Here is a 1048060-nt window from a genome sequence, read left to right on the forward strand (position 1 = left end):
AGGATTGGAATGCAAAAGTAGGAAGTCAGGAGATACCTGGAATAACAAGCAAGTTTGGCCTTGGAGTACAAAATGAAGTAGGGCAAAGGCTAGCAGAGTTTTTTCAAGAGAATGCACTGGTCATAGCAAACACCCTCTTCCAATAACACAAGAGATGATTCTACACATGGACATCACCAGATGGTCAGTACGAAAATCAGACTGATTATATTCCTTACAGCCAAAGATGGAGAAGCTCTATGAAGTCAGCAAAAACAAGACCTGGAGCTGACAGTGGCTCAGATAATGAACTCCTTATTGCCAAATTCAGACTTAAATTAAAGAAAGGAGGGAAAACCACTAGGCCATTCAGGAATTACCTAAATCAAATCCCTTACAATTATGCAATGGAAGTGACAAACAGATTCAAAGGATTAAATCTGATAGACAGAGTGCCTGAAGAACTTTACACAGAGGTTTGTTACATTGTACAGGAGGCAGTGATCAAAACCATCCCCAAGAAAAAGAAACACGAAAAGGCAAAAAGGTCGTCTGAGGAGACATTACAAATAGCTGAGAAAAGAAGAGAAGCTAAAGGCACAAGAGAAAAATTAAGATATACCCAACTGAATGCAGAGTTCCCAAAATAAGAGAGACTTCCTAAGTGAACAATGCAAAGAAATAGAGGAAAACAGCAGAATGGGAAAGACTAGAGATCTCTTAAAGAAAATTAGAGATACTAAGAGAACATTTCATGTGAAGATGAGCGCAATAAAGGACAGAAATGGTATGGACACAACAGAAGCAGAAAATATAAAGAAGAGGTGGCAAGAATACACAGAACTATACAAAAAAACTGCTTAGTTACCCAGATAAGCACGGTGGTGTGATTACAAAAACCAGAAGTCCTGGAATAAGTCAAGTGGGCCTTAGGAAGCATCACTACAAATGAAGTTAGTGGAGGCTATGGAATTCCAGTTGAGTACTGCAAACCCTAAAAGATGCTGCTGCTAAAGTGCTGCACTCAATATGCCAGCAAATTTGGAAAACTCAGCAGTGGCCACAGGATTGGAAAAGATCAGTTTTCATTCCAATCCCAAAAAAGGCAATGCCAAAAAATGTCCAAACTACTTTGCAATTGCACTTATCTCACATGCTAGCAAAGTAATTCTCAAAATTCTCCAAACTACACTTCAATAGTATGTGAACAGAGAACTTCGAGATGTTTAAACTGGGTATAGAAAAGGCAGAGGAACCAAAGATCAAATTGCCAAAATGTGTTGTATCATAGAAAAAGTAAGAGAATTCCAGAAAAACATCTACTTCTGCTTCATTCATTATGCTAAAGCCTTTGACTGTGTGGATCACAACAAATTGTGGAAAATTCTTAAAGAGATGGGAATACCAGACCACCTTACTTGCCTCCTGAGAAATCTGTATGCAGGTCAAGAAGCAACAGTTAGAACAAGATATGGAATGACAGACTGGTTTCAAATTGGGAAAGGAGTATGTCAAAGTTGTATATTGTCACCTTGTTAATTTAACTTATATACAGAGTACAAAATGTGAAATGCCAGACTGAATGAAGCACGAGCTGTAATCAAGATTGCCGGGAGAAATATCAATAACCGTAGATATACAGATGACACCACCCTTATGGCAGAAAGCAACAAGGAACTAAAGAGTCTTCTTGATGAAGGTGAAAGAGCAAAGTGGAAAAAGCTGGCTTAAAACTCAACATTCAAAAAACAAAGATCGTGGCATCTAGTCCAATCACTTTATGGCAAATAGATGGGGAAACAATGGAGACAGTGACAGAATTTATTTTCGGGGGCTCCCAAATCACTGCAGATGATGACTGCAGCCATGAGATTAAAAGATGCTTGTCCTTGGGAGAAAAGCTATGACAAAACTCGACAGCATGTTAAAAAGCAGAGACGTCATTTTATCAACAAAAGTCCAAAGCTATAGTTTTTCCAGTAGTCATGTATGGATGTGAGAGTTGGACCATAAAGAAAACTGAGAACCAAAGAATTGATGCTTTTGAACTGTAGTGTTGGAGAAGACTCTTGAGAGTCCCTTGGACTGCAGGGAGATACAACCAGTCAATCCTAAAGGAAATCAGTCCCGAATATTCATTGGAAGGACTGATGCTGCAGCTAAAGCTCCAATATTTTGGCCACCTGGTGCAAAGAACTGACTCATTAGAAAAGACCCTGATGCTGGAAAAGATTGAAGGCAGGAAGAGAAGGGGACGACAGAGGATGAGATGGTTGGATGGCATCATTGACTTGATGGACATGAGTTCAAGCAAGCTCTAGGAGTTGGTGATGGACAGGCAAGCCTGGCATGCTACAATCCATAGGCTCACAAAAAGTCAGACATGACTGAGTGACTGAACTGAACTGAACTATGCACTGTTGTTGATAGGAATGTAAATTGGTAAGGCACTATGGAATACAGAATAAGGTTTTTCAAAAAATTACAAATAGAACTACCATACCATCCAGAAATTCCACTTGTGGACTTTTTTTTCTTTAAAGAAACAAAATAGCAATTGAATAAGATATACCCATTTCTATGTTCATAACAGCATTATTTAAAAAGCCAAAATATGGAAGCAACCTAAGGCTCTATTAATAGATGAACAGATAAAAAAGATGTGGCATTTATATATATGTGTGTATATGGGCTTCCCAGGTGGCTCAGTGGTAAAGAATCTGCCTGCAATGCAGGAGACACTGGTTCAAACCCTGGGTGGGGAAGAACCCCTGGAGAAGGAAATGGCAACCCATTCCAGTCTTCTTGCCTGGGAAATCCTGTGGACAGAGAAGCCAGGTATGCTATAGTCCATGGGATCACAAAACAGTTGGACATGACTGAGCAACTAAATGACTATATACACTATATATATATATATATATATATATCTGTAAATAAATGTTTGTGTGCATGTGTGTATATATATATACATGTATATATGCACAATATTACTCAGTCATAAAAGAAAAATGAAATCTTGCCATTTGGGGTAGCATAAATGGATCAAGTGAAATAAATCAGACAGACATAGACAAATATCGTGTGATTTCATTTGTGCGTGGAATGTAAAAAACAAAACAAACATAAGAAGGAAAATAGACTCATAGATGTGAGAACAAACTGGTGGTTGTCAAAGGAAAAGGGGCTGAAGATTGAGTAAAATAGGTGAAGAATTATGAACCTCCCATTACAAATAATAAAGCCACAAGAATGTAATATACAGCATAAAGAATATAGGCAATAATATTATAATAACTTTTTATGGTGACAGATTGTAGGTAGACATCATGGTGATCATTTTGTAGCATATAAAAAATTACACTATGTTGTAAACCTGAAACTAATATAATATTGCAAGTCAATTATACTTCAATAAAAATGAATACACAGATAGTGGAACCTCAGAAAGTTGAAGGATTGGGGATCTTATTTTATTTTATACTTATTTAAGTATATTATTGTGAGTTTTTTGAATCCTTAATGGAACAATAGACAGAATAAAGCCTAAAAAGCAAAAAATAAAGTGCTCTTTTTTTCCCATAATGAATAAACCACTGATGGGTAGAGACAATATTTTATTTATTTAATCTGCTACAGTACCTATTCTGTGATTTGCACACAAATTATCACTCAATATGTAGTTTTTTAATTTATTTGGACAATTGTAGAATAACTATCAATACTTTGTAACTCCTCTGAGAAAATTCTTATTCAAAATTTTGCTGAAAGGTGCATTAAAATATTTGAAATTGACTCAGAAGGCTATGTGTATTTGTATATTTTTCATTTAAAAGACATACCTACTTCACTTAATTTCAGGTAACTATAAATTTAATATCATCGGCCCAGGTTCTGAAAAGTAAAAAGAATTTCTGGGAGAGGTAAGTAGGAGATGAGAAATGAGGAGAATGAAGATGGTTCTAACACCAGTGTGATTCTAACAGGAAAGAGACAGGGAAAAGTCAGAAGATAAAAGCTGATTATTGATGCATGCTCTTGAACCCATGGGACCTCAGGTAAGCCACCTAATGTCTATAAGCCTAATTCCTTTTGGTTGTTTGAATTTTCTATAAAATGGGGGAAAGTGGGACATATGCTCTGCTTGCCTCATTGGATGATAATGAGAATGAACTGTGTTGGGGTATGTAAAAGCTGTACAGACATTGCACAATATGATACACCATCATCCTCATTACCGTTGTGACACTACACTGTGTTCTATGTATCCTTGTACTTATCTAGCTCTAACTCTGTGCAATTAAATAATCACTTTCCTTCATTTTTTTCTAACTCCAGAGAACATAATACAACATATTCCAAAACAAATCTCACCTGCCCTCAGTCAGGCCATACACAGACACACCAAGAACAGGGTTAGTGGGACCTTCAATCTTTGGGATCTTGGCTTTCAATCTTTGAGTCAGGAATTGAACTGGCTAAAGTGTAAAGACTTTAAGTAACTTGTAATTGTCTTTTTCCTTCTCTATGCATGCGTGAGTGCTCAGTTATTTCAGTCATGTCCGACTCTGCAACTCTATGGACTGTAGCTCATCAGGTTCCTTTGTCCATGGGATTCTCCAGGCAAGAACATTGGAGTGGGATTCCAACCCAGGATCAAACTCACATCTCCTGCATTCCGGTCACATTCTTTACCCAGTGAGCCACCTGAAAAGCCCCTGACTATGCACAATTTCCCTATTTAAACTAATGTGATATTTTGAGGATATTATTTATAAATGTGATATTCACAATCAAATCAGTACATACCCTGTTTTGGAATCTAGTAAGCTCATCAGAAAGGGTCATAATTAAATCCCTAATGTTTAGTAAAAAATACAAAGAAAATTCACAACAGACAATAGTCTTCCTCTGTGAAATTCATAAAAGAGAACACTATTAGTGTGCTATCTTAATATGACAGAAACCTAAGTGTGAATGATCACTTACTAAGCATAATATAATGAGAAAAATGCTGAACTTAAGCTACTGAACATCTCTTAAGTCTCTATTTTCTTACTTATGCAATGAAATTAGTACCACTTGCCTTATCAAATTACTGTAAAAATTAAATTAGGCAAGGCTGATTAAATAAGAATAAAGCATATCATGGCTTCCCAGGTGGTGCAGTGGTAAAGAATCCACCTGCCAATGCAGAAGATGCAAGAGATGCAGGTTCAATCCCTGGATCAGGAAGTTTCCCGGAAGTAGGAAATGGCAACCCACTCCAGTATTCCTGACTGGAAAATTCCACAGACAGAGGAGCCTGGTGGGCTGTCTGTGAGGTTGCAAAGAGTTGGACACGACAAAGCAAACATACAAAGCACATCATACTCTCAGTTCCCTTTTTTTTTCATCTTCGCTGAAATCTGGGTTAAAGCAAATCACGCTTCAAAGGGCTATGAGTGTGTTTCCCTCTCTTGAAGCTCATTTCTGGTGAGCTTCTGCTCATTCAACTGTGTAATGTACACCCCCGTATTCTTGCTTTAAATAGAGACCTCTGTAATTTGCAGCATTTTTTCTTACCTATAGATTCTCTAATTTCAGATCTCAGACTCTGGCTCTTTCACATGAAAAGTATCTTCTGTGTGCTTGCTGCTTATGTATACTTTATTATCCTCTACATATCACCTGTATAGGCAGAAACAGTAAGATTGCACAGTGACTATATTATCAAGGATCCTCATTCTACCCCTTCTATCTTAAACATCCAATCAACTCATAGTGCATTTTCAACTAGTAATGGAAAGAGAAGAGATATAATTTATCCAGAAAGAGAAACATTATAATTTCAGGTTGCTGATTCAGTTTTTTAAAATTTACTTTTGTTATTCACCTGGCTTGTGCATAAAGCACAAACTGAAGTGCAAACAGATGAGACAGCGATCAGTATGTAAACATACCATATGCCAAAACAGAATTGTTGCTGCAGCTATCCAAAGTTATCTAGGTTATCACTGACAAATATTAGCAGCTTCCCACAGAACAGAAGAAATTGACAGCCACCTGCTCCTTCTTGCCTGTTGAGTGAAACAGACTTTATCTTCTACTGACTCTGCTAAACTGTGCATTACAGGTGATTCAAAGCCACTCTGCCAACTATTCAAAAAAATGACTTCACTCAGCAGGAGGACTCTACCTTGCTAAAAGAAAGGAAAAGAGACCAGAGAAAATGTTTAATCTAAGACCATCGTTGTATAGATCAGAATGCAGGTCAAAAATATTTTGCCAAAGTCATAAAAGTTAATTAGTTGTAAAAATAGGGTGAGTAAAAACCTTTCTGTTTAAATTAAGGATTCTTTCAGGAAGGCAGCATAATGTACCTTGGTTATATGTGTATATATATATATATATATATACACACACACACACACACATATATATATATATAATATATATAATGCATTAATATATATAGTATGTATTTAAAGAGCACAGTACAAGTACTGAAGGCTTCCCTGGTAGCGCTAGTGGTGAAGAACTGCCTGTTAATGCAGGAGAGGTAAGAGACACTGGTTCGATCCTTGGGTCTGAAAGATCCCCAGGAGGAGGGAATAGCAACTTACTCCGGTATTCTTGCCTGGAGAATCCCTTGGACAGAAGAGCCCGGCAGGCTACCGTCCATAGCGTTGCAAAGAGTCGGACACATCTAAAGCTACTTAGCACCCACGCACGTATCAGTACTGAGGGAGACTGTCTGGCTTGTATTATAATTCTTCAATTATATACAAGCTACCAAGTTAACCAGTAGGGACTTCAGTTTTCTTGAAATTGTCTTACAGGATCATTGTGAAGAGTACATGAGACAATCCACACAACATGTAATTGTACAACATATAAATTAAACACATGATGGCAACTATTATTATTATTATTATTCAATGGGCCAGAAAATCTAAACCTGTTAGGTCCCAAAATAACTTAATATCTTCGAAAGAAGGGATCATCCTACATTCAGTGGAACTGTAAATTCACATAAACTTCAAAATTTTAAAGTTATGTCTACGTCACCAATAATTCAGTCCCTTTAAAATTCTTTTTTCTTTATCTTTGGAATGACTATCCTAAGCTTTTAGTAAATTCACCTGGCCCAAAACATAACCACATATAATGTGGATTAAGAAATTAAGTTTTTTATTTTTGTCTAAAACTCATTTGAGCTCTTAAACCAGATTCTAGCTATTTTATAGAATAAAAGATAAACAGAATTTTAAAAATGTATGAAGTATGAGGAACTCTGCCTAATTTGAGTCTTGAGCCATGGTTTAAATATTATTTTAAGGAAAAGCCTCTTTACCCATTTATCTATTTGTAGGCTTTACCTTGCTTCCATATCTTAGCTATTTTAAATAATACTGCAATAATATAAGAGTGCATATACCTTTTAGAATTAATGTTTTTTTCCTTTGGATAAATAGCCAGGAATGGAATTGCTGGATCAGGTAGTTCTATTTTTAATTTTTTAAAAAAATCTTCATACTGTTTTCCATAGTTGTTTAGTCGCAAAGTCATGTTCAACTCTTTTACGACCCCAAAGACTATAGCCCACCAGGCTCCTCTGTCCATGGGATTTCCCAGGCAAGAATACTGGAGTGGGTTGCCATTTCCTTCTCCAGGGGATCTTTCCAACCCAGGGACTGAACCCACATCTCCTGCATTGCCAGGGGATTTTTTTTAACACTGAGCCACCTGGAGAGTCCCTTTTCCATAGTGGCTGCATCAATTTACATGCCCACCAATGGTGCACAAGCATTCTATCTCACCGTTCTTGCAAACACTTGTTATTTGTTTTCTTTTTGATGTCAGCCATTCTGACACATGCAGAGTGCTACCTCATTGTGGTTTTGACTTGCATTTCCCTGATGATTAGTGATATTGAACATCTTTTCATGTGCCTGTTGGTCATGTGTATGTCTTCTTTCGAAAAGTGTTCATTCGAATTCTCTGCCTATTTTTCAATTTTGTTGCTTGTTTTTCAATGTTGAATTATACAAGTTCTCTGTATAGTTTGGCTATTAACCTCTCTTTTTTTCTTTCTCTCTCTCTCTCTTTTTTTTTGTTTTTTGGCCACACTGCCCAGTTTGTGGGATCTTAGTTCTCTGACCAGAGATTGAATTTGGCCCTGGCTGTGAAAGCACCAAGTCCTAACCACTGGACCTCCAGGGAATTCCCTGGCCATTAATACCTTATCAGGTGTATCATTTGCAAGTATATTCTCCCATTCAGTAGGCAGCCTTTTCATTCTGTTGACAGTTTTCATCACTGTGCAAAAGCTTTACAGTTTAATGTAATCCAATTTGCTTATTTTTAGTTTCGTTTTCCATGCCTAAGGAGACATATCCAACAAGTATTACTAAGAACAATATCAAATTATGTATTGCCAAGAAAAGGATCAAGATGAAAGAGTAGTGGTATGGGGGCTTACCTCCCATCATGAACATATTAGCACTACAACTGCATATACACTCTTCCTGAAATCAGCCTGGGGACCAGCAGAATGCCTCTTCAGCAGCCAAGACTGTAGTGAAAGATCCACACGGAGTCTGGTAGGAAAGGACGAGAAGTGGTCTGGTTGGGATCTGTGTCTGTTAGGGAACACAAAAGAGGAGGGGGGATATCACAGGCTCAGCGATCCTCCTTGGGGACTGATGGGCTCGGTTCTTATAGCAGACACCCCTCTTAGCAGCCCTGGGGGTCAGATACCAGGAAGACAAATTACCTTAGCTTTCTTGAAAACCAGTGGGGCTTACTGGGAGACTGTAAGGGAAGCAAGACTATGCATTAAAGAGTGCAAGCACAGATTTGCTTGATTCCAGTCACAGCACAGAGACAGCAGATTGAAAATTTAGCTGAGGTTCTGTCTGCCTTGCCAGAACTGAACTTGTATAAAAGTTGTAGCTATGTCCACCTGCAAATATGGGATGATAAGTCCTTTAGGTGAGAATTAAAGATCCAGGAAGGCATAGATTTCTATGAATTTAGTAGAGAAGGTTGTTCTGAATTTAACTCACCAAATAATCAGTTCAGTTCAGTCGCTCAGTCGTGTTCGACTCTTTGCGACCCCATGAATTGCAGCACGCCGGGCCTCTCTGTCCATCACCAACTCCAGGAGTCTACCCAAACCCATGTCCATCGAGTCGGTGATGCCATCCAACCATCTCATCCTCTGTCGTCCCCTTCTCCTCCTGCCCCCAATCCTACCCAGCATTAGGGTCTTTTCCAATGAGTCAACCCCTCGCATGAGGTGTCCAAAGTATTGGAGTTTCAGCTTCAACATCAGACCTTCCAATGAACACCCAGGATTGATCTCTTTTAGGATGGATTGATTGGATCTCCTTTCAGTCCAAGGGACTCTCAAGAGTCTTCTCCAACACCACAGTTCAAAAGCATCAATTCTTCGGCACTCAGCCTTCTTCACCGTCCAACTCTCACATCCATACATGACCACTGGAAAAACCATAGCCTTGACTAGACGGACCTTTGTTGGCAAAGTAATGTCTCTGCTTTTAAATATGCTATCTAGGTTGGTCATAACCTTCCTTCCAAGGAGTAAGCGTCTTTTAATTTCATGGCTGCAGTAACCATCTGCAGTGATTTTGGAGCCCCCAAAAATAAAGTCTGACACTGTTTCCACTGTTTCCCCATCTATTTCCCATGAAGTGATGGGACCAGATGCCATGATCTTAGTTTTCTGAATGTTGAGCTTTAAGCCAACTTTTTCACTCTCCTCCTTCACCTTCATCAAGAGGCTCTTTAGTTCTTCACTCTCTGCCATAAGGGTGGTGTCATCCGCATATCTGAGGTTATTGATATTTCTCCCGGCAATCTTGATTCCAGCTTGTGTTTCTTCCAGCCAAGCGTTTCTCATGATGTACTCTGCATATAAGTTAAATAAGCAGGGTGACAATATACAGCCTTGAGGGACTCCTTTTGCTATTTGGAACCAGTCTGTTGTTCCATGTCCAGTTCTAACTGTTGCTTCCTGACCTGCATACAGGTTTCTCAAGAGACAGGTCAGATGGTCTGGTATTCCCATGTCTTTCAGAATTTTCCACAGTTTATTGTGATCCACACAGTCAAAGGCTTTGGCATAGTCAATAAAGCAGAAATAGATGTTTTTCTGGAACTCTCTTGCTTTTTCGATGATCCAGCGGATATTGGCAATTTGATCTCTGGTTCCTCTGCCTTTTCTAAAACCAGCTTGAACATCTGGAAGTTCACGGTTCACGTATTGCTGAAGCCTGGCTTGGAGAATTTTGAGCATTACTTTACTAGCATGTGAGATGAGTGCAATTGTGCGGTAGTTTGAGCATTCTTTGGCATTGCCTTTCTTTGGGATTGGAATGAAGACTGACCTCTTCCAGTCCTGTGGCCACTGCTGAGCTTTCCAGATTTGCTGGCATATCGAGTGCAGCACTTTCACAGCATCACCTTTGAAGTGATGGATATTGATGAAGTGATGGATATTCACTTTGAAGTGAAGGAAGTTGAGGGATATAGACTAATGAAGAAAAAAAAAGATAACAGATTGATATGATCTGTCACAAACAGAAGTACCAATAACAAACCTCATTTAACGTAGTTTTTGGTAAAGTTTGGGTTCTCTGCAAAGTTGGAGAAAGAGCTTTTAAGAATCGTCAAAAACGTGTGTGAATGTCAAAGAACTTTGCAAGGTGAAACACGTGAGTCAGAAAGGGACAGATATTATTGTCCCCTTGTATGTGGGATACCTAGTGTGTGCGTGTGTGTGTGCTAAGCCACTTTAGTCATGTCCGACTCTGTGCGACCCTGTGGACTGCAGCTTGCCAGGTTCCTCTGTGCCTGGGATTCTCCAGGCAAGAGTAGTGCCGTGGGTTGCCATGCCCTCCTCCAGGGGCTCTTCCCTACCCAGGAGTAGTCAAACACGTAAACAGAAAGTCTGGTAGTTACCAGGAGTAGGAAAGAAGGGGAAGTAGGCTTGTTTAATATGTATGCAGTTTTAGTTTGGAAAGATGAAGACGTCATGGATATGGATGGTGATGATGGTTACACAACAATGTAAATGTACTTGATGCCACTGAACTGTACACTTTAAAATGATTAAAATGGCAAATTTTATTTTTATGTATTTTACCACTATTGAAAAAAGAATCATCAGGAGAAAGATAGAAGGAGGGAACTGACTAAGATAATGCAATTGAAATGACCATGAGAAACTAAATGTGCATAACTGCTTACTGGTAACAAGTTTCCTTATCATAAAATTTGTTTTTACCTTAGAATGTGTAGAAAATCTCAGCAAAAGAGTGCCCCCTTGTGGACTTCTGTGAGGTGGCAAAATGCGTAATGTGTAAGTTCTCTAAAATCACACAGCTCTTCTCAACCATGCCTTCCAGTTATGCTTGCATTCCTTGATTTCAGAGAACTCAAACACCTCTCAAAAGTTATAAACTAAAAGAAGCATGCTGATATTTTTTGGAGAGATTCTTTTCTCTTAATTTCTTAGTTAACAGTCAAAAGACTATTCATTTCTGGAAAGTTTTAAAGGTTCAAGTTTAGTGGCTCTAATGCTAATGGTAGCCTAGGATATTTAAATTCATATTGGGTTTCTGGAAGAAGCTTCTCTAATGGTAAAAATATACATATTCTTAGTGGATTTTTTGTAGGAAGAGAGGGCTTAAGATTAACTTTAGGGTGGGTAAAAGATTGGAGAGAGATTCAAGAGTGAGGGGACATTTGTATACCTATGGCTGCTACATGTTGATGTATGGCAGAATCCAACACAGTATTGTAAAGCAATTATCCTTCAATTAAAATAAATAAACTTTTAAAAAAGGTTAGCTTTATTTCATTCATTGCTTCATTTTTTTCTGTTTCCCAGTAGAAATGACACCTTTTTTGCTACTACCATCCAATTTTACAGTTAATAAATAGAAAATTGAAGAAAATAATTATCTTTTTGATCACCACAAAGTGGTATGATGTCCTTCCACGACAGATGTTTTTATTTAACACTTTTATTTTAAGTTGCTTTTTGATGATTACATAATTATTTCTCTTGTTCTTTTTTTTTTAACCTCATTTGGTGGCCAAGGAAATGTTAAATAAATTTTTCAAGATCATTGGAAGAATGAGTGGCAAAGCAAATTTAACATTCAGATGTATGGGTTTCCTACACTAATCTTGGAGCTGCTGCTCTAAAAATATATGTTTTTAAGTAGAAGCAATCTTGTGGGGACAGGATTTTTCAAGGTAATTCTATTTTATGTGGTAAAATAACTTATAGACTTTGATAAAAAGTTTCTTTTACAAACCTAAGTTCCTAATGATGAATCTGTCAATTTTGAAGAAGACAATAGAAAGATGAATTGCCCCTGCTGGCATCATTCACTTGATATATATGATATACATGAATATATATAACGGTGAAAGAAGAGAGTCAAAAAGCTGGCTTAAAACTCAACATTAAAAAAACTAAGATCATGGCATCCAGTCCCATCACTTCATGGCAAATAGATGGGGAAACAATGGAAACAGTGACACTATTTTCTTTGGTTCCAAAATCACTGTGGATGGTGACTGCAGCCATGAAATTAAAAGATGCTTGCTCCTTGGAAGAAAGGCTATGATAAACCTAGACAGCATATTACAAAGCAGCGACATCACTTTACTAACAAAGGTCCATACAGACAAAGCTATGGGTTTTCCAGTAGTCATGTATGAATGTGAGAGTTGGACCATAAAGAAGGCTGAACCCCAATAAACTGATGCTTTCTGACTGTGGTGTTGGAGAAGATTCTTGAGAGTTTCTTGGACTGCGAGGAGATCAAACTATTCAATCCTAAAGGGAATCAACCCTGAATATTCATTGAAAGGACTGATGCTGAAGCTGAAGTTCTGACACTTTGTCCACCTGATGTGAAGAGCAGACTCATTGGGAAAGACCCTAGTGTTGAGAAAGATTGAAGGCAAAAAGAGAAGGGACGGCAGAGGAGGAGATGGTTATATAGCATCACCTACTCAATGGACATGAATTTGGGCAAATTCTGGAAGATAGTAAAGAACAGAGAAGCCTGGTTTGCTGCAGTTCATGGGGTCGCAAAGAGTCAGACACAACTTAGAGACTGGATTAAAAAAAAATAATTGGTACATTACTAATAACTAAACTCTAAAACTTATTCTATTTATCTACTAATGTTTTTCTCTATCCCAGATTCTCGTCCAGGATATCCCATTGCATATAATGGTCATACCGCCTTAGTCTTCTCTCATCTATGACAGCTTCTCAGCCTTTCCCTGTTTTTCATGACCATGATATTTTGAAAAATATGTACTTCGTAGATTGTCTTCAAGTTTGGTTTTGTCTGATGCTTTTCTCATGATTAGAGTTAGGGTTTTTATGTGTGTAGAACACTGAAAATGTGGCAGCATCTTTCTCATAACATCAAGTCAGAGATGCTTGATATCAACATGAGTTATCATAAGATAACCTTGATCACTAGGTTAAGGCGCATGTGTGCTAAGTTGCTTCAGTCACATCCAGCTATTTGCAATCCTATCGACTGTAGCCCACCAGGCTTCTTTGTCTATGGGATTCTCCAGGCAAGAATACTGAAGTGAGTTGCTATGCCCTCCTCCAGGGGATCTTCCCAAGTCAGGGATCAAACCTGCATCTTCTGTGGCTCCTGCATTGCAGGCAGATTCTTTACCACTGAGCCACCCAGGAAGCCCTAGCTTAAGGTAGTGCTTGCCAAATTTTTCCATTATAACATTGCTGGATTTTCAATTTTTCTTTTTGCTGTTCTTGGGGAGGGATGACTATGTCCAACCCACGCTGAAGGTGAAGGTAATTAAGCTCTACCTCCTCGGGGGAGGGGAGGTATTTGCATATGTTATTTGGAATTTTCTTTGAGTAAGATTTGTCTCTTCTTTTTCATTTGTTTATTCAATTATTTCTTTATATCAATATGGATTTATCTATATTTTATACTTTGTGTTATTATCCAGTACTATTTATTTTCTTGCCCACATTTTCCAGCTTTGGCCATTGAGATCTCTTTCAGACATGTTCCTGTGGCCTTTTGACATGCCCGCATTCTTTCTTAAGCACTTCCTTACTTTCCAACATTATAGATGCTCCAGGTTCACCTGGTATTTACTAATATTTCTATTGCCCAGTCCTAGAGTCAGCTCTTTCCAAGGAGTTAAAGTGCCTTTTATGGCAAACGGGATTTAGAAACCAAGATCAGGGCACTCAGTGTGCTCATTGTTAAGTCATACCTTCTAGACCCTCTCAGCAAATATAACTAAGAAAGTATGTATGTATATTAACCTACGTATAAACATATGTATATAATTATTTCTGTACCTTTCCATTCATAGACAGATGATAGATGAACGGATACATAGATAGACATAGAAATTCCTATTAAGTCTCTGACATTAACCCAATACCACAGAGTTTATTCCTGCCTTTTGTGAGAATTGTTTAAAAATATTGAATCTTACTTCCTCTTATTAATCTAATCTTTTTTGGTACTATGTCTTATATTACTAAATAATGCTTGCCTTTTAGGCTGCTGCCAGTGAACTTTAGTTTCTCATGATGTTGCAATATCATTTTCTATAAATCAAGTAAAAACTTTTGAACCATGTGGCAGACCCTGCTGTTATCTACCTAATCCACTCTTCTTTATTCCTCAAACTTTAGGGGTAGCAGTGTGTCCAGTTTAAGAATTTTCCTCCTTAGACTTTCTTTAAGCTAGGGTCACCCCCTTCATACAATCTACATTTACCAGATGCACAAGGAAGCCTGCTGGGTACAGCTTATGCAAAGACTATTGTTTTCCCAATAAAACACATATTTTGTTCTTCATTCTGTTCTCTTTCTACCATCTGAGACACATGATATATGGAGGTGGAGCAGCTATCTTATGAACAAATAGATAATAGCCATATACTAAAGGTGCAGAGCAGGAAGAAAGAAGGATCCTTGTTTAATGAGTTCTTTAAGCAACGACATCTAAAGACTACCTACCTCCAGACTTCTTGTTACATGGGGGAAGCTATGCAACTCATATTAAACTAAACTACTAGAGTCTGTTATATGAAATTGAACAATCTTAACTGATACAACCCATTTAGAATAATGAAACAATAACTTTTTTTTCTGTCTAACATGGGTGATATGTTATTGCAATATGTGCCATGAAATACCAGCCAGAGCTGGTTTGTTGTATCACATTTATGTATTGAAAAGCATAGTCCAGTTTTAAGTGTTGATATGCAAAAATTTTAATGGTATTAGGCCAGCAAGTTTCAGGATAAGACAAAGGTTCCTCCATATATACCATGTAAAGGAAAAAAACTGTGAAAAAAAGGAAATTGTGTAAGACCCTGAGGTCATAAATTAGCTTCATAAGAGACTGATTTACAGGATGTGTGTCAATATCTTAAGAATACAATCCAAAGATTCTTGGGATGGCAGGAGGGGAATATGGCAAAGGAAGAGGGGAAAGCAGGGAAGTGTCAGCTTTCATGTGAGAATATGCAATTTAAAAATAATCATATTTGAGTTATAAGGACTTTGATCAATATATTTAATTTTTTTGAAAATTAATAATGATAATACCGTTAATAGACATGTTTTATGTTCTAGGCAATATATTTTGCCTCATAAAAGTATTATAACATTAACTTGTCACATTAATACTTCGCAGTTAGCTACTCTTAGTATCTTTGCTTAAAAGATTAGGAAACAAGTGTAGAAGTGTAAACTCACATATCTAACAACTTCTGACATTTAAGACCAAATACATCTGGCTCTAGGATCTATGTCCCTACTCACTCACTGAACTGTTTTCTTGTTTTTGTTATTGCTGCTTCTCAGTTGCTCAGTCATGTCTGACTCTTCACAACCTCATGGACTTCAGCATACCAGGCTTCCCTGTCCTTCACTATCTCTCAGAGTTTGCTCACACTCACGTCCATTGAGTTGATGGTGTTTCCTTGCTAAATAACATTAAAGGAAATTATAGGTCTCTTACTTTATAAACAGCACTATAAAAAGGGTTTTTAAAAGTTGAGTAATGCTGTTTTACTCCTAGTGAAAAATGAAAAGATGTTTTTCCTAGAAGTACTGATAGGAGTAAATCACATTGGCAAATTTATATAAATGACGTATTTCTAGATGAATATAACAATTTAAATTGACAGTTGATTCACATGAATCTATGACCTTAGGTCATTACAGTGTCACTAAGAAATCTTTTCTCATTTAAAACATAAAGAATGAGGTATATTTGTTTCATGTAAATTATTTGTGAGAGGAATATGTATAGTTCTACTACGTTGCTCGTAATTCAATTTTGTATGAGATATTTTGAATCATGCTAGAAATGACAGGCAGTTTTAATGTCATTCTGATTTAGGAAATGCTAGTAGTTATTTGGGAGCTTAATTGCAATCCATAAATTATGACTTATGAAGACTTTAGAAGAAATTTTTGTCATTTTTTTCTCTACATAGTAAATGTATGTGATTGTATTCTTGAGAATTATTGTTTAAGAAATTAGGAATTAGAAATTTTTACTGAAATAAGAAGAAATACATTTTCCAACTTTCAAAGTATAGTTTTTTAGCAGGCACACTGCTTTTTTTTGGTAACCCTACCCATATATCAGATTTTCACAGTACTTAGATTAGCTTGGGAACCACTGAATATTTCCTTATGAACATACAAACATTTGTGAAAGGCTTATGGCATTCTTTTTTTAAATTTTTTATTGAACGATAATTTCTTTACAGAATTTTGCTGTTTTTTGTCAAACCTCAACATGAATCAGCCATAGGTATACATATATCCCTTCTCTTTTGAAAGAAAATGAAAGAAAGAAAGTGAAGTCGCTAAGTCCTGTCCGACTCTTTGCGACCCCATGGACTGTAGCCTACCAGGCTCCTCAGTCCACGGAATTTTCCAGGCAAGAGTACTGGAGTGGGTTGCCATTTCCTTCTCCAGGGGATCTTCCCAACCCAGGGATCGAACCCGGGTCTCCTGTGTTGCAGGCAGACGCTTTACCGCTGAGCTCCCTCCCATTTCCCTCCACATCCCACCCCTCTAGGTTGATACAGAGCCCCTGTTTGAGTTTCCTGAGCCATATAATAAATTCCTGTTGCCTATCTATTTTACAAATGGTAATGTAAGTTTCCATGTTACTCTTTCCATACATCTCATCCTCTCCTCCCCTCTCCCCATGTCCATGAGTCTATTCTCTATGTCTGTTTCTCCATTGCTGCCCTGTAAAGAAATTCTTCAGTACCATTTTTCTAGATTCCGTATATATGCGTTAGACTATGATAATTATCTCTCTCTTTCTGACTCACTTCATTCTGTATAATAGATTCTAGGTTCATCCACCTCATTAGAACTGACTCAAAGGTGTTTCTTTTTATGGCTGAGTAATACTCCATTCTGGATATATACCACAACTTCTTTATCCATTCATTTGTCAGTGGACATCTAGGTTGCTTCCATGTTCTAGCTATTGAAAATAATGCTGCAATGAACAATGGGATACACGTGTCTTTTTCAGTTTTGGTTTCCTCAGGGTGTATGCCTAGGAGTGGGATTGCTGGGTCATATGGTAGTTTTATTCCTAGTTTTTTAAGGAATCTCCATACCGTCTTCCATAGTGGCTGTATCAATTCAAATTCCCACCAACAGTGCAAGAGCATTCCCCTCTCTCCACACCCTCTCCAGCATTTATTGTTTGTAGACCTTTTGATGAGAGCCATTCTGACTGGTGTGAGGTGATATCTCATTGTAGTTTTGATTTACATTTCTCTAATAATGAGCTGATAAGAACAATAAGAATTGATGCATTTGAACTGTGGAGTTGGAGAAGACTCTTGAGAGCCCCCTGGACTGCAAGTAGATCCAACCAGTCCATCCTAAAGGAAATCAGTCATGAATACTCACTGAAAGGACTGATGTTGAAGCTGAAACTCCAATACTTTGGCCACCTGATGTGAAGAGCTGACTCATTTCAAAAGACCCTGATGCTGGGAAAGATTGAAGGCAGGAGAAGGGGATGACAGAGGATGAGATGGTTGGATGGCATCACTGACTCAATGGGCATGAGTTTGAGTAAACTCCAGGATTTGGTGATGGACAGGGAGGCCTGGCATGCTGCAGTCCATGGGGTCGCAAAGAGTCCACACGACTGAGTGACTGAACTGAACTGAACTGAATAATGAGTGATGTTGAGCATCTGTTCAAGTGTTTGTTGGCCATCTGTATGTCGTCTTTGGAGAAATGTCTGTTTAGGTCTTTTTCCCACTTTTTGATTGGGTTGTTGGTTTTTCTGGTATTGAGTTGTATGAGCTGCTTGTATATTTTGGAAATTAATCCTTTGTCAGTTGTTTCATTTGCTATTGTTTTTCTTCCATTCTGAAGGTTGTCTTTTCACCTTGCTTAGTGTTTCCTTTGCTCTGCAAAAGCTTTTAAGTTTAATCAGGTCCCACTTGTTTACTTTTGTTTTTATTTCCATTACTCTAGGAGATGGGTCATAGAGGATCTTGCTTTGATTTATGTCATTAAGTGCTCTGCCTATGTTTTCCTCTAAGAGTTTTATAGTTTCTGGTCTTACATTTAGGTCTTAATCCATTTTGAGTTTATCTTTGTGTATGGAGTTAGGAGGTGTTCTAATTTCATTCTTTTACATGTAGCTGTCGAGTTTTCCCAGCACCATTTATTGAAGAGGCTATCCTTGCCCCGTTGTATATCCTTGCCTCTTTTGTCAAAAATAAGGTACCCATAAGTGCATGGGTTTATTTCTGGGCTTCCTATCTTGGTCCATTGGTCTATATTTCTGTTTTTGTGCCAGTACCATACTGTCTTGGTGACTGTAGCTTTGTAGTATAATCTGAAGTCAGGAAGGTTGATTCCTCCAGCTCCATCCTTCTTTCTCAAGACTGCTTTGGCTATTCAGAGCCTTTTGTGTTTCCATATGAATTGTGAATTATTTTGTTCTAGTTCCATGAAAAATGCCATTGGTAATTTGATAGAGATTGTATTGAATCTGTAGATTGTATTTGGTAGTATAGTCATTTTCACAATATTGATTCTTCCTACTCAGGAACATGTAATATCCCACCATCTGTTTATGTCATCTTTTATTTCTTTCATTAGTGTCTTATAGTTTTCTGTGTACAGTTCTTCAGTCTCCTTAGGTAAGTTTACTCCTAGATATTTGATTCTTTTTGTTGCAATGGTGAATGGGATTGATTCCTTAATTTCTCTTTCTGATTTTTCGTTGTATATAGAAATGCAAGTGATTTCTGTGTATTGATTTTGTATCCTGCAACTTTGCTAAATTCACTGATTAGCTCTAGTAATTTTCTGACACTATCTTTAGGGTTTTCTATGTACAGTGTCATCATCTGAAAACAGAGAGAGCTTTACTTCTTTTCTGATCTGGATTCCTTTTATTTCTTTTACTTCTCTGATTACCATAACTAGGACTTGCAGAACTATGTTGAATAATAGTGGTGAAAATGGATGCCCTTGTCTTGTTCCTGGTTTTAGGGAGAATGCTTTCAGTTTTTCACCACCGAGAATAATGTTTGCTGTAGGCTTATTCTTGCCTGGAAAATACCGTGGATAGAGGAACCTGGTAGGCTACAGTCCATGGGGTCGCAAAGAGTTGGACACAACTGAGCGACTTCACTTTCAGTTTCACTTTATAATATATGGCCATTACTATGTTGAGGTAGGTCCCTCAACAATTATGATCCTGATTGGAAACTTTATACTTCTGCCAGCCGTGTATGAGGATTTCCATAGCTCCACATCATCATAAGTTAATAAATTTATTATTTCTTAGTTTTTACAAATCAAGTAGGCATGTTTTTACATATCTATTTTTTTTTACAAATCAAACTTTTTATAGTTTTTACAAATCAAATATCACACTTTGCCTATAATTTGCAGCTTCTTGATTACCAGTGAAGCTGATTATATTCTTTTTCTACAAGGAGTTTTTCATATATTTTACTCATTTTGGGGGATTGTTTATCTATTTAGTATTGGTTTGCAAGTTCTTCGTATATTCTAGATATGAATATTTTAAATTAAATTTGTTTTTAATATCTATCTTGATTTGCTTTTTGCTTTTTATGAATGTCTTAGTTTTAATGTAATCACATTTATCAGACTTTTCCTTGATAACTTGATTGTTTCTTGCTTGAGAATCCTTTTTCTGCAATACTAAAGATTCCCATAGATTATCTTATAAAAGTATTCTAAAATTCTCTAATTCACCTATAATTTATTTGTGTGTTTGTGGTTGCAATTTTCCAAAATGGCCTCCAACAGTCCCTTCCTGCATTACTCTTACCCTTGTGTATTATCTCCTTACAATGAATAAACCTAACCTGTGTAACAAATAGTATATGTGGAAATAATGATTTTTGATCTCTGAGTCTAGATAATAAAAGGCATTACAGTTTTTGTTTTGCTCTCTCTTGTATCACTAGCTATGGAAGAAAACAGCTGCCATGTTGTGAGGATGCTCAAGCAGCCCTATGGATTATTCCACATAGATAAGTGCTGAACCCACTTAGCTAAGAGTCAGTAAGAAGCAGATTAACAACAGCCATATAAGTCATCTTTGAAGTCAATTCTCCTGTCTCAGTCTTGCCTTCAAAAAACTGAAGCATCTACTCCAAGACAGAGCAATCAAATAAGCTGCTCTTGTATTCTGATTTGCAGAAATTATATGAAATGCATATATACTTTTAGCCCTAAGTTTGGGGCCAATATATAGCACAGTACAGAAAATTAACACATTAGATACATAAGGTAGCATTTAGATTTCATTATTTTTCACTCGCATAATCAATTTTTCCAGCATAATTTATTTTAAAAGTCCTTTCATCTACAGCTATCTGCAAGAGTAGCTCTGCCATAAATGAAGTTTCTACTTAAATGTGGATCTGACTCTGGACTTTACTGGTCAATTTGTTTATTCTTGAGTTAATTCTTCATTAGTTACTAAGCTACATAATTATTCATATTTTGATAGCAACCACTCACCAACACACATTAACTTTTTATATATATTTTAAAATTTTTAACTGCAGGATAATTGCTTTACAATTTTATGTTGGTTTCTGCCATACAACAACATGAACCAGCAATAAGTATACATATGTCCTCTCCCTCGCACCCTAATTTTTTTATATTTGATAAAGTATGTTTCAAATATTCTTCAAGAAAGTCTTACCTATTTTCAACTCTTTGATCTTTTATGTGTATACTGAGAATCATCTTATCATTCCTATAAGAAGACCTGTTGAGTCTTTTAGTATTTTAGCATTTTGAATATTTTAGTCTGTGTGTATCCATTTGGAGTTATCTTTCAGCAAGTATAATGTTCTTCACAAAGAGCATATAAATTTTTTATTTGATTTATATCTAGGCATTTCAATTTTATAAGCCAGCATGGAGTATTATAAAATGGAACATTAAAGATGATGCAATTTAAAATAGCATAAAATGCAACAAATTGCTCATACTATATGCCAGAAACAGACATAGTATGCACCCCATAATATTTTAAAGAAGATTTATGAATGGATAAATGGTAAATAACTGAATGGATGACCATCTACCACTTATATTTGAGGTGACCAGCGTGCCTACCTCTAGCTTATCTATTTCAAATACCATTTAACTTAGGTACTCAGTATTATTAGGGGATCTTCCCCCACAATAAGAAACTCTGATGTTTCTAGTTCTCACCTCAGTATGGCACCAATTCAGTGATACAGGATCTAAAGGAATAGCTTCATATGGGCATAAGACAGCATATTATATAAATTTGTCTTTTCTTTTTCCATGATTCCCTTTCCTTCTTTATAAGTTTTGACTTGTGTTATTGAGCTCTTCTGCTCAGTATATTCAGCTCAACTTTTGCACTTTATTGAGGCCTTTACAGATCTTTTCATTTGTTAGGATAACAGTTATATATTTTTCTATACTTTGTTAAATTAAATAAGTTAGTTCTTGTTGTTTTCTTTTGTTTACTATAAAAATTAATCTCTTATTCAATGGAAAAGTTTTCAAAATTATATCATCATTATTATCCTCATTAGTTCCGCTATATGTGAAATTTCTAAAAATTTCCAAATTTTAAACCCTGGACATGTTTCAGTGATATTTTTTAAGTCTCTTAACTATTCAGCAATTTAATAACTCTTTTTTGTTATTTTTTTCAAAATCTGAGGAAAAAATTGCATATTGGACTTGGGCCAACAATATGTGTTTCTCTCTGTAGATAAGCAAAATTTCATAAGAACTAAGATGATTCAAGCAGATGTTCATGATGTAACTGCCAGAAAAAGCACTGGGAGTCACAAAGACAAATTCAAATTCAGTGTTTGGAAATTTCTCAACCTTGCCCAAGCATCTTTTGAAGTAGTTATTTAATTGCTTATAGGTACTTTTAAAGGCCTTCCATAATTTCATTTAAAAGTCACTTCTGAAATTTGGACTGCTACTCTTGGAAAAATGTCTTAGATGGATTTAGATGGAAGTTGGGAGAGGATGTGGGTCTTTATCTTGTCTTTTAGTGGCTCATTCATCTATAAATATATGTGGCTCTCCATGACTAAGTCATAGCTTATTTCTTGCTGCTTCCTAATTTCAAATCCTCTTCCAATTATACGGAAATTACAGCATCTCATAAAGCATGTTATGCTATTTCACACATCTGTGACTTTGCTCACTTTGTTGTCTTTCCTTAGAATGCTCTCTTCTAACCCCCACTACCATCGTCCACCAGACAAATACATACTGTGTTTTCTGATTCACTCCAACATCACCTCTTTTAGGAAACATCTTCTGATTTCCATTCATCTCTTACAGCAAATTAACCACTTTATCTTTTGTACTTTCTCTCTCCACTTTAGGCCTTTCTATCATGGTACCTATATTATTGTTTTGGCTTATTTGAACTTGTGGCTGTCCCTGGGCAACCATAAATTATTTGGAGGTGAACACTTTATTGTCCGCTTTTGAATTACGGTGGCTCAGGCAATATAGTAACAGCCTGCAATGCAGGAGACCCAGGTTCAGTTCCTGGGTGGGGAAGATACCCTAGAGAAGCGAATGGCAACCCACTTCAGTATTCTTGCCTGGAAAATCCCATGGACAGAGGAGCCTGGCTGACTACCACCCACAGGATCGCAAAGAGTCAGACACAACTGAGCAACTATGCACGCAGTAGTATCTGATTTGGAGTATGAATTCAATAAATTCACCTTAAAGAAATGAGTGAATGAATGTCTCTATTTCCATCAGTGATTTAATACTTAACTAGTAAAGATTTTAAATTTTATTCTCCCACATTTAAAAATTGACTTGTATTAAATAAAATCACAGGCATTCATTAGACATTACTTTGTCCTTTTCATTTGTCCCTAGCACATAGTAGATAAATAATCTCCACAAATGTTAAGAGAACATATTGTAATGTGTTGTAGCATAGAAAAGGCATATATAAAACATCACAGTGCAGGCACTGTATTCCAATGTTTGACAGAATGCTGGACTAAAACTTAAAGAATCTTGAAAAGAAGGAATGCCTAAATAAGGATACCATTATAATGTAGATTTATATGCTTAAAACTATAGGTTATTCCTTTAATAAGTTACTTATTTAATGTGGACTACTAATCTATAACATTTATGATTGTTTTCCTTATAGCAGATAAGGAAACTAAGTATCAGAGATTAAATAAATCCCCCAAGGTCACACAAACTGACTTTGACTCTGGTATTTCTAAACTGAAAGCCCATGAATTTTGTTTCCTTTTTTTTTTCCTCCTTTTCTTTTTTATTGTGGTAAGAACACAACATGAGATCATCCCTCAATACGTTTTTAAGTGTACAATACAGTAAAGACACAATGTTATACGGCAAAACTTTGCAACTAAATCACCTTGAGTAACTTGAACTTTATACCAGTTGATTAGCAACTCTCTATTGCCACCTAACCTCTGACAACACCATCATACTCTCTACTTCTATGCATGTTTTATTTATTTTTAACTGAAGTATAGCTGCTGTACAATATTATGTAAGTTGCTGCTGCTGCTGCTGCTAAGTCGCTTCAGTCGTGTCCGACTCTGTGCGACCACATAGACGGCAGCCCACCAGGCTCCTCCGTCCCTGGGATTCTTCAGGAAAGAATACTGGAGTGGGTTGCCATTTCCTCCTCCAGTGCATGAAAGTGATAAGTGAAAGTGAAGCCGCTCAGTCGTGTCCGACTCTTCGCAACCGCATGGGCTGCAGCTTGCCAGGCTCCTCCATCCATGGGGTTTCCCAGGCAAGAGTACTGGAGTGGGGTGCCACAGGTGTACAATATAGTGATTCACTATTTTTAAAAGTTATACTCCATTTTGGGCTTCCCAGGTAGCTCAGATGGTAAATAATCTGCCCACCGTGCAGGAGACCTAGGTTTGATCCCTGGGTCAGAAAGATCTCCTGGAGAAGGGAATGGCAACCCACTCTCATTCTTGCCTGGAGAATTCCATGGACAGAGGAGCCTGACTGGCTACAGTCCATAGATCACAAAGAGTCAGACACAACTGAGCGACTAACACACACACGTACTGTATTTATAGTTATAATATTGGCTACATTCTCCATGTTGTACAATATATCTTTGTAGGTTATTTTATGCCTAATAGTCTGTATCTCTTAATCTTCTACCTCTATAGCCTCTCCCCATTTCCTCTCCCCACTGGTAATGTCTAGTTCCTCTCTGTATCTATGAGTATGTTTATTTTTTGTTATGTTCACTGATTTGTTGTATTTTTCAGATTTCACATATAAATAATATCAGACAGTATTTGTCTTTCTCTGACTTATTTCACTTAGCATAATGCCTTCCATGTTCATTCAAGTTGCTACAAATGGCAAAATTTTATTCTTTCTTATGACTGAGTAGTATTCTATTCTGGAATGAAATACATATATTACATCTTCCTTATCCATTCATCTGTTGATGGACACCCAGGTTGCTTCCATATCTTGGCAATTGTAAATAATCTTGCTTTGAACAGTGGGGCACATATATGTTTTGGTGAATTAGTGGTTTTGTTTTTTCTCTAAGGCATATAGCAGTAGGAATGGAATTGCTGGGTCATATGATAGTACTAATTTTAGGTTTTTGAGAAAACTCTATATGGTTTTCCACAGTGAGTGTACCAACTTGCATTAATCCACCAACAGTGTACAAATGTTCCTTTTCCTCCACATACTCACCAGTAATTTGTTGTTTGAGTTCTTTTAATTGCTAGCCATTCTGACAGGTGGGAGTTGATATCTTATTGTGGTTTTGACTTGCATATCCCTGATGATTAGTGATATTGACCATCTTTTCATGTGCCTGTTGGCCATCTGCATTTCATCTTTGGGAAAAAACTATACTCAGTTTCATGCCCATTTTTAAGTTAGGTTGTTTGTTTCTTTGATGTTCAGTTGTATGAGCTGTTTATATATGTTGCCTGTTAATCCCTTACCAGCCCTATTATTTGCAAATATCTTCTCTCATTCAGTAGGTTGTCCTTTTGTTTTGTCCATGGTTTCCTTTGAGGTTAAAAATCTTTTAATTTTAGTGATGTCCCGTGTCTTTCTTTTGCTTTTATTCTTTTACTTAGAAGACAGATCAAAAAAATACTGCTGTGATTTATGTCAGTTTTCTGCCTATATTTTCCTCTATGAGTTTTATAGTATCTAGGTCTTTAATCCATTTTGAATTTTTATATAGTGTTAGAAAATGTTCTAATTATTAGAGCTCATCAATGAATTCAGTAAATTTTCAGGATACAAAATTAATATACAGAAATCTGTTGCACTTATATACACTAAAAATGAAATACCAGGAAGAGAAATTGAGGAAACAACACCATTTATCATTGCATCAAAAAGGACAAAATACCTGGAATAAATCTACCTAAAGAGGGAAAAGACATCTACTCAGAAAACTATAAAACAGTGATGAAAGAAACTGAGTTCTTGGACTGGAAGAATTAATAGTGTTAAAATAAACTTACTACTCAGGTCAATCTACATATTCAACGCAATCTCTATCAAAATACCAATTGCATTTTTTACAGAACTAAAACAAATAATTTTAAAATTTGTACAGAAACAAAAAAGATCCCCTATAGTCAAAATAATCACAAGAAAGGAGAACAGAGCTTGAAGAATCATTCTCCTTGACTTTAGATGATACAACAAAGCTACAGTAATTAAAAAAAAAACAAAACTGGTATGATAATGGCACAAAAACAGACACATAGGTCAATGGAAGAGTATAGAGAGCCCAGAAATAAAACCAGACAATTAGTTAATCAATTCAGAACAAAGGAAGCAAGAATATACAATGAGGAAAAGCAGTCTCTTCAAAAAGTGATGCTGGGAAAACAAGACAACTACACGTAAAGGAATAAAAGTATTTTTCTACTTTAGAGTCATCATATAAGTTAAATCATGCAGTATTTGTCTTTCTGAAAGTCTGTGTTTTAATTTATTAGTTACTGTATGTAACATGTTAACATTTATGAACAATGACTATATTTGTTATTGAAGTGTAACTGATTTACAATATTGTGTTAGTTTCTGGTGTAGAGAAAAGTGATTCCAATATCTATTGTTATATATTTTATATATTTTTCTGAATCTTTTCCATTATAGGAAAAAATATTACAAGATATTGAATCATGCAGTATTTGTCCTTCTGAAAGCCTATGTGCTATAAGTAGGACCTTGCTGTTAATTTTGTATTTATTAGTGTGCTTCTGTTAATCCAAAGCTCCTAATTGATTCCTCCTCTCCCTTTTCCCCATTGGTAACCATAGGCTTCTTTTCTATGGCTATGAGTCTCTTTCTGTTTTGTAAATATTTAAGTATAAAGAATGCTGAGCAACAAAGAATTGCGGTATTGGAGAAGACTCTTGAGAGTCCCTTGGACTGCATGGAGATCAAACCAGTTAATCCTAAAGGAAATCAACCCTGAATATTCATTGGAAAGACTGATGCTGAAGCTGAAGCTCCAATACTTTGGCCACCTGATGTGAAGAGTTGATTCATTGGAAAAGACCCTGACGCTGGGAAAAATTGAGGGCAAGAGAAGAAAGGAGGCAACAGAGGTTGAGATGGTTGGATGGCATTACTGACTCAATGGACATGAGTTTGAGCAGACTCAAGGAGATAGTGATGAACAGAGAAGCCTGGCATGCTGCAGTTTATGGGATCTCATAGAGTCAGACACAACTTAGTGACAGAACAACAAAAAAAGTTCATTTTTAAAGAATATTAGGAGAGCAACATAGTTTTACACAACACCACCAATCTCCTTGAAATGTTTGAACTATTGAGAAGCACTGACTTCATGTTGACAGATACACGTTTTCCAAAATTTAATACTTCCTTTAAAATTCAAAGTTTATCATTGGCAACAAATACTGTCAGTTGTTTCCCCTGAAGTAGCAAACTTGCTTTGTGCATTTTCAAAAAAAAATATTTGCCCAATACTCAAGTCTGAATAGATATAGTTTGTCAGCATTCTTTTAATGATGTTCAGTTCACATTTTTTTAAAAGCCTGTTTAACTTGCAACTCACTTGCACAAATGCTTTTCTTCAAGACAACTATTATACTTCACAGACAGCAGAAGAGCTTCTCATTTCATCACACAGAATTGTTTATTAACAAGACATGTTCTCAAAGGTCGAGATTTAATAACACTAATTTCTACTACTTCATCATGGGTACAAAACTTTTGTTGATGGCAGAGTTGTGGTTGTAGAGAACGCTATGACTTTTAGTAGGGTTTGATGCCACTATCTTGGTTCATGTTAAGGTGACAGCAGTGTTACTCATCATTACTTTTGCACCATCAGTGCATATGTTAGCAAGTGAAAAAGGCAAATGACATCTTACTTATCATGAAAATAGCTTTGACTTCATGGATTCGTGAAAGGATCTCAGTATTTTCCTGGTGTTCCTTGGACCACACATTGAGAACTATGCAAAAAGACAATTGTCACAGCTTCCTATTAGCCCTTCTTTATCTTTTCTCCCCCTAATATTTTAAATTAGATCATGTTACCCTTCTGTACAAAACTACATAAACTTCTGATTTCATGCAGAGTAATATGGTGTGCTCCAAATTTTCCAATCTCATTTCTTACTACTTTCTCAGTAACTCACCTTCTCAAATCTGCTGCTAAGTCGCTTCAGTCCTGTCCGACTCTGTGCGACCCCATAGACCGCAGCCCACCAGGCTCCCCCGTCCCTGGGATTCTCCGGGCAAGAACACTGGAGTGGGTTGCTGTTTCCTTCTCCAATGCATGAAGGTGAAAAGTGAAAGTGAAGTCACTCAGTCGTGTCCGACTCTTAGCGATCCCATGGACTGTAGCCTGCTAGGCTCCTCCGTCCATGGGATTTTCCAGGCAAGAGTACTGGAGTGGGGTGCCATTGCCTTCTCCGTTCTCAAATCTAGTGGCCTCCTTATTCTTGGACATTTCACATAAGCTCCTTCTCAGTAGGTCTTTACATTCTCTATTCGTTATGCACAGAGCTTTTTTTCTCAGAGACTTCCATGAGTCATTTTTCTCCTCTCATTCAGGTCTTTGTTTCAGTATCACCTGATGGGAAGGATCTCCTTTGACCACACTTTGAACTGTGCCTCTGTCATTCTTTAGACCCTTGGCTTGCTTTACTTTCCTTTTCGCCACTTATATCTTACTGTCTAACTTCCTCCATGATAGAATTTCAGCTCTATGAAATCAGAAATTTGATTCTGTTCACTGCAATGCAAAGTTTTTTAATGAATTAATAAAAATCACATTCCAATAGGCTCATCAAAGTGAATTCACAGGAATATGTTTGCCTTATGGAAGCATAACATAGTGTTTCTTAAGTGCAAGTTCACAAGTAGGCTGCACCAAATTAATTCAAGATATTTTTTAAAGTAAAGAATCCAGGCTCTTTCCCCCAAATTCTGATTCAGCCATTAGAAAATAAAAGGAGTTAATATATATAAAAAATTCCCCAGGTATTTCTGAAGAACTGTCAGTTTGGGAAACCCTTTTCCTAATTCAACATGCTACTTTCCAATGTAAAGTGTTAGTAGATGTTGGATTTATATGAAAGTCAGTTGGGCAATCTGCTAAATAATCATTCAGATTTCTAAGGATCATGATTATAAACATGATCATAAATCACGTAACTTTATAAAAAGCCTCATAAAGTAAAATAAAATTTCTATATATTTTTTTAATTAATAAATTTATTTATTTTAGTTGGGGGCTAATTACTTTACAATATTGTAGTGGATTTTGCCATACATTGACATGAATCAGCCATGGGTTTACATGTGTTCCCCATCCTGAACCCCTCTCCCAACTCCCTCCCCATCCCATCCCTCTGGGTATATTTTTTTAGTTCAGTTCAGTTCAGTCGCTCAGTCGTGTCCGACCCTCTGCGACCCCATGAATTGCAGCACGCCAGGCCTCTCTGTCCATCACCAACTCCCGGAGTCTACCCAAACCCATGTTCATCGAGTCGGTGATGCCATCCAACCATCTCATCCTCTGTCGTCCCCTTCTCCTCCCGCTCCCAATCCTACCCAGCATTAGGGTCTTTTCCAATGAGTCAACCCTTCGCATGAGGTGGCCAAAGTACTGGAGCTTCAGCTTCAACATCAGACCTTCCAATGAACACCCAGGATTGATCTCTTTTAGGATGGATTTTTTTAGTTACAGTATCAATAAACCAAAATCAGTAGCATTTCTATAAGTTAGCAATAGTCAAACTGAAAATTAAACTAAGGAGGCAATTCCATTTAAAATGATCTCAAAAAGAATAAAATGCTTAGAAATAAACTTATGAAAGAAATATAGAACTTGTACATACTGAAGACTGGAAAGCATAAATAAATGGGAGGACATCCCAAGTTCATTGTTCAGAAGACTTAATATTGTTAAGATGAAAGTAGTTTTCAAACTAACGTACAGATTCAATCCAATCCTCTCAAAAATCCTATCTGGCTTTTTTTGCAGAAATTGACAAGCTGATTCCAAAATCATATAGAAATTTAAAGAACTCAGAAGAGACAAAATAATATTGAAAAGTAAGATCCACGCTTGAAAGAATAGTCTTTTCAACAAATGATACCAGGACAGTTCAGTATCTATATACCAAAAAATACCACACACACACACAACAAACACAAGAATAATTCAAAATAAAACATAGGCCTAGATTCATGAGCTAAAAGTATAAAACGCTTAGAAAAAAATATAAAAGCAAATTTTCACGACCTTGGGTTATGAGGAGTTTTCTGAAATGTGACAGAATTTATCTATCTATAAATAAACAATTATTAAAATGCACTAATAAGACAACCCAGGGACTTACCTGGTTGTCCAGTGGTTAAGACTCCTTGCTCCCAATGTAGGGGGCCCATGTTCGACCCCTGATCAGAGAACTAGATGGAGATGGAGAAGCTCTATACAGTCAGGAAAAACAGGACCTGGAGCTGACTGTGGCTCAGATCATGAAGTCCTCATTGCAAAATTCAGATTTCATTAAATAAAGAAGGGAAAACCACTAGGCCATTCAGGTGTAACCTAAATCAAATCCCTTATGATTATACAGTGAAAGTGACAAATAGATTCAAGAGATTAGATCTGATAGAAAGAGTACCTGAAGAACTATGGATGGAGGTTCATAACATTGTACAGGAGGTGGTGATCAAAACCATCCCCAATGGAAAAAAAAAATGCAAAAAGGCAAAATGTTGTCTGAGGAGGCCTTACAAATAGCTGAGAAAAGAAGAGAAGTGAAAGGGAAAGGAGAAAAGGAAAGATATACCTATCTGAATGCAGAGTTCCAAAGGATAGCAAGGAGAGATAACAAAGCCTTCTTAAGTGAACAATGTGAAGAAATAGAGGAAAACAATAGAATAGGAAAGACTAGAGATCTCTTCAATAAAATTAGAGATACCAAGGAACATTTCATGCAAAGATGGGTGCATTTAAAAACAGAAATGTATGGACATAACAAAAGCAGAAGATATTAAGAAGAGGTGGCAAAAATATACAGAACAGAAGAACTATACAAAAAAGATGTTAATGACCCAGATAACCACAATGGTGAAATCACTCACCGAGAGCCAGATGTCCTGGAGTGCGAAGTCAGGTGGGCCTTAGGAAGCATCACTATGAACATAACTAGTTGAGGTGATAGAATTCAAGCTGAGCTATTTCAAATCCTAAAAGATGATGCTGTGAAAGTGCTGCACTCAACATGCCAGTGAATTTGGAAAACTCAACAGTGGCCACAAGACTGGAACATGTCAGTTTTCATTCCAATCTCAAAGAAGGGCAATGCCAAAGAATGTTCAAACTATCACACAATTACACTCATTTAACATGATGTCAAAGTAATGCTCAAAATTCTTCATGCTAGGCTTCAATAGTACATGAACCAAGAACTTCCAGATGTTCAACTGGATTTAGAAAAAGCAGACAAACCAGAGATCGAGTTGCCAACATCTGGTGGATCATAAAAAAAGTAAGAGAATTCTAGAATTCTAGATGGGTTCAAAATTGGGAAAGGAGTATATTAAGGCTGTATATTGTCACCCTGCTTATTTAACTTATATGCAGAGTACATGATGCAAAATGCCAGGCTTGATGAAACACAAGCTAGAATCAAGACTGCTGGGAGAAATATCAATAACCTCACATATGCAGATGACAACACCCTTATGGCAGAAAATAAAGAAGAACTGAAGAGTCTCTTGATGAAGCTGAAAAAGTTGGCTTAAAATTCAACATTCAAAAAACGAAGATCATGGCAACCGGTCCCTCACTTCATGGCAAAGAGATGTGGAAATAATGGAAACAGTGACAGACTTTATTTTCTTGGGCTCCAAAATCACTGAAGATGGTGATAGCAGCCATGAAATTAAAAGTTTCTTGCTCCTTGGAAGAAAAGATATGACAAACATAGACAGTGTATTAAAAAGCAGAGACATTTACTTTACCAACAAAGGTCAAAGCTGTGGTTTTTCCAGTAGTCATATATATAGATGTCAGAGAAGACAATGGCACCCCACTCCAGTATTCTTGCCTGGAAAATCCCGTGGACAGAGGAGCCTGGTAGGCTACAGTCCATGGGGTCGCTACAAGTTGGACATGACTGATCGACTTCCTTTTCACTTTTCACTTCCATGCATTGGAGAAGGAAATGGCAACCCATTCCAGTATTCTTGCCTGGAGAATCCCAGGGACAGGGGAGCCTGGTGGGCTGCCATCTATGGGGTTACACAGAGTTGGAAACGACTGAAGCGACTTAGCAGCAGCATATATAGATGTGAGACTTGGAATATGAAGAAGGCTGAGCAGTGAAATCCTAAAGGAAATCAATCCTGAATATTCATTGGAGGGACTTCTGCTGATGATGAAGCTCCAATACTTTGGCCACCCAATTCGAATAGCTGACTCATTAGAAAAGACCCTGATGCTGGGAAAGATTGAAGACAGGAGGAGAATGGGATGACAGAGGATGAGATGGTTGGATGGCATCACCGACTCAATGGACATGAATTTGAGCAAGCTCCAGGAGATGGTGAAGGACCAGAAAGCCTGGGGTGCTGCAGTCCATGGGGTCACAAAGATCAGACATGACTGATCAACAACTGATCAACTGAACAACAACAAATTGAAACATTCACTATACAGATGAACCTTGAAAACATTGTACAAAGTGTAAGAAGCCAGTCTGAACATATATTATATGATAGCATTTGTACAAAATGTCCAGAAGAGATCTATAAAAACAGAAAGTAAATCAATGATTATCCCTGCTGAGAGATGGAGCTTGTAGGAAATACAGTGAATACTAATGAGTCTGTAGTTATGTAGTTTCTTAGGTTTGTTATATCAGCCATAATAAGACAAATCTCATAGTTCAAATATATGATTTTCAAATCCTAAGTATGTCAATGTGTTTTCTTGCCACCCAGGTTACCTTCCAGGATAAACAAGGGCAGAAAATGTCCAAGGAAACTGATGGAGTGAGTCTCTTGTTAACTCCTGTGCTTCCTTGCATAACCTCCTTGATTAACTTGTGAAAAACTACATTCTTTTAAAGTTATAGTCCTTATTAGCTACAGGAGTTTTTAGCAAGATTTAAACAATTATTTTCTTACAGTATACCACCAGAGAATAATGGAAGTAGGTGGGGACATTTATTTTTCTCGGACCTTTCCTTTCTCTAATGCACTCAAATACTATTTAACACTCAAATGCTCTTTAATTTCAACATCGAAATATCTAATTCAGTTTATATTTTATTTTCACAATAAAAAATTGTCCAACATAAAGAGTACTAAAGTGTATTTCACTTTTCTATTGCAGTGAAATATATATAGCATAAGTTTATCATTTTAACCAATTTTAAGTGTACCACACGGTGGGCAGTAAGTGTATTCACAACATTGTGAAACCATCGTGTGTGTGTGTGTGTGTGTGTGTGCGTGCACGCGTGCACGCGGGTGCACTCAGTCGCTCAGTCGTGTCTGACTCTTTGCAACTTCGTGAACTGTAGCCTTCCAGGCTCCTCTGTCTATGGAATTTTCCAGGTAAGAATGCTGGAGAGAGTTGCCATTCCCTACTCTGGGGAATCTTCCTGACCCAGGGATTGAATCCTCATTTCTTACATCTCCTGCATTAGCAGGCAAATTCTTTATAACTGTGCCACCTGGGAACACCCTCAAAACCATCATAGCAAGTAACTTTTATATAAATAACTCAATAGAAAATAAAATATATAATCAAACCTACAAAGTACTATTTTGGAGTTGTTTTTATTTTCATTTTTAAAAAATATTTTAAATTTAAAAATTGGGGGATAGTTGCTTTACAATACTGCATTGGTTTCTGCTATACATCAATGTACAAAATACTTTTCATTATTAAACTGAAACCACAATTCTAACAAAGAATGTTATCATAAATCTTCAGATAAACAAGCAATCTTATTGATAAATTCATGATATTATTATTTATGGAATTGTATTTAAAATACATTTACATTTGTAATCTTCTTTTTCAACCCAAAGATTTTCATCTAGATTCCATATTAAAAATAAAGTCATTGATGCATCATGAGACAGATTGCATATTAAATATATTAAATGTCAAGCTTTTTATTCTAGTTTCACTTGACAAATAAACTTCCATAAGGCATGGGCAGATGTTGATAAGATAATAGCAGCTGTGGTGAGAATACATTTAAGGAAAAATGACAGTGTTTAATTGTTAAGATTATGAATAGCTCTTTCAAAGTATTAGACAGAACCTGTTATAAGATATTTTAAAATAATCAATAACCCCTGCACTGTGTTTTTCATTCTGGTACCAGCTGCTACTTTTTCTTCTCTCTTGACAAGACATCAAACTCCAAGGCCATGTCTCCCTCGCTGTATCAGACAGGCTCAAAGCATAGCTACCTACTTGACTAAGAGAATTATCCAATTAAGCTGAAATTTCCAATTTTTCCTCTTTTTTCATGTTCTTCCTGCTTTATGCTTGAATCTTTTCCCCATACCCTCTTCATTCTTAGGGACTTGCTATCATGCATTTTTTCTTCTTTGCCTTTAATTTTCAAAGTCCTTTGAAGGTTTATAGGTTCTTTCCCTTATTTAGTTAGCTTCAGTTCAGTCACTCAGTCGTGTCCGACTCTTTGTGACTCCATGAATCGCAGCACGCCAGGCCTCCCTGTCCATCACCAACTCCCAGAGTTTACTCAAACTCATGTCCATTGAGTTGGTGATGCCATCAAACCATCGCATCCTCTGTCGTCCCCTCCTCCTTCCCTCAATCTTTCCCAGCATCAGGGTCTTTTCAAATGAGTCAGCTCTTCACATCAGGTGGCCAAAGATTTGGAGTTTCAGTTTCAACATCAGTCCTTCCAATGAACACCCAGGACTGATCTCCTTTAGGACGGACTGGTTGGACCTCCTTGCAGTTCAAGGGATTCTCAAGAGTCTTCTCCAACACCACAGTTCAAAAGCATCAATTCTTCGGCACTCAGCTTTCTTTATAGTCCAACTCTCACATCCATACATGACTACTGTTTCTTTCCCCTATAAAGAACTCCTATAGGTTATTTCTAGATTTTCCACACTTTGTAAAGAAAAAAATAAAAATCCTTTTTCTTATCCCTCTTGTTCACACTTACCTAGTATTTAAGATCTCCACTGCACTTTATAACCAAATTTCTTTAAAAAGAAATTGACATCTCCTCTTTGATTTCTCACCATCATTCCCTCTTTAATCTACTGGAAGCTTGCCTCCCCTGAAATTGCCCATTCTGGGGCCACTAAGGCCAATGGGTACGTTTTTGTCTTCCTACTTGACCTCTCTCTGCATTTAACAGTTTCATGGATCTTTACTCTTGAAACACTTTTGTGTTGGCCTGTATAACACTAACTCTCACAGTCAGTTCAGTCACTCAGTCGTGTCCAACTTTGTACAACCCTTGGACTGAAGCATGCCAGTGTCCATCACCAACTCCCAGAGCTTGCTCAAACTCATATCCATCAAATGGGTGATTGCCATCCAACCATCTCATCTTCTGTTGTCCCCTTCTCCTCCTGCCTTCAATCTTTCCCAGCATCAGGGTGTTTTTCCAATGAGTTAGTTTTTCACATCAGGGGGCCAAAGTATTGGAGCTTCAGCTTCAGCAACAGTTCTTACAATGAATATTCAGGACTTATTTCCTTTTGGATTGACTAGTTGGATCTCCTTACAGTCCAAGGAACTCTCAAGAATCTTCTCCAACACCACAGTTCAAAAGCATCAATCCTTTGGCACTCAGCTTACTTTATGGTTCAATCTCACATCCATATATGACTACTGGAGTAACCATAGCTTTGACTAGGTGAACCTTTGTTGGCAAAGTAATGTCTCTGCTTTTTAATATGCAATCTAGGTTAGTCATAACTTTTCTTCCAAGGAGCAAGTGTCTTTTAATTTCATGGCTGCAGTCACCATGTGCAGTGATTTTGGAGCAGAAAAAAATAGTCTGTCACTGCTTCCACTATTTCCCCATCTATTTGCCATGAAGTGATGAGACCGGATGCCATGATCTTAGTTTTCTGAATGTTGAGTTTTAAGCCAACTTTTTCACTCTCTTCTTTCACTTTCATCAAGAGACTCTTCAGTTCTTCTTCACTTTCTTCCATAAGGGTGGTGTCATCTGCATATCTGAGGTTATTGATGTTTCTCCTGGCAATATTGATTCCAGCTTGTGCTTCATCCAACACAGCATTTCTCATGATGTACTCTGCATATAAGTTAAATAAGCAGGGTGACAATATACGGCCTTGACGTACTCTTTTCCTGGTTTAGAACCAGTCTGTTGTTCCATGTCCAGTTCTAACTGTTGCTTCCTGACCTTCATACATATTTCTCAAGAGGCAGGTCTGGTGGTCTGGTATTCACATCTCTTGAAGACTTTTCCACAGTTTGCTGTGATCCACACAGTCAAAGGCTTTAGCGTAGTCAATAAAGCAGAAGTAGATGTTTTCCTGGAACTCTCTTGATTTTTTGATGATCCAACGGATGCTGGCAATTTGATCTCTGCTTCCTCTGCCTTTTCTAAATCCAGCTTGAACATGTAGAAGTTCACGGTTCACATACTGTTGAAGCCTAGCTTGGAGAATTTTGAGCATAATCTCAGGCTGACTGTAATACTACTACTATCACCACCACCACCACCACTCTTACCAGCCTTGCTCACCTAAAGCTGCCTCTACATCTCTCTTTCTAACTTGGCTCATATTAAGAAAAATTGTAATCCTACATTTCCTTTTGTTTCCTCTACTAAACTGTTGACTCTTGAGGGAAAGGAATTTGCTTCACTTGCCTCTACAGTCCTATAACTAAGCAAAGTGTTTAGCTATAGTAGTGAGCAATAAAATGTTGTTGAATTAATAAATATCAGAATAAATTTAATTGACTAAACTTTGACTTAAATGTATGAGCAACCATACTGTAACACAAGAACCCAGAATTATTATCCTGCTTGTCAAAATGCTTTTAATTGAATCTACAAATAAATGGATTTCAGTTTGGTTGATGTTTATACAAGAAGGCTTAGTATACTAAAGAAGTCATTTAATTAAATTTTATAGTTTATTTTTCTTCATTTTTGCAACTGTCACATATGTATACTCTAGAGGATAAAATATTTGAGCTTGACTTAACATTCAGTTGGTAGACATTTATGTGGATGTGAATATAAAAAATCTCTGACCACAGAATATTCTGATACAAATAATGAAACAAAGGGACAAGAGACTTCCAAAAACATTGATTACACTGTTATGATGACAGGGAGGTCCTGTCAGCGACTCTCAGGCAAGATCCAAAATCTATGCTTGGTTTATCTGTTTGCTTATTTTTTCCTTGCTTTCAGTATCTGACAATGCTAAGTACACAGTAAAACTGAGTAATAATTTTATATGGCACTTTACAGTTTAAAGTAATTTCAAGTTAATTTTCTCCTGCGAAAATGTGTTGATATGTCTATTTTATTTAATCCTGAATGCTCAATGGTTCTAACAAGAAACAGAACTGTGTTTCTGCATTTTACTGTATCTAAAAATCAAAATCCTATTTTGTTTGAATATTTTAAAAATGTTTAATTGTGTTTCAGTTTTGTTTTCAATTTTAAAAATGGTCTGTCTTGGGCTTTATAATACATCCAAATGAGTTTTAAATTAATGTTTTTTAAAATATATAGGTACCATTCAGGGAAATATATGGCTGTAATGCTTCAGATTAGAAAATTAGATCTGAAGTGTTCCAATCACCTCTATGGATGTTCTTCAGCTCTAAACTGCTTCTATGAAGTATTTTTCCCAGTTGCTAAATGTCAAATCATACTTTATTTTGAAGTTACTCCTTATCCTTACACCATCGCAATGCTCTTAATCTTTTCTTTAATGGAAAAAAGCAATAATTTTTATTTCTAGGCTTTAGAAATAACTGTCTATCCTGTCTTACTCTTGAATCTAAATCTTTGAAACCTACTGTACTTATTCTTAAATGCTGCCTACTCTCAATGTCTTCATATTTAATTCCCAGAAGGTATACCAAGAATTCATATAGAATTTATGTTTTGAATTGTCTATATGGCTTAAATGGCTTCAGTTGGTCACATATGGAGGCTGTGTGATAAGCATGAATTGTTAGATAGTTAGAAACTAGTGTTCTATTCGTCCTGTGGATCAGGTACTGTTATAAGCCCTGGTAAATAGTACTACCATCGATACATTACAATCATGCAGAATGACTACTTGTGTTTTACATGAAGCATCTTGGTTACCTTCATTCTGTTCAGAGTGACACCTTAAATTTTATGTATTCTACCTTAGTATTCCTTTTGCCCTGAATTCTTTAATACATTATTTTTAAATTGTTGATCTGTATGTAGGTTTGCATAACACCCTAAATCATTATGGAATGAGGTATGATATGAATAACCAAACACAACTCCATGTAGAAACACATTTTCAGCATGGACAGAATAAAGAAGTCACTCCTCCAAGTGAATAGGAAATGAACTTTCTTTCGCCACAGCAGATTGGAGAATGCAAAGCACTCAAATCAGAAATCAGAAAAGTCAGCACAAGGAAACAGAGATAGAAACCATTCCCAGATAATCAGGAACACATATTTTGCAGGGAATTTTTTTAGAAATGATACTTTTATTTTTAAATAAGGGATGATAGTTAAAGTGAACCTTGAGGAAACAGTCAAAGCCAGAATGTGGGAAATTCTACAAAAAAAATGACCCAATTTTTCCATAAATAAATAAATGGAAGAGATAAAAGAGAGAAAGAAAAGGAGGAAGGAAAGAAAGAAAAAGAACTGCTATAGATTGAGAGTTGTATGACCTTGTTATAACCCTGACTGCAATAAACTGATTGTAAAAAAGACATTTATTAGACAATTAAGGAAAAGTAAAGACATACTAGGCATTAGATAATATAAAGGAAATATTGCCAATTTTAGAAATGTGATAATGAGATTGTAGTTACATTTTTAAAGACCTTATATATTAAAGATACATACAAATATATTTATAGATGAAATAATGTCAGATATTTTCTTTCAATAGTCTAAATTTATTCATTTTATCTGCAAATAAAAAAATTTATAAGTTTAAAAGTAAGAAAAATAAAGCATATCTGAATCACAGTAAGTCTCTAATAAGGTTTAAATAAATACAAATTATTGGGATGGCCAAAATATACAAACTTTTTGGCCATTCCAAAATATTCTTGTCTCAGTCCAGGTTTTCTCAAAAGTAGCAACTGAGATAAAGCATATTTAAGAGTATAGTCTGCCCTCCATATCCATAGTTTTTGCATCTGCAGATTTAACCAACTGTGGATCAAAAATATTTTTCAGAATTCTAGGAAGTTCCAAAAAAGCAAAATTTGAACTTACCATGCACTGGCAACTATTTACATAGCATTTACATTGTATTAAGCATTAAAAGTAATCTAGAAATGGTTCAAGGTATAGGTGAGGATATAAATATATTATATGCAAATAGTACACCATTTTATATAAAGGACTTACCATTCATGGATCTTGTTATCCTCAAGAGTCCTTGAACCAATCCACAATGGATAACAAGGGACAACTGTAGTGTTTGGGGAATGTGATTCCAGGGAACAGCATTGAGAGTCAGAAAGAGTGAAAATGGAGAAGAGAAAGGCAACAGAGAAATGTACACTGACCTGGCTATCACTTGGGTGACAAGTAGCTTAATCCTGCACAAGCCAAATGCATGTCAGAACCATTCACTGGGTAAAGTAAAAACATTTATCAATCAGTTTCCTTAGTGGCTCAGTCGGTAAAGAATCTGCCTACAATGCAAGAGACACAAGTTCAATCCTTGGGTCAGGAAGATCCCCTGGAGAAGGAAATGTCAACCCACTCCTGCATTCTTGCCTGGAGAATTTCATGGAAAGAGGAGCCTGGCGGGCTACAGTCATTGGAATCACAAAGTTGGACACAACTGAGCGACAAACACTTTCACTTTCCCTTCTCCATTGATGAAGGCTAAGCCACAGGGCATTAACACCTCCAGATTTCTTAGTTACTCGAGCATGAATATTGAGAGAATTCTGTGATATCTAATGACTTGCCTAACAGAAGCCTTCCAACAGAAAGCAAGAGGTGCTCAGTGTTGGCCTGAGGCAATGTGCTGTCAGGTTACACTTGAAAGAATCTAGCTGAAGTCTTCAAGATAAGTAGTCTTCACAACTAAGATCAGAATAAAAGTATTAGAAGAGCTACACATGAGTTGTTACAATAGTCTATTCTCTGTGCCTGCAACTCACACTTCCAGTTTCCTTCTGTGAAGTCCAGTCAGTTACAGAATTCCTTTCAAGATGGTGGCCAGCTGGCATCTCTGCCAAGACTGAAGGTAAGAAAGTAGGTGAAACAAGCTGCCATCCCCAATGCTGCACCTGATTCCAAGGCCATAACAGACATTTTTATCTCCCTCCTCCATTACCAAATTTAGAATTTTCTCAGCTTCGACATGCAACATGGCTGATTTATGTTGTTTTCCTTCTGGAGTGAGCCTGACTTCTACCAACAAAGTTTGTGCCCTCGATATCCTTGTGCTTGGCAGTCTCGTTGCCAATCTTCTATCCACAATTTTCACTGGGCATGGTAGCACCAAGAGACATTCAGTGGGCATCTCCCTCTGAAGGTCCCTATTATGTATCTCCCTGACTTCATTTTGTAGCCAGAACCCTAGTTTCTCATGGTAAAAATCAGAATTAATTAACACTACTAATACAAAATGCCTTTCTTTGCCTTTTGTTATATTTCAGCACTACAAGTTTTCAAACATAACAATGTAAAGGTTACCAATAATACACTCAGAATATAACATTGAATATGGTAACAAAGCATTTATCAAAGTAAAAAATAATATATTTAGCAGCAGCAGGTAACATGTTATACTTTGGTAAACCTGACCTCAAACCATCACCTTAAAATACAAAAAACAAAACACGTGGCTGAACAGGTCTCAAAATACAAGGTTATGCTGAATAAAAATTTCTGCCCATGAACCATTTTAGAGAACTCTAATTTCTGTGATTACTTTTTATTCTATTTTAAATAACTTATATTTTTAATTCAATAAGAATTTGAAGGAAATACATGGGATTAATAATTTTTACCAAGTGTGGACAGAAATGTAAGAAATCTTATTTAACAGAAAAGTGGAGTCTTATCTATTGCATCAGTTATACCTATTCGGGATACATTTACTTATTCAATAATAATATACAATGCCTCCATTTATTTTGTACATATGTTGCAAACAGTTCTTATATGAATTTGCCTTAATCCCCACAATAATCCTGCAAGGTGGGAAACTGAAGGGTTATAGGAAGCATCTTACACAAAATCAAACAGTTACTAAACACCTAAGCCAGAATTCTAATGCTGTTACCTTCAAATCATCATCTGGAATAGCAAAAGAAATCATTCACTTTATAGATGTAAATATTGTTGGAAATCTATTTAGATTTGAATCTATTGGATTGTCTTTCTTTGACTCCAAGTCAAGAGCAGAGATATTATAAAGAACTGAGAGATAATTCACAAACTGTTGTTTTCAAACAGCTGGTTTTATATTATTCCATCATAGGCAGAAGCAGAAATCCACTTTGTGAGCTGCAAGTCAAGGTGCCTGATTTATTATAGTCGAGGAGTCATCATTTGACTTGTCACATTTTCTCTCCTGAGATTTTGATAAGTGCGTGAAGTGACACAACATGAAAAAATAGATGAAGCATATTTACTCCAGGGGCCACATTCTTACAACACAAGCAAGCAATTCTGGCAGCTTAGTCTTTGGAATCTGTTATTTTGTGGGTAGTTCTTTAGTCTTTCTGTAGGTTTTATAAGAATATCATGATATCTTTCCAATTAAAATTTTTCCTTACATTAGGCAATCAGTTTCTATAGTTGGCCATCAAAGAACTCTAAATTATATACAACTACAACCAGAAGTGATCATCTCTTTCTCTAAAAATCTATTGAATTGACAGTTCACACCACACAATTCAGCATCAATGTTCTCTAATTCCACCAGGAATGTTGCCTTCCTAGTTCAAGTGTGAACTACTTGGTCATTCCTATCATTATTATTTAGCTTCTGTCTTACAACCTAGCAAAAGGCTATGTACTAATTGATGGATAGACTTCAAAGACATGCTTTAAAAACATGCTAAGATGGATACAAGGCTTCCCAGGTGGCTCAGTGGTAAAGAATCCACTGGCAATACAGGAGACGTGGGTTCAATCTCTGGGTTGGGAAGATCCCCTAAAGAAGGAAATGGCAACCTACTCCAGGATTCTTGCCTGGGAAATCCCAAGGACATTGGAGCCTGGTGGGCTACAGTCCATGGGGTTGCAAAAGAGGTAGACATGAGTTAGCAACTAAACAACAACAACAAGGTGGATACAGTGATAAGGGATAAGAAGTCAGATAAGTCAGGGTTGGGAAATGAACATAAAGATCAGGGAATGCAAAAACAGAAAGTCAAAGCCTTCTCCTAAGATCCTGGTTCAACCCATTCATGACTATGACAAAAACACAGTTCTCTATCAGACAGGTATTAAGACTGATAATAAGTACATAAAAAAAAATCATGCTGGTCATGTCAGCTTGTGTTTACTCAAATCCCTTCTCTTCTACATGAGGAAAAGATACAGGATTATTGGATTATCATGACTCATGAGTGAGTCATGAACACAAATTTGCACAAACATTTTTAAAGTTACATACATCATTTTTACCAGCACTGATGACTACTGAAAATATTAAGAAAATTGGCAGGAAGAAATTATAATCTCTTATTAGATACTATAAATGTATTACTTTGAAGAGTTTCTAAAGTTGGAGTATAATGACCTATTTTCCTAGGCTTATAGAGTGTAAACAATTTATTTAATACATACAAGAAAACCTCAATGGGAAAAGGTGATTACTTTCAGTATATTTAATTGTTGAGGGAGTACTTATCATCCCACTAAGTCATTCTGACATATGTATTAAGAGTATTTTGTGGTGATTCACAAGGCATAGTTGTCCTCAGCCTGAATGTTGAGAAAACAAAAAGGAAGAAAACCCTTTCAGGAAAAATGTTTAGACTTTTAGAAAATAGTTAACTCTTCTGGTTGAATAGTGTAAAGGCTAATATTTTCTCCCAGCTTTTAGTCATATAAATGCATGCCTTTTAACAATTGCAAAAGGTGAGTTCACCTCAGATTGGTCTCATTTACCTTGAGGCGAATTAAATAAACATTACCTCTTTATGCCTACCGCTCTCCTCCCTCCCCATAATTTTCTTTGAAATTCTTTTAAAAACATGTTATTATGATAAACTATACACATGTAAAACTAAATTAAATATGTGTTTGAAACTTTTGCATAAGAAATATTTTCTGCAGCTAGTAATAGTCTGTGAAGTCATTCAATTTTGAAGGACATTCACAAACTCTACCCCCTACAAAACTAGATAAAAAAATTATTTGAGGAGTTAATCCAGGCATTGTGTAAACAAACACAAAAAAAATGGGAAGCAGGAATATAAGAAACAGGTCAGCTAAGTCTTATCCAGAAGTTAAGAAAAAAAATTGAAAAAAAAAAGAATATCATAAGTCAAGATGCTTGGAAGATTTCCCTTAGAGTAGGAAAATTTAACAATGCAAGGTTGCATGTATTTCTGTAGGCATCCAAATATATTACTTGATTCAACACAAAATATAATTTATATAGTAATATTGTATTACTGTTGATTGGGTTTTGGAATAAATCTACAAAAGATTGGAGACATAATTTTAGTGACTGTCATAAACCTTACCTATCAATAGAAAAACAAAAAATACACTATAAAAACCAGAAGGCAAATGGGGGAAAGAAAAAGAAAAATTAATAGATAAGATAAGTACACTAAATGTCCTTATGCTTTTGAGTAGGTGATCTAAATATACTGTATAACGCTCTTGGTAAATCTAAAAATGGCAACCAGGAACCTATTGGCCTTGAAACTTATGAAGCATGAGCTTAAGGAATGCTCACCTGCAAGGATTTTCTGAAAGGCATTGAGGGATCCCTAGCAGTTTTGCAGTTTTGTATATGTATGTTCAGTCACTGAATTATGTCAACTCTCTGCGACCCCATGGACTGCAGCATGCCAGGCTTCCCTGTCCTTCAAAATCTCCTGGAGTTTGCTGAAATTCATGTCCATTGACTTGGTGATGCCATCCAATCATCTCATCCTCTGTCGACCCCTTCTCCTTCTGCCCTCTCCTGACATCAGGGTATTTTCCAGTGAGTCAGGTCTTCATTTCAGGTGGGCAAAGTATGGAGCTTCAGCTTCAGCATCAGTCCTTCCAATATTGACTGGTTTGATCTCCTTGCCATTCAAGGCACTCTCAAGAGTCTTCTCCAACAGAGCAGTTTAGAAACATCAACTCTTCGATGCTCAGCCTTCTTTATGATCCAACTATCACATCTGTATATAACTACTGGAAAAACCATAGCTTTGACTACACAGATTTTTGTCAACAAAGTGATGTCTCAGCTTTTTAACACGCTGTCTATGTTTGTCATAGCTTTTCTTCCAAGGAGCAAGTGTCTTTGAATTTCATGACTGCAGTCACCAACCCAAGTGATTTTGGAGTCCAAGAAAATAAAGTCTGCCACTGTTTCCATCTTTTCCCCATCTATTTGCCATGAAGTGATGGGACTGGATGCCATGATCTTAGTTTTGTGAATGCTGAGTTTAAGCAAGCATTTTCACTGCACTCTTTCACCTTCATCAAGAGGGTCTTTAGTTCCTCTCCGCTTTCTGCCACTAGGGTGGTGTCATCTGCATATCTCAGGTTATTGATATTTCTCCTGGCAATCTTGATTCCACCTTGAGCTTCATCTAGCCTGGCATTTTGCATGATGTACTCTGAATACAAGTTAAATAAACAGGGTGACAATAGACAGGCTTGATGTATTCCTTTCCCAATTTTGAACCAGTCCATTGTTCCATGTCCACTTCTAACTATTGTTTCTTGACCTGCATACAGGTTTCTCAGGAAGCAGATAAGGTGGTCTGTTATCCAAATCTTTTAAAGAATTTCCACAGTTCTTAAGATCCAAACAGTCAAAGGCTTTAACGTAGTCAATGTAGCAGAAATATATGGCTTTCCCAGAATTCTCTTGCTTTTCCTATGATCCAACAGATGTTGGTAATTTGTCCTCTGGTTCCTCTGCCTTTCCTAAATCCAGATTGTACATCTGAAAGTTCTTGGTTCATGTACTGTTGAAGCCTAGCTTGAAGGATTTTGAGTATGACCTTACTAGCATGTGAAATGAATGCAATTATATGGTAGTTTGAACATCTTTGGTATTGCCCTTCTTTGAGATTGGAATGAAAGCTGACATTTTCCAGTCCTGTGGCCACTGCTGAGTTTTCCAAATTGGCATATTGAGTACAACACTTTCACAGCATCATCTTGTAGGATTTGAAATAGCTCAGCTGGAATTCCATCACTTTCATTAGCTTTGTTCGTAGTAATTCTTCCTAAGGCCCACTTGACTTCACACTCCAGGATGTCTGGCTCTAGGTGAGTGACCACACCACCATGATTATCCAGGTCATTAAAACCTTTTTTATATAGTTCTTCTGTGTATTCTTGCTACCTCTTCTTAATCTCTTTTGCTTCTGTTAGGTCTTTGCCATTTCTGTCCTTTATTGTTCTCATCTTTGCATGAAATCGTCCCTTGGTATCTCTAATTTTCTCAAAGAGATCTCTAATCTTTCCCATTCTGTTGTTTTCCTCTATTTCTTTGCATTGTTCACTTAAGAAGGCTTTCTTATTTCTCCTTGCTATTCTTTGGAACTCTGCATTCAGATGGCTTTATCTTTCCTTTATTCTTTGCCTTCCATTTCTCTTCTTTTCTCAGCTATTTGTAAGGCCTCCTCAGATAACCTTTTTGCCTTTTTGCATTTGTTTTCCTTGGGGATGGTTTTGATCACTGCCTCCTTACAATGTTACAAACCTCTGTCCATATTTCTTCTGACCCTCTATCAGATCTAATCCCTTGAATCTATTTGTCACTTCCACTGTATAATCATAAGAGATTTGATTTAGGTTGTACCTGAATGGCCTAGTTCTTTTCCCTACTTTCTTCCACTTAAGTCTGAATGGAAGTACTTTGGCAGTAAGGAGTTCATGATCTGAGCCACAGTTAGCTCTCTCTCTCTCTCTTTTTTTTTTTTTTTCTGACTGTATAGAGCTTCTCCATCCTCGGCTGCATAAATATAATCAATATGATCTTAGTAGCGACCATTTGATAATGTCCATGTGCAGAGTAATCTCTTGTGTTGTTGGAAGAGGGTATTTGCTATGACCAGTGCATTCTCTTGGCAAAACTCTGTTAGCTTTTGTTGCTTCATTTTGTACTCCAAGACCAAACTTGCCTGTTGTTCCAGGTATCTCTTGACTACCTGCTTTTGCATTCTAATCCCTTATGATGAAAAGGACAACTTTTTTGGTGTTAGTTCTAGAAGGTCTTGTAGGTTCTCACTGAACTGTTCAACTTCAGCTTTTTTGGCATTAGTGGTTAGGGCATAAACCTGGATTAATGTGATATTGAATGGTTTGCCCTTGGAAAAAAAAATGAGCCGAGATCTTCCTGTCATTTTTGAGATTGCACCCAAGTACTTCATTCTGGACTCTTCTGTTGATTATGAGGGCTACTCCATTTCTTCTAAGGGATTTTTGCCCTCAGTAGTAGATATAATGGTCATAAATTCACCCATTCCCATCCATTTTAGTTCACCAATTCCTAAAATGTCAATGTCCACTCTTGCCATTTCCTGTTTGACCACTTCCAATTTGTGTTGTTTCATGGACCTAACATTCCAGGTTCCTATGAAATATTGTTCTTTATAGCATCAGACTTTACTTTCACCACCAGACATATCCACAACCGGGGTTTTTTCTGCTTTGGCTCAATCTCTTCATTCCTTCTGGAGCTATTTCTCTGCTCTTCTCCAGTAGCATATTGGACTCCTACTGATCTTGGCGTTCATCTTTCACTGTCATATCTTTTTGCCTTTCATACTGTTCCTCAAGGCAAGATTGCTGAAGTGGTTTGCCATTCCCTTCTCCAGTAGATCATATTATGTCAGGACTCTCTACCATGACCCTTCCGTCTTCGGTGGCCCTACATGGCTTGGCTTATAGTTTCATTTGCATATGTAATTTAGTATGAACACCTTCTTAAAGATATATCTTACCAAATGTATGCATTTTAGGCCCCACATAATCTGGATCCACTTCTGGGCCACTCCCAGAATGCTGGGAGAGACACACACCCAGAGAACCCTGAAAGTTAAAATTCCTTTAGCTGCAAAGTAAATTCAACCTTGATGGCAACCATCAAAATAACTAAAAGTAGAAATCATTGACACTCTTTCCATCTACAGGATGGCCTTGGTATAACTAGGAGTGGTGGGGGAGAAAGAAGAGGGACATTTATACTTCTTATTTTATAGCCACTGGTATGGTTTTATTTATTTATTTACCTGTAGATATATTTCTAATAGTAATTTATTAGTCAACATGCACTTTCCTCTTTCACATGTACAAAAACTGTATTGTAGCCACATTGTATATATGTATATTTTATCAACAATTGTAGTAACAATCTTTATTTTCCCCTTACACACAGATTTACCGTGGGTTTGGTGCTACCTTTCAAGTTAATAAATTCCATTTGTGAAAGCAGCAGTGCCTAAGATAGTAAGAAATAAAAATATCTGGCATTAAATTCTTGTTCTTAGGAAAAACAACTGCAGAAAATATCTACCAAATACATAGTGTTATTGACAGAACGCTTAAAATACAGTATTTTATTCTTATAAAGAGTTTTCTTATGAATGAATTTTGTTCTTTCCCCAGATAGTTTAAAATAGAAATTCATGATTTTCATCATAAAATCTTTGTAACATTACAACAAGGGTATTTTTCTCTTGTAAATAGCTTGTAATATTGTTTGAGGCAGAGATATTTAGAACTTGTGGTAGAGTAAGAAAACAACTGATTTATGGAGATATTTCAAAGTTTAATGAACTACTTTGCCAAGATAAAGTGTTGCTTTTTTTCAGATAATTAGACTGTTCTTTAACTGCCATGAAGGAAGGCAGACACTAACTCCATGGTAACATGCAGATCAGCATTTTCCTTTTCAATACCTAAGAAACTTCATTTCTCTGAACATATGCTCAGACATTTCTTTTCCTCAGTAACAGATGAGACAACTTGTAGCAAAGAAAATGTTTAAACATTTTTAAACCTGAAAACATTATTTGGTCATTCAGCTACTTAAACAAATGAATGGGAGCAAAAGAAAAAGATATATGTAGATTTTTTTCCAGCCTCGAGGTAAGGGAAATTTGCCTGGAGGATCTTCACTGCATTTACTTATCTCCTGGACAGCTTTGTGAAGAATGGCAGAGTATAAAACTAGAATCTAATTTAATTACGCAGTGTAATTATTTGTCTTTTGATTTATTTTTCATATTGCTTACTTTCAGTTGAATGGTTAATAGTATCTATAACATGTCTATTATTATATGAATATGAATGTAAAATTGATATAAAAGACCTGCAAATGACAAATCTGTTTACCTGGGAAATTGGGGATAATTAATCCTGTGTGTTTAATGTTTCATAATGTGTGTTTAATATTTTGTTTTAACTTTTGCTAAGAAAGCCTACATGGACATTTCTGATGCCAACTGACCTCTGTAAAGTATTGTGGAAAGTTAGGCTGTTTAAACAGAGAAGGCAATGGCACCCCACTCCAGTACTTTTGCCTGGAAAATCCCATGGACGGAAGAGCCTGATGGGCTGCAGTCCATGGAGCCGCTAAGAGTCAGACACGACTGAGCGATTTCACTTTCACTTTTCACTTTCATGCACTGGAGAAGGAAATGGCAACCCACTCCAATGTTCTTGCCTGGAGAATCCCAGGGATGGGGGAGCCTGGTGGGCTGCTGTCTATGGGGTCGCACAGAGTCAGACACAACTGAAGCGACTTAGCAGCAGCAGCAGCAGGTTGTTTAAAACATAGAGATATTAAGGAATTAAAGATTTACATATAGGATTGTTAAGAATTGAACAATGAATGATACATTTAAAAGAGATTATTGGTAAAATAAAGATGGAAAACTAAAGAATCTCTGAAGTCTACTCAAGTCTGTGTTTCTTTGAGTAACATGAAGAAATTTAGAGGCAAAAATAAAGCACTGAATTTTTAAAAATTCTTAAGCACTCTTGGAAAAAATCTTAACTATGATGGTGTAGTCGGCTACTGTTGGCATGAGAGATAATTGGTGAAAATAATGGTCTGTTTGCAGGAGTGAGCAAAAAACATATGCCTTAGGGAAATTGTGGAACAGAGGAAAAAATGTAAGAATGTGTAGGCAGAAATACCTATGTGTGAACTATCATGAGAGGAATTATTTTAGAAGACATTTAAAAGCCCCAGAGAAGATGGTGATAGCAGAATTAACAATAAAAATTTAAGTTGCATGAGTTATTTTGAAGTAGAGAAAATGAATATTTGTAATTACTGTACAATAACAAAGTACTATCAGGAGCAGAATACCATGCAAGAATATTAAGGATTACATAAATGATCTGGCATCTTATTCTAGAATTCAAAAAATCGGAGGGAGAGAGGAAAACATAAACAAAGAACAGCATCAAATTATTGAAAGTTTATCAGTAGAGAATATTCATTCCATAAAATCCTATATATCTTGTTCCTGTTATTTCTCCAAAATCATCTTATTCCCTATCACCTTCTCCCACCATACCCTGTATTCTGGCTGTATGATCTTTATTTTATGTGAACATGACAAACTCTACTTAACCTCAGATCCCCTGTTCATGCTATTTCTTTTGCTATAAATGGTCCTCCTTCTGTTCTTCTTGACCAGTTCTTTCTCATCCTTTAGTCTTAGTTTGGCCCTTTATGATCCCTAGTAAAGATCTTTATTAAATAAAGATCAAAGCAGCTTATGACTACTGATTGCCACTATCTACCATGTCAGCTATCCTTACATTTGTTTACTGCAAAGTGCATTTCAAAAATTACTAATATTTTATTTTTAAGACTAGAAATTCATTTCAAAAATAGAAATTAAGCTCAGTGAAGGAAAAGACTGTGTCTTTTCTTTTTACTGTTGTAAGCCTAAGACCTAGGATAGTACTTGGCATACAGTAGGCACAAAATAAAGTATGATTGAATGAATGACTTGCTTAATAAATTAATAAGCAACACATGTAAGTAATATGATTGGATAAATAATAATTACAAATTGCAATTAATTACAATTATAAATAATACAATGGGATAGATAAACAAACACCTGTTGTAAGGTTACCTTTGGCAAACATGCTGTGTTTTCCCAAACTGTTTGGAAATCCTGTCTTAGCTTAGACCACACAAGCCTGTGGTATAGGTGTCAGCAGTCTGGCCTTTTTGGTTACTATAGAGGCCTCCACTAAGACTAACAGAGTAGCAGATTTTCCAAACATCAAAGGAAGAGTCAGAAGATGTTAAGATGTTAAGCAGTCAAAAGACTTCCAAGAAATGTTTGCAAGAGTCAAGGGTCCTCATACTGGGATTGACTGAGTGAGTGAAAGTTTCTCAGTCATGTCTGACTCTTTGTAACTCTTTGTAACTGTAGCCTGACAGGCTCCTCTGTCCATGGCATTCCCAGGCAAGAATATTCGAGTGGGCTGCCATTTACTTCTCCAGGGGATCATCCCATCCCAGGAATCAAACCCAGGTATCCTGCATTATAGACAGATTCTTTACCATCTGAGCCACCAGGAAAGCCCCATGTTGGGATTAATTGTGTACAACTGCTGAGGAAGAGCTTTATTAAAGAAAAACAAAAGAGTTTGTTCAACAGTTATTCAGTTCAGTTCAGTTCAGCTGCTCAATTGTGTCTAACTCTTTGCGACCCGATGGACTGCAACATGCCAGGCTTCCCTGCCTATCATCAACTCCTGGAGCTTGCTCAAACTCATGTCCATTGAGTCAGTGATGCTTTCCAACCATCTCATCCTCTGTCATCCCCTTCTCCTGCCTTCAATCTTTCCCAGAATCAGGGTCTTTTCCAATGAGTCAGTTCTTTGCATCAGGAGGCCAAAGTATCAGAGTTTCAGCTTCAGCATCAGTCCTTCCAACAGTTATTACTGAACTCCTATTGAGTACCTATTAAGAATCAGTTGAGTGCCAACCTTACTACTAAGTCCACAGAAGACAAAGAATAAGAAGCAATTCTTGTTTTCACAAAATTCAGAATCTAGTAGAAGAAACATATGTATACATATAGGACGGTTTCCCACAATTTTGAGAATTATGTTATTGAAAACTCTGTGACTAGATAATTTGTAAACTAAAAATCTAAGAATTTAAGAGCCAGTGGGAACATGGGACAAAATTTAGAAAAAAATACCAGGAATGTCTTATTAAATATGAAGTTTGCATACCCTTAAAAACAATTTTTCAGTGCAAAAGAGATCATCCAAGAATTTCTTTTGATATTAAAATTTGAAATTCAACTTAGCAAGGTTCTTCTTTAAAGTTTTATTAATAAGTTGAATACACAAATGTACTTTCAAGTTTAGTTTAGCAGTTTATGAATAAAATTTGATCTGTCCCATTTAATATTTTAAAATATTTTAAACTACACTAATAAAACAAAATATTCAATTCCCTCCTTAAGTCCTTTATGACCTAAAATCTTCTGAAGTATAAAATTAATTCTTATAAAGATATTAAACTTCTGCATAGTTTGTTCTTAAGTTCTCTTAAATGTTTCAATGTATGCATTTAATAAAGACAGTTTAAAACCAAAAGTTTAAATCAATCAGTAAATTACTCATTTTAAGTTGAATTGAATGCTTGACATATGTTGCTGTAAAGGTTCAACTCCTTTTTTTTTTTTTCATTAGAAGGACATTCCCAATACCCTCAGATTCTGTAACATGAAGATGTTAATACGATGCTTTTGATTCTTTTTAACTTTTCTATGCTTAGTTCTAAATTAATTTAATAGTTGAGCTTTTGACTTTGATGCTGACTGGATTGCTATTAGAGACTGATTAGCATTACCTGTATCAATATGATTTGTAGTAAATCATATCATTGGTTTCCATTTACAGATATCTGATTCTTTTGTCTACTGATACAAGTGTCACAGCCTTGCCTGGGTTATTTATGTCATGTGATTGGGCTTCATGCTGTGTAAGCACTTAAAATCTGTACACGTATTTTCTGGTGATCTTTAATCTGGAAGGTGTCTTACATTTAAAATATAGTCTTCCTAATTTTCAGGACGCATGACTGTAATCGATAATGATAAGCAATTCAGTTTAATGTTTTAATGGTTTAGTGTGACTATTCAGGTACAACTTCTTAGAATTTGAATTAAACTGCCTATAACAATAAGAAAATTTTAAGATGGGCAGTTTTAAAAAATTTGTTGCTTTTAATATTTTCATGTATGAGGAACACATGGCTGGAGAGAAAATAACTGATATGGCAGCTTTGTGATGACATCTGACACCCAAGCCCTTTGCATCTTTCTCTTATATCTCTATTTTTGGATACAAAATATTTAACACGCTTAAAAAATAATAATAAAGTCAGCATATACAATAGAAAAATATTTTTAACAAGATATGCATTTTTAAATATAAGTTTTTAAAAATAGATGTATTAAGATGTACAATAAACTGCACATATTTAAAGTATAAAACTGGGGAAGTCTGACATATATATACACCTGAAAAACCATTACCACAGTCAAGGTAATGAACATAACTTTCCACTGCCACTGCTTCTACCAGGCCCTGTGAAATCTCTTCTGACAGTTCTCCTACTCCCAATGCCATTCTCAGACAACCAATATTCACTTTCTTTTACTATAGATTAGTATGTATTTAATATAACTTTATATATATGAAATTTTACAGTGTATATTATTTTGTCTGGTGTGTTTCACTCCACACAATTACTTTGAGATTCATCTATGCTGTTATATGTATCAATAGTTAATTACTTTTTATTTCTGTTTACTTTTCCATGTATAGATATACCACAGTTTGTCTAATCATCTGTGATGGACATTTGAATTGTTTTCATTTACTGTTTATTACAAATAAAGCTCCTATAAACACTAACAAAAAGTTGTATATACATATGCTTTCATCTTTCATCTCTACTTAGGAATGGAATGTCTGGATCATATACTGGATGTAATTTTAACCTTTTAATGAAAATACCACACTATTTTCAATAGTTGTATCATTATACAATTCCACCTGCAGATGAATGTTCCAATCATCCCACATCTTTGTCTGCACTTAAATCTGTAGGTTTATTTTTAGCCATTTAATAGGGATGTAGTAGTACTTTATCATGGAGAAGGCAATGGCACCCCACTCCATACTCTTGCCTGGAAAATCCCATGGACGGAGGAGCCTGGTAGGTTACAGTCCATGGGGTCGCTAAGAGTCAGACACAACTGAGTGACTTTACTTTCACTTTTCCCTTTCACGCACTGGAGAAGGAAATGGCAACCCACTCCAGTATTCTTGCCTGGAGAATCCCAGGGACGGGGGAGCCTGGTGGGCTGCCGTCTATGGGGTCGCACAGAGTCGGACACGACTGAAGCGACTTAGCAGCAGCAGCAGCAATGAACAGGAGATCCAACCAGTCCATCCTAAAGGAGATCAGTCCTGGGTGTTCACTGGAAAGACTGATGTTGAAGCTGAAACTCCAATACTTTGGCCACCTCATGCGAAGAGTTGACTCATTGGAAAAGACCTTAATGCTGGGAAGGATTGGGGGCAGGAGGAGGAGGGGACAACAGAGGATGAGATGGTTGGATGGCATCACCGACTCGATGGACATGGGTTTGGGTAAACTCCGGGAGTTGGTGATGGACAGGGAGGCCTGGTGTGCTGTGATTCATGGGGTTGCAAAGAGTCGGACACGACTGAGCGACTGAACTGAATGAACGGTGAGTGTTAAGTGTCACTTCATATGCATATTTTACCCATACATATAGTCTTTGGTGAATACTTTTCCAATTATTTTGTCCATCTTTTAATTGAGTTGTTTATTATTTAATTTCAAGAGTCTTTTATCTGAGTCTTTTATCAGATTGTTACTGTTGTTCAGTCACTCAGTTGTGTCCGATTCTTTGCAACCCCATGGACTACAGTGCAGCAGGCTTCCCTTTCCTTCTCTCTCTCCCAGAGTTTGCTCAAACTCATGTCCATTGAGTTGGTGATCCATCCAACCATTTCATTCTCTGTCACCCCCTTCTCCTGCCCTCAATCTTTCCCAGCATCAGGGTCTTTTCAAATGAGTCAGATCTTCACATCAGGTGGCCAAAGTATTTTTTTTCAGCTTCAGCATCGGTCTTTCCAATGAATATTCAGGACTGACTTCCTTTAGGACTGACTAGTTGATCTCCTTGCTGTCCAAGGGACTCTCAAGAGTCTTCTCCAGCACCACAGTTCAAAAGTATCAATTCTTCAATGCTCAGCTTTCTTTATGGTACAACTCTCACATCTGTACATGACTACTGGAAAAAACATAGCCTTGACTATACAGACTTTTGTCTGCAAAGTGATGTCTCTGCTTTTTAATATGCTGCCTATGTTTGTCATAGCTTTTCTTCCAAGGAGCAAGGATCTTTAATTTCATGGCTGCAGTCACCATCTGCAGAGTTTCTGGAAATACAAAATTCCAAATATTTTCTATCAGTCTGTAACTTATCTTCTTATATATTTAAAAGTCTATTTTTAAAATTTATTTATTTATTTTAATTGGAGGCTAATTACTTTACAATATTGTAGTGGTTTTTGACAGTCATTGACATGAATCATAAAAGAACATCTAAAACTAGTAACTTCAACAAAGTTATAAGATACAAAATAAACATACAAAAAATCAATTATATTATAAACACATATCATTTACCATCGCTCAATAAAGATGAAGTACTTCAATGTAAATCTGGTAAAACATGAACAAGACTTGTATGCCAAAATCCTCAGAATGCTGATTGAAGAAAACAAACTTAAATCAGTGGAAAGAAAAATTGTTTCTGGATATGAAGACTCAACATAGTCAACATTGTAAAGACATCAATTCTCCCCAAACTGATGTAAGAGTTTAATACAGCTCTTCTCAAAATCCCAGAATTTTTTGTAGGTATATACAAGATTGTTCTAAAATTTAAATGGAAAGGAACTAGAAGAGCTAAAACAATTTCAAGAAAGAAACATAAATTGGGAAGAATCTGTTTACCCAACATCGACACATTAGATAGTGTCAATAGTTAAGACTGTGTGGTACTGGGGGAGGGTAGACAATGAAACAAAATAGAGAACCCAGAAACAGAGACCACAAACAGTCCCATTAATATTTGACAAAAGGGCAAAAGTAATTCAATGGAAGAAATATGGCCTTTGTTATCAGCAAAATGATGCTGAAGTAGGTTGACATCTATCAGCAAAAAAATCATATTGACCTAAGTTATACACCATACACACACGTTAACTTAAAATGGGTCACTGGATTAAATGTGAAGCTTTACATTTTATTCCATAACACTTTCAGAAAAAAATAGGAAAAAATCGCTGAGGCCTAGGGTCAGGAAAAGAAGTCTTAGACTCAAAACCAAATATATAATCTTCAGAAGAAAAAAAATAAATACATTAGATTTTATCAAAACTGAAAACTTATGCTTGCCAAACTCCCTGTTAAAAGAATAAAAAACCAAACTAGAGACTTGGAGAAAATATTTGCTATCCACATACCCAACAACAACAGAACAGACTATTGTTTAGAAGATACAAAGAATTCTCAAAAGTAAAAGCAGTAATCCATTAGAAAATGGGCAAAGAACAAGAAGAGATATTTCACTGGAGATGATATAGAGATGGCAAATTAGGACACAAAAATATGGTGACTATCAATAGCCTTTATGAAAATGCTAATTTTCTTAATGTGAGAAGAGGGCTTGTTGAGGCTGGGTGACTTGTTGAGGCTGGGTGGCTTGTTGAGGCTGGGTGACTCGTTGAGGCTGGGTGACTCGTTGAGGCTGGGTGACTCGTTGAGGCTGGGTGACTTGTTGAGGCTGGGTGACTTGTTGAGGCTGGGTGACTGCTGGTAATGGGAGCTTTGGTCTGAGCAGGGAGAGCACCAAGCAGGGGGTCCTGTGGTGCTGCTTCAGGCAGACCGCCCGCCTCAGCCTCACTGACGTCTGGCAGACCTGTCACCTCAAGAGCTTCTATAGAGCCAAGAAGTTCGTGTAGTGTCCACTCCATTGACCCTTGTTTTTCACCTCAATTATTTGATATTCCCTCCACTCAACACCCTATCTACCAGTATTCAAGGCGAGAAATGAAAAAAAAGAGTATAAATCACACGCTTCCTGGCAACAAAGCTTTCAGATCAGCTGCTTGTTAATAGTGATCCTCAAGGACACAGGACACTGGTCCAGGTTTTCAAAAATCTGTCTTAGGGTTTGTGAGGAATTGCAACAAACTCAGGACTAACTTTTGTTTCTTTCACACCCACTGAATTCCCTCCATCCTATCACAAAATGAGCAAATGTTAAAATCTCCTCTTCTACTCCTTTGACTTCTCCTCTTCTGTTTATGCCCCATCAAGGACGCACCACCTCACTGCTCCCATGTCAGCCCTGGGCTTACTCGGTGGTACTGGGAAGGAAGAGAAGGGGCAAGTCTTGACTACAGGGGACTTAGATGTTTCTCAATTTACTAGAAATAGTTTTTGATAAATTACATATTTTCCTTCCTAGTCGAAGTGTTTTTCCTGTAGGTGGCTACATGAAAACTCCAATGCAGTCACTTCTGAATTCTGTTTATTCACACATTTGATAACTACCATGGCTGGTCTCAGGAGTTCAGTGTCTGTGGGCCAGAAAGCAGAGGTCATAGTTGCTCTCAAGGCTTATCAGAAAGCCCAGCAGGGGGAATTCACTGATGTTTCAGTGGTTAAAACTCTGCATTTTCACTGCCAAGGGTATGGGCTCAATTCCTGCCTAGCCCTGCAAGCTGCATGGTGTGGACCAAAAAAAAAAAAAAAAGTACTAAAGAAAGAGAGAGAGCCCAACAGAGAATTCTCTTCAGCATGTGTGAATGCCAACACACAGGGTCTCAGAGTAAGAACTAAAGTCATGACAGAGCTGGGCTTCCCTGGTAGCTCAGTGGTAAAGAATCCATCTGCCAACGCAGGAGACAGGAGTTCAACCCCTGAGTTTGGAAGATCACCTGGAGAAGGAAATGGCGAACTCACTCTAGTATTCTTGTCTGGGAAAGCCGATGCACAGAGGAGCTAGAAGGCTACAGTCCATGGGGTCACAAAGAGTTGGATATGACTTAGAGACTAAACAACAACAGTGACAGAGCTAGCCCAACACAGCACACTCTTATCTCGCCCCTTCACCCATTCCCTTCACCTTTACTTAAGCTGTGGTGTATGTTTTCTTCATAGGAACAAGATATGATTCTTCACACTGATTTTTCCAGTGAAATGAAACATGTCATGGTTTTTTTTTTTTTTAATGACGGGGGTGGGGTGGTGGAGGCAGAGGAGGAAGACGGAGAGAGGAAGAAAAAAAAGAAAGTGCACATTGAAATCACAGTTAGTTATCACTACACATCTATAAGAATGACTAAAAGGAACAAAATAACAAGAGGAAATGTTGATGAGGATCTGGAGAACTTGGATCTGGAAAATTAATATATTGCTGGTGGGAATGCAAAATGGTACAATCACTAGAAATCATTTTGGTAGTTTCTTGGAAGACTAAACATGCTAATACCATGTAACCTTGCAACTATACTCTTGGCCATTTATCATAAGAGATGAAAATGTATTTTCACACAAAAACTTGGACACAAGTGTTAATAGTAGCTTTATTTATAACAGGCCCAAATTGGAAACAACACAGATGTTCTTCCATGAGTGAATGACATAACACAGTAAGAAACAGGGAAGAGAGATTGATATATGCAACAACCTGGATGAATATTCAGAGATTATGCTGAGTGAAAAAAAATATATCAAGAGTTTACATCCTGTGTACTTTCATTTAAATAACACTGAAATGACAAGATTACAGAATGGAGAACAGATTAGTGTTCTTCAAGGTTAAGGAGGGGACAGAGGAGCATGGTAGGCTACAAGTCAGGGGATCACAAAGAGTTGGACACCACTAAAGTGACTTAGCATTCAGCATGAGGACTAGAGGAAAGTCAGTATGGCTCTAAAAGAACAACATAAGAGATTCTCATATGGGAAACCTTCTATATTTCTGCTGTTATCAGCAGCAATATCCTGGTTGTGATTCATTTCAAAGGCAAACTAACAACATCACAGTAATCCAAGTCTATGCCCCAGCCACTAATGCCAAAGAAGCTGAAGTCAAAAGGTTCTATGAAGACCTACAGGACCTTCTAGAACTAACAGCAAAAAGGATGTTCTTTTCATCATAGGGGATTAGAATGCAAATTTATGAAGTCAGAGGTACCTGGGGTAACAGGCAAGTTTGGCCTTGGTGTACAACATAAAGCAAAGCAAAGACTAATAGAGTTTTGACATGAGAATACACTGGTCATAGCAAACACCCTACTCTAACAACACAAGAGAAAACTCTACACATGGACATCACCAGATGGTCAATACAGAAATCAGATTGATTATACTCTTTGTAGCCAAAAATGGAGAAGCTGCTGCATCTTCACACAGTTAGCAAAAACAAGACCAGGAGCTGACTGTGGCTCAGATCATGAACTCCTTATTGTCAAATTCAAACTTAAATTGAAGAAAGTAGGAAAAACTCTAGGCCATTCAGGTATGACCTAAATCAAACCCCTTACAATGATATGGTGGAAGTGACAAACATATTCAAGGGATTAGATCTGATGAAGGGAGAACTATGAAGTGAGGTTTGTAACATTAAACAAGAGGCAATGACAAAAACATCCCCAAGAAAAAGAAACGCAAGAAGGCAAAATGGTTGTCTGAGGAGGGCTCACAAGTAGTTGAGAAGAGAAGAGAAGTGAAAGGGAAGGATATACCCAACTGAAATCAGAATTTTAAAGTATAGCAAGAAGAGATAAGAAAGCCTTCTTAAGTGAACAATGCAAAGAAATAGAGGAAAACAATAGAATTGGAAAGACCAGACCAGAGATCTCATCAAGAAAATTAGAGATACCAAGGGAATATTTCATGCAAAGATGGGCACAAAAAAGGACAGAAATGGTGGGGACCTAAGAGAAGCAGAACAGATTAAGAAGAGGTGGTAAGAATACACAGAAGAGCTATACAAAAAGGTCTTAATGGCCTGGATAATCACTATGGTGTGATCACTTACTTAGAGCCAGACATCCTGGAGTGTGAAGTCAAGTGGACCTTAGGAACCATTATTACAAACAAAGCTATTGAAAATGATGGAATTCCAGCTGAGCTATTTCAAATCCTAAGAGATGATGCTGTAAAAGTGGTGCACTCAATATGCCAGTAAATTTAGAAACTGCAGCAGTGGCCAAAGGACTGGAAAACGTCAGTTTTCATTTCAATCCTAAAGAAGGGAAATGCCAAAGAATGTTCAAACTACAGGAAAATTGCACTCAATTCACATGCTAACAAGGTAATGCTCAAAATCCTTCAAGCTAGGCTTGAATAGTACATGAACTGAGAACTTCCAGATGTACAATCTGGATTTAGAAAAGGCAGAGGAATCAGAGGTCAAATTGCCAACATCTGTTGGATCATAGAAAAAGCAAGAGAATTCTGGAAAACCATCTACTTCTGTTTCGTTGACTATACTAAAGCCTTTGACTGTGTGGATCACAACAAACTGTGGGGAATGCTTAAAGAGACGTTAGTACCAGACCATCTAACCTGCCTCCTAAGAAATCTGTATGCAGGTCAAAAAGCAACAGTAAGAACTGGACATGGAACAATGGACTGTTTCCAAATTGGGAAAGGAGTACATCAAGGCTGTATATTGTCATCCTATTTATTTAACTTAAATGCATAGTACATCACACGAAATGCCAGGCTGGATGAATAAAAAGCTGGAATCAAGATTGCTGGGAGAAATGTCTAGAACCACAGATGTGCAAACTCCAGGAGTTATTGAAGGACAGGAAAGTCTGGCTTGCTGCAGTCATGGGATCGCAAAGAGATGAACAGGACTAAGCGACTGAATAAGGAAAAACAACAGATATGCAGATGATACCACCCTAATGGCAGAAAGTGAGGAACTAAAGAGCATCTTGACAAAGGTGAAAAAGGAGAGTGGAAAATCTGACTTAAAACAACATTCAAAAAGTAAGATCATGACATCTGGTCCCATCACTTCATGGCAAACAGATGGGGAAATAATAGAAACAATGACAGACTTCATTTTCTTGGGCTCCAAGAAATTCTGGACAGTGACTTCAGATGTGAAATTCAAAGACAATTGTTCCTTGGAAGAAAAGCAAACCTGGACAGCATATTGAAAAGCAGAGACATCACTTTGCTGACAAAGGTCCCCATAGTCAAAGCTATGGTTTTTCCAGTAGCTCATTTATGGATGTGAGAGTTGGACCATAAAGAAGACTGAACATCAAGAAGTTCATGCTTTCAAACTGTGGTGTTAGAGAAGACTCTTGACAGTCCCTTGGACAGCAAGGAGATCAAACCAGTCGATCATAAAGGAAATCTACCCTGAATATTCATTGGAAGGACTGATGCTGAAGCTGTAACTCCAATCCTTTGGCCAACTGATGTGAAAAGCAAGCTCACTGGAAAAAAAAAAAACCTTGATGCTGGGAAAGATTGAAGACAGGAAGAGAAGGGGGGTGGCAGAGGATGAGATGGTTGGATGAATCATTGACTCAGTGGACATGAATTTGAGCAAACTCCAGGAGTTGATGAGGTACAGGGTAGCCTGCTGTGCTGCAGTCCATGGGGTCACAAAGAGTTAGACAAGACTTAGCAACTGAGCAACAAAAGCAATGATAGTTTTGAAAAATGTTACCTTTGGGGGAAGCTGATTGGAGGATACACAGTATCTCTTGGTTATTTTTTACAGTGGGAATGAATTAACTATTATCTCAAACAGCAAGTTTAGTTAAAACAAAAAGTAACTTTTCAGCAGGGGAAGGAGAGGGTGGGTCCAAATGAGAGAGTTGCATTGAAACATATACTTTAACATACATGAAAGAGATAGCTAGTTGAAAGTTGCTAATAACACAGGGAGCTCAACCTCTGTGACAACTTAGAGGGGTGGAATGGGAAAAGAGTGGGAGGGAGATTCAAGAGAAAGGAGACATATGAATGTATACTTATTGCTGCTGATTCATAAATTTGTTGTAGGCAGAAACCTACACAACATTGTAAAGCAATTATCCTCCAATTAAAAAATAAATACATTTTTAAAAGAAAGGAATAAAATTTTCCTTTTATCTACTTTCCAGTTTACTATGTACGAGTATTCTGGTATATGGTTTTTCCGGTAGTCATGTATGGATGTGAGAGTTGGATGGTGAAGAAAGCTGAGCACTGAAGAATTGATGCTTTTGAACTGTGGTATTGGATAAGACTCTTGAGAGTCTCTTGGACTGCAAGAAGATCCAACCAGTCCATCCTAAAGGAGATCAGTCCTAGGTGTTCATTGGAAGGACTGATGTTGAAGCTGAAACTCCAATACTTTGGCCACCTCATGTGAAGGGTTGACTAGTTAGAAAAGACCCTAATGCTGGGAAGGATTGGGGGCAGGAGGAGAAGGGGATGATAGAGAATGAGATGGCTGGATGGCATCACTGACTCGATGGACATGGGTTTGGGTAGACTCCGGGAGTTGGTGATGGACAGGGAGGCCTGTTGTGCTGCGATTCATGGGGTCGCAAAGAGTCGGACACAACTGAGCGACTGAACTGAACTGAACTGAACTGATTCTGGTATAAAGTTACTTTGGTAGACTTATAGTAGTTATGTATGTCTCCATTATCTGTAAAATAACTTCACAAATTTTTTAAGTTAATAAAAATATATGCATTGCTTAAATTTTTTATAAAAAAGTAAATTTGTGTATTGTCATATGTGAAACAGAGCACCATTCCATGTTCGATGCATGTGACAAGGGCTCAGGGCCAGGGCAATGGGATGATCCAGAAGGATGGGATGGGGAGGGAGGTGGGTGGGGGGTCCGGGAAGGGGAACACATGTAAACCCATGGCTGATTCATGTCAATGTATGGCAAAAACTATTACAATATTGTAAAGTAATTAGCCCCCAACTAAAATAAATAAATTTATAAAAAAAAAAAAAAGTAAATTTGACATGCAGAATGTTCCGATTTTGATGAAAACTAATTTATCAATTTGTTCTTTTATACATTGTGTTTTTGATAGTGTATTTAAGAACTCTTTGCCTAATTTAAGGCAGCAAAAATTTTCCCCTCTGTTTTCTTCTAGAAGATTTTTATTAGTTTTAGATTCTTACATTTGCATTTACCTAACATTTACCTTAGGATATATCCCAGGTGTTGCTACTGGTAAAGAATTTGCCCGCCAGAGACATAAGAGATGTGGGTTCAGTCCCTGGGTTGGGAAGATCCCCTGGAGGAGTGGCAACCCACTCTAGTATGCCTGGAGAAACCCATGGACAGAGGAGCCTGGCAGTCTATAGCACGCTGGTTCACAAAGAGTCGGACACGACTGAAGTGACTTAGCACACAGACGTGTTGAAAACCAGTTTTGCATATATATATGGATCTATTTCTGGACTCTGTCCTATTATGCTGCTCTATTTGTCTGACTTTACATCAATGCCACACTACCTTGATTACTATAACTTTATATTACAGCTTGAAATCAAGTAGTTTTTTTTATTTTGACTGACCAACTAAAGCATGTTTTTTAGTCCTCCAACTTTCTTTTTCATTTTAAAGTTGCTTTGGATATTTTATCTCCTTTTACTTTTCATATAAAATTTTAAATCAGTCTGTAAATCTCTTCATCAAAAGCCTATTGGAATTTTGAATGGGATTGTGTCCAACCTACAGATCATTTGGGGGGAGAGTTAATATCTTAATGAATCTTTCAGCCCATGAAGATGGAAGATATCCATTTCCATCTGTTTAGGTCTTTAATTCGTTCTAGCAGTGTTTTATAGCTTTTTCACTGTATAACTTTTTCACATCTTTTGTAATATTCAACCTGAATTATCTCACATTTTTATGTCACTACAAATAGTATTTTTATTTCAATTTTTGATTGTTTCTAGTGTTTAGAAATACAATTGTTCTTTTGTTTATGATAATATATCTCATAACCTTGCTAATCTGATTTATTGGTTCTAAGTAGCTCTTTTGTAGATACCTTTGGATTTTCTAGAGACCAATATGTCATTTGTAAATAAAGACAGTTTGATTACATATATATTTTTACAATCTGGGTGAACTTCGTTTTATTATAGTAAGACCTCTACATATGAACTGTCAAGTTGCGCACATTCAAAAATGCAGGGATGTGTTCTCATGTGGTCACATAGTTAGTTCACATGTATAGCATACATTGTCACATGTGTGCATCCTCTACAAGTGGTTATGCTTTTGCGTACTTTACTTACAGTACTGTATAGAGTACAGTAGTACAATATCTTTATTTCAAGCTCAGGATGTCGGGAAGAAACATAAAAGCAGCAGTGACGTAGCTGGTACTGCTGAGAAGCGCCTGGAATTGAAGGCCCAGAGAAAGGACAAAGAGAGACAAGACGAAGAAGTAATTGAATAACCAAAGAGATTCACAATGCAGGAAATGGCAAGGGAATTTTCTTTATTTGAGGACGCATTGTTAGTTTCTGAGGTACAGGAGTTTCTGAGGTACAGGCCGTGAGCGTAGAATGGTACACAAAGGTTGGAGCAGCCACTCAGAAGGAACCAGAACATTTGCCATCAGGTGTGAGTGAAACTGCAGCTTGCTCTCCATCTCCTACTGCTGAAGATACTTCAGCTCTGCCATCTCCCACCTTCTTTCCCTCTTTCAGTCAGTAACTCTTCTTGCTTGTTCACTTGATTCCAGCTTCTGTATGCCAGATATTATATTGTACTACTGTACTTTTTAATATACAGTATTGTAAGATTAATATTCATTGGAAGGTCTGGTGCTGAAGTTGAAGCTCCAGTACTTTGGTCACCTGATGTGAAGAACTGACTCATTAGAAAAGACCCTGATACTGGGAAAGATTGAAGGCAAGAGGAGAAGGGGGCAACAGAAGATGAGATAGTTCCTTGGCATCACTGACTCCATGGACATGAGTTTGAGTAAACTCCAGGGCTTGGTGATGGACAGAGAAGCCTGCTGTGCTGCAGTCCATGGGGTTGCAAAGAGTCGGACATGAATGAGCGACTGAACTGAACTGAACTGAAGAAGACAATTTTAAAAAGAAAAAAATTAAAAGATGTAACTTATTTATTTATTTATTTATTTATTTATTGGCTATGCTGGGTCTTCGTTGCTGCATTCAGATTTTCTAGTTTCAGAGAGTGAGAGCTACTATTCATTGGGGATGTGCAGTCTTCTCAGTGTGGTGGCTTCTCTTGTTTTGGGGCACAAGCTCTAGGCACCTGGGCTTCAGTAGTTGTTGCACACAAGTTTAGTTGCTTTGTGGCATGTAGCATCTTCCTGGACTAGGGATTGAACCTATGTCCCCTGCATTGGCAGACAGATTCTTAACAACTGGACCACCAAGGAAGTTCACAAGTTTTTAGAAATAAGAGACACAAAGAATTTTTTCTTCATACTAAGCAATAACAGATATCTGAAACAGTTTTTAATGTCAACAAGGGCTTTAAAATTATGAGTATATATAGTTGGCTGCTTTTTTCCCTTGTTATTCACACTGTGAGTTTCTTATCCATTGGGATGATAATTTAAAGCTGTCTTCACTTAGCTTGTAGGTCTATGAAAAATAGCTATGAATACCTCAGGGTTCCTGCATGAAAATTTCATGGCAATTTCACAAAACAAAGATCGTATGGAAGAAATTGACTTTGCTTTTCTTGTCAGTGCACTATGCATTCTTATTTTCTTACCAAATCACTCCCTGGTGAATATCTGTCATCATTAGCCAGTGACAATAACATATTTACTGAATTTTTCTATACTCAACCAAACATTTCTTACAACAATTCAATGATTTAGAGAAAATAATGAAATTATCTTAGCTCCTCAGATGACAATTTTTCTTTTGTATTGCAAACTAAGGGATGCTTTTTCACACTTGGAAGGCTTATTTTTCTTTTTGATATTAGGAAGAGCTGTTAAAGTAGTTCCATCTCTTTCTTGTTCTCCACAAAGTAATTTTTCAAGATGATGATTGATGATGATTGATAAGTATATTGACTTAGCTTTTAGTTTGAAAATTGTCAAAATTTTCTTTTAAAAAATTTTCAAAGTATGTATTCCTGTTCTGTGTTTTGGAACTTATGCCATTTTTCTTCTATTTGACAAATTTTCATATAAATAATATGCAAAACCACATAGTGATAAGCAGGGTGATCGTGTCTGGTTAGTAGCAAGGTAAGATGTCTATTAATTAAGAAGTAGAACACAGAGATTGTGCTTTGATACTTGTAACCTAGAGTTCCCCAAATTAATGATGAAACATACTATGATCACTCACAGGCCAGAAAAATGTAAAAGCTGTGTAGATTGTAAAACCTAAGCAAATGGAGTTATTTACTCTGTAGTTTAATCAGTTGACATTTCATCAACAATTTTGGTACCAATTAGGAATAAGAATTCCTAACTGTGAACTGAACTATGGTGTTGGAGAAGACTCTTGAGAGTCTCTTGGACTGCAAGGAGATCAAACCAGTTGATCCTAAAGGAAATCAGTCCTGAATATTCACTGGAAGGACTGATGATGAAGCTGAAGCTCCAATATTTTGGCCACCTGATGCGAAGAATTGACTCATTGGAAAAGACCCTGATGCTGGGAAAGATTGAAGGCAGGAGGAGAAGGGGACAACAGAAGATGAGATGGTTGGATGGTATCACCCACTTGATGGACATGAGTTTGAGCAAGCTCCGGGAGTTGGTGATGGACACTGGCATACTGCAGTCCAAGGGGTTGCACAGAGTCAGACACGACTGAGTGACTGAACTGACTGACTGTGAGATCCCCTCCAGGGAATCTTCCTGACCCAAGGATCGAACTTGTGTTTCTTATGTGTCCTGCACTGGGAGGCAGATTCTTTACCACCAGCGCCACCTTGTAAGCTAGTAGTAAAGCACAGTCACCCTATTACCATGCTTACAACTTCAGATAGAATCACTGTTGCAAATGAGTTTAGAAATTTGTATACAATCTGCAAACAAACATATTGAATTTTTAAAAACAAAATGATTAGTGAGGAGCTCATCATGTTACAAGAAACATTTGAAAAGTATTTTCCATTACTAGTCAAACCACTGATACTAGCTGAAGAACCAGTATCAGACCAAATTAATAATTTCTCAGTAGCAACTTCTTACTAGTTTCATTAGTGATTCCATTTTGAAACAAATACTTCCCACTGCTCTCATTTCAGATTTCTGCATCCTGTTAATTAAGGGACTTCTTGCAACTTCAAGTCTTTTTAAAAAAATTCTTTCTGTTTTTTTAACTAGTTATTTGCAGCTACTTATTTGTTTCAGTAAAGACTATTTTGATACTCTTCTATCAAATTTGAGCTCCACTAGAATTTTATTTCTAGCACCAATTTGGTACACTATGCTTTGTATTGCTGTGTGTATGCTCAGTTGCTCAGACATGTCTGACTCTTGGTGACCCTATGGACTGTAGCCTGTCAGGCTCCCCTGTCCATGGGATTTCCTAGGCAAGAATACTGGAGCAGGTTGTCGTTTCCTACTCGAGGGGATCTTTTTGATCTAGCGATCAAACCTGAGTCTCCAGCGTCCCCTGCATTGGCAGCAAATTCTTTGGCATTGAGCCACCTGGGAAGCTTATTTTGTGTTATTAAGTGTATGTAAACTGGTGGCTCAGATGGTAAAGAATCTGCCTGCAATTCAGGAAACCTGGGTTTGATTCCTGGGTTGGGAAGATCCCCTGGAGGAAGGCGAGGAACCTGCTCCAGTATTCTTGCCTGGAGAATCCCATGGATTTGAGGAGCCTGGTGGGCTACAGTCCATAGGGTCACAGAGAGTCAGACACAACTGAGCAACTAACACTTTCACTTTCAAACACAGCCATGTTGGTATTTTACTACTTGGGATATACTGCATTTGAGAATAGGAACTAGGTACTATACTTTTCTGTATATATTAGAAAATTGATACCGGGAAATGTTAGAACTTCTTATCACTTTGGAAGAACCAGCAGAAGGCAAAACTAACACAACAAGAATAACAGAGTGGAGAATAAGATAGAATCTGGATCTTTGATACTGTTTTTCAAAGACTAATCATACCATTTCTGATGCTGTCACCTCTGGACATTCAGACTTATGTAATAACACACTTCTGTAGTGTATAAGTGGTTTGAGTATGGATTTCCTGTTACTCAGATTCAAGCCATCTAACTACTGAGATACTATTATTATCCTCCTTTCACAGAACAAAAATCTGAAGCTTAGAGAAAATAAGTAGGTGGTCACACAATCAAGTAAGTAGCAGATTTAAGATATGAACCCAGGTGATCCTGCTTGCAACATCTAGATTCACTCCACGCCCCGCCCCCCACTCCCTATTATCCATTTCATGGAAAGCTGTCTTTTTTATTTTTAAAATGTTTGTTAGTAATTAGACTATTATTTATGTAATTAATAAATATTAATAATAACTAAATTAATTAATTAATAAACTATAAGAGCTAGCATAATAAAAGTCCTCGGGCCAACAGCAGTGCCCGGAATTGAATGCTATTAGTATAGACACTTGCTAGTCCCTCAACTAAGAACTACAAAGGTCAATACTGTATTTTTGTTATTAATGCCATGTTCCTCTTTCCTGATATATATACATATACAAATATATATATATATATATATATTTTTGCTTGCCTCTTCTCTTAGAGGAAGAAGAGTTCCTCCTCTTCCCTATGGCTAGGTTAGCCTCTCCCTAAGCCATCTTGCTCTTTCCCTCCCTACCTTCTTTGAGACTGTTCTATCACTCATGCAGGATCTTGAATTATCAATTTATTCTTTTCACTTCAGTGTGTGTGTGTAGTCAGTCATGTCTGATTCTTTGTGACCCTCATGGACTGTAGCCCTCTAGGTTCCCCTGTCCATGGAATTTTCTAGGCAAGAGTACCAGAGTGGGTTGCCATTTCCTACTCCAAGGGATCTTCCTTACCCAGGGATGGAACCTGCATGTCCTGTGGCTCCTGCATTGGCAGGCAGATTCTTTATTACTAGCGCCACCTACTTCCGTATATGCTGCTAAGTCTGCTAAGTCGCTTCAGTCGTGTCCGACTCTCTGTGACCCCATAGACAGCAGCCCAGCAGGCTCCCCTGTTCCTGGGATTCTCCAGGCAAGAACACTGGAGTGGGTTGCACTTCCTTCTCCAATGCGTGAAAGTGAAAAGTGAAAGTGAAGTCGCTCAGTCATGTCTGACTCTCAGCGACCCCCTATCATGCCTAACCCCCCCACCCTTTCTCTTGGTCCTGATATCTCTTTATTCTCTCCTTCATCATGTTTACCAAGAGACTTCTATAAAATGCAGCCAAGTTTGTTATTTCCACTAATTTCCTGTTAATTGAAATTTCTCTCCTAAAAGTCTCTGAGGAGTAAGAGGTGTTATAACCCTCCCCACCCAAAAGAGGAGGAAGTGATAATATGTTGTGTTACAAGTTCTATTCCTGTTTGGGCATGTTTATTGGTGGGTAAAGTCAACAAGTATTAAAATATCATCCATGCTTCATGCTTTCTTGTATTTACTGTTCCACATCTCCATGTAGTGACCAAATCTAGACTGGGCATTGTCTGTTGGACATGCTGACCATCCTTTCTTTTTACCTTCCATTCCTGCCTCCCTTATTCCAACTTTTCTTTCTTAGAACAAGTCAAAGAAATGCAAGATTTTGGGGGAATTGCATCTATTATACTTCATAATTAGCCTTGGGACCCACTTCTTTGTACCTGTTAACAGTATATTTATTTTGATGCTATCATTGTATATTAGATGTACAGGAAGGAAGAATGATCAATAGGGCAGGATTCTGACATTACTACTGGGTTTCTGAACATATTACCAGCTAAATACTATCAAAACAATATTCTGATTCTCAGCAGTCACCATTGACTTTTTTCTCTCTTTCCCCCTACCCCCGCAGCTTTATTGTAATATGACTGACAAATAAAAAAATGTATATTGTTAAGGTACACAGTGTAATGTTTTGATATATACATACACTGTGAAATGATCACCATAATCAAATCACATATTACCTTTTTCTGTGGTTAGAACATTTAAGATATATTCAATTAGCAAGTTTCAAGCATGTGTGTGCTAAATTGCTTCAGTTGTGTCCGACTCTTTGTGATCCTATGGACTATAGCCCGCCAGGCTCCTCTTTGAATGGGATTCATGAGCCAAGAATGCTGGAGTGGGCTGCCATGCCCTCCTCCATGGGATCTTCCCAACCCAGGGGTTGAACCCATGTCTTTTAAGTTTCTTGCATCAGCAGGTGAGTTCTTTACCACTAGTGCCACCTGGGAAGCCCAAATTTCCAGTATACAATATATTAACTATAGTCATCATGATGTATATTAGGTCTTCATCATTGACTTTCTAATAATTAAGTTCAATGATTTCATATGAGCTTTTATTCTCTTTGATCTCTGTGCAATACATTTGATACTATTAGCCAGACCTCCTTCTTGAAACATTTTATTTGGCTTTTATGCCATGTTACTTTACTAGTTGCTTCCCAGATGGCTGAGCAGTAAAGAATCTGCCTGCCAATATAGGAGCTGCAGGAGATGTGGGTTTGATCCCTTGGTTGGGAAGACCCCCTTGGAAAAGGATCTTCTTGCCTAGAAAAATCCCATGGACAGAGGAGCCAGACAGGCTACAGTCCTGAGAATCAGACACAACTGAACAATTGAGCACTTTACTAGTTACTTTCACAATTCAAGTCTGTTGTTTTTATTGCCCAGGATTTGTCTGTCTACTGGCAAAAAAACAAGACCTCAGATTTATTATGGGAATATCATCCCCCCTCCAATCTAAGCCCATATGATTTACTTCCATTAATAGCTCAAGCTGTGGGCACTAACTGGCCTTCAGATATGAGTTCAGTTCAGTTCTTCAGTCGTGTCTGACTCTTTGCAGCTCCATGAATCACGGCACAACAGGCCTCTCTGTCCATCATCAACTCCCAGAGTTTACCCAAACCCATGTCCATCGAGTCAGTGATGCCATCCAGCCATCTCATCCTCTGTCGTCCCCTTCTCCTCCTGCTCCCAATCCTTCCCAGCATCAGGGTCTTTTCCAATGAGTCAACTCTTCGCATGAGGTGGCCAAAGTATTGGAGTTTCAGCTTCAACATCAGTCCTTCCAATGAACACTCAGGGCTGATCTTCTTTAGGATGGGCTGGTTGGATCTCCTTGCAGTCCAAGGGACTCTCAAGAGTCTTCTCCAACACCACAGTTCAAAAGCATCAACTCTTTGGTGCTCAGCTTTCTTCACCATCCAAATCTCACATCCATACATGACTACTTTAAAAATCATAGCCTTGACTAGATGGATCTTTGTTGGCAAGGTAATGTCTCTGCTTTTCAATATGCTATCTAAGTTGGTCATAACTTTCCTTCCAAGGAGTAAGTGTCTTTTAATTTCATGGCTTCAGTCACCATCTCCAATGATTTTGGAGACCAGAAAAATAAAGTCTGACACTGTTTCCACTGTTTTCCCATCTATTTGCCATGAAGTGATGGGACCAGATGCCATTATCTTAGTTTTCTGAATGTTGAGTTTTAAGCCAACTATTTCATTCTCCTCTTTCACTTTCATCAAGAGGCTTTTTAGTTCCTCTTCACTTTCTGCCATAAGGGTGGTGTCATTTGCATATCTGAGGTTATTGATGTTTTTCCTGGCAATCTTGATTCTAGCTTGTGCTTCTTCCAGCCCAGCGATTCTCATGATATACTCTGCATATAAGTTAAATAAGCAGGGTGACAATATACAGCCTTGACGTACTCTTTTCCTGGTTTAGAACCAGTCTGTTGTTCCATGTCCAGTTCTAACTGTTGCTTCCTGATCTGCATACAGGTTTCTCAAGAGGAAGGTCAGGTGGTCTGGTATTCTCATCTCTTTAAGAATTTTCCACAGTTTATAGTGATCCACACAGTCAAAGGCTTTGGCATAGTCAACAAAGCAGAAATAGATGTTTTTCTGGAACTCTCTTGCTTTTTTGATGATCCAGCGGATGTTGGCAATTTGACCTCTGGTTCCTCTGCCTTTTCTAAAACCAGCTTGAACATCTGGAAGTTCACGGTTCACGTATTGCTGAAGCCTGGCCTGGAGAATTTTGAGCATTACTTTGCTAGCGTGTGAGATGAGTGCAATTGTGCGTTAGTTCAAGCATTCTTTGGCATTGCCTTTCTTTGGGATTGGAATGAAAACTGACCTTTTCCAGTCCTGTGGCCATTGGTGAGTTTTCCAAATTTGCTGGCATATTGAGTGCAGCACTTTCACAGCATCATCTTTCAGGATTTGAAATAGCTCAACTGGAATGCCTTTGCCTCCACTAGCTTTGTTCATAGTGATGCTTTCTAAGGCCCACTTGACTTGGCATTCTAGGATGTCTGGCTCTAGGTGAGTGATCACACCATCGTGATTATCTGGGTCATGAAGATCTTTTTTGTACAGTTCTTCTGTGTATTCTTGCCACCTCTTCTTAATATCTTCTGCCTCTGTTAGGTCCATACCATTTCTGTCCTTTATCGAGCCCATCTTTGCATGAAATGTTCCCTTGGTATCTCTAATTTTCTTGACGAAATCTCTAGTCTTTCCCATTCTGTTGTTTTCCTCTATTTCCTTGTGTTGATCGCTGAGGAAGGCTTTCTTATCTCTCCTTGCTATTCTTTGGAACTCTACATTCAAATGGGAATATCTTTCCTTTTCTCCTTTGCTTTTCACTTATCTTCTTTTCACAGCTATCTGTAAGGCCTCCTCAGACATTCATTTTGCTTTTTTGCGTTTCTTTTCCATGGGGATGGTCTTGATCCCTGTCTCCTGTACAATGTCACGAACCTCCGTCCATAGTTCATCAGACACTCTGTCTATCAGGTCTAGTCCCTTAAATCTATTTCTCACTTCCACTGTATAATCATAAGGGATTAATGGTATGAGTAGAATGGGAAATAGATCCTGGAGCCTGCTGTAGCCACTTGGTTACCACATAGAATTTGAGAGTGGAGCCTAAACAGAAGGAAGCAGAGTGGTGAGATGGAGTTCTTGGTGACATCTTGGTTTTTGAGTCCCATATTTAGTTATATTTGAAATCAGTCTATTATAAACTTTTCGGAGACAAGAGACAATAAATCCTCCCTCTCCATAATTTTGGCTTAAACCAGTTTCATGTGTGTTTTTCTTTGTGATCTGAACAATATAAAAACTGTGTTTACCTGTGTACATATAAATTCATACATATACATGCATAGAGAATGTTCTGGAAAGATACATTTCAAACTGATAGGTGTGATTATCTCTGGGGAAAGGGGACTATTATGGTGGGAGAGATGAATGGAAATGGATCTGTAGCAGTACAGCTAAAACCATTCTCTGACTTATCTCCCTTTTCTATCTGGTCCTTAGCATTTCTTGAGGTTGTAAAACAAGTGCGCCTAAAACTTGGGTTTTCAAATTCACCTTGCAAACAGTAATGATGCTTATAATTATTATTTACTCTGCAATAGGAATTAGGTATATTTTAGAATTCCTTTTCATTTCTAGGAAATGAGTCTTTGCTGTACCATTATCTGCTCTGCAAATAAGAAAACAAGCATGGGCTAATTTAATTACTTGTCAAAAGTGTACAGCAAAACAGTGATAGTGATGGGACTGATGTCTTTTGATTCTTGGCCAATGGGCTTTCCATTTCACCAAAATCTGCAATTGTGGCAGGCTTCAGGAATCTATATTTTACTCATGCTGTGGTACTAAAATCAACTTGGCACTCTTCAAGGGCTGGGAAGAACTCTGTTATATCTCTGATCCCTTTTTTCATGTCATATTTCTTTTAGGATGTAACCTGTTTTTAAGTGTTTAGGTGACCTGATGATATGGAATGGAACCACTTTAAGTAGTTTAGTGTTCTGTAACACAAAATTTGAATTTACAGCAAGGGATGCTCAGGAGACAAGGTGGTCCTTCTAGGAGTAAATGAAAGTTTGTATCATCTCAACAAGAGGGAACTGGCCACAGTATCAGTCCATTCTCACCTGGTAGAAAAGCCCAGCTCTTCAAAAACGATGAAATGGCTCACCACCAGATGGCGCGGTTTTATACCAGCAGGCCTTGGAAAGGGCGTGCTCTTAGCTGAATCTTTTACAGTAGCATGAGTATTATTAAACAGTTCATTGTTCTAGAGCTAAAAGCTCTCTCTGTTTAACAGATCTCTGGGAATTAGGAGAGAAACTTACTTAAAAGTCACACAATAAGTTTAAACAATTAAGCCCTCTGAGTCCATTAAATCATTTTTCCTGGTTGCGGGAAAGGAAAGTGTATTATGGAGATAATCGTGACTGATAATCCAAAGAAAAGCAATTTTGACAAATTCTAAGGTAATTTTTTATTGAAACATGACACAACAAAATCCTTTTCTTTAAAAGGAAAAAGTTCTAGCCTGCAAGGAAAAATAGACCTCAAACTAAGAAGTGTTTTACTCAAATAAGGAAAATAAAGCTGGTGACTCAGCGGTAAAGATGGTAAAAGAAGCTGCTTACAATGCAGGAGACCCAGGTTTGATCCCTTGGTTGGCAGGATTCCCTGGAGAAGGGAATGGGTTCCCACTCTAGTATTCTGCCCGGAGAATCCCATGGAGAGAGGAACCTGGTAGGCTACAGTCCATGGGGTCGCAAAAGAATCAGACACAACTCAGCAAATAACACTAACACTGAAATGATAAAGAATAGAATTATATGATGCTATCCCTCTTGCCCTGAGCCTGAAGAATGAAAGCAAATCAGAGGGACATAGTTTCTCTTCTAAAGTGAAGCTGTATAGAATGATTTACTAATGACAAGTCAAAATGGGGGGAAAAAACCCAAAACCTAATAACCCGCAATTGACAGTTTAAAAAACTGGTGGCAAGTAATGTCACCCTGCTTATTTAACTTGTATGCAGAGCACATCATGAGAAACATTGGGCTGGAAGAAACACAAGCTGGAATCAAGATTGCCGGGAGAAATATCAACAACCTCAGATATGCAGATGACACCACCCTTATGGCAGAAAGCGAAGAAGAACTAAAGAGCCTCTTGAGGAAAGTGAAAGAGGAGAGTGAAAAAGTTGGCTTACAGCTCAATGTTCAGAAAACTAAAATCATGGTATCTCGTCCCATCACTTCATGGGAAATAGATGGGGAAACAGTGGAAACAGTGTCAGACTTTATTTCTGGGGGCTCCAAAATCACTGCTGATGGTGACTGCAGCCATGAAATTAAAAGACGCTTACTCCTTGGAAGGAAGGTTATGACCAACCTAGATAGCATATTGAAAAGCAGAGACAATACTCCGCCAACAAAGGTCTGTCTAGTCAAGGCTATGGTTTTTCCAGTGGTCATGTATGGATGTGAGAGTTGGACGGTGAAGAAAGCTGAGCGCCGAAGAATTGATGCTTTTGAACTGTGGTGTTTGAGAAGACTTTTGAGAGTCCCTCGGACTGCAAGAAGATCCAACCAGTCCATCTCAAAGGAGATCAGTCCTGGGTGTTCATTGGAAGGACTGATGTTGAAGCTGAAACTCCAATACTTTGGCCACCTGATGCGAAGAGTTGACTCATTGGAAAAGACCCCAATGGTGGGTAGGATTGGGAGCAGGAGGAGAAGGGGCTGATAGAGGATGAGATGGTTGGATGGCACCACCAACTCATTGGACATGGGTTTGGGTAAACTCTGGGAGTTGGTGATGGACAGGGAGGCCTGTTGTGCTGCGATTCACGGGGTCGCAAAGAGTCGGACACGACCGAGAGACTGAACTGAACTGAATGTCATCTTTGCATTGTTTCAAGCAAATGAGGCAGGCTTACCCAGTGGCTCAGCAGTAAAGAATCCACCTGCAATGCAGGAGACACAGGAGATCAGAGTTGGATTCCTGGAGGAGGAAATGGCAACCCACTCCAATATTCTTGCCTGGAGAATCCCATGGACAAAGGAGTCTAGTGGGCTACATTCCAAAGGGTTGCAAAGAGTCAGACACGACTGAAAGGACTGAGCACAACACAGCACACAAACAAATGAGACAGTTAAAATTGCCCCCCTGAAAATGGAGGACAACAGTGTAGATTTCTCTGGGGAGAAAACATCCTTTCTTTTAGTCAGTGTGTTGGTGGAGATTGTCTATTAAACCTCAAATCAGATGAAATTTTGGGTTTACTTTGTACCAGTGGGAGCTATTAATACTTGGTGACATAAGAGTGGAACGTATAAACGTGAATTTTCTTTTACACATCAGGGATCCATGGAACAAGTTTTGCGATTCACCTGGGGAGACACGTTAACTCTGTCCTCAAAGAAATAAGATGTATTGTTCCTTTAAAATAAGCATAAATTGAGGAGGGACTGGCGATGAGAAATTGAATTGCTCCGGAACAGATTCATTTATGTCACAGTATTATAAAAGGAAGGAAGGGTACTTGCTATATGCCATAACAGGATATTTTTTCCTAGGCCCTTCCAGCCTTGGCCAACCTCAGGCTTTTCTAAGTGGTTGTCTCCTTGCCTTTCCAAACCGTGCAATCATCGTAAGCCATTTCTCCGGGTCTGGAAGCCTAGTACCGGACTGGCAAACACTGGCTTGCTCCTCAGCTGCAGCCCCCAAACTACGGGACTTGCAGCAGTTAAGGAACCGAGAGCCAAGTTAGAAGGAACCGAGATCAGAGGTCGCGCTCGACCTGGGGGTGGGGTTTAGGGGTCCGGGGTGGGCTGAGGTTGGCACCGCCCGGGGAGGGGCGGGGCGTCTCGGGCCGGCCCTGCCGGCTGGGGCTGCACGTGACCCGCGGCCCCACCTCCCGCTTGCTCCGCAGCGCCAGCTCGGCAGGCGCGGGGCGTGAGTCTCGAGTGAGACCCGCCAGGCTCCAACTCCGCAGAGCCGGGGCCGGCGGGCAGCAACTTTCTCCCCGGAGTGGCCGCGGTGGCGGCTGCTACCGTGGCAGGGGGAGAGGGAGCCGCGAGGAGGAAGGCGGCGGTTCCTTGTGCCCCGTCGGGCTGTCCAGCCCTCCGAGACCGCCAGCCTGCGGAGCCTCGTTCCCCCGGGCAGCCCCGGGCCCCTGCCTTATGTCCCGCAAGGCGAGCGAGAATGTGGAGTACACGCTGCGGAGCTTGAGCAGCCTCATGGGCGAGCGCCGCAGGAAGCAGCAGGAGCCGGACGCGGCGAGCACGGCCGGGGAGCGCAGCCTTCTGGCGGCCGCGGAGTCGAGCGCCAGCCTTCAGGGCGCGGGCGCGGGCGGCGGCGGCGTCGGGGACCTGGAGCGCGCGGCGCGGCGGCAGTTCCAGCAGGACGAGACCCCCGCCTTCGTGTACATGGTGGCAGTCTTCTCCGCGCTGGGCGGCTTCCTGTTCGGCTATGACACTGGGGTGGTGTCGGGGGCCATGCTGCTGCTCAAGCGGCAGCTCAGCCTGGACGCGATGTGGCAGGAGCTGCTCGTGTCCAGCACGGTGGGGGCGGCCGCCGTCTCGGCGCTGGCCGGCGGGGCCCTCAACGGCGTCTTCGGCCGCCGCGCCGCCATCCTGCTGGCCAGTGCCCTCTTCACCGCCGGCTCCACGGTGCTGGCCGCGGCGAACAACAAGGAGACGCTGCTCGCCGGCCGCCTGGTTGTAGGTCTCGGCATCGGTGAGTTCCGGCTTCGCGAAGAGCGCCCGCGGGGCCCCTGGCGACTCCGCCCTTGACCCTGGTCGCTGCGTTCTTTTCCCCCTTCAGGGTCCCCATCGAGTGTGGCCAGATCCCGAGAATACTTCGCATCTCTTGCTCTTGTTCTGAGAGACCATCTGTTTGTTAGTCCGGCCTCTGAATCTCCCCCAAGGGTGGGGGTGGGGGTGGGGGAATCGCTGTGGTCTCCTCCGAGCCCACGTGGACTCTGTCGCCCACGGACAAGTGAATCCGCGTGATAGTTGCCTCTCTAAGCCCTTCCCGGAACCCGGATCCTCACCAGCTATTTCCTTGATTCAGCCCTACCTGATGTCTATCTAAGAGCTTAGGAGGGAGGATCTCTTTACTCTCCAACATTGTCTCACTTTTTCCTCCACTGCTAGACCCTTGCCTCTTCTAGGATTCCAAACTCCGAACCCAGTCAGTCTTAAAAGATACAGTAAGAGAATTTTTAAAGTTCCTCAAGTCATCTGGACTCTACTCTTTGCTGCTCCTCACTTTCCTTCTCGAGTCATTTATCTTTAGGGTAGAGTATTATTTTATTCTCTTCTTTTGAGTTTACTTTTTGTATTGCCTTTTGCTTTCCTTTTTTTTCCCCCCAAATAAATTCTTGACTTTTCTGTTTTTCTGACCTTTTCCTTTAAATCTGTATTCACCCATTCTCCTTTTTGTTTTGTCTCTCCTGTTTTCCCTTGGGTCTTGTTCACCTCCTAAATTCACTTTGAAACTATTCTCCCTGTGGATAAATGCCCAGCAAGGTAGGTATTTGCAAATAACTGCCAAAATGAAGGGATTAAGGTTTCCTTGGCATTGGTTTTTCACCCTGGTTGCTGAGCAAGGGAGGTGCAGTTGGTAAGTTTTTGGCAGATGGAAGCTGTTTGGAATGTGCGCAGTATTATTAGAAAGCACGTTTGAGACAAAGTGGGGGTTGAGACTTAAATCTCACTAGTAATTTTTGTAAGGCATGCCGCTGATGCTTCTTTATTGTTTCCTTTCATGATTCAATTTCTTGTTTCCTTTAGGGTGCTGTTGAAGTATTTCTTCCCTACGAGTGGGGATTGATGAAAGAGCCCTTTAAACTAGGGCTTCTGGTGATCTGTCCCTTCACCAGTTGTTTGACGTTTATGCTTTTCACCTTTTCTCTGTAGACTCTATGGGGGAGAGAGCCCTATTTATACAACTCCACATGTAGGAACCATAACCTGAACCCAGCTCACTGCACTTTATATCCAGAATTGGTTATTACTGATTTCCCTTTTGTTTTTTTATTGCACTATTAGTGAAGCAGGGCAAGGCTCTCAGTTAAATGTTAAGTTGGCTTATTAAAGTCTAAAATGACCAGAAGGTACAACTGAAATGAAACCCCTCTGTAAGAAGTACTTAGTGCCTTCAGGAGTCTCCTCTCAGCATTCTCTGCATGGGACAACAGATTACCTTTTTTGTTTCTTCTGACATTGAAATAATGTAATTTTAGGTAGCAAGGTTTGTTCAGTAAGACTGAGTCTTTTTTGTGATTTTGGAATTCAATACTGTTTTGCAGAGATCTCTCAGTGAAGTTTCCTAGTGCTTAGCTATGGCAAGTATTGGATATTTGGGTATTATGTTTAGTTTTTTATCTGATAGGAAAATCAAGCCCCTGTTGTGTATTTAAGGGCCCTTTCCAGATAGCAGAACAGTGAGGAACATTTATGCTTCAGTAAGAGTGGCTGGGCAGGGTTAGAGCAAGGTAGAACTAGCTAAGCTCTGTAAGAAAGGCTCACAGAGAGAGTTGTTAATTAAAAGAGGGTACAGGTACCCCAAGAGAGGAAAGCCTAAGCTCTTCCAGATGGAAACGGTATGTTGATAAGTAGTATTTTGACAGTAGAGATAAGGAAAGGACCTTCTAGGCCAAACTTGGGAATGAGCAAAGAAAGGAAAGCATAGGCCATACTTGAGGAACAGGGTGGATGCAGCAAAGAGGATGAAGCAAGAGGTAAGGTTGGAAAGGTTGGTGTGCAAGAGCAGCATCTGTGTCTCTGGCACCAGGGTTGCTTGCCTGATACTGCAGCTGGTTGATTTAGTCCTCGTCTGGCCTGTCTTACTCATGGAGGAGCACCAAGACTGGAAGCCCTGATAGAAAGTTGTGTAAAAAACTCGCCTCACTTATAAAATGAAGAATGTTTTAAGGTTATGAACAGATTTTCAAAGAGGCCACATTACGCATCACCACCTTTCAAATTAGGATCTATGCGATGCATGTAATTGTACTTGTAAAATTCTTAAAACTCACAAAGATTACTAACCATTCAAAAAAGAAATTACAAATACTTTTAGCTACAAGGAATTGAGTCCTTAGGATGAGCATCTTTTTAGGGATACAAAATTAGTTTTGCTTGTTTACTACACTGAATCTGAATTTATATCATACTTTTTAAAGTAGTTAGATTTTGTGTGTGGTCAGGAGGTTTTTGTTTTTGTTTTTTATTATCCTTTTGATATTTAGTAAATATTGAAGAATAACTTTGTGTCTTCTGGTATATTTTTCTGGCAAATTTGTAGTGGAAATTTCTTTCTTCCACAAATTTACCTGTGGTAAATATAAAGCCCATAAGGACAGGGGTTTTTGTTCATTTTGTTCACCAATGTACAGTACTCTCAGCCTGTAGGAGGCACTTGTATTTGATGAGTAAATGAGGATATGGTAAGCAGAAGCATTAAAAAGTTACATTGCTGATAGGGTATCAAAGTATGTAAGCATTGTTATTTTTTTAGAATATTGTCAAATACTTGAAAGACTATATAAGGGTTTTAGTTTGTTCAGTTCAGTTCGGCTGCTCAGTCGTTTCCTACTCTTTGCAACCCCATGGACTGCAGCACATCAGGCTTCCCTGTCCATCACCAGCTCCTGGAGCTTACTTAAACTCATGTCCATTGAGTCAGTGATGCCATCCAACCATCTCATCCTCTGTCATCCCCTTTTCCTCCCACCTTCAATCTTTCCCAGCATCAGGGTCTTTGCCAATGAGTCAGTTCTTCACACCAGGTGGCCAAAGTATTGGAGCTTCAGCTTCAGCATAAGTCCTTCCAATGAATATTCAGGACTGATTTCCTTTATGACTAACTGGTTGGATCTCCTTGCAGTCCAAGGGACTCTCAAGAGTCTTCTCCAACACCACAGTTCAAAAGCATCAGTTCTTCAGTGCTCAGCTTTCTTTATGGTCCAACTCTCACATCCATACATGACTATTGGAAAAACCATAGTTTTGACTAGACAGACCTTTGTTGGCAGAGTAATGTCTCTGCTTTTTAATATGCTGTCTAGGTTGGTCATAGCTTTTCTTCCAAGGAGCGAATGTCTTTTAATTTTGTGGCTGCAGTCACCATCTGCAGTGCTTTTGGAGCCCATGAAAATAAAGTAGGTCATTGTTTCTCCATCTGTTTGCCATGGAGTGATGGCATATAGATGGATAGCATCACTATGAACCAAGCTAGTGGAGGTAATGGAATTTAGTTTATAATAGTTTAATGAAATCATTTACTTTTTTAATAAATTCTAATTAAGTTTCATTATTGATTCTTATAACTTTTGGAGTAGGCAGTAGTTAGATAAAAATCCCACCCTGGAGGTATTCATTCTCTAATGGAACAGAAAGGCCATCAACAAGCATTAAAAGTACAGTAGAGGTTTCTGTAACTCCCATGGGAAACACAGAAGACTAAGCAATTGCATTTTTGGGGAGGAAAAAAACAGAACAAATAATGAGGTTTTATAGAAACAGGTTTAAATTGGGGTTTGGAGGGTGAGTAAAAGTTCAATAGATTTACAGAGATCCATAAAAGAAGCTATTATTTATTTAGTGCTTTACTATGGGATAGGTACCCTGCTGTTTTTACATATGTTATCTCATTTAATCCTTTTAGCTCTAGAAACAGCGCTCCTTTTGCTGGATGCATACCTCATAGATAGTGTGGGTTCTGGACCACTGAAATAAACTAAATATTGCAATAAAATAAGTCACACAAGCTTCCAGTGCGTATAAAGTTATTTTATACTATACTGTAGTTTATTGTATACAAATAATATTATTTCTAAAAAAATACTACGTATCTTAATTAAAAAAAAAAAACAAAAAACGCCAGAAATAATGTGAGTCTTCAGCTAGTAATCTTTGCTGTTGGAGAGTCTTGCCTCCACACTGGTGGCTATTGACTGATCAAGGTGGTGGTTGCTGAAGGCTGGAGACTGGCAATTTCTTGAAATAAGACAACAATGAAGTTTGCTGCATCAGTTGACTTCCTTTCACAAGTGATTTTTCTGCAACATTTGATGCTGTTAGATAGCATTTTACCCATAGTTATAACCTCTTTCAAAATTGAAATCAGTCCCTCTCAAACACTGCCACTGCTTTGTCAACTAACTTTGTGTAATATTCTAAATCCATTGCTGCCATTTCAACAGTGTTCATAGCATATTCACCAGGAATAGATTTCATCTTGAGAAACCATTTTGTTTGTTCACCCATAAGAAGCAACTCCTTATCTGTGAAAGTTTTACATGAGATTGTAGCAATTCAGTCACATTTTCAGGCTCCTCTTCTAACTCTGATTCTGTTGCTGTTTCCACCACAGCTACAATTACTTCCTCCACTCAAGTTCCACCCCCTCAAAGTCATCATGGGGGGTTAGAATCAACTTCTGAACTCTTATTAATGTTGCTGTTTTGACTTCTTCCTATGAATCAGTAATGTTCTTAGTGGCATCTGGAATGGTGGATCGTTTTCAGAAGGTTTTCAATTGACTTTGCCCAGATCCATCAGAAGAATCACTATGTTTAGCAGCTGTAAGCTTACACAGGTATTTCTTTTTTTTTTTTACACAAGTATTTCTTAAATAATAAGACTTGAAATTCGAAATTACTCCTTGATCCATGGGCTGCAGAATGGATGTTATGTTAGCAGGCATTAAAGCAACATCAATCTTGTACATCTCCTTCAGAACTCTTGGGTAACCAGGTACATTGTCAATGAGCAGTAATATTTTGCGGGGAATCTTTTCTGAGCAGTAGGTCTCGATAGAGGGCTTGAAATATTCAGGAAACCGTGTTGTAAACAGATGTGCTATCATCCAGGCTTTGTTCCACTTGTAGAGCATAGGCAGAGTAGATTTAGCCTAATTCTTAAGGGCCCTGGGAGTTTTAGAATGGTAAATGAGCATTGGCTTTGACTTAAAGTCACCAGCTGCATTAGCCCCTGACAAGAGGGCCAGCCTGTCCTTTGGAAATCCTGAAGCCAAGCATTGACTTCTCTTTTTTTTTTTTTTATAAATTTATTTATTTTAGTTGGGGGCTAATTACTTTACAATATTGTAATAGTTTTTGCCATACATTGACATGAATCAGCCATGGGTTTACATGTGTTCCCTCTTATAGAAGTCCTAGAAGGAATCTTCTTTCAATATAAGGCAGTTTCGCGTATGCTGAAAGTCTGTTGTTTAGTGTAGCCACCTTCATTACTTAACCTAACTGTGTCTTCTGGGTTACTTTCTGCAGCTTCTCTATCAGCTCTTGATGCTTCATCTTGTGCTTTTATATTATGGAGAGGGTTTCTTTCCTTAAGCTTAATGAATCAACCTCTGCTAGCTTCACACTTCTGCATCTTTCTCACTTCTCTTAACCTTCATATAATTGAAGAGAGGCCCTTCTTGGTCTTCCGTGGTGGCTCAGATGGTAAAGAATCTGCCTTCAATGTGGGAGTCCTGGGTTGATCCCTGGGGCGTGAAGATCCCCTGGACCCACTCAAGTATTCTCTTGATGCTTCATCTTGTGCTTTTATATTATGGAGAGGGTTTCTTTCCTTAAGCTTAATGAATCAACCTCTGCTAGCTTCACACTTCTGCATCTTTCTCACTTCTCTTAACCTTCATATAATTGAAGAGAGGCCCTTCTTGGTCTTCCGTGGTGGCTCAGATGGTAAAGAATCTGCCTTCAATGTGGGAGTCCTGGGTTGATCCCTGGGGCGTGAAGATCCCCTGGACCCACTCAAGTATTCTTGCCTGGAGGATACCATGGACAGAGGAGCTTTGTGGGCTATAGCCCGTGGGGTCACAAAGAGTTGGACATGACTGAGCGACTGAGCACACACATAGGCCCTTCTCTGGATTAGGCTTTGGCTTAAGGAAATATTTTAGCTGGTTTGATCATCTGTCAGACCACTGCAACTTTCTCTGAATTAGCAATAGGGCTGTTTGCTTTCTTATCGTTCTTATATTCACTGGAGTTCAGTTCAATTTACTTCAGTGGCTCAGTCATGTCTGACTCTCTGCAACCCCATGGACTGCAGTGCACCAGGCCTCCCTGTCATCACCAACTCTGGGAGCTTACTCAAACTCATGTCCATTGAGTCAGTGATGCCATCCAACCATCTCATCCTCTGTCATCCCCTTCTCCTCCCACCCTCAATCTTTCCCAGCATCAGGGTCTTTGCCAATGAGTCAGTTCTTCACATCAGGTGGCCAAAGTATTGGAGCTTCAGCTTCAGCATAAGTCCTTCCAATGAATATTCAGGACTGATTTCCTTTATGACTGACTGTTTGGATCTCCTTGCATTCCAAGGGACTCTCAAGAGTCTTCTCCAACACCACAGTTCAAAAGCATCAGTTCTTCAGTGCTCAGCTTTCTTTAGGGACCAACTCTCACATCCATACATGACTACTGGAAAAAACATAGTTTTGACTAGATGGACCTTTGTCGACAGAGTAATGTCTCTGCTTTTGAATGTGCTGTCTAGGTTGGTCATAGCTTTTCTTCCAAGGAGCAAGTGTCTTTTAAAATTTCATGACGGCAGTCACCATCTGCAGTGATTTTGGAGCCCAAGAAAATAAAGTCTGTTGCTGTTTCCATTATTTCTCCATCTATTTGCCATGGAGTGATGGGACCAGATGCCATAATCTTAGTTTTTTGAATGTTGAGTTTTAAACCAGCTTTTTCACTCTCCTCTTTCACTTTCATGAAGAGGCTCTTTAGTTGTTTTCACTTTCTGCCGTAAGGGTGGTGTCACCTGTGTATCTGAGGTTGTTGATATTTCTCCTGGCAGTCTTGATTCCAGCTTATGCTTCATCCAGCCCGGCATTTCGCATGATGTACTCTGTATATAAGTTAAATAAGCAGGGTGACAATATACAGCCTTGATGTACTCCTTTTCCTATTTGGAACCAGTCTGTTGTTCCATGTCCAGTTCTAACTGTTGCTTCTAGACCTGCATAAGATTTTCAGGAGGCAGGTCGGGTGGTCTGGTATTCCCATCTCTTTAAGAATTTTCCACACTTTGTTGTGATCTACACAGTCAAAGTCTTTGGCATAATCAATAATTCAGAAGTAGATTTTTTTCTGGAACTCTGTTTGCTTTTTCTATGATCCAGTGGATGTTGGCAATGTGATCTCTGGTTCCTCTGCCTTTTCTAAATCCAGCTTGAACATCTGGAAGTTCATGGTTCATGTACTGTTGAAGCCTGGCTTGGAGAATTTTATTTACTGGAGTAGTACTTGTAATATCCTTCTACTTTGCCTTTCAGTTCAATTCAGTTCAGTCGCTCAGTTGTGTCCGACTCTTTGCGACCCCATGAATCGCAGCACGCCAGGCCTCCCTGTCCATCACCAACTCCCGGAGTCCACCTAAACCCATGTCCTTCAAGTTGGTGATGCCATCCAACCATCTCATCCTCTGTCGTCCCCTTCTCCTCCCGCCCCCAATCCTACCCAGCATTAGGGTCTTTTCCAATGAGTCAACCCTTCGCATGAAGTGGCCAAAGTATTGGAGTTTCAGCTTCAACATCAGACCTTCCAATGAACACCCAGGATTGATCTCTTTTAGGATGGATTGATGGGATCTCCTTGCAGTCCAAGGGACTCTCTCAAGAGTCTTCTCCAACACTACAGTTCAAAAGCATCAATTCTTCGGCGCTCAGCTTTCTTCACCGTCCAACTCTCACATCCATACATGACCACTGGAAAAACCATAGCCTTGACTAGACGGACTTTTGTTGGCAAAGTAATGTCTCTGCTTTTAAATATGCTGTCTAGGTTGGCCATAACGTTCCTTCCAAGGAGTAAGTGTCTTTTAATTTCATGGCTGCAGTCACCATCAGCAGTGATTCTGGAGCCCAAAAAAATAAAGTCTGACACTGTTTCCCCATCTATTTCCCATGAAGTGATGGGACCAGCTGCCATGATCTTAGTTTTCTGAATGTTGAGCTTTAAGCCAACTTTTTCACTCTCCTCTTTCACCTTCATCAAGAGGCTCTTTAGTTCTTCACTTTCTGCCATAAGGGTGGTGTCATCCGCATATCTGAGGTTATTGATATTTCTCCTGGCAATCTTGATTCCAGCTTGTGTTTCTTCCAGCCCAGCGTTTCTCATGATGTACTCTGCATATAAGTTAAATAAGCATGGTGACAATATACAGCCTTGGCATACTCCTTTTCCTATTTGGAACCAGTCTGTTGTTCCATGTCCAGTTCTAACTGTTGCTTCCTGACCTGCATACAGGTTTCTCAAGAGACAGGTCAGATGATCTGGTATTCCCATGTCTTTCAGAATTTTCCACAGTTTATTGTTATCCACACAGTCAAAGGCTTTACAGTTTGGCTAATGGGTGCAAGAGGCCTAGCTTGTGACCTCTCTTGGCTTGAGGCATGCCTTCCTCACTGAGCTTAATCATTTCTAGCTTTCATTTAAAGTAAGAGACCTGTGATTCTTCTTTTCACTCTGACACTTAGAAACTGTTAATCACAGGGATGTTAATGGGACTAATTTAAATATTGTGTGTCTCTGGGAAACACTGAGGCCTGGGAGAAGGGGACAGAGGCTGGGGAGCCAGTGGTTCCTGGAGCAATCAGAACAAACACAAAGTTCCCGTCTTCTGTGGGTGTGGTTTGTGGTGCCACAAAACAATTGCATTAGTAACATCAAAGATCGTTGATTGTAGCTCATCATAACAATTTTAAAGAGTTGGATATATTGTGAAAATTACCAGAATGTGACCCAGAGACTTGAAGTGAGCAAGTACTGCTGGAAAAATGGTGCCAGTAGACTTGTTCTGTCAAGAGTTGCCACAAACCTTCATTTTGTAAACAATTTAGTGTCTTTAAAGCCCAATAAAACAAGGTATGCAATAAAACAAGGTATAGCAGTTAAATGATGAGGACACTAGTGCAAAATCAGAATTAAAAAAACAGAACCTTGGAGTCTTTTGCTCTTTTCAATTATTGAGTGTCTAAGTTAGAGTTAACAGCGAGTGTAAAGGCACCAAAAAGTCAAAGCGCTATGTGAAGCAAAAAGTGACTGAAGGGTGGTGATGGGTCAGTCATGAAACTAAAATGATTTTTGTGGGAAGATTAGGCTGAATAGGGTTTAGTTGGTCTTGGGTATGCAGGGACCGTCTTTGGGGATTTTCAGTTGTAAATAATACCAGATTAATATCCGTTGAATCTTTTTTTTAATTTTAAACCTTTCTGCTTTTAAACTTTTACTTTCTTCTTCAAACTTCTGTCAACCCCTCCAAATGCAGGAGGCTGCAAATAAGAAAAATATTTAGGGTCTTAAGAACTGTGATTCGCTATATACAGAATCCAGTATCCCTTAAAGAGTGTTCCAAGGAAGAGAAAGAGTTAAGTAAAGGCAGAAGATCATGAGGTTGCTAAAAGTTGCCTGGTAAGATTTGTGGTTGTCTCCATTCAAGGTGGAAAATATCGATCCTTAAGGAATCAGAGTAGAATTAGAGTGCCTGCAAGCTCAGTGGCTAATTTGCGCCTGATTCTTTGTGACCCCATGGACTGTAGCCTGCCAGGCTCCTCTGTCCATGGGATTTCTCAAACAAGAATCCTGGAGTGGGTTGCCATTTCCTTCTCCAGGGGATCTTCCCGACCCAGGGATCAAACCCACATTTCCTGCATTGACAGGTGGGTTCTTTACCACTGAGGCACCAGGGAAGCCCTTAGAATTAGAGTAGGGGTCCATTAAGTATCTTGAGTTCCTGGCCAGTGTTCTGTTTGACTTTACCAGGTCAAAGGTCAGATTTCATCCAGGCTGAGAAATGCATTTTCTTAATGGCTACCAGCTCTATTTAAGAGAGCTATCTTAACAGTACTGACTCAATTTTGATTCTCCTTTGACACCTCTTGCTTCTTTGATTTTTGTAGTATTAGAAATCCTTTGCTGAGATAGTTACTACTGGGTAGCTAAAACATGTAGTCATGAATTACTGAAATAGGAGGAGTCACAGGGCCCTTCAACAGAAATCTTTGAAGAACATAAAAGATACCAAGCTGTAGAGTATAACTGTTCAATCTATAATTAGAATGTATAAATATATTGAGAATCAATGATTCATGTAAAAGAAGCATCAGAAATCAGACTTTCTTGATTTATTTTATGGGTTCATTTTCCTTGTCTGCTGCTGCTGCTGCTAAGTCGCTTCAGTTGTGTCCAACTCTGTGCGACCCCATAGACGGCAGCCCACCAGGCTCCCCCGTCCCTGGGATTCTCCAGGCAAGAACACTGGAGTGGGTTGCCATTTCCTTCTCCAGTGCATGAAAGGGAAAAGTGAAAGTGAAGTCGCTCAGTCATGTCCGACCCTTAGCGACCACATGGACTGCAGCCCACCAGGCTCCCCCGTCCATGGGATTTTCCAGGCAAGAGTACTGGAGTGGGGTGCTATTTCCTTCTCCGTTTCCTTGACTAGTTAACAGCAAAATTAGCTTATTGCATACCCATTCTGAAAATGGCATTATTCACGTTTTGGTTTCACCAGAGGTTCTTTTGGTTCCTCTGTTCTTGTCCTGGACTTAAGTCCTGGGACCAGGCTTTTGCCAATGTTCCTGCTCTACTACTTCTGACACCAGACTTTTTAAACTTGAAGACTCAAATTTCAAATAGGACACAAATTTGCAAACTTAAGAGTTTATTGTATTTCTCCACTGTAATCTGATTTTTATATCCTTTGTACAGTTATTGGTTTCTATCCTTTGGTTGGGAAGATCCCCTGGAGTAGGGAAAGGCTACCCACTCCAGTATTCTGGCCTGGAGAATTCCATGGACTGTATAGTCCATGGGGTCGCAAAGAGTCGGGCATGACTGAGTGACTTCCATTTTCACTTATACAGTTATATTTTTTATGAGTTTATTTAGCAAAGTTGTACCTACAATCAAAGTTTTCAGGTGTGGCTAGGTACAAAAGGATTGAAAGAGTGTGAGTTTGCACATTTTGCTTCATTTGATTGTTGTCTGTGATCTTATATCTCTCATGCATAACACACAGACAAGGTTGCTGTGAAAGAGCAGAGTATAAGAACGTGTACTGTTACCATTGTTAGCATGTCCATAGCCAAAAAGCACACAATGTAATTTTGCCCTTTTCCCATGGCGTTGGCATTTACTGCTAATTATAAGTGATGATTTAGCATCTGTGTGGGACATATCAAAAAGTGTCTCAGTTCAGACATTTACTGGTGTTCAAAACCTTTACTGAGAATGGACATGTTAATCTATACAGCACTGGGTTTGTTGAATTAATCTTAAATTTACACCAGTTTCTTCTCTGTTGCCCTCTGTTCCAGTACTCCCTCTACTGGACCACAGTTTGTAGCTGCTTTGCAGGTTTTAATTAGTATGTTATGGCCTATTGAGTAGTACTTTTCAAAAATATCAGTCTTTTTCAAAGAGTACTTTGGACTTTTGTCCTTTAATGTAAAGCAAATTTAAAATCTTGTTTGATTAAAAAGTCATGCAATGCTGAGACTAATATCAATGAAAAATTTATTTAAGGTAAATAAAGTTTGAATCAGACAGATTTTTAGATAATCAGCTAGTGCTTTTTTCTTTGTAACCAACTTTGTTCCCTTCCCTAACCCCCACAATTTGTTTCAGTTTTATTTTCTTTTGAAGCAGAATTTCTGTATTGGATTTATGCTCTCTACTGGTATGTAGTTGACAGGTCAAGTAAAGCTTCATTTGACCTCTGTGTCCTTGTTTCATAAACATTAACAGTTTATGTGCAATGCCCCACCCCTCTTTAACTCCACTCCCTTTTATCTGCTGGAGTTGATATTATAGAGTTACAGTGAGAATTATGACCTAATTATGTTTGCCTAGTAGTATTGCATGGCCCTCCTTGCTTGAGCTGTCAGTGAGATGACGTGAGTGTTAACGTGAGTTCTGTGATGTTGTTCATATGACTTCTGTCTTAAACATTTTTCTTTTTCATCCATCCCTACTTCCCCCTTCTGTATTTTAAGCTCAAAGTAAGAACATAGTCTGATTCACATTAATGTCTTTGGGTTTAACACCTCTGATGATGTAGAACCTGCTGGTAGATCTCAAATAGCAAGCAGTCTTCACCATCTTTACTCAAAAGCACATAATACTAGTTTTCTTTTTTCTTTCTGATTGAACTTGGTTCCTTTATGCATCCTTCCTGTCTTCACCTCTTTTCATTTCCTTGCTCTTCTTTTTCTTTGACTTCATAGTGAAGAGGAAGCAACACTTTTATAGAGGAAACTTTCATTGAAGGAAAATCTGTACTCAGCAGAAAACCCCAAAACATTTTCCACATACAAAATTTAGCTTCCCTGGATGTATAGAGAAACAAAATAGCCAAGTGTTACAGATAAGTCTGAACTCAAGTTGGGACTACAGCATGATTCACACTTACGCCTTTTATTGTAAATATTGGCGCCATTGTTTAGAATGGTGTGTTCTGGAATATGTGTCTAAATCCACACAGCAGAAGCCTCATTTCACAACAGGCTGAGCAGTGTGCTGGGGTCCCCAGCACCACAGTGCACACTGGCATCATGGTGGCACCAGCATCCTTCTCTACTGATTTTAGTATCTCCCTAGTCATTTCAAGGCAGAATATGACTTGGAAATTGATTTAGCTGCCAACACCCTGGAAGTGATACCTTAACTTTCATTTAATTCTTACTCTGTGCCAGATATTCTTCTAAATATTTTACTTATATTCATATAATTTTCATATAATTCATATTATAATTTATAATAACCCAGTGAAATAATACTGTTACCAGCACACTTCATTGTGCTTTACAGATCATTGTGCTGTTTACAAAATGAAGTTTTGTGGCAATCCTGCACTGAGTTCATCAGTGCCATTTCACCAACAGCATTTGCTCACTTTGTGTCCCTGTGTCACATTTTGGTAATTGTTGCAGTATTTCAATCTTTTTCATTTTTATTGTATTTGTTATGACAACTTGCCATCAGTGATCTTTTGTTACAATTGGAAAAGATTAGAACTTGGTGGAGGCTCAGATAATGATTAATGTTTTTCAGCAATAAAATTTTTTAAAAAATATATACATATATTATTGAAGTATAGTTGACTTACAATGTTTCAGGTGCACAACAAATACAAAAAACCGTATATTATTTTTGAAATTATTTTCCATCATAGGTTATAACAAGATACTGACTATAGTTCCCTATGCTATATAGTAAACCTTTGTTGCTTATTGCATATCTATTTTTAAATCAGAAATCTAGCATTCTGTTCATACTGTGTCAAACAAGTGGAATCAAAATGTCGTATTTTTTAGGCAAAAAATCATAAGTTTTCTAAAATATATATATTATACATATTTATATTTATACACAGAAGCTTTTCTGCTACAGTTGATAAGGCTTGAGAAAGAACATGCAAAAAAAGAGGAGAAATTGGAGAACATAAACTAAATGAAATGGGTGCACTGAATATGAAGTAGAAAAAGTGAAACAAACTAGATAAAAGTAAAAATCATCATAGAGTCCAGTTGTTTTTAAACATGACTGCTCATTAGAAACATCTGGAGCTCTGGAGAAGAAAATTAATATCTGAGCATTTGTATTTTTCAACAAATTTCAAGATAATCTTGATATGCATCTGGATGTTAAAAAGTCACTACAGGTTTTTCTGTTAGATCCTAGTTCTGGTGATAGAGAGTTCTAATATTTTTCTGTTGCCCAGTCATGATGCAGTGGTATTAAGTGAGTAATAGTTACATAATCATAGTCGTAAAAGATGTTCATCAGTTTTCACAGTCAATAGCCAGACAAAAAAATAAAAGATAATTACAGTTGCAGGCCATAATGGGAATGTGATTAACTTTAACAATATAAAATAAATACATACAATTTGGGGCGGGTGGGTCAAGCAGAGTGATGTGGTAAGTGGAAGCGCATACGTGCACGTGTTTTCATCAACCCAGCAAGTGTACGTCTTTTGGTTGGTGCATTTAATCCATTTACATTTAGGGTGATTATCAATATGTATGATCCTATTATTTTCTTAATTGTTTTGGGTTTATTTTCAGTAGATCTTTAGAATATTTAGAATTTTTAGGATTTTACTCTTCCTTCGCTTTTTTTTTTGTTTTTAAATGATTTTCAAAGGTAAGATTCATCCAGTACTGCAAATAACAGAAATCTAACAGTTTATCATTTTTTTTCTTGAATATTCTCTTTATCTGTGAAAATAATAATCTTCATTACCTGGGATGTAATGCTTACTTAGTGGTAGTTTAATAGAAATATTGTAAAATGTCAAAATATGGTAGATCCTAAAACAAAGGCTATTCTTTATGCCTAAGTGTATGTGTATTTTATGTGCATTCACTCATTAACTAATGTTAGTACTTTCCTTAGTTGAAGAGTGAATTAGAGAAATGCCTAGAGTTTAGGTAAATTAATACTGTTAGTGACAGTGCCGAGATTCAAATCCAGGTTTCTGATCAACGATCATGTGTGCCCTACCTCTCCACCATGTGATAAATGCAGTTTTGGTTGTGAAAGCTAAGGGCACTTATGATGTTTCCTAAGTTAGTATGTGTAGGTGTATATATATATGTATAAAATATATAATATATAATATGTTTTATGTGGTATAATAGTATATTACTAAAAGCAGAACTGAATAAAAACTTCAGCAGTAGATCCAAATATTTGTAAGAGTTTCATATTAAATCAGGTAATAGGGAAAAGAAAGAATTATTAAAATAACTGAGAAAATCAAATGATATGGAGGAAAATATTGTAAATGAATTTTGACCTCATATTCTCATTAATACTATATTGATTTAAGAAACTAAGTTTAAAATAGAAACATTAACAAGTTAGAGAATAAAAATCATTTGATCATCTCAGTAGAATGCAAAAAAAGATTTTGACAAATTTCAACATTCATTTATGATTAAAAAAAAAAACTCTCCACAAACTAGGTATAGAGGAAACATACTTTAAAATAATAAAGGCCGTATATTACAAGCCTAACGTAGCATCACGCTCAGCGGTGAAAAGCTGAAAGCATTTCTTCTAAGATCGAGAATGAGACAAGGATGCCTACTCTCACCACTTGTATTCTATATAGTATTGGAACTCGTAACCACAGCAGTCAGACAAGAAAGAAATAAAAGAAATCCAAATTGAGAAAGAAAGAAAGCTATCACTACAGATGATATGTTACTACACAAAGAAAATCCTAAAGATGACCCCCCGCAAAAAAAACTACTAATGGCTTGTCAGTGAATTCAGTAAAGTTGCAGGATACAAGATTAATATACAAAATCTGTTGCTTTTCTGTACACTAATAGTGAACTATCAGAAAGAGAAATTAAGAGAAAATTTCTCTTAACCATCAGTTCAAAAAGAAGAGAATACCTAGGAAATTTAAGGAGGTGAAAGACCTGAATTCAGAAAAGTATAAGACACTGATGAAAGAAATTGAAGATGACACAAACAGATGGAAAGATATAACATGTTCAGAAGAATTAATATTGTTCAAATGACCATGCTGTCCAAGGTGATCTGTAGATTCATTGTAATCGCTATCAAAATACCAATGGCATTTTTCATAGAACGAGAAAAATAATTTTAAAATGTGTATGTAAACACAAAAGACCCTGAATAGCTGATGCAGTCTCGAGAAGAAAACAGAGCTGGAAGTATCATGCTTCCTGACTTTAGACTATACTACAAAGCCGCAATCATCAAAGCAGTCTGGTTCTGGCACAAAAACAGGCACAGAGATCAATGGAACAGGATAAAGAGCCAAGAAATAAAGCTGTACACTCATGTTCATTTAATCTATGACAAAGGAGGCCAAAGAAGTCTCTTGGGAAAAGACAGTCTCTTCAATAAGTGGCGCTGAGAAAAATGGACAGCTACATGTAAAAAAATGAAGTTAGAACAATATTTCACACCGTGTACAAAAATAAACTCAAAATGGATTAAAGGCCTAAATGTAAGACCAGAAACCATAAATCTAGAAGAAAAGTTAGACTACTCTTTGATATAAATTGTACTAGTATTTTTTTGGATCTGTCTCCAAAGACAAAGGAAATAAAGCAAAAATAAACATATGGGACCTAATTAAATTTAAAATCTTTTGAACAGCAAAGGAAACCATCAACAAAGTAGAAAAAAAAAAAAGAAACCTATGGAATGGGAGAAATTATTTGCAGTTGATATGACTGATACAAGGTTAATGTTTCAAAATATATAAATAGCTCCTACAACTCAATATTGGAAAAAAAAAATCGGCTAAAGACCAGAATAGACCTTTTCCAAAGAAGACAAAGATAAGCAAACAGGAAGGTGGAAAGATCCTCAGCACTGCTAATCATCAAAGAGATGAAAATCAAAACCACAATGAGATATCGCCCACATCTGTCAGAATGGCTATCATTGCTGCTGCTGCTGCTAAGTCGCTTCAGTCGTGTCTGACTCTGTGCGACCCCATAGATGGCAGCCCACCAGGCTCCGCCGTCCCTAGGATTCTCCAGGCAAGAATACTGGAGTGGGTTGCCATTTTCTTCTCCAGTGCATGAAAGGGAAAAGTGAAAGTGAAGTTGCTCAGTCGTGTCCGACTCTTAGCGACCTCATGGACTGTAGCCTACCAGGCTCCTCCATCCATGAGATTTTCCAGGCAAGAGTACTGGAGTGGGGTGCCATTGCCTTCTCTGAAAGACCACAAATTACAAAAATTGATGAGGATGTAGAAAAAAGGGAACCCTTGTATACTGTTGGTTCGAATATAAATCCATGCAGTCACTATGGAAAACAGTATGGAGATTCATTTGAAAACTAAAAATAGAACTTTCGTATGATCCAGGAGTTTCACTCCTGGGTGGTTACCCATAAAGGGAGAGAGGGAGGAGTGGCAAAATAGGGTATTAAGAGAGGTTCAAATTACTATGTATAAAATAAACTACAAGGATATATTGTACATTACAGGGAATGTAGCCAGTATTTCATAATAACTTTAAATGGAGTATAATGTATAATTACTTTGAATCACTAAGTTTCAGTACACCTGAAAATAATAATTCTCAACTAAACCTCGATAAAAATATAGTGTTAAATGTCATCAAAATAAAAAAATAGAAATAGAGTGATTTCTTTATATTGTAATTTTTAAAATCTTCAATCATAGATTTTAAAAGCAAAGACAGATTGGAGGAATATTGTGATGCATTTATTTACCTAAAGCTAAATATATTTATGCTCAAAGCATATGAAGTAGATTGGTCACAGCAGGAGAGGATGCAATTAGTGAATAAACTCTTGGGAAAGTGTTAAACCTTGTTAAAAATTAGAAGTGAAAATTAAGATAACTTTGTACTAAGTAAATTAGCAAATTAGAGAAAACTCAGGGTTATACTTTAGGAAGAGGTTTTTTGATTTGGGATATATTATGTCCCAAATACATTGGGATACCAGCAGTTCAGGATGGTAGAGTAGAAGGACATGTGCTCATCTCCTCCTGTGAGAGCACCAAAATTGCAACTAGCTGTTGGACAACCATCGACAAGAGGACACTTCAGTTCAGTTCAGTCGCTCAGTCGTGTCTGACTCTTTGCTGCCTCATGAACTGCAACACGCCAGGCCTCCGTGTCCATCACCAACTCCCAGAGTCCACCCAAACCCATGTGCATTGAGTCGGTGATGCCATCCAACCATCTCATCCTCTGTCGTCCCCTTCTCCTCCTGCCCTCAATCTTTTCCAGCATCAGGGTCTTTTCAAATAAATTAGCTCTTTGCATCAGGTGGCCAAAGTATTGGTGTTTCAGCTTCAGCATCAGTCCTTCCAATGAATATTCAGGACTGATTTCCTTTAGGATGGACTGGTTGGATCTCCTTGCAGTCCAAGGGACTCTAAAGAGTCTTCTCCAACACCATAGTTCAAAAGCATCAATTCTTCTGTGCTCAGCTTTCTTTGTAGTCCAACTCTCACATCCATACGTGACCACTGGAAAAACCATAGCTTTGACTAGATGGACCTTTGTTGATAAAGTAATGTCTCTGCTTTTCAATATGCTGTCTAGATTGGTCATAACTTTCCTTCCAAGGAGTAACTGTCTTTCAATTTCAAGGCTGCAGTCACATCTGCAGTAATTTTGGAGCCCAGAAAAATAAAGTCAGCTACTGTTTCCACTGGAACCCACCAAAAAGAGATACCCCATGTCCAAAGACAGGTAGCTTGCAATGAGATGGTAGAAGGGGTGCAATCATGATAAAATCAAATCCAGTACCCACCCTGACCCACAAACTGGAGAACAATAATACCAAAGAAATTCTCCCACTGTTGTGAAGGTTTTGAGACCCACATCAGGCTTTGCAGCCTGTGTATCCAACAAAGGTACTAGGAATTCCCAGGGAATCTGACTTTGAAGACCAGCAGGATCTGATTACAGGACTTCCACAGGACTAGGGGAAAGAGACACCACTCTTGGAGGGCACAAACAAAATCTTGCACGCACCAGGAACCAGGGAAAAGGAGCAGTGACCAGACTTACCTGCTAGTGGTGGAGGGTCTCCTCTGTACATGTCAGTCAGCAGTGGCTTGCCACAGGGATGGGGGCACTGGCAGCAGCAGTCTTGGAAGGGGCCCCTTGGCTTAAGTCCTCTTGCCACTTAAGTTGCCACTAACTCTGCCTTTGAGCCCATAGACACCAGGACTGTGTCGCCTCAGGCTAAACAACTAACAGGGAGGGAGCACAACCCCATCCATCAGCAAGCTTACACAAGCCTTAGCCTCCTCCATCAGAGGGCAGACAGAAGAAGCAAGAAGAACCACAATCCCACAGTAGCTAGATCAAAAACCACATTACAGAAAGTTAATCAGGATGAAAAAGCAGTTATGTCCCACATGAAGGAACAAGATAAATCCCTAGAAAAACAACTAAATGAAATGGAGAGAGGCAACTTCCAGAAAAAGAATACAGAATAATGATAGTGAAGAGAAACTATGATCTTGGGAAAACAATGGAGAAGATGCAAAATGTTTACCAAAGACCTAGATGAACTGAAGAACAAATAAACAGAGATGAACAATACACCAGAAGGAATCAATAGCAGAATAACTGAGGCAGAAAAACGGGTAAATGGCCTGGAGGATAGAATGGTGGAAATCACTGCTGCAGAACAAAATAGAAAAAAGGAATGAAAAAAAAAATGAAGAAAGCGTAAGAGACCTGTGGACAACATTAAACACACCAACATTTGCATCATAGGGGTCCCAGAAGGAGGAGAGAGAGAGAGAAAGGACCTGAGAAAATATTTGAAAAGATAGTAGCTGAAAACTTCCCTAACATGGGGAAAGGAAATAATCAACCAAGTCCAGGAAGCACAGAGAGTCCCAGGAAGAATAAACCCAAGGAGGAACACAGCGAGACAGACACACGGTAATAAAACTGGCAAAAATTAAAGACAGAGATAAAATATCAAAAGCAACAAGGGGAAAATGACAAATAGCGTACAAGGAATAAGATTATCAGCTGATTGCTCAACAGAAATTCTCCAAGCCAGAAGGGAATGGCATGATATATTCAAAGTGATAAAAGAGGAGAATCTACAACCAAGAATTCTCTACTCAGGAAGATTCCCCTTCAGATTTGATGGAGAAATCAAAAGCTTTACAGACAAGCAAAACTTAAGAGAATTTAGCACCACCAAACCAGCTTTACAACAAATGCTAAAGGACCTTCTCTAGGCAGGAAACAAAAGAGAAGGCAAAGATCTACACAAAATAAAGCCAAACAATTAGGAAAATAGTAATAGGGTCATACATATCGATAATTAAATATCAATGGATTAAATGCACCAACCAGAAAACAGACTGGCTGGGCAGATGAAGACATGTGCGAGAATGCACTTCCACTTTCCACATTCCTCTACTTAACCCCCTAAATAGTGTGTAATTATTTTATATTGTTAGATTAATCACATTCCCATTATGGCTTGCAATTATAATGATCTTTTATTTTTTGTCTGGCTATTGATTGTGAATACTGATAAACATCTTCTACTGTTGTGATTTTTGCTTAATACAATAATGGTATCATGATTGGTCAACAGAGAATAATAGAGTTCTATATCACTAAAACTGCTATTTAACACAAAAACCAGTATTGCTTTTAAAAATCCAGATACATATCAGAATTATCTCAGAATTTTTTGCAAAATGCAAATGCCCAGGTATTGCTTTTTTTTTTACTTCTGCAAAACTCCAGATATGTTTCTAATGAACAGCCATGTTTAAAAACAACTGGACCATATGAGATGATCTTTTCCTTCTATCTAGTTTGTTTCACTTTTTCTATTTCATATTCAGTACTCCTATTTCATTTAGTTTGTTTTCCAATTTCTCTCTCTTTTTTTTTTTTGATGTTCTTTCTCAAGCCTTTACCAAGCATAGCGGAAAAGCTTTTGTATACATATATATAAATAGTATGTATGATATATTTATTTTAGAAAACATGAATTTTTACCTAGCTAAACATTTTATGACATTTTGATTCCACTTATTTGACTTAGTATGAATAGAATGCTAGATTTCTAATTTATATTCACTCAGAATTTTGATACAATTCCATGTGTGTTGGCATCTAGTATTACTGCTAAAAGTCTAGAAAATTTATTCTCTTCAGTTCGGTTCAGTCACTCAGTCGTGTCCAACTCTCTGCGACCCCATGAATTGCAGCACGCCAGGCCTCCCTGTCCATCACCAACTCCCGGAGTCCACCCAAACCTATGCCCATCGAGTCGGTGATGCCATCCAACCATCTCATCTTCTGTCGTCCCCTTCTCCTCCTGCCCCCAATCCCACCCAGCATTAGGGTCTTTTCCAATGAGTCAAATCTTCGCATGAGGTGGCCAAAGTATTGGAGTTTCAGCTTCAACATCAGTCCTTCCAATGAACACCCAGGATTGATCTCTTTTAGGATGGATTGATTGGATCTCCTTGCAGTCCAAGGGACTCTCAAGAGTCTTCTCCAACACTACAGTTCAAAAGCATCAATTCTGCGGCGCTCAGCCTTCTTCACCGTCCAACTCTCACATCCATACATGACCACTGGAAAAACCATAGCCTTGACTAGACGGACTTTTGTTGGCAAAGTAATGTCTCTGCTTTTAAATATGCTATCCAGGTTGGCCATAACCTTCCTTCCAAAGAGTAAGCGTCTTTGAATTTCATGGCTGCAATCACCATCAGCAGTGATTTTGGAGCCCCAGAAAATAAAGTCTGACACTGTTTCCACTGTTTCCCCATCTATTTGCCATGAAGTGATGGGACCAGATGCCACGATCTTAGTTTTCTGAACATTGATCTTTAAGCCAACTTTTTCACTCTCCTCTTTCACTTTCATCAAGGGGCTCTTTAATTCTTCTTCACTTTCTGCCATAAGGGTGGTGTCATCCGCATATCTGAGGTTATTGATATTTCTCCCGGCAATCTTGATTCCAGCTTGTGTTTCTTCCAGCCCAGCGTTTCTCATGATGTACTCTGCATATAAGTTAAATTAGCAGGGTGACAATATACAGCCTTGACGTACTCCTTTTCCTATTTGGAACCAGTCTGTTGTTCCATGTCCAGTTCGAACTGTTGCTTCCTGACCTGCATACAGGTTTCTCAGGAGACAGGTCAGATGGTCTGGTATTCCCATGTCTTTCAGAATTTTCCACAGTTTATTGTGATCCACACAGTCAAAGGCTTTGGCATAGTCAATAAAGCAGTAATAGATGTTTTTCTGGAACTCTCTTGCTTTTTGGATGATCCAGCGGATATTGGCAATTTGATCTCTGGTTCCTGTGCCTTTTCTAAAACCAGCTGGAACATCTGGAAGTTCACGGTTCACGTATTGCTGAAGCCTGGCTTGGAGAATTTTGAGCATTACTTTAATAGCATGTGAGATGAGTGCAATTGTGCGTTAGTTCAAGCATTCTTTGGCATTGCCTTTCTTTGGGATTGGAATGAAAACGGACCTTTTCCAGTCCTGTGGCCATTGCTGAGTTTTCCAAATTTGCTGGCATATCAAGTGCAGCACTTTCACAACATCACCTTTGAGGATTTGAAATAGCTCAACTGGAATTCCATCACTTTCACTAGCTTTGTTTATTATCTTAGTGATTAAATAAAATTGTGAGGCTTGAAACTTCTAATATCATTCTGAGGATATAAAGAAATATTATGTTGTAAAACAGAAATAGGAAATTAACGTGATACATGTTATTAACTAAAAGTACAGATTTTGTTCAAATCGCACAAAATTTTATGCTAGTGTCCATTATTTGTTTTCTTACCTTATTTGAGACTCCACGTTGTATTTAATTGTATTGAGCAGCTCCAACAGCATGCCACAAATTCTGATAAATTCTCTTGTTATTTTTATTCTAAATCTTTTCTAATTTTCTGTATTATGGCTTTTTATGTATACCCCTCATTTAAAAGTGGACATTTAATTTCCAAATACATGGGATTTTTTAAGTATCTTTGATATTAATTTTCTCATTTAAATGCTTTCATATCTGCAGTAACCCTCTGTTTTTTCAGTCTTCTAACTTTATTGAGGCTTTCAATGGCTAAGTCAAACATTTCTCTTGGTAAATGTCACACTGCACTTGAAAATATGTGGGTTATTTTCAAGTATCTTTTGATATTGGTCTCAAACATAATTCTACAGTAATTAGAGAATAGACTGTGTGTGATTTCAATACCTTGAGACTATGATATTTCTAAACCTGGTCTTATATGTGTCTGGATATGTTTCAGTATCTCCTAGTTTATAGTCTGTGGAAATTTGAATAAAATATGTATCCTAGTGTTGTGTGAAAGTTATATAAATCTTAATTATGTCAATTTGGTTCATAATGCTTTTCAGGTGTACTATATTCTTCTTCTTCTCTGTACATTCATTTTATTAATTTCTGAGAGTTTGATATTGAAACTCCAACTAAAAATCTTAATTTACCTATTTAAACAATTGTAATAGATGGTTTAACTATATGTAACTTTGTTCTATATTTTTTAAATCTCCTGTAAATGTTTTATCATAGATTCATAATTTTAAAAATAAAGAAAAATAAAATATACTGGAATAATTTTCTTTAGAGAATATTCTAGATAATAGCCAGACATATTTAACGTGTTTCATGCATTAGTTTCATGCATTAGTCCTTTGTTCATGAGTTCAACAAACCTAGTTTAAATTACTCATATATCAGATACCAAAGTGAATACTTGGAATGTGGAAGCTAATACAGTAAGGTCTATGTTCTTGGAGTTCACTTTCATCTGAAATTCTTTGATCTAGAAATTTTGTTTTAGGGATTTTAAAATTGATATAAAGAAAATAAAAACTCATTTTGCAAAAATATATTGATAGATACTATGTAATTTTTTAGAAATCTTGGAAGAAACATCCAAGTGCCTAGCAATTGAGAATTGATTATATGGAGGAACATCATAGTGCTGTTACAATGAATACATGGACCTGAGATACATATAAATCCACAAATAATAAATCCAAAGAATAGAACCTAGGTGTTTGGATACACTGATTATAGTTATCTAAAAAGTTATGGCTGGACATAGAATTTGGAAATACGCATAAAATTGTACATATATTTACACATCACAAAATGGACTTCTTATTTCATTTTTTACTATTTCCTTTATATTCATCATTATAACTTTACCTGGATTTCTGATTTTTGTTTTAAAATACACAGAGATGAACCAGCAGTAGAATTGTTTCACAAATGAAATTTTCCCTCATATTTTGTGGAATGACCTTTTTAAGAAGTGATGACCAAAAAAAAAAAAATGATGACCAAAATGTTGTAAAGACTCTAATCATATGAGAGTTAAATGGTTGTATTTCTTTCTCCCAAATTTTAAGTCATTGAATGTGTAGCAACCCTTCATGATGTATCATGAACATTTTTTTATCTTTTTTTTTAAATGAATCCCAGGCAAGAATCTTGCTTGCTTAATCATGGAGAAAGATAGAAATAATCAGACTGATGGTGTCCATCCACAAATTCCCTCATCTCCTCGTATTTCCTTGGCACCCCACTCCAGTACTCTTGCCTGGAAAATACCATGGACGGAGGAGCCTGGTAGGCTGCAGTCCATGGGGTCGCTAAGAGTCGGAAACGACTGAGCGACTTCACTTTCCCTTTTCACTTTCATACATTGGAGAAGGAAATGGCAACCCACTCCAGTGTTCTTGCCTGGAGAATCCCAGGGACGGGGGAGCCTGGTGGGCTGCCGTCTATGGGGTCGCACAGAGTTGGACACAACTGAAACAATTTAGCAGCAGCAGCCTAAATGATTAAATGATTTAATCAGATGTTGCTGCCTGCACTGCCCAGAAGTGTGTCTTCCACTGTACGTGCTCCTGGACAAGGCTAGCCCCTCTACTTGTGTCTGAGAGCTCATCCCTTCTCTCCTATTTAAAGCTGTTATTTCCACCCATTTCCCTCATTCTTTTATAAATTTCTCTTTCTTCTGGATCATTCCCATAAGCATGTACACATGCTGTGATTTTTGCCATATGGAAAAATCAAACAAATTTAGACTTCATCTTTCAGTTATTACCCCAATTATCTTTTTTTTTTTTTTTTAACCACACAGTTGCCGATAGCATTCCTTCTCTTCAGTTTCTCTCTTTCCATTTTTTGTGAGCCTCCCCTTCCAGATGGATTTTGCCTTTACCATTCCACCAGCATTGCTCTTGTCAAGATTTTATATCCTCTGTGTTGCTTCATCCAAGGACAGTTTTCAGGTCTCATCCTGTTTGACCTGTCAAAGGCATTTGATACAGGAAATCATGACTTCGTGAAGCACTTTCACTGGCTTCTCTGACACCACACTGTCCTAGGTTTTTCTTAGTCTCTTCTTTCTCAATGGTCTTTGCAGATTTTTCTCTTCTCTAACACGTCTCTAACTTTGGCACGCCCCAGGAATTGCTCCTTGGAGCTCTCCTCCTCTGTTTTGAATTCATACTGTGTGGATGATTTCAGCCCTTCTCGCTCTGTTCCCTTCTGTGTGCTGATAACTCCCAGATCTAGACCTCTCTCCAGGCCTCCAGGCTTCTGCCCATGGCTTCTTACCCACCTTCTGCTTTGCGCGACAACTTCCACATACCAGGTAAGTGCATCCTTCCTGGTGTTTGGGGCAAAATCTTTGTAGTTGCCTTTGACTTTTTCTTATGCCACACATTCAATCTGCCAGGAAATCCTCTGAATCTGTATTCCTATAGATTGAGTGAAGTTGCTCAGTCGTGTCCGACTCTTTGAGACCCCACAGACTGACGATAGCCTACCAGGCTCTTCCGTACATGGGATTTTCCAGGCAAGGATACTGGAGTGGGTTGACATTTCCTTCTCCAGGAGATCCAGGGATTGAACCCAGGTCTCCTGCATTGTAGGCAGACGCTTTACCATCTGAGCCACCAGGGAAGTCTCCTATAGATTATATAACAATAATCAGCTTCTATTATATCTAGACTTATTTTTCATCACTTCCACTGCTATTCACTGACATTTCTGCTAACACTTCACTTTGTCTTTTTCTTGATACTTTTGCTGCCTTTTCTCCACATGACAGCCAGATGATTCTTACATAAGTTGGATAATGCCAGTTCACTACTACTCATAGTGGTGCCCTCGTTAGCTTTGCACCTCCACAGAGTAGAAGCCAGTTGCTTGCACTGCTGCAGAAGTTTTGCCCTTCCCCTCTTCTCTTGTGATCTTACTTCCTCCCACTTCTTCCTACTCCTGCTCCTGACCTCTAGGGACAAACAAGTCATCATTTCAGGCTTTTTCAAGGGCTGTTTCCTCTACTAAGAAACCACTCCCCAGATATCCACTTCAGTGTTGGTGGTGGTTTAGTCTCTAAGTCGTGTCCGACTCTTGTGACCCCGTGGACCGTATGTAACCTGCCAGGCTCCTCTGTCCATGGGATTCTTCAGGCAAGAATACTGGAGTGGCTTGCCGTTTACTTCTCTAAGGGATCTTCCCAACCCAGGAATCGAACCCACGTCTCCTGCATTGCAGGCAGATTCTTTACCAATTGAGCTACAAGGACCCCCTAAGACTTCAGTCTTACATCTTTACATTTCCTCACATGTGCCTTAGTGATGTCTTCCTTAATCTCTGTTTAAAGTTGTGGCCCTTACCACTGGCATTCTCTGTTCTCATTTTTAAGATTGTATTTTTTACTCTTATTTTTTCTCCTTGTTTTACTTTTCTCTTTGATACTTTTCACTGTTTGATATTTATATTTTTTCCCTCCACTAGAATTTAATCTCCATGGTTTTTATTTTTCTGTTTTGTTTACTCCTGCTCCACGAGTGGGTAGTATAGTATCTGGCTAACAGCAGACATTCAGTGAATACTTAATGAGTAGATAAAAACTAAAACTGTGTAGCACTGGTGAGTAATATTTAAGCTGAGATTGGAATATCTATGCATCAGGGATGTTGTAGGAAGAGTTTGCAGTGGGTGGATGTAATGTTCTCTAGGGGTGTTGCTGACTCACGTCTCTGGTTTCAAACTTTTTAAAGTAGTTGGGGAAAAAAACAGTTTAAGTTCAACTATAGATTTAAAAGTTTCACATTGTTCTCAGTTCCGGGGACAAAAGCGGATCTCTTCCTCAGTCTTGCGAGTCCAAGAAAATAAAAGTTGATACGTGTGTGAGAAATGACATACTCTCAGGGATCTCTGGGATGAATTGGGCTTCCCAGGTGGCGATAGTGGTAGAGAACTCTCCTGCCAATGCAGAGAGTTGGTTTAATCCCTCAGTCAGGAAGATCCCCCGAAGGAGGAAATGGCAACCCACTCCAGTATTCTTGCCTGGAGAATCCCATGGGCAGAGGAGCCTGGCAGGCTACAGTCCATAGGGTTGTAAAGGGTCAGACCTGACTGACGCCACTTAACACCTGCTGCTGCTGCTGCTGCTGCTGCTGCTGCTAAGTCGCTTCAGTCGTGTCCGACTCTGTGCGACCCCATAGATGGAAGCCCACCAGGATCCCCCGTCCCTGGGATTCTCCAGGCAAGAATACTGGAGTGTGGTGCCATTGCCTTCTCCGATTTAACGCCTAGCAGGATGAATTTACAGTAACTGCCTTGACATACTGGAGAAGGCAATGGCACCCCACTCCAGTACTCTTGCCTGGAAAATCCCATGGATGGAGGAGCCTGGTAGGCTACAGTCCATGGGATCGCTAAGAGTCGGACACGACTGAGCGACTTCATTTTCACTTTTCCCTTTCACGCACTGGAGAAGGAAATGGCAATCCACTCCAGTATTCTTGCCTGGAGAATCCCAGGGACGGCGGAGCCTGGTGGGCTGCCGTCTATGGGGTCGCACAGAGACGGACACGACTGAAGCGACTTAGCAGCAGCAGCAGCAGCAGCAGCCTTGACATACCAGCTTCCCCCTGTGCTGCAGGAAATAAGAGTTAGATCCCTGGGTTAGGAAGATCTCCTGGAGAAGGTAATAGCAACCCACTTAAGTATTCTTGCCTGGAGAATCCCATGGTGGGCTACAGTGCATAGTCACAAGGAGTTGAACACGACTGAAGCAACTTAGCCTGCACACTTTGATATACAGTGATGGAATCAATTAGCATGCAAACTTACTACATGGTACATGTCCTTTTCAGATGCTATTAGTGCTCTATTGGCTATGCTGTTTCCTTGCAGGGAGATTTGTGTGAAGAAGGATTATGATTCAAATAGCTGCATCTTTATAGTTGAACCTGAATTAAGATGGGAGAGGGTGTTGGAGAGTAATATTTCATTAAGACTATAAAAGAGACTTGTTTTATATCCCCAACCTTCAGTCATCTTTGTGATGAGGTTCTACTTTTTAACCTTGTAAACCACTTAAACCCTTAATAACTGTGAAAACATCCTTGCATCCCAGACATACTTTCATGTGTCTTTCTGTATACCTATTCTGTTAAGATATGTGATACTCATATCTCATTGACCTTGGTGGTCATAGTAGCATAGTAGCACAGATAAAATCTACCTGGAGCAAGCAAGTCAGGTTCACAAAGAATTTATTTCAGAGAGTTTCTGTGTTGGCCAATTGATAAAGTACTTTCTGTTAAAAACTTAGCATAGTTGCTAGCACTCAGTAAATTCTCAATAAAATTTAACTGATAATCTTGTTGTTGTAATTGTGTTTTTACATAGCTATTTTTTTTCTACCATATTGTAAATTTGAAAAGTGCAGAGACCATGTCTTTTGCTCACCTCCAAGCCATTTTTAAATCCCTGTGGTCTAGCTGAGTGCTGTCACCTGTGCATGATTGATTGATCTGAATTTTTCCTGCCCTTTTTTTTTTTCTGTTGCAGACAGACATCAATAACTATTGGATCAATGAGCAGAACTAGATTGTGCTGATTAAGTTTTCCTGGCATGTTACTAACAAAAACCTTTTGTAGAACTATAATTTTCTTATTAGGATGAGTACAAGTAGGCCACTTACCTAGTTTCACATCCATAATTTGTAGTGAGATGGGGAGAGAAAATTTGAAATTTTATTTGAATCAAACTTTAGGACTGGATGAAAAGAAATGGAATTTACTGCATTAATATATGAAATATCATTACTCTTTGTTGTGAATGGTTGGCTTTTATTGAAGTGTAGGCTATTATGGTATACAAAACAACAACAAAATATTCTAATAATGGTCTTTTTTTAGATCCAGTTTTCTTCTTATCCTGTGAAATAAACAGGAATAAGTAAATGACACTTTAGTAACAGTGTCAACATAAGTAAAATTTATAGAATCTAATGACATTTAGATGAATGAATTTATTGTCAATATTTCACTGTGCAAAGTATGATACATAAAGTAGAATTTATAGATCTCAATTTATATAACAAAGTATCTACATGTGTACATCTTTATCAAGAATCTCTTACTAAAGATTCTGTGGCAGTAACTTCATTTTCTTTTTCATAAGACAATACATCAATAAAGTAGCCACAAATATAAAGGACATTATTGACTATGAAATGAGCAGATATTGAGATCCAGGAAGTAATAACTAGTTTTGAAAAAATGAGTTTCTTAACTTGATTAAAAAAATATGAAAACATGAATGTTGGAAAAGATGCACATGATTTTGTGATACTCAGTCATTTATTTAATCTTCATCTGTGCAAGAGATTTTGTTTCAGAGCATTTTCAAAATTCAGTTCAGTTCAGTTCATTAGCTCAGTAGTGTCTGACTCTTTGTAACCCCATGGACTGCAGCACATCAGGCTTCCCTGTCCATCACCAATTCCTGGAGCTTGCTCAAATTCATGTTCGTTGAGTCGGTGATACCATCCAACCATCTCATCCTCTGTCGTCCCCTTCTCCTTCTGCCTTCAGTTTTCTGCAGCATCATTGTCTTTCCCATTGAGTCAGTTCTTCGCATCAGGTGGCCAAAGTGTTGGAGTTTCAGCTTCAGCATCAATCCTTCCAATGAATATTCAAGACTGATCTCCTTTAGGATGGACTAGTTGGATCTCCTTGCAGTCCAAGGGAGTTTCAAGAGTCTTCTCCAACACCACAGTTCAAAAGCATATTTTCAAAATTATATACTTTTAAAATTTAACACTTTTCAAATATAATTTATTTAGATTCAGAATTCTAGTTATTGATATGCGTTAAAGGTTTGCATATAGATAGCCACTGTTGTGGTTAATAGTTTATCTTTTATTTGGTCTAGGACTTAATACAACTTGGATTAAAAGAATTTGTAGATATGAACTCAAAGCCACTGACGGTAAATTTTTTTTGTTTTTGTTTCCAAGCAGTCATGAAGATAAGATATCCAGAGATAAGACATAGAGAGAGGCACATAGTGCCTTATTGGTTCAAAAGGGAATGAGTTCTAGGAATTATAGATCAATAGACATGACATTAATTTCTAGAAAAATTATATAACTGAAGATTTGAAAGCATTTAGAAAAGAGTCTGATGTATGTGTATTTGGAAGCATTTAGAAAACAGTCTGATGTATGTAATATGTATTGTTAAGCTAACATTTTTTTTCTTTGAAAGCATTGCTGGGTTGGTAGATTAGGGAAATTCTGCAGATAAAGAATTTGACATACTCCTTTCATTTAACAAATTTGTAGAAAATTTACTTTGTACTGGGTGGTGAACAAAATAAACTTTATTAAACCTGCGGATGATAATGATAGCAAGTAATCTCTGAAATTTAGTAGTTAGAAAACATGAGGCTTAGCTGGATACTCTGTTAGGGTTGAAGAGTAGGCTCAGATTGAGATCACTAACAGGGTACCACCCAAAGCTCCGTCCTTCACACTCCATGCAGATCAAATCTAAGAAGCCCAGAGCGAGCTAAATCAGTCCTGTGGTGGTGGTTTAGTTGCTAAGTTGTGTGTGACTCTTGAGACCCCATGGACTATAGCCTGCCAGGCTCCTTTGTCCATGAAATATCCCAGGCAAGAATACTGGAGTGGTTTGCCATTTCCTTCTCCAGGGGATCTTCCTGATCCAGGGATTAAACCCACATCTTCTGCATTGCAAGTAGATTCTTTAACAATAACCAAGTTAATATTCAAAATATTTTTGAGACACTGGATACTCTGAAAAATCAAGAAAAATTAAAAGTCACAGGTAATATATTTCTGATATCTTTATACTGCCTTTTACATTTCAAATAGCAGTCCTTTTGACCGACACCTAGACCTTGTCATCAATGAGACAGACTCCTCCAGTGTATGTCCAGTAGGGAATCTATAGGAGTCCATACAAGTAGACAGCCAGGTTTGGGGACAGAGAGACCTCTTTAAAAGGTGAAAGAGAAATCTACATTGTATTCATAGCCTGACTGGAGGACCTCTGTATTCCAACCTGATTATACAATTCTAAGGACTTCTTTGATGATTGCAATGGAGAAGTGTGTGCTTGTGTGCTTAGTTGCTCACTCGTGTCCAACTCTTTGTGACCCTATAGACTGTAGCCTGCCAGGCTTCTTTGTCCATGGGGATTCTCCAGGCAAGAATACTAGAGTGGGTTGCTGTGCCCTCCTCCAGGGGATCTTCCCAACTCAGGGATCAAACCCAGGTCTCACGCATTGCAGGTAGATTCTTTACTGTTTGAGCCACCAGAAGTGGTTTTTGTCAAATCTCCAAGGGAACTTGTTCTCTGAAATGGAATAAATCAGCTAAGTTTGCGCACTGCCTACAAAAGGAAACACTGTCCCCTTTTTGTAACTTCCTATTGAGTTCAGTTCAGTCACTCAGTGGTGTCTGACTCTTTGCAACCCCACGGACTGTAGCAGCTCTGTCCATGGGATTCTCCAGACAAGAATACTGGAGTGTGTTGCCATTTCCTTCCCAGGAGATCTTCTCAACCCAGGGACTGAACCCAGGTGTCCTGCATTGCAGGCAGATTCTTTACCTTTTGAGCCACCAGGGAACCGCTTTAGTTGATTTAGGCTAAAGGAAAAGAAGAGGGCGGCAGAGGATGAGATCGTTGGATGACATCACCGACTTAATGGACATACTTAAGCAAACTCTCGTAGGTAATGGAGGACAGAGAAGCCTGGCATGCTGCAGTCCATGGAGTCTTAAAGAGTCAGACACGACTTAGCAACTGAATAACAACAACAGTTAGTGCTTAGTACAATAAATGTGGTTTGACTCACTAACAACACCTGAGTCATTTAATTTTATTATTTTTGACTCTTGTCTTCTGACTTACCAAATTCCCTTTTCTTAAATATAGTTTGAGCCTGTTTTTATGAAATCAGGAACATTATTTCCTATTGTTCTTTTTATAAAGAGAGTTAGTGAAATATGAAGATGGCAACTCTGAAAGCCATATGTATGCCCTCTGTGGAACTCTCTTATTCTCTCTTGATTCTAAATGATTCATTCTGCCACTTGATAATTCTTGTCAAGAAAATCAATTATTTAGTGTTTTGGAGGTGATTGGTTTGCAGGTAATCTTGTGATGTTAAGTACTTTTTTGGTAAATTTACCAGTTTCTGAAAACTGTAAATTATTTTAACACTTGCTGGAGTTATAATTGAGTTACTTAGAATATATATTCAAAGATTAATAGACTATCAAAATTAGTAGGTGTGGGCTCCATACTACACATTCATCTTCAGTTTTGTTGTTAAAAATTATTTCACCAAAGAAATTCTTATCTTGTAAAAATGAAAGCCAATTGTTTTCTTACATGCCTTTCCTGGAGCTTAGGTCCCCACTGCTCCTGATCTCCTTATTTTTTTCTTCCCTCCCCAACGAACATTATACTTCAGTGTTTTAACTCTTTGATGAAAAGTTTGGTGTTTCCCAGTCTTAGGTAGAGTGTGAATAAAAGCATCTTAAGAATTGCTTTGTTTATTGATCTGTAATATGCCACATACATAGTATACTTGCAATATTTTAAGACAAGGCCCCTGGATCTTCACCCTGATTAACATCCCCACAAATCCCACCTATATAGAACTTATGGATCTATGATAGCTGTTCAGAAAATATTTGCCCATCATTAAAAGGCAGCCACTGTTGATTACTGGGTTCAAAAGTATTTTGAAGAATCTATGATTTTACTTTATAAACAGTTTAATGGCCAGTCAGATGTAGTTTCGTGTAACTTGTAATTCTTTGTAATGTAGTTTGAGGTCAGTTTGAAAGATAGCAGTTTTAAAATAAAGTGGTCTAGTAAATAAAATCAGTGTTTAAATATCCTCTTTTCTACTTTAGATATTGGTAAAGATTTTTTTTTTTTTTTTAGTAAAAACTGCCTATACTATAGAACTTATTATCTTTAACTCTTCCTCTTTTGAGCTTCATGTCCTTAAAGAAATTTTATGCCACTGATTCCTTTTATTTGATTCCTAATACTTAATTCCTTTTACTTTAAACACATTTTCAGGCCATTAAAAAAATGAAGATCTCTCTTCCTCCCTTCCATCCTTCCTTCATAGAAAAATTTAGTAAAGTACGGTGGAAAGAAAAACGTGGAAGAGTAGGAAGTGATTGTAATACTCTTTCTGTCTGTAGTTTTTTAGTTTATTTTCAAAGATTTTATTTGATAAAAGCAGTTTAGATATCTACTCTTAAATCTTTAAGTGTATGGTAAAGTATTGATAACTATGGTATAATATTGTACAGCCAAACTGTAGAACTTATTCATTGTGCTTAACTGAAATTTTATGGCCACTGGTTAGCAGCTCCTCATTTCCCCCTCCCCACAGCCCCTGGAAAACACTATTTTGCTCTGTATCTCTATGTGTTTGACTGTTTTAGCTATCTGATTTTAAGTAGAGTCATGTAGTTTTCCAGTTAATTCAGCCTGAGCTGTTTCCTCTTCCTGAAATTTATTTTTCCTACCTAGGCGTTGTTCAAAGTATTCTAATGTATTAACTCATTTAATATTTACCCACACAATAATATTATTTCTAATTTTATACAAATAGGACCTCAGATATGTGAGAATGAATAACTTTATGAAGGACATGCATTTAGTAAGTTGTGGAGGTGATATTTGAACCCAGTGGTTTTGAACCCAAAATTTGATCTCTTAACTGCTGCACCATGCTTCTTTAAGCCAATGATAAGAATACCTGTCTACAGAGCTGACTTGAGAAGTAAATGGGACAAACTGTACAAAGGTCTTAGAACAGTGCCTGGCATATAGTTAAATATATAGTAAGTGTTAGCTATTAGTATTACATTTTGATTTTAATAAGTCTAGCATATATCTTTGTCAGTGGCATAGTGCAAATAGTTTTTATAGATTATAATGTAAGTTGTTCCATGAACTTATATATTTTATCAACCCCTTCTGAGTCCTAGATTTCTTAGCTTTAGTTATACTGTACATATAGTATATGCACTTTAGCTATAGTGCACACTTCATAGTGGTTTTGTGAGTATTAAATTAGGTAGCATTATATAAGAGGAACTTGGTACATATAAATGCCTAGTAGTGTTGGCTTACTCTGCTCCCTTCTAAGATGTGAATTCCTTGAAGACAAGATCAGTGTTTTATTATTTTTGCATTCAACCAAGGGTGTCTCACAGCTCCTGGTGCATAGTAGGTATTTTGTAAATGCTTGTATAATAAATGAATGAATTCTTTGAAAGGAGAAAGAACAGAAAGAAGGATATATGTATGGACATTTTTCTCCTGGAGATAATTTTCTTCTAGAGAAAAAAGATCATTTGAAGGCCATTTGGATTTAAAAACTTAGTTTTTTATTTTAAAATTAAAGGTTAAACTGTTCTGATATTTAATTCTGAAGTATTAGGTAGCCAAACCTGGCCACTTAAGGACTGAAGAATGGAAGAGAAAGTGGAGAGGCAAAGAAAGAATAAGAGACTTAGTAAGTACTATAGTTTCTCATAGCAAAATTCAGGCTTAAACTAAAGAAACCAGGGGAAACCACTAGGCCAGCCAGATATGACTTAAATCAAATCCCCTATGAATATGCAGTGGGGTAATGAATAGATTCAAGGAATATTAAATCTAGTAAACAGTGTGCCTGAAGAATTATGGACAGAGGTCCATAATATTGTACAGGAAGCAACGAAGAAAACCATCCACAGAAAAAGAAAAGCAGGAAGGCAAAGTGGTTATCTGAGGAGGCTTTATAAATAGCTGAAGAAAGAAGAGAAGAAAAAACAAGGGAGAAAGGGAAAGGTATATCCAACTAAATGCAGAGTTCCAAAGAATTAGCAAGGAGAGACAAGAAGTCCTTCTTCAATGAACAGTGCATAAAACTAGGAGAAAACAACAGAAGGAGAAATACTAGAAATCTCTTCTGGAAAATTGGAAATAATCGAGGGATCATTTTGCACAAAGATGGGCACAATAAAGGACAGAAATGGTCGAGACCTAGTAGATGCTGAAGGGATCAAGAAAAAAATACATGGAAGAACTGTACAGAAAAGATCTTAATAAACTGGATAACTAAAATGGTGTGGTCAGCCCCCCACAGCCAGACATTCTGCAGTGTGGAGTCAAGGGGGCCTTAAGAAGCACTCCTATTAATAAAGCTAGTGGATGTGATGGAATTCCAGTAGAGCTATTCAAAACCCTAAAGGATGATGCCATCAAATTGTTGCATTCAATATGTCAGCATATCTGGAAGACCCCGCAGTGGCCACAGGACTCGAAAACATCAATCCTCATCCCAATTCCCAAGAAGGGTAGTACTAAAGAATGTCCTAACCATTGGACAATTGCACTCCTCTCCCATGCTGGTAAGGTCATGCTTAAAATCTTGCATGCTAGACTTTAGCATTATGAGAACCAACAACTTCCAGACATCCAAGCTGGGTATAGAAAAGGCAGTAGAATCAGAGATCAAATTGCCAGCATTTGCTGGATCATAGGGAAAGCAAGGGAATACCAGAAAAAACATCTACTTCTATTTCATCAACTACACTGAAGCTTTTGACCATGTGGATCATAACAAATTGTGGAAAACTCTTAAAGAGATGGGATTACCACACTATCTTGCCTGTTTTATGAGAAACCTGGATGTGAGTCAAGAAGCAAAAATCAGAACCCTGTATGGAACAACTGATTGGTTCAGGATCGAGAAACAAGTATGACAGGGCTGTCTGCTGTCACTGTTTGTTTAACTTCTACTCTGAGCACATCATGAGAAATACTGGGCTGGTTGAGTTACAAGCTGGAATCAAGATAGGCAGGAGAAGCATCAACAACCTCAGATATGTGGATGATACCACTCTAATGGCAGAAAGTGAAGAGGAACTAAGGAGCCTCTTGATGAGGGTGAAGGAGGTGAGTGACAGTGAAATATTAAAAACAAACTACGATCATGGCATCTGGCCCCATTACTTCATGGCAAATAGAGGGGAGGGAAAGGTGGAAGTAGTGACAGATTTCATCTTCTTGGGCTCTGAAGTCTCTGTGGATGGTGACTGCAGCCACGAAATCAGAAGATGATTGCTTCTTGGCAGGAAAGCTATGACAAACCTAGACAGTGTGTTGAAAAGCAGAGATATTACTCTGCAGGCAAAGGTCTGTATGTGGTGTTCCCAGTGGTCATGTACAGTTGTGAGAGCTGGACCATAAAGAAAGCAGAGCACCAAAGAATTTATGCCTTTGAACTGTGGTGCTGGAGAAGACTCCTGCGAGTCCCTTAGACAGCAAAAAGATTAAACTAGTCAATCTTAAGGGAAATCAACCCTGAATACTCATTGGAAGGACTGATACTGAAACTGAAGCTCCAGTATTTTGGTCATCTGATGCGAACAGTCTTCTTATTGGAAAAGACCCTGATTCTGGGAAAGATTGAGGGCAGAAGGAGGAGAGGGCATCAGAGGATGAGATGGCTGGATGGCATCACTGATGTAATGGACAGGAACTTGGGCAAACTTTGGGAGGTGATGAGGGACAGGGGGGCCTGGCGTGCTGCAGTCCGTGGGATTGCAAAGAGTAGAACACGACCGGGTGACTGAACAAAGTACTATAGGCATGCTGCTAAGTCGCTTCAGTCATGTCCGACTCTGTGCGACCCCATAGACGGCAGCCCACCAGGCTCCGCCATCCCTGGGATTCTCCAGGTAAGAATACTGGAGTGGGTTGCCATTGCCTTCTCCACTATAGGCATGTTACACTCTAAAACCCTAGATAACAGTTTTTAGTAGTAGCTTCAGAGTCTCAGTACCAGTGATGAGGGGCTTTTGGAAATAGAATTAGATGATTAGCCTTTATTTTCAAAAAAATTACTTGCACTTTGCTTGTGTGTCTTTGATAAATCCTTTTTGAATGGAACTGTAGCCAAAGGTGGTAGCAAGGGGTGTGGAACATTGTTGATGGTGTGTGGGTGTGGGTGTGTGTGTGTGTGTGTGTGTGTGTGTGTGGTTGTATCACCAGTCGAGCAAACGACCTGGTATCTGATGAAATTAAACTGAGGACATATACTCTGCATCCACCGTCAGAGCTAAGGCAGCAGTTTGGAGGGAAGATAATGCATTTTTAGGTTGTTGTGATGTTCTGTCTCAAGGCCTCACTGTATTTCTTGGGATGAGGTAGTGAAACTTATTTCCTGAGACTGACCTTTAGTAACTACATAAGAGAAGTCTAGCTTGACAGGCCAGTCCCTTAACTTGGAGATTTCTCCAGAAACATGGTGCAGTGTTAGGTCAAGGGAACAGACTGGGATCTGTCCATGGCTTTAGAGACACACTTAGTCACACTGCCCGTCAGCTTGTCTTGGCAGTTATGTGTTCCTTAATCTCTCTGCTTGTGGACAAGAGGCAGCAGTGCCTCCATTGTTTTTTCCTCTTAGTTTCTAACTGTTTGGCTTTTAAGACTGAATTGTCTGGAATACCTTCTGCTGTTGTAGTAAGGAAAAGTGAGTGGTATTTTTCACCAGTGGGAAAAATGAAGTGTTTTTTACCCATAGGAATGACACATGAGACTAGACATGTAACTTATTTGTGAGCCTCTCTTGTTTCTCAGTTCAGGTTGGTTCTGTCACGTTATTGACGACCACAGGTTAAGAAAATACGTGGCATCAAAGGAGAAGGCCACACTTTATTTTATCATGGAAACGTTTACTTTTATTTATTTTTATGAATAGATAAAATCAGAAGTCTTCAAATTAAGCTGTTTTTCAGGAAAATGTTAACAATTAGCAACAGGGAGATTAAGGAAAATATCACCCTTCTAGGCCATTTGCATTTTGACTGCCAATGTATCTGCTGTTAGTGCCTATGGTCTTGCTTTTGTCTTTTGTTCAAATATGGGATTTTAACCACTCTGAGCTTGCTTTCTCCTTGGTAAAGTAAGAGTTTCATCAGGTTCTGGGTAGAGTTTCTTTTAACATAGGCACTTCATTGACCAGATGAGAGGAAGGAAAAAGGAGTACTGAGATGATCTGCCACCTACTCAGGCCCCTTTCTCAGTGTGAAATGGATACAAAAACACAGTGGTCAGGCCTTAGCAAGAGAGAGAGCTCAATCCTACTCTCATAAAATTACAAGCTGCCACATAGATAAATTCATTATGAAAATGAGGCTTTAAGTCCAACCCTGTCCTATGATACCTTTTTTTTTTTTGCATTCATCCTGAATCATTTTCATTTTTAACAAACTGCAGTTTCCCTTCACTGAGAATTAGTACTCAGTTCTGGATAGCTCTTCAATTGAATGGCCTCATTTATCTTGAGTTTTGTTATTTGAGTGAGCATTGTGAGAAACTTGCTTTGCTGGCTATTTGTGTATTTCTTATTAAGGCATTTGTTGAAGCTGAAGAGGATGCTCTTTGAAAGTGTTTTTTCATGAAAAACTGTTGCATTGAAAAGTGGCTTTGTGTTTTCACAGACCATACAAATCTAAGTCAACAGACATGGTTTCAAAGTAGTTATTGGTGGATAGAATGCACAGGTAAGTGCTTGAGAGCCCAGTGCTTGTAGTTTTAAGTGTTTTAAGTATTAAAGATGGAGAAGAAAGCATGACTGAGGTCTGGAGTTTTCCATTTGATTATTTTTTTACGATATCCGTATAAACTGAAGTTTTGCCATTGTCTTGCCAGATGTGAACTTCTTGCTTAATTAGATGCATTTAAATATATCAGTTAAAAGCCCTTGGTCTAATGTTCAATATCCTTTATACTTGTTACTGATATTGTTGGAATGCTTTTTACTGCCTCCCAAATCCATATTTGTATATACTTTAAAGGAAAACAGCTGCATTTTAAAATATGATGAGTGATATCTAGTGCTGGTTAGAATGGAGCAGTAAATCCTCCACATCCTGTCACTCCACTGATTATAGCTAAACAGTCTGGAAATGATGCGAAACACGTTTGAGGAATGAAAAGTAAGTGATAGCAGGCGAATGGAGGGGCCGAGGGTGGCGGTCAAAATTTGAAGCCTAACTGGCATGGCAGTGAATTTACTGTTTGTTTTTTTCCTCCTTAATCTTGTGGCTTTAATCTGTGGGTGGACTTTTTTTCCTCTTTCCTCTTCTGACCCTGCCTTCAGGTCAGCCACGGTCACAAAACTATGTTGCTGCTGTGGTAGTGAGGATGGTGCAGGCACCAGATGCTGAGCTAGAGCCCACGTTCTGCCTGGAGGAATCAGGAAAGGAGTCTTTGGACTCCAGAGAGTCTGTGAGGAAATTGCTGTTACTTTTCTCTCTAGTTTCTCTTGCTACTTTGCCCAAGGGCTGTTCTAAATATATGGAACATTATGTTAGTATAAAAGATTAAACTTCTGAGAGACATCTTGAACTTCTAGACTACAGATTGTGAAGAAGGGACCCTGGAAGCTAGAGAGTGTTAGGTAAATTTTGGAGAAGACAGAGCTGAAAAGGGGAGCTCGTACTTTGTGTATAAATCAATACAAGTCCCAAGTTCACCCCTAAAACTGCATACGCATGGATCAGTTATGCCCAAAGGGACCTGACAAAGGTTACTGAACTTTGGTGTAAACTACCATTCAAGTCCCAGACTATTCACTAAATAATCCCAATAACATCAGCTGTTGAAAACTGATTTGACATTGAACCATTTCCTGCAGAAGGCAGGGCAGAATTTGTATTGACTTCTCAAACAAACAAACAAAGTAATCAGCATTTGCAAAAAGATTTTATCAGTATCCAGACTCACAACATACTATTCAGTATATCTGGAATATAATCCAAAATACTCTCAAAGAACCTGGGAGCTCTGACCAATTCTCAAAGGAAAAATTAACAGATACTGATTGCAAGATGATTCAGAAAATGGGTTTGATCAGGCAAAGAATTTAAAACAGCATTTATAACCATAATCCAGGAGATAAACATAAATACTCCTAAATGGAAAGATAGATGTTCTCAGCAAAAACAAATGAAAACTAAAAAGAACCAAATGAGTATTTTATAACTGAAAGTTAAAAATATCTGAAATTTAAAAAAGCAAAAAAAATCCCCCAAAACTGCATAGATGTTTTAGCAGAAGGGAGAAAATAGATCAATAGAAATTATTCAAACAATAGAAATTATCCAAAAAAGAAAAAAAAGGATTTTAGTTAGCTAAATCCTAAGAGACCTATGGGACAATATTAGAGGTTCTAAAATTTATGACATCAAAATCCCAGAGAGAGAGGAGAAAAAGTTGGGTTCAGTAAAAAAAGGAAGAGGTGATAGCTGAAAGCTTCTCAGATTTGATGAAAGGTGTAAACTTCTAGCTCTTCATGGATCATTACCTTGTTATGGCAAAGGAGCTTGCATAACTCAGTGAAGCAGGGCCACCCAAGACAGACAGGTCATAGTGAAAAGTTCTGACAAAATGTGGTCTGATGGAAGAGAGAATGGCAAACTGCTCCAGTATTCTGATTGTGATAACCCCATGAACTGTATAAAAAGGCAAAAAGATATGACACCAAAGATGAGCCTCCCAGGTCAGAAAGTGTCCAATATGCTACCAGGGAAGAGCAGAAGACAGTTACTAATAGCTCCCGAAAGAATGAAGTGGCTGAGCCAAAGCTGAAACGATGCTCAGTTGTGGATGTGTCTGCTGATGAAAGTAAAATCTGATGCTGTGAAGAACAGTATTGCATAGGAACCTGGAATGTTAGGTCCATGAATCAAGGTAAATTGGATGTGGTCAAGCAGGAGACAGCCAGAGTGAACATCAACATCTTAGGAATCAGTGAACTAAAATGGACAGAAATGGGCAAATTTAATTCAGATGACCATTATATCTACTACTGTGGACAAGAATCCCTTAGAAGAAATGGAGTACCCTTCATAATCAACAAAAGAGTCCAAAATGCAGTACTTGGGTGCAATCTCAAAAATGACAGAATGATCTCTGTTCGTTTCCAAGGCAAACCATTCAGTATCACAGTAATCCAAGTCTGTGCCCCGAACACAAATGCCTAAGAAACTGAAGTTGAATGGTGCTATGAAGACCTACAAGGCCTTCTAGAACTAACACCAAAAAAAGATGTCCTATTCATCAATGGGGGTTGGGATGCAATAGTAGGAAGTCAGGAGATACCTGGAGTAATAGGCAAGTTTGGCCTTGAGTACAAAATGAAGCAGGGCAAAGAGCACAGAATTCTGCCAAGAAAATGCACTGGTCATAGCAAACACCCTTTTCCAATAACACAAGGGATGACTTTACACATGGATGTTGACTATTTCACCAAATGGTCAGTACTGAAATCAGATTGAAGTACTCATATATGCACGACCATAACATGTTTGAATCTCAAATCTATTAAGGGGATAAATCAGACTCAAAGACTACATATTGGATAATAACATTTATATGACATTGTAGAGAAGGTAAAATTATAGGGATGTCAAACCCTGAGTTACTAGGTGTGGGGCTGCTGTGCAACTACAAATAGACAGCACAAAAGAAAGCTTTATGATGGTGGAAATCCTCATCTTAATTGTGGTGGTGGTTACATTACTATATATTTATCAAAATTCAAAGAACTGTATACTAAATGGGGCAAATGTTATATAAGTTTAAAACTAGTTTTTATTCCCTTTTATACAGTTGAGGGAATTGAAACTTGGAGATGTTAAAGAAAGTTTTAAGCTAATAATAAAGAGAGAGGCCTTATTTCTTTTCTCCTAACTGTGGATTTTTTAGTCTTAGCAGTATGATTTATTAGACTGGATAGGTCTTTGTTGTAGGGAGCTATCTTGAGCATTGTTTGATATTTATCACTATCTGTGACTTATACCTATATGTCACTAGAAGGTGGTCTGTACTATACTTAGGTGATATTTAAATATTCATTTTCCATTTATTTCCAGTCTGGAGGGAAATCTACCAAGTCAAGTACTCTTTCACTTGAATACTTGATTGAGAAGATTGACATTTAAGGAGAGATACAGAATGTTCAAATAGGCCTCATTGGATGGTTTAACTTTACTGGGGTGACTAATGTCCATGCCATGGCTCTCAATTTTCAAGTCTATAAATTTGATTTTTCTCCCAGTTCTTATTGGGAGTTTGAAAGCATCAATTCCTCATCGCTTGGCCTTTTTTATGGTCCCACCCTCATGTCTCTATATAACCACTGGAAAAACCATGGCTTGAAAGTGATGTCTTTGCTTTTTAATGTGCTATCTAGGTTTGTTATAGCTTTCCTTCCAAGGAGCAAGTGTCTTAATTTCATGGCTTCAGTCACCATCTGCAGTGATTTTGGAGCCTCAAAAAATAAAGTCAGCCACTGTTTCCACTGTTTCCCCATCTGTTTGCCATGAAGTGGTGGGACTGGATGCCATGATCTTAATTTTCTTAATGTTGAGCTTTAAGCCAACTTTTTCACTCTCCTCTTTCACTTTCATCAAGAGGCTCTTTACTTGTTTTTTGCCTCCTTAGGTAGGTTTTATTTGTAGGGATTAAAAAAAAATTGTTTATACAGTGGGATTGTTTCCTTAATTTTTTTTTCTGATCTTTTCTTATTAATGTATAGAAGAATTTCTGCATACTAATTTTGTATCCTGCAACTTTACTGAATTCATTGATGAGCTCACTTTCTGGTAGCCTCTTTAGGATTTTTTATGTGTAGTATCACGTCACCTGCACAGAGAATTTTACATCCTCTTTTCCAATTTTGATTTCTTTTTTCTTTGACTTGTTTCTTCATATTGCTTGACATATATATATATGTGTGTGTGTGCAAAATCTATATCATTGACAAAATTAATAGTTCATCTTATTGAAGTTTTATAAAAGAGAATTAACTTTATTACTGAATACCATAAAAATTATTCAGAAACATTAAATGAATAATATGTAATTTCTTTCATTAATTTGTATACACTTTTCTGCATATAATATTTCTGTTAGTGGATACCATAAAGACTGTGAGATCATAGATAAATCTATTTTTCTCTGTTTCCTCTCTCTCTCTTCCCTTCAGCAGATGTTGTGCTGTGCTGTGCTTAGTCCTTCAATCTTTTCCTGCTCTTTGCGACTCCATGGACAATAGCCTGCCAGGCTCCTCTGTCCATGGGGATTCTCCAGGCAAGAATACTGGAGTGGGGTGCTATTTCCTACTCCAGGGGATCTTCCCAACCCAGTGATCAAACCTGTGTTTCTTGCATCTCCTGTATTGGCAAGTGAATTCTTTAACATTTTGCCACCTGGGAAGCCAGTGGTCACGTATAGATGAAGTGTATGTGGCAGAAGTGTAAATTGAATATTGTCTGTTAGTGAAATCCAAATACTTCGCTCTCTCCATATATGACTATGTGATTTGCTTTAATAGCTAAGTTGAATTAATTTCCATAGGAATATTAAAATTAAGTCTTAAGGATTGTTAAGTCTCATGATTCTAGAAGAAAAGGTTAAAATTCAACTTAAGGAGTTAGCTTTTCATAATTATGCAGTTGTGATATAATCATTCATTAAGTTGTAATAATTTTCTTTATATTAAGTTACTTCAAGCCTAGAACTTTGATGAAACTGCTTGACAAATCCAATAATCTTCCCTTCCTATGAATTTAAGAGTACTTCTTATCGTTAGTATTCATTTTGCACATACTATTATGCATTATTATTAATTGTATGTTTTGTGTCTCAAGCTATATTACAGGTCCCTTTATTTAGGCATCTTATAGTATGTATTTGATATTTTCTGAATGAGTGATTATTATTGCTCACTAATATCTTAGTTTTGTTTTGAAAACATGTTGGGTCATCTTCTCACAGCGAATTTGAAGGAGCTGAAAGCCTTTGCTATTCTGTCATTTCCAAAAAGAGTCCATATTATTTCCTTGACTGGATCTCATATAATATTCACTTTTCCATTACAGTAGTTATATTGTAGTTAAGTGAGATTGGAAGAAATGTCTATGGTTTTGTTTTATGGCTTATTTTGGAGCCATTACCTGAATATTATACTCAGTACAGCTTGTTTTTCCAGTCACTGCTTTAAATATTATGAGACACAGGCCTAAAACTTTCTGGCCAGACCTCTTTACCTGGAGGCTTATTCAAAGGACTCAAAATTATTTAATAAATAATCTTAAATGTCTGTATTTAGTTACATCCATTAGATGGCTCCTTTTAATTTGTGTGTATGTGTGTACATGTGTGTGCTATCTTAAATTGTTTTTAATGTGTAAATTTCTTAAAACTTTTTGAAAAGTGGGTCAAATATAAATATTTTTTGAGAAACTGTTGGGCTGCATGAGCATGAATATTCAGATCAGATGGTCTTGCCATTTACTGGCTGTGTGACCTTGGGTGTTTTGTTTACTTCATTCAGGCTTCTGATTCTTTAGTTAGTTCTATAATAGGGCTAACAATGCTTATTCCAGAGTACAGTTGTGAGAATTAAAATGAAAGCATGTATATAAAACCAGGCTCATAGTAGATGTTCAAGAAATCATTATTAATCATCTCCTGATTTACGTCACCTCGACTGTGGTTAAATTTTGTAATATATTATCACAATTAAATATTCCCCTCCTCTTAAAGTAATTTGGCTGTTTAGGTCACTTCAGATTGCAATGGAGAAGTTAGAAGGTGTCTATGCCATATAGATTTTTATAGAATCCTAGTAGATAGCTCAGAGAAGGCAATGGCACCCCACTCCAGTACTCTTGCCTGGAAAATCCCATGGACGGAGGAGCCTCGTAGGCTGCAGTCCATGGGGTCACTAAGAGTCAGACACGACTGAGCTACTTCACTTTCACTTTTCCCTTTCCTGCACTGGAGAAGGAAATGGCAACCCACTCCAGTATTCTTGCCTGGAGAATCCCCGGACGGCAGAGCCTGGTGGGCTGCTGTCTATGGGGTTGCACAGAGTCGGACATGACTGAAGCGACTAAGCAGCAGCAGCAGCAGTAGATAGCTAGCAGTATTTTTTAAAGAGTCAGATTTTGAGTGGTAGCAGAGAGATCTAACCGTGTTAATAAGATATCCAGAAGAATCTATAATTATTGTATAACCTCAGCAGTTTATTTTCATGATGATAATCCTGTTTATGTAGCCTACTATGAGCTGGAGTTTCTTTCATTTCTTTCTTTCTGGTCTCACTTAAATATTAGTTCTCCACTTACTCATTTTTTTGGAGCTGGACTTTACACTCTTTAAGATTGAGCGTTATGACATCATGGTATCATCAGTGATGGTATACACTGAAAATAAACTTCTGAGGTTATACAATAATTATAGATTCTTCTGGCTATTTTATCAACATCATTAGATCTCTCTGCTACTGCTCAAATCCTGACTATTTAAAAAATGCTATTAGATATCTACTAGGATTCTATAAAAATTCTATATGACATTGACACCTTCTGACTTCTCCATTGCAACCTGAAGTGACCTAAACAGCCCAATTATTTTAAGAGGATAGAAATTATACTATAAATAAAATGGGCTTCCCCTGTGGCTCAGTTGGTAGAGAATCCGCCTGCAACATGGGAGACCTGGGTTCGATTCCTGGGTCGGGAAGTTCACCTGGAGAAGGGAAAGGTTACCTACTCCAGTATTCTGGCTGAGTCACAAAGAGTCAGACAGGACTGAGTGACTTTCACTCGTAAATAAAATAATATTACATTGTACATAAAAAGAGGGGATTGTTTAGTCATCTAATTATAAAGATGTCAGTGTTTAAGTTTTTAGGGAAAAAGTATTTTTCTTTGAAATAATTTTTATACTCAAGTTTCATGAATTTTGATTTTCTAAAATAACCATCAAAGTACAGATTTTTGAAGGGTTTCTAATAATATGACAATGATTCATCATGATTTCTCCTATTGCTTCTCATTACTCACACTTTAGTATTTTGCAGTAGCATCAAATAGCATCTTGATAGAATATTAATAGTCTCAATTAAATATTCTGTTGTATTTGTTGTGATGGAGACAGTATACTGAGATACTGTTTTGAGATATAACAAACTTGTAATGGATTCCAATTTTGGTAATTTTAATAAGCAGAAAGCTGTAGGACACTTAATTGGATTGAGATTCTCTTGATCATGAAAAGAAATTCTTTGTGCTGTGGGGGTCTGTTAGCTTTTTTAGAACCATTGTCATATTTATTCTTTCCTTCCTTCTTTCATCAATAAATAATTACTTCACCCTAGATATTTTCATTTAAGTTGAAATGGAAGAAAATAACATTTATTATTTGTTTTTGAAACTTGTTAAAAATTTAAGACCACTCAATTGTAAGAAATGGACTTTATACTGAAGTATATTTATAATTGATACTGAAGTTGTTTTTAAACAAAGACCACAAGAGTAAAATAACCCAGTGTTTGACATGTGTTGCATAAATACACATGCTTGGTTTTATCAAAAGGAATAAAAAATAGTTCATGAAATTAGAGTCATTATTTTTATGAGGTAAGTTGAATAAAACAAGATGAAATTAAGTCAGTGACATTTTTGGAGTTGCACACCTTATTGAATCTATCCTCTTTGACTTTCTGATTGGAACCATTTCTCCAGTTATAAATAGCCCAGGCTTAGTAGTCCAAAAGAATGTGTGTGGCTATTGTCATTTCCTGGCTTTGGCATTTCTACAATTAGTGTGGAAGTTGCTGGCAAGCTCCTGGGTGAGTGTTTTGATGTACTGACTTAGAAGTGGAGGAATAAAACCCTTTTCACAGCTGCTGTGTGATTCTGAACAGAGACACAGAAGCTGTTTTTTTTTTTTTTTTCAGTTTTATACTAATTTAGGTGTATAGACATCATGCTTCAAATGAATTGTTGGCTGAAATATCTCCTTTTCTATTGTTTATCTAAGGGAGAGCAAATTGGGGTTTCAAGTAAATATTGGGACAGTTTGTTTGTGACAGTTCCAGAGAATAGTCCTGGAACTGAATTTTCTCTCTGTCTTTTGACTTTAAAATTGAGATGTTACAAACTGTGGAACAATCTGTAATCTATAAAATTAACAGAGATTTTTTTAGTGATTTAAATGTATAGATTTATCTCATTCATTGGGATAAAATAAAAAGTTATTTAGCGAGATTGATGAAAGGAGGTCTACATAAAAATTGTTAAATAGATACTGGAAAATGGTAATTTTATCTGCATTTTACTAGCTGGCTATTGACTTTTTCAGTAAACATCATTTTAAAAATGAGGATCAGTGAGTTCTTACTCTTGCATCAATCACCAAGTTCTCATAAAGACAGATAAAGCAAGATACGTATATAATTCAAGTTTTCAAAAGTAAGACTTTTCTCTAAATTTAGTGTCTAATTAATGTAGCGTTACACACAAAGATTTTAAGAAACTTTTCTTACTCAAAATGAATTTGAATGTTTATCTTAAACTCTTTAAATTTTTTTTCCTAAGCTTACTACTTTTTGAAAACATGGAAACCCAGTGTAATTTTTTCCTAGGAATATGAAAGATTAAAGTTTAGGTTCAGTTTAGTCATTAGTTTTTATTAGTTTTACTCCTAAAGTAGTTTAGAGTTAACTTTTTAATTTTGTTTTTATTTACAAATACCTTTTCCTCATTTTTCCTGAAAATCTTCAAATATGTAAAATAAAGTATGCTTTTTCCTTGCTGTTTTTTGTTACCAGTTCAGTTCAGTCGCTCAGTCGTGTCCAACTCTTTGTGACCCCATGAATCGCAGCACGCCAGGCCTCCCTGTCCATCACCAACTCCGGGAGTTTACCCAAACCCATGTCCATCAAGTCGGTTATGCCATCCAACCATCTCATCCTTTGTCGTCCCCTTCTCCTCCTGCTCCCAATCCTACCCACCATTAGGGTCTTTTTCAATGAGTCAACCCTTCGCATGAGGTGGCCAAAGTATTGGAGTTTCAGCTTCAACATCAGTCCTTCCAATGAACACCCAGGACTGATCTCCTTTAGGATGGACTGGTTGGATCTCCTTGCAGTCCAAGCGACTCTCAAGAGTCTTCTCCAACACCACAGTTCAAAAGCATCAATTCTGCGGCACTCAGCTTTCTTCACTGTCCAACTCTCACATCCATACATGACAACTGGAAAAACCATAGCCTTGACTAGATGGACCTTTGTTGGCAAAGTACTGTCTTTGCTTTTAGATATGCTATCTAGGTTGGTCATAACCTTCCTTCCAAGGAGTAAACGTCTTTTAATTTCATGGCTGCAATCACCATCAGCAGTGATTTTGGAGCCCAAAAAAATAAAGTCTGACACTGTTTCCGCTGTTTCCCCATCTATTTCCCATGAAGTGATGGGACCAGATGCCATGATCTTAGTTTTCTGAACATTGAGCTTTAAGCCAACTTTTTGACTCTCCTCTTGTTGGAGAAGACTCTTGAGAGTCCCTTGGACTGCAAGGAGATCCAATCAGTCCATCCTAAAGGAGATCAGTCCTGGGTGTTCATTGGAAGGACTGACGTTGAAGCTGAAACTCCCATACTTTGGCCACCTCATGCGAAGAGTTGACTCATTGGAAAAGACCTTAATGCTGGGTAGGATTGGGGGCAGGAGGAGAAGGGGACGACAGAGGATGAGATGGTTGGATGGCATCACCGACTCGATGAACATGGGTTTGGGTAGACTCCGGGAGTTGGTGATGGACAGAGAGGCCTGGCATGCTGCAGTTCATGGGGTGGCAAAGAGTTGGACACGACTGAGCGACTGAACTGAACTGAACTTTCACTTTCATCAAGAGGCTCTTTAGTTCTTCTTCACTTTCTGCCGTAAGGGTGGTGTCATCTGCATATCTGAGGTTATTGATATTTCTCCCAGTAATCTTGATTCCAGCTTGTGTTTCTTCCAACCCAGCGCATATAAGTTAAATAAGCAGGGTGACAATATATAGCCTTGACCTACTCCTTTTCCTATTTGGAACCAGTCTGTTGTTCCATGTCCAGTTCTAACTGTTGCTTCCTGACCTGCATACAGGTTTCTCAAGAGACAGGTCAGATGGTCTGGTATTCCCATCTCTTTCAGAGTTTTCCACAGTTTATTGTGATCCACACATTCAAAGGCTTTGGCATAGTCCGTAAAGCAGAAATAGATGTTTTTTTGGAACTCTCTTGCTTTTTCGATGATCCAGCAGATGTTACCAGTAGTCAGTAGTTTCTTCTTTACGTGATCACTGTATTTATAAGCTGTGGATCTTTTGCTTTCTCTTTCTGATGCTACAAATGTAAGAAACCAAATTTAGTGTTTTGTTTGTGGATCTGGTGGATCTTTAGTAATCTCAATTTCTGGTCAGGGTGTTTTCTATTATTAGCTGGGTAGGTTAAACTGAAAATTTGCAGGTCTCATTACAAAATAGTAGCCTCATTATAAACTTTATAGGTTTGATATTTGGAATGTGTTTCTTTAACTCAGCTTGTATTGATACAGTGAAAGGTATGGGTTCAGTTTCATTTTTTAACATGTGGATGGCCAGTTATCTCACCATGGTTAGGTAAAAGGTCCAAAGGTCCATCTTTTCCCCTTGACTTATAGTACCTGCTCTGATTTACAGTAAGTCCCCTACACATGAACCTCCACACGTGTGTTTGCATGTCCAGTCACGTAAGTTAGTTCACGTGCCTGGTGTACCTTGTCAGGTGTGTGCATCCTCTACAAGTAGTTGTGCTTTTGTGTACTTTACTGTATAGGAAAGTAGTACAATATAGTAATATATTATACTGTGTTAGTATATAGTATACTGTATTGGTGTATACTAATAATATATTAGTATATACTAATTAGTATATTCTATAATATATACTAGGGGTTCTCTGGTGGCTCAGATGGCATAGAATCTGCCTGCAGTGTAGGAGACCTGGGTTCAATCCCTGGGTCAGGAAGATCCCCTGGAGAAGGGAATGGCTACCCACTACAGCATTCTTGCCTGGGGAATTCCATGGACAGAGGAGCCTGGTGGGCTACAGTCATGAGGTCACAAAGAGTCAGACACAACTAAGCAACTAAGACATACACACATAATATATACTAATATATTGCTATAATATATTGATATATTGCTACATAGTATAGTATGTACTGATATACTACAAATAGTATACTACATACTGATATAGTATACATATATAGTATACTATATTAGTATATAGTAACATAATATATAGTATAGTTTATATAGTAAAGTAGTACAGTATCTTTATTTCAAGCCCAGGATTTCTCGAAGCAAACATAAAAGCAGCAGTGATATAGCTGGTATGCGTAAGATGTGCCAGCTGTTACACTGTACTTGTAAAGCTACTGTACTGTAAAATTAAAAATGTTTTCTTTATTTTGTTTGTTTTTATATGTTATTTGTGTGAAAAGTACTATAAACCTATTATAGTAAAGTACTATATTACACAGTTGATTGTGTTAGTTGGGTACCTAGGCTAACTTTGTTGGACTTACGAACAAATTGGACTTATGAACGTGCTCTTGGAACAGAACTCATTCATATATTGGGGACATATATATCAGGGCTTCCCCTGTAGCTCAGTCAGTAAAGAATCTGCCTGCAGTACAGGAGACCTGGATTCGATTTCCTGGGTCGGGAAGATCCCCTGGAGAAGGAAATGACAACCCACTCCAGTATTCTTGCCTGGAGAATCCCATGGACAGAGGAGCCTGGTAGGCTCCCAGTCCATGGGGTCGCAAGAATCGGACACAACTAAACTGCCACCACCACCACTATATATCAAGCATTGGTGTATGCTGCTGCTGCTGCTACTGCTAAGTCGCTTCAGTCGTGTCCGACTCTGTGCGACCCCATAGACGGCAGCCCACCAGGCTCCGCTGTCCCTGAGATTCTCCAGGCAAGAATACTGGAGTGGGTTGCCATTTTCTTCTCCAGTGCATGAAAGGGAAAAGTGAAAGTGAAGTCGCTCAGTCGTGTCCAACTCTTAGCGACTCCATGGACAGTATAGCCTACCAGGCTCCTCCGTCCATGGGATTTTCCAGGCAAGAGTACTGGAGTGGGGTGCCATTGCCTTCTCCAATTGATGTATGAGTGTGTCTCATTCTGAGTGTTCTCTTCTGTTGGTCTATACATACTATGTGGTTCACATAGCATTATAGTAAATCTTGACACATGAGAGAACAAGTCCTTTATTTTTCTCTAGTATAGTGAAAATTCTTGGTTTCTTGATTGCCATTAAAGTGTCGACTGGAAATTTCTATTTTATTTTTAGCTTGTCAAGTTAAAAAGTGACCCACAAGCTTGTTGGAATTTTGATTTGGAATGTTTTGAATCCATGTATCAACTTGGAAGGAATTAGCATCTTTATAATTCTAATCCACGAACATGGTTTATCCGTCAATATTGAGATATTCTTTAATGTTGTAAAAATAAAGTCATATAATTTTCTCCTTAAAAGTCTCCCCCCCCCCCGACTTTACAATAGTATAAAACTACTTGGAATTTTGATCTTTTTCCAGGTTAGCAGTATGGTATGATAGTCTCTAGAGGCAGGCAGGGTGGCAATTAGGAATTTTCTTTTTTGTTTCTTCTGCTCATTTTTGGTACAGCACTTACGCTGGCCTTTTAGGTTTAAGCATGTCAAGAACTGTGAAGTGTGTGAGGTTTTATTCTACTGGTAAGCTAAAAGTTAACCTGCCATACTTTTATGAATTCTGATAGGAGACATGAGTTTCCTGGGTCAGAAATGAATGACAGTTTTTATGCACAGCAATACCCAGAGAATCAGCAATTTTACTTATGCTCTGAGCCCCAGTTCCTGCATGGTGATGTGAAGAGAACCAGATAAAACTTGCACACATAGTGGATTGTGATGCAGGAGAGTATCCCTGAACTTAAAGAATTCAAACTTTGTAATGGGCAGTAATCATGCCTGCCTTCCGCTTTGGTGGGAGATACTATCTATATCTTTAATACTGTATTCAGAACTACTTTTGCTCTGAAGAGAGATACTCTCTCCTGTATTACAACACTGTTTGCTGTACTAAACATCCTTGAAAAGAAGTATGAAACAAAGCAGTCAGTGCCTATTTATAAAACCTGCAAAATCCAAGAGATCCACAGTGATAATCTCCCAACACAATTTGTTTCTTGAAAGTGGTTGTTCAGTTGCTTAGTCGTGTCCAACTCTTTGCAACCGCATGGACTGCAGCACACCAGACTTCCCTGTTCTTCACTGTCTCTCGGAGTTTGCTCAAACTTTTGTCCATTGAGTCGGTGATGCCGTCCAACCATCTCATCCTTTGTCATCCCCTTCTCCTCCTGCCTTCTGTGTTTCCCATCATCAGAAGAGTCTTTTCCAATGAGTTGGCTCTTCCCATCAGGTAGTAATGGATTGGAGCTTCAGTATTGGTCCTTCCAGTGAATATTCATGGTTGATTTCCTTTAGGATTGGATGGTTTGATCTCCTTGCTGTCCAAGGGACTCTCAAGAGCCTTCTCCAATACCACAGATCAAAAGCATCAATTCTTCATTGCTCAGCCTTCTTTATGGTCCAACTCTCACGTCCATACATGATTACTGGAAAGTCTATAGCTTTGACTATATGGACCTTTGTCAACAGAGTGATGTCTCTGCTTTTTAATACTCTGTCTAGGTTTGCCATAGCCTTCCTTTCAAGGGGCAAGTGTGTTTTAATTTCATGGCTGCAGTCACCTTCTGTAGCAATATTAAAGCCCAAGAAAATAAAATCTGTCACTGTTTCCTTTTTTTCCCTTCTATTTGCCATGAAGTGATGGGACCAGTTGCCATGATCTTTGATTCTTGAATGTTGAGTTTTAAGCCAGCTTTTTCACTCTCCTCTTTTAACTTCATCAATAGGCTCTTTAGTTCCTCTTTGCTTTCTGCCGTTAGGGTGGTGTCACCTGCATATCTGAGGTTATTGCTATTTCTCTCATCAGTCTTAATTCTAGCTTGAGATTCATCCAGTCCAGCATTTCACATGATGTACTCTTCATATAAGTTAAATAAGCAGGATGACAATATACAACCTTGACGTACTCCTTTCCCAATTTTGAACCTGTTTGTTCTGTGTTCAGTTCCAACTGTTGCTTCTTGACCTGCATACAAGTTTCTTAGGAGGCAAGTAAGCCCATTGGATGTTCTGATCTCTTTAATAATTTCCCACAGTTTGTTGTGGTCCACACAGTCAAAGGCTTTAGTGTAGTCAGTGAAGCAGAAGTAGATGTTTTTCTGGAATCCCCTTGTTTTTTCCATGATCCAAATCTATGATTGTAGATTTGCCAGTTCTGTATATATTTCTGTCACCTTTTGTTGTCTATATTTTGAAACCATATAAGATTATATATAGTTTAACAGGTGAATTGAAGCCTTTATCATTAGCAAGTGAGTGACCTGTTTGAGCTTTAGTAATACTTTTTGATTTAATGCTTTTTTGTCTGGATGAATATGGCTGCTTCAGCTTTGTTTTGTTTTGTTTAGACTTTTCCTGTTTATCTTTTGCTCTCAATCTTAATATTAATCCTTTTAACTTGTGTTTTTTTAGCATAAAAATGAAGTATAAATTTTAAATTCAGACAGATTGCTTTAAATCCCGGCTGATTGCTCTTTTGATAATTTTACACATATTATAATTATTGATATAATTGTATTTATATCTATGTTTGCACATCCAACTTATTTGTGCTGTTTTCTCTCCTGTTTGAATTGCCCTGTATTTGTATTTTTTACTCATGCAACTTTTTCTCAACTAGTTTGGAGGTCACATTTTATTTGCATATATTTTTTAGTACTTTCCATTGAAATCTGTATTTAATGTAATAAAGTCTGAAGTTACACAATGTCTTTATCTTCCTCTTGCATAATAAAAACAACTTAACCAGGTGGCACTAGTGGTAAACAACCTGCCTCCAATGCAGGAGACATAAGGGACCTGGGTTTGATCCCTGGATTGGGACGATCCCCTGGAAGAGGGCATGGCAACCCACTCCCATATTCCTATCTGGAGAATCCCATGGACAGAGAAACTAGGCGGGCTACAGTCCATAGAGTTGCGAAGAGTTGGACATGACTGAAGTGACCTAGCAGGCAACAGCACATTAACTCTCTTTACCTCCTCCCAACTTTAATTCTATGTTTTCATGTATTTTGATCTTCTTCCTGAGATTGAATTTATACACCACAAAATACTGTTACTGGGTTTTGTTTGTTTGTTTTATTCTTTAGATTTTCATGTGTATTTACCACTTTCTATGCTTTTCATTCCTTCATGATTTTTCTTGAATCATCTATTTGAGATCACTTTCTGTCTGAATACTGTGATATTATAATTCATAGGAAATATATATTTGGTTATTCAGGTGACCAAGATATACTTCTCATATATATATTTGGTCTTCGTCCACAGTTCTTGGATCACAACTTGAAAACTCTTGGAATTTCCTAAATATTGAGAGTAATAAGTGTGACATTTTTTATGTTAGAGAGGTGACTTTTGGAAAGCACGTAAGGATGGGGCTGGTTGCCAATGGACCCAACCTTGTGATTAGAAGGTTGGAACTTTCAGTTCTACACCCTGACCTTTGAGGAGGGGATAATTCAGTCACCAATGGCCAGTGATTTAATCAGCCATGCCTATGGAATGAATCTTCCATTAAAACCCCAAAAGGGTAAGGTTCAGAGAGCTTCCAGGGTAGAGAACACGTGGAGGTACTGGGAGAGTGGCTCCTGGAGAGGGCATGGAAGCTCTGCATCCTTACCCCGTTCCTTGACCTGTGTATCTCCTTGATCTGACTCTTCCTGTGCTATAAACTTTTATGATAAACTGGTGATCTAATAAGTAAAAATTTTCTTTGAATTCTGTGTGCTGCTCTAGCAAATGAATCAAATGCAAGGAGAAAATCATAGGAATCTCTGATTTATCGCTAGTCAGTGAGAGGAACAGTTGGCATTCTGAGTTGAAGGGAGTCACTGGAAATTCCAATTTGTAGCCAGTTGATCAGAAACACAGCCTGGACTTACAACTGGCATTTTAAACTGGGGATGTGTGCAGGGGGCAGTCTTATAGGACTGAGCCCTCAACCTGTAGAAGCTGATGCTTGCTGTCTCTGAGCAGGTGGTTTTAGAATTGAGTTGAATTCTGAGACACCCTGCTGATGTCCAAGAATTGCTTTTTGTTGTGGGAAGCCCCCTCACTGAATTGGGTCCCCAAAGAAATACATTTCTACAATTTTCTTATTTTGTAATTTTGCTTTTATTCTTTTAAATGTTAACATAATAAACTTTTATTCTCAGTCTACATGTGTAATATGTCAAACTGTTTCTCACAGTCTGTCATGGATCCAGGCTGATGGAGGCTACACCGTCAGCGGTACTATCTGAGATGCATGGGCTTCCTAGTAGGTGTTGTAGGTGAAGAGAATGCTGGAGGGTCTGTACTGGGAGTTAAATGAATGCATATTCCTTCAGGTCACAGCTTTCCAGTCTGTCATGCACAGGGCAGGAGAATCCTCCCTCATTCTTGGTTGGAGAGAAGTAGATATGAGTAATCACTATGAGACTCTCCTTAGGTAGTTTTTTGTCTTTGTTGTTGCTGTAAAGTGATTATCATTTTTTTCTTCTAGTTTTCTTGAGCTATAATTGACACACATCTCTGTATAAGTTTAAGTTGTACAGCATAATGATTTGACATATATCATGAAATGATTACCACAATAAGTTTAATGAACATCTTGTATAAATACAGAATTAAAGAAATAGAAAAAATAATTTCCTTGTAATGAAAAATCTTAGGATTTATTTTCTTAACAACTTTCATTTATAACTGTTAATTATATTTATTATGTTGAATGCTACATCCCTGGTACTTATAACTGGAAATTTGAACGTTTTGACTACCTTCATCCAAGCCCCTCTCCCCTTTGTTTTTGAAAGCGAATTTTTGTCTGTTGAGGTAGACGTGTAGATTAATTGTTGTATTCTCTCAGCACACTGAAAATACCATTTTACTGTCTTTTAGTTTCCATTGTTGCTGGCAAGAAGTCAGCTGTCATTTAACAAAGAAGTTCTGATGTTAATTAGAAGATTGGAGATAGCCAAATACTGTCATATTTTTTCTTTCAACTTTGCATTTTCAAAGAAACTAGTTATACAGAGAATTTCCCTTCTCATGTCTCTGATTCCTTCCCATAAGTATGAAGAAAAACACAGGCTTAAAGTTGAGACATAACTGAAGAAAAGAAACTTCAGGACTTGGGGGATCTTTTCCAACTTTTCCAAGACAAATTTAATAAAAGGAAGTTTTTAATTATTTTTAATTTAAAGTTACTTATATAAAAGTTTTCATTAAATTGAAATTAGTCCTTTGAAACTGGATTTAAATGATATTTAGCTATATGTCTCTTTTTTGGTCATCTACTCAGTCACCCTTCTACATCTGTCCCCTGTATCTATCATATGTCGTTCTACCTACTCTGCCTTCTCTTGAAGGGGGTTGACTTTAAATAAATATTAGCCCATTGGAATATGGTATTGACGTACTTATAGATAAGGGATTTTGCAAAATACAGTTCAAAAAGGCTAAGAATGAGCTCGGTATTTTTACTATTAAATTATTAAAGTAAAATGTGAGTATCAACAGGGGTAAAAGTCATCTTACCTTATCTTTTGATCTTTTGTCAAGGAATTGGCAATCACCACTTCTTTTCTGGCTGTGTCGGTGTCACAGAGCTGCTGGAATAGAAATAAGACAATTTCAGAGTTAATGCCACATAACTTGTATCAAACTGTGTTTGACTGCTGAGTCAGAGCTGCCATTAGTTCTACAAGTAGAGTGAAAAGATGTTTACAAGCCATGGAAAGTAATACAGGGTTAATTTAAATGAACCTCTTTCTAAAGATAGCTCTTTTCATAGTCTTCTAGCTTGTCATTATTTGTCATATCACTTGGAGTCTAACAGTGATTAGTCTGGTGTCTTGCTTATCGCCTTTTATAAATGTTAAGGATTCATCTGCTCTCTTTAGACCCTACAAGAGAAAAAAGCATTGCAAAACATTGATATATGTTTCACTGTGACTGACTCCTACAATTTCAAAGAACCAGCCAAATGATACTAGAGTTATGTGTACATTCCTGATATACTAAAGAACAAAACATGAAGTTGGTTATATTTTATTAAAATAATCTTGACTCTGTGCCAGACAGAACATAAGGATCTTTCCTCTCCTTCACTCCATTTTCGTTTATCATTAGTGAGATTTGACTTCCTTATAAAATGATACAGAACTTGAGCTCCTAAAAGCAGACTCTTGGTTTGATGTTAGTGTGGCTCTAATTCTTATCATTGCTCTTTAACAAACTTCCACTTTCTATTTCTTGGACAATAACTGCAAAAAATGTACGTGTAGTAGATAATTCCCTATTTTATAGTACTGAAATAACAGGGAGTTAAAGCAAAGTTGGCTATGTTACCCATTAAAATTTAGAAATTTATAATAAAAACTCCCATGATTACCATCGATTATCATTGAATAGTCTGGGGAAGTAAGTGTATGTCATTGGAGAGCTTAAAAAAAATGTGCTCCTTTCCTCTGCACTTTTATTTGGTTAAGATTTTACCACTTACATTAATTTTTGAGTATAAACAGCATAGGGATATACATGTGATCTAGATAGATAATATTAGAAGAGGTTGGGAAGGATAATATCTGTTGGTGGGTGGCTTATGTGATTTTTACTACTTTAAAAAACTCGAAAGTCAGGGTCATTCAGGCTACTTTTTAGAGACACAGGAAATCATTAATAGAGATCTTGGGTAATAAAGATGAACATTATGTTGCTCTATGAATCTATACCTGATTGAACAATTTTTTTTTTTTTAAGCAGAAATTTTAGTTTAATAATTATTCAAGCTTAGTGTTCTAACCAGATAAAATGTTTAGCAACTGTTACCAAGTGGTGGCACAGGAAAAGGGCAGTTAATGCTTTGAAGTGGTTATCAGACAAACTCCATAATTCTTTCTATGTAGCTGAATAAATGTGTTGCTTAGAACTGGTAATATAGATGAGCCATAGAAAGAATAGTTAAGTGAGCACTCAGTGGCATGCTTATTCAGGTATATTTCTGTAGTCCAAACTAAGTGAGGGTCAGATCTCCTGAGCTGCCATTGTTGTTGTTGTTCAGTTGCTAAGTTATGTCCGACTCTTTATGACCCCATGGACTGCAGCATGCCAGGCTTCCCTGTCCTTCACCGTCTGCCAGGGTGTGCTCAAATTCATGTCCATTGAGTTGGTGATGCTATCTAACCATCTCTGCCTCCGTCTTCTCATTTTGCCTTCAATCTTCCCAGCATAAGAGTCTTTTCCAATGAGTTGGCGCTTCGCATCAGGTGGCTAAAGGATTGGAGCTTCAGCTTCAGTCCTTCCAAGAATATTCAAGGTTGAGTTCCTTTATAATTGACTAGTTTGATCTCCCTGTAGTCCAAGGGACTCTCAGGACTCTAGTACCACAATTCAAAAGCATCAGTTCTTTGGCGCTCAGCCTTCTTTATGGTCCAACTCTCATATCCGTTTGTGACTACTGGAAAAACTGTAGCTTTGACTATATGGACCTTTGTTGGCAAAGTTGTATCTCTGCTTTTTCATATGCTGTTTAGGTTTGTCATAGCTTTCCTTCCAAGGACCAAGCATCTTTGAATTTCATGATTTCAGTCACCATCAGCAGTGATTTGGAAACTGAAGAAAATAAAATATGTCACTGCTTCCACTTTTCCCCCTGCTATTTGCCATGAAGTGATGGGACCAGATCTTAGTTTTCTGAATGTTGAGTTTTAAGCCAGCTTTTTCACTTGCCTCTTTCACCCTTATTGACACTCTTATAGTTCCTCTTCATTTTCTGCCATTAGAGTGATATCGTCTTCATTTCTGAGGTTGTTGATATTTTTCCCTGCAGTCTTGATTCCAGCCTATGATTTATTCAGCCCAGCATTTTGCATAATGTACTCTGAATATAAGTTAAATAAACAGAGTAACAATATACAGCTTTGTCTTACTCCTTTCCCAATTTTGAACCAGTCATTTGTTCCATATAAGGTTCCAGTTGTCGCTTCTTGACCTGCATACAAGTGTCTCAGGAGACAAGTAAAGTGGTCTGGTATTTCCATCTCTAAAGGTTTTGCTGTTGTTAATTTTGGAGTTAGTTTAGAAATTGTTTCAAAATTAGTAAATTGGTGATTTATTTTCTGAAATATTTCTTGCTCGACAATGTCCTTCACATGCTTACTCCTGAAAGACTAGCTAGAATATACTTGGATCACAACATTTTCTCCTTAAATTTTGCAGTTGTTTCTATATGGTATTTTATATTTTATTATTTTGTCTGTAAGCTTTTTTTTTCTCTTTCTGCTTCTCCATAAGAAAGGACTTTCCCTGGTGGCTCAAGGGTAAAAGAATCCACTTGCATTGTGGGAGACACAGGTTCAACCATTGGGTTGGGAAGATAGCCTGGTGAAAGAATTGTCAACCTACTCCAGTATTCTTGCCTTGGAAATCTCATGGATGGAGGAGCCTGGAGGGCTGCAGCTTGTGGGGTCATGAAAGAGTCAGGCGCGACTTAGTGAGTAAACACCAACAACAGATCCATAAGAAAACTCATCAGTTTTTGTTAATCTTGCAAATAAGAACATAGGTAGCTGTTACTACCAACCCCTGGGCTGATTTAGCTTTTTTATAATTGTTTCTTTTTCAGAAATATCTTTTATCATTTTAATTTCCTTTTAAATGAAGTTAAAATTGACTTTATAACTCAGGTACAATTAATGTCAAGAGTACAACATAATTATTTTATGTTTATATATACTGCAACATGATCACCACAATAAGTTTAATTAACATCCATTACCATACATAGACACAAAATTGTTTTCCTTTGTGATGAGAACTTTTAATATTTAGTATGTAAGCAACTTTCAATTATGTGATAAAATATTAAGTCTAGTCACCATGCTGTACATTATATTCCCATGACTTATTTATTTTCTGTAAGTTCTGAAAGTTTGTACCTTTTGATTCCCTTTACCCATTTCTCCCAATCCCAACAATCGTCCCTAGCAATCACGAATCTATTCTCTGTATCTATGAGCTTGGTGTTTTGTTTTTTTTTTTAAGATTCCACATATAAGTTAGATTATATGGCATTTGTTTTAATCTGTTTTAGTATAAGGCCATCAAAGTCCATTCATCTTGTCCATTTAAAAAACCTAACCTACCATCTAAAAAAATAGAATAAGAATAAAACCCCCAAAGTCAGTGGAAGGAAGGAAGAATAAAGATTAGAGAGGAAATAAGTAAAACAGAGATTAAAATAAATGGAAAAATATCAATAAAACTGAGAACTGATTTTGAAAGGATAAACAAAATAGACAAACCTTTGGTCAGGCTCACCAAGAAGAAAAGAGAGAGCACCAAAATAAGCAAAATAAGAAATGAAACAGGAGAGATAACAACCAATACTGCAGAAATATAAAATACAAGAAGAAAATATTATGAACAGTTATGTCAACAAAATGGAAAACTTAGATGAAATGGACAAGTTTCTGGAAACATCCAGCCTGCCATAATTGAGTTAACAAGGAACAGATAATTTGAATAGGCCAATCACTAGAAGTGAAATATAGTCTGTAACAAAATTTCCCTGCAAACAAAATTCCAGGACCGGACAGCTTCGGTGGGAAATCCTATAAAACATATAAGGAACTTATTCATATCCTATTCAAACTATTCAAAAAGATTGAAGAGGAGAGAACACTCCGAAAGTCACCTGATACATTACAAAAAAGAAAATACTGATATCTTGTGCCAAAAGGATGGTTCAACAGATGGAAATAAATCCATATGATACAGTACATGGATTGATTATATGGTCATCTCAATAGACACATAAAGAGCATTTGATGAAATTCAACATCCATTCCTGATAACTTTCACCAAAGTAGGTATAGCATGAACATTTCTCAACACAATAAAAGCTATTTATGACAAGCCCATAAGCAACATTAATACTTAGTGGTGAAAAGCTGAAAGCCTCCTGATAAATTTAGGAAAAGACAAAGATGCACACTTCTATTTATGCTAGAATTGGAAATCCTAGCCACAGCAATCAGGCCAAAAAAAAAGAAATATATTCAGTTTGGATGTGAAGAGGTGAAACTGTGATGATATGATGCTTTGCACATAGGGAACCATAAAGACTCCATACAAAAACTGTTTGAAGTAACAAATTAATTCAGCAAGATAGCAGGATATGATTCATATTTAGAATTCTGTGCATCCTTTATACTAGCAATACAATATCAGAATAAGTGAGTAAATTAATCCTGTTTAAAATCCCAACAGAAAATATCTAGGAATATGCTTAACCAAGGAGCTGAAGATCTATATGCTGAAAATTATAAAACATTGTTAAAGGAAATTGAAGATGATTCAAAGAAATAAAAAGATATTTTTGATTGGAAGAATTAATATTGTTAAAATGGCCATGCTATCCAAAGCAATATACAGTTTTAATGTGATCCCTCTGAAAATATACATAACATTTTTCTCAGAACTAAACAAATAATCCTAAAATTTACATGTAACCACAAATATCCAGAATTGCCAAAGCAGTCCTCAGGAAAAGCACAAAGCAGGAGGCATAACCAAGGCTACAGTAATCAAAACAGCGTGGTATTGGCACAAAAACAGACATATAGATCAGTGAAACAGAACACAGATCACAGAAATAAACCCACACACATATGGTCAATCTACAAGAAAGAAGGCAAGAATATACAATGGAGAAAAGACAGTGTCTTTAGCAAGTGGTGTTGGGAAAGCTGGACAGCTGAGTGAATTAATTAAATTAGAATACTCACACCATATTCAAAAGTAAACTCAAAATTGTTCAAATACTTAAATATAAGACATGCATGTATGCTAAGTCTCTTCAATTGTATCTGACTCATTGTGACCCCACAGAGCCTGCCAGGCTCCTCTGTCCATGGGATTCCCCAGGCAAGAATACTGGAGTGGGCCATGCCCTCCTCCAGGGGATCTTCCCGACCCAGGGATTGAACTGTGTCTCTTAATGTCTCCTGTACTGGCGGGTGGGTTCTTTGCCACTAGCACCACCAGGGAAGCCCATAAATATCATAGATGACACCATAAAACTCCAAAAAGAAAACAGAGACAAAACATTCTGGCACATAAATCATATCAGTATTTTCTTGGGCCAGTCTCTGAATGCAAAAGAAATAAAAGCAAAATAAATGGAAACTAACTAAATGAAAAGCTTTTTTTGTTTTTTTTTTGCACAGTGAAGGAAACAACAAGACAAAAGACAAACTATGATATTGGAGAAAATATTTGCAAATGATGTGACTGACAAGTGGTTAATATCCAAAATAAACAGCTTCTACAACTCAATATCAAAAAAGAAACAATCTCAAAAAAGAAACAATCTAGTGAAAAAATGCGCAGAGGATCTCAATAATAATTTTTTCCAAAGAAGATGTACCAATGGCCAACAGGCACATGAAAAGATTGTCAGCATTGCTAATTATTAGAGAAAATAAAATCAAAACCATAGTGAGGTATCACCTCACACTGGTCAGAAAGACTACCATCAAAATGTCTACAAAAAATAGATGCTGGAGATGATGCTGGAAAAAAAAAAAAGAAACCTTTCTACACAGTTGTTGGAATGTAATTTGGTAAAGCCATTATGGAGAGCAATATGAAGTTTCCTTAAAAAAGTAAAAATAGAGTTACTATATTATCCTGTAATCCCACTCCTGGGCATATATTTAAAGAAATCTATAATTCAAAAAGATAGATGCACCCCAGTGTTCGTAGCAGCACTATTTATAATAGCCGGTACAAGGAAACAACCCAAGTGACAATCAACAGATGATTGATTTAAGGAGAAGTGATAAATGTCATTGTGTATATACGTGCACATACACATGTACACATATATGTAATGGAATATTACTCAGCCATGAAGAATGGTATATTGCCATTTGCAGCAAGATGGATGGACCTAATGAATTTCATACTAATGAATTAGTAAGAGAAAACAAATAGTATTATGATTATCACTTATGTGTACAATATGAACAAATACAGAAATGAATTTATATAGAAAGCAAAAACTGTTATAGTTCAGTTGCTCAGTCACGTCTGATTCTTTGCGACCACATGGACTGCAGCAACCAGGCTTCCCTTTCCTTCCCCATCTCCTGGAGTTTGCTCAAACTCATGTCTATTGAGTTGATGATGCCCTCCAACCATCTCATCCTCTGTCACCCCCTTCTCCTCCTGCCCTCAGTCTTTCCCACTATCAGGGTCTTTTCCAGTGAGTTGGCTTTTCTTATCAGGTGGCCAAAAGATTGGAGCTTCAGCTTCAGCATCAGTCCTTCCAATGAATATTCAGGACTGATTTCCTTTAGGATTGACTGGTTTGATCTCCTTGCTGTCCAAGGGACACTCAAGAGTCTTCTACAGCACCACAGTTTGAAAGCATCAATTCTTCAGTGCTCAGCCTTCTTTATGGTCCAACGTTTACATCTGTACATAACTACTGTAAAAACCGTAGCTTTGATTATATGGACCTTTGTTGGCAAAATAATGTCTCTGCTTTTAAATATGCTATCTAGGTTGGTCATAACTTTCCTTCCAAGGAGTAAACGTCTTTTAATTTCATGGCTGCTATCACCATCTGCAGTGATTTTGAAGCCCCCCAAAATAAAATCTGACACTGTAATAATGTATAATTGTAAGTAATCTGAAAAAATACATATATATCTGAATCAATCTGTTGTACACCTGAAACTTACACATATTATAAATCAACTATACTTCACTAAAAACATATTCATTCTTCTAGTCCATGAGCATAGAATATCTTTCCATTTATTTTTGTCTTCTTCATTTTATTTCATCAGTATTTTATTTTTATCACTGTAGAGCTTGTCATCTCCCTTATTTATTCTTAAATTTTCTTTTTGATTTAATTTTAAATGAGATTGTTTTCTAAATTCTCTTTGTAATATTTTATTACTATGTGTAGAATTATTCTTAGATAGTCTTTTTGATGCAATTTTAAATGAGATTGTTTTCTAAATTCTCTAATAGTTGATTACTATGTGTAGAAATGCAAGTTTTCTGCATATTGATTTTGTATCCTCTAGTTTTACTGAATTCATTTATTAGTTCACAGTTTTTCTTTTTGGAGGAGATTTTAAGGATTTTCTATATGTAGTACTATGTCATTTACAAATAGTGACTGTTTTCCTTGTCTGTTTGCAATTTAAATGCTTTCTGTTTTTATTATTTATTTATTTATTATGCCTGCCTAATTGTTGTGACTAGAAATCCCAATAATATTTTGAATGAAATTGGAGAGAGGAATCATTCTTGTGTTCGTGATCTTAGATTTTTTTTTGCTTCACCCCATTACTTGTAGCATGTCAGTTTCCCAACCATTGATTGAACCCTGGCCCTAGCAGTGAAAGCCTGGAATCCTAACCATAGGCTAGCAGGGAATTCTTCCTCATCTTACATTAAAAGCTTTTAGCTTTTTATCACTGGTTGTGCATTTTGTGGGCTTTTATGTATGGTCTTATTATCTTGAGGTATGGAAGAAACACAAGCTGGAATCAAGATTGCTGGGAGAAATATCAATAACCTCAGATATGCGGATGACACCACCCTTATGGCAGAAAGTGAAGAAGAGCTAAGAGCTAAAGAGCCTCTTGATGAAGATGAAGGAGGAGAGTGAAAAAGTTGGCTTAAAGCTCAACGTTCAGAAAACTAAGATCATGGCATCTGGTCCCATCACTCCATGGGAAATAGATGGGGAAACAGTGGAAACAGTGTCAGACTTTACTTTTTTGGGCTCCAGAATCACTGCTGATGGTGACTGCAGCCATGAAATTAAAAGACGCTTACTCCTTGGAAGGAAGGTTATGGCCAACCTAGATAGCATGTTTAAAAGCAGAGACATTACTTTGCCAACAAAAGTCCGTCTAGTCAAGGCTATGGATTTTCCAGTGGTCATGTATGCATGTGAGAGTTGGACGGTGAAGAAAGCTGAGCGCCTCAGAATTGATGCTTTTGAACTGTGGTGTTGGAGAAGACTCTTGAGAGTCCCTTGGACTGCAAGGAGATCCAATCAATCCATCCTAAAAGAGATCAATCCTGGGTGTTCATTGGAAGGTCTGATGTTGAAGCTGAAGCTCCAATACTTTGGCCACCTGATGCGAAGGGTTGACTCATTGGAAAAGACCCTAATGCTGGGTAGGATTGGGGGTGGGAGGAGAAGGGGACGACAGAGGATGAGATGGTTGGATGGCATCACCAACTCGATGAACATGGGTTTGGGTAGACTCCGGGAGTTGGTGATGGACAGAGAGGCCTGGCGTGCTGCAATTCATGAGATCGCAGAGAGTCGGACACGACTGAGCGACTGAACTGAACTGATGTTTCCTCTGTATTCAGTTTGGAGAGAATTTTTATTATAATGGCTGTTGCTGCTGCTGCTGCTGCTAAGTCGCTTCAGTTGTGTCTGACTCTGTGCGACCTCATAGACGGCAGCCCACCAAGCTCCCCCGTCCCTGGGATTCTCCAGGCAAGAACACTGCAGTGGGTTGCCATTTCCTTCTCCAGTGAATGAAGGTGAAAAGTGAAAGTGAAGTCGCTCAGTCATGTCCGACTCTTAGCGACCCCATGGACTGCAGCCTACCAGGCTCCTCTGTCCATGGGATTTACCAGGCAAGAGTACTGGAGTGGGTTGTTGAACTTTATCAAAAGCTTTTCCTGCACATATTGAGATGATTATATGATTTGTATCCTTTGTTTTGTGAATATGGTTTGTTATATTGCTTGATTTGTGGCTGTTGAACCATCCTTGCATCCCTGGAAGAAATCTCAGTTGATCCTTTCCATGTATTGTTTATCCTTTTTATATGTTGTTGCATTTGGCCTGCTAATATTTTGTGAAAGTTTTTGCCTCTGTGTTTTTCAGGTGCATTAGCCTCTGATTTTAGTACACATATATATTCTGCTAATATATATTTATTGTAATTTTTATTATATATGTACTTATTTTGCATATTATATATTATGTGTGTGTATATGTATATTTTTTCTTTTGTAGTATTTTTACATGGTTTTGCTAGGGTAATACTGGGCTTGTAAAATGAGTTCAAAGTGTTTCTTACTCTTCTGTTTTTTTGGAAGCATTTGAGAAGGGCAGGTATCAATTCTTTTTTAATATTTGGTAGAATCACCAGTGAAGTCATGGTTGTGGTCTTTGTAGGGAGGTTTTAAATTACTGGTTCTATCTCATTGCTAGTAATCTTTATGTTTACATTTTCTATTTCTCCCTCTAGTCTTAGAAGATTGTATGACTCTAGGAATTTGCCAGTTTCTTCTTTGGTGTCCAGTTTATTGCCATATTATGTATTACGTAGTTTCTTATAATCTTTTTCATTTCTGTGATAACAGTTGAAAGATTTCTTCTTTTATTTCTGATTTTACTTGTTGAAGCACTTTTTTTCTTGCTTAGTTTAACTGAAGATTTGTCAGTTTTGTTTATGTTGTTGAAGAATGAACTAGCTGTTGGTTTCATTGATATGTTTTTCCTGTTGTCCTTTTAGTTTCTGTTTCTTCTATGATCTTTGCCCTTCCTTCTACTCTTTTTAGGCTGTGTTTATTTATTTTTTTAGTTCCTTTATGTGTAAGTCTAGTTTGTTCATTTGAAATTTAAAGATTTTTGTTTTTGAAGTAGGCATTTATTACTCTGAAATTGCCTCAGAAATGCTTCTGCTGCATTATGTAAGTCTCTGTAAATTTGTGGCCTTACATATGATCTATCCTTGGTGAATGTTTCATTTGCACTTGAGAAAAATGTAAATTGTTGCCTTTTTATGAAATGTTCTGTATATATCTGTTCAAAGAAGGCCATAGTTCAAGGTATCCTTTAAGGCACATATATTTTTAATTTTTTTAAGTTTCTCCTTCTTGGGGTGCATAAATACTTGCCAGTGTGATATCCTCTTGTTGAATTGACTATTTAATCCATGGAGTCGCGAAGAGTCGAACACGACTGAGCGACTTCACTTTCACTTTTCACTTTCATGCATTGGAGAAGGAAATGGCAACCCACTCCAGTGTTCTTGCCTGGAGAATCTCAGGGACAGCGGAGCCTGAAGGGCTGCCGTCTATGGGGTCGCACAGAGTCGGGCACGACTGAAGTGACTTAGCAGCTGTAGCAGTATGTAATATTCTTCCTTATCTTTTATTACAGTCTTTGTTTTAAAATCTTTTTTGTCTGAAATAAGTATATTTACTGCAGCTTTCTTTTGGTTTTCATTTTTCATGGAATATCTTTTATCATCCTTTCAATTCTCTTCTAAAAATGTCTTACCTTACATATTAAGTGAAACTCCTGCAGGCAGTATATGTATGGGTCTTTTTATTTACCTATTTATTTATCCATCACTCACTCTATGTCTTTTAATTGGAACTTGTAGTCCATTTCCATTTAAAGTGATCACTGGTAGATATATTTATTTCTATTTTCTTAAGTGTTTTGGTTGTTTTGTACTCAATACTTCCTCTGTTTCTTTTTCTTTTGCTCTTTCTTTGTGGTTTGATGACTTTCCTTAGGGATATGCTTAGATTCCTTTCTTGTTATCTTTTGTGTAGCCACTACAGGTTTTTACTTGGTGGTTACCATGAACCTTACATATAACAATTTATATTTAGAACAGTCTATGTTAAGTAAATAACAACTTAAATTTTAATGCATTATAAAGCTCTATATTTTTACTTTCCCCTACACATTTTATTTTTGATATCAAAAATTTATTATTTATTTTACATATCTTTGTATTGTATATCCCTTAATAATTATTGTAGTTATAGTAATTTTTGCTACATTTTATTTTAAAAGCCTTTATATTAGTTTCATAGGTGATATATATGCTACCTTTACTATATATTTGCCTTCACGAGTGAAACTCATACTTTCATATTCTTGTTACTAATTAGCACCCTTTCTTTATTCAGCTTTAAAAAGTCATTGTAAAATGTCTTGTAAGGCCAATTGAGAAGTGCTGAACATTTTTAGCTTTTGCCTGTTTGAAAAACTCTTTTATCTCTCTGTAAATTATGAGTAATAACTTTGCTAGTTTGAGATTTCTTGGTTGGAAGTTTTTGTCTTTCATCACTTTGAATATATCATGCCATTCCCTTTTGGTCTGCAAAGTTTCTGCTGAAAAATCTGCTGAGAGTCTTGTGGAGTTTCCTTTACAAGGAAACTTGCTGCTTCTAAGATTTTCTCTTTGTCTTTAACTTTTAACATTTAAGTTATGTTAGTAATATGCACTGTTTTGTGTTTGTTTGGATTTATCGTATTTGGTAGTCTCTGAGCTTTCTGAATCTGGCTTTTTTTTTTTCCACTGAAGTTAAGAAAGTTTTCAAGCAGTATTTGTTTAAATAAGTTTTCTGCTCTTTCTTCTCCTTTTGGGACTCCTATAATGTGAATGTTAGTTCACTTGATGTTGTCTTCTAAGTCCTTCAGTTTCATTTAAAATTTTTTTCTCATTTTGTTGCACTGTCTGGGTGAGTCCCATTGCTTTATTTTCCAACTCACTGATCCATTCTTTTAACCTGTCTGCTGTTGAACCGCTGGTGAGTCCCATTGCTTTATTTTCCAACTCACTGATCCATTCTTTTAACCTGTCTGCTGTTGAACCGCTCTTATGTTTGTTACTTTTTTGTGTTCTCTATCTTTGTTGAAGTCCTTACTGTGTTTATCCATTGTTCTCCCAAGTTAGGTGAGCAATTTTGTGATTATTACATTTTAAATTATTTGTTGTTGTTGTTCAGCCACTCAGTCATGTCCAACTCTGTGATTTCATGGACTGCAGCACACAAGGCTTCCCTTCACTATCTCCCAGAGTTTTTAACTATTTATCAGGTCAGTTACTTTTCTCTGTTTCATTAAGTGGTTATCTGAGGAGGCCTTACAAATAGCTAAAGAAAGAAGAGAAACAGAAAGCAAGGGAGAAAGGGAAAGGTATATCCAACTAAATGCAGATTTCCAAAGAACATCACAGAGAGACAAGAAGGCCTTCTTCAGTGAACAGTGTATAAAACTAGAAGAAAACAACAGAAGGGGAAAGACTAGAGATATCTTCAGAAAAATTGGAGATACCAAGGGAACATTTTGCCCAAAGATGGGCACAATAAAGGATAAAAACGGTAGAGACATAGTAGATGCTGAAGAGATCAAATAGAGATGGAAAGAATACATGGAAGAACTGTATAGAAAAGATCCAGATGAACTGGATTACTCTGATAGTGTGGTCAACCACCCAGAGCCAGACTTTCTGGAGAGCAAAGTTAAGTGGGCCTTAGGAAGCACTGCTATTAAAGCTAGTGGATGTGATGGAATTCCAGAAGAACTATTCAAGACCCTAAAGGATGATGCAATCAATATGTTGCATTCAATATGTCAGCAAATCTGGAAGACTCAGCCGTGGCCATAGGTCTAGAAAAGGTCAATCCTCATTCTCGTTCCCAAAACGGGTAGTATTAAAGAATGTGCTAACCATCGGATAATTGCATGTAAGGTTATGCTTAAAACTGTGCATGCTAAGCTTCAGCATTATGCGAACAAAGAACTTGCAGGTGTCCAAGATGGGTTTAGAAAAGGAAGAGGAACTGGAGATCAAATTACCAACATTTGCTGGATCGTAGAGAAAGCTAGGGAATTTCAGAAAAACATCTACCTCTGTTTCATTGACTACACCATTGACTAAAAGCCTTTGACTTTGCAGATCATAATAAACTGTGGAAAGCTCTTAAAGGGATGGGAATACTAGGCTGTCTTACCTGTCTCCTGAGAAACCTGTATGCAGGTCAGGAAGCAACAGTTAGAGCCCTGTACGGAACCACTGGTTGGCTCAAGATTGAGAAAGGAATATGACAGGGTTGTCTGTTGTTACCCTGTTCGTTTAATCTATGTGCTGCGTGCACCATGAGAAATGCCGGGTTGGATGAATTACAAGCTGGAATCAAGATAGATGGGAGAAACATCAACAACCTCGTACGTGGATGATACCACTCTCCTGGCAGAAAGCAAAGAGGAACTAAAGAGTCTCTGGATGAGTGTGAAGGAGGAAAGTGAAAGAGCTGGCTTACAACTAAATATTAAAAAAATGAAGATCATGGCATCTGGCCCCATTACTTCTTGGCAAACAGAAGTAGAAGTAGTGGCAGATTTCCTTCTTGGGCTGTAAAATCACTGCAGATGGTGACTACAGCCATGAAATCAGATGTTTTCTCATTGGCAGGAAAGCTATGACAAACCTAGACAGTGTGTTGAAAAGCAGAGACATTACTCTGCTGACAAAGGTCCGTGTAGTCAAGGCTGTGGTGTTCCCAGTGGTCATATATGGTTGTCAGAGCTGAACCATAAAGAAGGTGGAGCGCCTAAGAATTGATGCCTTCGAACTGTGGTGCTGGAGAAGACTCCTGAGAGTCCCATGGACAGGACGGAGATCAAATCAGTCAATCTTCAGGGAAATCAACCCTGAATACTCATTGGAAGGACTGATGCTGAAGCTGAAACTCCAGTACTTTGGTCATCTGATTTGAACAGCTGACTCATTGGAAAAGTCCCTGATTCTGGGAAAGATTGAGGGCAGAAGGAGAAGAGGGTATCAGAGGATGAGATGGTTGTATGGCATCACCAATGCAATGGACATGAACTGGAGCAAACTTTGGAAGATGGTAAGGGACAGAGAGGCCTGGTGTGCTGCAGTCCATAGGGTCGCAAAGAGTTGGACACGGCTGGCCAGCTGAACAAACAACAATTTCATTATGTTGTTATTTTTTTCCCCATGAGGTTTTATGTTGTTCTTTCATTTAAAACATATTTGTCTGTTTTTTTATTATGTGCATATTTGTGTTTTTATTAATTTACTTTAATTGGAGGATAATTGATTTAAAATATTGTCTTGGTTCCTGCCATTCATCAACATAAATACACCATATGTATGTTCCTTCCCTCTTGAAACTCCCTCCCACTTCCCACGCTACCCATCCCTCTAGGTTGTCACAGAGCACCTGGTTTGAATCCCCTGTATCATACAGCAGATTCCCACTGGCTATCTATTCTTCATATTGTAATGTATGTTTTCATGCTACTTCCTCAATTCATCCCACCTTCTCCTACCACCACCCCCCCCACCTCCTGTTCTCTATGTCTGTTTCTCACTGCTGCCCTGCAAATAGGTTTACCAGTACCATGTTTCTAGATTCCATATATATGCATTAATATATGATATTTATTTTTCTCTTTCTGACTTCACTCTGTATATGCATGCATACTAAGTCACTTCAGTCACGTCTGACTCTTTGCGATCCCATGAACCATAGCCCACCAGGCTCCTCTGTCCATGAGATTCTCCAGGCAAGAATACTGGTGTGGGTTGCCATGCCCTCCTCCAGGGGATCTTCCTGAGCCAGGGATCAAAGTGGCATCTCTTATGTCTTCTGCATTGGCAGGCAGATTTTTTTTTTTTTTACCAATAACACCACCTGGGAAACCCTCACTCTGTATAATAGGTTCTGAGTTCATTCACCTCATTAGAACTGACTCAAATGCATTCCTTTTTATTGCTGAGTAATATTCCATTGTATATATGTACCAAAACTTCTTTATCTGTTCATCTGTTGATGGACATCTAGGTTGCTTCAATGTAGTAGCTATTGTAAATAGTGCTGCAGTGAACATTGGAGTACATGTGTCTTTTTCAATTATGATTACCTCAGGGTGCATGCCCAGCAGTGGGATTGTTGGGGCATATGGTTGTTTTATTCCTGGTTTTTTAAGGAGTCTCCATACTGTTCTCCTTAGTGGCTGTATCACTTTACATTCCCACCAACAGGGCAAGAGGGTTTCTTTTTTTTTTTTAATTAATCTCTGTGTTGTTTTCTGTGTATTAAATGAAGCAACCACCTCTCTCAATCTTGAACACTGTCCTTGTATAGGAGGTGAACCTTACTAATCAACTCTGCCCTAGCTCTTGATTGGTTTTCAAACCATTGTGATTGTTCAGGCAGCATGTTTTAAGTAGTGCCTGATAATTGAGGGATGTGAAGACCAGTTAGTGTCCCAAAGGGGAAGATATTAGTCAGCATCTAGATTCAGGTTGGTTGGGAGGCAAATGCTCAGGCAATGAATTTTAAAGAATGCAAATATATAGTTCCATGGGGCTGCTGGTTTAAGCCCTGAGGACTCTCTGAGATAGGAGTCTGACAGTGTCACCTGGGTAGCAGTCACAAAAATCAGGGCTTCCAACAAGTGTACTAGCTCCTTTCTAGGAGATACTGATGAGCTTAGTGAGGCAGAGGTTGGATGCAAAACTTTTGTTCCCCATTCTAGTATTCCTGAACACACCTCCATAGTCTCTAGTTGTGTGCCAAGGCTGAAGCCTGCCCCTATGGCTGAACCTCCACAACTAGCAAGGAGTCTTCTTTCACAGAAAGACTTGGAGTGTGTTTCAATCTTCTATCTCTGTTGTGCTTTGGAAGTGGTAACTTGCTAAGCCCTGTCTTTTTTGATTGTTTCAGTCCTGTTGGACCTAGGAACATAAGCTCCCTGGCCACTAGAGCCAGGTGATCAAGGGATATCTCAGGCAACAGCCATAGAAACTAGGGCACCAGTCATAAAAACAGGGCAGATTCTGGTGCTCTGGAGTGCTATAGAGGGAGAATGTGAAGTTAATAACCTTCCTTCAAGGTCTCAGGATAGGTTTATCGTCAGACCTTAGATGTGTGTTTTTATTAGAATCCTGCCCCTCGTGTTGCTACTATGATAGCACAGTAATAGGCCTCTTTCACAGAAACATTGAACTCCTGAGTCTATTGCCTCTTCCTGTGACCTGGGGGTGGTAGCTGTCTAAGGATTCTTTTTCTGTTGATCACAGTCCCGTGGGACCTGTGAGCCAAACCACACTGGCCACCAGAGCCAGGTGTCAATAAATGTGTTTGTTCCATGGCTGAAGCCACAAATATCAAGGTACTGGACAAGGTCATGAGCTCCCTTCTGTAAGATACCAGTTAGCTAGAGTGAGAGAGAGGGAGATTGCAAAGATTGCATCCACCTGCCTTTTTCACTGATAGCTCCTCTATAGGCCTTCTAAGTGCACCAAACCAGAAGCCAGCCCCTCAGGCCAAAGCTCCTGGACAGGCAGATAGGCTAATTTCTAAGAAAGACTAGGATTTATTTTAGCCTGCTTTCTCTGCAGGGATCTGAGAGTGGCAGTCTGCCAAGAGCTGTCTTTCCAATTGTTCTCATAGCAAGGGCACTCAAGGACCAAGTCTACGGGCCTCCAGAGTCAGGGACTTCAGGAAATCAAATGCATCCCTTGGGTGGTAGCTGCAAAAATCAAATCATGGGTAAAAGTCAGACTCCAGGTATGTGTAGAAGTATCTCTGGAAGATATTGGAGCTCTGAAGCATGGCAGAGGGGGAGTACAAAGATGCCAAGAAAAGGTAAAAAGAAAGTAAACAAACAAAAAAGAAAAATAGGTGAAGAAAAAGAGATGGTAACCTACTGGCTTTTGCAAGGCAGATGAAAGTGTGCAAAATGGCACCCATTAGTTGGAGCATAAACATGCCACTAGTGGGAAAGGGAAAATAAAAAGAGTTGTGGTTGGGAGATAGTGCCAGGTTTAGCAAGGCAGAGAGCAGAACGGTGGCACCTACCAGCCGGCCTACCCACAGAATATCCCAGAAGGCTTCTGCCCCTCAGACCAATATTTTATTTAAAAGTAGAAAGTGAGTCTGGTCACTTTTCAAAGTACTGTTTCTCCACTGGGCCCTGGGGCAGATGAGTCTGTGCACTGGCCCTTTAAGAGCCATTCCTCAGTTCATTCCAGCCCCATTGGTCTACATGGATATGAGTCCTATAGGTCTTCAAAGCTAGATGTTTTGGGGGCTCATCTCTCAGGTACCCATCTTAAATGTTGAGGTGCCTGATGTTGTTTGCCTCTCATTTGCCTGATATGAAGGGGTTGCTCTGCCAGTTTTTAGTCTTTTTCCAGAGGAAATTATTCCATATATAGCTGTAGATTTGGTGTGTCTTTGGGAAAAAGTGAGTTCAGAATCTTCTTAAGTCACCATCTTGAACTGGAACTTCTGCTTGCCATTCTTGTAGAGCATCTCAAATTGATGTTTCACACTAGTTCAAATTTCATACATCTTCATCTTTGTTATATACTGTCTCCAATATGGTATTTACTTCTGTAATTATTTATATATCTTGCTATTAAATTTTTGGTATTCTTGTGATCCTTCATACCCTACCCATTTCCCTGTTTAATTCTGTTTGTTGTATTTTAATTTAAACCAATTCCCTCTTCCTGGCTTTCTGTTCCTGATTTTTAGGTAAGGTCCAACCCTATATTGAAGAACAACCTAAACAGTTTTTGGAGGGTGTTCATTTGTTGTTTTGCTATTGTAATGTTTTCTTTAATAGTTCCTTCTATTTTATTCCTCAAACCTTTTTATTGATTGCATGACTATTTCTATAGCAACTTCTAGCTCTGAGCTAATCTTATTCTGTATATATTTCTTAAGTATTTTATCTATACCTATTAAGTTAAAATCTATAGTCGGGTGATTCACAGACTTTTAGCTCATGTTTAGGTCCATATTGTTGTTGTCCTTAGAACATTTACCTCTAGATGTCACATAGAGCTAAGGCAAAGCACTACTTTTGCTTCTGTCTGCTAAATTCACTGCCTTGAGGAAAATGTATTGATTTCTTATTAACCTTTGTGCATTCCATTTGTCAGATGTAAAAGCATACTGCTTCTGCTTTTGTAGCATTTGACACAGCTGTCTTTCTCTTATAACCTTGAAACTCTATTGTAAAAGTATCTTACACATCTAATAATTTCTATATTTGCTGTCTCTCCCCATAAAGAATTTTTTTTTGTTCTCTGTTCTTTTCCTACCTTGCTACATCTGTGTGTTCCAGCAGCACTTCTTTTTTCTCCTTATCTGAATGCTGAAATGTTATACTCTTACTTAAAATGATTTTTTGCTATTAGGGTGCTAAACTAGTATCAAGATTATTGTATATGGCTACATAGCAGTGCATTTTGTTTGACTGTTTTCTTTGGCCTAAAGAATTTTTTGTACCTTAGTTGTGTAAGCAGCTTTGTACGTTATGTCTTACGCTCAGTCAGCTTCTATATTTATGGTACCTGCCTAACTTATGTAAGAAGTTTGAGACCCCTTCATGGACAATAATAATATTTGCAATATAATGAGTTAAAGCTACTTTTAAAGACTTATGGAAAAAATACTGCAAGTTATCGGCAAATTTTAATAATGGTTATCTATGAATGGTGTGATTAGAGAGGATTTTTAATTACCTTACTTCTTGTTTGTAGTTTTCAAATTTTCCCTAATGAATAGCATCTATTAACACAAGGTTAAAAGGATAGGTTTTGTGTATTCATCTCATAGTACTAAGGAACGACCATAAGCCCAGGTCTATGCATAACACATAGACAATGACAACATGAGATATGAACATTTCATTAAAGGGATTGTAGTCCTGCTTTGAGAAATAATGTGATACAGGTTCTACTGAGCTGTTACCAGTTAAAAAGGACATGAGCAGATCAATAGAATATTCTCAAGTAGTGTAAAGGAAGAGGCCATTTAGGCTGTGAGAGACTTAACTGAGTTGAAATGATGGTGAGATGTTTGTAATGCTTTCTTAGGAGCTTTTTAATGCTGTACAACATAAACTCTGCTAGTTATCCTTATAGATAGATTCTCATTACCCGGCTCTTCCATTTTAAGCACTATGTGTTGTATGTATTTTCATCACTTTGGGGCTTATTGCTTTTTGAAGCTGCCCAGCAGGTTTTTTGGTTTTTTTTTTTTTTTTTGACTTAATAGGAATTTATTATCTCACTGCTCTGGAGGTCAGAAGTCCAAAATCAAGGTATCACATGTCTTATTATTCAGGAAAGAAACAGAAACAAAAACTGAATTCTAAGGTGTTAATAACCTGGTAAATGTAGATACTTGATATTTAGAAGAACACAGACATACCAATCCTGGGCAGGACAGCAAAACTGAGACAGTTACAATGAGAGATACCGTTTGTTTGGACAAATTCTTGGTATTAAAATTTTTTCTTTAGAGATCATAGAGCAATAATTTACAAAATGAAATTAGGACGTCATAATCATTCTTGTTCAAGAAGCATTATTATTAAAAGTTAGCTACATGTGCTTCTAAGAAGCTAATTAGTTGCTGCCTGGCTTACTGTGCTGAGAGGCTATTGTGATTCATGGGTATTTACCCATCACAACAGGATTTTCTGATGCTATTTGGTTATGAAATTATTTATACTTCTGACTCAAGGCTTTAAAAGGACTTCCAGCAGTGTTTGAAAGCCAACTTTTGAGCTCAAGAGCATTTTTTGCCATTTATGGTGAATCAGCTTGGCAGTATTAGAATGTGTGAACTGGGTTGTACTGCAGTGGCTGAGGTGCAGTTTTCTGGTGAGACGCCTCAAGCTAAACGTGATAATGAGTTTTCTTTGATGTAGACCTTTTTATTTTGTAAGGGATCAAACTTTCAAAAAATATTCGGAAATAATACCAACACAGGTTTTTGTAGTTGTATTTACTCTAGTAAGCTATTAATAACACCTTGTACTACCATACTCTGTATGTTAATTTTAATTCATGAGTTTCTGTGCTTAGTCACTTCAGTTGTCTCTGACTCTTTGCAAATCTAAGGACCATAACCCACCAGGCTCCTCTGTCCATGAGATTCTCCAGGCAAGAATACGGGAGTGGGTTGCCATTTCCTCCTCCAGGGGATCCTCCTGACCCAGGTATCAAACCAGGGTTTCTTATGTCTTCTGCATTGGCAGGCTGGTTCTTTACTACTAGTGGCACCTGGGAAGTCTGTTTAATGTATATTTCTTTATGAGATATTTATTTTGAAATAGGGAAGAAATCAAAAGCTCTTTCTAGAATACTCCTAAACTTTAAATATCATTAATTACATCCGTTTATGAAGCACTTTGGAGAAGGGAACGGCAATCCACTCCAGTATTCTTGCCTGGAGAATCCCATGGACAGAGAAGCCTGGCGGGCTACAGTCTGTGGGGTCTCAAAGAGTCAGACACGACTGAGCGACTAACACACGCATGAAGCACTTAGACTGTCCTTCATAAGAATAGTGAACTTTATTGTTTCCCCAAAGTGGAAAGGAGATTTTGAGGTGACATAGCCATAATGTTAGAGGTTTTTCCAGAGTAGGCGTTATGTTTAAAAATCCACAAATTATGGCTTCCCTGGGTGTGGCACAGTGGTAAAGAATCTGTCTGCCAATGCAGGAGACGCAAGAGACACGGGTTCGCTCCCTCAGTTAGAAAGATCCCCTGGAGAAGGAAATGGCAACCAACTCCGGTATTCTTGCCTGAGAAATTCTGTGGACAGAGGAACCTAATGGGCTACAGTTCTTGGGATCAAAGAGTCGGACACGACTGAGCACGCCTCCATGTGTGTTGTTTTATTAACAGCAAAGTGAATTAACAGGGCCCATATTGGAGAGATGTGGTTATAGTGAACCTGAAGTCTACTACTCTTCCTGATCATTGGCGTTCTTTTATAGTTCCCCATTTTCATAATGCAGTTTTATAAAAGGAGACTTTAAACTTACCTAGCTTGAAATTATATAGTTAATCACATTCCATTCTCATTTTTGTTACTTAACATGACACCTGCTGGCGCTAAGTCACATAGCAGGTAATAGGAGCAGAGAAGAGATCAGGCCCTCCTGCCCCTTGAAGTTCATGTGTGCTTCCTAAGGTCAGTTCAGTTCAGTTTAGTTGCTCAGTCGAGTCCGACTCTTTGTGACCCCATGGACTGCAGCACGCCAGGCCTCCCTGTCCATCACCAACTCCCGGAGTCTACCCAAACCCATATCCATCGAGTCGGTGATGCCATCCAACCATCTCATCCTCTGTCGTCCCCTTCTCCTCCTGCTCCCAATCCCTCCCAGCATTAGGGTCTTTTCCAATGAGTCAACCTTCGCATGAAGTGGCCAAAGTATTGGAGTTTCAGCTTCAACATCAGTCCTTCCAATGAACACCCAGGACTGATCTCCTTTAGGATGGATTGGTTGGATCTCCTTGCAGTCCAAGGGACTCTCAAGAGTCTTCTCCAACACCACGGTTCAAAAGCATCAATTCTTCGGTGCTCAGCTTTCTTTATAGTCTAACTCTCACATCCATATAAGACTACCTAAAAAACCATTGCCTTGAAGAGATGGACCTTTGTTGGCAAAGTAATGCTAAAGTAGTAGGGTCAAAAATAAAATGTTCCTGACAAATTTCCAAAGGGTCATATTTGAAACAGACACAGCAGTCAATCTTCCAGTGGCACATTACGAAGACTAGGGGACCTGAGTCTATGAGATCCACTTTGACATTAACTTAGCTATACGACTTTCTGAAAACCTCTTATTGTCTCTGTGACTGGGGTTCTTTATCTTTCCTAAGGGAATAGTAAATGATACCTGTCCCACCTACATTTTAAAGGATGACCTAACATAAAATGCAAAATGGTAACATAAAAAGATTGTAGAAAGTAACATAATATTCAAGGGTAAGCTAATTGCTTGCTGGTCACTTTCTTTTTTTCTTTGTTCTTAAATATTGGTATTTTTCAGGACTCAGTTCTAGGCATTCTTCTCATATTCCATTTTTAGGAAATCTCATACATTCCCATGGTTTCAGTATATGTACCTTTCACACAGAACCATCTTTTGAGTTCCAAGTATTTGTATAGCTCCCTAACTCTACTGGGCCCAGTCTCAGTGTGACGTTGCATTTAAAGAAATACTGTCCAGCAACTAAAAGTAATTAAATAGTAATACTACTTTTTACTCAAGTCTCCAAGAACATAATGGCATGGAGGGTATAATTCAGCAATATTTCAAAAATTCTTTTATCCACCTCCATCCCTACCCCTATTCAAACCTCAGTTAGTCCCTGTGTTATGTGCTCCCAGCTTTCCATACTGACCCTGGGACTCACTTACAACTCCCTGCAGACTTTTTCGGAGAAGGCAATGGCACCCCACTCCAGTCCTCTTGCCTGGAAAATCCCATGGACGGAGAAGCCTGGTAGGTTGCAGTCCATGGGGTCGCTAAGAGTCGGACATGACTGAGTGACTTCACTTTCACTTTTCACTTTCCTGCATTGGAGAAGGAAATGGCAACCCACTCCAGTGTTCTTGCCTGGAGAATCCCAGGGATGGGGGAGCCTGGTGGGCTGCTGTCTATGGGGTCGCACAGAGTCGGACACGACTGAAGCGAGTTAGCAGCAGCAGCAGACTTTTTCTCACTTGATCTTCTCACAAACCATGTTTGGCCCATGTTTTCTTCTCTATCCTTTTTTGCCTACCATGATAACAGCCCAAGAACTGGGCTGGCAAAGACAAAATTCTCCCTTGAAGATGAGAGAGGAAGGAAAGGTTAGTTAGTTTGGCGGAGACTCTTATTTGAGTAGGCGAAAAGAGGAGGCTGGGAACATTCACATGTAAACACAGAACACCTCTGATTCAGCCTAAGACTTGACCTTATCGTCCATACAAATTTGCTTCTCCTCTAACACCCTTATCTTCATATTAAGTATCCATCGTGCTCTTAGTTGCTTATTTTGAACAACTGAACATCATTCTCAGATTCTTCCTCTCCTCATCCTTCGCAGTTCCGTTCACATTCCCTTCATCCTAGATACTGAATCTATCCTTCGAGAATCTTCCCATTTTACCCAATCTCTACTCCTGCCACTGAACTTCTTGTTTCCCTGCAATCTGTTTTCCATATTCCAACCGGAAAGATCATTTTAAAACATGCATCTGGTTATGCCTTTTCCTTCTTTACACTGTTCAAAGGCTTTTGAGTACCAAGCCTTTAACATGGTCTCTGCTTCCTAGGTGGCTCAATGGTAAAGGAGCCACCTGTAATGCAGGAGACTCGGGTTTGATTCCTGGGTCGGGAAGATCCCTTGGAGGAAGAGATGGCACACCTCTCCAGTATTCTTGCCTGGGAAACCCTGTTGACAGAGGAGCCTGGCAGACTACAGTCCATGGGGTCGTGAAAGACTTAGCAACTAAACAACAATATGGCCTCTAAGATCCCATATACTCTGGCTGGTTTCTGCTTATGTCTCTAAAAGTAGTCCCCTTCTTAACAGGATGCATCTCTTCCTGCCTCAAAGCCTTTGTCTAAGCTGGGTCTGGATGTCTAAAGTATCTTTCACCCTCCTCACCCTCTACCCCACCCACCAACCTCCTCATCCAAGATTTCTCTGACTTCTCAGGCAGGGCCCAATCCCTTTGCTATGGACTCTTGTTCCACTCGGGTTTGATCTCTGGATCTGGAAGAGCTTCTGGAACAGAACATGGCAAGCTATTCCAGTATTCTTGCCTGGAAAATTGCATAGACAGAGGCACCCAGCTTGCTATAGTCCATGGGTTGCAAAAGGTTGGAAATGACTGAGCACGGACACACACACTTGGTTCCCTATTTTTCCTGTGATGAGACCCATTGCACTTGAAATCTATTTACTTGTTCTAACAAATTTTGCCCAGTAAACCTTAGCATGAAGTCAGAAGGCATGTCTCTCTCCTGCAGCACTTCTTCCACTGTGCTTACCACAGTATGCAGCTCAAATCGAGTATTCATTGTACACTTGTTGATTAAAGGATACTTATTCCATGATTTGGGCTTTGTCTGCCTCTCATCTCTGTGCATATTGTGCTTCACACTCTGTTTATCCCTGAGAAAACCTCATGTGATTTCACATTTTTTAGGCTCATGCTCTTCTCTCTTGAATGTTTCCTCTTTCTAAGTTAGATGAAAGCCAATTTAGAGTAGTCTGTGCTATTAAATTGATTAGCTGTCAGATGGAAATTTTCAGCAGTTTAGGTGATGATTTAATTATAAAGGCTATTTTTACTTTGTCTGCTAATATATACTTATTATTTTGTGGAACTCATAAAATCGTATGATTCTTTTCACTGTCGCCGTATATTGACAAATACTCCGGAAGCAAATAACATTGGTTGAAACTACCGAGTATATAGTTCTGAGACTTAATGTTCTGACTTGTGTGCAAATTCAATAAATATTTACCAGTAGTTTTCAACAATATAGTGAATATTCCAGAAGTAGATATATGTACTATTTAAATAAGTCTTGTTGATATGTTTATTTATTCCACCTTTGAACAAAGCAAATAAATATTTAGGAAAAAAATATTTAAAATAGATAAGATTGGAGATGATTGTTGTGTTGGGAAGGAATTTAACTCACAAAATAAATAACCATGAAGTCCAAAACACTTGGTGAAGTGAGCCTCACTGACTTCCTACGTGATAGGGGAGATAAAAGATGGCTATGTGACTTATAATGCCCATAAGGAAACACAAATCACTTATTGAGAAGCATAACTGTTGCAACTACTGAAACTAGAGAGAAATTTCTCCTGTTGTAAGAATGTGGTAAATAGCACCTTTTCAGCCCTTGTATAGAAAGCACATGCGTGCGTGCTCAGTCACTTAGTCATGTCCAATTCTTTACCATTCCATGGACTGTAGCCTGACAGTCTTCTTTGTCCACAAAAAGCACAGCAACAGGTTTCTTGGTGCTGCTACCTTCAATTGCAGCAGGCTATTTTTTGGCATTACAAAGATCAATTCATTAAAAACAATTCTACATGGGTCTATTATACAACCCATTGATATTATGGTGTCATCTGGTCATTGATTTATATTGTCTACTGTATAAAGAGATTAAATTATGTTAGATAATCCTGCTTAATTGTTTTCACTATGCTTTTGGCGAGTATTGATTAGATGTTAGATTTTGGTTAAATAACCAGACATATCTGGAAATTGGAAGTGCCCCTGGGAAGCGAGCTAGAAATGGCCAGCAGGACCAAGATTTTATTTTAAGAAATAATTTGGGATTGGTTTAAAGTTGTATTCCATAGAACTGTAGTTTTAAAACACGTGGTGAGCATCAGGGTCACCTGGAAGATTTTTAAAAGACAGGCTCATCTCCCACTGCTGTAGTTTTCTACTTAATAGGTTTAGGGTGGTTGAGGTGAATATATCCTTATTTTTTTAAAGAAAGGCACACTAGTGATTCTAGGGCAGTTTGAGAACTGCTACCATAGATTATACTGTATTAATTTTATATAGAAAAAATTTAAAGCAGATATAACCAAATACATGTTATCCACAAAATCATCTATGTTATGGTTAAGATGATCTGTTTTTGAAGACTGTAAATTCCCAAATTATTGTCCATTGTAAGCTCTTTCTGAAATGTACATCTAGCCAACTGAATAAGGTGATCTAAAGTATGGACATCTAATTAGGAAACAAATTAAGAGTTTTGTTGTGTCTATAACTTTGAATAGTTAATGTGTATTTGGGGATAATTTTTTATTCTCACCATTGCCTGGTTACATTTCCATATGGATTAACAATATTTCAGCCATTACATTCTATCTAGAGAGCACTTTCCTATTTTTAGTCTTCATAAAGTTTTAAAGGATACTTAAATGTGCTTTCTAAAGTTATCTTGGATCTCTAGGATTACTTTCATTTGTGGACTTCCAAGTGATAATATGAAAAATGATATTTATAGATTGGTACTTAACATGTCTTTACTCATATTCAGTAGTTACTAGTTATAAACAAAATCTTTAAATATGTGGTAAACCTTAGTTTAAAATAGAAAACTAAGCCCCCATACATGTGTGTGTATATGTCTTAGTCTATCTTAATATCTATGACAGCAGAAATCTTGAATGAATGTCTAATGTTTACTTTTCATTGTTTCTTTACAGGCATTGCTTCTATGACGGTGCCAGTGTACATTGCTGAGGTCTCACCCCCCAATTTAAGAGGTCGATTAGTCACCATTAATACTCTCTTCATCACAGGAGGGCAGTTCTTTGCAAGTGTTGTTGATGGAGCCTTTAGTTATCTTCAGAAAGATGGATGGAGGTCTGTAATCGTTCTTACATTTAATTTTCAAATAAGTTATGACTTTAGGGGATAGAAGAAAAATTGAGAAATGATGGAAAAGAAAAAATATAACTGGGTATTTTGAATCATTACAGCTAATTCATACGTGATGGTATTCAGCAAAATTGAAAGTGGACCAGAAGCTGACATTTATTTTAATAATAGACAAGGAACCTATCATTAAGAATTGATATTTACAGGATTTTTTAGCATTTAGGTGACATTTCTCACACTGTGTATGGTATTTTGCCATATTTGTTTAAAATGAATGTAACAATAAATATGCATGGAGTTTTTTAATTTTATCAGTGATTGACAAGCTATTTATGAGCTGCAGATATAACTAATGTCCTATTTGGATTTAGGAAGCTACATTCTGATCTGAAAGAGAATGCAGTCTTTTTTTTTTTGTAAAACGAACTAATCTCATGTTAAAACTTAAGATATTATGGGCTTGAGATTTTGATATACTTCATGGTATTCAAAAAAACAGATTCATGTAACTCTTCCAGGGGTTAATTTTTAATAAAAGTTCCCTATACTCTGTATAGGTGCTGGAGATAAAATATTTCACAAGACAGACTCTGGTGCATATTTTCATCGTGCTTAAAGTATTGAAATTAATTCTTAACAGCTGAAAAGAAAGGGTTTACTGCTATGTGGCTATAGGGAATTAAACTTAACGTATGTAAGTGGCACAATAAATCGGAGTCATTAAAGACTTAGATTGATGAAGTTTTATTAAAAGTTATGTGAAGAAACTCACAGAAGTCAGTAAGGGCCTATGTTTGTCAGAAACCATTAAAGAGAGGACACATTTCTTTAAAGCATTAACTCTGTCCGCAGATGCTGAGAAACCACTTTCTACCTCTGAAGGAATGAATCTCTGACAAAGTGAGAGATTACTGAAAATTGAAGAAGCAAGAAATTCCTCTTTCTTTTCTTCCCTGTAGAAGAACAGAAGGAGGGAGATGATAACTTGTTACCAGCGTCAATTCAGTTCATTTCAGTCGCTCAGTCGTGTCCAACTCTTTGCGACCCCATGAACTACAGCACTCCAGGCTCCCCTGTCCTTCACCAATTCCCGGAGCTTGCTCAAACTTATTTGCATCGAATTGGTGATGCCATCCAATCATCTCATCCTCTGTCATCCCCTTCTCCTCCTGCCTTCAATCTTTCCCAGCATCTGGGTCTTTTCTAATCAGTTGTCTCTTCGCATCAGGTGGCCAAAGTATTGGAGCTTCAGCTTCACCATTAGTCCTTCCAGTGAATATTCAGGATTGATTTCCTTTAGGATTGACTGGTGTGATCTCCTTGCTGTCGAAGGGACTGTCAAGAATCTTCTCCAGCACCACAGTTTGAAAGCATCAATTCTTCAGTGCTCAGCCTTCTTCATGGTCCAACTCTCACATCCAATCAGGACTACTGGAAAAACCATAGCTATGACTACCTGGGCTTTTGTCAGTAGCGTGATATATCTGCTTTTTAATACCTGTCTAGGTTTATCATAACTTTCCTTCCAAGGAGCAAGTGTCTTTTAATTTCTAGCTTGCAGTCAACGTCCACTGTGATTTTGGAGCCCAAGAAAAGAAAATCTGCCACTGCTTCCACTTTTTTCTCCTTCTATTTGTCATGAAGTGATGGTACTGGATGCCATGATCTGAAATTTTTTTAATGTTGAGTTTCAAGCCAGCATTTTCACTCTCCTATTTCACCTTCATCAAGAGGCTCTTGAGTTCCTCTTCACTTTCTCCTATTAGAGTGGTATCATCTGCATATCTGAGGCTGTTGATATTTCTCCCAGCAATCTTGATTCCAGCTCACGTTTTATCCAGCCAAATCCAGTGAAATCCAGTGCATTGCACATGATGCACTCTGCATAAAACTTAAATAAGCAGGGAGACTATATAGCCTTGTCATACTCCTTTTCCAGCTTCAAACCAGTCTCTTGTTCCATGTCTGGTTCTGTTACTTCTTGATCCACATCCAGGTTTCTCAGGAGACAGGTAAGGTAGTCTGGTACTTCTGTCTCTTTAAGAATTTTCCAGTTTGTTGTGATGCACACAGTGAAAGGTTTTAGCTTACTCAATGAAGCAGAAGTAGATGTTTTTCTGGAACTCCCTTGCATTCTCCATCATCCAACTAATGTTGTCAATTTGATCTCTGGTTCCTGTGCCTCTTAGAAACCCAGCTTGTACATCTGGAAGTTCTCCATTCACATACTGTTGAAGTCTAACTTAAAGGATTTTGAGCATAATCTTGCTAGCACATGAAATGAGTACAGTTTTTCAGTAGTTTGAACATTCCTTGGCATTGCCCTTCTTTGGGGTTGGAATGAAAATTGACCTTTTCCAGTCCTATGGCCATTGCTGAGTTTTCCCAAATTTGTTGGCCTGTTGAGTGCAGCACTTTAAGAGCATCATCTTTTAGGATTTGAAATAGCTCAACTGAAATTCTATCACCTCCATTAGTTTTGTTTTTAATAATGCTTCCTAAGACCTCTTGAATTCATACTCCAAGATGTCTGGCTCTAGATGAGTGACCACACCATTGTGGTTATCCAGATGATTAAGACCTTTTTTGTATAGCTCTTCTGTGAATTCTTACTTCCTCTTCTTAATCTCTTCTGCTTCTGTTAGGTCCTTACCATTTCTATCCTTTTTCATGCCCATCCTGCATGAAACGTTCCCTTGATAGCTCCAGTTTTCTTGAAGAGATCTCTAGTCTTACCAATTTTTTTGTTTTCCTCTATTTATTCACATTGTTCAATTAAAAAAGGCTTTCTTATCTCTCTTTGCTATTCTCTAGACCTCTACCTTCAGTTGGGTATATCTTTCCCTTTCTCCCTTGCCTTTTGCTTATATTCTTTCCTCAACTTATATGTATAGCCTCCTTAGACATCCTCTTTGCCTTCTTGCTTTTCTTTTTCTTTATTTGGGATGGTTTTGTTCACTGCCTCCTGTGCAGTGTTTCAAACCTCTGTTCCTAGTTCTGCATGTAATTTATCTACCAGATCTAATCTTTTGAATCTATTCATCACCTCCACTGTATAATCATAAGAAATTTGATCTAGGTCATACCTGAATGGCCTAGTGGTTTTCCCTACTTTCTTTAATTTGAGCCTGAATTTTACAGTAAGGAGCTGACGATTTGAAGCACAGTCAGCTCCAGGTCTTGTTTTTGCAGACTGCATAGAGCTTTTCCATCTTGGGCTTGCAAAGAACATAATCAATCTGATTTTGGTATTGACTATCCAAAATCAAAGTCCATGTGTAGAGTCCCATTTGGTGTTGACTCTACACATGGACATACATGGTGATGTACATGTATAGAGTCATCTCTTGGTTTATTGGAAAATGCTGTTCATTGTCACCAACGTGTTCTCTTGACAAAACTCTCTTGGCCTTTTCACTGCTTCATTTTGTAGTCCACGGCAAAAATTGCCTCTTATTTTGGGTATCTCTTGACTTCGTACTTTTGCATTCCAATCCCCTGTGATAGAAAGGACATCTTTTTCTTAGTTCTAGGTGATTTAGGTCATCATGGAACTTGTCAGCTTCAGTGCTTGGGGTATAGACTTGAGTTACTGTGATGTTGCATGGTTTGCCCTGGAAACGACCCTTGATTATTCTGTCATTTTTGAGATTGCAGTCTTATGATGGCCAAGAGGCTTGTGTAACTCAGTAAAACTATGATCCATGCCATGCATGGCCACCTAAGACAGATGGATCATAGGGAAGAATTCTGACAAAACATGGTCTGCTGAAGAAGGAAATGGCAACTCACTTCAGTATTTTTGCCTGAAGAACTCCATCGACAGTATGAAAAGCCAAAAAGATAAGATACTAGAAGATGAGCCCTCCAGGCTGGAAGGTGTCCAATATGTAATTGGAGAAGGACCATTGTTAATAGTAACAGCTCCATAAAAAATGAAGTGTTTGGGCCAACACGGAAACGATGCTCAGCTGTGGATGTTTCTGGTGGTGAAAGTAAAGTCTCATGCTGTAAAGAACAATTTTCCATAGGAACCTGGAATGTTAAGTCCATGGATCAAGGTAAAATGAACGTGTCAAGCAGGAGATGGTAGAAGTGGATATCAACATCTTAGGAGTCAGTGAACTGAAATGAATAGGAATGAGCAAGTTTAATTCAGATGACCATTATATCTACTACTGTAGGCAGGTATCCCTTAGAAGAAATGGAGTAGCCCTCATAGTCAACAAAAGTGTCTGAAGTGCTGTACTTGGGTGCAGTCTTGAAAATGACAGAATGATCTCTGTTTGTTTCCAAGCAAACCATTCAACATAGTTATTAGATGACACAAATTAGAGCCTGTTCTTTTCACTTGATATCTACCCACCTTTTCCCTCATTCAGCTCCTGAGAGTTTATTATCTAAAATGTGATTACTGAATCATTTTTATGGTAACAATCAAATTAAGATATACAGAAGTTGAAACTGACTGAGAAACTTCTCGGATGTTTTTGTTGAAAAACTAAATCACCTTATTTTGCTTGATGGGTCAATGCTTCTATTCTCTCATTGTTTAGATGTAAACTGTTTTCGCTGAACTGCTAGAAGATGAACTTGTCTAGAATTGCCAGTAAAAGATTGACCAGTAAAAGACTGATATTTTTCTAGCCAGGAGAATATTCAGCAGTAGAAGATTATATTTTTTCTAACACTGTAGTGTCATCATACATTCTATACTGGGAAGAATATCATTGGGTTCCGTGAGGAAAGGGCAAATAGGTTTTTGAAAGTATCAATAAAGATTCAGTTTTTTAAAATAGATTTATTGAAATATAATTGATAAACTATTCAGTTCACCTGGAAGATCCCATGGACAGAGGACTCTGGCAGGCTGCAGTCCATAGGTCTCAAAAGGTTGGACAGGACTTTGTGACTAAACAACAATGGAGTATATCACATATTAGGTAGCTGTTCATTTGTTGATGGACATTTGAGTGATTTCTACTTTTTGGCTATTAAAAATAATGCTGCTATGAATATCTGTGTACAGGTTTCAGGATGGAGATATATTTTCAATTCTCTCAAGTGTATACCTAGGAGTAGACTTGCTAGGTCATATGGTAACTATGTTTACCTTTGGAGGAACTGTAAGACTATCCTCCACAATGTCTGCTCTGTTTCACATTCCCATTTAGCAGTGTGTGAGAGTTCCAGTTTTTCCATATCCTGATAAATGTTTATTATCTCTCTTTTTCCATGGTAGTCATCCCAGTGTGTATGAAGTGGTGTCTTGTTGTGATTTTGATTTGCATTTCCCTGAAGACTAATAGTTTTGTGAAAGATTTTATTTTTATCTGATATAGAACTTACAAAGGTGAGAGAGTTATTTTGGTAGTTAACACCTATGATAGGAAGTTTTATCACTGTTTGCCCTTTTCTGTGCTAATATTTTAAAGTTGTGCTTATTGAGCATGGTGAGATTTAGTTACTACTCTCAGGCAAAGAAAGGTTTTCTATTTTAATTGTTGAGTTAAAGTTTGGCACTCTGTAAACATACAGTAAAGTGAACTTTGCCACCACCAGAATTGGTCTAAAATACTTATCTGGATGTACCACTGCTTCAAAGATTCCCCATTTCCTACAGAAAGAAATCAGTCTGTTCATCACAGCTTGTAGTGTTTTTTGTTATCCAATCAATATCTGTTTTCCTAGATTTTTTAGTTTATTGTTATCTTCTTCCTTCCTTCTTTATACAATATAGGTTTATGCCTATAAACTCTACACCAGTCACATCTTGTTTTTCGTGTTTTTTTTTCCTTCTGCTCACTTTGGCTTGATTAGTCTTTCTACCCTGTCCTGCTTTACCAGTGCAATTCTTGTTCCTCCTTTAAATCTTTGTTTGTATATCATATGAATTTGTTTTGTCCTTTTGTCCTTTCATAATGCTTTGTATATGGCTTCACTTTTGTACTGATTGTACTGTTTTGAACCATTTGCTTATTCTGTTTCTTTATTTCACATTGAAGCTTTTTAATATCATTGACCTTGTACTCATTTTTAGGTCTAGAAAAGGGCCTGGAACATAGTAATTGCTCAGTAAGTGTTTATTGAACTAAGGTAAAATTGACTGAGCTCCAGGGAAGAGACTCTTAACCAAACTAAAGAGATATTGATTATAAAGCAAAAGTGCCAATTCATTAATTTCTGCTGGGGAATAGATACCCTTTGCAGATAGCTGAAAAGCAAGATTATTAATCATAAGCATTCCTTATTGAACATAAAAATAAGAAAAAGAGAAGTGGTTTCCGAGCCTCTGAGACTTTACCCCCCTCAAAATAATATACCTCTCTGCATTCCAGAACATTCTTTGTTCTTCTCTCTTGGACAAAGCTAATTTTCAAATTAGTGTTCCTCTATTTACAAATACATAAATCTTCATGTGATTTATATTAAAAGTAATGGTATATCTGAAGAAGGGCTAAATTCTTCTCCTTCATATTCGCTTTTACTAATTCTCCAATTTATTTATTTTTATATTACAGTTATCTTATTTCATCTCAGTAGGCTGTATACAATTATTTGCAAAGTATCCAAGTGTGCTGGGTATTTTTGCATGTTTCATCATTCATGTGATGTTCTTTTATTTTCCTTTTCTTTTTTCAGCTGTAGAAGGAAAATTTGAGGTAATAAAGGTGATGAATGAAAGCACAAAGTATTGTTGCTAGTTACATCTCCATTAGATTTTTTTCTGGAGAATGACAAGGCTGATTCATGGACAACGTGAGACTTATGCTGAGCTTTGAAGAATTGGTAGGATTCATGGGGACTGAAGAAAAGGAAATGGAAAAGGAAATGGCAACCCACTCCAGTACTCTTGCCTGGAGAATCCTGTGGACGGAGGAGCCTAGTAGGCTACAGTCCATGGGATTGCAAAGAGTTGGACACAACTGAGTGACTTCACTTTATGGGGACTGAGGTGAAAATGGTGGCAGAATGTAGGATGGGTGAAGGCAGAATCAGGAGGCGTTAAATTGAAGTGATAATGTACACAGTAGATTGGAGCCAGATTGTAGAGGTCTGTGAATTCTGGCCTGGAGGTTTTGTGTTTTTGTGTGTGCTGTCATGTCTGACTCTTTGTGACTCCATGGACTGCTGCCCACCAGGCTCCTCTGTCCATGGAATTTTCCAAGCAAGAATCCTGGAGGAGGTTGCCTCCCCTTACAAGCAAAGGGAAGCTAATAATTTTTAAGCAAATCATGGCATAATGTGAGTCAATGACTAAGATAACAGTGATGTCCAGAATTTATGGAACTCTTGGCTCTTGGATGGGTTTAGGGAACCTGTTGAATACTGCCAGAATATTAATGTGAGGTAGTGACGTGATACTCTTGGAGACATCAGTTAGTATGGAAATCATTCAGTCATTCAAAAAAAATTTTCGTACCTACTATATACTTCTATTGTACTTGGCACTAGAGATAGAAAGATCAATAAGAAATGTACCTGTCCTAGTTAGGGAGTTTGGGATCGTCATGAACACAATACTATATTAAAATGAACAACCAACAAGGACCTATTTTATAGCACATGGAATTCTACTCAGTGTTATGTGGCAGCCTGGATGGGAGGGGATTTTGGGAGAGAATGGATACGTGTGTATGTATATCTGAGTCCCTTTGCTGTTCCCCTGAAACTATCACAACATTGTTACCCAATACGAAATAAAAAGTTAAAAAAAACCCCAAAACAAAACAGAAATGTACCTGCCCTTAATCAATCAAGCACCTCACACGCTAGTGATAGACTTTTCATTGACATGTTAAGTAAATCATAGTGTTATGGGAACTCTCAAGGGGAAAGAATAACTTATCTTAACAATAGAATGATATGTGAGCTGAGTCTTTTATGAATAGAAGAGTTCCAGACAGAATAAGGGAGAAGGAAACTCTGGGCAAAATATAATTTCTAAACGCCCTGTGGTATGAAAGAGCCAATCATGTTTGGGCATTTCAGAGTGGCTGGTGGGAGGGCCATGATTACTATTTGGGTCTTTGGAAGTGAAGTGGGAAGGCTAGTTTTCCCACTTTCCCACTTCTAAGTATGAATAGAACTTTGAATCCATTGTGCTCTCTTTAACAGTAACGTTGTTCATATTTGTTTGAGTTCACTTTGATTATTGACAGTCTTAGAAAATAATTTTTTAAAAACCAGCATTACATTTTCTCTCTCTCATAATATTTTATAATTTAAAAACCATGTCCATAAGATGATTTTCAGAATCATATTTAAAAGAGGATGATATTTCTAAGCACATATATTGGAGAGAGAACTCTCATAATTTATGACATTGGCCATTTTAAGATAGATGAATTTGGTTAACAGCCTGTTTACAAGTAAATATCTTAATACTAAAGGTATTTGTAATTATATTATTGACAGAATTCAGACAGAAAATGTATGACTGTTTATCATAAAGGTAGCATAGTATAGACTTGAAACTTGCTTTAACAGTACATGGATTGCTTTATCCAAGCACTAACATCCTCATTTAGCGAATGCTTCAGCAATTGTTCAGCGTTATTGTGAGAATCAAATGAGTTAATAGCTATGAACATACTAACTCTTAAATGTTCTTAAGTTTTGTTTGCTGTTGTCTCCCCTAAAAATCTTAGTCTGAGTCTCTATCTTGCATAAAGCTAGCAGTAAAAATCACCTCACATTCAACTATCTGAAATTTCCAGGTAAAAAGTTAATATAGTTTGTTAATGAGACTAATTTGCATAACACTAACCTCCACTGAAGATAACCATTATAAGTCAGAGACAGAATTAAAAAAAAAAAAACTATTTAAAACACTAGAGAGCTCTAGCACCAAGGAACTGAAGGAGCATTTGATCTTTGGAGGGAACAGTTCATGGTGAGGCATACACCTATGACTTTTTCTCTGAATGAAAGGGTTAGTTGCTCAGTCCTGTCCGACTGTTTGCGAGCCCATGGACTGTAGCCTACCAGGCTCCTCTGTCCATGGGATTCTCCAGGCAAGAATACTGGAGTGGGTTGCCATTTCTTTCTCCATGGGATCTTCCCAATCCAGGGATGCAACCTGGGTCTTCCTCATTGCAGGTAGATTCTGTACCGTTTGAGCTACCAACCCTCAATTCATGATACTGGGTAGTGAGAACTTAACTAGAAAGCAGCAGTTTTATTGGCCTGTTTTATCAGTGGCTAGAGTTTGGGGTGGCCAGAGCAGGTGAAATTTGAGGGGGAAATCTAGAAAAAAAATCACCCATATAGGAGGAAGCCTCCAAATATGAATATTAATTTGCTACAAATATTTTATAGATCCATAAACTATGAATATTACAAGGGAGATTCCATGGAGCCTGCAGAAAACAATAGTTAAAAGATGGTGAAAGATGAGAGAGATTTTATTTCCTGCCCATAGGAGGAAGGACATATTTGGAATTTGAAACCTACCAGGTTAGAGGGGCCAACACCTTGAGTTTTCCACTGAAATCCTAGAAGCACCATAGCTTAGGCATAAAGTCTTGTTGTATGCTTAAGGAATTTCTCCTAAGAACAAGCCAAAACTGAAAACAGATTTACACTAACCAAGTGTAAAACCAAGCTTCCACAGATAGAAGGTGCCTAATAAAAGTCAGTATTCTTCAGAAGAGAACAAAATCTAGAGTCTTCAGAGTTTATCCACAATTTTCAAAACACATTAAAAATTTTTAGATGCGCAGATAAACAGAAAGTGTGACCCATAATTGAAAAAAAAATTGGTCAAGGTAGGCAAACCCCAAGATTATTCTTATAAAACATTTTCAGATAATCTAAAATTAGGAAGATCTGTTCACACTAGACCTCCTGCTTTATAAGAAATGCTAAGGAAATTTTTCAGAGAAGGGAAATGACATTAGGTGAAACTCCCCTATAGGACGGAGATAGAATAGTGGCTATCATAGGAGGCCAAAAACTTTGTTGTTTTCATCTCTCAAATTCTTTGAAAGATATGATTGTTTGTATGTATTGTACAATTTGTAATGTATGTACATTATAAAGTATATGGTGACAAGAGCAAGATAATTGGGCCCAGTAAATGGACTTATGCATGTTTGTGAAGAGTTACAATATTATGTCTAGGTAGAATGATAAGTTAAGATGCATGTTTCATCCTGAAAACAACCACTGGAATAGATTACAAAAATTTACAGCTAAGGAGTCATTATAAGCATTAAAATAAAATTATTTAAAATATTTGTATAATCTGAACAAAGGCAAGAAAAGAATACATAGCTGATGGGACGAATAGAAAGCAGATAGCAAAATGGTAGACTTAAAATCCAATTACAGGAACAGTTACATTAAATGTAAAAAAATTATCATTTTGTATAAAAAGCATGACACAGGTTTATGTTGTCCGAAAGAGATACACTTTAAATAAAATGGCATAGAGAGGTTAAAAGTGAAAGGAGGACAAAAGACAGACTGTGCAAACAGTAAGTATAAGAAAGCTCGTGTGGCTATATTAATAAGCACACAAAGTAGACTTTGAGATGTGGTATTACCAGAGATGATTTAGATTTCATAATGCTAAAAGAGTCAATTCATCAGAATTAAAAATGATAGAGAACGTATAATTTACTTCAAAATCCATAAACAAAAATTAGCAGATGATCGTACAACATTGTGAATGTACTCGATGCTACAGATCTATACACTTAAATGTGATTAAAATGGGAAATTTTATTTTGTATGTTTTATCGCAGTTTAAGGGCCTCCCTAGTGACTCAGTGGTAAAGAATCTGCCTGCCAATGCAGGAGACATGGGTTTGATCCCTGGATCTGGAAGATACCCCGGAGAAGGAAATGGCAACCCACTCCAGTATTCTTGCCTGGAGAATCCTAGGTACGGTGGAGCCTGGTGAGCTGCCGTCTATGGGGTCGCACAGAGGCGGACACGACTGAAGCGACTTAGCATAGCATAGCATAGCATATGTGTCAATATTAGTCTCCCAATTTAGTCCTCCCCCCCTTACCTGCTGGAAACCATGAATTTATTACCTATGTCTGTAACTCTATTTTGGTTTTGTAGATAAGTTCATTTGCAGCCTTTTTAAGGCAGTGTAATTCTTGTTTTAATTTCTTCTGAGTGATGAACAAAACTTAAAAAATATATTTTGAAGTAAGTTGTTATAATTGTAGCAGATAGTAAAATTCATTACTGTGTTCTTGCATTTAAAACTTCTGCATTAAGTAGGAACATATATAAATCATAACTTATGTTTGTTGACTAATGAGTAAATATTTTATTATTAATATTTAAAGGTGGCTGTTTCATTTGTAAATCCAAGAATAGAGATTTTGGAGTAAATGTATTACTCATGTATTATTACTTAAAGTATATGAGAAATATATGAACAAACTCAAAATCCACAGGACTCTTGAACATCAAAGTTGAGTAGCTCTAGATATAGGGCTGAAGGACTGTGTTCTTGAATGTGGTTTGAAGGGATTGGCTTATGCCTTTTTAAGGGGAAATTCTAACCAATCTAAATAGAGTATAACGATTGATATATTGGAAAGTTGCAGCTTGGGGAGATGTTTTTGGATTTACACAATACTGCACTCTGATTAAGTTTGTTCATGATGCTCAATTTCTTCGAGTTTGGCACTTAACTTGCATTCAGATGTTTGAAGTTCAGCCTTAGCATTCTAAGTAAGCATAAAGTAATTTAAATCTTTATAAAGTAACATTTTAAAAGAATTTACTGATTCTAACTGCTGACTCGTTCTATGATGTTCAGTGAAACATTTTAGGAAAAAAAGGTTTAAAGTTTATTTCATAATTACATGTGAAAGGATGCCAGTTTGAAATTGTAGACTTTTAAAGAATAAAGCACAGTATCTTAGTATTTGTGATACAGTATTCCTCTAATATATTTGTGTTCTTAGAAATGGGTTAACATACTAGCCCATAGAAATGGGCTAGCATAATATTCTTATTTCTAAATTAATAGAAAATAGATATAAATGCAAACTAGAAGATAAAGAATGGAGGTAAAACTGTTAGAATAACAAATGTATTTGTTTTTTTTTTTTCAGTTTATTATAAGACGGTATTCTATATTATCAGAGGATATTGCTAAAAACCCTCCCTGTACCCAAGACAGTTTCAGAGATTGTGTTTTGAAAAATATCAAGATTCTCTATGACTAGAAAAATGTAATGTGATTATTTGGCTTAAAAATGTAAATTTTTAACAACCTGAGGTCTAGAGACAGGTAAGGAAGTGATTATTGAGCTGCACCTTAATGCTCTCATGGCTCATTAGGAGGATAATTGGCTAAATGACTGCAATGTCCAAAAAAATCTTTACTGTGCTTTTCCACATGAAAATGTATTCTGTTAGTATAATATAGCACCTCAAGAGCCATAAAAATAATTTTATACAGTTTGTTTTAAATATAACACTTTGTAATACAATTCCCCTAGCTGTGATAGTTTTCTGTTATAGCTTAACTTACAATTAAAACCATAAATTGTATGTATGGCTCTTACATTACAAGGCCCTGGTAACCTTTTTTTCCTGTCATTTGAGAATTTGAGGAAGAAAAAGAATACAGGGGAGAAAAGAAGTAAAAAAAGAACATGATGCAGGATAACAGTTACTCTCTCCAGCACGGTTCCTTTTGGGGAAGCCTCTGGGAGGCAGACATTGGAAAACAAAATGTAGAGAAAAGCAACTTTAGATTTGTTAATATCATATATGTCATATAAAGGGACTTCCCAGGTGGTGCTAGTGGTAAAGAACTTGCTTGCCCATGCAGGCAATGTAAGAGACTCGGGTTCGATTCCTGGGCCGGGAAGATCCCCTGGAGGAGGAAATGGCAATCCACTCCAGTATTCTTGCCTGGAAAATTCCATGAACATAGGAGCTTGACAGGCTACAGTCCATGGGGTCACAAAGAGTCAGACACAACTGATGCGACTTAGCACAGCACAGCCCAGCTTGTCATATAAAACATTTTGAAAGGATCAACTCTCAAGTCAAAATTTTGTTGCTCCAATCTTCTTTTAAATTACCTGTTGTCTTATTGTCTAGATTTTTCCTGTATGAAAAGTTTACCTGTGTAGATTAAAGAAAAATGAAATCAAAATTCAGTTTGGCCTAGTGAACAGTAGAAGTTTACCCTTACACATTATATTTTCTTTTAACTAATAGTCAGCTGTTCTCATAGAAACACTCTGGTGTTGAGAAGAAAAAAGATATTTGGTTTGCCACTAGTGGGTCAGTGTTGTTAAGTCCAGTTTGCAGATCCCTAGCCTAGTGGGTGCCTAGTCCAGTGCTGTGCTGTGTTTGGCAAGACTGGGAGGACAGCACCCAGAGGCTCTTTCTCCTTTTGTTGCTGCAGGGCCTTACTGAGATGTGTTAACAACACTGAGAGATGTGTAAACAACAAACTTCTGAAGCGATCCTTCAAAGTATTTAAATATGAGACTAATGTAAATGTATGCCCCTGTTTATGAACTTTATCAAGTAATCATTAAACATTTATTGTAGCTTAACTTAAAAGAAACATTTATTATAGGGAGCCTGGGTTTTAATCCTAATTCTACTGCATGCTAGTTCTGTATCTTCTTTGTGCCTCGTTTTCTTGTCTTTAAAATGGTAATAATAATGGTACCTATGTCCTAGGGTTGTTTTGAGATAAATAAGATATTTTAATTCCTTTGAGCAGTGCTTGGCACACAGTAACTAGTGCTAGTGCTGTGTGTTAGCTATTACTTTTGCTGTTACTGTGAAATGATCATGTGTCCAAGCTGAGTTTATACCTTCAAGTAGATTTTCATGAATTTGGGACATAATTAACATCAGTGTGGAACTATTAGAGATAAATAACATGTTTATCTGTTGACTGTGTTATCAGATAACCATTTTGTCATCAGTTCAGAGAGGGGCAGTTATGAACTACAAAATACTGTGTCTTAAAATGTCCATCTATTCGAGGACACTTGTCTTAAGTTTCATAGGTGAGAGCAATGTGATTCCTTTAAGACAAGATTGATTGTAAATGCTCAGTTCAATGAAGGACTTATTTGGTTTTGTGTGAGGAACAGGCCATCTGATAGCAGCAGCTTAGCAGGTCTGCTCAGCCATAGTGTAGAAGGTTGACATCTAGGAATGAAGGATGTTTGGTTTACAGAGTTTCAGTTCCTGACACTGGAAAGGCTTAATCTGAGATGAAACCAGGCTTGTCTCCTTTGTTGATAGCCGGCCCAAACACACAATTTGAAAGTATTGCTTAGTATTTGAGGTTCCTGTCTTAGTTGTCTGGTATGTAGGTCCTGGTACTGCTAGTTGTACCAGAGAATAGCTCATTTGTTAACTTCAGTTTAGAAAGTGTTAAAAGGTATCTTTCTTTGAGTGATCTTGATACTAAAGAAAATGCTAAAGATTTTAGAATTCATGAAGGCTTGGCACTTTTTCTTGAGTCAACCTCCTTTCCCATTCTTTCAGCTTGATGTGCTGTCTGGCCTCTAGAAGGTAAATGGCATGTGCTTAAAATGTGGACCTTGAGTGCTTGTTGTTCACTTTCACCCCCTGGGTTTTTAAAACACTTAGATCAGTGGTTTTCAGCCATGAAGGCACATTAGTACCACCTTGGGAACTTTTAAGAAAATAGATTCATGTCAATGTATGGCAAAACTAATACAATATTGTAAAGTAAAAAATAGATAAATAAATAAATTTAAAAAATAGAAAGAAAATAGAATTTCCTGGTCTTAAAGCCCAGACCAATTAGTCAGAATCTCTGGGGTGGTTGGGACCTGAATGCTGGTATGTTTTAAAAGCCTCTTGGGTGATTCTGATGTGTAGCCAGGGTTTAGAACTGTTAATTTGACTTATAATAAGGAGATATCCCATGTCAGGGGGCTACTTGTTTGTTGGGGAATTGCCTGCCTAGTTTATCAGTGTACTCTTGTCATTCATCTGGTTTCCTTGGATTTAGAGGACTCTTGGTGAGTCTATAGCAGTGCTTTAGCTAACCTAGATTGTATGCAGGTCAAGAAGCAACAGTTAGAACTGGGCATGGAACAATAGACTGGTTCCAAATTGGGAAAGGAGTGTGTCAAGGCTGTATATTGTCACCCTGCTTATTTAACTTTTATGCAAAGTACATCATGTGAAATGTTGGGCTGGATGAATCACAACCTGTAATCAGATTGCTGGGAGTGATATCAATAACCTCAGGTATGCAGATGATGCCACTCTTATGGCTGAACGTGAAGAAGAACTAAAGAGCCTCTTGATGAAAGTGAAAGAAAAGAGTGAAAAAGCTGGTTTAACACTCAACATTAAAAAAATGAAGATCATGGCATCTGGTCCCATCATGGATGCAAAGATGGGGAAATAGATGGGGAAACAATGGAAACAGTGACCGATTTTATTTTCTTGGGCTCCAAAATCACTGCAGATGGTGACTGCAGCCATGAAATTAAAAGACGCTTGCTCCTTGGAAGAAAAACTATGACCAACCTGGACAGCATATTAAAAAGCAGAGATATTACTTTGCTGACAAAGGTCCATCTAATAGTTATGTATGGATATGAGAGTTGGACCATAAACAAAGCTGAGTGCTGAGGAATTAATGCTTTTGAAATGTGGTATTGAAGAGGACTCTTGAGAGTCCCTTGGATCGCAAAGAGATAAAACCATTCAATGCTAAAGAAAATCAGTCCTGAATATTCATTAGAAGGACTGATGCTGAAGCTGAAGCTCCAATACTTTGGCCACCTGATGTGAAGAACTGAATCCTTGGGAAATACCCTGATGCTGGGAAAGATTCAAGGCAGGAGAAGAAGGGGACGACAGAGGATGAAATGGGTTGTATGGCATCACCAACTTGATGCACATGAGTTTGAGCAAGTTCTGGGTGTTCGTGATGGACAGGGGAGCCTGCTGTGCTGCATTGCATGGGGTCACAAAGAGTCGGACATGACTGAGCGACTGAATTGAACTGAAAATAAGCTTCTTTGTTTTACTTTTAAAAGAGAAATCTTAGGATGTAAATGTATAAAACATGTTTATCTTGACCAGTCTCTGAAAATACGCTTTAATTTCCTTAAAATTTGTTGATAGAATGTGAGTTTCTTTTTCTTATCCTGGTATTAAGTCAATGAATTGTAAATGTCAGATCTAGACTCTTTGCATTTAGAAATTTCAGAAGACTGGAGGGCTGAATAATTCTGTCTCCTACAGATGGCTTAGAAAACAAGCTAATATGAATGTTTGTGTTTTTCTTTTCCCTTTTCTCCTCTTCTTTTTTCTTTTACTTTTAAAAAAGTTTATGTTCTGGGATTAAATAGAGCATAACGAAGTGTTCCAGGGGAGCCTATAATAGTGCAAAGTATTACGTGAGCATCTTTGGGTCTAAAAATGATTCAGTTTCTTTATTCATTTCAGTGCTTCTTTGAAGTATTTAGTATATCCCTTTAATCTTAATTCATCACTAAGGGAGTTTGGAGAACAGAATAAAAGATTGAGAAAGGTATAAAGAAATGAACATAAAGGGTTTCACCTTTAGTACTTTCCGTATTTATTTCCTAATTCAACATGTTTGTTTTCTGCCATTTATTTGTTGTTGTTCAGTTGCTAACTTGTGTCTGTTTCTTTGTGACCCCATTAGCTGCAGCACGCCAGGCTTCCCTGTCCTTCACTCTCTCCTTGAGTTTGCTCAAACTCATGTCCATTGAGTCAGTGATGCCATCCAACCATCTCATCCTTTGTTGCCCTCTTCTCGTCTTGCCTTCAGTCTTTCCCAGCATCAGGGTCTTCCAATCAGTAAGCTCTTCAAGCCATCTTTTTATTGCTTTTCTTTTAAGTAATTGGCAGTGTAGGATAATCTTTTCTCTTAAATTTTTAAAGAGAGAACACAACTAAATAGAAATTTCATTTATTTACAGCATTAAAACATACATTTAAGTAACAGATTTGGTTATACAAGTTAACATCGTAAAGGAAAGAGGCCAGAAATATGCATTTGTGTGAGCTAATCTTTTTAGTTCTCATCAAATAAGTCTTCTTCAGAAGAAAAGGTTTGGTTATACCTTGAATTACAAAAATTTAGTTTCTTGGAAAGAATTACTCTGTAAGTAACTTTGCAGACCTAAATGACCCAGTAGAGTTTTGCATAAAATGTTTTAAAAATGTGAAACAGTTATTTTCTGTTTAGTTTTTATAGACAGTTTATATTATATAACAGTTTTGTATCATTTCATAAAACATTTACTAAATGCCCACTGTGCAAGATACTTTATAAGGTCCTTTGCTGCATACATGGTTAAATATGCAATCAAGTGAAATAGGTAAATACTTTATTATAATATAAGGTATAATGACATAAATTGAGGTTAAAAATGTTTCATAGGTGAGCTGAGGAAGGAATGATTCAGTATTGGTGCAACTGTCAAACTTAATGGATTAAAGTATGAAACATGTCTAATAAGATCTTTTAATATTGTAGGTCAAGTGATTTATTTAGTCAGTCATTCATAAACACTTTGTTTACTTTCTACATCTTAGTTAATTTTTCTGAGTGTATTTGTCACTACAGGTTGTCATAAGAGATACTCTGAACACTCATGTAGCGGTTTTATTTTACTTTTCTACTCTTTTTGGAATTAAAATGAAATTGCCTGGAAAAGAATAGACTTGTTCACAAGATATGTGTATGGAGTCTTCAGGATTGCTGTACTTTTGGTTTAGCATAGCTTAACACCTGGTGTGAAGATCTGACTCATTGGAAAAGACCCTGATGCTGGGAAAGATTGAAGGGGATGACCGAGGCTGAGATGGTTGGATGGCATCACCAACTCAATGGACATGAGTTTGAGCAAGCTCCAGGAGTTGGTGATGGACAGGGAAGCCTAGTGTGCTGCAGTCCATGGGGTCGCAAAGATTCAGACACGACTGAGTGACTGAACTGAACTGAAAAGTTAGAATAGCTTTGAAAAGTGTATTGAGTCAGGTGGATTCTTATTAATTTATGGATTATTATGTAATCAGGACTGGCCTTCTGAGCTCTGCCACCATACATCTACCATGGAAAATATTCTGGGAACTTGGATCAGTAGGAAACATCCAAGTATCCTAGATTGAGTTTTTTTTTTAAGTTGCTCAGTCGTGTCTGACTCTTCCTAGATTCATAGAAGCCATCAGTTTAAAGAGGCCTTGAAGTTTATGTAATATAACACAGTTTAAAAGGATTGAGGCCTGGAGTTGTTAGGAGATTAGTCCGGTTGTCAGAATAATTTGAAGAGATCTTTGATATTGATATATTCATATTGCTATCTTTGTTATTTCTCTGGTAGATTTAAAGTGGTGTGCTTATTTGCTATTTAGAATTTTGCCAGTCATTAAGAATAGACACTTACGTTGATGTATTGCAAAAACCATCACAATATTGTAATTATCCTACAATTAAAATAAGAACAGATGCCTGAAGAAGAGGACAAATGAAACAACATAAGCAGCTTTTTCATATTCCTAAACATTTTGATAATCATTATTTGCGTCTGACTATATATTTTCTGCTATCGGCTGCTATATGCTTTCCTAACTCTCTGTCCTTCCCCATCTCCTTGTCTTTTTTAAAAAACAAAGTAGAGTGCTTTTGGCCTGAAAACATATGCTACTTGATGGCAAAATGAAATCATAACTGGTTATTTACAGAGAAGAAATAACTGTAAAGAAATCTGAGCATATATTTTAATGAACAGTATATCTTTTAACCAGATATTAGAGAATTTTGTCTTAACCCCATGTTTATATTGTAAATTGCAAAATTATAGTAGTATTAGATAAGAATGGTGATTATGGTGTTTTGCATGTTGTGTTTGGTTCAGAATGCATATCCGTAATGAATGTGACTTTTGTCCATTCCTTTTCATTGTAATTTGTGGGAGAGATAAAGAAGAATCAGATTTTCTCATTTTTCAATTTCCTGCTACAATGTAAAAATGTCATTATTTCTGATGACCCACATATATATATGATGAAAACAAAATCTTTCTATAATTTTTACCATTAGATGTTATTCCTAATGTGATAAATGCAAACCTTTTATTCATACTCAGCATTTATAAGACCACATTTTACAGCAATGTATCAATTTCTTATTGCAGGTACATGCTGGGACTTGCAGCAATTCCAGCAGTTATACAGTTTTTTGGCTTTCTCTTTTTACCTGAAAGCCCTCGATGGCTTATTCAGAAAGGACAGACTCAAAAGGCCCGTAGAATTTTATCTCAGATGCGTGGTAACCAGACCATTGATGAGGAATATGATAGTATCAAAAACAACATTGAAGAAGAGGAAAAAGAGGTTGGCTCAGGTATGTGGATTTTATACATATATTAATTTTAAGACTACATAATGATTTTACTTATAAATCATACTCTTTTAATTTTATTTAATATATCTAAATGATGAAGTGGTTCTATATGTATAACTAAGCCAAAATAAATGTATTTTAATTTCAAAAGCAAATAATTGTGTTATAAAAGAACGAAGAAAAATTTCTCAGAATGCCACTGTCCTCACATAATTTTTATTTTTGTTATTTCTTTTAAGTCAGATATACTTGATATGGGTGTCATTTTGTATGGGGGAACATTTTTTGAGTATATTTTACATGTAAATATATAATATATAAAGATAAACTTGCATTATTGACCTTCTGTCTTAAATAAAAAGTCAGCGTGAACTGTTGTCAAAATAAAACACTTAAGTAAAATTAAACACCTTATTTACATGTGTTACATTAATTTCCATACTAATTTTTCCATACTAATAAATTTCCATACTAAGACTAAGCATATACCTTCGTATACTAGTTATGGAATAGTTTTGCATTTCCCTGTCTTCATTAAAATGTTTGATTGTCTAATCACAATTCCACTATGTCAGAAACCAAAAAAAAAAGCAAGTTTCTGGTTAATTTATGTTGATGAATATGATTTCAGAGAAGAAATCATATAGGGATTTAAAAATTCTCAGACAGGATCTATAATAAGACAGCCTGATTTGGGTCAGCAATTTGCCAGAGTTTTATGATGGGGAAAAAATAGATATTTTACAATGCCTGTTGGATTCACATTCCCCAAAATTGTTTTATTTTCTCTCAACTTTCCTTCTGCCACTACAATAATTGGTTGTTCATTGGAGATGCTAAACTTATATTAGTAAAATGGTTTTTCATACCTGAAAATATACCAAACACAAACACACCCCTTTCTTCATATATGTTTTACACAAGTCTTGGAAGGTCTGTTCACTCACCTGTCTTACTATTCTTTGGTAGAGCTGAAGAAAGAGCAGAATGAACGCTCTTCAGAAACTGGTCACTCTGGTAGCCACACACGTGTGCATGTGTGCTTAGTTGCTTGGTTGTGTCCAACTCTTTGCGACCTCGTGGGCTGTAGCCTGCCAGGCTCCTCTGTTCGTGGGATTTTCCAGGCAAGAATACTGGAGTGGATAGCCATGCCCTCCTCCAGGGGATCATCCCAACCCAGGGATCGAACCCAGGTCTCCTGCGTTGCAGGCAGATTGTTTACCAACTGAGCCACCAGGGAAGCCCAACGTGGCTTGACTTAGATATACACAGCACAACACTGTGGTCTTATTACTTGCTTGCTCAGACCAAAGCCTTTAGCTAATTGTAAGCCCAATCTAGGTGAAGGTCATTTTTAACAAAAAGTTTCTCAGTATATATACCACACGCCTGGCATTGTCAGCATTTCCAATACTCTGCGTGCATCTGTGCATGTGTGTGTAGTCACTTTATCCGACTCTTTGCAACCCTGGATTGTAGCCCGCCAGGCTCCTCTGTCCATGGTATTTTCCAGTCAAGAATACTGGAGTGGGTTGTCATGCCTTCCTCCAGGGGATCTTCCCAATCCAGAGATTGAATCCATGTCTCTAATGACTCCTGCATTGGCAGGCAGGTTCTTTACTGTAGTGCCAACCTGGGAAGCCCAAGTACTCTGCACATTAGTGCATATATTAAAGAGAATTTTGCTTCAACAAAATAATTCATTTTTATGAGTTCAGGATTGTATTAGGTTTTAAAATATAATTTAAAATGTTAATTTAAATTATAAATAGCTTATTTTATGCTTCTGACTAAATTCCTTTCATCAGTTACTTGAAGTAAATATGAGGTTGTTTCTGTAGTAATCAGTACACTTGAAACCCATGTGCTGATAATGCGTGAATGGAAATATTTGTTGAGTATTAGGTTATATTAAATACTCCTTAGAACATAAGTTTTTGTTAATTCATGTGAGGGATAGGACAACAACTTAATAAAAAAAAAAAACATGTTCTTGTTTTGGAGTGGGTATACCACAGAGTTTACTACACAGCTTTGAACGTGTAGCTTCATTTTGACTACTTAAGAATTTGTCTGACTGGTCTAGCCATGCAGTTGTTGACAATGCACATTGCCTCTCATGACTATTTGGAATGTATAGTCAAATGGGTTTTTATAGATACTTGAGGTACACAGGGTTGCAATTATCTGCATCTGCTTTGGTGGTGGTTGTGGTGGTTTAGTTGCTAAGTCATATTCAACTCTTGCGACCCCACGGACTGTAGCCTGCCAGGCTCCTCTGTCCATGGGATTCTCCAGGCAAGGATACTGGAGTGGGTTGCCATTTCCTTCTCCAGAGACTGAACCCAGGTCTCCTGCATTGCAGGCAGATTCTTTACCAAATGAGCTACAAGCGAAGCCCCACTTTAATTTTTATCACAAGTCTTTGGGAACTACTTACTAGTTTAAGCTATTTAAATATTAGCTATTTAATCATTTCCATTTAGCTATTTAATCATTTCCTCATTAAAACATTGCTTTATATGGACATTTGGCACAAATTTTCTTTTTAAATTATATACATAAATGTATTTGTTACGCATTACACATTCCTTGAAAATTTAGAGAAAAGGCAGCCTTCATTTCAAAGACAAAGTGGCAGAAATCTTAATACTATGTTATTCACTGAATCTCAATATGTGTTATGCTTGATTAAATGTTATAAACTTTATAACTAATAGGATTAATAATTTATCCATTTCTGGATTTGTATTATTTGAGTACTATCATCTTGCTTAATTTTAAAACTAATCCATTGTTCTTTTATAAAGGTAAAAAATTAATAGCATTATGGCATGAATACACACAGTTTTGCCCATGTTCTATGACACCAGTAACTTGGGGCTTCATTTTTGTTATTGAGGAATCTGACCACAATAAAACATGTTTGGCACAGTATCAATTTTACTGCATCATTTTCATGTCCAGGAGCAAAACTATGTCAGTTCAGCTGGAAAATAGAGAGCAGTGCTAGAGTTTGCCTTAACAACCAGGATGTCTTGCTCTCAGTCACTTTACATTTGAAGATAGGCTACATGGACTATTACGTATGAAGAAACAGCTAACTTTGAAATAAAAATGTTCTGGCTCAGAGAAGATTTCAGCCATTGTGTTCAAGGATTAGAGAGTGACGTACGTCAGTCAGTCCATGGATTCTGTTAAGGTGAATTTCAAGCCATGACTTGGAGCCCAGAAACTCCGAGCAGTGGAAGACAGTTGTTTGGAGGGAAGAACCCTTATCTAGGCACCGTATATGCCCTGATATTCCAGGAGGGTAGAAAATAGTTGTTTAATAAGACCACTTTTTCTTTTAGGCAGAAATATTTTATCATCAGACATGGTGGCTTAGTTTCCTGCTACCTGTGAGCTTGCTAAATCAGATTCCAGATCAGTAAACCACGTCCTTCTCTCAGAATTCCCAGTGGGTTTGTGACTTGTGACTGTTGTGCTACTTAGTGAAGTGAAAGTTGCTCAGTCGTGTCCGATGCTTTGTGACCCCGTGGAATTCTCCAGGCCAAAATACTGTAGTGGGTAGCCCTTCCCTTCTCTAGGGGATCTTCCCAATCCAGGGATTGAACCCAGGTCTCCTGCATTGCAGGTGTACCTTCTCTTTTTGTGAATTTTTTTTTTCCCTTGGTTACTTGAATTTAAATTTGACCTCTTTGAGGAAAATAGGGATAGTGGCTGAATTATGTATTAATTTTTTTGATGTGTGAAATGTTAGTGTATATGGGGCTTAATTACTTCTGGGTTCAAAACACACTTTATGACTTTATGCAGTGAATATTGTGGCTTCTCTGACCAGGTCAGCAGCAGAGATGAGGCTCATAGGCCATGCTTGGAATAGGATGGGATTATAATGGGATTTCATCTCTTCTTCACATGGCATGAAGGTTGACCTCAAATTAGATCCTATTTGCCTTAGGCAACAGATCCAAAAATATTGCTTTGATTTATGTCAAAGAGTATTCTCTGTTTTCTTTTGGAAGTTTTATGGTTTCCAGTTGTACATCAAAGTCTTTAATCCATTCTGAGTTTATTTTTAAATATGATGTGAGAAAATGTTCTAATTTTATTCTTTTATATGTAGTTATCTGGTTTTCCCAGCACCACTTATTAAAGATACTGTATTTTTCTCATTGTGTATGCTTGCCTCCTTGTCATAGATTGACCAACCATAAATGTGTGAGTTTTTTTCTGGGCTCTCTATTCTCTCTATTCTCTATTCATTTTTCTGAAAGTCTATTTTGTCGCCTGTACCATACTGTTTTGATGACTTTGTAGGAAGTCAGGAAGCATGATACCTCCAACTCTGTTATTTTTTTCAATATTGTTTCGGCTTTTCCACGTCTTTTCTGTTTCCATAAAAATCTTAAAATTACTTCTTGATTTCTGTGAAGTGTACCATTAGTAGTTTGATAGAGATTGCACTGAATCTGTAGACTGTCTTGGGTAGTGTGGTCATTTTAACAATGTTAATTCTTCCCATCCATCAACATGGTATATCTTTGCATCACTTTGTATCATCTTCCATTTCTTCCACAATGTTTTATAGTTTTCTGAGTACAGGTATTTTATCTCCATAGTTAAATTTATTCCCTAGGTAATTTTTAATGTGATGGCAAGTGGGATTTTAAAAAGTCTCATTTTGGCATTTTATTGTTAATGTGTAGAAATGCAGCAGATTTCTATATATTAAATTTGTATCCTGTAACTTTGTTGATTGATAAGCTCTAGTGTTATATCTACTACTGTGGGCTGGAATCCCTTAGAAGAAATGGAGTAGGCATCATGGTCAACAAAAGAGTCCAAAATGCAGTACTTGGATGCAATCTCAAAAACAACAGAATGATCTCTGTTTGTTTCCAAGGCAAACCATTCAATATCACGGTAATCCAAGCCTATGCCCCAGCCAGTAATGCTGAAGAAGCTGAAGTTGAACGGTTCTATGAAAACCTACAAGACCTTTTAGAACTAACACCCAAAAAAGATGTCCTTTTCATTATACGGGACTGGAATGCAAAAGTAGGAAGTCAAGAAACACCTGGAGTAAGAGGCAAATTTGGCCTTGGAGTACAGAATGAAGCAGGGCAAAGGCTAATAGAGTTTTGCCAAGAGAACCCACTGGTCATAGCAAACACCCTCTTCCAACAACACAAGAGAAGACTCTACACGTGGACATCACCAGATGGTCAACACAGAAATCAGATTGATTATACTCTTTGCAGCCAAGGATGGAGAAGCTCTATACAGTCAGCAAAAACAAGACCAGGAGCTGACTGTGGCTCAGATCATGAATGCCTCATTGCCAAATTCAGACTTAAATTGAAGAAAGTAGGGAAAACCACTAGCCCATTCAGGTATGACCTCAGTCAAATCCCTTATGATTATACAGTGGAAGTGAGAAATAGATTTAAGGGACTAGGTCTGATAGACAGACTGCCTGATGAAATATGGATGGAGGTTCATGACATTGTACAGGAGACAGCGATCAAGACCATCCCCATGGAAAGGAAATGTAAAAAAGCAAAATGGCTGTTTGAGGAGGCCTTACAAATAGCTGGGAAAAGAAGAGAAGTGAAAAGCAAAGGAGAAAAGGAAAGATTCCCAATTGAATGCAGAGTTCCAGGAATAGCAAGGAGAGATAAGAAAGCCTTCCTCAGTGATCGATGCAAAGAAATAGAGGAAAACAACAGAATGGGAAAGACTAGAGATCTCTTCAAGAAAATTAGAGATACCAAGGGAACATTTCATGCAAAGATGGGCTCGATAAAGCACAGAAATGGTATGGACCTAACAGAAGCAGAAGATATGAAGAAGGGGTGGCAAGAATACACAGAAGAACTGTACAAAAAAGATCCTCACAACTAAGATAACCATGATGGTGTGATCACTCACCTAGAACCAGACATTCTGGAATGTGAAGTCATTTGGGCCTTAGAAAGCATCACTATGAACAAAGCTAGTGGAGGTGATTGAATTCCAGTTGAGCTATTTCAAATCCTCAAAGATGATACTGTGAAAGTGCTGCACTCAACATGCCAGCAAATTTGGAAAACTCAGCAGTGTCCACAGGACTGGAAAAGGTCCGTTTTCATTCCAATCCCAAAGAAAGGTAATGCCAAAGAATGCTCGAACTACCGCACAATTGCACTCATCTCACATGCTAGTAAAGTAATGCTCAAAATTCTCCAAGCCAGGCTTCAGCAATACATGAACCGTGAACTTCCAGATGTTCAAGCTGGTTTTAGAAAAGGCAGAGGAACCAGAGATCAAATTGCCGACATCCACTGGGTCATCGAAAAAGCAAGAGAGTTCCAGAAAAACATCTATTTCTGCTTTATTGACTATGCCAAAGACTTTGTGTGGATCACAATAAACTGTGGACAATTCTGAAAGAGATGGGAATAGCAGACCACCTGACCTGCCTCTTGAGAAACCTATATGCAGGTCAGGAAACAACAGTTAGAACTGGACATGAAACAACAGACTGGCTCCAAATAGGAAAAGGAGTACATCAAGGCTGTATATTGTCACTGTGCTTATTTAACTTATATGCAGAGTACATCATGAGAAACGCTGGGCTGGAAGAAGCAGAAGCTGGAATCAAGATTATCGGGAGAAATATTAGTAATCTCAGATATGCAGATGACACCACCCTTATGGCATAAAGTGAAGAGGAACTAAAAAGCCTCTTGATGAAAGTGAAAGAGGAGAGTGAAAAAGTTGGCTTAAAGCTCAACATTCAGAAAACTAAGATCATGGCATCTGGTCCCATCACTTCATGGCAAACAGATGGGGAAACAGTAGAAACAGTATCAGACTTTATTTTTCTGGTCTCCAAAATCACTGCAGATGGTGACTGCAGCCATGAAATTAAAAGATGCTTACTTCTTGGAAGGAAAGTTATGAGCAACCTAGATAGCATATTAAAAAGCAGAGACATTACTTTGCCAACAAAGGTCTGTCTAGTCAAGGCTATGGTTTTTCGAGTGGTCATGTATGGATGTGAGATTTGGACTGTGAAGAAAGCTGCGTGCCGAAGAATTGATGCTTTTGAACTGTGGTGTTGGAGGAGCCTTTTGAGAATCCCTTGGACTGCAAGGAGATCCAACCAGTCCATCCTCAAGGAGATCAGTCCTTGGTGTTCATTGGAAAGACTGATGCTGAAGCTGAAACTCCAATATTTGGCCACCTCATGTGAAGAGTTGACTCATTGGAAAAGACCCTGATGCTGGGAAGGACTGAGGGCAGGAGGAGAAAGGGACGACAGAGGATTAGATGGCTGAATGGCATCACCGACTCGATGGACATGAGTTTGGGTAAACTCCAGGTGTTGGTGATGGACAAGGAGGCCTGGCATGCTGCGATTCATGAGGTCGCAAAGAGTCGGACACGACTGAGCAACTGAACTGAACTGAAGGTATATATATATGATTATTTTAAGTTGCTAATCTCTTCATTTCAAATGCAATTTAATAATCCTATGTTTTCTTCAGCCTTCCCAAGGATTACTTTTCTTGACATCGTATTTTACATATCTTTGTTTTGTGTATTCCTCAACTACTTGTAGCAGATACAGATGACTTTATACTTCTTTTGTCTTTTAACCTTTTTTACTAACTTTGTCCATGCTTGATTACTACCTTTACTGTGTTTTTACCTTTATTGTATTTTTGCCTTAACCAGTGATCTTTTTTCCTTTAGTAATTTTTATATTTTTAGTTGGGGCTTTTTTTTTTCTCACCTTTAACATTTATTGTAAAGGAGTTATTGTGGTGCTGAACTCTTTCAGTTTTTGCTTATCTATAAACCTTTTGATCTCATCATTAAATCTGAATGAAAGCCTAGCTGGGTAGGTAATTTTTGATGAAGGTTTTTCGCTTTCTCCACTTTAAGTATATTGTGACACTCTCTTCTGACCTCAGGGTTTGTGATGAAAAGTCAGCTGATAGACCTGGGAGTCCCAAGTCTAATGCCTGTGCACTCGTGTGTGGTCCTGAGTCCTAGGCCCTCAGTGAGTGTAGCCATCTCCAAGGATGGCTGTATGCTCAAGGGGTTTTACAGCAGCCTTCCTACTTTTGGGTGGCTGTGTCCTCTCCAGGTTAGTTACTTGGCTTGAGACATCCCAGTATAGGTGCTTATAGCCTTCTAGGCAGGGCCAGGTCCGTAGACTGATAAACTAGAGGGAGGGCTTGTTAGTACCACTGGCCACATGATAGAACAAGTTCCCAAAAATGGATAATGCCAGTGTCTGTGTTCCCAGGGTAAGTTCCAATTGCTTCTGGCTTCTTCTGGAGACTCTTTAAGATTGGCCTGCATCTGACCCAGGATCCTTTAAAATTACTGCTTGTGCCCTGGGTCCCTGAGCATGTGACATTTTGATGGCACTCTAAGAGTGGAGTCTCTCGTCTTCCACAGCTCTCCTGAATGTAAGCCCTTCTGACCTTCAAAGCCAGATACTCTAGGGGCTGGTCTTCCCAGTGAAGGGCTTCCTGCATTTCTAATTTTCCTCTCATTGTGGGTCACCGACCTAGAGGTATGGGTCTTGACTACGCCTCTGCTTCTCCTACCCATATCATTGTGGTTTCTTCTTTATATCTTTAGTTATATAATATTTTTTTCTGGTAGATTCTGGTCTTTCTCATCAATATTGCTCTGTAAATGGTTGTAATTTTTGTGTGCCCATGAGAGGAGGGGAGGTGAGGGTCTTTCTACTCCACCATTATGGCCAAACTTTCTTCATTTTCGTATTTTTAAAATTAAGATATAATAATTGACATATAACTTTGTATTGGTTTCAGGTGTACAATATAATGATTTGAAAGATGTTCATACTGTGAAGTGATCACCACACACAGTAAAAAACATTTTTTTCTTAACTTTTTCAATTTTGTATCCTTCACCAGAGAACAACAAGTATATTCATCAGGTGGTGTCATAGGAGAGTTAAAGGCTGTTACTGACATGCTTCTCAGAAGAAGCCTCTTAGACAGGACTCAGGGAAAGTCTGACATTAAGCATGCTTTCTGCCACTCCCTTCTAGGCCCTGAACTGCAGGATTAAAGCAGGATCATTGGAGTGAAAATGTGAACAAAGAAAGTTTTCTCTCCCTGGAGAAATATGCAGATGCTGATGCTTGAACCCTTGCAAAAAGACCAGGGAAAGTTTTTTGGGATCATCAAGGCAACTTCAGTGCTCTAGCAGGTTGATAACGGGAGCCAGGCAAGGGGGAGACTGAATACAGACCTGAGGTGGCAGGGGCAGCCTCCTGCAAATATGTTCATCTGTTTATAGCACATGGGCAATCTGAGGAATTTGAAAATGTAAGCGGACTTCTTTTTTTAAGGAAGAACTTCTTTGTATGTCCTATCTTTATATATATATATATATATATATATATATATATGTAAATCTTTTTACAGTTAATATTGCCTGAGTACAGTTCATTTCTGTTGCTCAGTCGTGTCCGACTCTTTGTGACCCCATGGACTGCAGCACTCCAAGCCTCCCTATCCATCACCAGCTTCCGGAGTTTACTCAAACTCATGTCCATTGAGTTGGTGATGCCATCCAACCATCTCATCCTCTGTCGTCCCATTCTCCTCCCGCCTTCAATCTTTCCCAGCATCAGGGTCTTTTCAAATGAGTCAGCTCTTCGCATCAGTTGGCCAAAGTGTTGGAGTTTCAGCTTCAGCATCAGTCCTTCCAATGAATATTCAGGATTGATTTCCTTTAGGATGGACTGGTTGAATCTCCTTGCAGTCCAAGGGACTCTCAAGAGTCTTCTCCGCTATCACAGTTCAAAAGCATCAATTCTTCGGTGTTCAGCTTTCTTTACAGTCCAATTCTCACATCCATACATGACTGCTGGAAAAACCATAGCCTTGACTAGATGGGCCTTTGTTGGCAACGTAGTGTCTTTGCTTTTTAATATGCTGTCTAGGTTGGTCATAACTTCCTCCAAGGAGTAAGCGTTTTTTAATTTCATGGCTGCAGTCACCATCTGCAGTGATTTTGGAGCCCAAAGCAGTAAAGTCTGCTGCTATTTCCACTTTTTTCCCGACTATTTACCATGAAGTGATGGGACCGGATGCCATGATCTTAGTTTTCTGAATGTTGAGCTTTAAGCCAACTTTTTCACTCTCCTCTTTTACTTTCGTCAAGAGGCTCTTTAGTTCTTCTTCAGTTTTTGCCATAAAGGTGGTATCATCTGCATATCTGAGGTTATTGATATGGCCTACGTTTACCTAAAACACAGATACTTCCAAAATAGATTTATTTCATGTAAGAATGTCACTGAGAAATTGCCCTACCCTTTGGGCACTAAAATCTTAATATTTGGGTGTATGTGAGAATAGCAGCCCAGAGGTACTAGTTAATGCAACTGAAATTAGATCCACACCTACTGGTTGCTAGTCACTGTTGTGGTACATTCAGGTTATCTATGCAGTGTATAATCTTTGCAGAAACATTTATGTCAGGAAGATTTGCATTGTTTAAAGTTGTATCAACAAATCAGCTCAGTAATCTGCAAGAATGTTGATTCTGTGTTTTACCTTCACTGGGTAGTTTAATCTCTAGCCAGAAAAGGAAAAATGTTGTAGGATGGAAAATTTATTCAAGACCCTCCTGTGAGTTCATTTTTTAAAAGCCTGGTATGATTTACCTCTAGCTGTGTGGAGGTCATACCTATGGTGTACAGGAGAGAATAGCTGCATCTCTTTCTCTTTTTTTTCTTCCAATGATTTTTCAGTTAGGTCATCAAGATTAATATCCTTATAAGTCAGTTTCCTTTTTTTTATGAATTGATATTGTCTGTGGCCATTTCAACAAATCATATTCTGCAGAGAGGTCAAAAATTGTAGGTATATATCATCTATTTTAATAGAAACCCTTCCAAAAGTTTCTGTAGATATCTAATTCCAGCCTGATGACATTGCAGTGGAATGCTGGTTGCAGTTGACATCTATTGCCCTTAGCTCAAAGTGTCATTTTTCCAAATATTTCTGGTAGTTTTGCTTATATTTTCTTTGTGTGATAGTAGTATTTCCTTACTGAAAGTAATGCATATGTGCTATTTACTGGGTGATTTTGAAATAGATATTAATAAATTGTTTCTCAGCAATATGGACAACCAATTTTCCATATGTAGGGAAAGAAAATGTTTCTATATCTAAGATTCTTGAAGTTGTTGCAAAATTGCCCAGATTGTCAACTGTGAGGCTGTTATATGTATCTCCTATGGTAAACGGTAGATTAAAATAAAAGGTTAGATGAAAAGCTACTTTAATTCTCTGTCTTTGTGTTAACTAGCTGTAAGCTGAAGAACTGTTAAAAGAATATATAATTTTTTCAGTTTTTAGTTAAACTTATTTTCTTAGGCATCATGACTTATTTAAAAGTTTAGTTCAACATGGCTTTAAATAAAAGTTGCTTTGACCCCAGAGAACTTTTAAAATCATAAGCAAAATTGGAGTAGTTCTTAGGTTTTACATTAAAATGTCATTGACTCTTCTCTTACAAAGAGATAAGGAACAACATTGAGAAGATTTTCTACTCTAAATCACTGAAAAGGGAAGTACTTTTCAGATTACCTATAGCCTTTCAAGCCATTTTTACTGGTTTATATTGAAAATTCAGATTGTTTCAGAAAGTTGATAGTTGATGGTTCAACTTAGCTTTCTTGCTAAGATGTACTTAAATCCATCTCATAGAAACATCCATGCTTAAGATGTTTTGCTTGTGTCAAATTTTTCTTTTTTATTCCAACACATTATAAAGTTTTTCAGTGTTTAATACAAATAGGAGGAGAAAACCCAACAAAGTACATTTCAAAAGGAATGTAGTTCTTGAGTTGCTGCTTCAGGGAAGTTCATTTCCTACTTAACACTAAATCCATCATTCAGCACAAATGATAGTCTGCTTTGTAAATAAAACCATGGTCTGGAGATTTTTTCCTTGAGCAAAGACAAACTGTTGTGCCCTTTAAAGGTTACCTAGTGTTTGGAGAAAGTTAGAGGAATATCCTGAAGAAAACACAGTTTTCTTCATCTGAAAAGGAAAGGCACATGAGCCACTCTTGAATGTTGGGACTTCTTAGTGATAACAGGACAGTTCCGTTGATGGGCTGTCGAATCAATCACAATATTAATAACCATGTTGTGTGCTACCTGAAGAAACTTGCCTATTTACAAATGTCAGAAGAGATCATCTCAAATGTTTCTCAAATATCCAAGGAATTACTCTTAAATTTTTCTAATGTTTTAAATTCAGTTTGCACTGGCAGATAGGGTGGTCACACAACATTAATTTTCTCCTTCTTTTACCACTTTACATCAAGCCTTATAGACACTCATGAGAGTGATTTTTAATATGTTAAATTTAACAAATTTAAAATTTTTAATTTAACAAATTATTTAATTTTTAGTCTTAGTGAACACTTACCATAGATACATACATTTCAGTTAACTTACTTATCTGCATTTATATTATTTGAAATGTATTCGATAAGGACATATGTGCTTGGTAGGATAGACTGAGGAGAAAAATACTACATTTATGAAGCTAGACCAATAATACATTGCTGTAGAACTGTCTTCACACTTTGATTATGGTGTTTTCCTCCCTGATTTTTTTCAAGGTATTTCCATAAAAATGATTCCACTGCATGTCTTAGAATAAAATAAATCTTCAAAATACCTTTTTTAAAAGGTAGAATCTAATAAATGCTCTTTTTAGGGGATGAAGGAGACCTAGAGACTTTTAAAACCAGGATTGTATAAAAGCAAAGATGAATTTTAATGCTATCTTATTCATTATTCATATTTAAACAATAATAGTGTGAAAATGATAGTAGCAATAACCATTTACTGAATGCTTAGTTCTGTAAATGTTTCATGCATGTGTGCGTGCGCACACACACCATTCTCTGATTTTAAAACAATCCTACAGTTTAGACATTATCATCCGTATTGTATTGAGAAAATGGACCGCTGTCGCAGTCAAACAGCTGGGAAGTGAATGAGGCAGGACCTGAGTTTTACCTCACCACCTCTCAAGCCTCTCCTTATTCCACTTGGCTGATTGTTCATCTCATGCCACCTCTGCACTATGCAGTTTGGATGTATATGCTGAAAAAAGAGATTAGGCCTTGTCCTTGCTCTTAAGAAGCTTAGAAGTTTTATAACTTCCTTAAGTTTGTCTTCCTTTTCTAAAGGAAAAAAACAGAAAACAACCTCAAAAATATGACTAAGACAACCCTCAGAGTCAGTTGGCAAATAATTTACTTGAGTTGCTTTCACTTTGAGAGCATATTTTCCTTCAGTTCCCTCATTTCCACTCTTGATGTCATTGCCTGAGTGGGTTTCTGTTGTTCATCTCTGGGTATCAGGTAACAGTGGCTTCTGGTGGTCGTCTTGCTTCTGGCATTCACTTTCATTTACTTTCTTCATTCACCCTCTTCATTCACTTTCCCAGAGGCCTCCAAGGGTTATCATCCCAACATACAGACAACAGCACATCCCTCGCCTCAGAAATAAATTCCATGATATGCTAATAAACTTTTTTTAAAATCTGGTTTTAGTTTATATTTCCAGTTTATTTCACTAGAGCCAAGACTTTGTCATCGTTAAAAGGAAGATGCCACCTTGGAAGATGCTACCTTCATTGACTGAGTGGAGCCTCCTGACTCTCAGGGTGGGGAGCTGATGACTAGAGGTGGGGAGACGGTCTGGGTGGAGTTCCTGAACTTCACTATTTGATCCAGCTAGTGCTTCCTGCAAAGAAAATGTAAATATTGCCTCACACTAAAAAGTATATTACATTTGAAAACTAGTAACATGGTGAAGATTTTCTATGCTAAGAAGGCCTTAACTAATCCATCTTCATTTACATTTGGAAAATTGTTGAGAAAGACTGAAATAGAAGTACTTAGATATTTCTTTCTGAGTAGTCTAGTAGATGCTGATATTGTTTTTATTGGGTTGTACAAGTGTAGAAAGTCTACAAATGAGATAAAATCATGTTTCATTTGAAAGAAATAAATTTAAAAAGGTAGTATAGGGATATTTTAATGTGTTTAATATGATAGGCTTGGCGCTGTTCTCATTGGTGGTAGAATGACTTTTATTTTGATGCCTTATTACAGGAGTCCCAAGCTTTCTGTGTAAGGGCCAGATAGTAAATGCTTGGCTTTGTGGCCACATCATTTCTGTCAAAACTACTCAACCTGCTATTGCAACATGAATGCAACTAGAGACAAACTGTGAAGGAATGAATGTGGCATGTGCAATAAAACACAAAAGCTTATTATTTTGTACCTGTTTTATTTTATTATTTACAGAAGTAGGGAGCTGCTCAAATTTGGCCTATGGGTTATAGTTTACTGACCCCTTCTTAATCAGTCATTAAAATTGTTTTATGATGATAAGAAAAGTGCTATTTTCATGCTTTGAGATTTGCTTTTAAAAGTATTTGTTGTATTATAATTTTATACACAGAGTGTATTTGTTTATAAAGAAACACAGGCTATTCAATTTCATTGACACTTTTTCTTGAACTGTAACATATTATCACACCATTTTAGTAGTTGGAACTGAACAAAATGAAACTCTTTTCTCCTAAAATGAGTTCCCAAAGATAATTGTTCAAACTTTTTCTGATCTTTTTTTTTAAGGTAACAGTTGACTAACCTTTTTTTATTGACTATCAACTATAATAGAAGTGTTAGTCGCTCATTTGCGTATGACTCTTTGCAATCCCATGGACTGTAGTCCACCAGGCTCCTCTGTCCACGAAATTCTCCGGGCAAGAATACTGGAGTGGGTTGTCATTTCCTTCAGAAATAATAGAAGAGAGGTAGTTTAAAAAGTCAAGAGTTTGGGGCTTCCCTGGTGACCCAATGGTTAAGAATCTGCCTTGCACTGCAAGGGACACAGGTTTGATCCCTGGTCTGGGAACATCCCACATGCCTCAGAGCAACTAAGCCCACACACCACAACTACTGAGTCCACACTTTAGAGCTGTTAAGCCACAGCTACTGATGTTCTCATGTCTAAAGCCTGTGCTCCACAACAAGAGAGAAGACACCACAGTGAGAAGCCTGGGAACTGCAATGAAGAGTAGGCCCTGTTTGCCACAAGCAGAGAAAGCTTGCATGCAGTAATGAAGACCCACCACAACCAAAAGAAAAAGAAGAGAAGAACTGAGAGGTGTCTAAGGCTAGAATAATTTGTTTATCCACAAGGCTTGTTTGACTGCTTATCATGTGTCAGGTTGTGCTAGGTGCCAGAATACGGGCTTTTATGATGCTGACTAATATTTCTTGAACACTTTCTATGTGCCAATCATTATAAGTCCATTATGTATCTAACCAGTATGATTATCACAGCAACAGAGGTAAATGCCAGTAGGATCTCCGTTTCACAGATGAAGAAACAGACTCAGTGGGATTAAGTAATTTGCTGAAGATCACAGGAAAGCCAAGAATGTTCTAAGTAATTGTCTCTCTTAACAGCCATACTCTGTAGCTTGTCATACTGAATAAAATAGACAAGGTCCCTATTGTGATGGACCTTATTTAGAACTAAAAGAAACAGTCACTTACAAAATACGTAGAGAAGAAACGGCCACCTATTGTCAATAATATTGAAATGTTCCGTAGAGGAATGGGGGACTATTCCAAAGAGAGATCACAAAAATACGACTAGAGATGGGGGCGATGACTGTGGGATTGCTGTGAACACAGTAATACACAGGAGAATCAGGTAAAATTCTTTTAAATCATATAAAGCTTTCAGTAATCTCATCTGTTAATATTACACTTATGTAGCCCTTTGAAGAACACAAAGTAAATGCATTGATTCAGAATGCAGTTTGCATGGTTTTCGGTTATACCCGTGAGGGTAGTCTATCATGTGATATATTTTTGTTTCTTTTAATGATCCTTTAAACAACGGAGAATATTTAGTCAACAAATGAGAAGGCTTTAAGTAAGTAAGAAAGGATGGTTTCTTTATTACATTTCATTATTCAAAATCTATTGTGTCCCTTGAAGACTTGAGAGAGGGGAGTTTAGGACATACAGTGATTTTGTGAAAGGAAGTACAGGTCCACAGATAGGCAACAATTATCTCACAAAATCCAGTTTACTAAAGTATATACGATGTGAAATTTCTGATGAATTTCTATAAAGAAGTGGTGAATCTTTCATACTTACTTTGCTTGTTGTTGTTATTTAGTCACTAAGTTGTGTCCAACTCTTGTGACCCCATGGACTGTAGCCCACCAGGCTCATCTGTCCATGGGGATTTTCCAGGCAAGAAGACTGGAGAGAGTTGCTCTTTCCTTCTCTAAGGGATCTTCCCAACTCAGGGATCGAACTGTGTCTCCTGCCTTGGCAGGCAGATTCTTTACTGCTGAGCCACCAGCGAAGCACACTTAACTTTGCTATTTCCTGTGTATTTTAAAGTTTGAAGATATGGTAAAATTAGAACAGGACCTATAGTAAGTGGCAAACTTGTATATCCATTGGCAGCAGAACTTTCATTACACTCATTAATGTGTTCATTTAACAAGAATTGGGCAATGTTCTGACTGCTAAGATTACAGCAGTGACCACAGCACAGACTCTGCCTTCATGGATCAACATTCTGGGAAGGAATGCAGACAATAAAGAAGTATATAATATACTATGGAGAGGTAACTGTGGTATGGAAATATAAACTCTATGGAGGAGACAGTGTTAGCAGCCTGTGGGTTAGAAAGGGGAAGAGTGGCCTCTTTGACGAGATGCCCTCTGAACAGAGTCCTGAAGAAGTGAAGGAGCCAGCCATACACCTGTCTTCAGGAAGAGTGGTCTGGGAGAGAGACCTACTGGTCATTGATCATTAAGAACATCCCTGGGGAGGGATGGAATTTGGTAAGTTTAAGGAAGTCAGTGCTGATGGTGTGGAGTGGGAAGAATAGTAGGAAATGAGTTTTGAAGGTGGTTGAGGGACGGATCATGGAAATGGTCTTAAATCATTATTCATCATATTATTTATAGAACTTAGGAAAAGTGCCTGCTGAGTAATTGTTTGAATGAGGCATTTAATTTTAGGAGGATACATTAATCAGGACACTTTTGGATTATGTTTTGGAAACACAGCTCAAAGTAGCTTAAAGTTATAAAGGAGGAGTAATATAACTTAATGTAGCTTAGGTTTAAACTTCCCTCTTGTGTGTGTGCATTAATAATACATTGGCTCTATTCCCAGCTCTGCTCTCCCCACCCATATGCTGGCAGAAATGGCTATTACAGATTTTAGTTTTGACCTTAAATGTTACTACTTAGCAACACTAATGTTCTCCTTCCCAATGTCTCCCACAAAAATTTCAGAGATGGCTCTTATTGCCCTGTCCTCTTCACATGTCCACCCCTGAACTAGTCACTGTGATTAGGATTTGTGGTGACTCATCAGACATACTCATTCCAAACAACATGGAATGAGAACCAGGGAGAAGTGATTCTCCAAATAGGCATTGAAAGGTAAAAATATGTGCCTGTAAAAGAATAAGAAATAGAAAGCTAAATTATATGGAAACTGGAAATATGATTGCCATTAGTTTTATTCTAAGGACAAATTGGTAATGAGCAGCTCTGCCTGTCAAGTGAAATAGTAAGCTGCCTAGGAACACTAGCCAGAGATCTCATTATTAAGATCTTGGTGTTAATGATTTGCTCTGAGAAGGGACTCCATTAGATAGGAGGATCTAATGTTGCAATCTTTTTTTTTTTTTATAAATTTATTTATTTTAGTTGGGGGGCTAATTACTTTAGAATATTCTAATAGTTTTTGCCATACATTGACATGAATCAGCCATGGGTTTCAGGAAGGGGAACACATGTAATGTTGCAATCTTAGCGGTGAGAATAGAGTTTGACATTTGGTAGGTACCCAATTTTGTTACATGAATGAGGATATAATTTTACAACAGAACTGGAAACAACTTTTAGGAAGATGCAGTTTTAAACATCAGCATCACCTCTGTTATTGAGAAAAAAGAAGGCAAAGAATGTATGTCACATGAGGACAGCTTTCTATCTTTCATTTTCTTTTAACAGCTTTGTGCTATAAATGAGGGCGCCAAGATTATTCAAGGGGGAAGGAACAGTCTTTTCAACAAATGGTACTGTTACAACTGTGTATCTACAGACAAAAGAATGAAGTTGGACAGTTACTTCATACCATGTACAAAAATGAGCTAAAAAAGAGATCAAAGACCTCTACTTAAGAGCAAAATGTAAGATTTTTAGAAGAAAGCACAGAGGAAAATCTAATCTTCAAGATACTGTGTGGAGCAATGATGTCTTAAATATGATACCACAAATACAGGTGGAAAAAAAAAATAGATGAATTAAGCATCACCAAAATTTAAAACATTTATGTGTCAGAGGACACTATTTAAAAAATAAAAAGACAATCTACAGAATAGAGAAAACATTTGCAAATCATAATATCTGGTAAGGCTCTGGTATCTAGAATGGCTAATGAATTGTTATTCAGTTGCTAAGTCATGTCTGACTCGTTGCAACCACATACACTGTAGCATGCCAGGCCCCTCTGTCCTCCACTCTCTCCCAGAATTTGCTCAGATTCATGTCCATTGAGTCACTGATGCTATCTAATTATCTTATCCTCTGCACCCCCTTCTCCTTTTGCCTTTAATCTTTCCCAGCATCAAGGTTTTTTCCAGTGAGTCGACTCTTTGCATCAAGGGGCCAAAGTACTGGAGCTTCAGCTTCAGCATCTGTCCTCCCAATGAATATTCAAGGTTGATTTCCTTTAGAATTGACTGGTTTGATCTCCTTGCAATCCAAGGGACTCTCAAGAGTCTTCTCCAACAGCACAATTTGAAAGCATCAGTTCTTCAGCACTCAGCCTTCTTTATGGACCAACTCTCACATCTATATGTGACTGCTGGAAAACTACAACTGACTATATGCACCTTTGTAGCCAAAATGATATATGATATCTCTGCTTTTTAATAGGATGTCTAGGGTTTGTCATAGTTTTTTGTTTTTTTTTTTTAAGAATCAAGTGTCTCTTAATTTCATGGCTACACTCATGGTCCACAGTGATTTTGGAGCCCAAGAAAATAAAATCTGTCACTGTTCCCACATTTTCCCCTTCTATTTGACATGAAGTGATGGGACTAGATGCCATGATCTTAAGTTTTTTTAATGTTGAGTTTCAAGCTAACCATTTCACTCTCCTCTTTCACCCTCATCAAGAGACTCTTGAGTTGCTTTTCACTTTCTGGCATTAGAATGGTATCATCTGCATATCTGAGGTTGTAGATATTTCTCCTAGCAATCTCGATTCCAGCTTGTGATTGATCCAACCTGGCATTTCCCATGATGTAGTCTGCATAGAAGTTAAATAAAGAGGGTGACACTATACAGCTTTGTTGTACTCCTTTCCCAATATTCAACCAGTCAGTTGTTCCATGTCCAGTTCTAACTGTTGCTTCTTGACCCTCATATAGGTTTCTTAGGAGACAGATAAGGTGATCTGGTACTCCCATCTCTAAGAATTTCCCAGTTTGTTGTCATCCACACAGACAAAGGCTTAAGCATAGTCAGTGAAACATGTTTTTCTGAAACTCCCTTGCTTTTTCCATGATCCAGCGAATGGTGGCAATTTGATTTCTGGTTCTTCTGCCTCTTTGAAACCCAGATCATACATCTGGAAGTTCTTGGTTTGCATACTCCTAAAGCCTAGCTTGAAGGATTTTGAGCATAACCTTGCTGTCATGTAAAATGAACACAATTGTACATGGTTTGAACATTCTTTGGCATTGCTTTTCTTTGGGGTTAGAATGAAAACTTACCTTTTACAATCCTGTGGTCACTGCTGAGTTTTCCAAACTTGGTGACATATTGAGTTCAGCACTTTAACAGCATCATCTTTTAGGATTTGAAATAGCTCAGCTGGAATTCCATCACCTCCACTAGCTTTGTTTGTAATAATGCTTCCTAAGGTTCACTTTACTTCACAGTCCAGGATGTCTGGCTTTAGGTGAATAACCACACCATCACGGTTATCTGGGTCATTAAGACCTTTTTTGTATAATTCTTCTGTGTATTCTTGCCACCTCTTCTTAATCTTTGGCCTCTTTGTGCTTCAGTTTCCTCTTTTGTATTGTGTAGATAGTTATAATTATTTTGAATATTGATTGTTTAATATGTAAAGCTATAATGATAGTGCTTGATATATTATAAATTCTGTAATAAAAGGGTTATTATTATTGAAGTTAGCACACCAACAAAGTAACCAGGGGTGTGCTAAAAAGTAGTTATGTTTGTACACCTCTTGCATTTCTAAAAGTAGGTTTCATATAGGGAATGAAAGTCGGAATCTAATCCAGTAAATGCCAATTTATTCTATTGTCTTTATTGAAAAGCACCTGTCTTATTTCTGTCATTGGAGGTGACAACTGATGTCATTCATTCGGTAAATTTTTTTTTTTTTTGAGTGCCTACAGCATTCTAGGCATGGAGAAGAGGGTGATAAACAAGATTCTCTGCTCTTAACATTAATCTTTCCCTTTGCTACTCTGTTATTAGTTTTAGAGCTCATTCAGCCTTTGTAGAAAATAGTTCATTTCTGCTCATTTTTTTCTCCCATCATTTAGAACTTGGTGATTTGTTCTACCCTCTGATTAAATAAAACTTCATATTTTGAGAAAAGACAAGAAAAAATTAAACATACATTTTTTCTCTGCCCATTTTTGCCTCCTCCCTGCCTGTTAGAGTACATTGTGCATCTACAGTATGCCTTAACCAGACCTCCCCAACAGCAAAAATACCTGCTGAAGCATAAAGGTCAGTATTTCTTCTTCTGGAGGCAGCTTGTAACTCCTCAGAAGATAGCATTCCTTTCTCAATCATGTAAAAGGTCATGATGACCCACCACTCACCTTGTACATGCAGAACTCTTTGGTGAACTTTATGTCCAATGCCAATATGTAATTCCCTTAAAGATAGTGGTTAATGTAGAACAGATTGGTCAGATGGCTTGGAGAGATACTGTGCTGGACCTAATGGAAGTTCTTAGTTTTAATACTTGCTTATGACCTACTATTTTTCCTAGCTATATTATTTATATTCTGCTTATTTTATAAGATTGTTGTTTCCTGTATTACCAAGTGTATGACTGAGTCTCAGATAAAATTAGTGATGGTTGTGTATGCTAAGTCACTTCAGTCGTGTCCGACTCTTTGTGACCCCATGGACTGTAGCCCTCCAGGCTCCTCTGTCCATGGAATTCTTCAGGCAAGAATATTGAAATGGGTTGCCATGCCCTCCTCCAGGGGATCTTCCTGATCCAGGGATTCAACCTGTGTCTCTTACATCTCCTTCATTGGCAGGCAGGTTCTTTATCACCAGTGCCACCTGGGAAGCTCTTAATGATGCTTAGGTGATTTGAAACGATTGATCAAATAAATAGTTCTATAAGATCAATAAATGTAATTGTGTAACTCTTGGAAAGGGAAGAAGCAATGAAAGGAAACCATTCCCTGGACCATAACGGATTAGTAAAGCAGGTGCTCCAGAGGCTTTTGGTTACAGTTAACAGAGTCTATTCCACTAATAGCACGTTGAGTGGCCTATCAGTGTAACACTTGATCTAGGGAAATTCCTAGAGAATTCCTAGCTGTGAGATAAGTTGGTCATAAAATGCCTCCCAAACCTTGGTCAAAATTAAGACTGAAAAAAAAAAAATTAGGACAGAAAGGGAAGGGATTGTTGACTACCAACTGGATTGTTGACTGCCATCCAGTTCTACAAGAATCAAGTCATTAATCACTGCAGTTGCTGACCTACAATATAACCTGCAAGGAATTCCAGGCTAAGATCAGGATGAGGCAAAAGTGATAGAACTGCCCCTCAGATGTTTTCAGGAGCGTTGTCATTCAAACAACATCTGGTTTCAGAGGTGCACTGTCTCTGGCGGAATGCGACTTCCTGTGTCACTTTCTGTTCAGGAGTGGTAAAATTTGATTTTGTTCACTTGTGCAAAAGACTATGATTTGTTGTTTTGAATGTTAGTGGACCAATGTACTAACGCGTTTCAGGAGCCACCTTATCCGTGGCAAAAGTACCTATGCCTTGTTTGCTTACATTGGGAAGAACATTTGATTGAACCCCGATTCTTGTGTCGCCCATACCTATAAAAGCACCCAAACCATTAACTTAGATGTCTATTCCTAGTGACTAGCAATGACCTTCTATAGAGATGTATGCTTGGTTGCATGGAACTCCTTCACCAAAATCACATGTACACTGCCCTCCTCCTTGCCTCTTCAAAACAGTTCCCAGAGCTCTCTGAGAGGCTGTCTTTCAGGTTACAATTCTCAGTTTGGCTCAAATAAAAATTTCCATTTCTTGATTAGATTAACTGTTAATTAATTTTTCATTGACACATTGTTGAGAATAGTTTCTAAATGTCATGTGTGTGTGTGTATATATATATATATATATATATATATATTTTGATTATACAGATTTTTAAAACTTTTTTTTTTCTGTAGCTACCACTATATATATATTTTAGTGTCTCCTTATGTCTGAAGGATCATAGAAATACCTTTAGAGGACATTTTTCTTCCCAACATCCTTGAACTTAGAAACTGGAAAGCACAGATTTAGAAGTGATATGTTCTGTCAGACGTTCCTAGCACTTGATTTTAACAGCATTGTCATTCAGTCCTGGTGTCAGAAGTACACTATCTCTGGCAGCTGAAATGTGACTTTCTATGTCACTTTCTATTCAGGAATGGTAACATTTGATTTCATTCACATGTTCGAGAGACTATGATTTGTTGTTTTGAACATTAGGGAACCAATGTACTAACCTGTGTTTCAAAAGCCACCTTGTCCATGGCAGAAATACCTTTGCCTTGTTTGTTTACATTTGGAAGAATATTTTAAAAAAGACAAAGGAAAGAAAAAGATAGTGTCAAGTATGTCCTAAAGTAAGGGCAAACTGATGATATTAAAGCTGGATTTTTAGGTTCATTGTGGTCATGCATATGCAATAGAAAAACATAAGCATCACATCTTTCATTAACACGTGTTCAGACATTTTATAGTAAGTGGTTATATCTCCCTTGATTATACTGGAAACACCCTTATTTCCACACTTGGAGTCAAAACACTAATCACTTAATTTAAAGAATGAATCCATTGCCAAAGATAAATTTTGAAGAAAGAGTATCTGTTCCCAAATGGCAAAAGAAGATCATTAATATTTTCTCTAGCTTTCAAAGACAAGAGACAGATGCTACTGATAAAATATTGTGAGCTCCTCATGGTTGTTTCCAATAAAACACAAATGGTTTCGTGGTCCTATAATTTGAACTGTCAATCTCATTTAGTATGTTTGTGTTAAAACATCTGATTCCTAAAAAAATTGAGACAAGAAGTGAATTTGCTATTATATTCAACGTATTTGTGAAATATGGGAAATATTAATGAAAAATGTGATAAAGGGAAATTAGAGACCTGAAATATCAAAACTCATTGAGATATAATAGATCTTAACATGACTCTGTTTAGTAAACAGAGCACCAGGAATCCCAGGTCATTACTCCTACCCTGCCTAGGAATAAGTCCCATCAGCAGGGCAAGCTTCCTGGATATGCTCCTTCTGCAGTTGCCTGGGGCCCTGCACTCAGATGGGCCCCATGCTTCGATTAATGGTCTGCTTATTCATTCGTGCCTTTGAAATTCTTAATAATGTTTGAACGAGGGACTCAAGTTTTCATTTTGCCTTTGACCTTACGAACACCTGATCCTGGCCATTGACAAGTTACTTCTCTGAATTTCAGAAAGGGCAACAAAGATCCTCAGTGTGGAGTTCAGAGTGCAAACAAAGTTGACTAGAAACTGAAAGCTCCACATTCACCCTGACCTCAGTGATTCTCAACCAGGGCAAGTTTGCCCCCTAGTGGACTTTAGCAATGTCTGAAGACAGTGTCAGTTGTCTCAGCTGGGGAAGATGCTCCTGGCATCTACTCATAGTAGGATGTTTAGTCTTCCAAATGCACAGGACAGTCCCACAACAAAAAATTGGGGGGCCCCAAATTGAGGTTGAAAAACCCTGCATAATTCATTATTTGTATCTCTAACAGTTGGTACTGCCCCAGGGAGGTTACTCAGTGGTGGTTGTCCAATCACTAAGTTGGATCTGACTCTGCAACCCCATGGACTGCAACACACCAGGCTTCTCTGTCCTTCACTGTCTCCCAGAGTTTGCTCAAACTCATGTCCTTTGAGCCAGTGATGCCGTCCAACCATCTCATCCTCTGCTGCTCCCTTCTCCTTCTGCCTTCAATCTTTCCCAGCATCAGGTTCTTCTCCGAGTCTGTTCATCACATCAGGTGGCCAAAGTACTGGAGCTTTAGCATCAGTCCTTCCAATAAATATTCAGGATTGATTTCCTTTAGAATTGACTGGTTTGATCTCCTTGTAGTCCATGGGACTCTCAAAGATTCTCCTCCAGCACTCTTGAGCAAGTGAGAATAGCCTGGGTCTTAGGGCTTCCCTAGTGGCTCAGATGGCAATGCAGGAGACACAGGTTCTATCCCTGGGTTGGGAAGATCCCTTGGAGAAGGGAATGGCTACCCACTCCAGTATTCTTGGCTAGAGAATTCCTTGGACAGAAGAACCTGGCAGGCTATAGTCCATGGGGTCGCAAAGAGATGGACATGACTAAGTGACTAACACACAACAGTAGGTTATTGTATTCCTTCCCATTACAGACTGAAGAGTGAATCTGGTGATTATTAAATGTAATCTAACATTTCCACAAAGTGTAGTACAGAGATACTATCTCCTAAACCATTTCCACTTCTCCTAAACCATTTCCACTTCTCATACTTACCCAGTTAACTGGCAGGCTCCTGACCACTTTAGACCTCTGAATCATACTACACTGACAGTCAGTGAATGACTTTCTAGGATGCCTTTTATTTCTGCTGCCACCTGTTGGGCTGTCAGTTTACCAAGTCCTTGGGTTTGTTCCCAAACTGATTTATGCCGCCGTGCTGATTGCTGTCATTATGTAATGTAATCAACTATTACATAAATTTCAGGAAAGAAAAATATTAAAGAGAGAGATTTCAGTGAAAATCTAAGTTGACACTTTCCAACTGTGGTGCTGGATAAGCCTCTTGAGAGTTCCTTGGACTACAGGGAAATCAAACCTGTCAATCCTAAAGGTAATCAACTCTGAATATTCATTGTAACTACTGATGTTGAAGCTGACACTCCAATACTTTGGCCACTTAATATGAAGCACCGACTTGTTGGAAAAACACCTGATGCTGGGAAAGACTTAAGGCAAAAGGAGAAGAGGGTGGCATAAGATGAGATGGTTAGATAGCATCACCAGAGTTGCTGTCTATGGGTTGCAATGGACATGAATTGGAGCAAACTCTGGGAGATAGTAGGGGACAGAGGAGCCTGGCATGCTGCAGTCCATGGGATTGGAAAGAGTCAGACGAGACTCAGCCACTGAACAACAAGATGGATCTAAAAGATTTGGGAGAGAATCATTAAAATCAGATTCTATAACTAACTTAAGTTTCCACTGTTCTTTATGGAAACTGTAGACAACTACATCTGTGGTTTTGCAAGACTAGCTAACTGACACATGCTCAGAAAAAGTCCTGACCCACGTCACAAGATTGAAGAATGACATTTATATGTTTTGTGATGATATGAATTGTTTTATTTAGTAATGTAATTTATGATGATTTTTCTGATAATCAGTGTATCAGACAGCATGGTTTCTACTGTATTTTCTGGTAGAAATAAAGAATATAGTTAGATATTCTACTTTTGTCACTTATAGTCACAAACTTCCTAGGTGACTCAGTGGTAAAGAATCTGCCTGCAAACTAGGAGATGCGGATTTGATCCCTGGGTCAGGAAGATCCCTGGAGAAGGAAATGGCAACCAACTCCAGTATTCTTGCCTTGGGAAATTCCATGGACACAGGAGCCTGGTGGGCTACATCCATTGGGTGTCAAAGAATTGGACATGACTTAGTGACTAAAAAGCAGCAGCAGCAGTAGACCCAAACAACTCTCAGCTCAGTGAAGTCTGTGAATTATTTTCCTTACTTCTTGTTGTTCAGTTGCCCAGTCATGTCCAACTCTTTGCGACCCCATGGACTGCAGCATGCCAGGCCTTGCTGTCCCACACCATCTCCTAGAATTTGCCCGAGTTCATGTTCATTGCATCGGTGATGCCATCCAGCCATCGCATCCTCTTATGCCCTCTTCTCCTTCTGCCCTCAATCTTTCCCAGCATCATTTCCTTACTTACCACCACCTTATATCTTAAGAAGATATTCCTTAAGTTTTTAATTCCGTAATCACCAACATAAGGTCTGTCTCTTGCCAGATTCAATATTGATGCGTTCAAGAGCTTCTTCCTTCCTTTTTTAATTTATGTATTCTATTTCTTGAACTTTCCACATGCCTGGATAGAGTGGAGGAAATGTATCACATTCTTTTAGAATTGAACAAGTATGAATAATATGAACAAAAGTGTAGTCAAATCAGTTAATTTCAAAATACTGTTTGAGTTGAAGTGAGAGACCATTTGTTTGTCAGTCAATGTGATTTTTCAGGATGCCTTTTAACTTGGTTTTATCTTGTTAGGACTCATGTCCCTAACTTGGAACAGAGTTCTGGGTTTCCTAATTCTGAACTTATTGAAAGAAAAATAGTGGACAACCTCTTTAATATAAATCAATCCTTGGTACATTTTGTTATACCCCCTATGACACATTCTTGCTACACAACATAACATTTTATCTACCATCAGTTGTCACAGTTTTGCAGTTATTGTTCAACAGCTTAGTCATAAACATCTTATTTGTCTGTTGAAACAAAGGACTTAACAGTTATGATCAACGACATCACAAACTACTTTTTAAAAAAGTAGTTTAATTTAACAAGTAATATACAAATATCGCCTCCTTTTAAAAGTTTAGAATTTTAGATATAAAGCTCAATTCCTCTTTGCCCATCTAATACATACTTAAATTGTATCCTTCCAGACAAGGACACAACTCCATGCTGTCATCTCCCCACATCCATACAAATTTTTTTTTTAGGGTTGTGGTATCATGCTGTATGTATTAATTAGTTACTTGACTGCTTTTTTTAGTCAAACTCAATTTGAGTCAAATCTGATATAAATCTTGTTCATTCTTTTTGGGTGCTATATGATAGTATGATTATACCTAATTTTATTTTTGTTTCTTTGTTATTGGACATTATATGTGTGATAATGAGCATCTTTTATATATTTTCTTTAGCACATGTATGTATATTTCGCTAAGGTGAATCCCAGAAAGTAGATCTGTGGACCATCTATATCAGAGCATATACAGTGTTGTCTTGATTCATTTGTTTCAGGGAAAGATTCTTTCTTACTATATAGTATATAGGACTAAAGTCATAGAATCTAGCCTTTTAGTAATTTAACACATCTTGGGTATCACCATATGATGTAATGGATTAGTCAGTTGTTTATCCTTACTCTTTTATTGTTTATACCCTGGAGCTTCCTTCTACTCCCCCTGCTTTTGATGTGTTAGTAAAATCCTTTTGGCTCTTCTGTCCTTTCTACTTTTACTAACACAAGTTTCAGTCGACAAAATGCATCATTGTAAGGAATCATTTTAGCAGACGTTTGATTATGTTCAGTCTATAATTTTTAAAAATAGTGAAATACTTTCATGAAATGTTTTGAGTGATTGATCCTTTCAGAATCATACCTACATTGGTTTAACACTTGGGATCTTCAGATATTGTTGAATTACCTCAGAAGTGGAAAATGCTTAGATTTAAAATCTAGTTTTTCCTTTAAAAATGCCTTGTATGTTATAAATGTATCATAAATAAGGCACACATGTATAGTATGAAAACTTGGGGCTGATTGCCTCCTATCTTATTTGAATAATGTTCTTTACCTGAATGATTATACCACTACTCGGTGTTTAATGTCTTCTACGTGTGAGGTGTTGTGCCTGTGTTTTTCCCTTTATTCTCACAGCAAGCCTATGAACATGGCATATTGTTCTCATTTTATAGTTGTAAAAATTGAGAAGGAGTTAAGTAACATTCCAAAGAGTTACTCTTTTAAGAAATAGTGAAGCTAAGAATTCAAAACAAAGTTTGTCTCATTAGAGCCATATTCACTTTTCGCTGTCTGTATAGGACTACTCCTTGTCCACCATCATTTACAGTCATGAGAGTCTAGTTTAGAGTTGTGCTTAATTTTAAAATACTAATGATTAAAAAAAAAATCTTTCAATTGCTTTCAAGGATAATTGTAGATAAAATGATTGTAGATAAAACAATCACAGTTAATTTTGTCTGCTTTTATTTTTTTTCAAGTTAAAAAACTTACCAAGGTTTAGAACGTTTATGTTGTTACTTTCATTCATTTATAAACTATTTATTGACTTTCTGTTGTAGATTAGGCTCTATGCTTAAATTTTTCATATGTTGAAAATAAGGCAGGTGTATGGAAAATTTGAAAAAATCCTAAACTATTAAAAAAATAAAAAATTTTGGTAATTGCATCAGCCCTATTTCTAACAAGCAAAAAGAACAAATGACTGTTACCCGCTGCAGCATGTGCCTGTGTGCTTGCACATTGATGGCTTCTCAGGCACGGGGTGGGATGGGTGGGATTCAGTAGTTTCAAGAAATTCTTATACTTGGTCAAGTTTAATGATAAAGAAAGAAAGTAAATGAATAATAGTACACATGTGTTTGCTGATTAGACTATCTGACCCATTTTTGTTATAAGGAAGAACTAATTAACGATTCACTGCTGCAAGCTGGAAAAATCAGCAGTAAATGTTCATCTACCGGCATTATAGATACTCAAATGGGATTTCCTTTTCATTATTAGTGGTTAACTTAATAAAGAAATTAAGGATATCATCGTAGCATTCACGAGAATAAGAACTCGTTATCCATATATGAACACTGTCGAGCACAACTGCAGGCATGCATTTTATAAGTCTTGTGAAGCACTTTTTTCCTAGAGAGACCTGAGTAAAGAGCTGGTTGTTTCCATTGACAGGAGGTAAGGAAGTTGAGTGCAATGTCCACAGCTGTGCTTGCTGCCTCCACATAAGATAGGGAGAACTTCCCTATAGATTTAGTATTGCTGTTGTTCTAGTACTTTTTTCTTAGCTTAGAATATCACAGAGATGTTTTACCAGAGTCTTAGAACTTACTAATTGTTTTGTTGCTATGGTTTCACTTTAGTATGATTTTCTTCTTACTTGTAAGCCTACACTTAGGGTAAATATGTTAATTATTATACTAAGTGCTTTACATGCTTTGTTTGTTCCTCATAACCTTGCTTTGATATATATTGACAAAATATATATATTTTACAGGGGAAGAGAAGTGGAATCATAGGAAAGAAAAATAAAATTAATCAAAATGTTACAGATGGATGACAGAGACAAAAACTTTTGCCTGGCACTTAAAGTAGTCTTTGATGGTAACATAACACAGTGTAGTTTAGAACAGTGGCTCTCAACTGTTGTACATCTGAATCACATGCAGATTGCCCAGCAATCTGAGTCAGTAGGTCTGCCCTGAGTTTTCAGGTGATGCTAATATTGCTCTTTAGTGCTGTCACTTGAGAACCACTGCAGGTCTAAGTATTGCTCTTTGAGGCAGATAGGGTTTCACTTTCTGACTTGTCCTTTTAGGTTACCATACACACCTTCTGGCTACATACCACACTGCCTTTGCAATCTATCATTCAGAATTACAAGGTGCTCCCATATGCCCTCTACCACCAGTCCCTTGGACTGCAAGGATATCCAACCAGTCCAACCCTAAAGGAAATCAGTCCTGAATATTCATTGGAAGGACTGATGATGAAGCTGAAACTCCAATACTTTGGCCACCTGATGTGAAGAGCTGACTCATTGGAAAAGACCCTGATGCTGGGAAAGATTGAGGGCAGGAGGAGAAGGGGATGACAGAGGATGAGATGGTTGGATGACATCACCGACTCAATGGACATGAGTTTGAGCAAACTCTGGGAGTTGGCTTTGGACAGGGACGCCTGGCATGCTGCAGTCCATGGGGTCACAAATAGTCAGACACGACTGAGCTGAATTGAACTGAATTTAGAAACACACTATTCGATTACACATATTTCTGGAAGAATTGAAATACATCTATAAAGAATGTCAAAAATATCACATTTATGCCTTTTTTGGATGGTTGTAGATATCAATTACTTTATCAGTAAATTCTGTATGTTGAAGAAGGGAAAGAATGGGGGAAGTTTTGTTAAAAGTAACAGATCTCTTTTCAGCAAGAAAATCTTTGATTTAAAAATTTTACAGTGGTATATAGTTATAACAATACCTGTTTTCTATATCACAGTGATTCTATTCTATTTTAATGACGTAGAAATATAAAGCATAAAGCGAAGGACTTCCAATACTGTGTTAAATAAAAGTGGAGAGAGTTGGTATTCTTGATTTGTTCCTAAATTTAGCAGGAAGACTTTCAGTTTTTCACCATTGAGTATTATATTGACTGTGCATTTGTTGTAAATTACCTAAATTATGTTGAAATATGTTTTTTCTGTACTCATTTTGATGAGTTTTTTTTTTTAATATATCATGAGACAATGTTGAAATTTGTCAAATGCTTTTCCTGTGTCTATTGAGGTGATCATGTGATTTTTTTTATCCTTTGTTTTGTTAATTTGATTAATTTGCACATGATGAACCATCCTTGTTACCCTGCAATAAATCCAACTTGATCACGGTATATGATCCTTTTCATATATTGTTGAATTCAATTTGCTAATGTTTTGCTGACGAATTTTGCATCTATATTCATTAAAGATATTGGCCTATAATTTTGTTTTCTTGTAGTGTCTTTGTCTGGTTTTGATATCAGGTTAATCGTGGCCTTGAAGAATGAATTTGGGAGTCTTATTTTCTTCAAGTTTTTGGAATAGTTTGAGGATAGGTATTAGTTTGGTAGACTTCCCCTGTGAAGCTGTCTAGTCTTGGATTTCGTTTGCTGGGTGCTTTTATTGTTATTGTTATTAATTTAGTTTCACTTCTAGTGATCAATATGTTCAAAGTATGTTTCTTCTTGACTCAGTCTTGGCAGGCTGTGTGTTTCTAGAAATTTGTCCATTTCTTCTGTGTTGTCCAATTTGTGTATAACCTTTCATAGTATTTTCTTAATGATTTTTTGTATATGTGTGGTATTTGTTGTTATTGCTCCTTTTTTATTTCTTATTTTGTTTATTAGGGCCTCTCTTTTTATACTTTCTATGTTTGACTACCAGGTTTGTCAATTTTTGTTATCTTTTCAAAAATCAGATCTTGATTTTATTGATCTTATTGTTTTTTATCTCTGTTTTATTTATTCTTCTCTGATCTTTATTATTTTCTTCTTTCTGCTGACTTTTAGTTTGTTTTTCTTCTTTGTGATTCTTTTAGTTGGTAGATTATATTGTTTATTTGAGATATTTCCTGCTTCTTGAGGAAGGCCTGTATCACTGTGAACTTTCCTATTAGAACTGTTTTTGCTGAACCCCATAGATTTTGGAAAGTTATGGTTCCATTTTTATTTATATCAAAGTATTTTCTGATTTCCCCTGTAATTTCATCATTATTAACATACTGTTTAGTGTACATGTGTTTTTTTCCTTTCCCTGTAGTTCTTTCTGTAGTTAATTTATAGTTTCATACTGCTGTGGTAGGAAAAAAAATGAATGGTATAATTTTTCTCTACATAAATATGTTGAGGCTTGTTTTATGGCTTCAATACAATGCAAATACTTCAATACAAGTACTTGGTCTAATATAAGTTTTGCTACACCTATTTTCTTGTTTCCACTTGCATGAAATGTCTTTTTCCATCCCCTTCACTTTCACTGTTTGTCTTTACCCTGAAATGAGTCTCTTGTAGGCAGCATTTTGAAGGTTTTTTTTTTTTTCATTTTTAAATCAATCGGCTGCCTTATGTCCTTTGATCAGACCATTTAGTCCATTGACAATTTAAAGTGATTGTTAATAGGTATGCACTTTTTGCTGGGCTTTCCTGGTGGCTCAGATGGTAAAGAATCCTCCTGCATTGCAGGAGACCTGGGTTTGATCCCTGGGTTGAGAAGATCCCCTGGGGAAGGGAATGGCTACCCACTCCAGTATTCTTACCTGGAGAATGCCATGAACAGAGGAGCCTGGTGGGCTACATACAGTCCATGGGGTCATAAAAAGTAGGACACAACTGAGCAACTGAACAACAACAACAATAATCCTTACTATATATTTAACTTTCTTATTAGAATTACCCCTTTCCTGTAGATTCTTACCACTTTTCCATTTAGAGAAGGCCCTTCAACATTTATTTTATGGTTAAGTTTAGCTGAATGCTTTCAGTTTTTCATCATTGGATAAGTTCTTTATCTCCTTCCATTCTAAATGATAATCTTGCTGTGTAGAGTAGGTTGCAGCTTTTTTCCTTTCATTACTTTGAATATATTATACCATGTCCTTATGGTCTGAAAAATATTTGCAGAGAAATCAGCTGATAACCTTTTGTGGATTCCATTGTATATGACTCTTTGTTTTTTTCTTGCTGCTTTTAGAATTCTATCTTTAACTTTTGATATTTTAATTATGATATATCTTTGTGTGTGTGTGGTTGGGTTCACCTTGTTTGGGACCCGGTGTGATTCCTTTACATGGATAATTTTCTTCTTTAGGTTTGGAAAGCTTCCAGCCATAATTTCTTCAAATACATTTTGATACCCTTCTTTCTTCTCCTTCTGGAACTCCTATCGTGACTTTTCGCACATTTGATGTTACCCCCAAGATCTCATATGTTGCACTTGCTTTTTCCTTTGTCTTTCTGTCTGCTTTTCTGATTGGGTGATTTTTGTTATTCTGTCTTCCAGATCAGTTGTGTGTTCCTCTGTGTCATTTAGTCTGCTGTTGTTTGCTTTTTAGAGTTTTCCTATTTCAGATATTGAATTATCTATTTTTGATTGTGTATTTTTTAGTTGTTTGTTGAAATGATCTGTGTTTAAAACAATTCTGTTCCCTAATTCATTTAGCATTTTTTATTACCAATGTTTTTGAATTCTTCATGTGGTAAATTGTTTCTGTTTCATAACTTCTGTTCTTAGGAATTTTCTCTTACCTTTTATTTGAGAGCAGTTTCTTTGTTAGTTTTTTTTAAACTTAAGTTTCTCTGTCTCTATGATTTTATTTCAAACAGTTACCTGTTGTGGCCTTGAGGGGTATTCATATGTGGGGACATCCCTATCAGACTGTATGTACTCACTGTCTTTGGTGAGGGACTGCATTTGATGTGGGCACAGTTATGTCTTTCCTCAGGGTATGCTGGCGGCTTTCACCCTGGTAGGTGGGGAGGCTGGAGATAGGAGAGCTAGATCTGCTCAGGCATGAGGCAGGACTTCCTATCTGCTCAATGGCCATCACAGCCCTATCAGGGTTGAGACTTGTCCATAAATTGCTGGAGTGGAAGCCCTGAATGTCAGACTCAAGCTGCTGTTTTCCCTTTAATTGTGTATTTTTCCTTCTCCCTACCCTGGGACTTTTGCATCAAAGAGAGGGAGTGCTGAAGCCAGTGGCACTTGTGTGCTTACAGAGGTCCGATTTCTGCCAGTGTAGAAGTCTGTGGTTTCATTCAGATGCAGCCCATGATTGTGTCTTTCCCCCTGTTGTGGCTGCCCCAGATCTAGTGCTAGGCTATGGCCTGGAGTGGGTGGAGTTGGAGCATTCACTAGGCTCAGATGGGGGAGCATAGTGGGATGGCAGCAATTTGGACAGATGCCCTGCCTGGGGCTAGCCAGCACTCCTCACAAGTGGAGTGTAGGCTTCCCCAGCCTTTCTATCTGTCCCAGCAGTTTTCCTAGCTGTCAAGGAAGTTTTGAAAGCATGTCCCTAACTTCACCACTCTGGGAGCTGAGGAATTATAGGCTTGGTGAATTTCTTCATGTAAAATCCCAATACATATTGAAGATTTCTTCTCTTTTGTGAAGATTCACTTTTTTATATCCAGTGTTAAGGCATATCAGGGGTTTAGAATGTTGTTTAACACCTTCAGAATTCATTTTAGTGGGAGTCTTAGAATTAGGTACCCTGCTGTGCAGTGTGCGCAAGGCTTAGACTAACGACTCAATAACTCTTGTAAGTATTTGCTTACAGGACAACTTTGACTTTCAAGTTTGGTTCTTGCTGTTAGCTCCCATTCATTATTTGGTTAAACGTTGTTTTTTTATCTCTTCCCTTCCTTGGTCCTAGAAGGTATCCATTACTTTCTTAGGAAGTTAGCACTGCACTAAAAATCATATGTGTTAAAATTCATCTAATATTCTAGTTGTTAGAGTAATTCGTATATTAGTCTGCTAGAAGCAGAAGTTAATTTATAAGCTCTCTCTTTAGTAGGTATTGCTTTTTAGAAACTCAGTTTTATTCCTAATTATATAACTTCTAATTTATAAAATTTTATATGATGAACTGTATGTAAGTTTCCATTTCTAGATTAGTGGTTTTCACACGTTTCTCTCTGTTGCACACCCATTCTGAGTCCACCATTCTTTACTGGAGAAGAGGATGAAGGTGGGGCACAGAGCAGGGCACTGAGCGTGTGACTGATGTGTCCATTTAGCGAGTGTCTCTTTCTCACCTACAAATCACAGATATAAATTATTGACCTATAGTTGGTGTAATGAATAATCATATTTTACACTGAAGATTGGAATCTCATATGTTATATTTTTTGCTCTGCTGAATTCCAGTTCAGAGGAATGACTTTTTTCCTCTGTTAAATCTTTGCATGGGTTTATAAATGTTCAAATGGTATGTTAACCACAGTTCTAGTTGATCTGATTTATGTTGAGGCTTGTAGTTTCTGGAAAAAGAGTCATTTTTTTTTCAAGGTTCTTTTTTATTTTATCCTTGATGACTACAGCCTTCAGAGTCTTAAGAATTAGACAGATATTGATATGAGAAATTGAAGAGTGAATGAAAATTGATTCTAACTTGTATCAAGTCTTGTGACCATCTTTGAAGATCAATTTCCAAATATCTGTAATATGAGACATACAAGACAGAAATATCTATAACCACAATATCCACCTTATAGAAAGCCATTTCATCTGATGATGTAACAGTGATTTTTGTTTTGATAGCCTGAAATTGTTCATTATAAAGCAGTCTTCTGAGATGATTTTTAGGTACAGTTAACTGTGTTTTCACCAAGAGAAGAATCTAAAAGATTGTCCGCTGGGAATTGTAATTCATTAGTAATGGCTCATTTTATGTTACTAATGGGTCACTATTGGTAAATAATAACATAGCATTTTAATAAAATCTTATTAGAATTGTCTGTTAGACTGATAGAAAAAGGTATTATTAACAGCATTCAGAATTTAGAGTTCTTTGAACTAGTATCAGTGATTCACTCATTAAAAAAAGCAGTAGAATTACAGTTGACTTTTGAACAACATGAGTTTGAACTGAGCAGGTGGACCTATAGGAAGATATTTTTCAATGGTAAATACTACAGTACTGCACAATTCATGGTTCATAGAATCCATGTATACAAAGGAACCAAGGATACATTGAGTTTGGTATTAGTTTTATGCAGATTAACTCCGGTGTTGTTCAAGGATCAATTGTATTTATTTTTAAAATATAATGCCTCCTTTGGGCAATTTTCAGATAAAATACTCTCATATATAAAATGGTAAAAGAGCAAATACTTAATGTTATTTGTAAGTCACAAATAAGTCCATTGATTCAGTGATGCCATCCAACCATTTCCTCTGTTGCCCCCTTCTTCTCTTGCCCTCAGTCTTTCCCAGCATCAGGGTCTTGTCCAGTGAATCAGCCATGCACATCAGGTGGCTCAAGTATTGGAACTTCAGCTTCAGTAACAGTCCTTCTGATGAATATTCAGGGTTGATTTTTTTTTTTAGGATTGACTGGTTTGATCTCCTTGCTGTCCAAGGGACTCTCAAGAGTCTTCTCCAACACCACAGTTCAAAAACATCAGTACTTCAGCACTCAGTCTTCTTTGTGGTCCGACACTCGCATACATGACTACTGGAAAAACCATGGCTTTGACTATACAGAGCTTTGTTGCCAAAGTGATGTCTCTGCTTTTTATTTGGCATAGTGAAATAAATTCTCAACAAAAATGCTGCTTCTAAAATCTAAGATGATTGATAATCTTTAAAATGTTTTATTTGTTGAAGAAGTGCTCAAAATTATTTTTATTTCAGACTGAATTCGTTTTATGATTATGTGCAAAATCTCAGCAAATCTAATTTTATTTATAGACCTTTACAGCCCAGTGATGCTAAATAAAGTAAAGTTTGCAAGATTGTAATTTCAGTGCCCTGAATGTCATTAAGTCCCAAGAATAAAGAGTGCTAACTTAGGAGTCAGAAGACCAGCATTTTTGTTCTGATTCCTTTGGCTATTAGTTTATGACCTTGGGCAAGTCATTTAATGTCACTTAGTTTCATTATCCTCATCTTTTCCTGTCTTCTTTCCTCACAGAGTCATTATGAGAGTGAAATGAGAAAATATTAGGGAATGGTAAAAACTATAGAAAGGTGAGGTATTTATTGTGTAAGGCCATGTTCTGTGATATTAATTTTTAGACGACATTAGTGCATAGGCTAAAACAGTGAAAATGTGTTTGTTATCTGACTTTTTATTCCAAAGAAATTTTTGAAATATTCATGAATTGTTTTTAATGATTTTTTTTTATGGCTCCCTTTGAAAGAAAAGTTGCAGAATCATCACATAATGGCTTGTCATTTGTGTTCCCGCCCCAGTGTTGACTGCCCGTTTGCATTTTAGAAGTGAGATACTTTCAGATACTTTCCGTAGAAGGCCCAGCCTAAGTAAATGCCAAAGTCAGCAGATAGAGTTTAGGAAACTTTCTGCAAACAGTTGAACATACCAGTGTTTATCCATACAGTTTGTGAGCCCAAGAGACTTCTATTTCCTCAGCCTTGCTGACATTTATATATGTTAACATAATTTCTCCTGAATGGCCATGCCCTCCTTGTTGTTTTCCTTCTTGATAAGGACCTGGAGCTTTGGGACAACAGGAAATGTTTTGCAGCCTCTGTCTGGAGTTGGTCATCTGTTTAGTGTTTCTTAGTGCTTAGTGTTCCACTGAGATCAAGTAGAAGTGGAATGTCATGGATTAAATTTGTGCCTCCCCAAAATTTATGACATCCTAAGCCCTAGTACCTTAGAAAGTGATTGTATTTTGGCAAAGGGCCTTTACAGAGATAAGTAAGATTAAATGAGGTCACATTAATGGGTCTTAATTCATTGTGGTGTCCTTATAAGAAGAAGAAGAGACACCAGGGGTACATGTGGAGGGAAGAAAGACCACATAAGGACACAGTGAAAGGGCAGCATCTACAGGCCAAGAGGAGAAGAATTCCAGAGAAACCAAACATGCTCAGGCCTTGATCTTGGATTCCCAGCCTCCAGAACTGTGAGGAAATACATTTCTCTTTTTAAAGCTGCTCAATCTCTGCTATTTTGTTGTGGCTGACTTGGCAAACTAATACAGAGTCTCGCAGATCCCAGGTGCTGAAATTCCCCATGTATATGTTGACCATGGGATTATAAAAAACACCCTGAAAAGAAGGCATAACCCACAAGTAAATTCAGTTTCAATTTGAATTTAGTAGAGGGTCACAGATTCTACAGCTTGTATGGTCATTCCCTTGAAGTTAGAAATGATGGCAAAGTTACTTTTAGCATGGAAAAGGCAAACAGGACATTATTTTAGATAGTTAATTCATTTTAATGAAAGCTTACTTTTATGTCTTTCATAGTTTGATATACTTTTCTACTTTGAAATTATAGAGGAATTAATGAAAATGACATAAAACCTTTTTAGAGACACGCATAAGGTAAATTATTTCTTGTGTTTTATTTTGTTTTGTTTTAAATCATTGCTTTCCCATATTAGTAAATCACACTAATTGTTTTGATGTTAGTATTCATGAAACAGTCTAATTTATGTGTGAAGTTTTGGAACGACAACCATACATCATCCATTAGTGATTTTTAATTGGCTTAATTTTGATTTTCAAATACTGATCCCATTCACATGCCTATTTACTGAATTGGCTGTTTTGTAAATAGTAATACTCCCTTTTCATGTATGGTGCTGTACAATTTTAAAGTGATTGCCAGTGCATCATTTCATCTCATCCTCCCCGAAACCTATTGAGACTGGCATTACGCTCTTAATTTTCTGGGAAATGATTCCCAGAGAAGTTAAGACACTTTTTCAGAGTTACATACTGAATTAGTGGATCTCATGTCCCACCTTACCATTCAAAGCTGTTTTATTTTTCCTTAGATCCAGGTAAACCAAGTCCCAAGGACTGAGAAATGCTTTTGATGTCTATATGTCAGCATGGGTGTGAGGTATACACATGTGTTTTTCCTTAAGTTGTTTCTCCCTTTTCTCCTTGGTTATTTTGGACCAGGTATTTTATTGTGGGAGTGGTGATATGTGTGCTTTTTTCCTTTTTCTTTTTCATTTCTTGTGTATCGTGTGTGCACACACAGTTGAATGTACATACACATATATAAGTGTAGCAGTATCAAAATACAGTGAAGCAGTGAAGAGATTAGTTCTTATCATCTGTAAGTTTGGAAAGCAGGATGGGGGCAACTTCTGGCTGAAGAAAGCATTTTAAGATATCTACAGCTGTTACTTCTTTTTTCAGGAGATACTAGAATCTGTTTAAAATAGTTAAAGGGTAGGACTCAAAGTCTGTTTCTCTCTAAAAACATCACTTGTAATCTTTAGTTTCCTAAAGTTATGCCATAGTTAATGAAGGTTATATGTTAGTGTATGGATAACTATTAAGCTAGGTCATTGTTCCCCAGACCTAATACTGAATCCCTCCTTGACGTTTCCTAGCAACTGACTCATGTGGAGGATGCAGAAGGAAAGACATCAGGGACTTGCTCTGCATTTCTCAAACAGAAACTGAGGAATGGTACCCAGATTATATTGTTTCTCTTCATGGTTCCTACTAAAAGCATGCCTCTCACATTGATTAGCTTCTAAAATGGATAGTCATAGAAGATGAGCATGAAAAATTAAGTAGTGATGATAAAATATCAGAGTCAAGTCATTGAAAAGTTTCATCAGTAGTAATATGTTTTAAATAGTCATTGCCATTTATGTAATCTTGAATTGATGGTTACTGGGATAAGGAGATAAAATCAATTCTGTTTTATACTTGAAAAGTAAAATCTTTACTGTTTTAAGGATATTCCTCTTAGATGCCTAATTACTTGTTCATATTTATAAAATAAGATGTATTCATCAGTTTTTTTCCTTGAAGGAAAGAAGAACAATGTGCTGTAAATATACATATATGTATATATATGTGTGTAACTGTTATACACACATCTGTGGATTTTTAACCTTTAAGTTGGCAATTTGAAAACTGCTTTGTGAGCTAGATGATGTTTTATTACTCTTAAGCAAAGAAAAATAACACCTAGAAAATAGGCCCAGTTTCTATTTTTGAGAAACTGATAGGAATTTGATATTGTCAGCTTTCACATATGTTTAGAATAGAAACTATGAATTTGAACTCTTATATATTTTATTGTCATTTAATCTTATTTAATTTTGGTGGTCTAAAATATAATGTTAATAATAAGACATCTCTATGAAAAAAGAATAGCTTTAAGATGAAAACAATCTGAATTAATATGTCTTCCTTTTTTAACTGTCACTCTACCATTTGCTGGGGCTTCCCTGCTGGCTCAGCAGTAAAGAATTCTGCAATGCAGGAGACGGGTTTGATTCCTGGGTCGGCAAGATCCCTTGGAGAAGGAAACGGCAAACTACTCCAGTATTTTTGCCTGGGACATCCCATGGACAGAGGAGCCTGACGGGCTATAGTCCATGGGGTTACAAAAGAGTCAGATGTGACTTAGCGACTAAACAACAACTGCCATTTGCTATAATTGACACTAACTAGGAAAGGAGATGAAAAGTGTGATGGCTGAAGATGGGAAAAGAGAGCAAGAGGAAAATGGAAGTAAGGTAAACATTAGTTAAAAAAAAAAGTGACTGCAGCCAATGTGAGATGGTGAGGTAGAATTCACATCTTTTCCCCTACTGTCTATAATAAAATAATATCCTATTATTCCCCTGCCCAGTATTGGGTATGCTAAAACCAGCTAGCCCCTACCAGGGAGAACTGGTGTTATCCACAACATATTCAGAGTGAAGAAAGGTTAAGTGTAGAAAGCCTAGTCACCTGCGTCCTTAAATGTGAGCTGAGCACCATTTTCCTCATTCTTGGATTAGAGCAAGTCTTGTGGGTCTTGTTGATCCATAGAGAGATTTTCCTTGCTTTGCAGCTAACTTAGAAAGCTAAGTATTTTATATCAGGTTCATTATATAGTCTTAACTTCAGAGATTTCTAACATAAAAATATTTCATTTTTCATTACTCATTGAGCCCAGCTGTGTTTTTCTAAAACTGCCTTTTTCGCATAGGTAAGCAGAATTCTAAAATTCTGTTCACCATTTTTATGTCTATTTGATTTAAAACTTCAATTTCCTATCTAAGTTAAAGCCTTTCCCTCTATCTCAAATGAGCTCTAAATATCACTGTTGTTCGGTCAGATGATAGTTGTTCAGGCTACTCCATTGTACTGCCCTCCTCCCTTTGCCCACTTACTACTTCTGCTGCCATTAATCTGCAAATCTCCCTCCTTCTTCTGAAATAGACACAGGAGAGAGATCAGCAAAGATACCTCATAAACATATGTCCAGCTAGGCAGTGAGATACTGTCTCTATCATTCATGCAGGTACTTCCTATCTTTATGAATGATTTTCTTGATCCCTTATATGTTGGATTGGGAGACAAAGACAACCCATCTCTTCTCATATGGGAGTCCTTTTTAGAATATGGGTTACTTAATTGCCCTTGGTCTACCAAAGCTTTCGACACTACTCACACATCAGTTCAGGGCAATTAAAATATATCCCACTCACCATGCTATAATTTTTTCATGTGTCTTGGAATAAGGTTGCCTAAGGATTCTTTCTTTGGAAGTACTTCAGTTCAGTTCAGTCACTCAGTCATGTCCAATTCTTTGCAACCCAATGGACTGCAGCACTCCAGGCTTCCCTGTCCATCACCAACTTCCGGAGCTTATTCAAACTCAGGTCCATCAAGTCAGTGATGCCATCCAACCATCTCATTCTCTGTTTTCCTGTTCTCCTCCTGCCTTCAATCTTTCCCAGCATCAAGGTCTTTTCAAATGAGTCAGGAGGCTGAAGTATTGAAGTATTCAAGCTTCAACATCAGTCCTGCCAATGAATATTCAGGACTGATTTCCTTTTGAATTGACTGGCTGGATCTCCTTGCAGTCCAAGGGACTCTCAGGAGTCTTCTCCAACACCATAGTTCAAAAGCATCAATTCTGCAGAGCTCAGCTTTCTATATAGTGCAACTGTCACATCCATACATGACTACTGGAAAAACCATAGCTTTCCCTGGTGGCTCAGACGGTAAAGCATCTGTCTACAATACGGGAGACCTAGGTTAGATCCCTGGGTTGGGAAGATTCCCTGGAGAAGGAAGTGGCAACCCACTCCAGTACTCTTGCCTAGAAAATCCCATGGACGAAGGAGCCTGGTGTCCATGGGGTTGCAAAGAGTCAGACATGACTGAGCAACTTCACTTTCACTTTCACTTTTCACTAGACAGACATTTGTTGGCAAAGTCATGTCTCTGCTTTTTAATATGCTGTCTAGGTTGGTTATAGCTTTTCTTCCAAGGAGCAGGTGTCTCTTAATTTCATGGGGCAGTCACCATCTGCAGTGATTTTGGAACCCAGAAAAATAAAGTCTCTCACTGTTTCCATGGTTTCCCCATCTATTTGACATGAAGTTTTTGGGCTCCAAAATCACTGCAGATGGTGATTGCAGCCATGAAATTAAAAGACGCTTACTCCTTGAAAGGAAAGTTATGACCAACCTAGATAGCATGTTAAAAAGCAGAGATATTCCTTTGCCAAGAAAGATCCGTCTAGTCAAGGCTATGGTTTTTCCCGTGGTCATGTGTGGATGTGAGAGTTGGACTGTGAAGAAAGCTGAATGCCAAAGAATTGATGCTTTTGAACTGTAGTGTTGGAGAAGCCTCTTGAGAATCCCTTGGACTGCAAGGAGATCCAACCAGTCCATCCTAAAAGAGATCAGCCCTGGGTGTTCATTGGAAGGACTGATGTTGAAGCTGAAACTCCAATACTTTGGCCGCCTCATGTGAAGAGTTGACTCATTGGAAAAGACCCTGATGCTGGTAAGGATTGGGGGCAGGAAGAGAAGGGGACGACAGAGGATGAGATGGCTGGATGGCATCACTGACTCAATGGACATGGGTTTGGGTAAACTCCGGGAGTTGGTGATGGACAGGGAGGCCTGGCGTGCTATGATTCATGAGGTCACAAAGAGTCAGACACGACTGAGTGACTGAACTGAACTGAACAGATGGGACCAGATGCCATGATCATAGTTTTCTGAATGTTGAGTTTTAAGCCAACTTTTTCACTCTCTTCTTTCACTGTCATTAAGAGGCTCTTTACTTCCTCTTTGCTTTCTGCCATAGGGTGGTGTCATCTGCATATATGAGATTACTGATATTTCTCCCTACAATCTTGATTCCGGCTTCTGCTTCTTCCAGCCCAGCATTTCACATGATGTACTCTGCATATAAGTTAAATAAGCAGGGTGACAATATACAGCCTTCACATACTCCTTTCCTGATTTGGAACCCATCTGTTATTCCATGTCCAGTTCTAACTGTTGCTTCTTGACCTGCATACTGATTTCTCAGGAGGCAGGTCAGGTGGTCTGGTATTCCCCATCTCTTTAAAAAATTTCCACAGTTTTTTGTGATCCACACAAAGGCTTTGGCGTACTCAATAAAGCAGAAGTAGATGTTTTTCTGAAACTCCCTTGCTTTTTCAATGATCCAGCGGATGCTGACAATTTGATCTCTGGTTCCTCTGCCTTTTCTACTCCATGTTGAACATCTGGAAGTTCATGGTTCATGTATTGTTGAAGTCTGACTTGGAGAATTTTGAACATTACTTCGCTAGCGTGTGAGATAAGTGCAATTGTGCAATAGTTTGAGCATTCTTTGGACTTGCCTTTCTTAGATATTGGAATGATAACTGACCTTTTCCAGTCCTGTGGCCACTCTGAGTTTTCCAAATTTGCAGGATTATTGAGTGCAGCACTTTCACAGCATCATTTTTTAGAATTTGAAATAGCTCAACTTGAATTTCATCACCTCCACTAGCTGTGCTCATAGTGATTGAAGTGTATGCATAGCAATATATTCAAGTGTCTCAAGCACAGCTTCTGCATAAGGGCAACAGAAAACCCCAAATGTTGCTTTTATGAAGCAGACACACCTAGTTGCAACCCCGAAACCAGAGTTGCAAGAATCCCTTTGCCTTCTTTGGCCATATTTGTCTAAGCAGTATATCATCAAAGCAACCATTTCCCAGACTATCCTTCTCTGATAGGTGCTGAGATAATATTCCCAGAGGTGGTAAAGCCAGAAATGCAAGTGTAGACACAATTCTACTTGTAGTTTTGATAATGTCATTAGGTTTGAAACTCTTACTTAGGAGAAAATGTGCTGCTAAAATACGTGGTGGCACTTAAAGTCTTAACTCGCTGTGTAAAATGTCATTTATTTATTATTTGAATTTTATTTATTAATTCATTGGACATTTATTGATTGCTCAGTGTGCTCAGCTCTTATCAGACCCTTGGGTACTGGGGGAAGGATAAGACAAGTCCCTGCTCTGTTAGAAGGTATTTACTTTCTAATGAGAAGCTAGGAAATAACTAAGAAAGTGAATAAATATGTGTAAGACAGTTTCAGATAGTAAAGTGAGGTCATATTTGAGAAATATGATTTCAGAGGGCATGGCCATAGGTGTCACTAGAATAGATTTTCCACAGGACCCTGAAGTTCTACATATTGGATATTTTTTCTTCTCCTTTGGTTTCCATTTTTAAAATCAGAGCTGTAGTACCATTTTGTAGGGAAAATTCTCAGAGAATAAAATTGAAATCTTACAGCAAAAAAAAAAAAAAAGGCGATTCAATAATAAACAGATTACTGGGAGTATGTTTATATTATTTAGGAGCTTAACTTATAGTAATTTCTTATCTGTAAAATTTCATGAGAACTGTGGTAATTTTCTTATTGTTAATCTGTACCCTCATTCTTTTCTGGATCATGGGGATTAATTTCTTTCCTGGGAGTTTTCTTAGCTAGAAAGTTAATAGTCTTTCCTACAATATATTCTTATGCTTCAAAATTTTGTGAAAAATTTGTGCATATGATAACGATATTTTTAGCTCTTTCTGCATCATGGAAGCTTGAATCTTTCAGGACTTATTTTCAGTGTGATCTAGTTTGAATAAATGTGTCCCTGATATTCCCCATAAACAACTGGAGCAGGATATCCAACCTTGATTATTCACTGATTCAGAAAATGTTTTTTGAATGACTGTTACATACCAGGTATAGTCATGGACACTGAAGATTTAGCAATGAACAAAAGAAAGCCTTCTTAAAGTTTTCTTTCTAGTGGGGAGAGGTGATCAATGAACATGTAGACATATGTATGACAAATGTTTAGCAATGGTGATAAAAATTAATGAGCAGATAAAGGCTGGTAAAGTGTGCTGCATATCCAACTCTTTTGCGACCTCATGGATTATACCCTGCCAGGCTCCTCTGTCCATGGGATTTCCCAGGCAAGAATACTGGAGTGGGTTGCCACTCCTTTCTCCAGGGGACCTTCCTACCCAGGGATTGAACCTGGGTCTCCTGCATTGCAGGCAGACTCTTTACCATCTGAGCCACCAGAGAAGCCTAGTAAAGGCTGGTAGATATTGGGCCAATGTAGTTGCACCTTTTTAATAGGTTGTTCCAGGAAGGTCAGAAAGGTCACATGTGTTCAAAAGACTAAAATAAGTGATCAGAGTGAGCCAGTCAGATATCTGGGCCAGCATGGCTAAGGCAGAATGATCTGGAAAGTTTTAGGAGGTAATGTCAGAAAGAAAAGCAAATTATGTAGGGACTAAAGGGCTTTAGACTTTTTCCCCTATGAGAAGGGAACCCGCTAGAGGGTTATGAGCAGAGAATTAATGAAAATGACTTGGGTTTAGAAAGGTTCACCTGGCTCATGTGCTCAAAATAGACAGTGGTGAGACAATGATTGAATCAGATGCCTTAAATTGGAGGCTACTAGAATAACCAGGAAGAGACTGGAATCAAGATTGTGGGGAGAAATTAAAATAACTTCAGATATGCAGATGACACCACCCTTATGAGAGAAAACAAAGAGGAGCAAAAGAGCCTCTTGATGAAGGTGAAAGAGGAGAGTGAAAAAGTGCAAAGTTAAAACTCAACATTCAAAAAACAAAGATCATGATATCTGGTCCCATCACTTCATGGCAAATAGATTGGGAAAGAATGGAAACAGTGACAGACTTCATTTTCTTGGGCTCCAAAATCACTGCATATGGTGACTGCAGCCATGAAATTAAAAGACGTTTGCTCCTTGGAAGAAAAGCTATGACCAACCTTCATAGCATATTAAAAAGCAGAGACATTATTTTGCCAACAAAGATCCGTCTAGTCAAGGCTATGGTTTTTCCGGTAGTCATGTATGGATGTGAAATTTGGACCATAAGGAAGGCTGAGCACTGAAGAATTGATGCTTTTGAACTGTCATGTTGGAGAAGATTCTTGAGAGTCCCTCGGACTTCAGGAAGATCAAACCAGTCAATCCAAAAGGAAATAAGTCCTGAATATTCATTGGAAGGACTGATGCTAAAGCTGAAGCTCCAAGATTTTGGCCTCCTGATGCAAAGAGCTGACTAATTGGAAAAGACTCTGATGCTGGGAAAAATTGAAGGCAGGAGAAGGGGATGACAGAGGATGACATGGTTGGATGGCATCAGTGTCGCAATGGACATGAGTTTGAGAAAGCTCTAGGAGATGGTGAAGGACAAGGAAGACTGGTGTGCTGCAGTCCAGGGGGCTGAAAAAAGTTGGACGGACTGAGCAACTGAACAACGACAAAATTACCTGGAAGCAGGAGGCCTGGGTGATTGCTCTGAGGGATGAGAAGTGGTGGAGTGTAGAACTGACAGTACTTGCTGATGCACTGGAAGTGGGTTATAAGAGAAACAGGAATTAAGATGACCTGAATTTTTTTGGCTTGAGCATTTTAAAAGATCAGGTACCCATTAATTAAGAGAGATGTGAAAGAAGCGAGTTATTATTATTATTTGGGAGAGGGGAATTAGGAATTTGTGTTGAACACACTTAGTTTGAAATACCTTTAGACATCCAAAGAAGAAATTTAGCAGACAGCTAGATGAGCAAATATTTGGTTAAGGATATTGGGTAAATTCGGGGATGTGAATTTGGGAATCATTGGTGTATAGCTAGTATTGAAACCATGATCTTTATAATGTCTCAATTATAGCACTTATTTCATTATTTTGTCATTGTCTTTTGACATGTCTGTCTATCTAGGTTAATATCCTTGTCTATGGAAGCTGCATCTTTTTGACATTTAAGTATTTTTTTCATGGAAGTCTGATGTGGTGTGAAGCTGTAGGTTTCTGTAAGTAGCAGCTTTAACCAAGACTGGGGCCTTAGAAGCCCTGAAGGAAATAAACTTAATGTAAATCTAGCCCTGTAACATGTTGGCAAGTACCATATATTTGCCTAAGGTTTATGCTCTTTGAAGTTGGTCAGATTGATGAGTGTAGCCTAAATTGAGGCCAATAAACTGGTGCCCATTGTTAATTCCCCACCCTCTTTTTTCTTCTGTTATTGGTTACATATGAAAATTGAGAATAAGCATTTAGAAACTTTTATAGCATTAGAGTAATTTTATGTCCATTGAATCTAATAAAATTGTTTATATTTTGTGTGTCTTTTTAAAATTTCATTTTCCTAGTAATTCATTTTTTAATTTATTTAACAAAATGTCAGTCTGCAGCAAATTGAAAATTTTTTTAAATTTGGTCCATCAAAGATTGGGAAGCAATATTCATTATGTAGAAGGCACTTGATTAACTGAAGACTCAGCCAAATCAGTAGTTCTCACTGGAAAAAAGGTAGATGGAAATGTAACCAACAAGCATGGTCAGTATCTCTGGAGAATACATGTACATTGAAAAATTCTTTATATTTCATGCAGTGACATTGATGCGGGGAGGTATGATTTTTGTAGCATGAAAAGTGGCAAAAGAACCACTCATCTGCAAGGAAACTAGAAGACTGAGGGATTTGTTTAATATTTTGTTGGTCAAGTTGCTTATAATCTTAAGTCTGACATTTTGGTGAGTGGATTATAGAACCACTGCTGGGTTTGTAAGCATTTCCTTTTAGCACCCAAACTTTAGATGTTTCTTCACATGTCAGCGTGTTGTTTTATGGTTTCCTAACAGTAATCTTCTGGTTACAACGCATCTGTGCATCAACCTTGTTTCTTAGCTGCTGGAACATTTTTACCCTTCTCATTCATCTTTTTGACATTTTAAAGGGATATTATCAAAAGACACACAGTGAATTAATAATCATTTTGGTCAGATCTTTAATATTTTCCTTAATTAATATTAACCATTATTACCTCCCATCAATAATTTTATTTCATTTTTATTAATAAGCAATGTTAATATACCTTGCAGAATGCAATTAACAACTAACTTGGTAATTTCAGAAAAAAGAAATAAGCAGATGTGATTTCAGGTGAGGCAGCAATAAGCGGCAGCTTAAGGCAAGCAGAAGTGAGCAGTAGCTGGAAGCAAGATCTTAGTTATCAGACTGGGAGTCCTAACCACCATACAACAGGGGCCAGCAGTTAGGGCCTGAGTCCCTAGTTCTTGCTTACCATTTTAAGAAAAAATTCAGGCAAGGAGGCAGAAGGTAAAGAGAGTAAAAAATTGATTGCAAAAGAAAAGAGCATGCAGAAAGACAAACAGGCAAACTCAGACAATCACATCTTTGGGAAGTTTAAACCCTTTATAAGGGAGCAGTCTTCCAGGTCTTGGTCTTCTTTTTGGCCAATTGTATTGTTTTGACTTCATGGCTAATTTGAACTCCCCTGGGTGTGCACGCACACCTCAATTAATATGGATCCCACTGCAAAGGCCTCTGGAAGGGGAGAGCTGGACTTACTATGGTCTGGGATTTCTTGTCTTTTTGACCCCATGAAGGCTTTCATGTGTGCATAATGTGTCCCTTTCCCAAGGATGGGAAGTGTGTGACTCTTGATCTTTTAACAGGGTTTAGTCCCACTCTGTCTCTATTGTTAAAGTGCTAGTTCAGTTCAGTTGCTCAGTTGTGTCCGACACTTCACGACCCCATGGACTGCAGCACGCCAGGCCTCCCTGCCCATCACCAACTCCCAGAGTTTACTGAAACACATGTCCATTGAGTTGGTGATGCCATCCAATCATCTCATCCTCTGTCGTCCCCTTCTCCTCCCGCCTTCAATCTTTCCCAGCATCAAGGTCTTTTCAGATGAGTCAGCTCTTCTCATCTGGTGGCCAAAGTATTGGAGTTTCACTTTCAACATCAGTCCTTCCAATGAACACCCAGGACTGATCTCCTTTGGGATGGACTGTTTGGATCTCCTTGCAGTACAAGGGGCTCTCAAGAGTCTTCTCCAATACCACTATTCAAAAGCATCAATTCTTCAGCACTCAGCTTTCTTTATAGTCCAGATTTCACATCCATACATGACTACTGGAAAAACCTTAGCCTTGACTAGATGGACCTATGTTGGCAAAGTAATGTCTCTGCTTTATAATAAGCTGTCTAGGTTGGTCATAACTTTTCTCACAAGGAGCAAGTGTCTTTTAATTTCATGGCTGCAATCACCAACTGCAGTGATTTTGGAGCCCCCAAAAATAAAGTCTGCCACTGTTTCCACTGTTTCTCCAACTATTTCCCATGAAGTGATGGGACCAGATGCCATGATCTTATGTTTCTGAATGTTGAGCTTTAAACCAACATTTTCACTTTCCTCTTTCACTTTCATCAAAAGGCTCTTTAGTTCTTCTTCATTTTCTGCCATAAGGGTGGTGTCATCTGCATATCTGAGGTTATTGATATTTCCCCCAGCAATCTTGATTCCAGCTTGGGCTTCTTCCAGCCCAGTGTTTCTCAAGATGTATTCTGCATATAAGTTAAATAAGCAGGTGACAATATACAGCCTTGACATACTCCTTTTCCTATTTGGAACCAGTTTGTTGTTCTATGTCCAGTTCTAAGTGTTGCTTCCTGATCTGCATACAGGTTTCTCAAGAGGCAGGTCAGGTGGTCTGGTATTCCCATCTCTTTCAGAATTTTCCACAGTTTGTTGTGATCCACACAGTCAAAGGCTTTGGCATAGTCAATAAAGCAGAAATAGATGTTTTTCTGGAACTCTCTTGATTTTTCGATGATCCAACGGATGTTGGAAATTTGATCTCTGGTTCCTCTGCCTTTTCTGAATCCAGCTTGAACATCTGGAAGTTCACAGTTCATGTATTGCTGAAGCCTGACTTGGAGAATTTTGAGCATTACTTTAGTAACATGTGAGATGAGTTCATTTGTGCAGTAGTTTGAACATTCTTGGGCATTGCCTTTCCTTGGGATTGGAATGAAAACTGACCTTTTGCAGTCCTGTGGCCACTGCTGAGTTTTCCAAACTGTTAAAATGCTAATGTGTGGTTATTTACCCTGTTCCTGTTACTGGTTTTTATATCCAGGTATAGATCATGAGATATAGACAAGAGTACATTCATAAATATGTCATCCTGGAGCCTGTTTGTCTCTTGCTTCAGGACATGTAAACACGGGGCTGATAATGAATCTCCAGCCTGGAGCTCATCTTTTTCTCACCCCAGGAAGTGTGAACAGAATACCAGTTGTAAATAGCTAATCTGGAGCCCATCTATCTTCTTCCTCAATGTAACAAATAGAAGTAAAGGGAAATTATGGGAATTCTATCAAGCCATCTGACAATAAGCAGCAAACAGTAGAAATGAGCACTATACACAATACAGCAGAAGAGAAGCAAAACTATATGAGTGGTTTCTTCTAGATTATAACTCTGGAGATTGTCTCCCCTGTTTCTCATTTTTGGGAATTTTCCATGTTATTGACCTTAATTATATTATTATTATTATAAAATTATTTCTACACAGCCCTCTTCAAAACATGTAAGTAACCTACCTTATATGTAGGTAGGTAACTTACATCTATGTAGGTAGGTAGGTAAGCTACCTACACGTGTAACCTACTTATATGTAGATGGGCAACCCACCTTACCTGCCTCCTGAGAAACCTATATGCAGATCAAGAAGCAACAGTTAGAACCAAACATGAAACAACAAACTGGTTCAAAATTGGGAAAGGAGTACATCAAGTCTGTGTATTGTCACCCTGCTTCTTTAACTTCTATTCAGAGTACATCATGTGAAATGCTGGGCTAGATGAAGCACAAGCTGGAATCAAGATTGCCGGGAGAAATATCAGTAACCTCAGATATATAGATGACATCATCCTTATGGCAGAAAGCGAAGAAGAACTAAAGAGTCTCTTGATGAGGGTGAAAATGGAGAGTGAAAAAGCTGGCTTAAAACTCAACATTCAGAAAACAAAGATCACAGCATCTTGTCCCATTACTTCATGACAAATAGATGGAAACAATGGAAAAAGTGACAGGCTTTATTTTGGGGGGGTTCCAAAAATCACTGCAGATTGTGACTGCAGCCATGAAATTAAAAGATGCCTGCTCCTTCGAAGAAAAGCTATGACACACCTAGACAGTGTATTAAAAAGAAGAGACATCACTTTATCGACAAAGGTCCATATAGTCAAAGCTATGGTTTTTCCAGTAGTCATGTATGGATGTGAGGATTGGACCATTAAGAAGGCTGATCACCGAAGAACTGATGCTTTTGAACTGTGTTGCTGGAGAAGACTCTTGAGAGTTCCTTGGACATCAAGGAGATCAAACCAGCCTATCCTAAAGGAAATCCTAAAGGAAATCAGTCCTGAATATTCATTGGAAGTACCAATGCTGAAGCTGAAGTTCCAATATTTTGGTCACCTGATGTGAAGAGCCAACTCACTGGAAAAGACTCTGATAGTGGGAAAGATTGAGGGCAGGAGGAGAAGGGGGTGACAGAGGATGAGATAGTTGGATGGCATCATGGACTCAATGACATGAGTTTGAGCAATCTCCCGGAGATAGTGAAGGACAGGGAAGCCTGGCATGCTGCAGTCCACGAGGTCTCAAATAGTCAGATGCAACTGAGTGACTGAACGACAACTGTAGGTTGAAGAAGCAATTTGATGGATTTGGCATTCTAATTTTGATGTTCTTGTTTTGAAGAGCTTAAAAATTATTTTAAACTTATTTGTTATTTCCCGAGTTACATTCTATAGATTACTTCCATCTTTGCAAAGTTATATGACGCCAAATGTCTGGCAGTTAATGAGCAGCTTGTGAAAATCTATTTGTCTATGAGCTGTTTGTTTTGCTACTTGCAAAGCCATAAAGATGTTAAACATCATCCATATAGAATACTCTCACTCTTTAGTCAACAAGGACATTATACACTTGAAAAATGAACTGAAAAAAACTATGGCTATTTTTTATTAAACATTATTAAAGAAATAAATGGTTTTGATTTTAAAATAAACACTTTAAAAATAGTAAGTGGGATTATTTAACTGGATGTTAATTATCTAGAATTTCTGCATTAAACCTTTATAATCAGTGATAGTAATGCTTTTCTAGTAATTTACGCATATATATATATATATAGTATAGCATATTGATTCACATTTTCTGTACCAGAAATTTATATTTATTTTGAGTATAAATAAAAGTTAAATCAAAAAACTATTCCTGTATCCATTTTCTTCATTGAACCCCGTGTTTATCAAATATTACATTTATTATTGCTTTATTATGTTACTTTTTTGAAGTTTATTCAAGACAGCATGTGACTCTAATAGTTTCTTAGTCAAGAAGAATTTACCTGTTCTCTCATTTTGAGGGAGAACTGTATTTTAGTGATACTGCCATTTGTTGCTCAGAAGACTTCTACTTTTATTAGAATTATCTTGAAAGCTAGTTCTTGAGTCACAAAACAGTGTGTTTCATTAACTCACTCATCAAACACTTACTGTATTCTTACATTATCAGTTCTCTTTAGGTGCCAGATATACTGTGGTGACAAAACCACATGGTTACTGAGCTCAAAAGCATATAATGGAGTAGGGGAGACAACGTTAATAAAAATACACACATTAAATGCTTTTAAAAGTAGTAATAAGAACTATTAATATAAAGAAAAGAAACATGCTTATAGAGATAATTTAGATAGAAGGGAGATGGGTATTTAAAGCAGGCAAAGATTATGGAATAACTTGGCATAGCTTGTTAATTTACTGGCACTTCTTTTCCATCTCAAATGCTTTTTTCTCAACTAAACAAGCCATCTTATCAATAAGGCCTGCCTTTGGAAGACACCACTCAAAAGCGAAATCCTTTTGCAAAGGATTGAAACCTTGAGACCCTGAAGATAACCAAAGTGTACCACTGGTGCTGAAGATGATTCTAAAAGATTTTCAGAAATACTTTGAGCTGTATTATCATCAATGAAATGACTGTGTAACTTCCTTCCCAAGATGACTTTGAAGGAAAAAATTTTGAAGTTCTAATATATTTCTTCAAAGATCATGCACATTACTTCATAACCATTTTTAATGTAATACAAATAGAAAAAGGCTGTACTTCTTTTTGAGAGCCTAGTCCACTGCTTTTTCTTTTAGGGAAAATGAAGACTGAGAAAAAAAAATCTCTATAATCATAAATGGGAAAAAAATATCTGTAACAATAAATGTTCTGTTTGGCTCAGTTGCTTGTTCAACGTCTGAAAGAAATAAGATTATGGATTTTTTTTGGGACTTTGAAGTCAGAGAGGCATTGGCCTTTGCGTTTACTAGCTGTTTAATATTGAAAAGTTGCTTCGTCTCTCTGAGCCTTTATTTTGTAATCTGCCAAATGAGGTAATATTACAACTATCTTAGGTAGCAGTGCATATTAATTTACATAGAGCTTGAACCTAGTAGAAATCGAATAAATATTAGCCCACACCAACCTTCATCTCTCTTATCCCTTCAGCCCCCTCTTTTACTGTAGATATCAAACCTAACAAAATCCAGTCATTAGCTTAAAATATATATGTTGCTTTTGTGTTTTCCTTTCTGATTTTTTTTAAATTTAATTTTTAGTAAAACATGTTACTGTATTACATAGATACCAATGGTAGGATTAGGGGTAGAGAAAGACAGCAGACTTGAGTTTTTCTATAAGTAGATTTTATTCTTCATCTAATGATAACCCCCAAAAGCTTCAAGAGATGTTAAGTGTGTAGAAATATGGGAGTTTGGGCTTTGGTAGGTGAAAAATATATAATAAAAAATTCTTATATGTAGTATTTGATAAGGTATGTCAGTTTGGTCCTCTATACTCAAATGGTGTATTTCTGACTTAAAACACTGTTGTAAGTTGGAAACACCGTAAATAACATTTATGAAAGTTACCGATTGTAACTTGAATCATGAAACTAATAAATAATCACTAGAAAATAATCAATGGAGTTATACATGTGTTCATTTATAGTCAACTTCAGTTAGAATATCTCTCTTCTGTTCTCAACTCTCAGGTCATTCATTCACCTTCTGTGGCTCTTAGCACATCCTGCTGTGATCAGTGCCGCCTCAAGTGTAAGTTTCTTGAGGGCAAGGAACATATTTAGTTTATCTTTGAGTCTAGCAGTTATTACAGTCCTGATGATGATGATAAATTGCAGTTGATGGTAACTAGAAAGAATTTACTTTGGTGTGGTCATAATGGGTACCTGAAACTATATTTTCAAGGGAGTGGTTATTTCAAGGTCTGTTTTCTGTCCTGTTAGAAGACGGGAAGATGAACTCCTGAGCAAGTGACACCTGTGACAATTGTGTCTCCTGTGTGTTTCACGTTTCTGAATGGTGTCATTGTTCCAGTGATGCATGAGTTGTTATATTTGGACACTTAACTTAGAAGGGAGCATTCCTAGTCTGCTGTTAGTACATATAATTTTTTAGAATGCTCAAATTTAAGAACATGGTTTGGTGTTTATTTATGACTCCGGATTTCTAAGAAATATACATTGTTGAAAATTTGTATACTTTGCCTCTTTAGGGTTGCTGTATCCATTTGTGATGCTTATTAATAGAAAATGAAATAACAACAGTTGTGTTTAAAGAGCTGCATCTGTTCTGTGCATAGGTTGTTTGAAGTTTGGAAAGCTGCTCTGATCATATAAGTAAATCTTGAGACATGTGGCTTACTTGAATACTTATCACTTATTTTCAGATTCCTCCTGGGAAATCTTACGTTTGGCTACAGTCTCCAAACTGTTTTATCTGCCAAGGATAAGCAGGGAATGGGAAGCTTCAATTAAAATTAATGGAATCTTAAATGGAGAAATTTAGAAAAAATTTCATTGCCTTTTAGTGACACAGATAGAGTAAAAATATAGGCACTCTCCAAGTAGTTACTTGAATAAAGCTTATAACATGGACTTATTTTAGTATGAGAATTCAAAATGTGGACAGAATGTGTGTAGTTAAAATGACTGTGTTGGTTTAATACTGTTGTCATTAAGTCATGTCCACCTCTTTGCAACCCCATGGACTGTAGCCCACTAGGCTCCTCTGTCCATGGGATTTTCCAGGCAGGAATACTGGAGTGGGTTGCCATTACCTTCTCCAGGGTGTCTTCCTGACCCAGGAATCGAAACCAGGTCTCCTGTATCACAGGCAGATTCTTTATCATCTGAGCCACCAGGAAAGGGAGTATAAAGCTTTCTTGGTCTCCTCCTTGGGGCATTATTTTCTTCCTATTCCATAGCAAATTAACAAAATGTAAGCCAGGGCTTTCCCAGTGGCTCAGTAGTAAAGAATACATCTGCAATGCAGGAGCAGCAGGAGATATGGGTTCGATCCCTGTGTCGGGAAGATCCCCTGCAGTAGGGCATGGCAGCCCACTCCAGTATTCTCACCTAGAGAATCCCATGGACAGAGGAGCCTGGTGGGCTACAGTCTATCTGGTCACAAAGAGTCAGGCATGACTGAAGCAACTTAGTGCACACACACACAAGCCAGGTGGAGGGAGTAATTGTTTTTCTCCTCTACCTTAATTTTTAAATGTTACTATTTAACAGAAAGTAAACAGTGTGCCTGGGGCTTCTCTGGTGACTCTAAAGAATCTGCCTGCAAAGCAAGAGACATGGGTTTGATTCCTGGGTCAAGAAGATCCCCTGGAGAAGGGAATGGCAACCCACTCCAGTATCCCTGCCTAGAGAATTCTACGGACAGAGGAGCCTGGCCAGCTACGATCCGTGGGGTCACAGACAGTCAGACATGACCGAGCAACAAATACACATGCAGTGTGCCTAAGTGAAATTTACTCTCCAAATCTGTCTGTTAAATGTATGCCTAAGCTGGAGATAACTGTAAATAGGATCACCATGGTGAGCGGCAATATAACCCCTTTCAGGCAGAGCAAAAGTATTTGGTCCTGTGATATAGGAGAAAAATCTTGGCAAGAAAGGATGCATGCTTTTTGTTGTTACTATGAACTTTATAATTAAGAAAATTTTTTTCCAAACTTTTTATTTTGTATTGGGATATAGCTGATAAACTATGTTGTGGTAGTTTCAGGTGAACAGCAAAGGAACTCAGCCATACATATACACATATCAATTCTCCCCCAAAGCCCCTTCCCATCCAAGTTGCCACATAACATTGAGCAGAGTTCCACGTGCTGTACAATAAGGCCTTGTTGGTTATCCATTTTAAATATAGCAGTGTGTGCATGACCTTCCCGAAGTCCCTAACTATCCCTTCACTCAGGCAACCATAAGTTTGTTTTCTAAGTCTGTGAGTCTCTGAACTTTACAATTTTTTAATATCAGAGTAAAATGGAGCTATAATTTGGTTATAACACATAAAACACTTGATCACTATAAGATTTGAACACAAAACATTTGATTAATTTGAGATTTAGGAAATGTCAACAACAGAAATGAATTTTGCCTCTAAGTTTTCTTTGAAAACTTATTTTAAAGTTCACAAAGAAAATTTATAGCATAATTTATCAAAATTCATAATATGAAACTTCTCAGATGGTTTAAAGGAAATGATTTTCAGTGATAATTCATCCTTGTTCCATGCCATTTTTCTAAAATTGCACAAATTGCTCTATAAATATGGTACTTTAATAAGTTTGAACATATCTTGTAAAATAATTTTGTAGCATTAACATTTAGATTCTCATTGAAGAAGTGTTTCAAAAATACTGGAAGTTTATAGAGGGACTAAAGAAAACTTTTGAAAAATAATGTGAAGCTTTTGAAAATGCAGTCTGGAACTGCAAAACTCAGGACAGACAGCTAGTGACTGTTTAGTGCTGACCTTGTCCAGGCAATGTGAGTACATCATCTTGGTTTGTGTCATCATCACTCTAGTCTATAGATGAGGACACTGAATATAGTAGCATGGTTAGTGTTGAGGTCAGATATGGCCTGAGTCCTTTCCGTGTCATTCATAACTGTGTGGGAAGCCTTGGGCAGTTTGTTAAGCTGGGTTGTAGGAGAATATATTGATTAAGAGAAGGAACTTTAGAATCAGATCCTCAACTACATTCTGGGTATCTGCTGCTGCTGCTGCTGCTAAGTCGCGTCAGTCGTATCCGATTCTGTGCGACGCCATAGACGGCAGCCCACCAGGCTCCCCCGTCCCTGGGATTCTCCAGGCAAGAATACTGGAGTGGGTTGCCATTTCCCCCTCCAGTGCATGAGTGAAAAGTGAAAGTGAAGTCGCTCAGTCGCGTCCGACTCTTCACGACCCCATGGGCTGCAGCCTACCAGGCTCCTCCGTCCATGGGGTTTCCCAGGCAAGAGTACTGGAGTAGGATGCCATTGCCTTCTCCGACATTCTGGGTATACCAGTTAGGATTTCTGTGATTTGGGAAGCAGAAATGAAGACACTTAACTCGTATATTTGTTGTTAGAATTAAATGATGTGTATAAAGAAGTTAACATAGTTTGTGGAATATAGTTAAGTGTTGAGTAAATGATGCCAATGATCTAGTGGGGGTGGGGTAGTAGAGCAGAGCTCATAGAAACTCAGGCATATCTATAATTCCAGAACACATGCTTTTTTCCCACTAACTCTGATACTAGAAAGATCAGGCAGGATAGTACGGAGATGTGCCTTGAATCAAAAACAGTTGCAGTTTTTGAAGCAAAAGAATTCTCCAACAAATATGCAAGGCATGAGCTGTTTGGGGATAGGCATTAGAGTTGAGTGCTCTACCCACATAGAAACTTGTCTGGTGAGAGAGATAAACAGTACACTAGAAAACAAATATACTGTGATATGGAGAACACTGCCAGGTGTGAGAGATAGCTGCCTCTAATTGTTTAAGCAGCTAGGTGAATGGAGGTTTTATTTTGTGGAAAGGGCAATGCTGAAGAAGTGAATTGCTGGGAAATGAAGAGTACTCTTTTGGCGAGTATCATGTGAGGCTGTGATTATATATTCAAATGCAGATATGGAGTAAAAAGTTGTATGTATGAGTCTGGAACAATGAAGTGAGGTTGGCGTGACACTGTTAATTTGAGAGTTATGAGATTGGAGGAGATCCATGGAGAATGCATACCTGGAGAGAAAATAAGGGATCTGGGCCAAAGTGTGGATCTAGTGAAGGGGACTGAGTAGAGTCATCCAGGTGATGGAGGAATAAATTCAGAAGAAAGTGGTTTCTGGAAATTAGTGACGGAAGTGTTTCAGGAAGGAAGGAAAAACTGTTTTCCATGTTCATAGTTTTAGGTTTGATCACTGAATTTGCAAAGTGGAGGTAACAGGAGACCTTTATAAGAACAACTTCAGTTGATTGGTGAGCATGAAAGCCTATTGAGAATGGGATTGAGAAGAGAACTGGAGGTAAGGAAGTGGAGATATGACTCTTGAGATTTGCTGTAAACTTGGACAGAAAAATTAGGTATGAACTGAAGGATGATGTGGATTTTCTGAAAGTTGATTTTTCAGTTTTGTTTCACGATGGATGTTACTATATCAAGATTATATTTTAGTGGAAAGGATCCAGCGGACAAGGAAAATTGATGTTTGGATAGAGGGAAGATAATTACTAAAGGAGCAGTATTCTCTGTGGGCTCAGAGAGATAGGATTCAGATCTAAAGTAGCAAGGTTAGCCTTGTACTGAGGAGATGGCCCAATATACATATGGGTAAAGATACAGGAAGATTGCCTTTGTGGTGGTGAGACGATGAATTAGTTCTCCTTTAATTGCTCCTCTTTTCTCAATGAAGTAACAGTCAAGGTCAATAGCAAGTGCAGTAATTATAATGGATGAATCATGTTCATTAACCAATATCTGCATAAACTGCATTCTTGGGTAGCAGGATCCTGGGAGACATGTTTCCCAGCAGAAGAGATTTGGGCTTTATGGACTGTGTTCTCTGTCCTACTTTATCCATAAATGCAGTTTCTGTGTTTCTACCATGTGATTCTTACAGCTTTCAGTTGACCAGTGAAGTGTGAATAAAAGATCCTGATGAATAACATATTTTATACCTTCAGTTTTACACTGTGTTTTTAATGCGATGATTTCCTAAGAAGTATGGCATCACAAGAGAAGTCTCTATACGTGAACATCACCAGATGGTCAACACTGAAATCAGATTGATTATATAATCAATGATTATATTCAGTTCAGTTCAGTCGCTCAGTCGTGTCCGACTCTTTGCGACCTCATGAATTGCAGCACGCCAGGCCTCTCTGTCCATCACCCACTCCTGGAGTCTACCCAAACCCATGACCATCGAGTCGGTTATGCCATCCAACCATCTCATCCTCTGTCGTCCCCTTCTCCTCCCGCCCCCAATCCTACCCAGCATTAGGGTCTTTTCCAATGATTTTATTATTTGCAGCCAAAGATGGAGAAGCTCTATACAGTCATTAAAAACAAGACTAGGTGCTGACTGTGGCTCAGATCATGAACTCTTTATGGCCAAATTCAGACTTAAATTGAAGAAAGTAAGGAAAACCACTGGACCATTCAGGTATGACCTTAATCAAATCCCTTACGATTTATTATACAGTGGAAGTGGCAAATAGATTCAAGGGATTAGATCTGATAGGCAGATGCCTTAAGAACTGTGGATGGAGGTTTGTGACATTGTGCAAGAGGCAGTGATCAAGACCATCCCCAAGAAAAAGAAATGCAAAAAGTCAAAATGGTTGTCTGAGGAGGCCTTACAAATAGCTGAGAAAAGAGAGAACTAAAGGCAAAGGAGAGAAGGAAAGATATACCCATTTGAATGCAGAGTTCCAAAGAATAGCAAGGAGAGATAAGAACACCTTCTTCAATGATCAATGCAAGGAAATAGAGGAAAATAATAGAATGGAAAAGATTAGAGATCTCTTCAAGAAAATTAGAGATACCAAGGAAACATTTCATGCAAAGATTGGCACAATAAAGGGCAGAAAAGGTATGGACCTAACAGAAGCAGAAGATATTGAGAAGAGGTGGAAAGAATGCGCAGAAGAACTATACAAGAACGATATTCATGACACAGATAACCACAATGGTATGATCAGTAGCGTAGAGCCAGACATCCTGGAATGCAAAGTTAAGTAGGCCTTAGATAGTTCACAACGAACAAAGCTAATGGAGGTGGTGGAATTACAGTTGAGCTCTTTCACATCCTAAAAGATGGTGCTGTGAAGTGCTGCACTCAGTATGCCAGCAAATTTGGAAAACTCAGCAGTGGCCACAGGACTGGAAAAGGTCAGATTTCATTCCAATCCCAAGGAAAGGGAATGCCAAAGAATGCTCAAACTACTGCACAATTGCACTCATCTCACATGCTAGCAAAGTAATGCTCAAAATTCTTCAAGCCAGGCTTCAACACTACGTGAACTGTGAACTTCCAAATATTCAAGCTGTATTTAGAAAAGGCAGAGGAACCAGAGATTAAATCACCAACATCCGCTGGATCATCGAAAAAGCAGGAGAATTCCAGAAAAAAACATCTATCTCTGCTTTATTGACTATGCCAAAGCTTTTGACTGTGTGGATCACAACAAACTATGAAAAATTCTGAAAGAAACGGGAATACCAGACCATCTGACCTGCCTCCTGAGAAATCTATATGCGGGTCAAGAAGCAACAGTTAGAACTGGACATGGAACAACAGACGGGTTCCAAATCAGGAAAAGAGTATGTCAAGGCTGCATATTGTCACCCTGCTTATTTAACTTACATGCAGAGTACATCATGTGAAATGCTGTGCTGGATGAAGCACAAGCTGGAATCAAGATTGCCGGAAGAAATATCAGTAATTTCAGATATGCAGATGACACCACCCTGTGGCAGAAAGCGAAGAAGAACTAAAGCACCTCTGGTGAAAATGGAAGAGGAGAGTGAAAAAGCTGGCTTAAAACTCAGCATTCGGGAAAACTAAGATCATCGCATCTGGTCCCACCCCTTCATGGCAAATCGATGGGGAAACAGTGGAAACAGTGAGAGACTTTATTTTTTGGGCTCTGGAATCACTGAAGATGGTGACTGCAGCCGTGAAATTAAAAGACACTTGCTCTTTGGAAGAAAAGCTATGACCAACCTAAACAGCTTATTAAAAAGTAGAGACAAAGATCTATCGCCTCAATGCTATGATTTTTCCAGCAGTCATGTCTGGATGCAAGACTTGGACCATAAAGAATGCTGAGTACCAAAGAATGGATGAACTGTGGTGTTGGAGAAGATTCTTGAGAGTCCCTTGGACTACAAGGAGATCCAACCAGTCCATCCTAAAGGAAATTAGTCCTGAATATTCATTGGTAAGACTGATGCTAAAGCTGAAACTCTAATACCTTGGCCACCTGGTGCAAAGAACTGACTCATTTGAAAAGACCCTGATTCTGGGAAAGATTGAAGGTGGGCGGAGAAGGGGACAACAGAGGATGAGATGGTTGAATGCCATTATCTACTCGATGGACATGAGTTTGAGTAAGCTTCGGGAGTTGTTGATGGACAGGGAAGTCTGGTGTGCTGCGATCCATGGGGTCACAAAGAGTTGGACACGACTGAATGACTGAACTGAATGGAAACAAACTGAGGGCATCACAGTCAATCTTATACATATTAGCTATCTTTATTTTTCATTGTCGACATATATATTGCTCCAACTCCTAATATAAATTATAATTTATATATAGTGTATTTTAGGCTTCCCAGGCAGCGCTAGTAGTAAGGAACCCACCTTCCAATGCAGGAAACATAAGAAATGTGGTTTGATCCCTGGGTCAGGAAATCTTTGAGGCAAGCATGGCAACCCACTCCAGTATTTTTGCCTGAAGAATCCCATGGGTAGAAGAGCCTGGCAGGTTACAGTGCATAGCGTCACAGAGAGTCAGAGAGAACTAAATGACTTAACACACATGCACACACACACACACACACGCACACAGTATTTGTAGTGAGTCATAAGGTAATGAGAGGAACCACATATTTATTTACTTATTGCCATAAAGAATCTATAACACAGAGATTTTCATCCATCCAGAGATATTGACATGATGGAAGCCAATTTTGAAATGATGGGGAAGCTTATGGTTAATAAACTTCTTATACCTTTTGACATTTAAAATTATGTGTTACTGTTAGACCTTAAAAAATAAATGTTTATTAGATGAATATCATTTAATGGAAATATTTTATATAAGCCATTTTCTTTTCAGTAATTCAGTTCAGTGATCTCTCAGTGAGCACTTGCTGTAAGCCACACTGAGGAGACAAATAAATCTGTAACACATGGACTAAACTGTTAAGGGCTTAAGCACCTATTGATAGATAAAGAAATGCATAAAAATGGTCACTGTATAAATAAAAGTATAAGTGATATGAGAGGAGAGTGAAAAATAGAAGCAAGCAAGTAATTCTGACATTTGAGTCAGATTAGACAAGGTCCCTTGGATAAGATACTATTTGAGCTGAACCTTGAGGGATGGGTAGAATTTGGGAGGAGGAAATTTGGTACTGGTTTAAGCACTCTGGAAATGTGAAGAACTTGGAATAAGGCATAGAGAGATGGCAATGTTACTGAATGATGACAAGTTCAGTGTGGTTATATTATGGGAGTTAAATTTGAAACTAGATTATTTTGAGCTCCATACTAAAGTGTCTCCAAGTGTTGGGGGGAAACAATGAAATTATATCTTAAAGAAGGGAGTGAAATGATTATGGCTGCTCACCAGTTTGATAATTGGTCACAAAGTATGAAATGGAAGTAGGGGATAGTTTGAGGTCATTGGAGAAGCATATTTGTTGATGAACCCAAAGTAGTATATTAGAAGCAGAGAAACTGAAATGAGGTGATATTTCTAGAAAGACATTTTTCCCCTAACTTTTACCTCCCTAAAGGGACACAGAGCAAGGATATAATATTTGTTTTTGTGTGTATGACTGTAAGTGTACGAATTTGATTTTGAATTTGAGTACTTACTGTATTTTATTTGTTTCCTTATTTTGTTATGTCTTATTTCCTAAATGATTTTGGGAAACTTAAGGAGGAACTTTGAGAAAATGAATGAAGCTAAAATAAAAATAAAAACATAATAATATGGGAAGTTGAAAATTAGAAGAGAAAGTCAATACCGGGGGACAATTTACGGTGTAGTTATATATTATTGACCATAAAGGCGTAAACAGTAATGTTTGGTTGCATACTTGATTCTAAGCCTCCTGTCGGCCTGAACAAGAATAATACTGTCGGTTACATGTTTCTCACTGACCATGAGGAAGAAACATGGAATACTACTTTCACTGGTATTTACATATTTGGTTGCCTGAGGCTTCATATGGGGGTTAGTGTGAGTAGGAGAAAATGTTCTTCAGGAGAGCAAATTCGGTAATGTTGTTTATATAAAGTTAGTTCTTAAAACATTAAGGCATTTGTTATATATTACTTTCGTGATCAAAAAGTACAGAGTTATAAGTAAAATATTTTGTGTGTGTGCATTTTTTTCAATTAAAAGATGAAGTCTTAGAAGTAAAAAATATTGGCTACAATAGTGTTTAAAGGACTTGGGGTAAAACCTTGGAGAATACCTACATGGACGTGGAGGATAAAAGAAGAACAGGATCCAGCAAGGGTCGGTGAAATAGAACAAAGAAATATTAGGGGAGAAACAAACTTCGGTACTATCAGAGAAAGCAAAGGAAAGGAGAGTTTTACAAAAGAATTGGACATAACATGAAATGTAAGGAGATCAAAGCGAATGACTACTTAATTATTAGTATTAGCAATTAGAATATCATTAATGACCTTTTGAGAGAGTTGTTTCACTAGGATGGTGGAGGGTGGGTTTGGGGGAATTACAGTGGCAAGGATTGAGAAATTATGTGTAGATATTCTTTCAGAAATGATAAGATCGTAGTTTGGCATAATTGGGATAGAGGAATTGATTGAACAGGAAGAAAGGGGAATAATGAATGTCCAGGATGCAAGAGGAGGAAGGAGACAGGACCATATGCATGGAGGTTCGGGGAGGAGAGGATTATTTTCACTGAGCTGGAAGGGGAAGAGAAACAGGTAGTGATATTGAGGAACTTTTTATTGGAAGGGAGCTAAGTAAGTTACAGGAATTTCCATCACAGGGCTCCTATATTGCTTGAAGTTTTGAGGTAATTTGCAGAGTGAGTTGAAAGTATGTGTGGATGGGTATTCTATTTAAGTCATGACTCACTTAAGTCAAAATATCATTTTAGAAGATATTTTTGAGGTTATGAAAATGCCATTTCCTCGTTGAATATGTCATTTTAAAAAAATCAGGAATAATTTAGTTTGCTCTGTCCCTTTAAAACCATTCAATTCCCACACAGATGTATTACTTTTCCCTTAAAAGACCAAATGGCTTTCTAACAGTAAAGTGAAAGCTTTATTCTAATAGGCTAAATAGAATATTTATGAGGAGTACTTTTTAGGAAAGTGCTGGAAAAATGACTTTTCACTGTTTTTCTAAAACATTTATAGTAACTTGATGAATAATGAATGGGAATAATTTATAATAGCTACAGATCTCACTCAAATGCAGCATTTGTTTATACTCCTACGCAACAATTATATCATGGCTATGTTTCACATAAAAAGTCATGTATTTTTAACATTAATGTTGGCTAAAATATTTTCATTTAACAGTCTTAGAATCTTTTTTTTTAAGGGACCTCAGAGGACAGGATGTTCTAGAACATCCCTGAAAAGCATTCAGCCACAAATTGCTTCACTTCTATTTAAATTTTGTATTCAAAGGATCATGAGCCATATCAGGATGTAGTCTAAGTAAGCCGTGAACGAGTAGCAAGATTAGAAACATTTCCACATCACTGACAACGAAATAATGCTATGTTTTTTATATATGCATAACTGAGAAATATATAGAAACTAGTTTTATTTTGTAATTGAATTTTGTGGTACAGTGAGCAGGTTGCATTTTTGAAACACTAAGTTTCAGCATTCAGAAGAAGAAAGATCAAAGCATTTCTAAGTAGAAAATCAAATTTCAGTCAGTATTTTAAATAGACACATCCTGACTCCCTTCACAGACTGCTATTGACCATATGGTAACTACAGACATGCCTCAAAATAAAATGCCCATATGTAGACTTTCAAATACTGACCTCATCCCTTGAGGGCCATATTTATTTAGAAGAGCATCTAAAACCATATCAAGTAAAATTATGGTGGTGTCATGTTAAAAGATTAGAAGAATCTGTCTAATGAAAAAAATCACAAGTTAAAAGTACCAAGGAAATAAGAATGGAGACCCACAGACATCTAAAAGCAAGGGCACCTGAAGAAATGTCTTTTGAATTCTCTTTGCCCAATCATTATACACAGTAGCTTAACTATAAAAGCAGAATTAAAAGCTGTCTTATGCTATGGCCATCAAAATGGCTTTAGTGAGAATGCTGAAGGGTTGCTCAGCAGAAATGTTCACCATGTGCATCTCTTCTCAGGTTAGCGGGCACTGGATGCAGATTGTTTTCTGCTAGCTGTGCTAGTTGAACACCAATTTTTTTTTTTTTTTTGGTCTGATTCTTATCATACCATTTCTAGAGTAGGATATGTGGAACTCACTTCTCCCATTTCCTGCTGCCCGTTGTTCTCTGTTGAAATTCTGCTATAGTTTTTCAGAACTTGTAGTCTTGTGGGCATGTGCCTATGAATTAAACAAAAGCATGGAAGAAGGAACAGGATTGTAGCAATTAGAAAAAAATTATTTCTATCTTTAATGATATCTCATTTTCCTCATCTAAGTAGGAGTGAAGAAGTAGTCAAAAAGAGGGATCAGGAACTAAATTTCCGCAAAGATTCTGTAATGGTGATCATATAACTACAAAACCTCTCTCTCTATGCGTGTGTGTGTGTGTGTGTGTGTGTGTAAATAAATAATACACACACTTGTATATATATACATATAAACATTTATTTATATACAAACCCACATATGTGTGTATGTGTATGTATGAGGAAAAAAGGAAGAGTTTAACAATTTTAACACCCTTGTAGTATACAGGAAAGCCCTGTTTCCCATAGGTGCTGTATTGTCTAGCATACCTCTCATGTCCAAGATTTGATTTAAACAAAACTCCTGGTGATCATCCCTTCAGCATTTTCACTAAATCCATTTTGATAACCATAGCACAGGATAGCTTTTCATGTTGCTTTTATGTGTTACACTGCTGTGTATTAACAACTGGGCAAAGAAAATTTAAAAGACATTTTTCCAGATGCCTAAGTAGCCTTTAGTACTCGGATTTGTTATGTGCCCACTGCAGATGGTGATTGCAGCCATGAAATTAAAAGACGCTTACTCCTTGGAAGAAAAGTTATGAGCAACCTAGACAGCATATTAAAAAGCAGAGACATTACTTTGCCAACAAAGGTCTGTCTAGTCAAGGCTATGGTTTTTCCAGTGGTCATGTATGGATGTGAGAGTTGGACTACAAAGAAAGCTGAGCGCCGAAGAACTGATGCTTTTGAACTGTGGTGTTGGAGAAGATTCTTGAGAGTCCCTTAGACTGCAAGGTGATCCAACTAGTCCATCCTAAAGAAAATCAATCCTGGGTGTTCATTGGAAGGACTGATGTTGAAGCTGAAACTCCAATACTTTGGCCACCTGATGCGAAGAGCTGACTCATTTGAAAAGACCCTGATGCTGGGAAGGATTGAGGGCGGGAGGAGAAGAGGACGGCAGCAGATGAGATGGCTGGATGGCATCACCAACTCTATGGACATGGGTTTGGGTGGCCTCCGGGAGTTGGTGATGGACAGGGAGGCCTGGCGTGCTGCGGTTCATGGGGTCGCAATGAGTCGGACACGACTGAGCAACTGAACTGAAGTTAATAAACTAAATTTTATTTGAGAGCTTTAGTTTTCCTTTGCTTTCCTTTGGATGTAGTAATATTTTATTGCATTTCATTGAGTAATGAGTTCTATTTCAGCTAGTAATATCATAGATTTATCTTAAAATTATCATCTTGAAGGAAATCACCCTTATAGACCATGAATTCTGAAAATTACATGCTGCTAAAAAAGGTCACTGAGATTTCTGAACCTAATACATGAATAAACCTAAACCATGTCTTTACAAAGCTGAGCCCCTTCATTTAGATAGATAGATGAATGGATGGATGGATAGATAGCTAGGGATATATATCACTGGATTTATAAATAGAAGTCTGTGAAAATTTATTTTTGAAATTTTTTTGTTTCTTGTTAATTTAGATTACTTCATTCTAATCTAGGTTTATAAGTGGTTTTTAAAAGTATTTTGAACTCACCCAGATTTATTAATCTTTCCCACCTTTTGCAGTTATCTCAATTTGTTCTTTCAGCTTTTCTTAAAGTAGCAAGATGAGTCATTAGCAGAGAAGCAATAAACAGATATGCAATTAAAAGAGCAATTCCTCACACAAATCCAATAGCTTTTTAAAAGTAAAACTAATATACCAGCTTGTTAATGTGCATAAACTTCCTTTTCAATATTCATTTGCCTTAAGTATTGATCGCATGAGCAGGAGATGTTTAGTTGATCGCTCTAGGTCACAAAGTAATTTGTGGAAAAGAACGTTAAAGTGATTATTGTGGTACTGTATTGTTTTTAGCATATCTTTTTGGGATAAATAAAACTGTATTTATGCCAGTTAACTGGTCTTATTGTTGTTTAAGTTGTGTTAGACCTGGGAAATACAATTTGTTCATTTGTATGGAACATTTTATTGGTGATTGTTTTCTTCTGAAATTTTGTAAACTGAGATGACTAAATATATCCTCTGCCCCTTTCTCTCACTTTCTCCTTCTGAGACCCCTGTAATGTGAATATTAGTACACTTGATGCTACCGCTGAGGTCTCTTAAACTGTCTTCATTTTCTATTTTTTTTTCTTCTCTCTTTTTTCTGTTCAGCTTCAGTAGATTTCCACAGCTCTGTCTTGTAGCTCACTGGTCTATTCCTCTGTATCATCTAATCCACTATTAATTCCTTCTAGTATAGTTTTTATTTCAGTTATTGTAGTCTCCATCAGTTTTTGGTTCTTAGTATTTTCTAAATCTATTAAAAAACTTGTAACCTCTTACTCTGTTCATCTGTTTTTCTCCTAAGTTCTTGGAACATCTTTATGATCATGACTGTAAACTCTTTATTGTGTAGATTCTTATTTTCACTTAGTTTTTCTTTTGGGATTTTATTTTGTTCATTCGTTTGGAACATATTTCGCTGTCACTTCATTTTGCCTAATTTCCTATTTTTATTTCTATGTATTTAGTAAGTTGATTATGTTTCACAGCCTTGGAAAAGTACCCTTTTGTAGGAGACATCCAGTGTGTCCCAGCAGCCTACTCCGCTCTGGTCACTAGAACTACATACTCTGTGGGTGCCCACCATGTGGGCTATGTGGGTTGTTCTGTTATGACAAGCTTACTATTGTAGGTGTTCAGTTAAGTATTTATGGCTTCTGGGTTGGTTAGTTGCCACACCCAGCCTTGTGTGGAGACTGGCCCAAGGGGTCTCAGAGTTGTTGGCATGCTGGTGGCTGGACCTAGGGCTTGAGTTCCCAGCACTGGTGCCAGCCTGCTGGTTTGTGGGTTGGATACTGACACAGTCTGTGGGCCTCTGGTGGTCCTGAGGCTCTTGTTCATTCACTGGTGGGTGGGATCAGAGCACAGGGGATTCTATAGCTGATGCATACCCATTGGTTGGTGAGACCTTGACCTGGGACTTGTGCTGGGTGGACAGAGCTCATCCTGGGGTCTCTGGTGCTAGGGCCCTGGGGATCCCAGAATTTATGGGACTGCTGGTAGGTGGGTCCTGGGTCTCTAGTATCCTGGGGCTGGTACCTGCCCACTGGTGGGTAAAGCTGGTCCCATGTCTGGTACAGGCCCATGGGCTGAACTGCATCCTGGGATGTCTGACCACAGGATCCTGTGTTTCCCAGGCCTAGTGTGTTGCCTGATGTGTAGGGCTGTGTCCTGGACCCTCTGGTGGACAAGGTCGTGTCCCAGGAAATTTGTGGGCTCCAGGGGTCTTAAGGCAGCAGGCCTGTTGGTGGTTGGGGCTGTGTCCTTGTCTGGGTAGATGCTTGGCCTGATGCATCCCAGTTCAGGGAATAACAGACTGGTAGGCAGCACCAGGTCCTGGATCTAATAAGCTGAGGGAGGATTCCAAAGTGGTACTTGTCTGCAGTAGCATCCTTGTGTTAGAATAAGTTCCAGAAATGGCTGCTGCTAGGGTCTGTGTCCCCAGAGTGAGCTCCGGTAGCCTCCTGCCTCCCTGGAATGCTCTCCAGGATTAGCAAATGGGTCTGGCTCAGGCTTCTATCAAATTATTGTTTCTGCCCTGGGCACCCAAAGCATGTGAGATTTTGTGTGTGCCCTTTAAGACTGGTGTCTCAATTTCCCACAACCCTCTCGCTCTCCCCAAATTAAACCCATTAAACCATGCTGGCCTTCAAAGTCAAACAGTTTAGGCATTCATCTTCTGAGTGTAGGAACCCCTGGCAGCAGAGCCCAATGAGGACCTCACACCCCCTCACTCCTTGGGGAAAACCTCTGTAATTGTAGTGATTCTCCCATTTGTGGGACATTCACCTTGGGGTATGTATCTTAACTACACCATGTCTCTGCCCCTCTTACCATCTTACTGTGGTTTCTTCTTCATATCTTTAATTGTAGACCATCTTTTCTTTTTTTTTTTTTTTTTTATAAATTTATTTATTTTACTTGGGGGCTAATTACTTTACAATATTGTAATAGTTTTTGCCATACATTGACAAGAATCAGCCATGGGTTTACATGTGTTCCCCTTCCCGAACCCCCCACCCACCTCCCTCCCCCTCCCATCCCTCTGGATCATCCCACTGCCCCGGCCCCGAGCCCTTGTCACATGCATCGAACATGGAATGGTGCTCTGTTTCACATATGACAATACACATGTCTCAATGCCATTCTCCCAGAACGTCCCACCCTCACCTTCTCCCTCAGAGTCCATAAAATTGTTCCATGCATCTGTGTCTCTCATTCTGTCCCGCATATAGGGTTATCGTTACCATCTTTCAGATTCCATATATATGCATTAGTATACTGTATTGTTGTTTTTCTTTCTGCCTTACTTCACTCTGTATAATGGGCTCCAGTTTCATCCATCTCAGTAGAACCGGTTCAAATGTATTTTTTTTAATGGCTGAGTAATATTCCATTGTGTATATGTACCACAGCTTCCTTATCCATTCATCTGCTGATGGACATCTAGGTTGCTTCCATGTCCTGGCTATTGTAAACAGTGCTGCGATGAACATTGGGGTACACGCGTCTCTTTCAATTCTGGTTTCCTCGGTGTATATGCCCAGCAGTGGGATTGCTGGGTCATATGGCAGTTCTATTCCCAGTTTTTTAAGGAATCTCCACACTGTTCTCCATAGTGGCTGTACTAGTTTGCATTCCCACCAACAGTGTAAGAGGGTTCCCTTTTCTCCACACCCTCTCCAGCATTTATTGCTTGTAGACTTTTGGATAGCAGCCATTCTGACTGGTGTGAAATGATACCTCATTGTGGTTTTGATTTGCATTTCTCTAATAATGAGTGATGTTGAGCATCTTTTCATGTGTTTGTTAGCCATCTGTATGTCTTCTTTGGAGAAATGTCTGTTCAGTTCTTTGGCCCATTTTTTGATTGGGTCATTTATTTTTCGGGAATTCAGCTGCAGAAGTTGCTTGTATATTTTTGAGATTAATTGTTTGTCTGTTGCTTCATTTGCTATTATTTTCTCCCATTCTGAAGGCTGTCTTTTCACCTTGCTTATAGTTTCCTTTGTTGTGCAAAAGCTTTTAATTTTAATTAGGTCCCATTTGTTTATTTTTGCTTTTATTTCCAATATTCTGGGAGGTGGGTCATGGAGGATCCTGCTGTGATTTATGTCGGAGAGTGTTTTGCCTATGTTTTCCTCTAGGAGTTTTATTGTTTCTGGTCTTACGTTTAGATCTTTAATCCATTTTGAGTTTATTTTTGTGTACGGTGTTAGGAAGTGTTCTAGTTTCATTCTTTTACAAGTGGTTGACCAGTTTTCCCAGCACCACTTGTTAAAGAGGTTGTCTTTTCTCCATTGTATATTCTTGCCTCCTTTGTCGAAGATAACGTGTCCATATGTGCGTGGGTTTATCTCTGGGCTTTCTATTTTGTTCCATTGATCTATATTTCTATCTTTGTGCCAGTACCATACTGTCTTGATGACTGTGGCTTTGTAGTAGAGTCTGAAGTCAGGCAGGTTGATTCCTCCAGTTCCATTCTTCTTCCTCAAGATTGCTTTGGCTATTCGAGGTTTCTTATATTTCCATACAAATTGTGAGATGATTTGTTCTAGTTCTGTGAAAAATACCATTGGTAGCTTGATAGGGATTGCATTGAATCTGTAGATTGCTTTGGGTAGAATACTCATTTTCACTATATTAATTCTTCCAATCCATGAACACGGTATATTTCTCCATCTGTGTGTGTCCTCTTTGATTTCTTTCATCAGTGTTTTATAGTTTTCTATATATAAGTCTTTTGTTTCTTTAGGTAGATATATTCCTAAGTATTTTATTCTTTTTGATGCAATGGTGAATGGTATTGTTTCCTTAATTTCTCTTTCTGTTTTCTCATTATTGGAGTATAGGAATGCAAGGGATTTCTGTGTGTTAATTTTATATCCTGCAACTTTACTATATTCATTGATCAACTCTAGTAATTTTCTAGTAGAGTCTTTAGGGTTTTCTATGTAGAGGATCATGTCATCTGCAAACAGTGAGAGTTTTACTTCTTCTTTTCCTATCTGTATTCCTTTTATTTCTTTTTCAGCTCTGATTGCTGTGGCCAAAACTTCCAAAACTATGTTGAATAGTAGTGGTGAAAGTGGGCATCCTTGCCTTGTTCCTGACTTTAGGGGAAATGCTTTCAATTTTTCACCATTGAGGATAATGTTTGCTGTGGGTTTGTCATATATAGCTTTTATTATGTTGAGATATGTTCCTTCTATTCCTGCTTTCTGGAGGGTTTTAATCATAAATGGATGCTGAATTTTGTCAAAGGCTTTTTCTGCATCTATTGAGATAACCATATGGTTTTTTTCTTTCAATTTGTTAATGTGGTGTATTACATTGATTGATTTGCGGATGTTAAAAAAACCTTGCATTCCTGGGATAAAGCCCACTTGGTCATGATGTATGATCTTTTTAATATGATGTTGGATTCTGTTTGCTAGAATTTTATTAAGGATTTTTGCATCTATGTTCATCAGTGATATTGGCCTGTAGTTTTCCTTTTTTGTGACATCTTTGTCTAGTTTTGGAATTAGGGTGATGGTGGCCTCATAGAATGAGTTTGGAAGTTTACCATCTTCTGCAATTTTCTGGAAGAGTTTGAGCAGGATAGGTGTTAGCTCTTCTCTAAATTTTTGGTAGAATTCCGCTGTGAAGCCGTCTGGTCCTGGGCTTTTGTTTGCTGGAAGATTTCTGATTACACTTTCGATTTCCGTGCTTGTGATGGGTCTGTTAAGATCTTCTATTTCTTCCTGGTTCAGTTTTGGAAAGTTATACTTTTCTAAGAATTTGTCCATTTCTTCCAAGTTGTCCATTTTATTGGCATATAGCTGTTGGTAGTAGTCTCTTATGATCCTTTGTATTTCTGTGGAATCTGTTGTGATCTCTCCATTTTCATTTCTAATTTTGTTGATCTGATTCTTCTCCCTTTGTTTCTTGATGAGTCTGGCTAATGGCTTATCAATTTTGTTTATCTTCTCGAAAAACCAGCTTTTAGTTTTGTTGATTTTTGCTATGGTCTCTTTTGTTTCTTTTGCATTTATTTCTGCCCTAATTTTTAAGATTTCTTTCCTTCTACTGACCCTGGGGTTTTTCATTTCTTCCTTCTCTAGTTGCTTTAGGTGTAGAGTTAGTTGATTTATTTGATTTTTTTCTTGTTTCTTGAGGTACGCCTGTATTGCTATGAACCTTCCCCTTAGTATTGCTTTTACAGTGTCCCATAGGTTTTGGGTTGTTGTGTTTTCATTTTCATTCGTTTCTATGCATAATTTTATTTCTGTTTTGATTTCTTCTGTGATTTGTTGGTTATTCAGAAGCGTGTTGTTTAGCCTCCATATGTTGGAACTTTTAATAGTTTTTCTCCTGTAATTGAGGTCTAATCTTACTGCATTGTGGTCAGAGAAGATGGCTGGGATGATTTCAATTTTTTTGAATTTACCAAGGCTAGATTTATGGCCCAGGATGTGATCTATCCTGGAGAAAGTTCCATGTGCACTTGAGAAAAAGGTAAAATTGATTGTTTTGGGGTGGAAACTCCTGTAAATATCAATTAAATCTAATTTGTCTATTGTATCATTTAAAGTTTGTGTTTCCTTGTTAATTTTCTGTTTAGTTGATCTATCCATATGCGTGAGTGGAGTATTAAAGTCTCCCACTATTATTGTGTTATTGTTAATTTCCCCTTTCATACTTGTTAGTATTTGCCTTATATATTGTGGTGCTCCTATGTTGGGTGCATATATATTTATGATTGTTACGTCTTCTTCTTGAATTGATCCTTTGATCTTTATGTAGTGTCCTTCTTTGTCCCTTTTCACATCCTTTATTTTAAAGTCTATTTTATCTGAAATGAGTATTGCGACTCCTGCTTTCTTTTGGTCTCCGTTTGCATGGAATATGTTTTTCCATCCTTTCACTTTCAGCCTGTGTGTGTCCCTAGTTTTGAGGTGGGTCTCTTGTAGACAGCATATATAGGGGTCTTGTTTTTGTATCCATTCAGCAACCCTTTGCCTTTTGGTTGGGGCATTCAACCCATTTACATTTAAGGTAATTATTGATAAGTATGATCCCGTTGCCATTTACTTTGTTGTTTTGAGTTCGTGTTGAAACATCCTTTCTGTGTTTCCTGTTTAGAGAAGATCCTTTAGCATTTGCTGGAGAGCTGGTTTGGTGGTGCTGAATTCCCTCAGCTCTTGCTTGTCTGTAAAGCTTTTGAATTCTCCTTCATATCTGAATGAGATCCTTGCTGGGTACAGTAATCTGGGTTGTAGATTATTCTCTTTCATTACTTTAAGTATGTCCTGCCATTCCCTTCTAGCCTGAAGGGTTTCTATTGAAAGATCAGCTGTTATCCTTATGGGGATCCCCTTGTGTGTTATTTGTTGTTTTTCCCTTGCTGCTTTTAATATTTGTTCTTTGTGTTTGATCTTTGTTAATTTGATTAATATGTGTCTTGGGGTGTTTCGCCTTGGGTTTATCCTGTTTGGAACTCTCTGGGTTTCTTTTTTTTTTTCGGTTTTTCCAGACTTTCTCATCAGTAGTTGCTCTGTATGTAGTTGTAATTTCAGTGTCCCCAGGGGAGGAGGGATTTCAGAGTTTACCTACTTTGCGATCTTGGCCATACCTCAGAACATCTTTATTTCTTACTCCATATTTAATAACTATCACATATTTTTTAACACAGGAAGGATACGATTATTTTTCTTTATCTTTTTTTCTTTTAGAAGAGGTAACTGAAAGTAGGAAAAGAGAGTTGTGGCAGGAAAACTGCTTTGGAATTAGAAAATAAGTACATTTACAAACTTATAGATATGGCTCCTTCTTGTTTCTTGTTCCGGGATATTTTTGGAATAAATATGATTTTCTGAGAATCATACTGACAGAAAACACTGTCTCTTTCCTTTAAAATGTTGTATTTCGAGGTACCACATATGTTTGCAGCAGTCATGGTTCCAGAATCTGGTGGAACAGTCATGATTTTAGATATTCTAACCACTGTAAGATCATGGGCCCTTTAATTTCGCCTGATTTTTATTTTTTTTTTGATATCTTTATTCATGGTAACTCTCACATGTAAAGCTAAATATAGCAAGAAAGAACAGTATGAAATATGTGAATCATGTTTTAGATTTTCATCTTTATTCTCAATAGTACTTATTTGTTGAATGCTTAAATCTAAAAAAACATATTAATAGAAATCTTTAAATATATAGAGAATTCAAATATCCATATGAACACATACTTTTTTAATCAAGCAAGTAATTAATGTTTAGAACCATAGTTCATCTATCTTAAAATGTTTAACTAATAGTAATGTAGAAATACATAGGTTCTAGAAAGGCTACCTGTGATTTAAAATGAAAGCATGGAAATAGGATCATTTCACTTTATCTGTGTTTGAATAGATAAATTCAATAGTTTGACAGTGTATATAATTGAGAAAAATGTCATTTATTACAGGAGCCTGTGATATAATTTCTATTGATTTATCACCTTGTGTTTATCAGTAATCTGTGTAGACGTGTACTGTTAATTTTAGAAGATATAGAATTTATAAGTATAGAATTCACCTATATTTTATGTTAACAAAACTCTTTGAATTATTTTACGGAATCTTAAAAAAGAAATCTCTTTGTTTGCCCTATGCAATTTACTGACAATATTTTATTTAAAACGTTCTAATTGTATTCAACTACAGATAAATTCTGTAGAACTGATGGATGAAATCATAGCATCATTATTTGAGTTTTGGTGCAATATATTCCACATGCATTATCACCTTTAATTATCAGAGCACAGTTATGAAGTATATGTTATCTCATATGAGCAATGTGAGACTCAGAAAGGGTAAGGAACCTGCCCAAGGTCACACAGTTTCTACAGAGCTGAGCTGGATTTAAATCTGGGTTTCCCTATATTTGGACACTCTTACTCTTGATACTTTGCTTCTATCACCAGTCACATCCACAGCTGGGTATTGTTTTTGCTTTGGCTCCATCCCATCATTCTTTCTGGAGTTATTTCTCCACTGATCTCCAGTAGCATATTGCGCACCTACCGACCTGGGGAGTTCATCTTTCAGTGTCCTATCTTTTTGCCTTTTCATACTGTTCATGGGATTCTCAAGATACGAACAAAGCTAGTGGAGGTGATGGAATTCCAGTTGAGCTATTTCAAATCCTGAAAGATGATGCTGTGAAAGTGGTACACTCAATATGCCAGCAAATCTGGAAAACTCAGCAGTGGCCACAGGACTGCAAAAGGTCAGTTTTCATTCCAATGCCAAAGAAAGGCAATGCCAAAGAATGCTCAAACTACTGCACAATTGCATTCATCTCACACGCTAGTAAAGTAATGCTCAAAATTCTCCAAGCCAGGCTTTAGCAATATGTGAACTGTGAACTTCCAGATGTTCAAGCTGGTTTTAGAAAAGGCAGAGGAACCAGAGATCAAATTGCCAATATCCGCTGGATCATCGAAAAAGCAAGAGAGTTACAGAAAAACATCTATTTCTACTTTATTGGCTATGCCAAAGCCTTTGACTATGTGGATCACAATAAACTTTGGAAAATTCTGAAAGAGATAGGAATACAAGACCATCTGACCTGCCTCTTGAGAAACCTGTATGCAGGTCAGGAAGCAACAGTTAGAACTGGACATGGAACAACAGACTGGTTCCAAATAGGAAAAGGAGTCCGTCAAGGCTGTATATTGTCACCCTGCTTATTGAACTCATATGCAGAGTACATCATGAGAAACACTGGGCTGGAAGAAACATAAGCTGGAATCAAGATTGTGGGGAGAAATATCAATAACCTCAGATATGCAGATGACACCACCCTTATGGCAGAAAGTGAAGAAGAACTAAAGAGCCTCTTGATGAAAGTGAAAGAGGAGATTGAAAAAGTTGGCTTAAAGCTCAACGTTCAGAAAACTAAGATCATGGCATCTGGTCCCATCACTTCATGGGAAATAGATGGGGAAACAGTGGAAACAGTGTCAGACTTTATTTTTTGGGGCTCCAAAATCACTGCTGATGGTGATTGCAGCCAGGAAATTAAAAGACGCTTACTCCTTGGAAGGAAGGTTATGACCAACCTAGATAGCATATTGAAAAGCAGAGACATTACTTTTCCAACAAATGTCTCTCTAGTCAAGGCTATGGTTTTTCCAGTAGTCATGTATGGATGTGAGAGTTGGATGGTGAAGAAAGCTGAGTGCCACAGAATTGATGCTTTTGAACTGTGGTGTTGGAGAAGACTCTTGAGAGTCCCTTGGACTGCAAGGAGATCCAACCAGTCCATCCTAAAGGAGATCAGTCCTGGGTGTTCATTGGAAGGACTGATGTTGAAGTTGAAACTCCAATACTTTGGCCACCTCATGTGAAGAGTTGACTCATTGGAAAAGACCCTAATGCTGGGAAGGATTGGGGGCAGGAGGAGAAGGGGACGACAGAGGATGAGATGGTTGGATGGCATCACTGACTCGATGGACACGGGTTTGGATAAACTCTGGGAGTTGGTGATGGACAGGGAGGCCTGGCATGCTGCGATTCATGGGATCACAAAGAGTCAGACACGACTGTGTGACTGAACTGAACTGAACTGAGGGATTAGGAGATATATATATCTTTTGAGGGGCCATTATTCAGCCTTCTACTATCTGGTTCAAAGTTTATCAATTTTATTGATATTTTCAATGAGCCAGATTTTGGTTTCATTTGACTGATTTTTTTCTCAGTTTTCTCCTTATCTACTCCATAGATTTCCATTCTGATCTTTATTATCATTTTATCTTGTGCTTTTGGGGGGTTTCTTTTGTCCCTATTCTGATTTTGTAAGGTGGAAGCCAAGATCATTGCTATAAATTTTCCTCTATTCTACTTTAGCTCCATTCCACAAATTTTTGTATGATGCATTTTCAGATTATTTTAGTTCAGAATACTTTCTCATTTCTCATTATTTCTTTGATCCATGGAAATTTGTTATTCAGGTTTTGATCTGGGGGGAATTTTCCAATTATCTTTTCATTTATTTACTTGTATGTTAATTTTATTACAATCAGAGAACATTCTCTGTATGACTTGAATCCTTTTAAATTAATTGAGACCAGTTTTGGAGCTCAGAATATAATCTATCTCAATAAATGTTCTAAGACATTTAACATGCATTTACTGTTGAACATTTGGTCTGTAGGATGTGGTCTGAATGTTAGGTCAAGTTTGTTTATAGTGCTGTTGATGTCTTCTGTATCTTTGCTGATTATCTTTGCTTAGCCTACTTTTACTATTACACAGAAAGAGGTAATGAAATATCTAAGTATAACTTTGGGTTTTTCTGTTTTCCCTTGCAGTTGTGTTTTTTGCTTCATATAATTTGAAGCTTTTATTAGGTGTAAAGATGTTTAGGGTTGTTATGTCCTCTTGCTAAATTAAGCTGTTTATCATTACAAGTTGTACTTTCCCACCTTTTTTGCATGCCTGGTAATTTTTTATGGTATGCCAGATCTATTAACTTTTATCTTACTGTTGAACTTGGTTCTGGGATGCTACTCACTTACTTGGAAGCATTTGAGTCTTTAAACTGTTTTAGATGGTGTCGAAACAATGTTTAATCTTGGACTAAATATATATATTACTGAATATTCTTCCTTATGCTAGGTTTTTCACTCTCAGTCCTGTGTAAATTGCTGGAGTTCATTACTTTAGTTCTTTCCTGCGACTCTTTCCACTGCCTAGGGTAGTTTCTTCACAAAACGTTTACTGATCAGTCTTCAACTGAAAATTCAAATTGTCCTACAGATCTCCAGTGTCCTCTCTGTGACTTTCTCTTCTCTCCAGCACTCTGCCCCGTGAACACTAGTCACCTGGGTCCTGAGCTGCATTGTTTCAACTCAAGGTGGCCATCAGTTTGCCTGGTTTCCCCTCCCCATACTGCAACCTCCTGTATTACTGCCTGAATACTTTATTCCAGATTTTAGCTGGGACATTTGTAGGGTTCATCTCATTTACTTCCTGAATCTCAGGGGTCGTATTCTTTGTCTCCTTATCATGTGAAGTATTGTTTCATCCGTTTTTGCGTGGCTTTTTAATTGTTGCATATTGGAGGTAAATCTGATAACTGTTACTTCATCTTCTCTGAAAGTGGAAGTCAGGACCTGGAATTTTATACAAAGTGTGGTCTAGTGCATTTTTTAATCATACCCAGAGAAACTTCTGTAGACTCAGCTTCTTCACAGTCAGCCTGTCCACAGGTATTGGCTGCACTTGTCAGACTGACCTTTACAGCCCTGCCACCAGAGCCCCTGCCACAACTGGATGATCATTGAGAAAGTTATTGATACTTAATATGAGGTGTTCAGAATGATGGAAAAGATAAACCCATTTGGAGTTTTTGCCTGTATTGTTTTATTATGTATTATATTTTGTATTCTACATTTCCATTTTGCTTTAGTTATCTAGAGGTTTTAGTTTTTGTGTGGGAATTTCTGTTTTTCAAAGACAAATGTTTTGTTAACAGTAAACTGTGAAATGTTTGTGTATATAAAATGTTTTTAATTACAAAACTCAAAAGAAATTTTATAAGTAGAGCATGACATTTAAAATTTTCACATTCTACCAATTAATATATTCGAATATTTCTTGCCTCATAGCTTGCATGAAATAAAGATTAATGGTTTGCATTCATGAAGTTAGTTTTACTGCCTAATAAAGCTCAGTTTATGATTTTAATGAAAGAAAATTCTTTAAATCTGTTTATGCATAATCAGATGTACAGCTGCTATGACCAAAATTTACCTTTAAAAAATATTTCAGTATAATAAAGGAACTACCATTGTTTATTATTAACAGGAATTCCAAACCAAAAGAAAGTCTAAAACCCAGATGTAACCATATTTTCTAGCTGTAACATTGTTTTTCATTTTTATTGGAGTATAGTTGATTTAAAGTATTTGTGTTAGTTTAGGCTGTTCAGCAAAGTGAATCAGGTATACATATACATATATCTACTCTTTATTAGATTCTTTTCCCATATAGGTCATTACAGAGTTTTGAGAACCTATATACACTAAGATCATGGCATCTGGTCCCATCAATTCATGGGAAATAGATGGGGAAACAGTGGAAACAGTGTCAGACTTTATTTTTTGGGGCTCCAAAATCACTGCTGATGGTGATTACAGCCATGAAATTGAAAGACGCTTACTCCTTGGAAGGAAGGTTATGGCCAACCTAGATAGCATATTTAAAAGCAGAGACATTACTTTGCCAACAAAAGTCCGTCTAGTCAAGGCTATGGTTTTTCCAGTGGTCATGTATGGTTGGGAGAGTTGGACGGTGAAGAAAGCTGAGCACCGAAGAATTGATGCTTTTGAACTGTAGTGTTGGAGAAGACTCTTGAGAGTACCTTGGACTGCAAGGAGATCCAATCAATCCATCCTAAGCGAGATCAATCCTGGGTGTTCATTGGAAGGACTGATGTTGAAGCTGAAACTCCAATACTTTGGGCACCTCATGCGAAGGGTTGACTCATTGGAAAAGACCCTAATGCTGGGTAGTATTGGGGGCGGGAGGAGAAGGGGACGACAGAGGATGAGATGGTTGGATGGGATCACCGACTCGATGGACATGGGTTTGGGTAGACTCTGGGAGTTGGTGATGGACAGAGAGGCCTGGCGTGCTGCAATTCATGGGGTCGCCAAGAGTCGGACACGACTGAGCGACTGAACTGAACTGACTGAACTGATATAGTAGGTCCTTATTAATTATCTATCTTATATATAGTAGTGTACATATGTTAATCCCAGTCTCCCAATTTATCCCTCCTCCTGTTTCCCCCTGGCAACCATAAGTTTGTTTTCTACATCTGTGACTCTGTTTTGTAAATAAGTTCATTTTGTAACATATTTTTTTAGATTCTACATGTAAACAAAGTCATATGATTTTTGTATTTCTCTGTCTTAATTCAGTGTGACACTCTCTAGGTCCATCCATGTTGCTGCAGATGACATTATTTCATTCTGCTTCATGGCTTAGTAATATTCCATTGTTTATATATATATATATATATATATATATATATATATATATACCAGATCGTTTTTATGCATTCCTCTGTTGGTGAATATTTAGGTTGCTTCCATGTCCTGGCTACCCAAATAGTGCTGTAATGAACACTGGGTGTATATATCTTTTCAAATTATGATTTTCTCCAGATGACAGGATCACATGGTAGCTCTACTTTTAGTTTTTTAAGGATCCTTCATACTTCTCTTCATATGTACCAATCTACATTCCCACCAACAGTGTAGGAGGGTTCACTTTTTTCCACATCCCCTCCAGCATTGATTGTTTGTAGATTTTTTTGATGGTGGCCATTCTGACCTGTGTGAGGATGATACCTCATTGTAGTTTTGATTTGCATTTCTCTAATAATTAGTGATCTTTTCATGTGTCCTTTGGGCATCTGAATGTCCTCTTGGAGAAATATGATCTTTCATCCATTTCTTGATTGGATTGTTTGTTGTTTTTAATTTTTTTATATTGAGCTGCATGAACTATTTGTATATTAGAGAGATTAATCCCTTGTCAACTGCTTTGTTTGCAAATATTTTCTCCCATTATGTGGTTGTCTATTCATTTAATTAACAGTTCTTTGCTGTGCAAAAGCTTTTAAGTTTAATTTGGCTCCTTTTGTTTATCTTTTTTTATTTTCTAAATAAAATAAAGGAGATTTATCAAAAAAGATCTTGATGCAATTTATGTCAAAGTGTTCCACCTGTGTTTTATTATAAGATTTCTATAGTATCTAGCCTTCATTTAGGTCTTTAATGAATTTTGAGTTTATTTTTGTGTGTGGTGCTAAGAAGTGTTCTAACTTTATTCTTTTACATGGAGCTGTCTAGTTCTCCTAGCACCACTTACTGAAGAACTGTCTTTCAGTTTAGTTCAGTTCAGTCACTAAGTCATGTCCGACTCTTTGTGACCCCATTGACTGCAGCCCACCAGGCTTCCCTGTCCATCAATGACTCCCAGAGATTGCTCATACTCATGTCCATCGAGTTGATGATACCATCCAACAATCTCATTCTCTGTCATCTGCTTCTCCTCCTGCCTTCAATCTTTCCCAGCATCAGGGTCGTCCCCACTGAGTCAGTTCTTCACATCAGGTGGCCAAAGTATTGGAGTTTCAGCTTCAGCATCAGTCCTTCCAATGAATATTCAAGACTGATTTCCTTTAGGACTGACTGGTTTGATCATGCAATCCAAAAAGTCTCTGCTTTTTAATAAGTTGTCTAGGTTAATCCTGGCTATTCACCCAAGGAGCAAATGTCTTTTTTTTCATGGCTGCAGTCAACATCTGCAGTGATTTTGGAGCCCAAGAAAATAAAGCCTGTCACTGTTTCCATTGTTTTCCATCTATTTGCCATGAAGTGATGGAACCAGATGGAATGGGAAACACTAGATATCACTTAAAAAAAATTAGAGATATCAAGGGAAGGTTTCATGCAAAGATGGGCACAATAAACGAAAGAAAATGTATGGACCTAATAGAAGCAGAAGATATTCGGAAGAGGTGGCAAGAATACACAGAAGAACTATACAAAAAAGATCTTCATGACCCAGATATTCATGATGGTGTGATCACTCACCTAGAACCAGACATCATGGATGGGAAGTCAAGTGGGCCTTAGAAAGCATCACTATGAACAAAGCTAGTGGAGGCAAAGGCATTCCAGTTGAGCTATTTCAAATCCTGAAAGATGATGCTGTGAAAGTGCTGCACTCAATATGCCAGCAAATTTGGAAAACTCAGCAGTGGCCACAGGACTGGAAAAAGTCAGGTTTCATTCCAATCCCAAAGAAAGGCAATGCCAAAGAATGCTCAAACTACCACACAATTGCACTCATCTCACATGCTAGCAAAGTAATGCTCAAAATTCTCCAAGCCAGGCTTCAACAGTACGTGAACTGTGAACTTCCAGATGTTCAAGCTGGTTTTAGAAAAGGCAGAGGAACCAGATATCAAATTGCCAGCATCCATTGGATTATTGAAAAAGCAAGAGAGTTCCAGAAAAACATCTATTTCTGCTTTATTGACTATGCCAAAGCCTTTGACTGTGTGGATCACAACAACCTGTGGAAAATTCTTAAAGAGAGGAGAATACCAGGCCACCTGACCTGCCTCTTGAGAAACCTGTATACATGTCAGGAAGCAATAGTTAGAACTGGGCATGGAACAGCAGACTGGTTCCAAATAGGAAAAGGAGTATGTCAAGGCTGTATATTGTCACCCTGCTTATTTAACTTATATGCAGAGTACATCATGAGAAACCCTGGGCTGGATGAACCCCAAGCTGGAATCAAGATTGCCGTGAGAAATATCAATAACCTCAGATATGCAGATGATATCACCCTTATGGCAGAAAGCGAAGAAGAACTAAAGAGCCTTTTGATGAAAGTGAAAGAGGAGAGTGAAAAAGTTGGCTTAAAGCTCAACGTTCAGAAAACTAAGATCATGGCCTCTGGTCCCATCACTTCATGGGAAATAGATGGGGAAACAGTGGAAACAGTGTCAGACTTTATTTTTGGGGGCTCCAAAATCACTGCAGATGGTGACTGCAACCATGAAAATAAAAGACGTTTGCTCATTGGAAGAAAAGTTATGACCAACCTAGACAGCTTATTAAAAAGCCGAGGCATTACTTTGCCAGCAAAGAGCCATCTAGTCAAAGCTATGGTTTTTCCAGTAGTTGTGTATGGATGTGAGAGTTGGACGGTGAACAAAGCTGAGCACTGAAGAATTGATGCTTTTGAACTGTGGTGTTGGAGAAGACTCTTGAGAGTCCCTTGGGGTGCAAGGAGATCCAATCAGTCCATCCTAAAAGAGATCAGTCCTGGTTGTTCTTTGGAAGGACTCTTGTTGAAGGTCAAACTCCAATCCTTTGGCCACCTGATGTGAAGAGCTGACTCATTTTAAAAGACCATAATGCTGGGAAAGATTGAAGGTGGGAGGAGAAGGGGACAACAGAGGATGAGATGGTTGGATGGCATCACCGACCCAATGGACATGAGTATGAGTAAATTCTTGGAGTTGGTGATGGACATGGAGGCCTGGGGTGCTGCAGCCCATGGGGTCACAAAGACTTGGACAGGAGTGAGCGACTGAAATGAATGAATTAATGAATGATGAAACCAGATACCATAATCTTTGTTTTTTGAATGCTGACTTTTAAGCCAGTGTTTCACTGTCTTCTTTCACTTTCATCAAGAGCCTCTTCAGTTCCTCTTCACTTTCTGTCATAAGGGTGGTGTTATCTGCATATCGGAGGTTATTGATATTTTCCCCAGCAATCTTCATTCCAACTTGTGTTTCATCCAGCCCAGCATTTGGTATGATGTACTCTGCATATAAGTTAGATAAGCAGGGTGACAATATACAGCTTTGATATACTCCTTTCCATATTTGTAACCAATCTGTTGTTCCATGTCCGTTTCTTGCCTCCTTTATCATAGATTAGATGACCATAGGTGCTTGTGTTTATCTCTGGACTTTCTACTATGTTCCATTGATCTATGTTTCTGATTTTGTGCCAGTACAAATGTGTTTTGATTCCTGTAGCTTTGGAGTATAGTATAAAGTCAAGGAACCTGATTACTCCAGCTCTGTTTTTCAAAACCCAGATTTTTTTAAAAAAAACAAGGAAATAAGTATGTGATGTTTTGTGATAATTTATCTCTTGATACTTTGGCAAATAAAACTTTAATATTAATTTGTCATCATTTTCTCTTTATTTTTATGCCCTCCCAAATCAATATTGCTTAAAGTGTCTATCAAGTCATGAAACAGGTTAATAGAGAAAATAGATACATCTATCCAAAGATTATGATAGATTTCTTGCAGAAGACCAGTTTCTCATCTATGGAGTTTCCTAAAAGCTGAAAAAGGGGTTTGGGTGTTTTTTGTTCTGTTCTGTTTTGTCACAACATCATAGTTGTTGTTTTTAAACTTTTTCATGGTATATGAAGTAAATTACAATATATTCCCCTTCATGGATCACAGTCTTGTCGTGGCAAAAGGGCTTGCATATCTCAATGAAGCTTTGAGCCTGCTGTACAAGGCCACCAAAGACGGGTGTGTCATAGTGAAGAGTTCTGACAAAACATGGTCCACTGGAGGAGGAAATGGCAACCCACTCTGTTGTTCTTGCTACAAGAACCCCATTAACAGTATGAAAAGGCACAAATATATGACACTGGAAGATGAGCCCCTCAGGTGGGAAGGTGTCCAGCATGCTACTGGGGAAGGATGGAAGGCAATCACTAAATACTCCCGAAAGAATTAAGTAATGGGCCAAAGTGTAAACATGCTCAACTGTGGATGTGTCTGGTGGTGAAAGTAACGTCCGATTCTGTAAAGACATAGGAGCCTGGGTGCTACAGTCCATGGGATAACAAACAATCATCTACAACTTAGCAACTGAATAGTCTTTTATTTGAATTTTTTGATTTATGGACATAGGTAGATATTTATGTGATGGTGTGCACAGTCCTTACTTTGTGGCTCATTGATAGATTTCTAAGTTAGCAGATGAGTCTGTTTTTCAAAGAACTAATCCAGATATATTTCTATATTGTCATAAAATCTACCTGTTTGAAACAACCTTCTTAAAACTTTACTTAAATATAAAACAACTTGACATTTATAATATTCTTAGCCTGGTTTCTAAATGGGTGTGTCCAGTCTTACCATCTCGAGACAAAATTGTTTGAAGTCAATCAAGTGTTCATGTGATTATAATTGTTCCTATGTAGAGATGAATATCTTCACCCAGTAATGTTCAATACTAATTAATACCCTGTATTGACATCCTGTATTAACTTTTATTGCTGAGACAATAGCACATTCTATTCCATTTCTGTGAACTAGAATATTAGATTTCCAGAAAATTCCAAAATAGTGAAATTTTGTCAGATTTTTACCTGACTTGGTTTCAGTATCAGCATCAGTTCAGTCACTCAGTCGTGTCCAACTCTTTGAGATCCCATGAACTGCAGCACGCCAGGCCTCCCTGTCCATCACCAACTGCTGGAGTCTACCCAACCCATGTCCATTGAGTCGGTGATGCCATCCAACCATTTCATCCTCTGTCGTCCCCTTCTCCTCCTGCCTTCAATCTTTCCCAGCATCAGAGTCTTTTCCAGTGAGTCAGCTCTTCGCATCAGGTGGCCAAAGTATTGGAGTTTCAACTTCAACATCAGTCCTTCCAATGAACACCCAGGACTGATCTCCTTTAGGATGGACTGGTTGGATCTCCTTGCAGTCCAAAGGACTCTCAAGAGTCTTCTCCAACAGCACAGTTCAAAAGCATCAATTCTTCGGCACTCAAATTCTTCGGCGCTCAGCTTTCTTTATAGGTTTAGGGTTTACTTAAAAATAAAAAAGCCTCCAGGAAAAATTCCTCTAATGAAGCAATTAATATCCTAGTGATCACAGGCTATTTCTTATACAGCAGGAATACCAAAGTTCCTTTTAGTCAACTCTGGCACCATAATGACACTATACAGCATGCCTCTGTGAAGTTGTAACAAACACTTCTGGGAATAGAAGGGACACTTTTGGTACTTATGTCCAAATGATAGGCCTCAATTTGTTAGTTACCTTACTTAAGGCCTAAGAGTTCAGATCTAGAGCTTTTCAGAATTGGTCTAGATTCTGATATGGAGACACCCATTTTGAAAGCCCATTTATATTTTGAAATTATCATTGAATACCACTAGGAGACTATTAAAAAATCTAGAAATATCATACATATACCTATATAAAATAGATTTTAAATTTTATCTCTTTATTATCTTTTGGTTATTTTTATTAATAATATTCATTTCAATCATAACTAAGTCTGATATCACAGTCAGATTCCTTAACTTTAGTTAAATACATTGGAATGAACTTTGTTACTTTAGTCAAATAAATTGTAATAAATTCTGTTCCTTGTTTAATTGTTTTTTAATGAATGCCATTTTTTCAGTTGATTAAAGCAATTTTTCCAGTGACTTTGTAAGTTGAGTGGATCTTGTAATTGAGTGGATTTTAAATAGTAATTAATTGCCTGGGAAGCAGAAGAACAGAGTGGTTATTACAGCTCATAGGATTTAAGGAAAAAGAATTTCTAACCGTTACAGTTATGTAGATCTTCCCCCTAGTATCCATAAAATGTTTTAACTTGAATTCTCTCTAGTTGATTTTATAGCTTCAACTCAAATATTTACTGTTTTCAAAAATATATTGTTCCCCTATTTCTATAAAAGTACACATGTTCTATTTTTAAATGCCAAGTTGTGTTGATTCTGTAGAGATTTGGGGAAATTTATCCTAATGGGAATAATTATGTGGGAGCTAAAAATAATAGATGTCTCCTTCTTTTTCCTTCTTTTTTTTTTAAAAAGCTGGACCTGTGATCTGCAGAATGCTGAGTTATCCCCCAACTCGCCGAGCATTAATTGTGGGTTGTGGTCTACAAATGTTCCAACAGCTCTCAGGCATTAACACCATCATGTATGTATTTCTTTCTGACTTTTTACTGAAAAGATTGTGAGGAATTATTTTATATGGAAAAAAAAATAGTACGACTCTTGGTGATTTGTTTTTATTAAATGTGTAGAATTCTCCTTTTGGGAGATACTTAACCATACCGTGTTTAAAAATCTTGCCAAATTTTAACTAGAAGGAAGTGACTTATTTTGTTCATTGTAATTATTGGCTTTATTTGATTTCTTACAATTTCTTTTTATGCCATCCGTTAGTTTCTTTTATTCTGAGCTACTATATGTATCATTTTTCATAAGCTATTTCTTGATTCTCATTAAAAAGTAAACCAAAGGGTAAACCTGGCATTTATTAGAGATCAGTGGACACATAACTAGTTCATTTCCTTTTAGGGCAGTCAGTCACAATGCAATGTGATAAGAACATTAATAGAAGTATGTCTTTTACAACTAGAGTACAGTGGACCAGGGATGGACTGGGAGCAAAGAAGTAAGGAATATGCAAAAGTTCCACGTTTTCTAGTTTTCACAGTAATTCTCAAAGTTGTATGTGTGTTGTGGGTGAAGCAGAGTGAATAGTGGGGGTTCTACCGTATTTCATTCATTCGATGTTAAACCCATTTTTGATGGTTGATTTTGTACTAGATACATAGCAGTGAATACAGGAGACACGGTCCTTGGCCTTACAGAGTATACAGGCTGGTGGAAGAAACAACACATTAAATAAATTAACAGTTCAATACAGAATTTCAGATTGTCGTAAGAGCTATATAAGATTGTTCCAAGAGGAGACTTTTAAGATCCTAGGTGACAGAATATGGGTTAGACAAAAGCCATGATTTTTGCTGAGAATCTGGTTATTGGTGAAAAGCTCCTATGTTCTTAGAAGCTTCCCCCTATACATACTGGTTAAAATTATTCATTAGAAATATACAAATTATGTAAAATTAGATTTTACCCAGTAAACCATTTGTTTTGGGGACTTTTTTTTTTTTTTTAAATTACTTGGGTTATAATGAATTATTCAGTGGTAATTTCAGAAGAGTGAATTAGTTAAAGTAGTAACTAGGGCCCAAGGACCCATTAAATTAAGTTGGAATTGACTAACAAACTCCAACTTGAATATATCCATACCCTTTGTGAATTTGACTTTAATGGTAATCCTTGTTAGCCATCAGCTTTCTGAACTACATTTTTAATACTGGTTCTCTCCTCCCCTCTAACATTTACTTTCCTTTTTTTCTCACCATTATCATATCTATTAAGCTTATCTGTCAGTATAGCACCTAACATTTTTGTTTCTGGACATGGCATACCATGACTTTTCTGAGGCACATCTGCTGTCCTTAGTGTGGTAATGGTATGCAATTGTAACAAGGCTAGCACCAATCTTTCAAACAATGCAATTCAGTAATAATCCTATGTACAAATCTAGTTCATCAACCTAATTTGACATATGTCCTATTTCTGAAAATCTTTTGTTTGTTCTACCCTTTTCTAGGCATTTAAATTTGACAAGTTTAAAGCATAGAAAGTGAATTTTTGTTGTGCTTTTTTGTATACCTATAAAACAAGGATCACAGACAGGGCCAATCTAATTGGTGGGTGAGGTGAAGCCAGTGTATTCCTAGTTGAAATGATTGTTATATAGTCCACTTGTGCTATCTAATGTAAAATGTGCTGATTCAGGTTTTCAAATTTTAATAAAGTGTTTATTTCTCCAAATTCTCAGTCTTTTCACAGTGAGATCAAGTGATATGACTATAAGGATCCTGATAGTCTTTAAAATGTATGATAGTCATTAATGTACTTTGCTTATCACAAGCTAATAGGTAATGTCTTCAATGCAGCTGTTGCTTGTAGTTGAGTATTAATCCTGGAAAGTAGAAATAATAAAATCAGATAAATGATGGTTAACTTTATACTGTATCTACATAATGCAGAATAGCTGGCAACTCCCTGCAGAATTTAATATAACCTTAGTATCGGAGGTTAGAAGGCTAGACACTTAAATGATGTTACCTATGCTAAATAACCATTGGTTTTTCATAGTACATAACTTCAGACATTCATATTTTAAGCCCATAAAACTGTAAATCAATTTCTTTAAAATATACCATACTATTTTTATTACTTGGATGGAAAATGACTAATTTAGGATTCTCATATAATGTGTTTTCTTCTACTTTATCTAGTCTGTATTCATGTGTATGCATGTATATGTGTTTCTTTTTTCATTTTCCCCCCATTATCCTTAAGATATAGTAAATACTGTCACAATTTTTGTTCCTTATAGTTTAAAATAATCTCTTAAATGCAGCTTAATAGCTTGCTTTTTGTTGCCTTTACTAGAAAATACCTATTACATTTTTTCATTTTAAAATGTTATTTAATTCAGAATTCTGTTTTTATGACTATTTTTTATGTATATTACACTTTATTCTTTTTCGCTTCTTCTCTTTCAAGTGGAAAATGAAGTAGGCAGTGCTCCTTTATATTTCCAACCCAAACTTAATAATCTGTAGAAGTTGAAATGTTTTTTATAAAATCCATTTTCCACCCCAGGTTTGAATTCTGTTTTTTACCAAGAACAGTTCATAAAAGATCATATGAAAAAATATTGAAACATAAATGATTCTTATAATTGTATTATATAATCTTACCATGTTTAGTTTTCTCTGGTCTCCCTCATAGGATCTTTATTTCTATATCCATGAATTAATGTTCTATATCAGTTAAGGAAATAGATTTATTTCTTAGAATATTTATCCTCTGCTATGAAAAAAATATATATATATATATATGTTGTGAGTGTATCCAAGTATCTTATATTTGTATAAGTCGTGTTTATATCCTAACCCATACCTTATTGTCCTCTTGTCATATCGAGTGTGGGACTTCTAAGGTCTTAAAACTGTTACCTACTTCAGACACTATATTTAACTTTTAGAAGAGGCAATTTTCTATTATGACTCTAATCAATAATTTCAAACATGCTGCTGAATAGGTTATCCTCTAATCACGAGAGAAGACAGAGCAAAGAGAGTTCTGTTTTCCTGATATATTCCTGCTATATTATTGCACTACCTCACAGACCAATAAAATATTTCCATGTGTCAAAATAAATGGAAGAGTAGTGATCTATGAAGAATATGATGATTAATGTGAAAACAACTCACTTAAGTAATTCTCATGTGATCTATTCTAAACTCTTGTTATAATGTCAATAATTTTCCAATTTCTAGCTAAAAGTTTTTATTTTATTAATAAAGGGGTCATTCCCACATTATTATTACCACAACCAAAACGTGTATGGGTGAGTAGTTAGGTGGTAGGGAGGGAGAGAGAGGAAAAAAAGAAAAAGAGAGAAAGTAAAAGAAAGAAAACACTTGGCTACATTTGGTTTGTTAGCATCTTGCTTCTTTTGAGGAACTTAAAATAAGCTATATTTTGATATGTCTTGATAAACATAAAATTAGTCCATCTTGGACAGGTGGAAGGTAACAGAGTTTTACCTGGGGAAACCAAGTGTTTAAATGGATCATTTTAAGGTTATGCAGAAAATCTGCAGTGAAGAGGAGAAGGAAATCCAGAATTTTAAGCTTTTGGGTAAACTCCGGGAGTTGGTGATGGACAGGGAGGCCTGGTGTGTTGCGATTCATGGGGTAGCAAAGAGTCGGACACGACTGAGCGACTGAACTGAACTGAACTAATGTCAGCTTCAGGTAAAAGGGATTATGGGTATATAAACTTCTTTTGGACACTCTAAATAGTCTGCTATTTTTAAGCTGCTCTTCTTATAGATTATTGCTCCCAGATTCATCTCTTCTTTCTCTTTTCTACTAACTTAAAGTAGGGGTGGGAAATAGGCAATTACATAGGATGGGCAGATCATTCCCACCTGCATTAGTGCTTTACTTTAATCCCTGGTGTATCACTACTCCTTTGTGTTTACTAGAGATAATAGAAGGCTTTGGAAAAAATGACCTTGCAGTACTAATCTTAATACCTATCATTTACTAAGCGTTACTATTGGGTTGGTGCAAAAGTAATTGCGGTTTTGCATTGTTAAACTTTGTTATTTGATATTGAAATCCATTTGTAAATAAACCTGATTATGTTATAATCATTTTCATGTGCATTTCTCGCTTCATTTTTTTTTTTTTTTGCTAATGCCTTATAACAAGCCTTATAAACAGCAAATATGCTGTTTATTTTATGTTTATTTTAGACTAGGGAAATAATGTTAGGCAAAAAAGCATATTCGAACGATTTTCTTATTTGAGTTCAAAATGGGCCATAAAGCAGCGGAGATAACTAACAACATCAGCAACACATTTGGCCCAGGGACTGCTTACAACTTAGCAGTGCAGTGGTGGTTAGCAAACAGCTAACAAATTCACAGTACAGAGGATCATGGAAGCTGATCCTCTTACAACTGCACGAGAAGTTGCTGAAGAACTCATCAACCATTCTATGGTCATTTGGCATTTGAAGCAAATTGGAAAGGTGAAAAAGCTCCATAAGTCAGTGCCTCATGAGCCTACCACATATCAAAAGCATCATCATTAAAGTGTCATCTTCTCTTATTCTTCACAATAACAATGAACCATTTCTCAATTGGATTGTGATGTGCTATGAAAAGTAAGTTTTATACGACAACTAGCGACAACCAGCTCAGTGGTTGGACTGAGAAGGAGCTCCAAAGCACTTCCCAAAGCCAAAATTGCACACAAAAAAGATCATGGTCACTGTTCAATGGTCTGCTACAAGTCTGATCCACTACAGCTTTCTGAATCCTAACGAAACCATTACATCTGAGAAAGTATGCTGAGCAAATTGATGAGATGCCCCGAAAACTGCAACACCTGCAGCCAGCATTGGTCAACAGAATGGACCCAATTCTTCTCCATGACAACGCCTGACTGCATATCATACAACCAATGCTTCAAATGTTGAATGAATTGGGCCACAAAGTTTTGCCTCATCTGCCATATTCTCCTGACCTCTTGCCAACTGACTATGACTTTTTCAAGCATCTTGACAATTTTTGCAGGGAAAACACTTCCACATCCAGCAGTAGGCAGAAAATGCTTTCCAAGAGTTTGTCAAATCCCAAAGCACAAGTTTTTATGCTACAGGAATAGACAGATTTACTTCTCACTTGCAAAAATGTGTTGATTGTAATGGTTAATATTTTGTTTAATAAAAATGTTTTTGGGTCTAGTTACAACGATTGGTAGGCTGCAATCCATGGGGTCGCTAAGAGTTGGACACGACTGAGCGACTTCACTTTCACTTTTCACTTTCATGCATGGGGGAAGGAAATGGCAACCCACTCCAGTGTTCTTGCCTGGAGAATCCCAGGGACGGGGGAGCCTGGTGGGCTGCCGTCTATGGGGTCGCCCAGAGTCGGACACGACTGAAGCAACTGAGCAGCAGCAGCAGCATAATGGTTTAAAGTTCACTGTCCAAAACCAGAATTACGTTTATGCTAACCTAATACCTGGTACTACTCTAGTATGTAAAATAAATATTAACAGAAAAAGAAAAATAGGACAACACTTTTAGCTTCTTCAGTGATATAATTATTTATTAATATCATGGTAAAAGCAAACATGTTTACTATTTTTTATATATAACACTGTAAAAATTTTCATAGACGTGACCTCTCTTGTTCTTTATAAATATCCTGATGAGTCAGCAAGGCAGTTCTTCTGTTTATTCTCAAACTAAGGAAGCAAAGGCTTAATGAGTTAAAGTGACTTGTCCACTGTAACACAAGTTTTAGAGCTGAGGGTTGTTGTTGTTCAATTGCTATGTCGTGCCTGACTCTTTCTGACCCCATGGATTACAGCAAGCCAGGCCACCCTATTCCTCACTGTCTCTCAGAGTATGCCAAAGTTCATGTTCATTGAACTGGTGATGCTCTCTGACCATCTCATCCTCTGCAACCCTCTTCTCCTTTTGTCTTCAATCTTTCCTAGTGTCAGGGTCTTTTCCAGTGAGTCAGCTGTTCGCATCAGGTGGCCAAAGTGCTGGAGCTTCAGCATCACTCCTTCCAGTGAGTATTCAGAGTTGATTTTCTTTAGAATTGACTGATTTGATCTCCTTGCTGACCAAGGGACTCTCAAGATTCTTCTCCAGCACCACCATTCGAAAATGTCAATTCTTTGGTGTTCAGCTTTCTCTATGATCCAATTCTCACATCCCCACATGACTACTGGAAAAACCATGGATTTGACAATACAGACGTTTAAGATGTCTCTGCTTTTTAATATGCTGTCTAGGTTTGTCATAGGCTTCCTTCCAAGGAGCAAGTGTCTTCTAATTTCACAGCTGCAGTCAACATCTGCAGTGATTTTGGGGACCAAGAAGAGAAAATCTGTCACTGCTTCCACTTTTTCCCCTTGACGTGAAGTGATGGGATAGCATGCCATGATCTTTATTTTTTGAATGTTGAGTTTTAAGCCAGTTTTTTAACTCTTCCTCTTTCACCTTCATCAAGAGGCTATTCAGATCCTCTTCACTTTTTGCCATTAGGGTGGTATCATCTGCATATCTAACACTGTTGATATTTCTACTGGCAGTCTTGATTCCAGCTTGTAACTCATCCAGCCCACATTTTTCATGATGAACTCTGCATATAAGTTAAATAAAGAGAGTGACAGTAGACAACCTCATCGTACTCCTTTCCCAATTTTGAACCAGTCAGTTTTTCCATGTAAGGTCATAACTGTTGCTTCTTGACCCACATACATCTTTCTCAGGAGACAGATAAAATAGTCTGATATTACCATCTCTAAGAATTTTCCACAGTTGGTTGTATTCTACATAGTCAAATACTTTAGCATAGTCAATGAAGCATAAGTAGATGTTTTTCTGAAATTCCCTTGCTTTCTCTGTGATCAAGTGGATGTCAACAATTTGATCTCTGGTTTCGCTGCCTTTTTGAAACCCAGTTAGTACTTCTGGAAGTTCTCAATTCAAGAAACTGAATTGAGCTTCTACTGAATAGGCTTCTTCTGCTGAAGCCTAGCTTGAAGGGTTTTGAACATAACCTTACTAGCATGGGGAATGAGCACAATTGTGTGGTAGTTTGAACATTCTTGAACACTGCCCTTCTTTGGGATTGGGGTGAAAACTGACTGAGGGCACAACGTGATTTTCTGATTCTGGGTCATCTGGGCTACCCTTTAGTGGTAGAACACCTTAAGTGCCTAGGGCTGTCACTTTAAAACTTGTTTGGGAGTGAAATGTAAACAAACCAAAGTTAGTGGGTGGTTAGTACCACCCAAGGATAAAAGTCCAAAATGACTATGAGCTAATAAACTTGCATCCATCTCAAGAATTATAAAATGCATCAGACTAAACTGCTGGTACCCAGTTGAGGCCTTTGCTTTATATGCTGATCTAGAGTTCCTAGACAGGCCAGCCTGATGGTATTATACTTGTTAATCATATTTAACAATTTAGTTTCATAAGTGCAATAGTTTTGAATTTGTTCCACTATCATATTTTATCCCCAACAAAGTCACCTAGTGTGAAAAATTACCATGCAATCAGGAAACATAGTACAACAAGCAAGCCAGATGGTGGTAAATATAGAGAAAAATAAAGGTGACAGGAAATAAGAAAAGAATGAAGATTTGCTCCCTCGTGTTGTAAGTCTGAACCAAATATGATGTTTTACTCTCTCTGAGGTTCTCAGCAGGTAGTATGAATGGAACAAAATGCTAACTGATTAATGTGAGCCTTCTCTTCTCTTTGCCTCCTCAGTAGTGCTCAGAATATAATCTAAAAAGCCTTTGAAAGATAATAGGCATATCTCATTGGAATGTTTCAAGATGAGTATATTTTAGCCATTTGTGTTCATTGGATGAAAGCTATTGAATGGATGAGAAAAAAGTTTCATCGTTCACTCTTTTGATTGATGAATTTAGTGTTCTGGGAAGAATATTGATCCAGGAATCAGGATAATTTGTTTCAAGATCTATCTCTACCATGGAAATTTGGGCATGCCTGTTAATTCCCTTCATTCTGATTACCTATAAAGTGAAGTGTCATGCTGTGCTAAATCTCTTCGGTCTTGTGCGACTCTTTGCCACGCTATAGACTATAGCCCACCAGGGTCCTCTGTCCATGGGATTCTCCAAGCAAGAATAGTGAAGTGAATTGCCATTTCCTTCTCCAGGGGATTTTCCCGACCAGGGTTCGAACTTGAGTCTCTTGTGTCTCCTGCATTGGCAGGCAGGTTCTTTACCACCAGCGCCACCTGTGTCGTTTATTTTTCTGGAATTGAGCTGCAGGAGTTGCTTGTATATTTTTGAGATTAATTCTTTTTCCATTGCTTCATTTGCTATTATTTTCTCCCATTCTGAAGGCTGTCTTTTCATCTTGCTTATAGTTTCCTTTGTTGTGCAAAAGCTTTTAAGTTTAATTAGGTCCCATTTGTTTATTTTTGCTTTTATTTCCAATATTCTGGGAGGTGGGTCATAGAGGATCCTGCTGTGATTATTGTCGGTAAAGTAAAACTCTCACTGTTTGCAGATGACATGATTCTCTACATAGAAAACCCTGAAGACTCTACCAGAAAATTACTAGAGCTAATCAATGAATATAGTAAAGTTGCAGGATATAAAATTAACACACAGAAATCCCTTGCATTCCTATACACTAACAATGAGAAAACAGAAAGAGAAATTAAGGAAACAATACCACTCACCATTGCAATGAAAAGAATAAGATACTTAGGAATATATCTACCTAAAGAAACAAAAGACCTATATATAGAAAACTATAAAACACTGATGAAAGAAATCAAAGAGGACACAAATAGATGAAGAAATATACCGTGTTCATGGATTGGAAGAATCAATATAGTGAAAATGAGTATACTACCCAAAGCAATGTATAGATTCAATGCAATCCCTATCAAGCTAACAACAGTATTTTTCACAGAACTAGAACAAATAATTACACAATTCGTATGGAAATAAAAAAACCTAGAATAGCCAAAGCAATCTTGAGAAAGAAGAATGGAACTGGAGGAATCAACCTGCCTGACTTCAGGCTCTACTACAAAGCCACAGTCATCAAGACAGTATTGTACTGGCACAAAGACAGAAATATAGATCAATGGAACAAAATAGAGAGCCCAGGGATAAATCCACACATCTATGGACACCTTATCTTCAACAAAGAAGGCAAGAATATCCAATGGAGAAAAGACAATCTCTTTAACAAGTGGTGCTGGGAAAACTGGTCAACCACTTGTAAAAGAATGAAACTAGAACACTTTCTAACACCACACACAAAAATAAACTCAAAATGGATTAAAGATCTAAATGTAAGACCAGAAACTATAAAACTCCTAGAGGAAAACATAGGCAAAACACTCATTTATTTATTTTTCATCCAGCATTTATTGTTAATAGAGTTTCAGATACTTGGAAACTAAAATTCTTGTCTTTAAGAAGTCTATATTCTTCCTAAGCAGATAGACCAAATAATTATTATGCATTATTAAAAAGCACAAATTAATATGCTATATGACCAATGAAAAATGAGTGACTTAATTCTATCTGGAAAATGAGGGCGCATATGAACAGTTGTTGTTATTTAAATGTTTTTCCTTATCTGGAGTCATTTTAGGGGCAGAAATATGGTACTGCAAATATTAACACCACCTACTGTGTTAGATCTGAATTTAAATTGAAACTCATTATTCAGATGTAAACTCTCCAAGCTTCTTAACTTCTCAGAGCCTCAGTGACCTGAAAATCAGGAATAATACCTCCTGTGGTTCTTGTAGTGTTTAAATGAGATATCCTGTATGGATCAGGCCCAAGGGAGGGACTGAGTCCATGTTAATTTCCCTTCTGCTCCCTGTGTATAGCAGCTTAGAAATGCCAGATCATTTGTGAAAAGCAGAGGCATTGCATAATTAACTTGTCTTCTCTGGCCCAAACCCATCCATCAGTGCAGCATTTGAAGCATCCCCTGTAAATACAAAATTGTTATCATACCCTTTTTTTTTTGATACTTGTCTCTAATTTTCAAAATATAGGAAAAGTGAAAATAGTATTTTTTTTTCTAACTAATAAATGTAATAGGAATGTTATCTGCTTCAGTGTTAGATACATTCTTTTCCTCTTATGTTTAGTCAGAGAGAAAAGACCTCAGTGACGTTTTTAAAGTTAACTTTTATTGGAGTATAGTTGCTTTACAATGTTGTGTTAATTTCTACCATACAGCAAAGTAAATCAGCTATATGAATACATATATCCACTCTTTTTTGGATTCCTGTCCGATTTAGGTCACCACAGGGCACTGAGTAGAGTTTCTAGTGCTATACAGTAGATTTACATTAGTTTTCTTCTTTATACATAGTAGTGTATATATGTCAATCTCAATTCATCCAACCTCCCCCTTACATCTTTGGTAACCATAAGTTTGTCATCTACATCTGTTATTCTATTTCTGCTTTGCAAATAAGTTCATTTCAACTGTTTTTCTAGATTCCATATATAAGCGAACCAGAAAAGACCTCAGTGACCTTTAAACAATAAGAACAAACAATGCCTCCCTAGGAAGTGTAGGAGCTGTGACTAAGTATACCCCGGGTGGCATGACTTGTGGTTTAAGTCAAAAGTTAGTCAAATCCTTTCTGCATGTTTTCTGAGTCAGGTATGAACTTAAAGGTTTGTGATAATTAATGGAAATTTGTTCCCCCCCACCAGTTTGTAAAGTACCCTAAGATTTGGGTTCCCCAGGACATCTTTGGTGATATGATGATATGGTTTCCTTGACTGACCTTTCTGTCACTCACATGTCTTGCTGAAAGGTAAGCAGAAGAAATGGAGATGCTGTCAATGAATTGAAATAATAGCACGAAACCCAGGGGTGTGCTCTAGGAAACAGGCCTGCTCTGTCCCTAAATAGTAGAACCTTGCTCCCCAAATCATATGTGAGTTTGAGAGTAACCAGTCCAGTTAGTTCCAGATGCGTGTGTGCTAAGTTGCTTCAGTTGTACCCAACTCTGTAAGACCCTGTGGACTGCAGCCTGGCAGGCTCCTCTGTCCATGGGATTCTCCAGGCAAGAATACTGGAGTGGGTTGCCATGTCCTCCTCAGGGACCCTCCCGAACCAGGGAGCAAACCTGTGTCTTTTACATCTACCTGCATTGTCAAGCAGATTCTCTACCCCTAGCACCACCTACAAAATTGTAGAAATGTTCATTCTTTAAACCAATAAGGGGAAGGCACTCCTCCATGGACTAGATACACAGAACATAATGTAGCCCATCCCCAGGGAACCTTGGTCTTTTCCTCTCATCTTTAAAAAGATGTAGTGCCACCTGTCTTGAAAGGTTGTTTTGAGGATGAAATGAGGTAAGGAAATGTCTGCGTCACAGAAGGTCCTCAGATGTTGGGGGGTTTAGTTCTCCTCTTCCCACACTCGCATTTGTTATCCTCTCAATAACTCAGCTATCTGGGCTGTCCTCACTTGGTCAGCATTCTTCTTAAGAAATTTCCCTTATTGGCACAGCATTTCATCTTGAGTCTCCGTCATGACTTTTTCTACTCAGTTTGCACTTTAATGCTAGTGCTCCCCGGGCCTTGGCTTACAACTCTGCTGGGAGATTTTCTTCCCTTCCATAGTTTCAGTGACCATCTATCTGTTAGAGATGGCCTAGCATACATTTCCATATCAGAACTGCTCTGAGATGCATAGTCATGTCCAACTGCTGGGCATTTTTATTTGGATATCCTATTCTCACCAACCTCTACATGCACAAGACTGACTCCCTATTGTTTCTCACCAATTCTGCCCTTCTTCCTCTTGTGAAGGATTTGACCAGTGGGAACCCAGGACTGTGGTTGGGGAACCAAGATGTCCAAATTCAACTAGTTGCAATTCCCTTCACTTTTACTCCCTTATCATCTGTAACTGAGCTTCCCAGGTGGCTCAGTGGTAAAGAATCTGCCTGCCAAAGGAAGAGCCACAGGAGACGCAGCTTTGATATTTGGGTCAGGAAGATCCCCTAGAGGAGGAAATGGCAACCCACTCCAGTGTTTCCACCTAGAGAATCCCATGGACAAAAGAGCCTGGAGGGCTACAGTCCATGGAATTGCAAAGAGTCAGATACGGCTGAGTGAGCACAAACACACAACATCTCTTATATTCTTCCTATTATCTTCATTTTCATTATCTGTCCAAGGTTAGGCCATGCTTTAGTTAGAGTTCATTGTATTTGCAAGTAACAGAATTTACTCAAACCTAACTTTAAAAAAAAAAAGAGTGGTTTGCAATAAGGGCACGGGGTTGAAGTCTAGAAATAAAACTGAAACTGCCAAAGGGCTTGTGAAAAAAATTAATCAATAGTCAATCTAAGAAAGAAATGGAAAATTTTATTTGGGCCAACCTGAAAATAACCTAAAGACAGTCTCTCAGAGAGCTCTGAGAACTGTTTTGAAGAGGCAAAGGGGGAGGGCAGTGTACATATGATTTTGGTGAAGAGGGTATGTGCAATCAGGCACACATCTCTTGTAGAAGGTTGTTGCTAGTCACTAGGAATAGACATCTAAGGTAATGGTTTTAGTGTTTTCATAGGTATGGGAAGACAAAAGAATCAGGTTCATAAAAATTTCTCCTGAAAATATCTGTCTGTCTGAGGAGCAGTTCTGTCAATTTTGCCTCATCTTGATCTTTACCCGGAATTCCTTTCAGGCTATATTGTTAATCAGCAACTGCAGCGATTAATGACTTGATTCTTATAGAATTGGATGGTTGGCAACGTTTGCCTCATCTTGATCTTTACCTGGAATTCCTTTCAGGCTATATTGTTAATCAGTAACTGCAGCAATTAATGACTTGATTCTTATAGAACTGGATGGTTGGCAACGTTCTGTATTGCACAATCCCTTCCCTTTCTATCTTAATTTTTTTTTTTTGTCTTAATTTTGACCAAGGTTTGGGAGACATTTCATGACCAACTTGTTTCATAGCACTAGGAATGCTCATGCCCAGATAAGGCAGGGATTTCCTTGATAGGCCACTCAATGTGCTATTACTGGACTAGGCTCTGTTAACAGTAGCCAGAAGCCTCTGGACCACCATAACACCTAATCTGTTATGGTCCAAGAAATGGTTCCCTCTCATTGCTTCTTCCCATACCTACAGTTACACTATTACAGCCATTGATCTTATAGAACTATTTATTTGATCAGTGGTTTCAAATCACCTAATCATGAATAATTTTATCTGAGGCTCCATCATACATTTGGTAATAAAGGAAACAACAGCCTTATAAAATAGAAAGAATATAAGTAATATAGCTGGTAGGTTATAAGTAGGTAGTTAAGCTAAGAACTTCTATTAGGTTTGACTCAGGATATTCTCAGGTTGTTTGATCAGTCTGTTTTGCATCAATTGCTATCTTTAAAGGAAATGATAAATAAGCATTGGACATACATAAAGTTCACCAACGATGTCTGCACCTACAAGGCAAATAGTGGATCATTAAGACCACTTACAGGGTTGAGAAAGCAATATTATCTTCTAAGGAGCTACATTGCTGATGCCAGAAGGAGAAAAATTGATGTATGTGGTTCAGTAGGTATTTCTCCTGTTGGGGAGATCTAGTTAAGGCATAATGCAGTTGCACACTAGAAGGAACAATGGAGGCCAAAATGGGCAGAGGAAAATATTACATTTTAATTTTTTTATGTCTTGCCTTAAAATATGAATTTTTATTTCATCAGAGCTGAAAGCAGAAACTGGAGAGTCATGTGCTCAGCCTCTGTGTCCATGTAACATTGTGGTCTTGTTTTTTCTAGCTGTATGCATTCTCTTCCTTCTTTCTCTTTGAGATCTTTCTGTGGTTTTTCTCATCTGTGATCACACTCTGCCACCATAACCTTGGATGTACTTCTAAATTCAAGCATCCACAAAAGATTAACTGGAATTGTACCAATTCCTAGTTCCTTCTAACAGCCTTTGTTTTAAAGTCTGTTTTGTCTGATATGAGTATCATTAGCTTCCCTGGTGGCTCAGAGGGTAAAGCGTCTGCCTGCAATGCAGGAGACCTAGGTTTGATCCCTGAGTTGGGAAGATCCCCTGGAGAAGGAAATGGTGACCCACTCCAGTACTCTTGCCTGGAAAATCCCATGGACAGAGAACCTGGTGTAGGCTACAGTCCATGGGGTCGCAAAGAGTCGAACACGACAACACTTTCACTTTTATTCCATCTTTCTCATGATTTCCATTTGTGTGAAGTATGTGCTCCTGTCCTCTTACTTTCAGTCTGTAAATGTCCGTAGGTCTGTGGTGGGTCTCTTGTAGACAATATATATATAGGTCTTGTCTTGTACCCATCCAGCCAGTCTACACCTTTTGGTTGGTGGATTTAATCCATTTAAATTTAAGGTAATTATTGATATGTATGATCCTATTACCATTTTGTTAATTGTTTTGGGTTTATTTTTTGTAGATCTTTTCCTTCTCTTGTGTTTCCTTCTCTTGTGTTTCCTTTAGCATTTGGTGTACAGCTGGTTTAGTAATGCTCAATTCTGTTTTAATTTCATGGCTGCAATCACCATCAGCAGTGATTTTGGAGCCCAAAAAATAAAGTCTGACACTGTTTCCACTGTTTCCCCATCTATTTCCCATGAAGTGATGGGACCAGATGCCATGATCTTAGTTTTCTGAACGTTGAGCTTTAAGCCAACTATTTCACTCTCCTCTTTCACTTTCATCAAGAGGCTCTTTAGTTCTTCTTCACTTTCTGCCATAAGGGTGGTGTCATCTGCATATCTGAGGTTATTGATATTTCTCCTGGCAATCTTGATTCCAGCTTGTGTTTCTTCCAGCCCAGCGTTTCTCATGATGTACTCTGCATATGAGTTCAATAAGCAGGGTGACAATATACAGCCTTGACGGACTCCTTTTCCTATTTGGAACCAGTCTGTTGTTCCATGTCCAGTTCTAACTGTTGCTTCCTGACCTGCATACAGGTTTCTCAAGAGACAGGTCAGATGGTCTGGTATTCCCATCTCTTTCAGAATTTTCCACAGTTTATTGTGATCCACACAGTCAAAGGCTTTGGCATAGTCAATAAAGCAGCAATAGATGTTTTTCTGGAACTCTCTTGCTTTTTGGATGATCCAGCGGATGTTGGCAATTTGATCTCTGGTTCCTCTGCCTTTTCTAAAACCAGTTTGAACATCTGGAAGTTCACGGTTCACGTATTGCTGAATCCTGGCTTGGAGAATTTTGAGCATTACTTTACCAGCATGTGAGATGAGTGCGATTGTGTGGTAGTTTGAGCATTCTTTGGCATTGCCTTTCTTTGGGATTGGAACAAAAACTGACCTTTTCCAGTCCTGTGGCCACCTTCCTTAAACCATTCTTTTTACCTTTTGCTTTTTTCTCAAACTCTCTTAAGTTTGTTCCCACTGTAGAGACTTGCAGTTGCTTTTCTTTCTGCCTAGGAAGATCTTCCTCTAGATCTTCACTGTGGCTGATTCCTTGTCACTTGGGTCTAAATTTAAATATCAACACCTCAGATAGGCCTTGACCCTGTTCCATTTCCTCCCTTCACTGTTATCGCTCCATTTATTTTCTTCATGGTATTTATCACTGTGTAAGTTATCCTGTTTGGTTGAATGCATGCTAAGTGACTTCAGTCATGTCCGACTCTTTGCAACCTTATGGACTGTAGCCCACCAGGCTCCCCTGTCCATGAGATTCTCCGGGCAAGAATACTGGAGTAGGTTGCCATGCCCTCCTTCAGGCGATTATCCTGACCCACGGATCTAACCTATGGCTCTTAGGTCTGCTGCGTTGGCATGTGAGTTCTTTACCACAAGCACCACCTGGGAAGCCCATCCTCTTTGTTTACTTGTTTGTTAATAAGCTCATGAGAGTAGAGCCCTCATCTGTATTGTTCGCCTTTAAATTTTGCTCAACATACAGTAGACACTCAGAGAATATTGGTGGCATTGGAAATGTGGACAAATGCTTGCTCTATTTCCTTTCTTCAGAACTAAATGATGTTATTGATGATCCTGTGCCCTTTGCTGTTTCTTTATAGTAAAGTCGTGCTGAAATTATGAAAGATGGGAAACTAAGTGTCTTGGGAGGTCAGATGTTAGATTATTTATTTATTCTGCCTTAATAGCACTCTGCCTTTATTTGAAATGCCTGACTTTTCCAAATCCTTAGTAAATTAATTAAACAGTTAATTAAACAACTGAGAAATAATTCCTTTTTCTATTTTTCTCATTACCCAAATATCCCTGAATTGGCAAAACTCAGTTGGAAAAGTACTGGAGTAATATATTGTAAAATCAAAATCACTCTTGTATATTCCTCATTCCATCGAAACATAGAACCATAAATAGCATGGAAGAAAGGCATCTATGTAGCCTTTGAGTTTATCCCAAATGAATGAAATGGATAGCCAGACTGTATTGCACAAGGTCAGTTTGCAGTTCAATGAGATGAATATTTGCAATAATCATTAAAGAATAACTTCATGAGTAACAAAATGAAGATTCCATGATTGACCTCAATAAAGCTGTAATACAGAATTATATATAATAAATTAAATTTATAATAATATTTTTATCATTAGCGCAAAATGTAAACAAGCAAATTTGTATAAGTACATACAGTTATAGGTATTTATATTCTAGCTATTTGTTTTCTTAACAGAGTGTACCTTGAACTTGTTTTTCAGTCACTAAGTTGTGTCCAGCACTTTGAGATACCATGGACTGTAGCCTGCCAGGCTCCTCTGTCCATGGAATTCTCCAGGCAAGAATACTGGAGTAGGTTGCCATTTCCTCCTCCAGGGGATCTTCCTGACCCAGGGATCGAACCCATTTCTCCTCCACTGAGAGAGGTGATTCTTTACCACTGAGCCACTAGGGAAACTTATGAATTTTTTCTAAGAATTTAAAATTTAGTTGGAAATTCCTGGTGGTAACAATCTGGCTATGTTAAACTGGTACACAGAATCTCCTATGCCTTCTCATATCTGAAGTACTGAAACAATCAAGTCAGTACTATTTAGGATAGCTTATAATTTACAGCTCAAGATTCCCAAGTGTATTTTCCTTCAGTCCTAGAATTCCTATAGTACCAGTTCCAGATGGAAGTAGAATGAGAGAACACAGATGTTCAGGAGGCCCAGGTATAGGTGTGGGTATAGGTAGGTGGCAGACTCTGTCAGCAGGAGAATGGGTGTGCAGGAGAGGGAGTGGCAATAGCAAAGGCCTTGGCAGGGTCAGCTTGTTGTAATGATGAATACTCCGGTTATCGTAGGGTGTTTGTCTTGCCCCTGGTAGGGGAGGAAGGAAGTAGATGATGCTTATAGTTGTTCTCACAGTGTTCAAAGTGAAAGGGGCACAAGATCAATCCTATGTATCAATTGTTTTAGTAAGTTTTATGTTTGTACATAAATGGTCATCTCTAATATGGTTATGTTATTTGATAATTCAAATGACTTCTAAAGCCAAAAAAGCAGAAATGACTATGGCTTCCCAGCATGAATTGTATAGTCATGTAGTGTTTGCTTCCACATGTTCATTAGAAAGCCAATTCATGAATTAATTTTGTTATTAAAATTATACTAGTAATTCAGGTTGCATGCATAGGATGCATTTTTCATCAACTAGGTGAAAAATATTGGTTAGCTGGTTATTTTGATAGTAGAATATGAATTGGATGACGATCTATTAAAGTACATTAAAACAAGTTTTCCTGTTTTGCTGATTTTAAAGTTTTTTCAGTAAACAGTATTGTTGGGTCATTTATGTAGTGGATTAAAAAAGTCACAGACTTGTTTTAACATTATTGATATTTTACATTTTCAGTTTAATTTTTACTGTAGTATTACAGATATAAGTCAAAGTAGTGTAAGATTTCCTATGAAAAGCGATTTTCCCTGTCCCTCATCCTCTACCTCAAGTTCTACTCTTTGAGGACAATTACTTTCACTTCTTTTAAATATTTCTTTCCATATTAACACCCTATATATTTCTAAAATAATATTTATATAATCTTTATTGATTTCAGTGTTTGAAATTCTATATTGATTTTGTATTACATAAGATACTTCTTCCAACCATCACCATTCACATTCACACAATTCCTCCCACCCTTATAATTGTATCTCAAGTTTGGGGGTTAACTAATGTTCACTGTTTTCATCCTTGTAACTACAAAAACATTGTTTCCAACTGAGCAACGCAGTGCACTGTGATTACGTGTGCTTCTCTTGTGCTGTACATCTTCTGTTTGCTACCCAGGTGACACCCCTGTCCTTCTCCACCTTACTATGCATGAAGCCAGGCCTGATGAACTGATTGATACATGTGCAGTAACATTTTTTCCTCCCCTATTGTAAATAACTGCCTCCTCCTTTAATTTGGGCTTCTTTTGTGGCTCAGCTGATAAAGAATCAGCCTGCAATGCAGGAGACCTGGGTTCCATCCTTGAGTTGGGAAGATCCCCTGGAGAAGGGAAAGGCTACCCACTCCAATACTCTGGCCTAGAGAATTCCATAGGCTGTATAGTCCATAGGGTCACAAAGAGTCAGACAGGATTGACTGATTTTCACTTTCACTTCCTTTAATTTGCTCAGTGTTCCCTGTAACTCTCGTTAATCCTTTCTGCGTACTCCTCAGTAACCTAATGACAAACATCAGGAAATCCATCCTTGTACTTCTGCTTCCCCACCTCTTGCCTTCCTTGCTTACCCTACTCCTGGAGCCTCCATTATTCTGCTCACTGTCTCCCCCCATCAGGATGCTGTCCAGGTGCAGCTGTAGAAATTCTCTTTACATCTCTTCTGGTTGGCTTCCCTGCTTCCTGGATCCCATTTCCTCTCTTTAAGCGTATGCCTTCCTTTTGGTGGCTCTTATTCAGCAGTAGTTGCCTGTGAAAAGCTTGGTGGAAGAGTAAGAAAAAAAAAAAGAGAGAGAGCGATACCATGAAAATCTTTATTCTGCCCCCAGACTTAATTATTGTTCTCCCCCAGAATCTTCAAGCGATAGACTTTGATTTTCAGACCATACCTTCCAGCTGTACTTCATTGTGCTTGCTTTCCTCCAGTCTGAAAGCTTGGTTGCTCACTGTCTCTAGACAGTAAACCTCTTGTTCCTTCTGAGTGTGGGTAGGGTGAGAGGTCTGGCAGGGAGACCAGGGGCAAAAACTGATAGTTATGATTGTTATAACTGATGTTATAAAGATTCTCAATTAGTCCTCTTGTATTCAATCTGAAATATCTGGTACCTCCAATCCTTGGACTTTTCCAGACTTCTGTTATATAACACATCCCTTACTCCCCCACCCTCATATGTTCTGGTATTTTAGCAAGTCGCCACATATATAATCTCTTTATCAGTCTGATGTTTTTTATCATCACATAGATTTTAAAAACTTAACTTATTTTATGGTAATTTTAGTAGAGAAGGTGAGAAAATAAAGGTGCTGAATTTTACTGGACAAAAGTATTTTAAAATACTAAGGCAAATTACAATCAAGTTGATAATTGAAATGCTTCTGTGAAGTAAGATACATGTTTTTTTAAAATATTACTTCTCTCCTAGATTATGTGACCATAGTTACATAGATTTATCTCTGGACTTTCTATCCTGTCCATTGATCTATATTTCTGCTTTTGTACCAGTTGCATACTATTTTGATTACTGTATCTTTGTAGTATAGTCTGAAGTCAAGGAGTCTGAGTCCCCCAGCTCAGTTTTTCTTTCTCAGGATTGCTTTGCCTATTTGAGGTCTTTTATGTTTCTAAACAAATTTTTAGCATTTTCATTCTAGTTCTGTGAAAAATGCCATTGGTAATTTGATAGGAATTGTATTGGATGATGTGGTCATTTAGACAGTCTTGATTCTTCCAATCCAAGAACATGCTATATCTTTTCATCTGTTTGTCAGCTTCTATTTCATTCATTAACATTTTATAGTTTTTGGAGTACAGATTTTTGCCTCCTTAGGTAGGTTTATTCCTACATTTTTAAAATTCTTTTTTATGCAGTGGTAAATGAGACTGTTCCCTAAATTACTCTTTCTGATCTTTCATTGTTAGTGTACAGAAATGCAACAAATTTCTGTGTGTTAATTTTGTCTCCTGCAGCTTTACCAGACTTATTAATGAGATCTGATAGTTTTCTGGTGGCATCTTTAGGATTTTCTGTATATAGTATTATGTCACCTACAAACAGTGACAGTTTTGCTTCTTCTTTTCAATATATATCCCTTTTATTTCCTCTTTGTCTCTGATTATCACTGCTAGGGCTTCCAAAATTATGTTGAATAAAAGTAGTGATAGTAGACATCCTTGTCTTGTTCCTGATCTCAATTAATATATGCCAAAAGAGGCAAAAATACACATTGGAGAAGAGACGGTGTCTTTAAGAAGTGGTGCTAGAAAAACTGGACAGCTCCATGTGAAAGAATGAAATTATAATATTCTCTAACACCATACACAAAAATAAACTCAGAATGGATTAAAGAGCTAAATAAGACAAGAGACTATAAAAATCCTGGAGGAAAATATAGGCAAGACACTTTCATATAAACTGCAGCAATATCTTTTTGGATCCATCTCCTGGAGTCAGTTAGTTCAGTCGCTCAGTCGTGTTCGACTCTTTTCGACCCCATGAATTGCAGCACGCCAGGCCTCCCTGTCCATAACCAACTCCTGGAGTTTACCCAAACTCATGTCCATTGAGTCAGTGATGCCATCCAGCCATCTGATCCTCTGTCGTCCCCTTCTCCTCCCACCTCCAATCCTTCCCAGCATTAGGGTCTTTTCCAGTGAGTCAACTCTTCGCATGAGGTGGCCAAAGTATTGGAGTTTCAGCTTCAGCATCAGTCCTTCCAGTGAACACCCAGGACTGATCTCCTTTAGGATGGACTGGTTGGATCTCCTTGCAGTCCAAGGGACTCTCAAGAGTCTTCTCCAACACCACAGTTCAAAAGCATCAATTCTTCTGCACTCAGCTTTCTTTAGAGTCCAACTGTCACATCCATACATGACTACTGGAAAAACCATAGCCTTGACTAGATGGACCTTTGTTGACAAAGTAATGTCTCTGCTTTTTAATATGCTATATAGGTTGGTCATAACTTTCCTTCCAAGGAGTAAGCATCTTCTAATTTCATGGCTGCAATCACCATCTGCAGTGATTCTGGAGCCCAAAAAAATAAAGTCTGACACTGTTTCCACTGTTTCCCCATCCATTTCCCATGAAGTGATGGGACCGGATGCCATGATCTTAGTTTTGTGAATGTTGAGCTTTGAGCCAACTTTTTCACTCTCCTCTTTCACTTTCATCAAGAGGCTTTTTAGTTCCTCTTCACTTTCTGCCATAAGGGTGGTGTCATCTGCATATCTGAGGTTGTTGATATTTCTCCTGGCAATCTTGATTCCAGCTTGTGCTGCTTCCAGCCCAGCGTTTCTCATGATGTACTCTGCATATAAGTTAAATAAGCAGGGTGACAATATACACCTTGACGTACTCCTTTTCCTATTTGGAACCAGTCTGTTGTTCCATGTCCAGTTCTAACTGTTGCTTCCTGACCTGCATACAGGTTTCTCAAGAGACAGGTCAGGTGGTCTGGTATTTCCATCTCTTTCAGAATTTTCCACAGTTTATTGTGATCCACATAGTCAAAGGCTTTGACATAGTTAATAAAGCAGAAATAGATGTTTTTCTGGAACTCTCTTGCTTTTTCAATGATCCAGCAGATGTTGGCATTTTGATCCCTGGTTCCTCTGCCTTTTCTATTTTCCAGGCAAGAGTACTGGAGTGGGGTGCCATTGCCTTCTCTTAAAACAAATCAGACCTAATTAAACATAAAAACTTTTGCTGCAAAGCAAAGGAAAGAATGAAAATGCACAAAATGGGAGAAAATATTTGCAAACAGTGTAACCAACAAGGGATTAATCTCCAAAATATAGCAACAGCTTATATAGCTCAGGTCAAAAAATAAAAACCCATCAAAAAAATGGGAGGAAGATCTAAATAGATGCTTCTCCAAAGAAGACATACAGATGGCTAAAAGGCAGTTGAAAATATGATCAGCATTGCTAATTATCAAAGAAATGCAAATCAAAACTACAATAAGGTATGTCCTCACACTGGTCAGAATAGTTACTATCAAAATATTTACAGACAATAAATGCTGGAGAAAGTGTGGAGAAAAGAAAGCCCTCCTACATTGTTGATGGGGACGTGAATTGATATAGCCACCATGGGAAACAGTAGGGGAGTTGCTTAAAAGACTAAAAGTAGAGCTACCATATACTATAATCATACTCCTTGGCATTTATCTGGGGAAAACCATAATTCAAAAACATGTGCACCCCAGTGTTCACTGTGTCACTATTTGCAGCAGCCAAGACTTGGAAGTAACCTACTAATAAATGTCCATTTATAAAATGAATTGATAAAGAAGATGTGATATATATGCATAGTGGAATACTACTCAGCCATAAAAAAGAATGAAATAATGACATTTGCAGCATCATGGATGGAGCTAGAGATTATCATACTAAGTGAAGTATCTTAGAGAAACAATTTATATCATACAGTATGGAATTTTAAAAAGAGAGGACTTCCATATAGGTCCAGTGGTTGAGAATCTGCCTTCCAATGAAGGGAATATAGGTTTGATCCATAGTCAGGGATGTAAAGTCCCACATACTATGGAGCAACTAAGGCTGCATGCTGCAACTCGAGAGGCCCATGCATCACAATTACTGAGTCCGCATACTCTGTAGCCCATGCTCCACAACAGGAGAAGCCTGCATGGCACACCAAAGAGCTAGCATAGCCAAAATAAAAGTAAAAATAAAAATTAAAACATGAAAAAGATACAAAGAAACTTATTTCCAAAACAGAAAGAGACTCACCAAGGTAAAGCAGATTTATGATTACCAAAGTGGGAAGGAGGATAGGAGAAGGAATAATTAGGAGGTTAGGATTAAAATATAGACACTCCTATTTATAACATAGACCTACTGTATAGCACAGGAAACTACACTTAAAATTTTGAATAACTTGGAAGAGAATATGAAGAAGAAAAAATATATATGGCTTCCCAAATGGCTCAGTAGTAAAGAATCTGCCTGCCAAGGCAGGAAACATGGGTTTGATCCCTAGGTCAGGAAGATCCACAGGAGAAAGAAATGGCAACTCACTCCAGTTTTCTTGCCTGGGAAATCCAATGGACAAAGAAGCCTGGCAGGTTATAGTTCATGAGGTTGAAAAAGGGTCAGACACAACTTAGTGACTAAACAACAACAACAAATATAAGTATGTACGTACTTATATACAGATATAAGTATGTATGTATAACTGAATCACCGTGCTGTATATCTGAAACTAAGGCGGTATTGTAAATCAACTATACTTCAATTTAAAAAGGAAAGTTATGTAAAAAAAAAGTAGTGACTACTTCACTGTAAAAATTAGTTCTGTACGTAATCTTCAAAATTTTTAAGATTTAAAACTTTTAATTCTCATTTTCTGTATAGTAGAAAATCTAGCATTTTGGCTCCATTTTATGTATTTCTCATTTGTTAGAAGGAGTGATCTTGGTCCCACCACTCACACAGAAAGTGCGGTCAGAGCCTGAATGATGAGGTGGCAGGCTCTGAAATTAAATCAGTAAACTTACATATTAGAAATAGTAGGCATTGTAAATCAGCTATACTTCAATATAAAAGAAAGAAATAGCATAGATTTATGTTATAGGCCTTTTCAGTCTCAGTAAGATTTTTCACTAGAATTAGTAACCAAAAACTGAGCAAAAGCATATAAAAAATTAGTGCTCTATGCAATTCAGTTTCTGATCTATGAAATATCTTTTATTGTTTGATCTTTGAAGTAGATGTTATTGTGATACAACATTTTTTACCTTTTAGAAATAATATTTCTATAGGAAAGTATTGAAATGATATAGAAATAAATTCTTTTTTTTGTTTGTTTTATTAAATAAATTTATTTATTTTAGTTGGGGGCTAATTACTTTACAATATTGTAGTAGTTTTTGCCATACATTGACATGAATCAGCCATGGGTTTACATGTGTTCCCCTTCTTGGACCCGCCTCCCACCTCCCTCCCCATCCCATCCCTCTGGGTCATCCCATTGCCCCAGCCCTGAGCATTTGTCTCATGCATCGAACATGGAATGGTGTTCTGTTTCACATATGATAATATACATGTTTCAATGCTATTCTCCCAGAACGTCCCACCCTCCCCTTCTCCCTCAGAGTCCATAAGACTGTTCTATGCATCTGTGTCTCTTATTCTGTCTTGCATATATGGTTATCGTTACCATCTTTCAAATTCCATATATATGCATTAGTATACTGTATTGGTGTTTTTCTTTCTGGCTTACTTCACTCTGTATAATGGGCTCCAGTTTCATCCATCTCAATAGAACCGATTCAAATGTATTTTTTTTAATGGCTGAGTAATATTCCATTGTGTATATGTACCACAGCTTCCTTATTCATTCGTCTGCTGATGGACATCTAGGTTGCTTCCATGTCCTGGCTATTGTAAACAGTGCTGCGATGAACATTGGGGTACACGCGTCTCTTTCAATTCTGGTTTCCTCGGTGTATATGCCCAGCAGTGGGATTGCTAGGTCATATGGCAGTTCTATTCCCAGTTTTTTAAGGAATCTCCACACTGTTCTCCATAGTGGCTGTACTAGTTTGCATTCCCACCAACAGTGTAAGAGGGTTCCCTTTTCTCCACACCCTCTCCAGCATTTATTGCTTGTAGACTTTTGGATAGCAGCCATTCTGACTGGTGTGAAATGATACCTCATTGTGGTTTTGATTTGCATTTCTCTAATAATGAGTGATGTTGAGCATCTTTTCATGTGTTTGTTAGCCATCTGTATTTCTTCTTTGGAGAAATGTCTGTTTAGTTCTTTGACCCATTTTTTGATTGGGTCGTTTATTTTTCTGGAATTCAGCTGCAGAAGTTGCTTGTATATTTTTGAGATTAATTGTTTGTCTGTTGCTTCGTTTGCTATTATTTTCTCCCATTCTGAAGGCTGTCTTTTCACCTTGCTTATAGTTTCCTTTGTTGTGCAAAAGCTTTTAATTTTAATTAGGTCCCATTTGTTTATTTTTGCTTTTATTTCCAATATTCTGGGAGGTGGGTCATGGAGGATCCTGCTGTGATTTATGTCGGAGAGTGTTTTGCCTATGTTTTCCTCTAGGAGTTTTATAGTTTCTGGTCTTACATTTAGATCTTTAATCCATTTTGAGTTTATTTTTGTGTATGGTGTTAGGAAGTGTTCTAGTTTCATTCTTTTACAAGTGGTTGACCAGTTTTCCCAGCACCACTTGTTAAAGAGATTGTCTTTTCTCCATTGTATATTCTTGCCTCCTTTGTCGAAGATAAGGTGTCCATAGGTGGGTGGGTTTATCTCTGGGCTTTCTATTTTGTTCCATTGATCTATATTTCTATCTTTGTGCCAGTACCATACTGTCTTGATGACTGTGGCTTTGTAGTAGAGCCTGAAGTCAGGCAGGTTGATTCCTCCAGTTCCATTCTTCTTCCTCAAGATTGCTTTGGCTATTCGAGGTTTCTTATATTTCCATACAAATTGTGAGATGATTTGTTCTAGTTCTGTGAAAAATACCATTGGTAGCTTGATAGGGATTGCATTGAATCTATAGATTGCTTTGGGTAGTATACTCATTTTCACTATATTAATTCTTCCAATCCATGAACACGATATATTTCTCCATCTGTTTGTGTCCTCTTTGATTTCTTTCATCAGTGTTTTATAGTTTTCTATATATAAGTCTTTTGTTTCTTTAGGTAGATATATTCCTAAGTATTTTCTTCTTTTTGTTGCAATGGTGAATGGTATTGTTTCCTTAATTTCTCTTTCTGTTTTCTCATTATTGGAGTATAGGAATGCAAGGGATTTCTGTGTGTTAATTTTATATCCTGCAACTTTACTATATTCATTGATTAACTCTAGTAATTTTCTAGTAGAGTCTTTAGGGTTTTCTATGTAGAGGATCATGTCATCTGCAAACAGTGAGAGTTTTACTTCTTCTTTTCCTATCTGTATTCCTTTTATTTCTTTTTCAGCTCTGATTGCTGTGGCCAAAACTTCCAAAACTATGTTGAATAGTAGTGGTGAAAGTGGGCATCCTTGCCTTGTTGCTGACTTTAGGGGAAATGCTTTCAATTTTTCACCATTGAGGATAATGTTTGCTGTGGGTTTGTCATATATAGCTTTTATTATGTTGAGATATGTTCCTTCTATTCCTGCTTTCTGGAGGGTTTTTATCATAAATGGATGCTGAATTTTGTCAAAGGCTTTTTCTGCATCTATTGAGATAACCATATGGTTTTTTTCTTTCAATTTGTTAATGTGGTGTATTACATTGATTGATTTGCGGATGTTAAAGAAACCTTGCATTCCTGGGATAAAGCCCACTTGGTCATGATGTATGATCTTTTTAATATGATGTTGGATTCTGTTTGCTAGAATTTTATTAAGGATTTTTGCATCTATGTTCATCAGTGATATTGGCCTGTAGTTTTCCTTTTTTGTGACATCTTTGTCTGGTTTTGGAATTAGGGTGATGGTGGCCTCATAGAATGAGTTTGGAAGTTTACCATCTTCTGCAATTTTCTGGAAGAGTTTGAGTAGGATAGGTGTTAGCTCTTCTCTAAATTTTTGGTAGAATTCCGCTGTGAAGCCGTCTGGTCCTGGGCTTTTGTTTGCTGGAAGATTTCTGATTACAGTTTCGATTTCTGTGCTTGTGATGGGTCTGTTAAGATCTTCTATTTCTTCCTGGTTCAGTTTTGGAAAGTTATAGAAATAAATTCTTAAATATATACTCTGGTCTTGTTACTGGAAAATTAATTCATTTTTCACCAATTTATGCATTTGATACTGAGGTTACAATTACGAATGTTTTAAATTTATACTTTAATGTTTTTGTATCCAATTAACTTGTTTAAGTTACTTATTTATTTATTTCAGTGACTTCAGTGGCATGTATTTTGTATCCCACACTTCCATAGGAACTCAATAAATGTTGAAACAAAATAGTCATATTTTGTGTCAGCAAGGAAATAGCTACTTGTTCCAGTATTCTAGAGAATTCCACAGACACAGAAGCCTGGCAGGCTACAGTCCATGGGATCACAAAGAGTCAGACACAACTGAGCGAGTAACACACACACACACACACACACAGCTTAGAACATACTGAAGCTGAATAAATTAATCAAAGCATATCCTTTAGCTTTCCTGAATATTTCTTAAAATAGAAGTTTCTGAATATAAACAATGTTTAGCCAACTTTCTATAGCATTGCATAGGGATTTTGAAAAGCAGCTTTGAGGTTAACAATAGCAAATACAATACTCTTTTCTTGTTTGATGTTTTATTCTTTTAGAAAAGACACATTCTAATTAGATGTGGCCGCATATAATGAATATGCTTTTTTGAAATATAAAATATTGATTAACTTTAATAGACCCTGGGTTCTTGAACTAGCTTGTTATATATTTAAGGTTTTATGTTTTAAATGACATTTGTGGGAGAAAAAGGCAAAGATATGCTTTGATTAGTATGTTTATGATCTTTCCAGGAAGCATTATAATTCATATGACTCACCAATGTTTAGTTAGTTTACTGTGTACATTGATCATTATTCTATACCTAGTAGAAACTATTAAACTCTCCAAGTGTTTTGGTATCATGTATCAAATGTAGAAGTAAACTTGTGAAGTTCAAGATTGTTAAAAAAATGCATAAAATGCACAAAATATAATGGAGTATTTTCATAAAGAGAAGGAGAGAGAAACATTATTACTGGACTCAGAAAGACCAGGGCATTTGATTTTGGTACATGAACTATAGATTTTGGGCTGACAAGAATCTTATTTTTTTAAAATGCTTAGTGCACAATCTACTACTGTTTCATTTGTAAGTGAACAAACTGAATGTGTTGGTTCTAAGGTACTATTAATTATGTATTGACACCTTGATAGACTGCTCTAGCCATTCTGCAGCTTTTCTCAATAAAATGGCATCAGGAAGAGATTTTTCTCTATCAGTGAAACCTATAAAAATTCTTCACATTTAAAGTTAGAGCTATATTCAGTTTATAAAATTATAAATGTTCATTAACTATTGAAATGATGATACGACTGTTAAAATACCAGAGAAAGATATGTCAAAATGCTAAAAAGCAGTTTACAAAACAATGTTACATGTCTTACCCATTTATTACAGAATACTGCCCATGCAATTCATCTCTCTGCTCCCTCTCATAAATATCAGAACCATATAAATATGAAATTTTTGAAATTCCTCATAATAAAAGTATAATGTTTCCTGAGAGCATTCATTGTAACATATGTCTTAGAAACTTCCCAGGCCTCTAAACCTAAGATTTACATATTCTTGATATTCTTGAAAACTGGTATATTCTTGAAAACTGACTAAAGGGATATTATTTCCTGAAAAAGGTTATCAGTCACTAGTAAAATATTCCTTGTCTTTGAGTGCACGAATTACTTAAACCAAAAGGATTGCTACTGTTCACATATTTTAATGATTTAGGATGAGTGTATTGTGTTTGAGGGACATTTTCTTTCTCACTGCTTTAATGTTCTGAACTTTATTTGAATTTTTTTCAAAAAGTTCCAAACAACCTTTATTTCAGTATTATAAATATTTAACCAACCAAATAAAGAAGTCCATCAGATCCATACATAGATGAAGCAATAGGCTTCATTTTTATTTTGGAATCTACCTTTCTGGAAGGATTATATAGGATATTGTAACAACTAGGTGAGAAAAAGAAATTAGTATGGTTAGCTTAGGTAAATTAGGAAAATTATTTTTTAATAAAATTATACTGCTGTGAAAGGTTGGTAAATATTGATAAGTGACTTAAATGTGCTATCACTTGGTTTGATTTTAAATAGTTTAGACATCTTTAATATTCTATTTGGTTTATCATGCATCCTGCCATGTGATAAAACTAAAGCATCTTATGAAGGAAAGGAATATGCATTTTATTTTATTAAATTATTGAATCCTCCATGATAAGGATATAATTAAAATTCAGCCTTTCTAAAGTAATGGTTGTTTTAGTTTTGTTCTCATTAATTAACATGTCATAGGCAACCCTAGAATTGCCCAGATGTTGGAGTCATTAGATAACAATTTTAAAGCATTTTTATAGCTGTGGCTAAAGAGATGTAAAATGAGATGTTTGTAATGAATGAAAAGATAGGAGATCTCAGGGAACTATGAAGAATAACCAAATGCAAATTTTACAGCTGAAAAATAAAGTATCAGAAGTAAAAAGTTTACTTTATGTGCGTTGCTCAATCACTCCATTGTGTCTGACTCTTCACAACCTCCTGGACTACATGTAGCCCGCCAGGCCTCTCTGTCCATGGAATTTTCCAGGCAAGAATACGGGAATGGGTTACCTTCCTACTCCAGAGGATCTTCCCGACCCAGGGATCGAACTTGTATCTCCTTCATTGGCAGCAGAATGCTTTACCACTGCTCCACCTGGGAAGATGAGTTTACTAGATGACCTTAATATCAGAATGAAGACAATAAAAATCTGAAGAGAGAAAGAAAAAAAAATTTTTGATAGCCTCAGGTTATATGAGGCAAGTTCAGAAGATAAATGGGGTCCTGGAAGGAGAAGAGTGAGGTAATGGAGCAGAAAAAAGAAATTGAAAAATACTGGGGACTTCCCTGGTGGTCCAGAGGTTAAAAATCTGCCTGCCAGTGCAGCGGACATGGTTTCAGTCTTTGGTCTGTGAAGATTCCACATGCCTTGGAACAACTAAGCTACAACTACCGAGCTCATGCTCTAGAGCCCGCAAGCCACAGTACTGTGCTACATAACAAGAGAAACCACCAAAATAAGAAGCCCATGCGCCACAATGAAGAGAAGCCCCTGCTCACCAAAACTGGAGAAAACCCCCACACAGCAATGAAGACCCAGTACAACCAAAAATTAAATAAATAAATAAGTAAAAGTTTAAAAAACAATACTTGCAGAAATCCTCTGGAATTTGGTAGGAGATATAAATTTACATATTTATGGATTCAGCAATCTGTTGTTCATTGTTTAGTTTTAAGAGTATTCTATATATTGTGGATATTTTGATAGCCTCAGATTATGTGAGGCAATTTCATGAGGAAATGGGGTCTTAGAATGAGAAGAGTGAGATAATGGAGCAGAAAAAAAAAATTGAAAAATACCGGGGACTCTCTTACAGGATATATTCTCAGATGCTCAGTCGTGTCCAACTCTTTGCAAACCCCATGGACTATAGTCTGCCAGACTCTTCTGTTCATGGAATTCTCCCAGCAAGAATATTGGAGTGGGGTGCCATTTTCTCCTTCAGGGGATCTTCCTGACCCAGGGATTGAACCTGCATCTCTTATGTCTCCTGATTTGGCAGACGAGCTCTTTACCGCTAGCGCCACCTGGGAAGTCCTTGTATGGTATATGATTTGCAAATTTTTCTTCCATTCTGTGGGCTACAGTTTTACTCTGTTGATATTGTCTTTCAGTGCATATAAATATTTTCTTCTAAGAGTTTTATTATAATTTTAGGGCTTACATTTAGGTCTTTGACTATATTAAGTTAATTTTTTAATGTGTTGTGTGGTAAGGATCCAATTCCATTCTTTTGCATTTAGATACCCAGTTTTCCCAGCACCATTTGTTAAAAAGACTCTCGATTCCATGTGAATTTTCTATATCTATTTCTGAAAAAAAAAATCACTGAGACTTTTGTAGGAACTGCATTGAATCTGTAGGTCACTTTGGATAGTATTGACATCTTAACAATATTGTCTTCCAATCCAAGAACATGAGATGTAGTTCCATGTAGTCCTGTCTTTCTTAATTTCTTTTAGAGAAAATTGTACTTTTCATTGTACAAGTCATTCATCTCCTTGCATAAGTTAATCTCCAAGTATTTTATTCTGTTTCATGCTGTTGTACATGAAATTTATTTTCTTAATTTCCTTTTTAAATTGCTCATTGTTATTGTATAGACTTGCAAATGATTTTTGTGTCTTGTCTTTATATCCTGCTACTTTGCTGAATTTGTTTATCACTTCTGGCAGAATTTTTTAGGAAAGTTGGGGGGTTTGGCATAAAAGATGATGTCATCTGCAAACAGAGATAATTTTACTTCTCCTTTTCCAGTTTGGATATCTTTCATTTATTTTTCTTGCCTAATTGCTCTGGCTAGAACTTCTAGTACTATGCTGAATTAAAATGGAAAGTGGGCATCCTTGTTTTGTTCCTGATCTTGTAGGAAAAGCTTTCAGTCTTTCACCATTGGGTAGCATTCCCTTCTCCAGGGGATCTTCCTGACCCAGGGATTGAACCTGGATATCCTACACTGCAAGCAGATTCTTTACCATCTGAGCATCAGGCTATTTTATTATTAGTTATTGTTGCTAATCTCTTACTGTGACAATTTGTAAATTAAACTTTACTATAGGTATGTTTGTATAGGAAAAAAACATAGTATATGTAGCAATTGATACCATCTGTGGTTTCAGGCATCTAATGAGGATCTTGGATCATATCCCCCATAGGTAAGGGGGAACTATTTTAACAGTATTGGGAGTATAGGAATATGAGCACAGTATTTGTGTGAGTGGTAGTAGGAATAGTAACTGGGTGCTAAATCCTGCGACAGGGAATAATTAATAGATAGGAACTGATAAAACTTTTTATGGAAAAAACACCAACATACAGACAAATACAGAAGTAAATACCAACTGAAAGTAATGTGACAATGACCTTAGAAATGAGTTAGAAGTAATGTAAGGAATTACTATTATTAGATACCTGTGTGACTTTTTAGTAAAAATCAGAATAATTTAACAGTAAATAAGTCATGAAAAATTTTAAAATTTATGAGCCATAACTTGTAGACTTTTGACTATTTCATTACCCTCAATTCAAAAATACTTTTCTTCTTTAATTTTCTTAAAATATGCATATAAGAAGTATTAATATACTGTCATTCTATTTGCTCAGCTGATATAAGTAAATGCAGTCATTGACATGTGTTTCTATGGCTACTTTTTCTTTAAAGATTGACATTCAGTAGTAAAAGATGAATGACAGAAGTTGATAGCTTGACTTAAAATACATTTATTCAGCTAACTTTTTTCTGACTTGTTTTAGGTTGATAACTGCAAATGCAAATCATATATCTGTATATAGGGGAAAGCTGATATCTTCATTCATGGGGTATATTACATATCATATTTCCTAATATGTATAGTGATATTAATAAATGTTGAAGAGTGGTTTTAAAGGAACAGTTCTTGGCAGTTTATCTGCAGTGTATTAACATAGACTAACGAAGAAACTTGTTCTTCATAATTAGTATCTCTGTGGAGTCAGGAAAAGATGAAGGCCTTCAACTTCTAAATGACTGATTCAGCTTCCCACATAACTTACTGAAATCAAAATGAAAACCTACATATCTCTTATGCTTGAATATTTGGTAAAGGTCTTAGTTTTAACAAGTTTAAGCATTGTGTTTTAAAGAATGTTATAGGTTTTCAGATAGTCAAAAACTGTAGGATGTTTTATGAAATATCAATTATTATTTGCTTAAGAGTTTCCATTATTAATCTGTTTGGAAGAGAAAGTCATTTTAACATAATACTCTTTCATTCTACTTTGTTTTTGTTATTTACCTTTTATACACTATATTCAATACATATAATTTTGGAGGTTTAAGTATAAAAATACTTCACAAAAAATAGAATCACTATAGAGTTAGTGGGGAAGTCAAAATAATAGCATGTTTTTGGTTTTAAATATTTTCCCAGTTTGTATACTTTACATATACTTATGTCTTTACAAAAAAGATGTGGATATGATAATTTTGCCCCATAAACAGGTAAAATTTGCTTTGAGGGAGACAATAGATATTGAGGTGCCAAGAGATTTGTATTTTTGATTTTGTAGTGTTTCTATTTTTGCTTCTTTTTTTAGTATATCTTTATTATGGTAAAATATAACAAAATTTGCCATCTTTACCATTTTTAAATATACAATTCAATGGCAATAATTACATTCGCAAGTTGTACAACCACTATTACTGCTATCTACTACCAGAAGTTTTCATAACCCCAAACAAAAAATATATACTCGTTAAGCAGTAATTCCCCATTCCTGTTTTCCCTCAGCCTTTGATAATGTCTAATTTATTTATTCATTTATTTCTAAAAAATGGTATAAATATATTTATAAAGAATATGATATGTTGTCAATAATATTTATTGTTATGTATAGGTTAAGTCTCTTCAACTTATTGAAAAGTTGATTTTAGTAGTACTTTATCTGTTACTTGAACTAGTACTGGAATTAGTCCATTGGCACATCAAATGCATTCTAATTATGATGTAGTAATTTAAAGTAATTTTCCTTTCCCATAGCTAGAATATTTAAGACCATACAAGGATTATTATCATATCCAATATGCTCAATCTGGGTTTCTTCAATTCAGGGTTTCTTCTTAAATGCTGCCTCATGGCCAAACCAGAATTATGAATTGCCAAATTAAAATAGAATACAAAAATATAATACTATGCCCTTCACTGATCACTTTGCAGAATGTTTGTTGATCATCAGTCATGGACTCCTAAGCAGTGATGTGTATCATGTGAAAACTCTTGACTCAGTATAAGCATCTAGAGGTGCTAGAAGCTCCCATGACTTTTCTGTGCAGGGATAGCTGGGATACATTCCTGCCTGGTTAAACACACTGAAGGCTCCTGAAATGGGGAATATGTGACGGCAGGGCAGGAGAGAGCTCTCTTCCTTTGCCAGTGGCTTCTTTCAAATAAAAAAAACCTCCTAGTTCAGAAAGACTCTCCAAAATGTTATTAATAACTGAAGGTCATAATTTTCCAGGAACAGAATAGAAAGAGGGAAATTCACGTACCTGAAAACAAGCTAATCTTCCAAAGCAAAACACCGGAGATTGATTGTACATACAACATACAACTCAGTTTTTCCACTTGAAAGTTACCGCTTTTGCAGTTCTTATATAGGCAATCCTGTTACCACTGTAATCACTGCCCTATGCACAGTGAAGCCAAGCAAAAGGAAACTTTGGAATTTAGAGCAGAGAAAAGTTTAATGTAAGATCATGCAAGGTGTCCGGTTAATTATGCCCCCCTAAACCCTGAACTCCCTGATGGTTTTCAGGGAAAAATTTTTATAGGCAAAATTTGGGATTAGAGCTGCAGGGTTTGTGACTTCCTTTGATTGTGATGAGTTAACAGTACAGAGTTCCAGGAATCTTGTGCTGGCTTGTAGTTACCATCCTTCACCTGGGTGGGGCCCTTAGTCTCTGCAGAAGAGCTCAAAGGTTAAACATTTTCCAGCAGGGGGAACTAGGACCCTGCCCTGAGGCTGTAGTAGTGTTTCTTGCCCACCCTTCCTTGTTTTCTTGCCCACCCTTCCTTGTTTTCTTGCATTACCTCCCACCTTCCTTAATTAGCAGCTGTTTGAATCTGCACTTTGGAACTCAGGGAAGGTCAAGGTGTCTGAGCATACTCTCAATTCAGTTCAGTAGCTCAGTGTGTCGACCCCATGGACTGCAGCACACCCGGCCTCCCTGTCCATCACCAACTCCCAGAGTTTACTCAAACTCATGTCCATTGAGTCGGTGATGCCATCCAACCGTCTCATCCTCTGTTGTCCCCTTCTCCCCGCCTTCAATCTTTCCCAGCATCAGGGTCTTTTTAAATGAGTCAGCTCTTCACATCAGATAGCCAAAGTATTGGAGTTTCAGCTTTAGCATCAGTCCTTCCAATGAATATTCAGGACTGATCTCCTTTAGGATGGACTGGTTGGATCTTCTTGCTGTCCAAGGGACTCTCAAGAAACTTCTTCAACACCACAGTTCAGAAGCATCAGTTCTTCAGCACTCACCTTTCTTTATAGTCCATTTCTCACGTCCATACATGAATATTGGGCAAACCAAAACTTTGAATAGGTGGACCTTTGTCAGCAAAGTAATGCATCTGCTCTTTAATAAGCTGTCTAGGTCATAGCTTTTCTTCCAGAGAGCAAGCATCTTTTAATTTCATGGCTGCACTCACCATCTGCAGTGATTTTGGAGCCCAAGAAAGTAAAGTCTCTCACTGTTTCCATTGTTTCCCCATCTACTCGCCATGAAGTGATGGGACCAGATGCCATGATCTTAGTTTTCTGAATGTTGAGTTTTAAGCCAACTTTTTCACTCTCCTCTTTCACTTTCATCAAGAGGCTCTTTAATTCTTCATTGCTTTCTGCCATAAGTGTGGTGTCATCTGCGTATAGCTATTGTAAATAGTGCTGCAAGAAACATCGGGATATGTGTGTCTTTTTCAATTATGGTTTTCTCAGAACATGAGCCCAGTAGTGATATTGCTGGGTCATATGGTGACCATGTTTCTTAATTCTAAGGGCTTTGCATAATAGGTACTCAATGAGTATTTACTTAATATTTTTATGCACATTTCTAATTGTCAAGGGATTTTTTGTGCTTAAGCTAATTTTTTCATCTTCAAAATAATTGAAATGGGAAACTGAAACTAGTGAAGAAAGAGAATTAAGATAAGCTGAATAATAGAGAAGAAGGGAAAGGAAGAGCAAAAGCCTGCTTTTCTTTCTAGCCCTATGGGCATTTGCGTTGTCAGAACCTTTGCCCATGCTGTGTCTTCTGAATAAATAGCCTTCCTTTACCTTTTTGTTTTTCCTGAGCTCACTCTTAAGAACTATTTAATCATCCCTTCATCAGGAAAGGATTTTGACCACTTGTTTTAGGTCATATTCTCAAAGGTCCATATGCTTCTCTGGAGTCATTATTGCATTCTAGCTTTAGATTTATTTGTACAAATTTGATTGATATGTGTATCCTACCCTAAGCTGGAACCTCAGGGAAGAGAGGAAACATGTTTAGTTTTTGCTACCAGCATAGTGGATGACCTGTAGCAGGTGTTTGATCATTGTTTGTTGATGCGTATGTGAAATGTGACATACTTTGCTTGTGTAATTAAGAAAGAGGATTCTTGAAATCTCATGAGATCATCTAGGGTGGAGAATGAATAAAGCTGTGTTTTCTCTGTCCTGTATGTTAGGGAAGAAGATGGAATTACTAGTACCTGTGTATACCCCCTGGAAAGAACTGTCTCTGTTTTCCACCTTGGTTATTTAAATCATACTCCTTCCCCAGAACATGTTTACAGAATTAGGAGACAGGAGATACTATTTTCATTAATAATTATATTACATTCATTAATTATGTAAACACATGAACTTAAAATTCTTGCAGAAGCCAAGTTAATGCTGTGCTCTTGATAGATGTTTTTAATATATAATGAATGTAACGATGGTGTGAGCCAAAGCTGACCCAGCTGCCTGATGAGGTCTGTGTTCCAAGGGAAGATTTGTGGAAAACATGATTAATTTTAAAAGTGTTTTTCTCCTCACATGAAAAAGGAAATAATTAACCTTTGTGGTTATTACCATTTAGTTTTAGAATGTCAATGTGTGTGATATTGGGATACAAATAGTATACACAATTAAAGTAGCAGCCGAGATTTCCATTTTTTGAATGAAGATTTTAGCAGTTGCAGGAAGAAATTAGTTTTGACACTCACTTTCACTTTCCTTAGCAGCAAACAGGGAGATCTGTGTTTTGTTTTTTTTTTTTTTTTAATTTTTGTAAAGAGAAACACTGCTGACCTGAATTTCTCAGAAAATTTCCTCCTGACAACTGAGAGCACAGGAAAACTTCTGTGTATTCTGACACCTGAGTATGCTCAGTTATGTTCTCTATTATGTGCTGCCCTACCTTAGATGTATCTGTGCATGTGCTCCATGTGCTAAGTCACTCAGTCATGTCTGACTCTCTGCGACCCTTTGGAATGTAACCCACCAAGCTCCTCTGTCCATGGGGATTCTCCAGGCAAGAATACTGGAGTGGGTTGCCATGCCCTCCTCCAGGGGATCTTCCAACCCCGGGATCGACCTCAAGTCTACCGAATTGCAGGCAGATTCTTTACTGTCTGAGCCACCAGGGAAGCCCATCTGTGCCATAATGGAACTTAAAAATCATACATAATTTATACCTCTTGCATTAATTCTCAGTGATAGTAGATCTTGTCCTTTGGGGATGGTTAGATTGTCGGAAATAGGCAGTAATAAAAGGCATTTAGAAGATATTGTATGTCTTTTGAATTAAGGTATGTGATTGAGCCTTCTTGATTATTTTTTTAAAATTTTCTTTAGAAAATGTTCTGTGAATCATAGTTGTCATGATGGAGTCAATCTTTGAGCTCTTTATGTCACATATACTCTTAAGCTTCAAAATTTCTTCATGATGACTGTGATTAATGTTTGGACATTTTGCATTCTGCAGTTATTTTTAAGTGCGCGATGTCCTCGGTTGTCAGGTTGTCATTTTGATGAACCAACTTGATCTTAATATTTTTAACCCAAGAATTGTGTGCTTTCTTTATACATATTACTCAAAAGCTCTGTTTCATCACTGGCTATTTTTAAGTTCCCTGTGAAAGATGACAATAAATGTTAAATCTTTTATTCACTGAAAATTGATGGGCTAGTTTTTATCAAAACTTCTTCTATGTTCAACTTTTCTTTCAGAAGGGATCCATATACTTTTAACTCCTCAGCCATAATTTGTCTTTTTGACTGAATCAGATATATGCCCTTCCCCTATGAGTATTTTACTTCCTCCTGGGAATGTTTGTACAACTGGCTTACGCATCACTGTTGTTTTCCAGTTACAACATTGCTCTTGCCGTTTCTTTGGTCATTGTTAATTCATTTGTCAATATGATTATCTTTACTGAAAGTTTTATATTAGATCTTACTGGCTTTTATGCCAATAAAAAACATAACCAAGGCCCTGTCGTAGTTTCTTTTTTGGTTTTTAATAATTATTCATTTGTATTTGGCTGAGCTGGCGCTTCGTTGCTGCTCACAGATTTTCTCTAGTTGCAGCAAGTGAGGGATACTATTTATTGCGGTGCACAGGCTTCTCTTTGTGTTGCTTCTCTTGTTTTTGAGCACAGGCTCTTCATGTGCAGGCTTCAGTAGTTGTTGCATGCGGGCTCAGTAGTTGTGGCTCATGGATTCTAGAGAGCAGGCTCAGTAGTTATAGGGCACGGATTCAGGTGCCTCACAGCATCTGGAATCTGCCCTGAACAAGGACTGAACCTGTGTCCCCTGCACTGACAGGTGGATTCTTAAGCACTAGCCACCAGGGTAGTTTGCTGACCTAGTTTATTAGTTTTTGCAGGTTATCATTGCCATTCTTCTTTTCTGTATTATTATTTCCTCCCCATCTTTCCTTCTCCATAGGAATTCAGTGTACATATTTAAGTGAATTTATATATATAAATATATATATATATATATATAGCTAGGATCCTTGTTCTCCTAATTTCCCCCAATATTGTTAGGTTGCTATATGCAGTTTTAATATTTCACCCTCTATATTTTATCCTAACAAATTTATGTAACACATTCAATGTTTCCATTTTCTTACTGATGGAGAATTTTGGTGCCTCCAGCTCTTAGCTTTTACAGACAGTTATGCAGTCAAGAAAATTAGAGATACCAAGGGAACATTTCATGCAAAGATGGGCTCGAAGGAGGACAGAAAGGTATGGACCTAACAGAAGCAGAAGATATTAAGACGAGGTGGCAAGAATACACAGAAGAGCTGTACAAAACAGATCTTCATGACCCAGATAATCACAATGGTATGATCACTCACCTAGAGCCAGACATCATGGATGGGAAGTCAAGTGGGCCTTAGGAAGCATCACTATGAACAAAGCTAGTAGAGGTGATAGAATTCCAGTTGAGCTATTTCAAATCCTCAAAGATGATGCTGTGAAAGTGCTGTACTCGATATGCCAGCAAAACTGGAAAACTCAGCAGTGGCCACAGGACTGGAAAAGGTCAGTTTTCGTTCCAATCCCAAAGAAAGGCAATGCCAAAGAATGCTCAAACTACCACACAATTGCACTCATCTCACATGCTAATAAAGTAATGCTCAAAATTCTCCAAGCCAGGCTTCAGCAATACGTGAACCGTGAACTTCCAGATGTTCAAGCTGTATTTAGAAAAGGCAGAGGAACCAGAGATCAAATTGCCAACATCCACCGGATCATAGAAAAAGCAAGAGAATTCCAGAAAAACATCTATTTCTGCTTTATTGACTATGCCAAAGCCTTTGGATCACAACAACCTGTGGAAAATTCTTAAAGAGATGGGAATACCAGACCACCTGACCTGCCTCTTGAGAAATCTGTATGCAGTTCAGGAAGCAACAGTTAGAAATGGACATGGAACAACAGACTGGTTCCAAATAGGAAAAGGAGTATGTCAAGGCTGTATATTGTCACCTTGCTTATTTAACTTATGTGCAGAATACATCATGAGAAACGCTGGCCTAGATTAAGCACAAGCTGGAATCAAGATTGCCGGGAGAAATATCAATAACCTCAGACATGCAGATGACACCACCCTTATGGCAGAAAGTGAAGAAGAACTAAAGAGCCTCTTGAGGAAAGTGAAAGAGGAGAGTGAAAAAGTTGGCTTAAAACTCAACATTCAGAAAACTAACATCATGGCATCCAGTCCCATCACTTCATCGCAAATAGATGGGGAAACAGTTGAAACAGTGACAGACTTTATTTTTTGGGGCTCCAAAATCACTGCAGATGGTGAGTGCAGCCATGAAATTAAAAGAGCTTGCTCCTTGGATGAAAAGTTCTGACTGACCTAGACAGCATATTAAAAAACAGAGACATTACTTTGCCAACAAAGGTCCGTGTAGTCAAGGCTATGGTTTTTCCAGTAGTTATGTATGGATGTGAGAATTGGATTATAAAGAAAGCTGAGAGCCAAAAAATTGATGCTTTTGAGCTGTGGTGTTGGAGAAGACTCTTGAAAGTCCCTTGGACTGCAAGGAGATCCGAACAGTCCATCCTAAAGGAGATTGGTCCTGAGTGTTCATTGGAAGGACTGATGTTGAAGCTGAAACCCCAATACTTTGGCCACCAGATGTGAAGAGCTGACTCATTTAAAAAGACCCTGATGCTGGGAAAGATTGAAGGCAGGAGGAGAAGTTTACGTCCAAGGATGAGATGGTTGGATGGCATCACTGACTCAATGGACATGAATTTGAGTAAACTTTGGGAGTTGGTGATGGACAGGGAGGCCTGGCTTGCTGCAGTCCATGGGGTCACGAAGAGTTGGACATGACTGAGCGACTGAACTGAACTGAACTGATGTGGTGAAATTCCTTTTATATGTCTCCATATTAATTTGTATAAATCTCCATATTAATTTCTGTATTTCTGAGGTACAATATATATCCAGGAATGGAGTTTATGTGTTCTATGATATTATTCTTAATTTACCAAGTCTATTCAAATTACTCTCAGATTTGGCTTTATTCATATTCATTGTAAGAATTTGCATATAGGGTTTCCATTCCCAACTTACACTCTTCCTAACAATTTATATTCTACAACTTCATAAATTTTTATAATCTTGTAGCTATATATTGTTATCTAATATTTTAGATATTCTGGTTATTAAAACTAGTATTACTTAATGAAAAATATTTTCCATGCATGACCATCCATATGATTTACCTATTTCTCTGTTGGTTTCTTGGCTTTTTCTGTCTGACTTGAAGGATTATCTTTTGTATTGCATATACCAGTTCCTAGAAGTCTTTTGTCTGTCATCAGCTTGTGTTGTCCTTTATCGATGTAGTCAATAATTTTTTGCTTCATAATTTTTTCATTTTAGATATGTATGATATTCTGGTTTTTAATTATGTCACAAAGGTATTTTCTTATATTTACTTCCATTGGTTTATACTTTTATATATTTAGTTCTTATATTCCTTTGGTTTTGTTTATAATGTAAGGTTGGGAATTTAATTCTATATATTGAGCCAATTTTTCATTCTCCACTTATATAGTCGGTCATTTCCTTCTGATTTGTTGTGCTATCTATATCATAAGTATGTATACACACAAAGGCATGATTATAACATGGAACTTTATTCTTCTACAACTTTTTTAGGATTTTAAAAGTATTACTATGAAGAACCAGTGTTTTGTTTTTTGTTATTCCCAGATGTTTTCCTTCTTATTTCAAATGTTATCTTGTTTTCTATTCCATGCTCAAATCATTTATTTTTGGTGTAGACAGATGTTAATAGAACATACAGGTTGATTTGATTAGCCAGAATTATGATAGTGCTGACTTAAAAGAAATTTATAAAGTTGCTTCCCTATGTATGATGTTTCCTGTAGAATTTGGTAGGTATTCTTTATTGAGTTGTTGAAGTTCTCTTTAATACCTTGTTTTCTGAGTTTTTATTACAGTTGTTTGTTAAATATTTGCAGGATATAAACATCTATAAGATAGTCCTAAAAGTGATTTGGGCATGAAACAAGTTTCAGTTGGGGAGTAGAGGAGGATAGTGGTGTACAGTTTTAGGTAACTGTTTCAATTTCTTAAATAATTACTGATTTCATTGTGTTTTCTATTTCTTTTTCTTTTTTTTTAGTGTTTCAGAATAGATCTACTTCATTTAGATATTCAAGTCATTGGCTTATAGTTGTTCATAATATTCTTCATCTAATCTGCATAACAGTTCATGATAGTAGTTAGACATATTTCATTGTATGCTTAATTTATATTTTCTCTCCGGTCTTTTTGATCTGTCTTGCCAGATATTTGTCTATCTTATAAAGCTTTTCAAAGAATCAATTTTTGGTTTTGCTAATCATTCCACTTAGAGGGAGGCTATTCAACTCTAGTGACATATGTTTCATGTAAAATAAAAATTATCATTTTAAGTGAATAAGTATATGAGTTTTGACAAATGTATACCACCATAATATATGTTCCCCCAAAAGCTATCTCATGATACTTTGGAGTCCATTTGTCCCCCTGTCCCTGACCGTTGACAGTTACTCCATTGATTTTATAACTGTAGGCTTGCCTTTTCTAAGGTTTCATATAAATAGAATCATACAATATAGAGTATTTTCTGTCTGGTTCATTCAGTTAGTGTAAGACTTTTGAGACTGACTTATGTTGTATATATCAGATATTCTTTCCTTATTATTACTAGATAATATTCCATCATAGATATGCTTTTAAGATTATTCATTTGTTAATGAATATTTGAACTGATTCTAGTTTCTGCCATTACAAATAAGGTTATTAGTGTATATATACAAATCATTGAGTAGACATGTATTTTTACTTCTCTTGGGTAAATAGTTAGAAATGCAATTGTTGGGTCATACATGTAATTTTAACATTTTAAGAAATTGCCAAATTGTTTTCCAAAGTGACTTCAAAATTTTACATTTCCATGAAAGTTCCAGTACTTCCATATACTGCCAGTATTTCGTATAGTCAGTCTTGGTAATTTTAGCCATACTAATGGAGGTAAACTGAAATCTCACTGTGGTTTTCGTTTGCATTTTCATAATGGCTAAATGTTGGGTACTCCTTTTTTTGTTTATTTGCTATCCATATATCTTTTTTCAACTTTATACAAGTATAATTGGGAAAGTTGTAATATATTTCAAGCATCTAACTTTAGGATTTGATATATGTATGCCCTGTGAAAGAGCTTTTCCTCCATCAAGTAATGCATCGATCACATCACATATTTATTCTTTTCTAAGAGTACTTAAGTTCTGCTCTTTTAGTAAATTTCACTTATACAATACAATATTATCAACTGTAGTCACCATATCCTCAGGCCCTCTTTATCTTAAACCTGAATATTTGTGTGCTTTCACCAACCTCTGTTTCACACACCCTCAACTCCTGGTAACCACATCTTACTCTCCATTTCTATGACTGACTTTTTTTTAATTCTACATATAAACTATACTGTGTAGTATTTGTCTTTCTCTAACTAATTTCACTTAGCATAATGCCTTCTAGGTTTCAGGTGGCAAGGTTTTCTGCTTTTTTAAGGCTGGAGAATATACTGTGTGTATATATCATATTTTCTTTATCTTTATATCCATAACTAGATACTCAAGTTGTTTTCATGTATTGGCTATTCCAAATAATTCTTCAGTGAACTTGGAAGTATAGATATCTCTTGGAGATAGAGATTTGTTTCCTTCATTTATATATCCAGAAATAGAATCACTTTATGACATAGTAGTTCTTTTTTTTATTCTTGAGACATGACCTCAATACCCAGGCAGGAATACTGTTTTCCATAGTGTCTGTACAAGTTTACATTCCTAAATCTGTACAGGGACTCTATTTTTTTCCACATCCTCCCTGAATTTGTTCTTGTCTTTTTGATAATAGCCATGCTAACAGGTGTGAAGTAACATCTCATTGTGATTTTGATCTGCATTTCCCTGAGAATTATTGACGTTGAGAATTTTTCATGTCCTGGTTGGTCAATTGTAAGTCTTAGAAAAACTGTCTATTCAGTTCCTTTGTCCATTTTTTAATTGGATTGCTTTTTGCTACAGCATTTTATCTTGCATATTTAGGAAATTACAAGTAGGATGTGTGGTTTGCAAAGATTTCTTCCTGTTCTATAGGTTGCCGTTTCATTTTGTTGATTCTTTCTTTTACTGTGAAGAAACTTTTTAGTTTATTGTAGTTCCACTTGTCTATTTTAGCTTCTGTTGGCTTGGTTTTAGTTTCAAATCCAAAAAAATCACTGCCAAGATCAAGGTCAGGAAGCTTCTTCCCTATGTTTTCTTCTAGGAGTTTAGCATTCAACAATATTATAGTCAAATCTTTTATCCATTTTGAGTTGATTTTTGTGTATATTATAAGATAGAGATCTAATTTTGTCTCTTTGTGTGGATATCTAGTTTCCCCAATGTTATTTACCCTTTCCTCACTGCATAATTTGGTTCCTTTGCTAAAAAATAGTTGTACATATATGCATTGATTTATTTCTGGACTCTGTTCTGTTCCATTGACCTATGTATTTATTTTTAATGCCACTGCAGTGTTATTTTGATTATTGCAACTTTGTAATATAGTTTGAAATTTGATAGCATGGTGCCTCCAGCTTTTGTTTTTGTTTTTCAAGGTTGATTTGACTATTTGAGGTCTTTTGTTGTTCCATACAAACATTTTAGAATTTTTTGTGTTCTACTTCAGTGAAAAATATCATTGGATTTTTGATAGGCATTGCATTTAATCTGTAGGTTGTTTTTGGTATATGGACATTTTAGCAATATTAGTTTTTTTAGTCCATGAGAATGGAACATCTTTCCATTTATTTGGGTCTTATCTTAATTAACCCATTATAGTAATAGGTGTACAGACCTTTCACCTTTTTGGCTGAATTTATTGCTAAACGTTTTCTTTCTTTTTGCTTCTATTTTAAATGTAATTGTTTTCTTAATTTCTCTTTCCAGTAGTTCAGTGCTAGTAAACAGAAACTCAACTGATTTTTGTGTATCAGTTTTATATCCCACAACTTTACTAAATTTCTTCATTAGTTCTAGCATTTTTTAACTGGAATCTGAGTTATTTTTTAAATGTGTCATCTGAAAATGGAAACAGTTTTATTTCTTTCCAATTTGGATGCCTTGAAAAATATTTTTTTTTTCTTGCTTGATATTCTGTCTGATCTTCAGTGCTATTTTCAATAAATACACAGAAGAACTGTACAAAAAAGATCTTCACAACCCAGATAATCACGATGGTGTGATCACTCACCTAGAGCCAGACATCCTGGAGTGTGAAGTCAAGTGGACCTCAGAAAGCATCACTACGAACAAAGCTAGTGGAGGTGATGGAATTCCAGTTGAGCTATTTCAAATCTTCAAAGGTGATGCTGTGAAAGTGCTGCACTCGATATGCCAGCAAATCTGGAAAACTCAGCAGTGGCCACAGGACTGGAAAAGGTCAGTTTTCGTTCCAATCCCAAAGAAAGGCAATGCCAAAGAATGCTCAAACTACCACACAATTGCACTCATCTCACATGCTAATAAAGTAATGCTCAAAATTCTCCAAGCCAGGCTTCAGCAATACGTGAACCGTGAACTTCCAGATGTTCAAGCTGGTTTTAGAAAAGGCAGAGGAACCAGAGATCAAATTGCCAATATCCGCTGGATCATCGAAAAAGCAAGAGAGTTCCAGAAAAACATCTATTTCTGCTTTATTGACTAGGCCAAAGCCTTTGACTGTGTGGATCACAATAAACTGTGGAAAATTCTGAAAGAAATGGGAATACCAGACCATCTGACCTGTCTCTTGAGAAACCTGTATGCAGGTCAGGAAGCAACAGTTCGAACTGGACATGGAACAACAGACTGGTTCCAAATAGGAAAAGGAGTCCGTCAAGGCTGTATATTGTCACCCTGCTTATTTAACTTATATGCAGAGTACATCATGAGAAATGCTGGGCTGGAAGAAACACAAGCTGGAGTCAACATTGCCAGGAGAAATATCAATAACCTCAGATATGCAGATGACACCACCCTTATGGCAGAGAGTGAAGAAGAACTAAAGAGCCTCTTGATGAAGGTGAAGGAGGAGAGTGAAAAAGTTGGCTTAAAGCTCAACATTCAGAAAACTAAGATCATGGCATCTGGTCCATCACTCCATGGGATATAGATGGGGAAACAGTGGAAACAGTGTCAGACTTTACTTTTTTGGGCTCCAGAATCACTGCTGATGGTGACTGCAGCCATGAAATTAAAAGACGCTTACTCCTTGGAAGGAAGGTTATGACCAACCTAGATAGCATATTTGAAAGCAGAGACATTACTTTGCCAACAAAAGTCCGTCTAGTAAAGGCTATGGTTTTTCCAGTGGTCATGTATGGATGTGAGGGTTGGACGGTGAAGAAAGCTGAGCGCCGAAGAATTGATGCTTTTGAACTATGGTGTTGGAGAAGACTCCTGAGAGTCCCTTGGACTGCAAGGAGATCCAATCAATCCATCCTAAAAGAGATCAATCCTGGGTGTTCATTGGAAGGACTGATGTTGAAGCTGAAACTCCAATACTTTGGCCACCTAATGCGAAGGGTTGACTCATTAGAAAAGACCCTGATGCTGGGTAGGATTGGGGGTGGGAGGAGAAGGGGACAACAGAGGATGAGATGGTTGGATGTCATCACCGACTCGATAAACATGGGTTTGGATAGACTCCGGGAGTTGGTGATGGACAGGGAGGCCTGGCGTGCTGCAATTCATGGGGTCGCAGAGAGTCGGACACGACTGATCGACTGAACTGAACTGATTTTACTGAGTTGTATGTCTTGTTATAACTGAGTTCTAAGAGTTTTTATATATTCTTTATCAGCTGTAAGGCCATTTCTCTGGGTGGCATTTGCAGTACACAGCCTTGAGAAAAAGATAATATCTCTCATCAGCGAAACACCAAACTTACTCCCACTTGCTTTAAAAGTGGCATGCTTTCCCAAGGTCTGCATTAATCACCTATAACTTAAGCTGTATATGTTGTATTTGCTACCAAGGGACTTCCCAGGCAAGGAAAAACCATTGCAAATAATATGATACTCATGCTGCTTACTCTTCCGTGTGTGATGAAATCCTTTGTCTTTAATCTAGTAGTCTGTGTCTTCTAGCATGTGTGAAACCAGAGCAGGTTTACTTTTAGCTTACAAATAGGGTAAAATAGACCTTTTACTGTTTCTGATAGGATGTAGTTCAGTTACTTGTAAATCACATGGTCTTTTCAAGTCTTGCTTTTAAGCGTTGTTGGGAAAGTTCCAGGACTGATTTCACTGTGCACACTACTGATTAAATGCCATGGTAAAGACTTTACTCAATGCCCTGTATGAGTATTGGGCTAGTATCCATTCTGGCTGGTGTGTACACAAATTATTCCTGACCCATGTGAGCTCTGGAGGGCTTTTTTCCCACCTGTTCATCTGGTAGTTCTTTGTATGTTGTTTCTCCACACACATGCACTGAGCATTACTTACCAGAGGCTTTGGAGAGCTGATGGCAGACCTCTGGAGTACTCTTTTTCTCTGTGCAACCCTCCTCTCCACTACTGAGCTCCTGTGTGCTACAAGCTGGAAGCTAGCTGTGGCATTTTAGAGTTTACTTCATTTTCCCTTCTCTCAGTGTTCTCTGTCCTGTGCTGACTACTTTCCAAAGTCTCAAAACTCTAGTTTCTTATATTTCACTTGATTTTCTGATTGCTTTGTGTAGTATGGTAATTTCAGGACCTGTTATTCCACCATTGTTGTAAGCAGACATTCCATTTCTTAATTTCTCAATTTCTTAAATAGAATGCATAGCTTCGTTGTTTCCACTCTTTTACTTTATGTGAAAAACTATTTAATTTCATCCTAGTGCTTTAGATGCATCTCACACAGCCTTTGACATGGTAAAGTTTCTCAGTCATTTAGCTCTTATGAGTTGTATAGTTTGTCATGTTACTTGCATGTCATTTAACTATGAGTTGATTTAACTATTTGGTTTCTTGACCTTTTTATATTAGCTTCCTTTTATTATTTAAAGTTTAGTTGAGATTTATATAGAAATCAAGGTGCATGCATTGATTTATTTTTAGAATTTGCTGAGAGATCCTTTTGGTCTTAGTGGAACATCAGGGGAGTCCATTTTGAAACAACCAGAATCTCTGCATCACCATTACTTTTTCTGGGAAGCCACTGTATCCTTTAGAAAATAAAAAGGCAGAAGAATTAGGTTACAATTGGTAGTAACTTTGATCCTGTTTATATAGAGTCAACACTTGGGTTGCCCTGTTTATAAAAATGGAACAAACCTAATTAGAAGTTGTTGAAAGAGTGATAATACATAAAACATTCATATATTCTTAAAAAAATAGCATTTAGCTTGTTGGGTAAAGTTTATATCTATATATTGAGATCAGACTTGTTAATGATGTAATTCACGTTAACCCTGCATTTGCTTCTTTTTTTATACATAATCTATGCATTTCTAAGAAAGTTGTATTAAAATTTTCAGTGAAAAATTATACCACTTCCATCTTAGTGGTTACATTTCAATTGGATATATATATATTTATTTGTATTATGTTTTATTAATGTACTACATTTATGAGTTTTATGTCTTATTACACTATATTTATGACCAAAGTGTTTCTTTTCTTCTTAAATTGTTTGCTCTAATATTTAATTTGCTATTTAATCTTTCATTTGATTAATATTTACCCTATATATTTCTTTCCTTCTTTAATTTGGTTAATATTTATTTTATGTAATTCTTTCCTTCTTCTTCATCAACGCTTCTTTGTCTTTTGTGGACAGTTTATTACTGGATTTTTTTATAAATCTGATCTGAGTCTTTTGATCACTGAATTTGAGATACATGGTCTTATCTTTTTAATGTATGGAGATTTTATTTCTTTCATCTAATTTTGTGTTTTTATTGTGTTTTCTTTTTCCTCCTTTTCTACCTTCCATTATGTTGACAGCTCAGACTTTATTTTTTTGTTTGAAAGCTTAAAATTATATTTTTCTTTTGTTATCTCATATCATTATTATCATCATACTTTTTTTCCCTTCTAATGTGTAGAATTTGTATCTCTGTCTTCTACCTCAACAAGAATCCTAGCTGTCCTCCAACAGACTTCTTTACTATGACCTTCCTTCCTTTCATGTTGGAACAATTTGGAGTTTTTGGAGTTTTTGTTCTTGTTTTGGAGTGTTTTATGCTTACTCGGTTAGCAGTAAATTTAGTAAGATATTCCTTGCCATTGATTCCCTTATCTCTTTGTCTCAAATTCATTTTTCTTCTTGTCATTCATCCTCTAAGATACTTCTCAGAGGATTTGTAACTATGTGATACATTTTATGAGGCTAGTACCTCTTCCTAGACTATGTATCTGTGGTCACATCTCAGACCACTCTTCTTGTTTTTTCCCCTACTCATTCAGCAGCTATCTAGTGGTTATTTGTTTTGTAACATGTATTATCCTGGTTCTGAGGAAGGAAACAAAGCTATTAGAAATATCTGCCCTGTGGAGTTTATACAAGGTACAGAAGAGAGCCATAGAGAACACTAGGGGCCTGGTCAGCAGTCAGTCCCCTGGTTAAAGCTCTGTACTTCAGCAGAGCTCCAGAGCTGCCTTGATGTTAACCTGCTGCTCCTGGGTAATGCTGAGCTGAAGGTTCCCTTTTCTTGACACATCAACATGACTGGGCATGTGATACTTTAACCAGGGAATTCCAGTAAGTGAAAAGGGGCCAGTTAGAGAGCTGCTCCCAGTCCAAGTCTATGGCTTTTGACTCTTCATCTTTAGATTGTATCTTTCCCTACCTGGGTTGGGAAGATCTCCTGGAGGAAGGCATGGCAACCCACTCCAGTATTCTTGCCTGGAGAATCCCCGTGGATAGAGGAGCCTGGTGGGCTACAGTGCATGGGGTCACAAAGAGTCAGACATGCTTGAGCGACTGCGCACAGCAGAGCACCATGTTAGAACAACTTCTTCCTATTCCCTAGGGTTTCTTGTTTGTAATTGTTTTTATTGTTATAGTTGGTGTTTTCTGTTCTAAGTAAGGTTCTGAAAACCACAAAGACTAGGTATTACCTGTGATAGCTCTGGGATTTGGCTGGGAAAGAAATTCATCAACCTGATAGCTTACGGCGGACAGTGTTGGATTTGTGATCTCCGAAGATGAAGATGTAGCTTTGGGGCCAAGGACCAGGCTTGATCACTCAGAGCTTTTGTGTGGCAGAAGTTTTATTACAGTGAAAAAGGAAGGAGAAAACTTCTGACATAGACAACAGAAGGGGGTGGGGGGTGAACAGTGCCTAGTCTTATCAAGGCCTTACATACTTTTTCCAGACCCACTTCCACAATATACATCTTAAATTAACAAGATTAGAACTAACAATAGAAAGCTCTTACCAGACCCACTCCCACAACATTAGATTAGTCAGAAGGTTCTTGTTAAGAAGGAGAAACATGTTTTCAAGCAAGATACATTGTTGTTATATAATCATTAATACAGAGCTTAAGAAAAAACATACCCTTGAGCAAGATGAGGTGTTTTGTTGTGTAATCATTAGCTCTGGGCTTAAAGAAAGTTAGTCTTAAAGATTGTTGTCATAACAACTCAGAGTTTAAGAAAAAACATCTTACAGGACTAAAACAAAGGAATGTAGAAAAAAAGTTTTTCCTTTTCTTGTCCTTGAGGGCCCTAGACCCCTTTCTCCTCCTCGGGGGCTTTGGACACTTTATCAACCTACCTAAGAATTAACTCTCTCAAGCCTGTGGTAGTTCATCTTGTCCAGAATTGGTAGTCCTGGTAGAATTTATTGTCACTTTTTATTATTATTACTATTTCAAATCCAAAAAGATGATGCTGTTAAAGGGCTGCATTCAATATGCCAGCAAATTTAGATACTCAGCAGTGGCCACAGGACTGGAAAAGGTCAGTTTTCATTCCAATCACAAAGAAAGGCAATGTCAAAGAATGTTCAAACTATCACACACTTGCCTTCATTTCACATGCTAGCAAAGTAATGCTCAAAATTCTCCAAGCTGGTCTTCAACAGTATATGAACTGAGAACTTCCAGATATAGAAGCTGGATTTTAAAAAGGTAAAGGAACCAGAGGTCAAATTGCCAACATCTGTTGGATCACAGAAAAAGCAAGAGAATTCCAGAAAAATGTCTACTTCTTCATTGACTACAGTAAAGCCTTTGACTGTATGGATCACAATAAATTGTGGAAAATTCTTAAAGAGATGGGAGTACCAGACCACCTTACCTGCCTCCTGAGAACCTTGTATGCAGCAATTGCTCTTAAAGAGCAGCAATATTGCCCATCTTCCATTATCCTGCCTGGCAGTGTGTCTTGCATACCTTTGATTCTCCACCATTCCCTACTCCTGTCTATGTAGTCCTGATTTTTGGATACATCCCCCACTGTCCTTGACTCTTTTAAATTTCCAGGTAAAGGACTTTGATATTAGATTTTGTCTTAGTTTACAGCTCAGTAATTTCCCTGGTACTCAGAAGCTTCTCAGACCCTATCTCAGGGAAGGGTGCCAACACTGCAGGAGGCAGTGGAAATGAAATGTATCTACTGGTAACAGGGAGAAAAAGGGAGGGGGGAGACTGTGAATTTAGGGTGCTGTTCTTACATTGAAACAGAATATAAATTGGAGGCTGAAAAAAATACCAAAATGAGTAAGGGCTATATTAAATGCCCTATTTAATAAGTCCTCTTGTTCTTTTTTCCTTTTATTTCCTCATTTCTATTAAACCTAATTATCACAAGGGAGGCAACACATTGAGGTAACAAGATCTTAAAACAACAACAAAACAGGTTATATATCTAAGGAGATATTTATATTAAATGACCAAGCATCAAAATAGGTGTCTTTAAAATAGTGTCAATAAATGAAAGAATCAGAACAACAGTGATGCTCTTAAGACAGGCCAGTAAATAAAAAGCAGACTAATGCAAATCCAAATTCTATTATTGTTTTAAGCTAAATTTAATCATATTTTTGCCAAGGCCAAAGTTTGAACATATTCGCTCTGCCATGTGATCTAAGTATCTAGTAAGAACACATGATAGAGAATATTGTTACCTTAAATATGTGAAAGATCAATGAAATACAGATTTGTATTAAAATGAATAAGATTGGGCATGTTGTTTTTCTTCCTTTAGCCAAACCTGCTCATCAAACTCATACACAACCACGCTCACACACACAGCCCCACCAGGTTGTAGTAATTTTTTTAAGTCAGTAAGTCTTAGAGAATGACAATTTGTTAAACAAAATTTGAGCCCTGCAGCTGCTAGATGTGTTCTTTGGGTTCCCAAGGTTATTGATTTCCTCTGCTGTAACAGATGGAGTGCAAAAGAACAGCAGAGAGTATCCATCTTACAGGAGGCAGGCTGTTAGTATTAGTATTCCAAATGTATTTTTGTATCGATGTCAGTCAGTAATTATATCTGAAAATATTATCTCAGACTTACAAAAATATCACCTGTAACACATTGGTGGCTTGATAATGGTTATATCCTTTAAAAAAAATCACTTGACATTTCTTCAGGTATTAACTATGCTATATGGGTGGTTAGAGCATAAATACATACTTTCTATTCACCTCAAAGAAATGGTTAAATTTTTAAAATATAGATGCTGCTGCAGCTTAGTTGCTCAGTCGTGTCCAACTCTTTGCGACCCCATGGACTGTAGCCCACCAGGCTCCTCTGTCCATGGGATTCTCAAAGCAAGAATACTTGAGGGGGTTGCCATTTCCTTCTCCAGGGGATCTTCCCAACCCAGGGATTGAACCCGAGTCTCCTGCACTGCAGGCAGATTCTTTACACTGAGCCACCAAGGAAGACCCTGAATATAGATATATTTATTTAAATACAGCAATTATTAAAATTGAATTACCCATGTAATAAATATCAGTTTCCAGAATTGCTAATGCGTTTGTGCATTAATTATTCAAGAAGGAAATGTGTTTTTATGTGACATAGTGGACAGTACCACACAGGGAGGCGGGTCTAGTTTCTCTTCTTCTAAGAGCTCTTGAGAAAGCCATTTAACTTTCATGGATCTAAGGGCCATTCTTAAAAGAGGGGAAATTGTAGTCCCCTAATTACCCCAGATAGAATAGTAGGCCAGAGCTCTTCCCCTACTCTCACATTTTGTGTATATGTGGTAAAATACCTGAGCTCCTTTTAATTGGCCTTTTATTTCAAACATCCATGGGCTTCCCTCATAGCTTACTTGGTAAAGAATCCACCTGCAGTGCAGGAAACCCAGGTTCGATTCCTCGGTTGGGAAAATCCGCTGAAGAAGGGATAGGCTACCCACTCCAGTGATTTATTTTTTACTGTAACCTGGAGTTGTGGCAATGGAGAATGGAGAGAGCTAAACATTTATGGATTCCCTATGTGTCGAGGGAGACATTCTCTATGTTTATTAACCTCAAAAAAAAAAAAAAAGTTAAATGAGAACTGGTCTTCATTGAGTACCCACACCATACAAATTACCTACATTTTCTCATTTAAATTTAAATGTAATTCAATAAGGATTTTTATTAGCACCATTTGAACAACTTGAATTCAGAAAGAAAAAAAGATGAAATAAATTTATTCATAGTCAACATTAATTTTTTTTATTTTTGTAGCTTTGGACATATCAGGCTTGTATGTATGTAATGAGTATTCAGCATTATTATATCGATAAATTGAAAGTTAAACATTCTTCTGAAATATTCATGGTAGGCAAAACAAAGCACCAAATGGAAAAAAATTGCTTGGCACATTTTTTTTTTGCCACGTTATTGACCAGATACAAGCTGTTTGTGTTTTTTTATTGGGTAAATTTGTTAGTCCTATTGTAAATGCCATTCCTCTCATTCTGTAAAGCTAATTTCAGAAAAGGAAAGCATATTTAAAGTAGAATTTAGAAATAAGAAGAAGTGACTTACAAAGGAATTATATGATTAAGAAACATTATACATTTAGACCTCACAGCAGTGTTTGATAGAAAAATCTTATTATAATCCTTTTATCTTTATTTGAAAATTGTGTAGTCAAAATATTAATTTTCTTCATGTTATTAATCTCTTTCCTAGAGGTTTCCAAACATGGAAAATGTATGTATATCAGTAGATGTAAGCATTACTTGTCTCTACCCTCATGAATTACTCCCTTTTCAATATAATAATTTTTTAAAAACTTCTTAATACTTATTAATTTTCATGCCTTATTTTAATATAATCCATCTCTGACTTGTCTGTATTCTTCACTTATAAATTTCAGGCCCTGTTATCAGCTACATACCTGTTCTGAATTGCCCCGTACAATTTCATTCCATCCTCTTCATACATACAAAGTCTGTTTTTCTTGTCCTCCCCGATAGCAAACCCTGTTTGCTTTTTGCCTTACCCCTGCAGTCAAGGCCTCTCAGCAGTTGTGGTCCAAGGAGAAGTACTTATCTATGTGTTAGGATGAAAGTGAAGTCAAAGAAGGGCTTCCCGGGTGGTGCTAGTGGTAAAGAACCTGTCTGCCAGTGCAGGAGACAGAAAAGATGCAGCTTCATTCCCTGTGTGAGAAGATCCCCTGGAGAAGGAAATGGCAAGCCCCTCCAGTATTCTTGCCTGGAGAATCCCATGGACAGAGCAGCCTAGCAAGTTACAGTCCTTGCAGTTGCAAAGAGTCGAACACAACTGAAGTGACTTAACACGCACATACGAAGTCAAGGAAACACTTCCTCACTCCCTTAAAACTCACCCCTAGCACCACCATCCCAACATGTTTACATCCCCAGCATCTCCCCCTTAACCTTTATCCCATTCTCCTCAGCCACACCCTGGTTTTCTTTCCCTTCTCTCCCTCTTGTCTTCTTTCTCCATTTCTCTGTTTTCCTCCATTAACACAGCCTGTTGTGTCAAATCTAGGTTTCTCTTCCTCCTTGAGTTTTGAGGAAAAGAATGCAGCCACATGGTTCTCCCATTACCTATAATCCCAAAGCAAGGACGTAAGTCTTTGTGGTTGTCTATGGGAGATGAGGGCAGAGGGGGGATTTACTATTAGAGTATCCAACAATGGGTAGGAATCACAAGAGAACATTTCAGGTTTCACCATTGGAATCTATATCACCTTCACCTTCATGCAACTTTATTCTGTTTTCCTCAATGTTGTTGAAATAAACTGAGAAAAGAAATTTAAGAAAAAAGATACCCCTCAGTCTCCTTCTTGTGATTCATAGATTTTGAAGTTCCTCCTTGCTTCCTTTGTGGTTCTCATTTAACTCTCACCATGGTTCCAATACACCAGAACTTTTGAAAATGTGGTTGTAAAGGTAGAATGATCAGGGAAAGAGAATGGGTAGATTAGGAGTGTAGAGTCTAAGGTTGCATTTTCTTTCTATTACTTAGGGAAAGAGAGAGAGCACTTGAGTTAAAGTAAAGTTAGAATCAGTGGATAAATAATTAAGTAGGCAAATACATGTAAAAGAGAAAGTACTCCCAGAATAAGAATCTAGTGGACCTTTAGAGCTTTCTGTTTCATAAACAGAGAGTTTTCTACACAAAAGTAGTAAAATTCTATTTCCAAGATAACATGTAGGGGATAGGTACTTTTAGCACTCAAAACTAGATCATTAAACACACCATCCCACCCACTAAAATATCACTCTATATTATGGATTGGTCCTATATTCTATCAGTATTATATATCAGGTACATTATGGATTTAGTAGGGGTTTTGTGAGAACCCAGGGCCTCTAACTTACTTTTATGAGAAAACTCATCCTCAGGGCCACACAAATAGATTTTTGAAATCTTGTAAGCCAGGGATTGGCTTGTAAACTCATTGAACAAATGACTTGTTTCTTAATTTAGAAAATTAAATAAGGAAATCAGCATAGTCAATTTAAATTTTTTCACTAGGTTATAAGCAATACAAATATGTTCTTTCATCATTTTATATCTTGATGAATTTTTATGAATATTTAGATATTTTAATGACTAAATACATACCCCTACTTGTTGCAGCCAATAAAATAGAATGACTTTCCTGTTTATATGATTCATATATTATTTTAATTACGAAGAAAATTATAAAGGGTTACTAAAATGGAATAACAACAACTAAATTAAGCATTAGTATGATAGCATATAAATATTGTAAGACTTCTATTTGTTTACTTTGACTTGTGTGTTATTAATAATTTACTTAGTTTCTGCTTATAAATAGTTCAATATATACAATGGAAGAAATCAAAGAGACAAAAAGCAAACCACTTGACTTTTTTATTTATAAAAAGAACCAAGTAAATATACATTTTCTCTTCCTAATGGACACTGCAAAACGAATTTTATCTTACCTACTTTGTCTTCCCTCATAATGATTTTACCTACTTTCATGCTTCAAGGAAAGAGGGGAAAAAAACATTAATGCAATCATCTCCACTTTATCAACTTTTAATTCAAAATAGTCACAGAAGACATATGAACTCTCTTTGTTTAAGTAGCTCTCACTTTAATGTGAATTTTAGTAATTGATTTAATATTTATTTGGCCTGAATAATGCAACTGACATCCTCTCTTCTACCACTTCATCCTCATCCTCTTGGTTGCCCAGCAACGTAGAACAGAGCAGAGACCAAGTAGAACAAAAACAGGTTTAACAATCATAGAAACTGATGAAATTAACTGTTTCTTCCAGGTCAGATAAAACACTGGGGAAAGTTATCTTACGATTTATGTATGTAATATGTGTGAGTATGCATGTATGCACATATAAGTTTAATCCTCATAAATAGTAGGAGTTAACAGTTACCCCTGTAGAAATTTAGTTAACAAGCTTACTTTTGTTATTTAAATAGAATTTCAGGTAATAATTTACCCACAGCCTCAACTTCTTTCCTTAAGATAAAAAAGGAGAATCGGCGTTATTGCCCTCAGAGACTGAGAGCTAGGGGAATAAAAGCCAATAGGAAGCTGTGCCTTCTAAAATGGTCTCCACTGAAAGCAAACCACAGTTCTTTCTATGCAAGAATTAGAGCTTATCTAACTAACATGAATTTTATCACAAACAGGTTGGTCTGTAGCAGGAAAGTTGAGGTGTTTTTATGATTTGGGATATTTTTCAGGTTATAAAAATCTTTTAAATCAGCTGTTTTCTTTTACTTGAGAAGTAAAGTTATAAATATGTTAAAATCAAGTCAAATATAATTTACCTAACAACAATTATTATTCACCACAGCCAGAGACATTTGATAAAAAATTTCAGTGAAGATCTCATCTATGAGAGATAATGGAATGGGTTACCCATGGAGGTACAGAAATTTTAGGGGGAGTATTTTAGTATAATGAAAGACTTGTGCCATATCAGCATCTGTTTGAATTTGGAACAAGACTTTCCTCTTTAGGTTAGGTCTGTAATTCTGCAGTATACTTTAGAATATTAATATTTATAGACATTAGGTATCTTAAAGATACCATTCTAAACTAAGATCAGCAAATTTGTAAGACTTAAACTGAGGAAAATTCACTCTTATGTGTTTACTGTACTTTGGTTCAAAATGCCTTATTTACCTAGAGATAGTATTGTAAATAAGAAAGGAATAGAAATGCCACAAATTGAAGCAACTCTTTTGTAAGCTTAATTAAAATCATGACGATACATTCAGCCTGGAATTTAGTTTTATTTTCAGCTAGTCATCTGCAGCCATGATTCCCACAGAGGGAGGTTGCCAGTCTCACAGCGCACTGTGCAGCTTGGATGAACAGTATTACAGGCTGCTTATGAGCATATTACATCTGGGATCTGTGGAGAGCAGCCAGGGCCGCAAGACAGCAATACTGAATGCAGGGCATTTATTTTCTAGGTAGATTTCCTAGCCACCAAAATGCTCACCACTTTTCTTCAGTACAGTGTTCAGAATATTGTAAAAAAATAAAATATATTTCCAATTCAGCTGTTGTTCCTGATAAGACCAGCAAGTTATTCTGATTTTAAAATTCTCATTTTAAAATTGTTCATATGAACTTAAGTCCTTTTCTATAGGCATATTTGTGTTCTTCAAGTTAATTTAATGACTTCTTAGCTGAAGTGGTAAAGTAGTTTTAGCTCCTGCAACTGAAACAGCCATTCTACTGCTGACACTTGGTTAGTTTGCCTATGTTCTATGTCTGTGTCACAAAGTACATGCCTTTTATGTGTATGCACACGTGTACATACATTTAAAGGACAACTTCACAACAAAAAGGCGGTATGGAGGGTTCTTTAGTTCAGGGACATGGCAGGTTTACATCTTGGGATGTAGATATTCATCTAAAAATATGTATTAAAGAAGTATGAGGGATTAAGAGGTCTGGATACGAAAATAAATAAATAGAGCATTTCCCTGATCCGCAGTGGTTTGTAGTCTGGTTTACTTGGCTGCAGTAGAGCAGGACATATAAAGAAAGGCTGGAGCTTGAAATGAGGTCATTCCTTTTATCAGAAGAGGGCAACTGGTAGGACTTTGAATTCTTCTGCAATATCTATAATGTCCAGTCTGGGAAACAAGAATAAGTCTCCACAGCATGTGGTGGGCAGCACTTGAAGGAGAGATTTTCCAACTTAAAGTCTTGAGGTATCCCAAAAGAAAGATCGCATGGGATTTCCTGATGGTCCAGTGGTTAAGAATTCACCTGCCAATGCAGGAGACACAGGTTCTATCCCTGATTCAGGAAGATTCAACATGCCGTGGGGCAGTTAACCCCTGTGCTCTAGAACCCACAAGTTGCAACTGCTGAGCCCATGCGCCACAGCTGCTGAAGCCCACATTTCCTAGAGCCTGTGCTCATGATAAGAGAAACCACCGCAATAAGAAGCCCTTGCACCACAACTAGAGAGCAGCCCCCACTCGCTGCAACTAGAGAAAGCACTCGCAGCAACAAAGACCCAGCACAGCCAAATAAATAAATAATTTAAAAAAAATAGTGTTGAGGAAAGAGTTAACATAGCAGGTCTAAGACTACTATCCTTAGGAACACTGGCTTTTATGGTTGGCCTCTGACTAGTGTTTGGGAACGTGAATGATAAACAATTTCCTATAGTGATTTAAAACTTTCTCAAAATGGCAAGAGTGACTCACTGTGTATATGTCTAAAACATTTTTATAAACAGTGTGTATTATACTGAATATCTGTTTTGCTTCAAACAGGCTTGAAACAGCTTCAGACATGCTACAAAAACATTTTTAAGCAAATAACTATTATTCATTTTTAAAGAACCAAGGAAATACAGAAAATATAAAAACACAAATAGCTGCAATTCAGGGAGTAAATGAAGCACTGACACAGTCCTTAAATCCAGAGCTATATGTGCTCCATCAGTGAGAGGACTCTCTTACTAGATCTTCTAGGACCCTCTAGCCTATAAGACTAGCCCCCATTATATACCATGGGCACTGATTTCTTTAATGAACTTCCTGGGGTAGACATTTCACAAGTGCTGTGACAACTCCTTACTGAAGGAATTAAGCATGTCATGTGTAACTTAACTGGTAGACTCTTGGAAGTTTGCACCTGTTTCCTAAAGACTTCACTCTAATAGGCTTTTTCCCTTGTTGATTTTAGTTTGAATCTTTTTGCTGTAATACATCATAATCATCATCAGGACTGAGAATGGTTGTAGGGACCCTCAACAAAGGCAAAATCTGAATTTCAAACTAATATGTAGTAGCAGGAGATCTGATGGACAGCAGTATTTTATTTATTGTTCGTAAATCCAAATATGAAACTCCAAAAGATACTGGTCCAGTTTGAAATGCTTTTCTTCACTTCTTCTGACAATATAAGAGGCATTTGGTCTAACCTGTTTTTCCTACCTCCATAGTTTTGAGTGATGGAAAACTTAAGTTGGAATTTATTGATTCTCATATCACTGGGACAAAATAGAAAGCCCAGAGATAAATCCATGCACCTATGGACACCTTATCTTTGACAAAGGAGGCAAGAATATACAATGGAGGAGAAAAGACAATCTCTTTAACAAGTGGTGCTGGGAAAACTGGTCAACCACTTGTAAAAGAATGAAACTAGAACAGTTTCTAACACCATACACAAAAATAAACTCAAAATGGATTAAAGATCTAATGTAAGACCAGAACCTATAAAACTCCTAGAGGAAAACAGGCAAAACACTCTCTGACATAAATTACAGCAGGATCCTCTGTGACCCACCTCCCAGAATATTGGAAATAAAAGCAAAAATAAACAAATGGGACCTAATTAAAATTAAAAGCTTTTGCACAACGAAGTAAACTATAAACAAGGTGAAAAGACAGCCTTCAGAATGGGAGAAAATGATAGCAAATGAGCAATGGACAAAGAATTAATCTCAAAAATATACAAGCAGCTCCTGCAGCTCAATTCCAGAAAAATAAAAAACCCAATCAACAAATGGGCCAAAGAACTAAACAGACATTTCTCCAAAGAAGACATACAGATGGCTAACAAACACATGAAAAGATGCTCAACATCACTCATTATCAGAGAAATGCAAATCAAAACCACAATGAGGTACCATCTCATGCCAGTCAGAATGGCTGCTATCCAAAGATCTACAAACAATAAATGCTGGAGAGGGTGGGGGGAAAAGAGAACCGTCTTATACTGTTGGTGGGAACGCAAATTAGTAGAACCATATGGAGAACAGTGTGGAGATTCCTTACAAAACTGGAAATAGAACTGCCATATGACCCTGCATTCCCACTGCTGGGCATACACATCGAGGAAACCAGAATTGAAAGAGACACATGTACCCCAGTGTTCATTGCAGCACTGTTTACAATAACCAGGACATGGAAGCAACCTAGATGTCCATCGGCAGATGAATGGATAAGAAAGTTATGGTACATATACACACTGCAATATTACTCAGTTATTTAAAAGAATGCATTTGAATCAGTTCTTATGAGGTGGACGAAACTGGAGCCTATTATACAGAGTGAAGTAAGTCAGAAAGAAAAACACCAATAGAGTATATTAACGCATATATATGGAATTTAGAAAGATGGTAATGATAACCCTATATGCGAGACAGCAAAAGAGACACAGGTGTAAAGAACAGTCTTTTGGACTCTGTGGGAGAAGGCTAGGGTGGGATGATTTGAGAGAATAGCATTGAAACATGTATATTAATATATGTGAAATAGATCACCAGTCCATGTTTGATGCATGAGACAGGGTGCTCAGGGCTGGTGCACTGGGATGACCCTGAGGGATGGGATGGGGAAGGAGGTGGGAAGGGGTTCAGGATGGGGAACACATGTACACCCATAGCTGATTCATGTGAATGTATGGCAAAAACCCCTACAATATTGTAAAGTAATTAGCCTCCAATTAAATTAAATAAATTAATTTTTAAAAAACAGATTAAATTCAAATATAGTATATAAAATATTATAAATAGAGTTAAATGTATATATAACCAAAAAATATTATCTTCACAACAGAATAATAGGTTACTTTCTCATGGACCTGAAATAAGTAAATAATAAGCTAATAATAAGCTGCCCACTTCAGTATTCTTGCCTAAAGAATTCCATGAACAGAGGAGCCTGGTGGGCTATAGTCTATGGGGTTCCAAAGAGTCAGACAGGACTGAAAGACCTTCACTTTCACTAAGCTACTGTTAAGTCATTAGAATAGAAGCAGTTCGAAGAAGAAAGTCTACCCTCTGGTGTTTGGGAAAAAAAAACAAAACAAAACACCTCTCTTTCAATATTTAATAGTTCTTGTGTCACCATCACCCTAATACAGGGTGTGAGGAACTCTGCTTCTTTTTCTCCTACATTTGTAAAGATGCTCTCTTTGATATTCCTTTCCCCCTGTAAGTCTGCTCTTTAAGTTTATTTTAATTGATTCTAGAGCTCCCAGTGGAGAGGAGGTTTTAGCTGCCTTTAGGCTCTGGAACAAGCTAGTGCTCTATATACCCCTTAAGGGGCAGCATATTTCTGGGACATCTCTTGTAATAAGCTGACTGCCCATCCATTGGCCCATCTGCGATGGTTTCTAACTAAGTATAATTTTATGATTTTTATATCTTGTGAATTTCACCATTAGCGACATCTTATTTGACAATACAAGAGACTTTAGCTATAGAAATGAAAATAGTTTCTATGCAGAAAAAAATATAAAGTGGTAATTGTGCATGAGGGTTTATGTTTTGGCCTGTGCATAGAGTGGTAAACTGAGTAAGAATTTCCATAACAGTTTCTTTGGGCTCCTGAGTATGTGTGAGAATGGAGAGCTTTTATGTTGAGTTAATTACACCCTGAAAATGTTTATCATCTACTCTTACCGAGTTTGTATTATCATAAAATGCTTGTGATGCTTGAATGATATGAGCAAACCACATCTGCCTAATATTCGGCATATAGGAAGTGCTCAATAGATGTTATTTCTCCTTTTCTACGTTTATCAGGTGATACATTCTGCCATGAACTCCAACTCTAAAATTGAGTTTTATAGACTCAAAAATTACTGATAAACATTAGCCATTATTACTGTTGTACTCATCTGTGCTTCTTATGAAGCAGCTTAGGTTTTCATCATAAAAAATAAAATGAAAAGGGTATTTATAGAACCAGTTCTACATGTTTAAAGAAAAATAGAGAATTAAGACAATCCAGTCAATTAAGATACACAGATATCTAACTCAAAGTATTTTCCTAATTTTCCTGGTTTTTCACAATTAGCAAGATGATTCAACGCTTTTCAAAGTTTTTCAATGCTTTTCAATGCTATTTTAAAATTAATATGAATGTCTTTCATGATGTAGCCCCTCAATAAATGTACATTGACTCACTGGTAATTGCTTTTCCTCTTAGGTCAAACTTCATATGTACGCGTAGGTATAATTTTTTCTGTCATTTTTGAAAGGTCCTGCACTTCACTAATAATTGAACAAGCATGTCCTGGTACTGGCTATATGCACTTGAAATGAACTAAGTGCAGTTTTAGGTCTTTCTTTGAACATCAAAGGGCACAGTGCTGTCAACATGCCTGTACCAAGTCAGCCTAATTTACTGTTTAATTATGCATTGGTGTGGGAGCCCTCTCTTTGCAGTGTTTTCTCCCCAGGGCTGTTAGAGCTCAGCTTGTTTCTCTGCTGTTAAAAAATTGATCAGTTTCCTTTCCATCAATGTTTGGACATGGAAAAATAAAATTTATTCATACTAATTCAGAAGTCTTTATTCTTTTTAATCCTTCCTTATTCCAGAAGAAGCTTAAGAGAACTTAATTAAACATCTAGAGAGGCAATAGGTACAATAAACTTTAAAGATAGTGATTTAGCAAAGAGGACAAAGTAGGACAAGATAAGATGATTTCTGTACAAGAAACTTACTGTAGAGTAGTGTCTGTACAAACTAATTCAGAAAGCCTGTCTTTTTCAAAGTGCCTTTGGAACCTCCTAAGTTAGAATTTCTTCAAATGAATCAATTCTGGGCAGAGGTGAGAGGGTAGGAATGAGCAAAGAGGATGAACAAATTGGAATCTTGTTTTTGCTACAATCTCCAGATTGATTTTTATTCACACTAAAGTTTGAGAATCATGTTGCTGTAAGTGTTTTAGCAGCCAATACAATATATACATGTTTCACAGTGTTCCTATGGTAGAAATAAATCAATTATCACAGAGAAACATAAGAACTCCTACTTACTAAAATCAGAGAAAATTTTCTCTCTGGGTGTCTTGTGGTAGCTATAGTATCCATTAATATTTATCTTTTCATGGAAAGTTTAATTATCTAAACTTATAGGTATTGGTTTTTATTTCTTGAACAGTTAAGTCACGCCATGCAATTCCTTCATCCATAGTATAGCAGGAACTAGGGAATAAAGAGAATTATCTCTACACTTTTTATATGTTAAATGATGGAATTCTCTGGCACCTAGTTCACAGAATTGCATTCTGCTTCCCCTTCCTGCTGTTGTTCTACAAGCCTACTCTTCCTCAGGAGATGAGCTCAGCATTTGGAGAGTTTAAGAGTAAGCATATTAGGGAATTTCAAGTACATCCAGTTGGTGTGTTGTTCTTACTCTTTGAGAACTGAGCAATCTTGTTGACCTTTATAGCATCCTTTCACTCCCATATACCTCTCCCTCCCTCAGCTCAACTCTTTGAGCACCAGTGGATGGAGCTCCTTCATTTATCATGGATTCCCTGAATCAAAGACACACCTTACATGTAGTCACATTTGGATCCTTGCCATCTCCTATGAAATCAAAATCAAGAATTTCCTTCATGGCTCTAACATCCATCTGTGCTACTACAGTTTTTCTAGTCAGTGGACCCAATAGGTATTTGTCATTCTAATTATGATTTATATTCTCTCAAGTCCTTTCTAGTTCTATCCGTGCATGACTCTTGCTTGAGCTGGTTTCAGATGCTCTTCCAGACTAAGTCTTGTAGTAACTATCATCCCAAATTCCTTGACCTTTTGTATTTTTTCAATCTTGGAACACGAGAAGTGGTAATTAGAATCACTAATGAACAATTTGGACTGTTGGCTAGAGTTAATCACTGCCCTTATCTTCAGATAGCACAGTAATCTTACTGTCCCCATAAAACATGGATGACAACAAACTGTAGAAAATTCTTTAAGAGATTGGAATCCCAGCCCACCTTAACCTGCCACCTAAGAAATCTGTATACATTCAGGAACCAACAGTTAGAACTGGACATGGAAAACGGACTGGTTCCAAATTGAGAAAGGAGTACATCAAGGCTGTTTATTGTCACCCTCCTTATTTAACTTATATGCAGAGTACATCATGCGAAAAGCCGGGCTGGATAAAGTGCAAACTGGAATCAAGATTGCCAGGAGAAATATCAATAACCTCAAATATGCAGATGACACCACCCTTAGGGCAGAAAGTGAAGAGGAACTAAAGAGCCTCTTGATGAAGGTGAAAGCTGCTAAGTTGCTTCAGTCGTGTCCGACTCTGTGTGACCCCATAGACGGCAGCCCACCAGGCTCCGCCGTCCCTGGGATTCTCCAGGCAAGAACACTGGAGTGGATTGCCATTTCCTTCTCCAATGCATGAAAGTGAAAAGTGAAAGTGAAGTCGCTCAGTCGTGTCCGACTCTTAGTGACCCCATGGACTGCAGCCTACCTATCAGGCTCATCCATCCATGAGATTTTCCAGGCAAGAGTACTGGAGTGGGTTGCCATTGCCGAAAGAGGAGAGTGAAAAAGCTGGCTTAAAACTCAGCATTCAAAAACCAAAGATCATGGCATCTGGTCCCATCACTTCCTGGCAAATAGAAGCAGAACAGTGGAAACAAGGACAGTCTTTATATTCTTGGACTCCAAATCACTGCAGATGGTGATTGCAGCCATGAAATTAAAAGACACCTGCTCCTTGGAAGAAAAGCTATGACCAGCCTAGACAGCATGTTAAAAAGCAGAGACATCACTTTGCCCACAAAGGTGGGCATGTAGTCAAGGGTATGGTTTTTCTAGTAGTCATTTATGAAAGTGAGAGTTGGACCATAAAAAAGCTGAGCACTAGAAAATCAATACTTTTGAACTGTGGTGATGGAGAAGACTCTTGAGAGTCCCTTGGACTGCAAGAAGATCAAACGAGTCACTCCTAAAGGAAATCAATCTTGAATATTCATTGGAAAGACTGATGCTGAAGCTGAAGCTCCAATACTTTGGCCACCTGATGTGAAGAGCCCACTCATTGGAAAAGACCTTGATGCTGGGAACGATTGAAGGCAGGAGGAGAAGGGGAGGACAGAAATTGAGATGGTTGCATGGCATCACTAACTCAATAGATGTGAGTTTTAGCAAGCTCTGGGAGATGGTAAAGGATAGGGAAGCCTGGTGTGCTGCAATCCATGGGGTCGTAAAGAGTCAGACACGACTTAGCAACTGAACAATAACAACAAAGAAAAGAATGATTATAATAGTGGTTTAAGGAGTAAGTTTTCAAAGCAGTGTCAGCATCACCTGGAAACTTCTTAGAAATTCAAATTCTTGGTCTTAGACCTACTAATCAGAAATTCAGAGTAGGGCCCAGCAATTTGTGTTTTAATAGGTCCTCCAGGTCATTCTGTAGTACACTACTGAATAAGAATTAATCATTCAGAAAATCTGCACTACTTAAGACTATAAGTACAGTTATAAGAAAGGAGGAAAAATGGGTGATGATGGATAACTGAAAAGAGATAGAATATATGATTTTAAGTCTCCGCAAGAGTTAATAATTGTGTGAGTGGAGGAATTCAAGTAAGTGAGTTGTAACCAGGTGGTGCTGGTCAGCAACTAGGATAACTGAAGGATTTTAGAAGTGAATCAGAAGAGACTAGGTATTTTATGGGTGGACCATGTTGATGCTGAAGATGGAGAAGCTCTATACAGTCAGCAAAAATAAGACCCGGAGCTGAATGTGGCTCAAATCATCAGCACCTTATTGCAGAATTCAAGTTTCAGTTGAAAAAAGTAGGGAAAATCACTAGGTCATTCAGGTGAGACCTAAATCAAATCCCTTATGATTATACAGTGGAGGTGACTAACAGATTCAAGGGATTAGATCTGGTAGACAGAGTGCCTGAAGAACTAGGGGCAGAGGTTTGTAACACTGTACAGGAGTCCATGATCAAAACCATCCCCAAGAAAAAGAAATGCAAGAATGCAAAGTGGTTATCCGAGGAAGCTTTACAAATAGCTGAGGAAAGAAGAGAAGCAAAAGGCAAGGTTGAAAGGGAGAGCTATAACAAACTGAATGCAGAGTGTCAGAGAACGACAAGGAGAAAAAAGAAGGCCTTCTTAAATGAACAATACAATAAAGTAGAAGAAAACAATAGAATGGGAAAGACTAGAGATCTCTTCAAGAAAATTGGAAATATCAAAGGAACATTTCATGCAAGGATGGGCACAATAAAGGACAGAAACAGTATGGACCTAACAGAAGAAGAAGAGATAAAGAAGAGGTGGCAAGAATATATAGAAGAACTATACAAACCATGTCTTAATGACCAGGATAACCACAATGGTGTGGTCACTCACCTAGAGCCAGACATCCTGGAGTGTGAAGTCAAGTGGGCCTTAGGAGGCATTACTGCAAACAAACCTATTGCAGGTGATGGAATTCCAGCTGAGCTATTTCAAATCCTACAAGATGATGCTGTTAAAGTGCTGCACTCAATATGTCAGCAAATTCGGTAAACTCAGCAGTGGCCCCAAGACTGGAAGAAATCAGTTTTCTTTCCAATCCCAAAGAAGGGCAGTGCCACAGAATGTTCAAACTGCCATACAGTTGCCCTCATTTCACATGCTAGTAAGATTATGCTTAAAATCCTTCAAGCTAGGCTTCAGCAGTATGAGAACTCTGGATATACAGGCTGGATTTAAAAGTGGCAGAGGACTAGCGATCAAACTGGCTACATTTATTGGATCATAGAGAAAGCAATGGTTCCAGAAAAACACCTGCTTCATTGATTATGTGAAAGCCTTTGACTGTGTAGATCACAACAAACTGGAAAATTCTTAAAGCGATGGGAATTCCAAACCACCTTACCTGTCTCCTGAGGTAAGGTGTATGTGGGTCAAGAAGCAACAGTTAGCAACAGACATGAAACAACAGACTGGTTCAAAATTGGGAAAGGAGTACATCGAGGGTGTGTATTGTCACTCTGTTTATTTAACTTACATGCAGAGTATATCATCCAAAATGCCAGGCTGGATGAATCACAAGCTGGAATCAAGATAGTTGGGAGAAATAGCAAAAATCTCAGACATGCAGATTATACCACTTTAATGGGAGAAACTGAACAGGAACTAAAGAGCCTTTTGATAAAGGTGAAAGAGGAGAGTGAAAAAGCTGGCTTAAAACTTAACCTTCGTAAAACTAAGATCATGGCATCTGGCCCCATCCCTTCATGGCAAATAGAAGGAGAAAAATTGGAAGCAAGGGCAGATTTTATTTTCTTGGTCTCCACAATCACTGCAGAGAGTGACTGCAGCCATGAAATTAAAAGACACTTGCTCCTTGGAAGGAAAGCTATGACAAACCTAGACAGTGTATTAAAAAGCCAAGACATCGCTTTTCTGACAATGGTCCATGAAGTTAAAGCTATGATTTTTCCAGTAGTCATGTCAGATGTGAGAGCAGGACCATAAAGCAGGCTAAGCGCCAAGGAATTGAGGCTTTTAAATTGTGTTGGAGAAGACTCATGACAGTCCCTTGGACAGCAAGGTTATCAAACCAGTCAATCCTAAAAGAAATCAGTCCTGAATATTCATTGGAAAGTCTGATACTGAAGCTGAGGCTTCTATACTTTGGCCAGGAGAAGTGAAGAGCCAACTCATTGGAAAAGACCCTGATGCTGGAAATGACTGAAGGCAAAAAGAGAAGAGGGCAGCAGAGGATGAGATGGTTGAATAACATCACCATCTGAAAGGACATGAATTTGATGAATTTGAGCAAGCTCTGAGAGGTATGAAGGACAGAGAAGCCGGGTGTGCTGCAGTCCTTGGGGTCACTAGAGTTGGACACGACTTAGTGACCGAAGGACAACAACATGTTGACACTTCTCTTACCAAGAATCATGACACAGATGTAAGAGTAGAGAAGAAATTGTGAGGAAAACACTGAAACTGCCATTGAATGAGAAGTGAGCAGAAAAGTAGACCAAGAATTTAAAAAGGAGGGCTAAGGATGCTTTAGTTCATTTATTTCCCTCACCATCCTCTGCCCATCCTCAGGTCTGAGGAAAAGACAGCCTGGACTGCAGATCCACTCTTGAGAGTCCCTTGGACTGCAAGGAGATCCAATCAATCCATCCTAAAAGAGATCAATCCTGGGTGTTCATTGGAAGGTCTGATGTTGAAGCTGAAGCTCCAATACTTTGGCCACCTCATGCGAAGGGTTGACTCATTGGAAAAGACCCTAATGCTGGGTAGGATTGGGGGCGGGAGGAGAAGGGGACGACAGAGGATGAGATGGTTGGATGGCATCACCGACTCGATGAACATGGGTTTGGGTAGACTCCGGGAGTTGGTGATGGACAGAGAGGCCTGGCGTGCTGCAATTCATGGGGTCGCAGAGAGTCGGACACGACTGAGCGACTGAACTGAACTGAACTCTTGTGACTAGAATAGTAAACAAGGCACAGGGAAAGAGTGTGAGAGGGCTGGGATGAGAGGAAGATTGAGGCAAATTATTACTCTACAGTTTAATATGAAAGTAAATGAGCAAGTATATAGGTGATCTAGAAGTCTTGGATCCCTGCTTGTTACGGAATAAGTAAGGTTGTGAGATATGGTGAGGAAAGGTGGAAGCCCTCTTAACTGACATGGTGAAGACTGGCTCTTGTTTAGGTAACTGAAAAAGACAGTTATGAGGAAATAATGCATATGTATCTTCAACATTTTTTAGTTGTACATTAATTCATCACATCTACTGCTTGTACTTCCACATTGTTTTTCTTGCATAAGCCACTCAATATTGTCATCTATGAATTCTAGACTTAGTTTCTCAAATGGAACAAGAACTGAAAGACACTTGAGAAGAGTCCTAAGGGCAGAATCTTTTTAGAATTTTATATCACATCCCCCATTTTTTAATGGTTGTGTTGCCCACAATTTTTTAAAAAATAATTTGCCTTTATTGACTTTTTCAAAATTATAAATTTTAATATAAAGCATCTTCTATTTAATTGATTTAGATATTATTATTTGATTAAATTACATAAGTACAGTGGCAGGCATAAACAGGTAGGAACAAACACATCTGATTTGATTCAGCAGTTGAATTGCATGGGCTTCCCTGGTAGCTCAGATGGTAAATAATCCACCTGCAATTCAGGAGACCCGGGCTTGATCCCTGGGTCGGGAAGATCCCCTGGAGAAGAAAATGGCAACCCACTCCAGTATTCTTGCCTGCAGATCCCATGAACAGACCATGGAGTCATCTAGAGTCGGACACAACTGAGCAACTAACACTTACTTACAATTCAGCAAATGGGAAATATGAGCTTTCATGAAGTCCTGAATGTTCAGTCTCCTGTGGGCATATATTTTGTAGAGAGAATTAATAGTTTAATCTGGCAAATTGAGAACCTACTTCTTGATGCTAAATTAACTATACTAGCAATAGTGAAAGTGACAGGTTATGACTTTAAGAAGCTGAAAAAAAAATAACTTTTTCAGAAATTACTAGAAAATGCTGTGTTCAATAAAATCATAATATGCATTTTTTTTCAGCATATGAGGTGCTCATGTTTATGCTTTTATTGTTAGTTAAAAGTCATTATTAGGCTGGATTGCCATTACCAAGGCCTACATGTTTTCTAGAGCTATTTTGTTTTTTCAAAACTGAAAGCTACCTTTCACATAATCTCTAAGATAACTATATACATATAATCTGGCTGTTATTGTTCTTCGACATTTACAGAGATTTGTGAAACTGGTCTTTGAGAACACACTGCTTTTAGGCCTTTCATTTTCACTCTGGGGAAGAGATGGTGTGTACGAGAAAACCAAAGGTTAACCAGGAAATCTTTGAAGAAGATGATAATTTGTCAGGTAGATATTATAAAATGCTTTTGAAAAGAGAAGGCATCCCTTCTTTGAACCTAAAAAGGAGTCTTTTTCAGCTCATATTCTCTTATAAAAAAAACTGTTATGCTTTGTGCAAATTTAAACTACTACATAAGAACTCAGACTAAGTATTAGTTCAGCTCAGTTGCTCAGTCGTGTCTGACTCTTTGCAACCCCATGGACTGCACCACGCCAGGCTTCCCTATCCATCAACAACTCCCGGAGCCTACTCAAACTCATGTTCATCGCATCGGTGGTACCATCCAACCATCTCATCCTCTGTTGTTCCCTTCTCCTCCCGCCCTCAATCTTTCCCAGCATCAGGGTCTTTTCAAATGAGTCAGTTCTTAGCATCAGGTGACCAAAGTATTAGAGTTTCAGCTTCAGCATCGGTCCCTTCCAATGAGTATTCAGGACTGATTTCCTTTAGGATGGACAGGTTGGGTCTCCTTGCAGTCCAAGGGACTCTCAAGAGTCTTCTCCAACACCACAGTTCAAAAGCATCACTTCTTCGGTGCTCAGCTTTCTTTATAGTCCAACTCTCACATCCATACTAAGTATATTGGTAGCCTATTACATAAATGGTTGGCTGATAGCATCATTTATAAAAACATTGGAATTCACACATTTTTAAATGTAAATTAGATGTGTCGTTTCATCAATACATGATCCGACTTTTGAAAACTAGGTTCGTGATTTATTCTGACCTGGGTATGTCATCCTCTGCCCTTGAAAGAGTCCTGTGAAAAGAAGTAGAGCTATTGTATGAATTCTGGAATTGATTATCCTTTAAGTAAATATTCTTACCTTCATTCCTCACCTTCTCATTCTAACTGTTGGGCTTTTCCATATTTTACTATTGATTAGTTGTTTTATGTAATAGAGTAATCCCCTCCAAACATGTACATGTCATAAACAACCTGTGAATATTTCTCATTAATGGGCAAAGGGAAATTAAGGTTGTAGGTCAAATTAAATCTGTTAATCAGTTTCTCCTAAAATGAGATTACCATATTTATCTGGATTGACCTAATGTAATCACAGAGGTCTTTATATGCAGGGGAAGCAGAAAGGAGTCTCAGAGTGAAGGGACCTGAAAGGCACTGCATGGACCCACCTTTGTGGGCTTTGAATCATGAGGAAGTGGGGTCCTCAAGCCACAGCATGTGGAAGACTTTAAAAGCAAAAAAAACAGCGAAGAAATCTATTTCCCCTGGAGATTCTAGAAAGGAATACCCAGATGATAACTTTGATTCTTGACACCCAATAAACTCTGTTTCAGATTTCTGACCTATAAACCTATTAGGCAATAAATTTATGTTGATTTAAGCCAGCATGATTGTAGTAATTTGTTATGGCAGCAATAAAATCTAATACATCTACCAGTGTTTGAGAAAGAAAAATGAGGATGAAAACTCAAGACAGTCCATACAAAGAAAGATTCAGTGCAGGTTGAAGTTGCAAGACTTGCTGACAGGAAGATAAAAGACCATCACTGAACTTCAGCCTTTGCTCTCAATGTTTCGCATTAATATAGAAAATCTACAGGGTACTATATCTAATGTAATGACCTGAAAAATACTTCAAAAAATTTACCCTTGTTTAGGTCTGCATCTAGTCTGTACAACTTTACTGTAGTTGGAGTGATCTAAAATTCTGATACTCACTAACTTACTTTGTTTCATACTACTCCTATTTCTAGCCATTAATTTAATGCCTGGAATTTCATGATTTTATTATGTCAAAATGAAAACAATGAATTATAGTTGTCCCTCCCTCAGTTATCCACAGGAGATTTGTTCAGGGACCCCCACAGATACTCAAATCAGCAGATCTTCATGTCCCTCATGTCCCTTGAGCATACATATCAATAATTACCTTAAATATACATGGATTAAATGCACCAAACAAAAGACATAGATTGGCTGAATGAATACAAAATCAAGACCCATATATATATACTGTCTATAAGAGAACCACTTCAGATCTAGGGACATATAAAGACTGAGAGTTAGGGGAGGGTAAAAAAGTATCCCATGCAAATGGAAGCCAAAAGAAAGCTGGAATGGTACTACTCATATCAGACAAAATGGACTTTAAAATACAGACTATTCTAAGAGATAGGAAAGGATACTGCATAATGACCAAAGGATGGATCCAAAAAAGAACAGATAACAATTGTAAATATGTTGTTTCTTCTTGATGTTCAGTCATTAAGCCATGTCCCACTCCTGGTGATCCCATGGACTGCAGCTTGCCAGGCTCCCCTGTCCTCCGCTATCTCCCAGAGTTTGAGCAAATCCATGTCCATTGAGTTGGTGATACTGTCTAACCATCTCATCTTCTGCCAACTGCTTCTCCTTTTAGCTTTCAATCATTCCTAGCATCAGGGTCTTTTCCAAGAGTCAGCTCTTTGCATCAGGTGACCAGAGTATTGGAGCTTCAGCTTCAGCAACAGTCCTTCCAATGAATATTCAGGGTTGATTTCTTTCAGGATTGATTAGTTTGATCTCCTTGCAGTCCACGGGACTCTGAAGAGTCTTCACTATCACCACTATTTGAAAGCATGAATTCTTCAACACTCAGCCTTCTTTATAGTCCAACTCTCACATCCATACATGACTGCTGGAAAAATTATACCTTTGACTATATGGACCTTTGTTGGTAAAGTGATGTCTGTTTTTTAATACTCTGTCTAGGTTTGTTATAGCTTTCCTTCCAAGGAGCAAAGTGTCTTGATTTCTTGATTCATTCACCATCTATAGTGATTTTTGGAGCCCAGGAAAAGAAAGTCTGTCAGTGCTTCCAATTTTTCCCTTCTATTTAGGGACCAGATGCCATAGTTTTCATTTTTTGAATGTTGAGTTTCAAACTAGCTTTTTCACTCTCCTCTTTCACTTTCATCAAGAGGCTGTTTAGTTCTTCTTCACTTTCTGCCATTAGAGTGATATCACGTTCATGTCTGAGTTTGTTGCTATTTCTCCCAGCTATCTTGATTCCAGCTTGTGATTCATCCAGCCTAGAGTCCATAGGGTTGCAAAGAGTCAGACACAACTGAGAGACTAAGCACAGCAGAGCACATGAAAACAATGACTACCATTGAGAAACTTTAGACTGTAACTATGGAAATATTTCAGTTTGTTGAATACATTGCTTAGATGCCCACTGTTGGATTTGGGTAAAGCTAACTTGTTTTGGAATGGCTTGAAAGCCAGTAAAAGGCGTGTTTCAGAATGTATCTTCAGAGTTTGAATTCTGTCACATTTCATTGATTATTTGCCAGGAATATTTTTGCTGCTTTTGTTTTAAGGGCCAGTTCAAAGTAATCTGGTATAGCTATGGATATTTTCCGCAAGAAAGAAATGTCCTGTGAGAAACCTATCATCTTAAACATACCAGATATATCTCCCATTGTGCATCAACAAGTTGGCATTATGATTTTTAGAGCCAGTCTCCAGTGTATGGGCTTCCCTGGTGCCTCAGATGGTAAAGCATCTGCTTGCAATGGAGGAGACCCGGATTCGATCCCTGGGTCGGGAAGATCCCCTGGAGAAGGAAATGGCAACCCACTCCAGTCCTCTTGCCTGGAAAATTCCATGGATGGAGCAGCCTGGTAGGCTACAGTCCATGGGGTTGCAAAAAGTCAGACATGACTGAGTAACTTCACTTTCTTTCTCTTTCTCCAGTGTATTCATTTAGAACAAAATGAGTCTATAGGACCTAATCATGCAGATTGTGCCAGAGACTTACCAAAGAGCATACCTTTCTAGGAACCACAAAGGCATTCTTTTTGTATATATCATGTAAGTTTCTCATCTCCTTAGTATACCAATCAGCCCATGTGCTCAATCATGTCTGACTCTCTGCAAACCCATGGACTGTAACCTGCCAGGCTCCTCTGTCCATGGGATTTCCCAGGCAAGAATACTGGAGTGGGTTGCCATTTCCTACTTCAGGGGCTCTTCCCAACTCAGGGATCAAGCCTGCAACCTCTCCTGTCTCCTGCCTCACAGGGAGATTCTTTACCACTTACTGGATGCCAGATAACTTGATATATTCCTTCTTCTTGTGTCTTTGAAGAAATTCTTGTACCAGATTTTTGCCATTATATTACACTTTTTTTAAGATTAAAATATGTAGCAGTTTTCTTTGTTCTTTTAAGTACATACATTTATAGTGTATGGTGACTTCTGATTGATTCCATGTATTTGGAGCTTCTCCTTGATAATTTTAGTGAAACTACAGCTGTCACTGTCCCTAGGTGTGGAGTACATGTAACTTTTAAAGGTTTCAGCCCTCTATTCACTTGCTTGAGTATCTCTTCTTAATGATACAAAGTTATAAATTTCATCTGGAAATAGTCACTGTATTGTGATCCTTTAAATGGTTTGCATGATTTCCATGTTAACTTGATGTTATTTTTCAGTTCTTCCAGGTATGTTTTAGTCAGATAGATACTTTTCTATATGAATAACTGTGTTTCTTTGAGTGACTAACAGCAACAACTGTTTTATTCTTGCCTCACAGGTACTACAGTGCAACCATTCTGCAGATGTCTGGTGTCGAAGATGATAGACTTGCAATATGGCTAGCTTCAGTTACAGCCTTCACAAATTTCATTTTCACGCTTGTGGGTGTCTGGCTTGTTGAGAAAGTGGGCCGCAGGAAACTTACATTTGGTAGTTTAGCAGGTAGGTGCTGAAGAATTCAGTTATAAACTTCTATAATGATGACAAATTAATCTTTTAAAATACAATACCATTACCACTTCTGATATAGTTTTTGTAGCCATATAATAGAGTTTTTCTATTCATATATTAGAGTTATAATAGAGGTCAAGAAGCAATAGTTAGAACTGGACGTGGAATGACAACAGACTGGTTCCAAATCAGGAAAGGCGTACGTCAAGGCTGTGTATTGTCACCCTGCTTATTTAACTTATATGCATAGTACACCATGAGAAATGTTGGGCTGGAGGAAGCACAAGCTGGAATCAAGATTGCTGGGAGAAATATCAATAACCTCAGATATGCAGATGACACCACCCTTATGGCAGAAAGTGAAGAAGAACTAAAGAGCCTCTTGATGAAGGTGAAAGAGGAGAGTGAAAAAGTTGGCTTAAAGCTCAACATTCAGAAAACTAAGATGATGGCATCGGTCCCATCACTTCATGGCAAATAGATGGGAAAACAGTGGAAACAGTGACAGACTTTATGTTTTTGGGCTCCAAAATCACTGCAGATGGTGACTGCAGCCATGATATTAAAAGATGCTTGCTCCTTGGAAGAAAAGTTATGACCGACCTAGAGAGCATATTAAAAAGCAGAGACATTACTTTGCCAATAAAGGTCTGTCTAGTCAAAGCTATGGTTTTTCCAGTAGTCATGTGTGGATGTGAGAGTTGGACTATAAAGAAAGCTGAGCGCCAAAGAATTGATGCTTTTGAACTGTGGTGTTGGAGAATACTCTTGAGAGTCCCTTGGAGAGCAAGGAGATCCAGTCTATCCTAAAGGAAATCAGTCCTGAATATTCATTGGAAGGACTGATGCTGAAGCTGAAACTCCAATACTTTGGCCACCTGATGCAAACAACTAACTCATTTGAAAAGACCCTGATGCTGGGAAAGATTGAGGGCGGGAGGAGAAGGGGACGACAGAGGATGAGATGGTTGGATGGCATCACCGACTCAATGGATGTGAGTTTGAGTAGGCTGCAGGAGTTGGTGATAGACAGGAAACCCTGGCATGCTGCAGTCCATGGAGTCACAAAGAGTGGGACACGACTGAGCAACTGAACTGTACTGAATAGAGTTTTTCTGAAAAAATTTTTTAAATAAAAACTTATTATGATATGTAACTAGAAATTAGAATTGTAGTAACAATTAGAGCCTTCTGAGGGTAGCATTTTGCTGTTATTTTAAGTGTTACTCAATGGTACAAAGTGAAAAGCAAAGTTATATGTTTTTTTTTAAGTTTGGGGTAATATGGAAATAAATTAGAGCTTTTTTTTTTCAAAGTTCTTTCAACAGCGGAACATTGGAACCATATAATTTCTTCACAAAGTTGGGACAGCCTCTTTTTGTGTTTGAACAAGGCCCAAATCCTAGGGTAAATTCTGATTGATTTGGTATGTTTCCTGTGATAACTTAATAAAAAAACCCTTCTCACTTTAAAGTATCTTTTGTCTTTAAATCTTGCCCATTTTATTTATTATTTCTATAATACATGGGCTTTTTTATTTGCCAAAATGATACCCTTTTCTGATACTGTCTTCACATGTTTGCATCAAAGAATTTTCTAATCTTTTTCAAATATACAAGCAGATTTCTACTTATCAATTAGCTATCTCCTAAGTATTTCTTTGTAAGTTTATTTAGAGTAAGAATACATTTTTCCATTAAAATATAAAGTTTCCAGGCCAGCGTTAATTAAATTCTATTTTAACTAAATATAACTAAAGCATTCATCCAGTAGAACTGCTTCAAGTCACTTGTCCCAAATTTTGATGAGAAAATGCATTTAGGGTTTCATACTCAGTTACCAAGAATACATACTCCCTCTCACCCTTAACTCCAGAAGGAAGAGTAGAATGCATCCACCCTCTGTTTTTGCCTTGAGTGGAAGCCTTGAGCTGAATAATGTAAGTTGAACTACAGTATCAGAACTGAGGAGAAGGCAGGGGGAAGATTGATTAAAAGGCAAAGGTAATTGCAATAGCCAATGTATACAGGGAAGCAGGAGGGTAAGTGAGAAACCATACATTTACAACCTATTCAAGGAACCAGAATTGTTCAGGCCTGGAGAAAAAGACTATAGAGACACCAAATAGATCTCTTATTCTTGTAGATGGTAGATGTTATGAGGACATAGATTTTTTACTTAATATAAGAAAAATATTCCTAATAATCAAACCTATGCAACAATAAATTGGGCTGCCTCATTAGGGTAGTAAGCTCTCAACAAAAGGATAGATGGCCATCATGTGCTAAAGACAGATTCCTGCAGTGGGTTGAAAACTAGATTTGCTGTATGACCAACCTAGATAGCATATTTAAAAGCAGAGACATTACTTTGCCAACAAAGGTCCGTCTAGTCAAGGCTATGGTTTTTCCAGTGGTCATGTATGGATGTGAGAGTTGGACGGTGAAGAAAGCTGAGCGCTGAAGAATTGATGCTTTTGAACTGTGGTGTTGGAGAGGACTCTTGAGAGTCCCTTGGACTGCAAGGAGATCCAACCAGTCCATCCTAAAGGAGATCAGTCCTGGGTTTTCATTGAAAGGACTGATGTTGAAGCTGAAACTCCAGTATTTTGGCCACCTCATGAGAAGAGTTGACTAATTGGAAAAGACCCTAATGCTGGGAGGGATTGGGAGCAGGAGGAGAAGGGGACGACAGAGGATGAGATGGTTGGTTGGCATCACCGACTTGAAGGACATGGGTTTGGGTAAACTCCGGGAGTTGGTGATGGACAGGGAGGCCTGGTGTACTGTGATTCATGGAGTCGCAAAGAGTCGGACACGACTGAGTGACTGAACTGAACTGAACTGAGGTTCAGGTAAACTCTAAGAAGTGGTAATGGCTGCTTTAAAAAGTTTTTAGTGGGCACACTTTCTTTTTGACAGGGCCTTAGTATACTGCTGCTTCAAGAGGTCTGTTTTTTAAATAGAATTTTAGGTCTTAGCTTTGGGATTTGGCTTTTGAGATTTTGAGATAGGGGAAAATAGTTTTTCTAGCTGCCTCTGTCCCTTCATTTGTTTTATTCCAGGATTTTGAGTCATTATAGATACAAAGCCAGACTGGGTTTGAATTTTGTGACAGTGAGCAAGGTTCTATTTTCTCATCTATGAACAGGGACTAATTATAGTCCCTACTTCATGGGTTTATAGTAAAGACTAAACACATTTACACATGTATAACATTTCAAACAGTACCTGACACAGACAGTAAAATGCTCAAAGAATTTTGCTATCACAGTATTATTACTGCCAAAGGGTGATTATTTGTTGTTTTAACCATAATCCAGGAGCGTTCCTGAACTCCTCTTGTGGATATGTTTCATCCCTCCATGTAAGTCCTCTTCCCCGGGGATTTCCAGAGCCCTTCCCTGACTATTAAGAGAAAGTGAAGTGAAGTGAAAGTCGCTCAGTCGTGTCTGACTCTTTGCGACCCCATGGACTATACAGTCCATGGAATTCTCCAGGCCAGAATATTGGAGTGGGTAGCCTTTCCCTTTGGGGTCTCCTGCATTGCAGGAGGATTCTTTACCCACTGAGCTATCAAAGAACTTGAAAAAAAAAAAAAGAAAGACTTAGGGGGAAAGACTAAGAGTTTCCAGGCACTGCCTTTATGAGCAACCTGGAGGCAGTTTTCTTTCCTGCCGAATGAAGAGATTGTCATTAAATTTGTAGTATTACAAGAAAGATCAGTTCTCTTAGCAAGCTTTGAAAATATTAAAAGTCAGGACACCACAAAATGTGCTACCTTTAAATTATTCATAGGTTATATATTTTGGATTTCTTTGTATAAAGAGTTTCTTTGGGTCTAGCTAAATACAGTTTATTTGTAGTACTTTTTAAAGACTGAGCACCTAAAAATTTTTTAAGAACTTGTTTATTGAGTTTTGGGTAGTTTTTTTTTTGGTTTTTTTTTTTTTTTTTTTTTTTTTTTTTATGTAGCACAGGGAACTCTACTCAGTGCTCTGTGGTTACCTAAATAGGAAGGAAATCCAAAAAATAAGGGACATATGTATGCATATGGCTGATTCACTTTGTTGTACAGCAGAAATTAATGTTACAGTATTGTAAAGCAACTATTGTTGTTGTTTAATCACTAAGTCGTGTCCAACTCTTTGTGACCCTATGGATTGTAGCCCACCAGGTCCCTCTGTGCATGAGATTTCCCAGTCAAGAATACTGGAATCATTTGCCATTTCCTTCTCCAAGGGATCTTGCCAACCCAGAGATCAAACCCATGTCTCCTGCGTCAGCAGGGAGATTCTTTTCATCTGAGCCACAGGGAAGCCGCAAAGCAACTATACTCCAATAAAAATTTATAAATAAAGAAAGAATAACATTCTTAAAGAAATTATTTTGATTTTTTTCACCATTTTTCACCTAATAAAATAAATCATAATATGTTTAATATTCTACCAGTGCTAGTATTAGAACACTGTTCTATTTAAAATTTCTTAAATTAGCCTGGAATTTTTAAATCTTTCATTCAGTTTTATTCCCTATTTTGTGTTTTATTGATTTTTTTTTAATTGGATGAAATTTAGTAAAAAAAAAAAAAATCAAAATAGCTTTTTGAAAAGGCACTTGTTCTTTAAAAATTACTATAAACAAACTGTATTTAGCTAGACCAGGACAAAGAAACTCTTTATACAAAGAAATATAAAATATATAGTCCATGAATAATTTTAAATGTAGGACATTTTGTGGTATTCTGACTTAATATTTTCAAAGCTTGCTAAGAGAACTGGTCTTTCTTGTAAATGTTACCAACTTAATGACAGCCTCTTGATCCTTTTAACAGAGGAAGGCTTACATCTATGTAACTTTGTTGCTTATAAATCAGAAAGCCAGAAACACTGTGTTATTTTCTGCCAGATATTTTGGTAGTGGAGTATTTCCTAAAACATCACTCACAGGTTGTCTTCATCAGAATTACCAAAGATACTTTAAATTGTGAATTCTTGGGGGCCCAACCCCCAATCTACTAAATTGGAATCTCTGAAGATGAAGTCTGGAGCATGTGCAGGTGATACTTAAGCACAGAAAGTGTGTTCTGTTTGAGTCTTGGGCAAGGAAAAAAAATTTTTTTTTAATATTTACTAGTAATACAGGCCCTTGTATCAGATAGTTAAGGTAACTTACTTCATCAGGTATTTTTGAGAATTCTATTTATCCAGCACACTACCTCCTATGGAGAACATTTTTATTAGGAAAATGATATCAGAAGTCCAAAATGCAACAGATAATTGGCTAAGGAGGGACTCTTTTCTTATAATATAAAGAATGTTCCCAAACTGCCCATTACACTGGAGGAGATCCTTTCATACAAGGCCTTCCTGCATTGGACTCAATGAACCATTGAGTGCATTGACAACCATGGAACCATTGAAAACTATAACAACTTTAAATGCCACTGAGTCACTGATAAAGCAGCTGTGGTTTGTTAAGGGAAAGGAAATAGGTAGTTCAGGTAGTTTTAAGCCTTAAAGAGACATGAGCATATGATAGGATGAGGTGACTATTTTAAAATTTACTCCATAAATTAAGTCATTTAAGACACCATTCCCTTACCTTAAGGAGTTTATCATCTCGTAAGATAAGAGTTTTTCCTCTATCGCCAGCTATCACAAATCACCTGTGAAATCATATTATCTGATCCCCATTTTATAGAGACTGATTCAGAGGTTGAGGTACATTCTAAACAGTTGTACTTTCAATAGGAAGCCAGGATTGAGAAACAAGACTATAATAAAGGTAAGATACTGACTTTTAAAATATTTCCATCCATAATAGGCCAAAATATATTTGTGTTTAAGAAAAGTAAACCTTCAACTAGGAATTTTGTATATCCAAAATGGTCTTTTCCCTAAATTTTGCAAGTTGGTTGGACTTTTTTGAGATGGATCCAAGAGATATAATATCTATACTGCAGAACTCTCATCTGGGATATTTCTCCCATACTAACCCACGACCTCAATTGACTAGTCTTAACATGTTTTGTTATTTTCTTAGAAAATAGCCAGCATTGCAAAAATCTGTAAGATTTTTCTGCAAAAATCTATGAGATCCGCTCTATGCCAGGCACTAGAATTGGATATTTGTTAATATGTGTTAGGTATACTATCTTAGAGTTTACAGGTTATCACAGAGACCAGTTACTTTAAGTAGTGCTATGAAAGAAGAGTGCCATGTTTCCTTCGCATCCTAAAATATCAACTTTTCCTGATTGAAGCAAATCTTACCTTCATCAGAGGTAATTTTGGAAAATACTTAGGACCCAGCTTCTTTGATAGACAGATTAACCGTAAAACTCTTGGTTTATTTTGCTCTGTTTGAGGAGAGAGGGATGACTTTTATTTACATGCCCAGTATGTCTTTTCTCTTTCTGAGAGATAGACTTGTTTTTTGTTTCCCAATTCAGGAATTGGTAGTTTTTTGAGAAAATAATACCTCAAACTAGTTCTGTTTCTAGTTTGAATTTTAAGCCAACAAGGGGAAAATGAACTGTGATTGTATATTCATAACCCTTCAGCCTGGTGTGGTAAAATAGGCTTCTGATTTTTTCTTCAAGCCATCTCCCTCCTTCTCAACTTTCTTCTAGATTTTGAAAGTATACTGCTGCTGCTGTATTTAATAATTATAGTACAATAATTAACATTTTTAGCTTTATAAAAATCTTTCAGATGTATTGTGATATTTAAAATTCACTGCAATTCTGCAAGATGAATATTGTCACTATGCCCCATTTTACAGCAAACAAAATTGAATTTTAAAAAGGTTATGTGCATTGTCCAAGATCATGGAGTCAAGAAACGGAAACAGCAGGGTGAGAACTTAACCACAGTATTTTACTTGACATATCACCTCTATATTAAACACAAACACTTCAACTATTATGTAATCCAGTTCCACTTTAATAGTGCTTCCCAAAGTTGTTCTTTTATCCATTTGAAAAATACTTTTCATCATTCTTAAATAACTTTCTCATTTATCTAATAGAAACTTTACTGCTACATAAATTACCACCCTGAATTCCATATTTTAAACATATTGCCTCATTCAAATAAATTATCCAAACAAATGCATCCATATTTTCTTCTTTCTTCCCGTGACCTTTTTTTTATCCTCACAATGGCTGGAACAATAGTCAGAAATTTGAAAACTTTCTTATTTCTTGTCAGTATTTCTATAAGGGATTCAAAAATGAGCTTTTTAAGTGATATATATGTGTGTGTGTGTGTACATATATATATATACACACACACACATATATATATATATCTTTTAAGTGATTTTATATATATATATATCTTTTTAAGTGATTTTATATAAAATCACATTCTGTACCTTAAAATCAAAGACAGATATTCCACTTCCAAATGCCAACAGGAAAAAAAATTGGATCTATGTGTTATGTCATTTCTGGGATTTTTAAGTCTTTACAAAATGTTACTCCTTTTTATGAGAAATTCTCTTTCACCTGTTTTTGAAATATTTAGTTTGTTACTTTTTAGTATATTATTTGGGTCATACTTTGCCAATATTACTTTGCCAACAAAATCCGTCTAGTCAAAGCTATGGTTTTTCCAGTTGTTATGTATGGATGTGAGAGTTGTACCATAAAGAAAGCTGAGCACCGAAGAATTGATGCTTTTGAACTGTGATGTCGGAGAAGACTCTTGAGAGTCCGTTGGACTTCAAAGACATCCAACCAATCAATCTTAAAGGAAATCAGTCCTGAATATTCACTGGAAGGACTGATGCTGAAGCTTCAATACTTTGACCACCTGATGCACAGAACTTACTCATTGGAAAAGACCCTGATGCTGGGAAAGATTGAGGGCAGAAGGAGAAGGGGACGACAGAGGATGTGGTGGTTGGATGGCATCACTGAGTCAATGGACATGAGTTTGAGCAAGCTCAGGGAATTGGTGATGGACAGGGAGGCCTGGTGTGTTGCGGTCCATGGGGTCACAAAGAGTCGGACACGATGGAGTGACTGAACTACTACTACCATTTGGGTCCTAGATGATTGAATAACATTGGAATAATTTTCTTGGTAATGAAAGGAGCACTTGATATAAATCTGTTGCCTTTTGTACTTCCTGACATGTTAGGCAATAATGTCGGTTATATTAATTCTTTTTGAGACTGTCAGCAATCCAAAATGGTGTTTGTTTAGAAAGTTATTACCAGTGCTTGGCTAACAAATGTATTTGATTTGAATTTTACCCTTGTCATTTCTCGCAGTGAACATGCTAGTGAGTTTTTATGACAATATTTATGTATGAGGATTTTTTTTTTTTAATCCAATAAAGATAGATCAAGGTATTTTTTTCAGAGAGATGTCTTGCTAAACCCAGTCTGCTTTGAAAGAATGTTGTCAACTCTTCTCTGATGTAAAACTTTTTTTTTTTTTTTTTTAGGTACCACTGTAGCCCTCATTATTCTTGCTTTGGGATTTCTGCTGTCAGCCCAGGTTTCTCCACCCATCACTTTTAAGCCAATATCTCCTTTAGGTCAGAACACTACTTGCACAAGATACAGGTGAGATTTTATAATGATCCCCTTCCTTAACCTAATTCTGGTAACTATTTCGTTTACTTATAACTTTCCTAAAATATGAGAGATGAGTAGGAGCTTGCTGGGCATCTAGACTTAATGGTGGAAATGCATGCTTCAGGAAAAGTGAGTTATTTGACACAATTTTGGTGATATTTCTCTGGAAATTGGGAGCATATATTGATACAGAACCTAAGCAGGAATACTGAGAAGCTATTTTATATCATACATGACTCAGTGACATCTACATTCTAAGTGAAATGAACTTTTCATCAGTAATTAAGCTTTTCCATGATGTACATATCTGATACAGTTGATTATCATTTGGATATTCTATCAATTAATCTTCACTGTAGTCCACAAGTATCCCCTCGTTCACTTAAGCAGAAAAGAATTTTTCCTCTCACTAGTAGAGTTCTTGAAGAGCAATAGAAAATGGGAAAAGGTGCTGGAAGAGTGTTTTAATCATCAGCTTCAGGTTTAATAACTTGTTAAGTTAAGCAGTATACACCCTATATGATAGATTAATAGAGAAATGGATGAATGGATACATTGGCTGACAGATGGGCTGAAGAATGCACAACTGAATTAATTAAAAATTGAATGACTGAACAGGTCAATTAATAAATTAATTAGTAGAGTTCCACATTCTTTTTGTGGTTGTGATTCCCTTTTAGGGCTTTTCAGGTGGCTCACTGTTAAAGAATATGCCAGCCAATGCAGGAGACGAGGGTTTATTTCCTGGGTCAGGAAGATCCCCTGAAGAAGGAATTGGCAACCATATCCAGTATTCTTGTCTGGGAAATCCCATGGATAGGGGAGCCTGGCGGGCTTTAGGCCATGGGGTCACAAAAGATTCGGACCTGACTTAGCAACTAAACAGCAACAAACAACAAAGAGTTTCAAAGTTTTTTACTTCATTTTAGTGGCTGGAAAGGCTAGCAACCCCTTTAAAATATATGGATTGAATAGCTTTAAAAACAAAAAATGATATTCCTTCAGCCTCAACTAAACAGATGTAAGTCTCAAATCAAAGGGTAAATCATTTATTAAGTCAAGTACTCCTATATGAAATTAAAACATTACATTGATACACTAAATTCCACTTGGGATCACTTGGAGCTTCTCATTTATGGTGCCTTCTTATTACAACAGTGAGGAAGACATATGTCATTATGTCTTTCTGGTTGCAAATTGTGATATCCACTTGCCTTTGGAAATGAATGTTGTATATGTTTATCACTTTACTATCTTTTAACAGTCTTTATGTTCTAAGGAAGATTTAAAGGTGTCTTAACTTAAAAGAAGTTAACCGTAACATAGACTATTTCTGGATATAGAGATTTTTACTTTCTTTGGCTATCTGACCTCAACTGCCAGAAAGATGATAGACCATTGCTAGAATTCGGCATGTTCTACTTTTGTTTTTCTTGAAAGATATTTTAAGTACAGTGTTTTTGGCTCAGTTACCTCTAACTAATTATTTAAAAACTACTATTGTTTGAGAAACATAGAATACTTTTTAGATTTGATGTCTGATTTAGATGCAGCAATTTAGATTGAGAATAAGATTGATACACTGTCAGGTCAACTAAAGGCAGAAATTCAGCTAGAGAATATGAATAAAAAAATTTTATGCAGTTCTGATACAGAAAAGAAATAACTAAGTTTTTAATGAATTACATAATTAAATAGGTTTCCTGATATCAACTTTTAAAATTTCAATAAAAATATGTATTGCTGTAGTATACTTCATTGCATGGCAATTTGTGATCATCAATCTATTAATCCTACCAATCCACCTAAATTATTATCATCTACCTATCAATATAGGTAGGTGACAATAAAATATTTTCTTTTACCTACCAATTTAAGATAAAATTGTAGTAGAGTGAGAGACGTGTAAAACATAATATTGTTCATATCACAAAGTGATAAGTTTTTAAAAACAGAACCAAATTTTGTATGTCTTCTGGGAGTCACTGAATATGCAAAGCAATTATTTCTCATGTAGTTTCTTTAAGAGAAACATATTAGGTTTTGTGAGCAGTTGACAGTATTTATAGTATGTATGTATAGTATGAATGATTTTATAAAATAGATCTGCAGTCCCCTTACTGATTTTGTTGTTGTTAAAAGTATCCATACACATTTAAATATGAAAAATACAGTATACAACATACATGAAAGTTATTAAGAGAGTAAATCCTGAGTTCTCATCACAAAAATGATTTGTTTCTTTAATTTTATATATGTATGAGATGATGGATGTTCACTAACCTTATTGTGGTAATCATATCATGATGTATATAAGTCAAATAATACTGTAAACCTTAAACTATACCAATCTTTATGCCAATTGCCTCTCAATTACACTGGAAAAAAAATAAAAATTAAAAAGAAGATAAAAATGAAAGTCATGTTTGCATGACTTTAAGATGAGTAATTCTTATGCAGTAAGTAAGTATAGGTGGTATACTTTCCTCTTGAAATGACCTATATAGGAAAACCGAGCAAAGAAAACAGATTTAAAGGGAGAGATGGCTTAATCTTAAGAACACTGTATATTATTGGTGGGAGTGTAAATTTTTCTTCACGTTCAAAATTGATATACTTTTGCCTAGTAAAGGTTAAATGCATAGACCGCTTGACTCAGCACTTCCACTTGAAGAAATCTATTGTGATGGGTATGTAATGCCCTCTGACTCTACTCTACTAGACTAGAGTAGAAGATTTATGAAAGTGAATGGTTCAAGAACAATGGTTGTTCTTTATTTTAATTCAAAAAGTGTTTATTGTGTGGCATCACTAGGTAGGTTAGAACCACAAACATTGTAGATTGGGACACACTAATGACTTTGGACTGAAGACAATGACTACCCTAAATAATTTCTAATAAGAACTTATGCTTTTTAGAATTTCTAATTGATGATATTCTTTCCAAGTCCTGGTTAGATTTTCTGAACCAAATGTATTAAACAACATCTTTCAGATCTACTTTCTGCAGTTAAAATTTTGATTTTACAGTCACAGAGTGCCAACTAAGGCTTAGGAGAAATAACTCTATTTGGATAATAACTCCAGTTATCTTAATCATTTATCTATATAAGAATACACATGCATACACCAAATATGGCTGTTAGTTCCATGCTCTCAAATTACTAATAACCATATTTTCTTACAAGAGCTATCCAAGCTTTAAGGACAGAGGAACCTGGCAGGCTGCAGTCCATCGGGTCACAAAGAGTCAGACACGACTGAAGCAACTGAGCACAGCACACAGCACGTGATCTCAGTATATTCAAATCACTATCACAAAACCCTCGAGTAAACAGATATTTCTTAAAGTATACAGCTGTAGAACTGCAGATACTCTCACCCTAGGGCTTTCATTCACGTTGCCATTCATTCTTCCAAGGGTGCATGCATGCGTTTAAAAAATATTTTGGAGCACATACTCCTAGGATTATATAAGCATGAGTTAATATATATAAAGCACCTAAAGCAGTTCTCAGCACATAATAAACACCCAATAAATATAACCGTTGTTATCATTAATAAAACCTATAATAAAATATGAGATTATGATGATGAGTAGAAGTCTTTCCCATATTTTGAAGAAGAGGTGTTTTAAGCAAGGTAGTGACTTGACCAAATTTTCTATTCTCAACTTTCTGGGGCACAGAGGGCACATGTTGATATGAGGAGACTAATTATTAAAACTGCCTATGAGAGAGATTAGTAGTTGCCTGGACTATGCTGGTGACGCTCAAGATAAACAGGTAAACTGATTCTAGATAAATCTAAGAGAAAAATAAACAGGAATCAAAAATAGGAAATTGATTAACTATCAGCAACCAGATAGAATAGATCATAGAAGTGAGTTGGGGTAATTAAGGAGAAATTTACAAGAAGGACTGTGCTTCTAATTCACGGCTCTTTTTCCTATCAGTAATTTTCAACTGAGAATCTTACCTAGAACCATGTGTTGTTGTTGTTCAGTCGCTCAGTTGTGACCAACTCTTTGTGACTCCATGGACTGCAGCACACCAGGCTTCCTGGTCCTTCATCATCTCCCAGAGCTTGCTCAAACTCATATCCATTGAGTCAGCGATGCCATCTAACCATCTCATTGTCTGTCCTCCCCTTCTCCTCCTGCCTTCAATCTTTCCTAGCATCAGGGTCATTTTTTAATGAGTCGGCTCTTATCAGGTAGTCAAAGTATTGGAGCTTTAGCTTCAGCATCAGTCCTTCCAATGAATATTCAGAGTTGATTTCCTTTAGGATTGACTGGTTTGATCTCCTTGCAAGCCAAGGGACTCACAAGAGTTTTCTCCAACACAATAGCTCAAAAGCCTCAATTCTTCGGCACTCAGCCTTCTTTATGGTCCAGCTCTCACATCTATACATGACTACTGGAAGAACCATAGCTTTGATTAGACAGACCTTTGTCAGCAAAGTAATGTCTCTGCTTTTTAATCTGCTGTCTAGGTTATTCATAGCTTTTATCCCAAGGAGCAAGAGTCTTTTAATTTCATGGCTGCAGTCACCATCTGCAGTGATTTTGGAGCCCCCAAAAATAAAGTCTCTCACTGTTTCCATTGTTTCCCCATCCATTTGCCATGAAGTGATAGGATTGGATTCCATGGTCTTTGTCTTTTGAATGTTGAGTTTTAAGACAGCTTTTTTACTCTCCTCTTTTACCTTCATTAAGAGGCTCTTTAGTTCCTCTTTTACTTTGTGCCATAAGGTGGTGTCATCTGCACATATCTGCGGTTATTGATATTTTTCCTGGCAATCTAGATTCCAGCTTGTGCTTCATTGAGCCCAGCATTTCACATGATGTACTCTGCATATAAGTTAAATAAGCAGGGTGACAATATAGTGCCTTGACGTAATCCTTTCCCAATTTTGAACCAGTCGGTTGCTTCATGTCTGGTTCTATCTGAGAAGGTACATTCCTCACCCCTACAGATCTACCTCACCAGGACAGTGGAGAGTAGGTGATTCAAGTACACTTTCCATTAAGAACCACTTCAGGTTCTTTTTTTTTTTTTAACTGCTTAACTGCCAGCTTTCTTTCATTCCTTTTTTTCTTTTTTTTTTCCCTTCTTGAACATTATTAAATGGAGAGTACAAAAATAATGTGGCTCTTTTTCTGTAGAGTAACATTTTCATGTTTCTCTGTCTAAATGAAGTTTCCAGACATCCAAGTTGACATAGTATTCCTTCATCTATAGACCTCCCTATGTTTGTGACGCTAGTTTTGATAAACTGTGTTATATCTAACTATAATTAGTTTGGCATAATAATTACTAATTATAATTAATGTCTTCAAAGTTCATTTACAATAAAAATAATTTTGTGTTCACTTCATTTTTTTCTCCATTAGCCAACCTTGAGTGATTGAGCACATGTCATTGGAATTAACACTGAGACTGTTAGATTCAATCATAAAACTTTCATGTGACCTTAGAAATGTATAGAAACCCTATTAGCCCCTATTTTTTTTCAGCATTTGGCATATCCCTCAGTGATAATGTGTTTGTTTCCAGTAGTTTTTAGCAACTTGACAATAAATATAGTGTTATACTGTGAATGAGACTTATTGTTTGTTGACTTTTATTTTCTAAACCTACTGATTTCCTTTAAAATTTGCATATTTTAATTTTTGGTCTGCTGATACAGCTTAATAGGCCTTGAGGTTAATATTAAATAAAACTACGGTAGAAAATATGCTATATCTGTTGAATAATAAGCACAGACTTATTTCAGATAAAGATAATTATAATTAAATTGATAGAAAAGGAAAATGAGATTTGAAACAAAAAGCCAAAATAACCTTATCATATATCTGTATCTCCAAATAATTGCACATGTCTTTTGCTAGCACTTAAATACCTAATATGGAATTTGACATCTGGATACAAGGATGCTAGAATAGATTCTTGGAGGAAGTTAACCACTTATGGGATGTAATCATTGAGTTCTTCATGACCTTTTTACCTTGAAGTCTGTATTTTCAGTCAAGGACCTGCAAAGCCGCCACAATGGCAAGATCCCCTACTTAAATCTTATTTGTTTTCCACAATCATGAAGTGCTTCTTGGGAAGCCTTGAAGACAAAAAAGCAAAGCCTTTTTATTTTAGGATTGCAAAGACTGAGAGAAGAGCATTCCAGGAAGAGGGAACATCATGTGTACAGGCCCTAAGCATGGAGTATGGCTTCTTCAAGGAACTTACCCATGAACAAGAGAACAGTACAAAAATAGACTGGATGGCAGGTCAGTGACAGACGATACTGGGACCCTCAAAAGCCATGAGAATTTTAGACATCATTTTAGAATACTGAGAAGCCTTTAAATATTGATAAGAATGACTTAATCAGACTTGTGTTTCTAAAAGATCACTCTGGCTGCTTAGGAGAATTGATTAGGGAAGGACAAAGGGTGATGAGTGGAGATCAGATGAAAGAAATTGGAAGCCTAGGCAAGAAATAATGCAACGTTGACAGTGGTAATGGAGACTCAAGAGATTTGGGGGCTGTGGGCACCAAACAGTGTAACAGTAAAACAGGCTGGATAATCAGATGGATGACATACAAGAACAAATGCTCTGCACATGGTTAGGATAGTACTCAGGGAACAGGAGTCTGGGGCTATAAAATCTCGCTGTAGCTCACTTCTTAGAACACAGTTTCAAGGATGCAAATCAGAAGAGCCTTTCCCTTGCTTTCCAGTTAAGTTCAGCAGTCCTGTAAAAAGAACAGTATTTACTATCAGTTACATTTTTGTTTGAAATGTCATTTTTCCTCCCTCTTGAACTCAAAAGACTTTTGAAAAAAGCTCTTTTGAATTTATCCATTTAGGTCTGAAGTAAAGGGGGAAGAAGTAAAGGGAAAAGAAGTAAAGGGGAAAACGTGTGTCTCTGAAACTTACAAGGATTTTTATTCTTATTCTAGAGCTCTGATCATTACAATGAATAAATAAAATCAACCTGGAATTCTGTTCACATTTCAAGTCAGTCCACTCTAGAATATTATCCTGATTTTGTCCTATATTTCAAAAGGGAATACATTATCCAGTACTGTGACAGTAATAGACCGTAGTCATAACCTCTGGTATATTTCCTTATAATAAAGACCAAGAAAACTACAGATAAAATAAGTGCTAGATAAGATTTATAAAAAGCTTAACTCTTCTCTAAATAAATAAGCTCAAGATCACCTTCTTGTAAATCATGATACTGAACAAATGATGAAAATTGTTTAGATATTAACATTTAAATATTAAATGTTATATTTAATATTTGTTGAATGGAGGTATTTTTCCATCATGTTGTGAAAGCATGTTACATAGCTCCTAATGTTTTCCCTGTCTGAGGTTGAAAAATACCTATTGCTCTGGACCAACCTTTTAATTTAATTTAATTTTTTAAACCAAGTATAGCAACCTGATTAAAAGAATCTCATCAGTGAGTGTAACTTTGGAGACTATTATTGTCGGTGGCTGGGTGACTAGGTGAATGAATGGGTGGATAGATAGTTTCAAAAGAAGGTAGATGATACTGACTAAAGGAAGATTTTTAGTATAATTTTTATTATAGAATTTAGATATATGTGCTAGAAATTTTGGCAACATTTTGTTGCTACCAGAGCGTTGATAGTTTAGGAAATTTTCTTCCAAATGCATCACCTTTACTTCTGCAGTGTGATCAGTAGTACCTCTTGCAACTATGCTAGCAGACACAGCAGCATAGACATGAAGATCTCTGGGCATACAGCAAGTCTTTGTTGTTCAGGTAATGTGTCCATGAAGTTTTTAGATTGTTACATGGTTGTAGTACCAAGAGAAGGTTTTCCTAATATAAGTAACTCAACTACAAAATAAGGCAGTATGCCACATGCATCTAGAAATATTAACATCTGCGTTATATGTTGAATAGGGCTACCCACTCCAGTATTCTTGCCTGGAAAATTCCATGGACAGAGAGAAGCCAGGTAGGCTACAGTCCAGGGGGTCGCAAAGAGGCGGACCCAGGGCGGGTCACAAAGAGCAGCTAACACTATATGGTGAATAAATTAGAAGACTAGAAAAAATGGTATCATGTATTCTAAACAATCTGGTTTTAGAAGCAGAGAAGCAGAAATGTATTCTTGTATAATTCTATACAGTTTAGCAAATCAAAGAATACAGCACTTTAGGACAATATGTGTACACATGTGTAATAAGTTTATTCATTTAAGAAACATTTTTGAGATCAGTAGGTCAGGGAATATTAAGATTAAAGGGAAAAAAAGAAACCTTTCTCCATATGGAGCTTGCAGCTAAGAGGGAGAAAGATACCAGTAAATAATTGCAAAGCAATATGATAAAAGTTGATACATGTATCAGCATGCCTGGTTGTGACATCACCTCTCCCAGGGCAGTCACAGAAGGCTTCACACATGAGAGCTCTGAACCATACATTATTCTGTATCCCTTCTTAGAGTTGTGCTTTTAACTGCATAAAATAAATTACATAGCAGTTCAAAGAAAATCAATAATATTGAAATATGTGTGCCAAATTATTTTCCAAATAAACTTATTATATAGTAATCCATGTACTTCTTTATTAATATGTTAAATAACAGATCTAATGCAGAGCTAATGCCATTGTTTCAAAACCATGGAGAATGTAAATGGTATTTTGAAATTTCTGCAACTACTATAGTAGGATATAAAAATGTATGTGATTTCTATTGTTCTCAGTGGTTTACTGCCTAATTTCATAATTGAAGGAAATGCTAAATTTCAGTTAAAGGTTAATGAATTACAGATACAGTTGTTTTTTTTTTCTCATCTGCTTTTAAAATCTCTATGTTAAGAACCCCTCATATAGGAGTGAGCTTGATCTAATTTTTCAAGGATGAGTAGGAGTGAGTAGGAGTGTCTCATACCAATAAAAGTGGAGAAGCCTCCAAGGGCATGAGAGCAACCTGTGAAAAGACATAGATGTGAAATAGATTTGCTTTTCAGGAATTTTTATAAAGTTTGATACCTCTGGAGAAAGGAGTACCAGTCACAAGATGAGGCAGAAGTAAAAGCAGGGCCTTATATACTAGGTGAAGACAGGTGGTAGAGGGAAACCATTCAACAGCACCACACAAGGGAGTAACATCATCAAATGCAAGTTTATGAAGAGTTTTCTGCACGGATTTTAAAGCACAGTAAATATGAACGAGTTCCACTCGAAAAATACATTCACAAGTCTTATTTGTACATGTAAGTCCTACAAAGTTAGCCTAGGTACCAAACTTACACAATCAGCTATATAGTACTGTACTATAATACATTTATAGACTTTTCACACAAATGATACATAAAAACAAATACACAAAAAAGCATTTTTAATCTTACAGACAGTACCTTGGAAAGTACAGTAGTGCAGTTTAGTACAATAGCTGACATACAGGAACTGGCATCAAGTGAAGAGGCAAGAAGAGTTACTGACTGCAGGAGGGAGAGGATGTGGGAGATGGTAGAGCTGAGGGATCATCAGCAATAGCAGGAGAGCAAGCTGCAGTTTCACTCACGCCTGATGTTAATGGGAATGGATGTTTATGTCTTTGAAATTTCCCAACTTGAAGGTTTGTATATAGGGGACTTGCTGAATGTATTGGAAGAAGGAGACTCTGGCAGCCCCAGAGAGAGATAACAGAGTCTGAAGTTACTCCATGATTGTTATCTTGAAGACAGAACTATCTGTGGAGATAGGATTAGGAGTAGACTGGTTTAATATTAAAGAGAAAAGGTTACAAAAAGGTGTTTGGACAGTTCAACTTTATAGATAACCAGTGTAGCTTAAGTGACCCCAGGTGATATACCAAGGGAGATAGATGGAGCATAATTCCAACAATAATAACTATTATTATTTTGAAATTATAATAGCTTCCATTAATTCTTTACTATATATAGACATCATTGCATATTCTTTTTGAATATTATCTCATGTTATCCTTAAACTTCCCTAAGAGAAAGATACTAGTGTCTAATTTTACAGATAAGAAAATAAGACTCCGAGTTTATGTAACCGGCCTTGAGTGATGTAACTGGTAGACTGCAGAGCCTCTTTGTTCCCTACATACTCTCTCTGTTTAGCCCACTCATGGCCTCATGGCATTTTCCTCCGTGTGCATCTGAATTGCATAGTTAACAGTGAATATGTTTGTGAAAACCTATTATTCCTTGGCAATTAACATTGATCATTATGTGAATTCTATGGTAATTTCATCATAGAAGAAAATCTTTGGAAATGATGTACATTATGACCAACTTGTAGGTGTATAATAAAGTCTCCACCCTTCACAGAGGTTAAAAATGTACTGCTCACTTTTATCATTATCAGTAAATCATAAAGACATTGCCAGTAGCCCAGATGAGAATTAGAATTTAATTTGTTAAGTTTCTTTTTCTTTCTTTAGTTTGATTTTGAGTTTTATATGGTAAGTCTATGCTGATAAGTCTTATTAAATCATGAATAAAAATTATTTCATTACAGAAGCTATTAACATTTCTAGTTCATTTTGAAAGCAAAGGAAACCTTTATCTAAATTGATTAGTATTTATATAAATGTTAAACTTTGTGGAACCTAAATATTTAGTTCTTTCTGACTTTTTGTCTTTATCAACATGAGATTGATTTGTGACTGTGTTGGTTAGGTATCTTCACAGAAGTTTAGTTAAAATAATAAACTTATGAAATTTAAGGTAGTAGTTTATACCTCAAAACAACAGATCCTTCAAGTCTTGGCCTGTGTAATCAAATTCAGCAAGAATGTATATTATTCTTATTCATATTTCATTTCAGTTCAGTTCACTTCAGTCGCTCAGTCATGTCTGGCTGTTTGCAACTCCATGAACCACAGCACGCCAGGCCTCCCTGTCCATCACCAACTCCCTGAGTCCACTCAAACCCATGTCCATCAAGTCGGCGATGCCATCCAGCCATCTCATCCCCTATCGTCCCCTTCTCCTACCATCAATCTTTCCCAGCATCAGGGTCTTTTCAAATGAGTCAGCTCTTCCCATCAGGTGGCCAAAGTATTGGAGTTTCAGCTTCAGTATCAGTCCTTTTAATGAACAACCAGGACTGATCTCCTTTAGGATGGACTGGTTGGATCTCCTTGCTGTCCAAGGGACTCTCAAGAGTCTTCTCCAACACCACAGTTCAAAAGCATCAATTCTTCAGCGCTCAGCTTTCTTTATAGTCCAGCTCTCACATTCATACATGACCACTGGAAAAACCATTGCCTTGACTAGACAGACCTTTGTTGGCAAAGTAATGTCTCTGCTTTTTAATATGCTGTCTAGGTCGGTCATAACTTTCCTTCTAAGGAGTAAGCGTCTTTTAATTTCATGGCTGCAGTCACCATCTGCAGTGATTCTGGAGCCCAGAAAAATAAAGTCAACCACTGTTTCCACTGTTTCCCCATCTATTTCCCATGAAGTGATGGGACCAGATGCCATGATCTTAGTTTTCTGAACGTTGAGCTTTAAGCCAACTTTTTCACTCTCCTCTTTCACTTTCATCAAGAGGCTCTTTAGTTCTTCTTCACTTTCTGCCATAAGGGTGGTGTCATCTGCATATCGGAGGTTATTGATATTTCTCCCGGCAATCTTGATTCCAGCTTGTGCTTCCTCCAGCCCAGCGTTTCTCATGATGTATTCTCCATATAAGTTAAATAAGCAGGGTGACAATATACAGCCTTGACAGACTCCTTTTCCTATTTGGAACCAGTCTGTTGTTCCATGTCCAGTTCTAACTGTTGCTTCCTGACCTGCATACAGGTCTCTCAAGAGGCAGGTCAGGTGGTCTGGTATTCCCATCTGTTTCAGAATTTCCCACTTTATTGTGATCCACACAGTCAAAGGCTTTGGCTTAGTCAGTAAAGCAGAAATAGATGTTTTTCTGGTACTCTCTTGCTTTTTTGATGATCCATCAGATGTTGGCAATTTGATCTCTGGTTCCTCTTTCTTTTCTAAAACCGGCTTGAACATCTGGAAGTTCACAATTCACATATTGCTGAAGCCTGGCTTGGAGAATGTTGAGCATTACTTTACTAGCATGTGAAATGCATGCTATTGTGCGGTAGTTTGAGCATTCTTTGGCATTGCCTTTCTTTGGGACTGTAATGAAAACTGACCTTTTCCAGTCCTGTGGCCACTGCTAAGTTTTCCAAATTTGCTGGCATATTGAGTGCAGCACTTTCACAGCGTCATCTTTCAGGATTTGAAATAGCTCAACTGGAATTCCATCACCTCCACTAGCTTTGTTCGTAGTGATGCTTTCTAAGGCCCACTTGACTTCACATTCCAGGATGTCTGGCTGTAGGTGAGTGATCACACCATCGTGATTGTCTAGGTTGTGAAGAAATTTTTCGTACAATTCCTCTGTATATTCTTGCCACCTCTTCTTAATATCTTCTGCTTCTGAAAGATGAAAATAAAAGTAAAGGATTATATCTGTGTAAACAATACATGCTAACTGCCAAGATTAAATGAACATATAAATTTTGGCAGTTAGCATGTACTGTTTACACAGATATAATCCTTTACCTTTATTTTCATCTTTCATGTCACATAAGTGTATGTGTGCATGTGTGATGGCTTGCTTTAAATTATAAAAGTAAACAAGAAATCTAAACAGGCTAAATTAATATTGCTTCTTTTTGTCTTGCAAATGTGTGTACCCACGTGGTCTTCCATTCTTATGCAAACTGAGAGTGCCATTTTCAGTTCAGCTACAGAAGAATTTCAAGAGAGGTTAAGAGTGTTGTACTTTTTTTAATGTCTATTCTACTAACATCTATAGGCCACCGTATTTTACTTAATACCTAGATTGTTGAAAAATATATCCTTGCAGTAGAGGAACTCACAATTTTAAAGAGCCATTTATATAATTATGTTTAAAGTAATAACTTTTTATTATAGAAGGCTTCCCAAAGCTGGGCAGTAAGGAACTGGTTGGAATTAGATGGGATAAGGAGAGGAAGACAGCATCCAGAGAATAATATGTGTGCAGAAACAGGAGGAAGCTTACTATTGTCCACCAACTACAAGTATAGTTATCTTCTAGTTTCAGATACTCAGTTTCACAGAATTCATATTTTCCACTTTGATGAACTATGTGCCTCATACAGCTAGTATTTTGGAGATGCTCTGAGGAATGATAGCATTAATTTCTAGTGTGAGGGTTCCAGCAGTAAGAGTAACTGCTTAACCCATGGAAGGGTTCTTAAAAGTGCTTATGTTAGGCTTAGCAGAGCTGCATCAATTCTCCAACTCAGACGGTATACAACTCTCTCCTGTCTCTTTCCCTTTCTTTTCCAAGCAGAGGGACTCACTTACCAGTCAAGATCAGCATCACCAGTGAGTGTCAGTTCCCAGGGCCTGGCCCAATCACCCTCCCATCCCCTGCTGTTATTAGACAGGCAGGCATGTGGAGAGCTTTACCAGCAGTCACCTGAGTTTGTAGAAAAGAACAGCCAAGACCCTGCCCGTGGTAATCTCTATTGTGGAGGCTGAGGAGCATAGAGACTCCCCAGCCCCCACCAGCCTTGACAGTGCCTGCTTCAGGTATCTGTCACAGACTAATTCAGAAGTTCAAAGAACCGGTGCTTTCCAACCATCTGTGGCAGAGGGCATTCCCCAGGGAAGGCTCTATGGTGGTAGTTGTGTCACAGATACCTCTCATGTTTTCAGCTATTTAATTTCAGAGAAATTTTCTGAAATGGGGTGCTGCCTATAATTTCACTCAGATTTTAAATTATAAGAAGTCATATTAGAGGTAATTAAGATTTTGGACTCTCTCATTAAAAAAAAAAATTATGTGACATTATTAAGAATATTATTATCAGATTTGTGTTCTACAGAGATCATCCTGGGCAGTAAGGTGGAGATGTACAAGAGCAAACTTTGGGTCTAAATTGAGACCTGAAATGAACGGAAAAGCTCTGGTCACGTATTGGTCACTGGAATGCCTTGTAATGTTATTTACAAGTCAATGTTGCTTAACTGCCCAGCTTTTGTGGCTTGTCTTCCCAAATGGAAATTTGTAACTTGAAACGAGGAATTATATTTTCTGTTTCTTTTTTTTTTTTTTTTCAGTTTTTTTGCTTTGTTTTATTTTTTTTATTGCCTCTCTACTTTCTTCCCTATATATCTAGCAACCATCATGTCTTATACAATGTATTTGTTAACTGATTTAACAAAAACCTGAAACTGATGTGTGCGTGACTGTGGTATTGATTTACATTTTTCCTATGTAACTGCAATAATTACATAAACTGGTATGAAATTCAGTAAGAATTTTCTCTGCTAGTGTTATGCCTAACTCAGCTAATTCAAGGTTTTCAAAAAAATCCCTTGTAGTACTCTGTAAACCGCTCTTCAGGCCTGGTGAGTTCAGTCAGTTCAGTTCAGTTCACTCGCGTCCGACTGTTTGCGACACCATGGACTGCAGCACGCCAGACCTCTCAGTCCATCGCCAACTCCCAGATTTATTCAAACTCATGTCCTTTGAGTCGGTGATGCCATCCAGCCATCTCATCCTCTGTCGTCTCCTTCTCCTCCTGCCTTCAGTCTTTCCCAGCCATCTGGGTTTTTTCCAAGGAGTCAGTTCTTCGCATCAGGTGGCCAAAGTATTGGAGTATCAGCTTCAGCATCAGTCCTTCGAGTGAATATTCAGGACTGATTTCTGTTAGAATGGACTGTTTGGATCTCCTTGCAGTCCAAGGGACTCTCAAGAGACTTCTCCAAACCACAGTTCAAAAGCATCAATTCTTCAGCGCTCAGCTTTTTTTATAGTCCAACTCTCACATCCATACATGACTACTGGAAAAACCATAGCTTTGACTAGACAGACCGTTGTTAGCAAAGTAATGTCTCTGCGTTTTAATGCTGTCTAGTTTGGTCATAACTTTTCTTCCAAGGACCAAGTGTCTTTTAATATCATGGCTGCAGTCACCATCTGCAGTGATTTGGGAGCCCCTCAAAATAAAGTCTGTCACTGTTTCCACTGTCTCCCCATCTATTTGCCATGAAGTGATGGGACCAGATGCCATGATCTTAGTTTTCTGAATGTTGAGTTTTAAGCCAACTTTTTCACTCTTCTCTTTCATTTTCATCAAGAGGCTCTTTAGTTCTTCTTTATTCTGCCATAAGGGTGGTGTCATCTGCATATCTGAGGTTATTGATATTTCTCGCAGCATTCTTGATTCCAGCTTGTGCTTCATCCAGCCCAGCGTTTCTGATGATATACTCTGCATATAAGTTAAATAAGCAGGGTGACAATATATAGCCTTGACGTACTCCTTTCCCTATTTGGAACCAGTCTGCTGTTCCATGTCCAGTTCTAACTGTTGTTTCCTGACTGGCATGCAGATTTATTAAGAGGCAGGTCAGGTGGTCTGGTATTCCCATCTCTTTAAGAATTTTCCACAGATTGTTGTGGTCCACACAATCAAAGGCTTTGGCATTGTCAATAAAGCAGAAATAGATGTTTTTCTGGAACTCTTCTGCTGTTTCAATGATCCACTGGACGTTGGCAATTTGATCTCTGGTTCCTCTTTCTTTTCTAAATCCAGATTGAACATCTGGAATTTCATGGTTCACGTAATGTTGAAGCCTAGCCTGGAGAATGTTGAGCATTACTTTACTAGCATGTGAGATAAGTGCAATTGTGCCATAGTTTGAACATTCTTTGGCGTTGCCTTTCTTTGAGATTGGAATGAAAACTGACCTTTTCCAGTCCTGTGACCATTGCTCAGTTTTCCACATTTGCAGGCGTATTGAGTGCAGCACTTTCACAGCATCACCTTTTAGGATTTGAAATAGCTCAACTGGAATTCCATCACCTCCACTGGCTTTGTTCATAGTGTTGCTTCCTAATGACCACTTGACTTCATATTCCAGGATGTCTGGCTCTAGATTGGTGATCACACCATCATTATTATCTGAGTCATGAAGATCTTTTTTGTATAGTTCTTCTCTGTATTCTTGCCACCTTTTTTAAATATCTTCTGCCTCTGTTAGGTCATACCATTTCTATCCTTTATTGTGCCCATCTTTGCATGAAATTTTCCCTTGGTTTGTCTAATTTTCTTGAAGAGACCTCTAGACTTTCCCATTGTATTGTTTTCCTGTATTTCTTTGCACTGATCACTGAGGAAGGCTTTCTTATTTCTCCTTGCTATTCTTTGGAACTCTGCATTCAATTGAGTAACACAGATATTCAAATGGATAACACAGATAATACTTCATTTCCATTTGATTTCATTCTTGCCCTGAGCTTTCAGCACTTGTTTGTTTGCTCAGGATAAAATCATTTTGAACTGAGTTATCAAGGAAAATGGAAGAACAAGAATCTAAATATTTTAAATGGAAGGGACTAAAGTGAATTTATATATATTAACTATCATATATGAGTGACTTATATATATGAATAACAAAACAGGAGTAAAATGCCCTTCTGAGAAAATATTTTTTTAAGTAATTAGAACTTTGAAATCTAACCAGGAAAGAGAAAAGGGTCATGGCCATATAATTCTGGGAGTAATTTAGAATCTACAAGATCTTTGAAGAATAAAGTATTAAAAGATAAAGGCAACAAATTGAACATACGCTGGAAAAAGGTAAGAAATTTACCTGTAAGTGAAACTCAAATAAATGAATCTTTGAGACTTCAAGAGAGACACACATGGTAATTATTCTGTCAGAGAGAAATCAGAGCAACAAAAATTTTAGCACTAAAAAAAGAAGCTTAATTGCTCTATTACCCTATAAGGAAGAATCACAAAAGAACAATTAGCCATCTCCATCAGAAAAGTGCTGAGGTAAAATATATGTGCTCATTCAGTTCAGTTCAGTCGCTCAGTCATGTCCGCCTCTTTGCGACCCCATGAATTGCAGTACGCCACGCCTCCCTATCCATCACTAACTCCCGGAGTCTACCCAAACCCATGTCCGTCGAGTCAGTGATGCCATCCAACCATCTCATCCTCTGTCGTCCCCTTCTCCTCCTGCCCTCAATCCTTCCCAGCATTAGGGTCTTTTCCAATGAGTCAACTCTTCACATGAGGTGGCCAAAGCATTGGAGTTTCAGCTTTAACATCAGTCCTTCCAATGAACACCCAGGATTGATATCCTTTAGGATGGATTGATTGAATCTCCTTGCAGTCCAAGGGACTCTCAAGAGTCTTCTCCAACACCACAGTTCAAAAGCATCAATTCTGCGGCGCTCAGCTTTCTTTATAGTCCAACTCTCATATCCATACATGACCACTGGAAAAACCATAGCCTTGACTAGACAGACTTTTGTTGGCAAAGTAATGTCTCTGCTTTTAAATATGATATCTAGGTTGGTCATAACCTTCCTTCCAAGGAGTAAGCGTCTTTTAATTTCATGGCTGCAATCACCCTCAGCAGTGATTTTGGAGCCCAGAAAAATAAAGTCTGACACTGTTTCCACTGTTTCCCCATCTGTTTCCCATGAAGTGATGGGACCAGATGCCATGATCTTAGTTTTCTGAACATTGAGCTTTAAGCCAACTTTTTCACTCTCCTCTTTCACTTTCATCAAGAGGCTCTTTAGTTCTTCACTTTCTACCATAAGAGTGGTATCATCTGCATATCTGAGGTTATTGATATTTCTCCCGGCAATCTTGATTCCACCTTGTGTTTCTTCCAGCCCAGCGTTTCTCATGATGTACGCTGCATATAAGTTAAATAAGCAGGGTGACAATATACCGCCTTGACATACTCCTTTTCCTGTTTGGAACCAGTCAGTTGTTCCATGTCCCATTCTAACTGTTGCTTCCTGACCTGCATACAGGTTTCTCAAGAGACAGATCAGATGGTCTGGTATTCCCATCTGTTTCAGAATTTTCCACAGTTTATTGTGATCCACACAGTCAAAGGCTTTGGCATAGTCAATAAAGCAGAAATAGATGTTTTTCTGAAACTCTCTTGCTTTTTCGATGATCCAGCGGATGTTGGCAATTTGATCTCTGGTTCCTCTGCCTTTTCTCAAATCAGCTTGAACATCTGGAATTTCACAATTCATGTATTGCTGCAGCTTGGCTTGGAGAATTTTGAGCATTACCTTACCAGCGTGTGAGATGAGTGCAATTGTGCAGTAGTTTGAGCATTCTTTGGCATTGCCTTTCTTTGGGACTGTAATGAAAACTGACCTTTTCCAGTCCTGTGGCCACTGCTAAGTTTTCCAGATTTGCTGGCATATTGAGTTCAGCACTGTCACAGCATCATCTTTCAGGATTTGAAATAGCTCAACTGGAATTCCATCACCTCCACTAGCTTTGTTCGTAGTGATGCTTTCTAAGGCCCACTTGACTTCACATTCCAGGATGTCTGGCTCTAGGTGAGTGATCACACCATCGTGATTATCTGGGTTGTGAAGATCTTTTTTGTACAGTTCTTCTGTGTATTCTTGCCACCTCTTCTTAATATCTTCTGCTTCTGTTAGGTCCATACCATTTCTGTCCTTTATCGAAAATATGGGATCACAAAACAAAATAACCTTTATCAAAAAATGGGATCACAAAACAAAATAACCAGGATAAGCTGGAGCCCTGAAAGTCATTGAACCCTAGTCTTACAGATAAGAGGCCAGCCATGGAGGCTCAGTCATTCTGGGGTGAGTGTCATTAACTGGGTGAAGCACTAACTCTTTGAGAATTTTAGGTCACCTTTCATGTCATTTTCAAGTTCCTTTCATGTTATTTTCAAGTTACTTTCAAGTTATTTAAATAACTTGAGGGAACCAACAGGCTTGGTAAATGCCCTATTCACCACTGGACATTGAGTGCCTCACCGAGGAGATCCAGAATTACAAATTTGCAATCAAAGGTACACAGAGACAGTACTAGGGATTTTTTTTTTCCCACTTCTTATTGTTCCATCTGGCCTCTATTACTGCCATTTACCAAGTGTTATGCCAGCTGTTATGGAAAAAAAAAAAAGTATAAGATATAGCCCCTTGTCAGAAATTGGCAATATCTTGAAATGACTTTTATTTTACTTACATTTTGAATCCATGCTACAGTTTCATATCTTCAGAGAGACTTGGGTAGAAACTGATATTTCAGAATATGTATGGAAATTAGCAAAAATATGTTTTAAGCATTTGAATAAATTTCTATCAGTTAAGAATTGTATTTGGCTGTGGATAACAGAAGAACCCAAAATAACTGTCTTAAACAAGAAAGGAGTTTCTTTCTTGCTCAAGTAAGATAAATTCAAAAGTAGGAAGTTTGTCATCAGGGATCCAGGCACCTATCTTTTTGCCGTACCCCTATAAGTATTCTTCACAATTTCGTGAGCAAGGTCCACTGTAGTTATGTCTGTGACACAGACCAGAAGAAGGAAATGTAGAAGGAGCAATGCTTCCTGGCTAAATCAGCTTGCTTTGAATTGACGTCTTCCTGGAATCCCATACAGTACTTCTCACAGATCAGAGTCAGTCCCATGAAACTATCTTAGCTAGTTTCAGTAAAGAGTGGGAAATTCCGTTCAGTGGTTGGGAGAAGAAGGGGTGGGGGCCACAGTGTTCCAGTTAAAAATCAGAATTTTCTTACAAAGGAGAAAGCAAAGAAGGAATCTAGGGGTAGAACACTAGCAATCTTTGACACAACAGTACTAGAGTTAACTTTATGGGATGTGTATAAGTGGTGTTGCTTGACAGCAGGGAGGATGAATTAATTGATTACATAGGGCTCTACCTACTCACTTTTTTTTTTATTTAGTTCTCTTTATACTGACTACAAGTGTAAGGTCAGCTTCTCAGGTAGCAAGAAATATGGCCATCTTAGATAATGTACCTCCAGCTTTGCAAGGGAGAAAGAATCAGTACAGTTTCTTCATTGATTATCATTCTTTTGGCCTTGTAAACCAGTAAAATAACTTCTCTTTGTTGTGTTTATTCAAAATTAGTGATTTGAATAAATGAGTGGTTTGCCTGTTTATTAAAAGGAGTATCATGGCAGCTACCATTTTTCATATAGTCACTATGCCAGCTACTGTGCCAAGAGGCTTACATGGATTCTATTTTATCCTTCAGCAAAACTGGGGTAGATGCTGTTGGCAACTTCAAAAGTACACAGTGTGAGAATCATGAATCAAGATTTATTTGGGGCAAAAGACCAGGAGACAGCATTTCAGATAGCTCTGAGAAAGTGCTCCAGAGAAGTAGGGCAGAAGGTCAGTATACATGTGATTTGATGGAGGCGGAGTACATGTACATCACTCACAGATGTTTTTGCAGAAGGTTTCTGCTAGTCACAAGGAGCAGTCGTCACCATGAAGGATTTTGGTGCCTTTCTAAATATGAGGAGGTAAAAGAATTGGGCTCATAAAATTGGCTCCTAAAAATGTCTATCTGAAGATCTATTCTACCAGTTTTTCCTCTGAGTACAGAGAGCCTTATTTCTGTTCTCAACCCTGAGCTCCTTTCAGGGGACTGTTGAAAGTCAGCAGCTGTAGCAGCACATGACTTAATCCTTGTAGAGGTAGATGACAAGTACCAGTGGCATGGGGAGTGCCAATTTATAGTTGACATTATTATTTCCCCCAATATACCAGTGACACTAAGGTTTAAATAAGTTAAGTGAAGAAGTTTTTGGCTTAGCAGACAGTAAAACTAGCTTTAACTAAGAACCCAGCTCTTAATCACTGCACTCTTCATTCTGAAGTTCACCAGTTAAACAGTGGGATGTTCCTACTGCCCAGACAAGTGTTACACACTCTTTGGGAAGTGGACAATAATTCCTGATGATCAAAAGCCAGTAAGTCTAAAAATACCTACGTTGATATATTTTCACTCAGACAGTGTAATTAAGATACTTACTCTAAGAAACCAGTTTTGTGAGAGGAAGTCTATTTGGAACTTACAGAAGTTTTATTTTTATCTTGTTCATCTATTTTCATTTACAGATATTTGCTCAACTCAGAGAATTCTTTTTCTGCTTTTTGAAGGATCATCATAGAATATCTTTGATATAAAAGCAAGTGCTTAAGATAAAGTAAAATCATTCTAAAGTGTTTTAAATGATTCACCACCTTTGATTTCCTTACAGCACAGTGGTCTTAACCACATAGTTTTTAATGTGAGTACCTGATGCAAGTTTAATTGTAGTTTTTACTTTGTTTTGTTGGTTTGGGGTACATGTTGTTTTTTTTAGACCTCTGTTACACAGATAAATGAATGAAAAAAAAAAAGAAGCAAAGAGATGAGATGCACTCAAAAAGAAATGCCCTTTGGGCAAATTGGACTATACGTATACACTTAGATGAGAGGGGAAAAAAGGACCATGAGAGCTATTCTCTTTTTATTTGCCTTCTTTAATTATGGAAATGTATGATATGTGTGAATCTGGATATTTTCATTAGAGAAGAATCACTGTGTGTTGGTATTAGTATTTTGACTCACCCCTGACATCACTTTACTAGTTCCTATTGCTTTCATCCACTTTGAATTCTTTGTATTTTGTAAAATGCTGTCAGTGAGGCATGGTCTAGTTTGAAAAGCACATGATCACAGAAAAGTTGCAGGCTTCAAAGGACGTAATGATGCCCAGGGAGATGACTTCCAGGCCACTTCATTTCATCTTCATCAAGCAGTGCAGCTTCCAAATCAAGCACTATTCTGGGGCTCCTGGGCAGATTGTTTCTCTCACTCTCCAAGTAAAACTCACTTTGTCCCTCACTTTCAAACATACCTATTTCCTATGAAAATCAAAACATCTTCCAAACCATCATGGAAGAGCTAGTGATAGTTCAGTCACTCTGTCGTGTCCGACTCTTTGCTACCCCATGGAACGCAGCACGCCAGGCTTCCCTGTCCATCACCAACTCCCGGAGCTTACTCAAACTCATGTCCATCGAGTCAGTGATGCCATCCAACCATCTCATCCTCTGTCATTCCTTTCCCCCGCCTTCAGTCTTTCTCAGCATCAGGGTCTTTTCCAAGAAGTCAGTTCTTCGCATCAGGGGGCCAAAGTATAAGCAAAGCCATATAAGCCAAAAAGAATTTGGCCTCTTAGTTTTATTTTCTCTGTGTGAGGCACTTCCAGTGTGATAAGCTTAGTGCCGGGTGTTGTAGGGTTTGATGAAAAATGTAACACAGACTTGGTCACCAAGTTTTTTTTTGCTGCATAAGGAAACACTTGGGTTATATGTAAAACAGAATTGTCAATTATCAAAGCAAATGAACAGACAAAAATGAGTCCCCCAAACAGGAGAATTTTTAAGAAGTGTTTGCACAGATGGGTAAAAAAAATATTATCAATTTAAAACAACATATTTTTTTGTGTTAACCTAAGGAAAATATGTGGCTTTCCTGGTGGCTCAGCGGTAAAGAATCTGCCTGCAATCCAGGAGACGTGGGTTTGATCCCTGGGTTGGGAACATCCCCCTGGAGAAGGAAATAACAACCAAGTCCAGTTTTCTTGCCTGGGAAATCCCATGGACAGGGGAGCCTGAGGTCACAAGATTTGGGGTCACAGTAGTTGGACACGACTTAGAGACTAAACCACCACCACCAAATAAAATATATGAAAATCAGTAAAACTGTTCACTCACAAAGAATTTGGGTACTATATACTCAAATTTCAAATTTTATATGCAAACAATAAAAGTTAATTAGCTCAGAATAAGAATTGATTCCCATTTCCAAATTTTTAATCTAGAAATTATTTATAACCATTTTTAGGTGTGTTGATTTAATTTTTCTTTTTGTTTCTAAAAATGATGAATTCATATAAGTGTATATTAAAAACCAACATATTCTTTTCAGTTCAGTTATTCTGAGGAGGAGTATTTCTAAAACATACTTTGTGGAAATAGACTTACAGCAATTCAAGGAAGAATTAACTAATTTAGAAAATAAGTAAAAATTTCCCGGCTATTTTCTTACCTTCATTTTACCCTGTAAAATGAGGAAAGAATGTAATTTCCCAAGTCCATGAAAGACTCAGACCCAGAACTGACTTTACACTTCGCTTGCCTCTCTCAGTACACTTGAAGAGTATCGAAAGCTGGGTGTATGACTGAGAGTCCACATGTGTTTACAAGTGCTTGGTCTTCATATAGACTGAATGCACGATACTTCAGTAACAGATCCCTTGCTTTTTTGATTACTTAATTATGTATATTTTATAGGTTAAACAGATGAATGTTATCTCTTCTGAACAGGATATGCTGTACTGCTTTTCAGCTTTTATTTTCTCATTCTGAAAATTTTCAGAATGGGATGTTTGTGGCTGTGGTTTCTATATCTTGGAATATACTTATGAGCTGCTCACTATTAAGAATTTTACTGTTACATTTAAAAATAGTACAACACTCATCAAACAAGTTGTCCTTCAGTGAACTGCCTAGTTAAACTCTGATTCCATAGTTAGCACCATGATCCAAACTAGGACGTTAACAAGGGACTCTACCTACCCTCAACCTTAGAATATTGGAAGCTTCTCAAGAAGTAGAAGAGCTAGTGTTAGGAACACTATGCAGAAATCAGCAACTTATATCTGGTGGTGTGATTAGTTAAATGCATATTGCATAGACACATGCTAAGTCTCCTCAGTCGTGTCCGACTCTTTTTGACCCTATGTACTGTAACCCGCCAGGCTCCTCTGTCCATGGGATTCTCCAGGCAAGAATACTGGAGTGGGTTGACACACTCTCCCCCAGGGGATCTTCTTGATACAGGGATTGAGGCCACATCTCTTGTGTCTCCTACACTGACAGGCGGGTTCTTTACCACTAGCACCAGGGGCATGTTATACAGCTTTTTAGGGACAGTGTTATACAAATACAATCACAATAATATAAAATAAGACTGTAAAAGAGTCTTCAAGTGGTGATGATGAAACCCAAACAAAACTTGTTCTTACATTTTTATTTATTATTATTTTGGTAAAACTTTGTGACCTACATATAAAGTATCTGTCAACAAGATAGTGATCAATTTGTAATTCTTCAATAAAAACATGTCAGTAATCATGTTACTATAGCTAGTAACCAGAATGATACATAAACAAGTGAAGTTGGTATGTAAGTCAGATTAAGAAAGGCATTACTAATAAGACAAGAACACAAACACACGAAAACAAAAACACCAGCAAATATTAGTGCTTTAAAGCAACAAAGATTCTGCTCATGTCTCAGGAACCTAGACAGGAAGTTCCAACATCTTGATACCACCTCTTACCTCAAGGCTTCAAGATTCATCACAGAGGTGAATAGTGACCTGTCACTATTACTTCCACTCACATTGTACGACCACAGCTATTCACTTGGCTGCTCCTAACTTCAACAGGGTATGGAATTATAATCCTCCATAAACCTTGAAATGGAGGGCAGCTAGACGTTAATGATCATTACCTTCCCACTGACTCAGTGGACATGGATTTGAGCAAACTCCAGAAGACAGTGGAGGACAAAGGAGCCTGGCATGCTGCAGTCTGTGGGGCCACAAAGAGTCAGACACAACTTGCAGAGGACCAACAACAACAATTTATTTGCTGTTTTTTATTGGCCCAAGTTTTCTTTCTGCAAAAGGGCATACAGAATTTTCATTCTGTTGAGTCGTAACTTTGTTGTCTTGAAAACATATTCTTTTTTAGTGATACCCATTAAAAATGATGAAATTCTTCAGTTGACCACTGCTTTGGAAAAATTGAAAGCTATACCTGTACCAATACAGTTGGTTGAAGATCAAATGTGAAAACATGAAACATGTTTGACATGCATGAAATGGTTTGTCACTTCTGTTTTAATATTCAAAATAGTTACCTACTGTAGGACCCAACAATTCCACTCTGAGACATAAACTCAAAAGAATTTTTTAAAATTTTCACACAAAATCTTGTACACAAGTGTTCTTAACAGTATTATTCATAATAGACAAAAAGTAGAAATAACCCAATTTTTGCATAAACTAATAAGTGAATAAATAAAATATTAATATGATATATACACATAAAGGAATATTACACACTTATAGAAAAGAATGAAGTACTAAAACTTGAATGAACTTTGAAAAAATCAAATGAAAGAAGGCAGAAAGAGAAGACCACATATTATATGATTCCACTTATATACAGAAACCTGTTGAGACATGCAGTAGATTAGTGATTGCCAAGAGATGGTAAGAGGTGAAATTGGGAGATACGGGGTTTATTTGGAGGTATTGGAAATTTTCTATAATTGGATAGTGGTGATGGTTGCACAACTCTGAATATATTAAAAATTATTTATAAGCTCTGAAATTATTAAAATAGTAAATTTTATAGTATGTGATTTTATTGAGATATAATTATCTCAATAAAAATTTTTAATTAAAAGTTTATATGATCACCAGTTTCCCAAATTTTGGGGGAAAGTGCCTTAATTTTCCTGGGAGTATAGCCACTGCTTCATATGCTGTCTACACAAGAAACCAGAGGATTCCAAATCATTTGTGCTCAATAAATATTTATTTTATCTATCAGAATGTCAATATCTTCAATATGCTAATTAATTTTCCACAAGCATAACTTTAAATTTCAACAAACCAAAGGCTAAGGAGAATAAAAATTGTGCTTAGTGTCAGAAAACCTGCAATAAAGACATTAACAAGTCTTGTTTATCTGAGCTTTGGTTTTCTCATTTCTAAAACAGGAATTCTAATACATGCCGCACCAACTTGTTGAAAAAACCAGATGGCACAGTGTATGTGAAAGTGCTTTGTAAATTTTACATGGCTATAGAAGCTGTAGCTATTCTTTTCTTTCCAATTTTAATTTTAACATATTTCCTTTAAAACTTTCAGGCTATTTCCCTTTAAATAAACTTAAAATCTGGGCATTTGGAGTGAATACATTTAGGTCTGAACTCCAGCTCTGCCACATTTTAGCTATGTGACCTAGACAGCTCTATCTCTCTAACTCAAGTTTCCATCTAGAAAAAAGGAAAGTAAAGCCGCTCTCATAAAGCCACTGTAGGATTAAATAAGTAAATGTAATTGTCTAGTACAGTGCTCTGCATGTGATGAGCTTTCTGAAGTGTCACAGAAGGAAAAAAAAAAATTCACCTGCCACAGTTCTCTTCAAATCTACAAATGCTAATCAACTTGGTTGGCTGGCAAACCTAAAATTCCAATCTCTTAATATTTCTTCTAATATATTTCTGTCTGTTCAAAAATGAATAATGTATACTATCAACAGAGAAGTTTAATGAAATGTTTTTTCCCTTTGAAGGTGGCATGTTGCACACTAATTAGATTGTATTTGAGTGCCTATACATTCATTACCAGATTATTTTGTAAAACCTAATTTTACTCTCAATTTTTAACTGGAAAAGTTTTGTATTTAAATGTGTATGCATATATATACATGCATATTTACTTACATAAATATACATATGTACATATATAAGTTCAGTTCAGTCTCTCAGTCGTGTCCAACTCTTTGCGATCCCATGGACTGCAGCATGCCAGGCTTCCATCACCAGTCCTGGAGCTTACTCAAACTTTGTCCATAGATCGGTGATGCCATCCAAACATCTCATCCTCTGTCATCCCAGATCCTCCTGCCTTCAATCTTTACCAGCATCAGAGTATTTCCAATGAGTCAGTGCTTTGCATTAGGTGGCAAAAGTATATTGGAGCTTCAGCTTCAACATCAATCCTTCCAATGAATATTCAGGACTAATTTCCTTTAGAATAGACTGTTTTGATCTCCTTGCTGTCCAAGGGGCTCTTGGGAGTCTTCTCCAGCACAACAGTTCAAAAGCATCAGTTCTTCAGTGCTCAGCTTTCTTTATGGTCCAACTCTCACGTCCATACATGACTACTGGAAAAACCGTATCTTTACCTAGACGATTCTTTGTTGGCAAAGTAACGTCTCTTCTTTTTTAATATGCTGTCTAGGTTGATCATCACTTCTCTTCCAAGGAGCAAGCATCTTTTAATTTCACGGCTGCAGTCACCATCTGCAGTGATTCTGGAGCCTAAGAAAATAAAGTCTGCTACTCTTTCCATTGTTCCCCCATCTATTTGCCATGAAGTGGTGGGACAGGATGCCATGATCTTTGTTTTTTGTATGTTGAGTTTTAAGTCAGCTTTTTCACTCTCCTCTTTCACTTTTGTCAAGAGGGTCTTTACTTTCTGTTCCCTTTCTGACATTACGATGGTATCATCTTCATATCTGAGGTTGTTGATATTTTTCCCAGCAATCTTGATTCCAGCTTGTGAGTCATCCAGTCTGGCATTTCTCATGATGTACGCTGAATATAAGTTAAATAAGCAGGGTGACAATATACTGCCTGATGTACTCCTCTCCCAGTTTTGAACCAGTCCTTTGTTCCCAGTCCACTTCTCACTGTTGCTTCTTGACCTATATACAGATTTCTCAGGAGGCAGGTAAGGTGGCCTTGTATTCCCATCTCTTTAAGAGTTTTCCACAATTTGTTGTAAATCCACACAAAGGTTTTAGCATACTCAATGAAGTAGAAATAGATGTTCTTCTGTAATTCTCTTGCTTTTTCTATGATCCAACAGATGTTGGCAATTTGATCTCTGGTTCCTCTGCCTTTTCTAAATACAACACGAACATCTGGAAGTTCCAAGTTCATGTACTGTTGAATCCTAGCTTGGAGAATTTTGAGCATTACTTTGCTAGCATGTGAGATGAGTGCAATTGTGCAGTAGTTTGAACATTCTTTGGCATTGCCTGTCTTTGGGATTGGATTGAAAACTGACCTTTTCCAGTCCTGTGGCCTCTGCTGAATTTTCCAAATTTGCTGGCATATTGAGTACAGCACTTTAACAGCATAATCTTATTGGATTTGAAATAGCTCAGCTGGAATTCCATCACTTCCTCTAGCTTTGTTCATAGTGATGCTTCCTAAGGACCACTTGACTTCGCACTCCAGGATGTCTGGCTTTAAGTGAGTGACACACCATTGTGGTTATCTGGCTCATTAAGATCTTTTTGTATACTTCTGTGTATTCTTGCCCCCTCTTCTTAATATCTTCTGCTCCTGTAGTTCCATGTTTCTATCTTTTATTGAGTCCATCTTTGCATGAAATATTCCTTTGGTATCTCTAATTTTCTTGAAGAGATGTCTAGTCTTTCCCATTCTGCTGTTTTCCTCTGTTTCTTTTCACTGATTACTTGGGAAGGCTATCATACCTCTCCTTGATATTCTTTGGAACTCTGCATTCAGATGGGTATATCTTTCCTTTTCTTTGCCTTTCACGTCTCTTCTTTTCTTTGCTATTTGTAAGGGCTCCTCGGACTATCATTTTGCCTTTGTGCATTTATTTCTCTTGGGGATGGTTTTGAAACTGTCTCCTGACAATGTTACGAACCTCCGTCCACAGTTCTTCGTGCACTCTGACAAAACGTGCTCCACAGGAGAAAGGAATGGCAAACCACTTCAGTATTCTTGGCTTGTGAACCCCATGAACTGTATGAAAAGGCAAAAAGATAAGACACTGAAAGATGAACTCCCCAGGTCAGTAGGTTCCCAGTGTGCTCCTGGAGAAGCATGGAGAAATAGCTTCAGAAAGAATGAAGAGGCTGAGCCAAAGCAAAAACTGTGCCCAGTTGTGGATGTGACTGGTGATGGAAGTAAAGTCTGATTCTATAAAGAACAATATTGCATAGGAACCTGGAATGTTAGGGCCATGAATCAAGGTAAATTTTAAGTGATCAAATAGGTGATGGCAAGAATGAAGATCAACATTTTAGGAATCAGTGAGCTAAAATGGACCAGAACGGGCAAATTTAATTCAGATGACCATTCTATCTACTACTGTGGGCAAGAATCCCTTGGAAGAAATGGAATAGCCCTCATAGTCAATGAAAGAATCCAAAATTCAGTTCTTGGGTGCAATCTCAAAAATGACGAATGATCTCTGTTCATTTCCAAGGCAAACCATTCAATATCACAGTAATCCAAGTCTATGCCTCAATCACTAATGCTGAAGAAGCTAAAGTTTAACAGTTCTGTGATGACCTACAAGACCTTCTGAACTAACACCAAAAAAAATATGTCCTTTTCATCATAGGGAACTGGAATTCAAAAGTAGGAAGTCAAGAGATACCTGGAGTAACAGGCAAGTTTGGCCTTGAAGTACAAAATGAAGCAAGACAAAGGCTAACAAGAGTTTTGCCAAAAGAATGCACAGATCATAACAAGCAACCTCTTCCAATAACACAAGAGACGACACTATGCATGGACATCACCAGATGGTCAATACTGAAAATAGATTGATTATATTCTTTGCAGCCAAACATGGAGAGGTTCTATACAGTTAGCAAAGCAAGACCTGGAGCTGACTGTGGCTCAGATCATGAACTCCTTATTGCAAAAATTCAAACTTAAATTGAAGAAAGTAGGGAAAACTACTATACCATTCAGGTATGACCTAAATCAAATCCCTTACAATTATACAATGAAAATGACAGATAGATTTAAGGGATTAGATCTGATGTACATATACATGTCATCTTATATTTGCAAAGTTGGAATTGAGGTTTTTGTTTTTAAGAGCATAGACCAAAGGTTCATATAGTATAATAGGAAAACACTTAGCCCTGTTGAAGGTAATGAGCTTGGCAGATAGAACTCTCTTCTACCTCTTTCCCCTTTAAAGAGTTTCTTAGTGTATTTTTCTGAGATAAAATGGGAGAACCAATCCAGGAATTCATAAAAGAAGGTTAAACAATCAGTGACTCAAAATTAAAGCCTAAAGTATTATTAAAAGTTTAAAAAAACACACACACACTCTGAAAAATAAGTTAAACTTTCCTTATTTAATAGCACCAAAGAACAAGAACCTGTACTTGCTTTTCATCAGCAAGCCTCACTGCTGTGAATGATTTTTTGCCTGTAGTTCCAGAATCCAGTACATTCTCAGCCTCAGTTTCTAAAGGGAAGCGATGAGAAATGTGTTACAGAAGGTTGCTGCCAATTATTTGTGGATTTGATCTGAGCGCCATGAATTGTAAGGAGCAATTCACCAGTTGATTTCAGGCTTCAGTCTTATGATCTCATGGACCAAGTACGATGAATGAGATGTAACTTCTCTAATGCAACTGCAGGGAGAACTACCAAATCTGCTGTCAATATAAATGATATTCATTTATCTCTTTATTTATACAACAGGTTTTTATTGAACAGGCTTCCCTAGTGGCTCAGTGGTAAAGAATCCTCCTGCAGTGCAAGAGACACAGGTTCGAACCCTGGGTCAAGAAGATTCCCTGGAGAAGGAAACGGCAACCCACTCCAGCATTCTTGCCTGAGAAATCCCACGGGACAGAGGAGCCTGGCGTGCTTCAGTTCACGGGGTCACGAAAGAGTTAGCCACTACTAGGCGCCTAAACAACAACAATTTATTGAACGCTTGTCTGTCAGGTAACATGGAAATCACTAGGAATAAAAGGTGTACAAGCCAATATTCTCTACCTTGAGAAGGTCCCAGTGCAGTAAGAGAAAGTAAATACATAACAAACCCTTAGAGAAATGGTGGGATGGGCAGTAATAATAGTAGATGTTTTTGATCTACTGATAGCTTGGTGATATATCTAGTTCTGCTGGGAACTGAGTTTCACAAAGGAGATGATGCCAAATATGAGTTTTTAGGCAAATGTGTAGGAAAGTAAAGGTGGAAAGTAATAGTCCACACAGAAAAAAAAAAAAAAAAAAAACGCGGAAAATCATAAGAACAGGTTATGTTCTGAATCCTGCAGTTTGTATGGACAACCATGGCATCTGTGGAGAAATAGCACAAATGATTGACAAGAAGAAGCTAAACATGCCATCATAGAATGATCTTCACCATGTAGGCAATAGAAAGCTTTTATAGGATTTAAACAGGAGAGAGTTCTGATCACATTAGATTTATGACAGTGTAGGAAATGGAGTGAAAGGAGTCTAGAAGTAGAAAGGCTCAATGTAAGACTATTGGAAGGGTTCAGGGAAGAGGTGGCCAATTCAAGTCAAAGACCAAATGAGGGATTGTAAGATGGAGAGCAGAGGAATTACATGTGCCTTGGAGATAGATATGATGGATGTAGCTATTTAAATGTGTGTGATCTCAAATCACGCTCAGGTTATTAAATTGTGAGACACAAAAACGAGAGAAACAGGTTGTGGAGTCTCTGTGTATCACGGATAATAATGGTTGTGTACCTCTGATGTTTCTCAGCAAAATTTATACAGAGTAATGAAAGAAGATTACCAAGAACAGAACCAGGGAGATAGAAAAGATGCATCAGTGTGAGAGGTGGAAGAAACAAACAGCATAGTGTCAAGTAATGAGAAAATTTTAGGAAAGAGGGAAGTTATTTAGGAAATTTTGCCATAGCATGATAAGTTTAGAAAGAAAAGCACTCAAAGTTAACAATAAGAAGATCATCAGCAATCTCTGTTAGAGCAGTTTTTATGGAGTGGTGAGGCATGACTTGCTCTATAAAATGACACCAGTAGTCCCTATCCTTTTAAATTAATTTCCAACCATTTAAAGTCCCCCAGAATTTCTTGTTTTTTAAAAAACTCTCATAAGTTCCCTACTTTCACAGTCAAAATTGAGAGAGGGAGTTCCCTGACATCCACTCTTAGGATGAGGAAGAAGGCAGATGTCCTGGAGTTCTCTTTGCAATACTCATGTAGAAATCTGGTCCTGCAGAGGGCTACAAACAGGGCAAGCTGTCCCTCCATAAGTGTAAACTGGGTTCCAAGTTTCCTACCTGAAGGTAGTGGGACCAGTTAGGAGTGAGGAGGGGATAGTAAAGAGCAAAGAAAGCTTAGAATAGCTGTTTGGGAAAGAGTGATATAATTACACAAAATGAACTGTTAAATTCATGCATGAGGAATGAATGAGTAAGCAGTTACACACAGAGAATGAAAGCTGACGTGTGGCAACAGATTATCCTAGCATTTGCATTTACCACGACTGATTTTTTTTTTTTTTTTTAATTTAGGCCATGCCAAGACAGGCATTTTAAGATAACTGTTCTTGGTGTTCTATTTCATTGGATTTAATGAGATATTCAGTTCAGTCACTAGATCATGTCCAACTCTTTGCGACCCCTTGGACTGCAGCATGCCAGGCCTCCCTGTCTATCACCAACTCCCGGAGTTTACCCAAACTCATGTCCATTGAGTTGGTGATGCCATCCAGCCATCCCATCCTCTGTCGTCCCCTTCTCCTGCCCTCAATCTTTCCCATCATCAGGGTCTTTTCAAATGAGTCAGCTCTTCCCATCAGGTGGCCAAAGTATTGGAGTTTCAGCTTCAACATCAATCCTTCCAATGAACACTCAGAACTGATTTCCTTTAGGACTCTTTACAGTCCAAGGGACTCAAGAGTCTTCCCTAACACCACAGTTCAAAAGCATCAATTCTTCTGTGCTCAACTTTCTTTAACTCTCACATCCATACATGACTACTGGAAAAACCATAGCTTTGACTAGGACGGACCTTGGTTGGCAAAGTTATGTCTCTGCTTTTTAATATGCTGTCTAGGTTGGTCATAGCTTTCCTTCCAAAGAGTAAGCATCTTTTAATTTCATGGCTGCAGTCACCACCTGCACTGATTTTGGAGCCCCAAAACATAAAGTCATCCATTGTTTCCACTGTTTCCCCATCTATTTGCCGTGAAGTGATGGGACCGGATGCCATGATGTTAGTTTTATGAATGATGAGTTTTAAGCCAACTTTTTCACTCTCCTCTTTCACTTTCATCAAGAGGCTCTTTAGTTCTTCTTCACATTCTGCCATAAGGGTGGTGTCATCTGCATATCTGAGGTTATTGATATTTTTCCCAGCAATCTTGATTCCAGCTTGTTCTTCCTCAGCCCAGCGTTTCTCATAATGTACTCTGCATATAAGTTAAATAAGCAGGGTGACAATATGCAGCCTTGACGTACTCCTTTTCCTATTTGGGACCAGTCTGTTTTTCCATGTCCAGTTCTAACTGTTGCTTCTGGACCTGCATGCAGATTTCTCAAGAGACAGGTCAGGTGGTCTGGTATTCCCATCTCTTTCAGGATTTTCCACAGTTTATTGTGATCCACACAGTCAAAGGCTTTGGCATAGTCAATAAAGCAGAAATAGATGCTTTTCTGGAACTCTGTTGCTTTTTTTGATGATCCAGCAGATGTTGGCAATTTGATCTCTTGGGATGGAAAACTTGAAGTCCAGAATTTAGGACTCACTCCAGGTAATACTGTGAAAGGGGACAAATAGGGCCTAAGATACAAGTCTGTTTTTTACAAAAAAAATTTAATCTATGCTTAGAATATTTTTATGACCACTGATTTTGTAACAATATATTTAAATTATAAGCTTTTATATTTAGGAAACTTCATGTAAATTTATCAGGTCATATTCAAGAAAGCATTAAAGAGCAAATCATGAATAAAAAATAGCCACTTCTAGAAATTGGCCCTTTTTTTCAATCCTATTTGTTAAAGTCACAGTTATGATATATGCTCTCTGTAAAAGGTGAATTAGCAGATTCCCCAGGATATTTAAAGTTTTGTGTTATCTTTCAAATGCCAAGTCTAAGTTAGAAATGTTACGTTTGGGAGAATTTTGCCATAAGATAGTCCATATGATGAAAAATATATATTCCAGGTCAAGGATAGACGAATGGTAGGAAATCATACTCTGTCTCCAGGAGTCTGAGAAACTCTACAGTCCAGATCATTCAGCCACATCAGTTCCCAAACAGTGGCCCACTCCCTAAGATTGTGATGAAATTGAACACTGATGGATGAAATTGATTGACCTCTATGAGCTGATGTGAAGTAGTACAGAAAGATAGTTTTCATGCTTTTTTAATATGGGAAAGCCTCAACCTGCATATAAACTATGGGGTAAGTTCTAGGAGAGGACTGAATGTATAAAGAGAAGAAAATAACCAATGGGATAAAGTGTTGGTCCTAGTAAACGCCAAGGGGAGTAAGATTAAAAGTTCTAGTAGAATGTGGACCTTCCAACAATTCTTTTTCAGAGCCTGGAGGAAAAGAGGTGAGGATAGCTGTGGCTATAGATACTTTGTTCAGTCTGAATTTAAAGTTGAAAAAGTTCATTCCTAATCCCTTCAGTTTTTACTGGGAAGCAAGAAAGACCTAAATCTAAAAGATTTATAAGAGGGAATAAGGATTAGGATTGGAGGAAAGTTGTGGGCATTTGGGATATCAGTTGTGGCATTGCGAGCAGGTAGACATTTCTGTGCAGCAGTGAAAATCCAGCTTCAGCTGAATACTGTGCATGTATAGTGCTACCAGTATTCCTGGTTGTGTTAATTCTCCACCAGTGCAGAGCAATTTAGATATAGAAAATAAGAACAAAGATGGTTAGAAAGAACCAGACATAAAAGTTTATAGGCAAGAGAACCTAAATACAAAAACATTCAGGGTCTGTCTGGCGGTTAACGTGGTTTAACATGAAAGTCTGACAAAGAAGGACTCAAAGCTGTGAAGTCAGTGAAGCGTCAGGAAGAAAGGAGTGTGGGAGATCTCTGAGACAAAGAACAGTTATTCTAGGAATAAGAAGGAGATGTTGAAGGAAAGGAATGAAAAAATCTGTATGTGTGTTTTAGATCAGGGATCAGCAAACTTCCTGTAAAGGGTAAGATAGTAAACATCTGTGCCTTTGCAGGCCATGTAGATTCTGTTATACTTCTCAGCTCTGCCCTTTAAGTTGTAGGCATTCATAGATAAGTAAACAAATGGGCATGGCTATATTTCAATAAAACTTTATTTTTAAAATGGGCTGATTTATATTTGTCTCATGGCCATAGTTTGCTGACTCCTGTTCCAGATAACAACCATTTCCAGGATGTGGGGGAAGTTAAGTGGTTAGAAACCAATGGGTTACAATGTTATAAGATTAGTATATTGACTATAAACCATCTAAATCTAGCAGACACTGAGCGAACACTTCCCCCAAGAATAAAATAACACATTCTTTGTAAGTGTACAAGAAGCATTTTCCAAGATATGTCAAATGCTAGGCTGCAAAAGGAGCCTAGGTAAATTTTAAAAGTATTAAAATCATACAGAATATCTTCTCTGATCACAGTTGTGTGAAATTAGAAATCACAAATAACTAACAAAGAAATCTAGGAAATTCACAAGCATGTGAAAATTAAATAACACACTCCTCAATTGCCAGTGGATCAAAGAAGAAATTACAAGGAAAATTACTAAATAATTTGAGATGGATGAAAATGAAGACATACCCCACCAAATATGGGATGCAGCTAAAGCAGTGCTTAGGGAGACATTTATAGCTATAAATGCCTACAGTTAAAAGGAGAAAGATGTCAAAATCAAAAATCTAATCCTCTATCTTAAGAGAAAGAAGGGACAATAATCAGGTCTGAGATGCCCTGAGGAGAGAGAATGGGATGAAAGCCCAGATAAGAGAGGTTGACCTTAGCTGAGAAGGACAGCTTCTCTTTGTAACTGGAGTATGTGCATGCCTTCTAAGTCGCTTCAGTTGTGTCTGACTCTTTGCAACCCTATGAACTATAACCCACCAGGCTCCTCTATCCGAGGGATTCTCCAGACAGGAATACTGGAATGAGTTGCCATGCTCTCCTCCAGGGGATCTTCTGACTTAACAATCAAAAACCTGAGTCTCTTGCTTCTCCTTTATTGGCAGATAGGTTCTTTACAAGTAGGAAAGTATTAATAGAATGGCTTTTATGTTTGCTATAAGATTATAAATTTCCCATTTTTACCACTTTCATCTGTTTTCTCTGTAAAACTTGAGTTGAGCTCCTTTTCAGAGAGTAAAGAGAAATGAAGCATTGGATATCTGAGGAATAGTTTTTGTGCCAAATGGTTGAAATAGTCCTTCAATGGAGGTGACTAGGAAAAACTAAGAATTTTAGGCTGTTGAGGATATTTTTGAGGCTGGTGGTAGCATGTTATAGAATAACTGCTGATCTGCCCTGCTGTGTAATTCCTTCAGTTGCATTGGGTATGTGGGTAAAGGCACAGAAAAGGCAAATGTTGACATTCATATAATAGTTAGATGGGTGAGATAAGAAGATAAATAGGCAGGGAAATTTAGGATATTGAAATGATGAGTCATGGGCAATAAGCTAGTTAAGGACAGAACTAAGGCAAAAAAGCTTGCTTCCAGTTCAAGATGGTGGAGTAGAAAGATGTGCATTTATCTCCTCCTGTAAGAGTACTAAAATCACAACTAGCTGTTGAATAACCATTGACAGGAAGACTCTGGAATCCACCAAAAAAAGATACCTCATATCCAAAGACAAAGAAGAAGCTGCAGTAAGATGGTAGGTGGGGCACAATCACGATAAAATCAAATCTCATACCTGCAGTGTGGGAAACCCACAAACTGGAGAACAATAATACCAAAGAATTTCTCCCACTCTTAGGAAGGTTCTGCACCCCACATCAGGGTTCCCAGCCTGGAGATCCAACAATAGGATTGGGAATCCCCAGTAAATCTGACCTTGAAGACCAGTAGGATTTGACTATAGGACTTCCACAGGACAGGGAGAAACAGTCTCCTCTCTTGGAGGGTACAAACAAAATCTTGTGTGCACCAAGAGGAAAGGAGCCAGAGGAAAGGAGCAGTGATCCCACAGGAGACTGAACCAAAACTGCCTTCACGTTTTGAAGGGTCTCCTGTGGAGGCATGGGTTGGCAAGGCCTCACCACAGGGACAGGGCCACTGGCAGCAACCGCCTGGGAATGTCTCCCTTGGTGTAAACCCTCTTGAAGTTCACTGTTAACGCTACCATAGAGCCCATAGACCCCAGAACTGGGTCCCCTCAAGCCAAACAAGTACCAGAAGGGAATGCAACCCCAGCCATCAACATATAACTGGATTAAAGTTTTACTGAGCAATGCCCTGCCCACTAGAGCAAGACCTAGTTTTTCCCTTTGCCAGTCCCTCCCATCAGGAAGCTTACACAGGCCTCTTAACCTCCTCCACCAGAGGACAGACAGAAGAAGCGAGAAGAACCACAGTCCCACAGCAGCTGGAACAAAAAAGACATTACAGAAAGTAAATCAGGATGAAAAAGCAGAAAGTTATGTCCTAGATGAAGGGAAAAGATAAAACCCTAGAAAAACAGCTAAATGAAATGGAGATAGGCAACCTTCTAGATAAAGAATTCAGAATAGTGACAGTGAAAGTGATCCAGGATCTTGGGAAACAATGGAGAAGGTACAAGAAATGTTTACCAAAAACCTACAAGAACTAAAGAATAAACAAAGAGAAGTGAATAATACATGAGATGGAATCAATAGCCCAGTAACTGAGGCAGAAGTCCGGATAAATGACCTGGAGGTCAGAATGGTGGAAATCACTACCACAGAACAGAATGTAGGTAAAGGACACATAGTAATCAAACTGACAAAAATTAAAGACAAGGATAAAATATTAAAAGTAACAACGGAAAAATGACAAATAACATAAAAGGGAATTTTCATCAGGCTACCAGCTGATTTCTCAACAAAAACTGTATATGCCAGAAGGGAATATGTATTTAAAGTGATGCAAGTGAAGAACAATGTATTTAAAGTGATGAAAGGGAAGAACTTACAATCAAGAATACTCTACCCAGCAAGACTCTCATGCAGATTTGATGGAGCAATCAAAAGTTTCCCAAACAAGCAAAAGTTAAGAGAATTCAGCACCACCAAACCAGCTTTACAACAAATGCTAAAGGCATTTCTCTAGGCAGGAAACACAAGAGAAGGAAAATACCAACAGAAAATAAACCCAAAACAATTAGGAAAATGGTAATAAGATCATAACTATTGATAATTTCCTGAAATTTAAATGGATTAAATATAGCAACCAAAAGACATAGACTGGCTGGGCAGATGAAAACATGTGTGTATGTATTTCCACTTACCACATCACTCTGCTTGACCCCCCAAACTGTATGTAATTATTTTTTATTGTTAGGTTAATCATGTTCCCATTATGGCTTGCAATTGTAATTATCTTATTTTTAGTCTGGCTGTTGATTGTGAAAACTGATAAACAACTTTTACTATTTTAAAAAATGGTATACATGTGAAAAATATTTTTTTAAATAAAATAAAATAAAAATCACCCCTCTCATAAGGGGAAAAGGGATAAATTGGGAGATTGGGGTTGACATATGCACACTACCGTATATAAAATAGATAATTAATAAAGGCCTACTTACAGCACAATGAACTCTATTCAGTACTCTGTAATGGCCTGTAGAATATATGTGTATGTATAACTGAGTCATTTTGCTATACACTGGAAACTCACACAAATTGTAAATCAACTATACACCAATAAACTTTTTTTTTTAATCAAAAAGAGAAAGGGAAAAGCTAATAAATAGGGAGCAAATCAATTAACTGGAGGTTGTCACGAGGTCTAATATACAAATCAACATCATTTTTGTTCACTAACAAGTCCCAGCTCCTGGAATAGTGCCTGGCACAGAATAAGTATAATATATTTGTATTTGTTGAATGAATGATCATGGCAGAGCAGAAATCATTTAGTAAGGAAGATAGAATAATAGGAGGTTGTGGTCAGAGTTGATGTCTGAACAGGTGATAGAGGAGGTGAAGCATTATGGATAATGCCTCATATATCTGACATGCACATGCAGTAGGTAACTGGTTTTTGGCCTTTTATAGGAAATAAGTATTTTTCAAAAAATTTAAATAGTCATTTCTCTACAAATGGGTGAATTGACATTTCCCAAATAATTATCATTTAAAGCCACTGAAACCATCAGGGTTTTTAATTCTACCTCATATGGGCAGAATAAACGAACAAAATACTAGTAGGAATGATCTTCCCTTCCAAATTAGCCTAGTCTAGTTCTTAAAGCCAGAAGCTCAGAGTACTTCTCATGATTTCTATTGTATTTTGTTTATCACAAGTGTGGACAATTTTAGGTTCACAATACTGTATCACCTTTCTAAAATATATTGATCTTTTGGTAGGCTTTGAATGACCTCTTTTTTTGCTTTTAGTATACAGCTAAAGTCTCATTAAAAATAGACTATTTGTAAAATAAAGATTTATAGACAGAATGGCAGTGGTCTAATTTTTAAACAATGCCAGTCTTTTCTATTTAGCTAAATGCATCAAAGAAGTATTTTGATTCTGATGATTCATGTCTTTTTCAGATAGCTTGCATTAGTTCTTACCCTGTTTCTCTCCCACACCCCACTGTGTAATTACTTGTACAAAGTAGATATTTAATAAGTCTGTGCTGACTTATCTTTAATTATGTAATAAGTTGTTCCCTGAAATGCTCTTCTCTCTACTTCTTTCCCTAGTAAATTTCTCTTGTGATCCAGCTCAAGTATCATCTCTGAAATTATCCCCCATTCTTACAGGCAAATAATCAGATCTCTGCCCTTAGAGTATTTCTGTGTTCTGTCAGATCATCATTATTAGCAGGTATAGCTATTTCTTATCCTTGCCTTTTATCTTGCAGAGCAGGGACTTTAACTTATTCATCTTAGGATCTCCATACCTTGTATGTGCCTACTGTGTATAAAGTGTTCCAGGTTTGTCTGGAAAATAGTATGACAGTGAAAAAACTCATTCTGCAAGCACACTGTTGGCTTATGTTGGAAAATCCTGCCCTCGAAAGGATTTTGCCTCTTTAAAATTTTCCTGAAGTTAGGATATTGCTGTTAGGTGAGCAATGATTAGTTGGTAATGGCTCTGTAATCCAACCAGTGTATGAGAAAAGTTAGTCTTTTCCCCTATACCAACCTTTTTTCTTTTCTCTTTTTCAGAAAAATTTATGCAGTTTTTAAAGGTTACAGCTTCTTTTAATTAAGCATACAACATAGTTGATTTTCAATATATATTTATTAAAAGTACAAGTATCCCCCAGGATGTTAACTCTGACCATTCTTAGGGTGATGGCATTTTTATTTTTTAACTTTTTCCTCTAGATGTAATTATTTTTCATTCTTTGAATTTTCTATTTCATGATCTATATTAGGAAAAAATTCCGTTTTTTTTTAAAAGATATGGTACATGATGGAAACATTTAAGAGAAGTAAATGCTTTGGTACAGTTTTGAACCAGGTAGCTGGTTCAAAATGGACCAGTCCGTGCTCTGGTAACAAATCTCAGTGGCTTAGGAAAGCAAAAGTATATTTGCTGCTGGCAGACTAGAGTTCTTCTACATCCAATATCGCACATCCAGTCCACCTGCATTTCAAAGTGGTTTCCAAAGTTGCTTCATCCAGAGTAGGGAGAGATGGAAGAAATCAGCCAGTTCTCACCTGTCTTATCACAAATTATTTGCCAGAGCCAAACCGAGTCACATGGCCCCAAGCTTACTGCAGAGTAGAGTGGAAAATGCAGGGGAGCACATAGAATACAGTGTGTGCCAAGCATCAGTTGTCTCTGTTAACATGACTACGACTCGTTTCATTTTACAGTTACTGTAACGAATGTATGTTGGATCCAGACTGCGGTTTCTGTTATCAGATGAATAAATCAACCGTCATTGACTCTTCCTGTGTTCCAGTTAATAAAGCATCCACAAATGAGGCAGCCTGGGGCAGGTATGTTGCTCATTACATACCATAAGAATATACAATAAAATTTCAGCTTGAGACTTACTTTTAAACTTACAGAATGACTGCACTTATACACTCTACTTCTTTTAAATTGGTCTTTTAAAGAATCTTTGTTCTTTCTAACTACATTACTTTGCAACATATTCTGATGAGAGTGGGTGGAAATATTGCACCTGTATGCTTCACAAACTTAGCGTATAAACTCAAGCCTAGACTTCAAGAAATCCAAATTCCAGGCCCAGCTCTGTTCTAATAAGCTACAAGTGTCTGGACCTTGAGGCAAGTATCTCTAAATATTGCTATGGTAGTTTCTCCCACTGGGTATTTTTTAATTATACCAGTAATTTCCAAACTCCCAAACTTAAGTGAAAGACAGAAAATTGTGAAGTCACAATGAATTACTATCATTTTAAATTCTTTATTGTACATTCCTGGAAGTCAGAGAAATTAAACAAAATAAGGATAAAGTTGGTAATTATGGGCATGTGTGAGAAACTGTGAACCTTTCTCTCTTTGACAGATCCCATTGGTTTAGAGTAGGCACATAAATGAAACATTTGTTTTTTGTTTGTTTGTTTGTTTGTTTAATAAATTTCTTTATTTTAGTTGGGGGCTAATTACTTTACAATATTGTAGTAGTTTTTGCCACACATCGACACGAATCAGCCATGGGTCCACACGTGTTCCCCCTCCCGAACCCCCCTCCCACCCCCCTCCCCATCCCACCCCTCTGGGCGAAACATTTGTGTAGAACAAATATCCCATATTTATGAACTAACATTCCTATTCATGAATACAGAAACATGTAAATATTATTTGACATGGCTTTTGCATTTTAAATTCTCCGAAAAAGATTACTATGCTCTCATGCTGTCTGCCTCCTAATCCTGGGGAAGGCAATGAAATCTGTAATAAAGTGCTTGTATCTCCTTGGAGCCAGAAAGTATAATGTATCATTATTAATAATTATGCTGTTGTCATTAATCATTTTATTATGGAATTATTCCAAAGTAGTAGTAGTAAATTATATGATATCGAGTGAAAAACCAGATCACATTTTAAATACACTGATTAAAAAGAAATATGTGAAAGAAATGCAATTATCCCTTAAAAGGAAAACTTGAAAGAGCTTCTTTTAAAAACACCTAGTATATGCTTATCATTACTCAAGCTTTATTAGGAAGTTAATTGATTAATTATTTCTGAATGTAATACTTTACATTTTGATTTTTTTCTATAGAAGAAGCCTGAAAGTTTCTAGTCAAGAATTATAAACAATTTGAAATCTGTGTATGTAGTTTCCTGTACTTCATAGAATTAATTTAAAAACTTATGGGGACACTAAAATTATGTTTATCTCTTTCTCACAAGAAGATATATAGGTCGGTGGTCTCAAAATAAGAGTTTTATTCTTTTCGCAACTAACAAATTTTACAACTTTTTAATAGAAATGTGTATTACTTCTTTTATTTACACCTATTTTAGATTTTATTTATATTTTTGTACCATTATTCCTGGGCTACACCCACTACTAGAGAAAAGTGAAAGTAGATAATACCCAAGTAGGAAAAATACAAAGAACTAAACAAAATATACAAGAAACTTTTATGCTTGTGGAATATTCTTATTAATAGAATAATAACCTAAAACTCTTTACCGCCAACCTTGGAAAGAAAACAGATTTTCTCACTCTTCTCTGTGCTGAGCAGCAATCTTCCTCTTAGCTTGGTCACCATGCTGGGTTGCCGCAATCTATCCTACAAAGAAAACAAAAAGTGCAGGATATGTTTACCATGAAAATTCCTACAACAGATTCTCCAATTGTAGATAAAATAGCATTCATTATATTTTTGTTTATTTTGTTGATAGGTTTTATGCAATTACCTAGAATGGAATTTTCAGGGAAAAATCTACCTTTACCTTGGATTCCTATTCGAGATATACTATTTATAGATGTTTTAGGGTCAAGTATTGAGGCAATTCAATGACATAATCACAGATCTCTGTTGTTATGCAGTTGCCAAGTCATGCCTGATGCTTTGCGAACCCATGGACTGCAGCACGCCAGGCTTCCTTGTCCTTCACTATCTTTCAGAGTTTGGTCAGACTCACGTCCATTGTGTTGATGATGCCATCAAACCATCTCATCCTCTGTTGCCCCCTTCTCCTGTTGTTTTCAATCTTTCCCAGCATCAGGGCCTTTTCCAGTGAGTCGGCTCTTCACATCAGGTGGCCAAAGTATTGGTGTTCTCAGTTCACGTACTTCAAGACTTCACATACTTCAAGACTAGCTTGAAGGATTTTGAGCATTACCTTGCTAGCATGTGAAATGAGCACAACTTTATAGTAATTTGAACATTCTTTGGCATTGCCCTTCTTTGGGGATGGAATGAAAACTGGCCTTTTCCAGTCTTATGGCCACTGCTGAGTTTTCCAAATTTACTGGCATACTGAGTGCAGCACTTTAATAGCATCATCCTTTAGGATTTGAAATAGCTCAGCTGGAATCCCATCACCTCCACTAGCTTTGTTCGTAGTAATCCTTATAAGGCCCACGTGACTTCACACTCCAGGTTGTCTGGCTGAGTAACCAAACTATCATGGTTATCTGAGCCATTAAGACCTTTTTTGGATAGTTCTTTTGTGTATTCTTGCCACCTCTTCTTAATCTTTTCTGCTTCTGTTAGATCCTTGCCTTTTTTGTCCTTTATTGTACCCATCCTTGCAAGAAATATTCCCTTGTTATCTTCAATTTTCTTGAAGAGATCTCTTTTCTTTTCCATTCTGTTGTTTTCCTCTATTTCTTTGCATTGTTCACATAAGAAGGCTTCTTGCATATTTTTTTTCTTGGGGATGGTTTTGGTCACTGCCTTCTGTACAATGTTACAAACCTCTATCCATAGTTTTTCAGTTATTCTGTCTACCACATCTAATCCCTGGAATCTGTTCATTATCTCCACTGTATAATCATAAGGGATTTGATTTAGGTCATACCTGAACTGCCTAATGGTTTTCCCTACTTTCTTCAGTTTAAGCCTGGATTTTGCAATAAGGAGCTGATCATCTGAGCCACAGTCAGCTCCAGGTCTTGTTTTTGCTGACTGTATAGAGCTTCTCCATCTTCAGTTGCAAAGAATCTCTAGTTGTAGCTGTTTCCTGAAAAACACCAAGTAGAAGGGTAATACCATTCATGATAAAGATAGTATGCTGATTTTTATCTCAACATAATGAAAAGCATTTGTCCATATAATTAACTACAGTTAATTTGAAATAAAATTTTGTCAATCAGTATGCTTTTCTATGTGAGCGTATGTGCTCAGTTGCTTCAGTCTTTTCGAAGTCTTTGCCACCCTATGGACTGTATGTAGCTTGCCAGGTTCCTCTTTGCATGAAATTCTCTAAGCAAGAATTCTGGCGTGAGTTGCCAGGCCCTCCTCTGGGGGATCTTCCCAACTCAGGGGTTGAATCCATGTCTCCTGCATCTCCTCGTTGCAGATGGATTCTTTACCACTGAGCCACCGGAAAAGCCTTTTATATTTTGATCAAAAAGTTTTCTGTTTATCCTTGTTCTCCGAAAAAGATATACAAATGACAAAGCTCATGAAAAACTGTTCAGCAGCACTAATTATTAGGGAAATGCAAGTCAAAACTACAATGAGGTATTACCTCAGATGCCTTAGGATAAAAAGCAATTAACAAAGAAAAATAAAACAATAATTGTTGTGGAAGATGTGGAAAAATTGAAAACTGTATGCACTGTAGATAGGAATATAAAATGGTGAAGCCACTAAGGAAAACAGTGTGGCAGTTTTTACATAATTTTAAGATAGAATTATATGTCATCTAATAATTCCACTCTTGAGCATCATCCAAGAGCATTGAAAATAAGATCTTGAAGTTTTATTTGAATACCATAGTCATAGCAGCATTGTTCACAATAGCCAGAAGTCAGAAGCGACTCAAATGCTACTTGACGGACAAATGGATAAGCACACTGTATATACGTATAATTATACATATTTAAAGAAAAGAAATTCTGGCTACTGCAACATGAATGAGCCTTGAATACGAGATGATGAGTGCAATGAGCAAATACCGTATGACTCCATTAACATGAGGTACCTAGAGTACTCAGGTTTATAGAGGAAGAATGAAGAACGGTAGTTGCCACAAGCAGAGGGAAGAAGGAAATAGGGGGTTGTTGTTTAATGGTTATGGGGTTTCAGTTTTGGAAAGTGGAATGAGTTTTGGAGATTGCTTGCACAAAAAGGTAAATATACTTACTGCTGAACTGTACAGTTTAAAATGATTAAAAATTTAGATGGTTAATTAAGATAGTAAATTTTGTGTAATGTGTATTTTACAACTAAAAATTTTTAAAAAGAAAAACCCGTGTTAAAATCATTTAACATACTTCTAGAAAATTCAGTACACTGAACTAATAGAAAATCTTTCCTCCTGTCCATCATCCTCTGCATCTCCCACATGCATCCCACACAGAGGCAAATATAGGTTTAATTCACAGCTGAACTTGAGAGAAATGCCCAAATGCTACCAGTGAGAGTGAGAGAAGCAAAAGCCAATATGGAAACCCAACAGCACACAAGAATATCAGAACAGAAGCCAGTCTAAAAGGTGAGAGGCTAGTGTTTTAGGTGCTGAGAAGACAAAACACCAAGTCTTGCCTCTAGAACTATGATGGGTCACCTAGGCTCTGAAACAGAGACAAGAACATCTGTTGGGCTGTGCTGGGCAAAATTCTCTGTGACCCACTTGGGACCTTGAGTTGAAACAGTGTCACACATGAGAAAGCAAAACCAGAAGCCTTTACTGTAGGGAAATATGGCTTCTAATTTCATATTGCCCTTGTGAAGGGGAACCATCAGTTGAGAAACATGAATAGTAAAAAATCAAAATGTGGGTCCCAAACTGGAGACATCCATAAAGCTAACTCAGCAAACATGCAGTTATCAGAATCCAGGACACATGAGACTTCCATCCAAAGCAAATATGAGATAGCAGTAAAAAATTTTAAACTATATCAATTTATGAAAGGAAGCTACCACGTGTGACAGAAGAATGAACACAAAAAGAACCTTACATTACCAAAAACATTTAAGAGACTTTAATATGTTTAAAAGAAAAAAAAAGGAAATAGTATAATTTTTTCAATTATACTGAAAGTTGCACTTATAATTTGCAAAGTGTATATGTATTTGTGTATGTATGTGTCTGTAGGAGAAGGGAATGGCAACCCACTCCAGTACTCTTGCCTGGAAAATCCCATGGACGGAGGAGCCTGGTGGGCTGCCATCTAAGGGGTCGCACAGAGTCGGTCATGACTGAAGTGACTTAGCAGCAGCAGCATGTGTCTGTATATTTATACATATTGATGTGCAAATACACACACACACACACACACACACACATATAACACATGTTATACTTAGGTGAATTTTGTAAAAAAAAAAAGCTTAGAAAGCTAAAATTCTAGATAAATAACATAGAATGTAGTATGGGAACCTTGGGGGAAAAGCCTTTTACATTCTTTTGTTTCCAGAAAGAAATGGAGATTATAATTAGTTTTGCAATGTGTCAAATATAGGTATTAAAAATATCAGTGTAATCTCTTAAAGATATATACAAGCACAGAATAAAAACCAAGAAAATCAAACTAATAAAACAAGAAAAGGGGGAAATTACAGGGAAAAAAAAACATAGTTAAGACAAAACACGAAGAAAAAAAGCAGCAAAATTAGTTACATATAAATGTATCTGTTATTACAGTAAAAATAACTCAATTAAACATGCCTATTGGACTTCCTTCATAGCTCAGTCAGTAAAGAATCTGCCAGCAATGCTGAAGACCCTGGTTCTATTCCTGGGTCAGGAAGATCGCCTGGAGAAGGAAATGGCTATCCTCTGCAGTATTCTTGCCTGGAAAATCCCATGGACAGAGGAGCCTGGCAGGCTACAGTCCATGGGGTCACAAGAGTTGGACATGATTTAGCGAGTAAATCACCACCAAACATAACTATTAAAGACAAAGGCTTCCCTGATAGCTCAGCTGGTAAAAAATCCGCCTGCAATGCAGGATACCCCAGTTCGATTCCTGGGTCGGAAAGTTCCCCTGGAGAAGGGATAGGCTACCCACTCCAGTATTCTTGGGCTTCCCTTGTGACTCGTGTGACTCGGCTGGCAAAGAATCCACCTGCAATGCAGGAGACCTGGGTTCAATCCTTAGGTTGGGAAGATCCCCTGGAGAAGGGAAAGGCTACCTACTCCAGTATTCTGGCCTGGAGAATTCCTTGGACTGTTTAGTCCATGGGGTTGCAAAGAGCTGGACACAACTAAGCAACTTTCACTTTCATTAAAGACAAAGCTCCTCACATTGGATTTTTTTTAATGCAGTTATATGCTGTTTACAAGAGGCAGTCACAGAAAGGTGGAAATAAAGGAGTAGAAAAAATTAGGTAAGTGGTCAATCGAGATGACAAAAAAATAGCAGAGATTATAGAATTTGGAAAGCTTAATATTAACAAGATTGATGTAAGAGTTAAATAATGAACCTAACACATAGAGAATTTCATTCTTTTCAAGCAAACATAGAGCACTTATGAAAATTTACCATTTTCAAACACAAAGAATAAATTTATGTAAATGTGAATTCCAATAAATTCTAAGTAAATCCAGATAATCAGTATTGTGCAAAATGTCTTTTCTAACCAAAATGCACTGGTAACACTGCAAAGCACTAGAAAAATTTATCACCCCTTCTAATTTAATCTGAAAACTTAAACAAAAAAAGTTTCAAATTAATGAATGAGTTAAGAAGAAATCATAATGGAAACCAAGACACTGAAATTAGTAACTGACAAGATCCTCAAGAAGAGCTAGAATACAAAGTGAGCTGGTAAAGTAAGCAGAGGATAGAAATTAAAAGAAGAAAAAGTAATGCAAAGCAAAAAAATACTAGAGAGGATCAAAAGTTGCTTCTTAGAGAAGACAAATTTAATGGAGAAACCTCTGGCAATACTTGTTAAGAACAAAGAGAAGGCACAGATAAAATTAAAATGAGAACAAAGGGCATTATAAAATAGTAAATGTTTAAAAATCTTAAGAGACTATTATCAATAATGTTGTCTAGTACATTTGAAAATAGATAAAATAGACAGTTTTCTGGGAAAAAAAAATATAAATTTCCAGAACCAACTTGATACCTCTATGAAGTGTGATTTTTGTTCCTGTTGTACTGATGAACTCAATGAGGCTTAAAGGGTCTGAATTACTTTATCAAAATCAAAAAGACAGTAAGTCCATTGCTTTTAGGGGAACAGCAACTGGGTAGGAGAAAGATGCACATTTTTTTAGTCAGTTTCATACATGAGCTTTTATCATTTATGTCATAAGTGGCACTGGAACAACCTGGGCCTTTCTGAGCCCCAGTCTTCATCTGTAAAATGGGAATAATATTATTGCTTTGTTGAACATATGGTGTTTGTTTGTTTTCATCAAAATATAGTTGATTTACAATACTGTATTCTTTCAAGATGTATAGCATAGTGATAGTTATTTTTTCAGATAATATTCCATTATGGGTTATTTAAGATATTGAATATTATTCACTGTGCTATACAGTAAATCCTTTGTCTATTTTGTGTATAGTAGGTTGTGTCTGTTAATTCCAATCTAATATACAGTGTAACATATCATTCCATTGTATATATACGTATGTGTGCATATATATATAAAACACTTCTCTATCCGTTCATCTGTTAATGGACATTTGGTTACTTCCATGTCTTTTAACTATTTTAAATAGTTCTGCTTTGAACACTAGGGTACATATATCTTTTTGAATTAGAGTTTTCATTTTTTCTGGACATATACCCAGGAATGGGATTGCTGGGTCATATGGTAATTCTATTTTTACTTTTTTGAGGCACCTCCATACAGTTTTCCATAGTGCCTGCACCAATTTACACATCCAACAACAGTGCTCAGGAGTTTCCTTTTTCCACAACAGTATGGTTTTTATGAACTTTAAATGAGTATTTCTGAAGAAACTTGTAAAAATGTAATGTTCTGCACACAAGTAAGTAGTAAATATCCTGCACTAATTTTATTTTTTCTTATATTTGTCAATAACACATTTTCTAGATTAGGATAAGCACTTCCTAACAGATAAGTACATTAGAATACTTTCTATTTATTTGTCTGTGTCTATTCATCCACCTCCTTCTCTCCTGGCTTTCTATACACAAAAATATAAATAATCTCTTCTGGAACTTCAAACATCCTGATTCTTTAAAAGTATTGCTAATTAGGGATACTTTCTAAATGTGCTGATTCATTGTTTGTTTCCTATAATATAACATGTTCGCTCTGTAATTAGATACATCAAAATAGCTAGAGAGATCCTTATTTGGCAATTCATTGTTCTAACTTGCACTGATTCCTGGTTTATTGTATTCATTCAGCAGATATTTTTATCAAAGCTGCACTCTAATACAACACCCAGCCTGTTCTCCCAGCCACTCACTTCTCTTCCATATAGAATTCTAGTCAGTCAAAAGCCCCTGCTATCACCCTAATATCCATTATGATTTCCCATCTCTTTGCCTTTCCTCATTCTGTGCTTTCTGCCTAGGATTTATCCTCCTCTCTCTTTTGAATCTCTGCCTCTCACTTCTACGGATTATTTTTTGCCCAGATGAGATATCACTTTTTTCCTTGCAGTCTCTTTGATTAGCCCCTGAGAACAACGCTTATTATATCCCCTGTTTTCCTCTAGCACTTAACTGTCTAACATGGGATAATTACATTGTCTTATATGATAGTGATTTGAGTTTGGATGTATCTTTTCTCTTAGATTATAAATTCCAGTGTTCAAATCCTGCACTATTTTAAATCCCTCAGTGCCTTACCAGACAATTCAGTCAATAATTATTAAAAAAAAAAAAGTGGAAAAGGCTGCCATCACCAGAAATTATCTAAGAGTTTGAAAGTACCAAAGTTCCAAATGAGAGGATACAATGTTCCCATCATTTTATTTCAGTGATATCGTCTACATTCTTACTTATTTCCAAGAAAGGAAACCTCTACAGGAAAAATGGGAGTGATATGGTTCTAATAAACAATGTTAAATGTTTACCTGGTACTCATTAAAACACTCAGAAAGTTGTAAAAAATAAAAATCATGTACTCCTGATACGCATACTACGCATTACTTGTAGTCATACTACATGAAAAAATACCTTTTTTTGAATTGGAGGGTATTTGCTTTACAATGTTGTGTTTTCTGCCATGCAGCAGCATGGATCAGCTGTAAGTATACATATATCCCCTTCATCGTCTGCCTTCCTCCCACCCGCACATCTCACACTCTAAGTCATCACAGAACATCAGGCTGAACTCCCTGCATTATATAGCAGCTTCCCATAAGCTATTTTACACATGATAATGTGTGTATTTGATCATCATTGGAAGAAATATTCAGCACATTTCCTTGAAACATTCATTCGTATACTAGGGAAGTGATATTTCTATGGTGACAGTATATAATATTATGGAAGTAAACCAAATAGCAAAAGGAAGTTTCCCCATTATCACCTTTTGTGTTTTAATTTGTAAAGACATTTATCAGTTTTGCCTTTAGAAACAGGAATTTATTTTATCATTAACAAAATATGTTGTTGTTAGTCACTAAGTCATGTCCAACTCTTTGTGACCCCATGGACACACCAGGCTCTCCTATCCTCCACTATCTCCTGGAGTTCACCCAGATTCATGTCCATTAAGTCAGTGATGTTATCTGACCAACTGCTGCCCCCTTCTCATTTTGCCTCCAGTCTTTCCTAGCGTCAGGGTCTTTTCCAATGAGTTGGCTCTTCGCATCAGTTGGCCAAAGTATTGGAGCTTCATCTTCAGCATCAGTCCTTCCATTGAATATTCAGGGTTGATTTCCTTTGAATTGACTGGTTGGATCTCCTTGCAGTCCAAGGGACTCTCAAGAGTCTTCTCCAGCACCACAGTTCAAAAGCATCAATTCTTCAGTGCTCAGCTTTCTTTATGGTCCAGCTCTCACAATCATACATGACTACTGGAAAAATCATAGCTTTGGCTATACATACCTTTGCGAGCAAAGTGATATCTCTGCTTTATAGGTTTATCATAGTTTTCCTTCCAAGGAGCAAGTATCTTTTAATTTCATGGCTGCAGGCACTGTCTGCAGTGATTTTGGAGCCCAAGAAAAGAAAATCTGTCACTGCTTCTGCTTTTTCCCCTTCTGTTTGCCATAAAGTGATGGGACTGGATGCCCTGATCTTAGTTTTTTAATGGTGAGTTTCAAGCCATTCTTTTCACTCTTCTCTTTTACCCTCATCAAGAGGCTCTTCAGTTCCTCTTCACTTTCTGCCATTAGAGTGATATCATCTGTATTTCTGACATTGTTGATATTTCTAGATTCCAGATTGTGATTCATCCAACCTGGCATTTCGCATGATGTACTCTGCAAAGAAGTTAAATAAGTAGGGTGACAATATGCAGCTTTAACGTACTCCTTTCCCAATTTGGAACCAGTCCATTGTTCCCTGTCCAGTACTAACTGTTGCTTCTTGACCCGCATACAGGTTTCTCAGGAAACGAGGTGGTCTGGTACTCCCGTCTCTTAGAGAGTTTTCCACAATTCGTTGTGATCCACACAGTCAAAGACTTCTGTGTAGTCAATGAAGCAGAAGTAGATGTTTTTCCTGGAATTCCCTTTATCTGTCTGCTCCAACAGATGTTGGCAATTTGATCTTTCTTTCTCTGCCTTTTCTAAACTCAGCTATACATCTGGAAGTTCTCGGTTCACATATTGCTAAAGCCTAGCTTGAAAGATTTTGAGCTTTACTGAACTGGCATATGAAATGAGCACAATCGTGTGGTAGTTTGAACATCCTTTGGCATTGCCCTTTTTGGGGATTGGAATGAAAACTGACTTTTCCAGTCCTGTGGCCACTGCTGAGTTTTCCAAGTATGCTAGCATATTGAGTGCAGCACTTTAACAGCTTCATATTTTAGGATTTTAAATAGCTCAGCTGGAATGTCACTACTTCCAATACCTTTGTTCACAGTAATGCTTCCCAAGGCCCACTTGACTTGACACTTCAGAATGTCCAATCTAGGTAAGTGACCACATCATCGCAGTTATTTGGGTCATTAAAACTTTTTTGAATAGTCTTCTATGTATTCTTGCCACTTCTTAATTTCTTCTGCTTCTGTTAGATCCTTACTCTTTCTGTCCTTTATAGGAAAAAACAATAGAATGGGAAGTACTAGAGATCTCTTCAAGAAAATCGGAGATATCAGGGGAATATTTCATGTAAGAATGGGCCCAATAAAGGACAGAAACAAGCTGTATCAGTATCTTATGTACAAGATTGATATTTGTATTAGTTATTCATAGTAAGGATTTAAAATATCTGCACTGTGCTCCTAAACTAATAACAATATAGTTCAATATTAATCTTTCCTAGCATTTATTTTGTATCAAGAGAAGTAACAAAGAATCTAATATAAAATTCTTTAGTCAATTTTGGTTTTTACAATTTTTAATTTTTAATCAAAATACCAGAAGCATTTTTCAAAGAATAGATCTTTCAGTGAGAGCTGTCAGCAGTATTTACAACTTCATGAAAGCTTTTTTTTTAATACATGTTTCAATAGATCAGTTTTAAGTATGGTTTTTACATGCCAATAGCCTATGGGAGTAAGGACTGTGAAAAGAAGGAAACAAACAAAAAAAAAACCAGAGGCACTAAGAACCTGAAAGAAAGAGTATAATGTGGGTGGCTGCTGCTGCCTGGAAAAACTCATCATTTATCCTGTGGCCCTCTTCACAATAGATGCAGAATCCTTCTTCCCTCCCCTTCTACTACCCTTGTTTCCCAGTACTGGCCTCTCTTCCCTGGGTTACTTCAGAAGCCTTTTGAACTCATCTCCCTGCTTTAGCCCTGGCCCCTCCACAACCACCCCTCTACTGTGTTCTCCGCAGAACTTCCACAGTAACCCTTTACAACTGGAAGCCAGACCACACTGCTATTCTATTCAGGACTCTCTCATGGCTTCCCATATCACTCGGAATAAAAACCACCCTTACAAAGTCCTATACACTCTGCTCATGTGAAACATACTTCTGTGACCTCGCCTTCCAATACTGTCTTCCTTGATCACTTTGCTGCAGCTTCTGTTCTGCAGATACTGAGCAGACTTCCAGCTTGACCTTTCACACTTGCCTGGAAAGCTCTCTCTTCAGATACCTACTGGGAGTGCTGCCTCCATCTCTGCTCAGTCATCGCTTTACATTAGAGTCCTTAACTGAGATCCCTATTAAAAAAAAAAACAAAAAAACTATCCCTGCTGGATTCATTGTACTTCTAACTCTCTTTTGTTTCTGTGTTTAGTAATAATGATACTATGTTTATATTTGTAAATATAAACATATTTGTATGTTTATCAGTTTTTTTCTATGTGGCCACTTAGAATGTAAGCTCCATGAGAGCAGCGATCTTTTCTGCTTAGTTCTGTGACACCACAGACTAGAAAAATACCTTGAGCCTAGGAATCATGTGGTAAATATTGTTGCATAAAGTAACCAATCTGTGTCCCCTTTGTGGTATATGACAGTTAGCAAAAGTGGCAGAACAACCTAAGAGCAGAGGAACCAGGGAACACTAAAGGAAGCATAAGTATATAACATGAGAAGAGTAAGTAAATTGGTTTTGACAGGTAATAATAATTATTAACTTAGCAGTTTTGAGAATGAATGTTAAATTCTATCCTCATGATTATGAAGTTGTCAGTTTTATTTGAAAACTGTGTTACTCTACATAGTGTTGCTCTGGTGTTGCTCTGCATAGCTTGAAGTATACTTAATCAGGTGTTTACAAGATTAGAGCTATTGTATTTTTCCAATGAAATGAACCTTTTATTATTATGAAACATTTATGCTTGATAACTACTTTTGCCTTAAAATCCATTATGTTTTTATTGTGTGGTTTCACCAGTTTTCTTTTCGTTAATTTTGTTTGTCACATCTTTTCATTATTGTTTCAGCTATCTGCATACATATACTTAGGCATGTCTTCTGAATAGCATGTGTGGTCATTTTCCCCTCCATTCTAACCAGTGCCTATTCATCAAATTACATCTTGTTTACGTTTATCCACATGCAAAACAGTTTTCTGCTCATAATTTCCTTCTCTTTTCTTGAAAAATAGTTGATATATATTTTTATGTTAGTTTCAGGTATGCTACATGATCTGACATTTGCATACATTATGAAATGATCACCGTAGTCATCTGCCCCATACAAATAAATTAAGAATAGTATTTACCATATTCCTTATGCTATATATTACATCCTGATGGCTTATTTATTTTATAACTGGAGGTTTGTACCTCTTAATTCCCTTCACCTGTTTTTCCCAACAATTCCTATCTGCCTTTCTTCTGAAAACCACCTGTTTGTTTTCTGTACCTATAAGTCTGTTTTTGTTCTGTTTTGTTTTGGATCTCACATATAAGTGAGTTCACATAGTATTTGTCTTTGTCTGACTTATTTCAATTAGCATAGTACCCTCCAAGTCCATCCGTGTTGTTGCAGAAAACAAGATTTCAACTTTTTGTGGATGAGTAACATTCCAGTGTGTGTGTGTGTGTGTGTGTGTGTGTAACAGCTGTTTTATCTATTCATCTGTCTATGGGCATTCATCTATCTAAGGTTGTTTCCGTATCTAGGCTGTTGTAAATAATGTTACAGTGAGCATAAGGGTACATTTATCTTTTTGAATTAATGGTTTTGTTTTTTGGGTAAATACCCAGAAGTGAAATTGATGGATAATATGGTAGGTCTATTCTATTATGAATTTTTTGAGGGACTTCCATACAGTTTTCCACAGCGGCAGCAACAGTTTGCATTCCCACCAACAGTGCACAGGTTTCCTGTTTCTTTACATCCTTGCCAATACTTGTTATTTATGGTCTTTTTAATAATAGTCTTTCTGACAGGTGTGAAGTTATATCTCATTGCAGCTTTGATTTGCATTTCCTTGATGGTTAGTGATTCCAAACATCTTTTTGTGTGCCTGCTGCCCATCTCTATGTCTTCTTTGGAAAAATATCTATGAAGATCATCTGGTCATATTTAGTTGTGTGAGTTTTTTATGTTGGGTTGTAAAAATTCTTTATATGTTTTTGGTATTAATCCATTATTGGGTATATCATTTGCATATATCTCCTGCCTTTCTGTATATGACTTTTTCATTTGGTTGATAGTTTTCTTCACTGTGCAAAAGCATTTTAGTAGGATATAATCCCATTTATGTATTTTTGCTTTTGTTTCCCTTGCCTGGAGGAGACAGGTCCAAAAAAATTATTCCTAAGACTGATGTCAAAGAACCCACTGCCTATGTTTTCTTCTAGGAGTTTAATGGTTTCAGTTCCTAATTTCAATTCTTTTATCTATTTTGAGTTTATTTTTGTGCATTGCCTGATAAAGTAATTTAGTTTGATTCTTTTGCATGTAGATGTCCAGTTTTCTCAACACTGTTTATTGAAGAGTGTCTTTTCCCCTTGTATATAATCTTATATTCTTTGTTGTTGATTAATTGACCATGTACATGTGGGTTTATTTCTGTGCTCTCAGTTCTGTTCTTTTTATGTATATGTTTATCCCTGTGCTAGTATCACAGTGTTTTGATTATTATAGCTTTTTAGTATAGTTTGAAATCAGGGAACATGATACTTCTAACGTTGTTCTTTCTCAAGATTTGTTTGGATATCGAGTCTTTGTGTTTTCATAAAAACTTTGTAATTATTTGTTCTAGGTCTGTGAAAAAAAAAAATGTACTTGGTATTTTGATCAGCATTGCATTGAATCTGTAGATTTACTGAGGTAGTATGGACATTTTAACAATTTTATTCTTCCAATTCATGAGCATGATTTATATATAGCCGTTTGTGTCTTTTAATTTCTTTCATTAATGTAATATAGTTTTCAGAGTACAAGTATTTAATATTGTATCCTGTAACATTACTAAATGTACTTATTAGTTCTAATAGCTTTTGATAGTGTCTTTTGAATTTTCTATGTAATGTATCATGTCACTTGCAAACAACGACGGTTTGATTTCTCCCTTTGTGATTTGGATTCCTTTTATTTTGTATTCTTTTATGATTGCTGTGGCTAGGAATCCCAACACTATGATGAATGATAGTGTCCAGAATGGACATGCTTATCATCACTTTGATCTTAGAGGAAATGCTTTCAGATTTTCACTGTTGAATATGAAGTTGGCTGTAGGTTTGTCGTATATATCCTTTATTATGTTTTGAGGTATGTTCCCTCTATACCACCTTTGTTAAAAGTTTGTATCATAAATAAATTTTGAATTTTTCCAAAAGCCTTTTTTGCATCTATTGAAATGATTTTTTTTTTCTTTTTGCTAATGTGGGGTTTCATATTGATGTATTTGCAGATATTGAACCATCCTTGCTTCCCTAGGATTAATCCCACTTAATCATGGTGCATAATCCTTTCAACATATTGTTGAATTAGGTTTCCTAAAACCTTGTTGAGGATTTTGATGTCTATTTTCATCAGTGATGTTGGCCTATAATTTTATTTTTTTGTAGGGCTTTGGTCTGGTATTATCAAGATGATGCTGGTCTTGTATAATGAGTTCAGAACTGTTTCTTCCTCTTCATTTTTTTGGAATAGTTTAAGAAGGATAGATGTTAGCTCCCTAAGTCTTTGTAGAATTCACCTCTGAAGTCATGTGGCTTGGACTTTTGTTTGTTGTGAGTAGTTTTGATTACGTATTCAATTTCTTTGCAGCTAATTAGTCTGTTCATATTTTTTATTTCTTCCTAAGTCAGTCTTGGGATCTATTCATTTCTAGACATTTAGCTATTTCCTCTGGGTTGTCCATTACATTGGCATATAATTGTTCATAGTAACCTTTTATGATCCTTTGTAATTCTGTTCTGTTGGTTATAACTTTTCCTTTTTCATGATTTTATTGATTTGAGCCCTTTTTTTTCTTAATGTATCTAGCTGAAGTTTTATCAATCTTGTTTATCTTTCCCAGAGACCAGCTCTTAGTTTCATTGGTCTCTTCTATTACGTTTTTCAGTGTCTATTTTATTTCTGCTCTGATCTTTCTTATTTCTTTCTTTCCATTAATATTAATATTGGATTTTTTTTGTTTTTGTTTTTCTTCTAGTCCTTTTGGTGAAAGATTAGATCATTTAGTTGTGATTTTTCTCATTTCCTGTGGTAGGCTTTTATCACTCTAAACTTAGAACTGCTTTTGCTGCACATTATATAATTCAGTGTGTTTTTATCCACTTTTACTTGTTTCTATATCTTTTATTTTTAATTTCTTCTTTGATTTTGTCAGTGACCCATTGGTTGTTTAGTATTGTTTACAGTCCACTTTTGTGCTTTTCATAGGTTTTTTTTTTTTCTTTTAGTTGATTCATAATCAAATACATTTGTGGTCAGAAAACATAATTAATTTTAATATTCTTAAATTTTGACTGTTTTCTATCCTGGAGAAAGTCCCTTATGCACTTTTTAAAAAATGTGTGTTTTGCCTGTTTTGCATGGAATGTTTTCTATATCTCTACTAAACCATCTGATCTAATGTGCTGTTTATTGCCAGTGTTTCTTTACTGATTTTCTGTCTGGATTGTCTTTCCATTGATTTATGTAGTATGTTAGTCCCCCCACTAGTATTGTCTTACTGTCAATTTTTTTCTCTTTATGTTTGTTTCTATTCAATTTATGTATTTAGGTGTTCCAGCATTGAGGGAATATATATTTGCAATTGTTGTATCTTCTTCTTGGATTGATCCTTTTGTCATCATGCAATGTTCTTCTTTGTCTCTTATTACAGTCTTTGTTTTAAAGTCTATTTTTTCTGTTAGAAGTGTTGATACTTCAGCTTTCTTTTGAATTACATTTCATGCAGTATCTTTTTCCATCTTTTCAATTTCAATCTGTGTGTACCTTTAGATCTGAAGTCAGTCTCTTGTAAGCAGCATATATGCAGATTTTGTTTTTGTATCTTTTCAGCCAGTCTATATATTTGGATTAGAGCATATTGTCGATTTAAAGTTAATTATTGATTGGCATGTACTTATTGCCCTTTTGTTCACTTTTTCTGGTTATTTTTTAGTTTGGTGGTTTTTGTTTGTTTGCTCCTTTTACTTGCTCTCTTCCTTTGTAATTTGACTAGCTTTGTGTTATGCTTGAACTCCATTCTTTTTTGTGTGTTTATCTGTTGTAAGTTTTTGGTTTTTATTACGGTGAAGTTCATATTTAACTATATATATGTAATACACATATATACATATAAATATATGATTATTTTAAGCTGATTATCGCTTGAGTTCAAACACATTCTAACCACCTTACATTTTAATACCCCCAATGTTTAATGTTTTGACATCATATTTTGCATCTTTTTGTTTTGTGTATCTCTTAAACTTTTATTGTAAATATAGATGATATTGATGCTTTTGTCTTTTAACATTCCTTCTAGCTTAATGAGGTTTTGTTTTGCTACCTTTAGTGTATATTTTCTTTTACCAATGAGATTTTCTCTTTTATGATTTTTATATTTGTAGTTGTGGCCTTCTTCTTTTCCACTTAGAGAAGTCTCAACATTTCTTGTAAAGCTGGTTTAGTGGTACTGAATTATTTTAGCTTTTGCTAGTCTGCAAAACTCTTTGTCTCTTCTTCAAATCAAGTGATAACCTAGCCAGACAAAGTATTGTTTTTGGAGGTTTTTTCCTTTCATTTGTTTGAATATATCATGCCACTCTCTTCTAGTTTCTGCTGTAAAGTCAGATAGTAGTCTTTTTAGAGTTTCCTTCTATATAGTTGCTTTTCTCTTGCTGTTTTCCTAATATTCTCTCTTTATCTTAATTTTTGCCTTTTTATTTATTGTGTCTTTGGATAGACCTCTTTGGATTAAGCTTGTTTGGGACTATCTTTGCTTCCAGGACTTATATGTCTGTTTCCTTGCCAGGTTAGGGAAAATTTAAGTTCTTCTTTCTTCAAATAATTTCTCTACTTCTTTCTCCCACTGTTCTCCTGTGGGATCCTTATATTATGAGTTTAGGTATAACACTTATTGTCTCTGAGTCTCTTAAACTTACTTTCATTTTTTTATTTTTATTTTTTTTTCTGTTCAGTTTGGATGATTTCCACTACTCTGTCTTCTCTAGATCATATATCTGTTTCTCTGTAATCTCTAATCTACAATGATTCTTTCTTGTGCACTTTTTAATTTCAGCTATTGCATTTTTTTGCTGTTTGGTTCTTCATATCTTGTAACTGTTGAAATTCTCACTGTGGTCATCCATTCTTCTCCTTTGTTTACTGAGCATCTTTATGATGATTACCTTGAATACTTTATCAGATAGATTGCTTATCTTCATTTTGTGTAGTTCATTGTCTGAGTTTATTTCTGTTCCTTCATTTGCAATATATTTCTTGGTCTCCTCATTTTGCTCAATTCTCTGTGTTGATTTCTTTGTTAGGCAGGTCATTACATTTCCCGATCTTGAAGAACTGACCTTATATAGAAGATCTCCTATGTGTCCAGGCAACACAGTGCCCCCTGTTCACTAGAACTATATGCTGTAGGGGTATCTTTTAAATGGGATATATATGCTCTTCTGATGTGGGGAGACTGACTGCTATGGGCATGTGGTAGGGTGGACTGGTTCCCAGCCCAGGTGGCTCATGTGGTGACTGCAGGTCTGCTGTTATATGAGGCCAAGTCCCTCCCAGTCTTTCTGCACTAGCACCGCAGGGTTGGTGCTAACACTGGGGCAAGTTCCCAGCACTACTAGGCTACAGCAAAGATTCCAAAATAGCACTTGCCAGAGCCAGTGTTCAGTTCAGTTCAGTCACTCAGTCATGTCCAACTTTTTGCGACCCCATGGACTGCAGCACACCAGGCCTCCCTGTCCATCACCAACTCCCAGAGTTTACTCAAACTCATGTCCATTGAGTCAGTGATGCCATCCAATCATCTCATCCTCTGTCGTCCCCTTCTTCTCCCACCTTCAGTCTTTCCCAGCGTCAGGGTCTTTACAATTGAGTCAGCTCTTCACATCAGGTGGCCAAAGTATTGGAGCCAGTGTTATCACAGTATAATTAGCTCTCCAGATTTGCTGTTGCCAGTACCTCCTTCCCACAGGAAGTCCCAATTGCCTCCTGCCTCTCCAGGTAACTCTCCAAGATCAGCAAGTGGGCCTGACACAAATCCCTCTGTGCTGGGAAGTCAGAGCATGTAAGATTTTGCATATGCCCTTAATAATAGAGTCTCTGTCTTGAAGTCCTTCAATCTCTTCTGAATGTAAGCTCCACTGGTTTTTAGAGCCAGACCTTCTGGGATTTTGTCTTCTTGGTGCAGGATTCCTAGGCTGGGGAGCCCATTGTGGGGCTCAGACCTATCACTGTCTGAGGACGATCTCTATAATTGTGATATTTCTCCCACTTTTGGGTCACCAACCTGGTAGTCCTGATTATACCCCACCTTTGGCCCTACTACCCATCTCATTGTGGTTCCTTATTTATGTTTTTAGTTATGCAAAATCTTACCTGGTAGTAGTCTTCAGGTTGTTCTTATAGATAATTGTTCTGTAAGTAGTTATAATTTTGGTGTGTCCGTGAGAGGAGATCCAACTAGTCCATCCTAAAGGAAGTCAGTCATGAATATTCATTGGAAGGACTGATGCTGAAGCTGAAACTCCAATACTTTGGCCACCTGATGCGAAGAACTGACTCATTGGAAAAGACCCTGATGCTGGGAATCATTGAAGGCAGGAGGAGAAGGGGACAACAAAGGGTGAGATGGTTGGATGGCATCACCGACTCAATGGACATGAGTTTAAGTAAGCTCTGGGAGTTGGTGATGGACAGGGAAGCCTAGTGTGCTGCAGTCCATGGGGTCACAAAGAATCGGACATGACTGAGCGACTGAACTGAACTAAGTGGAGGTTATTTCAGGGTCTTCCTCCTCTACTATTTTGGCCATCCCCTCATAATTTCTTGTTCCATATTTTTCCTTCTGTTTTTTTTCTAAGCTTATATTCATAAATATGTGACTATATGTAAGAAGAAATATGTGTGTGCTTAGTTGCTCAGTCATGCCTGACTCTTTGTGACCTGATGGACAAATTCTTACTCAAAAGATTCAGACAGGTTACAAATTATGCTGTTATAAATTTGATTCTCTGTGGACCAGTGAACTGAAAGGTCTACCAATTTTCTCTCTGGGTAATGTGAACTCATGGCTCAACAGATGCTTCTCAATAGTCAGACTTTAGTAGTGGGAAGATATTATATTCCTCTTTGTACATTTTTTTAATGATAGGCCTTTAAATGCACTTAGTTACTACATGTCACTGACATCCATCTCCACCTTTTGAATTGCTATTAGTTGTACAGACCAATTTGTATCCTTGATTTGTTCAATCTTTTTGACCCACGAACTCACTGTATCTCATTTTTTTTTTTTTTTTGAACTATCATACTTGTTTCCTTTATTTGCCTTGCTCGGCCAGTAGCAGTGAAAATGAAACTTATTTTTATTCTAATCTTGGAAATTACTCCACATAGGTCCCTGAAAAAGTATACATTGGGGGTGCTAATGTTCAAAATTAAGATAATTCTCCAGATGGTTGTACATTTCCTGAGGTGGGAATGGGGGGAAAGGGTGATGAGATTGCATATAGTTTGAAGACAGTTTGTTTCATTAGCTCGATTTATTTTGGGGACTATTTATAGAGTATTTGAGCTTCATTTAGTATAAAGGGATGTGAGAGATTTTTATGTTTATACAAAGGGACCATGGGAAATGTTCTAAAAGCTTAGGAAAACCTTCAGTTGAGGAAACGTGTCCCATAAGTCTTTCTGCTACCTTAGCACTAGCCTGGGGTATTCCTTGGAAGTAAATGCATGTACCTTGCAAAGAGGCTGAACTCAGAAGGCAAGGCTAGAGGACCTACTTAGGAGTGAAGCACTGACTCTACAGTTTGAAAAAATTAACAGGCTCTTATACATAATAGTATGTTGTAAATTTTTGATGAATTAAAAGTTACATGGGAATATAGATTTTAATTTACTGTAAAGGTTTCTTCTTTTGCCTTTCAATTTCTTATTAAGATTAATTGATCTTCATTTTATATTCAAAAGCCCCTATATTAGTAATCTATTTCTGTATTATAAACCCCCCGAATTTAGCAGCTTCACACAATAAACATTTATTGTGCCATATAGGTTATATATGACAGAATCCAGAAATGGCTTGAGAGATTCTAGCTCAGTGTTGTTCATAGACTGCTGTCATTTGAAGTCTTAACTGGAGCTGAAGAATTCACTTCCAAGGTGATTGAGTCATATGCCTGGCAAGTTAGTGCTAGTTGTTGTCAGTCATGCCTTAGATTCTCTAGTGCTGGTTGTTGTCAGTTATGCCTTAGATTCTCTTCGTATGTAGCTCCCCTTCAGGCTGCTTGAGTGTTCCCATGACATGGCATCTGGCTTCCCCAGAACAAGTGATCCAAGAGACAGACAGGCAGGAGTCAGAATATCTTTCAGGAACTAGCTTCAGAAGTCATACTCTATTATTCCACAATATTGTGAGTGAAAGTCGCTCAGTTGTGTCCAACTCTGCGACCCCACGGACTATAGCCTGCTAGGCTCCTCTGTCCATGGAATTCTCCAGGCAAGAATACTTGAGTGGATAGCCTATCTGTTCTAGAGGGAATCTTTCCAACCGAGGAATCAAACCAGGGTCTCCTGCATTGCAGGTGGATTCTTTACCATCTGAGCTACCAGGGAAGCCCATTAGTTACACACATTAACCCTATTCAGTGGAAACACTGGGGCATGAGTACCAGGAAGTGGAATCACTGGGGGACATCTTGCAGGCTGCTTCCCACAACTCCAAGTAAAAGTCATGTGTGAAGTAGACTTTAATCAAAAACAATAGCTTTTATATTTGTACAGACAGAATGTATACTTTTGAGTATGTGTCTATGTATGCCTGTATCTACCATAATTAGCATATAACATGTATCCATTAACTTTTTTACTTTAGAGCACACTTGTATTTGGGACTATGATTAAGTTATCTTTTTATGTTTATCATTCTCACAGAATAAAAGCTACCAATATGAGAAAACAAAAACTAGGCAATTGTCCTCATCATCTGTGTAAAACAAATTGAAGTATTTAGCTATAAGAGGAGATGGGTTATTGGACTAGTTCCTCATTTTGTGTCAAATCACCACTTATATATTTTTTACATATTACTGTTGTTTATGAAAACAGAAAATCATTTTCTGCTACATAACCATAATATAAATGAGAAAATATTGAGCTGAAATGGGAAAATAACATTATAGTTATAGCTCAGGAAATGCAAGTCAGAAATCCAAAATAAGTTCAGTGTATGCTGAAAATGTTGTCATTTTTTAATGTACTTAAAGATAATTATATTGCAAACATAATACAATTTTACCATTGTTTCCCAGTTGAAAGGCTTAGGGATGTTTGCATGCTTACTTTAAATTCCTTGAAGAGGTATATGTTGCTTTCTTAGCATCAGAACTTATACAAATAATAAAAATGAATAGTTTCTGCTATTCATTAGTTAGTTATATTTACCCTAAGCAAGGTATCAAATAAAATTTTTAGGTAATTTTTTAAGTTTTAAGTTTTAAAGAATGATCAAAAAGCAATCTACTGCACTGTCAAGAGTAAAACAAACCATCTTTCTAAATGGAAATTTGTCAATACTTATCAAGAGATTTAATAATGTTCTTAACCTATGATTAGCAACCCCATTTCTAGAAATGTGTTGTAAGGAAATAATTGGAGAGGAAGTCAAGGCTCATGGCAGCGTTATTATTATTTAAAATATTGTAGTAATATCCAGTAAACAAATGATAAAATAAAAGATGCTACATACTAATTATGTTATTTAGTGTACAGATTACACTATTGTAACCAAATGATCTATCTAAATAAAGTTTGTTTCAGTCAATTTCCATGTTCCAGAGGTACTTAATCTTGTAACTCTGCACCACAGCATGGTCAAGGGACATAGGTCTCTACTCTCTTTCTCTGTTAATGTGAAGAATAATACCTTCTACATAGTTTCAGCCAACTCACCATTACCATCACTTTGTGCCAGCCCATGGGAATGGAGAAAAAGGAACGGAGAGCAAGCAGCTGTCTTTTAAGAAAATGTCCTGGAAGTCATATACCTTATTTCTGCTCACATTCCAATGTCTAAAACTTAATAACTTTGTCACACTCAGATCAAGTTAGAATGTTAAGGTCTATACCCTGCGTTGTTAGAGTGGATGAAATATGAGAGCTGCCATGCATAACCTTGAAAACATTATTTTAAGTGAAAGAAGCCAGTTATAAAAGGTCACATACTATATGATTCCATGAAGTGTCCATAATGGGCAAATCTCTAGAGACAGAAAGTAGATTTAAGGTTGTCAGTGGCTAGAAGGAGGAAGGATTGAGGAGACTGTTAATGAGAGTGGGGTGATAATTCTTTTGGGGATATTCCAAAATTAGATAGTGATGATGGTGGCACAACTCTGAATATACTTTTAAAAAATGCTGAATTATATACTTGAAAATGATTAATTTTATGGCATGTTAATTATATTTCAACAAGGCTATTATAAAAGAAAAAACTGTTCCCATGCAGAAAAATACAAGGCAACTTTCCTTTCTCAACCCTTAGGTGGATAAAAGAGAAACCACTCCACCCCAAGAACCAGAAGTCAGCCCTTCAGGTGGCTTCAGCTTGAATACATGCTCCCTACGTCTGTAAAACCTCCAGCTAAGGTCTTAGTCTAAAGTGGGTCCCGGTTTTACAGCAGCCCCCTTGGGTCTAGCAGAAGTAAATGTGAATTCTCTTTGGAAATAACAACCTCAATAAAAACTTCAAATCATTCACATAGGTAAAATTCCAAGGAAAACAAACTGTTCACAGACTAAATCATAAAACATCTAAGGATACTAGCCACCTTAATGGGAATCAAAGAAATGCAGGACAGCAGCATTTACCTGCAGAGGTCTCAGGTATTAGGTTTGTTATTTTATATATATATATATATATATATATATATATATATATATATACACACATGTATATAATCTCAATTAAATGTTTTAAAAATAAAAGAGAATTGAAAATATGAGCAAGGAATAGACAGATTTTTAAAATAATTATAACATTCTAGAAAAGAAATATGATACATTAAGTTAAAATTTTGGTTATAGATTTATTAACAGATTTCACTTAGTAGAATTGATGAACTGGAAGACAGATATTAAAATGTATCCTTAACAAAGTCTAAAGAAACAAAAAAATGAAAAATATGAGAAGGAGATCAGGATATAAAATGGATTAGGATAAGAAGTCTGATAAATTTCAAAGTAGAGTTCTAGAAGGAGAAAATAAAGGGAATGGGGAAGAGACAGTATTTAAAAATATAACCAAGAATATTCCAGAATATTTGAATCCACAGATTTAAGAAAGTATCCCCAGCGGTATAAGTAAGATGCTATCCACACTAAAACATCTCAGTGTGAAACTGCTAAACAACAGGGGGAAAAAAGTCTTAAAAACAGCTAATGAAGGTAAAAAAAGAAATCATTTTTCAAGGCAAGAACAATTAGATTAACAGCTTATTTTTCAACAGAATCCAGAAGAGAATTGAATTATATTGCCAATATGCTGAGAGAAAATAAACATCAACTTATAATCCTTTGTTCATTGATAATATCTTTCAAGAGTCATAATAAAGGGATGTCAGTTTCTCAGAAATTCTTTGAATCTCAAAACAGACAGAAAAGGTACTTTATTCAAGCAGTTGCTGCAGGGAGAATAGCCAATGGAAGTTTCTCTCTGAAAATGAAGGTGAAGATTTTATACAGGAAAGAGACAAAAGCAGCCATGTGCCAACTGCAAGGTTGGTGGGTGTTGGTCAGGCAGGTGTCTTACAGAAAGGGGATGTCTTCCTTGCAATTTGACCATCACAGGCTGTTATGTCCTCTTTTAGGAATTGTTGGCTCAAAAAGAGGGACTTAGAGGGAGAGGGTTAGTTTCTCAGTACCAGAGAACGAGGAGGTGGTGTAAATCAGAGCAGAAAATGTTGACAGTTCCCCAAAGCCCGTCGCCTTAAATACAAGGAGGACAGAGTCTAGCATCTGCCAGCCTTAATGGGCCTTTTGAGATAAAAGTTATTAGAATGGGGGTCAATTTAAGGGTTAAAGTTTCCTTTTGCTTCTGTTCTGAGATAATGTTCTGGGATCATTTGTTTTGAAAGGATGTTGCTGCTTAGCTAAATGACCCTAGAAATTACATTTAATGAGAAGAGCAGATGAATGAACAGCATTTGGAGGAATGTTCAAAGCTGAATTTCTGACAGAAATGTCCAAGATGCCCAGGCCCATTTACCCAAGGCAAAGTCCATCCCAGAAGTCAGAACAAAGTTGCCTATACAGAGAACACTTTGTGTGACTTCATATCAAAAAGGTTCTGAGGGATGTACAAGTAGACATCATCTCCAAAGACTGTACCAGAACCCCACTCTGGAGACTAAGATGGAGGCAAAGATGACTTGGCAATTCCATATGAATGTTAGAATCAGCTTATTTATTACAAGAAGCCTGCTAAGATTTTAACTGGGTTTTGTGTTGACTCTTACAGATCAATTTGGGGAAAACTGCTATCTTTAATAATGAACAGAGTATATCTCTGCATTTATTTAGTCTTTAATTTTTCTGCAGTCTTTTGTAGTTGTTAGTATATACGCCTTACACATTTCTGTCAAATTTATTCCTAAATATTTCATATTTTGGATGCTGTCATTAATGGAATTGCTCTTAATTTCCAGTGGTTTGTTTTTGTATGTAGAAATATAATAGAATTTTATATGTTAATCTTAAAAAGATGACCTTGCTAAATACACATATTCTAGTAACTTTTTTTTGTTAATTCCATTGGATTTTCTATATATAATAGCCAGGTTCTTTGCAAACTTTAAAACTTTCAATAGAAAATATAGTTACATATCTTTATGACCCAGGAAACATGAAGGATTTTTTTAAACCAGTTCTAGAAAGTATAGACCATAATGGAGATTATAGATGTATTTCCAAACTTTGATTCATGAAAGAATACCTTAAAGAAAGTGAAAAAAGAAGCCCTACAGTGATAGAAAATATGTACAATATATATACTTGGCAAAGTCTTAGTATTTAGAATTGTGCTACCTAATAGGGTAGCCACAAGCCACTGTGGCTTTTTCACTTGAAATATGGCTCATCTTAACTGAGATGTGCTGTAAATGTAAAATGAAAACCAAATTTCAAAGACTTAGTCCAAAAATAAGAAGTATAATATCTTCTTAATAATTTTATATTGAATACATGTTGAAGTGAAAATATTTTCAGTTCAGTTCAGTCATTCAGTCATGTCCAATTCTTTGCGACCCCGTGGACTGCAGCACGCCAGGCTTCCCTGTCCATCACCAACTCCCAGAGCTTGCTCAAACTCATGTCCGTGGAGTCGGTGATGCTATCCAACCATCTCATCCTCTGATAAGATGAAAATATTTTAGATATATTCAGTTAAGTAAAATATATTACTAAAATTTATTTCATGTGTTTCCTTTTGCTTTTTAAATGTGGCTACTAGAAAATTTTTGGTTATATATGTGGCTCACATTATATTTCCATTGGGTAGCCCTAATCTACAATATACCTAGATGTTTCTGTCAACCAAAAAATAAGAAAAATGGGGAAGAACAGATACTTGACAAAAGTAGATACGCAAATGACCAATAAAAATATGGAAAAAGTGCTCTAGATTTTAAATAAATGCAAATTAAAATGTAACAGATTACCACTTTCATCTACCACAGAAGCAGATGATTAAAAAAAAAAAAAAAACCTGGTTAGGTTCAGTGCAGAGCTATCCCTTGTCTGCAGCTGGGGAGAATCTACATTTGGTGCAACTCCTTAGGAGTTATCCGTGAAGTTGACTGTGCATGTATCTATCATCCAACAATTTTACTTCCTCTAATAAATTCTTAGACACATGCACCAGGGAACATGTTAAAAATATGTTCATAGCAGCATTATATGCAGTTTTTTAAAACTGGGGGGGAAATGGTTGAATGGATAAATGGTATATTCATACAAGTATATACTATAGACCACTGAAAATGAACTATAAGCTAAAGGAATCAACATGGATGACTCTCAAAAGCTTAATATTAAAGAGTGAAGCAAGTCATAAAAGAAATCATGTGGTATCCCATTATATAAAATTCAAAATCAGGTACAACCAAGCTATTTATTTTTTAAGAATGCATGTATAGATACTGTTATTATAGAGAGAGACAGCATGATTATCACAGAATTAATGATAGTCACTATCTGTGGGCCAAGGGAGGGTATACAATCAGAAAGTGGTCAACAGACATCTTCTAAAGTCTACTACTGAAGTAGTTCTTAACCTGGTTGATCAGTATATCAGTGATTATCTTATTATTGTTTTTTAAAGTATACATAAATATTTTATAAGTTCTTTGTATGTATGACAGATTTTAATAAATTATGACAGGCTATAAAACAGTTATAACACTGAAACTAACTTTATTTGTACACACACACACACACACACACACAAACTAGATTTTTAAATATGTATGGGAAAAGAAAGGCTTCCCAGATGGCGCTAGTGGTCAAGAATCTGCCTGCCAATGTAGGAGACCTAAGAGATGTGGGTTCGATCCCTGAGCCTGGAAGACCCACTGGAGAAGGAAATGGCAACCACTCCAGTATTCTTGCCTAGAGAATCCCGTGGACAGAGGAGCCTTAGAGGGCTACAGTCCATGGGGTCACATGGGGTCGTGCACAAGGACATGTGGTCATGCACAATGGGAAAAGAACTCTAAGGAAGTAAACCAAAATATTTATTTAATGATGAGGATGCATGTAGATGAGTAATTCGAGGAAAAGTTTGAATATTTAGGCTGTAGGGCAGCTTTGATTGTTGAACTGCTTTCTAATAGATGTCAGCATTCTGCTAATTGTGCTTATTAAAAACATAAGCAGCATTATATCACTACAGACCTAAACAGGCAAGCTTGAGTATTTTTAGGAAAGTTCTAGATGCTTCCTAATTCTTTTGCACATATAGAAATTTATGACTTGTTCATTTGAATGTACATAAGTCTCCAAAAAGTGGAATACTTTTTATGAATATGCTCCAGCAAGAATTGTAATAGAATGTTATTTGATTGCTATGTAATTGTTCTTAGGATATATACTCATATTTTGGTCAAATTTCTATGATGAATGAACCCTATTACATGTAACAGTATCACATATTATCTTACCAGTAAAACTTGTACATTTAGTAAATAATAATACCTCTCCTCGCTTGGTGGACTCACGGCTAGCAAATGTCAGTTTTGCATCAATAAACTTGGTATCCTTTTTTATTTTTAGATGAAGGAAATATGAGCTAAGTCTCTCAACTATTTCCATTCACTCTGCAGCATGATTCATTTACTTATTCACAGGCCACCTTCTCTTGTCTCTTACCCTTGCTATTTTTTCATTTTCATCCTAAAATTTATGATAATGGTCTCAAAGACAATGCTTATGTTACTGTAAAGAAATACCAATAAGTTCATTCATGATTACATGAAAGGGAAGCTTGTTTCAATAAGGACTAAAGAGAAAGCTAAGGAAGTATAACAATTTACTAAGGAATAACAAAAAGATTGTGACTGGGATAAATAAATAAAATGAGCTGAAGGAAAAAATGATGCCCTAGGAATCCAGATGATGTTACTTCCCTCTCCTTTAGGAAGCCTGTCATATCCACAAGGAAATATTGCAATGTATAGAATTTTCTAGAAGAAAAAAAAATTCTTTTTTGTCTTTGGACCCCAGCCTGCCAAATACATGCATTTTATTATAGCAAGAATGATTACTGTTATTTTTATAAAAATAATAATTTTATTGCCTGATTTTAAAGGAAGGTAGCAAGCCCCAGGTTAAATAACTTGCTAAATGTCCTTGGTAGAAGCCAGTAAGTAGTTAAGCTAGAATTCAAGCCTAGGTCTGTCCTGTTGCGCAGTTTGTCCTGTTAACCTACAAAACTGGCCATATGCCCAAACCAATCTGCATTTCCTCTGTAGCTTTTAACCAGATCAAGTCATTCCTGATATATAGATCAGAGATTTATCTTAACATCTAGGTTGATTACATTGTTCTAGGACATTACAAGACCCTAATTTTAACTTTTTTAGAAGAAAAAATTTACAGAATAATTGTGGCTATGATTTGACTCCTGTAAAAATTCCTGCTATCAGAAGTACTAAGGCAAGAGCAAAGCCAGATGGGACCAAAAAGAAGCCCAGAGTAGCCTATTTACTGCAATCTCAAATTTAAGTAGCACTCACTTTCCAAAGAAAATAGTCTTTTACCTTTTATAGGAGAGAAAGGATTTGGATACTATGTTTAACCTCTTCAGCTACCTCCCACACTCCACATAGGGTATGTGAGGATAGTACAAAATGATTCACTCAACAAAGCTGAGCCTGTATTCTCTGTCTGAAGTCTCCCCAGCTCCTAAAACTTTGTGACACTTGGTTTTCTATGTTGTTATCAGGCAGCCACACTATTCTAACCATCCCTGAGGACACACCTCTGAATTTTGTGTTCTCTCTGTATATGCCAGTGTATGCTTAGAATGTATTTCAGATACTTTGGGACCTCCTTTACTTTAAGGAGGTCCTCCTTTACTTTACTTTAACTTTGAGACCTATTATCAACCACAAGGGTCCTTTTGGAAAAACTTCTACCCAAGGTAAAGTCAAGCTTTTCTCAATAGGAGACTACCTTTTACTTTTTAATAAAAGCATATCAGGCCTTCCTTTTTTAAGTATGTGCTTCTCACCCTAACATTTGTCTTTATCTAATGGACAAGAGTTTGAGTAAACTCTGGGAGTTGGTGATGGACAGGGAAGCCTGGTGTGCTGCAGTCCATGGGGTCGCAAAGAGTCGGACACGACTGAGCAACTGAACTGAACTAAGACTTTGGCCTTATTTCTAGGAATACTTCCATGATCGTTGTTATCCTAACTCCACAGAGTACAGGTTTACCTAGAATCCAAGATAGAACCCAGACATTTAGTAATTCCCAGGTCACATGTTCATGCGACACTCATAATCTCAGACTGTCCATTGCTTCTTCATTTGCCCACAATAGTCCCCATCACCAGGCACTAGAGATGATCTCCTAAACAATTCTGCAAATACAGGCAAATGTGCCAAAGTCTCCTCCTTCAAGATATGTCAGAGTCCTACCCAAACCCACCCTCCACTTTTGTCCATTGCTACCACACCCTTTTCTCTTTGTAAAGAAAAATACCACAGATTTCCACAAATATCTCTTCTGCAGTAGGGGGTTGGCAGGCGGGTAGGAAGCAGTGTAAAAACTCCCATCTCACTTCACCTGCCAATTTTTTTTTTGGCTCTGTTTCTAATGATTTCAGTTGGCACCTAGCTTGTAGTAAATGTTTGTTGAATGAGGGAATGATTTAACATTTAATTTCATCTATTCTAATGCTTATTCTCATGCCTAGAACACACGAGCATTTATTTGTTGAAATGCTAAATTAATCACTTGAGTAATTACTTGGAGTTAAAATATATGTGGCTTTAAATATAGGAAAATTCATACAAAGGTTAAAAGGTATATTACATTGCTAATTCATTCTATCCTTAACATAAAATTGCTTTGGACATAAAGTAATTTCAAAATTGTAAGACAGTGTTTTATTGTTAAATTGTCGAATGGTGAAAATAATTTATTCATTTGAAAATATTTTGTGAACCCTAACTGTGTGCCTGCCTTTAGAGTGGGCCTGGAGGCACAAAGGTGATGGTAGTGAGTAAAGTGGAGGAGGTGCCAGGTCAGGCTGTACAGGGGCCTCCCCCTAGTGTGAAGCCACATCTATTTTTAGGAAGATGAATGTGATGGTGAGTGTGACACAGTTTTCTTTGCACCAGTGCCAGGAACAGATCAGAAGGAAGAATTTTGTAGATTTCAGTGGATCTCTAGCTTAATATTCACCCATATGGTAGAAACACCATCTTTTACTTAGAAGAATTAAGATACATCTTTTCTGTTTTATAGTTCTGTCTCATTGCTAATAGAAAGGTGTTTCAGAAGTTTCTGTACAAATCAGGAAGTGAGAAAACGGGCAATTGTGGTTATAATGCTTAATTTGTGAAGCTATTACATTTTCACTTTAGCAGTAATATGAGGTAAAGTAATGTGAAACTGCCTTACAGTTTATAATTTTATGATAATGATTTCCATCTCATTGTTTATAAAGTTTTTATGTCAATAACAAATGGCACTATTTCTTTTTAAGCAATTGCTGAGATATTACATATGTATTTTCATCATACTCCAAGCAACTTCTAGGAATACTTTTTTTATTCCTTATAACTGCATCAGACAAAGTCATTAGGTAATTTCATGTTTTAGAATATGTGTTATTTAAAGATTGCTACACTGCCATCTTGGGGCTTCCCAGGTGGCTCTAGTGGTAAAGATCACACCTGCCATTGCAGGAGACATAAGTGATATGGGTTCGATCCCTGGGTTGGGAAGATCCCCTGGAGAAGAAAACGGCAACCCATTCCAGTATTCTTGCCTAGAGAATCCCATGGACAGAGGATCCTGGTGGGCTACAGTCCATAGAGTGGCAGAGTCAGACACAACTAAAGCAACAGCACCGCACGGCACAGTGCCATCTTATTATATTAAAACAACTGTTCTCCTTGTCATACATTTGTACTGTTAACATCACTGTCCTCAAATAAGTCAGTTATTGAGTTTTTTATGTGATTTTTTTAGTGTCCAGTTCATATAAGCATTCTTCTTGTTCTAATTATTGTTTTGTGGTTTGGAGAAAAATGGATAATGAATCAAAAAAGAATGTCCAAGACGCAGAAGCCCAGGTTGGCCATGATGCTGCTTATGTTAATTCCTAATGCTCTTTAGGAAACATTTTGTTCTACTCACTTTAGAAAGAGATTTAAATGACTGGCTTTACTACCAGCATTAAGGAAGAACACTGACTTACGGAAGATTTCAAGCACTTTTTATCTCAATTCATTTTCCATTTAAATTCCACAAAAAGTAAGTACCCCAAGAAAGAGAGGTTTTTGTGTATACGTTAACTGGTGGGATGGTTATGTTGAAGGTGAAGGAGACAGAGAACACTGAATTTTAAGTGTAATTTCAATTACACAGCAGAGGAAATCTTGGAAAAATCACTTAAAAGACTTAGATGCAAAATGCGAAGAATGATGCTATTGCTTTGGATTATTAGGAGAATTAAATGTGTTAATATATATTAAGGTGTTTTGTATATTTTGAAACTTTATACAAATACTAGACAATTTCATTAAATGAAGATTTACAGTTATTCAAAGATATTTCTGTTGGGAGCACAATTTTCATAATGAAGCCATAGAGCTCACACTTGATTGAAGGCAGCTGTAAAATGGATTGAAAAGAACCCAGGAACAAATTATACCATTGTTTGTATTAAGATAGCCTACAGCAGTAAATCAGCTACATTCATTCCCATGCACCTGCAAATAAAAACAAGAGAGGGGTCATGGGAGGCACTCTTGCAATGGAAAGAAAATCAGATCAGAGTCTTGGTGTGGTTTGAAATTCTTTAAGTTTGAAATGATACAGATGGGTTTTGCAGCGCCTATGATATGGAAATGTACTACCACAGGCAATAACTTTTTAAATTAAATAGAGATAATCTTCTTAGAGTTAAAATATTTTTAATGATAAATATATCTGTCTTCTCTAATGTTTACAATATAATGGAGAAATTGGTGTCAGATGATCAACAACCAGTTTAATGGGAACTGATTAAAGTATTTTATTTTTTTGTTTAACAAACATTTATTGAGCATTGCTTATGTGTAAAATGTTGTGCTAAGTACTAGCCTATGAAGCCCAGGGAAGGAAGAAGGAAAATAGAAGTACTGTGTGCTCACTGGAGAAAGGGTCCCCAAGTAAAACAGAGGCTGTAAAAGAAGTCAGGTAGGTTGGAGTAGGAAATAGCAATCTACTCCAGTATTGCTGCCCAGAAAATTCCATGGCCGGAGGAGCCTGGTGGGCTACAGTCCATAGGGATGCAAAGAGTTGGACACAACTGAGCACATACACACAGGGAACTAAGATCCTAGACACCTTGGAGCAGCTAAGCCCACACACCACAACTGCTGAACACACACACCGCAATTCAGTGCAGTGAAGGACACCACATGACACAAAGAAAAAACCCTGCATGCCGCAGATGGAACCTGACACAGGAAAATAAATGAATAAATAGATTTTTTTTTTTAAGTCAGGTAGGAGAAAGAATCTTTCAGTGTGGAAAAACCTCAAGTCTCTGGATTGAAACTTGAGAGGGATGATGTAACTCCCCATCATGGGATCCTCGTCACAGCATAGTCACATGAGGGCCAATACTAACCCTTTATATAATTGTATACCGATTTTACTTGCTTTAGTATTTTTTTTTGAAAATTTGTTTCATTATTATAAGATTATTAAATTATTAAGTAGTAACTAGCAGAATAACTCTACTGAATACATTAAGCCTTTTAATTCATTCATTTGACAAATAAATTGTGCCACATACCAGACATCATTTAAGATAGCACAAGGGGCTATCAGCTTATATACCAATGATTGGAGCAGTGTGCCTGCAGCAAACCCCATTTAGCATCATCCCTCTCATTTCTCGTCTTCCCCATGGCTCAGTGGTAAAGAACCTGCCTGCCAATGCAGGAGACATGGCTTCAATCCCTGGATCAGGAAGATCCCTTGGAGAAGGAAATGGCAACTTCAGTATTCTTGTCTGGGAAATACCATGAATAGAGGAGCCTGGCAGGCTACAATCCATGGGGTCACAAAAGAGTCAGAAATGACTTAGCCACGAAACAACAATCTCGTTACTCACTGTCCTGGAGCCCACAACACACAAATGAACGTTTTCTCTGTGTTTGCTGCTACTGTGTCCCTGACTCCATCTCATTTGGTTCAGTCTCTCCTTTCCACCCAGTACTTCAGAATTCCCCATATGATTGCCTCATAATAGCAAGAAATAAAAAAAAAAAAAGAAGAAAGGGAAGGAAAGGAAGAAAGCCTGAAATCAAAACTAAAAAAAATAATCAGAACGTTGATTTTCTTGACAAAGAAAGTGTTAGTCACTCAGTGGTGTCCAGCTCTTTGAAACTCCATGGACTGTAGCTGGTCAGGCTCTTCTGTCCAGGGAATTCTCCAGACAAGAATACTGGAGTGGGTTGCCATTCCCTTCTCCAGGGGATCTTCCCAGCCCAGAGATCGAACCCAGGTCTCCCACATTGTAGGCAGATTCTTTACATCTGAGCCACCAGGGAAGCGGGAAATTCTTAATATGATTCCTAAAGGAATTCTAGAAAATATTTAGTACAGAATAATTGGAATAAGCATAGTATCTCCCACAGTGACTACATAGGGAATATTTATCTTTTTATACCATATTTCAAATTTGAAAAAACCTTTTTGCAGGAATGGATCTGTGTGGCCATTCTGATACACTCTGTGCACTCTTTTGTGGACCTGTAAAATTTTATTTAGAATCAGACTCGGTACTCTATCATAGAATTTGGCCTTTATCTTGTTAGAACTTCTCACGTTGAGAGGAACAGAGACACACTTTGTTTCCTCGGTTACTGGAAGCTTTATGTTAAAGGTGCATAGAAAAGTAAATGGGGAAATGAGAAAAAGACTCAACTTCTATGCAGCCCTGCTTCATGGAGATCTAGGATACTAATCATCAGACTGGTAGCTCTTGGTCTCTCTCTTCTGCACTTCCCCCATCACTATCAACTACATAACTCTTCTTATGACTTCTGTTTATTCTTCTCTCTCTGAGTCTTTCCACTTCTGTATTGCTCTATCCTCTTCAGATATTTCATATTCTGCTTTCCTGAGAGAGGAAGAATATAGATTGTTTCTCAACATTCTCTGGTATAAAGCATCCACCCTATACCAAGGCTGTTGACGCCTTGGTGTCAAACATAGTTATATCCAGGCAGGCAGTTTATGGGACACAGTATTACTATTTGCATATAGGAGACCTCTCCCCCACTTCCCCAAGCTGTGGGTAGAGACGGGGCTTGTTATGGCCAACCTAGATAGCATATTTAAAAGCAGAGACATTACTTTGCCAACAAAAGTCCGTCTAGTCAAGGCTATGGTTTTTCCAGTGGTCATGTATGGATGTGAGAGTTGGATGGTGAAGAAAGCTGAGCGCCAAAGAATTGATGCTTTTGAACTGTGGTGTTGGAGAAGACTCTTGAGAGTCCCTTGGACTGCAAGAAGATCCAATCAATCCATCCTAAAGGAGATCAGTCCTGGGTGTTCATTGGAAGGACTGATGTTGAAGCTGAAACTCCAATACTTTGGCCACCTGATGCGAAGAGCTGACTCATTGGAAAAGACCCTGATGCTGGGTAGGATTAGGGGCAGGAGGAGAAGGGGACAACAGAGGATGAGATGGTTGGATGGCATCACCGACTAGATGGACATGGGTTTGGGTAGACTCCGGGAGTTGGTGATGGACATAGAGGCCTGGCGTGCTGCAATTCATAGGGTCGCAAAGAGTCAGACACGACTGAGCGACTGAACTGAACTGAACTGAACTGACCTCTCCCCCATTTCCCCAAGCTGTGGGTAGAGACGGGCCTTGTGAGATTCCTGAGAAGGGAAACAGTGTTAGCGATGACTATGATGTATAAATATGCCAACCAAAGCTTTTGAAGCCTTTTGCACAATATGAAGCAACAGCATGACGGAGAACATATGTAATTCAAAGGCAGGATTTCCCTTCCTTTCAGTGCCAGTCGAAGCAGGAGAATGGCTAATAACTTTAATGCCTGCCTTTAGTATGGGAAAAATTTTAGAGTGGAAAAAAATTGGAGAAAGAATCCCAGTATTAGTTGTCCTATGAGTCACTAAAGTTTTGAACTATAAATTCAAAAGTGAAAACAATCATCATCTTAGTAGATGTACTTCCCTTCAATTTTCCATTCTTCCCTTTAGTCTTACCCATGTAACCTTATATTCTAGATAATATTTTGAGTTTGATATCCCCACACTGCCAACTTCATGGCATTTTCCATGTTTCCAGTTAATCTTTACAAAGTAGACCACAACAAGGCTGGCTGTAGGTGTGATGATGCAGTAAGAAAAAGAATGATGAAGTATTTTCTTATTAAGTAATATAGTGAAAATTTTTTCTTACATGAAATGGGGTTGAACCTTGAAAGCTGATGAGAACTCTCTCCAAGGCAGAGTTCAGGGCTCCTCTGACTTGGAGATTCTTTACAGTCACTGAAGAACTTCAGAGACACATCTGGGAGGAACTAGAGAGGCAACCAAGGACCATGTCCTCTTATTTGTGTCCATAATTGTACTATACATTTGTACTGTTTGCCAGTTTGATACCAAAATGAGAGTAACTGAAGTTAAATCTAAGACATTTTGACCAGTCTTCAAACCCAGACCATCCCCTGTGTCTTGCCCCAGCTTATTTTATAACTATTATTTTAATGGCTCCTTTTTTCTATCCAGCTGTGGTACCCTAATTGACTTAACTATCCTCCATTGTAGTATATCTTCATTATTTCTAATTATTTAACTATGTTATGCCTGTGATAAATAAAAATACAATGACAGTATATCTTTCAGCATACAATATTTTTCCATTTAGATAATTTCCTAAGGATACATTTTAGGAATGAGACTTTGGGTCAGAAATAATTGGGTATGAATATTCTTAAGTAAAACTGCCAGATTTCATTCCAAAAGGAAGTTGAAGTGAAGTGAAGTCGCTCAGTCGTATCCAACTCTTTGTGACCCCATGGACTGTAGCCTACCGGGATCCTCCGTACATGGGATTTTCCAGGCAAGAACACTGGAGTGGGTTGCCATTTCCTTCTCCAGGAGATCTTCCCTACCAAGGGATTGAACCCGGGTCCCCCGCATTGTAGGCAGATGCTTTACCGTCTGAGCCACCAGGGAAGCCAAAGGAAGTTACACTAACTTAAACTCGTACCAGAATTAAAGACTATACCAATATCCCTGTATCTTCATCAGCTTTAAGTATTGCTATTATTTCCATTTGCTTGCTCACTCATATTCTGTCCATCTTTCCCCCATATTAGAGCATATAAGCTAGCCAACATACTGGTATGTGGCTTAGATTCAGTGTTATTGTTGTTATTCAGTCACAGTCATGTCTGACTCCCTGCAACCCACGGGCTGCTGCTCACTCATATTCTGTCCATCTTTCCCCCATATTAGAGCATATAAGCTAGCCAACATACTGGTATGTGGCTTAGATTCAGTGTTATTGTTGTTATTCAGTCACAGTCATGTCTGACTCCCTGCAACCCCACGGGCTGCAGCACTCCAGCTCTCCCTGTTCCTCACCATCTCCCAGAGTTTGCCCAAGTTCATGTTCATTCCATCGGTGATGCTGTCCAGCCATCTCATCTCATCCTCTGACGCCCTCTTCTCCTTCTGCCCTCAATCTTTCCTAGCATTAGGGACTTTTCCAATGAGTCATCTGTTTGCATCAGATGACCTAAATACTGGAGCTTCAGCTTTAGTATCAGTCCTTCCAGTGAATATTCAGGGTTGATCTCCCTTAAGATTGCCTGCTTTGATCTCCTTGCAGTCCAAGGGAATTTCAGGACTCTTCTCCAGCACCACAGTTCAAACGCATCAATTCTTTGGTGTTCTTCATTCTTTATGGTCCAGCTCTCACAACTGTACAGTGATTTATATATAAATAAAAAACTTTATTGATTCATTTTTAGAAATGGCTTTAGCTCCAAATTTCTAGTCCTTTTGAAATTTACCCATGTACATGTTTAATCATCTCAATAATTCTAAAGGTTTTATTTTTAAAAGAAAACAACAGTAACTAACAAAAGATAATAGATTTTTTTTTTTCAACTTGCCTTTATGTAGGAAAAATGTGAAACGTGAAAACAGGAGGAAAAGGCTTGACTATAGAGAATAATCCAAGACCAAGATGTTCACCATGGTCTGCATACTACATGCTCGGGAGCTATACTTTTCTAAAATTGTTGAACTCCACATATTTTACAGTTTAAACGCTGTGTTGCCAGACTTGGCAGAAGTTTGTTTCATGTTAGTTTATTATGTAGGAATTATACTTGTAAACAGAAGTTACACTGTCTGAGGAGTGATGATTCAAGTTTGTTAAAGTAATTTTTTCTGATTGGATGCCCCTAGATCAAAATTTCTCATGGCTAAGGGTACTTGTAAATTTATATCATCCTAGTCCTCTGATTGACTGACACTGTGTTTCTTTATTTCTTCTCAGACAAAAGTGAAAATGCCCTTTCCTGTGGAGGTACTCTGTCCTCTTCTAGGTACCTCTCTACCACCACCATTAGACTACAAACATATGTAATCAGACCATTAATTCCTATAAAGAACTATGAGATTTAACCCTTAGCAGTATCCATTTGGTTTTGAGGTGATAGCTTAATGGTCTTGTTTAAAGAAATCCCAGTTCTGCATCAGAAATTGGAGATGAAATTTTGCTTCCCTAACACATCTCAGTAATGAATTGACAAGTGAAGCCTGTGCAATAAGCCACTAGAAGAATGGTAGCTGTGTCACAAAATTGTAGTAAACTATTCCTTTCTTTCTCCAAAACCCCATCTTTTTTTAAAATTTATTTTTTCATTGAAGGATAATTGCTTTACAGAGTTTTGTTGTTTTCTGTCAAACCTCAACATGAATCAGCCATGGTGTACAAATATCCCCTCCCTTTTGAACCTCCCTCCCACCTCCCTCCCCATCCCACCCCTCTAGGTTGATACAGAGCCCCTGTCTGAGTTTCCTGAGCCATACAGCAAATCCAAAACCCCAAGTCTTTCATAAACTCTTCTGGGAAGGTGGCAAAGTTCTGTAGGTTTCTCAGCGATTAAGATTGGAAAGGTAAAATTTAAAGTTTTGTGCTACAAAAACAAGTCATATTTTCTTTCATCCACCATACATGACCATGAAGCACATAAATAATTTCATCATACTGAATAAAGGAACAATACAAAAAGCATGTACGATGTAGGAAGTAAGGAATAAGTTATGTATGGTTAATTGTGGCAAGAGCAAATTGCACCACTTAGTTCCTTTGGTTATTTCTTTGGTTTAAAACTGTTTAGAAACCTGATGGAGAAATAACACCAAAAAATAGGCAGAAATAGCTCTATGTATGACCTGATTTTGGAGTAGGTGTTGAGTAGGCAAGGGAGAATTGTTCTACCTTCAAAGAAAGCTGTTAATTTCTAGATGCATTATTAAGGGAAGCACTGTGGACTTCACGGCTGGAACAGTGAACTAATCTTTTTTTTTTTTTTGATCTACATAACAAGTCTTAGTCTAGTCTGCTAGTAAAGAGTAGTTCTCTCACTCCGCCAAAATGAGACCTATTTTGCTTGCTTGCATATGATTCTCCTTTGTTCACTGCAGCACTCTCTTCTCAGCTGCTATTATTGCAATTATTTTCTGTTTTTGCTCTGGGATGTGGTGAGAAGGTGCCTCATCAGAGAGCATGACTCTTTCTAATCCCAACCCACACACTTATGTCAAAGTACTTTTGTTCTTTCCCCAGAGCATTGTGTTCTTCCACCAGCAGTCACTAAGCCAGGAAAGCATGAGGGTATTTTGCAATAACACTTGGAATATACACTTTTATTTTTTAGTTGGAATTTCTAGTGTTTATATTTTGAAGGTCACGTGAGATGTCACATTCTTAGTCATTAGCTGTCTATGTATTGCTGGGTAAGTAACTCTGCCAGGTCCATGCCTGCAGCGCTTTCCTAAAATCAGCATGGGAATGAAGAGGAGTTAGCCTTTTAGTGTATAAATGTGTGTGTCCAGATGGTTGAAAGCTACATCACAGCAAGCAGAGAAGATCCTGCTTTCCATTGTTCAGCAAGCAATCATACAAGGAACTTTGATAATAATGAGTTGTAAATAGTGAATAGAATTTTTCAGTGAATTTTCGTGATCTGATTTTTTGTAAGCATTTCTGTCCTCAGCAATCTGTCTTTTCCCTTTCCTTCTCCTCCTTCCCTTTCTCCCATCATTCCCCTTCCCCTCCCACTTTTTATCCTATTCTCTCATTTTAAGATCTTCATAAGCCAAAATATTATTTGACTGGTGGGAAGTAAAAGTGGAGGATTACTGATCACAGGATTGCTAATGCTGTTTACTGCTCATCATTAAACAAACGTTAAGGCTTCATCAGTCAATGACCATTGTTCTCTATACAGAGTTCTACTATAGACTAGTGGTTGAGATTTTTAAAAGGGAGGGGAATACAAAAATGACTATTCTTTGGCAAACAGATAAATTGCTTTCTTTGTCAATTAATTTGAGCAATCAATTTTTGTAACAAGTCTATTATTAAGGACTCTTACTTTACAGATGGGTTCCCAGATGATACTAATGTAAAGAACCCACCTGCCAATGCAGGAGACATATGACTCAGGTTAGATCCCTGGGTTGGGAAGATCCCCTGGAGGAGGGCATGTTAACCCACTCCAGTATTTTTTGCCTAGAAAATCCCATGGACAGAAGAGCCTGATGGGCTGTAGCCCATAGAGTCAGAAAGAGTCAAACACGACTGAGTGACTTAGCACACACACATACATTTTATAGATTATAAAACCAAGGTAACTTTCCCAAAGTTAAACAATGGGTAAGTGGCAGAACTGAGATACTGAACTGTGCAGCCTGATGCTTTAGACCCTGTGTCCTTAACTTTTGTGCTGTACTGCCTTGGATGAGAGCTCAGGATGGTAGAAGAGGGAGTACATTCAGATAGCATAATACAAATAACTATGTAATAACAATATAGATGAGGAAAATGAAGAGGCATTGAGAGGAGGAAGAGAATATTTCAGACAGGTGAATGGGTGGCATCTGTACTAGCCTTGAGGGCTAGGTAGATTCTGATAGTAGAAATCAGGAGTGAAAATTTGCCTTCAGTTAGAAGAAATGGCATGAGTAGAAGATGCTGAGTCTGGAGGGTAGGTTAGTTGGAGAAAAGGATTGTGTGCAATAGTACAGAATAAAGGAAGGGAAGGGAGTCACCAGCTTCCCTGAGGTCATACTCTCCTCCTCTAATCATTCATCCCTCAAGGTTTGATGGTGGTGGTGGTGGTGGTTTAGTTGCTAGTTCATGTCTGACTCTTGCTACCCCAGGGACTGTAGCCTACCAGGCTCCTCTGTTCATGGGATTTCCCAGGCAAGAATACTAGAGTGGGTAGCCATTCCCTTCTTTAGGGGATCTTCCTGATCCAGCAATCAAACCCTAGTCTGCATCACAGGCAGAGTCTTTACCACTGAGCCACCAAGGAAGCCCTCACAGGATAAGGTAGGCTACAGCCAAATTTTGCAGGCCCCATTTCATGGGCATTTGGAATAAGGAGGATGATGTGTTTTGAGCTGTGAGGTGGCATGAACTCTAAAGAGCTCAGCTTGGTGGATTAGTAGTTTGAAGAAAATAATAATGAGAAGCGGGAAGAATAATTGAGACTGTATTTGTTTTCTATTGCTGAAAACAGTCTTACCACAATATTAGGTTAGCAGCTTAAAGCAACCCACGTGTATGATATCAGTTTCTGTGGATCAGGAGTCTAGGCATAGCTTAGCTAGGTCTTCTGCTTAGGGTCTCACAAGGTTACAATTAATGTTGGCTGGGTCTATAGTTTCATCTGAGGCTCAGTTAGGAAGGGTTAGCTCTTGTTAGCAGAATTCTGTAGCTTTTGTACTAATGACTCTGTTTCTTGCCAGCTGTTAACCAAAGGCTACCCTCAGCTCCTAAAGATTTCTTTCAGTTCCTGCCATGAGCATTTCAATACTGGCATTCTGTAACATGGCAGCTTTTTCAAAGCCAACAAGGAAATGAGAGACTTCAGCTAAATAGCACTATAATCTTAATCACATGTGTCCTGTCACTTTTACCACATTCTGTTGGTTTTTAGCCAACAAATCAAAGGTCACCCCACACTTAAGGGGAGAGGATGACCTAAGAGCATGAACATCAGGAAATACACAGGTAGAGACTCATAAAGGCCCTATACTAAGGTCTGCCACAGACAGATACAGTTGGTGAAACAAACACTCCAGAGTCTGAATTAAGTTGGTATGAATGAAAATAGAAAGGAAGAGTCAAATTCAAAAAATTATGTCTAGGAAAGATAATTATGGTTTCTTTCAAAATTCATTGCGTATATTAACTCACACATGCCTCAAAATATCTCTGACATAGCTGCCAGGAAAATGCTTATTTCACAAGTGAGGACACAGACTTTTAGAAGTTAAGTGCCTAGATCACATACATATGAGCTTCAAATCTGAGTGTCCTAATCTAGATTTTGAAAGTAGGATGTCAGTCCCAGAGTTCATTCTCTTAGCCACCCTTCTTTACTAGGGCTTCCCTGGACACAGCTAGTAAAATATCTGCCTGCAATTCGGGAGACCTGGGTTTGATCCCTCGGTTGGGAAGATGCCCTGGACAAAGGAAAGGCTACCACTCCAGTATTCTGACCTGGAGAAGTCCATGGACTATATAGTCCATTGGGTCGCAAAGAGTCAGACACAACTGAACAACTTGCACTTTCAAAAGCATAGAGAATTTAAAGAGAGATGGATAAGAAAGACTGATGATTTTAACTAATTTCAACTCTGTTTCAATTCAGAGAAGTGTCATGAGAGGCACAATTAAAATAATATGTATTATGCATTTACTATAAGCCAGGTAGTGTGGTTGGCACTCAATATGCATCATCACATTTAATGCTGCCAACAGCCTATGATAACAGTCTTTTCTCCTCTTTTACAGATCAGAAAACAGGACTGTGCCTGTACTCACTAAACTCTGGTTTCCACAAATACAAAGGGTTGTTATTTTGTTCATAACTATATCTCTACTGTCTGGCACATAAAAAAGTGTTCACTATATAAATTTTTGAATGAATGAGCATAGCTTATAAGTGGTAGATTGTGATATGAACTCAGAATAGCCTCACTCTACCTCCTGTAGAAGATAATGCATTCCACTGTAGTCTTGGTAGGAAATCTAGATATGGATGTTCAGCACATATGTAAATTTATTAATGGAGCTTGAGGAAAAGGTCAAGGCTAGGTTCCCTGTAAGGGAGCATCTATGTGGATATCAAAATCCCTAAAATTAGATGAAATGATTAAGGGAGAGGGTATAAGCCCCAAACCAGATCCTGAGAGAACATCTGTATTTAGAGGCTGAGGGGAGGAAGAGCCATTTTAAAAGGCAATGAAGACAAATACATCAGAGAGTTGAGATGGATATATTGATATAATAGTAAAGGGGAAAGAGAAGGGAGGAGGGCTTTCAGCAATATCAACTACCACAGGGTAATCAAAGCGCCTCAGAATTAAGGCAAGATAATTATAGTTGAGGATTAAGAGGCCATCAGTTTGGGGTGAACAATTCAGAGAAAATGGGCATGAGTAAGAATCAGGGGAGTGTCTGAGTGGATGCAGATGAGGGCCTCACTACTGTAAACTACTTTGTAATTTCAGATGAGCTAGTTGTAGTAATATGAAAGGGATGAAAGATTTTAGTAGGAGTAGTTTTTTTCTGTTGTAAATAGACGGGTAGGCTCAAGTAGGAAGAAACTAAAGATGGCACAAAGAGAATTGACTACTGACGGAACATAACACAGAGGAAACAGAAGCAAACGTAGGAGCACTAATAGGAAGGGCTGCCCTTAGAACAGGTGAGAGACATGTTACCATTCAAAGTAGGAGAAGAATCTGAAATAAAATACAGAAAAGTAAAGATCCAATAGAGAAAAATTGAGGGAATTCAAATTAAAAGTCTTCAATTTTTATGAAAATGGAGGCAAGTTCTTCATACCCAGGAAAGGTGGGAAAGATTTCAGGGCTAGAGGATACTAAGAAATATTTTAATTAACTGAGGCAACAGTTGACCAAAAGTTTATTCAATGTTTACTCTAAAATAAGCAGAAAATTCAACAGAGAAGACAGTAAAGAATAATAATAATCATTATTAGGAACCCAAGTGAGGAGAAATAGCATGAACTTTTAATAGATGTCAGCAGCATGGTTTCATAATTTTACCCAGCTTCTGAAAAATGGTTATTAAAGGAAGTTAATGGTCCTTCACAGAATTGGGAACTGAAACTATGAGAATGACAGGCAAGCATGGAAGAATGAAAGATGGATTCTATCCATGCGTCTGCTGATGGACATCTAGGTTGCTTCCATGTCCTGGCTATTGTAAACCGTGCTGCGATGAACATTGGGGTACACGCGTCTCTTTCAATTCTGGTTTCCTCGGTGGAAGCTGTGGTACATATACACAATGGACTATTACTCAGCCATTAAAAAAAATACATCTGAATCGGTTCTATTGAGATGGATGAAACTGGAGCCCATTATACAGAGTGAAGTAAGCCAGAAAGAAAAAACACCAATACAGTATACTAATGCATATATATGGAATTTGAAAGATGGTAACGATAACCCTATATGTGAGACAGAATAAGAGACACAGATGCATAGAACAGTCTTATGGACTCTGAGGGAGAAGGGGAGGGTGGGACGTTCTGGGAGAATAGCATTGAAACATGTATATTATCGTATGTGAAACAGAACACCATTCCAGGTTCGATGCATGAGACAAATGCTCAGGGCTGGGGCAATGGGATGACCCAGAGGGATGGGATGAGGAGGGAGGTGGGTGAGGGGTCCAGGAAGGGGAACACATGTAAACCCATGGCTGATTCATGTCAATGTATGGCAAAAACTATTACAATATTGTAAAGTAATTAGCCCCCAACTAAAATAAATAAATTTATTTAAAAAAAAAAAAAGAAAGATGGATTCTAGACACCAGTAAAGACAATATTGGCATGGTCTGAGTTGAACAATGATGTGACTGAATACTGAGAGGAATTGAGAGTCTAAAGATGTGATTTGAGTACTAGAAATAAAGAAATAACATGCTTATAATCAAAAAGAATGCTGTACATTTGAGACCCTGAAGTAAAACAGTCAATCTAATTATAATGCCCTTTCTGCAGTTTCAAAGGTTAAGTAAGGAACTATGAAGCCAAGGTATCAGATGGGCCAGAAATAAACGTAAATGAATGTGGCAGAGGATGAGAGGGGTGGAAAAGATAACTGATCAGACATCAAGACAGTTATGGTGTTATGATGGAGGTCATAAACACAGCAATAAGGACAGAGCTTAGATGTCAAGGTTCAAAAATAGAGGTTGATGGAGATAGAACAATAGCATAAGAAATAAAACTAGAAGAATGTTTTTCAGGTTGATCCTGTCTTCAAATGCAAAGGCAGCAGAGAGTGACTGCTAGAGAAGCAAGTACACGAAGCAGGAAGGTAAAGGGTTAGTTTAAATAAAATATAAGCATTGCTCCCTGCCCATACTACCTTATCACCCCTTTACAGGTGATCCTTATAATCCTTAAAATTACCTGTAAGGCATTTTTCCCCATTTTACAAATGAAATATTCTGGTTCTGGTATTTGAATTTTTGCCCTTATTTCAAAATCTAAAGCTTTACAACATACCGACTTTCAGTGGTTTTTAAACTGTTACTGCAGCCTTCAAAGACTAACTAGAAATCATGTCTGATATTTGAAATAGATATGAAACATAATGGTCTTTTTTAAGGTGTAATTTACATATATAACATTATTTTAGTTTCAGGAGTACAATATAATGATACAGTTTGGGTATACTGAGAAGTGATCACCACAATAAGTCTAGATAACATCCATCTCTACCCATATTCATAATTTTTTTCTTAAGAACTTTTAAGATCTACTCTGTGCAATACAGTATTATTAACTATGGCTACCATGCCACACTTTGGCCACCTGATACAAGAACCAAATCATTGGAAAGACCTTGATGCTGAGAAAGATTGAGGGCAAGAGGAGAGGGGGCAACAGAGGACGAGATGGTTGGATGGCATCGCTAACTGAATAGACATGAGTTTGAGGAAACTCGGGGAGATAGTGCAGGATGGGGAAGCCTGGAATGCTGCTATCCGTGGAGTTACAGAGTCAGACAGGACTTAATGACTGAACAATAATTACAACCATGCCAGACACTACATCCTCATTACTTTTTATTTTATAACTAGAAGTTTGTGTCTTTTGGCCCATTTCACCCCACACTACTCCCCACTCCTGACGACCACCAATCTGTTTTCTGTGTCTATGAGCTCCTTATTTTTTTTTAGATTACATATGCAAATGAGATCATATGGTATTTGTCTTTTTCTGGTTCATTTCACTAAGCATAATGTTCTCAAGGTCCTTCCATGTTGTCTTGAATGGAATGGAAAGACTGAGTATCACTTCATGGCAGATAGATGGGAAAACAATGGAAACAGTGACAGACTTTATTTTCTTGGGCTCAAAAATCACTGCAGATGGTGACTGCAGCCATGAAATTAAAAGATTCTCCCTCCTTGGAAGAAAAGCTATGACCAACCTAGACAGCATATTAAAAAGCAGAGACATTACTTTGCCGACAAAGGTCCATCTAGTCAAAGCTATGATTTTTCCAGTAGCCATGTATGGATGTGTGAGTTGGACCATAAACAAAGCTGCGCACCGAAGAATTGATGCTTTTTAACTGTGATATTGGAGAAGACTCTTGAGAGTCCCTTGGACAGCAAGGAGATCAAACTAGTCAATCCTAAAGGAAATCGACACTGACTATTCACTGGAAGGACTGATGCTGAAGCTGAAACTCCAATACTTTGGCCACCTGATGCAAAGAACTGATTCATTAAAAAGACCCTGATGCTGGGAAAGATTGAGAGCAGGAGGAGAAGGGGATAACGGGATGAGATGGATGGATGGCATCACCAACTTGATGGACATGAGTTTGAACAAGCTTTAGGAGTTGGTGATGGACAGGGAAGCCTGGCATACTGCAGCCCATGGGAATGCAAAGAGTTGGACACAACTGAGCAACTGAACTGACTATATATATGTATATACTATATGTATGTGTGTGTGTGTGTGTGTGTACCACATTTTTCTTTATCCATTCATCTATTGACAAACACTTAGGCTGTTTCCATATCTTGGCTATTGAAAATAATGCTTATGTGAACATGATGGAGCAGATATTTTTTTCAAGTTGGTGTTTTTGTTTACTCTGGATAAATACCCAGAAGTAGAATTGCTGGATTGTATGGTAGTTTCATTTTTAAGTTTTTGAAGAATCTCGATACTGTTACCATAGTGTTGCACCAATTTATATACACACCAACAATGCACAAGGGTTCTCTCTTGCCAACAGTTTTTATTTCTTGTCTTATTGATGATAGTCATTCTGCCAGATGTGAGGCAGTATCTCATTGTATTTTTGATTCACATATCCCAGATAAATAGTGATGCTGTGCATCTTTTCATGTACTTGTTGCCCATCTGTACCATCTGTACTGAAATCAGATTGATTACATTCTTTACTGCCAAAGATGGAGAAGCGCTATATAGTCAGCAAAAACAAGACCAGGAGCTGATTGTAGCTCAGATCATGAACACCTTAGTGCAAAATTTAGACTTTAATTGAATAAAGTAGGGAAAACCACTAGAATATTCAGGTATGACCTAAATCAAATCCCTTAGGATTATACAGTGGGAGTGACAAATAGATTGATAGAGTGCCTGCAGAACTATGGACGGAGGTTCATATCATTGTAGAGGAGGTGATAATCAAAATTATCCCCAAGAAGAAGAAATGCAAAAAGGCAAAATGGTTGTCTGAGGAGGCCCTACAAATAGCTGAGAAAAGAAGAAAAGTAAAAGGCAAAGGAGAAAAGGAAAGATATACCCATCTGAATACAGAGTTCCAAAGAATAACAAGGAGAGATAAGAAAGCCTTCCTCAGTGATCAGTGCAAAGAAATAGAGGAAAATAATAGAATGAGAAAGACTAGAGATCTCTTCAAGAAAATTAGAGATACCAAGGGAACATTTCATGCAAAGATGGGCACAATAAAGGACAGAAACAGAAGACATAACAGAAGCAGAAGGTATTAAGAAGAGGTGACAAGAATGCACAGAAGAACTACACAAAAATGATTTTATTGATCCAGATAACCATGGTGGTGTGATAACATAAGCCAGACATCCTGGAATGTGAAGTCAAGTGGGCCTTAGGAAGAATCACTATGAACAAAGCTAGTAGATGTGATGGAATTCCAGTTCAGCTATTTCAAATCCTAAAATATGATGCTGTGAAAGTGCTGCACTCAGTATGCCAGCAAATTTCGAAAACTCAGCAGTGGCCACAGGACTAGAAAAGGTCAGTTTTCATCCCAATCCCAAAGAAAGGCAATGCCAAAGAATTGTACTACTGCACAATTGTGCTCAGCTCACACGCTAGTAAAATAATGCTCAAAATTCTCCAAGCCAGGCTTAAGCAATAGGTGAACCATGAACTTCCCGATGTTCAAGTTGAATATAGGAAAGGCAGAAGAACCAGAGAACAAATTGCCAACATCTGTTGAATCATAGAAAAAGCAAGAGAATTCCAGAAAAACATCTGCTTTATTGACTTCACTAAAGTCTTGGACTGTGTGAATCACAACAAACTGTGGAAAATTGGTAAAGAGATGGGAATACTAGACCACCTTACCTGCCTCCTAAGAAATTTGTATGCCGGTCAAGAAGCAACAGTTGAACCAGACGTGGAACAATGGACTGGTTCCAAATTGGGAAAGGAGTACATCAAGGCTGTATAGTGTCACCTTGCTTATTTAACTTATATAGAGTACATCATGTGAAATGCTGGGCTGAATGAAGCATAAGCTGGAATCATGATTGCAGGGAGAAATGTCAATAATCTCAGATATGCAGATTACACCACCCATATGGCTGAAAGTGGAACTAAAGAGCCTCTTGATGAAGGTGAAAGAGGAGAGTGAAAAAGCTGGCTTAAAACTCAAATATTCAAAAAACAAAGATCATGGCATCCGGTCCCATCACTTCATGGCAAATAGATGGAGAAACAATGGAAGCAGTGACAGACTTTATTTTCTTGGGCTCCAAAATCACTGAAGATGGTGACTGCAGCCATAAAATTAAAAGACACGTGCTCCTTGGAAGAAAAGTTATGACCAACCTAGACGGCATATTAAAAAGCATTACTTTGCCAACAAAGGTCCGTCTAGTCAAAGCTATGGTTTTTCCAGTAGTCATGTATGGATGTGAGAGTTGGACCATAAAGAAAGCTGAGCACCAAAGGATTGATGCTTTTGAACTGTGGTGTTGGAGAAGACTCTTGAGAGTCCCTTGTACTGCAAGGAGATCCAGCCAGTTCATCCTAAAGGAAATCAGTCCTGAATATTCATTGGAAGGACTGATGCTGAAGCTGAAACTCCAATACTTCGGCCACCTGATGCAAAGAACTGACTCATTAAAAAGACCCTGATACTGGGAAGGATTGAGGGCAGGAGGAGAAGGGGAAGACAAGATGAGATGGATGGATGGCATCACTGACTCGTTAGACATGAGTTTGTACTAGCTCTGGGAGTTGGTAATGGACAGGGAAGCCTGGCATGCTGCAGGCCATGGGTTTGCAAAAAGTCAGACACACCTGAGTGGCTAAACTAACTAACTGACTGACTATCTGTATGTCTTCATTTTAAAAATGTCTATTCCGATCCTCTGCCCATTTTTCATTCAGATTATTTTTTTGTTATTGAGTTGTATGTACAATGTGTTGTTCTTGAATTATATTCAGCTCTAAAAAGTTTCATGTGAGCTTACATATATAATCCTCCTTTTTAAATTTTTTTCAAGAGAAACATCTTGGATTCTTTTCCCTAATGAAATTAAAGAACTTACAAATACATTCTAGATAATATATTGAATTTCTGAAACTATAACCTAAAACCTTAAATTAATATTTATCTTGCCTTTTCAGGTGTGAAAATGAAACCAAATTCAAAACAGAAGAAGTATTTTGGGCTTACAATTTCTGCCCTACTCCATATTCCTGGACTGCACTTCTGGGCCTTATTTTATATCTTATTTTCTTCGCACCTGGTAAACAAAGACTCTCTTGTTGTTATTTTATTAAATTGTCTCTATTTAGAGAAGACAAGCTACTCTTTTAAATTCCTTACATGCTACTTTACTGAAATTCTTCATTTTGTACTTCTCAGGAATGGGACCAATGCCTTGGACTGTGAATTCTGAAATATATCCCCTTTGGGCAAGAAGCACAGGAAATGCATGTTCATCTGGAATAAATTGGATTTTCAATGTTCTGGTTTCATTGACATTTTTACACACAGCAGAGTATCTTACATACTATGGTAAGAGAATATAGTTTCATTTTTATTTTCTACTCTATTTTTAGATTTGCTGTCATTTGTGACAGCAATGCTGCCTGCAATGATGGATACCTGGGTCGAAAAGATCCCCTGGAGAAGGCAATGGCAACCCACTCCGGTACTCTTGCCTGGAAAATCCCATGGACGGAGGAGCCTGGTAGGCTGCAGTCCAAGGGGTCGCTAAGAGTTGGACACGACTGAGCGGCTTCACTTTCACTTGCCACTTTCATACATTGGAGAAGGAAATGGAAAGCCACTCCAGTGTTCTTGCCTGGAGAATCCCAGGGACGGGGGAGCCTGGTGGGCTGCCGTCTATGGGGTCGCACAGAGTCGGACAGGACTGAAATGACTTAGCAGCAGTGATTGAAAAACTAAATGGTTATATTTTTGCTATTATAAATATCTCTGTAAGGCTTTCTTATTCCCCAGAGCCCTTGGAAATGTTTCTGGGAAAACATAAGAGGAACTGTCCTTTCCTAAGCAGTATTGCTTCTTGTCCCTCAGTGCTTTATAGCTTTCACTCACCCACCTACACTTCAAACCGAAACATCTCCCAGCTGTCCCTCAGTTGGAAGTCTTCACAACAAGCCTTTAGTTTAATGGAAAAAACATAAACAGCAGAGAATTGTAGAAAGATCCCAGAGTCTAGGGGTAATGCTTGAAAATGTCTCATAACAGGGATGGGGTTGTATCCAAGAGTAGAATCAAAGTAGGGTCAAAGTAGCTCCCCCAAATGTTGTGCTATGTGCTGTGCCTTCCACTCTATCATATCTGCTGTTCAGACCAAAGTATTTCAGGATCCACTGAGACCAGCACTTACCACTGCTGAAACTATAAGTGTAGCAGAGGTGTTCATGTGAAAAATGTAGAGAGACCATAACTCGAAGAAAACAATCTTGAGAAGTGACTGAGTTAGGAAAAAACTTTGGGAAGCTACTTCAGGTTTATCTTCACTAAAATGAAAAGGCATCTTTTTAGCAAGAGAATTTCTTTATTGTCTGTATGGGTTTATAGGTTGTGATTGGATTCTAAATGATGAAATAGGAGGTTTTCATGCTAATCTCCTGAGCCTCTGTGATTATATACTGAAATTCTGTTGCTTAGAATCCCCCCTTCACATCCTCCTTCTTGGATCACATATCCTGGGGAAGGGGCTTGCATGACTCAATGAAGGTATGAGCCATGATGTGCAGGGCCACCCAAGATGGATGGTTCATGGTGAAGAGTTCTTACAAAATGTAGTTCACTAGAGGAGGAGATGGCAAACCACTCCAGTAACCTTGCCTGGAGAACCGCATGTACAGTATGAAAAGGGAACAAGATATGACACCAGACGATGAGCCTGCCGGGTCAGAAGGTGTCCAGTATTCTACTGGGGAAGATCAGAGGATAATTACAAATAGCTCCAGGAAAAAAGAAGAGGATGGGCCAAAGTGGAAACACTCAGTTGTAAATGTGTCTACGGTAAAAGTAAAATTTGATGCTGTAAAGAACAATATTGCATAGGAACCTGGAATGTTAGGTCCATAAATCAAGGTGAATTGGACATGGTCCAGAAGGAGATGGCAAGATTGAACATCAAAATCTTAGGAATCAAGGAACTAAAAGGAAAGAGAATGGGCGAATTTAACTCAGATGAGCATTATATCTATTACTGTGGGCAAGAATCCCATAGAAGAAATGGAGTAGCCCTTGTAGTCAACAAAAGAGTCTGAAATGCAGTGCTTGGGTGCAGGCTCAAAAAACAACAGAATGATCTTGGTTTCTTTCCAAGGCAAACCATTGAACCTCAGAGTAATCCAAGTCTATGTCCCAACCACTGAGGCCAAAGAAGCTGAAGTTGGTGCTAGTGGTAAAGAACCTGCGTGCCAATGCAAGAGACATAAGAGACTTGGGTTTGATCCTTGGGTCAAGAAGATCCCCTGGAGGAGGAAATGGCAACCCACTCCAGTATTGTTGCCTGGAAAGTCCCATGGACAGAGGAGCCTGGCAGGCTATAATCCATGGGGTTGTAAAGAGTTAGACATGACTGAAGCAACATAGCATGCACACATGATTGCCCCAACCACTGATGCTGAAGAGGCTGACGTTGATGGGTTCTATGAAGACTTACAAGACTTTCTAGAACTAACACCAAAAAAAGATGTCCTTTTCATCTTAGGGGATTTGAATTTAAAAATAGGAAATCAAGAGATACCTGGAATAACAGGCAAATTTTGCCTTGGAGTACAAAATGAAGCAGGACAAAGGCTAATAGAGATTTGTTAAGAGAACACGCTGATTATATATAGCGAACACCCTTTTCCAACAACACAAGATACAACTCTACAAATGGACATCACCAGATGGTCAATACCTTAATCAGATTGATTATGTTCTTTGCAGCGAAAGATGGAGATGCTATATACAGTCAGCAAAAACAAGACTGGGAGCTGACTGTGGCTCAGATCATGAACTCCTTATTGCCAAATTCAGACTCAAATTGAAGAAAGTAGGGAAAACCAATAGGCCATTCTGGTTTGACCTAAATCAAATCCCTTATGATTTATACACTGGAAGTGATGAATATTTTCAGCGGATTAGATCTGGTAGAAGAACTATGGACAGAGGTCCATAACATTGTACAGGAGGTGTTGACCAAAACCATCCAAAAGATGGTAATACAAGCAGGCAAAGTAGCTGTCTGCAGAGGCTTTACAAATTGATAAGTAAAGAAGAGAAGTGAAAGGCAAAGGAGAAAAGGAAAGATATACTCAACTGAATGCAGAGTTCCAGAGAATAGCAAGGAGAGATAAGAAAGCCTCAAATGAACAATGCAAGGAGATAGAGGAAAACAATAGAATGGGAAAGACTAGAGATTCTCATCAAGAAAATTGGAGATATCAAGGGAACATTTCATGAAAGAATGGGCACAATAAAGGACAGGAATGGTAAGGACTTAACAGAAGCAGAAGATATTAAGAAGAGGTGGCAGGAGTACAAAGAACTATAGAAAAAAGTCTTAATACTGGGATAAACTCGATGACTGGTCACTCACCTAGAGCGAGACAACCTGGAGTGTGAAGGGAAGAGGGCCTTAGGAAACATTACTAGGAACAAAGCTAGTGGAGGTGATGGAATTCCAGCTGAGCAATTTAAAATCATAAAGATGATGCTGTTAAAGTACTACCCTCAGTATGTCAGCAAATTTGGAAAACTTAGCAGTAGCCACAGGACTAGAAAAGGTCAGTTTCACTCCAATCCCAAAGAAGGGCAGTGCAAAAGAATGTTCAAACTACCATACAATTGTGCTCCTTTTACATGCTAGCAAGATAATGCTCAAAATCCTTTTAGCTAGGCTTCAGCAAATCATTAATTGAGAACTTTCAGATGTACAAGCTGGGTTTCAGAGCAGCAGAGGAAACAGAGATCAAATTGCCAACATTTGTTGGATCATGGAGAAAGCAAAGAAGTTCCAGAAAAACATCTACTTCTGCTTCACTGACTATGCTAAAGTCTTTGACTATGTGGATGACAACAAACTGCAGAAAATTCTTAGAGATGGGAATACCAGACCACCTTACCTGTCTCTGAGAGAGAGGTCAAGAAGCAACAATTAGAACTTGATGTAGAACAACAGACTGGTTCAGATTTTTTGAAAAAAGTATTACAAGGCTGAATACTGTCACCCTGCTTATTTAACTTCTATGCAGAGTACAGCATGCAAAATGTACATGAATGAACATTGGGCTGGAAGAAGCACAAGTTGGAGTCAGGATTGCTGGGAGAAATATCAACCTCAGATACGCAGATGATACCACCCTTATGGCAGAAAGCAAAGAGGAACTAAAGAGCCTCTTGATGAAGGTGAAAGAGGATAGTGAAAAGACTGACTTGAAACTCAACATTCAAAAATCTAAGATCATAGCATCCAGTCCCATCACTTAATGGCAAATAAAAGGGGGAAAAGTGGAAGCAGTGACAGATTTTATTTTCTTGGGCTCCAAAATCACTGGGGATGGTGACTGCAGTCATGAAATTCAAAGACGCTTGACCCTGGAAGGAAAGCTATGACCTACCTAGACAGCATATTAAAGAGTAGAGACCTCACTTTGCCAGCAAAGGTCCATATACTCAAAGCCATGATTTTTCCAGTAGTCATGTAAGGATATGCGAGTTGGACCATAAAGAAGACTGAGCGCTGAAAAATTGATGCTTTCGAATTGTGATGATGGAAAAGACTCTTGAGAATCCCTTGGACTTCAAGAGATCAAACCAGTCAGCGCTAAAGGAAATGAACCCTGAATATTCGTTGGAAGGACTGATGCTAAAGCTGAAGCTTCAGTACCTTGGCCACCTGATGAAAAGAGCCAACTCATTGAAAAAGAGGCTGATGAGGGGAAAGATTGAAGGCAAGTGGAGAAGGGCGTGGCAGAGCATGAGATGGTTAGATAGTATCACTGACTCAGTGGACATGAATTCACGCAAACTGTGGGAGATATTGGGGAACCGAGGAGCCTGATGTGTTACAGTCCCTGAGGTCCCTAAGTTGGACAGGAGTTAGCAACTGAACAACAAGTGCTTAGACCATTCTAAGATCCCCTCCCCCATTCCTCACTGTGCCTCACCTCATCTCACCTTATCCTATATTCTGGTTACTTATAATTTCTTTTTGTAAGAACAAATGTGTCAGTTGCTCTATCTACCCTCTCACTGCTGGACCTTGAGCTTAGGCCAGGATTATACTTTGTTCACCAATATATTCTCCATGCCTTCCAGGGCATCCTGTTATGCACTCAGAAGTATTTGTCAAATGAATAAATACATAGCTGAACTTTTAAATGAATGATGAATATGTGGAAACATCATATGTCTGTTCCTCCTCTCTTATGAACATTCTGATTTGGTGTTTAGTTTTATTTAAAATTATTTATCTAATGCTTTTTTTTTTTTAATCTTTATGAAACTCCTCTCTCTCCCAATCACGAATTGAAACATTTAGAAATATTTATTTTCTTGGAAAGGAAGGGCACTGGCATTTTAAACTGGATATATATTTAGTATGTTTAGCTTTATCCCACTTGACAATTAGAATGTTTTACATAAATTTGTAAGCTTATCTTCCTAACAGCATAAATATAAACACAATAAATATTTACCCATATTTTCTGATCCTTGAGAATACTTAAATATTTAAATATGGACTTATTTCTTGAGAAAGCATTTTTTAATGGAAAATCATAGACCAACTGATAAAAGTCTACATGGTAAGACTTTTGATAGCAAAGCTCCTCCTCTTGAATCAGTTCTGTCAGGAAAACATGAGGCCACAGACATAAAATTTAAATAGGGCATAGCCAGGCTTCTTTCAAAAATATCTCAGTAGAAGAAGCTTTTTGTTTTGCATTAAGCCAGACTTCTTTCTTGTCAGCACACTGTCCAGTAGGTTTTCACTAGTGGAACAATATCTCAGCTCAGGTTAGATTTTTTCTGTTTATTGCTCTATATTTTAACCTAGAGATTACTGATTGATGTAAGTTAAATGTTTATATTCCTGACAACAAATAGGCACCATAATGATGTATTTCTCTAGAAATATTCATGTCTTCTTTTACTTCCTTTTTTATTGTTTCATAAGACCTCAAGTCTTGATTCCTTCCTAAACTATACTGCCTAGAAGGGCCCCATTCAGTAATGTTTATTACTAACAATTATCATTAAAATGTCACCAGTATATCATTTTATTTATACCACATGTGACTAAATAGATCCCTTGGTGAGCATTATTAAAGTGTCTGTGTTGAATCTTTAATTCTTCATTTTGTATAATTCAATTAAATATGTTTTAATATGAAACTTAATATAAGGGCTCTAATAAGATTTATTTCCTTTAGAATAAAATTGCACTGTTTAAAAAAAAATTGCACTGTTTAACAATCCTAACAGATTTGCTACAGACATTTTTTTCATTTTCATCCTAAAGGGGCATAATTAAGAAAATGAGTTACATAATTGACTTGTCCATTACATGAAGCAGGTCACAGCTTCCCAGGCCTGCCTGCACTTCTGTTGGCTTAACCACAGGTCACACCAGTGAAGCCTGTATACACAGTTGTAGCATTTGCCTTCTTTAGATTATTGAGATTTTTATGGAAGTATCTTGTTTTTTAATAGAATTTCCTTTATGTTATTTGGCTTTGGGAATCTTGTTCACACACACAAGAAACCGTATGGCCTAATTTAAGAATGTCAGTAATCCGTCTAATTGCTTTTAACTGTAAGAGTTTAGTATGAAGAGATTTGATTTGTTACTTCCAATCATGCCATTGTACTTAAATTGTGAAAGATGATGAATGTTTTTTCAATATTATATTTTATAAAGCCAGACTATATTTACTCCGTTATTTTACAGTTTAGCATCCCAGTTTAGTCTGAAACGTTTTATCATCTGCACCTATTGTTTTCTTACCTCCACAATTTTGCTTATCTATATTCAGAACACAAGACCTCACCTTCTGTCCTTGTTTTTCCCCCAAATTCCACATCCTCCAAGAACTAGCTTGACATAGCACCCCTTAGATGAAAAGATTCTTAGTTTACTAGCCATGCTGATCTTACTAGTCACTATTCTTCCCTAGTGATTTAGTATAATTTAATAATGTCTATCACTTTTTTGGGCAACTAACATCCAAAATTCTTTCATTCTTTGCAATTTATAGCAAGGGAGGATTTATTTTCCCTGTCAGATCAGAAAACTAAAATCAAGACAATTCAAGAAACTGCAGAAGGATTCAGCCTGTGTAAACTTTTGACTTTCAGACCCACAGTGTCTACAGAACCTTCCTCTCACTGTAACACTCAGATATGCATGCCAGATGACCTATTATTATTTTTTTATTTTTTATCAAGTATGACATAAAAATATATAACTTGTAGTATAAAGTAGACCAAACTGAAATGAAATAAAGGAGCCTTGTATTTGTCAATGATATTTAATTTTTATTAAAGAAAAAATTTGATTTATACAGGTCCAGCTCCTTAAGAATTATATAGCTTCTGATGATTTAAGCTAACAAACTATGTCTTGATTTAGTCAATCCTTTTATATATATGTTTTAATATCTCATAGTTTACCTCTGTTTACCTTTTATTTTCTCATGGCTGCTCCTTCAGTGGAGTAGATTCTTTGCGGTAGCCAGTTCAGCAACATTTTCCTCTGTAGTTTTACTTGAGTCTTCCCAAGAAGTGTTGCTATGGATAGTACTGAAATGGTTGCTTCTAGGCCTGTCTTTAAGAAAGTAGTCTTAATAATGTCTTTCCACATTCTGTAGTGACAACGAACTGAGAAATACTTTTCAGTTTTTTAACTGCTGTACTTTTCAGCTTCACGCTTGACTTTCAAATATATAGTCGTGTTGTCTGGATTAGGCCTTTATTTCAAATCTACTACCCAATGTATTCCATCTGGCAGTCAACAAGAGAATATTCATTCTCTAAACTCTCTAATGAATCAGCACTGTACTAGGAACCCAGAGACAAGCCATAGTCTCTGGCCTTGAGGAGACTACTTTTGCTGGTCTCCTCCTCAAGCATACCATTACCACCTCTCCTATACCTGGTCCTATTGGGTTGTAAAACTTACAGAATTACAGTTTAAACCATAAATTTAAATAGGAACTGAGAAATCATTTAAATCATCTTATTTTACTTAATGAGGAAACTGAGGTCCAAGGAGGAGGTTAAATGACTTTCTAGAAGTCACATGTTGTTTTCGTTGTTCAGTTGCTCAGTTGTGTCCAACTCTTTGTGACCCCATGGACTGCAGCATGCCAGGCTTCCCTGTCCTTCACCATTTCCCAGAGCATGCTCAAACTCATATCCATTGAGTAGGTGATGCCATCCAACCATCTCATCCTCTGTCATCCCTTTCTCCTGCCTTCAATCTTTCCCAGCATTGGGGGCTTTCCTAATGAGTCAGCTTTTTGCATCAGGTGGTCAAACCATTGGAGTTACAGCTTCAGCATTAGTCCTTCCAATGAATATTCAGGGTTGATTGCCTTTAGGATTGACTAGTTTGATCTCAAGAGTCTTATCCAACACCACAGTTCAAAAGCATCAATTATTTGGCTCTCAGCCTTCTTTATGGTCCAAGTCTCATATCCATACGTGACTACTGGAAAAACCATAGCTTTGATTACTAGAAGTACCTTTGTCAACAAATTAATGTCTCTGCTTTTTAATATGCTGTCTAGGTTTGTCACAGCTTTTCTTCCAAGGAGCAAGCATCTTTTAATTTCATGGCTTCAGTCACCACCTGCAGTGATTTTGGAGCCCAAGAAAGTAAAGTCTGTCACTGTTTCCATTGTTTCCCCATCTATTTGCCATGAAGTGATGGGACCAGATGCCATTATCTTAGTTTTTTGAATATTAAATTTTAAGCTAGCTTTTTCACTCTCCTCTTTCACCTTCATCAAGAAGGTGTTAGTTCTAGAAGGTCTTGTAGATCTACCCAGAACCATTCAACTTCGGCTCCTTCAGCATTAGTGGTTGGGGCATAGACTTGGATTAATGTGATGATATTGAATGGTTTGCCTTGGAAAGGAACTGAGATCATCCTGTTGTTTTGAGATTGCACCCAAGTACTACATATAAGACTCTTTTGTTGACTATGAGGGCTACTCCATTTCTTCTAAGGGATTCTTGCCCGCAGTAGTAGATATAATGGTCATCTGAATTAAATCCACCCATCCCTGTCCATTTTAGTTCACTGATTCCTAAAATGTCAATGTTTACTCTTGCCATCTCCTGTTTGACTACTTCCAATTTGCCTTGATTCATGGGCCTAACATTCCAGGCTCCTATGCAACATTGCTCTTTACAGCATCGGAATTTACTTTCACCACCTGATACATCACAACTGGGCGTTGTTTCCCCTTTGGCTCAGCCTTTTTATTTCTTCATTTCTTGAGCTATTTCTCAACTTTCTCCAGTAGCATACTGGACACATACTGACCTGGGAGGTTCATCTTTCATTGTCATACCTTTGGCCTTTTCATTACTATTCATGGGGTTCTCTAAGGCAAGAATGCTGAAATGGTTTGCGATTCCTTTCTCCAGTAGACCACATTTTGTTGTAACTCTCCACCATGACCCATTCATCTTGGGTGGCCCTATACAGCATGGTACATAGTTTCATTGAGTTAGAATGTAGCCCACCAGGTTCCTCTGTCCATGGAATTTTCCTGACAAGAATATTGGAGCGACATGCATTTCCTCCTACGAGGATCTTCCTCACCCAGGGACTGAACCCACGTCTTGCTTCTCCTCCATTAGCAGGAGGATTCTTTACCACTGAGAAGCCCCAAATGCTATGGACACACACACAAAAATGGACTGTAGGAGCCTCAGAGAAGGAATGGGACACTAGTTAGGAGACTCTTACAGTAATGCAGGTAAAGAGGAAGGCTTTTAAACCAGAGATGTCCAGAAATGGCAAAAAGTGGTCATCTTTGGCTTGTGTGTGAAGGCAGATCCAACAGGATTTTCTAAGAGTGGATATTGGGTGCGAGAGTAAGAGAAAACTCTGTTGACTCCTAGACTTTGAGGATTGATTCAAGAAATCAGCAGTGTCATCACTGAGTGTGGCTCTGGAAACACTACACTCAAGATATATGAGAAGAAAATTTCTTCCTGAAAGTGCCTCCAGTCTAGTGGCTAACACAAATATATTCACATAACTATAATGCCACTTTGTTGTTATATACCACTTTGCCTCAGTAAAGTGTTATGAAAGCACAACCCTAACCAGGGAAGTGGGGAAAGACTTTAAAGCAGAAGTTATTCTGAGCCTGGGCTATCATTCTTCTTGAGTTTGGTATTATATAACTTGAGTTTAGAAAGACAAACTGTATTATATTCACAGCATTAAAACAATTAGAGTAAACCAAATAAACCAAGCTGGAAGCAAATTTTTGGTTCCATTCCAGACCACAGTCATGCATTATTGACCAGAAAGAGAAGTTAAAATCAAGTCCCCTTTCCAATGTAAGCCTTTACATATATAGTATTTTCCATTGCAGGAGCCTTCTTCCTTTATGCTGGATTCGCTTCGGTGGGTCTCCTTTTCATCTACGGCTGTCTTCCTGAGACCAAAGGGAAAAAGTTAGAGGAAATTGAATCACTCTTTGACAACAGGCTATGTACATGTGGTGCTTCAGATTCTGATGAAGGGAGATATATTGAATATATTCGGGTAAAGGGAAGTAACTACCATCTTTCTGACAACGATGCTTCTGATGTGGAATAATTATCAGCTGCTATATATTTAGTCATTTAAACAAACTTGGGAGAGAAGAACAGCAATTGGTGACCTCACTACCCTGCTTTTAATCTGGTTCTTTCCACAGTCTAGTTTTGAATGACTTCATATCCTAGAGTATTTGATTCCAAGGAAGATACCATCACAATGATATTTTTTTCACACACAGAGATGTAAAAAAATTTACGGAGATTTTGAACTAATCATTATTGAACAAATGTGTGTAATTCCTTCCTGAGATAGTTTTAAATGAATATTGTACCCAGTGACTTCAGTGATATCCTTTTTTCCTAAGACTATATATAATTATTAGTGGCAATTGAGTCAGTGATAATCCAGCCAAATCATATATGTATGATATACTTACAACAAAGGATGCTAAAATATGGTCCAAAGGTATTTTCTGTCAAAGCATGGTCTGTTGGCCCTAATTTTTCCTAAGGATGAGGCACTTATCTGTGATCAGCTATTAGAAAAAAAATTCCATTTAAGCTTTCATCAACAAGTTCAAAAGTGTCTCCTACAAGGGCACAGCTGTCCTTATATCCTTTGTATTCTACATTTTTGTTTCTCTCTCCAACTCAAATCTTGAAAATTCTTCAGCAGCTGACTCTGTACAGAATCTTTTGAACATTATAAAAAGCAGGTCTTTTAAGGTTTATTTTCCTACATATTTTTTGCATCAGTTGAGAAGTATACATTTGCACAGATTAGCTAGCAAGTTTTGATAAGTATATTTTATTGCTAGAAAGAAAGAAAAGATTTTTATGGACCTTAAAGATTTTTAACCCTGAGTTAGTCACTTAAGTGTGCAGCTGTAAACACAAAATAGCACTAGATCTTCAACTGTATTTCAGGGTCAGTTTTTGTTCAAGCCAAAATCCCCTGTATTCACAACTTCACTCATCAACTCTGGATTTCTACTATTTGTGCCTTCATTTATGTTATATAAATAGCTTCTAGCAGACTATTTTTCCCCTCTTTTAATCAAATAATTTCTGAAACAAGAAAGGAAGGAAGAATATCAGCAACAGAAATAACCCTGCTGTTATTTATGTTTGTTTAATTAAGTATTGAGACTTCTATTTTTCTTAACTTTTTATTAACACTTCCTAAGGGAATTGTCACATTTTATTACATAATGGTACTTGTCTTTTTTTTTCATTTTTATTTCTAAGAGTATAAACTGGTTTTTATTTTGCACACCCTTTCTTATTTTCTCTGACATTCTGTATAAAAATAGATACATAGATTTGTCTGTGGGTGTACCCTTTTTCTCATGCTTGACTTGGATTTTTTTCCTTCTTGTCTAAAAACTGGGATTTTCCATTGGAACAGATTAATGGTTCTCATATGTGTCTTTAAGAAATGTTGACTTACTATATTTCTGCAGTATTTTTTCAAAGTATTCATTGATTTCTATGGCTCATTCATCAGTGAATTCCAATTTTTTCTTATATATTAAGAACTACATAATATGTACAAAATCACTCACAAAATTACTTAGTTCCAGTGAAAATATGAATGAGTCTTCTGAGGTCAGTTAAGAGTGCATACATTTGATGCATTTTAACATGGCTCTAAACATCTAATAAGTTATTCTTTGGAGGGAAAGAGTGACTCTAAATTCAGTATATTTCTGCCAGTCTCCAAGATGGTTTGGTCTCTCTCAAAGTCTGGCTTTAAGAATGTCATAAGAACATTATGACAATTATGACAGCTGAGAATGTAGCCAAGGAGGTTCATTCTCTAAAGCTAAAAATCCTTCCACCAAAAAAATAGTTTTCTCCCTTTGATCATTTCACGTAATTTAAAAAATATATTTTGAGAGCTTTTTCCTTGAATTAGGTGCTCTGACAATTGATTTCTAAGAGGATATTAATTTGATTTTCCCCAGAAAAGCTGATGTGCTTTAATAGAGAAAGTTAATATTCTATTGATATTTCTTATCCCATAAGAAATTTCTTATTTGTATAATATTTCACACAGGTAAAATGAAATGGAAAATGAGCTACTGTATGATAAAATCAGAATATAATGTGGAGAAAAAGTATTTAAACCCATAAAGTGATCTCTTTAGAAATTTGTTTTCCTGATTTATCTAAATAATTCCCACAATTCTTCTGTTTATTTTTATACATGGCCTTAACTATATGCTTATACTCAGCTGAGCTGAATGCACAGTAACTTTATTAAAGGAGCAACTGGGCTCATTCTTTCCTATAGCAGAACATGGCCTGTTCTCCCTGATATAAGTAAATGGTGTTTTCAACTTTATATCCATAAATGCACATAATAACAGGGAAAAATAGCCACAGTTCTTATCTTCTATTCTCAATTCCTTCTATAAAGGACTACTTGTTATTTATATAGTGATAAAGATAATATTCCATATCTTTGAAGTACAAGACAGAGAGGCACAGTATAAGAATTATTTATAATTTTTTAATGACAACTACTTGAAAAGGAACCTTATAAAATTAGGGTATTATTTTTAGATTCAGTGAACATTTATAGTATATTAAAAATTAAGTATTTGAATTTTGCAGGTTTTTTAATATTATGCACGTTCTAAGTTATCAGCATCTTTGGCTACCACTGTCAACTTGAAAACATTCCATTTGAAGTATCATCAAATACATATTTTATAGGAAGATTTATATATGGTATGATTTGATCTGTCATATTAAAACACATTAAGCATCACACTTTTAGCTGAAATATGTTTCCTTCTAAACATGCTACAAATTTAATAGAAGTATATTGTGATTTAGGAATATATAGGGAAGATGGTCATAACCTCTATTGAGGCCTAGCTGGATGGCTGGTAAGATATGCACTAGACTTTCAAGAGAGTATAACATTTCATTTGCATCTGAACACATAGGGCTGAATGTGTTAAAATCAGATAGATTTTAAAGATTAGGTATTAATATTTTTCTTAAATATAAAATTCCTAATAATTTTGATTGTTGCACCTTAGTCAATAATTACCCAAAACATGATTTTAATGTATATATAAAAGATCTAAACTAAAATTAGATTTAAAAGGTATTATTTCCTTTTGAAATTTATCACCAGTCATATGCAGGTTAGTTCCCCGATGGAAAATGCTGAGTAATGTTATCAAGTACTTTTCATATTTTTATTTTACCACTGAACCATTTTAGTGTGTAAGAGTCTTAATATTATTTCTTAAGTTATTCACTCTAAAATGGAAAATCTGTTAAAGTAGAGAATTTAGAAACTGTTTACTATAATTTCAAAATCAGTTATCCAAAGGAAGAATTAACAGGGAAAAATATAAGTTGACAACTTATCCTTTTGCCTTTATATCAAAAATTAGAATTGAAATGCATTATAATAATCCATAGATCTTGGGAGAAGGGTATTCTAGAAAATACTCTTCATGCCATCTAAGAAAATCTCATTAGTCTCATTAGCTTAATGACACTAATATATTTTATAAATGCTATAATACAGTAAGAGGGGTGGGAGGATTCTTTTGACTTTCTTTCATCAGTAATTAAGAACAATAAAATTAATAAGGTGTTTTGTTATAATTAATTTATTTTACTATTCTCCTAGTTATGAAATCACAAGTTACACTAAGCATCTACCAACTAACATTTATATAGTTGTTGTGTCAGTTTTAAGTTGCCACATTCAGACATTTTCAGTAACTACAAATAAAAGAATGACATACCATGCCAGAAGCAGAGAATTCATAATATGTACTTTATACCAAAATGTATTGAGTTTTGGATAAATTTTACAACTTATGTGTAGCTTCTGCTGATTAAGAGACGCAGAATTGTTCTCTGGATTAATTTTAGCATCCTGTTTTCTGTTGCTTTCTGTTTTCTTAGCCTCATGTACAATAATGTTAACCTAATTTGATGAAGTGATCCAGGTTGTAGCAGCATATCAGTTTCAGTATCTTCAGTCCTTCCAGGTGAGCAATATTGCTGCTATTTTCTAGAAACAGCAATCATTTTAAAACGCCAACACCTAACTGCTCCCAACTCTCTTAAATATCATCTCTTAAAGAAGGAGATTTTTATGTGCCAGTAATCATCAGAGAGAGATTTTTTTAAGTGTTAATGATGTTCAGAAATACATGAAAGAATTTTATCTCATAATTTGCTTGTGAGTAAAAAACAATAAAATTCTCATAAGTCTTTACTTTTTATGTATAAAACAGAGTCTGTTACACTTGAGTGATTTGGTCTGTGGAATGTTAAATATCTATTTTCATTTAGCAGTAATATTCAGGTTTTGATTTTATACAGTTAAGCCCATGCATTTGATTTTGTCATATCAATATAATGAGAAAAAGAAACATAGCTTACAAGTACTAAAAATTAAAAACCACAAATATTTTGTAAAATTTTAGCAAATTTACCATTATTCCATCTCATTTAAAGGTTAAAAAAATGAGACTCAACTCTCGCCAAAGTAGAAATTTATGTTCTACATGTCCAAACTGGTTCCTAACAGCTTTTGGACTATATTTCACGTGATGTTATAGTATCTTTTATTTGTACTAACTGTTCAAATTTCTATTTAAAAGCTCTGATATACATCTAGATTAAATGGAAACACAGTTTTGTGCTTTTAAAGTATGTTTTCAAAATGTATATTTTAATTTCCAAGAGTGCATGTCATATAGTGTTTAATTCACATCTTAACAAATCCAATATAAATATTTATTCCTTCATGTGACATGAGATATCTCTTAAAAATTTGAATATGTATCATTTCCTTCAAAGTCATTCTAGCTATAGTTGTATCAAAGTATTGTATATTTTATGGAGATTTAATGATGTATCTGTAAATGTTTTTTAAGTTATTTTATTGAAGTTCAATCTTTACATAAAATTAAACCTTTTTTTTAAAGTGTCAGTGCCAGAACTGTAAATGAAAATAATCAAATAAAAGTTAAGACAATTAACTACTCATTTATCTTCCTTGTAGGTTTATATTTTAACCAATTATCTTCTTTGGATTTTAGAATCTAGGTTACATAGTAAAAGCATTTTACAAAGATTACCTATATCTCTATATTTATGGAATGCTATTCATTTTAATGATATTTTATCTTTAAAAAATATTTTAATACGTAAAAATTATTGCAAGGAATTATTCTGAATAGTAAATATAAAGCTCTGATATGAAGTACTCAGAAATTCTTGAAGAAATTTCTTACTGTTGTCAGAACGAGACATTGACATGAACCATTGTGTCAAATGTTAATTTGAAGTTGTTGCTTTGTAAATGAAAAAAATACCTACTGGATGACCAGTTGACAGTTCTTTTTGGAATTATGTATGCCATTCTCCATTACCATTCTCCCCCTCTGAACCTTTTACTGGTAAGCATTATATTATTGTTTGATCTGTGTAGCCATTAGACTTACCTCTCTGTAGTTAGGGTGTGCCATCCTGAGTCCAACTGTAGAACAGGTCTGAGGAGATCCTCTGGAGACACTAGATCCACTGTCCCTCAATGGCTTACAGTGGAATTGCATCATAAGCAAGGATTCTGATGTCAACAGGTAAGACAAAACTCCTACAGTTAAAATGACCCTTGAAAAGCCCCTAAGTTATGCATAAAGTGTCCACACATCTGAACACCTGAATAGTGCATTTCATATCTGTATCAGTGATCAGCAAAGTCTTCTTTTAATTGTCCAGTCTTATTGGAATGAATGCTGTCATCCTTTTATGGGTACTAAAACAAGTTCAGAACGTTTTGTTGACTTGCCGAAGATCACACACAAGGAAGTATGTACAAAATTTTCTGTGCAGTGATTACTCTATAGCCTTTCTCTCTTGGTCATTTGGAATGTCTTCCTGTCAGATCAAGACAGAAAGACTGAAAAATAGACATCGTGTTTTTCCTGTATTAGAATTGAAAGGATGCGAAGGAAAAGAATCAGCTACCTCATTTTAACCTGGACTATTGACACAAATCTTGAAAACCTTTGATCTGGGGATTCTTTTCCAAATATGAAGCAGTATACAAATGGTCCCCAAGTTAAAGAGGTTCAAGTTAATTTTTCAACTATAAGATGATGTGAAAATGATTCATATTAAGTAAAAATTGTACTCTGAATTCTTAATTTTGATATTTTCCTGGGCCAGCCAGATCTGGTATGATGGTCTCTCCTTTGATGCTAGACCGGACAGCAGCCAGAGCTCCCAATCAGCCATGAAATCACCAGGGAAGAAAACTGATACACTTACAACCGTCACATAAGATCACATCAGACTCCACACAGAGCCATTTTGTTTTCACTTTCAAAATAGTATTCAATAAATCACATGAGATACTACTTTATTATAATATAGGCTTTGTGTTAAATGATTGTGCCCAAGTATAGACTAATGAGCCTAATTCTGAACACATTTCAGGTAGGCTGGGCTAAGCTACAATTTCACTAGGTTAGTATTAAGTACATTTTCAACTTAGAATTGGTTTGTCAGGGTGTAACCCCATCAGAAGTTGAGGAATATCTACATAGTACATTGTTTAAGAGGTCAGTCCCTTTAACATTTGTTGTAAAACTGGTTTGGTGGTGCTGAACTCTTTTAGCTTTTACTTGTCCGTAAAATTCGTTTTGGTGGACAATGAGTTTGAATGAAATCTGAATGAAAGCCTTGGTGGGTGTGTGTTGTAGCTTGGTTGTAGCTTTCTGCCTTTCGTGTCATTAAATATATAGTGCCACTCCCTTCTCACCCACATAACTTCTGCTTAAAAGTCAGCAGATAACCTTATGGTAATTTCCTTTCATACAACGTATTGCTTTTCCATTGCTGCTTTTTAGTACTCCCTCTTTTTTGTAATATTTATTTGGCTGAGTCAAGTCCCAGTTGTGGCACTCTGGATCTTCACTGCATCATGTGGGGTCTTTCATTGTGGTGCTAGTTGTGGCATGTGGGTAGGTTTAGTTGCCCTGTGGCATATGGGATCCTAGCTCCCCAATCAGGGATCAAACCCATATCCTCTGAACTGCAAAGCTGACTCTCAACCATTGGAGCACCAGGGAAGTCCCACTCCCTCTTTAATTTTTGACATTTTAACTACAATGTGTCTTCGTCTGTTACTCTTTTGGTTGATCTTTTTTGGGACACAGTTCTTCCTTAATCTGGATGTTTGCTTCCTGTTCCATCTTAGAGACATTTCCATCTTTCATGTCTTCAAATATGTTCTCTGCCCCTACTTTGTGTCTTCTCCTTCTGGGACCCTTCCCCTGTAATGTGAATCATAGTAAACTATCCTCATTTCTTTTTATTCATTCTTTTTTCAGGTCAGCTTTAGTCATTTCCACTATTCTGTCTTCCAGCTCACTGATTTGTTTCTCTGTATCATCTAATCCAATATTGATTCCTTCTAGTGTATTTTAAAATTGCAGTTATTGTTTTCTTCATCTCTGGTTCTTCTCTGCATTTTCTCTTTGTTGAAGACTTCTAACTTCTTATTCTATTCTTCCAATATTCTCCTGAGTTTTTGTACATCTTTACAGTCACTACTTTGAGCTGTTTATTGGGTAGATTGCTTATCTCCACTATACTTAGTTTCTCCTCTGGAGTTTTATCTTGTTACTTTTTTCAGGGAGGCAGGAGACTAATTCCTCTATCACCTTACTTGCTTTTTTTTTCAATGTATTTGGTAGGTTGGTTACATTTGCCAATCTTGGAGAAGTGACATTTTATAGGAGATATCCTATGCTTCCCAGCAGTGCACTCCCATCTAGTATCCAGAGCTATATGCTCTAGGGGTGTCCCCTATGTGGGCTATGTCCTATTGTTTTGGGCTGACTATTATGAACCATCTAGCACTCGTGACTGGCTCCCAGTCCAGATAGTGGCCAGAATCTACCTTGTGCAGAGTCTGCTTGCCACTGGTGAATGGGGCCAGGTCATGAGGTGGCTGGCTCTGGATCCTAAGAGGGGTCCCAGGGCAAGCATTGGCCTATTGGTAGATGGGTGGGTAGCTAGGTAGCTAGGCTCTGGGGTGGGTGATTGTGAGTCTGGGGTTCCTGAATCTAGTATCAGTCTGTTAGTAGGCAGGACTGGTTCCTGACATGGTTTACTTCAAAGTCCAGGGAATCCTAAAGCTGGTGTCAGTCCATTTGTAAGTGGGCCTGGATCCTGGTATGGATTTTGAGTAGTCCAATGTGTCTTGGAGCTGTTGTCAATTTGCTGGTAGGCAGGCCAGGGCCCAGGAGGTCCTGAAGGTTGTGCTGGCCTATTGGCAGGTGGACCCAAGACCCAGATCCAGGGGAGCATCATGTGACTTTCTCACTGACCGATGTTCATTTGCATCCACAAGAAACACTAGGTGAATGCACAAAACTGTATCCATTTGAACTGAGTCACACAGGTATACACAAAATGAACATACATCCATCAAAAACCCAGAAGTTGTCACATTTGTCGATATCTTATATAGATATCAACATTCAAAACCTAAGTATCTTGATTAAAAAAAGTCAAGCAGTACGTGTCAAAGCTGTCGTTGTTCAGTCGCTCAGTCATGCCCGACTCTTTGCGACCCCAAGGACTGCAGCATGCCAGGCTTTCCTGTCCTTCACAATCTCCCAGAGCTTGCTCAAACTCATGTCCATTGAGTCGGTGATGCCATCCAACCATCTCATCCTCTTTAGTCCCCTTCTCCTCCTGTCTTCAATCTTTCCCAGCATCAGGGTCTTTTCTAATGAGTCAGTTCTTCACATCAGATGCCAAAGTATTGGAGCTTCAGCATCAGTCCTTCCAATGAATACTCAGGATTGATTTCCTTTAGGACTGACTCGTTTGATCTTCATGCAGTTCAAGGGACTCTCAAGAGTCTTCTCCAACACCACAGTTCAAAAGCATCAATTCTTTGGCACTCGGCCTTCTTTATGGTTCAACTTTCACATCCATATATGACTACTGGAAAAACCACAGCTTTGACTATATGGACCTTTGTCGGCAAAGTGATGTCTCTGCTTTTTAATATGCTGTCTGCTAGGATGGTCATAGCTTTTCTTCCAAGGAGCAAGCATCTTTTAATTTCATGGCTGCAGTCACTGCAGTGATTTTAAAAATGAAAAGCCCAAGAAAATGAAGCCTGTCACTGTTTCTATTTTTTCCCATTTATTTGGCATGAAGTGATGGGAATGGATGCTATGAACTTAGTTTTTTGAATGTTGTTTTAAGCCAGCTTTTTCACTCTCCTCTTTCACCTTCATCAACAGGCTCTCCAATTCTTCTTCACTTTCTGCCATAAGGGTGGTGTCATCTGCATATCTGAGGTTATTGTTATCTCTCCCGGCAATCTTGATTCCAGCTGTGTTTCAAATAGCCCGGCAGGCATTTCACATCATGTATTCTGCATATAAGTTAAATTTATATTAAAGAGAATTTTAATACTACTAATAAAGTAATTTTAAAGAAATGAGAGAACGTGGTATCTCCTTAGCAACAAGCATAAAGGAATATACATCATAGACCATCAGAGACAGCACTGAAAAAAAAAAATAAACTCCTTCACTGGAACAACTTCAAGTGCTGCAAAGTTAATAAAAAAGAGGGCCTAAAAGAATAGAAGCAGTGGGAAAACTGAGCATATATGTTAAAGACCAAACAGTGAAAAAATTAGAAACTTTTTCCACTAAGAGAAAGCACTACTGTATATATTCAGAAAGCTTAAATAAAAATTGCCATAGCCTGTAAGTTTGGGTGCTTCATGCTAGTATTGGCTAGTTTGTTGTTTTGTTACTATGTGTCGTTGAACTCTTTTGTGACCCAATGGACTGCAACCCACCAAGTTCTCTGTCCATGGGATTTCCCAGGCAAGAATGTTGGAGTGGGGTTGCCATTTCCTTCTCCAGGGGATCTTCCCAACAAGGGATTCAACCCATGTCTCCTGCATTTCAGGCATATTTTTTACCACTGAGCCCTGGTATCAAATAGTGCTAGTTCTGTAGGGCTAGAAACACAATTCTAGAGTGACTGTTATTTTCCTATCAGGACTTGGATGGCATTTTTACACTGTCTTTTGGCATTCATTATTGCTTTTTAAAATAACAGTATTGTCTTCCTTCTAGGAAGCCAGTCTTTTTCTCTCCAGTTGCTTTCAAGAAATTCTGTGTCTTTGAGACTTCACCATTTCACCATGCTGAGTCTAGACATGGGTTTCATATTATTTATACTACTTGGAAATTGTTGGCCTTCTTAAATTTGTGGATTAGTATCATTGATGAATTCTGAAAAATTCTCAGTCATTATCTCTATCCCATTTCTCTCCTCTACTACTGATACTTCAATTAAACATATGTTGGAGTGTCTCATTATATTGTTGTTATTGTTTAACTTTCACATTTTCTTCTCTTCTGCACTTAGATAGCTTATTATGAATATTTCATTTCACTAATTCTCTCTTGTCTATATGCTTCTAGTCCCATTTATTGAGTTTTCAGCAGGTGGCAGAAATTAAAAACTAGTACAAGAGAACTGTAAAACCAGAAAGCTACCAATGTTAACATTTGAGTGACACCAATAAAGAAAATTCATTTAGTCATTTGTTATGGTCCCTTTATATAACTTGCCAGTATGGATTACCTCCTCTTCCCTGGTGGTTCAGACAGTAAAGAATCCTCCTGCAAAGCAGGGGATCTGGGTTTGATCCCTGGGTTGGGAAGATCCCCTGGAGAAGGGAACAGCTACTCACTCCAGTATTCTGGCACGGAGAATCCATGAACAGAGGAGCCTGGCAGGCTACAGTCCATGGGATTCTTTTTCATGGATTACCTCAGAAGCAAAGCATAAGCCAAGAATTTAAGTGCATGTAGTATGTTTGGGATGTGATCTCAAAAAACAGTTACGGAATTGAAGAAGTGAGAAAGGAAAGGAAGCATGCTAATAAAAGGCTTACTATTAATATCAAGTAAGTTACAACTGAAAGCAACTGAAGCTTAATACTTGTGAGGAACTCTGAAAGAACAGTGTTTCTACAACTTCAGAATGTATAAACATCTTATTTAAACAGAGATTCTTTTACCCCACTCCAAGAGATTTTGATACAGTAGTTCTGGAATGAATTCTAAGAATTTGCATTTCTAATCAACTCTCAAGCACTGGTAATATTTCCCTGATGGCTTAGTGGGGTAAAAAAATCCACCTGCAATGCCGGAGAAACAGGAGTCACTGGTTTGATCCCTGGGCCAGCAAGATCCCCTGGAGGAGGGCATGGCAACCACTCCAGTATTCTTGCTTGGACAATCCCATCAAGCGAGGAGCCTGGCAGGCTATGGTCCATGGGTTTGCAAAGAGTCAGACTGAGCAACTAAGCACTAGTTTTGGAGTGGATTCTAAGAATTTGCATTTCTAACCAACTCTCAAGCAATAGTGATGTTGATGTTACAAGTCAGTCAATCATACTTTGATTAAGCAGTATACGGTATAGAACACTCTTCTAAGGACATTATCCTGCTCAAAAGGCAAGGGAACTGCGGTGTTTATTCACCATCTACCATCAATCATTGTTCTAAAAGACTGCTTTCAGACAGTATTAATACCGTGGTATTTCCTGCCTGCACATTGGCAGAATAGGTATTTGCAGCCAGAAATACCTCAGGAATTTGCTCTAGCAGTTACAAATCAAGTTGAGATGTATTGAAATGGAAAGTGCCAAGGTAATGTGAGCAGAAATGGCATTTGCCATACTGCTATATACATGTGTCGTGAGGAAAGGTAAACATTAAACAAGAAATTACACAAATAACTTACAATTATGATAAGTGCTATACAAGCAAATTACATAGACTACCCCTAAATATAGCTTCATATTATTTCAAATGGCAACTTCTTTTTACAATTAGTTAAACACAAAGTCCAGATCAATATTGTATGCAATGGTCATTACTGCATATACAGTATTTTATTTGAAATTACTGTGATTGATAGTTTTATACTACAGGTGTACAGAGAATCATTGTTTTCCATTTTGCTTCATTTGGACAAATCTTAGCTAGAATTATTTTGTTTTATAAATCTTAAGTTGAAAATATGGGAGAAAATTGTTTACCTCAATTTTTTTCATTAAATTATTTCACCGAGAGAAAATCTAAAGTAGTACTGTCTTTTGAGACATATGTTAAAATGTATTGCTATATATGTCTTTTTTATTATATAAAGCTGTACTTACTTTCCTATCCAAATATATTTATCTCCTTAAAGAGTTAGTAACTGCAATGTTAGGGAACAGACTGTAAAACTTCAGGGGTTCCAAGAGCACCCTCATATTTGATAGTTTGCTGGTAGGACTCAGAACTCACTGAAAGCTGTTATATTCACAGTTATAGTTTATTATAGGGAAAGGAGATATTAAAACCAGCCCAGGTAAAAAGCACATAGGACAGAGTCTAAGAAAGTAATACATAGCTTCCAGTCTTCTACAAGTCATGGGGAGTGTTAATTTCCTGGTACCAATATGTGACAACACAAAGTACTGCCAACTGCGGATGCTCACGTGAGCCTTGGTGTCCAGAGTCTTTCTTTGGCTCCATCACAGTGGCATGATTGATTGCCCACATGGCTGACTTCAGTGTGATCTTAAATCACACTATCTGGCTTGGCTCAAGGTCCCCAGGCAAACAAAGATACTTCTATCAGGCATAACACTCTTCGAGCTTAGAGATTACCTTACAAAGCCAAAGGTAAAAAAATCCAGATCTTTTATGAGGCAAGTTTAAATCCTTTACTATACTGCATCTTACTTCCCTCTTACTGTGTGTAGTCATTACCCTGGAGAAGGCAATGGCACCCCACTCCAGTACTCTTGCCTGGAAAATCCCATGGACGGAGGAGCCTGGTAGGCTACAGTCCATGGGGTCGCTAAGAGTCGGACATGACTGAGCGACTTCACTTTCACTTTTCCCTTTCATGCACTGGAGGAGGAAATGGCAACCCACTCCAGTATTCTTGCCTGGAGAATCCCAGGGATGGTAGAGCCTGGTGGGCTGCCGTCTATGGGATCGCACAGAGTCGGACACGACTGAAGCGACTTAGCAGCAGCAGCAGCAGCAGTCATTACCCTATATTCTCCTTTATTTCACTAAGCGTAACTACCACATTATGATATTGATAAAAATGTAACTAAGCATGGACTTTTGTAATGAATGTGCTTTTAATAACTGGTAGACTTTCATTTGTACTGGAAAAAATCAATTTATTTGGTATTTGAAACCAAGCTGATTCAAAGCTCAATCTTACTCTAATATCACCAGTATAGTCTTCTTTTCCATATATAGGTCTTCTTTACTACAATCTATCATATTTTGCAAAATAATGCTCAGGATAATCAATCCACTATGGAATACCTTTTATTGAATATCAGGATATTCAATATCCTGGCCTTTTGAAAATCTGGCCTTTTGAAAACTATCAATGTACATCAGATAATTATATCCCCCTTTCATGAGAGGATTACTGTCCTTAAAATTACTTAGGAGTTCATTGTATTCTCTGAGGCCACAAAGAGAACTTCCTAAAACTAGCTAAAACCCTGAAGACTGCTACTGTTTAAATATTAGTTTAGTGTTTCTAAATTGTTGTTTCAGATCACTTCTGCAAAACAAACTGTTGAGTGATATGTATATGTATACATGTAAAAATGCATTATCTAATCACTTTAACAGAAATCCCTATTTTATTTTTGCTAGTTAGATATCAGAATGCCCCTTGTTGGTCACTTTGTAACATACAGATGTCCATTTTCTAAAGTGACTAGTGTCAACGTTTAAAATCTTGACAACAGAAATAAGTGTTATGTTGGAAACAAAGCCGGTACTTTACAAATGAGAGATTCTAATGTAGTATTTATGAAAATCTTATGTAATATTAAAATTAGTAAACATAAATAACTTTCCAATGTTGAATAATTCTTTTACAAAAGCGTTGAAACATTTTTTTTACTCTTGAAAAAACATTCCTTTGAATTAATATAAGCACCAACAAAAAAATTTTTCTCCAAATTAGAAAAATATTTTATCTAAAAATTAATGCCAGAATTTTTAACAACAGTATAATGTTTAAGATAAGTAGCTAAGGAAATCTTATAATTAGGCTATAAAACATATTTAATATTATTTAGTATTATTTTCTGTCTTAAATTCTTGGAAGAGAATATTTTTGCAAAAGATACAACTGCACTAAAGTTTAAAATAAATGTAACAAAGAATTGTCAACTAAAAAATACAGTCACAACCTGAAAGTAAAGTTATTTTATTTGGTGGGAATGTTTAGGACTCTGAGCCCAGGAGACAGCATCTTAGTAGCTCTGAGAAAATTGCTCCAAGAGGGCAAGAGGGGAAGTCAGGCTATATACAAGTGCAACAAAGGGAGCAGGTGGTCTGAACATCAAAGATCAGTATCAAGTTAAGGAATTTAGCATTCTATGTATGGGAAGATGCAAGTCTCTGGAATTGCTGAATTCATTCCTTTCACATGCATCTCAGCTACCTGGGGCCAATCCTGTTTCCTTGTTCATTTTGCTTCTTGCATTCCCCTAGCTCCTCAGCAATCACTATGGGGAGTGGCAGCATCCACTGGATCCCAGTTTTGGGAGCCTTCATTCACTTTTGGAGGCCAGAAAATGCTGATGACTGTGACATTTTTTGTTTATTAACATGTCAGGAGATATTTTCATTTCACAGAAGTAATAGTTAAACATTTTTAATCCATAAACAGCAGCATTTCATAATATAATAAATAATCAGCATAAGAATAATAGTAAATTTACATATATATTATTTTCTAAAAAATTTTAAGACACACTGAAGCTATTAAAAATACCTATGGGAAATTAAAGCATAAATTAGTAATACTAAAAAATAAATACATCTTCTGAATACTTTCATGTAGTTGCTTAGCTACAAAAATATTCTCATTCTTTATTATGTTAGTAAAATTCTAAACATTAAAATAAATGCAAAATCTCAGGTTAAGGTTTTAGAATATTAGTTGTTTTTAAGGATTTCCTGCCCTCCAGTGGTATCTGCCTTAACATTTTCATTGTACCTTCCAACATTACAAAAAGACACATCATTTCTACATTTACATTTGGAAATTATATCACATTGTATGGCAGCATCTAATTTTTCCTCCATTATAAGTTCACTCTCCGTTTGTACCCATGCATCGCACCTTGCAACCTGTAGAATGCAGTTATTACTGGTTTTGCTTTGCAATACGTGTGCTGAATTACACTGAGACTCTGGAAACTGATGTATATTATTATTCACTGAGAAATGGTTAAAATTCTCATTTTGTTTATGAAATTTGGCATTGTTATTAATAACCTTATCACATGGAAATTTTTCCATGTTTTCTAAATAAAAATTATTAGTTGTTTCTTTGGTTTTGATGGATCTATTTGAATCTTCAGTTTGATCTTCATCTTCAGATGGCTAAAAGAAATTAGTAATTTTGCTATAAATGATTCTTACATTAAAAAAAATTATTCAATCACTTTAAAGCAGACATTCTCAAAATTCACATTATAGAAACTTTCAAGAAAAGAAAAGACTTTGATAGGCAACAAATCCACTTAGTTTTTTGTTTTTTTTAATCAAGGTTATAGATTTTAAAATAGCATGACACAATATTAAGAATCCTTATATTAAAGGGCTTCCCTGGTAGCTCAGCTGGTAAAGAATCTGACTGCAATGCAGGAGACCTGGGTTCGATTCTTGGGTTGGGAAGGTCCCCTGGAGAAGGGATAGGCTACCCACTCTGGTATTCTTGGTCTTCCCTGGTAGCTCAGCTGGTAAAGAATCTGCCTGCAATGTGGGAGACCTGGGTTCCATCCCTGGCTTGGGAAGATTCTCTGGAGAAGGGAACACTACCCACTCCAGTATTCTGGCCTGGAGTCAATGGGGTTGCAAAGAGTCGGACACAACTGAACAACTTTCACTTTTTCACTTATATTAAAGATGGAAAAACACTAAAAAGAGAAGACTTTTGTCTCTTATTAGTCCCCATAATTATAGGTGACATTATCCTACCTTTTCACAGAGATGAAATGATATAGAACATACACTCTTCAACTACTTTAAGAGTGGAGTAGAAGCATAACTTTGAATTAAAAAGCTAACACATACAATTTAGTATTCACTCCTTGACTCTTTAAGTCAAAAAATATCTATATTGTACTTTCATGGACTCAGTCTCAAAAAGACTCATTAACAATAGCATCAGTTAACAAAAAATCAAATACACAAAAGAAAAGTTAAATAGTAATAAATATAACAATCACTATATAAAAAGTCAAATGTTAAGAATTTTTAATAGGTCTAGAATTCAATTTAGTAACTTTAATTTTTCAACTTCAAGAAAACTTTATCTTTTAATTACTAAACAAAATACTCTTTTTAATAAAAAATCCTATATAAAATATTTTAGCTAAAAATAAAAAGCAAAGTTAACATTAAAAAACCTAAAATGAAATATAAGCCTCAGCTGATTGGCACTAAAATAGGAAAAGTAAGCCCAATAAGTAGTATTAAAACTGGCTGGGCACAAATTATAGAAAATAAAGATCAATACACTTATTCAAGAAATAAATATTCAGTTAGCATCAGCAATGTGAGTGAAGCAGACATGATTGCTGCCCTCTACATCACACACATCAACAGAAGAATGTTGGATCCCATCAAAAAAAGATACCCCACATCCAGGGGCAAAGGAGAAACCACAGCAAGACGGTAGGAGGGGAAAATTCACATTTAGAATCACACCCCATGCCCACCAGAGACGTCAGAGGGCTCAAACAAACTTTGTGCACACCAGGACCCAGACACCCCACAGAGACTGAGCCAGAACTGTGTTTGAGTGTCTCCTGCAGAGGTGCGGGTCAGCAGTAGACTGTTGGAGGTGCAAGGGCTCTGGGTGCAGCAGACCTGGGTATAGCATAAGCCCTCTTGGAGGAGGTCACCATTAACCCCACCATAGACCCACCAGAACTTACAGAAGACTGGGAAACACAGTCTTGGAGGGCACAAACAAAAGCTTGTGCATACCAGGACCCAGGGGAAAGGAGCAGTGACCCCACAAGAGACTGACCCAGACTTGCCCATGAGTGTCCAGGAGCCTCCAGCGGAGGCAGGGGTCAGCGGTAGCCTAGCTGCAGGGCTGGGGGTACTGAGTGCAGCAGTGCCTGCATGGGACCTTTTGAAGAAGGTCCATTATCTTCATTACCTCCACCATAGTTTGTGCTCAGAACAAACAACAGGGAGGGAACACAGCCCCACCAGAAAACTGGATTAAAGATTTACTGAGCATAGCCCCACCCTTCAGAACAGGACCCAGTTTCCCTCTCAGTCAGTCTCTCCCATCAGGAAGCTTCCATAAGCCTCTTATCCTTTTCCATTAGAGGGCTGCTGCTGCTGCTAAGGCGCTTCAGTCATGTCCGACTCTGTGCGACCCCATAGACGGCAGCCCACCAGGCTCCGCCGTCCCTGGGATTCTCCAGGCAAGAACACTGGAGTGGGTTGCCGTTTCCTTCTCCAGTGCATGAAAGGGAAAAGTGAAAGTGAAGTCTCTCAGTCATCTGACTCTTAGCGACCCCATAGTCTGTAGCCTACCACCATTAGAGGGCAGACAGACTGAAAACCACAATCACAGAAAACTAACCAATCTGATCACATGGACTGCAGCTTGTCCAACTCAATGAAACTATGAGCCATGCTGTGTAGGGTCACCCAAGACAGACGGGTCATGGTGGAGAGTTCTGACAAAACATGGTCCACTGGAGAAGGGAATGGCAAACCACTTTAGTATTTTTGCCTTGAGAACCTCATGAATAGTATGAAAAGGCAAAAAGATAGGAAACTGAAAGATGAAGTCCCCAGGTCGATAGGTGCCAAATATGCTACTGGAGATCAATGGACAAATAACTCCAGAAAGAATGAAGAGATGAAGACAAAACAAAAACAACACCAGTTGTGGATGTGACTGGTGATGGAAGTAAGTCTGATGCTGTAAAGAGCAATATTGCACAGGAACCTGGAATGTTAGGTCCATGAATCAAGGCAAATTGGGAGTGGTCAAACAAGAGATGGCAAGAGTGAACATCGCAATTTTAGGAACCAGCAACTAAAATGGACTGGAATGGGTGAATTTAACTCAGATGACCATTATATCTACTACTGTGGGCAAGAATCTCTTAGAAGAAATTGAGTAGCTATCATACACAACAAGAGTCCAAAATGCAGTATTTGGATGTAGTCTCAGAAAAGACAGAATGATCTCTGTTCGTTTTCAAGGCAAACCATTCAATATCACATTAATCCAAGTCTATGCCCCAACAAGTAATGCTGAAGAAGTTGAAGTTGAACAGTTCTATGAAGACCTACAAGACCTTCTAGAACTAACACCCAAAAAGATGTCCTTTTCATTATATGGGACAGGAATGCAAAAGTATGAAGGCAAGAGATACCTGGAGTAAGAGGCAAATTTGGTCTGGGAGTACAAAACGAGGCAGGTCAAAGTCTAACAGAGTTCTGCCAAGAGAATGAACAGGTCATAGCAAACACCCTCATTCAACAATACAAGAGAAGACTCTACACACAGACATCACCAGATGGTCATTATTGAAATTAGATTGATTATATTCTTTGCAGCCAAAGATGGAGACGCTCTATACAGTCAGCAAAAACAAGACGGAGCTGACTACAGCTCAGATCATGAACTCCTTATTGCAAAATTCAGACTTAAATTGAAGAAAGTAGGGAAAACCACTAGACCATTCAGATATGACCTAAATCAAATCCCTTACGACTATACAGTGGAAGTGACAAACAGATTCAAGGGACTAGATCTGACAGAGAGTGCCTGAAGAACTATGGCTGAAGGTTTGTGACACTGTACAGGAGGCAGTGATCAAGATCATTTCCAAGAAAAAGAAATGCAAAAAAGCAAATGGTTGTCTCAGGAGGCCTTACAGGTAGCTGAGAAAAGAAGAGATGTGAAAGGCAAAGGAGAAAAGGAAAGATATACCCATTTGAAAGTAGAGTTCTAAAGAATAGCAAGGAGAGATAAGAAAGCCTTCCTCAGTGATCAATGTAAAGAAATAGAGGAAAACAACAGAAAAGGAAAGATTAGAGATCACTTCAAGAAAATTAGAGATACCAAGGGAAAATTTCATGCAAAGAAGGGCACAATAAAGGACAGAAATGGTATGGACCTAACAGAAGCAGAAGCTATTAAGAAGAGATGGAAGAATACACAGAAGAACTATACAAAAAGATCTTCGTGACCCAGATAACCACAATGGTGTTCTTTTGGTAAACTCTGTTAGCCTTTGACCTGCTTCATTTTGGGCTGCAAGGCCAAACTTGCCTATACCTCCAGGTGTCTCTTGACTTCCTGCTTTTGTATTCAAGTCCCCTATGATGAAAAGGACATCTTTTTTTGGTGTTAGTTCTAGAAGAATAGCAAGGAGAGATAAGAAAGCCTTCCTAAGTGATCAATGCAAAGAAATAGAGGAAAATAATAGAATGGGAAAGATTAGAGATCTCTTCAAGAAGATTAGAGATACCAAGGGAACATTTCATGCAAAGATGGGCTCAATAAAGGACAGAAATGGTATGGACCTAACATAAAAAGAAACTATTAAGAAGAGGTGGCAAGAATACACAGAAGAACTATACAAAAATTATCTGAATGACCCAGATAACCACAATGGTGTGATCACTCACTTAGAGCTACACATCCTGGACTGTGAAGTCAAGTGGGCCTTAGGAAGCATCACTATGAACAAAGCTAGTGGAGGTGATGGAATTCCAGTGGAGCTATTTCAAATCCTAAAAGATGATGCTGTGAAAGTGCTGCACTCAATATGCCAGCAAATTTGGAAAACTCAGCAGTGGCCAGAGGACTGGAAAAGGTCAGTTTTGATTCCAATCCCAAAGAAAGGCAATGCCAAAGAATGCTCAAACTACCACACAACTGCACTCATCTCACACACTAGCAAAGTAATGCTCAAAATTCTCCAAGCCAGGCTTCAGCAATATGTGAACTGTTAACTTCCAGATGTTCAAGCTGGATTTAGAAAAGGCAAAGGAACCAGAGATCAAATTGCTGAACATCTGCTGGATCATCAAAAAACCAAGAGTTCCAGAAAAACATCTACTTCTGCTATACTGACTATGCCAAAGCCTTTGACTGTGTGGATCACAACAAACTGTGGGAAATTTTTCAAGAGATGGGACTACCAGACCACCTGACCTGCCTCTTGAGAAACCTGTGTGAAGGTCAGGAAGCAACAGTTAGAACTGGACATGGAACAATGGACTGTTTCCAAATCAGGAAAGGAGTACATCAAGGCTGTATATTGTCACCCTACTTATTTAACTTATATGCAGAGTACATCATGTGAAATGCTGGGCTGGATGAAACACAAGCTGGAATCAAGATTTCCAGGAGAAATATCAATAACCTCAGATATGCAGATGACACCACCCTTATGGCAGAAACTGAAGAGAAACTAAAAAGCCTCTTGATGAAAGTGAAAGAGGAGAGTGAAAAAGTTGGCTAAAACTCAACATTCAGACAACTAAGGTCATGGATCCAGTCCCATCACTTCATGGCAAATAGATGGGGAAACAATGGAAACACTAAGAGACTTTTCTTGGGCTCCAAAATCACTGCAGATGGTGACTGCAGCCATGAAATTAAAAGATGCTTGCTCCTTGGAAGAAAAGCTATGACTAACCTAGACAGCATATTAAAAAGCAGAGACAGTATTTTGCCGACAAAAGTCCGTCTAGTCAAAGCTAAAGTTTTTCCAGTAGTCATGTATGGATGTGAGAGTTGGACTATAAAGAAAGCTGAGCACTGAAGAACTGATGCTTTTGAACTGTGGTGGTTTTGGAGAAGACTCTTGAGAGTCCCTTGGACTGCAAGGAGATCCAACCAATCCATCCTAAAGGAAATCAGTCATTAATACCCACTGGAAGGACTGATGCTGAAGCTGAAACTCCAGCCCTTTGGCCACCTGATGCGAAGAACTGACTCATTGGAAAAGACCCTGATGCTGGGAAATATTGAAGGCAGGAGGAGAATGGGACAACAGAGGATGAAATGGTTGGTTGGCATCACTGACTCGGACATGAGTTTGAGTAAGCTCTGGGAGTTGGTGATGGACAGGAAAGCCTGGCGTGTTGCAGTCCATGGGGTTACAAAGAGTTAGACACTACTGAGCGACTGAACTGACTGACAGCACACACTCTTATATGTGGAAAGAATGTTAATCACATAATTACAATCATAAGTTGAAAAAAACATTATGAAGAGCAAGTATGAAGTATTATAAGAACATATCTAGGGGCCTGATTTAGATTGAAATTCAAGGAGGGGCTTCAAAAGCACTGACATGTTTAAGCTGATGATTAACAGAATATATTAATATAAATGTCCTGAAGCAGAAAAGAGACCAGTCAGCTAAGGAAGTGGCATGTCAATGTGTGGTAAGAGAGGAACACTAGAAGTTGGAAAGGTAGTCATAAGCTAGATCACACAGGGCCTGAGGCCACCGTCAGTAGTTTAGATTCTAATGTAAAAGAGGAATCCACTGAATAATCAAACACAGGAATAACATCATTCGATTTAAGCTTTCAAAAGATCATAATGATTGCTAACTGGAAAAAAAAGTGGGACAAGAGTGGAAGTAGATCTCTTGGGCAACAACCATAATAATTTAAGAACAAATGATGATACCTTAGACTAGTATACTGACACTTAGCAGGTGAGAGAAGTAGATAAATATGCCATTTATGTTGGAGGTAGAATTGATTGGATGAAGTGATGAAATGAATATGGTTAGGAAGGCATGTGAGACTGAAATGCCAAACTAAAGTTTCTGGCCACAACTGAGTGGGTAGAAAACTACCCACTACTAATCTACTAATATGAGAACTATCAGGAAAACTGATATAAGGAGATCAGAGGGTGTTCAGCTTTTTTGTGAAATATCTAAGAAGATATCCAATAAGAAATTGGACACTTAATTAAGGATCTCAGCTGAATTCATAAAGTTGAGAATTATCATCAACCAGGCAATAGTATAAAAAGTCACTGGAATATATAACATCATCTAGAGTTTGGAGTATAGGTTAAGAGAAGAGAAGGCTCCTGAAGCAAACCCTAAACATGACAACATTTATATACAGGGAAAGGTGGAAGAGAAGTGGGCAAGGGCATAAAGTAGCATACAGAGAGGTATGAAGGAAACTAAGATAGTGTGCATCACAAAAGCAAAGAGAAGAAAATGTTTCAAGAAAAGAAAATAATTATTTCTATTAATATTGCTAGAAATTCTTGTAAAATAAAAACTGAAAACTTCCCAATGAATTTGGCACCATTAGAGGTCACTGGTGTCCTTCCATAACAAGAGCAGTTTGGATAGCAAGCTAGAGACAAAAGGTAGATGAAAGGAAGAAGGAAAAATTAATGGAGAACTCCATTTAAACATGTGATTTGTGAGAAATCCACTCAGAATATGATGCAACTCCAATTATTCAGATTATAGTTCCCACTCAGCATTAAACATTTCACTCCCATTATTCAGATTATATTTTATATTTTTCTTTATATAAGCCTTGAGACTTTCTTTTTGTATGTATTATTGGTTGTTTAAGGTTTTCAATTATTGTGAATGGGTTCTTCTAAAAACTCTTTTAAAAGAAACACGCATTTACCATATATATATATATATACACACACACATCTTAATATGAGTGTGTTTTGTAAATAACAATGAACATGTTATAAACATGAATGAATGATGCTTCATAAACATGAATGAATGATGCTAACATTTTAATTTACATTCTTAATATTTTTACATTTTTATTTACATTTATTTTCACTATTATATCAACTTTTTTTCAGAATGAAAAGGTAAACTATGAGAAATACAAATTATTCTAAATTAGTACAGCATATGTTAGCAAGCAAAAATGAGCATAACTTACCATCTCTGAACTAGAACTGAAACAACTATCTGTTGGCCTTGGAGAGTAACTGGAAGACTGACTACTCTGTAAAGAATCAAGATCTGAAAATAAAGATTTAATTTTCAAAGTTTATTAAGGTACCATATATTTGCTAATTTGTGAAGACGAGTATGTATTAATATATACACAGGCAGAAAATAGTTGCTGGTAAATAAGTTCAGTTAACATACTATGGAACATTTTAAAAGTTAAAATTTTGGATATGTGGCAGCTTGCATTTTTGACAGGGTATTTTGGATTTATTCTCCATGTATCTGCCTGCCAGTGCAAGACATGCAGGTTCTATTACTGAGTCAGGAAGATCCTCTAGAGAAGGAAATGACAGCCCACTCCAGGATTCTTGTTTGGGACATCCTATGGACAAAGGAACCTGGCAGTCTGTAGTCCATGGGGTCACAAGAGAGTTGGACACAACTTAGTGACTAAAACAACAACAATAAACAAAACGTGTATTTGCAAGTAAAACAAGGGGAGGAAACATAAGGGAAGAAATGAGAACAGAGAAATTGAACTGATTTTTTCCAATATAATGAACCTTTTTTTATGAACAAATAAAATGTCAGTCCATAGGAAGAAAGATAAGCCAAGGTACCATATATTTGCTAATTTAGTAAATGAAGCTTCATCATACAATTGAAATGATATTTAACCTATAATATGATTTCATAACTGTAGAATTTTAAAGCTATTCATGAATTCAAAATTAATATAAAAAGATATCTTTTGACATTTGATGACTGCAACACTGTTAAATTTATTTTTTTTTAAATTGTACTTGAAAAATTAACTCAAAGCACCTGGTATGTTATTCATTATCTGCTTAATATGTTCTCTTATGATTCCAAGAAAAGTTTAAAAATGGGCCTCATAAGTAGGTCATGACTCCCTAGAACGTATAAATACAATACTATATATAGATCAACAGTAGGCTCAACCATTCCTCTCCTTGCTTGTAAAAGTGAATTTGCTATTAAAAAAAAGCAAAAGGTAATGGAATGTGGTGCAACAACATAAATAAATCACATGCCCTCCTATATACAGCAGATCATGACTACAATTCATACCTCAGATTGGATTTGGTGCCTTCTGTAACAGAACCTGTCAGTCAGCTGAGAGGTAGAGAGAACTTAGGTAAATTCAGTTACCCTCAGTTCATCATTCTAGAAGGAATTTATATCCTCACAAAGGTTCTTCTTAACAGTGGAAAGCAGAGAACAGAATGAACAGTAGGATTTTACTAACAACATGAACTAAAGGTATTCCTCCACAATAAGGTCCATTCAATTCATAAGTACAGTAAACCCACAGTTATTAGTACAGAAGATAAATGTCTGTTAAATGAATGTAGATTAGAATGTAAATTCAAAACCTTATGTAAGGCACTGTAATAGTTTTTAGGAATACATGGCCATGATGCTCAAAGGATTGAGCATTTTGAGATGAGGAAAGACACATACAGTTTTTAAAAATAGTCACAAAGTTAGGTGCAAAAATAAAAGTGATAGAAGATACAAAAGCAGTAGAGACCTAAGTGTGATGAGTTCTAGGGAAACAGGCTAGTAAAGTAATGCTCAAAATTCTCCAAGCCAGGCTTCAACAATATGTGAACCGTGAAATTCCAGATGTTCAAGCTGGTTTTAGAAAAGGCAGAGGAACCAGAGATCAAATTGCCAACATCCGCTGGATCATCAAAAAGCAAGAGTTCCAGAAAAACATCTATTTCTGCTTTATTGACTATACCAAAGCCTTTGACTGTGTGGATCACAACAAACTGTGGAAAATTATTCAAGACATGGGACTACCAGACCACCTGACCTGCCTCTTAAGAAACCTGTATGCAGGTCAGGAAGCAACAGTTCGAACTGGACATGGAACAACAGACTGGTTCCAAATAGGAAAAGGAGTACATCAAGGCTGTATATTGTCACCCTGCTTATTTAACTTATATGCAGAGTACATCATGAGAAACGCTGGGCTGGAAGAAACACAAGCTGGAATCAAGACTGCCGGGAGAAATATCAATAACCTCAGATATGCAGATGCCACCACCCTTATGGCAGAAAGTGAAGAGGAACTAAAAAGCCTCTTGATGAAAGTGAGAAAGGAGAGTGAAAAAGTCGACTTAAAGCTCAACATTCAGAAAACTAAGGTCATGACATCTGGTCCCATCATTTCATGGGAAATGGATGGGGAAACAGTGTCAGACTTTATTTTGGGGGGCTCCAAAATCACTGCAGATGGTGACTGCAGCCATGAAATTAAAAGATGCTTACTCCTTGGAAGGAAAGTTATGACCAACCTAAATAGTATATTTAAAAGCAGAGACATTACTTTGCCAACAAAGGTCCGTCTAGTCAAGGCTATGGTTTTACCAGTAGTCATGTATGGATGTGAGAGCTGGACTGTGAAGAAAGCTGAGCGCTGAAGAACTGATGCTTTTGAACTGTGGTGTTGGAAAAGACTCTTGAGAGTCCCTTGGACTGCAAGGAGATCCAGTCCATCCTAAAGGAGATCAGTCCTAGGTGTTCATTGGAAGGACTGATGTTGAAGCCGAAACTCCAATACTACGGCCGCCTCATGCAAAGAGTTGACTCATTGGAAAAGACCCTGATGCTGGGAAGGATTGGGGGCAGGAGGAGAAGGGGACGACAGAGGATGAGATGGCTGGATGGCATCACCAACTTGATGGACATGAGTTTGGGTAAACTCCGGGAGTTGGTGATGGACAAGGAGGCCTGGCGTGCTGCGATTCATGGGGTTACAAAGAGTCGGACACGACTGAGCAACTGAACTGAATTGAACTGAATAAAGAAAGCACCAGATAAAGAATAGGTTTTATAAGATGAATAAACAAGTTCCCAAAAGACAAGATGAAAAATAGTGTATGTGATGGGAGAAAAGAAAGTGTAGATGTGCACTTTAATACTAAGGAAATTTTAGACTGTCTACCAAGGCATCTAATTGGGGATTAATTAAAGAAGGGTAAAATGTATGAAAACATAGATCATTGGGAGATTAACTCAACAATCAAGTCATGAGGTGATGAAGATCTACCTTAAAACAGTGAGATTGGTTGAAAAGGCAAGTGATTCAAATTTCAAGACAGTTTTTAAATACCCTCAATTTTTATTATAAACTTAAAAAAATTTTGGAAATCTGATTGAACATTAATTCCAAAATGTGAGAAAGATTACACATGCACATACACACACATATATTATATAGGCCAATCTAACCAATAGCATCAGTGCAAAAATTGTATATGAGTTAAAATTTCAAAATATAAAATTAGAAAATAAGAAGAGCAAACTTAATCATAAATCATCATGATTTGGTGGGATTTATTTTAGGAATGCTAGAATGGTCCATATCACAAAATCCTTTAGCAAAATTCACTATTTTAAAAGACCTAGACCACAATTATATATCACCTCACACCCATTAAAATGGCCACTTACTGAAACAAGTGAAAATAATAAGCATTGGTACAGATTTCGAGAAATTGGAACCCTGGTGCATTATTGCTGGGAGTGCACAATTGTATAGCTGATATGGAAAACAGTATGAACATTCTTCAAAAATTTTAAAATATGGACTTTCCTGATGGTCTAGTGGTGAAGAATCCATCTGCCAATTTAGGATTGAACTCCTGTCTGGGAAGATTCCACATGCTGTGGAGCAACTAAGCTTGTGTACCACAAGAACTGAAGCTCCCATGCCTAGAGACTGCACTCTACAACAAGAGAAGCCGTCATAATGAGAAGCCCGCACACTGCAACTAGAGAAGCTCCCACTTGCCACAACTAGAGAAAGCCCACACACAGCAGTGAAGATCAACTGCAGCCAAATAAATAAATAAAATTTTAGAGCAGAACTTCCATGTGACCCAGCAATTCCATTTCTTGGGATACATTCAAAAGAATTGAAAATGGAATCTTGAAGAGATATTTGTATACCTATGTTCACTGCAATATTACAATGACCAAGAGGTCAAAGCAACCTAAATGTCTATTAACAAATGAATGGATACACAAAACATGGTTTATACATACAATGGAATATTTTTCAGCATTATAAAAGAAGGAAATCTTGTTGTATGTTACAACATGGATGAACCTTAAAGACATTATACTAAGCGAAATAAATCACAAAAAGATAAATATTATATGATCACACTTATATAAGAAAAATAAAATATTCAAACTCATAGAAACAGAATTGTGGCTACCAAAGGCTGAAGGGAAGAGAGGTATACCTTACTCTTTGAAACTGCTGAAAGGGTGAATTTTATGGTATGTGTTTTGGGGTATAAAAAAAGATATATGAGGGAAAAATAATAATCATTTCCATAGATGCCAATACTCTTTCCCAAGTTACTGACTCAAAATCACCTCCTAAAAAGACCTTTCAGTAAAATAACACATATGTGCTTGTGTCCAAAATCCAGATTCAATGCAGAAACATGGGGTGTGCATTTACACTAAAGTAGCAACAAAAACAACAAAAGTACCTACAGCTGAATCTAAGAGACATTCAGAATCTACTTGAGAAAAACCTTAAAGTGCATAAAGGAATTTTAAACGGCTGTTATAGATACAAAATTAGACTGAATTAATAAAAAAAAATCCTTCTTCTTAGATAGTACTACTCAACATCATTAGGATGACAATTCACACTTAATTAATGCATATGCTTAGCTGTCAGCAAATTTGGAAAACCCAGCAGTGCCCACAGGACTGGAAAAGGTCAATCCTCATCTCAATCCCAAAGAACAGCAGTACTAAAGAATGTTCAAACTACTGGACAATTGTACTCATCTCCCATGCTGGTAAGGTTATGCTCAAAATCCTCCAACCTAGGCTGTGTGGATCATAACAAACTCTTAAAGAGATGGGGAGACCAGACCATCTTACCTGTCTCCTGAGAAAACTGCATGTGGGTCAAGAAGCAACAGTTAGAAGCCTGTATGGAAAAACTGACTGGTTCAGGACTGAGAAAGGAGCACAATAAGGCTGTTTATTGTCACCCTGTTTAACTTATAAGAAAAGCTTATCATGCAAAATGCTGGGCTGGATGAGTTACAAGCTGCAATCAAGACTGCTGGGAGAAATACCAACAACCTCAGATATGCAGATGATACCACTCTAATGGCAGAAAATGAGAGGAACTAAAGAGCCTCTTGATGAGGGTGAAGGGGAAGAGTGAAAAAGCTTAAAACTCAATATTAAAAAAAAAAAAAAAACTAAGATCATGGCATATGGTTCCATCACTTCATGGCAAATAGAAGGGGAAAAGGTAGAAGCAGTGACAGAGTTCCTCTTCTTGGGCTCTAAAATCACTGTAGATGGTGACAGCAGCCATGAAATTAGAAGACAACTGCTTATTGGCAGGAAAGCTATGACAAACCTAGACAGTATGTTAAGCAAAGACATCACTCTGCTGACAAAGGTCCGTATATTCAAAGCTATGGTTTTTCTAGTAGTCATGTATGAATGTGAGAGTTGAACCATAAAGAAAGCTAAGCACTGAAGAACTGATGCTTTAGAACTGTGGTGCTAGAGAAGGCTCTTGAAAGTCCTTTGGAAAGCAAAGAGATCAAGACAGTCAATCTTAAAGGAGATCAAACCTGAATACTTTTTGGAAGGACTGATGTTGAAGCTGAAGCTCCAACACTTTGGCCAGCTGACTCACTGGAAAAGACTCTGATGCTGGGAAAGATTGAAGGCAGAAGGAGAAAAGGGTAACAGAGATGAGATGGTTGGATGGCATCACCAATTCAACACACACGAACTTGGGCAAACTCCAGGAGTTGGTGAGGGACAGGGAAGTCTGGTGGGCTGCAGTCCATGGGGTCACAAAGAGTCAGACACAGTAACTGAACAAATAAAAATGAATACATTTCCTTGGCAGGACTTCCTTGGTGGTCCAGCAGTTAAGACTTCATGCTTCCAATGTAGAGGGCACAGGTTCAGTCCCCTGGTTGGGGAATTAAGATCCCACTTGCTACGTGGTCTCTTTTCCCCCCAAAAAACCCTTTTCCTTGGAGTTACACAGTTGATTTTAAAGTTATATATAAAAATAATCAAAACTAATCAGAAAAATCTTTAAAAAGTGCAAAGGGAGGTGTAACTCTTAGAAATTAAACATTGCTGTGGCTGTTTAATTGCTAAGTTGTGTCTGATTCTTTTGCAACCCCATGGACTGTAGCCCGCTAGGCTACTCTGTCTATGGGATTTCTCAGCAAGAATACTGGAGTGGGTTGCCATTTCCTTCACAGTATAAAGTAATTATAATAAAAATAATGTGATATTAGCACATGTGAAATAGGAAAGCTCAATGGAATGGTAAAGAAAGCCCCAGAACAGACTAAAGTATATATGGAAAATGGACACAAGAAGGTAGTATTACAAATACCTAGGGGAGAGATGCATTTTTAAAAACTTGAATCAGGATAAACTCCTAAATCAGGATAAATTCTCAGTGCAAAAAAAATACAAAATCATACCAATACTAGAAGAAAATATAAGTGAATTCATTTGTAATCAGGGAGTGTAATGAGCCTTTCTAATTAAATCCAAAAGTATAAAAGATAAGATTGATAATATTAACTACATAAAAAATATTCAGCCTTTTGCAAAGCAGGAGATACCCTAAGCAAAGTAAAAACAAACAAATCAAAAATTAGTAATAAACTAGGTGAAAATATTTGTGACACATCACAAAGACCTAAATCTCTTTAATATATAAAGAACTCTTAAATATCAAGAAAAACATGTAAAAACTCAATGCTCCTAAAGACACAAATGAAATTCACAGAAACAAAAAAATCACAAATAACCATTACACATTTTTAAAAGATGCTCAACTTCACTCAAGAAAAGGAAGTACAAATTGAAATTTCCACTCTCTATTTTTATAAGATTCACAAAAATTCCTAAGTTGGACTACAATCACTATTAGTGAGGCTGTGGAATAAAAATCACATTTATGATAGGATTGCAAAATGATGCAATGGGGAATTCAGCAATTTCTATAAAAAACAGATTTTGGCAATAACTATCGAAAAAAACAACATAAAAACTCCACAGTGTATCTCCTCTTTGATTCAGCAATCCCATTTCTAGAAATTAACCTGAAAATGCACCTCTACAATTAAGAAATATGTGCTCAAAGTTGTTCACTGAACATTGTAAAATGAGATACCAGAATCAATGCAAATGCCCACCAACAGGGAACTGTCTGAGTAAACTATAGATCATCCACATAATGGATTACTAAGTGGGTATAAATAAAGGATTAATAAATGTCTAATACTAATATAAGGAAACTTACAGAAAATTTATTAAATAAATCCATTTATGTATAAAATACACTATATTAAGATATCCTACATTACATTTAGAATGAGAAGGGCAGAGAAACAAGACACACATATATGTGCATTTATACACTTTTAGGCTTTATTTTGGGCTTCCCTGGTAGCTCAGCTGGTAAAGAATCCACCTGCAAAGCAGGAGACCCTGGTTCAATTCCTGGGTCGGAAGATCGCATTGAGAAAGGATAGGTTACCCACTCCAGTATTCTTGGGCTTCCCTGGTGGCTCAGACAGTAAAGAATCCCCCTGTAATGTGGGAGACCTGGGTTCAATCACTGAGTTGGGAAGATCCCCTGGAGGAGACATGGCAACCCACTCCAGTATTCTTGCCTGGAGAATCCCCATGGACATAAGAGCCTCACGGGCTACAGTCCATGGGATTGCAGAGAGCTGGACATGACTGAGTGACTAAGCACAGCACAGAAGAGTGCATATCATATGAACTAGCCAATTCTACTTCTAGAAATAAAATCCTAGAAGAAACTTTTATACATGTGTGCCAGGAAAGTGTCAAGATTTGCTAAAGTAGCATTGTTTATCATAGCAAAATATTCAAAACAACTTAAATAATCATTGCCAAAAGATGTATAAGTTGTGTTACATTCATACAATAGAAGGCTGTATAGAAGAAAATAAATGATGAAATGTATTCGAGTCACAAGTATCAGCGTGATTGACTCTCAAAACATATTTCTAGGTGAACACACACGCACAAAAGTAAGTTACAGAAAAATATAGAGATCTTGCCTCAATTTGTTGTAGAAAGCTCAAAACCAAGCAATCGGAAAAGTCTACATGTGCTATCAAAAACCAAATTCAGGATAATAGTTACCTCTAGAGGGCAGGATAGGAAATACAATGGAGAAGGTATTCAAAAGTATTGATTATGTATTATTCTTAAGCTACAAACAAGGGGATAAAAAGGTATCTTTTTTTTTTAATCATTCATTAAGCAGTACATATATATATATACTCATATAACATTTTATAAAAGATGAAATTAATTTTAAGGGGCCAATTATGCAATATATTCTAAGATACTTATAAAATACATTTGCCAGTAAAACTCTAAAAAAAAAAAATCCAAAACTTAAAATTTAACTGATTTCTGGAGATTTCTCCCTGGTGGTCTAGTGACTGAGTCCAGACTCACAGTGCAAGGGGGTCTGGGTTTGGTCAGGGAACTAGATTCCACATGTTACACTAAAAGATCCTGTGTGCTGCAACTAATTCTGGACCATCCAAATTAAAAAAAAAAAAAAAAAATCAAAATTTAACTGATTTCTGTTAAAATGTTATTTTTAAAAGAATAAAATTCACTTATAGTTACACTGACAGGTTTTCTTAGTAGATGTTGTCCCGCCTTTGAAAGAACACATTCCTCCTTCTTCTATCAGAATCTAGAAGAAAAACAAAATTTTAACAGCTCCCAAGTATATACAATAATATCTACTTATAGCTACCTTTTACCACCCCAATTCAACTTATAGCACTTGTCTTTCATATTACTTTAATTGAACAAAGAGGATTATAAAACCACAAAGAAAAATTTACCTGTGATGAACAGTAATTGAAACAAAATTTAAATTGGTTTAGAAACAGAAAACAATAGAACAGACATTTGCCAGGAAATAAATTACTGACAAAAAGGAGAGACTTTGGGTAATCTTAGTAAATGCAGTTGAAAAAAGACAAAGATATTAAAGCAATTTGGATATCTATTCCATTATTTTCTTTTAAATTTCTTAAGTTGGATATCAGTTCATTTAATTTCAGATTTTTTTAAATAATATAAGCTCTTAAAGGTATAAATTTTCTGTAGAATACACCACTGGTTTTGATTTTCATCAATTTCTATGTAATTTGCATTTTATTTTCATTTTTTTTCTTTTATTTGTTAAACCCACAGTATTTCTTAATTTCCAACAAGGTAAGGGAGGTTAGGGCTTCCCTGATGGCTCAGTAGTAAAAAATTCACCTTCAAGGCAGGAGACAAGGGTTTGACCCCTGGGTCAGGAAGATCCTCTGGAGAAGGAAATGGCAACCCACTCCAGTATTCTTGCCTGGGAAATTCCATGGACAGAGGAGCCTGGCAGGCTACAGTTCATGGGGTCACTAAAGAGTTGGACATGACTTAGTAACTGAATAGCAACAACAAGAAGGGAAGGTAAGCACCTATTGTTGTTGCTGTTCATTTCTACTTAAATTAATTTTTATTAGAGAATGTGGCTATGAATCTTTTCAAAGATGAGGATCTTACACTTTTTTATGGCTTACTATATGAATTATGTTATGGACTTATAGAAAATAAATATTCTCTGGTGGTAGGATATAGTTTTTTAGATAGATAGGTAGTATAAAAGAGAAACTGTCTAGCTGCTCACTGAACCTGTTTCTCCCAGGCATACAGCTAAACTTCATTTCTCAGCCTTCCTTGGAGTTGATTAGAATGAGCTATTTAAGTTCTGGTCATGGGCAAAAGTGGTGCAGACCACTACCAGTCTCGGCTATAAAATTTTTCTGCATAATCTTCCATTTTCTTTCCCCTCTGATATCAACATACAGTGCAAACATGGAAGCTTACAGCAGAGTCCCTACCAGCTCAGGGTCCTGAATAACTTTATAGAGCACAGCCTCTTCTATAACCCTATTATTCAACCATTTTAAAAAGTCTTGTATATTCAGTTCTTAAAACATTCAAGCTCAAAATGTGCACCAGAAACCCACAAGCTGAAAAAGCTACAGAGACCCAAGAGTAGGCATATACTCCTGTATAAACTTCAGATCTTTTGATAGAGAATAACAGAAAAAGAAGATAAGACCAAATAGGGAAAAAAAAACTTAATTATTCAAGGAATTTCCCCCATCCTCCAGTTCAGCAAGTGTTCACAGTATCTGCCCAGAAGGATTTCATAATTGGTATGGATCAATAAGTTTATGTCTCCTCTTCTCTTTTCTAAATGGGCATTTTAGTGCATTTATACTGTCCTTGCCCTGGTACAATTTCCTTCATATATATATCTTTTCCTGTCTTTTTATTTTCAACCTTTGTTATTATGTTCTACATGTTTCCTCAAAAATATGTAGATTTTTTCTTCTCAATTTGATATTCCTTGAATCTTGATAAGAAAAGTCAGCCTTTTTATAAAATTTAACATATTAATAGCTAAGCAGGATTCATTCCTTACATTTTATGTTTACTGTTTATGTAGAAGTGTTATTTCACTTTTTTCCCACCTTGTTCTACTGTGACATCCCCACTCTTTTATATTCTGACGCTCTCCCATCTCTCTCCATTTCTCTAGTGATTATCTTCCCATTTTAAACAAACTTATGTAAACTGTATTCCTCCACTATTTCAAAATTTCATAGGCTGCAGTTAAAGATGGCAATGTAGGAGGATTCTGAACTCACTTCCTTCCATGGACACACTAAATCTAAGCTATATACAGAACAATTTCTTCCAGCTGCACCCCATCATTCCCCCACCCCCCGCCAAAGAAACAACTATTTCAGTTCAGTTGCTTAGTTGTATTCGACTCTTTGTGACCCCATGGACTGCAGCACGCCAGGCATCCCTGCCCATCACCAATTCCCAGAGCTTACTCAAACTCATGTCCATCAAGTTTGTGATACCATCCAACCATCTCATCTTCTGTTATCCCCTTCTCCTCCTGCCTTCAATCTTTCCCAGCATCAGGGACTTTTCCAATGAGTCAGTTCTTCGTATCAGGTGGCCATGATATTGGAGTTTCCACTTCAGCATCAGTCACTCCAATGAATATTCAGGACTGATTTCCTTTAGGATTGACTGGTTTGATCTCTATACAGTCCAAGGGACTCTCAAGAGTCTTCTTCAACATGACAGTTCAAAAGCATCAATTCGTTGGTGCTCAGCTTTCTTTATAGTCCATCTCTCACATCCATACATGACTACTGTAAAATCCATAGCTTTGAATATACGGACCTTGGTCGGCAAAGCGAGTGAATGAGTAAAAGTTGTTCAGTCATGTCCGACTCTTTGCAATCCCATGGACTATACAGTCCATGGAATTCTCCAGGCTAGAATACTGGAGTGGGTAGCCTTTCCCTTCTCCAGGGGATCTTTCTAACCCAGGGATCGAACCCAGGTATCCCACATTGCAGGCAGATTCTTTACCAGCTCAGCCACAAGGGAAGCACAAGAATACTAGAGTGGGTAGCCTATCCCTTCTCCAGCGGATATTCCCGACCCAGGAATCGAACCAGGGTCTCCTGCATTGCAGGTGGATTCTTTACCAACTGAGCTATCAGGTATGCTCTGGCAAAGTGATGTCTCTGAATTTTATTTTCTTGGTCTCCAAAATCACTGATGGTGACTACAGCCATGAAATTAAAAGAAGCTTGCTCCTTGGATGAATATCTATGACCAATCTAGACAGCATATTTTCATCCAAGGAGCAAACCTCTTTTAAATTCATGGCTGCAGTCACCATCTGCAGTGATTTTGGAGCCCAACAAAATAAAATCTCACACTATTTCCATTGTTACCCCATCTTTTTGCTACAAAGTGATGGGACTGGATGCAATGATCTTCATTTTTTGAATGCTGTGTTTTAAGCCAACATTTTCATTCTCCTCTTTCACTTTCATCAAGAGGCTCTTTAGCTTTTCTTTGCTTTCTGCCGTAAGAGTGGTGTCATCTGTGTACCTGAGGTTACTGATATTCCTCCTGGAAATCTTGATTTCATCTTGTGCTTCACTCAGCCCAGCATTTCACATGATGTTCTCTGCAAATAAGTTAAATAATCAGAGTGACAATATACAAGCTGGATGTACTCCTTTCCCAATTTGGAAACAGTCCATTGTTCCATGTCCGGTTCTAACTGTTGCCTCTTGACCTGAATACAGATGTTTCAGGAAGCAGGTCAGGTGGTCTGGTATTCCCACCTCTTGAAGAATTTTCCACAGCTTGTTGTGATCCACATAGTCAAAGCCTTTGCTGTAGTCAATAAAACAGAAGTAGATGTTTTTCTGAAACTCGCTTGCTTTTTCGATGATCCAGCAGATGTTGGCAATTTGATCTCTGGTTCCTCTGCCTTTTCTAAATCAGCTTGAACATCTGGAAGTTCCTGATTCACATACTGTTGAAGCCTGGCTTGGAAAATTTTGAGCATTACTTTGCTAGCGCGTGAGATGAGTGCAATTGTGTGGTAGTCTGAGCATTCTTTGGCATCGCCTTTCTTTGGGATTGGAATCAAAACTGACCTTTTCCAGTTCTATGGCCACTGCTGAGTTTTCCAAACTTGTTGGCATATTGAGTGCAGCACTTTCACAGCATCATCTTTTAGGATTTGAAATAGCTCCACTGGAATTCCATCACCTCCACTAGCTCTGTTCATAGTGATGCTTCCTAAGGCCCACTTGACTTCGCATTCCAGGATGTGTAGCTCTAGGTGAATGATCAAACCATCATGGTTATCTGAGTCATTCAGATCATTTTTATATAGTTCTTCTGTGTATTCTTGCCACCTCTTCTTAATAGCTTCTGTTTATGTTAGGTCCATACCATTTCTGTCCTTTATTGAGCCCATCTTTGCATGAAATGTTCCCTTGGTATCTCTAATTTTCTTGCAGAGATCTCTAATTTTTCCCATTCTACTGTTTTCCTCTATTTATTTGCATTGATCACTTAGGAAGTCTTTCTTATCTCTCCTTGCTTTTCTTCTAGAACTAACACCAAAAACAGATGTCCTTTTCATCACAGGGACTAGAATACAAAAGTAGGAAGTCAAGAGCTACCTGGAGGTACAGGCAAGTTTGGCCTTGGAGTACAAAATGAAGCAGGTCAAAGGCTAACAGAGTTTTGCCAAAACAACATACGGGTCATAGCAAACACCCTCTTACAACAACACAAGAGATGACTCTACACATGGACATCACCAGATGGTGATAACCAAAATCAGATTGACTATATTCTTTGCTGCTAAAGATGGAGAAGCTCTATACAGTCAGCAAAAACAAGACAAAGAACTGATTGTGGCTCAGATCATCAACTCCTTTATTGCAAAATTCAGACTTAAATGAAGAAAGTAGGGAAAACCACTAGACCGTTAAGGTATGACCTTAATCAAATCCCTTATGATTATACATTGGAAGTGACAGAGTCAAGGGATCAGATCTGGTAGACCGAGTGCCTGAAGAAATATGGATGGAGGTTCGTGACATTGTACAGGAGGCAGTGATCAAGTCCATCCCCAAGAAAAAGAAGTGCAAAAAATGCATAATGGTTGTCTGAGTATGCCTTACAAATAGCTGAGAAAGGAAGAGACGTGAAAGGCAAAGGAGAAAAGGAAAGATATACCCATCTGAAAGAAACAACTAGCTAAGAGCCAAATTGAGGAAATGTAAACATATTGGCTAAATGAGAAAAAAAATTAAAAAAAAAAACAAAAAACCTCACATTGAGGCAGGTAGGACAGGCTGAGATCAATCTTAGATTACTCTGAGACACCATAAACCTCACCCCAGGTGCAGCAACCCACAATCAGGAAGGAACCTACAACTGAAAGTGTCTTGATTAAGAGCTAATGGTTTGAACCTTATATTTGTTTCCTGAACTTCTAAGACCTGTATCTGAGAGATAAGCATCCCAAATATCAAGCTTTGAAAGCCAGTAAAGTCTATGTCCATGAGATCCAGTTCTCAAAGGGTTTACACAAGCTCCCTGTGACTACTCTCCAGGGCTTAGATACAGGCAGCCCACTGACACACTCAATCTTTCTGTGCTGCTGCTGCTGCTAAGTCGCTTCAGTCGTGTCCGACTCTGTGCGACCCCATAGACAGCAGCCCACCAGGCTCCACCGTCCCTGGGATTCTCCAGGCAAGAATACTGGAGTGGGGTGCCATTGCCTTCTCCGAATCTTTCTGTGAAAGAAGCCTATTAGTTTACCTTCATATATGTGGCCTTAACAGAAGGCTTCTGATTAAACTCACATCTAAGGGCAGGCTATAATTCTCTTCAGGGACCTCAGAGTCTAGGCATTACCTTCATGCTCCTTCTGCTTTGATCTAGGTCACCAGCATCTCCCAGAGATGAGACTATACACACAGCTGGTACCCTAGCTTTTGTGGTTTCCATCCTTTGTCTGCTTGGCTCTGGTAGCCAATGCATCTTATACTCAGAGGTCCTGCAGCCCTATAACAAATGGAGAAATAGTTCTCAGATAGTCATTCCCCTCAGAGGCCAGCACAGAGGCAGCAGACTGAAACATACCCTCAATCTTTCTGTGAAAGAGGCCTACTTTTTTATCTTAAATCTTCAGCCTCAGGGACAGGATTCTTATTTGACACACTTTTAGAGGCATACTGAAATACTTTTCGAAGACCACAGAACTCAGCAGGTGCCATCTTTGTCCTTTCCTTCTGCCAGATTCTAAGCTGTCACAAAGAATGTTACCTGCCATATCAGTAAACAAAGGATGTTGCAGCCATCAAGACATCAGCTAGTGCAGCCTCCTCTGCCCCCTCCACGTATGGGTGCACCCTGAGGGGATTCAGGATGAGAGAAAACAGGATACTGGACTGGACATTTAAGGTATATATCAAAACAAATTATTTTAAGAAGTCCAGCACTTGCTTCTTCTCACACATAGAAAAGTGCTATATTCATTAACTTGAGATGTCTGGTTTTTCTTTAATTAACAGTAATCCTTTGATGCTCAGACTATTTTCTGCTTTTGTAAAAACACCTGTATGTCCTGGCTCCCCTCTTACCTTGAAGGAACAGTTCTCTGGAGCTATCTGAGAGACTGTCCTCTGGGCAAAAGACCCAGTATGCCTGCTCAAAAAGACCCCTCAAAAGCAAAAAACATAATTCTCAACTTTCAGGATGTGATTTTTTTTTCAGTTGACACTGGTATCTCCCAGAAAAGAGCTTGTACACACATCTGGTACCCTGACATTTGAGGCTGCTGCCCAAAGGACACGTCCCTTGATATCTTGGCTCTGGTGGCCAGTATGGCTTGTGTTCACAGGTTTAACAGGTTGTTATTGATGGTGTAGTCACTAAGTCGTGTCTGACTCTTGCGACCCCATGGACTGTAGTCTGCTAGCCTCCTCTGTCCATGGGATTTTCCAGGCAAGAATACTGCAGTGGGTTGCCATTTCCTTCTCCAGGGTTCAACAGGGTGTTTGAGAATTGTTTCTTTGTTCAACAGGGTGGTAGCAAACAAAGAAACAACTCTCAACTGGTTATCACACCAGGTCTCAGTATAGAGGGGGCATACAGAAATCCACATCTCAAATTCTTCTCATGAAAGAGGTATATTTGCATACCTTATAAGCTATTGGCTGAGGTCTAGCTTCAAATCAGACTAAATCTATATTTTGACTGGCAGGTTTTGGCACACCCACAACTAGGAGCCACTTAAAGTACACTAGGATGCTTGGACAATCACAAAGATTTGAGAGACAACCAAGACCTAGGGCAAGGTTGACACATAGTGATCATCACTTACATGAAGCCACTCCTTCAAGACTATGAGAGGCAACTTTCTTATCTAATGCATGAAAACCAACAGAGTGTTAGGAAAATGGAGAAACAGAAGAATATTTTCCAGATGAAAGAAAAAAGATAAAACCTTAGAAAAAGACCTTAATGAAATGGAGATAACTGCTTTACCTTATACCTTACAAAATAACAGTCAAAATAACTGATCACTGAGATCAGGAGATCAACATGTGAGCAAAGTAAGAATTTCAACAAAGAAACATAAAATAAAGGAAAATACCAAACAGAAATCAGAGCTTAAGAATACAATAACTGAACCTAAAAATATAATAGCAAAATACAAAAATAGTCTTAATGACCCGGATAACCATGATGGTAGTAAGACAACATGGAGCCAGACATCCTTGAGTGTGAATCAAGTGGGCCTTAGAAAGCATTACTATAAAACAGTTAGTGGAGGTGACAGAATTCCAGTTGAGCTATTTAAAATCCCAAAAGATGATGCTGTTAAAGTGTGGCACTCAATATGCCAGCAAATTTGGAAAACTCAGCAGTGGCCACAGGACTGGAAAAGGTCAGTTTTAATTCCAATCCCAAAGAAGGGCAATACCAAAGAATGTTCAAACTACTATATAATTGCACTCATTTCACATGCTAGCAAGGTAATACTCAAAATCCTTCAAGCTAGGCTTCAGCAGTACATAAGTGACAGCTTCCAGATGTCCAAGCTGGATTTAGAAAAGGCAGAGGAACCAGAGATCAAATTGCTAACATCTGCTGGGTCACAGAAAAAACAAGAGAATTTCAGAAAAACATTTACTTCTGCTTCACTGACTACACTAAAGGTTTTGATTGTGTGGATTACAACAAATTGTGGAAAATCCTTAAAGAGGTAGGAATAACAGACCACCTTACCTGATTGCTGCAAAACCTGTATGAAGGTCAAGAAGCAGCAGGTAGAACCAGACGTGGAACAACAGACTGGTTCAAAATTAGGAAAGGAGTACATTAAGGCTATATGCTGTTACACTGCTTATTTATGTATTTCTTATTTATTTATTTATGCACTCGTTTATGTACTTCTAGGCAGAGTACACCATGTAGAATTCTGAGCTGGATGAATCTCAAGCTGGAATCAAGATTTCCAGGAGAAATATCAATAACCTCAGATATCAATAACCCCACCCTTATGGCAGAAAGAAAAGAGGAACTGAAGAGCCTTTTGATGAAAGTGAAAGTGGAAAGTCAAAAAGCTGGCTTAAAATTTAACGTTCAAAAAACTAAGATCATGGCATCCAATCCCATCACTTCATGCCAAATAGATGGGAAAAAAATGGAAACAGTGACAGACTTCACTTTCTTGGGCTCTAAAATCACTGCAGACAGTGACTGCATCCATGATAATAAAAGACGCTTGCTTCTTGGAAGACAAGCTATGATTAATCTAGATAGCGTATTAAGAAGCAGAGACTTCACTGTTTCCCAGAGTTTTCTCAAACTCACCTCTATTGAGTTATGATGCCATTCAACCATCTCATTCTCAGTCACAAAGGATTTTCTGAGACATCACTTTGCCAACAAAGGTCTGTCTAGTCAAAGTTACAGTTTCTCCAGTAGTCATGTACAGATGTAAGAGCTGGATCATAAAGAAGGATGAGTGTCAAAGAATTGATGCTTTCAAGCTATGGTGCTAGAGAAGACTCCTGAGAGTCCCTTGGACTGCAGGGAGATCCAACCAGTCAATTCCTAAAGGAAATCAACCCTGAATATTCATTGGAAGGACTGTTGCTAGTGCTGAAGCTCCAATACTTTGGCAACCTAATGTGAAGAGTCAACTATTGGCAAAGATGCTGATGTTGGCAAAGATTGAGGGCAGAGGGAGAAGAGGATGACAGAATATGAGATGGTTGGATGGCATCACTGACTCAACAGACATGAGTTTGAGCAAATTGCGGGAGATAGTGAAGGACAGGAAGGCTTGGCATGCTGCAGTTCATGGGTTCACAGAGTGGGACACGACTGAGTGACTGAACAACTATGCAACAACAATGAACTATTTCTCAATTGGATTGTGATGTGCAATGAGAAGTGGATTTTTTACATCAACGGGTGACAAGCAGCTCAGTGATTGGTCTGAGAAGCTCCAAAGCACTTCCTAAAGCCAAACTTGCACCCAACAGTCATGGTCACTGTTTGGTGGTCTGATTCCCTACAACTTTCTGAATCCCAGAGAAACCATTACATCTGAAAAATATACTCAGCAAATTGATGAGATGCACAGAAAATTGCAACGTGACCTTTACCAGGAGAGACCTTTGACTTAGCCATGGAAAGCTTCAATCAAGTTAAAAGACTAAAAAAAACACAGAGGGTGACTGCAGAGAAGAAAGCATTTAAATGAGAAATTAATTCAAAGATACTTTTAAAACTCCATGTATTTGGAAATTAAATGTCCACTTATGATTGATGGGTGTATCTAAGAAGCCATAACAAGGAAAACTAGAAAATATCTGTAACAGAATAAACACGAAAAGAGAATTTTATAGAATTTGCTGCATGCAGCTGAAGCTGTTCAATGTAACTAAACACAAAAATTTCCTTAAATATAAATGGATTAAATGCACCAACCAAAAGACACTGAATGGCTGGGTGGATGAAAACATGTACGTGAATGCATTTCCATTTACTACATCACTCTATTTAACCCCCCAAATTATATGTAATTATTTTATATTGTTGGGTTAATCATGTTTCCATTATGGCTTGCAATCATAATAATTAACTTTTATTTTTTCTCTATTGACTGTGAAAAGTAATAAACATCTTTTATTATTGTGATTATGTAACTATTCATTTTAATACCATTATATCATGATTGATCAACAGAAAATAATAAACTCTATATCACTAAAATTATCATTTAACAGAAAAATCTGAAATCAGTTTTTAAAATTCACATGTACTTTAGAATTGTCTTAGAATTTTTTGAGAAATACAAATTCTAGAAAAACATCTAATTCTGCTTCATTAACTATGCTAAATCTTTGATTATGTGGATCACAACATGCTGTGGAAAATTCTTAAATAGATAGAATACCAGACCACCTTTCCTGCCTCCTGAGAAACCTGTATGCAGGTCAAGAAGCAGCAGTTAGAACTGGACATGGAAAAATAAACTGATTCAAAATTGGGGAAGGAGTAGGTCAAGGCTGTATGTTGTTACCCTGCCTATTTAACTTATACGCAGAATACATCATGCAAAATGCTGGACTGGATGAAGCACAAGCTGGAGTCAAGATTGCTGGGAGAAATTATCAACAACCTCAGATATGCAGATGAATTCTACTTTAATCACAGAAAGTGAAGAGGAACTACAGAACCTCTTGATGAGGGTGAAAGAGGAAAGTGAAAAAGCTGGATTAAAACTCAACATTCAAAAAGCAAAGATCATGGCATCTGGTCCCATCACTTCATGGCAAATAAGAGGGGAAAAAGTGGAAACGGTGAAAGACTTTATTTTCTTGGGTTCTCAAATCTGCGGATGGTGACTGCAGCCATGACACTAAAAGACACTTGTTCCTTGGAGGAAAGCTATAACAAACGTAGAGAGTACATTGAAAAGCAGAGACATCACTTTGTTAAGAAAGGTCTGTCTTGTCAGGCTATGGCTTTTCCAGTAGCCATGTACCAATATGAGAACTGGACCATAAAGAAGGCTGCGCACCAACGAATTGATGCTCTTGAGCTGTGGTGCTGGATAAGACTCTTGAGAGTCCCTTGGACAGCAAGGAAATCAAACCAGTCAACCCTAAAGGAAATCAACCTTGGATGACATTGGAAAGACTGTTGCTATAGTTGAAGCTCCAATACTTTGGCCACCTGATGCAAAGAGCCAACTCATTGGAAAAGACCCTGATGCTGGGAAAGACTGAGGGCAGGAGGAGAAGGGGGCAACAGAGATTGAGATGGTTGGATAGAATCACTGACTGAATGAACATGAATTTGAGCAAACTCTGGGAAACAGTGAAGGACAGGGAATCCTGGCCTGCTGAAGTCCATGGGTTTACAAACAGATGGACATGACTTAGCAAGAAAACAACAACAATATTTTTTTTCTTCTCCAAAGCTCCAGATGTGATTCTAATGAACAGCCATGTTTAAAAACAACTGGAGTATATGATGATCTTTGACTTTTATCTAGTTTGTCTCACTTTTTCTATGTCATATTCAGTAATCCCATTTAATTTAATGATTTCCCATTACTCCATCTCATTTTTTGTTGTTCTTTCTCATGCCTTTATCAAGTGTAGTAGAAAAATGATACATATATATATGTATATATATATACACTCTATAGTATGTATAATGTATATATATTTTAGAAAACTTATGAATTTTTGCCTAGCTAAAAATTTATGACATTTTGGTTCCAGTTGTTTAACTCTTTGCAACCCTGTGGACTGTAGCCTACCAGGTTCCTCTGTCCATGGGGATTCTCCAGGCAAGAATACTGGAGTGGGGTGCCACGTGCTCCTCTAGGGGATTTTCCAACCCAGGGATCGAACCCAGGTCTCCCACATTGCAGGCAGATTCTTTACCATCTGGGCCACCAGGGAAGCCCATGAAAACTGGAGTGGTAGCCTATCCCTTCTCCAGGAGATCTTCGCGACCCAGGAATCGAACCAGGGTCTCCTGCATTGCACGTGGATTCTTTACCAGCTGAGCTACTGGAGAAGTCCTATATATATATATAGGACTCCTATATATATATATATATATACACAGTCTATACTATGTACTATATATATTTTAGAAAACTTACAAATTTTTGCAAGGCTAAAAAAATTTATGACATTTTGGTTCCAGTTGTTTGACTAAGTATGAAAAGAATGCTAGATTTCTAGTTTATATTCACTTAAAGTTTTGATATAGTTCCATTCATTCTGGCATCTATTATTACTGTTAGAAGTCTAGAAAACTTATTATCTTAGCTATTTAAAAAAACACTGAATGATGCTTGAAACATCTAATCCAATTCTGAGACTCTAAGGAAATACTATGTTAAAAAAAAAATAGGAAATTAACATGTGATACCATATTATTAACTAAAGTACAGATTTTGTTCAAATACCACAAAATTTTATGCTACTGTCCATTATTTGTTTTCATACCTTATTCAAGACTGCACATTATAGATTTTTTGACGATAAGACATTCTGACAGATGTAAAGTGATATCTCATTGCTGTTTTGATGTTCATTTCTCTGATAATTAGTGATTTGATACTCATTAGTAATGAATATCTTTTCATGTGATCATTGCACATCTATATGTCTATTTTGAAAAAAGTCTATGCAAATACTTGATCATTTTTTATTGTGTATTTTTTTATCTTAAATTTGTATGAACTGTTTATGTATATTTTGATATTAATTCGTTGACTGCATCATTTACAAACATTTTCTCCCATTCTGTTGATTGGCTTTCCATTTTGTTGTTGGCTTTATCTGCTGTGGAAAAGCTATTAAATTTAACTAGGTCCCATTTATTTATTGTTGCTTTTATTTCTTCAGACTTAGGAGACAGATGCCCACCCCCCAACACTGCTACAGTTTATGTCAAAGGGAGAAGTTTTATGGTTTAATGTCTGTCATTTAGGTCTTTAAACCATTCTGAATTTATTTTTGGATAAGGTGTGAGGAAATATTCTAATCTCATTGTTTTACATGTAGCTGTCCAGTTTTCCCACTTGTTGGAGCACTACTTGTCAAAGAGGTTGTCTTCTCCCTTATATATTCTTGCCTCCTCTGTCATAGATTAATTTACCATAGGTCTGGGGGTTTCTCTCTGGGCTCTCTATTCTGTCCCATTGATTTGTGTGTCTGTTTGTGCAGATATCATGCTCCAAGCACATTTTAACAATGTTAGTTCCTCCAAGTCACGAAAATGTGATGTCTTTCCATTTCTTTGTATTATGTTCAATTTCCTTCATCAATGTTTTATAGCTTTCAGATTACAGGTCTCTCATCTCCTTAGGTTTATTTCCAGGTATTTTATTCTTTTTGGTATGCTTTTAAATGAGATTTTTTTTTAACTTTCTCTTGTATCCTGCAACCTTGTTGTATTTGTTTATTAGTTCTAATAGTTTCTATGTGGTGACTTAAAGGTTCTCTAGGTAAAGTATCATGTTATCTGCAACTAACAACAGTTTTACTTCTTTCCTTCAAGAGTGGACATCCTTATCTTGTTCCTGAATTTATGAGATGGCTTTCAGTTTTTCACCACTGAGTATGATGTTAACTGTAAGTCTGTCATAAAGGGGCTTTATATGTTGAAATATTTTCCCATCAATAGCCACTTTGATGAGAGCTTTTACCATGAATGATGTTAAATTTTGTCAAATTCTTTTTTTTTTTCCAACAGAATGAAGCTTATTTGTCATATACATGTCATGTTTGACAACAGAGAAAATGCTATTTACAAAAAATAACGGTAGATTAAAAATACATAGTATTTGTATTTTAATACAATAATAGGGTCCCAGGATACAAACAAAGAAGTCTGATTCCAAGTTTTCATTACAAAGTTATTTGCTATACTACAAAGAACTATAGCGGAGGTAAACTTTGTCAGTATATTTCTCAAGTCAACATTACTCAATTTCATATACTCGGTTTTACATCTGTAGAGGAAGAGACAACTTCTTCAGCACATGCACCACTGATTTCTGAGTCTTGTACTTCAGAATCCTCAGCAGTTTCCTCTTTAGAATCAAATTCCTGACTATCCAGTGATTCAAGGTTATCCAGAAGTTCATGACTCAGCCTCTATTATCTCTGCCATATACTGTACATGTTCTGCCAATTCCTTATTCTCCTTCCTCAAGCAGGCAATTTCATTATCCTTTTGTTCAATTTCTTTATGAAGTTTCTCATGTTCCTTAAGTGCCTCATAGAGACCCTTCCTCCATTTTTCCACCACTTCTTTCCACATTGAGAAGATTCTGTAATCATAAGATCAAATGCTTCTTGGGTGACTCCTCCAAGATTTTTATTTTCACTATGTTCTGGGTCAGTAACAACTCCAGAGCTGGAAATCTTATATATTAACTGGTTATGCCAATGTTTCCATTTGGACAAGCCTTTAACCAACTCATTTTCTCTTCCAACTAGAGATCCAGCCATAGAAGGCTGAGTCATCTTCAGAGTTCTTCTTGGAACAGGACTATTCTTTACATTCTCTTAGAGTCCTTCTTGTTTTTGCTTCATACTGTGACTCATTACACATCTGATGGAAGCATGCAGTCCTCCTAGCGAATGCAGGTAGTTGTGGCCTCTGTGCCTCACACCAGGTCCACAGCCAAACCATGTTTGGCTTGACAGCCACTGGAGATTGTTCTTTTTTAAAAGTAAATTTTAAACATTTACTTCTTTGACTGGTCAGGTCTTTGTTGTAGCACGTGGAATAGCCATTGTGTCATGTGGATCATGGTGCCTGTGTATCCTTCAATGCAGGTACAAGGACTCTTTAGCTATGGTGAATAGGCACAGTTGCCCTGTGGCTTGTAGGATCTTAGTTCCCCAACCAGGGATTGAATCTGTGTTTCCTGCACTGCAAGACAGAATCTTAACCACTAGACAACTAATGAAGTCCCTCAAATGCTTTTTCTTCACCTATTGAGATCATGTCACTTTTATCCTTCCTTTTGTTAATGTGATATAGCATATTGCTTGATTTGCAAATGGTGAACCATCCTTTTGACCCTGGAATGAATCCAACTTGATTAAGGTGTATGTTCCTGTTTACATACTGTTGGATTTGGTTTGCTAATATTGTGTTAAGGATTCTGCCATCTATATTCATCAAAGATATTGTCCTATAATTTTCTTTTTTGTACTGTCTTTGTCTTGTTTTGGTATCAGGGTAATGTTGGCCTTGTAGAATGAATTTGGAAGTGTTCCCTACTCTTACATTTTTTTGGAATAGTTTGAGAAGGATAGATACTAGTGCTTCTTTACATGTTTGGAAGAATTCCACATGAAACCATCTGGTCCTAGACTTTTGTTTGTAGGGAGTTTTTTAAATTACAGATTTGATTTCACTTCTAGTGACTGATCTATTATATTGTTTCTTCTTGTCTCAGTCTTAACAGGCTGTACGTTTTTAGAAATTTGTCCCTCCTTCAAAGTTGCCCAATTTGTTGGCATTAGCTGTTCAGAGAATTCTCCTATAATTTTTTTTGTATCTCTGTGGTATCAGTTTTTATTTCTCCTGTTTCATTTATTATTTTGCTTATTTCGGTCCTCTCTCATTTCTTCTCTGTGTACCCATCTAAAGGTTTATCAATTTTATTCTTTAGAAAATCAGCTCTTAGTTTATCCTTATCTTGTTTTTTAATCTCTAGTTTATGTTCTCTCTGATCTTTATTATTTCCCTCCATCTGTGGACTTTGAGCTCTGTTTCTCTCTCATTCTTTCAGGTGGTTGTTGTTGTGTCGCTCAGTCACGTCCGACTCTTTGTGACCTCATGGACTGCAGCATGCCAGGCTTCCTTGTCCTTCACCATCTCCCAGTTCCCCAAACTCATGTGCATTGAGTGGATGATGCCATCCAACCATTTCATCCTCTGTCGTACCCTTCTCCTGCCTTCAATTTTTTCCAGCATCAGGGTCTTTTCCAATGAGTCAGTTCTTTACATCAGGTAGCCAAAGTATTAGAGCTTCAGCATCAGTCCTTTCAATGAATATTCAGGGTTGATTTCCTTTAGGATTGACTTGTTTGATCTCCTTGCTGTCCAAGGGACTCTCAAGAGTTTTCACCAGCACCACAGTTTGAATGCATCAATTCTTTATCACTCATTGTCTAGCTCTCACATCCATCCATGACTACTGAAAAAAACATAGCTTTGACTATGCAGACCTTTGTAGGCAAAGTAATATTTCTACTTTTTAATACACTGTCTAGGTTTGTCATTGATTTCTTCCAAGGAAAGTGAAGTTGTTCAGTCGTGTCCGACTCTTTGCAACCCCATGGACTGTAGCTTACCAGGCATCTCTGTCCACGGGATTCTCCAGGCAAGAGTACTGGAGTGGGTTGCCATTTCTTTCTCCAGGGGATCTTCCTGACCCAGGGATCAAACCAGAGTCTCCCGCATTGCAGGCAGATGCTTTACGCTCTGAGCCACCAGGGAAGCCAAGGAGCAAGTATCTTTTAATTTCATGGCTGCAGTCACCATCCACAGTACTTTTGGAGCCCAAGAAAATAGTCTCTCACTATTTCCATTATTTCCCCATCTATTTGCTGTGAAGTTATGGACCAGATGCCATGATCTTCATTTTTTGAATGTTGAGTTTGAAGCCAGCTTTTTCAATCTCCTCTTTCACCTTCATCAAGGGGCTCTTTAGCTCTTCTTCGTTTTCTGTCATAAGGGTGGTATCATCTGCATATTTGAGGTTATTGATATTTCTCCCAGCAATTTTGATTCCAGCTTGTGCTTCATCCAGCCCAGCATTTCGCATGATATACTCTGCATATAAGTTAAATAAGCAGGGTGACAATATACAGCCTTGATGTGCTCCTTTCCAATTTGGAACCAGTCCATTGTTCCATGTCTGGCTCTAATTTTTGCTTCTTGACCCGCATACAGGTTTCCCAGAAGACAGATAAAATGGTCTGATATTCCCATCCCTTTAAGAATTTTCCACAGTTGATTGTGAACTACAGTCAAAGGCTTTAGTGTACTCAATGAAGGAGAAATAGATGTTTTTCTGGAATTCCCTTGCTTTCTCTGTGATCTAGCGAATGTTGGCAATTTGATCTCTGGTTCCTTTGCCTTTTCTAAATCCAGCTTGTACAACTGGAAGTTCTAAGTTCACATACTGCTGAAGCCTAGCTTGAAGGATTTTGAGCATTACTTTGCTAGCATGTGACATGAATGCAACCGTATGGTAGTGTGAACATTCTTTTAAGTGGTAGGTTGGGTTTTTTTTGAGATTTTTCTTGCTTCCTGATGAAGTCCTGTATTGCTGTAAACCTCCCTCTTAGAACTGACATTTTAATTATATGTCTTACTATGGGTCTGTTTGAATTCTTCTTATTTGGAATCCTCTTTGCTTCCTGTCCCTGAACATCTATTTCCTTCTTTAGTTTTGGAAATTTTTCAGCCGTAATATCTTCAAACACATTTTCATTAAACTTCTCTGTCTCCTCTCCTGGCAGCCCTATGATGTGAATGTTGACACCCTTAACATTATACTAGAGATCTCATAGATTGCATTCATTTTTCTTCATTTGTTTTTCTGTTGTTCTGATTTAGTGATTTCCATTATACTGAGTTCCAGATCATTTATTCATTTGCCATCACTTAGTCTGTTATTCATTCCTTCTAGCCTGCTCAGGGTTCTAGTGCCTGGACTTCCTCTCTGAAGCAGGACTTCCTCTCAGCTCAGTGGCCATCACTACCCTGTCAGGGGCAGGGTCTGATCCCAAGCTGCTACAGTAGAAGCTCTGGGGGTTATTTTTTCATTGTCATTTATGTCAAGGTAATTTCTTATTTTCTTTTTTATTTCACCATCAGTTCATTGGTTCTTTAGTAGCACATTTTTTTAAAATTTTTAATTGAAGGATAGTTGCTTTACAATGTTATGTTAATTTCTTTGGTGCAACCATGTAAATCAGCGATAAATATATATATATATATATATATAGAAATATATATATATATATATCTGCCCCCCCCACCAGAGTTTTCCTCCCACTCCCGCATCCCACCCCTCTAGGTCATCATAGAGCACCAGGCTCAACTCCCTGTATTATATAGAGCACATGTTTCAGTCTAAATGTAATCATTTTTTCTCATCATTCTTTCTGTGATTTCTCAATTTGTAATATTGTGTACTGAAAAGACGTTTGAAATAATAATAGCTACTATCCTGTTACATTTATTGAGGCTGGTTTCATGTCTTATTAGTATATGGTCTATCCTAGAGAATGTTCCATGCAATCTTGAATAGAACATGTATTCTTTCATAATTGAATGATTCATACACCCTTTTAATGAGCAGCTATTATGACTGAAATAACCAATGTTTATATAAGTTTCAGTATTCTTAAATATATAACTATATTCACCTTTAGCACAATTAAACCTGTAAAGAAATTTCATCTTGGAATAAATTTTATAGGACTTACAGAAAGAACTTTAAATGCATCTATATTGGTTTGAAATAAGGCACATTACAGTTTCTAAAATGTCGTTAATTTTATTTTTAGATCTAAGCAATAATTTTCCCAAAGTAAAAAAAATATAAATATATAAAAGGTTATCTTAAGCAGAAATTTTTCAGAAAGAGCTAACCAAAGTTAATTTCAAATACTAAGATATGACATGATAATACAACTCACTTAACTGGAAAGAAAATGTAAGATTGTACTTTACCTCACCAACTCCAAAGTCCCATGATTGCTCAAAATGCAATTCTTCCGAAGGGATATTACCCCTAAGGGTTAAAAATAAGACAGTATTAGAATGTGCTTTAATCCCTCTGAAATCATTGTTCTAAATTATGACTCCCAAAGTTGGCTAAAGGTCAGAATTATAAGGGAAGTTTTTAAAAATAAGGATTCATAAGCTCTATCTTAAGCAGTCTATATGTACATCAAACTTGATATTTTCTATTTTAAAAACACCCTCAAGTGATAAGTATCTGCACACAGGGTTGGGAGCCATGTTCTAAATCATTTTCATAAAGCATATTTTAAAATTCAAGTTTTAACATCCTATTTTTCATTCATGAGATTCTGAATATTTAGAAGTTTCATAATGAAGAACCTAAGTTGATTTTATTAAATAAATGGTGAAGCTCTTATTTAATTTAGTGCCAATCCCATAAAAATGGCATCTAATATTCTATGTATTAATATTTTACATATTTCTTAAGAAAGTATTCTCAAAAATCTATTCTAATTCATGATTTTCAATTACCAATACTGAAAATAAATAATAAATAAATAAATCATAATTATTACCAAGAAAGTTAAGCTTATTCTGAACCAAGTTTTAATTATCTATAAATTCAGTCCTATAAATTGTTGATATGCTTGTTTATGCTATTAACCTTTGATTTCTATTACTCCCTCATTCTGAGTCTATATTAACCAAGCAAATTTCCCATGGAGAGCTGCCAAAATGTAGAAAATATGCTAATCATGCCAGTCAGGATTCCTTTATGTTTCATCCTTCTATTTCTTATTATAAATTAATAAATTGACATTCTGGAGGGTAAATAAACTTGCTGAACACATAAGTCAGTTTTTTTCAAATCAACTAACACTACAAGGAGTTAACTAACACAACTAACACTAGAAGGAGATCCAACCAGTCTATCCTAAAGGAAATCAGTCCTGAATATTCATTGGAAGGACTGAAGCTGAAGCTGAAACTCCAATACTTTGGCCACCTGATGTGAAGAACTGACTCACTAGAAAAGACCCTGATGCTGGGAAAGATTGAAGGCAGGAGGAGAAGGGGATGACAGAGGATGGGATGGTTGGATGGCATCACTGACTCGATGGACATGAGTTTGAGTAAGCTCCGAGAGTTAGTGATGGACAGGGAAGCCTGGCGTGCTGTAGTCCATGGGGCTGCAAAGAGTCAGACATGACTGAGCGACTGAACTGAACTGAACACTATGACTTAGATATTTTTGCACTGGTTAATATGAGGACCAAATTATCAACTAGGGTGATATCACCAAGGTTCTGACAACTGATTTTTAAAAAATATTTATTTATTTGGCTGCACCAGGTCTTTAGTTGCAGCAAGCAAACTCTTAGTTGTTGTATGTGGGATCTAGTTCCCTGAGGAGGAATTGAATCCGGACCCCCTGCATTGGGAGCACTGAACCTTAGCCACTGGACCACCGGGGAAGTCCCTGACAATTGGTTTCTGAATCCAGTCTGCTCACCCTAAGATAGCAATATGTCTATTTCACTTTGTATCCTTCAAAATGCATTATTTTATACCCCAATTTGCATTCTTCAGATTCATCTAAAAACTTACATATGGTTCACTGAATATTTCTGTACTTTTTTCTGGTGTATCTTCTCTTGGTAATCACTTTCAAATTTTCCTTTAAAAATAAAAGTATGCAAAGAAATAAAACTTTAGCATGACCCATATGAAGGGATGCCACTGGTCTGCAATGTCATATAATGTCATTCTATTTTTAATTTCATATTCCTCCAAATGCACACACATACACACACATATATTCATTAAAACTAAAAACAAAAAAAAAATCCAACAGATAATTACATTTTTCATATATAACACCAACCTTTTTTATTAGAGCTGGCTGAATAAAAATCTTTCACAGAAGATGTACTAAAATTATTTCTTTCATTATTCTTGTACTCTTTCTGGCAAATCTTGTTTGGCTGACACTTTTCTGAACGATTTGATATTTTAAAAGTAGAATTACTAAAAGCCAACTCTGGCTCTGTAAAAATACTTTTAATGTGGCTATCAGTGAAACGGTTTTTATCAGAATCAATGATTGCGCACGTATCTCCTGTATTATCATAACCATACTTGTCAAAGGTTTCCTTTATCTTCTGTTGGTCTATGTTTAATAAATTGATCATATTTTCACTAATAAAAGAGTCACAATTATCTGATAGAAGGCTGGAGGTTTGCTGGTTCATATCTTCGTTTGAAAACTTTTTTCTATTTTCTTTCCAAATATGTTGTAACGAGTTATTTTCAGTAATGAAGTCTGACTGTCTTCTCTCATCCATGCTTCCACAATCTTCACCTACAACTACGGTAGGTGTCCTAGTAAGGAAATTTCTATTTCCTGGACTTTAGGATAAATAAAAACATATTTAGCAAGAAAAGAATAGGGCATTCTCATTCAGAAACACCTGAAGCTAAATTCTTACAGAATATATTGAGTAGCTATTAACATTTAAGCAGACCATGTTTACATTTTTAAAATTTAAATAAATGATATTGCCTTGGGTGGAAATTTGTTTAATATGCTATCTTAGTATCTTAGTGAGTATAAAAATAATCTACACTTAATTTTGTACTTCAACATGAAACACTAGTATTTAGTTCAATGTACATTATATTAACAAAACAAAAGATGACTAATCCCATAATAATGTCTATGGAATAACTTAGACAAACTGTGAACATAAATGCCACTTCATTTAAATAAAGAAAGACACTTTGAAGACTATGCAGGGAAGAAAATTATCCCTAGTGTTAAAATGTCAAATAAAATTGTTATAAGACCATTCTATCAGATATTTCTCAATCTAAAAACGACCTCAACCTAACAAAATCTCTCTCAAGTTCCCAAGGAAGAGCAATATACATACAAAATATATATAAGTATTGGTAATAAATCCAAGAGAAAAGATGAATTAGAAAAAAAGGTCAGACTAAGTACCTTGCAAATTCCCTTATAATACAGAAATCATAATTCTAAACAATGTCCAATTTATATAAATGAATCAAAACTATTGTGGAAAGTAACTGGAAATCAAGATATTCTGAATTTTGTTGCCTTGTGTATCTACAAATTTACATAGGGTTGGTTTTTTTCTGGAGATTAGAGATACCAACTAAAACTAGGATTGAGTTCCAATTTTATTTTTAACTAACGTACTACTCTGTTCTAGGCAGTGAGTGTGTCATGTACCGCGGACAGAGAGATAAAATATTTCAGTCTTAAGGTATTAAGGAGAGAGAGATGTTTTGTCCATGAATGCTCACAGGTCATGATCCTACATTATTTCTCAATATGGGTCTTACTGGTATTTGGGGTAGAATAATGTTATTCTGTTATACCAAAAGACATAATCTATAGTATGCAATAATATACACTATCAACATCAGAGAAAATTCTGTTACTCTAAATGAGAAAATAAATTTAAAGCACTGCATAAGTTAGAAAGCATACTACAAATGTAAATCATCATTCTAAACATTTGCAAAAATGTGGGCAATAGAAAAATGTATAGTAAACAGTTGTTGCTCACAAGAAATAGACTAGAAGATGCAAAAAAAAAATTAGAAAGTGAAAAGAGCTATTCTACAGCCAATTATTACCACAGTATATAGAGAGAAGAAATTATTTTGACTGAGAAAAATCAGGCAGGTGGCATTTGAGTTGGGGACCGAATGTTGGGAAGAATTGTTACTTATATAAATGGCAGAGAGAAATGATGGTAAACATATAACAGACGTATTAAGACAAATCAATCCAGTTTCTTTAACAATTTATTTTTCCTAGAGATAAATATAAAATTCATCAAAATTATACACCAAAATAGGGAAAGATTTATTATCTGAATAAACAGTATTCAACAGATAATTAATGTATTCCTGCTGTTGCTAAGTTGCTTCAGTTCAGCTCAGTTCAGTCGCTCAGTCATGTCCAACTCTTTGCGACCCCATGAACAGCACACAGCACGTCAGGCCTCCCTGTCCATCACCAACTCCCGGAGTCTACCCAAACTCATGTCCACTGAGTCGGTGATGCCATCTAACCATCTCAGTCTCTGTCATCCCCTTCTCCTCCAGCCTTCAATCTTTCCCAGCATCAGGGTCTTTTCAAATGAGTCAGCTCTTCACATCAGGTGGCCAAAATATTGGGAGTTTCAGCTTCAACATCAGTCCTTCCAATGAACACCCAGGACTGATCTCCTTTAGGATGGACTGGTTGGATCTCCTTGCAGTCCAAGGGACTCTCCAGAGTCTTCTCCAACATCACAATTCAAAAGCATCAATTCTTCGGCACTCAGCTTTCTTTATAGTCCAACTCTCACATCCATACATGACTACTGGAAAAACCATAGCCTTGACTAGATGGACAGTTGTTGACAAAGTAATGTCTCTGCTTTTTAATTTCATGGCTGCAATCAACATCAGCAGTGATTTTGCATCCCAAAAAAATAAAGTCTGACACTGTTTCCACTGTTTCTCCATCTATTTCCCATGAAGTAATGGGACCAGATGCCATGATGTTAGTTTTCTGAATGTTGAGCTTTAAGCCAACTTTTTCACTCTCCTCTTTCACTTTCATCAAGAGGCTCTTTAGTTCTTCTTCACTTTCTGCCATAAGGGTGGTGTCAGCTGCATATCTGAGGTTATTGATATTTCTCCCGGCAATCTTGATTCCAGCTTGTGCTTCTTCCAGCCCAGCGTTTCTCATGATGTACTCTGAATATAAGTTAAATAAGCAGGGTGACAGTATACAGCCTTGACATACTCCTTTTCCTATTTGGAACCAATCTGTTGTACCATGTCCAGTTCTAACTGTTGCTTCCTGATCTGCATACAGGTTTCTCAAGAGACAGGTCAGATGGTCTGGTATTCCCATCTCTTTCAGAATTTTCCACAGTTTATTGTGATCCACACAGTCAAAGGCTTTGGCATAGTCAATAAAGCAGAAATACATGTTTTTCTGGAACTCTCTTGCTTTTTCAATGATCCAGCGGATGTTGGCAATTTGATCTGTGGTTCCTCTGCCTTTTCTAAAACCAGCTTTAACCAAGTACTCACCAGCAAATGCATATGAAGTAATTACTCAAGACTGGGAAAAGAACTGAGAAAATGCAACAATTTCAGGAACTCAGACAAAGATAGGAAAATTTTGTGTTTCCATCAACCAGAGTGGAAAATCTTGTAATCCAAAGAAAACTAGAGAAGACTCAGAAGAGTATTGCCTCAGCAGAGGGAAAAGTAGCCACAGACTGAATGAAGGTGTACCTGGTGCTGTTTAACAAATTCTAAAGCAAGTCTCAAACGAATCATGTTACTTCCAAGTAACTAAACTGTATCCCAGAACAAAGCTTAGAATGATCTATAGGAATATGAGATTTCCAGAAACCAAAAAGATGATTTACAAGGTGTAGAATCTAAACAAAATTATCAAGACTTCATTGAAGCAGAAAGTTGCTGTCTCTAATAAAGAGGAAAATCAGTTGTTAAAAACAGACTGAGAAATGACACAAAATGATATACTTTACACACAAGGACATTAAAAGATTTATCCTAACTATATTCCCTATTTCAAGAAGCAAGACAAAAGATTAAGCATGTTGAATAGATACCTGGAAAATAAACAGAGCAGTTAAATCAAACTTCTAGAGATGAAAAATGCACTGAACAGATTTACCAGTATTTGATACCAAAGAAGATACAATTAGTAAATTTGAAGTTCTAACAAAATAATCTATATAAAATGAAAGGAGAGGAAAAAATTTTTAAATAAATAGAGCAGCAGTAAACTGTTAAACAACTTCAGTTGGACAACTTTACCTATTATTTAGATTCCCAAAGAAGAGGAGAGAGGAATCAGAAAAAATATTTGAAAAATTAATGACTGAATTTTTTTCAAATTTGGTAAAAACAATAAGTCCACAAATCCAAGAAACTCAATACACCCCAAACATAAGAAAGAGAAAACATACATTCTAATCCTAATGGAGAGAAATCTATAGTAGAAAATTTGTAGTAGAGAATCTGTGACAAAAAAACTTAAAAACAGAGAAAAATACATATTATATACACAGATATTTAGCTATTTAGCAAACTTCTAGTTGGAAACAATGCCACTCAAATGTCTTTGAAAAATGGCACTCATCCCTGACCGAATGTGAGGTCTTATACTCAAGGTGTTTAAAAACAACCTCCAACTCATCGATTGACCTCTGAGCATGGCTTTTCAGCAGTAAATACCTACATTAAAAGAGAAGAAAGATATCAAATCATTAAGTTAAACTTACATCTTAAGAAAACAGAAAAAAAGAAGAACAAACTAAACCCAAAGTAAGAAGAAAAAGGAAATCATAAATATCATTGGGAGCATGGAGTCTCGAACACTGGACCACGAAGTCCCCCTTTATATTTTAAACATGTAAGTTGTTTCATTTTCTTGAAGTGATATTCTTGCTATGTAAAATCTACCTGTGAATAATTTTAGAAGCCTTCCATAAAAATTTTAAAAAATTATTACCAGCTGATTTAGTGTATTTATGGAACACTCGCAATTTCAATAGATTATCACATTGATTTTTCCATATAACCCTGAAGGAAAGATGCTATCACTAGTCCAGATGAGGTAGACGAAATGCCAAAAGATATAAATAAGTTAGCTACAGTCTCATGACTAATAAGTAAGAGATCTACTTTTCAAAATAAGTTTGACACTAAGGTATAATATCTGTATTTTTAACAATTTATTTTAAAATCTATATTTGCAAACAAAACACAGCTCTTCTAAGCTGTCTCTAGTTGAGTAAGTCAGATGAAGGAGAGTCATCACCTTGTCAGTTCTGTTTCCTTTGACTGTCAAAATTTCTCTCTTAAATATTGACCAGGAATGTACTGTTTAACATTTCTCTAATTTCTCCAGAGTTATCTATAGAAGAACCCTGGACAAAATTGATCTTATGCCTCTTTTGTATCTAGTATTTGGAGATGATTTAGACGAAACTTCAGTCATTATCTTTAGACTAAAATTTAAATACCCAGTTCTGGATAATTTCTTCTTCCATGAGAACGTTTCTAGGCCCTTTCAATTCTCTAGCCACTGTCAGTTCAGTTCAGTTGCTCACTTGTGTCCGACTCTTTGCAACCCTGTGGACTGCAGCACACCAGGCTTCCCTGTCCATCACCAAATCCCAGAGCTTATTCAAACTCATGTCCATCAAGTCAGTGATGCCATCCAACCATCTCATCCTCTGGCATCCCCTTCTCCTCCTGCCTTCAATCTTTCCCAGCATCACAGTCTCTTCCAATGAGTCTGTTCTTCACATCAGGTGGCAGAAGTATTGGAGTTTCAGCTTCAGCATCAGTCCTTTCAATGAATATTCAGGACTGATTTCCTCTAGGATCAACTGGATGGATCTCCTTGCAGTCCAAGGGACTCTCAAGAGTCTTCTTCAACACCACAGTTCAAAAGCATCAACTCTTCGACACTCAGCTTTCTTTAAAGTCCAACTCTCACATCCATACATGACTACTGGAAAAACCATAGCTTTAAGTAGACGGACCTTTGTTGGCAAAGTAATGCCTCTGCTTTTTAGGCTCATGAATCAAGGTAAATTGGAAGTGCTCAAACAGGAAATGGAAAGAGTGAACATTGACATTTTAGGAATCAGCGAACTAAAATGGACTGGAATGGGCGAATTTAACTCAGATGACCATCGTATCTACTACTGAGGGCAAGAATCCCTTAGAAGAAATGGAGTAGCCCTCATAGTCAACAAAAGAGTCCAAAATGTAGTACTTAGGTGCAATCTCAAAAATGACAGAATGATCTCTGTTCGTTTACAAGACAAACCATTCAATATTACAGTAATCCAAGTCTATGCCCCACCAGTAATGAAGAAGCTGAAGTTGAACTGTTCTATGAAGACCTATAAGACCTTCTGGAACTTACACCCAAAAGATGTCCTTTTCATTATAGGGGACTGGAATGCAAAAGTAGGAAGGCAAGAGATACCTGGAGCAACAGGCAAATTTGGCCTTTGAGTACAAAATGAAGCAGAACAAAGGCTAACAGAGTTTTGCCAAGAAAATGCACTGGTCACAGCAAACACCCTCTTGTAACAACACAAGAGATGACTCTACACATGGAAATCACCAGATGGTCAATATCGAAATCATATGGATTATATTCTTTGCAGCCAAAGATGGAGACACTCTAAACAGTCAGCAAAAACAAGACCGGGAGCTGACTGTGGCTCAGATCACGAACTCCTTAATGCAAAATTTAGACTGAAATGGAAGAAAGTAGGGAAAACCACTAGAGCATTCAGATATGACCTAAATCAAATCCCTTACAATTATACAGTGGAAGTGACAAATAGATTCAAGGGATTAGATCTGATAGAGTGCCTGAAGAACTATGGATGGAAGTCCGTGACAGTGTACAGCAGGTGGTGATCAAAACCAACCCGAAGAAAAAGAAACGCAAAAGGGCAAAATGGTTGTCTGAGGAGGCCTTACAAATAGCGGAGATAAGAAGAGAAGCAAAAAGCAAAGGAGAAAAGGAAAGATATACCCATATGAATGCAGACTTCCAAAGAATAGCAAGGAGCGATAAGAAAGCCTTCTTCAGTGATCAATGCAAAGAAATAGAGGAAAACAATAGAATGGGAAAGACTAGAGGTCTCTTCAGGAAAATTATAGATACCAAGGGAACATTTCATGCAAAGATGGGCTCAATAAAGGACAGAAATGGTATGGACCTAATAGAAGCAGAGGATATTAAGAAGAGGTAGCAAGAATACATAGAAGAACCATACAAAAAAGATCTTCATGACCCAGAGAATCACGATGGTGTGATCACTTACCTACAACCAGACATTCTAGAATGCGAAGTCAAGTGGGCCTTAGGAAGCATCACTATAAACAAAGCTAGTGGAGGTGACGGAATTCCAGTTGATCCATTTCAAATCCTAAAAGATGATGCTGTGAATGTGCTGCACTCAATATGCCAGCAAATTTGGAAAACTCAGCAGTGGCCATAGGAGTGGAAAAGGTCCGTTCTCATTCCAATCTCAAAGAAAGGCCATGCCAAAGAATGTTCAAACTAGTCACTGTAACAACAACAATAATAGAAGCTCTATTTACACATTTTTGAGGCTTCCCAGGAGGCACTGGAAAAAAAAGATCTGTTTCCCTGACTACAGTAAAGCCTTTGACTGTGTGGATCTCAACAAACTGTGGAAAATTAATAAAGTGATAGGAATACCAGACACCACCTTACCTGACTCCTGAGAAACATGTATACAGGACAAGAGGCAACAATTAAAAGTGCACATGGAACAACAAACTGGTTCAAAATTGGGAAGGAGTATGTCAAGGTTGTATATTGTCACCATGTTTATTTAATTTACATGCATAGTACATCACATGAAATGCTGGGCTGGGGGACTCACAAGCTGGAAACAAGATTGCCTGGAGAAGTATCAACAATCTCAGATATGCAGATAAAAGCACTTTAATGGCAGAAAATGAAGAGGAACTAAAGAGCATCTTGACGAAGGTGAAAGAGGAAAGTGGAAATGCTGGCTTGAAAGTCAACATTCAAACATGAAGATCATGGCATCCAGTCCTATCACTTCATGGCAAATAGACATGGAAAAGGTAGAAACAGTGTCAGATTTCATTTTCCTAGGCTCCAAAATCAATGCGGACAGTGACTGCAGCCACGGAATTAAAAGATGCTTGCTCCTTGGAAAAAAACCTATGACAAAACTAGCAGTGTATTAAAAACCAGAGACATCACTTTGCCAAGAAAGGTCAGTCTAGTGAAAGCTATGGTTTTTCCAGTAGTCATGTATGAATGTGAGAACTGGACCATAAGGAAGGCTGAGTGCCAAAGAATTGATGCTTTCGAACTGTGGTGCTAGAGAGGACTCTTGAGAGTCCTTTGGTCTGTAAGGAGATTAAACCAGTCAGTTCTAAAGGAAATCAACCCTGAATATTTATTGGAAAGACTGGTGCTTAAACTGATGGTCCAATACTTTGGCCACCTGATGCAAGGAGCCAACTCATTGGAAAAGACCCTGATGCTGGCAAAGACTGAGGGCAAGAGGAAAAGGGTGCAGCAGAGAATGAGTTAATTTGATGGCATTACTGACTCAATGGATATGAGTTTGAGCGAACTCCGGGAGACAGTGAAGAACAAGGAAGCCTGGGGTGCTGCAGTTCATGGGGTCACAAATAGTCGGACACGACTTGGCAACTGAACAACAACAACAATAAGGTGGCGCTAGTGGTAAAGAACCCGCCCGCCAGTATAGGAGACATGAGAAATGTGGGTTCGGTCCCTGGGTGGGAGAGATCCCCTGGGGGAGGAAATGGCACCCCACTCCAGTACTTTTACTGGAAGAATCCCATGAACAGAGGAGACTGGCAGGCTACAGTCCATGGGGTCACAAAAGTCAGACGTGACTGAGTATCTGAGCAAACATCAGGGCAGAAATCAGTGAATAGAAAGCAAACAAAATCAATAATAGAGAAAATTGATGAAACTGAAAATTTAGCAAATAAAGTTAGCAAAAATTTAGGTATACTAATCAAGGAAAAAAGTAGAAAAGACACATATCTGGAATTTAAGAAGGGATATCAACACTTTAACAGAAATTAAAATGATTTCAAGGGAATACTGTGAACAACTATATAATAACAAATAATACAACTTAGATGAAATGGATGAAATAGTATAAAAACACACATTATGACAAAGAAATTAAGAGGAATTAAAAAATCTGAATAGATCTGTAACAAGTGAAAAATAAAAAAGAATTATTAGTTAAAAGTTTTCTAAGAAAAGCCCAGGTGCAGAAACATTTAAAGAAAAAATAACCAAACCCCAGTGGCTCAGTGGTAAATAATCTGCCTGCGATTCAGGAGATGCAGGAGACCTGGGTTGATCCCAGGGTTGGGAAGATTCCCTGGAGGAGGACATGGCAACCCACTCTGGTATTCTTTCCTGGAGAATCCCATAGACGAAGAGCCTGGCAGGCCACAGTCCATAGGTCATAAAGAGTCAGACACGACTGAAGTGACTTAGCATGCACACAACCAGCCTCCACAAATTCTTCCATTAGATAGAGGAAGAGACATTTTCCAACTTGTGCTATGAAGCCAGTATCATTATTCTGGTACCAAAGCTAGACAAAGACATTATAAGTAAAGAAAAATTCAGACCAATATTCCTCATGAAATAGATGCAAGCAGAACTGATATGTATACACTATCATGTATAAAACAGATAGCTAGTAGGAAGCTGCTGTACAGCACAAGAAGCTCAGCTTGGTGATCTGTGATAACCTAGAGGAGTGGGATGGTGGGAATGGGAAGGAGGCTACAGAGGGAGGAGATAATATGTATGCATAGAACTGATTCAGGCTGTTGTACAGGCGAAACTAATATACCATTGCAAAACAATTACACTCCAATTAAAAAAAATCGATTCAATATATATTTATAACTGAGTTACTGTGCAGTACAGTAGAATTAACTATAATAAAATAAATCTCTCTACATATTTTTAAAAATCATCAACAAAATATTACCAAAAAAAATCCAGCACTTTATGAAATGGGTTATAGAACATGACACAGTTCAGTTCAGTTCAGTCGCTCAGTCGTGTCTGACTCTTTGTGACCCCATGAATCACAGCACGCCAGACCTCCCTGTCCATCAACAACTCCCGGAGTATATCCAAACTCATGTACATCAAGTTGGTGATGCCATCCAACTATCTCATCCTCTGTCGTCCCCTTCTCCTCCTGCCCCCAATCCTTCCCAGCATTAGGGTCTTTTCCAATGAGTCAACTCTTTGCGTGAGGTGGCCAAAGTACTGGAGTTTCAGCTTCAACATCAGTCCTTCCAATGAACACCCTGGACTGATCTCCTTTAGGATGGACTGGTTGGATCTCCTTGCAGTCCAAGGGACTCTCAAGAGTCTTCTCCAGCACCACAGTTTAAAAGCATCAATTCTTCGGCGCTCAGCTTTCTTCACCGTCCAATTCTCACATCCATACATGACCACTGGAAAAACCATAGCCTTGACTAGACGGATCTTTGTTGGCAAAGTAATGTCTCTGCTTTTAAATATGCTATCTAGGTTGGCCATAACCTTCCTTCCAAGGAGTAAGTGTCTTTTAATTTCATGGCTGCAATCACCATTAGCAGTGATTTTGGAGCCAAAAAAAAGAAAGTCTGATACTGTTTCCACTGTTTCCCCATCTATTTCCCATGAAGTGATGGGACCGGATGCCATGATCTTAGTTTTCTGAATGTTGAGCTTTAAGCCAACTTTTTCACTCTTCTCTTTCACTTTCATCAAGAGGCTCTTTAGTTCTTCTTCACTTTCTGCCATAAGGGTGGTGTCATCCGCATATCTGAGGTTATTGATATTTTTCCCGGCAATCTTGATTCCAGCTTGTGCTTCTTCCAGCCCAGCGTTTCTCATGATGTACTCTGCATATAAGTTAAATAAGCAGGGTGACAATATACAGCCTTGAACATCTGGAAGTTCATGGTTCATGTATTGCTGAAGCTCGCTTGGAGAATTTTGAGCATTACTTTGCTAGCGTGTGAGATGAGTGCAACTGTGCGGTAGTTTGAGTATTCTTTGGCATTGCCTTTCTTTGGGATTGGAATAAAAACTGACCTTTTCTAGTCCTGTGGCCACTGCTGAGTTTTGCATATTTGCTGGCATATTGAGTGCAGCACTTTTGCAGCATCATCTTTCAGGATTTGAAATAGTTCAACTGGAATTCCATCACCTCCACTAGCTTTGTTCGTAGTGATGCTTTCTAAGGCCCACTTGACTTCACATTCCAGGATGTCTGGCTCTAGGTGAGTGATCACTCATTGTGATTCTCTGGGTCATGAAGATCTTTTTTGTACAGTTTTTCTGTGTATTCTTGATTTCACTACCGACCCACTATTTTTTTAGTAAGAAGAAAATTACAGGCCAATATCTTTGATGAACATAGATGTAGAAATTCTCAACAAAACATTAGAAATCAAATCCAGCAACACATAAAAAAGACCATACACCATTACCAAGTTGGAGTCATCCCACAGTTACAAGAATGGTTCACCATACACAAATCAATGTGATACATCAACAAAAGAAAAGATAAAAACCACATGATACGAAAGAAAACATTTGATAAAGTTCAACATCAATTCATAATAGAAACCCTTATGAAAGGGTAGAGATGGAATATATTTCAACATAATACACAATATTTATGTCAGACTCATAGCTATATAATACTCAATGGTGAAAAGCTAACATCCTTTCTGCTAAAATCTGGAACAAAACAAGGATACCCACTCTCATCACTTCACTTCAACATATTATTGGGAGTCCCAGCCACAGCAGTCAGAAAAGGAAAAGAAATAAAAGGTATCTGAATTGGTAGGGAAGTAGTAAAATTGTCAGTTTACCACTTTATGGTAAGATGACATGATAGTATATATAGAATTCACTAAAGACTCCATACAATAATTATTAGAACTAATAAATTCAGCAAAGTAGCAGGATACAAGATTAACATACAGAAATTGGTTCCATTTCTTTACATTAACAATAAAATATGAGAAAGGGAACATAAAAAAAATCAGTATCTTTCAAAACTGCATCAAAAAATGCTTGGGAATAAACCTAAGGAGGTGAAAGACATATCTGAAATCTACAAAACATTAACAGTAGAAATTGAAGATAATTCAAAGAAATGGAAAGATATCCCACTTTCTTGGGTTGGAAGAATCCATACTGTTACAATGGCCATACTATCCAAAGCAATCTACAGATTTAATGCAATCCCTATTAAATTACCCATGATGTTTTTTCACAGAACTAGAATGAATAATCCTAAAACTTATATGGAACTATAGAAGACCCAGAATTGCCAAAGCAATCCTGAGGAAAAGAACAGAGCAGGAGTCATAATTCTCCTAGACTTCAGATAATACTACACGGCTATAGTAATCAAAGCAGCATGTGATTGGCACAAAAACAGACATGTGGATCAATATAACAGAGTAGAGAGCCCAGAAATAAACCCATGCAACTACAGACAGTTAATCTTTGACAAAGCAGGCAAGAATACACAATGGGGAAAAGGTAGTTTCTTCAGCAAGTGGTATTGGGAAAGTTAGACAGCTACACAGAAATCAATGAAGTTAAGAGCACACCCTTCCAATTTACACAAAAATAAACTCAAAAGGGCCTAAAGACTTAAATATAAAACAAGACACTGTAAAATGTCTAGTAGAGAACACAGGCAACCATTCTTTGACATAAATTGTACCCATGTTTTCTAGGGTCAGTCTCCAAAGGCAACAGAAGTAAAAGCAAAGATAAACAAATGGGATCTAATCAAACTTGCAAGCTTTTCCACAGCAAAAGAAACCATAAGCAAAACGAAAAGACAACCTACAGACTGGGAGGAAATATTTGCAAATGATACAACTGACAAGGGATTAACTTCCCAAATATAGAAACAGCTCTTACAATTCAGTAACAAAGAAATAATTGAAAAATGGGCAGAAGAGCTAAATCGACAATTCTCCAAAGAAGACATATGTATGGCCAATAGGTGCATGAAAAGATTCTCTATTAGAGAAATGCAAATCAAAACTTCTGACCTCACACCAGTCAGAATGGCCACCATTAAAACATCTACAAATAAATGCTGGAGAGCATGTGGAGTAAAAGGAACCCTACTTTGCTACTGGCAGGAATGTAATTTGGTACAGCACTATGGAAAATAGTATGGAGGGGCTCCTTAAAAAGCTAAAAATAGAACTACCATATGATCCAGCAATCTCATTTCTGGGCATATACCCAGATAAAACTATAGTTCAAAAGATACATTCACCTCTATATTTGTAGCAGTACTATTTACAATAGCCAAGACATGGACATAACCTAAATGTCCACTGACAGAGGAATGGTTAAAAAGATATATATTAAATATATATGATGGAATATTACTAAGCCATAAAAAAGAATGAAATAATGCCATCTGCAGCAACATGGATGGACCTAGAGGTTATTACACTAAGCAAAGTCAGTCAGAAAGAGGAAGACAAATACCATATGACATCATTTATATGTAGAATCTAAAATATGACACAAACATACCTATCTATGAAACAGACTTGTGGACATAGAGAACAGACTTGTGGTTGCCAAGTAGGATTTTGGGGAGAAGAGGATTAGGAGTTTGGGATTAGTAGATACAAGTTATTATATATAGGATGGATAAACAACAAGGTCCTACTGTATAGCATAGGAAACTAAATTCAATAACCTGTGATAAACCATAGTGGAAAAGAATATGAAAAAGAAATATATATGTTTAATAGTGTCATTTGCTATACAGCAGAAATTAACAAATGTAAATCAACTATACCTCAAAAAATTCTAAAAATGAAAATAATCCATTCATAACAGCATAAAAAGAATAAAATTCCTATATAACAATATAAGCATGAGGCTTATCGAAAGCTACTGTAATTAATTTCATTACATAGAAAACTACTGTAATTATTGAGAAAAAATGAAAGGATGTTAAATAAGATGGAATATTATTCATCCCTAAAAATAAAAATTCTTCTATTTATGACAACATGAATGAACAGGGAGGATATTACGCTAAGTGAAATAACCAGACACAGAAACATACTGTAAGATCTCACTTAAATGTAGAATCCCAAATTAAAAAATGCAGAGGGTAGTACTGTGGTTGCCAGGGGCTGAGGAAGTGGGAGAAATGGAGAGATATTGGTCCCAGTGTACCAATTTCCAGTCACAAGATGAATAAGCTCTGGGGATCTAATGTATAACATGGTGACTATAGTGCTTAATGCTACATTTACTCTTGAAATTTGTTAACAGAATAGATCTTAAATGGTCTCGCCATACATATAATAATGGTAACTATGTGAGGTGATCGATGTGTCAATTAGCTTCATTATGATAATCATTTGAATATGTGTATGCATATTAAATCATCAGAGCAGACATCTTAAATACATACAATTTTCATTCATCAGATTATAGGTCAATAAAGCTCAAGAGAAAGAAAAGCTCACTTCAAGTACACTGGAAAGTTCTCTCATGCAAAGTTCACACCTCCAAAAAGTAACCACTATTTTGCTGACTGTCTGAAAGTCATATAAATTAAATTATACAATGATTCTCTTTTTGTGTTGAGATTTACGCATATTCTTGCTTGCTATGACATATATTAGCAGCTCACTTTTTTCATTTCTGTGTACTATTCCACTATATGAATATTATATAATATTCTATTCTTAATGGACATCTGGGTTAGTTCAAGTTTGGGGCTATTAAGAATAAAGCTGTTACGACATACATATGACAAACAACTGACTAGGAAAAACATTTCACGTTCATGGATTAGAAGAGCCACTATTGTTAAATGTTAAAATTTTCCCAAAATTGGACTATAGATTCAAAACAATCCCTATAAAAATCAAATTAAACTTCCTTTTCCCCAGAAATGGACAGGCTGGTCCTAAAATTCATATGAAAATGCAAAGGACTAAGACAAGGTAAAACATTTTTGAAAAAGAAGAATACATTGGAGGACTAATACAATTCCCAATTTCAAAACTTACAGTGAAGCTTTAGTAGTTGAGACAGTGTGACAAACATAAAAACAGACATGATTTTTCAATAGAACAGAACTGACATTACAGGGGAAAATAATTTATACTTTTGTCAATTAATTTTCAACAAATGTCTCAAAGCACTCAGTGGGGTAAAGATATTCTTTTCTTGCCATAAATGCAAATGATGAAATTAGATCCTTATCTCACACCATACATAAAAAATTAACTCAAAGAGGAAAATGTTATATTGAAAACCAAGTAAATATAAGAGAAAATCTTCATAACCTTGTCTCAGGCAAAGATTTGTTAGCTTTGACACCATATGCTTGATTCATAAATAAAAAATTAACCAACTGCATTTCATCAAAATTAAAACCTTTGTTAAAAAAGAAAAAAGGTTAGTGTCAAGAAGACACCATTAAGAAAATGAAAAGGCTAAGCATTTCACCAAAGATACATAAATGATTAGTAAGCACATGAAAAGATGCCAACATCATTAAGATACCACAGAGTCGGACACGACTGAAGCGACTTAGCAGCACATGTTGACTAAAGTAGCATAAATTTTAAAAGACTGACCATACCAAGTGTTATCAAGGATGTACTGCAAATGGAATTTTCATTCTTTGCTGATGGGAATGTAGAAATGACACAAATCACTTGGGAAACAAGTCTGCCAGTTTCTTAAAATTTTAAACACACACCAGCCATTCCATATGTAGATATTTGGTGGTGGTTTAGTCGCTAAGTTGTGTCTGACTCTTGGGCGACCCCATGGACTGTAGCCTGCCAAAGTCTTCGGTCCATGGGATTCTCCAGGCAAGAATACTGGAGTCGGTTGTCATTTCCTTCTCCACAGAATCTTCCCAACCCAGGAATCAAACCCAGGTCTCCTGCATTGCAGGCAGATTCTTTACCAACTGAGCTATGAGGGAAGCCCTGTAGATATCTACTCAACAGAAATGAAAGCATATATTCAAACAAGATTTCAACATCAATGTTCATAGTAGCTTTATTTTGGAATAGCCAAAACTGGGAGAAAAAAATCCAACTGTCCATCAACAGATGAATAAATTTTGCTATATTCATACAATGGAAAACTGCTGCTGCTGCTGCTAAGTCGCTTCAGTTGTGTCCGACTCTGTGCGACCCCACAGACGGCAGCCCACCAGGCTCCCCCGTCCCTGGGATTCTCCAGGCAAGAACACTGGAGTGGGTTGCCATTGCCTTCTCCAATACATGAAAGTGAAAAGAGAAAGTGAAGTCGCTCAGTCGTGTCCGACTCTTAGCGACCCCATGGACTGCAGCCTACCAGGCTCCTCTGTCCATGGGATTTTCCAGGCAAGAGTACTGGAGTGGGTTGCCATAAACTACTCAGCAATAAAAAGAAATGGACTTACTGATACACACAATAAACAACAAAGATGAATCTTAAAGTAATTATGCTGAGTGAAAAAAGATAAACCAAAAATGCGAAAACATACTGTATAATGCCACTTACAGACTAATCGATAGTAACAGAAATCAGATCAACAGTTGCCTTGGGATGGGAGTAAGCGACGTGAAGTGACCAGAAGAATGGATTTACAAAGGTGCCCAAGAAACTACAGGAGACGATGAATAAGTTCATTATTTTTAAAATACGTCAAAACTTACCTTAGTGCACATTTTAGGTAAGTTCAGTTTGTTATATGTTGATTATACATTAATAAAGTTGTTTAAAAAAAATCTCAGAACAAAGAGAAAAAAGAAGTGTTTTGTGGCTTTTACAATTCTCCAGGCAAGAAGCAGTGTTTGCTTGGACTGGGATGGAACCCTTAGAGACAAAAACGTAAATAAATAATATTAAGGTTTCTTAGAATGCAGAAATGACAATACTTTTTGGTGAAATATATATTGAGAGATGAAGAAAAGGAAGAAATCAAGGACAACTTTTATTTTGGCTTAAGCAACTGAGTGAATAGTGGTGATATTTACTAATATGAAGACTTGGACAGGATTACAGAGTCAAGGTTTCTCATCACAATTAACAAGAAATAATTCAAACTGGTTTGACAAGTTCAATGGATTTTTTAAAAAAAGAACTAGGGTTTATATACAGACATCTAGAAAATAAAAATAGAGCACTGATCAACTACCAGATATGAAAAAAGAAGTTAATACAATATGACACAGTAAAGGAAACTAATAATTCATGGAAATTATAAAACAGGTGCAAAACATCTTGGCCCCCAATTTTTTTTAAATAAATTAGTTAAAGGTCAATTATACAATAATTACTTAAAAGTGATTTAATGAAATACTATATTTTATTGACTGTTTTTTTTCTAGCAGTAATATTTAGGTCTGTTTACATCTCTAACTAAAAATAGTTGTGTCTGTTAAAAGCAAATTAATAATTTAAGAAATAAATGCTACAGGTTCTTTATTACCTTCAACATCTTTGCTTACCTGTTTAATCTCTCAAATAATGGCCCAGATTGCGCTGTTTCATATGATGGATTGAAAGTATCTTGATTTTTATTTAATTTAGAAACCAAGGAATGAGAATAATTAACATTACTGAGCTGAAAAAGAAAAGAAGAGCTGCCAAAATGGTAATGTACAAGTACACAATTTAAATTATTTACCATAAAATGCCATTTAAGTGAATACACAGATATTCAAAAAATGTATTATTTTAATCTAAAAGAAAATAATTGAATCCTAACTGAAAATAAAATAGTTTTTAACAATGAAAGCATATCAGTATTTGAGTGATTATTAAAATAATAGGGTTGATACTATGGTGAGCTAAATACTTTTTCACTGGTTAAAAAAAAGTTAAAAAATACCCAGAACACCAGGATCTTGAGTAAATAAAAGTTAAATTTCTCTCATAGAAATCACATAATCTCTCCCAAGAAAACAGCTGTACTTAACTCAGTTTTTTCATCTACTGAGTAAAATTTTACACTGCTGTTTTAATATTTCTGAATATCAATATCATTGAGTGCAAAATGCAGAAAGGATTGGAAAACTATTGAGAAAAGCAATTGAAATAATCCATTTATTAATGAGGAAAGTACCATAAGATATTTTATTGGCTCAACATTAATCTATCCAGCAATAATAATTTACATCTGCAGTATATATTTATCTGTAAGCCATGAAACATAGAGATAAGTCCAAAGAAAATCAATGACAGAAATAGAAAAAAAAGAGAGAGAGACAAAAAGAGATACTGAAAGGCTTCAAAAAAATATAAAGGTCTAAAGTAAGGGAAAGTTGAAAATAAAGTCTGATACTACATCTCACATCTCAGTCTCAGAGAGACGGTGACAGAGGCACAGAGACAAATTCATTCCTCAAAGTGAATAACAAACAAATCAAAAGATAAGGGAGTATTATACATTGGCTCAAGTATTAACTTCTCTAGTGCAGTGAGAAGTGAGTCCCAGACCAAATTTTTTTCTAACTTTTTTTTTCAATCAATTTTCCTTTGTATCTTATAATTTCATTTCAGTTCTCACTTTTCTTCAAATCCCTCCAAATAAACTATTAAATACTTCACTAAAACCTCACAATGTGACAGTATGCCTTCAGTTCAGTTCAGTTCAGTCACATCCGACTCTTTACGACCCCATGAATCACAGCACGCCAGGCCTCCCTGTCCATCACCAACTCCCGGAGTTTACCCAAACTCATGTCCATCGAGTCGGTGATGCCATCCAGCCATCTCATCCTCTGTCGCCCCCTTCTCCTCCTGCCCCCAATCCTTCCCAGCATCAGGGTCTTTGTCTTGGACAGTTACAAAAGACTCTTGTTGCTGTCTTCTGCTCTATTAAGTGTAGCATTATTTACCCTTCTGCAGATAATAACTAATCTATACTCTATAAGTAGGAGATTATTTAGATTACAGAGCATTTCATTCTCTAGCTTATAAATTATTTAAAAGAATAAGCATGAGTTTTAAGCAGATCTAGGATGCAAGCTTTAGTCTTGTAAAATACAACCGAAAGGGTAATTGAATATTTTTCACTGCATCCTTCAAAAATTATTGGGTTCTTAAATTAATAAGGCTAACATATATCACTGAAACATAATATCAGTACTTCAATTTTTCTTTTCTGAAAAACAGAAAACATATTTTAATAAAAGTGAATCATGATATATATTATCTAGCTATAAAATACCATAACTATAACTAATAAATTTATAATTATAAATTAATTTATACATAATACATAAATATGGCAGAAACCACTGCATGCTAAAATTGGGAGGAATTCAAAAATAAATATTCCTGCTAATAAGACACAGCATTTATATAACCATTTTCCTCACTATCATTATATATTAATACAATAATCCCTGATGGCTCAGCAGGTAAAGAATCTGCCAGGAATGCAGGAGACACAAGAGATGCAGGTTCAATCCCTGGTCAGGAAGATCTCCTGGAAGAAAAACGGCAACCCACTCCAGTATTCTTGCCTGGAAAATACCATGGGCAGAGAAGCCTGGCGGGCCACAGTTCATGGGGTCACAAAAAGTCAGACATGACTGAGGGACTAAGCACAAGCACACACACAGTAATCTTTAATAATTTCATTTTTAAAATCTATGTAAATTTAATCAAAAATCACTTCTCAGCATTTTCTATGGAAGATATATTTCAGAATTTTAAATTTTGAATTTTTAGTATTCTTAACCTTAGCATATAAAATAATTAAATATTTTAGCCTTACACATCTCTACATATTTGTGCAACTATAATTGAAATGCATATAACCAGTTGGCATCTGTCAAATCATGAAAAGAATCAAGTCATCACAATTCATACTTAATAGGCTACTATGACATCACTGAGGTTATATATTGCTATTCACAGGACCCTTTCTATAACACATCTACTGGGCCACCATGACATCACCAACTATTTATTTATTGTGATTACAATCATCATACTATTATGTAACACACCAAACAATTTTCAGTTTCACTATCAATTTTATTAAAAAATGATTTTTTTCAAAGATTTTTAAACAACATTTCAGTTTTTGAATTCATAATCTCCTACAGTGCAGAAAATTAAGTTTTTGACCTAAGAGGAACTTTATACCTAATTTATATCCAATTGTGACTATATCTACAGCAACTTACAACTAATATTTTAAAATCTATGAATGAGAAAAGAACATATCATAAAATATAATGGTATCAAAATGTTAAGAACCTTCAATTCAAAGACACTTGCTCATCCTGCCTCTTTTTATATGCAACTTTCTGAAGACTAGGTACTATTCTGGGAATGAAATTTTGTTTTGTAGTATTTCTACTGGAAGATACTTCTGCTGAAAAAGATACTGGAGTGAAAACGCACTTTTCTGTTCTGTTGAACTGAAGTTAAAATATTCCATATGAGCCCATGACTTGTGATAACTACAGGAAAGACACAAGCATTTGATTTGCCAAAATGTATAAACAAGAGATGAGAAAAGTGAAAAATAGAAGCAAAAAAGGTCATGAGCTGCAGAAAAAGTTCCAAGGAAAGAAAGGCAAGTCAATCAGCAATTGACAAGACTTATAAAGACCAGAGAGTTTATCAGCTAAGATTATACTGAAGAGCTCCTTTTCACTGGACTTTATCATTCTTGGTCCTCTCCACCCTCAAGTCCCATTCTACTACATGACATCTCCTAAAAATGGAAAGCCTCACTTTCATTAATACACAGCACAGCTGATAAGATTTTCAAGAGATTTTAGTATCACTTTTTTTACCTTTCTGTAGTTTAACTTTAACAATTTAAAGAAAAGAAAGGATAAACATTACTATAGCCTTAGATCTTCATATTTCAAGCTTTAATCACAATCTGTTCATTTTCTAATTGAATAGAATTTTATTTGCTAAAAGTAGCTCTAAGAGGGAAGTTTACAGTGATATAAGTTTACATCATGAAACAAGAAAAATCTCAAATGAACAATCTAATCTTATACTTAAAGCAACTAGAGAGAGAAGAATAAACAAAACCCCAAATCAGTAGAAAGAAAGAATTCATAAGTCTCAGAGAAAAAAATAAATGAAGCAGAGACTAAAAGACAACAGAAAATCAAAAAATTAAAAGTTAGTTATTTGAAAAGATAAACAAAGTTGATAAACCTTTACTCAGAAACATCAAGAAAAAAAGGGAAAGGGTGCAAATCAATAAAATGAAAGTGTTAGTCACTCAGCTGTGTTTGACTCTTTGTGACTTCATGGACTGTAGCTCGTCAGACTACTCTGTCCATAGAATTCTCCAGGCAAGTATACTGGAGTGGGTAGCCACTCCCTTCTCCAGGGGATCTTCCTGATCCAGGAATCGAACCAGAGTCTGCAGGCAGATTCTTTACTGTTTGAGCCACCAGGGAAGCCCAAAATCAATAAAATTAGCAATGAAAAAGAAGTTACAACCAACACCACAGAAATACAAAGGACCACAAGAGACTTCTGGGTTTTCCTGGTGGCTCAGACAGTAAAGAATTTGCCTACAAAGCAGGAGACCCAGCTTCGATTCCTGGGTTGGGAAGATCCCCTGGTGAAGGGAATGGCTACCCACTCCAGTATTTTTGCCTGGAGAATTCCAAGGACAGAGAAGCCTGGTGGGCTACAGTCCATGGTATTGCAAAGAGTCAGACATGATTGAGGGACTAATACTTTCACGAGAGACTGCTACAAGCAACTATAGGTCAAGAAAATGGACATTCTAGAAGAAATGTATAAATCCTTAAAAAGGTACAATCTCTCAAGACTGAACAAGGAAGAAATAGAAAATATGACAGACCAATTGTAAGTACTGAAATTGAACCTGTAACTTTAAAACTTTCAACAAACAAAAGTCCAGGACCAGATGACTTAACACATGAATTTTACCGAACATTTGGAGAAAAAACATCTATCCTTCTGAAACTATTTCAAAAAACTGCAGAGAAAGGTACACTTCCAAACTCATGGTATGAAGCCAGCATCACCCTAATACAGAAAACAGACAAAGGTACTCCCCAAAAGAAAATTACAGGCCAATATCACTGATGAAAAAATCCTCAACAGAATATTAGCAAACTGAATCCAACAATTCATTAAAAGGATCATATACCAGTAGTCATGTACGGATGTGAGAGCTGGACCATAAAGAAGGCTGAGTGCTGAAGAATTGATGCTTTTGGATTGTGGTCCTGGAGAAGACTCTTGAGAGTCTCTTGGACTGCAAGATCAAACCAGTCAATCCAAAAGGAAATGAACCCTGACTATTCATTGGAAGGACTGATGCTGAAGCTGAAGCTTCAATACTTAGGCCACCTGATGCAAAGAACTGACTGAAAAGACCATAATGCTGGGGAAGATTGAAGGCAGGAGGAGAAGGGGGCGACAGAGAATGAGATGGTTGGATGGCATCACAGTCTCAGTGGACATGAGTTTGAGCAAACTCCAGGAGATAGTGAAGGACAGGGAAGCATGGCATGTTGCAATTCATGGGATGCAGAGTCAAACACGACTTAGCGACTGAACAAATGCCATGATCAAGTGGTATTTATCCCAGTGATACAAAGATTTTTCAATATCCACAAATTACAGTCCATGTGGGTCACAAAGAATCAGACGGACGTGACTGAGTGACTGAGCACCCTTGCACTACTATATACAAAGTGAATAACCAATAAGAACCTACTGGATAGCCCAGAGAACTAGACTCAATACTTTGTAACAACCGGAACTTCCTTGGTGGTCCAGGGGTTAAGAACCCACCTTGCAATGCAGGAGATATGGATTTGATCCCTGGTCCAGGAACTAAGGTCGCATAAGCTGTGGAGCAACTAACCCTGCATGCTGCTGCTACTGAGTGCATGTGCTCCAGAGCTCATATGAAGAACACACAAGCCACAACCAGAGAGTCCATGGCCTCAACGAAAGATTCCACATGATTCAGTGAAGATCTTGTGTGCTGCAAGTAAGAGCGCTTCCAAACAAATATATAAACAACTACTTTAAAATATGTATTTTGTAATAACCTATAAAGAAAAACATGCAAAAAACTAATGCCATCACTTCATGCCAAATAGATGGGACAAAATTGGAAACAGTGACGGACTTCCTTTTCTTGAGCTCTAAAATCACCGTAGACAGTGACTGCAGCCATGAAATTAAAAGATGCTTGGATGGATGGCACCACCGACACAATGGACAAGAGTTTGAGCAAACTCTGGGAGATAGTGAAGGACAGGGAAGCCTGGCATGCTGCAGTTCATGGGGTCACAAAGAGTTGGAGACGACTGAGCTACTGAACACAATAATAAAGGAAAAACATTTAAATATATATACAATTAAACCACTATGCTGTATACCTGAAACTAACACAACATTGTAAATCAACTATACTTCAATTAAAAAATAATTAAATAAAATTTTTAAAAATTAAAATTTGCTAAAAAAAGAATCATTTGCAATACTTTGAAAAATAATCCTAGGATCAACAAGACTATCAAAAATCACAGTTTCATATGAAATCAAATAATCTGATCACTGTGTGAAGAGATGAATTACTTGATGATCACATGAGCCAAAAACAGGAATCTCCAAATGAACTATCCTTTACAGCTTGTCAGTAACAAGCAGAAGCAAATGTTACACACACATAAGCCTCATCTACATTATCAGAACTCCAAAATGTTTCTCATAAGCAATCAGTTAAAATATTCTTAAGGTGTAGGTTCCTTATATTAAAAACTTTTAAAAGAATAATTATAAATACTAAGTTTTTCCAGTATTTGAAAAATTTATATCATTTGTTGGCATGTCACAACTAACAAAATAATAAAATTTAATTTAAAAAACCTCACCTGAACTGGATCAAGTTCTTCCTTGGTGTATAGTCTTTGATAGTATACACTAATAAATATAAAATTTTAAGGTTAAAAATATAGCTGGCAATAAAATTGACCATCTTTATATATATATATTTAAAATTCATACTGTTATATACAAATTCATGAAAACAGATGGAACTCTAAGTAACTCTATTCATTCCAGATCATAATATTATTGAGTTTTCTAAAAATTATATTGTTATAAGAAAGATATTTTATGATAAAGAAAGTCAAACTATATGTACAAAAAACTTAGTATGGACATTTGGTCATTTGATAAACGTCTTAATAGTTTAAAGATATAACAGCCGAACAAACAAAAACTGGAGCTATTATAGAATAAATCCTTTGTATATCTTCCAGTGAGTAAAACGGCAAAACAATAATGACCATTTAAATAATACATAATAATATATGATGTTATAATATATATTAATGCAATATATACATCAGATAGATACATTAATATAACCTAGCTAAAACCTACTTGTTTTCTATATCATCAATGCAGAGGTTAGATGGTACACAGTTAGGTGACATTGGAAGTTCTATATCATGCTTTCTTAGGGGCATTTTTATGTCTTTATTCATATTCACATGCATTGGTTTTCTCACAGTTTCTAGAATGAAAAAAATATAATTTATAAAAACTAATAAGAAAAATAAAATCTTTTTAAAGCATCATTTGATATACTATGTTCATTAAATAAATGCACATTTTAGAAATTTACTGAAACCACCTGTATTCTATATATGCTAGAAGTCATTACAATACTATCTCAGATATTTTGAATCATTCTTTTTACTTTATCATCTTATATACTTCTCTTGAAAGGGGTTCTACTAAATCCCTTCTACTTTTTTCTTCCTTGAGTATTTCCTTGACCCCCAGACTATATCAGATGTTGTCTTACACATTCTCATAGCACTATATAAGTTCTCTATTATAACACTTACCATCCTTTGTTGTTCTTGATTAACTCTATTTCCCTCACTAGATTTTTAAAATTTATAGAAGCAGAATCTTTGTCTCTCTTTATAGAAAAAGTTTGTTTTGTCTGTTCAGTACTTGTAACAACTTTTCTTTTCTGGGAAATGCTTTTTACATATGCATCAACTATACAGTTCTAGTGGAGACTTTCCACCATCTTATAAAACCCTGCCTTTCAGTAAAAATAATTGGTGAAGGGGTAGACATCTAGCCCAAGAAGAATTAAGAACTGCTCCCTCTGGTTAGGAGTAATTGTTCCAGTGCTAAGACCTGGGGTAAGGCAACGCTCCTTCAGTGGAATTTTCAAAAGTTCAGGACAGGTGAAACATCTCTCAGTATTTCTCTAATGGCAAAACTAGGAGAAATGAGCAATGTTAGTTTTTTAAGGTAATGCTTTAAGCCCCAGTGATGAAAGCAGTCTGAGAGAATGAAGCTAATATCTGAAGTGAAAAGAATCTTGATTGAATTCAAAGCCTCTGATTCAAGCAGTTTCTGAAGCCCAGCTGCACCACTGCCCTTCCTTTTAGTTAAGTACCTTGGCCCATTCAAGGCTGCTGTAACTGGATACCATAGACTGGGTGGATTATGAACAACAGAAATTTATTTCTCAGTCTGGAGGCTGGGATGTCCAAGATCAAGGTGCTGGCAAATTTGGTGTCTGGTGAGGGCCTGCTTCTGTTTCTCAGACAACCATCTTCTCACTGTGCTCTCAGATGGTAGAAAGGGAGAAAGAGCTCTCTGGGGTTTCTTTGTTGTTGTTGTTCAGTCACTAAGTTGTGTTCAACTCTTTGCAACTCCACGGATTGCAGCATGCCAAGTTTCTCTGTCCTTCACTATCTCAGACTTTGCTCAGATTCATGTCCATTGAGTCAGTGATGCTATCTAACCATCTCATCAATCTTTCCCAGCATCAGTGTCTTTTCCAATGACTTGGTTCTTCACAAAGTATTGGAGCTTCAGCTTCAGCATCAGTCCTTCCAATGAATATTCAGGGTAGATTTCCTTTAGGATTGACTAATTTGAAAGTATCAATTCTCTGGCACTCAGCTCTCTTTACATCCAGCTCTCACATCAGCACATGACTACTGAAAAAACCATAGCTTTGACTATATACACACCTTTGTCGGCAAAGTGACACCTCTGCTTTTTAATATGCTGTCTAGGCTTCTCATAGCTTTCCTTCCAAGGAGCAAGTGTCTTTTAATTTCATGGCTGCAGTCACTGTCCACAGTGATCTTGGAGCCCAAGAAAAGAAAATCTGTCACCGCATCTACTTTCTGCCCTTCTATTTGCCATGAAGTGATGGAACTGGATGCAATGATCTTCATTTTTTGAATGCTGAGGTTTAAGCCAGATTTACACTCTCCTCTTTCACCCTCATCAAGAGAATCTTTAGTTTCTCTTCACCTTCTACCATTAGAGTGGTATCATCTGCATATCTGAGGTTGTTGGTATTTCTTTAACAAGGGTACAATTGTATTCATGACAGTTCCACCCTCATGACCTAATTGCCTCCTAAAAGTCCCTCCTGAACCATTACATTACAAGTTGGAATTTCAGTACATGAATTTGGACGAGGGACACAAACATTCTGTTCATAACATTATTTGAATGTCTGTTAGTTGAGCCTTACTTATAAAGTCTTGTTTTGAAGGAGAGTAAAAATACCTCTATCCTCTACAGTTCTAAACTCCCAACTGGGGCTCCTATGACAAAAGATGGATTAATAGGAGGAAAGCCTACAAACTTATTTAATATAAGTTTTACATAGAAAACTGCATAAGAAAATGAAGACCCAAAGAAGTGTTTAAACCTGAGTATTTTTACGTTAGGTTTGATGAAGAATGGAAAAGTTATGGAAAATATGATAGGACAAAAAAGGAGTATGAGCACAGTGTGTAGTAAATTGGGGAAAACAGCAGTCCTGTTCATTTAGATTCCTCTCAGTGTCCCTCTGTCTTTGAGATAAAGATATTCCCTGGTTGAGGAACTAAGATCCTGCATGCTGCACATGGCCCAAGTAAAAACTGTACGACTCAAAATTATAGAACTCTTAAAAAGAAAAGATAGCAAACATAAAGGGTAAGCTCTTTGTCCTCCATTTTGGTAATTTTCTGCATTTGACATCAAAACAAAGGCAACTAAAGCAAAAATAAACAAGTGAGACTACATTAAACTAAAAAGCTACTGCATAGCAGAAGAAACCATCAACAAAATGAAAAGACAACCTAAGGAACAGGAGAAAGTATTTGCAGATCACATCTGATAAGGGGTTAATATCCACAATATATAAAGAATTCACATAACTCATTAGCAAAAAAAAAAAAAAACTAATTTAAATATGGGCAGAGGACTTGAATAGATATTTTTCCAAAAAAGACATACAAATGGCAAGGGGTACTCAATATTACTAATCATCAGGAAAATGCAAAGCAAAACCACAATAAGACATCTTCTCAAACCTGTCAGAAGGAATTATCAAAAAGACAAGAGATAACAAGTGCCGACAAGAATGTGGAGAAAAGGAAACACTTGCACACTGTTGGTGGAAATATAAATTGGTTCAGCCACATGGAGAACAGAATGGAGGTTCATCAAAAAATTAAAAGTAGACTAACACAAGATTCAGCAATCCTCCTTCTGGGTATATATCCAAAAGAAATGAAAAAGGATCTTGAAGACAAATCTGCACTCTCATGTTCACTGAAGCATTATTCACAATAACCAAGATACGGAAACAACCTAAGTGTCTGTCAATGGATGAATGGAAAACAAAGATGTGGTGTATACATAAAACAAAATAGTCTTCAGCCTTGAGAAAGAAGAAAATCCTGCCAATTATGACAACATGGATGGACCCTGAAAATATTATGCTAAGTGAAATAAGCCAGACAGAAAAAGACATATACGGCATGGTATCACTTACATGTGGAACATCAGGAAAAAAAAAAAGTCAAACTCATAGAAACACAGATTAGAAAAGTGGTTTCCAGGGGCTGAGGATGAGAGAGAAGGGAAAATAGGCAGAGACTGGCAGAAGGGCACAAACTTTAAGCTGTATGATGATTAAGATCTAAAGATCTAATGTAAAATTGACTATAGTTGATAACAGTATTATATAAGTGAGGAAAGTAAAATCAGATTTACAACAAAAACTTTTATTCCTAAAGCCCATGAATTATGTATTTACTTTTACTATAATAGTTAAAAGTTTTTTACTTGTGTAAACTGCTCTGTGGAGGGAGAAACAAAAAATGACAGAGAAAGGAAAAGAGGGGATACTAAGAATACTATAATCAATTTCTATCTATCATTTATGAACTCTCTTAAGCTCTCATTTTAGCACTTGTTTTAAAAATTAAGTATCAGACAAAGGTCCCTTGAGATAGAAAAAAAATAGTCTGATTAAACTTTTTTATTTACTTAAAGAATCAAAGTGCAAGACAAAATGAACTTTATTTTGAAGTATTAAGACTACTATAGTTAACATCCCACGAATGCCTGAGAAATTATTTAAGTTGTGAGATAGGAAACTAATCATTGAGACAAAATCTTTTCAGCTCTTCTTTTTTAAACAGATTCTCTAAATAGTATAAGATAATAAATACATATATTTCCTACTCTTTAGCTGAACTTGGGTAACTAACTGCCAAGACAGAATAATGTAATAACTGAAACAGCTGCACTGTAGTAAGTCTAACCATGCCTTATAAAATTAATTTTATATAACATTTATACAACCTAAAAATAAAAATAAATGGATTAAGGAATAAGAGATTTTAGCAAAAATTAACAAATCTTATTCAAGCAGGCAACTAAGTTTTAAAAGTTTCCTTTCCACATCCTTTGAGTTCTAAAATTACACTTATTAGAAAACTAAATCTTATAATCACATTGAAACTTAAAAAAATGGTATTAGAAAAATTTACTTACCAGATGTTTTCTTCTGGCAAGATATCTGATTTACCATATACAGGTTGAGGAGGTCTAAACTGACAGTAGAATTTTTGACAGGGGATGAAACTCCCAGTAATTTCATTTTTGATTTTAACCTTTTCTTTTCAAAGTATTCCTAAAATAATTATAAATAGAAAGTTACTGCAGCAACTATATGGTTTCAGGCAGAATCATAAATAATAAAAAGCAATAATACAATCAAATAAATGATAATATTTTTATATTCTTGTGACACATTTTATATGTTTACATATGAATTAAAGTCAACCATGAAACTAGCAGTTTGCCTAAAGAGTCTAAATTTCACAGCCTCCTATAGAACTGGTGGTAGAAATGTAAGATAATTCTCATCTGATAGCTTCTATTTCCTTTGAAATATGAGACAAGGTCATCTAATTAGTATGAAGGAAAAAAGAACAGGGTTGGGGAAGAGAGGCTTGAGGAGACAAAGGATGGTATGAAATTTTCAAAGAGTAAGAAAGTGACATGACTAGAGATCAATCCTTTAGGAAAGTGCCATGAGTCTTTTCTTATAAATATCCAAAAGAATGATCCAAATAGTTTTTAGATTATTTTTTTAAAAATAGTCTGGAGACAGACTATATTCATAGATTATTTAATATCAAGTGCCTATGTTACACACAATTCTAGGCATAGGAGATACAGAATGATTAAAAGTGGTAAGATCCCTTTTTTATGAATATATATTAACAGGGGTGGGAGAAGAGAACAGAATCAATAAATTTATAAGAAAATACCAGACTTTGAAAAGAGTGATAAATAAAAGAGAATACTGAAGAAAGATTAACTAGAGGGTGGGGAGTTACTTAGATGTAGTGATCAGAGAAAGTCAATCTAACAGATAATTTAGCTGAGACCCAAATATTGACAAGCCAGACACAAAATATCTCAAGGGAGACTATTTCAGAGAAAGGGAAGAAGAGTGGCAAAAAGAAGGTCATTGTGGTTGAAATACAATGAACAACAGGGTGAGTAGTAAAACATAAGGTCAGAGAAGCAGGCAGGATGCAGATCCTTTACGTCCTTTTAGGCTATGGTTGCGTGCATGTTGTTCAGTAGTATCTGACTCTTTGTGACCCCATGTGTGGCCCACCTGGCTCCTGTATCCATGGAAGGACAAGAAAAAATTTCTCAGGTAAGAATAATGGAGTGAGTTGCCATTTCCTACTCCAGGGGATCTTCCCATCCCAGGGATTGAATCCACATCTAATGCATTGGCAGGCGGATTCTTTACCACTACACCACCTGGGATTGTCAAGATATGGTTATATCAGATTAATTCTAAAAGCAATGAAAAGCAATTGAGGTTTTTAATGAAATGATAAATCCTGGTTTGTGTTTTTCCAAAAAAAAATCATACTAACAATTGTGTGAAGAACAGAATACAAAAGAATAAAAGAAAGAGCAAAAAACTTTTTGATAAATTCAATGACATTAAAAATGAGAACTTTCCTTCAAAGCTATTATTAAGAAAGTAAAAATAAAAGCTACTGAGTACACATATAACTGACAAAGAATTCCTAAATATAAAAAACACAGTAAGAAAAAGACAAACAACCCAAATGAAAAATGAAAGAAATACCTGGAAATGTATCTCATGAAGCAGAAAGTCTGAATGAAAAGATAGTCAGCCTCAGTAGTAACCAAGAAAAAAAAAGGTTAAATTTACAATAAGGTATCATTTCACTGAGGAAACAAATATCCTACTTTCATCACAATCACTCCCTTAACTTTTCTTTAAATTTTACTACCTCTGAGGCTTCACTGGTAGCTCAGTTGGTAAAGAATCTGCCTGCAATGCAGCAGACCCCGGTACAATTCCTGGGTCGGGAAGATCCACTGGAGAAGGGATAGGCTTCCCACTCCAGTATTCTTGGGCTTCCCTGGTGGCTCAGCTGGTAAAGAATCCATCTGCAATGCGGGAGACCTGGGTTCCATCCCTAGGTTGGGAAGATCCCCTGGAGAAGGGAAAGGCTACCCACTCCAGCATTCTGCCTGGAGAATTCCATGGGCTATATAGTCCATGGGCTTGTAAAGAGTTGGACACTAGTGAGTGACTTTCACTTTCACCTCTGAACATATTTTTACCGTTTTAGGACATTTTGTAAATGAAATCTCACTGCTTGTATTTTTCTGTGAGTTTCCTCATTTGCTCAACATTCTGTTTTTGAGATTTATCTACAGTAATTACATGCAGATGATACATTTTCACTGCTATACCTTGGGTATACCGCAAGTTGCTTAACCATTCTACTGCTCCTAGACATTTATTTGGTGCTCCCTTTTCTCTCCCCTGTACCCTGTCCTTCTTCTTCCTCTCTTTCTTCTTCTCTCTCTCTCTCGTTTGCTATTTAACAACAACAAAGATCCAAAGAAGCATGTGCATATCTCAAGCTGCACATATGGAAGTTTCCTTGGGATATATATCACTCTTTTGCAAGATACACGCTCAACTTTACTATGTAATACAATCAATGTAATTATTTTTTAAAAACACTAAAAAAAGTAGGAGATAGGTTATAAGGTTATTATAGCACCCTGGGCAACAAATGATAATGATGTGGATAAGGGGGCTAATAGTACTAACTGTGAGAAGTGATCAGACTTGGGATATATTGGAACTAGATGACAACAAGAATCAACAATGCTCCATAATTCTGTGCCTGAGAAAAATGGGTAGCTAATTAAGCTATCTATAAGAATGAAGAAGACTAAGATGGTCTTCCAGTTTCACTCAGGTGAATTTATTAACCTTGGAAAAATGCTCCAAAATATCACTGTTCTTGTAACACCATGAGACACAATAAAAATATATTCTCTTTACCTTCTGCTTTCTCCTTTCCTGCTTGATCAGAACCCTGGTCCTGAAAAGGGAAGTAGGATTATTTTATAATGATTAAATGAATGTTCTCTAAAACAACTTCCATTTTATCTGAATTGAAGACTTGGAATTAAAACCTAAAAGTAGCAATAATTATTTTCTGAGAAGAAACTATAAAAATGTTTTCAAATTATTTATAAAGTATATACTGCTTCACAAAATCTTCCTTGGATAAAAAATCCAAGAACTAATAAAACAGACTCCAGACCTATGGTGAATAATTAAGCATAAAATAAAACAGTTATAAAAGTCAAGATAAGCGAGAAATTAGTGCATTGGAAAGAAAGTATCACTGAAACACTCTTATCTGATAGCAATATTCTAGGTCAACACTGGTATTTTCTTTACCTTTCCTTGTAATTCAATATTCTACTAAAATTAACACAGAATAGAGAGAAGATAAAAATCTATATAGGATCTAACGAAATGTTAGGTTTATAATTAGAGCAACTTCAGTTACATTAGCTACGTGTATCTGAAACCTCAGAACTTCTTTAAAACACTGATAGTCATTATGGATGTGCTTTAGACCACATAATCTTCGTGCCAAAAACTGCACTGAATCCCAATGATAGTGCAGCATTTAAGAGTTATAAAATATTTGCTTTACTAATAATAGTGAAATGATACAAAACATTTATTGATAATATAAGCAAATATGCACAATATATCTTTTGGACATACATGAAATTATGGTCTCAAATTCAATATTTAAGAATTATAAATAAAATAACAAAATGTATTCTAGTTTTATGATACTATGCAATAATATGAAAATAAAATTGCTAATGATGAGTACCATATATTTTGCATCATTCTAGATACTCCAGAATCTTTACATGTAAAAATTCATTCAATCTTCATAGCAACTCTATAAGGTAAGTTCTATTTTTACTCCCATTTTACTGATGAAGAAACTAGACACGGAGAGGTTAATTAATTTGTCCAAGGTCACACTGCTAATAAGTGATAGACCTAGGATTCAAATTCAAGAATTCTAGCTTTGAAATTTTAAATCAGTGCCTTCTACTTCCTTTCAAGCATGCTAACTGTGAATATACAGAGCTGTTCATTTTTCCAAATGATTTTCATAAACTACATGAAGGACAGTTACTGAATATCTCTAGACTCTGCTGTTTACTGAACTTATTATTTAACATATTTCCCAATAGATGTCTTAAATTGATCATTTTGAGGTCACTGAACAATAAATCTTGCCTGGAAAATCCTATGGACAGAGGAGCCTGGTAGGCTGCAGTCCATGGGTTTGCTAAGGGTCGGACATGACTGAGTGACTTCACTTTCACTTTTCACTTTCATGCACTGGAGAAGGAAATGGCAACCCACACCGGTGTTCTTGCCTGGAGAATATCAGGGACGGGGGAGCCTGGTGGGCTGCCCTCTGTGGGGTCGCACAGAGTCGGACACGACTGAAGTGACTTGGCAGTAGCAGAACAATAAATCAAATCTATCATGCTCCATGCTGCATCATAAGTATACTGTTGGCATTCAAACTTTAGGAAAAAAAGGAAATAAATCACATTTCATTAACTCATCAAATGCTAAGGCTAGAAAGGACCTTTGAGATTAGTTTATTCTCCATCATTTCAAAACTTAAAAAACTATGGCACAGAAAACGAAGTGACTTTTCAAAGTTCAGAAATATAAGAAGAGGCTGTAATAACACTTAACAATCCAGATTATAAAGAGAAAATAGAAACATCAGTTTTATAAGTAGTTGCACATTTTAAAGATCAATATAATTAGGGATAAGTCAAAAACTAAATATAGTCTTCATATATGTATAAAACAAACAAACTTATCCAGGCTGATTTTCCATTATCCAGGACATTATCTTATGGCTTTTACCAAATTCTATGTACTAGATAATCCCCATTTCTATTTGCCTAAGAAAAAATTAATTAGGAATTCAAGACCAGTTGCTAGATCAGCCTTCTATCATTAAACCACAATGAAAGTAAAAATGGATCCTGATGTATAAGTCAAAGGTAATTTCTTTTTTTTTTTGACAGTACCTATTTATTTTAATCATATCTTTCTTTTTTTTTTAATTTATTTATTTTAGTTGGGGGCTAATTACTTTACAATATTGTAGTGGTTTTTGCCATACATTGACATGAATCAGCCATGGGTTTACATGTTTTCCCCATCCTGAACCCCCCTCCCTCCTCCCTCCCCATTCCATCCCTCTGGGTCATCCCATTGCCCCAACCCTGAGCATTTGTCTCATGCATCGAACCTGGAATGGTGTTCTGTTTCACATATGATAATATACATGTTTCAATGCTATTCTCTCAGAACGTCCCACCTTCACCTTCTCCCTTAGAGTCCATAAGACTGTTCTATGCATCTGTGTCTCTTATTCTGTCTCGCATATAGGGTTATCATTACCATCTTTCAAATTCCATATATATGCATTAGTATACTGTATTGGTGTTTTTCTTTCTGGCTTACTTCACTCTGTATAATGGGCTCCAGTTTCATCCATCTCAATAGAACTGATTCAAATGTATTCTTTTTAATGGCTGAGTAATATTCCATTGTGTATATGTACCACAGCTTCCTTATCCATTCGTCTGCTGATGGACATCTAGGTTGCTTCCATGTCCTGGCTATTATAAACAGTGCGGCAAGGAACACTGGGGTACACGTGTCTCTTTCAATTCTGGTTTCCTCGGTGTGTATACCCAGCAGTGGGATTGCTGGGTCATATGGCAGTTCTATTCTCAGTTTTTTAAGGAATCTCCACACTGTTCTCCATAGTGGCTGTACTAGTTTGCATTCCCACAAAGGTAATTTCTTGAACTAAACATTTTATACTATTATTAAGGCAACAATGTTACTAAACAGTACTCTATGTGTAAATGTTTTACTGAATACAGTCACTTTCAACTACCTACATTAAAAAAGAATATCAGTTAGGATTCATAGTTACCAAAAAGGAAAACACCTTTGGTTAATTTAAATAGAAAATAAGTTAAAAGGAAATTGGATAACCAGTAGATCTGCCAAAGGGCTGAGGAAGCAGGTTTGGCAACTGGCAGGAACAAGGAAGACTAAGCAGCTGTGGTGTCACAGTCAAAATTACACCATGATTAGTCTCAAAAGGATACCACTGCTAGCACTTGTGAACACTGGACGCCACTGACTGCAGCATTTCTACTCCTGAACAATGAACAACCACCTCTTCTGGAATCTTCTAGCATTACTAACCCTGAAAATTCAATCCTGTTGCAGCTCCTGAAGCTGCCTGCAACTAGAGTAGTCACCCTGCAGGCCTTATTTCTTTGGGTTACTAACTTGATTCAAGGTAAAAGATAGGGGCATCAATCTGAGCTTAGATCATATGCCCATTCACTAATAGCAAAACAGGCTGAAACAGTTCTGTTTTGTTTTGTTTTTTCCTTCTAGATTCTACAGAGGTAGATAGGCTGTGCTGTGTGTGTGTGCTAAGTCACTTAAGTTGTGTCTGACTCTTTGTAACTCTATGGACCATAGCCTGTCAGACTACTCTGTTCTTGGGATTCCCCAGGCAAGAACACTGAGGTGGGCTGTGCCTACTATCAAAATTCATAAGGTGAGAAACACCTCAGAAGTAGACAAGCTCAGATACTGGGCTGTCAAAGAGTATAAATATCCACTAAAGGGAAAAAAAAAGTGAAAGTGAGAGTGGCTCAGTTGTGTTCGACTCTTTGTGACCACATGGACTATACTGTCCATGGAATTCTCCAGGCCAGAATGCTGGAGTGGGTAGAGCCATCCTTCTCCAGGGGATCTTCCCAACCCAGAGATCGAACTCAGATCTTCTGCACTGCAAGCAGATTCTTTACCTGCTGAGCCACCAAGGAAGCCCAAGAATACTGTAGTGGGAAGCCTATCCCTTCTCCAGTGGATCTTCCTGACCCAGGAATTGAACCGGGGTCTCCTGCATTGCAGGCAGATTCTTTACCAGATGAGCTACCATGGAAGCCTCATTAAAGAGATGTACAGTTAAAATAGTTAACAATCCAAAAGTGATTTTTTTATTTGGCTATGTCAGGTATTTATTTGTATGTATGTATTTATATGTGTGCATGTTGGGAGGGCTCTCCTTCTCTCTATATATATACACATATTCCTAACAGTTGCTTTAATGGTTTCACTTAGATCAACATTGAAATAAGACAACAAAGTTGTTTCTTCCTCCCAAGGATTAACCAAGATTGTGTCAGACAGAAAAAAACTTTCATCTGCCCTTCTACGTTCTTCTGACTGATCTAAGAATTAAGTTGACACGAGACACATTAACAGGAGAAAGCCACACAAAAGTTTAATAACATGTATGCATGAAAGTGGTGGTTTAGTCACTCCGTCGTGTCCGACTCTTTGCAACTCCATGGACTGCAGCCTGCCAGGCTACTCTGTCCATGGGATTTTCCAGGCAAGAATACTGGAGTGGGTTGCCATTTCCTTCTCCAGGGGATCTTCCCGACGCAGGGATTGAACCCTGGTCTCCTATACTTCAGGTAGTCTCCTCCATTGCAGGCAGATTCCTTACTGACTAAGCCACCAGGGACCCAGGGAAGCCCCTCCAAGTTAGTTCAGTCATGTTCAGTCCATGCTCAGTCATGTCTGAGACTTTGCAACTCCATGGACTATAACCCACCAGGCTCCTCTGTCCATGGAATTTTTCTGGCAAGAACACTAGAGCGGGTTGCCAATTCCTTCTCCACACATGAAAGAGACCAAGGAAAACTGAGTAATTAACCAAAATGGCTAAAGTCCTCACCTTAAATACCATCTTCACCTAAAGACAAAAAAGGATATTGGGAATAGCGGTTTGGGATTTTACAGGAGAGAAAGGCAATTCATATAGAGATGGAAAAGCAAATGCTTGGTACATAAATGTTTGATGGGCCACACAGACAATGGGACACAGATTGGAATCTGATCTGCAGGCCCTGCCAGGTTTCCCACACCCTACCCAGTCCATATGTGCAGATACTTCTGATGAGAACTCTGTTCTGGGAACAGACCCCCATATGAAATATTTGCATATCTTATATTGACAAGGAATCAATATCTAAAATATGTAAGGAATTCATATTACTCCATAGCAAAAATGCAAATAACCCAATTTACAAATTGGCAAAGGACCTAAATAGATATTTTTCCAAAAAAAGACATACCAATGGCCAACAGGCACATGAAAACATGCTCAACACAACTATCAGGTAAATTCAGATTAAAACCACAGTGTTTTATCATCATACACCAGTTAGGATTACTTTTATCAAAAAGAAAAAAGATAAATGCTAGAAGCATTTCCCTGGTGGTCTGGTGGTTAAGACTCCTATTCCCAATGCAGGGACCCCGGGTTCAATCTCTGGTCAGGTAAATGCACCAAGAGTTTGCATGCTGCAACTAAAGATTCTGCATGCTGCAGTGAAGATCAAAGATCCTGACTGCTGCAACTAAGGCAAGGTACAGCCAAATAAATAAATATAAAAATATATAAATAAATGTCTTTTTAAAAAGAAAGAAATGCTGGGAAGCAGAAAAGAGGGAACCGCTGTAAACTGTGGCTAGCAATGTAAATTGGTGCTGCCACTATGGAAAACAGTATGGAATTTCCTCAAGAAATTAAAAACAGAGCTACCACATACATGATTCAGCAATCCCACTTCTGGGTATGTATCCAAAAGAAATCAATATCTCAAAGAGATAGCTCTAGTCACATGTTCATAGCAGCATTATTCCATAGCCAAGATATAAAAACAAGTGTTCATCAACCACAGTTAGAGATGAACAGATCAAGAAAATGCTGTACATATATACACAATGGAATGTCAATGAGCTTTTAAAATGAATGAAATCAGGGACTTTCTTGGCAGTCCAGTGGTTAAGATTCTGTGCTTCCAATGCAAATGGTGGGAAACTAAGATCCCTCATGTGGTGTGATGTGGCCAAAAAAATTAAGAAGAAAATAAAAAGGTGTTTAACAAAATGAAATTATGTCAGTTGCAATAATACGGATGAACTTGGAGGGCATTATCATAATCAAAATAATCCAGGCAGAAAACGACAAATTCACATGGTAACAGTTATATGTGGAATCTGAAAAGAAAAAAAAAAAATCAAACTCAGATTCGGAGAACAGAAAAATGTTTCCTGAAGGGTGGGGAAAATAGGGAGGGAAAGCTCTGTAAAAAAGGATACAAATTTTCAGTTACAAGATGACTAAGGTCTGAGGATCTAATGTATACCATGGTAAGTAGAGTAGATAATGTTGTATTGTATAACTGAAATTTGCTAGGAGAGGAGAAAATAAATGTTCTCACCAAAAAATAAATCTGTGAGGTGATGGATATAGTAATTAACTTGATGAGAAGAATACTTTCAGAATATTCACATATATCAAATTATCATGTTGTATACTTAAATACCTTGTATTTATTGTCAATTATACCTCAATAAAGCTTGAGAGAAACAAAGTAAGATAGCAATCTTACTGTGTTTTCTAACACCCCTAAATAATAGGGGAAATGATGGATTTCATATCTGACAAAGAAGAAAGATGTCCACATAATTAAAACAGCTTTCCATTTTAAAAATATGAATCCCCAGAAGTCATCTGTCTAGTTTTGCTGTTGTCCAGTTGGTAAACCACGTCTGACTCTTTGCAACCCCATGGACTTCTCTGTCCTTCACTATCTCCTGGAGTTAGCGCAAACGCATGTCAATTGAGCCAATGATGCCATTCAACCATCTCATTCTCTGTTGCCCTCTTCTCCTGCTGCCCTCAATCTTCCCCAGCATCAGCATCATTTCCAATGAGTTGGCTCTTTGCATCAGGTGGCCAAAGTATTGGAGCTTCAGCTTCAGCATCAATCCTTCCAGTGAATATTCAGGGTTGATTTCCTTTAGGATTGACTGGTTTGATCTCCTTGCAGTCCAAGGGACTCTCAAGAGTCTTCTCCAGTACCACATATCGAAAGCATCAATTCTTCAGCACTCAGCCTTCTCTATGGCCCAACTCTGACATCTGCACGACTTCCAGAAAAACCGTAGCTTTGACTATATGGACCTTTGCTGGCAAAGTGATAGCATTGCTTTTTAATATGCTGTCCAGATTTGTCATAGTTTTCCTTCCAAGGAGCAAGTGTCTTCTAATTTCATGGCTGCGGTCACCATCTGCAATGATTTTGGAGTCCAAGGGAATAAAGATGTGTCACTGTTTCTACTTTTTTCATTTCTATTTGCCATGAAGTGATGGGACCAGATGCCATGATCTAATTTTTTTTGAATGTTGAGTTTTAAGTGAGTTTTTACACGCTCGTCTTTCACCCTAACCAAGAGGCTCTTTAGTTCCTCTTTGCTTTCTGCCATTGGGGTGGTATCATTTCCATATCCAAGGTTGTGGATATTGCTCCCAGAAATCTTGATTCCAGCTTGAAATTCATCCAGCCCAGTATTTAGCATGATGTACTCTGTATAGAAGTTAAATAAGTAGGGTGACAATATACACCCTTGACTTACTCTTTTCCAAATTTTGAACCAGTCCATTAATCCACATCTGGTTCAAACTGTTGCTTCTTGACCTACTAGTTTCATAGGAAACAGGTAAGAGAACTCTGGTATTCCCATCTCTTTTAAGAATTTTCCATAGTTTGCTGTGATCCACACAAAGGCTTTTTCATAGTCAATGAAGCAGAAGTAGATGTTGTCCTGGAACTTCTTTGCTATCTCTATGATTCAACGAATATTGGCAATTTGATCCCTGGCCCCTCTGTGTTTTCTAAACCCAGCTTGTACACCTGAAATTTCTCATTTCACGTACTTCCTAGTTTGACTACTGTGATATTAAATATGTAACTAACAGCCATGATTATATTTTAAAGTCTCCTCAAGTTTATGCAAATATTCTCCAATATATTTTACTACAAAGGTAAGTACACTAAAACACAGCACTGATTCTTAGGAATACTTAGGATCATGACTTCCATAGCCTGTCCATCATTCAGATTTCAACCTTGTTTTCCATCCCTTCACTTCATATATTCCAACACCCAACTAAATTAAAATATATGTTTCTCTTTTTCATATATAGATACTTCTGTCACCATATTTTTGTATTCAAAACTCTTAATACTTTATGACTTCGTTCAAATGACAGTTTTGTCATGAAATTTATATAAACTTTACATAAAATAACTTTAAGAGTATTTCTAATATTGTCTTGAAATTTTAACTACCAGAGAACTGAGAGTGGGAAAGTGGAAATAAGGCTCATTCTTTCAACAATTATTATGCTATTTGGGAAAATGGATTTTTAAAAACACATACTGCAACTATATATTTCAATAAAAGTTTGAATGAACACTATTGGTTGCCATTATAGCACATAATAAAAAGAAAATCAGTAGGTCATAATGTCTTCATAAAACACTACAAGTTATCAATTCTAAGAAGAAGGAATATAGATATTTGTTACATTATTTTTGTTAAGAAAAAAAGCAGAACAGGTGTAAAGAGGTTAACAGAGGGGAAGTGGGGAACGAAGGGGATAAAAGTAAGAGAGCAAGTGAGGGAGGGGCAGAGAGAGACAGAAGAAAAACTATGTTGAGTACAAAAATATATCAGGGCATTCTGCCCCTTGCTAGTCTTTCTTATAAGAAAATGTTTAAAGCAAAATGTTAAAGAAATATTTTCTTTAGGGAAAAAAGACACAAAGGTAATAAAATTGTCAAAGAAATATAAAACACAATACTAATGTACATTTTACATAGATATGCAGGAGATACTGGTACAATTGGGTTGGCCAAAATGTTCATTCTTTGTTAACCCAAATGAACTTTTTGGCCAACCCAATACATTAGGGGTTTAAAATTATAGGTGTCATATGACTTAATTATCAGTTAGTCTTGAATTACTCTTTTTTGTTTCTTTTGTTTTGTAATTTGCTTATTTTTTAGTGCCATGGTGCCAGGCAAAAGAAACTGTTTCCAGTTTGTTAAAATCATATAATAATACCTTAAGTGTAATTAAAAGTGAAAAATATAAATAAAACTAATAGACTAATAACTAACAAATGAAAGATAATATTTTATGGCTCATGTTACACTGAAATTAATATTAACCTAAAATATCAAAATCTAGCTCTGTCAGCTAGCAGACTTATTAAGATTCAGGGCAGTAACTAGCCTAGAAAAAGTACTTACATTGGCTTTCCTTAAAACTAAAGCCAGTCTACCTGATGTGTTAGGAATACTAATGATATATTTTAGAATATTATAATTTTAAATAAATTCTTCTAATACCAGAAAAAAGTTTTTACATGTGTATATACTATAAAAGGCAAAAAGTATTGTAAAACATTTGGGAAATCAATATGGCAGAAACACATCTATTAATAATACTCAGAATACAGAGCCTCATTAAAGTAAGTTATTAGATACTTAATTCTTAAGAGTAGTTTCACACAGAAAACAATTTTTACAGTCACAGGCTGTAATGATAAACTGAGCAGCCATCTCTTGAATCACACAGTGGAAGAGATTTTAGAATGTGAATGATACCCCAACATAGATGTATATTTCAGGCTATTCACAATTTATTTTTAAAAACATTATTTTCAATAATTATAATTCACTAAAACATTCAACAGCTGACATTTTTTCATTTCATTCAGGGAATATTTTGAGTAAAGATTTCCAACTGTTTTTGAACAAAATGTCATCAAAATTTAGAGGACATGCTTACAAAAATGTTCAATAACAATGCAGGACAAACAGACTGATTCATAAAGCAATTCTTTTCAGCTATTCAGTCACTCACATGTGTCTGACTCTTTGTTACCCCATGGACCACAGCATGCCTGGCTTCCCTGTCCCTCACCATCTCCTGGAGCTTGCTGAGACTCATGTCCATTGAGTCAGTGACACCATCCAACCACATCATAAGGACTTAAATGCTTGTAAAATTCAGTTAATGGAAGGCAGCAAAGACAGAAAGCTTATAATGACATGCGGAAGTATTTATTTGTATTCAACATTAGTATTATCTCAAAAACTTTGTAATGCAGATATATTAACTGTGCATCTATAAAATTATTTGAAATTTTGATAACTTCAGTTTTTCTGTGTGATAAAATATCAAGCCTCTTTGGATGGAACTATGAAATATCTGTAAACTACAACCAATTCCATACATATCTTGGTTATATAGGATACATAATTTAGTAAGAATCCTGTTTTACCTATAATGCCATGATCCACCAAATCTGTATTCATATTATCTTTGCAGAAATAATTTTATCTTTAATGTTCTGCAATTCCATGTATCAAATTACTGTCTGAAACTATAATTTCCTTAAAATAACTAACTTCTAAATCTGAAAGCAAATCCTATGCTTTTTCAGTAGATTCAGTAGTACTTTCAGATTGTCATGTGGTCAATGATAAAGCCATGAGAGGTGATAAATGCTGGCACACACCATGTACACAAGTTACAGACTCATATCAACTTTAATGAAAAACAAAATATTAGAATTTAATTTAGCATTTAGCATTAGTTTTTCTTTATTTGAGCTCCATGCTGCCAAAAAGTTCACAAAAGTTTTATCCAAAAATATAACCAAAGAAAGTAATTATTGACAGAAGCACTATGGCAACAACATTTCAACTACCCTTTGTATGTTCTCTGACAGGTCCGCTGCTGCTGCTGCTGCTGCTGCTAAGTCGCTTCAGTGGTGTCCAATTCTGTGCGACCCCATAGACGGCAACCCACCAGGCTCCCCTGTCCCTGGGATTCTCCAGGCAAGAACACTGGAGTGGGTTGCCATTTCCTTCTCCAATGCATGAAAGGGAAAAGTGAAAGTGAAGTCGCTCAGTTGTGTCCAACTCTTAGCAACCCCATGGACTGCAGCCTACCAGGCTCCTCTGTCCATGGGATTTTCCAGGCAAGAGTACTGACAGGTCTGATGACCTGTTCCTTGTAGATATTTCACTGACACCCAATCTAAAATCTTCCACGTTTCTTATTGGTCCCAACTCCAGGCACGGTGGCTGTACAAATCTCTCCAACCTTAGCATCAATGGTACAACTAGCTGTTAGAACAGCGGCCAGCAAGGATTGTTGTTGTTAGATTAGTCACTAAGTTGTGTCCAACTCCTTTGCAACCCATGGACTGTAGCCCACCAGGGTCCTCTGTCCATGGGATTTCCCAGGTAAGAATACTGAAGTGGGTTGCCATTTCCTTCTCCAAGGGATCTTCCTTAGCCGGGGATCAAACCCATGTCTCCTGCCTTGGCAAGCAGATTCTTTGCCACTGAGCCACCTTGCCCACCAGCAAGGATAGCAGCATTAAATACTTCATCTACTCTAACAAGTTAGGTGTCGTAAGCCACTCATATTCCAGCACACTTTAATAGCAGATGCCAATAAAATAAATAAACAGAAAGTCCTACTGTACAGCAGAGGGAATTATATTCAATATTCTTGTAATAAACCACAAAGAATATGAAAAATAGTATGTGTGTGTATGTATATATATATATGTGTGTAACTGAATCACTTTGTTGTATACCAGAAACTAAAACAACATTGTAAAGCATCTATATTTCATTTAAAAATAAAAATAAAGGACTTCTCTGGTGGTGCAGTGTTAAGTATCCACCTGCCAAAGCAGGTGAAACAGGCTCGATCCCTGCTCCTAGAAGATTCCACATGCCATGGGGCAACTTAGCCTGTGTGCCACCATTATTGAGACTGCACTCTAGAGTCTGTGAGCTACAACTACTGAAGCCTTCATGCCTAGAGCCCACGCTCCACAACAAGAGAAGCCACCACAATGAGAAACCCACGAAAGAATAGCTTCTGCTTTCTACAACTAGAGATTGAAAACTCAGTGCAACCAAAAATAAAATAAATAAATAAATTTAAAAATTTTTACAAAAAGAATAAAAATAAACCCCCCACACCCCAAAAACCTTCCAAGACAAAAGCTGAACTGGACGTGCTACTAGGACTACAAGCATAAACCATGACTGTCCCGAGCAACTGAGACAACCTTTACTGCATGGTGGTGGTGTAGTCACTAAGTCACATCCGACTCTTGTGACCCCATGGACCGTAGCCCACCAGGAACCTCTGTCCATGGGATTTTTCAGGCAAGAATACTGAAGTGGGTTGCCATTTCCTTCTCCAGGGGATCTTTCTGATCCAAGGATCAAACCCTGGTCTCCTGAATTGCAAGCAGATTCTTTACCAACTGAGATACCACGGAAGCCCTGTTCACTGTATATTTAAGTATTATCCCATTTAACAGATGAAGAAAGAGATGTAGAGAGATAGAGGCTAATTTCTTGTAAAGAGAATTTACCATAAAGCTTAAGTTTCAGGGCACTTCACTTCAATATGCATGCCCCTTCCAAGTCCTATATATAATTTTGTAATCACAATTTTGAATTTTTTACATAAAGTGGGCTCCTAACAACCTAGATCTTCCCTTGTACAGAGAGGTTTAATAATCAGCCCAAATTCACATAGCCTGAAATACCCAAAAGGAGTTAGCACTAGCACTGATTTCATTTAGAGAATATATAGTCATATCAGAAAATGAAAAAATAGTATTAGTTGTTTTTAGTTCCCCAAGCAGAATTCTAACTGTATATCTTGGGAGTCTTGCTGTATTCCAACCTACACACTACTAATCCCACAAATCGTCATAAAATGCCACTTTCATTATATTACATCTGAATTTGAATGAGTCCTCAATAACAGATCAAATTTCAACTTTTCTGTCTGTCTTTCACTTCACTAACAAGTAGACACCACATGCATTTTTAAATATTTAAATGTATAATCTTATCTCAAATTACTTATGTAGTATTTATTTTCTTGTTGTCTTTTTCCATATGAAGTTTCACTTTTGTTTCTAATTTGCCAAATCCTATCTAAAACTATCCTATGCTTTACTATTATTCACAGTATCTATTTTTAAAATTACTTATTTTAGCCTCTGATCTTAAACATTTTCAAGCTTAATGGCATGTCATATACCTCCTTCCCAATGAACTATTAACTATAGAGTCAAATCTATCATTGACTAAATTTCAATTATTTTGTACCCCCACCTGGCACAACACCTGATGCATAGCATTAAATAAATGTTTTGCACAGATGAACATTTTAGGCCTACATTTACAACTGCAAACCTCTCCATCATCTAAATATAAACAAGATTTTATAAGTGTCTTTCTTATAACACTGGTTACATTCTTTAATCTAAGTTATAAAAAGTTGATCTCATTCTGAATAGCATATTGTGGCCCAAAGACTGGTTACATCTTTATATTCTACCTCCTTTTCCTCTGTCCTACAACCTTCATTTCTGAGGTAACTATGAATTTGGTGAAAGAAATCACCAGTCAATAAACAAGGAAAATAAAAGAGAATATTTTCCAAATTTAAAGAATCAGTGCTTATACCTGATTTCTCTCAAATTTACACATTAACCTGAGTAGAAAAATACAGAGTCTTGATGGTGACTTGTAAAAAATACAAAACAATAATTAAGAGTTCTAGGTGAAAAATTCCCAGATAAGTAAAAATTTTTTTAATTGGTAACAGTGACAAATTACTAATATTTTAATTTCATCTGGAGAAGGCTGGAAAGCTGCTACTGCTGCTAAGTTGCTTCAGTCGTGTCCGACTCTTAGCGACCCCATGGACTGCAGCCTATCAGGCTCCTCCGTCCGTGGGATTTTCCAGGCAAGAGTACTGGAGTGGGGTGCCATTGCCTTCTCCATTCTGGAGAAGGGCACTTTATAATAAAAAAAAAATTAAGAGAAATATAATTTTAGGACAGTCTATTAAATTGAAAAATCTGACATTATCACTGATTAGCAAGTTTCAGGGACAGTAGATTGGGAACCACTATCAGAGATATATAAATTAGTTTCAACTTAGATAAAATATCTTTACCCTAAATGAGACTTTGCTTGAAATGAAATGTTATGGCATTTTACAAAGATCTCCAAGCCATAACACTAAAGAAAAAACAAGTAATTTAAAAAGGAATATAAGGGAAGCTTACTTCTTCCATAGCCCTTTCCCTAACAACAAAAGACATGTTATGTATAACTAACTGGTAGAGCCCTAAACTGAAGAGCAGCAAAAAGTCAAATGCCAAGTTTATTTTATGCCAAGGAAAACTGTAAATACCTTTGCAATTGTTAAGATCCTCCTATTAGATGATTCTGCAATTAAACTTAATACATGTCAGGTTCCTATAATATACAAGAATACTTTGCTTCTAATTTAATGCATGCAATCAAGTTGCTATGACCAAAACATAAACTTGCTATAGCTTGCTTCATTCATTCCCTTGACAAAAATGTATAGGTCCCTTAAGTGTTTCTTTGTCCTTATACAGACCCCCTTACTATCTGTCAAATAATTCTTCCAAGTTCTTTAATACCTCCCCTCTCAACCCAACTCTTATGGGAACTATTGCTAAAGATTAGGTCTCCAATTTGATTATTTATCTTACCTCCTTTTCAACTTTTAAGAACCTGTATCTCTTTGCTTCTTCATGGTGTTTGTTCTGTGCAGTACTGCTGTCCTTCAAGGCTTAATATAATTTCCTGCTTCTCAGTTCTATAAATATCCACAGCCCTTTATTTATTTATCCACAGGCCACTTTTACAAGACTCATGTTTAAGAACCTGCCTGCCGATGCAGGAGACATAAGAGATGATGGTTTGATCCCTGTGTTGGGAAGATTCCCTGGAGGAGGAAATGGCAACCCACTTCAGTAGTCTTGCATGGAGAATCTCATGGACAGAGGAGCCTGGTGGGCTACAGTTCACAGGGTCACAAAGAGTTGGACATGACTGAAGCAACTTAGCACGCACAGTGGTTAAGCACAGTGTTCTCAAGACCTAACTCTGCCACTGACTAGCTAGGTGATCTTGGGCAAGTCACTTAACATTAATGGTTTCCCCATTATTAAAATGAGGATACATTTGTATATACCTCATAAGGTTCTTATTAAGAAAAAAATGAGCTAATATATAAAAAGAACAGTGCTTGTTAAATATTAAGTGCTATTTATCTACTATTATAGTCATTTACCTAATTCTAATCTCACCATTCTACCATATATTCTTTTTGTGGGCCAAAATTATATCCTTTTATATCTGAACCCGGAGAAGGCAATGGCACCCCACTCCAGTACTCTTGCCTGGATAATCCCATGGACGGAGAAGCCTGGTAGGCTACAGTCCATGGGGTCGCTAAGAGTCGGACACGACGGAGCGACTTCACTTTCACTTTTCCCTTCCATGCACTGGAGAAGGAAATGGCAACCCACTCCAGTATTCTTGCCTGGAGAATCCCAGGGACGGCGGAGCCTGGTGGGCTCCGTCTATGGGGTCACACAGAGTCGGACACGACTGAAGCGACTTAGCAGCAGCAGCAGCAGCAGCAGCATATCTGAACCCCCCCCCATACAGACTAACAGTGCCCTAAATAGGACATATTTGTTGAATACTTATGTTGAATATTATGACAAAGCAGTTGTTCTGAGGGAACTCAGTAAATGCTCTCCAGTTAATTCCTTTGTCTATATTTTAAGTTCCTACTAGTTCTCAAAATTTTCAACTGCAGAACAATCCTAACATCAGAGGAGAATAAATAAGTACTCCAGGATGGTCTAGTAAAAGAATTAAAATTTCTCTTCTATAGTAGCACCAATCAGCTGTTAGAGATTACTAAGCCTTGTCTGGGACTCTGAGGCCCTTTAGGGTCTCAAGATCAGACACCATGATCAACTAATCTTGTCGATAGTATTAACAGAAAGTGGAAATACTCATTGTTTCATTACCAATCTGGGTTTGACCCTAAGGAGCCCACTCACCCCTTCCACCCTCACCATGCACAAGAAAATTTATTTTAAAATTGCATATTTTATCTTAAAATTTCACAAGAATTTTGCAATTTGCTCTATAATGTATCCAAGATAGTTTAAATTTTAAAATATTATTTTCCTCTTATCTCTGAGTAAAACTGATGCTCCAAGGAGATGTGTCTGTCATGTTTTCTCTGTGGTTTCTTAAGTGCCCTGGTAACTAACAACTCTAGGTACAGTACTATCTCACTCTAAGAAACACAATCTTTGACTACAAATTTCTTGTGGTATGCTCTCGTCAAATCCTCCCAATAGCAACTCCCCAAATACTACTCCCCGAATAATCAGAAATTTGAGATATATGACAGAGTAAGAACAGTACCAACATTTTCAGGCTTAAAATGTAATACATTTTTAAATGCTTCAGCATTTGTGAAATGACTTATTTAATAGTCACATTTTAAAGAATATTATAATCAAGTTGTATGAAATTATAATCACATATCAAGTAAATCTTGCAAAGCCTGTATGAGAATTTTCACTTTTCTCAAAGTGTAAGTTTGATGTTACAACACTAGCCAGAAATAATGGAGATAAGTTTCTAAAATAAAATGCTAACATATTCTTCAACAGGATAAATGCATCTGCTAAAATTATTGGGCACAGTTACAATATTTGGTGAATGCCAAAGATGTCTTTCCTCTTGTAAAATTCATTAGAATTTAAATGTGTTATATTACATCCATATACTACTCTCCTGGGTCTACTCGTAAAAAAAAAAAAAAAAATGTATTTAATGGCTCAGTTTCAATCAGAACAATTTTTTTCATCAAGGAATTTGATCAAATTAAATTCTAGGCCTACATAATTTCCATCCTGTGGACTTCAAGGTCAACAGTAATGAATAGGTTATACAAAACTAAATTTCCAACCTATTATGTTTTACTCCTAAATACAAAATACATTGTAAATTCTCTGTAAATTATTAAAGTAAAAATTGTTTATTCTACCTTCCTTGGAAACAAACTATACTGGATTTTTATGGTTGATGCTGCCGCCACCTCCCATCAAAGGATTTAAGGGCAGCAACTTCTTCCATAATATTTTTCAAGTTCATGCAAAGATTACATATTGACCCAAAGAAACCCCTCCCAAGAAAGAAGGGCAGGACAGAAAGAAGGCTGAAAAAAAGATCAGGTGCTGAGAGGCCTCATGAGAGCAGTATGCAGGACAGAGAGCACCCACAGTCCTCATGCAAAGTGGCTCCACGTGTGAAGCCTTGGGAAACACAGCAGGGAGAAACTGGATTGCTTCCGGTTTAGGAATAGAGACTTCGCACTATGCTGTCCCATCTTGGATAACGATTAAAAACCCACTCCTGGCAAGTTCTTTCCAGTTAAGTTTGTGCACTGCCCTCCAGGGCCTAGGAAAGAGGCGCCATTATGGGAATGAATATCCAGGGACTCAAGGGCTACAATCTTAAGAGCCAGCAACAACTTACCGGGAACCCCCAACCCAGTTCATCTCCTCAAAACTTTGAAGCGAGGAGACACTGGGATCCTGACTGCCGGTGCTCCGATGTCTTCGTTTTGCGCTGAGCGACAAGTTCCTTGGCCTCAGATGGCTCCTTCCCGCCTCCGGGCAATATGGCCCAGCCTCCCGACAGCCTCTGCGGCCTGGGGTAGGCGGCTTCCAGGCCTCCGTGCAGCCTCTGTTGTTTCTGCAGGGAACCTATCCAGACAGAACCGGAAGCGAAGCTGTGGGAAAGAAATTAGCCCACGTCAAGGAGGAAGAACACAACAGTTTTAACCGCTCAGACAGGGGAAGGCTAAGTAAATGAAATACCGGACTGTGGTCACAGGGTTAGTGTTTCAAACCACCTACACTGTAATTTTATTTAGTTCTCTATTGGTTTCAGACTTTCTTCAGGTCAAACACCAACCTTGCTGAAGAAAAAGAAAGCGAGGACAAAGTTATAGATGCATAATCCTAAAAATAGTTCCATTCCCACTTACCGATTCTCCAAATCCTTTAAAATTTTTCATTTTTAGTTCTAATATTCAGTAAACAGTTGTCTATTAGAAACATTGCACTGTAGTAATTGACAAGTCTGTATATTATGTAATTTTTTGATAACGCCACATCAAAACTTGATTTAGCTATAAAAGCCCAAAGACTTTAAACTCTTTACTGGAAAAAACTCAAAACAAAATTGAGTTTTACTGTTCATTTCTGTATTATATTTGAATATCCTTACAAAAATGTATCTTACAAACTGTTCTATTATATTTTGATTAGAAACTAGAAATCTCTTGTCCCAAACAAATGCACAAAGTACTTTCTTTCCCTCAAATGTCATGATCATTTTTCACATATTAACCTGGAGAATATCTCATAATTTCAAATATAATACATTTTCTGTTAAGTCATTAGGAAATAGTACCTAAAATAGGATTATGTCCCAGGGCAGGCATCTGTATAATCATGGGCTAAGTTGCTTCAGTTGTGTCCAACTCTGTGTGACCCCATGGACTGTAGCCTGCCAGGCTCACCTGTTCATGGGATTCTCCAGGCAAGAACACTGGAGTGGGTTGCCATGCCTTTCTCCATATATAACCATAAAATTACTGATTTTTATAACAAAAATTCAGTGAAGTACGTCTATCATTGGTTTGAATTAGACTAGATATTATTTGTAACAACTGAAATGTTGACCTAAGATTTCATTGTCAATGTTATGCCTCACATGAAAAGGGCTAGCACAACTGATAATGAGTCAAATACTGAGTGATTTTGGGCCAGAGGGCAATTAAGTAATCTCTTGGGTGAGGAAACAGTTCAAGAAAGAAATACCGCACTGCTAAAATATTATTTAGCATTTGTTGAAAAAAAATCCATCCGAAATTCTTAAACCTTATTACTAAAAATTATTTACTTTCTGGTGACTTACTGTCCAAAAATACAAACATGCATTATCTGCATGATATATTTTTATTTCTATACTAGTATATATATATCAGTTTATTATAAAAATTATTTCTGATGTTTTGCAGTTTATAAATCATATACTTTTTCTAATATATGTATATATTCTGTATCATTTATAAAGTGTATTTAATTCTGCTCTTCAATGAACATTGGTAGTGTCCACTTTGACATGGACATTGAGAGTATCGCACTTGAGAAGAGAGTAATTTAATAATTATTGCTTATTTTTAATTTTTCTTACTTTCAATATCTTTTTCTAAGATTATTCCTTCCCTCTTAAGAAAATTTTACTTTCCCACATAAAAACATGTAAACTCGACAAGCTATGTTTGCTATAGTAAGCAGTGATTTTTTTTTTCACCTCCCTTTTCTCTAGCTTCAAACACAAACTAAATTAACATTATTGTTGCTTTAAATGCATTATGAAAGAAGGACCTTGACATTCTTGGTTTCTTATTTAAATGGCATATGTTTCCAACTGGAATTACCTATCTGGTTTTCTACCATCTCTGCATTTCCTGAAGGCTTGAGTCTAGTCTCAGAAGCTCAAATCAATCCTAGCCTTTGGGAGCAGAGTGGGATTATAGGGGGGTTGTGGAATTTAAGTGATGATAGTTAGGTCTGTACTTTTGTGGTTTTACAACAGGTTAAATCTTATATTGACCTTTTCCCAGTTCTAGTAACTGAACTTCAACTTTCCTTGTACCACATTTCTGGTAACCAAATTTCTATCTTGATTATTTTCTTTATACCTATTTCCTCATTCTAATAAGTCTTTCACTCTAGGCTTTAAAAGCTTTTCCTGTACCTGAGTTTCATTTTCAGTTGGTAAACTGACCTGCCTACATATTTAGGTCTCTAATTTTCTTCGCTTCTAGATGTTCCACTCCCCTGTTTCTTCCCTGATCTTGCCCTACGCCAGTGATGCAAGCCACTTCCCTTGACTGCCAACTGCTTCCTGATCCGTGCATCCCTCTGTGTATCATGTTTTGCCAACTGAACGTCCTCCTATCACCCCAAGTTCAGTTTATCCTGATCCTCCACATGTCCTGTCATGGTCAGGAGATGTGACATAAAGAATTCAATTTTATAAATGTAAGGCAGCCTTATTTTGACACTGGAAAAGCATGGGATTAGGAACAAAATTTTTTTTGAAAATAAAAATGGCACTATGATCTCTGTACAGACTTAGAAAGTCTTAATGGAATGATAGATTATGCTGCTAATATGGCCAACTATCAGAGTCTTGCATGAATTTGCCACTTATGTATTAGTAAATCTGCTGAATTGAATGCAAACAAATGAAGAGACCTATGATGATTCTTGGAAGTCATATAAGTATTTGGAAAAGGAGGAATGTTGAAAGTTAAAAATATGGTTACTTATAAAAGCGACGATAGTTCTTCAGTCACAGTCAACTGAACAGTGAAGATCATTCGACAATGAGACAGGTTTAATATTCTAGCACAGGGACTAACAAACTTCCTTAGAGGGCCAGGTAATGATTATTTTGTGCTCTATTTCATCTACCTAATTCTGTCTCTGTCCTCTACTTCATCTACCTAACTGTCTGTCTCTATTGCCACAGACAATAAGTAAATATATGGGTGTGGCTATGTTCCAATAAATCTTTATTTATGGACACAAAACTTTCATATAATTTTCATGTCACAAAATATTATTCTTCTTTTGATGTATTTTCAGCCAGAGTTTACATGTAAAAACTATTCCCAGGTGGCGCTAGTGGTAAAGAACCTGCCTGCCAGGGCAGGAGAGGTGTGTTCAATCCCTGGATGGGGAAGATCCCCTGCAGGAGGGCACAGCAACCCACTCCAGTATTCTTACTTAGAGAATCCCAAAGACAGAGGAGCCTGGCTGGCTGCAGCCCATAGGGTCACACAGATTTGGACACAACTGAAGCTACTAAGCACGCATTCTTAGCTCATAGGCTACATAAAAATAGGTGGGACAGATGTGGCCCACTGGTTGGGTTGTAATTTGCCAACCTCTATTCTCATTTAATGGACATCTTCCCAGGATTCCAGTTGACTAGAAATGTGTGTGTGTATGTTGTGTGTGGGGCAGGGAGGTCGGTGAAGAGTGGTGAAGCAAAAATGTTTTTGCATTTTTGAGAATAACTCATCTTTGCCTAAAAAACATGTCTGTTACATTTTTTAAAATATGCACAATTTTGCTTGATTGTTTACAGTTTAGTCCTCCATTAGAGATGCAGAGAATATATTTGAACACTTGATTTTTATCAAATAATCAAAATGGAGATGGGAAGTAGATTACCTCTAAACCTAAACAAAACAAACAAAACATAAGCTTACAAAAGACAAGGGACTCTTGCAAAATGAAGTAAGATAGTGGAGAAGCTATTTCCATCATCTAATTCCCATTTGACTTCCAAATGGTTAACTTTTGAATATAAAGGCACATACCTCCAAGTACCAACTCTCTAGAGGACACAGGGGTGGTAGAAGTGAAACATTGCTCTCATTTATTTAATAGTCACTTTGTAAATAATCACCAGTGTATCAGATCTCCATTGTTAAGAATAGCAGTTATGGGGCTTGAAGATTTTTATTATAAGGACAAGTAAACTTTGGAATGAAGTCATAGCAAAGAATTATTTTCTATTATACTGAAGACTTACCTCCCATTTATTTACAAAACAATAGCCTCATACAACTTGTTTGATAGGTTCTGGGACTTCATGTGAAATCGCAGACACTAAAAAAAAAAAAAAAAAAAAATGGGGGAGGGGAGAGTGCTGAAAAACAGATCCGAATATTTGATACTTTGTTTTTTTTCCAGTGCCCCTCCCATATGCTACTTTCTTCTCCCTTTCAGATTCATTCCATACCCTGTATCTGTTGATCCTCTCCTCCGTCATCTCCATGGTTCCTTCTCCGTCACTGGAAATCGCCCGTTTTTAGCTCTTGGAAATCTCCCTTTCTTTTTGCTCTTCCTCTGTGGTATCTACTAAAACCTTAGAGAAATGATGTATTTTCTGAAACTTCTGTGGGTTTCTAAGTGACGCTGAGCATGCTCAGTCGCCTAGGCAGGTTTTGTCGCCAGCAGCTGCCCTGATTCGACCTCTCCAAAAATAGACATTTAACTCTCTGAACTGTTTAAGGATATAATTCGCTTTGCTCTCTCTTCATTTTCAAGGTTCAGAGGAAAGCAGCGAGGATTCCAAGGGTCCCTTCGTCCTTACAGCCAATGAGGGGCCTGAGAGGGAGGAGCTTGGGGCTGCTCCGTGCAGCTTGAGCTTCTTAGGGAATCATCCCCAGTAGATGCGGTGGAGCCTGAGCTCTGCTGCAACTGTCATAGAACACAATTTTTAAAAATAAAAACAAAAACAGGAGAGGAGAAACGCTGCAAACTATGGAACGCTGTAAAACTTTCTGAAACATTTGCTGGGGATTCCTGTGGAGCATGATATTTTAAAACCAATTCTTTTTGAAGCCGGTTTGGGTAACTGGGAAAATGATACATATGCTAAATGCAGCAGCTGATCGAGTGAAATGGACCAGATCAAGGGCTGCTAAAAGGGCTGCCTGTGTGGTTGCTGCAGCATATGCTCTGAAAACCCTCTATCCCATCATTGGCAAGCATTTAAAGCAATCTGGCCACAGGAAGAAAAAAGGCGCTTACCCGGCTGCGGAGAACAGAGAAATACTGCATTGCACCGAGGCCACTTGTAAAAAACCTTCACCTGGAGTGAATGCAGATTTTTTCAAACAGCTACTAGAACTTCGGAAAATTCTCTTTCCAAAACTTGTGACCACTGAAACAGGATGGCTCTGCCTCCACTCGGTAGCTCTAATTTCAAGAACCTTTCTGTCTATTTATGTAGCAGGTTTGGATGGAAAAATTGTGAAAAGCATTGTGGAAAAGAAGCCTCGGACTTTCATCATCAAGTTAATCAAGTGGCTTATGATTGCCATCCCTGCCACCTTTGTCAACAGTGCAATACGGTACTTGGAGGGCAAATTGGCCTTGGCCTTCAGAACTCGGCTAGTAGACCATGCCTATGAGACCTATTTTGCAAATCAGACTTATTATAAGGTGATCAATATGGATGGGAGGCTGGCAAACCCTGACCAGTCTCTTACTGAGGATATTATGATGTTTGCTCAGTCGGTGGCTCACTTGTACTCTAATCTGACCAAACCTATTTTAGATGTAATCCTGACCTCCTATACACTTATCCAGACTGCTACATCCAGAGGAGCAAGCCCAATTGGGCCCACTGTTTTAGCAGGGCTTGTGGTGTATGCCACTGCTAAAGTGTTAAAAGCCTGCTCTCCCAAATTTGGTAAATTGGTGGCTGAAGAAGCTCATAGAAAAGGCTATTTGCGGTACGTGCACTCCAGAATCATAGCCAATGTTGAAGAAATTGCCTTTTACAGAGGACATAAGGTAAGAAAGAAATTAAGATGATGGGTGAAATGTGAGATTGTTCAAACTGCCACTGCAGTACCGGATACCATCTGTTGTATTGTTTTTGTGCTCATTTCTTTAGCATTTTGGATTCTTATGACATTTAAACCTGTATTAAAATATATGGTTTGTTACCCTTTTTAATCATAAGCTGTTAAAGAATTATATGTTAAGTGCAAACTTTTCTAGAGTTTCATGAGAATAACATTTTCACCACTCTAAAAAAGTCTGCTTAGCGTCACTTATCCAAACATGCTCAGAATTATCTCCAAAGAATTTTCTTAAAACTAAAATCCTAACTAAGTAGATGGTCCTAGAACACTGAAGAAAAATATATGTTTAGAAGCTAAGTAAACATGCTTTCACTGAGATGGAAAATTTAGGATGGTATTGTTTGTTTGTTTATTTTTCAAGAGAAAAAAAGTGCTTTCATATGAGAAGACAAGTGTGACAATTTTGCCTGACTGACTGGTCAATGATGGAGTTCCTTAGTTCTAAGAAGTATAGGAGAGTGACTTACAAATGGCATTTTCATTGCTCATCATATTTTGAGGCAAATAAAAAAAGATAGTGAAATGAAATTTTGTCTTGCTTTGAGGGAAAAGTTAAGATTAGAGATGAAGAAGGAAAAAGGATTTCCAGAATATTTTTATATATTAAAGGTTTTCAACATTTAGCAGGTCCCTAGAATAGTTAACCTAATTACATAAACTTGCAGTCCATTTAAGATTATTAAATGTGATAGGAATCTTTAAGGTGATGCATCCGAAATCTTAATATGAATGACTTGGCAAATGAAACAGTAAATTATTCTAAAGTTGAAATGGCATTATGATTATGAAGCACATTTAATTTTCAAAAGCATCAGTTATTAAAAAAAATTTTATAATTGTACCATTCTGAAGAAGAAAATTTAAAGCAGATTTAGGACTTATATTCCCACTTGAAAATTGGCCTCATATGTTGTATAAATCATATTTATTTTGAATCATTGAACTCAGTGATATAAATTATAGCATGCTGTAGGCTTCTTGCATTTAGACAAAACACAGTAAATTGAGTGCTCAAAAGTGGAGTTAATTACACATATACATGTCATGTGTTTATTTTCACTTATTTTCGGTGTGATCAAGGACAAGGTTCTAACTGTTTATTTATGTTTTATGGATTATCATTTAGTGTTAACACTTATACAGATAAGTTTGAAACCATAAGTATAAATCACTTGTCTGTATTTATATTTAACATTATATATACTAAATATCTGATATTTAAAAAATAATTTAGATGTGATTACAACTGAAATAATGGCTAATTCTGACATAATCTGTATTTATTGGCTGTTAGAATCATAGATAAGAGTATACTAAGAAAGAGAAAATATGAAATTATCTTTAAAGAAAGTCCTCAAACATACATTTTATTTTTATAGTTCATAGTAGGTTAATTCTTATCTCTTTTTCTCTCCATAGGTAGAAATGAACCAACTCCAGAAAAGTTACAAAGCTTTAGCAAATCAGATGAACCTCATTTTATCCAAACGTTTATGGTACATCATGATAGAGCAGTTCTTGATGAAGTATGTTTGGAGCAGCAGTGGACTAATTATGGTGGCTGTACCTATTATCACTGCAACTGGCTTTGCAGATGGTGGTAATGACATTTACGCTTAATATTAAATATATGTTTCAGATTAATTCTTTTTAAAGTGTCACTGCTGGAGTTGTGTGAGTAAATTGTGTAGCCATCATTCTATAGTCCTTAATGGTCAGAAATAATGGGAAGCTTTGAAACATCCAATAATAAGACCAACTGTTTAAAAGAAGTGACTCAAAAGATCTTTCCAGCTCTGCAGTATTTCAGAAACCTCTGATATAGTGTTTTGGGGGGTTAATCTTGAGCAATTTCAGTTATGCTGACCAATAGAGAATGATTCTCTAGTTTGCATTTAAACTCAACACAAATTAATACCTTCAAAAAGAGTATAATAGTTCTCACCATGTATTGTAAATTTCAGTTCTGCACATAACATGCTTTTAGTATATAAATATTCTATAACTTGAACTGCCCTGATTGTAATTTGAAGAGTTGGTTGACTACCTTAAACAATCAATAATACTGTTTCAGGGAGTGCTTCATTCCATGGAACAGGGTTTCCTACTTGTAGGTAGCATATTAGATAACTTCCTATTTGGTGCTATTGAGAGGATAAGGGTTGTAAAGTTGCATGTGTCTAATTCTATCTTATCACTGTTTCAGTGGGGTTTTTTGTTGTTGTTGTTCAACATTTTTCATCCTTTGGGACAACTAGAAACATAAGGACAAGGAGGACAATATTAAAATGTTATGTGATATTTGAGATGGGAGTTTGGGTCTTAATTGGCAGGACAGATGTTATGAATTAAAAAAGAAGAATTTTCCTCTGTCTCTCCAAAGTAAAACATTCACCTTCCTCTTTAAAAACCAGTTGACCAAACTTGGTGTTACTATTGAAGGAGCTAGACAAAAACATTGGCTTTGTGGTGAGACAGAGCTTTGCTCAATTCTGCTTTTCCTCTTTTTGCCTGTATCCTCTTAGTCAAGTTAATTAACTGTCTAAACCTTAGTTTCCTCATCTGTAAAATGAGTATCAGAAAGACTACTTCAAAGTGCTGTTGTGAGGATTGAGGAGAATAATGTATCAAGAACATCAGTGTAATCTTGTAATTATTGCCTAGAAAACAAATGCCAACACTAAGAAAAATGTAACAGAATTCACACTATTTACAGTTATTTTTGGTATAGAATTAAGTATTAATAGTTGTTTGTTTGAAGTCATCCAATAAAAACAAAAAAATTACCATGTGCTTTAACATTTTAAAACAGTGTTTTAATGCTTTACCAATTCTTACAAAAACACTTGTCAAGTTTGAGTCATTCTCAACTAAACTTATTCATTTTGGTAAAGTAGAATTTGTCAGTCCCTTGTGATAAGTGATACATATGCCAAATGTACTCTACAGCTCAACTGTCTAACATACAATGTATTTAGACCGTGAGGAAAACTGAATTTTACCTGTTCATTTAATGCTTTCAAAATTTGTTTTAATCATTTAAAAAAGTTTATATTGAAAAAGGCATTATTAGTATTTTAGATTTAATCCTTCCATAATGAAATAAATTGCTTTTTCAAAAGAGTATTAGAGAAAAAAAGACACAAAACTGTATGGTTTTAAGATTAGTTCTACTAAAAAATTTAGCAAAATTGTCAGATATTTATAGTGAATATGTACAAGTTTATGGATATATTAAAGATTTTGTGTATAATGTATATTAGAAACTACCCCATAACAAAATTATGGTGGTGTTTTGTTAGTCTTTGGAAGAACCGATCTTGTTAGAAAACCTTGGAGAATTCAACATAGAGCAAAGAAAATGTAGCTATTAATGGTGACAAATTAACCCCACAGAGACCAGTAAGAAGTAAACAATGTATGCAAAAAATCTAACAGTCTTACTTCTGTAGGTGATGTAATAAGATATTTAAAAATAAATAGTATGAATCTAGAAAGAACCATAGTAACTTAAAAAACAGCATTAAAATTTTAGATTGAAATTGTGACAATAGTCCCGTTGATGCAAGTGAAACAAAATAATCCTTAAAACTTCTTTTCAAAAGAAAGCTTTACGAAAAGAAAAGCAATATAGTAAATTTATAGAAGAATAAAATGAATTCATATGATGATATTATTATGAAAGTGTGCTTCAATATCTGTAATTTCTAAGATTACTAAATGTATCCTTATAATGTTTGTGTGTATATATTTACTAAATATGTTTGACTTATAATGATAAAATACATGAAAATATTGTTATCATTTTACTCAGACAAAATAATTAATTTTTTAGATAATGACATTATTTTTGAGGCTTTGGGTCTTGGAATTAAATACTATCTATTCTAATCTAGTCTTCAATCTTAACTTATGCTTAGGCCTTGAGTTGTCTCTTGTATTAGAGAAAAATGAAGTGCATGATACTATATATTTTAATGCAAAATAGATGGGGAAAATGGGTGAATAAGAGAAGAATAGCAAAGAGAAAAAGGAGAAAAAGTAGAAAAGAGGAAAGAAAGAGAATAAAGGAAGAAACAGGCTACTGTTCAAATCTTGATTGCTATTTTATTCATCCTTGAGAAAGTTATAGAAACTTTATATGCCTAAATTTTCCTTTCTTAACTGTAGGAATAATAATGTATTTTAAGAATTGTTAAGAAATTATATATAATATATTTAATGTGCCTTGAAACAGTCCATGGCAAATAGTAAGAATTTAGGTGGGAACAATGGTTAATGTTTATTATATTCTTACTCTGTGGGCTCTGGTATCAGATTGCCTGTGTTCAAATCTGGCTTTTCTGCTTATTAGGTTGTGATATAGGACAACTCGTTTAACCTTTTTGTGCTTCAGTTTCCCCATTCTAAACTGGGAGAAATTATTGCAGAATTTGAAAATTAAAGAAGATCACATGTATAAAATTTAGAACAATGCCTGCATCATAGGAATTGTTCAATAGATGTTTGTTGGCCTGATTATTATTGATAAAGGGGCAAGACATTTGAAAGTGATTAGAAAGTTGGTGGTAAAGATGCAGATAGAAGGAATAGCCTACATAATTTTGTGGGGAGGAGAAAAGAAAAATAGTTGTGTAGTAGATTTATTATACTATATAGATACAACTGTTAAAATCTTGTGGTAAGAACAAGGTTACACTTATTAATATATTGAGGTTCACATTGCAAGATTGCATATGTTTTCATGTCATTTTCACATCAGAAGAGGAGTTTATAAGTGATCTAGTCTGGAGCCCCAAATCTGCCTAAGGTCACACAAATGGTTAGTGAAAGCACTAAGGATAGAAGGCTTTATCTAATTCCTTGTGCAATGCTTTTTTCTCCTTCACTGTGCTGTCTTTGTATTAACTATATTGGAACTTATTCTATAAGGGACTTACTTAAGACCAAGTAATCGTGGGAGCAAATCATTGAAAAAGAGGGATTGATTATTAATTATATATAATCTCTGTTATTTTTATAGAAGACAGTACCCCTTTATTTGCTTCTCATTAAGAGAAAGACTGAAATTACGTGAAGGAAATAGTTACCTGGGGGCTATGATCTCAATTGTTTTAATATTATTGACCACTTCTATTTATATCAAAAGCAGTTCTGGAAAAGGCTAGGAAAAGCTACTTATAAGTCTCTCCTGCCAGACCTTATTACAGGCACCTAACAAGCAAGGAAGAGAGCAGCTAAGCCACTGGTGCTGCCAATACTGGTAATCTGATAGTATAAGGTGCACATACCTTATACTATGAGTAGCAACTGAGAAGTATTGCTCTTAGGAATAGAACTAAAGTCTCCCCATCACCCTAGTAGGTGATGTTTTTACTGTCAAAAGTGTACCTGCAACAAGATTATATCTAGGCTCCTACTACATTAGTATGTCTCATATTCTAATGTCAAATTATTGAAATAAAATGTTATATTGTAGGTAAATTTAGATATGATAGGTGGCAAGAATACAAAGAAGAGCTATACAAAAAAGAGCTTAATGACCCAGATAACCACGATGGTGTGATCACTCATCTAGAGCCAGACATCCTCGAATGTGAAGTGAAGTGGGCCTTAGGAAGCATCACTATGAACAAAGCTAGTGGCAGTGATAAAATTCCAGCTGAGCTATTTCAAATCCTGAAAAATGATGCTATGGAAGTGCTGCACTTAATATGCCAGCAAATTTGGAAAACTCAGCAGTGGCCACAGGACTGGAAAAGGTCAGTTTTCATCCCAATCCCAAAGAAAGACAATGCCAAAGAATGCTCAAACTACCACACAATTGCACTCATCTCACATGCTAGCAAAGTAATGCTCAAAATTCTCCAAGTGAGGCTTCAGTAGTACATGAACAGAGAAATTCCAGATGTTCAAGCTGGATTTAGAAAAGGCAGAGGAACCAGAGATCAAATAGCCAACATCAGTTGGATCATCGAAAAAGCAAGAGAGTTCCAGAAAAAGTTCTTCTGCTTTATTGACTATGCCAAAGCCTTTGTGTGTACCTAAACAAGCTGTGGAAAATGCTTCAAGCGATGGGAACTCCAGACCTCCTTACTTGCCTCTTGAGTATTCTGCAGGTCAAGAAGCAACAGTTAGAACCAGACCTGGAACAACAGACTGGTTCCAAATTGGGAAAGGATTACATCAAGGCTATGTATTGTCACCCTGCTTATTTAACTTATATGCCTAGTATATCATGCGAAATGCCAGGCTGGATGAAGCACAAGCTGGAATCAAGATTGCTGGGAGAAATATCAATAACCTCAGATATGCAGATAACACCACCCTTATGGCAGAAAGTGAAAAGGAGAGCCTCATGATGAAAGTGAAAGAGGAGAGTGAAAAGGCTGGCTTAAAACTGAACATTCAAAACTAAGAACATGGTATCTGGTCCCATCACTTCATAGCAAATAGATAGGGAAACAATGGAAACAGTGACAGATTTTATTTTCATGGGCTCCAAATTCACCGTGGATAGTGATTGTAGCCATGAAATTAAAAGACGCTTGCTCCTTAGAAGAAAAGCTATGACCAACCTAGATAGCATGTTAAAAAGCAGGGACATTACTTTGCCAACAAAGGTCCATCTAGGCAAAGCTAAGATTTTTCCAGTAGTCATGTATGGATGTGAAAGTTGGACCATAAAGAAAGCTGAGCACCAAAGAATTGATGCTTTTGAACTGTGGTGTTGGAGAAGACTCTTGAGAGTCCCTTGGACTGCAAGGAGATCCAAACAGTCCATCCTAAAGGGAATCAATCCTGGGTGTTCACTGGAAGGACTGATGCTGAAGCTCCAATACTTTGGCCACCTGGTGTGAAGAACCCATTCATTGGAAAAGACCTTTAAGGTGGAAGGAGAAGGGGACGACAGAGGATGAGATGGTTGGACGGCATCATCAACTCGACGGACATGAGTTTGAGCAGGCTCCAGGAGTTGGTGATGGACAGGAAAGCATGGCGTGCTGCAGCCTATGGGGTCGCAAAGAGTCGGACACGACTGAGTGACTGAACTGAACTGAACTGTCCTGTCGACTAATTATCATAACAGTAGTTATCAATATATATCAGACATACTTTTAGCTGTAAGTAGCTATGCATGTAAGTAGTTACACTTATAAAGTATAATACATATGTCAACAGGACATAGACATTAGTGTACCACTCAATGACTTGTCATAAATTAATACATATACATAATCACCACTCAGAAGGAATAGAAGCTTACCTTCATCCCAGAAGCCCTCATACCCTTTCCCAGTCCTATCCTCATCCTGAAGCTCCCACCCCCATCCCTACTTACTCCTGCCCCTGCCATGCCATAGCAAAGGTAATTATTTTACTGACCATTTATTAGTAGTCAACCATTTATTAGTATTTGCTGATTTTGGAATCTTCCATAAATAACCTTGTATAGTATGTATAAGCATTCTAGTTGTTCCATTCTTTGTCAGTGTTTGATGTCACTCTTTTTCACTCAGGTATTTTTCATTTTAGGCATGTGGTAAGTTTGTAGTGATACTTCATCATGGTCTTAGTTTTCATTTCTTTGATGACAAATGAGATTAAGCACTTTTTTTCATTTGTTGGCCATTTGGATAGCCATTCTTATGAAGTGCTGATAATTTTTTTGATTAATTTTAGATTGTTTTTAAATACGTTTTTTCTCACTGATTTGTAAAAGCTGTTATGTGTTCTGTAGTAAGTCTTTTGTCAGACACACACACAAAATGTCCAATATTTTTCCCAGTTGATTCTTCCTTTTCAGTCTCTTAACAGCTTGTCTAAGAGAAGTAATCATTTTAATATAATTCAATTTGTCAATTAATTCTTTGTGGTTAATGTGGCTTATGTCCTGTTTAAGAAATATTTGTCTAACCCAAGGTCATAAGATATTGTCCAATTTTATCTCTTAGAAATTAATTGTTTTTCATTTCACATCAGTCTACTCAAAGTTGATATGTGGTATGAGGTTGGATAAGGCTGTAAGTTTTTGCTGAGATTTTTCAAGATGTCAAAGGTAAAATATAAATAAAAAGAAAGAAACTCAAATATAAATCAAAGAGTAAAAGTACAAAAGAAGAGCCTGTTTTTTCAACTTTTAAAAAATTAACAGACAATTTTCTTAGAACAGTTTTAGGTTTATGGGAGAATTTATCAGAAAGTAGAGTGTACCTACCAGAGTTTCCACTCTCGTGTTACTGTTGTACATTCGTTACAACAAATAAACCATTATTTATACATTGTTAATTGAAGTCCATATTTTACATTAGGGTTCACTCTTTGCATCATACAGTTCTATAGGATTTGAGAAATTATGACATAACCTTTGTTTTAAAATCCTCTTTCATCTTTTCAGTGAAATAGCAACTGATGTGACCATGTTTCAATATATACTTATTATTATCAGGCCTGAAAATACTAGTAAGAAGGCCTGAAAAGTACTAGTAAGATGAGAATATAATGCTAACTATTAACTCCTTAAATGCAGAACTTTTGAAAAAATATTGAAAATATTTTTATCTGAGGGAGAAGGTGAGGGTGGGACGTTATGGGAGAATAGCATTGAAACATGTATATTATCATATGTGAAAGAGAACACCATTCCATGTTCGATGCATGAGACAAGGGCTCAGGGCCGGGGCAATGGGATGACCCAGAGGGATGGGATGGGGAGGGAGGAGGGTGGGGGGTCTAGGAAGGGGAACACATGTAAACCCATGGCTGATTCATGTCAATGTATGGCAAAAACTATTACAATATTGTAAAGTAATTAGCCCCCAACTAAAATAAATAAATTTATAAAAAAAAAAAAATTGAAAATATTTGGTGAGGAAAAAGAAATGTGTCTACCTAGCATACAAAATATAAGTGAGGGCTTTAGGTTGTGAGTTTATATGTCTGACAGACAGTAAGAAATCTGACCCTGTCATAGAAGTCACATAGTTCCCTATTGTGTGTATGATAAAATACTCCTGCACTGCTCTTGAACCACCTGCTAAAGAACAATTAGTAGAATAAAAAGGTCAAATGAAGTCTTTCCAGAGCTATTTGTAATTATGTTACAAATTTGCAAGTTTAAAAGTTTGGAGAAAACCCAGTAGATATTAGTCTGCCAAAGTAGTATAGAAAGTACCATCCTATACCAAACGGCTGTCTGTCTATGCTAGTGTTCTCTTTTTAATGGAAACTGTCAGTGAAAGCTGTTATTCAAACCCCTTTTAACCCAAATTGATAAAATCCCATAATTATTTTAGCCAGATTCTCTGAGTCAAAACTATTCTTAGCACTTTAACTGATTTAGCAATCACTATTTTGGTAGCTTGCTGAGAATCCTGTTAATTTTTTGTGGCTGTCTAAATTTTGTCACACATTTAAATGTTCTCAAGTATATGAAGATTCTGTTCCTAGTTTATCCAATCACGTCTTTCTTTTCTTACTTATACTAACTCTTATAGCCTGTCTTTGTACAACTAACTTCAAAGGAAATAATAATTCTCTAAAGCAGTGCTCAACAGCCAAACCAGGAGGTTCCCATGAACTCATGGTTATTCTGATACTCAAAATAAAATCAGTGCTTGACACCAACCAATACTGTAACTTGACCAAGTTATTTATTCAACTGGCATTGCTTGAAATTTCTCTTCTCCGAGATATTGCTTATGCTATACTTGTGATCTTTTAAAATTGTATGCAGTCTTCAAGCCCTCACTCACAGTCTATTTCTCCATGAAGCATTTCCTGTCTCTTGCAGCAAGAAATTATTTTTGTCTGTTTCAAATGCATCACACTAACTCTCTTCATAGTTTGCCCTGCATTGTCATTTGGAAACTTGTCTTCTGTCCTTCCAAACTGTAAGCTCCCTAAGGAAAGAGTTTGAAAAGCACATTTAATCCTTCCATGTCCTGTAGCACCTTGCCTAATTTCTTGTAAATCTTGCTGTTCAGTAAATATCTGCTGAATGAATTTTATCTTCTATCATGCATGGATCCCTTTCAAACTCAGCTGAGCTATCTATGAGCAAGTAAAGGTGAAAGTATCTGGTAATTATATCTGGGCGCATGTTAAATATTTGCATTGTCAGGGAGGAAAAAAAAAGCCCTTTTTTGCTGAGATAAATCAGGGTGAAATAAATATCAAAGTAGCTATGATATATGGCTATATTATTCTAATTTCTTCATTAATTTATAGCTTTCAATTTTGAATTTTGGTGATAGTCTGTAGAAAGACTGGCCAGAGAATCAAATTGATGGCGAGATAAAAGTAATGACCTCAAGAGAATAATTTTGAAGAGCAAGACTAAACTGAGTAGATATAAAATAAGAACACTTACAGAAAATAATAATGCCTAACATTTAAGAGCAATTATTATAAGCTACGGATTAGGCTAGCACTGAATACTACGTTCTAAACACTCTGGTGAGTACTAGGAAGAGTGAATAAAATACAGTTTTGCCCCTTAAATAATTTATAGTCCACTGGAAAAACCAGATAAGGATTTTCAGGGAAACCTGTATTGAAGAGTTGACTCTAAGAAAGAGCTCGGCAAAAAGAAAGGTATATTAAAATCAGGAGAAATTATATATGCAAATACTAGAGAGTAAACAGAATTTTGCATAATTGGGTGTTGCTGAACTGTAGGGTGAAAGTTGAAACAAGTAGACAAAGGTAGATTATGATGGTCAGCTACTTTGCATTTCTTTTAAAAGAAATCACACTAGAAATATTTGCTTAGATTCCAGTTAGTGGTTTTTTACTGACTGAATCAGTAGCATTTTATTACCTAGTTGTAATAAGAGCAGGGAGTTGAATTTGGTAAGGGTTAAAAGAATGCTAAATGAAAATTGTCTTAATACCTATAGATTTATTCTTCTAACTCTCCTTCTAGAAGAATAAGACAAAGGAAGATTTGAATAAAATCTGGTACAAATGCTATATTTGTAATAATTCATTAATTCCGAGGAAATCCTGATACTAATGAAAAGTTCACATATGATTGTTTGAGTCACAGCTTGAATCAAAACTCAATAGAAAATAAAACATTTAGTTACTCAAAAAATTCAATAGTTTTTAATTTGCTTTTAGATCTAGAGGATGGTCAGAAACAAGCTATGGTTAGTGAACGGACAGAAGCCTTTACCACTGCTCGAAATTTATTGGCTTCTGGAGCTGATGCTATTGAAAGGATTATGTCTTCATACAAAGAGGTACTTGCATTTCTTGTCAGTTTGATTTAAATAAGATGTATGAAAATCAAGCAAAAATGTAAATTACTACATATGTTTATTATTTTGGAAACATCTATTCTGTAGCAAAAATTGCTAAGAGTATAATCAAGACAAAGGACAAGTCCCAAGTGTATTATCTTTCAGTTTTTACACTCTCAGTTGTAAACTCCTTTTTTTCTGTCTGTAGTATAACATATTTTTTTAAAATTTTACTGAGAGGTCTTTTGGTATGCATTCTGGAGTGAGAATGTCTAAATTTAAATTCTTGCTCCAGTGTTTACAAATTATTTGAACTCAACCTGTTTGTGTCTGTTCCTTCATCTGTAAAATAGAGATAATGAAAGTGATGACTTTGTAGAGTTATGATAGTAAGCACTTTTATAAATGTTAGCCAATAATATTACTTATATACCTTGCAAACTTTTACTTATCCTTCAAGTCAACCACATGTAAGAAACCCTTTTGTTATTCCACTTCCTTTTTGAAGCCTGGGTCTTCCTTCTGTTTGCTCATAGTACATCTGGTGCTTTACAACATTGTAATCGTTTATTTCCTGCTTGAGACCCTGAGTGGAAAGCAGGAACTATCTTATTCATCTTTACATTCTTAGTATCTATTTTAATGTTTGGAATATTGCATATGGTCAGTAAATGTTCCCTGAAAGAATGGTAGTAAGATCTACAGATAGACCTACAGATATCACTGGGCTAAGATTAAAAGTCGCTCTTTTCAATTCAGATATTAAATAATATTCCCATGGATAGTCATTCTCGCTATTAATGACTCCTGTGGCTTTTGTATCAATATAAATTGCCAGAGCATCGTTACAAATTTATCTGCCTGTTAAATTATCCTTGAATAAATTATATAAGATAGTTGCAAAGTTTGTGATTTGCTGACAAAACTTTTCAGTCTCTTTCAACGACTGATTTATTGATTTTTTTTTTAAAAAAGATAAAACCAGTTGTTTAGGGGCATAAAGCAAAACAGCTCAAAAATTTTTTTCAAATAGTAATTTTGATAATATGGATACATAGCTTTGAGGGTAGGTTTTTTGATCTAATAAATTACTTATAAAAATTAAATGACAAAATTTTATACAACTCACATTCAAATACTTTGCTAAGTCGCAGAGAGAATATCAATTTGTTTTTCTAGATTGTCTCCAACACAAGAAATGATTGCATTTTGTTTTATTTTGCCTGTTTGTGCATTGAATCATAGAATTTTCATTTCTAAAGAATCTTATTATTGCTGTGAAAGCACATGAAAGCATCATGGTTTTCCACTAGCTCTGAAGGGAACAAGATTTCTTTTTAGAGAAACCCCCTTTTCTTATATCTTGAAGTAATTTGTCAGCAATCATATTCTCTTTTTTCTTTTACACTCTCGGCCCATTCAACTCTGCATCCTGGTATACTAACTCAATGCCTCCTGCCTTTTTTAACTGACCTCCAAATATGTTTAGATTCGTTTTACACAAATATATTTTCCTAGGTTTCTTTTCGGAGAAGGCAATGGCAACCCACTCCGGTACTCTTGCCTGGAAAATCCCATGGCCGGAGGAGCCTGGTGGGCTTGCAGTCCATGGGGTCATTAAGAGTCGGACCCTACTGAGCGACTTCACTTTCACTTTTCACTTTCATGCATTGGAGAAGGAAATGGCAACCCACTCCAGTGTTCTTGCCTGGAGAATCCCAGGGACGGGGGAGCCTGGTGGGCTGCCGTCTATGGGGTCGCACAGAGTCAGACACGACTGAAGCGACTTAGCAGCAGCAGCAGCAGCAGATTTCTTTTGGATCCATATTTTGTTAATCCTTAGCCCTGTTTACCTTCTACTTGGGAACTCAAAGATTCTTCTAGGAAATGTTTAGAAACTATCTTACATAATAAGTGTAACATTAATATACAGAAATGAAATACTCATCTAATTATAGATCTCTCACATGGTAGAGACAAGTGGCGGAAGGCTTTTAACAATAATACCTGTTCATTCCCTGCTTTAGTTTTGTACTCACAAAAATCACACAAATATTGGTATTATATTAGTCCAGTTTACTGTTTAAGAGACATTTATTAGTGACATGCCTTGCTTATTGATACCAATATTCTACTAAACAATTCTATAAGGGAATGTTTTTTATTGCCTCCTTTACACTGAGAAAGATGGTCTTAACAGGACATGAATCACCTTTCACATGAGTCACCTTGATAACAAAGTGTTCTTTTAATAGAAAAGTAGCAGAGATTCAACTTAAATTGGACAACTGGCAGAATAGGAACAAGACATCATTTTATTGAGTCTTTGAACTAAAACAAAGATTTATCTCATAATCTCATCTAGAAAAAAGTCATATTTAATATTTCTCTTTGGGTATATACATCATGTTTGGCTTGAAAAGAAACTGAATCTTTGGATTTGGACTGAAAAGAATTTAAAGTTTTTCACTGAGCTGACTCAATGTTGATATCTTCTAGCAGGGGTAAACTTAGGAATTTTGCACCTAATTTAGGAATTTTGACAATCAGTTTGACTTAGAAACATTATTTCTTAACAAGAAAAAAATGCATTTTTCTTCTTAAAATCTTCTATTTTAAATTGAAAAAACATATCAAAATAATCATTATTTCATTGAATGAATTTAAGCTTTACACAAAACTTCTAATTTCTGAAAATCAAATACTCATGTAAATGGAGCCAAATCAAAACATCGATTGAAAGATTTTTGTCTCACTAATATTCTGAAATCTTTACATGTCACTCTGAATCCTGACTTGAATAAACAATTTTGATGAGTTTTATAATTCTAATCAAGCTTAAACTGTCAACTTGCTATGCTGCTTCTTGGTAAGCTTTTTAGTGCTACTAGTTTTAGTTATCAGATATACTTACCTATTTTTCACATATAATAAAATAAGATCTTTAACATTAAAGAATCCTATATGATTGCATATTTGTTTAAAAGTCTGTCTTGAATATATTAACGATTTTATATCACTGCGTTGGTTTTAGATAACTGAATTAGCAGGCTATACTGCTCGAGTATACAACATGTTTTGGGTTTTTGATGAAGTAAAAAGAGGCATTTATAAGAGAACTGCTGTCTTGCAAGAGTCTGAAAACCATAGCAAGAGTGGAACTAACATAGAATTACCCCTCAGTGAGACGTTGGAAATCAAAGGTATTAAACTCAAATGTTTTGTACTTCTATATTTTAAGTGTTTATCAACAGAACCAAAATATTTTAGAAGACAGCTAAGGAACCAACATTTAGTTATTTAAACAGTTATTCCTAAAGTTAGTGCTGTATTTTGAGGAGTAGTGACTAAAATTATCATAAAATATACTATGATACTTCTATTTAGGACAAAATGTCTAGAATAATTTCTGGAAACTCTACATATGGCAAAATGATTTTTTTTTTGCTTTTAAAATTCAAATAATATAATTAGAGTTAATGTTATATTGTTTTCCTTTATTCTATCATTTGATTTAGTTATTATAGTTTTAAAATTGTATTTTTCTATGTCTTTGTTTCCTTTCTGCAGCATTTTTTTTTCTGTAGGAAAGTTTAATTTAGAGAAATAAGTAGTTATAAACAATGTGGCTGATACCAGATACAGTTATCTTTGCTCTCATTTTGATGTTAGCGTCATATTATTGTAGAATAATATTTCTGGGAAAGATAGAATAAATACATCAAATAGATACATCGAAATGTGCAAGTTTACATTAAGCTTTGCTCTAGATATAGATATCTATATTTACATTTATTTCTATGACTTATTACTGTGAATTATCTTTATAGTAAATTTATCTGTTATGCTGCATTATACTTTAAGTTATTTAATTAGCAATAACACATGATACCTTCTGAAATGTAAACTGTTCCTTAACTTGTAGGAAAAGTTATTGATGTGGAGCATGGAATTATTTGTGAAAATGTTCCCATAATTACACCAACGGGAGAAGTGGTGGCTTCCAGACTAAACTTCAAAGTAAGATGATATTCAAGAATCTTCTGATTTTTGCCAACACACTAATACAAAAGAACTCAGAATTCTTGTACCTTATATTAAATACTTGGAGGAAGCATATGGAAAGGAGGGGAAATCAAGAAAGGTAGGCATAGTGACTCAATTACAGAAGCAGTTACTTCCTCAGAAAGCAGAAAGAAAGAAATTTAATTTCTACTGCTTTATTGCCTGGTTGAAAATAAAAATTAGAGTACCCTGAAAGCCTAACCAAGGTAACTTTAGGGAACAATAGGAAATTTCCTCAGAAATTAATATCCAGAAATAAATCTAATTTTTTCCTTACAGGCATTACTCAAGCAATACAAGCTTATATTGTTACATATTTACTAAAATATGAAAGAAGAGGTAATCAGCAAGTTTACATTAAATTTATAAGTTTAACTTCTATTTTCAATAACTACATCTTCTATTAAGAAAAAGTAATCAGAAGATTCACAAATTTGAATTTAGTTCTTAATTCTGTTGCGAATAATAGTTATTTATTGTTTAATACTCTGTCTTGATTATAAAAACTAAGGTGTAAAAATAGCTAATAAATCTGAGACCCTGATTTAAAGCATTGTAAAATTTAAATATGCATTTTGGAATTCAAATGCAAAATAATTTGCTGTGAAGTAGATTGAAGCTATCTGCACTTAGTTCAAACAATGACATGATTAGACCTAATAACAGAATTCGAAACATGACCATATATATACATTCAATGATTTTAATGTGGGCCTTAGTCTAGGTTTAATTATTTAAAGATGTATTTGCAAATTCATTAGGCTGCTGAAAGAGGATGAGAAGTACTAAACGGGGAAATTTTATGTTAATAAATGTGAGAGAAATTGTGTTTTAACTACAATTTGGTTGGGCTCTGTTTTTCAATTTACAAACCTGTAGAGCAGCAATAAGGGGCCTCCCTGTGGCTCAGTGGTAAAGAAACCTCCTGCATTGCAGGAGATGCAGGAGGTGGGAGTTCATTCTCTGGGTTGGGAAGATCCCCTGGAGTAAGGCAGGGTAACCTACTCCAGTATTCTTGCCTGGAGAATCCCATGGACAAGAGGAGCCTGATGGGCTATAGTCCATAGGGTTGCAAAGAGTCGGATATGACGGAAGCGCGTGAGTCACAGAGCAGTGATGAGTGCTAATGATACAGCATAGTCTAAAATAGATTTAAAATAAAGCCTTTGAAGAGTCCTACATTGCATATTCAACTATTTATCAATACTTTAGCAATTTATATTTTATGACTTTTGCATAGAGGTTTTCATCAGGTTAGGTTTCATAATATCAATTCTGGTTGCTCCATTTATTAAACAGAGGAAAAGTCTTGAATTCTGCCACCTACTAACTACTTTACTGTGGACACATCACACTCTTTCTGTGAAAAATTCAGAACTCAGTATGTTTTTATATGAAATGAAGTTTTAAATAATCTAGTGAAAGTGTCATGAATTTGGAGGTTGTGCAAAGGTATATATTAATATAGTATACTTTTATGATAATTGTTTATTTCTAAGTCAGGCGGTTTTATTTATAGTCTCAGGTCGCTAAAGTATAATATAAAATTCTTTTCCCTCTACATGGATTAATAGATTAACAGGTTTCTAGAGGAAAATGTACTCTTTCTTATGTTTGCCTTTTGGAATTGAAAAATCATTTGGAGAAGAAAATTTTGGTAAATGTAGGAATTCTTTTGCCTAACACTCACTGTTTACTAAACATTAAAAAACTTATGCCAAAAATAATATGAATGTAGAAAAGTCTTCTATTAAACTCAAAATGTGTTAAATTTCTGAGAATTCCCAGTACAGAATGATTCTATTAAATATTTTGCTTATATACCTTGTGTCATAGCACATACCTTTAAAAATCATTTAAAAAGTATTTTTGCTTCTACAAAGTTAAACTTTCTTAATCGTCTTTCTATTGAAAGAGCAGTGCAAATTACAAAAGTAATTCTTTTGGGGTTCTTTCCAGGATATTTTTTAAACTTTATTCTATCAAAATGGCATTTGATTGTAGGTTATTACAAGATATTGACTATAGTTCCCTCTGAAAAGAAAGTGAAAGTTGCTCAGTCTGGTCTGACTCTTTGCGACCCCGTGGCCTATACAGTCCATGGAATTCTTCAGGCCAGATACTGGAGTGGGTAGCCTTTCCGTTCTCCAGGAGAATCTTCCCAACCCAGGGATCGAACTCAGGTCTCCTGCATTGCAGGCAGATTCTTTACCAGCTGAGCCCCAAGGGAAGCCCAAGAATACTGGAGTGGGTAGCCTTCGCCAGCAGATCTTCCCAACCCAGAAATCTAACCAGGGTCTCCTGCATTGCAATTGGATTCTTAACCAACTGAGCTATGAGGGTAGCCCATACTATATAGTGGAGTTCCCTCTGCTATATGGTAAACCTTTGTTGCTTACTACATATCTACTTTTTTTAATTAGAAATCTAGCATTCTATACATACTAAGTCAAAGAAGTAGAATCAAAATGTTATAAATTTTTTAGTTAGGCAAAAATTTGTAAGTTTTTAAAAATATATATTTTATATGCATTATATATATATGTATATATAAAACCTTTTCTATTATGCTTAATAAAGGCTTCAGAAAAAGCATCAAGAAAAAAAGTAGACATGGAAAAGTGAAACACATAAACTAAATGAAATGGAAGCACTGAATATGAAATAGAAAAAATGAAACAAACTAGATAAAAGTAAAATATCATCATATAGTCCAGTTGGTTTTAAACATGACTGCTCATTAGAAACATATCTGGAGATCTGGATAAAAAAAGCAGTGCAGTACCTGGGCATTTGTAATTTTCAAAAGATTTTAAGATAATTCTGATATGCATCTGTTTTTTAAAAAGTGATTGCAGATTTTTCTGTTAAATCCTAATTTTGGTGATATAGAGTTCTATTATTTTTCTGTTGACCAATCATGATACAATAGTATTAAGTGAGTAATGGTTACATAGTCACAATAATAAAAGATAATTATCAGTTTTCACAATCAATATCCAGACAAAAAATAAAAGATAATTATGATTGCAAGTCATAATGGGAACATGAATAACTTAACAATATAAAAAAAATTTGTTCAAACTGGAGGGGGTCAAGCAGAGTGAGTGATAATTGGAAGTGCATACTTGCACATGTTTTCATCTGCCCAACCAGTATATGTCTTTTGGTTGGAGCGTTTAATCCATTTACAAAGGTAATTATGGATAGGTATGATCCTATTACCATTTTCTTAATTGTTTGGGGTTTGTTTTTGTTTTTTTTTTTCTGTAGGTCTTTTCCTTCTCTTGTTTCCTGCCTAGAGAGGTTCCTTTAGCATTCATTGCAAAGCTGGTTTCATGGTGCTGAATTCTCTTAAATTTGCTTGTCTGGAAAGCTTTTGATTTCTCCATCAGATCTGAATGAGAGTCTTGCTGGGTAGAGTATTCTGGTCTATAGGCTCTTCCCTTTCATCACTTTAAATATATCATGCCATTCCCTCCTGGCTTGTAGGGTTTTCACTGAGAAATCAGCTGATAGCGTGATGGGAGTTCTCTTGTATGTTATTTGTCATTTTTCCCTTGCTGGTTGTAATATTTTACCTTTGTCTTTAATACATTTTTGTCAGCTTGATTTCTGTGTGTCTCAGTGTGTTCCTCCTTGGATTTCTCCTTCCTGGGATTCTCTGTGCTTCCTGGACTTGGTTGACTATTTCCTTTCCCATATTAGGGAAATTTTCAGCTATTATCTCTTCAAATATTTTCTCAGATCCTGTCTCTCTCTCTTCTTCTGGGACCCCTATAATGTGAATCTTGGTCTGTTTAATGTTGTCCCAGAGTCTCTTAGGTTGCCTTCATTTCTTTTCATTCTTTTTTCTATATTCTGTTCTGCGGCAGTGATTTCTACCATTTGTCCTCCAGGTCATTTATCTGTTCTTCTGCCTATTATTCTGCTATTAATTCCTTCTTGTATATTATTCATCTTTGTTTGCTTGTTCTTCAGTTCTTGCAGGTCTTTGGTAAATATTTCTTGCATCTTCACCATTGTTTTCCTGAGATCTTAGATCGTCTTCACTATCATTATTCTGAATTCTTTTTCTGAAAGTTTGCTTATCCCAACTTAATTTAGTTGGTTTTCTGGGGCTTTTATCTTGTCCCTTCATCTGGGACGTAACTTTCTGCTTTTTCATCCTGATTAACTTTCTATAAAGTGGTTTTTGTTAAGCTGCTGTGGGACTGCTTCTTCTTGCTTCTTCTGTCTGCCTTCTGATGGATGAGGCTAAGAGGCTTGTGTAAGCTTCCTGATGGGAGGGACTGGCAGTGGGAAAACTGGGTCTTGCTCTGGTGGGCAGGGCCTTGCTCAGTAAAGCTTTAATCTAATCATCCTCCAATGGGAGGGCTTGGTCCCCCTCCCTAATAGTTGTTTGGCTCTAAGTGATCTAGCCCTGGGGTCTATGGTCTCTCTGATGGGTTAAACCCCAAGAGGGCCTACACCAAGGGAGACCTTCCTAGCCTGCTGCCACCAGTGCCCTTGGCCTTGTAGTGAGTCCCTGCTGCCCAGGCCTCTACAAGAGGCCCTTCTACTCTAGCAAGTAGTTTTGGTTCAGTCTCCTGTGAGGTCACTATTCCTTTTCTCTGGGTCTTGGTGTGCACAAGACTTTGTTTATGCCCTCTATTACTGGAGTCTTTGTTTCCCTCAGTCCTGTAGAAGTCCTATAATCAAATTCTACTGGCCTTCAAGGCCAGAAAACCTGAGGATTCCCAGTCCTGTTGTCAGATCCCCAGGCTGGCAAGCCTGATGTAGTATTCAGAACCTTCTTAACAGTTGGAGAGCTTCCTTGGTATTATTGCTCTCCAGTTTCTGGGTCACCCACCTGGCAGGTATGGCATTTGCTTTTATCATGATTGAGTCCCCCTCCTACTGTCTTGCTGTGGCTTCTTCTTTGTCTTTGGATGTGGGGTATCTTTTTTTTTGGTGAGTTCCAGCATCCTCCTCTTAATGGTTGTTCAACAGCTAGTTGCAATTTTGGTGCTCTCATGGGTGGAAATGAGCACATGCCTTTCTACTCTGCCATTTTGAACCAGAAGCATATAGTCATTTTTAAATTGCTGATTATAAAATATCATTTATTCTAAAAAGTAAATCAAATTTTTGAATGATGTTCCTTTTTCTTGATCTTCACAATACCTTTTAAATACCAGATTGATAACTTCTTGATTATATTGGGTGGAATGGGAGCTCATGAAATGTAGCTGTTTAAATTTAAATGATAAATAAGATGAAAGATTCTAAGAAAAGTATCCAATCAACATGGATATATTGTTTTTTTATGTGTGTGTGTGTATATATATATTTGTTTTAATTCATCCATGGGCATTAGACTATATTACAGTCCTCGTGCTTATTTCTGTCTTAATTTGGTATACCTATTTTCTCTCTCTGTGAATAAAGAAAAATTAGGTTCATTTTATATCTCTCATTATGTTCTTTTACAATTTCTATAACATTTCAGACTACTGAATTAAACAACCCAGCTAGCTCTTAGAATAACTAGATTGTAGCTAGTTAACTTCAACTTACAAATATTGTATTTTAATTAAAATAAATTTCATCAGATATTAATATTAAATAAATTTATTCTAATTTAAATTAAATTTTTTCAGTTTCTTATTCCCACATGATAATGTTCCTTCATATCTGTGTAGTATGTGATGACAAAACCTCAATGAAAATTTGGGGAAGTGAGTGCTCATTTCAAGGAGATCCATTATTTTTGGAACTGGACTGTTTTATGATGCTTTTAGCTTCAGAGCCAAATTTGATATTCTCAATCCTGATATATTTATCTTTGATTTATTTTCCTAGGTTATCATGTTTTTAAAAATCACTTTTAACTGCTGCCAGATGAAATAATTTTTAAATATTGCAATTCTTAATTTTATTTTTTATCATAGGTAGAAGAAGGAATGCATCTCTTGATAACTGGTCCCAATGGTTGTGGGAAAAGTTCTCTCTTCAGAATTTTAAGTGGGCTCTGGCCTGTATATGAAGGAGTCCTATATAAACCACCTCCACAACATATGTTCTATATTCCACAAAGGTGGGTAAGTTTTTTATATCACAAGGAAAACTTTTCTTTTGCTTTTGAATTATCTTGATTCCTTAAGCTCTTATGCAAGTAATCTTTTAAGCATTTTTTTGAGAGAAACTATTAAGGAATAAATATTATCCTAAAAAGTTTTATTACTGCTGTGACTACAATAATTTCCAGGAAAATACCAATTCTTTTCATTTTCACATCTCATTGTAATGAACACTCAAAAGACTATAGACGTTAGCCTCAAGAAATAGTAGGCTAGTCCAAAGAATAATTATATTGCTTTAGATTTAATCTCTATTATCTCTTCTCACAAAAATGAATAGTACTTGAATAGTATGCTAGTCTTTTCATAAAGCTGCATATATTTGTATGTTCTGAAATTGTTCAGTTATGTTTTAAGAGCCTCTGTATAGTAATCTTTATCACAGTTCTGTGTAATTAATTAATGATTTAGAACTACCTTAATTAAAAATATTTTACTTTAAGAATGAATGTAAAAGTAAACAGAAATATTTAAAAGTAACATTGTTTCATCTGAAGTTTTTAACCATCTTCCTTCATAAAAGTGTGCAGATGTCTAAACAGAAACTTATACTTGAAAATTTGGAATATTCACTGTGGATAAGACAGTTAAATTTAAAGGAGAAACAGATCTCATGCTCCTCTAATCCAGTAATTTTTCCTACCTGTCATCTCCCTGGGTTAGGTTGACATCACAAGAGTACTTCTACCATGCTAGAAGGCTCTTCTTGGGGCCTAATCAAGCACCTATGCTGGAATTATAGTACAAGAGCAAATATAAAAGTTCCATTAAATATGTGCTATCACGTCTCTTTCGTTACTTTTCCTTTGTCAGAAAGTGTTTGTACCATCTTGCCCACTGGACTAGTTTTTAGATTTTATATTACAGCTATGCAGATGAGTTTTTGTTGGACTTTTTCCCTAAAGTAAAACCTATCATAGTAGTATTAAGCTATCTGAAGTGTAGAATGATGAACTGTATTAGCAATAAGAAAATATTGGATGTGAGCAGTGCTGTGAATACTTGTGTCTTAACACAAAATAGATAACATCTGTGACGCCAGAATTATTGACTGTTTCTGTCTGTGCTTTAGATTTCTTTTGGGAAACCTTCTGGATCTGAACACTAAATAGTAGTGCCAAAGTTTTAAGTTTCAGGTATTAATACATTAAGTAGACTGATTTTGATTTTCTATTTATGTTATGAAACATAAAATCATGAGTAAAATATTCTGTTATAGCATAGAATCAACTGCTTTAATGCAAATAGAATTATATATATAAATTTTATATTTTGAGCTATTTTAGATTTCATTTATAATATAAAAACAGTTCTTGAATATAGCTATAACCTGAGCAACAAAAGACACTTCCAAGACTAAGAAAGTGCCTAATTAGCAAAGTCATCCTTCAGAAATGAAGGAAAAAGACTTTCCTAGACGAACAAAAAAGGAGGGAATTCATCTCCATTAGATCTGCCTTACAGAAAATGATAAAAGGAGTTTTTCAAATTGAAATGAAATTATGCTAATTAGTAGCATGAAAACACATGAAAATATACAATATTAGTAAATGTAAATATATACTCAAATTCATAATACTCTAATACTGTATTATGGTGGTGTGTTAACTATCTAACCTTAGTATGAATGTTAAAGGATACGAGTATTAAAATAACTATAACTAGTATAATTTATTAGTGAACACACAATATAAAAAGAGGCAAATTGTGACATTATAAAAGGGGGAGAGTAAAAGGGTAGAGGTTTTATATGCAACTGAAGCAGTTGATATCATAAAACTTGTAAGATGTTTTATAGGAACCATTTTAAGATGCCTCATAGGAACCACAAGGGTTTCCCCAATGGCTCAGCAGATAAAGAATCATTCTGCAATGCAGGGGACACAGGAGACTGGGTTCAGTCCCTGGATCAGGAAGATCCTCTGCAGGAAGAAATGGCAACCCACTCCAATATTCTTACCTGGAGAATCCCATGGACAGAGGAGCCTGGCAGGCTGCAAACCATTGGGTCACAGAGTGGGACATGAATGAGCATGCACAAATGCATAGGAACCACAAAGTAAAAACCTAAAGTAGATTCACAATAGATAAAGAGAAGGGAATTAGAGCATACCACTATAGAAATCACCAATTCACAAGAAAGGCTACATGAGAGGAAGAAAGGAACAAGGGACAAAGCAACCAGAAAGTAATAACATGGCATTATGGAGGAGCCTGGTGGGCTACAGTCCATGGGGTCGCTAAGAGTCAGACACGACTGAGCGACTTCACTTTCACTTTTCCCTTTCATGCACTGGAGAAGGAAATGGCAACCCACTCCAGTATTCTTGCCTGGAGAGTCCCAGGGACGGTGGAGCTTGGTGGGCTGCCGTCTATGGGGTCGCACAGAGTCGGACACGACTGAAGCGACTTAGCAGCAGCAGCAGTAAGTCCTTATCTGTCAATGATTAGTTTAAATGTAAATATACTGACTTATCTAACCAAAACACATAAATGGCTAGAAGATATACTTTACACTGGTTACAAGACAACCACTTCAGCTTTAAAGACACACATAGACTGAAAATGAAGGGATGGAAAAAAGGTATTCCATCTAAATAGAAACCAAAAGAGAACAAAGGTGGCTACACTTATATTAGAAAAATTAGATTTTAAGCCAAAATGCTAAAAAGACACAAAGAAGGTCATTATATAGTGACAGTGGAATCAATTCATCAAAAAGATATAACAGTTGTAATATATATGCACTCTATATCAGAACACCTTAATGTATTAAGCAAATACCAACATATCTGAAGGGAGATAGACAACAATACATTAATAGTTGGGAACATCAGTACCCCACTTTTGACAGTGGGTAAATCATCCAGACAGAAAATCAACAGGGAAATATTGAACTTGAACCATATTTTAGACCAAATGGACTTAGCAGACAGATATAGACATTCTATTCAACAGCAACAGAATACACTTCTCAGTCATGTACAGAACATTCTCTAGCATATTTTATGACATGATACAAAATAAATCTTAGCCTATTTAAGAAGTTTGAGGTCATACCAAGTATTTTTCCCATCATAATGGTATGAAACAAAACCTATAAGAGGAGGAGGGCTGAAATTTTTACAAATATGTGGAAATTAACACACTCCTGAGCAACCAGTGAGTCAAAGAAGGAATCAAAAGAGAACTTAAGAAGTATGTTGAAAAAAGTGAAAATGGAAACAATATATGAAAGTCTATGGAATGTAGCAATAGCAGTTCTAAGAAGGATGCTTATAGAAATAAATGCCTAAATTAAGAAAAAAAGAGATCTCAAGTAAACCTAACTTAACATTTCAAGGATCTATAAAAAGGGTAACAAATAAAGTCCAAAGTTTGAAAGAGGAAAAAAATAACAAAAATGGAAGAAATAAATGAAATAGAGACCAGAAAACCAATAGAAAAGATCAACAGAAACTAAGAAATAATTATTTGTAAAAATAATATTAATGAACCTTTAGCTGGACTAACAAAGAGGCAAAAAGAATAAATAAAATCAGAAAGAAAAGATGAGCGTATTACCAAAGAAATACATAGGATCATTAGATTACTATGAACAGTAGTATGCCACAAACTAGAAATGTAGAAGAAATGGATAAGTGCTTACAAACATAAAATTTACCAAAACTGAATCATGAAGAAGTAAAAAAATATCAGTAACAAGTATGGAAATTGAATCAGTAATCTAAAATCTCCCCAAAACAAAAACCAGTTGGTTTCTAATGGTTGTTGTTGTTCAGTTGTTAAGTCATGTCCGACTCTTTGCGACCCCATGGACTGTAGCATGCCAGGCTTCCCTGCCCTACACTATCTCCCAGAGTTTGCTCAAACTCATGTCCATTGAGTCAATGGTGCCATCCAACCATCTCATCCTCTGTCACCCCGTTCTCCTCTTGCCCTCAATCTTCCCCAGTGTGAGGGTCTCTTCCAGTGAGTCAGCTCTTGGCATCAGGTGGCCAAAGTATTGGAGCTTCAGCTTCAGCATCAGTTCTTCCAATAAATATTCAGGGTTGATTTCCTTTAGGATTGACTGGTTTGATCTCCTTGCAGTCCAAAGGACTCTCAAGAGTCTTCTCTTATCACCACAGATAGAAAGCCTCAGTACTTCTACACTCATCATTCTTTATGTTCCAACTCTCACATTGGTACATGACTACTGGAAAGACCATGGTTTTGACTATATGGATCTTTGTCAGCAAAGTGATGCCTCTGCTTTTTAATATGCTATCTAGATTTGTCATAGTTTTTCTTCAAAGGATCAAGCATCTTTTAATTTCATGGCTGCAGTCACCAACAGCAGTGATTTTGGAGCCCAAGAAAATGAAATCTGCCACTGTTTCCATTTTTTATCCATTTATTTGCCATGAAGTATGGTATTCTTAGTTTTTTGAATGTTGAGTTTTAAGTCAGCTTTTTCACTCTCCTCTTTCACCTCTATCAAGAGACTCTGGTTCCTCTTCACTTTTTGCCATTAGGGTGGTATCATCTGCATATCTGAGGTTGGTATTTCTCCCAGCAATCTTGATTCCAGCTTGTGATTCATGTGTCCTGGCATTTTGCATGATATATTCTGCATGTAAGTTAAATAAACAGGGTGACAATGTACAGCCTTGACATACTCCTCTCCAAATTTTGAACCAGTCCTTTGTTCCATGTCCAGTTATAACTGTTGTTTCTTGGCCTGCATGCAGGTTTCTCAGGAGACAAGTATGGTGGTCTGGTACTCCCATCTCTTTATGATTTTTCCACAGTTTGTTGTGATCCACACAGTGAAAGGCTTTAGCATGGTCAGTTAAGTAGGAATATATGCTTTTCTGGAATTCTCTTTCTTTTGCTATGAATGGAAAGATGTGGTATGTATTTATATACAATGGAATATCCATAGGCCATGAAAAAGGAAATCCGGCCATTTATGACAATGTAATGGCATAAGTCTGACAGAGAAAGATAAATACTATATTGACATCATCTATATATGGAATCTAAAACAGCTAAACTTGTAGAAACAGAGTAGAATGGTGGTTACCAGGGGCTGGAGAGTTTGAGGGATGGGGAGATATTGGTTCAAAGTACAGACTTACAGTTTAATAAGTTCAGGAAATTTGACTCACATCACTGTGATTAGAGTTAATAGTAACAAATTATATACTGGAAGTTGTTAAACAGTAGGCCTTTAATATTCTCACCACAAAAAGAAGTAGCAATTATGTGAGTAATAGATGTGTCAGGTAATGCTACAGTGATAATTATTTTGCTATATGTAAGTGTATGAAATCAACAGGTTTATTACTTGAACTTACATAAAGTTGTATGTCAATTTTGTCTCAGTAAACATGGAAAAATACCACTGAGCTGTATAATTAAAAATGGTTAATATGGTAAATTTTATTTTATGTATATTTTATTGCAGTTTTTAAAAGTGGAAAAAAAAGAGAAAATAGTACTTAAATTCCAGTTTTTGCTCTCGGGATAACTAACTATGTTATTGTGCAACAAACATGAATCACTAGGAAACTTTTTCTTAGTTATGAAATTTACTGTTCCCTAGGCAAAAAATCAACTACAACTTAGTTAAGAACAAATGAGAATGAAAGTCTATTTCTTAAGGTTAAAATTTTCAAATAATTAATGTTAAAATTAGTTTTATCTTGATTATAAAGTTTCTAGAAACTTGAGAATTTGTATTTATGTTTAGAATTCTATAGGACCAATATCTTGCAAAAGAGCACAGAATTTACTTAAATGTATATGTAAACTAAGAGGGCCTAAACGTAGTATTTACATCTAGTATTCTCAAAGCTACTGATTTTTAAAAAAGGGTTCAAAATAATCTTATGAGTCTTTATGATTTTAAAGAAAGCTGCTACAACCTATTTCAAAATATTAGTCAGTAGATAATCTTTTCTTGTTAGGATATTCTCATTAATGAATATTACCTAGTATCTTATTGCATAGACACTATATAATTTATAGCAATAGAATGTAGCTTAAGTACTAATTTGGTGGGAAAAAAACTGTAAATTAAACATAAAATTAAGTCTTATGTACCTACAGAACAAATTTCATAAGTCAGAAACAGACCTTTGTAATAATCCCCCTGTTTTCACTTTTGTGATTTAGACTTCTTGGTAGAGGATCAGTCTCCTTATACAACGATCAAACATAAATTAGTTGTTATTTTCATGCAGAAAAAGAGTGGGTTTTGTTAAAGTGGATTTCTAATAATGCCATGTAATGTACAGAAAAAAAAGTAAACAGGGTAAAAATGTTCTGAGTAAGTATATTAGGACTACTTATTTTTGTAATGAAATTTTCAGAGAATTTGAAGAGCTTCTGTGGGTCAGTTTACAAGTTGGGAGACCTGAATTCCTAAGAAACTGTGAAATCAGCTAAATATTTTCCCAATTAATGTCTTCTGATACTTCAGCAATGTTAATAATGAGAGCCAGATAAAAGAAAATCAGGGCCTTGGGTTCAAGAATCCAAGAAAAATATTTATACTAGGTAAATTAGTTTCAAAGCAGTTTCCTCTCATCCCATAATCGTCAATGACTGAATATGAAAACTGTTTGAGCATTTGATACATTTTAGCAAAGAACATTTCCTCTATAATGTAGATTTAGCCACTTTAAATCTGTGGAATGGTGGATAATAAAATGCTTAGTTTTGCTCAGATAGTACTTAAACTATTTTGGCAGTTTTAGGCTGTTTGAGGGGCTTTCTGGGTAGCTCAGCTGGTAAAGAATCCGCCTGCAATGCAGGAGACCCTAGTTCGACTCCTTGGTGGGGAAATTCCCATGAAGAAGGGATAGTCTACCCACTTCAATATTATTGGGCTTCCTGGTGGCGAAGATGGTAAAAAATCTGCCTGCAATTCAGGAGACCTGGGTTTGATCCGTGGGTTGGGAAGATTACCTGGAGGAGGGCATGGCAACCCACTCTAGTACTTTTGCCTGGAGAATCCCCATGGACAGAGGAGCCTGGCAGGCTACAGTCCATGGGTTGCAAAGAGTTGGACATGACTGAGCCACTAAGCACAGCACAGGCTGTTTGAGACTGAATTTCCTGAGCAATGTGACTGTCCTCTTTAAATTGATAATCGAAACTCATTGTTCCCCACTGTATTAGCCATCTGACCCCCAGGAAAATTCTTACACTTGAATACAGATCCTGAATTTCTTTTGTCAATTCTTGAAGCACTTTCAAATCCCTTATGATTATACAGTGGAAGTGACAAATAGATTTAAAGGACTAAATCTGATAGACAGAGTGCCTGATGAACTATGGACAGAGGTTCATGACATTGTACAGGAAACAGGGATCAAAACTATCCCCATGGAAAAGAAATGCAAAAAAGCAAAATGGCTGTCTGAGGAGGCCTTACAAATAGCTGGAAAAAGAAGAGAAGTGAAAAGCAAAGGAGAAAAGGAAAGATATTCCCATCTGAATGCAGAGTTCCAAAGAATAGCAAGGAGAGATAAGTAAGCCTTCCTCAGCGATCAATGCAAAGAAATAGAGGAAAACAACAAAATAGGAAAGACTAGAGATCTCTTCAAGAAAATTAGAGATACCAAGGGAACATTTCATGCAAAGATGGGCTCGATAAAGGATAGAAATGGTATGGACCTAACAGAAGCAGAAGATATTAAGAAGAGGTGGCAAGAATACCCAGAAGAACTGTACAAAAAAGATCTTCATGACCCAGATAATCACGATGGTGTGATCACTCACCTAGAGCCAGACATCCTGGAATGTGAAGTCAAATGGGCCTTAGAAAGCATCACTACGAACAAAGCTAGTGAAGGTGATGGCATTCCAGTTGAACTATGTCAAATCCTGAAAGATGATGCTGTGAAAGTGCTGCACTCAATATACCAGCAAATCTGGAAAACTCAGCAGCGGCCACAAGACTAGAAAAGGTCAGTTTTTATTCCAATCCCAAAGAAAGGCAATGCCAAAGAATGCTCAAACTACCGCACAATTGCACTCATCTCACATGCTAGTAAAGTAATGCTCAAAATTCTCCAAGCCAGGCTTCAGCAATACATGAACTGTGAACTTCCAGATGTTCAAGCTGGTTTTAGAAAAGGCAGAGGAACCAGAGATCAAATTGCCAATACCCGCTGGATAATCAAAAAAGCAAGAGAGTTCCAGAAAAACATCTGTTTCTGCTTTATTGACTATGCCAAAGCCTTTGACTGTGTGGATCACAATAAACTGTGGAAAATTCTGAAAGAGATGGGAATACCAGACCATCTGACCTGTCTCTTGAGAAACCTTTATGCAGGTCAGGAAGCAACAGTTCGAACTGGACATGGAACAACAGACTGGTTCCAAATAGGAAAAGGAGTACATCAAGGCTGTATATTGTCACTGTGGTTATTTAACTTATTGGCAGAGTACATCATGAGAAATGCTGGGCTGGAAGAAACACAAGCTGGAATCAAGATTGCCGGGAGAAATATCAATAACCTCAGATATGCAGCTGACACCACCCTTATGGCAGAAAGTTAAGAAGAACTAAAGAGCCTCTTGATGAAAGTGAAAGAGGAGAGTGAAAAATTTGGCTTAAAGCTCAACGTTCAGAAAACTAAGGTCACGGCATCTAGTCCCATCACTTCATGGGAAATAGATGGGGAAACAGTGTCAGACTTTGTTTTTTTGGGCTGCAAAATCACTGCAGATGGTGATTGCAGCCATGAAATTAAAAGATGCTTACTCCTTGGAAGGAAGGTTATGACCAACCTAGATAGCATATTGAAAAGCAGAGACATTACTCTGCCAACAAAGGTCTGTCTAGTCAAGACTATGGTTTTTCCAGTGGTCATGTATGGATGTGAGAATTGGACGGTGAAGAAAGCTGAGCGCCAAAGAACTGATGCTTTTGAACTGTGGTGTTGGAGAAGACTCTTTAGAGTTCCTTGGACTGCAAGAAGATCTAACCAGTCCATCCTAAAGGAGATCAGTCCTTGGTGTTCATTGGAAGGACTGATGTTGAAGCTGAAACTCCAATACTTTGGCCACCTCATGCGAAGAGTTGACTCATTGGAAAAGACCCTGATGCTGGGAAGGATTGAGGGCGGGAGGAGAAGGGGACGACAGAGGATGAGATGGCTGGATGGCATTGCCGACTCGATGGACATGGGTTTGGGTAAACTCCGGCAGTTGGTGATAGACAGGGAGGCCTGGCGTGCTGCGATTCATGGAGTCGGACACGACTGAGCAACAGAACTGAACTGAAACTGAGGCACTTTCACTGTCTTCTCACCACTTAAAAGCTGATTTATTATCTCTTTACCAGCTGAGTTATCAGAGAAGTCATCAGGGCTTCCCTAGTGGCCCAGTTGGTAAAGAATCTGCCTGCAATGACGGAGACCCAAGTTCGATCCCTGGGTTGGGAAGATCCCTTGGAGAAAGAAGTGCAGCCCATGGACTCGTGAAGAGTCGGACACGACTGAGCGACTTCACTTTCACTTTTCACTTTCATGCATTGGAGAAGGAAATGGCAACCCACTCCAGTGTTCTTGCCTGGAGAATCCCAGGGACATGGGAGCCTGGGGAGCTGCCGTCTATGGAGTCGCACAGAGTCAGACATGACTGAAGGGACTTAGCAGCAGCAGCAGCAGCAGCAGGCAAACAGTGAGTGAAGGAGAGGAAGGGAAGGAGGGAAGAAGGAAAGTAGGAAGACATAGATGGAGGTTGGAAGGGAGTGCAGGAAGCAAGAGAAAAAATAATAGATGTTTACTAACGAAAGACAGGAAAGCCTTGGGTTCCTTTGTACTACTTTTTTTTTTTCCCATTTCCCAGGGTATCAGTTGTATACATCACATATTTCTCCCCAGCAACAGTCTCCAGTTTGGCAACAACCCACCATGTAATTCTGTTCCCAAAGCTCCTGCTGTCACTACCCTTTCTTGTTAGAAGTATCCAGGGAGAGAAATGTTAACCACGATCTTCCTACTATTGTAAACTTTATGCAAAATACACACTAAAGCCAACAGATTTAAAATAGATTCAGACTTCCCACAATTTTGCATGAAATTTGTACAAATTTCTGCCCATGCTTCACTTTGGAGTCTAAAAAGTAACAGGTTAAGAAAGTGAAAGGATTATACGGATTGAATTAAATTTGACTAAACATTTTTTAAAAGAAAAGAGAAAAAGAAAAAATGAGGGTGGAATAGTAGGAATATCGTACTTCATATCTTAGGAAAATTATTGTGCTATATTCTTTGTCGATGCTATACTCTTTTTTTTTTTAATCAGCATTTATGAAAGCCCTGCTGTAAGAGGCTTTAGAGGTTAGTGGATCAAGAAAGGCACAGTCACTCTCAACACGCACTTGTGCCTAATTTGGTTATAAGGTAAAACATGCAACTAACTCCTATCAAAGCCAGAATAAATGCCTCAAGAAAGGCAAGAAATGCTATAGCAATATTCAGAAAAAAAAATATCATTGAACAGTGTATATTTTGACTTGGGTCTTCAAAGTTAGAATTTTATCAATTGTCATAAATTGATGTTTTACAAATGTCTAAGTAGATCAGGAATGCCACAAATTCAAATAAGCATGAGTTTTTTTGTTTCTTTGGTTTTTGGATACTTTCTAAGCAGAGCTGTCCTATCCACTGTCCTAATACACCAATCTGAAGAAAGCAAATATTTATTAGACTCATCCCTATTAATATTATGTTATTGGTACATACTGAAAATAATAGCATCCATCCCCTAGGTCCTTAACCATTGCTAACATGTTCTTTCCATTGAAGATCTCTGAAATACTTTTTAAAATTCTCTAGTGCTTTGGGTCTGCCATTTTCTTGATTTCCACCTAAGAAGATCATCTCCTCTTTTTAAATAAATGACATAGTGCTAACATTAGGTTAAATTTTAGTCTTTTAGTGCTTCCTGAAAACAGAAAAAGAAGTACCTTGTTTCCATACAACTATCATTTTTTTCGGTCAGAGATATTCTGAAATTATAAATAATATTATATATCCACTCAGTATTTGTTTACTAACTACTTCAATCACAATATAGTCTATTCAAGTATCATGTTACTTAATTCTTTAAATGGAAATGCGGCTTAATAAAGTAGTTATGAATCATAGTTTTAAATGTAATACACATTAAAATCCTAAATTTGGTTGTTCACAGGAACAATAGCATAACTAATTAGATTAATTAGATTGTGCAGAGAATTAAATATAGATAATGTTACTTCTATCTTTTAAGTATGAACAGTACCTATTGATCATGCTCTGCATAAATCATACTAAATAGAATATTTTAAATGATTAAAATTCAAAGGGATTATAAACCTTAATACTTAGAGTTGCATAGCAGTTTAAAGCCAGAGTCAGAATTCACCAAATCTTTGGATACAAATCCTCTGTATCCACTGCCTCTTATTTAGGATTAATAAAATAGTCAAATTAAAAACATCTACCTCTGATTGAAAAAGAAAAAACCTACTAGTTGATCTTAAATATTTTCCCAGAGAAAATGAATTAATTTTCTCTTAATAAAATAAAAAGCTTCTCTAGCACAGTCCCAAATTATGGGGAATAACAAACTATTATTCTTTTATAGTTTGCATTCACTTTAAAAAATTTCTATATTCTTCAACTGTTTTTCTTAGAAGAGCTTGAGACATGAAATTTCATCTTTTAGAAGTGCCAACATTTAATTCATGTTTTCCTTGATGGCATTTTCACTCATCCCTTTAATGATATAGTTTTGTATTTTTAAAATAAAGCAAATTAATATTGATTTTTGATAATCTAATGATCTCCTGAGATAATTGGTGGATTCTGGGGCATCTTGAGCAAGGGCTGATCATCTCTAGGCTATTACTATTAACACAGTCCATTACTATGTATTAGTCACTGTTCTACACATATTACATGTTTCTAATTTTTGTATATGACAACTCATAAAGTTGTTGTTAGTATCCCTATTTTATAGATGAGAAAACTTGAAGAGGTTGCAGTCATTCCATTGATAAATTTTGGAGCCAGCATTTGAACTTAGGCATGTCTGACTCTAAAGTCACTTTGTCCTGCTTATTGCCAGCAGCAGGGGACATGTTTCTGAAAAATTACTACTCTCCTGCCTGCCCTTGAAAGTGAGTATTGCCAGTTAAGGTTGTTTGCTCGGTATGCTGAAACTGTACTAATATCAAGCTACTGTTTGGAAGCAGAAGTCCTTATAATGCTTGGAATACAGGGCAATCCAAGTCAATTTTAGCATAAAGGTTAGCACAAATACTTGGCTATCATTTATGTTAATGTGAAAGAAGCTATATTCTTGTATAAAAGTGAAATTCATTTAAACTGTGTTCATATCACTTTCAAAATAGAATATGTTCTCTATTCTTTCCTATTCTTCTAAAATCCATTTCTTTATAAAATATAAGTTAATCTCTCAAAAATATGCTGTTAGTTTTAAATCAGACTTCTTGCAAAAGTATAAAATAAGCAAATCTTAATTTTCATGATGCATTATGGTATAAAAATTATTATTTACCCTGTATGTTGTCAAAAGAGGAGATTATCTTATACATCAGAGCAGACTGTGTTATGTTTTAGGAAACTCAGCAGAATAAACAAAATACTTAAATAATACCAATAATCTAATATAATGATAAATAAAACAAAGTTGACTTTTAAGAAATTTGCATTCTTCTTAGTTTGGGAGTACTTTGATTATTACACTAACAGTATTCTTATTACTACTTGAAAATAAACACTGTCCCTCCTCTTTAAAGGGTGTGCACATGTCTCCTGTAGTACCTAGAAGTATCTTTTCTTAGAAATATAATTTCAGTTAAGTATATCTTTTCAGTTGAATATTTCTTCTTTTTTGCTACATATTTATTTTAAGAATATTGTGAATGACATGCATTGAGGACTCAAACCTGGTTCTTGCTGTTCAAGAAAAAAGTCTGATGATATGATTGGTCCAAAAATGGACATTTATATGAATTATTAATAGCTAATTTTATGGCTTTCAGATTGCTAACTTATTACTATGGCAACACAGCAGTACTTGGCTGTACCTTATTCTTAAACTTATCATACTTTAAATACATGAGTTTTGCTATAAAATTTTGATCAGTATTGTTCACAATTAAATTCTAGATAGCTATCCCTGGTGGCTGAGACGGTAAAGAATCTACCTCCAATGCAGGAGACCCGGGTTTGATCCCTGGGTCAGGAAGATTCCTTGATGAAGGGAATGATAACCCACTCCAGTAATCTTACCTAGAGAATTCCATGGACAGAGGAGCCTGGAGGGCTACATTCCATGGGATTGCAAAGAGTAGGACATGACTGAGCAACTAACACACATGAAATATTTAACATTTTAGGTGATCATTCCAGAGACTTCAAGTTCAGAGCTAACATTTCTCAATCTTTCTTTTTCTTTCTACTTTGTCTTCTTTAAGGAGAAAAATAGGGAATGGTATAAAAATATAATGAGTATAAACCTTAATAAATGGCAATCAGTTCAGTTCAGTCATTCAGTCGTGTCTGACTCTTTGTGACCCCATGGACTGCAGCATGCCAAGCTTCTCTGTCCATCACCAACTCCCAGAGCTTGTTCAAACTCATGTTCATTGAGTCAGTGATGCCTACCAACCATCTCATCCTCTGTCCTCCCCTTCTCTTCCTGCCTTCAATCTTTCCCAGCATCAGGGTCTTTTCCAATGAGTCAGTGTCCAAACAACTTCAGCTTCAGAATCAGTCCTTCCAACAACTATTCAGGACTGGTTTCCTCAGTCCAAGGGACTCTCAAGAGTCTTCTCCAATACCACAGTCCAAAAGCATCACTTCTTCAGCCCTCAGCTTTCATTATGGCCCAACTCTCACATCCATACATGACTACTGGAAAAACCATAGCTTTGACTAGATGGATCCTTGTTAGCAAAGTAATGTCTCTGCTTTTTAATATGCTGTCTGGGTTGGTCATAGCTTTTCTTCCAAGGAGCAAGCCTCTTTTAATTTCATGGCTGGAGTCACCATCTGCAGTGATTTTGGAGCTCAAGAAAACAAAGTCTCTTACTGTTTCCATTGTTTCCCTATCTATTTGCCATGAAGTGATGGGATCAGATGCCATGATCTTAGTTTTTTGAATGCTGAGTTTTAAGTTAGCTTTTTCACTCTCCTCTTTCACTTTCAAGAAGCTCTAATTTAGTTCCTCTTCACTTTATGCCGTAAGGGTGGTGTCATCTGCATATATGAAGTTATTGGTATTTCTCCCGGCAATCTTGATTCCAGCCTGTGCTTTATCCAGCCCAGCATTTTGCATGATGTACTCTGCATATAAGTTAAATAAGCAGGGTGACAATATATAGCCTTGATGTACTCCTTTCCCAATTTGTAATCAGTCTGTTGTTCCATGTCTGGTTCTAACTATTGCTTCTTGACCTGCATACAGATTTCTCAGGAGGCAGGTAAGGTGGTCTGGTATTCCCATCTCTTGAAGAATTTCCCACAGTTTATTGTGATCCATACAGTCAAAGGCTTTGGCATAGTCAATAAAGCAGAAGTAGATGATTTTCTGGAATTCTCTTGCTTTTTCTATGATCCAACTGATGTTGGCAATTTGATCTCTGATTCTTCTACCATTTCTAAATCCAACTTGAACATCTGGAAGTTCATGGTTCAAGTTCACTGTTGAAGCCTGGCTTGGAGAATTTTGAGCATTACTTTGCTAGCATGTAAATAAATGTCAATACATTTTCCCAAAAGTCATGTATTGTCAAATATTTAATAGGAAAGTAGAGAGTATAATACAAATTTTAAAAGTACACTGAAACATTTGTAATATAATTATAAAAAGCCATAATCCCTGGACGTGGATTTGATCTCTATTAATTCTACTTTTAATTTACTATTATAATTAACAGTTTTAAATATAGATGCATTCCAAGTAATTTCAGATGACAAAGGAAATTTTGATAATTGCTTAATTCATGATAGTAATTTGAATTATATTGGTAGTAGTACTCCTAGGTGGCGCTAGTGGTAAAGAGCCCACCTGCCAATGCAGGAGACATAAGAGATGCGGGTTCAATTCCTGGGTTGGGAAGATCCCCTGGAAGAGGACATGGCAACCCACTCGAGTGTTCTTGCCTAGAGAATCCCATGGACAGAGCAGCCTAGCAGACTATGTATGGTCCATGTGGTCGCAAAAAGTGGAACACGACTGTAGCAACTTAGCACAGCACAGAACATAATCAGACAGTTCAGTCGCTCAGTCGTGTCTGACTGTTTGTGACCCCGTGAATCGCAGCACGCCAGGCCTCCCTGTCCATCACCAACTCCCGGAGTTTACCCAAGCCCATCTCCATCGAGTTGGTGATGCCATCCAGCCATCTCATCCTCTGTCGTCCCCTTCTCCTCCTGCCCCCACTAAAATCTTTCATTCTTTCTTTCTTTGTACACATACACACATACACACCTTATTATTATTTTAAGTAAGCTGCTGTAAATAAATCTTCACACATAACTTCTTTAGTGTATGCAATACAGACGTTAGAGGAGCTGACCCCCCGAGCATTTGAAAATCCATGTATAATTTATAGTTATTTAACTACAGATAATGAAGTACTGTAATACTTCCCATAGAAATTTATATATTTTTAAAAGCTGATATAATATTATCTGAACATACTTTTATTGGTTTTCGTACTGTCCCTCATACACAGAGGGCAAGAAGAGACCAAGGAAAGGCAGACCACTCTAGACTGGTGGGTGGCAGGTTTAATAAGCAAGGGAAGTTACATTTGAGGCTTGTGATGGGCAGCCTCAAGATGAGTAGATCTCTAATTCCATCTATCAGAATCTTAAAAATTTATATAGAGACTTTAATGGAATTCAGTCATGTGTACCATCCAGATGGTCTCAACACCACATTGTTCTCTCATCTGGCAGTGAAGTCCTCTTGATAACCTCCAACAACTTTCTACACTGAAATGTTGCCAATCAATACAATATTATTCTTTATAATAACTTATTTTTCTTAGTCCAGCATCATACATTGCATTTTAGTTGCCATGTTGCTCTAGTTTCTTTAAACCTGAATGAATTCCTCAGCATTTCTTTTATGACATTGATAGTTGTAATGAATGCAGAACTATTGTTGGTTATTCATAAAATCCCTCTGTTTGGGTTAATCAGATAGTTTCTTCATGATATTTTTGTTTAAAAAAATATGGATTCATGGTGATACTCTAAATCAAATTAAACATTACAGTTTTTTTTTTCTTTTTGCTTTTTCTCTCACATTTCATATTTATATCTTCCTTCTTCCATAGTGAGAACCCTACCTTGTGACATTATTAAAATTTACTTACTTGGTCTTTCCTACAACATAGTTTCAGAATTGCTACACCTGCAGCAATAAGAAACATGAACAGTTAGTTTCAAAGTTCCTTTGTGGTTCTTTTGGTTTTCAACTGAAATTATGTAGCCAAATTTGAAAGTTACTTGGATCAACCTCTCTTCCCCATTCAACCTGGTTATGTTATTCATTTGATATACTTACAGTTTATTTGTTTCTGTTTGTATTCAGTTTTAGGGTTTCTTCCTTCATCTTTATTAGTTAATTAAAATAATAACATTTGACATGAGTCTAAGAATAAAAATACATAGAAAGGATACTTAGAGAGGTCTCTCCCTTCCCTATCTATTCTGCTTTGTTCCTCCTATCTCCTATAGATAAGTGATTTCATTAGTTTCTGGTTTACTGTATTTCCTTTTGTAAATATCAGCAGATAAATTTATGTTTTCTTATTTTTCTTTCATTTTACATGAAAGTAGTATATTGCACATTGGTGGATCTATCAAATGGGGACGGTTTTGTCCCCTGGAGGATAATATTTGAAAACTTTTTTTTTTGTCTCTGCCACAGTGGATGCTACTAACATCTAGTCATCTAGTGGGTAGAGACCAAATGTGCTGTTAAACATCCTATAATACACAAGATATACTTCAGTAACAAAGAATTATCTGGTATCCATAATACCACTGTTGAGAAATTCTGCTATACATCTACTTTGTACTTTGCTTTTCAACTTAATATATTATAGCTGCTACTGCTGCTGCTAAGTCGCTTCAGTCGTGTCCGACTCTGTGTGACCCCATAGACGGCAGCCCACCAGGCTCCGCCGTCCCTGGGATTCTCCAGGCAAGAATACTGGAGTGGGTTGCCATTTCCTTCTCCAGTGCATGAAAGGGAAAAGTGAAAGTGAAGTCGCTCAGTCATGTCCGACTCTTAGCGACCCCACGGACTGTGGCCTACCAGGCTCCTCCATCCATGGGATTTTCCAGGCAAGAGTACTGGAGTGGGGTGCCATTGCCTTCTCCGGATATATTATAGAAATCACTCTATATCAATTCATAGGGATCTTCCACATCCGGTTTTATAGCTGCATGGTACAGGTGCTATTGTATCAGTCTCCTTTGTATGTGCATTTAGGTTTTCTCAATATTTTGCAATTTCAAATAATGCTGTAATGGATAACTTTACATACCTTTTTGTTGGTGGTGGTACACTTTTGAAAGTATATTTTTAGAATAAAGTCCTAGAAGTGGATCAAACACAAGATGGTATATTGGTTTGCCAAATCCTCTCCAAAGGGTTGTACCATTTTGCATTTTCATGATTGTATGAAAGTACCTGTCTCTCCATAGACTTGCCAATTGAGTGAATTGTCAAGTTTTTGAACTTCTACCAATCTGATAAGTAAGAAACTAAGTATATTGTTAATGTGCATTTCTCTTATTTTGAATGAAATCTTTAAAAAGTTTTGTTTGTTCATATTGTCAATGCCTCAAATTTTATAATTTTTAATCCAAATAGTTTTTATAAAATATAACAGAACACATGGATACTTACAATACCATATGTAAAATAGATAGCCAGTGGGAATTTGCTGTATGACCCAGGGAGCTCAAACAGGGGCTCTGTGACAATCTAGAAGGGTGGGATGGGGAGGGAGATGGGAGGGAGGTTAGGGAAGGAGGAGATATGGGTGTCCCTATGGCTGATTCTTGTTGATGTTTGATAGAAAATAACAAAACTCTCTAAAACAATTATCCTTCAATTAAAAAGTAATTAAAGTGGCAAATAATAATAATATATCTTATAGTATTACCCTACAGGTATGTCTTTATATGATATAGACATAAATCTTTTTTGGATGGAATAATCAAAGTGTTCTGGGCAACTGTTACCCAAGTTTTTCACTGATTGAATCAGATCCCCTAAACAGAATCCTTGTCCTCTTAGAAAGGACTTGCCTTTTCAAAGTATTTTGAAGAATTAAATTCAGAGTATAAAACTTAAAAAATATATATATAACAGAACAAGCATGTATTTCTGTGCTGAAAATATCCAAGTATTTTTAATAGAAACTTTTCTTGTGGCATGTCTCAATATGCTTTTTACATGAATATAACAGCATATTATCCTGCCACATCTGAAAGAGAAATACTTATCACCAGATAATTAATATAATCCTAGAAATAGAGTATTTAAAGTCTCCTCTAGTTTTCAGGCTACTAGGATGTCACAAAGTAAACTAAACTGATTTTGTCTCGGATTCTTGTGTTTTACAGACCATACATGTCTCTTGGAAGTCTTCGAGATCAAGTAATTTATCCAGATTCAGTGGATGACATGCATGATAAAGGCTATACAGACCATGATCTAGATTGTATTCTACACAGTGTTCATCTCTATCATATAGTTCAAAGAGAAGGAGGTAAAGTCTATAATTCATGGCTTTTTTTCATGTATTTAACATAACTTAAAAAAAATGAAGTTGGGTTTAATTTTGATGTATGCTGTTGTTGGAACATAAGCTCACAAGCAAAGATGGAGTTTATAGCTTTTGTTGCTTTTCCATGGTTAACTTGCTCTTTTCTGTTTATGCTATATTTCATGCAGCAAACTAAGCTTTTTCCTAAGTGCACAGCTAGCATTTGAAAATTTTTTTCATATTTGGATGAACATGTGTTTCTGAAGCCATAGTCAGTCTAAATGTATGTAAGGTTCATGACAGAAATATTCTCCTGTTAACCCCTCAGCTTACATTAAATGTAATAATTTGAGAAATAGGTATAACAGAGCTTTTTTATTTTCAGACCAACAGTCTTACCAGTACATTTTTTTCATCTACAGCAACACATAGAGAATTAGATAAAACATAGAAACTTCTGTTTGATAGTTTTTCAGCATAAAAGATACTTTGAAAAAGTAAGAATAAGAGTTATACATATTAGTTCAAGAGAGAATTACCTTCAGAACACAGAATTATTTTCAAATAACTTGATAACATATAATTTGATAGCCTAGAAAAACTACTGAAATAGCAAGCTAGAATTCTAGGTTTAATTTTGCATGTGTTTTATGTTTTATCTTTTTATCCCACTTACATGATCAAAAGAAGCAGGGTAGTACAGTAATTAAGAATGTAAGTTTTGAAATCAGAATTCTGGAATCAAATTGTTAATAACTCTGTTCTCTGTACCTTTGTATCTTCACCTGTAAAATGGAGATAAATACCTTATAAAGATGCTGTGAAGATTTAATATGACTTTATTTAAAGTATTTAGAACAGTGACACATAGTAAATGCACAATAATTAGTTGCTAAAGGTAATAGAGCTAGTTGTAATATTGATACAAAGATATTTTGTCTTTGTGTGATGGTACTTGATATTTTGCATAGTTCACATTTATTATTTCATTTGATACTTACAATAAGAAAACAAGGTAGGCAAAAGAGAAAATATTATATTATTATATTTATATCTATATATATAATTTTAGAATATAATACATATTCATAAATATCATTATAATATTTATATATATCTTATAATATCATAATTCATAAGTGCTATAAATATGGAAAGTAGGTTGTCTTTTTGTGTCATATGGTCAACTTCTTCCCAGTTTTAAAACAATGTGGCAAAATAGCAACTACCTATTAATTTGGGGTAAGTTATTTGGATAAGTTTGAAATCTAATAATCTGAATAGAAATTTATAATAATTTTTGACATATTCTATATTTTTAGAAGTTATCAAGAAATTCTAGAACTAGTTTTAAGAATTTTTCAACCTTAAGAATATATGATAGTAGTTGTTACAGTTTATTGAGTGCTTACTCTGCAGAATATAACATGTTACTCAGTTTACACTGTCATCTTCTTCAATATTTGTAGCTGCCCAATGATGTGGATTTTACTAACCCCCCTTTTACAGATGAAATTCAGAAGTTTAACAGTTTCCCCAGGGGCCCTCAGCAAGTTGTGGAACAAGGATTGCAACACAGATGAGACTTGAGTGTCAATGTTCTACATAAGATATGCCACTGCGCTATGCTATCTCAACATGTTAGATACTAATAAGGCTTGTTATATCCTTACACATAAAAATGCTAAGGAAATCCACTTTACTTGCCTAGTCCTTAAAACATGAAACATATTTTTGAGCAAAGCAAGAAAACAAATTTGCAAAGACATCACTCTGGAAGAAGCCTGCTGAAGTTCTAGTAAGACTAACTATTAATGATTTGAAGCAACACTAGTTCTAACACTTAAAGAAATTTGCTTAGAGAAATTCTTTACTTTAGTATAAGATAGATTTTAAAACTATGTTTTATTCCATCAAACAAATTGCAAAATAGAAAGGTGTAGAATTGTTAACAAATAGAATAGATGTGAGCTAAAGCAGTTTGTACATCTTCAGGAAGCAAGAAAACTTCACTTCTTAGCTGACTTAGTCTCACTGTTTCAGCATCAGAGGAAGTATCATGACTGAGAGTTTTGATTTGTATGTTCTGTGATCAAGAAAGATTGCCTGTTAAAGCTTTTGGGTTTAGTGAAACAATGAACATAATTTATTTAAATACATAAAATTTAAGGATTCTTTGACCCAAATACTTTTGTCTTGTGCGTTCTTATTTCAAGGGGGGAGATATTTTTTTAAGCCCAGAGTATTTCTCCACTGTGTAGCAATCTAAACCTATTTTTTCAAATCCTTACTTATGTTTCATAAATGCTATAAAAGTCATAGAGTAAATTTTATTTCAACAGTTTTTACTAGAAGCAAGAACTTTGAATCACATGGCATTTAGAGATTTTTTTTTCCCTAATATAAAATTATGTTTTTAAATAGATGGAAAATTCTTGGAAGTTTGCCCAGGAATGAACACTGGTCCCTTTTGGGGAGTATCATTGGGAAATAGGGAAAGTCTTTTCAATCCAGTGCACAAGAAACAATGAAGCTCTAGTTCTCATTTCCTTTCCCTTTGACCAAGTTTATGTAGAAATTTTAGTAAAGATGAAAATTCAGTTGAGAAATAATAAAGAAAGCAAAGGGCCTGGATTTTTTCCAAATGGGAAAATTAAGCCTGGACTATTTGGGATTTGGTAATGTCCTAAGTATGTATGTGTGTGTGTGTACATGTGTGTATTTGTGTGTGTGTGAGTATGTGTGAGAGAGTTTTTATAGTCATTTTCCTCTTTGAAAATCAGGATTTGCTTAGTCTGCTCTGCTTTCTGATATTCTCACTTTAGAAAAATATCTGATATGGCTGCCTTCCTCAGAGACCCAATAATTTTGTTTCTAAGTCACTTTATTTCTTATTACAAAATTAAGACAGGCCATAAAAATAATATAAAGTAGTAATTTTTCAAATATTATAAAAATGTACATCTTAGAAAGAGCCTCATAGTTCCATTCCCAGAGATGTATATGTTTATTTATAGAAATGCAATTATAATTTGTAGGGCTTCCCAGGTGGCGCTAGTGGTAAAGAACCCACCTATCAATACTGGAGACATAAGAGACACAAGTTTGATCCCTGGGTTGGGAAGATCCCCTGGAGTAGAAAATGGCAACCCACTACAATGCTCTTGCCTGGAAAATTCCATGGACCGATAGCCTGATTGGCTACAGTCCATGGGGTCACAAAGAATCAGACACAACTGACAACTGGGTACAATTATAATTTATATACATTTATGTGTTCTTGCTTCTAATAAAAACTGTTGCAAAAAATTTTTCTCTGTGACTTAATTTTATAACATTTGTGAAACATAAATGAGGTTTTGAAAAATAGGTTCAGATTGCTACACAGTGGAGAAATGTTCTGGGCTTAAAAATATTTCCCCTTACTAACTGAGAAGGCAAAAGAGAAATGAATTCAAGTCAAAGGCAGCTTTAATTTTACATATTTAAATAAACCATGTCCTTTTGTTCCATTGAACTCAAAAGTTTTAGCAAGCAATTGAAAATCTGCATTTAACTTATAGAAGGCCCTCATATGCATGGTTCTTCCATATCTGCTGTTCTGCAATCGTGGGTTAAACCAACCACAAACTGTATAGTACCATAGTATTTACTATTGAAAAAACATATGTAAGTATTTCACAGTTCAAATTTATGTTGTTTAAGGGTGATCTGTATACAAACACACAATTTTGCAATTTGGTTTTCCACATAAAAAATATTCTAGGTACATTTTATACCAATATGTATTTTTTAAAAACTTTTATTGAAGTATAGTTGCTTTGGACATCCCAAGTGGTGTGAGTTGTAAAGAACCCTCCTGCCAATCCAGGAGACATAAGAGACACGGGTTTGATCCCTGGATTGGGAGGATCCCCTGGAGGAGGGCATGGCAATCCATGCCAGTATTCTTGCCTAGACAATCCCCTGGGCAGAGGAGCCTGGTGGGCTACAATCCATAGGGTTGCAAAGAGTTGGATACAACTGAAGCAACTTAGCACGCATGCACTCATAGTTGCTTTACAATATTGTGTTAGTTTCTGCAAGGTGAATCATCTATATATATACATATATCCCCTGCTTTTTTAGATTTCCTTCCCATACCGGTCACCACAGAACATTGAGTACCCCGTGCTTCACCACAGAACATTGAGTACCCTGTGCTACACAGTAGGTGCTCATTTTATACATAGTAATGTGCATATGTCAGTCCCAGGCCCAATCTCCCAGTTTATCCCACCCTCCTTTCTCCCGCTGATATCCATAATGTTGTTCTCTACATCTGTGTCCCTATTTCTTCTTTGCAAATAAGTTCATCTGTACCATTTTTCTAGATTCCACATATAAGTGATATTACACAATATGTATTTTCTCTTTCCAACTTACTTCATTCTATATGACAGTCTCTAGGTCTCTTCACATCTCTGCAAATGGCACTACTTTGTTCCTTTTTATGACTAATATCCCATTGTAAATATGTACCACATCTTTATCCATTCCTCTGTTGATGGACATTTAGGTTCCTTCCATGTCTTGGCTATTGTAAATAGTGCTGCAATAAATACTGGGGTGCATGTATCAATTTGAATTATGGTTTCCTCCAGACATATGACTGGAGTGAGATTTCTGGGTCATACGGTAGTTCTATTTTTAATTAAAAAAAAAAAAAAAAACCTGGAGGTTTTTCTCCATATTGTTCTCCATAGTAGTTGTACCAATTTACTTTCCCACCAACAGTGTTGGAGGGTTTCCCTTTTTTCCACACTTTCTCCAGCATTTATTGTTTATAAATGTTTTCATGATGGTGTTTATGACAAGTAATTTTGATTTTCATTTCTCTAATAATTAGTGATGTTGAGCATCTTTTTTGTGTGCTTTTTGGCCATCTGTATGTCTTCTTTGGAAAAATGTCTATTTAGGTCTTCCACCCATTTTTTTCATTGGATTGTTTCTTTTATTATTGAGCTACATGAGCTGTTTGTATATATGGAGATTAATCCCTTGTTGGTTGTTTTGTTTGCAAATATTTTCTCCTATTCTGAGGGTTGTCTTTTTGTTTTGTTTATTGTTTCACTTACTGTGCAAAAGATTTTAAGCTTAATTAGATCTCATTTTGCTTATTTTTGTTTTTGTTTTCACTACTCTGGGATATGGGTCAAAAAAAGATCTTTCCATAATTTATGTCAGAGAGTGTTCTGCTTATGATTTTCTCTTAAGAGTTTTAGGTGCCCAGCCTTACATCTAAGTCTTTAATCTATTTTGAGTTTATTTTTGTGTATGGTATTAGGAAGTGTTCTAATTTCATTCTTTTACAGATAGCTGCCCGGTTTTCCCAGAACCACTTATTGAAGAGACTGTCTTTTCTCCATTGTATATTCTTGCCTCCTTTGTCATAGATTAGGTGAACATAGGTGTGTGGATTTATCTTTGGGCTTTTTATCCTGTTCCATTGATCCATATGTCTTTTTTTTTGCCCCAGTATCTTACTGTCTTGATTACTGTAGCTTTGGAGTATAGTCTGAAGTCAGAGAGCCTGATTCCTCCAGCTCTGTTTTTATTTTTCAAGGTTGCTTTGGCTACTGGGGGTCTTTTGTGTTTCCATACAAATTAAAAAATATTTTGACCTGATTCTGTGGAATAAAGTCATTGGTAATTTGATGGGGATTGCATTGAATCTGTGGGTTGCTTTGGGTAGTGTAATTATTTTTACAATATTGATTCTTCCAATCCAAGAACATGGTGTATCTCTCCATCCATTTGTGTCATCTTTGTTTTCTTTCATCAGTATCCTATAGTTTTCTGAATCAAGGTATTTTTCCTTCTTAGGTTGTTTTATTCCTAGATAGTTTCATCTTTGTGATGCAATGGTAAATGGAATTGTTTTCTTAATTTCTCTTTCTGATCTTCCATTAGTGTATTGGAATGAAAGTGATTCCTGTGTATTAATTTTGTCTGGTTTTGGTATCAGGGTGATAGTGGCCTAGTAAAATTAGCTTGAGGGTGTCCCTCCTTCTGCAATTTTTGGAAGAATTTGAGAAGGACATGTTAGCTGGTCTCTAAATGCTTTATAGAATTCACCTGTGAAGCCATCTAGTCCTGGACTTTTGTTTCTTGGAAGATTTTAATCACAGTTTCATTTCAATTACTCATGACTGGCCTGTTCATATCTTTGTTCAATTAAAAAAAAATTTTAATATATTTATTTACTTATTTGGCTGCATTGGGTCTTAGCTGTGGCATGTAGGTTCTTTGTTGTGGCACATGGGCTTCTCTCTAGTTGTGGCATGTGGACTTAGTTGACCTCTGGCTTGTGGGATCTTAGTTCTCCAAGGATCAATCCTGTATCCCCTGCTCTGGGAGACAGATTTTTAAGCAATTAGTCTCTTATGATCTTTTGTGTTTCTGTGGTGTCAGCTGTAACTTCTCCTTTTCCATTTCTAATTTTATTGATTTGAGTCCTCTCCCTTTTTTTTTTCTTAAGGAGTCTGGCTAATGGTTTTATCAATTTTGCTTATCTTCTCAAACAACCAATTTTTAGTTTCATTGGTCTTTGCTATTCTCTGTTTTATAATATTTCATTTATTTTTGCTCTCATTTTTATGATTTCTTTCCTTCTACTAATTTTTGGTTTTGTTTGTTCTTATTCTCTAGTTGCATTTGGTACAAGGTTGTGTTGTTTATTTGATATTTTTCTTTATTTCTTGAGATGGGATTGTATTGATATAAACTTCCCTCTTAGAACTATGCTGCTTTCCATAGGTTTTGGGTCATGATGTTTTAGTTTTCAATTGTTTCTAGATATTTTTCATTTCCTTTTTGATTTCTGCAGTTATCCATAGGTTGTTTAGTAGCATATTGTTTGGCCTCCAGGTGTTTTTTTTTTCATAGTTATTTTTTCCCCCTGTATTTGCTTTCTAATCTCATAGCATTGTTTCAGAAAAGATGCCTGATACATTTTCAGTTTTCTTAGCTTTACTGAAGCTTGATTTGTGACCCAAGGTGTGATCTATCCTGGGGAATGTTCCATGTGTACTTGAAAAGAATGTATATTCTGCTGTTTTCTGATGGAATGTCTTGTATATATCAATTAAGTCTATCTGGTCTAATGTTTCATTTAAGACTTGTGTTTTCTTGTTAATTTTTTGTCTGGATGATCTGTCCATTGGTACAAGTGGAGTGTTAAAGTCCCCCATTATTAATCATGTTCCTGTCAATTTCCCATTATATGGCTGTTAGCATTTGCTTTATGTATTGAGGTTCTCTTAGGTTGAGCGCATAAATATTTACAATTGCTATATCTTCTTCTTGGATTGATCCCTTGATTATCAGGTAGCATCTTTCTTGTCTTATTAACAGTCTTTGTTTTAAAGTCTATTTCATCTGATGTGAGTATTGCTACTCCAGCTTTTTTTTTTGCTTTCCATTTTGTATGGAATATTTTTTTCCATCTCCTCACTTTCAGTCTGTGTGTATCCCTAGGTCTGAAGTGGGTCTCTTGTAGACAGCATATATATGGGTCTTCTTTTTTTATCCATTCAGCCAGTCTGTTTCTTCTGGTTGGAACATTATTCCATTTACATTTAAGATGATTATCAATATATATGTTCCTATTGCCATTTTCTTAATTGTTTGGGATGTGGTTTTCTCTGTATGTCTTTTTCCTCTTTCCCTTCCTTTTTTGTTCTCTTTTCTAATGTTTTTGCCTATAGAAGTTCCTTTGGCAGTTGTAAAGCTGGTTTGGTGGTGCTGAATGCTCTTAGCTTTTGCATATCTGTAAAGCTTTTGATGGCTCTGTCAAATCTGAATGAGAGCCTCACTGGTTAGAGTATTCTTGGTTATAGGCTTTTCCTTTTCATCATTTTAAATATATCCTGCCACTCCCTTCTGACCTGCAGAGTTTCTGCTGAAAAATCAGCTGATAACCTTTTGGGGTTTCCCTTGTTTGTTATTTGTTGCTTTCCCCTTGTTGCTTTTAATATTTTTTTTACTTAATTTTTGTTAGTTTAATAACATGTGTTTCAGTGTGTTCCTCCTTGGGTCTATCCTTTATGCAACTCTCTTTGTTTTCTAGGCTTGGGTGATTATCTCATTTCCCATGTTAGAAAAGTTTTTTACTGTGATCTTTTGAAATATTTTCTCAGACCCTTTTTCTTCTTCTTCTGGGACCTCTATAATTCAAATGTTCATGCATTTAATGTTGTTCCAGATGTCTCTGAGTTATTCACATTTCTTTTCATTCTTTTTTTTTATTATTATTCTGTTCTACAGCAGAGATTTCTACCACTCTGTCTTCCAGGTCACTTATCCATTCTTCTGCCTCAGTTATTCTGTTATTTATTTCTTCTAATGTATTTTTATTTTCAGTTACTGTCTTGCTCATTTCTGTTTGTTTGTGTTTTAGTTCTTCTATGGCTTTGCTAAACTTTTCTTATATCTTTTCAATCCATGCCTCCAGTCTGTTTCTAAGATCTTGGATCATCTTTACTATCATACTCTGAATTCTCTTTCAGATAGATTGCTTATCTCCTCTTCATTTAATTGTTCTTGCAGGTTTTAATCTTGTTCCTTTGTCTGCAACATATCTCTTTGTCATCTCTTTTTTTTTTTCCCTCAAATTTTTGGGTTTGTGATCTGCTTTCCAGGCTTCAGGGTCGTAGTTCCTCTTGCCTCTGGTATCTGTCCCCTGGTAGGTGAGGTTGATCCAGAGGTTTGTGCTGTTATCCTCTTGATGAGAGTTAGACTATTGTTGTGGTGACCAGAGCCTGTCCTGGATATTGAGTGGGGCCTCCCCTTTTCTCTTTGATTGTCACTGCCCTGTCAGGGGTGGAGTCAACTTCCTAGCTGTTGTAGTAGAAGCCCCCAGATTTGCTTCTTAGCTGCGTTTCTGATCTGTGGTGCAAAGTAGGCAGGATTGGAGCATTCCTGCTGGGAGGGAAGCTACTGAGTATCCCTTCTTTGGAGCTATTCTCCCGTGGTGTACTCTTTTGTGTGATCTTTCATCCATTGTGCAGACCCTCAGACTACGCTGATGTTAGCATTGCCATGCCAGCATTTGACCCTGGTATCTCTTAGAGATTTCTTTCACCAGGCCATCAGAGTAGATCCACTGAAGTCCAGCCCCAGGATTGCAGTAATCATGGATCTGGACCAGTTGTGGGTATCAGGTGCTCAGTCGTGCTCAATGGCTCAGTCATGTCTCTCTCTTTGTGACCCAGTGGACTGTAGCCCACCAAGTTCTGCTGTCCATGGAATTTTCTGTGCAAGAATATGGGAGTAGGTTGCTATTTCCTACTCCAGGGATCTTCCTGAGCCAGGGACTGAACCCTCGTCTCTTGCATCCCCTGCATTGGTAGGTAGTTTCTTTACCAATGCATCATCTAGGAAGCTACCAGGTGTTATGGGGTAGCTCAGACTTTAGCCTGGCACAAGCCACCACGTGTACATGCATGCTAAGTCACTTCAGTTGTGCCTGACTCTTGCAACCCTATGGACTATAGCCTGCCAGGCTCCTTTGTCCATGGGATTCTCCAGACAAGACTACTAGAGTGGATTGCCCTGCCTCCAGAGGATCTTCTCAACCCAGGGATAGAACCCACATCTCTTATGTCTCCTGTATTGGCAGGTGGGTTCTTTACCACTAGTGCTCACCTACTAAAACTAGGTCTGTCTTGGCTGTGGGAGCACTTGTCTGTTCAGATGTTTTGTAGGTGCTGAGTTTTTACCAAGCTGTTTGTGAGGGTTTCAATTTATGCATTTGCAAGGGAAAATTTCAGCTTTTCTTCTTAAATTGAGTGGCCCCTGGGACTTAGCTGTGGTTTTAGCTACACCTCTGAATGTAAGTCACACACAGGATCTACTCCCAAGACTGCCCTGGAGCACTTTGGGCTGCCCCAGTGAGGTCAGGGCACGGAGGTGGCCCAGCTGCCAGTGTCATGGGAAGCAACAGGTGCACAAAGGGGTTGGAAGCTGTAAGAGATCTGGCCTAGTCACAGGTTCACAGGGAAACTGATGGCCATGATGTGGGAGATCCAGCCCTGATGGGAGCCTTTCCTAATTCCCAGCTACTGGCACAAGACGGCCAGCCCCAGTGGGAGCCTTTCCTACTACCTGGTGGCAGGCACATGAGGGTTAGCCCTGGGTGGTCTTTCCAAGCAATCAGCCACAGGTTCACAGAGCCAGCCCTGTCGGGGGCCTTTCATAGTTCCTAGCAGCAGGTGAGCTGGGGCCAGCCCTGGCAGGGGCTTTTCCTAGTGTTTGGCCACAGGTACAAAAGGGTTAGCACTGGCAGGAGCCTTTTCTAGTGCCTAGTGGCAGGCATGAGATAGCTAGCCCTGGCGGAAACCATTTTTACCACTTGGAGGGGTGTAAGTAGGGGCTGACAGTGTGGGGAGAGAGGCTGCAATGACAGCTCCACCCCCTACATGTCACTCAGTAATGGCTCCTTGCTTCTATGGTAATCCAGGTTTCCTCCACGAGTATTTCCAGTTGTGGATTTTCTCATTCCCATCCCTTCAAGCTGTCCTGTCTACTTGCATCCAGCAGCAGTCCTCTCCTCAGCTTTACTCTCCACTGCCTGTGTTCCAGCACCCAGTGCCCATGCACACTGACAGACACAAGTCCTAGGCTTGGATGTACAGGGCTGTGGCATAGACCATCTATGTAGGTCTCACTTTGTCCTGTCTGCCATAGACTGGCTGTTTCACTCACCTCCAACATGCCCAGATGATTTCCTTCTGTCCCGACCAATCTGCCCCTCCATGAGGGAGTTTCCCTGGATGCAGGACTTTCTCAGCTTCTTCAGATCCCCCACCTAGGAGCAGATCTCATCCCACTTCCTGTCTTTTTCTTTTTCCCTTCTTTCTTTGTCTTGTATGGTTCCACATGGATCTTTCTTGTCCTTTCCAGTGTCCAAGGTCTTCTAGTGTTCAGCCAATGTTCTGTGAGAACTGTTCCATCTGTAGATGTGTTCTTGATGTATCTGTGGGGAGAGATGAACTCCTTTTCCTCCTACTTCTCTGCCATCTTGCTTTTCCCTATACTAGTATGTATTGATCTAACTTTTTTTTTTGATCTAACATATTTTTTAAAAAATAGAAGACTTGCTTTTTAAATAAATAACCAACAGAAAGTTAGTATTTATGATGTTGTCAGAGATGGAATAGGTAAATTGTAAAACACGAAGATAGACCTACATATAAATCCTAGCTCTAATATATAGCTGTATAAATTTTGATATATCAATTTCTTCATGAATTTCAGTTTATCCACTTATAAAATAACACTAATAATAGACACCTCATAAGGTTGTGAAATATACAATGAAAAAACTCATATAAAGTGCCCAGTAGATGGAAGCCATTTAAATAAGCTCCTTTCATATCTTTTGTAGACTTTGAAATGTACATTTGTGCTCAGTCGCTTCAGTTATATCCTACTTTTTGAGACCCTATGGACTGTAGCCTGCTAAGCTCCTCTATCCATGGGATTCTCAGGCAAGAATACTGGAGTAGGTTGCCATGCCCTCCTCCAGGAGATCTTCCAGACCCAGGGACCAAACCTTTGTCTCTTGCATTGCAGGCAGATTCTTTACCCACTGAGCTACCTGGGAAGCCCAGACTTTGTAATAGGCCTGTGCAAATTTATTGGTCTTTTCTCCCACTCCCCCTGCAAAATAAGTCTTAAGTATACCAACTCTTTGGAGACATTAAAAAGTAAGCACCTTTTCAAAGTGTCAGTATTTAGAATTCTTAGAATATGTTCTGTCAATATAAGTAATTATTACCAGTAAAAAATATCAAATCTAAGACCAAGTGCTTAAATATAAGACACTCTGGTCTGTCTAGGCATATGTTTTGTGAAATATCAAGTTCTTTGTGTAATAGCTTAAACTTGCTAGGAATCACTCATCTAGGTAAAAACTGTAAAAGATGCTCTCTTTAGTTAAAAGATCCTTTAGAAAATATGTATTTTTATGTATTTTAAAGGATGGGATGCTATTATGGACTGGAAAGATGTCTTATCAGGAGGGGAAAAGCAAAGAATGGGCATGGCTCGCATGTTTTATCATAGGTAAGTATATTATACTCAAGTTACTATCGATACTATTCTATTGTTGTAATCAAAAAATGTTTGGATAGGCTCCCTTGTCCTCATTCAGTTTGAAAATATATTTCTGAAAGCTAGTGCTTAGAATTTATAGTATTTAAATTTCTTGGGTTATATTTTAATATGACAGAAATCTCCAAGTGTTTGCTCTATTTATTTTATGTTGAGTAATGTTAGATGACAAAATTAAATTTTTATGTGTCCTAAGTTTGAAAGTGGGATTATTACTAATTTTAAAACATGAAGAATAGATAACCACTATTATGCTGTTGTGAACACAGTAGGTAGATGTTCAGTGAAAGTGAAAGTTGTTCAGTTGTGTCCAACTCTTTGCAACCCCATGGGCTGTAGCCCTCCAGGCTCCTCTGTCCATGGAATTCTCCAGGCCAGAATACTGGAGTAGGTAACTGTTCCCTTCTCCAGGGGATCTTCCTAACCCAGAGATCAGACCCAGGTCTCCTGCATGGCAGGCAGATTCTTTACCATCTGAGCCACCAGGGAAGCCCAGATATTCAGTAATACTTCTCAATTAAATTACTAAATTAAAACTAGATTAACTTTCTAATCAGTCAGTGGCCTATAAAGCTTAGTAGTGTTCTCCTTGAGAGGAGGCATATCTAATGGTAAAAGGAACCAACCAGCATAAGTCTTAATGGACTCAGAAGTAAAGAGATGCAGGAAATAATTTCTCTTGATAAAACTTTTCTGTTTCTAACCAGCTTCATAACCTTTTGGTTCGAAGTATCAAGCATAAGACACTCAAAAGTAATATTGAAGCTATTATCATTTGTTCCTTTTTTTTATCCTATTCTTCTGTGAAAAATAAATTCCCATTTTAATGTTAGGCCTCTGGCAATAAGAACCTAAGTTATTACTTTCAATACTTATACCTTGGGCAATAAAGTTATGTACATGGATGGCTGAATGGAGCATAAGCTGGGGCACATACAATATTCTTGAAGAAGTTTCAGTGGAAACAATAAAACTTCTGTAGGGAACTTTTAAAAGCTGATAAAAACTGCCAAAAAAAAAAAATCAAGTAAGCCTCATTAAACGCTTAGCAACAAGTTGGCTATCAATTTTTTAAAAATCTTTTATTATGGAAAAATCATTAAAAGTTCATCAAAAAAGAGAATATTGTAAGATGAACCCTATATTCCCATAACACTGATTCAACAAGTCTAATATTTTATAGCACTTGATTTATCTATTTTTTAATATAAATCATTGTGAAGCAAATCCAAACTTATGGAATTTTTCATGAAATATTTTGACATCAATCTCTGAAATATTAGGTTGTTTTCTTACATTATATACCATAATCATCCTTAATACAATTGACAATAATCATTTAAAATTATTTCATACCTGGTTCATATCCAATTTCCCTAATTGTCTCAAAAATATCTTTTTATACTTGGTTTGTTCAAACCAAGATCCAAACAACTTTTATGTATTGAATTTTGTTGTTATATATCTCTTAATTATTTTTTAATTTAAAGAGTTGTTTCTTCTCCCTGTCTCTGTGCCCCTCCCATCTTTTATGCTATTGACTTGTTGAAGAAACTAGGTCAGTTGTCCTTTAAGAATGTTGTCTTTTCAAGATTGATCTGATTGCTTCCTCTTGAGATCCCTTTACCTCTTTCCTCAATCTACTATTTTTCTTATAAACTGGAAATTAGAGCTAAAAACTTGATTATATTTAGGTTCAGCCTTTTTGGTAAGAATATAACATGTAACATTTATTACTGAAAAAAGAATGTATAGCTTAAACAACTTTATTAAATATAATTATGTGTTTATATTATAGAAGTAGAAAATTTAGATGAGTAAAAAGAAAAAATTCTGTTTTAGTACTTGTAGCACATAAAATTTTAGTATAGTTTTTTCTCTATTTTAGTATACAAAAGTTGGTTGTTATTTTTAAATTTTTAATATGTAAGTATTTTCATAAATTATATTACAGTTTATATTCCTCTTTTTTTTTTTGGCCATACCACATGGCTAGTGGAATCTTACTTGCCTGACCAGGGACTGAATTCAGGCCCCAGCAGTGAAAGCACTGAGTCCTAACAACTGGACCACAAGGGAATTCCCCATATCCCTCTTTTCATTTTGTATCCTATTATGTGTATTACTATGTAATAGCTAGCCAAGCTTTGTTTATTATTATTATATTATTATAACATTTATGTACCAAATACATAAATGTATTTAAGTATTCAATTCAATGAATTCTGATAAATGTATATACAATATATAACCAATATCCCAATTAAGATAAAGAATGATTCTGTTGCCGTAGAAGTCCCTCATGCCCCTTTCCAGTCAAATCTTTCTGTAGACAATTTGTTTCCATTTCAAATGCATAAATTAGTTCTCCTGTTCTACAACTTCATATAAATTAATCGTGTGTGTTTGTGTTTATCACTCAGTTATGTCCAACTCTTTGTGACCCCATGGACTGTAGCTCACTAGGCTCCTCTCTCCATGGAATTCTCTAGGCAAGAATACTGGTGGGTTGCCATTCCATCCTTCAGGAGATCTTCTGGACCCAGGGATTGAACCCAGGTCTCCCACATTGTGGACAGATTCTTTACTGTTTGAGCCACCAGGGAAGCCCCAAAATTAAATCATACAATATGTATTATTTTGTGTTATAGCTGGAGTTTATAAATGAGAAAAATGTTGTGTAATAACATAGTATTTTAATAATATACACGGTTAGTTCAAGAATATGGCAAACTAAAAAATATAAACCAAAACTTACAAACTCTGAATTTTTAATGAAGTATATTTTGCAGTGACTTTTTTGAGATAATGTGGTGAGATTCAAGAGTAAACTTTGTAGTATGAAATTTATGACTAGCTGTTAACCACTATTACCTTGAATCTGTTTGCGCATTGTCCATAAATATTCAGTAATAGGATCCCCAGTATAGCTGGTGAAATATGATATGGTGGTGGTTTACTTGCTAAGTCATGTCCGACTCTTGCAATCCCATGGACTGTAACCTGCCAGGCTCCTCTGTCCATGGGATTCTCCAGGCAAGAATACTGGAGTGGGTTGCCATTTCCTTCTCCAGTTGGATCTTCCCAACCCAGGAATCGAACCCAGGTCTCCTGCATTGCAGGCAGGTTCTTTACCAACTGAACTACGATTGAAGCCCAAAATGTAGAATGATGGAACGTAATATGTGGCTGTAAATTTCTCATTATGTCAGTGTGTTAATAAGATAAAAAGCAAGTGGCATTAATAAAAGATGCTAACTTTAAGTACCTGTAACTTAAATATTTGATACTCATGTATCTGAAATATTTTAGGTATAAAATGATACTGAATAAAAATAAAGTTCTAAGTGTATTTGTGGAAAGAACTTAGTGATCCATGGGAAGATGAGCAAGTTGAAAAGCAGAATCTATTTAGAAAAAATAAAAGGAAATAGAAATACTAAAGCCAGTAAAGGACCTACACTGTTGGTGGGAATGTAAGTTGGTGAAGCTACTGTGGAAAACAGTGTGCAGGTTCCTTAGAAAACTAAAACTAAAATTACCATATGACCCAGCAATCCCACTCCTGGGCATATATCTATACAAAACTATAATTCAAAAAGATACACCAGGATTCATAGCAGTACTATTCACAATAGCCCAGACAAGGAAACAACCTAAATGTCCATCTACAGATGAAAGGATAAAGATGTGGTACATACATATAATGGAAAACTTCTCAGCCATAAAAAAAAATTAAACAATGCCATTTGCAGCAACACAGATGCAACTAGAGGTTATCATACTAAATGAAGTAAGTCAGAAAGAGAAAGCAAATACCATATGCGGTCATTCATATGTGGAATCTAAAATATGACACAAATAAACCTATCTATGAAGTAGAAATGTATTCATTAACAGAGAGAACAGATTAATGCTTGCTAGAAGAGAGGATTTGTGGGGACGGACTGAAGAGAAGGTGGGGGTTAGCAGATGTGAGCTCTTATATATATGATGGATAAACAGCAGAGTCCTTCTGTATAGCAAAAGGAAGTATGTTCACTATCCTATGATAAGCCATAATGGAAAAGAATATAAAAAAGAATATATGTATTATATTTTATTATAGTTGATTTACAATGTTATATTAATTACTCCTATACAACAAAGTGATTCAGATATATATGTATATATACATGTGTATGTATATATATATATATACACATACACATGTATATGGAAAAGGAAATGGCAACCCACTCTAGTATTCTTGCCTGGGAAATCCCATGGACAGAGGAGCCTGGTGGGCTACAGTCCATGGGGTCACAAAGAGTCAGACATGACTGAGCAACTAAATGCACATACATATATATATATATATATATATATATATATATATATATATATATATACACATACATATATATCTGAATCACCTTGCTATACAGGAGTAATTAATGTAACATTGTAAATCAACGTTTAAAAAAAAATTTTAAAACCCAGTGAAGGAAAAGTATAATAATGAGAAATTGCCTCCCCTCTTTCTCAAAGGATTAATAAGAAGATTTGAGTTGTAATGAGAAAGACTTGGGCTAACAACTAAAGTGGAGAACTTTAGCAAGGAGAATTATGCGTCAAGATCTTAGTCTTTTTGAGAAGATTTTAATTTTAATGTTTAAAAAGTATTGGAAAAGTCCCATCTTATAGGAAATAGATTAGGTCCTTCTTAAGCTTCACTCTTCTGATGATGCAACAAAAGAAAAATCTGAGAAGCTGTTATCTAATATTTTACTTAGTTATATCAGTTTCAGCTTACAGTCACTGCTTAATATATTTGCATGCATGTACATACGCGTGCATACACACACACACACAACACAAAACCAGTCCTACCAAGGAAACAAATTATCTTACATCTGCTAGGCTAGGAGTTGCTATGACAACAGAGTGTAACAAATACACGTTTTTTTCTAATTCTAAAATGGCATCTCGTCTGTTTACCTCAAAGCACTCTAAAAAAATAAGACACAAAACAGTAACTTATTACTAAAACTAGAGTTATACAAACAAAGAAAATTTTACCCCAAACCTCTCTGTTTTATACTTCTTTTTCTCCTCGATCATTTTCACCTAAGAAAATCATCCACAAGCAGAAATAAACTCTGAGACAAATAATTCTTAATACTTTAACCTGAACAATAACCAAAAGCTAACCAGTTAAACCACTTCTGTTGTCAAGGGGAAACTGCAGTGATCTTTATTTCTTTCTGTGGAGAGCCAATATTAAAATCAAACGTAGTGTTAAAGTTGGCTTTGACTCCTGTATCTATTATCCTTACATTTAGTTATTTTTGTCTATGCTGGGTCATTGGTCTGCACGAGGGCTTTCCCTAGTTGAGGTGAGCAGGAGCTACCCTTTGTTGCGGTGCGTGGACTTATTGTGATGGCTTCTCTTGTTGCAGAGCACAGGCTCTAGGCACATGGGCTTCTGGAGTGCAGGCTCAGCAGTTGTGGCTTAAGGGTTTGCTGCTCCACGGCATGTGGGAGCCTCCTGGACCAGGGATCAAACCAGTATCCCTTGCATTGCAAGGTGGACTGTTAACCACTGGAACACCAGGGAAGCCCTCTATTATCCTTGACAGTACCCCCCAATAGGAAACAGGATCCTATTAATAAACATATCCATCGAATTACTAGGAAAACAGTTTGCAGTGCCAAGTATTTTTGCTGAATGAGAAATTACTACTGGTTTCAATTTTTATCTTTTCATTGTCCTTTTATTTTATTCTTTTACAGTATATTTTTTCCTGAAGCATAGTTGATTTACAATGTTGTATTAATTATTCCTGTACATAAAAATGATTCAGTTATACATATATATATATGTATATATATATGTGTGTGTATATATGTATATGTTCTATTTTTAAAAATTATTCTCTATAGAACCTGGACTGGCGATTTGTTTCACATATGATAATTTACATGCTACTTTCACTTTTCCCTTTCATGCACTGGAGAAGGAAATGGCAACCCACTCCAGTGTTCTTGCCTGGAGAATCCCAGGGACGGCGGAGCATGGTGGGCTACCGTCTATGGGGTTGCACAGAGTCGGACACGACTGAAGCAACTTAGCAGCAGCAGCAGCAGCAGCAGCAGCAGCAGCAATGCCATTCTCCCATATCATCCCGCCCTTGAAACTGAAAAAAAAAAAGAAAAATACAATACAACAGCTGTGTATCCAACGCTCAGCTCAAGAAATAAAACATTGGAAACACTTAAAAAAAATTATTCTCCATTTTATTATTTATCATAGGATACTGAATATACTTCTCTGACTATACAGTAGAATCTTGTGTTTATCCTTTCCATGTATAACAGCTTACATCTGCTTAACCCCAACCTCTCATGCCTTCCCTTCCCCAATCCCTCCCCCTTAGCAACCATAAACATGTTCTCCATGTCCATGAGTCTGTTTGCATTTCACAGATAGGTTCATGTTCATATAAAACATGATAGTATATGGTATTTGTCTTTCTCTGGCTGTCTTCACTTAGTATGATAATCTCTGGTTGCATCCATGTTGCTGAAAATAGCATTATTTCATTATTTTTTATGGCTAAGTACTATTTCATTTTGTGGAACACACCAAATCTTCTTTATCCATTCATCTGTCCATATTCATCTAGGTGGCTTCCATGTCTTGGCTATTGTAAATAGTGCTGCTTTGATCATAGGAGTGCATGTATCTTCAAATTATAGCTTTATCTAAGTATATGCCCAGGATTGGGATTGCTGGATCATATGCGCTTCTCTGGTTGCTCAGACTGTAGAAAATCTGTCTGCAGTACAGGAGACCCGCGTTTGAGACCTGGGTCAGGAAGATCCCCTGGAGAACGGAATGGCAACCCACCCCAGTATTCTTGCCTGGAGAATTCCATGGACAGAAGAGCCTGGCAGGCTGCAGTCCATGAAATTGCAAAGAATCAAAAACGACTGAGCAACTAACACACACACACAGAAACTCTAATTTTTGCTTTTTGAGTAATCTTAATACTGTTTTCCATAGTCACTGTACCAATTTACATTCCTACCAACAGTATAAGTAAGATGTTTGCACTTTTCTTCACACCCTTTCCAGCATTTATTATTCGAAGACTTTTTCATGATAGCCTTTCTGACTGATGTAAGTTGGTACCTCATTGCAGTTTTGACTTGCATTTCTCTAAAAATTAGAGATAATGAGCCTCTTTCCATGTACCTATTGGCCATGGGTATGTCTTCTTTGGAGAATTATCTATTTATGTCTTCTGCCAATTTTTTGGTTGGGTTATTTTTTGTTGTTGTTATTGAATCATAGGAGTTGTTCATGTGTTTTAGAAATTAAGCTCTTGTCAGTCTTATCATTTACAGAGACTTTTCTCCCAGTCCATAGATGGTCTTTTAATTTTGCTTATGGTTTCCTTTGCTGTGCGAAAGCTTACAAGTTTGATTAGGTCTCATTTGTTTATTTTTGCTTTTATTTCACACATTACTTTAGCTTTATAGTATTGTCTGAAATCTGGAAAGGTTAAGATTCCTGCTCTGTTCTTGGATCAACAAAATTCCATCAATAGTGATTAGGTACTTACATTATTGATAAAATTATCTCTTAATAAATGTTTGCAAACAGAATTGTGACATGACTGATAACTAGCTACTAAAATGTATTTTTCATGTAGTTAGAACCTTGTCACCAAGAATGAGCTGTCTTTTGCAGCAAGGTTCTTTCAGTGACCTGTCATCTTTTTCTGCCTCGTAGTCATGATTACCAATCTGCAATAAAGCTTATTGTATTATAAGCAGATATAAAAAAAATCTATTTAAAATCTAAGAATAATATGAAATTCTGTTCCAAAGAAAGGAGAATGACTGCTTTTTTGCTTTATCATTTGTCACCTTAAACATGTCATTATTCTCTCTTCTCCTTTAAAGTTGTTAACATTGCAGTTTATATTGCCAAATAAAGATTTATAATTCAAAATGAAAATTATTAATTTATTTGTGCTTATTTTTAAGACCAAAATATGCATTGCTAGATGAATGCACCAGTGCTGTCAGCATTGATGTTGAAGGAAAGATATTTCAGGCTGCAAAAGAAGCTGGAATTTCCTTACTTTCTATAACACACAGGCCTTCACTTTGGTAAGTGTTTCCAATGCTCATTTATGATAAATGATTTTTCTTTTTGTTTCTTAAAGAATGACTTTGCTAAACTTTTTACTATAAACCAGTAGGACTGGTTTTGTGTTGTGTGCTTTTACTATAGAGCATAAGACATTTCAGTTATTTTCCGCCTGCACTTCTGTTAAGGTTAAACTATGCCTAAGAGAGTAAAATCAATCTTAGGCTAAAAGTTGAAGTTCCTGTACTTGATAACATATGACAGAAATTAGTGATCTTTTCCATATGCTTTTCAAAATTGTTATTTATTTTATTTTTGGCTGCACAAGGTCTTTGTTGTTGCACACGGGCTTTCCTTAGTGGAGGCAGGAACTGAGCAGGGGCTACTCTCTAGTTGTGGTATGCGGACTTCTCATTACGGTGGCTTCTGTTGTTGCAGAGCATGGGCTCCAAAGTGTGCAGGCTTCAGTAGCTGCTGCTCGCAAACTCAGTAGTTGTGTGCTTGGGATGTAGAGCACCACGGCCTCAGTAGTTTTTGCACACAGGTTTAATTATTTCACAGCATGTGAAATCTTTCTGGATCAGGAATTGAACCAGTGTGCCCTGCATTAGCAGGTGGATTCCTAACCACTAGACAACCAAACAAGTCCTTTCATATACTTTTGAGTAACTCTATTTAGGTTTTAAGTTTTCCAAAACTTTGACCTCCCAATGGGTGGGACCTTACCAATATTAAATTGAAAACTATGTCAAGGGAAAAATTAGAGTGTGCAAACAAAGCTTTTTTTTTTCCTTTGTTTTAAGAAAAAAATGAACAGACTTTTTATAAATAATATTTCATAAAACCTAGTGGAATTTTCTCTTTTTTAAAAAAAGATCACCATTTTTATCATCCTCTTACATTTTTATTGATTCATCATCATCAGAAGAGTCACTAATTCAGATTCAACACCTATTCTATTCCAGGCTTATTTTATTTAAGCTTAATAGCAACGTTATAGAGTATGGGTAGCCTAATTTTTCCCATTATACAGACGAAGAAACTGAGAGCTAGAAAATGAGGAACATAATTTTCTATGATCATATTCTTTATACCCTCCTCTATTGCACTACTTATTATAAGGAACTCAAAAGGTATCTCATGCACAAATCATAAAAAACTTTAATTCTCACTACATTCTGCTGTCTACATTTGCATTTCTGTTTCATCAATCAAAATCTTTTCCTTTGACATGTTAGTAAGTATATAGTGGACTCTACATGCTATGGCTTCCTATTTCCCAAGGGATAGGCAGGATTCCTCCTCTCTTTCTGACTGGAGCATTCTGTAGCACGTGGCTGATCACATTTGTGCCAAAGCTGTCATTATGTACATGACTTCAAACCTAGACTAAATAGCAAGCTTTAAGTTAATACCTAAAGCATTTCCAGCCCTTTACCTTATAGAGAATGTTTACTTTAAGACTGTGAGTAAGTTGAGTGTTCAGTTCAGATCAGATTTTAATTGTTCAAAGTTCTTTGACTCTGAATTCTACTTTTGAGAGGATAATCTATTTCACACTTTATTTAAACACTCAGAATTTTTATATTTTTCTTTCTCAAAGTTTACCTGAAAATAGAGAATTTCATGAAGTGATCTTTTCTATAGAATGTTGTAGTTTGTCTCTCTGTTGTTAAAAACAGTAATCAGCATCTGGAGTGATAAGACCCTGATTTGCCAATCTCCCCAGAGGCAGTCTGGATCTAGTCCAGGATGAGTTAGAGTCCATGTCGCTGAGTGATATCTATGACCTTCTCTTGGAGAGAACCAACAGGAACTGGTTTAAGACAATTATGACATATGCCTGTGGAGCCAGACTTGTAGAAATCTTGAGTCCTTTCTAACTCAGTCTTGGTGTTTTTCTAACCTCTATCAATGAGTTTATTATGCATTCTTGTCATTTAGTTCCTATTCAAGTAGCCTAAAGTGGCGTTGGAAGCATGTTTAGCTGGTTTTTTTTTTCTTCTTTTTAGAACAAAGAGGTTTTGTTGCTGTTTTTAACACTTTTCTTTAAATAAAAAGTTTTAGGTTCATAGCAAAATTGAACATACAGAAATATGCCCATACTCTCTGTCCCTATACATGTATAGCCTCCTCCATGATCGACATCCCCCTCCATAGTGGTATAATTGTTACAATTGATGAACCTATATTGACACATTCTTAGCGTCCAAAGTCCATAATTTTCATTAGGATTCACTTACTATTGTGCATTGTATGGGTTTGGACAGATTTATAATTACATGTTTCTACCATGATAGTCATACACGACTGAGCCTGCACACTTTCAGACTCAGTTCAGTTCATTTTCAGTTCAGTTCAGTTCAGTTCAGTTGCTCAGTCGCGTCCGACTCTTTGCAACCCCACGGATGCAGCTGCATGCCAGATTTCCCTGTCCATCACCAACTCCCAGAGCTTACTCAAATTCATGTCTATCCACTCAGTGGTGCCATCCAACCATCTATCCTCTGTCATCCCCTTTTCCTCCTGCCTTCAATCTTTCCCAGCATTAGGGTCTTTTCCAATGAGTCAGTTGTTTGCATCAGGTGGCCGAAGTATTGGAGTTTCAGCTTCAGCATCAGTTCAGTTCAGTTTAGTTACTCAGTCGTGTCCAACTCTGTAACTCCATGGACTGCAGCATGCCAGGCCTTCCTGTCCGTCATCAACTCCCAGAGTTTACTCAAACTCATGTCCAATGAGTCGGTGATGCCATCCAACCATCTCATCCTCTGTCGTCCCCTTTTCCCACCTTCAATCTTTCCCAGCACCAGGATCTTTTTCAATGAGTCAATTCTTTGCATCAGGTGGCCAAAGCATTGGAGTTTCAGCTTCAGCATCAGTCCTTCCAATGAATATTCAGGACTGATTTCCTTTAGGATGGACTGGTTGGATCTCCTTGCAGCTCAAGGGACTTGCAAGAGTCTTCTTCAATCCCATGGTTCAAAAGCATCAATTTTTCAGTGTTCACATTTCTTTATAGCCCAACTCACATCCATACATGACTACTGGAAAAAAAATAGCTTTGACTAGATGGACCTTTGTTGGAAAAGTTATGTCTCTGCTTTTTAATATGCTGTCTAGGTTGGTCATAGCTTTTCTTCCAAGAAGGAAGCATCTTTTAATTTCATGGCTGCAGTCACCATCTGCAGTGATTTTGGAGCCAAAATAAAAAAAATGTCTCTCACTGTTTTCATCGTATCCCCATCTATTTGCCATGAATTGATGGCACCAGATGCCATAATCTCCATATCCTGAATGCTGAGTTTTAAGCCAGCATTTTCACTCTCCTCATTCACTTTCATCAAGAGGCTCTTTAGTTCTTCTTCGCTTTCTACCATAAGGGTGGTATCATCTGCATATCTGAGGTTATTGATAGTTCCCCCGGCAATCTTGACTCCAGCTTGTGCTTCATCCAGACCAGTGTTTTGCATGATATACTCTGCATATATGTTAAATAAGCAGAGTAACAATATACAGCCTTGACATACTCCTTTCCCGATTTGGAACCAGTCTGTTGTTCCATGTCCAGTTCTAACTGTTGCTTCCTGACCTGCATACAGATTTCTCAGAAGCAGGTCAGGTGGTCTCGTATTCCCATCTCTTGAAGAATTTTCCACATTTTGTTGTGATCCACACAGTCAAAGGCTTTGGCATAGTCAATAAAGCAGAAGTAGATGTTTTTCTGAAATTCTCTTGCTTTTTCTATGATCCAACTGATGTTGGCAATTTGATATCTGGTTCCTCTGCCTTTTCTAAATCCAGCTTGAACATCTGGAAGTCACAGTTCATGTACTGTTGAAGCATGGTTTGAAGAATTTTGAGTATCACTTTGCTAGGATGTGAGATGAGTTCAATTGTGCGGTAGTTTGAGCATTCTTTGGCATTGCCTTTCTTTGGGATCGGGATGAAAACTGACATTTCCAGTCCTGTGGCCACTGCTGAGTTTTCCAAATTTGCTGTCATACTCAGTGCAGCATTTTCACAGCATCATCTTTTAGGATTTGAAATAGCTCATAGGGGACTGGAATGCAAAAGTAGAAAGTCAAGAGCTACTTGAGGTAGCAGTCCAGTTTGGCCTTGGAGTACAAAATGAAGCAGGGCAAAGGCTAACATGCCAAGAGAATGCACTGGTCATAGCAAACACCCTCTTCCAACAACACAAGAGAAGACTCTACACATGGACATCACCAGATGGTCAATACCAAAATCAGATTGATTATATTCTTTGCAGCCAAAGATGGAGAAGCTCTATACAGTCAGCAAAAACAATACCAGGAGTTGATGTGGCTCAGATCATGAACTTCTTATTGTCAAATTCAGACTTAAATTGAAGAAAGTAGGGAAAACCACTCTAGCAATCAGGTATGACCTAAATCAACTCCCTTACAATTATACAGTGGAAATGAGAAATAGATTCAAGGGATTAGACCTGATAGACAGAGTGCCTGAAGAACTATGGAGGTTCATGATATTGTACAGGAGGCAGGGATCAAGACCATCCCGAAGAAAAAGTAATACAAAAAGGTAACATGGTTGTCAGAGGGAACCTTACAAATAGCTGAGAAAAGAAGAGAAGCTAAAGGCAAAGGAGAAAATGAAAGACATACCCATTTGATTGCAGAGTTCCAAAGAAGAGCAAGGAGAGATAAGAAAGCCTTCTTCAGTGATCAATGCAAAGAAATAGAGGAAAACAATAGAATGGAAAAGACTAGAGGTCTGTTCAGGAAAATTAGAGATAACAAGGGAACATTTCATGCAAAGATGGGCACAATAAAGGACAGAAATGGTATGGACCTAACAGAAACAGAAGATCTTAAGAAGACGTGGCAAGAACACACAGAAGAACTATACAGAAAAGATCTTAATGACCAGATAATCATGATGGTGTGACCATTCACCTAGATCCAGATATCCTGGAATGTGAGGTCAAGTGGGCCTTAGGAAGCATCACTACGAACAAAGCTAGTGGAGATGATGGAATTCCAGTTGACTGTTTGAAGTCCTGAAAGGTGATGCTGTGAAAGTGCTGCACTCAATATGTCCTCAGATTTGGAAAACACATCCTTATTGTATTATACAAAGTATTTTGATTGCTCTAAAAATCCTCTGTGTTCTGCCATTTTATCCCTCTCCTCAACCCATGGATCATGAGTTCCAATCCCACAACTTCATGACAAATAGAAGGGGAAAAAGTAGAAGCAGAACAGATTTTATTTTCTTGGGCTCCAAATCACTGTAGACAGTGACTGCAACCATGAAATTAAAAGACGCTTGTTTCTTGGAAGGAAAGCTATTACAAACCTAGACAGTGTATTAAAAAGTAGAGGCATTACTTTGCCAACAAAGGTCCATCTTGTCAAAGCTCTGTTTTTTCCAGTAGTCATATATGGATGTGAGAGTTGGACCATAAAGAAGCCTGAGCACTGAAGAATTGATGCTTTGAATTGTGGTGGTGGAGAAGACTCTTGAGATTCCCTTAGGCTCAAAGTGATCAAACCAGTCAATCCTGAAGGAAATCAACCCTGAATATTCATTGGAAGGACTGAGGCTGAAACTGAAGTTCTAATATTTTGTTCACCTGTTGCGAAGAACCAACTCACTAGAAAAGACCCTGATGCTGGGAAAGATTGAGAGCAGGAGGAGAAGGGGACCACAAAGGATGAGATGGTTGGATAGCATCACTGACTCTATGGTCATGGGTTTGAGCAAACTCTGGAGATAGTGAAGGACGGTGAAGCCTGGTGCACTGCAGTCCATGGGGTTGCAAAGAGTTGGACACAACTTAGAGACTGAACAACAACAACATCAACCCCAGAAACCACTGATCTTTAATGTGTCCACAGTTTTTCCTTTCCCAGAATATCATGTACCTGGAACCATACAGTATGTAGCCTTTTCATATTTGTTTCTTTAACTTAGTGATAATCATTTGTTTCCTCCATGTATTTTCACAGCTTGATACCTCATTTATTTTTAGTGTTAAATAGTATTTCACTGTTTCAATGTACACAGTTTGTTTATCCATTCACCTACCAAAGATAGGCTTGGTTGCCTCCAAGTGTTAGCCATTATGAATAGAGATGTTACAAACATTCATATGCAGGTTTTTGTGTGGACATGCGTTTTCTCAAGTCATTTAGGTAAATATCAAGATTTGAAGTTACTGGATTGTACTGGTAAGAGTATGTTTAATTTGTTAGAAACTACAAAAGTGAAAGTGAAAATGAAGTCGCTCAGTCGTGTCCGACTCTTTGTGATCCCATGGACTGTAGCCACCAGACTCCTCCGTCCATGGGATTTTCCAGGCAAGAATATTGGAGTGGGTTGCCATTTCCTTCTCCAGGGGATCTTCCCGACCCAGGGATCGAACCCAAGTCTCCTGCATTGCAGGCAGACGCTTTACCCTCTGAGCCACCAGGGAAGTCTGTAAACTTCAAAACTGTATTCCAAATCAGCTATACCATTTTTCATTTCCACTAGCAATGGAAGCCCCTGGAGAAGGAAATGGCAACCCACTCCAGTATTCTTGCCTGGAGAATCCCATGTACGGAGGAGCCTAGCAGGCTACAGTCCGTGGGTTTGCAAGAGTTGGACACAACTTAGAGACTAAACCACCAAAAAACAGTGAAAGAGAGTTCCTGTTGGTCCACAGCTTTATCAGCTTTTGAAGATGTCAGTGTTCTGGATTTTGGCCATTTCAAAAATGTGTGTAGTAGACAAATTTTTAAATAAATAATAAAATCTAATTTCATATTTTCTAACCAAAAAACAAACAAACATGTTTTTAATTGTAGCTACCCATAGTATGTTTACCTGTAAACTAATAATCATGTTAATTCTGATTTATGAACTAGTTTAGTCATTTTAGGTTATAGAAATCTATCATTTCTGATTATCCTTTCTTCCTACCTGAAATTCTTATTTTCCCTGAAAAGATTTCAGAAGTGGAAAAATATGTATTATATTTTCCTCCATACAATAGATGGATAATTGTTGATTGTAAAGAGTAAAATCAATACTAGTATCTGAAGACATCAAAAATTATAGAAGCTTATTAAATTATGTGATTCCTGAATAGAATTACAATTTTATAATTGCCACTATCCAATGCTTTATCTTATTTGTACAGAAAGTCTGCAGATTATTTCCAATACTACTGCTGCTGCTACTGCTAAGTCGCTTCAGTCGTGTCCGACTCTGTGCAACCCCATAGATGGCAGCCCACCAGGCTCTTCCATCCCTGGGATTCTCCAGGCAGGAACACTGGAGTGGGTTGCCATTTCCTTCTCCATATTTCCAATAAGCCTCTGTTAAAACACTTTTTTAAAAAAATTCCTCGGACTAAAATAAACCCTGAAATAGTATTTTAGCACATAATATAAAACATAGGTCATGAAACACCGATATAGTTTCTTCCTCCGTGTAGAAACCAAATAATGTTGTAGGACTGGAATGATGAGCGAAACCTTCAATATACACTGAAAGTGTAAGTTGCTCAAGATCTGAACTACTGCATTCTGAAATGGCTCCTGGTTGAAGATTCACAATTAGGAAAGTCCAAGAGAAGTTGACAATGAAATAAACAAAATGATTTTTTTTTACTATTAATTCTCTTTCCTATACCACGATCCTTCTTTTGTTTTTCCATTACTTTTGTTTTAGTGCTCATATTTTAATAGCAATGTTGTCATTTAAAAAAAATTTCCCTTGATGTAGGAGCACATTGTTTTAAATTTAATTTTTGCAAGGTCCCACCTGTTGGGAGGTCAAAGTTTTGGAAAAATTGAAACCCTAGAGATAGTTACTCAAAAGCATATGGAAAAGATTCAGTTCAGTTCAGTCACTCACTCATGTCCGACTCTTTGCGACCCCATGAACCACAGCACTCCAGGCCTCCCTGTCCATCACCAACTCCTGAGTCCACCCAAACCCATATCCATCGAGTTGGTGATGCCATCCTGCCATCTCATCCTCTGTCGTCCCCTTCTCCTCCTGCCCTCAGTCTTTCCCAGCATCAGGGTCTTTTCCAATGAGTCAGCTCTTCGCATGAGGTGGCCAGAGTATTGGAGTTTCAGCTTCAATATCAGTCTTTCCAATGAACACCCAGGACTGATCTCCTTTAGGATGGACTGGTTGGATCTCCTTGCAGGCCAAGGGACTCTCAAGAGTCTTCTCCAACACCACAGTTCAAAAGCATCAATTCTTCAGCACTCAGCTTTCTTTATAGTCCAACTCTCACATCCATACATGACCACTGGAAAAACCATAGCCTTGACTAGACAGACCTTTGTTGGCAAAGTAATGTCTCTGCTTTTTAATATGCTATCTAGGTTGGTCATAACTTTCCTTCCAAGGAGTAAGCGTCTTTTAATTTCATGGCCGCAATCACCATCTGCAGTGATTTTGGAGCCCAGAAAAATAAAGTCAGCCACTGTTTCCACTGTTTCCCCATCTAATCGCCATGAAGTGATGGGACCGGATGCCATGATCTTAGTTTTCTGAATGTTGAGCTTTAAGCCAACTTTTTCACTCTCTTCTTTCACTTTCATCAAGAGGCTCTTTAGTTCTTCTTCACTTTCTGCCGTAAGGGTGGTGTCATCTGCATATCTGATGTTGTTGATATTTCTCCCAGCAGTCTTGATTCCAGCTTGTGCTTCCTCCAGCCCAGCATTTCTCATGATGTACTCTGCATAGAAGTTAAATAAAGATTAGTATCTGTCATATAATATCAAACATATGAACGTCAACCTTCAGCTTAAGAGTGATATTTACCCTTTTAGACATAGTTTAATTTAGTTTAGTTTCCCCATCGTAATGGTAAAACCATCCAATCAAAACATAGTGAAACCCAAATTTCTATCAGTTGATAAATAGACAAAGTATATAATACCATACAGTGAAATATTATTCAGCCATAAAAATGAAGTACTAATAGTACAATTAGATGAATTTTTAGATCATCTGTTGGATGGAAGAAGTCAGTAACAAAAAGCCACGTTTTGTGTGAGTCTGTATGTATGAAATATCCAGAACAGACAAACATGCAGAGAGGAGCTTGGTAGTAGGCAGGGACTGAGCAGAAGAAGAAATGGAGATGGGCTGCTAATGGGTATGAGGTTTCTTTTGGGAATGAAGAAAATATTCTGGAATTGGATAGTGCTGATGGTTGCATGAGGTTGTGACTATACCAAAAATCACTGAATTTTACATTTTAAAAGAATGAATTTATAATATATAAATCATATCTCAATTTTAGAAAGAAGAGTAAAGTGACCTGATATATCCACACTGATCATAGTAACTAATAACAATGAGAACTTAAAAGAAATCAAAAAGTGAGAAAATCTGTAAGGTAAAGGCATAAAAACTGAGGACACATAAGAACATGTGCCACTTCAGCACAGTGACAAGATGCAGTGGCTCAGCCATGGGAGGCCAGCTCTGCCAAGACTACCTTCTTTAAACATATACCCCACAATTCCCAAAGATTGGTAAACTTAGCTTTCACTTAGGGAAAGGTGATTTACCTCCTGTCTCATTAGTAAAATCATCTCTATACCTCTCTGAAATTCCTAGTTATGAACTTTAACCATGAGAAAAAGAGAGCTAATTATATGAAAGCATGAAACTAGCTTTAGAAGATTTTTATAAGTTCATTTTTAAAAAACATTTTAAAACTTTGATTTTTGAGAAATTTTTCTTATGTTGACTAACTCATTCCCAAAGGATAGTATACTAATGAATTGGGATTGTATTTCCTTTATTCTTCTTAGTTATTTCCTTAATAACCTTTAAAATTTGTACTTTCTTTCCTCTGCTTCCTGTTCTTATTCCCGTTCTAGTTCAGTTCAGTTCAGTCACTCAGTTGTGTCCGACTCTGTGACCCCGTGGATTGCAGCATGCCAGGCTTCCCTGTCCATCACCAAGTCCCAGAGTTTACTCAAACTCATGTCCATCAAGTTGGTGATGCCATCCAATCATCTCATCCTCTGTCGTTCCCTCCTCTTCCCACCTTCAATCTTTCCCAGCATTAGGGTCTTTTCCAGTGAGTCTGTTCTTCACATCAGGTGGCCAAAGGATTGGAGTTTCAGCTTCAATATCAGTCCTTCCAATGAATATTCAGGACTGATTTCCTTTAGGATGGACTGGTTTGATCTTCCTGCAGTCCAAGGGACTCTCAAGAGTCTTCTCCAACACCACAGTGCAAAAGCATCAATCCTTCAGTGCTCAGCTTTCTTTATAGTCCAACTCACTTTGTAGTCCAACTCTCACATCCATACATGACTATTGGAAAAACCATAGCTTTGACTAGGTGGACCTTTGTTGGCAAAGTAATGTCTCTGCTTTTTAATACGCTGTCTAGGTTGGTGATAACTTTTCTTCCAAGGAGCAAGCATCTTTTAATATCATGGCTGTAGTCACCATCTGCAGTGATTTTGGAGCTCCCCAAAATAAACTCTCTCACTGTTTCCATTGTTTCCCCGTCTATTTGCCACGAAGTGATGGGACTGGATGCCATGATCTTAGTTTTCTGAATGTTGAGTTTTAATCCAACTTTTTTACTCTCCTCTTTCACTTTCATCAAAAGGCTCTTTAGTTCTTCTTCACTTTCTAAGTATTCTTATATTCATTCAGGATCTATACTAGGTTATGAATATAAATAAATGCAATAGTATGTCTTCCTTTACAATTCACATATATTCAGAATATAAAATAAATGTAATACAAGCGGTAGAATTTCCTAGAGACTAATGATTTTGGGAGTGAAAACAATCACAATATTTTACCTCTTGAGGGATTCTTGAAAATCAAATGTAAAATAGACACCTTACTTAAAATTTGCCTTTGAATATCAATTAGAATGATAAATCTGTAAGTAAGATGGCTTTTTGTAATTATCGCTAATAATATGATTTCATTTTGATTATGCAGGAAATACCACACTCATTTATTACAGTTTGATGGTGAAGGAGGTTGGCGCTTTGAACAACTGGATAGTGCTATTCGTTTAACACTAAGTGAAGAAAAACAAAAGCTAGAATCTCAGCTAGCCGGAATTCCCAAAATGCAGCAGAGACTCAATGAACTATGTAAAATTTTGGGAGAAGACTCAGTGCTGAAAACAATAAAAAATGAAGATGAAACATCCTAATTTATTCTGATATGTTTTAAATGAAAATTTTTAGTTAAAGGCTCAGAGACATGGTTACAGTTCATGCATTGTGTTAAGCTAAGCACAGAGGGAAAAAAGGTAGCAAGAAATGTTTTATAAGATTTTAGCATCAAGGAAATATATGAGCTGACTTTTCAGAAGAAAATAAACAAATGCATTATATAAGATTAGTCATTATGGCTTATACTAATTCCTAATGAAAGACTAATTCACGTGTAAAGCAGAATTTTCTAGGTGAGTTAGCAAATTTGCTATGTGTATGTGATGTGTCTGAAATTCTTGACAAACATGAGACCTATCTTGAGGATGGACAGCTTAAGAGCAATGTTTGGGTTGAAACCGTGTGCATAAAATTAAAAGTTTGAGTGACATTTTTGTCCATTTATGGTTGTTAGATTTAACAGCTAGAATTTATGTTGCTTTATTGATAGTGGTCAACTAAACCTGTGTACACAATAGTTTGATAGATAATTTCAACATGAAAAAATTCTTTTAATGACAGTGGTTGAAAGAAAGAAGCATGGCTATGCTTCTTTTATATGTAAAAAAATCCTATTTTTAATTTTTAATTTTGAGCATCTCATTGTGGACACATAACAAGTTCGTTTTAATGAGAATCTTATGTATTTGTTAGTAAACTTTCTCATTTTAAAAAGAGAATTGCCAATCTAGAAAAGGAGTATCCAAACAATGTTTGTCTCAGCCTGTTACTTTACTTGAAAGGATTATTTATTGCAAATTCTGTCCAGAAATACTTAGCTTGTTTTTATGTTCAAAGGAGTCCACCACATTTTAAAAATAGCAGTGCTATAAGAATAGAGAGATTTTAAAAATCAGAGTAATAATATACACTGAAATAGTACTTTATAATTTGCAATTTATAATAATATAATTTACAATCCTCATTTACATCATTTCATTTTAATCCTATGGCAAACTTTTGAGGCAGATATCATTTTTCCTAGTTTGCTTTTGAGAAAATTGACGCTCATATTTTCCCTAATCATGCAAATTTATTTAAGGGCAAATCCCAGGCTCAAATAAAGTTTTCCTGTTTCCCTGGTCCAGTGCTGTTTTCACTATTATCCTTGAAATTCAACTGGGCTGTAATAGCAATAAAAGATGAGATGTTGTAAAGAGAATAAATTTATTAATGCTAATATTGTCATTATTTGATTATTGTCTATAAGATACGGAAATTAAGTATAAAATGGAAAGGTCATTGGTCTGTGGCTTAAAACGGGGCAGGAATGTTAGAAAAATCTTTCAACAACTATGCACCCTTACTCAATATTAATGTACCCCTACACCCAGCAATCAAAAGGGGAACTGTTATGTCAATTTAATATTTATTGAACATAATGAGAAATAATCTGTATGGAATAGTATTATAAGATAAATCTTACATATTCTATTGCCCTGGAGTTAGTATGAAAGCCAGGACTACCATTTTAATCTCCTACTGCCTGTGTTGCCATTGATAGGCCAGGAAAAATGGAAATACTCAGTTATTAGTGGTTTAGGATTTTATTTCCTTACTTAGACACAGCCATAATAGATGCTAAGTCAGTGACTCTCAGACTTTCTCAACTGGTAGAAGACCTAGATGTCATTCATGATGCCTGTAATAGAACACCATAACATTTCATATTTTCAATTCTTTGATGCTGACATTTTTAATTATCAATAAATATAACCACCTTACTTGAAAGAATGTAATATAAAAATCAAAACAGTACATCTAAGTTTTTCTGTTAGTATCATTAACTGCTCATTTACTCATTTGCCAGTTACTACTACTTCCTATTAGAAAAGTGAGGCAGGCATCAAAGGTTTTATAAAAAATGCATGGAACTAAAACTTGAGAAATATTATTCATTTATCTAAATTCTGTATTAGTAGTTATTCAGTTTATACCACTGTAGGGAAAAGTCTGGGGCGGTTATCTGAAGTTAATTTTTAAAAGTAGAAGAAGAAAATGAGAAGTTCTCATTTGAAACATGTGCATAATTTTTATGCCTTAATTTTCTCAATTTGAAAATAAAGCATTTAGGAAAAAATATATTGTGTTTGAAACTTTGAAAAGAACGCCAAAGCAAATATTAGATTTTCAATTAGCTCTTATTTAATATATCCTACCAACTGGCTGAAGTAAAGAACTCATAATTTATAATGTACAGGATTCAAGGATTTTTAAAATTCTGTATTAAAAGCTGAACACATTGCAGTTTAAATGTTAAGAGTTCTAAAAGAAACATATTTTTCATGCACATTTTTTGTCCATTTATTTTCTGAAGTTTCTTCCAGGACCAATATCCCCTAACTTGGAGGGAAAAAAACTATAATTTGAATTTGTATTTATGTTTCATTTAAGTGTTTACAAAATGGTCCAATGAGTACACCATGTTTTACTCTTCTTATAGTTAAATTTTGTGAAAAATGTGAGTAAGACTGAAAAATAAAATAGCCATCTTTGAATATAGCATCCTTGAATATAGCCATCTTTGACTTATAGGTGAGAAATGGGAAAAGAAGGATATTTCAATTTTCAAACAAATCTATTTGCCCAAATTATTTTGACATCTGTTTTATTTTGTTTTGGTCAAAAAAAACCTATGAGTTTATAGAGATTGATTTTTAAATGTGTTGTTTTTGGTTAACTTATAAACTTGGAAAGTAAGTTGCATTCTATGAAAATGGTGCATTATATTTCTACAGCATGTAACGTTATGCCAAGCATGAGTCTAAAATAGTGTGCATTCTTGTAAACAAGATCATGTGTGAAAATCTCTCTCCATTAATCTCAAGGAGAATGATATATCTTGAAATTCAACTGGAGTTTACTTTTGTTTCTGGTAGGAATGGTTTTCCCCTGATAATAGTTTAGTTTTTGTGTCAAATTTTGTTCTTCCAGTAAAGGTATAAATGACCACATTAATTTTGTTTTGAGACTTTGATTCCAAGTATAATTTCATATTTGGCAATAGTCTTAGCCTATTTTAAAAGATTTCACTTTTCCCTTTCATGCACTGGAGAAGGAAATGGCAACCCACTCCAGTGTTCTTGCCTGGAGAATCCCAGGGACGGCGGAGCCTGGTGGGCTGCCGTCTATGGGGTCGCACAGAGTCAGACACGACTGAAGCGACTTAGCAGCAGCAGCAGCAATCTATTTGGAATAGTTTTTTGACTCAATAAGCCTAGAAAAGTTTGTTACATATTGGAACCCCTATCCAGAGAGCATTACATATTTCTGAGATATGCATAAAGTGGTAATTACTTTTATTAAAAGAGATGTCTTTGATATAACTACTTTATGGCAAAATTATATTCATTTAGAAGTGTAAAATACTTTCACATAGCTCAGAGTATTTACAGGTCTGATGATGTAAGTATGATTAAGAGGTATGATTTAGGTATAATTAAGAGCTATACTTGCAGCGTTTGCCACGTGAGAGCTTTCAGATGGCTGTAGAGAATATTTTCATTAAAAGCAAATTCCTTCTTCAGAATTGCTGATGCCTTTCCTGATTACCAAGTACAAAAGGCTTTACTTTTTTGTTGTGAAATTTTCAAAACCAATTATCTACACTTATAAGCAAGCATTGTATATTAGGGGTTGTACTAATGAAAGCAAATGAGAAAAATTCCTTAATGGTAAAAATCACCATGTGGTTACTTAAAGCTACAATGTGGCTATGGTGTGAATACACTGTAATATAGTCTCCATCCGATACACAGTTATTTGAGCTCAACATTACTTGTGAGTTCCTAAATTATCATAGAAAATCTTGACTAATCAAAGGAATTACAGATCATTCTAGTAATAGAAAATATCCTATTTCTATACTGTAAATGACTCTGTTGAGTGTTTTCATACACTTCAGTTACAAGTTATATGATGTACCATGCGCAAGTCACCAGATAGTTGTTTAAATATTTATTTTCTTTATTAATTCAACACATATCTATTTATTAAGTACCAACCTATGCCAGACACTGTGCTAAGCTCTAGGAATAAATAAAATATGGTCCCTGTCCCAAGAAGCTTGCAATCCACTGAAAATTAGGAAAATGAGTACCATCATTCAGAGAAAAATTCAATAGATACTATTTATTATTTATCATGTAGGCACAAGTGCTTCCCAGATGGCTCAGTGGTAAAGAATCTGTCTACCAATGCACAAGATGCAGGAGATGAAGGTTCAACCCTTGGATCAGGAAGATCCCGTGGAGAAGGAAATAGCAACCCACTCCAGTATTCTTGCCTGGGATAATCCCATGGACAGAAGAGCCTGGCGGGCTACAGTCCATGGGGTTGCAGGGAGTCAGACACGACTGGGAACAAAGGCACTACATGTAGGCACAAAACACTGATATACATTGACTCATTAAATCTTTACAAAATTCTAATTTAATAAAAGAAGAAAGTGAGAACAGAAGTTAAGCAATTCATCCAACCAGATGCAGCTGTTAAACTGTAGAGCTGAAATTTGAGCCTAGCAATATTTGATTACCAAGCCTTTGCGACTCCCCATTACCTTCCTTTTAATTAGTTTAGGTCACTTTTCATTATTACAGTTTTTAACTCCAAAGTTGTAGTATATTTTTAACTGGCTCAGCGTTTCTGGCTAAGCAAAAAGAAGCATTTGTTTTCCTCTAAAAAGGAAATTGTCACACAAATTATATTTTTTCTTGTTTTTATTGTAAATGATAGATATATGGTCCTATAGAAGAAGGAGGACAAAAGGCAAGTTTTCAAATATTTTGAGGAAGAAATTCCAAACTGGTGAACATTTATTAATTCAGTAAACAATTAGTGAAAAAATCAGTAAACAAGAAGTGAAGGAGACAAACCTCATCTCAGCCCTCATGAAACCTTTTAGTATATCAACACTAAACAACTTATCCTTCTTAGATGTGTTTCCACCTAAATAGTATGTTTATTTTATAGAATTTTCTTAGTTCTTATATTTCTTGCCTAAGTCCACTCTCTTGCAATATTTAAGCAATAAGCATTTTTTGGCAGCAGAATTCCCTTGATTATACACTTAAGGGCTTCATAATCCTCATATTAAATTACAAGGTTCAATAAAACCAGTCTGTAGGACTATATCATCTTTCACCAGTAGGTGCTCCCATACATTGAACTTGTCTTGAAACCTGAGAAATAGTAGCTTCTCAAGTTCAGATTATGTAAAGTGAGCCAGTTTTGCACAATGAAAAGCATCTCTCTTGTGGTAACACAAAATGCAGGTAACTATAGCAAAAAAAGGTCTAAAAAGCAAAAAACAAAACAAAAACAACCAAAAAATTTCCAGTAATCATAAAAGTAAATAGGCAAGGACTCCAGAGTTAAACACATCTAGAATTATATGCTTTATCTCAGTACTCATGTCCTAATGCAGGTGATATAGTGATTAAGTATTTACTTTATTGTTATGTAATTTAATATCCGTAAAATAGAAAATGCATCAAGAAACAATGAAATATTAAACACTAAATAATATTCACTTGGCTCTATCATTTAATTGTAGTTTAATCTGTATGAAAGAGGAGACAATCACATATCCAAAATATTATTTAATTTTACATATTAAATATATTAAACTTAATAATTAAAATATATTGGGTCTAGAGATTATGCAAATATATGAAGCTAGAAAAGTTACACTAGAAAAGTGTCCAAGAGCTCACACAGGGATGGGGCAAATGAGGTCCTATAATCAGATGTCATCTTATTGGGGAACTAATGGGACCTTTTGCAACACGCAGATATCGATAAAACAAGAAGAATAAAGGCTGATGAAACAATAATCAACATCCCCTTGTTTAAGATAGCTTATTGATCAATATGGGAAAAATTTCCAAGATATATACAAATGGGATTTAGATGAATGAGGTTAATGTAGATCCAAGCAGATACGTATATTTTCCTGCCATGTAATATACACACACACACACGCACATGCACACGCACACATACACACACCCCTTAGAAGTTTAATACAAAAGCAGCATAACAATTTCGAGTACTTAACTGAGGGATTTTTTTTATTGTGATAAAAACATTTACTATCTTAGCCATTTTCAAATGTGCTTCTCAGTAGTGTTAACTACATTCACATTGCTGTTAAGTAGATTTCTAGGATTATTTTCATGTTATAAGTATGACATTTTATATCCTTGAAACAATAGCTCCTCTTTCTCCCTCCCCCTAACCCCTGGTAACTATCATTCTACTTTCATGAACTTGCCAATGTTAAATACATCATTTAAGTAGAATCACACAGAATTTGTCTTTTTTAAAATGGCTTATTTCATTTAGTATAACATCCTCAAGTTTCATCCACATTGTGGCATGTGAAAGGATTTCCTTCCTTTTGAAGGCTGAATAATACTCCATTGTAGGTATATACCACACTTCATTCATCTTTTCATCTAATGAAAGAGTAGATTGCTTACTTCTCTTGGTTATTGTGCATAGTACTGCTATGAACATAGGTGTGAAATATCTCAAGATCCTGCTTTTAAGTCTTTTGGATATATAGCCAGGAGTGAGATTGTTGTTTCATATGATAGCTCTGTTTTGAATTTTTGAGAAACCTCCATCATATATTCCATAGTGGCTGTACCCATTTTCATTCCCACCAATAATACACAGGGGTTCCCTTTTCTCCACACCCTAATCAGTACTTGCTATTGCTTGTCTTTTTGGTATACCTTTGAATTCTTCTGTAGGAACAAAGGCCCCACCCAGGTGGAAGATGATAATTTTAGGTTGAGCACAGGAGTCCTGAAACACTTCTCTCTTACCTCAGTTCAGTTCAGTCGCTTAATCGTGTCTGACTCTTTGCGGCCCCATGAACTGCAGCACACCAGGCTTCCCTGTCCATCACCAACTCCCAGAGCTTGCTCAAACTCATGTCCATCAAGTCGGTGATGCCATCCAATAATCTTATCCTCTGTCTTCCCCTTCTCCTCCTGCCTTCAATCTTTCCCAACATCAGGGTCATTTACAATGAGTCAATTCTTTGTATCCGGTGGCCAAAGTATTGGAGCTTCAGCTTAAGCATCAGTCCTTCCAATGAATATTCAGGGTTGATTTCATTTAGGATTGACTGGTTTGATCTCCTTGCAGTCCAAGGGGCTCTCAAGAGTCTTCTCCAACACCACAGTTCAAAAGCATCAATTCTTTGATGCTCAGCTTTCTTTATGATCCAACTCTCACATCCATACATGACTACTGGAAAATCCATAGCTTTGAATAGACAGACCTTTGTCAGCAAAGTAATGTTTCTACTTTTTAATATACTGTCTAGGTTGGTCATAGCTTTTCTTCCCTACTGTCTCAGCACCAACCAATCAGAAGGAAGTGTGCACACACAGAAGATAGCAATGACTCTGACCCACTTCCCAAATGATTCTTCCTTTAAAAACACTCAGAGTCAAGCAGAATATTTGGAGTTGGTTTGGGAAACGAGTTTACCTTCTTCTAAGATTGCTGCCCCCTGAATAAAGCAACTTTTCCTTTCCAAGCAGCATTCATCTCTTGAGTATTGGCTTCCAAGTGGTGAGCAGCTGAACCTGAGTTCAGCAACCTAAGGAAAACAGACTTTGGAGAAAGACTATTGTTCAGTCCTGACTCGGCCACCTTGCTGGTGAACATGTTAGTTAATGTCTCCACCCCTTGGGTTTCTCATTTTTAAAGTAGAGATAATAATAGTACTTATCTCATAGTGTGTTGTGAAGATAAAATATATTCATACTTATAAAATTTTAGGAGGAAATTTGGTATATGTTTAGTTACTACCATATATGTAAATATTGGTATGAGTTATTTAAATAAAATCTAATTAACATTCCTCAGGAAATGGTTGGTTTTGATTGCATCATAGAAAAGAGAGTTAATTGAGGAGAGAATCCAGGTCCTTTTGGATTAAGAGACTCCCCAAGTATGGCTTGTTAGGACACAACTAGCTTAGTGTCTGATGCATTATTATACATCAATAATTATTTAATATGTTTGTGGAATAAATGACTGAGCAACTGAATGAATAAATTAACTATTAGCAAAAGAAAGAGAAAGGGAGATAGGCACATGACAAAAACAAAAATGCTCTCTTTTGCAATTCTATCTAGTGCACAAATGCTAGTTGACGTATCACTGAAGTTGTATAGACTTTGCATTGGTCTTTGCAATGGGTCTCCTTGGTTACTAAAGCTTGAAATTATATATAAACTGATGTGTCCAAAAATCTAAAACACTAATCTTCCTCTCAATTTAGTTTCTCCATTCCCAAGTCTGTCAGGGTCCAAACATAATTTTTAGCAGGTACACTTCATTTATTTTTTCTATACAATCCCCTAAGGGGACTTGGAGAAAAAGATAAAGATAAGAAGGAAAAATGGTAATTTGTGATTGTGATTGCAATGACAATGGAAAGTATGTTTAGGAGTAGTGATTCTGAAAACCTATGACTTTTATCACACTGGCTTCCTTCAGTTACTGTCTTAACTGAATTTCCAGATTCCCAGGTGTTGCCAAAATCTCTGTTCACAGATGTTGAACAGAAATACAGAGACAGAGTTATGGAGGAGAAAGAAAGAGTGGCATTATTTCTTTGCCAGGCAAAGGGGGAACACAGTAGGCTAGCATCTCATGAACTGTGCCCCTGCCTCCCCAGGGAATAGGAAGAGGTTATGTAGTCAGGAAAGTGTTTGTGATAAAGAACAAGGCAGTAATAGTCTCGAATTCTTTCTTCTGCCAAGTTTCACAAGAGTGGGGTTGCTGACAAGATTAGGGTGTGTGCAGGGTCTTAGAAAGAAAGTGAAAGTGAAGTCACTCAGTCGTGTCCGACTCTTTGTGACCCCTTGGACTGTAGCCCACCAGGCTCCTCTGTCCATGGGATTTTCCAAGCAAGAATACTGGGGTGGGTTGCCATTTCCTTCTCCAGGAGATCTTCCCGACCCGGGGGTTGAACCCAGGCCTCCCGTATTGTAGACAGATGTTTTACTGTCTGAGCCACCTAGGTGGTCTCCTAATCTTCATTTTCTCTGGTCCCTTTAATCTTGCCTCAGGTGGTTTTGTGGCTGCTCCTCCCTTGATTAGTAACTGTTTAAATATGCTCTTTGGAACTCGGGAAAGGTCATGGAGGCTGAAGTCTTACCTACAAGAAATGGGTGACAGACAGGCCTCCATGCCCAGAAGCTCTACATGGTCCTGCTCATCATCACAGGAAACTCTTGAATAGGTGCCCATTGAGATCCTCTTTCAGTAGGATGAGGATGGAAGGTTGAAATTTACCCCAACTCTTATTGATCTATTTGACTTATTATATTACCCAAAAACTGTATTGATCACATCTGTCTGACAAAACTCCAAACATGTGTGATCCTAATCACTAGTTCTCTCTTGTCTGGGAAAGAGTAGCTGAGTCTTGCTCGAACAAGTCACTTTTCATGGTAAAATGTTCACTATAAATTCATAATGATCAACTTAAAAAATTTTTTTCAGTACCTTTCTGCAGTCCTATTATATTTCTTTAGTTCATTCACTCTCCACAACTCTGTCTCTGTTCTCTGAACAAATGCAACACTACCTCCTTCTCCTTTCCTCCATCTTCCCTGGTGGCTCAGACAGTAAAAGCATCTGCCTAAAATGCAAGAGACCCGGGTTTGATCCCGGGTCGGGAAGATCCCCTGGAGAAGGAAATGACAACCCATTCCAGTACTCTTGCCTGGAAAATCCCATGGAGAAGCCTGGTAGGCTACAATCCATGGAGTCACAAAGAGTCGGACACAACTGAGCGACTTCACTTTCTTTCTTGCTTTTCTCCTTTCCTCACAGCTCAGTCATTCTACCTCTTATCCCTTCTCACAAACAGAGGAATGCTTCTTTTGTTTCCTAAATCAGTTGCTCCAAGGAACATTCCGTGTTATTTCTTCATTCCTCATAGTCTATATCTAATTCACCACCAAATTCTGTTCATTTTGCCTCATAAATAATAGCTCTCGAGTAAGTCTTCTTTCCATATTCAATCAGCAAGTTTCAAGGAGAAGTCATTTCTCCCACTGGAACTACTGCCATTGCTTCCCAACCAATCTCATACAATCCATTTGTGCGTACTGCATACTAAGTCACTTAAGTCATCTGACTCTTCATAAACTTATGGACTATAGCCCACCAGGCTCTTCTGTCCATGGAATTCTCCAGGCAAGAATACTGGAGTGGGTAGCCATTCCATTCTCCAGGGGATCTTCCCAACCTAGGGATCAAACCCAGGTGTCCTGCATTGCTGGCAGATTCTTTACCATCTGAGCCACCAGGGAAGTCCCAGCATCCATTCAATAACTCCTAATAATACAACCTATTCTTTTAAAAAGTTTTAAAATGTTTTTCATTGTAATATTGTATCACTGTATACTGAAAACTGCACAAAGTGTGAGTATACAGTGAAATACATTATCACAAATCCAGTACCTCTTTAACCACCACCTAATAAATAGGACATTGACAACACTGAGGCCCACCTAATGCTCCCTTCTTACTTTTCCCTTTTTCTTCACTCGTAGTAAAACTACTATCCTAACATCTAACACAATACATTAGTCTTGCCTGCTTTTAACTTTATGCAAAGAGAATGATACTGTGTGTGTCTTTCCGGGTCTGGCTTCTTTTATTTATTTAACATTATGTGCTTGAAGTTCATCCATGTAGTAATGCTCAGTCATAGTCTGTTCATTCTCCTTTTATTTAGAAACTCATTGTATACTTAAGTGACAATTTAGTTATTCATTCTACTCTTGATGAACATTTGGTCTGTTTCTACATTAGGGCCATTAAGAACAGTAAACTACTGTTTATGTCTCATGCTACAAATGTACAAAATTTCTCTTGGGCCCATTCATTCTAGTCACAATAAAGTGACTTTTCCTAATGCAGCTCTAATTCTATTGTTCTTCTCTCGATGACTTTCAATAACTTTTAATTTGGCCTGCAAACTCCTGCATAATCTGGATTCTCTCCTTCCAGAGCCTCTTCTTGAATCATGCCTTCTTTGCTCCACGTTCTTTTTTATTTTCTGAGATGGGAAGCATACCTTCCTGTCATGGGTTCTTTTACAGATCCTTCTTCTTGACCACAGAGCTCCTCTTCTGTCTTCTTCCCTAGCTTAGTCAGTTTTTGTTGTGATCTCAATTCTGTCCTCAGCCCTACAGGGAAGCTGTCTCTAACATCCATCTCCAATTAAATTCCATAGCAGAACAATTTTCTTATTTTTGACCTCACTGCATGGAATGTGGGATTTTAGGTCTCCAACCCGAGGTCAAACTTCTGCCCTCTGAAGTAGAAGCGTGAAGTCTTAACCACAGGACTGCCAGGGAGGTCCTGAAACTGTCTTTCTTATCATTTTCTCACAACTGTAATTTAGTCCTCTTTGATTAATATCTATACTCCCCTCCCCAACACTAGATCATCAGTTTCAAGAGAACAAGGACTGTGGAATTTACTTCTGTTTGTTTTGGCTCTAGAGTTTATCATAGCCTTCTGCTTGGACCATAATAACAGCTCACTCAATCACTCAATGAATCAAATTAAAATTGAAACCAAGTATCACAGAACCAGTGTTAGAGTCAACTAAATCAATTTCTGAGAGGCTTATCAAAACAAGGACAACAATAACATAGAACTCTCCTCCTCATTTTTCTAATTTCAAGAATCTGTCACCATGCTCATTATATCACTTAAAATCAGGATTGGTTTGCTTCATATACATAATTTTTTTTATTGTGGTATAATTGACATATAGTAATTTCAAGTGTACAACATAATGATTGATATTTGTATACATGGTGAAATAATAACTACAATATGTAGCTAACATCTATTACCATACAATATTATAATATTGTTTTCTTGTGATGAGAACTTTTGAGATTTACTTTTAGGAACTTTCAAATATGCAATATAATGCTACTGACTATAGTCACAATGCTGTACATTATATCCCCATGATTTATTATTTTGTAACAGGATGTTTGTACTTCTTGACTCACTTTACCCATTTCACTCAACAATACCCCCACCCCCCAACAACCTCCCCTTGGGAAACCAACAATCTTTTCTATATGTGGGTGTTACTTTGTTTTGCTTGTTCATTTATCTTAATTTTTAGGCTTCACATATAAGTGAAATCATATGGTATTTGTGTATCTTTGTCTATTTAACATAACACAACCCCCTCAAGTTTCATCCATGCTGTTGAAAATAAGATTATTCTCTTTTGTGGTTGAGTAGTATTTCATTTTATATATAATCACATCTTCTTTATCTATACATTCATTGACAGTTAGGTTGTTTCCATATCCTAACTATTGCATATAAAACTGCAATGAACTTAAGGGTGCATATATCCTTTTGAATTAGTGTTTTTGTTTCCTTCAGATATATAACCAGAAGTGAAATTGCTGCATCATGTTGTCAGGAGCCGCGCTAGGCATTACTGACCAAATGGAGGCACGGCCCCAACCCCCTCTCCTCATCCCGCAGGCACAGTCTCGGGATGAAGCAGTTAGGTCTTGTGATTCTGACTTGCCCTTTCCTTCCTCCGGTTGAGTTGGCTGGAAAGAATGTTATAATCCATAAAGTTAACTATTGACGTTTGCTCAAGGATCTTTACAAAGAATGCTCCAGGATGAGCACATAGGCTGCAGCTTGAGACCATGGGAAACATTGTTATCTGAAACCTGCCTGTAAGGGGAATGTTTATGGCAAAAGAAGTTTGCTGAGTTTAGGGGTTAGGAATAATTAAGAATAGTTAGAAGCTAAAAGTTTAAGGTATGTTGTAGTGTTGGCATATTTTACTATAGCTTATGAAAACTAGGTATTTTAGAGATACTAATAGCTAAAAGCCTTTTTAGGAGATGATGAGCTTAAGTTACTAGGGGATAGCAGGATTTAGAGAGATAAGAAATAAACTGAGGAATGTAATATACAACCCAGAGACTAACTTAAGTTACAATGTTATCACAAGGACACTTAAGAGGGAACTCTGAAGGACAACAATGATTTATGGAGACAATAAATCTGGGTGAGGGGAAACTGAAGATGTCATACCTCTGACCTAATGCTTTTGTAAAAGTATAAAAGAAAACCTGATGCTTAAAATAAACATGCAGCCCAGTACTTTGAGCGAGAGACTGCATCATTTTCTCCGCCGAGATGCAGTCCAAATGAGTGAGAGGCTGCATCATTCGCCGACCCTGTTCATCCCTTCAGGGCGATTCCCTGGCTGCTGGAGCTGGACTCCAGCATCATGTGGTAGTTTTATTTTTAGTTTTTTTTTTGAAGAAACACCACAATGTTTTCTATAATGGCTGCACCCCAACAGGGCACAAAATTCCCTTTCCCTACTTCCTTGCTATTACTTTCTATTTCTTATCTATTTGATAATGACAATTCTGACAGGTGTGAGGTGATATTTCATTGTGGCTTTGATTTGCGTTTCCTTAATTATTAGTGATATTAAGCATTTTTTCATGAGCCTGACAATCATCTGTATATTTTCTTTAGAAATATGTCCACTCCTCTGTCCCTTTTAAATTGGATTGTTTGTTTTTTCATTGTTGAATAGTATGAATTTTTTATATGCTTTGGATATTAACCTCTTCTCAGATACATAATTGCAAAATTTTTCTCCCTTTCTGCTTTTTTGTTTTGTTGATGGTTTTATTTCCTCTACAGAAACATTAGCTTTATATAGTCACACTTGTTTACTTTTATTTTTGTTGCCTTTACATTTGGAGTCAGATTCCCCCCAGAAAACACTGCCGAGATTGATGTCAAAGAGCTTACCGCCTGTGTATTCCTCTAGGACTTTTACAGTTTCAGGTTTTGTATTCAAGTCCTTAATCAACTTTGAGTGAACTTTTGTGTATCGTGTAAGACATGTGTGCATGCATGCTCGGTCGCTCAGTCATGTCCGACTCTATGCTACCCCATGGACTGTAGCCTGCCAGGGTCCTCTGTCCATGGGATTTTCCAGGCAAGAATATTGGAGTGGGTTGCAATTTCCTACACCAAGGTGTCTTTCCAACCCGGAGACTGAACCAGGTGGAGTCTTTACCACTGCGCCATGGTAAGACAGTAGTCTATTTTATTCTTCATATGTAACTGTCCAGTTTTACCAGCACTATTTAGTGAAAAGACTATCCTTTCCCCATTATACAATCTGCACACATTTGTCATAAATTAATTGACCGTATATGCATGGGGTTTCTCTCTGTGAATATTAATTAGTCTATAAATGTGTTTTTATGTCAATGCCATATTGTTTGATGACTATAGCTTTGTAATGTCATGAAATCAAGAAGTATAAATGCCTCCATCTTTGTTCTTCCTCAATACTCCTTTGGCTATTCAGAGTCCTTTGCAGTTTCATACAAATTTTAGGAATGTTTTCTTTAATAGTTCTGTGAAAAAAGACATTGGAATTTTGATAGAGTTTGCATTGAATATGCAGATTTCTTTGAAAACTATGGTCCATTCAATGATATCAGTTCTTCCAATCCATAAGCACAGAATACCTTTCCATCTATTTTTGTCTTCTTCAATTCCCTTCATCAATGTCTTACAAGTTTTAGTGCACAAGCCTTTTATTTATTGGTTAAAATTTTGGGGTAATTTTTTATGCAGTTATAATTACTTATTTATTTGTTTGTTTATGACTTCACTGGGTCTTTGTTGCTTTGTTCTGGCTTTCTCCAGTTGCTAAGAGCTGGAGCTGCTCTTCACTGAGGTGCACCGGCTTCTCATTGTGGTGGCTTCTCCTGCTGTGGAGCACAGGCTCTACGTGCATGGGTTTCGGTAGCTGCGGCTCGCAGCCTTTTCAGTGCAGGTTCAGTAGTGGTGCACAGGCTTTCTGCCCCAAGGCATGTGGGGTCTTCTCAGATCAGGAATCAAACCCATGTCCCATGCTTTGGCGGGCAGATCCTTATCCACTGAGTCACCAGAAACATTCAAATGCAATTATAAATGGGGTTGTTTTCTTCATTCTCTTTTTGCTGGTTTGCTGTTAGTGTTAAGAAATGCAACAAATTTTTGTATATTGATTTTTCACTCTGAAATTTTACTGAGTTAGTTCATTAGTTCTAAATATTTTTTTTGGTAGGATCTTTAGTGTTTTCTATATATAAAGTAATGTCATTTGCAAATCTGACAGTGGAGTGTAAAAATCCACTACTATTATTGTATTGCCAGTTTCTCCCTTTAAATCTGTTAATATTTGCTTTATTTATATAGGTGCTCTTGTATTGGGTACATAACTATTTACAAATGTTGTATCTTTTTGTCATGATCCAGTTATCTTTACGTAATGCCCATCTTTATCTCTCATTAGAATCTTTTATTTTAGTCTGTTTTGTCTGTTCTCAGTATAACTACCCCAACTTTTTTTTTTTTTTTTTTTTGGTTTCCATTTGTAAGAGATACCTTTTCCCATCCCTTCACTTTCTATTTGTGTGTGGTCTTATATCTCAAGCAACTGTCTTGTAGACAGCATATAGATGGGTCTTCCCTGGTGGCTCAATGGTAAAGAATCTGCCTGCAATGCAGGAGACCGGAGTTCAATCCCTGGGTTAGGAAGATTCCCTGGAAAAGCAAATGGCAGCCCACTCCAGTATTCTTGCCTGGAGAATCCCATGGACAGAGGAGCCTGGTGGGCTACAGTACACGGGGACGCAAAGAGCTGGACATGGCTGAGCAACTAAGCAGCAGCATCTATTTTATGTCTTTTCATGGAAGAATTTATTACATTTGCATTTAAAAGAATTATTGATAGATATGTTCTTTCTGCCATTTTAACTGTTTAAAAAATGTTATTTAAATATTGCCAATTACACATGGTATTTTATGGGCAAATTTATGTGTCTTTTCTTAAAATACAACTGAAGCATGAGAATATATTTGTATACTTCCCTCTTGATGACATGATAATCTTGGAGCCTCCAATTATTTGGTCCTCTCCAGTGAAGTTCTAAGGTAGACACAGAATTCTCACTGCCAACAGTTTTCCTGTGGTAAAACTGTGCAGGGCTTAGATCGTCCTTCAAATTATCATAGCAATATTTTTCTAGTGAGAGAATAATGAAAAAATAATGAACAGAAATATAAATTACCATCCCAGAAATAAGGCTCTAGTGTATGTGTGAAAAGTAGATGAATAAATAGGAAATGTATCTTCTGGATTTGATATTTTACATGAATTTTTCATTTCTTTATTGTTTATATTTTTAGTTGATATTTTTAATCATATAGGGTATTTGTTGAAAGTTATTTTTCAATTATAGCATCATTAGCTTCTAGATAAATATAAATATTTTTGCATATTTTGCATATTTTTTAGAATGAATGGATGTTCAAAGTTAAGAAATTACTTTAATTCTTGGGTTACTTACATAGCTAAGTAGAGACACTAATTTTAATTATTAAATGTTAAACAAAGTAAAAGTTAAAACATAACTAAGATAAATCACATTTAGAGGTTATATTTTTTAATTTTTAATTTATATATATTTACCAAATCTTCTTTAAACGTTCTCTGTTTATGGACATTTAAGTTGCTTCCATGTCCTGGCTATTGTAAATAGTGCTGTAATAAACATTGAGGTGCATGTATTTTTTTTTTAATCATGGTTTTCTCTGGGCATATACCTAAAAGTGGGGTAGCTGGTTTATATGGTAGTTCTATTTTTAGTTTTTTAAGGAACTCCACACACTGTTCCCCCTAGTGGCTGTACCAATTTACATTCTCACAAAGTGTAGGAGGGTTCCCTTTTCTCCACATTCTCTCCCGCATTTATCCTTTGTAGATTTTTTTCATGATGGCCATTCTGACCAGTGTGAGGTAATACCTCACTGTAGTTTTGATTTGCATTTCTCTAATAATTAGTGATATTGAACATCTTTTCATGTGCTTTTTGGCCATCTATATGTCTTTGCTGAAGAAATGTCTGCTTAGATCTTCTAGTTTTTTATTCAGGTATTTGTTTTTTGATATTGAGTAACATGTATATTTTGGAGATTAATCATATTTTGGAGATTAATCTCTTGTCAGATGCTTCATTAGCAATTTTTCTCATTCTGAGGGTTGTCTTCCTGTTTTATTTATGATTTCCTTTATGATTTCCTTTGCTATGCAGTGTGGACTTCCCTGGTGGCTCAGAGGTTAAAGCGTCTGCCTCCAATGCGGGAGACCTGGGTTCGATCCCTGGGTCGGGAAGATCCCCTGGAGAAGGAAATGGCAAACCACTCCAGTATTCTTGCCTGGAGAATCCCATGGACGGAGGAGCCTGGTAGGTTACAGTCCACGGGGTCGCAAAGAGTCGGACACGACTGAGCGACTTCCCTTCCCTTGCTATGCAGTAGAGATTACACATAATTGAATACATTGATTTATTTTGAACTTTAAATGATTTGAGTTAAACAATCTACAAACTGGCTTTGTTGCTAAAGGTTTTTTGCCCTCACATGTGACTTTTGTCTTTAATTTTTCCAGAAAATGGTTTAAAAGGAAGCTTTCAAGGAAAATAAAATTTATTTTTTAACTTCATATATTGTAGAGATAATAATTTGAAAAATGTAAAGATTACATGGATAACAGGTAATCCATCATCTTTAATATTATTTGTTGTATTAGATATTTTCTAATACTCTTTAACATTTTATACTTATTTGATTCTTTTTTTATTTTTAGCCTCTGATCCCAATGAGATCAGGGTGAGTGGAATTGTATCTTACTATATATCCTTCTGGAGGAGGGGATGGCAGTATTCGTGCCTGAAGAATCCCCATGGAGAGAAGAGCCTGGCCGGCTGCAGTCTATGGGGTCGCAAAGGGTAGGACACGACTTTGCAACTAAGCACATATATCCCTCTAGTGGCTAGAATTTAAGTGCAATATTAAGAAAGAAAAAGAATCACAATTGTTCCAAAGAAAGAATATGTCTTTAGAGAAGGAAATGGACCAAGAAGAACAGAAAGTAAGTGAACTAGAGAGTGAGGGAAAAATTAGATAAGAAGTCATGTAGGCAGAATAGATAGATGAGAAAGATCTAAGGGTTCAGTCTTTTCAAAGCAGACATTGCACCAGCAACTTATCATGTATTTTCTCACTTAATGTTTACAAAAGCTCCACAAAGAGGATACAGGCAAAAAAGTTGAATCTTAGAGGGTAAAATAACATAATCAAATCATACTGTTAGAATAAACATTGATGATTAAGTGGATGGAAGTTTTCCTTTATTATTTATAAGGTGTCAATTTCCTGTTGGTTCAACAACTGGATAAGCAGGAGTATGATAAATGAATGTGACAGGGCCGCCACCCTAACACACACCTATCTACCTACTTATAGTTCTTGTAGAACTGGAAGTAAGGGGTGGAGTTCATTGATGACATCTAGGTTCTTTGCTCCAAACATGAAGCTTAAATAGGTGGATTGGAAAAAAAAAACCCCACAACCCAGCAACACCATGATGATTTGGGCTAAAAAAATAGTTTATATATACCAGTTCTATCAAATGCAGTATTCACATGCAGGAATTCTTCATGATCTTGGATTAAGAGAGATAACAGTTTCATCTATCACATATGCCTGCTGTTTCTTATTTTTCTTTAGCTATTTTCATGACCTGTAATACTGTATCTATAGCCAAAGGCTAGGGATGGGCTGTTTAGTAAAACAGTACACTGGTTCCAGGCAATATCTAGACACTGTGAATAGCTTCAAAGACATGTCTTAGGCAATGAAATAAGACATGTGCTATGGAGTGCTTTTTAAACTCTGAAAACTGCTTGTCAAAATCTAGAGCTTACCAACTCAATGGACATGAGTTTGAACAAGCTCTGGGAGCTGGTGACAGACAGGGAAGTCTGGCGTGCTGCAGTCCATGGGGTCGCGAAGAGTTGGATATGATTGAGTGACTGAACTGAACTGAAATAAATTGAATCATTGTGTTGCATACCCAAAAATAATATAATATTTTATGTTAAGTATAACTTAAAAAGCAGATTTTTAATAAGGTCCTACAGAATAGCTTCTCAAAAATGGGATGGTGAATTAATAGATATTTTCAAATATCTAATCAAAAGGAAAGTAGCATTCAGGAAAACATAAGAATATCTGTTTGCCTGTTTAGGCCCTTCTGCAAAACATCTTTTAATGTTTACCAAATTGATAAAAACAAAAAAACTAGTACCCTATTATTTTCTAATTTGCTCCTTCCAGAGTATTGAAGATGGCAAATATCTTTTCTCAGGTCCCTTTTTAAGTCTCGATGATCTTACCTAGTTTCCTCTTTGTCCCTAGTCCTACCATCATTCTGAATCTTTTCAATATACATGTGAATAAACCATCCCCAAACATGGCCATTGTGTTACTTAGCATCTTCCTCTTTAATGATATTCACTTCCACCCACATAAGCCATCCACTTCCATTTCTACAGATAAACTTGTTACCATATGGAACTACTTGAACTTTTAAATTAAATTTGGATGTCTTATTCAGATTATCACATTCTTTCTACTACTATATATCTCTTTCTCAGATACTCCTACAATACTTGTTAATCCACCTAATTGAGATTTTCAGTCCTGTCTCTTTATTCTCTGTAAGAAGATCATCCCATAAGCAAGTTCAGTTCAGTTCAGTCACTCAGTCCTGTCTGACTCTTTGCAACCCCATGGACTACAGCACACCAGACTTCCCCGTCCATCACCAACTCCGGGAGCTTGCTCAAACTCATGTCCATTGAGTCGGTGATACCATCCAACCATCTCATCCTCAGTTGTCCCCTTCTCCTCCTGCCTTCAATCTTTCCCAACATCAGTCTTTTCCAATGAGTCAGACCTTCTCATCTTGGTGGCAAAAGTTTTGGAGCTTCAGCTTCAGAATCAGTCCTTCCAACAAACATTAAAGGACTGATTTCCTTTAGAATTGAACAGTTTGATTTCCTTGCAGTCCAAGGGACTCTCAAGAGTCTTCTCCAACACCACAGTTCAAAAGCATCAATTCTTTGGTGCTCAGGTTTCTTTATGATCCAACTCTCACATCCATACATGACTACTGGAGAGACTATAGCTTTGAGTAGATAGATGGACCTTTGTCGGCAATAAGCAAGAACACTTCAAAAAATGAAGCATTTGGAAAACTATGCCTCTTACTCTTCTTTGGAATAATAATGTATCCACATAGAATAAAGAATCAACAAGAATACTAAACTTTCTTCTCCTCAAAATTAGGTAGAGGTTTTCTTCTGTCCTCAATTAGATAACTAGAAATTGCTTTTTATTCTAATATGGTTTAAGTTCCATTTACCAGGTCATCTCATTTTCACATACTTCCACTCCTTTGCTTCTATCATATTAGACCAGGCACCATTTCCCTAATTTGGAGTGTGATTTCACATTCTCTGTTTTTTTGTCATACTGTTTAATTTTTTTTTCACTCATTCTATCAGCAGAAGCACAGTCATCCTTCAAAACCCAACTTAACATTATGCTGTCCATAAATATTTTCCTGATTAACTATAATCAGAGTTATTTAGGGATTTTTCATTGCTACATTACAGAATTTTATCTCTTCTGTGGTTTTACTTAATTCTGTCCCATGTAGTTAATTATATATTTAATGTATGACTTTCACTAGATAGTAAACTTCTGGTGATCATATCTCTTTTTCATATTTGAGTCCATGTCTTACAGGACACAGTACCGTGTCTTGACTCCATCTAAAATACCTGCCTTTTAATTTTTTTAACAATACAATACTCATTTCCCCTTTGGAAATTATCACAGTCTGTAATTATTTGCTTTATTTATATACACATTCACTGCCTGAATCTTTCAATAGAATGTAAAGGGACCATGGAAAGTGACCATGCTTAACCTAGTTATCATTGTTTCTCCAAATAAGGAAGTATCTAATCAATAACTGCTTGTTTTTTCATAAATTCAGCCTCTAGATTGTCAGCGTTTTGATATTATGGAATATTGCGCATTTAAATTCAGATTATTCTCTAATATTTAGTAAGTAAATGCTAGTTAAAACCATACATGGAGAGACGAAGTGGTTAATATGATAGAGTAGGAAGACAGTAAACTCAGTCCTCCCATAGTCATGCCAAAGTTCCAAATACTTGCCCCTTCCCACAGAACACCCAAAACAAAAACAAAAAACAAATTACATTATTTAATGGAGCAACTAGCTATGAGAGTAACCTGAGAGCAACTAGCTATGAGTGTAAACTTTTATTCCAGTAAAAGATTTTCTACAAATAAAGATATGAAGAAGGAAACACAGTTAGATTAAGTAGGTGGGATAGAGGCACAGTATAATCAAGGCCCATATCCCTGGGTAGGCAATGCACAAACAGAAAAATAATGAAAACTGCAGAAACTCTCTCCAGGAAGCAAGGAGTTGAAGGCAGATCTAGGAAGCAGAGAGTTCCAAACAAGATGAACCCAAAGAGGTCCACACTAAGACACGTTATAATGAAAATGGCAAAAATTAAAAAGGAAAAGAAAGTCTTAAAGGGAGCAAGGAAAAAGAATCTTAAAAGAAGCACAAAGGAACTCTCATAAGAACATCAGCTGGCTTTTCAGGTGAAACTGCAGACCAGAAGGATACGGCGTAATATACTGAAAGCAATGAATTGGAAAAATTCTATGATCAAGAATACTCTACTAGGCATATTTAACATTCATATTTGAAGAGGAGAAAAAGTTTCACAGACGGAAAAATGTAAAAGAGTTTATCACCTGTATACCAGTTTTAAAAGAAATGTTAGAGTAATTTCTCTAAGCAGACGAGAAAAGATCACAATTACAAACATAAAAATTATGAAGGGAAAAAATCACCTTGGTAAATAAAAACATATAGTTAAGGTAACAGATCAATCGCTTATAAAACCAGTGGGAGGGTAATATAATCATCAATGTTTATAAAAAGTAGTTAAGGAATACACAAAACAGAAAGATATAAAAATGTAGAGTGATTTGAATGTGTTCAAAATGAAGAGATCATCAATTTAAAATATATAACAAATATAAAAATAAAGAATAGTCATCAAATTACAAGGATAGAAAGCAAAAGTAAAGAAGATGAAAGGAACAAAAGAGAACTACAAAACCAAAAACATGGCCGTAGTACATACCCATGGAAAAGAAATGCAAAAAAGCAAATTGGCTATGTGAGGAAGCCTTACAAATATCTGGGAAAAGAAGAGAAGCAAAAAAGCAAAGGAGAAAAGGAAAGATATTCGCATCTGAATGCAGAGTTCCAAAGAATAGCCAGGAGAGATAAGAAAGCCTTCCTCAGCGATCAATGCAAAGAAATAGAGGAAAACAACAGAATGGGAAAGACTAGAGATCTCTTCAAGAAAATTAGAGATACCAAGGGAACATTTCATGCAAAGATGGGCTCAATAAAGGACAGAAATGGTATGGACCTAACAGAAGCAGAAGATATTAAGAAGAGGTGGCAAGAATACACAGAAGAACTGTACAAAAAAGATCTTCACGACCCAGATAATCATGATGGTGTGATCACTCACCTAGAGCCAGACATCCTGGAATGTGAAGCCAAGTGGGCCTTAGAAAGCATCACTGTGAACAAAGCTAGTGGAGGTGATGGAATTCCAGTTGAGCTATTTCAAATCCTCAAAGATGATGCTGTGAGAGTGCTGCACTCAATATGCCACCAAATCTGGAAAACTCAGCAGTGGCCACAGGACTGGAAAGGTCAGTTTTCATTCCAATCCTAAAGAAAGGCAATGCCAAAGAATGCTCAAACTACCACACAATTGCACTCACCTCACACCCTAGTAAAGTAATGCTCAAAATTCTCCAAGCCAGGCTTCAGCAATAGGTGAAGTGTGAACTTCCAGATGTTCAAGCTGGATTTAGAAAAGGCAGAGGAACCAGAGATCAAATTGCCAATATCGGCTGGATCATCGAAAAAGCAAGAGAGTTTCAGAAAAGCATCTACTTCTGCTTTATTGACTATCCCAAAGCCTTTGACTATGTGGATCACCACAAACTGTAGAAAATTTTTCAAGAGTTGGGAATATCAGATCACCTTACTTGCCTCTTGAAAAATCTGTATTAAGGTCAAGAATCAACAGTTAGAACTGGACATGGAACAACAGACTGGTTCCAAATAGGAAAAGGAGTACGTCAAGCCTGTATATTGTCACACTGCTTATTTAACTTATATTTCTCTTATCATGAGAAATGTGGAATGGATGAAGCACAAGCTGGAATCAAGATTGCCAGGAGAAATATCAGTAACCTCAGATATGCAGATGACACCACCCTTATGGCAGAAAGCAAAGAAGAACTAAAGAGCCTCTTGATGAAAGTGAAAGAGAAGAGTGAAAAAGTTGGCTTAAAACTCAACATTCAGAAAACAAAGATCACGGCATCTAGTCCCATCACTTCATGGGAAATAGATGAGCAAACAGTGGAAACAGTGTCAGATTTTATTTTTATGGGCTCCAAAATCACTGATGATGTTGATTGCAGCCATGAAATTAAAAGACACTTACTCCTTGGAAGGAAGGTTATGACCAACCTAGATAGCATATTTAAAAGCAGAGACATTACTTTGCCAACAAAGGTCCGTCTAGTCAAGGCTATGGTTTTTCCAGTGGTCATGTATGAATGTGAGAGTTGGACTATAAAGAAAGCTGAGCACCAAAGAATTGATGCTTTTGAACTGTGGTGTTGGAGAAGACTCTTGAGAGTCTCTTGGACTGCAAGAAGATCCAACCAGTCCATCCTAAAGGAGATCAGTCCTGGGTGTTTATTGGAAGGACTGATGTTGAAGCTGAAACTCCAATACTTTGGCCACCTCATGTGAAGAGTTGACTTATTGGAAAAGACCCTGATGCTGGGTAGGATTGGGGGCAGGAGGAGAAGGGGACGACAAAGGATGAGATGGCTGGATGGCACCACCGACTCGATGGACATGGGTTTGGGTAAACTCCAGGAGTTGGTGATGGACAGGGAGGCCTGGCGTGCTGTGATTGATGGGGTCGCAAAGAGTCGGACATGACTGAGCGACTGAACTGAACTGAACTGATATTAAATGCTCCAATCAGAAGATGTAGGGTAGCTGAATGGCTTTTTTTTTAAAGAATAATATATATATACACATATAAATAGCTGATCTAAAGTCACACATAGACTGAAAGTGAAGAGGCAGAAAAATAAGTTCCATGCAAATGGAAATGAAAAAGCTAAGACAGCAATACTTAGATAAAACAAACTTAATAAACAGTTATCAAGAGACAAAGAAAGGCATTACATAATAATAAAGAGATCAAGTTTTAGCAGGAAGATGTGACAATTATAAACATAGATATTCCCATCGTAGGGACACCTAAATACATAAAACAAATATCAACAAATATAAAGGGAGAAATTTACAGTAATACAATAATAATAAGGAACTTTAACACCCTAGATACATCAAAGGACAGGTCACTCAGACAGAAAATCAGTTAAGGAAACACTAACCTTAAATAGCACATTAGCCCATGCAAAATTAATAGATTATATACAAAATATTTCACCAAAACCAGCAGAATATATTTTCAAGTACACATGGGCTATTCTTCAGCATAGATCTCACACTAGGTCACAAAAGAAGTATCAATATATTTAAAAAGATTGAAATCATATCAAAAATCTTTTCTAACCACAAAATATGAAATTAGAAATTACCTACATAAAAAAAAAATCTATTAAAAACACAAACACTTGGAGGCTACTCAACATTCTTCTACACAACCAAAATTGTCATTGAAGAAACTAAGAGGAAATTTTAAAATACCTGAAGATATGACAAAGGAAACACAATGTTCCAAAATCTATTGAATGCAGCAAAAGTGGTTCTAAGACAGAAAGTCATAACAATAAGCTTACATCAAGAAACAACACAATCTTAAAGAAACAATCTAAACCTTATAGCTAAATGAACTGTAAAAGAACAAACAAACCCGAAGTTAGTAGAAGGAAATAAACAATGAATATTAAAGCAAGTATAAATAAAATAAGACTAAAATTAAAGTAGAAAACATCAATGAAACTAAGATGTCATTCTTTGGAAAGATAACAAAATTGGTCAACTTTTAACCATACTTATGAAGAAAAAGGGAAGGCACAGATGAATAAAATCAGAAATGAAGCTGACACCACTGAAATACAAAGGATCATAAGAGATTACTATGAAGAGTTATACACCAATAAAATGGAAAACTTGGAAGAAATGGATAAATTTTTAGAAATTTAATCTCCCAAACTGAATGAGGGAGAAATAGAAAATATGAACAGACCAATCACTGATAATGTATTTGAGTCAGTGAAAAAAAAAAAAAATCCCATCACACAAAAATCCAGGATGAGACAAACTCACAAGTGAATTTTACCAAACTTTTAAAGAAGAGAAAACACTTGTTCTTCTCAAGAAGAGTTTTAAAAAATTGAAGGTAGAATTACCCTAATACCAAAACTAGACAAAGGCTATTTGGAAAAGAAAATTACAAGCAAATATCACTGATGAGTATAGATTCAAAAATCCTCAACAAAATATTAGCAAACCAATTATACAATATATTCAAAGAATCATATCTTGGGATTTATCCCAGGGATGCAAAGATGGTTTATTATCTACAAATCAAACAATGTGACTACCCACATTAACAACTTGATGAATATAATATACCATCTCAATAGTTGCAGAAAAAGCTTTTGACAAAATTCAACATTCATTTATGAGATAACCTCTCAACATAGTGGATATAGAAGGCTGTGACAAAGTCACAGCCCAAATCATATTTAATGGTGAAAAACTGAAAGCATTCCTTTTATGACTAGGAACAAAAATGTCCACTTTTGCCACTTTTATTCAGCATAGTATTGGAAGTCTAAGTCACAACAGTCAAAAGAGAAAAGGAAATAAAAGGTATCTAAATTAGAAAGAAAAAAGGTAAAGGGTCATTGTTTGCAGATGACATGATAATATATATGAAAATTCTAAAGATGTTACCAAAAATCTGTTAGAACCTATGAATGAAATCAGGGAAATTTCAAGATTCAAAATTAATGTACAGAAATATGTTGCACCACTAACAAACTATTTAAAAAATTAAGAAAACAATCTCATTTACAATTGCATTAAAAAGAATAAATCTGAAAAGCATAAAACTTTGATGAAAGAAATTGAAGGTGACAGAAACAAATGGCAAGACATACCATGGTCATGAATTAGGAGAAACAAATATCATTAAAATAATCATACTACTCAAAGTAATCTACAGATTCAGTGCAACTCCTATCAAAGACCCATGACATTTTCACAGAACTAGAACAAATAATCCTAACATTTGTATGGAACCACAAAGGACCCCAGAGCAAAGCAATCTTGAGAAAGAACAAAACTAGAGATACCATGCTCTATGATTTCAAACTAGATTACAAAACAACAGTAATCATAGCAGCAAAAAACTTGCATTAAACAAAAGATACATAGATCAATGAAAGAAATAGAGTATAGAAATATAGCCAAGTTTATATGGAAAGTTAATTTATGACTGAAGTGGCAAGGTTATATACAATGGGGAAAAGACAGCATTTTCAATAAATGGTTTTGGAAAAACTGGAAAGAATGCAAAAGAATGAAACCAGACTACTTTCTCACACTGTATACAACAACAACAACAAAAGCCACCTCAAAATGGATTAAAGACTTAACTGTAGTAGTTGTTCAGTCGCTAAGTGGCGTCCAACTCTTTGTGACACCACAGACTGCTGCACATCAGGCTTCCCTGTCCTTCACTATCTCCCAGAGTTTGCTCAGATTCATGTCCAGTGAGTCAGTGATGCTATCTAACCATCTCATCCTCTGCTGCCTTCAATCTTTCCCACCATCAGAGTCTTTTCCAATGAGTCGGCTCTTCACATCAGGTGACCAAAGTATTGGAACCTCAGCTTCAGCATCAGTCCTCCCAATGATATTCAGGGTTGATTTCCTTTAGGGCTGACAGGTTTGATCTCCTTGCAGTCAAAGGACCTCTCAAGAGAGTAACTGTAAGACCTCATGCTCTAAAACTCCTAGAAGAAAATATAAACAGTACAGCCTTTGACATTGATCTTACCAATATTTTTTGTATATGTCTTCTCAGGCAGACCTAAATCAAATGCTAAAATGACCTGAATCAAATCCCTTATATGGTACAGTGGAAGTGACAAACAGATTTAAGGGATTAGATCTGATAGAGTGTCTGAAGAACTATGGACAAAGATTTGTGACATTGTACAGGAGGCAGTGATCGAGACCATTCCCAAGAAAAAGGAATGCAAAAAAGGCAAAATGATTGTCTGACAAGGCCTTACAAATAGCTGTGAAAGGAAGAGAAGTGAAAGGCAAAGGAGAAAAGGAAAGATATTCTCATTTGAATGCAGAGTTCCAAAGAATAGCAAGGAAAGATAAGAAAGTCTTCCTCACTGATCAATGCAAAGAAATAGAGGAAAACAATAGAATGGGAAAGACTAGAGATCTCTTCAAAAAAATTAGAGATACCAAGGGAACATTTCATGCAAAGATGAGCACAATAAAGGACAGAAATGGTATGGACTTAACAGAAACAGAAGATATTAAGAAAAAGTGGCAAGAATAAACAGAAGAACTATGCAAAAAAGATGTTAATGACCCAAAAACCATGATGGTGCGATCACTCACCTAAAGGCAGACATCCTGGAGTCTGAAGTCAAGTGGGCTTTAAGAAGCATCACTAAGAACAAAGCTGGTGGAGGTGATGGAATTCAAGCTGATCTGTTTCAAATCCTAAAAGATGATGCTGTGAAAGTGCTGCACTCAATATGCCACCAAATTTGGAGAACTCAGCAGTGGCCACAGGACTGGAAAAGATCAGTTTTCCTTCCAAGCCCAAAGAAAGGCAATGCCAAAGAATGTTCAAACTACCACACAATTACACCATCTTACATGCTGGCAAAGTAATAATCAAAATTCTCCAAGAGAGGCTTCAACAGTATGTGAACCAAGAACTTCCAGATGTTCAAGCTGAATTCAGAAAATGCAGTAGAACCAGAAGCCAAATTGCCAACATCAGCTGGATCATAGAAAAAGCAAGAGAATTCCAGAGAAACATCTACTTTTACTTTATTAACTATGCCAAAGCCTTTGACTGTGTGGACCACAACAAACTGTGGAAAATTCTTTAAGAGATAGGGAATACCAGACCACCATACCTGCTTCCTGAAAAATCTGTATGCAGGTCAAGAAGCAACATTTAGCACCGGACATGGAACAATGGACTGGTTCTAAATTGGGAAAATGGTATGTCAAGGCTGTATATCGTCATCCTGCTTATTTAATCTATATGCAGAGTGCATCATGCGAAATGCCAGGCTGGATGAAGCACAAGCTGAAATCAAGATTGCTGGGAGAAATATCAATTACCTCAGATGTGCAGATGACACCATCCTTATGGCAAAAAGTGAAGAAGAACTGAAGAGCCTCTTGATGAAAGTGAAAGAGGTGAGTGAAAAAGTTGGCTTAAAACTCAATATTCAGAAAACGGAGATCATGGCATCCAGTCTCATCACTTCAAGGCAAATAGATGGGGAAACAATGCAGACAGTGAGAGAGGCTTTCTTGTCTCTGGCTTCAAAAACACTGCAGATGGTGACTGCAGCCATGAAATTAAAAGACACTTGCTCCTTGGAAGAAAAGCTATGACCAAACTAGACAGCATATTAAAAAGCAGAGACATTACTTTGCCAGCAAAGGTCCATCTAGTCAAAGCTATGGTTTTTCCAGTAGTCGTATATGGATGTGAGAGTTGGATTATAGAGAAAGCTGAGCACTGAAGAATTAATGCTTCTGTACTGTAGTGTTGGAGAAGACTCTTGCGAGTCCCTTGGACTGCAAGGATATCAAACCAGTCAATCCTCAAGGAAATCAGTCCTGAATATTCATTGGAAGGACTGATTCTGAAGCTGAAACTCCAATACTTTGGTTACCTGATGTGAAGCACTGATTTATTGGAAAAGACCCTGATGCTGGGAAAGATTGAAGACGGAAGGAGAAGGGGACAATGGAAGATGAGATAGTTGGATGGCATCACCAACTCAATGGACATGAGTTTGAACAAGCTTCAGGCTTTGGTGATGGACAGGGAGGCCTAGAGTGCTGCTGTCCATGGGATTGCAAAGAGGTGATGCAGCTGAGTGACTAAACTGAACTCTCAGGATAGGTAAACAAAAGCAAAAATAAACAATGGAACTACATCAAACAAAATAGCTTTTGCACAGTGAAGGAAACCACAAACAGAATGAAAAAGCTGCCTAATGACCTTGAGAAAATATTTGCTACTGATTTATCGAAATATCCAAAGAATTCATACTACTCAACATCAAGAAAAATATTGGCTCTTTGCAAATGCTCTGTGGAAGGCAATGAATTTGAAAAGGAGCACAAGGAAAGAGGCCAACTTCCTCTGCTCTGGTTACCACCAGCTAAAGAAAGTAATTTGGAAAAAGCATGGCAAGTTTTAAGATTTGTCATTTTTTGAGGCTTGATTTCTCTTTCTATGAAGTAGATAGTATTGTGACATGGTCAAGACACAGTTTCCACAGTCAAATGACCTGCATTCCAATCCCAGTTCTGCTCTTTATTACCTTCATAACCTTGAACTTCACTTTCCTCACCTGTAAAATGAGGAAAGTTGATATATTTGCCTCAAAGTGTTACTGTGAAAATCTAATGATTCAGTAACTAAACCTGGCACATAGCCACTGGTATGAGTATTCGCTATATTACTTTCTGTGAACTTGAAATCTCTCACAATCCTTCTCCAGGGGATCTCCCAGACCTGGGGATCGAAGCCGGGCCTCCCGCACTGTAGGCAGACACTTTACCATCTGCGCCACCAGGGAATCCCTTGAAAAATAAAAGGAAAGGAAATTGCATATGATGTTAAATTTTCTCCACTCATTTTGAAAATTGATGACAGAAGTTAAATTCTCTGAGAGTTTAAGTAAAGCATAGATTATTTTTAAAACTAAGGAGAATGATTTATGTCTTGCATCTAGAAAATGCACACTTCTACTAGAGGCTTATATACTATACAGCTAAATTGCATTCAAATTTAGCTGAAATGAAAGCTTCTTCTAAAAAGTCAAGGGAATTGCGGTGATTGCTTACTATTTTCTAATTAACTGTCATTTTCCTATGATTTTGTATCCCTTTCAGTTTTGATTTACTTCATGCCATTTTACCAAACACTCTATAATCACTAATTAGATAACTAGTTTCATTCTATGTATAAGTAAAATGAATAGAATAAACACGGTAGCTTTTGTTTTCCTAAACTTACATGGTGAAACTGGGCCTTAAATACCAGTTCTTTGAACTCCAACCCAGTGCACTTAAAGTATATACTGCTTCCTTTGGTTAGGTATCATAATCATAAAAGTTTGCTGGAGCTAAAGAAGTGTGCCAACAATGGAACAAAACCAAAACTGTTTTCCTGTAGCATTTACTTCAGATTAAGGAAACTGTTATTGCATATCTAGTTCATTTCTACAAGTATTTTTTTCATATCTCTCCTTCAGCTCCCAGTGATTTCCATTTAAAATGGTTATTAGTACATTCTGAGAGACTTTATGGATTACCCAGGATATGTATATGTGTGTGTATGTGTGTTTTCACCATCTAGCATAAGTGTACACACACACATTTGTATATGTATACATATCTTTTAGTGTAAATCTCGTTATTTTTTTCTATGCCTCTCCTTTATTCTTCTTCATACCTATCAGAAAAATAATGCATGGCTCTAGAATCATGACAGACAGCCTAATTAATATCCACCAAGTTTTTTAAATTAGTCATAAGAAGCAAGCTATAAATATTTTATAAATCATTTAATCAGAAATGATAATTCTAAAACATAAAGATAATATTCATACTACTTTGTAGGGAAGATGTTTGAACTATCTAATCAGTGATTATAGAGTATGATTATTATTGGATATGTCTCATTCAATGTAATTAATTCAATGAGAATTTATTATTACCCTTTTAATTTTAGAATTTTATTCTTCCTACAAGGAACTGCAATATGATTTCTGTGCTAAATATGGTAGCTTTCTTTTCCCAACCACCTGTTGAGAAAGAAATTTTGAAACCAATAAAATTTCTATGTGCACTCAGAAGATACTATGAAACACTAAGAACTGTGGTAAGAAGTTATCTCCTAGTTGAGAGTTCAATGAGTTAGTTCCTTGACTCAATCAGTAAAACCTCTGTAAAGGAACTGTGATACTTAATTTTAGGATCAACACTGAATATAGGCTAGTATTTATTTACTACATATGAATTGTTATTGTATAAACTTTTTACAATGAAAATATTAGACTTGGAATCATGAACATCATTTAGTCACTAGAACATTGAAACTAGAGATCCAATTCTAACAGTTAGTATCTATATATTTAAGGTAATTAATTCTTTAATATTGTTCTTTTTTCCTTTTCTTTTTGATTGCAGAAATTAAACTAATTATTAAATCAAGGGTTCTCAAAATTCAAAATATAAGACAGTATTTATTTGCAAAGCATTTTCTAAATTATAAAGTGTTATACAAATGTTACATTAGTGTTATTATTGTCTTGTCATTGATCCTCACTAAAAAGTGCTGCTGAAGGATCATTGTCTATTTCCCTATCTGTCTCCCAAAAGTCAAATTTATTCTTTTAAAATTATGTTTTTTCCTGACTGGTAAGCATGAATGTATTGCCATAGGTAATGTTCCTATGTAGAATATATCTCAGAACATGTGACTGACTTGAGTCCAGAGAATACAAATTATTCCAAAAGTGTCTAAAGTAAATGCATTGCATGAAGTCAAAACTGGAAGCAAATGCATGGACTTTGAGAAATCTTCACAGTCATTTTAAACAAATGAAGCAATTTCATTTGCTTTCTTTATTTTATAGTCAAGTAAACATCCATTGATAACTCAGAGTTTAGTCTTTTTTCCCCCATCTTTATTGAGTAATAGACATGTAATATTGTGTAGGAAGTCCTGATGGCTCAGCAGGTAAAGAATCTGCCAGCAATCCACAGGTTTGATCCCTGGGTCAGGAAGCTCTCCTGGAGGAAGGCATGGGAACCCATTCCAGTAGTCTTGCCTGGAGAATGCCATGGACATGGGAGCCTGGTGGGCTACAGTCCATAGGGTCGCAAAGAGTCAGACATGACTGAAGCGACTTACCACACACACACATCATAATTCTTTTTTTAGTTTTTGGAGAAACCTTCATACTATTTTCCATAGTAGCTGCACAAATTTACATTCTCACCAACAATGCACAAAGGTCCTTTTTCTCCACAACCTCACCAACACTTTTTATCCCCAGAGCTTGATCTTGTCCACTAAGGATGCAGAGAAGTGTCCATGGGTCCATTTTATCTATCAGAGCAGAGAACTATGGGGTCAGAATTACAGTTGCAGCTCCATGGTGACAGTGAGCTTTCTGGAATAGTGCTAGAAGACAACTATCAGGAATACAAAGGAAAATAGGGTTTGTATTTAATCTATACAAATTAAATAACACCGAGACCAAATGGTGGATCTAGGATTCAAACCTGATCTGTCCAGCTCCAGAGTTCTTGCTCTTTAATGCCCCTGCAGACTTGACTATGTGACTATTCAGCAGCTTGCTACCACCCTTCTTTTACTTCCATTTCCTCACTTAAGAAACATTAACTCAGCTTCTCCAAGCAATTTTGTAAACAGAAGACGCTTGTTGAAAACAATCTTTAAAATGCCTTCACCAAGAAAACTAACCAGAAAATCTTGAAAATAGATAGTTGTTGAGTTGACAAGATATATTTTACTTTATTTCATTATTTTCACTGTCGGCCTACTCCAAGTCGGAATTTTCAATGTACACATTTCCTCCATGTTTCCAAATGTAATTAATTGTTACATTAATTTGATGTGTATCTAAAAAGTCTCAAGGTATACACAATGCTTTCATTCTGCATATTGCAATGTTGATGCAAAAAAACCCAAAAAGCAAAAAACATTTTTGTTTATAAATGACACCAAAACTCAAATTCTTTTGTTATAGTACTATATAGTTATAGTAGAAGTGGCTAATACTATAAAAACTTAAATTATCACATTCATGATTAAAGTGCAAATGTTAGTCCATGATATTAATTAATCTGTTCTGTTGGGCCTTAGAAGACTTGAACCTAATATTAAAGACCCTTCCACTTAGCAAATTATAAGAAAAAGGTAATATGACAATTCCTAAATGATTAGCTTCATCTTTCAGAATGAAAAATAAAAATACTTTTTAGAAAGTAGGCACACACACACACTAATGCTTACAAAATAAATACTTTAAGTTTTCCTCCCTGTATAACATTTTAATGACTTGAATGTTTGGTTTTCATTATGGTCCTCCAATAGGTGAGATCAACAGAATTCTTGAAGCAGTGGTGCAGCAAGTTTGGCTGCTGTGTTTATAAGGCCTATGGAATTAATGAAAACTTCATGACTTTCAGTTCTCCTTACTAAGCCATTTATTCTTTTAGTTAAAAGTATTTCTTGATCTCTATGTACCAAGCATTACATTAAATTATACTTTTGTATTATCTATCAAATTAATTAGGTCAATACAAAAGTGAAAGCAACTTTGAAATTTTTATTTTGCCTTTAATGTTTAAAGATTGTAATGAATGAAAAGGAGTGTCATATTTAAATTTTAATCTACTAGTCTACATTTTAACTCTTACATTATTTCTTGTACACATGAACAGAATTCATTAATTAGTGTAAATTCAATAATACTATCTAACACTAGTAGAACAAATGATGAAAAAAGTAATCATTCCAACAAATGTCAAAAGGAAGAGTTGTCTTATGTGTCAAGGCTTTCATCCTAGTCTTCAGCAGTTCACCTTTAAGACCTCAAGCCAAATATCACTTATACAAATAACTAAAAGTTAATCACTGGTGACCTGCTGCAGGGTCAGAGGCACTGAGTGCAGTAGTGCCTGCATATGACCTTTTGAAGGAGGTCACCATTGTCTTCATTACCTCCACCATAGTTTGGCCTCAGGCCAAGCAACAGGGAGGGAACACAGCCCCACCCATCAACAGAAAATTGAATTAAAGATTTACTGAACATGGTCCCGCCCATCAGAACAAGACCCAATTTCCCCCTCAATCAGTTTCTCCCATCATGAAGCTTCCATCAGCCTTTTATCCTTATCCATCAGAGAGCAGGCAGAATGAAAACCACGATCACAGAAAAATAACCCAACTGATCACATGGACCACAGCCTTATCTAGTTCAATGAAAATACAAGCCATGCCCTGTAGGGCCACCCAAGACAGACGGGTCATAGCGGAGAGTTCTGACAAAACGTGGTCCAGAAGAGAAGGGAATAGCAAACCACTTCAGTATTCTTGCCTTGAGAACCTCAAGAACAGTAAGAAAAGGCAAAAAGGTATGACACTGAAAGATGAACTACCCAGGTCGGTAGCTGCCCAATATGCTACTGGAGAGGAGTGGAGAAATAACTCCAGAAAGAATGAAGAGATGGAGCCAAACCAAAAACAACACCCAGCTGTGGATGTGAAGGGTGATGAAAGTAAAGTCTGATGCTGTCAAGAGCAATATTTCATAGGAACCTAGAATGTTAGGTCCGTGAATCAAGGCAAATTGGAAGTGGTCAAACAGGAGATGGCAAGAGTGAACATCGACATTTTAGGAATCAGTAAACTAAAATGGACTGGAATGGGTGAATTTAACTCAGATGACCATTATGTGGGCAAGAATCCCTTAGAAGAAATCAAATAGTCCTCATAGTCAACAAAAGAGTCCAAAATGCAGTACTAGAATGCAATCTCAAAAACAACAGAATGATCTCTGTTCGTTAGTAATCCAAGTCTATATCCCAACCAGTAATGCTGAAGAAGCTGAAGTTGAACGGTTCTATGAAGACCTACAAGATCTTCTAGAACTAACACCCAAAATAGATGTCCTCTTCCTTATAGGGAACTGGAATGCAAAAGTAGGAAGTCAAGAGATACCTGGAGTAACAGGCAAATTTGGCCTTGGAGTACAAAATGAAGCAGGTCAAGGCTAACAGAATTTTGCCAAGAGAACACACTGGTCATAGCAAACCCTCTTCCAACAACACAAGAGAGGACTCTACACATGGACATCACAGGATGGTCAATACTGAAATCAGATTGATTATATTCTTTGCAGGCAAAGATGTAGAAGCTCTATGAAAGGGAAAGTGAAGTCACTCAGTCGTGTCTGACTCTTTGTGACCCCATGGACTGTAGCCTACCAGGCTCCTCTGTCCATGAGATTTTCCAGGCAAGGGTACTGGAGTGGGTTGCCATTCTCTTCTTGAGGGGATCTTCCCAACCCAGGGATCGAACCCAGGCCTCCTGCATTGTAGGCAGACGCTTTACCATCTGAGCTATATACAGTCAGCAAAAACAAGAGTAGGAGCTGACTGAGGCTCAGATCATGAACTCCTTATCGTCAATTTTGGACTTAAATTGAAGAAAGTAGGGAAAGCCACTATACCTTTCAGGTATGACCTAAATCAAATCCCTTACAATTATACAAAGGAAGTGAAAAATAGATTCAAGGGATTCGATCTGAGAGACAGAGAGCCTGAAGAACTATGGATGGAGTTTCATGCCATAGTACAGGAGGCAGTGATCAAGACCATCCCAAGAAAGAGAAATGCAAAAGGCAAAATGATTGTCTGATGAGGCCTTACAAATAGGTGTGAAAAGAAGAGAAGCTAAAGACAAAGGAGAAGTGGAAAGATATAGCTATTTGAATGCAGAATTCCAAAGAATAGCAAGGAGAGATAAGAAAGTCTTCCTCACTGATCAATGCAAAAAAAATAGAGGGAAACAATAAAATGGGAAAGACTAGAGATCTCTTCAAAAAAATTAGAGATACCAAGGGAACATTTCATGCAAAGATGAGCACAGTAAAGGACAGAAATGGTATAGACCTAACAAAAACAGAAGATATTAAGAAGAGGTGGCAAGAATACACAGAAGAACTATATGAAAAAGATCTTCATGACCCAGATAACCATAATGGGGTGATCACTCACCTAGAGCCAGACATCCTGGAATGTGAAGTCAAGTGGGCCTTAGGAAGCATCACTATGAATAAAGCTAGTGGAGGTGATGGAATTCCAGTAGAGCTATTTCAAATCCTAAAAGATGATGCTGTGAAAGTGCTGCACTCAATATGCCACCAAATCTGGAAAACTCAGCAGTGGCCACAGGACTGGAAAAGGTTAGTTTTCATCCCAATCCCAAAGAAAGGCAATGCCAAACAATGTTCAAACTACCACACAATTGCACTCATCTCACACACCTAGCAATAATGCTCAAAATTCTCCAAGCCATGCTTCAACAGTACATGAACCGAGAACTTTCCGATGTTCAAGCTGGTTTTAGAAAAGGCAGAGGATCCAGAGATCAGATTTCCAACATCTGTTGGTTCATCAAAAAAGCAAGAGTTCCAGAAAAACATCTACTTCTGCTTTATTGACTATGCCAAAGCCTTTGACTATGTGGATCACCACAAACTGTGAAAAATTCTTCAAGAGATTGGAATATCAGACCACCTGACCTGCCTCTTCAGAAATCTGTATGCAGGTCAAGAAGCAACAGTTAGAACTGGACATGGAACAACAGACTGGTTCCAAATAGGAAAAGGAGTACGTCAAGGCTGTATATTGTCACCCTGCTTATTTTGCTTATATGCAGAGCACATCACGCAAAATGCTGTGCTGGATGAAGCACAAGCTGGAATGAAGATTTCGGGAGAAATATCAATTACCTCAGATGTGCAAATGAAACCCCCCTTAGGCAGAAAGTGCAGAAGAACTAAAGAGCCTCTTGATGAAAGTGAAAGAGGTGAGTGAAAAATTTGGCTTAAAACTCAACATTCAGCAAACGGAGATCGTGGCATGCGGTCCCATCACTTCATGGTAAATAGATGAAGAAACAATGGAAACAGTGAGAGACTATTTTCTTGGGCTCCAAAATCACTGCAGAGAGTGACTGCAGCCATGAAATTAAAAGGCGTTTGCTCTTTGGAAGAAAAGCCATGACCAAACTAGACATCATATTAAAAAGCAGAGACATTACTTTACCAACAGATGTCCATCTAGTCAAAGCTATGGTTTTTCCACTAGTCATGTATGGATGAGAGAGTTGGACTATAAAGAAACCTGAGCACCGAAGAATTGATGCTTTTGAACTGTGGTGTAGGAGAAGACTCTCGCGAGTCTCTTGGAGTGCAAGGAGATCCAACCAGTCCATCCTAAAGGAAATCAATCCTGAATATTCATTGGAAGGACTGATATTGAAGCTGAAACTCCAATACTTTGGCCACCTGATATGAAGAACCAACTCATTGGAAAAGACCCTGATGCTGGGAAAGATTGAAGGTGGGAGGAGATGGGGACAACTGAGGATGAGATGATTGGATGGCATCACTGACGTGATGGAGATGAGTTTGAGTAGGCTCCAGGAGTTGGTGATGGACAGGGAAGCTTGGCCTGCTCCAGTCCATGGGGTCGCAAATAGCTGAACACAACTGAGCAACTGAACTGAACTGACTGAACTGATCCTTTGAAGAGGCAACAGATAAAATCATGACAGTTCACTGTAGTTTTCCCCCGATATCTTTTCTTTGATGAGAAGTTCTGAGCTGTATGGCAACAAAGAACATCTAAGAAAGGATGCATGAATTTGTGCAGAATAAAAAGTCATGAAAAATTTTGACTTCCCAAGTTGTTTGTAATCTTGGATTCAAGAAGGTAAAAAAAAAAAAGCACTACCTTATGTTATTTGGAAGGATATTATTGTATACTTATGTTATTTGGAAGAATATTTTTCTTTTGATCATTCAGCTGCTATGAATTTTTGATTTATGCAGATTAGTACCACTTCTGATAGGGATAGAATAGGATAAATGCACAGGTAGCTTTAGAAATCCCACTAGGGGATGATAGATAGAGGGGAAACATTAGGAGACCATTACATGTTTGATTGCTCAAGAAAACTACCAGAACATCATGGAACAAAGCACATTTGCTTAACTAAAGCCGTCAATAAAACCATGAGATATGCTCCCAGGGCATTAAGTGAAAAAATGAGGCCTGCATCTGCTGGCTGAGTCCAGCAAGACAATAATCCTCAGAACCAAGGACAAGAATACAAGGGAAAGTTGACATTCCAAAGTAGAATACCATCATTATACTAAAATCTGAGATGACTTGATATATTTATTATATGTTACCACCCTTCTGCTGATTTGAATAAGTTCCATGACAGTTTTGAGCTTATAGGATCAAACACTCTCCTGCCCAATACCGAGAAGGAGCTACTGATGTAAGCCTGACGTCTACTCAAAGAATGAGGAAGAATGTGGTCTTCTCCCCTTCCCCACTTTCTTTGATTATAAAAATATAGCTTGCTTAATTCTCAGGGCACAGCCCCCTTGCCTGCCAGCTTGTATCCCTCACAAGTGCCCTATATTAATAAATCTACATTTTGCCTCTTGCTGAATTCCATTTCCACTGAAACAAAGAACCTGAGCCTCAGTAAGTCCTGACACCAAGTGAGTGATTCCAATTAAAAGGCTGTGGGCTCATGTCCCAATCTGAATTTTGGCCGAGTTTGAGTCCCAGCATTTGGTTTCAAATCTCAACCTGAGGTGTATGGTTTCACTTTCATGACACAGAGCAAATATGAATAGTAGATACTAACAGAGAGTAAGATCTTAATGAGCTCTATGAGTTACCTTGACCCTATACTTCTAAATTTCTGTGACTATAAAAATTCTGTCCGTTACAACTGCTGAATGAGGCTCTGTGCAATATTTTAGTTTCCCCAGGGGAGCCAAAGGAAGCTAAAGATAGCCATAGAATGAATTGTCCCCTTTCATACTCTCATCTCCCTTTCTGCCTTCTTAAAAGCTTATCCAGTTCCCTTTCACAAATAACTCCACCACAATAAAAAACACACTTTATGAGAAAATCTAGTCTACACGTTCATGCTATAACAGTGAATTTCCAACTGATTGACCATGTCCTTCCATGAAGAATACATTTTGGGGACTTCCCTGGTGGTCCAGTGGTTAAGAATCTGCCTTGCAATGTAGGGCACACTGGTTTGATCCCTGGTTGGGGAACTAAGACCCCAAATGCCATGGAGCAACAAGCCTGTGCACCACAAAAAGCCCAAGCACTCTGGAGCCTGAGTGCCACAACTAGAGATGATGCTTGCTGCAACGAAGATGCTGTGTGCCACATCTAAGACCCAAAGCAGCCAAACAAATAAAAATAAATAAATAAACACTTAAAAAATGATTTCTAAAAAAAGAACACATTTTACCACAAGTCTCAATACACCCATAAATGACTGAAGTTTAAAAGTATCCTGAAATAATACCTTCCCTTATTAGGAAGGATAAACTCAAATATTTTCTATTATATTCCATTTAATTTATTTTGTATTCAAGCTAATATCTAATAAATTGATTTTATAGACATATCTTAAAAACAGTGGCCTCATGCATACAAACGCTTAGTGGAATGAATGTTTTGCCTTTTAGATATATTTTCAATGTAAATATTGAAAGATATCAAAAGATAGAACAAATTTAGAGTCTCTAAACTTAAATTTTAGACATCAGTAAGCTTACTGCAAAGGCAATTTTGAAGGCAAGGGAGAAATTTCATTAGTCTTGAATTCCCAACAAATAATTAGTCTCCTCATTTGCTTGTTCTATTTTTTAAAATTAATGCTTTAGTTACAAAATAATATATTTTCAAATCAGAAACCTAGGAAAATGCCAAAGAACCACAAAGTTATTAGGTAAAGTTTACTATCATCTTTACCACCCAAATATAACCACTGCTATCATTTTACTTTTATCCTTTGATGTTTTGTATGTGCATATTTACATATGTAATAAAATAAATAGCATGATTTTAAAAGAATATATGATAATCAGGTCTCATGTTAAATAATAATGTTACTATCCCTTTGCAACTTGATTTTTAGTTGAAGTTAGTCAATTGTATGGATGTATCATAATTTACTTAACCAGTGTCTAATGTATAACATTGCTAAGATTGTTTCTTATTTTTTATAAATAATGAGGAATCAGTGTAAGCACATTTCTGAATATTTCCTTAGGTGAAATTCCTAGAAATGAAACTCAGTAGTAAAGGATTTGCACATTTAAAATACTCAGCCATAGGTATTGCCCTTACTCTGCGTGGTCGGTGACACAGAACTCTCTGTAGCAGATGGACCATCTTGAGTAGGATCCAGATTTCAGAACAAACAGTGCATTTGCTGATATTTAAAATGTGATTAATAAATGAATACTAAAGGCTGTTTTAAAATGGAAAAGGGAAAAAAGTGAGAAGTCACTGATATGGGTGTGTGCAAAAGAGTGTGGTTGCTGCATAACCATCCATGATCCAGGGCTATTTGCAGGGGGTTAGGTTGAGGAAGATGTGAGTTGCCTTTGTGGTTGTATTTAGAAGCTCCCATCTATTTTAGCATCAGCTAGTATTACATCTCCTTTCTACTTTTCTTTCAGTTCTTTTCCTGAGTTCCAGTCTAGCTTCCCCAACTTCGAAATGGTGTGCCCCTTTTCAATGTTTAAGCTGCAGATAATCTGTTAATAAAGAATGTTAGCTTTGCATATAGATTGGAATTTTGATCATTTTCCCTAGTAAGTATCAAATAATTTATTGGGCCGTGAACTTATTTATCTTCATATATAGGATCAGCATCTTCTAAAAGCCTTGCAGTTCCCTATAATGTTGAACCACAGGAAAAAAGTGACAGTTCCTTTTGAGGAAGAGATGAAGAAAGGAAACTGCAGTAGGGAAAGGGCAAGGGAAAAATTATCACAGCAGAGAGAATTGGTCTTAGTTAATGTATAGTATCAATAGAATTATTTTTGTATGAGACTCGAAGTACATTCATTTTTTATTTATTCATTTATTGACACATCATTTATTAAATACCCATAAAACATCAGGCTTTAGATACTGGGAAGTCAAAGTTAAACACTTTATATTCTTTGTCCTTAGGGAACTTGCAGTCTGAGAGATGAGCATGCAATGTTTTAGTTGTATCTAAATTTCAAAGAAAAGAAAAATGATATCTCTAGTTTCCATTGTAAAGATCTAGTTGGGACTGAAGAAGCAGCATGATCCAGAGCACAAGCTGGAGCTAAGTATTATTTTGTGGTGCCAATTGGGTGCTCTGGATACTGGATAATCTGGATTTATGTATTGGAATTGCATTTGAGATGTACTCATCATATGTGCTTACAGAGCTAACACTTCATGGCCATCATGGATACATCCTTTTAACTGCTGCTGCTGCTGCTGCTGCTAAGTCTCCTCAGTCGTGTCCGACTCTGTGCAACCCCATAGATGGCAGCCCTCCAGGCTCCACCGTCCGTGAGATTCTCCAGGCAAGAACACTGGAGTGGGTTGCCGTTTCCTTCTCCTTTTAACTAAATGCTTATTATTAATTCTTGAACTAAATGCTTCAAAGTAAGAATAATTATGCCTTGACTTCATGAAGTCTACATCTAAATTATGGGAGCACCTAAGGAAGAGGAAAGAAAGAAAGTGAAATTCCCTCAGTCGTGTCCGACTCTTTGAGACCCCATGGACTATACAGTCCATGGAATTCTCCAAGCCAGAATACTGGTGTGGGTAGCCTTTCTCTTCTCCAGGGGATCTTCCCAACCCAGGGATCAAACCCAGGTCTCCTCTATTGCAGGCAGATTCTTTACCAGCCAAGCCTCAAGCAAAGCCAGAAGGTGTTTTGATGTTTGGCATGAGTGTGAAGTAAAGCTGATATAAGATCTCTTAATAAAGGTTATCAGAATGGATTTGGCCCAGTTGGTTTATTCCAAAAGCCATCAACCTGGGTCAAGAAGAAGAGCTACAAAAAACAGAGAGTTAAGAGGCAATTATCTTAGATTAGCAGGTAATCTTCATCAAGTTTCTCAGTAGTTCCTCTGGAGAAGATGTACCATCTCCTTTGAAAACAAGATATGTAATGTCAATACTGGGGGAAAAAAAATGTCAAATTAAGGGAAAATGCAACAGTTGAAATTGCATTGCAAAATTATGAAAAGAAACAGATTACCTAAAGGAGACACCAAAGGAAAAAATTCCGGCATCAGGGAAGCTTATGAATGAGTATAGCACAAAATTAAATTTTAAAAAATCTCAATTAAATCCTATGCTTCTCTTTGGCAGTGATCCCACCCCCAATTTTGTGATAACTCAGCTATCCCCAACTATCTTAAAAGATGTCATAAAATTTTGTCAACAAATTAATTTACTAAGATAAATAGTTAGGAAATACTCAACTACAATGCTAAATCCTTTTCTAGTTAGCCAGTAACTAGTGTGAATTTGAGCAAATGAATTCTCTAACTCTCAATTTCTTCACTTTCGAGTTAAGAAATCTGATTAAACCAATCTGTATAAACCATACAGTACTACATAATGGTATAATTTTGTCCTTTTGCACATCTTATGCCCCATATATGTGTGGAGATAGAGGGGAGTGGAGAATAGTATTAATTATTTGGAAATTAGTTTTCTACCTCTGTGAATCTGGGGATTCATTATTACATGCTAAAGAAACTCATACTTTCTTGGGATGAATGGGATGAAATATTGTCTTGGAGCTGGGAAGACCCATAGAATACTCAACAGAGCATACGGAGAAGGAAGAGTAACACCAGAGGGTTGAGTCTGGTAGTGAACACAGGAAATGGGCCAAAGAAACAAATAATGGGCGATTTTCCTACATATTTTATTATTTAGTAGGAACCTCTGTTATGTTTTTATATTTCACACTAATGTCTGACTCAGGAAAGTGCCAGATTGTTCCTTTCCTGGGATCTTGTAATTCCTGAAGTCATGTCCCTAGTAGCTTTACTTTAGCCTTGGCAGAGTAGCAGGTACTCTACCCCTGGTTTTACATGGTTTACAGCTAAACAAAGTCTTTTGTTTTCCTTTGCTCAGTTCTTAACAGGAAAGAACAATTGCTTTTATGTGTTTTGCTTTTCATTTGAAGGAATCATTCTGAGTTATAGCTAACACCCATTCCAGGCATGTAGAGTCAAGTGTTTCATCCAGTCAACACCTCCATGGATAGAGGAAGGTGACTTTTGGGTCAGATATTAACCATGGAGAGGCATACAGATATTTTACCTACTGGATTTTTCAAGAATTATTTGTGACGAAATACTTAAATCAGAGACATTGTAGCAAGAAGTGTGTAAATGTTTAGACTGCCACCACTTCAAGTGGTTGCTCACAACACAACCAAGGTGTGGCATTTGTACCATGCAGGTCTTATCTTGCTGATTCTTTATGGTAATTATAAAGAGGTAAGTACATAGAGCAAGCTGGAAAAAATAAAGACATTATGAGAGCTGAGGGGAGGAGAGAAGAGGAGAGGAGAGAGCAAGGGGTAGTGAATAAAAAGGGTAAGGTATATGTTCTGGTTCTGTAACCTTAATGTCTATTAATCATGAGATAGACATAAAGATTGCTGAAGCACTAAAACTGCTAGAAATCTTGTTTTAAGCTTTTATTCCAGCTAATGCTTTTACAAAACTCTCGTTAAGTATATATTAGACTTGTAAAGGAACTGTTTTCTAATTTAAAGCAAAATAAACTAACTTGCCATTTCTCTAATCTGAATCTTGTGCTTATCAGACATGTTGGTGTATATGGTAAAATCATTAGTTGATATTTAGACATTTTTATTATTCTCCTCCTATGCTGCTGAGTAGTTTTTTCAATAGGCATCTAATATTTAAAAAGCATACATTTCAAAAAGTTTCTTGTTTAGAAGATTTAAAAACCTTTTATTCACATTACTTTGATGTAAAAAAAACAGAAGAATACTTTATATTCTGCTTGTTTATGACTTGTATTGGTATCTATACTTTAGGTATAGTGTTTATTTGGGAATTTATTAAACTGTCCAAGCTTCAGTCTTCTCAGTAATAAAGTAGGATTTGAATAATTCTTAAAGACTGCTGGAAGGAGTAAATGAAATAATGTAGATAAATCATCTAGCACAAACTCTGGCAGTTGTTACTAAATTAATGATGTATATTGTTAGCGTGATAAACACAGTTGAATCTTCAAAATGTTTATTACATAGATATCAAATGGTCCAAAGGATGATTTTTAGATGTGAATTTAGAGACCTTGAGAATTACATTGTTCAAAATTCTGCATCTATTCTTATCATTTATTCCTTGTGGTCAAGGAAGGCTTCCTAGCATACCTGTGTTGTAAGATAAGAGCTGTAGGATGTGTAGGAGCTAGGCAGCTTGGCAAAGGCAGGAGAGGATAAACAAAGTAGGAATAGAGAGTGGGCCAGGGAGAGGAAGAAAACATAAGCAAAGATTTGCAGAAGCTTGCAAACTTGAATGCACATTGGAATCATTTGTAAGGTTTTAAAAGATGTATTGATGGAACTTCCCTGGAAGTCTAGTGGTTAAAAGTTTGCCTTCCAATGCAGGGGGTTGTGGGTTCAATGCCTAGTTGGGGAGCTAAGATCCCACATGCCTCGCAGCCAAAACACCAAAAGATGAAACAGAAGCAATAATGTAACAAATTATATGAATACAAACAAAATGGTCACATTAAAAAAAATATTAAAAAAAAAAACAAAACATATTGATCCCTGGCTGTCACCCCCAGAGGTTCTTATATACTTGGCCTGGATGACCTGGGTGGTAGGATTTTTTAAGGCTTTCAAGGTGAGCTTTTTAATGTGCTGTGAAGGATCAGAATCATTACTCTGGAGGCAAGAAATCAGGGAGCTGAAAGAAAATAGAGGAAAAGGGTAATAGGGAAAGAGAATAGAGGATAGAAAGGAAGAAGCGGACAATTCATGGAATGCCTAGCTGACTGAGCAATGCTACTCTTGAACTCCCAAGCTTTATTCTGAAGAGGGAATAGCTGCAAGTAAAGGTTATGATGTCGTTTGCTACAGGGTTGAGAACTCATTCTAGAGAGCATGACTGGAAGCAAGAGATGTTAGATGAGTTGTCCACACTAGAGAAGATGTAGCCTAAACCAGGGCAGTGATAGTGGACTGGAAAAAAGGAGTCATTTGAAAGGCCTTAAAGGAAGAACTGACAGGAGCTGGTGCCTGATTAGAAAGCAGAGTAAGGAAGAGTTGTCTGGAGATGCTATTAATTGAAATAAGCCAGAACAAGTAGACGTTTGTGAAAAAAAGATAAATTCAGTGTTAGAAATGCTGATTTAAAGTATCCATTACGTGTCTAGATGAAGGTTTTGGTAAGCAGTTGGACATGCAGATTGGGAGCTAGAAAAGGCAAGTTTGGTGGGGGCGGCAGGTGAGGGACTCTACCGGTCTCATTCAGGCTTCCTTTCCCATCTCTCACTGCTGCTCCACAGGACTGGTCTACTCTGAACCTGAATTTCAGGGCCTGTCACATAAATAATCTTTGAATTTAGCACATTGTATCAGTAAAACACTGAAGTAAAGGGGAAAAATCAAGGGAGAATAACTTATTATAGAGAGCTACCGTGTCACAATTCTTTCTACGGAGATGGTAAAAAGCACTGGATAAGCACCAAAAAGACAAAATCAAATAAGGAATAGGCTTTGTGTCTCACCTCAGGTATTGATTGTTGGCAGCCATTTTTTTTTTTTTTATTCTAAGTGACCCGGATTCCTTTATCGAACCTCATTGGACCAAATGTAGCACCTGACTTCAGCTAGATCAGCCCAGTACTCTCCAATGAATTTGACCTGAGGCATAATAATTACCAGAGAAGGCAATGGCACGCCACTCCAGTACTCTTTTGCCTGGAAAATCCCATGGATGGAGGAGCCTGGCAGGCTTCAGTCCATGGGGTCGCGAAGAGTCAGACACGACTGAGTGACTTCACTTTCACTTTTCACTTTCTCGCATTGGAGAAGGAAATGGCAACCCACTCCAGTGTTCTTGGCTGGAGAATCCCAGGGACAGCGGAGCCTGGTGGGCTGCCGTCTATGGGGTCGCACAGAGTCGGACACGACTGAAGCGACTTAGCAGCAGCAGTAGCAGCAGCAGCAGCAGCATAATAATTACACAGCTCTGGCTGTTGTTGTTTGTTGTATGCTTGTCAGTCTTGTCTGACAGAGTTTACAGGATGCTTGTGTGACTTTATCTTGAATTTTGCGTGTAATAGTTCCAGTATAATGGCCATAAAATCTTGTTTAAAACTTAAATATGCTATATGTCAAACTACATATTACAGCCATTACAAAATGAGGAATTTATCTAATTTACTTTTAAATAATGTCTTGGAAAGTTGTTCATTAAACGAAAAAAAATTGGAAGAGCAATTTTCATGTGAAGAAAAAAAATTTTTCTTGTAGATAGATATAAAATTCGTGAATATCCTAAGTCATATTTTTCTTTTTATTGAAGTATAGTTGACTTGCAGTGTTACCTTAATTTTAGATGTGCAACACAGTAATTTGACATTAAAAGACATTACATAATGTTGTTGTTGCTCAGTTGTGTCTGTCTCTTTGCAATCCTATGGACTGCAGCATGCCAGGCTTCCCTGCCCTTCACCACCTGAGTTTGCTCAGACTCATGTCCATTGAATCGGTGATGCCATCCAACCATCTCACCCTCTGTTGTCCTCTTCTCCTCCTGCCTTCAAATTTCCCAGCATCAGGGTCTTTTTCAATGACTCATTTCTTTGCATCAGGTGTCCAAAGTATTGGAGCTTTAGCTTCGGCATCAGTCCTTCCAATGAATATTCAGGGTTGATTTCCTTTAGGATTCACTCGTTTTATCTCCTTGCATAATGATGCCTATAAGTCTAACAAACATCTGTTACCATAAAAAGTTATTAATCCCTGTGACATTATAACTAGAAGTTTGTACCTCTTAATTCCCTTCACCCATTTTTCCCAAACCCCTAATACCCTTCCCTCTGGCAATCACCTATTTGTTCCTTGTCTCCATGAGTATGTTTCTGATTTGTTTGATTTGTTTTCTAGGTTCCACAAATAAGAGAAATAATATGGTATTTGTCTTTGACTTATTTCATTTCAGTTCAATTCAGTTGCTCAGTCATGTCCAACTCTTTGCAGCCCCGTGGACTGCAGCATGCCAGGCTTCCCTGTCCATCACCAACTCCTGGAGCCTACTCAAACTCATGCCCTTTGAGTCGGAGATGCCATCCAACCATCTCATCTTCTGTTGTCCCCTTCTCCTCTCGCCTTCAATCTTTCCCAATATCAGGGTCTTTTCAAATGAGTCAGCTCTTCGCATCACGTGGCCAAAGTATTGGAGTTTCAGCTTCAACATCAGTCCTTCCAATGAATATTCAGGTCTGATTTCCTTTAGGATAGACTGGTTGGATCTTCTTAAGTCCAAGGGGCTCGCAAGAGTCTTCTCCAACACCACAGTTCAAAAGCCTCAATTCTTCAGCACTCAGCTTTCTTTATAGTCCAACTCTCACATCCATACATGACTACTGAAAAAACCAGAGCCTTGACTAGATGGATCTTTGTTGGCAAAGTAATGTCTCTGCTTTTTAATATGCTGTCTAGGTTGGTCATAACTTTCCTTCCAAGGAGTAAGCCTCTTTTAATTTCATTGAGTTAGAATAATACTCTCTTGGTCCATCCATGTTGCTGAAAATGACACAATTTCAAACTTTTATGACTTAGTGATATTCCATTGTATATACATATATACACATCTTCTTTTTCCATTTATATATCAATAGACACTTAGGTTGATCCCATATTTTGGCCTTTATAAATAGTGCTGCAATGAACACAATGGTACATTTATCCTTTCTATTTACTGTTTTTGCTTTCTTCAGAAGCAGATTTTCTGGATCATATGATATCATAGTTCTATTTTTCAGTTTTTGAGGAATCTCCATACTGATTGCCATCATGGCTGTACCAATTAACATTCCCACCAACAGTACTCAGTGGTTCCTTTTTTTCCATGTCTTCATCATTTCTGTTATTTGTTGTCTTTTTGATAACAGCCATTCTGATAGGGATGGATGGTATCTCATTGTGGTTTTCACTTGAACCACCTTGAAAATTGATTAGTGATTTTGAGCTTCTTTTCATGTGTCTGTTGTACAACTGTATGTCTCCTGGAAAAATGTCTACTCAGGCCTTTCACCTAGTTTTTAATCGAATTTTTGATTGATTTTGAGTTGTATATATTTTTAAAATAAATTTTAGATATTTTTCCTTAACAGATATATTATTTGCAAATATCTTCTCCCATTCAGTAGGTTGCTTTTTTATTATGTTCATGGTTTCCTTCACTGTGTAAAAGCTTTTTAGTTTTTATTGTAAATGGATGTGAGTTTTATAGATACTTCTGTATATCGAGATGATCATACAATTTGTTATCTTTCATTTTAATGTGGTATATCACAGTGATTGATTTGCATATATTGAATCATCCTGTGTGGCAGAAATCCCACTTTACTATGGTGTATGCTATCTCTGAAATATTTTTGAATTTGGTTTGCTATCATTTTCTTGAGAATTTTTGCATCTGTGTTCATCAAGGATATTGACCTATAATTTTCCTTTTTCCTTTTGGATTTTGGATTCTGTAATATCTTTGTCTAGTTTAGGTATTAGGGGATATTGGCCTCATAGTATTCCCTTATTTTTAATTTAAAAAAAATTTTTTATTTCACATTGGGATATAGCTGATTAACAAAAACTGTTGTGACAGTTTCAGGTGTACAGCAAAATGATTCAATCTTACATATACATGTATCCATTCTCCCCCAAACTCCCCTCTCATCTAAGATGCCGCATAACATTGAGCAGAGTTCCATGCGTTATGCAGTATATCCTTGTAGGTTATCCATTTTAAATATAGCAGCATGTATATGTCAATTCCAAACTTCATAACTATTCTTTCCCCTATCCTTCTCCTCAGCAACCATAAATTCATTCTCTAAGTTTGTGAGTCTTTTTACTTTGTAAGTTAATTTGCATCATTTCCTTTGAATTCCATATATAAGGGATGTCATATGATATTTCTTTTCTGTCTGACTTACTTCACACAGTATGACAATATCTAGGTCCATCCATGTCACCACAAATGGAATTATTTCATTCTCTTTAATGGCTGAGTAATATTCCATTGTACATATGTACCGTTACTTCTTTATCCATTCCTTTGTCAATGGACATTTAGGTTGCTTTTATGTTTTGGTTATTGTAAAAAGTGCTGCAATGAATGCTGGGTGTATGTAACCTTTTGGATCATGCTTTTCTCCAAATATATGCCCAGGAGTTGGATTGCAGGGTCATAAAGTAACTCTAGTTTTAGCTTTTTAAGGAACCTCTATACTGTTCACCATAGAGGCTATACCAATTTACATTCCCACTAACAGTGTAGATGGGTTCTCTTCTCTCCACACACTCTCCAGCAGTTATTGATTGTGAATTCTATAATGATAACCATTCTGGCTTGTGTGAAGTGATATCTAATTGCAGCTTTGGTTTGCATTTCTGTAATAATTAGTGAATGGTCTAGTGGTTTTCCCTACTTTCTTCAATTTAAATTTGAATTTTGCAATAAGGGATTCATGATCTGAGCCACAGTCAGCTCCTGGTCTTGTTTTTGCTGACTGTATAGAGTTTCTCCATCTTTGGCTGCAAAGAATATAATCAATCTCATTTTGTATTGACCATCTGGTGATGTCTATATATAGAGTTGTCTCTTGTGTTGTTGGAAGAGGGTGTTTGCTATGATCAGTGCATTCTCTTGGCAAAACTCTGTTAGCCTTTGCCCTGTTTCATTTTGTACTCCAAGGCCAAATTTGCCTGTTACTCCTGGTATCTCTTGACTTCCTACTTTTGCATTCCAGTCCACTATGATGAAAAGGACACCTCTTTTTTTGGTGTAGGTCCTCATAGCATGGTTCAACTTCAGCTTCTTTAGCATTAGTGGTTGGGGCATAGACTTGGATTACTGTGATACTGAATGATTTGCCTTGGAAACAAACAGAGATCTTTCTATCATTTTTGAGATTGTACCCAAGTACTGCAGTTCAGACTCTTTTGTTGACTATGAGGGTTACTTCATGTCTTCAAATGGATTCCTGCCCACAGTAGTAGATATAATGATCATCTGAGTTAAATTTGCCCATTCCAGACCATTTTAGTTCACTGATTCCAAAAATGTCAATATTCACTCTTGCCATCGCCTGTTCGACCACTTCCAATTTAGCTTAATTCATGGACCAAACATTCCAGGTTCCTATGCAATGTTGTTCTTTACAGTATCAGACTTTACTTCCATCACCAGTCACATCCACAACTGGGTGTTGTTTTCACTTTGGCTCCGTCTCTTCAGTGTTTCCAGAGTTATTTCTCCACTCTTCTCTGATAGCTTATTGGGCACCTACCGACCTAGGGAGTTCATCTTTCAGTGTCATATCTTTTTGCCTTTTCATACTGTTCATGGGGTTCTCAAGGCAAGAATACTGAAGTGGTTTGCCATTCCTTTCTCCAGTGGAAGACATGTTGTCAGAACTTTCCACCATGCTCCATCCAATTTGAGTTGTTCTACATGGCATGGCTCATAGTTCCATTGAGTTACACAAGGCAGTGGTTCGTGTGCTCACTTTGGTTAGTTTTCTGTGATTGTGTTTTTCATTCTATCTGCCCTCTGATGAATAAGTATAAGAGGCTTATAGAAGCTTCCTGATGGGAGAGCCTGACTGAGGTAAGAATTGGCTCTTGTTCTGATGGGCGGGGCCATGTTAGGTAAATCTTTAACTCAATTTTCTGTTAATGGGTGGGGCTGTGTTCCCTCCCTACTGTTTGACTTGAGGCCAAACTGTGGAGGCTCCTGGACACTCACTGGCAAGTCTGACTCAGTCTCTTATGGGGACAATGCTCCTTTCTCCTGGCTCCTGGTGCACACAAGGGTTTTTTTGTGACCTCAAAGAGTCTGTTTCCCCAATCCTGTGGAAGTTCTGTAATCAAATCCCACTGGCCTCCAAAGTCAAATTCCCTGGAGGTTCTCAGTCCCTTTGTCGGATCCCCAGATTGGGAAATCAGTTGTGAGTCCTAGAACTTTCTTAACAGTGTAAGAACTTCTTTGGTATAATTGTTTTGCAGTTTGTGGGTCATCTGCTCAGTGGTTCTATGGTGGGTAATGCTCTGTGACCCAGGCATGCTGCAACCAGAGCCTCTGTCCCTACAGCAGGTTACTGCTGACCCGTGCCTCCACAGGAGACACTCAAACTCTCAATGGCAGGTCTGTGTCAGTCTATGTGGGGCCTCTGGATCCTGGTAAGCACAAAGTTTTGATTGAGCCCTCAGAGCATCTCTGGTGGGTATGGGGTTGTTTTCTAGATGCCATTTAGAAAGAAAAGCACTAGACCATTAGGGAAAACCTCTAGACCATTCCAATATGACCTAAATCTAATCCCTTATGATTATACAGTGGAAGTGACAAATATATTCAATGGATTCGATCTGATAGACAGAGTGCCTGAATAACTATCGACAGAGGTTCATGACATTGTACAGGAGGCAGTGATCAAGACCATTACCAAGAAAAAGTAATGCAAAAAGGCAAAATGGTTGTCTAAAGAGGCCTTACAAACAGAAGAGAAAAGAAGAGAAGCTAAAGACAAAGGAGAAAAGGAAGGATATACCCATCTGAATGCAGAGTTCCAAAGAACAGAAAGAAGAGATAAGAAAAACTTTTTTGGTGATCAATGCAAAGATATAGAGAAAAATACGCACATCTTCCTGACACAGGAATCTAACCAAGGTCTCCTGCATTGCCGGTGGATTCTTGACCAGTTGAGCTATCAGGGAAGCCCCAGAGGAAAACGACAGAATAGGAAAGACTAGAGATCTCTTCAAGAAGATTATAGTTACCAAAGGAATATTTCATGCAAAGGTGAATATTGTGAAAGGGTACAATAAAGGACAGAAACAGTATGGACCTAACAGAAACAGAAGATATTAAAAAAAGGTGGCAAGAATACACTGAACTATACAGAAAAGATCTTAATGACTCAGATAAACATGAGGGTGTGATCACTCACCTAGAGCCAGACATCCTGGAGTCTGAAGTCAAGTGGGCCTTAGGAAGCATCACTATGAACAAAGCTAGTGGAGGTGATGGAATTCCAGATGAGCTATTTCAAGTCCTAAAAGATGATGCTCTTAAAGTGCTGCACTCAATATACCAGCAAATTTGGAAAACTCAGCAGTGGCCACAAGACTGGTAAAGGTCAATTTTCATTCCAATCCCAAAGAAAGGCAATGCCAAAGAATTTTCCAACTGCCGCACAATTGCTGCTGCTCCTTCTAGGGGATCTGCCCCCTGTCTGGGATACGTTTGGCTGCAGCAAGGACTGTCTGATCTTCATTCTCTTTAAGCTGCCACAGATCAGCTGCTTCACTCTCAACCTTCAGTGTTTCTCCTCTGACCCAGACAATTGCCCTGATGTGGGAATCAGCCCCCTGCTTCAGTTCCCTCACCCGCCGAGGGCAGGTCCAGTCCTACTAACACTCCTGTTTTTCCCCTACTCCTGTTTTTCCTTTGTCCTATTGTTTCGTCTGGTTCTATATATTCTTTTCCCATGATCAGGTACTCCTGTCTGCTCTCAGCTGGTGCTATGTAAGCACTTCTGTGTCTGAAGTTGTATTCCTGATGTATCCGTGGAGAGAGATGTACTTCACATCCACCTACTCCTCTGCTATCTTGTCCCCCCACCCCATTTCCTTTTAGATAGCAAACCCCTTTCTTTAATTTTTTGAAATAGTTGGAGAAGATAAATAGTAACTTTTACAAATGTTTGGTATATTTCATTTATCTAGCTGTCCAGTCCTGAACTTTTGTTGTTGATAAATTTTAATTACTGATTCAGTTTTGTTACTAATGATTGATCTGTTCAGATTTTTTATTTCTTCCTGATTCAGTCTTCAGAGATTGTATGCTTCTAGGAATTTACCCATTTTTTCTAAGTTGTTTAATTTGTTTACATTTGATTATTCATAGCAATCCCTCATTATCTGTTATATTTCTGTGCCGTCAGTTGCAACTTCTCTTTCATTTCTGGATTTATTCATTTGGGCCCTCTCTTTTTTCTTAATGAACATAGCTAAAGGTTTCACAATATAGTTTGTATTGTCAAAGAAACAGATCTTAGTTTTATTGATCCTTTCTGTTGTTTTATATTCTTAATTTCACTCTTATCTTTAATAATTTCCTTTTTTCTACAAATGTTTAACTTTTTAGAAATTCCTTTAGATCTAAGTTTATATTGTTATTGAAGATGTTTCCTATTTTCTATGTTAGTCTTGTATTACATGAAGTTTCTTTTCAGAAAACTAGAAGTAGTGCTTTTGTTACATCCATAGATTTTGGAATATTGTGTTTCCATTTTAATTTGTCTCAAAGTATTTTTTTATTTCCTCGATGTGTTTAGTGGCCTATTGGTTGTTTACTAGCAAGTTGTTTATACTCCACATGATCATATTTTATCCTTTTTTCCCTGTATTTGATTTCTAATCTCATACTGTAGTGATAAGATAAGGTGATTGATATTATTTCAGTTTTTTCAAATGTATTAAGACTAGTTTTGTGACCTAACTTGTGATCTATTCTGGAGAAGGTTCCATATGCACTTGAAAAGAATGTGTATCCTTCTGCTTAGGGACCGAATGTTCTATACATTTAAATTAAGTCCATATGCTGCAGTGTGTTATAAAGGCCAGTGTTACCTTGTTGATTTTCTGTCTAAATAACCTATCAATTGATGTAAGTGAGGTGTTAAAGTCCCTTACTATTATTTTATTACTGCCATTTCTTCCTTTATGTCTGTTAGTATTCGCTTTATGTATTTAGGTGCTCTTAAGATCGGTGCATATGTATTTATAAGTATTATATCTTACCATTGAATTGATCCTTTTTATCATTGGAGAAGGAAATGGAAACCCACTCCAGTATTCTTGCTTGGAGAATTCCATGGACAGAGGAGCCTGGTAGGCTGAAGTCCATGGAGTCACAAAGAGTCAGACACGACTGAGTGACTTTCACTTATATCTTTCTATTGAGTTAATCCTTTTATCATTATGTACTATCCTTCTTTGTCTTTTGTTACAGTCTTTGTATCAAAGTCTATTTTATCTTAAATAACTATTATTAGTTACCCTAGCTTTACTTTTATCATTTGAATGAAATCTCTTTTCCCATCCCCCCATTCTCAGTCTGTGTGTGTCTTTAGCTCTGATGTGAATCTCTTCTAAGCAGCAAATAAGCGGGTCTTGTTTTCCAATCAGCATATCTATGTTCTTCAATTGGAGCATTTAGTCCATCACATTTAATTATGGAAAGATATGTATTTATTATCATTTTGCTACTTGATTTCTGGTAGTTTTTGTCATTCTTTGTTCTTTCTTTTTTTTCTTGCTCTCTACTCTTTCGATTTGATTCCTTTCGTTAGTGCTATGTTTGGATTCCTTTCTCTTTAATTTTTGCCTACCTAGTATTGATTTTTGGTTACCATGAAGTTCTTCTATAACAACCATGAACCTATATATTTTAAGTTCATGGAGTTTGAGTGAATTCTAAAGTATATTGTTACTTCTGCCATTATGTGTTATGTTTGTTATTTTATATTTTGCATATCCCTTAACTAATTATTGTGAATATAGATAATTGTACTAGTTTTGTACTTGTAGCTATATAGGCATTTGACCAATTGTTTTATTACATGTTTGCCTTTATCAGTGAGACTTTTCTCTTTCAAATTTTTATATATTTAGTTATGCCTTTTTCTTTTTTTTAAGAGGGAAAAAAAAGGATTTTCATTCAAACAAAGCTAAGGATTAAAACCCTGGAAGCAGATACTTAAAGCTCTGAGAACTGTTCTCCTGTTAGAAGTCAAAAGGACAGTTTTTTGAGACAAAAGGTAGTATATCAAAATGATGTAGATGGTTTACCAAGGATACATTTTTCAGATAAGCATTACAAAGCAAGCAGCAAATCACCATGATCCCTTACAGAGCTGTGAAAGAACATTATTCTTTTAAGATGTTTCACTGCTTCATTGCTAACATCAAAAGCAAGAAAAAAAATTGATCTTTATGGCTGAGCAGTCCCTCCCAAAGTTGAGGAGATCTGGTTAATGTATAATACACATTGTACATTAAAGAGGGAGAAGGCTCAAACATAGAGAATTTTATCTTTAATTTTTTCTTATTCTGCTTTAAATATAAATTTTATTTAATCATGTTCAATTTCTCACCATTAAGTATAATGTTATCTTCTTTAAAGAACAAAAAACATATTTATTGCATAATTTCCAAGTCAAAACTCAAAAATATTAAATTGGCAGACAGTTAAAGATGGCATTAAGATTCCAAAATTTGAAAGCAAAAATAGCCAAAATAAGAAATTCCAAATTGTTCTGAAGTGATGTAGCAGAACTTTTTTCAAACAGATCTTAATTTTACTTTGTTTTTGTAACAAAGATGAATAGTATTAATGATAAAAAGTACAATTCACAAAGAAGATAGACATCATAAACCATTAGACAACTAAAAACAAAGAAACAGATACATAAAGCAAAAATCAGAAGAAATATAAGGGAAAATAAAAAATATATAACATAGTGAGACATATTAATATTTCTCTGAGAATATTTTATCAAATACTGAAAAAATAAGAATAGGAGCATCTTGAATGATGTCATTAATAATTTAAATATAATAGAGGGTTTCTATTTATATTAACCTTATATCCTACACAAATATACTTAAAATTTTGTATCTCATACATTGTTATCAGATATCTATAGGACATTTAGAAAAACTGGCTAAAATATGAACATTACTAAATTTCAAAAAAGTAGAATTCTTTTTTTTTGTGATTGTTACACATATACATATATACTATTTTTGAAAAATATTTTCCATTATAGGTTATTGTAAGATATTGACTATAGTTCCCTTTGCTATGCAGTAAACCTTTCTAGCTTGTTGCATATCTATTTTTTTTTAACTAGAAATCTAGCATCCTATTCATACTAAGTCAAGCTTGTGGAATCAACTTTTTTTCTCATAATTTTTGCATATCTAGTTATGCCTTTATGGCAGAAAGTGAAGAAGAACTAAAGAGCCTCTTGATGAAGGTGAAGGAGGAGAGTGAAAAAGTTGGCTTAAAGCTCAACGTTCAGAAAACTAAGATCATGGCATCTGGTCCCATCACTCCATGGGAAATAGATGGGGAAACAGTGGAAACAGTGTCAGACTTTACTTTTTTGGGCTCCAGAATCACTGCTGATGGTGACTGCAGCCATGAAATTAAAAGATGCTTACTACTTGGAAGGAAGGTTATGGCCAACCTAGATAGCATGTTTAAAAGCAGAGACATTACTTTGCCAACAAAGTCCGTCTAGTCAAGACTATGGTTTTTCCAGTGGTCATGTATGGATGTGAGAGTTGGACGGTGAAGAAAGCTGAGTGCCGCAGAATTGATGCTTTTGAACTGTGGTGTTGGAGAAGACTCTTGAGAGTCCCTTGGACTGCAAGGAGATCCAATCAATCCATCCTAAAAGAGATCAATCCTGGGTGTTCATTGGAAGGTCTGATGTTGAAGCTGAAACTCCAATACTTTGGCCACCTCATGCGAAGGGTTGACTCATTGGAAAAGACCCTAATGCTGGGTAGGATTGGGGGCAGGAGGAGAAGGGGACGACAGAGGATGAGATGGTTGGATGGCATCACCGACTCGATGAACATGGGTTTGGGTAGACTCCGGGAGTTGGTGATGGACAGAGAGGCCTGGCGTGCTGCAATTCATGGTGTCGCAGAGAGTCGGACACGACTGAGCGACTGAACTGAACTGAACTGAGTTATGCCTTTTTCTTTTCAGTTTTAAGAAGTTCCTTTAACATTTCTTGTAGGTGGGGAGGGTTTGTGGTGATAAACATTTTTAGGCTTCTGCTCATCTGGGAAACACTTTAAACTCTCCTTTGGTTCTGAATGATAACCTTGCTGGATAGAGTATTTTCCTTTGTGATTTTTATTCAGCGCTTTGAATATGCTATGTTCTCCCTTCTGGTGTATAAATTTTTTGCTTAAAAATCAGCTGATAGTGTTTTGGTAGCTTCTCTTTACATAATTATGTTTTTTTTTCCTTTTAAGATATTCTATCTTTAACTTTTGACATTTTAATTATATGTCTTCGTATGGATCTCTTTGAGTTCACCTTGTTGGTGACTTCTGTGCTTCCTGATCTTGGATTTTTACTTCTTTCATCAGGTTAGGAACATTTTCAGCCATTATTTTTTCCAATAGGTTTTCTCTCCCTTTCTCTCTCTCTTCTTTTTGTGGGACCCCTATAATGTGAATGTTAGTTCACGTGATATTGTCCCAGCAGTCCCTTAAGCTAGTTTATTTTTCAAAAGTCTATTTTCTTTGTGCCATTCCACTTGGGTAATCTCCATTACCCTGTCTTCCAGATTACTAACATGTTTTTCTTCATCATCTAATCTGCAGTTGATTCCCTCTAGTATATTTTTTAAATTTTAGTTATTGTATCCTTCAACTGTCATTGGTTCTTTTTTATATTTTCTATCTCTTTGTTGAAGTTCTCATTGCTTTCCTCCATTCTCCTGAGTTCAGTCAGTGAGTATCCTATGATCATTTTAAACTTTTTCTGGTAGGTTGCTTATTTTTGTCTTGTTTATTTCTTTCTCTGAGGTTTTTAGCTTATTCTTTCTCTTGGAAATTATTTCTTTGCGTCCTTACTTTCCTTAACTCTTTTTTGTGTTTTTTTCTATATATTTGGTGCTTGTGCTTGTGCTCAGATGCTCAGTCATGTCTGACTCTTTGCAAGCCCATGGACTGTACCTTGACAGGCACATTTGTCCATGGTATTCTCCTGGCAAGAATGCCAAAGTAAGGTGTCATTTCTTCCTCCAGGGGATCTTCCTGACTCAAGTATCAAACCCTCATCTCTTACATCTCCTGCATTGGCAGACAGATTCTTTACCACTAGCGCAATCAGCTAAGTCTCCCAGTGGGGAAGAAGTAGCTTTATGTTGGACCCAATAGCATACTGTCCCTGGCCACTGGAGCCACCCACTCCTGATGAGTTCCCTATTTGTTCTTTTTGTGACTGGGCCACAAAAACTATACATATGCTAGTGTTCAGTGTTGGCCCCTCAGCATGACTAGCTGTATGGCCCAGCCACAACTGTTGCAGGACTTTTTATGTGTGGTCAAAAGCTCCCATGTGGGGTGGGAGACATATCTTCAAATTTTAATACTATTTACTTCTTATTTGGAATTGTACAGTAAGCATTTAATATCTTTTTTCAAAGTTGGTTTTTTAAAATTTACTTTTCTCCTAACCTAGCTTGAATTGATTTTTCACGTGCAACCAAAAGAATCTTCACATAACAGCTGAAGGCATGGAAATACAAAAGATCAAGTATTAATAGCTTAATATTCATCAACTCATAGTGGAAAGTGGGGAGGAGCAAGGAATTAAGTTGGAAAGGTAGTTACGCTCCAAATCCTGATGGTTCTCATATATCTCTTTGTTCATCTCCTCATACATAGCAACCTCAGGTTATAGGAATGCATGTGTACATGCTGAGCTGCTTCAGTTGTGTCCGACTCTTTGCAACTCTATGGACTGCAGCCCACCAGGCTCCTCTGTCCATGGGATTCTCCAGGCAAGAATACTGGAGTTGGTTGCCATGCCCTCCTCCAGGGGATCTTCTCGACCCAGGGATCAAACCTTTGTCTCTTAAGTCTCCTGCATTGGCAGGTGGGTTCTTTACCACTAGTGCCACCTGGAAAGCCCTTATAGGAATAACTGAGTGCAAATCATCTTTCCTGTTATACAATTGGGCTTCCCAGGTGGCGCTAGTGGTAAAGAACGCACCTGCCTATATAGGAGACACAAGAGTCGTGGCTTTGATTCCTGGATCAGGAAGATCCTCTGGAGGAGGACATGGCAACCCACTCCAGTATTCTTGCCTAGAGAGTCCCATAGACAGAGGAGCCTGGCAGACTCCAAACCATAGGTTCACAAAGAGTCAGATTCAACTGAAGAAACTTGGCACACACTCACATTGTACTATTATCTTAGGAAGAAGCCTCTAGAGGCTTATGTTATAGCACAAGAAATTGTTTTGAATATGTGAAGTATTTTCAACTGAAAATTTTGAGTCTAATCTGGACTTAGTGGTAGTAGGAGAATTGTTGTGATAACTTGTTCTTAATTAATGCTTCTACAATCAGTATCAACTTTTAAATTTATTAACACCACAATTAATCTTTTATTTGACATCTAGAAGAAAGCAACAGCAAGCTCAGTAGAGATATTTAAAACATTTAGGGACTTATAGAATAAAAATATGCCATCCAATTTATGTAAACCTCCAGGGAATAAGAAGTAACATCTGTTTAGCATCACCAAATCAATGGACATGAGTTTGAGAAAACTCTGGGAGATGGTGAAGGACAGTGAGGCCTGGCATGCTGCAGTCCATGGAAACACAAAGAGTTGGACACGACTTAGCAACTGAACAAAAACAACAACCATAATCTACCACCAACAATTTTTAAATGAAGGATTTTTTCTCATCACTAAAAAGTGACACTCTGTAAAATGTGTACATTCCCACATAGAATCCATACAGTTACAAATAATCACTCAGTGTATCAGCTAAAACTTATTTTATATCTTCAAAGTAGTAGGCAGATTCAACTAACTGTGACAGTGATTTTTAGCCTATTTTATGGCAAAATGTAACGCTTTTAAGAGACTTTATAGAAAATCACAGATGTTGCCACCACACAGGTTAGGAAATAAAACATCGCTGGCAACTTACAAGCCCAAACACTTATGCTTTCTAGAGTACATTCTCCTCCCTCTGCCATAGACATAATCATTATTATGAATTTATAATAATCACTGTCTTATTTTGCTAGTTATTTTTCCACCTATGTTTGCATCCCTCTTTCTGAACTTTATATAAAAGGTATCTTAAATCTTTTGTTCAGTGTTACAATTATAAGTTTTATCCATATTTCCCTATTTGTGTGTACCTATAATTAATTCATTTTCATTGGTGGGTAATATTCCAATGTAAAAACATCAGATTTTTTGTTTTTGTTCTATTTCTAACAGACAAAAAAGTATACATCTTAAGACCTAAGAGAAAATAAAGCTGATTGTGAATCTAATAATTTTATCCAAAACTCTATTTGAAACTGTATTTTTATAAAATAAGAATCTCTCCAGAACAATATTGTTCAATAGAACTTTGGATGATGCTTGAAATGGCTCAAAAATCACTTCCTTTCTCTGTTTTTCTTTCAGTTTTCCTGTAAGTTCTTTTATCATTCTATAAGATCTTTTATAAACTTATCCTATCTTTGGGAATCAGCTATACTTTATTGCTTTCCACAAATTAAAGACGAAAGATAGGAAAGAATTTCTCACAGAAAAATTCATTGAGGATATTGTTAGCCTGACCTGTTTGGATGTGAATTCTTAAAACAGCCAAGTATTTGCACCTCATGTTGAAGAAATAACTACTGAGCATACTCCCTGCATGCTTTGTCCCTGTTAGGCTGTCACTACAGCTGTGCAACAGGTATAGAAACTTTTTTCTTTTTTAAAAGCAATTTCAAATAGCCTTACTGTCTTCACCCAGTGAGTAGGTTATCTTGAGCCTTAAACAAAACAAGGAACTGAGGAAATAGTCTTCTTTCTTGTCACTGAATTCTACTTATTAGGTAGGAATGATTACTTTCCAGAATGATAGAAATGGCTATAGCCAAATTATTTCTATCAATAATATATAGCCAAATTAGCTATTTTCTATCATTGCAGAGTTGAAGCACATGATCTACTACTTGGCAAAAGTAAATGAATAAATGCTCAAAACTTGGAAAATATTTGTGTAATGTGTTATTGAGAGCATTAATCAAACACTGGAGCAGGAAAATCATACAAACTTAGTGACAATAAAATAAAACATGTTTGGTTACCTAAAAATGTTAAATCCCATATTAACATATGGTGAAAATATAACAATAAGCTACTCTCTAGCTTTTTGTGTAAGGAGGAATTTTTGTCATCAGTATATAAAAACACTAAATAATAAATGATCACAGAAAGTTCCCAAATTAGTGAATGCATCTAGTAAACAAATACCTCCTTACACAAAGTCTCTTTCCTGATTGAATTAGAAAAATCTTGGGTAAATCTTGCTGTTAGCCTGATTTGGTCCAATCACTACAACTAGAGGTGACTGAGTAGTAATTTCCAACTCCTACCACAAAAGGTGGACAGGGGAAATTTTTTACAGAAAAATATGGTACATTTACTAAAGGAAAGGAGGTTAGAATGTTGGGTGTACAAAGTAATTTATATAGCAAAATTTGAGAGTAAGTAAAATTTACATCAATTACTTTGCTTATTAACAACAGATTATATAGATAACATGATGGGGAAAATGGATTACTGACTGAAATATAACTTCCAAAACTTTGTGCCTCTACCATGTGAATTTCCTGTAACTATAAAATTTTGTTTCATCTTACTAGAAGAGAGTTCATGATTAATAGCATAAATTAAAATTTAAATTCAAAGTCAAAAGTTTTTTGGTATGAAGATACAAAGTATAAAAAAAGTAAAAGAACACAGAACATAAAAATGAAGAGGATCAATTTATAAAAGAGTGAAAACTTTTATATTTAGGTATCTAGTGAGTCTTACATCCTAAGCTTCAATTGCACTGAAATATTTGGAAGTCATTCTCACTGAGCTAGCCAATTCCCCTTGTAGAGGATGAATAGAACCATCTCAGCTCTGATTGACTGGGCACAGTGATTTCCAAAACAGGAAACAATCTGCCTGGGACATAAAAACCTCTGAAACAGCAATTTCCTTTTCTGAATGCATGTATTTGTATTAAACTGGAAAACATTTCTGAGCACGGCTTACAAGCTAGAAAACCATGCTCTTGGTAGAGTCTCACGGTTGGATAGCATTAAATGAGAGCAAACGTAAGTTATTCAAAACTCTATTTCAGAACAAATTTGTGGACACAGTGGGGGAAGGAAAAGGTAGGACAAACTGAAAAAATAGCATTGACATACATACACTATCACGAGTAAAACAGATAACCAGTGGGAAACTGCTATATAACACAGGGAACCCAGCCTGTTTAGAGGGGTAGGGTGGAAGAGACGAGGGAGCCTCAAGAGGCAAGGGATATACATGTAATTATGACTGTTGTACAGCAGAAACCAACACAACATTGTAAAGCAATTAAAAAGAAACTCTATTTCAACTTAATCCTTTTTTCTCACTCTCAATATTTATGAATACTCAAAAAATGTTTATAATACAATCTATCTTAAATTTTATCACAAAGAATAAAGAGCCACAGGAACTCAGCATATTTGTTATTAAATATGTATCAATATATGTTCATTGGAAGGACTGATGTTGAAGCTGAAACTCCAATACTTTGGCCACCTGATGCGATGAGCTGACGCATTTGAAAAGACCCTGATGCTGGGAAAGATTGAGGGCAGGAGGAGAAGGGGACAACAGAGGATAAGATGGTTGGATGGCATCACTGACTCAATGGATGTGGGTTTGGGTGGACTCCGGGAGTTGGTGATGGACAGGGAGGCCTGGCGTGCTGCGGTTCGTGGGGTCGCAAAGAGTCGGACATGACTGAGCGACTGAACTGAACTGAATATTATGAACTGAAATTGATTCTCTATTAGAATTGGTAATTCAGAACCTCCAAATCATTGAGCATGATTTTGAATTGGATTATTCTCAGGTTAAATTTCCTTATTCCAAACCTGAAGATAAACATTTTAGAATGATTGACAAATCATATAAAGCGAAAGTGTTCATCAAGCTGAAGATTTGTGGTAATAAATAGTGATGGTTGAACAGTACAATTTGGTTTATTTTTATATTTATTTCCTCCATTTAAAAAGTACATACTTAACAATAACTGAGTTTATACTGGGATAGAAAATATTTTTAATTATTGAGGAGCCCAAATTCTGAATATCAAGAAAATGATTTGTCAGTATAGTGCCTTCATAAGCAGTCTATATCATAGGATTAAATTTTGCTTTAATTCAAAATTTACCTCAGCAGTATACCTCAACAGTGTATTTTACATACATTTTGTTCAGTTCAGTTCAGTTCAGTTCAGTTCAGTCGCTCAGTCGTGTCCGACTCTTTGCGACCCCATGAATTGCAGCACGCCAGGCCTCTCTGTCCATCACCAACTCCCGGAGTCTACCCAAACCCCTGTTCATCGAGTCGGTGATGCCATCCAACCATCTCATCCTCTGTCGTCCCCTTCTCCTCCCGCCCCCAATCCTACCCAGCATTAGGGTCTTTTCCAATGAGACAACCCTTTGCGTGAGGTGGCCAAAGTATTGGAGTTTCAGCTTCGACATCAGACCTTCCAATGAACACCCAGGATTGATCTTTTAGGATGGATTGATTGGATCTCCTTGCAGTCCAAGAAACTCTCAAGAGTCTTCTCCAACACCACAGTTCAAAAGCATCAATTACCATAGCCTTGACTAGACGGACTTTTGTTGGCAAAGTAATGTCTCTGCTTTTAAATATGCTATCTAGGTTGACCGTAACCTTCCTTCCAAGTAGTAAGTGTCTTTTAATCTTATGGCTGCAGTCACCATCAGCAGTGATTCTGGAGCCCAAAAGAGTAGTCTGACACTGTTTCCACTGTTTCCCCATCTATTTCCCATAGAGCAATGGGACCAGATGCCATGATCTTAGTTTTCTGAATGTTGAGCTTTAAGCCAACTCTTTCACTCTCCTCCTTCACCTTCATCAAGAGGCTCTTTAGTTCTTGTTCACTTTCTGCCGTAAGGGTGGTGTCATCCACATATCTGAGGTTATTGATATTTCTCCCGGCAATCTTGATTCCAGCTTGTGTTTCTTCCAGCCCAGCGTTTCTCATGATGTACTCTGCATAGAAGTTAAATAAGCAGGGTGACTATATACAGCCTTGACGCACTCCCTTTCCTATTTGGAACCAGTCTTTTGTTCCATGTCCAGTTCGAACTGTTGCTTGCTGACCTGCATACAGGTTCTCAAGAGACAGGTCAGATGGTCTGGTATTCCCATCTCTTTCAGAATTTTCCACAGTTTATTGTGATCCACACAGTCAAAGGCTTTGGCATAGTCAATAAAGCAGAAATAGATGTTTTTCTGGAACTCTCTTTTTTTTCGATGATCCAGCGGATATTGGCAATTTGATCTCTGGTTCCTCTGCCTTTTCTAAAACCAGCTGGAACATCTGGAAGTTCACGGTTCACGTATTGCTGAAGCCTGGCTTGGAGAATTTTGAGCATTACTTTACACCTAAGTAATAATTATATATGTTATATAAATGTTACATTAGATAGTTTTGATAATTTTTCTCTATTCAAATAACTTCTTTATTACTCTGACTAAATACATTCAATTATTAAAACATTAAATTCATAATTTTATAGAGTATAAAGGATAATTCATTCTAGGCTTTGGCACAAAACTGTATTATAAAAGTGGATCATATAAGCAATTATCAATTAAAGGGTATTTTTTTTCTTCCTTTCAACATTCGTGAGGAAACAAACAAAAATCACTAAATACTGAAGATTATGGAGATATTTTCGTTTATGTGCCAAGGGGAAATATACTGAAATTAGAGCCAGATTATTTATTATGCTGATGATCTTGAAAATTAGACAAAATTAAGTTACCTAATAAAACTCAATTGGATTTGATAAATATTAGATAGTTATTCCCAAGCAGAAAAACCCACACCATAAATATTCAGTGGTTAAGTAATATAGACAAAGCGCTATTGCTATAGGAAAGCTAGGAGTAAGTGCAATTGTTCCTTAGATTGACTTGCCATTCTTAAGTAGAGTGCCTGGCTTCCTTTTTCTGCAGTTAAAGTCAATGCAGTATTATCTGTGAGTGTGCAGATGAATCATATCGAAGTATAGGAAGGTGCTCCTGTCTCTAGGCAGTTTCTCACTAAGGTATTGTTGAAACTCCACAGAAGAAGAAATCAGTCAATGGAAGTCTTTTTTCAGTGTCCCACAGACCTGGTACTCTAACTTGCTGGTATCCGCATCCAGATTTGCCCCAGATTTGCCGCTAAAACAGCTCTCAGTTGGGCTGTCTAAAATAAAGCCAGCTTTGGTGCAGAAATGGTATCAGGGTTTGTTTGTTTTAATTGAAATATAGTTCATTTGGGGCTTCCCAGGTGGCAGTAGTGGTAAAGAACCTGCCTGCCAATGCAGGAGACATAAGAGATCTGGGTTCGATCCCTGGGTTGGGAAGATCTCCTGGAGGAGGGCATGGCAACCCACTCCAGTATTCTTGCTTGGAAAATCCCATGGATGCAAGAGCCTGGCAGGCTATAGTACATGTGGTTACAAAGAGCTGGACATGACTGAAGTGACTTAGCAGTAACAGCAGGTAGTCTGAACCTCTTAATCCCCTTTACTTATTTCACCCAAAGTAAATGTACAGACATCAGTTGCATTTTTATACAATAATAACTATGAGAAAGAGAAATTAAGAAAAAAATCCACTTACAATTGCATCAAAAAGAATAAAATACCTAGGATAGATTTAACCAAGAAGGTGAAAGACCCATATCTTGAAAACTATAAGACATGGATGAGAGAAATTGAAGATGATACAAATAAATGGAAAGATATCCTGTGTTCTTGGATTGTAAGAATTAATATTGGGTAGATAATTTAATTTCTTAATTTTCCAAAGGAATTTACAGATTCAGTGCAACTCCTATCAAAATACCCTTTGGCATTTTCCATAGAACTAGAATAAGCAATTATACAATTTGTAATGGAACCACAAAAGACCTCAAAAGCAATCTTGAGAAAGAAGAAAAAAGCTGGAAGTATCACACTCTCTGACTTCAAGCTCTATTACAAAGCTATAGTCATCAGAATAGTATGGTGGTGGTACATAGACCAATGAAAAAGAGTATAGAGCTCAGAAATAAACCGAAGCCCACATTGTCAATTAACTTATGACAAAGGAAGTAAGTTTAACTAATCTTCTGAAGAAGCGCCAAAATTCTTGGCTATGTGGCTAAGAGAAAAGTATATAGTTTAGGCTTCTGGTCTTACAGAGAGAGAAAGCACTAGGCTAAAAACTCTAACCATAATGAGCACACGCCAGAAATGGGATACCTAAGTTTACATACAGAAATTTTAAAAAAGATAAAGTAGCCTAGAAAAAAATATTGAGAAAATTGAAGAAAAAATAGTTGAGAAAATATGGCCACCTAATTATGATCACATTAGTTTTGATCATTTAAAATGTAAGGATCCTTAAGTGTTTTCCTGGTGGCTCAGATGGTGAAGAACCCACCTGCAATGTGGGAGGCCTGAGTTCAATCCCTGGGTCAAGAAGATCTCCTGGAGAAGGGAATGGCTACCCACTCCATTATTCTTGCCTGGAGAAGTCCATGGACAGAGGAGCCTGGTGGCCTATAGTCCATAGGGTCACAAAGAGTTGGACACGACTGAGGGACTAAACACTTAAGTACCTGAAGATTTAGAGGCAGTGATGACTTGTTGTATAAAGGCCAATGATATAAGTAGTACCACTTATTCAGAACTAACTATATTTTAGACATTTTCTGGAGTCAGATAATACATATTACTTTATGTACATACACTATGAAAGGTAGGCATTATTGTCTTCCAAACACATTAGTAAACTGTGGCATTGCAAAATACCTTAATTTTCTAACAGTGACATAGCTATTTTAAGTGACAGAGTCAACATTTAAACGCAGAGCTGTTCTGACTCCAAACCGTAGAGTCATTACTCTAGGTTACAGGGGGTTGATGTAGGCTGGATCTTGATATTATTCTAAGGGGAGGACTTTTTGATAATGATAATAAAGGAAACAAAAATTCCCTGGTGCTTTAGTCAGTGAGATTTTTGTCTCTTGAGTTGAGGACTCAGACACTTTCATAAGGGAAAAGCCCTACAGAATTCTGAGAGAAATAGAGTCATTTCAGGGGCTGTGCTTCCTAAAGCAGTTAACAGCATATGACCCTCATGAATTTCATTCTATGAGAGTCACATGGAAAATATTTGACTCTATATAAACAATCTGAAGAATTTTAACAGCTAAGTCTTCACAGACCTGCATAAGAGAAATGAAATTATAATTTCAAATTATATTTGCATTGCTAGTATAGTCACTGGAAAAGAATGGGAGGTTAGTTTACTACACAATGTAATGGTTACCTGCGATGTTGTAAAAACATAGATATTCATCCATGTGCATATGTTTTACGCCTATTGTTGCTGTTTAGTCACTAAGTCATGTCCAGCTCTTTGCGACTCTATGGACTGCAACACGCCAGGTTCCTCTCTCCTCCACTATCTCCTGGTTGTTGCAGTTGTTCAGTTGCTAAGCTGTGTCTGACTCTGCGACCCCATGAACTGCAGCATGCCAGGTTTCTCTGTCCATCATTATCTCCCTGAGTTTGCGCAAACTCATGTCCATTGAGTCAGTGATACCATATAACCATCTCATCCTCTGTCGTCCCCTTCTCCTGCCTTCAGTCTTTCCCAGCATCAGGGTCTTTTCTCATGAATCGGATATTCACATCAGGTGGCCAAAGTATTGGAGTTTCAGCTTCAGTCCTTCTAATGAATATTCAGCATTGATTTCCTTTAGGATTTACTGATTTGTTCTCCTTGCTGTCCAAGGGACTCTCAAGCGTCTTCTCCGACACCACAGTTCAAAAGCGGCAATTCATGCTGCTCAGCCTCCTTAATGGTCCAACTCTCACATCCGTATGCAACTACTGGAAAAACCATAGCTGTGACTATACGGACGTTGGCAGGCAAAGTGATGTCTCTGCTTTTTAAAACACTGTCTAGGTTTGACGTAGCTATTCTTCCAAGAATCAAATGTCTTTTAATTTCATTGCTGCAGTCACCTCCACAATGATTTTGGAGCCCACGTTTTACACTTAAGTCTTGCTTTAAAATTTGGGTCCTAGGCTTCATCCCCAAATCAATAACTGACATTTCACTGAGTGGCACCAATTTGACTTAGTTTTTGTACTTAAAAAAATACTTAAACGTTATAAATTTTTATAAAATGACAACTTACCTGAAAGAGAAAAATTCCAATTTTTTACCTATTTTTAAAACTGAATAGATACTATAACATCAGAATATAAATATTAAATTGAACTTTTCATGTGAAAGCAATTGCTTGAAAAATATATCCTTAATTACTTTACAGAAGGAAAAGAAGTTCCTTATTTATTTATGGTAAAGAAACTCATGTATTTTTACATTAAATAAATAAGAATCAGTATCGGTCCAGTTCTTCCACAAACTAGACCCTGGATAAATTTCAAACACAAGACGGTTGGATTTGGTGATCTCAAATGTTTTGTGCAGCTCAAAGAGTCGATGTATCTCATTTTCCTAAGACCAAGATGAGTAGCTTACAAAATATTTTCTCAGGTAAGAGTAGAATCATTACTACTTGAGTCATTGAAACAAGCTAGTCCTGGAGTTACCATCTGGGAAGATTCTTTCTTGGCTCACAGTGTACAGCATGATGTAATGTTTTAACAGGCCCCACCTTAGTCTTGTGGAATCACTTTATCAGTTGAGTTCTGGGTTGACAGCTCTAAGAGTGAACTCAAAGTGGACTCTATATGAGATTTAAAATTCTTTCATTATGCTTCATAAGGAATTTGGGGTAATCAGTATCCCAATTGCGCTGAGAAGTTCAAAATATCACTATTCCCACTTATGACACTGAGTTTGTGCTGTGTAACGCATGCAATTGTGCAGCTAAAGGTTTATTTGGCAAGGAATTAACAATCAGTGAGTGGAGAAGAACTTCCAATGAAGCTGTAACTCTTATTATCATGCATTTACACAGTGAGTTTCTTTAAGGAAAGCTTCGTGAAACTTCTTCCAAGTAATGTGGAAAGATTGGCATCTAGCCATGGTGAAAGAATCACCATGTGATGGTTTTCTAGGTGGATGGGGAAAGTTGCTTTGCTACAAGGACACCTGGAATATTCCTTCAATGAAATAATAGGGTGAAATAAAATAAATAAAGACATTTCTCTGGCACTTCTTCCTCTCTCTTCCTGATCATCTCTTACTTTATCTGTATTACTTTTAAAATGAGGAAGAAAAGCATATCATAGATATGCAAGTATCCTTGCTTGGCTTTTGCTCAAATTTAAGTTTTCTCACTTTGAAATTATAAGCCAATTCCCCCAGTTTTAAAGAGTTTGGAATTTACCCTTTAGTTTAGAAATATGGATCAAGTAATAGGTTTCAATAGACCAAGTGTGTTGCTTCCTCCCTACAGTCCCCCATCTAAGAGATCAGGAAAAATGAAGAGTATTTATTCTCTATATTTCTCTCTGTAGATCATAGACACAGTTCAGTTCAATAAACATGTACCAAAAACTATGCTAGTATGAAGTTTAAAAAATAAATGATTGCTGTTATCATGGAGTTTATAGTTAACTAGATATATAACTATAATAGTAGTTATAATAATGATAATGTCTAACATTTATTGAGTGGTTCCTATAGTGTCAAGTTAGACTAAATGTTTTAGATGAATTATCTCATTTATCACCCCTTATAGCCTTTTGGGATAGAAATTACTGCTGTTCCCATTTTATAGATGAGGAAGTTAAACATTGGGAGAGGTTTAGTAACATGCTCTAAGTCACACTTGAGATGAATGAAAAGCTGTCTTCAAACTTTTTTCTATCAACTTTGGAACCTCATCCCCTTAATCAGTAGCTTAAAGCCCTCTAGGAGCACATCTAACAAGAAAGGGAAGAGAAGAAAAGACATTTCACAGAGGGACCCTGCAGTAATCCATGGCTCTGAAGATGTTCAGTTAATTCTATAGAAGAGGTGGTTAAAGAAAGTTAAAGGTAGTTTATGAATTCTAGGCCTTCAGACAGAATCAGACCGAGCTTTGACCAAAATATAATATATTCTTTTCCTTCACTTCATTTTCTAATTTAGATATTTACAAAGCTCTGGATGAAATGCTAGAAATTCAACAGGGGAGAATATTTACCCCATCCTCATAGATCTTAATTCTAGCAATTCATACATAATCCAAAAACTTCAGATTTCCAAAATTTGTAAAAGCAAAAACAAACCAATAAAATCCTGTAAATATCCAGGCAAAATAATCACTTTTTAGTGTATACTTTATTTATTTTCTTATTTGAGGTATAGTTGATTTATTGAGTTGGGGTTTTTTCTGTATATCATTCATTATTATTATTTTCTGCAACATTATTATTCATTTGGGTTTTTCTGTAACATCTTATATATATTAATATCTTATATATCTTCAGATTCTTTTCCATTACAGGTTATTACAAAATATTGAGTCTAGTTCCCTGTGCTATATAATAATTCCTTTTTGGTTATCCATTTTATTCACAGAATAGTGTATATATGTTAATCTTAATCTCTTAATTTATCCTTCTCTGCCTTTCTCTTTTGGTTTTCTATGTGTATGGATCTTTGTTTTCTATGTGTATGGATCTATCTCTGTTTTGTAAATAAGTTTATCTGTATATTTATTAGGTTCCATATATGTTAGATCATATGAGATTGGTCTTCCTTTGACTTATTTCACTTAGTATGATAATCTTGATGTCCATCTATGTTGCTGTAAATGGCATTATTTGATTGTTTTTTACGGTTGAATAATATTTCATTTTATATATATGTGTGTGTGTATGTCTGTGTGTGTGTGTGTATATATATATATATATATATATTCCACATCTTTTTTATCCTTTCATCTGTTAATGTACATTTAGGTTGCTTCTATGTCTTGGCTATTGTAAATTGTGCTGCAATAAACATTGTGGTGTTTATATATCTTTTTGAATTATAATTTTCTCCAGATATACACCTGGAGAGTGGGATTGCAGGATCATATGGTAACTCTATTTTTAGTTTTTGAAGGACCATCTATAGTGTTCTCCATAATGGTTGTGCCAATGTATATTCCCACTAAGAGTGTAGGAAGATTTCTTTTTCACTACACTCTTTCCAGTGTTTATTATTTGTAGACTTCTTGATTATGCCCATTCTGACTTGTGTGAGGTGATACCTCATTGCAGTTTTACATTTCTCTAATAATTAGCAATGTTGAGTATTTTTTTCATGGAGGCATAATAATTCTTGCTGCTAACTTTATTGGAGTGTTCAAGCTCTTTGGAGAAAAGAAACAGAGAATGTGGCTATATAGTGAAATGAAGATGTGAATTGCTATGTCTCGATACATCTTAACAGTTTCTATAGCATTTAAAAAGAATATGGAATTAAGGTAGACCCATTGGAATTTAGCCAAAGAATACATAGAAAAGACATGTGAAAGTTTTTTGGAAGATCCCCTGGAGAAGGAAATGGCAACCCACTCCAGTATTCTTGCCTGGAGAAACCTATGGACAGAGGAGCCTGGTGGGCTACAGTCCACAGTGTTGCAAAGAGTCAGACATGACTGAGCAACTACACACACTTGCAACAGAATAGATAGTTTTGTTTTTATGATAACTCCAAGTTAATTAGTGTTTCATAAAGACTAGGCAAGAAAATTCAATTTTAACTATAGTTGTGAAGTTCACTAAAATATTCTTTGATATTTGCTTTGAATTCAATTTGCTTTAATTTTTTATTATGCCCATAACCAAGTCTAACAGATCAACTGTCCTTTATTGTAGACAGACCACCTTGGGGTGTATAAACAGAACGTATATTCTTTTAAAATCTGTAAATAATGACGTATGGCTATAAGGTTTTTTTTTTTAAATGACCCTATCAAAACATAAACATTCTAGTATGTATTATTTTCTTTTATATGATCACTGTATATTATCAAGATTGATTAACCTGATCTATTGAGTTTGCTGTGACAAATAGTTTTAGAAATGCTCGTTTGAAAACAGCCTTCCAATTCTGAATTGCATTTTTCAAAATTTATTATTTGTCAAACTTCACATTTTGAAGGTGGGTTAATTTTGGAGTAAAGCTAAAATCATTGAGCCAAGTCTTATAAACAAGAAGGATTATTTGTAATCCAAAATGAGTTACATCTATCTTTAAAGTAAGAAGATTAATTCTGGTATGAGGCTATGGAAAGTAGAGGAATGATGATAGGAGAGGAATGTTGCAACAGTGATTTGCTTGGTTAACAATGTTAAGTCATTGATAAACTAGATTATCAACCAAGAGTATAAGAGATTTGAATAACATGTTCATGGTGAACTCAGCAGAACAAATAGAATACATAGTCGAGCTTTTATCTGAGGATATACTCACCTAGGTGGAGCAATCACTGCTTGTCTGGGCTGGACCAACCAAAATGACAAGTTTTATAGTGGAACAAAGAACAAACAGAAGTGTAAGGGATTATGGTAGTGAAGAGGAAAGTTCTTTGCATTTTTGATTAATTAATATGATATATTTCATTGCTGAAAAGTATGAGACCAAAAGCTTTCTATTAAAATTGAAATAGACAATTTACTTGATTATATATGATAAATGATGAGGAGAAGTAAAGGATGGCACTGTTTTTCCTCCTCCCTTTTTAACCTTGGCCATTATATTGAAAGTCACAAAATAAAAAACTAAAACAATTGTTCCTAAGCTTCATTCTTATATTTCCCTCATCTTTTCTTTTGAAACTGGCATTTCTGTCCAAAGTACTATTTACAGTGTCCTTGACAAGAATTTTACAGAAATATATATTTGCATTCATCAATTTAAAATACATATTTGAGATACATTTGAAGTGATAACACCTTGAGTTGGCATAATCATTTTCCTAATTCTGTGGCATATTACCAGAAAAGGTGTATCAGTCAGGGTTCTCCAGAGAAACAGACTAATATAGGGTAGATGATAGATAGATAGATTTTAAAGATCTGACTTACACAATTATGGGGACTGTCAAGCTTGAAATTTGTAGGACAGGCTTTTCATGTCTTGAGGTAAAATTCCTTCTTTTCAAGGAAACCTGGGTTTTCACTCTTAAGACTTCTAATTTAAGATTGGATAAGGCCCACCCAACATAACTAATGATATACCCTTTATTTAAAGACTACTAATTGTAAATGCTGATCACATCTACAAAATACCCTCTTGGGCTTTTTACTCATTTGCTATGTGAGGAAACCAAGGTTTGGTAAAGTTAAGTAACCCAAGTAAATCATATAGGTATTAACAGAAGCCACATTAAATTTCATGTACCACCTCCTAGGTTAGGGTTTCACCACTCCACTCCGTTCAGTTCAGTTGCTCAGTCACGCCCGACTCTTTGTGACCCCATGAACCGCAGCATAACAGGCCTCCCTGTCCATCACCAACTCCCGGAGTTTACTCAAACTCATGTCCTTTGAGTCAGTGATGCCATCCAGCCATCTCATCCTCTGTCGTCCCCTTCTCCTCCCACCTTCAATCTTTCCCAGCATTAAGGTCTTTTCAAAAGAGTCAGTTCTTCGCATCAGGTGGACAAAGTATTGGAGTTGCAGCTTCAGCATCAGTCCTTCCAATGAATATTCAGGACTAATTTCCTTTAGGATTGACTGGTTGGATCTCCTTGCAGTCCAAGCAACTCTCGAGTCTTCTCCAACACCACAGTTCAAAAGCATCAATTCTTCAGCACCCAGCTTTCTTTATATTCCAACTCTCACATCCATATATGACTACTGGAAAAAATATAGCCTTGACTAGTTTTTCCAGTGGTCATGTATGGATGTGACAGTTGGACGGTGAAGAAAGCTGAGCGCAGAAGAATTGATGCTTTTGAACTGTGGTGTTGGAGAAGAATCTTGAGAGTTCCTTGGACTGCAAGGAGGTCCAACCAGTCCATCCTAAGGGAAATCGGTCCTGGGTGTTCATTGGAAGGACTCATGTTAAAGCTGAAACTCCAGTATTTTGACCACCTGATGTGAAGAGCTGACTCATTTGAAAAGACCCTGATGTTGGGAAAGATTGAAGGCAGGAGGAGAAGGGGACAACAGAAGATGAGATGGTTAGATGGCATCACCGACTCAATAGACATGAGTTGGGGTAAACTCCAGGAGTTGGTGATGGATAGGGAGGCCTGGCGTGCTGCGGTTCATGGGGTCACAAACAGTAGGACACAGCTGAGCAACTGAACTGAACTGAACTGACTAGATGGACCTTTCTTGGCAAAGTAATGTCTCTGCTTTTTAATACACTGATAGGTTGGTCATAACTTTTCTTCCAAGGAGTAAGTGTCTTTTAATTTCATGGCTGCAATCACCATCTGCAGTAATTTTGGAGCCCCCCAAAATAAAGTCTGTCAGTGTTTCCACTGTTTTCCCCTCTATTTGCCATGAAGTGATAGATAGAACCAGATGCCATGATCTTAGTTTTCTGAATGTTGAATTTTAAGCCAACTTCTTCACTCTCTGCTTTCACTTTTATCAAGAGGCTCTTTAGTTATTCTTCACTTTCTGCCATAAGGGTAGTGTCATCTGCTTATCTGAGGTTGTTGCTATTTCTCCCTGGGAATCTTGATTCCAGCGTGTGCTTCACCCAGCCCAGTGTTTCTCATGATGTACTCTGCATATACGTTATATAAGCAAGGTGACAATATATAGCCTTGATGTACTCCTTTCCCTATTTGGAACCAGTCTGTTGTTCCTTGTCCATTTCTAACTGTTGCTTCTTGACCTGCATACAGATTTCTCAAGAGGCAGGTCAGGTGGTCTGGTATCTCCATCACTTTAAGAATTTTCCACAATTTGTTGTGGTCCACACAGTCAAAGGCTTTGGCATAGTCAATAAAGCAGAAGTAGATGTTTTTCTGGAACTCTTTCTTTTTTGATGATCCAATGGATGTTGCAGATTTGATCTCCAGTTCCTCTGCCTTTTCTAAATCCAGCTTGAACGTCTGGAAGTTCTTGATTCATGTACTGTTGAAGTCTGGCTTGGAGAATTTTGAGCATTACTTTGCTAGCGTGCGAGTTGAGTGCAATTGTGCAGTAGTTTGAGCATTCTTTGACATTGCCTTTCTTTGGGATTGGGATGAAAACTGACCTTTTCCAGGCCTATGGCCACTGCTGAGTTTTCCAAATTTGTTGGCATATTGAGTACAGCACTTTCACAGCATCATCTTTTAGGATTTGAAACAGATCAGCTTGAATTCCATCACCTCCACTAGCTTTGTTCATAGTGATACTTCCTAAGGCCCACTTGACTTTGCATTCCGGGATGTCTGGCTCTAGGTGAGTGATCACACCATCGTGATTATCTGGGTCATAAAGATCTTTTTTGTATAGTTCTTCTGTGTATACTTGCCACCTCTTCTTAATATCTTCTGCTTCTATTAGGTCCGTACCATTTCTGTCCTTTATTGTGCCCATTTTTGCATGAAATGTTCCTTTGGTATCTCTAATTGTCTGAAAAGAACTCTAGTCTTTCTCATTCTATTGTTTTCCTCTATTTCTTTGCATTGATCCACTCTATTACCTCACTTGAATGCCTTCAGCAAAGCTCATATCTAGTATCTAGAAAGGAACTTATTTCCTCAATCACAATGAATTTTTTTTACATTGAAGTATAGTTGATTTTCAATGTTGCCTTCATTTCAGGTGTACAATAAAGTGATTCAGTCATACCTATTTTTTTTTTGGATTCTTTTCCCTTACAGGTTATTATAAAATATTGAATATAGTTCCCAATGCTATATAGTAAGTCCTTGTTCATTGTTTTATATATAGTAGTGTATTTATGTTAATCTTAAACTCTTAAATCATCCTGTCCCCCACTTCCACTTTGGTAATCATAAGTTTATTTTCTATTTCTGTGGATCTACTTCTGTTTTTTATATAAGTTCATTTGTATCAATTTTTTTAGATTCCACATATAAGTGATATCATATGATATTTGTCTTTCTCTGGCTTATTTCACTTAGTATAGTAAACTTTAGGTCCATCATTTTGCTGTAATGGCATTATTTCTTTCTTTTTATAGCTGAATGATATTCCATTGTGTATATATACCACATCTTCTTTATCTATTCATCTGTCGATGGGCACTTAGGTTGCTTCCATGTCTTGGCTATTGTAAAAAAAAGTGCTGCAATAAATATGCATATATCTTTTTGAATTGTGGCTTTCTCTGGTTATATTCTCAGGAATGGAATTGCAGAATCATTGTAGCTCTATATTTAGCTTTTGAAGGACCCTACCTACTTTTCTCCACAGTAGTTGTACAAATGTATATTCCCACCAATGTTTAGGAGGGTTTTTTTCTCCACACCCTTGCCAGAATTCATTATTTGTAGACTTTTTGGTGATGGCCATTCTGACTGGTGTGAGGTAATACCTCACTGTAGTTTTGATTTGCATTTTTCTGATAATTAGCAATATAGAGCATCTTCTCATGTGCCTTTTGGCCATGTCTGTATCCTCTTTGGAGAAACGTGATTTTTTTTTATTGAGTTGTTTGGTTTTTTTGATATTGAGCTGTATAAGCTCTTCATATATTTTGGAGATTAATCCCTCACCAGTTGCATCATCTGCAAATATTTTCTCCCATTGTTTAGGCTGTTTTTTCATTCAACTTATAGGCCTTTTTTGCTGTACAAAAGCTTTTAAGTTAATTAGCTGTCATTTGTTTACTTTTGTTTTTATTTCACTTACTCTAGGAGATGAATTTGTAAAGATATTGCTGCAATTTATGTCAAAGAGAGTTCTGCCTATATCCTCTTCCAGGAGTTTTATAGTATCCAGTCATACATTTATGTCTTTAATCCATTTTATAAAGGTCATCTAAGAGAAATCCATAGCTAACATCATTCTGGATGATGAAAACCTGAAAGCATTTCCTCTAAGATCAGGAACAAGATAAGGATGTTCACTCTCACCACTATTGTCCAACACAGTTTTAGAAGTCCTAGCCATAGCAATTAGGCTTCCCAGGTGGCTCAGTGGGTGAAAAATCTGCCCACAGTGTGAGAGACACTGGAGACATGGGTTCAACTCCTGGGTTGGGAAGACCCCCTGGAGGACGGCATGGCAACCCACTCCAGTATTCTTGCCTGGAAAATCCCATGGACAGAGGAGGCTAGTAGGCTACATTCCATAGGGTTACAAAGAGTTGGACACATCTGAGTGACTGAGTACATGCACACACACAGCCACAGCAATCAGAAAAGAAAAAGAAATAAAAAGAGTCCAACTTGGAAGGAAAGAAGTAAAACTGTCACTGTTTGTAGGTGACATGACACTATACATAGAAACATTCTAAAAATGCTACCTGAAAACAACTGGAGCTCATCAATGAATTTGGTAAAGTTGCAAGATACAAAATTAATACACAGAATTCTGCTGCATTTCTATACTCTAACAATGGAAGATCAGAAAGAAAAATTAGGGAACAATTCCATTTACTGTTGTATGAAAAAGGAGAAATATCTAGGAATAAACTTACTGAAGAAAATAAAAGACATATATACCAAAAACTTTAAGACAATGATGAAAGAAGTCAAATATGACACAAATAGATGGAAAGATATCCTTCATTCTTACATTGATGAAATCAATATTGTCTAAATGACTGTGTTACCCAAGGCAGCTACAGATTCAATGCAATCCCCATCAAACGGCCAATGGCTTTTTTTCACAGAATTAGAACAAAAAATTTTCTAATTTGTATGGAAACACAAAAGACCTCAAAGAGCAAAAGCAGTGTTGAGGGGAAAAAAGAAAGCTGGAGGAATCAAGCATCTTGACTTCAGACTATACTACAAAGCTATAGTAATCAAAACAGTATGGTACTGGCACAAAAACAGAAATAAAGATCAATGGAACAGGGTAGAATGGTCAGAAATAAACCCACAATCTCTGACAAAGGAGCTAAGAATGTACAATGGAGAAAAGACAATCTCTTCAATAAGTAGTGCCAGGAAAATTGAAAAGCTATAAGTAAAAGAATGAAATGAGAACATTCCTTGACATCATACACAGTGACTTTTATTTAAAGGTTTCATGAATATTTAGCTAACATAAATGCTTTGTTCTTAATTGAAAAGATTATCTTCTTGGCTCATATATTTCCTCATTTACTCACTTCACCTGAAAAATGTAATTCCAAAGAATCCAGTAGAACCTACAATCTTATTTGTCATAGAGGAAATTGTTATTGTTCAGTCAATAAAGTGAAAGTGAAAACCACTCAGTCATGTCCAACTCTTTGCATACCCATGGACTATAGTCGTACAGTCATATAGTCATGACTATGACTATAGTCATATAGTCCATACCCATGGACTACAGTCCATGGAATTCTCCAGGCTAAAATACTGGAGTGGGTAGCCTTTATCTTCTCCAGGGGATCTTCCCAACCCAGGGATTGAACCCAGGTCTCCCACATTGCAGGTAGATTCTTTACCAGCTGAGCCACAAGGGAAGCCCCAATCAGTTACTAAGTTATGTCCAACTCTTCGTGACCCCATGGACTGCAACATGCCAGGCTTGCCTATCCTTCACTATCTCGTGGAGTTTACCCAAATTCATGTCCATTTAGTTGGTTATGCCATCCAACCATCTCATCCTCTGATGCCTCATTCTCCTCCTGTCCTCAGTTTTCCCAGCATCAGAGTATTTTCCAATGAGTTGGCTCTTCACATCAAGTGGCCAAAATATTGGAGCTTCAGTTTCAGCATCAGTCCTTCTGATGAATATTCAGGGTTGATCTCCTTTAAGACTGACTGGTTTGATCTCCTAGCTGTCCAACGGAACTCTCAAGAGTCTTGTCCAGCACCACAACTTGAAAGCATCAATTCTTTAGTGCTCAATCAACAGTAGCCCTCAAGTATACTACCAGACAAGCTATCTCAGTATTCAGAAAGGCCCCTGTGTCCCATGGAAGAGAAAGAGTCACAGAAAAAATAAGTTCAAGTTAAATTTAATTAAATAATTTTAAAATATTAGTGTGAAACCAGATAAAAGAGATGGACTATGTTAGCACACTTAGAAAATGCTACAAGGGGGAATACCACACTACATGAATCCCTTTTGCAAAGTTCTTATGTCTGCTCTCTCTCTCTTTGCTGCAGCAGGTCTCCCAGCTTAAGATACAATTATGAGAATCATAGCTGAGGTTTGAATAAAGGGCCCACAGATGAGAGATATCTGGGGCAATGATACACACTTGCTGTATCAGAAAATGCAGGTCAGTTAGCCTGATGAGTCACTACAGTTTTTATTTGTGTTTCTTGGGTTGAGAAGAAAAACAACTTAGGACCAGAATGAGACCATGCTGTGTGTTATCATTGCCCAGAGCAGTCATGTTCATTAATTGGTTTTTACACTTATTTATATTTTTTAAGTAACAATTTTTCCATCATCATATTCTCTATTGATTCTACCTATCTTTGGCATGATGTAGATTATTAATTTACTCTTGATAATTCACCTGTATATGAGTTTGCCTATATCAACATGCTATATTTAACATATCCTATACCACACTATCTGAATTTTTTATGCAATCCCTAGGTTCACATCATGTGAGCTTCAACTATATACTGTAAACTAATAATTTATTTACTACCTATGCTTGACACTTTTTATGAATTTCACAATTTTTCTTATCTTTTATAGAATAATTATATGTTTTTAAATAGTTTGCACATTACAATATCAGGAGAAATAATCACAACTTTTATAAACCCAAAGATCACTGAAGAGCCTTTAAAAATGTTGCTGTAAGAGTGGAGCTTTAATGTTCTCATCATAAAAACAACAACAAAATGGTAATTATGTGGGGTGAAGAATATGTTGGGCTTCCCTGGTGGCTCAATGGTAAAGAACCCACCTGTTAATACAGGAGATGTGGGTTCGATCCCTGGGCTGGGAAGATGCCCTGGAGAAGGAAATGGCAACCCACTCTAATATTCTTGCTTGGGAAATCCCATGGACAGAGGAGCCTCTCAGGTTATAGTCCATGGGGTTGCCAAAGAGTAGGACTCTAAGTGACTAAAAAACAACAACAAAGGATGTGTTAACTAACCTTATTGTGGTAAACATGTCACAATATATATGTGTATCAATTTGTCACATTGTACACATAAAAGTTCTGATGATTCTAACACCTAGTTCCAATGTCTGGGAGGAGGGATCCCACACAGCAAGTAATTCTTAAACAGCTGGGTGTCCTACAATTTAATGAAATTCAAACACTGTATAGCATCAGATTCTGCAGGTTAAGGGATCAGTCCTTCAACATTTCTCATCCCCTCTTCAAGAATCAGTTGCAAGTCCAGGTTGTCACCTGTGCTTCTGACTAACTAGCTGTAAGATCTGAGGTTCTAAAACCTCCCTCCTTGGGTTTGATTAATTTGTTAGACTGGTTCACAGAACTCAGAGAAACATTTCACTTAGCAGACCACCAGTTTATTATAAAAAAGGTTACAACTCAGGAACAGCTAGATGGATGACATGCATAGGGCAAAGTATGTGGGAAGAGGTTGTGCCACTTTCCCCAAACCTCCACATGTCCATCATCACAAAAGCTCTCTGAATACCATCCTTTCCAGTTTTTCTGGAGGTTTCATTACACAGGCATAATTGATTAAATCATCAGGCCATTGGCTATTGATTCAACTTCCAGTTCCTCTCCCCTCCCTGAAGTCAAAGGGGTGGGACTGAATGTCCCAGTCCTCTAATTGCAGAGTTGATTTTCCTAACAATGAGTCTCAATTTTTAACTGTGTTCTGAATTCACCTCATCAACATAACAAATGACATTTTTATGTTCTTGTTGCTTAGACAGTTCCAAGGATTTTATGAACTCTGTAAGAAACATAGACAGAGACCAAATATATATTTCTTATTATAACTCACAATGTCATAAATTCTTAAACTTATACAATGCTATAGATCAATTATAACTCAATAAAATTTGAAGATAGAATAAATAACATATTATAATTCCATTTTAGAATTTTTCCTTTAATATCACATCAAATTAGATTGTTATATTGAGGAGGGCTTGTACCATTAGACTAGCAGAAGACAGTCGGTCCTGCTTTTGAGACTTACCTTGGGAGAATCCAAGTTATAAATACAGCTTCTCATGTACTAATCCAATTTCTCAGATATTTGTTTTTTTAAAAGGGAATATTATAACTACTAATATAGACCTCTTTCTATCATATGACTTGGATCCAAAATCTATACAAATACAAACATAAATATGATGTGGTCTCTGAGTTTGAGTAGCTCTAAGTAGATGGGGAGGAAGGTCCATGAAAAGTAATTACTGGGACTTCCAGGGCTTCCTGGGAAAAATAATCCACTTTGCAATGCAGGGGACACCAGTTCAATCCCTGCTCTGGGAAGATCCCACATGCCTCAGGGAAACTAAGCCTGTGTGCCATGATACTGAGCCCATACACTAGAGTTCACTAGTTGAAACTACTGAGCCCACGTGCCACAGCTATTTAAGTCCACATGCCTGGAGCCTGTACTCTACAACAAGCGAAGCCACTGCATTCAGAAGCTCATGCACCACAATGGAGAGTAGCTTGTGCTCACCACAACTAGAGAAAGCCTGCGTGCAGCAAGAAGATCTAGGGTAGCCAAAAATAAGTGTACAAATAAATTTAAAAAAAATTTTTAAAGCATTACTACCAGAATGAACACTCTCACAAAATGATGGAAGAGGAAATGCTATCATAATAGCATAAACCTTCTAAGAGAAGCCATTAAAGTTGGATTTCATGAATAGAAGGTTGTAAAAATTGCCAAAATAAAAGCAGACACACAAACCATGCAGGAAAGACATGGAGGAATAAAAGAACATAGCATGGACAAGGCATGGAGCAAATATGGAATGAATGGAGTGCAGGTTTTCTTAGGATTAGAAGATAAATATAGTAAGGTTACTTGTTTCCATAGTATGAAGGACCTCATAGGATTTTTTATGGAGTTTGGAACTCATTATCAGACAGTGAGGAGTTATAAAAGAAATTTAAACTTGGGTTTGAAATAATTGTATTTGTCTTCCCAGATACCATCCAGTTTGGGTCAGACAGCTCAGATTCTGATTTTGGTTTTCACCTCAGGGCTTTGAGTAACAACCATTCTTTGCCTCCAGCCGCTATAGTTAGGCCTCCATGACCTGCCAACACCTTCATGTAATCCTGTCAGCCTTCCTCCTCCAAACACACAGAGAAGCACACTTTGTGCTTTCTGGTCACACATTGAACTGAAGCTTTCTCTTGTAGTTTTCCATGTGTGTAAGTTTCTAGTATCCTTTTACCTGCCCTAAATTCTGTTTTTCTATAAACCCCTCTTTTCTTTTCTGTGCTGCCAGACATGTGGGATCTTCCCTGATCAAGGATCAAGCCTGAACCCCCTGCAGTGAAAGCACAGAGGCTTCCACTTGCCAGGGAAATCCCTATAAAATTATCTTGATTAAAAAAAAAAATTCTACAGCATCAGATTAGAAATCATTCAGCTCAACCTCCTCATTCCATTCTATACTGATTTACTATAAAAATTTTGGAACTGTTTTGCCCTATTTAGCTTAGTTGTATAACCCATTATTATGCTCAGTTCCCTTATAGATTCATTTCCAAGTCTTATTGCCATGAAGATTTTTTTTATAACTATATGTCTTTAATACAGTTATTTAATTTTAGAAGCAAAACCATGAAAAATGGTATCACTAACTGCCTATAGAGTTAGAAATGGCATTATTAATAACCAAAAGGAAAACTGTATTTTTGTAAGAGTAATTTCAGGGTTTTGGATATATGATCAAGAGTACAGAAAAAATGGCTGTTGTTATTTGTGACACAATTTTGCAGATATGAAAGTGAAAGTCACTCAGTCATGTCCAACTCTTTGTAACCCCATGGACTATATGGTCCATGGAATTCTCTGGCCAGAATCCTGGAGTGGGTAGCCAGGCATTCTCTTCTTCCCAACCCAAGGGTTGAACCCAGGTCTCCCACTTGGCACGTGGATTCTTTACCAGCTGAGCCACAAGGGAAGCCTGTTGTAACAAAAAAACAGGAAAGAGACTTAGTAGAGTTCCAGTAATAGTTAAATTAATTGAACTCCAAATTGAAGACACTTCTGTTCACTACTAAAAAGTTTCTCCAGTTAATCTCTTGCCTGAATACATTGAAACTCTCTTTTTGCTGTGAATGACATATGTCTAGGTTTCACTCATTTTTGGGAAACACCCTTTTGACTGATGCCTAGGAACCTTTGAGGACTTCTGGAACTAAAGAGTTCTCTCCAAATATGAAGGTTCAAATGTCTATTGCTAACTCACAGCTGAGTTAAAGCACCAAAGCATTGATGCTTTTGAACCGTGGTGTTGGAGAAGACCCTTGAGAGTCCCTTGGGCTGCAAGGAAATCCAACTAGTCAATCCTAAAGGAAATCAGTCCTGAATATTCACTAGAAGGACTGAAGCTGAAGTTCTAGTACTTTGACCACCTGATGTGAAGAGTTGATTCATGTGAAAAGACTCTGATGCTGGAAAAGACTGAAGGCAGTAGGAGAAGGGGAGGACAGAGGATGAGATAGTTGAATGGCATCACTGACTCAACGGACATGAGTTTGAGCAAGCTCTGGGAGTTGATGATGGACAGGGAAGCCTGACATGCTGCAGTCAATGGGGTCACAGAGTAGGACATGACTGAGCAACTGAACTGAACTGATATGTGTATATATATATATATATATATATATATATATATATATATATATATATCACTAGAGATAATTTGGTAGTACTTCTCGGTATTTTAAGTGCAAACACTCTTTAAGCCAACACTGCTATAATTAGAAATACACTGCATGTACACATATGTATATAATAATATACACATTTTTAGGAATGTTTGTTCTACTAGCAATAAGTTGCAAAACACTAAAAGTCCATCAATGAAGAACTTGTTAATTATAGCCATAAAATGATAATCTGAAGTCATTAAAAATATATATTATAGACAAAGAGATAGATAGAGATGACAGGGAGGTAGAGAGATATGAAAAGATGCCCAAGAATTATGGAGACATAATGAGTTGAAGAATTATGAGTATACTATGGCTTTACTTGTGTGTTTTATTTTTAAGATAGTGCAAGCAATGAAAGAAAAAATAGAGACACAGAACTTCATCAAAATTAAGATTTTTTTTGTTTCAAAGTATATCATAAAGAAAGTAAAAAGGCAACACATAGAATGGGAGAAAAGATGTGAAAACTATCTATATAATAAGGGACTGGCATTCAAAATATATAAAGAACTCATATAAATAATAAAGGCAACCCAATTAAAAATGGGCAAAGGATCTAAATAGACATTTCTCCAAAGAATATATATAAATGTCTAATTAGCACATGAAAAGACATTCAACATCATTAGTCATCAGAGAAATGCAAATCAAAATCATAATGAGATACTATTTTGCCCCCCAATAGAATGCCAAAAATAAAAGATGAGCAACAAGTGTTTGGGAGAATGTGGAGAATTGAAATTCTCAAACACTCCTGATGAGGTTGTAAAATTATGCAGTCACATGAATTGTTAAAAATAGTTTACCTTACGTTACAGCAATTCCACTCTTAGGTGCATACCAAAGAGTATTAAAAGTAGATGTTCACACAAAACATTATGAATTGTTGATCACAGTGGCATTATTCGTAATGGCCAAAAAGTGGAAACAGAAATGTCTATCAGCAATAACTGTATATGGTATAGCCATACAATGGTATACTATATAGCCAGAGAAAGGATAGAACATGATGTATATTCTATAACACAGGTGAACCTTGAAAATACCTTACAAAGTAAAAGAAGCTAGACACACAAGGCCACATATTGCATGATTCTATTTATATGAAATGTCCAGAATAGACATTTTCCATAGAAATAGAATTTTCCATAGAATGGAAAATAGATTAGTGATTGCCACTGGTGGAATTGATAATTTCATAATGCCTTTTTGTGGAGAAGAAAATATTCTGGAATTAGATAATGATTATGACTTTATAACCTTGTGAATGTATTAAAAACCACTGATCATTTTATACTTTAAAAATTGAATATTAAATTATGTGAATCCTATCTCAGTAAAGCTATTATTTTAATAGGTAATAGGATAGTGATTTATGTATTATCTGAATTTGTCAGTTTATTGAACTTGGTAAACCGCAAGAAGGAAACAAACTTACTTATTCTCCCCACTAGACTTCATACAAGCACTGCAAGATCTTCCATTTTGGCCAATATCTCAGACAGAGCCCCTTAACTTTTCCCTGTCATTAGCATGAATTACCAAAAGCCTCACTTGTAAGCATTGTAAAGTCCAGGCCAATCTAATAACAAGAATAATCTTATCCAGTTCAAAGCTTCTCTCCTCTGCCTTCAATTCTTTACTCTTCTGCCTTATGCTTCTACTCTTTCATCTCTTCTCTCTTTACCACCTCTACCATCTGCTTTTGTGATGCAGTTGTCATCTGGCAGAAGTTCAGATGCTGGCTCTTCTCTCTTGGGCTGTTTTTGTGAGCTCTCTGGACACCTCTCCCTATTCCCACTGCCCAGTGCCCTCATTACATTGTCTTCCCTCAGACAAGCCACAGCTCAGATCCTACCCACTCATCCTCTTTCTGTTGGGGTTCCCTCACCTTGCATGGCTGTCCTCTTGGGTAGGGTTCTTTCAGGATAATTCAATCTTCTTTGGCACAGGCTTAACTCACAGAAAAGTTCTGGAAGTACAGATTTCTACTTCACTTCAAGGACCCTCTGTTCAGGGTCAACCTCTCTCTTTTAACCTTTTTAAAATTGATAAGTAAAACATACTGAGAAACACCATATATAATGTATATGTATAGTTCAGAGAACAGTAATAATAGTAATAAAATTGACAATCATATACACACCTCCCAGATGCTCTCTTAAGAAACAAAATATTGCTACAAGTTTTCACCACAAGGAAAAAAATTTCTTTTTTTTCCTTTTTTTTGTGTCTGTAAGAGATGATGTGTGTTATCCAAACTTATTGTGGTAATCATTTAAGTAACGTAAGTCAAGTGATCACACTGTATATGTTTAACAGTGTTGTTATGTCAATTGTACCTCAATAAAACTAGAGGTAGAAAAGGAAAGAGAACATTGACAACTTCCTTGAATCTCTTAGTGTTTTGTGTTAATCTTTCTTTTAACATTTTGAAATAGTCATATATATATATGTATATATTGTATATATACAATACTCTATTTAGCTGTATCTGCTTTTGAATTTTGCATGAATGGAATGATACTCTAGACCTTAGAACTACATTGCCCATTCCCATGACTAGATATGTGACACTGAGCAGTTACTTAACCTTTCTATGCCTCAGTTTCAGCATCTGTAAACTGAAGCCAACAATAACGGTTACATTGTTGAATTGTTTAGAGGATTAAATGAATCAATAATCATAAAATGCCTAGTCTAGCATGGTAATTACATGTTAAATGTTTGTTAAATAAAATAAAACTGTGTATATTTCATGATATTTAAAATATTTTATCTAACATCATTGCATTGAAACATTTATGCTATATCAAAGGTAAAGGTTAATTTTTAAATTTCCCTGTTTAACATCCTAGTGTACCACAATTTATCTATTGTGCTCTTCACTGATATTTGAAATGTTTCCAAACTAAGACTATTTCAGACATTCGTATCTTTTGATCATCTTTATATTTACCATGTTCTGGCTTAATATGCCACCAAATTTGGGAAACCCAGCAGTGGCCACAGGACTGGAAAGGTCAGTTTTCATTCCAAGCCCAAAGAAAGGCAATGCCAAAGAATGCTCAAACTACCGCACAGTTGCACTCATTGCACATGCTAGTAAAGTAATGCTCAAAATTCTCCAAGCCAGACTTCAACAGTATGTGAACCGTGAACTTCCAGATGTTCAAGCTGGATTTAGAAAAGGCAGAGGAACCAGAGATCAAATTGCCAATATCCGCTGGATCATCGAAAAAACAAGAGAGTTCCAGAAAAACATCTATTTCTGCTTTATTGACTATGCCAAAGCCTTTGACTGTGTGGATCAAAATAAACTGTGGAAAATTCTGAAAGAGATGGGAATACCAGATCATCTGACCTATCTCTTGAGAAACCTGTATGCAGGTCAGGAAGCAACAGTTAGAACTGGACATGGAACAAAAGACTGGTTCCAAATAGGAAAAGGAGTACGTCAAGGCTGTATATTGTCACCCTGCTTATCTAACTTATATGCAGAGTACATCATGAGAAACACTGGGCTGGAAGAAACACAAGCTGGAATCAAGATTACTGGGAGAAATATCAATAACCTCAGGTATGCAGATGACACCACCCTTATGGCAGAAGGTGAAGAAGAACTAAAGAGCCTCTTGATGAAGGTGAAAGAGGAGAGTGAAAAAGTTGGCTTAAAGCTCAACGTTCAGAAAACTAAGATCATGGCATCTGGTCCCATCACTCCATGGGAAATAGATGGGGAAACAGTGGAAACAGTGTCAGACTTTATTTTTTTGGGCTCCAAAATCACTGCTGATGGTGACTGCAGCCATGATATTAAAAGATGCTTACTCCTTGGAAGGAAGGTTATGGCCAACCTAGATAGCATATTTAAAAGCAGAGACATTACTTTGCCAACAAAAGTCCGTCTAGTCAAGGCTATGGTTTTTCCAGTGGTCATGTATGGATGTGAGAGTTGGACGGTGAAGAAAGCTGAGCGCCACAGAATTGATGCTTTTGAACTGTGGTGTTGGAAAAGACTCTTGAGAGTCCCTTGGACTGCAAGGAGATCCAACCAGTCAATCCTAAAGGAAATCAGTCCTGAATATTCATTGGAAGGACTGATGTTGAAGCTGAAACTCCAATACTTTGTCCACCTGATGCGAAGAACTGACTCATTTGAAAAGACCCTGATGCTGGGAAAGATGAAGGTGGGAGGAGACGGGGACTACGGAGGATGAGATGGTTGAATGGCATCACTGCTGTTAAGTCGCTTCAGTCATGTCCGACTCTGTGCGACCCCATAGATGGCAGCCCACCAGGCTCCCCCGTCCCTGGGATTCTCCAGGCAAGAATAATGAAGTGGGTTGCCATTTCCTTCTCCAATGCATGGAAGTGAAAAGGGAAAGTGAAGTCGCTCAGTCATGTCCAACTCTTAGAGACCCCATGGACGGCAGCATATCAGGCTCCTCCATCCATGGGATTTTCCGGGCAAGAGTACTGGAGTGGGTGCCATTGCCTTCTCTGAGGAATACCTTATGTATTCCTACTATTGGAATATAGCATCCTAATTCATTGTCAGCTTTATGTGAGCAAGTCACTCTTCCTAGGTTTTTGCTTATCTTTACTTTTTTGATAATGTGTTTGAATTTAACTAGGCAATTTTTTTAAAAACATTTTGAGACAACTACAGATTCACCGATTCTGTGTTTTGAAAGAGAAGTTCTATTTTTAATGTAGTCAAATTTATCAATATTTACCTTTATAGTTAGTGTGTTTTTTAATTCTTATTTAAGAAACTCTTCCCTGAAATCCTAAATACTGTCTCCTGTGTAACTTCTAAAATGTTTATAATTTTGCCTTTTATATTTAGATTTTACTGTGCCTAAATTTACTGTGTTTTTTAGTATTGAAGCTGGAGCCCACTTTCCTACTTTTCTTGTTCACATTTTTCCAAATGCCATCTATGTGAAAATTGGTCCTTTCTTCACTTTCCTCCAGTGCCATCTCTAGCACAGATTAAATATCTACAAATTGTGGAGTTTCCTCTCAGATCGGTAATCAAATCATTCTTTCTCTTTAATAAAACTGTATCTGTTACTCGTATGTGGAGATGTGATTGACTTCTCAATGATGATTTCTAGCTGACAGTCATGTTAATACTAATAATTTGTCCAAAGATTATTTTGTTTTCAATAATGAGAGTCATTTTCAAATAATAACAGTTTTATTTCTTTCTTGCCAACTTTGATACAGTTTATTTATTTTTCTGGCCAGATTGCAGCTGCTAGGATCTTTAGGACAATGTTGAAAAGAAGAGTCATTGGGAGGAATGGCCAAGATGGTGGAGTGTGAAGACCCTTCCCATGGGCACACCAAAATTTCACCTCCAGAGCAACTACTGATGAGAAAAACTGAAATACTAGTAGAAAAGGCCTTCTGCAAGTAAAGATTTTTAAAAAGGAGCCACAACAAGATGGTAGAAGGTGTGGAGGCATGGTACAGTTAAGATGCATACACTCAAGTGGGCAGCCCACAAATAGGAGGATAATTACAACTGCGAAGATTCTCCCCAAAGAGTGAGGAGTCCAAGCCCTACACTGGACTCCCCAGCCCTGGAGTCCTGCACTGAGGAAATGAAAACCGAGAATGTTTGTCTTTCAAGCCCATTAGGACTTATTTTTAGAAGAGCCAGAGAGCTTTGGGAAATAGAGACTCAGCTCTTAAAGGACACACACAAAATCTCACACACTTCAGGACTCAGGGCAGAAGAAGTCACTTGAAAGAAGTCTGGGTCAGACCCACTGCTGATCTTGGAAAGCCTCCTGGAGAGGTAAGAGGCAAAGGATACCGGCAGCAGCCATTTTGGGGAGCTTGTTCTACCACATGAACATTGGTGCTGCCAAGTGCCATTTGTGGAATTATTCCTCTAGTTTATTAGTGCCAGACCCTCTCACTAGCCTGTGGGGCACGAGAGCTGGGACATCTCAGGCCCACCTACCAGACTGGGTACTTTTAAGAGCTGTATTGAGACCTAGCCCTGCATACCAGTGACCCCAAGACCATACTCATCCACCAGTGACCTGGCACTCACCCTTAGACCCTTGGGACTCAGCTCCACCCACCAGTGGGCTAACACCAGCTCTAGGACCCACCAACTCTGGGACACCTGGGGACCCTCAGTCAGCCGTGCCAGAATCCAGCCTTATCCACTGGTTGGCTGACACCAGCTCCAGAACTCCCAGAGCCTTGCAGCAAGAGACCCTGGAACAGGGTTCCAATCACCAATGAGCCTACATTGGCTCCAGGACCTGCCAGAACCCAGCCCCACCAAAGAGCAGGTCAACACCAGGGTCAGGACCTTCTGGAGCTCCAGGTCCACCCACCAGCAGTCCAGCCCCAGCTCTGAGACACCCTGGGTTCTCAGCCCCACCCCAGTGTTCAATTTCAAAGGCCAACACCAGCTTTGGAACATAACAGACACCATAACCAGTGGCCTCAGGAACTAGCCCTAAGCACAAGCAGGCAGACATTATATCTGGGACCCCCAGCATTGCAACCACCCACACCGGAACCTGGGTCTGCCCACCAGTGGGCCAGCAATAACCCTGGGACCCCTGAAACTTCTCAGCCAGCAGTCTTGGGATCCTTCCCAGCCCATCAGTAACCAGCAGCTTTTACACAAGGCAGGGCCTGGCAACCAAAGGGACAAAGGCCAGCCATACCTAATGAACTGCCTACAGTAGTCAACCTGCCATGACAGACTCATGCAGGCCCAGTAGGGAGTACCCTTAGAGGTTATAGCTCTGGTGACCAGAAGGGAGTATGCTGTTGGGACACATAGGATGCCTCCTACAAAAAGGCCACTTCTCCAAGATCAGGAAATATAACCAACCTACCAAATATATAGGGGAGAAACCCAACAAATTAGGCAGAAGGAGGTGACAGAGGAATATGTCTCAAACGAAGGAACAAGATAAAACCCCAGAAAAAGAACTAATGACATGAAGTTAGGCAGTCTAGAAACCTTGGTAGATCAAGGTGGTGATTATGAAGATATTTTTAAAAAAACTTGGCAAAAGATTAGAACAGAGTGAGAAATTAGAAACTTTTAACAAAGAGTAAGGAAATATGAAGAAGAACAAAACAGATAAAAATACTATAACTGAAGTGGAAAATACAGTAGAAGGACTCAACAGTAGATTAGATGAAACAGAGGATCAAATCATCATGAAGAAAGAGAGAGAAGTGAAAATCACTGAAGCTGAAAAGAAAAGAGAATAAACAGGGAATATTCCTCAAAAAATTAAAAATAGAACTACATATGATCCAGCAATTCCATTCCCAGATATTTGTCCAGAGAAAACAAAACACAGTAATTTCAAAATAAATGTGCATCATTGTGTTCATTGCAGCTCTATTTAGGATAGCCAATATGAAATCAATCAATGTGTTTATTTACAGATGAATGGATATAGAAGAGGTGGTATACATATATAAAACAGAATATTACTGAGCCATAAGAAGAATTAATTTTTGCCATTTGTGATAACGTGAATGAACTAGAAGGCATTACACTAAATGAACTAAATCAGACAGAAAGACAAATTCTGCATGCTTTCACTTACAAGTGGAGCCTAAAAAAATAAAATAAATGGACAAACATAACAAAACAGAAACAGAATTATAGACACAGAGAATGAAACAGGTGGTTGCCTGAGGAGAGTGTGATAGGGGAGGAAAGAAATAGATGAGAGAGTTTAACAGGTACTTACTTCTCATTGCAAAATAAGTGAGTCACAGGTATGTAATGTACAGTGGGGAGAATATAGTCAATAACTATGTCATGTCTTTGTATGGTAACATATCTTATCTAGACTTACTGTGGTGATTAATTTGAAATGTACAGAGATACCAAGTCACTTTGTTGTGTAACAGGAACTAACACAGTGTTGCAGGTGACTATTTAAAAAATGAATGAACAAATAAACAAACTGATGAGAAAAGAGATCAGATTTGTGGTTACCAGAGTTAGGAGAGGTGAGATCAGGGTGAATTGAATGAAGGCAGTCAAAAGGTATAAACTTCCAGTCATGAGATAAATAAGTATTAAGGATGTCATGAACAAAAAGGTAAATACAATTAACTCTGATGTATGTTAGATATGAAAGTTGAGAGTAAACCCTAAGAGTTCTCATCAAGAGAGAAATTTTTTAATTTTTCTTTAATTTTGTAGCTATGTCAGATGATGGATTTCACTAAAATTATTGAATATGATAATCATATTATGATGTGTGTAAGTCAAATCATTATATTTTAAACTTGCACAGTGCTGTATGTCAACTATATCTCAATAAAACTGAAAGAAAAAAATAGATAAAGGAATCCCTTCTTGCTTCTGAGGCATCACTGTTAAGTAGGATACTTGCTACCTTTTGTGTGTTTGTATGTATGTGTGTAGATATCTTTCATAAAATTAAAGAAACTTCTTTCTATTTTACTAAGAGCTTTTATCAAGAATTGTGTTAACTGTTATACAATGCTTTTTTTCTGCATCTATTGCAATAATAGTTTTTCTATATCAAAATTTTAATACAGATGTTTAGATTCTAATTCTGAACAAACTTTCTATTCCTCTAATCAAACCAATTTCAATTTGATATATTGCCTTAATAGTATGCTAGAGGGCTAATCTGCTGATTTCTCAGTTAGAATTGATTCTTTAGTCAGGAGAGAGGTTCTACTATATCTTTTTTTGTGTTCTTGTCTGAATTTGATATAAAGCTCCTTTCATTTTTATTAAAGAAGTTGGCAAATGCTCCCCCTTTATACTTTCAGAAAATACATTAAAATCAAAATTATATGTTTCTTAAATTATTGGTGGGACTCATAAAACTATCTGGGCCTAGGGTTTTATTTATAGTACCATTTCGATCTAGTGGTTCAATTTTTTTTATTCCTAATGAGCATATAGATGCTCTATTTCTTGCTTTATAATGATACAGATTTCTATTTTAGATTGATAATTTCTATTTTTCTAGAACTTTGTCTATTTTACATATATTTTAATCTTTTGTGATAAGATTTTTAGAATATTTTAAATATTTGCTGTTTTTATTATTCATTTATTCATTCCTATTATTTTTAAATTGTGACATTTTTTGTTTTTCATTAGAGTTTGTCAATTGTATTAATCACTCCAATCTTTTGTTTATACTCTTTCTTTTGCTTTCTATTTTCGTGTATGTCTGCTCTTTCCTATATTATATAGTTTCTTTCACTTTGAGGTCATTGTGTTGTTCTTTTTCTAATTTGTTAAATAGAAATACTTATTGAAATGCTTATTTCATCAATTTTCAACTTTATTTTAATAATTTAAGGTTGTAAGTTTACCTCCACAGATTCTGACAGGCAACATTTATATTATTTTTCTGTTGTAATTATATTTCCACAGTTTTATAGAGCTGTCTTTTTCTCTTTCTAAAAGTTTGAAATAATTTTAGTTATATTTTATCATTATTTTCAACATAATTGTATCATAATTAGAGAATGGCACATAAGAATTTAGTTCTATCTTTGTTTTATGAAATGCCAAAAATTATTTGTTGTTGTTCAGCCACTTAGTCGTGTCCGAGACTTTGTGACCCTATGGAGTGCAGCACACCAGGCTTCCTTGTCCTTCACCATCTCATAGTGCTTGCTCAAACTCATGTCCATTGAGTCAGTGATGCCATTCAACCATCTCATTCACTGTACTCCCCTTCTCCTCCTGCCTTCAATCTTTCCCAACATCAGGGTCTTTTCACATGAATCGGCTATTCACATCAGATGGTCAAAGTATTAGAGTCTCAGCTTCAGTCCTTCTAATGACTATTCAGGATTGATTTCCTTTAGGATTGACTGATTTGATCTCCTTGCTCTCCAAGGGGCTCTCAAGAGTCTTCTCCAACAACATAGCACAAAGACATCAATTCATTGGCATTCAACCTTTTTTATGGTCCAACACTCACATTCAAACATGACTACTGGAAAAAATATAGCTTTGACTAGATGGACCTTTGCCAGCACAATAATGTCTCTGCTTTTCTAATACACTGTCTAGGTTTGTCAAAGCTTTTCCTCCCAGGATCAAGCATCTTTTAATTTCATTGTTGCAGTCACCATCTGCAGCGATCTTGGAGCCCAAGAAAATAAAGTCTGTCACTGTTTCCATTGTTTCCCCATCTATTTGCTATGAAGTGATGGGACCAGATGCCATGATCTTAGTTTTTCAAATGTTGAATTTTAAGCCAGCTTTTTCACTCTCTTCTTTTCCTTTCATCAAGAGGCTGTTTAGTTCCTCTTCACTTTATGCCATAAAGGGTGGTATCATCTGCATATCTGAGGTTATTGAAATTTCTCCCAGCAATATTGATTCCAGCTTGTGCTTCATCCAGCCTAGCATTTTGCATGATGTGCTCTGCATATAAGTTAAATAAACAGGGTGACAATGTACAGCCTTATTGTACTCCATTCCCACTTTTGAACCAGTACATTGTTCCATATCCAGTTTCTAACTATTGCTTCTTGACCTGCATACAGGTTTCTCAGGAGGCAGGTAAGGTGGTCTGATATTCCCAACTCTTTAAGGATTTTTTACAGTTTGTTGTGATCCACAGAGTCAAAGGCTTTGGTGTAGTCAATGAAGCAGAAGGAGATGTTTTTCTGAAATTCTTTTGCTTTTTCTATGACCCAACAGATGTTGCCAATTTGATCTCTGGTTCCTTTGCTTTTTCTAAATCCAGCTTGAAAATCTGGAAGTTCTAGGTTCATGTGCTGTTGAAACCTAGCTTGGAGAATTTTGAGCATTACTTTGCTAGTATATGAAATGAGTGAAATTTTGTGGTAGTTTGAACATTTTCTGGCATTGTCTTTCCTTGGAATTGGAATGAAAACTGACCTTTTCAAGTCCTGTAGCCACGGCTGGGTTTTCCAAATGTGCTGGCATATTGAATGCTGCACTTTAGCATCATCAACTTTTTGGATTTGAAAGAGCTCAGCTGGAATTTCATAACTTCCATGAGCTTTTTTCATAGTGATGCTTCCTAAGGCCAACTTGACTTTACACTCCAAGATGTCTGGCTCTAGGTGAGTGATCACACCATCAAGCTTATCTGGGTCGTGAAGATCTTTTTTGTATAATTCTTCTGTGTATTCTTGCCACCTCTTCTTAATATCTTCTGCTTCTGTTAGGTCCATACTGTTTCTGTTCTTTATTGAGCCCATCTTTGCATGAAATGTTCCCTTGGTATCTCTAATTTTTTTGAAGAGATCTCTAGTCTTTCCCATTCTATTGTTTTCCTCTATTTCTTTACATTGATCGCTAAGGAAGCTTTCTTAACTTTCCTTGCTGTTCTTTGGAACTCTGCATTCAGATGGGTATATCCTTCCTTTTCTCCTTTGTCTTTAGCTTCTCTTCTTTTCTCAACTATTTGTAAGGCCTCCTTAGAAAACCTTTTTGGCCTTTTTGCTTTTTTTTTCCTTGGGGATGGTTCTATTCATGTCCTTCCATACAATGCCACAAACTTCCATCCATAATTCTTCAGGCATTCTATCAAATCTAATTCCTTGAATCTATTGGTCACTTCCACTGTATAATCATAAAGGATTTGATTTAGGTCATATGTCTACGGTCTAGTGGTTTTCCCTACTTTCTCCAATTTAAGTCTGAATTTTGCAATAAGGAGTTCATGATCTGTGCCACAGTCAGCTCCCAGTCTTGTTTTTGCTGACTGTATAGAGCTTCTCCATTTCGGATGCAAAGAATATAATCAATCTGATTTTGGTATTGATTTGATGAGGTCCATGTGTAAAGTCTTCTCTTGTGTTGTTGGAAGAGGGTGTTTGCTATGACCAGTGCGTTCTCTTAGCAAAACTCTGTTAGCCTTTGCCCTGCTTCCTTTTGTACTCCAAGGCCAAACTTGCCTGTTACTCCAGGTCTTTCTTGACTTCCTACTTTTGCATTCCTGTTCCCTATAATGAAGAGGACATCTTTTTGTTTGGTGTTAGTTGTAGGAGGTCTTGCAGGTCTTCATAGAACCATTCAACTTCAGCTTCTTCAGCATTAGTGGTTGGGGCATAGACTTGAATTACTGTGATATTGAACGGTTTGTCTTGGAAATGAACAGAGATCATTCTGTCATTTTTGAGATTGCATCCAAGTACTGCATTTTGGACTCTTTTGTTTACTATGAGGGCTACTCTATTTCTTCTACAGGATTCTTGCACACAGTAGTAGACAAAATGTTCATCTGAATTAAATTCACCCATCTGGCTATTTTAGTTCACTGATTCCTAAAATGTCAATGTTCACTCTTGCCATCTCCTGTTTGACCACTTCCAATTTATCTTGATTCATGTACCTAACACTCCAAGTTCCTAAGCAAGCTCTGGCTATGGAGGCATCTGCCTGGCCCCTCTGCAAGAGTGGGGTTCATAGCATCTCCTGTCCTGTCTGCCAATAATTATTTGGTTCCTATGCCAATAATTATACATTTTATTATTTATTTAGTTTTAATTATATTTACTTTTTTTCTTTGTTCATCATTCCTCTTGCATCTCTGGGGTTTCTGGGGTTATTTTCCTTCCTTAAATTTCTTTACTGAGTTTCTGTAGAATACCAAACAGATGATATTAAAAGTACGGGAAAGAGAGATGGGTATGGAATTAACATCACAACGGCTGCCCAAGGAGAACCCCAAGTTCAGCTCAAGCTTGTATTGATTGGTGATGGTGGTACTGGAAGAACTACATTCATGAAACAGCATCAGACTGGTGAATTTGAGAAACTGTATGCAATAGCTACCTTAGGTACTGAAGTTCATCTCCTTGTGCTCCATTCCAACAGAAGACCTATTAACTTCAATATATGGGTTACAACTGGTCAGGAGAAATTTGGTGAACTGACAGATGGCTATTATATCTAAGCTCAGTATTCCATTATAATGTTTGATGTAACATTGAGAGTTACTTGCAAGAATGTGCCTAATTGGCATAGTGATGTGATAAGACTATGTGCAAACATCCTCACTGTGTTGTATGGAAGCAAAGTGGATATTAAGGATGGAAAGATAAAAGCAAAGTCAACTGTCTCCCGCTGAAAGAAGAATTTTCAGTACTATGACGTTTCTGCCAAAAGTAACTACCACTTTGAAAAGCCCTTCCTCTGGCTTGCTAGAAAACTGATCAGAGACACTAACTTGAAGTTCATCTCCATGTATGTTCTTGCCCCACCAGAGATGGTCATGGCCCCAGTCTTGGCAGCACATGAGCATGAGCTGGAGGTTGCTCAGAAAACAGCTCTCCCAAATGAAGATGATGACTTGTGAGAAAGTGAAGGTGGAGCCCAGAGTCAGAAGTTTAGTTTAATGGGCAGTCCAGCATTTGCCACATTATTGTATAGCTAAACAGAACATGTGCCTAACCTGTGGGATGCTGAAGGAGATGAATGGGCTTCAGAGTGAATGTGGCAGCTAAAATATCTTCATTTTTTAGACCTGCATATTGAGCTACTTTGGAATAATTGTTTCCTCCTTGCTACAGTCACATCACAGTATTCAGTAGTGGAGTCTTGTTTGTTACTGTTATTCCCATTCCTCTTCATTTAGAATCAAAATAAAGTTGTATTTCAAATATCTTTAAAAAATAGAGGAAATAAAATTCAAACATGCAGAGCTATAACCCATTAGATTGACAGCTGCTCCAAGAGCAACACTAGTTATGAAAAAATATTGAAATGACATTTTCAAAATGTTGAGAAGAAATAACTAGCAAATTTAAAATTCTCTAAATCAGTGAAACACTGTTTTAAAAGGAAGGAAAAATAGAAAAACATTTTAAGCAAATAAAAACTGAAAATATTTACTATCATTATACTGAAAGTTGCTCAGTCATGTCCGACTCTTTGTGATCCCATGGACTGCCAGACTCTTCTGTCCATGGAATTCTCCAGGCATAAATATTGGAGTGGGTAGCTGTCCCCTTCTCCAAGGGGTCTTCCCAACCCACGGATCAAATCCAGGTCTCCTTCATTGCAGGTGGATTCTTTACCAACTGAGCCACCAGGGAAGACCACTATCAACATAAGCAATATTTTAAAAGATGTAAAACATAATTTTCATGAATTATTGACAGTCATACATTATAAGATTCAGGAAGCTGAAAGGTTATAAGCAAGATAAGTAAAACTCAATCCATAACTTTCTCGTTCTCTTTAATCATTCTGGGCCTTAGAATGAAACATATAAAAGGTCTTTCCACCGTATCCTTCGCATATTTTTAAGATCTCTTTAACTTTGTTTCATCTTTTGTCTTTCTGTGTTACATTTGTATTCTTTTTTTAGATTTAATTTCCAGGTCCATCCTTTTTTATTCAGCTAGGTATAATTTACTATTTGATTTATTTATTGAGTTTTCAATTTAAATTATTAATATTTACATTTCTAGAGCTTTTATTTGGCTCATTTTCAAATCTGATTAGCCAGTTTCTGGCTTTTTCCCTGATCTCTTATTTTCATTTCCATTTACTATTTCTTAAAGTATACCCTAGTTGTTGAAGTATGAAGGTAGTTATTTTCTATTCTATTTCTCATAATTTCTGTACTGCAATCATTACATATCTGATTTTATAAATTGTTGAAGTTTGGAGTTTTATGGGCCATAGAGGTAGATCTCAGGCTTACAATTAGGAAATTTCAGGGTAGGTGTATTTTTTTCTCTTCTATCTAGATCCAGAAGCAAAACATGATCATATGGTCACAATCTTATGTTGTGTGGTAGAGTTTTCCCATTTACTCAGTGATGGTATTACTTTTTGTAGATCTTGGTTCAATGCACGTTTTCTTCTATCTGACATCTTGCTATACATACTGCTATTTTAGACTTTGTCTCTTGTTCCTGATCCACATGACTTATTATTAATAAAGCCCAGATTTGATCCACATTGATAAGCAAATCAGTTCAGTCACTCAGTCTTGTCCGACTCTTTGCAACCCCATTGACTACAGCACACCAGGCTTCCCTGTTCATTACCAACTCCCAGCACTTGCTCAAACTCATGTCCATTGAGTCGATGATGCCTTCCAACCATCTCATCCTCTGTTGTTCCCTTCTCCTCCTGCCTTCAATCTTTCCCAGCATCAGGGTCTTTTGGAATGAGTCAGTTCTTTGCATGCATGTGGCCAAAATATTGGAATTTCAGCTTCAGAATCAGTTAAGCAGATAGTCCCAGGTCAAATGCTATCTCCAATTCATTTTTACTGCTGTAGATTTATACCTCTTCGTTGTTTCCAGACGCAGCTCAGTCATACATTTAAATTTTTTATTTTATATATATTTTATAAAAAAAATACTATTTTTAGAGGAATTTTATATTCACAAATAAATTAAGAGGAAGGTACAGAGATTTCTCATATACTCCCTGCCTCCATATGTGAATGGTCTCCCCAACAAGAGTGGTGCATTTGTTACAGCTGATGAACTTATACATCATAATCTCCTAAAAGTGAAGTTGCTCTTTGCGAACCCATGGACTGTAGCCTAACAGGCTCCTCCATCCATAGAATTTTCCAGGCAAGAATACTGGAGTGGGTTGCCATTTCCTTCTCCAGGAGATCTTCCCAACCCAGGGATTGAACCCGGGTCTCCCGCATTGTAGGCAGACGCTTTACCATCTGAGCCACCAGGGAAGTGATGTAATCTCCTAAGGCCCATGATTTACATTAGCGCTCACTCTTGGTGGTATACATTCTATGGGTTTGAACAAATCTATAAAGTAAAATATATAATGCATAACATATAAAAAGTATGGTGACATATATCCACCATTACCGTGTTGTATAGGATCTCTTCATTGCCCTAAATATTCTCTGTGTTCCTTCTTCTCCATCTTTCATTCCCTCACCACACATACACTTAATCCCTGGCAACCACTGATCTTTTTATCATCTCCATACTTTTGCCATCTCCAGAATGTCACATAGTTGGAATCATAGAGTATGTAGCCTTTTCAAATTGAATTCTTTTCTTTAGTTATATGCATTTAAATTTCCTACTTGTCTTTTCATGGCTCACTTCTTTTTGCACTGAATAATATTCCATCATCTGGCTATACCATAGTTAATTATGCATATACCTACTGAAAAACATCTTTGTTGTTTCCAAGTTTTGGCAATTGTGAATAAAGCTGCTATAAACATCTCTGTGCAAATATTTGTGTGCGTATAAGTTTTCAGTTCCTTTAGTTAAATAACTAGGAGCAAAACTGCTGGATTGCATGGTTAGAGTGTATTCAGTTTTGTAACAAAACAAAACAAAACATTAAACCATCTTCCAAAGTGTCTGTTCCATTTTGCATTCCTACCAGCAATGTACAAGAATTCCTGATGCTCCACATTCTCGTTAGCATTTGGTGTTGCCAGTGTTCTGGATTTTGGCATTCTAAGAAGTATGTAGTAGTATCTTACTGTTGTTTTAATTTGTATTTTTCTGATAACATTGATGTGAAGCATCTTTTCATGTGTTTATTTACCACCTGTATATTTTCTTTGGTGATGTGTCTGCTAAACATCTAGGCCTATTTTTTGTTTTTTTTCTTATTGTTGAGTTTTAAGTGTCTTTTGTATTTTTTTTAATTGAAAACTTTTTATTTGATATTTTATTTTGGAAACATGTAACTTAGCAAGTTTGACAAGTTTACATTCCTTTCCAATACTATACAGAAACAATGTAACTGAAAAATAAGTTTTTTTAATTAGTTTATTTATCTATTTTTTAACTTTACAATATTGTATTTGTTTTGCCATACATTGACATGAATCCACCATGGGTGTACATGTTTTCCCCTTCCAGAACCCCTCTCCCACATCCCTCCCCATCCCATCCCTCTGGGTCATCCCGGTGCACCAGCCCTGAGCACCCCGTATCATGCATCGAACCTGGACTGGTGATTCGTTTCACATATGATAATTTACACGCTTCCATGCCATTCTCCCATATCATCCTGCCCTCGCCATCTCCTGTAGAGTCCATAATACTGTTCTACTTATCTGTGTCTCTTTTGATGTCTCGCATACAGGGTTGTCTTTACTGGTCACCTAAATACCATATATATGTGTTAATATACTGTATTGGTGTTTTTCTTTCTGGCTTACTTCACTCTGTATAATAGGCTCCAGTTTCATCCACCTCATTAGAACTGATTCGAATGTATTCTTTTTAATGGCTGAGTAATATTCCATTGTGTATATGTACCACAGCTTCCTTATCCATTCATCTGCTGATGGGCATCTAGGCTGCTTCCATGTCCTGGCTATTATAAACAGTGCTGCGATGAACATTGAGGTACGCGCGTCTCTTTCAATTCTGATTTCCTCAGTGTGTATGCCCAGCATAATGGGAATACGATTAACCTAACAATACAAAATAATTACATACAATTTTGGGGAAGGAGTCAAGCAGAGTGATGTGGTAAGTGGAAGTGCATACATGTACATGTTTTCATTTGCCTAGCCAGTCTATGTCTTTTGGTTGGTGCATTTAATCCATTTATATTTAAGTTAGTTATCCATATGTATGATCCTATTACCATTTTCTTAATTGTTTTGGGTTTATTTTCTGTAGGTCTTTTCCTGACTAGTGAAGTTCCTTTAACATGTGTTGTAAAGCTGGTTTGGTGGTGCTGAGTTCTCTTAACTTTTACTTGTCGGGAAAGCTTTTGATTTCTCTATCAAAAAATTTCTCCTTGGTTGTAGATTCTTCCCTTTCATCACTTTAAATATTTGTGCCATTCCCTTCAGCTGATAACCTTATGGGAGTTCCTTTGTACGTTATTTGTCATCGTCCCTTGTTGCTTTTAATATTTTATCTTTGTCTTTAATTTTTGTCAATTTGATTACTATGTATTTGATTACTGTGTGTTCCTCCTTGGGTTTATCTGTCTGGGACTCTGTGCTTCCTGGACTTGACTATTTCCTTTCTTATTGTAGGAAAGTTTTCAACTGTTACTTCTTCAAATATTTTCTCAGGTCCTTTCTCTCTCTTCTACTTCTGAGACCCCTATAATGCGAATCTTGGTGCATTTAATGTTGTCCCAGAGGTATCTTACTTCTCTTTTTTCATTCTTTTTTCTATATTTTGTTCTACAGCAGTAAATTCCACCATTATATCCTCCAGATCAGTTATCCATTCTTCTGCCTCAGTTATTCTTCTGTTGATAACTTCTTGTATGTCATTCATCTGTGTTCACTCGTTCTTTAGCTCTTCTAGGTCTTTGGTAAACACTTCTTGCATTTTCTTCATTGTTTCTCCAAGCTCCTGGATCATCTTCACTATCATTATTCTGAACTCCTTTTCTGAAATGTTGCCTCTCTCCACTTCATTTAGTTGTTTTTCTGGGGTTTTATCTTGTCGCTTCATCTAGGACATAACTTTCTGCTTTTTCATCCTGTTTAACTTTCTGTGATGTGGCTTTTGTTCTAACCACTGTGGGATTGTGGTTCTTTTTGCTTCTCTGTCTGCCCTCTGATGGATGAGGCTAAGGGGCTTGTGTAAGCTTCCCGAAGGGAGGGACTGGCAGCGGGAAAAACTGAGTCTTGCTCTGGTGGGCAGGGCCTTCCTCAGTAAAGCTTTAATGCAATTATCTGTTGATGGGTGGGTTGCACTCCCTGTAAGTTGTTTGGCCTGAGGCGACCCAGCCTTGGAGGCTACAGGCTCTATGGTAGGGTTAATGGCGGCCTCCAAGAGGGCCAACACAAAAGGAGTCGTTTTAGGACTGCTGCTGCTAGTCACTTTGTTGCTGTGGTGAGCCCTTGCTGACAGACGTTTCCACAGGAGACCCTCCAACACAATCAGTTTTTTTTTTTTATTCAATCTCCTATGGGGTCACTGCTCCATTCCTCTGGGTTTTGGTGTGAGCAAGATTTTGTTTGTGTCCTCCAAGACCAGAGTCTCTGTTTATTCCAGTCCTGTGGAAATCCTATAAGCAAATCCTGCTAGCCTTCAAGGTTAAATTCTCTGAGGATTCTCAGTCTGTTTGCCAAATCCCCAGGCTGGGAAGCTTGATGTGAGGTTCAGAAGCATCACAACCATGGGAGAACTTCTTTGGTACTATTGTTCTCCAGTTTGTGGGTCTCTGCCTGGTGGGTATGTGATTTGATTTTATCGTGACTGCACCCCTCCTACCATCTCACTGCAGCTTCTTCTTTGTCTTTGGACATGGGGTGCCTTTTTTTTGTAGTGGATTCTAATGTTCTCCTGTTGATTGTTCAACAGGTAGTTGTAATTTTGGTGCTCTCACAGGAGGATATGAGCACACATCCTTCCACTCTGCCATCTTAAACCAGAAGCCTAAAGTGTGACAAATTTTATAACAGCTTATGCACTGGAATCTAAATATAAATGAACAGGTGGAGCAATATAATTTTATTTTCTATATTATTCACCAAAATTCCAATTCTCATATTTAAATTTTGGCTGCTGGTGCTGTCATCACATTCTCAGATTCATTTGTTCCAGCATGTAAAGACTCCCATTCTAAATGAGAGTAGTATTTTGAAAAATATCATTTCTACTTTTTCTTTCTTAAAGCATATTTTAAGCACATTTCTTCTAGAACACATTTTTTGAAAGTACACTTTACTGAATCCCTATTTTATTTTTGAAGAGTGCTCATTCTTCTACTTTTATTTCTGACTACTCTTTGAAGCTAGAATTAATAGCATAGACACTTACTTTATGCCAGGGACTGTGTATAATAAGCATTTTACTTATGTTAAATAATCTTCACGATAACCCTTCCTTGTAGGTGGTGTGACTTCTATTTTAAGAAACTAAAGAGAACCAGATATGAATTAGGCCTTGTCTGACACCAAATAACCTTTTGCTTTCAAGAACTTTACTATAATTTTGTCTTACTTTAATGTTAACTCTGTTACATGTTGCTGTGCTATTTTATAAATGTTCATTCACAAAGGTGTATGTTAAGTAATCCTGAAGAAAAGACAAATTCTGAAGGGAAATCATTGTGAGTCCTTTTTCTCTGTTTGCCACTTCTTGTCTCAAGTGAATTCTCATGTTAGTATTCAGTTTTGAATAAATAATGATGACCAAGTTTCTTTTTTAATTAAGAAACTACAGGAATCATCAAATAGGGAAAAACTACTAGTTTTCCATGAAAATATTTTTATTCAGCAAATTGAAACACTCAAACACCAAGAAGAGATGCTTCCCTAAAGAACAAAAAATCAGTAAAATGATGAGAACATCTTACAATGTTTTCAGTTTGAAAACTGCTTTAATATACATTATGTACTTTGATTCTCACAACACATTTACATAGGAAAAGTTATATAACCATTTTAAAGATAAAAATTCAGGGACTCAAATATGTAAGCTGACTTGTTTAGTAATTAGTGGGGTTCAGATTCCAACCTAAGTTGGAATTTAATTTAAGTTGGAATTTAATTTAATTCTAGATCCCAGACTACTCAAGACTCAATAGTTTGTGTGTCCATTTAAAAATTTTCATTACAGCCAAACTGCCATCCAGAGAAACCACTACCAACTTATAGGCAGTCTAGTCTAATGGTTAAAAGTGTTGAATAGAGAGGCACTTAAAAACTGTGAGATCTTGGTATATGTCACTAAAATATGTTCCCTCAGGTAGATAGCATCACTGACTCAACAGACTTGAATTTGAGCACACTCTGGGAGATAGGAGAGGACAGAGCAGTCTGGCATGCTACAGTCCATGAGGTCACAAAGAGCCAGATACACTTAGCGACTGAAGAACAACATGCCCCTCAGTTCAACCGTAAAATGAAAATGATAATATGATGCTTACCCACAGGGTTTTTATGAGAATTAAATGTGTTGATATATGTAAAATACTAGAAAGAGAGCTTGGTACATTGTAAGAAGTCTGTAAGAGCACCAAACCTTTGCTGGCACTGGATATTCCACCAGAATGTCATTATTATTATTATTAACAAACTGAAGGATAAAAAATGCTATTGACTGACTGTTTTACTTTGCATTTTCCTAATTATTAGTAAGGGTATCTTCTTGAGTGTATTTTTTTGTTGTTGCTATTGTTGTTTTGTTTATTTGTTTTTTGGTATTATCTCATCTGAAGGGTTCATATCCTTTGATCACTTTATAAATTTTCTGTGTTTTTATAATGATTTATATGAGTTTCATAACAACCTGGATACTAATCCTTTGTAATATAGAGCAATATTTTCCCTTAGTTTTTATTTATGTTTTAAATTTGTTCAAGTTGTCTTTTTGTTCTAGTTTAAAATTTTTATGTACTCAAGTTTGTCAAGATTTTTCTTTATGGCTTTTATGTCACATGTTTTACATTTTCATCTAATATCTATACACTTTTGGTTTTTATATGTGGGTATTTAATACCCTAGAAGTTTATTTTTCTATATAGAATGAGAAATGGGCCTCCCTTTTTCTTCCCATAGGAATAGGAATCTTCACATGAATAATCTGGAATTTGGTCATCTGTCCAGGTTTTAGCACTTGCACTTCACATCCCCTCAAATTTGCCTCTTACCTGTACTGTGGTCTCTTAAAAAATAAGAGTAGATAATCTGATTAATTCTTTCTCAGTCTTAGTTTTCTACCCTGCATATGGAAGCTAACCATGGGGCAGTACATGGACATCCAGATGAGTACCATTTAGAGGCAGTGTGAGATGGAAGAGTGGTAATCCAGTAGGTAAGCAGGTCACCTTTTTATGAAAGTGGCTCAGCTGCCATAACAAAATGCCACAGACAGGGAGGCTTAAATAACAGCAATTTATTTCTCACATTTCTGAAGGCTGCAAAGTCCAAAATCAATGTGCTGGCTGACTTATGTGCCTGGTGAGAACTCTTCCTGGCTTCCTGTGGCTGCTTTCTTGTTGCTTGCTCATATGATCTCTTCTTTGTGCACACTGGAAAAGAGACTGCTTTCTGGTGTCTCTTTTTAAAAGTCACTAACTCCAATACTTTGGCCACCTGATGCAAAGAGCTGACTCATTTGAAAAGACCCTGATGCTGGGAAAGATTGAGGGCAGGAGGAGAAGGGGATGACAGAGAATGAAAAGGTTGGATGGCCTCACCAGCTCAATGGACATGGGTTTGGGTAGACTCCGGGAGTTGGTGATGGACAGGGAGGCCTGGTGTGCTGCGATTCATGGGATCGCAAAGAGTTGGACATGACTGAGCGACTGAACTGACTGAACTGAATCTCATCATGGGGATCCCAACTTTGTGAGCTCATGTAAACCCAAACATCTTCTAAAGCCCCATCTCTGAATACTGACACACTGAGGTCTAGGACTTCAGTATATAAATTGGAGGGGGACACAGTATTCATTCTATAACAGTCACTATTCCTGGGCATTAGGTCATATTTTCATCCTAAATAACCTTCAGAGCTGGGCTGACCAGAGATGGTGTCATCATCTGTCACTCTGAGGTTTGTTGTTTAGTCAGTAAGTAGTATCTGGCCACTCTGAGGTTAGCCCACAATAAAGCAGAAGCTGTGCCACTTCAGTGTGTCCACAGTGGTTGGCCCAATGCAAGCAGTAGCAGCCCAGTGTATTGGGGCATACCACCTGCCTACCCTTTTTAGAAGAATGATACATAGTATAATGCCAATTATGGCTGGGATGACAAGGAGCCTTATAGCCATTGTCATTCAAGGTTATCAACTGGATTCTTCCCTCAAAGTCTATGTCCTTCAGCATCTGATGCACGCTGGATACCACAACTCTGGTGATGGCAGCAAGGACTTCATGCACATGGTCTTGGTACTGCTGTCCTGTCCTCGGCCTCACCTTAGGCTTGGAGTTCCACATGGGAAGTGCAGAGCCTGGACTTGGAGAAACAAAACATTTTAAAAGCATTCCACCCATTAGGAAAAACCAAACAAAATAATTTGGTATTTAGATTAACTAAGAAATTAAAATTATTTTAAATAGTCGGATAATGTTATTATGTGTTAACAAATAAAAGCATCAAATATGTATTAATGAGGGGTATAAGAAAATATGAGAAGCAACAAAAAATACTAATGCACTATGGTACACATGTGAGTGCTTTTTTCCCATGAAAACTCGTAACATTTTATTTATATTTAGCATTTGCTTCTGAGTCCAAACTCTCAGTTCAGAATATGAGAGATAATTGGCATAATAAAACTTCCCACATCTTTTTTTGTATGTTATCCTGAGCTGTTTTTCAAAATAGCAGGATCAAAATAAAACCCTTGGGCATATCTGCATACCCGGACGTGCAGTAAAGGTGCTGCAACTTAATTGGTATACCTATGCTGCACGAATAGCAGTTTTTCCTTAACTAAAGTCTGTGTTAATGTTTGGGCTTGAAGAAAGGGGTGTTCATTTATTTTTTTATTCAGTAAATATTTCTTGAACATCTACCTTGTGCTATTGCACCATGGTAGACATTGGATGCAAAGGAGTGAACAAGACACATGCTTTGCTGGAAATTACAGTCAAGTGGAAGAATACTGGAGTGGGTATCCGTTCCTTTCTCCAGGGGATCTTCCCAACTCAGGGACTGAACCTGGGTCTCCTGCATTGCAAGCAGATTCTTTACTGTCTGAGCCACCAGGGGAGCCCCAAGTAGAGTTTTCAGTCAAGTGATAAGGAACAGAATACATCAAGAGGACAAAGATTTGATAGAGAACAAGTAATATGGATGTGATCAAGGTGGAAGTTTGAACAGGAGGCTTAAACTGTTAAGAGGATAGAGAACTCTGAAAAGGGCAGGGAAATCTCAGGTATGGAGAGAACAAATAATGTGTCTTAGAAACATGCATATAAAAATATTCTTTGATTTTATTTTATTTATGCATAGTTTTAACTGACTGATTTATTTATATGCCTGCATCAGGTTTTACTTGCAGAATGAGGAATTTTTGTGGCATCATGTGGCTCTTTTGTTGTGGTGCACAGACTCTCTCTAGTTGTGGCATACAGGCTTAGTTGCTCCAAAGCATGTGGGATCTTAGTTCCCTGACAGGGATAGAACCCTCGTTTCCTGTATTGCAAGGCAGATTCTTAACTGGGCCATGAGGAAAGTCCCCCAGACTATTCTTTGATCTTAATTTGGAAACCACACTATTCTATGGAATCTTTATCAGGTTCATAGAAATAGTAAAAAATGATTATTTGGGGAAGTATTCTTTTAGAAAAATGCATCTGTATATAGCACATTACAGTATTAATGTTTTGATATGCTATGTTCATTTTTTTTTAACTAAACACTCAAATATTTCCGAAATCTTAATGACATAAAATTGATTTGAAGATAATTTCACAGCTGTTCTGGTGTTTCAACACTGATGTGTGGAATGAATTGCTTGGGGTTGATTTTGTAGATCTTTTTCCTTCTCTTGTATTTCTTGACTATATAAGTCCCTTTAACATTTGTTGTAAAGCTGGTTTGGTGGTACTGAATTCTGTTAACTTTTGCTTGTCTGAAAAGCTTCTTATTTCATCATCAATTTTGAGTGAGATCCTTGCTGGGTACAATAATCTTGGTTGTAGATTTTCCCCATTCAGTACTTTAAATATATCCTGCCATTCCCTTCTGGCCTGCAGTTTCTGCTGAAAGATCAGCTGTTAAATGTATGTGGTTTGCCTTGTATGTTACTTGTTGCTTTTCTCTTGCTGCTTTTAATATACTTTCTTTGTGTTTAGTCTTTGTTAGTTTGAGTAGTATGTGTCTTGGAGTGTTTTTCCTTGGGTTTATCCTGTATGGGACTCTTTGCACCTCTTGGACTTGATTGACTATTTCCTTTTCCAAGTTGGGGAAATTTTCAACTATAATCTCCAAAAATTTTCTCATATCCTTTCTTTTTCTCTTCTTCTTCTGGGACCCCTATAATTTGAATGTTGGTGCATTTGATATTGTCCCAGACGTCTCTGAGACTATCCTCAGTTCTTTTCATTCTTTTTTCTTTATTCTGCTCTTTAGAAGTTACTTCCACCTTTTATCTTCCAGTTCACTGATTCAGTCTTCTGCTTCAGACATTCTGCTATTGATTCCTTCTAGAGTATTTTTAATTTCAGTAATTGTGTTGTTTGTCTCTGTGTGTTTATTCTCTAATTTTTCTAGGTCTTTGTCGATTGATTCTTGCATTTTCTTCATTTTGTTTTCAAGGCTTTATGTCATCTTTGCTATCATTATTCTGAATTCTTTTTCAGGTAGTTTGCCTATATCCTCTTCATTTATTTGGACTTCTGTGTTTCCAATTTGTTCCTTCATTTGTGTAGTATTTCTCTGTCTTTTTATTATTTTTTTAAACTTACTGTGTTTGAGGTCTCCTTTTCCCAGACTTCAAGGTTGAATTCTTACTTCCTTTTGGTTTCTGCCCTCCTAAAGTTGGTCCAGTGGTTTGTGCAAGCTTTTTGTGTAAGATTTGTGCTGAGATTTTGTTTTTTTGCTCATTTGTTTGTTTTTCCTCTGATGGGCAAGGCTGAGTGAGGTGGTAATCCTGCCTGCTGATGATTGGGTTTGTATTTTTGTTTTGTTTGTTGCTTAGTTGAGGCATCCTGCACAGGGTAATACTGGTGGTTGGGTGCTGCTGGGTCTTGCATTCAAGTAGTTTCCTTTGTGTGAGTTCTCACTATTTGATAATCCCTAGGGATTGTTCTCTGGTAGTCTAGGGTCTTGGAGTCAGTGCTCCCACTCCAAAGGTACAGGGCTTGATCTCTGGTCAAGAATGAAGATTCCACAAGTGATTTGTTATGGCATTAAGCGAGATTAAAACAAGTACCCAAAAATGAGAAACCAAAGATGAACCCCAGACAAATGGCAGTTACAAAATCAGGAAAACAATAATTAAAATAATGAAATATATACATATACATACATACCCATAAGCAAAGTCAAACAGTCCAACAAAAAGTACAGTAGATTGATCTGATGAACAAAGGAAATAGAAATTTATATTTACCAGTTAAGAATAAAACTAACTAAAGCACAAACTGGAAAACAAAACTAAAGCAAGGTGCCAACTGGGGAATAAGTCAATGAAAACAAAACTAACAAATATGTTGAGAGAAAAGGAAAGAAAGAAAACAAAGCAAGAATAGATATGCAAAGTTAAATAGAGGTAGATGAAGAAGACTTATATACATTAAAGATTAACTGCAAGGGGAAAAGAACAGGAAAGGCAAACAAAGGAATAAATGTAGAAAACATATAATAGGTTAAAAAATTTAAAAATTAAAATTATAAAAAAGAAAGAAAAAAAAAAAAGGAAAACTCCACAGAACTGCAAAGGCCCAAAATAGAGGCAGAGATTTATAACAACAATAAAAAATGTGACCAAATATACACATAAACATATACACCCATAAGCAAAATCAAAACAGTCCAACAAAAATAAAGTAAAATAGATTGACCTGGCTAACAAAGGATACCAAAAATTATATCTACCAGTTAAAAACAAAACTAACTAAAGCACAAACTAGAAAACAAAATTAAAGCAAGGTGCCAATTGAGGAATAAAGCAATGAAAATAAAACTAACAAATATGTTGAGAGGAGAGGAGAGAAAGAAAGAAAGAATAGACATGTAAAGTTAAATAGAGGTAGATAAAGAAGATTTATATACATTAAAGATTAGTTGCAAGGGGAAAAAAGAATAGTAGGAAAAGCAAACAAAGGAATAAATGAAGAAAAAATAATAATAGGTTTAAAAAATTAAAAAAAGAGAGGGAAAAAAAGGAAAATGCCACAGTACTGCAAAAGCCCAATGTAGAGAGAGAGGTTTATGACAATACAAAATGTGAATGGAAAAAAGAAAAAAAAGCTCAAAAGCTTAATTAGATTTCATAGTGCCAATAAAATCGACAACTACAACGGGGGTTGGGAGGTGAGGAAAAAAAATCGAAAAGAATCTACAGACCAAGTGAAAACATAAGAATGATAAATATTTTTCTTGAGTCACTGCTGTCAGAGTCCTTTCCCTCGCTGAGAATCACAGTACACCTCACCTTCCTAAGATGCCCTCCAACACTGTGCTGATATCTGGACCTGTTGTGGGGGCAGCTAAGTTTTAATTGGGTCCTACTCCTATCTGTTCTTGCCTCCAATGTCTACAGCTCTCAGAACTAGTGTGTTTTCTTTTGTGAGAGCTCTCAATGTCCTTTTATATATCCCATAGACACAGAGTCTGCCTAGTTGATCGTGTGGATTTAATCTGCTGCTTGTATATCTCGTGGGAAGGTTTTGGGTCTTCTTCCTTAGCCACACTGCCCTTGGGTTTCAATTGTGGTTTTATTTTCACCTTTGCATGTGGGTTGTCCAATGGGGTTTGCACCTGAGGCTGTCTTGGAGGGCTTGGGTTTGCCCCCATGAGGGCCAGGTGTGGAGGTGGTGAAGCTGCTTGGGTTGCAGAGGTTCTATCAGCTCCAGGTACTCAGGGGAGCTGGCTCTAGGGCAGCAGGAAATATACTGCTCTAGAAGGGTATGGCAACCAGTATTGTCCAATACACTCCAGTATTTTTGCCTGGAGAAGCCCCCCGACAGAGAAGCCTGCAGGCCACACTCTACAGGGTCCCATAGAATTGGGCATGATGGAAGTGACCCTGCACATATAAACCCAAGATTTTTTTTTTTTTTTTTTTGCCTGTGGCAGCTCTGCCCCAGCGAGAGTTGAGTGTGAAGTGGTGTGGCTGCTTGGCTTGTGGGGACCCTGGCTGTGCAAAGTGTGCGGGGACACGGACTGCCTTTGCCCCAGGAGTTATGGCCCTGTCTTTTTTTCAAGCCTCTTGTATCTGGCTACCGGAAGTCCTCTTTGGCCAGTCTTTCTCTGTAGCTCTGCTCATTCAGGTGGAGCTCCCTTAGAAGGTTCCCTTTCCTGAGGTCTTTCTCTGTTGTTCGGTTCATCAGGCACATAGAGGGCCCCCCCCCCCCCCCGGCCAACTGGGGTCCTACTCTGTAGATTGGCGTGTCAGGCAGTTAATGGGGTACCCTGACTAGGGTCCTACTCTGTAGTTCCACGCATCAGTTACTTAAAGGAGCACCCTTGGTTGTGTTCAGTGTGTCAGGTGTTGATGGGCCAGCCTCTCTATTGTTTAGCTGCCAATGCTGCTGTGTGGGGAGACAGAGGATATGGTGATGGTTCCACCCCCTACATGTGACTTAGCAGTAATACCTTTCGTCCATGGCTCCCCGGCTTTCCTCCACAGGCATTTCACACCACAATCTCCTCCCTCACATCCCCTCGATCTGTGTCTCCACAGTCAACAGCAGTCCTCTCCCTGGGATTCCTCCACAATCCCTAAATTCCAGCTCCTAGCTGCTGCGCCTTCCAGAGGACCTGCATCCCTGTTCAGGGTATATATGGCTGCAGCAAGGACTGTCTGATTCTCATTCCATTGAGGCTTACAGAGATCAGCTGTTTCACTCCCAGCCTTAAATGTTTCTCCTTTGACTCAGACAATTGCCCCAATGTGAGGATCGGACCCCTGCTTCAGTTCCCCCATCCGCTGAGGGCAGGCCCAATCCTACTAACACTCCTGTTTTCCTCCCTAGTTCCTTCATCCTACTGAGTTTTGCGTGGTTCTATATATTCGTTTCCACTGGTCAATTACTCCTGTCCGTTCTCAGCTGGTGTTCTGCATGCACTTCTGTGTCTGAAGGTGTATTTTTGATATATCCATGGAGAGAGATGTACTCCACGTCCACCGACTCCTCCGCCATCTTGTTCTCCCTAACTTATTTTAAAAAGACTATTTCCAGTATGTAACAATGTTGATACCCTGGTTTGATAATTATGGGACATTTATCAGTTCAGTTCAGTTGCTCAGTCATGTCCAATTCTTTGCGATCCCATGGACTGCAGCACGCCAGGCTTCTCTGTCTAACTCCAACTCCCGGAGTTTACTTAAACGGAGAAGGCAATGGCAGCCCACTCCAGTACTCTTGCCTGGAGAATCCCATGGACGGAGCAGCCTGGTAGGCTGCAGTCCATGGGGTCGCTGAGAGTCGGACACGACTGAGCGACTTCCCTTTCACTTTTCTCTTTCACGCATTGGAGAAGGAAATGGCAACCCACTCTAGTGTTCTTGCCTGGAGAATCCCAGGGACGGGGGAGCCTGGTGGGCTGCCATCTATGGCGTTGCACAGAGTCAGACACGACTGAAGTGGCTTAGCAGCAGCAGCAGCAGCAGCATGTCCATTGAGTCGGTGATGCCATCCAACCATCTCATCCTCTGTCATCCCCTTCTCCTCCTCCTCTTTCTCCTCCTGATCTACAGGGATATTTATATATGTTATTATATTAAGGGAGCTGAACATAAGGGAACTCTTTGTTCTACTTTTGCAACTCTTTTTAGGCCCAAAATTATTTCAAAATGAAAAACTATAAATGAAACACACATTCGTGTGTGTGTGTGTGTGTGTGTGTGTGTGTATATCTCCAGAATCTGACCAGTTCTCACTCCCTTTACTGGTACTGGTCAGACCATCTCCTGCTTAGATTACAGCAATAGCTACCTAAACATCTCCCACATTCTATTGCTAGCTTCTCTCAGTTTATTTTCAACCCACTGTTCATAGTGACTCTATTAGAACATAGTGAGTTATGTCATCGCTTAGCTCAGTGTGATGCAATGGCATTCTATCTCACTCCTTGATTTCAGTGGCAATACAAGATCTACCTTGCATGATAATTTGATGACACTTTGGCCTTTTCTACCTTGTACTATCACCCTCCTCCACTTCTGTAATCTCATTTCCCATTCTTCTTCCTGGCTCCAGTCATATTGGCCTCTTCATTGCTCCTTAAACAAACATCAGATGTGTTTTCACCTGCAGGTCTTTGCATTTACTGTTCCCTCGGAGAAGGCAATGGCATCCCACTCCAGTACTCTTGCCTGGAAAATCCCACGGACGGAGGAGCCTGGTAGGCTACAGTCCATGGGGTCGCTAAGAGTCGGACACGACTGAGCGACTTCACTTTCCTTTTTCCCTTTCATGCATTGGAGAAGGAAATGGCAACCCACTCCAGTATTCTTGCCTGGAGAATCCCAGGGACGGTGGAGCCTGGTGGGCTGCTGTCTATGGGGTCGCACAGAGTCGGACACGACTGAAGCGACTTAGCAGCAGCAGCTACCAGGGATGTTATTCTAGTTTCCTCATGGCTCATCCTTTCACTTCTTTTCAGGTCTTTACTCAATGTCATCCTTTTATTGAAATTCTTCCTGATTATTTTCCTTAAAATACAAAACATTACCATCACCCATGCGTTCTGTATACTCCTTTTTATGGTATAGCATTAACCATCATTAAATATGTATTATATTGTGTTTATATTGCTTATTGACTTTCTCTCTTCTAAAAATGCAAGCTGCATGAAGGCAAAACTTTTGCGCATTTTGTTTTATGTTGTACTTAAAACTTAAATACTTAAAGTTTAAAACTGGTTTACACACTATAGATACTCAAAACATAGTTACTGAATAAATGGTTGCATGAATGGGTAGTAATCACCATACAGATTGAATTTAAGCAGTGGAGTAAAGTATTAAAAGGAGAAGGCGATGGCACCCCACTCCAGTACTCGTGCCTGGAAAATCCCATGGATGGAGGAGCCTGGTAGGCTACAGTCCATGGGGTCGCTAAGAGTCGGACACGACTGAGCAACTTCACTTTCACTTTTCCCTTTCATGCATTGGAGAAGGAAATGGCAACCCACTCCAGCATTCTTGCCTGGAGAATCCTAGGGACGGCGGAGCCTGGTGAGCTGCCGTCCATGGGGTCGCACAGAGTCGGACACGACTGAAGCGACTTAGCAGCAGCAGCAGCAGCAGCAGCAAAGTATTAAAAGGAAAGAGAAAATGACCCTGGACCAAGACTTGCGAGTTTCAAACCTTACAAACTGGGAAGTGAAGGCCTGCAAAGAAGTCCCAAGTACAGTCACCTGAATTACTGGTTTAAATGTAGCAAGTATCTCAGGAATAAAAGAGCACAGTCAACTATTAATTGCTATTTGGAATTCAAGAACAATAAAGGAGGACTTTTAGTCATCTATGAACATTTACTAAGTATCAAATAATATTTATTGTTTGGAGATATAAATATAGTGAGCTTACAATCTAGTGGGAGAAACACTGTTAAACAGATAAATTCAGAGAAAATTAGTAACTTTAATAATGCCCATGTTCAATGTGAATATATACAAGGGGTCTCTTTGATCTAATTTAAGTGTGAAGGTATAAAGAAGAGCCTCAGAACACTTTCAAGATTGGGCAGAATTTGGCCAAAGACATAAGGGTTAAAACGGAGATAAGCTAATGAAAGTAGTTTTAAATATGATGTCAGTTAAGCACTAAAACACTTTTTCAATTGATTTAATGACTTATAAGTAGAAATAAAATTTAGTACAAATTCTTTTTTATCTTCATTACAAACTCCTCAAGGGAATAATTGTCCTCTTGCCTTCCTATCAATAATCCTTAGCTCCCTGGACACCTAGCTCTCCATTCCCCTGTCCTTCTAAAGCTACCCTCTATGTTTACAACTAGCTGTGTTGATCTGATGGATCCATTGATTGTTCCTCTGTTCTCTTTGCCTTTGTATCTCCATTGCCTTTATGCTTGTGTTCTACCCACCATTTAACATTGTCTCCACCTTTATTTTTGTCTTATTGCTTCATCCCAAGTCTTCTACTATTCACTTTTTCTTTCTGCTTTCTTCTGCCAGATGAGCTCTCTCTTCCTTCCACCCAATTATTAATAACACTGCAATTATTATCTCAGCTACCTAGGATGAAATAAAAACTCAAATATTAAGGCAAGGCAAGAAAAATTTAAACATAAAACATTGTCTTTGTCTTTTGTTCTTTCCCTCCCTTCTAATGTGCATTGTGATTCTGTATTATGTGTTAACCAGACCTCCCCAATGGCAGAAATACCTTCTCAACCATAAAGATAACTTTTTCTACTTCTGGTGCCAGCCATGTAATTCCTCAGAAGGTGACGTTCCTTTCTCAATGTTATAAAGGTGGGAGCCCGGCAGGCTACAGTCCATGGGATCGCAAAGAATAAGCATGCACACAATATGGCCTAGTCCAGGAATAGAACATTGAGTGTCCTATCAATGAAATTCTTCCCTGATTTGAGAATGAGCATTCTTAGTGCCTTCAGAGAAGGCGATGGCACCCCACTCCAGTACTCTTGCCTGGAAAATCCCATGGACGGAGGAGCCTGGTGGGCTGCAGTCCGTGGGTAGCTAAGAGTCGGACACGACTGAGCGACTTTACTTTCACCTTTCACTTTCATGCATTGGAGAAGGAAATGGCAACCCACTCCAGTGTTCTTGCCTGGAGAATCCCAGGGACGGGGGAGCCTGGTGGGCTGCTGTCTATGGGGTCGCACAGAGTCGGACACGACTGAAGCGACTTAGTAGTAGTAGTAGTAGTAGTAGCAGTAGTAGTAGTAGTAGCAGTAGTAGTAGTAGTAGTATTCTTAGTGCCTTGGGACAAATTGGTCGTGAGATGTCTCCTAAAGTTTGATCGAAATTAAGATAAAAAGGGAGGGGAATGTAAAGCAAAGAATGTTGCCCATCATCCAGTTCTACGAGAATCCAGTCATTAGCCACTGCAGTTGCTGACCTATAATACATCCTGAAAGGAATTCAGAGTGAAGATCAAGATGAGACACTCTGTGCTCTGTGAAAAATGACAGAACTGGCCCTCAGATAGATATTTTCCAGAGAAAAATTTTGATCGTGCCTCTTCCCAATACTTAGAAAAGCACTAAAACCATTAACTAACATGAATGTTCCTTTCAAATAAGAGTGACCTTCTACCAAGATATGTGCTTGACTGCACATTCAGTTCAGTTCATTTCAGTTGCTCAGTCGTGTATGACTCTTTGTGACTCCATGATTGCACATATTCCTTTCACAAAAATTACATATACACTGGCCTTTGCTTTACCTCTTCAGAACAATTCTCAGAGCTCTCTTCAAGACTGTCTCCTGAGTTATAATACTGAGGTTGGCTTAAATAAAATTTTCCATTTCTAAGACAATTAATTTTTCATTGACATCTGCATTTAATGATATTTTAAAACTACTTTATAAATTCACAGTATTTGATTGAAGGACTCTCTTGTTGTTCAGTCGCTCAGTCGTGTTCGACTCCGTGACCCCATGAACTGCAGCACGCCAGGCTTTCCTGTCCTTCACTCTCTCCTGGAGTTTGCTCAGACTCATGTCCATTGAGTCAATGATGCCATCCAACCATCTCATCCTCTGCATCCCCTTCTCCTCCTGCCTTCACTCTCTCCCAGCATCAGGGTCTTTTCCAATGAGTCGGCTCTTTGAATTAGGTGGCCAAAGTATTGGAGCTTCAACTTCAGCATCAGTCCTTCCAGTGAATATTTGGGGTGGATTTCCTTTAGGATTCACTGGATTGATCTCCTTGATATCCAAGGGACTCTCGAGTCTTCTCCAGCACCATAGTCTGAAAGCACCAGTTCTTCGGCGCTCAGCCTTTTTCATTGTCCAGCTCTCACATCTGTACATGACTACTGGAAAATTGACATATCTCCCTTGTTCTCTCCAGTTGATGCATCTTTTTGGTGGTCTCTTTATCCAGTCTTTTTCTTGCCTATGCTTGAAGTTTAATATCAAATTCCCTTTTATTTCTCAATATTGCTAATTCCTATTGATTCTTCCCTAAGGATGTCTTTCAATTCTAAGTATTACTTCTGCATTTTCACCATAGTTTATTAAGATGCCTAGTTTAGGCCCTTACCATATCATAATTTATTTAGTATGATATGGTTGCCTGAGTGAGCCTCCCAAATTCATCTCACAGACTTGGATCAGACTCATAATGATTTTTCAAATTTTATTTTATATATTTTAAATACTGCTTCTGTCTTATTCAGTGCAGTCAGTTCAGTTGCTCAGTCATGTTTGACTCTTTGCGACCCCATGGACTGTAGCATACGAGGCTTCCCTGTCCATCACCAACTCTCCGAGCTTGTGCAAACTCATGTACATTGAGTCGGTGATGCCATACAACCATCTCATCCTCTGTCATCTCCTTTTCCTCCTGCCTTTCAATCTTTCCCAGCAACAGGGTCTTTTCTAATGAGTCAGCTCTTCTCATCAGGCGGCCAAAGCTGAAGTTGCAGCTTCAGCATCAGTCCTCCCAATGAATATTCAGGACTGATCTTCAGGATTGACTAGTTTGATCTCCTTGCAGTCCAAAGGACTCTCAAAAGAGTCTTCTCCAACACCACAGTTCAAAAGCATCAATTCTTCGGCGCTCAGCTTTCTTTATAGTCCAACTCTCACATCCATACATGACTACTGGATAAACCACAGCTTTGAGTAGATGAACCTTTGTCAGCAAAGTAATGTCTCTGCTTTTTAACATGCTGTCTAGGTTTCTTATAGCTTTTCTTTCAAAGAGCAAGCATCTGTTAATTTTATGGCTGCAGTCACCATCTGCAGTGATTTTGGAGCCCAAGAAAATAAAGCCTGTTACTTTCTATTGTTTCCCCTTCTATTTGCCATGAAGTGATGGGACCAGATGCCATGATGTTAGTTTTCTGAATGTTGAGTTTTAAGCCAACTTTTTCACTCTCCTCTTTCACTTTCATCAAGAGGCTCTTTAGTTCTTCTTTGCTTTCTGGCATAAGGGTGGTTTCATCTGCATATCTGTGGTTATTGATATTTCTCCTGGCAATCTTGATTCCAACTTGTGCTTTGTCCAGCCTGGCATTTTGCATGATGTACTCTGCATATAAGTTAAATAAGCAGGGTGGCAATAAATTATATTAATAAGTATATAATTATATTAAATCTTGTCATACAAATTTAAATGTCATCTTATATTCTACTTTCATTAGTCTAAACTCCTCTGCTTTCCAGATCCTATCCATGTTATTTCTTTTGATATTGAAACAAACCTTTTTATGGTGTATACAAAAGCAAATATACTTAGGGGCTGACATTAACTTGCTGCTAATTTACTGTCCATTGACATCTTACTGTGTACATATCTCTGTTGCCAAAGTCAGAAGTAGAAAGAAGTCCTTTAAATTCTTACTTTTGGCTAAAAAGAAAGTTTAACAACAATTTTCCTAACTGAAATAATTTCTCCCTTTTGCACTTCTGCAAAAATTGAAGAGGTGGCTTGGGATCATAAAATAAATACAAATGTCACCAGTTTCTCCTGTCTGGGAGGCTTTTCTTGGTGGAGTCTACTGTGAAATAACTGATCAAATCGAGGAAATAAAAACAGAGTTGATATTGATTTAGGTAAAGTTTCTTGACATTTAACTTGTGTGTTTTCCCTTAAAAAGCACTGATTCTACCAAATGGATACTTTTATTGAGATAAATCTAAGCATATGTTTTTTGCAAAAGTTGATAAAATATTTACCATATAGCTATAAATTATAATTAACTTTAACTTCATATTTTTAATTGATCTAGGTCTTTTAAAAATAGATTAAGGACAAAAACCCAGAACTCCATTAATCTTTTGGTTTCAGGGTATTCAGAACCATGAGAATTTGAAAAATATCCATGTAGAGGTAACAAGAAAAGAAAATGTTTAGAAAAGAGAAAATAATCTACCAACAGTAAATGCTGGAGAGGGTATGTAGAAAAGGGAATGCTCCTGCATTGTTGGGAATGTAGACTGATACAGTCATTATGGAGAACAGTATTAGGGTTCCTTACAAAAACAGATTAATTAATTAAAAATAAATAAATAAATAAAAATAGAACTACCATATGACCCATGAAAATACCCTGGGAAAATGCTAATTCAAAAGACACAGCACCTCATAATGTTCATTGCAGCACTATTTACAACAGCCAGTGTATGGAAAAAAATCTAAATGTCCATTGACAGATGAATGGATAAAGAAGATGTGGTACCTATCTACAACAGAATATTACAGAGCTATAAAAAAGAACAGAACTGGGTCATTTGTGGAGACATGGATGGATCTACAGTCTGTCATATGGAATGGAGGAAGTCAGAAAAACAAGTATCATATATTAACGCATGTATGTGGAATCTAGAAAAATGATACAGAATAACCTGTTTGTAGGGCAGGAGGAGAGATGTGATCATAGAGAATAAACCTGTGGACAAGGGGGAAGGTGGGGGATGAACTGGGCGATTTGAGATTGATGTGCATGCCTGTCATGTGTAAAACAGAGCTAGTGGGAACCTGCTGTATTGTGCAGGGTTCTTGGTGCTCTGTGGCAACCTAGGTGGATGGGGTGGTGGTGGTGGAAGGAGGTTGAAGAGGGAGGGAGTATATAATACATATAGCTGATTCACTTCATTGTACAGCAGAAACTAACACAACATTGCAAAGCAACTGTACCCCAATAAAAGTTAAATGAAGGCAGTAATTTCAATCAACAGATATGGGGTTGGTGGTATTGATGAATAAGTAAAAAAGGATGGGCTAGTAAATAGTGGAATGTTTACAATTAAAAAAACTAATAAAATTATCTTTCGGTGATTGAGTTCTATATGTCCAAATTAAAAAACACACACACACACACAAAGAATGAGGTTTTAGTGAATGATGATCCAAATGGCTTATCAAGTTCTGTCCTGCACAGTTAGAAAAAACACACTCCTTTTACTAGCTTGGCACAAGATGTTGGCTCAAGATCAGCATGACTTAATAGCTGTAATCTGCATTTGAATGCAATTAACTGGGCCAGTACTTCGGGGTAATCAAGTTGCATGCAGTACACATATGCTGAAAACTCAACAGAAGTCCAAGCCCTGGAGAGACTGGAGAGAAGAGTCTTTATTCTTTGAATTTCTCTTAGATTTGGAATTCAGGTCCAAGACTTTAAATGCAACTTTAGGTTTCAAATTCTGATTTTAAGTGTAAACAATGAATTATAACCTCTATCTAATTGTTTATTCTTAATAAAGAGAAGTTTACCTACCTGCCATTTTTTTCTCTTAGAAGAAAAATTTCACTGTTTCTGAAAAAGTGATTTATCTTATTTTTAAATTTTCAAGCAAGATACAAAGAAAGAAAAAAATCACTCAAACCTTTGTTTTCCACCCAGAAATAATTCTCACCAATATTTAAAATAAACATAAATGAAAAAAGTGTATACAGGTAAAAGTTTGATCTTTTAGTGATGTTGTGAGTCATTAAAAATAAATTTACAAGATGTTAAACTGCTTTTATTATGAGAGAAACTACTATGATAGGTATTTAAGATCTCCTTGTGTCACTTTTCAATAATATATTCTTCATATGCAAACACTTGTAATTTAGGCTGAAATTTTCTAAGTCTCCAAAATAAAATGTATAATGAAACCAAGAGTGACGACCAAAGAGTCCAGAACAGAGAGTTCTTGGATGCTTGGATTTTCATTTAGCTCTGCTAGCAATTTACTGTGTAATATGTGTTTGGGTTGGGAACAGGGGGAACTGGTGTGGTGATAATTCTCTCAGGAACTGTTTCCTTATCTGTAAAATGAAAGAGGTGAACTAGAATTGTAAAGTGTCCTCTGTATCCAAAATTAACGAAATCTTGTTTACATTTTCTCGGCTCAGGTGCTCTGGTTTCCTTCCTGATAGATTGCATGCCACTTTTAATAGACACTATGGTCAGGGCACAGCCTCTCTGAGGACCATTACCAATGGGCAGCAGATGATCTACAGTGAAAACTTGTTCTGTACTGAAAGCATACATGTCCTTCTGGTAATCACTGATTTATACAAGGAAGCATTGGCTGCATTCTAGAATTTTCCACAAACTCCACCCATCAGGAATTTATGATTTAGTTGAGGAGTTAAAAAGTAATGATTACAACAACAACAAAGACATATATGAAGTACAAAGGAGATCTGGAAGAAGAAAAATAATATACATCTGGTCCAGAGGAGGAGTGAAATCAGGAAAAGTCTGAAGAAGGAGGTAATTTTTGAGTTGGGCCTGACACATGGACAAGATTTTAATAGAGGTTTTTGGGGAGGCTTCTGTTTACTCATATGCAAAATGGAAGTGATAATTGTACCCATCTACTAGAATCATTGAATCAAGTGAAATAATGTATGTCAGTCACTTAACACATTGCACTAGCATGGTGAAAAAGCGCTATACATGCTTAGCATTGTTATTAATAGGGACAATGTACAAAAAATTTAATCATTGAAGGAAAATTGGTATTTCTGATTATGGTGTTAAGGATTAGTCTTCTAAAGATTTTTTTCAAAAAAGATTTCTGAGGAGATATTTGTCTGGGCATGCTCTTCCAAAGCTAGCTGTTTGCACATAGAGTTGTAATCTGTAGTATTTCTTTTAATGTTTTTGCTAGAAGCAAAAAGGAAGAAGCAAATAACTTTCAATGACTGATTAGAATGTGGAAACCAAAAAAAAACAGAGTAGATAGTCTAGAAGGAAAAAACTGGTGATGGTTGTTCTTGTGCATGCTGTAGCTTTCTTTTGGATGCTTGTTTAGGGTGTGCTGAGCTTCTTTGCCAGCTCAGCTGGTAAAGAATCTGCCTGCAGTGTAGGAGACCTGGGTTCAATCCCTGGGTTGGGAAGATCCTCTGGAGAGGTGAATGGCTACCCACTCCAGTATTCTTGCCTGGAGAATTCCTTGGACAGAGGAGCCTGGTGAGTTACAGGATACTGGAGTGGGTTGCCATGCCCTCCTCCAGGGGATCTTCCCGACCCATAGTCTCCTGCGTCTCCTACATTGGCAGGCAGATTCTTTACCACTGCACCACCTGGGAAGCTCGAAGGTATCTTTCATCCAAATATACCTTAGGTGGGTGCAGCTAGAGCATAAGTACCTGCTTTGTAAAACAATTTGTATTTATAAATATATTTATATTGTATATTAAATATGTGTGTAGCTCTTTTTATAGCTAACTTTATCGTGCACTTATTGTGTTAGTGCTGTGATTAACATATGATATGCAAAGCTCTCAATCTACAAAACAACTTCATAAGGCCGAAAATACGTACAAGAAGCATCTTGCCCAAAGTCACATAGTCACTCAGCTAACATTTAATGACCTGTACTATATGTCAGACACTGTTGTAGGAGCTACAGATACATTAGTGAATAAAACAGAAAAGATCTCTGCCATCTTAGAGGAATTGTATAATTTATAATTCCACAAATGAGTTAAGTGCTTTTCTACTCATACTTAAAAGTTGGCATTAAACAATATAAAGATGAATAGTAAATTTTACCAATAATTAAAATTTTTAATTTTTCTTTATGGAAAATAACATTAAATACTAAGTTAAAAAAAAAAAGAAAAACCATGACAAGTTGAGTGGGAAAGCTCAGAAGAAAGGAAAAAGCTTTTATTTTTTACTAACATTAATAACATTATTACATTGCTTTTATAATAAGACACTCTGCATTTTCACTTTGCACTGGACCATGCAAATCATGTGAGCTGGCCTTGTGAGAGTGCTACTTTAGACTGAATTATCAGGAGGGGTCCTTCTGAAGAGATTGCATTTAAGCTGATATCTAAAAGACCAAAGGAAGCCAACCCATGGGAAGATTCAGGGAAAAAACTTTTCAGGAAGAGGGATCAATTAGCGCAAATGTACTAAGGCAAAAAAACTGTTTTCAAGAAACAGAAAAAAGACTAGTTTCACCAAAAAGTAGTTTTTAAAATTTGAAGTGGCAAAAGATAAGGTTAGAGTTTGGAGAGGCCAGAGTGTGAAGAGCTTTGCATCTAGAAGAATTCATTCTATTTGGGTTAGTTAGCTATTGGAATGTTTCAGACAGAGGAATAACATAGATGACTTATGTTTTTAGAGATCATTTTTTTTTGCAGTGCGGTTGCAATAGTGGACTCAGGGAGATCATCCTGAGTGGTTTATACATGAAGAACTCCTCATCCTTCCAGATGGAATTTATCATACTTTTGTCATGATTTCTATTATTGCACTTACAGCTTTTCAAATTTGTCATTCTGAACTAAACTGTTAGACAGCCTTAATTCTCTCCATATAACTAGCGCCCAGCATCACGTGCATATTGCAGTCACTTATTAAATATTTATTGAGTGAATAATTGGGAAAGGAATTTTTACTCTTACGGTAGTAGCTCTTTCTTCAGAATCTTCTTCAACTTAAGATAATTAATTAGAAGATCCAAAAGGAAAGGGGTTATAGCAGACATAAGGAATCTGAAGCAAATAAAAAATATACAGTTGATTTTAAAATGTTGAAATTTGGGAGAAAAATACTGACTCAATCACAATAGGAATTTGAATTTTTATGTTACCTCTTCCTGAATCCATATGCAACATGTATCCAAAGACACAGCTATTACTGGTGTTAATATTTTCGCTGCAAGTTCTAAACTGATGTGGGCTTCCCTGATAGCTCAGTTGGTAAAGAATCTGCCTGCAATGCAGGAGACTCTGGTTGGATTCTTCGGTTGGGAAGATCTGCTGGAGAAGGGATAGGCTACCCACTCCAGTATTCTTGCACTTCTCTTGGGCTCAGCTGGTAAAGAATCCACCTGTGAAGTGGGAGACCTGAGTTTGATCCCTGGGTTGAGGAGATCGCCTGGAGAAGGGAAAGGCTACCCACTTCAGTATCCTGGCCTGGAGAATTCCATGGACTATAGTGACTTTCGCTTTCACTTTTCCAAACTGATGGCCTGGGATTGAAGTTGGCTCCAGACCTATTTTGATTGATTTGCATAGTATGAAAATATAGTGCTGAATTAGTTATTGATGTTTAAAACTAAGGAATTTTCACATAAAAGTCTTACTTTTCTCTGTCTCTTGAGAAGTAACAAACATATAAGCAAACAAAAAGCTTGGCAGCATTGGGTCTGCATTCCAGTTGACCAGAGCCAAGGAGGGTCTTTGCCTTTGTAAGAAGCCCATGTTCTCTATTTTAGCACAGTTCTCACTCTGTTTGCTCCACTCACTTAAATTACTTGTCTGGTTCCTGGTGACACTTGTGTTTGTGATATGAATGTACTACTGCTATTTTAAATGAGAATTTTTTTTTTTAATAAAAAGGTTTTAAATTATACATTTCTTTTCAGTTTTCTTGCTACATTTGTTTGGCTTTACTTGCCTACCTTGTAGCTTTTATCAACCAAAGAAGCAAAGTGGCCAGACCAGATCCACCCAAATGTGGGACTGCCAGGGAAGGAGGAAATTGTGCTCTGATTTGTTGATAGACAAAACACTGAAGGAAAGGAGGCTCTCCAGAGGGCAGCCATTGGAGAGCTTTGCCACCAATTTGATCTGCACAAGATATTCACCATCTCTGCCCTCTTTACTTCCTACTTATATGTCTATTAGGACTCAGAAGAGTATTGAGGTTAAGGGATGGAATAAATTTAAAACTTCTATTATTACATATCACATAGACCTTCACTTAAGATCATTGAACACTTACTGTATGTCCCAATGTGTGCCACTGCCCCTGACCCATGCTGCTGTATCTCTGATATGGATGATTACATGTGCCATTGTTGGTACTTGGGTCAGTGTCTTTATTTGGATGGAGCCATTTAATGTATTATACTGTTTCAAATGAAGCCATATATATATATATATATATATATACATATGTATACATATGTATATATATATATATATATAGGGCAACCCACAAAAGATACTCTGTGGCAAAGTTAATAAAGGCTGTTTCCACAGAGCTATCTAAAGGCATGGGGAAGAACAATAGCCACAAGCAGAAATCACAATGGGTCAATGTTGATATAATCACGGGATTGGGAGGTGCTTTTTGAAGGCCAGAGGGAAAGAAAGTCAGTTGAGAAGGATGTACTACATAGCAGGTCTTGGTGGATATACAGTTCTGGGGACTCTTGGCAGTACCAGGGTGCAGTTCATTTACCAGTGTACAAATGATTTAACAGAAAGGCATTCAAGGGTCTCAAGAGTCAATTATTACCACATCCCACAGGCGATGGACTGCAGAACAACCCAGCTGCCCAGAGGCAGTGGCCAAAGCAGGGAGCTGGGTTTAGTATGAATGACTGACTCCTGGGAAGGAGGGCGTTCAGAGGGGTCTGGGGATAAGGGTCAGAGTCCAAGCTGGAGAGAGGACAATAAGCTAAGGGTGGAAACAAAGGCGAACCAGAGCGGCAGCGGGCAGATTGCAAGCTCTGCACTGGGGAATCAAGCTTTGCTTTTAGAAGGCGCAGGCTGCAGCAGGGCGGGCACTAGCCGCAGCGTTCTCACAGCCTGCAAGGGCGCCGGGCTCGTCACCCCCGGGCGTGGGCAACCCGCGGCCGGCATCCCTCCCCCCGCGCGCCTCCCGGCAAGCAGCGCCTGGCAGTGCCCACCGAGGGCAGGGCGGGGCGCAGGCCGGGCAGCGCTATAGGTGGGGCCGGCAGCTCGGCCGCCGCTGACGCAGTGCGGGACAGCAGCGGGAGAGTCCAGGCAGGCGTGGAGGGTTCAGCCCGGCCGCCCGCAGGCCGCGTTCCCATCGGAGGGGGCAGGGCGCACTCACACGGCCAGCAGGAGGCCGCCGGCGGCCTGCTGGCTCCGCCGCCACCGCCGAGCTCGCCATTCAGCGCGCCTCGTCTCCGCCCCAGTCCTGGGGGCTGAGCTGGGGAGAAGGGGCGGGCACCCGCGAGCAGTGAATCACCACCTCCTCCTCCTCCTCCTCCTGCCTCAGAGCCGCCGCCACCTTTCCATTCAGTCGCCCAACATGGCTGGAGTGCGGCGGAGGTGAGCCGACTGCCCCCTGCAGCTCCAGCCTCCTGAGCGCGAGCGCGGCGGCTCCAGCGGCGCTTCAGTTGTGCGGTGCAGAGGCCCAGGGACCCGGCTGTCGCTTGCCGCCGGAATGTGGGGCGCCCCGGACGAGAGCTCGGTGCGGGTGGCTGTCAGGTAAGGACGGACGCGGCGGAGGGCAGGCTGCGGGCTCCCTGAGAGGATCTGCCCTGATCCGGGGTACTGGTCGCCGCGCTGCGGCCACCTAAGGGGCCGCCCGGCGGGGATCCGGGGGCTCTGGAAACCTGGCGCGCGAGGCCGGGTGCTGGCCGGAAAACCTCGGCCCCCTGGCGTTTGCAGGTGACGGGCGGCTGCGCGGCGCCGGGTTCCGGGGGGCGTCCTGACTACTCACCGGGAGAAGCCGTCGCCGTCTGCCCCCTCCGGGTCGCGCACCCGAGGAACAGTTGCCTCAGGTTTGGCCGCCTTGGGCGATCGCCTGTCGGGCTTTGCCCAGAGGAGCTGCCTCTCTCCAGGGTTGTGGTGCGCTTCTTGTATTTGTAACGTGACTGTTTTTACGGGTACCTGCAACTCCGGCCTTCTTGGCAGGAGACAAAGCCTCAGCACAGCGCTGCCAACCGCGGGGGTCTAGATCTCTGTGCAAATAAATGGACGTCTTGTTAAGCACCGGCGGGGACTAGATAGCACCAGCGTGTGGGTGTTGAAGACATTTCTGGCGTTGCAAGGGATATTATATCTAAGGGGAAATTCATTGTTGATCAGTCTGTAGAAGCAAAAAGACTCTTCAGTAAGTGGAAGGGTTAAATGAGGGAGTGGTGAAAAAGAAACATCCTGAGGTTCAGCAGGGTGGTTACAAGATAAAATTACACATTCCCGAGTGTGAGTTTTCAAATACTAGATACATCAAAATTGTAATTTGGTCAAGGACAGATACATGAGAATCGAACGTAATTTGGATTGTTTTGATACGTATCGAGAAGCGGAGCTCTGACAGTTGCTCATGGAAAATTGCAACATCATCACTGAAATATTAATGAAGGCTTCATGGTAGAATAAGTGCGTTTCTTTTATAGCTCTGATACTTTACTGTGAATTCATTTCTCTTTATGTAGACATTATAGGATTATAAAAATGATCTGTTTTCTCTGAGAAATTATTTTTTAAAATTCTCCACCCTTGTAGCCTTTCTGAAAAGCTGTTCTTATCCTATCATGTCAGCATTTCAATAGTTATTTTAGTGACAAATCTTGTTATAGAAATGGTAGTTTTATATATACTTTGTATTTTAATCAATCTAAAGAATAAGATGAATTTCAAAGATATTTCTCATTTCCTTTACAGACCAGGAGATAACCACCCATGGAGGTGACATTTTTATGACTGTTTAGAATCACCTGTTATAAAACTTTTGAAGTTTTAATTTGGCCTCTCTGGTTATTTTAGGGCTATTTATTCAGTTGTTGGATTAGTTGTTTCTCCTGTTTGCTGTTGCTGTCTCTCTTTTGGCCTTTTAACACTTACTAGTGACTCTACCACCACCGATGAAGAGGAAGGAAAAAGAGAGGAAACTCAATAAGAAGCATTTTTGTTAATTAGAAGATCTGGTCAAAGAAGGTGAAGAAGGAGCATAAAATAGTAATGAAAATTAAAAAATTGGCTATCAGAGAAAAAAGCTGTTGTTACAGAGTTAATATTTTTATCTGTGAATTCTGTAGAATATCATAGGGTAGTTTATTGATCGTGCTGTTAAAACTGATGCTGCTTGCAATGGAGATGAACAGAGTAATGAATCACCCCAAAGTGATATTGACAGATAAATAACTTATATTTGCTTTTGATATGCATATTAGCTTTTTAAAAAGGAAATATGTGTGGGTCTGTTTGTTGGAGAAAGGCTTTATAAAAACACGTTGTGAAGTAAGCCGTATTTTGAGGGTTTATTTTATTTTTATTAAATACATTGAATAGATTCACTGGTTAAACTTACTTTACATAGGATAAGAAATAGCTTAGATAGCACTTCTGTATTTATAAAGTATATGGACATTTAATTCCATTTACAACAGATATTTATTGAAATTAAGTTCTATCTCTTTTGTCCTAATCTCTGGGCTAAAAAGAGAAATAATTATTGGACACACAGTATGTGCCAGGATCAGTGCTGTGTGTTAAGATGTTTTATATGCTGTGAAATTGCATTTATTTCTTATACCAATCTTTGACTTAGGTCTGTTATTATTATGGCCATTCTACAGGTGAGAAACAGAAGGATTAGGTGATCTTCCCCAGGTTAAACTGGTAGCAAGTGGCAGAAATAGCATTCTTACTCTAGACAGCTTGAATCTAGAGCTCAAATTCTTAACCATTAAATCTATACAGGCGAGAGGCAAGAACATCCTTTGCAAACCTTTACTTAGCTTAAGGTTTCTTGCCTCTTGCTGGTCCTGAACTAGTTTAATTAAAAATGAATGACTGACAGGATTTTTATGCCTTATATTTCTAGAAAAGATAGAGCTCAGAAAGGGGAAACCTGAACTTACCTAAACTGTTTTCCCCATTTTTAAATCTTTGCAGTGACCTCCAGTCTTACTTTCCAGTTTGTGATAGACTTTATCAGCAGGGTAAATAAATAAATCAATACACAGACACAAATGATCAGAACACTTGATTAACTTTTACCTTCAATGAATGTAATAACAAGTAATAGAAAGTTGGCTGTACTTGCATAAATGCACAGTGTCTTAGAAGTCTTTGTGTTTTATCAGATATGGAGATTTACCAATGTGTTAAAGTTGTGACTGTATTTTAGGTTTCTCAAAATAAGTGCGTGGGTCATATTATATGACCTTTGGAAAAAGAAGTTAAATAGAAAATTTCTTATTTCGGGAGAACATTTTAAATTCAATTTCTGAAAAATGCCTTTGGGTAGAGTATATCTGAGATGTTGGTGGCGTTGGTGATAAAGAGCCTTCCTGCCAATGCAGGAGACCTAAGAAATACAGGTTCAATCCCTGGGTCAGGAAGCTCCTCTGGAGAAGGAAATGGCAACCTACTCTAGTATTCTTGCCTGGGAAGTCCCATGGACAGGGGAGCCTGGCCGGCTACAATCCATGCAGTTGCACAGAGTCGGATACGACTGAAGTAACTTAGCCCTGCAGCATGGAGGTGTTCTGTAGGGTATCTTTCTTTCATTGTGTAGATGTGGATTTAGGACCCCCCTCCACCACTATGCAACCCCATGTGGCTGTTGGGCACTCAAATTATGATTAATGCTCTAACCAAACCAAACTTGGTTTCACTCCCATCACACAGCAAAGCCAATCTATTGACACCAGGTTTTGGTGAAGCAAAGGATAGCTTATTGAAGGGTACCCACTCTGAAGCCAAGCAAGGAGAATGGGGCAGTTCATGCTCAAAAGATGCAAATTCCCTGATGGCTTTCAGGGAAGGGTGTTTAAGGGCAAGGTGAGGGACAGGGTCACAGGGTGCCTAATCAGCTTTTGGTTATCTTTCTGATTGGTTGGTGGTGAGGTAACAGGAGTTAACATTTTGGTATTTCAGGAGTTAACATCATCAACCTTCTGGTTCCAACTGGTGTGGGGTCTACCTGCTTGTGGTCAGCATGAGGTTAACTTCTTCCACTTGGTGGGGGTTTTAGTATCTGTAAAACCACTCAGGCATGTGGCTCAGAATATTATCTACAGCCCTTGTGGAGGAACTAATGGCCTTCGAGTTAGTTTTAATACAAATAGAACTGTTAATACTTTGTCTTGCCTGACTGTTTTCCTTTCTGTCTGCATTACTCTGATTAAATATGCTCTTAAGAACTTGGGGACGGCTAAAACTTTTCTGCAAACAAGAGCCTGGTGACATAGGGTTGGGTATGTCTGTCCCCAGGAAGGCCCTGATGGGTTGCTTGGTTTCAACACAACTGAGAAGCTAAATTTTAAATTTTATTTAATGTTAATTAAATTTAAAAACTGCCCATTTAGGTTTTGGAAAGCTTGTAAGTATGCCTGGAACAATGTAATTATATGGACCTATTTTTTAACTGTAAAGTTTATCAAATTTAAATACTTTATAAAGTATTTCTGATGGAAATTTAGTCTCCAGATTGACATGTATTTTCTGTGTTTTATATATATATATATATATATATGTATTTGATTTAAAGACAGTTTGAGAAAATGAATGTAAATATATCAATGATCTTTATATTGATTACATATTAAAATGATAGTATTTTGAGATGTTGAGTTAAATAAAATATTAAAATTATAATAATTTCATCTACTTTTCCTTTTTTAAAACATGGCTACCAGAAATTTTAAAATTAAATGTAATGTTGTTGCCATGATATTTCCATTGAATAGTGCTGCTCTACAAGTTTTTAAAAATGTGAGAGAGTATAGAAAAAAAATTGTTCACAAATATTACTCAGCCATAAAACGGAATGAAATTGTGTCATTTGCAGAGACATAAATGGATTAGAGGCTGTCATACAGAGTGAAGTAAGTCAGAAAAGAGGAAAACAGATATCATATATTAATGCATATATGTGAAATCCAGAAAAATGGTATAGATAATCTTATTTGTAAAGCAGAAATAGAGACATAGATGTAGAGAACAAGTATATGGATACCAAGGAGGAATTAGGGGGTGGGATGAATTGGGAAATTGGGATTGACACATACACACTACTATGTATAAAATAGATAACTAGCATGGGGAACTGTACTCAGTGCTCTGTGGTGACCTAATTAGGGAAGGAAATCCCTGAAAGAGGGGATTTATGTGTATGGCTGATTGACTTTGCCATACAACAGAAACTGATACAGCAGTGTAAAGCAACCAGGCTCCAATAAAAAAGTGAAAAATGAAAAAACTGTCACAGTCACCACGTCATAGATCTGGTATTTTCTGTAGATTAAGAAAATACCAAAATATTGGGTGTCTGTTTTTAGAGTGGTTGTATATATAAACACACACACATATGTATCTATGCACATATATCCATGTAAGATTTGATTTAACAGTAACATTTTTCCCCTCTGAGTTGCATAGGTACAGAAAGTTATGGGTAATAGGTTGATGGTAACTGACTTCCTAGAAAATGTAGTAAGCTGATAGATGCCATCTACAAAAATGAGCAATGAGGTTTAGTGTATATCCTATTCTTATTACCTAAGTAGTATACTGAATTGAACCATTCAGTTAACATTTTAAACTCAAACATTTTGAATTCTAAATCTGGAACTTTATGAAATGATGTGAAGGAAAGTACAGTGTTTGCTGCAAGGCACCTACTGTGGGGCCAAGCAAGATGACTGGACAGTTCATAGTTTCCACGACTGATGCTGATATAATATTTGAAACTTTTTTCCCAAGAATTTTAGCTTGCAAAATACGAGAGGAACTGAAGGAAAATGGAGATACAGAAAGGACCGTTGTGTTTTCATGTCATTGTCTATGTGGTTGTGAGCTAAGGTTTTTTGCATAGCTTTTGCAAAGAACAGGACATATCCTTGACAGCAAGTTTGAATTAGTGTGTAATGTTGTTTAATTTGCTGTGTTTTTTACCTTACTACAGCATTTTTAAGAAGTGACATTGCTCAGCTAGCTTAAGCGCTGATTGGATTGTAAATTCTCTGTTTTGAGTCTGTCCCTGGCACTGATTTGCAATGTGACCTCCCTGAACTTTTCTTTTTCCTCATGCTGAGGTATTAAGGGTTGTAAGAACTTTGCGTATGCGGTATATTAAATGTATGGTTTTTTGCTGTTAGCCAAACTGTTGGCACTAGTGCTGCCTCTTTATTGATAGGAAGGAACTATTTTAACATTTTAAACTTGACTTTCCCACAATATATTTATTGTAGGTACTGCTGTTACTTAGGAGGAAACTTTTCGGCTTTTGTGGTCTCTTTGTCCAATTCTGGCTGTAATACAAATATGCAATATTTTATTTAATATACATTAAAGCTGTATGAGGTGGGTTGGACAGATATTATCCCTATCTTACAGATGGAAAAATGAATCTCAAAGATACCAGGTGACCTGTTCAAGGTTTCTCAGCCACTAAATACCAGAAATGGAACTCAAACTCAGCTTCTAGTAGCTGTTTCTTTGTTCTTAAAAATATTTCCAAATGTTTTCAAAATATTTCACATATTAATGTCAATGTAATAAGGATCTTTCAAGCTAAAACACAAATATACATGTAATGTAACTTATTTGAAACAATTTAATGTCTAAAGAATGTACAGGCAGATAAGCAAGGCTTTTAGAAATATTTTGTGGAAACATATGGTTATCTGCTGTTCGATCATTTATTTATTCCTCCCTTCATGCATCAAACATTTATTATGTGCCTACTATGTGCAGAACACTTTCCTACTACTGAGGATACAGAACATACATGACAGACGTGGTTCCCACTTTCATGGAGCTTAGACCTAGTAATCTGAGGCACTTTTAGTGCACAAACTACGTTGAATCTAACACAAAACATATCAGTAGCACAAACTAGAAATTAAAGAAAGTTGTTGCAGTTTAGTTTTTATCTGTTCCTTATTTTCTTCAATAGCATTTTTTTTAGTTCATAATTTCCTGAAGGGCAGTGACTTAAAAAACAGAAATTGTGCCCTGCTTACAAGCACATGTCATACAAAATTTGGACTCCAAAGCCTGTGCATTAGAAAGATATTTCTATTTTTGTATGTGTGATATGTGTACCCTACTTGTATGTCTTTGGATTTGGACCATAAAGTAAAGGAAATGAAACAGAAGAGACTAAAGAGCTTGTGGATGATGTGAGCTTAAAGTCAGTGAAATTATTTATTTAAATATGAGTTGATACTTTTTCTTCAGATAAGGTTTATTAAGTTTATAGTGTGGGAGGCCTGATTGTTATTTAGAACTCCACAGAAGTTCAGATTTCATGTCTAATTATTACTACCCCTTGAGCTCTTACCCTCTTACCTGCTAATTAGTTAATATTTTGATGCATAATTATGGGTTTGTAAATGATGCACTAGAAATTCCAGTTTAGTGAAGCCAAGAAAGCAGAAATTATCTTGGTAGTTAATTTCATAATGTGCCCAATCTTCTAGTTCTCATCCATTTCTCCCCAAAAAAATGAACATGAAATATCCATTGTTATGGATCGTTTCCCCCAAGATGTGTTATAGCTCACCTATGTGACCTTGACTTATAAATTGTTATTTTCTGTCAACATTAGGTATGCAACTGCCTTAAGTTTCAGATTTAAGAAGGAAGACACATCAGTGAAAATGCATGCTAGATGGTATCACTTGTATTCGGTGTATCATTAAAATGATTTTATTAAAAATAAAATGGATGTTTGTTATTTTTAATGCTTCTCTCTGGAGAGCAGATTTGTGAATTCTGTCTTTGAACTTGGTTTCCCAGTGGATTAACTATTTAATCTTCTCAGGGTGTTAAAATAGTTTTCTCGTGGCTCAGGCTTTGTTTGAAGCAAATGACACATAGCCAATGGGACCATTTTGATGAAATTCTACAGTTATTATGAGATAGTTCTTAATGTTTAAGAATTATATATGAAGAGTCCTTTGTTTTGAAATTATTAGACATTTATATATTGAATGTAACTTTTAGTACCTCTGTAATTACTGGATTTGAAATAGATTTTAAAACTGAAACGGACCATGAAGGAACTAGCTGTGTGAAGCCCCTTCAAGATAATTGATAACAGAGACCCAGAGCAATTGAGAGAATTGCTCGAGGTCCCACAGCTATCAGCTCAGGTCTTCTGTTGACTGTTGCTTTGGATTTTTTAGGATTTCATGTTTTGCTGGCAAACATCCCAGAAATATAATAAATTTGTATTTTGTAAACTACAGTTTTAATCCCTCAAGTGCCCTTTTAAAAGTTTAATTTAACATTTAAATGAGTGCCCCCAATCTCAGTGCCCTTTATTTTGGCTTTATGATTGCCTCAATTCTAGAAACTAGACCAATGATTCTAAGAAGGACCTCTCAAAAGTCAGAGAAAGAGAGGGATCCCTGGAGTAGAAATCCAGTTTATATTTTAAGGTTCCTATTATATTAAAGTGTGAAAAAATGCCAACACTAGGTTATAAAAATAAAACAGACTGATTTCAGCATATGCATGTACCACATTAATGCTTTAACAACCACAGAAATACAATATCTGTGTATCTTAATTTGGAAATAGTATTAATCATGTAAATAGAATTTTATGAATGCTAGGCCTGGGACATGTGGCCTTCTCCCTTTGCCGTCACCTTGGTTCTTAAGTTTTTTTTCCCTACCTGAATAGATTTGACGATTAGAGCACATTCCATTAATAGTGACACCCTCACTGTTGGGGGGATGACTGGAGAGTGGGGAAAGATGGAGATAGAGTAGGGTCAGTGTGGTATATTTACTGGGATCTGAAATTGGACCTGGAGGTAAACATCTGAGTGGTTTAAAAAATACACTTTGAGAATTACTTCACTAGAAAGGTGGTTCTTAAACTTTTAAATAACATCAGTCCCTTCTATCCTTGAGCTTCCCTGGTGGCTCAGACAGTAAAGCGTCTGCCTACAATGCGGGAGACCCAAGTTCATTCCCTGGGTCGGGAAGATCTCCTGCAGAAGGAAATGGCAACCCACTCCAGTATTCTTGCCTGGAAAATCCCATGGATGGAGGAACCTGGTAGGCTACAGTCCATGGGGTCGCAAAGAGTCGGACACAACTGAGCAACTTCACTTTTCTTTCTTCTATCCTTACTTTAGAAGGAGATAAAGGATACAACACATTTTGGCCATACATTTGGCCTTGCATCCAAAAAATACCCTAAATCCCACCTCTGCTTGAAGCCTCTCTAGACTTTATGCAGGGAAGTTTCTGCCTTCTGGGGCCTTATTTATTTATCTGATTCTCTCTCTCTCTAAAATTCCAGTGTGAGAGGTATACACAATATGATGATTTTCACTTTTTGACCTGAAATGTCCCCCAAACTGAGAGAATATTTGACATTTTTTTAAAAAAGATGCTAATATACTGTAATATAATACTGTAATATATACTGTCTAATAGTGACAGCACTGTTAGAACATTTGAAGGACATTGGATTTACTGAATTGAAACAAGGTGGTATTTGCATGTCCAGATTTGAAATGAAGGCCATTCAGGATTTAATCTTAGGGTCAACTTACTTGGGCACTGTACACTTTCATCTACTTCTTCAGTAAGAGCAAGAAAACCAAGAAGTTGTTCAAACTTGGGTGTAGAGAGGTGGGCATCATGAGCGCACCCAGGGGCTAAATCAAGGATAGTTTAAAGTTTATTCCCTACTCTTTGGATCTCTTAGTGTGTAGTAAAATTTTAGTTTTTGAGATTGGACTTTACCTTATTCTCAATTTTGGGGAGCTATGTCTGTCACTTAGGCATCACAATATCAGTTCTTCTGAGTAGGATGAATGAATTATATTTTTCACAGTAGATATTCACATTATTTGACATAGCTTCATAGAATAGAGACTTTTTCTTTCAGCAAACAGAAACAAGCAGCCTTGGAGAGGGTCAAGCTGTTATGTTTGACTGTTATGAAGTGGTATGTTGAACACATGGTATACCAAATAAGGCATGGGGCACCTCTACTCTCAGTTATATTCTTTATAATCTTATCTACTTTTTTGAGATCAAAATTCATTCATTTATTAGATAATTATTGAATGTCTGTTGTGCACTAGAATCACATAAGTTAGAGGCATTAAAGCTGTTGGAAGCAATATGATATAATAGAATGAACTTTGGATATTTAGAAAACTGTTTTGGTCTTAACCAATGATAAACTTGACTTTGTGTATAGATATCCACTTACTTCAGTGGACTTGGGAAAAGATCAGCAGAGACAACCATGTGAAAGCATTTGTAAAATAGTTTTTATACAAACACAGGCAATAATATTATTAGTGATGAGTTGGATGTATAACCAACAATGAATATATTGGTTATATTCCAAACTCTAGCAATTAGATTAGTCATTCTCTAATATGTAATCCATAACTTGAATTTGTGAAGTACATTATAGATGTTGTATCTGTTCTTTTGCTGTTTGAGTGCCTATTACTTATACCACTATGAATATAGCAGAAATGTATATAAATAGTTAAAAACCTTCCTTTACAACAGTCGCCTAGTTTTCATTTTGTTTTTAACATGTAAATCACATACCATCCTTCTCTAGTTTACCAAATTCCTTTTTATATAGTTTAGTATAATCCACCATTTTTATTCTTTCTTTTCCCACACAAGACTTTCAGTTGGCATAGTGTTTAGTGTTTGTAAAGTTACAATTAATACAATATACTTTGTGAGATTAACAATAATATTGTTGTATTTGCTGTTAGTTGCTTAACCTGATGTAAGACACTGATGACTAAAGTGGTTAATAATAATGTGAATTTCCCTTCTGAACTAGCTTGCACCAGATTTTTGAAAATGTTGCTAATGCTTGTCTTGCTTTCTCTCATCAACCTTGGCAACAATACACTAAACCAAGCTGTGGATTAAAGAGCATCTTAAGGAGTAAACTAAGCAAAAAGACCTGAAATAACATAGAATTTTGAAAATGAATTTAAATTTTCTATATTTTTTTCTCATACCTAGGGCTGATGGGCAATGCTCCTGCAGAGTTCATTGACAGATATATATGAAAATTTAGTTGAAAGCATTTTAAAAAAAGGCTGATACTTAGAAGCAGAAAATAGATCTTGCAGGCATAGTCTATCTTCAAAATCAGCTTTTAATTTCATAAGTTATTTTTACTTGATTTCTTTTCCTGTTAATGAAATAATGTAATCAAATTAGAAAAAAATACCTGAGAAAAGATGAGAAAAGCAATCAATTATAGGTTACCACCCTGTTATAATTACTACTAGCGTTTTGGTATATTTATTTTTACTGTGTTTTCTTATGTGCACTTACATATTTTTAAAAATTGCTGCAGTGTGTACACACTTTTATAGCTTGATATTTACCACTTCATAGAGTAAAACAAGAATTTTTCCACTCAAGTAAGTGAAATTATTGAAAGCCTCCTTTCTGTGATGGGGAAACAACTATTTTTGTTTTCTAACCGTGGTGTCCTTCGACTCACGTGGGCCGCTTAGGACTAGAAGCCATGACCAGGTGGAATCTAATTTTGTACATGTGCTGCCAGTGATCAAGCCTGGGTCACTCTGGACCTTACTTCACTTCCATGTCACCTAGGGCTCTGGCCAGGCTAGTTGTCCAACCTTCTTTCTCCCTTAATCCATGCCAACCTGGAGGCCCCAGTATGTTTTGAAACAGATTTTACCTGAAATCAACAAACTGATTTTGGTAGGGGATTGACATGAAACACATAAATACACAGACATACATACCCCTGTCCCCCCAAAAGGTAAAATCTACTAGAAGTTGATGAATCTGGCCAATATAGTATAAAATATATTTATGTTCATAAACAAAATTGATATTGGTTTTTTAATCTCAGTTGATGGAAAAGATTCTCAACTTGTCTTTATGATATTTTGGTCAAAAATGATACATTGGGATTGTTAGGAAACTGAAGTTTTGAGTCCTCATTTGTGGTTCTCTTGGCTGTCATTTTGAAATGGAAAATTTTAGTCACACCTGAACTGTACCTACCTTTACATCAATATGAAAATGTTTCTTGGCTTCTGCTGTGGCCATGTAACATATGTACACTGATGGACTGGCATTTCAATTTGGGTAAAGCTGTCCATGTGCTGAGCTAGGCCAGGCCACTTGTATGTACTCTGCAATTGCTCAGTATGGGACTAGCGAATCTAGGTGAATTTGCCATTGCTTTTTTTCATACCAGATTTGCTGACAATGAGCTAGGGTAGGCAAGAAGAATAATGTTGAAGGGATCAAAGGCACTGATTCTTGAAATCAAATAGCCATTCTGGCTTCTGACAGCCCTGCATTCTAGTTTAAAAGCATCATAGCTCTGCGACAGTAGTGCTCTGTCTTATCCCAGTATCCATCAAAGAACTTCTAAAAGCTGGTTTATCTCCAGTCTTTTTTCTGGATTTGCATTCTTTATTATCCCTTTACTCCATCCTTGCCTTAATTTTATTTTCCTTTACAGCATGGCTTATTGAAAAGAGTTTGGATTTTAGTCACAAAGATTGGAGTTCAATATTTTAGGACAGCCACTTAACCTTTATGACCCTTATTTTTTCATCTGTAAAATGGAGTTAATACCTTCTTGATCAGACTATTAAGATTATATGAATGTTATAAATGCTTTGCATTTAGAAGCGCTTGGGAGATATTAGATTCTTTATTCCTTTTTTAGTTATTGCTCCTTCCTCCACTTCCTGCTGCCTCTCATTTCTCTGTGTGTGTGTACACACACACACACACACACACCTTTAAATCTTGCTTTTTCCACTTATGGATAAGACTTACAGTGACCAACAACAATTTCTTTCTAATCATCTCAAGATATGGATAATTTCTTTGGTGAGCTCTTGTTCTCCTTAGTTTCTCAATGAAGTGGAGAAATAAGAATACTAATTTCATAAGGTAGTGAGAATTAATTGGCATATTTATAAAACACTCAGAATAATGCTTGTCATATAGTCATTTTGTGTGTGTGCTCACTTGGGTCTGACTCTTTGCAACCCCATGGACTGTAGCCCACTAGGCTCCTCTACCCATGGAATTTTCCAGGCATGAATACTGGAGTGGGTTGCCACTTCCTTCCCCAGTGGCATATAGTAGGCCTTGATAAATGTCAGTTGTAGTCATTAACTTGCAAAAATTTATTTCTTTAGCAGGGATTCTTTTGAGACTTTACTTGAGGCCCCTTTTTACAATGTATTATGTCTGTTTCTAAAGACAAAGCAAAGGGATAATGGGGTATGGAAGAAATAGGAAGATGTTGGTAAAAGGGCACAAACTTTGAGTTGTAAGATGAATAAGTCTTGAGACCTTAATATATAACATGGCAACTATAGTTGATAACATTGTGTTGCATAATTGAAATTTGCTGGCAGAACTTAAATGTTCTTTTTAAAAAAATGGCAAAATTTGAGGTAATGATTGTGTGAATTGATGGGAGGAACCCTTTCACATGTTTATATCAGGATCATTATAATGTAAACTTTAAATATCTTATGATTTTGTTAATAATATCTCACTAAGGGCTTCCCCGTGGCTCAGTGGTAAAGAATGCACCTGCAATGCAGGAAACACGGAGACTCGGGTTTGATTCCTGGGTTGGGAAGATCACCCAGCTTGGCGTTGGCAAGCCACGCCAGTAATCTTTCCCAGAAAATCCCATGGACAGAGAAAACCTGGCCGGGTACAGTCCAAGGGGTCTCAAAAGAGTCAGACATGACTGAGTGACTAAACAAAAGCAACAACAAAATATTTCAATAAAACTGTAAGAAAGGATGATAATAATACATTTATATTAAATAATATATGACTTCCATATTATCAGCTGATGTTATCAGCATTGTATTTATATGGTAGAATGAATACCATTGTTTGTCTTTATGAATGTATTGAGTTGTGAAAGTCAAGGCAGATCATTATGCTTTCTTGACCAGGTTGAATAAAATATTTTCTTAATAACTTTTGTTCTCTTTTATAAATAAGGAATTACATTTCTTTCCTGTTTATCTTTAAGGACTTGGGAATACTAATTGATTTCCAACTGCTCACCTGGTAAGATGAGCTGATTGACACCTTAATCCTTAAACTCTTAAGTATGTTGCTTGCTATATTGTTAATGTGAGCACATTCTACTTATTACAACAGAAGTTTTACTAAGACCGCAAAAGTGATCAGAAATACACACATGCTCATGTCCTCGGTTCACATGTACATAGGCACGCACACTCATACACATGGACATACACATGCATGCTCATACACGTATACACACATACATACACATTCACTTTATAAATGATCTCTAGGAAAACATCTCACTATTTCCATGCCTAACGTGAGGTAATTGAAAGATTTGAGGTGACAGAGTTCCCTTGCTAACTTAAAAAGACATTGGCTTAATTTTAGCCTTCCATATTTAGTAATTCATATTATGAGATGTTATTTTGCAAATTTTTAGTTGAATTACTGTGATTAAAGAAGAAATAAAATCAATTTGTGACTCTTTTTTTCTTAGGATCTTATTAAAAAACCAGGTCTTCCATTTTTATATAATACTAGCTGCTGAAACCTTTGACTAGATGGCTAGTTTGCTTTGCATTGAAAAACAGGTTTCTGAGTGATACAGGATCAACAAACCAAGTCAGAAACGTAAATGATCTTGAAAACAAGTTTCACTTTTAGGAACAAACCTATTAGAAAGCAAATTTGATTGAAATGGTAAAATAAATACCTTTTGTGTCCTTCACAATTTGGTTTACTGTGAAATAAAAGCTTCCCTGATAGCTCAGTTGGTAAAAAAAGATAAAACAGTGTGATGACAAACTGAATTTAAAAAATAAGTAATAGAAAGTTAAATGAACCATTGAAGATGACTTAAGACTGCCTTAGCACTTAAGACTAGTCCCACTTAATGTCTTTGACAAGCAGAAAAATGCTCCAAATATCAGTTATCAAAATAATAAACACAGCAGTAGAGATAATGTAACTGAGGATGAGTATTATGCAAAATCATCAGGTAGATTCCCTGCCCTTGCTTATATGTTTGCTCTCTGTACATTCTGATAAGAACAATGCTCTCTATTTTATGTGAAAAAAGAATGCAGTAACAAGAACTTCTGTTCCTAAAAGCAGTCATCTCTGTGCCTTTTTTGGACTATCAAACATGTTTATTTGCATATTACATAATTTTGCTTTTATGATTGAATCTTTTAAGATGAACTTTGGTGAGGAAAGTAATGCTTTTGGAGTTTATGTTCAGATCTCCTCTGTTGCACTGAGTCACTTTTAGGTGGCAGTAATATAAAAGTAATCCTGTGGAAAAATAATATGATGTCTCTCTATGACTCAATTTCATCTATGTATAAAGCGGATTATACTTCTGCTATGTACATTACAGCCTCTTTGTAAAGTATAGATAATAAAGCTGTAAATAGAGGGCTATTACTCTAAGCTCATTGTAAGTAGAACAGAAGTTACTTAAGTAAGTATATTTTGGTATCTAAAATGGAGGAATAAAAGTGTATTTGTGAGGGTAATTAATAGTTCCCATTCCTGACCATTCTAATTCAATTTGACCAAGTAAATTCAATGTATCTCAGTTTAGTCCTATTCATTTTATTAGTTATTGCACCCCTATAATTAAGTACACTCAAAACACTTTGCTAGGCACTGGGAAATGCAAGATGAATCAGATGTGAAATTTGCCCTTGAGAAACTCCGTCCAGTTCGGTTATAAGATGGCTTTCCCATGAAATGTGCCAACAATTAAGTTTAAACATATTACATGCAAGTTATTAACAGTGGTATACTTCTATAGACATTGTGATCACATTAGTACTCTCTAACACAGAAAAATGACTCTTTATTTTCCAAAATAGCAACGTAAGTCTTAATAATCTGTCCCATGACATCTAATCTTTCCACTCTCCTAATATTTAACATAGCCATGTTCATCTATTTGCTTATTTCCCCTGTTACTTATCCTTTCTCATCTTTCCTAATTTTCATGCTCATTCCATTAAAAAATCCCTTTCCATAAATTTCATCCTATTTTCATCAGATATTAATTGCAAAAATTTATTGACAATAGCTCATTTGCCCATAAAAAGACTTGGATACATGTACATCTATGCACACTCACACATAAACACACATTTTTTTTCCTGTATAATTAATAACTAATTCATTCAGAGTGGCTAGCTTGGATCTGAGTGAAGCAGGAAGCTTCTATGGAAAGTTTCCTAAAACATTTCACTTCTAAGGATAGTTTGAATATAATTTAAAAATCCCTTCGTTAACTATTAAACTTTTTGTTTTATCAATCCTAGTGTCCTGTGGGTGATAGGCTCTGTTTTTTTTCAGGGAACTGATGATCTGTTTTATATTTCAAGACTCAAGGACTCAAGCCCTTTGGGGATTTAATATTGGTGGAGTTATAGACTTCCAGATGTCCCTGACAAATATTTAGTCTTACTTCTGGTAGATGTATCTTTCGTAGTAGCCAGCTCTTATTATAAGGACATGACTGAAATAGTTTCCTATGAGAATGGGCTTTGACATCAAGAGGTGTGTTTGAACTTGACTTCTTTCCTAGTTGTTCTTTTTTCTAAATTAATTAATTTATTTTAATTGGAGACTAATTAAAGTATTGTAGTGGTAGTGTTGTCTTTCCTAATTATTAACTTTGAGTGAATTGCTTGAGCTGCCTGAACCTCAGTTTCCTCGTCTGTAAAATGATATATACTCATATTAATAGAATTATTTTTTCCTAAAGGTTCCTCTCTTGCCGATTTCTACTGTGTATACATATGTAAGTCTAACATATGGAACATGATAGTTTGCTTTGTAAATACAGTTGATCCTTGAACAACACCAAGGTTAGAGACGCTGACCTTCCCCTCCATGCAGTCAGAAATCCTCATATAACTTTACAGTCAGCCCTTTCACCTGTAATTCTGCATCCATGGATTCAAGTGATCTTGCATTGTTTAGTACAGTAGTACGTGTTTATTTAAAAAAAAAAAGTGAGTTGACAGACGTAGTTAAAACCTGTGTTATTCAAGAGTCAAGTTAGTATTTTAGTGACTTGGGTTAGTAGCTCTTCTTCCTTAAATGGATCTTGAATTATTTAAAAGCAAGGGTTCTTTTATTTTTTCTTTGTCCTTTTCTGTGAAATGCTTAACCCATCAGTAGACATGTCAGTGCATGCTCAGTTGTTCAGTATTTTCCGACTTGTGACTGCGTGGACTGTAGCCATCAGACTCCTCTGTCCATGGAATTTTCCAAGCCAGAATACTGGAGCAGGTTGCATTTCCTACTCCAGGGGACATTTCTGACCCCAGGCATGTCAGACCTGGCCCTCAATACCAGAGAAGAAGAATATAGTCTACTCCTGATTATTATGGAGACTTTAGTCAGTCTGTCAAGAAATAGTTGACCTCCATTGATGTTCCAGAAGGGGTGTCTGGGTGTGGAGGATATAGATATAATTCAAGTGTTTCTACTTTCAAGAAGTTAACATTGGGTGAGGCTAGAGACAATAACATAAAAAAAATAACTTCAGGTATTGCTAAGTGCTGTGGAGAAGATGAGACAGTATACTTGAGGGTAGTTAGTCATGACTGGGAAGGAGACATTTGAATTAAATGTGAATATAGAAAAGTGAGCCATGAGAAGATCAGAGAGAACATCATTTTATGCCAAAGCAAATACAGAAGCCATGAAAAATAAACTGACATGGTTAGTGGGATGGTAAGAAGAGCAGGATAGCCAGATACAGTAAATGAAAAAGAGGATGGAAATAATGACAGAGATATAGGCAGGAGCCAGATTGTTTAGGGCCTTGTAGTCTAGAATGGAAATTTTGGACTTAATTTTAGTGGCAAGGCTTTCAGTTCAGTTCAGTTCAGTCACTCAGTCTTGTCTGACTCTTTGCGACCCCATGAATCACAGCACGCCAGGCCTCTCTGTCCATTACCAACTCCCTGAGTCCACCCAAACCCATGTCCATCGAGTCGGTGATGCCATCCAACCATCTCATCCTCTGTCATCCCCTTCTCCTCCTGCCCTCAATCTTTGCCAGCATCAGGGTCTTTTCCAATGAGTCAGCTCTTCGCATCAGGTGGCCAAAGTATTGGAGTTTCAGCTTCAACATCAGTCCTTCCAATGAACAACCAGGACTGATCTCCTTTGGGATGGGCTGGTTGGATCTCCTTGCAGTCCAAGGGACTCTCAAGAGTCTTCTCCAACACCACAGTTCAAAAGCATCAATTCTTCGGTGCTCAGCTTTCTTTATAGTCCAACTCTCACATCCATACATGACCACTGGAAAAACCATAGCCTTGACTAGACGGACCTTTGTTGGCAAAGTAATGTCTCTGCTTTTGAATATGCTATCTAGGTTGGTCATAACTTTCCTTCCAAGGAGTAAGCGTTAATTGGAGATATGATTTACATTTTAGAAAGGTAACTGGTTGCTATATAGAAGATGGACTACGTTATAAGCGTTGAAAATAGAGGTGGAAGACCAGTGAGAATGCTGTTATTTTGTTCCAGCAGACAGATGGAAGCAGCTTGGACTAAACAAGAGCAGTACAGGTGGTAAACAGTAGATCTGAGGTATATTTTGGAGATAGAACTGTCAGAGTTTGCTGATAAAGAGTGCAAGAGAAAGAGAAAAATCAAGTAAATTGTTTAGATGCGTGGTTTAAGAAAAAGAGGAGATATCTGTAGGAGTGAAGTCCTTGGGAAGGAGACTAGGGATGAGATTGAGGAGAAAAAGTTGAGAGAGTGGCCTTAAATAGAAGCAGCGACATTTCTATTATAACAGAAAAATCTCCCAGAATTTGTGGGTATAGATGAAATATAGTTTGGATCTGGAAGCATGAAGATAAAGATGGAGTAAATCTCTTCTGACTGCATCATCATCATCATCATCTTCCTTTTTTTTTTTTTTTTTTAACAAAAATGAAACAGGTTTTAAGAAGGCCAAAGAATCGTGAGATAAAATTGTTGGGTGTATTACCTAAGGGATTTGAGGTTACTAAGAATGCTGAAATAAGTAGTGGTGATAGAGGTAGCTGATAGAGTGGCCCATAAGTGAGATCAATGGATGAGGCAGTGTGGCAAAGAGCAGCTTGTAGCAAGATCTGACTACAGGTGCTTCAAAGAAGATGGGATCTTTGGAAGAGGAACGATAGATTGGAAACTGCACTCAGGAGCAAGAAGAAACCTCACTTCCAGGCAGTGTCTTATACATACATGGTGTGAAAGAAAAAATAGCCTTACTTGGGAGCACTTCATTAAGAGCCACATCCTTGGGATGAATATGTAAGGGTTAGGTTGAGAGTACAGGTGAGTTTTCTAATAAAAATAAATGAATTATCAAACACTCATTATGTGGCAGAAGCAAATGTTCTAAACTCTAACTACACATTAACTCACATAAACCTAATGATAATCTTATAGGTACTATTATTGATTCTACTTTATGAATGAGGAAATTGAGAATTTAAGCAATTTACCTGTGGTCACATAGCTGTAGGTGAATTTGGGCTGGTGAATTTGGTTTCAGCCAGTGAAAGTGACAGTGAAAGTCACTCAGTGGTGTCCAACTCTTTGCAACCCTGTGGACTATACAGTCCATGGAATTCTCCAGGCCAGAATACAGAAGTGGGTAGCCTTTCCCTTCTCCAGGGGATCTTCCCAACCCAGGGATCAAACGTAGGTCTCCCTCATTGCAGGTGGATTCTTTACCATCTGAGCCCCAAGGGAAGCCCAAGAATACTGAGGTGGGTAGCCTATCCCTTCTCCAGTAGGTCTTCCTGACCCAGGAATCGAACTGGGATCTCTGCATTGCAGGCGGATTCTTTACCAGCTAAGCTATCTTGGAAGCCTTTGTTCCAGGCTTAATGACTGGTCTGTACTGTTGCTGATGGATCATAATTTCTAACACATAGCATTTAGAAAGGAAGTGAGGGATAGATGGTGGGACCAAATTAGAAGCTATGCAAAGTAGTATTGAACGAGCATTTTTATACTGAAGTATGATTTGGACAGCTTGGACTTCTGATGGCTAGTTTGGTGAACAGGGTTTGAAGAGCTTTTTCTATTTTGGACCAAAGAGCAGTTTGAAGATTTAGATGGCTGGTGTTCCTGCTGGCTGGTTTTCCTAATTGGTAGAAAGTGAATAATGAAAATTTTGAGTTAGCCGGTGACACCACTGAGAGGAGGTAGAAGGGCAATTGATTATATTCTGGTAGCAGTGGTCTGCCATGTTATTGTCTTATAGAGAGCTCATTTGACAATCTTGGGTGAACATAATATGGTCCAGTTTGTCTTCCTGGCCCTGAAATTCAAACATTGTTATATTTCTTATCATCTGATATTATTAAGGCAACTGCTTTTGGCTGCAAGATTCAGAACAGTACTAATGGCACTGAAAAGAAGATAGAAGTTGATTTTGAAGTAAATTTTTCACATTTTTTCCACAAAGTTACTTGCAAACATTTTTAATAGTGTATTTTTTTTCTGATTATAAAAAGTATTTTCTGTTCATTTTAGAAAATTTGAAAGAATTTCACTATCTTGATAAGAACATATGTCTGCTTATTATATTTTAATATGTGCCGTGCTTAGTCGCTCAGTCATGTCCGACTCTTTGCAACTGCATGGACTGTAGCCCCCCAGGTTCCTCTGTTCATTGGATTCTCCAGGCAGGAATACTGGTGTGTGTTGCCATGCCCTCCCTCAGGGGATCTTCCCAACTTGGCCATCCAACCCAGGTCTCCTGCATTGCAGGGAGCCACCTTTACCATCTAAGCCACCAGAGAAGCCCATATTTTTTAAATATAATCTCATATTATTTATATAAAATAATAAAATTATATCTTATTGCATATATAGTTTTTCATCTTTTTTTTTCACTTCACAGTTTTAAATTTCCTGAGTATTTTCCTAGGTCATTAAGTGATATTCTCAAATCTGATTCTTAAAGCCTATATACCTGGTTTGTTGAGTGGGGAACACAAGCTGGAAACAAGCTTGCTGGAGAAATATCAATATCTTCAGATATGCAGATGACACTACCCTTATGGCAGAAAGTGAAGAAGAACTAAAGAGCCTCTTGATGAAAGTGAAAGAGAGTGAAAAAGTTGGCTTAAAGCTCAACATTCAGAAAACTAAGATCATGGCATCCAGTTCCTGAATCAACGTAAATTGGACATGGTCAAGCAGAAGGTGACAAGATTGAACATTGACATCTTAGGAATCAGTAAACCTAAATGGATTGGAATTAATGTTCATCTAATTTAATTCAGATTAACATTATACCAAATTTCTCTTAGAGGAAATGGAATAGTCCTTATAGTCAATAAAGAGTCTGAAATGCAGTACAGGGGTGCAACTGCAAAAACAACAGAATGATCTTGGTTCATTTCCAAGGCAAACCGTTTAACACCACAGTAATCCAAGTCTGTGCCCCAACCACTGATGCCGTAGAAGCTGAATTTGACTGGTTTGATGAAGACAACAAGACATCCTAGAACTAACACGAAAAAAAGATGTCCTTTTCATCTAGAGGATTGGAATGCAAAAGTAAGAAGTCACGATATACCTGGAATAACAGGCAGGTTTGGCCTTGGGGTCCAAAATGAAGCAGGGAAAAGGCTAACAGAGTTTTGTCAAGAGAACACACTGATCATAGAAAACACCCTCTTCCAACAAAACATAAGATGACTACATATGGACATCACCAGATGATCAATACTGAAGTCACATGGATTATATTTTTTGTACCCAAGATGGAGAAGCTCTATACAGTAAGCAAAAACAAGATAGGGAGGTGACTGTGGCTCAGATCATGAGCTCCTTATTGCAAAATTCAGGCTTATAATGAAGAAAGTAGGGAAAAACCACTAGACCATTCAGGTATGACCTGAATCAAATATTTTATGATTATGGAGTGGAGGTGAAGAATAGATTCAAGGGATTAGATCTGGTGGACAGAATGCCTGAAGAACTATGGAAGGAGGATTGTAAAATTGTGCAGAAGGCAGTGGCCAAAACCATCCCAAAGAAAAAGAAATGCAAAAAGGCAAAGTGGTTGTCTGAGGAGCTTTACAAATAGCTGAGAAAAGAAGACCAATAAAAGGCAAGAATCAAATGGAAAGATATACTCAACTGAATGCAGAGCTCCACAGAATAGTAAAGAGAAATAAGAAGGCCTTCTTAAATGAACAGTGCATTGAAGTAGAGGAAAACAATAGAATGGGAAAATCTAGAGAGCTTGTCAAGAAAATTGGAGATATCAAGGCAAAATGTCGTGTAAGGATGGGCACGATGAAGGACAGAAATGGTAAGGACTTAATAGAAGCAAAAGAGATATCAAGAATACACAGAAGAATATACAAAAATGGTCTTAATGACAGAGATAACCACAGTGATATGGTCACTCACCTAGATCCAGACATGTTGAAATGTGGAGTCAAGTGGGACTTAGGAAGCATTACTGCAAACAAAGCTAGTAGAGGTGACGAATTCCAGCTGAGCTATTTAAAATCCTAAGAGTTTATGGTGTTAAATTTCGGCATTCAGTATTTAGTATTTCAGCAAATGGAAAAACTCCTCAGTGGCCACAGGACTGGAAGAGGTCAGTTTTCATTCCAAACCCAAACAAGAGCAATGCTAAGAAATGTTCAAACTGCCATACAGTGGTGCTGATTTCACATGATAGCAAGGTTATGCTCAAAATCCTTCAAGCTAGTTTCAACAGTGCATGAACCAAGAAATTCCAGATGCACAAGCTGAGTTTCAAAGAGGCAGAGGAACTAGAGATCAAATTGCCAGCATTTGTTCAATCATAGATAAAGCAAGAGAGTTCCAGGAAAAAACATCTGTTTCATGACTAAAGTCTTTGACTTTGTGGATCACAACAAATTGTGGAAAATCCGTAGAGAGATGGGGATACAAGACCACCTTGACTGTCTCCTGAGAAACCTGTATGTAAGTTAAGAAGCAACATTCAGAATCAGATGTGGAACAGCTGACTGATTCAAAATTGGGAAAGAAGTAAGACAAGGGTGTATATGTTCACCATTTTTATTTAACTTCTAAGCATAGTATATCATGTGAAATGCCGGGGTGGATGACTCACAAGCTGGAATCAAGATTGCTGTGAGAAATACCATCAACGTCAGATATGCAGATGATACTACTCTAATGGTAGAATGTGAAGAGGAACTAAAAAGCCTCTTGATGAGGGTGAAAGAGGAGAGTGAAAAAGCTGGCTTAATACTCAGCATTCAAATAGAAGGGGAAAAGATGGAAGCAGTGACAGATTTTATTTTCTTGGGCTTCCAAAATCACTGGATGGTGGCTGCAGCCACAAAATTAAAAGACACTTGCTCCTTGGAAGGAAAGCTATGACAAACCTAGACAGAGTATTAGTAAGCAGAGACATCACTTTGCTGACAAAGTTCATATGATTAAAGCTATGGTTTTTCCAATTGTCATGTGTGGATATGACAGTTGTACCATAAGGAAGGCTAAGTTCCTAATAACTGATGCTTTTGAGTTGTGGTATTTGGGAAGACTCTTTTGAATCCCCTGGGCTGTAAGGAGATCAAACTGGTCAATCCTAAAGGAAATCAATGCTGAATATTCATTGGAAGGACTGTTGCTGAAGCTGAAATTCCAATACTTTGGCTACCTGATGCAAAGAGCCTTCTCGTTAAAAACAACTCTGATGTTGGGAAAGATGGATGCAAAAAGGAAAAGTGCAAGGTAGAGGATGAGATGGTTAGATAGTATTACCAACTCAATGTATATGAATTTGAGCAAACTTTGTGAGACAGTGGAGCACTGAAGAGCCTGGCATGCTGCAGTCCATGGGGTTGCAAAGAGTTGGACATAACTTAGCGACTAAACAACAGCAATAAAATAGGAACATACATATCAATAATTACTTTAAATGTAAATTGATTAAATACTTTAACTAAAAGACCTGGACTGGCTGAATGGATACAAAAACAAGACCCAAATATATATATTGTCTATAAGAGACCCAGTTCAGACCCAGGGACACCTACAGATTGAAAGTGAGTGGTTGGAAAAAGATATTCCATGCAAATGGAAATGAAAAGAATGGGGAGTAGCAGTACTGATATTAGTCAGAATAGTCTTTAAAGTTAAGATTGCTAGAAGGGGACAAGGTAGGCCACTACATAATGATTAAGGGATCAATCCAAGAAGAATATATAACAATGGTAAATATTTATGCACCCTACATAGGAACACCTCAATACATAAGGCAAATGCTAATAGCCATAGAAAGGGAATTGACAGTAACACAATAATAGTGGGGTACTTTAACACTCCACTTACACCAACACCCAGACAGAAAATAAGAAGAAAGAAGCTTTAAATTACACACATTGGAACAGGTAGACTTAATTGGTATTTATAGGAAATTCCATTGGAAAGCAGCAGAACACACTTTCTTCTGAAGTACATGCGGGACATTCTCTAGGATAGATCACATCTTGGATCACAAATAAAGCCTCAGTAAATTTAGGAAAACTGAAATCATTTCAAGCATCTCTTCTGACCACAGTGCTATGAGATTAGAATCAATTACTGGGAAGAAAGTGTAAACAGCACAAATACAGGAGGCTAAACAATATGCTGGTAAATAAGAAATGACTGAAGAAATCAAAGAGGAAATAAAAAAATACCTAGAAACAAAGGAGAGTGAAAACATGACACTCCAAAACCTACAAAAGGCAGCAAAAGCAGTTCTAAATGTGACAGTTAGAGCAATACAATCTTACCTCAAGAAACAAGAAAAATCTCATATAGACAACCTAACCTTACTCCTAAACAACTAGAGAAAGAAGAACAAACAAAACCCAATGTTGGCAGATGAAAAATAATTATAATGATCGTAGCAGAAATAAATGAAATAGAGATGAAGAAAATAATTGTGAACACCAGTGCAACTAAAAGCTGGTTCTTTGAGAAGATAAACACAGTTGATAAGCCTTCAGCAAGACTCATCAAGAAAAAAAAGGAGAGAACTCAAGTTACTAAAATTAGAAATGAAACAGAAGTTACAACTAACACCATAGACATACAAGGGATCATAAAAAACTACTATCAGTAACTATATGCCAATAAAATGGACAATCTACGATAAATGATCTAATTCATAGAAAAGTACAACCTTCCAAGACTGAATCAGAAATAGAAAATATGAAGACAAGTTACAAGCACTGTGATCAAAAGTCTTCTGATGAACAATGGTTCAGAACCAGATGCCTTCACAGGTGAATTCTGTCAAACATTTAGAGAAGAGTTAACACTTACCCTTTTGAAACTCTTCCAAAAAACTTCAGAGAAAATAACACTCCCACTCATTCTAGAAGGCTACCATCACCCTGATACCAAAACAGACAATGAAAACACAAAAAAAGAAAATCTCAGGCCAGTATCACTAATGAACATAGATACAAAATTCTAAACAAAATACTGCTAAACAGAATCTAACAACACATTAAAAGGATCATACACCATGATCAAATAGGATTTATCCCAGGGATGCGAGGATGTTTCAGTATCTGCCAACCAATCAGTGTGATTGTTGTTATTGTTCAGTCATGTCCAACTGTTTGTGACCCCATGGACTGCAGCACGCCAGGCTTATACCACATCAACAAATTGAAGAATAAAAACCATATGATCATCTCCATAGATGCAGGAAAAACTTTGGACAAAATTCAACACCAATTTATGATAAGAACTCTATAGAAGGTGGGCAATGAGGGAACCTATCTCAACATAATAAAGGCCATGTATGACAAACCTATAGCAAACACTAATCTCAGTGGTGAAAAACTGAAAGTAGTTCCTGTAAAATCAAGAACAAGACAAAGGTGGTTACTCTTACCACTACTATTCAACATAGTTTTGGAAGTCCTAGCCATGACAATCAAAAATAGAGAAATAAAAGGAATACAGATTGGCAAAGAAATAAAACTGTCACTGTTTGCAGAGTGCCATGAAACTACACATAGAAAATCCTAAAGATGCCACCAAGAAAACTACTAAAGCTAATCAAAGAGTTTAGTATAGTCACAGGATACAAAATTAAACCACAGAAATCTCTTGTATTCATATATACTAACAATGAAAGATCAGTTAGTGAAAGTGAAATTAAGGAAATAATCCCTTTTACCATTGCAACAATAAAAATTACATACTTAGGAATAAATCTACCTAAGAAGATGAAAGACCAGTACATAGAAAACTATAAAATTATGCTGAAAGAAATGAAAGACAACACAAAGAGATAGATATACCATGTTCTTAGAATAGAAGAATCAATATTGTGTAAATGACAGTACCGCCCAAAGCAATATACAGATTCAAGGTAATCCCTATGAAATGATCAATGGCATTTTTCACAGAACTGCAACAAAAAAAAATTTAGTTAGTATGGAAACACAAAAGACCTTGAATATCAAGAGCAATCTTGAGGGAAAAAAAGCGGAGCTGGAAGAATCAGGCTCCCTGAATTCAGAGTATACTACAGGGCTACCGTAATCAATCCAATATGGTACTGTCACGAAAACAGAAATATAGATCAGTGGTGCAATATAGAAAGCCCAGAGATAAACCTATGCACTTATGGTCACCTAATCTATGACAAAGGAGTCTAGAATATACAACTGAGTAAAGATATCCTCTTCAATTAGTGGTCCTGGGAAACCAGACAGCTTTATGTAAAAGAATGGAATTTAAACACTCCCTAACACCTACATGAAAATCAAGTCAAAATGGATTAAAAACCTAAATGTAAAGGTGAGCACTGTAAAACTCTTAGAGGAAAACATAGGCAGAACAGTCTTTGACACAAATTGCAGCAAGATCTTTTTTGATCCTAGAGTAATGAGAATAACCGCTCCCCCCAAAAATAGGACCCTATTAAACTTAAAAGCTTTTGCACAGCAAAGGAAATCATAAAGAAGACAAAAAGACAAACCTCAGGAAGGGAGATGATATTTGCAAACAAAGCAACTGACAAAGGATTAATCTACAAAATACACAAAGAGCTCACGCAGCTCTCTCTCTATATATAAAAGTTAATCCAATCATAAAATGGACAGAAGACCTAAATAGACATTTCTCCAAAGGAGACATACAGATGGCCAAAAAAGACATGCAAAGATGCTCGCATCACTAATCATTAGAGAAGTGTAAATCAAAACTACAATGAGGTATCACCTCACAACTGTCAGCATGGCCATCATCAAAATCTATAAACAACAAATCCTGGATAGGGTGTGGAGAAAAGCGAACCCTCTTATGTGGTTGGTGGTACAGCCACTATGGAGAACAGTATGGAGGCTGCTTAAAAAATGAAAAATATAGTTTTATTTTTATATGAAAAATATGAAAACAAATTGAAAAAAGATGAAAAACATAAAAAAGATGAAAAACAGAACTGCTATTTGACTCAGCCGTCCTAGTACTGGGCATATACCCAGAGAAAACCATAACTCAGAAACACACATGCACTTGTGTTCATTGCACCGCTGTTTATAATAGCTGGAATATGGAAAACCATATGTGGAGTCACCTGTCCAAACCAGGATATGGAAGCAGCAAGGCCATGAGCAGAGGAATGGATAAAGAAGATGTGATATGTAATATAGGATAGTGCTCAGTCATAGAAAGAAACAGAATTGGGTCATTTGTGGAGGTGTGGATGGACCCAGAGTCTGTCATACAGAGTGAAGTAAGTCAGAAAGAGAAAAACAAATAGCATACATTAACTCATATATGTGGATTTGAACAAATTGGTTTATACGATCTTATTTACAAATCAGAAATAGAGACACAGATATAAAGAACAAACATGGATATCAAGGGGAAAGGGGGTTATGGGATGAATTGTGAGATTGGGATTAAGATAAATACACTATTGATACTATGAATAAAATAGATAACGAATGAGAATCTACTGTATGGCATAGGGAACTCTACTGAGTGCTCTGTGGTCACCTAAACGGGAAGGAAATCCAAAACCGAGGGGATATATGTATACGTATAGCTGATTCACTTTGCTGTACATTTGAATCTAACACAACATTTTATACTTCAATAAAAAATTTAAAAGGCCAGCTGATTCATTGATTGTTTCAACAAGCATTCATTGTTTGTTGTTTTGTAATATAATAAAAATAGGTCAAAATTTAGTAAGATTTGAAAAGCTACAGGTACTAGTATCATGATATTACAAAGTATAATCATGACTGAACAAAATTCTATCCACTTGAGAATTTTATGCCATCTTAACAGGATTCTGGGCTTCCCAGGTGGCGCTAGTGGTAAAGAACCAGCCTGCCAATGCTGGAGATGCAAGAGACCTGGAAGAGGAAATGGCAACCCACTCCAGTACTCTTGCCTGGGAAATCCTATGGACAGAGAGGCCTGGTGGGCTACAGTCCATGGGGTTGCAGAGAGTCGAACATGACTGGGCAGCTAAACACACACACATGGTTTTAGTATTATTAGATGTTATATTCATGTTTAATATTGTTTTCCACAATTTAATACTGTGATAGTTTTTCATTACTCTGCCCATTGTCATCGTGTCTTCTGATACTTACATTTTTAAAATTTCTCTTCTTTTCACCTATCTCTAGTTGTTGCCAAGTCTTGCTGCTTCTTTCTCATTGATGTATCTTATACTTTTTTCCTTGCCAGTCCTTAGTAATTCACATTGTGAATGCTCTAGTTCTGGTCTTCACTGCTTAGTGACTGACCTTTTGCTAGGGTTTTTTTCCCTAATGATTGTAGTAACTAACATTTGTATGACTCTTTGCAGATTGAGAGTAAATCCTCATTGCTGTACGTGTACTAAGCCACTTCAGTCGTGTTCAACTCTTTGCGACCCTGTGGACTGGAGCTTAACATATTCCTCTGTCCATGGGATTTTCCTGGCAAAGAATACTGAAGTGTGTTACTATGCCGTCCTCCAGAGGATCTTCCCAACCCAGGGATTGAACCAGTGTCTTTTCCATCTCCTGCATTGGCAAGCAGGTTCTTTACCACTAGTGCCAGCCAGGAAGCCCATTAGGCACCTTCTAATCAGCTTGTTGTTTTTCCTGTTTTAAAGATGACAAAACAAAGACTGTGAAAGTGTCAGAATAATAAAAGAACAGGGATTAGAGCCAGGTTTCCTTAGTTCAATCACATGCGCTTCCTTTTATGCCCTCTGCCTTATATTATGTCCCTCTCTAATCTGTTTCATTGCCATCAGATTATTCTTTCTTAAACCACTGCTTTGAACACATTTGTACTTTCTCTGTCTTCTTGCTCTTGTATATCTCGACTCTTAGAAATTGTTACTTAACACTTGCACATTATCATTACCTCAAACTCTAGGACAGATCTGTTCTTAAACACCAGGCCATCCTGAGCTCCAGTGGCTCAGAAGGTCAGTTTTGTCTTATCTTTCTTAGTTTTAATTTGTAATATTTAGTATAGACATAAATTTTTTTGGTGGATGAATTGAACCTTTATTACTAGGTTTTCAGTAGCTCGATTCCAGGAACTGAATGCTGCCCTGATCACTGCTTCAGTATTTTGTACTCTGTCTTGTTGATCCACATGTCTTCGTTACCGCCTTTGTTTACTGCTTAGTTCATCATTAAATTGTCTCTTGAACTAACTTCAACAAAGCAACACTTCTATTCACAGAATGTTTAGCACAGACTCCTGTAAGCAGTTGTTTTTGTTTTATTCATAACTGGATCACCAATGTCTAGGTAGTGGTGGTGGTGATGGAGCATGTTCTGTCGTGTCTGATTCTGTGACTCCACAGACTGTAGCTCCTCAGGCTTTTTAGTCCATGGAACAGTGATTAATTCAGAAGATATCCAGTGTATATTTGTTGACTGACTGTATAACTTTTTGTTATAAAATAAATGTGATTGAACCTCTGATTCCTGCCAACATACGTGGACTATATCTGCTTAGACTTCTGCCTATTTCTTGCCCTCGTTCTTGCTGTTATTCTCTGCCTCCTGCTAGGCTTACTTATGTATTTGCCTACATGCATGAATTTTTTTCCTGTTGGGTGGTGCTGCCTGCATCCCCCGATTATCAAGTCCTCATGGATCTATTTTGGTCTTTAAGTCTTATGTTTAGCTGTGTGTGTTAGTTGCTCAGTTGTGTCCGACTCTTTGTGACTCCATGGACTATAGCCCGCCATGCTCCTCTGTCCATGGAATTCTCCAGGCAAGAATACTGGAGTGGGTTGCCATGGCCCTTCTCCAGGAGATCTTCCCAACCCAGATATCAAACCCAGGTCTCCCGCATTGCAGGCTGATTCTTTACCATTTGAGCTACCTGGGAAGCCCTATGTTTAGCTGGATTAAATGTTTACCAAGCCTGTGTAGAATTCTTTAAGAGCTTTTTAATTGTTTTTCTAAAAGAATGATTTTCTGTGTTTAGAATATACAGTGTCAACCAAATATCAACTAGATCTTTTGATAATAAAGTCACCAGACAGTGTTGTAATAGCAATTAATGGCCTCATATGATGATTTTTAGTCTGCTAAAAGAATGATTTTCTGTGTTTAGAATATACAGTGTCAACCAAATATCAACTAGATCTTTTGATAATAAAGTCACCAGACAGTGTTGTAATAGCAATTAATGGCCTCATATGATGATTTTTAGTCTGCTAAAAGAATGATTTTCTGTGTTTAGAATATACAGTGTCAACCAAATATCAACTAGATCTTTTGATAATAAAGTCACCAGACAGTGTTGTAATAGCAATTAATGGCCTCATATGATGATTTTTGTCTGCATTCTGTATAGCTGTACTTCTCTCATTGAACAAACATGGGGGAAAAGAGAATAAAAAGGACAGTTGAATGAAATATAATCTTTATATTAGAGTTCCTAGCAATAGAAAGAATAATTATGTCTAAATCTTCAAGTAAAATATCTTAAGTCTATAGAAAGATTTAGAATGTATCTGCTATATGTAAAGAAAAAGAAAATATCAATTCAGATATCCCTGCTTTTTATTTTAAAGGTGGTTGAGCCATCCAAACCAGGCCCCTAAAGTTGTGCCAAATTTTAATTTACAATGATACAAAAGGGTAATCTTAAAAATTTTAGTCAATCTGTTATATATACCATGTTTTCTTTTAAGGTTCTTATAGAGTAGATATTTAGTTAAACTTGAGTACATCTGTACCCTTTATAAAATCAAGCATACAGTATATTTATGCCCAATTTGTGGGTATTGATGCAATAGTCTTACTAGCTTTAACAAATAGGTTTATTATTTTGTTGTATGACATTTTGTTGATTTTATCTGTCAGGACAGTCAAATTTCTTCCTATGGGAAAATAATTTTATGAAATACTTACATTTTAACATAGCCTTAATTCTCTATGTCACATTTAATGGCCTTAATTATTATTGTAATAATAAAAAGGACATAGTCCGAATATATTTTTGTGTTCTATGTTATGTGTATGAGTTTTTTAGTTTTGCCAACAGTTTTGAAGTAATCTAAATTAATTATTCCTTGTAGGACTTCAGAATTATGATCCATCAGAATTGACTTTTTTTGTCTTAGATCAAAGAGAGGTATGATAGTGGGCATCTGTCTGGACACACTTCTTCTTATCCCTGAATGACCTGCCTGGCCAAAGAGACTCTGGGATTAGATGTTGGTGTTTTGTTTAAGTGAAATAGCATTGAATAGGTAGGAGCAGGAGGGAAGGATTAAACAATTGTTTCCAAAACTGGAGTAAGAAACTGGGCATGCAATATAAACTACCAATTTATCTGTTTAAACTAGAAATGAGGATTTTTAGATACTACAGTGTCAAAATAATGAAATTTTACTTATTCTTTATGGTATATTTTCAGGTGCCATATTAATTTTTTTAAGAAGTTCAAAGAGGTCAAGACTGATGTTTTCCCTGCAAAATAGAGGAAGAATTCCTAAAAGATTTCCTGATCCTAAATTTATTGTGTGCTTTTTGTATGTTAAAGATGTAAAAGCATGTATATGTTTTTAGATCATTTTGAATTATATTTATTGAATTGCTTCTATATATAATTTATTGTGATGGTTAAAAATGTCTGCAGTGCGGGAAACTCAGGTTCAATCCCTGGGTTGGGAAGATCCCCTGGAGAAGGAAATGGCAAACCACTCCAGTATTCTTGCCTGGAGAATCTCATGTACAGAGGAACCTGGTGGGCTAGATAGAGTCCATGGGGTGGCAAAGAGTTGGACACAATTGAGCAACTAACAAATAAACTAACAACTAACTAAACTGAGCAATTAAGTTTCAGTTTTAGCTTTCAGAAAGAATGACTGTAAAGGATAGCATTTCAAATTTCAGCATTTCAGTCACTTGAGTTAAAATGCAGATTTTAATTTAATAGTGGCATGAGATCTGAGACTCTGCATTTCTAACAAGCTCTCCCAGCTGATGGTCATGTTGCTGGTGCCTGAGTAGCAAGTCAGAAGGTATAGATTATATCATTAAATAACTGACATTGTTATTGAAAAATTAGTGTTTATACATGTGAAATATTTTTAAAGTACTTCAAGATAAGAGGAGATTGAAGGCTAAAGGACAATATTTAGTTTAAAAGTGAGGGAAAGTTGAGATCATTAGGAACCGCTTCATGGTAAAGACAAGGTTAAAAGCTGGGCCATGAAGGCAGACAGGAATTGGTGAAAAGGCAAAGGGGAAGGCTTTATATAGAACAGAGCAGTGTTAAGGACAAAGATGAGTCTGAATGAGGGCGGTGACATTTGAGCAAGGAGAATCATTGTCCCTTTCTTTCTCTGTCCTTTCAAGCTTCTGATATACAAGAACTTGGTGCAAGGGGAAGGGGGAGAGGGAGCTCTGTAATTTAATTTTCCATATTTAGGAGTTTTAGAGTTTTATGTTGTTTGTTTCTAATTTAGTTCCATTGTGGTCAGAGAATATAATTCATGTGATTTCAGTTCTCTGAAATTTGTGGAGACCTGCTTTATGACCCAGCAGATGGCCTGTTTTGGTAAATGTTGCATGAATATTTTACAAGTGTGTATTCTACAATATTCGCCTTTGGTATTTTATAAATATCAAATAAGTCAAGATAACTAATAGCATTGCTTAAATCTTCTAATTCTTTGAGTGAGTGAGTGAGCGATAGTCACTCGGTCGTGTCCAACTGTTTGCAAACCCATGAACTATAGCCTGCCAAGCTCCTTTGTCCATGGAATTCTCCAGGCAAGAATACTGGAGTAGGTTGCCATTTCCTTCTCCAGGGGATCTTCCTGACCCAGGGATCGAACCGAGGCCTCCTGCATTGCAGGCAGATTCTTTAGCATCTGAGCCACCAGGGAAGCCTCTAATTCTTTACTATTTTTAAAAAATCTGCTTGTTTTACTAGTTACTAAGAAATGTGAACTAAGATTCTTCAACTGTGATAATAAATTTGTTGATTTTGCTTGTTCTGTCAATTTTTGCTTTTTATATTTAAAGTCATATTGGGTGGAGGCATTCAGGCTTATTTTATTTTCTTATTTTATAGAGCCTTTTATTAGTTTTCTACTACTGCTGTAACAAGTTGCAACAAACTTAGTAGCTTAAAACAATGCAAATTTATTATCTTCCTGTGCTTGGGATCAGAAATCCAAAATAAGTTTCACTGGGTAGAAACCAAGGTGCTCCAGAGGCACTAGAGGGGAATTCCTTTCCTTGCTTTTCCTAGCTTCTGCTGCTGTAATCCTTATATTCCTTGGCCCATTGCCCTTTCCCATCTCCAAAGCCCGCAGAATAGCGTCTTCAGTCTCTGTTATCATCTTCACATTGCCTTTTATCTTAAGACTTTTATGATTAAATTATGTCTACATGGTGTCTGATTCCTGGTAATGCAGGGAAATCTTTCATCTCAAGATCCTTAATTTGTTCACATTTGCAAAGTCCTTTTTTGCCACATAAGGTAACACTTTCACAAATTCCAGAAATTAGGGCATGGACATTTTGGGGTGGGCATTGTTCTATCACATTCCTGTAATTATTGTGAAATATTCTTCCATATATTTAGTGCTATTTCTTTCTATAAATTGTCCTTTATTTGATTAGGGTTCACTGAGTTCCTTGAATCTGAGCTTATGTCTTTTAATAGTTTTGGAAATTTTTTGGCCATTGTCTTCTCTAGTATTTCTATGGTCTCATTTTCTTGCTCTTCTCCTTCTGGGACTCCAGTTACATTTATGTGATATATTGAGTGGGTTCCATATCTTCGTGATGCTCTGTTCTCTTCTCACTCTTTTGTCTTTCTGTGCTTCAGATTGTATATTTTCTATTGATATGTTTTTGAGCTAGCCAAACATGTCTTCTTTGTCTTAGTTCAGTTCAGTCGCTCAGTTGTGTCCGACTCTTTGCAACCCCATAAACCACATCACACCAGGCCTCCCTGTCCATCACCAACTCCCTGAGTTTACCCAAACTCATGTCCATTGAGTTGGTGATGCCATCCAACCATCTCATCCTCTGCTATTAAACCTGTTTAATTAGTTTTTGATTTCAGATATTGTATTTTTTAGTTACAGATTATTCATCTATTTTTCTTTTTTTAAATGTTGATTTGTTTATTTAACTTATTTGTCTGCCCTGGGTCTTAGTTGTGGCATGTGGGATCTAGTTCCCTGGCCAGGGATCGAACTGGGGCCTCCTGCGTTGGGAGCGTGGAGTCTTAGCCCCTGGACCACAAGGGAAGCCCTCATCTATTTTTTAAAATTTGAGTTCTCCCTTGAAATTCTCTCTTTTAATCTATTTGGTAAATCTTTTCTTCTCTCTTTAAAATATATATATATATATATATATATTATATATATATAATAGTTATTTTAAGATGCTCCTAGCCTTTTATTAGTTTTCTACTACTGCTGTAACAAGTTGCCATAAACTTAGTAGCTTAAAACAATGCAAATTTATTATCTTCCTGTTCTTGGGATCAGAAGTCCAAAATAAGTTTCACTGGCTCCAACATCTTGATCATCTGTTGATTTGTTTCCATTATCCACTTTTTCTCTTGATTATTGGCTACATTTTCCTTCTTCTATTCATTTCTTGACATTATTGATTTCATGCTAGGTATCATGTGTAAAAGACTAGTAGAAGATTTTTCTTTGGAATGGGCATGGAATTAAGAAAGATTCAAAATCATTGTGAATAGTATAGTGTAGGGACACAAGGACACTGGCTTACTGCGTGTGAAGGAACTGAGTAGGGAATATTTATTAAAATAAATAGTAGAGACAAATTGAGGAGAGGGCAATGGCACCCCACCCCAGTACTCTTGCCTGGAAAATCCCATGGATGGAGGAGCCTGGTAGGCTGCAGTCCATGGAGTCGCCAAGAGTCAGACACGACTGAGCGACTTCACTTTTCACTTTTCACTTTCATGCATTGGAGAAGGAAATGGCAACCCACTCCAGTGTTCTTGCCTGGAGAATCCCAGGGACGGGGGAGCCTGGTGGGCTGCCGTCTGTGGGGTTGCACAGAGTCAGACACGACTGACGCGACTTAGCAGCAGCAACAGCAGAGACAAAATTGTGGGATTTTGTCTAAACTTGCTGAGAGATTGAGTAAACTGTGACCTTGAGTTAGTTACTCAACTTCATGGTGCTTTGGTTTCTTCATTAAAATGACATAATTACAGTATCTGTCCCACAGAGTTATTCTGAGGGTTAAATGAGCATGTCTGCAGGACAGTAAGTATTCAATTTGTTGTTGTTCAGTTGCTGTCATGTCCGACTCTTTGCAACCCCATGAACTGCAGCATGCCAAGCTTCTCTGTCCTTCACCATCTCCCAGAATCTACGCAAACTCGTGTCCATTGAGTCAGTGATGCCATCTCATCCTCTGTCACCTCCTTCTCATTTTTGTCAGCCTTTTCCAACATCAGGGTCTTTTCCAGTGAGTTGGCTCTTCACTTCAGGTGGCCAAAGTATTGGATCTTCAGCTTCAGAATCAGTCCTTCCAATGAATATTCAGTGTGGATTTCCTTTAGGATTGACTGGTTTAATCTCCTTGCTATCCAAGGGACTCTTAAGAGTCTTCTCCAGCACCACAGTTTGAGAGCATCAATTCTTCATCACTCAGCCTTCTTTATGGTCCAACTCTCACATCTGTACATGACTACTGGAAAAAGCATAGCTTTGACTATACAGACCTTTGTTGCAAAGTGATATCTCTGTTTTTTAACATGCTGTCTAGGTTTGTCGTAACTTTTCTTCCAAAGAGTAAGTGTCTTAATTTAATGGCTATAGTCACCATCCACAGTGATTTTGGAGCCCCCCCCACCTCCCGCCAAAAATAAAGTCTGTCATTTTTTCCATTTTTTCCATTATGTGTTGGCTATTATTTCCTTGAGAACCAAGTGTGGAATAATGGATTTGGTTACATGGTAGTCATTAGTGTATTTGTCAAGTGAGTTTTCAGTGCATGATGGTGACAAACGCCTGAATGGAGGAGGTTCAAGGGAGAATGAGGAATTAGAGACTAGAATTGGCTACTGTTTTGAGATGCTATAGTGGGAATTAGAAAAATGTGGTAGGCATAGGAAGGCATGAAGGTAAGGGATGAATTTAAGATATGATAATCATAATTATAATCATAGTAATCTTCACAGCAACTCTATAAGATAGGTACTATTTTTACTCCCATTTAATCTGAGGCATAAAGATAGGAATGCAATTATAAAATGTTTGTATGCTGAAAGTGATCTAGTAGGGAGGGAAGAATGCTGGAGTTGAAGGGATATTTCCAGGAATAAAGTTTTCAAGTAGGTGAGAAATGATGGAATGCAGCCTGTATGTGGAGAAATTGACCCTTGATAGGAACAAGGAATGTGCGTTCATTTTAACAGCAAAGTGTGTGTGTAGATTTGGGTGTGGAAAAATAAGACATATTCTGACAGCTTGTGTTTCTCATTGAAATAAGAAACAAGGGGATCAGCTTAGAGTAGGGTTGGATATGTTGGGGAAGAAATGGTAATTTTGTACAGTGCATGAGTGAATTAACTTGGGTATGGATGAGCATGCTGGTAGTGCTAAGGGCTCATTTGAAGATTGTGATCATACTTTAAAGTGGGGATTGTGGATACTGGAGAGAAAAGGGAGATAAGGAACTCAATATCTTTGAGAAGGAATAAAAGGTGAATGAAGCTGATGAATCCAAGAAAAGAATAAGACAGTCTTTTCCCTTGAAAGCTTAAAGTCTACCTGCCAAGTTAAGTGATGCATACCTAAAAGAACACATAAGCAAAAGATAAATGCCAGATAGATTACCTAGATCACAGGCTTTGTCCCTTCAAGGGCAGAAGTGAACACTTTGGGCAACACGGGTAGCTTTAGTGGGAAGTGATCATAGGGCATTAAGGTGTGTGTCGATGCCAACAGTATAAACATTTAGCATTTCTGGTTTCAGTGAAAGTGAAAGTTACTCAGTCCTGTCTGACTCTTTGTGACCCCATGGACTATATACAGTCCATGGAATTCTCCAGGCCAGAATACTGGAGTGGGTAGCCTTTCCCTTTTCCAGGGGATCTTCCAAATCCAGGGATCAAATCCAGGTCTTCTGCATTGCAGACGGATTCCTTACCAGCTGAGTCTCAAGGGAAGCCCAAGAATACTGGAGTGGGTAGCCTATCCCTTCTCCAGCGGATCTTCCCAACTGAGGAATTGAACTGGGGTCTCCTGTGTTGCAGGTGGATTCTTTACCAACTGGGATATTGGTTTCAGTACTGTGCTGTATTCACCGAGTCTTTGAATTCCTTGTCTGTGGATTGTACTTCCTGTGTAGTTGGGTAGACAGAAACATTGATTTGTACATTTCCTTCTGAAGAAAATACATTTCAGTCATGCTTAAAGGAAATATAATCATATTGTAATGACCTTGGATTATTTTCATGTTATATACCAAATATATTGCTTGGAAATTTGTTGAAATTAGGAAATATTTTTTAGTTTTTTTTTTTTTTTTTTTTAATTTTAGGAGGGCAGGATGATGTTAGGGAGTAAAAGAATAATCTTTTTAACAGGCTATATTCTGTAACTTCAGGTTTCTGTTAGAACTTTCAGGAGTGTGTTTTGAGTATTCTAAGCCTTCTTTGTCACTTGAACAAGAAGAGTGGCCAGGGAAGAAATATTTAGAAACGTACTTTATATATGAAATAAAGAAAATATCTTTGTATACAAAATGAAACATTAATTACAAAATTAAAATGATAAGGTTTGTACCAGTCTTGTTACTATTTTGTCCATTATTTGAGTAAATTTATTATTTTTCTAATTGCACATTTTTTTTCCCTTATGGCCTACTTAAGAATGACCAACTCCACGTTTTCAGTCATTTCAGTGAACAGGAGGCCCTGTGTTTCAAACAGAGAAACGTCTGTTAGTGAGAGACATGCAGAAGTAATATAGGGCTTTTCTTCATAGTTTGTTTTGGAACTTTATATACACTTTTATAAAGCAGCTGCAAGGAGAAGTGTGTATAGGTTTTTGTTTCTTGAAAGTTAATGTAAGGAATATCTTAAGAACTGTATGAGGCTTTTTAGCAGTGCTTTATTCAACTATTTAAATTTTTCTGCATTTCAGTTTTATTAGATGGATACAATTTTACATAAGATCTTACATAGTTTTACTATATAAATGTATGTTTTATACAGACATCCTTAAAAATGTTATAATTGTTTTGGTAAAGATATATTTTTTGGACAACAAATTCTATATATTTTTCTAATTAATCTTTCCACATTTAGAATAGCATTTAATATTAAGACAATTTAAAAAGTAAATTCACCACTATAATTTTATTACATAAACAGCTTTAAATTCTCTACTACATATTTGAATAGCATCTGCTACTTTTTACTTAAAGAAACATCTTTTGAAAAATTAGTTTACATAAGCAGGATTTCTTTAACATTGTGCATTTGAAATTTGTGTTGGTTCAGTAAAGAATGTATAATATTTGGAATAGTGAGTTTTCAGTGCATGATGGTGACAAATGCCTGAATGGAGGAGGTTCAAGGGAGAATGAGGAATTAGAAACTAGGAATTAGCCACTGTTTTGAGATTGCTATAGTGGGAATTAGAAAAATGTGGTAGGCATAGGAAGGCATGAAGGTAAGGGATGAATTTAAGATATGATAATCATAATTATAATCATAGTAATCTTCACAGCAACTCTATAAAATAGGTACCATTTTTACTTCAATAACAGTAGGTATTACTAATTTTATATTTAATGTTACTATTCCATTACTTTTTTTGTGTGTATAGAAAATTCAATTTAGAAACATGTAAGAATTATCATTTATCATTGAAATTATAGAAAGCATACTTGCAGAACTATTGACTACATAATTTTATCTTGTCATCTATATCATGAACCATGATGGTAGTGTGATATTGCAAGGAGTTGGTAGCATTTATGCTAAATTGTTTTCTTTCAACAGAAAAAAAGACTTTATATTAATGGCCCAAAATACTTATTGTATATTTCCCAATTGCTTTTGGATGTAGTTTTTATTTTTAGCACTATTTAAGTTGTGAAACTAATTTATTCTTAATGTTATTCTTACTTAAGCATATTATTTAACACGTTATTTTTTAAATAAAATATTTTTAAAGAAGCTGGAAAATGCAGCTGTATTTCTATGTGATGTTTTATTTTCTAATCAAAACACTTTTTTTCTTAATCTTATTGGCTAGTAAAGACAGAAGGATAAGGTGATCTTTCACCATAGGTTGCTGCTGCTGCTAAGTCGCGTCAGTCGTGTCCGACTCTGTGCGACCCCATAGACGGCAGCCCACCAGGCTCCTCCGTCCATGGGATTTTCCAGGCAAGAGGGAGTGGGGTGCCAGTGCCTTCTCCGCACCATAGGTTAGTGGCTCTTATATTTTAATGTGTGTAAATAATCTCCTGGGTACTTGATAAACTTGTAGATTCCCAAACTCAGCCCTCTAGAAATCAGATTTACAAGTCAATATGTTTAACAGGCTCCTAAGTGATTAGGATATATCTGCTTCTTTGAGAAACTTTGGCCAAGTGGTTGTTCTGTAGCATTAACTCAAATCATTACATCTTCAGCATTATTCTTCAAAGGAATTAAGACTTTGCTATTAAGCTGAGATTGCTTGAAAAACTTACATGATGGTATTAAGCAGTTTTAAAAGCTTTGGAAGTTGAAATAACAAGTTCACATATTTGCATTATAATACATTTTAAATTTGAATAGAGTTCTACAGTTTAATTTGTTGTTCTTGTTCAGTCGCTAAGTCATATGTGACTCTTTGTGACCCCATGGACTGGAGCATGCCAGGCTCCTCTGTCCACCACCATCTCCCAAAATTTGCTCAGATCCATTGAGTTGGTGATGCTATTTAACAATCTCAACCTCTCCTGCCCCCTTCTCCTTTTGCCTTCAGTCTTTTCCAGCATCAGGGTCTTTTCCCGTGAGTTGGCTCTTCACATCAGGTGGCCATAGTATTGGATCTTCAGTTTCAGGATCAGTCCTTCCAATGAATATTCAGGGTGGATTTCCTTTAGAATTTACTGGTTTGATCTCCTTACAGTCCAAGAGACTCTCAAGAGTCTTCTCCACCACCACAATTCAAAAGCATCATTCTTTGGCCCTCAGCCTTCTTTATGGTCCAACTCTCACATTCATACATGACTATAGAAAAAAACAATAAAACTACAATGAATATACACTGTTATATTTTTTCCTATTTAATCTTCATAGCAAGCCTGTGAAGTAGGTAAAACAAGTATAATTACTTTCATTTTATGTGTTGAGAAACAGGTTGGTAAAAGTTGTGACCTGCCCTAGGTCATGTAGCTAAGAAGCAGTTGAGCTGACTAGAATGTAGGTCTTGACTCCTAGAGCAGGGCTCCTCATATCATACCATATAAGCTATCTAGAATTGAAGATTTTTTTAAAAAGCGTATGTTAGTGTATGTGTGTGTGTGTGCACACATGTATACACACTTATGTATACAGGCATATAATTTTATTGCACTTTGCTTCATTGCATCTCAGATATTGTATTTTTTATAAACTGAAGATCTGTGGCCACTTTGCATCAAGCAAGTCTATCAGCACCATTTTTCCAACAGCTCACTTTGTGTTCCTGTGTCACATTTTGGTAATTTTTGCAGTATTTCAAACTTTTTCACTATTATATTTGTAATGATGGTCTGTGACCAGTCTGTGATCTTTTATGTTACTACTATAACAGTTGATGGTTAGCATTTTTAGAACTAAAATATTTTTTAATTATGATATTTACATTTTTTATCATAAATGCTATTGCAAACTTTAATAGACTGTAGTATAGTGTAAAAATAACTTTTAGATGCACTAGAAAACAAAAAAATCATGTGATGTGCTTTACTGACTTTATTTCAGTGGTCTGGAACAAAACCTCTAATATCTCTGAGGTATGCCTGTATATTTACTGCATATACACATACATAAACATAATCAAAAGTGGTTGAAGTTTTCTAATAATTAGAAAAGTTAACATACTGATTAGATTTTAGCACAGTTTTAGACAGTACATATGCTTTATCTTACAAGCTCTAGACTGGGCAGTATAAGGACATGGATTGTATATATCTTTGTTTATATCTTTGTATTCTAATTGCCTACCTTACTCATTTGCAGAGAGAATCCAGGTGTTCAACAAGTGTTTGATAAATGAATGGATGGATAAATGAAAGACCTTCAGGCATTTGTGTCAAGAGGGAGTGTTTGAAGAATTTTGGTGTATATTCTTGTCTTAAAATGGGAAAGGCTCACTATTGGGCTCTTGATTTTTAATTTCTGATGACACATATTGAGACATGAACACATATATTAAGCCAGTTCTCACAGGCAGATGCAAAATAGTGCTTAATGAAGAAACACAGCAATCATATAATGGTTGGGATTTTATTTTGTAATTCTTCATAGAATGTTTTGTAGATTTCAAGTCATATGCACACTTTTTTCAGTAATGCAATGTGTGTTACCAGGGTAGAACTAAATTTTCAGTAAATATGAAAAAGATTCCATTTATTTTTTAAAAAAATCTAGAACCCCTTAGAGAATATCTAAAGAAAATGTTTCTAAACCTAACAAACCTTTAAATTGCTATTATAATTTTCTCTTTGCCTTTCTTTCTAAAAAGAAATGACTGACCTCTTGCTCTATCCAAGTAGTTTTGGTAGTTCAGAAAGATTTCCGATATTCTGGTATATGTCTACTAGAGATTCTTTTGTGTTATATAAAATAAAATGTATTTGGCATTCCTTCCTAAGTGTGTAAAATTTCCTAAGAGATATAATTACCTTTCTTTTCCTAGAACCAGATTATTCCTTATGTCAACTATTTAGAATGTCCCAATACACAGTTTTTTTGTGCCACTAGTTTTGTTTGATTTTGTTTTTGTCTTACCAATACAGAAATAATTTTATTTTTATAGCTTAAATATGCTGCTTTCTTCTGGTCACGTTTGTGTATTTGCAATTCATAACTAGCTTGGCAAGAAAGTGTATTGACTCAGATGTTTGGAAGATGTTTTGGATCAACTGTGACTGACCCACATACGTTGATTTTCATGTGTCTATATAATTCTCTTTGTATTACATATAATTGATAAGTACATTCATTATTAATCCTGAAATTCCATTTCTAAAGGTAAATGTCTATCAAAATATTTTTCTTGAAAAATATTTGAGAAGAGTTTAAGAAGAGGAAACACTTTATACACTTCTTGTGAAGACATGTTTTGATTGATATTCTAGGCACTGTTTTGATTTACTGTTTGACACTTAGATAAGTGTTCCTCCACGAAACCCTCAAGTTCTCTGACTTGTCTTAGTATCTGTAGAATTATGGGAACTTGCCTTTTACCATTGTTGATAAATTTTATTATGAGCATCCTTTTAATACTTGGAATGCTGAATTTGCTTCTGAAGCATTTTTTTCAGTGTGAAAGTGTTAGTCATTTTTCAGTTGTGTCCAATTCTTAGCGACCCATGGATTGTAGCCTGCCGGGCTTCTCTGTCTATGGGATTCTCCAGGCAAGAATACTAGAGTGGGTAGCCACTCCCTTCTCCAGGGCATCCTCTCGACTCGGGGATTGAACCCAGGTCTCCTGCGTTGCAGGCAGATACTTTACCATCTGTGCTCTGGCTATGGTGGTAGTGGTTTAGTCGCTAAGTTGTGTCTGACTCTTGTGACCCCATGGACTGTAACCTGCCAGACTCCTCTGTCCATGGGATTCTCCAGCCAAGAGTACTAGAGTGGGTTGTCATTTCCTTCTCCAGGGGATCTTCCTAACACAGGAATCAGATTCGGGTCTCCTGCATGCAGGCAGGTTTTCTACCAACTGAGCTACAAGGGAAGCTATGCATTGCAGGCAGTTACTTTACCGTCTGTGCTCTGGCTATATTGCTTTGTAAAAACTCAGTTTCATTTTATCCTCATAACAAATGCAATAAGTAAGTTACTTTACAAATGAGGTAACTATAGTTCAGAATTTGGGTCACATTGCTAAATGTTTTTCAAATTTTATAAATAGAGCAACTTGGCAAAAAACTTGAAAAATTTGTTTTTTTGAACACTCTACTTTCCATCTATTGTTCTTATTTGTTTTAACCCAGAAACAAGTTTATTTTCCCATATTATTCTGATCTTTTGGCTCTTCTGAAAACTACAGCTTCCTTACTATAGCAAATATTCTTTACAAATGTTCTATTTTTCCTTTTGTACTGTACTGTAGTCTCTGACCTTTTTCTGATTTTCTCCCCACTCCCACCACTTTTATAGGTTAAAAAGTTTAGGTTTTTTAAAAGTATTTTTATTTATTTATTTTTTCATGAGATATAGTTGTTGTGCAATATTATATTAGTTTCAGCTTTACAACATAGTGATTCAAAAATTTTGTAGATTATACTTCTTTTAAAGTTATTATAAAATATTGGCTCCTGATTTCCTTTTAACAATAATTCCCCTTGATTCCTAGAACACATTTTTAATTCTCCTTTTCAGTACTTATTTTGTCTTTTTTTTTTTAAAGAACTGTGTCTGTGTTTTCTGAAATGCATGCTCTGTAAGAATGAACTCTTGTCTTACCTTTATTTCTCACCAGTGTCAAACATAGGACTTTTCAAAGGGTGGATGCTCAATAAATATTTATTCTCTTAGTTTAAATTAATCTTTTAGTTTGATTTCCATTAATATAATTCTATAAAGCCACTTGTTTCCATGAAACTTGATAAAACTAATACAAAAGATGTTTTACTCCTTTGGTATAATTAACCATTTTCTCTTTAGATTATTTTTGATTCTGGTTTCTGATGTACTGTCTTTCTGCATATCTTTGGTGGTGCATTTCTCATTTGTTTTCCTTTAGAGATAAGATATTCTTCAGAATTTTGGAGAATAATTATATTGCAGAGGCACTCCCACAGGAGTGAAAATTCTGAGCCCCACATCCAGCTCCCCTGCCCAAAGGTCTGTCATTGGGAAGAGGAGCCTTTAAAGCATTTAGCTTTGAAATGAGGCTTAATTGCAGGAGTTCCTCAGGACTGGGGAAAGCAATGACTTCACTCTTAAAAGGTACACACAAAATCTTACATGCACTGGAACCAAGAGCAAAAGCAGTAACTTCATAGGAGCCTGGGTCAGACCTACCTGCTGATCTTGGAGGGTCTGCTGGGGAGCTCTGGGGTAGTGGGGTACTGTGGCTCACCCTGGGGTCATAAAAACTGATGGTAGACATATTGGGGAAAATCTGTCTGCGTGAATTCTCCCAGAGTTGGATATTTTGCTTGGCTTATTAGGACCAAGATGTGGCCCCGCCCAACAGTTTGTAGGCTCCAGTGTTGGGATTCCTCAGGACAAGAAACTAACCAGGCAGGAACCCAGCCCCCCACCCATCAGCTGCCTAAAGACTTGCAGAGCCCACAGCCATGCCTGGACAAACTTCTAGCCATGGCCTTATCTACTAGAGGGCCAGGGCCCAGCTCTACCCACCAGGGAGCAGATACCAAAGCAAGAAACCTTCAGTCCGACTGGCCTGACACTGTCCTAGGACCAGATAGTCCCTGACCCTTGTATGATGAGAGGGAGGTGTACTGCTAGGACACATAGGACATCACCTACAGAGGGCCACTTCTCCAGGTTGAGAAACATAACTATCCCCAAAATACAAATACAAATTTAGACAAAATGAAGTGTTAGATGAATATATTTCAGATGAAGGAACAAGATAAAATCCCAGAAGAATGGTTTCATACTAAACCATCTTTTCTCTATTTCTGTACCCAGTGATAGTATGGGACACAGCAATTGCCTGTAGTTAGCAAGAAATTAGCAGAAGTTGAAGACCCTCCTGATCTAGTGTTTAAAAGATTCCCAAACTTTATTTTCCTATTCCATTACCTAAAGTAGATGCTGAACATCCAGCACTGTAAAGACAGTTGTGGATAGAGGAAAATCACAAAATTCAGGCTTAAATTGAAGAAAGTAGGGAAAATCACTAGACCTTTCAGATGTGACCTAAAACAAATCCCTTATGATTGTACAGTATAGGTGATGAATAGATTAAAGGGATTAGATTTAGCAGACAGAGTACCTGAAGAGCTATGGACAGAAGTTCATAACATTGTATAGGAAGTGGTGATCACAATCATCCCCAAGAAAAAGAAATGCAAGAAGGCAAAGTGGTTGTCTGAGGAGGCCTTCCAAGTAGCTGAGAAAAGAGAAGTGAAAGGGAAAGATGTACCCCACTGAATGCAGAGCTCCAGAGAGTAGCAAGGAGAGACAACAAAGCCTTCTTAAGTGAACAATGAAAGGAAATAGAGGAAAACAATAGAATGGGGAAGACTAGAGATCTCTTCAAGAAAATTGGAGATAACAAGGGAACATTTCATGCAAAGATGGTTGCAATAAAGGACAGAAACGGCAAGGACCTGACAGAAGCAGAAGAGATAAGAAGTGGTGGCAAGAATACACAAAAGAACTATGCATTAAGGTCTTAATGACCCGGATAATCATGATGATGTGGTCACTCACCTAGAGCCAGACATCTTGGAGTGTGAAGTGAAGTGGGCCTTAGGGAGCATTACTACAAACAAAGCTAGTGGAGGTGATGGAATTCCAGTTGAGCTATTTAAAATCATAGCAGATATTGCTGTTAAGGTGCTGCACTTAATATACCAGCAAATTTGGAAAACTCAGCAGTGGCTACAGGACTGGAAAAGGTCAATTTTCATTCCAATCCCAAAGAAGGCAGTGCCAAAGAATGTTCAAACTCCCAGGTAATTGCACTTATTTCACAGGCTAGCAAGTCAATGCTCAAAATCTTTCAGGCTAGTCTGCAGCAGTATGTGAACCAAGAACTTCCAGATGTCTAAGCTGGATTTAGAAAAGGCAGAGGAAGAGGAACCAGAGGTCAAATTGCCAACATCCATTGGATTCTAGAAAAACAAGAGAATTCCAAAAAAACCTCATCTACTTCTGCTTCATTGACTATGCTAAAGCCTTTGACTGTGTGGATAACAACAAACCATGAAAAACTCTTAATGAGATGGGAATACCAGACCACTTTACCTGCCTCCTGAAACCTGTGCAGCTCAAGAAGCAACAGTTAAAACTGGACATGTAGCAATGGACTGATTCAAAATTGGGAAAAGAATATGTCAATTGTATATTGTCACCCTGCTTATTTAACTTATATGCATAGTACAGCATGCAAAATGCAGGGCTGGATGACACAAACTGGAATCAAGATTGCGGGAAGAAATATCAATGACCTCAGATATGCAGATGTCAAAACCCCTATGGCAGAAAGCAAAGAGAAACTAAAGAGCCTCTTGATGCAGGTTAAAGCAGAGAGTGAAAAAGCTGGTGTAAAACTCAACATTTGCAAAACAAAAATCATGGCATTCAGTCCCATCATTTCATGGCAAATGTATGGGAAAAAAATGAAAACAGTGACAGATTTTATTTTCTTGGGCTCCAAAATCACTGTGGATGGTGATTACAGCCACAAAATTGAAAGACACTTGCTCCTTAGAAGAGAAGCTATTACAAACCTAGACAGCATCGTAAAAGCAGACACATCACTTTAGTGACAAAGGTTCGTATAGTCAGTGCTATGGTTTTTCCAGTAATCATGTATGGATGTGAGAGTTGGTCCATAAGGGAGACTGAGTGCCAAAGAACTGATCCTTTTGAATTGTGATGCTGGAGAAGACTCTTGAGAGTCCCTTGGGCAGCAAGGAGATCAAACCAGTCAATCCTAAAGGAGATCAACTCTGAACGTTCATTGGAAGGACTGATGCTGAAGCTGAAGCTCCAATACTTTGGCCAGCGGATGCGAAGAGCCAACTCATTGGAAAAGGCTGATGCGGGGAAAGATTGAGTGTGCAAGAGGAGAAGAGGGCAGCAGAGGATGAGATGGTTAGGTAACATCATTGACTCAATAAACATGAGTTTTAGCAAACTCTGGGAGATAGAGAAGAACAGAGACGCCGGGCGTGCTGCAGTCCATGGGGTTGCAAGGAGTCAGACATGACTTGGTGACTGAACAACAAGAAGAAGAAAGTCTAGGACCACATTTCTCTTAATCTTGAGATACACAGTTTTGTTATGTTTTTTCTCTCTGCTTTAACTGCAAAGAGGACCAGAATTGAAGTGAGGGAGAGGCCCAGCCTTGGTAGTACTGGTGCCATATGCTTGCTCTACAAGAGAGCCCCAGGGTCTAGTATGCCTGGCCTTAACTGTAGCTTGCCAATTAGATCACTAAGCAGCTGTTTTCTTTGTATTTCTCGGACAAAGAACATGTGGGATAACCAAATTAAGGCCTTGTACATAAAGAATACCTCATGTCTTATGATTATTTAGTATTCATGTATACTGTGAATGGATCAGAATCACATTATATCTAGAGCCTCTTGAATATTTAGTGCCTCGTGAATTTAGGTTTCTCTTGGTCCTTCATACATTCCTATCTCTGTTTAGGGGCACATGCTTTACTTAGTACTTCCTTTTGTGTATTCAAGTTGTTTTATGAATTCTAGCTGTGTCTTACAAGCTATTCACTAATTACTTTTCTGTGCTTGGCACACCTTTAAAGTTTACCTATGTCTTACAAACTATGCACTTTATTCATCTTTATATATTTTTAAAAGCAAGTGCTTATTAGAGGACTTTTACACTTGCTGTTCTCTTTTGTCTGTTAACACTCTTCCTCCAGATATCTACATGACTTCTCTTTCTTCAAGCCTTTGCTCAATTGTTACATCAAATATTATTTCACTAATCATGAGACCCTCTCTCACCACTATATATAAAAGAGTAACCTGCTTGCTTCCTCAGCCCTGATGCCCTACTCCCTTTTCTGCTGTAGTTTTTTCCTTTTCACTTATCACCATTGGGACATTATATTTGCTGACTTCCTCCTAACTAGAATCTAAGCTACTTGAGGTTAGATATTTTAATCGGTTTTATTCAGTGTTCTTTTTCCAGTGGTTGGCACATAGTAGTTATTTAATAAGTGTAGTTATTTAATAAGTATTTGTTTAGTAAATAAATGAGTATGGAGCCAAATGATTTTTGGAGCATTCACTTAAAAATAGTGGGATTCTTTTTCTTCTTTAAAAAAATCATATAACCATAAGGAAAAGTTGTGGTTATAAAGGCCATGAAATTACTAACCTGGCTGTCAAGCAACATTTTGCAATATGAGAGAGTTAACAATGTAATAAATATTAACTTTTAAATAATATACAATAACTTTCTTAAATTTATCTGATAGCATAAAGATGATTAACTTTATCATTTTTGAACCTATGTTTACATGATAAATCAACTAAAGAAAAATTTTGCAATAGTTACCATGTATTTCAACAAGTACTTAACGGAGTTTATGCTTTTTCCAAAACAAGTACAAATAGTGGATTTGGTGATTAAAGATTTTATATTCTATATGGGAAAAATTTATCATTAAAGAAATAGCAAAGGACAGTGTATGACAAGATAGAATTCAGAATAAAATGAATTAGAGAGCCAATAAATACATGATGTAGGAGTTCAGAGAAGGAAAAATTCAGTATGGGCTGCTAGGGTGGTCACTGTCTGGACTTTGGAGGATGGATTATATTTGTAGAAAGGGAAAAACATGCTGAAGTTGTACATAGCATAATAAAGAGTTTGAATTGAAGGTTTTAAAATAAGGAGTAACATAATCAGACAAATGTTTTAGAAATACATTGATGTCTGTTGTATGGGAATGTCTCTGAGGAGAGATGATGGCTCCAGCAAGAAAACAATTAAAGAAAATAAAGAAGGCTGTTGTAGCAATTTAAGAGAGATAACAGTGTTTTGTACTCAAATAATGTGGGATATTTTTGTTACCTTTCATTAACATTGTCTGTGAAATTTATAACTCTCCCTTTTTTAACAGGTTTATCATAACCTTCATATAGGTTTCTGTTATTCCCACACATTGTGCAATATTGCGATAATTCATTTTCATGCTTCTATCCTCTACTAGTGTATTGTCATCCTATGCCCCATGCATCTAACTCAGTGTTCAAAAAATGTAGGACAAAGAAATGAGCTTAATGAAATTCTAAGCTGTTTGTTTAACATGGCATGTATCTAAGCTGGTTTCTTTATGAAATTTATCTCTCAGGTTTTTTTAAGATTTCAGTCTTAAACTGAGGGATCATCAGTGACTAACATAAATATGTTAAAATATTTCAGGTGACTGGCACAAAATAAAAACATTAGCATCTTAATAGTGTCTGAAAAGGCATATTCCCCACATTTCAATTCCCTTAAGCAAGTCTGTTCTCCTTCTTATAGTTCATTTATGCATGATTCCATTTCCTTCATCTTGGTTGTAATAATGAGATGAAAACATTCGTGTAGAGAGAGTGCTAAAATCTACAAAACATAAGATTTATTTTTTAAATATAATGGAATAAAGATAAGCATCTTTCACTGAGGAAAAGACTTCTTAGTATTTTGTCTTAGCATTCTTATTCTACTAAAAATGTTTCTTTGATGGCACTGATATATGGAAACCCTTAGGCATAGTAGTTTGGTAAATGCTTAGCATTTCAGAGCAAAGATTAGAGTTGCTGTCTACAAGGAATCTGAGAGGAAGGATAAGAGAACAATGTAAAAAATGTATATTACAAGTGCAAAATATATACATATTTCTTTGGGCTCTTAAGTACCTTCTAATAATTTCATTTTAGTCTCACTGTAATCTGAGTAATAACCAGATTAGATACTACTTACTTTTGTTTGACAGATGAGGAATTGTGGTATTGTCTTCTATTAGAGGTCTGTTTTTCCTTATTTCTTTACATTTCTATGCATGGTCTCTGGTAAAAACTTATCCATGAGGTATCATTTTATCTTAAAAATGGCCAGTTCTTGGCTAACAAGAATCAATGACCCTTCCTCCTTAAGGTGGTTTCTTTAAACATAGATTGTAAATTTCCCAGAGTCTTCTACAGTGCATATTTTGAATAGTGTGTAAAATATTGTTGGCACCGTGGATAAATAAGAATCTGTCAGTTACTTTGAATTTACAGCTAAAATTCCAGTTACAAGAATCCTTTTTAGTTGTTAATTTGACTTGTGGCTAAATAAAAGCACCTTGGGATACAATTTAAAAATCCATCTAATAGTATTATGTTAGATTTGTGTGGGTGACTGCAGGCTGCAGTTGAGGCAGAACTTTGTATGTCATACTCCAAAACTGAGGAATTTCCTCACTTCACCTAACATTGTGTTAAGTCTATAAACTCAGTCTACAGCTATTTATATCATTGTGGGCAGTGTTTGCCGTTAGATTATTTTTCCCACCACTCAAGTTTCTATGGCCATGAGTAAAAGGCTGGGCTGCCCATGGGCCAGTAGATCCCAAATGTTAATTTGCCTTTTTTTTTTTTTTGAGAACTAGGGAAGGTGTACACTTCAGGACAGTCTACCTGGCAGATCTGCAGGAACCTAAATTTCACTTATTCAGCAAATATTTGAGTGACTATAACACAGATGGTCCCCAACTTACAGTGATTTGAATGATTTTTCTACTTTATGATGGGGTGAAATCAGTATGCAGTCAGCAGAAACTGTACTTTATTTTGATCTTTTCCTGGGCTAATAACATGCAGTAGGGTACACTCTTCTGATGTGAGGCAGTGGCATTGCTGCACAGCTCCCAGTCAACCATTTAATCAGAGGAGGGAACAGTTGTTATACTTAGAACAATTCTGTTTTTTACTTTCAGTATAGTATTCAATAATTTACATGAGCTTTTCAATAGTCTTCTATAAAATGGGCTTTGTGTTAGATGCTTTTGCCCAACTGTAGGCTAATATAAGGGCTTCCTAAGGTGGCACAGTGGTAAAGAATCTGCCTGTCAGCACAGAAGATGCAAGAGACATGGATTTGATTCCTGGGTCAGAAAGATCCCCTGGAGTAGGAAATGGTACCCTACTCCAGTATCCTTGCCTGGGAAATCACATGGTCAGAGGAGCCTGGTGGTCTTTAGTCACTGGGGTCCCAAAGGAGTTAGACATGACTTAACAACCAAACAACACCGTAATATGTTAGAGATTATTAAGTGCTATGAAAAAGAGTTGGTTAAAGTGGATTAGCTGTGTTGTTGTTTATTTAGTTGCTAAATCGTGTCTGACTCTTTGTGACTCCACAGACTGTAGCTTAACCAGTTGTCCATGAGATTTTGCAAGCAAAAATACTGGAGTGGGTTGCCATTTCCTTCTCCAGGGGATCTTCTCGACCTAGGGATGGAACCCACATCTCCTGCATTGATAGGTGGATTCTTTACCACCTAGACACCAGGGAAGCCTGTTCTGTCTCTATAGCTTTGCCTTTTCTAGAAATGTTTAATAAAAGGAATCATATCATATTTAGTCTTTTGAGGCTGAGGTGTTTCATTTGTAATATGTTTTTGAGTTTCATTCATTTTGTTGCATGTGTTAATAGTTCATTCCCTTTTATTATAGACTAATAATGTGTTTGCTGTCTATACTGTACTTTATCTCTTCACAATTTGGTTGGATATTTGGATTGTTCTTAAGTTTTAGGCTATTTTGAATAATCCTGCTGTGTATATTTGCACACATCTTTGTATAGACATATGTTTTCATTTTTGGTGGGTAGGTATGTAGGAGTAGAATTACTGGGTCTATGATTAGTGTTTGTTTAATTTTTAAAGGTATTTTCAGTTTTCCAGAGTAGTTTTAATATTTAATATTTCCATGAGCAATACATGAGGATTCCAGTTTTTCTAAATCCTTGTCAACACTTGGTATCCTCTCTTTTTTTAATCACAACTCATCCTGTTGGATATGTAATGGTATCTGTTTGTGGCTTTAATTTATATTTCCCTAGTAACCAAGGAGATGAAGCATCTTTTCATGTGCTTATTGATCATTTGTAGTTCTTCGGAGAAATATCTACTCAGATCCTTTGTCCATTTTTATTTTGGGTTATTTATTTTTGATTTGTAAGAGTTCTTTTTATATTCTGGATATTAGACCCTTATCTGATACATGATTTACAGATATTTTCTCCCATTCTCAAGGTTGTATTTTCACCTTCTTGGTAATTTTCTCTGATGCAAAATGTTTTAAATGTTGATCAAGTCCACTTTATCTACTCTTTTTTTCACTACTTATGCTTTTGGTGTCACATCTAGGACTACATTGCCAAATCTGAGGCTGTGTAGATTTACCTCTATGTGTTTATTGTTCATTCATATATATTCCCAAAGGATAAACTTCTAGAAAAGAAAAAAGCCAGATGACTAGTCTATATAAACAGTAGTTCCTACTTTTCAGTTATCTGATATCTCCAGTCTAGGATTGTCTTTCCTTGTCGTTGCACCACTCTATATCCTGAGTTTGAATTGAAAATTTTTCTCAGAACTCCTCTCAAATTTATTTTTTGCAGTTAACCAACTCTTAGGTTGATTTCAGTAGTTAAAATACATTGAAGTTAGATACTCCTCAGACAGCATGTTCTCAACTTTTCAGCTGCTAGACTTTTTGTCTCTTTTGAAGATTCAGCTAACTTTCTATATAGATTGATTTATCTAATGAGGAGAGGTCTTATCCTGTGGTTCCTCTGCTCAGACTTTCCTGCATCTGTATTTGCCGATATATATTTACAGATTATGTATACAGGTTGAAATCACTTAATATTCTTTTTCACCAATATTGTATCAGTAGAGGGTTTCCGTGGTGGCTCAGATGGTAAAGAATCCGCCTGCAATACGGGAGAGCTGGGTTCGATCCCTGAGTTGGGAAGATCCCTTGGAGGAGGGCATGGCAACCCTCTCCAGTATTCTTGCCAGGAGAATTCCATGAACAGAGGAGCCTGGCAGGCTACAGTCTATGGGATCGCAAAGAGTTGGACACAACTGAGTGACTAAGCACAACACTATCAGTAGATGGTTACTTGATGTGGAGTCATATCATATGATATCATTTGCCACGTTTCCTTTCATGGTAAGCAGAATAATATCAAGCCCCCTTCCCCAATCCAATCAAATGATTAAGTCTTAATCCCCAGAACTTGTGAATGTTGCATAGCATGGCAAAGGGAAATTAAAGTAGCAGATGGAATATTTAGGTTGCTAATCAGCTAATCTTAAAATGGGCAGGTTAAACTGTATTATTTGAATGGGCCCAATGGGTCCTTAAATAGGGAAAAGAGAGACAGAAGAAGTCAGGTGGTGTGATAAGAAGAAATTAACCTCTGCTGCTGGCTTTGAGCATGGAGGAAGATGACAATGAGTCAATGAATGTGAGTGGCCCTTGAATTTAAAAAGGCCAAGGTAACAGATTCTCCCCTAGAGCCACCAGAATGCCCTGTCCAGTGATACTGATTTTCGATTTTTGAATGATAAAACTATAAGATTATAATTTTTTATGTGCATGAACATGATCTTTTATTTTTTATTGGAATATAGTTGACTTACAATATTTGTTAGTTTAAGGTGTACAGCACAGTAATTCTGTTTTCCTTCAGAGATTATATTCCATACAGGTTATTACAAGATATTGGGTATATTTCACTGTGTTATGCAGTAAATCTTCTTGCTTATCTATTTTATGTATAGTAGTTTGTATCTGTTAATCTCGTATTCCCAATTTGTCCTTTCCCCTCTTCCTTCCCCCTTTGGTAACCATAAATTTGTTTTCTATGTCTGTGAGTCTATTTCTATTCTATCTATCTATCTATCTATCTATATATATATATAACTTCATTTTTATTACTTTTTAGTTTCCCCATGTAACTGATATCATATAATATTTGTCTTTCTCTAACTTATTTTTACTAAGCATTATATTCTCTAGGTCCATCCATATTGCTGCAAATGGCAAAATTTAATTCCTTTTTATGGCTGAGTAGTCGGACACGACTGAGCGACTAAACTGAACTGAATATTCCAGAGCATGTGTGTGAGTGTGAATGTGTGTCACGTCTTCTTAAGCATGTAGATTGCTTCCATGTCTTGGTTTTGGAAATTGTGCTGCAGTAACATTGACATGCATTTATCTTTGATCACATGATAGTTCTTTATTTAATTTTAATTTTTTAAATTATGAACATATGATAACACATTTACAGCAGACTTGGAAAGTACAGAGCAAACATATAGTTCCACTATATATTAAATTTTTTAAGTAGATAAACTAAGATTTTTAGTCAGAGTTTCAATATCAAACTCTAAAAAATTAATAGAATAAATATACAGAGAAGTAGAAGGATATAGTAGACCTAAAAATCATTGTGAGCTAATTCAACATAATTAAGATTTGTACAGTTTTCACACAACAGTAGGATACAAATTCTATTCAAGTGCCCAAAGACTGTAAACTAGGAGACACTGGGACATATCCAGGGACATAAAAACAAGGTGCAAAAATTTCATGATCTAAAGGTATTGAAATCATGCAGAGTCTGTTCTGTTATCACCGTGGAATTGTGTTAGAAATTAATATCAAAAGATATTTGAAAATAAGCCACATATTTTCACGTACAATGTGACATTTACCAATAGAGATCTTCAACTTAGCCATCAAAAACCTTAATAAAGTTAGACTGAAAAAAAAAAAAGAGAGAGTGCTTTCATAGAAGAAAGCATTTAAATGACCAATGAGTATCAAACTGAGAAATTAATATTAAAGATACCTTAAACAAAAGCTGGGGATTTGGAAATTAAATGTCCACTATTAAATGATAGGTGTGTCTAAGAAGCCATAACAAGGAAAATTAGAAAATAATTGTAATAGGATAAAAATGAAAAGAGAATTTACCAGAATTTGTTGCATGCAGCTGAAATTGCTCAGTGCAACTAAACACAATGTGAGGTCCTATGAAAACAAATAATGGACATAGCATAAAACGTTGTGAAATTTGAATAGTTAATAAATAATACTGTTGGTGTTCAGTTGCTCAGTTGTGCCTGGCTCTGTGCGACCCCATGGACTGAAGGATGCCGGGCTTCCCTGTCCTTCACTATCTCCCAGAGTTTGCTCAAACTCATGTCCATTGAGTCAATGATGTCATCCAACTGTCTCATCCTCTGTTGTCCCCTTCTTCTCCTGCCCTCAATCTTTCCCAGCATCAGTCTTTTCCAATGAGTTGGCTCTTCAAATTAGGTGGCCAAAGTATTGGATCTCCAGCATCAGTCCTTCCAATGAATATGCAGCATTGATTTCCTTTAGGATTTACTGGTTTTATCTCCTTGCAGTCCAAGGAACTCTCAAGAGTCTCCTCCTACACCACAGTTCGAAAGCATCACTTCCTTGGTGCTCAGCCTTCTTTATGGTCCAATTCATACATCTGTACATGAAAGTGAAAGAAAGTCAAAGTGAAGTCGCTCAATCGTATCCAACTCTTTGCGACCACATGGACTGTAGCCTACCAGGCTCCTTCATCCATGGGATTTTCCAGGCAAGAGTACTGGAGTGAGTTGCCATTTCCTTCTCCAGGGGATCTTCCCAACCTGGGGATCGAACCTGGGTCTCCCGCATCGCAGGCAGACGCTTTACCGTCTGAGCTACCAAGGAAGTACATGACTGCTCATCTCATAGCATTTACTATACGGACCTTTGTCAGCAAAGTGATGTATCTTCTTTTTAATATGCTGTCTAGGTTGGTCATAGCTTTTCTTCCAAGGAGCAAGTGTCTTTTAATTTCGTGGCCACAGTCACCATCTGCAGTGAGTTTGGAGCCCAAGAAAATAAAGTCTGTCACTGTTGCCATTGTTTCCCCATCTGTTTGCTGTGAAGTGTTCGGACTAGATGCCATGAACTCTGTTTTTTGAATGTTGAGTTTTAGGCCAGATTTCTCACTCTCTTCTTTCACTTTCATCAAGAAGCTCTTTAGTTCCTTTTCATTTCTGCCGTTAGGGTGGTGTCAACTGCGTATCCGAGATTATTGAGATTTCTCCCTACAATGTAGATTCCAGCTTGAGCTTCGTGCAGCCTGGCATTTTAATGATGTACTCTGCATATAAGTTAAATAAGCAGGGTGACAATTACAGCCCTGATGTACTCCTTTCCCAATTTTGAACCAAGTCTCATTCTAACAGTTGCTTCTTGACCTGCATACAAGTTCCTCAGGAGGCAGTTAAGGAGGTCTGGTATTCCCATCTCTTTAAAAATTTTCCGATTTGTTGTGGTCCACAAAGTCAGGCCAAAGCAATTTGATCTCTCGTTCCTGTGCCTTTTCTAAATCCAGCTTGAACATCTAGAAGTTCTCAGTTCATGTGCTGTTGAAGCCTAGCTTGAAGGATTTTGAGTATTACCTTGCTAGCATGTGAAATGAGCGCAACTGTATGGTACTTTGAACATTCTTTGGCATTGCCTTTCTTTGGGATTGGAATGAAAACTGATCTTTTCCAGTCCCATGGCCACAGCTGAGTTTTCCAAATTTGCTAGCATATTGAGTGTAGCACTTTGACAGCATCATCTTTTAGGATTTGAAATAGCTCAGCTTGAATTCTATCACCTCCACTAACTTTGTTCGCAGTAATGCTTCCTAAAGCCCACTTGATTTCACACTCCAGAATGTCTGACTTTAGATGAGTAATCATACCATTGTTGTTATCCATGTCATTAAGACCTTTTTTGTACAGTTATTCTGTGTATTCTTACCACCTCTTCTTAATCTCTTTTGCTTCTGTTAGGTTCATACCATTTCTGTCCTTTATTGTGCCCATCTTTGTGTGAAATGTTCCCTTGATATCTCTAATTTTCTTGAAGAGATCTCTAGTTTTTTCATTCGATTGTTTTCCTCTATTTCTTTGCATTGTTCACTTAAGAAGGCTTTCTCATTTCTCCTTGCTATTCTTTGGAACTCTGCATTCAGATGAGTATGTCTTTCATTTTCTCATTTGCCTTTTGCTTCGCTTCTTTTCTCAGCTGTTTGTAAGCCTCCTCTGGCAATCATTTTGGTTATTGCATTTCTTTTCTTAGGGATGGTTTTGGTCACTTGTTAATTAATTTTATTTTATTTTATTTTTACAATTTAGTATTTCTTTATAGTCTCAGAGTTGGATTCGAAATTTCAACCCTCATTCAATTTTTTTTTTAAATCACAAAGGTATTAATTTTCTAGTTTCTTTAGCAGTAACACTAGGTGTGAAAATACATGGAAGTATATCAAATTTTTTAGTGAATATAAATTAGAAATGTAGCATTCTATTCATACTAACTCAAACAGGTGGAATCAAAATGTCATAAAGTTTTTTAGCTAGGCAAACATTTATAAATTTTTTTACTATATATATATATATATTTATACACACACATATATATATAGAAAAGCTTTCTACAGGTTTGAGAAAAACTTGATTAGGAACAACAACAACAAAACAACAAAAAGAGATGGAGAAGTTAAAAATCATGAAGTAAATGAAATGGGAGCACTGATTATGAAATAGAAAAAAGGAAACAAACTAGATAAAAGTAAAAGATCATCATATAGTCCCATTGTTTTTAAACATGGCTGCTCATTAGAAACACATCTGGAACTCTGGAGAATTGTAGCAATATCTGGGCATTTCTGTTTTTCAAAAAATTCCAAGATAATTCTGTTTTGCCTCTGGATTTTTAAATAGTGACTACAATTTTTTAAATTAAATGATAGTTTTAATTAAATAATAGAGTTCTATTATTCTCCGTTGATCGTTCATGATAGAATGGTATTTAGTGAATAATAATTACATAATCACAGTAGTAAACGATGTTTATCAGTTTTCACAATCAGTTCAGTTCAGTTCAGTTCAGTAGCTCAGTCATGTCTGACTCTCTACGACCCCATGAATCGCAGCATGTCAGGCCTCCCTGTGCATCACCAACTCCCAGAGTTTACTCAAACAATAGCCAGACAAAAAATAAAAGATAATTACAATTGCAAGCCATAGTGGAAACATGGTTAACCTAACAATATAAAATAATTACATACAATTTGGGGGGTTCAGAGGAGATGCTGTGAGTAGAAGTGCAAACCTGCACATGTTCTCATCCATGCAACCAGTCTGTATATTTTGGTTGGTGCATTTGGTTCATTATAGTTAAGGTAATTATTGATATATATGATCCTGTTAACATTTTCTTAATTTTTTTGTGTATGTCTTTTCCTTCTCTGTGTTTCCTGCCTAGAGAAATTACTTAAGTATTCATTGTAAAGCTCATTTGGTGGTGCTAAATTCTCTTAACTTTTGCTTGTCTGGATAGCTTTTGATTTCTCCATCAAATCTGAATGAGAATCTTCCTGGGTAGAATATTCTTGAGTGTAGGTTCTTCCCTCTCATCACTTTAAATATATCATGCCATTCCCTGCTGGCTTGTAGAGTTTCTGTTGAAAAATCAGCTGATAACTTTATGGGAATTCCCTTGTATGTTATTTGTTGTTTTTCGCTTGTTGCTTTTAATATTTTATCTTTAATTTTCATCGTTTTGATTATTGTGTGTCTTGGTGTTTTCCTCTTTGGGTTTATGCTGCTTGGGACTCTCAGTGCTTCCTGGATTGGTTGAATATTTTCTTTGCCATGTTAGGGAACTTTTCAGCTATTATCTCATTAAATATTTTCTCAGGTCCTTTCTCTCTCTCTTCTCCTTCTGGGCCTCTATAGGGTGAATGCTGGTGTGTTTAATATTGTCCCAAAGGTCTCTTCATTTTTCTTTTCATTCTTTTTTCTAAATTCTGTTCTGTGGCAGTGATTTCCACTGTTCTGTCCTCCAGATCACTTTTCTGATCTTTTTAATCGGTTAATCTGCTATTGTTTCCTTCTAGTTTATTATTCATTTCTGTATGTTTGTTCTTTAGTTCTTCTAGATCTCTGGTAAACATTTCTTGCATCTTCTCTGTTCTTTTCTGAGATACTGAATCAACTTCACTATCATTATTCTGAATTCTTATTCTGAAAGATTATATATCTCCACTTCATTTAGTTGTTTTTCTGGGGTTTTATATTGTCCCTTCATCTGAGACATAATTCTCTGCTCTGTCATCCTGATTAACTTTCTGTGATGTAGCTTTTGTTCTAGCCACTGTGGAATTATTGTTCTTCTTACTTCTGTCTGCCCTCTGGAAGATGAGGCTAAAAGGCTTGTATAAGCCTCCTAATGGGGTGGGACTGGTGGTAGGAAAATCTAGGTCTTGTTCTGGTGGGCAGAGCTGTGCTCAGTAAAACTTTAACCCAATTTTCCACTGAAGGGTTAGGTTGTGCTCCTTCCTATTAGTTGTTTGGCCTGAGTTGACCCGGCCCTGGGGGCTACGGGCTCTATGGTAGTATTAATGATGACCTCCAAGAGAATTTATGCCAAGGAACCCCTTCTAGGACTGATGCTGCCAATGTCTTGATCCCCATGGTGAGCCATTGCCAACCCACACCTCCACAGGAGAACCTCCAACACTAGTAGGTAGGTCTGGTTCATTCTCCTGTAGGGTCACTGCTCCTTTCCCCTGGGTCTTTGCACACTCAAGATTTTGTTTGTGCCCTCCAATAGTGTAGTCTCTATTTCTCCCAGTCCTGCGTGAGTCCTGTAATCAAATCCCACTGGACTTCAAAGTCATATTCCTTGGGTATTCCCAGTCCGTTTGTCAGATCCCCAGGCTGAGAAGCCTGACATGAGGTTCAGAACCTTCACAGCTATGGGAGAACTTCTTTGGTATTATTGTTCTCCAGGTCATGGGTTGCCCACCCGCTGGGTATGTGATTTGATTTTATCATGTTTGTGCCTCTCCTTCCATCTTGTTGTGGCTTCTTCTTTGTCTTTGGACTTTGAGTATCTTTTTTTGGTGGATTCCAGCATCCTGCTGTTAATGATTGTTTAACAGCTAGTTGCAATTTATTGCTCTTGCAGGAGGGGATGAGCAATAGTTCTATTTTTACTTTTTTAAGGAAATTCCCAAGTATGTGAGAGTTTTCCTTTTCATCATAGGGGACTGGAATGCAAAAGTAGGAAGTCAAGAGATACCTGGAGTAACAGGCAAATTTGGTCTTGGAATGCAAAATGAAACAGGGCAAAGGCTAATAGAGTTTTGCTAAGAGAATGTGCTGGTCATAGCAAACATCCTCTTTCAACAACACAAGAGATGATTCTACACATGGATATCACCAGATGGTAAATAGCGAAATCAGATTGATTATATTCTTTGCAGCCAAAGATGGAGAAGCTCTATACAGTCAGCAAAAACAAGACCAGGAGCTGACTGTGGCTCAGATCATAAACTCCTTATTGCCAAATTCAGAGAAAGTAGGGAAACCCAATGTAGGCATTCAGGTGTGACCTAAATCAAGTCCTTTGTGATTATACAGTGGAAGTGACAAATAGATTCAAGGGATTAGATCTGATAGATTGCCTGTAGAACTATGGACAGAGGTTTATAACATTGTACAGGAGGCCATGATCAAAACCATCCCCAAGAAAAAGAAATGCAAAAAGGCAAAATGTTTGTCTGAGGAGGCCTTACAAATAGCTGAGAAAAGAAGAGAAGAAAAAGGCAAAGGAGAAAAGGAAAGATATACCTATCTGAATGCAGAGTTCCAAAGAATTCCAAGGAGAGATAAGAAGGCCTTCATAAGTTAACAATGCAAAGACATAGAGTAAAACAGTAGAATGGGAAAGACTAGAAATCTCTTCAAGAAAATTAGATACCAAAGGAACATTTCATGTGACAATGGGCCCAATAAAGGACAGAAGTGGTATGGACCTAACAGAAGCAGAGGATATTAAAAAGAGGTGGCAAGGATACACAGAGTGTGAAGTCGCGCAGTCGTGTCCAACTCTTGGCAACCGCATGGACTGTATAGCCTGCCAGGCTTCTCTGTCCATGGGAATTTCCAGGCAAGCAAATGGAGTGGCTTGCCATTTCCTTCTCCAGGATACACAGAAGGACTGTAAAATAATGATCTTAATGACCCAGATAACCATGATGGCGTGATCACTCACCTAGAGCCAGATATCTTGGAGTCAAATGGACCTTAGGAAATATCAGTACAAACAAAGTTAGTGAAGGTGATGGAATTCCAGCTGACCTATTTCAAATCCTAAAAGATGATGCTGTGAAAGTGCTGCAGTCAATATACCAGCAAATATGGAAAACTCAGCAGTGGCCACAGGACTGGAAAAGGTCAGTTTTCATCCCAATCTCAAAGAAAGGCAGTGCCAAACAATGCTCAAACTACCACACAGTTGCATTCTTCTCACACTCTAGCAAAGTAATTCTCAAAATTCTCCAAGCTACACTTCAACAGTACATGAACCAAGAACTTCCAGATTTCTAGCTGGATTTAGAAAAGGCAGAGGAACCAGAGATCAAATTGCCAACATCCATTGGATCATAGAAAAAGCAAGAGACTTCCAGAAAAACACCTACTTCCGCTTCATTGACTACGCTAATGCCTCTCACTGCATGGATCACAACAAACTTTGGAAAATTCTTAAAGATATGGGAATACCAGGCCACCTTATCTGCTCCTGAGAAATCTGTATGCAGGTCAATAAGCAACAGTTATAACTGGACATGGAACAATGGAATGGTTCAAAATTGGGAAAGGAGTATGTTAAGGCTGGATATTGTCACCCTGTCATTATTTAGCTTATATGCAGTGTGAAATGCCATGCTGGATGAAGCACAAGCTGGAATCATGACTGCTGGGAGAAACATCAATATTCTCAGATATGCCGATGACAGCACTGTTATGGCATAAAGTGAAGAGGAACTAAAGAGACTTTTGATGAAGGGGAAAGAGGAGAGTGAAAAATTTGGCTTAAAACTCAACATTCCAAACATGAAGATCATGGCATCCAGTCCAATCCCCTCATGGAAATTAGATGGGAAACAATAGAAACAGTGAGGGATTTTATTTTTAAGGTTCCAAAATCACTGCACATGGTGACTGCATCCATGAAATTAAACGACGTTTGCTCCTTGGAAGAGAAGCTATGACAAACCTAAGAAACATATTAAAAAGCAGAGACATTATTTTGCTAACAAAGGTCCTTATATTCAAAGCTATGGTTTTTCAGGTAGTCATGTATGGATATAAGAGTTGTACCATAAAGAAGGCTGAGCACCAAATAATTGATGCTTTTTAGTGTTGCAGAAGTCTCTTGAGAGTTCCTTGGATTGCAAGGAGATCAAACCAGTCAATCCCAAAGAAAATCAGTCCTGAATATTCATTGGAAGGACTGATGCTGAAGCTGAAGCTCCAATATTTTGGCCACCTCATGTGAAGCATAGACTGATTAGAAAAGACCCTGATTCTGGGAAAGATTGAAGGCAGGAGGAGAATGGATTGACAGAGGATGAAATGGTTGGATGGTATTACCGACTCAATACACATGAGTTTGAGCAAGCTCCGAGAGACAGTGAGGGACTGGGAAGCCTGGCATGCTGCAGTCCATGGCGTCGTGGAGTCAGACATGGCTGAGTGACTGAACAATAGCAAAGGAAATGCCATGCTTTTTCCACAGTGGCTACATAATTTTACCTTCCCACCAACATCCTCTCTAGCACTTATTATTTGTAACTTTTTGATGATAGACCATTCTGACTGTTGTGAAGTAATTCGTGGTTCTCATTTGCATTTATCTAGTAATAATGATATTGAGCATCTTTTCATATTCTTATTAGCCATCTATATGTCTTCTTTTGTAAAATATCTAGTCAAAAGTTCTGACCATTTTTTATTTAATTGTTTGTTTTTGGTATTAGTTTTATAAGCTCTTTGAATATTTTGTATATTAACCACTATTTTTTTCCATCATTTGCAAATATTTTATCCTATTACATAGGTTAACTGTTCATTATTTCCTTTGTTGTGTAAAAGTTTTTAAGTTTGATTAGGTCCCATTTGTTTATTTTGCTTTTATTTGTTTTGCCTTGTGAGACTGATGTAAGAAAATATTGCTACTGTTTATGTCAAAGATTGCTTTGCATATGTTCTCTTCTAGAATTAGGTCTTTAAACCATTTTGCATTTATTGTTGTATTTTATTATTTTATACATATCTCTCTAAATTTCTCAGCATCACTTATGGAGGAGACTTTTTTTCATTTTATATTCTTGCTTTTTTTTTCATAGATTATTTGATCATAGGTATGTGGACTTCTTTCTGGGCTTTTGTCTCTATTCTTTTGGTCTATGTGTCTGTTTTTGTGCCAGTACCACACTGTTTTGATTACTGTAGTTTTGTAGTATAATCTTGAGTTCTGGCAGTATTATAGTCCAGCTTTGTTCTGTTTTCTCAGGGTTGCTTTGACAATTCTGGGTCTGTAGTTATTCCATACCAACTTTAGGATTATTTTTTTTCTAGTTGTGTGAAAATTGTTATAGGTATTTTGATAGGAATTGCATTACATCTGTAGATTGCCTTGAATAGTATGGCCATTTTAACCATATTCCAGGCAAGGAGCCTGGGGTATGTTTTCAGTTTTTGTTATCATGTTCAATTTCCTTTATCAATATAACTTACAGGGTATAGTTATTTCACCTCCTTTGGTAAATTTATTCCTAGTTATTTTCATTTATATTTTGCTTAAATTTTAAACTTTTTTTTCTTTCTGATATTTAATTGTTAATGTATAGAAACACTACAGAGTTCTGTATATTAATCTTGCTATTTTGCTGAAGTCATTTATTCATTCTAGTATTTTTTGTGTATAAACTTTAAGGTTTTCTATATAAAGTGTCCTGTCATGTACAAGCAGTCACAGATTTACTTCTTCTCTTTCAATTTGGATATATTTTATTTTTCTTGTCTGAGTACTGTGGTCATTGTAGTACTCTGTCAAATAGTAGTGGTTTGAGTGGCCATCCTTATCTTGTTCCTGAATTTAGTGTGAAGGCTTTCAGCTTTTCACCACTGAGAGTAATGTTTGCTGTGTGTTTCTTGTAAATGGCATTTGTCATGTTGAGATATGTTCCCTCTGTCCCTGTTTTGAGGAGACTTTTTATCATGAATGAGTATTGAGTTTTGTCAAATGCAATTTCTACATATATTGAGAAAATCATGTGGTATTTTTTTCTTTCCTTTTGTTAATGTGGTGTCTCACATGGGTTGATTCGCATATTTAGAACCATCTTTGTGACCCTGGAATAAATTCAGCATGATCATAGTGTGTGATGCTTTTTATGTATTGTTGGATAACTTTTGCTAATATTTGTTGAGGATTTTTACATCTATAATCATCAAAGATATTGGTTTGTAATTTTCTCTTTTGTATTGTCTTAGTCTCTTGTTTACATCAGAATAATGCAGGCCTCATCAAATTAATTGGATGTGTTCCCTTATTTCATTCTCTGTGATAGTTTGAAAAAAACAACTTTATCCTTTTAAATGTGTTGAGGCTTGTGTTATGACCTAGGATGTAGTCTCTACTAGAGAATGTTCCATGTGAGCTTGAAAACAATTTGTATTTTCCTTTTGGAGGGATGTAGTGTCCTGTAGGTACCAAGTAAGTCCAGCTGCTCTGTTGTGTCATTTCAGACCCCTGCTGCCTTATGATTTTCTGTCTGGATGATACATCCATTGACATCACTGGGATGGTAAAGTTTCCTTCTATTATTGTATTATTGTCAATGTCTCTTTATGTTAGTATTTGTTTTACATATTTAGGTGCTCCTGTATTGGATGTATATATGTTAATGAATTTAATACCTACTTTTTGTATTGATTCCTTTATTATTATTATAAAATACCCTTCATTGTCTTTCTTTAAGGCCTGTGTTTTAAAGTATATTTTATCTGATATAGGTATTGCTACCCCCACTTTCTTGTCAATGTCTGTTTGCATAAAATATCTTTTTCCATCCCCTCACTTCCAGTGTTGTGTGTGTCTTTCACCCTGAGATGAGTCTCTTATAGGCAGCATATTACAGGATCTTTTTTTTTTTCCATCCAATTTGCCACCCTATGTCTTTTGATCAGAGCATTCAGTCCGTTGACATTGAAGTAATTATTGATATGTATGTACTTATTGCCATCATTTCCCTTGTTTTCCAGTTGATTTTGCAGTTCTCCTTTCTTCTTTTTGTTTTTCCTTTTGCAGTGTGATGATTTTCTTTTGTAGTATATTTGCGTTCCTTTCTTTTGGTTTTTGTGAATCTGTTGTAGGTTTTATTTATGGTTACCATGGGGGTTCATGTATATTGACCCATAACTATATCTACTTGCTTCAAAATGATAATCACTCAAATCCAAACAAATTCTAAAAGAGCTTCCCCCACATTTTGTGATTTTGATGTCTTAGTTTACATCTTCATGCCTGTCTTTTTACTGTCTATTGTAGTTATAATTGCTTTTATACTTTTTTGTTTTCTAATCTACAGACTGAATTATGCGATCTTTAATCATTGCTATATATTTGCCTTTCTTAATGAGATTTCCCACTTCCTATAGATTCTTGCTTCTTTTCCATTTAGAGAAAACCCTTCAACATTTCTTTTAGGGTAGGTTTAGTATTGCTGAATTCTTTTTGTTATTGCTTGTCTGAAAAATCCTTTATCTCTCTTATTCTAAATGATAATCCTGCTGGGTGGAATATCCTAGATTGCATTTTTTATTTTTCAGGATTTTGAATATATCATGCCACTGCCATGTGGCCTGCAAATTTTCTGCAGAGAAATCTGCTGTTAGCTTTAAAATGTTTCTTTTGTAAATGATTCTTTTTTTTTTTTCTTGCTGCCGTTAGAATCTTCTCTTTAAATTTTGCCAGTTTAATTATGATAAATTTTGATGTGGATTTGTTTGGGTTTATCTTGTTTAGGACCTTCTGTGCTTTGTATACCTGAAGCTGTTTCCATCTTTGGTTTTGAGAAGTTTTCAGCTAAAATTTCTCCAAATTCATTTTTATGTCCTTCTTGAACCCTTACGTATTTATGGGATTTTTATATTATCCCATAGACCTTGTATACTCGTTTCATTTTTCTTCATTTATCTTTCCCGCTGTGGCTCTGAAAAATTTCAAACTAATAATTTATTTATATCTAATTGTTTGCAAATTGGTTTGCCAATAACAGTTATGGAGATTGCTTGGATAGAACCACAGGTTGTTCCTTTAAAGACCGTGTTAAAGAAAATGAAGTTGAATTAGCTGAAGCTCAACAGATTCTGTCCTTAACAAAGGCAGGTAGACAAAGACTGTGACATTTGATATGATGATGGCATCTGTATTGCATGCTTTGCTGAACCTACAGAATTGGTTTAGTAAAAGTGCTACCTCTGAGCTTTGATTAGCATCTGAATAGTGAAATTAAAATGATGAAACCACACATTCAGTATGAGAAGAAAAAGAGGACTAAAGGATTTCCTGCAGTTTGGTTTAGCATTGCAGATTCTCAGCTTCTGGAATACACCTGGACTCATCTGAACACTGAACAGTGTTAGTCACTCAGTTCTGTCTGACTGTTTGCAACCCCATGAACTGTAGCTTGCTAGGCCCTTCTACCCATGGAATTCTCCATGCAAGAACACTGGAGTGGATAGCCATTCCTTCTTCAGGGGATCTTCCCAACCCAGGGATCAAACCCTGGTCTCCTGCATTGCAGGTGGATTCTTTACCATCTGAGCCACCAGAGCAGCTGGCTGACTACTATACTGAATCCAACCTGTGATGTCTGTACTGCTGTGCTGAACTCAGTATTATATACAAGTTAAAACCTTAACCTCTTTTCTTATATTTCCTTGTTTTCCAGTGATAAAGTTACATGGTATATTGTGAGGATTAAATGAGATTACATGAAATAACTTGAAAATCCATTATAGTTCCAGGTATATTGTAAATGTTCAACCTGTATTAATTCCTTTTCTCTTTACTCCACTGTATGCACAGTGGTAGTTAAAATGCTATTTCTTCCCTCTTGTTCCTTTGGGGAAAATATCAAAAAGATGCCTCAGTTAGTTTAATGCTGTTTATTTTACCCTGATTTCCTAGACAACAGAGCTGAGGCAGAGCCTAGTAGCATGCTGATGCTTTGCCAGGAGTACGATCTGAGGGTAACAAAACTGAGGGGAAAATTAAGCAAAGCTTTGAAAATGGGATAGTGAATACAAAGTATACATATTGAATTGAAAACACAGGCATGTGTTTAGAGATATCTCTGGATAAGCTGTGTGGAAACACTCATTTTACAGTAGTCTTTTGGAGGGAAGAAAGTGGAATAACTTATCTGCCTCTTCTTCCTCTCTCTTGTCATTTATTGATCAGTATTTGCCTCCTGTCTCCTGGGTTCTTCCACTCAGCCCTTTGGGCAGCTGTTGGGAAGCCAGATCCTGCAACCTATGGAGCAGTTCATCTTTTGAGTCTATAAGCAGCGGTAGGGGCCAGGGCCTCTGAGTTTTGTCAGACCATGTCTGGTGCCATGCTGCTGTGGTTCCAGGGCAGCACCAAGAGCCAAGCCCTCTTTCCAGGTAAGGCTGGCATAGGTAAAAGGATTAGGAGGTGATGCTAGTGCAGCTGAAACATCTGCAGAAGATCAAAAACAGAGTTTAGTATACAACAGATCTCTTTATTGCTATTTGTTTCTGAAACATTTTCTTTTGAAATGATAATCCTTGCATATATAACATCTAGTATAGTTCCTTTATAGTATATATTTTCTCATGATCTGAATTTTATTTTATGCTCTTTACCAATGAGAGCCAGCCCAACAGATGGTGGCGCATTGTTCCTTGAATGTGAGTACACTGTGCTGCAATTGGTTTCAGCTAATGAGAACACCAGCTGCCTCCTTGAGCTGAGGGAACTGTGCCAAGTGTCATGCACTTTACTTTGGCTGAACACTGCCATTTATTTCACTATCTGGCAAATACAAATAATTGATAAAAGGTGTACAAGTGCTGAGTTTTCCACAAAGAAACAATGGAATAACTGTTGGATTGGAATGCGAGTGTTCAGTGAGATTCTTCAAAGAAATGCTGAGCAAAACTAGGGTAACCTTCTTTATGTACAACAAAATGTACATCACTGCAAACTGAGAGGACTGGCCAACAGTTGTATGAACAGAAACTGGGAGAAATGATGATAAAAGCATGCTATGGCTGTAGGCACAAAATATTATATGTAAAGTGACTGGCATATATAGTGAACATGATAAATATTATCTCCATCAATATTGTTAATCATCTCATTAAATGCTTACAAATCATTTTCCCCTTCTTTAAGACAACCAGCCAGCTATTTATTGAATAACTTTCATGAAAATGTAGGAGGAATTAACTGAATACTCATACTGTATAAAGGTTGTACCGTGGGTGGATTACACAGCTGGGAGAGAGCTCATTTTTTGCCATTTGAATTGTTTCCATAGTCTTCCCTCTCCCACCCATCTAAGAACCTGTATGGTTGAAAGCATAATTCTAAATGGGAGAAGAGAGACACAACAAGATAAGAGAGAGCTTTTACAATTTTTAACATCCCCTAAAGCATAATTTGCCCTGGAGAAGAAAATGGCAACCCACTCCAATATTCCTGCCTGGGAAATCCCATGGACCATGGAGCCTGGCTGGCTATAGTCCATGAGGTTTCAGAGAATCGGACACAACTTAGCAGCTAAACAGCAGCAACAAAGCATATTTTGAAAAGTATAATTTGAGTGGAAATTTGTGTGGGATAAAAACAGATATACCACATGAAGGTAAGGTTGTGTGCTGGGGGTAGGTGGAATAAGGGAAGAAGAAAGTGTTAAGTCTTCAAATCGTAGATTGCATGATATCCCACAAGATCTAGGGACAGAGGGATAGACTGCGTGGTAGAAACTGGTTATAAATCTTTACAACATGTAATCATCAGTTGAAATGGAATTAAATTATATAAGCTTCTGTGAATTTAAAATTTGAAGGCTTTTCATCTTTGTAAAAGTAGATAGCTCAGAAAAAGTGCCTTGTACTTCAAGAAAGTAATGGTAAGGATATGCCAGAAGTCATTTGCTCATAGAAGGAGGTTGGTCAGTCTCCCAGTACCCCCAGAATCTCAGCATGCCCTAAAAACTAATGGAAGATACCCAATTATGGTAAATGTGTCTGCCCTAAATTTCTTTCATAGTTTAAATGCTTATTGGCTTATTATTTGGCTTATAAGGGTTCTGTTCAGGGGCTATGGCAAGCAGATCCAGTGAAAATAGATCTGTGGGGAGCATATATTTCAGTTGCCAATTAGGGCAGTCAGCTAGTGCACCATGAAACATAGTATCTGTCAATTTATATCACATGTTGCTCTTTTGAAAGCTGTGTTATAGATGATACAGTATTTTTTTATTGTTATATAACACTCAAGTTTACCTTGATTCATGGAACTAACATTCCAGGTTCCTATGCTCTTTACAGCATTGGACCTTGCTTCTATCACCAGTCACATCCACAACTGGGTATTGTTTTTGCTTTGGCTCCATCCCTTCATTCTTTCTGGAGTTATTTCTCCACTGATCTCCAGTAACATATTGGGCACCTACTGACCTGGGGAGTTCCTCTTTTAGTATCCTATCATTTTGCCTTTTCATACTGTTCATGGGGTTCTCAAGGCAGGACTACTGAAGTGGTTTGCCATTCCCTTCTCCAGTGGACCACATTCTGTCAGACCTCTCCACCATGCCCCGTCCGTCTTGGGTGGCCCCACATGGCATGGCTTAGTTTCATTGAATTAGACAAGGCTGTGATCCGTGTGATCAGATTGGCTAGTTTTCTGTGATTACGGTTTCAGTGTGTCTGCCTTCTGATGACCTCTCGCAACACCTACCATCTTATTTGGGTTTCTCTTACCTTGAACGTGGGGTATCTCTTCACTGCTGTTCCAGCAGAGCACAGCTGCTGCTCCTTACCTTGGACGAAGGGTATCTCCTCATGGTTGCCACTCTTGACCTTGAATGTTGAGAAGCTCCTCTCGGCCCTCCTGCGCCCGTGCATCTGCCGCTCCTTGGACGTGGGGTTGCTCCCCTCGGCCGCCGGCCCTGACCTCGGACATGGGGTAGCTCCCCAGGAATCAAGGCAAATTGAAAGTGGTCAAACAGGAGATGGCAAGAGTGAGTGTCAACATTCTAGGAATCAGCGAACTAAGATGGACTGGAATGGGTGAATTTAACTCAGATGAGCATTATATCTACTACTGTGGGCAGGAGTCCCTTAGAACAAATGGAGTAGCCATCATGGTCAACAAAAGAGTCTGAAATGCAGTACTTGGATGCAATCTCAAAAACGACAGAATGATTTCTGTTCATTTCCAAGGTAAACCATTCAATATCATGGTAATCCAAGCCTGTGCCCCAACCAGTAATGCTGAAGAAGCTGAAGTTGAATGGTTCTATGAAGACCTACAAGACATTTTAGAACTAACACCAAAAAAAGATGTCCTTTTCATCATAGGGGACTGGAATGCAAAAGTAGGAAGTCAAGAAACCTGGAGTAACAGGCAAATTAAGCCTTATAGTACAGAATGAAGCAGGGCAAAGACTAATAGAGTTTTTTCCTTTTTTTGCTATTAATTTTTTTAATTAGTTTATATTCTATTTTTTAACTTTACAATATTGTATTTGTTTTGCCATACATTGACATGAATCCACCATGGATGTACATGTTTTCCCCTTCCAGAACCCCCCTTCGACCTCCTTCCCCATCCCATCCCTCTAGGTCATCCCAGTACACCAGCCCCGAGCATCCTGTATCATGCATTGAACCTGGACTGACTAATAGAGTTTTGCCAAGAGAACACACTGGTCATAGCAAACACCCTCTTCCAACAACACAAGAGAAGACTCAACATATGGACATCACCAGATGGTCAACCTTGAAATCAGATTGATTATATTCTTTGTAGCCAACGATGGAGAAGCTCTATACAGTTAGCAAAAACAAGACCAGGAGCTGTTTGTGGCTCAGATCATGAACTCCTTATTGCCAAATTCAGACTTAAATTGAAGAAAGTAGGGAAAACCACTAGACCACTCAGGTATGACCTAAATCAAATCCCTTATGATTATACAGTGAAAGTGAGAAATAGATTTAAGGGACTAGAACTGACAGACAGAGTGCCTGAGGAATTATGGACGGAGGTTCATGACACTGTACAGGAGACAGGGATCAAGACCATCCCCATGGAAAAGAAATGCAAAAAGGTAAAATGGCTGTCTGAGGAGGCCTTCCAAATAGCTGTGAAAAGAAGAGAAGTGAAAAGCAAAGGAGAAAAGGAAAGATATTCCCATTTGAATGCAGAGTTCCAAAGAATAGCAAAGAGAGATAAGAAAGGCTTCCTCAGCAATCAGTGCAAAGAAATAGAGGAAAACAACAGAATGTGAAAGACTAGAGACCTCATCAAGATACTTAGAGATATCAAGGGAATATTTCATGCAAAGATGGGCTTGATAAAGAACAGAAATGGTATGGACCTAACAGAAGCAGAAGATATTAAGAAGAGGTGGCAAGAATACACAGAAGAACTGTACAAAAAAGATCTTCACAACCCAGATAATCATGATGGTGTGATCACTCACCTAGAGCCAGACATCCTGGAACGTGAAGTCAAGTGGGCTTAGGAAGCCTCACTACAAACAAAGCTAGTGGAGGTGATGGAATTCCAGTTGAGCTATTTCAAATCCTCAAAGATGATGCTGTGGAAGAGCTGCACTCAATATGCCAGCAAATTTGGAAAACTCAGCAGTGGCCACAGGACTGGAAAAGGTCAGTTTTCATTCCAATCCCAAAGAAAGGCAATGCCAAAGAATGCTCAAACTACCACACAATTGCACTCACCTCACACCCTAGTAAAGTAATGCTCAAAATTCTCCAAGCCAGGCTTCAGCAATACGTGAACCGTGAACTTCCAGATGTTCAAGCTTGTTTTAGAAAAGGCAGAGGAACCAGAGATCAAACTGCCAACATCTGCTGGATCATTGAAAAAGCAAGAGAGTTCCAGAAAAACATCTATTTCTGCTTTATCAACTATGCCAAAGCCTTTGACTGCGTGGATCACAATAAACTGTGGAAAATTCTGAAAGAGATGGGGCTACCAGACCATCTGACCTGTCTCTTGAGAAACCTGTATGCAGGTCAGGAAGCAACAGTTAGAACTGGACATGGAGCAACAAACTGGTTCCAAATAGGAAAAGGAGTACGTCAAGGCTGTATATTGTCACCCTGCTAATTTAACTTATATGCAGAGTACATCATGAGAATTGCTGGGCTGGAAGAAACACAAGCTGGAATCAAGATTGCTGGGAGAAATATCAGTAACCTCAAATATGCAGATGACACCACCCTTATGGCAGAAAGTTTAGAAGAACTAAAAAGCCTCTTGATGAAAGTGAAAGAGGAGAGTGAAAAAGTTGGCTTAAAGCTCAATGTTCAGAAAACTAAGATCATGACATCCAGTCCCATCACTTCATGGGAAATAGATGGGGAAACAATGGAAACAGTTGCTGACTTTATTTTAGGGGGCTCCAAAATCACTGCAGATGGTGATTGCTGCCATGAAATTAAAAGACGCTTCCTCCTTGGAAGGAAAGTTATGACCAACCTAGACAGCATATTAAAAAGCAGAGACATTACTTTGCCATCAAAGGTCTATCTAGTCAAGGCTATGGTTTTTCCAGTAGTCATATATGGATGTGAGAGTTGGAATGTGAAGAAAGCTGAGCACCAAAGAATTGATGCTTTTGAACTGTGGTGTTGGAGAAGACTCTTAAGAGTCTCTTGGACTGCAAGAAGATCCAACCAGTCCATCCTAAAGGAGATCAGTCCTGGGTGTTCATTGGAAGGACTGATGTTGAAGCTGAAACTCCAATACTTTGGCCACCTCATGCGAAGAGCTGACTCATTGGAAAAGACCGTTATGCTTGGAAGGATTGGGGGCAGGAGGAGAAAGTGACAACAGAGGATGAGATGACTGGATGGCATCACCAATGGATATGAGTTTGGGTAAACTCCGGGAGTTGGTGATGGACAGGAAGGCCTGGCGTGCTGCAATTGATGGCGTTGCAAAGAGTCAGACACGACTGAGCGACTGAACTGAACTGAACACTAAAATGAACAAATCAAATTTGTATATTTAAAAGATATAATAAAAGCATTATTTGTGCTGTGACACATAAACACATATGTTATTTTCCTAAGTATTTTCCTTTGTTTCTGGACTTTTAGGCAATGTCAATATGTATATAAGCTTTATTGAATACATATTAAGTGACTATATATAAGTAAATAAAAAGCTAGTATTAAATTTATATGACAGATATTTTTATTTTAAAGTTTTTTTGAATTGAGATGAACTGATGAAAAATTTCAGTTCTAATGACTCTAAAACACGTTTGTACTAATATAAAAATTATATATTAAGAAATGTCACCTTGACAAATTATTTCTTAAACTTTATAATTCAGGACATTCTTATTGTGCTTACCAGTTTCTATTAATGAATGTATTTCATTTCAGTGAGATTTTAGACTGTTTAGTGTTCTTAAAGTTTTAAAGCAAATGGTAATTTATCGATGTATTTTAGTCAGTATTATTATTTTGTAGCAAATTGTTTTAGAAAATACAGAATTACCATAGTGATAGCTTAAAATGAACAATGTCATATTCTTGTTCTCTGAAGAAGAAGATTTAGCTTCAGGACCACGGACCAGGCTTGGTCACTCAGAGCTTTTGTTTGGCAGAGGTTTTATTACAGTAAAAAGGACAGAGAAATCTTCTGAAATAGACATCAGAAGAAGGACGGAGAGTGCCCCACTGGTAGTCTTATCAAGGCCTTATGTCCTTTTACCAGACCCACTCCCACAACATACATCTTAAATCTTAAATTAATAAGATTAGAACTAACAATAGAAAGGTGTTACTAGACACACTCCCACAACATACATCTTAATATAACAAGATTAGTCTAAAGTTTCTTGTTAAGAAGAGGAAACATGTCCTTGACAAGATACATTGTTGTAATATAATCATTAGTACAGAGATTAAGAAAAAACACACCCTTGAGGAGATGAGCTTTTTTGTTAGCTCTGGGCTTAAAGAAAGTTAATCTTAAAGATTGTTGTAATAACAACTCAGAGTTTAAGAAAAAATGTCTTATCTTACTAAGATAAAGCAGTCTAGAAAAAAAGTGTCCTTTTCTCCTCCTTTCCTGGACCCCTTTCTCCTCCTTGAGAACCCTGGACCCCTTCCTCCTTGAGGGCTCCCGACTTCCTATAAATTTACAGAGTTAACTCTTTCAGTAGTGAGTCATGGTCTAAGTTACCCAACAGTTTAGCTGGAATAGGCTTTTAAATCTATTCTATGTGTCACTACATGTATCTATACAATGGGTTGAAAAGTTTCATGGTATAGTTTTATAAGCATGTATAAGGATACAGGCTTGGCTGCTATCAAGAGATCCAAAACCTCAGTTGTTTAGATATGATAGACGTTATTATGCTACTCCAAAATTAGCAGGGAATCTGCAGTAACAGTCCCCAAACTTTTTGACACCAGAGACAGGTTTTGTGGAAGACAATTTTTCCATGGACTGGGGAGGGCAGAATGGTTTTGGGATGATTCAAGTGTATTACATTTATTGTGTACTTTATTTCTATTATTATTACATCAGTTCCTCCTCAGATCATCAGGCATTAATTCCCAGAGGTTGGAACCCCTGGAGAAGACCCAGTCACCTTCCATATTTTCACTTTGCTGTCCCTTGGATGTTGATCTTGTTATGGCTGGAGACCACCATGGTTACCTCCCATCAAGAAACTAAAAAGGGAAGACTTTATCCTTTCTTCGAAGGAATTGAGCTAGAAGTAGCACACATCAATTTTCTTCCATTGTATTAGGCAGAATTTAGTCATATCACCATGTGTAGCAGCAAAGGAAGCTAGGCAGTGAAGGATGCTATATACCTAGCTAAAATTCTCATTACTGTGAAAAAAGAACATGGATTTGGGGAGACATCTAATAGTTTCTGCTGTGTGTTGTCTTATCTCCTGAGCATGAAACTTATCTACTCCGTCTCTAAGTCTCATTCTTCTCATAATCCATTATATCTGTGTAATGTGAGGTCTGTTCTTTTTCTCAACCCCTGATATTACTTCTTATGTTTGGCACATCTGATATGGAAGTCAATTTATCTGCCATCTGCTCACCCTTTCCCCTGCTCAAATACACATCCAATATACAGTGGTAGATACGAGGCAAGGTAACACATACAAAAGACAGAGGTAGAAGAGAAGCAGAATAAGACACTCCCATTTGGAAAAGAGGAAGATGGGAAACCTAATAGTCCCTTAGCTGTGGTTAAATTCTGTGTGTAGGAATCATGAAGGTTTTTATCCTTGTAGTAGAAAAGTTTCTTTGTTAGTCCTCTTGGCAAGCTTGTCCCTCTGCCTTGGGGGAAATCATTTTTCTCCATGGTTCCTGACCTTGTCCTTTAGGAAATTTTTATTGTCTGTTATTCTCCATGTGTAGATCTAAAGTGGGCCTTAAAAAAAGTATACCTTTTGTAGGGATTAGAAGGCTTTCAAAGTTGACTTCCTGCTAGTACAGGTAAGAGAGCCTAAAGGGTTGTCTTTGTGTTGAACAATTATAAGCTTTTATGGTGTGTGTGTGTGTATGTGCACGCGCGCGTGCACGTGTGCTCAGTTGCTCAGTCATATTCTTTGAGATCCCATGGACTTGAGACTGCCAGGTATCTCTGTCCATGGGATTTCTCAGGCAAGAATACTGGAGTGGGTTGCCATGCCCTCCTCCAGAGGATCTTCCCAACCCAGGGATGGAATTCATGTATCCAGCATTGGCAGGTGGATTCGTTACTATTGAGCCAACTGGGAAGCCAATGTGTGTAGTACATCCCCTTAAAAACTTACTGCATTTTCTGCTTATTTATACTGATTAATTTCAAGTGCAAGTAAATGTAGCCAAACATTAATCAATTCAGTTTTGTTTCCTAGATAAATAACTGGATTTTAATTGTTGGCCTTTGTGTTCAGCAAATCCCTCAGTTTCTAAATCAAGGTCAGTTATCTTGAGGCTTACATGAGAAGGAAGTTCTCTTAATATCTGGGCTGATTGCTGGACTGAATCCCACTGACTGTTGAACTCCTGGAATCTCAGGTTCATATCAGCTTAAGCAATACCTTTTGAACCTCTTGTTTTAACTATGTGTGATTGGAATATAGAAGAATTAGGTTTAAAACCCAGTGTAGCCACACACTCACTAGAGAGTCAGTCAATTTAGGTTTCAAACTACAGGTGGGGTGAGCAGTTCTGAATTATCTTCCATATCTGCTTAAGACTTCTTTATTTAGGCTGAGTTTATATCTTTTAAAAGCTGTTGTTGGAAGTATCAAAAAGGTGCATGCATACTACCATTCATACTTTTTCCATTCACTTTTCTCAAGCTGGAGGCTTAGTTATTATTTTTGAAGTACTAACGTTCAAGATGACAGTTCTACTAAACATTTTGCTGTGGCATAGCAAGAGTCAGCAAACTTATAATCTTGCTTTCTGTTCATCATCACCTACTGTTCAATCTCCAAGTCAGTACCACATATTGCAGGTTTGGATAGCATGTGTGTGCACGTTCAGTTGTGTCTGACCTTTTGTGATCCTATGGACTGTAACCTACCAGGCTCCTCTGTCCATGGGATTCTTCAGGCAAGAAGACTAGAGTGGGTTGTCATTTAGTCCTTCTGGGGATCTCCTAGACCCGGGGCTCAAACCCACGTCTCCTGCACTGGCAGGTTATTCTTTACCATTTAGCCACCTGGAAAGCCCAGGTTCCGATAGGGCAGCTATCAGATTCTGTGTTAGTTAGGAAATGGGTTCAGCTGCTCTAACAATGACCCTAAATTACAAAGGCTTAATCAAAATAGAGCCTTCCACCTTACAGCCTGGGCATACACAGCCCAGAGCTATGTTCCATTGTATTGGAGATCCAGGATACTTCTGTTTTGTTGCTCCACCATCCTTTGAGTGTTGCTCTTGTCCACATGAGTCAAGATGATACACCACCACCACTTCTGCATTTCAGGCACTGGGGAGAGGAAAAACAAAGAGAAGGCTGTCTCTTCTATTTAACTGTTCACATTAACACAAACTTAACCATATGGCCACATCTAGCTGCAAGGAGGCTTGAAATATGCAGGGTATTCAGATAAAAATCTTATTAATAGCAAAATGTTTTTAAAGAAAAATGAAAGAATAGACTTTGGACTATTGTTAAAAATTTATGCCACAAAACATAGGATATGCATTTGGATCTTCAAGAACAAAAACAAAACCAAAACCAACCAACCAGTGAACAAAAAGCTTTCAGTACAATGTCCAACATGGAACAACAAACTGGTTCCAAATGAGGAAAGGAGTGTGTCAATGCTGTATATTGTCACCCTGCTTCAGTTCAGTTCAGTTCAGTCACTCAGTAGTGTCTGACTCTTTGAGACCCCATGGACTTCAGCATGCCAGGCCTCCCTGTCCATCACCAACTCCCGGAGTTTACCCAAACTCATGTCCATTGAGTTGGTGATGCCATCCAACCATCTCATCCTCAATCGTCCCCTTCTCCTCCTGCCCTCAGTCTTTTCCAGCATCAAGGTCTTTTCAAATGAGTCAGCTCTTCTCATCAGGTGGCCAAAGTATTGGAGTTTCAGCTTCAACATCAGTCCTTCCAGTGAACACCCAGGACAGATCTCCTTTAGATGGACTGGTTGGATCTCCTTGCAGTCCAAGGGACTCTCAGGAGTCTTCTGCAATACCACAGTTCAAAAGCATCAATTCTTCGGCGCTCAGCTTTCTTTATAGTCCAACTCTCACATCCATACATGACCACTGGAAAAACCGTAGCCTTGACTAGATGGACCTTTGTTAGAAAAGTAATGTCTCTGCTTTTTAAGTAGCCACCCTGATTATTTAACTTATATGCAGAATACATCAGGTGAAGTGCCAGGCTGGATGAAGCACAAGCTGGAATCAAGATTGCTGGGAGAGATATCAATAACCTCAGATATGCAGATGACACCACCCTTATGGCAGAAAGCAAAGAACTAAAGAGCCTCTTGATGAAAGTGAAAGAGGAGAGTGAAAAAGCTGGCTTACAACTCGGCATTCAGAAAACTAAGATCATGGCATCTGGTCCCATCACTTCATGGCAAATAGATGGGGAAACAATGGAAACAGTGAGAGACTTTATTTTCTTGGGCTCCAAAAGCACTGCGGACAGTGACTGCAGCCATGAAATTAAAAGACACTTGCTCCTTGGAAGAAAAGCTATGACCAAACTAGACAGCATATTAAAAAGCAAAGACATTACTTTACCAACAAATATCCGTCTAGTCAAAGCTATGGTTTTTCCAGTAGTCATATATGGATGTGCGTGTTGGACTCTAAAGAAAGCTGAGCACCGAAGAATTGATGCTTTTGAACTGTGGTGTTGGAGAAGACTCTTGAGAGTCCATGGACTGCAAGGAGATCTAACCAGTCAATCCTAAAGGAAATCAGTCCTGAATATTCACTGGAAGCACTGATGCTGCAGCTAAAACTCCAATACTTTGGCCCCTGATGTGAAGAACCAACTCATTGGAAAAGACCCTGATGCTGGGAAAGATTGAAGGCAGGAGGAGAAGGGGATGACAGAAGATGAGATGGTAGGATGGCATCACCAACTCGATGGACATGAGTTTGAGCAAGCTCTGGTAGTTGGTGATGGACAGGGAAGCCCAGCATGCTGCAGTCCATGGGGTCTCAAAGAGTCGGACACGACTGTGAGACAGAACTGAACTGAACAATGCCCAAGACTCCAGTGCTGGGATGACTGCATGATATATAAATTTAAATGTCTTTTTAACAATTTAATCTGTAGCTTGCCCTGTAAAAACTTCAGTAAATGTGCTCATGTGTATTACATTTGAGATTATGTGCTGAAAAGTTTATTTCTTAAGATTTGTTATTTCCCCCATTAATATTTAATGTGGTTTGAAGTAGAGAGTAGAAGCAAAATAGCATTGAGTGTCAAACATTTCCACAAAGTTCCCCTAATTACAGAGAGAGAAAATGTGTAATACCCTCTCAAATTGGAAATTTCTTGTTGGGAGGCCTCAAGTTTTATCTCAAAAATTAGATTGTACTCCATTTCATATACTCATTCTACAAATATGTTTGTTTTTTAACAAGAGTACATTACTTTTTTTATAAAGTTGCCAGTCCAGGAAGACATACATTATTTTTTCTGTGTCTCTTACCTTAAAGCATACCTCTTGGGGTATGAAATTGTTGAGAACTTGAATAGTTGGATTTATAAAACTCACATTGTGTCTTTATTTGCATTCATTAGCACCAAGTAATGAAATGAAAAGCTAACTAATATGGCTATTGCTAGGGGTCATTTTCAGGTCTACCTCCTTCCTTATCCCATTTCCCCTTCCCTGTATTCCCAGTGGATGCCTCCTTAGCCCATTGCTTTCACATAGTTGAATCTTCATTCTTAAAGTGTCTAATCAAATATCACATTTTCTGAGAAAGAACTTTCTTGACCATGGCAGAGAAACTCTAAGGTGACATTCAGTGATCCTTGCCTGGATCATTGGATCAACATGAATGGGATGGTGTTCATGCCTTTCTGAAATTTCTTCTGCTTCAGTTTGGGCAGTATCTGTTACTTGCTTCTAATCAGTAGAATTTGTCAAGAGTGATGAGAAATCACTCCTACAATTATATTATATTATATAAGACTCAGCTTCAGATTGGAGCAGGAACTTTTTCTTGGTAGTTTTGAAGCAATAAGATGTCATGTTCTAAGAGGTCCATACAGCTAGAATCTGACAGTGGAATGTGGGAGTTGAGAGCTCCTCATGTGGCAGCAGGGAAAAAGGAACCTTAGTCCTACAACTGCAAGCAAATGAATTTTTTCACCAACTTGAATGCACTTGGAAGAGAATCCTGAGACTCTAAGAATGCTGCCCAGCTGTTGATTTGATTTGAGCCTGATAAGACTTTGACCAGAGGTCTCAGCCTGAATTTCTTATCTATAGAAAATGTGAGATAATATATCTGGATTGTCTTAGGCCCTAAGCTAATAGAAATTTGATACATAGCAATAGAAAATGAATTTAGATGTTAGGAATCCAGTGTTGTTTGAGGGGAAAAAACCCACATTCCACATCCTACCTTCTTTCCTCACGGTTGTGTCTGTCCATGTTTGGGGTAGTCTTGTCCAACAATAGTGGAGTGGGGAATGCAATCCAAAATCAGGTTTATAAACTTCAACTTCTGTCAACTTCTGTTGAGCTTTCTTGGCTGAACTCATCCTGCGAACCACTGATTATACTGCTATAGTGTGAGGAAGCTTAACTGCAATGACTAGAAACCAAAGTTACTAGGAATGGCACTTTAGTAGAGTTCTATCTAGTATATCTCTACATGTAATATAAGATCGCTATAAAATAATAGATCTAATAATCATTATTAGGCTTTATTTTAAGTGAAAAACTCTATTAGCAAAAAAGCAGGTTTCTGTTTTTTGTATGTGAAGTATAGTTAGCTAGTTGGCATACAATAGTATACTAGTTTCAGGTGTACAGCATACTGATTCAACATTTGAATGCATTATAAAATGATCACTATGATAAGCCTAGTTTGTTTGCCCTCAGACAAAGTTATTATAGTTTGTTTGTCCTCAAAGTTATTATAGTATTATTGACTATATTTTTTATGCTGTATATCCTTGTGATTTATTTATTTTATAATTGTAAGTTTGTTCCTCTTAATGCCCTTCATCTATTTTTCCCAGTCTCACTCTCCCTTCTGTCTGACAGCTGCCAGTTTATTCCTTGTATCTATGAATATCTTTTCATTTTGTTTTCTTTGTTTAGATACCGCATGCATATATTTGAGATCATATGGAATTTATCCTTTTCTGTCCAATTTATTTCACTTAGCATCATGCCCTCTGGATCCATCCATGTTGTTGCAGATGGCAAGATTTTATTCTTTTTTATGGCTAAAGGATTTTTTTTTTCTTTTAGGTGATTTCTAGTCACATACCATTGTGTCTGGAAAAGACACTTGATATGATTTCAGTCTTCTTAAAGTTATTGAGACTTGTTTTGTGGCCTAGCATGAGCTCTATCCTGGATAATGCTCAATATGCTCTTGAAAAGAATGTATTCTGCTGTTTTTGGATGAAATATTTTTTGTATATCTATTAATTCCCAGGCTGATCTAATGTGAAATTTAAGGCCTGTGTTTCCTTGTTGAGTTTCTGTCTGAGTGATCTGTCCATTGATGTAAGTGGGGTGCTAAAGTCCCCTACTTTTATTGTGTTACTGTGAATTTCCACTTTATACTTATTAACATTTGTTGTATGTATTTAGATGCTCCTATATTGAGTGCATACGTATTTTAATTGTTATATCTTTTAGTTGGATTGATACCTTTATTTTATAATATCTTTGCCTCTTAAAGTCTGATATCAGTATTGATATCAGTCTGATGTCAGCTACCTTCACTTTCTTTTGATTTCTATTTGTATGGGATACCTTTTTGTATCCCCTTACTTTCAGTTTCTGTATGCCTTTAGATATGAAGAGAGTCTTTTGTAGGCAGCATATAATAGGTCTTTTTAAAAAAAATCAAGTTAGCCATTCTGTCTCTTGATTGGAGCATTTAGTCCACTTACATATAAAGTAATTATTACTAGATATGTACTTATTGCCACTTTTAAACTTGTTTTCTGGTTGTTTTTGTAGTTATCCTCTGTTCATTTCCTCTTCTCTTGCTCTTTTCCCCTGTGATTTGATGGCTACCTTTAGAGTTTTATTTAGATTTTTTTCTCTTTATTTTTGTGTATCTTTATAGGTTTTTAATTTGTGGTTACCCTATGTATTACAACCTATGTACCTATGTATATAGTTGTCTATTTTAAGTTGATAATCTCTTAGTTTGACACATTATAACACGTCTTCATTTTTACTATCCCCTACCCATTTCAACATTTTATGTTTGTGACATCATATTTTATATCTTTTTGTTTTGTGAATCCCTTAACTACTGATTGTAGGTATTAATGATTTTACTTTTCAAGGTAGTACTTTTACTTCTTTTGTCTTTTAGCCTTCCTGCTAGCTTTATGTTTGCCTTTACCATTAGATTTTTCCTTTCATAACTGCTTTATTTCTAGTTGTGATTTTTTCTACTTAGAGAAGTTTCTTTAATATTTCTTATAAGAGCAGTTTATTGGTGACACAGTCTTACATTTTTGCTTGTCTGTAAAATCTTTATCTTCTTCAATTTTGAATGATAATCTTGTTGGGTAGAATAGTCTTATAATCTTGGTTGTATGTTTTTTCTTTTGTCACTCTGAATATATTGGGCTATTCTCTCCTGGCCTGCAAAATTTCTGTGGGAAATTCTGAAATACTGAAAATTCAAGTATCTTATAGGAGTTTCCTTGTTTATAATGACTTGCCTTTTTTTGTTGCTTTGCAGATTCTCTGTTTATCTTTAATTTTTGCCATTTACTTCTATCTTGGTGTGGACTTCTTTGGGTCCATCTTGTTTAAGACTCTGTGCTTCCTGGACCTGAATGTAAGTTTCTTTCCCCTATTATTTCTTCAAATAGGTTTTCTACCTCTTTCTCTTTCTTCTCCTTCTGGGACCTTAATAATGCAAATGTTAGTGTTCTTGATGTTGTCACAGAGGTTCCTTAAACTGTCCCTCATTTTTAAAATTTCCCCTTTTTACCCTTTCAGCTTGGCTGATTTTCACTACTTCGTCTTCAAGATTGCTGATCTGGTGTGTGTGTGTGTGTGTGTGTGTTTTAAGAATCAAATGGGAGACATTTCTTTCCCTACATTAAAGCTTATTTTCAATATGTAATGTAATAGATTTAATAAGGAACCTCTAGCATAACCACACTTAATGACATTCTTGATCCAGTGATGTTCTTGAAAATAGGCAAAGAATTTAAATGTTGAACAATTTGGAAACTACTTGGTATGCCAAGGTCATGTAACATGCTGTTGTTTCCCACTAGTGTATTTTTCACTTCAGTTATTATATTCATCAGCTCTGATTGCTTCTTTTTTATATTTTCTAACTCTTTGATGAAATTCTCACTGTGATCATCTGTTTCACCTTTTCTTCTCTCTAGTTCAGTGATCATCTTTATGATCATTATCTTGAACTCTTTCTCAGGTAGATTGCTTATCTCTATTTTCTTTAGTTCTTTTTCTGAGATCTTGTCTTGTTCCTTCATTTTAACATACTCCTCTGCCTCCTCATCTTTTTCTACTTTCTATTTTTTCTATTTTCTGAAAGTTTTTTTCTGCGTATTAAGCAGGTTGATTATGTTGCCTGATATAGGAGTAGTATATGTACTGTGCTTTAAGTATTTTAATTGAAAATCTATGTGTCTGAGCATATATTTTGGTGTTCCTAAGAACAAAACTTGAGTCAGCTGGACCAGAGAGAGATGAGGCAATAGGATACATAGCTAATCATACAGGTTAGGATAAGATTTCTGAGCAATTTTAAAAAGTGATTCATCATTAATGTATTAAAAAGTATGTTCTTCTCACCATCTCTGTTATTCACAGAAGTGTATACTTCCTGATCCCTGGTACACACTGCAGTTCTTATTGTTCTTAGGCTTTTTTAAAAATTAATCTCTTTAGTGGAATTACTAAGGTGTGCTTCTTTCATGAATGTCTTGAAGAAATATGTTGCTTCCCATCAACCATCACTGTAATTAAAGATCCACTTAGGAGAAGATTTTTGTGGATTTGTGTTACTTATGATTAAGGCAGTGCCTGTACTTTTAGGAGAATAAATCAGCAAGGCCACAAATGTTGTAGCAAGTTCCTCTTGTGAGTCAGAATGTCTCTTGTAGAATAGACGGTAGAGGGTTAAAGTAATGAAAATTCTTAGTGGTGTCTACTAACTGGGATGAGCTAGGAGAGAATCAAATAAGGGACAAAAAGTTCAGTCACTTAGTTGTGACAGAATGCCCTAACTTTTAAGAAATAGAACAGAGAAAATTAGTAGGATATAAATCACATTAAGATATCACATTGAATACTAATAAGTATTGTTCACTAATAATGATCATCTACTGACAAATGAGATAAAAAAGGCAAAAGATCTGTTCAGGGAACAGATTTATTGGTGTCCTGTAAGATGAACGAAGGTGTTCACAAGGTGCCAAATGGGCTAGTTACAGATAGCTGCAAGTAAAAGAGCCACACAAAATGGGAATCAGGTCAGATTATTGAGTAAGCTAGAAAACTACCAAAATCACATGGGGATGAGATCAGACTAACTCAAGCAAAAAAAGAAGAGACAGTTTATAAAGACATTTATGTAATGGAAAGTTTTGTCATGATTATGAAACAGTAGATTAGGGACTATGGCGTTTTCTAACAGGACAAGAGATTAACAATGGCCTATGGCAAAAAGGATGACATTTTGTGTGTTATTCCTTTTCTATTTGTAGGGAAAAATAAAAATAACTTGACCCACATGCTGCAACTAAGATCCAATGCTGCCGAATAAATAAAATAAAAATTAAAAAAAGACCTGTACAGAGTCTGGGATTTTATCCTATGTACAAGTAAACAAGCTAGTCTTTTCACTGCTTCATGTGTCATGACAGAAGACACAGGATTCCTGAGTTGGAGGCAAAGAATTTTTATTATTCACAACACACTAAGCATCAAAAGTTTCCTGGTGATTAGAACTAATTCCCCATCCCTGAACCCCTAATCCAAAAGAGGCAATGCAGGTAGACCTTTTACATGGATGCTGTGCAAACAGTGGGATATCAAGAAACAGCAACCTTCTCATCACAAGGCAAAAACATATTATTTTCTATTTCTTTAATATCTATATCTTTAGTACCTATATGAGATGATGAAAGTTCACTGAACTATTGTGGTAAGCATTTCATAATGTGTGTAGTGTAAGTCAAATCATTATACTGTGTACCTTAAATTTATATACAATGTGTGTGTGTGTGTGTGTTCAGTTGTGTCCAACTCTTTGCAACTCCATGGACTGTAGCCCGCCAGACTTCTCTGTCCATGGGATTTTCCAGGCAAGGCTACTGGAGTGGGTTACCATTTCCTCCTCCAGGGGATCTTCCCAACCTAGGGACTGAACTTGCATCTTTTGCATCTCCTGGATTGACAGGCGGATTCTTTATCATTAGCACCACCTGGAAAAACCTCAAATGCAATGCTATATGTCAGTTATTGTGCTTCCCAGGTGGTGCTAGTGGTAAAGAACCTGCTTACCAATGCAGGAGGCATAGGAGACACAGGTTCTATCCCTGGGTCTGAAAGATCCCCTGGAGAAGGGTATGGCAACCCCCTCCAGTATTCTTGCCTGGAGAATCCCATGGACAGAGGAGCTTGGCCAGCTGCAGTCCATAAGGTCGCAGAGTTGGACACGACTGAAGCAACTTGCATGCACGTACTCGTCAACTATATCTCAATGAAATAAGAAGGAAAAGAAACACTGAACTTGGGAATTCACTGTTTTTATTGTTTATTCATTTTCTCCATTGTTTTGCTGAAGCAAGCCAACTCTTTGTCAGAGGAAGACATTATCCCTAAAGGCTGCTTGCTGCAAATGCAGCCTTGAGAAGTGATCCATGAGAAGAGCTGCCAGGATTTTGCATTCTTTGCATATTGAGCAAGAATTTGCAGGGATTCAAGAGGGAGGGTACATATGTATATTTATGACTGATTTATGTTGTTGTATGGCAGAAACCAGCACAACATTGTAAAGCAACTACTCTCTAATTAAAAATTAAAAAAAATAATGTGTAGATATGCTAAGGTCTCATGGTAGGATGCTTCTTCCAAGAATATGTGGCAGAATTAGACCTTAAATATTACTGGGCTTTCCTGGTGGCTCAGATGGTGAAGAATCTGCCTGCAATGTGGGAGACCCAGGTTTGATCCCAGGGTCAGAAAGATCCCCTGGAGAAAGGAGAGGCTACCCACTCCATTATTCTTGCCTGGAGAATTCCGTGGGCAGAGGAGCCTGGCAGGCTACAATCCATGTGGCCACAAAAAATCACGTGACTGAGCACATTGTGTACAATGCTGCCAAATATGCTTGTCTTATTTTTCTGTCTTATCTAGGACATCTTGAACTAGTCCTCTTACCTTATTTGATAAATCCAGTTATGATTATTATTTAGGCAGAGAACAGAAAGCAAGGCCCAATTTAAGAAAACCTACTGGTCTTATTCTCAGTTCTCTTCTAGTCTTCACTAGATACTGCCACTGCAAAGAGCCATCATAATGTTTTTATGAAGGAAGTTCTTTGTCCCTATGGCCACAGTAGTAATTGCTATAAAAACTGGAGAGAATTATAGGAACTATAAAGAATATGGAATGAGTAATGTGACTAATGGTGGATATAAGGTGTGGCAGAAGAAAAAGGTTGTTTGCTGATACCTTTTAAAGGCAGCATTTTGCTTTTCGTAAGGGAATAATTAAAATAGAACTTGAAGTTAGAACTTTAGGAGTATTAAATACAGGCTCCTTATTCATCTTATAGATTAGAAAATTAAGACATAAATTTGTTAAATGATTGCTCAAAATCAAGTTTCTAGTAACAGAGTAGAGTGATAGGGAAAAAGTTAAGTTACTGTGATAATCACATGTCCAGTATTGGAATTTTCCTCCCCCATAACTAGAGCAGTTTATAGCAGTCAGTCAATCAACATTTGTTGAACTAATTTTATGATTGAATAAGATATATTCTCAGTTCTCAAATAATTCATTTGCTAGTGATCAATAAGAATTCAATTTGATATCTGTTATTCTAAAATCTCTTCCCAGTTGACTCAGTGGTAAAGAACTCGCCTGCCAACGCAGGAGACACAGGGGATGCGGGTTCGGTCCCTGCTTTGGGAAGATGCCCTGGAGAAGGGAACAGCAGTCCATTCCAGTATTCTTGCCTGGAGAATCCCATGGACAGAGGAGCCTAGCAGGCTACAGTCCATGGGGTCGCAAAGAGTTGGAGACGACTGAAGCGACTTGTCACATTCTAAAGTCTTGTATACACTGCATAGATTAATTCAAGTTTGGGAGGAAAGGGAAAGCTTTATAAATGTACTGATATTTGAGTTTGATCTTAAAGAATTACAAAGAAGTTGCTATGCAGAGACATAGAGGTCCAGCGTTCTAGGTAGAGAGAAAAGCACGTAGGTTGGCACAGTGAATGAAAGTATGTAGTTAGTTGATCAAAAAATGATGAGTGGTTTGATGTAGCTGAGTAATGTAACTAGATTTGAGAGTGGAATTGTAGGCAGAATTCAGATTAGGAAAATCTTAGAATAGATACCGTGCTAAATAATTGGGACACTTTGGTGGCAGGGAAAACACTGATATTTTAAGGCAACTTGGTATATGAGATACAAGAGGAAAAGATAAGTTCAGAAGGAATGTCACAAAAGCCAACTGCAGAGAAATATAGTGCTTGTAGGGGAGCAGAAAATGCCACCCCGTTGCATGCCAATTTGACATAAGAATTGTTTTGGGCTGAAGGCAATTAAAAGAAACAGATATTTGCCAAAAAGCAGGACATACCTTTTAAAAGGTTTTCTCCCTCTGCTCTGCTCCAAGAAGGACAAAAGTTAATTACCAAAGACTGCACCAAAGGATCCTACATAATAAAGTATACTTAATTAGCCTTTATCTTCCACTAGTTCCTACACATATTTATATTCTGACAGTTTGCTGTACAAGAAACTCAAAGTCCTTTTTCTTTTTGTTAAGATGCTATATAAATTCAAGTTGCAACCACGCTTTGATTAACTCATCACTGAATATTCCCATATATATGCACAATACAAAAGTTAATAAACTTGGTTGTTTTTATTTTGTTAATCTGTCTTGTCAAAAGGGTCCTAGTCAGGAGAATCTAGAAGGGTAGGGGAAAAAAGATTTTTTCCTCCCCTACTGGTTGTGAATAGGATCAAATGTGTCAGGTAAGATGAAGACTAAAAAGGATCCATTGTATTTGGAAATAAAAAGGTCATTGGTGCCTTCTGTCTAAGCAGTTTAAATAAAGTGTGAGAACAGAAACTAAAAAGCTGCTATATGCTGATGGAAAGATTCAGAACATGGATACATTTGTTCATGTCCTTTTATACTAAAACTGAATAATTGACAGCTTGTATCATATTTTGTTTCAAACCTTCAACCTTCAAAAACTAGTTATAACAAATTACATTTATTTCTGTATGGCTCTCCATGGATTTTCCCCTTTCAGATCCCACCCTATTGGTCAATAGCCCACAAAGGATAAAAGGTTCCATACCTCATGCTAAGAAACGGCATATTCTCTAGTGAAACTGTCACTATTTTCCATAATGGCCCCACCTTGCCTATATTCGTGTCCACTGTAACATTTGAAAAAACCCATCTCCGTTAGCAAATTACTGTTTTATATAGAACCCACATCGTTGTTGGCTTTTTAAATATTGCTGTGTAGTATTAGAATATCTTAAATATTTATGACATAAGTTTTATGCATAATTGTTTTTCTTTAAGAAGCAGTTTCAAATATTAATATATTTAGCTGTTTGATTACAAACATTTAAAAAAGCCTGCAAGGCTTTTTATTATTTCTTAGTGTTGGGATTAGATGAGTATGTTTAATGTTCTTATTTTTACATAAAAAACTAGGAAAGAAGGTATTTCAAAATATGTAAAGTAATAAATATCAGATTTTAGTTTTAGTCTTGTTTTTCCCAGAAGGGTGGTATATTTTGTCTGTATGTAACATCAAATTATAGTTTTTAAATGGAAGCTAGTTGCTATGCAAGTTTCAGATTCTACATTATTAAAGTAGGTTAATTGGTTTGGATTAAGACCATCTGAGAATTCCTGACTTGAGTATAAATTTAGGGATTTGGAGAGTTTATAATCTGAATTTTCAAAAGGGAATTGAGAAGGTGAATATGTCTCTGAACTTTGACGTGTAGTCAGCTTCCAATTATCTGCTTGTGCCAGAGACCATCCCCTCCTAGGTGGGAATTTCTCAGACTGCTGGGAAGCTGCCATTGCCTGTTTTGGGTAGAAAAGGGTTCCACCCATCTTTTTGGTTTTTAAAGTCACTCTCCCCACCCATGCAGATGGTATGATTGCATATCATCCATCTTTCAAATGCACTCCTCCTTGCCATTAGCAAGGATAATAAGCAGGTGAGTAGTTGTTAGGTAAATTCTGAGTGACACTGGCATTCTAAAATTGGCTGTAGTGTCTACAATTCAAATAGCGCTTATTCTTTATGTTGAAACTAAATTAAAAGTATTTTAATAGCCAAATAAGATGGCCTGTGGTTATAGTCATTTACTTAAAATTAATGAGGCACTGATTTCAAACAGTAGCCTAGTGCTCATTTTCATTTAGTTGTTTTTGTGTTTATATGTTTTATTACATGGAGTTTATTAAATTTCACAGTGCAGCTATAAATCAGGGAGAGAGCAGAATTTTGGGATAAATGGGGTAACTCTCAGGAGACACAGCCTCGGCTCAGATATGACTTTATGGTGGAATGCAGAATTAGTTGAGTGCTTCTGAAAGAAGTGAAATCTAAACAGAGATTGAAAACAAGATGTTCAGGCTGGAAAAGGAGTTGGGAATTGAGAAGGAAGAATGTCCAGGAGAGAAAACCATATTTGAAAGCATAGATGCTAGAGAGAGCATAATTTGTTAATGAAACTAGCTAAAAATAAACTGTCACCACAACTACCATCACTAACAAAAGTCCTTTGATGGGAAGATGAACCATGGCAAGAGGAGACTGCAGAGTGATTTAAGGGTATACTAGAGGGTCTTTGGGCTTCCCAGATGGAGCTAGTGGTAAAAGAACCCGCCTGCAAATACAGGAGACATAAGAGATGTGGGTTTGATCCCTGGGTCTAGAAAATCCCCTGGAGGAGGACATGGCATCCTGCTCCATTATTCTTGCCTGGAAAATCCCACAGACAGAGTAGACTGGTGGGCTATAATCCATAGGGTTGCAATGAGGCAGACATAACTGAAGCAACTTAGCACACACACAAAGAGTTTTAGGCAGCAGTGATCAACCATATCTTACAAATATCATATCAACTTCATATTTTACAAATTTATCAACTTCATATTTTATAAATATCTGTACCAATCTGTGGAACAGATTGATAGGGGGCAAAATTTGACAAAGGCTCTCTGGTGAGAAGACTTTTGCAATAATCCAAGTAAGAGATAACGGTGGCTTGATTAGGGTGATTTGATGAGGAAGGGAAGAAAATGGATGATCTATTTCTGAGATAATTAATAATTCTTAGAGATAGGTTAGATAGATGGAATGAGGAATAGGGAGTAATTGAAGCTGACTCTTCTAACTGGCCAACAGACAGGATGGTGATTCTTCCAAAGAGGATGGGGGATTTGTTTTTCTCCCTTTGACTCTCCTGAGGAGGATGGTATTTATCATTTTTATCCCCATGAATGGATGGAGTGAGACAGGAGAAGGGGGATTTGGAAAGAAGGGAATATTAACTTTGAGAAAGGCAACTCATCAAGAAAATGTGGAACCAGAAATTCAAAGCTGCCTACTACAATAGGCTGTTTTTATAGGCCATAGATATAGTTTCTTGTAAGAAACATTTGTTTTATTTCTTATAATATAATTTTATCTTTATAATAGTATATAAATATTATTCCTCTGTGTTCTTCAGACAAATAGTGTTGGATCTGAAAGGAATCTTGGAATGATAGTTTCTGTCAACTGGTGAGGAAATTGGAGCTCCAAGAGAAGATCACATGATACCTGTAGAGTGAGAGAAGTATTAGAATCCAGGTCTCCTAAAGACCACTTCATTACTCTTTCCACAGGACCTAGCCAGCTCCCCATTGATTATTGCATGCTATTAAAACAAATCATTGATGTTGAAGACTTTATGGAAGAAAAACATCATTATTACAGAAGAAGGGGAAATTGCATAAATAGATAAGATTCTTTACTTAACACTTTTTTGCTAGTACAGAATTCTGTTTAAGATAACCAGGGTTACAGGAATTCAGTCCCTTCTTAGTATTGCCAAGGATTAAAACTCAGGTGATCTGGACTTAGGCTTGGCTTTATTTCTAACAAATAGATGAACTCATTCCACTTCTATAGATCTCTATTTCTGTATCTCAGAAAATCAGATTTCTTTTAAATCCCTTCTATTTTCTGTCTGTATCATTTTATATTTTCTATTACTGGTTGCCTTTACTTTCTTCCTTAAATTGCTTCTCTTTCTCCATGGCAAATAGGAACCTCTTAAAAACCCAAGTAGAATAAATCAGTGACATGTATGTCCTGATGGTCCTGTTTATGGAGTGAATAAAACAGGGCCAGAGTTTGCTTTGTTCTGTTAGTAACATATCTCCATGTTTACTTTCCTTCTTTGAAAAATAGGCCTTGAAATCGGGATGCTAATGCATAAGAGGAAGGTCCTAGAATCTGAAGTATGAGAGTTGGGTGTAGGTCAAGTATAATGCTGAGATGTAAATGTGATGTAAATTTTCTCTTCAATAGTTTTGAAGAGAAAATATTTAGAACTTTTTTGTGTTTTTATTTTTAAATTCTTTCTTTTCAAAACTCTGCTTTTGTGTATATCATATGACAAATCAATATGGCACATGCATTTATTTATAAGTGAATACACAATGTAGGATTATATATTCTGGGGTTATGCTTAAATATGTTAAGCTAACAGAAGGTTATGGTCAAATAAATTAGTGAAGAGTTTGCAAAAAATGGTGAGTCACAGGTATCAAAATAAATGCTATGTTCTTAATTATTCATTTTTGGATATCATCCTCTCTGGAAGTAAAGAAAAGAAATCTAAAACAACACTCTCCGACATAAATCACAGCAGGATCCTCCATGACCCACCTCCCAGAATATTGGAAATAAAAGCAAAAATAAACAAATGGGACCTAATTAAAATTAAAAGCTTTTGCACAACAAAGGAAACTATAAGCAAGGTGAAAAGACAGCCTTCAGAATGGGAGAAAATAATAGTAAACGAAGCAACAGACAAACAATTAATCTCAAAAATATACAAGCAACTTCTGCAGCTGAATTCCAGAAAAATAAACGACCCAATCAAAAAATGGGCCAAAGAACTAAACAGACATTTCTCCAAAGAAGACATACAGATGGCTAACAAACACATGAAAAGATGCTCAACATCACTCATTATTAGAGAAATGCAAATCAAAACCACAATGAGGTATGATTTCACACCAGTCAGAATGGCTGCTATCCAAAAGTCTACAAGCAATAAATGCTGGAGAGGGTGTGGAGAAAAGGGAACCCTCTTACACTGTTGGTGGGAATGCAAACTAGTACAGCCACTATGGAGAACAGTGTGGAGATTCCTTAAAAAACTGGGAATAGAACTGCCATATGACCCAGCAATCCCACTGCTGGGCATATACACCGAGGAAACCAGAATTGAAAGAGACGCGTGTACCCCAATGTTCATCGCAGCACTGTTTACAATAGCCAGGACATGGAAGCAACCTAGATGTCCATCAGCAGACGAATGGATAAGGAAGCTGTGGTACATATACACAATGGAATATTACTCAGCCATTAAAAAGAATACATTTGAATCGGTTCTATTGAGATGGATGAAACTGGAGCCCAGTATACAGAGTGAAGTAAGCCAGAAAGAAAAACACCAATACAGTATACTAATGCATATATATATGGAATTTGAAAGATGGTAACGATAACCCTATATGCGAGACAGAATAAGAGACACAGATGCATAAACAGTCTTATGGACTCTGAGGAAGAAGGTGAGGGTGGGACGTTCTGAGAGAATAGCATTGAAACATATTTATTATCCTATGTGAAACAGAACCATTCCAGGTTCGATGCATGAGACAAATGCTCAGGGCTTGGGTTGGGGAGGGAGGTGGGAGGGGGGTTCAGGATGGGGAACACGTGTAAACCCATGGCTGATTCATGTCAATGTATGGCAAAAACCGCTACAATATTGTAAAGTAATTAGCCCCCAACTAAAATAAAATAAAATAAATAAATAAATAAATAGCATTTTGGTAGTTGAACTTACTTAACTGAGTCTTTACTTCTTACAGAGTTGAGAAAAGATATTCCCTCACAAAAGTATTTAATTTTAAGATTAATTTTACTCTTACTCATGATTTTTTTGGATTAAGTAACTCATATTGAAATTATCAGTATTATTTAACTTAAACTTTTCAGCTCAAGGCGTAAATACTAGATTACATTTGTGATTTAAAAAGATTTGGCTAGGATTTTCAAAATCCTACTTCTTCAGTTTTTTTCCATTTATTGTATCTTATTTTATTTTTTCCTGTTTTTTTCTCTCACAGAATAAGACCACAGCTTGCCAAAGAAAGGATTGAAGGATGCCATATTTGTACATCTGTAACACCTGGAGAACCTCAAGTCTTCCTGGGCAAGGATAAAGCTTTCACTTTTGATTATGTGTTTGACATTGACTCCCAGCAAGAGCAGATCTACACTCAATGTATAGAAAAACTAATTGAGGGTTGTTTTGAAGGATATAATGCTACAGTTTTTGCTTATGGACAAGTAAGTATCAAATTATTTTCCATAGAAGCTGTAACTTTTCAGAAGTGTTGGTTCAGTTCCACTTTTTGTTGCTTGAGATTATGTTATTAAGATCAAGCATCCATTTTTCTCCATTCTTTTATTCAGACTGGAGCTGGCAAAACGTACACAATGGGAACAGGATTTGATGTTAACATCATTGAGGAAGAACAGGGTATTATTTCTCGTGCTGTTAAACATCTTTTTAAGTGTATTGAAGAAAAAAAACACACTTCCATTAAAAACGGACTTCCTCCTCCAGATTTTAAAGTGAATGCCCAGTTCTTAGAGGTAATGGTTTAACCGTGTCATCAGTTTCCTTTAAATCTTATTCTTAAGACCACAGCCCTATGACTTTATAGTCCAGCTTCCATTTTAGTGCTTGGCATATGGTGTTCAATAAATGTTGTTTGAGTAAATTAACATAGGCACTAATATCAAGAGATAATAGGTAGTAAGTATTCCTTACTTATTGGCATTTAAGATTATAGATATTTGACCAGCATCCATAGAGTAAAACAATTAATATTGTTTACTTCAGATTTTTTGTTCTTTTCTGAGAATTACTTTTGTAATGTAGTTAGGTTCACAAAGTGCTGGGAATTCAGTAACTAAGACCGAAAGGAAGGGAGAGAAAATGAGGAATAATACAATTGATGCTGCAGCACTAGTCTGGCTGCAGAAGCTGGTATTACTACAAGGATATGCAGGTATTTTAATGCAGTATCTAAAGATTAGGGGGATTTGAATTAATTTAGGGCAGTCTAGGCTGGTACGAAGGTCATGCTAAGTAAGAAGACATTTAAGATTTGAGCAGTATTGCAATTGGGTGGACAGTGCCATTATAATTCTATATGCTTGGTCCAAAGAGCGTTCTAGTCTAATTGAGGTCTAGATCACCTAAGCAAATCATTTTGATAATTGATGAAACATTTTATTCAGCATTATATAGCACACAACAGAAAACAATTCAAATTAACATCAACAATCTTTCTAGCTAGTTTTAATGGACATTCCAATTTAGTAAAAACCAAGAAGAATATAATTATGTGTTTCTACCAACAGAAAGGTAACTAATGATGGAAAAAGAAAAGAAACAGTGTTCTTTTATCTTCCCTTTCACCCTGTAACTGTTATTAGGCATTATGACTTTAAGCATATTGATAAAAAAATTGGTGTATACATCCTCTTATAAGGTAATAGCACAATCTCATCAGAGTCTATTGATATATTGCTCATCTTGCAAAAATACTAAGTATTCATTTTTAGATACACTAAGAAGGGTTATAAGATCAAAGAAAATATACTTTAAGTTCAAACACTAAGAATTCTTAAAACCTTCCCTAAACTTTCAAGCTTAGAATTTGTCTACATTTGATACATATTTTTTTATAATTTACTTGTATTTATAAATATTTATCTCTTGCAGAGGGTTAGTGGATCATTTTAGCTAGTCCTTAACTCATTAGTCATGATTAAGTCTTTTACTCTTCTTACCCTTGTAAAGAAATCTGGCATTTGTTTTTATTTGTGGTCATTTTTCTGTGTTATTTTGAATAAATATGTCATTTAGAAGAACTTTTAAGATATGTTTCAAAGATATCATGCAATGTGTGTTATTACAGCCATGAGGCAATTTTGGCTAATGTTAAACTCACTTCTTTTGATAGCTATATAATGAAGAGGTTCTTGACTTATTTGATACTACTCGTGATATTGATGCAAAAACTAAAAAATCAAATATAAGGATTCATGAAGATTCAGCTGGAGGAATTTATACTGTGGGCGTCACAACACGTACAGTGAATACAGAATCCGAGGTGACATTTATGTTATAGTTAAAATAGAGCATGTTTGGGGAATTCCCTGGTGGTTCAAGGATTAGGGCTTTGCACTCCCAATGCAGAAGGCGTGGGTTCCATCCCTACAAGCTTCGAGGCATGGTCAAAGCAAAAAAATAGAGCACATTGGGCTTTATTTAATAGCTTTGCTGCTCACAATATGGCATTTGTATCCTAAAGAGTAGCATTGAGGTAAAATTTTATCTTCTTCATCATTTTTTTCCAGGATTTTATTATTAAAAATGTCACAGTTATAATAAAGTCAGTGCATTTGTCATAACATCTAAAGAATGTAAAGCATTGTATGTATAGTTTTTTTTCACACCTAGAAAAAAAGAGTTAGATAATTTAAAGTGAAGGATGAGACCACAGCCCTTTGTGCTTTTTGCTATAACACATGGAGGCTGTGGGCCTTCCCTGGTGGTTCAGTGGTAAAGAATCTACCTGCAACGCAAGAGACGCGGGTTCAGTCCCTGGGTCAGGAAGATCCCCTGGAGAAGGAAATGACAACCAGCTCCAGTATTCTTGTTTGGGAAATTCCATGGACAGAGGAGCAATCTGGCAGGCTACAGTTGATGGTTGCAAAAGAGTCAGACATGACAGTGACTAAACAACAACATCATGCTGTCCTGTATTATGGCTCCTAAAGAGAGACTGTTAAGAAAACTTACACTGGGGAGCTCTGTGGCAGTCCAGTGTTCTGGACTCACTGCTTTCCGTACCTTGGCCCTGAGTTCAATTCCAGGTGGGGAACAAAGATCTGCAAGTCTCATGGAATGGTCAAAAAAAAAGTTACAAATAGGAAAATACAGAAGAGCCTGAGTAATGCCAGTTATTGCTTAGTTTGTTCCAAAGTGTTCTACTGTAATAGTTTTGAAATAGAAGCTGCAGACATCAGCAAATGGCAAACAATGGAATCTCAGTGTTTTCTCCTATTTACAAAAACAAACACTATTATACTTTCTGGTCAAAAAGTGCCTGTAAATAAAATAATAAGACAATCTACCTCTTGTACTTTTAATACGATCATTTTTAACCAGTAGCTCAGACTTATGATTGTGTAGATTTAGTTTAAGTATTATTCAAGTAAAACCCCTCTTTCTTTCCCTTTTCTAGATGATGCAGTGTTTGAAGCTGGGTGCTTTATCTCGGACAACTGCTAGTACCCAAATGAATGTTCAGAGCTCTCGTTCACATGCCATTTTTACCATTCACTTGTGTCAAACCAGAATGTGTCCCCAAATAGATGCTGTGAGTTAGTTCTAATGTCTTAAACTTTCAGATTTCATTTCTATAAAATCACATGAGTATCAAAGAGAATATTTGTGTCAAATTTAGTTTGTTTAATCATTCATTTTCCTAATGAGATGTCCCTGGATTTATTTAAGCTAAAGCTGGCCAGCCATATAAGATTTTGAAATTAAAAATTGACTATATGTCTGCAGTAGCCAGAAAGTATGGTGATGGTTTAGTTACTTGAGACCCTTTGTTTTTGAGGACTGTATGCTACAAATTTCTCTCCAATATAAGCAAAGCCTCAGTTGATAGCTTTCTTTGATCTAACTTTGTCTAAGCTTCTAGTTGCAACAGGCATTTTTGTGCTTATATTTATTTGACTACAGGCCTATACTTGGCTGTATGAATAATGAAGGCAAGATGGGGCTGAAGGATATTTAGTGTCACATTAATAAGGTATTTTCAATTATTTTTCTCAATTACAGGAAAGCGCAACTGATAATAAAGTGATTTCTGAATCATCACAGATGAATGAATTTGAAACTTTGACTGCAAAGTTCCATTTTGTTGATCTGGCAGGTTCAGAGAGACTGAAGCGTACTGGAGCTACAGGCGAGAGAGCAAAAGAAGGCATTTCCATCAACTGTGGACTTGTAAGACTAACACTTTGTGCTGGGAATATATCAGGGTTATTTTATTATCCTTTTCCGTTTTATAATATATAATGCCCAAGTGGAAGTCCTTCATACACTGAGCTGAGAAATGAAAGTTACTGTAAACTTAGGAGTAATGCATTGAATTTTGATGTCAGGCTGTCAACTTTTTTTCTCCTTTTCACATTGTAGGTTTTCTTCAAGTGTGAAAAATTAGTTGGATTGAGTTTTATGATGTGTGCATAAGATATGTATATATATAGTAGAAGTGATTTTAAAATTCTTCTCAAATTTAAAAATATACTCAATATTAAATATTATATGGGATGACCTTTAAAGTAGTTTTATGCTAACATTTTTATGACAGACTTTATTTTGGAAATTATAATAACATGTTATTTAATAATGATTATTTCAAAATGATAACTTTTCTCACTTTAGGAATTAACTTTAATACCCTGCCATCTAGTGGTGTTTTTGATTGATTGACAAACATCTTGTGTTGGAGTTAGCCTTAAGTTTCTATTATCTGAAAGAAAATGTTTTGAACCAAATTTTTATGTAATAAATCTTTTTTTTTATTGATTTCATTATAAAAGTTCTTTGTTCCTGCTTAAAAGTAACGGCATTGTAAATTTCTGTGATGCTGACAGCATCAGGACAGGTGTTTTCTGCTTTGCCTCTATTCCTTTTTTCCTAGAGCAGGGGATCCAAGCATATGGTCCTTTTTTTGATCATTGCCAAATATTTGCTGTTACATGATTATAACCCTTCTGTGGGGGAATTATCAACTGAGACGGATTAGAGAGAGCTAGTCTTCCCAACCATGCATCCTGATGCTTCCACCATATGCTTAAATATTGTGGTCAGAGGAATGAGTGAGCAGAATCCTGGACTTTGTGTATTGTTTTGAATTTCTTGAGATATCAAATCATGGTATGGTATTTACGTTTGTGCTGTTTGGAAAAGACAAAAGCCATTGCTCAGTTTTCTTGTTCAGGCTATTGAAACATGTTCAGACTTGTGCTGGAGGTTCAGTGTGACCAGTGGCTAAAATTGCAGACTCTAGAAAAGAGGGACAAAGACACAGTGTGATGCTGATGCACTCTCTGCAGCATCCATTGGCTCTCACAAAAACATAGTTATAGGCGAGTATGGCAAGCGTTTAGGAAAATGCTTATACTGTAGGTGCTAGTTCAGTGACTAGGAAAAGTAGAAGCGGGTGGCAGGAGGAGGGACTAAAGAGTTCTACAGTTTGACTTAATTTCTTAAATATTGGATGCTTAGTACACAGATTCATTGAATTTCTAAGTGCTGCTGTACTTAATAATACTTTATGAAAAGATACCATACTGATATGTTTATTGTGGTTAAAAGAAATTTTGTTTTCATATAAGGAAGCTATAGTACAAGAAAGTTCCATGAAATTGTTAAACTAGCAATTTTTGCAACATGAATTGGCAGTTTTGTGAGACACCTCATGATGCTCTGATAATTCTAAGAATGGTTTAGAAGTCATCAATCTTACAACATTCCTATTTCTAAAGAAAATCCCTTCATAGATGTTTTAGTATTTGTGAATTACAGGTATTTATATAGCACTAAATTTTGATTGGTGTCAGTTTTTTAGTAGTTATATGGAAAGCTTCAAGTTTACTTCATATTTCAAAATACAAATGTAAAGTAAAACCAAACAGGAGTGGTCTCAATTCTGCCATGTCTTCATATTATTTTCTATAAGATTTCATTATTTAAAAATGTTATAATTAGTACATTTTTACCATTTTCCTCTCTCTCTTTCTACCTTTTAGTTGGCACTTGGCAACGTAATAAGTGCATTGGGAGACAAGAGCAAGAGGGCCACTCATGTTCCCTATAGAGATTCTAAGCTCACGAGACTACTACAGGATTCTCTTGGGGGCAATAGGTATGTAGAAGTGTTTATCCTCCATATTCCTGGATTTCAATCATTCATTATTTTTAAAATGTTTGAAAAGTGATTTATAAGACTTGTTTATCATAAAATAAATTAATGAGGAACTAGTAGTTATTCAGTGCCTCAAGTGCATGAGTGCTTTTGCATGTCATTTCACATATTTCTTGTAATATCTCTTGAGGTAGGTATTGTTATTCCTATTTTATAGATAAGAAAATTCAAATTCAGAGAGATTAAGTAATTTATTCAGTCACTTGGCATATGAAATCCTTGGCATATGTTCTCTCTACTATACAGAGTTTCAGTTTTGAGTGCTTGGCACATACTTGATGCCTAGTAAAGTTTTGTTGAAAAATGCTATCTTCTATGTAATTAAAAAACTAATTTAAATGTTATTAATTTTTTGCAAGTCTTCTAAAAATTAAACATTTTTTTACATTTTTAGAAAACTTTAAAAATATTAATTGAATGAAATATAGGGTGTTAGCTGGTTAATAATTTTGCCAGAATCGCTGATATTCCTCCTCTTCTGTACTTTGCATCATCCTGATACGTTTCATTAACTGAATGTATTCTTTTGGTAATGCATTCCTCTTTATAAACAGCAGCATGTTGGCTTTAAAAGTGAAAACATTTTTGGCATTTAAATTCAGTCTTCGCATAGTTCAACGTTACATACAAACTGATGCTGTAAAACAATCCAGTAATTTAACTTGCCAATTTTCTCTTTGAACAACTATTATTCAAAGAATTTTGATAATGTTGAATTTATTTGGGCTGAGGTTGGATGGATTTGGAAATAATATTTTGTTTTATATAATTTAACAATATCATTTTTATATCGCTTCTTTTATAATATTGGCATTGTCTTGACTCATCTCTCTTCTAGCATATCCTTTGTATTGCTTCCATTTGTCCGTATTTCTTCTGTTCTATATTTTCATTCAACTGTCAATATCAATCTGAATCTTATTGCAACTGGATAAAAATTTTTGTTTTTTATGCCAAATATAAATTATTAAAGTTTGCTAAATTGTAGCCTTTTCCTATATTTATTTCCTTACTTTACAGTATAGCTTTGTTTTGTAACAAAGAAGAGCTAGTAAACATCTTCACTTTACCAGTGTCAATACTTTTGAATACTTCAGTACTTCTGAGAGTTTGCTTGCCCTGTAGTAATCTAAGATATTTGCACTATGGATTTTGAATTCCTCTTGAGGTTTATCTAAGCTTCAGCTAAAGAATCTCAGATGTTTCTTACCCATTTCCTAAGTGGGTTGTAACTCCTTTCTTCTAATCCCATTCTCTTCTGTTCATGGAACTTTCCAGGCAAGAATATTGGAGTGGGTAGACATTCCCTTCTCTAGGGGATCTTCCTGACCCAGGGATTGATTCCAGGTCTCCTGCAGTGCAGGCAGATTCTTTACCATCTGACCACCAGTGAATAAACTGTGGAAAATTCTGAAAGAGATGGGAATACCAGACCATCTGACCTGTCTCTTGAGAAACCTGTATGCAGGTCAGGAAGCAACAGTTAGAACTGGACATGGAACAAAAGACTGGTTCCAAATAGGAAAAGGAGTACGTCAAGGCTGTATATTGTCACCCTGCTTATTTAACTTATATGCGGAGTACACCATGAGAAATGCTGGGCTGGAAGAAACACAAGCTGGAATCAAGATTGCGGGGAGAAATATCAATAACCTCAGATATGCGGATGACACTACCCTTATGGCAGAAAGTGAAGAAGAACTAAAGAGCCTCTTGATGAAGGTGAAAGAGGAGAGTGAAAAAGTTGGCTTAAAGCTCAACGTTCAGAAAACTAAGATCATGGCATCTGGTCCCATCACTCCATGGGAAATAGATGGGGAAACAGTGGAAACAGTGTCAGACTTTATTTTTTTGGGCTCCAGAACCACTGCTGATGGTGACTGCAGCCATGAAATTAAAAGACGCTTACTCCTTGGAAGGAAGGTTATGGCCAACCTAGATAGCATATTTAAAAGCAGAGACATCACTTTGCCAACAAAAGTCCGTCTAGTCAAGGCTATGGTTTTTCCAGTGGTCATGTATGGATGTGAGAGTTGGACGGTGAAGAAAGCTGAGCGCCGCAGAATTGATGCTTTTGAACTGTGGTGTTGGAGAAGACTGTTGAGAGTCCCTTGGACAGCAAGGAGATCCAATCAATCCATCGTGAAAGAGATCAATCCTGGGTGTTCATTGGAAGGTCTGATGTTGAAGCTGAAACTCCAATACTTTGGCCACCTCATGCGAAGGGTTGACTCATTAGAAAAGACCCTAATGCTGGGTAGGATTGGAGGCGGGAGGAGAAGGGGACGAGAGAGGATGAGATGGTTGGATGGCATCACCAACTCGATGGACATGGGTTTGGGTAGACTGCGGGAGTTGGTGATGGACAGAGAGGCCTGGCGTGCTGCAGTTCATGGGGTCGCAAAGAGTCGGACACGACTGAGCGACTGAACTGAACTGAACCAGTGAAGCCCAGTCCCATTTTCAGTCACCCTCTTAAAATTGTGAGATTAGTCTCCTCTTTCAAAAGCATCGTACTTCATATAAGCATTAGAGAACAAAACGCCTTCATTTTGTGATGTTTGTACAAATTACTCTTAAAGAAAAATTAGATCAAAGATAATTTGTGGAAACAAGTTGCATATATTTATATGAACAATTTGGTGACTTTATAAAAAAACCAACCTGGCTTTTATATGTTTATAATGTTTAATACTTTAAAAACTTTATAGCAAATACTCTGAAAAATATAAAATATGAATAAAAATTAGTTGTATATCTACTACCTGTAGGTAACTACTGTTAATATTGTGATATATTTCCTCCCTGATGAATAATATAACATGATATAGTAACATATAAGGTAAATAATTTTATTTATTTATGCCATACTGCATGGCTTACGGGATCTCAGTTCCCTGACAAAGGATTGAACCTGGGCCACATCAGTGAAAGCACTGAATCCTAACCATTAGACCACCAGGGAACTTCCTAATACTGGGTTGCCAAAAGGTTTGTTGATTTTTCCATAAGATGGCTCTAGTAGTGCTTGGTTGTCGTTACTTCATTCGAAATAATTGTTTAGACTGTATCATGATAGCTGTCATATTAGCTTGCATTAAAAAAACTTATCAAAATTAGTGAATTTTTGTGTAGTCATTTTAATATTGAAGATGGAAGGAAAAAAGCAACATTATTGGCATACTATGCTTTATTATTTCAAGAAAGTTAAAAATGCACCTGAAATGCAAAAAACAATTTGTGCAGTGTATGGAAAAGATACTGAGACTGATTGAATGTGTCGAAAGTGATTTGATAAGTTTTGTGCTGGAGATTTCTCTCAGGACGATGCTCTATGGTCAGGTAGACTAGCTGAAGTTGATAGTGATCAAATCAAGCTATTAAGTGAGAAAGATCCATGTTATACCATGCAGCAGATAGCTGACACACTCAAAATATCAAAATTGAGCACTGAAAATCATTTGTACCATCTTGGTTATATTAATTGCTTTGCTGTTTGGGTTGCACATAAGTTACGTGAAAAAACCTTCCTAACCACATTTCTGCATGCAATTCTCTACTTAAACATAATCAAAACATTGTTTTTAAAACAAATTGTAACAGGCAGTGAAAAGTGGATACTGTAAAATGATGTGAAATGGGAGAGACCATGAGGCAAGTGAAATGAACCACCACCAACCACACCAAAGGCCAGTCTTCATCCAAAGAAGGTGATGTGTATATAGTGGGATTGGAAGGGAGTCCTTTTTATGAGCTGGAAGACCAAGTGGTTAATACCAACAAGTACTGCTCCCAACTGAAAGCAGCACTCAAAGAAAAGCATCTGGAGTTAGACAACAGAAAATGCGTAATCTTCCACCAGGATAATGCAAGACCATATGTTTCTATGATGACCAGGCAAAAACTGTTATTGCTCATCTAGGAAGTTCTGATTCATCCACTGTATTCACCGAATATTGAATCTTCAGATTTCCATTTATTTCAATCTTTACAAAATTCTTTTAATGCAGAAAATTTCAGTTCCCTAGAAGGACTATACAAAGCACCTGGAACAGTTCTTGGCTCAAGAAGATAAAAAGTTTTGGGAAGGTGAAATTATGAAGTTACATGAAAAGTAGCAGAAGGTAGTGGAACAAAATGGTGAATATGTCGTTCAATAAAGTTCTTGGTGAAAATGAAAAATGTGTCTTTTAATTTTTACTTACAAACTGAAGGAACTTTCTGGCCAACCCAATATATTTAAGTTATATGACTTCCTTTAAGACAGTTATGATTTTATATAAAAATAAACCACTTTCATTTAAAAAACATTTTTCATAAAACTGTTCTTGAAATTTGTATATTTTGGGTTTTATTTAATATGTGACCTTTTTCCTATGTGATAGACATTAGCTCCTCTCATTCCTAATTTCACTGTTCTTAAGCACTTGAACCCAGTACTTTTTGTAAAAGAGAGTTCTCTACTTTTCCCACTTCACAGTTGTGGTGGATTGATATTGTACATGACTGTATTCAGCTTATCCCATTATGTGAGTTTGAAAACACTTGAACTGCTGTATACGCTATTCAATAAAATGAGTTCCTTGATTACAGCAAGTTCAAATGTTGTAAAAGTTTCTAAAAGGCTTACTCTCAATCTCTATACTTGTCATGAATTTCCCAGACTGGCACTGGACTCGAGACTACACTTTGAGTAGTACTGACTTCTAATTAGTATCCATAATCATCACTCTCATTGGATTACCTTATCTTCTTCATCAACAGAGGTGCATGAATTATCTTAACTTCTCACTTCAAATAAATAAATATACACATGATACACTAACAATTACTAGGGACCTAATATGTTCCAAATCCTAATATATTCCAAACAAATAACGATGACCTAATATGTTCCAAACAGATGGGCAAATACATGGGAAAACAATGGAAACAGTGACAGACTATTTTTGGGGGGCTCTAAAATCACTGAAGATGGTGACTGCAGCCATGAAATTAAAAGACTTGCTCCTTGAAAGAAAAGCTATGACCAACCTAGACAGCATATTAAAAAGCAGAGACATTACTTTGCCAACAAAGGTCCTAGTCTAGTCAAAGTGGTGGTTTTTCCAGTAGTCATGTATGGATGTGAGAGTTGGACTATAAGGAAAGCTGAGCTCCGAAGAATTGATGCTTTTGAACTATGGTGTTGGAGAAGACTCTTGAGAGTTCCATGAACTACAAAGAGATCAAACCAGTCATTCCTCAAGGAAATCAGTCCTGAATATTCATTGGAAGGACTGATGCTGAAGCTGAAACTCCAATGCTTTGGCCACCTGATGCGAAGAACTGATTCATTTGAAAAGACCTCGATGCTGGGAAAGATTGAAGGCGGGAGGAGAAGGGAATGACAGAGGATTAGATGGTTGGATGGCATCACCGACTTGATGGACATGAGTTTGAGTAAGCTCCGGGAGTTGGTGATGTAGAGGGAGGCCTGGCATCCTGCATTCGATGAGGTCTCAAGTAATTGGACACAACTGAGCGACTGAACTGAACTGAATATGTTCCAAATATCTTGTTGTATGAAGTAATCTGATGAATAAAAAATATTTGATGATCCTTTTCCTCTTGGAATTTAGTATCTAAGAATTTGGATCTATAAAATTTTAATATAGTCATAATCATTATCAATAAAGAAGAGGTATGCAGAGGGTATGAGGAAGCAGAGAGAAAAAAGTATAGCCAAGCTCAGGGTTGGATTCTTAGGCTAGAAGATCTCTAAGTTCAATCTTGAATAATAGTAAAACTAAGGGTAAGTAAGGATGAGCAAGAGTTCACAGAGGAATAAAGATAGATGGAATGGGACCCTTTTTAAAAGGGTAACTATGAAGGGCTTTCTGCTAAGTGAAATAAGAGACAAATAGTGTATGATATCACTTATATGTGGAATGTAAAACTACAACATTGGTGAATATAACAAAAAAGAAACAGACTTAACAGTTACAGACAACAAACTAGTGGTTACCAGTTGTGTGTAGGGAGAGGCAGTATAAAGATGGGGGAGTGGGAGGTACAAACTTTTGAGTATAAGATAGGCTCAAGGATATAGTAACTGTAAATGGAAAGTAACCTTTAAAAATTGTGTAAACATTTTTACAAATTAGGAAAAAACACAATGAGACATTACTACCTATTCTCTAAAATGAGTAAAAATAAAGCTTGAAAAAAAATAAAAGGGGTACTATGAATGCTTTGTTGAAATTTTTGGGAGAAGGCAGCAATGGAACAGGAGGGTAGGAGGCCATAGATTAGAACTGATAGGTGTAAATTGCAGAGCAGCCTGGGTAAATTACATCCTTAATTGTGAGTATGTAAGTGCCTATTAGAATTTCCACATCTGATTCATTAACAGAAATTTCTTAGGCATAATAAGAATTTTATTATCCTATTCTTTGGTTGGTAAAGCAATTCATCATGACTGTAAAATAATGTTTCACATTTTTCCTGTGTAATCTAACCAGAAATTCTGAAACTTCGATCACTCAATCACAAATGATGTTTCATATTGTGAAACATATTGGTATATTAAGTACTTTTTTCCAGCAGGTGATAGAATTTTGTGTGAAGTATTTTGCTAAGAAAAAGATCAGGATGCAAGTGATTAAAAAAAAGAAAACATTTAAATCCTGAAATATTAAGCAGATAATGAAAGCAGTGGGTTTTGAATTTCAATATTTCATAGGTAGATTAAATTTTAGAATTATTCTGTGTATATTGCTTCAAAAATTTTTTGTAAAGAGATGAGAAATAAATATATGCACTTTTGTTTTCTCAAGGTATTGGGTGTCAAAAAGGGACAATATAAAAAAAATCTTTTTCCTTAAGGTAGCATTGAGGCTTTAAAATTTGCTTTTATTTTTATGTTTGGTAATATCAATCTTTTGGTATCTTGAAGAGAAGATATTATTCAAAAGACAGGTATTTAAAATGATTATTTCAGTATTTTATTTGCTTTTATCTGTAAACCTAATTATTTTTTTTGTAACTTTCAGCCAAACAATCATGATAGCATGTGTCAGCCCTTCAGACAGAGATTTTATGGAAACTTTAAATACCCTGAAATATGCCAATCGAGCTAGAAATATCAAGAACAAAGTGATGGTCAATCAGGACAGAGCTAGTCAGCAAATCAGTGCACTCCGTAGTGAGATCACACGACTTCAGATGGAACTTATGGAGTATAAAACAGTAAGTTAATGATTTTGATTTTGCATTTTGTGTACACAGTGATAACTTTTTGTGATGGCTTTCACATATGTCTCTGGAGTCTCTGGTCATAATGGTGGCATCCTTCCTTTTAGGGGTAGAATTCTATAGTTTTCTTTGTGGGTAGCCTTTAATAATGTTCAGTCTAACAACTTGATCAGCCTCTTGTTTCAAAAGACTACTTTCTCAGTCAAATTCTTTAGTGACAAATGCTCAATGAAGTGATATAGTAGAGGGAAAAGGAACTCTTTTGCCTTGAGGCTGTTAAGGCAAAAGGGCTCTTGGTTGTAGAATTGCACAGTCCTGCAGTATCCTTTAACAAATCTCTCGTGTAGTTAGAACATCTCAACCAACAAGGAAATAACTTTTCTAGGGCAAAAGAATAATTGATGAAGAGGGTGTGGAAAGCATCAATGACATGTTTCATGAGAATGCTATGCTACAGACTGAAAATAACAACCTGCGTGTAAGAATTAAAGCCATGCAAGAGACGGTTGATGCACTGAGGACCAGAATCACACAGCTTGTTAGTGATCAGGCCAACCAAGTTCTTGTCAGAGCAGGTATGTGTGTAGGCTGTGGAATGAATGAGAGATTACTTTTGGAGGGCAGGAAATATTCTTCATGTTTGTTAATTTCATGGAATAGTTCAAGTAAAAATGTCAGTTTCTGTGATTTTAAGTTAATGTTTAATTTGTAAATAATACATTCTTATAGAAATGAAATGTGTCTTTGCTTCATCATATTATCTTGCTGCTCATGGAATTAAGGGCAGGAAATTTGTTGTTTAAATTATGTTTCAAAGCATTATTGTTTGTTTCCATAACCTTGTTTTTCTCTTACTCTTTTCTGTTGAATTTTAAAGGAAATTCTGTTTTTTTATTAACTTTTATTGGGGCATATAGTTGATTTACAATGTTGTGTTAGTTTCTGCTGTACAGCAAAGTGAATGTTACACATACACATATATTCACTCATTTTTAGATTCTTTCCTATATAGGTCATTGCAGAGAACTGAGTAGAGTTCCTTGTGCTATACAGTAGGTTCTTGTTATCTATTTTTAAATAGCAGTGTATGTATATATGTCAATGTCAGTCTCCCAGTTTATTCTTTCCCGCTTTCCTTATTTTTTCTTGCAGGTGAAGGGAATGAGGAGATTAGTAATATGATTCATAATTATATTAAAGAAATTGAAGATCTCAGGTATAGTTTATATTCTGCAATATATAATGCACATATTTGGGTTTTGCAATGAAGTATTATTGCTACTATTTATTTGTTGGGCTTATTTTGTGTAGGGCTTCCCAGGTGGTGCTAGTAATAACCCGCCTGCTACTGAAGGAGATGTGAGATGTGGGTTTGATCCCTGGATCGGGAAGATCCTTTGGAGAGGGCACGGCAACCCACTCCAGTATTCTTGCCTGGGGAATCCCATGGACAGAGGAGCCTGGCTGGCTACAGTCCATAGGGTTGTAACTATTCACAGTGATATTTCAGCTCTTTGGTCAGGTTAACTTTACGGGAATAGGTACTTGCCTATAATGAAACATATGGGAACATAATGTCACAAACTACTTTCTTCTTCTCACATTATCTTCCTGTGTTCTTCTACTACTCTAGTTGTTATACCCTTAATTGGAAGCCTACCAAACCTTATATAAGGATAGGCATAATTGATGTCAATGGAGTTGCCTCCTTGTGCTCCTCACCCTCCGTTTGGGAATGCTCAATAAGTCATCCCTAATTTTTAAAATCTCCCGTTACTCCTGTTCCTTTATACTTCCCCAGCTGTCTTTTATGAGTGAGTTATTGCAGCCCTATAATTTGCCTGCCCCTGGTACATATAAAGCTCATTCATCACTCACATTTCACACACATACAGCAAATACTCGCTGTAGGCCAAGCATCATGCCATGGATTGAACAAGTATGACATAAACAAGGAGTTCACAGTCTAGGTGGGTCAACTTACATAAATAGTCACATGTAGTAAATGGGATGACCAGAATTGGTAAGTGGAACACCCACACCTATTGTGGGAATGTGGAGGGGACCACTGAGCACAGACTGTGAGAATAAAGGTCAGAAAGATGATCAAGAACACTAATTATTTCTGTAATATTTTCAGGTTCCATGATTTGCCCTGTTTGCTGAGCTGCTTTCTCTTGAAGTAAAACTACAGACAGCTCCATCGGGAGCATCTAAATAACTCAGAACTCACTTCTGCTATCCATATGCAGAAAATAATCAAGTGAAAGATCATCTTTCACAGCTACCCTAACAATTCTCTATCTTGTGTTTGTGTTCTCTTTCCCTTTCTCTTCCTGTGGCTATTTTAGAGATACTTAAACAGAGATGAGGAGTTCTTCTACCGTTTCTGCCTCCATAAGGCACACCAGATCCCTTAAAGGCTTCAAAAAGTAAAAACTGATGAGAAAACATCTGATGTAGCAATAAAGATACTCAAATTGTTGTTGTTGTTCACTCTGTTATGTCTGACTCTGCGACCCTGTGGACTGCAGCATGCGAGGCTTCCCCATTCTTCACTATCTCTTGGAGTCTGCTCAAACTCATATCCATCGAGGTGATGATGCCATCCAATCATCTCATCCTCTGTTGCCACCTTCTCCTCTTGCCCTCAATCTTCCCAGCAGCAGGGTCCTTTGCAGTTTGTTGACTCTTCGCATCAGTTGGCCAAAGTATTAGAGCTTCAGCTGCAATCCTTCCAATGAATATTCAGCATTGATTGCCTTTAGGATTGACTGGTTTGATCTCCTTGCTGTCCCAGGGACTTTTAAGAGTCTTCTCCAGCACCACAGTTGGAAAGCATCAGTTCTTTGGCGCTCAGCCTTCTTTATGGCCAGACCCTCGCATCTATATACATGACTACTAGAAAAACCATAACACTGATTATATGGACCTTTGTCAGCAAAGTCATGTCTCTGCTAAATTTTAATAACACTGCTCATAGCTTTTCTTCTAAGAAGCAAGCGTATTTTAATTTCATGGCTGCAGTCACTGTCTGCAGTGATTTTGGAGCTCAAGAAAATAAAGTCTGTCACTGTTTCCATTTTTTCCCCCATCCATTTGCCATGAAGTGATGGGACTAGATGCCATGATCTTAGTTTTTAAATGTTGAGTTTGAATTTATTCTGTTTGTATATTTCCAAACTTTACCTTTTTGATGGAGAACTTTGGGGCCTTAGGTTATAGTTCTGGTCAGCAACCCAACCTGGGCTAGTAATTTCCATCTTGTATTGGCAAAGATCTTTCCTGCCCACTGCCAAAAACTTGTTCTCTGACCAGTCTCTAGTCCTTCATGATTCTTTAGAGTCCATCTTTACCATTCCTTCTGACAAAACTTATCTCTTTTAGTTGCTAAAGATTCTTTTTCTTCTCCTATTTGCTTCTTTTTATCTTTTTTTATTTTCTTGGCATTGGTCAATTTTTAAGGCTGATCCATGCTCTGGTTCTTGGGCTACATTTCCTCTCTTCCATCCTGCTATTCTAAGACTGTATCTAAGCTTGATCTCACTATTTGATGAATGGCTTGACTAGTGTCACTATTTCCTAGAAAACTGACTAAATCATTTCTGTTCCTTCTAGTAGCTAACAGAAGCATCTTATATCTTTTTTTTTCTTTAAGTTCTTGAGTTAAGACTATTCCCTAAGTCATCTAGAGAAAAATGATGACTTTTAGGCCTTGAGTTCAGTTGATGATCAAATCTTTTGTGATATGGGTTAAGAGTTTATTCCACTTTCCCAACTTTTATTTGATGGCTCTTTAATTCAGTTTGTCCCACTCATAAGGAGTGTTCTTCTATAATCTCAGTACTGTAATTTGTCATGTAAGTGTAACTTACGTATGGAATAAACTTAAATAAGCTTTGAATTTAAATTGAGTTACCTGGATTGAAAATTTTAAGCTTCTGTTTATTAAGTATATGAACTTGGACAAATTACCTAACATCTTTGATCTTTAGTGTTCCATCTGTAAAAATGAGATAATGCCCACTAGTGTCAAAGAATTTTTGTTGTTTTTGTTGTTCAGTCACTAGGTCATTTTCAACTCTTTTCGACCCCATCGACTACAGCTCACCAGGCTTCCCTGTCCTTCACTATCTCCCAGAGTTTGCTCAGATTCATGTCCTTTGAGTCGGTGATACTATCTAGCCATCTCATGTTCTGTTGCCTCCTTCTCCTTTACCTTCAATCTTTCCCAGTATCAGGGTCTTTTCCAGTTAGTCGGCTCTTTGAATCAGGTGGCCAAAGTATTGGAGCTTCAACTTCAGCAGCAGTCCTTCTAGTGAATAATCAGGGTTGCTTTCCTTTGGGATTGACTGCTCTGACCTCCTTGCAGTCCAAGTGATGCTCAAGGGTCTTCTCCAGCACTACAATTCAAAGACATCACTTTTTTAACTCTCAGCCTTCTTTATGGTCCAGCTCTCACATCCATACATGACTACTGGAAAGACTATAGCATTGACAATACGGAACTTTGCAACTTTGTTGGCAAAGTGATGTCTTTGCTTTCCAATATGCTGTCAAGATTTGTCATAGCTTTTCTTCCAAGGAGCAAGCATCTTTTAATTTCATGGCTGCAGTCACCATCCGCAGTGACTCTGGAGCCCAAGATAATAAAATCTGTCACTGCTTCCACATTTTCCTCTTCTGTTTGCCATGAAGTGATGGGACCGGATGCCATGATCTTAGTTTTTTGAATGTTGAGTTTTAAGCCAGCTTTTTCACTCTACTTTCTCACTTTCATAAAGAGGCTCTTTAGTTCCTCTTCCCTTTCTGCCATTAGAGTGGTATCATCTGCATATCTGAGTTTATTGATGTTTCTCCTGGCAGTCTTGATTCCAGCTTGTGATTCATCCAGCCAGGCACTTTGTATAGTTCTTCTATGTATTCTTGCCACCTCTTTTTAATCTATTCTGTTCTGTTAGGTCCTTGCCATTTTTGTCCTTTGTTTTACACATCTTTGTGTGAAATGTTCACTTGGTATCTCCCATTTTCTTGAAGATATATTTAGTCTTGCCCATTCTATTGTCTTCCTCTACTCCTTTACACTGTTTAGTTAAGAAGACATTTTTACCTCTCCTTGCTATGCTCGAGCTCTACATTCAGCTGTGTATATCTTTCCCTTTCTCCCTTGCTTTTTGCTTCTCTTCTTTCCTCAGCTATGTGTAAAGCTTCCTCAGATACCACTTTATTTTCTTGCATTTCTTTTTCTTTGAGATGGTTTTGGTTACCGCCTCCTATACAGTACTACAAACTGTAGTTCTCAGGCACTCAGTCTGTTGGATCTAATCCTTTGAATCTATTCATCACTTCCACTGTGTAATCATAATGGATTTGATTTAGGTCACACCTGAATGGCCTAGTGATTTTCCCTACTTTCTTCAATTTAAGCCTGAATTTTGCAATAAGGAGCTGATGATCTGAGCCACAGTCAGCTCCAGGCCTTGTTTTTGCTGACTATATAGAGCTTTTCCATCTTAGGCTGCAAAGAATAATTTCAGTCTGATTTCAGTATTGACCATTTGGTGAAGTCCATGTGTAGAGTTGTCTCTTGTGTTGTTGGAAGAGGATGTTTGCTATGACTAGCATGTTATCTTAACAAAACTCTGTTAGCCTTTGCCCTGCTTCGTTTTGTACTCCAAGGCTGAACCTGCCTGTTAATTCAGGTATCTCTTGACTTCCTACATTTGCATTCCTATCCTCTTTGATGAAAAGGACATCTCTTTTTTGTTTTAGTTATAGAAGGTCTTATAGGTCTTCATAGAACCATTCAACTGCTGCTTCTTCAGCATCAGTGGTTGGAGCACAGACCTGGATTATTGTGATTTTGAATGATTTGCCTTGGAAATGAACTGAGATCATTCTGTTGTTTTTGAAACTGCACCCAAGTACTGCATTTCAGATGCTTATGTTGACTATGAGGGGTACTGTATTTCTTCTGAGGAATTCTTGCCCACAGTATAAAGATAATGGTCATCTGAATTAAATTCATCCATTCCCATCCATATTAGTTCACTGATTCCTAAGATATTGGTGTTCACTCTTCGCATCTCCTGCTTGACCACATCCAATTTGCCTTGATTCATGGACCTAACATTCCTGGTTCCTATGCAATATTGTTCTTTGTAGCATTGGACTTTACTTTCACCACCAGACACATTCACAACTGTGCATCATTTCTACTTTGGCCTTGCCTCTTCATTCTTTCTGGAAATATTAGTAATTTCCCTCTGCTCTTCCCCAGTAGCTCACTGGACACCTTCTGACCTGGGAGGCTCATCTTCCAGTATGATATCTTTTTGCCTTATCACACTGTTTGTGGGGTTCCTGTGGCAAGAATATTGGAGTGGTTTGCCATTCTCTGGTGGCTCAGTTGGTAGAGAATCTCCCTGCAGTGTGGGAGACCCAGGTTTGATCCCTGGGTGGAGAAGACTCCTTGGAGAGGGAAACGGCAATCCACTCCAGTATTCTTGACCGGAAAATCCGATGGACAGAGTGGCCTGGTGAGCTACAGTCCATGGGGTCCAAAAGAGTCAGACACGACTTAGTGACTAAACCACCACTTGTCATTCCCTTCTCCAGTTGACCACATTGAACCATGAACTCTGTACCATGCCTCTTGGGTGGCCCTGCACAGCATGGCTCATTGCTTCATTGAGTTACACAAGCCCCTTTGCCATGGCAAAACTGTGATTCATGAAGAGGAAAGAATTATTATGGGGCTCCAATAAAAGGACAGGATGTATAAAATCTTAAATTGAAAAATGCTATAAAGGTCTAACATGTTATTATTAGTTATAAGTTCTCACATTGTGTTTTTATCTACCAAATTCTACTTTAATCCATATTTTAATCAATAATTTCTCTTAGGAAGGCATTCATTCACAGCTGCTTAATGCAAATTATGTCAATGTATTGCCCTACATGGGAATGTTTATATTTTAAGTCTTATCATTTTAACTATAAAATAATAACTAGTTATCTTTTAATAAACTTATACATCACATAATTTGTTGTGAAATGATAATAGTCACTAATTAATCCTAGTTTTCTGAGGTTTAAAGTTTTTGTAGAAATTTCTGAAAATATAGGAAAGTATTAAAAGTTAAAATCATCCAGAGTCATCATTCTAAGAACTGATGTTTACATTTTTGTACATCACTTCAATATTTTTTTCAGTGCATACTTTTGTAAAATTTTTATCACATTGTATTTATTGCTTTGCTATCTATTCTTTGAAATATGATAAGATATTAGGAGCATTTTAAAATGCTATTAAATATTTTTTCTAACATGAGTTTTGCAGGGCTCCATGAGTACTATCTCATGGTTGTAATTGATTTAACTAAACACCTACAATTAGATAATTATATTTTTTCAACTTTTTAAAATAGTTACTATCTGTTAAAATATTCCTAGATAAATTTTAAATTCATTGTGTATCATCCTCATAACTATGCTAGAGAAGTATATATTTTCATCTCTTTTATGGAAGAAAAAGTGGAAGCTTTCCAGCATCATCATTTAGGGTTCAGTGAGTGAAAAAGCTGAGATGGAACCGTCAGTTTTCCTGTGTGCTTCTCCTTGTGCCTCACTGATTGGTCTCCAATTTAATGAAATGCAGACAACAACAAATGTGTGGGTGGGTGAGTGGAAAGAGAAGAAATTGCAAAGAGAGAGATGTTATCTCTATAGCCCTCACAGAAAGCAGGAGTGTGGTGTGTGGTTAGTGGAGTTGGAGGTGAGCCCTAAGGGTTTCAGCCTTTATTAGCACCAGGACTGAAGCATTAAAAATATGCCCTTACTAAATGCAAACTGTTAAAATATGGTACTAATAAACACAGATAATCTGATTATTATATAAATGAGCCAATTAAAAACGGTCATTATTGATACCTAATTTGTATTTTCAATCATTCTTAGCATTCATTATTATGTACTCAGGCTCTAGCTAGATATTGAAAATATGAAAAAGTGTAAATTTTGATGTTGAGTTTTTGTCATTAAGCTGAGTTTTTATACTTAGGTTGACTTCTTATTAAAAAATAATAGCATTATATTTAGAATTTTCTTTAAATTGATTTTGAAATCATTTAACTTAGAAGTGTGTACATTTAACAATTTTAAACATTTAAATTTTAAACAATTTTAAACATTTAAACATTTAAATTTAAGCTATTTAACAATTTTAAAACATTGTAGCTGTTGTGACGCTGGATATAAAATAAAACAATTTCATTAAAGAATGTATAGGACACATAAAATATATTCACTGATTTGTGTATATTCTGTCTCTAGCCGATTTCAACAGTGTCAGGAATAATTTTGATACTGAAAAAACACAGAGCTGACTGTGTCTTCTAGAGCTCAGTAGCTGCAAATAATCTAGCATCTTCCTCTGAAACATTTGAACTTATGCAAAAGTACATAGTAATACAGTTTTGAGACAGAGATGAGTGTATGCTAGTAGTAATAGGTAGTACTAGTAGGTAACATTTTCTCCTTATAGCTCTGCCTCAATCACTCTTGGCCTTCCCAGGTGGTGCTAGTGGTAAAGAACCTGCCTGGCAATGCAGGAGACATAAGAGATGGGTTCAATCCCTGGGCTGGAAAGATCCCCTGGAGAAGGTCATGGCACCCACTCCAATATTCTTGCCTGAAGAATCCCCTGGACAGAGGAGCCTGATGGGCTATAGTCCATAGGGTCGCACAGAGTCAGACACGACTGAAGCAACTTAGCATGCACACAGTCACTCTTGTGCCAAATTGACCTGGGAAATGTATTATATTGAGGTAGATAATCATGTTCATGATGGTTTAAATTAAATGGACTTAAGGAACTGGCCCAGAGGAGTCTCTGAATGCCTTGTAATCTCAAGAAATCAAGGCCCTTTTAGGATCTCATCATTCAGTGTTTTTGGCTTTTACTAACAGCACATGTATTATTCTCCTGTCATTGTGAGGACCACGTGAGCAAACAAAAGAATGTTTTCAATTATCAGACTCCGGTTTTCTTGGTGATTTTGTCTTTCCCCTTACCATAGTCAAGGACCAGATATCTTTCAGCCAGTTGGGGGTATGTTTGACTAACTGTTTGGAAATGTTATTATAGCATGATGAATAAGGAATGGAAGGAAAGGAACCATGCTGCTTGTACATTTTAAGTTTAAATGATGGGCTTACAAAGCCAGAATAATGAGTGTCTATTGGCCAGAATGCAAGTAATCTAATTATCACTGGCACTTTTGAGCACTGAATGTTACTTCAAATTTATAACTATTTAATCAAGAAATTTTTTAAAATATCTCAAACACTAATGTTTGTGAACACATTTGTTAAAAAAAAGCTGTACCTTGTAGCAGTGTTGAAATACGTTTTGGGAAATGTTTTAGCTCGCAAAACAACTCATTTAATGTGTCTCCATTTATTCCTAGAGTTGTCCAGTTTGCAAAGATAAAAGGTGAATAGTAGTTGCTGGGGACTGGGAGGAGAGGGGAGTGAGAAGTTATAGTGTATTTTATAAGATGGGTACAGAGTTTCAGCTGGAGAAGATGGAAAAGTTCTGAAGGTAGATGGTCGCAGTGGTTGTACAACAGTATGGATGTACTTTGTGCTGTAGAACTGTACACTTAAGAGACAGTTAGGGAGGTAAATTTTATGTTATGTATTATGTACCACAGTAATAAAATGTTTACAACTGACGTATATTTTTATTCACTAGGGCAAAATTATTAGAAAGTGAAGCAGTGAATGAGAATCTTCGAAAAAACTTGACAAGAGCCACGTCAAGATCACCATATTTCAGCGGATCATCAGTTTTCTCCCCTACTATAGTATCCTCAGATAAAGAGACCATTGAAATTATAGACCTAGCTAAGAAAGATTTAGAGAAGCTGAAAAGAAAAGAAAAGAAGAAGAAAAAAAGGTAGTGTTATAAAATCACTTCTATATGAATCTATTCTTCTCACTTTTAAGGATATTTTAATTTGCAGTTGCAATGAGTATATATAACCTCATATTAAAAAATGAAATGTCATTTAACATAGATTATAATTATATACTTTTAAAGATTTATCTCTTTCTTATATGCAAAAAATTAATTTAATTACAATAATACAGTAGTGAATTTTATTTAGACTATGGCAAGGTAAAATTACTATTAGAAATTATTTTATTATTTCTTCAAATAGCTGCCTTTGCATTCCATTCATCTTTTCTGCAAAGCTTGTTCTATCATTACTCAATATTTTCATTTTTTTCCATTTTCTAATGCAGTTAAATAGTCTCATTGATATATTCTGCTTCCTGTCTAGATTAGTTCAACTAAAGGCTAAATTAATTCATCAGGCTGTCATTTAATGTCATTTGGTCTCTTTAGTAATTTCAGCAGAACTTCTGATTTGACTATGTCAAAGTTATTTATGTTATTTCAGACTTTCTGTCTCTTCCAACAAGGAGTTACTCAGCTTTTCACCACTGTTCTAAGCTTCCTTTTCCTTGCATCCTGCTAGTATCTCCCTCTGAAATCAACTGGATGCAAAGAAGAGGAGAAAAATTAAAATATAACCACTTGTAATGTGCGAGTGGCTAAGACCTCGTAAATTGTGTACATGTTTATATATTGATTCTATGGTGCAGTCAAATTACTTATATAGAATATATTTTAAACATGCTGGTCAAATTAATTTTAAGCATTTTTGGCTAGATATTCCAAAGGGGAATAGGATATCTTATTTGTTAAATAGCTTGTTAGGGAAGTGCACTTTGTAGAATTATTATTGACATTTAATCTAGTGAAGCTTTGCTCTGTTTATTTAGACATTTATTTTGGCAACCAGGCATATCTTCCTTGAATAGTCTGTTACTAAAGTTGTTAGAGGTTCAAACTCTCAGAATTAATTCTGCTGTGTGTCCTTGAGTTAAGAAGGGATTATTAGAATAATTAAAACCAGGAATTGCACATCTATGGTCTTAGGAGCATTGTAATTGCGATTGCATCCTTGTGATACTAATGTCTTAATATGTATTGCTCATGAGTGGTTGATTATGGCAGCATTAGAAATATATAATGATTAGTTTTTATGTAGGGCACTTAAAACTGTAATAGTGTTCACAGAATTATCAAAACTGGTGTGACTCAGCATACTGTGGAAATGAAAATGAGACCTTTGCATATAACTTATCATTTATTTGTAAAATTCAGCTGTGTAGTTGCTCAAAATGTGAAATGGTATGACTTGTTTTTAAAGGTATAGGTAGTTTGGGTTCATGAATAGTAAGCAAAGATATATTTCTCAAGGTCATGAGTTGATTCTGCTCTTTGCTTTTGAGGTAAATTTAGAGATGTTACCATAGTCACCTGTTGGGTATGAATAATAAATAATAGGGATCCCATTAGAAACCTAGGCTCTTTTGACATTTTTATAGTGATCATAGGTACCATAAATTAATACCTGTGTTGCAGGTTATTTTTGTAACAATGAAAAGTTGTAAGCTTTTTGATTGATAAAAATTACTATTTTAGTCAGTTTGATAAAACATTTACTTTATCACCAATAATTTTTAGCTGTATGTGTATGTAATATAAATTCTTATTTTAAAAATGTTAGTAAGCTCTCATTTTAGCTAAAGGGTCTTTTGTTACAGTTGAAACAAAAATAATAAACAAAGAGGTCCAGAAATGTTTAGAATGATAGCAACTTGACTGAAGTTAGTGATTAGTCTCTGTAGGAACTCTTTGGTGGCAGTAGGTCCTGTTTAGATGTATTGATTCTGGTTGAGTTGTCTTACGTGTTGCATATTTATTTATTTATCAAATAGAGCATTGTAAGTTTGGTTCTACCTCAACTTTGCATATACAGTGAGTTCAATTTAAAATTGTTTGCAACTTGGACTAATTTTTCTCTAGAAATTGTTATAAATGTATAATGTCCAGATTTCCTAACTCACACACATAAAATAATATTTATTCATTTTATAGTATAATACGAGCAATTCAAAAGGGAATAGGAAAAGGAAAGTAGTAGAGGGAAAAAATGAATTTCTGCCTTAGTCAGTCTCTCTTATTCCTACTTACTGACCTCCTGTGTCCCAGTGGTGCCTTGATTCATTCCTCCCTTATGAGGTCAGTTCTCATGTAATTCTTCCCTAGCCCAAAGCACTCCCAATTTCAAAATCATCTACTTCTCTCATCTCCTTAAATTCAAAGCTGGAAACAAAGCCATCTGACTAAAGGAACTCATGCCAGTGGAAATGACTTATAACTAATAAGATTCCTCTAAGGAGATTTGTAATTTTGAAAGAGAAAGCATTAATCCAACTATTGAAAATGTGGGCAGCAATCTCATGAGGAAAAAAAAAATTAAATGGTGTAGGGAAGATTTTTTTTTTTTACACCCCTTTTTGGCTGAGAGTTTCCAAAACCTATCTGGAGTTTGGCCTTTGGGTTCAGTTTTGCTCAGCTGTCCCAGTTCTCATAGCCGCTTTTGTTTCTCCCACTGAATCTGCAAATTTTTTAGAAGCTCCATGTCTTTTAATTTACTTTGTTTTGTGTTGTTAACATTTGGTTGTAGTTACTACAGGGCCTCTGACACTGTAAGTGTTGGTTGGGAGAATGGTAACTATACCATTTTTAAGTCAGAAGCTATGTTTGTTTTCAAGGAGTATGCTCTAAATCATATTTTATGTGAACGTTTCACCCTCTTCTGCATCAGTTTTTATCTAAACTACAACCAATTGTTAATATGTGTGGTTTAAAGGTTGGCTCTTCTGCCTTTCTGTGCTTATTTTCTGTTGAACTGTAAAATAATCCAAGTGTAGATAGTAAGCAGGTAAACAAGAACAATTGAATAGACAACATTGTCTATTTTTATTTTTATTTATACAAATGTTAGAATGGTTAGCAAGATTTGTCACATGCCCCCTACCCCATTTAACTTTGGAAGAAGCATAATAATGGAACTAAATGAAATAAAGATTGTACTCCTTTAAATTATGGAGAATTATCAGATTATTCATTTATATCTCTACCCCTCTACTATCTTTTGGCACTATTGATTGCAGTTTTTTTTAAAAAAGCAATCGGGAAGACATCTAAAGTTTACCTGTTTATTAGCTCACATCATCCATATGTTTTAATATAGCTCTCTTGTGTAAGGTAAACAAAATTTCATGTTGAAAATAGAAAATTAGGGCTGTTTGCCAGGGAACCATATTCTTCGAGCCATTATAGCTCACTATAATCAGTATAAGCCTAAATTAGACTTTTTTTTTTTTGCTTTTTTTGTGTATATGGATAAATAAAATTTGCCTTTCACACAGTAATCCCCATCTTTTGGATATCTAGCTTTAAATGATTAGCATTATATCAATAAAAAATTCACTCATTCATCAGACTGCATTATATTTGTATTTAGTGGTGTCAGGTTGAAACTCTAGAAACTCTAGAGATTTCTTAAGCAATTACTTTTCTTTCCTTTTTTTAGCCATTATACTGGACATTTTGATCCCTGATGAATATCACTCTGCAAATTTTTTTCTCAGAAAGATTGCTAGTCTCTTCTTGCAGTAGCAGTTTATAAGTTGATTATGAAAACAATCACAGACCTGCGAATTAAAATCACATTACAAAATTAAAATGAGAAATGCCTTGATGAAATGATGCATTACTAAGACTCCATCTCTTTATTTAAAAATATTGATGATTCTGAAAAGTATTTTTGGAATTGCAGGCAGAAGTGTACTATATAAAGATTGCTATATGCTTAATCAGAGCCTAGCACATCTATCTCTATCTTTTTTGTCTACATGGGAGATAATGGGTATTCAGTACATTCCATTGAGTAAAGATTCCCAATTCTGTGTACTGAATATTCTTTAAACTTCAAACTTTTAAATACATACTTATAGTTTTTCTCATAGTTTTCTGGTTAAAAAATAATCTTACTAATGAAAAGTACTACATTTCCCATTTTATTGCTGCCTTTGCCTTAGATATAACCTTTTGATAGTCTAGTAATTAGTACAGTAATATTAATTTCAGTTAATAAAATTATAATTTTCCACTGATATCATAACAACCATATTCATTTGACCATAATACCATTTCATATACAATTCTGAAATAGAGTTTTTAGTGATGTTCATGTGTAGTATATTAAAATATAAAATAAGTTTAAAAATTAGTATCCTAGTATACAGTATTAATGGTATTTTCATATTATGGTATAAAGGCATTACTTTTTGAAGCTCTTTAAATGATGCCATAAAAAAGTCTTTTGTAAAGGTTTAAAAGGAAGACATATCATTGAAAGTGAGCTTTTTTTTTTTCTGGAAGCTGAGAAAATTGATCCATTTCAGGTTAAGGAAAGCAATGGCATCCAAATGCTCGTACTATTTATCAGCTTCATAAATTGAGAATGTACATTTTATTGCTGAGTAATTCCAACTGATAGTCTTTATACTCTTCTTAGATATAATGCTGCTTGTTTTTCTACTTACTTTTTATTTATACAAAATGTATTGCCTTTTTACTGTGTATTGTCCTTTGATGATATCTTTTAAAATTTATTTTAAAATCTTCAAGCTCATGTATCATTTTTACCTTCTTATCACTTTCGCTTTTTACTGTCTGGTTTGTCCTTCATTGGCTTGGTCTTCCAATACTGTGCCTCGTGATTTTGAAGGCTACAGAAACTTGAGGAAAGCAATCGAGAAGAAAGAAGGTTGGAATATTTCCCAGGTTTTTTATTAAAATGTCATTTAAATACTTAGTTGCCATTCACAAGGATATGTGTTGTAGAATTATAGATTATTTCAGACTATATTACCTTGGTGTTCCTAAAAATAACGATGATCTTTTAAAATTAACAAAAACACTGAAAATATAAAAACTACTTTTTGAGAAAAAAAACCCATACCAGTTATATGAATCAAAATTCAGGTAATTTCATGTGAATTTAGTATAGACTATTATAATTTTGATGGTTAAAAATGACCCATGAACCCCACCATTAGACTTTTAGAACATATCTTTTGGAAACTTGTGAATAGGCAGAGGGTTATTAATTTGGTGGGAACTGACATTTGCAGCACATGCTAAGTTATGGGTGGACTCTTTCTCTTCACTTCCTTATTTAATGTATCTTTGTTGGGAAAACAACATTAAAATGGCAACAAGGCAAAAGGAAACTGTGGCCTTGCTACAGATAAGATTTATAAGGCATATTTAAGGTTGAATAAGAAAAACAAGTTTTGCTGTTTAAATGTATCTAAAGTGAACATCAAAAGCAGGATCTTTTCTTTTTTTTTCCGTTTGATATTTGAGCAAAATTTAGAAGCACACTTCTGAACTCGCAATATAATAAAAATTTGCAGTTTACTCATTCAGTACTATGATTATTTAACCATGTGGCAAGTACTATTTTACTTATTAGAAATTCTCTCTGTTGATTTTACTAAACATCTCCTGATTACATAATCAAAATGATTAACATAAACTGATTTCAAAATAATATTAAATATTTTAGAAGCACCACTTTATAAATTTTCTTACTTAAAATAAGCCTTTTGAGAACTTTTGTTTTGCAACAATTAGTTAAACTAATCTCTTGATTTAAGTAGCTGAAACCATAAAATTATATTTTCTTTAAGTTATTTAATAATCTACATTCCACAATTATATTCTACATATTGTATTCTAGTGAAAGTCACTCAGTCGTGTCCAACTCTTTGCGATCTCATGGCCTATACAGTCCATGGAATTCTCCAGGCCAGAATACAGGCGTGGCTAGCCTTTCCTTTCTCCAGGGGATCTTCCCAACCCAGGAATCAAACTCATCTCTCCTTCATTGCAGGCAGATTCTTTACCAGCTGAGCCACAAGGGAAACTTGTATTCTAAAGTTTCTATAACTTATTCTATATTTAGAATATAATTAGTATAATTAGTATAATTAGTATATTCTATAATTAGAATATAATTCTATCTGTAAGTCATCTTAGGACTCACATAATCAGTTTATGTTTAGGATATTATGTTTGTCATTGGGATTAAATTAGGGCAATAAAATGTGAAACGTTTTCTATTTTGAAAGGTCAAAATAAAATATATAGTTAAAGAAGTATAATAGAAACATTTTCCCACCTTCAAGTAGTTAAGTCCTTTAAATGTACTTAATGAACATGGTTTGCTTCTAATATTTATATGATCCCTAATGGATAACAAAAGCAGAATTATTTGGTGTTTTAGGACAAGGCTTCTTAGACATGAATGTGCATGTAGATAACCTGGGGAGTTTGATAAAATGAAGATTCTGACTCAGTAGGACTGAGGTGGAGCCTGAGATTCTACATATCTTACAAGCTCCTGGATGATGCTGATGCTTCTCTCTCTGTGAACCGAACTTTGAGGCAATGTTCTAGAATACTGGCCTTGGAGTCATGACACCTGGTTTTAAGTCCCCTTGAGTTGATAAACTTCCCCAGGGCAAAGTTTCTTTTTTTCATCGTCAACAGAGATGTTGACGTTGGTTGTCAAGATGTCAAAGGTTTTAAGTCATTTGATCACTAGTCTTCCAGCTCAAAGATTCTGATTCTATGTAAGGTGCAAATGTACATATTTTTCATTGCTGCTTAGACAGTTATTTTAGATATAAAATTTCCCCAGTTTATTGAGAAAAGTGTGAATATTTGCTGTATAATAATCATTAAGTATCAAATTGTACTTTAAAAGGTGAAGCTTTAAGTGATATAGGGTATACTAATAACGTAAACTTACTGCTGATTTTTCTGCATCAGAATTGGCACAAACAGCTTATAATGTGTGAAGTAATTTCATATATAAGTGAAACTAACATTTGTTGAGCTGGACTCTGGTGACTTGGAGGAAGTAGGAGGGTGTGTTAAGTCAAGTATCTAGAACAAGGTGGTTGTATGGCTATAAACCTGAATAAAAGGGAATTTGTGCTGGAACCTGAAGTAATGAAGGAACTGATAATAACAAAAATTGTATGTTGCAACAGTTGCAGGTGAGGAAAGGAAACTGCATAGAAGTGGGAGTAAGAAATATCTCCATACACATGCTCTTTTCCTAGCTCTAAGCCTTCGGTCTATCTCAAGTATAGCACTGCTTGAGTACATGGTGCTGGCCTTTGAGTCGGATGACTGGGTGAAGGGGAATTTCCATCTTGAAATGCATGATGATGGAAAATCAACATCCTAAATGATGTATGATAGGCATTCAAGTATGTTCAGCATTTTTCTCTAACAAGTGATTTAACGAGCTCATGGAACCTTGTTGCAGTTTACTTGATTCCTCTCCAGTTAATTGATATTCTTGCTAGTAGTTTCTACTCACTCTAGAGATGTGCTGTATTCCACGCATCTTTATGCATCTTTCAATCTGTACAATTTTACTCCAACATAATTAGTATGTAAGACTCAGGCAGAGGTGCCAAACAGATGCTCATGCACAGTCATAGAGATTAATATAGTTAATAAATCCTTCATGTGCATGTATTATGCACATACCATGGGTACTGGACATGTAATGCTGAGCCAAACAGACATGATCCCTACCCTCACGAGACTTAAACAGTCTAGTTGGGAAATAGAAATTAAAGAAATAACTACCTAAATAAACATAAATTAAGAATTATGAAAATTTTGAAAATTAAGAATTTTCAAAGGAAAAGTATTTATATTCATATTGTTCTGAGTTCAAAAATGTCTCTGAGAATTGGGACCTAGAGTTAAACATTAGAGATTAATAATAATAGCAGGGCCTACATAAGATTATTTTTTTAGCCTAGAAGCTAAAAATAAGTCCATATATTAGGGCAGTTATTTAATGTAGCAGTATATCTGAAAGAAATGATAGCTGTTATAAGGGTATTTTGATAAAAATTTTTAACTCTTTCTAAGGAAATTTTATTTTGAAACTATTGCTTTATTCAAGTATTCTTTTATTCTTAATGATTTAAAAAGTTTACTAAAGCACAAGAAGAAAATGTTCACATGTAGATTCATTTGAAATTCATTTTCTTAATATTATCTAGCTTGATAAAAATACATGAGTCTGATAAAAATATATGAATAGACAGAAGTATAACTTCTGTGCATAATTGATCATGGTTGCTAAACCAAGAAAGGTCAGAGTGATTTAACTATTTAAAATTTTTTCTTGCTGGGAGTCTTCTTTTTCTCATGGCCACTAGGGCTGAAGTAGTTTAGCTATAACATTATTTGACATCAGTATGCAGTTAGAGCTGTTGTACTGATACCTGAAAAGGAGACTTTTGTTTGGTTGGTGAATCTTGTAGCAGATCCTGGAATTTCCTACTCACTCAGTGGTCAGGCTGAACTTCAGACAGTTTTGATGTGTGGAGATCCATTCCTGTGAGAACATTATGAAAAATAGCCCTGTGCTACAGGGTTGACCTAGAAGAAAAGAGCCAGTGCTATTACCAGGGGAAATCTGAACACAATGACAGATGCACCCAGTGGAGACAAACCTACCATGGGCAGATTTATCCTTAAATGTATTAGGACATCAATAAAAATGAAGTTTCTATATATTTGTATTAAGATGAGAAAGAATTTATATATTTAGATGAGAAAACAAAACTATTTTTAATTTCCACTGAAATTAGTTTGCCTGCATTCTAGCTTATTGAATGTTACTGTGAGTAGTTCTTAGCTCTCTTATCAGGTGTCATGCTCCAGGGTATAATCTATTCCTCAGTGTTTCTAGAAAATAAGATTTTCTCCAATTATATAAATTCACTACACTGTGAGTTGAATGGCGGTTTCTATTTTCCTCTGAAGCATCAGACATGATAACTTTGCTCTTTGTTAAATGATGAACTCTTCTCATTTGTTTTCAGAAATAATTGATGGTTTTTAAAAATCTGCAAGGAGAAAGGTGAACAATTTTCCTCTTTAATATTATACACTTTTTTTCTTTTTTTTGAAGTGTGGCTGCTAAAGAGGATAATATAGACACTGACCAAGAGAAGAAAGAAGAAAAGAATATTTCAGAAAAAGAAAACATTGAATTAGAAGTTGTAAGTATGAAAGAATGAACCTGGAATTTTGAGTCCCTGGATTAGATTATTCTTGGTTGCTGATAACTATGCTAACTTATATGTAGAAAAGAGAATCAGTTACCATGCATCCATTTTAAACTGTTTCCTTGAGGACTTCTTTTCTTCAAAAATGTGAGCTATGAAATATGAGCAACTTATAGTCTTGTGCATTGTGAAAACATTTTCTATGGGATGATAGAGTACTAAGAGATAAAGTACTCTTTAAGACAAAGTTATTATAAAATAACCTTAAAATTGTATATTGATTTAACAAGAAGTGAAATTTTTATGCTCTTATACTTTATAATCACACAGTCTCTCTTTTTTGTATTTATTCAGTGAGACTTTATTGCAAATTTTAATATGTGAAGTATCATAATAGAGGCAGGGAAAAATTAAATCATATTGCTAGGCACACTCCATAACATTGAGGAAAAAAGAAAAATTCTAACTGATTTTGATTTTTTTGTTCTTTATTTTATTTTTTTTACTGAAATGTGGCTGCTTTACAATGTTGTTAATTTCTGCTGTACAGCAGAGGGAGTTATTTATATGTATCCATATATCCACTCTTTTTTAGATCTCTTTCCCATTTAGGTCACCATAGATCATTGAGTAGACTTCTATTTGGTATACAGTAGGTTCTCATTAGTTATCTGTTTTATACATAGTAGTATATGTATGTCTCTCCCTATCTTTCAAATCATCCCACCTCTCTTCACCTCCTTGGTAACTGTACATTTGTTCTCTTCATCTGTGATTCTATTTCTGCTTTACAAATAAATTCATCTGTATCATTTTTATAAATTCCATATACATGTACTAATATACTATATTTTTTCTTTCTGACTTACTTCACTCCGTATGACAATCTCTAGATCCACCCATATCTCTGCAAATGGTACTATTTTGTTCTTTTTTATGACTAATATTCCATTGTATATATGTACCACATTTTTTTAATCCATTCCTCTGCCAATGGACATTTAGATTGTTTCCATGTCCTGGCTATTAGGTATAGTGCTACAATGAACAGGGAGCGTGAATCTTTTTGAATTATGGTTTTCTCCAGATATATGCTTAGGAGTGGAATTGCTGGGTCATATGATAGCTCTATTGTTAGTTTTCTAAGGAACCTCCATACTGCATCTCCATAGTGGCTGTACCAATTTACATTCCTACCAATAGCATAAGAGAGTTCCCTTTCCTCCACACCTTCTCCAGCATTATTGTTTGTAGATTTTTTTCATGATGGCCACTCTGACCAGTGTGAGATTTTGCATTTCTCTGATAATTAGTGATGTTGAGCATTTTTTCATGTGTTTGTTGACCTTCTGTAGGTCTTCTTTGGTGAAATTTCTATTTAGGCCTTCCATTCATTTTTGATTGGATTGTTTGTTTTTTGATATTAATATTTAGCTTCATGAGCTCTTTGTGTATTTTGGAGATTAATCTTTTGTCAATTGCTTAATTTGCAAATATTTTCTCCCATTCTGAGGGCTGTCTTTTTGTCTATGGTTTCCTTTGCTGTGCAAAAGTTTTTAAGTTTAGTTAGGTTTCATTTGTTTATTTTTGTTTTTATTTTCATTAGTCTAGGCGGTTGATTGAAAAAGATCTTGCTGTGATTTATGTCAGAGTGTTTTGCCTATATTTTCCTCTAAGTGTTTTATAGTATCTGGCCTTGCATTTAGGTTTTTAATCCACTTTGAATTTATATTTGTGTATAGTGACAGAGAGTGTTCTAATTTCATTCTTTTACATGCAGCAGTTAAGTTTTCCCAGCACCATTTATTGAAGAAACTATCTTTTCCCCACTGTATATTCTTGCCTCCTTTGTCATAGATTAAATGGCTGTAGGTGTGTGGGTTTATTTCTGAACTTCCTATCCTGTTCCATTGATCTATATGTCTGTTTCTATGCCAGTACCATACTATTTTGATGTCTGTAGCTGTGTAGTATAGTCTGAAGTCAGGGAGCCTGATTCTTCCAGCTCTGTTCTTTTTTTTTTTTTCCAGCTCTGTTCTTTCTCAAGATTACTTTGGGTATTCGAGGTCTTGTGTTTCCATACAAATTATAAAATTTTTTGTTCTAATTCTGTTGCATAGTCTCTCTTAATGAGGTAATCAGTTTACTTTGCCAATATTGTGCTATTAATGGACACACATCACATTTTAGGAAGAAAGTCAAGAAGTGAGTGATCATGAAGATGAGGAAGAGGAAGAGGAGGAGGAAGAAGATGACATTGAAGGGGGTGAAAGCTCTGATGAATCAGATTCTGAATCAGATGAAAAAGGTATTTGTCATTTGGTGCAAGGACAAACATTTATTTTGAGAAATTGTTTAAACCATGACAGAAAATTCTTAGCACTCTCCATCTCATCTTTGTGTGCCCTTCAAGACTCATGTTCATCTCTTATTGTAGTTAGTCATTATGTGACTTCCATTTTTATTTGGTAGCAGTGGTATTTCTTGTCCTTGACCAATGTGAACACTCTTTATCTTATTGCAACTTTTTTAGTTTTTGGTATATTCAGGATATTTTCCTTACAGCTGTCAAGTGAATACTTGAATGTAGAGATGATTTTCATGCTTTGATTATAGCCTATCCAGTATTTTTATTTTTTTCTTTTATACTAGCCAATTATCAAGCAGACTTAGCAAACATTACTTGTGAAATTGCAATCAAGCAAAAGCTGATTGATGAACTAGAAAATAGCCAGAAAAGACTGCAGACGCTGAAAAAACAGTATGAAGAGAAGCTAATGATGCTACAACATAAAATTCGGGACACACAGCTTGAAAGAGACCAAGTACTTCAAAACTTAGGTAAGAATTATATTTAATTCAAATTAAAGTTGAGACTAAATTGTCACATTGGATTTTTATCTTCTCTTCCTTTACAGGAAGAAAATTATATTAGAAGTCACATTAAATGGTAATTTATCTTATTATGTTAAATATTATTGTTCATTTTTTTTTTTTCATGTTGGTATCTGTCTAGGCTATTTTTTTTTCCCAAAGTTGTGGCTAATTGTTTTAATGCCTTGATTTATGCTGGGAACTTTTTTTAAATTAGAAAGATAAAAATTCAATAGCTATTAAATAAGAATCAATATTAAAAGAGAGAGTAATTAAAAGATACCCTGGCCTCCTGAGGTTTGTATTTGGGAGGTAGTTCTTCTCTAAGGTCATGAATTATAAATCTGTAAAATCAACATCTGTATCTCACAAAAACAAATACAAATATTGTTTGATCATTTAGGCTCAGTGGAATCTTATTCAGAAGAAAAGGCAAAAAAAGTTAGGTCAGAATATGAAAAGAAACTACAAGCCATGAATAAAGAACTGCAGAGACTTCAGGCAGCTCAGAAAGAGCATGCAAGGTTGCTTAAAAATCAGTCCCAATATGAAAAACAATTGAAGAAATTACAGCAGGATGTGATGGAAATGAAGAAAACTAAGGTATTGATTATATTTTCGTTAATGTTTGATGGTAATACTTGTGTCATTTGGGACCAAAAAAATTACTGTGGTTCTTTCTGTATTCCATATTCTTTCTGTAACTTAGAAATGATGCACTTTCTTTTGGCAGTTAGTAGTTGTTTCCTATAGTCATCCATTATCAGAGTCTTTGAAATGGCTGAAAATCGTGTGGTCAATAGGGCTTCTCTGACTTTAATGGATATTTATCTTTATTTTCTTAAAACTCTTACACAGATTAGCAAAAATAAAAATATTTCAAACATGCAAAAATGGAGTGATAATAACAATGAACAATATATATAGTGTCTAGTTTAAAGTATTAAATATTATAGATATGTACAAAACCTCCTATATATCCTTTCCTGATCATAGTCTCCTTTCCCTTAGAGGTAACAACTATCTTGAATTTGGTGGTTATCGTTCCCATGCATAAAAAACTGCAAGTTTTCTTCCCTTGACCAAAGAGAGTATGTGAATTCTTATCTGCTATTGTTTTTTATTTAGAATAGATTATTCTTAACATTTTGCCATGAAAATCAATATAGTTTCCTTAAAATAGGAAGTGTGGAAGTGATTGAAAAAGTAGTTCGGTTATTATGTTGTATAGTTGCTGATGACAGCAAAAATAGCTAAAATAAGTGCTTACTATGTGCCAGGCACTGTTACAGGCACAGTGTGGGTATAAACTCATTGAATTCTCAAAGGAATCCAATCCCATAGAAATATTACCTCCATTTTATACATTAGAAAACCAAAGCCTGGAGTGGTTAAGTAACTAGTTCAAGGTCACACAGCTACTGATAATAAGTTAAATACCAAAAAATTATTCCAGTAATAAACACCTGGACATTGAATATAAAAAGCTTAGAACAGTAAGTAATTTGATAGAAGTATTAATATGTTAAAAAGGGCTTCCTTGGTAGCTCAGACGGTAAAGTGTCTACCTGCAATGTGGGAGACCTGGGTTTGATCCCTGGGTCGGGAAGATCCCCTGGAGAAGGAAATGGCAACCTACTCCAGTACTCTTGCCTGAAAAATTCCATGGATGGAGGCGCCTAGTAGGCTACAGTCCATGGGATCCCAAAGAGTCGAACACGACTGAGCAACTTCACTGGTTCACTGGATTAATATGTTAGCTGCTGCTGCTGCTAAGTCGCTTCAGTCGTGTCCGACTCTGTGCGACCACATAGACAGCAGCCCACCAGGCTCCGCCGTCCCTGGGATTCTCCAGGCAAGAACACTGGAGTGGGTTGCCATTTCCTTCTCCAATGCAGGAAAGTGAAAAGTGAAAGTGAAGTCGCTCAGTCATGTCCGACTCTTCACGACCCCATGGACTGCAGCCTACCAGGCTCCTCCGTCCATGGGATTTTCCAGGCAAGAGTACTGGAGTCGGTTGCCATTGCCTTCTCCGTAACATGTTGGAAGTGTATTCAAAATATAAATACATTAATCTTACAAAAATAAGAACTGACCATTTAACATGTTGCAAAACTCCACATTTTTTCTTGTTCAGTATTCAGAATCCTAAGAGTATACTTCCATATGTATGATTTATTTAATGAATATTCTAAAAGGATAATCACAGTAGATATATTTACCTAATATTTTAGGTTCGCTTAATGAAACAAATGAAAGAAGAACAAGAAAAAGCCCGATTGACAGAATCTAGAAGAAACAGAGAGATTGCTCAACTGAAAAAGGATCAACGTAAAAGAGATGTGAGTGGACTCAGTTATGTAAAAATACTGTAGGTCAATAATATTTTTCAATAAATGGAAGACATTTTTGATAACCTTATTAAAAAGAGGCACAATAAAGCATTTTTATATATGGCATTTATGATAGTATGTAGATTATAGTAATTCAATATAAAAGTTTATGAAAAACAGTATAATATTACTATAAGTTTTATTGGAGGCTTATTTCCTAGATGGTCAGATCGAAGAAAATGGCAAATCATAACTGGTTATTTCTAGGGAGACCAAGGAAGTAATTGCAGTAAAATGGTGATTTTCAAGGTGGTTCCAAAGACAGAGATTCTTATGAATGTACCTTAACTAATAACCAGACTTCACTAGAAGAGACTTTACTAAGGGCTATACAAATTTTTGTATTCTTTGACCCAAGAATTATGTTTCCATGAACTCAGACTAAGCAAATAATTTAAATTAAGAAAAACTACATTATAGTATGTTAAAATCTTCACTTTAGGTTATTTGTAATAATGAAAAATATAAAACCAACTAAGATGTGTGACGGTAGGGGTAACAGTTAAATAAATTATAATTCATTACATTTAATGGGTATTTTATTCATCTGTTAAAAATTAGGATTTGGAAACTGCATAGTAAAATGAAAAATGACTATGATTTAACATTAAGTGTAAAGTAACATTTTATATATGCATGCTTATTTACAATGACAGAAAAATTTGAAAGATGTATATCAATATGATAAATGTGGTTGTATTAAGATTATAGGTTATAGTTGATTGGATTTTTTTCTTTCCAAATTTTTGACAATATAGTTATTTATGACTATTTTTTTTTTAAATGGAGCCATCACCTTCTTTACCGCAATATCAATTAGGTTCCAGCCTTTGCTCCATTTTTCTCACCCAACCTTTTCTAAATTCTCCCTGAAAAAAACATGAATATACAGGATATTTTAGAAAATAAAAATGTTTTGTGAGCTCAAGATGAAATTAGGGAGCTAGAGAATGACTAATGAGGTAGAAAAATAGATATGTTAGTCAGATGACTCCCATATTTATAACTATATGTATTTATTAATTTTCCCGAGATATTAATGTATTTTAATAATCAATCTATTTTATCATTTTTAATACCTGGTGATTTTAGATCTTGTTTATGTCAGTACATTGTTACTGAAATCAGGTAGAAGCACACTCTAGCATATGGTCTGTTCTTCCTGCTTTTTAAAAAATTGATAAAACTCATATGCCATAAAATTCAGTTTTAAACTATACAATTCAAGTATTTAGTATGTTCACAAATTTGTACAACAATCACCATTCCATAACATTTTCATCACTCCGAAAAGAAACCCCAGACCCATTAGCAATTACTCCCATTCCTCTCTCTCCCTGGCTCCTGACAGCAACTAATCTACTTCCTGCCTATGTATTTGCCTATTCTAGACATTTTATATACGTGGAGTCATACAATAAGTAGCCTTTTGTGTCTGGCTTCTTTCATTTAGTATGATATTTTGAAGGTTTATCCATGTTATAGCATATATCAGTAGTACTTTTTCTTTTAATGACAATATGTATAGAGCACATTTTGCTAATCCATTCTTCAGTTGGTGGACATTTTGGTTGTTTTGAGTTTTAGGCTATTTATTTCATTTTTAAGGAAATTTTTGGATGATAGGCATGATTTCCTTACAGTGTATGCTACCTACTTCTTTATTACTAAGTTGTACACAACGATTAAACAACAACAGCATATGATGTATAAAGAGATCAATATTGAACAATTAATTCCCAGGACTGAACTTTTGAATTTTATCCACACATATGTCTCTCTTCTGGCTAATCACATAAAAAGCTACCATTTCAGACTTTTTCCTCCCTTTAATTTGTTGCTTTGTGTGCATATTCAACTCCCGTCTAAAATGTTTCTTGTAATATTCAATTTGAACCCTTAGAGAACCAAATATGTGGTGTACGTCATACAAAAATTATGAATGAGCTTGAGGTTTGGTTTTTAATATGAAGAAATTAAATTTAGTAACAAGCTTAAAACTATAGGTTAATTTTAGTTTTGGATAGTTCGTTAATTTAAAAAGATTTATTAGCTTTTCTTCCATTTTTATTATTGTATAGGCAAGATGTGGCAGTGATAAGGCAGAGTCCTTTTCTCAACGAATTTCTATCTGATAAGATAAGAATATGTATAAACTTGAGATGAATCATCTGTTTGAATTTGGGATGCACAACATAGGGAATTATTTGTTATACCACAGAGTTAAAGGCCTAGAAGAGATGTTTGTGATCAAGTCCAACTCCAAAGCTTTGCCCATGATCACAGAGTTAAATAAATGACAGAACCAGAACATGTTTTATTTTTAGTCCAAAATTATTTCCTAAATTATATCCCTATAAAATGGCTTAAAGTAATTAATAATTTTCTTTATCATATAGACTACCTAGAAGCAAACTGGTAGCCAGTTAATTTTATTGACCAACATAGTATTTCCAAAGTTATTATCAAGTGCTAATACGATTAATATATGTTCTCTCTATATTTAAACCAGAGTTTATAATTATTGTATACCTTGTAAGGTGCCTCTATTGAAAATATTCTAAGCTGTGTTTCTTCCTGTTCATGCCTCAGCCAGCAACCAAAACAAAAAGGAGATATTTGTGAAGTGTTTAGGAAGATACTTGCATATAGTAAGCCCTTTATTGCTGCTGTGTTGTGTTTAGTCACTCAGTTGTGTGTCCGACTCTTTGTGACCTCATGGACTGTAGCCCACCAGGCTCCTCTGTCCATGGGATTCTCCAGGCAAAAATACTGGAGTGTGTTGCCATGCCCTTTTCCGGGGATCTTCCTGACCCAAGGATAGAACTTGTGTCTCTTTATGTCTCCTGCAGTGGGAGGTGGGTTCTTTAACTCCAATGCCACCTGTGAAGTCCATAGTAATGGATGCAAGGTGATTATTAGCTCAGTGCTGCTGAGAATTCTTAACAGTTCCCAGTGAAATGGGACAGCGATAATGAAGAAGTAAGAAGTATTTTATCTTTCAGTTTACTATTTTAACGTATTCAATATTATTTTATAGCATCAACTTAGACTTCTCGAAGCCCAAAAAAGAAACCAAGAAGTGATTCTTCGTCGCAAAACGGAAGAGGCAAGTTGACCATTTGGAGGAAACATTCTGGCTTTGAAATAAATGATGTATTTCTATAGACTAAGAGAATGAGTCAGTCTCCATTGCTATTTCAGGTTACAGCTCTTCGTCGGCAAGTAAGGCCCATGTCAGATAGAGTGGCTGGGAAAGTCACTCGGAAGTTTAGCTCATCTGATACTCCTGTTCAGGACACGGGTCTCAGTGCAGCTGCTGTAGAAACAGAGGCATTCAGAGCTGGAGCCCAGCAAAAAATGAGAGTTCCTGTGGCAAGAGTCCAGGCCTTATCAACACCCACAGCAAATGGAACCAGGTAAGCATGTTCTTCTGTTCCTACTGATGTAGTCTTTACATTACTGAATGTTGGACTTAAATGAAAAACAGCTCATCATTTGGTGTCACATAATCAATCAAGCACATAAGTAACTATGTTTGTATGTTTTTATATGATTATAGAAAAAAATATCAAAGGAAAGGATTGACTGGCCGAGTGTTTACTTCTAAAACAGCTCGCATGAAGTGGCAGCTTCTTGAACGCAGGGTCACAGATATCATCATGCAGAAAATGACTATTTCCAATATGGAGGCTGATATGGATAGGCTGCTCAAGGTGTGAAAAGTAGAAAGTAGATGTGCTCTCTCTTAGCTGTTAATTTTTGTTTTCTACATTTGTTTGCTGGGTAAATTGAATACTTGCCAAGCTGTGTTTTTTGGGGGTGGTGGTGATTGCATTGTGTATGAATAGATGAACATCAGTTTTTTTTAATTGTAGTAAGAACAGATGCCATGAGATCTACCCTCTTAATACATTTTAAAATATATAGCACAGTGTTGTCAACTATACGCACAGTGTTGTAAAGAATTCTATAACTTACTCATCTTATATAACTGAAACTTCATATCCACTGAACAGCAACTCCCCACTTCCTCTTCCTCCAAATCGCTGGTAACCACCGTTCTATTTACTGCTTCTATGAGTTTGACTACTTTAGATGCTTCCCAGAAGTGGGATCCGGGAGTATTTCCCCTTCTGTAACTCACTTGTTTCATTTGGCATAATGTTCTCAAGATCCAAGATGAACATAATTTCTTAAAGTCTAATCTGTTTTCTCAATAGCAACGGGAAGAACTCACAAAAAGACGAGAGAAACTTTCAAAGAGAAGGGAAAGGATAGTCAAGGAGAATGGAGAAGGAGATAAAAATGTGATTAACATCAATGAGGAGATGGAGTCATTAACTGCTAATATAGATTATATCAATGACAGTATTTCTGATTGTCAAGCCAATATCATGCAGATGGAAGAAGCAAAGGTTTGTAACTAGGAAAAAAATGTTTAATGAGAAGTATTTTTGTATTTTTTGTCATTAAAAGCACTTTGAATTTTTATATGAAGGGATTTTTTTAATCTATGGTTTAATATAATTCTTAGGTTTTGCATGTATATCCTTCCTGCCTGCTTTCTAGATTTCTCTGCTGATTGTGTAATGTTATTTATCATTGATAAAATATTTATTAATCCATCTTGAATTCTTAACTGCTCAAATGTCTTATCATTTAAACTAGACCATATGTTTCTTAGAGTAGGGATTTTTTATGCTTTTCTGAGAAGTCTCATTAGCTAATCCAATAATATCAAATACATGCATGAAGCAATAGGGTTTGTCTTCTGTTAAATACATTCAGCTCAAGGTAATGATACATCATATGCTGGTTTGATGTAGGAAGAAGGAGAAACATTGGATGTCACTGCAGTCATTAATGCTTGCACACTTACAGAAGCCCGATACCTTCTAGATCACTTCCTGTCAATGGGCATCAATAAGGTAAGATCTAACTATGCTATTATTGAAAACCTAAGCTTTCGTTAATTCATTACAGTTTTGTTTATCTTTTTCTAATGACCCTTTCCTTTGTAATAAGGAGGAAGATTCTTTTACAATGGAAAGTGTTCCTTTTATCTTTCTTTAGAGTTAAGAAAAGTCAGCAGTATTTACATCAATTCCATTAGCTTCTCATCTATTGTGCTTGTGTATTAGAACAGGTAAACAACTTAAAGAATAATTTCTTTTTTGCTTTAACAAAGGAAAAGGTAAAAGAAAAATCTCTTAGTGTGCAAACAAACTCAGTGTTATAATTTTGATTTAATAATGATTCTTTACAGCTCAAAAAGTCAGAAAAAAATGCAGTTGCACTCTCCTTATCTTAAGCAATTTCTGCTTAAATGTTAAAGATGATAATGATTTCTGACTCACCTATTTTCTCCACATTGAGACTGTGCTATACCTTTAGTTTTGTTCTTTTGCTTAATCCTTATAATGTGCATGGAGTAAACATTATTTGTATTATTTTGAATATGAGGAAACTGAGAATCAGGAAGATTCTGATACTAATCAGGAAGATTCTTCCGATACTAATAGCTAGCCAGCACTTGCTCAGGGTCACTGAGTTTGCAAGCAGAAGAGCTAGGATGAATCAAGGTCTATCTAATGTCAAAGTCTGTACATCATATGCATTTGCCATGTGATACAGATCTTCATGTAGTTAATTCTGTTTTGTATGATCTTAAGATACATTTTTTTTCTGGGGGGGGATGTTATAGGGTCTTCAGGCTGCCCAGAAAGAGGCTCAAATTAAAGTACTTGAAGGTCGGCTTAAACAAACTGAAATAACCAGTGCTACACAAAACCAACTCTTATTCCATATGTTGAAAGAGAAAGCAGAATTAAATCCTGAGCTAGATGCTTTACTAGGCCATGCTTTACAAGGTAATTTGGATTAAATTTTAGTTAAATAAATTGCATGGTAACTTTGCTCTTTGAGTATGCTATACTCTACCTCTTTCCTCTATAGCTTGACTGAATAGATGCTGTATTTACTTATGCTTTTAATAATTATTCCTTTTTTAATTTGCATGTATAAATTTGGGGGATGTAATTACTGTCATTACAAGAAATGATTAGTAACTTAAAAATCCTTACTTAGCATTATTAAGCAAATAATTTTAATGAATTAAAAAAGATCAACAATGTTTCTGAGTTAGTTTAAATTATTAACCAAGTTTCATTACTTTATTCTGCATATCTAACTGTCTTAAAAATAAATTTATAAGTGTTTTCTATGGCATCTATTCTACATATCTTATAAATGGTACATAATCTTGTTTTATGTGAGAGTTCTTAACACTGGATCTGTTTTGATTGGAGTATTGCTTTTTGTTTCCTTTTTGCTGTTATTTATACAGATCTAGATAGCGTACCATTAGGTAAGTATGTTTAGCTTTCTGTGTACCCTACAGCTGCATGAATTACTAATTGTTCATGTACACTAATTGTGGTACATCTTATTTAAAACATTTTTATTGGCAGCCAGCTGGTTTTTGCATGATCTTTTTTGAAATGTATCTGTGACCACAAACATACTAAGTCTTTTGTCTTACACATTTCTTGATTTTTAAATTCTTAGATTTTTAAAGAAGTATAGTTTTCTATTTTATTACTTGAACTCCAGTTTTGGCTCTAGTTTCATAAGCCTCTCTTTCTGTTTCTTATAGGAAAAAATGGGATATATAATCCTTTTTAGTTTTTAAATCTATCTATTAATTTTGCATTTGTCATTTTACCCTCATAAATATCTTTCTGTGTTATATATCTTTTATATATAATGTCTTTGGTTTATTTTTGATAGCTTCTCAGCTAGTCTTAAATTTTATAGAATTAAGTACATATATTTTAATATTGTAAGTTGAATAAAGCTATCCAAAGAATTTTACATGAATGGATTGAAATAATATTTATAAGTATAACATGTTCGAGTTAGAAAGAGCTTAAGAGATGTTTGAGTTTTGAGATTTTCGACCTCTTGCCTCTGCAACATTCATGTGAACTATGCCCACCCATGAATAATATCTGAGCTTCTCCTGGAAGATATATACATATATATATATATATCAGGGTAATTTTATTGCTTGCAATTCCCCTGAATGATTATTTTTGAACAGTTTTTATTTAAAATTATTTCAAAATCTGATCCTAACTTTTTTTCCTAACCACACAGCTGTCAAAATTTTCTAAAATATTTTTCTCGAAGGAGAGGAATGTAGCTGAAAGATTAATGCAATTACCTCTCTGGGTCATTAAACAGTCTATGAATCTGAATTTATTTTAAACGGTAGAATGTTACACAAATAAAATACATGAGCTATTTGATATTCTTAGATCTTTCTTAGTTTGCCCTGTGTGTTAAATCTCAAAATAATATTTCCTTGAGATCAACTCAATAATATAGATGTGAACTTTTAGCCTGCTCAAGCTATGACAAAGACAGGCAGAAATAAATTTTGATTATATTAAAGAACCATGTTAAGGCTGCCAAAATTCCTGAAATATAATGAGAATTTTTGCCATTCCATGTGTTATTAAGCATATTTCCTCTCCTCTTCCTCTTCACTCTGCTTATTTTTGTTCTTCCCAACCCTTCCTCTGCCTTTTCTTTGTTCTTCTTCATCTTAGTGGCTCACTTGCAGTAATAAGTAAATTCTTATTTAAGTCTATTATCTCTTTTAACTTGGAAGAAAAAATGCAATGCCCTCTTTGATGCCGTTTTGAGCAGAAAATATTAAACTGTTATTTGATGAGTGTTGTTGCTTTTTCACAACTTTCAGTTATCTGTAGCTTAAAGAAGGGTCAAAACAGAGAAGAGGAACACATTCAGCTGATAACAACCTGTTACTCATGGCATAAATTTTCTCTAAGGCCATAATCTAGACCCAGAAGTGCTTGGAAGAAAAGCATGGAAGGAGAAAAACATGGAAGTAAATCCATACAAACTAGATTGTCATATGTACATTGCTTTAAAAAAAAAGAACACATTTGTTTAATTTCTATTTATCTCGAGCTTTGGGCTGGGTGCTGGGATTCAAAGATAAGTAAGATACAAAATCTTGCTCTCATGGACTATACCTTACTGAGCGTAACAGGGCAGAGACTTGAGATATGTACAGAGAGTTATGGGACCACAGAATGGGGCTACCTAACAAGAATGGAGGAGTTGATGAAGGCTTTCTGGAGCTGGTAAAATTTGAGCTGAAATGTAAAGGAAGAAAAAGTTTTAGGCAGGTAAGAGACAAGGTAGAAGGGGGTTAGACAGAAGAGTCACTCTTGGCAGTGAATAAGATAAAGCATGGACATTTAGCCACAACATTATATGTATGAGGACTTCAAGCAGATTGGTGGCCTAGAGTAGCAAGTATGTGACTTGGGATCATGAACTTAAGGTTAGAGGCCAGTACTCCATGCTAATAGGTTTGTATTGTTGTAGCCATTGAAGAACATCTTTATTTTCCCCTTCTTATTCCTCTACCTGTGTTTATGTTGTTGTTCCTAGTATCTTTCCCTACCTTTAGGGATTTACTAGAAGATTCAAGGGGCTAAGCATACAATTGTATTCATGACAAAGATTAATGAGAGCAATGTAGGAAGGATACACAACAGTATTATAAAGGAAAAGATGCAGATGGAGTAAGGAAGAATCCATATCCAGGCTTTCTTATGCTTATGCTTCTATAAGCTTATGCATATGCTTCCAGGAAACATCACACAAAGTATACATTTCTCTCTGGAATGAAAATGCAGCAACATGTGTGCATTGTTTACATCTAGGGAATTCCATTAGACACTCAGCACCTGAGGTTTTTACTGGGTACTAGTCACATACATTCCTTTTATATAGTAGTACCAGAATTCCAGATTCTGGAAGGAAAGCAGGAATTCTCAGCATAAACCATATTGTTTGCACAAATATTCTAGGTGTAATGAACTATATTAGTCAACTAGTGACTAGAGAAATTCTGAGAGCTAACTTTCCAGATAACAAAGTCCAACTTTGCAAGAACACCTTTCTAAGGCTAGTAGTCTTGGGCTGCTATTGTTACCCAGTCCAGACTCCCTCTGATCGCCGCAAAACAGACCAATTAACTAAGACATGAGATGTTGATGCAAGGAATACGACTTTACTTGGAAATCTGGCTGACTGAGGAGATGGCAGACTAATGTCTCAAAACAATCATCTTATCAGAATCTGGATGCCAGGTTCTTTTATAGAACAGAGGTGGGGAGAGGTGAGGAAATAAAGTAAAAAACCGTTAACCTTGCAAACATTACTTGGAATGGCCAGTCTTGGGGAGGAGATATATTAATTTCTTGCTTTCTATAGTCATCCACAGGTGGACAGGATCCTGAATAAAGGCATTTTGGTTTAACATTCAGGCACAGGGGCAGGGTTCCCTGAGGCAGGCCATTATGTATGGACAGTATCCTTTTAGTGAAAAAAATCAACAATAAACAAAGGTTAAGGTAAAAGAAACAGATCTAATGTGAGTCATAATTTACTCTTCCCTGCAACACTATGTCAACTCTTCTCCATATGTATTTATATTAATATAAGACTTTAATAATAACTGTTTGGTTAGCTTCTAGTGATGTGAGGTTATGCAACTATGTACTGATATGGATGCCTTTAAGACATTTTGGAGTTTTAAATCTCACTGCTTTTAGCTTTAATGATTAGTGATGAGAAAAGAACCTGACACTGGGCTGGAATTATATTCATAAGAGTTGAAAGTACAGCAATGAGATGATGGCATATCCTGCTGCCCAGATGGCTGTAGTGCCACAAAAGCTCAGTCCTGAAGAGGTGTGTGATTTGGTGAATGTCTAGGTGAAGGGCTCTATCTTCTGGCTAGGTTAGTTATGCCAAACTGTAATCATCTCTAAATAAAGCATACATGCATATGCAGGAGCTAAGTAGTTTTTACTAAGCACTTATATGATGTTTGATATTCTAACTGGTTTCATCATTCCCTACAAGAAAATTACTAGTCAATCTTAGCCTGCATTTATGTATGAGAAAATAAAGACTAGATTTGTCATTTCTTTCCATTTTCTATGTTATTGACTAATTCAGTTACGCTCAGTATCCTGTCTGTGAAGCACATCTTCCAGCCTCTAAATATGGGCTTTGAGATACACATTGCCCTCAAGACCACCATTTTCCTCATTTCAGAAAGTAAACTCCCTTTTTGTGGATCCTATTAGATGGCTACATTTTAGATAATGCTATCATTTATTACTGAATTTCTATCCAGTTGTCTGCTAAACAGTGAGGAAGAATGGGAGCATCTGAGAAGGGAATTAAGAATATGATTTATGAGCATAATACACCTGTATTATATAAAAGTAAAAGTTAAAAGGAGACTAATCCTACATATTTTAATTAACATATATTATTGAAAATACTGCCTTCAGTTTTGTGATGTAGCTTTATAATAAATTGTATAAGCTTTGGAAATTTCCACCTGTGTTAGGGGCTCACGGCCATTTTAAATAATTTACTTTAAGTGGATGTTTTATTTACTGACTTCCTGCTAGTTTTATATGTTTGCCTTTTCCTCTCTTTTCATTAGTGTCCTACTGTTCTGAAATAGCAGTGGTTTGTTTGTATTTATTTGTAAAACTATTGCATGGAAACCTATAGTTTTAGTCTTTTATGTACATGTGAATGAGCTGCATGCTGATGTGTAACTTCTGAATACCTTCACACACACATACTCTCTTTCTACTTGAACACAAAAATAAAAATAGAAGAAAATCTATAAGTACATTGGAATACTGATAAAACACAACAAATATGTTTACACTGATTTATTTTTTGATGTTGCCTCAGTAGATTAAAGGGAGCTTGTGCAGCATTTACTTTAATCTTTCATGTTTTACTCAATGGTTTTTCATACATGGAATAAATGGATGGTGTGGGATAAATACATACTCTGAAAATGTATTTAAAGAATTACACATACTCAGATAAATACATGATCTCATTTCCGTCCTGTGAATGCTGTTCTTCTTTATTTTATCATTCAACTCATGGTTTTCTTATCTTGAACTGGTTTTTCTCAGCCTAGGACATATAATCAAAAGAGTTTCGTAGAATTTTATTTTTACATTTCTATTTTGACTCAGTTACTGAAACCAAAGTGCCCATGTTGAGAGACCTCAGGCTGATGTTTATTATAGCATAGGCATTATAGTCATCATTCAAAGTGTGACATGGATAATACTTACATTTTGGACTTTTTTTTTTTTAGAAAATGTAGAGGACAGCACTGATGAGGATGTACCTTTAAACAGTCCAGGATCAGAAGGAAGGTAAGAGAATCTTTAGAAACTTAATGAGTTGACTTGTTTCTGTAATATTTTTAATACTTTTATCTTTTTTAATCAATTAACATAAAACAAATAATTTTAGATTTTATAGCTAAGTGAAGAACAGTAGAAATAGTAATATGGAAGCCAAACTAAGTAATGCTTAACCAGCAAAAATTTTAAAATACAAATACTGAGATATTTAAGGAAGGAAAATGAACTATTTTGATTAGTTTATTTTGATTTTAAATATTGTCTTTCTGTGTTTTCCATAGGCTTATAATTTTTTTCCATTCTTAAACTCATTAGAGTTCATATAGTTTTCTATATTGTTTCCTTTTATTCATATGATTAATTATTTATTTGCACACAGCTCACTGTCTTCAGACCTTATGAAGCTTTGTGGTGAAGTGAAACCAAAAAGCAAGGTAAGAATAGAAAATACCAGGTAAACATTTTTTCTGATGTTCTTTATTATCACTATTAAACGCATAGGCCTTGGGCATGGGCAAAGATTTCATATGATAGAAATTTAGTTCTTTACCATATTCTCCCTTGAAAAAAATTTATATTGACAAATTTCTCCTCTGTAGAACTTGTTATTTACTGTATCTTGTGCTTTTTCCTCTAGGTGAGATATGATTATGGAGAACAATGCTTAAATAATTTAGAATGACAGGAGATTTTTGAAATTTTAACATTCTAATATGTTTCTAAGTTTCTTATTTATTTTGTTTAACATATCTTGAGATAATTTGAATAGGCCAACTCTTAATCATCATATTTGTATTAAAAATTGAGACTATAATGAATGTTTGTAAAGCTTAAAAAAAATAAAGTATACATGCTATTACATGTGTGAGAAACAACATGGTATATTCAGGTTGCGTGTTGGTAGCATTTGATATTAGATGAGTTAACTATCCATTTTAAGATGTTTGAAAACAAAGAATTCTTGCAGTGTTTAGTAAATATTTGTTGGATGAATGGATGAAATCAAGACCTGAAAGAATAGTATTGTACTAATGCACGATAAGGCCCACAGTGGTTAGCCAGATAATATTAGCCAGATAAATAATTTGGCTAGATATAAGATAATTAACAGGAATCATTATGATTACCTGAGGTGGACATGGCCCATCTAAAGCAAATAGGCATCACTAACTAATGCTTATTTTTGCCATGATGGAATACGGGCCTAAGACTACCAGATCCTCAATTCTTTAAAGAGCAGCTTTAAATATGGATTTTAATGGAGAATTTCCTTCTCTTTAAAATACTGAGCTAGCCCATTGAAAAACGTCTCCAGACTTTATGTATGGTCCTTGAACTACCAGTTTGGTGATATGTGGTTTGTGTTTGATTATTCTAAGTGACCAGAAATTACCCAATCTCAAAGAAAACATTCTAGTATAGTTTGGATTGAGTCTTAACATGGAGGAGAGAATCTCTTAATGTAACTTGGTCTTTCAGGCCCTGTGAAATCCAGAGAGAGATGTGAAGTGGTAACCTGAAGGTCATCTCCTTAAAAAACCACTGTGCTTAGGAATTCCCATGAAAATGATTCAGTTGGCAATAGGGAAAACTGATAAGGTGAAAAGCTGGCCTGTATGGCTTCCTTTTTCCAAAAGTTTTCTGATAATATCTATCACTCCTTTGGTACTGCATGGATGCCTAGTGTTAGTCGCTAAGTCATGTCTGACTCTTTGCGACCCCATGGAGTGTAGCCCTCCAGGCTTCTCTGTCCATGAAATTCTCCAGGCAAGAACACTGGAGTGGGTTGCCACTTCCTTCTCCAGAGGATCTTCCTGATCCAGGGATCAAACCCTGGTCTCCTGCATTGCAGGCAGATTCTTTACTGTCTGAGCCACCAGGGAAGCCCATAGATGTCTAAAAGGATATAATATTATTTATTTTTCACTCATTGAAGAAATGAAATTGATTATATATCTTGAATAGACTTGTACTAGTACTACATTGAATGCAAGACATATAAAGTTGAATACAACAGGTTGTCTACCGTTTAGAGGCTTATAATCTTGTAAATACTTTTATTATCTTTTAATATATTAGTGATAATAGTCAGCTCTAAGTATTAACAACAAGGTAGTCTCTTTATTTTTTTAGGAGTATGGAAGGGAGTGCTTAAATAAATAAAATAACCTTCACCTGCCTTACCATCAGAGAAGGCAATGGCACCCCACTCCAATACTCTTGCCTGGAAAATCCCATGGACGGAGGAGCCTGGTAGGCAACGGTCCATGGGGTCGCTAAGAGTCGGACACGACTGAGAGATTTTACTTTCACCTTTCACTTTCATGCATTGGAGAAGGAAATGGCAACCCACTCCAGTGTTCTTGCCTGGAGAATCCCAGGGACAGAGGAGCCTGATGGGCTGCCATCTATGGGGTCGCACAGAGTCGGACACGACTGAAGCGACTTAGCAGCAGCAGCAGCAGCCTTACCATGCTGTCAAAAACTGGTATGGACTGGTGTTGGATATCCATCAGGGAGATTAAACACCCAGTTAGGGAATCAGGGGAGCAGGGTCATAAAAATGGAGAAACAGATGTAAAAATTTATATGTAAAATTTAAATTTATATTAAATAAATATATAATATATATTAAAATGTATATTAAATAAGTAATCTAAGCCTGGGAAAGATCAGAATTTAGTTGACTGCCACTGCAACTATCTTTTGGTTTAATTTCTTTATTCCTTCTTTCTTTTCTTCTAAAATGATATATCGAGAAAGCTGGCCATTAGTATCAGGATAGCATAATAATATTGGAGGCAGATTGTCTGGTTTTGAATCTGACTTTGCCACTTACTAGCTGTTTGACTTTGGACTGTTAGCTATCCTGTGCTTCAGTTCTCTTATTTTGTGAATTGGGATAATAATAGTATATACTAATATAGTAAATTATTTAGAATTTCTGGCATACAATATGTATAATACAAACATTGGCTATAATTATGACCTCTGAAGTTCTCAGCTGGCTGTATCTCTGGCTTGTCACTATCTTACATGTTGTGTTTGACACACTTGCTAGGAAAGACACGCTAAATGTTTTACCTATTTCAAACTAATATTAAATCTCTATTGCCTAATCATCTTCTCTGCAGAAGTTTGCATATGATTGCTTTTCCTTCCATTCTCTGACTAGGCCCGAAGGAGAACCACCACTCAAATGGAATTGCTGTATGCAGATAGCAGTGAACTAGCTTCAGACACTAGTACAGGAGATGCCTCCTTGCCTGGCCCTCTTACACCTGTTGCAGAAGGGCAAGAGATTGGAATGAATACAGAGACAAGTACTTCTGCTAGGGAAAAAGAGCTCCCTCCCCCATCTGGCTTCCCTTCTAAGATAGGCAGCATGTAAGTCTGGCCCAGCTACACTAACTTCCTTTCTTTTGGCTTTTCTTTTAAAAAAAAAAGAATATGCATGTTACTAATTTCTTATTTCTATTTTTAAAATTTTATGTAAAATAAGATCTCTAGTTTTCAAAGTAATTTCTGTTAGGTATTGTATCCCCTGATTTTTGCACATTCAAAATAATTTAAATGAGATGTTCTTTGTTGAATTGCTTTGTCTGATATTTAACTTTTAGAGTCTTTCTTAAAGATTATAATTTTTATAAAGGCTGAGTTATAAATGACAGGCAAAATTTATTTAGAAACACATAAATTAAAGTTATAACTATAAAACCACTATATAAAACAGAAGCTTTAAAAGACTCTTAAATTTGCTCTTAATTATGTTAAACCTTAGTTCTAAGAGCCTGGTCAGGATAATAAACCTTGGCTGAAACTCTTAAAGAAAAATACAAATACCAGCTAAAAACAATACATTTTGAAGTTTCCTAATTCTTTACCTTGAAGTACATTGCATGTCTGGGATGAGTATACACACAAAGTGTAAATATTGTATTATTAAAGATGTGAAAGAGGGACTATTTCCTCTCTCCTCTATGATAATCTTAACAAGAAACATTCCTTTCAAAACAAATCTTATTTAGAAATTTTTCATTATTATCTTGAGAACAAAGATTTCCCTACACAGGCCAGCGTGTGTTTGTGTATATGTCTTTTCTTAGTTATATTAAAATTACATCAATCGTTCACTGGTAAAGATTTTTAATGCCTTATTTCAAACTAATTCTCACATATGATCTTGCAAATGATCTATTGGATGAACGTATCAGTGCATTGAGAAATATTGCCAAAAAGTGGTACACACTATAGGACTCTGTAAATAATAAAATATAACAAACTCCCCACCTCAACCTGAATATCTGTTTCCCGTAACTTTCTTCATCCTATGAAGATATTTTCATTGTCTTCCACTCAGTAAGCCCATCTGCTACCTTTAGTTCCAAAATTAATGATGACAGAACTATCCTGCATGTGCTTGAGGTGACTTATGTAATTAATAATTGGATTTGCTATTAGAGATTGCTAACCAGTATAGCTTATGGCTTCAGTGCTTTTTTGATAACAGTAGAAAAAATGCTTTTGGTGAAGGTAGTGATATAGAACTGAGAACAGATTTTAGAGACTCCTATGTGTTCAGCATTTAGTCTATCAGATGAATAGAGACTTTTGGAACTTCAAGACTAAATCTATGACCTGGATTCCAGAATGCAGGTAATACCTCCTTGTTGCCTTTTTTTTTTTTTCCCCATTTTAAAAATGTATCATTCATGACAGGTTGTAGAAAATATCTTTTAGATACTGTCTCTTCACATAATTATCAAGTTTTCATAAATTAAGATGCTTGTATAGTTCTATACAAATTTAACAGTTGATCATATGCTTGGTACAGTAACTCTTATAGCTCATTAGTACATGACTTCCATTGCATGAAGTAAAATGATTTACTCAAGTGGGCCTTATGATTTAAATAATGCAGAACTTCTAAAATATGTTTTCCTCTAATTAAAAAAATCAGGCACATAAAGTTTAGTTATATTTAGTTTTCACTTTCAAATAGGAATCATTGTAAGCCCATTCTAGGGATCCCACTTGCTAATTCCTTAGTGTTTTTTTTTTTTCCTTACTAATATAACTAGTCAAAGATAGAAAAAGTTCATTTTTTCAATTAAAATTCATTACCACTATGCACCGAAATCGTAGTCTTAAATTGTTAATTACATAGCCACTACTCAACATTTAAAATCTATAATAAAACAATAGTATTATTAGTACTAAAATTTATATAGCTAATGCTTAAATACTAGTTAAGTAAAATAATTGTGGGTTCTTTGTGATTACCTGTAGTATTCTTTTCAGATTGTGTAAATATTAATTCATTAAATCTCATTGTTTCTCATACTCTGATATTCTAATATTTTTGTTCTTGCAAAACTGTAAAGACAATTTTCCCTCAACTGAAGCAATTCTAATCAAACTTATACACTTATGTTTTTAAACACTTGTATTTAAAGTAAAAAATATTATTTTAGCTATTTGGCAATATAGTGTTAATGTTTACATTCAAAGATAATGGTCATGTATATTTGACAAGATTACCAATTTAAAAATTAAAATATACAGTTGTCCCATTAATTAAAAATAATTTGTGATATTTTCCTATCCTAATTCTGCTTCATTTCCAAATAATCTTTCTCAAATTCCAGGTGTTAATCTATTAAAAATTTAGGTTGAATATATGCCAAAATTACGTGTATGTATTTAAAATTAGATAATTGAAGAATCTTCTTCTCTTAGTTCCAGGCAGTCATCCATGTCAGAAAAGAAGCTACCAGAGCCTTCCCCTGTAACAAGGAGAAAGGCATATGAGAAAGCAGAAAAATTAAAGGCAAAGGAACAAAAACAGTAAGCTATTCATACTTTTTATCTAGTAGATTGTGTGAAATGTCTGATGCCCTTAGATGCTAAGGGACAATGGTGAAATTATTTTCCATATTTAGGCTGACTCTGGGATTGTGACTTGGTCTTATAGAAAATTTTGAAATTAATTTTGACTGTTATCTTATAAAACTGACACTGATTTCACCTCTTTAAAGTGATTAACAAAAATCTAGTGTTAGACGATATGTGCCATTGTGCCATTTTATTTCTGTTCTTTTATGTTTAAATTGATACTATCCTCAATGTTTTTTGTTAAACTATGTTAATAGCTATTTGTATGTTTTGTAATGGTTAGTTTACTTAACAGTACACAATATAATCTGATGATCCACTTACCTGAACATTTGTAAATCACAATAACATAACAGACAGAAAGTTTTAAATGGGTTAGAACCACTGTCAGCTTTCTACTCTATGACATAGTGAGACCTCCCTTAGGCCACCTCAGGAGCTACATATGGTAGGTAGATCTCTGACATGGTCTTGAGTAGGAATATCAATGCTAATCTATATTTAAGAGTTGGTAAAGCAAATTTCTTTAACATAAAATAATTATAAAAAAGAAGCTTTCATATATTTTCTGTACCTGCGAAGATGATCTTATACCTTCCTCCTCCCTTGTCCCAATGTGCACACTCTGATCACTGGTTTAGCTGACTTCAGTATCACGGAAATTACTCTTCTAATCAGCCTTCTTCCTGTATTTAGAGATGGAATTTACCTGTTTCTACTGAATTGAATCTCTTAATTATAAGCAGAAGGTAGGGGATGGGATGAATATGTAACTTAAAAATAAATGAATAAATCAACTGAATAGACAAATTCTTCTTTAACTCTCAGGGTCTGTTTGCCCATCTGTAAAGTGAACAACTTGGTCTCAACTCTCAAATTGTATGATTTTTAATTTGGTTTGCTTTATTTATACTGACTTCAGATTTTAGCAGACATTTTCTTTAGTGCCATCTCGTGGCCAATGTGACAAAATTCAGTGGAAAAAAATTTCACTGAAATTGCTTGGAGTACATTTTATCTTTTATAAAAGGAAGAGAGGATGAAAGGAAGGAATTCTAAAATGAAAAGCTTTAAAAAAAAATAAAAGCATGTTTCTTATAACACTTCTAACAAATTAAAGCCAATTAAAGCCACCTATGTAATGTTCTTTTTTTCTTGTAGCTCAGATTCTGGAACCTCAGAGGCTAGTCTTTCACCTCCTCCTTCCCCACCAAGCCGGCCCCGTAATGAGCTGAATGTTTTTAATCGTCTTACGGTTTCTCAGGGAAACACATCAGTTCAGCAGGATAAGTAAGTCATTATGTAAAAGAGCCCCAATTATTCATTATAATATTCTGAACCTTTCAATACAGTCTGTAGAAAACATTTAGCCTCTCTCTGTGTGGGAGATGGAGTCTGACTTGGGAACTCTTCCCATATTTCATGTATTTTTCCAATGGAAAATGAATCATATAGACAAAATTAGAAAAATTTATTTTCCTGCTGAACATTATTCCCTGCTATGGATTTGCATTGCTGTACTTACACACTTGTCTTGCCTTTTTTTTTTTAAACAAGTAAATTAGAATTGAAAATCTTTGAGATCACTTGAAGTTTAAATTTCTTGGGATTCTTCAGCCTTATTGAGCCCATAAAAGCCTCTAACCCAGATAGCCTGCATTGAAAACAGGCAAATTATTTTACTTTTGGTGCATACATCATCTTCTAAAACCATTGTCATATGTGTATGGGTAAAAGAGTACTTTGATGGGTAGACAACGTAGACCTCTGGGTTGTTGGGGAAGAGAAGTGGAAAGGGATGGAAAATATAATTTTCATTAAATTTGAAGTGAAATATTCCCACATTGAGCCAGAATCTCTTTTGCAAGAATTTCATACTAACAGTGTTGCCGTAAGGTATTTATTAACTGACTTCTCTGCTTTGAGTTTGAATGATAACATTGTGGATAATATACATACTTGATATTCAGTATCCCACACCAGTTCTTTGTTTTTTATGCTATAATCTCCCTGTATATATCAGTTTCTGAAATTTATAAGGTATTCTTTAAGATCAGTCTGGCATGTTTAGATCATGCTAAATGGCTCTATATACATAGGCACATCATCATTTTGAAAGATTGTTTAATCTACTTAATTTATGGATACATTTTTATTAGATTTTAATATAGTTTTAGCAGTAGATACAGACATGTCCTTTAAAATGATCTAGATAGGTTTTTTTAAAAAAAATATTTAAAAGAGAATATTGTTAAATCCTATCTTGTATTTAATTGAGAAAGAGTAGAACAATAAGCATGTCTTTAGGAAGTCCGTTTTCACTAGCAATATGAAGAATTACTAAATTTTGTCTCCCTTGCATTCACAGTCATAAAATTTTTGTGTCAGTCTTTTGATAATCTTGACAATCTAATCATAGTTCCATATTTTTTCTGAAATTGCTTCTGAGCTACCAATCATTTGACTCTGTTGTCAACTCTATAAAGTAAAATTTAGAATAACTGACTACACTTTCAAAAATCTCACCTAACTTTTGAATCACTTTCTTTGGGCTCCTTTTTGAGACTAGCATATTTTACCAGATAGAAGTAGGTCCTACACATTGTTTCTGATTACATAATATGACAGCACTCACTTTATCCCCATTCTTCCCAAGTATTAGAATGAACAAAAAGTTTGTTTGGGAATTTTTCATAAGATGTTATGGGAAAGCTCAAATGAACTTGTTATTTAATAATACAAGCTAAATAGATTTTCATAATAACTAGACTTATTGTCAGTCCTGGAAGTTTCAGGTTAAGGCTGATAAGAGTAGCTCATCTATTTTTAAAATTCCAGTAAAACCTCCTAACTATTACTAAGGGACTGCCTAGTGAGAAGAACTCCATGTTTTTGAGATGAATTAAAATCCAAGGTTATTAAATTTTGAATGATTTGCTTTCCATGTATACATATGATATATTTGTGCAACTTCCACATGAAGAGTCTAAATATAAATTGACTATCAAGAGGAATAAAATTCATCAATGACTATTGAGACAGAAAAAGTTTTCTAGTACTAGTCAAATTAGAGTCTTGAAGTGATGTATTTCACTAGCTTGATGCTGTTCCTCTTCAGGGCCTGTATTTTAGAAAGTCAGAGTAGATTAGGTTCTGTGGATCAGTAATAGAAAGTTTTTCCCCCCAAATTTTGGAAGAAAAAATAAGCACAAAATTTTAACTAATTTGGCTATCAATAAATTTGCTGATATTGTGTGCAAATAGAAAAGGAATGCACTATAAAGGAAATGTTTGCTGTATTTCTATTATTCATAGTGAATCCGTTCAGTCTCAGTGTCTTTACCTGTTGACATCTGTTTTCTTTTTCCTCATAATTCTAACTCTTTCACTGTAGGTCTGATGAAAGTGATTCCTCTTTGTCGGAAGTACACAGGTACTTTCTATCTTTCCTACGTTCTGGCATTTCATTGATGTTCTAAAATGCCTTCCAAGAAACTTTAAACAAGTCTCATTTTTGTTGCACTCATAACTTGTAAGCCATATAAATGCACTAATAGTTTTAAACATTAATTTTAATATACTTTTGTGAGGTCATAGCTGTCAAGGTAATGGCAAACTTTTTTAATATAATAGTATAAAAACTTGTACCATTTGTATTCTGTCTATAATCTAAAACTTTTCTTTAAAAGAAATTAAGTTTTATGAAGATTAATGTCAAGGTTTGCTCTTCAACAGACATTTTTCCCACCTCAAAGTGTGGGAACTGAATAAGGTATTTTTTCATGTTGATTTATTGATTTTAAATAAAACTTTATGGCAGGCTCTGTGATTTTAAAACAAAAGGTATGCTAGGGGAAAAAAGTATACTGTGGTACATAAAATATAGAAAGTAAAGAATTTTTAAAACATAATATTTTAAGCATTTTAGATGCTGTTTTTAAAATAATGTTGCATTTTTTTCATGTTATGGATTTTTTTGACTCTTAATTTCTCTTTTTTTCCTTTCATTTTCTGTACTTACTAATCAATTTGTCTCCTTTCTTTCTCTTTGCACTATTTTCCCATGTTTCATGACCATTTTCCTGATCATCAGTAGATCCTCCAGAAGGTAGGCAGGGGAAGGGAGAGGAAATTAATATCATTCACAGTATTGCAAAACTTTACTGGTTTTTCATTGACCAAAAAGCATTTTTTTCCCTTTCACATCAGATCTGTTGTATAAGTTTGCAATATTAAAGTTGAGTTATGTATTTCAAAATGTGAATAGATTTTTAATACAGAAAGAAATACCGTTGATTTATGTTTCCAGTTTCTATATTTTTTCTATTAATATTATCTTTTGTATCAGGTAATAGCTATAAAATATTAACCCCAATATTCTGAATATATGAGAGTATTTTTCAGTATCTAATGAATATAATATTATATTTAATGTTGAAATTATTTTCTTCAGAAGTCTGAATAAATAAAATACATAAGAATGAAAAAGAGACATCCTGGTCTCTAAGGCGTGCCATACATAAGTTTTTGGAGGCAGATATTTACCTTTGTAATTTTACAACCTTTCACATGGCAGAATTGTGTTGAACATTATGTCATCAAGGGAACATTAGTAGATTTTTTAGGATAAAGATAGTAATTTGAAGGAAGGAAATCTTTGGAGACATAGTAGTAAATAACCAAGGGTACTGTTTTAACTTTTTTCTTAGGATGATTTGTGTCATTTGATCTGCATTTGTGCAGATCAAAGCAACTCTAAGTTTGTTAGAATGAATTCTTTTCTTTATAATCAGCTTGTTAAAATATACATACATATATATGTAGTGTTTTAGAAGTAAGTATTATAGCGATAAACTGTGCATTAGATCATAACTTTTCAACATTTGAAGCAGCAATTAAAATTTGACAGCTTCAGTTCATAACTATAAACTTCACATAATAGGATTTCAAAATGGCAATTTTAGACTTTTGAGGAGGTTTTGCTACCATTTCTGTTTCAATCTGTTTAAATTTTTAGATAACCCACAAATTACTGAGCATTAATTTCAAGAATCTCAAATTAATGTGTATATACAAATAATACTTTGGATTTTGTAGTTATTCATCCATGTGATGTATGATCCATGTGATCCATCCATATTCCTGGCCTTATTTCTGCTGATGAGGAACTCCCTTTACTTTTTGAAATCATTATAACTAAATCCTAAAAATAAATATTTCTTAATCCTGAGCCTAATTTATTACCTCTTTAAATTTTTGTTCATTGGTCTGTCATCAACCCTCTTGAGCTATACTAGCATTAATCCAGTACATCTTTTTTGCATGTGTATGACAGCTCTTTAAATATTTAGTACTTTTGTATGATCTCTCCAATGAAGGTTCTTTTATCAGCTCAATAGTTTTAGATTAATCTGTTTGTAATGCAGATCCTTCTTTTTGCTTCTACTGTTTTGGAAAATCTCCAGGTTTTCAAAGCTCTTTTTAAAATGTGGCCTCTAGAATTCCACTTCATTCCAGATGTAGCCTTGGCAGAGTATAGTAGTTCTATTGCTTTCTTTCTCCTGAAATATTTACTTATATTGCAGAAGTTATTGAAAATAGTGTTAGAGGAATCATAAATTGTTGATCCATTGATCTTGTATTCAATAAACAAATTTCTTTAGCTTTTAAAATAAAATTAAGCCCCTTTCCTACTTGGAGCATTCTGTTCTGTCTTCAGCTTAAATTTTATGTTTAAATTTTAGCCAGTGAATATTTTAGTGCTAAGTACATACTTAAACAGATTTTGGGGATAATTTTCTAGACAATATAGCTCTTCAATATGTCAATTTAGTAAGCATGCCATATCTGTCTTCAGTTCAGTGGAAAGACTGACTAGATATTGAAGACCTTTTTCCAGATTGAGAGGAACATTGACTCTAGGGGTAACTTTTCAGCCACTGATGGAACTACCTTACTACAACAATTTCAAACTTACCCACCATGTCTATAGGGATATCATTTGGAAAGCTTTTTGTAAGGACATTATTGGAGTCAATATACATTATGAATATGACATTACCCTAGTTCGCTGCCTATTAATTTTACAAAAAAACTCCCCATGAGATGTTATCACTTACTAATGAGCAGTTAGGTGTTTGTAATTTTTGTAATTATTTATTTAATAGTTCCCTCTATGAAACTCAACAAGTTTTACCCATCTGTAATTTCTGAAATCCACTTTTTTTTCTCCCTTCTGGAATATTGGATCTACATATTTTATCCCCTTTATTGATTCTCTTAGTGTACCAACAATGATTTTGGCTCCACAATGGTATATACTTTCAAAATCTTGTGAAAATAGAAATACTTGAACTCACTGAATGTCTTCATTGTCAGTTCTAACTTATGTTGGGCTCACATTTCTTCTGAATTATTTCTGTCCCTGGCATCTTAAAGGTTGTTCTTATTCATCAAGAATGTGGATACAGACAGCTTTATCTCTGAATCTGTCCTAATATTAGGCCATCTGTCTTATATAATGGACACACGTGCATGTGTGCTAAGTCACTTCAGCCATGTCCGACTCTCTGTGACCTTATGGGCTGTAGCCTTCCAGGGTCCTCTGTCTGTGGGATTATCCAGGCAAGAATATTGGAGTGGGTTGTCGTACCGTCCTCCAGGGGATCTTCCTGACCCAGGGATTGAACGCGCATCTCTCATGTCTCCTGCATTGGCAGACAGGTTCATTACTGCTGGTGCCTCCTGGGAAGCCCATAAAATGGACATATTTCAACATAACTTTTCTTCCTGCTCTGAGCAAAGATACGTCTAACTTATATATATATATTTATCATTCTTAATTCACTCTCATTTTTTATCTTCCCAATACAATTATTTCAATTCAGATTCTGTCTCAAACTCCTTTAGGATAGGGACAGTGTTTTGATAAACTTTACATTTCCACAGTTCATAGTTCAGTGGCATAAAGCAGAAATTCAAAAAATGTTAAACTTATGAGAAAGCACCAAAGAGCATCACTATTCTATTAATATCTTATTCTTTTTAAAAAAATCTTCTTTGAGATTGTTAGAATTTGAAAAGCTTTTGTTATTTTTGAGCCGTTCTCCCTTTAGATTTCTGTTTATGCAATCATTCTTGTATTTCTTCAAATTTGTTTGAAATTTGCTTTCTTAGTGTTTTAGGTGGTATGTATTATACCGTCTTTAAGATGTCTCTTTTTGACATAGAATTCCAGTCTGATAGTTACATCTTCCAGTTTTCCATCAGTAATACTTCTTATTTTTCATAATTTACTATATTAGAATAGCTCCCAATATTACTTCATTAAATTTTGAAGAGATAAAATTGTCAAGGAGAAAATTCAAATGTATTGCGGACTTTGCTCTTTGCAGAATACAGCTGCTGGCTGAGTCCCAAACAGTTGATGTACTTCATCACTACTATTATAATTTCACACTTTGTCCCTTTGCTTTAAAAAAGACAAGGAACAATCTGGTTTTTATATAGTACCAATTATTTAGAACAACTTCTTAATGTCAGAGAAATAAAAAAATAGTTTCATGATATAGCTACTGAAGTAAATCTTATTTTCCCCCCCACCTCAGGGGCGTAATCAACCCGTTTCCAGCTTCAAAAGGAATCAGAACTTCTCCACTTCAGTGTGTTCACATAGCTGAAGGGCATACAAAAGCTGTGCTCTGTGTGGATTCCACTGATGATCTTCTTTTCACTGGATCAAAAGGTGCTAATAGTTGTGTCATGTGAATATTTAACAGATCTTTTTAATGATTACATTTTAACAGATTTTGAAAAATTTCAAGCTGCTTAAGATTCGTAAGAATCTGAAAGATAATATTGTTCAACTGCTGAATTGTATAAAATATAAAATCATTGCATAGTTGAGAAGAAAGTAAAATCTCTTTTGATGTTATGTGAATAGAACGGTGAAGGAATACATCTCGATTTGGTAACTGAGCACCTAATACATGCAAAGCCCTGAGCTTAGTAACACAGGCTATATAAAAATCCATAAAAGGTCATTACAATGTACAGTGTGGTAAAAGAATAAGATGGGTAGCAACCACCATTTCTTGAGCACTTAGTAAGTGTCTGAAACTATACTAGACACTATGCAAATTTTATCTCATTTAATTCTCACAACAACGCCAATGTTGCATCCTCATTTTACTGATCAAGAAACTGAAGATTCCAGGAATTGAATTAAATAATTTTTCCAGATAAGCTTAGCTAGTGAATGGAAGAGCCAGGATTAGAAACCTAGGTCTGCGCATCACCAAACCTGCACTTGCGGGCAACTAGAAATTAACTATAAATGATTTGAAGAGTTATACATGAATATTTGGGGTTTCAGAAGAGAAAGAGATTATGCTAAATTGTGAAAAATAAGGAAGGCTTTGATGAGGAGGCACTTAGGATGAACCTTACTGGGTTGTTTGAATATTGGCAAATAAAAATTGGCAACCAAGATTAGAGAGCAGTGTAAGCAGAGACATGGAGGTAGAAGTGGTTTTGGAAACTAAATCCAGTTGGGTTGAAAAGTAGAATATATGTAGAAATGGTGGATAATGAGGCTGGAAAGATGAGAAGGAAGCATGTGTAGGAATTTGGGAAGCTAGTTCAAGTCTTTTAGCATTTAAAGATATTACAAGATAAAGGGAAGAATCTTGCCAGCACTTGTCAATAATGGCAAGCAATTCCCAATTTAAAAAAAATTTGCTCTGTTAAAAGTATAATTTTCTAATAACTCAAATTAAATTTATTTTTCCAGGATAATTAGATACTTACGTCAGAAAGGCAAAGTATTGAATAGAATGGTTTTATGATCATGTTTATGATTATGTTAATGAAGTCAATTAGTGACCTCTGGAAAACAAATGTGTGAGTAGTTCTGCATGTGGAGTGTTGTGAGTAGGTAAGAGAGTATCAAAACAAAATGTTTTGAAGAGGCTGATTTGGGATGGCCATTTTAAATTCAGGGGCAATTTGAAATAAGACTATCAATATGTCTATTTTAAAATTTTGTATAATTATTCTTTAATACCACTTGATACATACACCAGATAGCCTAGCTTTCATCTAATCCTTTATGCCTACTTTGCCCTTGAACCTGCTGCAAAGTGTCAAGGATAGAGTTAGGATGCTATTCCAAGTTAATTAAATAATTATCATTTTCTTATCTCATTTTTCTCATAGGAGAGAAATTGTTCTTGCTAAGAGAATCTAACTTAGTTCTTATTCACAATATTTTCTCTTTTTTATTTGTTTTTAGATCGTACTTGTAAAGTATGGAATCTGGTGACTGGGCAGGAGATAATGTCACTGGGAGGTCATCCCAACAATGTAGTATCTGTAAAATATTGCAATTATACAAGTTTGGTCTTCACTGTGTCAACATCTTATATTAAGGTGTGGGATATCAGAGATTCAGCAAAGTGTGTTCGAACGCTAACGTAAGTAACTTAGAGACAAATAGCATAAGGGGCAGTTAGTTCTTGTTTACAAAATGTAAGAAAAGATAGGTTTATGCATGCATTTTTGTTTATTTATACCTGTCCACTTGCAAAGAAGATTAAAATGTTTACAATAAGAATATATATAACATAAGGTGAAAAAATATTGAGAAAGTAAAATACAATAGTTCAATATTAAACAGAAAAGGAGAAGTCATATTTAATCTGTGACTCAATACACATTTCATATTTCCTTCCTCCCCAAAACTAAGGAGTTGAATTTTCATTATTACTTGACGTAGTAAAATGATTTGCATTACTTACTCCAAATGAATGCCACTCCTTGGAAAATGGCTGAAATCACCATTATAGACCATTAAGAAGTACTTGCAAAATTCAGTTAGCATCTATTGAATAACTGAATAATTGAGGAGTGTTTTTCTTAAGACTTACACTGCTTTGATGTTAGCCTGTGTTTCATAACTGTAGATAGGACAATTGGAGGATGAATTTGTTTTCTGCATCTGTTATTATATATGTCTTTAAAACATAGAGCAAATGATGATTCTTTTTCCCATAAGACTGATGAACTGTTTCACATAATTAAAATTTTAATTAAAAGATGAATTCTATTGGTTTAAATAAGAGAAAGGAGCATAAGGATGGTGAATTTTTACTAATTTGTAGAGTGAAGATTATTAATACTTAAGTGCTATTTTATATGTTGAGAACTACTAATTATTTACTGTGCTGAATACAGATCTCTTGAGGGAAATTTTATAGGAAAAACCACTATCTTAGAGATTTACCAATCCAGTTGTCTCATTAAAATCATTTGAAAATGTTGACTGTAACTTGATTTTTTTAGAAGTTAGCTAATAAAATGATTCAAAATTGAAAAATATATTTGCTATTTAGAATTAGGCTGAGGAAATAAATCATGTTTAAGTCTTTTCCACATAGTAAACAATTCATATATGATTGGGTTAAAGTATAAAAAACTTTAACTCAAAGGGTCATATCTTATATATGAAAGAAATATTGGTTTGTTCCTCAGTGGACTTCTGCAAGCTACAGGAAAATGAATTACCTTTGTGGCACTGTATCATTTGTTGAGCCTGGTGGGCTACAGTCTGTGGGGTCACAGAGAGTTGGACACAACTGAGTGACTGAGCACTTGCACACATCATTTGTTGAGTTTTGTTATCTTTGTCATCTAGTCTTTTCTGAATTATATTTAAGTCATCTCTTCAGTTCAGTTCAGTCGCTCAGTCGTGTCCAACTCTTTGCGACCCCATGAACCACAGCACCCCAGGCCCCACTGTCCATCACCAACTCCCAGAGTTTACCCAAACTCATGTCCATTGAGTCGGTGATGCCATCCAACCATCTCATACTCTGTCGTTCCCTTCTCCTCCTGCCCTCAATCTTTCCCAGCATCAGGGTCTTTTCAAATGAGTCAGCTCTTTGCACCAGGTGGCCAAAGTAGACCAAAGTATTGGAGTTTCAGCTTCAACATCAGTCCTTCCAATGAACCCCCAGGACTGATCTCCTTTAGGATGGACTGGTTGGATCTCCTTGCAGTCCAAGGGACTCTCAAGAGTCTTCTCCAATAGGCCCAAAGCCTGGATACCCAGGTGGCTTTGTGGTAAAGAGTCCACCTTTCAGTGCAGGAGATGCAGGAGATGTGGATTCGATCCCTGGGTTGGGAAGATCCCCTGGAGTAGGAAATGGCAACTCACTCCAGTATTCTTGCCTGGAAAATCCCTTGGACAGAGGTTCCTGGCAGGCTACCGTCCATGGGGTAGCAAAGAGTCAGACCTGACTGAGCATGGCACAGTGACTAACAGAGCCCCAAACTCCTAGTGTTATAACTTGCAAAGTAAGAGTTTTAAGCCATGTCATCTTGTTTTCTTCATTCATTTTGTTGCATTTATCTGTCAAAGTGTTCATTTATTAGTGCCACCTATGTGCATGTGAAGTGCTGCGCTAGATGTAGTATATACAGTGACCAAAGAACACAGATGTTGCCTACAGCCAGTTTCCTGGGAATTTAAGGAATTCTGTGACTAACTCTTTTCCAGAATTGTGACTTACTTTGTTTTGTCTCTGTTAAGGTCTTCAGGTCAGGTTACTTTTGGAGATGCTTGTTCTGCAAGTACTAGCCGAACAGTTGCTATTCCGTCTGGGGAAAACCAGATCAATCAAATTTCGCTAAACCCAACTGGAACTTTCCTCTATGCAGCCTCTGGAAATGCTGTCAGAATGTGGGACCTTAAAAGGTAGAATTTTAAAGAAAATGTACTTCCTGTATATGGCAAATACAATTTTCACACATTAATGTTAGTGCTGGTGCAATCTAATTTATATAACCCCAGAAGTTAACATAAAATACTAGATTTTTCTGTTTGATTCAGCACCCCTAAATGTCTCATCTATCCTCCTTAGCACACTCAAAATTTTTCTTTCTTTTAATCTCCATTGCTAGGGAAAATAGTATATGAAAGAAAATAGACTTTATTAATATTTGTCTAAAAGTTGTATTGTTTACTAGGAAGAGAACAAGATTCTCATGCTAGTTGCATCAGTACCTTTGAAAGAATTATTTTTTTGTAACATCACTTATGCATCTTATATTTAAAAATGTTCAGTTTATAAACCTTATAAGTTTGATCACAAATCTTCACAGGATTTTTGTGAATATAAAATTATATATGTATATATGATGAAGTATTAAGATGAAGTGAGTAAAAAGAGAATACCATGCATTACATCTTTGATTTGATTTTTATTTGCCATGAATTAGAAGCTTTCATCCTTCATTTGAGTGTTTATTTTAGATTCTTTTCTAGTTCTTAAAATGTTGGGAGCAAGGGAATATTTATTTATTAGTTAACAAATATTTATTCAGCATCAACTGTGGCAGGCATTATACCAATACTATGGTAGGTACTGGAGATATAGATTGCGCAAGACAAATTTGATGTCCACCTTCTTAGAACTCATCTTGTAATGGAGAATAAAGTCCACTAAACAGGCAATTACAAGGTTCTGAGTAAAGTTGATAATTCAGGTAATAATCCCATTTAGAAACTAGGTTTTGTCAGTGGTAAATCAACGGGAAATTTATTTTAGAAATTTTGAGGGTAACTATTTATTACTTGTAACATTTTAATGGTTGGCTGAAAAAGTATAATAAGCATAATTTATAGATAAATAAACGAGAAGAGGAAGAAGAAACACAGTCATGAGTACCATTTTAGAAATAAAAAGTAGAAAATTGAAAACAATGCTTGTTTAAGAAAATTTGGAATGTGATGAGATCCGGGTTTATTCTTAAAGATATTAAACTTAACTTGTATTCAGACTACCATGGAAGAAAATACTCAACATCATGACAGGAGGCAGAAAAGATACCAGCTTCTAAAAATTTTTACACTTTCTTGTCTGCTGAAAAGTTAGATCCTTTGAAACTTGCTTGATTTCAGCAACATAATTAAATACAGATTCATTTTAACAAATTAACTATGGAAAAGAGTTACAAGAAATAGTAATATTCTAGAAACCAAATATATCTCTGTATTCCAGCAGCTTGATTTGAGGTATGATTATGAAACAAAGGTTCATTGCCACCTCCTGACAATAGACATCACACGTTTTTCTACCAGTCATATATATTCCTGGCCACTTTCATATCTTTGTAATAACTAATGAAATGGACTATATTTTCTGATGTACACATATGCACACATATGTGCATATGTGTATGTGTATACATGTGTACATATGATGGGTGTACATATATGTGTATATATGAAAATATATGTGTGTGTAATAAAATAATACTACTTTCTCCAAATTGTTATTTTCTAATTATATTAGTGATATAGTTGTTTTAGTCAAATTTAAAATTGACCCTAATAAATCAATCATATGTCTATAACATGTTGAGACATTTAACAGATTAAGGTTTATCTGGACTTAAGTTGGAGTTAAAATTAGCCCTAGGAAAGTTTTTGGACTTTTGATGCTTTTTTTACTATCTTAATGACATCAGTCACTTTGGAATAACTTATTTATAATTCCTAAACTTCCATCAGAGAATCAATTTATTTGGCTAGTTTTTGACTCTTAATTTGAGGAGAGTTGCATAGAGGTGGAGTTAAATAAAAAAAGAAGAGTTTCAGCAAAGACTGTTATTTTTGTTGAGACTTAGCCTCAGCATACTAAGAAATATTTTCAAACAAAATTATTTTTCTTTCTTTTTAAAGGTTTCAGTCCACAGGAAAGTTAACAGGACATCTAGGTCCTGTTATGTGTCTTACTGTAGATCAGATTTCTAATGGACAAGATCTAATCATCACTGGCTCCAAGGATCATTACATCAAAGTGTGTATAATAAAGCTATTGAATTATATTCTCCTATTAAATGATAAGTTTGAAGTATTCAGATGTACCTAGGATGCTTTTCTCTTAATCAGTTTTCTTTTTTCTCATTTCCAGCCTTTACTTTTTCTTCCTGAACTTTTCCTCACTCAGTTCCTGATTTTGTTGTCTTATTTAAAAATGTATTCTCACTTTTTCATAGAAGATATGTTAGGAGGGATTTTAAAGACTTTTTTACCTTAGTCATTCAACTAATGCTTAAATCTCATCATCACCATCTTTTATACTGAGCATATATGGTCTTCATGTTTGTTTTATGCAAGTAGCAGATAAGATGAGAGATGAAAAGTTTGATTCTGGAGATGTTAAATTTGAACTATTATAGAGGACCTCTTCACGTAAGCCAATATGCCATTTGAAAGACAAGTACAGAGTTCAAGATAAGTTATGACTAGACATATATGTTTCAGAACCATTCACATAGAAGCAGATGTTTAAGGAGTAGTTGATATGGCCAAAGGAGAGAGGTTGATATGACTCAGCCTTGGGGAATCCTATAAGGACCAACAGGAACAAAAAGAGAATATAGTAATAAAGAGAGACAGAAAGAGTGTAAGTAATCTTTTTTTAGAAACTTTTGTTACCAGATGAGAAGTAGGTTAATGACTTGAAAATGGAATGGTTAATGCAAGAGGGTTTTTTATCGGTAGACTTGAGCATGTTTATATGGTTAGAATGGGCTTAGTGGAGAGGGAAAGTGTGAAGAGTGAAGTCGTAGCAATTAGTGAATCAGATCAAAAAAGAATCAGATCAAAGATGTGAACCTTGAGAAAAAGTAAGTACACTTTACTATCTTGGAAAGAAGGGAAGGGTAAGAGAATGTTTGAGAATAAAAGGAAACTTTTGTAACTATGAGGGGGAAGGTGGTCCAGAAAGTCTGTTTTTGGTCTTACTAGACTTTTTAGGAACTCACAAGTTCAGTAGTTAAGAGAAATGAGAGCAACTGAGGGGAGTAAAATTGAACAGCAGCTTTGGAGAATTTGTGATGATCACCAAGACTGCAGAGCTGCCTGATTGTGTTTAAATAACAATCATATCATTTATTTGAATTTCAACTGGATTGTTATATGTAACATTTTTATTATTTAACATATCATTTGTACACTTATACATGGAAAAATTGGTTGTCTTTCTTAAGAGCTTACAAACATGTAAGCACGTGACATGTGAAAATAAGGGCTCAGGTTCATCCTGAGTCACTCAAAGCAAGTTATTTTTGTTAGTAAAATATCATAACAAAACAAGTCACATCCGGTTAATATACATGTATACATGTCTCTATGAATGAATACCTAAGGTGCTTATTTGTAAGTTAAATAGGATGATTACTTTCATTTTGCTTTTATTTAGATGTTTGATGTAGCTGAAGGGGCCCTTGGAAGTGTGAGTCCCACCCACAATTTTGAGCCCCCTCATTATGATGGCATTGAAGCATTAACCATATATGGGGATAACCTATTTAGTGGGTCCAGAGATAATGGAATCAAGAAATGGGATTTAGCTCAAAAAGATCTTCTACAGGTAATTCAAAACCTTTTCATGGGATGGAGTGGGTACTTCAAAGTCATCAGTATTCTAATAAGAACATGAAGAGTCTCTATGTAGATTTTCATCATTTAGGGATGGTATCAATCAGGGCTTTCTCTTAAAGAGTGTTTCATTATCACCTACCAGAGTTACTAATTATGAAAAGGGCAACATTAGACACTTAATGATATCTCATAGATAAGAGGAGAATAGACTCTGGTAAGAATTGGAAGCTCTGGGATTGCCCTGTGCATGCGTTTACTAAATACAGTCTTGGAGTGATGAAGTCAGTTTCTCAGTTTGTTTTGTCTTTATGTACACATATTCCAAGGGCTTCCCTGGTGGCTGAGATGGTAAAGAATCTGCCTGCAATGCAGGAGATCCAAGTTTGATCCCTGGGTTGTGAAGATCCCCTGGAGAAGGGAATGGCAACCCACACCAGTATTCTTGCCTGGAGAACTCCATGAACGGAGGAGCCTGGTGGGCTACTGACTATAGGATTGCAAAGAGTCGGACATGACTGAGCAACTAATACTTCAATACTTTCACACATATTTCACAGAGTACCAAGTTTTGCTAAAGTCATAGCAGTCTAAATGATTCTTCATCTCATTTTCATACATCCAAGAATGGTGGTTCTCTCATTTCCTATAGAATGATAGTTGGGTTGAAGTGTTTTGTCAGGCTTTTTCCTATAAATGTATGAGTGTGTATGCATATATTGCAATTGCTCACACTTTCCTGCTTACAATCGGACGAAAAAAAAAACTGAACAAGTAGCATGAATGTTAATAGAAAAAACTGGCAACAGGCACATATATTGCACTCAAAAGCTTTTCTTTTATAGATATACATTCTAGAATGTCTTTTATATTATATATATGAATTTATATATGCATAAAATATGGTCATATAGTCTGAGCTTATAATTACTGTTTGTTGTTTAGTCGCTAAGTTGTGTCTGACTCTTGCGACCCCGTGGACTGTAGCCTGCCAGGCTCCTCTGTTCATGGGATTTCCCAGGCAAGAATACTGGAGTGGGTTGCCATTTCCTTCTCCAGAGAATCTCCCTAACCCAGGAATCAAACCTGAGTCTCCTGGATTGGCATGTGAATTCTTTACCATTGAGCCACCAGGGAAGCCCATAAGTATTGTTTACTCATCGTGAAGCATGTAGGTTAGCTCCAGCCTTCTCCAAAAAGTTTTAGACCTCTATGTTCTCTTCCAAAATTTAAGGCAGTGATTTTAGGAGACAGTCCTTATAGTCTACATACCAGGTTGTAGTTTTCAAACTTGTTGTGTGAGATACATTTTCTAGAAAGGTGAGATATTTACTCCTTTGAAGAGGAAGTGATGTTTGAAAAATTCAGTATACTTTCCATGTGTTTTAGATTCTATAGATTTTTTAACTTTGTGGGTCTTTAATACTGATAACACTGATAATAACTAGTGAATTAAATTGAGGAGCAAATTACAGATTTATCTGTTTAAATCACTTAGAGTGACTTCATAGAAAATAATTTTTATGGTTTCCAGACCAATTCAGTGTTCCAAAATTTGAATTTGTCAATAAAAACTTTGGTAACTTATTTTGGTGTGAAAATGTCAGTTTGAAAGGCTTCCCTTAAGCTGCTGATTTTTCTTTTTTCTCCCAGCAAGTTCCAAATGCACATAAGGATTGGGTCTGTGCCCTGGGAGTGGTACCAGGCCACCCAGTTTTGCTCAGTGGCTGCAGAGGGGGCATTTTGAAACTCTGGAACATAGATACCTTTGTGCCAGTTGGAGAGATGAAAGGTCATGAGAGTCCTATCAATGCCATATGTGTTAATTCCACCCACATTTTTACTGCAGCTGAGTAAGTTTTTCCTATTGGTTGCTTGTGTTCAGATTTAATAAATACTATAGGTTGTAAATATTTGGAAATGTAAAACATATGAAATCTTCCTTTTATTACAGCTATTCCAATGTCTATTCATGATGTTTTGTTTATATTTTCTGAGATGCACTGTGATCACTGAGTTTGGGCTCCCTAGTTTATATGATAATAGTGTTACTCCTGTATCAGCTCTCTGCTTAGACTAGGAAGTCTGCTACCAGATCTTACTGTAGCAGTTTTAATTTTTAAGAAATCATTCAGAAGTGATTAATTTCTAAATTGTCTTTCCAGAAAAGGCAGGAAACTTGCCTCATTCTTCACATTTAGATCAAATCCTAAAAAAAAAAAAAAAAACCTCTTTTATGCCTCTCCCACCTCCTTTAAAATCTAAGTACATAGTAATAATATATACTCCCTCCCTCTTAGAATGGCTGAATTGATTAATTTATTTGCTCATTTGCTCATTCATTATGAATCTCCTGTGTGCCAGGCACTGTTCCAGAATCTTGGGAATAGAGAATTGAACAAAACAGATATAAATCCTAATTTCATTCTAAGGAGAAAGAAAAGAAAATGAATAAGTAAAATATGTTACATGGTGAGAGGTACTCTGGAGAAATAAGCAAGCAGGGAAGGGAGACGAGAACATCACTAGGGAACAGGGGTTGCACAGTAGAGTGGACAATGAAGACCTTACTGAGAAAGTGACATTTAAGAAGATGCTTGAAGGAGGTGTAGAGATGTGACTGTAAAAATGACATAATATGTATTATATCATAATACATTATATATAAATACTTTTGGAAAGGATATCATATGTACTATAATGTGAGGTGTTCATCTCATTCAAATAAAATGTAATTTCTCATGAAAATCTCCTTATGTCATTTGTGTACCAATTATGTTACTTAATTTATTGAGCCATTTCTTGATTCATCAGTCCTAAATACACAATTACCCTGATTTTATTTTGAAACTTCTGCTAAATTTCTGTGGTATCTCTTTTTATTTGTGCTGTTTCCACTGAATCCCTCGTCTCATTTACTTTCTCTCATCTCTAAAATACATCAAAGCAGATTTCTTTCGTGTTTTTCTAAGATGCTTACCTTAAATGCTTCATTGATGCTATTTTTGAGATACATTACTTCCTTAAGTTTCATCACTTTTGTTTATTCCCGTAGAAGCTTGTTTGTCCTTGACAATTTATGGGAAATAATACCCCTCATAGCTGTGGGACACTATAAAATTATTACGACTCATTGAGGTCTGATAACTGAGGTATGATGTAATATTTTTCTTCCATGATACAGTTTTATTTTTGAGAAACTGAAAATGTCCTCAGTTTACCCATGGTGTATCAGATGCAGATGTATTTACCATGTAACATAAAATCAGGAAAATAACCAATAAAATCAGAAGGCCTATTTTCAAATTAGTTCTACTTATTCATTACCTAACAAACCGTTATATAGGGCTTAATATCTACCAGACATTGTTCTGAGTGTTTTCAGGCATTAACTCATTTAGTCTTCATAAGAACTCTAGAAAGTGAGTATTATTGTAATCCCTATATTATAGATGGGAAAACTGAGGTACTTTATAATTCACAGTCCTTGTATAAGTAATTCTGTCATATATGATTTCTGGATCTGTTGCATTGATTGATTTTTCTTATGATTATAGGTCTTATCTTTTCTCATTTTACGTCATGTAATATGAATGTTGAACATTGTAGTGTTGTGTTTTGAGTATCTGGATTTTGTTTTATTCCTTAAAAGACAGTTGGGTTTTATTTAAAGTCATGTAAGTTACTTGTGGTTCAGCTCATCGTTTTGAGACTTCAACTCTTGGGTTTTTACTGAATGTCTTGAATGTTTGATGCTATTCTCTACTGATCAGAGCTTGACTCTCACAGCTGTGTTTTGGTCTGGCCGTATAGTCTGACTCTACTCATGTGCAGCTTAGCCTTCGGTCAAAGACATTAGGGGACCCCTATGTATGTAGATTGATGGAATGTTTTTCCCTATAATTCCATAGTCCTTTTTGCATAGCTCTCCCCTCTTCTCTATTTGGTTTTACAAATTACAGCTATTTCACACTTCCCAGATTTTTATTACTGTCTTTTCAACTCTGATTCTGTAGTCTGTTTATTTCCCCTCTTCCTTGCTGTAGTGCGGCAAGTGCTTCCAGACTGAAGGCCAGGGCTGTCACAGAGCTCACCTTTTCTTGTTTCCCTTTTCTCAGGAATTACAGGCCTAATGTACCCATCCCCCAGTTTCTGAAAATAGTTTTGTTCCATATGTTTTGTCAAGTTTTCACTTTGTGTTAACTCACAGGAGCGTTAACCTGGCACAGGTTACTCTGTCATGACTAGTAGTGGAAGTTTGCTCATCTTAGATTTTGTATGTCCAAAACTGAACCCCCAGCCTTCCTAAGAAACCTGCTCATCCTATGCCCTTCTCCATGTCAGTTGATGGCTTCTCTTTTTTTTTCTGTTGCTCAGTACAGAAACCGTCATTCCTCCCTTTCTTTCAACTCCATATCCAATTCATAAGCAAACTATGTTGGTATTCTACCTTTACATTATATCTAGAATATGACTACTTCTCACCCTGCCTTTTGTTACCTCACTGACCCTAGTCACCATCAGCTCTTGGATTACTACAATAGCCTCCTAAACAAGGTGCCTTGCCCATATGTAGTCTATTCTCAAACAGACACCAGAGTAATTTTAAAAATTTTTAAAAATTATGATCATCTTGTTCTTTCTCTGCTCAAAAACTTGTATTGGTCATCCATTTTGTCTAAAGTAGAGGCTGTACTTGATCTAAACCCTTTGAGTATTTGTTATCTGTCATCTTAACCTTCTAAAACCCTCTGGCATGCTCCTTCTCTTACAGCACTGATAATATCTTTGCTGGTCTTGAACATATCAGGCTTACTCCAGCCTTAAGACATTTGCCCAAAGTGCCTTCAGAGATCCTGATCTTCTAACATCTTTCTTTCTCAGTAAGAATAACCCTGTGATTTTACTTAAAATTGTAATCTCTCCTATCACCTATCACTCCTGATCCTGATCCTCTTTGCTGTACTCTTTTAATTTTTCTGTCACATTTATTACTTTCTAATAAACTATATAATTTTTATCATGTTTTATTGTCTGTCTCCTTTTGCTAGAATATATAATCTACAAAGGCATAGGATTCTGTTATATATTTATTTTGAATTGATCCCAAGTACCTAGAATAATGCCTGGGACACTGCAAGTTCCCAACAAACATTTGTTGAATGGATGGTTGAATGAATAAATGGAATAGATAAATGGGTGGACAAGTGAACATATCCCCTTGCTGTTTTCAATTATCTGTGCTGTGTGTGCTGGTGAAAGATGATTATTTTCCCCTAGTTTTATTAAGATATAATGGACATATAACACTGTTTAAGGTATAACAGTATAATGACTTGACTTACATATATAATGAAATGATTACTGTGGTAAGCTTAGTTAATATCCATCATCTCATGTAGATTTAAAAAAGAGAAAAAAATGTGATTTTTTTCCCCATGTGGTAAGAGTTAGGGATGAGGAGATTATTGATTACAAACTAGAAAGCCTGGATTCTAGGCTCAGCTCTGTCTTCTGCAATGTTACAATGACAAGTCACTAAACTTTCTATATCCTCAAAATATGCTACATAATCTTTGAAATGCTTTTAAACTATCCAGTTTTATGGCAACTCTTTCTTTTGGCTTTGGGTTTATTAAGAAATCGGAGAAAAGCAACACTGTCTTTCTAGAGCCAGGAGAAATGTAACTGTCTAATGACTAGTACCCAGAGCCCACATGTTAGGTGAATAGAAATGCATCGAATTGTCTATGTTCTACGATAGGTAGAGTGTTTGTCTAATTCCTAGTAGCTGCCTGCTTTTTCTGTGGGCTTATGCTGATTTCACCTGAACATAATTCTTCCTGAATATTGACAGATTCACCAACTCTCTGGAATCCCTGCCCTGGCCTCCTCACTGTGATCTTACTCTGGGCTCTTACGCCTGAAGACCTCTGACCATATATACTGACTATGTCAATATAGCCTTAGGAGACGGGGCCTTGGAGCCAATCTGCCTGGTTTCAAATCTTGGTGCTGTCACTTACTTTGTGATCTTGGGCAGATTTTTATTTTTTTGGCTGCACTGTGCAACATGCATAGTGGAAGGGTGAAGTCTCAACTACTGGACCACCAGGGAAGCTTGATCTCAGGCAAATTAGTTAACTTCTTTGGGCCCCAATTTGCTCATCATAAATAGGGTATAATAGCATTATCTATATCTTATGGTAGGTAAAGAGAATAAAATGTGTTAATGTGTGTGAGGGGAACATAGTAATTGTATATTTTTCTCTATATCTATTAAAGACCTTTTCTGTAAATGTTTCTTGATAAGTATTTCTAAGAACTGTATCTTTCCACCTGTTTTCACATGTTCATTTTTAATTTATTATTTTGTAGTGATCGAACTGTGAGAATTTGGAAGACTCGAAATTTGCAAGATGGTCAAATCTCTGACACAGGAGATTTGGGGGAAGATATTGCCAGTAATTAAACATGAATGAAGATAGTCAGAAACTGAATACTGTGATAATACTTTATCTTCTTTATGGAAAATGTTGTCCTACATTTATTAGGCAAAAACTTGTGAATGGAGTTAACTGGAAAATATATATGAATCCAACTACTGAATATAAATGGTATTCTAATAAAATTGTGTACTCTATGTGCTAAATTTTAATATCTACCAATGCATATATAACCTCTAATTGATACACTGCTTGATTCACACTTTTATCGTGGCTGGATTTTTGTGCCTATCTATAAAAAACATCTTCAAATTATCTGAAATGCAAAATGTCTGCTTTTGTGACAGAAAATACACCTAGAATATAATGCCACCCACTGTTATCTCATTCATATAGTCTGTTCGGATGATTTACATATTTAAAGCATATGGGAATGTTAGTCAAACGTTGGTTTGTCTGGTATTTATGTCAGTCTACAGAGGGTTCCCAAATTTAAAAGCTCTTTTAATGTAATGAAAAAGATGTGAGAATATTATTGACGGTGATTTTTCATAAGATGGATTTGACTTTAATCTACTAACAAAGAATGTTAAACAGATTGTGTTAGATGTTGACATCTACTTGTATTGACCAAAGTTTTGCAGTGCTATTTTGTGTGCTCAGGACTAAAATGCTGTTAATTATTTTATTAGTGCTGTGCATACGTTCTGTGATGGGAAACATTTTTGATGTCCTAACAGAAATATATTTCAATCTATTTTCCTATGGAGTTGTTTTTATTATCCACCTTTTAATTTCATTTTTATTTAATAGTAGTATTTCTTTCCCTTTTAATCTAATTGTTATATGCTGCTAAATATATTTTAATTATACTGTGTTTGCAAACCTTGGTAGCTATGATGAGAACTTTATCATCTGCAGTGGGAAAAGCTATGTAAATAGGTAGACTGTAAAGAGAGAATGTCTTATGTTGTAACTATGAATTTTAAATGCTGTAGATTGGATTTTGCAAAAGGATGTATAATTTATGCCTGCTCAGAATATTAATTTGTAAATTCTGCAAGTTTAATTTTTCTGTGAGTGACATGACACTTGAAAATATTGTCTTGTGATCTTTTCCCCCCAAAATATTTGCTTGTAAATGAAAGCTTTGCTAGGGCTTAAATAAACATGTTGCTATGAATAATTTTTATTCTTTTGTTCTTTTCCTAATAGTATGAAAATGGGCAGTGTTTGTAAAAGTTTATTTTATCTGTGTGATTTAAAGAAAGGCATCTTTTTGTTATCCAGCATTACATATCCATTCCTTTTTTTTTTCTTTTCTCACTATTAAAGAATCCACCTGAAGTGCAGGAGACCTGGGTTTGATCTTTGGATCAGGAAAATCCCCTGAAGAAGGGAATGGTTACCCACTCCAGTATTCTTGCCTGGAGAATTCCATGGACAGAGGAGCCTCATGGGCTACAGTCCATGGGGTCACAAAGTGTCAGACATGACTGAATGACTAACACACACAAGACATGAGATATTCTTGAAAAGCGTAAACCATAACCTAATCTGGAGGAACCAAGGAAACTTACTATTTAAAGGAATTAAACTATATAGTTCAGGGATTTGAACATAGATGATTAAACAAATAAAAAGCATTCCCATAGTGATTAGGATAATAGCAACCTTGGTTACTTGGAGAGGAAATGGAAGGCAGTTATTGCAGGAGGTGAGCTGGGAGTGTAGACGGATATGGTGGTGGTGGTTCAGTTGTTAAATTATGTCCAACTTAATGGGTAGTTACCCACTACTAGTTATTGCCTCTCTTACTTTTTAGTAATAGAAGTCTGAGGATTTTTGCTGAGCACATGGCTGTGCAGACAGATTACATTTCCCCCTAACCTTGTAGTTCACCATGGCAATATGCTGTGTTTCTGGCCATGTGATTCAAGGGGGTGTGATACATGAAATGTCTGGTCTTATTTTTAAAAAGGAAGTGCTTGACATTTACTTTAACTGTACCCCTTGCAATGATTAGGATGTAGAAATAGTGGTAATGTACCAACCTTGACCATGCAGATGAAGATGACATCCTGGGTGAGGGATAGTAGAACAATGTGATAGAATAAGTCTGAGTCCTTGAGTGACCTTGTGGCACAGAGCTTCTTTCTTGCCTTGGAGCATCCAAGAGCCTTTATGCTAGGGGTCAGCAAATGTTTTTCTGTGGAAGGCCAAATAATAAATATTTCAGGTTTTGTAGGCCATATATTTCTCCTGTCATACATTTGATTTTTTATTGTTTCCTTACCATTTAAATATGTAAAATTCTTGGCTTGAGGACCATGCAAAAAGAGGTTGGGCACCAAATTTGGCTCATAGGCTATAATTTGCTAAACTGTTATATCAGAGAAAGATAACTTGTATCTTTTTTGAGTCGCTGAATTTTAAAATCCTTTGTTAAAGCAGTCCAACCAATAAAGCATATAGCTACACATATAGGTACACAGAGCTTTAAAAAAAATACGCTCTAGAAAAGGTTTTCTGCACAGAGGGAGTGTCTCAGGGCTACCAAACATGGTTGCACAGATTGTGCACTGCACAACTAAAGAGATACCATTCACTTTTAGACATGATCAATTTATACATTTGTTAAAAGTTTAGATGACATTAAGTCACTTGTTCTTAAAAGTAAAAGAATACAATGATAATTTCAGCATATGGAAGAAAAACTATGTTAAGGCATCTTTTTCTAATTTGAACAAGGGGTGCCTATGGCCTAGTGCCCTTTGATGTCCATTCCTTGTTATGTAAGGCCACTAAAAAATAATGAATTTCTTTCCTTAAAAATTATCAGTAGATCAGGAAATTCTGGCTTCATGTAATTTTTCATTAAAAATTCAAAATTTTAAGTACCACAATATTTTCTTTCACATACCTTTTTTAAAAATGTGTTAAAAATAGCTGTTTGAATGGAAAGATTTGAATGAGATGGCATATTAATAGTTTATCTATGACTAGTAACCAATTGTTCTGTGAATAATTGAAATTTTTTATCAGAATTTTATTTAATACAGATTTTCTTTTGTTGTCTCTGGATCCTACGTGGCGGCATGGCAGCCACTGGGCAGGACACTCTTGCTGCACGCACTTTCTGTCATCTCCACTGAGATGCTAAGAAGTCCGCAAATGTGCACATGGAACGTGTGTAACTTTTGTACTTGCTTGCCTCCTCCATACATACCTGAAGGCCAAAAGGAAAGTGAAAGCTGAGTATAAACACATAAAAGATCCTAAGTCTGGATCTAGTAGTTACCACTCTTGTTTTATTCTTGCAGTTTAACTGAGATATAATTGGCATTTAGCACTGTATAAGTTTAAGATGTACAGCATAATGATGTGAGTTTTATATATCATGGAGCGGTTATGACAGTAAGTTTAATGAACATCATCCATAATCTCTTACAGATACAGAATTAAATAAACAGAAAAAAATTTTTTTCCTTGTGATGAGAGCTCTTAGGATTTGCTCTCTTGACAATTTTCATACATAGCATATAGCAGTTTTAACTATCTTTTGTACATTACATCCCTAGTCCTTATTTATCTCATAAGTGGAAGTTTGTATATTTTGTACAAACTTTATCCAATTCCCCCTCTCCCTAACCCCACCTCTAATAATCACAAATCTGATCTCTTTTCTATTAAATTTGTTTGTTTCCTGGGGAATATAATTGACCTACAACACTATGGGTGTGCGCGTGCTAAGTCGCGTCAGTCATGTCCAGCTCTTTGTGACCCCATGGACTGTAGAGTCTGTCAGGCCCCTCCGTCCATGGAATTCTCCAGGCAAGAATATTGTAGTGGGTTGCCATGCCCTCCTCCAGGATATCTTCCAGACCCAGGGATCAAATCTGAGTCTCCTAAATATCCTACACTGACAGGTGGATTCTTTACCACTAGTACCACCAGGGAAGCCCCTACAATACTATACTAGTTCCTACTACACAGTATAGTGATTTCACATTTCTATACACTTCAGAATGATCACCGTGATATGTCTAGTTGCAATCTGTCATCATACTAAGATATTACATAATTATTGACTATATCCCCCCACATTATTATTTGAAATTATTAATTTCAAACTAATTTGAAATATGAATTATTAATATTATTTGAAATTGGAAGATTATATCTCCATCACCTATTTCTTTCCTCCCTGATCCACCTGCCCTCTGGCAACTACATATTTGTTCTATATATCTGCAACTGTTGCTGATTTGTTTTGCTTGTTCATTTGTTTTGTTTTTTAGGTATCCCATATAAGCAAAATCATACAGTACTTGTCTTTCTCTGTTTGACTTATTTCTCTTAGCATAATAACTTCTAGGTCCACCGAAGTTCTTTCAAGTGGCAAGATTTCATTCTTTTATATGGCGAGTGTATATGCATACACACACACATATGCCATGTTTTCTTTACTCATTCATTTATCAATGGGCACTATGGTTGCTTTCATATCTTGGCTACTGTATATAGTGCTGCAATGAACGCCAGGGTGCATATACATTTTCCAATCAATATTTTCATTATCTGGAAATGTACCCAGTGGAACTGTGGCATGATATGGTAGTCTTATTTTTAATTTTTTGAGCACCTTCCATACTATTTTCCATACCGGCTACACCAATTTACATTATGACCAAGCGTTCCCTTTTTGCCACATCCTCACCAACCAACACTTTCTACTTGTTATCTTTTTGATAATAACCATTCTGACAGGTGTGAGATATCATATTGCAGATTTTACTTTACATTTATTTGATGATTATTGATGCTGAGCATCTTTTCATGTGCCTGTTGGCCATCTGTATTTCTTCCTTGCAAAAATGTCTATTAGATCCTTTACCCATTACTCAGATTATTTGTTTTTGTGATATTGCATTTTTGGATAGCAACTCTTTTTGAGATATATTGTTTGTAAATATCTTCTTCCATTCAGTAAGAGGCCTTTTCATTTTGTTGATAGTTCCCTTTGCTATGAAAAACATTTTCTGTTTGATGTATTCCCATTTTTTTTACTTTAGTTTTTGCTTTCCTTGTCTGAGGAAACATCCAGGATTGATGTCAAAAATATACTTCCTGTCTTCTTCTAGAAGTTTTATAGTTTCAGGCCTTACATTTAAGTCTCATTTCATTCTGAATTTATTTTTGTGCATGGTGTGAGAGAGTGAGTAGTCCCGTCTGATTCTTTCGCATGTAGCAGTCCAGTTTTCCCAGCACCACTTACTGAAGAAACTTTTCCCCATTGCCAGCCAACCCCACCAGTGGTGCTAGTGGTAAAGAATCTGGCTGCCAGTGCAGGAGACATAAGAGACACTGGTCCCATCCCTGGGTCGGGAAGGTCCCCTGGAGAAGGAAATGGCAACCTACTCCAGTATTCTAGCCTGGAGAATCCCATGGACAAAGGAGGCCAGAGTGCTACAGTCCAGAGGGTCGCAAAGAGTCGGACATACTGAAGCAAATTAGCATGCATGCATTTTCCCATTGCATATTCCTGTCCTCTTTGTCATATACGAATTGCCTGCATAAGTGTGGGTTCATTTCTGAGTTCTCAATTCTCTTCCATTGATCTATGTGTCCATTTTTCAGCCGGTTGTTCAGTCGCCAAGTCATGTTTGACTCTTTGCCACCCCATAGATTGCAGTACCATATTGTGTTTTGTTTTTCTTAGTGTATCTTTGCAGTATAGTTTGAACTCAAGGAGTGTTATGCCTCCAGCTTTGTCCTTTCTCAAAATTGTTTTGGCTATTTGGGGGTCCTTTGTATTTTTATACAGTTTAGAACTGCTTCTTCTAGTCCTGTGAAAAAATGCTACTTGCAGTTTTGTAGGGATTGCATTGAATCTGTATCTTGCCTTGGGTAGTATGGTCGTTTTAACAATATTCTTCCAGCTGATAAACACAGTGTATCTTTTCATCTGTTTGTGTCATCTTCAATTTATTTCATAGTTTTCCAAGTACAGGTCTTTTACCTCCTTAGAATTATTCCTAGTTATTTTATTTTTGATGTGATTATGAATGGGGTTGTTTTCTTAATTTCTTTCTGATAGTTTGTTGCTAGTGTATAGAAATGCAGCAGATTTTTGTATATTAATTTTGTATCCTGCAACTTTACCAAATTCATTGCCAAGTTCAAATAGTTATTTGGTAGCATCTTTAAGATTTTCTATGTAAACTACTATGTCATCTAAAAACAGTGACTGTTTTGCTTTTTACTTTATAATTTGGATTCCTTTATTTCTTTTCCTTGTCTAACTGTTTTGGCTAGAACTTCCAATACTATGTTAAATAAAAGTGGCAAGAGTGGGTGTGCTTGCCTTGTTCCTGATCTTAAAGGAAATACATTCAGCTTTTCACTGTTGAGTATGATATTCACTGTAGGCTTGTCTTATATAGCTTTATTATGTCGAGGTGTGCTCTCTTTATACCCATTTTATGGGGAGTTATTAATAATAAATGAGTTTGTCAAAGTTTTTACTGCATGTAGTAACATGAGCATATGGTTTTTATTCTTCAATTTATAAATGTGGTATATCGCATTCAATGATACATGGACTTTGACTATTCTTGCATCCTTGGAGATAATCTTACTTGATACTGGTGTGCAATCCTTTCAATGTATTTTTAAAATTTATTATTATTTCTTATTGGAAAATAGTTGCTTTACAATGTTGTGTTAGTTTATGCTGTTAGTTTATGTGTTAGTAAATCAGCTATATGCATACATATATCCTCTCCTACTTGGCCCTCCCTCCCACCCCATCCAAATCCAACCCCTCTAGGTCATCACAGATCACCAAGCTGAGCTTTCTGTGCTTTATAGCAGCTTCCCTATCTATTTTACACATGGTGATATATATGTGTCAATCCCAATCTATCAAGTCATCCTTTGTTGAACTCACTTTGCTAATATTCTTTTTGTGGATTTTTTGCATCTATGCTCATCAGGGAGATTGACCTGTCATTTTCTTTTTTTGTGTTATCCTTGCCTTGTTTTGGTATCAGGGTGATGCTGGCTTTGTAGAATAAGTTTCAAATCACTCATCCATCTGCAATTTTTTGGAATAATTAGAGAATGAAAGATATTAACTGTTCTCTGAATATTTGCTAGAACTCAGTTGTATATCATGTGATCATTGCCTTTAATTTGTTGGGAGTTGTTTTATTAGTGATTCAATTTCATTTACTGGTAATCTGTTCACATTTTCTATTTCCTCCTGATTTAGTCTTGGGAGATTATACATTTCTGGGAATTTTTACATTTCTTCCATTTTGTCCATTTTATTGGAGTATAATTGTTCATAACAATCTGTTATGATCCTTTATATCTGATGTGTTGGTTATAATTTCTCTTTTTTATGATTTTATTCATTTTGTCCTTATCTCTTTTTCTCTTGATGAGTCTGGCTAAAAGTTTATCAATTTTGTTGATGTTTCAAAGAACCAGCTCCTAGGGTCATTGATCTTTTCTATTACTTCTTTAGTGCCTATTTTATTATTTCTGCTCCTAACTTATGATTTCTTTCCTTTCATTAATTTTGTTTTGATTACTCTTCTTATTCTAATTTATTTAGCTGCTAGATTCAATTCTTTTTGAAGTTTCTCTTGCCTCCCAAGTTAAGTTTGTATTACTATAAAAATCCCCTCTTAGAACTTCCCATGGATTTTGGATAGTTATTTTTCTTTTTATTTTTCTCCTGGTATTTTTTTTATCTTTTCTTTGCATTCTTTAGTAACCAACTGGATGTTTAGTAGCATATTCTTTAGTAGAATATTCATTCTTCCAATGAATAATCAGGAATGATTTCCTTTAGGATTGACAGGCTTGATCTCCTTGCATTCCAAGGGACTCTCAAGAGTCTTCTCCAACACCACAGTTCAAAAGTATCAATTCTTCGGTGCTCAGCTTTCTTTATAGTCCAACTCTCACATCCATACATGACTGCTGGAAAAACCACAGCCTTGACTAGATGGACCTTTGTTGGCAAAGTAATGTCTCTGCTTTTTAATATGCTGTCTAGGTTTGTCACAGCTTCTCTTCCAAGGAGTAAGAGTCTTTTAACTTCATGGCTGCAGTCACCATCTGCAGTGATTTTGGAGCCCAAGAAAATAAAGTCTCTCAGTGTTTCTGTTGTTTTCCCTTCTATTTGCCATGAAGTGATGGGACCAGATGCCATGATCTTAGTTTTTGAATGTTTTTATAGAAATAACAGTTCTATCTTCTTGGATTTATCTTTTGATGTTTATGTTATGGTCTTCTTTGTGGGTTTTGTTGCTGTTTTTGTTGCTGTTGTTGTTACAGTCTTTATTTTAAAGTCTATTTTGTCTGATATAACTAATACTACCCTGGATTTTTTTCATTTCCGTTTGAATGAAATAACTTTTCCCATCTCCTCATTTTCAGTCTCTTGTGTGTCTAAGTCTGAAGTGTGTCTTCTGTAGGCAGCATATGTATGGGTCTTTTTTTATATCATTTCAGCCATTCTGTGTCTTTTGATAGTAGCATTTTGTCCATTTAAATTTAAAGTAATTATTGATAAATGTATACTTACTGCCATTTTGTTCATTGTTTTTAGGTGGTTTTTATATTTCTTTTCTTTTTTTTTCTTCTTCTTTTGCTCTTGTGATTTGATGACTGTCTTTAGTGCTATGTTTGGATTCCTTTCTAATTTTTGTGCATGTTCTATAATCTACTGTAGTTTTTTGGTTTGTGGTTACCATGAGGTGTGTATGTATATATATTTCTTTAAGTTGTTGACCTCTTAAGCTCAAACACATTTTAACATTCCTGCATTTGTACTCCTCCCAACAGTTACTGTTTTGAGACATTTTTCATCTTTTTCTTTGTGTATCCCTCAACTATTTATTGTGAATATAGATAATTTAATTACTTTTGCCTTTTAACCTTCCTACTAGCTTTATACATGTTTGATTTACTATCTTTATTATATTATATATTTTCCTCTACAAATGAGATTTTTCCTTTCATAATTTTCATATTTATAGTAGTTTCCTTTATTTTTGGCTTGGAGAGGTCCCTTTAATATTTGTCATAGGGCTGGTTTGGTGTTGCTGACCTCTTTTAGCTTTTGCTTGTCTGTAAAACTTTTGATCTCCCTATCAAATCTGAATGTAAGCCTTGCCAAGTAGAGTACTCTTGGTTGTACGTTTTTCCCTTTCATCATTTAAATGTATCATACAGTACATTAAATGTATTATGCAGTACAACTCTTCTGGTCTGAATTGATTCTGCTGAAAAGTCAGCTGATTGCTTTGTGGGAGTTTTCTTTCATGTAACTTGTTGCTTTTCCCTTGCTGCTGTTAGGATTCTCTCTGTATCTTTAAGTTTTTCCATTTTAATTACAGTGTATCTTGGTGTGCTCTTTAGGTTTATCTTGTTTGGAACTCTCTGTGATACCTGGACCTGGATGTCTGTTTTCTTTTCCAGTTTAGGTAAGTGATCAGCTATTATTTATATTCAAATATTCAAATATAAATATTATATACAAATATACAAATATATACAAATTATATTTGTATATACAAATTATATACAAATATATATATTCAAATATAAATATTATTTATATTTATGTTCTCTGTCCTGTTCTGTCATTTCTTTTTGGAATCCCTATATTGTAATTGTTAGTACACTTGATGTTGTCCCACAGGTCTCTTAAACTGTCCTCATTTCTTTTAATTCATTTTTCTGTTCAGTTTAGTGATTTCCACTATGTCTTCCAGCTTGCTGAAGCTTGTATCATCTAATTTACTTTTTATTCCTTCCAGTGTATTTTTTATTTCATTTATTATATTCTTCCATTTTACTTGCTTCTTCTTTATATTTTCTAATTCTTTATTATAAACTTTAACATCACACTGTTCATCCAATCTTCTCCCTAGTTCTTTGAACATCCATGATTATTACCTTGAACACTTTATTGGGTTGATCACTTATCTCCCCTTCACTGAGGTTTTATCTTTTTCCTTCATTTGAGCCTATTTTTCTATTTACTCAGTTTGCCTAATTTGCTGTTTTTATTTCTATATATTTGGCAGCGTTGATTGTGTTTGCTGACCTTGGAGAAGCCTTCGTAAAAAAAGAAGCATTTTTTAAGAGTAGGAGACTTTCTATGTGCCAGCAGCACATTCTGCTCAGGTCACCAGAGCTATATATTCTTTGCATGCTCCTGTGGGCTGGGTGGGTCCTTCTCTTTTGCAGGCTAACTACTGTTGACCTTCTGGTAGGCATTGCTTGTTTCCAGTCTGAAACCTCCAATCTGGTTGTTTGCCGGGCCCTGCTTTGTACAGAGGCTTCTGGCCACTGGTTGGCAAGGCTTGGTCATAAGACGGCTTTCTGTAGAGCCATAGAAGGTCCTGTGTCTAGGACTACCACCAATGACCACCACTTGGCCATGTGGTGTCTGAAAACATGGTCTGGAGTGGTTGATTGCAGGCCTGGGTGTCCTGGGTCAGTGTCAGCCTCCTTGTGAGTGAGACCAGTTTCCAACTTACTGGGTGTAGAGTCTGGGGTATCTCAATGCTAGTTCTGGCTTGCTGGTGAGTGGGGCTGGATCCTGGGGCACCTGGTAGAGTCCATGATGTTTCAGAACTGGTGTTTGCCTGCTGGTGGGTGGGGTCAAGGCCTGGATGGGGTCTTGTCAGTTGATGTTGACACAGCGGTGGGCAGAGTCAGATCCTAGGAGAGCTGGCAGCAGGGCCTGGGATCAAACAGCGGCTGTAGGCCTTCTGGTGGGTGGGATGGATTCTTACATGGCAGGTGCAGGGCTGCAGGGGTCCTGGGGGCTGGTGTTTGCCTCGGTGGGCAGGATGAGGGCTCAGGGATTCATATGGCTGGTGCCTGCCCACTGGTGGGTAAAGCCAATCCAGGAGGTATTTCTGGACTTACTAGTGAGAGAAGCTATGTCCTGGGGTCTCTGTAAGCAATGCCCTGTGGGTTCTGAAGTTGGTTTCAGAATGTTGGTGGGTGGGGCAAAGTCTTAGGTCCTATGGAAGATAAGGTTGTGTCCCTGGGTGGCTGTGAGCATGGGAGGTCTCAAGGCAGCTGCCCTGTTGGTGAGTGGAGCTGTGTCCCTGACTGGCTACCCACTTGGTCTGAGGCCTTTAAGTACTGGTGCTGACAGTCTGGAAGGCATGGCTGGGTCCCAGCATTAATAAGATAGAGAAGGATTCCAAAATGGTGCTTACCAGTGCCAGTACCTACATGGTAGAACAAGGTCTCAAAAATGGCTGCCACCTATGTGTTTGTCCCCAGAATGAGCTCTAGTTGCCTCCTGCCTCTCTGGAAGGCTCTTCAAGATCAGAAGGTAGGTCTGACCCAGGCTTTTATCAAGTTACTGCTTTTGCCTTGGGCCCTGGAGTATGTGAAATTTTGTATGTCCTGTAAGAGTCTTCTGGCCCTCCTGAAAGTATATCCTGCTGGCTTTCAAAGCCAAATGTTCTGGGGACTCTTATTTCTGGCTCAAGACCCCCAGGCTGGGGAAACTGACATGAGGCTTAGACCATTTACTCCTTGGGGAGAACCTCTGCAATTGTAATTATCCTCCTGGGTTCACAGGTCACCCACCCAGGGGAATGGATCTTGACTGTACCACATCTCTGCCCCTCTTACTTGTCTCATTGTTGTTCCTTCTTCATGCCTTTAGTTGCAGATACTTTCTGCTAATCTTCTGGTCTTTCTCAATGGTCTCTCTGTAAATAGTTGCAATTTTGGTATGCCCATTGGAGAAGGGGATCTCAGGGTCTTGCTACTCCGACCACACTCCACCATTTGCCACTTTTTTGAATTTCTTAGCACTTTTGAAAAATTGTCTATGTTAAAGGTATTTCCATCTTATAAATTTTATTTCTTAATCTAGGTGACAATTACTCATTTTCCCCACCTCCTTCTATGACCAGAGTGGCATGTGACATAGACTTGGACTATGAGAGCTGCTAACCACAAACTTTGATTTAGAAATTAATGATGCACAGTGTTGACATGTCACTGAATCCCATAATGAAGGTACAGTTCAGTCACTCAGTCGTGTCCGACTCTTAGCGACCACAAGGACTGCAGCATCCCAGGCCTCCCAGTGCATTGCCAACTCCCGGAGTTTACTCAAACTCATGTCCATTGAGTCAGTGATGCCATCCAACCATCTCATCTTCAGTTGTCCCCTTCTCCTCCTGCCTTCAATCTTTCCCAGCATCAGGGTCTTTTCAAATGAGTCAGTCCTTCACAACAGGTGGCCAAAGTATTGGAGTATCAGCTTCAGCATCAGTCCTTCCAATGAATATTCAGGACTGATTTCCTTTAGGATGGACTGGTTGGATCTCCTTGCAGTCCAAGGGACTCTCAAGAGTTTTCTCCAACACCACGGTTCAAAAGCATCAATTCTTCTGTGCTCAGCTTTCTTTAAAGTCCAACTCTCACATCCATACATGACTCCTGGAAAAATGATACCTTTGATTACAAGGACTTTTGTTGGCAAAGAAATGTCTCTGCTTTTTAATATGCTGTCTAGGTTGGTCATAACTTTCCTGTTAAGGAGCAAGCGTCTTTTAAATTCATGGCTGCAATCACCATCTGCAGTAATTTTGGAGCCCAGAAAAATAAAATCAGCCACTGTTTCCACAGTTTGCCCATCTATTTGCCATGAAGTGATGGGACCAGATGCCATGATCTTAGTTTTCTGAATGTTGAGTTTTAAGCCAACTTTTTCTCTCTCCTCTTTCACTATCATCAAGAGGCTCTTTAGTTCTTTCCTTTCTGCCATAAGGGTGGTATCATCTGCATATCTGAGGTTATTGATATTTCTCCCAGCAATCTTGATTCCAGCTTGTGCTTCCTCCAGCCCAGGGTTTCTCATGATGTACTCTGCATACAAGTTAAAAAAGCAGGATGACAATATACAGCCTTGATGCACTCCTTTTCCTATTTGGAACCAGTCTGTAGTTCCATGTCCAGTTCTAACTGTTGCTTCCTGACATGCATACAGATTTCTCAAGAGGCAAGTCAGGTGGTCGGACATCTCTTTCAGATTTTTCCACAGTTTATTGTGATCCTCACAGTCAAAGGCTTTGGCATAGTCAATACAGCAGAAAGAGATGATTTTCTGGAACTCTCTTGCTTTTTCTATGATCCAGCAGATGTTGGCAATTTGTTCTCTGGTTCCTCTGCCTTTTCTAAAACCAGCTTGAACATCTGGAAGTTCACGATTCACATATTGCTGAAGCCTGGCTTGAAGAATTTTAAGGATTACTTTACTAGCTTGTGAGATGAGTGCAATTGTGCGGTAGTTTGAACATTCTTTGGCATTGCCTTTCTTTGGGATTGGAATGAAAACTGACCTTTTCCAGTCCTGTGGCCACTGCTGAGTTTTCCATATTTGCTGGCATATTGAGTGCAGCACTTTCACAGCATCATCTTTCAGGATTTAAAAAGCTCAACTGGAATTCCATCACCTCCACTAGCTTTGTTCGTAGTGAGGCTTCCTAAGGCCCACTTGACTTCACATTCCAGGATGTCTGGCTCAGGTGAGTGATCACACCATCGTGATTATCTGGGTCGTGAAGATCTTTTTTGTACAGTTCTCTGTATTCTTGCCACCTATTCTTAATATCTTCTGCTTCTGTTAGGTCCCTACAATTTCTGTCCTTTATTGAGCCCATCTTTGCATGAAATGTTCCCTTGGTATCTCTAATTTTATTGAGAAGATCTCTAGTCTTTCCCATTCTATTGTTTTCCTCTATTTCTTTGCAGTGATCACTGAGGAAGGCTTTCTTATCTCTCCTTGCTTTTCTTTGGAACTCTGCATTCAAATAGGACTATCTTTCCTTTTCTTCTTTGCTTTTCACTTCCCATCTTTTCACAGCTATTTGTAAGGCCTCCTCAGACAGCCATTTTGCTTTTTTGCATTTCTTTTTCTTGGAGATGGTCTTGATCCCTATCTCCTGTACAATGTCATGAACCTCCGTCCATAATTCATCAGGCACTCTGTCTATCAGATCTAGTCTCTTAAATCTATTTCTCACTTCCACTGTGTAGTCATAAGGGATTTGATTTAGGTCATACCTGAATGGTCTAGTGGTTTTCCCTACTTTCTTCAATTTAAGTCTGAATTTGGCAATAAGGAGTTCCTGGTCTGTGCCACAGTCAGCTCCCAGTCTTGTTTTTGCTGAGTGTATGGAGCTCTTCCATCTTTGACTGCAAAGAATGTAATCAGTCTGATTTCAGTATTGACCATCTGATGATGTCCATGTGTAGAGTCTTCTCTTGTTTTGTTGTAAGAAGGTGTTTGCTATGACCAATGTTGTCTCTTGGCAAAACTCTATTAGCCTTTGCCCTGCTTCATTCTGTACTCCAAGGCCAAATTTGCCTTGTTATTCCAGGTATTTCTTGACTTCCTACTTTTGCATTCCAGTCCTCTATAATGAACAGGACATCTTTTTTGGGTGTTAGTTCTAGAAGGTCTTGTAGGTCTTCACAGAACCGTTCAACTTCAGCTTCTTCAGCCTAGAAAAAGAAGGGGGCATAGACTTGGATTACTGTGATATTGAATGTCTGCCTTGGAAACAAAGAGAGGTCATTCTGTCATTTTTGAGATTGCATACAAGTACTGCATTTCAGACTCTTTTGTTGACTATGATGGCTACTCCATTTCTTCTAAGGGATTCTTGCCCATAGTAGTAGATATAGTGGTCATCTGAATTAAATTCACCCATTCCAGTCCATTTTAGTTTGCTGATTCCTAAAATGCCAATGTTCACTCTTGCCATCTCCTGTTTGACCTCTTCCAATTTGCCTTCATTCATGGACCTAACATTCCAGGTTCCTATGCAATATTGCTCTTTACAGCATCAGACTTTATCCATCACCTGTTACATCACAACTGGGTGTTGGTTTTGCTTTGGCTCCATCTCTTCATTCTTTCTGGAGTTATTTCTCTACTTATCTCCAGTAGCATATTTGGCACCTACCGACCTGGAGAGTTCATCTTTCAGTGTCCTATATTTTTGCCTTTTCATACTGTTTTCGGGGTTCTCAAGGCAAGAATACTGAAGTGGTTTGCCATTCCCTTCTCCAGTAGACCACATTTTGTCAGAATTCTCCACCATGATCTGTCTGTCTTGGGTGGCCCTACAGGGCATGGCTCATAGTTTCATTGAGTTAAACAAGGCTGTGGTCCATGTGATTAGATTGGTTAATTTCCTGTGATTGTGGTTTTCAGTCTGTCTGCCCTCTGATGGAGAAGGATGAGGCTTATGGAAGCTTCCTGATGGGAGAGACTGAGTGAGGGGGAAATTGGATCTTGTTCTGATGGGCAGGGCCATGTTCAGTAAATCTTTAATCTAATTTTCAGTTGATGGATGAGGCTGTGTTCCCTCCCTGTTATTTACCCTTCACTTTAATGTGATTGATTTCCTTCCTTTGCAGCTTAAGAAAAAATTTCATTTAAATTTTCAAATATATCTGAAAAATAGTTGCCATATAATGAGGTTATAATGTAAATTTTAAATTTTCATTGATTGAAAAGATTAATTACAGTATCAAAGACTGAACAAGGTATTTTTTAAAAAAATATTCTTTGGAAAGCTCTCTTCCTCCCATGTTCAAAAGAAACTAAGGTTGTGTTTTTCTAACAGTGGGTTCCAATACTTAGTGTGTTCTGAAATAAGTTCAGTGGCTTGAAACCAATTTACTGTTTTTTTAATGGATAACAAATAGTAGTATAGAAAACATGAGAACATCTTTATTGGTAAGGGTAATATTTTTAGTTAAGTACGTATTTGTTTTCTTGCCTCTGAGTCGAGGTGACATGTTAAAGGTATTTCTTACAGTGGGTCATGATCAAAATTTTTGTCAAACTCTGGGCAAGAGGATACTGTGAATAGAACTAAGACAGAGATCAAACTACCTGGGACAAGAGGAAACCTAATCAGAGAAATTACTGATGATACATCTGATGAAATTAAGTTTCTCAGCTGTCTGGCTTAGAGAGTTAGGATCCCTAGTCAAGGGTCACTTCCATATCTGTGGAGTTGAGTTGAGACTTCCTTCTCTTATAGAATTTTCCTACTATAATCTGCACCAATGATGATACAAACACAAAGTCATATAATATCTGTGCCACTGGGCAGTAAGGAAAACATTCTGATTAAACCAAAAATTTTAAATCATTTGTTAATTTACAATCTTGTCTTCTACAACAAGAAGCCTATTCAGAATTGAAAACAATAAAACTTTGATTCATGAAGTCTTCAAAATATTAAAATGTCACCATGCAAGGAAATTATCAATGTTATACTCTATTAATGTTGCCTAGATAACACTTGACATTCACCTGTGAATTTTGATATTCTTGACAATTGTCCAGCACAGAAAAGAATATATATTCCTATCAGTTTGTCATTTTATCAAAACCAAATAGCTCCATAGGAAAAGATACCAATTACATCTATTTTGTAGTTATTTAACACAAGAAAAAATGCTGGTTTTTGCTGCTGAATAAAGATTATGATGCAAGATAACTAGAGTGATACAATGGCATCTCCGTATAGAGGACAAACACTATTATTAATTTCGCGTTTGTGTATTCTCTTATTTATGTTATTATTTGAGAATACCCAGTATTTGTTTATTAAATTCTGCTGCTAAGATAATTTAGATTGTATTATCGTATCTGTGGGAACTATGACGAGCCACATTTATCAGAGCTAGTTAATCTATCTGAGGCATCTTTTCCCTTTTGTAGCCTTGCTACTTATATCAGATGATAACCTTAACTGTAAGTGTAAACATATTAGGAGAACCCTATAACACTGATGGGAAACTGAAACCAAATACTGATCTGACCTTAGAGGTATCCTGCTGGGTTAGAGTCAGGTGAGGAAGTACATGAAGTGTGAGCAGGGTTTCAACTCATTTATTTTATGGAGAATTCTTCTAAGCCAGTGTCTGATAGAAATATGATGTGAGCAACATACAGAATTTAAAAATTTTTAGCAGCTACATTAAAATAAAGTAAACAGGATAAGTGAAATTAATTTAAAAAATTTATTTATTTATTTGGCTCTGTTGGGTCTTAGTTGCAGCATGCAGGATCTTCATTGTGTCATGTGGGATCTTTCATCGTGGCACACCATCCCCCACACTGCAAGGCAGAGTCTTAACCACTGATTCACCAGGGAAGTCTTGGTAAAATTGTTTTTAATAATATATTTTATTTAGCACAATTTATCCAAAATATTATCTCAGCATATAATCAATATAAAAAATTGATGAGACATTTTATATTCTTTTTTCACTCTTTTTGTAAACCTAGGGTAATTTAACACTGATAGCACATGTCAATTCAGACACTAAATTTTCATTTTCAGACACTAAATTTTTATTTTCAGACACTAAATTTTCTTTTAGGGTCTTATTGTAGAGACCATTTGAAGATGAATTAATTAAGGTGACTGAGGCTAAATCAAGATAGATACAATGTTGATTCTCCAGGCAAGAATACCTGAAGTGATTGCCATGTCCTTCTCCAAGGGATCTTCCCAATGCAGGGATGGAACCCAGGTCACTCACATTGCAAGCCGATTCTTTACTGTCTGAGCCACATGGAAAACTCAAGAATATTGAAGTGGTAGCCTATCCCTACTCCAGGAGATCTTCCAAACCCAGGAATTGAACCAGGGTCTCTCCTGAGCAACTTGAAGGGCTGTAGTCCATGGGGCTGCAAAGAGTTGTACACGATTGAGGGACAATGCATAGCACAGAGGCTAAATGAGTAGTTGAGAGGTTAGTGACGGAAAAAAAGAAATCGAATAATAGTGACTAAGCTCCTATGACCTTTTTAACTTGTAGGTTTCTAAAGGGTTAGTTTTTTTTCCCTGCTGAGCTTGCAGAGTTTTTGTCCTTAGATTTGATCTTTATGAGAACAGTCTCAGAAACAAATTTTAGTTTTTCCACCAGGGGGCAGTGATGTCCTCTACAATTTGGTGATTATGGGTGAAGAGCAATATTTATTTATTTCTGACTTGAAGTTGGCGTGAGTGGGAAAAACTGATTAATTCTGACTGCCCATGAACATTAGGGTGGGTTTGGAACTGAATTCCGACAGAAGATAAGAGTGAGGAAGGTTAAATTGTGTCAGCTACAAACTGGCACTTGCTATCTATCTCTGTGCACGTGCACGCTAAGTCGCTTCATTCATCTCCAACTCTGTGTGACGCCATGTACTGTAGCCCACCCGACTCCACTGTCCTTGGGATTCTCCAGGCAAGAATGCTGCAGTGGGCTGCCATGCCCTTCTCCGAGGCATCTTCCCTACCCAGGGATGGAATTCTCGTCTCTAATGTCTCCTGCATTGGCAGGTGGGTTCTTTACCGCTAGCGCCACCTGGAAAGCGTGTGCTGCAGTTGCTGACCTTCAATACACCTTGAAGGGAGTTTAGGGTAGAGATGAGGAATGAGTCACACTGTGCTCTGGAAAACCAGCAGAACAGGTCTTCAGATAGTTAAGTATTTTCAGGAGCTGATTTTATTACATCAATTCTTGCTTGCCTCATAACTAGAAGAGCACTAAATTCCTTCGTGGTGACATCTGCTCCTTCTGATTAGCAGAAACCTGCAAAGACATATGCTTGATTGAATGAACTCCCCCTTCAAAATCACATATATATTGACCTCTCCCCCACCCAACCCCCACTTCTTTGGAGCAGTTTCTCAGAGCTATCTGAGGTGCTGTTTCCTGGGCTGCAATCCTCATTTTGCCCCAGATAAAACAACTCACAACTCTCATGTTGTGCTCTTTTTTTTTTAAGTTGACAATAACATTGGTAGAACTAGAGTCTTTTAAAATAGAATTACCAGTTGATTAAATCAGTTGCCTTGGTTAAATTGAGTAGCTATCTTAAGACCAAAAATTCATAATTTTTGAAGTTCCTATCTAGCAGCCATAGGAAATTTGAGGACTTTGATTTGGCAAGAATTATGTACCCTCATGTACTGGGCAGCCAGTGGCAGCAGTGAGAATGCAGTGCCCTCCCACTCATGGGCATCCTCAATATTGGATCCAGATTTTCCAGTCCCCCCTTCCCGGCAACTCCAGCAAGACTTCTACCTTGGCCCCAAAGAGGACCAGCAGTGGGACAACCAGGGCACTGGGCTTGTCATTCAGCTTTGTGGAGTGACTGACGGGTATGTCCCTGCTAGTCAGGGTCTGACAAAATGTGGTCAACTGGAGATGGGATTATCAAACCACTTCAGTATTTTTGCTTTTAGAAACCCATGAGCATTATGAAAAGGCAAAAAGATATCACATGGAAGATGACCCTCCAGGACAGTAGGTGTCCAATATACTACTGGGGAAGGGTGGAGAAATAGCTCCAGAAAGAATGAAGAGGCTGAGCCAAAGCAGAAACGGTACCCAGTTGTGGATGTGTCTGGTGGCTTCCCTGGTAGCTCAGACGGTAAAGAGCCTGCCTGCGATGCAGGAGACCTGGGTTCGATCCCTGGGTCAGAAAGATCCCCTGGAGAAGGAAACGGCAACCCACTCCAGTACTCTTGCCTGGAAAATTCCATGGATGGAAGAGGCTGGTAGGCTACAGTCCTTGGGATTGCAAAGAGTCAGACACGACTGAGCAACTTCACTGGTTCACTGGTGGTGAAAGTAAAGTCTTATAAGACTGTAAACAACAGCACTGCAAACGAACCTGAAATGTTAGAACCATGAATCAAGGTAAATTGGAAGTGGTCAAACAGGGTATTGCAAGAGTGAACATTGACATGTTAGGAATTAGTGAACTGAAATTGATGGGAATAAGCTAATTTAATTTAAATGACGATTATATCTACTACTGTGGGCAAGAATCGCTTAGAAGGAATGGGGTCAACATTCCTCATAGTCGACAAAAGAGTCCAAAATGCAATACTTTGGTGCAATCTCAAAAATAACAGAATAATCTCCGTTTGTTTCCAAGACAAACCATTCAACATCACAGTAATCCATGTCTATGCCCCAACCACTAATGCCAAAGAAGCTGAAGTTGAAGGATTCTATGAAGACCTACAAGGCCTCCTAGAACTAACACCAAAAAAAAATGTCCTTTTCATCACAGGGGACTGGAATGCAAAAGTAGGAAGTCAAGAGATACTTGGAGTAACAGGGAGGGTTTGCCTTGAAGACAATGAAGCTGGACAAAGGTTAGCAGAGTTTTGCCAAGAGAATACACTGGTCATAGCAAACACTCTCTTCCAACAACACAAGAGATGACTCTACACATGGACATCATCAGATGGCCAGTACCAAAATCAGATTGATTATACTCTTTATAGCCGAAGACGGAGAAGCTCTATACAGTCACCAAAAACAAGACCGGGAGCTGACTGTGGCTCAGATTATTAGTTTCTTATTGCAAAATTCAGCTCAAATTGAAGAAAGTAGGGAAAACCACTAGGCCATTCAGATATGACCTAAATCAAACCCCTTATGATTATACAGTGGAGGTGACAAATAGATTCAAGGGGCTAGATCTGGCAGACAGAGCACCTGAAGAAATATTGATGGAAGTTCATGCCTTTGTACAGAAGGTGGTGACTAAAACCATCCCCATGGAAAAGAAGTGCAAGAAGGAAAAGTAGTTGTTTGAGGAGGCCTTACAAATAGCTGAGAAAAGAAGAGAAGGGAAAGGCAAAGGACAAAGGGAAGGATATACCCAACTGAATGCAGAGTTCCAGAGGATAGCAAGGAGAGATAAGAAAACATTCCTCAGTGATCAATGCAAAGAGATAGAGGAAAACAATAGAATGGGAAAGACTAGATAAAGATCACTTCAAGAAAATTAGAGATACCAAGGGAACATTTCATGCAAAGATGGGCACAATAAAGGACAGAAACGGCAAGGACCTAACAGAAGTAGAAGATATTAAGGAGAGGTGGCAAGAATGCACAGAAGAACTGTACAAAAAAGGTCTTAATGAGTCAGATAACCACAATGTTGTGGTCACTCACCTAGAGCCTGACATCCTGGAATGTGAAGTCAAGTGGGCCTTAGAAAGCATTACTAGGAACAAAGCTAGTGGAGATGGTGGAATTCCAGCTGAGCTATTTAAAATCCTGTAAGATGATTCTGTTAAGTGCTGCACTCAATATGCCAGCAAATTTGGAAAACTCAGCAATGGCAACAGTACTGAAAAAGGTCAGTTTTCATTCTAGTTTCAAAGAAGGGCAATGCCAAAGGATGTTCAAACTATCTCACAATTGTGCTCATTTCACATGCTAGCAAGGTAATGCTCAAAATCCTTCAAGCTAGGCTTCAGGAGTCAGTGAACTGAGAATTTCCAGATATATAAGCTAGATTTTGAAAAGGCAGAAGAACCAGACACCAAATTGTCAACATCTGTTGGATCATAGAAAAAGCTAGGGAATTCAAAAGACACGTCTACTTCTGCTTCATTGACTAAGCTAAAGCCTTTGACTGTATAGATCACAATAAATTGTGGAAAATTTTGAAAGATATCGGAATACCAGACCACCCTACCTGCCTCCTGAGAATTCTGTATGCAAGTCAAGAAGCAACAGTTAGAACCTTATATGGAGCAACAGACTGCTTCGAAATTGAGAAAGGAGTACATCAATCTGTATATTGTCACCCTGCTTATTTAACTTATATGAAGAAATCATGAGAAAATGTCAGGCTGGATGAAGCACAAGCTGGAATAAAGACTGCTAGGAGAAATATTAACAACCTCAGATATGCAGATGATACCACTCTAATGTCAGAATGCAAAGAGGAACAGCCTCTTGATGAAGTTGAAAAGAGGAGAGTGAAAAAGCTGGCTTAAAACTGTACATTCAGAAAACAAAGATCATGGCATCCGGTCTCATCACTTCATGGCAAATAGATGGGAAAAAATTAGAAATAGTGACAGATATCATTTTCTTGGTCTCCAAAATCACTGAGAATGGTGACTGCAGCCACAAAATTAAAAGAATGTTGCTCTATGAAAGAAAAGCTATGACAAACATAGTGTGTTAAAAAGCAGAGACATCACTTTACCAACAAAGGTCTGTATAGTCAAAGCTGTGGTTTTTTCCAGTAGTCATGTGTGGATATATGAATTGGACCATAAAGAAGGCTGAGCACTGAAGAATTGATGCTTTTGAACTGTAGTACTGGAGAAGACTCTTGAGGTTTCCTTGGACAGCAAGGAGATCAAATCAGTCAGTCCTAAAAGAAATCAATCCCAAATAGTCTTTGGAAGGACTGCTGCTGAAGCAGAAGCTCCGATACTTTGGCTACCTGATGGGAAGAGCCGACTCTTTGGAAAAGATCTGATGTTGGGAAAGATTGAGGGCAAAAGAAAGAAGGGGCCGACAGAGAATGAGATGGTTAGATGGCATCACTGACTCAATGGACATGAGTTTGAGCAAACTCGGGGAGATAGTGAAGGACATGAAACCCTGGCACACTGCAGTTCATGAAGTCACAAAGAGTTGGACACGACTTAGGGACTTAACAACAACAACAACATGTTCCATGAAATCCTAAGGAGCAAAATTTGTAGAATAGATGGCAAGGGAGAATTACTTCTGAACTCGGTGAGTTCAGCCTGCATCTTGTCACTAATTCCATCTTAGCTAGTTAGGGTATTACTGAACACAAGTTCATGTGTTTGAAACACAGTGAGGCTAAACAAACTGGAACATTTGAGTTTGGAGCAGAGAAAGATTTGTTGCAGGGCCAAGTAAAGCAACAGGTGGCCTGTGCTCAAAACACCTGAACTCCCAAGTGGTTTTGGGGGGTGGGATGTTATAGACAAAATTTGGGGTGAGGACTGCCTGCTGTGTGACTTTCTTCTGAGTGATTGGTGGTGAGGTAACAGGGCAGTGCCCCTGGAATCTTGTGCTCAGCCTGAAGTTGCCATCCTCCTTCTGGATGGGAGCCTTAGTTCCAGCGCTGCTGCTGCTAAGTCACTTCAGTAGTGTCCAACTCTGTGCAACCCCATAGATGGCAACCCACCAGGCTCCCCCATCCCTGGGATTCTCCAGGCAAGAACACTGGAATGGGTTGCCATTTCCCTCTCCAATGCATGAAAGTGAAAAGTGAAAGTGAAGTCGCTTAGTCGTGTACGACCCTTAGTGACCCCATGGACTGCAGCCTACCAGGCTCCTCCGTTCAGGGGATTCTCCAGGCAAGAGTACTGGAGTGGGAATGCCATTGCCTTCTCCGTTAGTTCCAGCAGAAGAACACAAAGATATTGTTACATATATATCCCTTGAAGAAGAACTAAGATATTGCTTTCATCACTGTACTATTGTTTCTTGATTGCTCCTGTTTTGTTTCTGCCTTTCCTTACTTCCCTGATGAGCAATTGTTTAAACCTGCCCTTTGGTATTCAGGGAAAGTTGAGGAGTCTGAAGCTTTTTTTTTTTCCTACAGACGAAGTAAGGGATATGGCGAGGATTTGTTCTCAGGAGGCCTCACAAGGTCCTGCTTGGTTTCAAGGAGATATTTGGTTGCTGGAAGAATAAGTTATGTTTCTACTCGGGTAGGTTTAATTGGCAGGGCCCTTAGCAAGACTGTAGCCATGAAGATGTTACGGTAGAAAAAGGAGCAGACTCAGAATCAGAGGAAGATATTTAAATCCTGGTGTAGCCCTTTTAATGACAGAGAACCATCACTCAATTCTAATGGGTGTGGAGTAGGATCCCACAATCTGAGCCTTTTTCCTGGCTCTGCCACTAACTGTGTCATCTCGACTAAGTCATTTGAGCCCTCTGCTCTTTCATGGCTCTTAGCTGCAAAGTGAGTCACTTGGTCCAAATGAGCTTCTGGATTCATCACAATCATAAAATTCTTGACTATATGAAAACACAAATCATTCACACTGTATGATTTAGCTACCAGCTTAACAGCTCAGAGTAACTCTGGAAGAAGAGCTTCTTCAGCACTACATGGAGGGTGAATCCAACTAGTTTTATCTGGCAACACAGAATTTGAACTCAATTGTAAAAGAAGAAGGCTCCTTCCTGAGTTCAATGGGCCAAGAGCTCAGAGAAATGGATCATATAAAGTTTCATTTAGAAAGCTTTTGTACTTTTATTTCTTCGCCATTACTTTACAGATGAGGAAGAGGAGTCATGATGAAATTCTTCAAGATTCATTCAGGCAGATGCTGTTGTTAATGGAGATAGAGAAGTAGACAAAGGACATGAAGTCCCTCATCTCTTGAGTTTAAGTCTCATATGGAGGAGAACTTCCTGTATAGTGCTGTGGAGGATGGGAAAAGCGAAAGTTAAAAGTATAGTAAAGAGGAAAGGGAATGCTAGGTTTCCAATTCATTTATGTTGTCCAGGAAGGCCTCTCAATACATTTGAACAGAGCCCTGGGAATATGGGCTTCCCTGGTGGCTCAGACAGTAAAGAATCTGCCTGCTAATGCAGGACACGTGGGTTCAACCCCTGGGTCAGGAAGATCCCCTGGAGAAGGGAAAGGCAACCTGTTCCATTATTCCTGCCTGAAGAATCTCATGGACAGAGAAACCTGGTGGGCTACAGTCCATAGGATCACAGAGTCAGACATGACTGAGCAACTAACACTTAATTACTTATTAGGGAATACATCTGGGGAAAGATGGTTTCAGGTAGAGAGGACAGTGAGTGCAAAGGATTGGTGGCAACCCAAGAATAATAACCAGAGCCAGGATTTGCCTATTCACTTGTCCATTCATTTCAACAGTGCCTATTCCGGACTATGCACTGTTTCAGTTCCAAGTCTGGAAACATGTTTAATTCTAAGGCATTTGTATTCAACTACTTCAAATGTTGCCTGCCTGCAGAGTACCCTTTTTCTGAGCACCCACACTTTCAGTTCAGTTCAGTCGCTCAGTCATGTCCGACTCTTTGCTACCCCATGAATCGCAGCACGCCAGACCTCCCTGTCCATCACCAACTCCCGTAGTTTACACAAACTCATGTCCATCGAGTCGGTGATGCCATCCAGCCATCTCATCCTCTGTCGTCCCCTTCTCCTCCTGCCCCCAATCCTTCCCAGCATCAGGGTCTTTTCCAGTGAGTCAAATCTTCGCATGAGGTGGCCAAAGTATTGGAGTTTCAGCTTCAACATCAGTCTTTCCAATGAACACCCAGGGCTGATCTCCTTTAGGATGGACTGGTTGGATCTCCTTGCAGTCCAAGGGACTCTCAAGAGTCTTCTCCAACATTACAAAGATGTATAAAGTATGAGGTCACAAAAAGAGTTACATTGGAATTGATAAATCTTCTAAGCGTTAGGGTGAACTCTAAGAGAATGAGCAAAGTGCCATTGATCTGAGTAAAGATCTGAGTCTTCCTGGGGAAGTCACGAAAAGCTTTATAAATTAAGGAAGACTTGGGCAGGAAAATGAAGTTGTTGTGCCAGGGGATCATGAACACACACCGTGATCACCACATGGAGCAGATATTTTAAAGGGAGATATTGGGAGGAATCTTAAAAAGCAGAACATTAGTGGAGAACATGCAAACTTCTGACTTCTCGCTGACCCACAGTTCAGGCCAAAGCTCTGCTGCATATGTGATAGTGAACATTCCAACTGAAAGAGGTTCCAGCCCTATAACTCTATGTATTTATAGGGTCAGAGGAGTAGCCTGCCACTATGTAACAATTTATAACATTGTTAGAAAGGCAGAACCTCTGAATATTAGCAGCTGGTATCATCCAGGAGTTTTTTATTTTGCTAATTCAGACCTACTGACTCAACTCTTTGCTAACCTAACCAAGGCAGAAGACATGAGCCTGCAGGCCCATCAGGACCTGTCTCTTCTTGGATGGATGAGTAGGAGTTTCAGGGTGCTCAAAGGCATTCTAGATCCAGCATGTGGAGCTGGAGGGAAACCAGAGATCATGGTGTGTTTGGAGAACTGCATACATTTTGTCTTGATTAAAGTATGCAGTATGAGGTCAGTTGGAGATGGGCATCAGAAGGTGAGGGGGCATCTGGAAGAGGATGATTCCAGAAAGGTTGCCCAAAAGATGCATACTTGTTAGATGACTTTGTATGCCACATTAAAGTATTCAAATTTTGCTTTTTATAAAAAGTAAAACAACCAGTTATATAACCTAAGTGAGTGACACAGGCTGGGGCTGGAGCTTAGGACATTCCCAGTCTACAGGAAGTAGGTGGTGTTCAGTTCCATGTGGTGGCTATGTGGAAATTTGTGTCCAGTGTTACAAGACACTTGAATTTTTCAAGTGGAGTCATAACTTTTGTACACCAAATATTCCAATTTTAAATGTTGAAAACAGTTTCAAATTTACTTAACAAATGTACGGGGCTGACTAAACATCAACTGAATTGATCTTTCATTTTTGATTGCTCCAATGGGAAGCGAAAGGGCATGTGAAACATTAGAAGGCATGTTAATGTTATCAGATTTGCTTAGTGGAAGGGTTATTCTGAATATGATGAGCAGAATAAATTGAAGGAGGCTAGAATAGAGTTAAGAAGAGTAATTATGAGCCTTTTGAAATAAAAATTGAGAAGCTAAACTAAAGCAAAGCAGCAGGGATAAAGCTAGGATATATTTAGAATTGGAAGGATAGGTAACCAGTGGGATATAGGTAGTTAAGAAAATTGAATGCAAGATGACTTTTAGATTTATGATCTGGATGGCTAAGTAAACGATCATTCCAGTTATTTCACAGGAAATGAGGGACCATGTTGTTTTACAAAGCAATATTAATAGTTCTTTTTGTGTATATTGAGTTTGAGGAATCTGCAGTACATCTAAATGAAAATCTCATAGCCATTATGGTGAATCCAGAAGCTTAGGAAAGAAATCACATTGGGATAATATACTGAGGAGTCATCAGTGAATGGTTAATATTTATTCTTTCAACAAATATAAATATTTTATCATCATCTGACATTTTATTATCATCTTTCACTGAAACCTACTTCATCTGAGTCTTCTCCATCTCAGCAAATGACAACACCATTCTTCCAATCGCTTAGGCTAAAAAGCAATAAGCCCTGTCAGTTCTACCTAAAAAGTACATCCAGAATCTAATTACTTCTTATCACTTCACTGCTACCACCTTGATTGAAAACTACTAATATTAATCATCTGGAATATGGCAATTCAAACTAAACTGATCTTCTTCCTTCAACCCATGAACTCCTTCATTCTATTCTAAAAGAGCAGCTAGAGTTATCCTGTTAAAATATGCCTTATGTCACTTCTCTGCTAAAATATCCCAAAGAGTTATTGCCTCAGTTGGAGTAAAAGAGAGATAGTCATGTCTGACTCTTTGCGACACAATGGACTATACAGTCAATGGAATTCTCTAGGCCAGAATACTGGAGAGGGTATCTTACCAACTCAGGGATTGAACCCAGGTCTCCCACATTGCAGGCAGATTCTTTACGAACTCAGCTATCAGGGAAGCACTCCAAAGGCCCTTATACAAGGCCTTACACAGTCTATTCCCAAATAGCTCTCTTCACTCAATTTCTATTTCTCTGCCCTGTGTTTGCTTGGCACCAACCACACAGGTCTTGAAGTTCTTCTAATATACCCCACACATTGCTGCCTCAGGGCTTTGAAATTATGTTTTCTCTGCCTGGATTGATCTTCCCCCAGAAATCTACATGGTTTACTCCCTAACTTCTTTCAGGTTTTTAGTCAGTATCAAATATCACATTTTCTGGCTACTTTCTTTAAAATTACAACTCCAAACTGCTTGAACTCTTTATCCCAATTTCTCCATTTTATTTTTCTTATTCTTAGCAGTTCTCGTTTTGTAGTATACTAAGTATTTTACTTATTTCTCTGTGTCCCTCTTTATAATGAAAATTCCATGAGATTAAGGATTGACTGTTTAATTTACTATTGTATTCACAGAATTTGTAAGTGTCTGGCACATAATAGGATCTCAATAATTATTTTTCAAATGAAAGAACACAGAGTTAGGGAACCAGCAAAAGAGAAACCCTTTCAAGGAAAATTCATTTTCAAGGAAATAGTGGAATAATAATCCCCAAAGTACAGAAACAGTAAGAACTGAAAGATAGACTATATATTTGGCCAATGAGAGGCCACTAGTAACTTAAGTGAGAAAGAGTAGAGGAAGTAGAGATTGTTAGAGTGCTACAAAGAACCAAACCAGAAAGAGTGGTGAGGAAGCAGCAGCAAAGTATGCAGACCTTGCTCTTGAATCAGGCTGGGAAATTAGGGCAATAGCTAGAGAATTGTTGAATAGAACAAGAGGACAGAGAGACTTGAGGTCTTAGTGTTTCTTTATAGTAGTGAGATGTGGTCTCTCAGATTTGATTGTGCTAGACTTTGTAATTTCCCACGTTCTACAAATTTTTACCTGTGGTAAAATGAGGTGAGGTGGAATTGTTAAGTGCTTTCAAGGGCCCATCTCACTGTTATCTCTTCTTGAATATTTCAGAAATAGTTTCAAATGTCCCAGATATTTTGAGGCTTGCTTGTGTTTAATTAGTAGTTAATCTCTGATTATCTTCCAATTTTGTCAACATACAAGTATCTTTTCGATAATGTTGTTAGCCACTTATGTTATTTTGGTGTTTTCCCTGGTCAAAGCTTGTGTGAATTGCCCCTAGACTTCTTTGTTGATTTGAAGGACCTGGCTTGGTTTGATTAAAAACCTAATTAAAAAAATAAAATCCGTTATTTACTGACAATTGTTTTTTAATCTCTTGTGCCAGAGTATACTTTCTTCATCCTAGATCATTCATTAAAAGCCATTTTCTAAACTTTGATGTATTAAGATACATACAAAAATAAGATCAGACTACTTTTACAGTCTATATTATTAATATTATAAAATATTTTATATTATAAATATAAAATATATTGTAAAATATTTTCTGTCAGAAAAGTCAGAATTTAACTGACTTTTATCTTTTTTTTGGGCTTCCCTGGTGGCTCAGACAGTAAAGTGTCTGCCTTCAATGTGGGAGACATGGGTTAGACCCCTGGGTTGGGAAGATCCCCTGGAGAAGGAAATGGCAACCCATTCCAGTACTCTTGCCTGGAAAATCCCATGGACAAAGGATCCTGGTAGGCTATACTCCATAGGGTCATAAAGAGTCGGACACGACTGAGTGACTTCACTTCACTATCTTTTTTGCTTTCTCTTTTATTTTTTTGCATGTTTAAGACCCTATCCATGAGGGCTGTGCTGTACTGCTTATTAATGTGGCTCAAGGTAACAGAAACCCATTACATTTCTCAAAAAAGAAAAAAGAAAAGCTTCTTTCTAAGGAGTAGAGGTGAACCCAAGTAGAAATTCAATTTCTGACTAAGAGTCAGCATGTATTTTTTTAAGGAAGAAGAAGAAAATAAAAAGATAGAAAATTAGACCTCAGAATTGCAATTTCATGCTGCTGTATAAAATGAAACCTTTATGTTAGAAGACAGGTTGTCAATAATTCTATGGAACAGATGGATTTGTTCTTTCAAGTGACAAAAGAACCTACATCTTTATTCTTAAAATATCATGAAGTGGAAGAAAGTAAGATTTATTTTCATCATCATTTTCCATTTCACTGATATTTTTTAAAAAATCACTAGGAATCAGCAGGAAACTCTTAAATAAATTAGCATTAAAATGCAAAACTGTTGCATCATCCATTTTATAGGAAACACTGATATTTTTTAAAGTGCATTTACTCTTGGTTTGCTTTTTTATTTCTTCAATTCATTTCCATTTTCTTTTCTCCTTTTTACTAATTTAAAATTTTAAATTTAATTCCATAAACAATGAAAAGCAATAAACTTTTGTTTACCGTTACCTATTCTTTAAACACATACTTTAGAAGTAAACTCTGGTAATTTCTGTTTTTGCCTTTTGGTGATTACTTCAGTGAACCAGAAAAAATGACTATCTTTCTATTTTTACTTCACCAATAAATAATTACCAATTTAGATAGAAGTATAAAATAGATAACATTGATAGAAGTTCTGTTGTGAAAGATGAGGCTTTGGTTTCACTGACTGCTGTTTCCTTCTACTTCTTCCTGTCTATGTCTAATGGTTATGTTACTCTTATATTACTCAGTTACTTAACTTGGTAATTTTAAATAGAAACTTTGATTCTCTGTTTCTTACTTTCTTTATTTCCATTAGGTGTTTTCACATCCCATTGTGTAAGATATATATATTGGCATCTTTCTCCTTTTGTCTGATCTTCCTCACTTCTATATCATCTACTATAAGGTAGATGATACAGCAAAATCAATTAAGATTTTTCTTTATGTTATATAGGTTATTAGGAGAAGGAAATGGCAACCCACTTCAGTATTCTTGCCCGGAAAATTCCATGGACTGAGGAGCCTGGTGAACTACAGTCCCTGGGGTTGCAAAAAGTAGGCCATGACTGAGAGACTGAGCACATTAAAGGTTATTAAAATTTGTTTTCTGTTCAGAAACGACACTCAAACCTTCCAAGTTTTTTCCATATGTTAAATCAAACACTGGACAATTGCATAGAAAATGATATTACTATAACAAAATGCATAAAATTTTATTTGTGACCAGAGGATTCATTGATTACAATTTTTCTCTTCTATTGCAAAGACATGGTTCCAATTATTTAAAATGATACTGCATTTAATTTTGTTTTATACTTGGACCTTGATTTTTGTAGTGCCTTTTTTGTTCCCCTTTGTTCTCTATTTTAGGGACTTTCTTTAATCAGTGTTCAGAACTTATTGCCAAATCCTGTATCTTTTTCCTTCATATTATCTGTCACTTCTTTTTTGCTACATATCTTGGAAAATTTATTGGACTCTATTTTACAGTATTTAAAAAAATTTTTTTTTAATTTACTTCGTACAATTTGTGGTACCAGGACTCATAATCATATGGATGTCTAAGAAGATACTGAGACAGTATGAGAGAATGAGGGACCACACTCTCATTCTTATTGCTTCCCAAAGTGAGCTATGTAAGTCCTCCCAAAACTAGAAGCCATTTTGGGAAGCAGGGGTATGAGGGAAATTCTTTGAGAGAAAAGACAAAAATCTTGTGAGAAATTTTAAACTTTCACAGTTTTTAGAATTTCTTCAGAAGAGAAAACATTCTCCCCCACTCATAGACATTATTTAAAGCCAGAAGAAACACTGTGTCAGGTTAATTTTTCAGTAGAAATTAGGCTCTAGAACAAAATGAAATCAAGTTTAGAAACAAACGTAACTACTTGATTTTGCACATCTGAGATTCATGAATAAATTTGACTCCTATATTATAATTTCTTTGAGTATTCAGTTCAGTTCAGTTCTTCAGTCGTGTCTGATTCTTCACGACACCATGAACCACAGCACACCAGGCATCCCTGTCCATCACCAACTCCCGGAGTTTACTCAAACTCATCTCCATCGAGTCAGTGATGCCATCCAACCATCTCATCCTCAGTCATCCCCTTCTCCTCCTGCCTTCAATCTTTCCCAGCATCAGGGTCTTTTCAAATGAGTCAGCTCTTCGCATCAGGTGGCCAAAGTATTGGAGTTTAAGCTTCAACATCAGTCCTTCCAAAGAACACCCAGGACTGATCTCCTTAGGACTGACTGGTTAGATTGCCTTGCAGTCCAAGGGATGCTTAAGAGTCTTCTTCTCAAACACCACAGTTCAAAAGCATCAATTCTTCAGTGCTCAGCTTTCTTTATAGTCCAACTCTCACATCCATACATGACTACTGGAAAAACCATAGCCTTAATAGATGGACATTTGTTGGAAAAGTAATGTCCCTGCTTTTAAATATGCTGTCTAGGTTGGTCATAACTTTCCTTTCAAGGAGTAAACGTCTTTTAATTTCATGGCTGCAGTCACCATCTGCAGTGATTTTGGAGCCCCAAAAAATAAAGTCTGACACTGTTTCCCCATTTATTTGCCATGAAGTGATGAGACCAGATGCCATGATCTTAGTTTTTTGAATGTTGAGCTTTAAGTCAACTTTTTCACTCTCCTCTTGTACTTTCGTCAAGAGGCTCTTTAGTTCGTCTTTTCTTTCTGCTATAAGCGTGGTGTCACCTGCATATCTGAGGTTATTGATATTTCTCCCAGCAATCTTGATTCTAGCTTGTGCTTTATCCAGCCCAGCATTTCTCATGATGTGCTCTGCATATAAGTTAAATAAGCAGGATGACAATATACAGTCTTGACATATTTCTTTTCCTATTTGGAACCAGTCTGTTGTTCTATGTCCAGTTCTAACTGTTGCTTCCTGACCTGCATACAGGTTTCTCAAGAGGGAGGTCAGGTGGTCTGGTATTCCCATCTCTTTCAGAATTTTCCACAGTTTATTGTGATCCACACAGTCAAAGGCTTTGGCATAGTCAATAAAGAAGAAATAGATGTTTTTCTGGAACTCTCTTGCTCTTTTGATGATCCAGTGGATGTTGGCAATTTGATCTCTGGTTCCTCTGCCTTTTATAAAAACAGCTTGAACATCTAGAAGTTCACGGTTCACATATTACTTTACTAGCATGTGAGAGGAGTGCAATTGTGCGGTAGTTTGAACATTCTTTGGCATTTCCTTACTTTGGGATTGGAATGAAAATTGACCTCTTCCAGTCCTGTGGCCACTGATGAGTTTTCCAAATTTTCTGGCATAGTGAGTACACTTTCACAGTGTCATCTTTTAGGATTTGAAATAGCTCAACTGGAATTCCATCACATCCACTAGCTTTGTTCTTAGTGATGCTTTCTAAGGCCCACTTGACTTCACATTCCAGGATGTCTGGCTTTAGGTGAGTGATCACATCATCGTGATTATCTGTGTCATGAAGATCTTTTTTGTACAGTTCTTCTGTGTATTCTTGCCACCTCTTCTTAATATCTTCTGCTTCTGTTAGGTCCCTACCATTTCTGTCTTTTATTGAGCCCATCTTTGTATGAAATATTCCCTTGGTATCTCTAATTTTCTTGAAGAGATCTCTAGTCTTTCCCGTTCTATTGTTTTCCTCTATTTCTTTGCGGTGATCACTGAGGAAGGCTTTCTTATCTCTCCTTGCTATTCTTTCGAACTCTGTATTCACATGGGTATATCTTTCCTTTTCTCCTTTGCTTTTTCTTCCTTTCTTTTCACAGCTATTTGTAAGGCCTCCTCAGACAGCCATTTTGCTTTTTTGGATTACTTTTTCTTGGGGATGGTCTTGATTCCTGTCTCCTGTCCAATGTCACAAACCTCCGTCCATTGTCTATCAGATTTAGTCCCATAAATCTATTTCTCACTTCCACTGTATAGTCATAAGGGATTTGATTTAGGTCATACCTGAATGGTCTAGTGGTTTTCTCCACTGTCTTCAATTTAAGTCTGAATTTGCAAATAAAGTGTTCATGATCTGAGCCACAGTCAGCTCCCGGTCTTGTTTTTGCTGACTGTATAGAGCTTCTCCATCTTTGGCTACAAAGAATATAACCAATCTGATTTTGGTGTTGACCATCTGGTGATGTCCATGTGTAGTGTCTTCTCTTGAGTTGTTGGAAGCGGTTGTTTGCTATGACCAGTGCGTTCTCTTGGCAAAACTCTATTAGCCTTTTCCCTGCTTCATTCTGTTGGGCTAGAGACTAAAGATAATGGAAAATTTCCTCATGTTTTTGGTCTGTTTTCCTGTTACAATTAATTCATATAACTTTTATAATAACAAAAATTTAAAATAACATATGTTCAAGTGGAAGAGTTAAAGGTAAAATCAAGCTATGATATGTATCAGAGTCTAAATGTGATTTGGAAGATAGACTATAATGTAAAAATTTCCTAGTAGATTTCTAGAAACAATAGACCATCCAAAGTGAAGAAAATGGTTGGACAGTTAGGGTGATGGAGTTTAAGAGAGACTTGAAAAGGAATACTTTAGAGAGTGTTGCACAGGGTAGTGGCTTCCCACGTGGCTCAGTGGTAAAGAATCTGCCTGCCAATGCAGGAGATGCAAGAGATGCAAGTTTGATCCCTGGGTCAGGAAGACTCCCTGGAGCAGGGCATGGCAACCCACTCCAGTATTCATTCTTTCCTGGAAAATTCCATGGACAGAGGAGCCTGGTGGGACATAGTCCATGGGATTGCAGAGTTGGACAAGAGTGAGCACGGGGTCATAGAGAATGACTAGTCCTGCAAACAAGCCTAGTAGGGAATGGAGGCTTCAGTGGAAACCTGAAGAGCTTCATGTGTGACTTTCCTTTCCTCCCTCCCATTTTTCAGGGCTCCTTTGCTGTTGTCTGATTTGTGCCTGGAGAATCTCATGGAAGAAAGAAATTCGCTTTGCTTCCCTGGTGGCTCAGACAGTAAAGCATCTCCCTACAATGTGGGAGACCTGGGTTCGATCCCTGGGTCGGGAAGATCCCCTGGAGAAGGAAATGGCAACCCACTCCCATACGCTTGCCTGGAAAATCGCATGGACAGAGGAGCCTGGCAGGCTGCAGTCCATGGGGTCGCTAAGAGTCGGACACGACTGAGCGACTTCACTTTCACTTTTCACTTTCATACATTGGAGAAGGAAATGGCAACCCACTCCAGTGTTCTTGCCTGGAGAATCCCAGGGATGGAGGAGCCTGGTGGGTTGCCGTCTATGGGGTCGCACAGAGTCGGACACGACTGACGTGACTTAGCAGCAGCAGCAGCAGCATCACACGCTAGCAAAGTAAAGCTCAAAATTCTCCAAGCCAGGCTTCAATAGTACCTGAACCATGAACTTCCAGATGTTCAAGGTGGATTTAGGAAAGACAGAAGAACCAGAAATCAAACTGCCAACATCCATTGGATCATAGAAAAAGCAAGAGAATTCCAGAAAAACATCTACTTCTTATTTATTGACTATGTCAAAACCTTTGACTGTTTGGGTCACAACAAACTGTGGAAAATTCTGAAAGAGATGAGAATACCAGACCACTTTACCTGCCTCGTGAGACACTTGTATGCAGGTCAAGAAGCAATAGTTAAAGCTGGACATGGGACAATGGACTGGGTCCAAATTGGGAAAGGAGTACATCAAGGCTGTATATTGTCACCCTGCTTATTTAACTTATATGCAGAGTACATTGTGCAAAATGCTGGACTGGATGAAGCACAGGCTGGAATCAAGATTGCCAGGAGAAATATCAACAACCTCAGATACACAGATGACACCACCCTTATGGCAGAAAGTGAAGAAGAACTAAAGAGGAGAGTGAAAAAACTGGCCTAAAACTCAACATTCAAAAAACAAAGATCTTGGCATCCAGTCCCATCACTTCATGTCAAATAGATGGGGAAACAATGGAAACAGTGACAGACTATTTTTGGGGGCTCCAAAATCACTGCAGATGGTGACTGCAGCCATGAAATTAAAAGATGCTTGCTCCTTGGAAGAAAAGCTATCACCAACCTAGACAGCATACTATAAAGCAGAGACAATACTTTACCAACAGAACTAGTTGGTAAAGTCAAAGCTATCTAGTCAAAGCTATGGTTTTTCTAGTAGTCACTTATAGATGTGAGATTTGGACTACAAATAAAGTTGAGCAGGAAGAACTGATGCTTTTGAACTGTGGTGTTGGAGAAGACTCTTGAGAGTCCTTTGAACTGCAAGGAGATCCAACCAGTCAATCCTAAAGGAAATCAGTCCTGAATATTCATTGGAAGGACTGACGCTGAGTCTGAAGCTCCAATACTTTGGCTACCTGATGCGAAGAACTGACTCATTGGAAAAGATCCTGATGCTGGGAAAGACTGAAGGCAGGAGAAGAAGGGGATAACAGAGGATAAGTTGGTTGGATGGCATCACCAACTCGATGGACATGAGTTTGAGCAAGCTCTGGGAGTTGGTAATGGGCAGGGAAACCTGGCGTTCCACAGTCCATGGGGTCACAAAGAGTTGGACAAGACTGAGCAACTGAACTGAACTGTTACTTTTCAAGCCCAGTTTTGTTGGTCTGTTTTGTCTTTATGGTAGTATTTGAAAGCCTCCTGAAGCTAAAATATTATTTATCACTTTTCTGAAACTGTTAAGCCAGCAAATAAGACTAAGTAGAGAATAAGACAATGGTGAAAACATCTGTTAATTATCTCTTAATCATTTTCTACTCCTCTTGTGTTTAATCTCTAATTATGAGATATGCTTATTACACTTTAGTAGCTTTTTTTAGTCATGTAGAAAAATATTTTAATTAAAAGAATAAATTTATGTTTCTATAATTATATACAATGTAAATATTTTAGATTATTTCAAGTGAGATCACTGGCCATGTTCTATTGTTACTTATATCAGTTCTTCTCAAACCTTAATTTTCATAGGAGTCATCTCAGAATCTTATTAAAATGCAGATTCTGCATTTCTAATAAATTTCCAGGTGTTACTGATGTCATTAATTCATGGAGCGCACTTTGAGTAGCATAGATTCAGGTAAAATAGACTAAATTAAAATGCATCAATTCAATAGAAATGCATCAATTCAAAAAATATCCTATTTTGGAACTATTTAAAATAATGAGGTTAAAAATGGAGAAATCTGAAAGGTGTACTGTTTAAATGAAAAAAATAAAGTGAAGAACTCAGTGTGATTTTTTCCCATCTAAATATTTATAAGTTCATTGGTTTCACAAAATTTATTTTTATACTTAGCACAATTCTAGGAGGTACACCCTCTGATAATCATGTTTCATCAGAATTAAAATTTCATCAATTATAACATGCATCTTTATTTTTATGTACCATTAGCAGCAAAACCAATGTGTCAATTAAACCCTATCACAATGCCTTCTTATTTATTAGAACTAGCACTTTGTACTTATTGAAATTATATTTTCTAGGCTTATTTAGACTCTTTTGGTCATACATTACTGTTGTGCAACAGAAATGGAAAACATGAATGAAATAAATTGATATTCCTAAAATTTTTTCAGAGTTAGAGTCCATTTCTTCTGAATTATTGGCCTAATTGCTTACCATCAGAGGCCCTAGTCTTGCATTCTAGGTCCTACGCAAACAAGTTACTGCTGTAATTTAGAGTGGTGTAACTCCAATCTTGAGGTTATAGCCATTATCTGCTAATTTTTCAAGAAAAAATTCCAAATGCTTTATTTGTACTTCAGTTGGTTTATTCATGGTGGGCATGCCCCAATACATATCTTTCAGCAAGGAATTATTCTCTTTTTAGAGAGGTGAATAAGACAAGGCCAACCAAGGCCTAGTCCAGAGCTGTAAACCTTTATTAATATTTCCAATGAATTCTAAAAATCTACACCTGGGTGAGCCACAGACTATTCTATCACAGTGATTTTCAAATTTGGGGTGCTTCAGCATTATGTGTATTGCTTGTTATTAAAAAAACAGAATGATAGGCTCATCAGAGTTTCTGATTCAGTTTCTGATCTTCAGAGTTTCTGATTCAGCAAGTCCTGAGAATCTGCTTCTAAGAGGATAGAGGATATATTACAGATGACTCTGAGATTATTAAGCTTTCTTGATAAGCTATCAGGCCTCTTAAGCTTCTTATTTCTCCAAATTTTGCTTTTTTCACAACTAATCAAATTCAATGATAGTTACTGTAATGTATAAAAAGTTGTGGTCATCAAATAGAATAATAAACATTTTTATGCAAATAAAGATTTCTCCTTGTGAAATTGTTTTTCGCCATTTCTTTTGAGTGATTATAGCTCTTTGCTTACATTTCCTAAGCAATTACAGAAATTCACAAGTGCTGTGATTCAGTTCCCCCTGAATCATGATTAAAAAAGAAAGCAAAACTGAAAGAACAAAACTATAATTCTAAAAATGATGTTACCATATTTCTCTCAGGCTTTTGGAGATAAAAGGATCTTCATCTCTCCTCATCAGATGATACAAAGAAACAGGAAATGGGATATGAAATCTACCCTGTGCTTTCCTCAATAGAGTGCTGAGCACAGGAAGTGAGGATCAAGAGAGAGGGAAAGTCAGCTCAGCCATCTAAAGCAATGTGTTTAAAGCTACTGGGAGCTGGGAGCTGAAGAATACTCACTAGATCACTCACCAGTGATCTCCAATCATTCTTCTAAGAGGGAACTTCTAGTAAGAGGGTGAAAGCAGGCTCTTGATGCCATCAAGATGATATTTATAGTGGTAATGTGGAATAAGGGGAAAAGCACAGGTTTTGGAGACAAACATACTTGGATTGGGTTTTTGTCTCAGTCACTTGTCAGGTGTTTAAGGTAGAATAGACTTCAAAAGGCTTTTCATACTGACATGCTGAGAATAAAAACTCAGGGATACAATAAATGTTTCCAGATTCTCAAGGCTATTTTTCACTGTCACAAAAATGACAAGGCCAATTCCAATTTTTGCAGGGGGTGGAACATTAATACAAAATGTCCAGATTACTCTGCCATTATTTTCCACTTCTATGCACATCCTTCAAGTGGTTTTAACTTGAGTTGAAGATTTCATGACCAAATGAAAATTTTAGTCAAGAAGATATACATGGTAATGTGTTAAAGAGCTGTTTAATACATAAAAATTTAACCCTTTCATTATATTTTGTTTTTATTTTTATTTTTTGAGAGGACAATTTTGAAAACTAACTGACAATAGGTCAAATTTAAAATTTTCAGAATTAACTTCTAAAAATCTTAGAGTAACTCATTTTCTTCATAAATAATCAAGTAGAATTAATGTTTTTTCACTTTATTCCTGCTTTTCTAAGTAGTTCAGAGCAATTTTGCATAAATGGGATGATTTACCTTCAAAACTTACTTAGAATACAACTATGGAAATGCCATCATTATCTCAAGTTTGAATATATATAATAAAAGAGAGAAAATTTACCCTGGCAGCAGATTCCGGACTAGACTTAGATGCCCTAGATCTTTCTAGTTATCTTGCTCTACTGCCAATGAAGGCTATTGGTATAGCTAAAAATGAGATATTTTCTTTCCCTGAAAGACATTAACTGCCTTGATTCTGCAAGAAGGTCAAAATGGTAAATTAAGTAATTAAAAAAATTAAACAAGTTTTTCCTTTGTGGCAGGAATTATGAACGATATTGGGATAAAATGAAGAGCAGCAAACCAACATGCTGCACATCCTCATGAAATCTATAGTCTAGAAGGACAAAAGAGATGTCAACTAATTTTAGATCAGGAGATTAGAGGCAAGGCTGGACCAAAGATCTAGTTTTGGACTCAGTGTAAATAGTAACTGAAGCTCTAGATATGAATGAGATTGGCTGGATGAGTATTCCTCAACACTTAATTGCACATTAGAGTAATTTAGGGAGTTTAAGAAAAAAATTCTGAAGCTCAGATTCTATCCTAGACCAATTAACTCAGGCCATCTCCTGGGTTTGCACTCCTATACTGGTATTTTAAAAGTTTCCCAGGTAATTGCTAATATGCAGCCAGAATTGAGAACCACTTGTCTAGAGAGGACAAAAGAGACAGATAAAAAAGAATCTGTGGGAATGCATACATTCCAGTTACTAATTAAATTCTTTAAAAAAATCTATTTTAAAGAGGAGTTGGCATATCAAGTTCCTAAGTGCTGAGGAAAATGATTTGATCTGCATATGTGTGTAATTTGGAATTTTGATGACTTTCCTAAAGCATCAGCATGATAAACCAGTCTCACAGATTCCCAGAATCAGCATCGTTTTGACAGCTGTGGAAGTGGCACTGGGTGTGAACTTTGATCAATGAAAGAGTCAAAATAGACCTGGAAATAACATTTCTATGCTTGAACATTTCTGTTCTTCTACTACATAAAGATTTCTGGATCTTCCCTGGTGTGTTTCCTCCTACTTCACAATTCAGATTTTATACCCACCCACAAAAGGCTTTGGTAGGTCTTTATTTCAGGATTAATAGGTATTATTACCTATGTACAAAATACACAGTGGAACATAATTCATGTCTGAATTTAAATAATTCCATGTCCAACTTGGTAAGTATCTTTTATTTTGAGTGTTTACCACTGTAATAAGTTCAGGAAGTGGAGAGGGAAAGAAGGGGAATCTGACTCTGCACTCTCAAGGAGCTTACCAAAATGATTAAACAGCAAATAAGTGCCACATGTTATAATAAATGTGTTAGAAGAGTTATAATGTATATGAAGAAGGTATTTTTCCCTGTGCTGTGGTAATAACTCTATTCAGAGAAGGGCAGAGATGGTATGTCTATCTTTTACTTTGGACTTGACAGAGGGCTTAAAATATTTCATCTCTTAAAACAGTATGACTTCCTTCCTTCTGCTGTGTGCCCATTTTGCTTCATCCAATTACAGAGAACTCTGACTATTGCCATCTAGGATCCCATCATTTTGATAAAGTGTTTCTTCAAAATATTCCTTCAAAAACAGACTGACTTCCTAACTTGGGATTCTACCTCACGGAAGTACCAACACACTGTGTAGTTTACATGTTTTTCTAGATCACTTTTCTCTCAATAGTAGGTCTTGACATTTTTCTAACTAAATGAGATCACCACCTTTGCTTTGAGATGTGAGTGGGCAGGATCCAGGGTGTCAGGCAAACTGAAGGACAAAGCCAGAGCCCTAATAGAAGGGTGAGCCTGGCATTCATAGTATAAATTGGGCAGGAAAATCCATCTCTTTGTCGACCTTACCAGGCATCATGCTCAGTGCTTTATATATATTGTACCATCAAATACTCTCATGATTCCTACTGAAAAGGTCCTCTTAAACTCCATCTTAAGCATGAGAAGTAAAATGTCATAAAGAATAAGGCCCCATAAATTCTTCATGGCAAAGCTTAAATTTAAATCCAAGTCTGAGTCCAGAGTACCTCATACATCCTACAGACAAAATATGTGTCAACTCAGTATCTAGAAATCTAATAATCTTGATTCCAGCTTGTGTTTCTTCCAGCCCAGTGTTTCTCATGATGTACTCTGCATATAAGTTAAATAAGCAGGGTGACAATATACAGCCTTGACGTACTCCTTTTCCTGTTTGGAACCAGTCTGTTGTTCCATGTCCAGTTCTAACTGTTGCTTCCTGACCTGCATACAGGTTTCTCAAGAGACAGGTCAAATGGTCTGGTATTCCCATCTCTTTCAGAATTTTCCACAGTTTATTGTGACCCACACAGTCAAAGGCTTTGGCATAGTCAATAAAGCAGAAATAGATGTTTTTCTGGAACTCTCTTGCTTTTTCGATGATCCATTGGATGTTGGCAATTTGATCTCTGGTTCCTCTGCCTTTTCTAAAACCAGCTTGAACATCTGGAAGTTCATGGTTCACGTATCGCTGAAGCCCGTCTTGGAGAATTTTGAGTATTACTTTACTAGCATGTGAGATGAGTGCAATTGTGCGGTAGTTTGAACATTCTTTGACATTGCCTTTCTTTGGGATTGGAATGAAAACTGACCTTTTCCAGTCCTGTAGCCACTACTGAGTTTTCCAAATTTGCTGGCATATTGAGTGCAGCACTTTCACAGCATCATCTTTCAGCAGATGACACCACCCTTATGGCAGAAAGTGAAGAAGAACTAAAGAGCCTCTTGATGAAAGTGAAAGAGAAGAGTGAAAAAGTTGGCTTAAAGCTCAACGTTCAGAAAACTAAGATCATGGCATCTGGTCCCATCACTTCATGGGAAATAGATAGCGAAACAGTGGAAACAGTGTCAGACTTTATTTTGGGGGGCTCTAAAATCACTGCTGATGGTGATTGCAGCCATGAAATTAAAAGATGCTTACTCCTTGGAAGGAAGGTTATGACCAACCTAGGTAGCATATTTAAAAGCAGAGACATTACTTTGCCAACAAAAGTCCGTCTAGTCAAGGCTATGGTTTTTCCAGTGGTGATGTATGGATGTGAGACTTGGACGTTGAAGAAAGCTGAGCACCGCGGAATTGATGCTTTTGAACCGTGGTGTTGGAGAAGACTCTTGAGAGTCCCTTGGACTGCAAGGAGATCCAAATAATCCATCTTAAAGGAGATCAGCCCTGGGTGTTCATTGGAAGGACTGATGTTGAAGCTGAAACTCCAATACTTTGGCCACCTCATGAGAAGAGTTGACTCATTGGAAAAGACCCTGATGCTGGGTAGGATTGGGGGCAGGAAGAGAAGGGGGCGACAGAGGATGAGATGGTTGGATGGCATCACTGACTCGATGGACATGGGTTTGGGTAGACTCCGGGAGTTGGTGATGGACAGAGAGGCCTGGCGTGCTGCGATTCATGGGGTCGCAAAGAGTCGGACACGACTGAGCGACTGAACTGAACTGAATCTGGTGATAGGAAACAGGATCCATAGCTGGAATTTGCGTTGCACTCTCAGCAAAATGTGGGTGTTGTAAAATCCAACAGATATGGGCAGACAACTCCATACAATTAGAGTATGCCTATCTTCTATTTAACACACAAATATATTTTCCCCCTGACAAATGAAAAACTTCTTTTTAATATTATCCTTTCACTCAAATATTTCAGGAAAAAAAATGACAAACACATGTATCCTAGACATATAACACTTGGTAAACATGGTACACTTGGCTTAGCACTAGGTATAACATAACATCAGGCACAGAAAAAAGAAATTTTCAAAAAATAATGACACATCTCTAAAGTTGAATGAAGTATGATAAAAAGTTTTCCTAAATAATTATTTTTGTGGTAACTCAAGGAGCCAACTTATAGGAAAATTGTCTTTATAGTAATCAGTCATTATTTTGCTACTCTTCAGATCTTGAGCATTTCAGTGACTATTTTAGCTTTGTTTGAAACACTAAATCATATATTGACATTTTCCGTGGTGGTGACTAGAGTATATATCGTCATCAATAAACACAGCCTAGATAAGTTTCAAAATTCTGGGACCTATTAGGTCTAATGTAGACAGAATGATTTGGGCTATATCAGCCTTCAAAATCATGTCCTTGTTAGTGAGGAATGCATTGAGTTCTATGTGAATATTCTTCAGAATATGTGTGTTAGTCGCTTAGTCATATCCAACTTTTTGCAAACCCATGGACTGTAGTCTTCCAGGCCTCTCTGTCCATGGAATTCTCCAGGCAAGAATACCATTTGTATTTGTAGGTTGCCATTCCCTTCTCCAGGGGGTCTTCCCCACCCAGGGATTGAACCTGGGTCTCCTGAATTGCAGGCAGATTCTTTACCATCTGAGCCACTAGGGAAGCCCAGAGTAGGATTTTATTTGAGAAAAAGAAATTCTATAGTCAAAAAACCCCTCTGAAACTCACTAATATAAATTATACTGACATTTCCTCAGATCATGACAGTATTTCATTGTAGTATTTCATATAGTATTTTATATTTATATAGCATTTCATGTGTCACTTACATGCATGATGTACTCTGCATAAAAGTTAAATAAGGAAGGTGACATTATACAACCTTGACATACTCCTTTCCCAATTTGGAAACAGTCTGTTGTTCCATGTCCGGTTCTAACTGTTGCTTCTTGACCTGCATGCAGATTTCTCAGGAGGCAGGTAAGGTGGTCTGGTATTTCCATCTCTTTAAGAATTTTCCACAGTTTGTTGTAATCCACACAGTCAAAGACTTTAGCATAGTCAATGAAGGGGAAGTAGATATTTTTCTGGAATTCTCTTGCTTTTTCTATGATCCAGCAGATGTTGGCAATCTGATCCCTGGTTCTTCTGCCTTTTCTAAAATCCAGCTTGAACATCTGGAAATTCTCGGTTCACATACAGTTGAAACCTAGCTTGGAGAATTTTGAGCATTATTTTGCTAGCATGTGAGATGAGTTCAATTGTGCGGTAGTTTGAACATTCTTTGGCTTTGCCTTTCTTTGGGATTGAATGAAAACTCATCTTTTCCCGTCCTGTGGCCTCTGCTAAGTTTTCCGAATTTGCTGGCATATTGATTGCAGTACTTTCACAGCAACATCTTTTAGGGTTTGAAATAGCTCAGCTGAAATTCCATCACCTCCATTAGCTTTCTTCATAGTGATGCTTCCTAAGGCCCACTTGACTTTGCACTCCAGGCTGTCTGGCTCTAGGTGAGTGATCACATCATCATGGTTATCTGGGTCAATAAGATCTTTTTTTGTATAGTTCTTTTGTGTATTCTTGCCAACTCTTCTTAATATCTGCTGCTTCTCTCAGGTCCAAACCATTTCTGTCCTTTATTGTGCCCATCTTTACATGAAATGTTCCCTTGGTATGTCTAATTTTCTTGAAGAGATCTCTAGTTTTTCCGTTCTGTTGTTTTCCTCTATCTGTTTGCACTGATCACTTAAGAAGGCTTTCTTATCTCTCCTTGCTATTCTTTGGAACTCTGTATTCAGATTGGTATATCTTTCCTTTTCTCCTTTGCTTTTTGCTTCTCCTCTTTTCTCAGCTCTTTGTAAGGCTTCCTCAGAGAGCCATTTTTCCTTTTTTACATTTCTTCTTCTTGGGGATGATGGTTTTGATGACGGCCTCCTGTACAATGTTACAAATCTCCATCCATATTTCTTCAGGCATTCTATCTATCCTTTAGGTTTCCTTTTTCTCCTTCTTAAGAGCAAAGTACCAGAAAATACAATGAAAGATCTATGATCTACAAGTGGGCTTCATTGCAGGATGGTCAAGCAACTTGCCAGCCTTGGGGGACTAGTACATATCTGAGGTAGTTCAGTTTCTGAAAGAGAGAATGAATCCGGCTCATGCACACGTTTACAGTTTTCTGGGAACAGGTGTGAGAAGGAGGCTGAAATACTCACTGTTTATGATAGAAATACTCATTCCATTTATTTGCTTTCATCTTGCCACCTCATTTGAGTCATAAATGCTGCCTGGAGTCCCTGGGCATGGTGATAAATTTCTAATCTCCTGTAAGGAATATGGGGATCAAATGGGGGAAAAGGAAGTTTCTCTAGCTGGGTACAATAACATGGTTGATATGTGGTTGATGGATTCAGATATTTTCATTTTCATAGGGAAGAACTACAAATATTGGTCCTGGGGCCATATTAGTTAGTTGTAGTAATTAAGATGAAAGTGACTTTGGGGCATACAAATTAGAATTCATTATTCTATAGTCATGACTTTTGTATATAATCATTATCAAGAGCTATATGTTTGGAGAACTTCATAAATTTATTTTTTGTAATCAAAATGAAAGAGAAATAGAGCTTGGAACATGATTAAGGAAACTGATGCTGCTTTTCCACCATTAAATTCTTGAACAGTGTTGCATTTTAATTTTTCATTTATTTGCCTTTGATTTATCTGGAAAGAATGATCGCAAACCTTGACTAAATGTTCATACTAATAAAAACAAAAATGCTACACAAAGAAACAGACTTGTCAACTTTATTTTTAGGGTGAAATGATTTTAGGTATTTTAAAGTTTACCACATGGAAATAATTTAATACTTTCTACTACACCATAAAAGACAAAAAAGCTATGTTTCTCATAATTATTTCAAGACTTTTCCATGAATATACTGTCTCTAGTTTCGCAATAAAAATGCAAGAATCCTATTCCTATTTCCAACTCAGCATTAAGAAGCCTCCCTTTTAGACACCACTGCTTGCATATATGCTTTCCAAGTGAAGGAGGAGACAGACATAACAGGCTCCATCTTGAAAGCAAGACTCTATCTAGGGTGACACTGTGGGCTTTGAGCTATGTGCCCAGTATCTATGGAAACGACATACCAACTGGAAAACCAGACCCCCTAGCTGGAAGAGCCCCAGGGCTCATACCTGGACTCTCCTTCACCTAAAAGAATACCCTAATTATCTGTGTAACCAAATAGACTCATAAATTCTATTATGCTTATTGGGGTATGACCACAGGCCTATTGATAACTGTCCACTGTTAACTACCGAGGCTTAAGGCATACGAATCATGGATTTAAGGCATATGAAACACAGGTTAACTTTGATTGTATCTTTCTTTTCCTTTGCTCAGACTAGTTTCAGAGAATTTGGGGAGGTGGGTTTGAGCACGTACACGTAGGGTATATAAGGTTTTCACAAAAACTGGTTGTGGTCCTTGGCTAAGAGGAGACTCTGCCTTGGGCCCTCTAGTGTAATAAACTGCGCTCCACTATCTGCATTGTCCTTCTGAGTCAGTTTGTTTCCCAAAAAGCGTGGCTACAACATTTGGTGCATTGGCAGGGAAACTCCTCACTTTGAGGAGACAAGTCCCATTTGGGACTACTCTGAGGCCTTGCGGCTTGAATCTTCTAAAGGGGGGAAGGTCCTCGCCCTTCTGGAAGGATTCTGCTTCTCAACGCCTGGACCTTTCACATTAGCAGGTAGTGGATGGCAGCAGGGGAACTGAGCGCTCAAGTGAGGAGGAACCCACCTGGCAGGGTGGAAGAGGGGGCCTGATCACCCCCCTGGGAGGGACTAGAAGGGGCACGGACCCACAGGAGCCTGGAATAGGCAGGTGGCAGTGATTGCTTGGTACACAGGTCGACGAGCGTTTTAGGGCTTAAAAAGGAAATTTGTGAAGGTCATTTAGGAGGTGTGTCCACACAGTCTTGGGGGAAATTACTACCAAGCAATCACCAGGGAATTTTTAGGAAACTTGGTCTTTGTGTGCTCGTATTCTACCCTCCCCTAAATGGTGATAAATGCAACCTTTGTGTTTCAAGCCTACCCCGAAATTGTCAGACGGGGGAACACCAAGTGACACATGAATTTTTATACATCCCTGAATGCCCAGTACCTTTGTCGGGAAGAGACTTGCTGTCTAAATTGGGGGCACAAGTGACCTTTCCCCCCACGAAAGACCACTTTTTGAGTGGGCTCAGCCACTTATTTACTCTTCCTCTCAGTAACCCCTCAAGATGAGGAGGTTGCACGATCTCCTGGAAGGGAAACCGGACAGGCTAAACAGTCGAGAGACAGAGTTAACTCAACAATTCCCTCAGGTCTGGGCAGAAGACAACCCTCCCAGGCTTGCAAAACAAGTCCCAGTGGTGAGTCAGTCAGTCAGTCAGTTCAGTCGCTCAGTCATGTCCGACTCTTTGCTACCCCATGAATCGCAGCACGCCAGACCTCCTTGTCCATCACCAACTCCCGTAGTTTACACAAACTCATGTCCATCGAGTCGGTGATGCCATCCAGCCATCTCATCCTCTGTCGTCCCCTTCTCCTCCTGCCCCCAATCCTTCCCAGCATCAGGGTCTTTTCCAGTGAGTCAAATCTTCGCATGAGGTGGCCAAAGTATTGGAGTTTCAGCTTCAACATCAGCCCTTCCAATGAAAACCCAGGGCTGATCTCCTTTAGGATGGACTGGTTGGATCTCCTTGCAGTCCAAGGGACTTTCAAGAGTCTTCTCACTCAAACCCGGTACAATTATGTCAGCACCTGCCTTGGGCCTGCCAGACCTTGCTAAGCCATTTACTCTTTACGTGACTGAAAAGGACAAGGTGGCTATGGGAGTGTTGTCCCAGACTATGGGGACATGGGACAGACCCGTGGCTTATCTCCTGAAATGGCTGGGAAATGTTGCCACTGGGTGGCTGGGATGCTTATGGGCAGTTGCTGCGGTTGCCTTACTGGTCTGGGAGGCAAGCAAGCTGACTTTGGGCCAAGATTTGATTATAAAAGTCCTGCATGAGGTCAACACTCTCCTGCGAGGAGACCCCCATAAATGGCTGTCGACATCCCAGATTACTCAATACTAGGGACTCTTATGTGAGAACCCCCATGTTACTATTGAGCCTTGTCAGGCCCTGAATCCGGCCACTCTCCTTCCCATGGGAGAAGGTGAGCCCTCACATGATTGCAAGGAAATCTTAGAAGAAGTTTATGCCAGCAGACCTGACTTGAGACACCAGCCAATCCCAGACCCAGGTTGGGTCCTGTACAATGGCACCAGCCTGGTGAAAGAAGGACAATGACTGTCGGGCTATGCAGTAGTCATGGAAGAAACCATTGTTGAGGCTAACTCTGCCATCATACTGGTCTCCTCAACAGGTCAAACTATATGCTCTAATCTGGGCCCTCCAGCTGTCAAAAGGTAAGAAGACAAACATTTACACAGACTCCAGGTATGCTTTTGCTACTTTACATGTACTTGGGGCTTTATATAAAGAGAGAGGTCTTCTAACAGCCAACAGAAAGGACATTAAAAATAAAGAAGAAATTCTGACCCTATTAGATGCTGTCTGGGAACCAGAAAGTGTTGCAGTCACACACTGCTGAGGACATCTAAAAAAGGATACCCCCCAGGCTTGGGGAAACAGACTGACAGATAAGACTGCTAAACAAGCAGCCCAGGGCTTGGGGGTGACAAGTGAAAAACCCTTATTAAAGTTCTCATATTGGCGGAGCTGCCTGAGCTAATGCTGGAATCTCCAAAATACACTGAAGCCCAAAACCAACTAGCCAAAGTGGAAGGGGTCATCAAGACTAAAAAAGGATGGTGGGAATTGCTAAGTGACAAATTATTGGTCCCAGGGGAGCTGGCACCCACTCTGGTAAGCCAAACACACCAAGCGACCCACCTAGGCAATGATAAACTGGAAGAGCTAATTCGAAAATATTTCTTGGTTCCCTGCCTCCCTTCCCTATACAAGACAGAATCTCAGAACTGCTCTGCCTGCTCACAGGTTAATGCTGGCTCTCAGCACGGACAAAAACCTCCGGGGATTCAGATGAAAGGCACGCTGCCCTTTGAACACCTGGAAGTGGACTTCACTGAAATGAAACCTCCCGAACACTACCGTTTAAACATTAAATGGAAACTGCACATTGCATATAGGCCCCAGAGTTCTGGGATGGTGGAACGAACCAACCGGACACTTAAAGAGACACTCTCCAAGTGGATCATAAAGACTGACTGCTCCTGGGTGGACTTGTTTCCGACGGCTCTGCTCAGACTCAGAATGACCCCACGGTCCCAAGGCTATTCTCCATATGAAATTGTGCATGGGAGGTCCCCTCCCATAATAAAACAGGTGTCAACAAATTTGCCTCAGGTAAGGGGAGAGAGGATTTCACAGCAGATGGAACTGGGTAAGGTAATAATCAGGTAACTAAGTTTGTACAAGAAAGGTTGCTGTTCCCCCTTGGGGAACAGATTCATGAGTTTACACCTGGTGACCAAGTATGGGTCAAAGATTGGAAACATGATTCACTAGCCCCTTGGTGGAAGGGCCCTTATACTGTTATTCTAACTACCCCTACTGCAGTTAAAGTTGCAGGTATTGCCCCTTGGATCCATCATATGAGGGTGAAGAGAGCATACCACGCAGACCCAGAAAACGCTGAGTGGACTGCACAGAGGGACCCCACTGACCCTCAAGAGACTAAGATCATCCTTAAGAAGAAGAAGGAAAAGAAGATCCCGGACGAGCCCCTTCAGGATGAAGCCGCATAATCAACTCCTGCTGCTTGACCTCATTGACATACACACTCCTACGCCAACTTCCACAACACCTCCAAATGTTGGGTATATGGTATATATATCTCTCTGTGATGGATGGACTTTCCTGGCAAGTGTCATCACTCTGCCAAGGAGATTTTAAACCACTCTGCTCTTCTCTGGGACAACAAAAAGAGACTTTCCTTTCTCTTGTCAATCATAATCTCTTCCTGCTCTCTTGGTGTAAGCCAGACCTACAGTCAATAGACTTGGGTCATGGGGTTACATATTATATAAACACCAGTTTCATAGAAGTAACAAAAGCAGTAATTCGAAATAGAATGGTTTTGGACATGCTCACAGCTGCTCAAGGAGGGACCAGTGCTATAATTAAGGTTGAATTTTGTGTATATGTTCCTGATTTATCTGGCAATGTATCAGCTACTTTAGATGCCATGTAAAAGCAATGTCAAATGAAAACATTCCTTTATGGACTTCAGTACTAGCTTGGGTGAAGGGTGATTGGTGGAAAACTACATTTACCATTGTTATAGTTGCCTTGATAGTTCTGCTCTGTGGACCGTGCATTTTACAATGTATTATGAACTTTGTAACCCAAAGGTTGGTGTTGTTCTCCTAAATTGGTGATCGGAGAGCCAGGGTGCAATATATCCTTATGAATGATGCTCATACTATGAGTTAAGAGCATCAAGAGGGGGGAATGAAGAAGGAAACAGAACAAGCTCTCTCTTGAGGGCTGGACTCCATCTTGGGCCGGACGGTGGACTTTGAGCTATATGCCCAGTATCTATGGAAATGACATACTAACTGGAAAACCAGGCCCTCAGAAGGAAGAGCCCCAGGGCTCTCCATTGCCTAAAAGAATACCCTATTTATCTGTGTAACTGAATAGAATCATACATTCTATTATGTTTATTGGGGTATGACCACAGGCCTATTGATAATTGTCCACTGTTAACTACTTAGGCTTAAGGCATATGATCATGAGTTAACTTTGATTGTATCTTTCTTTTTCCTTTGTTGAGACTAGTTTCAGGGAAACTTATACACTTAGGGTATATAAGGTTTTCACAAAAACTGGTCAGGGTCCTTCACTAAGAGGAGACTTTTCCTTGGGCCCGCTGGTGTAATATACTGCATTCTACTATCTGCATTGTCTTTCTGAGTGAGTTTGTTTCCCAGAACGTGCGCTACAACACATCAGCAAGCTAAGTGATGCACCCACAAGTAGATGGTGTCCCAATTCAATGTAAAGAAACTTCTCCAGATATTCTACAACTTGATAGTTAAAATTGTGCTGAAATAAGCTGTGCTGAAAGGTTTGTGGAAAATGGGCCACCAAAAGGATTTTTGTACGTGATCGGTCAGGATTTACTAAGACTAAAATAAGTTTCAATTAGATTACGGCTAGTTATACTGATCATTGTTTAATTTGTTCTTTGCTTTCAAACTGTGCTTTGTGTCTCCCTGCTGCAGTATGTCATTGTCTGCATTATTTATATCCTGTTTAATTTATAAACAAGATTTTGGTCTCTTGCAATAGCTAATGTGTAATTAGGCCTCCAACAAAACTTCTATCGCTGAATGTTTTGAGAAAATCGCATTTGTAACATAAAATAATTGTGGTAGTGTGATTCTAAGTATGGAAAGAAGCAACAAGGGAAAATGTCTTCTGGATTTTAGTTAAAATACAGAGAATTTTAATTATTGATGGGGCCTGGTCGAAAAATTAACACTTGGCGTGCCATATCAAGAATGTTTGACTAAAATGGGATGAGCCTCCCAGCGCTGCTGACAAAAGTTGATCATGAAATGTCTCCCAGATAATGGTCATTCATAACCAAAAAGGGAAAACATGAGGAATGGAATCAGTGATTGCAGCCCTTCAATGTGAACCAGTGAGCCCCGAGGAAGGGGGATACCTGCCACCTGGCAGTCAGCCCACTCCAGCCACTCCCTATGGTGAACCCCGAGGAAACTCAGCATGCGGGATTACAGGCCCCAGATGGCTGAGGTTCACACCAAGGAAATAATTTTAGTGAACTCTGACTCTTGCATCTTTCCATATGTAGAAAAGTGCTAAATTTCTTAACTTGAGATCTTGTCTCATGGATTTGAAGTTCAGTGTTCCTAAGTCCACAGGTGTAAAATAGACACTTTCCAAAAGAGGAACAAAAAGAAGACAAATCTCAAGGATTGAAGCACTGGCGAAGATGGTGGACACTCCCAGAAAGATCCATCTGACTAAGCAGAAAGGTCATCACTCCCTTTTCCCACCAGATTGTGGAATGGACTTTGACAGTGGGGAATTGTTGCAGGGTGGAAGCCAATTCTGACTCCACGTTGTAAACTGTTTCTTTGACTTGTTTTTATTACTGTAATCATACTCAGTGGCTTGCCTGGAGGACCCTGCCCTCTGCTTGACTGTAAATTAAGTGCCTTTGTTCAGCTCATGGAGAGATTGTTTGTTCCTGCTCACCTGTGAAGTGAAGAGATGAACACACCCCTTCTGAAAGCTGGACATTCCCTTGGAGACGTTTTATAAGACTGAAGACCTTTTCACTTTACTTCTCCACTGCATCTCCCTCTATGTACAGCCTTTTGAATTTAGTTCCTCATTGCTTCTTTCTCTCTGATCTATTAAAGAACCTGGCATCCAGACCCTAATAAGATGGTTATTTTGAGGTGCCTGGCTACCATCTTCTCTGTCTGCCGGCTTCCCAATTAAAGTCTCTTCCTTGCCTCAACACCTTGTCTCTCAGATTCATTGGCCTATCGTGTGGTGAGCAGAGTGAGCTTGGACTCAGTAACATGAGCATCAGATTATTATTAATTAAGGAAAATCAAATGTCTCAAGGGATTTAGCTCTCTTCTATGTATAGGAAGATGCAAGCATCTGGACTCACTGAATCCATTCCTTTTATGTGCATCTCAGCTATCTGGGGCCATATCCTGCTTTAGGTCTTTCATCCCTCATTTATTATAGGGAGTGCTGGATGTGGTGGATGATTGCCTCTTGTGCTTTCTTGCATGCCTCTGAGCTCCTCACCTGGGAAGCACTTACTGGGAAAGTGGCTGCTGGCTGCTGGATAGCCATTATTGTTTTCTTGGCTCAGAAATTTTCATTTAAAAGGCTGGAATCCCTGATGACATCCTTGTGATCTCTGTGTTTACCAATATGGCAGGAAATATTCCATTTCACACCACACTGATAAGTTGATGTTCTTAAAATATTTTTCTGGAGGAACCACAGAATAACATACATTCAACTCATTGCTATAAGTGTGTCTTGGGGTTTGTTATAACTTTATTAAATTAACATTTGTTAAATGGAACACAGGAAGCCAGATGGTGAATCATGGCTCAACAACTGACAATAGAAATTCAAATAGAGAAATTTATTACTTATGGGTCCTGGAGGAAATACACAGCATACATGGTGGGCATCAACTCATCAGTATAATGTGAAATGGAATATTTCCTGCCATATTGGTAAACACGGCGGTCACAAGGATGTTACCAGGGATTCCAGCAGCCATCAGCCACTCCCCCAGTAAATACTCCCCAGCTGAGCCCTGAGGAGCTTAGAGACATGCAAGAAAGCATAGGAAGGTACAGAGAGAGAGTACAGAGAGTACGGAGAGATCCAGGACCTGGAGCCTTTGCCTTTATTAGGTCTACAGGTAGAGTGCTTTGGTGTCCCTGGGCTAGGGTTGAACTGATCTATTCAAACTAAAATAACAAGGCTTTGATAAAACCACAGAGGTCTTATCTAAGGAGAGCACAAGGCATACAGGTGGTGGGAGGCAGAGGAAACTGTAATCATGAGGGCTGTTGCAGAAATCATATTGTTATAGCAGGCAGGTAGCTAGGTATGAGCAGAGAAATGGGGGCAAGCCCAGGTGCTTGTATCTTCACAACTATATTTTTTCACGTGAGAAATTTCGCTTTTAACAGCAGTCTTTTAACGTTCAGATTGCCTGCTCCTCTTTGCAAAACTTGTATATAGCCTAGCTCCTCTTCTGCCTCCTTGGAGTCAGCTTTCTCAGGGTCACCAGAGACGCTGGCTTCCGGGTTCAAGTCCTAACATTGCCACCAAATAAAACCTCACTCTCAGCTTTTAGGTTGTGCGTATTTTTCCCCAGCCAACAATTTGGTGACTACAAAGGGACACAGAGCAGACTTGCTTTTTTTCACCTGAACTCTGGAGGAGCCAGAGCCCTGACACCTCTTGCACCTGTCTCCTCCCTAGTTGGGAAACCTGTCTCCTTCCTAGTTGGGATGAATTGAGTAAGTCTTTCCTGGTCTTTGGATCTTTGAATCTAAGCTAGGTAAGGACATCAACAATACTGGTACTGTAGGGGGACACCTGGTGGGAAACACCCACCTGGGGTCTAGATACTGGGTGGGGCTCAGTTGGAAGATACTGAGGGGAATTCCCACCAAGTTGAAAGACACTGGTGGGGAAGTCAGTTAATGACACCCAGAGTTCGGTTGTGTGGGGGGCAGCCTGAGAACAAACAGGATCTGCTTTGGGAGCTGCCTTGTTGACTCAAGGGTCTAATTCCAGACATAGCTCTCTGTCCCGCCACCCCTTATTATTCATTAACCTTAAGGAAACATCTTGCAGCCCCTGGAGCGCATCTGACGCAGGACAAATGGCTTTTACGACCTAAGTCCTGAAAAACAAAGTCTTAAGATCTTGATTGATTGCTTTATGTTCCTTATGTGATCTTTGGTGCAAAGAATGTATTGTATAAGAATTTCCTGGTAGAAGGGTATAAAATCTGTGCGTAAAAATAAACAGTCATCACTGACTGCAGTGATCCTCTCAACCCCGCTGCGTCTCTATCTACTCATTTCTCAGCGGAGGAATCCCGCGTTTGTGCCTACGTTGACTCGTCGGCCGGTCCCGACAGGTTGGAAGAAACTGAGGTTACTTGGTGCAGAACACTGAGTGGTCTGTGCTGGATAGTTAGATAAGAGGCTCATCTGAATCTTCCTCAACCCAGATGCATTAATAGAAATTGTTGGGATAAAAGTGAAGCTATAAATATTTACATGAGAGTCTTGCTCTGAAGAAAAGGTACAAAATTACTCCCAGCCATAAAACATTACACATAAGAACTGGCCATTCAGTGACCTGAGCACCCACAGCAGTCTTAGACTGCTGGAGGGAGAATCTGATGCACCTAAGATGAGACGAATAGAGTCCGGGGTGACTCCTAGAGGAGTTAAGCTCACAAGAGACCCACCACATGAGTTCACTAGTAAATTTTATTCCCGACAAATTCAACTTAAGATGGGAAATAGTTCAGTTCAATTCAATCACTCATTCGTGTCTGACTCTTTGTGACCTCATGGACAGCAGCACACCAGGCTTCCCAGTCCATCACCAAATCTTGGAGCTTACTCAAACTCATCTCCATCGAATTGGTGATGCCATCTAACCATCTCATCCTCTGTCATCCCCTTCTCCTGCCTTCAATCTTTCCCAGCATCAAGGTCTTTTCAAATGAGTCAGTTCTTCACATCAGGTGGCCAAAGTATTGGACCAGTCCTTCCAAAGAATATTCAGGACTTCAGCACCAGTCCTTCCAATGAATATTCAGGACTGATTTCCTTTGGGATTGACATGTTGGATCTCCTTGCAGTCCAGGACTCTCAAGAGTCTTCAATAACACCACAGTTCAAAAGCATCAATTCTTTGGTGCTCAGCTTTCTTTATGGTCCAACTCTCACATCCATACATGACTACTGGAAAATCTATAGCTTTGAATATACGGACCTTTGTTGGCAAAGTGAGTGAATGAGAGAAAGTCGTTCAGTCATGTCCAACTCTTTGCAACCCCAAGGACCATACAGACCATGGAATTCTCCAGGCCAGGATACTGGAGTGGGTAGCCTTTCCCTTCTCCAGGGGATCTTTCTAACCCGGGGATCAAACCCAGGTATCCCACATTGCAGGTAGATTCTTTACCAGCTGAGCCACAAGGGAAGCCCAAGAATACTGGAGTGGGTAGCCTATCCCTTCTCCAGAGGATCTTCCTGACCCAGGAATCAAACTGGGGTCTCCTGCATTGCAAGCAGATTCTTTACCAACTGAGCTATGAGGGAAGTCCCCCAGCATTTATAGTTTTTATATTTTTTGATCATGGGCATTCTGACCATATATGATTCACTTTGCTATACAGCAGAAACTAACACAATATTGCAAATCAATTATACTCCAATAAAAATTAATTAATTAAAAATACATGAGAAAATTTAAAAGTGCAGAAATAAAATTTATGGTATTCATATATCAGTCTCAGAAATATTGTTCTTTAAGACAATATTTCTTCCCATTATGGGTAACAATGGAATGAAAGAAAGGAATCTGTTCAGATGTATCCTGTTTTAGCTTGATAAGATTAAGTCCCCAACGAGCCTACCATATGGAGTTTCTGGAAGAAGCAGTCCTCTGACTTTTGACATTGTCTTCCCAGCAGACATATTATTAAATTATCTCCTTATGTCATCACCAATTCAGTTTCCCATTCATCACAACCTTCTCCAAAGTTGCTATGACAACAGTATGGTACTTATAACAAAGAGGTTGGTTGAGTCTAAGCCTATAGACAGTATGAAAGTGCTAGTTACTCAGTGGTGTCAGACTCTTTGTGACCCCATGGACTGTAGCTCACAAGGCTCCTTCATCCAAGGGATTCTCCAGGCAAGAATACTGGAATGGGTTGCCATTTCCTTCTCCAACAGACAGTATGAAACACTTGTAAGATATCATCATCTATTGAATTTCAAGAGCTTCTGGCTGCTTTAATAATTTTAATGAAGTTTACTGAAATCCAGATTGCTTCTAGGATTGAATTATTTGAGACAAGGATGTACATATCACAGTGTAGAGAAAGCTTAGTATTCAAATTCCTTATTGTGCTTAGAACCCAGTACTTTCATGGCACAGGCTATTGTATGGTTTCACTGCAGTGAATAAGGGAGAAAAAGGCAAAACAAATGATAATATTTTAAACTTCCCAAGAAGGTGATCAGGTTTTTCAGATAAATAACCCTATCCAAAGTTTTCTGTCCATAATTCATTCTCCAAAATAAATTATGATCCTTCTCTTTCCATCTCAATGTGTCCATCTCTCACTTTAAGTAGCACAGAGGATAATTCCTGGAGCCAATGATGAATAAACACACCTCTCTTTACTCAAGAATATATAAAGTATTAGTAAAACTTGAAAATACAATGGTAATCAAGTTATGATTTTGTCCTTTGAGAGCTTTGGTTCAGTTATTAATTGAAATAAAGCAGAAAAAATAGAGAAGACTGAAGGCTTTGTGTCAAAGACCAGGAATCTTTTCTAGCTTCTCAGATGAAGAGCCTGATTCTAAGTGAAGTTTTTAAGTTTCTGAAAGATTAAATCATTCATCTCAAAGATACGGCCATACAAGTGCTTCCTGAAACTTTAGAAAATCACTTTGTACTGGAGAAGATTTACAACTAATGTTAAGGAAAATGAACTTGTGAGGATGTGTTCCAAGTTCCAAGGGAAAAAGAAAATATAAGAAAGACATCTTCGTAGTGGTGGTCTTGCTAGCTTATAAATGGTACAAACTAGTTCAAATCCCAAAGAAAGGCAACACCAAAGAATGTTAAAACTATCGCACAATTGCACTCATATCACACGCTAGCAAAGTAATGCTCAAAATTCTCCAAGCTAGGCTTCAACAATATGTGAGCTGAGAACTTCCAGATGTTCAGGCTGGATTTAGAAAAGGCAGAGAAACCTGAGATCAAATTGCCAACCTCCATTGGATCATAGAAAAAGCAAGAGAGTTCCAGAAAAACATCTACTTCTCATTTATTGACTATGCCAAAGCCTTTGACTGTGTGGATCACAACAAATTGTGGAATATTCTGAAAGAGATGGGAATACCAGAGCACCTTACCTGCCTCTTGAGAAACCTGTATGCAGGTCAAGAAACAACAGTTAAAACCGAACATGAAACAACAAACTGGTTCCCAATTGGGAAAGAAGTAAATCAAGGCTGTATATTGTCACCCAGTTTATAAAACTTATATGCAGAGTACTTCATGAGAAATGCCAGACTGGATGAAACACAAGCTGAAATCAAGAGTGCCAGGAGAAATATCAATAACCTCAGATAATCAGATGCCACCACCCTTATGGCAGAAAGTGAGGAGGAACTAAAGAGCCTCTTGATGAAAGTAAAAGAGGAGAGTGGAAAACTTGGTTTAAAACTCAACATTAAAAAAAAAAAGAGAGAGAGATCACGGCATCCAGTCCCATCACTTCAAGGCAAATAGATGGGGAAACAATGGAACAGTGACACACTTTATTTTCTTGGGCTCCAAAATGACTGCAGATGGTGATTGCAGCCATGAAATTAAAAGATGCTTCCTCCTTGTAAGAAAAACTATGACAAACCTAGATAGCATATTACAAAGCAGAGACATTACTTTGCCGGCAAATGTTCCTTTAGTCAAAGCTATGATTTTTCCTGTAGTCATGTATGGATGTGAGAGTTGGACCATAAAGAAAGCTGAGTGCCAAAGAATTGATGCTTTTGAACTGTGGTGTTGGAGAAGACTCTTGAGAGTCCCTTGGACTGCAAGGAAATCCAACATGTCAACCCCAAAAGAAATCAGTCCTGAATATCCATTGTAAGGACGGATGCTGAAGCTGAAGATCCAATACTTTGGTCACCTGATGTGAAGAACTGACTCACTGGGAAAGACCCTGATGCTTGTAAAGATTGAAGGTAGGAGGAGAAGGGGACAACAGAGGATGAGATTGTTGGATGGCATTGCTGACTCGATGGACATGAGTCTGAGCAAGTTCTGCAAGTTGGGTTTGGACAGGGAAGCTTGGTGTGCTATAGTCCATGGAGTTGCAAAGAGTCAGACAAGACTGAGGGACTGAACTGAACTGATTTAATTTGAGAATAACTGATACCAAGAACAAGGGCACAGCTAAAGCAGTGCTGTATACACTCTTTCATTAGAAATCACTGAAGTCCAAATCAAATTAGTTTTATCAAAAGTGGAAAATTTGTTAGAATACTGGAATTCCTTATAAAGTTGAAGGAAGAATCACTGGAACATGACAATACCGAAAACCTCAGGATTTTAACATCAGAGTGGCCTCCAGGATTCTCCACATTTTGTCCTCCATTTGTGCCATTTCATGGATGGGATTATTATAGCCAGGAGCTACGTTATCACATTTGTATCCCTAGAAGGGAAGAAGGCTCTACTATTTCCACATAGAAAAAGGCCATAGATTATCTTCAACTTGGCCAAATTGTTGGCAACATGCTTGAGCCAATCATTGTTGTTAAAAAAAACAGATGGAACATTTAACCTCAACACATGTTCACTTATGCAAGTGATGTGTGTGTGTCAGTTGCTCAGTCGTGTCTGACTCTATGTGATCCCTGGACTATAGCCCACCAGGAGGGTTCTGTTACAATCTGTGCAAGAGATTCAACTGCACTGGGTAGACAATACCGTAATTGGCAGATTGTTATTTAGTTGCTAAGTTGTGTCCGACTCTTTTGTGACCCATGGACTGTAGACTACCAGGCTGCTCTGTCCGTGGGATTTCCCAGGCAAGAATACTGAAGTGGATTGCCATTTCCTTCTCAAGGGGATCTTCCTGTTCCAGGGGTTGAATCTGCATCTCCTGCATTAGCAGGCAAATTCTTTCCCACTGAGCCACCTGAGACGCTCCAATTGGCAGAGTAGTCCTATTTAAATTGAGGATATCTATTCTTAGATTATGTTTATTAATGGCTTGAATAAAACTATTTTTAAATATGGTGACTAATTTTTTGTAGGAAATGTGAAGGTTTAATTTTTAATGGGGTACATGTAGCTTTTCTGCTTTGCATTCAAAACTGGGCAAGTTGGTATAAGCTTTTTTATGATGTATGTCAAAATGATCATTGTCAAATCATAATATCCTTATTTGCCTTCTTGGCTCCATCTCTTTTTGCAAAGAGAATCTTGTTCATATTAAAATAGATCATTTCTTGAGACTCTAATTATGTACAACAGAACACACAGCTGTGAATTCATCATTGTTATTGAAACTTCCATGTATTACTTTATAAGTGCACATTTACAGTGTTAGCTGCCACACAGACAAAATAATTGTCAGTAATCTTGCCACTGGCAAGGATAAATTTGTAGGTGACTTAGAGATACGCATATATAGATAAATTTAAGTTCATTTGAGAATGATGGTGATAATTCCAGAATCTTATACATACATCATTGGTCAGAAGAAACCCTTGGTAACAGATTTAGCCTAGGAATGATTTGCCCATGAAGATTTTATAAGGAATTCAAAGGATAAAAAAATAATGCTAAAGAATTAAGCAAAAGAACAAAAAATGTTATCTGGAAATGTACTTTATTTAAAAAAAAAATAAGTAAATTAATAAATAATTTCTAATTTCCCACAACTGAAATTCATTTCATATGGACAGAATTTGGAGGACTTTTCACTGCTCTATGCAAATTATCATACAAAAATATGGTCTCTGCTTTTTCAAAAAAATTTGTAACATTACTTTAAATAATATTTGCAATTATTAAAGAAATCAATTAAGGGAGAAAAGGTAAACAAATCAATTTTTTTAACAATTCCTATATGCCACGCATTCTGTCAAATACTTAGATTTCTTATTCTAACCTCTCATGTATCTGAAAAGTATATAATCATTCCCCTTTCAAGAATATGGGAATTAAGATTCCAGAGATCAAGAAATTAATCAAAGGAATACACCTATTAATAACCAATATTCAAATCTTATCTGCAAATTCTCTGTTCATTTATTGAACCAATATTTACTGAGTATCAACCAGAGCTAGGAGTACAACAGGATAAACAACAAAAGACTGGAACCACTTCCCAGTGGAGCCTAACTGAGAATGCCATGAATAGGGCCTCAGCTGTGATGACTGTCCAGTGTGGACACACATCAACCAGTGTGCCTGGTCCTTTATAGATTAGCCTCTTGATTGTCATTGGATTTTTCTGAAATGGAGAAAGCCTAGTCCCACGTCTTATCCTGCAATTCTATCTCACTTTATTGATCTCTACCATAAGCCCCAGTAAGAAGTGAGAGTGAAAATCGTCAACCACCTATTTGATCAGATTATATTCCTGTTTAGTATCTGATTCTTGATTCTGGTTTTTGGTTTTTTGTTTTTTTTTCTTTTGGTCCTAATTACTATATCAGTGAGTTCTGTTATAGTAATGTTAGCTATGATGAGTATATAAATCATGTTTAGTTTAATTTCACAGATTAAACCTAAGAGGCATTTAATCTATTTTAAGAAGAGGCTGACCTTTCCTAAGGCAAATTGTGTGAAGAGGCCTTTTTAATTCTAGTGTAGAGTTTTCCCTTAATTTTAATGAAATCATACAGATGTGACCAAACCTCTGAACAGAATATGGATGTGGATGAAATCTGAGATTGTCGGCCAATTCTGCCTTGGGGAGGAGGAAATCTTTCCTAGTGACAAATCTTAATGACTGAGCAGGTTTCTGACCATGGAGAAGGGTTAAGGGCATTCAGGCCAAGATGCTGAGGAGACCCAGAGGCTCTGAACACTGAGGCTGGGTGGGGAGGCGGGGGGGAGGGGCAAATTGGCTGATTTGCGAAACTAAATTTAGAGAGGTTAAATTACCTGACAGAAGCCACTTGTTACAACCCAGTTTTTTAATTTAAATTTAAGTTTTTTTCTGATAATGCATCCCTTTTTATGTTTTAAAAAGTATTTTAATGTATGTTATTCAATAGTGCTGTATTTTAATAGGAATATAGTGCTTTTATTACCTGTTGCCTGTCTCAGGTGCCTTCCTGAGAAACATGTATATCTTCTGAGAAACCTCTATGCTGGTCAACAAGCAGCAGTTAGAACTGAACATGAACAACAGACTGGTTCAAAATTGAAAAAGGAGTCCATCAAGGCTGTATATTGTCACCCTGCTTATTTAACTTATATGCAGAGCACAGAATGCAAAATGCCATGTTAAATGAATCCAAGCTGGAATCAAAATTGCTAGGAGAAAAACCAACAACCTCATATATGCAGATGATAACACTCTAGTGACAGAAAGTAAAGAGGAGCTCAAGAGCCTCTTGATAAGGGTGAAAGAGGAGAATGAAAAAGCTGGCTTAAAACTCAACATTCAAAAAACTAAGATCATAGCATCTGATGCCATCATTTCATGGCAATTAGAAGGGGAAAAATTGGGAGCAGTGACAGATTTTATTTTGGGGGGCTCCAAAATCACTGTGGATGCTGACTGCAGCCATGACATTAAAAGACGCTTGCTGCTTGGAAGGAAAGGTGTGACAATCTAGACAGCACATTAAAAAGCGGAGACATCACTTTGCCAACAAAGGTCCATACAGTCAAAGCTGTGGTTTTTCCATTAGTCATGTACCGATGTGAGTGTTAGACAATCGAGAAGGCTGAGTGCTGAAGAATTGATGCTTTCAAATTGTGGTGATGCAAAAGACTCTTGAGAGTTGCCTGGACAGCAAGGAGATCAAATCAGTCAATCTTAAAGGAAATCAACCCTGAATATTCATTGGAAGGACAGGTACTGAAGCTGAAATTCCAATACTTTGACCATCTGATGTGAAGAACTGACTCATTGGAAAAGACCCTAATGTTGGAAAGATTGAGGGCAAAAGGAGAACAGGCGGCAGAGGAAAAGATGGTTAGATAGCATCACTGACTCAACAGACATGAGTTTTTAAAAATTATTTATTTTAGTTGAAAGATAATTACTTTCTAATACTGTGACGGTTTTTGCCATACATCGACGTGAATCAGCCACAGGCATACTTGTGTCCCCCATTCTGAACTCCCTCCCACCTCCCTCCTCACCATATCCCTCTGGGCTGTCCCACAGCACTGGCTTTGGGTGGAATGCTTCATGCATCAAACTTACACTGGTCATCTATTTTACATATGGTAGTATACATGTTTCAATACTATTCTCTCAAATCATCCCACCCTTGCCTTCTCTTACAGAGTTCAAAAGTCTGTTCTTTGCATCTGTGTCTCTTTTGCTGCCCTGCATGTAGGATCGTTGTTACTGTCATTCTAAATCCCATATATATGTGTTAATGCATAGTATATGTGTTTCTCATTCTGACTTACTTCACTCTGTATAATAGGCTCCAGTTTCATCCAGCTCATTAGAACTGACTCAAATGTGCTCCTTAAATGAGCTGAATAATATGCCATTGTGTATATGTACTACAACTTCCTTATCCATTCATCTGCTGATGGACATCTAGTTTGCTTCCGTGTCCTAGCTTTTGTGAATAGTGATGCAATGAACATTGGGGTTTGTGTGTCTCTTTCAATTCTGGTTTCCTCAGGGTGTATGCACAGCAATGGTATTGCTGGGTCATATGGCAGTTCTATTCCCGACTTTTTAAAGGAATCTCCACACTGTTCTCCATAGTGGCTGTATCAGTTTGCATTCCCACCAACAGTGTAAGAGGGTTCCCTTTTCTTCACATCCTCTCTGGCATTATTGTTTATAGACTTTTTGATGATGGCCATTCTGACCGACATGAGATGATACCTCATTGTGGTTTTGATTTGCATTTCTCTAATAATGAGTGGTGTTGAATATCTTTTCATGTGTTTATTAGCCATCTGTACTGGGAAACCCCAAGGACGGAGGAGCCTGGTAGGCTGTAGCCCATGGGGTCGCGAAGAGTCGGACACGACTGAGCAACTTCACTTTCACTTTTCATTTTCATGCACTGGAGGAGGAAATGGCAACCCACTCCAGTATTCTTGCCTGGAGAATCCCAGGGACGGAGGAGCCTGGTGGGCTGCCGTTTATGGGGTTGCACTGAGTCGGACACGACTGAACACGACTTAGCAGCAGCAGCAGCAGCATGTCTTCTTTGGAGGAATGTCTGTTTAGTTCTTTTGCCCAATTTTTGATTGGGTTGTTCATTTTTCTGGCATTGAGCTGTATGTGCTGCTTGTATATTTTGGAAATTAATCCTTTGCAGTTGTTTTGTTTGCTATTATTTTCTCCTATTCTGATGGTTGTCTTTTCATCTTGTTCATAGTTTCCTTCATTGTGCAAAATCATTTAAATTTAATTAGTTTCCATTTGTTTATTTTTGTTTTTAATTCCATTACTCTGGGAAGTGGGTCATAGAGGATCTTGCCGTGATTTATGTCAGAGAGTGTTCTGCCTATGTTTTCCTCTAAGAATTTTATAGTTTCTGGTCTTACATTTAGATCTTTAATTCATTTTGAGTTTATTTTTGTGTATGATGTTAGAAAGTGTTCTAATTTCATTCTTTCGTGTGTGGTTGACCAGTTTTGTCAGCATCACTCGTTGAAGAGACTGTCTTTTCTCCATTGTATATTTTTGCCTCCTTTGTCAAAGATAATGTGCAGTGGACATGAATTTGAGCAAACTCTGGGAGATAGCGGAGGACAGCTGAGCCTGTTGTACTGCAGTCCGCAGTATCGCAAAGAGTTGGACATGACTTAGTGACCGAACAACAGCAACAACAAATGCTTTGATTTGGCATCTTTAATGAGTTTGTTTTGAAACAATTCTGTATTATACCAGATTTGGTAATTATTGATCCCATTTCTTTGGGTAACTCTGCCAACAGGGGACAAGTTCCATTTTATTCCCATTTGTGTTGCTGTATATATTCATAGAGCAACCTGAAGAGTGGGTGTGTGCTCAGTCACTCAGTTGTATCCGACTCTGTGATCCTTTGGATTGTAGCCTACCAGGCTCTTCTGTTCATGGGATTTTTCAGGCAAGAATACTAGAGCAGTTTGCCATTTCCTCCTCCAGGTAATCTTTCTGACCCAGGGATCACCAGCTCATATAGCATTATCATATTTGTCACGAGAATCAGTTGCTGGTGTCTCTGCTGTGTCATTATTTGCTGAATACTTTAAACTTGGAGATGACTTAGTGTGCTTTTTGTCAAGGGAAATATCAAGAAGTTGAAGATAGAGCTGCAACAACTGTAGCTGGTTTTGTGCAACACTTTTTCAGGTAAAATTGCGTGTATTTTTAAAAATTTTAATAAACACATAATGAAATCTACCCTCTTAACAACATTATTAACTATAATCACAGGGTCATACAGCAGAGCTTTAGAACTTTTTCAGTGTTATGTTTGGTTTGCTTTGTATGTGTGTGTGTATCTATTATAGATTTTTTGTTACCTTGAGGTTTCTATACAGCAATATATATCTATTTCTCTATATCTATTTATCTACATGATTGTTTTAAGTTGCTGATCTCTTCATTTCATACGCATTTTAAAAACCCTGCGTTTGTACTCTACTCTCCTCATGACTATTGCTTTCACTATCATATTTTACATCTAATTGTTCTTTTTTTTAAAATTTTTTTTAATAAATTTATTTATTTTAGTTGGGGGCTAATTACTTTACAATATTGTAGTGGTTTTTGCCATACATTGACATGAATCAGCCATGGGTTTACATGTGTTCCCCATCCTGAACCCCCCTCCCACCTCCCTCCCCATCCCATCCCTCTAGGTCATCCCATTGCCCCAGCCCTGAGCACTTGTCTCATGCATCGAACATGGAATGGTGTTCTGTTTCACATATGATAATATACATGTTTCAATGCTATTGTCCCAGAACGTCCCACCCTCACCTTCTCCCTCAGAGTCCTTAAGACTGTTCTATGCATCTGTGTCTCTTATTCTGTCTCGCATGTAGGGTTATCATTACCATCTTTCAAATTCCATATATATGCATTAGTATACTGTATTGGTGTTTTTCTTTCTGGCTTACTTCATTCTGTATAATGGGCTCCAGTTTCATCCATCTCAATAGAACCGATTCAAATGCATTTTTTTTAATGGCTGAGTAATATTCCATTGTGTATATGTACCACAGCTTCCTTATCCATTCGTCTGCTGATGGACATCTAGGTTGCTTCCATGTCCTGGCTATTGTAAACAGTGCTGCGATGAACATTGGGGTACACGCGTCTCTTTCAATTCTGGTTTCCTCAGTGTGTATGCCCAGCAGTGGGATTACTGGGTCATATGGCAGTTCTATTCCCAGTTTTTTAAGGAATCTCCACACTGTTCTCCATAGTGGCTGTACTAGTTTGCATTCCCACCAACAGTGTAAGAGGGTTCCCTTTTCTCCACACCCTCTCCAGCATTTATTGCTTGTAGACTTTTGGATAGCAGCCATTCTGACTGGTGTGAAATGATACCTCATTGTGGTTTTGATTTGCATTTCTCTAATAATGAGTGATGTTGAGCATCTTTTCATGTGTTTGTTAGCCATCTGTATGTCTTCTTTGGAGAAATGTCTGTTTAGTTCTTTGGCCCATGTTTTGATTGCGTCATTTATTTTTCTGGAATTCAGCTGCAGGAGTTGCTTGTATATTTTTGAGATTAATTGTTTGTCTGTTGCTTCGTTTGTTCTGTATACCCTTTAACTGATTATTGTAGATATAGAATATTTACTACTTTTTGTCTGGAACATATTTTTCTGCTACCTCATTTTGTCTTAGTTTTAGTTTGTATTTTTATGTATGTAGTAGGTTAGTCATGTTTCTCAACCTTGGAGGCTTTCTGTAGCAGACCTCTTATGCATCCCAGCAGTACATTCTCCTCTCATGACCTAAGCTATATGCTCTAATGGTACCCCCTAATAAGGTTGTGTGGATCCTTCTGTTGTGACAGGCATACTGTGTGGGCAGTCTGCTAGACTTCGTTGGCCCCTAGCCTGTTCATTGCCAAACCCTCCTTGGGTGGCTGCTGGTTAGTGGGGCCTGGTGTCAAGATGGCTAACTGCAGAACCCCAGGGGTCTCTGGCTCAACGGTGGGTAGAGTCAGGATCCAGAATATGCTGAAGCTCTTGCCCATCCACTGGTAGGTGAAGCCAAGCCTTGTTGGTAGTGCTGGAATACTGGCAGGCAGAGCTGGGTCTTAGAGTCTTGTTGCTGGGCCAAGGGATCCAAAAACTGACGTCAGATTGCTGGTGGGGGAAGGCAGTTTTTTACATAGTTGGGTATGGAGTTTGGAGTATTCTGAAGATTATGTTGGGCTGCTAAGGGGGCAGTTCTGGGGCCCACTAGTCCCAGGGTAGGCTCAGGCCTGCGATAGATGGGCTGGGTCCACAGGCTTTGAAATCGTGATTTTCTTGCACTGAGTATCTGGACTGTGGCTGGGGAGATTGGTCTAGAGGCTGTGCAGGCTTCCTGGAAGGCAAGGCTAATCTCTGTCTACTAGCAGGTGGAGCTGTGTCCTGGCCCTCTGTTGGGCAGGGCCATGTCTAGAGGCAGCTGTGGGCTCAGGAAATCTTTAGGTAACCTGTCTGCTAATGAGTGAGGCTGTATCCCTGCCCAGTTAGTTATTTGGCTTGAGGTGTCACAGTACTGGTGCCTGTAGGTTTGGGTAAGGTCAAGCCTTTAGTGACAGTGAGCTTGAGGATGGGCCCCATGATGGCATCTGCCCACAGAAGAGCCCATTCAGGAGGAAGCTTCCAAATATAGCTGCTGCCAGTGTCCATGTTCCTAGAGAGAGCTGCAGCTGCCTCTGCCTCTCCCAGAGAAGCACCAAGACCAGCAGGTAGGTACGGCCCAGGCTCCTATCGAATTACTGCTTTTGCTGGGTCCTGGTGCTCATGAGATTTTGTGTGTGTCCTTTAAGAATGAAGTTTGTATTTCACCCAGTCCTTTGGAATTCCCCAAATTAAGCCTTGCTGACCTTCAAAACCAAATGCTTTTGAGGTTTATCTTCCCTGTGCAGGTCCCCCAGGCTGAGGAGACTGACATGAGGCTCAGAACTCTCCTGTGGCAGAACCTCTGCAATATAATTATTCTCTAGTTTGTGGGTCACCCACTAGGGGGCATGGGACTTGATTATATTACTAGTCTGCCCCTCCTACCTCTGTTGATAGTTGTATTTCCTTCTTTATGTCTTTATTTGTAGATCTTTTCTGATACCTTCTGGTCTTTTTTGTTGATGATTGTTCTGCAGATATTTCAGTGTGCTCATGAGAGGAGGTGAGTTCAGGGTCTTTCCACTTTGTTATTTTGGCCAATCTCAATCTACTAGGGAAGCTTTCTGTGGAAAGAACCTTTCATGGTCTTGAGTTCCAATGAGGTGCAGACTTTATCTTGCAAAAGAGCTGCTTTTCCACAGGCCCCAGTCTTTCTCTGTAGTCAACTAACTGAACTGAGAGCTAAAGAAACTCATAGTCTTCAACAGAATACTTCTGAAATTCTAATCAGGTTATTATTATCATTATTATTATTATTATATTTTATATATTATTATTATTATATATCATTATTATTATTGTCATTAGGTTATTATTATTATTATTACTGCTATTATTTGTTACTATTGAGTTGTATGAGCTTCTTATATATTTTAGATATTAACCCCTTATTAGATAGATGGTTTACAATAATTTTCTCCCATCCCATAGGTTGCTTTTTACTCTGTTGATTTTTCCTTTGTTGTGTAAAAGCATTTAACTTGGTATTATCCCACTAATCTATTTTTTCTTTTGTTTCCTGTGCTCTTGGTGGTATCCAAGAAATAGTTGCCCAGATATAGCTCTTTCAGTATTTTTCTTCTAGTCTTACAGTTTCAGGTCTTGTGTTTAAGCCTTTAATCTATCTTGAGTAGTATAAGACAGAGGTTCAATTTTATTCTTTTGCCTATGGATGTCTGGTTTTCTGAGTATCATTTATTGAAGAGAATATTATTTCTTCATTGTATAGCTCTTCTAGCTGTAGCAAGCTGCCCCCAACTCATGTTAGTTCTCAATGGCCCCTAGGTTTCCAAACTATGCTAGGTCTGAATATACTGCTCTGAATATACTGCTAGTGTTATATGAGGCAGAAAGAAACCCTTAGGTAGCCTGTCAAAAAGCTATAATATTGGATGTAAGCTCCTCTCTTTATTTTCCCCTCTGAGTGAGAAGAGGGGGAATTCTCTCCTGGTGCTAAGCTATGGCAGGTTTGGGAAAGGTCTGTATGGGGAGAGAGCAAATTAGCCAAGATGACGTGTTCAGGCTCCCTCACGCCATGGTTTGTAAATAATGACTATGTAACAGCTGAGATCATTTATAGCACTGCACATGTGCATCACTAGGTACTCTCTTGATCACAGGTTTGTGTGTGGTACACCTGTATAAATGGGCTTCCATGGTGGCTCAGCAATGAAGAGTCTGCTTGCAGTGTAAGAGACATGGAAGATGTAGGTTCGATTTCTGGGTGGGGAAGATCCCCTGGAGGAAGAAATGGCAACCCACTCCAGTATTCTTGCATGGAAACTCTCATGGACACAAGTGGTCGGTGGGCTACAGTCCATGGGGTCTCAGAGTCGGACAAGACTGGGCAACTGAGCACAGCACACCCATATAAGCTTCACCTGGAAAAGACCTGAAGGGTTGTATGTGATTATGTTGTGTTACGTATGTCTGCTGCAACAACTGCTATGCCAGCCATGAGAGAATAAATGTGTCTGCAGTTCCTATGGCTCCTCCCATCTTCTTCCAGCCTCTCAGCTCAAGCCTTACCTACTCTGGGTTCAGTGAACACTGCACACAGTGAGATATAGTGAGACAATTGGCATCACAAACAGGATCGGCAATACAATTGGCATAGTTGGCAGGATACCCAGCAGGTAGAAAAGCCTGAGGCTCCATTGGATGGAGAAAGTCAGTGGCCACCATACAGCATGTGGTACCATGTGGCCACGGTCCTCTCAGGGTGGACTCCAGTGGAAGACTGGAAGGCAATGGACAGGTCACCAGATAGCATTGAAAAGGTGTTATAGGTGGTGAGTTACCATTTGCTGAACAAAGTGGCACAGACTGCTGCTGTCACCATGGGGTGGATTTTTCTGAATGCCCTGAAGGCAAATATGGATAGTGCTCTCCATGATGCCACACCAGCGTGTAATGTGCAGAAATGCTTGGAAGAACGAGAGCAATGAATATTGACATAAGAGCAAGAACCCCATGGCCCTGAAGAAGCCAGCATCTCTGACGGTGAGGTGGTAAGTGATGGTGAAAATGAACATTATGAGACTGTGTTTATCTGCTTGACAGCAAGACCCATTGTAGAGAAGAAAGTGAAAAATGAGCAGCCTATGGCGGAGGTGGGGGGCATCCTCAAGGAGCCCCAATGTGACTGAGTTCACGGTGTATCAACCATATACTCAGGAGGAGTTGGTTGACTTGTCCTTTGTTGTAGATTTAGTAGAACAGTATACTGTAAACACTATGTCCTATGATGTAGGTTTAGGACAGTATACTGTAAAGGTTGTGTCCTGTGACATAGGCTTGAACAGTGTACTGTAAAGGCTGTGTCCTGTGATGTAGATTTAGTAGAACAGCATATCTATGATGTACTACTAACCTCTGATTCTCTTGCATATTTAGAACAGTGTGAAAGCATTTGGAATCTTGTGGGTAGGCTGCAAATGCCGCAAAAATCCCCTCCTTGAAGGGGTGAGCTCAGCACCTGTGGGGGGTTTTGCAAAGTCCTTAATAAAAAACTCCCAGAGGGATGGGATGGGGAGGGAGGTGGGTGGGGGGTCCAGGAAGGGGAACACATGTAAACCCATGGCTGATTCATGTCAATGTATGGCAAAAACTATTACAATATTGTAAAGTAATTAGCCCCCAACTAAAATAAATAAATTTATTAAAAAAAAAAAAGAATGTATAGGAGGTAGGCATGCAAAACAGTTGAAGCTGTGAAGTCAAATTGCTCACAGTCTTTGGTATATGCAATAAATATCCAGTAAATAAAAAAAAAAAAAACTCCAAGGAGGAGGAGTTGCCTCTCTGGAGGCTTTCCTGCAATTTCACAACAACAGATGGTAGACTGGACTTGGCCGTGGAAGATAAAGGTACTCCACGTGCAGTGGGTGGCTCTTCTAGCCCCATAAGGGCAAGGAGTACAACATGAGTTCCAGGTGATAACTGGCATTGGGTTTTACTACGTATTGGGGTTGTAACTGTTTGCTGTTGTAGCTACTGCTGTTGCAAAATATAAATACAAGGGTCAGTGTTACTCACCAAGGGAGTGTCACAGAAGATGAACTATGCAGAATGTGAGGTGAGAGACCCTGAAGGGGTGGAGTGTGGGGAGAGGAAATTAGCCAAGATAGTGTGTTCAGGCTCTCTTGATCCACATTTTGTAAATAATGACTATGTAACAGCTGAAATCATTTATAGCACTGTGCATGGACATCATGAGGTACTTGCTTGATCATAGGTTTGTGTGTGGTATGCCTGTATATGTCTCACCTGGAAAAGCCCTGAAGGGTTGTGTGCAGTAATGTTGTGTTATGTCTGTTGCTACGCTGTTGCACCAGCAAAGAGAGAATAAATGTGCCTGCAGTTCCTTTGGCTCCTCCCGCCTTCTTCCAGCCTCTCAGCTGGAGCCTTGCCTACCCTGGGTTCAGTGAACAATGCGGACAGTGTGAACAGCAAGACAATTGGAGCTCTGAGCAGGATGAACAGCGAGACAGTTGGTGTCACGAACAGGATCAGCAACACAGGCTGGTATCGGTGAAGTGCAGTTCCTATTCTTACCCATTTCAATCTGAGTGTTCTTGATTTTTGCTCCTGTGGGATACTACAACTTCTTAACTGGATTCTAGAGATCTCATAAGGTATTTCAGCAGGTCTGTCTTTGGTAAATCAGTGGTTCCAGGAGGAAACAAAGGCTGAGACTTTCTATTCTGCTGTCTTGCTGATATTTGTTTTATGAGTTAACAACTGTCTTAATGTTTAAGGCATTTTTAGTAGGTTTTCTGTTACTTGACACTGAAAATTTACTCAAGAATAAAGGGAGAAAGGAGTATGTGTGTTGTGTGTTTAGTCACTCAGTTGTGTCCAACTCTTGGTGACCCAAAGGACTGTAGCCCACCCGTCTCCTCTGTCCATGGGATTTCCCCGGCAAGAATACTGGAGTGGGTTGCCATTTCCTCCTCCAAGGGATCTTCCCAACCCAGGGACTGAACCCAAGTATCCTACATCTCCTGTGCTGCATCTCCAGGTGGCTGGATTCTTTGCCCTTGAGCCACCTGGGAAGCCCCATGAATGGAGTATGCTGCTGATAAGTCGCTTCAGTCGTGTCCGACTCTGTGCGACCCCATAGACGGCAGCCTATCAGGCTCCCCCATCGCTGGGATTCTCCAGGCAAGAACACTAGAGTAGGTTGTCATTTCCTTCTCCAATGCGTGAAAGTGAAAAGTGAAAGTGAAGTCGCTCAGTCGTCTCCCACTCTTAGCTATCCCATGGACTGCAGCCTACTAGGCTCCTCCATCCATGGGATTTTCCAGGCATGAGTACTGGAGTGGGTTGCCATTGCCTTCTCCGTGAATGGAGTATATCTGCGTGTAATAAACAGAGAACGTAGTCTTCACCTACTAACAGAAGAAAACTTGTCATAATTGAGAAAGAAAATTTCTCACCTTTATAAACTAAATGGGGTTTGTGTTGAAAAGAAGCAACAAAACAACCACAAGCCTTTTCAGGATCTTCTTGGTGGAAAATCTGTAGCTTTTATTATATAGTACAGTCTTCAATACTATGGGAGCATGCACTGAAACCTTGGTTAGAAATAGTGACTATACTACTTACCTGCTGTATCAGTTCAGTTTAGTTCAGTCACGCAGTTATGTCCGACTCTTTGCGACCCCATGAACCGCAGCATGCCAGGCCTCCCTGTGCATCACCAATTCCCGGAGTCCACCCAAACCCATGTCCACTGAGTCGGTGATACCATCCAACCATCTCATCCTCTATTGTCCCCTTCTCCTCCTGCCCTCAATCTTTCCCAGCATCAGGGTCTTTTCCAATGAGTCAGCTCTTTGCATCAGGTGGCCAAAGTATTGGAGTTTCAGCTTCAACATCAGTCCTTCCAATGAGCACCCAGGGCTGATCTCCTTTAGGATGAACTGGTTGGATCTCCTTGGAGTCCAAGGGACTCTCAAGAGTCTTCTCCAACACCACAGTTCAAAAGCATCAATTCTTCGGTGCTCAGCTTTCCTTATAGTCCAACTCTCACATCCATACATGACTACTGGAAAAACCATAGCTTTGACTAGACGGACTTTTGTCAGCATAGTAATGTCTCTGCTTTTTAAAATGCTGTCTAGGTTTGTCGTAGCTTTTCTTCCAAGGAGTAAGTGTCTTTTAATTTCATAGCTGAAATCACCATCTGCAGTGATTTGGGCAAGCAAACAAAAGTTTAGTTTGCTATAAACTGGATCTATTAATTAGCCTGCTTTTTAAATTTTCCTTTCAAAGCAGATTTTAAGTAAAAATATTTTTTAAAGTAGTGCCCTTATCCTGAAATGCTAAAGTGGGAGCCCCAAATAGACATTATTGAATAGATTAGCAGCAAAGTGCCAGTGACATTTTATAATCAGAGCTTGCCAATATTTTTGAAATTCAAAGTGGGAGAAGAGGGAAGGATTAGAAAACTCTAATTTAGCAACACGCCTTTGCCCATCTCTAATAAGCTGCTTCCTTTCTTGCCTAGGAGTTTCCTAGGAAATAAGCTTCCTGTGACATAGTCAGGGCAACTTCAGTGGCTTTATTTTTTTGTCTCCTGCTTCAGTGAACAGGCAGTACACAAACCTGTGAAGCTAGTCAATAATTTAATTTTGTTATCTAGACTGGGGAGTTTACCCCGTGAAACTAAACTAAATCCTTTAAAATGATCATATCATTAATCAGCTACAGACACTGCAGAACAACCAAGTGTATGGCCATGGGAAAATCAGGTTTAGAGAAAATTCAGTGATAAAGCAGGAAGAGTACCTCTTTTTTTTTTTTTTTTTAAGAGTACCTCTTGTTTCAGTTTTTACAGGTGAGTTACCAGGGAGGTGATTTAATAGTGTCTTCTTGCTCAGCTGTTGGAAGATATATTTTTATTATTCTTTCTCTGAACTAAAGGGCTTCCCTGGTGACTCAGACAGTAAAGAATCCACCCACAATGTAAGAGATCTGGGTTCCATCCCTGGGTCAGGATGATCCCCTGGAGAAGGGAATGGCTACCCACTCCAGTATTCTTGCCTGGAGAATTCCTTGGCCAGTGGAGTCTGGCAGGCTATAGTCCATGGGGCTGCAAAGATATATTTTTACTATTCTTTCTCTCAACAAAAGTTACCACTGGATTTAACAGTGCAGCATCATTACTATATATAATAATAGTTATTGTGAATGGATGGGAAAATGATGCTACCCAAAGTGGAGAGAGCCATCCAGAAGGACTTTGTATTTTTGGTCACTATTTAATCATTTTCTAATATTAAGCAAGATGATTAAACCTTAGATATGATTAATCATTCAGTCCATACAAAGACATAAAGTAAGGTTTCCATATGAGTGTATATTAAAAGATATATTTTCATCAAATCACTCTGAGGAATTTACTCAGAGGGAATGGGCTAGAGTCCCACCTCTGTCTTTTACTTGTAGCAGGAACTTGGCTCTGTCTCTTAATCCTTGTTGGGTTTAGACTTCCCATATGCAGACGGGGATAATGATATCAGGCCTACCTTGTCACAACTTTCTGTGATCAACTCCTAAGAAAATAAATTTTAAAATCTTCTGGAAAGCACTGGGATACCACTGAATATGAGACAGTAGTACTAATAATTTTATACTTTTGTCTTAAAACTTGACAGCTAACAGTGTGTTAATTCTGTGTCAGATAAGCTATTCTCCTTTGCAGCATAAGCTGGTTGATCTGTTAGTTACTTCAGCTGAAACTGAACATAGATGTTTGTAAGAAATTGATTCTCTAATCCAAATGTCTTCCATCATTTATCAGTTGATTTCATAAGCTTCACAGAGTTGGGAAATATTTAATAATAAAATTCTGATATTGGTAAGGGTTGAGTTCTTTGATTACATCATATTTTAATTTGAAAAATCTTGATTATCTGCATATGATTTTTTTCTTATAGACAATTTTCTGGCTCAGAGGAAATTACAAACTTATTTTCTGTCTTCTACCCAAATTCTGGTCCTCTTTTGATTTGACTCCAGCAGTTTGAACTTGTGAAGCTATAGTTTACATTATATGGTGAGAAAGCGATAAGCCTTGTATTATCTGCTCTGTCCAGTTCTAACAAATGTGTAGTGTTGCATCAAGCTTCTCTGTAATTTAGGTTTCCTGTGACTAACCAAAACCATTATTATAGCTAATTTTAAAACATTTCTCCTAATTAGCTTTTTATAGCTCCCTCCTACATTTGTTACTAAGAAAAAATTTAGGCAAATATCATAACAGCGGCTTCCCAGGTGGTATTAGTGGTAAAGAACTTGCCTGCCAATCCAGGAGATGTAAGAGAGGCAGGTTCAATCTCTGGGTCAGGAAGATCCTCTGAAGGAGGAAAAAGCAATCCAGTCCAGTATTCTTCCCTGGAGAATCCCATGGACAGAGGAGCCTGAGGGGCTATAGTCTATAGGGTTGCAAAGAATTGGACACATCTGAAGTGACTTAACACACATCATAACATCTTGAGTCATGAGTTATGTAATTCATTTGAAGTCCTTGAATTTCAAAGGAAACTTCAGAGTAAATCTGTACGTACAATCCTCCCTGAAGCTTCTCAGGCTAAAAAAGGTGAAAACCACTTACTCAGCTTTTGAGCTTTGCATTTCGTTTCCAGAGTCTACACACAGTTGGTATGAGGCTCGCTGTAGCCAATCATAGAGGAAAGAAGAGACTCCTATCCAGCCCCTTTACTGATGAAATGAGAAGGTGGAGCTCGGGAGAGAGAAAATGGCCTGCTTAGAGTTACACAGCTGCCCGTGAGTACAGAGCTGGAGTCAGGATGCAGGTCTTCAGTACAGAGAAATGCCTTTTCCACTACTCCACTACTTCATGGAGCCTATCTAAATTCTTTACTGCCTCATGTGCCTTTCTATAAGAAAGCTCAGAAATGCAAGAATTTTGCCTGTTTGAATACTTTATTTCCTGACAAAGTTTGACTACTATGGAAGTGTTGATCAGTGGAGATGCAACTGAATTTTACAGCTTCCTGCTGTAAAGTATAGGCTTTCTTTGAAGTACAAACACAAATGGGAAAAGATAATCAAAACTTTTAAATTGTTGTCAAATCAAATTATAGGAAAAGAAACTTTCCCACCTCAATGAACAACAATTCAGAGAAGCATCAACTTGAAAATACATCTGTTGATATATAAAAAGCAAATTAAAAGGGGGGAATGAGAGAGTCATTTCCTAGGCAGGTTGATAAGAAGTCTAGGGGTCCCCAAGGAGAGAGGGGTCTGGAATTCTCAAGGAGGAAGAAAGGACAAACTTTTTCTTTTCTCTCTACTTTCCTTAGGATTATATAACAATGTATCCCACCTGAGGACAGTCTCTGGATTAAACTCTCTGGATTCTAATTCTGTTATCTTAAAATGTAAATTATGGGAGTAGGTCTGTCTTTACAAGGATTATAACAATAATGTATCCTGCCTGAAGGACAGTCTCTGGGTTAAACCTTCTGGCTAATCCTGTTATCTTAGAGTATATAACTCCACTGCTAACACTAGCAAAGGGGTCCTCTTTCTGCCCCCTTCTGATGCCTATGTCAGAAGCTTTCTCTATCTCCTTTATATTTTAATAAAACTTTATTACACACACACACAAAAAAAGCAAATTAATTCTTCCTACTTCTCAGAACTGATTTCTTTAACCTTTGTAAGTGCATCTAATTGACTTTGGGTAGAAAAAATAATCTGATAATTTATTTAAGAATAAGGAGAATTACCCATGTCCTCACTTGCGACTCAAGTTCTTGTTTAGTACTAATGAGATTTTTGGTTAACAAGCATGTTTTACCTTTCTAGTTAATATATTCACATTTATGAGAGCAAAATAGTCAGTATTAGAATATGATGAATAATTCCCGAGCACTTAAATCTTTAACAGTCCTCAGCTTTTTATTTACCTTTTAGTTATGGATCAGGCCCACAGAAATTTGGGCATAAGAATTTTTCTAAACATACTGAAGGATTATTTGGAAGATTATTTTTTCTTCTACTTCTCTAGAAAGCATATATTAATAATGTGGGGATGTTTTTCTAGTTTAAAGATTAAGAAGTTACTTGAAGTCAATTTTCAATAAATTTGAAATCACAGAATAATCTCATGTGATGAAACCATCATAGTGCAGTGGAAAGAGTAATGAATTTAGAATAAAAGCAGCTGATTCAATACCTCATTGATTGAGAGATCAAGGGAAAGTTGTTAAGGTTCTCATTTGTTCAAATTGAGGTAAAAATTCTTATCATTCAGAGTTGTTCAGATAATTACATGAGAGGATTTTTTTTTGAAAAGAAATAACAGGACCTGGTGCACAGGGAATCCATAAATGAAAAATTACTCAATATAAAAAATTTAATTCAATGTAAAATAAAGTAAGAAAAGATAAGGCATTAGGATAAAGCAGGTAGTGATGACAAGCTTTCAACTTTATGTTTTATTCCTCAGAATATTTTAACATTTTGTTTTAGTGAAGTTCTATTGTTAGAAGTTATAATGGGATTAGTTTTCATTAGCCAAACTAGTGTCTGTTAAATTTTGTCTTTAATTAATGTCTTGGCCTGTAAGAGTGCTATGAGTGCTGACTCAAGCAGATCAAAAGGACAATGTTCAGAGCTGGAGTAAGAAGTGAGGTCATTTAAGGTATATCATGTTCAGTTACACATAATTAGTAACAATGATCAAATGTCTAAAATCTTTCTTCAAAACAAAACTAAAATAGTTATTTAGAAATAAAATGTCAAAAAAGCTTCTGTGACAATGTCCAAGCTTTCTCTGCTCACCACATGACAGGTCAATGAATACAAGAGATGAGGTGTTGAGGTAAGGAAGAGACTTTAATCAGGGAGCCAGCAGACCAAGAAGATGGCAGACTAGCACCTCAAAATAAGCATGTTATTGGGGTATCCAATATTCTTTCCTGGAGAACCCCACTGACAGAGAAGCCTGGCAGGGCACAGTCTACAGGGTCGCAAAGAGTTGGACACAACCAAAGTGTCCCCACATGCATAGAAACAAGATTTTTTTTTAACCGGTGGCAGCTCTGCCCCAGTGAAGGTTGAGCATGAAGGTGGTGCAGCTGCTTGGGTTGTGGGGACCCTAGTGGCACCAGATGTGCAGGGACACGGACTGACTCAGCCACAGGAGTTATGGCCCTATCAGAGTCTTTTTTTGAGCCTCTGGTAGTTGGTGATCAGAAGGCCTCTTTGGCTAGTCTTTCTCTGTAACTCTGCCTATTCAAGCATTTAGAGAGCTCCCTTGCCGGGGACCCTTCTCTGTTGTTTAGTGAGTGAGGCACATAGCGGGGTTTCCCTGGCTAGGGTCCAACTCTGTAGATCAGTGTGTCGGGCACTTAAAGGGGCACCCTGGGTGGGGTCCTACTCTATAGTTTGATGCATCAGGCACTTAATGGGCCAGCCTCTGTACTGTTCAGCTAAAAATTCTGGCTTGTGAGGAGAGAGAGTCTATGGTGATGGCTCCACCCTCTACGCATGACTCAGCAGTATCTTCTTGCTTCCATGGCTGACTGGCTTTCCTCCACAGGCATTTCTCGCCACAATCTCCTCCCTCATGTCTCCTCAGTCCATCTCTCTGCAGTCAACAAAAGCCCTTGCCCTGGGACTGCTCCATAATCCATACACTACAGCTCCCAATTGCCATACCTTCTATGGGACCTGCATCCCTGTCCAGGGTATGTATGGCTGTGGCAAGGACTGTCTGATTCTCATTCCATTTAGGTTGCCATAGATCAGTTGTTTCACTCTCAGCCTTGAATGTTTCTCCTCTGACTCAGAAAATTGCCCCAATATGGGGATCGGCCTGTGCTTCAGTTCCTGAAGCCGCCAAGGGCAGGTCCAGTCGTACACACACTCCTGTTTTTCCCTCTAGTTCCTTTGCCCTACAGAGTTTTGTGTGGTTCCGTATATTCTTTCCCCATGGTCAGATACTCCTGTCCATTCTCAGGTGGTGTTCTGCAAGGACTTCTGTGTCTGAATGTATCCGAAGAGAGATATGTACCCCGTGTTCACTTACTCCTCCTCCATCTTGTTGTCCAGATGTCTTTGCTTTTGAATACACATCTAAGGTTTTTATAGCTTTCTGTAAAAGGAGCAAGAGTCTTTTAATTTCATGGCTGCAGTCACTGTATGCAGTGAATTTGGGGGCCAAGAAAATAAAATGTGTCACTGCTTCCATTTTTTCCCCATTTTTGCCATGAAGTGATGGGACCGGATGCCATGATCTTTGTTTTTTGCATGTTGAGTTTTAAGCCAGCTTTATCACTCTCCTCTTTCACTTCAAGAGGCTCTTTAGTTCCTCTTCACTTTCTGCCATAAGGATGATGTCATCTGCACATCTGAGGTTACTGATATTTCTCCCAGCAATCTTGAATCCAGCTTGTGCCTCTTCCAGCCTGGCATTTTGCATGATGTACTCTGCGATATAAGTTTATATAAGTTAAATAAACAGAGTGACAATATACAGCCTTGACTTACTCCATTCCTAATTAGGAACCAATCTGTTGTTCCATATCTGTTTCTAACTGTTGTTTCTTGACCTGCATACAGGTTTCTCAAGAGGCAGGTAAGGTGCTCTGGCATTCCTATCTCTTGAAGAATTTTCCACAGTTTGTTATGATTCAAACAGTCAAAGGCTTTAGTATAGTCAATGAAGCAGAAGTAGATGTTTTTCTGGAATTTTCTTGTTTTTTCTATTATCCATTAGATGTTGGCAATATGATCTCTGGTTCCTCTGCCTTTTATAAATCCAGCTTGAACATCTGAAAGTTCTTGATCCACATACTGTTGAAGCCTAGCTTGGAGAAATTTGAGCATGGCTTTGCTAGTGTGTGAGATGGGTGCAATTGTGTGGTAGTTTGAGCCTTCTTTGGCATTGCTCTTCTCTGGAATTAGAATGAAAACTCACCTTTTCCAGTCCTGTGGCCACTACTGAGGTTTCCAAAATTGCTGGCATATTGAGTGCAGCACTCTCACCGCATCATCTCTAAGGCCCACTTGACTTCATATTCCAGGATGTCTCTCTCTAGGTAAGTGATCACAACATCGTGGTTATCTGGGTCATTAAGATTTTTTTTTTGTATAGTTATTCAGTGTATTCTTGCCACCTCTTAATATCTTCTGCTTCTGTTAGGCCCATACCATTTCTGTCCTTTATTGCACCCATCTTTGCATGAAATATTCCCTTTGTATCTCTAATTTTCTAGAAGAGATCCCTAGTCTTTTCATTCTATTGTTTTCCTCTGTTTCTTTGCATTGGTTACTTAGGTATGCTGTCTTTTCTCTCCTTGCTGTTGTTTGGAACTCTGCATTTAGATGGATATATCTTTCTTTTCTCCTTTGGCTTTCACTTCTCTTCTTTTCTCAGCTATTTGTAAGGCCTCCTCAGATAACCATTTTGCCTTTTTGCATTTCTTTTTCTTGGGCATGGTTTTGATCACCAGCTCCTGTACAATGTTCTGAACCTCTGGCCATAGTTCTTCAGGCACTCTGTCTATCAGATTGAATCCCTTGAATCTATTTGTCATTTCCATTGTATAGTCATAGGGATTTGATTTAGGTCATACCTGAATGGTCTAGTGGTTTTCCCTACTTTCTTCAGTTTAAGCCTGAATTTTGCAATAAGGAGTTCATGATCTGAGCCACAGTCAATTCCTAGTCTTGTTTTTACTGACTGTATAGAGCTTCTCCATCTTCATTTGCAAAGAATATAATCAAGCTGGTTTCGGTATGACCATCTGTTGATGTCCATATGTAGAGTCATCTCTTGTGCTGTTGAAGAGGGTATTTGCTATTACTAATGTATTCTCTTGGCAAAACTCCATTAGCCTTTGCCATGCTTCATTTTGTACTCCAAGGCCAAACTTGCTTGTTGCTCCAGTGATCTCTTGACTTTCTACTATAGTGAATAACCACTTTTCTAAAATATTGCTGTATATAATCTCAATAATATTTTTATATTATTTTCTAAAATATTATATTTTATTTATAGTCATTATGAAATAATGGCTATATTCTCTATGTTTTACACATATATGTTTGCATATATAATACATCCTTGCCGTTTATTTATTTTATATGTAGTAGTTTGTACCTCTTAATCTATTTTTCACTTCCCTTCCCTTTCCCCATTGGTAACCACCAGTTCATTGTCTATATTTGTGAGTCTTGGGTTTGTTTTTTTTCTTTGTATTCACTCATTTCAATTTTTAGATTTCACATATAAGTAATATCATACAGCATTTCTTCCTCTGACTTATTTCACTTAGCTAACATATTACTTTCCAAGTCCATCTATGTTGTTACAAATGGCAAAACTGCACACTTTTTAAAGTGAGGTAGTATTCCGTTGTATATACATACCACTTCTTTATTCTTCAATCTGTTGATGGACGATTAAGTTGCTTCCTTATCTTGGCTACTGTAAATAACGCTACTGTGAACACTGGAGGGCATGTATCTCTCCAAATTACTGTTTCTGTTTCCTTCATGTATATACCCAGTGGGCTTTCCTCATAACTCAGTTGGTAAAGAATCTGCCTGCAATGCAGAAGACCCTAGTTCAATTCCTGAGTCCGGAAGATCCCCTGGAGAAGGGATAGGCTGCCCACTCCAGTATCTTGGATTTCTCTTGTGGCTCAGCTGGTAAAGAATCTGGCTGCAATGCAGGAGACCCGGTTTCGACCCCTGGGTTGGGAAGATCCCCTGGAGAAGGGAAAGGCTACCCACTCCAGTATTCTGGTCTGGAGAATTCTATGGACCGTATAGTCCATTGGGGCACAAAGAGTCAGACACGACTGAGCGACTTTCACTCATATACCCAGAGCGGAATGGAGGTATTATATGGTAATTCTGCTTTTAGTTTTCTGGGGAAGCTCAACTGTTTTACATGGTGGCTTCACAAATTTATATTCTCATCAACAGTGTACTAGATTTGCCTTTTCTTCACATCTTCATCCACAGTTGTTATTCATGGTCTTTATGATAATAACCATTTTAATAGGTGTGCATTGATACCTCATTGAGGTTTTGATTTCCTTTTATGTGATGATAAACAATGTTGATTAACTTTTCATGTACCTATGGGGCACCTATATGTCTTCTTTGGGAAAATGTCTATTCAAATCTGCTCAATTTTTAATTGGGTGCTTTGTTTGGCACTGAGTTGTAGGAGTTTTTACATATTTTGAATATTAACTCTTTATTGATCATATCATTTGCAAATATTTTTTCCTTCTGTTTTGTCAATGGTTTTCCTTGCTGTACAAAAGGTTTTAGGTTTAATTAGGTCTCATTTATTTTTGCTTTTGTTTCCTTTCCCTTGGGAGACAAATCCAAATAAATGTTGCTGAAATTTATGTCAAAGACTGTTTTTTTCTAAGAGCTTTGTGGTTTGAGGTTTTACAAATTTGATCTTTAATCCATTTTGTGTTTATTTTTTCTATGGTGTTATAGAATTTCATTTCTTTATGTGTAGCTTGCCAACTTTCCCAGCATCATTTATTGAAGAGATTATCTTTTCTGTGGTGAATATTCTGGCCTCTTTTATTTTAGATTAACTGATCATAAATGCATAGGTTTATTTCTGAATTCTCTCTTTTGTTCATTGATACATAGATACTGTATGTTTTTATTTTGTGCTGTACTATTTTGATGATCAGTTTTGTATTATAGTATGAAGTCAGGTAGCGTAATGCCTCCACCTCTGTGTTTCTTAAGATTATTTTAGCTATTCAGCATCATTTGTGTCTCCATACAAATTTTAAAATTATTTGTTCTACTTCAGTGAAAAATGTCATTGGTATTTTGATAGGAAATTCATTGAATCTGTAGATTACTTGAGTAGTAGTATTTTAACAATATTTAATTCTTCAAATCTATGAAGATTGGAATGTGTTAATATTTCTATCTATTTGTGTAATCTTCAGTATATTTCATCAGTGTCTTATAGCTTTTCCAGTACAGATCTTTAACTTCCTTAGGTAGGTTTATATTACGTATTTTATTCTTTTTGATGTGATTGTAAATAGGATTGCTTTCTTAATCCTGTTTCTGATAGTTTGTTAGCAGTGTATACGGTGCAACTGATTTCTGTATGTTAATTTTACATCTTGCAAATTTATCAAATTCATTGACGAGCTCTAGTAGTTTTTTTTTTTTTTTTGTCATTTCCTTAGGATTTTCTGTGTAGAGCACTATGTCATCTGTACACCTGTACACAGTGACAGCTTTACTTATAGCTTTTATATTTGATTCCTTTTTTTTCTCCTTGTCTAAGTTCTGTGGCTAGGGCTTCCTATGTTATTGTTGTTGTTTAGTCGCTAAGTTGCATCAGACTCTTTTGCAACTCCATGGACCATATACTGCCAGGCTTCTCAGTCCATGGGATTTACCAGGCAAGAATACTGGAGTGGGCTGCTATTTCCTTCTCCAGGGGATCTTCTTGACCCAGGGATCAAACCTGCAACTCCTGCATTGCAGGTAGATTCTTAAGAAAAGTGGTGAGTTGGTATCCTTATCTTGTTCTTGATCTTAGAAAAATGATTTCAACTTTCACCATTGAGTATGATGTTAGCTGTGAATCTGTCACATCTGGTCTATGGTAAGTTATACTCCCTCTTTCCTCACTTTCTGAAGAGTTTTTGTCATAAACAAATGCCAAATTTTGTCAAAAACTTTTTTTGCATCTTTTGACATGATCATATGGTTTTTATTCTTCAATTTGTTACTTCAATTTCTTACGCTTTGATTACACTTTGATCGATTTGCAGATATTGAAAAATTCATGCCTCCCTCAATAATAAATACCACTTGATCGCGGTGTATTACCCTTCTGATGTATTGTTAAGTTTGATTTGCTCTTTTATTAAGGATTTTTGCATCTCTGTTCACTGGTGATACGGATATGTAATTATTTTTTGTGATATCTTTGTCCGATTTTGGTATCAGGGTGATGCTGGCCTTACAGAATGGGTTTGGAAGTACTCCTTCCCCTATAATTTCTTGGCAGTTTGAGGAAATTAAGTGTTAATTCTTTTCTAAATGTTTGGTAGAACTCACTTACAAAGCCATCTGATCTTAGACATTTGTTTATTGAGAGTTTTTCTATTACTGTTTCAATTTTATTACTGGTAGAGTGTTCATATTTTCTCTTTCTTTGTTTCAGTATTGGGAGGTTGTATATTTCTAGGAAACTGACCATTTTTTCTAGTTTCTCCATTTTATTTGCATATAGTTGTTTGTAGTAGTCTTTTATGATCCTCTATATATTTGTGTTTGCTATAACTTTTCATTTTTGACCTTATTAATTTGGGCCCTCACCCTTTTTTTTTAGAGATAAATTTGGCTCAAAGTTTGTTTTGTTTGTCCTTTCAAAGAACCAGCTCTTAGCTTCATTGATCTTTTCTTTTCTTTCTTTCCTTTTTTTTAAGTCTCTGTTTCACATTTTCATGCTCTGATCTTTATAATTTTTTTTCCTTGCTGTAACACTTGGTTTTGTTTTTTCTTTTTCTAGTTCCTTCAAGTAAAGATTTAAGTTTTTATTTGAGTTTTTCCTTGTTTCCTGAGGTAAGCTTTCATCACTCTAAACTTCCCTCTTAAAACTACTTTTGATGCATTCCATAAATTTTTGCCTCATTGTCTTTTTGTTTTCCTTTGCCTTCAAGTGTTGTTGTTTTTTTTTTTTAATTTCCTGCCTAATTTCAGTAGCAATTTGTTGGTTTTTTAGCAGCATGTTGTCTAGCCTTCATGTTGTGTGTTATTGCACCTTTTTCCTTGTAGTAAATCTAGAAAATTTCCAGTCTCATATCATTGTGGTTGGAAAAGATACTTGATATGATTTTTGTCTTCTTAAATGTATGAAGGAAGGTTCCTTTTGTGGCCTATATATATATTTTAGAAATGCATATATGTAAGAAAATATATTTGTTCTATGTAATAAAATAAATGTTGAGAAAAGAATATATATATGCAAATTCCTTCTAATCTAATGTCATTTATGGGCTTCCTTATTAATTTTATGTCTGGAAGATCTATTGTTTTATGTAAATGGAGTGCTAAGGTCCCCTACTATTATTATGCTGCTGTTGACTTATTCTTTTATATCTGTTGATATTTGCTTTATATATTGGGGTGCTTCTATGTTGAGTGCATATTTGTTAACGATTGTTATGTTTTCTTCTTGGATTGATCACTTGATCATTGGGTAATATCCTTCATTTCTCTTGTAACAGTCTTTAAAGACTGTTTTATCTATATAAATGTTGATAGCCTAGATTTCCTTTGATTTTCATTCGAATGGAATACATTTTTTTTCATCTTTTCACTTTCCATCTGTGTATATCTTTATATATGAGGTGATTTTCTTGTAGACTGCATATATATGGGTCTTGTTTTTGTATTAGTTTTGCCACTCTGTTTTTTGATTGGAGTTTTATCCACTTACATTTAAAATAATTATTGCTATGTGTGTTCCTATTGCCATTTTGTTCATCGTTTTGCATTTTATCTGTCATTTTTGTTCCTTTCTTCTGGTTTAAAGGTTCTCAGTAGGGTTATGTTAGAATTCCTTTGTGTGTTTGTGTATCTGTTATAGATTTTTGGTTTGTGGCTATCATGGAATATGTATATATATCTTATTTTCAAGTGTATTTAAAAACCTTGCATTTGTATTCTTCCCCCTTCACAGCTACTGTTTTTGAGAACATATCTTATATCAGAATTTTTTGTGTATCTTTTAACTGCTTATTTTGGATATAGATGATTTTACCACTTATTTCTTTTAACTTTTCTACCAGATTTGTGTGTGGATAATTTCCTAACTTTACTATATGTTTTCCTTTGTTATTGTTCAGTCACTCAGGCTTGTCCAACCCTTTGTGACTCCACGGACTGCAGAATGCCAGGCTTCCTTGTCCTTCACCATCTCTGTATTTGTTATTGTTCAGTCACTCAGTCTTGTCCAACCCTTTGTGACTCCACGGACTGCAGAATGCCAGGCTTCCTTGTCCTTCACCATCTCTGTAGCTTGCTCAAACTCATGTGCATTGAATCAGTGATGCCATCCAACCATCTCATCCTCTCTCATCCCCTCTTCCTCTTGCCTTCAATCTTTCCCAGAATCAGTGTCTTTTCTAATGAATTGGCTCTTTGTATCAGGTGCCCCAAGTATTGGAGCTTGTTTCAGCATCAGTCCTTCCAAAGAATACTCAGGATTGATTTCCTTTAGAATTGACTAGTTTGATCTCTTTGCAGTCCGGGGGACTCTCAAGAGTCTTCTCCAACACCATAGTTCAAAAGCATCAATTCTTCAGCACTCAGTCTTCTTTATGGTCCAACTCATATCCATACATGACTAAAGGGAGAATCATAGCATTGACTATATGAACTTTTGTTGGCAAGGTAATGTCTCTGCTTTGCCTTTACTGATACACTTTTTACTTTCATAATTTTCATATTTCTAGTTGTGTTCTTTCTTTTTCACTTAGAGAATTCCCTGAAAGGTTCTTGTAAAGGTGGTTTGTTGGTGCTGAACTCTTTCAGCTTTTGCTTTTGTATAAATTTTTATCTCCCCATCAAATCTGAATGAGAGTCTTTCCAGGTAGATTACGCTTGGTTGTAGGTTTTCCCTTCATCACTTTAAATATATTGTGTCACTCCCTTCTGGCCTACAATGTTTCTGCTGAAAAATCAGAGAATAGACTTATTGGCATTCCTTGTATGTAACTTGATTTTCTCTTGCTTCTTCTAAGATTCTTTATCTTTAATTTTTGCCATTTCAATTACAATTGCAAGATGTCCGTTGTGTTCCTTTAAGGGTTTTTCTTGTACAAGGTTCTCTGCACTTTCTGAGCTTGACAGTCCATTTCCTTTCCCAAGTTAAAGTTTTCAGCTATTATATCTTCAAGTATGTTCCAAGAGCCTTTCTCAGTCCTCCTTCTGCAACCCATATAATGTGAATATTAGTGTCTTTGATGGTGTTACAGTTTTTGTTGTTCAGTCACCAAGTAATGTCCAACTCTCTGCAAGCCCATGAGATGCAGCACACCAGGCTTCCCTGTCCTTCACTATTGCCCAGAGTTTGCTCAAACTCATGTCCCCTGAGTCAGTAATGTCATCCAAACATTTTATCCTCTATTATCCCTTTCTCCTCTTGTTCTCAGTCTTTCCCAGCATCAGAGTCTTTTCCAATGAATCAGCTCTTCATATCTGGTGACCAAAGTATTGGGGCTTCAGCATCAGTCCTTCCAATGAATATTCAGGGTTGAATATTTAGTGTTGACTGGTTTGATCTCCTTGCTGTCCAAGGGTTTCTCAAGAGTCTTCTCTAGTATCACAGCTTAGAAGCATTATTCAGCACTAACCTTCTTTATGGTCCAACTCTCGTATCTGTACACAACTACTAGAAAAACCATAGCTGTTTAACTATATGGACCTTTGTTGGTAAAGTGATGTCTGCTTTTTAATATGCTGTCTGGATTTGTCATAGCTTTTCTTCCAAGGAGAATTAGTAAGTTTCATGGTGTCCCTAATGTCTCTTAAAAAAAAAAAAAAAACCTTCATTTCTTGGTCTTTTTTTTCTGTTCAAATCAGTAATTTCCACTACTCTGTTCCAGCTCACCAATCTGTTCCTCTGTTTCATTTAGTCCAGTGTTGATTCCTTCTAGTGTATTTCTCATTTTGCTACTGTATTCTTCATCTATATTTGGTTCTTCTTTATATTTCCTTACTCTTTGAGAAAAAATTTTAACTTCTTTAAAATTTGTTGAACTTGTTGGGCTTTGTTGACCCCCAGTTCAGTTTGTTGTCATGTCATGCTTTATGTGGAGACTGCCAGCTACTGGTTGCAGGAGCAGAGTCATGAGACAGTTGACTGTGGAACCCTTGGAGTCCCTCAGCCTAGAGCTAGATCACTGGTTGATGGTATCAAGTCCAGGAGACCCTGGGGCTATTATCCACCCACAGAATCCAGGTCCTGTTTCTAGTGCCAACCTACAGTTGGGCAGAGCTAGGTCCTGTGCTCTTTTTGCAGGGCCCAGGGATCCTAGAGTTCATGTCAGATTGCTTATGGATAGAGCTAATCACTGACATAGTTGTCACTGGGGCCATGTTGTCTTGAAGCTTGTGTTGACCTGCTAATGTGTGGGACCATGGCTCAACTAGGATCTAGCCTACTGTTGGTGGGCTAGTATCATAGGCTGTGGCATTGTCGATTTCTTGTGTCTGGTATCTGCCCCTTGGTGGGTAAATCTCATCCAGAATATAGAGAAGCCTCACTAAGTGAATGGGGCTGGAGTCTAAGAAGTCCCATGGTCTGATCTGCTGTTAGGCAAGCCAGTTCCTCAGGCTGTGGGATTACAGTTTTCTTGCAACTGGATTCTATCTGCTGGTAGGTGAAGCTGGGCCTGAGGTTAGAGCAGGCTTAGGTAAATGAGGCTGGGGCCCAGTCAGTCCCAGTGCACCATCTGGCCTGCTGTTTGATGGACTAGATCTGTACACTATGTATCTGTAGTTTTCTTGTATTTGGTTCCCTTCTCCTGATAGTTGGGACTGGACCAAATGCTAGAGCAGTCTCTGGATGGGAAAGTCAGGGCCTAGGGGATTCGGAGGCGGGTGCCTACCCACTGTTGGGTACAGCTGGGTTCCAGCATTTTCAACTGCATGGCCCTGAGGGTCTCAAGTCTAATGCCTGCATATAAAGGTAGCCTGTCTGTTGGTAAATGAGATTGTGTCCCACCCCAGTTAGTTGCCTAGCCTGAGGCATCTGAGCACTGGCACTTACAGACTGTTGGGCCAGTGAAAGAAAGGGTCATGGGGCTGATAACCTAGAGAGAGGATTGCAAAACAGGGTGTGCTAGCACCAGTGCCCATGTGATGTGTCATATTCATTGATTTGCATATGTTGAATCACCCTTCTGACACTGGGATAAATCCAACCTCATCACAATATATGATCTTCTTTATGTATTGTTGGATTCAATTTGCTAATGTTTTGTTCATAATTTGCATCTAAATTCATTAAAGATATTGACCTATAATTTTTTTATAGTGTTTTTGTGTGGTTCTTATATCCATGTGATGGTTGCTTCATAGAATGAATTTGGAAGTGTTCACTCTTTTTGGTATTTTGGAAGAATTGGAAAGGTATCAGTATAAGTTCTTATGTTTGGTAGAATTGATCAGTGAATTTATCTGATCCTGGACTTCTGTTTGCAGAGAGTTTCAAAAATTATTATTACAGATTCTATTTGACTTCTAGTGAATGGTCTGTTCAAATTATCTATTTATTCTGTATTCCATTTTGGTGTGCTGTATGTTTCTAAAATATTATCCATTTCTTCTAGGTTGTCCAACTTGTTGCCATATAATTGTTTTTCAGATTCTCCTATGGTTTCTTTTACTTCTGTTTGTTATTTCTCCCCTTTTGTTTCTTGTTTATTTGTATCCTTTCTTTTATACTTGGTGAGGCTGGTCAGAAGTTTGTCAATTTTGTTTGACTTTTCAAAGAACCAAAGTTTGGTTAATTTTTGTATTTTTTTTTAATCTCTGTTTTATTAATTTACTCACTAATCTTTATTATATGCCAGCAAATTTGGAAAACTCAGCAATGGCCACAGGACTGGAAAAGGTCAGTTTTCGTTCCAATCCCAAAGAAAGGCAATGCCAAAGAATACTCAAACTACCGCACAATTGCACTCATCTCACATGCTAGTAAAGTAATGCTCAAAATTCTCCAAGCCAGGCTTCAGCAATACGTGAACCGTGAACTTCCAGATGTTCAAGCTGGTTTTAGAAAAGGTAGACGAACCAGAGATCAAATTGCCAATATCCGCTGGATCATTGAAAAAGCAAGAGAGTTCCAGAAAAGCATCTATTTCTGCTTTATTGACTATGCCAAAGCCTTTGACTGTGTGGATCACAGTAAACTGTGGAAAATTCTGAAAGAGATGGGAATACCAGACCATCTGACCTGTCTCTTGAGAAACCTGTATGCAGGTCAGGAAGCAACAGTTAGAGCTGGACATGGAACAACAGACTGGTTCCAAATAGGAAAAGGAGTACGTCAAGGCTGTATATTGTCACCCTGCTTATTTAACTTATATGTAGAGTACATCATGAGAAACACTGGGCTGGAAGAAACACAGGCTGGAATCAAGATTGCTGGGAGAAATATCAATAACCTCAGGTATGCAGATGACACCACCCTTATGGCAGAAGGTGAAGAAGAACTAAAGAGCCTCTTGATGAAGGTGAAAGAGGAGAGTGAAAAAGTTGGCTTAAAGCTCAACGTTCAGAAAACTAAGATCATGGCATCTGGTCCCATCACTTCATGGGAAATAGATGGGGAAACAGTGGAAACAGTGTTAGACTTTATTTTGGGGGGCTCCAGAATCACTGCTGATGGTGATTGCAGCCATGAAATTAAATGACGCTTACTCCTTGAAAGGAAGGTTATGGCCAACCTAGATAGCATATTTAAAAGCAGAGACATTACTTTGCCAACAAAAGTACGTCTAGTCAAGGCTATGGTTTTTCCAGTGGTCATGTATGGATGTGAGAGTTGGACGGTGAAGAAAGCTGAGCGCCACAGAATTGATGCTTTTGAACTGTGGTGTTGGAGAAGACTCTTGAGAGTCCCTTGGACTGCAAGGAGATCCAATCAATCCATCCTAAAAGAGATCAACCCTGGGTGTTCATTGGAAGGTCTGATGTTGAAGCTGAAACTCCAATACTTTGGCCACCTCATGTGAAGTGTTGACTCATTGGAAAAGACCCTAATGCTGGGTATGATTGGGGGCAGGAGGAGAAGGGGACAACAGAGGATGAGATGGTTGGATGGCACCACCAACTCGATGGACATGGGTTTGGGTAGACTCCGGGAGTTGGTGATGGACAGAGAGGCCTGGCATGCTGCAATTCATGGGGTCGCAAAGAGTTGGACGCGACTAAGTGACTGAACTGAACTGAACTGATTATTATTTCCTCCCTTCCACTAAATTTAGGCTTTATTTGATCTTTTTCTAATTTATTTCAATGGTTGGTTAGGTTGTTTATTTGATTTATTTTTTTTTTCTTTGAGGAAGGATTTTATGGCTATGAATTTCCCTCCTAGGACTGCTTTTGTAGGCACCCTGCAGATTTTGTATTGTGTTTTCATTATCTTTCATTTCAAGGTGTTTTTTTTTTTTCATTTCCTCTCTGATTTCATCATTGACCATTGGTTTTGTAGTAACATGTTGTTTCGCCTCCAAGTAATCTTTTTTTTTTTCTCTCATTCATCTCTCTGTTTTAATTGCTAGTTTCACAACTTTGTGGTCAGAAAAAGTGCTTGAAATCATTTCTATCTTCTTAAATTTGTTGAGGTTTGTTTTTGACCTGGTGTGTCATCTATTCTAGATAATGTTCCATGTGCACTTGAAAAGAATGTGTATACTGGTTGCTTTGAATGTAACATCCTGAAAATATCAGTTAAATATAACTGTTCTATTATGCCACTTTGGAAAAGACTATGATGCTGGGAAAGATTGAGGGCAGGAGGATAAGAGGGCAACAGAGGATGAGATGGTTGGATGGCATCACCAACTCAGTGGACATGAGTTTGAGCAAACTCCGGGAGATAATGAAGGACAGGGAAGCCTGGTGTGCTGCAGTCCATGGGGTCTCAAAGAGTCGGACACAACTTAGTGACTGAACAACAACATTATATCACTTAGAATCTCTTTTACTTTATTTATTTTCTGTCTGGAAGATCTGTTCATTGATGTCAGTGGGGTGTTAAAATGACCTATTAGTATTATATCCCCTTTATATTTGTCAGTATTTGTTTGAGGTTATTGAGTGCTTCTATATTTTGAAACTAGAGAAAGCAATGGCACCCCACTCCAGTACTCTTGCCTGGAAAATCCCATGGACAGAGGAGCCTGGTAGGCTACACAGTCCATGGGGTCACTAAGAGTCGGAGACGACTGAGCGACTTCCCTTTCACTTTTCACTTTCACGCATTGGAGAAGGAAATGGCAACCCACTCTAGTGTTCTTGCCTGGATAATCCCAGGGACGGAGAAGCCTGGTGGGCTGCCGTCTATGGGGTTGCACAGAGTCGGACACGACTGAAGCGACTTAGCAGCAGCAGCAGGGATACAAAGGGGAAAGACATTATCTCAGAACTTTGGTCTATTATATTTACATCCTCTTTAATAAAACATGTCAGGGTCAACTGGAAAAGAGAGTGCAAAGATCAAGCATATTGCCAAATCCTTTAAAGGTCTCAGATGCTGATATTGACTCAAGATCCCCAGATAAAAAAATGTCTTAGGGCAGAATAAAATTTCCCCAAATCCTAGCAAGGACTCCTGTAGGTCAGGAGAGACAATGGGAGATTTTAAAAAGCTATTCTGGCTTTGATGAACAAGGGGAAAACATCAAATATTTATCACTGTTGAGGAACATCTTACCCTATAAATTTACCCCCAGAGACATTTTAAAGTTTCAAGAAGAAGTTTTAAAGAACTACATAAAACAAATATTTCTTTTCAGAAGATACAGGCCATACCACTGACAGCATGTCACATTCCATCAAAACATCACATCATGATTATCTCCCTGAACAAGCTTTCTGCTGTAAGAATCTTTCAAGTGACTCCATTGAATTCTTAGCAACATCATCAAATTTCTCTCATGCTACTCTTTTCAAAACAAATGTGGTTTTAAAAAGAGAAAAAATTGAAACATATTGAAATGAATCACTTGATTATCACCTTTAAAATGGCTTTTGAACTGTTCTCTGCCACTTTGTTAAATCAATCTCCTTGCACTTTTAAAAATCTTAGATCACATAGAGCTGTCACAAAATCCTTTATGCAACATCCATTAATAAAGGCTTTTATGGTTTCTTTGTTTTTATTTCTACATTATATATAATATTAATGTATTTTACTAGAACCAAGCATTAAACAAAAATAAAAGTCAATGAAAATATTATGATTGTCAAGCCTAACTCTACCAGGAAGCATGGTATTAATTTTTTTTCAAATATATTCTAAGGACTAATTACTGTTTGTATTGTTTTGATAGCACATATCAAAATAACATTACCAAGGTCCAATTTCAACCCCAGAACATGTTATCACATGGGGTGAGGCAGATGGAGGCTGTATCACAAAGTGTAATTCACATATTGATTATGAATCAAATTTCTTTATTTGCTAGCAAAACAGGGCTCTCTGCTTATTTTCCTCAGTGAATTTACACAGAAGGCAAACTCACTCTGCTTTTCTACACCAAGGAAAACAAACGATACTGCAATTGGAAGGAAATTGGTACCAATTAAGACAATTGTGCAGCTGTGAAAGAGGGCATGTTTATGATTAGACTACTGCCATTATGGTATGCTTAATAATGGCAAGCCTAACAATATGATATATAAATCAGGCTTATAATTTCCCACAAAGTTTTCACTTTTATTTACCAAATGGTTCTATTTTTATTCTGGCTCACAAATTGGAACAAATTTGTGTAAATTATTTAAAACTCATGCTGTAGTGTTCATTGTGTTGTCACATTTTTCCATTTGCATTCTCCATTCTGTCATTTTTTTTCCTCAGAGAATTCTGTACATGTTAAAATAGATCACTTGTTGAGTTGTTAATTATATATACGAGAAGACCCAGCTGTGAATAGATTGGCATCATCAAGGGTTTTACAGTTTTAGCCTTAAATATTTTCTTATATGTGGCAGTATTCAGCGCTAGGTGGACACAAAATAATATCAGTAGCACATCCTGCATTCTCAGATATTTTGTAAATGGATTTGTGGGCAACTTACAGACATACAAGAGAAAGGATTCCAAATACAGAACTTATATGTATATCATTAAATGTTGCTGTTGTTCAGTTGCTCAGTTGTGTTCGACTGTTTGCAACCCCATGGACTGCAGCACACCAGGTCTCCCTATCCTTCACCATCTCCCAGAGCCTGCTCAAACTGAAGTATTTATGATTAAATACTCATATATGTGTGTATATATATATATATATTTATCAGTTCAGTTCAGTTCAGTCGCTCAGTCGTGTCCGACTCTTTGCGACCCCATGAATTGCAGCATGTCAGGCCTCTCTGCCCATCACCAACTCCCGGAGTCTACCCAAACCCATGTCCATCGAGTCAGTGATGCCATCCAACCATCTCATTCTCTGTCGTCCCCTTCTCCTCCTGCCCCCAGTCCTACCCAGCATCAGGGTCTTTTCCAATGAGTCAACTCTTCGCATGAGGTGGCCAAAGTATTGCAGTTTCAGCTTCAACATTAGTCCTTCCAATGAACAACCAGGACTGATTTCCTTTAGGATGGACTGGTTGGATCGCCTTGCAGTCCAAGGGACTCTCAAGAGTCTTCTCCAACACCACAGTTCAAAAGCATCAATTCTGTGGTGCTCGGCTTTCTTCACCGTCCAACTCTCACATCCATACATGACCACTGAAAAACCATAGGCTTGACTAGACGGACTTTTGTTGGCAAAGTAATGTCTCTGCTTTTAAATATGCTATCTAGGTTGGCCATAATCTTTCTTCCAAGGAGTAAGCATCTTTTAATTTCATGGCTGCAATCACCATCAGCAGTGATTTTGGAGCCCAAAAAAATAAAGTCTGCCACTGTTTCCACTGTTTCCCCATCTATTTCCCATGAAGTGATGGGACCAGATGCCATGATCTTAGTTTTCTGAACGTTGAGCTTTAAGCCAACTTTTTCACTCTCCTCTTTCACCTTCATCAAGAGGCTCTTTAGTTCTTCTTCACTGTCTTCCATAAGGGTGGTGTCATCCACATATCTGAGGTTATTGATATTTCTCCCGGCAACCTTGATTCCAGCTTGCGTTTCTTCCAGCCTAGCGTTTCTCATGATGTACTCTACATATAAGTTAAATAAGCAGGGTGACAATATACAGCCTTGACGTACTCCTTTTCCTATTTGGAACCAGTCTGTTGTTCCATGTCCAGTTCTAACTGTTGCTTCCTGACCTGCATACAGGTTTCTCAAGAGACAGGTCAGATGGTCTGGTATTCCCATCTCTTTCAGAATTTTCCACAGTTTACTGTGATCCACACAGTCAAAGACTTTGGCATAGTCAATAAAGAAGAAATAGATGTTTTTCTGGAACTCTCTTGCTTTTTCGATGATCCAGCGGATATTGGCAATTTGATCTCTGGTTCGTCTACCTTTTCTAAAACCAGCTTGAACATCTGGAATTTCACGTTTCATGTATTGCTGAAACCTGGCTTGGAGAATTTTGAGCATTACTTTACTAGCATGTGAGATGAGTGCAATTGTGCGGTAGTTTGAGTATTCTTTGGCATTGCCTTTCTTCGGGATTGGAATGAAAACTGACCTTTTCCAGTCCTGTGGCCACTGCTGAGTTTCCCAAATTTGCTGGCGTATTGAGTGCAGCACTTTCACAGCATCATCTTTCAGGATTTGAAATAGCTCAACTGGAATTCCATCACCTCCACTAGCTTTGTTCATAGTGATGCTTTCTAAGGCCCACTTGACTTCACATTCCAGGATGTATGGTTCTAGGTAAGTGATCACACCATTGTGATCATCTGGGTCGTGAAGATCTTTTTTGTACAGTTCTTCTGTGTATTCTTGCCACCTCTTCTGAATATCTTCTGCTTCTGTTTGGTCCATATCATTTCTGCCCTTTATCGAGCCTATCTTTGCATGAAATGTTCCTTTGGTATCTCTAATTTTCTTGAAGAGATCTCTAGTCTTTCCCAATCTGTTGTTTTCCTCTATTTCTTTGCATTATATATGTATATATAATTAAATACGTATACATGTTTAAATACTCATATTGCATAGAAGCATAGTACAAGCTAGTTTTTTTTAAGTAAGCATGATAGCATTAAGATAAAGTAACTGGCTTCTCTGATTGTTAAAATTTTTGTACATGAGAAAGAATTCAGGTTTCAAATGAATTTTTAAAAGTTATCTTATTGGATCTAAGGAAGGCAATTGGAGGGATCACAAAGTATAAGACAGAAAGCTCTTTCAAAGTAGAAAATGTTGCAAAGCTTTCTAAAAGGATCGAAAAGTAGCTTATAATGTTGCCTCTGAGAAGTTCATTCTGAATCAGATTACAGTTGCACTGAAGGCATTCCTCTCTGTTGAAAGTGAAATAAAAATAAGACTGTGTGCTTTTGGACATAAGACATTAGTGGCTTTACTCTCCCATATTTAATAACTGATAAAAACAAAATGTATGAAACATTTTGCAAGCAGTGGAAAACAGGCAGTTCAGGACAGTAATCCTTGAGACAGAAAACAAAGGAGATAAGTTTTAGGAGTACTCCAGAGTTGACTTAAAAAATGCACAACTTGAAAGTTGCGAGTTAAGTTTTATTTGGAGCAAAATGGGAGCTGTAACCTGGGAGATAGAAACTCAGATAGTTCTGAGAAACTGCTCTAAAGAGATAGGGGGAGGACAGTATATATGTGATTTTGATGAAGGAAGAGTACATGCAATCACAGCACATATTCCAGGTTTCTACTAGTTTAATGAAACTTTCTTCTAGTCACAAGGAACAGTTGTCACCCTGAAGGATATAAAGAGATACAAGAGTTGGACACATAAAATCAGCTCTTGAAAATATCTAACTATCTGTAGACCTGTCCTGAGCACCGAGTGCCTCATTCTGCTCTTCACCTTGAACTCCTTTCAAGGAGTGTTGAAAATGAGCAGCTGCAACAGTACTTGTTTTAATCCTTGTAGAGGTATATGGCAAGTGCCAATCTGTAGTTAACATCAGCTTCCTGCCAGGACAGCGTTTCCAGGCCATGGCTCACAGAAGGAACTCAGATACAGCACAGCTGACTGCCCAACTCAGGAGACAGAGGTTTGGAATCCAGATGCCGAGGCAGCTAGAATTTGTAGGGCAGAGAACCAGAGAGGAGAGAGCTGCTTTATACTTCCATGAAAGGAGTCTAAGATTGTCAAATAAATCAAATATCATTTTTTAAATTGTGTTCTAACCTATTAATCTAAAAATCTAATACACTAATGAAAGTGAAACTGAAACAGTCCTGACATAAATCCATTTGAAGGACCTACCATAATTTGATCTCAGGCCAACATACAGGCAGGGAACACAGCCCCACCCACCAACAGAAAATTAAATTAAAGATTTACTGAGCATGGCCTCTCCCATGAGAGCAAGACCCATATTCCCCCACACCCAATCCCTCCCGTCAGGTAGTTTCCACAAGCCTCTTATCTTTATCCCTCAGAGGGCAGAGGGAATGAAAACAACAGTCACAGAAAACTAACCAAACTGATCACATGGACCACAGCCTTGTCTAACTCAATGAAACTATGAGCCATGCTGTGTAGGGCCACCCAATATGGATGGTCATGGTGGAGAGTTTTGACAGCATGTGGTCCACTCGAGAAGGGAATGGAAAACCACTTTAGTGTTCTTGCCTTGAGAATCCCATGAAAAATATGAAAAGGCAAAAATATGTGACACTGAAAGATAAACTCTCCAGGTCAGTAGGTGCCCAATATGCTACTGGAGAACAGTGGAGAAATAACTCCAGGAGGAATGAAGAGATGAAACCAAAGTGAAAAAAACACAGTTGTGATGTAAGGGGCGATGGAAGTACAGTCCAATGCTGTAAAGAACAATATTGCATACGAACCTGGAATGTATCAAGGTCCATGAATTAAGGTAAATTGGAAGTGGTCAAACAGGAGATGGCAAGAGTGAACATTGGCGTTTTCAGAATCAGTGAACTAAAATGGACCATAATGGGTGAATTTAATTCAGATGACCACTACATGTACTACTGTGAGCAAGAATCCCTAAGAAGAAATGGAGTAGCCCTCACAGTCAACAAAAGAGCTTGAAATGCTCTTTTGGATGCAGTCTCTCTTGGATGCAGTCTCAAAAATGACAGAATGATCTCTGTTCGTTTCCAAGGCAAACTGTTCAATATTACTGTAATCCAAGTCTATGCCCCAACCACTAATGCTGAAGAAGCTGAAGTCAAATGGTTCTATAATACCTACAAGACCGTCTAGAACTAACACCAAAAAAAGATGTCCTTTTCATCATAGGGGACTGGAATGTAAAAGTAGGAAGTCAAGAAACACCTGGAGAAACAGGCAAGTTTGGCCTTGGAGTAAAAAATGAAGCAGGGCAAAGGCTAACAGAGTTTTGCCAAGAGAATGCACTGGTCATAGCAAACACCCTCTTCCAACACAAAAGAAGACTCTACACATGGACATCACCAAATGGTCAATACCGAAATCAAATTGATTATATTCATTGCAGCTGAAGATGGAGAAGTTCTACAGAGTCAGCAAAACGAGACAGGGAGCTAACCGTGGCTCACATCATGAACTCCCTATTGCAAAATTCAGACTTAAATTAAGAAAGTAGGGAAACCCACTAGCTATTCAGGTATGACCTAAATCAAATCCATTACAGTGGAAGTGACAAAGAGTTCCAGGGATTAGATCTGATATATAGAGTGCCTGAAGAATTATGGATGGAGGTTTGTGACATTGTACAGGAGGCAGTGATCAAGATCATCCTCAAGGAAAAGAAATGCAAAAAGGCAAAATGATTGCCTGAGGAGGCCTTTAAAAAGTTGAGAAAAGAGCAGCAAAGGGCAAAGGGGAAAATGAAGGATATATCCATCTGAAAGAAGAACTCCAAAAAATAACAAGGAGAGATGGAAAGCCTTCCTAAGTGATCAAGGCAAAGAAATAGAGGAAAACAATAGAATGGGCAAGACTAGAGATCTCTTGAAGAAAATTAGAGATACCAAGGGAACATTTAATGCAAAGATGGGCACAGTAAAGAGCAGAAACTGTATCTATCTCACGGAAGATATTAAGAAGAGGTGACAAGAATACACAGAAGAACTATACAAAAAAGATCTTAATGACCCAGATAACCATGATGGTGTGATCACTCACTTAGACCCAGATATCCTGAAGTGTGAAGTCAAGTGGGCCTTAGGAAACATCACTATGAGCAAAACTAGTGGAGGTGATGGAATACCAGCTGAGCTATTTCAAATCCTAAAAGATGATACTGTGAAAGTGCTGCACTCAATATGTCAGCAAATTTGATAAACTCAGCCATGGCCACGGGGCTGGAAAAATTCAGTTTTCATTCCAACCCCAAAGAAAGGCAATGCCAAAGAATATTCAAACTACCACACAATTGCACTCATCTCAGTTCAGTTCAGTTCAGTCGCTCAGTTGTGTCTGACTCTTTGCGACGCCATGAACCACAGCATGCCAGGCCTCCCTGTCCATCACCAACTCTTGGAGTTTACCCAAACCCATGTCCAATGAGTCGGTGATGCCATCCAACCATCTCATCCTTTGTCGTCCCTTTCTCCTCCTGCCCTCAATCTTTCCCAGCATCAAGGTCTTTTCCAGTGAGTCAGCTCTTCACATCAGGTGGCCAAAGTATTGCAGTTTCAGTTTCAACGTCAGTCCTTCCAATAAACACCCAGGACTGATCTTTAGGATGGACTGGTTGGATCTCCTTGCAGCCCAAGGGACTCTCAAGAGTCTTCTCCATCACCACAGTTCAAAAGCATCAATTCTTCAGTGCTCAGCTTTCTTTATAGTCCAACTCTCACATCCATACATGACCACTGGAAAAATCATAGCCTTGACTAGACGGACCTTTGTTGGCAAAGTAATGTCTCTGTTTTTTAATATGCTGTCTAGGTTGGTCATAACTTTCCTCCCAAGGAGTAAGCGTGTTTTACTTTTATAGCTGCAGTCACCATCTGCAGTGATTATGGAGACCCCCAAAATAAAGTCTGTCACTGTTTCCATTGTTTCCCCATCTTCTTGCCATGAGGTGATGAAACTGACTGCCATGATCTTAGTTTTCTGAATGTTGAGTTTTAAGCCATCTTTTTCACTTTCCTCTTGTACTTTCATCAAGAGACTCTTTAGTCTTTGCTTTCTGATATAAGGATGGTGTCATCTGTGTAGCTGAGTTTATTGATATTTCTCCCAGCAATCTTGATTCCAAATTCTGCTTCATCCAGCCAGGCATTTCTCATCATGTACTCTGTGTGTAAGTTAAATAAGCAGGGTGATATAGCCTTGATGTACTCCTTTCCCAGTTTGGAGCCAGTCTGTTGTTCCACATTCGGTTTGAACTGTTGCTTCTTGACCGTCATACAGATTTCTCAGGAGGCAGGTCAGGTGGTCTGGTATTCCCATCTCTTTCACAATTTTCCACAATTTGTTGTGATCCACACAGTCAAAGGCTTTGGCATAGTTAATAAAGCAGAAGTAGATGTTTTTCTGGAACTCTCTTGCTTTTTCGATGATCCAGCGGATGTTGGCAATTTGATCTCTGATTCCTTTGCCTTTTCTAAATCCAGCTTGAACATCTGGCAGTTCATGTTCACGTACTGTTCAAGCATGGCTTGGAGAATTTTGAGCATTACTTTGTTAGCATGTGAGATGAGTGCAATTGTGCAGTAGTTTGAGCATTCTTTGTCATTGCCTTTCTTTGGGATTGGGATGAAAACTGACCTTTTCCAGTCCTGTGGCCACTGTTGAGTGCTCCAAATTTGCTGACATATGAGTGCAGCACTTTAATAGCATCATCTTTTAGGATTTTAAATAGCTCAACTGGAATTCCATCTTAAACTTTAGCATCCTAAATTCCTGCTGCTATATTGCATTGAATTTATACAGTAATTTCATAAATTTGGCTTTAATTTATTGACAAAAATAAAATACATCTATTTAATTGAAGCTTCTTTTATACTATTCAATCAAATTCAATAGTTTTATTCCCAGCACTTTTAGATAATTTTCATGTTTATTCTAGCTCTGGAACAAGGAAATGTAAAAGATGAACATAAATCTTATCTTTTCATACCACCAAGCAAGAAGCTATCAAATAATCATGTCCAAAAAGCTTAGGATTGAAGTTGAATAGGCTCTTAGGCTAAAGATGAGAAAAAATGGTTGCCAACCAAAGGTATCTTCAATGACTTTAGACAAGAATATGTTCAAATTGATATGTTCATAATAGTAGTAGAAAGTCATTTGTTAATTTTGAGATTGCTAATGAAAGCATTATTTGGAAAGCTAAGAGACAAAAGGAAAAAATAAGTTGTCATGTCTTTCTTATACACACTGTACCTCAGATAACCAAATATTTAATGAGGGATGTATTAATATTAATATTTAAAGAGACAAAGAGCCACTAGATCTTCCAATTTCTAAGAAATATAGAGGGTAGAAGAATATGTTAATATATAAAGCACAGATATACTCAGCAAAATAATGACTGCAATAAAATCTGCAGGACAAACAACACAATTGTTTAAAACACAATAAAACCTCTCCAGAAAAAAAGAAAAATCACAAGAAAAAATATGGAGGGGAAAACTTGAGAATAAAAGAGATGTAAAAGATTAATCAAACAACTAAAATGTATGTGTGTTTTGTTTCCTAGTCTAAACACTAAAAGACAATGTAAACCAGCTAAATATAAAATAATGAAAGAAATTTGTTTCTTTTTAAATAGTATAGCAAAATTGAAGTTATGTTTTAAACTTTATCCTGAACAAATATTGACCTTGCAGTCAATAATGTAATCTAGCTACATTTATATTGCTATATGTCCATTTGCTAAAGTTTTAATACTTTATCACTTTTTACATTTCCACACTCATTTTTCTGAGTTCAGTTCAGTCGCTCAGTTGTGTCTGACTTTTTGTGACCCCATGGACTGCAGCACGCCAGGCTTCCCTGTCCATCACCAACTCCCAGAACTTGCTCAAACTCATGTCCATCGAGTTGGTGATGCCACCCAACCATCTCATCCTGTGTCATCTCCTTCTCCTCCAAGTGCCTTCAATCTTTCCCAGCATCAAGGTCTTTTCCAATGAGTCAGTTCTTCACATTAGGTGGTCAAATTATTGGAGTTTCAGCTTCAGCATCAGTCCTTCCAATGAATATTTGGGAATGATTTCCTTTTGGATTGACTGGTTTAATCTCCTTGCAGTCCAAGGGACTCTCAGCACCACAGTTCAGAAGCATCAGTTCTTTGGCGCTCAGGTTTCTTTAAATCCAGTAATATGCTGTGAATATAATAGGTTTTAAATTTTCTTTCAGTACATTATTTTTAGCTTAATGTGTTTTAATGTAGTATTCTACCCATTCTTCCCTCCCCCTCAAACATTAGTCATTTTATTGACTTAGTTCAGTGATTCTCTTTCACAATGTTGATTTTCCCTAAATTATTACAACTCTTTTTTAAAGTCTTAATATTTTAAATATGTGCAATTTCTAAGGTGAAATCTGACATGCAGGTGAGAATTAGCTAGGTAAGACAGAGAGAAGAGCAGAAAGAGTGATAAAATGAGGAAAAACTCAGGATGAGTATAAAAATGTACATTGTTCCGTACAGCTGAGATTAAACTTTTAAAGGGGTGTGATTATTATTTTTTTTTTGGTAGGTGGAAATTTTTAATAAACAAGGGAACTTACGTACAAGTCTTTCCTTGGATAGCTACGGATAAGTAGATTTCTGCACCCACCAGACAGAATCTCAATGTTTTTATAGAGATCTTAATGGGGTACCCGGTCAGGTAGAAATACTACATTTCTTTCTCAAAGCTGTATCCTCAGAACACTTCTGGAAGTGGAGAAGGCAAGCAGAAGGCACATTCCAAGCAAGGGAGAAGGTGATAAGCTGCCAATTGTTGGGGTAAATGTGTGTGATTATGATAGAGTAGACTAGAGAGTTAAAAAAAAAAAAAAAAAGGAAAGGCTTTATGTGTAATGCTAAGACATTTTGGACTGTATTATACAATTTATGCAGAGTAACAATTATGGCTTACAAAAATTACTTAGAATAAGTGGTTTTCAAGGAAATGTAAAGCATTTTTTTATTTTTAAGAGAATGAGATTTGAAGACATAAGCTTGGTTTGATAGCTGGCTTCACAACTTGCAAACTTCACAGTGTAAGGCAAGTTATATTACCACGCCTTACTAAATTTCAATGTCTTTCAAAAATTTCAGCTAATAATACTCATTTCATGTGTCCTGTAAGAATTAAGTTAGTCTTACATGGCACTTACAAAAATAATATATTAAATTCTCAAGGAATTATAGGCTTCCTGGGCGGTGCTAGTGGTAAAAACCCATCTGCCAATGCAAGAGACATAAGAAATTCAGGTTCAATCCCTGGGACAGGAACATCCACTGGAGGAGGGCATGGCAACCCACTCCAGTATTCTTGCCTGGAGAATTAAATGGACAAAGGAGCCTGGTGGAGTATAGTCCATAGGGTTGCAAAGAGTTGGACACAACTGAAGGGACTTGGCATGGCATGGCAAGAAATTATAGCTATTATGATTATTATCATGCTGGTAAATCTTTCTGTAGATACCTTGAGTTGGAGTTGCTGTAGGTTATTACATTAGTCCCCTACTTACAAACCTTCAAGCTGTGTACTTTCAAAGATGTGGATGTGCCTTCACATGTGCAATCACATAAATTAGTTCACACATCTGGCATACATTGCATGCACATACATCCTCTACAAGTGGTTGTCTTTTGTGTACTTTACAATATTATATAGAGTACATAGCAGAGTATCTTTATTTCAAGCCCAGGATGTCCAGAAGCAGGTATAAAATCAGCAGTGATATAAGTGGTACTGCTGAGAAGTGCAGAGCAATAACAATGGAAACAAAATTAAAAATAATTGAAAGAGTGAAACCAGGCAAAAGACGGTAGACATCACTCATTCTTACAACATGAATAGTTCAACCATCAGCACAATTCTAAAAAATAAGGACAAGATCATGGAACATGGGAATTTTGCTGTCAATATGACATTGACAATAATATTGAAGAAGTGTGGAAAAGTAATGGAGGAGATGGAGAAAGTTCTCAGTACATGGATGTAGGATCAGTATCAGCTTCGAGTCCCACTCAGCTTAGTGCTGATTCAAGAGAAAGCTAAAATCTTTTATGAAGACTTAAAGAAGAAACACAGCAAAGAACCAGAAGACATATCTTTTAATGCTACCTATGGCTGGTTTCATTGGTTCAGGCTAGAACCAACCTTCACAACCTAAAAGTAAGTGGTAAGGCAGTGAGTGCAGATATTAACTGCACAGCAATGTCCTGATATGCTCTGAGAAACTATTGATGAAGGCATTCATTTACCTGAGGAAGTTTTTAATGTGGATGAGACAGGGCTGGTACTGGAAGAGAATGCCAGGCTGAAGTTACCTCAATAAGAAGGAAAAGTTGATGCCAGGCTATAATATGAATAAGCAGCAAAGGATAGGCTAACTCTTTTTTTTGGTGGCAGTGCTTCCGGCAATATGAAGCTGAAGCCTCTCTTAGTTTATCATTCAGAGGACCCAAAAGCCATTAAAAACAAAGCCAAGGGCTCTCTTCCGTTTGTGTGGAAGAGTAACCCCAAAGCCTGGGTTACACAGGCCATTTTCCGGGACTAGTTTATCCCAGTTTATCCCACTAGTTTATCCCAGAGGTAAAGAAATATTGTTTGGAGAAAGACATCTCATTCAACATTCTTTTGCTCCCCGTCAATACTCTGAACCACCCAGCCATTCATGGATAACTTTCATCCCAACGTCAAAGCAAGGCATTTGCCACTGAATACTACCTTGCTCCTTGTTCATCCAACCTATGGGCCAGGGAGTTACAGCAACTTTCAAGAAATATTACTTATGTCACACTTTTTGTTAAACAGAAAAGGCAAGTAATGAATCAGGAATGACTTTGTGATAATTGGAAGGACTATACGACTACAAAGTTATATAAAAAAAAAATAATTGACTTTGCTTGGCTTGAGATTATGGCTATCTCCATGAATGGGGTTTGGAAAAACCTTTGCCTGCAGTTTTTTCAGTTTTCATGGAATTGAGAAGGTGGATGAGGAGTCCGAAGAGATCTTCAGCAAGATGAAACTAGATCTACAAGAGGGCAACTTCACTGAACTCCTTGCTGTGCAACATGAGGAGCTCACTAATGAAGACCTGATAGAATTGAAGGCCCAGAGAAAGAATGAAGAAAGACAGAGGAAGAGGCAGTAACTGAAGAACTGAAGAGATTAATTATACAAGGAATGACAAGGGGATTTTCTTCATTTGAGGAGATACTGTTACTTTTTGAGGCACAAGACCAGAATATAGAATGGCACACAAAGGTCACAGCAGCTGTTCAGAATGCAATCTAGTGCTACCATGTCATCTATGATAAGAAATAAAAAGCTACTACCCAGACATCACTGCATAATTTTTTCATGAGTGTAGATAGAATTGAATCGAGTAAGGAACAAGAACCTATGCCATCATCATCAGGTGTGAGTGAAATTGCAGCTAACCCTTTGTCTCCCATTGCTGATGATCCTTCAGCTCTACCATCTCCCATATCTCCTCCCTCCTCCAGCCAGTAACTCTTCTGGCCTGTTCACTTGATGCCAGCCCCTGAGGATCAGGTGTTGTACTTTCTACTGTACTTTTCAAGGTACTATACTGTAAGATTAAAAATGTTTCTGTTATTTTTTTAATGCATTATTTGTGGGAAAGTATGAAATCTATTGCAGTACAGTACTATATAGCCAATTGTGTTAGTTGGGTACTTAGGCTAACTTTGTTGGATTTATGAACAAATTGGACTTAACAAACATGCTCTCAGATCAGAACTTAGTGATATGCAGGACACTTACCACATTAAAATTCAAGGAGTTGACATTTTAATTTGGGCAGAGATTCTTAGTGCAAGCAAAATGTTCCATATTTCCTTGTGTCTCTTTCAGTAAATTTGGGGCCATTTAATTAATTATAGCTACTGAAATCTGAGATATGATATATGTCCATACCATAAAGAACTTGTAACAGTGAGAGAACTTCTTTGGTATTATTGTTCTCCAGTATGTGGGTTGCCCACCCACCCAGTGGGTAAGGGATTTGATTTTATTATGATTGCACCTGCCCCCCTGCCACCCACCATCTCATTGTGTCTTCTCTCCTTTGTCTTTAGACATGGAGTATCTTCTTCTGGTAGGTTCCAGTGTCCTCCTATGATGGTTGTTCAAAAGCTAGGTGTGATTTCAGTGCTTTCACGGGAGGAGGTTAGCACACATCCTTCTACTTTGCTCAACGAGGTCCTACTGTATGGCATAGGGAACTTGGCTCAATGTATTATGCCAGCCTGGAAGGGAGGGGAGTTTGGGGAAGAATGGATATCTGTATAGGTATGGCTGAGTCCCTGTGCTGTCTACCTGAAACTATCACGGCATTATTAATTGGCTATACTCCAATATGAAATACAAAGTTCAAAATACACACACACACACACACACACACACACACAAAGACCTTATAGGTCATATGTTGCATACGGCATGGCTAAAATATAGAAGTGAGATACATGATTTACACAGGTGTGTGATATTGTTGTAGCCATGCGTTCCGGGGACCAAACTTACTCAGAAGGACAATGCAGATGGTGGAGTGCAGTTTATTACACCAACGGGCCCAAGGCAGAGTCTCCTCTTAGCCAAGGACCCCGACCAGTTTTTGTGAAAACTTTATATACCCTAAGTATACGTGTCCAAACCCACCTCCCCAAATTCCCTGAAACTAGTTTGAATAAAGGAAAAGAAAGATACAATCAAAGTTAACCCGTGATTCATATGCCTTAAGCCTAGGTAGTTAACAGTGGACAATATTCAATAGGCCTGAAGTCATACCCCAATAAGCATAATAGAATTTATGATTTAATTCAGTTACACACGTAACTAGGGTATTCTTTTAGGCAATGGAGAGTCTAGGTATGAGCCCTGGAGCTCTTCCATCCGGGGGGTCTGGTTTTCCAGTTGGTATGTCGTTTCCACAGATACTGGGCATATAGCTCAAAGTCCACAGTCCAGCCCAAGATGGAGTCCTGCTTTCAAGATGGAGCCTGTTCTGTTTGTTTCCTCTTTCAATATAAAGGAGAAATAAAACTTTGTTTTGTTAAGTTTTGTTGTTTTGTTAAGTCACTCAGGTTGAATGTTTATTTGTTACTGAAACCTATTTGATATTACTAATAGTAAAATGTGATCAAATTATAAATAGTAGAATGGGGGACCTATGAAAATTTTCTAAAATACTGGAATATAGCCAAAATGTTTTACAAGAGAGTTTGTGACTTGGCTGTGAGTAAAGAGGGAAATTTGGGGGACACCAAGGGAGTAAAGCTTAGAACATAGCAAACATGTTGAAAGGGAAGACTCCAAGGCCCCAGCACAGACCTTCTGATTGAGAATTTATTTAAGTGATAACTTGAATCTTTCACAAGTGACTAAGATGAAATTTAATCTGTACTGTAAACTTTGATAGTCCCTGATCTGAAATACAGCTTTAAGATATTCAAATTACTAGAAGAAAGAATGCATGTGTTGACTTTAAAAAATAGTCAAAACCTAAAAGTTGAGAGAAATTTTTATTTGGTGAGGTTTTTTAGGTTCAAGCCCGGAGATAGCATCTCAGGTGACCCTGAGAGAAGTATTCTGTGGAGGTGGGGGAAGGAATCGAGTTATATAGAAGTTTGCAGCAAGGTGCAGGTAGTCTGAACATCAAAAGATTGTTAATTAAGGAAAACCATATATCCCAAGTTAAGGACTTTAGTGCTTCTATATGCAGAAGCACTCAGAAGAAGCAAGAGTCTGGGCTTGTTGAAATCATTCCTATCATATGCATATCAGCTTTCTGGGGCCAGTTATTACCATGAGGAGTGGCTAATGGTGATGCCTGAGCTTTTTCGTATCCCTGATGGCTGCTGGATATTCAGTAGTGCTCTTCCTGGGCACAGAAATTCACATTGCAGGGCCAGAATTGCTGACTGCTGTGACATCCTTGTTTATTGATATAGCAGGAAATACTTCATTTCATACATGATAATTATGAGAGATATAAAAGTAAAATCGTAGAAGAGCTGTTGACCTAAAAAATAGTCACAACCTAAAAGTTGAGAGTTATGTTTTATTCTGTGGAAATTTTTAGGACTTAAGTATGGGTGGCAGCATCTCAAGTAGCCCTGAGAGAACTGTTCCAAGGAGGCAAGGGAAGGAGCCAGGTTACATAGAAGTCTTACAGCGAAGGGCAGGTAGTCAGAACATCAAAATATTATTGTTAATTAAGGAAAACCAGATATCCCAAGTAAAGAAATTTAGTGCTTTTCTAGGTACGGAAATATGCAAGAGTCCGGGCTCACTGAAATCACTCCTTTTGCATGCATCTCAACTATCCTGGAGCCAGTATCCTGTGTTTTTCACATCCTGAGTTTCTTGGGTTCAGCAGAGGGAGTGGCTGCAATCTGATGGCTATTAGATAGTGGGTATTTTTCTCATTCTTGAGTGCCCAGAGAGCTGGAGTTGCTGATGACTGTAACATCCTTGTTTACCGATATGGCAGGAAATACTTCATTTCTCACATCTGAGTGTACATTTCTAAGATGTTTTGTGTTTAGTTCTGTTTTAGACACTGGGGAAGATGTGGAGGTGGTTGTATTTGAGATGGGAGATAAAACTGCCGGGTGAGTGTAATCTCCTCAGTTCTGTCTCATCACAACAAAGATTTGAAGCAACGGACATTAAAGCCCTCGGTGCATCACAGCTCTTGGACAGACCGTGTTAGAGCTCTCGGGTCTCGAACAGACCGTGTTAGAGCTCTTAGACAGATCAGTGTTACAGCTCCGCGTTACAGTTCAGTTTTATTTTAAAAATAGCAGGAAAATACATCCTCGAGGCATGAGGGAATGCTGACCCAAAGACGCGAAGAGAAGAGAGAGCCCCGGCCCTTTGGCTCCTCTTTTTATATGTTTTCTTCTCCCCCTGGGCCTGCCCTATGTAAACTGAGCTAGCTGGGAGTGCTGTTTGTTCTACCTGGGGTCCTCACTCCTGTCCTCGGACCTTCCTTTGTTCTATTTTCGCAGGATTTTTTCCTTCCTTGTCTTTTAGCCACCACCATTTTGGACTCCTGTTTCCTACTCTAACTACCTAACAAAACCATGATAAAATTTTGATAGATGAACATAGGCAATTCAAGTAAAGGAAATGATATAGCCAAAGGACAGTAGGCAGCTCAGGTGGTAAAGGATCACCTGCAATGCAGGAGACCAGGGTTCAATCCCTGGATCAGGAAGATCCCCTGGAGAAGGGCATGGCTACCCACTGCAGCTTCTTCCCTGGAGAGTTCCATGGACAGAGGAATCTGGCGGGCTATAGTCAATTGGTTCACAGAGTGGGACATGACTGAGCAACTAACACTTTGACTTTCACTTTTATTTTCAAAGGAGAGTAGAGGTAGATAGATATTGAACTTGCACCAAAGGCAATCTAATAGCTAATCTTTGTAAACTGCTTACAAATTTTAAGTTGAAGATTCTTAAATATAGCTCTCCAACTTTGATTTCTCTCCTTATGTTATAGCAGGATGGTAGCTAGGTATGGGGAGAAAAATGGGGGCAGGGGCCAGGTGGCAGGAAATTACACATCTTGCAAACAGCTGGGGCCCATAGGCAGAAAAAGGAAAGCAGGAACCTCCACACTGACAGGAAACCACACATTTTGGGTGATAAGGGTCTAGGTAGCAGACAGAGAAAGGTGGCAAAGGGCAGGAATCTGCTGCATCCAAATGTAACTTGTTGATCACTGTTTGTTAGGGCCCATAAGTGGCTCATAGTGTATTGTTTAAAAATGGCCCATTGTGGTGACCTGACAAACAAGGGATGAAGTGACAGTGGCCACGTGGCCCTGGTGGCATTCCGTTTTTTCTTTAAGGCGACATCATGTTTTTCCCTGCTGGTGCCAGTTTCTCAAGACTATGTGACCACCCAACTATGAGACCCCTCTGACTACGTGATCGTAAGACCCCAGCTGTGGGCTGAAGATAAACTAAGGCCCCCTCCCTTTGGGGCACAACTTCCCATCAATAGAGTATAAGAAGTGTGACTGTGAAGGGAGAGCACTGGTTTTTCACTAAGCCAGTCACTTTCTCTCTTCCTATAATAAATCCTTCTCTGCCTGACTGCCCGGCTTGCTCTCTTTTTCTCTTTTTCTCTGCTTAATAATGTTCTCATTACAATAGAAATAACCTTACAGATAAGAAGTACTCATCATGCACCAACATCATGACACTCTCTGATCTGAGCTAAATAAGGACAAAAATCCCTCCTCCCCTCGGGAAATTGGAGTTGGGATGAGAATCCTGGGAAGATGACCCCCAAACTCCTCCTTCCTTAGTGAATATTCTGCCCCTGCATTTGTACATCCCTCATAACCAGCTTCAAAAAAACCTAGAGCATCAACTTCTCACTGGTCTGCCTGCTCTCCCTCAGAGAGCACACAGCATATCCTTGCTTAAGTAAATTTTACTTTACTTTCTTAACTTCTCTGTTTCTTCTCTGAATTCTTTCATGATGAAGAACCTTAAATTCACTGGCAACATCGACATCCTGTTGCAAAGACAAAGGTTAGAGTTTCTGGTTTCATGTAGATATTTGAATTTACCTATAATACCTTAGAAATACCTTTTAAAATTGATAATTTCATAATTAAAGAAGTAATAATTTTCTGCTAATATTGTAGGCTGATTTTTATTATAAATTTATAATGCTATAATAGCAAGACTTAAATTTATTACTTGTTTAGATTTTTTCCATAAATGGATGGATTACTAATCCTTCTTGCTATGACAATTGTTAAATTTTCCTAGCCCTTCAACTAAATAACAGTTTTTAGAACTCTCCTTAGATTCTGAGTCATGGAAGATCTCCAAGATGTGTTAATTAATGACTTCCAATGGAAACAAAGATTGTGGAGGAGTGATTGATATTTATATCCTGTGGTACTTCAGTTCAATTATACGATTGAAACCTAGAACAATGCAATACTTTAAAGACCAGTTTCTTGCATTCTTAAATGTTCTATGCCTACTTATTCTGGAGAATTGTAGGTTATTTACAGGCTCTAGAGGGGAAGGCCTTTGTGTTTTAAGCTAGGTGAGAACTCATTACTTGGTGTCTATTATTTTTTATGACACCTCATCATCAACGACTACTGCTATGGCATTTACACAACATTACTCTAACTCCTGTTTAGTGCGTTACTATAGAAACACATGTTCATGTAAAGCTTTCTCTTTTGACTTGAAAATTAAGTTTTAGCTCAATTTCCTGCTTACTTGTTACATTCCTTGAGTCGAATGCATGGAATCCTTTGGAACAAGTGTCATAATGTGAAATATAATAGGAAATATCTTTTTCTAAAGATGAATTCTCCATGTAAACCATTCTGTGTTAACATTTCCTAACTTTCAGCTAGAGAAAATGACTTGTGTTATTTCCTACAATTATTAGTAGGAACTATATAAAAGCACACAATGAATAAAACTCTTCAAGGCACCATCTTGCAAGAAAAGCAAGTCTTGGAACAAGGCTCTTTCTAATCAAATTTTAAGTATAGTAACATAGTGCTATTTAATACCCAAAATCAAAGTAGGAAGTAAGGAAAACATGAAGTAAGTGGTCCCTGGTGTCAGCATTTATGGATCACTTGGGTAACAATTCAGAATACTGATCTTGTGATATTAGCTTTTTCTGCCAAGTGGCAGATAGGGTTGCATTTTCTGGTCTAAATTCCAAACTTAGAATGAGTAGCTTAGAAGCTGAGGAGAAAGGATGCCTGCTAATTTCTAGTTTAATTTTAGAAACGTTTTTAATTGTAGTCAGCTTAATTTTTACTAAGGGTACGCATATAAAATAATGGAGGAAATGGATCAGTTCATTACTGTTGACACTGCAGAACTAACAGAATCAACCTGCTAATGTGTTTCTTCCTTAATTTATTTATTCAATCATTAAGCACTTTTGAGTATTTATTTCTATGCTAAGATTACTATCAAAGTTGCTGAGAAGAAATAGACACGAATAAGACCTGGCTCCTGGCTTCCAGAAATCAATACAGGCTAGTGAGAGTTTAATATTGCCCTTGCATGTATGGGGAGATTTTAAACTGTTGATCATTTACATTAAAATTTGGCATTTGCAACTGACTAAAAACTGAAGAGCACAACTGCAGGAAGTGTATTAAGAAGATATCATTCTAAATCACTAATGCAGAGAAGGAAAAGATTTCTCATTCTATGAGACTCATATCCCCCTCAAACTGAGGTTACTCACAATCTTAAATCCCTATTCTAATCAGTAGTGGAAGCCTGTTCTTGAGTTTACTCTTTAAGTATGCTCAATCAATGTTTGGTATTCTCCTGTTCTCTCTCCCTTGGTAAGCATTTAATTTTCTTGAGGCTCACATAGCATCATGAGAGCATAAGCTGGAGATACAAAAGTTTGAATTCACTCATGTTTGATTCCTGTCCCTGTGTTCTATCCTCTACTTCATAATAATGAAGATACATTCCTTGGCTAGAAGTATTTTATATGGCATGCCATGACAGTGATTAATGTTTGGCTGTATGAGAACTTAATGCAGAATGCTTTCAACTAGTTCACACAGTAATGGTTCTGTTGAATTAGAGCTGTGTCTGCCAGCTGGGCAGATGATTATTATCTTGCTTTCTGAGGTTATTCAGTCAATCAGTATTCATGAGATACATATTTGTGGTACAGTGAGCTGATTTGCATGGGTTTTCCTGGGTTTGCCATATACCCTAACATTGAGAGGGTTTCCCTGGTAGCTCAGCTGGTAAAGAATCTGCCTGCAATGCAGGAGACTTGGGTTTGATTCCCGGGTAGAGAAGATCCACTGGAGAAGGAATAGGCTACCCATTCCAGTATTCTTGGGCTTCCCTTGTGGCTCAGCTGGTAAAGAATCCGCCTGCAAGGTGGGAGACCTGGGTTCAATCCCTGAGTTGGGAAGATCCCCTGGAGAAGGGAATGGCTAGCCATTCCTGTATTCTGGCCTGAAGAATTCCATGGACTGTATACTCCATGGGGTCGCAAAGAGCCAGACACAACTGAACAAGTTTCACTTTCACTACCACTGAGAAGCAGTTTGTCTTATAAAAGAGTAGAAAAGTCAGGAACAGCTGGGAGTCAAATTCCTGTGAGGTTGTGAAGTGTTAGTCACTCAGCTCAGTTGTGTCCAACTCTGTGATCCCATGGACTGAGGCTCACCAGGCTCATCTGTCTATGGGATTCCCCAGGCAAGAATACTGGATTGATTGCCATTTTCTTCTCCAGGGACTCTTCCCCACTCAAGGATAGAATCCATGTCTCTTGTGACTCCTACATTGGCCGGTGAATTCTGTACCACTAATGCCACCTGGAAAGCTCCACTTTAAAGATTATTGAGACAAAATTATGTTGGAATAAGAAAAGCCACGAGCATTCTCTAGATAGGATCTTGAAACAGGTTATAGTAACTAATATGTCTTTGTGGTGGTAATGAGTGTCCATTTGATGTGCAAGGCATAGTTACTGTGTGTTCTATGTAATCATACAAGTGGGTGTATGCATCCAAATACATATTTAGAAAATTTTTATTTAGAAATTCAGTGAAATTTGTATTTAGAAATTCAATGAAATACAAAGAAATTTGTATTTAGAAATGGCCTCAACATGATCTATCTGATGGTTAAAAATGCCCCCCTGAGGACTCACTTAATTATAATACCATCCTCCAACTAGACCTCTTTTGTAGATGAGAAGGAAAATGGTCAGAAGTCCCATATATACAGGTTATCTTTGTTTGGAGATTTAAAAAAAAAAAACCTCTTATGCAGGAGTTGTGGGCTTGTTCTTTCTATGCTGCCTATAATTTCCCCCAAACCTTCAGGTTCAAACTGTCCCCCTTATCCAGAACTGCCAAAACCTAGCCCACAGGAGCCTCCACAATCTCTGGTAATGCCTCCATCACGAGCAGTAGCTCCTACCCCAGTGGATCCTAACCCAACTCCGATGACCTCTAGGCTATATCCTTCTGTCCTTCCAGTACAGAAAGTTCCTAATGGGGACTTGGGACCCACGTGGGTCCATGTCCCTTTCCCCCTCCAAGATTTAAGACAAATTAAAAATGCCCAGGAATGGGGAGATCTGATAGTCAATCAGCCTGTTTACCTACAGGATTCCAGGCAGTGCCCATAGATGACCCTAACTGGTCACATGACAAAAACAGTGATGACTGGAAGAGACTTCACTCTATTACTTGCATTAAGAAAGGCTTAAAAAAAAATCATGAGTTAAGCACTTAAACTACTCCAGATAGTTTAAGTATCTATCTTAAACTGGGTATATATCTGGAGAGACTCAAGAAAAGGAGGAAAATCCCACAGCTTTTCTGGAAAGGCTCAGGGAGGCATTGAGAAAGCACACTTATTTGGACACAGATTCCCCAGAGGGCCAACTTATTCTTAAAGATGAAGTTATTACTCAGTTGGTTCCAGATATTTGGAAGAAACTCCAAAAATTGGCTTTTGGTCCTGAAATGGATTTAGAGTGCCTCCTGAGAGCTGCCACATCAGTATTCTTTAATAGAGATTAGGAGGAACATAAGGAAAAGGAGAGAAGCAATAAGACAAAAGACAAAGCTCTCATTATGGCCCTACAGGGAGTTAACTTTAGGGCTCCAAAGATGAAAGGACAAAAGCAAAAACCTGGAGCCCATTTCTGTTGTAGCAAGGATGGGCACTTTAAGGGACAATGCCCCCAAGGCAAGCAGAGGCCACCACCCAGGCCTTGCCACACTTGCAAAGGAGATCACTGGAAGAGTAACTGTCCTCAGGGAAGTAGGTTTAAAGGGTCAGAAACTCAGACCCAGGATCAAGACTGACAGGGCCAGGGGCTTCCCACTTTGGCTCCTGTCCTGATCACCACACAGAAACCTCGAGTGACTCCAACTGTAGGAGGCCATCCTGTTAACTTCCTACTTGATACAGGAGCTACTTTTTCAGCCCTCCTCTCTAATCCAGGTCCTTCTTCTACTAATTCAGCTACTATAAGTGGCATTTCTGGAAAGTCAATTACAAAATTCTTTACACAACAGTTGAGCTGTAACTGGGATTCCATTCTTTTTTCCTCTTGCCTTTCTGATAATACCAGAAAGCCCAACCCCCAGCCTAGGAAGAGATATTCTATCTAAAATGCAAGCTTCGATTCATATGGAAATGGAATCTACAGAAAACTTATGCTTACCCCTGACAGAAGTAGAAATTAACCCCAAAGTGTAGGCAACTGGAGGAAAGACAGGAAGAGCCATCTCAGCTCAACCAGTACAGATAACTCTTAAAAATCCTAATAACTTTCCACACAAAGTTACACACACTTTGTGTGACTTCCACACAAAGAAACAATACCCTCTAAATCCAGAGGCAAAACAGGGATTCATTCCCTTGATTGAGAACCTCAAAGGGCAGGGGCTCATAACTCAATGTAACAGCCCTTGTAACACACCTATTCTGGGAGTCCAAAAGTCTAATGGGGAAAAGCATCTAGTTCAGGACTTCTGCCTCATTAATGAAGCTATAATTCCATTACATCCTGTCTCGCCTAACCGCTATACTCTACTCTCCCAAATCCCAGAAATAGCCACTTATTTTACTGTTTTAGATTTGAAGGATGCCCTTTTTGCATACCTTTAGCTAAAAGTTCACAATTTTTGTTTGTTTTTGCAGATCCATCTGATTCCTCTACTCAATTAACTTGGATAGTGTTGCCTCAAAGATTTAGAGATAGCCCTCACTTGTTCAGGCAGGCTTTAGCCAAAGACCTAGCTGCCTTTCAGGCAACTGAATCTATATGAATGAATATAGATGAATCTACATTCAATATGTAGATGATATTCTCCTTTGTGGTGACACAGAGAAGAAATGTAACCAAGCCACCTGTGATCTTATCATCAGCTCAATGTGGCTATAAGATATCAAAATCAAAAGCTCAAATGAGCCAACAGTCAAATATTTAGGACTCAAACTCTCCCATGGAGTTCAAACCTGGGAAAGGAAATAATGGAACCCATTTTACAACACCCTCTCCCTAATACTTTAAGATAACTCCTTGGTTTCCTCACCATCACTGGCTACTGCCGGATTTGGATTCCAAGATATGGAGAGCTGGCTCGACCTTTGTATAAGTTACTAAAAGAGACTCAACAATTAGGACAAAGGTATTACAATGGGAATCTGGAGAAATACATGTGTTTAAGACTTTAAAACAGGTTCCTACTCTCAGCCTGCCTACAGGAGACCAATTTAATCTTTTCGTAACAGAGAGATCAAGGATAGCACTGGGAGTTCTAACTCAGCCCAAAGGAAGCTTACAATAACCTGTTTCTTATTTAAGAAAAGAGCTCAATTCTGTAGCCAGAGGATGGCCACATTGTCTATGAATAGTGGCCTCAGTAGCTCTATTAATTCCTGAAGTTACCAAGTTAATTATAGGCTGAAATCTTACAGCCTATACTTCACGTGATATCTCTGGAATTTTAAACTGGATCTCACATAGGGAGGGCTATGGCTATCTGACAATTGACTTCTCAGATACCAATCCCTGCCTCTTAGAAGGACCCATAATTCAGTTAAAAACTTGCTCAGCCTTAAACCCAGCAACATTCCTTCCTGAGTCATTAGATAAGAAGCTAGAATATGATTGACGTCAAGTCCTAGCTTTAAATTACTCAGCCAGGGAGGACTTAAAAGATAAGCCTTTAGAAAATCCTGATGAAACTGTGTTTACAAATGGTAGCTCCTCCAAGGAAAAAGGAGAAAAAAGGAGAACATAAGGCAGGATGCACAGTGGTCACATTATCTAAAATTTTAGAAAGCAATCCCCTACCCCCTGGAACTAGCACTCAATTAGCTGAATTGATTGCTTTAACCAGAGCCTTAGAGCTGGGGACTGACAAGAGAGTGAACATCTATACTGCCTCTAAATATGCTTACTTAGTCCTTCATGTGGAGAAGGCAATGGCACCCCACTCCAGTACTCTTGCCTGGAAAATCCCATGGATGGAGGAGCCTGGTAGGCTACAGTCCATGGGGTCACTAACAGTTGGACACGACTGAGCGACTTCACTTTCACTTTTCCCTTTCATGCACTGGAGAAGGAAATGGCAACCCACTCCGGTATTCTTGCCTGGAGAATCCTAGGGATGGCAGAGCCTGGTGAGCTGCTGTCTATGGGGTCGCACAGAGTCGGACACGACTGAAGCGACTTAGCAGTAGCAGTAGCAGCAGTCCTTCATGATCACACAGCTATCTGGAAAGAAAGAAACCTTAAAACCTCAGATGGCAGTCCCATTAAATACTACCCAGAAATTATGCACCTCTTCGATGCAATTAAACTACCCAAAGATGTGGCAGTAATACACTGCTGGGGCCATCAAAAAGATGATTCTGACATGACAGAGGGAAATAGGAGTGCCAACCAACAAACAATAAAGGCAGCCCTTCAGCCTTTTAATACTCAGGCTCCTCTCATCTGGGATAAGATTCCCACAGATATAAAACCCCAGTATTCTCTGGAGGAACTTCAACACTTTCTTTCTCATGGAGACACTCTACTCCCCTCTGGATGGGTTCTATCAGAAGATGAAAAACTTGTATTGCCCTTTTGCACCCAATGGAAAATTCTTAAAACGCTACATCAAACTTTCCATTTGGGAATTGAAAATACTTACCAACTTGCTAAGAGTCTCTTCAAGGGAAAAGGATTAATAAAAAGTATAAGCCAGATTGTTAAAGGATGTGAAGTCTGTCAAAAGAATAATCCCCATAACAACCAGAAAGCTCTCCCAGGCTTACAACGAACAGGAAGATATCCTGGAGAGGACTGGCAGATAGACTTCACTCATATGCCAAAAGCCAAGAGACATCAATACTTACTGGTTTGGATTGATACCTTTACTGGGTGGATACAGGCTTTCCCATGTAGAACAGAACAAGCCAAAGAAGTTGTTAAAATTTTAATACACTAGCTCATTCCTCGATTTGGCCTGCCATGAGGATTTCAAAGTGACAATGGCCCTGCCTTTAAGGATGCAATAACACAGGGCATCTCCCAGGCCCTAGGAATTGATTTTCATTTACATTGTGCCTGGAGACCTCAGTCTTCTGGGAAGTAGAAAAAGCTAGTGATATGATTAAGAGACATTTATGAAAACTCTCAGAAGAGACTCACCTTTCCTGGACTTCATTACTTCCTTTAGCTCTAGTGAGAATAAGAAATACTTCACAGTCACTGGGACTTAGCCCTTTTGAAATGTTATATGGGAGGCCATTTCTCAAAAATGATTTATTTCTAGACCAAGAAACAGCTAAACTAACAAAATATGTCACTAACTTAACTTCTTTTCAAAAACAGTTACAATCCCTAGAAAATGGGATCTCACAACCAGAAGAATATAAAAAGTCCTTATATAATCCTGGGGAGCTGGTATTAGTAAAGGCTATTCCTTACAATAGTCCCACCTTAACTCCCACATGGGAGGGACCGTATTCTGTTATTCCCTCTTCACCCACAGCTATTAAAGTTACAGGTATTGATGGTGATGGACAGGGAAGCCTGACATGCTGCAGTCCATGGGGTCAAAAAGAGTCAGACATGACTAAACAACTGAACTGAACTGAACAGACATAAAACACCTTGCTAAAAACTAGCAAGCAGACATTCTTTCTGCCCTCTTCTGATGTCTATGTCAGAAGCTTTCCCTATCTCTTTTACACTTTAATAAAATTCTGTTACACAGAAACCTCTGAGTGGTCAAGCCTGGTCTTTGGCCCCAGATCAAAATCCTCTCCTCCAGAGGTCACAAATCCTGGCATAGCACAGCTTGCAACTGCCAACTTTCATCTCTAATGCTTTGAATTCTTTATCTGGTAAATTCTCTACTTTTGTTTCATTCATTGTTAATTTTCTTTCTTTTCTCTTTTCTGGGATTTTCTCTTGCTTTTTCAATTGAGACCAGTTCTTCTCTGTCTTTTCATTTTACTCAAAACTCTGTCTCTATGGATATAAGTGAAATGGTTATCAATTGTGTTTTCTAAACATGTACTTATATTTGAGTGTTCTTATCAGTCACCTTGTACCCATATCTTTTTGATATGAGAGCCAGAGTTGATATGAATAAGAGTCATGTCTTTCCTCAGGGCATATTTGCAGCTATCATCTTTGTAGGTGGTGGGCCTGGAAATGAAGGGCCTAGGTCCAGTCAGATGTAAGCTGAGGCTTCCAGTCTATTCAGTGACCATTACCACCCTATCAAGGGCAGGTTTGGATTCCAAGTATCCTTGCACCAGAGGGTAGCAACGGTGCAGTAAGAGAAGTCCATGTGAGCTTTTGGCTTGTGACAGGGCATGAGCTGTGATGCGCTGGCCTCAGACAGAGGTCTGGTCTACCTCTGTTGTGCGGTCTGTGTAAGCACCAGCAATATCAGACCCACTGTATCTGAGTCTCCTTTATATCTTACAGCTGTTGACCCCACCTTCCACTGATCCCACTCCTTTGTGGCGTTGTT

The 1048060-nt window shown here is 37.1% G+C and overlaps 4 protein-coding genes, 2 long non-coding RNA genes and 2 pseudogenes across 20 annotated transcripts; 4 read left to right on the plus strand and 4 right to left on the minus strand.

Moving 5' to 3' along the window:
- Nucleotides 1–5352: 5352 nt before the first annotated feature.
- Nucleotides 5353–46690, minus strand: LOC145546666 (uncharacterized). Its single transcript, XR_014083133.1, has 5 exons — nucleotides 44272–46690; nucleotides 9030–10519; nucleotides 8444–8603; nucleotides 8204–8371; nucleotides 5353–5649 (listed from the first exon to the last, which is right to left on the minus strand). It is a non-coding gene; the product is annotated as an uncharacterized LOC145546666 (long non-coding RNA).
- A 29893-nt stretch (nucleotides 46691–76583) lies between these two features.
- Nucleotides 76584–457595, plus strand: SLC2A13 (solute carrier family 2 member 13). 3 transcript variants are annotated; one of them, XM_081483684.1, is made up of 10 exons: nucleotides 76584–77380; nucleotides 160597–160756; nucleotides 179942–180150; nucleotides 267365–267473; nucleotides 342222–342385; nucleotides 350853–350973; nucleotides 391492–391617; nucleotides 441926–442047; nucleotides 442167–442319; nucleotides 456504–457595. In XM_081483684.1, the coding sequence occupies exons 1-10, from the start codon at nucleotides 76825–76827 to the stop codon at nucleotides 456527–456529; spliced, it is 1746 nt and encodes a 581-aa protein (XP_081339810.1). In that variant the 5' UTR covers nucleotides 76584–76824; the 3' UTR covers nucleotides 456530–457595. The 3 variants fall into 3 exon arrangements, with proteins under 3 accessions (XP_081339810.1, XP_081339807.1, XP_081339809.1); XM_081483681.1 differs by lacking the exon at nucleotides 456504–457595 and adding an exon at nucleotides 452396–453837; XM_081483683.1 differs by lacking the exons at nucleotides 441926–442047; nucleotides 442167–442319; nucleotides 456504–457595 and adding an exon at nucleotides 438296–439809.
- Nucleotides 452285–458143, minus strand: LOC145503665 (uncharacterized). Its single transcript, XR_014051644.1, has 2 exons — nucleotides 458054–458143; nucleotides 452285–452458 (listed from the first exon to the last, which is right to left on the minus strand). It is a non-coding gene; the product is annotated as an uncharacterized LOC145503665 (long non-coding RNA).
- Nucleotides 458144–466891: 8748 nt separating this feature from the next.
- REDIC1 (regulator of DNA class I crossover intermediates 1) lies at nucleotides 466892–554066 on the minus strand. The gene is made up of 13 exons (XM_081483685.1): nucleotides 553904–554066; nucleotides 536433–536472; nucleotides 533564–533702; nucleotides 529127–529259; nucleotides 528613–528661; nucleotides 522211–522326; nucleotides 504902–505425; nucleotides 504625–504694; nucleotides 503002–503062; nucleotides 490102–490251; nucleotides 484405–484474; nucleotides 475658–475740; nucleotides 466892–468091 (listed from the first exon to the last, which is right to left on the minus strand). Exons 1-13 carry the CDS (start codon nucleotides 553924–553926, stop codon nucleotides 467642–467644), a joined length of 1908 nt encoding a protein of 635 aa, XP_081339811.1. The 5' UTR covers nucleotides 553927–554066; the 3' UTR covers nucleotides 466892–467641.
- Nucleotides 497365–498845, minus strand: LOC145503664 (geminin pseudogene; annotated as a pseudogene). The gene has a single exon (XR_014051643.1). The product of XR_014051643.1 is annotated as a geminin pseudogene (transcript).
- A 73-nt stretch (nucleotides 554067–554139) lies between the features above and the next one.
- Nucleotides 554140–632810, plus strand: ABCD2 (ATP binding cassette subfamily D member 2). 8 transcript variants are annotated; one of them, XM_081483674.1, is made up of 11 exons: nucleotides 554140–554264; nucleotides 558247–559821; nucleotides 561315–561495; nucleotides 571020–571141; nucleotides 574176–574344; nucleotides 575067–575161; nucleotides 581140–581285; nucleotides 600000–600145; nucleotides 612166–612250; nucleotides 620336–620461; nucleotides 631413–632810. In XM_081483674.1, exons 2-11 carry the CDS (start codon nucleotides 558886–558888, stop codon nucleotides 631630–631632), a joined length of 2226 nt encoding a protein of 741 aa, XP_081339800.1. In that variant the 5' UTR covers nucleotides 554140–554264; nucleotides 558247–558885; the 3' UTR covers nucleotides 631633–632810. The 8 variants fall into 8 exon arrangements, with proteins under 8 accessions (XP_081339800.1, XP_081339804.1, XP_081339799.1 ...); XM_081483678.1 differs by having other exon boundaries at nucleotides 561315–561492; XM_081483673.1 differs by having other exon boundaries at nucleotides 558568–559821.
- A 95995-nt stretch (nucleotides 632811–728805) lies between these two features.
- On the plus strand, nucleotides 728806–729189 carry LOC145544887 (GTP-binding nuclear protein Ran-like; annotated as a pseudogene).
- Nucleotides 729190–758280: 29091 nt separating this feature from the next.
- KIF21A (kinesin family member 21A) lies at nucleotides 758281–930172 on the plus strand. Of its 5 annotated transcripts, XM_081483369.1 has the most exons (38): nucleotides 758281–758763; nucleotides 852336–852558; nucleotides 852685–852867; nucleotides 854247–854396; nucleotides 855534–855668; nucleotides 856139–856306; nucleotides 858118–858233; nucleotides 865328–865523; nucleotides 865915–866104; nucleotides 866682–866745; nucleotides 875287–875490; nucleotides 880250–880288; nucleotides 884537–884627; nucleotides 886824–886941; nucleotides 887286–887474; nucleotides 887911–888110; nucleotides 889742–889849; nucleotides 892941–893009; nucleotides 893105–893319; nucleotides 893463–893616; nucleotides 894124–894318; nucleotides 894730–894831; nucleotides 895608–895773; nucleotides 896250–896270; nucleotides 901149–901209; nucleotides 901580–901634; nucleotides 904376–904587; nucleotides 906940–907047; nucleotides 908257–908385; nucleotides 910490–910528; nucleotides 911192–911203; nucleotides 914703–914839; nucleotides 916388–916568; nucleotides 918686–918850; nucleotides 920840–920957; nucleotides 922365–922535; nucleotides 924197–924396; nucleotides 928922–930172. In XM_081483369.1, exons 1-38 carry the CDS (start codon nucleotides 758720–758722, stop codon nucleotides 929013–929015), a joined length of 5022 nt encoding a protein of 1673 aa, XP_081339495.1. In that variant the 5' UTR covers nucleotides 758281–758719; the 3' UTR covers nucleotides 929016–930172. The 5 variants fall into 5 exon arrangements, with proteins under 5 accessions (XP_081339495.1, XP_081339497.1, XP_081339496.1 ...); XM_081483371.1 differs by lacking the exons at nucleotides 880250–880288; nucleotides 896250–896270 and having other exon boundaries at nucleotides 911189–911203; XM_081483370.1 differs by lacking the exons at nucleotides 880250–880288; nucleotides 896250–896270; nucleotides 911192–911203 and having other exon boundaries at nucleotides 914676–914839.
- The last annotated feature ends 117888 nt before the right edge of the window (nucleotides 930173–1048060 follow it).

Source organism: Giraffa tippelskirchi, chromosome 4, assembly GCF_054371585.1.
Source record: "Giraffa tippelskirchi isolate mGirTip1 chromosome 4, T2T-mGirTip1v1.2.pri, whole genome shotgun sequence".
Classification (NCBI taxonomy): domain Eukaryota; kingdom Metazoa; phylum Chordata; class Mammalia; order Artiodactyla; family Giraffidae; genus Giraffa; species Giraffa tippelskirchi.

Bases quoted from the DNA above. Each gene is read 5' to 3' on its own strand.
- ABCD2 (XM_081483674.1), top strand. From the start codon at position 558,886: ATGATACATATGCTAAATGCAGCAGCTGATCGAGTGAAATGGACCAGA. The intron at 574,345-575,066 runs GTATTAAACTCA...CTTAACTTGTAG, and splicing joins TGAGACGTTGGAAATCAAAG to GAAAAGTTATTGATGTGGAG. The intron at 581,286-599,999 runs GTGGGTAAGTTT...TGTGTTTTACAG, and splicing joins ATGTTCTATATTCCACAAAG to ACCATACATGTCTCTTGGAA.
- SLC2A13 (XM_081483681.1), top strand. From the start codon at position 76,825: ATGTCCCGCAAGGCGAGCGAGAATGTGGAGTACACGCTGCGGAGCTTG. The intron at 342,386-350,852 runs GTAGGTGCTGAA...TTTTTTTTTTAG, and splicing joins TACATTTGGTAGTTTAGCAG to GTACCACTGTAGCCCTCATT. The intron at 442,048-442,166 runs GTAAACAAAGAC...TGTACTTCTCAG, and splicing joins TCTTATTTTCTTCGCACCTG to GAATGGGACCAATGCCTTGG.
- KIF21A (XM_081483369.1), top strand. From the start codon at position 758,720: ATGTGGGGCGCCCCGGACGAGAGCTCGGTGCGGGTGGCTGTCAG. The intron at 889,850-892,940 runs GTGAGTGGACTC...ATTATTTTATAG, and splicing joins AGGATCAACGTAAAAGAGAT to CATCAACTTAGACTTCTCGA. The intron at 918,851-920,839 runs GTAGAATTTTAA...TTCTTTTTAAAG, and splicing joins AGAATGTGGGACCTTAAAAG to GTTTCAGTCCACAGGAAAGT.
- REDIC1 (XM_081483685.1), bottom strand. From the start codon at position 553,926: ATGAACTGGGTTGGGGGTTCCCG. The intron at 505,426-522,210 runs GTAAGCAAAGAT...TTTATCCTAAAG, and splicing joins TTATTTGAGAGATTAAACAG to TCCAGGAAATAGAAATTTCC. The intron at 484,475-490,101 runs GTAATGCCTAGA...TTTTTCTTCTAG, and splicing joins AAAGCAGAAGGAGCATGAAG to ATTCTGATAGAAGAAGGAGG.